General features: G+C 46.0%; 2 protein-coding genes across 6 annotated transcripts; both read left to right on the top strand.

The window, feature by feature from the left end:
• Positions 1-322,194: 322,194 nt before the first annotated feature.
• Positions 322,195-907,408, top strand: SIK3 (SIK family kinase 3). Of its 5 annotated transcripts, none has more exons than XM_069224967.1 (25): positions 322,195-322,449; positions 512,395-512,511; positions 557,542-557,605; positions 644,026-644,187; positions 751,320-751,444; positions 753,969-754,092; positions 817,819-817,937; positions 818,162-818,272; positions 836,429-836,572; positions 841,684-841,761; positions 842,820-842,929; positions 843,199-843,352; positions 843,810-843,965; positions 844,635-844,705; positions 857,663-857,806; positions 866,376-866,526; positions 868,038-868,160; positions 869,037-869,137; positions 869,752-869,861; positions 873,297-873,645; positions 875,530-876,410; positions 886,570-886,736; positions 889,819-889,951; positions 899,582-899,740; positions 901,895-907,408. In XM_069224967.1, exons 1-24 carry the CDS (start codon positions 322,312-322,314, stop codon positions 899,725-899,727), a joined length of 3,978 nt encoding a protein of 1,325 aa, XP_069081068.1. In that variant the 5' UTR covers positions 322,195-322,311; the 3' UTR covers positions 899,728-899,740; positions 901,895-907,408. The 5 variants fall into 5 exon arrangements, with proteins under 5 accessions (XP_069081068.1, XP_069081066.1, XP_069081067.1 ...); XM_069224965.1 differs by having other exon boundaries at positions 866,370-866,526; XM_069224966.1 differs by having other exon boundaries at positions 841,681-841,761.
• A 202,168-nt stretch (positions 907,409-1,109,576) lies between these two features.
• APOA1 (apolipoprotein A1) lies at positions 1,109,577-1,120,547 on the top strand. The gene is made up of 4 exons (XM_069224963.1): positions 1,109,577-1,109,693; positions 1,115,942-1,116,009; positions 1,118,008-1,118,161; positions 1,119,839-1,120,547. The coding sequence occupies exons 2-4, from the start codon at positions 1,115,964-1,115,966 to the stop codon at positions 1,120,422-1,120,424; spliced, it is 786 nt and encodes a 261-aa protein (XP_069081064.1). The 5' UTR covers positions 1,109,577-1,109,693; positions 1,115,942-1,115,963; the 3' UTR covers positions 1,120,425-1,120,547.
• The last annotated feature ends 32,886 nt before the right edge of the window (positions 1,120,548-1,153,433 follow it).

The following is a 1,153,433-nucleotide window of genomic DNA, read 5'->3' as shown; positions in this document are numbered from 1 at the left end:
TCTTTTCTGGCTATTTAGGGTCTCTGTCTCTGGGGAAACTTTAGATAACGAATGCAAGAGCTCAGCCGAGTTCCTCTGCATCTCTCTCTTCACCTTCTGATAAGGAATTGACTGCTGACCGCGCTGGAAGCCTGCAAACCTGCAACATAGTAGCAAAGACGACTACTGCAACTCTGTAACGCTGATCCTGCCGCCTTCTCGACTGTTTTCCTGCTTGTGCATGCTGTGGGGGTAGTCTGCCTCCTCTCTGCACCAGAAGCTCCGAAGAAATCTCCCGTGGGTCGACGGAATCTTCCCCCTGCAACCGCAGGCACCAAAAAGCTGCATTACCGGTCCCTTGGGTCTCCTCTCAGCACGACGAGCGAGGTCCCTCGAATCCAGCAACTCTGTCCAAGTGACCCCCACAGTCCAGTGACTCTTCAGTCCAAGTTTGGTGGAGGTAAGTCCTTGCCTCACCTCGCTGGGCTGCATTGCTGGGAACCGCGACTTTTGCAGCTACTCCGGCCCCTGTGCACTTCCGGCGGAAATCCTTTGTGCACAGCCAAGCCTGGGTCCACGGTACTCTAACCTGCATTGCACGACGTTCTAAGTTGGTCTCCGGCGACGTGGGACTCCTTTGTGCGACTTCGGGTGAGCACCGTTTCACGCATCCTCGTAGTGCCTGTTTCTGGCACTTCTCCGGGTGCTACCTGCTTCAGAGAGGGCTCCTTGTCTTGCTCGACGTCCCCTCTCTCTTCTGGTCCAATTTGCGACCTCCTGGTCCCTCCTGGGCCTCAGCAGCGTCCAAAAACGCTAACCGCACGATTTGCAGCTAGCAAGGCTTGTTGGCGTTCGTTCGGCGGGAAAACACTTCTGCACAACTCTCCACGGCGAGAGGGATCCGTCCACCAAAGGGGAAGTCTCTAGCCCTTTTCGTTCCTGCAGAAACCTCAGCTTCTTCTGTCCAGTAGAAGCTTCTTTGCATCCGCAGCTGGCATTTCCTGGGCATTTGCCCATCTCCGGCTTGCTTGTGACTTTTGGACTTGGTCCCCTTGTTCCACAGGTAACCTAGATTGGAAATCCACAGTTGTTGCATTGTTGGTTTGTGTCTTTCCTGCATTATTCCTCTAACAAGACTTCTTTGTCCTTAGGGGAACTTTAGTGCACTTTGCACTCACTTTTCAGGGTCTTGGGGAGGGTTATTTTTCTAACTCTCACTATTTTCTAATAGTCCCAGCGACCCTCTACAAGGTCACATAGGTTTGGAGTCCATTCGTGGTTCGCATTCCACTTTTGGAGTATATGGTTTGTGTTGCCCCTATCCCTATGTTTCCCCATTGCATCCTATTGTAACTATACATTGTTTGCACTGTTTTCTAAGACTATACTGCATATTTTTGCTATTGTGTATATATATCTTGTGTATATTTCCTATCCTCTCACTGAGGGTACACTCTAAGATACTTTGGCATATTGTCATAAAAATAAAGTACCTTTATTTTTAGTATAACTGTGTATTGTGTTTTCTTATGATATTGTGCATATGACACTAAGTGGTACTGTAGTAGCTTCACACGTCTCCTAGTTCAGCCTAAGCTGCTCTGCTAAGCTACCATTATCTATCAGCCTAAGCTGCTAGACACCCTATACACTAATAAGGGATAACTGGGCCTGGTGCAAGGTGCAAGTACCCCTTGGTACTCACTACAAGCCAGTCCAGCCTCCTACATTGGTTGTGCAGCGGTGGGATAAGTGCTTTGAGACTACTTACCACTCTTGTCATTGTACTTTTCATAAGAGAAAAATATACAAAACAAGGTCAGTGTATATACACATAGCCAAAAAGTTTTGCATTTCCTCTTTTCACTCTTTTCTAAGTGCTGAAAAGTACTGCTAAACTTTCAAAAAGTTCTTAAAAGTTTAAAAAGATTTTTTCTGTCTTTCTAAAAAGTTCTGAAAACTTTTTTCTCTTTTTCTATCACTTTAACTCTCTCTAAAAATGTCTGGCACAGGCCAAAATGTTGATCTGTCCAAACTTGCATATGATCACCTTAGCTGGAAAGGAGCAAGGAGTCTCTGCATAGAGAGAGGTTTGAGTGTAGGGAAGAATCCTTCTTTGGAATTATTGCTTAACATGCTTAGAGAACAAGATAAGGCCATAGGGGCCACATCTGTTGAAAAGGGAGCAAATGGTTCCCAATCTGATCCAGGGACTCCCCCAGGAAAAGATTCTGGAAAGAAACTTCCTAGCCTGCCCATTACTAGACAGTCTAGCATAGTTGGTAATGATGGAGAGCCTCACCATAGAAATAGTGTTGTCTCACATCATAGCAAAAGCATTTATTCTCACCATACTGGTAGTGATGTTTCTGTTAGCCAAGCTGTTAGGGTGGCTTCTGTAAGGGACAGGTCTCCTTCTGTTCATTCTTCTGTGTCTAAGAATGTCCCTCCCACCAACCCTGATGACAGAATGTTAGAGAGGGAACTCAATAAGTTGAGAGTGGAACAAACCAGACTGAAGCTTAAAAAGCAACAGCTGGATTTGGATAGACAGTCTTTTGAACTAGAGAAAGAAAGACAGAAGTTGGGTTTAGATACCCATGGTGGCAGCAGCAGTATTCCCCATAGTCATCCTGCAAAAGAGCATGATTCCAGGAATCTGCACAAGATAGTTCCCCCTTATAAGGAGGGGGATGACATTAACAAGTGGTTTGCTGCACTTGAGAGGGCCTGTGTTGTACAGGATGTCCCTCAAAGGCAGTGGGCTGCTATCCTATGGCTATCATTTAGTGGAAAAGGTAGGGATAGGCTCCTTACTGTGAAAGAAAATGATGCTAATAATTTCCAAGTTCTTAAGAATGCACTCCTGGATGGTTATGGCTTAACCACTGAACAGTACAGGATAAAGTTCAGAGAGACCAAAAAGGAGTCTTCACAAGACTGGGTTGATTTCATTGACCATTCAGTGAAGGCCTTGGAGGGGTGGTTACATGGCAGTAAAGTTACTGATTATGACAGCCTGTATAACTTGATCCTGAGAGAGCATATTCTTAATAATTGTGTGTCTGATTTGTTGCACCAGTACTTGGTGGACTCTGATCTGACCTCTCCCCAAGAATTGGGAAAGAAGGCAGACAAATGGGTCAGAACAAGGGTGAACAGAAAAGTTCATACAGGGGGTGACAAAGATGGCAACAAAAAGAAGGATGGTAAGTCTTCTGACAAGGGTGGGGACAAATCTAAAAAGGAGTCTTCATCAGGCCCACAAAAACACTATGGTGGGGGTGGTGGGCCCAAATCCTCTTTTAATCAGAACAAGGAAAAGAAACCATGGTGCTATTTCTGTAAAATAAAAGGCCATTGGACAACAGATCCCAGTTGTCCAAAGAAAAGCACCAATGCTCCTACCACTACAACCCCTACTGCTACCCCTAGTGTCCCTACTAATAGCAGTGGTGGTGGGAGCAAACCTACTAATAGCCAATCCAAGGGAGTATCTGGGCTCACTATTGGTAACTTAGTTGGGGTTGGCCTTGTTAGGGAGGCCACAGAGGCTGTGTTAGTCTCTGAGGGGGCTATTGATTTAGCCACCTTAGTTGCTTGTCCCCTTAATATGGATAAGTACAAGCAGCTACCCCTAATAAATGGTGTTGAGGTTCAGGCCTACAGGGACACTGGTGCCAGTGTGACTATGGTCATAGAGAAACTGGTCCACCCTGAACAACACCTACTTGGTCACCAGTACCAAGTAACCGATGCTCACAACAACACACTTAGCCACCCCATGGCTGTTGTTAATCTCAACTGGGGGAGGGTTACTGGTCCAAAGAAAGTTGTGGTAGCTTCAGATTTACCTGTAGACTGTCTATTAGGGAATGATTTGGAGACATCAGCTTGGTCAGATGTGGAGTTGGAGGCCCATGCAGCAATGCTGGGCATCCCAGGGCATATTTTTGCTTTGACAAGGGCTCAGGCCAAAAAGCAAAAAGGACAGGTAAGCTTGGATCCTGGAACAATGGACCAAGTGCTCCCTAAAGCTAGGACTAGTAGAAGCAAACCACTTCCTACTATCCCTCCCTCTACAGTGGATTCTACTTCTGAGGAAGAAGAATTCCCTCCCTGTGCAGAACCTACACCAGAGGAGCTGGAAGCAGACACTGCTGAGCTTTTGGGTGAAGGGGGGCCTGCCAGAGAGGAGCTGAGTGTGGCACAGCAAACCTGTCCCACATTAGAGGGTCTCAGACAGCAAGCTGTCAAACAGGCTAATGGGGATGTCAGTGACTCTCACAGAGTTTACTGGGAGGACAACCTCTTGTACACTGAGCATAGGGATCCTAAACCTGGAGCTGCCAGGAGATTAGTGATTCCTCAGGAGTACAGAAAGTTCCTCCTAACACTGGCACATGACATTCCCTTAGCTGGGCATCTAGGACAAATGAAAACTTGGGACAGGCTTGTTCCCCTGTTTCATTGGCCTAGAATGTCTGAGGACACAAAGGAAATTTGTAAGTCCTGTGAAACCTGTCAAGCCAGTGGCAAGACAGGTGGCACCCCAAAGGCACCCCTTATCCCACTGCCTGTGGTTGGGGTTCCCTTTGAAAGGGTAGGGGTTGACATAGTTGGCCCCCTTGACCCTCCTACTGCTTCAGGCAATAGATTTATCTTGGTGGTAGTGGACCATGCCACAAGATATCCTGAAGCTATTCCTTTAAGGACCACTACAGCACCTGCAGTGGCAAAGGCCCTCCTGGGAATATTTTCCAGGGTGGGCTTCCCAAAGGAAGTAGTATCAGACAGGGGAAGCAATTTCATGTCTGTATACTTAAAGGCCATGTGGAAGGAGTGTGGTGTAACGTACAAGTTCACAACACCCTATCATCCACAAACAAATGGACTGGTGGAGAGACTTAATAAAACTCTCAAAGGCATGATTATGGGTCTCCCTGAAAAACTCCGCAGGAGATGGGATATCCTTCTACCATGCCTCCTTTTTGCCTACAGGGAGGTACCCCAGAAAGGAGTGGGCTTCAGCCCCTTTGAACTTCTTTTTGGACACCCTGTTAGGGGTCCACTCACACTTGTAAAGGAGGGTTGGGAACAACCTTTAAAAGCTCCTAAACAGGATATTGTGGATTATGTACTTGGCCTCAGATCAAGGATGGCTGAGTACATGAAAAAGGCCAGTAAAAACCTTCAGGCCAGCCAAGAGCTCCAGAAGCAATGGCATGATCAGAAGGCTATTTTGGTTCAGTACCAACCAGGGCAGAAAGTGTGGGCCTTGGAGCCTGTGGCCCCAAGAGCACTCCAAGATAAATGGAGTGGACCCCACAGAATTGTTGAAAAGAAGGGAGAAGTCACCTATTTAGTTGACTTAGGCACTGCCAGGAGTCCCCTTAGGGTGCTCCATGTCAACCGCCTGAAACCCTACTATGACAGGGCTGATCTCACCCTGCTCATGGCAACTGATGAGGGACAGGAAGAAGACAGTGATCCTCTACCTGATCTCTTCTCTTCCACAGAACAAGATGCTCTTGTGGAAGGTGTAGTTTTGGCTGATTGTCTTACTGCTGAGCAGAAAGATAATTGCATAAATCTCCTAGATCAATTCTCTGAACTCTTCTCTACTGTGCCAGGTACCACTTCTTGGTGTGAGCACACTATAGATACTGGAGACAGTTTACCTGTCAAAAATAAGATCTATAGGCAGCCTGACCATGTCAGGGACTGCATAAAGCAAGAGGTCCAGAAAATGTTAGAACTAGGAGTGGTTGAGCACTCTGACAGTCCATGGGCTTCTCCTGTGGTACTGGTACCAAAACCCCATTCCAAAGATGGAAAGAAGGAAATGCGGTTTTGTGTAGACTATAGAGGTCTCAACTTGGTAACCAAAACTGATGCTCACCCTATACCCAGGGCAGATGAGCTCATAGATACACTGGCATCTGCCAAGTATCTAAGCACTTTTGACTTGACTGCAGGGTATTGGCAGATCAAATTGTCAGAAGATGCTAGACCTAAGACTGCATTTTCTACCATTGGAGGCCATTACCAGTTTACTGTAATGCCTTTTGGTTTGAAAAATGCACCTGCCACTTTTCAAAGGTTGGTGAACACAGTCCTGCAAGGGCTGGAAGCTTTCAGTGCAGCATATTTGGACGATATAGCTGTCTTTAGCTCCAGCTGGGATGATCACCTGGTCCACCTATGGAAAGTTTTGGAGGCCCTGCAAAAGACAGGCCTCACTATCAAGGCTTCAAAGTGCCAGATAGGGCAGGGTAAGGTGGTTTATCTGGGACACCTTGTTGGTGAGGAACAGATTGCACCACTTCAGGGGAAAATCCAAACAATTATTGATTGGGTTCCCCCTACCACTCAGACTCAGGTGAGAGCCTTCCCAGGCCTCACTGGATATTACAGGAGGTTCATTAAGAACTATGGCTCCATTGTAGCCCCTCTTAATGACCTCACATCCAAGAAAATGCCTAAAAAGGTATTATGGACAGCAAACTGTCAGAAAGCTTTTGAGGAGCTGAAGCAGGCCATGTGCTCTGCACCTGTCCTGAAAAGCCCTTGTTACTCTAAAAGATTATATGTCCAAACTGATGCATCTGAATTAGGAGTAGGGGCAGTCCTATCACAACTTAATTCTGAGGGCCAGGATCAACCTGTTGCTTTTATTAGTAGGAGGTTGACCCCTAGAGAAAAGCGTTGGTCTGCCATTGAGAGGGAGGCCTTTGCTGTGGTCTGGGCTCTGAAGAAGTTGAGGCCATACCTGTTTGGCACTCACTTCATTGTTCAGACAGACCACAAACCTCTACTTTGGCTAAAACAAATGAAAGGTGAAAATCCAAAATTGTTGAGGTGGTCCATATCCCTACAGGGAATGGACTATACAGTGGAACATAGACCTGGGAGTAGCCACTCCAATGCAGATGGACTCTCCAGATATTTCCACTTAGACAATGAAGACTCATCAGGTCATGGCTAGTCTTATTGTCCTTCGTTTGGGGGGGGTTGTGTAGGAAAGTACCATCTTGCCTGGCATGTTACCCCCATTTTTCACTCTATATATGTTGTTTTAGTTGTATGTGTCACTGGGACCCTGGTAACCCAGGGCCCCAGTGCTCAAAAGTGTGCCTGAATGTGTTACCTGTGTAGTGACTAACTGTCTCACTGAGGCTCTGCTAACCAGAACCTCAGTGGTTATGCTCTCTCATTTCTTTCCAAATTGTCACTAACAGGCTAGTGACCATTTTTACCAATTTACATTGGCTTACTGGAACACCCTTATAATTCCCTAGTATATGGTACTAAGGTACCCAGGGTATTGGGGTTCCAGGAGATCCCTATGGGCTGCAACATTTCTTTTGCCACCCATAGGGAGCTCTGACAATTCTTACACAGGCCTGCCACTGCAGCCTGAGTGAAATAACGTCCACGTTATTTCACAGCCATTTTACACTGCACTTAAGTAACTTATAAGTCACCTATATGTCTAACCTTTACCTGGTAAAGGTTAGGTGCAAAGTTACTTAGTGTGAGGGCACCCTGGCACTAGCCAAGGTGCCCCCACATTGTTCAGAGCCAATTCCCTGAACTTTGTGAGTGCGGGGACACCATTACACGTGTGCACTACATATAGGTCACTACCTATATGTAGCTTCACAATGGTAACTCCGAATATGGCCATGTAACATGTCTATGATCATGGAATTGCCCCCTCTATGCCATCCTGGCATAGTTGGCACAATCCCATGATCCCAGTGGTCTGTAGCACAGACCCTGGTACTGCCAAACTGCCCTTCCTGGGGTTTCACTGCAGCTGCTGCTGCTGCCAACCCCTCAGACAGGCATCTGCCCTCCTGGGGTCCAGCCAGGCCTGGCCCAGGATGGCAGAACAAAGAACTTCCTCTGAGAGAGGGTGTGACACCCTCTCCCTTTGGAAAATGGTGTGAAGGCAGGGGAGGAGTAGCCTCCCCCAGCCTCTGGAAATGCTTTGTTGGGCACAGAGGTGCCCAATTCTGCATAAGCCAGTCTACACCGGTTCAGGGGACCCCTTAGCCCTGCTCTGGCGCGAAACTGGACAAAGGAAAGGGGAGTGACCACTCCCCTGACCTGCACCTCCCCTGGGAGGTGTCCAGAGCTCCTCCAGTGTGCTCCAGACCTCTGCCATCTTGGAAACAGAGGTGCTGCTGGCACACTGGACTGCTCTGAGTGGCCAGTGCCACCAGGTGACGTCAGAGACTCCTTGTGATAGGCTCCTTCAGGTGTTGCTAGCCTATCCTCTCTCCTAGGTAGCCAAACCCTCTTTTCTGGCTATTTAGGGTCTCTGTCTCTGGGGAAACTTTAGATAACGAATGCAAGAGCTCAGCCGAGTTCCTCTGCATCTCTCTCTTCACCTTCTGATAAGGAATCGACTGCTGACCGCGCTGGAAGCCTGCAAACCTGCAACATAGTAGCAAAGACGACTACTGCAACTCTGTAACGCTGATCCTGCCGCCTTCTCGACTGTTTTCCTGCTTGTGCATGCTGTGGGGGTAGTCTGCCTCCTCTCTGCACCAGAAGCTCCGAAGAAATCTCCCGTGGGTCGACGGAATCTTCCCCCTGCAACCGCAGGCACCAAAAAGCTGCATTACCGGTCCCTTGGGTCTCCTCTCAGCACGACGAGCGAGGTCCCTCGAATCCAGCGACTCTGTCCAAGTGACCCACACAGTCCAGTGACTCTTCAGTCCAAGTTTGGTGGAGGTAAGTCCTTGCCTCACCTCGCTGGGCTGCATTGCTGGGAACCGCGACTTTTGCAGCTACTCCGGCCCCTGTGCACTTCCGGCGGAAATCCTTTGTGCACAGCCAAGCCTGGGTCCACGGCACTCTAACCTGCATTGCACGACATTCTAAGTTGGTCTCCGGCGACGTGGGACTCCTTTGTGCGACTTCGGGTGAGCACTGTTTCACACATCCTCATAGTGCCTGTTTCTGGCACTTCTCCGGTTGCTACCTGCTTCAGAGAGGGCTCCTTGTCTTGCTCGACGTCCCCTCTCTCTGCTGGTCCAATTTGCGACCTCCTGGTCCCTCCTGGGCCTCAGCGGCGTCCAAAAACGCTAACCACACGATTTGCAGCTAGCAAGGCTTGTTGGCGTTCTTTCGGCGGGACAATACTTCTGCACGACTCTCCACGGCAAGAGGGATCCATCCACCAAAGGGGAAGTCTCTAGCCCTTTTCATTCCTGCAGAAACCTCAGCTTCTTCTGTCCAGTAGAAGCTTCTTTGCATCCGCAGCTGGCATTTCCTGGGCATTTGCCCATCTCCGACTTGCTTGTGACTTTTGGACTTGGTCCCCTTGTTCCACAGGTACCCTAGATTGGAAATCCACAGTTGTTGCATTGTTGGTTTGTGTCTTTCCTGCATTATTCCTCTAACACGACTTCTTTGTCCTTAGGGGAACTTTAGTGCACTTTGCACTCACTTTTCAGGGTCTTGGGGAGGGTTATTTTTCTAACTCTCACTATTTTCTAATAGTCCCAGCGACCCTCTACAAGGTCACATAGGTTTGGGGTCCATTCGTGGTTCGCATTCCACTTTTGGAGTATATGGTTTGTGTTGCCCCTATCCCTAAGTTTCCCCATTGCATCCTATTGTAACTATACATTATTTGCACTGTTTTCTAAGACTATACTGCATATTTTTGCAATTGTGTATATATATCTTGTGTATATTTCCTATCCTCTCACTGAGGGTACACTCTAAGATACTTTGGCATATTGTCATAAAAATAAAGTACCTTTATTTTTAGTATAACTGTGTATTGTGTTTTCTTATGATATTGTGCATATGACACTAAGTGGTACTGTAGTAGCTTCACACGTCTCCTAGTTCAGCCTAAGCTGCTCTGCTAAGCTACCATTATCTATCAGCCTAAGCTGCTAGACACCCTATACACTAATAAGGGATAACTGGGCCTGGTGCAAGGTGCAAGTACCCCTTGGTACTCACTACAAGCCAGTCCAGCCTCCTACAGTGAGACACCGCAGAACAAGATAACTGATCAATATGTCGAGTAATATATCAATGACGTCACCAATATTTATCACCACAATATACCTTACTTTGGATAAAGACAATGATTAAATTGTCGGCGCAAACATGACCTTTCAGTCATAAATAACCACACTGTATTCGAATTTTGTGAATTTTATTCCCTATTGATTACAATCTAATAATAGAAGTGTCAATCTCAAAACCAAGAAGCAAAGGAGCACAGTCACGATATGGCAGCTGTTATAAGACTTCAATAATGCAAAGATCACAAACATAAGGGCCTAACATAAGGTGAACATAGATCAGAATACATAGAATATCACGTAAGTCTCAGTTCAGCAGAGCACAATGTCAGTCGTGTCTACTTGTATCAGTCAAGTGATCGCCTAGCCTAACTACTAATTAGCATCGGCATGTTGGGCTTCATGCAAAACAATTTAGAACACCAATTTAGAAAACATCTAAACTAAGGTCTCTATCCAAAAATACAGCAGTTGGTACCTAGAAAGGAAAAGCGAAACAGATAAATTACAATAGCATTGTCATAATTACCCTCCTCGGATTAAGTCAGCATACAGGATCAGTCTTCGTCTTCAGGACATCAGTTAGATCGTCGTCAATCTATTTAATCTAAGGGACAGGTGACACTTCCCTCATAAGGAGGAAAATGTAAAAGGCAGTCTATGGGTGAGGATGGTTTGTTTAAGTCTCAAATCACCAAACAGAGTGACAGAGTTTCTGGATGCAATCGATATCATTCCCTACCTAGTTCTCTCGTCCCTTCTGTGACATGAGTTTTTATCCCTTTTTCGCAATACCTTCCCCCAAAATTCTATTGGATATTTGTTATACCCCACTATCTTCAACCTATCAAATTATACAATAGGTAATCCAAATTGTCACCCCAAAATAATTTATAACACTTTGATTGGTCTTCATAATTGACGTCTTCGGAGGTGGCACATCCCTTAGGGAGACGGTAATAAGCATTTAGCCCACAGATGTAATAGATCCCAGCATAAAGGTCCATTTACTCTGAAACAAAAACACATGCCTGCACTCACTCGTTCCTACAAACAAATTGTCCGGCTCAGATTTTGGCCTATATATACAAAGTCTACCTACGTGTAATGCATCTATAGCCAGTTTGCCTTGTGTCTTGATTGCAGTGTAAGCATAATCATTTGCGTATGTACGTTTCTCTAATCCTTTTTCTAATAGTTCCTTTCAATGCTTTGCGTCTATCATCTGTGTGATCTAAAAAGCTTTTCTCTACAGGCAACAGTAAGCAAGTCAAATTATTGCGGTGTGCATAAGCAGTTCCAAATGTAAGCTTTGGCTCAAAGAATCCTCTAACTATTTTTATATCATGTTCCTTAGCTAACTTATTTAACAATTCAATGACAGGCACAAAAGAAAACACAACATCCAAATTTGAATAAAAATATTGCACATGCTTTTGATTATAGAATCTTGTTAGTAGCAAGCTGCAACTAATTCCATAAGTAAGAGGGAGGCTATGATATGTAACTCCCTCCTGCACAGATGAAGGAATTTTAGTACATACATAACAATTTTTCGCATCCATAGTTTCCACATACTCATTTAGTAAGCGATAGAAAACATTAGTAGAAAGTTCCCCTTTTGCATTAGTTCCCTCATGCATATGTCTTGCGTCTTGCTCAAATCTCTCCCACGGTGTTAGTGTGGTAGTTTCAGGCCTTGAAGTAGCGTTAATAGTTTCTTTCTCTATCCATGGCATTCCTATAATCACTCCCACAATTATTACTGCACACACAACACCTATTATAAGACCTAACCAACCACACACTTTACTTCCCTTGCTACTATTTCTATTGTAAGCCATGTTTATATAGAATCGGACAGCAGATCAACAACCAACTTGAGGATAAAAACCTCTTTTTTTTTTTCTCTTTCTCTTCTGCGTATATTACAGCGTCTTCACTCACTCCAGGACCTCTTTTGTCAAATCAGGTTAGCAGCTTGTCACAATCAGGTTTAAAGTCAATCCAGTTTTTCGTGTCACTTCCAGTAATTTATAATGTCTCTTTTCAGTTTCCCAAAAAAATTTCAGAATTTAACCAAGCTTTTCCAAATTCGTTCAGGTACCGTAGTATTGGCCTGGCACTTCTCGATAAAAGCAAAATGCTAGGAATTCTTGTTGCCATTCAGAAGTTGTAGCATACGCCCATTCGGGACCTGTATATTTTCTGTTTGCGATTCTTTTTCTTTTTAACCTTCGTTCACCCTGTTGTTCTCCTTCACTCAGATCATCCACTCGAGATGTATCGTTCTCTTCTATTATTGAGTCATTTGTTACGTCTCTTATCTTGAAGAGTGGCTTATCTGGCCAATTGTCGCCTCTATGTGTTTTTTCTCTATGTATTCCTTCAGGACGCTGGACAGCACCCTCCTCTTGTGATATGGTGTTTTCTCTTGACGGACCTGCAGCTGGTTCAGGAGACTCTGATATGTTCTGATTCCTCTCTACAATTTCTCCTTCTTCTTCTTCTTCCGGTTCCGTGGCGGGTTCAAGCTCCAACCCATATCTGTCTACTTCTGGGAGAACCTCTCCTTGACTTAGTTCTCCTGCTGCCTCTACTGAGATAGGCACTCTGTCACCTCTCTTGAATTCATTGACTGTTTGAGGGACAAGGCTGTTCTCAGTGGGCTCTCTGGTAGTCTCAGTTTCTTCTTGACTGTTCTCCCGAGACTTCTCTTTCTAAAGTTGTTGTGCCGGAAACTTCAAGTTCCTCTTCAACAGGACACGTTACCCTTTTCGTATGACTGGCATGTGTCCAGTTGGGAACGCCGGCACACTTTACAGCAGTAGTGGTCGTCAATATTACTTGATATGGACCTTTCCAACGTGGTTCAAGACATGATTTTCTCACATGCTTCTTGTCAACCACCCAGTCACCAGCTTATAGAGAGTGGCCTGGATCGCCAATCGGTGGCAATGTGTTAGCTTCCACCTGGTGAGAGAAAGAGCGAATCACATCAGCCAAACCTTTGCAGTAATCCAACACCATATCAACTGTAATATTCACTAGTGCATTTGCAGGTACTGCTGGTAATCTCATAGCTCTACCCATGAGGATTTCAAGGGGGGATAGTCCAGTTTTCTTGTCTGGGGTGTTTCTTATTGACATCAGCACTAGAGGCAAGGCATCTGGCCACTTCATGTTAGTTGCTGCGCACACTTTTGCCATTCTCTATTTCAAAGTACCGTTCATTTGCTCTACCAGTCCTGATGCTTCGGGGCGGTAGCTACAATGCAGCTTTTGTTCAATGTTAAGTGCGGCACACAGGAGTTTAATCACCTCATTGTCGAAGTGTCTACCCCTATCCGATTCTATATAAACCGGAAATCCGAATCTTGGTATCAGTTCCCTAAGTAGTAGTTTTGCGACTGTAAGGCTATCATTTCTACGTGTGGGATATGCCTCAATCCAGTGACTGAAAACACACACAATCCCTAACACGTACTTCAGTCCTCCACAAGCAGGCATTTCAATGAAGTCCATTTGCATTTTGTTAAATGGACCTCCAGCTCTCCCAGTGTGGCTCAAAGTTACCACGTTTCTTTTTCTGGCATTCATCTGTTGACAGATGATGCACCTGTGGCAGGTAATTTCTGCAGCATGTCTGAAATTTGGATTAAACCAATCAATTTTGAATGACCTGATCATGGCATCTCTTCCCAGGTGAGCCTGCCCATGATAGAGTCTGGCAAATTGTGACAGAAGACTGTTTGGTAAGACTAATTTCCCTTCCTCTGAGACCCATAAATCATCAGTCCTCTATACACATTGCATCCTTTGCCAAGAGCGTTTTTCTTCCTTGCTTGCACAGCTTTGTAATGTTTTTAGCTCATCTAATGTGTCAATTACCCGCAATGCTAAGTTTAAACATGTGTCATTTTCAGTTTGTGGTAACAATTCCCATTGCTCCTTGAACGATATACAGTTCAATGCGCAAAATCTTGCGACTTGATCTGCATAGCCTTTTCCCATGGACACAAAGTCTTGTGATCTAATGTGAGCACTGCATTTCACCACAGCAATTTCAAGAGGTAACTGAATCGCATGTAACAAATCCTTTATTTGTTCACCATTTTTCACAGGAGAACCAGATGAGGTCATAAAACCTCTCTGTGACCAAAGTTGGCCAAAATCATGTACAATTCCGAATCCGTATCTGCTGTCAGTATAGATAGTGACTTTCAAATTCACAGCTGCGTGGCATGCCTTTGTAAGGGCAATCAATTCTGCCACTTGTGCAGAAAACACTTTTTCAAGCCAGGAGGCTTCAACAATACCAGTTATGGTACATACTGCATACCCAGCTCTCAGTGTTCCTGCAGAATCTCTTAGACAGGACCAATCGACAAACATAATGCAATCATTTTCTTTTAACTGAGTGTCCTGTATGTCTGGACGACGTTTGGTACACAGCTCAGTCACCTCAAGACAGTCATGTTCAAATTCTTTCCCATCTTTGATTTCAGTATTTTCATTAGGAAGTAAAGTTGCCAGGTTCAGTACAGTGCATCTCTTAAGTGTGACATTTGGTGACCCCAGTATGATCGTCTCATACCTAGTGAGACGTGCATTTGTCATGTGCTGAGTTTTAGTTCGAGTCAACAGAAATTCAACTGAATGTGGAACCATTACTGTTAGAGGGTATCCCACGACTATGCCTTCACATTGTAAAAGGCTCTGACCAACTGCTGCAACTGCACGCAAACAACCCGGTAAGGCTGCTGCGACAGGGTCCAAGGTAGCTGAAAAATATGCTACAGGGCGATTTGCATCTCCTTGGATCTGTGTTAAGACAAAGAACAAGCATCACGTTCATGACAAAACATCAGGAAAGGTTTCTCGTAGTCTGGCATTCCTAGTGCTGGTGCCCTGCACATGCATTCTCTTCAAGCTCTTCTTTTGACAAAGTTATAGTATACGGCTCATCCTTGATTTCTTTACCTGTCAGTTTTATCAATGGCTTCGAAATGATTGAGAAGTTGGGTATCCACTGGCAACAGTAGCCCACCATTCCCAAAAACATTCTGACATCTTTTTTTGTCGTTGGGGGATTCATTTGCAAAACAGCTGTTATCCTTTCCTTTGATATTCTCCTGAACCCTTTTTCAATCAAATGTCCTAAGTATTTCACCTCCTTCTGACAGTATTGTAACTTTCTGGTTGACACCTTGTGTCTATTTTCCCCCAGATGATTCAGTAGTGCAATGGTATCATATTTGCAACTGTCCCTTGTTTTGGACAAAATTAGTAAGTCATCAATGTACTGCACAAGAGTTGAATTGAAAGGCAGCACTAGTGGCTCTAAATCCTTTTTCAATATCTGATTGAAGATGGACGGTGACTCAGAAAACCCCTGAGGAATTCTGCACCAACTGTACACCTTATCCAGGAATTTGAAACTGAACAAAAATTTGCTGTCCTCATGAAGAGGTATTGAAAAGAAGGCTTGTGATAGGTCTACTACGGTAAACCATTCAGCATCGCAAGGGACCTGGAACATTATTACTGCTGGGTTGGGTACCAAAGGGCAACATTTTATCACAATTTTGTTTATTTTTCTTAAGTCTTGCACAATTCGAACTTTTCCACAGGGCTTCTTTAAACCCATTATGGGAGAGTTACATGGACTGCTCAGGACTTCTTTCAGAACTCCCTGCCTGAGAAAGTCTGCAATTATTTATGACACTTCGATAAGAACATCTTGGGTCATGTGGTATTGTGGCACTTGTGGGAACACTGCATTCGGTTTTATCTGGACTTTAACTGGTTCTATCCCTTTTATTAATCCTACTTCTTTCCCCGTCAAGTCCCACACTTTCTCTGTTACTGTCCCTTGTAGTTCGACAAGTAGGTCAATCAAGGTATGCATCTGGAATCGAGTAATCAGAGGGTAGTCGTCATTTGTTCCTGTTTCTTCCTGTAGAAATTTACTTTCATCTCCCTCATCATCGCTATTTGTCTGCACGTCAATTCCGTCATTGGAACAGGTAAATGAACATTTTGTCTTACACGGTAAGTCTCTTCCCAGTAGGGATACTGGACTCGAGTCACATACTACAAATCTATGTAGTCCCTGGAAGTTGCCGATTTCAACTTGCACTGGATCTGTAATCGGGTTAGTCAGATACTGATTTGCTACTCCAACCACTCGTATGGTACGCCCTGAGAGAGGCAATCTTGGAATTTCTGCACTTCTAACTGTGGAACGTGTGGCTCCTGTGTCCACTAGGAATAAAACATTGTAGCCCATCACCTTTCCTTCTACATATGGGCCTCTCAGATCCACCTCTAAGGATGCTGCAAGCCTGCACTCCTCACTGTCTGAGCTATCATCTGACATCTCCTCATTCATGCCATTTTCGCCTCGTAGTGGGAACTGTTGCACAGTATTGTTTTGATTCGTTACCTGGCCTGTGACCTGCTGAGGAAGCATCACCTGTTGCTGTCCCATCTGAGCCATTGGTAATTGCATTTGCTGTCTAGGCACCATAGGGATCTGCTGCTGCACTGGTTGCATTTGTATTGACTGAAAACGCGGCATTTGCATCTGCGGAATGGGCTGTACCCCTTGCATTTGTACCAAATTGTTCTGAAAATTTGGGTTTTGATGTCTCATTTTCGGACCTTGTGAATTTTGTAATGTACCAACATTAGCGCTCTGCTGAACTGCACCATCCTGCACCATATTCGGACACTCCCGTTTCCAGTGCCCCACGCCCCCGCACACGTGACATGGTGACATCTTTTTTGCCCCTTGAATGTCATTTTGAATTACAGCCGTATTCAAATCTGAACTGCGGTTTACAAACCCTCTGCCTCGTCCTCTCGGTTGTATCTGAAACACACCATTAATTTGCGGCTGTTGCTGTATCATCTGTTGAACTCCATTTCCCTGTATTCCAGCCTGTGCAGCCCTTATCTGCATCACTATCACCTTTTCCTTCAACTTTTTCTGTTTCAACTCAATTTCATCACTACAGTATTTTGCATACTGCAACACTTCATCAATCGGTTTAGCTTGCCAACAAATCAAATGATTCTTAATCATCTGGCTAACCTCTGGTCGCAACCCTTCGACAAATCTAAACACAGGATGGTTTATATCCTTTGGTTCAATAGTCTCAGTACCACTGTAGTGCTTAAACGCCTTTAGCAGTCTCTCGTAATAAGCATGTATTGACTCTTTACCTCTTGAGAGGTCTGGTCGGTTTTCTGCCAATCAGTCACTTTCGGCGACACCTTTTGTTTCAAAAACTCAATTACCTTATGATAATACTTCATCACCTCTTCAGAGGGTGCCCCGGTCACCTTATCTCTTGCCGGCTCCTTTGTCGGCCAATCTACCCCTCTCTTGCACTCGAGCCACAAATCAGGCGGAACAATGATCTCGAACAAGGTATTCAATCTTCCCAGAGACACTTTGCAAGTTTCACAAATCTATCTGTTTGCTGATACCACTCGATCGGTTTCTCTCTCAATCTGGGATAATCGTTAGTAAAGGATAGAATGTCTCCTCTAGTCCAAGGCACATGAACTAAGACACCACCAGCTGTCTCTCTCATAGGTAATTTTTTTACTGATTCCAAGTCAGGTGAGGTCTTGGCTTGATTAGACCCTGGGCTGTCACCCTTTTCCATATCTCTTTTCTTTGCCCATCGGCCTTCCCATTTCTACAGTGCACCCCAAATTTGTGCGCTTTGCAACAGTTCTCTCAAATGTGCCTTCATTCCTGCAGACCTCATGTGCTCAAAATCCTTTGAGTCAAAATCTAATCTGTAACTTCTTTTCAAATGCTTAGTGTTTCCGATATCAATATTGTATTTGTCTGCCAGGTTTGATAATCTCTGATGCACTTTACCTACTTCTTTAGTAATCTTAGGGCATAGGTATCTCAGTTCTGCCTCTGTATATGACTCCAATCTATTTACTCCCATTGTCCCTTCTACTAACTCAGCAGCTTCTGCCCCCTAGTCTTACAAAGTTCAGGTATTCGTCTTGTTTCTCTTTCTCTGGTTCGACTGTAGCTACTGCAGTCTTCTGTGAAGTATAAGTCTTTTCTAACCACTCATTTAACTGTTGGACTGTAAAACCCTGCAACGAAATGTTCCCTGCATGCATCATTGGGGAATGTGAGGTATTTGTTCTTATGGTTTGTGGAGTTAAAACTCCCAAACCTGCTTGACGCATTGCTTCAAGGGGTGCTCCTACCGGGCTAAGATCCATTAAGGGCCTAGGCTGTTCAATTATTTGTTCTCCGGGGGCCATTATCTGTGGAGTCCCCATAGACCCTCCTCTTATCACCTCCTGAGTCATCACACTGTGAGAAGGTAGCCTCTTTCTAGCCTTGTTACCCCCACTTTTGGCCTGTTTGTGAGTGTATGTCAGGGTGTTTGTCACTGTTTTCACTGTCTCACTGGGATCCTGATAGCCAGGCCTCAGTGCTCATAGTGAAAACACCATGTTTTCAGTATGGTTGTTATGTGTCACTGGGATCCTGCTAGTCAGGACCCCAGTGCTCATAGGTTTGTGGCCTATATGTATGTGTCACTGGGACCCTGTCACACAGGGCCCCAGTGCTCATAGGTGTGCATGTATATGTTCCCTGTGTGGTGCCTAACTGTCTCACTGAGGCTCTGCTAACCAGAACCTCAGTGGTTATGCTCTCTCATTACTTTCAAATTGTCACTAACAGGCTAGTGACCATTTTTACCAATTTACATTGGCTTACTGGAACACCCTTATAATTCCCTAGTATATGGTACTGAGGTACCCAGGGTATTGGGGTTCCAGGAGATCCCTATGGGCTGCAGCATTTCTTGTGCCACCCATAGGGAGCTCTGACAATTCTTACACAGGCCTGCCACTGCAGCCTGAGTGAAATAACGTCCACGTTATTTCACAGCCATTTTACACTGCACTTAAGTAACTTATAAGTCACCTATATGTCTAACCTTTACCTGGTAAAGGTTGGGTGCAAAGTTACTTAGTGTGAGGGCACCCTGGCACTAGCCAAGGTGCCCCCACATTGTTCAGAGCCAATTCCCTGAACTCTGTGAGTGCGGGGACACCATTACACGCGTGCACTACATATAGGTCACTACCTATATGTAGCTTCACCATGGTAACTCCGAATATGGCCATGTAACATGTCTATGATCATGGAATTGCCCCCTCTATGCCATCCTGGCATAGTTGGCACAATCCCATGATCCCAGTGGTCTGTAGCACAGACCCTGGTACTGCCAAACTGCCCTTCCTGGGGTTTCACTGCAGCTGCTGCTGCTGCCAACCCCTCAGACAGGCATCTGCCCTCCTGGGGTCCAGCCAGGCCTGGCCCAGGATGGCAGAACAAAGAACTTCCTCTGAGAGAGGGTGTGACACCCTCTCCCTTTGGAAAATGGTGTGAAGACAGGGGAGGAGTAGCCTCCCCCAGCCTCTGGAAATGCTTTGTTGGGCACAGAGGTGCCCAATTCTGCATAAGCCAGTCTACACCGGTTCAGGGACCCCTTAGCCCCTGCTCTGGCGCGAAACTGGACAAAGGAAAGGGGAGTGACCACTCCCCTGACCTGCACCTCCCCTGGGAGGTGTCCAGAGCTCCTCCAGTGTGCTCCAGACCTCTGCCATCTTGGAAACAGAGGTGCTGCTGGCACACTGGACTGCTCTGAGTGGCCAGTGCCACCAGGTGACGTCAGAGACTCCTGCTGATAGGCTCCTTCAGGTGTTAGTAGCCTTTCCTCTCTCCTAGGTAGCCAAACCCTCTTTTCTGGCTATTTAGGGTCTCTGTCTCTGGGGAAACTTTAGATAACGAATGCATGAGCTCAGCCGAGTTCCTCTGCATCTCCCTCTTCACCTTCTGATAAGGAATCGACCGCTGACCGCGCTGGAAGCCTGCAAACCTGCAACATAGTAGCAAAGATGACAACTGCAACTCTGTAACGCTGATCCTGCCGCCTTCTCGACTGTTTTCCTGCTTGTGCATGCTGTGGGGGTAGTCTGCCTCCTCTCTGCACCAGAAGCTCCGAAGAAATCTCCCGTGGGTCGACGGAATCTTCCCCCTGCAACCGCAGGCACCAAAAAGCTGCATTTCCGGTCCCTTGGGTCTCCTCTCAGCATGACGAGCGAGGTCCCTCGAATCCAGCGACACCGTCCAAGTGACCCCCACAGTCCAGTGACTCTTCAGCCCAAGTTTGGTGGAGGTAAGTCCTTGCCTCACCTCGCTGGGCTGCATTGCTGGGAACCGCGACTTTGCAAGCTACTCCGGCCCCTGTGCACTTCCGGCGGAAATCCTTCGTGCACAGCCAAGCCTGGGTCCACGGCACTCTAACCTGCATTGCACGACTTTCTAAGTTGGTCTCCGGCGACGTGGGACTCCTTTGTGCAACTTTGGCGAGCACCGTTTCACGCATCCTCGTAGTGCCTGTTTCTGGCACTTCTCCGGGTGCTACCTGCTTCAGTGAGGGCTCTTTGTCTTGCTCGACGTCCCCTCTCTCTGCAGGTCCAATTTGCGACCTCCTGGTCCCTCCTGGGCCCCAGCAGCGTCCAAAAACGCCAAACGCACGATTTGCATGTAGCAAGGCTTGTTGGCGTCTATCCGGCGGGAAAACACTTCTGCACGACTCTCCAAGGCGTGGGGGATCCATCCTCCAAAGGGGAAGTCTCTAGCCCTTGTCGTTCCTGCAGTATTCACAGTTCTTCAGCCTAGAAAGAGCTTCTTTGCACCAACCGCTGGCATTTCTTGGGCATCTGCCCATCTCCGAGCTGCTTGTGACTTTTGGACTTGGTCCCCTTGTTCCACAGGTACCCTCAGTCAGGAATCCATCGTTGTTGCATTGCTGATTTGTGTTTTCCTTGCATTTTCCCTCTAACACGACTATTTTGTCCTTAGGGGAACTTTGGTGCACTTTGCACTCACTTTTCAGGGTCTTGGGGAGGGTTATTTTTCTAACTCTCACTATTTTCTAATAGTCCCAGCGACCCTCTACAAGGTCACATAGGTTTGGGGTCCATTCGTGGTTCACATTCCACTTTTGGAGTATATGGTTTGTGTTGCCCCTATCCCTATGTTTCCCCATTGCATCCTATTGTAACTATACATTGTTTGCACTGTTTTCTAAGACTATACTGCATATTTTTGCTATTGTGTATATATATCTTGTGTATATTTCCTATCCTCTCACTGAGGGTACACTCTAAGATACTTTGGCATATTGTCATAAAAATAAAGTACCTTTATTTTTAGTATAACTGTGTATTGTGTTTTCTTATGATATTGTGCATATGACACTAAGTGGTACTGTAGTAGCTTCACACGTCTCCTAGTTCAGCCTAAGCTGCTCTGCTAAGCTACCATTATCTATCAGCCTAAGCTGCTAGACACCCTATACACTAATAAGGGATAACTGGGCCTGGTGCAAGGTGCAAGTACCCCTTGGTACTCACTACAAGCCAGTCCAGCCTCCTACATTGGTTGTGCAGCGGTGGGATAAGTGCTTTGAGACTACTTACCACTCTTGTCATTGTACTTTTCATAAGAGAAAAATATACAAAACAAGGTCAGTGTATATACACATAGCCAAAAAGTTTTGCATTTCCTCTTTTCACTCTTTTCTAAGTGCTGAAAAGTACTTCTAAACTTTCAAAAAGTTCTTAAAAGTTTAAAAAGTTTTTTTTCTGTCTTTCTAAAAAGTTCTAAAAACTTTTTTCTCTTTTGCTATCACTTTAACTCTCTCTAAAAAAATGTCTGGCACAGGAAAAAATGTTGAACTGTCCAAACTTGCATATGATCACCTTAGCTGGAAAGGAGCAAGGAGTCTCTGCATAGAGAGAGGTTTGAGTGTAGGGAAGAATCCTTCCTTAGAACTGTTAATTAATATGCTTAGAGTACAGGATAAGGCCATAAGTGCCCAATCTGTAGAAAAAGTAGCTAATGGTTCTCAATCTGATCCAGGGACTCCCCCAGGAAAAGGTTCAGGAAAGAAACTTCTCAGCCTGCCCATTACTAGACAATCTAGCATAGTTGGTACAGAGGTTGAATCACATCATACTGATGATGTGCTCTCACATTATGCTGGTAGCCAAGCTGTTAGGGTGCCCTCTGTAAGGGACAGGTCTCCTTCTGTTCATTCCCATCATACCTCTGTATCTAGAAATGTCCCTCCCACCCACCCTGATGACAGATTGTTAGAAAGGGAGCTCAATAGATTGAGAGTGGAACAAACCAGACTGAAGCTCAAGAAGCAACAGCTGGATTTGGATAGACAGTCTTTAGAATTAGAGAAGGAAAGACAGAAGTTGGGTTTAGATACCCATGGTGGCAGCAGCAGTATTCCCCATAGTCATCCTGCAAAAGAGCATGATTCCAGGAATCTGCACAAGATAGTTCCCCCTTATAAGGAGGGGGATGACATTAACAAGTGGTTTGCTGCACTTGAGAGGGCCTGTGCTGTACAGGATGTCCCTCAAAAGCAGTGGGCTGCTATCCTATGGCTATCATTTAGTGGAAAAGGTAGGGATAGGCTCCTTACTGTGAAAGAAAATGATGCCAATAATTTTACAGTTCTTAAGAATGCACTCCTGGATGGTTATGGCTTAACCACTGAACAGTACAGGATAAAGTTCAGAGAGACCAAAAAGGAGTCTTCACAAGACTGGGTTGATTTAATTGACCAGGCAGTGAAGGCCTTGGAGGGGTGGTTACATGGCAGTAAAGTTACTGATTATGAAAGCCTGTATAACACAATCCTGAGAGAGCATATACTTAATAATTGTGTGTCTGATTTGTTGCACCAGTACCTGGTAGACTCTGATCTGACCTCTCCCCAAGAATTGGGAAAGAAGGCAGACAAATGGGTCAGAACAAGGGTGAACAGAAAAGTTCATACAGGGGGTGACAAAGATGGCAATAAGAAGAAAGATGGTGAAAAATCTCAAGATAAGCATGGGGATAAGGGTAAAACCAAAGATCCCACTTCAAATCTTAAACACTCTTCAGAGGGTGGGGATAAAACAAATTCTTCCTCTTCTTCCCAACCTGCACACATTAAAAAGCCTTGGTGCTTTGTGTGTAAAAATAGAGGCCATAGGCCAGGGGATAAGTCCTGTCCAGGTAAACCCCCTGAGCCTACCACCACTAATACATCAAGCTCTAGTGCCCCTAGCAGTAGTGGTACTAGTGGTGGGACTGCTGGCAACAGTCAAGCAAAGGGTGTAGTTGGGTTCACTTATGGGTCCATAGTGGAAACTGATGTAATCAGTCCCAAGACAGTTTCTGTCACACCTAGTGGCATTGGCCTTGCCACACTGGCTGCTTGTCCCCTTACAATGGATAAGTACAGGCAGACAGTTTCAATAAATGGTGTTGAGGCCTTGGCCTACAGGGACACAGGTGCCAGTTTCACTTTGGTGACTGAAAACCTAGTGCCTCCTGAACAACACATCATTGGACAACAGTATAAGATTATTGATGTCCACAACTCCACTAAGTTTCTTCCCTTAGCTATAATTCAGTTTAGTTGGGGTGGAGTTACTGGCCCTAAGCAGGTGGTGGTATCACCTAGCTTACCTGTAGACTGTCTCTTAGGTAATGACCTAGAGGCCTCAGGTTGGGCTGATGTAGAGTTTTATGCCCATGCAGCCATGCTGGGCATCCCTGAGGAATTGTTCCCTCTCATTTCAAGTGAAATGAAAAAGCAAAGGAGAGAAGGCCTGAAAACTCAGGATCCCTCTCCATCAACAGGTAAAAAGGGTATCACAGTATCCCCTAACCACCCTACCATTCAGGATACTATTCCTGTGGTGGGAGAAACCTCTCCTGGGGTGGCACCTGTTCCAAGGGAATCATCAGCTGGCAAAGCTGGACTCCCTGAGGTGGAAGTACCTCTCTGTGGGATAACTAACATTGGTGAGAAAAACAGCACCATTTTAGTTAACATGGAGCATCCCTCCAACCCTCCCAGAGAAACTTTAGTGCAGAAACCCTGCACTACCTCACAACACTTAGGACAGCATCCCTGCCCTAGTGTGGAGCTGATAGGACAGCATCCCTGCCCTGCTCCAACCCAAGAGAAACAGCATCCCTGTTCTCTCTTCCAGCCATATGGACAAAGTTTTTGCCCAGCTATGGCTTTTCTGAGACAGCATCCCTGTCTGGCATTTCCATCACTACAAATAGGTTCAGTGGACAATTCCCACTGCTCTAAACTAAAACTTACTGATAGAAACTCTGAAAATACATCTTCACATTGTTGCTTAGCTAAAAAACTTCAAACAGGGTGGTTTACATCCCCACAGGGAAGTAACCATTTAGTGGATGATAAAGGGAGTAACCAGTCTATTGCAGAGCTACTCTCTACTTATCACCACTTAGACAATAAAGTCTCAACTGGCCAAGGTTAGCCTTATTGTCCTTCGTTTGGGGGGGGGTTGTGTGAGAAGGTAGCCTCTTTCTAGCCTTGTTACCCCCACTTTTGGCCTGTTTGTGAGTGTATGTCAGGGTGTTTGTCACTGTTTTCACTGTCTCACTGGGATCCTGATAGCCAGGCCTCAGTGCTCATAGTGAAAACACCATGTTTTCAGTATGGTTGTTATGTGTCACTGGGATCCTGCTAGTCAGGACCCCAGTGCTCATAGGTTTGTGGCCTATATGTATGTGTCACTGGGACCCTGTCACACAGGGCCCCAGTGCTCATAGGTGTGCATGTATATGTTCCCTGTGTGGTGCCTAACTGTCTCACTGAGGCTCTGCTAACCAGAACCTCAGTGGTTATGCTCTCTCATTACTTTCAAATTGTCACTAACAGGCTAGTGACCATTTTTACCAATTTACCTTGGCTTACTGGAACACCCTTATAATTCCCTAGTATATGGTACTGAGGTACCCAGGGTATTGGGGTTCCAGGAGATCCCTATGGGCTGCAGCATTTCTTGTGCCACCCATAGGGAGCTCTGACAATTCTTACACAGGCCTGCCACTGCAGCCTGAGTGAAATAACGTCCACGTTATTTCACAGCCATTTTACACTGCACTTAAGTAACTTATAAGTCACCTATATGTCTAACCTTTACCTGGTAAAGGTTGGGTGCAAAGTTACTTAGTGTGAGGGCACCCTGGCACTAGCCAAGGTGCCCCCACATTGTTCAGAGCCAATTCCCTGAACTCTGTGAGTGCGGGGACACCATTACACGCGTGCACTACATATAGGTCACTACCTATATGTAGCTTCACCATGGTAACTCCGAATATGGCCATGTAACATGTCTATGATCATGGAATTGCCCCCTCTATGCCATCCTGGCATAGTTGGCACAATCCCATGATCCCAGTGGTCTGTAGCACAGACCCTGGTACTGCCAAACTGCCCTTCCTGGGGTTTCACTGCAGCTGCTGCTGCTGCCAACCCCTCAGACAGGCATCTGCCCTCCTGGGGTCCAGCCAGGCCTGGCCCAGGATGGCAGAACAAAGAACTTCCTCTGAGAGAGGGTGTGACACCCTCTTCCTTTGGAAAATGGTGTGAAGGCAGGGGAGGAGTAGCCTCCCCCAGCCTCTGGAAATGCTTTGTTGGGCACAGAGGTGCCCAATTCTGCATAAGCCAGTCTACACCGGTTCAGGGACCCCTTAGCCCCTGCTCTGGCGCGAAACTGGACAAAGGAAAGGGGAGTGACCACTCCCCTGACCTGCACCTCCCCTGGGAGGTGTCCAGAGCTCCTCCAGTGTGCTCCAGACCTCTGCCATCTTGGAAACAGAGGTGCTGCTGGCACACTGGACTGCTCTGAGTGGCCAGTGCCACCAGGTGACGTCAGAGACTCCTGCTGATAGGCTCCTTCAGGTGTTAGTAGCCTTTCCTCTCTCCTAGGTAGCAAACCCTCTTTTCTGGCTATTTAGGGTCTCTGTCTCTGGGGAAACTTTAGATAATGAATGCATGAGCTCAGCCGAGTTCCTCTGCATCTCCCTCTTCACCTTCTGATAAGGAATCGACCGCTGACCGCGCTGGAAGCCTGCAAACCTGCAACATAGTAGCAAAGATGACTACTGCAACTCTGTAACGCTGATCCTGCCGCCTTCTCGACTGTTTTCCTCCTTGTGCATGCTGTGGGGGTAGTCTGCCTCCTCTCTGCACCAGAAGCTCCGAAGAAATCTCCTGTGGGTCGACGGAATCTTCCCCCTGCAACCGCAGGCACCAAAAAGCTGCATTTCCGGTCCCTTGGGTCTCCTCTCAGCACGACGAGCGAGGTCCCTCGAATCCAGCGATACCGTCCAAGTGACCCCCACAGTCCAGTGACTCTTCAGCCCAAGTTTGGTGGAGGTAAGTCCTTGCCTCACCTCGCTGGGCTGCATTGCTGGGAACCGCGACTTTGCAAGCTACTCCGGCCCCTGTGCACTTCCGGCGGAAATCCTTTGTGCACAGCCAAGCCTGGGTCCACGGCACTCTAACCTGCATTGCACGACTTTCTAAGTTGGTCTCCGGCGACGTGGGACTCCTTTGTGCAACTTTGGCGAGCACCGTTTCACGCATCCTCGTAGTGCCTGTTTCTGGCACTTCTCCGGGTGCTACCTGCTTCAGTGAGGGCTCTTTGTCTTGCTCGACGTCCCTTCTCTCTGCAGGTCCAATTTGCGACCTCCTGGTCCCTCCTGAGCCCCAGCAGCGTCCAAAAACGCCAAACGCACGATTTGCGTGTAGCAAGGCTTGTTGGCGTCCATCCGGCGGGAAAACACTTCTGCACGACTCTCCAAGGCGTGGGGGATCCATCCTCCAAAGGGGAAGTCTCTAGCCCTTGTCGTTCCTGCAGTATTCACAGTTCTTCAGCCTAGAAAGAGCTTCTTTGCACCAACCGCTGGCATTTCTTGGGCATCTGCCCATCTCCGAGCTGCTTGTGACTTTTGGACTTGGTCCCCTTGTTCCACAGGTACCCTCAGTCAGGAATCCATTGTTGTTGCATTGCTGATTTGTGTTTTCCTTGCATTTTCCCTCTAACACGACTATTTTGTCCTTAGGGGAACTTTGGTGCACTTTGCACTCACTTTTCAGGGTCTTGGGGAGGGTTATTTTTCTAACTCTCACTATTTTCTAATAGTCCCAGCGACCCTCTACAAGGTCACATAGGTTTGGGGTCCATTCGTGGTTCACATTCCACTTTTGGAGTATATGGTTTGTGTTGCCCCTATCCCTATGTTTCCCCATTGCATCCTATTGTAACTATACATTGTTTGCACTGTTTTCTAAGACTATACTGCATATTTTTGCTATTGTGTATATATATCTTGTGTATATTTCCTATCCTCTCACTGAGGGTACACTCTAAGATACTTTGGCATATTGTCATAAAAATAAAGTACCTTTATTTTTAGTATAACTGTGTATTGTGTTTTCTTATGATATTGTGCATATGACACTAAGTGGTACTGTAGTAGCTTCACACGTCTCCTAGTTCAGCCTAAGCTGCTCTGCTAAGCTACCATTATATATCAGCCTAAGCTGCTAGACACCCTATACACTAATAAGGGATAACTGGGCCTGGTGCAAGGTGCAAGTACCCCTTGGTACTCACTACAAGCCAGTCCAGCCTCCTACACACACGCACCCGTTTTACCCTGTGCGTACAATGGCACTGGTGGACCGACAGTAATGGGTAATGATATGGCAGCAGGTGTCTGACCTGGACCCAGACTTCTTGGAGCGGCAACTCCATAGGTCTGTTCCAATGTACCCGGAACAGGTACTAATGGTGGACCAGCTACAGGGTTGTACCCTGGTATCAACTGTGGTTGTGGTTGGGATAGTAATTTCGGAGTTGATTCAATCTGTATTAGCCTTGGCTTTGTGTATATCGGGTCTGGCGGCACTATCAAATTTGTAGTTGTCTCAAGCACTGGGACATCTGGATAGATTCTCTGTGTCTGTGGTGGAGGCTGCAACTGTATCGGTATGTCTGGTGCAGTGGGTACACTGACACCGTTCTGTATTGAAGCCGTATCACTAGTCTGTACCGTATCAGTAACTCCCTTTTCTTGCGTCTGGTTCCCAGGATCCAAGCTAGTACTTGGAGCACTGTCGCTCACCGCATATGGTGGCAGACGATCATGTAATAATCTATCCATAAATTCCTCATCATCTGAATCATCTTCCTCTTCCCAAGATCTTTTATTCTCTTTAGATTTGCCCGAGTCTTTGTCTGTTTTACAGGAGGCTTTCTTTCCCTGTGTCTCTTCTCCCTGCGATATTGCTAGGAATCATTTTATCCCATCAACAATCCCCGTTCTCCACATTTTGCTCTTGTTATCCCATCTAGCTTCTGCATAAGATTTTTCTGCCCTTCTCAATCTTCTCTGAAACTTTTCTTGCCTCTGTTTAAGAGCCATTAGATCCCAAACCGCTAATGCTTCATACTGAGCTGGTCTCGGAGGTGGTTTCTGTGTACTTAACATCCACCTCAAGTTTTCAAGAATCCTCGTATTGAACGTTCCATGTTCCGGAAACGCTAAACACCCTTCTTTCTCTGTTAATTTACGCCATTGTTTCATCCATAAACAAGGTGCAACACCCTTCTCTTCCATGACTATATAAGCTAGAGTACCCTCAGGTGGTGTAGGCTCTCCATCAGTTGCAACAATATATACGTCTCCTTTCAGAGCGCTCTTGAATGCTTTAACAAAATTCATTTTTACGATTGTCTCTTAGCTTTGTATTTAATTGAAGTGACTTAGTTCCCAGGACACTCTTCACCTGCCTTTCTCAACCTACTGCCTCTCCCAGACGGCAGCCAATCCGTGCAAGACCCCTCTCGACAACTGACCTATCTCAGCGTGGCACCACTGACGTCACACTCACACACACTGCAGCTGTCAAAGTCTTGCGGCTAGTCCGCTCCTCACTGAACTTATACAACCTCACACAAACTAATGCAATTATTGCAAGCACCTTAAATGACAACACAAATCTGCCGGTTTACTACAGGAAGGGTAACACATTCACTTCAGAACTTTACAGAGATTTCACTTGAAGCCTCGGCCGCTATTCTCTCCTTATCGGTTCCCGCATACGCAAGTAGAATCCGATCCACAGATTCTACTCTCGACTTGTCAATGGCTTATTCTAGTGCACTTTACAACTCACCAAATCTCTATCGAAGAATTTCATAAATACATTATGACTCAGACTTAAGTTGTCAACCACGCCCGATTGACCTATTAAACCGCACAGATTACAACATAAACCATATTTTCTGCATACTCCGTAGTCTTAGACCTCAACAGGTCCGTACACAACAACCAACCACGTGGATAATTTTTTTGAGCATTAAGCGCTACACTCACATGAAGTACGCCGACTTCCCTACTCTCATACTGTGGAGTACGTCCACTCCTACTAAACAACACTTAATTTGGCCTAAATACACACAAATCTTCACAATCTTCTGCAAAAGGGCATACGCTAAGCAAGCGCAAATACCCTAACCACATACATTATGGCGCCGAGAACATTCCCAACTCATTTAAGCAGGCTCCGAGATCCCGGGAAAGTCATGGTGAACTTAGAAACCCATCATACCTCCAATTTGCATTATCACAGAAAAACAATTTAAACAATAATTCTCTGTCCTAGGGCCCCCAAGGGCCACACCGTCGCTCTGCTACCAGAACTGCTATCGCTTCTTTTTATGTCAATTTTATACACATTAGGACTCGTTTTAGGCCGATGAATCTTTTGACCAAGTGGTGAGACACCGCAGAACAAGATAACTGAGCAATATGTCGAGTAATATATCAATGACGTCACCAATATTTATCACCACAATATACCTTACTTTGGATAAAGACATTGATTAAATTGTCGGCGCAAACATGACCTTTCAGTCATGAATAACCACACTTTATTAGAATTTTGTGAATTTTATTCCCTATTGATTACAATCTAATAATAGAAGTGTCAATCTCAAAACCAAGAAGCAAAGGAGCATAGTCACGATATGGCAGCTGTTTAAGACTTCAATAATGCAAAGATCACAAACATAAGGGCATAACATAAGGTGAACATAGATCAGAATACATAGAATATCAAGTAAGTCTCAGTTCAGCATAGCACAATGTCAGTCTTGTCTACTTGTATCAGTCAAGTGATCGCCTAGCCTAACCACTAATTAGCATCGGCATGTTGGGCTTCATGCAAAAAATATAGAACACCAATTTAGAAAACATCTAAACTAAGGTCTCTATCCAAAAATACAGCAGTTGGTACCTAGAAAGGAAAAGCAAAACAGACAAATTACAATAGCATTGTCATAGTTACCCTCCTCGGATTAAGTCAGCATACAGGATCAGACTTCGTCTTCAGGACATCAGTTAGATCGTCGTCAATCTATTTCATCTAGGGGACACTTTCCTCATAAGGAGGAAAATGTAAAAGGCAGTCTATGGGTGAGGATGGTTTGTTTAAGTCTCAAATCACCAAACAGAGTGACAGAGTTTCTGGATGCAATCGATATCATTCCCTACCTAGTTATCTCGTCCCTTCTGTGACATGAGTTTTTATCCCTTTTTCGCAATACCTTCCCCCAAAATTCGATTGGATATTTGTTATACCCCACTATTTTCAACCTATCAAATTTTACATTAGGTAATCCAAATTGTCACCCCACAATAATTTATAACACTTTGATTGGTCTTCATAATTGACGTCTTCGGAGGTGGCACATCCGGAGGGTGTCATCGCCTTGGCACGTTTCTCAGGTCAAAAGTTCTCTTTTCCATGGTCAAGTGTCCTTGAATACTTTTTACTTTTGTTGCAAACTGTATAAAGTCCACTGCAAACACATCTAATGTGCGGATGGGAAGAAAACCATTATTGATACATGAAACAAAGAAAAGAACAAATGCTGGGTCATGGCCCTTTGCAAGTCAGCACACTGGAAAAACGGAAAATATGCTTTAATATGAAAGTTACACAGCTAAATCTTTAACTCACGCTAACTTAAGGCCTATAAGATTTTCAATGTAGTATCGTAAGTACTAATATAAGCTTTGATTAATCATATCACAAACAAGTTTACTCATTATTGTCATTAGTTCTGTTTATCATAGTCGTAATTCAAATGCACGTTAGGCAAATAACTAAATTATTGTCGTTTTCTATGTGCAATATTGTTAAGCATTTCACTTTAATATATGTATTGTTTAAACTACGGTCTCTCAAGCTAAACTGAGGTCATGGATCCTCCTTGAGTTGTATAAACATGACTGGCTAAGAAAACTTTACTGCCATCCATTGATATATTTTTCTTCACAATGTTTGGAATTTTAGCCTACGTGTATGTGCATGACAGCATGAGCTGTCTATGCATCTGGTAGGAGTCATTAGAGAATCATGTGGGTAATATGTATGTTGCCACAGATTTTCCAAAACACATCTGGCCTTGCTAAAATGTTGTGTGAAAAGCATGTAATGACTCACTCTGCTCTTCAACGACACACATACCACATGCCAAATTGCTAATGGGGACATGATGTACAGTCATGCATGGAAGTGATAGAAATGGAATGGCATGTAGGTTCTATCAGGTCAGCCTGCAGAGACCAGGGCCTGTCAGTTGTATCTCCCAGGATGGGACCTAGTCCAGGTTGTGTGAGAGTCACCATGGCTATGCAACTGTGGCAGTGTGCCCACTCCCTGTAGACATGCAGATCCTGGCATGTGGTCAATTTAGAGCTCAAGTGGCAAACCTTGCCCTGAATACCTCAGTCCATTGCCTAGATTAGGTATGGGCACTGGGTTACATCCAGGAAGTGGTCTATAAATGCAATTTGCCTCATTGTCAATTTGTGTCTACGACTCATGCGGTCCCTTGCTCCCACAGCTCCGTTTTCACCTTTACACAGGTCTCATTTGTCCTGTACAGACTTACTGCACAAACAACAGTCCCACAGTGCAGAGAGTGTGTAGATTCCTGGGAGGCCCTGATAAGTGAGTCAATAGGTTGGTCACATTCCATAAATTGTATAGTGCATGGGCGCTGTGTGTCATCTCTGTAGGATAGACACACAAGTCAAAAAACTGTGTTGTGGTACATGCACATACCACAAAACCTACCCCCTCTAGTGGCATGAGCATGCATTTGCTAGGCCACATTCACACATATGCACAAGGAAGGCACCTTTTGTGCCCACCATGCCAGCTTCTTCATTGTCATCCAAGTGTAAGGGTGAAGTTTATACTATGGCAGTTGCCTGTAGGGACTGTGTGCAGAGAGTCACTCTCACAGCGTATGAATGTGTTTGTCTATTTAGGCCTAAGGGGTTTAGCCTCAGAAGCCAAATAAGTGTGTAGTGTTTCAGTGTGGCTCACATCACAGTACATGTTGCTGGAGCATGAGCTACCTGATGTCAGTAAGCTTGCTTAGTAATTGTAGGTCCTGTGAGGGTTACTGGGTTAGTTAGCAGATACAAAGACATATGTATGTACCCATGTCACTCTACATATGAGCTTGTGTGTTTCACACATGTGGATTGTTCACAAATAGAAAGCTTTTAGCTTGATGTTTCTGACATGTATGTGACTCGGTCTTTGTGACAAAATCTTGTGGTTGTAATTCCTTGATTTGTCATTTTCATCCATGCAGGTAAATACCCATCAGAAAAATGAGCCAAGGAGAACCATAACCCGGAAAGTGCAGACCCTGGGTGTCCACAGCTGTTGGAGCACCCATTGTCGGAAGAGGTGGGAAAACCTGAGATGCTGTGTCCAGAGGATCAAAGAGGTCCAGCTGGGTATGTCCTCCCAACGGGGATGGGATGCCGTCAGACAATGGTCCCCCTAGTGGCCTGCATTCTGGCCGTGGTCTACCCAGACCTTTATGGGTGTTTGAGCACAGCACATCAGTCACAAGGGGGTGACTACAGGGCCTATTCCTGCCTGTCACATTACAAAGTGAGTGTGTGAGGTTCTGACATCTCCCCCTGACAACTAGGAATGAGCCATGTGTAACACAGTGGATGAGTGATTGTGTGGACATGTTATGTGTTATGTATTGATATGCCTTGCCTATTGACCCAGGGACCTAGGCAACAACTGTGTACAATCCACAAACAAATTGCTGTCCAGGGGCAACATATGGTTGTGTACAGTGATCAATCAAGTACTGTTTGTCGGTGTAGTGGGTGTAAATACTATGCAACAGATCATTACTCCTCAGTGTTACAGGCCAAAGGTAAGGAAGTATTGGATCACTGTCCTCAGCCATGTGTCTGGTTAGATGAGTACTTTGGCATCTGCCACCCAGAGGCTAGCTGTCTTCAGCGTATGATGGGTGCTGATGGTTCACTACTGTCTGTAATGTGAAGATGGCCATCATACCTGTGACCATGCGTACATTTTTCTTTGTGTGCAGCTACAGCTGAAACCTTTCCTTTGGTAAGTGGTGAGTGTCCATTGACATGATTGATCTGCCATGACTGTTGCCAACATTAATTGTGCCTACATGTCAGGATTTGTTGCGTTCTCTTTAGCAAAACACTTGTAGGCTGCTGTTTCATGCATGGTCTACCTGGGTTGATGGGATGATGTCTGTATTCCCTCACATTTATGTGCATTACAATGGGTGTACATTTAATGTGGTGCCACATGCAGGAGTGTGTCACCATTGTTTATTGGCTGACCCATACCCTCAGGTGTCTTAGCATGTAATTTGGCATGGACAACTGCAGTAGCAATGAGGGACATACCAGGTAGGCCTCGAGTCTTTAGCCGCAATGTGCATTTCTATGGAATTGATGTAGATTCATGTAGCAAAATGCTTTGCTGATGTGAATTGGGTAAGATTTGTAACCTGACTGTTGGCATGCATTATGGATTGACTTGCAATGATGGTGGAATCACATGTGTTTTGGTACAAGCATTCATCAATAATTTGGTCTGCAATGCAGTAGGAGCAGGGGCGCAAATTCCGCCCACTTGGAAGGGGGCAGAAACAGTCCCTCTTTTCAAAAAGGGCAACCCAAGTGATCCAGTAAATTATTGGCCGATTAGTCTGATCGATAATTTGCAAAAGGTTTTTTCTAAACAAACTTTAGACAGGCTATTAGATTAAAATTAGGAAAGTGGGCCTATATCAAGTTTACAGGCAGGATTTAGACCAGCAGTAAGAGCTGTTGACCAGTTTTTGAGATTATTGATTAAATGGAAGCTTGAGGTTATCGGTGGGGGGCTTATACGTAGCTTTTATTGATCTTCGAGCAGCTTTTGACCTAGTTCATAGGGGAAAGCTGTGGTGCATGCTCCAAAAAATGGATGTCTCCCCTGACCTTTCAAATATAATTATTTTTTTCACAAAGTCATTTTTGCACAAATTAGAAGTGGCAATAATGGTGGATTAACAGATCCAGTTAAGGTTGAGAGGGGGTGTGGCAGGGCTGTGTCCTGGCACCCACTTTCTTTCTTTTATACATGATTGCAACAAGTACCTGAATGACTGTGTGAATGATTCCCCCAGCCTGGCAGGTCAGAAAATCCTGGGGTTGTTTTATGGGGATGATACCCTCATATTGGCAAATACAAAGAGAGGTCCTCTAGGGGAACCTATTCAATATTTTTGTTTGTTCTGTAAAGATTTCGGGTTAGAGATTAATGCAGCAAAAACAAACTTGATGGTATGCAGCTCTGGGAGGAAACAGGTGAAAGCCTCGGGGTCCCTAAACTCTGTCAGTTTGGAAAGAGTCACTATGTTTGAATATCTAGGAGTCAGATTCTCCAATTCAGGCAACTGGGATGCCCACATTATGAAATGCTCCCACCTAGTAAGTCACGGGGGAGCCTTGGGACGGAGGGTTAGAGCTACCTCTAATTGGTGTCAGAGAACACCAATTATTCCTCTAATGGAAATATACAGAACTCAGGTAAGGGATGCAGCTTTGTATGTGGCCGAGTTATGGGGCCTAAGCATTTTGAATCCTCTTGTAGTAAGAAAAAATCATTTTCTTAGCTATACCACGGGGATGGGGAAAGGCACCCGTTGATACCTTTTAAATTAGATCTATGGTTATATTTATTCACAGACTTGGTGACTTTGAAGCCTCTATTGTATTGGGTCCGCCTTTGGAATTAGAGCCTTCTATGGAGGGGTTAAGTGATATAATCGGTCCAGCCAAGGTTCTGGGTAAAGTAAGTTGGTTTAGGAGATTAAAATTAGCATGTGCAGAGCTTGGCTTAACCCAATATTGAGATAAACCTGAAATGATTCCATCTAATGCTGCCCCCTGAATTAAACAGATATTCTGGGAGAGAGTATCTGCTCTACTCATTCATGTGGGCGGGATTGGCTGCCTGACTAGTGATATTTTACAAGTCAAGCAACATCCAGAAGTACAGCTTTTGATAGACTTAATTAGACCAGCCCGTGCTCGGTCTTTGTTTCTACAGTTTAGATACAGCATTTTACCTATTGCCGCTCTGATTGCCCAGTGATGATCTATGGAACATGGTGATAGCAAGTGTAAATTGTGCTTGGGGGCCAATGAAACTGATGATCATTTTCTCTTTTTTTGTCCAAGATTTGTAGCTTTGAGGAGAAATAACACTTTCTAACTGTGTCAATGCCTATAGAGTATGCAAAAGTGATAATTCACCACTGGTTGTAACAGCTGTGTCAAAATATATATTCGTGGCTTGGTCCGCAAGACAAAATTAGATTATGACCCTTGGATAAGCTGCCTGGTACTTCCAAGTTTTGTTACAAATATAATCTTGAGGCTATCAGCTATAATATGCAATCGAATGTTGTAGATTATTTAATATTGTATGTTTTAAATTTTGCACACTGATTGATGATTTTACTTGAACAAGTCTAATGCGAATGGTTTTTATTTACATATTAATTGATGTAGAAAGTATTATGTGCTTTATTTTAACTAGTTTTATGAATTCCCATTCCTGACAATGAGATAAATGATTTCGATATGTAATAAAATTCGTAATTCGCATTCATCGACAGACATCTGGGTTTTCATGACCAAAATGGAGAGAATGATGTAGGTTCCAATTGGGCAACATACTGTTGGGCTTCAACGAGTACTTGCAAATCTCTGGGCCTCTCCAACATCCAAGGGACTAATGGGCTATACCAATGCATTCAGGGTATGTGATTGTAAAGGGTCACAGACATTAGCAGTGATTTCCCTGGGGCTTGCTGATTCATTGTGTTGTGGATTTTAGAAACATCCCTCCCTGACATATTGTACATGGTGTCTACAGTGTCCATTTCCATGCCAAATGTGTGTCCTACCGGAGCAACACTAGTACTACCTCCATGACTCCAGTGGGACAAATATCACTTGGTGAAGTGTACATGGTGGAACTGCTAACAGTGTGACATGACTATTTTCATGTCACCTTCTCAGGCTATTTTACTTTTGCTGGCAACATGGCATGTTTCTTGAGCATCATTTCATATTGTTGGGTCATTATGTATTTGACAAATAGATGTGTGAATGCCTTTGTGTGGGATCTGTAATTATGAGAGGCATTGGCCTACTGTTGTATGACAACAGTTCACTGAGGTATTCTCCAAGGGGCAAAGCATTGAGGTTGATGAGGTCTCCTGCTAGTTCAATGGTTATTGTCATTGCAGAACTTCAGCAATGCAATTGTAGTTGTCTGAGATCCTGATTTTCTTGTGGACAGTTCAGATGGCATGCATGCACACTTAGGTGGAGTTTTCTTCTGGGGCCAATTTGATATCATGGTAATGTTTGCTAATCAGAACTGTTTTTCAAGTGTGATCCTGGACATGTGATGACCCTATTTCTCTTTGTGTTTGCAGCATCAGCCCAGGGAAGCAAAGGAGACTGGGCACAGCTGAATGGGGGTGCATCTGGCCACGGGACCCCAGGAGTGCCACAGGGGACATCGGAACAGCATTAGCTTCATCATCAGATTCTTCCTCCAGTGGACACTTTCTAGTGGTGGCGGACCCATTGGGGTATACCCCAGGAACATCTTTTTCTGTCAACCCAAGTTCTATCGCCATCCTCCCTGTATCTCCCCACCCAGTTGGCTGTGCCCTCTCACCTAAGAGGGTGGGCATCTCCTTTGCCGCAGGCACCTCCGCTCCAAACCCTGTTTACCCTGATGCCCTCAGTGAGGAGGCTATTGACCTCCTGAGAGGTATCTCTGTGGGTAAGACAGTCTTTGTGAATGCCTTCCAGGGATTGGCAACCCAACTCCAGCAGAGAAATGCGTTCCTGGAAGGCATTCATGGTGCAATGTCTGGGCCACAGAGAGCTATTCAGGCTCTGGTCTCCTCACTGACAGCAGCCAGTCACCCTCCACCTTACATCCCCCCTCCACCTCACTCTTCCCACTCCAAATCCCCTATTCCTCTACCTACCCCAAGCACACAGACCAATCCGCACACACCCACGTCAACACACAAGAGCAGCACACATAGACAGAAGCACCACAAAACACACTGGCATGCAAGCAAACAACAGACACCCACACACACAACATCAATCACCACTTCCCCAGGCACCCCACAACCCCCACCAACCCACACACCACATCAAGCATACCCACAGGCCCCACCACAATAGTCAGTGACACACCCAGCACACCAATCAACATCACCCAAACAGCCACACAGACATCACCACACCCACCATACCCGCAGACACCACCCCAACAGACACACCGACATCCTCCACTGTTTGACCTTGCCCTTTCCCCTGTTCCCTCCAGCCCTATCCCAGACCCAAGAGGCCCCAACCCACCGCCTAACCCATCCGTTCCACCTCCAAGTCCTAACCTGTCACTCCTGCCCCCTGAAAGCACACATACCCCCCCAAAAAAGAAGCCCATCTCTCCTAAGAAGCAGACCTCCCCTTCCAACCCAAACCCACCCCCCCAAGCCCCCAAGGATGATCCCTGAGGTGCCTGCTACCCACTTGATGTCCCTTCCTGTGGAGGTGCCTGGCAGTTAGGAGTCAAGTGTTGACACAATAATGTGCTACAAGGCACTATAAAATGGGCAGGCCAATGGCCTTGGGCAACTAACATTTGTTAAATAATAAACCCAAGTTGTTGTTGTTTTAGGTACACATTTGTCCTGCAATTCCTTTTTAACCTTTATGTTGTTCCTGAGTAACTTCTGTTATCTGCCTACAGTTGTGTGTGTTTCAGCCTGCTTGCTAAACAATTTGCTGTTGTTTGTCATGTATGACTTTGTGGGCAGTGTTGTTGTCCCCCAAGACAACGATATAAGTTGACTATGGATATGTGGGTGTAAAATTCAATGTTGGTGTCATGGCATTGTGTACTGTGTGGTATGGTAATTATTTCAACTTGTTTTGTCCAATTTGTGCATGTATGGTGTTAGACTTGTTCCCCTGATAAGGGTATGGCTTCATTTAATGTGTGTAAGCTTGGCCTTTGTTTCTGCAGACATGGTGTGTGTTGACTTTTGATACCTTTGTTTGCATTTGACTATGCATGTGTCCATTTAGCTGTGTGTACCTTCATGTAGATATGTGTCCCATGCAGTTGAAGTTGTATTTGTTTTGCTGACTTGCACTTCCACGTTTAGCAGATTGGCATGCCATTTGGGTTTAGTATTGTTTGTCCCTGAGATACATGTAGGGCCAATTCCTGTGCAAATGTGTTTAAGGGCATGTGCAAACTGATATGTGTCCCAGTGAAGTCTCCTTCCCTGAGTGCTCCTGATGCCCCATCCCAATTGTATAGGTATTGTTTACATAGTGACCTGTGTATATTTCTCCCTCTCTGTATTGTGCATCCCATTGTCCTTCCATTGTGTTGCAATGTGGGTGATGTGTGTGTCCATTGCAGGGCTGTTTAATGGTAGTGGTGTTTGTGTTCTATTCCACATCCATACATTCTGTGTGTTGAATGTGGCAGCAGGCCATGGCATGTGTGCAATCTGAGTGTGTGTGCTGTATTTTAGATGTGATGTTGCTGTGTTGTTTGTGTTGTGTGAGACAATGTTGTGTACACTTCACTGTACCTGTGCCTGAGATGTTCAGACGTGTGCTTTTGAGAAGTGTTTCGATGCAGTGTGAGTGACCTGCCCAAAGGGGGCCTATTGTGACTGTGGATGTGTTCTTTTTTGTATGTGACTCCTACATGGAACACAATGAGAGGTGTACTTGATGCTGTACTGTGACCCCCCCATATGATGTGGCTGATGCCGCAAAAACCTGTTGTTGAGCTGCATGACACAAGTAGGGGTGTGTACTTACGGTCGGCGTTGATTTTGGTCTCCTTCAACAATCAGCATCAGTGGCAGGGCATGTGGGATGGTCTCCAAGGCAGCTCAGGAAGTGTAAGGCTTCTTGCTGGGGAGTTGTTCCCTTCATACTGTTAATTTCAGCCTGCTAAGAGAGGGTGGTTGGACCGTCACGGTCACATTGGCAGTGTGCAACCTCGTAATGTGTCTGCCGGAAACACAGAATTGGCCAGCCTGTTTGTGCTGCCTCACGACCACTGGCAGGAATGCAGTGGGTTTCACTCCATAGGCCTGCATGACTTGTAATACAGCGGTCCAACTGTTAAGTCGTCCAGGGACCACCAAAGCCTTAACGAGGCCCTTAGTTTTCACATAAAAGAATTACTTAAAACAAACCCAAAATGTCTTTTGCAGATATTAAATAAAATAAAAATAGATTACGCCAACCACATTTTAAACATTCACCCCCAAAAAGTTCTACACCTACAATACATACAATAAAACATTAGCATTAACTATAAATAATTAAACACAAACCTTAATATATGTACTAATACATTTCTATCTAAATTAAACAAGCTAGAAATTATACATCAAAAATAAAATCTAAATTAGTGTTTACCACATAAGGATTCAACGGATAAAAAAAATTCAACCTATAGTAATCCAACCAATAAAATAAAACTATAAACAATTTTAACCAATAAAAATCAAGGAAACAATGAAACCAACAATTTAAAAGGCACAGTAACTTAAAGAACTAAGGGGGTCATTACAACATTGGCAGTGAATGCCGCTTACCGCCGTGCAGCTATTACGACCCACAGCTCGGAATCCGCCAAAATCCAGACACCCACACATGTCCGCCACACCAAAGGTCAGTGATAAACTGCCTATAACAAAACCTCCACCGTCACACCAACAGGAATACGCCCACACAATCACGACCCACGAATCCACGCGGCGGTCTTTTAACCGCGGTATTCCATTGTCGGTACACACCGCCGCGCTCAAAATACTCACACATTTACAAAACAGTACCACATTGGGCAATTCCAATTATACACACCTGATACACATACACACACCACTCCCACACACTCAATACAATATAAAACACACACCCACATCTCCCACAAACCCTTACTACCAGAAATTTAGAAGAAGGCCAGAGAGACAGCATAGCAAAGACAACCCCACCATACAGAGACACACAACACCATCACACATACACGCACAAAACACCACACACCCCTAAACATCACCCCACACATCACAACACACACCACCTCAAACATCACCCACACCACCCCATGGCACCGCAAAGACACCGCAGGTTTTCTGAGGAGGAGCTCAGGGTCATGGTGGACGAAATCATCCGGGTAGAGCCACACCTATTCGGATCACAGGTGCAGCACACCACCATAGCTAGAAGATGGAGCTATGGCGGAGAATCATGGACAGGGTCAACGCAGTGGGACAGCACCCAAGAACTAGGGATGACATCAGGAAGAGGTGGAACGACCTATGGGGAAGTTACGTTCCGTGGTCTCAAGACACCACATCGCGGTTCAGAGGACTGGTGGCGGACCCCCACCTCCTCCCCACAACTAACACCATGGGAGGAGCAGGTCTTGGCTATACTGCATCCTGAGGGCCTCGCAGGAGTAGCTGGAGGAATGGACTCTGGTAAGTCAAATCTTTCACTACTTCATCCCCCACCCTACCTGCATGCTATCACATACCCCCACCCTCACCCTCACCCCCATCACTCCAACTCCTCACATATGTCCCACTATCACAACCCACCCATCCCAACACCAAGCCCTGCATGCAACACCAAAGCATGGACACCCATCACCAATGCATGGCCACTGCACATACCCACATACCCCTAAACAATGATCACGCAAGGTCCTACCCAAGAATGCAAGCACTGGGGTACAGGGTCACCCACCAATTGCACACCATGGCACACACAGATGCAATAATTATACCTTTACACCCCTGCAGGACCCCTACCCAACGTCACCGGACAGGAGGTTCCAGACATGTCCACACCCCCCACAGAAGATGCCCACAGTGATGACAGCAGCTCTGTCCAACTGGATCTAGATGACCAGCCCGGCCCATCAGGGACCTTGGGACAGTCGGTTCCCCTCACACTGGCACAAGCCACAACAGAACCTCCCCCTGTGGAAACACCAGCACAGCACCCACCCAGCGGGCCCATACCTCTGTCCCCAGGACACGTCAAGCAGCAGTGTGTCCACCACTACAGGGAACCCAGGCTAACCCAACAACAGCAGGGACCTGGGGGCAGTGGCAGTGGGCACATGGTTCAGGGGACAGAGGCCCAGGAACACAGGGGAACTGGGAGGGCTGCTGTGCGACAGGGGGAGGACAGGCCCAGGGAGCCCACTCTCCACGAGGCCCTCTCCAATGTCATGGGAGCCTACCACCATTCCCAGGAGGCGATGGCAACGGTACTGGCCAAGTTTCAGGAGACCCAGCGTCTGCAGGAGGAACAGTATTTGGGGTTCAGGGAGGAACTCAAAGCCATCAATACCACCCTGGGCGCCATTGTAGGGGTGCTGAAGGAACTCGTCAACATCAGGAGGGACACTGTGGCATAACAAGGGGCCCCTGACACTAACATGGATGATGAACTGCCCACCACCTCCGCCGGCACTAGTGGATGGAGGCACTGCCACAGGACCACCACACCAGCACCCCACCCCCTGCAGATGGAGAACCACCCCGCAAGCGGTCCCTGAGATCCAGAACAAAGACAGAGAAGAATGCCAAGACCCCCACCAAGAAATGAGACCACCCTGATTGTCATCCTTTTGTCCCACTTTGTCACCCTGTCCATCCATGAACTGCCCCAGCTCCACTTCCTATGCCCCTTTGGACAAAGCACCTTTGAGACTAATAGACTGGATTCTGCCATGGACATTCCTCCACCATCACCCCTGACCATTTTACAACCCCCTCCACTATTTAGCACTTAAATAAACACCCTTAAATCACAAAACTATCTGGAGTCAGTCTGTGCTTTCGAAAATGTGTGTTTGCAATAACTGAGGAAAAATGATATATCTATTGTATTGTCAACATACCTATGTCGCACAGCTCTAGTCAATGAGGAAACAAAGCAGATGTCACACAGTGGGACCCACATCTGTGAAATCGAAAGGGAAAGTGACAACTCAGGGTCCATACACTGGGTGAAAGTGACAGACAGATGAGAGGTAGAACAAGTGTATCAGATGTAGCAGGCAGTGATGTTTTCTTACCTGTTCTCACTGGAAGTATTGATGAATCAATGTGTTTCTGTTGTTGATATCCTCTTCTTCTGCTTCCTCGTCTTCATTTTCCACAGGCTCCACAGCTGCCACAAGACCTCCATCTAGACCATCCTTCTGCAGAAAAGGCACCTGTCGTCGCAAAGACAAGTTATGAAGCATACAGCAGGCCACGATGATCTGGCACACCTTCTTTGGTGAGTAGAATAGGGAACCACCTGTCATATGGAGGCACTTGAACCTGGCCTTCAGGAGGCCGATGGTCCTCTCTATAACCCTCCTAGTTCGCCCATGGGCCTCATTGTAGTGTTCCTTTGCCCTTGTCCTGGGATTTCTCACTGGGGTCAGTAGCCATGACAGGTTGGGGTACCCAGAGTCACCTGCAAATGTTGAGGGACAACTGTTAGACACACTAACCCTTAGGGAAAACCCCAGACCCAGACACCTAGTAACACTGTACAGGGTCCATGTCCTCACCTAATAGCCACACACGGTGCCTCTTAAGTTGCCCCATCACATAAGGGATGCTGCTATTCCTCAGAATGTAAGCGTCATGCACTGAGCCAGGAAATTTGGCGTTCACATGGGAGATGTACTGGTCGGCCAAACACACCATCTGCACATTCATAGAATGGTAACTCTTCTAGTTTCTGTACACCTGTTCACTCCTGCGGGGGGACCAAGGCCACATGTGTCCCATCAATGGCACCTATGATGTTGGGGATATGTCCCAGGGCATAGGAGTCACCTTTCAATGTAGGCAAATCCTCTACCTTAGGGAAAACGATGTAGCTGCGCATGTGCTTCAGCAGGGCAGACAACACTCAGGACAACACGTTGGAAAACATAGGCTGGGACATCCCTGATGCTATGGCCACTGTCGTCTGAAAAGACCCACTTGCCAGGAAATGGAGTAATGACAGAACCTGCACCAGAGGGGGGATTCCTGTGGGATGGTGGATAGCTGACATCAGGCCCGGCTCCAACTGGGCACACAGTTCCTGGATTGTGGCACGGTCCAGTCTGTAGGTGACAATTACATGTCGCTCTTCCATTGTCAACAGGTCCACCAGCGGTCTGTACACCGGAGGATGCAGGCATCTCCCCACCTGCCCCAGTGGACGTGCTCTATGGAGGAGAACAGCGAGCAGAGGGTTAGGCAACACTGAGGTACAAAAACTCTACTTTATTGCACACATTTTTTAATCCGCTATGTCCCTGTCTTAATGTGTGTGCAAGGCCTAGATATGTGTGACGCATTTACAATTAATGCTATGTGGCCCACTGAAATGGCGGCTGCCTGACCTGTAATGTGGGACAAGGGGATATGAGGTAACCGCGCTGGGGTTGTACACCATCGTGGTAGGCGGTCGAAGACCGCAGCGCAATCCTGCATTGGTTAACATTGGACCCTATAGGTCCCAGGAGCCAATGACAATGTACGCCGGTGTGACGGTACGCACCGCCGTGGACGTGACCGCCATTTTCTATCTGTTCACTCACTTGATACCTGAGCTTCGACAGGAGAGGACCTACACTGCAAGTGCTGCTGTGACCTCAGTCTGGAAGAGACAAATGCTCATGTGTCTGGGGAAAGGGCCCCTGCCTTCACCATGGAGGAGTTGGAGAAACTAGTGGATGGGGTCCTCCCCCAGTCCACGCTATTCTACGGTCCTCCAGACAAACAGGTAAGTACACTGTGAGCATGCTGTATGGGCAATGCCTGTGTGGAGTGGTGTGGATGGAAGATGGGTGGGGGAGAATGAGGCGTGCAGGAAACAACGGTGAGTGCATGTGCGTCATGGCAAGGGTAGGAATGCAGGCCAATGACTGTGACGGTCCGGACGGTTATATCTTCTCCTTTTCCCCTCTACTATTCCTGTAGGTCAGTGCCCACCAGAAGAAGGATATTTGGCATCCCATCGCCAAGGAAGTCCGGACCCTGGGGGTCCACCACAGACAGAGCACGCACTGCCTGAAAAGTTGGGAGGACATTCGCTGCTGGAGCAAGAAGACGGCGGAGGCCCAGCTGGGGATGGCCTCCCAACGTGGGAGGGGTGCCCGTTGCACCATGAGCCCCCTGAAGTTCCGGATCCTAGTGGTGGCGTATCCGGAGTTGGATGGGCACTTGAGAGCATCACAGCAGCCACAAGGGGGTGAGTACACCCTCATTCAGCTAATTCAGCGTGCATTACAAGGTGTCTAGGTGGGGGTGGTAGGCTGTGGGTTTCCCTAGGCCAGGGCGAGTTTAGTAGGCAAGGTCCCTTCATAAGGCAGGCCATGTGGCACCCCACTCCACCAGTGTTCAGAGGCAACTACACCTAGTCAGACTCATGTGGCTTCCATGTGTGCATCAATCGGGCATAGGCCTTGTACCCCACATCACTGTGATTAATTAGGGAACTCTAAGTGCACGGCGTAGTGCAGACGTCTTCTGTGTCTGTAGTGTCTGCCAACGGTAGCGGTATTGCATGCACTCAGCATGTCTTTCTTCTGTCTTTCCACCCCCTTTTTTTGGTCTCCCTGTTCTTGTGTGCAATAGCATCAACAGGCGGAGTAGCAGTGGCACCGGAGCAGGAGGGAGCTGCATCCCACATGGCCCTGGAGGGCGAGACTACAGAGTCTGAAGGCACCAGTGGGACGGAGGGCGAGGGGAGCTCCACGGCGGGGACAGGAGCTGAGACCAGCAACACGGACTCCTCCTCTGATGGGATTTCCCTTGCGGTGGCGGGCCCCTCTGTGCAACCCCCATCTACAGTTACAGCCGCCACCCCCCCTACCAGCACCGCCCTCTCAGCGTGTGCCCCGTGGCCACTCACCCAGGAGGGTGGGCATCTCCTTCGCCCCAGGCACCTCAGCCCCTGCTCCTGTCAGCCCTGCTGCCCTCAGTGAGGAGGCCATTGACCTCCTCAGATCCCTCACTGTTGGGCAGTCTACCATTCTGAATGCCATCCAGGGTGTAGAGAGGCAGTTGCAACAGACCAATGAATACCTTGAGGGCATTCATTCTGGTCAGGCAGCCCAACAGCAAGCTTTTCAGACTCTGGCCTCAGAACTGATGGCAGCCATTGTCCCTGTGTCCAGCCTCCCCCTCCAACTTCCTCCACCCAGACCCAAACCCCTGTACCTCAGCCTTTCCCAAGCACACCATCAGACCAGCATGCACACACCTCAACACACAAGGGAAGGTCTGGCAAACATAAGCACCACACATCCCACAGGCACTCACACAAGCATCATACCCATGCAGACATACCAACAGCCACTGCCTCCACTGGGTCCCCCTACTCTTCGTCTCCCTCCTTCCTCCCTGTCACATCTCCACTCACACCTGCATGCACTACATCTTCATCCACTACGTCCATCAACAGCACACCCATCACCGCACACCACTCACGAGCACTCACCACCCCCACTCCCATTCACACATCCCCTGTGTCCTCTCCCAGTGTGTCTGTGAGCCCACCTCCCAAGGTACACAAACGCAGTCACACACCCGCCCAACAGCCATCCACCTCACAACAGCCTCCAGCCCATGCACCATCACCCAAAGTCAGCAAACGTACACCTCCTACAACCTCTACCTCTTCCTCCACTCCCAAACCCCCTCCATCTACCTGTCCCAGTGTGTCTAAAAAACTTTTCCTGTCCAACCTTGACCTCTTCCCCTCACCTCCTCCATCCCTTCAGTCCCCTAGGGCACACGTTTCCAGGTCCCAACCCAGCACCTCAGCTACCACATCAGCGGGAACAGTGGTGCGAGCAGTAACCGGCTTCTGGAGTGCGCCAAGCAGCAGGGCAGCCAGTGTGCCAAGGAGCCAGACCACGGACAGTCCCCCACCTCAGAAGCATAAGAAGTTGGCCACTGCCCGGAGGGAGAAGGGTAAAACACCTGCCACCAAGGGCCCCCCCAGGACTACAGTTGGGAGTGGGAAGAAAGCTGCGCCACCATCCCAGGTGGGGACGGGGCACGGAAAGAAAGGGAAGTCGCCACCAACCTGCACGGCGGACAAGACCGCCACCAGCACCGCTGCCCAGGACACCGGCGCCACCAGCACCGCTGCCCAGGGCACTGCTGCCAGCAGCACTGCTGCCCAGGACACCGCCGCCACCAGCACCGCTGCCCAGGAAACCGCCACCAGCAGCACACTCACTGAGCCACCCACCAACACTGCAGGCCAATGAGTGCCGCAAGCACCGCTGCTACTGAGGCCGCCACGAGCAGGATGAAGCACTCTGGGCACGAAGCCCCCTCCAGAACCAGTGGAGATTCACATCCACTACCTCTGTCCTTGGCAGGATGAATCACTCTAGGCACAAAGCCCCCTCCAGAACAAGTGGAGATTCACATCCACTACCTCTGTCTTTGGCAGGATGAAGCACTCTGGGCACAAAGGCCCCTCCAGAACCAGTGGAGAAAGGCATCCACTACCTCTGTCCTTGGCAGGATGAAGCACTCTTGGCACAAAGCCTTCTCCAAAACCAGTGGAGACTGTTATCCACTTGAGAGACTGTGGCTTTTCAGTCCCCAGAATAAAGCAGTGGGCAAACCACCCATTTGAGAGACTTGATAGACTGTGGCTTTGCACTCCCCAGGATAAAGCAGTGGGCAAACCACTGACTGGAGAGACTTGATAGACTGTGGCTTTGCACTCCCCAGGATAAAGCAGTGGGCAAACCACCCACTGGAGAAACTTGAGAGTCTGTGGCTTTGTACTCCCCAAGATAAAGCAGTGGGCAAAACACCCACTGGAGAGACTTGAGAGACTGTGGCTTTTCACACCCCAGAATAAAGCAGTGGGCAAACCACCCACTTGAGAAACTTGAGAGACTGTGGCTTTGCACTCCCCAGGATAAAGCAGTGGGCAAACCACCCACTGGAGAAACTTGAGAGACTGTGGCTTTGCACTCCCCAGGATAAAGCAGTGGGCAAACCACCCACTTGAGAGACTTGAGAGACTGTGGCTTTGCACTCCCCAGGATACAGCAGTGGGCATTGAGCCCCCTCGTGGATCTGGTATTGTGCACTCATCCGGCTGAGGTGCCCCACCTTCCCTTCCCCCTGAGGTGCCTGTTGTATTTCTATCTGATGCCCCTGCAGTGTTCTCTCCGTTTTGATCAGGTATTGAGTGTGGGCCTCGCCCATGCATTTTGGGCCCAGTGATCCACGGACTATAAATGGTGCAATACCTGGACTTGTATTATTGGTGTATATATTTGTTTATAGTATATATATATGTTTGAGTACTGGATTTTAATTGATTACAATCGTTACAATCATTTCCTTTTGTCTTTGCATACTTCTGGGGGGAGTTGGGGGGTGTAACTGTAATGTATCAACATGTATTAGTGTGTGTGTTGTAGAGGGTGGGGGTGTTTTGTGTTGCATGTGTGTGTCACTCTCTTTTCCCTCCCCCCTCCCCTGTGTTGTAGGTGCAGTACTCACCGTGGTCTTCACCACCGGCGTTCGTGCTTCTGGTAGAGGAGCAGGAAGACAAAGGAAGGTAGAATATGGAGTTCTGGCTCCACGGCGTCCTGGTTCCTCGTGGGGTCTGTAGAGGTGAGCGTATCCCTTCCAAGTCCTCTTTCCGCTGTGTTTTTGTTCGTGGTAAAACTGCCCTGGAAAAGGTGGCGGATTGGCCTGTTGTAATACTGTGGGCTGTACATTGTCTTCCGCCTGTCTGTTGGCAGTTACCGCTGTGGTGTTTGTTTGTACCGCCGTGGCGGTCGGAGTGTTAAAGTGGCTGTCTATGTTGGTGGTTTCCGCCATGGTCGTGATTCCATTTTTTTTTTCCGCCTGCCTGTTGGCGGTTTTACTGCCGCCTTAACACCGACCACCAGGGTTGTAATGAGGGCCTAAATACCTCAAAAACAACAAATGCTATAGGCGAGGAAACTGCCGGATTCACTAGGCAAACAATTATAAAAAAAATATTTACATCTCATCAACTACATAATAAAATAAGTAATACTTAATTCTAAACTAGAACGTAATTATAATAAAACTTAAATTTGTATAATAGCAAATAAATATTAACACATTCTGTAGTTTTTTACATTGACTACCTAAAAGACAAAAACAACTTCCAAAACAACAAACAGCCAGAAAATATCAATTATCACAAAACAGCAAAAGATATATTAAAGTAAGTATATATATATAATAAATTAAACTCACCCAAAGAGCAAGCAAAAACAAACCCAACACCCTAAACCTCAATAAAGTACCAAAAAAATACCATTTATAATTAAGCTAACTTTTTTTCTCTTTCTTCTTCAACAGAAAACAAAGTACCTGCTCCACCTTAAAATGAGGTCTATGGAAAAGCTGAAAAATCATGCAAAGCATTTCAATAAAACAAAATAAGTGAACAAAATAAAAGTAATTGCACATTTTAACACATTAATAACAAACATGCTGAATTTAACAAATAGCAAATATTTACACTATTAAACTACTTACAGATACAATGATAGAAGCCACCAAATTTGTCACTTCACAGAAAGGAAAGCAGTTATTAAATCACATGGGTTACACCATCTAATGCATGCTATACGAGATCAACTACAAAAGATAATATTGTAATTAATGCAAAAGAGCACCACTGTACCCTAGATGTGACAGAAATAAAAGTTCTGGAAATCTTACAAAATATAAGAGAAGCAAGCACTAGCTCTCAGGAACTCACAAGCATAATCCTGAAACACATACCACTTTAAGCCCCCAAACACAGAACAGGCCAACTACCAACTATTCCCAATTTAGAACTCCTAATTGCCTGAACTAAAAAAGCCACAAGTGGTACTCCACCTGCCTCTAGAAGATACCAAAACATAGACATGTCTGACCATTTCACAATTACTCATAATGAAGAGCCATTTTACATGACAATCTAATAATGAGAAACTAATTCTAATATTCTCTACAGCAGTGGTTCCCAAACTTTTGACTTCTGTGGATCCCCATTTTATCATTACTAGAACCCGGGACCACCACTGAATCATTATTGGAATCTGGGGACCTCCTAATGATTCATTACTAGGAGCCAGGGACCCCGGCCTAAACACTGTTGATGATTTGAACTGCAAAACGATACACAAAAAATATAGAAACAAGCGTTCATCAAACACCTGCAGAAGTGATAACACATTTTATTTAATATAAATACAAAAAATGAAAAAAATATTTTTGAAAGGAAGGTTGGAGCTTTTCTAAATTCAGTTAAAGCCACTCATCGCCCATACTATAATTTATTGCACCTGCACTGCTCCCACATATCAAACAGAGCAACTAATTTGATTTTCGTTCTTTCATTTGAAATTTCTTCACATTTACAATAAGTTTTAAAATGTTCAATTGTACATTTTGCCACATTATTTATTAATATTGTTTAATTTTCTAGGGCGTCCCGCCACAGGTTGGGAACCTACCCTAAACCCCAACGATGGCAGGGTGGTGTATTCCAATCCGACAGGGCTGCACTGCAAGCAGGGCTACCCCTGGATAATGATACCCATTCCGCCAACCTTTTCCCAGCTGTTCACACCCCCAGGGAAAGGCTGGCTGAATGGCTATCTTGGGGTGATTTGTGGGCCCCTGTGCAGTGCCCCATCGCGCAGGTCACTATCCAATTTACGGGCAGTGATCTGCGCGACGGGTGCAGCTGCACCCGCTACACACCAACATTGGTGCGGTTCCATTTGGAGCCGCTTTCAATGTTACGGCCCTTTTCCCCACTGGGCCGGCGTGGAAAACATTATTCGTCCGGCAGGGGGGGGGGGGAGGGTTAGTCGCGCTGGCGGTCATCTATTGACCGCCAGCGCGGATCTCAGCAGTTTTATCCACGGAGATCATAATGTGCACAATTAATGTAATTTTCTGGGACCCCAGTGGTCAGTGATAATGTGGCGGTAGTACCGCCACATTTTGACATTGGCGGGTTGGCTGCAGCCAACCCGCCAATGTACCACTCCGACCACCATGGCGGATAACCATCTCCAGCCCAGTGACCGCCACTGTGCCACCTGCAGGATTATGACCCCGCCTACTGCCATGATTTTAGTGGCGTTTGTAATGCCACGAAAACCATGGTGGTAGGCCTTATCAGTGACAGGGAATTATTTTCCTGTCACTGATAGGGGTACCCCCTACCTCTCCAGATACCCCCACCCCACCCCACCCCCTACCTCTCCAAACTCCCCCTCTCCCCTATATCCACGTCACCCCTTCACACACACACACACTTTCATACACACACTCATTCACACATACATGCACGCATGCATACATCCAATCACACACATCTGCACACACTTCCAAACATACACACAGACATGCATTCACATTTCACAACATACACGCACTCACACTTCCGTACATGCACACACGTGTTCAACACTCAATACACACCAGCATTCATGCACACACATACATTCACACACACCCCCACACACACACATACAACACCCTCCAACTTCCTCCCCTGTCGGAGACCTGACTTACCTGGATCCAGGGGGTCCTCCGGCAGGAGACAGATGGGGTGCTGCTACCACCTTACCGCAATCAACAGTAAGGCCACAGCTGGATTTTCACCATTCTTGTGGCGGAAATCCGGCTGTGGTCATATTATGGTGGACGGCTGGTAGCTACAGCAACGGTCTTTTGACGGCCGTCGCCGTGGTGGTAGGTGGTTTTTACCGCCAATGTTGTAATGAGGGCCTGAGTTATGCTGTTTTCTTGGCTGAAAAGTATTGGCCAATTTGCTAGAACCCTCTTGCCAGGGGAGGATGTAACATTACCACCTTTCGCGGTGCTTGTTCCTGAAGAAGTAAACAAATATAGGCTGCAGAATGGGCTCTTGCACAAGCCCCTGAACTATATCACACTTATGTGGGCTAGGATATGGGCTTGTCTCATCATGTAATATCCATAAGGTCCAGCTTGCAAGTGCACCACAATACCCAATCAAATATGAAGCAAAAGCTCCTATGTGAGAGATTCTCTCACAACTCTAGTACCATGGATGAACTGAATCCTGTGTAGCTCCCATGATTAAGCCTTTATTTCCAGTAGCTAAGCCAAATCATTCCTATAGAATAGTGTTAGATTACAGACACCTAAACAGCCACATGTGCTCATTTGCAATACAAAATTCCCATGATGCAGCACTAATGAACAATATTGTCTGCAAAAAATACAAAACAACCCTGGATATATCCAATGGGCTTTTCTGCCAAAACTGATCACCTGAAAGCAGAGATGTAACCACTTTTTCTGCACTCAGTTCTCAATGCCATTTCTGCTGGCTCCCGAATTGTCCTAATTCAATGACATGTAGTTCAAGGATGACTACTAAAACACTGACCTAGCCAGGGTAGATCAAATTGTTTTGGGATTTGCTGATCATGGTTACAAATTCAACTTCAAAAAAACTAAAATTGCTTTTTTCAGTGTCCTGATCTTAGGATACAAGATGTCAAATGAGGGAGTCTGGCCCCATGCTTCTTTGAGAACTGTGTCTAATTACAACCACCAAACAATATTAAAAACCCACAATCCTCATTAGGATTCTTAAATTTTTGCAAAACATACATCCCAGATTATGCACATGCATAAAACCATGTTAATTCACCCAGATTTCACCATTAAACACTGGATACCAGAGCACACATGAATACTTAGATCATTACAGACTGACATGCTTGAAGCACAACATTTACATACATGCATGAACAAAACAACCCTGGTCATCCAGAAGATATTGGGTATCACTGGTTTCACCTATGTCACATTCAATGAAGGTGACACAGTGCCAATCGCATATAAATCACATTTAAATTCTAATGCAGAATGTGTTTTGTATCCACTGAAAAAATACTGACTGCAGTCCAGATGGCCGCCATAAGGGAAAGACCATTGATCAAGGGAAATGCATTTTTGTTGTTACTCCTGTCCCAGCATTAGAGGCTATCACAAATGCCAGCATTCAGAATGCAAAAGCCTTACATCCTAGATGGATACAATGGGCCACTTCCGTGAGTGACACTGATGTAGATTATGTTTTGACCAAACATTACAAAGTCAATAATTTCTCCAGTATGAAAAAGAATACCCCATGCCCACTAACATATTGCCTCTTGAACAGTATAAATACATTAGATATACTGATGGTTCAGCTTAGCCTGGTACAGGCACCAACTTTATTGCTCTACAGATTGCACAGCTGTTTATGGAATGATGAGCGATGGAGAGTTCCAACCTCAACAAACTTTTAAGCAGTCCCTAGGGGATTGCACGGCACAACTGGCTGAAATAAAATCTCTGATACTGGCACTGAAGCATACAGATCCTAAATTCTTCACTCTAATAGTGTGATGTGTATTACTGTGTCCAGTCCATGATAACTTGCATTATTGGCACCTAAATGGATTCAGAGACTCAAAAGGTAATAGTATCAAACATAAAGGTGGTCATTACAACCCTGGCGGACGGTGGAAAAGGTGCGGTAATACTGCAAACAGGCCGGCGGACTAAAAAAAGGGAATTTTGACCCTGGCGGAAACCGCCAACAAAGACAGCCATTTTAACACACCGTCCGCCACGGCGGTACAGACAAGCAGCGCGGCTGTCACCGCCAACAGGCAGGCGGAAGACAATGTACCGCCCACACCATTACAAGCCGCCAATCCGCCACCTTTTCCGGGGCGGATTCACAGTGGATAAAAAAACTGCGGAAACAGCTTTTGCTATGGGAAAACGCTCACCTGAATACATCCCACGAGGAACGACGACTCCATGGACCCGGAACTCCAAATACTACCTGCCCTTGTCTTTCGGCTCGTTTACGACCAACAGCGGCGTAGGCACACAAGATACCGGTGGGTACTGCATCTACGACACGGGGAGGAAAAAGTCAGGGGGACACCCACCAAACACCCCCACCCACACCCTTGCATATTACAACATACACACCAATGCAGTCAAAAATATCACATTAACAACCCACAATCCCCCCGGAAGAATGCAAAGACAAAGTGAATTTCGGTCAAACATTGTAATGTGCCAATATACATGTCATACAAAAATATACAGATATATATCTCTAAATCACTCATAATTATATATACAATACAAGAAGTAGTGCAGATATGTACACAACAATGTCCGTGCACCAACAGTCCAAAAATGCATGGGCGAGGCCCACAATAGATACCCGGCCAAAATCGGAGAGAACACTGCCAGGGCATCAGATAGAAACACTACAGGCACCTCAGGGGGAAGGGAAGGTGGGGCACCTCAGCCAGATGACTGCAAAGCCAGATCCACGACGGGGCTCCATGCCCATTGATGTATCCTGGGGAGTGCAAAGCCACAGTCTCTCAAGTCTCTACAGTGGGTGGGTTGCCCACTGTGCCATCCTGGGGAGTGCAAAGCCACAGTCTCTCAAGTCTCTACAGTGGGTGGGTTGCCCACTGTGCCATCCGGGGGAGTGCAAAGCCACAGTCTCTCAAGTCTCTACAGTGGGTGGGTTGCCCACTGTGCCATCCGGGGGAGTGCAAAGCCACAGTCTCTCAAGTCTCTACAGTGGGTGGCTTGCCCACTGTGCCATCCGGGGGAGTGCAAAGCCACAGTCTCTCAAGTCTCACAAGTGGGTGGGTTGCCCACTGTGCCATCCTGGGGAGTGCAAAGCCACAGTCTCTCAAGTCGATGCAGGTCTCCACTGGTTCTGGAGGGGGACTGGTGCCCAGACTTGATGAGTCTCCCCGTGAAAGTTCCTGTCCTGTCACTGTCCCAGCTGCACATGGGATAAGGATGCCTGATGTGGCGGTACATTCATTCCTACACAGTGCATGCCCTGTTCAGCGGTGCTTTGCCATGGCGGTCTTTGCCCTGTTCAGCGGTGCTTTGCCATGGCGGTTCAGGACTGTTCAGCGGTGCTTTGCCATGGCGGTTCAGGACTGTTCAGCAGTGCTTTGCCATGCCGGTGTCTGCCCTGTTCAGCGGTGCTTTGCCATGCCGGTCTTTGCCCTGTTCAGCGGTGCTTTGCCATGGCAGTCTTTGCCCTGTTCAGCGGTGCTTTACCATGGCGGTTCAGGACTGTTCAGCGGTGCTTTGCCATGGCGGTTCAGGACTGTTCAGCGGTGCTTTGCCATGGCGGTCTTTGCTCTGTTCAGCGGTGCTTTGCCATGGCGGTCTTTGCCCTGTTCAGCGGTGCTTTGCCATGGCGGTCTTTGCCCTGTTCAGCGGTGCTTTGCCATGGCGGTCTTTGCCCTCTTCAGCGATGCTTTGACATGGCGGTTCTGATACTGACATTGGTGTGTGGCATGACGATCTCCATACTTGACATTGCTGTGTGGCATGACGATCTCCACACTGGACATTGGTGTGTGGCATGACGATCTCCACACTGGACATTGGTGTGTGGCATGACGATCTCCATACTGGACATTGGTGTGTGGCATGACGTTACATCATTGGCCAGCGGGGCTGTGGCATCCTGTCCCCTCCTGGCCTGTGACTCCGGCGGTGGTCTCCTGACCAGTAACGATACTTGGGCCCTCCTGGGCTGTGACTCCGGCGGTGGTCTCCTGACCAGTGACGATACTTGGGCCCTCCTGGGCTGTGACTCCGGCGGTGGTCTCCTGACCAGTGACGATACTTGGGCCCTCCTGGGCTGTGACTCCGGCGGTGGTCTTCTGACCAGTGACGATACTTAGGCCCTCCTGGGCTGTGACTCCGGTGGTTGTCTCCTGACCAGTGACGATACTTGGGCGCTCCTGGGCTGTGACTCTGGCGGTAGTTTCTGGACCAGTGACGATACTTGTGCCCTCCTGGGCTGTGACTCTGGCGGTGGGCTCTGGACCAGTGACGACGGTGCTGGCGGTTGTGTCTGGACCGCCAGAAATGATGGCGCACTTCTCCGCCGTGACACTCACAACAGGCTGGGGAGACTTCCTCTGGACCTTCCCCACCTTCTTTGGAGTTACAGCTGACTCACCAATCGCCTTAGATCCCATTTCACTTGTTGTCCCACCAGGAGCCTTGACACGGTCCCGTCGTCCACTCCCCAATTTCAGAGCCTTTACAGGGGGTGGGCTGCCAGTGCCTTGGCTCCGGGTCCTACTGCCTGCCCTGGTGGACGGTGCACTCCAAAAACCTGGAACACGCACCACTGGTACTGGACGCTTTTTGGCTGAGGCGCTACGACGGGACTGATGAATTGGAGGGGGGGGTGGGTGCAAAAAGGTCAATTTGACATAGGGACAGTTTCTGACGGACACTGGGATGGATAGCTGGAGGGGGTCTGGGAGTGGAGGAAGAGGAGGTGGTTGTAGGAGGTGTCACTTTAGGTGTTTTGGGTGCAGGTGCAGGTACTGGAGGCTGTCGTGAGGTGGATGGATGTTGGGTGAGTGATTGTCGGCGTTTGTGTACTTTGGGAGGGGGCGTCACAGACACACTGGGAGAGGACACAGGAGACGTGTAAATGGCAGTGGAGGTGGTGAGTGCAGGTGAGCGGCTTGTGGTGCTGGGTGTCCTGGTGCGAGTCCTAGTGCCTGTAGATGTGGTGCATGCAGGTGTGTGTGTAGACGAGACTGGGAGGGAGGAGGGAGAAGAGGAGGAGGGGGACACAGTGGAGACAGTGGATGTTGCTGTGTCTGTATGTGGGTGAGGCTTGCGTGAGTGCCTGTGGTGTGTGTGGTGCCTATGTTTGCTTGAGCTACTTGTGTGTGTTGACTTGTGTGCATGCTGGTCTGTAGGTGTGCTTGGGATGGGCTGGGGTACAGGGGATTGGGTATGGGTGGAGGAAGTTGGAGGGGGGAGGCTGGACACAGGGACAATGGCTGTCATCAGTGCTGAGGTCAGAGATTGCAGGGTTTGCTGAAGGGCAGCCTGACCAGAATGAATGCCCTCCAGGAATGCATTACCGTGTTGCAACTCTCGTTCTACACCCTGGATGGCATTCACAATGGTAGACTGCCCAACAGTGAGTGACCTGAGGAGGTCAATGGCCTCCTCACTGAGGGCAGCAGGGGTGACAGGGACAGGGTGCCTGGGGCGAAGGTGATGCCCACCCTCCTGGGTGAGCGGGCACGGGGCGAACGCTGAGGGGCTGCTGGGAGGGCGGTGCTGGTAGGGGAGGTGGCAGCTGTACCTGTAGTAGTGGGGCGCACAGATGGTGCCGCCACCACAGGGGAGCTCCCATCGGCGGACGAGTCCGGGTCGCTGGTTAGTGATCCGGTGGCCGACGTGAAGCTCCCCTCGCCATCCGTCCCACTGGTGCATTCAGAGTCTGTGGTGTGGCCCTCCATGGCCATGTGGGATGCAGCTCCCTCGTGCTCCGGTGCCACTGTACCGCCGCCTGATGATGCTGATGTACAAAAGGACAGGGAAAGCAGGAAAAGGGGGGGGAGACAGAAGAAAGAGAGTTTTAGTGCATGGCATACCGCTACCATTGGCGGACAAGACAGACGCAGCAGCCCCATGGATAACGCCGTGCTCCTGGCCTCTGCACATGCAATTTCTGGAATATGGCCTACATGGCAATGGTGGAAATCTGCGCACATGGATGCCACAGGGGCAACTATACCTCAACTTGCCACTCTTCTGAGGTGGGGTAGAGTGCCACATGGCCTGCATTACGGAGGGGCCTTGCCTACCTAACTCGCCCTGGCCTAGGGACACCCACAGCCCACCTCCCCCACCCAGACCCCCCCACTGCACGCAAAGTCCACAGAATGAGGTTGTACTCACCCCCTTGTGTCTGCTGTGATGTCCTTAGATGCCCATCCAACTCCGGGTAGGCCACCGCCAGGATCCGGAACATCAGGGGGGTCATGGTGCGACGGGCACCCCTCCCACGTTGGGAGGCCATCCCCAGCTGAGCCTCCGCCGTCTTCTTGCTGCAGTGGCGAATGTCCTCCCATCTCTTACGGCAGTGGGTGCCCCGTCTCTGGTGGGCCCCCAGGGTCCGGACCTCCTTGGCGATGGCACGCCAAATGTCCCTCTTCTGGTGGGCGCTGACCTACATGACATGCACAAGGGAAGAGGAACAGTCATTACCAACTGCACCGTCAATGTGAGTGGCCCCCTCCCTACTCTGGCCATGTGGCCCATTCATTCCGATGCATTACTTTCAATGTACTCTGCCCCTTCCCTCTTCCACCCAGCCCTCTCCACCCAGGCCTAGCACATACAACGTGCTCCCTGTGTACTAACCTGTTGGTCTGGAGGACCGCAGAGTAGCGTGTACTGGGGGAGGGCCCCATCCACAAGTTTCTCCAGCTCCTTTGCAGTGAAGGCAGGGGCCCTTCCCCAGACGCAGCAGCCATCGACGCTTCCAGACCGAGGTCACAGCAGCACTAGCAGTGTAGGTCCTCTCCTGTCGAAGGTCAGGTATCTAGTGAGTGAACAGATAGAAAATGGCGGTGACGTCCGCGGCGGTGACGTCCGCGGCGGTGCACATCATCATCGCCGGCGCACCTGTTCATTGGCTCCTGGGACCCATAGGGTCCACTGTTAACCAATGCAGCATTGCGCCACAGTCTACGACCGTCTACCGCGACGGTGTGCAACGCCAGCGCTGTTACCCCACAATCCCATTGTCCCAGTTTAGAGGTCAGGCAGCCGCCATTTCAGGGGCCCACATGGATTCATTTTCAACTGCGTCACACATACTGAGGCCTATACTCAACACACATACAGGAAGGGTTTATTGTCTGGTGTAGTCTTGTGTGTAACTGTGGGTACATACCTGGAGGAATAGTGACTGTTTCTTCGCTGTTATCCTTCTTAGGCACCGTCAGCTGGGACATATGAGAAGATGGCGGAATCCTCCGGTGTACCGACCGCTGGTGGACCTGTTGACAATGGAAAAAAGACATTTAATCGTCACCTACAGGTTTGACCGTGCCACAATCCAGCAACTATGTACCCAGTTGGAGCCAGACCTGATGTCACCAATCCGCCATCCGACTGGAATCCCCCCTGACGTGCAGGTGCTGTCAGTGCTCCATTTCCTTGCAAGTGGGTCTTTTCAGACAACAGTGGCCATGGCATCAGGGATGTCCCAGCCTATGTTTTCCAACGTGTTGTCCAGAGTGTTGTCTGCCCTGCTGAAACACGTAAGGAGATACATCATTTTCCCTGAGGTGGAGGATTTGCCTACAGTGAAAGGTGAATTCTATTCCCTTGGACATATCCCCAACGTCATAGGTGCCATTGATGGGACCCATGTAGCTCTGGTCCCCCCCCCCGCAGGAGTGAACAGGTGTACAGGAACATGAAGAGTTATCATTCGATGAATGTCCAGATGGTCTGTTTGTCAGACCAGTACATCTCGCAGGTAAATGCAATGTTCCCTGGCTCTGTGCATGACGCCTACATCCTGCGCAATAGCAGCATCCCTGATATGATGGGTGAACTCCAGAGGCACCGTCTACGGCTATTGGGGGACTCTGGTTGCCCCAACCTTTCCTGGCTACTGACCCCAGTGAGGAATCCCAGGACCAGGGCAGAGGAACACTACAATGAGGCCCATGGGCGGACTAGGAGGGTTATCGAACGCATCTTCGGCCTCCTGAAGGCCAGGTTCAGGTGCCCACATATGACAGGTGGGTCCCTATTCTACTCACCGAAGAAGGTGTGCGACATCATCATTGCCTGCTCCATGCTCCATAATTTGGCATTGCGACGCCAGGTGCCTTTTCTACAGGAGGATGATCCAGATGACGGTGTTGTAGCAGCTCTGGAGCCTGTGGAGCCTGTGGACAGTGATGAGGATGAAGCTGAGGAAGAAGAAAATGACAACAGGGAGTCAGTCATACAGCAAAATTTCCAGTGAAACACAGGTGAGTACATTTTCAGGTTTAACATTATATTCACTTTCACACGTCTACCTCTATCCTATACCGAAATTTCACTCACTATTTGTTAACTGAGTTGTCCCCTTCCATTTCAGTTTCACAAATGTGGTAACCTACTTGTCAACTGCTTGCATCCTTGAAGGGCTTGTGATGTGTGACATTGGTATGTTTGCCTTCCAATGGGTAACCCATTATGACACTGTAATTGATAATACAAAATTACAAACATAGACTGACTCCATTTTATTTATTGTTTCAAGGGTGTTTATTTAAGTGCAAAAAATTGAGGGGGGTTGTAAAATGGGGATGGGTGATGGTGGAGGAATGTCTATGGCAGAGTCCAGTCGATTAGTCTCACAGGTGCACTGCCCATCTGGGCATTGGAAGTGGAGCTGGGGTAGTTCCGATTTGGACAGGGTAACTAAGTGGGACAGTGGGGGGACAATCAGGGTGGTCTTATTTCCTGGCGGGGGTCTTGCCATCTTGCTCTGTCCTGTTCCTGGATCTCAGGGCCCGCTTTCGTGGTGGTTGTCCATCTGCAGGGGATGGGGTGCTGGTGTGGTGGTCCTGTGGCAGGGCGTCCTGTCCACTAGCGCCGGCGGAGGTGGTGGGCAGTTCGTCATCCTGCCTAGTGTCAGGGGCCCCTTGGAGTGCCACGGTGTCCCTCAAGGTCTTTTAAATGTCCGTCAGCACCCCTACGATGGTGCCCAGGGCAGAGCCGATGGTCCTGAGTTCCTCCCTGAACCCCAAATACGGCTCCTCCTGCAGACGCAGGGTCTCCTGCAACTTGTCCAGGACCGTCGCCATTGTCTCCTGGGAGTGGTGTTATGCTCCCATGATGGAGGAGAGGGCCTCGTGGAGAGTTGGTTCCCTTGGCCTGTCCTCCCTCTGTCGCACAGCAGCCCTCCCAGTTCCCCTATGTTTGTGTGCCTCCATCCCCTGGACCGTGTGCCCACTACCACTGCCCCCAGGTCCCTGTTGTTGTTGGGGTGTTGGGATAGCCTGGGTGCCCTGTAGTGGTGGACACACCGCTGCTTGACCTGTCCTGGGTAGGGAGGTTTGGGCCCGCTGGGTGGGTGCTGTGCTGGTGTTACCAGAGGGTGGAAGTTCGGTGTTGGGCTGTGGCTGGGCAAGGGGAACCGACTGTCCTGAGTCCCACGATGGTCTGGGCTGGTTATCAAGATCCAGTAGGACAGAGCTGCTCTCGTCACTTTGGGCCTCTTCTGGGGATGGAGTGGTGTTGTCTGGACCCTCTGGTGTGGTGACGTTCCTTCGGGTTCCTGCGGTACATGATTATTGCATGTGTGTGTTTCATGGTGTGCAATGGGTGGGTGTGCGTGAACCCCAGTGCAGGCATTCCTGTGTGGGGGCTTGTGTGCTGATGGTTTGGGGGTGTTCTGGGTATGTGCAGTGGGCATGCTTTAGTGATGGGTGTCCATGCTTAGTTGTGTCATGCAGGTCTTGGGGTTGGGATGTGTAGTTGGTGTTATGGGTATATTAGTGAGGAGTTTGGGTGATAGGGGAGGGTGTGAGGGTGGGGGGGTGTGATAGCATGCAGGTAGGGTGGGGGATATGATAGTGAAGATTTGACTTACCAGTGTCCGTTCCTCCAACGACTCCTCCGAGGCCCTCAGGATGCAAGATGGACAAGACTTGCTCCTCCCATGTTGTTAGTTGAGGGGGAAGAGGTGGGGGTCCGCCGCCAGTCCGCTGTACCGCGATGTGGTGCCTGGATACCGTGGAACACACCTTCCTCCGTAGGTCGTTCCACCTCTTCCTGATGTCCTCCCTATTTCTTGGGTGCTGTCCCACTGCGTTGACCCTGTCCACTATTCTTTGCCATAGCTCCATCTTCCTGGCTACGGATGTGTGCTGTACCTGTGAGCCAAATAGCTGTGGCTCTACCCGTAGGATTTCCTCCACCATGACCCTGAGCTCCTCCTCGGAGAAGCGGGGGTGTCTTTGGCGTGACATGGGGTGGTGTGTGTGATGTGTGGGGTGGTGTATGTGTTGATGAGTGTGGTGAGTGTAGTGGTATGTGGTGTTTTGTGCGTGGATGTTGTGTGGGTGATGGTGTTGTGTGCCTCTGTGTGATGGGGTTCTCGATTCTGTGCTCTATCTCTTGCCTTCTCTCTGAATTTTTGGTTGTAGGGGTTTGTGGGTGATGTGGGTGTGTGTTTTATATTGTATTGGGTGTGTGGGAGTGGTGTGTGTATGTGTATCAGGTGTGTGTATTTGTAATTGTCCTATGTGGCGGTGTTTTGTAGATGTGTGTGTATTTAGAGCGCAGCGGTGTGTACCGCCAATGGAATACCGCGGTTGAAAGACCGTCGTAATGGCATGGGCTTGTTTCTGTTGGCGAGGAAGTGGAGGAATTGTTTCCGCATGTTTATCACTGACCTTTGGGGTGGCGGTATTGTGTGGGTGTCTGAATTTCGGCGGATTCCGTGATGTGTGTCATAATAGCTATGGCGGTCTACCGCCACCGCCGCGGTGTATTGGTGGTCTTCTGCACGGCGGTAAGCGCCTTATACTGCCAATGTTGTAATGACCCCCAAAGTGTTTTGGGGAAAGGTGGCAGAACTTAAAGACCATCTGCCACAAACTCATGTAATACATACACTGAGTAATCAACGTGTTGGAGTACCTAATGCAGGGAATTCAGTGGCTGATGAAGCAGTCACATTTGCTTTTAAGTCTACTACAGTAGCTGTGATCCTAGAAAATTTATAAAAATTGGCTTTCATTGGTCAAAACACCATCAGTAGTATGGCTAATACATAAAGTTATTGTGACGGGTCGGACTTAGCCGACCCGCACACCAGGAGGACTTGTGCTGTCGCTGCCATGAACAGCACGGAAGCGTCCCAGGGAGCTGTTCTCTCGATTGGCTCCCTGCCAGAACCGCGCGAATCAGAGGCAGTTAAAGGAGTGGCACCGCCCACTCATGGACAGGAAGGAAGGATTCAGTGGTGGAGACCGAAGGAGATGGAGAGGGAATCGAGAGAAGAACAGCGGAGGACGAAGACGCCCGGACCAGTCTCCGACAGCCTGGAGAGGAGCCGGAGTCCGGAGTCATGTGGACTCAACATCGTGAAGAGAATCACTGGCCCCGGGGAGCATAGGAATGAGCCTGCCATGCTTCAGGAGAAGCGTGGCCAAGCCAGGAACGGGAACTCAGGACGGAGAGGAAGGAAATCACAGGTACTGCACAAAAGGGGGTGACGGAAGGAAATCACGGGTACTGCACAAAAGGGGGTGAGGGAAGGAAACCACGGGTACTGCACAAAAAGGGGAAGGGCGTGAGGAATTAAATAAACAGTAGCACGGGAACAAGGCGCACAGAGAACCAAGGAGCTGAGCTTAAGAAATAATAAGAGAGGGAAGAGAAAAGACAAGGAACCGACCTAAGAGGAAGGAAGGAAAGAACAGTAGCAAGACGTATGTACCACATATAGAGCAGACCAAGAAAAGGAGAGGAAATAAGACGTATACGAGGGAGAAATTAGAAAAGAAAAGAAAGAAGCCCACCAGCCCAGGACAGAGAGAGAATAGAGGGAAAACTAAGGGACCACAGGCATAAGCTAAAGGCTGAAAGGACAGAGAGTGGAAGAAGCACACAAATAGAGAAATCCTCGTGTTAAAGACAGAAGAGGGGAGAGGAGTAGTAGAGAGGAAAGAAATAAAAGAAGGGTAAAACAAACGCTTACCACACCTATTTCTTCTTCTATCCCCACACGCTTCCCGCAAGGCCCATGGAAGAGGAAGAAAGAAGACGAGATCATTGGGAAGAAGAGCAAAGAGAGACACCAATACTTACCTACAAGCCAACCACCCACAACCCCATTGAACTTGTATAAAGAGTAATAAACGTACTTTACGTATCATTCAAACCGGGCAGTCTGGTGTATTTGTTCGGCCAACCTGGTACAAAGTGGTGTCAGAAGTGGGATATAGGACAACCCCTCCCAACCACAAATGGAGGAAAAACCCACTATGGCGGATGTTAAAGCCCAGCTGGCGGAGGGACAATGTCATCTCCAGTTGATGTGGGAGCAGCAGATGAAGGACGCTAAAGAGGAGCGTGAGGCCTTACAAACCACCCTTAAAAGTCAGGCCTCAATCATGGCGAACAACCAACTCGTTCATGAGACTGCACTAAGTAAACTAACAGAGACCATCGCTCATACAAAGGTACACCCCAATGTACCGAGTAGTGTGCTACAAAAGTTTCAGGATCAGGATGATCCCAACTCCTTCTTCCTGAATTTCGAGAGGGTAGCCAGTTCTGCCAGTTGGCCCGAAGACAAGTGGGGTCAATACATTGCGCCACTATTAACAGGACAGTTACAAGCAGCATACCAAGCCATAAACCCTACCGGTACTCTTCCTTATAAAGATAGCAAAAAGACCATATTAGAAAGGGTAGGACTGGACAGCGAGAGTTATCGGTCACGGTTCCGACACATGAAGTGGCTCCTACCGGAAAGCCCCCGTACGCTTTATTATAGGGTCCAACATGCTGCTGGGCGATGGTTGCATCCCACAGAACGGTCTCGGGAGGAGATGTTTGACCTTATAGTATTAGAGCAGTTTTTGGATGCCTTACCCACTTCCACCTGGAATTGGGTTTGCTACACCCCGGCTTAAGCAATGAAACGGCTATCGAACTGGCTTGCCCCTTCCATAGGAGCCCTGACTTTAAGGCCAACCCCAGTCGACACCCAGGTCCCCCCGTGCGTCCTAATATAGGAAGAGGACTAAACCCACGATCTCCGGGTTCCCATGATCCTGAACGAGTGCGTGTACCACATCCGCTCCAAACCCTACTTCCTACAACCGGACTTCAATGTTATCATTGTTCAGAATGGGGGCACATTGCACGATATTGCCCACATAAGCAAAAGGATACAGAAGAACCAATGGAAATCGGGGTCACCAAAGGGAGGGTGTTCTGGGTAGGACAAACAAAACCTACATATACCCTCCCCATCCTACTCAATGGAAAAGAGAGGATAGCATTGGTAGACTCTGGTTGCAGTCAGAGCGTCATACGTAAAGACCTGGTGGAGCCCAGACAAGACATACCCCAGACCCATGTCTTAATCGCCTGTGTCCATGGGGACCAAGCCTATTATCCAATGGCTACAATTATGTTTCAGTGGAGGGGTGAAGAGGAAAGTCTCAGGGTGGGGGTGTTACCACACCTTGAAGAGGACATTATGATTGGGACGGATTATACTGCCTTTACTAAATTGTTGAGTAAAGCAGGGGAGGAACATATGTTAAGAAAATGGTGGGAAGAAGTACCATACGACCCGGAGGTAACCGAAACCCAGTCACCCAAGGATCACTTAAGTAAAAGACAGAAACGAATCCAGAGACAACAATACTGGGAAAAACCCTGTGAGAGCAACAAGACGTCCACAGGAGCCATAGGCAAGGTATATACGGTAGCCGGAGACTTTAGACAGAGCCAGAGGGATGATCCCTCCTTAAAGAATGCATGGGAGAGGGCATTGAGTAACGAGGATTCCAGGGTGGGACCGACATTCCACATCCATAACCACCTGTTATATAGACTACACCAGTCTAGTGATGACAGACAAAAACAATTAATAGTCCCTGGTAGCTACCGACAACAGGTTTTGCATTTAGCACATGGGGATCAAGGGGAGGGACGTCTCGGACGAGAAAAAACAGAGGAGGCAATCCTCCGAAGATTCTATTGGCCCGGAATCTACGGGGATATAGGTAGATATTGCCTGAATTGTCAAAAATGCCAACTGTATAACCCTGTCACACAACCTCCGGCCCCATTACAACCCTTCCCAGTTATAGAAACCCCATTCACACGGGTGGGCATGGACCTTATCGGTCCCCTCACTCCCTCCAGTAGAGGAAGGCAGTACGTTCTAGTATTGGTGGATTATGCCACTCGGTATCCCGAGGCTATACCCCTCCCCAGCATGCACACAAAAGTAGTAGCCCAAGCAATGATTGAGTTTTTCTCACGGGTCGGTTTCCCTAAAGAAATTTTAACTGATCAGGGCACCCCATTCATGTCCCGACTGATGACAGAAGTCAGTAACACCTTGGGAATAAAACAAATCTGAACCTCAGTCTATCACCCCCAAACTGACGGTCTCGTAGAATGCTACAACAAGACTATTAAATCGTTACTCCGGAAGAACATAGCTGAAGACGGAAGGGATTGGGAAAAGAAACTACCCCTTGTACTATATGCAATACGTACCCATACTCAAACATCCCTTGGTCACAGTCCCTTCGAACTGTTATTTGGCCGACCACCACGCACTCTACTCGAAATGTTAGTCGAACAGTGGGAAGAGACAGATGAGGAAGCAAAAGATCTACTGACCTATACTAAAGAATTGAGGGAGAATTTACACTCGGTCTGGGAAAAGGCCCATACCAGTCTCCGTAAGGCCCAAGACAAACAGAAGAAGGGATACGACACCAGAAGTGTGCTTCGCACTTTTAATGTAGGGGACAAAGTATTAGTCCTTCTCCCCACTAGTGAGAATAAAGTGTTAGCCCGGTGGCAAGGACCCTACAAAGTATTGGAGCAGATCAACCCCACAACATATAAACTGGCACTTCCACATAGACACAATAGATGACAGATCTATCACATCAATCTTGTAAAAAAATGGCATGAATCTGAAAACATAAACAGGGTCCACCATATCACCACTGACCATAGGGAAGACATACCATATCCTTCTTTTCCCTCTTCCATAAACCAAGAGGAAAGCAGTCACCAAATCAATGCATCCCTTTCAGAGGTACATAAAACGTCGCTCACGCAGACAATACAATCCTATGTGGATGTGTTCTCCCGACGGCCCGGCCATACCCAATTAGCAGAACACAGTATCCGTACCAAGAATGAGGCAATAGCAAGACAAAGACCATATTGAGTCCCCGAGGCCAAGAAAATCCTAATCGAGCAAGAAATTCAACATATGTTACAGTCAGGAATTATCGAGCCATCCAGCAGTCCCTGGTGCTCCCCTGTGGTATTAGTACCCAAACCACATGGGACCACTCGGTTTTGTGTGGATTACCAGAGGGTTAATGACCTCACGTTTTTTTACGCATATCCCATGCCTCGTATAGATGAGTTGTTGGAGAAATTAGGCCAGGCCAAGTACATTTCCACTTTGGACCTGACAAAGGGATATTGGCAGATCCCTTTGAAAACTGGAGACAAAGAAAAAAACGCATTTGTGGCTCCCTCTGGGTTATATCAGTTTACTGTCTTACCTTTTGGGTTACATGGGGCTCCTGCCACATTTCAGAGATTAATGGACACGGTCTTACGTCCCCACCAAGCGTATGCAGCAGCATATCTAGATGACATTGTGATATTCAGTACAACATGGTCAGAACACCTCAAACATCTAACAGCGGTCCTACAGGCATTAAGAGAAGCTCGGTTGACTGCTAATCCAGAGAAATGTAGACTGGGATTTACCACCATTAGATATTTAGGCTACGTCTTAGGTCAAGGACGGGTCCGTTCACAAGTAGAAAAGGTGGAAGCCATTCAACAGATCCCGGTACCAACATCAAAAAAAGAAATACGTGCCTATCTGGGACTAGTAGGGTACTATAGGAGGTTTACACCCCGATTCTCAACCATAGCCAAACCACTAACTAACTTGTTGAAAAATGATATTCCTAAAACCTTTTCCTCATTGTCAGAGGACAGTCTGCTCAGTTTCATCAATCTCAGAAATGCCTTGTCTACAGACCTGGTGTTGTGCTGTCCTGACTTCAATAGACCCTTCTATTTACAAACTGATGCCTCGGACGTAGGGCTGGGGGCTGTGTTGTCCCAACCACAACCGGACGGTTCAATCCACCCCATTTTGTACATCAGTAGAAAGTTACTTCCAAGGGAGCAACACTATCCCACCATTGAAAAGGAATGTTTGGCCATTAAATGGGCCATTGAGTCCTTACTTTATTATCTCAGTTGATGTACCTTCACCCTCCTGATGGATCATGCACCTCTCACCTGGCTCGCCCGCATCAAGGATACCAACTCTCGGGTGCTAAGATGGTTTCTCTCTTTACAACCTTTTTCCTTCCAGGTGAACCACTCTCCGGGCCGTTTCATGGTGAACGCGGATTTTCTCTCCCGCCATCTTGTTCCCGAGCGTCACCACCTGACGCTCTCTAGGGGGAGTGTCTGTGACGGGTCGGACCGGGCCAACCCACACACCAGGAGGACTTGTGCTGTCGCTGCCATGAAGCGTCCCAGGGAGCTGTTCTCTCGATTGGCTCCCTGCCAGAACCGAGTGACTTCGGAGGCAGTTAAAGGAGTGGGACTGCCCACTCATGGACGGGAAGGAAGGATTCTGTGGTGGAGACCGAAGGAGACGAAGAGGTAATCGAGAGAAGAACAGCGGAGGACGAAGACCGAGGACGTTCCGGAAGATGCCCGGACCAGTCTCTGACAGCCTGGAGAGGAGCCGGAGTCCGGAGTCGTGTGGACTCAACATCGTGAAGAGGATCACTGGCCCCGGGGAGTATACGAATGAGCCTGCCACGCTTCAGGAGAAGCGTGGCCAAGCCAGGTACAGGAACTCGGGAAGGGGAGGAAGGAAATCACGGGTACTGCACAAAAGGGGGTGGGGGAAGGAAATCACGGGTACTGCACAAAAGGGGGTGAGGGAAGGAAACCACGGGTACTGCACAAAAAGAGGAAGGGCGTGAGGAATCAAATAAACAGTACCACAGGAACAAGGCGCACAGAGAACCAAGGAGCTTAAGAAATAATAAGAGAGAGAAGAGAAAAGACAAGGAACCGACCTAAGAGGAAGGAAGGAAAGAACAGTAGCGAGACGTATATACCACATATAGAGCAGACCAAGAAAAGGAGAGGAAATAAGATGTATACGAGGGAGAAATTAGAAAAGAAAAGAAAGAATCCCTCCAGCCCAGGACAGAGAGAGAATAAAGGGAAAACTAAGGGACCACAGGCATAAGCTAAAGGCTGAAAGGACAGAGAGTGGAAGAAGCACACAAATAGAGAAATCCACGTGTTAAAGACAGAAGAGGGGAGAGGAGTAGTAGAGAGGAAAGAAATAAAAGAAGGGTAAAACAAACACTTACCACACCTATTTCTTCTTCTATCCCCACACGCTTCCCGCGAGGCCCCTGGAAGAGGAAGAAAGAAGAAGACGAGATCATTGGGAAGAAGAGCAAAGAGAGACACCAATACTTACCTACAAGCCAACCACCCACAACCCCATTGAACTTGTATAAAGAGTAATAAATGCACTTTACGTATCACTCAAACCGGGCAGTCTAGTGTATTCGTTCGGCCAACCTGGTACAGTTATCTCACTGGCAATCTCTATATTTCAGTTTACATAATGTTTGAAACATCTGCCAGTAGACAGATATGAGGCTTTAGTGGAATGTTTTATTCACGAGGTGTGGGAATTACCCTTTGATTAAAAATGTGTGAACAGGGAAAAATAAGTTGTTTTTCTGTGAAACTCCTCTAAGCCACTCAATGATTTGTGAACAGGTGACACTGCACAGAGTCTGTAATGTGCCTGTGTCGAATTGGGGGTTATGTGAAGGGAGAATCAGTTTCTTTGATACACCGAGTGTTTCAGTTACTTTCAAATGGAAGTTACTTAATGCTGAATGATCAAGGCTGTTGTCAGATGAGAGCAGGTGTCCCCTATATGGTTTCTGTTTCTCAAATAGTGACTAGATGTAATAAAGCACCTTTGCTTCCTGTATTAGACTAGGGTAGCTAATTTGTTGCCTTCCATTCCTACTTTTATTGTTAACTTCGCTAAGCTGAGCTGACTGGAAGCACTATTGTTTCAGAAAACATGGCACTTGCATCTACCTGGGAAACTTTCAAATTGCAAGGTCAGCCTTTGAAATACAGTCGCTCTTAAACACCAAGGGGGTTATTTTGACCCTGGCGGTACGAGACCGCCAGGGCTAAAATGACGGGAGCACTGCCAACAGGCTGGCGGTGCTTCCTGGGGTATAACGACCTTGGTGGAAGCGCTGCGGTAGCACCGCCGGGGCCGGCGGTATTGCGCCACATTTGCCCCGGAGGTGATAATCCGCCTGGGCAGCGCTGCTTGCAGCGCTGCCCAGGGGATTGCGAGTCCCCGACCGCCAGCCTTTTTCTGGCAGTTTGAACCGCCAGGAAAAGGCTGGTGGTACGGGGAGTCGTGGGGCCCCTGGGAGCCCCTGCACTGCCCATGCCACTGGCATGGGCAGTGCAGGGGCCCCCTGACAGGGCCCCATTCAGTTTTTCACTGTCTGCTATGCAGACAGTGAAAAGCGCAACGGGTGCAACTGCACCCGTCGCACGGCCGCAACTGCACCCGTCGCACGGCCGCAACACCGCCGGCTCCCATGTTGCGGCCCGCATCCCCGCTGGGCCAGCGGGCGGAAACATTATTCGTCCGGCGTGGGGGGGGGGGGGTAGTCGTGCTGGCGGTCATCTATTGACCGCCAGCGCAGATCTCAGCGGTTTTAACCACGGAGATCATAATGTGCACAATTAAAGTAATTTTCTGGGAAACCTTAAAACTTAGGAGATCATTATGACCCCAGTGGTCAGTGATAATGTGGCAGTAGTACCGCCACATTTTTACATTGGCGGGTTGGCTGCAGCCAACCCGAACAATGTACCACTCCGACCACCATGGCGGATAACCATCTCCAGCCCAGTGACCGCCACTGTGCCACCTGCAGGATTATGGCCCCGCCTACCGCCATGGGTTTAGTGGCGTTCGTAATGCCACGAAAACCATGGTGGTAGGCCATATCAGTGACAGGGAATTATTTTCCTGTCACTGATAATGGTACCCCCTACCTCTCCAGATACCCCCCACCCCACCCCCTACCTCTCCAAACTCCCCCTCTCCCCCTATAGCCACGTCACCCCTTCACACACACACACACGCATACACACACTCATTCACACATACATACACGCATGCATACATCCAATCACTCACACTTCCAAACATACACACAGACACGCATTCACATTTCACAACATACACGCACTCACACTTCCGTACATGCACACACGCATTCAACACTCAACACACACCCGCATTCACGCACACACATACATTCACACCCCCCCCACACACACACACACAACACCCTCCAACTTCCTCCCCTGTCGGAGACCTGACTTACCTGGATCCAGGGGGTCCTCCGGCAGGAAACGGATGGGGCGCTGCTACCGCCAGCAGCGCCGCCAGCAGAACACAGCTAGGCCATATTATTTGTCATAATATGGCTGACGGCGGTCTACTGGTGTGGCACTGCTGGTGGTAGCAGTGCCACCTTACCGCCATACGCAGTATGGCCACAGCTGGATTTTCACCATTCTTGTGGCAGAAATCCGGCTGTGGTCATATTATGGCGGACGGCTGGTAGCTACAGCGACGGTCTTTTGGCGGCCGTCACCATGGTGGTAGGTGGTTTTTGCCGCCAATGTTGTAATGAGGGCCTGAGTTATGCTGTTTTCTTGGCTGAAAAGTATTGGCCTCCGGAATTTGTTAGAACCCTCTTGCCGGAGGAGGATGTAACATTACCATCTTTTTCGGTGCTGGTTCCTGAAGAAGTAAACAAATATAGGCTGCTGCAGAATGGGCTCTTGCACAAGCCCCTGAACTATATCACACTTATGTGGGCTAGGATATGGGCTTGTCTCATCATGTAATATCCATAAGGTCCAGCTTGCAAGTGCACCACAATACCCAATCAAATATGAAGCAAAAGCTCCTATGTGAGAGATTCTCTCACAACTCTAGTACCATGGATGAACTGAATCCTGTGTAGCTCCCATGATTAAGCCTTTATTTCCAGTAGCTAAGCCAGATCATTCCTATAGAATAGTGTTAGATTACAGACACCTAAACAGCCACATGTGCTCATTTGCAATACAAAATTCCCATGATGCAGCACTAATGAACAATATTGTCTGCAAAAAATACAAAACAACCCTGGATATATCCAATGGGCTTTTCTGCCAAAACCGATCACCTGAAAGCAGAGATGTAACCACTTTTTCTGTACTCAGCTCTCAATGCCATTTCTGCTGGCTCCCTCAAATGTAAAAGAACAGTTCAGGACTGTTTGCAGCCCGTATAACATTAATATTGCATGATATTGATCCAGAAGCATTGTCCTAATTCAATGACATATAGTTCAAGGATTACTACTAAAATCACTGACCTAGCCATGGTAGATCACATTGTTTTGGGATTTGCTGATCATGGTTACAAATTCAACTTCAAAAAAACTAAAATTGCTTTTTTCAGTGTCCTGATCTTAGGATACAAGATGTCAAATGAGGGAGTCTGGCCCCACTCTTCTTTGAGAACTGTGTCTAATTACAACCACCAAACAATATTAAAAACCCACAATCCTCGTTAGGATTCTTTAATTTTTGCAAAACATACATCCCAGATTATGCACATGCATAAAACCATGTTAATTCACCCAGATTTCACCACTAAACACTGGGCACCTGAGCACGCGTGAATACTTAGATCATTACAGACTGACATGCTTGAAGCACAACATTTACATACATGCATGAACAAAACAACCCTGGTCATCCAGAAGATATTGGGTATCACTGGTTTCACCTATGTCACATTCAATGAAGGTGACACAGTGCCAATTGCATAAAAATCACATTTAAATTCTAATGCAGAATGTGTTTTGTAACCACTGAAAAAATATTGACTGCAGTCCAGATGGCCGCCATAAAGGAAAGACCATTGATCAGGGGAAATGCATTTTTGTTGTTACTCCTGTCCCAGCTTTAGAGGCTGTCACAAGTGCCAGCATTCAGAATGCAAAAGCCTTACATCCTAGATGGATACAATGGGCCACTTCCGCGAGTGACACTGATGTAGATTATGTTTTGACCAAACATTACAAAGTCAATAATTTCTCCAGTATGAAAAAGAATACCCCATGCCCACTAACATATTGCCTCTTGAACAGTATAAATACATTAGATATACTGATGGTTCAGCTCAGCCTGGTACAGGCACCAACTTTATTGCTCTACAGATTGCACAGCTGATGAGTGTTCCACCCTCAACAAACTTTTAAGCAGTCCGTAGGGGATTGCACGGCACAACTGGCTGAACTAAAATCTCTGATACTGGCACTGAAGCATACAGATCTTAAATTCTTCACTCTAATAGTGTGATGTGTATTACTGTGTCCAGTCCATGATAACCTGCATTATTGGCACCTAAATGGATTCAGAGACTCAAAAGGTAATAGTATCAAACATAAAGTGTTTTGGGGAAAGGTGGCAGAACTTAAAGACCATCTGCCACAAACTCATGTAATACATACACTGAGTAATCAACGTGTTGGAGTACCTAATGCAGGGAATTCAGTGGCTGATGAAGCGGTCATATTTGCTTTTAAGTCTACTACAGTAGCTGTGATCCTAGAAAATTTTGAAAAATTGGCTTTCAGTGGTCAAAACACCATCAGTAGTATGGCTAATACACAAAGTTATCTCACTGGCAATCTCTATATTTCAGTTTACATCATGTTTGAAACATCTGCCAGTAGGCAGATATGAGGCTTTAGTGGAATGTTTTATTCACGAGGTGTGGGAATTACCCTTTGATTAAAAAATGTGTGAACAGGGAAAAATAAGTTGTTCTTCTGTGAAACTCCTCTAAGCCACTCAATGATTTGAGAACAGGTAACACTGCACGGAGTCTGTAATGTGCCCGTGTCGAATTGGCAGTTATGTGAAGGGAGTATCAGTTTCTTTGATACACTGAGTGTTTCAGTTACTTTCAAATGGAAGTTACTTAATGCTGAATGATCAAGGCTGTTGTCAGATGAGAGCAGGTGTCCCCTATATGGTTTCTGTTTCTCAAATAGTGACTAGCTGTAATAAAGTACATTTGCTTCCTGCATTAGACTAGGGTAGCTAATTTGTTGCCTTCCATTCCTACTTTTATTGTTAACTTCGCTAAGCTGAGCTGACTGAAAGCACTATTGTTTCAGAAAACGTGGCACTTGCATCTACCTGGGAAACTTTCAAATTGCAAGGTCAGCCTTTGAAATACAGTCACTCTTAAACACCAAGGGGGTCATTTTGACCACCAGGGCTAAAATGACGGAAGCACCGCCAACAGGCTGGCCGTGCTTCCTGTGGTATTACAACCTTGGCGGAAGCCTCGCGGTCGCACGGCCAGGGCCGGTGGTAATCCGCCACATTTGCCCTGGAGGTGATAATCCGCCTGGGCAGCGCTGCCCAGGGGATTATGAGTCCCCGACCGCCAGCCTTTTACTGGCGGTACGGGGAGTCGTGGGGCCCCTGGGAGCCCCTGCACTGCCCATGCCACTGGCACAGGCTATGCAGACAGTGAAAAGCGCCGGCTCCCATGTTGCGGCACAGCGGGGATGTTAAAATGGGCACCGCGGGAGTGCGGCCGCATTGTCGGCCACCCGGCGGTTACAACTTGGCGGGAGGCGCTTGACGCCCGGCAATGTTGTATTGAGGCCCCAAGTTTCCTAGACATTTTGGTGAGCCTTTGAGTCGCGTTTTTAATTAATCTAGCACCGCAGGTATTAATCACTTTTTTAAAGTGAATGGGTTTAAGTTTGTCAGTACTTTCCAGTTTTCAGAGTGATTCCGTCTTTTATACACCCCTTGTTTTTTAGTGTATTTGGTGGCATAACACTTGTGTTAATCCTCAGTGGTGGTATTTTAATACTACTTTTGCTGCTCCGTAATGGATGTCCCACCTCAAACCCAAATGGTGATGGTATTACCACATGCCCAGTAGTGTCAAGAACACATGATACAGTACTTTGGCGTACCTTTACTGGAGGAACTAAATTACAATTATTCCTTGTCTGTTCAGCCAGTATGGTTCTACTGTGTGCAGTCTGTGTTCTGCTGTCTTTGGTGCCCTTTTGAATGTGCACTGAAAGGTTGTGTTGCAGCACAATTGGTACAATCTATGGACATAAATCTGCTGCTGTCCCTGTTAAGGGTTCATTTTCGGAGTTGTCCTGTGAGACTACGATTGCTTCAGGATGCCTTTCAGGAACCATTTTACATGGATATGGATGCTGCTGCTCCAGGATTCCTTCCTTCTTGCTCACCCACTGCGGGTACTGTATATGATGCTATTTCCTTGGTGGAGTCAGAGGCTCTCTACTATGTTTGCTCCTTCAACCAACTCACCAAGGCTCTTGTGGTTCTGTCGTCTGCAGAAGTAGGATTAATTCCAGATCTTATTGCCACTGACAATACGGATGACATCTTGGATGCCTTCACTAACTTGAAATTTGACCCTTGCTTTTAAGCAAAATGTTCTGCTTGAATTGGATAATTTTTAATTAGTCTTCTTGGTGGCTTTGCTTGTTGGAGTGAACATTTTATTCCCTTTATTCATTTTATAGCAGGTTTTTCTTTAGATTCTGTCTTTACACAAGGAAGGGGAGTGTAGTGAGGCCCTCTTGGACCCACGTTGGTTCTCACTTTTAGCTAAATTTTAAATTGTACATTTAGCTAGTTTTAGTTAAATTCCCCTTAGCATTGCCATTTTACACACCTCGCTTGCATGATATTATTCTAGCAATCTATATCATCGGAGTTGCTTGTTTTGGTTAGCCTTTTCTCAACATGTAATCAGTACATTCTGTTCAAGGGTAGTACACAATATTCTAGTGCTTGTGTTGCCTGTTCAGGAGACAGCTTCCAGCATCTAAACGTAGCATTACATCAGAGCTGTGCTTCTAACACAGTGTGGGTTTTATTATATAAATGGTGCACTGACCGAGAAGGGGCAGAGGTTAATTCCGGTTGCGACCATCCTGGGATGAATGCTGACTTTAACATGCATATTTGCTGGTGCTTATCTTCCAGCTTCCCAAGTGGATTGTCGTCCACACTAAAGGCTGACTCCTGAAGCAGTTTCCGGATATGAGGCTAAGGCTAATCCCTTAGACTGGGCAAAAGCAGAAGGGCGCACCTGCTATGATTTTTTTTTATAGTCTTAAGGTTACGTAGGAACATCTAGGAACATCTAGCAACTCTAGAAATCATTTAACCATAATTGGATTGTTCATTATATTTACCATGTTCATAATGCTGGTAACTTTGCTCTGTTTCATCTCCCTAATAATTGCAGCTCATTCTCTCTACGCAAGATTCTGACTGCTTCAATAAATGTATTGAAAACCTATTTTAAATCTCTCTTGTGTTTTGGGCTGGGCATGCATGAGAAATACAACAAATGAGTAAGATCTATTTCCAAGTCTTCCTTAGGAGCCAGAGTGTCATGTTTAGGGCTTTGGATGAGTTACTGTGAGCTAGTCCGAATTTGGGTCAAAAGTTTATGATGGTGTCAAAGGACTCAGTCCACTACATTCTGAGGTTCTTTCATCCCAATACGTAATCCTATCATCTTAGTAGGAACCATATAAAATACCTTACTAATAGAAATCCCTTTCTACCAACAAAATGAAAAGAAACTTAGGGCTTCATTACGAGTGTGGCAATCCTCGTGGACCGCCACACTCAGGGTGGTTTGACCACCCAATTATGACCCTGTGGGCGGATCTGTCATGGGCCCGCCGTCTCCACCAGAAACATTGTTCCTGATGGGCTGACGGTGGTCCTGGTTGTAACCAGCTAGGGCAGCACTGAACTGAGTGCCACCTGGATGATTACAGTCTTCTTTTCCGCCAGCCTTTTTATGGCAGTTTCACCACCATGAAAGGGCTGGCACAGAACAAGTGCAGGAGTCCACGGGGAGCCCCTGCATTGCCCATGCCCATAGTATGGGCAGTGCAGGGGAACCCCTGCCCAGCACTGTTAGAATGCACACTGTCTGCTTTACAGACAGTGCACATTCCAAGTGTGCTGGTCAGTCCACTCTGTGCTACGAGATAGCACTCAGTCCTTTAAGGGAGCCAAATGCTAACTTGTAGCACTTTTCCCAAAGATCTGACCAGCAGTAAAGCTCTATTTCAATGTTTCCGCCAGTCAGATCGGCGGAAACATTATAACAGGGTGGGGGGTGACATCCTTTCTGCAAGTTTGGCTGTCCCGCGCTGGGACCGCCAAACTCGTAACCGGCCTCTTAGTCACCTAATGGCCAATTTCAAAGACACTTGGGTTGGCAGACTACTTTGCTCAGGACACAGACACCAGGCCAAATTCCAGACACCACGGTGGAATGACTATAACAACACCAAAACCCAAAATAAACATTGCAGTGGAAAGAAGTCAGAATACGTTCCAATCCATGCTAGCAGAACTCAACCTACAATATACATATTTATTGAAGCATTACACACAGAGCAAAGTTACCAAGAACTAAGAATAGGGCAAATTGTCCATAATCTGCACAAACAAATTAAAAGAATGTTTGGCGTGCTACAATATAAAGTCAAACTCTTCATAAATAGCAAAGCAGTTGACTACGTAGAAATGATAACCAAAACCATACTATAAAATAAATGCTAACCTGCCAAAGTCATCCAAAACAACAATACACATTAATCCAACATACCAAGTTCTTTTTAAAAATGATAAATATATAAATTTTTATCACATCAGTGAAACAATCATTTAAAATTACAACGTTACAATGTTAATAAACACTGACATAATAAAACTGTAACTGTTAATTATTCAATAAAATGAACACTCCCCAATTAATAAACTAAAAAGCAAACTGAACTCATCACATAAAATAAATACAACACATAATCCAAACAATTCTATATAACAATCACATAAACATAACATAATCAATATATTATCCCATTTCTCGCCCAAAATAAAAGATCGAAAAAAAAGTTATTGTTTTTAGCTGCAGACCTTTCACTATCTCCACGTAACAAAAAACAGTAATCCACAAAAAAGGCAGTAAATTAATCCAAAAAGTCCAAAAGAAATGGCAAAAATATATGAAATCTATCAAAACAAATTGCAAAAATATAAGCAATCCAATCGAAAACCCTCTAAACAAACCAAAGACTCCAGGCTCTATAAAAAACACGGAAAACTTTTTTTTTTTAAAGAACCACTAGAGGAAACCCCCAAAATAGGAAATCTAAGTAAAAAAAGATTGATTTAAAATAAACTAATGGCCAGATTTGTGCTGGCCTTGCGCTATTGCAACACCACATAAGTGTAATTTTTTTACGCTAATGTGGCATTGGAAGGGGAAAAATGCCAAGGCGTATTTACAAAGTGGAGCAAAGCTTGCATTGCACCACTTTGTAACCCCTTGTGTCACATTATGCCTGCGCCAGGCATACTGTATGTAAGGGTTGTGTTCCAGCACTAGGGGGGGGCTGTAAAAGTGGTGCAAAGGTATTTATGAGATTACCTTCTGCCATTTTTACTGGCATTTTTTAATGCCTGCTAAGTGCAGGCATTAAAAACAGGCTCCCATTGATTACAATGAGCCTCTGGGTGCTTGCAGGATTAGAGTCATAATTGTTGACGCTAATCCTGCAAAGCGCAGGACTAGCGTAAAAAATATGACGCTAGTAACTCTAACTACCGCCATGGTGAGCCGTATTTTAAATACGGTGCTACCATGGTGGTGCTGGGGGGGGCGCTAAGGGGTGCTAAAAAAGTGGCGCTGCACTAGGTGCAGTGCCACTTTTCATAAATCTGCTCCTAAAGATCCTCACCAGGCAGGAGAAATCTGCCACACCAGTTTTGTGCCCAGAGGCACTTTAACTTGGTCCACGCCACTCCTGGTGCACAGGACGCTCACAAGACTCAGCTGGGGGAAGGACTACAAGCCCCAGGATCCTCACCAGGCAGGGGAGGTCCACCACACTAGTTTCACACCCAGAGGTGCTTTAAGTTGGTCCGCACCACTCCCGCTGCGCAGGACATTCACAGGACTCACCTGGGTGCAGGACTACAAGCCCCAAGATCGTCACCAGGTGGGGTAGGTCTACCAAGCAAGTTTTGCACCTGGAGGCACTTTAACTTGAGCTGCACCACTCCCACTGCGTGGGAAGCACCCGTCACGCACCTGGGCCAAGAGCGGGCCCATCTGCGCCCATCAGAACCCTGTCGATGAGCCTCCCAGGGTGAGCATTTTACTCTAATCTCATTCAGATTGGGGAGGATGAAGATACAGGGTATCCCCTCGAAGGCGCTCCTGTCACCTAAACCAACTAGCATAGACAAAATGTTGCAGAAGGCTTTGGGGATCATATCCAGCGAAATAGAGCTTACTGAGAGGAGGTTGTTGTTAGGCAGTCACAGTGACCAGGGTACTGGGTGATCCTCATTTTATGCCATCCAGTCTGTCTCTAGACAAAACCCTGACCTGATAACTGATAATAGTCATGATATAGAATTGGGAAATGAAGCAGATCCCCCAAGCACTCTGCGCTCTGATGTCACAGTTACGGGTCGGCTAGACCAACATCATACCGGAGGCGAGTACCCTATGAAACGTCTAATACTGGATTTCACAAAGATCGTGCTAAAGGAACTGCACTCCATATTCAGCCAGCTTGAGGCCATTGAAAAAGGTCTAGACTTTGTTCTATCACTACAAAAACAGATACTTACCCCCCACATGATGTGCCATCCATAAAGTGGGGAAGGCAGAATTCTTTAGGCGACTCCTCTGCTAAACTTCCTAAATTTTATGCCCTCCCATGGAATAAGACATTGGAGACAGCACCTACCAGATCCAAGGGATGCTCCTTAGTGAGTGTAACCAATAGTGGTCAAGATCCATCTTTTAGGGGGACAGAACGTGATAATGGGTCAGTCTCAGCTAAGGTAGCTGGGACTGGGAGGAACTTGGAATGAAAAGATCACCACACATCTGGGAAGAACCAAATTGTGATCAATTTACCACCAGTCTCTTGACCCAATGTGACTATTCTAGTAGGGGTAACAAATGTATTAACTGGCTTACAGAAATTTTCCTCCTTGTATGGCAAATGAAATTCTTCTCACACATCGGATGGGTTGGGTGGGCCCTGGCTGAAAGGACATAAGTGGTGACTGTGCTATAAATAACTTTCGATCTCTTCACATTGTACAGAGGCTGCTCTTTCCCCCCCGTAGGATGACCTACGAAGAAAACCACTGTGACTTTATTGTTACTGGGGTACTTCTACAAACCCAGAAGAGGAATAATTAGTGGGCCGCTATCGATAAGTCCAATTAGCAGGACTAATTACACACAAGACCTAATGTTAAGGCCTTTTACCATCAGAGCCCCTAGAGGGTTGAGTTTGACCCTCCACTCACAAATCGCTACGATATTTTGGATGGTGTGGATTGACTTGCTCATGGGGAGGGGGCCTCTCAGCTGAGGTTGGAGGGGTGGAAAGGGGATGTTGTATGGCCTTCTAACTCCAGCATGGATACCAGCTTGACCTCGTTGAAAAGGGGGGTTGGTGCAGTAAGTGGTCCCCAACAAGTGTCTCAAGTTGCAGAGGTGGGGTACAGGCCCCTAAGTTCATCTATTAGTAAAGATCAAGTTACCCTTGGTGTTGGGCCCCCTGGTGTTGTGGCTTCAAGTCCGGGGTAGTGCTGGACAAAGTCCAAAAAGGGAGCACCCTGTCTTACATTTCAGCTCGAATAGCCCCAAAGCATCATGATAAATGCAGTCATTAGAATGAATTCGAATAATATTTCAAAAAGTCTTTCACCATAAATGGGTGCAGCAAGTGCTGTAACGTTGTAGAAAGTTTTTCACCATAAGTTGGTGCGGCGAATGCCGTATCTCCGGACACATGTTTCTGGCTTTCGCCCGTCATCAGCGGAGAGCAAAGTGTGGCAGACGGGGTTGCTTGAAATGCCGCCTAAACGTATTCTCAGGTTTTTGTACCACTCAGTAGGCACACAGGTGCTTCACCAGAGCTCGTCAGCTCAAAGGCTCACAGGAGTAGTTAAATACACAATCCAAAAAAGGGAGCACCCTGTCTTACATTTCAGCTCGATTAGCCCCAAAGCATCATGATAAATGCAGTCATTAGAATGAATTCGAATAATATTTCAAAAAGTCTTTCACCATAAATGGGTGCAGCAAGTGGTGTAACGTTGTAGAAAGTTTTTCACCATAAGTTGGTGCGGCGAATGCCGTATCTCCGGACATGTGTTTCTGGCTTTCGGCCGTCATCGGCGGAGAGCAAAGTGCGGCAGACGGGGTTGCTTGAAATGCCGCCTAAACGTATTCTCAGGTTTTTGTACCACTCAGTAGGCGCACAGGGTCTTCACCGGAGCTCGTCAGCTCAAAGGCTCACGGGAGCCGTTAAATACACAATCCAAAAAGGGAGCACCCTGTCTTACATTTCAGCTTGAATGTCCCCAAAGCATCATGATAAATGCAGTCATTAGAATGAATTTGAATAATATTTCAAAAAGTCTTTCACCATAAATGGGTGCAGCAAGTGCTGTAACGTTGTAGAAAGTTTTTCACCATAAGTTGGTGCGGCGAATGCCGTATCTCCAGACACATGTTTCTGCCTTTCGGCCGTCACCAGCGGAGAGCAAAGTGTGGCAGATGGGGTTGCTTGAAATGCCGCCTAAACGTATTCTCAGGTTTTTGTACCACTCAGTAGGCGCACAGGTGCTTCACCAGAGCTCGTCAGCTCAAAGGCTCACGGGAGCCGTTAAATACACAATCCAAAAAGGGAGCACCCTGTCTTACATTTCAGCTCGAATAGCCCCAAAGCATCATGATAAATGCAGTCATTAGAATTAATTCGAATAATATTTCAAAAGGTGTTTCACCATAAATGGGTGCAGCAAGTGCTGTAACGTTGTAGAAAGTTTTTCACCATAAGTTGGTGCGGCGAGTGCTGGACAAAGGCTCCTGGACACAGGCCCCCCAAATGAGATTGGTGATCTTGTAGAATCTGTGTATAGCTCTGGAGAGATTGGATCCAGCCTAAATCCCTCTGATGTAGGTCCCACAAGTATGCTCAATGGTGTGCTAAGTCCTAATTATAGTAATGGGTCCAGAGTGGGTCACCAAAAACAGGATTGGCAACAACTGACTGGCACACAGGATGCTGGTACACTGCTGTCATGGAATATTGCGGGTCTTGTTGCCAACCTTAACAACCCTGAATGGACCAGGCTTATAGATTTGTATGCAATATGTCTATTCCAGGAAACTTGGGCGGTTCAACCACAGCACCATCTTGGGTTTCTTAATTTGAATAAGGAGGCAGTCTCAATTGGCAGGGGTCGCCCCTCTGGGGGGTTATCAAATGGGTCCACACAATTGTTCGATGTACAGTCAATGAGATTTTGGTCCCCTCTCCAGGTATTTTGTCCCATATTTATACTTTTTAGTGCCGCATTTGTGCAGCTTTTTGATGCAAAAGTGATGCAAATTTACAAAATACAATTTTATTTTGCAAGTTTGCACCGCTTTTGCGTCAATAAATTATGCAAATGCGGCGCTAAAAAAGTATAAATATGGTCCTTTGTGTGTTTGTTTGAGTACTGAACCCAATATGATCTATTTGTATAATGTGTATTAAAGGCCAGGGAGGGCTGGAAAAGAATCCACTACAATAGAAGTATTGAACTCTCATATGTCAAATGCACCTGGTGTGGTGCTGAAGTTCGGGTGGGGATTTTAATTGTCAGGATGATAATGTGGAGCCATAACTCATTAAATTGATACTGTTTAGAGCATATCCCAATTGACCCTGGTGCCAATTAAGGAATGGTCCACACTAGCCCTGCAAATTAATGCCTTTACAATGAAGTAAGGGCTGTGGGCATGCAATGGGAGAACAATGACTGACAAAGATGTGAACCAGTCTTTTAACCAGGCTCCCGGTACAAGCTTTATCGATTACATTCTACAGGACGTCAGTGGTAGACATGGCTGTGATCCCTCATTTGGATAGTGACCACAATGCTTTGACCCTTGAGGTAGATCTTCGTATTATGGGGTGGGAAGGTAGTGTGAGCGATCCTTTAGCAACTGCTCTATGTTTATCTAGTAATAATAAGCACTGGGTAAAATTACCCACTCTGCTGGGTTCTCTTAAGATAGTGGCAGCCATTCATGGTGAGGTCACTTCAAGCCTTGATGCCCCCCTGAGAGGACAGGGGCACTGTGCTCGGAACATTAGGGGGGAATGGATTAGCCCAATTCACAACCATCTATTTAGGGGACTGAAGAATATTTTCTTTATGGCTTTCCGGGGATCTATGGGCAAGAGGGCTCTAGATTCATGGTATAAGAGAGCATGCAGGGATGCTAGGACTGCCCTAAATACTGCAATAAAAGCACAGCATCAAGCTGAAATTCAAGATCGAAGGGCCAGCTATAAGAAATCCATTCTAGTTGCAAAAAAATAATGAGATACTGTGAGATGGGAGAAGTTGCTTAAAGCCACAATGGCTGGGGATGTTTGTGGGTTTTGGAATCTTGTTTCGACAGGAAGTAGGGATGGTGTCTCCCAGTTGGGAACTAACATTCTGGCAACTGATTGGGTAGTGCATTTCTCCACACTATATGCTGATAGGGACGGTACTGTTCCATTAGAGAAGCTCACTCGGAGGGAAGTAAGTTTGAAGAGTTCTGAACTTGGTAATTCTGAGATTATCATCGGCTCCCCTATCACTGAGGATGAAGTCAGAGCTGCTATTGCTAAAATTAGACCCAATAAAGATCCAGGGCTGGATAAAGTCCCAGGAGACTTATATCTAAGTGTGCCAGACGTTTGGGCCCCATATTTTCTGATAGTTTTTAATAACATCTTTGCAGGTGGGCCCATTTCCCATTGCTGGGCAGGGGCCGAAATGATTCCCATTTATAAGAAGGGCTACAGGAATGATACCCAGAACTATAGGCCTATTAGCTTGATTGACTGTTCACAAGAGTTATTTAGCTGAATTCTTCTTCATCCCTTGCAAGCGTGGATGGAGTCCAACGATATTCTGACTGATTTACAAGCGGGGTTCCAAGAGATAGTTAGTACGGTGGACCAGGTTTTTAAACTTATATTAATTTATTGGAAAACAGTGGTCTTTCAGGAGTGGTCAACTATATGTGGCCTTTGTTGATTTACGCTCCGCATTTGACTTGGTTCCCCCCCCAAGTTATGGCAGATCCTTGGGGAAATGGTAGTTCTGCCGGACTTGTTAGCTATTATTGCCAGGCTGCATAGTAACAATTATGACCTAAAGCGAATTGGCTAATCAGGAGAGCTGACTAACCCTTTACCATGGACCATGGAGTTAGGCGGGGCTGTGTTTTGACTCCCACTCTTTTTTCCCTATATGTCAATGGGCTTGTTGATTACCTTAGTCTTTGCAATGAGGACCTTTGTGGGTTGGCTAACCTTACAATTCTTGCGTTGTTATTTGCGGATGACAACTTTTTAATATATAAATCGCCTATGGGACTGCAAAACATCTTAGTTCACTTTGAGAGTTTTTGTGCGCAGAGGGGCTTATAAATTAATGCAGAGAAAACCAAATATATGATAATAAACCCAGACCTTACATTTAGATTAGAAAGGGTCCGTATGTTTGATTACTTGGGTTTAACCTTGACAGAGAACTTAGCATGGAAGGCTCATATAGAAAAGAGAAGGTTGAAAATGGTGCAGTGTGTGGGGGCAATCCTTGGAGCTCATTGAACCTCTTCTGTCTGCCCTCTAGATCTCACTATACAAATTTATAGATTGCAGGGTCTGGGGACTGCCCTTTTTGGGGCTGAATTATGGGGGCACCAGGATGTTTGCAAACTTGTCATTGTTGAGAACTGCTTTCTGCACCAGCTATTGGGTCTTCCTGTTAGTACCCCTCTATTACCACTTAGCTTGATTTGAGTATCAAGTCTATTAAAGAGGAAGTGGGGATTAGGTCTTTATTATTCTGGCAAAGACTTTGGACAACACCTGATCTATCCCCATACCGGGAAGCGGTTTTTAAGTCTTCCCGGCTCTAAAACTCATCCCCGTTTCAAATATGTTAGGGTCTTCCTATACAATATAGGCTGTAGTGAACTATATTCAATTTGTGAGTCTCCTCCATGTATTGGGAAGGCGTTACTAAAAAAAATAAAAAAGTACTAGAAATTTACATTGGGTCAACTCTTTGCCCACTCTTCGATTGGTGTGCTTTCACAGTCCTTCCTTCAGATTCAAGGAACAATTTTTGGATGAAATGGAACACCCCTTAGCAAGGAAACTGTACATGCAGTTCAGGTACAGTACGCTTCCAAATGCTGTCTTTACTGGCAATTGGTGACGTACGAGATGATCCTATTTCATTCTCCTGTGCCTTGTTTGGAGCAGCCATGGAAACTGAAGAACATCTCCTATTTTTGTTCCCTGCCTATGCCAGGTGTAGGATTCTCCCCTTGTGCCGGTCATTGGATGTCAGAGAATGTCAAATAGCTCCTCAATTTGTTTAATCTGATGTTAGTCGTCCTTTAACTTTTGCCGTCTCCCGGTTTCTCCTGGCGCTGTGTAGAACAAGACAACGTGCATATCTACAATAATTGATATGATACCAGGGTCCCTTTAATTATTGAAATATTTTGGCACTGGGCATTGGACCAACATTCGGAAGATGCTCCCCATTGTGATCCAATTAGGATAGTTGAATTGATGCACAACATTATGTTATATATTTGAATTTGTATTTTAATCAATAAAGTTTTTTAAGAGTTTGTTTTGCCTTGTTGTGATGCATTTATGTATAATTTATTTTTAGCTGTAGCTTTTAATGTGCTTTTATGGTCGGAATGACCGAAACAAAGTATTTATGATGATGATGATAATAATAAACTAAAATGTATTCCCTTACAAAAAAAAGTGAATTCCAAATGTCCATAGAAAACGTCCAGGTCCAAAACCTGTAAAAAACAGTGTAAAAATGCCCACCAGCACAATAAATTACATTCCCCAATGTACATATACATTACATATAATCATCAAAATATAACATCACAAAATGTAACATAACATATTCATACGTTACTAAAATAATGTTAAAAAAATGTGAAATGACAAACTAGTACAAAACACTAACATCAATACATCTAAATATAGCAAAAGCCCACAAACAACACTATAACTAAGTTTGAAAAATTCCCCCGAACCCCTTCTACCTTTAAAACCCTTTAAAAATCCTTAAAAAAGAACTTACCTGCTCTGACAAACAGCAGCACCATACCACAACCTGATTCTGGGAAAAAAGTCTCAAATAACACAAATACACTAAAAAATAAAAGGTAGTGGTAAAAAAATGGCACTAAATAAAATGACTATCGCCCCAAGAAAATGATTGGAAAATATTGTAAAAATGTGTAATAAATGTGAAAAAAATGTAAAAAACAAACAAAAATGTATGACACTTGTTATACAAAATGATGGAAAATGTGTTAATTATACATTATATGTATACAATAGTATAATTATATAACAGTATAAAATATATATATTTATTTATTATATTATATAGTAACAAAACATATGTTTAAATAATGTAAAAAGAGTATTTTTTTAAAGTCAAGAAAATAACAACATTGTTACCAATGAAAAACAACAGTCGAAATGAACAACAAACAAATGTATTTAAAATTTGATACAGTTTTTAATTATAAAAAATATATGATTGACTTGACTACAATATTTTTACATTTACTTAAAGTATATATTTTGCTAAAGGAAAACAAGGAAAAAAATGTGTGACTTCTTTTATTAAACTAAATTTGGGATTGGTGTCAGAGACCTAAGAGGTGACATTTTCTATTACCATTCCAACCCCACCAATTTCAATTATGGGATTGGGCACTAAAGGGTTGACATTTAATGCTCCCACTTCAATGCAAACGAAATTGGGAAGGTGTTATATACTAAATGGGTGAAATTTACTAATCCCACTCTAATCCAAATCAATTTGGGGAATGTGTTTGACACCAAAGGGGTGACATTCACTATTCACACTCCAATCTAAGCCAACTTGGGGAAGTGTTGGATACTAAAGGGGTAACATTTACTATTCCCACTCCAACCTAAACCAATTTCAGGGAAGGCACTACACACTAAAGGGGTGACATTTACTATTCCCTGTGCAACCTAAACCAACTTGGGGAAGGTAGTGAGCACAACATAGGGAAGGCGCTGTATACACTAAAGTGATGACATTAACTATTCCATAGGTTTGAGTTCAAACATTAATGTTGTCAGTGACATATTCGTTTCACTATAACGGCGCTTTAACTTTTAATTTATTCAGTGAGTTTCTATGTTTTTTTAAACAAAAACAGATCTTTTTATCATCCGCAATAATAGCAAAAGAACTGTTGTGGTATCATTTACAGCACACAGTATCATTCCCATACAACCATACAAACATTGCTCGACTCCCTAGGCTAACAGTGCCCAAAACACAGTGAGGCTTCAAAATATAACGTAAGGGAGAAGCACTTTATAAATGGCAGTCTACAAATGTATTCTATTCCATAAGAGCATGTAAGAGCAATTTAAACAACTCCAAATCAAAAACATTTTTTTTAATTATTATTATGATTATCAAAAGGTTATTTAAAGTCAATTGGTAGCAGAAAGTCTAAACAGCTGAAGAGTTTTGTATCATCTAGCAAATTGATGTTCATAATGCAAAAGAGTTCCAGTTAGTCACAGTACCACGGACAAGTATGTTAAAATCCATGTCCATGTTGTACTGTTTGAAAAATAAATAATACATTTTGATAATCATAATAATAATTTCAAAAAAATCTTTTTTGATTTGGAGTTTGATTAAATTGCTCCTACATATTTTTATGACAATAGAGTATAATCACATACTGCAATTTATAGTGTGCTTCTCACTTTTGTTGTTAGATCTTTCTATCACACCAAACTATAACGTTACTTTAACCTTTGTTTTTTTCTGTGAATTTCTTCTATACGTAAAGCCAGCCACCCTCCCAAGTTCTAAAAGGCCCCAGCAACCCCATTCGCTGGGGCTGTGCATATCTAAAAGGGGAAAGGGGACCCACTCCCAGAGTCTTCACAAGCTCTGTGACCTGGCCCATTTCACTTTTAAAAGAAGGGGGCTGAATGGCCCCTCTCTTCAAGGCTTATTAGACACCTGGGACTCCATCCGCTAAGGCCATATCATATTTAAAAGGGGAAGGAGGTTACGTGGCCTCCCTCCTGAGTCTTTTATGGCCTGAGGACCCCATCCCCAGGGTTCTTCCTGCAAATTAGGTGTGTGCTCTGGTGGCTCAACCTCCTTGCACATCAACAGAGTGTTTTTCATCACGTAAGTGGTGCACTGCGAGCAATGCGCCAGACTCCTATGTTGTCTAACATTACTCCATCACTGTCTGGTGGCGGGACTGCGCTGAGAATGTTTATTTTTCACAATTGTGCAGCTATTGTTCTAGCAGCAGATTTCTGTCTGTAGAAGTCCCTCATGGGGCGCGTTCAACATTGTACTATGCCTGTGGCTTGTGGATGGATGCATACCTAATGTGTGTTGGCTAATTGTTTTCACCTGCAAAATAGACACATTACAAATGAATAATTATGAGGGCACATTTTCTAAGAACAATCAAACATAAACAAACTAAATGAGTACAGTAGTCCATGTATCAAAACTTTGATCAACAATTTAATGTAACATAATGTAAAAGATATAGGTACACTCATGTGAAGAAGTTGTCAATAATATCTTGACGTAATTAATACCTTCCTCTTCACCCCTATCATCTTCATTTTGGATTTCAACATCCTCACCCAGTGGCTTATCATGGACTCCATCCTCAGCAATGTATGGGATGTTCCTTCACAGGGCTATGTTGTACAATATGCCATGTGACTTTGCACACATTGTCGGTTGAGCAGAGGAGGGCTCAACCAGTTTTATCCCGGCATCAAAATCAGGCCTTTAGGAGCCCAAAAGCTGCTCCACTGGCCTCTATATAATCCCATGTAGATCCTTAAAACAGAAAGTAACTAATAAATATATTGACAGATTGTACTTACCAACAAGCCAGGCCCTCTTAGATCCATTTTGTGACATTTGCAATGGTATTCTTCTGTTCTGTAGTACAAAGGAATAATGTGTTAATCCTGAACAACACGCACCTACACTTGTGATCTACAAATCAGGTAAGCAGACAGCTTGCTCATTTATTGAATGGATGTTCTTTCGATTTTGTGTTGACCTGTTCTCTGTCGTGTGGTGGCAATAAGGCAATGTGTGTGCCATCAATTGCTCCAACCACCTGTGGTAGGTAACCCAAACCATAAAAATCTCCCTTCACATGTGCAAAATCCTCAAATTCATGGAGACTGTATGAAGCTGTTGATGTGTCTCATCATTGAAGAAAGAATGTCTTGTAGCATACCACTGAACGTTGGCTGTGACCTCCCACCAGATACTGCCAGAGTGTATTAGAATGAACCTGTGGCCACAATGGTTTTGCCATGATTTTGACTGTTGGTACTATTGATGTGGGATTCCTATTGCGAGGAAGAAGATCTGGTTCCAGAATTTCGGTGGGGATTTGATGTGGCCCAGTTGGTGCACTGATTTCACTGTGACTCCAGTGGTCTTTCTGTAATTTGTCTATCCTTGCATGGTTTATCTGTTTCTAGGTACACATTATGGACACTTTTAAAAGCTTTGGGTTTGCCAAGGGCCAATTTTTGGCCCTGGTAGGCAAGGATTTATAACTATGTAACAGGAATAATATGCTGAAAGATTATGATGAGGATGGAGTGACTTTGACTAATTTAAAAAAGAAAGTAAAACAAATTGAGGCACATGCTAATTTAATTTTGGAATATCTTAAGGTGGGAGGTAATCCTATGGGCTTTATGGTTAGAAACATCCTGGCCTTCTTGTAGAAATTTGTAAATTCTTAGAAAAATGGTCTCTTATAGCTAATCGGTGCTCCAGGGATTGGATGATCCTGATTATAGAGACAGCTAAAGAAATGATCAGTATTCTTGAAAATGAAATCACTGACCTTGAAACAAAAATTAAACAAAAGGGAACACAAGAGGAAGCCAAAAAAGATAGATGGAAAAATATATTCAATCCATGAATATTTGATAAATTTAAGAAAGATTTACGACTTTTCTCTCAAGATAGAGTTTATCCCTATCTTAAAGAAAACTTCTATTCAGAAGAATCAACCAAAGGGCCTAATACTACCTATTATTCATATAACAAAAAGGTCACATTCTCCAATACCTCTGAATCAGATGGTGAAGGAAGTTCTAATAGACATTATCTTACTAATGACAATACTATGAGAATCAATGCTTTTTTTAGACAACCGAGGTGCTTGGAACAGCCTCAATGGCAACCACAGAACAGGAGGAGAGGAAGACCTTACCATCAAATGGGTCAATTCCATCAGTTTCTACAAACAAGGAGACAACAATACTGAAAACCTAGACACGGTTAAAGATCTCCCTATTTTCAATCTGACTAATTTTCATTTAGAACAGGCCACTCTAGACCTTCTAGGAAAAGGTATAACGTTCGTCCCTGGCCAAAGAATAAATAAGTTTGAACTTACGAAAGATATGCAGGCCTTTTTTTGCAAAATCAGATTGAAAAGTTTCTTTCAGGATAGAGAGACTACTATAGAACAAAATACAGGCCATGTTTACTTTGAACTTGGACCAGGCAGATCCTGAAGTAGGTATTTTTGAGAAAATAGTTTCTAATAAAACCAAGCAAGTATTGAGATATGTTCCAGCTCCTACTCCTAATCTCACTCAAGAACAAGAAATAGCTATGAGAGACCTCCAACAAAATAAGGATATCACGGTGAAACCATGTGACAAAGGTGGGGGTATAGTTCTGTTGGATGCTGACATGTATAAACAAAGAATGAAAGCTATGCTTTTAGTTCCAGAACACTACCAAAAAGTCAGAGGTAACCCCATTAAATCCATCTGTTCCAAAATTCAGACCATCTGCGAATGGGCCCTACAGAGTCCTTCTACATCCAAACCTCAGGCTGATTTCCTTAGAGTGAGCAACCCAAAACTACTTGTGATATATGGAGTACCTAAGATACACAAACAGATCAAAAATCCTCCCCTCAGGCCTATTGTTTCCACCATTGGTTCAGGTATGGAACCATTTTCTAAATACATTGACTCATTCCTTAAACCACTGATCACTAGGTTTCCCTCTTACATCAAATACACAGGACAAATGACAACAAGGGTAGGGGGTCTGGAGTTTAACCCTAATCAGGAACTGCTAGTAACGCTGGATATAGAAGCGTCATATACCAATAGTCCCCAAAAGGAGGCATATGATGCAGTACAAAATCTTTTGATGTAAGAGTCTGATGTAGTTCCGGCCACATTTATTCTGAGATGCCTCAAAATAGTCTTAGAGGACAACTTCTTTGAATTTGATGATGATACATGTAAACAAATCAAAGGAGTAAGCATTGGAGCAGCATGTGCACCTAGTGTAGCCAACATTTATATGGGCCTCTTTGAAAGGGAACATATATACAACAAAGAGGCTCCATTTTTTGAAAATGTCAAACACTGGGGTCGTGACACTGATGATATCTTTTTCATTTGGGAAGGAGATAGAGATCTCCTCTATGAATTCATTGAGGGGCTTAACCTTTGTGATAACAATATCAGATTTACTCTCAATTTTAGCAACCAGAAGGTGGAATTTCTGGATATTCTCATTTTTGAGGCTCAAGGACTATTACAAGTGTCTCTATACACGAAACCTACAGCTAGGAACACGCTCCTACACTTTGAAAGATTCCACCCTAGATGTCAACGACAAAGCATTCCCTACAGTCAGTTTCTAAGAATTCGGAGGAACTGCAGTAATATAACTGAATATGATAGGAATGCTAATATATTAAAGGACAAGTTTTTACAGAGGGGTTATCCCTATATGGTAATTTGGGAAGCCTACAAAAGGGCTAAATACTACAACTGTGACAACTTATTTGAACCACACCCAAAAAAATAACAATCTAGGATAGTATGTGTTGTCAGACACTCTAACATCAATAACAAAGTACAGGGGATTATCAACAAACATTGGAACATACTTAATACTAACAAAAGGCATGCTCCCCTCCTCACGCCTATATTCGCCTTCAAGAGAAAACCAAATCTAAGAGATAAACTGGTTCAAGCCAAATGCATGAGAGGTAATGAATTCATTCAGAAAAGCATAACGGGAGCTTATCCCGTCCTAGGCAACCATCGGTGTGGAGAATGCCATGCTTGTGCCCAAGCTATAACATTAGATACTTTTCAATAGAAGAAGAAAACAGTTTGCCTAAAAACCATAGACTAACTGTTGCAGCTCCAATGTGATATACTGTATTGTGTGCCCCTGCAACTTACGATATGTAGGGGAAACAGGGAGAGAATATAGAGTACTGTTTAGCACACATAAATCAGTGATCAGAAATCAGAGGTTTTAATCCCCCCTGGTTGACAATTGTGTAGATAAGGGACATCGGGAAAGTGAATTGAAATGGATTATGCTGGAGAAAGTTCTAGCATCCCATGTTGATGTTAATAGTTACAGAAAAAGAAGAGAAGTTTTCTGGATCTATTTTTGGGACACGTTACACCAAGGACTCTATGTTAAAATTCCTTCTGAAAATGCATTCCTTTAAGACATCAACTTGATTGTTGACACTTTTTTTTTCTCTGACCTTTAGAACAACACTGCTATAAATATCTTGGATTTTGTTTAGACATTTTTTTTTATTTTTTTTTCTGTGGTCATTTTTAGGTCCAGCATTCGAGACCTCTTGTGTATACTTTTTTGACCAGAGTGCTGGATGTTTTCAGTGGGTCCAGACTGTTTCTGTTAACAGGGCTCTAAATTATGTTGTTCTCTGGTTACATGTGCTGTAAATTCAAAGACCAGTACAAATGTTAGAGGCTGTTTTATGAGCCAATCATGACCATAACTATGTTTACATCAACTTCTTACACGCTGCCGAGGCATAGAGAAAGTCACTACCATTACAATATTTCATGTACATTCCCCCAATTTAAAATGGCCGCCACACGTCATGCACAATGACCTGGTCAACAAGGCCATCTCTTTTCCTTCACCATTGCTTGTTTTTAATTGCTTCCTGCCGGGCTCATCATGGTAAGGCTCTCATTTGCACAGCTGCTCCCCCGGTCTTGGGAACTCCAGCATAGAACACTTCATGTATTGTTCAACTTTTAGTATATGTGCTGCAGAGAGGAGCACAACTTAGAATGATATAGCATGTGGGTATATAAAGGAATGCTGATATATAAAGGACGACTATCAGATGATTTTAAAGTCAGAGTGATTTTGGAATATCAAAAATTGCAGTTTATACACTTCTCATTTGCTACCTTTCACAGACTAGTTTCTTTGTATCAGAAAGAAAAAGAATGCTGTAAAATAAAATTGCCGTCTCAGTTTATGGAAATAGCAGAGGCCATGGATATGCAAATCACATCAGTGATCTTATGGTTCAGGCTGGATGTTATTTGCTGCATGCAAAGCACATACATTTTATAGACAGAGAGAAAGGACTCGTTCCAGACAAAATGTTAGTGAAATAATTGCCATCTTGTAAATAGACGTGTTCTGGCTGAGCCCAAACTTAACGAAAACAACTACAATCCCCTGCAGCCACACCCATCCTGTCATAGATGTCTGTAGTGGCTAAGGACATTTCAAAGTTGCCAGTCAGGCAGTTCTCAACTTAAAGACAGACTCCATTCAAGGCCCTCCACCTTCTTGCACGGTGACTTATGTTTTTTGGTCTGGTTTTTAAAAGGGTTTAGTATAATGTATTTAGAGTCTTAAGTTTGGAAGTCTGATTGCTCCATGTTTCCCGGTCAACATATGTTGTTAACAGTAGAATGATGCCTTTCTTAGTTTCCAAATCTAGTGACGTTCGGCTGCGCATGGCCACGAATAAAACATTTCACAGGGGCAATAAACAAATATGTATCTAAAGTGATTGTCTACTGGCAGCATTTGCTGCATTTTCGTTGAGAGACTAAAATATCCCACAATGTCGTGTTCAGGTATACTGCTGCCAATTATTTTAACTTAGAGTCCTATATTTTACTTTCTGTGACAACAAAGTGAGTGGGAAGGGAGACGTTATGCATCGAGACAGACGGACTTCTGACATTTCTTACAGAAAAAAGCTTCACAAGAATTTTCAATGGCATATTCATAAATGAGATGGGGAAAAAATATTTGAGTAGGTTCAAAACTAATGAAGGTGCATTAACTTTAAATTTGTTTATAGGATGCTGGAATGGTAACATTGCTTCTATTTATTCTTTACAATTTTATTATGTTCAGTTTTCATTTAAACTTATCATAACTTACAAAACTAAAATTTACTTTAGAAGTCCAATGTGATATTGCTTACAATGTCATATATCTTCTATTATTATATTAATTAGTACATATGTAGAGTGCCGCGCAGCGTGTTCCTAGACAGTATCTCCACATATCACTGATTTCACACATAATGCTTTTAAAGGTAAAAGCATGAGCATGATGTGTGTTTACCACACTAAAGGTTAAAATGTAGCATACTTAATGAGCTGCAAATGCCAGTGGTAAATGTGAAGGGAAAACTTTGTAAAAGCTTGCAATGATGGGTTTCCTCTGTGTCATGCCTCAGTGTCATATGCTTGTGGCATGGGCCTGTAAGTCATACACCACAGGGTAGTAAAGTGTTGGTAAGGGCTGCAGGGGTCTTCATATCCTATTTCCACTTGTGCTTGGTCAAGTGTGATTTTTAGGTCGAGCCACTTTATGTGCCAAGAAAAGTCCAGTTATGCATTTACAACGCCAATAGCTCTAACTCAAGCAAATGCGAGACCTATTGCATTGCAAATGCTTGTTATTATTGATGGTTTGGGGGGTACATATATCTTGTGGTTTGGTTATTACGATCATTCTTTATAATACAGTTCCCTGAACTACATATTGCAAGATGTCTGACCCAATAACACTCCTTTTTTAGGATATGGGGTTTTGATTATTTTGTTATATTTGTGTACATTTTTTTTTCTTCTTATTTTTAGCTTGGGTGTATTTTTATCCATGAGCTGCTCTCGGTTAATTTTTCTGTTTAATTAACCTATACCCTACCTCGATATTTTGATATTCACAGGAGTTGGGAAATTATATCATTTTCTTTGGGTACATCTAACTTAGTGATTTTATATCATTCTTAGGTGCATGATAATCGTCTCTTTTGTATGTCTTTCAATTCATTAAAGGATTTCCTTTTTTAAGATGACTGCAGAGGAGGAACCTCTTGGTTTCTCAGGATTTGGAGTTCTGTGATTTATTAGTAAGGAGCTTGTGTTTTAAACATATCTATCCACGTTTGATGGGAACACAACTATGCAAATTAGCTAGTAGCACTTTGGTTGTTTGCAAACTATATTGCATGAGGCTAACGACTATCTTTAATATTGAAAGATGGCAGGGAAGCGTCTTGATGCAGTGATAAGCAGTAATACGTATTGGCAGGAGTGGAAGCACTATATAACTGATAATGCATGATTATGTGCAAGGAGTCACATCTTTGAACACCTATCCATGTAGTGGGAAACAAAAAACATTTTTTCTGCACGATATCTTGGATCACCTTTGGGGATGAAGCCACCACGTTTGGTCCATATATTTCTGTTTTTCTTTTTCTTCTTATCTTTCCCTTTTTTTATTTTCATTTCTTTTTCCATTTTTCTTCCTATTTATTCTTTCCTTGTCAAGCCATTAGCTCTAATCCAAATACTTTACATTACAGGCATCAGGCCGATATATGCTGTAGTTTCTCCTGGGATGGCTCTACATAATTTTATGATTGTTATGTGCCCTGAAGAAGGTGAGTGACCTCTTTTGGTCACGTTTCGCTGAAATGCATGTCAGCACCACCATTAAGAACAAGGACGGTCTATTGGATCTAAACTCCCTCTTCATAAACATCTCCAGCGACCTACAGGCCTATGGATACCAGCCTCTATTCATTAATAATCAGGATCAATGGTGTACATACACTAAAAACAGGAGTACAGAATTTTGTATGATTATTCATCCCCTGAACATTGAGGTCCCGTAAATTAAGTGACTTTCTTTAACATACCAAGGGACTATTGCAGGCCATTTATTCTGAAGATGTATCTGCTCTTCTCTTTACTATGGAGAGCTGTGTAGGGTCTTTCGTTTATCTTGCATATGCTAGCCTTTCTGAGGGTTTTTTCAGTATGAATGTGATTTTTTTTTCCCTCTTTATTTTCCATTGTTTTGTGTGTTCCTCCCAGGAGTTATAGGATACTTTGCTGTATGTATATGATTACAATATTGAAACAAATAAGATTATCATTGTTCAATAAATGGATACAGAATACATTATTATACAAAATATTTAGATATGAACGTTAATGTGTAACTTTGGCTTGATGTGTTTTTCCTTTATTTGTGGGGATTCTGGTTCTTTGGAACCAGTAGTGAAGGTGAGTTATTGACATTTTGCTGGCTCCAGCTTATGACATAAATCAAAAATAGTTTGCCTGCTCAATTTGAATTTTTTGATAATATCCCAATCTTCCATGGTGGAAAGGTATGGAAACGAAAAACCTTGGGCTATCGTCATCTACCTCTCCCTGGGTTCATATGTCTGCATTTAAAAAAATAGAAAAATATTTTGTTTATGTGCAAACATTTCTTTGATATTTAACACAAATCTCATGTGTGTGTAAAAATCTATATGGATTCTTAACATAGCTACACAACATTTATTATTGATGTTGTTCTTTAAAATAACATTTTGACATCTCTATTAATTTTTTAAACCAATGTGTAAATAATAAATTTTAGGGCACTTGGGTGCTCTAACACCTCTTTATTTAAAGCCAAATAACAGGACACAAAGAACAACATTCTGCCCAAATATAAGCTATTTTCTGCTGAACACATTTCTCAAGCACATGACCACCATTTGCTATTCCCTGCTACATAAAGAGGGATTTCAACTATGGATTACATCTTGCTATCAGCCACTCTAGCCAGCCACCCAGTCAATATGGAAATTCCCGTCCGTCCATCCAGAAAGCAACCATAATCCTGTGACCGTAAAGTTTGATCGAAATGCAATCACAGTTGTCAACCCTTTAAGAAATTGATCAATCAACGCAGGCAGAAGCAGTTATGCTAGTCAGGAGAATCAAATGACGACCATCAGACACTTCCAAGGTGGGCAAGTGGCTAGAAGAGGCAATCTCAGGGCTCAACTCCAACCTTCCAGGAGACCCTTACCACAGATGGGATGGCCTAATTAACAAGCTAATGGTCCACCTGCTGGGATCCTGCACTTTCCAACATTGCCACAAGACTTCTGTGAAGGGGCTGCCCCAACAACTACATACAAGATCCATAATTTCTGGCCAAAGAGCACTAAGAAGGGAACTCCGTGCTCATAAACTGAATCCTACTGCAAACTCTGTGAAGTCCATCGCCAACATGCACAAAATATACAAAAAAACAACTTGGGAGGAAAAGAACAACTCTGAGCAAAATGAAAGGCTAAAGATTAATCAAATGTTACCAGAAAAAGGCCTTGTTCTCTACTGGAACTACGTTAATCTCAGATTCCTCATACGTAACAGGCATATTGCGGTCTCAGAAGTATCCTGGTTATGACATGGTAAAGCATTATATAACAGCTCGTCAAAAGGCCCAAGTGATACCCCGATTTGGGGAACAGAAGATCAAATGCGTGAAGACAGTCAAACCCTGGCCACGGAGGCTTAAGTCTGCAAACTGATAAAAGATATGAAAAACGATGGAGTGTGGTCCCCAATGCACTCTCAGCCAGCATATTCAAATGCACTCCAGAGGACTGGGCAAAGGCACTCACTCCCCTTTTCAATCAAGCCTACAGTGCCGCTCAGACCCCGGATTCCAAGAGGGGTTCCATTTTTTGCCCAATTTTCAAAAAAGGAGACCTGACAATACCATCCAACTATCGAATAATAGCCCTCTTGGACCTAGAGGCCAAGGCCTATGCTCGTATTCTTCTTAAATTGCTAAAGGATTGGGCTGCTGCAAATCACACCTTGCCTTTTTTTCAAACCAGGTTTCGCACAGCTGGCACAACAGCTGATAACATTGCACCACTTTCTATTCTGAGCCACAAGCAGCCCAAAAAAATCAGCCTCCTCTTTTCAGCTGTTTTATTGATTAAAGTGCTGCGTTTGACAAGGTGGATCGCAATTTGTTATGGAGAAAACTAAATACATGCGGGGTACCCCAGCAACTGCTTAATGCCATCATTTTCTATACTCTAATACCAGGGTTTGCGTGAGAACAGGCTTCAACACAGTAACTTCTAAATTAACAATTGAGGATGGTTTGAAGCAGGGGTATATCCTCGCCCCTTTTCTCGTTAACCTATATACTGCTGAACAGGGCAAAATTATGGAGAGCAGCCGCCTGATACCACCACTACTCGGCCATTCAAAACTTCACATCCTACAATAGGCTGACAACATTGCCATCATTTACCACTCAAAAGCAGGTCTTCAGCGGGCCCTAAACAAACTCCAGGAATATAACAAAGCAAATTTCCATACCATCAATAAGGACAAAACCAAAGTCCTTATCTTTGGCTGCTACAAAAAGAAGAATCTTCAACTCTCGTGTATGGGGCTGCGACCATCAAAACCATCACCAGCTATGTGGGTGTTCCATGAGGCCTCCAGCCCAAAGGCCCACTTAGTCGCCCTGAAAAATAAAGCCGGAGCTATCAAATACAGCCTGACTCACCTCAACAAGACCTTACACAGTGCCTCGGTTGCACCTCTACTGAAGTTCATGAAGGCCACGTTCCTCCCAGTAGTACATTACAGGCAACTGGCCTTCCCAGAGACATGTGCCCTCACTGTAGAAAACATCTAATGCACGGCCTATAAGAGGGTTTTCAAACTGCCCAGATATATAAGGAGGACCAGACTACATTGGAATTTGCCTTCCTAGGCAATGGCTTACATGTGAGGCAGATTCACTGAAATTTTACAGCATGGTCTTTGAAGCTCCCTTAAACATGCTAAAAGCCTGTCTAAAAAGACATTTGAGGCACCAGGGAAACCCTGGTATTGACAAGTTCTAAGGGTGTCAGCATTTCTTCAAATAGAATGCCTTGCACTAAACTCTGATGCTATTCCCTACATAGCCTGGAAAAGGCCATCAACAGTCAGTTGAATTCAATCTCATTCCTGCTGGACTCCCACATTTTAAAGTCTTGTTATCGTCCCTGAACAATTCTTATCTTAAGGGGAAGCCACAACCACATCTTCTAGAAGCCACAAATAGACAAGCCCGCAGAAACATTCTGTTCATGCGACTCTTGGGCCTTCAAGTGGTGGATTTTAAACCATGGGTCCGACCGGACGAGGAGAGGGCCTGCAGACTTTGCAACTACAAGAATGAATCCTGGTTCCATCTCCTATGCTGTTGTCCTGGGCTTGAGAATTCATTCTTACCTGGAGGCCTCTTTGCTGTACTTTTTCCACAGAGAAATAAGATTCTTATCGAGGAGTAGCAAATACAACAGATTCCCTGAAAATCGATTTGGACCCCATACAGCAGAGCCTCCATCCAAAACCTTCTCTCAAAAACTGCTAAAGGACTATATCAGGGTCAATGTCAGAACTAGGTTCAGGCGTGTCAAGGATCCCCCTCCCCTCCAGTCAAGATTAATACTCTAGCAGGGAAAGTGTTTTTTTCTTGTCATCTCCTGTGACTTAAAGCACCTAAATCCACTTTGTAAAGGTGAAGCGTGAATGCGTTCACATTCCTCTCACACCCATTGGGGGCATTAGCAATTGTCTAATCATTTTAATTTGTTTACTCATAAGTTGGAGCTGACCAGTCTGGCTGCTCATTATTTATATTCTTCCTACTTTTTTAGTGTAAAATTGTTGTGGTTTTAACTAACTGATCAATAAATTATTCATTCATTATATTTTTTTTCTCAAATATTCCATCAATGGAAGCATAAACAAAATTAGACAACTATCTCATTTAACCACAGTAACACACTACATAATACTGTTTTTATTTTTTTTAAATGAGTAACACAAACCTATATGTAAACAAACTAGCCACCATGTTGAGTGGTGGGGATGCACTTAACAATCACAAATGCATAATTTCACAATCTAAAATGGCAGGCACCTTACCCTGCTGTCAAGACATTTGCAATCGGACAGCCATCAGCAGAAGTTGAGCAGGTTGTGAGTGTAAACCTCCATGACCAACAGAGCCATTGACTAACATGTGTGACATCAACGTACAAAAGCTAATGGATGTGTTTGTCTCCCCTTTTAACATGTGGCCAGGCCACAGGGCATGGAGTCCTCGGGGCAAAAATTGGCACAGGGAGGGGGGCAATATTCCCCCTGCCCCTTTTGCCCATGCCGCCAGGCCCTGAGATATGGAGTCTCTGGGACTGAAATTGGCCTGGGGAGGGGAAATGCATGCCCTCCTACCCCTTTCTAAATGTTGCTGGAACCAGGCGATTGGGTCCCCAGGGCAGAAATCAGCCCGGGAAAGGGGCTGCATGCCTCCCTCTCTCTTTACAAATATGACTGGGCCCCTGGGGATGGGGTCCCGAGGCCAAAATCAGCCTGCTGAGGGGGGCCACATCCCCCCTCTGCTTTTACACTGCAGCCGGGGCCCAGAGGATAAGGTCCTTGAGGCTGAAACTGGCCTGGGAGGGGGGGGGTCAGACAGGCACCCTCCTCCAAAAATATAAATATTTGTTCCCTCCTAGGGCCTGGCTCACCAGGGGGGGCTTAAAGAAAAACTAGCATGGTAGATCATGTCTGTTTTTTTTTAAATTGCTGCAAATATTCAACATTTTTGAAAAAAATGTTTTGGCCACATGCAAGATCCTTGTGGGAGCCCATCACCAGGCCTAGAGGGTCATAGTGTTCCTACCCTGCCCCTTTGGGTCTTTCTTTTATTTTTTCTCAGGACTGGGTACCCTGTCTAGAGTCTTAAGATGGCTGCCACCGCTACTTGGTTGAGGTAGTGGCAGCCAATCAGATCCCATTTTGAGATCTGAAGAGAACCGCAAAACCTTTGCGTCCCTAGATATTCAAAGTTTCTGAGCATTATTTGTTCAAAATCTACTGAACAGACTTACACCAAAACACAAAAAGCATTCTTCCTGGACCGTTCGGAAGTTTAGGCTGTGGGTGTGTCTAAAGTTTCTATGGGAAAATGAACAAGGAAAACATTTTTTTTCCAATCCCTGCGTCCCTCCCCCACCCCTTTTTTTCTCTGCCCCTTCTTGATGAATCACCCCAAAACCTTTAATGCGCAAACTAGGCAAAAAAGAGCACTTTTTTTGGAAAGTTTGGTGGAGATATGGCAAATGGTGCCAAAGCTATTAGCAACATGAAAAATACATTCCTAAGGAAACATAATCCTAACTATAACTACCCAGTAGCGACCACCTTGGGTTATATATATCTAAATCTATGGTGGTCATTATGAACATGGCGGTAAACACCGCACTGCCGGCCGTGACGACAACTACCCCCAAAAGACTGGCGGTCCAGACCGCCAAATAATGAAGCACATGAGAAATAGGCAGTGGGCCATCCACCCAAAGCCATTTTAGTAGTCCTGCTGACGACCGGGAAGGCCACCCTCAGCCTGGCGGAAAGGCTCTACCCGCCCACCAAATTATAAAACACCACACCGCCATCAGTTCCGGGGCAGGAACCGCCACCACGTAAAGCGTGGAGAAACGACCCGTATAACAGGAAACACTAACCGGAGGCACACAGAACACGCCGACGCAGACAAGGAGAGAGAGTTGGAAATAATCCCAGTGCTTATCCTTGCCATATTTCTCCAGGACCATGACCGACGACGAAGACGACGACAGTAAGTACCGCAGCCTAGTACACATGGGAGGAAAGGGCAAAGTTACATGCCCCCTACCCCACTTACACCTCAACACACTCCCAACCCCTCCCACCACCCCAAGCCTTGCACACCCCAAACAAAATGTACTTACCAGACCCAAGCCAACAAATACCAACACCAATGTACACACCTGTGCCCAACACACCCCCACAGTGAGACGCTGCACAACTGGTCAATATTGTGCCAACAGGACTGCTTGGCACTAACATTTACTGCAATTTATAGAAAAACAAATGTGCAAACAAGGCCATAGGCCAGCCCATATGTACAAGTCCTGGAAGGGCAAATATAAGCTACACTTGACTCCTACGATGGCAAAGGAAACTCCACTGAGAAGGGGCATCTATGGGGCAGCCAGGTACCTCAGGGATCAGGGGCAGGGGGTGGTGGGGCTGTGAGTCAGGTTTTGAAGTGGAGGTCTTGGGCTTAGGTTTAGGAGGTGGAGGTGGAGAGGGTTTGGGCTTGCCCTTGGAAGGAGGGAGAGTGGGCCTGGAGCGTGGGTGACAGAGGGACCTAGGCAGCACAGGGCTTCTTCTTCCCTGGGGAAGGGGCACAGGAATGGGAAGAGTGGACTGGGCTAGGGCATGGGAACATTTAAGGACAATACAGAGTGGGCCAGGGGGTTCAAACAGATCAACACAGGAGAAGAAAAGCTTCTTAGGTGCAATTGAAGGGGATTTGGAGCCAGGTCTGGGATTGGAGGTTGGGGGAGTGGTGGTGCGAGGTGTAGGTGTGCTGGACGTGGATGCAGGTGCATCTTTAGCCTGCTTATGTATGGTGGATGTGTGTTGTGTGGATGAGTGTGAACATTTGAGTGTTTTGGACACAGTGGGAGAAGACAGGCTGCCAGTGTATATGGATGTTGTGTGGGTGTCTGCAGGTCTGGAGAGTGTGCCGCAACTGTCTGTGAATGTAGTCGTGGTGAGTGCAGGTGTTTTGTCTGGGGTGCTTGACTGGATGCCAGCTTTTGTGGTAACTGCAAGAATGGGGCAGCAGCAGTGAATGATGGTGCAGTGCGTGTGGGTGTTTATGGTGAGGTGACAGACAGGGAGGCGGGGGAGGTTGGCTCATTGGGGGAGGTGGATGTTGTGTGTGCTTTGGTATGTTGTGTGTGTGGCTGCCTGTGGTGGGAAGTGTGGTGCTTGTGTTTCTCTGTGTGCTTCTTGTGTGTTGATCTGTATGCATGTCTGTCTGTATGTGTGCTTGCGATGGGTGAAGGGAGTGGGGTGCTGGAAGGGGTAGAGGTGGTGGGAGGGGGGACAGAAAGACCAGGCACACTGGCTGTTGTCAAAGATGAGGCCAAAGGCTGAAAAAATCTCTGTAGGCCGGACATGGCACTGTGAATACGTTCCAGGTATGCATTGCATTGCTTCATCGGGGATGCTAGCCCCTGGATGGTGACAGTGTTGGGGATCCAGTACATTTCAGTGGAGATCGATCACTGTGAAAAGATCCTGCAGGCTCTGGGGAGGAAGCCAGTCAGGCTGAACCAACAGCAGGGCACAGGCCTCACGATGCAGGGGCACAGGTAAGCACTATTGGTCCTCTTCTCTACGGCCCAGAGGCAATGGATGTAGAGGTGTGTTCAGGTGCCGGATTTCCTTCCCGGAGTGGTCGCAATAGAGGGGAGCCTGCATTCAGTGCCTGCAGGTGTCGTCAGGGAGTCCTGGAGGGGTGAAACCATGATGGACTCGGACTCTGGAGGGCTTGGGGACCTTGTTCACACGTGTGGTCCACTTCAACTTGGGCTAGATGCGACAGGTGCAGTGGTGGCTTCAGGTGTCGGGTTTTGGTGGGTCCGGATGCTTCAGTGTCCTTTCTTTGGAGTTTGAAGGAGAAGAGGTCCACTGTTCACAGGAGGTTTTGAGTGTGTATCAAAGCTGGACAGTCCTCCCAGGTTTCTGGAGTCACAGCTGCAGGACAAGTCAACTTTGTTCCAGTTCCAACAAGGGATGCAGACAGGCCGGCGTGGTTGGTACCAGGTCAGCCGCTTATTTTCTTCTCTTCTGTTTTCGCAGCTCTTCAGTGTCCTTTGGCTTCTTAGGTTGTTAGGATCTCCATCTCTGGTGCAGGGCCTTACCTAAATACTGAATTTAGGGCGTTAGTGGTGTGTAGGGTAGTAGTCAGTGGGCTACTGGCCCTTGGGATCACTACGCACCCTAAATGACCATTTCCTTCGGGAAATGGCCATAACCCTGTCCCATAATTCCTAAGTGTGCTACTTCAAAGATGGCTACATCTGAAAAATCATGTCCACCTCGAAGTAGCCCACCTTAGGTGTGGTACTAGCCTGGAGATGGAACGCCTACCTAACTAGCTAATTTTCCTGCCCATCCAGGTGACAAGTTGGCTCTCGATGGGGGGAGGGTGGGGTTGCTTCCTCTCCTGTGACGGGAGCCAGATTCACATTTCAATGGTGGCAGCCCTTTGAGGCTTGCCACCTAAGGAAGGCTAATCAGGTGGTCATCATGTGGGCATGGGTGTTACACCCTCTTCCCAGACAAGCTTTTGCTCTGGGCCTTCTGAGAGCAGAAAGCTCTCAGCCTAGGGGCCAGAACCATATCTCAGGTGCCAGGCTGGTAGAAACCAGTCAGCAGTCACACCAGAGGCCAGTAGGTTTTCAATTGGGTGTATGTATTCATAAATCCATCACTGGAATCAGTGTGGGCTTATCAATACAAGATAATTGATACCAAACATCCCTATCTTCAGTGAAGCCATCAAGTAGCTTGGGAACTCTTCTTGGCCATTGTCCAGCATATTCATTTAAAATGGCTCCTCTGGTCACTTGCCCTGGCAGTAATGGAACTGACCAGCACATGGACATATCTGCTCATGCAGGTATACCCTCACATTTAATATTAAGCACCCTGCCTTAGGGCTGTCAGGCCTGCTTTTGGAGTGACCTACACATATTGCATGCAGTGTTAGAGGACATGGCACACAGGCAATGGCAGCCTGTCATGTGCTTGGTGGGGGGGGCTTGGTTCCAGGGGTACCATTTACTAGGGTCTTACAGAGAGTGATGAAGGATTTGCCAATTGGGGAAAGACTTCCACAGTTTAGGGGTAAAGAACATTGGCATTGAGGATCTAGTCGGGAGGAACCCAGTGCACGTCAGTCAAAGCTGCATAAAAAAAAAGGCAAAAAAGTGTTTGGTGGGGGGATTTGGGGGAGTACTGCAACAAAAACCCAGGAGATTACAAATTCTCATCTTCAACCTCCCATGCAGAGCACACATCAAACCACACCTATTTCCCACTCCTCCTCCCTAAGTTCGAATAGGCAGATACACCTGCTGAGTGCCAGGATGCTGCCTGGGTGATAGTGCACTCTAATAATACACATAACATAGCATAACCACTAAAAGTGGCCTTTAATGTGGTCTGGAATACTGCTAGTGGACTAGATGGAGTGGCAATAGTGATAATTCTTCTTTAAAGGAATTACCTAAAACTGCTATATAGCTATTGGGACTTGGAGGCTTTGCCAATTGGAAGTCCTTGATGGCCTCATATCCTTTGTATTGCTTTATGCGTTTATATGGTTTATCACACATGGCAGTATTTATCTATGTGGAGTACACAATCAATACGTGTATGTATTGCTTTTTCATTTTTCTTGTGTTTTCCTTGTGTTTGAGGAGCAGGCAGGTTTTAGAATGTCTGTCTCTGGTGGCCATGGAACAGGACACATCCACATTCCTTATTAGTTCTGTTCTTGTTCTTCTAAACAATTGTATTCCAAATCATCCTCAGAAAGATAGATCGTTGAACTGGCATCTTTGGCTTTGATGTATTCAAGACAGGAAGATCTGTGGTGGCCGGATCCGGTAGTAACAGGTCACCTCATGTATAGCCCTCCCTGAGATTTTATCTTTACTGTGGACAGGAGGCTTAAATCAACTCACCAAATAGTAAACAAAGAGGTGTGTTAAAAATAATATGTTTATTGCTACATTAAGCAAGAATCATAATCATATCAAACATTGCTTAAATTGTTAGTTCCTGTGTACCGGGGATCAGTTCTGATGCAATATCAATGAATACATACAAAAAAGTTCCTTAACAAGGCACACTCCGCAGAGGAGATTAATCAGCTCCTGCGGGTACCATGGTGGTGATACAGGCAAAAGGGCCTCCTCACTCAGCAGCCCCCCTTTTCTCCATCACATTTCAGAAGCAATAAACTGAATTCCTTATTTTCTCTGACCAATTATACTTCCATTTGTGCTCCCAAGCTCTCATCAGACACTCCTGCTGCAGGGGAAGTTCTCTGGTCCATCATCACTGAGGCAAGGCGTGTTGATAAGGATTTCAATTAGACTAACTGGGTTACCTTCCACCCTTCCCAGTAGCTACCTGGGAAAGCTTGACCACACCAGGGAATAGTGTCCCCCTCTAAACAGTGGTAAAAATTGGATAAAAATGTATTGGCATACTTAATATGGATGTTTGCAGACCCCAAATTGGTGGTTAGGACTAGGAAATCGACATCGGGGAAATCGAAAGGTAGAAACAGATGTTTGAGAGTGAAGCGTGATGTTGGGAGGCAGCCAGCCACCTGTCATCAGCCATCTACTAATGGCAGTGTTTACGCATGTCTTTGAATAGTCTTCCGCCAGTGCACACAAAATCTGCCACGCGGCATGGTCAGATCCTCAACAAGCACGAGTTTCTAACCTTCCTATGATCTGAGCAACGCTTTCAAGCATCGGGTTCATTTTTTCAAAACATAAACAGCAGAGCGGCACCAATCAGCAGAGCCACTCACCTGCTGTTGATGAGCCATTCCCTCAAAGTCTCATGGACGAATACCAGGGAAGAACATTTGGGAATTCACATGGTAAATCCGGGACCCACGTGTTATTTCCAAAATCATGTGACCCCAGTTATGCTCTCCAACCCCAGAATTATCGGTACACCAGTTCGTTTGGTGGTGCGCATTTCAGAGTGCGAAAGGACCACTCAACAGTTTTTCAGGCTACTTGTAATGAGTGCCCAAGTCTGAGTAACATAAGCAGTTATTGTGCATAGAACAAACAGCCAAGATTTAGCTTGACTAACAAGTCGTAGGAAGCTCCAGAAAGATGGACTTGGTATAGGATGTACTAAATGCTCTTGAACTTGGCGTAAAAAGCACAGTGCAGGTAAAAATGGCCTGTTAAAAAGAGAACACCCCCTTAAAATAAATAACTGAAGTGTGTGTACAGCCTCCATAAGAAAAATACAGCATTAAAATATAGTGAGTGTGCTGTCCCCCAGAATTATTGCTGCCTATCACTATGGCTGTAAAGTCTTTCTGATTTCAAAAACAAAACAGTTGCCATGTACATGGAATGTGAAGCTAGCAACATTTTTGAAAGGAATGAATGTGAGAAAATGCAGTCCTGTGGCACAGAGCGAATTTTCCTGCTGCCACGCAGGGAGAGGGCTTGCACTTGGCTGTCTAGTGTTTAGGCGAGTCACTAATGACATTGGTACTTCCCTAGAATTAAGATAAAGGAATATCAACAGGGTCAAAGAAAGTCCTACAGCCTGATATTTTGTCCATTATAGATGAGACAGCAGAATGCAAGAACTTGGTAAATTTTAATTATGCCTCACAGGGTAAACTTTGGGAACTTGGAACTTTTATGAGTAGTACAGAGTTTCCTGAATTCACCAAACTACGCAGCCTAAATAATAGTTCGCCCAATTGTACATGTGACCAAAGTCTCAGATATCCGCCCTCTTGAAGTTGGCAATTTATCCCTGCCAAGGATGGGTGCACACACCTTGAGATTATTACAGACATGTGGACATGCTTACAGTGAGCCATTTTGTGGCACACTTCTGATATGCATTGGTTTTGTCAAGATGCTAGCTGATTGGTCATTGGAAAAAATTTAGCTTTTTTTTGTAGTCTTTTTTAATATATTTTATTAAACATTTTAAGTGTTCAACACAGTTTCAATACATCACAACTCATTTCATCAACATAGCACATAGCAATAGGCAAGAGAGTCTGACTGTGAGTTATAGTAACATGCCTACTGGTATAGTTGTTGATAAGCACACATTGTTAGTGCTCTGGATTGCTGTGCTGTCTAATGCACTGTATAAGAGTAGTCAGGTTTTATAACAGAAACAAAATAACGAGGAAGAGATATACAATTCTAACAAAGAAAGGGGGAAAACATCATCCTGAAATATGTCTCCCATGGTTTCTAACAGCGCCTTAGAACACCACCATACAAGAAAAAGACAATAGGTGGTACATCCTTCTCCGTTCAAGCACCCAAACTATGGAATGCATTACCCCCAAATATAAGATCCACGGATAACTATCTTGTCTTCAGAAGACTACTCAAGAGTTGGCTCTTTCCTTCATGACCACCATATTCAAACAGCAATGGACTGCATATGCCTGTGTTGATAAATATTTTTAATCTGAATATTTGTATATTCTAGATATGTATATTTCTTTAGGACATATATATCGCTACTATGTCATAACAAGAAATTACACACATACTCTTTAGACCTGTTTTACTAATGTATATTTACTCACGATTAAATATGTATGTGACTATATATATATATATATATGTGTGTGTGTAAAAATAAAAATAAATAAAATGCAATCTGTAAATAAAATTCAATTTATAAATAAGTACATTAAAGATAAAAAAATAATAATAATAAATACATTAAAGAAAAATAAAATAATGATAAAAAAGTATATATATATATATTTACACGGGAACCTCACCCGGGCCGGACACGGAAAGGATTGACAGATTGATAGCTCTTTCTCGATTCTGTGAGTGGTGGTGCATGGCCGTTCTTAGGTGGTGGAGTGATTTGTCTGGTTAATTCCGATAACGAACGAGACTCCTCCATGCTAACTAGTTACGCGACCCCCAGCGACATTTCCTTGCAGGACTCTGTGTCACCATTACAAGTAATAAATTCAATACCATTTAATTTAATTCGGCATTGCTGAATATGATTTCGTCCAAATGGTCGAGATTGAATTAATGGGAATGGTGCAGCCGTCAGATGGTTATCGTTCCATCTGTTAAGGATTATTATAAATATTTATTTATATATATATATATATATATATAATATATAGAAATACAATTATAAATAAATGAAAATAATATAAATTTACTCTCTTATAAGTTTTACTTTGTCTGCCCATCACCATATGACATGTCTCTATCAATCTATCCTCATCCCCACTCTGACTCAGCCCAAACCCATTCTACTACTTTCATCTCCAAAATAACCCTGCCTAAGCTCTTCCCCCCTCTTCCACATCTAGCTCACCCAAACCTCACTTTATTACCATGATCTCCCAAACAACCCTACTGAATTATCCCTAATTTATCTCACCTTTGACTCCTCCAAAACTCCTCCTGCTACTATGATCCCCCTAACCCTTTCAACAGACTCTTCCCTCCTCCATCTCACCTTTACTCATCCCAAGCCTCATCCTATTACTATAAACTCCCAATTAACACTTCTGGATTCTTCCCTCCTCTATCCTTCCATTACTCTAGTCAATCCAACAAACTCACATATCCTCTGCTCAAATTAACTCATAATAATACTAAAACTGTACTCATATTTTCCTATACTAATCCACCACTAATTCTGCTTGGGTTCTGGAGTAGCGTGCTAATTGCCGAAAAGGGCTTCAACGCCTCGTCATGGGTAGTAAGAGCTGTGTAAAAATACTATTACAATACAATACAATACAATTCACAAAGGTTGTCTGCCCTACAGAGATGGTTCTCAAGAGGTCAATAGCCTCCTCCGTGAAGACAGCAAGGCTGACTCCGGCAGGGGATGAGGTGCCTGGGGCAAAGGAGACGCCCACCCTCCTGGGTGAGTGGGCACAGGCAACTGGGTGGGGTGCTACTGGGAGGACGGTGATGGTATGGGGGCGGTGGAAGATGTCAAAGAATAGGTGGGCCCAGTAGGGTCTGTCACCACCAGGGAGCTGCCATTGGAGGAGGTATCGGAGTCACTAGCTCCAGTGGTAGTTGCCTACCCATGGTACTCCCCTCACCCTCCAACCCACTGGTACCCTTGGCGTCGGTGGACTCTGCCTCCCGGGAACCGTGGGCTGCAGCATCCCAACTCGCCGGTGCCTCAGCTCCCTCGCCAGATGATGCTATTGTACACAGGGACACAAGAACATGGGGGAACCAAACAAGAAAGAAGTATGACAATTCCAGGAAATATGTACATGTTGTGACATATACACTCCCACCCAGCTCAGGCACAAACCCTCAGCAGACACAATACATGTTATGAATGTGCCCCTGACTGGTAGGCATGACCCTGCAGAACACTACATTCCCATCCTGCCCCACTACTCTGATACACTTTGTTAAGTCAACCAATGAGATATGATGCCAAGCCAACATATCTGCAAGTCCATGAGGCGACATTGAATACAATGGACCAAACAGGGGACCCCTCACAAGCCTACAGACCCAGACAAAACTACCTAGGACACTATCCCATGGACGTGGAGGGGGATGGGACTGCAGGGACACACCTGTCTATGTGCCTGGCACGACTATGCGTGCACCCCTTAGCATCTAACTACACTCATCATAGTGTCATCACAACAGTGTTGGTATTCACTCCCTTGTGGCTGCTGTGTTGCCTTCAAGTGCCCATCCAAATCCGGACAGGCCACTGCCAGAATGCGGGCCATTACAGGGGTCAGGGTCCGATGAGCACCCCTCCCTCATTGGGAGGCCTTCCCCAGCTGGACCTCTCCAGTCTTCCTGTCCCAGTGCCTCAGGTCCTGCCACTGCTTCCTGCAGTGGCTGCTCCGCCAGTTGTAGACCCCCAGGGTCTGCACTTCCTTGGCGATGGCTTGACACAGTCCCCTCTTCTGATGGGCACTGACCTGCACGGGAGACACAGAGTAAAGAAACAGACGTCAGTGTGGGTACCCCATACAAAAATGCCATGCTCGTTCAACTGACATGGCCCATGGAGACCTACATATGGACAATTTCCAAAAACTGCCAGACACACCATGGGTGAGCATTCACACAGAGAACAAATACGCATACAGGCATCCGCCACATTCACACACATCTAAGGAGCAAAATAGCAACTCACATGCTCCTCTGGTCGCCCATACAGCTTGGCATACAGGGGTAGGACCCCGTCCACCAACTTCTCCAGCTCCTCCGCGGTGAAGTCCGAGGTCCGTTCCCCTGTGAGATGTGCTATCCCAGGGACCAGAGTCAGGACACAGCAGCATACGCAGTGGAGTTCTTCCCTTCTTATAGTGCAGGATTCCAGTGTCAAGGGCATGTCAAAATGGTGGTAGATACCGCGGTGGTGTGCACCGTCACCACCAGCAGGGATTATTATTGGCCCAGGTTCCCCATTGACAATTATGTTATAAATGATCAGGTGCACAGCGGTGAACACTGCCTGCCACCATGACGATTTACCCTAGTGGAATGAAGTCACTTCTACATTGCACTAACTGTATGGCAGGAGGCTGCCATTTTGAATTTAACACGCCTCCATAGCCTGGCCAGGGGGCTCATCCATGGCTCCATTCCCTCTCCTTTTAATCGAGTACAGACATGAGTACTGGCCACCCACATGTAATCATGGTGGGAAGTGTGTCTGCACTGTGATGCCATGATGACTGAGACACCTCACCACACATTATCCTGACAGGATTACCTCCTCTTTGTGTCTGTGTGTGTCACATATTTGTCGCATGCAAAAATGAATTCTCTCACCATGTGATCCAAGTGTATGTCCCAACTCAGTGTGTCTTTGTACCTCCCACATAGGTACAGACCCATGTGGCGAGGGAGAGCCCCATCAGTTTACAGACCCCTTGTAGATCTGGCCACCATGGAGGAATGTCACATCATCATAACTTATAGACTGAATGGAGCTACAATCCTTGACCTCTGTGCAGAAATGGGGCCTGTTCTTAAGCCGGCTAATAGGAATTACCATGCCATACCTACAACTGTGCAGGTGCCATTTGTGCACCATTATTTGGCCACAGGCTCATTCAAGCAACAGTGGGCATGGCTGCAGGGGTATCTCGGGCAGTGTTCAGCCACATCCTGTCCAATTTGCTGAATGCATTAGTTCAACACCTGCAAAGTTATGTCCAGTTTCCCCAAAAGGCTGATCTCACCGCCAATAAATCAGGGTTCTATGCCTTTGCAAATATCACCCATGTGATAGGTGCCATTGATGGTACCCACATAGCCCTCATACCCCCAAGAGTAAACAAACAGGTGTTTTGGAATCGTAAAAACTATCACTCCATGGATGTCCAATTGGTGTGTACTGCTGATCAGTACATTTCACATGTCAATGCAAGGTTCCCAGGATCAGTCCATGATTCATTTGTCCTGAGAAACAGCAGTGTGCCACACACAATGGGACAACTACAGGGGGACAGAGCTTGGCTCATAGGTGAGTGTGTATGACACTGTATCAGTTAGATAGCTGATAGGCAGGCTGTATGCAAGTAGATTGTGTGTCTTTCAACCTTTTTTGCCCACCTTTGCAGGGGATTCTGGCTACCCCAACATGCAATGGCTCCTGACACCTGCGAGGAATCCCAGGGCAGATGCAGAAAGGAATTATAATGAGCCACAAGGTTGAACTAGGAGGGTGATTGAGCGGACCATTGGACTCCTGACGGCAAGATTTTGTTGCCTCCATCTCTCTGGAGGATCCCTGTGCTATGTCCCTGACAAGGTGTGTAAGATAGTGGTGACCTGCTGCATGCTGCACAACTGGGCTGTGAGGAAAGCTATCACTCTTCTGGAAGAGGAGGATGCTGTCCAACCAGCCCTGCCACCTCAGAGGAGTGATGAGAGTTATGGTGAAGGTAGAGGAGGAAGACATCAACTCTAGGACCCAGCTAATCCGGCCATACTTCCAGTGACTCTCAGGTACATTTCCTATGATGATGATGGCTTCACTGCGTTGTTTCAGGGTGACTCATGTAGTAGATTTGGTGCTGTCCTTTACCAGTGATATAGCAAATCATGACTGAAGGGGCAGAAGTGAGTTAACACTATGGAATGTACAGTGTGACATACTTCAGACACTACAGACTACATCCTGCAATAAAAGCGGCATTATGATGGTAACTGGCTAATGCATTCACATTCACAATTGATTGCTCATTTTGAATATGACAGATATTTTGAGTGCATAAGTGTATTTATTCCAAGTCAAAACATCCATGAGTGTTGGGACGGTGGAAGGGAGTGGGCACATGGTGAACAACATACTCAGGTACATATGCTCAGTTGTTGGCAGCACAGGGGTATAGTCCATCGGGCCATTGGAAGATGGTGAGATGGCAGTGGCATGTAAACAAGGTAGCTCAGTGGCACACAAGGGAGACAGTTCAGGGCAGAGTCACATCCTGGCACTGGGCTTGGTCTTAGCTGGTGTTTCAGTGGGATGTCTGGGTCTGAGAGCACGTTTGCGAGGGTGAAGATGGGCTGCAGGGGTAGGGGTGCTGGTGTCGTGTGAGTCCTCTGGCAGTGCCATCAGTCCAGTGGCTGCCGCAGATGTCGATGGCAGGGCAGTGTCCTGGCTGGTGTAAGGGGCCTGCAGGTGGGTGGAGGACTCAGGCTGGATGTTTGTCTGGCACTGCATCACCACTGCAATGGAGGCCATGGCAGCATTGAGCTGTTTCCATTGCTCCATGGCCTCCTGATGGTGTGCTACCTGCAGCCTCTGATTCTGCTCCAACCTGGCCAGGATCTGGTTCATCCTTTCCTGGGAATGGTGGTATGCTCCCAGGACCTCAACAATGACCTTCTGGGCAGCAGTATCCCTCCTTGGGCCACCCACCTGGGCCACTGTTGCCCTCCCACTGGCCCTAACCCCCTGTGCCTGTGTCCCCTGCACTGGTCTGGCAGTCCCACTTGCAGTGGGCCCTTCATCATCCTGCTTTGTGGTGGGTGGAGACTTGTGCCTCTGTACATGTGGGCAGGCAGTCTGTGGAATGGAGACACTGGTATGGGGTTGTTTGGCCAGAGCTGATGGTGGTGGCTGAGTGGGAGGGGTGTCAGTGGTGTCCTGGGTGGGGCTTCTGGAGGGTGACTGTCCAGGGGTGTGTTATGGGCCAGGGATTTCCTCTGTGTCCAGACATCCCTCTGCACTCTCCTGGTTGGAGCCTTTGTCTGCAGGTGGAGGACTGGCACTCCTTTACATCTCCGTCTGGGTGGCATGGGTGGTGGTGCCTGTGTGTGAGAGAATAGAGATGTCGGTGACCTGCAATTTCGTGTCAATTGCAGCACTGGTCAGCAGTAATTGGTGGATGTATTCCCATGTAGTGGCATGCATGGTCCCTTCGTGTTCAATTGGATGCATTTTTTGAGGGGGCTGGTGGTGCATTGTGGGTGTTGTAGTGTTCCTGAGATTACATGCACGGGTTGGTGACTGTGCACAGGGGGCTGGATGGTGATTTGTATGGGGAATTGTGGGCATGCAGATGACTTGGATATGAGTGTGTGGGTGTTGTGAGCTGGGAAGGCGATGGGGTCCTGGTGGTAGTGAGAGGGATGGGGTGATACATGCATTACAGGTGTGGTGACTGTTAAGGTATTGTAGTTGACTTACCTGAGTCCAGTCCTCCAGGGAGTCCAGTAAGGCCCTCCGGGTGCAGGATAGCCAGGACCTTCACCTTCGAGTCAGTGTATTCGGGGGGACGTGGGGAAGACCACCAGTCTTCTGTATGGTGATGTTGTGCCTGGATGCCATGGAACGTACCTTCCCCCCCAGGTCATTCCATCTCTTCCTGATGTCATCCTTTGTACGTGGATGGTTTCCCACTGCGTTGACCTTGTTGACTATCCTCTGCCATAGCTCCATCTTCCTGGCAAAGGGTGTCTGCTGCACCTGTGCCCCGAATAGGTGTGGCTTGACCCTGTGTATTTCATCCACCATGGTCCTTCACTCCCTGTCGGTGAAGCGGAGGTGCTTAGGGGTGCCATGGTGTGTGTTGTGGGTGGTGTGTTGTAGGTGTATCGGTGTGGATGCTGATGTGTGGTTGGGTGTGTGGCTTGAGATGGTGGGTGTGCAATGTATGTGTTTTGGTTGTGTTTTTGTGTGTTACTTATGTAATGGTTAGTTCAGTTTATGCATGTTGTGGTGTTAATATCTGTTGTGCTATTGGCATTGCAAAGGATTGCGGGGGTTGTGTTTTAAAGTGTTGTAAATGTGTGCTTTTCGAACTTGCCAATGTGTGCGTTTGTTGTTGGCAGGACCCATTGCTGGCCGTGGCGGTCTGTACCTCCAATGGTCGTTCGACATTCACTGTCCGCCGAGCTGATTTGTGCATCATTATTTGATGGGCAGGGCAGTTGTCTGCATGGCGGTGGCGGGGTCAGGTGTACTTCCTTTCTGCTATCATTGGCCCTGGCGGTGGGTGGAGGTTGCAAGATTTTTGGAAGTTTGTCTTTTTGCCATCATTATGCAGCGGGATTCAGTTCACCGCCACTGGCAGTCTTATGTTCACCGTCAGCACGGAGGTCGGCAGTGATTGCCACCAAGTTCATAATGAGGGCCTATATCTTGATAGATAGATAGGTGACGAGTAGATAGATAGATAAATAGATATCCATTGGGAGAAAAAAAGTTAAAGAAACATGATGTTTGGCTAAAAATGTCAGTTTAAGTGTAATGTTTTAAACTCAATAAAGCACTGAAATTCACCAGCTATAGTTAACTACAGTAGCTATAATTCGCACCCTCCAAATTCAGTGTTGTCATCAGTGATGTCATTTCAAATGTTCTATTGATGTTATCACTGATTTCATTGAACCTGTGGTGGGTCTCCTTGGGGCACCAAAAGCAGTAGAATAGTAATAAGAAAGCGCACTCATGGCATTATGGGACGCTTCTGGCCTGCACTGAATAAATAATGAGCAACATGGCTGCTTTTTAAAGCAACCAGGCCACTAATATTTTTTCTGTTTATTTTTTTAATAATATAGTTGCCTCGGTCCTCCTGAGGCACCCACAGATTATTTTTTCCATGTTTCTTTTACTGTGAGCTCGGGAGCCCTGTCTTGCACTGCCTGTTCTACTGTCTCTGCTTTAAAAAAAAAAAATATGGCAGTGTCGGTAGCCCACTCCCACGCTGCCAGCTGTCTTTTTTTAATTTGGGTGCCCCGATCACATATGCAGTAAAAAATATATACACCGGGGTGTGGTAGGTCCTTGTGACGTACTCAGCGTATAGGGAATACTCATGAGTCCGTTGTCGGTGAGGTATGTGGTTTTATTTGAGATCGATTTTAGGTTACAGTCTCTCTCTGTATTCTTTTCCTTGGGCTCTGGTTATTTTCCTGTCTTCTTTCCTTTAGCTTTTAAGATGTTGTTTTCTTGGACTGCTCTTCTCAGTCTTCTCTTTGGCTTCCTTCACTGCCCCCTCAGGTACTGACGCTGCTTCTTTTGACCTCCCGGCTTCCCGCGGCTGGAATGGAACCAGCAAATCATGGGGAAGGAAACCAGGAAGGTCGGGGTTAGACGTGGCAGCGACAGCACAAGCCCGGTTCCTGTGTGGGCGGGCCACACTCAGCCCGTCACATGCACTCCCCCTAGGGAGCAGCCTGTCGGGACGCTCCGATGAAGGGTAACGAGACAGGAAGTCCACATTGCCCATGTCGCTCCCCGGGACGTGCAGAACCTGAAAGGAAAAAGGCTGTAAGGAAAGGAACCATTCCAAAATACGGGAATTTGTGTCCTTGTGCCGGGCAAGCCAGGTGAGAGGAGCATGATCGGTAACCAAGGTAAAGGTCTGGCCAGACAGGTAGTACCTAAGTGATTTAATAGCACATTTTATTGCCAGGCACTCTTTCTCAATAGTGGGGTAGTGCCGTTCTCTTGAAAGGAGTTTCTACTGATGTATAGAATGGGATGTTGTGTCCCGTCTTCCTGCTCCTGAGAAAGAACTGCCCCCAGGCCCACATCGGAGGCGTCAGTCTGTAGGAGGAAAGGTTTAAGGAAGTTCTGACAACATAATACAGACCTGAGGTGAGTATGGCTTTCAGGCTGCCAAAGCTTTGAAGTTCAACTGCAGTGGGTTTGGACAGAGAATTGGGACTGGTCTTTTCTAACAGGTTAGTGAGTGGCTCGGTTATAGTAGAAAACTGTGGAATAAATCGTCGATAATAGCCTATCAATCCTAAGAAGGCTCTGACATCTTTCTTGTTTTTAGGAAAAGGTATGTTTCGTATGGCTTCTATTTTCTCAATTTGTGGGCTAACTTGACCTCCCCCCACTACATAACCCAAATAATTGATACTGGTTTGTCCTAAGTGACTTTTCTCCAGATTTACTGTCAACTGAGCTGCTCGTAAGGCCCGCAGAACGTTGTCTAAATGTGTCATGTGGTCACTCCATGTTCCACTGTATATGACAATATCATCAAGATATGCTGCAGCATATTGAGGATTAGGCCGTAGGATTGTGTCCATGAGTATCTGGAAAGTGGCCGGTGCCCCATGGAGGCCAAAGGGTAGGACTGTGAATTGGTAAAGTCCTGAAGGGGTAGAAAAAGCTGTTTTCTCTTTGTCCTCTGGTCTCATGGGTATCTGCCAGTAACCCTTTGTGAGATCAAGAGTGGATAGATATCTGGCTTGGCCCAACCGTTCAATGAGCTCGTCAATACGCGGCATGGGGTAGGCGTCAAAATGGGATAGTTCGTTAACCTGTCTATAATCCACACAAAACCGGGTACTCCCATCCGGCTTGGGAACTAAAGCCACCGGTGAGCACCAGGGACTGGTTGATGGCTCAATTATACCAGCTGCCAGCATGGACTGGACCACTTGTTCTATGATAGTTTTTTTGGCTTCCGGAATGCGATAGGGCCTTTGTCTGGATACCTTATCCATTTTGAGCCGGATGGGATGTTGCACCAACCCTGTTCTCCCACGGACCTTAGAAAAGATTGCTTGGTGACTAGTTATTAGTCGTGTAAGTTGAAGACGATAGGTCTGGGTTAATGTGGGATTTAACCATGGTTGGGGCATATCCTGACGGTTGTGAGTGGAGAGAGAGGGATATGGGATTTCCTCTACAGGATTGTGTGCAATGTACCGGATAGGCTGCCCGTCCAAGGGCTCTTGCCATTTTTTTAGGAGATTAATATGGTAAAACTGTTCTCGTCCTCTTCTTGGGGAATGGCTAACTTATAAGTGGTGGGGTTAATTTGTGCAATTACGTCATAGGGTCCCTGCCAGGGGGCGAACAATTTATTGTGACTACTGGGAAGGAGGACCAGGGCCTTGTCACCTACGGTCAAGCAGCGAACCGGGCTTCTAGTGTCATATACCTGCTTCTGTCTCGTCTGCGCTTCTCGTAATGCTGTGTGGGCTTCTTCCCACACCTTATGTAGATTATCGCGCAAGTCTCGAGTGTAGGATAAGAGATCTTTTGTTTCTTCCTCTGTGGTTTCCCATTGTTCGGCTAACATGTCAAGCAGGGTACGGGGTTGTCTGCCGAATAGCATTTCGAAAGGGCTATGTCCCAGGGAGGATTTGGACGTGGGTACGAACTGCGTATTATATACGAGGTATATTATTTTCCCAATCCCTACCAGCTTCCGAAATGCTTTTTCTAAGGAGCGACTTAATGGTCCTATTGTACCTTTCTACTAGTCCATACGTTTGGGGGTGATAAACAGAGGTTCTGATTAGTTTCACCCCGAGTAAGCGACTCACCTCGGATATGAGTCTTGACATGAAAGGGGTCCCCTGGTCTGTGAGGATTTCTTTAGGGAATCCTACCCTGGAAAAAAACTCGATCATTGCCTGGGCAATGGCTTTGGTGTGCATACTCATCATGGGTATTGCTTCCGGATACCGGGTAGCATAGTCCACCAATACTAACACATATTGCCGGCCCCTTGGTGAGGGTGTGAGAATTCCTATGATATCCATTCCATCCCTGGTAAATGGGGTATCAATAATCGGAAGGGGTTGGAGGGGAACGGGTTTATGCAGAGAGGGATTATACAGTTGACATTTGGGACATTCCGTACAGTGCTTACGGATCTCCCCAAACACCCCAGGCCAATAGAAACATCTGAGCACTGCTTCCTCTGTCTTTTCTCTACCTAGATGCCCTTCCCCATTGTCTCCGTGGGCTAGGTGCAACACTTGTTGTCTGTGACTCTTAGGGACAACTAATTGTTCTGGTTTTCCTCCCATTGTTGAGGGTTTATTATACAATAAATTATTATGGATTAGAAACGTAGGACCTACCCCCTGCTGTGCGGGAGACAGTGCTTTTTCCCAAGCGTGTTTCAAAGAGGGATCCTCGTGTTGCTTCTGCCGAAATTCACCGGCCACAGTGTAAACTCGACTGTCTTTTCCTGGTCTGTTCTCTTTTAAGGTCCTCTGGGCATACCACTGTCGTTGTTCACGTTTCTGCTTTTTACTTAGGATAGCCTGAGTTGGTTTTTGTTCTTCCGTATCAGACCCTATAGGTACCTCCTCCCACCAGGATTTCAAGGCATGTTCACGTCCTGCTTTCTCTAGGAAAGCGGGGAAGTTTACATAATCAGTTCCAAGGATTATGTCCTCACCTAGTTGGGAGAGTACCCCCACTCTTAGTGTCTCGTTTTTATTTCTCCAATTCAATCGTATGTTAGCCATGGGACAATACCTTTGATCACCATGCACCCAGGCGATTAAGACCTGGGTGTGGGGATCTTCCTGCCCGGGTAGTACTAAAGGTTGCCGAATTACACTCTGGCTACATCCTGAATCAATTAACGCTGTTCGTTCCACCCCATTAACAACCGGAGAGAGGGTGTACATGGGTTTCTTCCCTCCCGACCAAAAAACTCTCCAATTTCCATGGGCTCCACGGTCTCCTTCCTGTGGGGGCAATTTCTGGCAATGTGGCCCCATTCTGCACAGTGATAGCACTGGGGTCCTATACTTGGATAGCTGGGAGTTGCTGCAGCGGTCGACTGAGACCGTCTGGACCATGTATCGGGGTTGTTCTATGGGCGATACTCTTGGTGATGGTGGGTCGTACCGGGGAAGAGGTGGTGGCCTGCCGGCCGTGGCCCGGAAGTCTGGGCCTCTATGATATGCGCAAGCAAGATTCACAGCTGTTTCGTCAGTTAGCACTGGATGTTGCCGGACCCAGTTCCGTGTTGTGAAGAAAGCATTGGGGTCCTCTGGTTCTTGGTAACGCTGTAGTAGACTACTTGGTACATTGGGGTGTACTTTCGTATGGGCGATTGTATCGGTAAGTTTGCCAAGGGCCGTCTCGTGTACTAGCTGGTTGTTTGCCATAATTGTTGCCTGGGTCTTCAGGGCTGTCTGTAACGCCTCATGTTCTTCTTTAGCTTCTTTCATCTGCTGCTCCCATACCAGTTGGAGGTGCCGCTGCCCTTCGGCCAACTGGGCTATCATATCGGCCATAGTTGCCTTTTCATCCATGGTGGTCCTTCAAATCCCACTTCTGACACCACTTGTACCTACTCGGAGTATAGGGAATACTCGTGAGTCGGTTGTTGGTGAGTTATGTGGTTTTATTTTAGATAGATTTTAGGTTACAGTCTCTCTCTGTATTCTTTTCCTTGGGCTCTGATTCTTTTCCTGTCTTCTTTCCTTTAGCTTTTAAGATGTTGTTTTCTTGGACTGCTCTTCTCAGTCTTCTCTTTGGCTTCCTTCGTCTCACAGGTTCCCCGGGAAACACATGTGGAGAGACAGAAACACATACCGGTAAGTATTTTGTTATGTTCCTTGTAATCTTTCCTTTCATCTATCTCTTCCCCTGCCTTTTCCTGTCCTTCTTCCCTCTTGCGTTTCAGACCACTGTTTTCTCTCCTTCGTTTCTCCTGAACTGTTTCCTCATATCTTCCTCTCTTTTGTCTGTCGTATTCGGCTTTGCTCTATTCTATCTTTCTCTAGTTCCCACTCTTCTTGTTCTCTCTTTCTGAGAAGTGTCTCTTCTTCCTGTAGTATTTCACTTGTCCTTTTTCTGCTTTAACCAACAATCCTACTATCTTGTACTATTCAGTTTGTGACTCTCCGTGCTCTATTTTGTACGCTATTCTGTGCCTAAGTGCTTTATAGTGGTTTGTGCGTTAGTGCCCAGCCCAACCCCACCCCCTTTCCCTACCTCTTTCACCCCTTATGATTTCCCCTCATTGCCCTCCCGCTCCTTTATTCCTCAAGTCTCACGCACCTGGGGTAGCCACGCTTCTCCTGAAGCGTGGCAGGCAATAGCTCTTCGTATCCCCGGGGTTTCTTGATGCTGAGGGTTCCGTCCTTGGTGTTTGGTTCCCGTTGCAGTGTTCGATTTCTCGCGTCAGGCCACAGACTTCCCTCTTCCTCCCGATCTTCTGCGGCACGGTCTCCTGTCTTGCACTCTACGTCCGCCCAGTCGTCTTCTTCTCCACTTCGCGTGCTTTCGGCTTCCTTCTGGTCTTCTTCTCCACCTCCTAACACGGCTCCCTCAGGTACTGACGCTGCTTCTTTTGAGCTCCCGGCTTCCCGCAGCTGGAATGGAACCAGCAAATCAAAAGGAGGGAAACCAGGAAGGTCGGGGTTAGACGTGGCAGCGACAGTACAAGTCTGGTTCCTGTGCGGGCGGGCCACACTCAGCCCGTCACAGTCCTATTACCATGTGTGGCACAGAGATGAGGCTCTGCACACATGTAAAGCAAACACGTTTTTGTAAAATCTGTAAGGGTGGTCAGTTTAGTGGAAAAAAAGAAAGAAATCGGTTGAGTGTTGTCCCGTCAATACTTTTTCTGCAAATTATTTTAATGGGTTCTCTTAATCAAACGTTTGACCATATGTAACAGCAATTCCTCCTGTTTATTTTCCCTGAACAAAAAAAGGAAAACGTAACAAGATAGGAGAACCCTGAAATCCTCCCCCAGACACAACACCATGTTACAGTGCCTTCTTGTTTTGTAAGTGAAAAAACCTGTATATTTAAGTCTTGCTAGTTACACTTCCCCAATCCCTTTCCATTTAGGATTGTGATCCTGGCAATCATTTTCTAAACAAACAAACAGAGGGTCTGTAACTTAGTAGGGCATGTTAATGTGGCATGGGTTCCTTCCAGTACAGGTGTTTACGTCTGTAAGAATGTGTTGTGTCCTTGTCTTATATGTAATATTGGAAATAAATCTTTGTATAGCTATTACTTCTTATACTCACCGACTACACGTGTTTGCTGGTTTCCACTGCCTGGCGTTTGCCAATCATTGCATTAGCAATGAGTTAATGTATTATGTCCCGGTTTCCTAGTATGGCCCCTTCTTAATCTGGAGGTTGCATTCTCAAGATGATGAGGTCTTGGATTGCTGGTAGTAGCACCTCTGTTATCTCCTTGATGGCCGATAAGATCCCTTGCCAGAGCAGATGTATCTTGGAACATTCCCACCATGTGTGCAAGGGTGCTCCCTCCCCCGGTATCCCCTTTAACATTTGTTTGTGATATGCAGGAGCATCCAGTTGAGCCTATCAGGCATTAGGTAGCATCCCACTGTTACCTTAACAGTAAACTCCCTGCGGCACACTATCAGATTATGGTGGTCATTATGCCATTGGCGGTGACTGTTAGGGTGGCGGTAATACCGACAACAGGCTGGTGGTAATTACTGCCAAATTATGACCATGGAGGTGATAACTCACATAGACAGCCAATGTACCACACCAACCGCCAGAGCGGTAACACCACTGACCATGGCGGTAGCCATCAACAGCCAGGTGGAAGACAAAGTACCGCCCACCATATTAAGACATAGCAAACCGCCACAATTTCCGGGGTGGTACCAACGCTATCAAAACCCGGGTGGAAACAGAACACAGAAGACCAAAGACTCACCAACAGAGACACAAAGAAGATCAATGCCGCCATGGAACCGGAACTTCAAGTCTTCCTGATGCTCTTCTATGCCATGCTCCACCTGGAAAACCAACTCTGACGACGACAGTGAGTACAGCTGCCTAGCACACAATGGAGGGAGGCAGGAACAGGATAGTGACACATGCACAACACACACCATTCACACTCACACCATACACACAACCAACTGCAGAGGAAACACAATGTCACAGGACCCACGTCATAATAATGCAAGGACTACATTTTTCCAGAACTGCTAGTGTAATTTGATGCTAACAGCCACCATATTGTCCATATGACAAGAAATACATGAGTCACTGTTCCGAAAGGGCCAATGGCCAGCCCAAAGTACAAAAGGCCCACATGGTCCAAGGCCCACCTCGTTCCTTGACGTAATCTGCACTACACTGTGCTTGGGCATCATGTTGGGAATGGCCAGGCACCTCAGGGGGAGGGGGAGAATGGGCACCTCAGCTGAAGTGGAAAACTTGCCCACTGGTCCTGGAGGGGGCTCCTTGTACAACAGTCCCTGGAGGGTGGCCTACATGCCCTCTGCTGGAGGTGAGGGCTGCTGTGTCCCAGCTGGAGGTGAGGGCTGCTATGTCCCAACTGGAGGTGAGGGCAGCTGTGTCCCAGCTGGAGGTGTGGGCTGCTGTGTCCCAGCTGGAGGTGAGGGCTGCTGTGTCCCAACTGAAGGTGAGGGCTGCTGTGTCCAGCTGGAGGCGTGGGCTGCTGTGTCCCAGCTGGAGGTGAGCGCTGCTGTGTCCCAACTGAAGGTGAGGGCTGCTGTGTCCAGCTGGAGGTGAGGGCTCCTTGCCCACTGCTGTTGGAGGGGGGCTCTTGCTTCTCTTAGTTGGTGTAGTGGGATCCTTCCCTCTCTTTGGTGGTGGAATGGGATCCTTCCCATTCCTGGGAGGTGTAATGGGATCCTTCCCTCTCTTGGGTGGTGGAGTGGGATCCTTCCTTCACTTGGGTGGTGGAGTGGGATCCTTCCCCCTCTTGGGTGGTGGAGTGGGATCCTTTCCTTTCTTGCCTCCACGACTAGGAGGCGCCTCCACTGTCCTGGTGGACTGTTTGGCTGAGGTTCTGGGCTGGGTCATTGTGACCCTGCTCTTACGGGCAGGACGGGAGGCTAGGGAAGAGATAAAGTTGGGCATGGAAAAGCGTCTTAGGGATGGTGTGGCGGGATGAGGGAGGAGGGATGGGAGTGGAGGTTAAGGGAGTGGTCGTTGGAGGTGTATAACTGCTGGACTTGGGTGCAGGTGCATGGGCAGTATGCTGATGTGAGGTGGATGTCTGGTGGGTGTCTGAGTGCATGCATTTGTGTCTCCTGGGGGGGCAGACAGGGTGGGAGAGGACACACGGGACGTGTGGATGGATGTTGTGGAGGTGTCTGCAAGTGAGGTGTGTGTGCTGCTTGGTGTGGTGATGGTGGTGGTAGCTGTTGATGCAGTGCATGCAGGTTTGAGTGCGGAAGTGACAGTGAGGGAGGGGGAGGAGGGGGAGACAGTGGAGGCAGTGGATGTTGCGTGTGCAACTGTCTGTTGTTTGTGTGAGTGCTTGTGGCCTGAGGTGTGCTGCCTGTGTTTGTCTGTGCCACTTTTGTGTGATGTTTTGTGTGCATGCATGTCTGTATGTGTGCATGGTATGGGTTGGGGTTGAAGATATTGGGACTGGGAAGTGGTAGTTGGGGGGTGGACGTTAGGAAAAGGGACAATGGCTGCCATCAGAGAGGAGGCCAGAGCCTGGAACAATCTCTGTTCGGCCGCCAATGCACCGTGAATGCCCTCCAGGAATGCATTGCATTGCTGCATCTGGGATGCCAGACCCGGGATGGATCTCAGGAGTTCAATAGCCCCCCCACTGAGGGCAGCAGGGCTCACTGGGGCAGGGCCTGAGGTGCCTGGGATTGAAGGAGATGCCCACCCTCCTGGGTGAGCGGGCACAGGCAACTCAGTGAGAGGCTACTGGGAGGGCAGTGTTGGTACGGTGTGGTGGCGGCTGTACCTGTAGCTGGGTTGGTCCCAGAGGTGTCCATCATCACCAGGGAGCTTCCATTGGAGGAGGTATCTGAGTCAGTGTTGTCACCTCCTGTCTCCGCCTTGGTGCTCCCCTCGCCCTCCGTCCCACTGGTCCTCCTGGGTCCTGTGGGATGCAGCTCCCTCTGTCACCGGTGTCCCTGCTCTTCTGACAGATTATGCTAATGCACACATGGACAGGATTACAGAAGAAAAAAGGGGAGAGAGAGAAAGGAAGCAATGGGTCAATTGCAGCACCAACACCACAGATGGCATACACATTACCGTCACACACAGGGATCAAGATTGAGCACCATACATCGCAGTGGCATTACATGGCTAGGTACCACAGCAAAATGTGAGCCAGTCCCCGCCAACTGCACCCCTCCTGGGAGTCACTAAGCCCTGTCTGACATGGAATGCAACCTAGCTAGATTACCAGATTTAGCAATACAACCATTACCCTTAAGCTGGATCATGCTGCGTTCTCTGAGCTGGCATTAAGGGTCACCCACTAACTGACACCCACCACCAGGTTCCCATGCCACCTACCAATCATAGTTGTAACGCATATTGTACTCACCCCCTTGTGGCTGTTGTGATGCCCTCAAGCGCCCATCCGGCTTTGGGTAAGCCACTGCCAGTATGAGGGCCATCAGGAGGGTCAGTTTCTGATGGGCACCACACCCTCGTTGGGAGGCCAACCCCAGCTGGGCCTCCGCGGTCTTCTAGGCCCAGCGTCTCAGGTCCTCCCACCACTTCCTAAGGTGGGTGCTCTGCATGCTGTAGACCCCCAGGGTTTGCACATCGTTGGCAAAGGGAAGCCACAATCCCTTCTTCTGGTTGGTGCTGACCTGCAGAGGTAATATAGACAGGAGGACACCATTACACATACAATGCAGCCTGTCACACATATGGCCCACAAATCCCCTTCCAACCCCATTGGCACACACACACCCAGTGCCCACCATGTACACTACAACCAGACATACGACCCCCCCAAATGACACAATGCTTGCACACACACCTCCATGCAACCTTGTCACATGACTCGTGCCCAAGGTGTACTCACCTGTTGGTCTGGAGGCCCATACAGCTGCTCATAATGGGGTAGGACCCCATCCACCAACCGCTCCAACTCCTCCAAAGTGAAGGCAGGGGCCCTTTCGCCGGTCACACTGGCCATGGAAGCATCCAGACACAGGTCACAGCAGCACACACAGTGTAGGTGTTGTCCTATGGAAAGTCAGGAATCAAGTGAGGGTATAGACAGAAAATGGCAGTCATGTATGCGGTGGTGTACACCGTCACTGCCGTCAGTGATCCCCATTGGCCACTGTACTCTATAGAGCCCCATGTTATCCAATGAGGAATAGCACGGCGTTGCAAGACCGCCTTCCGCAATGACGCACAACGCCAGCAGAGTTACCTCACTTCCACCTGTCCCTACATGCAGGACAGGCGGTCACCATTTTATGGTGGTGGACAATATTCAGATAATCGAGAACTGCATCATGTCCATAATTTGTACGTACAATGCCATTACAAATGTCCCATCACTTTACTGCTCTATGTACACTGAGGTGGTGGTTCCATTGTTCAAATTGTGACAGCCTACTCGCTCTTGTGTCCCTTAGATAACTACCATTGCGGAGGAATCGGAGGAGGAGACAAGCCCCCGTGTACAGAGCCCTTGTGGACTTGGCTACACTGGAGGACAGGCACAGGACAGGCACATAATACTCACCTGTAGACTGGACAGGGCCACAATCACAGAGCAGCGTGCTCAATTGGAATCTGATCTCAGCTATCTGTCATCCCACTGGGATCCCCCCTCTAGTGCAGATTCTGTCAGTGCTCCATCTCCTGGCAACTGGGTCTTTCCAAGTGGGCTTGGCAGCTGGAATGTCACAGCCAATGTTATCAGTTGTACTGGAAAGGGTTTTGTCTGCCCTGGTGAAACACGTGCAGCTACATTGCTTTCCCCCAGGTGGAAGATTTGGCCACTGTGAGGGCAGGATCCTATGCAATGGGACATATACCCAACATTATTGGGGCGATTGACGGTACACATGTTGCGCTTGTCCCCCCAGCAGAATGAACAAGTGTTCAGGAATCTGAAGAAATTCCATTAACTCAATATGCAAATGGTGTGCCTGGCTGACCAGTACATCTCCCACGTCACTGCCAAGTATCCTGGGCCAGTGCATGACACCTTCGTCCTGAGGAATAGCAGCATCCCAAATGTGATGGAACAACTACAGAGGCACAGGGTGTGGCTAATTGGTGAGCATGACTCCCCACCCAATATATGTCAGTGTATGCCTTCTGGTGTTGACCGCCTACCATTGTGTAAGGCTAATGTTTGTCCCTCAATACCTGCAGGAGACTCTGGCTAACCAAACCTATTGTGGCTCCTGACCCCTGTGAAGAATGCCAGAACAGGGTCTGAGAACCATTATAATGATGCACATGAGCGAACCAGGAGAGTTATTGAAAGGACCTTCGGCCTCCTGAAGTGAAGGTTCAGATACCTCCATCTGACAGGTGGATCCCTGTGCTACTCACCGAGAAGGTCTGCCAGATAGTAGTGGCATGCTGCTTGTTGCACAACCTGGCCCTCAGACTACATGTGCCTTACCTGCAGGAGGAGGAGACTGGAAATGCCCCTGTGGCAGCAGTGGACATTGAGTACAGTGAGGATGAGGATGAGGAGGAAGAGGGTGAGGATATGGACAACAGAACATCAGTTATACGTCAATACTTCTAATGGCACACAAGGGAGACAGTAGAACTGACCATTCCTTTGATTATTGATGTTTTCTGTGTGGGTGTTGCAGGATGGCATTCACTTCCTTTGCATCTCTACTTACTGTCACCTATGGCTTCTCATTTTGCAGATGTTGTTGATATGACAACAGTGTACTGATGTGATGACTACAAACAGATACAGGTCATAAAATGTATGCTACCACAGTGTTCAGATCATTTGCACATGATGTAACTGTTTCCATATATGTGCATTTTCATCACATAAAACACTCTCACTTAGGTTGTGTTCAATGGTGTTTATTGTAGTGCAAATAATTGACGGAAAAGTGCGATGGAATGGGGTGATATTTGAGGAGAGTCCAGGGTATTGTTCCAGTCTGCTTGTAGCACAGGTCCAGTCTGAAAGGGGCCATAGGAAGGGGAGCAAAGGCAGTTCAAAGTATACAAGGTGACAAGGTGGGACACAAAGGGGACATTCAGGAGGGCCTCATTTCCTGGCGGTGGTCTTGGTCTTGGCAAGTGTCTCTGGTTTAAGTCTGGGTCGCAGGGAACATTTGCGGGGTGTTTCCCCTTCTGCAGGAGGAGGGGTGCTGTGGCCTGTGGGTCCTGTGGCAGGGCCTTCTGCCCACTAGCTGCAGCAGACGCAGTGGGCTGGTCAGTAGACTGGCTAGTGGTAGCGGCTCGCTGGTGTGCTGTCCATTCCCTCATGATGTTGGCCATATCTGCCAGCACCCCTGCTGTGAAGACAATGGTGGTGTTGAGGGCCTTCAAATCCTCCCTGCCTTGCTGCCACGGAACGTACCTTCCCCTGTAGGTTGTTCCTGATGTTGTCCCTTGTTCTTGGATGTTGTCCCACGGCATTCACCCTGTCCACGATTCTCCACCATAGCGCCATCTTCCTGGCAATGGATATTTGCTGGACCTGTTCTCCAAACAGTTGTGACTCTATCCTGACCATTTCCTTGACCATGACCCGCAATTCCTCATCAAAGAAATGGGGGTGCCTCAGTATGGACATGGGTCTTGTACGGTGTGTGTTGTGCAGAGGGTGTTAAGTGATGTGGTAGGGTGTGGGATGTGGGGTGCATGATGGATGGATGGGTGTTTGTGGTGTGTAGTTGTCTCAGTGACCTTTGTGTTAGTCTTGTGGCACTTATTGGCATTCGTAAAGGGTTGTGTGTAATGTGGGTGTGTTTTATAGTGCTATGGGTGGGTGGTTGTGGTGTGTGTATGAGTGTCAGGTGTGTGACTTTCACTTAGGCCAATGTTGTGTTGTTTTGCATTTGGGTGGCCATTCTGAGCGCACCGCTGTATATCGCCAATGGTTTACCGTCATTGAATGTCTGCTGTAGTGATTTGTGGGTCATAATGTGGTGGGCGTTGTTTTGTTGGCGTAAAGGTATGGGTGTTCGTGCCAACACTTTACCAGTGACCTTTGGGCTGCCAGATTTCTGTATGTGGCAGTAGTCTTTCGGTTTGGTGTGTGTCATAATATGGCGAACAGATATTCGCCACCACAGCGGTATATTGGCGGCTGTCACCACAGCAGTAAGCGGCATTTACTGCCAATGTCATAATGAGGGCTTATGTTTCTATATGTCTCTTACAATGTCCTCATAACTTCTCCTGCGTGTATCTATCTCACGTTGACGATGAAACCAGTGGCAGGCTGCCCTGACTAAAAAGATCCACAGAGGTTCAACTGCAGCAGGGTGATAAAGGATATGAAAATCATGATGGACATAGTTCTGCTTCGTTCAATTGCCCAAGGAGACAAGCGCTACTCCATGCCACTGGGACACATGCAAAAGATTCGAATTTTTAGGTGGAAAACCTCTCTGTCAACTCAACAGATGGATTGTTCACCTTGTCCGGACGATTGCCCTTCACTGATACCATGCTGGGAAGTGGTAAAAGTATCCATAAAAGTCATTGTATTTTCGCCTTTTCTTCTTCCCTGTTCCTTATCCAGGGAGACAACAATAATTGTAATGATAAGCTGCTTTTTTTAATATTTAGGAAATGATTGGGATGGGGCGGGTGAGGGGGAGGAAATTGTTAGGACACCTATTCAGCAAATGCTCTACATGAATAGTACCCGCAGGGGCACACTCACCAATTTATACACCACTCCAAATCTCATCATTTAATGTGAAGGCAGCTTAACTTGTCATCCATACAAAAGACAATCCACACCTTCCTAATCTCAGACAAGGCACAAATTGTGACATTACAAGAGACTCTTTCAGAAAAGGGGATTTATGTATCTTTCCCCTAAAACAGTTCACATGCCAGTATCACTCAAATGCGGCGATCAAAACAGGGTGGAGAGGGAGGGAGGCTTTATACCTCTAGCTAGGAATTTTGACATGGTAGTGCAGAAGACCATGTTGGATAGGGATGGGAGATATGCAGTGACAGAAGGTACATTCTAACAAGAACTGAATGCAATAGTGACTCTATACACGTAAACCAAGGGAATGATTGATTTCTGGCTTTTTGGCTTAGGTACTTTGAAAAAACTCAGCTTTAGTTAGCGACTGATGACTTTCATGAGAGACTTCAAAACTGTGTCACTGAATGCATTAGATGCATGCAAGCTTAGCTGCCCAACGGATGATGAAATGTCCTTTGAGATTCAAAAGCAGATCTGAGAAGTGGGGATGGTGAATGCTTGGAAAGCGATGAACCCACATGACAAAGACTACACATTTTACTCCCCAGTCCACCAGTCTTAATCAAGGTATTTGTCTCTGGCAATCACAGTGATGCATTCAGTCTAATATATGGGCATCTCTGTTATAGCTGTTTCAGATCATAACCATATATTGTTGACAGTAGGCCCCTTGGTGCAAAAAAGAAAGGGCAGGGTGTGGAGGATGGGGAGACACCTACTTAAGGACAGGGTAAATTGAGGATACATTTTGTATGCTATATAATACTATATCACCACCACCAGTAACTTAATAGATATCATTTTAGGAACATATTGTGATGCCCTGAATGCAGTGGTAAGGGGTAAAATGACAGCTTTAGCACCATAATCAAAAAGGAAGGGTATTGGTACACACCAAAATTGAAAGTGAATCACAAAATGGGAGAGCAACACAAACTGTCCAGGACTAGAGCAGATCTAAAAGTTTTAACTAGTATAATGGACAATTTATGAGCCCTAGAGAACAGTGGAGCAGATAGAACCCTGTTATCCCTGAAAAATAAAGGTGGTCATTCTGACCTCGGCGGTAAAAGTCGCTTACCGCCGGTCAGAAGACCGCCATAACACTGCCACGGTAAACCGCCACGCTCATTCTGACCCGCAACGGGCAAACTGCCAAAAACCCGACAACAACAAAAGCCCGCCACACCAAAGGTCAGCGGGAAACTGGCGATGACCAAACCTCCACCGTCACGCCAACAGAAATACGCCCATACCATTCCAACCCACAAATCCCCGCAGCGGTCTTTCAACCGCGGTCTTCCATTGGCGGTACACACCGCCGCGGTCAAAATACGCACACCTTTACAAAACACAGCCACATTGGACAAATCAAAATATACACACCTGAGACACATACACACAACACTCCCACACACCCAATTAAGTATAAAACACACACCCACATCACCCACAAACCCTTACGACCACCATTGCGACTGAAGGACAGAGAGAGACAGCACAGCACAGAGTAGACCATCACACAGAGGCAAATCACAACATCACCAACACAATTTCCACGCACAAAACACCATACACCACCATACTCACCACCCTCTACAACACATACACCACCCCTCACCTCATCCACACCACCCCATGGCACCCCAAAGACACCCCAGGTTCACTGACGCAGAACTCAGGGTCATGGTGGAGGAAATAGTTCGGGTAGAGTCCCAGCTCTTCGGGTCACAGGTGCAGCACACCAGCATTGCCAGGAAGATGGAGCTATGGCAAAGAATAGTGGACAGGGTCAACGCAGTGGGACATCATCCACGCAATCGGGACGACATCAGGAAGCGGTGGAACGACCTACGGGGGAAGGTGCGTTCCATGGTATCAAGGCACAACATTGCGGTGCAGAAGACTGGCGGCGGACCCCCACCTACTCCCCCCGAATTCACAGCATGGGAGGAGGAAGTCTTGCACATCCTGCATCCTGAGGGCCTCGCAGGAGTAGGCGGAGGAATGGACTCTGGTAAGGCAAATCTCCACTACTTCATTCCCCCCACCCCACCTGCATGCCAAATCATACCCCCACCCTCACCCCCACCCCCATCACACCAACTCCTTGCAAATGGCTCACCATCACAACCCACCCATCCCAAAACCTACCCCTGCATGCCTCCCCAAAGCATGGACACCCATCACCAAAGCATGCCCAATGCACATACCCATCTCCCCCACAAGCCACCGTCACAAAAGCCCCCACAAGGGAATGCCAGCACTGAGGTCCACGGCCACCCACCCATTACACGAAATGCCACACACAGAAGCAATAACCATGCTCTTATACCCCTGAAGAACCCAACGCCACCCCACCGCCACGGAGGGTCCAGAGATGTCCATCCCACCCCCAGAAAAGGCCCCCAGTGATGACAGCAGCTCTGTCTCCCTGGACCCAGATGACCAGCCCGGCCCATCGGGGACCTCGGGACAGTCGGTTCCCCAAAAACAGCCACAGGCTACAGCAGACCTAACCCCCTCTGGGAACACCAGCACAGCTCCCACCCAGCGGGCCCATGCCTCTGTCTCCAGGACACGTCAATCAGCAGTGTGTCCACCACTACAGGGCACCCAGGTTGACCCACCACCCCAACAACAACAGGGACCTGGGGGCAGTGGTAGTGGGCACACGGTCCAGGGGACAGAGGCCCACGGAAACAGGGGAACTGGGAGGGCTGCTGTGTGACAGGGGGGGGACAGGCCCAGGGAACCGACTCTCCAAGAGGCCCTCTCCTCCATCATGGGAGCATACACCACTCCCAGGAGACGATGGCTACGGTACTGGCCAGGTTCCAGGAGATCCAAGTCATGCAGGAGCAACAGTACATGGGGTTCAGAGAGGAACTGAGGAGCATTAGTTCCGCAATGGGGACCATCGTCCTGGCCCTAAACCAGATAGTCACCACATTGCGGGACCATGTGGCACCACAAAGGGCCCCTGTCACTAGCCTGGACCAGGAACAGCCTACCACCTCCGCCGGCGCTAGTGGACAGGAGGCCCCCACACAACGACAGGCCACCAGAACCCCACCTCCTGCAGAAGAAGAACCACCCCGCAAGCGGAACCTGAGATCTCACAAGAAGACAGAGTAGGATGCCAAGACCCCTGCCAGCAAACGATACCCCCTGATGTCATCCCACTGTCCCACATTGTCACCCTGTCCAACTTTGAACTGCCCCTGCTCCATCCTTCCACAGGCATATGGACAATGCACCTGTGAGACTGAGAACTGGACTCTGCCATGGACATTACTCCACCATCACCCATCACCGTTTTCCAATCATTTAACTAATTTTAGCATATTAATAAATTCACTTATTGCACTTAATAAATCTGGAGTCTGCTTGTATTTTCAAAAAATGTATTAGACATAACGTTGCCAAAATGTTCAGTTACATTGTGATGACAACATACCACTGTCATACAGCTGTAGTCCATGGGCAAACAAAGCAGAGGTCACGCAGTGGGGCCCACAGCTCTGAAAACGGAAGGGAAAGTCACAACTCAGTGAACAGGAACTGGGGGGGAACTCAGACAGTAGAGAGGCAGGAGACTTTAAGTAAATGTAAAATGGCGTGGTTGATTCGTACCTGTGTGCTACTGAAAATACTGTTGTATCACTGTGTCCCTCTTGTCTGTGTCGTCCCCGTCGTCTTCCTCCTCTTCACTCTCCACAGGCTCCACAGCTGCTACAACACCACCATCTGGACCATCCTCCTGCAGGAAAGGCACCTGGCGTCGCAAAGCCAGGTTGTGAAGCATACTGCAGGCCACGATGATATGGCACACCTTCTTTGGTGAGTACATTAGGGATCCACCTGTCATATGCAGACACCTAAACCTGGCCTTCAGGAGGCCGAAAGTTCTTTCTATAACCCTCCTAGTCCTCCCATGGGCCTCATTGTAGCGTTCCTCTGCCCTTGTCCTGGGATTCCTCACTGGGGTAAGTAGCCACGACAGGTTGGGGTAACCAGAGTCACCTATTAGCCACACACAGTGTCTCTGTAGCTGTTCCATCACATAAGGGATGCTGCTATTTCGCATGATGTACGCGTCATGCACAGACCCAGGGAACTTGGCATTTACATGGGAGATGTACTGGTCAGCCAAACAGACCACCTGGACATTCATCGAATGATAACTTTTTCTGTTCCTGTACACCTGCTCACTTCCACTGGGGGGAACCAAAGCCACATGGTTCCCATCAATGGCACCAATGATGTTGGGGATATGTCCAAGGGCATAGAAATCACCCTTCACTGTAGCCAAATCGCCCACCTCAGGGAAAACAATGTAGCTCCGCATGTATTTCATCAGGGCACACAACACTCTGGACAAAACCTTAGAAAACATAGGCTGAGACATCCCTGATGATATGGTCTCTGTTGTTTGGAATGATCCACTTGCCAAAAATTGGAGTACTGACAGAACCTGCACCAGAGGGGGAATCCCTGTGGTTTGGTGAATGGGGGACATCAGGTCTGGCTCCAGCTGGGCACACAGTTCATGTATAGTGGCTCGGTCAAGTCTGTATGTCAGTATGACATGTCGTTCTTCCATTGTCGACAGGTCCACCAGCGGTCTGTACACGGGAGGATTCCTCCATCTCCTCGCAAGTCCCAGCGGACGGTGCCTAGGAAGGACAACATGGAGCACAGAGTCAAGCAAACCACAGGTACGTAACCACAGCTTGCACAAAACACGATTCGCTATGCATTGAATGGCTTGTATGAGTGGCAATGCAAGGCCTAGGCCTGTGTAACGCAGTAGAAATTAAGCCATGTGGGCCCTTGAAATGGCGGCTGCCTGACCTGTGAAGTGTGACAATGGGATGTGAGGTCAATGCGCTGGCGTGGCACACCGTGGCGGTAGGCGGTCAAAGACCGCGGCGCGAAGCAGCATTGGTTAACATTGAACCCTATGGGTCTCAGGAGCCAATGACGATGTGCGCCGGCGGTCGCGGTACGCACCGCTGCGGTACACACCGCCGCGGGGGTGACCGACATTTTTCTAACTGCTTAATCACTCGAGACCTGATCATCCACAGGAGAGGACCTATACTGCAAGTGCTGCTGTGACCTCGGTCTGGGAGATACAATGGCTGCTGCGACTGGGGAAAGGGCCCCTGCCTTCACATCTGAGGTATTGGAGAAACTTGTGGATGGGGTCCTCCCCCAGTATGCGCTACTCTACGGTCCTCCAGACCAACAGGTAAGTACACAGGGAGCACGTAGTATGGGCTATGCCTGTGTTGAGTGGGGTGGATGTAAGATGGTGGGGAGGGGAGCGAATGAGGAGTGCAACGCACGATAGATGAGAGCATGTGCCACATGGCAAGGTTGGGGAGGGGGGGCCACTCACATCGACCATGCAGGAAAGTGATGATATTTCTTGTTCCACCCTGTCCATGTCACATAGGTCAGCGCCCATCAGAAGATCGACATTTGGCGTGCCATCGCCAAGGACGTCCGGGCCCTGGGGGTCCACAACAGACGGGGCACCCACTGCCGCAAGAGGTGGGAGGACATCCGCCGCGGGAGCAGAAAGACCGCCGAGGCTCTGCTGGGGATGGCCTCCCTACGTAGGAGGGGTGCCAGTCGTCAATTGACCCCCCTGATGTCCCGGATCCTGGCGGTGGCCTACCCCGATTTGGATGGGCGCGTCAGGACATCACAGCAGACACAAGGGGGTGAGTATCAGCACATTCGGCTATATTAGCGCACAGTGGAGGTGTCTGGGTGGGGGAGGAGGGCTGTGGCTATCTCTAGGCCAGGGCGGTTTCTGTAGGCTAGGCCCCTCCGTTAGGCATGGCCCTGTGCCCCGCCCCCCATTTCTGTAGGGTGCTAAGTACAGATATCCATGGTCCGGCCTCACCTATGTGTGCATTTGTCGTCCATAGACTTGTAGGCCAAGTCACAAAAATTTAGTAGTGTACCCCGAGTGCGCGGCGTAGTGCAGGGGGCTTCTGTGTCTGTCCTCTCCGCCAATAGTGCCGCCAATGCATGCACTCAACATGTCTTTCTTTCTTCGCTCCCCCTTTTTTTTGGTTTTCCTGTTCATGTGTGCATTAGCATCATCAGGCGGAGGAGTAGTGGCATCGGTGCATGAGGGAGCTGCATCTCACATGGCCCCGGAGGGCCATGCAACCGACTCAGAGTACACCAGTGAGACGGAGGGCGAGGGGAGCTCCGCAACGGGGACCCGTGGAGACGTCAGCGACACCGACACGTCCTCGGAAGGGAGCTCCCTTGTGGTGGCGGCAACATCCGTGCCCACCGCAACAACAGGTACAGCCGCCACCCAGCGCACCAGCCCCGCCCTCCCAGCAGCCCCTCAGCGTTCGCCCTGTGCCCGCTCGGCCAGGAAGCCGGGCATCTCCTTCGCCCCTGGCACCTCAGGTCCTGCCCCAGTTACCCCTGCTGCCCTCAGTGCGGAGATCATTGACCTCCTGAGGACGCTCATTGTTGGGCAGTCTACCCTTTTCAATGCCATCCAGGGGGTAGAAAGGGAGGTGCATCGGAGCAATGCATACCTGGAGGGCATTCATTCGGGTCAGGCTGCCTATCAGCGATCGTTCAACGCTCTGGCCTCAGCACTGACGGCAGCAATTGTCCCTTTGTCTAGCCTCCCCCCTCCAACTTTCTCAACCCAGTCCCACTCCCCTGTTCCTCTGCCTATCCCAGACACACCTACAGACCAGCCTGCACACACCTCAACACCCAAGGGCAGCTCATCCAGACATAAGCAACAAAGATCACACAAGCATTCACCCAATCAACATCCAGATGCAGACATGCCAACAGCCACTGCCTCCTCTGTGTCCCCCTCCTCCTCGTCTCCCTCCTCCCTCCCTGTGACGTCTCCACTCACACCTGCATGCACACCACCATCAGCCAGTACGTCCATCACCACCACACCCACAAGAACAGTCCGCACACGTGCAGTCACCACCCCCACTGCCATTTACATGTCCCCTGTGTCCTCTCCCAGTGTGTCTGTCACCCCCTCTTCCAAACCACACAAACGCAGGCAGTCACCCACCCAACAGCCATCCACCTCACGACAGCCTCCAGCACAAGCACCTGCACCCAAAGACACCACACTTGACTCTCCTACAACCACATCCTCTTCCTCCACTCCCATACCCCACTACAACTACCCGGCCCTGTCTGTCTAAATTGATTTTCCTTTCCAACCTTGACCTCTTTCCAACAACTGACCCACCCCCTCCATCTAATAAGACTCCAATCAGCACCTCAGCCACCACAATCCCTGCTCCTACTAGGACCATCGTTCAGGGCTATTGGAGTCCACCAGATCCTAGGGCAGGAACATCGGCCAGCATCAAGGGGACAGCCAGCCCACCCCCTGGGAAAAAAACTAAAAAAGGGAAGGGCCGGCGCGACAGGCCTGAGATGGCTGCCCCCAAGGACACCACCCTTGCAACGTCACCTGGCCCATCCAGAAAGGGAGGCAAGGGCCCCAGAGTTTCTGCCAAGGAGGGCAAGGGCAGGAGGGCGGACAAGTCCGGCAGCGGTCGAGCTGCCCAGGAGGGCCCCACCAGCCCCATTTGGGGTGTGACGGAGGACACCCACGGGCCCAGGACTCCAGCACAGGAGGGCCCGCAAGCGTAAGGTCGGATGGCGACTGAGCGGCATTTGTTGGCCAGACCTGGTTCCCTGGGAACACAAGACAAGCACCGCTGAACAGGGCCCCGCCGTGAGAAGCACCGCTGAACAGGGCCCTTCAAGACAAGCACCGCTGAACAGGGCCCCGCCGTGACAAGCACCGCTGAACAGGCCCCGCCGTGAGAAGCACCGCTGAACAGGGCCCTTCAAGACAAGCACCGCTGAACAGGGCCTGCCGTGACAAGCACCGCTGAACAGGGCCCCGCCGTGAGAAGCACCGCTGAACAGGGCCCTTCAAGACAAGCACCGCTGAACAGGGCCCCGCCGTGACAAGCACCGCTGAACAGGCCCCGCCGTGAGAAGCACCGCTGAACAGGGCCCTTCAAGACAAGCACCGCTGAACAGGGCCCCGCCGTGACAAGCACCGCTGAACAGGGCCCCGCCGTGAGAAGCACCGCTGAACAGGGCCCTTCAAGACAAGCACCGCTGAACAGGGCCCCGCCGTGACAAGCACCGCTCCTCTGAGCCCTTCCTGTCAAGCACCGCTCCGCTGGGCCCTTCATCTCAAGCACCGCTCTGCTGGGCCCTTCCTGTCAAGCACCGCTCCGCTGGGCCCTTCATCTCAAGCACCGCTCCGCTCCGCTGGGCCCTTCATCTCAAGCACCGCTCCGCTGGGCACTCCCATCTCTGCACCGCTCCGCTGGGCCCTTCCTGTCAAGCACCGCTCCGCTGGGCCCTTCATCTCAAGCACCGCTCCGCTGGGCCCTTCATCTCAAGCACCGCTCCGCTGGGCACCGCCGTCTCTGCACCGCTCCGCTGGGCCCTTCCTGTCAAGCACCGCTCCGCTGGGCCCTTCATCTCAAGCACCGCTCCGCTGGGCCCTTCATCTCAAGCACCGCTCCGCTGGGCACCGCCATCGCTGCACCGCTCCGCTGGGCCCTTTCTGTCAAGCACCGCTCCGCTGGGCCCTTCATCTCAAGCACCGCTCCGCTGGGCCCTTCATCTCAAGCACCGCTCCGCTGGGCACCGCCATCTCTTCACCGCTCCGCTGGGCCCTTCCTGTTAAGCACCGCTCCGCTGGGCCCTTCATCTCAAGCACCGCTCCGCTGGGCACCGCCGTCTCTGCACCGCTCCGCTGGGCCCTTCCTGTCAAGCACCGCTCCGCTGGGCCCTTCATCTCAAGCACCGCTCCGCTGGGTCCTTCCTGTCAAGCACCGCTCCGCTGGGCCCTTCATCTCAAGCACCGCTCCGCTGGGCCCTTCATCTCAAGCACTGCTCCGCTGTGCCCTTCATCTCAAGCACCGCTCCGCTGGGCACCGCCGTCTCTGCACCGCTCCGCTGGGCCCTTCCTGTCAAGCACCGCTCCGCTGGACCCTTCATCTCAAGCACCGCTCCGCTGGGCCCTTCATCTCAAGCACCGCTCTGCTGGGCCCTTCATCTCAAGCACCGCTCCGCTGTGCCCTTCTTCTCAAGCACCGCTCCGCTGGGCCCTTCATCTCAAGCACCGCTCCGTTGGGCCCTTCATCTCAAGCACCGCTCCGCTGGGCACCGCCGTCTCTGCACCGCTCCGCTGGGCCCTTCCTGTTAAGCACCGCTCCGCTGGGCCCTTCATCTCAAGCACTGCTCCGCTGGGCCCTTCCTGTCAAGCACCGCTCCGCTGGGCCCTTCATCTCAAGGACCGCTCCGCTGGGCCCTTCATCTCAAGCACCGCTCCGCTGGGCCCTTCATCTCAAGCACCGCTCCGCTGGGCACCGCCGTCTCTGCACCGCTCCGCTGGGCCCTTCCTGTCAAGCACTGCTCCGCTGGGCCCTTCCTGTCAAGCACCGCTCCGCTGGGCACCGCCGTCTCTGCACCGCTGGACCATTGGCAGGGCTGGGTCTGTGTCGGGCAGGGCTTCACGAAGCACTCTGGCCAACATGCCTCCTCCATGACCAGTGGAGTCTGTAATCCACCTGATGGACTCTGGCTTTGCACTCCCCCGGATGGTACAGTGGGCAATCCACCCACTGTAGAGACTTGAGAGACTGTGGCTTTGCACTCCCCAGGATGGAACAGTGGGCAACCCACCCACTGTAGAGACTTGAGAGACTGTGGCTTTGCACTCCCCAGGATGGTACAGTGGGCATGGAGGCCCCTCGTGGATCTGGCGTCGTGGACTCCTGTGGCTGAGGTGCCCCCCCTTCCCTTCCCCCTGAGGTGCCTGTGGTTTTATCATCTGATGCCCCAGCAGTGTTCTCTCCAATGGAAACGGGTCTTGTGTGTGGGCTTTGCCCATGTGTTTATGCACATTGGCCCACGAACAATGGAATGTAGGCAATATGTGCCGGACTTTTGGACTATGGATATATTGTTAGTGTGGTAATATATTTATTTGATAAATCTCATTTTTCACTTCAGTTCAAATATGCTTTAATATACTTCAATTTTAATGAACATTTTATTTTGTCTTTGCATTATTCCGCGGGGTTTGGGGGGTGTCACTTTGACTTGTTGCTCTGCATTGGTGTGTAGGGTTTGGGGGAGGGGGTGGGGGGGGGGGGGGTTTGTCGCGTATGTGTGTGCCCGTAACCTTTTCTCCTCCCCCCTCCCCTGTGTCATAGGTGCAGTACTCACCGGTGTCTTCTGCGCTGGCGTTCGTGCTCCTGGTAGAGGAGCAGGAAGACAATGGCTGGTAGGAGGTTTAATTCGGGTTCCATGCTGTCCAGATTCCTCGTGGAGTGTGTATAGGTGAGCGTTTTCCCGTTCGTAGTCTGTTTCCGCCGTGTTTTTATCGGCGGGGCTCCCGCCCCGGAAAAGGTGGCAGATTGGTGGGTCGTGATAGGGTGGGCGGTACAAAATCTAAGTTATTCTAAAAATATAATATTAAATTTCAAACAGTAGAACAATTTCAGAAGGTGGTGACAGACTCACTCAGGTCCACTCAGCTTTTCATCCTCTTGAGGTCAACAAAATGAGTAGTATTGATTTGGGTAGAAATAAACTTCTGCTATTCTGTGCCAAGACACACTTCTGGGTGGACATGCGCTTTGCAAATACACATGTTTTGTTATGGTATGCCAGTGCAGTGATAGGAACTGGAAGCACTCATAGAAGAAGCTGAAAGTAAAGACCCAGGCCCAGGTGGCTTACCTGTGAAATTCTATAAACTTTACATGGTGAAGCTCAAACTGAAAATTAAAGTATACATTCCAGTCTTTACAGCATACTGGCAGGGTCACACCATCAATGGTGATTCCTAAAACAGGGACGACTCTACAGATCAATAGGTCTATATGGTGTTAAACCAAGATTCGAAGATTTATATGAAGATAGCACCTGCCCATATTCTCCCCTTTCTGATCAATGAACATTTGTCCGATTCTGTGACTGGTAGAAAAACCTTGAATAATATATGAAGAATAGACCACTTTGTTGAAAAGGAAAAATGTGAAAGTAACTCTTTTTAAACTCAGTGTTCAAAAGGCCTTCAACAGGTTGACCTGGGTTTGCATGAGAGCAACAAGTGGCTTTGGCCTACGGGACATATTTATTCAGATGGTGATGGCAGGATGTAGAAACCCTAAAGCCAGGGTCACTAATGGACGGACAGTCTCAGATGTGCTCATTTTACAGTGGGTTACACAACAGTTCTGCCCGATGTCACCAATGATATATGTTCAAGTTATAAGCCCCGTAGCTATGATAATTCATCTGGTCAATTACAACAAAGGCATTCCTTTCAGAAGAGTGGACCACAAAGTATCACTCTTTGCTGAAGATGCTCTCCTCTGGATGCTAGAGTGAGAATGACCAATGCAGCCACTCCATCAAGCCCTGCTGTAATATGGAGAGGTGTCAAATTACAAAGTTAATGAAACAAGGTTAGAGCTTTCACATAGAACAACAATCACTGACATTCAAACTCTCAGATATAGGGTCTCTTTCAAGATAACCACATTGTCAATAAGATACCTTGGGGTGAATTTGATGCAATCTCTTTTTGGTTGGTATCAAGCCAAAGTACCCCTACGTATGAAGGGAATTAAAATCTGATCTAGCCAAATGGGGAAGCTATTTATCTGCTGGTGGGGCCACCCTGCAGCTATCAAAATGACTCTCATCCCCAGATCGATGTATGTCTTCAAAGCACTGCTAATTTAGATCCATATATCTGGATTGGATGATTTTGAAACCAAACTGCATTAATTACATTTCCATAGCAAATAAGACCTTCAGTGTTTCCAAAAGCGTCTTTTAACACTCACAGGTAAAGGTGTCCTTGAATTCCCCCAGATCACTAGCAGTTATTGGGAGGCACATCTAAGAATCATTAGGGAATGGTCAAAGAGGGAGTCTGACAAACATGGGACACATATGGACATAGCAGTGGCCGGTAGATTCCTGTGGGACTTAATATGGATGCCACGCAGGCACGGACTTCAACATGTACTACAGCCACTTCACTAGCATGTTGATTCACATTTTGGCTGCAACAGCCCTGCAGTATATGATTACCACCTTTCTCTCACTCTTGAACCGGATTTTGGATAACCCTGCATTTACACTAGAACTTACTTCTCACTCACATAGGAGGACAGGAGGTTGTAGGATGATCTCAGAAACATTTTAACGGGGCAACATAACATCATTTGTTGAATGCAGGAGAACATACAGGCTCCTGGAACAAGAACACATTGGATACCAGTAGGTGCAACATTGGGTACTTCAGCCTGTTGTAAAAGAAGCTGCCATTCAGCCCCTTACAGCAGACAAAAACCCTGTAACAACAAATCTGGGCACTAAGGAGTATATTTCATCCCTGGCAGATTTTTACTTACACCTTAGACAGGCTCATTATGCGGCTACATAAAGAGCTTGTATACAATAGTTTCATCTCCAATGTCGGTTTCCAGTTTACTGGTGAGGTTCCCATTGGCAGTGAACCCTGGCCCCAGGCCTTTCTCTGTGATGTAAATGTGATGCGTCTTTCCCTCTGCCTAAAAAATTACTCAACACAGAAATGTCCATCAGTGAAAGGTTTCAGTTTCAAACAATTCTAAACAGTCGATTCAGTGAGATCCTTGAGGAAAACTAAAATAAAATGACTGACGGAGTGCTGAAAATTGTCAAACACCACCCCCAGTCACAGATCTGGGTTTAATCCATTGTTATTTTGCTCGCCACGTTACCCCAATTTGGACCCAGCCATATGCAAATCAGTCTTGACCCTGCTCCCTGTCAGGAATAAGGCTGTGCGCTGTCCAGGACCCGCCCTGGCCTCCACTTTGCGCTTTTGCAGCGCTTCGTGCACGCCGCTATTTATCCCCTCTTGCTCCAGGAATGATCATGGGCGTCGTCTGCCCTGTGGTAAAGCTCATGTAGCTGCAGGGTCAGGGCATTGGTGGACACGATGTACCTATTAGTGGCGTTCTATGAATGGACTACAACTCCCAAGATTTTAGATGCAGCGGCCATCTTTGGGTGTGGCAGGCCTATAAAGCCCAGCCGCACCCAAGCACATTACTCACTATTTTGCAGACTTCGGTTCTGTCTGACCTTGTTGGAGTTCCTCTCAGGAAAGAGCTGAATGGCAACATGGCAGAGTGGCAGCATGGCAGAGTATTCGTGTTTCCTCTTGTATATTAAAAAACGAGTAGGTGGTACTCGTGGCGATAAGGTCTTGTTTGGTTAAACTTAAAAACGCTTGAGGCACAACGAGCAAAGCACTTCAGGCACAACGAGCAAAGCGCTTCAGGCACAACGAACAAAGCGATTTAGGCACAACGAGCAAATCACTTCAGACACAATGAACAAAGCGCTTCAGACACAACGAGTAAAGCGCTTCAGACACAACGAGCAAAGCAATCCAAGAACAAAGAGAAAAAAAACACTGTTGTTTTTAGTGTTTTTTGGAGTGTGATATGTGAGATATATATTTAAGGTTTTGAGGATTTCTATGCCAAGAAAAGACATTCATTTAACGAGAGTATAATTGTTATCCAGTTATTATTCTAAGTGTGATCATTGTCTAAACCTCATGCCATCCTCCGGTATTGTGAGTATAGTTTGTTCTTGTCCCATGGTGCGAAGAAGGGTCACGCCCAGTCCATAAGGGTCTCAACTTGCTATTGGAGATGCCTTTGTCCAGGAGCATATTTGTGAGTTAATACTGTTATGACTACTTGAGATCACAGTTTATTTTGTCTCATGATTCAAAGAAGGGCCATGCCCAGTCCATAAGAGTCTCAACTTGCTATTGGAGGCGCCTTTGTCCAGGAACATATTTTGTGAGCTAATACTGCTATGAATGAGTGTATGCATATATGCTTTAACCTTTCTTTTTCAGATCTCCTTCCCTGCAGTTCCCTATTCTAATTCCCTTCCCCCCACCTAGCTTCACCAATACTCAGTGCTCTAATAGCTTTCTGAGTTGGTGACGGCTGGAGGTGGGCCTTTTGCTCAGCAGATCCAGAGGAAAGGGCCCTGTGACACTCCCCATGGGAACAGTCCAGCAAGCTGCAACCCAGGTCTTCCCTGGACTGAAAACAAGCCCTAATCTCCCCATACTATACTCTGCAAAGAAGCCCCACACCCATAACTGAATAATATGAAGGGGGTTTACCTGTTGGTCTGCTGGCAGTCCTCCCAAGTGGATGTAGCGACAAAGCCAAGTTCATCAGAGCTGCGACAACATGGTACAGTGTGAGATGGCTGGCTGGAATGTCCCCTTTGACCTGGTTTGTGACAGTGTGTTGTTTGATAACAAAATGTGTTGTTGTTCAGAGAACTGCCCTGATGTGATGATGTGTTTTTTCTATGTAAGGTAGACATTGTACTCGTGGACAGCCAATACTCTGTAAATTATCATGTGCAGCCTTGGGCAGAGCACAAATTGAAATATTGTTCAAAAGAACTAATAACAAATTCTGTGTGTAAGGGCAGCTGATAGAAATAATAAAACATCTCCACTAAAATGAAGCCATGATAAAATAAGAAAAAGGAATACATTAAATGAACGAGATAAAAGTGCACACCAAGTACACAGCAACACCCATTGCACGCCCCTTCAACGCAAAGTGCTGCGTGTTAAGGGCTCTATTTAAAAGGTGGTGTTAAGCCACAAAGTTGCTTAACGCCACCTTGTAAATACGGTGCAGTGCATAGCGCTACCGGAGTGTCACTAAAGTGATGCTCAGGTGGCGCTAGGGGCTCTTAAATATGCCCCTGTGTTTGTGGCCTCCTGGACAGGTTATGCATCTTGGTAGGATCTATTCTAGAATGGAACCTTTCGGATATAGCTCTGATGTTCCTTCTGTGTCAATTGACTGAAGGCAGTGGCTGGGGTGACATAGTAAACCTTAACTACTTTTCCACTTGATCTTCACTCATCCCGTCATACTTTTTCACAATGAGGATGAGCTGGATGGGACCAACTTGTCACTTCAACACGCTGCGGCAAGTTTGAGTTCAACAACTTGTATTAGCTGTTCAAGAGTTAGATGATTCTAAGTTTCTGCCCACTATGAAGCTAAAGAGATGTCCTGGGGGTGTTTTAGACCTGAAGCTTTCTCCATTTCTGTCTTTTTTACCTGCAGGTAAGTGAAACCAGTTGTTGTGGATAGTTTATTAGGATCTTTATTCTATTACTTATTTTATCTCACTTGAATTAATAGCAGGTGGTGTTTAAACTGAGGCCCACCTGTGATCTAAAGGACTACATTAAGCATGACCTGGGATTCCAGCTTGAGTCCACAGTGTGTGACCTCACAGCATCTGTTGACAGGCACAAAGGAGGACTGATGGAGACATGCGCTTTCTCCTTACTAGAAATCAGGTTGATACCTAAAGGCATCTCTTCACTGCTTTCGCTGTTTTAATTTTTTGCCTAAATATTGTGTGTGCCTCACATTCCATCTGCTTCTATAAATTAACGTTTCTATGTTCAAGCGCTCAGTATGTTTCCAGCATACATAACAACAAATCAGTTCAGACGGGAAACTCCAGTTTTTCTAAGCCAAAAATGGCTTCATTTTAGTAGTTTCTCACCTGAAATTGCCTTTCATTCAATGTATGCCGATGGGAAAATTAAGGCCCACAATTTTTTTAGGTTTTGCCAGCAGAGCGCTTGCACTGTGCTTGCAAAATCCCTTGTAATAAAAAAACAAATCCTAAAAGGCTCGCTCTTACCAATTACTTACCATTGGTTGGCTTGCTTGCCACTCTAATTTCCTTGTTTTTTACTGGTTATTGTGTACCATTTCCTGTAGGTTTCTAGTTTCTCTTTGTGTGTGGGGCGTCAACCAAATAATTATTTATCCACCTCTTTTGTTGCTGGAGCTACTTTTTTCTTTGTAAACAAGGTCTTTTTATGACTGCATGTGTTTTTGTAGTTGTGATTTTTCAGCCTATTGTTTATGTTTACATGGACTTTGGTTATAAGGATGTGGGTATTACAGATAGACATTATGACTTTCAAAATGGGCAATCATGTTCGAGTTTCAGAGTGCCTTTAATATTTTATAGTGTGCACATATCACTTCAGGTGTGCTGTTTCTAAATACTGCTTGTGCCATAACCTTTATGCATATGAATTGAGTAAATATAGTGGCATATTTATATCTGTTTTGCGCCGTTTTAGTGTCATTTATTTTGATGCTAAAACAGTGCAAAGTTAACTCCATATTTATATTTTGGCGCTAGACCCATCTAGCATTAAAATATAGGGCTTAGCGCCATATTGTGGATGCAGCAAACTACCTTGCGCTATTTAGATGCACAATATCACACTAACCCCCTAACATCTACTTTATACTCCGGTGCACAATTGACACACACAGAATAGGTGGACCCAAATAATGCACTAAGCCTGCTTAGCACCATTATTTAACGCCTGAGTCTGACCAGGCGTTAGGGTACCTGTGGGCCCATTTCCATGGCTAAACACCATGGAATGTGCCCACCCCAGTCCCCAGGAACACCCTCACCCATACTAGAGGGACGCCAAAGGATAGGGGACCCCATTCTGGGTAATTTTAGGTAAGTATAGGTAAGTATTGAATTTATTTTTATTTCTGTGCCATTGGGGTCCCCTACTGGTCCCCTGGGCATGACCATTGGTATGGTGGGCATGACTCCTATCTTTACTAAGACAGGAGTAATTTTTGGGTGCTAGGTTGGTTAAGACCATATCTATTGGCGTTAACCAGCCTAGCAACATTCCTGGTGCCCTAACACCATATTCTCCTACCGCCACCTCCTCCCGGATAACGTCTTTTCTTTTGACGCTAGCCGATCCTTAGCGCCGGCTTGCGCCATTCTATAAATATGGCCCCCGCCTGGCACTCAGGAATGACGCAAGCCGGCGGTAAACTTTTGGATGCAAAACATGATTTGCGCAGTTTTGCTTTAAAAAGTATAGAGATGGGCCATAGTTTGTGCCACATCCTATGTGCATACGATTCAAGTTTTGGTATGCCTTTGGAGTTTGTGCTACTGCATTTGGGTGTATGATTTTTTTTTTTATTAACTGTGTATTGTTTTGTACACCTTGTTATTAAGTCTTGCAGATTTTGTCATTCTTCATATGCACTGCATGCGACTGCACTGGGGGGCCCTGTTCCCATTGTATGGCTCCAAAGGTTCAAAGAAATAATAATTGCTGTAACAGGATATGGGATTATGAACAAAGTTGAATAATTTGAAACTACAAAAGCACATTTATTAATGTGTGCATAATAACTATACTTTCCGTTTTTAAAGTAAAAGCACAAGCTGGACAAACATTTAGTTGAGTATTATTATTACATGCCTACATATGTACATTCTAACCCACAGCACCTCCTCTAAGTACACCTTTCAATACTCTGCTTCACTGCCCTAAAAAAGTAAAGTACTACAATACAGTGCTTGGTTCCCAGTAAGTAAAAAGTGCGGACGTATTATTTGTGCAGGCCTGACATCCCCACAACTAATAACACACTTTCTTACATTTGCTATATACATTACCATTAGCTTTGTAAATATTTACAAAACGTTGCACAACCGCATGGGCTGTGGTGCAACACTGCTAAAAAAAAATCATTGATAAAGCCAATAGATGTCATACAGAAGAAGCCTATTGGCTTTGCCAATGGTCGTTTTCAAATTCACTCTCTTGCTTGTTACAAAATCTTGCCGTTTCTTGATACCAGCATCAACTGGATCCTGTCATTCAGAATCTGCATCGTATATGGTTTCTTTTCTGGATATTAAAAATTAAAAGAGGTTAAAGCTGCACATTTTGCCCGCTTGCCAAGTGGAGGATTCTACATTTCTCTCCTCAGGTCGCACAGATTCTTTCATCTGTCAAGTGATTTCACAAGAAGATAACCTTGTGCAGGCTGCCATCTACTGTTCAATTTTTAAGAACTGCAAGCTCAAAATTGGTAAATGCTACAGGTGAACAGCAAGTGTGTATTTACTGATAAAAAGTGTGTAGTACGTCTTCATGTCTGAATTTAAAAAGCATGCATGAGACCCTGGTTCTTTGGTTTCCACTAAAGGTTGGGTCAACAGACAATTTGTGACAGCTGTTTTCTGCTTTTCGGTGACAGACACACCTCCAAAGATCCGGTAAAAGTTTGCTTGTCAGTGACAGGCACACCTTATTCACATGCGAACATGCAAAGAATTCCAAAGAGAAAAAAAAATTGGTGACTGTCAAGGTTTTTACTTGCTTTTCCTACCTCTCTTTTATTGATTTGTGCTCATGGTTGTGGCTTCCCCAGTGCGTCTGTCGGCCACTGACCGACGCTGGCTAGAACATAAAGGAAACTTCTGGTGACTCCCTCCCGCTTTCCAGTGGCATAACTTCAGGGGATACATTTAGAGAGTTGCTACCCCCTAAATAAATGTATTTTTTGATAATGAGTTGCCTACAGGTTATTTCAGTCGGGTATGATGATATGCCTATCAAGTTTCACCAGAAATGTTTACATATACACAGACAGAACGCACCCACACTCTCTCTGTTTTGAAGGTCCTCACAAATGTAGGTCATTTTACAAAATACTGTCTTTTCTCTCTTACTGCTTCTACCAATCTGCATTCCTCTCCCTTTGCCTCTTTTGTGTGGGGAGCTAGGCCACAACTGGTTATGGGCGCGCACCGTAATAACACTCGGACACCTTTCGTAAGTTACTGGACTAGCGGGAACCTTCCCGAGTCCCTTTTATTAACTTCGGTTACGTCACCGACTCAACCATTATGGTATACTCTAGCAGGAGAGACTCACGCTATCTCCCTGCAAGTGTGAGCGTCATGGGCGGGCCCATGACCAAACATAACATTCCTCATTTACCCACAACAGAAAACATAAACACAAAAGACTTCAAAACACATTTCAAAACTGCTCATGAACATGACTCAAACGTTAATTCTGAGCATTACATACAGACTGCATTCTGTGCATGATCAGTCTAACACAAAACCTTGTAACCTTGTCAAACGTGGTGGGCGTGGCCGTAAGCTATAACGACCCATCCCTCGCCTTGAGGAGAATGAGCCTACTGGCACCGATCCAGGTGCCACAGACTCCAAGAATGGATGACCCTCAGAGTTCTGTACATCTGGGCTCCTTACACCTAAGGATGAAGAGCTGTCAGCCGACAAACCTTGATTCTGAGATGTGAAACCACCTTCCTCATGACCTGCAATGCTCCCATTGTCTGAACCCACTGATGACATCTCTCCAGCCCTTGTCACATCGCAGTCAGGCTCTCGCACCACTTTCAAAAATGAAATGTTTCTCGTGACCGTCTCTTGGTCCCTCCTGGCAGTGATCATGGTGCCTTTGATTTCACTCACCACCCAGGGATCTTTCTCAAATGGTAACACAAATTTGCTTCCTCCTCTCCTGCTCTTTACAAGAACCAGATCCCCTACATGAATAACTCGCTTCTTTGCTTTCCTTTTCCATGACATCTTGTCGTTCCAGTCCTTTCTTTGTGACAGCACTTTCCCCACACGACTATGGAGTTCGGATGGTTCCTGATCATGAGGAATGGTATCTCGTACCCTTTGATTTATGCATAAAGAACTAGGTGTCTCTCCAGTGGTGGCATGAGGACTAAGTCGGTACTCCCGCAAGAAGGCATATACAGCACAGTCAACATTATGACCTACAGCAACAGCTATTCATAGCACCTTGTTAAGAGTCCTCATGAAACGTTCCACCTCTCCGTTAGCCTGAGGCCAACGAGGTGTGATCTTTTTATGGACAATCCCTTGAGACTGTAGGTACTCAGCAAACTCTTGGCTTGAGAACGGGGGCCTGTTGTCAGTGCGAATCTCATGTAATAACCCATGGGTGGCCATAATCTTTTCAAGGCGGGGAATGATCTGAGACGCTGTGGTAGATTCCACAATCTCAACCTCAGGATATTTAGAAAAGTCATCTATCACAACAAACGTGTGACGTCCATCTAGCAGACTCCAAAATCAGCGCTGGCTCAAAACCACGGGACAGGATGAATGATTCCAGCAAGAATTGGTGAGGGATGTTCAGCTGGACCAACCGCTTGACACATCATACATTGACGTACTACCACAACGTGGTCATCAAGTCCTGGAAACCACACCTTACTTCTCAATCTGGACATTGTCTTGACCATTCCTTGATGAGAGGCGTGGGCAAGCTCCACTACAAAATGTTGTAATGACATGGGAATCACCAGCCGGTGTCCTCTCAGCAGACACCCTTCAGGAGATACATCCAGCTCTTGTCTGACCTTGTACAGCATGGTTAGAGCCTCCGCCGTCCTGAGAGTCACATTTTGAAGTATAGGATGATATTTTCCGAATACAACAGCCGACATTACCAACTGCAGACACTCATCACCATCAGTGGCTACCTTGATTTCATCCAGTGAAAGAGGCAGCGGCTGGGATCTCTCTGCAATTAGTCTTACATATTCCTCTACCTCTTCCACAACCGCGACCTCTCGAGAGGTAGCAGGCCTGGAATGCTGTGAGAGGTAATCAGCAGGATTAAAAAATCCAGGTCGATAAACCACCAGAAATCGATAATCTTGCAATTGCAAAATCCACTTTTCTATCCGTGGCGGCGGTTTGGTTAGGATCCATTAAACAAAGGTATCAGGGGTTTGTGATCAGTGTGCACTATAAATGGCTGACCATACGGGTAGAGATGAAAGTGCCTGCAACCCCAGTGCACCGCGATTGCCTCCTTCTAAATTTGGGAATAACGTTGCTCAGTCTCTGTCAGAGCACGATTGGCATATGCCACAGGAGCCCATTCCACGTCCAGTTGTTTTTGTGCCAACACTGCCCTAACCTGGTGGGACTAGCATCCACCGATAGCTCAGACTCCTTTCAAGGGTCAAAATAGACCAGGGTGGTGTGTTCAGACAATGCTGACTTAGTAGCGTGGAAGGCAGCATCTTGTTCAGGTCCCCACTCCCATACTGCATTGGCCTTGATGAGGTCCCTGAGAGGAGCCGTCAGAGCTGTCAGGTTTTTGAGAAAACGCCCACAGTAATTCAGCATGCCCAAATAGCTGCGAACACCAGATACATTGATGGGAGCCGTAGCAGATTGAATGTCTTTTATTTTGGCCGGATCCGGCATGACTCCTCCCCCAGGGAAACGGTACCCAAAGAATGCCTCTTCCGTCTGTAAAAAGGAACACTTGTCTCTGTGAAGAGTCTGGCCATGCTCTTGAAGTCTATGGAATGTTGCTCAGAGACGAGAAAGATGCGATTCCATAGTGGGAGCATGCACAAGTCTGCATTCGCTGACATTGATGACTCCGGAAAACCAGCTAGTACTCCACGAATGGAGTCTTGAAACACTTTTGCAGCACTGGAAATCCCAAAACTCAAATGCTTATACTTCCTGAGACCCATATGAGTTGAGAAAGTGGTTATGCCTCTGGAATCAGGATGTAACATGAGCTGGTCGTATCCAGCCCGCAAGTCCATCTTCGAGAACCACCTTGACCCTGCAACCTCTACAACAATGTCATCCACGGTAGGTGTTAGATGATGTTCCATCTTAATGGTGACATTTGGCAGGCGCATATACACACAAATCCTCACCTCTCCCGGTTGCTTAGGTTTCCTAGCAATCACAATGGGTGACACCCACGGAGTGGGACCATCGACCTTCTCTATTACATCAGCCTGCTCAAGCTTTCTGAGCTCTTCCTCCACTTTTGGCCACAGATGAAAAGCAACTCAACAATGCTTTAATGCCACAGGCTGTATGGGCTTGTCAATATGCAGCTGTAACATACGGTCCTTCAGGCAACCTATACCTTCAAATAACGGCCCAAATTCAGTTAACAAACTATCCACAATCTCTAGGTGAACACTAAATGCAAAATAAATGAGATTGATCTGCTCTGCCATCCGGCAGCTTAGTAGCATATCAGATCCAGTTTTGTGACAAATACTTTGGTTTGTACTGCATTCCCCTAATGAGACAGTGTCGTAGTGAACACACCCGCCAAAGGCAGTGGCTGCGACGACCCAAATGCATACACCTGAGTCATTGTAGATCGCAACTTAGGTTAATGGGAAGACTTTTCAGTACTGATTGGGCCAGTATATCAATGGAAGCACCAGTGTCAATCAGCGCATCAACCTTATGGCCTGCCAGAAGGACAGGACACCGTGGTACCCGCTTCCGAGGGTACCCATTAGGCTGCAAAGCATGTATCACGTGGACGGTCCCTTCACCTTCCTCATCATCGTCCAGATCATCATCTTCTCCTGTCATCCTGGGTGGTTGCACTAAGGTGACGGCTTTGGACTTCTGTGACTTTGGACGGGCAGTCGACCGGCATACTTTGGCAAAATGATTCAACTTGGTGCAACTCAAACATTTCTTGCCTTGTGTAGGACACACACCTTGATGAGGGAATGGACCGCCACAAGAATAACAGGATCGCGATGACATGGTAACCTTTGGCCGGGTTTCTTTCGGTCCGCAGCAGCTGCGGTGATGGCATTCACTGGCTCCACTTTGACCTGGGTTTGCAACGCTGCTTCCATATGAGCAGTGCGTACTTTAGACATTTCCTTGGATCTTCCATATTTGAGGATGTTTGCCATAGACATGCCAGGTATCTGCAATATCTGTTCTCTCAACTTTACCGATGCACATCCCTGTATGAATTGCACACGGACCTCATCTTCCACGTCCAACAAAGTGCAGGTGCGGGCTAGGTCTTTTAACCGTGCATAGAAAGTATCAACTGATTCGTTTGGGAGCTGTCTGGCCTGTCTGAGGAGGAAACGCTCATAGTCGGTATTCACCAAAGGTTCAAAATGAGCTGTGAGCGCCTGTTTAATGACTGGTAGGTGAAAGGTGGGCCCTCTTCTGCCACCGACTGTCTAAGTTTATGAATGGCTGCACCTCCCAAATGTAAGAGCATGGGGCAGCGCCTGTCAGTGCTGTTGCCACAAAGGAAGTTTCCAACCTGCCCACCCACTCCTTCCACCGAGCTGCTTGAGCAGAAGGAGGACCTTCCACGACAAAAGGTTCCAACGACAGGACTGAGGACATAATTGCACCTTGATCCTGTGACGTGTTACCACACTTCCACCTGTGACGTGCACATGAACAGATTACTCAGGCATCGTCTCCTGCCTCTGGGAGGTTGGCTGTCACACCAACACGACTGCAAAGCCAGCTCCACGGAGAAAAAAAAACTGCATGTGTGTCAGTGTTCTGCACCACTTTAGCAGTAGCGAAGAGTGCTGATGTGGCTTTGTGACAGTGTCCTACCAAAATTGGTGTGGCTTTCTGCAATGTATTTGTGTCCGTGCATGCACATGTTATTAGTTGTTGGGTGATGTGCCTTGGTTTCTCTGCATGTCATGCTTGAAGCTTGGTACTTGCTGTGGACTTGTCATGGACCGCAGGTCCTCCAGATGGAGAAAAAAAAACAGCTCCAACAAGCTGCATTGTACAGGGAAAGATAAATAAAAACTGTACACTGGTGCAGAGCCCCAACCACAAAGATATTCAGCACCGTCCTGCCATTGTGCACTCCAAAACGCGTGCACAAATGAACCACAGGGGGCCTTGCATGCCCCTCTCCGGTGGCGCTCACCTCACAGAGGAAATCCACTTCGCTGGCTGGTTGCTCCAGCAACGGGCAGAACACTCGCCTCGGGCGCATGCAGTCGAGCTTTGGAGCTGCCATGCCCCTGGCACTTGGACAAACCTGCACACTGTGGCACACACAAAGCGGCAGCTCTGGCAAGGGCCGCCGAGCAGCACAGAAAACAGCTCTCAGCGGTGCACGCCGACAGGTGAGTGCACGAGGGGGTCCGACATCCTCATTTCCAATTTGTTGTGTGGTGAGCTAGGCCACAACTGGTTATGGGCACGCACCGTAATAACACTCGGTCACCTTTAGTAAGTTACTGTACTGGCGGGAACCTTCCAGAGTCCCTTTTATTAACTTCAGTTACGTCACTGACTCAACCATTATGCTATACTCTAGCAGGGGGGATTCACACCATCTCCCTGAAAGTGTGAGTGTCATGGGCAGGCCCATGACCAAACATGACAGCCTCTTAGGCACTTCTCAATTATCCTGCTTGTCACATATTATACCCCGTCTGATTGTTGGAAAATCCGAAGCTCACACCCCCTAATATTACTGGGCAAGCCATGCCCCTGACCATTCAGCACCCAACCCTTCTCCTGCCCATCTTTGATGTCACTGCACATCTGCACTGCTGTCACAGATCCTCACTGGATGCAGAGGAGCGAGGACGTAAGTGCTCTCTCTCCTGTACAGTGGGTGTTTTTTACTCTCAGTATGCCTCCCCATATTTTTGGGCGGTATCGAAAGAAAGGAGAGAGTCTCTTCTTTCCAGCAACACATTCTTCAAGTAGCTTCCTGCTTGTTATCGAGGGATATCTGTGGTTTTCAGGGGGGTCAGACATCTGGCACATGGGCTGACCCTCGGGGTGGGTGGCAACAAATATATAAAAGCAGTGTGTTTTCCCTAGGGGAGAACAAAATGGGGGTCAACCTTGTCATGGGAGGGCAACCCTCTTGGGGACTTTTTCTTTTAAATGATAAATGTATGTTTTTTCATTTGGGACATACTCCCCAAGGGAAACATGTTTTAGCACATAAAAGGGCTGCAGTAATCACAAATCAAATGCATTCAGTGTTGTTTAATGATATATATCATATATTAACGTTATATATATACAGATATATATATATATATATGCAAAAAAAGAGAATAGAGAACTCTGGGTAGTTCCCAAGTTTAGGTGGAGAGCAGCTCTAGTAAGGAGCACCCTGCAACACCAGCAACACTCTAGATTTGCTCACCTCAAATGTCTGTTTATCTAGCAAAGTTTTGTCATTTTACAGCTCGGCGAGGTTGACACTGTGTCAAACCTATGCTTAAAGACTTTGCTGTACGAATGGCAAAAGACTTTGTCACTATCTAGCTCGGCGTGGATAGCACTGTGCTGATCCAATGCTTAAAAACTTTGCTAGATAAACAGACATTTGAGGTGAGCAAATCTAGAGTGTTGCTGGTGTTGCAGGGTGCTCCTTACTAGAGCTGCTCTCCACCTAAACTTGGGAACTACCCAGAGTTCTCTATTCTCTTTTTTTGCATAATTTATGCGGCACTCTAACCCTGAAAGGGATTTGTTTTGATATATATATATATATATATATATATATATATATATATATATATATATATATATATATATATATATATGTATATACCAAACAAAACCGGCTTTCCTTCAAAGCCATAAAGGGGCACTCTCCAGGTTACAGCTAAGTTCACTTCCCCAGCATGACGCGTTTCAGCTAAATGCCTTTCTCAAATGCCAGCAAAATAAAAAGACACTCGTATTTGGCTGTTTAAATAGTTTCCCTTCATTGTTAGTTTCGATATTAGTCATCAGTGAGAAAGGACTTCAATTCATATATGTGTATATATATATATATATATTTATATATATATATATATACATATATATACACACACACAGGAGTGCCAAAGCATCAGGAAGGGACACCTTCCCACACATAAACAATCATGTATGGCATTTTGCTCTTTCTGTGTGTGCTGCAGAATGCAGCACACATAGAAAAAGCAAAAAACGAGGAGGAATAAAAGTATTCCTCCTGGTTGCACCTTGCTAACGTCACCCGTAGGGTGGCATTCGATTTTAGCTCTGCTTCAGGTTTACAAAATATCGTAAATCTGAGGCAGCGTCAAAATAAAATGGGTGTTGCTGTGGCACGCCCACAGAAACACCCGTTACATGCCCCTCTAACGCAGAAAACTGCATCAGAGGGGCCCATACTTACAATTGTGTCTAGAAAGCTGCATCAATAAGATAGTGGTTTTTTGCTTATTTACTGCTGCACACATCTCACAGACAATACAGCCACCAATCAATAAATGCTTTTACACTTTGTCACACACATCTCACAGTTGCAGACACCCACCAAATGATTTAGAACTTCTACCTCCTATGTAAGACAGTGCTTTAGAAGGAGGGTTTTAGACAGTCAGCAGAGATGATGTTTCGGTGGATGACTGTTGCCCATCCCTAACTCGAGTTAAGGATGACATTTCTGAGGCAGGATCAAATACTGAGACGGCATCTGAAGCATTTGAAGCAGAAGAAAATGGGTCAGAATCTGGAAGCAATTTTTCAGTTGGCGGAGTTCCATCTAATGACTTGTCTTTCACAGAAGTCATGATGTCCCTTCGCAAGCATTAGCTGTGCAGTGTAGAGACAGTCATAGGGAAGACCAGTCCAGAAATCACGAATGTGCAGCAGTAAGTGCAGACTAAGGGGGACATTACAACATTGGCGGTAAAAGCCGCATACCGACATGCAGAAAGCCGCCAACACACCGCCGCGGCCGCGGAATTCCGTCACAGTTATTATCACCCACGTCTCGGAATCCTTCAAAAGTCAGACACCCACACAAGTCCGCCACACCAAAGGTCAGTGATAAACTGGTGATAACAAATCCTCCACCGTCACGCCAACAGAAATATGCCCACACTATCACAACACACGAATCCACCCAGCGGTCTTTCAACCGCGGTATTCCATTGGCAGTACACACCGCCGCGCTCAAAATACACACACCCTTACACAACACAGCCACATTGACAATTCAAAATACACACACCTGATACACATACACACACCACTCCCGCATATCCAATACAATATAAAACACACACCCACATCACCCACAAACCCCTACGACCAAAAATTCTGAAAGAAGCCCAGAGAGAGACACCACCAGCAAGAACAACAGCATCCACAGGCTCACAACACCATCACCCACACAACTTCCACGCACCTCACACAACACACCACTACATATCACCACACTTATCACCACACACTCCACCCCACACATCACCTACACCACCCCATGGCACTGCAAAGACACCCCAGGTTCTTGGAGGAGGAGCTCAGGGTCATGGTGGAGGAAATCGTCCGGGTAGAACAACAGCTATTCGGATCACAGGTGCAGCACACCTCCATAGCTAGGAAGATGGAGCTTTGGCGCAGAATAGTGGACAGGGTCAACGCAGTGGGACAACACCCAAGAAATCGGGAGGACATCAGGAAGATGTGGAACGACCTACGGGGGAAGGTGCGTTCGTGGTCTCAAGACACCACCTGGCGGTTCAGCATACTGGCGGCGGACCCCCACCTCCTCACCCACAACTAACAACATGGGAGGAGCAGGTCTTGGCGATTCTGCATCCTGAGGGCCTTGCAGGAGTAGGTGGAGGAATGGACTCTGGTAAGTCAAATCTTTCACTACTTCATCCCCCACCCTACCTGCATGCTATCACATACCCCCACCCTCACCCTCACCCCAACTCCTCACATATGTCCCAGCATCGCTAACCACACATCCCAGCACCAAGCCCTGCATGCAACAACAAAGCATGCCCACTGCACATACCCATACACCCCCCTAAACCATCATCACACAAGCTCCCATAGAGGAATGAGAGCACTGGGGTTCACGGTCACCCACCCATTGCACACCATTACACACACAGATTTAATAAACATCCTTTTATACCCCTGCAGGACCCCTACCCAATGTCACCGGACAGGAAGGTCCACACATGTCCACACCACCAACTGAAGAGGCCCACAGTGATGACAGCAACTCTGTCCAACTGGATCTAAATGACCAGCCCGGACCATCGGGGACCTCTGGACAGTCGGTTCCCCTCACACAGGCACAGGCCACCACAGACCTTCCCCCCTCTGGAAACACCAGCACAGACCCACCCAGCGGGCCCATACCTCCGTTCCCATGACACGTCAATCAGCTGTGTGTCCACCACTACAGGGAACCCTACCACCCCAACAACAACAGGGACCTGGAGTCAGTGGTAGAGGGCACACGGTCCAGGGGACGGAGGCCCAGGAACACAGGGGAACTGGGAGGGCTACTGTGCGACAGGGGGCGGACAGGCCAAGGGAACCCACTCTCCACGAGGCCCTCTCCTCCATCATGGGAGCCTACTACCACTCCCAGGAGACAATGGCAACGGTACTGGCCAAGTTTCAGGAGACCCAGCGCATGCAGGAGGAACAGTATATGGGCTTCAGGGAGAAACTCAGAACCATCAGCTCCACCCTGGGCACCATTGTAGGGGTGCTGAAGGAAGTACTCCACACCAGGAGGGACACTGTGGCACAACAAGGGCCCCCTGACACTAGCATGGACGATGAACTGCCCACGACCTCCGCCGGCGCTGGTGGACAGGAGGCACCGCCACAGGACCACCACACCAGCACCCCACCCCCTGCAGAGGGAGAACCACCCCGCAAACGGTCCCTGAGATCCAGAACAAAGACAGAGCACGATGCCAAGACCCCCGCCAAGAAATGAGACCACCCTGATTGTCATCCTACTGTCCCACTTTGTCACCCTGTCCATGATTAAACTGCCCCAGCTCCACTTCCTATACCCATATGGGCAATGCACCTGTGAGACTAATAGACTGGACTCTGCCGTGGACACTCCTCCGCCATCACCCCTCACCATTTCACTACCCCCTCCAATATTGAGCATTTAAATAAACACACCTAAAGCACAAAATGATCTGGAGTCTGTCTGTGATTTCGAAATAGTGTATTAGCAATTACAGTGACAAAATGTTTTTGAAATAGTAACGTCAACATACCTATGTCAGCTCTAGTCCATGAGGAATCTAAGCAGATGTCACACAGTGGGACCCACTTCTGTGAAATCGTAAGGGAAAGTGACAACTCAGTGACCATACACTGGGTGAAAACGACAGACAGGAGAGAGGTAGTAGTGTCAAAGTACATGTAGTAGGCAGGTTTGTATTCCCTGCCTGTGTCTCACTGGAAATATTGCAGGATCACTGAGTCCCTGTTGTGCAGGTCTTCTTCCTCTGCTTCCTCCTCATCACTGTTCACAGGCTCCACAGCTGCAACAACACCGCCATCTGGACCATCCTCCTGCAGAAAAGGCACCTGTCGTCGCAAAGCCAAGTTGTGAAGCATACAGCAGGCCACGATGATCTGGCACACCTTCTTTGGTGAGTAGAATAGGGATCCACCTGTCATATGGAGGCACCAGAACCTGGCCTTCACCCTCCTAGTTCGCCCATGTGCCTCATTGTAGCGTACCTCTGCCCTTGTCCTGGGATTCCTCACTGGGGTCAGTAGCCATGACATGTTGGGGTAACCAGAGTCACCTGCAAATGGCGAGGGACAACTGTTAGACACACACTAACCTGCAGGGGTATCCCCAGACCCAGACAACCATCCCCACTGTCTTGTTTCCAGGTGCTCACCTAATAGCCACACATGGTGCCTCTGGAGTTGACCCATCACGTAAGGGATGCTGCTATTCCGCAGGATGTAGCTGTCATGCACTGAGCCAGGGAACTTGGCATTCACATGGGAGATGTACTGGTCTGCCAAACATACCATCTGTACATTCATAGAATGATAACTCTTCCGGTTTCTGTACACCTGTTCACTCCTGTGGGGGGGTACCAAAGCCACATAGGTCCCCTCAATGGCACCTATGATGTTGGGGATATGACCCCAGGCATAGAAATCACCTTTCACTGTAGGCAAATCCTCGACCTGAGGGAAAACGATGTAGCTCCGCATGTGTTTCAGGAGGGCAGACAACACTCTGGACAATACGTTGGAAAGCATAGGCTGGGACATCCCTGATTCCATGGCCACAGTTGTTTGAAATGACCCACTTGCAAGGAAATGGAGCACTGACAGCACCTGCACTTTAGGGGGGATTCCTGTGGGATGGTAGATTGCTGACATCAGGTCTGGCTCCAACTGGGTACACAGTTCCTGGATTGTGGCACAGTCAAGCCTGTAGGTGATTATCAAATGTCGCTCCTCCATTGTCGACAGGTCCACCAACGGTCGGTACACCGGAGGATGCCGCCATCTCCTCACATGTCCCAGCGGACGGTACCTATGAAGGACAACAACGAGCACAGAGTCAAACAACTCAGAGGTACGTACCCACAGTTTACACAGAACACCAATCATGCACAAAAAGTGGCCTGTATGTGTGTTGAATCTAGGCCTAGGTATGTGTGACGCAGTTGAAAATGAAGCCATGTGGGCCCCTGAAATGGCGGCTGCCTGACCTCTAAAGTGGGACAATTGGATGTGAGGTGACTGCGCTGGCATTGTACCCCGTCGCGGTAGGCGATCGAAGACCGCGGCGCAATGCTGCATTGGTTAACAATGGGTCCCAGGAGCCAATGACGATTTACGCCAGAGGTGACGGTATGCACCGCCGCGGACATGACCGCCATTTTCTATCTGTTCAATCACTCGATACCTGATCTTCGACAGGAGAGGACCTACACTGCAAGTGCTGCTGTGACCTCGGTCTGGAAGAGACAATGGCTTGTGCGTCTGGGGAAAGGGCCCCTGCCTTCACATCGGAGGAGTTGGAGAAGCTTGTGGATGGGGTCGTCCCCCAGTACATGCTACTCTACGGTCCTCCAGACAAACAGGTAAGTACACAGGGAGCATGTTGTATGGGCTATGCCTGTGTGGAGAGGGCTGGATGTAAGAAGGAAGGGGGCAGAGTGCTGCATGCATGAAAGACGGTGAATGCATGTGCCACATGGCAAGGGTAGGGATGGGGCCAATCACTTTGACGGTGCAGTTGGTAATGACTTCTCTTCTTCCCCTGTACATTTTATGTAGGTCAGCACCCACCAGAAGAAAGATATTCGGCGTGCCATCGCCAAGGACGTCCGGACCCTGGAGGTCTATCACAGACGGAGCACCCACTGCCGGAAAAGATAGGAGAACATTCGCCGCTGGAGCAAGAAGACGGCGGAGGCTCAGCTGGGGATGGCCTCCCAACATGGGAGGGGTGCCCGTCGCACCATGACCCCCCTGATGTTCCGGATCCTGGCGGTGGCCTACCCGGAGTTGGATGGGCGCGTGAGGCCATCACAGCAGACACAAGGGGGTGAGTACACTCTCATTCTGCTGACTTTGCATGCAGTGGCGGTGTCTGGGTGGGGGTGGAGGGCTGTGGGTTTCCCTAGGCTAGGGCGAGTTCCGTAGGCAAGGCCCCTCCATAAGGCAGGCCATGTGGCACCCCACCTCTGTAGAGTGCCAAGTACAGCTAGTCATGCCCCTGTGTCATCTATGTGTGCAGATGTCGTCCATAGCCTTGTAGGCCATTTCCCAGGAATTGAACAGTGGAGCCCAAGAGTGCAGCGTAGTGCAGGGGGCTTCTGTGTCTGTCGTGTCCGCCAACGGTAGCGGTAATCCATGCACTCAACACGTCTTTCTTCTGTCGTCCCCCCTTTTTGTGGTCTCCCTGTTCTTGTGTGCATTAGCATCATTAGGCGGAGGAACAGTGGCACTGGAGCAAGAGGGAGCTGCATCCCACATGGCCCTGGAGGGCGAGACTACGGACTCGGAATTCACCAGTGGGACGGAGGGCGAGGGGAGCGCCACGCCGGGGACAGGAGCTGACACCAGCGACACGGACTCGTCCTCTGATGGGAGCTCCCTTGTGGTGGCAGCAACATCTGTGCCCCCCGCATCTACAGGTACATCCGCCACCCCCCCTACCAGCACCGCCCTCCCAGCAGCCCCTCAGCCTTCGCCCCGTGCCCGCTCACCCAGGAGGGTGGGCATCACCTTCTCTCCAGGCACCTCAGGCCCTGCCCCAGTCACCACTGCTGCCCTCAGTAAGGAGGCCATTGACCTCCTCAGGTCCCTCACTGTTGGGCAGTCTACCATTTTGAATGCCATCTAGGGTGTAGAAAGGCAGTTGCAAAAAACTAATGCATTCCTGGAGGTCATTCATTCTGGTCAGGCGGCCCTTCACTGAGCTTTTCAAACTCTGGCTTCAGCACTGATGGCAGCCATTGTACCTGTCTCTAGCCTCCCCCCTCCAACTTCCTCCACCCAGACCCAATCCCCTGTACCTCTGCCTATCCCAAGCACACCATCAGACCAGCCTGCACACACCTAAACACACAAGGGAAGCTCAGGCAAACATAAGCACCACACATCCCACAGGCACTCACGCAAGCAACACACACATGCAGACACACCAACATCCACTGCCTCCACTGTGTCCCCCTCCTCGTCGTCTCCCTCCTCCCTCCCAGTCTTGTCTACACTCACACCTGCATGCACTACCTCTACAGCCACTACGTCCCTCTCCAGCACACACACCACCACACCCCGCTCACGTGCAGTCACCACCCCCACTACCATTCACACGTCCCCTGTGTCCTTTCCCAGTGTGTCTGTGACGCCCCCTCCCACGATACACAAACACAGGCACACACCCACCCAACAGCCATCCACCTCACAACACCCTCCAGCGCATGCACTTTCACCCAAAGTCAGCAAACGAACACCTCCTACAACCACCAGCTCTTCCTCCACTCCCAAACCCCCTCCAGCTACCCGTCCCAGTGTGTCCAAAAAACATTTCCTGTCCACCCTTGACCTTTTTCCCACACCTCTCCCACCCCGTCCATCTCATAGGTCCTGAAGTAGAACCTCAGCCAAAACATCTCCGGGACCAGTGGTGCCTGTAGTCACCGGTATGTGGAGTGCACCGGCCACCAGGACAGCCAATGTGGCACGGAGTCACAGCACAGACAGTCCCCCACTTGTGAATCATCAGAAGTTGGCCAGTGCCCGGCGGGAGAGGGGGAAGACTCCAGCCACCAAAGCCGCTCCCAGGGGTCCCGTTGGGAGTGTGGAGTCAGCTGTGACACCTTCCAAGGTGGGGAAAGGCCACAAGAAACCCGGCAAGTCTGGGAAGAGCTGCACGGCGGAGAAGACCGCCATCATCCCCGCTGCCCAGGAGGCCACCGCCAGGCCCAGCCCAGCTGCCCAGGAGGCCACCGCCAGCCCCAGCACAGCTGCCCAGGAGGCCACCGCCAGCCCCAGCACAGCTGCCCAGGAGGCCACTGCCCGCCCCAGCTACCCAGGAGGCCACCGCCAGCCCCAGCCCAGCTGCCCAGGAGGCCAGCCCCAGCACAGCTGCCCAGGAGGCCACTGCCAGCACCAGCCCCGCTGGGCCATGAAGGACCGCCAGCACCAGCCCTGCTGGGCCTTGAAGGACCGCCAGCACCAGCCCTGCTGGGCCATGAAGGACTGCCAGCATTAACCCCGCTAGGCCATGAAGGACCGCCAGCACCAGCCCTGCGGGGCCATGAAGGACCGCCAGAAAAAGCCCTGCTGGGCCATGAAGGACCGCCAGCAAAAGCACCGCTGGCCCATGAAGGACCGCCAGCAAAAGCCCCGCTGGGCCATGAAGGACCGCCAGCAAAAGCCCCGCTGGGCCATGAAGAACCGCTGAACAGGGCACCGCCAACTCAAGCACCGCTGAACAGGGCACCGCCAACTCAAGCACCGCTGAACAGGGAACTGCCAACTCAAGCACCGCTAGCCCATGAGCGGCAGGGGCACTGACGCAACTGGGTCCGTCACGGGGTGAGTGATGCACTCTGGGCACCAGTCCCCCTCCAGAACCAGTGGAGAGATCCATCCACTACCTCTGTCCTTCACAGGATGAAGCACTCTGGGCACCAGTACCCCTCCAGAACCAGTGGAGACATCCATCCACTACCTCTGTCCTTCACAGGATGAAGCACTCTGGGCGCCAGTCCCCCTCCAGAACCAGTGGAGACTGTTATCCACTTGAGAGACTGTGGTTTTGCACTCCCCAGGATGGAACAGTGGGCAACCCACCCACTGTATAGACTTGTGAGACTGTGGCTTTGCACTCCCCAGGATTGAACAGTGGGCAACCCACCCACTGTAGAGACTTGAGAGACTGTGGCTTTGCACTCCCCAGGATGGAACAGTGGGCAACCCACCCACTGTAGAGACTTGTGAGACTGTGGCTTTGCACTCCCCAGGATTGAACAGTGGGCAACCCACCCACTGTATAGACTTGAGAGACTGTGGCTTTGCACTCCCCAGGATTGAACAGTGGGCAACCCACCCACTGTATAGACTTGAGAGACTGTGGCTTTGCACTCCCCAGGATTGAACAGTGGGCAACCCACCCACTGTATAGACTTGAGAGACTGTGGCTTTGCACTCCCCAGGATTGAACAGTGGGCAACCCACACACTGTATAGACTTGAGAGACTGTGGCTTTGCACTCCCCAGGATTGAACAGTGGGCAACCCACACACTGTGGAGACTTGAGAGACTGTGGCTTTGCACTCCCCAGGATTGAACAGTGGGCATGTGGCCCCCTCGTGAATTTGGCATCGTGCACTCACGCGGCTGAGTGCCCCCACTTTCCCTCCCCCTGTGGTGCCTGTTTAGTTGCTGTCTGATGCCCCTGCAGTGTTCTCTCCATCATGGTCGGGGATCTTGTGTGGGCCTCGCCCATACCGTGTGGTCCCAGTGTTCCACGGACTTTCTTTGTGCAGTACCTGGACTACTATGCCTGATATATATTTTGTACATGGTGTATATATATATATATTTCTGCCTACTTATTTGTAATATATTCCGATGGTTACACTCATTTTCTTTGGTCTTTGCATTCTTCCGCGGGTTTTCGGGGGTGCAACTGTGATGTATTGATTTGCATTAATGTGTGTGTTGTAGTGGGTGAGGGTGGGGGTGAGGGTGGGGGTGTTGCGTGTGTGTGTGTCTGTTTTTTCCCTCCCCCCTCCCCTGTGTCATAGGTGCAGTACTCACCGTGGTCTTCGCCGCCGGCATTCGTGCTCCTGGTAGAGGAGCAGGAAGACTATCGCAGGTACGATTTGGAGTTCCGGTTCCATGGTGTCCTCGTTCCTCGTGGAGTGTGTAGAAGTGAGCGTTTTCCCTTCGGAATCCTGTTTCAACCGTGTTTTGATCCGCAGTGAATCCGCCCCGGAAAAGCTGGCGGATTGGCCTGTCATAATAGTGTGGGCGGTACATTGTCTCCCGCCTGTCTGTTGGCGGTGTCCGCCACGCTGTTTGTTTGTACCGCCGTGGCGGTCGGAGTGTTAAAGTGGCTGTCTTTGTTGGCGGTTTCCGCCACGGTCGTAATTGCAATTTATTTTACCGCCGGCCTGTTGACGATCCTACCGCCGCTTTAACACCGTCCGCCAGGGTTGTAATGACCACCAAATTGCTCTTTTGGCATCTCCCTAACTTAATGCAAAAATGCCCCCGTTCACTGCAGACACTGGATATAAAGTCAATAAAGCAAATCATTTTGCTTTTTGACTGTGTCCATCTCTTTTTGGATATTGACTTTCTTGAGGAAATTGTGCATTTAACACATTTGCATGCTGAACAGTTTCTGATGGAGCATAGGGGCACTCTTAGGCCTCATTTGTGGGCACACCGGTGGACTCCTATTTCACTTGGGAAGTTTATTTAATCTCTGGGCCTTGTGCTCAAAATGCTTATAGTGCACAAAGCAAGAGTTCAGTCTGACTGATCTACTCACATGGTTTGAATAACACCCATATATGCACCGGTCATGTGCAGAGATCAGCTTTTGCTGTTGCTGTGTATACTGCATTTCAATGATAATTCTTAATCATTGCCCCAGGACCATCCAGGCCATGAAAATTTGCTCAAAATTTGGTCTGCCTTGGAACATTTGTCTGCAAGGTTTCCAGAGATTCATACTCCTGGGTAGAATATAGCCATTGATGAGTCCTAGATGTTTTACAAAGGGTGGCTGCTGTTCAGGCAGTACAGTTGCTCAACAAGCTTTAAAAAGCTGGCACTGTGGCATGCAGTACAGTTGATGTCGCTGCAAAGGATCCCTCCAGGAGCATGTTTGTTAGAAGCTCCAGAAATTCCAAAGTACTGTGTTGCATTCCAACAAACTGCTCTCTGTCAAATTCTCCGATAGGCGGCATGTGTATGTGCTCACTAAAATCCATGATGAGAGCACTTTCCATATCACAGTTTGCGGTCAGTTGGCCTAAGTTCACAAGCCCACCTATATACTCGATTACAAGAAGTACTTGGATGAGTGGATAATAATGACCAGATACTTTAGCCATACACCATGAGTCATAAAACTCGTACATGGTGTTAGAAGCTGTATATCCACCTGATCCAGCTGGAATTGTACAATGCATATGTTGTTCACCATCTAACAACCACAGGAGGACCAATGTGGTTCCTTGACCTTCAGTTGACCGTCATTGGAAGTCTTACTGCTGAAGAAGTAGTAGCCTCCACTTCAGCTGCTATATAGGACATGGCAAGGCTGCAGGATCGGCACTTTGCCTACCTCATTCCCTCAACAACAAGAAAAACTCAACAATGTCATTATTGCAGTATGCTCTAAGCAAGGAAAGAGGCAGGAGGCTCGCTGTTACTGTCAGCAGTGCCCATTTTAGCCAGGCCTATGTTTTCCAACTTTACTTTACGTTGTGCATACAAAGTGAAGTACTGTAAAATTGACTGAGGTGGAGCTGTCTTCGTATATGTTTTTCAATAGCTGTACCTGGATACATACCTTCCATGGGCCACTACTGCATTAGGTAACCAGCCTTTCAAATGTTTCCCTCTAGTTGTGAAAATCTTTGACTTGCTTATAGGCTGCTTGACAAGGTTATCCACCGTCAGAATGAAGTAGATGTTCTGTTTGCTGTATGACAAGTGCATTATAGTCACCATACAGCACATAATGGTGGATGGAATATAGCCCAGGTGTACTAGAGTTCCCCAAGAAGCAACACCTGCTCTTTATGGAACTTAGGATATTCTTCCCCTGCATGTTTCCTTTGTTTCAAAGGTAGGTATGCTCACTCCTTTAAGGAATATGTGTATCAAGGCATTCTTGGACCTCAACTCACATTCACAAAATAGAAGAAGTTGAATTCAGCGTGTATGCTAATTCCTAAAGAACATACCCTTAACTACTAAGGATGTTACTTTCTGGCACACAAGGTACTCAGTGACAATGTATCATATGTCCAGTCAACCATTATGTGCAGTGCTGTGACTTCTCAAAAGGTGAATTGAAAACCTCCAGGCTGGAGACTTCGGTCTCCCGCCAGGCAGCTGTCACAATCCCACCATCGGGATTATGACCCCGCCTACCGCCCCGAAAACCATGGCGGTAGGCACTATCAGTGCCAGGGAATTGCTTCCCTGGCACTGATAGGGGTCTCCCCCGACCTTCTCCCAAGAGTCCTCCCCCTCCCTTTCACGCCCCCTGACATCCACACACCCACACGCGCACACATACACACCCATACACACGTGCATACCCACATCGCCCCTCGCATGCACACATACATATCCACACCACGCAACACACACTAACATACATTGTAGCACACACATATTCACAACATACAACATACACATACACTCACATTCATTTATTCACGCACCCATTCCACGTGACTCACACCCGCATGCACGCATACAATAACAGACACACACACCCACACATGCACACAACAACCCCCGCCCCTCTCTTCTGTTGGAGAACCCAACTTACCTGCTTGCAGGGGGTCCTCCGGCAGGAGACATGACGCTGCGCTGCTGCCAGCAGCAGTGTCCGCCAGCAAAACATCTCCAGGCTGTATTATGGCTCATGATACGATAGGTGGTGTTTTTTTGGTGTGGCAGCAGCGCCACCTTACCGCCGTCATGACCCTCGACGGAATACCGCCCGTCTTCTGGCGGTATTCCGTCTACGGTCATAATGCAGTTGGCGGCTGGTAGCCACGGCGACAGTATGTTGGCGGCCGTCGCCGTGGCAGTAGGCGGCATTTACCGCCAATGTCATAATGAGGCCCTTGGTGCCTTATCACAGCATTCTGGCTCACCTTCAGTAGCGTTGGTTTCAATATTCAGATACTGTGAATTGTAAATTGTTCCTTGAAGCTAGCCCATCTGAAGGTACCAAAACCAACCAGTGGAAGTGGTGATTTAACTTCAAAGGTTTAGTAATAGCCCCTCATTTGTTTGAGAACGAAACATCGGAAGGTGTCCAGGGTGGTGTATCTTGCAATGATCCTGCTCACTCACCCATAAAGCCCTGCAAAACTGTGTAAATTACAAAGATTAATCCTTTATCTATATTTGGTGTTGGGAATTTCAGAAATCGGTTGTGACCCACAAATTGACAACCATCCAGCGTTTTCATGTCTCCCCATAAAAATGCAACCCAATGTATTTGTATTGGCCTAGGGGCCACAGTTACAGTCAGCACAAAAAACAAAAATGGAAACATCACATTTTTCCACTGAAAACCGCAATGTGGGACGCTGTGGATTTTAGGCCTCGTCAGTGCTGCCACCCAGGGAAACCTACCTAACCCTGCATTTCTGAAAACTAGCAACGAGGGGAGTCCAGAGAGGTGTGGCTTGCAAGGATTTCCCTATTTTTTTTTGCCCAGAATCCCTTGCATGCCTCAAACTTTGGCTAAAAACACACATTCTACTCATATAATTGTGTGGGAAAGTTCCGGAAGCGTTGGGGATCCACAAATTTCCTACCACTCTGAGTTGTACCATGTCTTCCAAAAACAACAGTACCTCACTTCGGTGGATGGGCCAAGAGACCACATGAAAGACCCTAAGGAGCTACTTCAAGAGATCAGTGATAGGGGTATCTGTGGATTTTGGGCCATGCTCAGCCGTCACCCATGAAAATTGACCAACCACAGACATTTTTTAAAACTAGACTCTCAGATGATACCGAGGTGTTGTGCTTTGTGTGAGTCCTATTAGGTTTTCTTACCCATAGTGCCTGCATGCCTCAAACTTTGCCTAAAACATCACCTTCCTGCATCCTGATTAAGATGGGTCATGGTGGAGCTCAAGAGGTCACGTCCACAAGGATGGCTTTGTAGCTACACCATCAGTACCTTTAATTCCTAAAGTGTGCGCAGGTTAAAAGGTAATAAAAATGGGCCAACAGTTTAATGAACATGTGTATAGAGAAAACATTATGGTTGGAAGTATTAGTCTACTCGATGCAGTTCTGTCGGTTAAGAAAGATGTTGAATTATGCACAAGTGTGCGCGACAATTGGAGAGGTCAGCCTGCTGGAAAAGAGCATACAAACAATACACATGAGAGCGGAAATTAAATGAAATGTCATATAGGTGTCTGCTTTAAATTTAATAATGGTGAGTATTAAAATCGAGTAGCCTGTGGTGTGACTAGACACTTATATAATCTGGACTACTGAGCAAGGTTTCATAAAGATGTTGCACAGTAAGTTACATGTACATGTTAGATGTGCTTTCAGACATCACCTTACTTAAATGCCAGTAGATTATGCATAAGAAGCATAGGTACAATGACACAGCACAAAGAGGTTGGGGTATCGAAGTAGGATATGACAATGATAATACTGATATTGCTGTTCCAATAAGCAATGTGAGCATCTTCAGAATTCAGTCCATCGTAGTGGGTGCAGGCTTATGAAATAGGACCAAACTCCATGGTTTGAACCGTAATATGCCAAGATTAGTAATACAATATTGAATGGTACAAAGGAAAGTCACAGGTGTGCACCCACGGTATATATCATGAATAGGAAGTGGCAAAGGAAGAGTACATATGTTATAATAATAAACAGATCGTCTGAGACATACAGACATATTAAAGAAGGGGTCATTTACAACAGTCTTATTAGGAAGGTAGGTCGGTGGTGAGGAGGTGGACCACCAGAGAGATCCTACAGTTCTAGAGTGTCCTCTATGAACAAAAATACTTACTTAAACCCTGTCCAGTCTCAGAATCTATTCACTTTCCTTTCTCCTCAGTTTCAGTTCATGGTCACCTCCATTGTGTTTTTACGGTATTTGTTCTATATCAAAGAATGCAAAGTTTGTATTATGTTTGCAGAATTTGGCAATACGTTCTGTCAATGGTGCTTTTAAATCAGTTTAATGGACATTTCTGTAGTGCTCGTGGATTCTTAATTTTAGTGATCTGATTGTGTTCCTTGTATACATTTGTTATCACAGACACTGGACAGCGTAAATCACAAATGTATTGCAGTTCATCTTTTGTTGAGGTTCAGAGTTACCAGAGGATTAAGCACAGGTTGATTTAGTGACTTGTGATTCACCCTGACAAGGATTGTAGGTGTTGTCTGAGTGGATCTTCCATCCCCCTCAACCTATAACCCAATTTCTTACAGTACTTCGTCATGCTTTACAATTGTTCCTTTGATAAAGACAGACTACTCAGAGCCACAGCTACCCAGGTTGACTGAAGGTTTTTCAAAAGAATCTGACAGTAGAGAGTTTATTACACTGTCTCACAACCACATCATATTATAAACCACTTTCCTAACATTATTACCTAGTGGAGGGATCCAGAATTTTTGTTTTTCTGTACCATTCAGTTAATAAGTTAAAAATGTAAAAAATCTGCCAAGTCGACAGATAGAAGGATGTGTTTCCAATCAAGTTATCGAGTTCTGGTACCTCCTATCCACTGTTTCTGAGAGCTTGCAACTTTTAAAAAGTTTTGAAATGGTTTGGAAAAGTTTTAGAAAGTTTGCAAAGTGTTTGCAAAGTTTCTGGAAGTCGCAAAAAGAGTCAGGAAACATGAAGATTGACTTGGCACCATGTCAACTCTCAAGGTCAATGATTTGGGAGACTGTGCAAGGACAGAGAGGTCAGCTTGGGTGCCTGAGCAAAAAAGAAAAATGGATTTTGAGAGAGAGAGAGAGAGAGAGAGCCCTCAGGGCCTAGTTAGAGTCCCGCAGAGCTCAAGCTCACTTTCGGAGAACAAAATTATTCATGGCAGTGGGGAAGAGCATGATGATAGGAGGATCATAAGTAATGAGGATGAGGAGGACAATAACACCCTGACCAGCTGCTCAAGGCGCCCCTCAACATCTGGCAGTGAGAGAAGCACAACATCAGAGAGGTGGCCAAGAGGCCTCAATGCCCAAGTAAGTCTACTGGAGCTGGAGGAGAGAAAATTGGCCTTGGAGAAAAGGAGACTAGTCCTTGAGGAGTGGAAGGTGAAACTGAGCTTAAAGTCTCAACATACTGGGGTCAACAACAAAGAGTTGAATGGTAATTACAAGAGTTGCCTATGCTCCTAGATTGCCCAAAGGTATAGAGTTCTCTAGATGAGAAGGGTGGGTGCCCAGCACAGGGGGATCTTTATTGTGGAAATTGGTTCCAGTGGTGGGGAAAGATAGGCTTCTGATAAGGTGGCAGGGTCTTAAACTCACATGAAGGCAACACTTATAAAGTGGTTTGGTCTCCTATCAGAGAAATATCCACAGATGTTTATGAACACACATAAGGGGGAAATACAGATACGGTGGAGTTTCAGGGTGTTTCAGTGAAGACAGTGTATGGCTAGATTATGGGTAACGCGGTGGCTACTTATGAAGTGGTGTATTCTTTGATGATTGAAGAACATATCCTTACAAACTGTTCATCAGCATTCAAGGCTGTCAAGTGCCAGAGTGCTGGGCAAGATGACAGATAAATGGGTGCACACTAGTATGCCCAAGATGCCCCATTTAGGTGATGTTAAGAAAGGGGGTCAGGCTTCTCTTCAGGGGGGAGAAGTGGACAAATTAAAAAGAGAGGGGGCAGGGGAGAAGAGTGCTGAGGCCCATCCCCAGCCTAAAGGGAGGGGATATCTGGGAAGAATTATGACCTTCCAAAGGCTGTGGTGTGCTATGACTTTAGACAGCCAGGGCACAAGAGGGGAGATTCTGAGTGGACCAAGAAACCACCCACTGCTGGCCCTCCCAAGGGCACTGCGAGTGTATGGATGTGAGTGGAATTTGTCTCTGGTGATTCCTGAAGGTATACTGAGGTCACCATTGCATCAGTGGGTGGTGTGCAAGTTGAACCATTGGCCACATGGCTTCCAAGCATGGAAAGGTACAGGTATTGGCCACAAATCAATGGGGTTAAAGTCAAGGCTTTGCAGGATACAGGTGCCAACACAAGCATGGTCATGATCAAGCTGGTATCCCCAGAACAAATCATTATCAATGAGGTACACAGATGTTAAACCCTAACAATGATACGGAGTCCCATTGAATGGCTGTGGTAGATTTGAGTGGGGAGGGGATAGTGGGCTGAAGAAAGTGACTGCATTTCCTGCCATCCTAGTGGAACATCTGCTTGGGAACGGCCTGGAAACTTCTGCCTGAGCAGGTGTGGAAAGGAGGCCTCATACAGCAATGCTAAGCCTCCCTGAGTGGGTGTTTGTGACAACAAGAGCACAAGCAGCCTTACAGGGAAATGACAGGAGCCCACAGTCTGGAATGATGACCCAGGCCCCTAAGACCAAGACAAAGGCAGGAAGTCTGTTCAGACAGCTTCCCATAGTCATCAGGCCCAGAGGGAGTCTAACACTGAAGGGAAGGGCCTGGTGTCTGAAGAGGAGGATGTCACCTTGAGAGACCGTCAAGAGTTGGCAGAACTTTAGGAGGTAGGAGGTTCTTCCAAAGGACTTGTCCCACTCTTAAAAGGCTGAGGCAATTGGATGAAAGGTAAGAAAAGGAGGATGAAAGTGGTGCCCTTAAGGTATACTGGGATAAGAGAGTTCTGTATAGTGAGGCAAATTACTACAAACGAGGGATAACCAGGAGAGTGATGGTCTCCTAACAATACAGAGACTTCCTCCTCAACCTAGCCTATGGCTTCTCCCTAGCTAGCCATCTGGGGCAGACCAAAACCTGTGAGAGGTTTCTCAGTCACTTAAATGGCTACACATGACAGAGAAAGTAAAGGAACTTTGTCACTCCTGTGTCCCCCTGTCAAGCCTGTGGCAAGACAGGGCTCATGATAAAGGCTCCTTATACCACTACATGTGGTAGGGAATCACGTTCAGAGGGTGGGAATAGGCATTGTTGGTCCCTTTGACCCTCAGACTGTATCTGGGAACAGGTTTAACCTCGTGGTAGTGGATCATGCCACCATGTACCCAAAAGAAATTCCACTTAGGACAGTCACTGCTCCTGCAGTGGCCAGGTCCTATTTGGCATCTTCACCAAGGTAGGTTTCCCTAAGGAAGACATTTCAGACAGAGGCACAAACTTTATGTCTCCCTATCTGAAATCAACACAGGATATATGTGGGGGTGACCTATCTGCTCACCACTTACAACCATACACAAAGTAATGGCCTAGTTGAGCAGCCCTTCAACAAGACCATGAAAGGAATTATAATGGGTTTACTAGAGAAACAGAGAAGGAAATGTTCTCTTTTCATGCCTACTGATTGCCTACCAGGCGGTACCCCAGAAAGCAGTGATTTTTAGTCCTTTAAGCTCCTGTTTGAACAGTAAGAGAGAGATAGGAGAGTGTTCTGCTGTCCCTCTTATCTCATAACCGAGCTTACAGAACCTCTCTGGAATGCACTTCTGAGTTTAAAGAAGACATTTATTGTTATTAATTCCCCACCACGAGGTTCCTGAGAGCCGAAATTAGTAGCTTGGAAGCACACGTTCAAAAGTAGTCGCAGCAATGAAAGCAAAATATATCAAAGTACTTCTCAGTTGCAATGTACACAGCAAACAGGTGATTATATTATAGAATAACTTCAAAGCAAAGCATAAAAGTCCAAATTCGTCACCGTAGGGCCTATAGCTCAGCTTCATCTTTCTGGGGTCTGCAAATTGATGACTCCGGTCAACTGCGAGAAAGAGATTTTCTACCCAAACGGGAGACAGGCAACTGACCTCTAGCTCCTGTCTGAAGTCAAAGCAGATTCAATCTACCCTCCTGTAGCTCAGAGTCATCCTTAAAAGGAAACTCAGTGTGAGAACCGAAGGACCCTGGAGAGTGGCCAATTCTCCCGAGCTCTCAGACTGGATTGCGAGGTAAACACAAAATCTACGTGCTCTTATCAGCTAAGGTCTGGTGTGAAGAAAACAGCTTGGTCCATCTTGTGAAAAAACACAGCTTGGAAAAACACAGCTCATCTGCAATGTCTCAACTGCAATGTCTAAATCCACGTTAAAGCCAATAGGCAGCTAATCTAAATATCAAATGTAATGTCTAATGCCATGTCAAAGCCAATAGGCAGCTAAACTGAATACAAAATGTAATGGCTAATGCCATGTCAAAGCCAATAGGCAGCTAAACTGAACACAACATATAGGGGGTCATTCTGACCCTGGCGGTCTATGACCGCCAGCGTCGCAGATGACTGAAGCACCGCCAACAGGCTGGCAGTGCTTCAAAGCCCTTTCCGACCGCGGCGGTAAAGCCGCGGTCGGAAAACCGAGTCCACCGGTTTCCCGCCGGATTTCCCCCGGCTGGGCAAATCCGCCAGGGCAGCGCTGCAAGCAGCGCTGCCCAGGGGATTCTGACCCCCTTCCCGCCAGCCTGTTTCTGGCGGTTTTTACCGCCAGGAACAGGCCGGCGGGAACGGGTGTCCTGGGGCCCCTGGGGGCCCCTGCACTGCCCATGCCACTGGCATGGGCAGTGCAGGGGCCCCCTAACAGGGCCCCAGCCTGCTTTTCACTGTCTGCGTAGCAGACAGTGAAAAGCGCGACGGGTGCAACTGCACCCGTCGCACACCTGCAACACCGCCGGCTCCATTCGGAGCCAGCTTCAGTGTTGCAGGCCGCCTTCCCACTGGGCCGGCGGGCGTTAACAATGTTAGCGCCCGCCGGCCCAGCGGGAAGATCGGAATGGCCCCAGCGGTCTTTCGACCGCGGAGCGGCCATATGGCGGTTCCCGCCAGGCGGGCGGCACCCGCCGCCCTCCAGGGTCAGAATAACCCCCATAATGTGCTACTGGTGAACATTGAGCAACTAATATGCGCAGTGGTGAAACACAAAGTCATTGGTCAAACACAATTAATAGCATCACATTCCACCCCATGACCAATGAATTTTTGTTTCATACCTCTTATTTCAAACAAAAACAAAAACATCAACACAAAAAAACATTATAAGCAAATCAGATTTGAATGATCAAAGCAATCACTGTAAAGCAATGGAAGTGGATTAACATATTGATCTCATAACCTTTCACATCAGATACATCTACACAGAAAAGACTGAAACTTATATACTCTGAATGAGATAATAGTGTCTCTAAAATAGCAATTGGATGTAGCATGAGTTCTACTCATGTAAAGGTTCACGGTCCACCTGAAAGGTTTGCTGGACTGTAAGTCCCATACAAAAAAACACAGACAGTTAACTGATAAGATTGCTTAGTTCCAGTGGGAGAATGTAATCAAACAAGTTGAACTTGAACTGAAGGCGCCATTTGCGCAAAATGGATCCATGGGGTCTGTACTTTAATCAATCAGGTTCAGGTTTGGGGTTCGGTCCCTTCCCCGACCCCACACGCACACAACCAAAGGGAGACCACACAGCACACTCATGGTCAGTGGCGAAGTGTGGTAGGATCTGCAAAAGAAAAAAGTAGGACTTTTCTTGCAAATAACATTTGTCATCTGAAATGTGCCCTTCCTCTTCCTTTCCCTGTTTTATAATCAGCAGGCCATTTTTGGGGCCCTTTGTTATGATTTCTGCAGGTTCTGGAGGGTCATTTGGGGCTTCAACCCACACCTCAGCACTGAGGTTTTCATCTGCTGCACCACAGCCTCCCTTTCCTTGCACTGTCAGAAGGGCTGGGGCAGACTCCTTCTTTGCCAAATCTCCATTCACTGCACTTTTGACAAGTTGGGCCATTCTGTCTCCAATTTGTATGAATTAATCAAATTATTTTCTAGTTATCAGCATAATTTTGATTTCTCCTTGGTAATCTGTAGCAATCACTCCCCCTAAAACCTGATCAATTTGCCATATCTGTCCTGGTAGCTTTCCTCTCCCCAACTGATATTTGACTGTTTGTGGGACAGATTGCTGTTGTGTGTGCTGCACAGTTTTTATCAAATCTAGGGGAATGTGCATCTCTCTCATCTCTGTCCACCTGTAAGTGGCTTTTTCTCCCAGATGTTCACATTTCTGGTGCACCCACTTAGCCATCCCCACTAAGTCAGAATTCTGGGTGGACACTTCAGACTCTGATTTTTTCTCTTTAACATCTGCAAGGGAATTGAACCAGTTATGTACAAGCCATGTGGAAAACCAAACGGCTAAACCATTGGCAGTGAACCAAGAATCAGTGTAAAAACGACACATCTCAAACAGCTCTTGCTTTAAAGTCTAACACACATTGTACAACACTGTTCCTTCTCCTGTGCTAGACAACAACTTTTCAGTCAATTAATCATTAGTCAAACAAACATGCTTTCTATCCTTAGGGGACACAAATTCAAATGGTGCACTCAATTTCACTGGTGACTCTTTTACCCGTGGTACTCCCTGCACCCTCTCCACATCCTGAAAAGGGGCTTGTGACACCTGCTCATGTAGGGCTGCAGTGACTCTAGCCCTGTCTTGCATGTACCAGATCCAATGTATGATACTAGCTTCCTGTACCTGTCCTAAACTGTGAGAGTTAGGTGAATTCATCACCCACTGCATACTTGATATTTCAGTTTCCATACTCCAAAGTTCCAGGGGCACTTTTGTCTTCCCCTGTTCCTGATTTACATGTAAATCAGTGTTTCTCTCTTGCACTGCGCAGAAACCTAAAGTCTGAATTATTTCATTTGCCAAATTACAAGCGCACAGCTGCTTATATTTTTTCCTAGATACTTTATACCAAAGTGTTAGGATTTCACTCAGATGAGGGCTAGACTGTTTCCAAAAATCAAACAAGCAAACAGTAAGAAACTCTAAAATCTTTTGTTTTACTTGTGCCAGCAACTGCACATTTTGCGACGGTACTTCTGCCATGTCCGAATTAATTTTTCCTTGCAGAAGCGGTCTGTAAATAACATTCTGAGCTCTGTTGTCAGTGTTATCAGTTAAGGAATGCAGGGTGTTTTGCTCTATGCTCTGCTCACACGGAGACTCAGATTGGCTCACAGCTGTCTTAACCCCTCATTACTGGAATGGGAAAAGCCAGATTCTTCTAAAACAGCAGTTTTATAGATTTCAGCATTATCTTGCATTAATGTGTTCTGGCTAATTTGCTCACGTACATTCTTATTTTCATGTTCTAACTGTCTACATCTCTCCTGCATTTTTCTGTAAGCAGATAAAAGTATCCAAACCCTTCTGTCAAGAGCAAAAGGAACATCATTTCTTTCAAAAGGCACATTTTCTAAATATGCTTTATCACAGCAAGAAAACATGTTTCTCATAGCACCATAAGGCAGTTTAACTTCACATGCATTTTCAAACATGGTCTGCCGTGCTTCTGTAATTCTCTAAACAACAAAAAACAATGACACTTTTAAATAGTGCACTTCGAAACTCCAATTTGACTCCCAGGCTGACAACTAATGACAAAATGTTCTGCTTTCCCTCTCATCTCATAACCACGCTTACAGAACCTCTCTGGAATGCACTTCTGAGTTTAAAGAAGACATTTATTGTTTTTAATTCCCCACCATGAGGTTCCTGAGAGACGAAATGAGTAGCTTGGAAGCACACGTTCAAAAGTAGTCGCAGCAATGAAAGCAAAATATATCAAAGTACTTCTCAGTTGCAATGTACACAGCAAATATAGGTGATTATATTATAGCATAACTTCAAAGCAAAGCATAAAAGTCCAAATTCATCACCGTAGGGCCTATAGCTCAGCTTCATCTTTCTGGTGTCTGCAAGTTGATGACTCCGGTTAACTGCGAGAAAGAGATTTTCTACCCAAATGAGAGACAGGCAACTGACGTCTAGCTCCTGTCTGAAGTCAAAGCAGATTCAATCTACTCTCCTGTAGCCCAGAGTCATCCTTAAAAGCAAACTCAGTGTGAGAACCGGAGGACCCTGGAGAGTGGCCAATTCTCCTGAGCCCCCGTGCTCTCAGATTTGATTGCGAGGTAAACACAAAATCTACATGCTCTTATCAGCTAAGGTCTGGTGTGAAGAAAACAGCTTGATCCATCTTGTGGAAAAACACAGCTTGGAAAAACACAGCTCATCTACAATGTCTCAACTGCAATGTCTAACCCCACGTTAAAGCCAATAGGCAGCTAACCTAAATATCAAATGTAATGTCTAATGCCATGTCAAAGCCAATAGGCAGCTAAACTGAATACAAAATGTAATGGCTAATGCCATGTCAAAGCCAATAGGCAGCTAAACTGAACAAATCATATAATGTGCTACTGATGAACATTAAGCAACTAATATGCGCAGTGGTGAAACACAAAGTCATTGGTCAAACACAATTATTAGCATCACATTCCACCCTATGACCAATGAATTTTTGTTTCATACCTCTTATTTCAAACAAAAACAAAAACAAAAACATCAACACAAAAAAACATTATAAGCAAATCAGATTTGAATGATCAAAGCAATCACTGTAAAGCAATGGAAGTGGATTAACATATTGATCTCATAACCTTTCACATCAGATACATCTACACAGAAAAGACTGAAACTTATATACTCTGAATGAGATAATAGTGTCTCTAAAATAGCAATTGGATGTAGCATGAGTTCTACTCATGTAAAGGTACACAGTCCACCTGAAAGGTTTGCTGGACTGTAAGTCCCATACGAAAAAACACAGACAGTTAACTGATAAGGTTGCTTAGTTCCAGTGGAAGAATGTAATCAAACAAGTTGAACTTGAACTGAAGGCACCATTTGCGCAAAATGGATCCATGGGCTCTGTACTTTATTCAATCAGGTTCAGGTTGGGGGTCCGGTCCCTTCCCCGACCCCACACGCACACACCCAAAGGGAGACCACACAGCACACTCAGGGTCAGTGGCGAAACGTGCTAAGATCTGCAAAAAAAAGAAAAAAGTATGACTTTTCTTGCAAATAACATTTGTCATCTGAAATGTGCCCTTCCTCTTCCTTTCCCTGTTTTATAATCAGCAGGCCGTTTTTGGGGCCCTTTGTTATGATTTCTGCAGGTTCTGGAGGGTCATTTGGGGCTTCAACCCACACTTCAGCACTGAGGTTTTCATCTGCTGCACCACAGCCTCCCTTTCCTTGCACTGTCAGAAGGGCTGGGGCAGACTCCTTCTTTACCAAACCTCCATTCACTGCACTTTTGACAAGTTGGGCCATTCTGTCTCCAATTTGTATGAATTATTCAGATTATTTTCTAGTTATCAGCATAATTTTGATTGATTTCTCCAGGGTAATCTGCAGCAATCACTCCCCCTAAAACCTGATCAATTTGCCATATCTGTCCTGGTAGCTTTCCTCTCCCCAACTGATCTTTGACTGTTTGTGGGACAGATTGCTGTTGTGCGTGCTGCACAGTTTTTATCAAATCTAGGGGAATGTGCATCCCTCTCATCTCTGCCCACCTGTAAGTGGCTTTTTCTCCCAGATGTCCACATTTCTGGTGCACCCACTTAGCCATCCCCACTAAGTCAGAATTCTGGGTGGACACTTCAGACTCTGAATTTTTCTCTTTAACATCTGCAAGGGAATTGAACCAGTTATGTACAAGCCATGTGGAAAACCAAACGGCTAAACCATTGGCAGTGAACCAAGAATCAATGTAAAAACGACACATCTCAAACAGCTCTTGCTTTAAAGTCTGACACACATTGTACAACACTGTTCCTTCTCCTGTGTTAGACAACAACTTTTCAGTCAATGAATCATTAGTCAAACAAACATGCTTTCTATCCTCAGGGGACACGAATTCAAATGGTGCACTCAATTTCACTGGTGACTCTTTTACCCGTGGTACTCCCTGCACCCTCTCCACATCATGAAAAAGGGCTTGTGACACCTGTTCATGTAGGGCTGCAGTGACTCTAGCCCTGTCTTGCATGTACCAGATCCAGTGTATGATACTAGCTTCCTGTACCTGTCCTAAACTGTGAGAGTTAGGTGAATTCATCACCCACTGCATACTTGATATTTCAGTTTCCATACTCCAAAGTTCCAGGAGCACTCTTGTCTTCCCCTGTTCCTGATTTACATGTAAATCAGTGTTTCCCTCTTGCACTGCGCAGAAACCTAAAGTCTGAATTATTTCATTTGCCATATTACAAGCGCACAGCTGCTTATATTTTTTCCTAGATACTTTATACCAAAGTGTTTGGATTTCACTCAGATGATGGCTATACTGTTCCAAACAAGCAAACAGTAAGAAACTCTAAAATCTTTTGTTTTACTTGTGCCAGTAACTGCACATTTTGTGACGGTACTTCTGCCATGTCCGAATTAATTCTTCCTTGCAGAAGCGGTCTGTAAATAACATTCTGAGCTCTGTTCTCAGTGTTATCAGTTAAGGAATGCAGGGTGTTTTGCTCTATGCTCTGCTCACACGGAGACTCAGACTGGCTCACAGCTGTCTTAACCCCTCATTACTGGAATGGGAAAAGCCAGATTCTTCTAAAACAGCAGTTTTATAGATTTCAGCATTATCTTGCATTAATGTGTTCTGGCTAATTTGCTCACGTACATTCTTATTTTCATGTTCTAACTGTCTACATCTCTCCTGCATTTTTCTGTAAGCAGATAAAAGTATCCAAACCCTTCTGTCAAGAGCAAAAGGAACATCATTTCTTTCAAAAGGCACATTTTCTAAATATGCTTTATCACAGCAAGAAAACATGTTTCTCATAGCACCATAAGGCAGTTTAACTTCACATGCATTTTCAAACATGGTCTGCCGTGCTTCTGTAATTCTCTAAACAACAAAAAACAATTACACTTTTAAATAGTGCACTTCGAAACTCCAATTTGACTCCCAGGCTGACGACTAACGACAAAATGTTCTGCTTTCCCTCTTATCTCATAACCAAGCTTACAGAACCTCTCTGGAATGCACTTCTGAGTTTAAAGAAGACATTTATTGTTATTAATTCCCCACCACGTGGTTCCTGAGAGACTAAATTAGTAGCTTGGAAGCACATGTTCAAAAGTAGTTGCAGCAATGAAAGCAAAATATATCAAAGTACTTCTCAGTTGCAATGTACACAGCAAATATAGGTGATTATATTATAGAATAACTTCAAAGCAAAGCATAAAAGTCCAAATTCGTCACCGTAGGGCCTATAGCTCAGCTTCATCTTTCTGGTGTCTGCAAGTTGATGACTCCAGTCAACTGCGAGAAAGAGATTTTCTACCCAAACGGGAGACAGGCAACTGATGTCTAGCTCCTGTCTGAAGTCAAAGCAGATTCAATCTACTCTCCTGTAGCCCAGAGTCATCCTTAAAAGCAAACTCAGTGTGAGAACCGAAGGACCGTGGAGAGTGGCCAATTCTCCCGAGCCCTCGAGCTCTCAGACTGGATTGCGAGATAAACACAAAATCCACGTGCTCTTATCAGCTAAGGTCTGGTGTGAAGAAAACAGCTTGGTCCATCTTGTGGAAAAACACAGCTTGGAAAATCACAGCTCATCTACAATGTCTCAACTGCAATGTCTAACCCCATGTTAAAGCCAATCGGAGGCTAACCTAAATATCAAATGTAATGTCTAATGCCATGTCAAAGCCAATAGGCAGCTAAACTGAACAAAACATATAGGGGGTCATTCCGACCCTGGCGGTCGGTGTTAAAGCGGCGGCCAACCCGCCAACAGGCAGGCGGTAAAAAAAATGGAATTCTGACCCTGGCGGGAACCGCCAACACAGCCCGCCACTTTAACACTCCGACCGCCACGGCGGGGCAAACAAACAGCGCGGCGGTCACCGCCAACAGACAGGCGGCAGACAATGTACCGCCCACCCTATCACGACCCACGAATCCGCCACCTTTTCCGGGGCGGGAGCCCCGCCGATAAAAACACGGCGGAAACAGACCACGAACGGGAAAACGCTCACCTCTATACACTCCACGAGGAATCTGGACAGCATGGAACCCGAATTAAACATCCTACCAGCGATTGTCTACCTGCTCCTCTACCAGGAGCACGAACGCCGCCGCAGGAGACAACGGTGAGTACTGCACCTACGACACAGGGGAGGGGGGAGGAGAAAAGAGTACGGGCACACACATACGCGACACCCCCCCCCCCAAATCCCCACACACCAATGCAGAGCAACAAGTCAGATTTACACCCCCAAACCCCCCGGAATAATTCAAAGACAAAATAAAATGATCATTAAAATTGAAGTATATTAAAGCATATTTGAACTTAAGTGAAATATGAGATTTTTAAAACAAATAAATCACAACATGAACAATGTATACATAGTCCAAAAGTCCGGCACATAATGGCTACATGCCATTGTTCGTGGGCCAATGTGCATAGACACATGGGCAAAGCCCACACACGAGACCCGATTCCATTGGAGAGAACACTGCTGGGGCATCAGATAATAAAACCACAGGCACCTCAGGGGGAAGGGAAGGGGGGGCACCTCAGCCACATGAGTCCACGACGCCAGATCCACTAGGGGCCTCCATGCCCACTGTACCATCCTGGGGAGTGCAAAGCCACAGTCTCTCAAGTCTCTACAGTGGGTGGATTGCCCACTGTACCATCCTGGGGAGTGCAAAGCCACAGTCTCTCAAGTCTCTACAGTGGGTGGATTGCCCACTGTACCATCCTGGGGAGTGCAAAGCCACAGTCTCTCAAGTCTCTACAGTGGGTGGATTGCCCAGTGTACCATCCTGGGGAGTGCAAAGCCACAGTCTCTCAAGTCTCTACAGTGGGTGGATTGGCCACTGTACCATCCTGGGGAGTGCAAAGCCACAGTCTCACAAGTCTCTACAGTGGGTGGATTGCCCACTGTACCATCCTGGGGAGTGCAAAGCCACAGTCCATCTGGTGGATTACAGACTCCACTGGTTATGGAGGAGGCATGGTGCCCAGAGTGCTCAGTGAAACCCTGCCCGACACAGATCCGGCCCTGCCAATGGGCCAGCGGTGCTTGAGATGAAGGGCCCAGCGGAGCGGTGCTTGAGATGAAGGGCCCAGCGGAGCAGTGCTTGAGATGAAGGGCCCAGCGGAGCGGTGCCTGACAGGAGGGGCCCAGCGGAGCGGTGCTTGAGATGAAGGGCCCAGCGGAGCGGTGCTTGAGATGAAGGGCCCAGCGGAGCGGTGCTTGAGATGAAGGGCCCAGCGGAGCGGTGCTTGAGATGAAGGGCCCAGTGGAGCGGTGCTTGAGATGAAGGGCCCAGCGGAGCGGTGCTTGAGATGAAGGGCCCAGCGGAGCGGTGCTTGACAGGAAGGGCCCAGCGGAGCAGTGCAGAGACGGCGGTGCCCAGCGGAGCGGTGCTTGAGATGAAGGGCCCAGCGGAGCGGTGCTTGAGATGAAGGGCCCAGCGGAGCGGTGCTTGAGATGAAGGGCCCAGCGGAGCGGTGCTTGACAGGAAGGGCCCAGCGGAGCGGTGCTTGAGATGAAGGGCCCAGCGGAGCGGTGCTTGAGATGAAGGGCCCAGCGGAGCGGTACTGAGACGGCGGGGCCCAGCGGAGCGGTGCTTGAGATGAAGGGCCCAGCGGAGCGGTGCTTGAGATGAAGGGCCCAGCGGAGCGGTACTGAGACGGCGGGGCCCAGCGGAGCGGTGCTTGAGATGAAGGGCCCAGCGGAGCGGTGCTTGAGATGGAGGGCCCAGCGGAGCGGTGCTTGAGATGAAGGGCCCAGCGGAGCGGTGCAGAGACGGCGGGGCCCAGCGGAGCGGTGCTTGAGATGAAGGGCCCAGCGGAGCGGTGCTTGAGATGAAGGGCCCAGCGGAGCGGTGCAGAGACGGCGGGGCCCAGCGGAGCGGTGCCTGACAGGAGGGGCCCAGCAGAGCGGTGCTTGAGATGAAGGGCCCAGCGGAGCGGTGCTTGAGATGAAGGGCCCAGCGGAGCAGTGCTTGAGATGAAGGGGCCAGCGGAGCGGTGCTTGAGATGAAGGGCTCAGCGGAGCGGTGCTGAGACGGCGGGGCCCAGCGGAGCGGTGCTTGAGATGAAGGGCCCAGCGGAGCGGTGCTTGAGATGAAGGGCCCAGCGGAGCGGTGCTTGAGATGAAGGGCCCAGCGGAGCGGTGCTGAGATGGCGGGGACCAGCGGAGCCTAACAGGAGGGGCCCAGCGGAGCGGTGCTTGAGATGAAGGGCCCAGCGGAGCGGTGCTGAGACGGCGGGGCCCAGCGGAGCGGTGCCTGACAGGAGGGGCCCAGCGGAGCGGTGCTTGAGATGAAGGGCCCAGCGAAGCGGTGCAGAGACGGCGGGGCCCAGCGGAGCGGTGCCTGACAGGAGGGGCCCAGCGGAGCGGTGCTTGAGATGAAGTGCCCAGAGGAGCGGTGCTTGAGATGAAGGGCTCAGCGGAGCGGTGCTTGAGATGAAGGGCCCAGCGGAGCGGTGCTTGAGATGAAGGGCCCAGCGGAGCGGTGCAGAGACGGCGGGGCCCAGCGGAGCGGTGCCTGACAGGAGGGGCCCAGCGGAGCGGTGCTTGAGATGAAGGGCCCAGCGGAGCGGTGCTGAGAGACGGCGGGGCCCTGTTCAGCGGTGCTTCTCACGGCGGGCCCTGTTCAGTGGTGCTTCTCACGGCGGGCCCTGTTCAGCGGTGCTTCTCACGGCGGGGCCCTGTTCAGCGATGCTTCTCACGGCGGGGCCCTGTTCAGCGGTGCTTCTCACGGCGGGCCCTGTGCCTCTCTTGTGTTCCTAGGGAACCAGATCTGGGCAATCATTCCCGCTCAGTCGCCATCCGACCTATCGCTTGCGGGGCCCTCCTGTGCTGGACTCCTGGGCCCGTGGGTGTCCTCCGTCACACCCCAAATGGGGCTGGTGGGGCCCTCCTCGGCAGCTCGCCTGCTGCCGGACTTCTTCGCCTTGCTGCCCTTGCCCTCCTTGAAGAATCTCTGGGGCCCTTGCCTCCCTTGGAAGAATCTCTGGGGCCCTTGCCCTCCTTGGTAGAATCTCTGGGGCCCTTGCCTCCCTTGGTGGATGGGCCAGGTGACGATGCAAGGCTGGTGTCCTTGGGGGCAGCCGTCTCAGGCCTGTGGTGCCGGCCCTTCCCTTTTTTTGCTTCTTTTCCCAGGGGGTGGGCTGGCTGTCCCCTTGCTGCTGGCCGATGTTCCTGCACTAGGAGCTGGTGGACTCCAATAGCCCTGAACGATGGTCCGAGTAGGTGCAGGGCTTGTGGTGGCTGAGGTGCTGGTTGGAGTCTTACGAGATGGAGGGGGTGGGTCAGTTGTTGGAAAGAGGTCAAGGTTGGAAAGGAAAATCAATTTAGAAAGACAGGGACGGGTAGTTGTAGTGGGTATGGGAGTGGAGGAAGAGGATGTGGTTGTAGGAGAGTCAAGTGTGCTGTCTTTGGGTGCAGGTGCTTGTGACGGAGGCTGTCGTGAGGTGTATGGCTGTTGGGTGGGTGGCTGCCTGCGTTTGTGTGGTTTGGAAGAGGGGGTGACAGACACACTGGGAGAGGACACAGGGGACGTGTAAATGGTAGTGGGGGTGGTGACTGCACGTGTGCGGACTGTTCTGGTGGGTGTGGTGGTGATGGACGTACTGGCTGATGGTGGTGTGCATGCAGGTGTGAGTGGAGACGTCACAGGGAGGGAGGAGGGAGACGAGGAGGAGGGGGACACAGTGGAGGCAGTGGGTGTTGCTGTGTCTGCATGTGGATGTTGCTTGGGTGAATGCTTGTGTGATCTGTGGTGCTTATGTCTGGATGAGCTGCCCTTGGGTGTTGATGTGTGTGCAGGCTGGTCTGTAGGTGTGTCTGGGATAGGCAGAGGAACAGGGGAGTGGGACTGGGTTGAGGAGGTTGGAGGGGGGAGGCTAGAGACAGGGACAATTGCTGCCGTCAGTGCTGAGGCCAGAGCGTTGAACGATCGCTGATGGGCAGCCTGACCCGAATGAATGCCCTCCAGGTATGCATTGCTCCGATGCACCTCCCTTTCTACCCCCTGGATGGCATTCAAAAGGGTAGACTGCCCAACAATGAGCGTCTGGAGGAGGTCAATGATCTCCGCACTGAGGGCAGCAGGGGTAACTGGGGCAGGACCTGAGGTGCCAGGGGCGAAGGAGATGGCCGGCTTCCTGGCCGAGCGGGCACGGGGCGAAAGCTGAGGGGCTGCTGGGAGGGCAGAGCTTGTGCGCTGGGTGGCGGCCACACCAGCGCATTGACCTCACATCCCATTGTCACACTTCACAGGTCAGTCAGCCGCCATTTCAAGGGCCCACATGGCTTAATTTCTACTGCGCCACACAGGCCTAGGCCTTGCATTGCCACTCATACAAGCCATTCAATGCATAGCGAATCGTGTTTTGTGCAAGCTGAGGTTACGTACCTGTGGGTTGCTTGACTCTGTGCTCCATGTTGTCCTTCCTAGGCACCGTCCGCTGGGACTTGCGAGGAGATGGAGGAATGTTCCTGTGTACAGACCGCTGGTGGACCTGTCGACAATGGAAGAACGACATGTCATACTGACATACAGACTTGACCGAGCCACTATACATGAACTGTGTGCCCAGCTGGAGCCAGACCTGATGTTCCCCATTCGCCAACCCACAGGGATTCCCCCTCTGGTGCAGGTGCTGTCAGTACTCCATTTTTTGGCAAGTGGATCATTCCAAACAACAGTGGCCATATCATCAAGGATGTCTCAGCCTATGTTTCTAAGGTTTTGTCCAGAGTGTTGTCTGCCCTGATGAAATACATGCGGAGCTACATTGATTTCCCTGAGGTGGGAGATTTGGCTACAGTGAAGGGTGATTTCTATGCCCTTGGACATATCCCCAACATCATTGGTGCCATTGATGGGACCCATGTGGCCTTGGTTCCCCCCAGTGGAAGTGAGACGGTGTACAGGAACAGAAAAAGTTATCATTCTATGAATGTCCAGGTGGTCTGTTTGGCTGACCAGTACATCTCCCATGTAAATGCCAAGTTCCCTGGGTCAGTGCATGACGCATACATCATGCGAAATAGCAGCATCCCTTATGTGATGGAACAGCTACAGAGACACCGTGTGTGGCTAATAGGTGACTCTGGTTACCCCAACCTGTTGTGGCTACTTACCCCAGTGAGGAATCCCAGGACAAGGGCAGAGGAATGTTACAATGAGGCCCATGGGCGAACTAGGAGGATTATAGAAAGAACCTTCGGCCTCCTGAAGGCCAGGTTTAGGTGCCTGCATATGACAGGGGGATCCCTAATGTACTCACCAAAGAAGGTGTGCCATATCATCGTGGCCTGCTGTATGCTTCACAACCTGGCTTTGCGACGCCAGGTGCCTTTCCTGCAGGAGGATGGTCCAGATGGTGGTGTTGTATCAGCTGTGGAGAGTGAAGAGGAGGAGGACGACGGGGACGACACAGACAACAGGGACACAGTGATACAACAGTATTTTCAGTAGCACACAGGTACGAATCAACCACGCCATTTTACATTTACTTAAAGTCTCCTGCCTCTCTACTGTCTGAGTTCCCCCCCAGTTCCTGTTAACTGAGTTGTGACTTTCCCTTCCGTTTTCAGAGCTGTGGGCCCCACTGCGTGACCTCTGATTTGTTTGCCCATGGACTACAGCTGTGTGACAGTGGTATGTTGTCATCACAATGTAACTGAACATTTTGGCACCGTTATGTCTAATACATTTGTTCAAAATACAAGCAGACTCCAGATTTTTTTAGTGCAAGAAGTGATTTAATTCAAGTGCTAAATTTAAGGAACATGATTGTAAAACGGGGATGGGTGATGGTGGAGTAATGTCCATGGCAGAGTCCAGTTCTCAGTCGCACAGGTGCATTGTCCATATGCCTGTGGAAGGATGGAGCAGGGGCATTTCAAGGTTGGACAGGGTGACAATGTGGGACAGTGGGATGACATCAGGGGGTATTGTTTGCTGGCAGGGGTCTTGCAATCCTACTCTGTCTTCTTGTGAGATCTCAGGTTCCGCTTGCGGGGGGGTTCTTCTTCTGCAGGAGGTGGGGTTCTGGTGGCCTGTCTTTGTGTGGGGGCCTCCTGTCCACTAGCGCCGGCAGAGGTGGTAGGCTGTTCCTGGTCCAGGCTAGTGACAGGGGCCCTTTGTGGTGCCACATGGTCCCGCAATGTGGTGACTATCTGGGTTAGGGCCACGACGATGGTCCCCATTGCGGAACTAATGTTCCTCAGTTCCTCTCTGAACCCCATGTACTGTTGCTCCTGCATGACCTGGATCTCCTGGAACCTGGCCAGTACTGTCGCCATCGTCTCCTGGGAGTGGTGGTATGCTCCCATGATGGAGGAGAGGGCCTCTTGGAGACTGGGTTCCCTGGGCCTGTCCCCCCCGTCGCACAGCAGCCCTCCCAGTTCCCCTGTTTCCCTGGGCCTCTGTCCCTTGGACGGTGTGCCCACTACCACTGCCCCCAGGTCCCTGTTGTTGTTGGGGTGGTGGGTCAACCTGGGTGCCCTGTAGTGGTGGACACACCGCTGATTGACGTGTCCTGGAGACGGAGGCATGGGCCCGCTGGTGTTCCCAGAGGGGGTTAGGTCTGGTGTAGCCTGTGGCTGTCTGGGGGGAACCGACTGCCCCGAGGTCCCCGATGTGCCGGGCTGGTCATCAGGGTCCAGGGAGACAGAGCTGCTGTCATCACTGGGGGCCTCTTCTGGGGGTGGGATGGACATCTCTGGACCCTCCGTGGCGGTGTGGTGGCGTTCGGGTCCTGCAGGGGTATAAGAGTATGGTTATTGCTTCTGTGTATGGCATTTCGTGTAATGGGTGGGTGGCCGTGTGTCCCAGTGCTGGCATTCCCTTGTGGGGGCTTTTGTGATGGTGGCTTGTGGGGATGATGAGTGTGTGCAGTGGGCATGCTTTGGGGATGGGTGTCCATGCTTTGGGGACGCACGCAGGGCTAGGTTTTGGGATGGGTGGGATGTGATGGTGAGCCATTTGCAAGGAGTTGGTGTGATGGGGGTGGGGGTGAGGGTGGGGGTATGATTTGGCATGCAGGTTGGGTGGGGGGAATGGAGTAGTGAAGATTTGACTTACCAGAGTCCATTCCTCCGCCTACTCCTGCGAGGCCCTCGGGATGCAGGATGTGCAAGACTTCCTCCTCCTATGCTGTGAATTCTGGGGGAGTAGGTGGGGGTCCGCCGCCAGTCTTCTGCACAGCAATGTTATGCCTTGATACCATGGAACGCACCTTCCCCCGTAGGTCGTTCCACCGCTTCCTGATGTCGTCCCGATTGCGTGGATGCTGTCCCACAGCGTTGACCCTGTCCACTATTCTTTGCCATAGCTCCATCTTCCTGGCAATGGTGGTGTGCTGCACCTGTGCCCCGAAGAGCTGGGGCTCTACACAAACTATTTCCTCCACCATGACCCTGAGTTCTGCGTCAGAGAACCTGGGGTGTCTTTGGGGTGCCATGGGGTGGTGTGGATGAGGTGAGGGGTGGCGTATGTGTTGTAGAGTGTGGTGAGTGTGGTGGTGTATGGTGTTTTGTGCGTGGATGTGGTGTGGGTGATGTTGTGATTTGCCTCTGTGTGATGGTGTACTCTATGTTGTGCTCTCTCTCTCTGTCCTTCAGTCGCAATTGTGGTCGTAGGGGTTTGTGGGTGATGTGGGTGTGTGTTTTATATTTAATTGGGTGTGTGGGAGTGGTGTGTGTATGTGTCTCAGGTGTGTGTATTTTGAATTATCCAATGTGGTAGTGTTTTGTAAAGGTGTGTGTATTTTGACCGCGGCGGTGTGTACCGCCAATGGAATACCGCGGTTGAAAGACCGCTGCGGGGATATGTGGGTCGGAATGGCATGGGCGTATTTCTGTTGGCGTGACGGTGGAGGTTTGGTCATCGCCAGTTTCCCGCTGACCTTTGGTGTGGCGGACTTTTGTGGATGTCGGGTTTTTGGCGGTTTGCGAGTTGCGGGTCAGAATGACCGTGGCGGTTTACCGCGGCCGCGGCGGTGTTATGGCAGCCTTCTGGCCGGCGGTAAGGGACTTTTACCGCCGAGGTCAGAATGACCACCATAATGTGCTACTGATGAACATTGAGCAACTAATATGTGCAGTGGTGAAACACAAAGTCATTGGTCAAACACAATTAATAGCATCACATTGAGGCCCATCAAAAAGCTACAACAGGGCATAGTGGGCTATGTATTAGGCCTTTGCTCTAGGATGATAGAGTACATAGAGAGGCCAACAAGAGTTTGGAGGCCAGCTAGGAGATTGTTAAGCACTGGCATGACCAGAAGTCCCCCTTGGTAGAATACCAACCAGGACATTTGCTCCTGGGGCCCTCCAAGGCAAGTGGACTGAATCCCTTCCCATTTTGGAAAAGAAATGGGAAGTCACCCACCTGGTGGACTTAGGTAACCGAAGAAACACACACAGGGTAATCCATGTCATCAGGTTGAAATCACCATGGCAGAGCACACGTGACTATGCTCATGGTGACATATGAAATGAAAGAAGAGGAAAGTGAACCTCTCTTTCACTTTCTGTCATGCAATGACAATGATGGCTCAGTGGCTAGAGAAGTCCTCTCCTCTTCTCTTCTGACAAACTAACAGCAAAAGGACTGGTACAGTGTGTGAAACGTTTGCTGGTCTGTTCTCCTTGACCCAGGTTTGACATTTTTGTGTGTGCATGATGTAGACTAGTGACAACTTGCCAGTCAAGTGCTAAATCTGTAGGTTGTCAGACAGGTCAAAGCTAGCACCAAAGTTGAGGTGGCCACAATGCTAAATCTTCTGCTGAGAAAGCCTTCTAACAGTTCTTGGGCCAGCCCAGTGTTGCTGATGCCCAAACCCAACCCAAAAGGTGGGAAACCTGAGATGAAGTTCTGTGTGGTCTACAGAGGCCTAAGTGCAGTCGCTAAGACTGATGCTAACCCCATACCTAAAGCTGATGAGCTCACAGGTAAGCTGGGTGCTTCAAAATATCTAGGTAAATTTGATTGACTTCATAATACTTTCAGATAGCCCTCACACAAGGAGTCAAGAGGAGGTCTACATTCTCAAATCCTGAAGGTCACTTTCAATGTAAAGTGATGCCCTTTGGTTTACACAGTGCCCCTGCTGCCTTCCAGGAGTTGGTGCCAAGAGTTCTCTCAGGCATGGAAGATGTCAGTGCAGCTTATCTTAATGATATTGCTGTATTCAGTTTCAACTGCAAGGAGCGCTTGGTCCACCTTAAGGAAGTGTTTCAGGCACTTCAGCAGGCAGGCCTGTCTATCAAAGTATGGAAGTGCCAGATAGGGAATGTCTCAGTGCTGCGGATGGAGACCATGTACAGATGAAGGCCATGTACAACCTATTCACCCCAAGATCCAGATCATCCAACTAAGATTCAGACCCAGGACAGCTTTTCTTCACAGACAGATGCTTCTGAACATGGGATTGCGTCACTGTTTGCACAGGTAAATGAAAAGGACCAGGACCAACCAGTTGTCTTTATTGGTAGGTGACTCCTCCCAAGAGGGAAGTCTTTATTGTGGTTTGGCCTCTGAAGAAGCTGAGACCATACTTGTTTATGACTCACTTCAAAGTTTAAATTGACCAAAAACCTCTCAGGTGGCATACGTAGATACAAAGTAAGAACCCCGAACTGTTGCAGTGGCCCATATCCCTGCAGGGCATGGACTTTACAGTAGAACACAGACCTAATACTTATCATGCCAATGCAGATGGCGTTTTCCGGTTCCTACACTTATATAATGAGAACTAGAACTACTAAGGTATAGGTCAGTTGCTTTTACCGTTTGTCTGGAGAGGCGCCATACAAGGAAATGCCTCTTTTTGCGTGATCATTCACCAAATTTTTGATAGATGATGCTGGTTCCTCCACTCTGAAGGTGCACTGGGTCCTGCCAAATGAGCCCCAGCGCCAGTGCTCTGGCCCTTAAAAGGTATGTCAGATTGGTTCAAGCACCATTGGCATAGGTTAACTTACTTATATATTCCTAGTACATGGCACCAGAGGTACCCAGGTTCTATAATTAAGGTGTCTTTTGTGGACTGCAGTACTTGTTGTGCTACCATGAGTGAGACAAGACAAAGTATGACTCCCAGTCCACCATTGTTGGCTGGCTTGCAGAACAATTCTCAACTGCTAACTTCACTTTGCAACTTAAAGTAATGACAAAGCCCAAACCTTCCTATTTAATATGTAAAGTCACCCCTAAGGCAGGCCACCTGAGCCCTAAAGGCAGGGTGTATTATACTGAAAAGTTTGACATGTGTTTCTTAACTTTACGTCATGACTGTAAAAACCTTCTGGTGTCAGTTTTATTGCTGAAAGGCTAGTATTGTCATTGTTGAGTACAAAGTTACACACTGACCACTCAGCTGTGCTAACCTCCAAATGGGACTACTAAGTGTAATGAGATCAGTTGCATTACACCTGACCTGATGTTGAAGGTGACCTAAATGTAACTTTTGCCCAAATAGCAACTTTAGTAAGTAGCCACTTTGTGCCCAAAGTTTTCCAGTGATCATTTATGGCTGCTGGGCACACGACGGCCCTCTACCATCCTGGGGGGAGGTGTTAATGACTCTCAGGAATGAACAAAGAAGGCTTGCCATTAGAAGAAGTGTGACCTCCCCCTGGCAGGAAGGCAAAACATGGTGTGAGCCCAAAAGATGAGCTTAAAAGGGGAAGCTGCCTTTGAAGGGGAAATGGTGGAAACACATGAGTGGGGCTGTTCATTTATTTTTGCAGACAGGTTGGATTAAACCCAGAGAAGGAAAAGCAGTCGCCACACTGTTTTTTCCATGGGCGTGCAGGCCCAAGGTAACTACACCTCTGGGATGGACTAGGAAGCTCCACACACCAAGAAAAGGGTTCTGTCATCTTGGTAGTAGGTGCAATAGTGCATTCTGTGACAGCTAGATGCCACGCTACACAGGAAGTCATCACTAAGTGGGAGGGGACCTGATAGACCATTGGCCAGTAGTTGCCACATAGGAAACAAACTGGGCATAAATGTGGCACCTCTGCCACACATACATAGGGTCACTCCAGCACTGAAGAGTGGACTGAAAATGTCTGCCCTGCTATTCAATGGAAACAACAAAGAGAGGCTGCAATAAGTCTGGACTGCACATGCTGCACCTTGGACTAGCAAAGAGGAGACTGTCCTCTGGTACTCTGATCCAGAAAAAGTCAATCCTGAGTCTCAGACAGAAGACATGACCCCGAGACTCAGTTGGTTGACTTCCTATTACAGCTCCAGGGCCACATAAACTGAAGAGGTCTGCCTTGGCAAGTTGGTAACCAAGAATGTTTGTCTGCTGCTGACTGCTAAAGCGCAGCTTGGAAGGCCAAGTTCTGACACTCAAAAGTTGTACCTGTGTCGGCTGGCCCACGGAGAGTCATTGGAGTGCAGTTTGGTCAACCAAGGCAGAAGTCATAATGAGTCGAAGGGAACTGCTGGTTTGGCTGTAACTGGAGACCTGGAGACCTGTAGACCAGTGGCAACTGTTATTTGACTGGCATTGAACCAGACTTCAAGCAACATTGCACCACCATGGAAACTGCACTCCAGGAAGACACCAATCATGGCATCACTTTAATCAGCTTCCATCAGCATCTTCAGTACCTTGTTTATCCCTTGCATCAGACCACTTCAGTATAGACTTTGTTGGTGCTCCTATAGAGCCTAGAACTGGGCTGTAAACTGCTTATATTGCAAGGTAACTGCCCAACTAAACCTCTTTTTGCCCCGTGACCCATTATCTGCTGGAGTGGGCAATCCAAAGTGGGCTGGAATCATAGTTTACAACTTTATCTAGAAAAGGTTTACAAAGTTTTCAAACTTGACCCCAAGTATAGGTCTTTACAATTGTTTATTACATGTGAGTGAAAACGCAGTAATTTATTGTTCCTTTGAGAATCTATGGCCCTATTTCAACCTTGGCGGTCGGACGAGGCCGACCGCCAAGGCTGAACCACCAGTCGGCCGCCCATGCGGCTGGAATCCCGCCAGCCGCATTTGGACCTCCCAGCTGGGCCGGCAGGCAGAAACAGAGTTTCTGCCTTCCGGCCCAGTGGGGATGTCAGCCGTAACATTGCCGCCGGCTCCAGTGCGGTGTGGCGGGTGCAACAGCACCCGTTGCGCTTTTCACTGTCTGCCAGGCAGACAGTGAAAATTGCGACGGGCTGTGCCTGGGGACCCCTGCACTGCCCATGCCAAGTGCATGGGCAGTGCAAAGGCCCCCAGGGGCCCGTTGACTCCCCTTACTGCCAGCCTTTCCATGGAGGTGTCTACCGCCATGGACAGGCTGATGGTAAGGGGAATCAAAATCCCCAGGTCAGTGCTGCAAGCAGCGCTGCCCTGGCAGATTCTGACCGCCAGGACATCCATGGCGGTAAACTGCCGGTCCCGGCGGTGTGACCGCGGCGGTACCTCCGTGGTCATAATCTGGCAATTCTTATCGCCAGCCTGTTGGCGGTACAAACGCCACTTTAACCCTGGTGGTAGGTGACCGCCAGGGTTGTAATGAGGCCCTAAGTTTGTGGTGCAAATAGATCACAAGCCTTGAAGTGGTTGGTGGCTATGAAGGAGAAGAATACCAGGTTGTTGAGACAGTCTATTTTTCTGCAAAGGTTATATTTTGTGGATGAGCACAGAGCCAGTTTGAGCCACGGGAATGTTAATGGATATCTGTTTTTACTAATGTGACCATGCTACCTCGCTAGGTTAGGAATTGGTAACAAGAGCATGGTGATTGCAGCGTACCGTGTAGTGATAACTAGAAGTGAACAGGCCTTTTTACCTGTATGATTGGAGTAACACCTACAGACTCACTCATGCAATGTTCAGCTGCTATGTGCTTAAATCACCTTTGGCCTACATTAAGGGGGTCATTATAACATTGGCGGTAAAAGTCGCTTACCGCCGTGCAGAAGACCGCCAATACACCGCCGCAGTAGACCGCCACAGCTATAATGACACACATCTCGGAATCCGCCGAAATTCAGACACACACACAACACCGCCACACCAAAGCTCAGCGATAAACATGCGGAAACAAATCCTACACCTCCACGCCAACAGAAACACGCCCATGCTATTACGACCCACGAATCCAGGCGGCCTTTCAACCGCGGTATTCCATTGGCGGTACACACCGCAGCGCTCAAAATACACACACCTCTACAAAACACCGCCACATTGGACAATTTGAAATATACACACCTGATACACATACAAACAACACTCCCACACACCCAATACTATATAAAACACACACCCACATCACCCACAAACCCCTACGACCACAAATTCTGAAAGAAGGCCAGAGAGACAGCACAGCAATTGACAACCCCATCACACAGAGGCACACAACACCATCACCCACACAACTTCCACGCACAAAACACCACACACCACTACACTCACCACACTCATCAACACATACACCACCCCACACATCACACACACCACCCCATGGCACGCCAAAGACACCCCCGCTTCCCGAGGAGGAGCTCAGGGTCATGGTGGAGGAAATCGTACGGGTAGAGCCACAGCTATTTGGCTCACAGGTACAGCACACATCAATAGCCAGGAAGATGGAGTTATGGCGCAGAATAGTCGACAGGGTCAAAGCTGTGGGACAGCACCCAAGAAATCGGGAGGACTTCAGGAAGAGGTGGAACGACCTACGGGGGAAGGAGCGTTCCACAGTCTCCAGGCACAATATCGCAGTACAGCGGACTGGCGGCGTACCCCCACCTCCTCCCTCACAACCAACAACATGGGAGGAGCAAGTCTTGACCATCCTGCATCCTGAGGGCCTCGGAGGAGTCGGTGGAGGATGGGACACTGGTAAGTCAAATCTCAACTATCAGATCCCCCACCCTACCTGCATGCTATCACACCCCCCCACCCTCACCCCCTCCCCTATCACTCCAACTCATCACTAATGTACCCATAACACAAACCACCCATCCCAACACCAAGCCCTGCATGACACAACTAAGCATGGTCACCCTTCACCAAAGCATGCTCACTGCACATACCCAGAACACCCCCCAACCATCATCACACAAGCCCCCACACAGGAATGCTTGCACTGGGGTTCACACACAGCCACCCATTGCACACCATTACACACACACATGCAATAATCATGCTCTTATGCCCCTGCAGGAACCCGAAGGACCGTCACCACACCAGAGGGTCCAGACAACACCACTCCACCCCCAGAAGAGGCCCACAGTGACGAGAGCAGCTCTGCCCTTCTGGATCTTGATGACCAGCCCAGACCATCGTGGGCCTCAGGACAGTCGGTTCCCCTTGCACAGGCACAGCCCAACACCGACCTTTCACCCTCTGGTAACACCAGCACAGCACCCACCCAGCGGGCCCAAACCTCCCTACCCAGGACAGGTCAATCAGCGGTGTGTCCACCACTACAGGGCACCCAGGGTAACCCACCCTCCCAACAACAACAGGGACCTGGGGGCAGTGGTAGTGGGCACACGGTCCAGGGGACGGAGGCACAGGAACATAGGGGAACTGGGAGGGCTGCTGTGCGACAGAGGGAGGACAGGCCAAGGGAACCAACTCTCCACGAGGCCCTCTCCTCCATCATGGGAGCGTACCACCACTCCCAGGAGACGATGGCGACGGTCCTGGACACGTTGCAGGAGACCCTGGGGCTGCAGGTGGAGCAGTATTTGGGGTTCAGGGAGGAGCTCAGAACCATCAGCTCCGCCCTGGGCACCATCATACGGGTGCTGAAGGACATACAGCAGACCTTGAGGGACACCGTGGCACTCCAAGGGGCCCCTGACACTAGCCAGTATGATGAAATGCCCACCACCTCCGCCGGCGCTAGTGGACAGGACGCCCGCCACAGGACCACCACACCAGCACCCCATCCCCTGCAGACAGACAACCACCACGTAAGCGGTCCCTGAGATCCAGGAACAGGACAGAGCAAGATGGCAAGACCCCCGCCAGGAAATAAGACCACCCCGATTGTCCTCCCACTGTCCCACTTTGTTACCCTGTCCATATTTGAACTGCCCCAGATCCACTTCCTATTCCCAGATGGGCAGTGCACCTGTGAGACTAATAGACTGGACTCTGCCATGGACATTCCTCCACCATCACCCATCACCAATTTACAACCCCCCTTCATTTTTTGAGCACTTAAATAAACACCCTTGAAACACAAAACAATCTGGAGTCAGTCTATGATTTTGTACTTTGTATTATCAATGACAGTGTCATAATGGCTGTACCATTGTAAGGCTAACATACCTATGTCACACATCACAAGCCCTTGAAGGATGCAAGCAGTTGACACGTAGGTTACCACACCTGTGAAACCATAATGGAAGGGTACAACTCAGTTAACAAATTGTGATTGAAATAGACAAACAGGATAGAGGTAGACGTGTGACAGTGAATGTAATGTAAAATCTGAAAATGTTCTCACCTGTGTGTCACTGGAAATATTGCTGTATGACTGACTCCCTGTTGTCGTTTTCTTCTTCCTCAGCTTCATCCTCATCACTGTCCACAGGCTCCACAGACTCCACAGCTGCTACAACACCGTCATATGGATCATCCTCCTGCAGAAAAGGCACCTGGCGTCGCAAAGCCAAATTATGGAGCATGGAGCAGGCGATGATGATGTCGCACACCTTCTTCGGTGAGTAGAATAGGGATCCACCTGTCATATGGAGGCACCTGAACCTGGCCTTCAGGAGGCCGAAGGTGCATTCGATCACCCTCCTAGTCCACCCATGGGCATCATTGTACCGTTCCTCTGCCCTGGTCCTGGGATTCCTCACTGGGGTCAATAGCCACGAAAGGTTGGGGTAACCAGAGTCCCCCAATAGCCATACCCGGTGCCTCTGGAGTTGACCCATTATATCAGGGATGCTACTATTCCGCAGGATGTAGGCGTCATGCACTGAGCCAGGGAACATAGCATTTACCTGCGAGATGTACTGGTCTGCCAAACAGATCATCTGGACATTCATCGAATGATAACTCTACCTGTTCCTGTACACCTGTTCACTCCTGTGGGGGCGGACCAGAGCTACATGGGTCCCATCAGTGGTACCTATGACGTTGGGGATATGTCCAAGGGCATAGAAGTCACCCTTCACTGTAGGCAAATCCTCCACCTGAGGGAAAATAATGTATCTCCTTACGTGTTTCAGCAGGGCAGACAACACTCTGGACAGCACGTTGGAAAACATAGGCTGGGACATCCCTGATGACATGGCCACTGTTGTCTGAAAAGACCCACTAGCAAGGAAATGGAGCACTGACAGCACCTGCACGTCAGGGGGGATTCCAGTCGAATGGCGGATCAGTGACATCAGGTCTGGCTCCAACTGGGTACATAGTTCCTGGATAGTGGCACGGTCAAACCGGTAGGTGACGATGATATGTCTTTCTTCCATTGTCAACAGGTCCACCAGTGGTCGGTACACCGGAGGATTCCGCCATCTTCTCATATGTCCCAGCTGACGGTGCCTATGAAGGACAACAGCGAAGAACCAGTCACTATTCCTCCAGGTATGTACCCACAGTTACACACAAGAATACACCACTCACAAAACCCTTCCTGTATGTGTGTTGAGTGTAGGCGTAGCTATGTGTGACGCAGTAGTAAATGAAGCCATGTGGGCCCCTGAAATGGCGGCTGCCTGACCTCTAAACTGGGACAATGGGATTGTGGGGTAACTATGCTGGCGTTGCACACCGTCACGGTAGGCGGTCGTAGACCGCGGCGCAATGCTGCATTGGTTAACAGTGGACCCTATGGGTCCCAGGAGCCAATGAAGAGGTGCGCCGGCGGTGATGATGCGCACCGCCGCGGACGTCACCGCCGTGGATGTCACCGACATTTTCTATCTGTTCAATCACTAGATACCTGACCTTCGACAGGAGAGGACCTACACTGCTAGTGCTGCTGTGACCTCGGTCTGGAAGCGACGATGGCTGCTGCGTCTGGGGAAAGGGCCCCTGCCTTCACTGCACAGGAGTTGGAGAAACTTGTGGATGGGGTCCTCCCCCAGCGCACGCTACTCTACGGTCCTCCAGACCAACAGGTTAGAACACAGGGAGCACGTTGTATGGGCTAGGCCTGGGTGGAGAGGGCTGGGTGGAAGAGGGAAGTGGGCAGAGTTGATTGAACATGAATGCATGGGAATGAATGGGCCACATGGCCAGAGTAGGGAGGGGGCCACTCACAACGACGGTGCAGTTGGTAATGACTGTTCCTCTTCCCTTGTGCATGTCATGTAGGTCAGCGCCCACCAGAAGAGGGACATCTGGCGTGCCATCGCCAAGGAGGTCCAGACCCTGGGGGCCCACCACAGACGGGGCACCCACTGCCGGAAGAGATGGGAGGACATTCGCCGCTGCAGCAAGAAGACGGCGGGGTCTCAGCTGGGGATGGCCTCCCAACGTGGGTGGGGTGCCCGTCGCACCATGACCCCCCTGATGTTCCGGATCCTGGTGGTGGCCTACCCAGAGTTGGATGGGTGCTTGAAGACATCACAGCAGACACAAGGGGGTGAGTACAACCTCATTCTGCGGACTTTGCGTGCAGTGGAGGTGTCTGGGTGGGGGAGGTGGGCTGTGGGTGTCCCTAGGCCAGGGCGAGTTAGGTAGGCAAGGCCCCTCCGTAATGTAGGGCATGTGGCACTCAACCCCACCTCAGCAGAGTGCCAAGTCGAGGTATATTTGCCCCTGTGGCATCCATGTGCGCAGATGTCCACCATTGCCATGTAGGCCATCACCCAGAAATTGCGTGTGCAGAGTGCAGGAGCACGGCGTAATGCAGGGGGCTGCTGCGTCTGTCTTGTCCGCCAACAGTAGCGGAATACCATGCACTAAAACTCTTGTTCTTCTGTCTCCCCTCCTTTTCCTGCCCTCCCTGTCCTTTTGTACATCAGCATCAACAGGCGGAGGTACAGTGGCACCGGAGCACGAGGGAGCTGCATCCCATATGGCCATGGAGGGCTCTGAATGCATCAGTGGGACGGAGGGCGAGGGGAGCTTCACGTCGGCCACCGGATCACCAACCAGCGACACGGACTCGTCCGCCGATGGGAGCTCCCCCGTGGTGGCGGCACCATCTGTGCGCACCACTTCTACAGGTACAGCCGCCACCTCCCCTACCAGCACCGCCCTCCCAGCAGCCCCTCAGCGTTCGCCCCGTGCCCGCTCACCCAGGAGGTTGGGCATCACCTTCGCCCCAGGCACCTCAGGCCCTGCCCCAGTCACCCCTGCTGCCCTCAGTGAGGAGGCCATTGACCTCCTCAGGTCACTCACTGTTGGGCAGTCTACCATTGTGAATGTCATCCAGGGTGTAGAACGAGAGTTACAGCACGGTAATGCATTCCTGGAGGGCATTCATTCTGGTCAGGCTGTCCTTCAGCGAACCCTGCAATCTCTGGCCTCAGCACTGATGGCAGCCATTGTCCCTGTGTCGAGCCTCCCCCCTCCAACTTCCTCCACCCAGACCCAATCCCCTGTACCCCAGCCCATCCCAAGCACACCTACAGACCAGCATGCACACAAGTCAACACCCAAAAGTAGCTCAAGCAAACATAGGCACCACACATCCCACAGGCACTCACACAAGCATCACACCCATACAGACACAGCAACATCCACTGTCTCCACTATGTCCCCCTCCTCCTCTTCTCCCTCCTTCCTCCCAGTCTTGTCTACACACACACCTGCATGCACCACATCTACAGGCACCAGGAATCGCACCAGGACACCCAGCATCACAAGCCACTCACCTGCACTCACCACCTCCACTGCCATTTACACGTCCCCTGTGTCCTCTCCCAGCCAGTGTGTCTGTGACGCCCCCTCCCAAAGTACACAAACGCTGGCAATCACTCACCCAACATCCATCCACCTCACAACAGCCTCCTGTACCTGCACCTGCACCCAAAACAGCTAAAGTAACACCTCCTACAACCACCTCCTCTTCCTCCACTCCCAGGCCCCCTCCAGCTACCCATCCCAGTGTTCGTCAGAAACTGTCCCTGTGTAAAATTGACCTTTTTGCCCCACCCCCCCTCCAATTCATCAGTCCTGTCGTAGTGCCTCAGCCAAAAAGCCTCCAATACCAGTGGTGCGTGTTCAGGGATTGTGGAGTGCACCGGCCACTAGGGCAGGCAGTAGGACCCGGAGCCAAGGCACTGGCAGCCCACCCCCTGTAAAGGCTCTTAAATTGGAGAGTGGACGACGGGACCGTGTTAAGACTCCTAGTGGGACAACAACTGACCTGGGTTCGAAGGGGATTGGAGAGTCAGCTGTGACTCCACCAAAGGTGGGGAAGGTCCAGAGGAAGTCTTGCCAGCCTGTTGTGAGTGTCACGGCGGAGAAGTGCGCCATCATTTCCGGCGGTCCAGACACAACCGCCAGCACCGTCGTCACTGGTCCAGAGTCCACCGCCAGAGTCACAGCCCAGGAGGGCCCAAGTATCGTCACTGGTCCAGAGACCACCGCCAGAGTCACAGCCCAGGAGGGCCCAAGTATCGTCACTGGTCCAGAGACCACCGCCAGAGTCAAAGCCCAGGAGGGCCCAAGTACCGTCACTGGTCCAGAGACCACCGCGGAGTCACAGCCCAGGAGGGCCCAAGTATCGTCACTGGTCCAGAGACCACCGCCAGAGTCACAGTCCAGGAGGGCCCAAGTATCGTCACTGGTCCAGAGACCACCGCCAGAGTCACAGCCCAGGAGGGTCCAAGTATCGTCACTGGTCCAGAGACCACCGCCAGAGTCACAGCCCAGGAGGGCCCAAGTATCGTCACTGGTCCTGAGTCCACCGCCGGAGTCACAGCCCAGGAGGGCCCCGGCTGCCACAGCCCCGCTGGGCAATGATGGAACGTCATGCCACACACCAATGCCCAGTGTAGAGATCGTCATGCCACACACCAATGTCCGTACCAGAACCGCCATGGCAAAGCACTGCTTAACAGGGCAAAGACCACCATGGCAAAGCACCGCTGAACAGGGCAAAGACCGCCATGGCAAAGCACCGCTGAACAGGGCAAAGACCGCCATGGCAAAGCACCGCTGCACAGTCCAGAACCACCATGGCAAAGCACCGCTGAACAGGGCAAAGACCGCCATGGTGAATACCGCTGAACAGCGCAAAGACCGCCATGGCAAAGCACCGCTGCACAGTCCAGAACCGCCATGGCAAAGCACCGCTGAACAGGGCAAAGACAGCCATGGTGAAGACCGCTGAACAGGGCAAAGACCGCCATGGCAAAGCACCGCTGAACAGGGCAAAGACCGCCATGGTGAAGACCGCTGAACAGGGCAAAGACCGCCATGGCAAAGCACCGCTGAACAGGGCAAAGACCGCCATGGCAAAGCACCGCTGAACAGGGCAAAGACCGCCATGGCAAAGCACCGCTGAACAGGGCAGGCACCGTGTAGGAATGAATGGACCGCCACATCAGGCATCCTTATCCCATGTGCAGCTGGGACAGTGACAGGACAGGAACTTTCACATGGAGACTCATCCAGTATGGGTCCAGTACCAGTAGAGAACTGCATCTACTTGAGAGACTGTAGCTTTGCACTCCCCAGGATGGCACTGTGGGCAAGCCACCCGCTGTATGGACTTGAGAGACTGTGGCTTTGCACTCCCCAGGATGGCACAGTGGGCAAGCCACCCGCTGTATGGACTTGAGAGACTGTGGCTTTGCACTCCCCAGGATGGCACAGTGGGCAAGCCACCCGCTGTATGGACTTGAGAGACTGTGGCTTTGCACTCCCCAGGATGGCACAGTGGGCAAGCCACCCGCTGTATGGACTTGAGAGACTGTGGCTTTGCACTCCCCAGGATGGCACAGTGGGCAAGCCACCCACTGTATGGACTTGAGAGACTGTGGCTTTGCACTCCCCAGGATGGCACAGTGGGCAAGCCACCCACTGTATGGACTTGAGAGACTGTGGCTTTGCACTCCCCAGGATGGCACAGTGGGCAAGCAACCCACTGTATGGACTTGAGAGACTGTGGCTTTGCACTCCCCAGGATGGCACAGTGGGCAAGCCACCCACTGTATGGACTTGAGAGACTGTGGCTTTGCACTCCCCAGGATGGCACAGTGGGCAAACCACCCACTGTATAGACTTGAGAGACTGTGGCTTTGCACTCCCCAGGATACATCAATGGGCATGGTGCCCCGTCGTGGATCTGGCTTCGCATTCATCTGGCTGAGGTGCCCCCCCTTCCGTTCCCCCTGAGGTGCCTGTAGTATTTCTATCTGATGCCCCGGCAGTGTTCTCTCCGATTGTGGTCAGGTGTCGTTTGTGGGCCTCGCCCATGCATTTTTGGACTGTTGGTGCATGGACATTGTTGTGTACATATCTGCACTACTTCTCGTATTGTATATAATTATGAATGATTTTCTAATATATATCTGTATATTTTTGTATGACATGTATAGTGGCACATTATAATGTTTGACCGAATTTCGCATTGTCTTTTCATTCTTCCGGGGGGATTGTGGGTTGTTCTTGTGATTTTTGTGAATGCATTGGTGTGTATGTTGTGATATGCGAGGGTGGGGGTGTTTGGTGGGTGTCCCCCTAACTTTTGCCTCCCCCCACCCCGTGTCGTAGGTGCAGTACTCACCGGGGTCTTCTACGCCTACGTAGCTGTTGTTCGTAGAGGAGCAGAAAGACAAGGGCAGGGAGTATTTGTAATTCCGGGTCCATGGAGTCGTCGTTCCTCGTGGGATGTGTTCAGGTGAGCGTTTTCCTATTGCAAAAGCTGTTTCCGCCGTGTTTTTATCCATGGTGAATCCGCCCCGGAAAAGGTGGCGGATTGGCGGGTTGTAATAGTGTGGGCGGTACATTGTCTCCCACCTGTCTGTTGGGGGTAACCGCCGCGCTGCTTGTCTGTACCGCCGTGGCGGTCGGAGTGTTAAAGTGGCTGTCTTTGTTGGCGGTTTCCGCCTGGGTCATAATTCCCTTTTTTTGTCCGCCGGCCTGTTTGCGGTATTTCCGCAGCTTTAGCACTGTCCGCCAGGGTTGTAATGACCACCTAAGTAAGTATAGAGGGCCTGATTACAACTTTGGCGGAGGGCGTTAATCCGTCCCAAATGTGACAGCTATCCCACTCACCGTATTACGAGTTCCATAGGATATAATAGGCTCGTAATACGGCAGGCAGTATATCTGTCACATTTGGGACAGATTAACCCCCTCCGCCAAAGTTGTAATCAGGCCCTTAGTGCCAAACAAAGAAAGGTGGAACTTACCTAAGGCTCATACTATGCCAAACCATTCTTTCTCAATAGCCACCCAGTTCTGTTCTCTAGGTAGTAACCTCCTACTAATAAAGGCTACTGGATGCTCTCTACCCTTGTCATTCAGTTGAGCTAACACAGCTCTAACTCCTTTCTCAGAGGCACCCATCTTTACAAAGAGAGGCTGACTGTGGTCAGGTGCTTTCAGTACACGTGTAGTAGTTTCTTCAATTCCTCAAATGCTTTGTGACACTCTTAGTCCATATCACTTTCCTGGGCTGCTTCTTGGAGATCAAGGCAGTAAATGGGGAAACTATACTTCCATAGTTTACTACAAAGTTCCTGTAATACGTGGTAAGTCCTAAAAAGGCCCTCACTTCAATCAGGGTAGTAGGTACCACCCATTCTATCATAGACCGAATAATGGCATCCACCAGGCAAATCTTCTCACTTCCCACCACACGGCTAACATAGACACAGAGGACAGCACCCGACACTTGGTCACCTTGATGGTCAGTTTCACTCCTGTATCCTAGCCAATATCTGTTCTAAGTCTCAGATGGTCCTGTCATGAATTGCTGAACACCATAATGTCATCCAGGTAGGCCACACAGAGCTCCTCCAGGCACTGAAAAGTGGCAGAAGTATTCTTCAACCCAAAAGGCACTTAAATTTATATAACCCCTCTGGCATAGAAAATGCAGTACTTTCCTGGGCATCTGGTGCTAAAGTAATCTTCCAGCACCTACTGGTCAGATCCAAGGTGCTGTCAACATCAGGGCAGTGCGCGTTCTACGGGCGACTAGAATGCAAAAACCTAGCAATTTCAAGCTAACATAATTTATGCATTGTGCTGATATGATGTTGTTTAACCTTTTGCATTGCAGAGTTTAATCTTGAAGACTTATGTTCAGCCTGCATATAAATACTGTTCACATGTGATGTACTGCTGCAGGCTTTCAGACTGTGTCAGGGTGTGGTCCCCTTCCAGGGCCTTCTAGAAGTTTTCCCTGCAGCATGCTTGGGTGTGGTTTGTGGGCTGGGCCAAGACTCTATATGAGGGAGCCAGCCCAGCTCCACATGCTCACTATTCAGAGGTCCCGGTGCAGAGCAGCAGCAACTTCCTGAGCTACTGTTCTGGTGGCCTACTTTGATCGTCCAGGCCTCTGCCCTTCATTCTACATTGGCGTTCCTTAATCAGTGCGGTAAGACGGAGGTTGGGCTGGGCCCCCGACCCCGTTATCGAGAACGCTCAAATTCTTGAGCCTAATTCTTGCATGATAAACAAATTACTCTTGCGCGTGTGAATGTGCGCTTGGGCGTTTCGTGGCATTTGCATGCTGTTACTAGAATCAGCAAGAGGCGCGATTCTTTCTCCGTGATTAATTCATGTTATTCATTGTGCGCTACCATTCCTTGACAGTTACATGGTGGCCTTCGAATCGGCAAGACACGCGATTCGTTTTCTTGTGATTTAACCCTTGATATTCATTGTACGCTACCATTCCTTGGCAGTTACATGGTGGCATTCGAATCGGCAAGACGCGCGATTCGTTTTCTTGTGCTTTAACCTTGATATTCATTGGGCGCTACCATTCCTTGGAATTTACATGGTGGCATTCAAATCAGCAAAACGCGTGATTCTTTCCTTGTGCTTAATTCATGTTATTCATTGTGCGCTACCATTCCTTGGCCGTTACATGGTGGCATTCAAATCGTCAAGACGCGCGATTCTTTCCTCGTGCTTAATTCATGTTACTCATTGTGCGCTACAATTCTAAGGCATTTACTTGGTAGTACTCAAGTTGACAAGTGGCGTGATTTATTCTTTGAATCTACGTTGTGTTATTCATGGTGCACAATCCTTCTATGGTGTTTACTACCTATGTAAAAATCTGCAATGTGCGCAATTCATGTTCCAACATTTTGAGAGAACAAAAAGGCCAGAGTTCTACATGTTGTGTGATCCTAATATGTATTCTCAAAAAAGATTCATATTATGGTTCAGAACTTATTCAGATTGTTTTCCTGATTCTCATGCTAAGTAAAGTACTTGAATTTGAAAGTTTCATTTAACCTCTCTTGATTCCCTCGCAGGTATCCAGTCATCTTGAAGCCTAGTCATTTTAAGTCTATTCTTAGGTTGTTCATGTTTTCAGAATGACAATGCTTAGAGTCATAGCCTAATACTTTTTTTCATGAGATGTAATTTTGATGTTGTGTGTTTTAACCTTTTGCTTCCTACAGGTCTCCTTCCCAGCTGTTCCCTTCCTAATCCCCTTTTCCCCACTTGGACTCTCTTAAACTCTGTGACAAATCTAATCAGAGTATTGGAGCTGTGTTGTGGTGGAAGTGTTGGGAATGTGCACAGACCCCGAGGATCTGGTGACTCTGACAGGTGCTCAAATGCTTTGCAGCACCTTACTGATCCACAAGCTCATAAACTCTTGGGATTGACTCAGAATCTGTTTTAGTTACATCACAGAGGGCCTGGTACCTCATACCTAACCACAAGTCAGTAGACACTGAGGTCCTTTAATGACCCCCTGGTCCAATATTTTGGCACCTTCCACCTTAATGCATCCCTGAACCCAGATAGACATTCTGTTCATCTTGCCCTTCACTGGCAGACTGTTTTCTGTGTCTGATTTTTTTAAAACACAGACAGCTGTCAATGCTGAAGCCAAAAAAAAGAGTGTTAGCAAACGTCCAAACACCTCTCAACACTCTCTCAGCTGCTAATACTTTCACTCAGGGTCTAACTGAACACCTTCCACAGTGCGACCCCTCATGTCACTATGCAGCAGGTCAGGAAGGGGCTCACTGTCTTCCTCAACTTCCTGTGCCATAACCATGACATTAACTGCGTATCCTCTTCAGCTTCCCTGTGGCACCTGTGAGCACCATATAGTTATCCTCAGAAACCTTCAAAACTACTGTTTATGACAACACCACTTATTCTCCAAAGCCCTGAGACAAATATGATTTAGCACTAGCACTTCCTGAGCTTCCTGATGCCCAGTCAGCATAGCTTTCTGGTCATACCACACCGTCATAAGTGCTTGGCTAGCCTGAAAGATTTCCTTTGTCTGACTCATGCATTGTTTCATATTTTTCTGGAGCCTATCAGATGGTCCACCACATTCTTCTGTCTAGACTCTGAGGTTAATTTCTACTATCCTCTGTCTAAGGTGCATAGACCCCACACCGGGTGTCTATACAGAAGCTCAAAGGTATGGAACCGTAACCCCTTCTGCAGAATATCCTACTTCCCCCTGGGGTCCTCTGGCAGAGTTCCCATCCTGCCCTTCAGTGTTTTGTTAAACCACTCCACCAAACCATTGGTTTCTGGGTGGCAAGCTGTGGAGAAGTGGTATGCCACACCAGCTTGCTCCAACATCTCTCTCATGTAGGAGGAGATGAAATGTGTTCCCCTATCAGACATTAGTGTTCTTGGAAACTGAACGCTAGAAAAAGAGCCCCAGGTGAGCTCTTGCTACCACCCTTGTAGTCATGCTTCTCAAAGGTACTGTCTCAGTGTACCTGGTGGCAGGCTCTACCACAACCAAGCTATACTTGTTGCCAGAATGTGAGGGGTGTCAACTAGACCAACCATGTCTATTCCCACATGCTCAAATGGAACACATACAGCTGGTAGAGGCACTAATGATGCCTTTGTCTTCCCTCCTGTCTTACTACTCACCTGGCGGGACTGGTTCTACAGAACCTCTCTGTGACTCTGTTCATCTCTGGCAAGTAGAACAAAGGGTCCAACCTATTATGGGTCTTTGGAAAGCCCGTCCAAGAGCACTTCTTTGGCCAGTGACAACAGGAAATTATTGTTCACTAATGGAACCACTAGTTTTCTGCTAGTTCCTGACACAGGGTTCACTGGTTCACTACAAAGTAGCCCATCTTCCCAGCGAGTGTTTTGCTGTCCTGTTCCGGGGCTTCCTTCTAAAGCCCCACATGATTTAGGGATTCTTCATATGCCTTGCAGAAATCTTCGAGGGGAGATCTTCCAGCAGCGAGGAAGCCCTGCAGCTCTAGAAGTAACCTAGACTCCTGCACCAGGTCGGCTCACTCTCATCCTCCTCTCCCTTTGCAGCAGAAGTGATGACCTCCACAGCCTCTGCCTTCCCGGTTTCTCAGGCTTAAGATACTTCCTCTAAATCATGGTGTGGAAAACTCCTTTATCTCTCAGGGTATGCACTTTCCTCCCATTTACATGAACATGCTGCACAAACCGTATTCTGTTGGGATAAATGTGCTTCAGAGCATCTGGGTCCCTCTCCCAGATTTCAATAGCTACTAGGTTGAGCACAACAGGTCTCTCTCGGTTCTCTTAACCCAGGAATAACATGTCTGCTATCATGGTGCTGCTGGGTCAGGATTTTTCACCTAAAAATCCCTCTTGAATTGTCCCACCTAATGGCATTTGTAGGAAGTCACCACCTTGGACTTAGAAGAACTTTCCTGTCCTCTGTTTCATGATGGTCCTTCCTAGACACATCATTACCATTTCCATTTTGCTTGGTCCCTCCTCAAGCCCAATGGGAAGTACCCTAGCCCTTACCTTCCCTCTTTGGCTTATAACAGTGTTGTTCTAGCCCTTGTGAACCATGTTAACTAACCACTTATCAGCCAACTATGGGTCTTGATCCCTCACTCAGATCAGACAGGAATTGCTTAAGTGAAGTGGACAACTCATCCTTGAGTCATTCTGTCACCATCAACTGGTAAGGGATTGAAAATGCTTGGCCTCCATGCTTCTCACCTACTCATTCCAATCATGCGAATACTCCATGAATCCTGGTTTCAAATGGAACACTATCCTTTCTCTTGCAGTACCAAAACCTCTGACGGTACTGAGTTGTCTAAGCCTAAACCATCTAATCAGAGTCTCCTTCGTTTGCTCATAGACCATCTGGTCTGCCACAGGCATCCTTCTAATGACAGGTCTTCTTTCCAATGCCATTTGTCCCATTAAGGCAGCTGCCTTAGATACCTCATTCAAGGACTTCAACATACAAGCAACCTCAAAGCTCACAAACCATTCCAAGATGTCCTGACCATCCACATACACCTGCATAAGATCTCTTGGAACCTGGTCTGAACTGGATGTAGAGTTACTTATCCCTGATAAATTAGTCATTGCTGCCACTCTAAGCTTCTCTCTCACAGGCAATATTTTCCCTTTCCTGCTCTCTTTCCTTTCTCTTCTGTTTCTCCTCCCTTTCTCTTTATTTCTCTTCCCTCTCTTGCAACTTCTCTTCCCGGGTCCATTCCTCCTGTCTTTCCCCACATTCTTTCCTCTTGTTCCTGGTGAGCTAGCCCTAGCATCTCCCTCTCAAACTCTCTAGCTTTCTCCTTTTGTTCAGCCTTAGCCTTCTGGCAAGCTCAGGGCCACCTGTAAGCTCATGGCCCTTGCTATAATCAATCCACCTAAGAGATTTACTCCTAATAGCCCCCTTACAATTCAGGGTGATGTACTCACTTGAGCAGACACTAAAGCTCTGGGTATCTTGAGGAAACTCTGGAATATGCATAAGGGGAGACACTCTGCGTCTACCTGGGATAGATCTGTCCTAAAGGGATCCGCGAGCCTGAGTCCACAGCAGCTCCTCCTGGGTTCCTAATATGATTCTCTCCCAAGAGTCAACTACAGCCTCATTCTTTTCACCCAGTGTCTCAAACTAGTCCCAATGAAATCAGCAAGGAACTCTCTATCTCAACTCCTGGGGACCCTGCACCCCCTGTCTCTACATAAATCCTGCATCTGATTTATAGACATGGTGCTGAGTTCTATGGCCAACCCAGTGTTCCATGATCTATGTGTGATGACTTTGTGCACACATTGATATTGAAGACTTATTGTACCACAGGCGGGAAAATGGACAAAGCCTCACCTGCATTGACGGCTCCTACGAATTATGCACTGCACCATTTGCTGGTAATTGTCAGAACTCCTTTCATATGTCAATAGGGCAAACAGGAGTAATTGGTCCCATCTGTGGAGTTTGAGGGCTTTTGCTCATGATGTCTCAGGGCCCTATTTACTATGAGTCCCAAGCAATTAGGCCAAGTACCCCTTATCAGCAGTAGCATGAATTGAGAAGTCTACAGCTTTCCCGGGGAGGTAGATGCATGGGGGTAAACTCAGGCTCACATCTCAAAATGCATTAAATAGCAACAATAAATTATGGTCCAGTCAAATAACTGTATTGTAAAAAAGAGAATTTATATATGACCACAAAGTAAAATACGGCATACGCAAACAATATGCCCTGAGGTCGGAGCTTTAGTGCTCGATAGGCATCTCCCTGAGTCCCACTTTCCTCTCACCAATGGTGGTGGTTATTCCCTATTCACTACAGGTGACATTCAGGTTAACCCCCAGTAGTAGTCTGAGTCCCAGGTGTCCCACTCCGACACTTCCAAAAGTCAAAACTGCTTCAGCGCCTGAAGCACTATGTGGCAGAACAAGTTCCCACTGGGTCCTCTGGCCCTGCAATCAGTCCTACCCCTCTTTCAGGGGTTGCAGTACTGTAATCCCTGTAAGAGTTTCTCTCCCAGACGTTGTGGAGAGCTGTAGGGGCTGTTAATGGTGACTGGCACTCACAGCTCTGTGGGGGCAGCCCACAGCATTTTCTCCTGTTGGACGATAAACTCCTTTGATACTCCTCAGAAGGAGGGATGATTTATTTGGTTCTGATCCTCATGAAGAGTTTGGGCATGCACAGGTCACCACAACATCGTCTCCTCCTGACGATAGTTGAACCAGGCAATGTTCCTTGTTCTTCACTGCGGCTCCCTCTGGCATAAAATACTGCTGACTTCTCTCAACTTATGGTCTACAGCCTGATTGGCAGGGAAGTCATCTTCATGGGACCCCTTCTGGCATATGAGGTTGCAGACTTCATTACGCACATGGGCTATGGCCCAAATCAACACTGCAGTGGTCTTCACAGCAGCCCTAATCGGTATACAGGGTCGCTGACCTAACTTTTCACACAGGCAATGGCCTGCTCGGTGCAACCACGGTTAACTTCACAACGGCCCCATGTGCATACGTAGTCGCCAACTGGGAACTGCACACAGTAGACAGCCCGATCAATGCACCAGCCATCTGCTCACACCTTGCTAAGGGGATCCACTCACCACCCGACTGGACCTTACTCATTCTAAGCGCACTCCTCTTCCACACAGGGCTCGCTGGTCTTGGCAAGCAGGCATCCGCTGCTGCACCAGGCTCCAGGGCAGGTGGTTTTCGATTTCCCTGGGTGATATCCCTTCACCCAGCTGGGAGACTGGCAGGCATTAGGCCCTTCACACTTGGATGTCAGCCACAGTGATATGTGCATGAAAATGTTACCCCAGAACCTACTCTTTTTGATTCTCTCATCAGCTCCATCCCCTCCTGAGATATATTAAGGCCTCTTTCCAGTGACCTCTCATTGAAATCAAGAGCATCTTTTCAAGTGCACCGAAGAGCCTGGCTCTTCTTCCTCCAGTAGGTGTCCACCCAGCTCACAAGAATGAATCAATCCAGAAAATCTGTCTTGGAGATTCTCCTACATCCACACGCTCCTCTTGTTAACACTGGGCTTCCCAAAATAGAACCCAGCATTCTCTGTGTATTGCAGCATTCACAGGCACTCATACACACAGCACATGCATGCAGCCACACATGCACTACACAGCCCCACATACTTATTTGATGTAGTCCGAGTGTAAGTTAAGCACAAAGCAGTGGAGCACCACTACATACCTACTTGATGTAGGCCAGGGGTGACTACGTATGCAGCAATGGAACTTTACATTGGTGAGTCTGTCAGATTCTCTCCAGTCACACAGGTAAGAAGGCCTGTTCACTTCTCCTGGTCACTACACAATATCCTGGCACCACCGGGCCCATACCTCTTAACTTCTGGAAAAGGCAGTAGCCTTTCCCCACTTTGGAGCTTGGTCACCCCTTGCAGTTTAACAAAACTGCAATCCTTGAGACAGGCCTAAGTCATGATGCACACACATGACTTTTTGCTTTCTGACCTCATGTTTTGACTGTGTGCTAAATATCATTTTTGCTGGCTTTAGGACTGTGGACAAATGCTAAGGTGCATTGGCTCTGTGTCTTAAACATGGTAACATGGACTTCTTCTCCATGACTGGCATATTTGTGTTACTGCTAAGTCCCTAGTAAAGTGCACTGTGCGTGCCCAGGGTCTGTAAGCCAAGTTCTACTAGTGTACCTGCAGCACTGGCTGTGCCACCCATTACAGTAGCCTTTCAAACATGTCTCAGGCCTGCCTCTGCAGAGTCTGTGTGAGCAGTTTTAAACTGCCATTTTGACCTGGCAAGTGTATCTACTTGCTAGGCCCAAATATTCCTTTTTACATTAAGCAGAGGAAGCGTGCATGCACTGTCTGCAAGTCATGCTGTATTCAGACTATGGGCTTCAACCACGCCCACTATTGCCATTCGTTCTTTATTGTGCTTGTCTTAAATGCTTCCTTTTTATTGGTGCATTTTTTTAAATGTCTCTCATTTGTGTGCTTAGTTCCCTCCCCAGTCGATTTCACTAAGAGAACATTTTTGCTGGCCATCCCACTACGTTCATGCTTACTCTTGCTGCAGCGTCTGGCGGCCCCTCCTCCCTCCTCCTGTCTGGGCATGGCAGCCTTAGTGTTCTTTAGGTTGTCCATACCAATGTTTTCACACCACACTAGTGAAAACACTGTGTTTCAGGTTTTGTTTGTCCTTGTGCCTCTGCTCCGGTATACTTAATTGAAGTTTTCCAAGCCATTTTTCCCTCCACTGCTGATTTAGAAACAATTGGCTCTGTGTGTGTATCCTCCGACAGACACACACTCATCCACTTTCAGTGTTCATCATTCTAAAGTCCTCTAAACAGTGCTGCAGCTGCCTCTCTGGTCCAAGTGGTAAATCTGCATTCTTAATCCTAAAGGCAGTGCTGCTTGATTCTTCTCTGGTCCGGTCGGTAATTCCTCATTCTAAGTCCTCTGGAAAATGCTGCAAGCTACTTCTCTGGTCCTGTAATTAATTCCTCATTTTAAGTCCTCTAGGCAGTGCTGCTAGCTGCTTCTCTGGTCCTGTTGGTAATTGCTCATTCTAAGTCCTCTAGACAATGCTGTTAGCAGCTTCTCTGGTCTCAGTGGTAATTTCTCATCTAAGTCATCTAGACACTGCTGCTAGCTGCTTCTCTGGTCTCAATGGTAATTCCTCATTCTTAGTCCTCTATGAAGTGCTTTTAGTTGCTTCTCTGGCCCCATCTGTAAATCCTCATTCTAAGTCCTCTTGGAAGTGCTGCTAACTGCTTCTCTGACCCCAGTGGTAATTCCTCATTCTAAGTCCTCTAGACAGCGCTGCTAGCTGCTTCCCTGGTCCCGTCAGTAATTCCTCATCCAAAGTCCTCTAGGCAATTGCTTCTCTAGTCCCAGTGGTAAGTCCTCATTCTAAGTCCTCTAGACAGTGCTGCTAGCTGTTTCTCGGGTCCCGGAGGTAATTCCTAATTTTAAGTCCTCTAGACAGTGCTTCCAGCTGCTTCTCAAGTCTCAGTTGTAATTCCTCATTCTTAGACCTGAATACAATGCTGCAGCTGCTTCTCTGGTCCCAGTGGTAATTCCCCATCTTAAGTCCTCTAGACAGTGCTGCAGACGCTTCTCTAATCCCAATGGTAATTCCTCATTCTTAGTCCTCTATGAAGTGCTTTTAGTTGCTTCTTTGGTCCCATCGATAATTCCTCATTCTAAATCCTCTAAGCAATGTTGCAACCTCCTTCTCTGGCCACATCTGTAATTCCTCATTCTAAGTCCTCTAGGAAGTGCTCCTAACTCCTTCTCTGACCCCAGTGGTAATTCCTCATTCTCAGTCCTCTAGACAGCGCTGCTAACTGCTTCCCTGGTCCCGTCAGTAATTCCTCATCCAAAGTCCTCTATGCAATTGCTTCTCTAGTCCCAGTGATAAATCCTCAATCTAAGTCCTCTAGACAGTGCTGCTAGCTGCTTCTCGGGTCCCGGCGGTAATTCCTCATTTTAAGTCCTCTAGGCAGTGCTTCCAGTTGCTTCTCAAGTCTCAGTTGTAATTCCTCATTCTTAGACCTGAATACAATGCTGCAGCTGCTTCTCTGGTCCCAGTGGTAGTTCCTCATTCTAAGTCCTCTGGACAGGTCTGCTACCTGCATCTCTGGTCCAGTTGGTAATTGCTCGTTCTAAGTCCTCTAGACAATGTTGCTAGCTGCTTCTCTGGTCCTATTGATAATTCCTCATTTTAAGTGATCTAGGCAGTGCTGTTAGCTGTTTCTCTGGTCCTAGTGGTAATTCCTCATTCTAAATCCTCTAGACAGGGCTGCTAGCTGCTTCTCTGGTCTCAGTGATAATTCCTCATTCTTAGTCATGTAAACAATGTTGCAGCTCTTCCTCTGGTCCCAGTGGTAATTCCTCATCCTAAATCCTCTAGACAGTGCTGTAGCGGCTTCTCTGATCGCAGTGGTAATTCCTCATTCTTAGTCCTCCAGGAAGTGCTTTTAGTTGCTTCTTTGCTCCCGTCGGTGAATTCCTCATTCTAAGTCCTCTAGACAGTACTGCTAGCTCCTTCTCTGGTCCCAGTGGTAATTCCTCATTTTTAGTCCCCTAGGAAGTGCTGTTAGTTGCTTCTCTGGTCCCGTCGATAACTCCTCATTCTAAGTCCTCTAGCCAATGCTGCAACCTGCTTCTCTGGTCTGGTCTGTAATTCCTCATTCTGATTCCTCTAGACAGTGCTGCTATCTACTTCTCTGGTCCCATAGGTAATTCCTCATTCAAAGTCCTCTAGGCAATGCTGCTAGCTGCTTCTCTAGTCCCAGTGGTAATTCCACATTCTAAGTCCTCTAGACAGTGCTGCTTGCTCCTTCTCTGGTCCCAGTGGTAATTCCTAATTTTTATTCCCCTAGGAAGTGCTTTAGTTGCTTCTATTGCCCCAGCTGTAACTCCTCATTCTAAGTCCTCTAGCCAATGCTGCAACTGCTTCTCTATTCCGGTCTGTAATTCCTCATTCTAAGTCCTCTAGGCAGTGCTGCTATCTGCTTCTCCGATCCCAGTGATAAATCCTCATTTCAAGTCCTCTAGACTGCACTGCTAGCTGCTTCTCTGGTCCTGTTGGTAATCCTTGTTCAAAGTCCTCTAGGCAATGTTGCTAGCTGCTTCTCTAGTCCCAGTGGTAATTCCTCATTCTAAATCCTCTAGACAAGGTGCTGCTAGCTCCTTCTCTGGTCCCAGTGGTAATACCTAATTCTTTGTCTTGTAGACAAAGCTGCACCTGATTCTCTGGTCCTAGAGGTAATTCCTCATTCTAAGTTCTCTAGACAGTGCTTCAGTTGCTTCTCTGGTCCCACTGGTAATTCCTCATTCTTAGTTCTAGGAAGTACATCTAGCTGCTTCTCCAGCCACTTTGGTAATTCCGTATTCTTAGTCCTCTAGGCAGTGCTGCCACCTGCTTATCTGTTCTCGTTGGTAATTGCTTATTCTAAGTCCTCTAGGCAGTGCTGCTAGCTGCTTCCCTGGTCCCAGTGTAAATTCCTCATTCTAAATCCTCTCGACAATGCTGCCAGCTGCTTCTCTGGTCCCGTCAGTAATTACTCATTCTAGACCCACTAGGTGGTGTTGCTACCTGCTTCTCTTGTCCCATTGGTAATTCTTTATTCTAAGTCCTCTCCGCAGTGCTGCTAGCTGCTTCTCTGGCCCAAGTAGTAATTCCTCATTCTAAGTCCTCTAGATAGTGCTGCTAGCTACTTCTCTGGTCCCAGTGGTAATTCATCATTCTTAGTCCTGTACACAATGCTGCAGCTGCTTCTCTGGCCCGAGTGGGAATTCCTCATTCTGAGTCCTCTAGACAGTGCTGCAGCTGCTTCTCTGGTCCCAGTGGTAATTCCTCATTATCAATCTTTTAGGAAGTGTGCTAGTTGCTTCTCTAGTCCCATTGGTAATTCCCCATTCTAAGTCCTGTAGCCAATGCTGCAACCTGCTTCTCTGGTCCGGTCTGTAATTCCTCATTCTAAGTCCTCTAGGCAGTTCTGCTATCTGCTTCTCTGGTCCCATCGGTAATTCCTCATTCAAAGTCCTCTAGGCAATGCTGCTAGCTGCTTCTCTAGTCCCAGTGGTAATTTCTCATTCTAAGTCCGCTAGACAGTGCTGCTTGCTCCTTCTCTGGTCCCAGTGGTAATTCCTAATTTTTAGTCCCCTAGGAAGTGCTTTAGTTGATTCTCTGGCCCCGGCGGTAACTCCTCATTCTAAGTCCTCTAGCCAATGCTGCAACTGCTTCTCTATTCCGGTCTGTAATTCCTCATTCTAAGTCCTCTAGGCAGTGCTGCTATCTGCTTCTCTGATCCCAGTGGTAAATCCTCATTTCAAGTCCTCTAGACAGCACTGCTAGCTGCTTCTCTGGTGCTGTTGGTAATCCCTCGTTCAAAGTCCTCTAGGCAATGTTGCTAGCTGCTTCTCTAGTCGCAGTGGTAATTCCTCACTCTAAATCCTCTAGACAAGGTGCTGCTAGCTCCTTCTCTGGTCCCAGTGGTAATACCTCATTCTTCGTCTTGTAGACAAAGCTGCACCTGCTTCTCTGGTCCTAGAGGTAATTCCTCATTCTAAGTTCTCTAGACAGTGCTGCAGTTGCTTCTCTGGTCCCACTGGTAATTCCTCATTCTTAGTTCTAGGAAGTACATCTAGCTGCTTCTCTAGCCACTTTGGTAATTCCTTATTCTTAGTCCTCTAGACAATGCTGCAAGCTGCTTCTCTGTTCTCATTGGTAATTCTGCATTCTAAGTCCTCTAGGCAGTGCTGCTAGCTGCTTCCCTGGTCCCAGTGTAAATTCCTCATTCTAAATCCTCTCGACAATGCTGCCAGCTGCTTCTCTGGTCCCGTCGGTAATTACTCATTCTAAGCCCACTAGGTAGTGTTGCTACCTGATTCTCTTGTCCCATTGGTAATTCTTTATTCTAAGTCCTCTCCGCAGTGCTGCTAGCTGCTTCTCTGGCCCAAGTAGTAATTCCTCATTCTAAGTCCTCTAGATAGTGCTGCTACCTACTTCTCTTGTCCCAGTGGTAATTCCTCATTCTTAGTCCTGTACACAATGCTGCAGCTGCTTCTCTGGCCCGAGTGGGAATCCCTCATTCTAAGTCCTCTCGACAGTGCGGCAGCTGCTTCTCTGGTCCCAGTGGTAATTCCTCATTATCAATCTTTTAGGAATTGCTGCTAGTTGCTTCTCTAGTCCCATTGGTAATTCCCCATTCTAAGTCCTGTAGACAATGCTGCAAGCTGCTTCTTTGGTCCCGTCTGTAATTCCTCATCCTAAATCCTCTAGGCAGTGCGCCTAGCTGCTTCTTTGGTCCTAGTGGTAATTCCTCATTCTAAGTCCTCTAGATAGTGCTGGTAGCTGCTTTGCTGGTCCACCAGTAATTCCTCATTCTAAGTCTTCTAGGAAATGCTGCTAGCTGGTTCTCTAATCCTAGTGGTAACTTCTCATTCTAAATCCTCTAGATAGTGCTGCAAGCTGCTTCTCTGGTCCCACTGGTAATTTCTAATAGTTAGACCACTATGCAGTGCTGCTAGCTGTGTGAGCTTTGTGCTAATAACTAGGTCTTTCACTGATTGATTGTAGGACATGTTCCCCTGGACTTTGAAAGGTACAGACCTCTTGCTTTCCCTTTCTTTTTCCCCCCATGCTTTGCAGAGTGTGATTTAGGCTTACACTTAACTTTTTAAAAAGACTCCTAACTGAGCTTCTGAAATGCTGACACCTTCCTCTTCATTTTTCCAAATGCTTTTTGTCTTATTTAATTTCTCACTTTTTTGTCCCTGTGTTTTTTAGTTGCAGAAGGATTGGATTTCTAGGAGAATTTCCCTAACAGACCATTCTTCACCTTAGCTAGATGATATAACTTTGCACTACTGTCTAAAAGAATTAACCAGCGATTCTTTTCACAGCATCAAATTTTGCTTTTGATATTTTGTATTGCAGTGATTGAATTTTTGGTTTGTCTTATGCTATTGCCTCTGAATTTCGTTAGATGATTTGTATATTCAATTTTATTCTGTATCTTTACAGCATGTTTTTTAGGTTTGTTTATAGTAACCTGAGTGTTAATTTGGAATAAAATCCCTTAAATTTATTTCCAATTCAGGTCTTCATTGTGTGGCCAAATTTGTCACACTGTAAAATAAGGAGCATATTTAAGAGCACCTAACGCCACCGGAGCGTCACTTTTCATGACGCTCTGGTGGCGCAATTCCCTGCGCCATAGTTACATGGTGACATTAAGCCCCCTTCACACCAGCACTTTGCGCAGAAGGAGCATGTGATGAGTGTTGCTGTGGGCATGCCACAGCAACACCCATTGCATTTTGATGCTGCCCAGATTTGCGAGTTTTCGTAAACCTGAGGCAGCTTCAGGGTCTGACCAGCCTCCCCCAACCCAGTCATTGATGACAAGCAGGTGTGTTGCAAGGTGATAGTAGTAAATATTAGACATTCCCAACCCTTCGTCGTAGACGTCTCACTGACAGGTAGTAAGTGCCAGCCTGGGGCAGGTACCTTTCCACAGGAAGTGGCTTATCATTGAGTCAATTTCTTTGAACCATCTCCTGGGGACTGGGTATGGGAAGTTCTGTAATAAGTAGAGGAGCCTAGGAAGGACCATCATTTTGAAGAGTGCTATTCTCCCAAGCAGATTAAGGGGCAGGGTTTGCCAACGTTGAAGATTGTCTTTGATTCTGATAGTGAGTGGTGTGGCGTTAAGTTTCCATTCTAGCTCTGGGATGAGGGTAACGTGGACCCCTAAATATTTGAAACTATTTCGGCGGATGGGAATACAATCCCTCGTGGGGTGCAGAGGAACCAGCAGAGATTTACGGGAGTTTAGTATGAGGCCAGAAGCCTCTGAGAAGAGGTCTAGAATCTGTAGGATACGTGGGCCACTTGTAGCTGGGTTGGCTATGTATAGGAGAACATCATCAGCATAGAGCGCCACCCGGTCCTCCGGTCCTGTGGGCCAAGACCATCCCTCAATCCGAGGGTACTCTCAGAGCAGTTTTGCCAAGGGCTCTATTACGAGTGCAAAGAGCAGCGGGGACAAAGGGCATCCATGACGAGTGCCACGGCTGATAGGAAACGGGTCAGTTATAGCTCAGTTTACCTGCACCCTGACCGTTGGATGGGAGTATAGTAGCCCCACTAGCCTTCGGAATTTGGGACCAATCCTGTTGCTTCGCAGGACTTGATCAAGGTAGGACCGACCATAGTGTTGAAGGCTTTTTCAAAATTGAGTAGGAGTAGGGCCTTAGGGGATTGAGTCAAGACTCCACGGTGTGCCAGGGCCTAGTGCAGCTGTCTGATACAATGTCTAGTACTTCGGGAGGGCATAAAGCCACATTGGTCGGGGTGGACCAGCGACGGGAGCGCTGTCTTCAACCTGGAGGCGAGGATCGAGGACAGTATTTTAACTTCGATGTTTAGGAGGGATATGGGCCGGTAGTCCGAACAAAGGCGTGATGGGGGTTAAGTTTTGGGGATTACCGCGAGTGTGGCTTGGTCCATTCCAATAGGAAATCTACCGTTGCTCTCAAATTTTTGTCGTTTACCTCAGGGGTATAAGAATAGCCCAGGACTGTTTTCGGCTCGTGTGACTGAACTTCTACACGAGTTGGACCCTGAGGCGTTATCATATGTTGATGACATCTATTTGACGGACGATGAGATTCTACAACATCTCAGACGTGTATCGCGCATTGTTGTGGGATTTGCTGATATTGGCTATAAGTTTAATTTTAAGAAATCAAAGATTGCCTTCCTCAGCGTTATTTTCCTGGGATATGAGTTGTCGAGTGAGGGCAAGAGCCTGGCACCACATAATTTTTTGGAGAAATGTGCTTTATTGCAGCCTCCTAATACGGTTCGGAAGCTTCAGTCATTGTTGGGGTTTCTGAATTTTGGCAGAACTTACATTCCTGATTATGCTACGCGTATAAAACCTTTATATGAACTGATTCGCCCGAATTTTTCGAGTAGATTTTGGACGATTGAGCATACACACATACTGCGAGAGTTGCAGAATGATCTCTTAGTGGTTAAACACTTACACACACGGGGCAATAAAACACATTTGGTCATCAGGGTGATACCTGGGGCTGTTGGGTTTACGTATGTCACCTTTATTGAGGGTGAGACAGTCCTGATAGCATACAAGTCCCACTTGTATTCTGCTGCAGAACAACGTTTTGCACAGACTGAGAAAATACTCACTGCAGTACAGATGGCTGTGATCAAAGAAAGACCGCTTGCCCAGGGCCAACGCATCATTGTCGTTTCCCCGATTCTGGCCTTAGAGGCTGTTACAAAAGCGAGTGTTCCTAATTCGAAAGCTTTACACCTGCGGTGGATACAATGGGCTACATCTTTGACAGCCACTGATGTGGATTACATATTTGACCCTAAGCTGCAGACTCAAGAATTTCTTCAATATGAAATAGAGTACCCAGTTCCTGCTGGCACATTGCCTATTGACCAATATCAAGTGGTCATGTATACCGATGGCTCTGCGCAACCAGCGGTTGGGACTAAACAACAGTATTCTGCTGCATGTGCGGTGGTGAGCTGTACTATGGAGGGGGAAGTGTTCTGCCCCCGACATACTTATACTAAAACCTTGGGAGATTGCACGGCGCAGCTGGCCGAGCTCAAAGCTCTTTTGTTAGCGTTGGAGCATGCAGATCTGGCGATTTTGACCTTGCTGGTCTGTGACTCCTACTACTGTGTGCAATCTTTCAATGAATATCTGCACTATTGGAAGGTGAATGGGTTCAGAGATTCTAAAAGCAACACCATTAAACATAAATTGTTGTGGGGTAAGGTTGCGGATCTGAAAGAAACGTTTCCTAAAGTCCATGTTATACATACACTTGGACACCAGCGCGTTGGAATACACTTTGCTGGGAATACTTTGGCTGATGAAGCTGCAAAGTCGGCAGTGGCTATCGCCGCTGTTGCCGCAGTGACTCGTTCGAGTTCCAAACCAGACATAGAGATCTCGGCTGCCATAAAGGCTACGGCTGATGGCACACCTTTTCCTAAAGGATTCCCTTCTAAATATAGTTACTGCTTGAGTGGTGCGCTCAATGCTGTTGTTAATATTCCAGGCATTGGTGTACGTGAATTACCAAATAAGATTGAGAGACCTCGATTAATTTCTGCAGCACATGAAGGGGTGGCATCTGCACATGCTGGTGTGGCTGCCACGATTTCACTTTTACAGGCCCGTTACTGGTGGCCTGGTCTCTATAAAGAGACGAAGCAGTATGTCCTTTGTTGTGACGTCTGTTAACAAATTAAAGCGTCGTCGGCTAGACGCCCGCAGCAGACGCCCCTTCTGATTTCAAACAGACCATTACAGTGTGTGTACTTGGACCATTGTGGTCCACTGACACCAGATAGTGCATACAAATACATATTGGTTGCTGTAGATTCGTGCTCCAGATTTGTGTGGGTCTGGCCACAGCGCTCGGCTGACGCTCGGACTGTTATTAAAGATTTGCGTATCTTTGTCGATACATTTGCAGTTGCGGCTTTTCATTCGGACCAGGGCCCTGCTTTTGCCTCTAAGGCATTCAGGGACACCATGGCTTCGTTGGGGGTCCAGCTCCAATTCTAGTCTCCATTTCATCCCGAGGGGAATTCTGTCGTAGAGCGTTTAAATCGTGATTTAAAGCAATCCTTAACGGCCAGGGTTATAGGTACGGGTCGTAGTTGGCTAGCCCACCTGTATGGAGTACAGAGAGCACTTAATAACTTGCCTAGAAGGTCACTGGGGGGTCGTACTTCATATGAGTGCCTGTTTGGAACACAAATGTATGTTCCTGATCTAGATGGTCCTGGTGTGGAGGCGGCAGATACGCCCTTTGACATAAATGATCGTGTCACTGTTTTGCAGGATTTACAACAATTCCGTGAAGATAACTCTTCTGCAAGTGCTGCCTCCTCAGGAATTAAGGATGAGCCAGTAACACCTACTGGTTGGATACCCAGGATTGGGGATCTAGTGCGTGAAAAGGTCGCAGTAAAGAAAGAATTTGGTCCTTCTTATCGAGCACCTGTCCCGGTGTTAGGGGTGAGCGGCACGAGAACTGTGATTTTACCACCGCTGCAGGGGGCCAAAGGAAATCGTTTTGTTTCCATTGATAATGTCAAGTTACAACATGTGGCCGATTCTGCACAGCAGACCAAGAGGGACACCCAGTAGTTCCGGCATCCCTCTCACTACTGGGGAAGAAGTCCCGCTGCAGGTGCTTTGCACCGACGCTGTTTCCTCTCCGAGCTTGGGGAGGGTGGAAGATGATCTTGCGATTGTTCCACAGTCTACGATTAGTATGGAATCTTTTGATCAAGTTGCTGTACGTTCTACTGATGTTTCTGAACATGTGATTTATAGCGTACCTAGGAGAGAGCCTCCATCTGCTTCTTTGTTCACTGTTGCACCTTTTGCAAGAACTGCCTCTGGCTGCTTCAACAACGCGGATGCGGCTGTATCCAGCTCTTCGTCATCGCTGTCTTCAGTCCGAGGTCCACGTAAGCTACTCAGTTGGCTTAAACGTACATATTTTGTTATTCCTTGGAACTATTTGTGGCTTTTTATGGCTGTAATGACTCTTTTTTTATGGTTGGGATTTGTGGTTACTTTCTTTCTAGTAATACATGGTCATTTTCTTCCTGATCGATCAGACATTGAGCACGTGGAGACTGTGTTGAGACCACATTTTTCGTCTCATATGGTTCGAAGAGACTTATCCAATGTGAACATTTCTGCAATACCAATTCCGGATGGGATTGTGTGGGATAAAGTAATGTTTGATATATATGGTCCCACTGAATTGATTCAAATACCGTATGTCCTCAAGTTATCAATGGATGATATTGTTATACCAGACATTGTTTCTGATGATTGGGATGTGAAGACGGTAGATTCTATGCTAAAGGATTTGCAATATTATACTGTCGATGACGATGAAGATGCTTACCAATTTAGAGATAATCATGGTGACATGTTTTGCTACAACTATTATGGACACCACTTTATTCACAAAGCTAGTAGCCCAAAGTCTATATTTAATTATGTGCAATGGGAACATTGCTCGACTCCTCCACAAGGGAGTTCGAAAACGTATAATGATAAATTTGCATATTTTTCTGGGCATGATCAGCGGAATGCTAAGTCTTACTATTTTAAAGTGGCACCGTATTCTAATAAGCAAATTTTGGTGACCGATACTAAATTAGTATATTCAAATTCGTTTGTATCTAAACTTTCGGTCGAGGGATATGAATACTGGTTGAAGACTGTTGACTTGAAAAGTGTTTGGGGTACGAAAAATTGGCAGATGCAAGGCAGGGATACATTATTTAGAGCATGCATTATCCCTGTGCAAATGATTTTCCTCAATGACACAGTACAACAGACTAGTTGTTTGGGCTTGCCGTCGATTAAAGAGTTGACTGTGCCTAGTATACCGGTCCCTTCTAAATTAAATAACTGGCAGCACTATGTGAATGCTACGTTTAGTGAATTTACGCATTGGGTCCAGAATGGTACGCTTAACGCTTCATCGTTACATCCGGGCGGGTGGTTATTGTGGCCTGTAGACACTAATCAGTGTCATCAACGTTTTGTTGCCTCTTCAGGGGGGTTCAGGACTAGTAGGGCAGACCCTCGTTACATTTCACCAGAACATGTTGATATAATAACTACATACACCGTGGGGAAGCTTGGTCAACAATGGTTGAAGTACTCCACGCTGGATGCAGTTAAGTCACATCTCAAGTTACTGTCTAATGGTACTGATTTACAAGATTTCTTATCAGGTCCCAAGGTGCCGCGGAGGAAAAGGTTCTTATACGAAGTATATAATGAGTTTTGGAAACTTTCCCAACAGGAGGCTGCAGCCCGGTTAAGGCAGATTGATCAAGAAAATCTGCTGCAGACTTTGGGGGTTATTCTAACTTTGGAGGAGGTGTTAATCCGTCCCAAAAGTGACGGAAAAGTGACGGATTTACCACCAGCCGTATTACGAGTCCATTATATCCTATGGAACTCGTAATACGGCTGGTGGTATATCCGTCACTTTACCGTCACTTTTGGGACGGATTAACACTCCTCCAAAGTTAGAATAACCCCCTTTGTCTGTTGTTGATAATGGCATGCATACCCTTTCTGACCGTGTTTACACGATTGACAGCATTGTCTCTTCTGCTATTGACATTATAAAATCAGACATGTCTTCTTTATATCATGGGCAGAGTCAGACACGATCTATCATGCAGCTGGGTTGGACTCTTCAGACCTTGAAGGCGGGTCGCGTTCCATGGCAGCACATTCGTGCCAGAGAGATCTTTATCTCCTTTAATCTAACTCGTCAACAACAATTGATGGCTAAGAAGGAAGCGACGTATGTTATGTTAAATATTGAGAAATTGGAGAAACTGCCTTTCACGGTGGCTGAGATTCCGTCAGCTGAGTGGTTGATTCATGGGGTTATTAATTTGCCTATCTCCACTCTGCAATTTACTTCTTGTTTGAAGCACATTCCGGTGGGTAGACATGAACTATTGGGTGACAGTTACATACACGAGGTGTGGGAGCTTCCTTTTCAGTACAGATGTGTTAATGGTTTGAGGGAGGTTTTTCTTAGCGGTAGCGAATGCGAAGCTTCTGTCAGCCATTCCATGGTTTGTAAACAGCTGTCCTTGCACGGAGCATGTAACGCTTCGATTGCTAACTTAGCTTGTTATCTGAAGGGAGTTCCAGTCCCGGTAATTGAAAACACTTTCCAGGTGCTTTCTAACGGCAGTTACATTGTTCTTAACAGCGAACTCTGCTGTGGCATGCGTGCCGGAATAGTTTACGTTGTTGTCGTCAACAAGGCCCTTACGTGCTGCGGGAATGTGTTGTTTCCCCCAACTCAAATTAGGGAGGTAGCGGACATCTGGCCTCATATTGCTACTTCCAAGGTTGATTTCGACAAGCTGAGTCAGCTGAAAGCTTTATTGTTTCAAAAGCATGTGGCCCTTACATCTGCTAGCGAGACCTACGCACTTCAAGTGGCAAGGTCATCGGCGGAGATACAGTCCCTTTTGAATACTAACTTTCCAAGTCACTTCGGTGAACTTGTGGGACATATATTTAATGCATCCAGCACTGCTGGCATTGCTCATTTTTTCAAAGCCGTTGGTGTTGGTTTCGCTCACACCTTCTCTTCCATATTCGGTTTGATACCTTCGGCTATACACTCTATTTTCGGAAGCATTTTCGGGGGTTTCCCAATTACTTTGGCTTTATTGGCTGGAGTCTTGCTATTGTTGCTATTTTTCCGCAATGGCTGTCCCGCCACGACGAGATCCTATATTGATGCTCCTGTTAGCGCAGCTGTGTCGTGAACGCATGATGCAGTGTTTTGGAGCTACACTCCTGGGTCATTTGGAGTGTGACTGGTCTCTGTCATTCAGACCGGTTTTGGATTGTGTGCAACCCGTGTTTCGGTGCCTTTGGTGCTCGTTTGAACATGCAATGGCTTTCTGTCTCTCGCTGCAGCGCTCTCCAGTGGTTGATCCTGATCTGTTGATGTTCCCGATTAGGGCTCATTCCCAGACTTGTGCACTACGGTTGCGTTTGCTTCGTGAGGCGGATTATGAGATTCCCTTCCTGGAGGAAGATGGTATTGTCTCTTTCCTTGGCACTACACGGGGTGCCGCCCTGAATGATTTTGGGGCTTTGGAACACACCTGCTCCATGGTACTTCGTGGTGTGGATCTTCCGATATTGACATATCTCGAAGTGGAGGAACTCCTACGTTCTATTGCTTCTGTATGACAATTGGATTTTTTTTTTTCTCGACTAAATTGACACTATATTGAATTTCGCTCAATCGTCACATGTTTCCTAAATTTATGACTTTGTTGTCTTCCCATCTTGTCGAAATGTAGGGTTTAAATTTAGGGCATGTTTTTATATTTTTTTAAACCACTTGCTACCGACAAGGGGAGGGTGTAGTGTGGTTAGTTTTACGTCTATTTTACGCATTAGCTTCAGGCTTTAGGCCTTTGTGCACTTTGCCCTAAATGTATTTTATTCATTTGCTAACAGCTTAGAGCCTTTGTGCACTTTACTCTAAATGCTTTTTATTAGGCTTCGTACTGTTATTTTACAAAATAGCCAGTTCTACAGTGTTGTTTTTTATTCATATCACACTGTTTTGCCTACTTCAGCACTGGAGTTCATAACATATTCACTCTGTGCTTCAGTCAAGGATACAGTCTGGTACATTGCCGATAGACGTGGTAGGAGTTTAGATTTGGCATTCCTGCGTAGGGACATTTTGTGATCACGATGACATGTTAGTTATAAAATCACTTCCTTGTCCCAATACATGCAAGAGGGAGATTCCGACCAGGGAACCACAACTAGACGCTGACTGCCTCGTTGCAGATGCTGAACCAGATCACAGGCCTTTGCTCAGGTATGAGGGCGTCTGTCTCTCTAGTGATTCAGAAAGGCAAGCTAGAAGCTTAACATGCTGTGCTCTAAATAGAACAAGCAGAGGGAGAGTAGAAACGGTTAGGAATTATGATAGCTTTATTCTTATGTTTTACTCTCCTGGTGACTATATCAATCCTACTATGTTGTATTGTTCTGGTTATTGCGGCTCACGCCTTAATATCTAAAATACAGTTGTTTTATTAAAACATGCTATAAAACTTATACTGTCTTTGTCATTTGTATATGAGACCATATTGTGAATGAGAGAGTTGGTTTGGATCTGAGTGACCACGACTTCCCTGAGAAGTTCCAAAGATGTCATGCGCTCGGTTGCCCAATCATCTCTTCCCCATGGGAGAAATGAGGCACTGCTAGTTAGCCGGAGCAACAACCGGATTTATGGTGACAGAGTTCCTTACACGTGGGTCAGACTCAGTCCCCCATACCGTTATCGATCCTGCTGCTAAGGAATCCAGTAGTCTCATTTAGGATAATGAGAGCCCACGCGACAATGTCGTTGGGGTGAGGGGACTCCCTCTCTACCTGTGGTCGGGGGCTTTCTTCGTATAACTGTGCATAATAAGAAGCAAAACTTTGTGCAATATCCCTGGGTGTCATGGAGAGGGTCCCGCTTCGTCTATGATCTCTGAAATAACCCTGTTAGCCATAGGTCGCGTGGCCAGCCAGTGTAGGAGTTTCCCATTCTTGTCCCCCCAGCCATATACCTGAGCTGCTGACGCTCTCCAAATGTGTTTGGCGGACTCCAAGACTAGGATTTTAATTTCCTTGCGTACCTTTATGAGCTGCCGCATGCAAGGGGCGAGGGAGAGGCGGAGTGCCAGCGCTCGAGGTGTATTGCGCGGGCCTCTAGTTCTGCTACCTGGGAGTTTCACGCACGTTCACGCACGTGGAGGAGATGCTTGGGGTGTCCTCTAACTGTCGCTTTACATGCGCCCCAGAGCGTACCTGAGGATTGCACTGATCCCAGGTTTTCTTCAAAGTATTGTGTAAGATGATTTCTTACTGCTATTTTGTATTCTTCGTCTTGTAAATACCATGAGTTCAAGCGCCACACTGGGCGGCAGGTGGGATCTGTGCCACCTAATCGGATTTGTATTGGTGCGTGGTCGGAGACTCTGCGGGGAAGGATCTCGGCCACGGTGACATTGTTAATGTCTATCGCGGGCGCGAACACAAGATCAATTCTAGCGTGTGTCTTATGGGCTGCTGAGGTGTGCGTGTATTGTCTTGCTCTGGGGTGCCAGGTTCTCCAGACCTCGCATAGGCTGAGGCCCTCGGCCCAGCCATTCAGGGTCATTGCCCGGCCACATCGGCCAGCCGTGGTGTCCCCTGACACATCTAATACAGGATCTAGAACCGCGTTGAATTCTCCTCCTATAAGTGTGGTACCCTGGGGGAGTCAAGCCATGACTTGATGAAGGGAAGCTAGGAAAGCATTGAATCCGGTTATGGGGGCGTATGTACATATGAGGTTGAGTGGTAGCCTGTGTAGCAAGCCGGATACTGCAAATTACCTACCCTGTGGGTCAGTTTGCGTGGCTGTGATCACCATGGGCAATGCACGATGAAGTAGGAAAGCCACACCCCTGGAGCCTCTAGAGAAACCTGAGTGATAAACCTTGTCATATCCTCCCCTCACTAGCATAGGGCACCTAGTCCCAAGGAGGTGTGTCTCCTGCAGCAAAACCACTGAGGGGGTGTATCTGCAAAGGGTACTGTATACAGCCGACCTCTTAATCTTGTCCAAGAGGCCATTCACGTTCCATGAGATTATCTTAGTCAGCGAGGGCCACGCGTGGGAGGTATAGGTGTGTCAAGGTGCCAGGTGTCAGTTTGTGAGTATCGGGTCAACTGTCTCGAGCAACAAAATATAAGTGCAAAACAGTAAATTAAACTTTCGAAAACATTGTTATTGAATTTCAATGTAAACTTTTCACCCCCCAACCTTCCCCACCCCATCTTCAACCCAGGAAGCATCTGTCGCCCAATTACCCAACCTAAACAATGCAGCCAGAAGGACTGACGTTGGAGTGGAGTGGTGGACCCCTCCTTTGAGACGGATCATCTGCAATTTGTGAGCGGAAGACCAAGCCGAATGTAGCATGCGGCGGCCAGGTCATCGTCTTCAATTATCACTCCTATTTTAGTTTCCACAGCCAATTGCGATGATTGAATAGCCAGGAGGATTGCATTCACCCCGTCCGGTGCGGGCCCCCGGAGGGGGCATCGGCATCGCTTCGGGGAGTCGTCGAGGTGGTAAACTGGTCGATTTTCTGCTGAGAGACCGTGGCTGTTTATTTGCTCTGTCTTTCCCCATCTCGCCTCTGAGATGCTTCTTTCACCTCCTTATGCCTTGTGGAGTTATTGAAAGTCAAGTCTCTGTCACCCCAAAACCTCAGGTGTCTTTAAGTCCAAGGGGGATAATTCCACGGGCACATCCGCCGGCACCGGCTCGGGCCGGCGGGGCGGCCGGTCTGTAGGTCTACGTGCTGGGCAGTCGTCTCTATGTGGATCACCTTCAGGTTATCTCTTTCGGAAGCGGGCGATGCCCGGCCAACCAGCCTCCGATGGCTTCTAGACATCTCAGATCAACACCGCCGGGTACTGCTCACCCTCAGAAGCCTCCAGAGATAGGTATCTTTCCCCTCTGGGCGTTCGGGGTCGGGAAGGGCACGACTGCCTACTTGTCGTGCCCCAGTCTCACAGCATCCGACTCAATATTCTCCTCCTCACCTTCCGTTCCTGCGCAGCCGTTTCGCGGTCCACTCCTCCAGATCTACTCTCCCCTCAAGTCCAAAAGGAGCTCCGGGCTCCAGCCCCTCTCCTGTTCCCTGGCACAAAGTATCCAAGTGTCAGCCCCGATTCCGTTTGCTTGTTGTCACACCAGGGGGGAACGGTCCGTTTCAGGGCACCCCGGTGTCTGGCCACCTCGGTAGCAGCGCAAGTGGATTACAATATGGACTGCTGGCAAGTGTCCATTTACGGATTATTATTGAAGGCCTGATGCGAGCTGGGATTCTGTACCTTTCTAAACAGGTCGGTCCTCTGAGTGGTGAGGCTGGAGAAGGGATAGCAGCAACGTGTTAGGTGCCCGAGAAACATTGTGGAAAAATCGCTCCGGGACCTCTATCCTCACCTCTCCTCCCGCGCAGGGCACCATGGCTTTGTGCGCCAGTAGAGGAGAAACTCAGGCCGGGAGAAGGGCCCGAGAGCCCCAAAGGGGCCGCTCCATACCTCCGGGGCATCTCCACCGCAGCCGGGGCCCCCAACGGCTACGATCCGCGCCGCCATTTTAGTCACTGGTTCTTTTTAGTTCTTGCAAGACATTTTCTTATATTATAAGGGGTTTGGAGTCCACCCATCATTTACTATTGGTTGGTGTTAGACCTGCCATCCTGTGCATGGTCTGCCCTGACATTTGTGCTTTCTGACCTCCTGTTTGCTGACTTAGGACCTGATTTAGCTTTTGAGGAGGGGTTACTCCATCACAAACGTGACAGATATATCCTGTCTGCTATATTACAACTTCCATAGGCTATAATAAAATTGTATTATGGCGGACAGGATATTTGTCACAGGGCCTGTAAGTTAAAGTGTCTTATTTATGGCAGAGTAACTCCCTCCGTCAAACTCTAAGTCAGGCCAATAGTCTGGCTCTAGGACTCTGGGCACTTTAACACAGCTGACCAGTGCTAAAGTGCATGTGCTCTTTCCCTAAAACATAATACTATTGGCTTATCCACAATTGGCATATTTAATGTAGTTATACGTCTCTAGTACAGTGCCCTGCATGTGCCCAGGGTCTGTAAATTAAAAGCTACTAGTGGGCCTGCAGTACTGATTGTGCAACCCACTTCAAAAGCTCTTTAAACCCGACACAAGCCTGGCATTGCAGAGCCTGTGTGTGTGTGGTTTTGAACTGCCATGTGGACCTAGCAAGTTAATCCTCTTGCCAGACCCAAACCTTCCTTTTTAATACATATGAGTCAACCCCAAGGTAGGCCCTGGACAGCCCCAAGGGCAGGGTGCAGTGTATTAAAAAAGCTGGACATGTACTTTTTAGTTTTATATTTTCAGTTAGGAAAAAGCTCTAAAATTCATTTTTCACTACTGCAAGGCCTATCTCTCCCATAGCTTAACATTGGGATTGCCTTATTACATTTTGTCTAATTACCAATTGGGAAGAGTTGGGACTCCCAAGTGTGGTGTCTCCGGAATCACAATTTAAAACAGCTGATGGTGAAGTTGGATTTTAAATTGGAATTCTGAAAATGCTACTTTTAGAAAGTCTGCATTTTCTTATCTTAAATCATCTAGTGCCTCTACCTGACTCTGAATCCACATCTGGGTGGGTGACAGCTGGGTTCATCCACAGATAGCCACACACAAAGAGAGTTGAGGTGTGACTGAGTGGTCATCTGCATCGTGATGGGTCATCCTGGGCAGGAAGGGAGAGAGGAGCTGATACTTGCACCTAAATGGTCCCTCTACTTTCACCCCCACTGCATTCAAAAGAAGATATCAACATTATGCCTCAGTTTTGCCAAGCCCTTCCACTCTCTCACACTACCCTCAGTCCATAACCTGTTTTGATAGTGTTACTCTGCCTTCACCCTCTTCACAGCTGCTTTCTTTATTCCAGTTCTCTGCTTTGGAAGCGCTTTGGGGAGGGTGGTGCAAATACCTAGCTCTCTCTGGTTTTTGAAAGCCCCATGATGGGGCAGATTTATTAAGACTTTATGATTGTGCAAAGTCATGCAAAGAGACACAAAGGGGGTCTCTGACCGCCGGGGCCAGGGTCGGCGGGAGCACCGCCGACAGACCGGCGGTGCCCCGCAGGGCATTCTGACCGCAGCGGTTCGGCCACGGTCAGACAAGGAAAACCGGCGGTCTCCCGCCGGTTTTCCGCTGCCCCTGTGAATCCTCCATGGCGGCGGAGCGCGCTCCGCCGCCATGGGGATTCTGACACCCCCTACCGCCATCCTGTTCCTGGCGGGTCTCCCGCCAGGAACAGGATGGTGGTAGGGGGTGCCACGGGGCCCCTGGGGGCCCCTGCAGTGCCCATGCCAATGGCATGGGCACTGCAGGGGCCCCCGTAAGAGGGCCCCACTTTGTATTTCAGTGTCTGCTTTGCAGACACTGAAATATGCGACGGGTGCTACTGCACCCGTCGCACCTTCCCACTACGCCGGCTCAATTCTGAGCCGGCGTCATCGTGGGAAGGTTGATTTGCCCTGGGCTGGCGGGCGGCCTTTTGGCACCCGCCAGACTTAGAATCACCCCCAAACTGTCTAACATTCTTGAGAAAATATTTACTTTCCAGCCAAAACCTTGTTGCACTGAAACATTGCCCTAAAAGTAACACAAATAGCACTTTATGGTGCTTTACATTACTTTGTGTCAAGAAGGCACACCATTGGTGGGACACGGACGTTCCAACACAATCACCCATGGTTTCTGAAACTACGCCATGCCTACTAATATTGGTAGGCAGTTTCTGAAACTACGCCATGCCTACTAATATTGGTAGGCAGGGCTTTGCACCAAAACCTAACATCTCCTTAAAGCAGGCTGTTAGAACTGGCATCCTTTGCGTGGTTCCCCTAACTTTTTGCCCTTTGACCTCCTGTTTTGCTGACCTCATTTGTGCTGGCTTGAAGACTCTGGGCACTTTACCACTGATTACCACTGTTAAAGTGCATGTGATCTTGCCATAAAACATGATAGCATAGGCATATCCTCAATTGTCATATTTAATTTAACTTATGAGCCCCTAGTAAAAGTGCACTACCTCTGCACAGGGCCCGTAAATGAAATTCTAGTGGCGGGCTTGCAGCACTGAATATGCCACCCACTGCAGTAGCCCTGCAACAAAGGCTCAGGCCTGACATTGCAGAGCCTGTGTGTGCAGTTTTAAACTGCCATGTCGACCTGGCATGTTACCAATCCCAAACCTTCATTTTTAGTACATATAGGGCACCCTTAGGGTAGACCCTGAACAGCCCCAAGTTCAGAGTGCAGAGTGTTTAAAAAGTTGGACATGTACTTTTAAGTTTTACATGTCCAGGTAGTGAAAAAGTCTTATGTTTGTTTTTCACTATTGCAAGGCCTATCTCTCCCATATGATAATATTGGAGTTACCCTATTACATTTTATAAGTGCAATTTCCAATTGGGAAGAGATGGAGCCCCCAAATTTGGCAAATTCTGAAAATGCCACTTTTAGAAAGTTGGCATTTTCTTACTTTAAATCATCTAGTGCCTTCTGCCTGTCTCTGAATACATGTCTGGGTGGGTGACACCTGGGCTCTGGTGCATTCCGTCCAGACATCCACACACAAAGGGAGCTTAGGTGTGACTGAGCTGCCATCTTCATGTTGATGGGCCATCCTGGGCACACCTGAATGGGCTGTGTCCTGAGCACTCACAAAGGGCTGCAGAACCCCATGTCATGTGTCTGTAGCCACGTCAAGAAGGGCAGGGACATTGTGCACTTCAAATATCCCAGTACATAGGCACTATTGGATATAAGAACTGGACATGTGACCCTACCAAATCAGCACACTTATGGACCTGAGGACATTCTGACAGAAAGAAGGACTACTGTGCTGAAAGGACTGTCACTCTTCTGGTCTTTGCTGTACTCCTGCTTTGCTGTGCCTGTCCTGCTACCTACTGCCCTCCTTGCTTGAGAGTGAGAAGGACTGGACCTGCACATCTACATCCCCAGAACCAAAATGACTCCAAGTGCTTGCTGGCTTGTCTCCTGTTCCGAAGTCTCATGGACATCAAAGAATTCACTCACCTCTGCTACAGCCTCTGGACTGTGCAATCTTTAAGTCGTGCATTGCCAGTCCAGTTCTAGCCCCTTGCAAGTTTTTTTTGCAGCTGTTTCTACAAAAACTCAGGCCTGCTTTCTCTGTGCGAAGCAACCAGAGGGTGAGCATGAGTTGGTTTATGGTGTGCAATTGAATTGCCTCCTGCTTGGACAGGGTGCATACCCCTGTCAAATCAACAAAAACCCAGGCATCACTGTCACTGCGCTAATCGAAACAGTTACATCTCTCCTCAACGCCGACACATCACTGCTGAGGACGGGAACATCACAGCACCAACTGCACAGCTCAGAAATCAACGCATTGCCCACAGCACTGATGCATCGCTGGCTGCATGGCTCACAACAATGCATCACCTGTACCTAAGCTGCTTCGACCTCAACGCATCTCCAATTGCTCAGCTCCGAACTTACACATTGCTTACACCACCAGGATCGAAGATGACGCAGCAACACTGCTGCTCCTTGCATCTTTCCATGACATCAGCCCCACCCCGAACCAAGCTACTGATTTCAGCGGGACAAGGTTGGTCCCTGTATCGTGCCCATGTTCCATCACCATCTGCCTGACTTTTCAGATTTCACCCTGTCTAGTGCGACCAGATGGCCCGGTTGGTGCTTTGTGCTTCTGAGCACTATAGTTGCAGATATTCTTTGAAAATTCATATCTCAACTTCTACTTATTGGATTTGTATTGTTTTAGCCGTGTTTGGTTAATTAAATTAAGCTCTATTACTCATCTGTTGTGGACATCAAAGACTTCACTCACCTCTGCTACAGCCTCTGGACTGTGCAATCTTTAAGTCCTGCACTGCCAGTCCAGTCCTAGCCCCTTGGAAGTTTGTTTTGCAGCTGTTTCTACAAAAACCCAGGCCTGCTTCCTCTGTGCGAAGCAACCAGAGGGTGAGCATGAGTTGGTTCATGGTGTGAAATTGAATTGCCTCCTGCTTGGACAGGGTGCATACCTCTGTCAACCAAAAACTCATTTTCTAGCAGTTGGCTTCATCATCACTCCTTTTTCCTTGCTTGGTCAATGTGTGCAGGATTCACTTCCTCTTCAAGTGTTTGACCTTTCCCTGGAGCACGGACCAAGTAGTGATCCTTTTGGCACTCAGGGGGTCATTCCGACCCCGGCGGGCGCCGGGCGCCGCCCGCCAGGCAGAAACCGGCAAAAGACCGCACCGCGGTCAAATTACCTCGGCGGACATTCTAACTTTCCCGCTGGGCCGGCGGGCGATCTCCAAAAGATCGCCCGCCGGCCCAGCGGGAAAGCCCCTGCAAAGAGGAAGCCGGCTCCGAATGGAGCCGGCGGATTTGCAGGGGTGCGACGTGTGCAGTGGCACCCGTCGCGATTTTCAGTGTCTGCAAAGCAGACACTGAAAATCTTTGTGGGGCCCTGTTAGGGGACCCCTGCACTGCCCATGCCAGTGGCATGGGCAGTGCAGGGGCCCCCAGGGGCCCCACGACACCCGTTCCCGCCAGCCTGGTTCTGGCGGTGTAAACCGCCAGAAACAGGCTGGCAGGAAGGGGGTCGGAATCCCCATGGCGGCGCTGAGGATTCCCTGGGCCAGGGGTAAACCGGCGGGAAACCGCTGGTTCCCCTTTTCTGACCGCGGCTTTACCGCCGCGGTCAGAATGGCCCAGGAAGCACCGCCAGCCTGTTGGCGGTGCTTCCTCTGCCCTCCACCCTGGCGGTTTCAAACCTCCAGGGTCGGAATGAGGGCCTCAGTGTCCTGTCACTGCTCGTGCACTTCCAGAGGTACTCTTTTTAATTTTAGCTGCAGCACTCCAAAAGAGAGCATGTGTTCACAGGCTGTCTCTCCCTCATCCCTGTCCCACATTATTTCGCGCACCAGCACCCATCCTTTTCATCCCCTCCTGCATTGCATTATTGCTTGCCCCTGTTCCTCCCACCCTTTCAGGCATTCCGTTGTTGCATGTCCCACCCCTTCCATTCACTCCCACATTCCATTGTTTGCTTGCCTCATCCCTTCCAACCCTTCCTGCATGCCGTTATTATGCATGCCCCCTCCCCGCCACCCTTCCCACTGTTGTTGCTTACCCCATCATGTCAATACCCCGACGTCCCTTGCCCTCATCACAGTCATTACAAAGTAAGGTGATGTTACCTCATGACAGGAGTAAAAAATAGGAGGATCGACACCTGCGAGCCCCACCCACCTACCTGGGTGTCATTAAGAGGGCTGGCAATCCTGGTTTCTTCTGCTTTTTGTTCCTGTGTGACTGGAGCAAGGACATGGACGGTCATAGATGAGCTTTCGCCATGTTGGGGCAATGTTTATCTTCCCTTGCTTGGCCTGGGCTTGTGAGTACCTCTTTCATGGCAGCAGCATACCCGAGGAGGATTAGAAGGCATCCATCTCTTAAAAGATGGCTTGTGGTTTGTCTCCGTTGCTTGGTTGGGAGACGGCGCCATCAATACCTCTCTTTGTGTTGGCTGATGGAGTTTTCTGCTTACTTGGTGAATGTCCATTACCTGGGATACCATTGCCCATGCACATCCTTTTCCCTTCCAAATGCTGGGACCGAAGCGCCTTTCCGATCATTCATATGGGCACATGGGTAAGTGTCTTTCCTTGGTTGATCATACAAGGAGCAGTGTTGGTGTCGTATTGAGATATTCTCTCCTCATTATGGGAAAACATTTGTCTAAAGGCAACATACTTTCCCATCACAATCTTCCTTTCCTTATTCCTCCGGTCGCTCCACCTCTTCCAAAAGCAGCAGACCTGGGAAGGAGGAGGATAGGGTTAGGGTGATTGTCCTCAAAACTGCGGCAACTTTTAAGGAGGATTCTTCAGCTTCCCTTACAAAGAAGACAGTTGAGGCAGTTCCTGAGTTAACAGCCTTAAATTCAACAGAGGAAGCTTCTATTTCTACAGATTTAAAAGACAAATACATACCCAAGAGTATGCTGGCATACTTATAGGGACATATTCGGGAAATTATGAATTGTTCGCCTCTTGAAAAACCAGGAACCTTGGATGATTCTCTCCTGAGGCAATTTCAGACACCTGCTAATTTGGAGTAGCCAATCCACAAATTTGTTTCCCAATTGTCAGCTGACTCCCTCCAGAGATCTGGTATTTATCGGAGTTCAGTTCAGAATGAATTCAAGGAAAGGTTTTCTTCCAAAGAAAATGAGCCTCCATCTTCAATAATCGATTCTAAATGTTCTATCCAAAGATCATGCCCTAGTGAGGCTGTGGTTGGCTGTATAGAGGCACTGGTGGCCTCTGTCCATACAGTTCAGTGGGCAAGACTTCACCTGTGTCCTCTTTTTTGGCATCTCAAAAAACATTGGTCCTCGGGAATAAACTTATTGGACAAGACTGTCCCTTTCTCTCCAGAGGTCAGGAGCAGCCTTCTTTGGTAGTTGGATGCCTCCAAATCTTTCTAAAGGAATGAGGATAAACATGGATTCTCCAGTAGTTCTGAGCACGGATGAAGGCAGTCTGGGCTGGGGGTGCAACTCTGCTGGGCAAGACCTAGCAGTGCAAGTGGTCATTCCTGGAGAGTTTCCGGTCATCAACTGGGGGGAGCTAATGGCGATCTTCTGGGACCTTGATTTTCTTCAAGTTTACCTTTGTCAAAGGACTTTAGTTATGGTATACCTCGCTTTGTAATGACTAAGAAGAGGGCTGATGCCCCAGCTCCTGAGATTTCCTCTTAGCTGCAAAACAACCTTTGAAAAGGAGAGGGGCTATATAATGAAAGCACTGTTTTCATTTAAATTGTAACAAGATTGGCAAACCTTTGATGCTATATTAAGTTTTAAAAATAAGGCCATGTATGTTTTCTTTTTTGGTTCCAGAGTGTAGAAAAGACAGCCTGTTTTATAGATCCTTGTGCCTCTCTTCACTACCTTCCCTTCTGTCAAGGAGGCACCTATTACGCATATTAGTTCCTGGTTTTATATTTTTATTTGGGATCTTACAGCTCTGTTTTTACTTTTCTAGAGGCAAAACTACAAGTACCAGAATGCACCCAAACTGAATGTTGAGCTTGGCATGCCACTAAAAACTTGAGCCAGATGCCTGGCTGTGAATCTGCTTGAGGTCTTCTTGGAACCTCGAGCCCAAAACCAGCTGAGCTCTTACAAGAGATGATATGACCTCACGGCCACAGCTGCCAACCATGTAACATGGGGAACTCTGTTTGAATATTGGCCTCAGCGCCATCATCCTGTGAACTTTGGCAAACATTGCTGTGCTGAAAAAAATAAAACATGTTTCACAGTCAGTCTCTTGGGAAGAACCTTGTTCAAGATTTGCACTAGTTAAAAATGTCCAAGATAAAATATGGAGTCTGTCTGCCACCTGTGCTTTAATTTCATCCTCTAAGAATTACAGATGAAGCATTAACTTTTGATGTCAGAAAGAGATACTCATTTAGTTCCTGAATTCCTCAGTGTAAACCTAGAAAATCTGGGATCAAACCCAGCTTCCATAAATTGTGTAATCCTAGGCAACTACTTTAGTTCACAAAATCTCCTTTTTGTTCACTGTGCCCATTAATCAATGCAAAAATGTAGTTCTACTTCTATGTTTGGAAAATGTCCTGGTTTTTTATTTTTAAACCCATTATGACCTGCTTTTGACTGGCTGACAAGGCCCTAGTAATGTAACCAACTGTCATGAAGTTAACTCTAGTTTTAATTCCTCTGCCTTTTTATTAAGACTCCAAGGCTTTGCCGACTTTTTGTGTGCCTGGCCGCCACAGGTTCAGTGTCCTGTGCCACTGAGGACAAAAGAGGAGGCTGTCTACTCTTTATTGCCTGCAGCCTGCCAGGTATGAGAACTAGGACCTCCACATACCACCCACTGGCTGGCAGAATCAGGCTCTGTGTCATCTAGTACCCCAGGCTTTCCTCAGAAACAGCCCTACCAAGTTTCCAACATGCATGTGTTATAAGCTGCTTCAGTCTAGATTTTTTTCCTTTGAATTTTGGGACTCATAGGCTTGTTTCTTGAATTATGAAACCAACACTACAAGTTCCAGAATTCAAAGAAAAAACCCTGAATGGAGCACCTGGGAAGGTTGGCAGCTATGCATCCCTAATCTGCTTGATGTTTTGGAGCCAAGTTTCATGCTGAAAAAGAGGACAATCAGTCTGCCACCCAGACCAATGTCTGCATACTACCGCTGCCAGGTAAGAGATTGTTACAGTGTAATCATGCACACTCCAACAACATGTAAAGTTTAAACAGAGACAACAATGGAGTCCTGTTTAAACGTTTAATTTTTCAGAGCATAAAAGCATGGAAACTATGATCCTGACCACAACGGAGATGGGGATAGAGATGTGGTAAAAGTAACATCATTTTATTTAATTATTTTGCTGGTGTTTGAATTATAGTAAACGTGTGAATACAGCTTTATTTATAAACCCAGCTGACCTTTTACCCCAATGTCAAGATTCTGTTGTTTTCTATTGTATGAAATATTTATTAAATATATTCTGATTTAAAAATTGAGGATCCCAAGCTAAAAAAAACAATTTAAAAGTTTGAATTAATCATGTTTAGTCTCGACTTCAATTCACCATTTCTCTTTTCAATGAGCCATCACCTAAGCCAGATCCTTGATATCTGTACTACTAAATTATATGCCAGGACTTCATTCACTCCCTGAAACACGTTTCAGTGGCTGGTGATAGAATCTTCAAGGCTTGAAGGCCTCTGTGTTGAAGTTTTACTAATTTGTTACCTTTCACCAACTGTTTTTCCTGTTCTCCATTTTCTTACATTCTCTGTCCAAAAATGCCATTAACTGCTTTTGGAATTCATAATCGGTCACTTGATGGTGACTCCATTTCACACCAATCTGAGCACAGCCAGTCTTGACAAGTAGCATCATACCGTGCTGAGCTAACCTTTTGTAACGTGTGTGTGGACCAGCTTGTGACTTTTACTAATACCCTGTAGGGCAGTGCACCATGAGCAGGGTCACTGGAATAATGCAATTCTCTGGCTGCTGCCTTTTCCTTGTGATATTGGTTTGCTGCATTTGTAACATAATCTGTCTTCTGCTGCATAACCTTCAGAGCTTAACAAGAAATTGTTTCTAGCGTAAACGGATTAAAAGCTACTAAAACTGCAGCAACATAAATCACAGCACAGTGGAGAGCCATTCGCAAAGTGACCTGTCAGCCTTTCAGTTGCTTACTCCTGTATTTTCCTGTTAAACGGGTACCTATTATGTGACATCTTTGTTAAGAATAAATGTCAAAATAAAGAAATAATACCACCACAAAATGTGCTGCATTAAGCCATCTAATGTGTCTTTGATTGCTGCAAAATTGAGTCAACATGCCACAAAATGTGGTCCTCTCAACTACATAATACCAGTGTCTCTGACATTGGGTGATAACTGTATCTGAAATATAATGCAGACACCTGGAGTGAAAAATAAATACAAGACAAATTGATTGTTCTGGTAGCAAAGCTTAGTTGTTTAAAATAATGACTTCAGATATCTGTGTGTATAACTGGTAGGCGCACTGGGGACTAATGACGTGTGTATATAGACCTATGAAGTACCAGACTTAGGAGGAAATATACTCACCCTTTTCACTAGGTGTACATCATAAAAACATGTGAACCCAGGCAACGTGTTGTGTTGTGATTTACTTTCCAACACAAATTCTGATTTGCATTTGAGAATTGCCTATCACAGCGCAAAGTAGAGCTATGTGCTACTTTGCAACAGGGGGGCACTCAATGGATTGTAAATGGGCATTTCCATGCTATCACCCATGGTTTTTGATCCAAAGTTATATCTATTTAAAAAAAAGTGGACAGGACTTAGAGCCATATGTATGAACACATTTTCCTATAGACGTAAAATGGGTAAAACCCTTTGATACATCTGCTCCTTAGTGCCAAAATGTTTGCTTTCTTGAGGCATTCATAAAGTTTGAGAAACGTTTTCTTGTCTCTCAACCTTTAGAACTTTGCTTACATACTGCACTTTATAGCATTCACACAAAGTGGTAAAAGTACTAAAGAGTACCCTTCCACTCCAATACCTATGCCAGACATCACATGACCACCCTTGAGTCATTGCAGAGTGTATATTACAATAAACCATACTTCCAAACAATGCCAACATGTCTGCCTTTCTATTTCACTTCACAACTTTATTATTGTACATGTTTATCAGCACCTGCAGCATCGCAGACCACAGGCACTTTGTATAGGAGTGTCACCGGGCCTGCCCCTGTCCCCCCCAGAACTTTAGGCCCTCATTACAACCTTGGTGGTAAATGCCACCTACTGCCGTGCTGACGGCCGCCAACATACCTTGACCGCGGCGGTAATCCACTATGGGTATTTTGACCCACACTAAGAAATCCGCCACTATACAGACAGTTGCACAAGTCCGCCAGACCAAAGGTCAGTTATAAACTGGTGGTATCCAAACCCACACCGTTACGCTAACAGGAATACGCCCATAGTATCACAACTCACGAATCATGCAGCGGTCTTTCAACTGCGGTAAACCATTGGCGGTACACACCGCCTCGCTCAAAATACACACACACTAACAAAACTACACCACATTGGACAATTCAAAATACACACCCTGACACCCATACACACACCCCACCCACACACCCACACCACTATAAAACACACACACCCACATTACCCACAACCCCTTACAGCAAAAAAAAAGATAGCAAGCAGAGAGAGACAAGCCAGGAGCACCCACTCAATCAGAGGCACAATACATCATCACCCATACACCATCCATGCACCTCACAACACAACACCCCACATATCCTCACACATACCACTCACACCACATCCATGGCACCCCAAAGACACCCCAGGTTTTCAGAGTAGCTAAGGGTCATGGTGGAGGAAATCATCCGGGTAGAGCCACAGCTATTCTGATCACAGGTGCAGCAGACGTCCATTGCAAGGAAGAAGGAGCTATGGCGGAGGATCATGGACAGGGTCAACGCCGTGGGACAGCACCCCAGAACTAGGGATGACATCAGGAAGAGGTGAAATCACCTACGGGGAAGGGGCGTTCCATGGTTGCAAGACACCAGGTAGCCGTGCAGAGGACTGGCGGTAGACCCCCACCTCCTCCCCCACAACTAACAACATGGGAGGAGCAAGTCTTGACAATAATGCATCCTGAGGGCCTTGCAGGAGTAGCAGGAGGACTGGACTCTGGTAAGCCACATTTTTACTACTTTAACCCCCACCCTACCTGCATGCCATCACAAACTCCTACCCCTACCCTCACCCCCATCACTCCACCACCTCACAAATACCCCACTATCACAACCCACCCATCCCAATACCAAGCCCTGCATGTAACACCAATGCATGGACCACTATCACAGACCTACATGGACACCTATAACCACAGCATGCCCAGTAGAGAGATTCACCCAGCCCACAAAATCACCACGCACACAAGGCAAAGCTGACAGGGAAATCACAATCATACAGGGAAACACACACATGCACAAGATGGGACACGCAGATACAATAACACTGCTTTTGCCTCCCCACAGGACCCCTACTCAACGTCACCAGAGAGGAGGTGACAGCCACATCCAGTCCCCCCCATAAGAGGCCCACAGTGACGACAGCAGCTCTGCACGCCTGGATCAGGATGACCAACCTGGCCCTTCAGGGAACCCTGCACAATTGGTTACCCTGCCACAGTCCCAATCCACCACAGAGCCTCCCCCCTCAGGAAACACCACCACAGCACCCACCCAGCGGGCCCATGCCACTGTCCCCAGGATACGTCAGTAAGCAGTGTGTCCACTACTACAGGGACCCCAGGCAACCCCACAAACCAAGAACGATCAGGGACCTGGGGTCAGTGGCAGTGGGCACACGGTTCAAGGGACAGAGGCACAGGATAACAGGGAAGCTGGGAGGACTGCTGTGTGACAGGGGGAGGACAGGCCCGGGTAACCCACTCTCCAGGATGCACTCTCCAACATCCTGGGAGCATACCACCATTCCTAGGAGACCATGGGCCAGATACTGTACAAGTTGCAGGAGACCCAGCGGCTGCAGGATGGACAGCACCAGGGGATCAGGGAGGACCTAAACAACATCTACACCATCCTGGTCACCATTGCAGGGTTGCTGGCAGACATGGGCAAGACCATGGGGGAGGCAGTGGCACACCAACGGGCCCCTGACACTAGCCACACCGAAGAATAGCCCTCCACCTCCGCCAGCGCTAGTGGACAGGAGGCCCCGCCACAGGACCAACAGGCCACTAGCTCCCCACCGCCTGCAGAAGGAGAACCACCCCGCAAATGGTCCCTGCGATCCAGGCAGAAGCCAGAGAACATTGTCAAGACCCCGCCAGGAAATAAGACTCTCCTGATTGTCACCCTTCTGTCCCACTCTGTAACCCTGTCCACCTTGAACTGCCATCACACCCCTTCCTATGCCCCATTGGACAATGCACCTGTGATACCAAGAGACTGGACTCTACCCTGGACTTTCTTCCACCATCACACCAGCACATTGCACACCCCCTCTATTTATGAGCACTTAAATAAACATCTTTGGAACAAATACAAATCTTGAGTCTGTCAAATGATTGAAATATGTATTAGTTCAACATTATCAAAGCATTGCAAGTCATATGTACAGTTAAATATACTTTGGAATGACCTTTGGTGGGCAGCAGTAAACATAGCAGGAGCCAGAGTGGGACACAGAGATCTGAAAATTGGGATACCAAAGGGTACAGTAAGTGGACATAGATATAGGGAAATCAGTCTGCCATGTACACTGTCCAACAGAAAACTGAAAAGTTAAGTGAAGTTACAGTGTCTTACATGTGTGTCACTGGAAGTACTGCTGTACTATATTACTTCTGTTGTCAACATCTGCCTCCTCTTCCTCACTGTCAACATGCTCCACCACTGCCACAAGACCATCTCAAGGCTCATCTTCCTGCAGAAAAGGCACCTGGCTTCTCAAGGCCAGGTTGTGCAACATAAACATGCAACGATGATCTGGCACACCTTCTTGGGTGAGTAGTACAGGGATCCACCTGTCAGATGGAGGCACCGGAACCTGGCCTTCAGGAGGCAGAATGTCCTTTCAATAATCCTCCTTGTACACCCATGTGCCTCATTGTAACGTTCCTCTGCCATTGTCCTGGCATTCCTCACTGGGGTCAGTAGCCATGAGAGGTTGGGGTAACCAGTGTCACCTGCAACTATCAAGGGATACCTCTTAGACACACACTAACTCTTAGGGACAACCCCATACCCAGACACCTACTTATACTGTGTGGGGACTTTGGGCTCACCTATTAGCCACACCCGGTACCTCTGGAGTTGGCCCATCACATATGGGATGCTGCTATTGCTCAAGATAAAGGCGTCATGCACAGAGCCAGGATATTTGGCATTCACATGGGAGATGTACTGGATCCACCAAACACACCATCTGCACATTCATAGAGTGATAGCTTTTTCTATTCCTGTAAACTTTTTCATTTCTCCAGGGGGGGACAAATGCCACATGTGTACCATCAATGGCACCAATGATGTTGGGGATATGTCCCAGGGCATAAAAGTCAGCTTTCACTGTGGCCAAATCATCCACCTGGGGGAATACGATGTAGCTGCGCATGTGTTTCAGCAGGGCTGACAACACTCTGGTCAGCACATTGGAGAACAGTGGCTGAGAGATCCCTGATGCCATGGCCAATGTTGTTTGGAAGGAACCACTTGCCAGGAAATGGAGCACTGACAGGACCTGCACTAGAGGGGGGATACCTGTGGGCTGTCGGATAGCTGATATCAGGTCTGGCTCCAATTGGGCACACAGTTCTTGGATTGTGGCCCGATCAAGTCTGCATGTTAGGATAATGTATCTGTCCTCGATTGTAGCAAGGTCCACCGGAGGATGTTGCCATCTCATATTCAGCCTCAGCGGTTGAAGCCTATGGAAGAAAACGGTGAGCAGAGGGTCATATTTACACATCTATTGCACTAATGATGATTTTTTTCCTTTACAGAACCAGTATGTGAATCTGACAGTCAGTTGCTGTGCCAGTGTCTGCTGTGATGTATTTCGGTGCCATGCCTTCTGTCCCCCTGGAATGGCCGCTGCCTGACCTGTGAGGAGGGACAAGTGGAAATGAGTTAATTCTGCTGGCGTTGTGCACAGTCGCGGTAGGCGGTCAAAGACCGCCACACAACTTCGCATTGGTTATCATTGGGCCCTATGGGTTCCAGGAGCCAATGCCGATGTATGCCAGCGGTGACGGTAGGCACTGCCGCGAAAGTGACCGCCATCTTCTATCTGTTCACTCACTTGCTGCCTGACCTTCAACAGGAGAGGACCTACACTGCAAGTGCTGCTGTGACCTGTGTCTGAAAGCGACAATGGCTCATGTGTCTTGGGAAAGGGTCCCTGCCTTCACAGCGGAGGAGTTGGAGAAACTGGTGGATGGGGTCCTACCCCAGTACACGTTACTCTATGGTCCTCCAGACAAACAGATGAGTACACTGTGAGCATGATGCATAGGCCATGAATGGATGGAGTGCTGTGTGTGTAAGCCACATGTAGGGGGAGGGGCTGAGGGGTCCTGGGCAGGGTACTGCATGTATGGTGGTCAATGTATGAGCGAAAGGGGATGGGAGGGATACGGTGGGTCATGAGGATGACAGTACGGACGGTATGACTAATTCTTTTTCTTCTGTTTTTTCCCTGCAGGTCAGCGTCCATCAGAATAGGGTATTTAGCGTGTCATCGCCAAGGAGGTGGGGACCCTGGAAGTCTTTGACTTGACAGGCGGAGCACCCACTGCCGCAAAAGGTTGGAGGACCCACACCGCTGGGCAAAGAAGATGGTGGTGGCCCAGCTGGGGCTGGCCTCCCAACAAGGAAGGGGTGCCCGTCGCACCATGACCTCCCTGATGTACCGCATCCTGGCGGTGGCCTATCCGGAGTTGGATGGGCACTAGAAGGCATCACAGCAGCCACAAGGGGGTGAGTACAGATTCAGAATCATGACTTTGCACGTGTTAAGAGTTACCTGGGTGGGGGATGTGGGTTGTGGGTTCCCCTAGGCCAGTGCGAAGATGACAGGGTAGTTCCTTTGTTGGGCAGGCTATGAAGCACTCCTACCCCAATAGTGTTAGTGAGTATCTACTACTGGGCACGGTCCTGTAAGTTTCAGGTGTGCAGCTAATGGCGGAAGGCTTTGTACACCATGGACTGGTGACTATCTTAGTAACTGGTAGTGCATGGCCTAGTGCATAGGGCTGCGCCCTGTGTGTTCTGTACGCCAACGGTAGTGGTGTTGCTCGCACTGACCAAGTGTATCCTCTGTGTCTCCCCCTCCTTTTTGTTTTGTCACCCTGTCCTTATGTGCATTAGCATCATCTGGTAGAGGAGCAGAGGCACCGGCGATGGAGGGAGCTGCATCCCACATGGGCTTGCAGGCCGAATCCACCGAGGGTGAGAGCACCAGTAAGATGGAGGGCGAGGGGTGCACCACGACGGGGACAAATGGGGAGACATAGACAGCGACTCCTCCTCCGATGGAAACTCCCTGGCGGTGGCGGACACTTCTGTGCCCACGCCAACAACAGGTACAGCCGCCACCCCCCTACCAGAACCACCGTCCCAGCAGCCCATCAGCGTGTTTCCTGTGCCCGCTCACCCAGGAGGGTGGGCATCTCCTTCGCCCCAGGCACCTCAGGCCCTGCCCCAGTCAGCCCTGCTGCCCTCAGTGAGGAGGCTATTGACCTCCTAAAATCCCTCACTGTTGGGCAGTCAACCATACTGAATGCCATCAAGGGTGTTGAGAGGCATTTGCAACAAACAAATGCATACCTAGAGGGCATTCACTCTGGCGTGGTGGCCCAACAGAGAGCATTTCAGGCTCTGGCCTCAGCACTGACAGCAGCCCTTGTACCTGTCTCTAGCCCCTCCCTCCAACTTCCTCTACCCAGACCCAATCCCCTCTACCCCAGCCTATCCCAAGCACACCTTCAGACCAGCATTCACCCAAATCAACACCCAGAAGTGGCTCAGGCAAACCCAAGCACCACACTTCATCTCACAGGCACTCACAGAAGCACCATCCCCATGCAGGCACACCAACATCCACTGCCTCCACTGTGTCCCCCTCCTCCTCACCATCCACCTCCCTCCCAGTAGCGCCTCCACTCACACCTGCATGCACTACATCCTCATCCACTACCTCCATCACCAGCACGCCCATCACAACACACCCCTCACGGGCAGTCACCACCCCAAATCCATGCACACGTCCCCTGTGTCCTCTCCCACTGTGTCTGTGACCCCCTCCTCCCAAAGTACACAAACGCAAGCACCCACCAACCCAACAGCCATCCACCTCACAACAGCATCCAGCCCATGCACCTGCACCCAAACCCAGCAGACAGACACCTCCGACAACCACTCCCTCTTCCTCCACTCCCAAACCCTCTCCCTCTTCCCGTCCCAGTGTCTCCAAGAAGCTTTTCCTGGCAAACATTGCTTTCTTCCCTACCCCTCCCCCCCACCCCTTGTCCTTCCCCATGGGCCAGGGTGTTCAGAACCCAGGCCAGCACCTCAGCCACCAAGTCGACGTCCGCTGTGGTACCTGCAACTCACAGAGGCTCAAAGGGGGCAACCGTCAGCCCAGCCAGTGTGCCACCAACCCCTGCAAAGGACAAAAACATTACGCCACCTGCCAAGGTGAAGAGGGGGACAGCATGCAGCAAAGGCAAGGAGCACGAACCACCCAGCAAAAACTCCGGCTGACGGACCCAAGGTACCCCACCATCTGGCAAGGTGAGGAAGGGGCAAAAAACACCAGGCAAGGTACTTCAGCCGTCGGAGGCTGCAGGTGGCTACCAGCACAACCGTCAGCCCCGCCACTTGCACCGCGGGCAGCACCGCCAGCAGCCCTGCTGCAAGCACCGCCACCTGCACAGCCGCTAGCACCACTACTGGAAGCAGCAGCAGCCCCAGTGGGCAGCCGTCTGAGGCTGCAGGAGAAGGGCTGGAGCCTCCCTCCACTACTGACAGCACCGGCACCTGCACCACGGCCAGCACCGCCGCTAGCACCATCACAGGCCCCGCCGCAAGCACTGCCACCTGCACCGCTTACAGTAGGACCACTACCAGCAGCCCCAGTGGACAGCCCTCCGAGGCTGCAGCAGATGGGCTGGAGCTTCCCACCACCACTGGCATCACCCCCACCAGCACCAGCACTACCACCAGTTTGCAGTCTTAGCCGCTGCAGGATGGAGTCTAGCCCTGGCTCCATGGACTATCATGCAACCTGTTCCCTACAAATCTCGTGCCTCAGATACCCAGGTAAGAGAATGTGACCTTGCACCATCCAGGATGAAGTAGACTGGGCACAAAGCCCCCTCCAGAACCAGTGGAAGAAAGCATGCACTCACTCCCTCCTTGGCAGGATGAAGCAGACTGGGCGCAAAGCCCCCTCCAGAATCAGTGGAAGAAGGCATCCACTCACCCCTCCTTGGCAGGATGAAGCAGACTGGGAATAAGGCCCTCTCCAGAACCAGTGGAGATATGCATCAACTCACCCTGTCCTTGGCAGGATGAAGCACACTAGGCACAAGGCCCACTCCAGAACCAGTGGAGATATGCATCCACTCATCCTTTCCTTGGCAGGATGAAGCACACTGGGCACAAGGCCCACTCCGGAACCAGTGGAGATATGCATCCACTCACCCCATCCTTGGCAGGATGAAGCAGACTGGGCACAAAGCCCCTTCCAGAACCAGTGGAAGAATTCATCCACTCACCCCCTCCTTGGCAGTATGAAGCACACTGGGCACAACGCCCTCTCCAGAACCAGTGGAGATATGTATCCACTCACCCTATCCATGGCAGGATGAAGCACACTGGGCACAAGGCCCACTCCAGGACCAGTGGAGATATGCATCCACTCACCCCATCCTTGGCAGGATGAAGCAGACTGGGCACAAAGCCCCTTCCAGAACCAGTGGAAGAATGCATCCACTCACCCCCTCCGTGGCAGGATGAAGCACACTGGTCACAACACCCTCTCCAGAACCAGTGGAGATATGTATCCACTCACCCTATCCATGGCAGGATGAAGCACACTGGGCACAAGGCCCACTCCAGGACCAGTGGAAGAAGCCATCCACTTGGAAAACTGTGGCTTTCCACTCCCCAGGACCAAGCAGTAGGCAAACCACCCACTTGAGAGACTGTGGCCTTGCACTCCCCAGGACCAAGCAGTGGGCATGGAGCTCCCTCGAGGAGCAGTGGCGTTATTCTATCCTCCGGCTGAGGTGCCCCCACCTTCCCCATCTCCCTGAGGTGCCTGTGTGTTTTTGACCTGGTGCCCCTGCAGTGTTCTCTCCGTATTGAGGCAGGAGTCAAGTGTGGGCTTGGGCCATGATTTTTGGGCCAGTGGCCCACGGACATTTTGAATGGACAATGTACTGTCTTATGTACATATTGTATATTTTTGTAAATAGTGTTTTTCTATTTATTACCTATAGCTGCCTATTTCTAAAATATCACTGTTTAAATCAATTCCTTTTGTTCTTGCATTCTTCCAGGGGATTACGGGGTGTAAATGTAATGTTGATGCATGTGTTTGTGTGTATGGTGTTGTGCATGAGGGTCGGGGTGGGGGTGTTGAGTGTTGCGTGTGTTTGTCACTCTCTTTTTCCTCCCCCCATCCCCTGTGTACTAGGTGCAGTACTCACCGTGGTCATTGCCACAGCCTTTTGTATTCCTGGTAGCTGAGGAGGTAGACCAGCATGGGCAGGACCTGCAGCTCGGGCTCCATGGCGTCCTGGTTCTTTGTTGAGTGTTGCAAGGTGAGTGCTTTACCTTCCAAGTCCTGTTTCCGCCGTGCTTTTGATGGCGTTGGTAGCACCCCGGAAAAGCTGGCGGATTGGCTGGTTGTGATGGGCTGGGTGGTGCATTGTCTTCCGCCTAGTTGTTGGCGGTTACCGCCGCGGTGTTTGCTGCTACCACCGTGTCGGTCGGACTGTTAAAGTGGCTGGCTGTGTTGGCGGTTTCCACAGTGGTCGTGATCCCATTTTTTTTACCGACGGCCTGTTAGCGGTATAACCGCCACTTTAACACCGACCGCCAGATTTGTAATGAGTGCCTTAATGTCTCCTACATCCTTGGGCTACATATGCGGCATTGGTAAATATATTGAAAACAACGCTCGCATAAAGTGCTGTTGATACCAAGCCACCTCAAAGTGCTATTTAAACTGAACTTAAAAAAGACTCCCAATAATCTAGCATTTAACTATCCAATAATGCGCTCCTTTCTGTGACACGCACGCTTCTATTGTTTTTTGCCGTTTTTTTGCAGATGATGAAGTCGCTGCCTTGGTGAAAGTTTCACTCAGCCACTCTCACTTTGCTCCTATATTGTGCACTTCCGGTGCGTGACTGTCTTTACCTTGCTGTCAGGAGCGGCTGCGGGCTGATCTGAGCTGACAGGTGTACACTATCAAAGTAAGGCACCAGCACAGGATGAGCTCTTGTATGTTTTTCCTGTGGCTCAAGAGTCTTTGGACCACTGGGTCTTCTTCATACCAACTGCGTTGCATTTTAATGTGTGTATTTTATTTACAGACTTTTTAAAGCGCAAACGCTGTTGGGTGAGTAACCTCGGAGCGCTGCATCTTAGTTAATAGAACAGTAAAGGGGGGTTAAAATACAGTTGATACAACGAACCGGGGATTTTCATCCCGACCCTTGTTTGTTTTCAGCCCATACAGAATGCTCAGTGCTCAGTAGTTTTTCTCAAGCACAGATAATAGGAACAAACTCCACCCCACACTCAGGACTGAACCATGAGGTCCTGAAGTCCCAGGCACCTTCCACGTTTGAACCCGCTTTGAGAACCGTTTTAGCAGAGAATGCGAGTAGGTAATCATTGTAGTGTCATGTACTTTTGCACTTAATTGTAGATTCCGCCAGGAGGCAGCAGAGACCTTTCAGTGCAATGTTCACGAACCCTGTCACCTGGTGTAGATAGGGAGGTGAGTGACGTTGCTCCGGGGTGGGTGTTGGGGGAGGGTGTTTGTGGTGTTACACTCTCCTAAAAATATATTCTGTAGTAAAGAGTCAGGTACAAGTGCTTTTAGTCAGATAATTTGGTGTCTGTCGGATTTCACCTGGGATTTTTACATGCCCACAGTGACTAAAAAACACACACACTCGACTGTTTGAAGACCTTAAAAATGTTGATCAGTTTGAAGAATATTGCTTTTTAAGTGCCCCTGAAAACTCGCACTGCTCTCCCTTTCCACTGTGCCTTAAGCCCCCTCATGCCCTGCTTCTCATATAATGTGTTTGAACAAGATGTCCCAGCGTCGTTCTTGGGAAATCTGAAGGGCACACCCTCCCAAACATACTGACCAAGCTAAAACCCAAGTTGAGTCTGGCAGGCTGATCTGCACTCTTGGTCCAGAATTCACATGGCCCTGTCACGTGGTGTGGCGACTGAGTCTAACCATCTGATTCTGCGCTTTTGGGGGCATATTTACAAGAAAGTGTTGCATCGTAGGTGATGCGCTGCTTTTCTTGTGTCCCATTGTGCCCCCCCAACGACATAATATGGCACACCATGACACTAAAAATGACATTCAATACTCAATTTTTCTGGGCTTCTAACGGTGGAATGCCCCACTTGCATATACTATGCCTGGCACAGGCATAATGTGGCACAAGGGATTAAAAAGTGGCACAATGCATGCATTATTTGGCGTAACTAAAATGCCTCCTTAATGCCACATTAGCGTAACAAAAATGACGGTAATGTGGCCCAAGGAGGCCCAAGGGGCTTGTAAATATGCCCCTTGGTGTATACAGTGTTGCAGTAGTCTCGGTGTGCCATTACCAGGGCTCCGGGTAGCCAAAGAGAGAGGGTCTTACTTAACAGGGAATAGCTGGAAGCAGACTCTCTCAAATGTTGTGCTTATTTGAAGACAAAAGGAGCGATCGCTTCAAAGTTGATCCCAAATTAGGTCTTACTAAAACTATATATTATATATACTTAAAGCTTTCAGCAAGCCCTTTTCACTCTTTGGTCTGTTGCTCTATCCTTCATGCAGCATGGGTCAAATGTCCAGCCCACCTCAGCAATTTGCTAACCTTACTTTTAGTGATGGCATTTTACCCGTTCAACCTAAGCATATCCTCACTACTGTACACAAACTACTTCCCTTAATGCTAGAAGTCACGAGGCACGCAACGCTAAAACAGCTAATCGGCTTCAGCCCCTAGAAAGTACCCTTCCCCCATCGTGTGTCACAGCCCCGGCTGCAGCTTCATGGGTGCTTGTCTCTGCTTGGGCCTTGCACCGCTTGGGAAACCAGCGTGGGAGAAAACATTTTCTGTCTTTTAAGAGACAGTTTAGCTTTTAGTGCTGCTGGAAAGTGCCTTCAAAGGAGGGTTGGAGGTCACCAGTAATTAATAAAATACCAGTCAAACAGACCCAATGTGGTGGCTTTCACTGTGCATTGTCATGTGCTTTAGCATTCCTTATTGAGACAATGTTTGTCCATTAACACTGTCTTGAGGGAGGCGGTTTATGCGATTGTGTGGCTGCAGCGTTTTACGCAGAACCATAGATTTACTGCATTTCTCACAATCCATTGTTTGCATAATCAGCAGATTTTAGCAAACATAAAATTGTTTCTAGCTCAAACGGTTCATAGGTTACTAAATACACAGCAACACGTTACTGGGCAGTGGAAGACCCTGCAAAGCTTGACTGATCACATATCTGTTGATTATTGCTTTAGTTGGGTATCATATTAGTAATAATAAGGTGCAACTAATGCCCAGACAGTGGTAATAAGTGTAAAAATGTCAAAATAATGAAGTATAGTGTGCCCCATTACGCAGCATAATTTGCATTTTCTTGCCACATAATTTAATCAATCAATCAATCAATCACAATATTTATAAAGCGCGCTATGTACCCGTCAGGGTTTCGAGGCGCTGGGGGGAAGGGGGGGGGGGTGGAGGTGTGCTGCAGTTAGCGGTCGAAGAGCCAGGTTTTGAGGAGTCTCCTGAAGGCGAGGAGGTCCTGGGTCTGGCGTAGAGATGTGGGGAGAGAGTTCCAGGACTTGGCGGCGAGGAAGGAGAAGGATCTGCCGCCGCAGGTCTTGCGCTGGATTCGGGGGACGACGGCGAGGGCGAGGTTGGCGGATCGAAGTTGACGTGTGGGAGCGTAGAAATTGAGTCTGGAGTTGAGGCCAATTTACTGAACCATGACGCATAATTTGGCCTTCCCCGTTGCATAATTCCAGTGGCCCTAACTGTATGTAATTGAATTTATATAGCACTTAGTACCCTTAATAATGGGTAGCAAGTGCCATACATATGCAATAAAAGGGGGAAGGTATTTTCTTTTTTTTAATGGTATTGCAGTTAACGAGTATCCATCAGGCTGTCCATAATTTTGTTTCCAACAGCATCTTGCATTCCTGGGCGCTTGTGTTTTTGCTTCTAAAAATTCCAAGTATTGGTTAAAAAGTCAGAACATGAAAAGTGATATTGGCAAGCATGGGTCTGGACAGCATTTACCTCGTTTCCATGGTTGATGGTAGGTGGCAGTGGCACCTATTAGTTTGGTCAGGGACTTTTAAAAGATGGTCCTGTTGGCAGTCTCTGAGTAAAATGCTCTTTGCTGCCTGTTCTACCTGAGAAGGAATGCCAGCCAGGGCCCACACGTTGATGTTGCTGATGAGTCTGTCATGTAGTCTTGGCAGCAGAGTGATGGTTTTATAATAATGTCATGTCACACAATTATTTTAACAGCCATGCAGTTACTCTAACACTCCGTACAAAGACAGCAAAGTGATTGCTATCTAGCTCAGTTTGGGTAGGGCGGGACGTGCACCACAGTAGCAACACATGTGGTTTGCAGTATTCTAGTGCAACTTATCAAGGAGTGCTGGGTGCCGACTTCTCACAGTCCACCTCACAGAACACTGTGTGTGCCTCTTGCCCTGGGTGTTTGTTAGCTGAACATGTAATAGACTGACAGGTGGATCCGCATGGTACTGTGCATGGACAGGCCTTTGCACTGCACCCACCAAAGCTTTCTGCCACAGCAGGTGGTGCCCACCCTGCCTTTTACTACACTATGCCAACTTCAATCTGGCAACTGTTGTCCTGTGCGTTAATGCACCTTCTACTGAGACAATGTTAAGATATCTCCTTTTGTTTGAATGTATGCCTGAAGGGGGGATTTTAAAACACAAGTTTGGGTCCAGAAACAACAGTTCACATTAAAACAAGCAATGGACTCTCCGTTGAGTGGGAATGAGATCTGAGTGAAAGCACTACACCAGGCCATTTCCCATTAAAGCAATGAAGTAGCCTGAGGCCACAATACTTGCGCTTGAGGATTAAACACGCTCAGGCCATATTTATTTTCCTAAAGATATATAAATAGAATTTCTTAATATTGACAGATTTCAACATATTTATATCATGTATATTAAACATCCATTTCAATACAAGGCTAGATATAACATTTTCTGTCTAAAATTCTCAAAATCATGGTTATCCTTCAGGCTGGCCCTTCAAGCATCATCCACAAAACATTTGATTTGGTACCCCCAGATTTTCACTATGACCCCTAATTTGTCCTTGGCAAGGTGAATTCAGTCACATCCTCATACCAGGGAAGCCCCTTGGGTCAACCAGTAGGTTGGACCCTAAACCATTCCTGAGCACCCCAAAATTGGATACTCTTAGCACTCTTGAAAGATGTACCTTGGTAACTAGGCATATCTTGGTCTCCTGGTGCTAGACCATCTCCTAAATCACCCTGGACATTGGTAAAGAAGCACCTATTGGCAGCCGAAATATAATTACTGTAGCACCCAAACTGCAGCCAACTGCAGTCCGCTGCTCCACTACTCCACGGGGTAATAATTAGAGCCAAATCCAGAATTCACCTGGCCCTATAGGGGTCCTGTTTCTCAATCTTTGGCTCCTGCTCAAAGTTTGAATTTTCACATAAGATGGCAAGACCTGCTATTGATCACACTTCCCTCCTCCCACCGGCCACAGCCTAAATGCTGGTGGCTCCAACATGGAGCCTCCTTTGTTCATATTAGTTCTCTGTCTTGTGCTTTTCTTCCAAATTGTACTTTTTCCTTCCCATGTACTGCAGTATATTTGTACTTTCACCACATCATCCATAGGCAGTGACCAGGGTTTCAGCATTGTTTATATGTTCATACTACTCTCTGTCCCTGGAGAATGCTCTCAATATACCACTTCCTTTTTCCTGCTCCCAGGAACACAAAACTGAAGTTGGTTGCACTTCTAGAAATGCACCAGAGTAGCTAGAAGACATGAGTGAGTTCCTGCACAAGTTAAATTTGTTCCTGCACAAGCAGAGAGAGTGGGTCTCTGTCAAACACCCTTCCTATTGAAAAGTGGAGAACATTCACAGTTGGAGTTGACCTTTTTCACAGTTTTATATAGCACAAACTCAACCTGAAAGAAATGGAGTGATTTACAGAAGCTTCAGTAACAGTACACAAGGTCACATTCATTTTTTAGGCACAGGCAGATTAAGGAATTTTCCCAAGAGTCAGGGGATGTTGAGAGGGCGCAGACACTACAGTTGAGTCGCTGAATACATAGTGCTGAACCCCTGCGCAGTTATAGTGGAATTTATGCAAGGATGGAGCTGAGGTCCTTCAGAAATAGGTGGTCATTTTGAACCTGCCGGTAAAGATCGCATCGCCGGCGGTCACAGTAACTACCACCAATAGGCTGGCGGTCCAGACGCCACATAATGAAGTATATGAGAAACAGCCAGCGGCCCATCCACTCACCTCCATTTTGGGAGCACCGCCAATGATGGTGGAGGCCATCTTCAGGCCGGCGGAAAGGCCCTACATGGCCACCATATTAGAACCACCACACCGCCATCAGTTCTGGGGCGGAAACACCGCCACGCAAAGCCTGGCGGAAACAACCCCTATAAAGGGAAACACTCACCGGAGGTCCATAGAACACACCAACGCTGACATGGAGGAAGAGTTGGAAATAATGCCAGTGCTTCTCCTTGCCATATTCCTCCAGGATCGTGACTGCCGACGATGACGGTAAGTACCGCAGCCTAGCACACAGGGGAGGAAAGGGCACAATTACACAACCCACCCACCCCACCCAAACCGCAACGCACACCCAACCCCTCCCAACACCCAAGCCTTACATACCCTAACAAAATGTACTTACTAGACACAAGCCAACAAAAACCTGCGTCAAAGCACACACCTGTGCACACCACACCCCCACAGTGAACCACTGCTGGGCACTAAAGTTTAATTGAACAGGAATAAAAATAAATGTTCAAACAAGGCCTTAGGCCAGTCCATATACAAGTCCCAGAATGGCAAATATAGGCCACACTTGACTCCAACGATGGAAAAATCCTCCATGGAGAAAGGGGCATCAATGGGGCAGCCAGGCACCTCAGGAATCAGGAGCAGGGGGGGGTGGGGGTGGGGACTCAGGTTTGGAAGGGGGGTCTTGGGCATAGGTTCTGGAGGAGGAGAGAGTTTGGGCTTACCCTTGGAAGGAGGAGGAGAGGGCCTAGACTGGGGGGTGGCAGAGGAACCAGGGGCAACACGGGCCTTCTTCCTCCCTGGGGAAGGTGCACAGGAATGGGAAGGGTGAACTGGGGAGGACTTGGAAGAGGAAGGAGTAGACTTGGTGAGGCCAAGGGAATGTTTAGGAATAAGAAGGGGTTGGCCAGTGGGTTCAAACAGGTCAACACAAGAGAGGAAAAGCTTTCTAGGTGCAGTAGGAGGAATTTTGAAGACAGGTATGGGAGTGGCGGTAGAGGGAGTGGTGGTACGAAGTATAGGTGTGCCGGACTTGGATGCAGGTGCCTGTTTAGTATGCTTATGTGTATTGGATGTATGTGGAGTGGATGAGTGTGAGCCATTGTGTGTTTTGGAAGGAGGGTGGGTGGACACAGTGAGGGAGGTGGATGTTGGTGTGTCTGCTTTGGTATGTTGGGTGTATGCCTGCATGTGGTGAGACGTGTGGTGCTTGTGTTTCTCTGTGTGCTTCATGTGTGTTGATTTGGGTGAATGGCTGTCTGTATGTGTGCTTGGGATGGGTGAAGGGAGTGGGGTGCTGGAAGGGGTGGACGGGAACTGATGGGAGGGGTGACGGAAAGATCGGGGACACTGGCTGCATCAAAGAGGAGGCCAGAGCCTGAAAAGATCTCTGTAGGCCAGACATGACACAGTGAATCCCTTCCAGGAATGCATTGCATTGCTGCATCTGGGATGCCAGCCCCTGGATGGCATTCACAATGGTTGTCTGCCCTACAGAGATGGTTCTCAGGAGGTCAATAGCCTCCTCAGTGAGGGTAGCAGGGCTGACTGGGGCAGTATAAGAGGTACCTGAGGCAAAGTAGACGCCCACGGACATGGGTTAGTGGGCATGGGCAACTCGGTGGGGAGCCACTGGGAGGGCGATGATGGTATGGGGGTGGCGGAAGATAGCAAAGAATGGGTGGGCCCAGTATGGTCCACTACCATCAGAGGAGGTGTCAGAGTCAATACATTCAGTGGTAGTCACCTCCCCCGTGGTACTCCCCTCACCCTCCAACCCACTGGTCCCCTTGGCGTCAGTGGAATCTGCCTCCTTGGTCCCATGGGCTGCAGCATTCCCACTCTCCGGTGCCTCAGCTCCCTCTCCAGATGATGCTAAAGCACACAAGGAAACAAGAGCACGGGGGATCAAAGGAAGAAAGAAATATGTCAATTCCAGGAAAAATATTCATGTTGGAACACATACACTCCCACCCATCTCAGGCACCAACCATTAGCAGACCCATTATATGATATGAATGTGCCCCTGACTGGTAGGCATGGTAGGCATGATCCCACAGTACACAACATTACCATCCTTGTCCTCTAATCTGCAACACTGTGCAATGGGAAACAATGAGAGACGATGCCAAGACAACAAATCTGCAAATCCATGAGGCCCCATTAAACCAATAGCCCAAACAGGGGACCCCACACAAGTCTACATTTCCAGCCATATCTACCTAAGGACACTATCCCACGGACATAGAGGGGGGCAGGACTGCAGAGACACACCTGTCTATGGGCCTGGCACCACAGTGCATACACCCCATAGCAACTCACTTCACTCATCAAAGTAGCATCACAACAGTGTTGGTACTCACCCCCTTGTGGCTGCTGTGCTGCCTTCAAGCGCCCATCAAAATCCAGATAGGCCACCGCCAGAATGCGGGCCATTAGGGGGGTTAGGGTCCGACGTGCACCCCACCCTCGTTGGGAGGCCGTCCCCAGCTGGGCCTCCCCAGTCTTTCTAGCCCAGCCCCTCAGGTCCTCCCACTGCTTCCTGCAGTGGGTGCTCTGTTGGTTGTAGACCCCCAGGTTCCGCACTTCCTTGGCGATGGCTTGCCATAATCCTTTCTTCTGATGGGCGCTGACCTGCATGGGACATACAGAGTAAAGAGGGTGCCCCATACACAAATGCCATGCCAGTACAACCTGACATAGCCAATGGATACATACATATAGACATTAGCCAAGCCCAAAACTGCCAAACACACAACGAGTAAGAATTCACACAGCCAACAAAAACGCCTACAAGCATCTGCCACATTCACACACATTCAAGGAGGACAAATAGCAACTCACCTGGGCCTCTGGTCGCCCATACAGCTTTGCATACAGGGGTAGGACCCCGTCCACTAGCTCCTCCAGCTCCTCTGTGATGAAGGCCGGGGCCCGTTCCCCTGTAGCTCGGCCATCTCAATGACCAGAGTCAGGACACAGCAGCACATGAAGTGGAGCTCTTCCCTACTTGAAGTGTAGGAGTCAATTGTCAAGGGCATGGCAAAATGGCGGTATATACCGCAGCGCTGTGCACCGTCACCACTGACAGTGATCATGATTGGCCCTGCTTCCCCTTTGACAACAATGTTATCCAATGATCAGGTGCACGGTGGTGAACACAGCCTACCACCATGACGACAAATGCCAGCGGAATGAGGTCACTTCCTACACTACACTACCTGTAGGGCAGGGGGCTGTCACTGTGCATCCACCACGCCTTCATTGTCTGGCTAGGGTCCATTTCCATGGCTCCATCCCATCTCCCCTTCGTCGAGTACTGTTATGATTACTGGTCCTTCTCATGGAATCATGTTGGGAATTGTGCCTACACTGTGATGCAATAAAACATGCACACATCACCACACATTGCCCTGACAGGATTAACACATACTTTGTGGATGTGTGAGGGACAATTGTGTTGCATGTACAACATGAATAGTGGGACCTTGTTATGGAAGTGTATGTCCCAACTCAATGTGTCTCTCTTCTGCCCCCATAGGTACAGACCCGTATGGCGAGGGAGGGCCCCATCCGTCTACAGACCTCTGGTAGATCTGGCCACCATGGAGGAGTGTCACATCATCACTTACCGCCTGAATCGAGCCACAATCCTGGAACTCTGTGCACAAATTGAGCCTGTTCTGATGCCAGCAAATAGGAATCCCCATGCCATACCTACAACTGTGCAGGTACTATCTGTTTTTTTTTGCCACAGGCTTATTCCAAGTGACAGTGGGCATGGCAGCCGGTGTTTCTCAGCCAATGCTCAGCCACACCCTGTCCAAATCTTTTAATTCATTTGTTCAACACCTGCAAAGTTATGTCCAGTTCCCCCAAAGGCCTGATCTCACCACCATCAAATCAGGATTCTATGCTTTTGCAAATATACCCCATGTGATAGGTGCCATGGATGGTACCCACATAGCCCTCATACCCCCAAGAGTAAAAGAACAGATGTTCAGAACTCGTAAAACCTTTCACTACATGAATGTCCAATTGGTGTGTTCTGCTGATCAGTACATCTGTCATGTCAATGTAAGATTCCCAGGATCAGTCCATTTTTCCTATGTCCTGAGAAACAGCAGTGTGCCACACATGATGGGACAACTACACTGGGACAGAGCTTGGCTCATAGGTGAGGGTGTATGACACTGTACTAGTGCATACCTGACAGGCAGGCTGCATGCAAGTAATAAGTGTGTGCATTAACCCTTTTTCACCAACTTTTCCAGGAGATTCTGGCTACCCAAACATGCAATGGCTCCTGACACCTGTGAGAAATCCCAGGACAGATGCTGAAATCCATTATAATGAAGCACATAGTCACAGTAGGAGGGTGATTGAGCGGACCATAGGAGTCCTGAAGGCAAGGTTTTGTGGCCTGCATCTCTCTGGAGGATCCCTGTGCTAGGGGCATGACAAGCTGTGTCAGATAGTGGTGGTCTGCTGCATGCTACACAACGTGGCTGTGAGGAAAGCTACCCTACTTCTGGAAGAGGAGGATGCTGTCCAACCACCCCTGCCACCTCAGAGGATGGATGAGAGTGATGAAGAAGAAGAGGGGGAAGACATCACCTCCAGAACCCAGCTAATCTGGCTATACTTCCAGTGACTCTGAGGTACATTTCCTATTCTGCAAATGGGTTTCCTGCATTGTTTCAGGGTGACTTATGTACTAAGTGCTGTGGTGTCCCTTACCAGTGATGTTGCAACACTATGGCCCTCATTACGAGCCTGGCGGTCTGTGACCGCCAGGCTCGCGGTTGGCGGGAGCACCGCCGACAGCCTGGCGGTGCCCCTTAGGGCATTCTGACCGCGGCGCTTTGGCCGCGGTCAGTGCAGGAAAACCGGCGGTCTCCCGCCGGTTTTCCGCTGCCCGTCAGAATCCTCCAAGGCGGCGCAGCATGCTGCGCCGCCTTGGGGATTCTGACACCCCCTACCGCCATCCTGTTCCTGGCGGTTCGCCCGCCAGGAACAGGATGGCGGTAGGGGGTGTCGCGGGGCCCCTGGGGGCCCCTGCAGTGCCCATGCCAATGGCATGGGCACTGCAGGGGCCCCCGTAAGAGGGCCCCGCTTGTATTTCACTGTCTGCATAGCAGACAGTGAAATACGCGACGGGTGCAGTAGCACCCGTCGCACCTTCCCACTCCGCCGGCTCGATTCCGAGCCGGCGTCCTCGTGGGAAGGTTGTTTCCCGCTGGGCTGGCGGGCGGCCTTAAGGCGGCCGCCCGCCTGCCCAGCGGGAAACTCAGAATGCCGGCCGCGGTCTTCAGACCGCGGTGCGGTATTCCTGCGGCGCAACTTTGGCGGGCGGCCTCCGCCGCCCGTCAAAGTTGTAATGAGGGCCTATGGCTGAAGAAACAGATGTGTGTTACAGCAATGGAATGTACAGTGTGACATACTTCAAACATGACAGCTGTTAGACCCCCTCCTCCAATTAAAGTGGCATTATGATGAAAATTGGCTAATACATACACATTAACTTTTGATTGCTGACATTAAATGAGGACAGATGTTTTGTGTGTACAAGTGTATATATTTGAAGATAAAACATGCATGAGTGATGGTACAGTGGAAGGGATTGGGCACATGGTGAACTATATACTCAAGTACATTTCCACAGCTGTTGGTAGCACAGGGGAAACGTCCATGGGGCCATTTGAAGATGGTGAAATGGCAGTGGCATGTCAACAAGGTAGCTCAGTGGCACAAAGGGAGACAGTTCAGGTCAGAGTCACATCCTAGTGCTGGTCTTGGCTGGTGTTTCAGTGGGATGTCTGGGTCTGAGGGCACGTTTGCGAGGGTGAAGCTGGGCTGCAGGGGAAGGGGCGCTGGTGTCCTGTGAGTCCTCTGGCAGTGCTACCACTCCAATAGCTGCTGCAGATGTTGATGGCAGGGCAGTGTCCTGGCTAGTTGAAGGGGCCTGCGGGTTGGTGGAGGACTCAGGCTGCATGTTGGTCTGGTGCTGCAGCACCCCTGCATTGGAGGCCATGGTGGCACTGAGCTGTTTCCATTCCTTCATGGCCTCCTGGTGGTGTGCTACCTGCAGCCTTTGATTCTGCTCCAACGTGGCCAGGATCTGGCCCATCCTGTCCTGTGATGGTGGTATACTTTCAGGACCTCAGCAATGATCTTCTGGGCAGCAGCATCCCTCCTTGGGCCACCCCCTGGTCCACTGATGCCCTCCCACTGGCCCTGCCCCCTGTGTCCCCTGCACTTGCACTGGGCCCTTCATCATCCTGCCTGGTTGTGGGTGGAGACTTGGGCCTCTGTACATGTGGGCAGCCAGTCTGTTGCGTGGAGACACTGGTTTGGGGGCATTGGGCCAGAGCTGATAGTGGTGGCTGAGTGGTAGGGGTGTCAGTGGTATCCTGGGTGGGGCTTCTGGAAGGTGATAGTCCAGGACTGTGGGATGGGACAGGGAGTTCCTCAGTGTCCAGACATCCCTCTGCACTCTCCTGAGTGTGGCCTTCGTCTTCAGGTGGAGGACTGGCACTCCTTGACGTCTTGGTCTGGGGGGCATGGGTGGTGGTACTTGTGTGTGAGAGAATAGAGATGTGGGTGTCCTGCACTTTCTTGTCCCTTGCGGCAATGCTTAGCAGTAATTGGTAGTTACATTCCCATGTAGTAGCATGCAGGGTCCCTTTGTGTTCTTTTAGATGCATTTAGTGAGGGGGTGGTGGTGCTTTCTGGGTGTTGTAGTGCTCCTGACATTACATGCATGGGTTGGTGACTGTGCACAGGAGAAAGGATAGTAATTTGTATGGGGGTTGTGCGCATGCTGGAAATATGGATAGGAGTGTCTGGGTGTTATGGGCTGGATAGGGGATGGGGGCATGGTGGTAGTGAGAGGGATAGGGTGATACATGCATTTCAGGTGAGGTGACTGTCAGGGTATTGTCGTTGACTTACCCGAATCCAGTCCTCCAGGGAGTCCAGTGAGGCCTTCCGGGTGCAGGATAGCCAAGACCTTCTCCTCTCAGTCGGTGTATTCGGGGGGAGGATGTGGGGGACCCCGCCAGTCATCTGTACTGCAATGTTGTGTTGTGATGCCATGGAGCGCACCTTCCCCCGCAGGTCGTTCCATCTGTTCCTGATGTCATCCCTTGTGCGTGGATGGGTTCCCACTGCATTGACCTTGTTGACGATCCTCTGCCATAGCTCCATCTTCCTGAACAAGGGCATCTGCTGCACCTGTGCCCCGAATAGCTGTGGCTCGACCCTGAGTATCTCGTTCACCATGGTCCTTAGCTCCTTGTCGGTGAAGCGGGGTGCTTAGGGGGTGCCATGGTGTGTGTTGTGGGTGGTGTGTTATAGATGAGTTGGTGACGGTGCTGTTGTGTGGTTGGGAGTGTGGTTTGTGATGGTGGGTGTGCAGTGTTTGTGTTTTAGTGGTGATTTTGTGTGTGTGACTTCTGTGATGGTTTGTTCAGTGTATGCGTGTTGGGGTGTCAATATGTGTCGTCCTATTGGCATAGAAGAGGATTGTGAGGTGTGTATGTGTGTGTTTTATAGTGGTGTGGATGTGTATCAGGTGTGTGCTTTTCAAATCAGCTAATGTGTGCATTTGTTGTTGGCGGTTCCCATTGCTGACCGCGGCAGTTGGTACTGCCAATGGTCGTTCCACTTCCAATGACCGCTGCGCTGATTTGTGCATCATTATTTGGTGGGTGGGGGGTTTGAATACGTGGCGGTGGCAGGGTTATGTGTCTTGCGTTTCCGCCGTCATTGGCCCTGGTGGTGGGTGGAGGTTGACAATTTTTTGGCAATTTCCATTTTTGGCATCGTTATACGTGGTATGCCATCCACCACCACTGGCAGCCTTTTGTTGGCTATCAGCACAGCGGTCAGTGGTGTTTGCCACCAAGATCATTATGAGGGCCATAATGTTGAGTTTTTTTATGCAGACAGGTTATTTCTTGCATTGAAACAAAGCAGAGTCCCTGTATACATTGAGCTGAGCTCCTACACACAAAGGGGGTCATTCTGACCCTGGCGGCCGGTGACCGCCAGGGTCACCGACCACGGGAGCACCGCCAACAGGCTGGCGGTGCTCCCGAGGGCATTCTGACCGCGGCGGTTTAGCCGCGGTCAGAAAGGGTAAACCGGCGGTCTCCCGCCGGTTTACCGCTGCCCCATTGAATCCTCCATGGCGGCGGAGCGCGCTCCGCCGCCATGGGGATTCAGACACCCCCTACCGCCATCCTGTTCATGGCAGGAAACCCGCCATGAACAGGATGGCGGTAGTGGGTGCCGCGGGGCCCCTGGGGGCCCCTGCAGTGCCCATGCCAATGGCATGGGCACTGCAGGGTCCCCCGTAAGAGGGCCCCGCAAAGTATTTCAGTGTCTGCTTTGCAGACACTGAAATACGCGACGGGTGCAACTGCACCCGTCGCACCCCTGCAACTACGCCGGCTCAATTCTGAGCCGGCGTCCTCGTTGCAGGGGCATTTCTGCTGGGCCGGCGGGCGCTCTTTCGGAGAGCGCCCGCCGGCCCAGCGGAAATGTTTAAATGGCCGCCGCGGTCTTTTGCCCGCGGTGCGGTTATTTCACGGCGGTACCTTGGCGGACGGCCTCCGCCGTCCGCCAAGGTTAAAATCACCCCCAAAGAGTCTTGTTGATTCATAGATTCGGTTGAGCCAGTTCACAGGCAGAGTTCTGCTCGTTCAATATCTATTTCTGCAATGTAAAACTGAACACCTGTGTGGGCTGTGATACCATTTACCAGCTCCTAACCTGTCTGACATACCTTGTCTCTGAAATGGAGTCAGAAGGAGAAGGTAGGAGGGAGGATGAGAGTGAAAGGAAAGGGACTGAGGAAGAAAATTGTGAAAAAAAGAGTGACAAAGACAAGATAGAGAACAGTGACAGAGAAGAGAGGGAACATATAAGACAATGAGGAAGGACGAAAGAGAAAGGAAAAGACGTGAGAGTAGAATGTCACTTTGATGGTAACAGGAGGGAAAACGTGTGAATCAGGAGATGGTAGAGTGAGTGAAGAGTGAACAAGCAGGAAGAAATTATGCTAAAGCAAACTTTACTGCACATTTCACCTATTACTTTTGCTCTATACTTCACCAAAAAGAAACATTTTGGATCACAGCAGTTAGTTTGTTTTTAACAAATTAACCAAGGTGGGGCGTTAAACTCTTGCACATATAATATACTGTCAGTTCCTGATGCTTTCACTCTGCGGACTTCTGTCAATGAATATAACCCATGCCAGTGCCCTGCTTCTTCTTAACATCATGCAAAATGCTGTCATTCACTGGTGATCTAGCTGTCAGTTCTTCTGCTACCAACTCTACAGGCTTGGTTGCAGTAGTAGGCAAACCTCAAATTGAATGGATGGATGTGTGAAACATAAAGCTTGTGAGAGTAGGTCAGCTTCAAGGATACAGGAGGAGGGATATCCTTCCGCAGCCTCAGGCTCCAATCATGGTCCACTCAGCAGACAGAAGGTCTAAGCACTCCCCTAGACTGCTAGCTAATCCTTATATCTTCCTGCAAGAGGTCATCGGCATCTGTTCAGGTGGAGGAGCATGAGCTCCTTACTGGCTAGTGGTGCAGCTGGTGCCAACTAGCTGGAGCTACAGTATGAGGGGGTAGTGGGTTCACAAACATGCTCACACCTTCCCACATCCATGGGTCTATGCCCAGGTCTCTGTCTGGTTATCCTCATTTCACTCAATCTAATCCTGCAGCAGTGTGTCTTGCGCTGTTAATGCTCACCATAACAAAATGTAAGCTAATTTTTACACAGCTTTTGCTCTAGCATAGACATGGCTAACAGCAATATTTACCATAATTAATTTCTGGTGCAGCATACAGAGACATTGAAATTTTGACATCATTAAGCCAACACTCTTTAATTCGGAGAAAAATAAAATGTGACTGAGTGCAAATTTGCCCATGGCAGGTACCTGTATTTTTGGGAAAGATATTTAACCTGCAACTCTCAAAGGAAACTGACTTTATAGTAGTAATTTGCATTATTAGTGCTTTCCCGTCAGAGTAGCACTGAGCTATTTCAAGAAAGGACTGTAGTGCCAAAGACTGAAAAAAGATTTGTCAACCCTATGTATACTATTTTATATCATAGAAAATACCTCAGTAAAGAGGGTACTGAACATCTGGACCATGATCTCTGTTCCACCCTGATGGGTACAAAGGAGGTGCATCACTATTAAAAAAATAATTTCATTGTTTAGAACTACATAAATATTTATGTTATATATCACATTTAATCTAACCCATAGTGCATATGCTCATAGACAAAACTGAACCATAAATGAGAGGCAAAATAATCAGGATGGGACCCCTTTACAATGCCTACATACCACAATAAAGTGCATTTGATCTACTCAATTGACATCATGGGGAATACAGAATAATGCTTATGGGAAACTATCAAAAGAGTGTAAGTATTCACAAGGATTGGTGAAGGTGAATTTTGGGAGTATTTTCAACTCTTAACTTTAAAAAAAATATATATTACATCAACTAAGGAAGAAGATGTAGAGTAGTGACGAAGGGTCTGATATGTATCTTGACGGTATTACCGCCAATCTGATGCAGTGGTGGTCCCAAGTACTCTGTCAAGCTGACAGTGTTCCTACTGCAATACTTAGATCTATGGCTGTACAACCGCTGTCCGCATCGATGGAGTATACTCCGTTGCGCTAGCCGTATCCCGTAGCCGATGCAGTGGACTCCAGTGCTGGCAAGTAGCACTCTACCACTGTTGTGATGGCAGCATTGCACCAACCATATTTAGATAACACAGTCCAGCTGGTGGTGTACCAGCAGTGATCACATGATGGCGGATGCCCATCACGGGACCCATGCAGCATTGTACTATGGCTGCGGCTATTGAATTGATGTTAGCAGCCAATATCTGATGTATATTGGACAATTGCGAACAACTGCAAATCACACTATAAAACGCACTCCATTTCATACAAAGATCCTTTGCCATCCCAATGCTGACTACTATTCTGAGGACGACCTTGCTACTGAAAAGGCAGGTTATTTAATTTTTTCTATTCTCCCACTTAAATTATATTTTTTTTTCATTATTTTTCAAATCACTTTAGGGACACTAGTACACTTTTTCTGATCACTATGGCAGCGAGGAGAAACCCACGTTTTCCAGAGGCAAAAGTGACAGTCATGGTGGATGTAATTATCAGAGTAGAGCCACAACTGTTTGGAGCACAAGTACAAAATACTACCATATCTCAGAAAAGGCAAATGTGGGACAGAATAGTAAACAGAGTGAATGCTGTATCTAAGAATCTGCGCACACAGAAGGAAATTAGGAAGATGGACAGTCTGTGACCTGGAGGCCCAGAGGACTGGTGGTGGTTCTCTCAGCCCCCTATTATAACTCTTTTCCTTGGAGGAGAAGGTCTTCCAGATCCAACATCCCGAAGGCTTGACAGGAATCCCTGGGGGCATGGAGACTGGTAAGTTATACCAATGTATGTCTCACTAATCACAAATGGAATCCTTGCCCTTAACTTAGCTGTTCAGAATGTTTCTAGACAACTATCAGAACATATATACTGAAACTTCATGTTCCAAATATTATCCAAATCAGTAGCATCGTGGTTTTTTCTATCTATTTAGCAATGAACAATATGTATTGTAAGACTGTGGGTTGTTCTCCCTCGATTGCCTCTTGCATTTGCCTAGTCCTTTGCTGTATCTCAATGTAGGTTGTTGTCCTTCAAAAATAGATTCCAAACTCCATCCATATGCCCATGAAGGTATAGTGCTTGCCTTAACCTATTCACACTGTACACATGTGTGTACATATAGAAAATGTGTGTTCATTTCCACTATACGCATATATAGACATGTCTTACTCACTTTTTCACAAGTATTGACAATAGTGTTTACAAATGACTACAACTACCATGATGCCCTGCTTTTGTCTCTGCAAAAGAATAGTGCAATGTGATGTTGCCCAACCTCCTGTTCCTTCGACATATGCACATAACTCTAAGCTTCATGTAGTTGTCTGTCACTATTTCATGGTATATATTGAATTTTCTTATGCTGTGTTGATCCAGTATGTTGTCACATACTTGTTGTTCCACTGAATTGATCTACTTGCTTGCATTATTCATAGTTTATATATTAAAAGGTTTCCAATTATGTCTTGCGCAATGCTGATTATAAGTATGCTACACAATTTACTTTGCAGTGTTCTTATGTTGATCAATGCCATTTAATCTAACAAGTTGTACCATAGTTTGTTTTTGAGGCTGCTAGGCCTTGAAATGGCTCAGCGCTCAAATCTCCTCTCTACTGTGTTAACCTGCATGAATAAAAAGTAAAAATAAAATCACAGAAAGCCTTAACCTCTCATTAATTTTATATTATTTTAGATTGCTTCATTTGTAGCTGAAGACACATTTGACATACAATACAGAACATTAATGTATTTTTTTGTGATTCATATTAGGACCAACACACAGGGCCAGTGGACCACCATCTGCAACCAAAGACACCTCCACTCTAGACCAGGATCAGGCATTCCTTGATACCATGGAAGAAACATTGAACATTTTAGAATATTTTATAAAAAACACTAAATAGGTAAACTATTATTGATTCATGACCTCTGCTGGAGCCAGACATCCTGCCCTCACAATAGGAATTATACATCAATAACACCAACAGTCTACATCATGGCAGTACAAATATTGAGGCCCTGTGATCGTTTCACGACACTGTGGCAGTATCTGGTCCAATGCCATAACCACCATTCAGTGGTGTGCTAAAAAACAGTTATTTCAACTATGAGGATGCACATCAACAGCTTCCTACACTGAACACAAATTGAGCCAATGTGAAGGTAGACCAGTATACCTTGGCTTGACATATACATGTGGTTAGAGCACGTTAAGCAGCACAAACAGGTTAGAGGCAATCTCAAGAACTTCTATTCAATCACAGTGCAAGTTGTCCCTTTACAACATCTGTCCATCCAAAGTGGATGTGTGTCCCAGGATCAACCTACATTCCCTCTGTACTTTCCAACAGCAACATATCACTTCAAATGTCACAACTTTGAAACATCCAAATGAAGGTAACATGGCGAAGGATCCTTAAAAAGAATAACAAGGGAAAATTAATGATCTCACATATTAAATTTTACTTAAATGAGAGGTTGAAAAGGACACATATACTTAGCACAAGCAAAGATAATCTATGTCAACAAACACAGTGGTCAATGCAGAGTGATTCCTACCAAATTACCATCACAGACTGATATGTTCAGTATATCACAAGTTGTTCTGACATTGAATGTTACAATATATAAGGGTACTCTTACACTCAGTGGAAGAAGTGGTCAATTACATCTTGACACAGGTCAACTCCTTCCTCTTCACCACTGTTATCTTCATTGGGCATTTGACATCCTCACCCAGTGGCTTTTCAGGGTCGCCATGCTCTGCGATTATTTGGAACGTCCATCGCAGGGCCGTGTTGTGCAGCATGCAGCAGGCAACTGATTTTGCACACCTTATCGGGTGAGTAGAGGAGGGCTCCACCAGTCTTATCTAGACACCGAAATCTGGCCTTCAGGAGCTTAAAAACCCACTCCACTGGCCTCCATGGTCTTCCATTGGCCTCATTGAAGTGGACTTTCCCTGGCATTGTTGGACTCCTCAGCAGTGCAAACAAACATGGTCAGTTAGGATACACTGAGTCTCCTACATGGAAGCAATAAACTGATAGATTAAAATCATATCAATCCATTGTACATTCCTAAACTAGGATTAAAGCAAATGATCCTCAAATTATATTGTACTTACCAAAAAGCCAGGCCCTCCCAGGTCCAGGTTGTGACATTTGCAGGAGCATGGTGCTGTTCTGTAGTAAAAATTAATCATGTGTTGACCCAGGAAAGCGGGCACAGACACTTGAGATGTATAAATTCGGTGAGCAAACAACTTGCACATTAATGGAATGGAAGCTCTTCCGATTGCAGTAAACCTGTTCCCTGGCATGTGGTGGCACCAAGGCAATATGTGTGCCATTAATTGCTCCAACAGCATATAGTAGGCCACCCAAATCACAAAATGACCACTTCACATTGCCCAAATCCTGAGCTCTTGGAAACTGGATAAAGCTGTTGATGTGTCTGATTATTGAAGCAAGAACTTGTACACAGGTGTCTGGAGAAAAGCTCACTTTCCTCCTAACACTGCTGCCAACACACCTCCTCGACTTTAGCTGCTAAAAAGCAGGTGGCAGGGTCCCTGCCTTCTCCCCTGAGGAGTTGGAGATCCTCATCAGGGAGGTCCTGTCCCTGTACAGCGAGCAGTATGGGAACCCAGATGAGCAGAGACATATTTGATGAGGAAATGTTTGTCAAAGTAATTTGTTCCTCCTTCTGTCAAATAAAATTACATCCTATAATTTGAATTGAGGATCTGTATGTTTCAAACATGACATGGTGCCACCTATGGGGAAAAAGTATTTCCTATGCTGCAAGACTAAATGACACAGAATCACAATCATCCATACAGGTATGTCCCATTACTACACGCACTTGTTAATACATCGCCCAACACCGTGCTCTCACTGGCACATGGCAACTCTTCCATACTGCCCTTAGTCACTGCATGTGGTACAAACCATAGTAGCTGGCTCTTAGAAGCCTAGGCATGAAGCCAATGTTGTTGTGCATGTGATTATATGCAAATAATGTACAGGCTGTTTGACCTGTAGTGTCTCACAATGATTTGGATTAATCAGGAGTGGCTCTCACTGCAGGGAAGGTTTCCTCCTAGCCCTTGCCTAGATGTTGTTTGTGGCCTGGATTGGTTACATGAGGAGATAGAAAGTGTTGAGGGTAATCAACAGATCACTGAAAATTAGTATTTCCTAGGAACCTTTAAATGTTTGAAAATAATCTTTACTAACTGTTTTTTTAGAATGCATGTGCGAGATGCAACACAATTGTGTCACATCATTACAGACAAATGTAATTTCTTAAAACCTCTTTCTGTTGTATTTTTCCCTTACCATACAGGTCACCGACCTTCAAATGTGGGACATTTGAAAGGCCATTGCAGAGAAAGTGCGGACCTGGGAAGCCCATAAGTGGTTGGAGGACCTCTGACGCTGGACCAGAAAGTCAGCCAAGTCCAGCTCTGCCAGGCCTCCAAACGAGGCAAGTGTGTGCATTGTACCCTGAGCCCCCCCCCCCCCCCCCAATGGCCTGCATCCTTATGGTGGCCTACCCAGAGCTTGATAGACAGTTGAGGAGCCAACAGCAGAATCAAGGGGGTGAGTTATAGTATATAGCTATCCTTTTTGTTTAACCTTTTCAATTTACAGCAGTATCATTTGCCATCAACATGAAGGTTGACACACATCCAACGCAGAAGAGGATTTCTGGAGGTGTACGTTTGTCAGACGGTGTCTGATGCTGTGTTTGATGTATTGTTTTGTGCTAAATGTTGTCACTAGATTGTTCATCACAAGCCAAGTACTGTTGTGAGCAGACACATGTCTGCATGTGAAAAAAGAGATACCTTCATTTTCTCTATGTTATGAGGAAAATTTGTACTAAGCATGTCCCATTTGAGGACTATGTCAGGTGTAATGCTCCATCAGAAATTAGAGTAGGTAATGTAGGCCCTATTACTGCTGAAATGGCATAGTAAGCACTTATAATACAGTTGGTGTTTAAAACTTTAAATTAGTAAGTTGGTACAATGACAATATGATCGTGAGCATCTACTCCAAAAGGACTGGAGACGTGTATAATGACATCAATCCTTATCTGAAATATGTTAGAAATATGTTTCAACAGCAAGATTCAAGTCAGTTCACGTAGACAGTAGCATGTTGTCATGAAGCCCACACGGTATGAGGGAACTGGCACGGAAGTCACCAGTGACTCTATATCATCTTCGAAGGCCTCCAGAGAAGACCGCTCCCTAGTGGTCGCAGATCCTAATGCGACAGTTCCACCTGCATCATTGTCCAACACCCATGTTTCCATCTCCACCTACCTTCTTGCTCCCCCCTAGTTGGCCGTAGCCACCCCCCAAAAGGGGTAGCTCCACCTTTGTTGCAGGCACTTCCCCTACCCCTGTCTCTTAGGCTGCGTTCAGTGAGGAGTCTACTGACCTTTTGCAGGCTAGCTTTGTAGACCAGACTATACTACTGAATGCCATATAGGGGCTTGTGAGCAACAAAAATGAGTTTGGTCAGCTAGTAGGAAAAAATTATCAAATTAATTCATCTACAATGGGGTTATAAATCCACCCTTGGTAATGAAAGTTAATTTCAACATTTATTAATTATTGTTAGAAAAAGGACGAGAAAACATTGAAAACAAACATCCTCATTCCCAAACAGCTAAAACTTACAAACATATATTGACAAAATCCTGAATGACAATATCATTGCTCTCCAAAATTTACAAACAATGTGATTATATCCTCCTATTAAACAAAAATCCACATATCGGTGATGATTGTACTCTGTGAAACACATATCTCACACTCTGTAGACATTTCCTTCTATGTAAGAGAATGTGTGGTACGGTCCTTGGTGATTCAATAAATTTTTCTTACAAGCTCGCAATAATAACCCAATTGTCTATGCGTTTCGGCCCCATCCCTTTTGGGCCTCATCAGGACAAATGGAGACAACAATGCCTTTAATTCTCCAGCTATAGAAGCCTCATATTCTTAAATGGACACCTTGGTCAGTGAATACGTCTGGAGAAAGGTGTATGCACTCGCGTTCTACACGCGTGCCAGGATGCTGCACGCGAGCAAGCTCCTTGAACCGGGTATTCAAAAAAACGCCACGATAGAGGTTTGTGGGCAGATGACATAGATGCTAGCTTACCTGGATGGCATTCAAAATGCTATGTCTGGCCTACAGAGGTCATTCCAGGGTCTGGCCTCCTGAGTGACTACAATCTGGTCCTGATCCCTCTCATTTCCCAAACCTTCTCAAACATCTTGTCACCCCTTCTACAACCCAACTCACCCCTTCCACATCCCAAACCACCCCTCCTAAACGTAAATCTATCCCTCCCAAACGTCTTGCTACCTCTTCCACACGTCAACCCATCACTTCCACACCCAAACCCCCCCTCCACATCCCAACTCAACCCATGCCGTCCAAACCCATACCCAAACCCAAACCCACCCCTCCCAAACCAAAAGACACCCACACCCAAGTAAGATCATTGAGGTGCCTGCTCTCTGCCCAATATATACTCCTTCCAGAGGAGGTTGATTTTAGCAGTGTGAATAGGAGGAATGTTCTAGACATGCAACCCAGCCTTGGGTTATTTGGGCTTTGACCCTTCATTGTAACACTACTATAGCACTTTTAATTTTGAAAGACTTACCTCATTTTCATTTAAAAAAAAGTATTTGACAATAGCCTTGGATTTGCTTTTTTTTGGATTGTTACTAATTGTTTACTCTGATGATGTTATCTCTGCTAATGTGTGTGCCATGTACCTACTCTCATTTGTGACAATGACAAGCACAGGTTTTATTTTGTAGTTATTTTTGGAATGCATACATTAGTGTTGCACATTTGTGATGGACATGTTAATTTTGGTGCAAGCATTCATTTTTTTTTTTAAATCTTTGTTTATTAACATTTTCAACTTGGATTGCACATACATTTCCATTAATTACTTACATCAGCATCATTACATTCATAGGTGACCATGCATTCCCCGTTCTATTCACGAGTTCCGACGGTTTATTTATATTCTCACATGTGTTCCCTGCATGTTTGGTTTGCAAGAACTCTCCTATGTGTTTTCCAAACTCGGTGTCTCCATATGTTCATGTATTATGCTTAATAACAACCTGTCTTTGTGTCCCGTCAACCTGGTTCTTCTTAACTATGCCAACTATCAACTAGTGGTGTGTTGTGGAGGGGTGCAACTAGTGACCACTACTTTGTTAAGGGGTGCGGTGTAGATCCGGCACTGGAGGGGGCCACCACCCCCGATGTGTCTCCCTCATTGCTACTCGTCTGTGGGGGGGTTCCCTGGGACTGGGACGGGGCAACTCCGTACTTCTGTTTACCCAGGGGAATCCATGTCCCCTACTATTCTCTGAGTCTGCCCCCCTCCTTCCTTTACCTTATCTGTGATTGCTTCAAGAGGAAGGTGCGGACAGCTGTGTCCCTCCATGCTATGGCTCGGTGTGCTTCGCCTATTCCGGTTCCTCTCCTTTCTCTCGGTCTGTGTCTGGCCCGGTCCTCCTACCTTTGGCCTCTCTTCCCATTCCCTACCTTCCCATCTGATCAGCATTTCCTCCCATGCGGGGGCCAGGGGTTCTACCTGTATCCCTCGAGCCTCCTCGCTGCTCAGCACCTGTAACTCAGCCTTCGCCCATTTAATTACATCCCGCCTCCAATCCTCTACAAGTGGGGGTCTCGACAGCTTCCATCCCGACGTGATTTGCCTTCTGAACAAGATAAGCTTTAGAATCGTCTGCCCACCTTTCTGAGTGGTATTCCCATTGTGCAGGCCCAAAAGGCACATAGAGTGAGTTGGCTCCAAAGCAACACCCAGCAGACCCTCCAGATCAATCAGTGCTGCCCTCCAGCCCAGTTGGAGCCCAGTGCAGCGCCAAATCATATGGTCCAGGAACGCGTCTACCTCGTGGCATCTAGGGCAACCTCGGGGTTCACCTTCATAGATTAGGTTCAGCCTATGCCGGGTGAGGTATGTTCTATGTATATAATTGTATTGTATGTATCGCAGTCTGGTGTTTCGTGAGACCACCCGTTGATGTGCCAGGGCCTTCCTCCACTCGGCCTCCATTAAGTCTTTCTATGGTGTCTTTTCCCATCTCTCCCTCAATGTCTGTAGTGGGTCTAGCGTGGCTTCACACTGTGTCTTATACAACCCGGATACCAGGTGTCGGTCGGTCCCCGATGTCAGCAGGAGGTGTAGGACTCGCTGTGCAGGGGGTTCGGCGTTAATTGTGTCCCAATGTGTCTTTATGTGGTGCAACAGGTGATGGTGTAGCAGAAATTGACCGGATGGAATCCCCTTTTGTTCTACCATTTCCGTGAAAGTTCTTAATGTCCCATTATTGAAGAGGTCCCCAATGTTTACCACTTCGGCTTTGGCCCATACCCCCAGTCCAGAACCAAGGAGGGCTCCTTCCTTGGTGCCCTGGGTCATAACTCCCAGAGGCAGTGCAGCCGAATAGGGGTACCCGCCCCCCACACGTCACAGGCATCGTATCCAGCACGCCAGGGCTACCTTGATCATAATGGTCTCTTCCTGCGCCTCCACTCGTCTGTCAATCATTTGCACTATAATCCGATGTATCCCTATCTCGCCTCCGCCATTGCACCTGTCCATCCGGCCCTCCCCCGAGCACCATCTGGAGATCCACTGTAACTGGCAAGCCAGGTAGTAAAACTCAAAGTCCGGAACTCCCAGACCCCCTCACTGGTCGGTCTACACATAATTGCGAGTGCTGTACGCCTTCATCCTCCATCCCATATGAGGTCTCTGAGAAGGCTGTTCAGTTCCCTGAACCATGACCGCTGGAGTGATACTGGCAGGTTAGTGAAGTAGTAGAGGAGGAGCGGCAACATAACCATCTTGGACAATACCACTCTGGCCATTATGGATAGTTTAAGAGATCTCCAGAACCCCACGGAGGCGATCTAAGTGCCCTTCCCACATAACCTTTCCTTAGGTCCTTGAGTTCGTGGAACACTTGTAGGCCCAGGTATTTGAAGGTGTGCCGTGCCCACACCATGTCTTCTGGGCAGTTCTGGGGGCGTGAACCACCCGCCATCAGCGGAAATACGGAGGTCTTACTTCTGTTAAGGCGCAGACCGGACAGTCTGCTAAAACATTCCAGGTTTTCAAGTGCCCACGGCAGTCCAGAGTTACCATCTCTTAGACAGATTAGGATATCGTCAGCGTAGAGGGATACAATGTGTTTGTCCTGTCCCCATTCAATCCCCCTTCCCTTGCCTTCCATTCTTAGCCACGCCGCCAGTGGCTCTATTGCCAGTGCAAATAACAATGGGGAGAGTGGGCATCCCTGACTGGTGCCCCTATGTATAGGGTACGTTCCCAATATCATCCTGCCTGTCCTAACTCTAGCCAGTGGGGCTTCATATAATAGGTCTACCGATCTCACCCAGTCCTCCCCCAGCTCCATCCGACGCATTACAGCCCTCAAATAATCCCATCCAACCGAGTCGAAAGCTTTCTCAAAGTCAATAGCCAGAAGCGTCCCCTCAGTTGGTCTTTCTCCACGCGGCATATGCAGGATGGCGAATAGGCGTCTAAGGTTTAGTGAGGTATTGCGGGCAGGCACAAATCCATTCTGGTCTTCATGGATCAGACTGGATATGTGTGGTAACAGTCGTTGGCCATAAGTTTGCGGAGAATTTTGAAGTCATTATTCAGCATTGATAGTGGGCGAAAATCAGTCACTGACACATCGTCTGAGTCTGTCTTGGGAAGGGGGATCACCAATGCCTCCCTCATCGTGTCCGGCAACCAGCCCCTCTGGAATGCCTCTCTGTACAGTTCCACCAACCGGGGCACCAGCAAGGTCGAGTATTTCTTATAAAAGGCCATTGGGAGTCCGTCCGTACCCGGGGTCTTCCCTGATGCCAATTGCGCAATAGCTTCTTGTACATCCCCAGGGTCACCGGTCCTCCCAGGTCCTCCCTCCCCCTCTGGTTCAGCCTATTTAGGGGCACTGGGCGCAGGTAGGTGTCAAGTGCTTCTTGTTCAAGCGCCTCTGGGCTCCTGTAGAGAAAGGTGTAATATTCTCTGAAGGCATTGTCTATTGTCCCCGGTTGATATCTATGTACCCCCTTCATATCTCTAACCCCCACAGTGGGTTTCTTCCCTCGTCTTGGTCTCCCCAGCCAGGCCAACTTCCTACCCGATCTGCCCTCCTCAGCCTGCACTGAGGCCCAATGTCTCTGTGTACTATGCATCTCAGCTGCTTCTCAACCTGTGAGTAGTTCCTCTTAGCCTCAATGAATCTTTCCCGTTCAGTTGCCTCTTCACTCCTCCCTGTTTCTCCTTTATGTATAACCTTCTCTAGCTCGTTCAGTTCCCGCTCAAATGAGCGTCTGATTCCAATTGTTTGTGACAGACAGAAACCCCTGGTCGCTACCTTTAGAGCCTCCCACTCCACGTGCCGTGCGGACGCCGTACCTTTGTTAATGGTGATCTGAATCGCCAGATGGGATCGTAGCATTTCTCTATACGCCTGGTCATCTAGTGCTGTAGGGGACAGCCTCCATATTGGAATTGGTGGTCTATCCCTGGTCACTCTCCAATTAAGCATGAGGGGGCTATGGTCAGAGAGGGTGCACCCCAAGTATTCTGAGCGTGTCACCTCTTGCGCAATTGTGGTGGTGCAGACTATCCTATCTATCCTGGTGTGTACACGGTGGAGGTAGGAGTAAAAGGAGTAATCCCTATCCTGGGGGTGTTGACTGCGCCAGACATCCACCAGTTCCCAAGCCTCCACCCACTCTCTCAGATTCTTAGCTATTTTGTGTGTCTGGGCACCCACCAGCGGCGGGGTAGAACGATCTAGGTCAGTGTCCAGTGTGCTGTTAAAATCCCTTCCAATCATTAATTCCTCCCCTTGTCTACGTGTGATATGACCCGATAGACGTTGCATAAAGGGGATCTGATCCTGGTTAGGGGCATATACACTGGTCAGTGCTATCGGTACCCCATGTAGCTTCCCCCCAACCGTCACGAACCTGCCCTCCTGGTCAATGTCCGTCGAAGTGGCCTCAAATGGGACCCCAGCTCTGACCCACACCAGGGCCCCCTGGCGAATGCAGAGTATTTGGTGGCAAAAATCTGCCCCCTCCACCTCCTCCTTAGTTTATCAATCTCAGTGGTCACTAGGTGAGTTTCTTGTAATAGGGCCACGTGTATGCCCCGTCTTTTTAAGTAGGACAGGACCCTATGTCTTTTGTTAGGTAACCCCATTCCTCTAATATTCCATGTAAATATAGTATATTCTGTCAGTGTAGCATATCCATGATAGGTCCTGAGCTCCCCTCCTGGCCAGACCCACCGCCCACCACCCAATTTGCGTGTCAAAAATTTCTGCAACCTCCCCATGCGACACCTCCTTTAAAAACATAAACGAGTAACTCCCAACTCCCATTCCCCAGGGCGCCTCTCTTGGTGCAAGCATTCATCATGTTACTGGACACTTTCAACAAATGTATATGTGTTTCTGTTTTTGACTGGAGAATGCACATGTGTTTACTTTAACATGATGTGTCTATGATATACAGATATGCGTTACACAGGGAACCTGACACTTTAAAGTTAAATAAAATCTAATGTTTGTCATGAATTGCACAAACCAAAGAGACATGTGTACACCCACTTGTAGCATCTTGTAGTACAATTGCTACATTAGCATGGATCTATGTATTTCCTATTGGGTATACTGTTTATATGTGTGATATGATAGTTTAAGGAAAATTATTGAACATCCCTCTATGGACACACTTCAAGGTGGGATTATTGTGACTTTTTGTGTAGGTGTCCATTGCCATGATGGCAAATAGTACCAGACTGGTGAGTGTTTCTGATGTATCGAGGTGTGTTTTTAAACGTTTTCCTAAGTACGACATTACAGACATATGCATTGGACATCGTTGAACTATTGCTTGCAAGTATTTGATAAACATGCACTTGTCCAGTGCTGATGTACACCGACAATTCCGAGGATGACAGGTTATACAGAGGCTTACCTTCGACTCTGGCGACAATGGGGTTGATATCCGTCTTGGTGCAGGAGCAGTAGCAAGAACAGGACTTGTATGACTTCTATGACCAGGTTCATGGTGGCAGGAAATGCAAAAACTCAGAAAAAAAGATTAGTTTTGGCCTTTTATCCCTCCCAATCCACCAACTCAGGTGTTGAGCTCTTTGTGAACCTCCTCATTTTGTGACATTCATATAAAACGTCTCATATAATTTTCTTTATTCTAGTACACGTGTCACACTTTTATTAGGGTTCATTTAAGTTTACTTCATGATGTCTGTGTGAGCACGTTTGTGTTTATTGGGAGATCCCCATAAATGTTTTCTTGTTCCATGGATGTTTTTGTTTATTATGTGTCTTTAATTGCTTTTGGTAATAGAAGATACCTTTCCAATGAGGCTTCAGTGCTTACTTTTCTGTGTGTCAGACATGCACACATGCAGAAAACTCCCTCAGTATCAACCATCTTGCAGATAGCTGATCCTTGCATGTGTGGTGAATACTCTTGAAGCTCCAGCAGTGCTTAGTGACTGAATGGACATTTTTGCAAAGCCAATAGATCTGGCTGTAATGTGCTAAAGCACGCAAATACAGACGCATAAAAATGCTTTTGCATGTTTACTTTAAACACATTAAATCCAGCCATATTGGCAATGTGTGCTCTCATACTGACTCGCCCTTCTAACCCCCCACCCTCCAAATTTGGGTCTAGTTGCACCCCTGGAAGTCAGTATAGCAATGTGTGGTTTTAGAGACAAAATATACTAGTAGAGAGAGCCCTGATGCTCTCCCAACAATAACACAATAACATTCACAAAAGCATTGACAAAGCAAAATGCTAGCAAAAAGATATCCAGCACCAAACATTTGGCTTTGTCAGTACTTGTTTTTTTTTTTTTTTTTTTTTTTTACTTTCAGCAGTGGTAGTGAGAGGGACACACCCTGTGGTCTTCCACAGGTCACCTTGAATGTAAAATGAATGGTACATCCTATCCATTATTTTTATTGGTTCAGATGTAGAGTAGTGACCAAGAAGAATGCTATGCTGCTCTAGGTTTTTGTTACCACTTGCTTAAACATTAATTCTGATGAAAGAATAAAGATTGGAAATAGAGGGATGCTTTGATGGAATGTGGTGATGACTGTGTCTTTCAATTTAGCTAGAACTATAATATAGAAATTATGCAGTAACAGGATGTGTGGTATCCCACAGCAGGAAATGTTTTAACCAGGCTGCAGTACAATCATCTGCTGGTTAGTTGGAGGCTTTAATTCTTTCAGCCAAATTTAGGAGCAACCCCAGATTCCTAGTCTTAAATGATATGAGCTTGTTTAGCTCCTGTTGAGTTCTTGTAGCACAATGAATGTCATCATCTCTGGTCTCGGCTAAAAAGCTGCTTGAATTTTAGCTATGTTTGAAGGAGATATTCTCAAGGTTGTTGAGTAGCAGCAGGAGTTTTTTGTAATCCTGGCGGGGTTGCTTAGTTCTCTGATGATCCTGAATTTAGTTTTTTGTTTTGAAGCTTTACTGTCTGTCTAACTTGGAGGTTTATTTGGGTTCTATTTAGGTCTCTCTTGAGACAGTGCATGCCCTGTAACTTGTGAGACATTTTGTTAGCTTACACTGGGCTTTGAGTGTACCCATTTCTTACCATTTGTTGGTTTCATCTTCACTCTTATTTCCTTGATTATCTCTGGTCAGAGTCTGCCTGCTTCACTTCCTGTGTTTGTTCCTCTCCATTGGTCTAACCCAAGAACTTGTGTCCTTCCACTGCTCACACTTTCAGAGCTACTTTTTTCTTTTAGTTGAATCACTCTGTAAGAGAGCATGTATTTGCAGACTGTGTTCCTCAAGTGCTTTCCTCCCCCTCCATGTTACCCTCTTTTACCCGTGTGCTTTTGTACCCGACTGTGTTGTTGCTTGCCCCCACTCACTGTGTGTTGTTGCTTGCCTCCTCTGTGTTATTGTTTACCCCCGCCAAACCTTTATTATTCTCTGTGTTTGGGCTTGCCCCCACACACCCTCCACTGTTTTCCATGTTGGTGAATGCTCACATCCGCTGTGCTTTGTTTTGCGTGTCCCACCCCAGTCTGTGTTGTTGCTTCAACCCACCCACCCTCTTGTCCCGCTCTGTGTTGATGCGTGAACATCCCACTCTGTGTTGGTGCTTGCCCTAATACACCTTCCCTTCCCACTCTGTGTTGTTGCTTGCCCCTCCCCGCCCTCCTGCTCCACTTTGTGTTTTTTCTTGCCCTTCCATCCTGCACTGTTTCTAGTTTGCCCCATCACACGTTGTTTGTGCCTTGTCCATACCAAGTTGTTTGTTGCTTGTCGCTATCTTGCACTGTTTGTTGCTTGCCCTTTCCCACGTTGTTGGTTGCTTGCACCCCATCCCCCAATGTTTGCTACTTACTCTCCCACGCTGTTTGTTTATTCCACCCTTGCTGCGTTGTTTGTTGCTTGCCCGCTTTTTATGTTTTTGTTGTCTGGCTTGTTCTGCCTTGCTGCTTGCCCCATCCCACATTGTTTGTTGCTTCCTCCCCATCCTGCATTGTTTGTTGTTTGCCTTGCCCCCATCTTCCTGTGTTGTTTGTTGCTTGCCCCATCCTTTGTTGTTTGTTGCTTCGTGTGGGTGGATGATCCCTCCTGTTCAATGTTGTTGTTGCTTAATCCCCTCACACCTTCTTGTCCCGCTCCATATTGTTGTTCCCTGACCCGTTCTGGCCCACTTCATGTTAATGTTGTTTGACTACCTTCTACCATCCCATCCTGCATGATAATGTTGCTGCTTGACCTCTTCTCACCCTCCCATCCTGTCTGTGTTGTTGTTGCTTGATTCCCTCCAACCCGCATGTCCCATACTGTTTTGTTGTTGCTGGATCCCGACCCTTCCGTCCCTCATTGTTGCTTGACACATTCCCAACCTTCTGGCCTCATTGGTGCTTAAACCCCTCTCACATTTTTATGGAATATATACTTTCAGATGAATTTATGTTTTATTTACTTTGATAGATATTCTCTCAGAAATTGAGCTTTGCTCAAATCACATGCTTGAAAATATGAGTGGGGAGGGCTCATCGTAGAGAAAACAACCCTGTGGGTCAGTGTGCCTACTACAGAGATTTGTATGTGACATACAGTCATAGAAAACAGGTGCATAAACCGCTGCCTGATTTCAGAGAATGCACTGCACATTTTGCACTCAGGACCTGGGAATATGTCTTGTGTGAATGGTGCTTTTTAGTATACAAAACCAGGGGTTTACCTACTTTAGCTGCTTGGGTGGCATCAGCCAAACCCACCTGGCTCATTGTTGGAGAAATCCCTGTAGTGCACGCTTCCTACACAAGAGTTACGAGTACAAATAATGTTTATCCAAATGCTTCTTTACATTCAAAGCAGTGCCACTTGAGTATACAAATTTTCATTTAAAAATGTATTATTATTATTATGTTGTCATTTATGTACTTAATAGGTTTTCTATTGTATGTGCTTATTTTTTCACTAGTTGTATTTTTATATTGGAGACAAGATAGTAAAGAATTTGTTGCATAACAACTGTCATTTACAACACCTACAAATGACAAATATGGCACATGAAGCGCTACATACAAACCTATTGTGATCTATTCATGCCCATGCTGAGTCAATGACAATATAATGCCAGACAATATGTTGTAAATTAGAAACATACCCACATCCATAATCTCCACTCAGCCTATTGTGTTTCTTTTCCAATGGGGTTGGGTCGCCCAGGGTGTGCCAGTTGCTGCATTCCCATTGGGCACTGCAGCCCTCCCAAAGTCTTGGAGCACAGAAACTCATGAACTACTGTGTAACAAAAATAAAATGAACATTACCCCACTGACTGCCAGTAGGATTCAGCTTCCCTGTGTTTGTATTTACTTATTTTTGTATTTCATTGAGTAGACTAGAATCTCTGTTACAATAACATATCAATGTTCATAAACTTCCTGGTGCTTACAGCCAAAATGTATGTTCTGTCTATACATGCGGCCCCCTGCCCTATGTTTTTGTTGCTTGCCCACCCAGTCCAGCTCTGTGTTATTGTTGCTTGACCCTCTTCCACCGTCCTGTCCCTTATTGCGTAATCCCTTCCCATCCTACCATACAAGCTGCTATTGTTTGGCCCCAGCCTCCCAACCTTTCATCCCGATCTGTTCTTACTTGACCCCCTCATTATTTCTGCTTGCCACACTCTCACTCTTCTCTTCCTTGTTGATTTTGCGTGACCGCCCCCATCCCTTATTGTAACGTGAACCCCTCCCATCCTGCTTTGCCTTTTGTCCCACCAGAAAAAAATTGCTGCCCATGTCATGGTGCTTTTTTTCTAATGTTCAGCCATGCTGCTGTATGATGTAGGTAAATTACATTGACATAGGTAGTAACATACATGCTAACAAGCATGATTCCAGTCTTATCTAGGTGTCTCCCACCTAAATGTGCCTCGGTCCCAATGCAAACCAATGGGGACAACACATTCTGCTGAGTGCTTTTCAAAATCACCCTCTCCATAGTTTAGAAATGTTAGCATGTATAGATGAGCCAACTCACACAGTACCCCTGCGTGTCACACAATATCGACTCCCTTTACACAGTCACCCGGTGAGGAGTCCATAGCTCATGGTGGCAGGGAAAAAAACTCAAAAACATGGTAAACAGCAGGTTTCAGCTTTTTTTTGGAAGCTTTAAACAGCTGGCATCCACTTAAGTCTGTGAAGACCCCCCCCCCCCCGGACGTCGGCAACAGCCTCAGCAAGCTTATGTTTTCTTTTGCAGAGGGGAGAACTTGCGGCAGTGTGGGGGACATAAGTTCCTCTTAAGTGCTTCTCAGCACAAGACCCCACCCCTTCTCACACAGTGTGATGTTTTAGGTTGAAGTCTCCCAGGCAGTGCAGCTAAAAACATCTTAGGGACATTCGGAAAATTGACCTAGGAATGGACTGTGTCTGCTGCTTGCCATTGGCTTTCTGGTTTGTAACTCACTTTTCTTGCTTTCCATTTGCTGGCTTTATTTGTTTTAGGCTGTCAAGCTTGTGTTTGGTCCCTCCCTTTCCAAAACCTTATTTACAGTATTCTTCCGAGTTCTCCCTTTCTGTAAACAGGCCTGCAAATCTTGTTCTTATCTTGTCACATTTGCTGGGGTTTCAAAGACTGAGGTCAAATGTCATTTGCTATCTTCAGATGGGGGTTGTTTCTCTGACTTCAAAGTGAGAGGATTTATGTGACAATCTTAATGGATACTTGGGGTAGGAAAGAGTTTCTTTATAGTACACAACAACATTTAAATGAACTGTTTAAGTATTTCAGAATATATCAGAACTAGCAAATGAAGCACATTTTTGTTATTTCTAAAGTGTGTTGGAAGCAAATACTTTAATACAATCAAAACAAATCATTACCCTACGTGATGCAATTTGTACACATTTTCATCTGTGTACTGTATAGATTTGTAAGTAAAAATGTAGGTCTGTGCAAATGTAATGGTAATTCCAATTGAAAATGTGTTGTCTGTAATGGCAGTGTGCTACCACACCATGAATACTTCACTCTATGCCACGACACTCTACTCTTCATCACTTCACACCACTGCACTCTTCTCTGCACCACTCCGTTTTATAGAACTTCATGCAACTGCACTCTGCACCACTCCACTCTACGCCACTTCATGCTATGCCCTTCTCTTCTACCCTGTACCACTCTATGCCAATGCACTCTCCCCACTCTACTCTACACGACTGCACTTTTGCCACTGCACTCTTCACCACTGCAGTCTAGGCCACAACAATCTACCTTGCACAACTCCACTCTACACTGCTGTATTCTACAACACTCTGCAACACTGCACTCTATGCAATTGCACTCTATGCCAATGCGCTTTACCCTGTAACACTCAACTCTATGCCCCTGCACTGTACGCCAATCCACTGTACATCATTGTAATCTAGTCTGCACCACTGCACTCTATGCCACTGCACTCTGCACCGTTACACTCTATGCCGCTCTAAGCAACTGTACTGTGCCTTCCACTTTATGCCACTTCAGTCTACTCTGAAACAATGTACTCTACGCCACTCTGCACTGTTTTACTCTATGCCACTGTGCTCTACACAACTCTACTGTTAACCACTGCACTCTACGCCAATGCACTCCCAACAACCGCGCTCTATGTCACTGCGCTCCACACCACTGCAGTCTACTCTGTATCACTGTACTCTGCACCACTGCTCTCTATGCCACTCTGGTCCACTCTTCACTCAATCAATCAATCAATCATTAAATTTATAAAGCGCACTATGTACCCGTTAGGGTTTCAAGGCGCTGGGGGGGGGGGGGGGGGGCGGTCAGCTGCTATCGGTCGAAGAGCCATGTCTTGAGGAGTCTCCTGAAGGTGAGGTGGTCCTGGGTCTGGCGCAGGGAGGTCGGGAGTGAGTTCCAGGTCTTGGCGGGGAGGTAGGAGAAGGATCTGCCGCCGGCGGTCTTGCGTTGAATTCGGGGAACGATGGCGAGGGAGAGGTTGGCAGAGTGGAGTTGGCGGGAGGGGGCGTAGAAGTTGAGTCTGTTGTTCAGGTAGGCGGGTCCGGCGTTGTGTAGTGCTTTGTGCGCGTGGGTGAGAAGTTTAAAGGTGATCCTCTTGTCCACGGGGAGCCAGTGGAGGTCCTTCAGGTGGTGGGAGAAGTGGCATCGGCGGGGTATGTCGAGGATCAGACGGGCGGATGCATTCTGGATGCGTTGGAGTCGTTGGATGTCTTTTGCTGGGATGCCTGTGTAGAGTGCGTTGCCGTAGTCTAGTCTGCTACTGACGAGGGCCTGGGTCACCGTTTTTTTGGTTTCCGTCGGGATCCACTTGTAGATTCTACGGAGTGCACTCTGACACTCTACTCTGCAACACTGCACTCTCTGCCACTGAACTCTACACCACTCTTCACTGCACTACTCCACTCTATGCTACTCTACTCTATGCCACTGCACCCTGTGCCACTGAGCTATACTCCACTCTGCTTCTTTACTCTGCACTAGTTGACACCACTGCACTCTATGCCACTCAACTCTATTTTGCACAGTATGCCACTGTACTATATGCCACTCGACTTTACTCTGCGCAACTGCCCACTGCATCATTGAACTCTGTACCACTCCCTTCTGCACCACTCTACACCACTACATTCTACGCCACTCAACTTTAATCTGTGCCACCCTGCTCTGTGCCACTCCAATCTGCGCCACTCCACTCTGCACCACTGCATTCTACTATGCACCACTCTAATCTACACCAATGCATTCAACACTGCACTGTATGAAGCTGAATTCAATGTCACTGCACCCCACACCACTAAACTCTGCAACACCCTATGTCAATGCACTCTAATGCACACTATTTTCACTTCATCTTCTTCTAAGTCCATTTGCTGCCTCTCCAAGTCTCCCTTCAGTGTCCACACAGAGATGTCTCCTCTCATTTTGCTATCTCAGGACCAGAGGTTCAGATTATGCTTCTCTTTCTTTACTCTTTATTTTTTCATCAGCCAATCAAGTAATACTTTATAAAGACATTATATTTCCCATGACCACACCCTAGTCACATGTCCTCCCACAGAGCCCAAGCCCTATATAACCTTTCTTACAGCCATACAGCTTCCTCTTTCTTTGCTGCTTTGCAGCCAGTTAAGTGCATTCCTTTAATTTAAGGCTGTTGGAAGTCGCCCTTTCTACAGAGTTTTCCCTGTTTTTTTGCTTCTGACCTCCTGTTTTTATCCTGTGCTGAATTTCATTTCTGCTGGCTTTAGGACTCTGGGATGCTTTACCACTGCTGAGCAGTGCTAAAGTGCAAGTACTCCTGTGTAAATTGTATTGGTGATTGGTATATCTGTGATTGGCGTATTTGATTTACTGATAAGTACCAAGTCTAAAGCACCATGTGCGCCTAGGGCCAGTGAATTAAATGCTACTAGTAGGCCTGCAGCACTTATTGTGCCACCCAAATGAATAGCCTTGTAAACATGTCTAAGACCCGCCACTGCAGTGTCTGTGTAGACAGTTTTAAACTGCCATTTCGACCTGGTAAGTGCACCCACTTGTCAGGCCCCAATCATCCCTTTTATTGCATGCCAGTTACCCCTAAGGTAGGCACAAGGCAGCCCCATAGGGCAGGGTACAGTGTATTTGAAAGATAGGATATGTACTGGTATGTTTTACATGTTCTGATAGTGAAATACTGCTAGGTTTGGTGTTCACTATTGCAAGGCCTATCTCTCCAATAGGTTAACATGGGGCTAGCCTTGAAATATCTTTCAAGTGTAATTTCCCATTAGGAACAGATAGAGATTTGGAGTTTGGGGTCTCTGAAATCACAATTTAACAATATGATGGTCATTATTACACTGGCGGTGAGTGATAAAGTGGCGTAAATACCACCAACAGGCTGGCAGTAATTACCACCAAATTATGACATTGGTGGTGATAACTCCCATAGACAGCTAATGTACCACACCATCCTCCAGGGCGTTAACACTACTCACCACGGTGGCAGCCATCAACAGCCAGGCGGAAGACAAGGTACCGCACACCATGCATGACCTTGCAATCCACCACGATTTCCGGGGAGGTACTAACACCATCAAAAGACTGGCAGAAACACCAAAGACTCACCATCCGAGACACAGAGAAGAACAATGCCACCATGGAACCAGAACTGAAGGTCTTCCCGGTGCTCTTCTACGCCATGCTCCACCTAGAACATCAACACTGACAAAGACGAAGACAGTGAGTACTGCCGCCTAGCACACAAGGGAGGGAGGGAGGAACAGGAGAGTGACACACACACAACTCACACCAGACACACACACATACCATGCACACAACCAGTTGCAGAGGAAAAAGAATGGTACACGACACAAGGCATAATTAAACAAGGATTAGAGTTCAGAAGTATTGAAAATGTATTAGAAAGGCAAAAGCCACCACATGAATCAGATATGTACAATTGTCCACAAAGGACAAATGGCCTGTCCAAAGTACCTAGGGCTCACATGGCCACAAGGCACAGTCTAAGGCCCAACTTGTTTCCTGACGACATCCTCACAGAACTGTGCAGGGTCATCATTATTGAAGTGGGCAGGCACTCAGGGGGTATTGGGGTGGGAGGGCACCTCAGCCGAAGTCAGGAACTTGCCCACTGTTTCTGGAGGGGGCTCCATGCCCATTTCCCACTGCTAGTGAGTACAAGGTCACAGACTCTGAGGTGGGGAACTTGCCCACTGGTTCTGGAGGGGGCTCCATACCCATTTCCCAATGCTGGGGAGTGCAAGGTCTCAGTCTCTGAGGCAGGGAACTTGCCTACTGGTTCTGGAGGGGGGTTCCATGCCCATATCCCAATGCTGGGGAGTGCAAGGTCACAGTCTCTGTGGTGGGGAACTCGTCCACTGCTTCTGGAGGGGGCTCTTTGCACAGCAGCCCCTGTAGGGTGGCCTACATGTCCGCTCCTAGAGGTGAGGGCTGCACGTCTCAGCTGGAGGTGAGGGTTCCATGACCACTGGTGGTGGTGGTGATACCCTGCCAGCCTCCGTTGGAGGTGAGGGCTGCTGTGTCTCAGCTGTGGAAGGTGCCTCCTGGGCAGCCTCCGTTGGAGGTGAGGGCTGCTGTGTCACAGCTGTGGCAGGTGCCTCCTGGGCAGCCTCCGTTGGTGGTGAGGGCTGCTGTGTGGCAGCTGGAGGTGAGGGTTTCTTCACTTTCATGGCAGGAGATGAGGGCTCCTTCCCTGTCCTAGTTGTAGGAGTGGGATCCTTCCCTTCCTGGCGGTTGGAGTGGGATCCTTCCCCTTCCTGGCTGGTGGAGTAGGATCCTTCCACTTCCTGGCCATCGGTATGGGATCCTTCCCCTTTCTGGCTGGTGGAGTGGGATCCTTCCCCTTCCCTGCTGGTGAAGTTGGATCCTTCATTGTCTTGTCTCCACAACTAGGAGGTGCCGCCACTGTCCCTGTGGACTGTTTGGCTGAGGTGCTGGGCTGGGTCATTGGGACCCTGCCCTTACAGGCAGGACGGGTGGGTGGAGGGGGTGGGAAGAGGTCAAAATGGGCAAGGAAACGTTTTTTAGGGACGGTGGGGCAGGATGAGGGAGGAGGGATGGGAGTAGAGGTTGAGGGAGTGGTTGTTGGAGGTGTATGTCTGCTGGACGTGGGTGCAGGTGCATGGGGAAGGTGCTGATGTGAGGTGGATGGCTGTTGGGTGTCTGAGTGCCTCCATGTGTGTCCTTTAGGAGGGGGAAACAGACAGGGTGGGAGAGGACACAGGGGTGGCATGGATAGAGGTTGTTGAGGTGTCTGCAAGTGAGGTGTGTGTGCTGCCTGGTGTGGTGATGCTGGTGGTGGATGTTGAAGCCGTGCATGCAGGTGTGAGTGTGGACGTGACTGTGAGGGAGGTGGAAAAGGAGGAGGAGGGGGAGACAGTGGAGGTAGTGGATGTGGTTGTGTCTGCAACTCTCTTGTGTTTGCGTGAGTGCTTGTGGGCTGAAGTGTGGTGCCTGTGTTTGATTGTGCCACTCCTGTGTGTTGTCTTGTGTGCATGCTCATCAGTATGTGTGCATGGGTTGGGGTTCAGGAGACTGGGCCTGGAAAGTGGTAGTTGGAGGGGGTACGATAGGAACAGGGACAATGGCTGCCATCAGGGAGGAGGCCAGAGGCTGAATCGATTTCTGTTGGGCTGCCAATGCACTGGATTGTTGCATTTGGGATGCCATGCCAGCCCCTGGATGGCATTCACAAAGGTTGACTGCCCTACACAGATGGATCTCAGGAGGTCAATAGCCTCCTCACTCAGGGAAGCAGGGCTCACTGTGGCAGGTCCTCAGGTGCCTGGGGCAAAGGAGATGCCCACCCTCCTGGGTGAATGGGCACGGGCAACTCGCTGAGGGGCTACTGGGAGGGCAGTGCTGGTACGGGGGTGGCGGCAGTACCTGCAGCTGGGGTGGTCACAGCGGTGTCCACCACCACCAGGGAGCTTTCATCAGAGGAGGTATCTGAGTCAGCGTTGTCACCTCCTGTCTCCGCCGTGGTGTTCCCCTCGCCCTCCGTCCCACTGGTTCCCTCTGCGTCAGTGGACTCTGCCTCCTAGGTACTGTGGGATGCAGCTCCCTCTATCTCGGGTGCCCCTGCTCCTCTGCCATATGATGCTAATGCACACATAGACAGGCTTACAGAAGTAAAAAAGGGGGGAGAGAGAGAAAGGGAACACTGGGTCAATTACAGCATCAACACCACAGTTGGCATACACAGCACCGTCACACAGAGGGATCAGGATTGAGCACTATGCCCTGCACAGCCATTGATTTGGGTAGATGCCACAGCAAGATGAGGGCCAAACACCACCCCTCCTGGGACCCACAAAGCCCTGACTGACATGGAATGCAAACAATCTAGGTTACCTGCATTTACCAAACACCCATAACCCTTGAGCTGGATCACGCTGCAATGTCTGACCTGGGATTAAGGGGCACCCACTAACTCACATGCAGCACACGGATCCCATGCCACCTACCAATTATTGTAGTAATGCCCACTGTACTCACCCGCTTGTGGCTGCTGTGATGTCCTCAAGTGCACATCCAGTTCTTGGTAGGCCACCGTCAGTATGCGGGCCATCATGGGGGTCAGGTTCCAACGGGCATCCCTTCCTCGTTGGGAGGCCATCCCCAGGTGGGCCTCCGCGGTCTTCCGTGCCCAGCATCTCAGGTTCTCCCACCATTTCCAGCAGTGGGTGCTCCACCTGCTGTAGACCCCCAGGTTCCGCACGTCCTTGGCAATGGCGCGCCACAATCCCTTCTTCTTATGGGCGCTGACCTGCAGAGGAAACACGACAGGAGGGCACCATTAGCCATACAATCCAGCCTGTCACACATATGGCCAACCAATCCTGTTTCCATCACCATTGGCACAGGACACAGCAGCACACACAGTGTAGGTGTGGTACTGTGGAAAGTCAGGAAACAAGTGAGGATTTGGATATAAATTGGCAGGCACATCCGCGGCGGTGTGTACCGTCATCACCGGCAAAGATCCTCATTGGCCACTGTACTCCATAGAGCCCCATATTAGCCAATGAGGAATTGCACAGCGGTGGAAGACTGCCGTCCGCCACAACTCCTAACGTTGGCGGAGTTACCTCACTTCCGCCTGTCCCAAGATACAGGACAGGCGGCCGCCATTTCATGGTGGTAGACAACGATCATATAAACCATAACTGCGTCATTGCCTAAACTAGCACATACATTGCCACTCCCACTGCCCCATCACATTGATGCTGTATGTACACTGAGGTGGTGGTTCAATTGTTCAAATTGTGACAGCCTACTCACTCTTGTGTCCCTTAGATACCTACCGCTGTGGATGAATAGGAGGGGGAGACAAACCCCCATATCCAGTTCCCTTATGGATTTGGCTACGCTGGAGGACAGGCACATAATACACACCCATAGACTGGACAGGGCCACAATCACCGAGCTGTGTGCCCAATTGGAATCTGACCTGATATCAGCCATCGGTCATCCCACTCGGATCCCGCCACTTGTGCAGGTTCTATCAGTGCTCCATTTCCTGGCTACTGGTTCTTTCCAAGTGACAGTGGGCTTGGCAGCACGAATGTCACAGCCAATGTTCTTAATCGTGCTGGCAAGGGTTTTGCCTGCCCTGGTGAAGCACATGTGTAGCTACAATGTTTTCCCCCAGATGGAAGATTTGGCCACTGTTAAGTCAGGATTTTATGCAATGGGCCATATCCCCAATATTATTGGGGAAATTGACTGTACACATATTGCGTTAGCCCCCCTGCCAGAATGAACAGGTGTTAAGGAATCTGAAGAGTTTCCACTCACTGAATGTGCAAATGGTGTGCCTGGCTAACCAGTACATCTCCCACATCACTGCCAAGTATCCTGGGTCGGTGCATGATGTTTTGTCCTGAGGAATAGCAGCATCCCAAATGTGATTGGCCAACTACAGAGGCAGGTGACTCCGGCTACCCAAACCTTTCGTGGCTCCTAACCCCTGTGAGGAATGCCATGACAGGGGCTGAGAACCGTTATAATGAGGCACATGGGCGAACCAGAACAATAATTGAAAGGAGCTTCGGCCTCCTGAAGGCCAGGTTCAGGTGCCTCCATATGACAGGTGAATCCCTGTGCTACTCACCCGGAAGGCCTGCCAGATAGTAGTGGCATGCTGCATGTTGCACAACCTGGCCCTCAGAAGGCATGTGCCTTTTCTGCAGGAGGAGGAGACTAGAGATGCCCCTGTGGCAATAGTGGACCCTGAGGACAGTGAGGATGAGGAGGCAGAGGATGAGGGTGATGATGTAGACAACAGAACATCAGTTATACGTCAATACATCCAATGACACATAGGTGAGACAGTGGAACTGATCATTGCTCTGAATATTGATTACATCTGTGTGCCTGTGGCATGATGGCATTTGCTTCCTTTGCATCTCAACTTACTGTCACCTATGGCGTGTCATTTTACAGATGTTAGTGATATGACAACAGTGTCCTGATGTGATTACTACACATTGTATGCTATCACAGTGTCCATATCATTTGCACCAGATATGACTGTTCCCCTAAATGCACATTTTCAACACATAAAATACTATTAGTCAAGTTGTGTTCAAGGGTTTATTGTAGGGCAAATAATTGAATGAAACGTGCAATGGAATGAGGTGACGGTAGAGGAAAGTCCAGGGTATTGGTCCGGTCTGTTTGTGGCACAGGTCCAATGTCCGGGAGCCATAGGAAGGGGAGCAAAGGTAGTTCAAAGTGGACAAGGTGACAGGGTGGGAGACAAGGGGCACAATCAGAAGAGTCTCATTTCCTGGTGGTGGTCTTGGTCTTGGCAAGTGTCTCTGGCTTCTGTCGGGGATGCAGGAAAAGTTTGCGGGGTGGTTCACCTTCCATAGGGGAAGGGTGCTGGTGGCCTGTAGGTCCTGTGGCGGGGCCTCCTGCCCACTAGTTGCAGCACAGGTGGTGGGCTGGTTAATAGACTGGCTAATTGTAGGCACCCGCTGGTGTACTGTTGATTCCCTCATGATGTTGGCTATGTCTGCCAGCACCCCTGCTATGGAGATCATGGTGGTGTTGAGAGCCTACAGGTCCTCCCTGATCTCCTAATGGTGTTCCTCCTGCAGCTGCTTGTTCTCCTTCATGTTGTCAAGGATCTGGCCCATCGTGTCCTGGGATTGTTGGTAGGCACCCAGGATCTTGGTGAGTGCCTCCTGGAGAGTTAGTTCCCTGGGACTGTCCTCCCCCTGGTGCACAGCGGTCCTCCCAGTGTCCCTGTTGTCCTGTGCCTCTGTCCCCTGAACGGTGTACCCACTGCCACTGACCCCAGGTCCCTGATTGTCTTGGGTGTGAGGTGTGGACTGGGGTCCCTGTACAGGTGGACACACTGATGATTGACATGTCCTGGGGACAGAGGTGTGGGTACCCTGGGTGGGTGCTGTGATGTTGGATACTGATGGGAGAGGTTCTGTGGTGGACTGTGAGTAGGCTGGGGTGACCGACTGTCCAGTGGTCCCTGATGGGCCAGGTTGTTGATCCAGATCCTGAAGTCCAGAGTTACTGTCATCACTGGTGGCATCGTCTGTTGGGGGACTGGTTTGTAGTGGTACCTCCTCTCCGCTGACATTGGCTGGGCACCTGTGGGGATGTAAGTGATGTATTATGCTTCATGCCTGTGACATATTGTACATCCTTAGCTTCCCCTCTATCGTTGCTGTTTCCCTGTCACCTTGGATTGTGTATATTGATGTATTGTGGGATTGTTAGTTCTCCTTTGCTGTGCATGCTTTAGTGATGGGTGTATATGCAGGGCTGGAAGGGCTGTCTATGCATTGGTATTACATACAGGGCTGGGCATTGTGGTTAGTCATATCTGCAGGTGCAGTGTGTGGAGTGGAGTGAGGGCGAGGGGGTGTGATGGGATGCAGGAATGAGGGGTGATAAGTAGTAAATGTTGACTCACAAGTGTCCAGTCCTCCGGTAACTCCAGTGAGTCCCTCAGGATGCAGTAATGCCAAGACTTGCTCCTACCATGCTGTGAGCTGTGGGGAAGGAGGTGGGGGTCCACTGCCAGTCCTCTTTATGGCGAGCTGGTGCCTTGCTGCTATGGAACGTACTTCCTCTTCCTGTTGTCGTCTTTTTTTCTTGGATGCTGTCCCACGCCGTTCACCCTGTACACGATTCTCCGACATAGCTCCATCTTCTTTGAAATTGCTATCTGCTGTACTTGTGCTCCAAACAGGTGTGGTTCTAGTCGGACTAGTTCCTCCACCATGACCTTCAACTCCTCATCTGTAAAACAGGGTTGCCTTCGTGGGTTGTGTAAGTGTGTGGGTGTTGGGTAATGTGGTTGAGTGTGCATAGTGGTGTATGTGAGAGAAGTATAGGTGTATGTGGTGTGTGGGGCTAGTTGTCGCAGTGGTCTTGATGTCAGTCTGGTGGCAAAGGTTTGCATTCATAAAGGGTTGTGTGTAATGTGGGGGGGTGTTTAATAGTGCTGTGGGTCGGTGGGTATGATGTGTGTATAAGTATCAGGTGTGTGTTTTTGGTATTTGCCAATGTTGGGTTGTTTTGTATTTGGGTGTCCCTTTTAAGCGGGCCCGTGTGTACCGCCAATGGTTTACCGTCGTTGAGTGTCCGCTGTGGTGATTTGTGGGTCATAATGTAGTGGGTGTTGTTTTGTTGGCGTAACGGTATGGGTGTCGGGACTGCCACTTTAGCATTGACCTTTGGACTGGCAGATTTGTGTATGTGGCAGTATTCTGTCGGATTGGTGTGTGTTATAAATTGGAGAATGGCTATTCGCCACAGCTGCAGTATGTTGGCGGCCGTCACTGTGGCGGTAAGCGGGATTTACAGCCAATGTCATAACGAGGGCCTATATCTTTTAGTGGAGTTGTTTTTTAAATTATATGTTTGAAAATGCCACTTTTTATAAAGTGGGCATTTTCTTGCTTAACCATTTTGTGCCTCTGCCTGTCTGTGGAATACACGTCTGGTTCGGGATGACAGTTGGGCTCTATGTGAATTCACTCTAGACAGTCACACAAAGGGAGCTGAGGTGTGTCTTGCATATCTTCATGTGTCTTCCTGGGCTAGAGTGATGCGAGAGCTGACACTTGCACCTTAATAGGGATGGGCCTGTCCTTACACAAAGCAGTCTCCAACCTCCAGGAGTGTGTCGGGGTCAGGGCAGGAAAGCCAAGGTCTTGTGGATGCAAATACTTTCCTTTGAAGTTTGCCTACTTCAAAAGCAGAAAGGAGTATAAAATTGGACCTCTGAGACCATAACTTTAGAATCCTTCTCGACTGAGGACATTCTGCCAGGAAGAAGTGCTGGATGCTTTGGGAGGGACTGCCATTCTGCCTGTTGCTTTGCTGACCTCCTGCTTGCCGCTTCTGTACTGGGAGTGAAAGGACAGGACTTTGCTTTCTGCATCCTGCTTCCAAAGGTTCTCCAAAGGCGTGGACTGAGCATGCCTCCTGTTTAAAAGTCTCAGGGACATCAAAGACTTCATCTGCTAGCCCCTGGGTTCTGTTGCTGAGAGTCCTGACTTTCCAAGCAGTGCCAAATCCAGTTCCTGGGTTCATGGGTGTGAGTCCTGGTGTAACCAAGCAGAAACAAGCACATCGACTCCAGATCAACTTCAAAACTGGCGCCGCTGTCTGACTCCATGCCTCTGCCTGCAACGGAGGTCCCCGCTGAGTGCAAAGACCGACGCTGCAGGCCTGATGCCGCCGCAGCATCTCCGAAGTCCCTCCACAACATGAGTCCTGAGTGTCGTGTCACCGACATCTGTGACACCTGACTCAGACTCCGCTGCAGCACCTGTGGCCCGTAGTGTGATTGCGACACTGAGAAGTCGATGCCTAAAGTCCTGACCTGCTGGATTAATGGATCCCACCCTGTTGTAAGGAATCAATGCCTCACCGCCAATGCCTAGCAGTAACGAACCGATGCTTCACCTCGCCTGTAGCAGCAAGGAACCAACACTGCACCTACACAAGCGACGCCTCACTTCCGCTACTCCGAGCAACTTCTTTGTTTCCTCGTTTTCCAAGATACTGTAGCTGGGGTCCATGCAACTCCGTGACCGTCCCGCACTCCCTCATGAGTGGCATTGGACTATTGGGAATGACTCATTCAAGACGTTGTGATAGCCTCAGTTGGAGCTATTGTGTTTCTAAGTGTTTCAGTGCTTTTACAATCTCTCCCTTACCTGGAAAGTAGACTCTGCTAGCTTGGAAGTGTAGATTTAGCCTGTCTGTATCCAAGGAGATTCTGAATAGAGCAGCAGCTCCCTCCTCCCTCCCCACAAGGGCCTGGGCTTGCTGATTGGCCCTCTAACTCCCAGGCAACCTGAGCTTTCTCCATTTTGTGTGTCCAGCTTTTTCCCTGCACCCTAATGCAGCCCAGTTATCAAGGAATCCTAGGAGACCTAAGTAAGGAGCCCCAGACTTTCTGGGAAATCTTGTTATTTGTTAAAAAGTGTTTTGTACTGCTACAGGTGCCTGTTTACTGTAGGCTCCCTGTGTTTCAAGCAGTTTGGCCTTTTTAAACTGCTGTTTTTTAGTCATGACTGTTTGAAATTTCCATCCTAGTTTGTGGCAAAAGATTGCATATAGCCTCTCCCCCCCCTCTTTCTTTAGGTAAAAAGGCTACATGCAACTCAGTGGCTAACCAGAGTATGTTTAGGAGACTGCTTAATCTGTTTCTGTGATTTAAATTGTGTTTAGAAACTGTCTGCATCACCTGTTTTTGCCTTGAAAAGCCACATATCTGAGTGTGCGACAAGCAGTGTTTCAGTGTTTCTACAATCTCTCCCTTACCTGGAATGTAGACTCTGCTAGCTTGGAAGTGTGGATTCAGCCTGTCAGCATCCAAGAAGATCCTGAATACAGCAGCAGCTCCCTCCTCCCTCCCCACAGGGGCTAGGGCTTCAGTTGAATTGGCCCTTATATAAGTGTCTATAGGATGTTGTATATGTTGTTGTGATTGGTTGTTGTGCTTAGTATTTCTATTGGCTTATGGATTTGTTTGGTGATTTGTACTAGGGTTGAGATTCCTATTGGTTCGTGGTTGTAGGGTTAGTGTTGTGATTAGCACTAGGGTTGAGGTTCCTATTGATTTGTGGTTTTAGGGTTGGTGGTGTTATTGGCACTAGGGTAGAGATTCCTTTTGGTTCGTGGTGTTAGGGCTGGGGTTGTGATTGGTACTAGGGTTGAGATTCCTAATGGTTCGTAGTTTTAGGGTTGGGGTTGTGATTGGTACTAGGGTTGAGATTCCTATTGGTTTGTGGTTTTAGGGTTGGGGATGTGATTGGTACTAGGGTTGAGATTCGTATTGGTTTGTGGTTTAGGGTTGGGGTTGTTATTGATACTAGGGTTGAGGTTCCTATCGGTTCATGGTTTTAGGGTTGGGGTTGTGATTGATATTAGGGTTGAGGTTCCTGTATGTTCGTGGTTTTAGGGTTAAGGTCGCGATTGGTACTAGGATTGAGATTCGTGTTGGTTCATAGTTTTAAGGTTGGGGTTGTGATTGGTACTAGGATTGAGATTCCTATTGGTTCATGGTTTAAGGGTTGGGGTTCTGATACTAGGGTTGAGATTCTTATTGGTTTGTGGTTTTAGAGTTGGGATTGTGATTGGTTGTCAGGACTAGGGTTATGATTAGTGAATAGGTGTGGGTCTCCCATTGGTTGTGGGGTTTAGGGTTACGGATCTGTTTGGTTAGGGTTACGGTTAGGACTAGAGCTCCATTGGCCAATAGGGCTATTTAAGCCTAGAGCTCAGGGTGCTCAGCCAAGGCGTCGGTTCTAAGGGCAGGGAGGACAATGGCATTGCCTACTTAGTCCTGTTCAAGCTGGGTCGGGCTAAGGGCCAGAAATGATGCCCAGTTTCCCATTTACCAGAAAGGACCTTACTCCCTACACATCCATCAACATGCAAACATATTGACCTCATACAGATTACAATGTCTCATCAACTAATACACAGCCCCACATACCACCCCTATACAAATATCCACCACACCTACAACAGTCCAACACCTTAATTCTCAGAGCAAACAATACTCTGTCCATTCCCACTAACACAACCTGCCATAGCCCACATAACACAAAACTACATTATACATTACTTTCAACCATCCAGATGCATGCTCCCTGTTCACACAACTCAACAGCAATATCCTCTGTTTGATTCTGCCAGATCCCCTTTTATCATGACAATACCGAAACCCAGCCTTCCAAAACACATTCTTCAAGTACCCTGCCCCTCCCTTCACCAATTACACACTACCATACAATCCTCACACTCCACTCCACCACATGTTACCTCTTTCAGTGATCAAAACTAACACAAACACCCCTGACCCACATCTATCCCCTCTTACACACCCCATACACTCTTCTCCAAAACACATCAACACCCCCTATAATATTTTAATACCACTCACCAGCACTAACTCATATATAAGACCTTCACAGTAAACCAGACCACACACATCAGCACATCAAAATAACACAAACTTTAATAATACCTTCTGTCACACCCACTCCCACCCTCATGACTACACAAAGAGAACAAATCTGGACCAACCTTTACCCCCACATTCTCACTCTTCACAAACATCTACCACAAGCACCCCAACACAGCAGCATTCATTCACTCGTCTCTCATCCATTGCACAATATAGAGCCTTACATTAAGATCCACATGCTCATCCACCACCCCTAACCCATACTCCTTCTACACTAAACAGATGCAAACAAAATAAACAGCATCCCACTCTTATGAACTTCGTATCCCCTTGTCTATTACATGATAAGGCTACTCTACAGAAAAAAGTACACTCTTCATATCTCTCTCAGCCACCAAGTCCACCACCAACACACACAGACACAAAAAAATGCCTTGTAAGCCTGGTGGAAGAAGAACACTATATTGAAAAATAGGACTATTGTGACCCTCACACAGTTATCACAACTAATAACACACCTGCTACAAGCTCAAAATATACTGCTCACCCTTCTCCAAAACAAAACAACACTGTCACAAACACACATTTTCTAGACTACCTGCTCATAAATGCTCAATCACTCCCAAAAAGCAAGCATCACATTTAGGACCTGCTCACGGACACACAACCTGACTTACTATTCGTAACAGAATCATGGTTGGGAGATGACATGGCCCCAGTATTGCATGAAGCCGTTCCTCCAGGCTATCAAATCATCACACAAAACCATATAGGCAAGAGAGGAGGTGGTCTAGCAATTATATTCAAACACGCGATAAATCTCAGTAAAATAGATAACATTTCCATACAATGTTGTGAGTCCCTCCTCACCAGATGCAACCCTACTACAACTTCCTCCTGTAACTTTCTCCTCCTTTATAGACCTCCCCCTAACAACTCAACATTCCTAGACACTTTTCTAGATACAATCTCAAACCTTATAACATTATACTCAAACCTATGTATTCTTGGGGACCTAAACATTTGGTTTGATAAACCCAATATGCCCCATCCACAAGCTATCACTACTAGCCTAGTTGCATTAAACCTACATCAGATTGTACACAATCCCACAGACATTGCTGGACACATCCTAGATGTCATTTTTTCAAAGCCTGAACTAGTTACCATTCATACCACCACACCAATCACATGATCAGACCACCATTTGATAACTTTCCAACATAAAGCACCACAAATCAACATACCCCATAGCAACATACATACATGCATCTTTTGACCATGGAGCAAACTCAATTTTTAAGACCTAGAAACACAACTAACAGCCAAAACAGATCTAGACACAATTAATTCTGTTCCAAAATGTTATGAGTGGCTACAGGAAGCTTTCGATATCGTAACAGCACTCAGTAAGCTTGAAAAATATATTTTTTTATACTGTTTGGGGGTTGGATGTTTTATTTATGATGGCCTATTATATATTTTTGAAATATTTTGAATATCAATTATATCATGTCTTGCAAAATTATGCAAATTGTGAATTATTTTATCTATATGGATGAATGGCCACTTGGCCGTGAGATAATTAAGACTTATAGCATTGTATAAAATATTGAATTAATTTTTGCAGATTATGATAATAACTTGATTGTGTGTAGATCAAATGAGAAACCAAGATGGTAGAATTTATGGTCATATTTATCTATATTATGAGATAAGAATTATTAAGATATCTATAATGGATTATCATGATTTGTAACAGTAATAGTCACAGTACTGTGGTTTTATTCGTTGTATTATTATTTAAGTCTTTACACCTCCGATAAAATTTGTTTTAGGAAATGAAATTGAATTGATGAGTTTGGGAAAATGGGAAACAATGTATATCTTTTCATTTTCTTTTTAAGTAGTTCTTTAATGTCTATGAAACGGGTGTATTTATGTTGATGGGGGATTGAGTACAATTTTTCAATTGGGCCATGACAAAGACCCTTCGGGGTTGAAACATGTAACCAAATAAAGAATTAAGATTGAGATACAGACACGTTGGTTGTGACTTCTTTTTGCAGTCTAAAAATGGATTGAAAGATTTATTTGGCATTAAAAAAGGGGGGCCACAACCGTTTTGTCAGCACCAGCCTCGTTTGGTGGATATAGCCGGTTTCAAGCGGAATTGTTGTCATTGATACATATATAAATATGTGTATATTATTCTATGCTTAACATGTTCATAGGTCATTGCATAGCTCCTAGATAAGTTGTTATATTAGATACTTATGAATCCCTGCTTTCATTTTTATATCACATTGAGCAAATGTTTTATTATCATAAGCATTTCGCTATTCAAAAATTGAGGAAAGATAAATAAATGTTAGAAAAGTACACTTATTAATTAACTTCAAATATTAGAAATCTTGAAAGTCTGTGTTTATACAATACAACTTTTTTCTCATATTATTATACCCATTATTATATTCCTTGCACATATATTCCCTTACTATGCATTTACATATCTATTTATTACTCTAGTTCGACTGTACTTGAGGAAAATGAAATACAAATACATTAAATAAAATCTATAAATAAATAATTACATTAAAGTTAATATATATATATATATATACATATATATATATATACATATATATATATATATATATATATATATATACATACACACATTAATATACATAACTAAAAGAAATATGAAAATTAGAGATGAATGTACTCTCTTGTAAACTCTACTCTGTCTCCCCATCACCCTATGTCCATATCAATCTATCCTCCATCCCCACTCTGACTCATCCCAAACCCATTCTACTAGTTTCACCTCCAAAATAACCCTGCCTAAGCTCTTTCCCTCCTCTATCACATCTAGCTCACCCCAAACCTCAGTTTTTTAAGTTTTCTACCATGATCTCCCAAACAACCCTACTAAATTCTCCCTCATTTATCTCACCTTTGACTCATCCAAAAGCCCTCCTGCTACTATGATCTCCCTAACCCTTCCAGAGAGTCATCCCTCCTCCATCTCTCCTTTAGTCATCCCAAGCCTCATCCTATTATTATAAACTCACAATTAACACTTCTGGGTTCTTCCCTCCTCTATACCTACATTACTCTAGCCAATCCAACTAACAAACTCACATTTCCTCTGCTCAAATTAACTCATAATAATACTAATAATGTACTCATATTTCCCTATACTAATCCATCACTAATTCCTTTTGGGTTCCGGAGTAGCGTGCTACTCACAGAATAGCACTTCAACGCCTCGTCAAGATTTAGGCCCTCATTATGACATTGGCGGTAAGTGCCGCTTACCGCCATGCTGACTGCCGCCAACATACCTCGACCGCGGCGGTATACCGCTACGGGTATTATGACCCACACATAGAAATCCGCCACTATACAGACACACACAAGTCCGCCAGCCCAAAGGTCAGTGATAAAATGGCGGTACCAAAACCCACACCGTTACGCCAACAGAAATACGCCCACAGCATCATGACCCACGAATCACTGCAGCGGTCATTCAACCGCGGTAAACCATTAGCGGTACATACTGCTGAGCTCAAAATACACACACACTAACAAAACTACACCACATTGGACAATTCAAAATACACACACCTGACACACATACACATACCAAACCCACACACCACTATAAAACACACACACACACACACACTACCCACAACCCTTTACGACCCAAAGATTTTGGCAAGTGAGAGAGAGACAAGCCAGAAGCACCCACTGAATCTGAGCCAAAAAACACCATTACCCATACACCATCCACGCACCTTACAGCACACACCCCAACATATCACCCCACACACCCTTACATACACCACACACACTACAGCCATGGCACCACAAAGACACCCCAGGTTCTCTGAGGAGGTGCTAAGGGTCATGGTGGAGGAAATCATCCAGGTAGAGCCACAGCTCTTCGGATCACAGGTGCAGCAGACGTCCATTGCAAGGAAGATGGAGCAATGGCGGAGAGTCGTGGACAGGGTTAATGCCGTGGGACAGCACCCCAGAACAAGGGATGACATCAGGAAGAGGTGGAACGACCTACGGGGAAAGGTGCGTTCTGTGGTTGCAAGACACCAGATAGCTGTACAGAGGACTGGCGGTGGACCCCCACCTCCTCCCCCAGAACTAACAACATGGGAGGAGAAAGTCTTGGCGATCATGCATCCTGAGGGCCTGGCAGGAGTAGCAGGAGGACTGGACTCTGGTAAGTCAAATATTTACTACTTTATCCCCAACTCTACCTGCATGCCACACAAACACCTACCCCCACCCTCACCACCATCACCCCACCACCTCACATATACCCCACTATCACAACCCACCCATCCGAATACAAAGCCCTGCATGCAACACCAATGCATGGACTCCCATCACAGACCTGCATGGACACGCATCACCACAGCATGCACACTAGTGACAATCACTTAGCCAACCGAATCACAACTCACTCAAGCCAAAGGTGCCTTGGTAATAACAACCATAGAGGGAGACATACCCACGCACAAGATGGCACACGCAGAAACAATAACACTGCATTTAAATCCCCACAGGACCCCCACTCAATGTCACCGGAGAGGAGGTGCCAGCCACATCCAGCGCCCCCCCCCCCCAGAAGAGGCTCACAGTGATGACAGCAGCTCTGCACAACTGGATCATGATGACCAACCTGGCCCATCAGGGACCTCTGGACAGTCAGTTACCCAGGCACATACCCAGCCCACCACAGAGCCTCCATCCTCAGGAAACACTAGCACAGAACCTACCCAGTGGGCCATTACCTATGTCCCCAGGACATGTCAATCAGCAGTGTGTCCACTACTACAGGGACCCCAGGCAAACCCACAAACACAGGACAGTCAGGGACCTGGAGTCAGTGGGCACACGGTTCAGGGGACAGGGGGAGGACAGGCCCAGGGAACGACTCTCCACGAGGCACTCACCAACATCCTGGGAGCATTCCACAATTCCCAGGAGACCATGGGCCAGATACTGGCCAGGTTGCAGGAGACCCAGCAGCTGCAGGAGGGACAATACCTGGGGATCAGGGAGGACCTGAGGGACATCCACACCACCCTGGTCACCATTGCAGGGGTGCTGACAGACATGGCCAACACCATGAGGGAGGCAGAGGCACACCAATGGGCCCCTGACACCAGCCGCACTGAAGAATAGCCCTCCACCTCCGCCTGTTGTTCCTGTGGACAGGAGCACCGCCACAAGAACAACAGGCCACCAGCACCCCACCCCCTGCAGATGGAGAACCAGCCCGCAAACGGTCCCTGCGATCCAGGGAGAGCCAGAGAACATTGCCAAGAACCCTTCCAGGAAATAAGACTCTCCGGATTGTGTCCCACTCTGTCACCCTGTCCACCTTGAACTGCCATTGCTCCACTTCCTATGGCCCCTTGAACAATGCACATGTGATACAAATAGATTGGACTCTATCCTGGACTTTTCTGTATCATCAACCCAGCCCATTGCACATCCCCATTTACTTTTCAGCACTTAAATAAACACCCTTGGAACTATTACAAGTATGGAGTCTGTCAATTATTTGAAATATGTATTATTTCAACAAACTGTAAACAGTGCAATTCAAATGTACCATAATCTTTACATAGGTATTACCTGTAGTGGGCATCAGTACACACACCAGGAGCCAGAGTGGGGCACAGAGATCTGAAAATAGAGATGACAAAGGGTACAGTAAGTGGCCATAGAAATAGGAAAATCAGGCTGCCATGTTCAATGTCCAACACAAAACTGCAATGGAAGGTGAAGTTAGTGTTTTACCAGTGTGTCACTGGAGGTACTGTTGAAATAGTGTAGTTCTGTTGTCCACACCCTTTTCTTCTGCCTCCTCTTCGTCACTGTCCACAGGCTCCACCGCTGCCACACGACCATTCCCAGGCTCATCCTCCTGCAGAAAAGGCACGTGGCGTCTCAAGGCCAGGTTGTGCAACATGCATCATGCAACGATGATCTGCACACCTTCTTGGGTGAGTAGTACAGAGATCCCCTATCAGATAGAGGCACCGGAATCTGGCCTTCAGGAGGCCAAAGGTTTTCTCAATGATCCTCCTTGTTCACCCAAGTGCCTCATTGTAACGTTCCTCTGCCCTTGTCTTGGTATTCCTCACTGGGGTCAGTAGCCATGAGAGGTTGGGGTAACCAGAGTCACCTGCAAATATCGAGGGATACCTGTTAGCCACACATTCACCTTTAGGGCCAACCCCACACCCATATACCAACATACACTGGGTGGGAACCATGGGCTCACCTATTAGCCACACCCGGTGCCTCTGGAGTTGAGCCATCACATATGGGATGCTGCTATTCCTCAGGATATAGGCATCATGCCCAGACCCAGGATACTTAGCATTGACATGGCAGATGTACTGGTCCGCCAAACACACCATCTGCATATTTAGAGAGTGAAAGCTTTATCTTTTTCTGAACACCTGTTCATTTCTCCGGGGGGGGCAAATGCAATATGTGTACCATCAATGGAACCAATGATGTTGGGGATATGTCCCTGTGCATAGAAGTCAGCCTTCACTGTGGCCAAATCCTCCACCTGGGGGAAAACGATGTAGCTGCTTATATGTTTCATTAGGGCAGAGAACACTCTGGTCAGAACGTTTGAGAACATAGGCTGTGACATCCCTGATGCCATGGCCACTGTCGCTTGGAAGGAACCACTTGCCAGGAAATGGAGCATTGACAGGACCTGCACTAGAGGGGGGATACGTGTGGGGTGGCGGATAGCTGAAATTAGGTCTGGCTCCAATTGGGCACACAGTTCTTGGATTGTGGCCCAACAAGTCTGTAGGTTAGGATAATGTGCCTGTCCTCCATTGTCGCCAGGTCCACCAGGGGTCTGTACACGGGAGTATGTCTCCATCTCCTAGTCATCCTCAGTGGTTGAACTCTAGGGTGAAAAACGGTGAGCAGAAGGTCATATTCAAACATTTTCTCAGATAAATTTGAAATTGTTCCTTTACAGAAACAGAATGTGAACTCGTAAGTCAGTTGATGTGCCAGTGTCTGCTGTGTCGCAGTTAGGTGCCATGGACTTTGCCCCCTTGAAATGGCAGCTGCCTGACCTATGAGGAGGGACAGGTGGAAATGAGGTAATTCTGCTGGTGTTGTGCGCCGTCGCGGTTGGCGCTTGACGACCGCCTTGCAACACCGCATTGGTTATTATTTGGGCTTATGGGTTCCAGGAGCCAATGGCGATGTACGCCAGCGGTGACGGTACACACCGCCGTGGACGTGAGCGCCATTTTCTATCTGTTCACTCACTTACTACCTGACCTTCAAAAGGAGAGGACCTACACTGAAAGTGCTGCTGTGACCTGTGTCTGGAAGCGACAATGGCTCGAGTGTCTGGGGAAAGGGGTCATGCCTTCACTTCGGAAGAGTTGGAGGGACTGGTGGATGGGGTTCTACCCCAGTACCCTTTACTCTATGGTTCCCCTGACAAACAGGTGAGTACACTGTGAGCATGATGCGTGGTGCATAAATGTATGGATTGCTCAGTGTGTAAGCCTCGTGTGGGGGGGCTCTGAGGGGTACTGGTCAGAGTGCTGCATGTATGGTGGTCAATGTATGTTCGTAAGGGGATGGAGGATATGGTGGGCCATGAGTATAACACTCAAGACGGTACGACTAATGCCTTTTCTGCTGTATTTTTTCTGCAGGTCAGCGCCAATCAGAAAAAGGGTATTTGGCGTGCCATCGCCAAGGAGGTGCAGACCCTGGGGGTCTTAGACAGGCGAGCACCCACTGCCACAAATGGTGGGAGGACCAGCTCCACTGGGCAAGGAAGGTGGCAGAGGCCCAGCTGGGGCTTGCCTCCCAACGAGGAAGGGGTGCCCGTCGTACCCTGACCCCCCTGATGTTCTGTATCCTGGTGGTGGCCTATCCGGAGTTGGGCACTTGAAAGCATCACAGCAGCCACAAGGGGGTGAGTACAGATTCAGAATCATGACTTTGTGTGTGTTAAGGTGTTCCCTAGGTGGGGGATGTGGGCTGTGGGTGCACCTAGGCCAGGGCGAACATGGCAGGGTAGGTTCAATGATGGAAAAGCTCAGATGCACTCCAACCCCAATAATGTTAGCCATGTACTACTGGGCAGGGTCCTGTGGGTTTCAGGTGTGCAGCTAATGGTGTTAGGCATTGCACCCCATAGCCTGGTGACTAGCATTGTAACTGGTAGTGCATGGCCTAGTGCATAGGGCTGTTCCCTGTGAGTTGTGTACGCCAACGGTAGTGTTGTTGCTGGCATTGACCAAGTGTATCCTCTGGCTCCCCCAACCTTTTGTTTTGTCACCCTGTCCTTCTGCGCATTAGCATCATCTAGCGGAGGAGCAGAGCCACTGGCATGGGCCTGGAGGTGGAATCCACCGACTGTGTGGGCATCAGTGGGACAGAGGGCGAGGGGAGCACCATGACGGAAACAGGAGGGGAGAGTACAGACAGCGACACCTCCTCCGATGGCAGCTCCCTGGCGGTGGTGGACACCTCTGGGGCCACCCCAGCAACAGATACAGACGCCAACCCCTGTACCAGCACCACCCTCCCAGTAGCCCCTCAGCATGTTTCCCGTGCCCCCTCACCAAGGAGGGTGAGCATCTCCTTCGCCCCAGGCACCTCAGGCTCTGCCCCAACAAGCCCTTCAGGCCAGTGGTTCCCAATCTGTGCGCCAGGGCTCCTTGGTGCGCCGTCAAAGCTAGCCAGGGGCGCCGCACAGAGTTTGGGAGCCAATGGATTACCTGAGTGTTTAATATGATTTTGTTTGTGCATAATGTTTAATATGATTATTACCAGTTTTTATCTTACTGCTCGCTAATTTGGGCTTTAAAATATACGCGCACTTCATATAGTAATAAATAGAAATGAAATGCATGGTCGGTATCATGGCTGCACCATATTATTCCTCTGGAATTTAACCTGCTACCCAAACCTCCCTCGTGAAATTGTGAATAGTGGTCTCATCTATTTGGCGTAATCTAGAGCAGTAAAAAGTTCTGCTGTTTTCCTTACCACTGCACCTGCCTTCTTGAGAAATCTTGTATGGTTGTGTCCTTGTGTGTTTTGTGCTCTACATACGCATGTGTGTCTTTTAAAGCGCATGTTTTAGTATTTAATGCTGTTGGTAGTCTGTTTCTAACTGACAGTTGAAATAAAGACACAAAGGCCATGTTAAAAATGAAAACAGCCCATTTTATTTAACCTTCTATTTAGGTATTGTGCCCGAACCTTTGTAGAAACTCAAAACGTGAAGAAATGGCCAGTATTTCTCTCAAGGAAAATTTTTAGACAACTTAACCGTTTAGTGAGCCCCAGCACTGACTCAGGAGCTGTTTGAACACATCAGAGCCCACATCACAATTTTTGTCAGTCAGTTGTCTTTGATATTGTTCTGTTAATTTCAAACTCATTTTTATCATTTCATTACTATGTTGTCACGTACGTCAACGTTTGAAGGACACCACATATGAAAAGCTTGCTGGTTTTCACTCCTAAGAATTTTCAAAAGTTGAGAGCTCAGTCAACACCGGACTACTGACTGCGGTGTAATGCCTTAATAACCATCAATATATATGTGACAAATAACATTAACAACAATCTGTTTGGTATCAGCATGTCTGTGGTCTGTTAGTAAAGTGCAGTGTGTGTGTGTCTTGTACAATTAAGAAAGCAGCTGGAATGCCACACATTAAGTTGTCTCGAGTAATTCTGCACAGTATGGAGAAATGTTGATTCCAAAACGTATCTTTGCTCTTCTTCTGTCTAAGGGGCAAACCACCTCTTCTGAGTGTGCAAGAGGCATGCTCACTAAAATGCGTAAAGTATGAAAGGTACAGAACATCAAAACAGCAGTCCTGCCTTCGAAGGTGGATTCTCCTAATGGAACTTAGTTGTGCAAATAATGTTTTCGATGGCTTTGTCCCTTAGTTTACCGTTAAAATGCTAAAGCCTCTGCAGTGCACTATAAACCTAAATAAATGAATACATTCTCCATGGGTTGAGTGGCCACTTAGTCTACCTATTTAAAGGCTTTATAGTTAGGGAAGAGTTCCTGCTTGCCCAGGTCCTCTTCAGTACAGGTGCTAACACCCCTCTGCCTTAGCATACAAAAATATATGCCTACTGTGAATTCATCATAGTGCAAGACACCTTCCATTTTGTGTTCTAGCAGCTTCGTATGCAGGTGAGCCAATGTGGCCAAGAAGACATCAGGCAAAATGTAAAAGGGAGTCTCTGTTATGCGGCCCAGGTTTTGGGATACTGAATAAAAAATGCCCTTTCTCCAAAAAGTAGCTCTGATTAAAACCACATTATTTGTTTGTGACAAGAGAGACTCTGGGTAGCTATCCCATGTACTTTAAAGATGGAGAAACTCACTCTAAACTCTACAAGTGACAAGAAGTAAACATTGCCAGGTCAATTGACCAGCTATTGTTGTGAACGCCCTTGATTCTGGTTCAGTGCAAATAGAACAACTCAGTATTAGTACTGCTGACCTACCACAGAAAACCGGAGATGCCTCTGGTGAATTGGAATGTGGAGAAAGATTTCTTAAAAATCTAATTCAGAGCGGAAGACTCCTGGATTAATTAGCTCAGTAGAGAAAGAACTCCCAACCCCAGAATTATCTGCGCGCATCCTGCTTCTGGCTTGGATATATATTATCTGTCAGATTGTAAACAAGCAGCGGGGGTATACTTTTAGAGAGAGAAGGACTTCACCCGGCTGGAGGCTGGGCTGGCAAGCTTCTAATCTAGAAGATTCAGAGAGGGTCTGTGCAGGTGCATGCAGCGCCTGTGAGTGGGTGTGTTACCTTGAAAAAACTGAAAACCCGTGTATGCATGTTTGTAAAGTTTGTTTCTCGCTGTTGTCTATGTGGAGGGTCTGAAATTATTTACAGTTGTCAGAGGAAACTTTAGAATGAAAAGGAGGTGCGACTTGCCCGAAAGTTTATATAAACTTCACTGACAATGTTATCATGAGGGTGTGTGTGGCATTGACTACTCATATTAGTTAAACCTATTAGAATTATGTAGCTATTCAGGACCAGGTCACGTGGTTAGATCGACTTCTTTATCTTAATCATAGATAGATGTGGGCTGCCTATCTGTATTTTGATTCCCCAGAGCTCTTCATGCTTGCTTTCACAAGTAAGGGCACACTCCCTTCTGTCTCCCAAATGAAGCCCACTGTGCCTCCTACATCCACTGCGAGTGCAGCATGGCCTATTCCGTGAGTGGGAGGAGGGTGGTGATATTATTCCTAGTGGCCAGGCTTTCAGTGTGCACGCGCTGAGGCGTCGCCCCCTTAGTGCCACAAATGCAGGGCTGCCTGTCTCTGGTTCCTGTCTGGTGCCATCCGCTGAGCAGGCTTCAAGGCAGGAAGTAGCACTGGCCTCCTCTGGGGCCACAGGGCGACCTACAAAGCACTCTGCAATGCAAAGCCCAGAGGATCCTGTCCCTCTCCACTCACACTTACTAAAAGCACTCACAAAACACCAGTTTGTAGCTTGCAGGCAGGCTTGAGCTCGTGGTGGGATGACTGGGCCACTTGATGAATAACAGCAGGCTATGTTTTTTGCATAGCTAAACTACGATGGCAAAGGTTGTTTAAAATGACCATTTATTATCTCACCTCACCCACCAAACACCCCCAATTTTTTTTTTTATTTTGCCTCTGTTCATGTTTGTCACATATTGTCTAGGCTTTTCAAGCCTCATGCTCACTAACCAGTCTCCAGACACCCTTGTTCAACCTGCCTGGCCTGGGCACGATTATTTTCAAGGGAAAAATGGAAGTACTCCCTAGGCCAGGTTTACATCCCCTCACCAGCCAAAAGAAAGGTAACATAATGGGAAGCCGCAGCCAATGGCCAATAGGTCAAGGGAGGCAAAGGTCAAAAATGTTTGGGAACCACTGCCTTCAGGCTATTGACCTCGTGAGATCTGATTGACCTCTGTTGGTCCGTCAACTATACTGAATGCCATCCAGGCTGTAGCAGGGCATTTGCAACAAACAAAGGCATACTTGGAGGGCATTCACTCTGGCGTGGCGGCCCAACAGAGAGCATGCCAGGCTCTAGACAACTCACTCATAGCAGCCATTTTCCCTGTCTCCAGCCTCCCCCTCCAACTTCCTCTACCCAGTCCCAATCCCCTCAACCCCAGCCTATCCCAAGCACACCTTCAGACCAGCAATCACCCAAATCAACACACAGAAGTGGCTCAGGCAAACACAAGCACCACACTTCATCTCACAGGCACTCACACAAGCACCATCCACATGCAGACACGCCAACATCCACTGCCTCCTCGTCGTCCTCCTCCCTCCCAGTAGCGTCTCCACTCACACCTCCATGCACCACATCCTCACCCACTGCCTCCATTACCACACGCCTATCACTACATGCCCTTCACTGGCAGTCACCACCGCCACATCCATGCACACGTCCCCTGTGTCCTCTCCCACTGTGTCTGTGACCCCTCCTCCCAAAGTACACAAACGCAAGCAATCAGACACCCAACATCCATCCAATTCACAACAGCATCCAGCCCATGCACCTGCACCCAAACACAGCAGACTGACACCTCCTACAACCACTCCCTCTCCCTCCACACCCAAACCTTCACCCTCTTCCCGCCCTAGTGTACCTAAGAAGCTTTTCCTCACTAACATTGACCTATTCCCTACTCCTCCCCCCACCCCCCCCCCCCGTCCTTCACCTCGGGCCAGGGTGACCAGAACCCAGCCCAGGACCTTAGCCACCCAGTCCACAGCCACTGTGGTTTCTGCAGCAACTGCAGGTGTGAGAGGCTCCAAGGAGGCACCCGTCAGCCCAGCCAGTGGGCCAGCACCACCTGCCAAGGCCAAGAATAGTTCGCCACCTAGCAAGGGCAAGAAGGGGACACCAGCCAGCAAGGGGAAGGAGGCACCACCAGCCAGCAAGGAGCAAGAAAAAGACACCATCTGGAAGAAGCAAGGAGGCACCACCATCTGCCAAGGGCAGGAATGGGCACACTACACCAGCCATGGCACCTGAGCCATCCGAGGCTGCAGGTGAAGGCCTGGAGGCTACCACTGCTGTGGTCAGCACTGCTACCTGCACAGTGGCCAGCACCGCCACCTGCCCCACCGCCAGTAGCACCACTGGCACCAGCAGCAGTCCCAGTGGGCAGCCGTCAAAGGCTGCAGGTGAAGGCCTAGAGGCTACCACCACCGCAGCCAGCACCAGTACCTGCACCACGGCCCGCACCGCCACCTGCCCCGCCGCCAGCAGCAGCAGCCCCAGTGGGCAGCCGTCCGAGGCTGCAGGTGAAGGCCTGGAGGCTACCACCACCACTGACAGCACCGCCACCTGCAGCGCAACTGATATCCACTGAGCAGCTGTCAGTGTGTAGTAGTGACTACATGGGCTGCAGTTTGTCCTGGCCCCTGCAACACCTGTCGGTGTGACACCCAGGTGAGAGACTGTGACCTTGCCCCATCCAGGATAAAGCACAGTGGACACACAGCCCCCTCCAGAACCAGTGGAAGAAGGCATCCACTCACCCCTCCTTGCCAGGATGAAGCACACTGGGCACAAGGCCCCCTCCAGAACCAGTGGAAGAAGGCATCCACTCACCCCCATCCTTGGCAGGATGAAGCACACTGGGCACAAGGCCCCCTCCAGAACCAGTGGAAGAAGGCATCCACTCACCCCCCTCCTTGGCAGGATGAAGCACACTGGGCACAAGGCCCCCTCCAGAACCAGTGGAAGAAGTGCCTGTTTTTTTTCGACCTGATGCCCCTGCAGTGTTCTCTCCGTATTGAGGCAGTAGTCAAGTGTGGCCTTGGCCTCTGTGTTATGGCCCCGTGGGCCAGGAACATTTTGGAGTGGGCATTGTCTCTACCTTTGTATATATTGTATATATTGTATATATTGTACATACCGTTTATTGTTTAAGGACGTATACATCTAAAATTGTACTATTACACTCATTTTATTCCATTCCTTTCGTCCTTGCATTATTCCTGAGGTTACGGGGTGTATTTGTAATGTTGTTGTATCTGCTTGTGTGTATGGTGTTGGGGGTGGGAGTGTTGCATGTGAGTGTCACTCTCTTTTTCCTCCCCCCTCCTTGTGTGCTAGGTGCAGTACTCACCGTTGTCGTCTTCGCCGGCGTTAGTGTTCCTGGTGAATGAGAAGGTACACCAACATTGGAAAAAAATGCAGCTCGGGCTCCATGGCATCATGGTTCTTCCTTGAGTGTCAAGAGGTGGGTTGTTTCCCTTCAGAGTACTGTTTCTGCCGTGCTTTTGATGACGTTGGTACCCCCCCAGAAAAGTTGGCGGATAGGACTTTTGTAATGCAGTGGGGGGTACATTGTCTTCCGCCTGGCTGTTGGCGGTTACCGTCGCGGTGTTTGTTGCTACCGCCGTGGCAGTCAGTATGTTAAAGTGGCTGTCTGTGTTGGCAGTTTCCGCTGTGGTCATAATTCCATTTTTTTTACCGCCGGCCTGTTGGCAGTATTACCGCTGCTTTATCACTGACCTCCAGGGTTGTGATGAGGGCCTTAATCTTTGAAAATTCATACCTTTGCTTGTGTATGTTAGATTTTTTTGTTTTGTTTTTGATTTACTGAGATAAATATTGGCTATTTTTCTAAGCTGGTATGGAGTAGTTTGTGGTGTTTTACTGTGTTAGTCTGTGTCTACAAATAATTAACACATTGCCTTTGAGATAAGCCTGACTGCTTGCGCCAAGGTACCAAGGGGGTCAGCAGGGGTTAATCTATCTGTGTGGCTCCCTTACCCTGACTAGAGTGAGGGTCTATACTTGGACAAGGTGCAAACCACTGCCAATTAGAGACCCCATTTCCAGCAAAGGCATTTGCAGGATTATTGTTGTTTGCCTTCATATAGTGCTGTTTGACATGTATATGTGTTTGCCATTGATATAGACATCGTTCTTGTGCACATGTGACAGCTTTTGTTCCTTTTGTATTCGGCTTACGCCGTGTTCGCTCCGTGCCCATCGCTTGCCAAGGGTGTTTGTAGTTCCAAGAGTGTGCCACACGAGTCATGGGAGTGTTTACCCTTCCAGCAGGGCAGCTCACCATCCCTGCTTCTGTGATTCCATGGAGAGGGAGACAGAGAGCGTGAACGTGTGACCGATCCTTGGGCTGCCCTCTTTCTATTTTGACGATTGGGCAGCCTACGTGCAGGTGAGAAAGCTAGTCTGCTGATTGTGGTGAGTGCAGGCATGATTTAAGACAAGGTGAAACACGTGTGTTGGTCTCTTGCCTCAGCCCTTTGTCTTGGTCCCCAGTGTACACCCTGGTGGGTTGGTTTGCCCCCCCAGGTTAGAAAATTAAGCATAGACTCTGCCTAGAGTTTTAGCAGGTCCTCCCTCCAAGCTTTAATTGGATTGGACCACGTCATATAGCTATACTTAACTTCTTTGGGGGGGCTATCTGTCTACTTTCCCTCATTTTGCTCCTGTTTGGTGGATTGGCGTCTGTCTCCTCCTGCACATTGGCTCTTTTTTCCCTCCTGAGGCACTTGAATCTCTGCTGGGCAGCTAGTAAGGATGTCAGAATATCATGATGATAACATGGAGGGCTATTACTATGATGACCAGTGGGGACCTGGAGCAGGACCTGGTGGACTGGCTTGACCCTGGGGTGCAACATTTTGTGAATGAAGCCCTTGTGAAGGCCACTGAACCCCTTAAAAGACACCTGTATGGGAATGCAGAAAAACAAGGTTGGATCCCAACCCCCCTTTGCAGATTTGGGGTGGCCAGTCAGCTTCCCAAGCCAAGTCCAGTGCAAAAAACCCTAAGAGCCCCCATGCTGCAGAGTTTGGGAAATTAGCAGAGTGGCTGACAAAGGATCACAACTATAGCGCTCCACCTGTCCCTATGACTACTGATCCGAGGCAGGAAGACATAATTTCTACTCAGATCAAGAAGATGATCCGAGCCCTAGCAAGTACAAACAAAAGACTTGCCACACTAATGTGGTGCAGCAAACAGAGGTCCTTATCTTTGAACCTAGTGATATAATCCACTGTGTGGCTCCCACCTCAGGAAGTGGTGGTTTATGTACAATCTCATATCCTGCAGGGTTTCGTCAAGGATGTCAGGGTTCAGCTGCAATCTGAATGCCCCAAACCCGACCTTCCAGCCAAGGTCACGATACCCTAGAAATAGACCCCACCTTAATAACCTATCTGAAAAAATATTCTAAAGACCTCAAGAAGGGTATTGATTGGGGTTGGTGCAATTGCCAAGAGAAGTTACTGGACGTATCAGGCCCATTAATTAAAATACTTGAATAAGGTTACCACGCTAAAATGTCAGTGATCACCATTGACCTGGATGTCTTAGTCGCCAGGGCCCAAAGAGCCTTTTGTCAGCTGGGACATGCAAACTGTGCTATATCCTGCAAGCGGTGTTGGTCCATCCTCCTCAAACTCGACCCGAAGCTCACCGAGCTCGCGTCTTCTAAGTCAGACCACATAGCGCAAGGACTGTTGTTTGGGAATTGCTTTTTGAAGGAGTAGTCGAAAATTGTGGTGACTTACAGTAACTTGGATAAGACACAGGGGGTTCTCAAGAAGGTCTTTCATCCACTTTTGGCAGGGCCGAGCACTGCAGGGGGTGAGCGTTTGGCCATGACTATCATTAAGGCCCACAACGAGGTTTCTATGAGAAAGGTAGAAGGGGAAATCAAGATTCCTCTTACAATCCCACCTTCTAGCCCTCCCACCCAGAGGCAACAGAAACCATTTTCAAAAGGGAAAATACAGAGTGGCACAAGGCTCTTTTCAACAGTTCGGTTCCACAGGTGAGAATAATCCAGTTTTCAGGGATGTTACGGGTGAGCAGGAGTAGGTTGTTTCTAGACAACTGGCAGAACTTAATACAAGATCCTTGGGTTATCGAGGCTATGCGGGGTTACAATTTAGAGTTTTACAACTCCCCGGTGCAGACCCTGGCTTTTTTGGGTTGGCGTCTGGATCCTGAATCCCAGGCCATCTATGCATTTCTTCAGCACTAATCTCTTTTCCCGGGTTATGCCTTTTCCCCATTCATGATGACTCCTAGGGTTTCGGTGCAGTTGAGATGACAGGGAGCAGAGCTGATCTTTGTGACTCCACTTTGGGGAGCACCAGTGTGGTTTCCTGTTGTTCTTCCAGGAATGGTATGTGCTTGTCCGATTTTGATTCCCTCCTATTGGAACCTCCTTCTGGATCCAGTGGGCCTTCCACATCCACTGATACGGTCAGATCTCCTCTCTAGTGGCTTAGAAAGTTTCCAGGAAAGATGGCATATCCTGACCCTTTCACAATAGGCTAATGCTTTCACCTATCAAGTCTGGTCCTCGGGCACACACAAGCAATATGCGTCCACATAGAGATGCTGGCGTAATTGGTGCAGTGAATAGGGGTGCAGATCCCATTGAAGCGGATTGTAACTTGGCCGGAAATGTTTTGTCCTGCCTGGCCTCCAGGGGATTGGCTTACCAATCAGTGAACAATTTTTGATCTGCTATTTCAGCAGGTCATTTACCAATTGATGGTAAACCCACTACTGAACATCCCATAGTGTGTAAATTGCTGAGAGGTATTTGCATGACAAAGCCACCTCAGCCTATATGTTCTGTTTTATGGGATGTTAACATAGGCCTATGGTTGTTTGATACTTGGCCGGAGGAAAAAAATATCTCTCAGAAACAACTGTTAGCCAAATTAACCATGCTCTTGTGCCGGTTTTCATGTAAGCATGTGTCTGATGTACGACCTTTAGATCTGGCGGGAAGAGTTTTCTCTCGTGAGGGTGTTACTTTTTATATTTCACAATTGACTAAATGTAATTCCAAGTCAGTATCTTATCCAGCTTTTCTGGATAATTCTAAACTTTGTGTGGTGCAATGTTTGAAAGCATTTAAGTACTGATGAATTTTGTATAGATATGAGAGATCAGTTGTTGATCGCTATTCAAAAACCTTTTCGTCCAGTGGCATCTGCCACTCTGACCAGAGCCAGAATTGATATCTCTATGTCGGCGCTCACTCTGCTAGAGGGGCAATGGCTTCCAAATGTGTTTGCTTTGGGTTCTCGTTCAGATAATATTTTAAAGGTGGCAGATTGGTTGTCAGAATCTACGTTTAAATCATTTTATTAAAAGCCTATTGTGGAAGTTGATTCTGTGGTGGTGGCTCAGCTTTAAACAAGCATAATCGCAGCCTCCGGTCCGGGCATAGAATAAAAAGAATCTAGCATTTGCAACAAGAATTTTCAATTCTATTAAGGACATAGAGGCGAGGATTATCCTACCCATTTATTAGCATACAAGTCTGTGCGTATATATTTGATTGATTGTTTCATATATATTGGTCTTTACTCCCAGATGACGTTGTGTATTTATTCTGATATGTCCTTTTTTGGACCAGTGTTTACAACTTAGGTGTTTTACTTCCTCGCTAGGAAATGAGGACCAGTGATTCATCTTTGGACGGCGTTCCGAAGGTTTGGGAATGTGCCTCCTTGCTTCCTGAGTTTGTCATTGGATAATCTTCTTCCTGTTGTTGCAGTCTGAGGACTTTGGGATCCTGGGAACCAAGATCGTTGAGCTGGGCTCCTGTTGGAGCTGACGATGATTTGTTCCAGTGGGTTTAAGATCCTGTGGTTGCAGGATTTCAGACTGTTTAACTGTTTCATTGGACTTGTGCAAACAAAGAAGAAGCTCTATGGTTGTGAGACGGTTATATAGGGCTGGGATTTTTGGTTAGATATGTGACTATTGTGTGATCATAGGAAATGTAGTGCCTTAATAAAGTTTTACTTGACTGGCTGCTGAAAAAATACAGAGGGAAGAAATAGAAGGATAATACTTGTCTCTGTGTCTGCTGTGGGTTACTCAAGAAGGACCTTAATCACCCCTCAGAAGGCTTTATAGAATCAGATAACTCACGGTAGTCTGTCCCAAAACAGTAATTTCTTTATTCTCATTTGTGTACTTATTTGTTTACATTCCTTAATAGCACTCTTTTAATCGTTCCTTTTCTTTTCTTTTATTTCTTGTATTCTTTCTTTAGTCTCTTTCCTTCTGTCTCTTTCTTCTATCCCTCCCTTCTCTTCTTTGGTGGTCTGTGTACATTATTCTCCCTCTTGTCTCTTTCAGATGTGCCTCAGGGTCCCGTCGCAGCCATACAGGAACATGAGAGGAAACAGAAGACAGAGCGGCTACATTCCCTCCCCCGTGAAATGGGCTGATTGAGTCCTGAATCTACAGGATGTCTTGAGAGGTAATCTGCAGTTATCATTTGTAAGCCAGGGGAGTGTTGTATCTAAAATACAAAAGGTTGGAGTGCCATGAACCACAGTAATATTCTCGGATTGGTGTGTTTATGGCAGGCTAACCATGTTAGTGGGGCATGGACTGTGATAAGGGTAAAAGGATGTCCTAATAGATAGTATTGCAAGATTTCTATGGCCCATTTTATAGCCAAGCACACCTTTTCTATAGTGGGCTAGTGTTTTTCCCTCGCTAACATCTTCCTGCTAATATACACCATCGGACTCCTCATCACTCTGGGAAAGTACAGCCCCCAGGCCCAAAACTGATGCATCTGTTTGTAAACAGAACAGCTTCTTAAAGTCAGGACAGTGTAGGAAGGGCTTGGTTGTCAGAAATTCTTTGAGGGTTTGATACCTTGCAATTTGTGGAGCTGTTAATGCACTTACTTTATTTGATTGTTCTTTCCTAGGAGATTAGTCAAAGGGGCTGCAGGAGTGGAATAATTTGGGATGAAACGACAATAATATCCCACCATTCCCAAAAAGGACCGTATTTCTTTCTTAGTTTTAGGGGGTGGTATTTTAGTGATGGTGTCGACTTTGTCGATTCGAGGTCGTATATGCACTTTCTCTATGTTACATCCAAGGTAGGCAATAGAGTTCCTTGCCAAGTTGCATTTCTCTGGATTAGATGTTAATCCTGCTTCTAGTACGGAACAAAATATCCTAGATTGGTGATTTATGTGCTGTTCCCAAGTTTCACTATAGATGACTATGTCATCTAGATAGGCTGCAGAGTAGCCAATATGGGGCCTTAATATTCTGGCCATTAAGCGTTAAAATGTGGCAGGGGCTCCATGCAGGCCAAAAAGCAACACTGTAAACTGGTATAATCCTGACGGGGTGGAAAAAGCTGTTTTCTCTTTATCCTCCAGGTTTAGAGGTATTTGCCAGTACCCCTTTGTGAGATCTAACGTGGATAGGTATCATGCTTGTCCTAATTGTTCAATTAACTCGTCTACTCTGGGTATTGGGTAGGTATCAAAGTCTGAAATGGCACTGAGTTGTCGAAAGTCAATACAAAAACGGATTGTTCCGTTTAGTTTCAGAACTAAAACCACTGGAGAACACCATGGGCTCGTGGAAGGTTTCAATTATACCGGCATTTAACATTTTCTGTACCTCTTGTTCAACAAGTTTCTACGAGCCGTGGGTATGCAATACGTTTTTAAACCCAAGGGGGGCAGAAATGGCCTAAGTATAATTTGCCCCCTAGGGGAGTGACTGTTGCCTAAGGGGTCGCTCCCCACCTCTAAAAAAAACAAAAACAAAACAAACAAAAAAATGATCCCTGTTGCCTAGAGGTTTCTGCCTTCCCTGGGGGCAGATAAGGCCTTCAAAAAAAATGCCCCCCTGCCCTGGGGAGCGACCCTTGCCCAAGGGGTCACTCCCCTTATGCCAATTTCCTGTAATGAATAAATCCCTGTCTAGTGGGCATTTCAAAAGCCGGATTGCTTTACAATCCGTCTTCTGAAATGCTCTGAGAGACTTCAAAGGGAAGGAAATTCCTTTCCTTCCCTTTGAAGCCTCTCAGGCCTCCTCCATGTGATCGGAAGAGAAATGCTGAGCATTTCTCTTCCGATCACGCTGGAAGCTCGGAGGGGGCCTCTGTGATAGTCAGCGTGTGATCACGCACTGACGTCGCGGGGCTGGGGGTGGTGGGAACCCCACAGAGGGAGCGCTAGCGCTCCCTCTGGGCTTTGTGCCCAGGACGTAATGGCTACGTCGTGGGCACACGAGCACTGTGCCGCAGGACGTAACCATTATGTAATGGGCACAGAAGGGGTTACTGTGGGGGACAAAGGAAAAGGATTGTTTTTAACATCTGTTTGATATTTCCTTTTCTTTTCTCTTTTCTCTTGCCTGCTTAATTTTGGTTTCTCCTTACCCTTGTTAACTGTAATATGGGAAAAAGGGGCTTCCTCGAGCCAAGGGTCTCCTCCATGGTCTCCGTTTAGGTTTTCCAGTAGTTTATGGAAATCGTAATAGTTGGTTCCTATGGAATTCTTTACCACTGGAGCTTCGATCAGAAAACTCAGAACTTCAGTTTCATAAAAAGCTCAAGACCTTTCTTTTTCCTTTATAGCATGTCAGCTTTATCTGTTCAATGGTCCTGCATTAGTGCTCGGACGCCTCCGGGTAGCCATGCGCTCTACAAATATCTAATAATAATAATAATAATAATGATCATGTCCTCCACTAGATGGGGTATTATACCTACTGTCAAGTTTTCTTCCCATCCTCTCCATTTTATATTGACCTCCGCTATTGGGTATTGTTTGCTGTCACCATGTATACAACAAATGGATACTGATTCTCCCTTCCGCCATTGGTCCTTTGCCAGTAATTTAGCCTTAATCACCGATTGACTACATCCGGAGTCAATCAATACCTTAATGGGTTTATTATTCACTAACAACTCTTTGGTGTACTGTGGTGTGTTTCGGCCTGTACATAACACCCTTTCTCTAGTTACTCCTATCTCAATTGGTTCGGGTTTTGGTGACTTATGGGGACAGTTGCACGCAATGTGACCCCTCTCGGGCACAGTGCTAACACTGTGGGGTTTGAGTAGGTTCCTTTTCTGTAAAGCGTAAGCTAGGGATACCCTCTGGACTCTTCGACAATCGAGGTTTTGAGAAAGGACTAACATGTTTACCTACTATAGCTTGTCCTTTAGGGGGAGTTACTCTAAAATCAGGAGCTCAATAAAAAGCATATGCCAGCTCTATGGCAGATGTTGTTGTGATATTCGGGTGTTGTTTAATCCAATTCTGCGTTTGGACCTTTAAGGCGTCTAAAAACTGTTCCAATAATATTATTTGTATCACTTCTTCCCTGTTAGTACCGCTGGGACTCAACCATTTCAGGCCTAAATCTTGTATCCTATAGTAAAGAGCTCTGGGATTTTCCATGGGTGTCCATTAGGTTTTTCGAAATTTTGTATGGTAGTATTCGGTGTCAAACCCTACTCGCTCCAAAATAGCCTTCTTGACATCCCCATACAGAGTTGTTCCCCCTGGATTTACCGCTGGTATGCAGCTTGTAATGTCCCAGTCAATAGGGGTGTCACATACTATCCCCAACTATCTTGTGGCCAATTTGCCGATGCAGCCACCCTCTCGAAGTTAGTGAAGAAGGCATCCGGGTCTTCTCCTTCCTGAAACTTCTGTGAAACTGAACTGGGTACATTCTGATGGACCTGTGTGGTGGCTGTGGGATCAGTCAATTTTTGTATCGCTGTCTTGTGGGCCAATTGATTGTTCGCTAAAATAGTAGCCTGACTTTTGAGGGCAGACAGCAACGTCTCCCTATCACTTCGGGCTTCTCACAATTGTTCTTCCCATACTAACTGTAAATGTCTTTGAGCCTCAGCGAGTAGTTTAATCATATCCTCTGGGGGGGGAGGGGTTCTCTTCCATGATTCCTTTTACAGGTAGGGAATAATCCTACTTCTGACACCAATATTTGTTGTGGGTTACTCAAGGACAGTAATCACCCCTTAGAAGGCTTTATAGAATCAGATAACTCACAGTAGTCTGTCCCAAAACAGTAATTTATTTATTCTCGTTTGTGTACTTATTTTTTTACATTCCATAATGGCGCTCTTTTAATCGTTCCATTTATTTTCTTTTATTTCTTGTGTTCTTCCTTTAGTCTCTTTCCTTCTGTCTTTTCTCTTCTATCTCTCCTTTCTCTTCTTTGGTGGTCTGTGTACATTATTCTCCGTCTTGTCTCTTTCAGGTGTGCCTCAAGGTCCCATTGCCGCCATACAGGAGCATGAGAGACAGAAGACAGAGCGGCAGAAGATAAGTGTTTTATTCTGGGGACAGGTATATCTTATAGTACTTTTAGGGAGGTAAGTGAAGGGCTAGTGTCAAATGTGATCACTCTGTGACGATTCACTTAGATTTTGTGCTCCTTAAAGTGAGATTGTGAAGAGTGTTTTGAAAATAAAAAAAACACCAAGCATTTTCCCTTAGGAGTCTAGTTCTTTGCGTAATTGCCCCTTTTCACTTGTTCTTATTGTGGGATCCCCTTCATCCCCTCCCTTATCGTTGTTTTCTTGTTTTCTTTTTAGCAGGGTGCTAGCAGAGCCTTGGATACGGGTACTTACCTGAGCTATCCACCTTCCTCCTTGGAAGTAGCTGGCTTCTGAGTCCCGAAACTGTGGCTTGCCGGTTTCGTCGGCGCTCGGTTTTCCCTGGGCACCCTCCTTCAAGCTCTCCTCCGTGTTTCCGTCGGCGTGGTTTTTCCTCCTGTCGCGGTTGTGTGCGTCTTCTCCTCTTCCTATGCGTTCGCACTCCTCCTTCGGTTCCGCAGCATCTTGTTCCTTTTTCTCCTCCTCCTCGCTCGTCGCCTCTTCCTGGTTCCGTCCCCAGGCACGCTCCTATCGGCCCCGAATCCTCGTGTGTCCCGGCAGGGTCGATAACCCTGATACAGTGTCCTTAATAGAATTGAAAATTCTAGTTGTGAATGCTAGAAAATGTTTTATTCCCGCTGTGGGTCACACTGCAAAGCACCCTCTAACTTTTATGATGTCTTTATTGCCAGGGTTATCGCTGGTCCCTGAGAAGCGCTCGCTCGGACTCAGCGGTCCTCATGTGTCATCTTAGTACAAGTGTCATCACGTGGACTAAGGAGGCCAAATTGTGGTTGCTGCTGCGATGGTTTATGGGGTTGCTGCAGGACACAGCGTGCTTTTAAGGCACAGAAAGAGTCTTGAAGGCATGCATCCTGTCTGTCCATCTTAAAATATGTCAACCATCCTTTAGTGAAAGCAATACTTAAATATGAAAATCCAGAGACAATGTGTACCTCCTGATCAAACTCAGTGTCACAACATGATTTATCGAGGTAACTGTAGCAGTTTCCATTGTAAAAAACATACATCATAAAGGACTGCAATGCTGTCCTCAAGAATAGAATAATATATTAAGCAACTCAACGCAATGCATTTTTGAGCATATCAATTAACTAGCTTTTTAATTTCGTATATAGCTAATACAGTTTTCGAGAAGTTTTTTTCCGTACCACTGGTAACAGATTTCCTCCTTTACCTATATTCTATGATGGCTACTGCTCTTGATGAGAAGCTCTCATTGGCTTTTCACATATGGACAAAACGTCGTGTCCTTTTTTTATGTTCATTTCCATCGCGCTTTTTCCCCTGCTCTGTCCATATTTCCAGTGAAGTCAAGATGACGTTAAGCCTGACTGAAAGGTGTTCCTAGGGCTCCCGACGTGCAAATGAGCATGCGCAGATTTGTAGCTGTGCCCCTCTACTGCTCGGGCTTTCCGAGCGTCAGTATTGACGTCAGTTGCCGTAGGCCACGCCCCCGGTGCCTGCACACCCGGCTCCGCCCCCGGTGCCTGCGCATGCGTGCTGGCTGTCCCCCGGTGCTCGAGCCGCCGCCGCAGCTCTAGTGACTGTCGCGGACCCCCTCCACCTGACCCCCGCACTGACAGACATGGCGGCGGCTCCCCCCGCACACCCACCCCGTGGTCCAGGTCTGGCCCGGATCGGATACTATGAGCTGGAGAGGACCATTGGCAAGGGCAACTTCGCCGTAGTGAAGCTGGCGACACACATCGTGACTCGCGCAAAGGTGAGCCCCCTTGAACCCCCATACTAAAAGGTGGATTGATTCCTACGCTGACCCTCGTCTCTCACTCTCCACCCCTGGGACCACTTGCACAGAGAGATAAATGAACTGGTTAGTGCCAAGTTCAACCCGTCAGTGTACCCCCTGGGATGGTGGTGGGTTCTGCAATGTGATCATTATTACACTTTTTGCACAGGCATCCCTCTGTAGAACCTGCCGGTAACTGAGAACCCTTGCAAAAAGATCCATACATTTATATCCAGTTGGTCTCCCACTGTTCGCTCCCCGCCTGTGACCTATGCACATAGACCTCCTCCATCTAGCCTCCTGGGGCAGTTAATGCGAAAAGAGAATGTGTGATCCATAGAGAGACCATGCTTTTGATCAGTCTCCTCTCCGTTTGGTGGACATCTTCCCATGGAGTGTACCACCTTAAACCTCTGCAAAGAGATATCCTTAACAGACTTGTACCAGATAATCTCCTGTACCATAATTGAGGTCGGGAGGAGTAGCGGGCGGTCTCCGTGGGGGGTGGGATGGGAGTGGGTGGGATAACACCTAGCCATATTGACCGCTCTTGTATTTTTCCCGCGCGCATCAGCCGCAAATACAGATCTGTAGACTGATTAATGTCAAGATGAGTCCCAGTCAAGCCTACTGGATGTGGGCATCTGAAGACACCTTCTTCACCCCACTCTGACCCGTGAATACCCTTGAGACACATATGTAGATTACATGGATCTTCACGGGAAAGGCCTATTTCCACATCCTCCTAGGTAGACCATCAACTTCCTTAAAGAGTATCCCCATCAGCGCGATCACCCCCCCCCACACACACACACACAATCCCAATTGTGTCATAGTGAGTCCTTCATCAAGGTCGGTATGAGGCAGAAAAAAGACTCAGGCATCAAAATAAAACAGGCCCCACCAGTGCGTTAGACAGCAAAAAAAGTTGCCCATGTCTTCAAATCATGGTAGATTTGAACTTGTAAAGACATGCTGTATATGTGTTTCGCAAGGTACGTGAAACTGCGTGCATTGGTGCTTGCTGTAGGCAGTGTTTGTGACAATATCAGGGATATCAACATTAAAAACCAGACCATAAAACAGATCCCCCAGACTGTCTTGAAATCGGCCCACACACTGACCTGTCAAACTAGCCCTTCGAGCGCTGACTGGTTGCCCTATAGGCCAATCCAACCCTGTTCTTCCTGCAGCTGTGAGAGACCCTCCACAATACAAAGCCCTGTCTGGGAGAGTCACAGCCTTTGCCAAAAGAACTTCAGACAAAGGGCTTGCACCAGTGTAAGTAGTGAACGCCAGACAGCTTGTGTCAAAGTGAATCACCTGATGCAGCTTCACCAGTGGCTTCTTCTCATAGAGATCTCCTCTGAAGAATGCCTCCACAACCCTTGCAGAGACCCCCAATCAGAGAGGGAGCTCATGCTAAGGTGATCCTCCTCCTTCGCAGACCACAGCTGGGAGAACCTCCCTGCTAAAGAGACCTCAGAGAGGGGTCTCTTGCCAAGACGAACACTCATTATTCAGTTTTAAGGGGAATCCCTTCCATGCAGACAGAAGCCTAGGGACCCCCTCTGCAGAGCACTCCAGAGCGAGGTACATCAAGGTGAACATCCTTATGCACCACTGGTGGACCCCATTTTCTGCATACTTTCTGAAAAGAGAACCTTAAAGAAAGGAAGCCTGAGGCGAAGCAAACATGCTGTTGACAGCACCCTAGGATGGACCACTTCCAGACCGACCTGCTGCTGTATCCCAGGGGAAATATTGTGACATTCCTAGAGAGACATTAGATAACAAGCACCTTAGCGGGCCCCAGTGCAACACTCGACCTTAGGCAAACCACCCGGAACCCCAGCGAGAGAGGACAATTGCATGAATGTGAGCCCCCAGTGCTCCATTGGGAGAGATGTCAGATCCTCATACCACACAAACTGCAGCAGCGTAAAAGCTTCCCAGACATTACTGAGAGTAAAATAACCTTTTTACATGAAGGAGATCCACACATTGGCCTAACACTCCCATAGGAACAACTGACCAGCAATTCCCTGGCAGACCAATCCCCTTATAAGGGGAGCAAAGGACTTGTACCCGATTGACACTCTATCCCACAAGGACTTCGGTTCTTGGGCCATACCTAATTGAGTTGTGTTATAGAAATCAAAATAGAGAGGCCCCCTTCTGATACATTGTGCTCTATTCAAGGTGAAGTACCTACCCTGTTTTTTTGCTGAGGGGTCCTCTTAGACACCCCAGGGATGGAAAGCTTTTGATAGATTGGCCCACAAATTCAGTTGACCGTATGTGCAGATACCAGCTGAACCTCTCTACGAGGGTGCTAGAGGGGTATATACGGTGACTTTTCCCTACAGCTTTGGCTATTGTTGGTGAATTACATTCTAAACGGAAAATATGAAAGAGAATTGAGCAGCATGAGTATACTTGTGTGGCACAGTTTTGTGAACCGACTGGCCTTAAGAAACGTCATGGTAGGAGGGAGTACATGTTTTCAGTAGATCAGCTGGGTGAAATGTGAGAGCGAAAGGATAACAGTATTTAGGATGAGTTAGTGTTGGGACGTCCTGATAACAATGCTGTTTTAGGCATCTAGGCAGGTGGCGTCAAGGTTGATTAGTAGTGTTTTTCTCTTTGGAACTGTGTGTGAGATTGACCTCCATAAACCGAGTGACATGATTTAATGGACGGTTGGGCCTTCTGGTTTTTCTGAACATTAATTGCTATTCAGGAGTGAGTGCTACTTCAGATGATGTTCTGGTTTCAAGTCACGATGCCCAGTTTTGCCTGTTTAAAAAAGATAGAGAAGGTTATGAGAGCCCATGATTTTCTCAACGGGATGTATGCTGAACATTACTGATAGAGGTTTGATGCAGGATGCCACGGAAAATTTAATTAACATATATTCATTCTACGTTCTTAAAATGACAAAAAAGGAAGGGTGCAAAATATGAGATTTGAAGCTAAAAGTTGCACGCCGTAATGTTTAATGACCTTTGTAAAAAGATAGCGTTTTTTTTTAGCTCTAATACATAATTGCTGTGGGTTTTGTTTATAGCAAGTCTACTTAAGTCCTTAAACCCCAAAGAATACCTTGGTGTTCTCAATTGAGAGAATACTTTTTATTGCACAGGCGGTGAGATGCATTATTGAACACCTTTTTTTATATAGATTTCTGTACTCGGCATGTCTTTTTTTGTACAACAATAAAACTTGATTTAGTAAATAGGTAGCCCTACATTGGTGTGGAGCTCTCATGATTGTCGAAGTGATCACTGTTGGTTGCCCTGCATCGTTCTTGGATCCCCTTAATGGTCAGTGCGTGGTGCCTGCACCTCCCTGCAGTGGCGGTGTAATTAAAGAGGTCCTTGTTTTTGTCACATGTGTAGCTCTTGTTCCAATGCTATGCGGTTCCTATGCAGTGATGTGATCATGCCTTGTGGTTTGTTTATCCAAAGTTCACGCTCTGTGGCCCTTCTGCCTCTGCATCATTGTCTTTGAGCATAATGTGTCTTTGGTTATCACCTATAGTGGTTCATAGGTTCTTGTATTTATCTGTACATTCAGAGATCTTCTTGTTTGGACATTGACCTTAAATCCACTGTGTTAGCCCTTTACTGTTCTGTCGATCCCCACATTAGCACTGGTGCATCCCATGTTGTTTGGTTTGTGGCTCCTAAATCCCCACTCTGGTATCTGCCTGTCTTTAGATCCCTGCATGACTTGTGCATTCTTTTAATTCCCCAAATCTGTCCCTTTTTCGATCCTTGATCTCTAGCAATTTTATCTGTTTCCTAGATTCTCTCACTCCTATTCCTTTGTGGTCTGTCTGCCCCTGAGCTTCCCTAGACTTTTTAAGTCCGTCCCTGATGGGACCATAGATCTGCAGTGTCATGCCTTGTGTTTCTCATGAATCCCCTGCCTCTTTGCTTGTGGCCCATGTGTGTCCTGCATTGGTCCTTGGTAAGGCTGGGGGTCTCTTGATTCTTCCCCTTGTAGCCCGTTAATCCCTCGTAATTTTCCTCTTTGGGCCCCAAAATGTCCAGCATCTGCCCCATTCGACTGCAGGATTCCCTTATGTCATTCCCTGTATAGTCCTCGGATTCCACCTTCTCATCCATGTGCAGCATCCGGTCTATTTGAAAGTCTTTGTCCAAGATCTAGGTATCCATGTTGCTCCTTAACTGTCAGTTGAATCCTTCAGTCAGTTCATGTACTGCTTCTAGATCACTGTCAACAACTGTGTGGCCCTGTGATCCCCACTTTCGTCCCTTTGAGGCTTCTGGGTTCTCTGTGGGCGGTCCAGTGCAGCTGTTAGATCCCCACAATGACCTCCCCTTTGGTAATAGTCTGCCTTGCTTTAGTCTGTGTGCCCCAAAAGACCCCTTTTGTCATTCCCAGCGTGGTTCTAGACATCTTGCGAGTAGTGTGTGAAACTCTTAAATCCCTTTGTCAGTCCCTGTAGAGCACCTGGGTATTCTGCTTGGATCACTGTGCAACCCTTGGATTCTATGACTGTATCTGGATTTCCTACATTTGGTCTTGTGCGGCTCCTGTGATTCCCTTTCTGGCCTTCTTTGCATCACATCAGTTCTCCTGCAGTTCCTGGATTCAATTATATGCCTTGTGCGCTGTTGGATTCTCCATCTGTCCTTGTGCAATCCAAAAATCCTGCACATCCACCTCTTCTTTAAATGCCCTTGCAGTCCTGGTAACCATTTTTTGGCCCTGTATCATCCCACACAGACCCCTGCAGTCATTGAGCATTTCTTGGATCACTAGCCAATCCATTTACATCCACTAAACCCCTCTGTTGGACTGTCAAAATTCTTTGGTTTAGCCAGTGTACTGCCAGTTGATTCCCATCCCCATTAGTCACTATAAATTACTTGCAACATTAATTCTTTCAGAGTAAATTGATTACCACTTTTGGCCTTTTCGGCCCGCAGAACCCTTTTGTTGATCCACTTGCAGCATGTAGACCCTTAATTTGGTCCCACTGTGTTTCAAGTAGCCTACTTGTTGATTCCTATGTCCCTCCGTGTGTATCATTGGGTGCCTTTGCAGTGCCAGAGCACTTCTTAGGCCACTGTTGCACTCCTAAATATCTTTGCCAGCCAGTGCACATTCTGCAGATTCAGAGCCAATTCTTGTATGGCTGCTAGATCCTCATATACAGACTCTGGGCAGACCCCTTCTTGGTGGATCTCTGTGTCATTTTATCCATTACTTCCCTTAGATTCTGACTTTGGCCTCTGAATTGCACCACTATCCCTTTGTTAACTAGTGTCCATTCAAAAGATCTTGAGTTGATTTATTTTGCTACTAGTTGCGTGACTCATCACCTGTGCAGAAAACCTCATCTCTCCCTTTCCAGCTGCCAGAGCTAAGTGTTTTGCTACCTTTGCTACCCCTCAATCCTCACTTAGCTGCTGAACCACATGTAGATCTTTGCATCTGAGACTGTACATTTAATTGACCTGTGTTGATGCATTAGTGGCTGTTAGAAGCTCCAATTCGGCTGCTGCTTTTCGGAACTCTCACCAATGTTTCACACATCCAGGTCTGTCCCTAGAATGCTCTTATTCTTCCTCATCTTCATTTGTTCAACGGTTAGTTCCCTCTTGTGCGTCTCCGTGGAACCCATAGTTCCTTACATTGGTCCTGTATGGTTTGTGAATTGTTCTTGATGGTGACTATCCATCTTTTTGGATCCCTCTTGCTCATCCCCATCGGACCCCTAGATTCCCTCTCTGGCCCTTGTTGGCAAATACGACCCTTTCTTCGGGTTTGTGCGTGAGCCTTCTGTCCCATCTGAAGTTCTTGTGCGGTACATGGAGCCCTAGCATTTGTTCCTTTTTAGCTCTTGAATTCCTGCTTCAGTCCCATTGCAACCACTGAAGTCCTCGCGCCAATCCCTGTTCAGCCATTAGATCATCCTTGTGTGGTGTGTAACTATTGAAGCCCTCTCGCTGGCCCCACTTCAGTCACTGGATCGCACTTGTTCATTCTTTTGTGACCCATAGGACCGCAGGCCCTTTTACTCTCCGGGGAGCCCTCTTGTTGCCCCCCGTCCAGCCCTTAGTTCCCTCGCATTCCTCCATGTGCAGCCCTTCGATCTCCACTCCGGTCTTTTTCTAGCACTTGGAGCCCTTTCGCCAGTTTCTTTTTGACGCATAACTCCCTGGGCAACCACTGGAATCCAGTCATCAGTGAATTTTCAGCCCTCTACGGTTCTTGTGCGGCCCTTGTATTCCCCTCCTCTGACTCGGGTTGGCACCTAGATCACCGACCCCGTGCCTGTACGCCTCCTGCAAGCGTCCATGTGATAATACGGCCCAGTCTGCCGCCGCTGTAAATTAATGGCGCTTCGCCTCTAACACTGAAATGCCTGTTTACCTGGTCTGGGCTGATTCTGGCTTTTCCTTGAATCCTTGTTTGTTTTCGGCATACTTTCTTCTCTTTCGAAAAGAGCATGTTTGTCTTTCAGTCGAAGGAGGAGGTAGCTGACCCTTCCTCCCGGACTCTCCCAGCACACGATTATAACTTAGATTTTCTTCAATTTGGGACTGCTTTGGTAAGGTTTTGTGTCTTCAAGTGGGGGATTTTATATTTATAAACACTGTCCTGTTTCTGCTAAAGTGGGCTACAAGTTCCTGGATTAGCTCGCACCCTTCGTTGGGTGCATGAAGAGAGTTAACTGATTTTATTGCACCTTTCAACTCGGTCTATCAAAATGCGGGCTTCTTCTTGGACTAAAGCGATTTGGTGGAAAGGAGCAAACAACATTACTGAATTGTCTTCAATTGATTGTGCGCTTTTATTGTAAATTACTGTGGCACACGAATGGTTGCAGAAATTGCTTGGTAACCGGTTTGACCAAATTAATATTTCTGCGATTAGTGAAGATGCGAAGTATATTGGTGTGCAGGTTACGCAGGATGAATTGCAGGCTGGTTACAGCCTTGCTATAGGTTGAATCAAACGCCGATTATTGACTGGGTAAGAGTTGAATCAGGTTTCTTATTCACTGGCTAGGAGGTGAGGCTGGCTATACAGTGGATAGTAGGTGGTGTGCATAGTTAAATGTGGCGAATGATAGAGTGGTTATTCACTGGATAAGGAGAATTAGTGTGGCTAGAGATGGAATGGGGCCATACTACAGACTGACATCGCACTTCATATGTGTTGATTACATGTTGGTTGCACATCAAATTGCAGACAGAATTACACACGGATTAGGTGCTAGATGGCTAGTGATTTCCAGACTTTATGCACTTCAAGACAGGTGGACTACAGGCTGGTTATGCACAGGATAGGAAAAATAAATTATGGGCAGATTATTTATTGGATAACTGGTAAAATCCTGATTAATTTAGCAGTGAGTATGGAGGTGCATTTCTGATTGGACATCCCCTGGACAAGGGGTGGATTGTAGAGTGGTCTTTACTGGTTAAGGAAGTAAACTGTCGACATAGGGTTGTGGGTAAATTGCAAACTGCACACACGGTTGTGGAGTGCAAGTAAATTATAAACTGCACTATGTATTTAAGATCATTGCAGAGTACTTATACAGTGATAGCAAGTGAATTAGACTAGTTATTCTGTGGATGGCAGGTGAGTTATATACTGGTAATGCACAGAAAGTGAGTGAATTACAGATTAGTTATACTCTGGGTGAGCTGTCTGTTGCTGAAGACGTTGTCGCTAATACCTTAACACAACTATTGGGCTCAGGGTCAGCCTATTGCTTATGACTGGATGGCTTTCTTCCCTCTGATTTCCTGCCTTTTATTGAATGATTTTTTTCTCCCCAAAAATCTTTCTTTCTCTAGAGCAGGGGTCTCCAAACTTTTTAATGCTGCGCCCCCCCAATTGAAAAATATAAATCATTGGGCCCCCCCTCAGAATTTTTCACAATTATTTTATAAACATGCCAATGTTTAAATATGCCTAAACCTATTTAAACATTGCAGTTAAGTACTGTTACCTTTTTAAAACTGCAATAACATGCTTCTGCTTAAAACAAAGGCCTGTTATCTGTATAATGTTTATTTTGTCCAGAGTCTGCTCCCCCCCCCCCCCCGGGGATCACTTGAGGCCCCCCCCCCCCAGTTTGAAGACCTCTGCTCTAGAGCATTTCTTCCTCACTGTGGTCTCATTGGATGGTTTGTGTCCTGCTAGTTGCATCGAAGGGACTACTTTTTTGAATTTTAACTCTTCATGGGAGTGTTTTTCCTGCTTTCCGTTGTTGGTTGCTCCCCTGCCTAAAATACCCCCTCCCCTTCATGTTGCTTGTCTCCACACCTTTTCGATTACTTCATGTTCTCCCTCCAGCTTTTTTTAATTTCTAAAACCCACTCACTGCACCCCGTTGCTCCCTGTCTATTGCTGTTGGTTTCTTTTAGCATATTCTCTCTCTCTCTCTCTCTCTCTCTTTCTCTCTCTGTGTGTATGTATATATATATATATTATCCTTATTTATTTACTTGTGTGTGTATGTATTTATTTATTGCTGCCAGTGCGCTTCAAAATCTTCAATAACGTGGGCAGCATCTGCAAAAAGGGAAACAATCCGGCAAAAGCCAAATGGCCTATATTATCATAGCCAAAAGACAGACCGATTGGTTGTGCCAGTGCTTGTTTTAAAAGCGGCCATCTCCGGCTGCCACATCGATGTGTGGCTTAATTAATGGCTCAAAAGTGACAGTTTTCATATCGTCGGACCACCAGTTTTCTCCTCTGGCTGTCAGATTCATTCTGACATCTGTGTGTGTTTTGGATACTAAGGCAGTAGCCTCATTACTCCATATACATTTTTAACTTGTTAAATCACTGTTTTGTTTGCTTATTGATCTGTGACTCTTTGTCAAAGTTGAAGTTGGTTCACATGGTCAGCGGCTGTGAGGGTCTGCCAGGTTGCTTCTCTGGCATGGTAGGACTGCTTGGTCTTGTTTGTATTTATATTCCAGTCAGCTAAAGCGTCACACAAGTTTCTTTGTAACTTTAGAGGATATGTAGATTGTGTCTGACTCAATTGCCCAATATATTAATGTAAAATAATTCGAATACGCTGCTGAACAGAGCATTACCCGTAATCGGCTGGTCTGAAATGTAAAATGCCATTATATTTAATGAATCTTCTTTATATCTCGTACCAGTTATTCCACATTTTGAATTTTGAGAACAGGAGGACGAATGGACATTGATGCTCAGTGACAGTTGCTTTAGATTTACAAGCTGTACCAGACGCGTGACGTTTTCTGATGTGTGGTTTTGCCTTTGCCTTTAGAGTTGGCTGAAGTTTTGAATTTTGGACAAATAGCGTGTGCTTTGTTTTTAGTTTTCAGATTTAGTGAAATCAATGCGCAAGGCTCTCAAAAATGACTTATTTTGCACTATGCTGTATTTTTTTGTAGAATGCTAGCTGTCATTGGACACTGATGATTAATAAAAAATATTTTTCCGATATGTGAAGTGGGAAGTACCTGCGCTTTTTCGGACCGGTATCCATTATTTCATAACTTTATTGTCCATGTCGGGAGCAGTGAAAGCACTATTCAGTACACGCAGGGTACCGAGGCCATACATTTGCTGTTGTCGCACTCTTCATTTCCTCTTTGGAGGCACAGACAGGCCTGTGGTGTAATTAATCTCCCAGTCTTATCTTATCACCGTTTTCCTTTGCTCACGCGGTTGGCACAAACACACGTTTTGATTGATTCGCAGCCAGCGAGGTACGGTTCCTGGCACTGCTTGGATAGCCCGTAGCCTCATATCATTATTAGCCCTTTCTAACTTGAATGATCCGACAAACCTTGACCATTGGCAAGGAAGGAAATCTAAATTCTGATGCCTCAATTGCTGTTCCCTATTATGAAGCGTACTCTAAAACAATTTCACAACACCCTCCTCGCTTGCAGTATAACCAACTGCAAACTAATTTCTGTACCCCTTTGCTCCTCTTACTCTAGTGAGATTTAGTTTATTCCCCTTTTCTATCACTTTGCACTAGGTCGTAATCTTATTTCAGTATGTCCTTAGAGTACAATGAAATATCATTACTTTGTCATTCACTTATTGGTTCAGCCTAATGGAGTTCCTTTTTCCGTTAATACTATTGGCTGTTTGTCTGTCCTTCTGACTCTGCTAGAGTGTTTGCATAGATTGAATGAATGAGGGACAGCTTTACAATAGCTCTCTTTTTTTTCCGCCTCTGCTGGTTCCATCCTGTTTATCTTGCTCTATTGTGCTAACACTGCTCGCATTAGCATGTGATTCCTGGATCCTTTTGGCTTTGTCTAATGCTTGTTGTGTTTGTCCTTCACTTGGAGCATGGCTTCTTCGCCATTCTTTTGATTGGATGTCTAGCAGCCTTCCACTGCTTACATCCAGGAGCTACTTTTTATGTCTTGTGTAAAGGCACTTGTTATCTGTGTGTTGGTGGGGATATTTTGAGGACTAAGCCTCTGGTGGCTTTTTGGGCCAGCCCATCCATACCATTGGCTTTTTTTGTTAATCCTATTTGCCTGCTTCTTATTCAATGTCTTTTCTTCTTCCTCACCATCAGGCCACTGTGGGGCTTGTATGTTGCTCCCTATGCGCCTCCCTGATCACCAGCAGTGGCGTTGACTTTCTCCGTCCCACTAACCCGCCTTTTTGTCTATCTGTTAACTGAAAAAAACACAGAGGTTAAATTGATGCTATACTTAGGTGGAAATTTCAATGCCAATGTTAATGTTGTAAACTAAAACAACATACTCAAATTCACCATTTATAGTTCTCTATAGGAACTATTACTTGTGCCTTAAGGTAACTATAACTCACGCCCCTGCCATGCAGTGTTGTCATCAAATCTGTCATTTCAGATGTTGCAGTGATGTTATCAATGATAACATAGAATGAGTCATGAATGATGTACCATGGGAGGTAATTAGCAGCATGAAGTGCATGGCGATGTGCCTGATTTCTTTGTTATTAAAACATTACATTGGTACTGAAAATTTCCCTTGAATATAACGTCACTTTTATTTCTAGGTTAAAAAAAAACCTCAAAGTAATATTTTATTACTGTACATAAAGCCACACCAGCCGCACAGGGCATGTGTCCAACCCCCAGGTGGGGGAAGTGTTTCATACAGCTCCTTCTCCCTTCTCACCAAGCCACTATTGGTCCTGGAACCACAATCTGGAGCCAAAAAATATATTAAGGAAGAAGTGTTTTGTCCCCCTCTCGGAGCAATAAGAAGGCTGTTGGGTTGTGTGGTTATGTGGGTGTAGAATGTCCAATACACATTCTGTTGGAATGTAAAACAGTAGTTCTGGTGATAACAGTCTGGGCTAGGCAGTTACGCCTTTTCAGAGCGGGCCACTGGAGCGATTGTGTGCTATTAGCAATTAAAGACTGATGTATACACCAGCATCAAGTCGTCTTCTCGTAGTATCGTGACATACCACGTTTTGGCGACTAGCGGCAGTTCCACGCTCCCTAACAGCACCTGTATGGCACATTGTCAGACTTTATATCTTGAATCAGTGAAATTCCGTATTGGCAGATACAAAGTAAGAAGTTGTTTCTTTTCTGCATTTGATGTTTGACATAATACATGTGTAATTTTACCCAAGTCTATAAAAGTGGTGTTTCAAAAGTACAATGTATGCGGATGCTGGTATACACATTTAAATATATTGGTTTATGGTTAGTGCAAGACCCCTGCAATCTGTGAAGAGAGACACTTTGTATTGTTGTAGGCCTGAGGACTACAAGGAGACAGAGCACAAGGATTGAGCATTAGAGCATGAGAGCTGCAAGGAGCAACAGAGTGTGACGACTCACCGGCAAGCAGAATCTTTCCGTCAGCTTTTAGAATGTGTTGCTGGAGGGCCACAGCTGCAGCGTGTCAAGTGCATGATGTTGGACACTCTACCCAGTCACAATACAAAGTCAATTTGCCATGGAGAGCAAGTGGTAGACTCATAGAAGCCATATTTTGGGACGCTTTAGTATTTGTACAGCCTTTCTTAGACAATAGGCACTCAGGGTTTGAAGATCAGTATTCAGATGCCTATCCTCGCCGATAGGCACGTCTTATTCTAAATGTATCACTTTTTTTTTTTCCATTTATTTATTTATACAAATTTGCATACACCAACATTAACAACCCAGGGCGCAATAAACATAACACAAGTAGCCCATAGGTGTGCTCACAAGAGTTTCAGGGACAACCAATAACAAAGTCCACTGAGCAAATGTCCCAGCGAGGCCGAAGCCATAAGTCCAAGTATCATCCCATACACATACCAATAGCAACAACCTAGAGCACACTCCCAGCGGGGAGTCCAATATCAGGAGCTCTTGGGGTACAAACTAACAACAACCACTACAGCAGAAAGACGGAGGCGGCTCAGCAGACTCACGCAGTGGGATCATCCCCCAAACAACATTTCCAACACATGCGGAAGCACTGTACAGTCCAGCCCATCATATACCTGGCCGCGCGCCGCAGAGACTCTCTAAAATTAATCCGATGATTCCAAAAAGGAACGGAAAGGCGCCCATATGTCTCTTGGGCGAGAGCACATCAGAGCCATCTCCCAACAGCTCCTGACAGAACGCAGCATCCCGCAGCCAATCCGATCTCCGCGGAGCCCTGCCCCGCCCCCAGCAGATCGCCACTCTTCTCTTCGCCAGCAAAAGCAACATCCCCACGAGGCGTCTCCACTCCACCGGCACCTCATCCAGCAGGCCCAGCAATACCATCACCAGGGAAAAGGGCAGAGTCAAGCCAGTCACGCCAGCTATCGCATGCAGCACTTCGCCCCAAAAGGCACGCACCTCTCCACAAGTCCACGCTAAGTGCAGAAATCAGCATCCGGAGCATGGCAACGTTCACATCGTGCATTATCACGCAGCCCCATCGCCCGTAGACCACAGGGGTGTAATATAAGCGATGTAGAAATTTAAAGTGTATGAGTCGCAGTCTATAATTGGGCGACCGTGCTCTCATATGTACGCAGCAGCTTCTCCACATCGCTTCAGTAATCTCTTCCCCAAAATCTCCTTCCCATTTAGCCCACGCAGCCTCCACTACCGCCCTCCGCTGCTCCTGCATGCACCTGTATATTTTCATAACAAGCTGACGCGGGGACTGCTCACGCCACAGTAACTCAAGTACCTGAAACGTCTGCGGCATAGTCGGAAGACCCGTAAAACGCGCCCAGAGCATCGCGTATATCCGCAGCAAATATAGCCTATGCAGCACATTATCAGCTCCATCATTTAGCATCTCCTCCGGGGACCGCAAACGCTCACCCACAAACCAGTCCCCCAACGTAGACAGCCCGGAATCAGAGAGAAAATCGCGCAGTCGTGTGTCGCTGGACATCCTCTCATCTGCAACCTCCAGCACAGGCACCGCGGGTGCAAAGGGCTCGCAGCCGTCCAACCTACGCAGCAGAGCGGCCCAAGCCCAGAAGTGCACGCAGCGGTGGCCACCCACCTGGGATGAGTCCGGGACATACACCCAAGCACCCTTGGCAGCCGGTCCGGCCACACCGCATCGTTCTCGGCCGCAAGATGAGGCAGATACCGCACCGGATGGATCCAATAGTACGCAAAGTCAGCCTGAGCGTAGTAATAGTACAGCCTCAAATCAGGAGCAGCCAGCCCCCACAGCTCAAACGACAAGGTCAACTTCTCCCACGCGATCCAGGCCTGCCCACCGGCCCACACCAACCGCACCATAGCCGATCGAATCCTCCGTAAGAAGCCCAGGGGCAACACCAACGGAAGGTTAACAAAAAATTACAAAAATTTGGGTAAGACAACCATCTTAGCAATGCCAATGTGCCCAATCAGCGAAAGCGGCAGGGAGCGCCACACCTCCAGCCTGTCCTCCAACCAAGCCACCAATCTACCATAATTAGCCAGCCAGAGGGTCTCGATATCACAACTTAGCCAAACCCTCAGGTAGCGGACTGGGCCCTCCCCCCATTCAACAGGATAACACGACGGAAAATGCGCGGTACTGCTAGTAAGAGGAAGCATCACGACTTAGACCAATTCATCGCAATACCAGAGAAAGTCCTGAAGCGGACAACCTCAGTGAGCAGAATGTCTAGATTCCTCCTCGGCTCCCGCAGATACAGCGCAATATCATCCGCATACATAGAGACCAAGATCGGACGCTGCCCAAACTGCAGCCCCCTGTGATTGTGGTGCTGCTGCAAATAGGCCGCAAGCAGCTCCATCGCAAAAGCAAAAAGGAGCAGGGATAAAGGGCATCCCTGACGAGTTCCCCGCGCCACCGGAAAGGGGTCCGATATGCAACCGTTCAGCCTGATCCTCGCAACCGGATCCGTATACAACAGCCGAATCAGCCTGATAAAGCGTGCACTCATACCAACCCTGACCAGCAGCGCAAACAGTTAGGGCCGGCAGATTCCTCAGACCCGCGATTCTCAGCAAAGAAATGTACGATGGCCTCCCGGATCTCGTCCTGAAACACCACATCCTGCAAAGCCCCCTGCGGCAACCTCCAAGCAAACTCAGCCCCCGGAGCCCTAGGTAACAACAGCCGCAGTTGAACCGGAGAGTGATCCGAGAGGGTCCGGGCCAGATGCTCCACTGATGGCGTCCACATCTCCACATCCCTGGTTCCCAGCCATTGATCTAAGCGAGACCAACTATTATGAACGTAGTTGACGCACGTATCCTCCTTCTGATCCCCATGCTTAGCTCTCCATAGATCAACCAACGCACCATCACTCATTACAGTCTTCAAAGCAGCAGCAGAATGTTGAGGCCTCGTCGAGCTCTCCCGATCCCGCTCCGGATCCAGAATCACATTAAAATCTCCCACCCAAATCACAGCCCCACTCCCCAAGGATTCGACCAAGCGCCATACCTCACAAAAGAATCCAGGGTCATCTATATTAGGGCCGTAAACTGACACCAACCAGCAGGGTTTATCCAGCAATGTCCCCCCTAACAGCACATAGCATCCATTCGGGTGCACTATCATACGATGCGTGCGCCAGTGCAGCCCCTTTCGCAACAAAATCGCCACTTCTCTAGCATACCACGAGAACACCGCTCCATGACACTCTCCAATCCATCCCGCCCTCAGCTGTTTCATCGTGTGCTTCTCCAAATGAGTCTCCTGAAGCAGACATACATCAACATGATGGCGTTGAATGTAAGCAGACATAAGCCGCACCTTACGCTGATCATTTAGGCCACGCACATTCCAGGTAAGGCAGCTAATCATCGTCATTGCCCTCAGCCTCATCCCAACAGCACTTCCATTTGCCCCGCCACAGAGCTGCCCGCCGCCTCCTACCAGCCACATCCAGCACCATAAGATGATAGTAAAAAGACCAAACATCACAAGAACAACAAACCAACCCCCCCGCTCCCCAACCCACGCAGACCCCCAAACGGGTCAGAGCAAGGAACCCCCACCCCATCCCCCAACAGGAGAGATTGAAACACCACAGCATAGTAATAGGACTCATCCAGGGGTCGTGAGCCTAGCCATCCAGCCCACCCGCAAGCAGACAGGCTAGAAAGGACAAAGGGCTAGAAGAAGCAAATAGAGCAATACAGCAGCGCTAAAGTAGGAAATCAGAGGCACTACCAAAGTAGCACCCAAGCAGGACTCCGGGCCAACCATCAGCCCAACTGCAAGGCAGTCAATCAGTGTCACTTAAGGCCGCTTGCTCCGAGGCTCCAGACTGATGAGCTGAGGAGTGCCGAGGGATCCTCTTGACAAACTTAGCCGCCTGCTTCGGATCTGTAAAGAAATGCAATGTTCCGCCATGCTGTATCCGAAGCTTGGCGGGGTCGATAAGCGAAAAACGAGCTGCAGTCAGACTCAAAGAGCGCTTAACCGGCAAGAACGCCTTCCGCGCCGTCTGCACACTCAGAGTGTAGTCCGGGAAAAACTGCAACTCATTGTTCCTGTACATCACCGGACGCTGATCCCGGGCCAGACGCAGCACTTCATCGCGGTCAAGGTAATTCAAGAGGCGAAAGATAACAGGACGCTGTGGGGTCCCAGGAGGAGGCCGAGGGCCTAAAGACCTATGGGCCCTCTCGACCACCAGCAGACGAGAAATCTCACCTGGAAACAATTCAGCGAGCATTTTCTCCACAAAATCTTCCATCCTCCCCATGTCCGTGGACTCGGGAAGGCCAATCAGCCGAACATTATTGTGCCGAGTCCGCGCCTCCAAGACTCATTCTTGTTCCTTATGACCTCCAGCACTCGTTCCATCTGCAGCAAGCGCTCTCGCTCCCCATGCTGCTGATCCTCCATCTCCGAGGTGCGCAACTCTAACTGCTCAAACCGAGCATCGTGCTCATCCACCCAAGCCCTAATGCGGTCCATCTGCTCCGTCAAATGATCCAACTTAGCATATATTCCGGCCAAGCTACACTTAAGATCCATAAACATGGATTTAATAGAGTCTCCGGAGGGCCCATCTTCCATCTGCATGTCCCCAGACTGCGCGCAGAGACCCTCCCCTTCCGCTTACCACCCTCGAAGTTAAGCTTGGCCTGACGCTGCCCCGCCTTGCCCATCACGTTCTCTGCGTGAAGCCCAGACTCAAACGTTCCACCAGACGCCCTGGGCAGACGGACCCACAGCAAGGAAAATGTCAACCGGCGGGTCCCAGGAGGATCTCCAGCCACCAGTTGAAGCACGCCAGCCACACTCCACCAGAAGTAAGTACTCGACAGCAGTAACGCCAGCAGTCGCCACCCCAAAAACACAGGCAGCCAGCAGAGTACTCCCCCAATCCTCCACGACCGTCAAAAAGGAAGAAAAAAACAATCTCCACTGCCTCCAAAAGGATAACAATTGGCAGCAGCAGGTCAAACACCGCTGTCTCCTACAGGCCCAACAATGCCCCCCCCCCCTGGGTTCCGCTGCCTTCCGTTGGTCCAGCAAGGCTCCCCTCGGCCCGATCCAGCCGGCGATAATAGGCTTCAGGCTCCCCAGCAGAGGTCCCCACCAGGAGGCCCAAGGAGAAAGCTCCCCTCCACGAGGCCAAAGAACAAGGCCTCCCGCCACCCATAAGAGCCTCCCGGTCCTTGACCCACGGGGACCCCCTCACCGCAAGGGCCACACCGCCCAAAGGCCCCCACCAGCCAGCTCCAGGCCGACCCAGCAGCACTGCCAAGCCCGCCCCCGCCAGGGGGGGAGGCCTCACACCCGCGGTGCGCACCTCCAGGCTGCAGCCCGCCACGAGGCAGCCATGCAGCAATGGGCTCAGGCCCGAAGCGGTTCCTCAGCGTCCCGGTGGGGGGGCACAGCCCGAAAAGACTGCCGAGAGCCCCCCAAGCGACACCTCCTCTCACCTCGCTTTGGCGTGGGCAGGGGGGAACCGCCGCCCAGCCCCTTCCGCAGTCCACGGCGGCCCGTCCGGCCAAGCACGCCACCCTCCTGCAGGCCAGGCACCAGCGAGGCCTCCCGTTGCCCCGCCGGCCTACAGCGCAGCAAGCCCCCAGTTTCACGGACCGGGGGACGCCCAGTCCTCTCAGAAAATCCTCCGGCCGGGGGGAGCGCTTCCTATGCCACTGTAACAGGAGAAATAATGGATAGCAGCCCTAAGTCCGGCAGAGCCTCCACTGTGACGGCCATCTTGCCAGCAGGCTAGCCCCACCCCCTAAATTTATCACTTTGGCGTTTTACAGTTTCTTCATCTAATTCTACCAATTTTCTTCAATAGGCATGCCTTATTAAAAAATATGGTGCCAATTTTCTTTTTCAGTGTAATTTACATGGTTATAAATGTACTATTACCATTAATGCATTTTTGATTCTTAACAGCGATAGCCACACTTTGTTTATTCTCACACTTAACTGTCAACTAATGATTTTAACCCTTCATTGTAGGAAAATGCAAAATGCTAATATGCCACCACAGTTCCTACCAGAGGCAGGGATTCCAAAGTACAAATGGATGCATTGGTTTAATATTTTTGAAAGTTATTTGATTGCTGTTTAATGGTGATAAATTCAATTCCAGGAGGAAGTTAGCTTTGCTCTACAATTGTTTAGGTGCTGAGGGTCAGCCATATTTTACCTTTTACCTGAGGTCATTCCACTACCCACTGAAGAATGAGACAATTACACTGAAGCAGTTAACAGACTTAAAAATCATTTTAAAGATGAGACCAGCATATTTGCAGAAAGACATAGATTTTTCTCAAGAGCGCACTCTCACTTTTAATTTACTGATACTTTTCTGGCCGAACTAAGAATTTTGGCTTCAACATGTGAGTTTGATGTAAACCTTGATAACTATTTTAGAGATCAGACCTTTGTCAACTGCTATGACATGTGCGTTCAGTGAAAACGTTTATGTTGTCGCAATCCCAATTTCTGTGAACCTTTAGAAATAGAGCGATCAATACAAAGGTCTAAGGAATTGAACAAGAACAAAGACCTATTATCAACTGAACATGTGAATGCTGTCGCAACTAAACCAAAATACCAACATTCTGTAACCAAAATTTCCAAGAGAATGGGAGGAAGAAAAATACCATTAATTGTTTTAGATGTGGATCCAATAACCATCTTGCCAATGCAAAATAATTGTCAGGCTATTCACAAATTTGATAAAATTTGTGAAAAAAATAGGCCACTTTGCGAAAGTACGCAGAAATGTTCAGAACTTAGGATTGGTTTTAGAAGACGAGTGCCTCAAAAATCTTGATTTAGCGGAAGATGTAGATGAAAGGGTTGTGCCATTTATTAATATGGTGGATACTATTAATAAAGAATCCAGATGAAAAGACCCTATTTGTGATGTATACATTAGTGACATCAAATTGTCACTGTGGATTCTGGACCTCCGATCACCATTATTGACAAGTTATATGAAGAAAAATAGAAACCAGCTTGTTTGTCATCTCCTGATATAAGCACTGTTGCTTTTGGGTACATAGCATTGACCTAATGGGTTATTTCGCTGAAACATCCTTTCAAGACCGATCTATCGGCACAAAGATTTACATGGCTAAAAAAGGATAACACATTCCAGGATGGAAGGACCATGTGGGAAGGTGTTAAAACCAGGGACTGATTGTCCCTTTGATTGCCCCTTTTCTCTTGACAAACCTGTCATGTTAGTAGGGTCAGTAACAGAACTAATTGGAGATTGTGAATCACTTTTTGAAGAGGGATTAGGATTGGTAAAATAATTTAAACATGAAATTATACTTAAAAACAATGCTGTACCTGTTGTGCTTAAAGTCAGGAATGTTCCACTAAGTATACAAGATACATTTAAAGCACATCTTGACAAGTTGTATTCTGATAGTCATTGAACCTGTTGATTTACCTGATTATGTTTCTCCTGTTGTCACTAAAACGGAAAATGGAGAGATGAGACTTTGTGTAAATCTCGGATCCCTCAATAAAACATTTTAGTAGATTGTTTACCCTCCCCAAAATTCAGGCACTGTTGGCACAACTGGGTGACGCTAAAGTTTTTTTCCACCACAGCTTATCACCAAAAGAATTGTATGCTCAGTCTAGCACATTGGAAACACATGGTCTTACACTAAAGAAAGAGAAATGTTGTTTCATGGTACATGAAGTCAAGTATCTTGGTTCTGTACTGTCAGAATCTGAGATTAAACCTAAATCAGAGTTATTAGCAAACAAGCAGAATCCTGAATCGACAGACAAAGATAAATTAAGGTCATTCCTGGGCTTACGTGAATACTATGCTAGATTCATAGAAAATTTGCAATACAAACTGAGCCCCTTAGGAAAATTGTGTGAAAAGGGATAGAGTATGTTTGGGGTATTGAAGAACTTGAAACCTTTGACGAGTTAAAGTGTTAAATTATAGAGGCCCCTGCCTAGCTCTACTTTTAGAGATGTTGTGAAATCTATCATCCCAGTAGATGCAAGTGGAACTGGTCCTGGAGCAGTTCTGTCACAAATAAGTGGTAAAGAGTGTACTGTGGTTTTTGCTTCCAGAAGTTTGTCTTCAACAGAGTGTAATTATAGCGCTCTTGAACAGGAGACATTAGCATGCGTATGGGTTACAAGACATTTTTCTGCATATCTTTAGGGATGAAAGTTTTCTTAAGTTACATACCATAAACCGCTTGTATTTCTTCTTTCAGCAAAGAATTTGAACAAAGCTAGCCCAAGATTAGCGAGGCGAAGAATGTATGAGTTAATTTTTTATGTCAAACACATTCCTGCCATGAAAAATTCTAGGGCGGATTTTTTTACCAAATGCGTGGTCAACAACAGTAGTGTTGATGCATTGAATGTGTTGTTGGCATGCTGGATGGTATTTTACCAACTACAAAAACAATCTAATTAGATGAGTGGTGTGAGTGCTCTGTGAGTGATAATAGTTTAACTAAATTGAGAAGATTTATTGTTGGAGCGTGGCCAAAGGGTGTGCGCGTGAAAGATGTGCTGATGAGGATATTAAACCATTTGTGGAAGTAAAAGATGAACTATCTGTAGAGAGTGAGATGGTAATGCGGGGAAGCATGTTAAGTCCCCCCCCCCCCCCCCCCCACCCCCCCCCCCCCAGTGTTTTGAAAAACAAGTTAAATTTAACTCATCCAAGGGCATGTAGGTATGACAGGTACTTGAAAAAAGGATATGTAATTTTTACTGGTGGCCAGGAATGGATAATAAAATAGGATTGTGGGTAGGCAAATGCAAACGTTTTTGTCAAGCTGACAAATCTCTATAAGTTTACAATATTCCCTTATGTCCTGTGGAGTTCCCAGATGGGCCTTGGGAAAAATTGGGTTTGGATTTTGTGAGACCTATGGTTGATTGGCCACTTAATAGGAGATATGCTGTACTGTTTGTAAATTACTATTCCAAATGGGTGAAGTGCAAATTCATGAAGGAACCTAATACTGAATCAGTCAATGATTTTCTATCGTAACTCTTTAGAAGGGAGGGTTATCCCCAGATATTGGTCACTGATAATGGAATGCAGTTTAAATCCAAATTGATGAAGGCGTATACGAGTGAGCATAGTATTAAGCATTTGACAGTTGCCATGTATAGTCCACACGAGAATGGAAAAATAGAGTGTGTCAATCATATACTGAAAGAGAGTAAACAAGTGGCATTAGTTTCAAGAACAGAGGTTTTGAAGTTGATCCAGTTGAGTATGGAGCAAAAGAATTACTCTACATTCCTCAACAGGAGTATCTCCCTTTGTACTGCTTCGAGACAGCCATTCGTCCTGTGAATTGCCACGTTCGTGGGTTATAGAAAGAATTAAAGCTAACAGGATACCCAGCAGGATTAGTTTGTGTAACAGTTGTGTAACAAGAGAAAAGTAAGGGAAGATATGACACATTATATTTGGTAAAAATCAAAAGACCACATGGACAAAAGAGATTTAGTTCTAACTTTCTCCCTCTTCCGTGACTGGTGAGGGTGTCCGATCATGCCATATTGGTTGAAAATGGAAAGTGTGGAGTAAAAGAAGTGCAGCATTGTTTAAGGAATCAGAGGGAAGAGTCAATGAAAACATGTCTTCTAAGAATGGTGCAATAACAGAGAGTTGGGTAGTTCTGAGGAGGCGAGATTACCGGGAAACAATACTGGTGCGAATAATGGTGGTGGTGATTTTGGTTTGACCCTAACTGAAGGTTCATTATATAATTCTGGGGTCAACCCTACGGGGCACGTGACACTACATCTTGTGAAAGTACATCAAACTCCTGCCATGCTTCCACTTCAGATATGAGGCAAAGTAGTAGAAGAAGAACTGTTCCTCTGAAATATTTGCAAGATTACGTTTTGAAATGATCTATTTCTACTTCTACTTCTGTTATGTTTAAATTTGGACACTTATGTTCAAGTTTTAGGATGTTATTTGTGACATAAGAGGTTTTTGTAATGTTAAGTGTATTGCATTTGTTGTTTATCATTCACATTGTGGAAAGGGAAGATGATGTTATGTGGTTATGTGGATGTAGAATGTCCGACACAAAATGTAAAACAGTGGTTATGGTGATGACATTCTGGTTAGACAGTTACACCTGGTCAGAGCAGGCCACTGGGGCGATTGTGTGCTGTTAGGGATTAAAGACTTGATTCATACAGCAGCATCAAATCTTCTTCTCATGTTATCAACATAACAAGGGCCTGGGGACCCCAACCTCCCATGTTGAAATACATTAACATTAGGGGTGGGGCGCGTTGTCCGCACCTTCCCCAGCTGAAATGGGCCACAGGGATCCCATTACACGGGGCCATACTTCACATAAAGGGGATGAGGTTTGTAGACCCCATTCCACGAGCCATTAAAGGCCCCAGGAACTCCATCCCCTGGGGCAAATACATTAATATTAGGAGAGATGGGGTGTGCACCCCATTTAGCTTTAATAGGCCCAGGAAACCCATAACCCGGGGTCATATTTTAATTAATTATTTTAATTAATATTAGGAGAGATGGGGTGTGCACCCCAATTAGCTTTAATAGGCCCAGGAAACCCATCCACCGGGGTCATATTTTAATTATAGTGGAAGAAGCACATGACACCATCCCAGAGCCTTAATTGGCCCTTAGGTCACCTTTCCCCAGGGACTTATTCTGTGTATAAGGGAAGGGCATGGTCCCCACCCCCCCTCAAGCATTAATAGGCTCAGGGACCCTTTCGCCCAGGGCTGAATGCTATATGAAGGGGGAGGCCCCCACCCACCCCCAAACCTATTGTGTCCCCGGCCCATCTTAATTATTGAGCACTCACCGAGCAGCAAGCTGGCGCCTTCCACGGCCCCAGCCAGCTCAGCGCATGCTAAAGGAGGTGTCATTGTTCCTGTCTGACAGGAGCAGCTATTTCTGGATGTTCCCACTGAAAAGGAGCAGTTTGTGTTTCCATAGGGCCGGGAAACAGATGTTTGCACCCACCCAGGTTGGCATTTTTAAATCTCTTGCCAGGTGAAGGCAGACATGTCTTCCCTGCCTGCAGTCCTGCAGGCATGGCACATGTTTGCTTCCACTGCCAGATTGGAGTAAACACGTTGCCCTGTCCTCAGGAGATTCAAGGATGGTGATAAATAGCTCCACAGAGTATCCCCACCCTGACACATCATATATATATTTTTTAAGGCAAATTGCATGACAGGGGACTATGTCTCAGAGTCCTGTAATGGCTGCTGGCAATATTTTTTTTCATGTTGCTGCCAGCCAATCAGAGTTTGCTGAAAAAAAACTCCCTGGTCCAGTCAGAAGAAATTCTTAAAATTGGGTTTGTGAGACTATCAAGAGTGTCCCTCAAACCTAACCATCTAGATATATACATTTTTTGTATCCATATTTTTCAAAAACTATTGGACAGATTTACACCAAATCACAAAAAAACATGCTTTATGGACCAACATCTAGCTTTCTGTAATTCAGGTTAGCAGTGTTTGTGGGAGCGCTACCTAAAAAAGTTTGAGTGGGTAGTTAGTGTTTCTGGACTACCCTTTTTTCTCGAACCCTGCTTGATGGGTCACCCTGACATTTCCAGGAAGGAGAAGAGGTAGATGAACTTTTTTTCTGGAAAGTTTTTTGTGAAAATTCGGCAAACAGCTCCAAAGTTATTAGCAAACCCAAAAATGCTCTGTTAATGGAAAAGCAGGCTTACCTATACCTGCCCAGTTGCGAATGCCTCTTGGTTGTGTGCATGTGTGTGTATGTATGTATGTGTGTAGATGTATACGTATAAATATTCACAGAAAAAAACAAAGGTTATAGGGACGTTATAGTTAGGTTGATGTTTTACACATACAAAGCCATAGAAATTCACCAGTTATACCTATAATTATACTTATGTTAAGAAACTATAACTTGTTGCCCAAAGTTACTTTCCAGCACGAGTTATAGTTTCTTCAGATTAGTATAACTATAACTACTGAATTGCTATGGGTTTGTATGGGTATGATGTCAACCTAACTATAACGTCCCTATAACCATGGTCTTTGAAAAAGATGGGGAACCATGGATAGTGTTGATGACGTATATATGTGCGACCTCCCTCAGTATGCTGCTGACATTGAGAAAGGTATGTGCCAAAACACTTTTGTGTTTTGTTTGCTGATATCATTGAAATAAATACACAAACTGTCCGACCGCGAAGAGTGCCAACTTATTTCTTTGGAAGCATGTGTGTGATATATAATGTATGTATGTTTGTGTGTGTGTGTGTGTGTGTGTGTGTGTGTGTATATATATATATATATATATATATATATATATATATACATACATACACACACACCACCACCACCAACCAGATATATATGAACACCAATGAATCGCAGTCCTCCACAGATTTCCAAAAACGCTTTATTGGCAACTCGTTTCGATCTGCCCGATCTTCTTCCATGCCATATTTGACATTCATGCCCAACTTTCCTTAAACACCACTTCCCTGGTGGCCCGAGCATGATGACTCGCACATGCTCATGACAGTAAGTGGAACCAGGCTTGCTATATATATATTTCTCTCAGGAGGGCCCAACAGTTGCAGTTTGCTAGAGGATCACTACTACCCCACATGTTGGCTTTCTGCACATTTTGTTAAACTGTACTGTTCCAAGGCAGGTGCCAACTATATTGGAACTGTAGATTAAAAAACAAAGTGGCAAAATAATTATTACGCGTGTGTGTGCACATGAACGTTGTATGCATGCACATACATCATCACGTTGGAGCTGCTGTTGTGTGGTAACACAGGCACACAGGATGATGATCCTTGTGCACATATGCATAGTTGTGCTGTGATTACTACTAGAGTGACAATAATTATCACTTCCATTACCACCACAGCATTTGTGCATCTGCATGTCTAGATGCTTGTCCACATGAATTCCAGACCTATTGGTTTGGCGAAGCCTTGTTTTTTGTTACCCCTCTTTCCTGTCTTGTGTACCTGATTCTGTTCAGGACAGGAGGCAAGGATTGCGCCATCTTTCTTCACTTTATTTCAAAATAGCAGCAGTATGAAGATTTCATTAACATATTAACAAGAAACTGCCTTTTCCATGAACCCCAGGGGTAGAGAAAAACAACAGCAACAGTATTCAACCCATGACATTGCCACATGCTGAAATACAGTTCTTTCTCACTGTTCCCTCTCCTTCTATCACTACTCGCAACCCTTAGGTCCGGTTCGGGTCTCAGCTTGGACCTGACTAACTTTCATACTATTTTCTGTAATGTTGGCAGGGCCACTGGAATAATGCAGCAGGGGATTGCCAAATTATAAGCAGAAATGGGCAAATTATGTAGCAAGAAAATGCAAACTATGCGGTGTGATGTGGAACTTTTTTTATTGTAATTCTTCATTGTCATTTTTACACTTGTTAACACCTTCTGGGCATTGGTTGCACCTCATTAGTGCCAGTTTAACACCCAAATATAGTTTAATCTGCAGATTATGCAACAAATTATGTATTTTGGGCCAAATGCTGCAAATCTCTAATTGTTGAAAATAAAAAAAGCTGCAACAGCACAAATGCATAATTCCAGTGGCCCTGACTGTTGAATATTGTTCTGTCCCCTACCACTCCTTTTTTTTTTTCTTTTTCCAGTGCGCTGTTCGCGGGAGCACTTTCAAGCTGATAATTTGGCTAGGTAGTGCCGCGGCAAGTGATTCATCCCACCGACTGCCACATGATGCTCACATTTGTGTCACATCGACATGCACCTTTCTAGCTGCACGGTTGGCACACATGGTTTAATGCTCTAACTGCTAGAGGAGTCGTTGGCCAATTGCAGAGCCTGCCATTAATCACACCAGTCCTGGTCACGAGGGGTCTGTTAGTGGCATTGGGCCCATACTAACACGGGCAGCAAATTCTGTGTTGGGACACCGGCGCAGGCCTAGCCCAAGCATAACAAGGGTTACGCCGGTATTCCAGGGTTAAACTCTTCTTTTGGAAGACTGCCCACATTATTCTTTATATATGCCCGGTAACTCCAGTGCCTATAACACCTGCCACATGCAGGCCAATGAGGCTTCCCTCCTTGAGGAGGAAGAAATCCAGTACTTACCTCTGGATGATGGGCTTATGTGACGTTGTAGACATGTTCACCCATAGAACGGATTTATATGCTCTGGCGCCCTATGAGAAGACTTTGCAACAGCTGGCGCAGTGCAGTAATTGACCCCTCTTTTCGAGGGAATGCCGTGGTAGCTTATTGGTTCTACAACCTCAAGGACAGCCAAGAGCTTAGCAGACAAAAGCCAAGTGGAAGCATGAACAGATCATCAAACTAGATGCCCTTGTTAGGCTTAAATGAGGCCTTCTCCCGGGACGCCTCCTACTCGGAAGCACCTCTTTACTAACTCCCCCTGGGAGCCATTACTTGAGTGCCTCAAGACTAATCATCTCCAACCCCCCACTTCAGACCCTGATCTCGACAATTCCTACGCTGAGTCAGACATTGATGGGGACCATTCACAGCAATGACGTCCCTCTAAAGAGGGCTTCCCCCAGCCCTGACCAATTCTGAGGCTAGCAGCCCATCAGGAAACATGCTAGACCTGGAGGACTTGATACACCAACAATCCTCTGAATGGCTACCGACAACAAAAGTGACAACCTATGTAGCCGACAGGCTAAAGACAGCCCTGGACAAAGAAGTCAGAAACCACCCGAGGGCAGAGTGCCACAACCCTTCCCTGGAGGGCATGGTTGCCCTAACCCTGGAAATCGATGCAAAAATGGCAACTTCCCTGCCCAAGTACATGTTGGACTTCAAGAAGGGAAATCTACGGGTACTGGCATTCATGCCATGGCAAACTCTGTGTCCTTAATAGAAGTGAAACTTTATTTCATGCGAGTTAGGAAGTTTTTTTATTGTGACTTAGTTTTTCGTTAAGCTTATTTGTTGCTCCCTTTCACACCATACGTGAGACTCTTGCTCATAATACACAGAACTGTAAAAAAATAAATTGCCCTTTCATCTGGTGCTGTATATTCAGTTACTCTATTTTTACTGCCCCTTACTCATCTCATCTTGTAACTTTCTTTGATATTTCATGCTAGAATGTAATCTCATTTCATTACATTTTCCACTGTTGCTGTGTATAAACCATAACATTATTTTGTTAGTCCCTTACTCTATGTAGAGGTCACTAATATAGTTTTATGACCACTTTTTCTTTGTACCCAAATGTATTCTTTTGTATGCACCATCATACATCACTGTACTTTGTTTTCTTTACCTCCTTCTAGTTGTACATCGGTTGTATTTCGGTATCCGGTTACTAATTAAACACTTGGCTCCTTTTGTTATCCCCTTATTTCCTGACAAATTCCTTTATGTAACTCACTCCTCTTAGTATGTGTGAAAGAGATCTTATGTACATACCCGCTTACTCATTCTACGCAACACTGAAATATCACTACTCCCTTACTCATCATGCACATGTGAGTATTCTCATTTTTTCACACTGACTCTTTCTTCTCCGATGAATTTCTTTAATCTCTCCTCTCTTGCTGAATATATTTTTGTGACCTTATTTCGCACCCCCACTCATAGTACACCTTACATTCGCCCCCTGCCATCCACTGTACACCTGACTGCAGTGTTATTTGCTGGCCTTGTGTTATGAACACAAAACTATAGGCCAGATGTACCAAGTGGATTTATCCATTCTGTGTCTATGGGAAAATGTGTTGGTACATATGGCCCTATATTCTTTCGATACCCAGTCCACTCTTGCTGTGTGTGTGCCTGTAATTTTACTTCAATACCTTCTACTCGTCCTGCACCTTGCTGTAACCTAATTTCATTACTCTCTCCTTTCGGCATGTGCGTCACTGTTACCTTTTGTACCCCTCTTCTCTGACTGCATTCAAGGTTGTGATCTTATTTCGGTGCGTTTTTGCATTGTACACTGGGCTTTAATTACATTTTGTTACACTCTCCGGTCACATATACAGACTTTAGTCTCATTTCTTTATCCTCTTCTCCTGATTTATGGTACTCTGATCTTACTTTGGTACTGGCTTACACATCATTGTGGTACCACCACTTTCGCCAGCCACTTGTATATAATGTATTGTCAGTGATTCCTCTTTTTGTGAGGAGTGTACCAAACAGCACAAGATGTGTGGTCACACAAGTTCCATTGTCTGCTTATCAGGTCTTACAGTGGGCTGATAGCCTACCTACTGTTTATCTTGGTTAACCTTGTTATGATCATTTGCTTCTTATTTGGTGGCTTGCCTTAACCAGCTGGCCTGTTCCTTCCCATTGAGCATAGCCCCTTTGTAAGAAAGTAAATTATTATTTGGAATGGGACCACAGTCCTCTCCAAATAATAATGTCACAATTCTGTACCAGGAGTGGCTAGGTCTCAATAATTTAAACTTTAGTTCAGCCCTTGTGAGTTGTAGTGCAGAGCAGTTAGGCTTATGGGAGAAATGTGTAAAGCATTTATCAGTACTAAAGTTAGAAAGTTAAAAAAAACAAAAAAACTCAGAACAAAGATCCCACTCCAGTTTATAAAACTAGAGAAAAATTAACACAAAGAACCCGAAATGACAAAAATCTGATGTAGGGATCCAGAGATATTATTTTTTAAATTTTTAGATGCTTTAGCACCACAAAGCAATAACCGCAAGCATATGGTCGTGCTAGATCATGTCAGTCAAAAGTTGAGGCAGACCACAATGGAGTGCAGGTCGGCTACAGGGACCGGGTGTGCCCACATGGAAAGTTTACCTTCTGACTTAGTTGTTTTCCTGTAGAAAAGTCCTCATCTCCTTCTGCCTCGAGCTCCATCTTACTATGGCTCCTTGCCTCTAGCGAACTCTCCCATTTGTTCTCCCCATGTTCTCTGTGTGCTTTAGACCGTGCTCGTCCTACCCACTTCTCCATTACCCTCACCTTTGCCTCCAACATCTGCTGTGCTTTTCTTTTTAGCTGGTGTTTTTGCGCTTACAAAATTATTTTTTTATTTACCGATCCAAGTTGTAAATTATAAGTCAAGTGGCAACAGCATTATTCTGATGGCACACACACATCCTTGCTGGCACATGCAGGTGTCAGTGGAATGACATGACCTTCAGTCTGCGTTTTATATTATAATTATTTTTTTTCACGTTGCTGTGCATCGGCTCAACACTGTGCAGCAACCCCAGAAGCAATTGGCAAAGCCAATACATCCCTAAGGAGAAACCTATTGGCTTTGCCAGTGAATGCTGCTTCCAGATTGGTTTTGTTGCAGTGCAGCAAATTTCCAGTCGCCGTTCAGTGGCTGCGTGGCTTCTCTGCAGTGGACTGGATAGTGTTAGGAAATCCTCACTACACGTCGTAGTACAGCTATAAAAACAGAATCCCTGTACCACACTATGCAGTGACCCTTTACTTTAGTGGTACTGTCATCCCACACTGAGCGTCTGGCCGAGGTCAATATGATTTTAAACTGAGTTTTTAGACAACTGTGTGCACATCACATGAATGATTTTTGTTGAGGTTAGGAAGAGTTCTATCCTCTAAATTGAGGTTTCCTTGGATTATTTACACGCGTGCACGCTCTTTGGTTTTCACATCAATAGCCAGAACGCATGTTTATAAAACATTATGCTTTGTCCTTATACTTGCATAATGTTAATGTCACCTAGTTTCAATAATCATGGTATCGACATTGAATAGATGATGGTTGAGATTGTCTTGTGATGGTGGGGTGGAAGAGCTTTCATTGTGTTAACGAACGTAATTGACAGCCGTGATATACCTGGGCACTACCTGGCTCTTACTGACTTTTTTTCCTTCTTCCTTTGAAATGTGTGTTATGTATTTTTATCCTCCTTCTTTTTTTCCTTACCCTTGAAGAATATAGCAGTCTTTCGAACATTGTGTAATTTTAATTTTTTTCTATGATATGAAATATTACATTGTAATGTAACATTGTTATTTTATATTGTTGCTTTATGTTGTTTAGGAATTCTAATAAATGATTGTTAGAGAAAAATATTCTTTTACGTTGTGTACAAAATATTTTATTTTATGTTCCTAAGTAAATTTGTGTTTAGCCTCACTGACAATTAAATGTAATCTCCTACATATGGTTTTTCACCTGCGAGGGAGAAGGTTACTTTTTAGAGTCGAGCGTAAAAGTTGCAATCTCTCTTAAGGCTCTTAACTATGCCTATGTCACGCCTGTCACTTTCATTTATTCGTGCTCTTATTTTAAAAAATCTGCTTGATTTCATTAGCGAAAGGCACGCATACGTCATGTCTTCTCCAGTGTATAGCCCTCCTCAAGCGCACCGGCCAACTACTGAAAACAAACGAGGCTCCATGTTTTCAGCCTGCTTTCTGCACTACTTTATCTTTTTATTTTTCACGCAGCACGATCACGCTGGGTTTTACATAGTGCAATCGTGCTCTTTTTTTGGTTTTGAATTTCAGAGCGATCTGGCTGGGTTTTACATAGCGGTTTCGCGCTCTATTTTTATTTTATTTTTCTTTCAATTTACATGACAAGAAAAGCCTTTTTAGGAGTTTACAACGCTAACAGCTCTAACTCGAGCAAATGCGAGACCCGTTGCATTGCAAATGCCTGTTTAAAGTTGCTGTTGAGGATCTCTGATAGTTGCCATATCTTTGCTGAGGAGGGTATTCTTGTTTAAAACTTGAGATAAGAAAGGGCAAGAAAGAGCTTGTTGCAGGTCACCAGGAACTCACTTCCTACTTTGTGAAGCATGCAGTGTAAATCCGAGGTGGGTGGATCTTTATATACTAAGATGGGTTAACTTGCAGGTAGGGCGAGCTACACATGTAGGTTGGCTGCCGGCATTGTTAGCCGTCGGTTATCAGCAGTTTCGACTGCCACCTTACAACATTGTCTGTTTAACAATGTTGTTGCTGGCTGGCAGCAGTGTTGTGCTGGCTCGAGGCACTTATAGTCTGGCTGCTGGCAGTGTCGATGATCCTTGGCTGGCAACCCTGATGGTCTTTTGCTGGCAGCAGTCTCGCTCCTTGGCTGTCCACCGTAGCTTAATGGCTGGTAGCAGAGAGCTTGCTGGTGAAAAGTTACATATGAACTTTTTGTGATATGGAATTTTTATTGTACCTACCGTAGTCTGGGCAAATGGACTCACTAATTCATTGCCAGGAGCTAAAATCCCACATATAAACTATTGAGCCATCCTTTATCTGTTTGATTAAATGTGCGAAAGGTAGAAATGAAGAGATGAACATGATGTCAACAGTGGTATTGCCTAGTTCACACTGAACTTGAGTAAAAAATAAGAACCAACAGGGTGTATGTTCAAAACCTCAGAATGTCACGTGAGAGAGCTTGTATCAGAGTACAGGTATCATCAGTGGATCAGACTTCAGCAGACGTGGCCGTGTTCCTTAGGCAGACTTAATGTGGTATGGATCCAACAGGTGTATTACTTGGAGTAATTTGTAACGAGGTATCTTAATAGTTTGTGACTAAATTACTCTTTCTGAATCCTCCTGACACAATGCCATAAACTAACCAGAATGAAGTCAAGTATGTACGTTCTTGAGTGATTTGTTTTTTTATTGTAGAGGACTAAAGCAGGATGGGCATGCTATAACTTAGGCCTTCATTACGACCCTGGCGGTCCAATGACCATTGTCTTCTTGCTCCCTCCTTTCTCCTCACCAGCTCCATGTTACTGTCTTTCGTACTTTTGACCTCCTCACTCTTCATTCTGCTTCTTCCACCCCATGTGCCCATCCCTCTTGCTTCCACCCCATGTGCCCATCCCTCTTGCTTCTGTGTTGCTTCCTCTCCTCCACATCGAAGCATTTTTTTGAGTGTTTTTTCTTTTTAATTGCTGCCTCCTTTTTGTAGGTGTGCGTGTTATGTACCCATAGAAAACGACATGGCAGACTGCTTGAAAAGTGCTCCAAAAGCAATAAGTATTGCACTTCATCCCTCTTCAGCTTGTTTGATGTTCATTGAGCCCTGCTACCATACAACCCCTCTTGGCACATTCTTCTGACTCTTCTGTTTTTATAAGGCACTTTCGGGCTCATTTAAAGTGTCTTTTTAGGTCGTGCGCGTAAGCGCTGTGACATGTTGTGATCTATCTGGGCTTTTAACCACACCCATCGCATGCCCATCACTATCACTTGTTCATGGGCTTGCCTTACAAAAATACTTTGTTATCATTGGTAAATGCTTATGTTTGCCCCTGCTTGGGACAGTTTTGTTACCACCTTGAACACCACCCCTGTTACATGGATAATTGCACGTTTGCCGATATGGTTGACTGCCAGCAAACTTATTTTTCCTTTTTTGTCTCTCCTTTGCCCTCACGTCTGCTGTGGCACTTTGAATCGGCTCGCTTATGTCAGCTGTTTTACTTTTCATTTACAATTTATGTGGCAAGAACCATCCAGTTTGGAATTTGCCATTGTAGGTAGAAAAGGGCTTGGAGCCTGTCCGTGGCTTACCATTTGTTGGCTTGCGTGGCACTCTTCTTTACAGCCTCGTAATTCGTCACTGAAGGTCATATCATAATTTCCTTTCCTGTCTGAGGAGCAGGGACCATGCACTGATTGATTCAACTTAATCAGTGCCCATCCGCTCCTCCCAATGTGATTGAAGTACTAGTTTATTCTTTTAACTCCTACTGCCCTGCATACGGAAGGCGCGTGACTAGCAAAAGTGTGCCCAGCAGGGCAAAAACATTTGCAAAATGTATTTTCTATTAACTTTTTTAAATTTGTCTAGTCTTCTTTTCTCACTTTGCACTCATGTTTTGTTTTTGCTTGTGTGCGCTGTTCTCAAAAGATGACTATTATCTTGTTCTAAATAGTGCAAAGCAACATTTGTTTCTTACTTGCGTGTAATTTTCGAAATTATGTTTTAACATTTAATCGCGTAGCCCAATCCACCCCAATCCAGTCCAAACCACTCACCCCAATCCACTCCAGTCCCTCATACTCCGATCCTCCAAACCCACCCACTCCAGTTTGCCTCACTCAATCTGCCCTACTGAAATCTACAAAAATCTGCCCCACTTCAATCCAAAGCAAGCTGCCCCACTCCAATCCAAAAGAACTGCCCCGGGGGAACATGATTAAAAAAACGCAGTACGTCGAGCCTGGGAGTGGGAATTGGGGAACCCGATATCAGACACCGAATGGGCTAAGATGTTATCATTTGTACATACTGTTTCCTGCAATAACAGATTCAACCTCTTACATTTTAATTTTGTGCATCGTACTTATGGGATGCCACACAACCTGACTAAAATAGATCCCTCTAGGGGGGGCTGGGTGCAAACGCTGCAGCGAGGGAGATGTCTTCATTCTCCATCTGGTGTGGTCATATGAGGGAGTGCAGTAGTTTTGGAGGGATGTGGTCCCCAGGATTGTGGAGGCCACTGGATAGAGATTGCGCTGACTCCACTAGCCTGTCTATTGGGATTAGTGACTAGGCCCAGAGGAGGGGTACAATCCCACACAAATTTGCGCAGCTGGCCTCCATGCTGGCTAAACATCGGGTGGCCATAGGATGGATGAGCTCCAGGAGACCCCTGGTGGATCACTAGCTTCGGGATCTTCTGGAGTGGGGAGTAGTGGACGAATAGCATATTTGTTTGGTCCGTACAAATGAGGGGGCAGTGGCAGATTTAATGGCATGGAGTTAGTCGCCGGAGCGCTTTACAAATGATGATGCCTCAGACTCTGATGCCAGCACTGATGCAGAGGACTGATTGATGGGGTCGTCCGATGAGCTAGAATTGTTGAGACAACTATCTGTGCTTAATTCCGAGCTCCTGTAAGTTAATTGTGTACATGGCTTGGTTACTTTACTGTGTTATTACACTGTATCGCATGATATGTTGCCAATTCTGATGCATGTTTTGTATTACGAACCTGTACCTGCTTAAGTATTTCTCCAAGGAAGGAAATGTATGGGGGTTCTCACATATCTCGCACTGTACCGTTATAGTTTGAATTGTGTACAAAAAATTTAAAAACAAATCTGCCCCACTTCAATCCAAAACAATCTGACCCTCTTCAATCTATCCCAGTAAAAACTAAAACAGGCTGCCCTTTCCAATCCACAGCAATCTGCCTTACTCCAATCTACCTCACTCCAATCTAAAACAATGTGCCCCACTCCAATCCAAAACAATCTGCCCAAATCCAGAACAATTTGCCCTACTCCAATCTAAAACAATCAGCCACACTCCAATCCAAAATAATCTGCCCTACTCCAATTCAAAACAATCTGCCCCACTCTAATCTGAAGCAATCTGCCCCACTCTAATCTGAAGCAATCTGCCCCACTCTAATCTGAAGCAATCTGCCCCACTCTAATCTAAAGCAATCTGCCCCACTCTAATCTAAAGCAATCTGCCCCACCCCAATCCAAAGGAATCTGCCCCACTCCGTTTCCCACTCCAATCCAATCCACCCCAATCCACCCCACTTCAATCTGCCCCACTCCAGTCCAGAACAATCTGCCCCACTACAATCCAAAACAATATGCCCCACTCCAATCTTCCCCGCTACAGTTAAAAAAAACTCTGCTCCACTACAATCCAAAACACTGCCTCTCTTCAACCTGTCCCCGTACAAACCAAAAAAATCTGCCCCACTCCAATCCAAAACTATCTGCCACTGTAGCCACCCCACTCCAATTCACCACACTCCACACCAGTCTAATCCATCCTACTCCTGTCCAATCCACCCCACCCCTGTCAAATCGACCCCACTCCAAACAACCCTAATCCAACCCACACATTCCAATCCAATCCACACCAATCCAGTCCAGTCCACTTTACACCAATCCAGTGCACTCCAACCCACTCCAGTCCACCCAACTCGATTCCAATCCACCCTAACACCCCACTCCCACCCACCCCAACCTAACCTAATCTAGTCCACCTCAATCCACTTTACCCCACTCAATCCAGTCCACCTTAATCCATCCAATCCACTCTACCCCAATCCGTCCCACTCCACTCCATTCCAACCCACCCCAGTCCACTCCGGTCCAATCCACCCCATACTGGGCCACCCCAGTACAGTCCACCCCGTTTAATTCAATCCACCCCCCTCCATTGCAACGCACTCAGTTCCATCCCACTCCAGTCCAATCCACCCAATCCCCGTCCAATTCACCCCACTCCAGTCCAATCCATCCCACTCCAGTCCAATCCATCCCACTCAAGTCCAATCCATCCCACTCCATTCTACCCCACTCCAATTCAGTCCAGTCAACATCACTCCACTCCAGTCTAGTCTACCCCAATCCACCCACTGAACTCCAGTCAAATCCACTCCACAATCCACATCAGTCCAGTCCACCCCACTCCAGTCAAAATAATCCAATCCACCCCACTCTAGTCCACTCCAGACCAGTCTAATCCACCCCAATCAACCCCACCCTAGTCCTTTCACTTCAGTCCAGTCCACCCACCGCAGTCCAATCCACCCAACCCAGTCCAATCTAATCACCCCACTCCAATCCACCTCACCTCATTTCAGTCCACTCCACTCCAATCCACCAGTTCCATTCAATCCACCGCACTCTACTCCAATACAACCCACCATATTCCAATCCACCTCATTACCGCAGTCCACTGCAACCCACTCCACCCCTTGTCACTCCACCCCTTGTCACTCCACGCCTGACACTATGCTACTGAACCATTGAACTGTATTCTCCTCCACTCAACCCTAGGACACTACTCCTCCTACTCCACTCTACAACACTCCACGCCACTAACTTTTAGCCATGTTGAACAGGAGCCACACTCATGTACAACATGGCAAGACATATTGCCAAAGCCAATAGCTCTTGCGTAGGTGAGACCTATTGGCTTTGCCAATGCTTGTTTCTTTATGTTGCCTACATGTGCATGAAAAAAAGTAAACAATGCACCAGCTTTCTAATACCAGAACTATTTGCTTGCCAAAGCTTGTTTCTTTTTGCTGCTTATCTTGTAGTTAAACTAATGGTAGTATTGGGACTAGCGGTCTTTGGTGGAATTTCAGTTTTCTATGTTAAGTATTTTAGGAATGTTGCTAATACTACTCAGAATAGTGTTATAATAACTTTGTCAACCTTTTATTCTTTACATTTCCTTAATGTATGGTTATGAGTGGCTGGCAACAGCTTCGTTCAGCATGCCAACTTCTTGTGCCTTTAGTGAGCAATACAGTCATTAAGGGGCTTGCCACAATTCTAACTGGGGAAGGAGGGGAAGGAGACAGTAGTAATATTAAGTTGCAGAGCACAGCAGCAATTTTGAGCTGTATAGTAGATAATAATACTGAGCTACAGGGGTCAAAACAAACACTGAATTAGAAGGGACAATATCTAGTATTCAGCAGGCTGACACTGTGGTAGGATACACTACTGACACTGAGTCAAAAGACATAAAATAAACTTTGAGCTAGATGCAGCAGTACCAGCTGCACATTTGGGCATAATACTGATAATCTGATCTGATACCCACTCTTCAGGAGGTCACAATACTTACGTTGAGCTATAGGGTCAAATTCTTACAGGGCGCAAAAGAGCAACACTAGTGGTGCATGATGAAAATCTATTGACGTATTTTAAGGTTAAGTGAACCGCAGGGCACTTATAATATTATTGATCGAAGTTGTAGACCTGTTATGCTCCATAAACACAGAGGTTACCCACAGACAGTCACTTTAGCGATGTTGGTTTGAGATCATAATCCATTGTGTCTGGGGCATATGCAGGGCAACACATTACCATGTGAAGTTTTCCGCCAACCTCTCCTTAAATGAGAGGCTCTATTAAGAACTACACAGACACACACACACACACTTTCTCTCACTCTCATGCGTCTAAATTCTGGTGTATACCAATTTGGGATGAACAAGATTGGATGAGATGTGCCTTATGATCTTATTTAAGTGGCTTGGCACCCACCTCAACATATTGTAGACATTAAAGCAGTGTACAAGTAACATGGATTTTGTTTTTAATTTAAAGTGTTGCCTCTGCTTATATTTGGCACAAGGTTTCTTCTTTATCCGTGTGTCTTGTCACTATCTTAGTTTGTTGGTTGGGTCAGCAAAAGCTCCTCCTATTGCGTTTGGTGATGATCCATGAGGAATAGGAGACCTGTTATAGTGCACATTGTGACGTGTTAGTGATTCCTCAGCAAAGTAATGGGGCTGAAAGTTGGATCTATATTCCCTAATTGATGCTGGGGGACAGAAGAACCACCCCACTTGAGAGCCTGGAAGATGGGCCTAGATTGGTGCATGCTTCCTGAAAAGGTTGTTTGAGGAATGAGGCTGGAATGAGTAGTGAGGCAATCTTTGTACACCCCCCATGGGAACAGCTACCACCATAGATCTGTCTGCTAACTAAGTGGTACAGAAGGGTAGGAGGGGAAGATGAGATAACAAACATTGTTTACTAAAGGGGTTAGATCATTAGCACTATTAGTACAAGAAAGTTAATGACGCTGCAATGTCTGTTCAACTAATGTACTTCTGAGTTGCTTAACCATGGTGAAAACAATAAAAAGAATTACAAATAAAATTCCCTATTTGAAAATGATCATCTCCATTGTCGGCTGGAGTTGACTGGTGAGGCTTTGGTTGTTTAATGGTTTGAACATCTGTGTTGTCAGTGTTAGCTGACAAGCTGCACCTGTAGCATGTATTGCTGTTGCTACCTCGCCTCTTCCCACCACTATTGTAGGCAAAAAGTCGAGGGAATAAGGACCTCTCTTCTCCCTCTTCCTTGTGCATATGTCTCTTTTACATGGGTTGACTTTACCTTTACTCTTTTTCGATTACCCCATCTCTTTCTTCAACCACTTTCACTATTTGGATGTGCAGCCTCTTCAATGGAATGCTTCGAAGGTTGGCAATACCAGTTTTAACCTACCTTGATGACTGGCTGTTACGGCAGGCTTGGGACAGCCAGTCATAGACCACCTCCAGACAACGATGAAACTCTTGACATTGTTGGGGGTTGTCAGTCAATGAGCTAAAGTCACATCTGACTCCTTCACAGAGGCTTCCTTTTGTTTTAGGTGCTCTAGTCATGATGTCTCAACAAGTTCAGGACACTTGGGCTTTAAACCTGATGTTTCTGTCCAGGTCCTGGACCTTGGTGAGATCAAATTTAAGTCTTCCTAGACTACTGGCAGCATACATCCTGCTTGTCTACGTCACCAGCTGCCAAATGCAGGCTTTGCAGTGGTATCGGAAGACTGTGTGTCAAGGCAACCCAGTAGGTGTCATCCAGGTTTCATAAGAGAGTGCACGAGATCTTCAGTGGTGGCTGTTCAACTTAAACCTGAGCAGTGGAAGACCCCTCACTATTTCCCATCCAGAGCTGATGGTGGTGACAGATGCGTGGCTGATGGATTGATGAGGTCATCTGGGAAAAATGTACCTCAGAGGATGCTAGTCTCTGGTGGAAACTTGGCTCCATATAAATCAGTTGATATTAAAAGACTTCCTGCCGCCCATGAAAGAAAGGCTAGTGCAGCTTCTCGCAGACACCACCAGCACCATGTGGTGGTGCAATAAACAGGGCAGCAAGGGATCCTGTCCCAGGAGGCGCGGCACCTCTGGAATTGGCTGGCGCATCAGAGCATCTCCCTGATCATGATTCATTTGGAGGGATCTTTATAGCCAAGCTAGATGAACTCATCTGGTAATGCTTGCCAGAGCATGAAAGGCTGCCGCAGGGCATCTTCTGACAGTGGGAGAGACCCTTGCTGGATCTTTTTGTCAGTGTCGAGAATGCAGTGTCAAATCTTCGGCGTGTTGGAGTTCTAGAGACACATTCAGGCGAGAGTGGAGTGAAGGACTCCTGTGTGCCTTTCTGCATCTCATTTTCTGAGTTCTGAGGAGGATCAGGAATGACTGGGCCCAATTTATCCTAGTTGCTCTGGCGTGGACCAGAGGGTGTGGTACCTGTAACTTTTGAACATGAGCATCTGTCTGCTTCTGGAGGATCTTCCCTCATGTCCGCAGGGCAGTGTTCTGTGCTCCAAACCTGCACAATCATCACCTCCATGCATGGAGATTTAGTGACGGCAGGTGACCGGGTTTGATTTGCCACCTGAGGTTGTGGGTGACATTCTTGCTGCCAGGTGTCTGTCTGTGAAATCCATTTACACCGGGTACTAGGGACAATTTCTGGCTTGGGATGGTGTCCACAAAACTGACCCTTTGAAAACAAAGTTAAGGTGTTTTATTGTATTTGTCTTGGGCCCAGAAAGGCCTTCCAGTGGGCAATATAACTATATTTTTTGGCCCTTTGGACTTTTTTGCATTTGCCAAACCGACTGTCCTTTTTTAAGTCACCTGTTGAGATGTGGTTTATGACAGGTTTGACAAATATGTTCCCTCCCAAACTGTGTTGCCATAGTGGCATCTTAACTTGGTCCTAACATTTCTCATGTGCACCCCCTTTTGACCCGATAAACAGCTGCTTTTTGATTCTTCTAACTCTGAAAACTGTATTTGTCACCGCAATCACTTCAGCTCATCATGTGGGTGGGCTCCATGCTTTTTCAGTGCAGCTGCCCGACAGCAACATTTTCTCAGGCAAACTAGTGTTGAGGACTAGGGTAGCCTTTTAGCCAACCTTCGTGACTTCTATTCACATTGAGGAATCCACCACCTTCTCAACATTATTTGCTCTGTCTCACCATTTGAAAGAGGAGGAGAACTCCATCAGTTGGACCCCGAAAAAAGTTATATTTTAACATCGAATGCCTCAAAGACCACCTGGTGGATAATCTGCTTTTTTGTGGGGTTCTTGAGGGCAAAGAAAAGTAACATAGTGCACAAAAGGACTTTGTCAAGGTGAAAGAGCCAACTGCCTTAAATTCTGATACGCATTGGCAAGGAAAAAGCCCCTGGAACGTGTGGGGGACCATTCCACTATTGATAAGGCTGTTACCACTGCATTGACAAGCGTAGTGCTTGTTTTTAACATCGGTCAGGCTGCAACATGGCATCATTGCACACATTTGTGAAGCATTACTGCCTTGAAAGCCAGCTCCAACAGGAAGGCAATTTCACCAATTTTGTCTTCCAGGACTTTTTGGTCTGTGTCCAATCCACAGATCCTTGGGCTTGGACAGTTACTACTTTAGAACAGATGCCAAAGGAGGGTAATCTGCCGTTAGAAGTATACATCAGAATGACAAATGACATACCTCCAGTAATGCTCTTCCTGATGAAGAAGTCCAGCAAGCAAATGACATTGGCGTGCAGCAGTGGTACTTATATGTGGCTCCATGTAACCACTTCCGTGGCGGAACGAGATCAACATGAAGCCATGCGGCGTGAGAGCACTTCTGTGAAAACATCCGGATCGAGTCTGATGCCTTGGGGCGTATTCTAAAGGTGAGGAATCTGTATGTAGATATAGTTTACACTAGAAAGTCTTACAAAAGGAAATTACTTTGGTCTCTTCTGTCTTCCTGACTCCATGGGGTTGATGAAACAAAACAAAAAAAAAGAAGAAAACAAAAGTGTTGAAACATCCTACGTAAAACACGTATGTTAAGCTTATGCTGTGGGCAGTGCAGTCACTGATTTGGAGGGACATGTATGTACGTGAAAAAAATAAACATTTGATTTGGGTTATGAATCAAGTACTACTCGGAATAATTGCAGGCAGAAGTCTCTTCTAAAAGAACGTGCATTGGAAGCCTCTTGATTGGAGATCTGTGAAACTTTCAATCTTTAAGGAAGACGAAATACTTAATGGTCTCATCTGTTACGAGGTCCTAGACGTACTTAATGAATGTTTTAGACAGAATCTCAGCTGTAAATTTATACTGCTGGGCTTCCTCCTAATTGAAATTATAGAATTTAGATTACTTTGGGACAATACTGAACTCACTGATTAAGATTTGTAGGTTGTGTGGTTAAGAAGATTAAATCCTACTGCTTGTAGATTGCTGTTGCCCAAACACTAGCTGCTGATCATAAGTACTGCCTTTGCTTTGGGTTTTTGGAGCAGCAACGCAAGCCCTGAGCCGCTGTTTCTGTAGGAGAACAAGTCAATCTGATTGTGGCAATTATAAATGGAATGTGTAAAAACGAATCTCTAACAATCTATTAAAACATTTTGAGTTAGCAATATTTTTGTCAGAAATCTTGAGTTGATTTGTGTCATTTAGGTGCTGGAGGTCTATTCTCTCTTGAGTATTCAAAAAATAGAGTGGAGGTGGCGTACCTTACTTTGGCTATGCTGGAGGCACCCCTCGTTGAGTTTTTTTAGATATGTACTGTATGAAGCCTGATCCTGAAGCTGTTCCTCTGACTGCTGGAGCCGTGCTCTGGCCATTAGTTGTACAAAGCGCCACACTGTAGCTGGCCCTCTGAGGGAGTTGAAGCTGCCCCTCTAAAGGCACTGGAGACTGACCTATGACGACTCTGGAGGTGTTTACTGAGAGCCTGAAATTACCCACGTACATGCAGACCAGAGCTGTTCATCTGAAGTCTTGCCTGAGAAACCACACAACTGATCTTTGCACTAGCACACACTGGAATGGCCGTGCACCGCACACCTTCGGCAATCTTGGTCTGATATCTGTGCTTATCTGGGAACTGAAGGAGCTATGTCTTAAGCACATTATGCTGTGTAGTATGGAGTCACATGGATACCTGGGATCTTCCGGTGTGCACAAGGGGCTCCTGCGTGTAACAGGAGCACACTGTTCGCCCACGGTAGCTTATTCTCTTCAGATAATTCATAACAACCTATAGTTCTTTCCCCTAGGAAGGATGACCGGCAAAAGTCGAGAAATGCAGCACAAGGAACTTAAGAAGAAAAAGTTCGATGTTAGTATCATTAACACAGAAGAATTCCTGTGATTTTAAATTATTTTTCAGCCAGCAATTGGATGTCTTTTACAGCAGGTTATGAAATTTAAAACCGTGTTTATGCTGTTGGCCTGCAGCATTGAGCCAGAACAGTTTTGTAATCGCAGCCAGTTAATAAGGGTGTACTGTGCGCTTGTGTTCTTCCTTGACATGCTGTCCTTAGCCTCACAGTGTGTCATCTTTAATGTCCCTCTGCGCGTGCATTATGTTTCTATTTTGCTTATCTATTGCCCACCAGCGATGCTGGGACTACCGATTATAGCAATTGGCCCTGCTACTTTCAAAGACCAGAAGTCCTTTACTAAAGGTTAGGTTAGGTAAGGTGAGGTGAGGTGAGATGCGATGCGAGGCCCAAGCTCCCTGAGAAGGGTGAGTCTTAGGAAGAGCAATAGATTGTCAACCCTTGCATAGCAGAAACCCATTTTTGATAATAGACCGCACTTTTAAGAAAAGTGAAGTTGTTGGCAGCCTTATCTTATCCCACACATATGGTTGGTGTATTTGAAGGGAGAGCTGCACAGATATCAGAAGTGTTATGGCGTTAGTGCCAGTTTTTTGTATCTTGGGTTAGAAAGGGACTTTTTCCAATCAGTGATTTGAAAAACAAATAGAAAACAAGTAGAATAGAAAGTAGAGTAGAATACTGTAAACATCCTAAAAAAGCAAAATAGAAGAAAAAGATGATTACAGGAGAAGGTTACTGGGAAGGTCTTTGCGTACTGGGTGGCACCTGTGGTTAGAAAAGAAGAGTATTTCAGACAAGTTAATTTGAAAAAGTTGTTTTCAAGCCCCACAATTAAAAAAATGCATCGATTCTACGACGATTATAAGCAGAAATCATCCCTAGTCAGTGTGGGATCAGCTGCTCCGTTTCCTTCAGCACGGACTGTGTTGCTTTGGCGGGCGTTCTGCAGTATGCAGAAGAGCGTCATCTATGCAGGATCATGGTTTGCTCCTGTTGGCGAGAGGATGCCGTATGTTTGTGTCCAACTAGATGTTTGGAAAGCTGGACTAGTGTACCGCTGTAACCTTGTTTGAACATCTATGTTAGCTTGCTATGCCTTTCATGTATGGCGTTCACACCAGAGCATATTCTGGGACCTGTTTGTTTATAACCTGAACGCAGGTACCCGGAGTCTCCTAACTTGGCAGTATTCAGTCCTAAATCAAGGGAATAAGGTCCCTCTTATGAAATGTATATTTTTGTTTTTGTTACATTCGCCTAAATTTAGTTTTTTGGCCATTGTTAATGCCTCATATCAAGCAAGCAAATACTTGTGTTACTCTTCTTGAAATACTTGTGGAAAATGGGGCTTAGTGATGCCCCTCCCCCATGCTCAGCTTCACAATCAGTTGGTGCTGGAGCAAAGTGGACTTACTATGTGATTACTTCACCACGTTTTCGAGTTTGGTTTGTGTATACAGAAAGTTAATGTTCTCCCATAGGCTTTTGTCACTCTGTTGAAGTAAGTCCTGGAGAATGGTGAGGCCAGTGAACAGAAGCGTTGTCAGCTCTACCCTTAGAGGTTGCTCTGTTAAAAAGAGTTGTTTTGCCATGTTTTCTTCTTTGCTTATGTATTCTTTAGAAAATAGTCACTTCTATTTTCAATGGAAACGTATACTTTCTGCGGTTTTTACTAATGATTTCGTTTGGAATGTAGCTTCTCCATGCTCTCTTCCATCACTCTTCACCTGTTGCATTTTGGAGTGTTTCCCTTCCTTTAAGATACTTCTAGGTTATTTTTATCTCCCAGTTTCTCCGACGTGTTACTTTCCTTGGTGTTTCATTCTCCTTAAGTGACCTGTACAGATATTTTCAGGCTGGTCTTGGTGCTGGATTTTCTCGTGAGGGATGGGCATCTACAATTGATGACCCTCCTGTTAAAACTTTCACCAAAGTGCACTGACACTTTTTCTGGTCTTCTGGAATCAGAAAAAAAGCTCTGCCCATATCCATCGATTCACAGAAACTGGAATGCTTCCTTCACTGCTTAATGTCAGCAGACCCAGTTATGGATGGGAGTGCCATGTCAGCAAAGTGGGCACATGCTGCCAGCACCTACAGGTCACAGAACCAGCTCTGCATCTTGGAATCAACATGGACGGGCCTAAGCTTATGTTAGATGAGTTTTCTGGCTCAGGCCAAGAAGAACCGGAATACCAGCTTCATATGCAGTGTGGTTTCTAAGGACAAGGGTACACATCCTTTTACCATGCAAACAACATTGATGTTTCATCAAGATACAACTGTTCTACCAGTGGCACCTCCCCCTCTTAAATTCTCCATACAGTGAAAACGAAGTACCCATCCTCCAAGTGGAATACAATTTCAACGGAGGAAAAGCATGTTGCACATCGCACTGCAGGGTAAAAATCACCTATCAAAGCCTTCTTCCGAGTTCATGGACACTGCATCTACGACAGATACTTCTCCATGTGCAGCGTCTGCAGAAGGAGCCTCATCAGTGGTTATGTTGTGATCTCGTTTCACTTTACTCTCAAATCCATCCTTAGTAGTCAGTTATAAAATGTGGTTGTTGTATAATTCTGTTGCCATGGTGCCACTCTCAGAACCAATCAAAACGGGCAGTTGCCACTGGCTGATGAGAGGAGCACCATGTATTGAGGAGCTTGTACTTTAATAAAGCATCATTCAAAATTAGAAGTTGTGAGGGACCTGTGTACAGCAGGTAGCAGATGCAGCACAGATAGCAGTGTTGGAGCAACTGTGGGGGGTTAATTTCCATAATTTACGGGTATATCACTCAGTAAATAGTTAATTGATAGGTCTCTTACATCCATATTCATTAGCTTGTGAAGTATTACTTTGGGAATAGGATGACCACCCGTCAAGTCTTTATAGAACATTTCTAGTTCTGGACGTTTGTGTGATAGCCTTAAAGCATTCTTAGTCTTGTTTAGCTTCCAGGCAACTGATTAGACTAAAAAATTTGAAATCAATGAAGCTCAGGCCTCGAGTGATTGTAATTTCCTAGTTGGAAATTAGATACTGACCTGGTAGCACCAGATTCTTGAACTACACTGCACCCTTTTTGACGAAGAGTATGTTGTGTGTGTGTGGGGTGGGGTGGGGGGCTAGACTAGTATCAGTCTTTACAGGATTTTTCCTTGCATTAACTGTGAGCTTAAGATTGCAGATTCAAAGAGTTTGGGTTTTTCTGATCGTAGACTGGGTAGCAAATATAATGCCTCTTAAAGTCACACAGTCTGGTATTTCTAGTCTATTTGATAAGTCAGGTGATTCTAATGCAGCCCTTGTTCTTAATGCCAACATTTTAGAACAAGTAAGTGAGAGATTTTGAGAAAAAACATTGGAAGAATGTGTTTTCCCCTTTTAAGTTCAATAAAAGCAGAGGCAATTTCAGGCGGGAGACAGCTAAAATAAAGCCTTTTTTGCTTCACAAATTGGGAGGCACCCACCTGATTCGGGTCTATTGTCATGCATGCTTGTTTGAATTCCAAGCCTAAGTGAAACGGAGCAGACTCTAAGAGAAAGTAAGTTGGCAGACATCATTCTGTGCTGTCATGACTTGCTCTATCAAGTGTAAAACTTGGGCAGCAAGGGGCAGACCATTTATCCTCAGTGGTATACCATTTTATCTGAAATGATTTGTAGAATTTTGATTGCTCATTGAACTCTGGTCATTGTTGAGACTATGGATCTTGGTCATGGCTGCGCATAGAACCTGTCTTTGAAATGCTGAACCCTGCTTGTTTATGACTAATATTGGGCCAAGCGAAACCAGAAAAAGCAAAGAATAACCCAGAATATTAGATAATGAATCTGTAGACAGCCTCAAAAAATGTTCCCTTAGCTGAAGGCGTAAGAGCACAGGGGTTGTGGATAGTAAAACACGAAGACACAAGTTGGATAGAGTGGAACTGTGGACACACTTCATTATTCCAGTAGTGGACAAATACTGGGACCAGAAGCTGCTGAGAACTGTGGAGAAGAGTTGTGTTGTGATCATTGGGGAAAGGAATATTGCAGTTTCAGCATCCCAAGGAATTACCTCAAGAAGACACAGCATGGTTGGAAAATTGTAAAAATGGCTAGAGAGCATTCATTGGGGCTTGGCGACTGTTCGGTTGTTCACCTGGAAGGAGCAGGCTATCGTGAAATAGCTGGAAATGTGGGCAAGTGCTGGATGTGATGTGATGTGATGTGATGTGAAATAATTCATCTATTGACAGATGCATCAGCTGCAGCTGTAGTTATATTCAAATATCATCAGTGGGCTAGGAAGACATGTTGCTTGTGGAAGTGGCCTGTGATAGTGGGAGAGTGGTATCCCCAATGCGCCCTGACTATAGGACGAGCTTCAGGCCTGTAATGGCTTTTTGTGCGAAAGCATTGCCCAGCCTGGAGAATGACGCTCGGTTCTTGGCATGCTCCCAAGAACGGGAATACCAGCTGTCTTGATGCAGGCGGGCGGTGCAGTACGTGAATGTCCACGTACTTTTGATGCCTCACCTCTTTGTGAAGGAAGATTTGATCACAGGAAGCGAGTTAACACAGCCTTATACTGGCAGAAGGACTAGGCCCGTTGGTAGGTTGAGTTAGTGCTCTCAATGATTGAAAATAGTGTTGTTGTTTTGCTATGCTACAGTGCTTTGCTTTTTAACGATTTTTTTTTTTTTTTCAATTTTCAGATAGCTGTGTGGGGTGGTGGTGGGGGTGGTGGTGGTGGTGGGAGGGGGGTTAATGTATTGTCTCTGCACTTTGTGTCCATATAGTTGAAAAACGCTTTTGTGTGCTCTGTGTGCCACAACATAAATTTCTGGAAAGTTAGTACAGATCTTTATTGGTGACTCTAGCATACCAAGTTCCCGAGTCACTAATGTTGGCTAACAGGATTCTGTTTGTTTACAGGCTGCTGGAAAGGTCCACAGCAGTCTCCTTCTAATTGTTGTCCAACAGTAGATACACGCCATCAAAATATACTGACAAGTTACCCCATTTAAACATGTTCAGTGTTCGAGTACAAAGATTTAAGGGTATAGCCTGTCCATGTATCGTAATCAGCGTTCTATGGCTCGTAGAGACGACTGACTGCTGTGGAATGACGGGGATCTTTCCGAGGCCCTAAACAGGGAGAACTATAGTCTCAGATTGTGGTGCTGGAAGTATGTTTTGGGCCTGACAGGAAAAGGATGTAGTATATCTTATGGTGCACCCACATATCATTTCTGTACACACAGATACCAAGACAATGTGGAGTGAAACTACAGTGTGTGCAACATTCACTGTGTCGTCCAATGTAGTTCAAGCTTCACATGATCTACCAGACAACGTAAACATATAATAAACCACACAATCCCAGTTCCCAGGTCACACATTGGGTAAAAGGTGAAGATCTAAGTCAAGAGGGACTGCAGAGAGTTTACTGCTGATGGCTGGTTAGCCTTTTCTTCATCAGGTGTGCAGGTAAACACCTGTGACCTTTTGTTCTTGACTTAAATGGACCAGCCCACCACTCTGATAAGTGGGTGCAAAAACTGTTCTCTACTATAACCAGGGGTACAGTATGGTTGACCCGCAAGCCACCCAAGCCTGGGTGTCCTTTTGTTACCTTCAGGAAAAACATAGAGTTTGTCATAAAACACAAATTATAACGTTCACTGGGGGAAAATTCATAGAGGATGGACAGAAAGTCGGAGATTTGCTTGTCAGTAATGGACTTTTGTTCCTACAGCAGGTACATCGTTGGACGAAGGCAGAGAGACCCAGTATAATGACTTCTTTCAGGAAGTGGCCATAGAGACAGGGTCATGTTTGAGATGAGGTGCAGCAAGTGGCCATAGAGATAGGGACATGTTTGGGATGAGGTGCAGATGCAGATAAGGACCTGTAGAAGAGGTCGTTCAAATGGATAATTCTAATGCTCTGAGGGTCCTGGCAGGAGAGCAGATGTGGCACATCCCTTGGAGTAGTGTCTCTGGACAGAATTTCCACTTTGGATCATTGAAATGGACCTCATTCCGGAATCTCAGGATGCAATCCTATGCTTTATGCGGTCTATCATGGGTTACTTAATTTACCTTTGTGCTATGTGCAGCCTGTGTCTTTGTCTGTAGTTGTTGTGTAGTCATCAGCACGCGGGGCTTAGCATATGAGAGTCAAGATAATGGAACAGTGCAGTAATCATCCAGAGGGTCTCAAGAACTTTACAGACTGACGTGTACTAGCATGAACATTCCCATGTCGCATCTAAGCTGGAGGTTTGGAACATTTTTAAGAAATAATTGCCAAGGCGTGACGGTAATGCTCGGTCCGAGAACAGTCTGCCTTAATAAGCTTCACTCCCTGGCGATCATGGCTTATGAAAGCTGCTATTCCCGCATGCTCCCAAAAAGGGGCGTTTGGCTTTAGAAAAAGCTTAAATTAGCCCAACCTATAACTTTATGATACTTAAAATGTCATTTTTGTCTAGACGGTCTTTGCCCAGTTTCATGCAGGGGCCACAGAAAGGTGAATTTGGTGAATATGCAGTAGCAGAGCACATGCACTGAAACAAAATATTACATATGCCGGTTTAGCCCATCACCACCAGTGGGATGGCAATAGTGTGCACAGGGCCAAGCCCATCGGAAAGGCCAGCAAGGCCTTGTGCTCTTCCTAGTGCTTCGCCTGGCCAACCTCTTTGTGACCCTGGTCTTCTCCGTCTGTTCAGCGTGCCCTGGAAGCCCAGAGTCAGAGTGCTTGCAGACAACACTCATTCATTAATTAATTAGAAAGGGCCCAAAGAAATGGCTCCCGCGAGACCTTCTAATGAATTGGCAGTCTCGGGAACTGCAGCAGCAGCAGCGAGGAGATTCGTTCAGCGAGGATTCCGGTAAGTGATGTGGAGGAACAGTCTGCCAATGAGGACAACTGCCTGAGTGTATAGGTTCCGAGAAAACAAACTATTGAACTGTCGGGTTGCTTAAGCAGAGTTTCAGTCAAAAAGGGCTTCTGCTACTGCTTACATAGCATAGCATCTGAGAGCAAAAAGGAATGTCCTGCCGTTTAGGGCCAACGAGTTGATAAGGTCACAGTAATTCGAGGATAGAGCTCTCTGCCTAGGATCAGTTATCGAACGATTTGTGGTTTTCCCGTCCCTTATTTGCAGGTACCTAGCCTTTTTTAGATTAAAAATGCTTGTTATAATCACGTGTCTATGTTACGCATGTAATTAATGAGAAATATTTTGTTTCATATTGACAATTAAATGTTATTGTTTTTATACACACGTATGATTAACATTACATCAAACCAAATGTAATCACGCAAGTTAAATACCTTGCAGCTTATTTCTAAGCTCCATTCATGTTTTTTATATGTGGTGCTATTCACAGGATAATATGTCAAGCAGTGCAGTTTTACTTTCTGCTTCTACTCTTTAATTTTATTCTTGGTTGATCCAAATCTGCCTTAAAAGAGTGACTCATATATTTCGACGTTTTAAAAGTGTATAAAATACACCACAGTCTCTTTGAGGTGGTCCGTTTAATACACGAATAATGCTCGTCAGAGATCCGTTTAAGATCGTCTTAGCGATAACCATTGATGGTGTATCGTCGTTTAAATTCACACGTGCTTTCTACATTATGATCACAGACATGAAACAAAAGTTTAATCTGCTAATTATAACTGTCAAGTTGCTTGGGTAAAATAGGCAAATGGGAGGTTTTCCATTGGTGAAAAATTATCATTTAGCCTGGTTTTCTTATGTAAAGTTACCTGTTTCAAATGCTACTAAATTCTGAAAGATCTGCCACTTATTCATGTAGGAACATGTTGTTAGTCTAGGTGATTTTGTTTTTCGTGTCACCCCATTCAGTTGCATCACAAGTTTTAAAAAAAACATAACTGCACACAAGTCGAGGATTTATGCTCCTAAGGAACCTCAGTCTTTGCTTCGGCATCCCTAGTGTGTGCTATCGCCAGTGTGGCCTCCATGTTAATTCACTCCGTTGACAGCACCGTGGTGGCCATATTGGTTATAAAGGAAGCATGGACGAAATGCAGAACAGCAGCTCATGACCCACTAACATGATAGCTGAACTGAAAACATTAAGGTATCCCTTTATGAATTGGTTAAGTCCTTGCATTTAAGTGGTAGGTCCTAGTAATTTGGCATCACTAATGGTATTCTTAACTTGGTCTAGGCTTTTAAATGTTGTTATCTCTGACAAGAGTTTGACCGCTTTCATGTAGAGCTCCCGATGTAAGACTTTTCCTCTTAAATCAACGTGCTTGGCTTCTATGAGCAAGCGGTATTCCACATTCTTTTCCAACTGTTTCATACTGTGTAGGATCCAGCTGCAAAAGAGGTTCTGCTTTGTGCCTGTGCAAGGTATAGTGGTTAAGATGGACTCCTATCTACCTTTTTCATCCTCTGAACTGAGGAGGAGTACTACCTGCCCGTTTATGGCTGATGACTGCTCTCTGCTTGTGTAAAGTCTGATCACTTAAGAAAAACTGTAGTTTGCCTGCATACCCTTCAGCAGCTAAAAGATTCTGTGTATAGTGCTATTATTGCGAAGGAGTGCTGTCTTCCTGCGTACAGGCTTAGTCGAAGAGGACTGTTACTCCCTGCTGTCTGAGTACTTGAAAATACTGCTGCATAGAATTGCTCTGTGCCACCTTTGATCCGAGAACTAGTGTCTGTTCTGTGCCCGCTTATTTTCTGAGAGCTATTGACTGCTCATTGCAAGCTTAGCTTCTGAGAATCTTGGGCGAGTCTGGGCCCGCTTATGGCTTGTGAAGCAATGACTGCAGTGTGACCACCTTAAGTTTGGAGAATCAACAACTATTTTGTGTTTAATAAGATTCTGAAAACCAAGGCCTATATATGAACAGATAGCCGAAGACCACTGTTTAATACTTTTGTTCTGTAGTGTCTGCAGCCCTTCTGTCAGCTTGATCATTTTGTTGCAGTGTTTGTCGCCACCCTCCACTCATTCTGTCTGTTTCAAACTCTCCTCGATGCCCTTTTCCCATTATCTGTTTCTGTCCTCTCAACCCATCTCTATCAGACTGATTATTTTGTGTGTAGACTCGGTCTCTTGAGTGATGTGTTAGCAATATGTTTAGTAATTGGAGATGTTGCTATTTTATGGTGATTAAAGCAGTTTTGAACAAAGAATGAGTTGCAGACATAAATCGTTCAGGGTACGCTACTAATTCGGGTCCTTCATTGGTGTTCATGAGTTTCAGCCTTACATCGTGCAGCACGGCCTTTGCTGGCTTGATTGGCAGAACACTTGGCCCTGGTCGTTCATGCATATGTTTTTGTGAAGAAGTCCTTTTCATTTTTAAATGGACAGGTTGATGGGCTTTGAACTCTCTGCTCGTGGGCTCTCTATGGGAGACAAATGGACAGATTGATTGGCAGTTGTTTTCTGGAATTAATGGGAAAACAGGGCTGGCCCAGGGATCCTTCCCTATAGTAAATAGGCAGTTCTGCTGGGCCTGGGGTCCTTACCTCCTGTAAATAGATGGGCAAGCTGAGCCCTAGCTTTTTACTTGAAATAGGCAACACAGCTCCTGGTTCATACCTGCAATTAAACAAGCATTGCAAAGCCAGTAAATCTCCCCTATGCGAGATCTGTTGACTTTGTCACTGTTTTTTAGCCGTGTCGTACAACAGCCCACCTGCTGTGCAGCATTGCTGAAAGTGTAGGACGCATTTGTACTAATATGAATGTTCATGTGACAATTTAGCGTGAACCACTTGTGATTTATACAGTGTTCCACTCTCCGGAGTGGAACAGTGCCTTCAAGCCCGTTCGCAACGTTGATCAGTTGCTTGGCGCCGCTCGTAGGCCCCAGGCGCTCCTGGTTGTTCTTGGGTGCTTACTTTCCCACCAATAAACTTTTTATTTAAATGCCCTGCCCCCCCGCGCATCATCCTAACAACTTGGTGATGAGGGAAAGGCTGATCTAGCCAGACCCGGAGGACCTACATCCACCAATCTGGTTTGCTGTTGATGGTGCAGTATTTCTCGTTTGCAACTGCAGGGGTTCACTGTCCGGCTGCTTTCTGAAGACTTCTTGCCAGTGTTGCAGCTCAGATCTTTGCAGGTCTTAGTGAAAGAACCTCACACGGTACGCTAGTGTCGTGGGCATGCAACAATCAAACCCAACTCAGGCAGCAACTGATGTGTGCACAAACGCAGAGTACGTCAAGTCCAGTTCCCAAGGCAACTGGGCCTGCGTACTATAGGAGTTTGGCAGGTCCTATTACCACATGATTTTTAGGGCAACTGATGTGCAAGGTCTGGTGCGCCGAGCGCACACATTCTTTTGCTGATGGCAGTGTGCTTGGTTCACACAGTCTCTCTGACAATGTGTATTGCTGTTCTGTCCACAGCATCATGTGCTAGTATTCAGTGAGGCTAAGCATGGCAAGCACATGAAGTGTTTCACCATCATCATTTGTCGCATGATTTGAGTTATAGTCAGACTACGAGGAGTGAAACTGTAAGTGAAGAATTCACTTTAATCTATTATTTTACTCATTTTTATAGTTCCTCTACAAGCATACTATTTCCGATCCCCAATGGCAACAGCACTACACATTGCTCAGCCACCACCTTTTCTACAGCACCCAGGCAAACCTAGCATTAAATGGCATCAGTAGCTTCGAATCTTTTGAAAACTACCTTGTAGCCATTGACACTGCTAAGTTTGCACTAGAACGCAAAGTGGCAATTCTGTACACTTACATTGGTTATGTGGCGCAGCAATCGTTTACAACCTTTCACCCATTCCCTCTTCCGCAAGGGGCTTCAGGTGATAATGATTGGGACCACTACAAAGGGGCTTTGACACGTATGAGCACGCAATATGCTGAGGAACCAAGTATAATGCTATAGAGACACAATTCCTTTAAAAGGAGGTAAAGTGCAGATGGGAGTAGAAGAGTATGTGTCTGCTTTGAGGGTCCTAGCAGCTACCTGTGAATTTTGAGCTAACTGTGACTCATACATTAGGGATTAGTTTGTGTTTTCTTTTCTAAAGAAAAAAAGTAATCCAAGAACGCTTGAACAGCTATTGGAATCCTACGTTGTTAAACAATTGACCTGGCAGAGAGTTTTGAAAGATCTGATTTTGACGAAAGCTATTCAAGGTGATCAGTCCATCAATAGTCGGTTAAGAGTTAACTGACACTGTTAATGTTGTAAATGTTGGCAGTAGGTCATGGAAATAATCTTTTAAAAAAAAAAAAGCATATTGTTTGTTTTTAGGTGTGGATCAAAAACTCACATCATAAAAACCCCAGCTGTCCTGCTATTTGAAAAAGATCCTTTTCATGTAAAAAAAAAAAAAAGGGTAATTTCCAGGTAATGTGCAAAAGAGTGAGAAGTCCACCAGTGTCAACAGTATTGAGGTTCCAGAAAGTGTAGACGCATGTGTAAAAAAGCTAAGCAATGTCATTTTAACCACCGAATGTAACTCCATTTTGGATGTTAACAAAGCCCAAGGGTCCATGGTGATTTGATAGAGAATCAAAGTTGTACATCCCTTACCCTTAAATTTCACCCAGGCATCCGACTGAATCTGGAGAATTTTGCAATATCCATGCGCGCTGTCAGGTGGCATTGATCAGCTCTTCATCAGTGGTTGACATCGTCCACGCCGGATGGGACGTTGCAGCTCCTATACAGACGCCACCCTGGCACGTTGACATCAGTTCTTCTCTTTCCACACCACAAAGCACATATCCGAAGAGAGCCTCCCCTCAGTCATTTTTTTTACTTTTGGTTGAGGGTTTTTCTGAGTGCTATACTCCTGGTGCATCAAGAATGTCATCTGGAAATACCGGTATCAAGCCCTGTGGATCTTGTCATTGGGCAGTGTCTGTGATGGATCTGCACCTCTGAGCACGACCATGACCTGAAGTCGTGCTCCTAGTGACTGGCCATGCATCCAAAGTCTTTGAGGGAGCACTCCCTAAGGCGGCCCAGTGTGCGACTCTGTGCAAGTCGAGGTCTCTATCAAGAGGAAGGTCCTGGGATCAGTCGCGGAGTCATCCCTCTCCAAGTCCTTGGGGCAATCGGGTAAGGTGATGCACAAAAAGAAATCGAAGAAGTCCAAGCATTCCTAGACTTCTCCTCATCCGTAAGCCGGCAGGATGAGAGAGTGTTGATGTTTTAGGCCTTGCTCTGTGGAGGCTGGGCCAACTCCACGCCTCCCAGAGTTTCTGAGGGCCGGTGTGACCCCCGCCCAACTCAGAGTTTTATGAGACCATGTGCCTCCTTTTTGGGCAGATCGACCCCGCTGGAGCGCCGTCAGGCCCTGCGGAATCTGAAGGGGACTCCTGGATCCAAATGGTGTCTGTTGTACCACTCTGACCTTCCCAGATGCCTACGCCCTGGCTGTGTCCGTGCCCACGGTCAGTGCCATCCCCATTATAATCCCTGACTCTGACACAGAGCCGGATGGGCATCATACAGCACAGATTCCGACGCCGGCAGGAGCCTTGCCTCCTATGTCGGATCCTGAGTTCCTTTCTTATGGGTTAGGTTCGGAGATGAATGGGAGGGGTCTCTAGACCCTTTGGGATACCTGTTCTACGAAGAGCAATCTATGGACGAACATACTAGATGTTTTCTTTTGCCAGCCTTGCATTGTAGTCCGTCAACACTGCATGCCTTTTGGGCGGTTATTCCCACACGTTGTGGGATACATTTGTGAAAGTGCTGCCACAGGTCCTGTAGGAGGCCTGGGTTGTTCTCTCTCAGGCTATTGCCAATGGAGAGATGCAGCAAAGTTCACAATCCTTTGTGGACAGCACTTGACCGACTCGCTAGGCAGAGCGCTTTCAGCGACAGTGGCTGTGAGGTGCCAAGCCTGGCTGAGGATGTCTGCCTTTTCAAGGGGTTGTCCAAGCTACCCTAATAGACAAACCCTTTGATGACACCCGTTTCTTTGGAGACAAGGCAGACTGGATGCTCGAGCGCTTCAAGGATTCTCAGCCTTGCTCAGCTGTACTTGCTGTGGTCCCATGTGCCCCCACCCTCATTCTACCTTTCGCCCCTTTTGTGGCTATGGAAGGGGCCTTGAACTATGTCCATTCCCGGCCAGCCACCATGCCACGCAGGCTGCCCAGCCTCTGGGTGGCCGAGGACGCGATATCCATCAACCTTGTGGATCAGGTGGGCATGGGTCTGGACTGTCCACCAAAGCCACACCCACCACTGCAGCAGCTTCTAAGCCTTCCTATTCTCCCACCTAGGGCCAGTTGGAGGCAGGATTCGCCATCACCTGCTCCACTGGCAATCCATCACGTCAGACAGAAAGGATTTGTAGATAGTCCGAAGGGGCCATTCCTTCCTCTTTAAGATTACCCCTCCGTCAATGCTGGCATCCTCCGGTCGGATGACAGTGGATAATTTGTCCCATCTCTGCAAGGAAGTTAGGGCTCTCTTGGCAAAGGGAGCCATAGAAAGGGTTCCTGTGCCAGAAGTAGGTCATAGTTGCTATTCCTGCTACTTTCTGGTACCCAGAAAGGACAAGGGCCCCCAACCTACCCTAGACCTTTGGTCCTTCAATATCTTCCTAAAAAATGAGAAGTTCAAGATGCTCACTCTTGTTCAGCCCTGAATTCAGGAGACTGAATGGTAGCATTGGAATTCAAGGACACTTATTTTCATATTGCTGTCCTGCCTGCCAACAGACTTTACTTCTGATTTATGGTAGGCCACAAGCACTTTTGGTTCCCCGTGCTCCCCTTTTGCCTTACCAGCACCCCTCAGGTGTTCACCAAGGTGATGGTGGTGGTTGCGGCTCATCTGTGCAGATCAAGGGTTTCAGTCTTGCCCTATCTCGACCACGGGCTGCTGAAGGTAAGCTTGCCCCAGACTGTCGTCTCCCACCACCAGACTATGGCAGACCTGCTGCATTCACAGGGGCTCACTATAAACATGCCAAAGTCACACCTGACTCCCTCAGACACTACCTTTCTTTAGAGCTGTTCTGGACACAGTGCAATTTCAGACGTATTCTCCTGAGCAGCGAGTCCAGGATATTCAGGCTATGATACTGATGTTCAAGCCTCTATCCTGGATTTCGGTGAGAATGACTCTGCATCCTCCTGGTGACACATGCCAGATGGCATATGCAGGCTCTGCAGTGGGACCTGAAGTTCCAATGGGCACAGTATTGGGGTAATCTCTCCAACAAGGTCCAGAACTGGGCAGGAACTGTGAAAGATCTGCAGTGGTGGTTGATGAATCGCGATTGGGTCAGAGGCAGATCACTCTCCTTTCCCCAACCAGATCTGACAATAGTGATAGATCCGTGACTTCTGGGATCAGGTGGCCTGCTGAGAGAGGTGGAAGGAGATCAGAGGCATCTGGTCTCAGGCAGAATTGGGGCTCCACATCAACCCATTGGAGCTCTGTACGATCTGGCTAGCATTAAAAGCATTTACTCCCTCTATCAAGGGATCAGTGGTGCAGGTGTTCACAGACAACACCACCGTTATGTAGTACTGTAACAAGCAGGGTGGGGTAGGGTCGTGGATCCAAGGTCTGCTTTAGCAGTGGAGAGAGCTATGGTTAGATCTGCTCGCCTCCAAAGAAAATGCAGCAGTCACTCAGAGATGGTTTTTGTCATAAGTGGAACTCAGGCATCATGTACAACTTTCTGCCCATACCACTTTTGCCCAGATTTCTCAAGATCATCAATAATGCCCGGGCTTGGGTATTCCTTGTGGCTCCGGTCTGGGCACGGAGAGTGCTATTCCGAGCTGCTGAGCACATCTATTAATCCTCTGGTCATACTGCCCCTTTGGGGGGGATCTTCTGTCACAGCAGCGGGGGGGCTCTGCACCCAAACCTGTCAACTCTGCGCCTTCTTCCTTGGAGATTGAGCGGTGACAGTTGACAGCTTTTGACCTTCCTCCCGAAGTCTGTAACATAATCTTGGCAGCCAAGAGTCCTTCCACCAAAGCGGTATGTGCTTGTCATTCGAAGAAATTTGTGGCACGGTGCACAGACAAGTCTGATGACCCCGTTTCTGCCTCTTTCTCCGAGGTCCTGTTGTTTATCCTTTCCCTGTCCCAGAAGGGCTCTGCTATAGGCACTCTTAAAGATTATCTGTCTGCTATTTCTGTTTTCTTGAAGTTGCCTGATCAACCTTCTTTTTTTAACCCCCTGTTGTACCTGGGTTCCTCAAAGGCCTTGCATATCTTTTCCTCCCTCCCTATTCATTATACCCCAGTAGGATCTGAATTTGGTTATGACATTTATGATGTGTGCTCCTTTCGAGCCTCTCAACAATTGTCCTCACAGGCTTCTCATTTAAAAACAGCCTTCCTTGTTGCCATTACATCTGCCCGCAGGGTGAGTGAGCTGCAGATATTATCGTCTAAGCCACCCTACCTTTCCAACTATCCTGATAAAATGGTGCTTCGCACTAGGGCCTCCTTTCTGCCAAAATTAGTTTCTCCCTTTCATGTAGGCCAGTCCATCATCTTGCCTACTTTTTATGCACCCCCACATCGTTCTAAAGAAGAGGAGAGACTCCACCGCATGGACCCAAAAAGAGAGTTGTCTTTCTACCTTGATCATACAAAAGAGTTCCAGGTAGATGATCAACTTTTTGTCGGTTATGTGGTTGCGTTGAAAGGTTGGGCAGTGCAGAAGCGAACCACCTGCAGATGGATTCTACTCTGTATTAGGATCTGCTCCCCACTGGTCAAGAAGCAACCCCCTGAGGGTTTGTGTGCTCATTCTTCCAGAGCTAAAGCTGCGACCACTGTGTTAGCATGTGGAGTTCCAGTCTCTTTATCTCTGCCCACATTTACCAAACAATACTGCCTGGACAGCGAGGTCCGTAGGGATGGGTACTTTGCCCATTTGGTTCTGTAGGAATTTGTAGTATGAAGTTGGTTCTGAGCCCCACTCCGGGGATGGTATTGCCTGGGTATTTATTCAGAGGTAATTAATCTGCAGCTAGATTCCTTACCAACCAGCAAAGAAAGTTCACATGCCTTACACATTGAAAATATTTGTAATCGGTATTCCAATGTATTCAGTGACAAGCTGGGTACCATCACGGGTTTTTCTCGCCAAACTTGCCTTAAGTCAGGGGCAGAGCCGGTGGTTTACAAAGTATGTCCCTTACTTCGAGAGTAACCAAAATCCGTGCTAAAGGATTTGTATTCTGATGGTGTCAAAACATCATGTGATTATTCTGAATGGGTATCGCCCAGCATAGTGGTGAAGAAAAACCTGGGGAGATAAGGTTATGCGCTGACTTGCGCTCATTGAACAAAAACATCCTGGTTGACTGTCATCCGCTTCCTAAAAGAGAGAAGTTGCTGGCCAACTTGGGGGGCGCCATATTCTTTTCCATCATAGACTTGCACTCAGCTTATCATCAAATACCACTTAAAGCCGAATCACAAGAACTTACCACTTTTGTCACCCCATTTGGAGCTTTTAAATATCTCAAACTACCTTTCTGTGTAGCCTCGGCGGTTAGCGGTTTTCAAAAACCTATGCATAATCTTTTGGGAGACATATCTGGGGTTCAAACTTACCAAGACGACATTCTGGGTTTTGCTAGTAGTTGGAAGACACGCAATGAAACCTTACATAAGGTTCTCTCCGTATTGTCTGACACAGGCATGACAATGAGGTGTGAAAAGGGGGAATTGGACACATGGGGATTGGAGTACCTAGGGGTCACAATATCATGTGAGGGCATCAAACCCAAGTTTTCCTTGATCATGGCAGTAGGCGATGCTGCTCCACCAGTAGATAAAGATGCTCTCCACTCGTTTTTGGGTTTGGCAGAATACAATGCCCGTTTTGTTGATGGTTTTAGACATAAATTGGAGCCCTTGGAAGCCTTGTTAAGGGAAGGTACAAAATTTGCATGAGCAGACGAGCTGTGTAGTACTTTTGTCAAAATAAAGAAGTTGATTATGAAAGCCCCATGCATTACTCCCTTTTCAGGACAATTGCAGATGTTTCTTTAGCGAACATACAATTGCCTTTGTGTCCAGGGATGTTGAAACCCTCCGAGAAACACTACAGCTGGATAGAACACCACGCTTTAGCTTACGTCTGGGCTATACACAAATTCAGAACGTACATTTGGGAATGAGAGGTTGAGGTATTCAGTGACCACAAACCTTTGATGCATATCCTCAAGAGTAGCGAGGCAAGCAAAACCTGAGCAAGACTTGTCTGTTTGTTATCTAAGTGGCACGGGTATCACTTCACCATCAAGTACCTTCTAGCGGTAAAGAATTTTAGAGCTGATTGCCTCTCTTTCACGGCATTAGAGGGTTGACATGATCAAGATGGGCGCGAGGAGACTGAGGCCCTCATTCTGACCCTGGCGGTTTGTAACCGCCAGGGCAGAGGGCAGAGGAAGCACCGCCAACAGGCTGGAGGTGCTTCCGGGGTAATTCTGACCACGGCGGTAAAGCCGCGGTCAGAAAAGGGGAACCCGCGGTTTCCCGCCGGTTTTCCCCTGCCCCAGGGAATCCTCCATGGCGGCGCTGCATGCAGCGCCGCCATGGGGATTCCGACCCCCTTCCCGGCAGTCTGTTCCTGGCGGTTTACACCGCCAGGAAGAGGCTGGCGGGAACGGGTGTCGTGGGGCCCCTGGGGGCCCCATTAAGATTTTCAGTGTCTGCAAAGCAGACACTGAAAATCGCGACGGGTGCCACTGCACCCGTCGCACCCCAGCAAATCCGCCGGCTCCATTTGGAGCCGTCTTCATCTTTGCTGGGGCTTTCCCGCTGGGCCGGCGGGCGATCTGCTTGAGATCGCCCGCCGGCCCAGCGGGAAAGTTGTGATCACCGCCGCGGTCATTTGACCGCGGTGCGGTGTTTGGGCGGTTTCCGCCCAGCGGGCAGGGCCCGCCGCCCGCCAGGGTCAGAATGACCCCCAGAATGTGTGGTGACAGCACTTGATGCTGTTGTTGAATGTGCTCATATTTCTGAGCAGGTTTGGCAAGAAGCATATAGCAAGGACTCTGAATTTAATCAAGTTAAAAGTTTCATAATGAATGGGTGGCCTGGAAGCAAGAATTTAACTGGTGTCTTGAGAAGTGTTCCTCATGAGGCCACTGAGATATCTGTGGTGAACAATATGGTGATGCGTTATAATATGTGCATCCCTCCAAAAAGCTTGAGGAGAGACATAACTCACAATGCACACCAAAGCCACTTGGAAGTTAGAAAGACTTGTAAACCCGTCAAGCAGTACTATTGGTGGTCATCCCTAGAAACGCAGGTCAGAACCATGATTGATAATTGTACTGAATTCCTGTTGTCTGACAAAAAGGGGAAAAACATTGTTACGTCTCTTCACCCAGTTCCCTTTCCAGATGTACCATGGGACAAGATTGGTATTGATTTTTCAAGATCACATGTGGTTTTAGCCAACAACATCAACTACTTAATCTTGTTAGATTACCTTTCCAAGTGCAGGGGTGTGGAAAAATATCTACTTGTCCATGGGACAGGGTATATCATAAAGCTATTTGTCCCTTTGGTGCCATGTAGTGCGGCGACAATTTATGGCATCATTCTCATTATATAAGAGCTCTGATAATAGCCTCCCTGATGCCAGGGATAATTCTATATTAGGGGTTGCATATTTCCTGAACATTATTGAAAGCAAGTAATCATCAATCTTACAAGCTTTTGCAAACATTTGCATCTAATCAAAGAACTTTCTGGAATCATTACACGTAGCCTCATATTGTTAAACTTTTGAAACGTGTGTACAAATATTTTTTTAGTGGCACCACTGCCAGTAGTGCAGTGTGAGCTTATAGCATTTAGTTAGAGAGTTCACCATAACAATAAAGGTTTTGCATTGAAGAAGTACAAATACAAGCTGGAACAGCAATAGCATATGGACAAATTACCTCACATCCAGGCAGTTCCCTTCCCTGTAAACTGGCAACCAAAGGGGTTGTGCTGCGGGGAGTTGGGCTTAATTGTCCCAAGGACAAAATAAACATGAAAACTTGTTGTCCTTGACCCCAAACAATATGTTCTGGGCGTCGAGCTATAGAAACTTCTCACCCCTGTAAGTGGGTGTATTATATGCTTTGTGACTCGCATTGTACTGAAAATGCCATAAAAGTTCATGATAGAATGTCCTCCAAAGGTGATTGCAACAGATAATGGCACACATTTTGTATCTAACAAAATGCGCACTCCTAGAGATCAATGACATCCAACACATTAAGATAGCCCTCTATTCTCCCACATAGAATAGTTTAGTCGAGAGGGCAAACAGTATTGCAGGGCTGTGGAAGTTAATAAAATATCTACTTGTTGATGGGACAGGTTGCTTTATAAATCTACTTGTCCTGTAAAAAAAAAAAAAAAATGTCCTTTGGTGCCATGTAGTGTGGTGGCAAATTATGGCAGCAATCTCAATATATAAGAGCTCTGATGATAGCCTCTTGTTACACCAGGGTTAAAATTGTATAGCAGGACATGAATAGAAGCAATTTCCTTATTTTGCCACCTTTCCACATATCGACATACAAGGTTTGAAGGTAGAGGTAGGCAATAGCTCCAGGGTTGTAATGCTCTTTTCAGTCTGTGCAAACCTACTAACATGCATGTTTTTAAGGGTTTCCACCAGCTCTTCTGTAATTATTTCCCATACTGAGAGAGATTGGAAATGTACTCTTGACAAGGGCAGAAGTAAAACATCTTCCAGGGTTGGTTAAAGGAAAAGTGAACTTGTAAACGTTCAACAGATTTTCACATGATCTAATTTACACATGCATATTTGCTCATGCTAAAATAATGTTCACAGATATTTTCTAGGAGTATGAATTCCTGGTCTACTTCTGCAAGTTCTTGTGAATTCATGAAATACGTAAATCGGCACCAATGCAAAGACACATCATGGGTGTACTTTTGTGACTTTGTTTAAGAATTGGGCCCCTAATTAGGTCTGACGTAAACCAAGACCTCTTATTTTTATTAAAATTCTGTCTGTCCCTCTTTCTACCCATCTATTGACCTGCTTCACGAGGAATGATCGAATTCTGCTGTCTTAATAATTGTTACTGTGATGAGAGCCCAGCTGTTCCCACAACAACAAAAAAGCTTTACAAAAGCCATGTAATAACAAACGCCTCATTGAGAAAGCTAAAAGGCTGATCCACCAATGTCAGAAGTATTGGCTTTGCCAATGCTTGTTTGTTTTCACGTTTCTCATTATATTTTTGAAACTGGTTACACTGGCTTTCCATTAAGAATTTGTTAAATAAATACTAGCCTGTCTCAACATTTACAATTGGTGCTTCAAAGAAATGTACCTAAAATTTCACAGAAGTTTAGCAAAACATTTTTTTCTACTTGCATTTTTGTGAACATCTTATTTTGAAAGCAAAGAATGATCATTCTTGCTTTGAAGCATCTGCAAATATTTGCATTAATCAGAGAGCATTCTGGGAGCATTATACGTAGCCTGTTTGTTTAACTTTGCAAACATGTTTACACGTTCAGAGGTGTCAAATTTTATAAAATATCTACCTGTCCATGTGACAAGTTGCTTCATAAATCTACTTGTCCTGTAAAAAAATGTACTTTTCTATTTGGTGCTATGTAGTGGTGTGACAAATTATGGCAGCAATCTCATTATATAGGAGCACGGATAATAGCCTCTCTTATGTCAGGGTTACTACTATAGTAGTGCTTGAATACCTGAAAATTCCTTATTTTGTCACTTTTCCACAGATCTACATGCGGCGGCTGGAGGTAGCAGCAAGCAATAGTTACAGGGTTTTGAGTCTGTGAAAATTCACTAACTTGCATGTTCTAAGTGTTTTCGCCAGGGTGTTGGGCCTACTTGTCCCAAGAACAAAATAAACATGAAAACTTGTTGTCCTTCACCTCAAACAATATGTCCTGGGCGTCGGACTATAGGAATTCCATCCCTGAGGTTTTTTGTTTTCATCACTGGAACCACTGTAAGTAGAGCAGTCCGAGCTTACAACATTTATTTAGACTGTTCGCCTTAATGATAAAGGCTTTGCATTAATGAACTATAAATATAGGTTCAAACAGAATTAGCGTATGGACCGTTCTCTTTCCTACTCCATAATGTGGTACTTTATGCTGACATCAAAAGGGTTTGTGTTGCAGGAGGTTGGGCCTACTTGACAAGGACAAACTAAACCTGCAGACCTGTTGTCCTTGACCCAATCAATATGTCCTGGGTGTCAGGCTGTATGAATTCTACACCTCTGGAATTGTGAAAGAAGGAATTCAAACAGCGATTGCATTGGGGAATGGCTGTACAAGAATTTGTTAATAATTAGATTTGTAGTTAGAACATAGAACCTCGTCGCACCACAGGTGTTCTGCCTTTACCTTTTCTCAAAGGTAGGAAGGTGCATACTGATCCTTCTCCCGAATGGTAAAGGTACTGTTGAGGATGATGAAGCCCTAGGTGTTTCCGTTGACTTATGTGTGTTGAAGAAACAGTGTGAAATGAAAGAATAATTTGGTACAGGTAAAAGTTTTGAAAACATGGACTTACAGGGGTACTGATAAAAAAAAACCAAGAAGAGTGTGCAAAGGCTTATCTAAGTTCTCCTCACCAGTACAAGTAAAAAGTAGTAAAGGGTCTCTTCTTCTTGATGACTAAGGATGGTAGAACAAGACGAGTTTTATGCGGCTCTCGCAGAAACAAGTGGCTTCCATTAAAATAACATTATAATGTTAATGCAGAGCAGTGGTATTGGTCAAGTTGGTTACATTCACCTCAAGAGGTCTCTTCTTCCTCTTGATATGTCACCTTCTACAGCGGTGTTGAATCACAATTATATTGGAAAACACAGCCAGGAGAGAGGTGGGCTGCTGTTGCATCTGGCCCTTTTTGCAGGGTTATCTGCAAAATGTTTGATTTCTTCCTCCTATTTTTTCTCAGATGTTTTTGTTGGCATTAGGACTCTGGGCACTTTACCACTGCTGACCAGTGCTAAAGTGCAAGTGCTCCCTGTCTTAATTGCATTGGTGATTGGTTTATCCATGATTGGCATATGTGATTTGCTATTAAGTCCCTAGTATAATGCACCAGGTGTGCCCAGGGCCTGGAAATCAAATGCCACTTTTGGGCCTGTAGCACTGATGGTGCCACCCACATACGTAGCCCTGTAAACATGTCTCAGACCTGCTACTGCAGTGTCTGTGTGGGCAGTTTTAAACCGCCATTTCAACCTGGCAATTGCACCCACTTGCCAGGCCCAACTTTCCCTTTTACTACATGTAAGTCACCCCTCAGGTAGGCCCAAATCAGCCCCATGGGCAGGGTGCAGTGTATTTAAAAGGTAGGGCAAGTACTGGTGTGTTTTACATGCTCTGATAGTGAAATACTGCTAAATTCGGTATTCACTATTGCATGGACGGTCCCTTCATAGAGTAAGATAGGGATTGCCTTGAAATGTCTTTTAGGTGTCATTTCCCATTGGGAGCAGGTAGAGGTGTACAGTTTGGGGTCTCTGAACTCACAATTTAAAAATACAGCATTTGGTGAATTTGGTTTTTGACTTGTAAGTTTGAAAATGTAATTTTAGAAAGTGGGCATTTTCTTGCTTAACCATTCTCTGCCTCGGCCTGTCAGTGGGATAGATGTCTGGGACAGGATAACGTTTGGGCTGTTTGTGAATTCACTCAAGACAGTCACACAAAGGGAGCTGAGGTGTGCCTTGCATATCCTGATGGGCCTTCCTGGGCTAGAGTGGGGAGGAGCCATCACTTGCACCTGAAATGATGCGTTGCATGTTCTGCCGAATTAGAATGCGGCAAAGAAGCATGATAAAGATGCCAAAGAATGGTGAGTAATGGGTGGGCTAAAAAGCCCATTTGAGAGTTTTTTTTTTTTTTTAAACAAATGTTTTTATTTTAGACACAATAGATTGTCACCATAGCAAGAGCATGTACGCACTGCATGCAGGTGAGACCTCGAGAGGTGAGCTTGGGTCTGGGATTCTCTCCTGTTTTATAAGGCCAGATGCTTACCTGCAGCCAGATGCTTACCTTACAGGTAAGCCAGATCCTTACCTGCAGTTGGGCTTGCAGATTTCTACATGTAATATGCAAAAGGTCCTGTGTTTCTTGCACTTAACAAATAGAGGATCATAGCCTGTAGGACTTTACCTGCAATAAATAGGCAGATGAACTGGCCCTGGGGTTCCTTCCTGTTGTATAATGATAAATTGGTTCTGCCTCTGGTCTTTCTCTGCAGGAAATCAACAGATGTGTTAGTCCTGGAGTCTTTACTTGGAGTAAATAGACCCATAGGCTAAGTCGGAGGTTACTCTTTTTCTTATCAACTTCTTTAATATCTAATTTCTGCTGACCATCCTAACTTCAGTTAGTCTCCTAGAGAACACCTGAAAGTCACAGAGAATTGGTAGTAGAGAAAGTAAGCATGGGCTTTTCATGTTCACTATAAAAGGATGTTGTGGTAGGATTCTCATTACTGACAGTTTACACACAGATATAATTGTTTGCTTGTGTAATTATTAAGTTGTAGACTAGAGTTACTTTTCAGCAAGGTTGTTACGATGTATTTGTCTGCTGTTAAGTGCTTGTTCAATAGTGGTCAGGCCTTGGTCTTAATTTAAACCATATTTGTTTTATTCAAGTTGTCTGTGAACTGAGAAGCCCATACAACTTCATTTGAAAGGAGCAGTTTTGCAATATTACTAAGTTTGCTAGTCCTCAAGATGGTGAATTAGTTTTATTAATCTAGTGTAAGTATCTTCTAATGAGATTCTTTAAAAAAAAAAAATCTTTTTTATTAGCATTTCAATAAAAAATTAAACGGACAATTGGTGACATGAAATACAGGCGTATCAAATTATGGTGCAGTGGCAGTATACATCAGATAATCAGTAAACTTTCATCTACATAACCCCTGTCACCCTCTTCCCCCCCCCCCCATGGGCAACCTTAGTGCTGATACACAGGTCCATCAGCGCTTGGACCCAGGCATTGTAGGGTGGCTGCCATTACAGGGGTACATAAAAATCCCTGATGTTCATTCCATTTCCCCCAAACTTTGTTCCATTTGTGTGGACATCCTCTACTTTCAAAAACTTTTTCTCTGACTAAATACATCAGTCTATATCTCTCTTCCATTCACCCGCCATCACCGCCCCAGAGGTTGGCCATTTTTTGTTTGTCCACCGTCAGACCCAGGGTCACCCACAGGCAGTCCGTGCATGTAGGATCTGTGTTAACCCAGATAATCAAAAGGTACCACTTGACTCCTGGCCCTAACCTACCTCCACAAAAACTCTCCATGCAATGCACCATTTTGGTCCAGTGATTCTGCAGAAAAGGGCATTCCCTGATCGTTTGGGGCTAGACGCTGTATCCATTTTGCCCATTTTCAACAGTGTAACAGCTGCATAGTACCTTCTGTGAAGTATCTTTAGCTGTACCAGGCAGAAGCATATCTGTATGGCCACCTCCTGTGGAGAATCCAGGGTTTCAGGCCATTCGTCATACTCTATACCACCCAGCTCCCCCCCCCATGCCTCTCTCAATCGGGTTAGGGTACCAGGGGAGTTATTTAACAGTTTTTAGTAAGAGAGGGATTGCCTTCTTGGGCAGCTAGACGTCAAGTAGCCTATCCATGAGGGGAAATGATTCTGGGGGATCCTCTCCCTCAGGGATCTCTGTATAGGGGGTGTGACGTATTTACGAATAACTGTATTTCTCTGATGGAGCTAATTGATAGATTGTAGTTCTGCAAATGGGAGTCCCCCGCTCCACTGCCCCATTCCCCCCACCAGTCCATCCTTCCACAGATCCCCCAGGCTGCACAAGTTAGCTGCACCCCACAGGGGTGTGCGCTGTGATCTTCCCTCCCAGCCCATGGCTTTCAACGCTGTGTGCCACATGAAAGTCGTGACGACTGTGGGGTCAAATCTTGATGGGCGTTTCCCTCCTCCATACGGCACCCATGGATAGCCCCCCCGGTTGCATATTTCTTGTATCCATCCCATAGGCTAGCTGATTCCTTGTAAGTGCACCCAGTGATTGATTATGATTAGCTGGGAGGCCCAGTAGTATTTCTGTATGTCAGAGAAAGCTATTCCTCCATCGTACCAGACCCTTGTCAACTTCTGGAGCGCTATGCAAGAGAGTTTCCCCTCCCAGAGAAGTGTGCGTGTTTTACTATTGATGGTTCGGAAGTAGGACTGTGGCATAGGGTAGGATGTTCTAAAGTGCATACAGGAACCACAGTAGGCCATCATTTTAAAGAGGGCTGCTTTACCCAACAAGGGGAGAGGTAAGGTTTTCCAGTGCATCACATCTCTCTGCAGATGCTGTAGTGGGGGTTCAAGGTTGTGTGTATAGAATACGTTTGCGTCTCTTGTGACAAATATGCTCAGGAAGCGGAACCCCTCCACCACCACACGTGCTTTTCAGATAGCCGAAAGGGTCGGGACTTTCTGTAAAGGACGTAGATCAGGGATTTATTCCAGTTAATTGTAACACCAGAGTGCTCAAGACATATAGCCCTTATATGTATTATTCTGTTAAGTGTGAGTGATAGGGTCTGCTATGTAGAGCTAAATGTCATCCGCATATAGGGAGATGAGATCCTCCCAATCTGTGGACCATCCCAGACCCTTATCAAGGCATCTCCAAGGATCCACGCGGCCAGTGGCTCGTGTATCAAGGCAAAAATCAAGGGAGAGAGTGGGCATCCCTGCCAGATACCCCTCTGTAGGAGTATAACAACTACACCCAAGAGACAAAGCTGGGGCCAAAGCCCATCTTTTATAGGACTGCATACATATAAGGCCATTCCTCTATATCAGTTGTCATTTGCGCGTCCTGTGACAGAACAATTGCATCTTCACGGATCTCTGAGGCGCGTTCCAGCGCACCATGAAGCCGTCTCAGATTGAGGGGCGTGTTCCTACATGGCTTAAAGCTAGATTGGTTTGGGTGCTTCAGAGCTTTGATCACCCCCTCCAGTCTTATGGCCAGGGGTTTTGCCAGTATTTTAACTTCTTCATTTAGCAGTGAAATGGGCCCGTAGGTGGCACAGTTAGCAGACAGTTTGTTTTCTTTTGGAATTACCACTATGCTTGCTAATCACTGATCGTGGGGAAGTTAGCCAGTATCACAGCTCTCTATAAACATAGGCAGAAGGGGCAAGGCCACACTTTTGGCTGTCAATTTGTAAAGTTCTATTGGAAGGCCATTGGGTCCCATTGCCCTGCCTGATGCCTGGTTATGGATTGTCTGCCCTGTCTCAGCTTCTGTCACGTCTTCTTCGAGGGCTTGTCTAAGTTCCTGAGAGAGTTACAGCATACGAATATCCACGAGGTGTTTTCAGCATCTGTCAATCGTGGCTGTTTGTATGGGGAAGCACATAATAATCTGCAAACACACCTTCTATGCCTGGCCTGTGGCTTATCAGTTCGCCCTGGGGGTCGCGGATGTGCAGGACGCATTAGGACGCCGTCTCCCTGTTATCCAACCAAGCTAACATTTTTCCAGCCTTTTCTTCTACTTCATATAAGTGGAAGATAGTGGAATCCCCTGTGAATCCCACATGAGCTACCATCTTCTAGCCCCACCTGTCCAGTGCACGACAGGAGTTACCTTGAAGATGTGTTTCTTGCACTTTGTGTGCCAAGCGCTTGAGGTATTGTAAGACCATCACCCTTTTGATTTTGCTTCTCAAACCGTTTACATTCCATCACACGCCCCACCTAGGCTGTACAGCCGCGAGTGGCCACCCTCTTTCATTTCTGAATTTCGGGGGAGAAGTACAGCCCTTTTGTCCCGCTGCAGTGCCGGATTGGAGGCAGATGACTGGGGATTAGGGGAAAGGAGGCGGGAGCCACGTTATAATGTGGCCACCTTCCCCGGCTGCTAGCCATGCCCCCCTGCTGATGAGATTCTTAGTTCACAAGCAAAATGTGCTAACGGCCCACACGTATACAGTTGAAATCCCAGTAAGCTTTTGTGTGTACAGTGATGTGTCTGTTATAGAGGTGATAGGACGGTGATTATTTTGCAAAGTCCCTGTCCAGTGGTTCAGAGGTCCCATGTGCACAACTAACTATTCGTCTGATTTGGAAAATGCTTCACTCCTTTCCATTGGACTCATGCTCACAGAGCAGTTTTACTCAGTGCATCAAGATACGCTCTAGTCACTATCTCAGGATAATTCAGGATGAGACCTGATCAGTTTTATACTTTTTTTCATTGATTTCACACATTACAGATTTTTTGATTTTGATTTGTGTATCATGGCAGCCCTTCTTTCCGTGCCAGGGTTCAACTATGTGAGTTCCCACTGCGTATTTCCTAGGCAGAAGGGAGAATAGAGTTCTTCGCAACGGACTCCTTAAATTGGCTCATACACTTTGCTACTTTATGGTTTGTGGTAAATATCGGAAAACTAATATCCCAACATAGCCCCATAGTTTCTTTGTAGCAAGGAGACTTCTGTGTACAGAATGTATTTTCAAACATAATATTTAACTGATACACCACAAACTAGAACGAAAATATAAACACTGAATAAGAACATTGGGTAAAAAAAACACTTCATAAAGGGTGTCATGGTAACCGAAAAGCAAAGTCCTACACATTGGCACATAAGTTGAATACTTTTATCTCTTAAGTAAAACACAGGTCAGTATTTATTAGAATAGTTAACAATCATTATTCTATATATAAACAGTTAAAACTGTAAATTAAAAAAATAGCAAGATTACTTACTCATGGGTCAGCAGGTCGTGGTGACAGGAAAGGAGAACATATGAGATATCATTAAAAAAAAATGCACTAAGCTCAGCAACTAGAAGGCACCTTAAAAACAAGTAAAAAATGCACAATTCTTCATAGTAACGATACAGTTAAGCTTATCAGTGTAAAAGGTCAATTAGATTACACTACATTTAGCCATTGCATGGGAACTGACTTCGCAGAAAAGGTTGAACCTAGCCAAACTTGTCTAGTAAAGTTTTCCCATTTTACCAAACATGAGCCTATGTCTATCAGAAGTCTTTGGCTTGAGAGGAATTGATTGGGCACCCAATGAAAACTACAACGATGCCTTTCAATCGAAGGGAGGAGGCAGAAAATCCTAATTTGAACATTAATTAATAACTGCTGAACTCAGCTATTAGTTAAATAATATTCGTCCCTCTTCATATGGGAAAAGGGTCGAATAAGAAGCCGCCACAGTTAACCTGCGCCATGGGGCAGTCATATAGCAGATGTACTTGAGCTTTGAAATGATCACCCATACCAAATTTCCACAGCGTCGCAAACAAATAGCTCCATTAGATACGGTCAAATGCCTTTTCATTGTCCAAGGACAAGGCTCAGGCTTCATCCAGCATATCCCTGGCTTCCCACAGGGCATGAGAGAGGGAATGGAGGTGGTTTCATGAGGTGCATCCCGGGACAAATCCCTGTTATGTAAGATGTATTGAGGACGGAAGGACTTTGTGTAAACGGGCCGCCAGGACACTGGCGAGGATTTTGACATCTCCATTCAAAAGGGAGATGGAGCGATAGCTGCCACAAAGGAGGGGATCCCGTCCAGGCTTGGGGAGAACCACAATCATTGCCCTGCTTGAGGTAGAGCACAACGATCCCTCTCGGCTGGCCTCTCGGAGGCTTCACATAGGGAGTCGACGGCCTCCTCGCCGGCCCATTTGTAAAATTTCACAGGGAAGCCATCCTCCCCTGATGATTTGTTGCATGGGAGATTCGATATGACCTGTGCTATTGCTTCCTTACTGATTTCACCGTCTAGCAGGGCTCGACTGATAGGTGGGGGAGGTGAGCATCCTCCAGAAAGACCTCCACTTGAGATGGGCTAACTGCAGTTTACGTAGTGTATAGCGTTCATAGAGTGCCGCAAACTCCTGGACAATACCCTGCTGGTGGGTGAGGAGCTCACCAGTGGAAGAAGAGATTGCGGGAATGGCCTGTGCATCTTCTTGCTGGCAGAGGTGAACTGCTAAGTCTGCCGGCTTTTTCCCCCTGTTTGTAGTGGCGGTCCTGCAAGCGTTGCAGCGCAACTGGGAAGTGTACAGCTCGTTGAGAGCCACCCAAGCTCGCTCCAGGCGCTGGCGTATAAATTGTGAGAGTTGGGCTGTATAGAATTGGGTGAGGGATGCAATGTTACCTTCCAGTTCTGTTTGACAAGCTGTCTTTTGTCTTTTGGCCTGCATGGCATCTGGCATCATTTGTCCTCGGAGGGTTTCCTTTGCAGCCGGCCACAGTACCGTCTGCGATGAAACCGTGCCTTTATTGCCCTGCATGTAAGTGGAAGCATGTGCCCGTAGTTGTGCTTTGACCTGGGAGGGTTACAATAGCGATGTACAGCGAAACGCCAGGGCTTGCGGCCCGGGGAAGCAAGACCTCTGTCTACAGACAATAAAATCAGAAAGTGGTCAGAGAGGGCACACTCCAGTATCCGGGAGTCTCGGACCTTCGCCACCGTGTTTTGCGGCACAAGAAAGTCGTCTTTTCGCGATTGAGTACCATGCACTGAGGAGAGAAAAGTATATTCTCTTTCTGCCGAGTGTGTGAGTCTCCAGCAGTCCACCAGTCCGTGGTCAGAGGTCACGTCCGTCAGTATTGCCCCACCTGAGTTATTGTCAATATCTATGGGACCATTCCTGTCCAACACTGCGTCCCGGAGCAGGTTCCAATCGCCCCCCATGAGGTAGTGGAAGGCCCTGATGCCAGTAAGGAGGCGGTTATTGTGTACTACCCCTTCTTATCTTAGTCTGTCCCTCTGAGCTCTGGGACTCTGTTCTCACAATCTCTACTGCCACATACTGAAAAATATCACACTTTGCAATGTGGGTGTCTGTGTTCACCACCTGTGCTGGCCCTTCTGTTTTGAATGTCTCACTCTGTGCTCTGGATGGTGTATGTCTCATCCTGTGTTACCCCTTCTTATCTAAGTATGACATTCTAAGCCAGTGGTTCCCAATCTGTGCGCCAGGGCTCCTTGGTGCGCCGTCAAAGCTAGCCAGGGGCGCCGCACAGAGTTTGGGAGCCAATGGATTACCTGAGTGTTTAATATGATTTTGTTTGTGCATAATGTTTAATATGATTATTACCAGTTTTTATCTTACTGCTCGCTAATTTGGGCTCTAAAATATACGTGCACTTCATATAGTAATAAATAGAAACGAAATACATGGTCGGTATCACGGCTGCACCATATTATTCCTCTGGAATTTAACCTGCTACCCAAACCTCCCTCGTGAAATTGTGAATAGTGGTCTCATCTACTTGGCATAATCTAGAGCAGTAAAAAGTTCTGCTGTTTCTCCCTACCGCTGCACCTGCCTTCTTGAGAAATCTTGTATGGTGGTGTCCTTGTGTGTTTTGTGCTCTACATACGCATGTGTGTCTTTTAAAGCCCATGTTTTAGTATTTAATGCTGTTGGTAGTCTGTTTCTAACTGACAGTTGAAATAAAGACACAAAGGCCATGTTAAAAATGAAAACAGCCCATTTTATTTAACCTTCTGTTTAGGTATTGTGCCCAAACCTTTGTAGAAACTCAAAACGTGAAGAAATGGCCAGTATTTCTCTCAGGGAAATTTTTAGACAACTTAACCGTTTAGTGAGCCCCAGCACTGACTCAGGAGCTGTTTGAACACATCAGAGCCCACATCACAATTTTTGTCAGTCAGTTGTCTTTGATATTGTTCTGTTAATTTCAAACTCATTTTTATCATTTCATTACTATGTTGTCACGTACGTCAACGTTTGAAGGACACCACATATGAAAAGCTTGCTGGTTTTCACTCCTAAGAATTTTCAAAAGTTGAGAGCTCAGTCAACACCGGACTACTGACTTCGGTGTAATGCCTTAATAACCATCAATATATATGTGACAAATAACATTAACAACAATCTGTTTGGTATCAGCATGTCTGTGGTCTGTTAGTAAAGTGCAGTGTGTGTGTGTCTTGTACAATTAAGAAAGCAGCTGGAATGCCACACATTAAGTTGTCTCGAGTAATTCTGCACAGTATGGAGAAATGTTGATTCCAAAACGTATCTTTGCTCTTCTTCTGTCTAAGGGGCAAACCACCTCTTCTGAGTGTGCAAGAGGCATGCTCACTAAAATGCTTAAAGTATGAAAGGTACAGAACATCAAAACAGCAGTCCTGCCTTCGAAGGTGGATTCTCCTAATGGAACTTAGTTGTGCAAATAATGTTTTCGATGGCTTTGTCCCTTAGTTTACCGTTAAAATGCTAAAGCCTCTGCAGTGCACTATAAACCTAAATAAATGAATACATTCTCCATGGGTTGAGTGGCCACTTAGTCTACCTATTGTAAAGGCTTTATAGTTAGGGAAGAGTTCCTGCTTGCCCAGGTCCTCTTCAGTACAGGTGCTAACACCCTTCTGCCTTAGCATACAAAAATATATGCCTACTGTGAATTCATCATAGTGCAAGACACCTTCCATTTTGTGTTCTAGCAGCTTCGTATGCAGATGAGCCAATGTGGCCAAGAAGACATCAGGCAAAATGTAAAAGGGAGTCTCTGTTATGCGGCCCAGGGTTTGGGATACTGAATAAAAAATGCCCTTTCTCCAAAAAGTAGCTCTGATTAAAACCACATTATTTGTTTGTGACAAGAGAGACTCTGGGTAACTATCCCATGTACTTTAAAGATGGAGAAACTCACTCTAAACTCTACAAGTGACAAGAAGTAAACATTGCCAGGTCAATTGACCAGCTATTGTTGTGAACGCCCTTGATTCTGGTTCAATGCAAATAGAACAACTCAGTATTAGTACTGCTGACCTACCACAGAGACCCAGAGATGCCTCTGGTGAATTGGAATGTGCAGAAAGATTTCTTAAAAATCTAATTCAGAGCGGAAGACTCCTGGATTAATTAGCTCAGTAGAGAAAGAACTCCCAACCCCAGAATTATCTGCGCGCATCCTGCTTCTTGCTTTGATATATATTATCTGTCAGATTGTAAACAAGCATCGGGGGTATACTTTTAGAGAGAGAAGGACTTCACCCGGCTGGAGGCTGGGCTGGCAAGCTTCTAATCTAGAAGATTCAGAGCGGGTCTGTGCAGGTGCATGTAGCGCCTGTGAGTGGGTGTGTTACCTTGAAAAAACTGAAAACCTGTGTATGCATGTTTGTAAGGTTTGTTTCTCGCTGTTGTCTATGTGGAGGGTCTGAAATTATTTACCGTTGTCAGAGGAAACTTGAGAATGAAAAGGAGGTGCGACTTGCCCGAAAGTTTAATGAACTTCACTGACAATGTTATCATGAGGGTGTTTGTGGCATTGACTATTCATATTAGTTAAATCTATTAGAATGATGTAGCTATTCAGGACCAGGTCACGTGGTTAGATCGACTACTTTATCTTAATCACAGATAGATGTGGGCTGCCTATCTGTATTTCGATTCCCCAGAGCTCTTCATGCTTGCTTTCACAAGTAAGGGCACACTCCCTTCTGTCTCCCAAATGAAGCCCACTGTGCCTCCTACATCCACTGCGAGTGCAGCATGGCCTATTCCGTGAGTAAGAGAAGGGTGGTGATATTATTCCTAGTGACCAGGTTTTCAGTGTGCACGCGCTGAGGCGTCACCCCCTTAGTGCCACAAATGCAGGGCTGCCTGTCTCTGGTTCCTGTCTGGTGCCCTCGGCTGAGCAGGCTTCGAGGCAGGAAGTAGCACTGGCCTCCTCTGGGGCCACAGGGCGACCTACAAAGCACTCCATAATGCAAAGCCCAGAGGAGCCTGTCCCTCTCCACTCACACTTACTAAAAGCACTCGCAAAACACCAGTTTGTAGTTTGCAATCAGGCTTGAGCTCGTGGTGGGATGACTGGGCCAGTTGATGAATAACAGCAGGCTATGTTTTTTGCATAGCTAAACTACGATGGCAAAGGTTGTTTAAAATGACCATTTATTATCTCACCTCACCCACCAAACACCCCCAAGATTTTTTTTTCTTTTGCCTCTGTTCATGTTTGTCATATATTGTCTAGGCTTTTCCAGCCTCATGCTCACTAACCAGTCTCCAGACACCCTTGTTTAACCTGCCTGGCCTGGGCACGATTATTTTCAAGGGGAAAAATGGAAGTACTCCCTAGGCCGGGTTTACATCCCCTCACCAGCCAAAAGAAAGGTAGCATAATGGGAAGCCGCAGTCAATGGCCAATAGGTCAAGGGAGGCGCAGGTCAAAAATGTTTGGGAACTACTGTTCTAAGCCCTGAGTTTCTGTTGTCACACCCTGCTCTCTGAGCTCTGGATGGTTCCTATCTCACCCTGTACTGCCCCTTCTTTTCTGAAAATATCACTCCAGACTGCATGTCTGCTGTCATACCCTCTGCCCATTTTTACTTGGAAACGCCACCTAGAGGCCTCCGTCTCTGCGCACAACGTGTACTACTCCTTATCTGAATCTGTTATTCAGTCTGTATTCTGCTTTTACAACTTGAGCTACCATATCATTCCCTTATTGATGTCTTTATCCCCTTGTTCGCTCTCTCTTCAGCTACCTATTGATTGATTTCTGATGTGCCTTGAAAAGCTTCTTTTTTCACTCAGCGCATGATTAATTATTATTATCCTATGGATTCTTCCAGTCACCTTAATCGGGTCAGATGTCCAAGACTAGTTTTTCCACTCCAGCTATCCAGGTCCAGTTGAAAGGCTTTACCATCTTAATGAGGACATTTGTGATTCCTGATATTCTGGAGCAGGATTGCTACTGTTCTCCTTTTCTTCATTGATTGGTTTATCTTTTGTCCATCGAGTTCGCTATGCTACAGTTTCCACTTGAGTGACATACTTTGCAAAAGCATACAAATTCTCTACAGCCAGTTGTCATCCTAATATTTCACTGAGATCTAGGTCTTAAATCCTACCCTGTTGTTTATGACTCTCTATAAACTATGAGGTTTTGCTCTGTTCTCACATCCTGCTTTGTCCATTCTCCTATCAGCATCTGTGTGCACTCTGCTATCATAACCTTTCTATGTATCTGTGAGCTCTGCTGTCACACTCTCTTCATGTGTCACTGCAAGCTCAGATGTCACACTCTCCATGTCTCACTATGAGCGATGATCCCACATCCTCTGTCTCACTGTGAGCTCTGATCTCACGCTGTCTTTATGTCTCTCTGAGCTGTGTAACTCTTTCTCTGTCTCACTGTGAACCCTAATCTTGCACCGTTTTATACATTTCAGTAAGGTATGATTTTCCACACCTTTGTTTTCCCACTAGGAGCTCTGCTCTATCGCCTTTCCCTGCCAGTTCCCTTCTCTATATCTCACTGTGAGCTCTAATGTCACTGCCCATGTCTCACTCTGAGATTTTGTATGAAATCTGCCTTTTCATCTTGGTCACCAGTGATGGTTTTTCCTTTTGCTGGACCCCATATTTTTGCTGGTTTTAGAACTGTGTGCAGTGCACCCATGCTAACTAGTGGTAAAATTCCTGTGCACTCCTTTTAACAAGATGAAATTGGTTTATACCTGATTGGTACTTTAGAAGTCCTTAGTATATGGGACAAAATGTACCCAGGACCTGTAAGTTTAATGTCGCTGGTGGACTGCAGCACTATTGTGCCATCCACTACGGTGATAGTGTAAAACATGGCATCGGGGCTACCATTGTAGTCCGACTGACACTTTAAACACAGCATTTCAACTTGTAGAAATAAATCCTTTTGACGGGTCAGAGCCTCCCTTTTAAATATTAAAAAGTCACTATTATGTAGGCCTTGTAGTCCACAAGGCTGGGTGCATGTACTTAAAAGTAGGACATGTAGAAATCTAATGTTATCATCATTTCAGTGACTAGCGCCCAAAAGATATTTTTCACTGTGGCAAGCCTAGAGCTGCCCTATGAAAAATAACCAGAGTGCAGATTAAAATCATGTTACTGTATCTTGGAAATGAGACTAGCTAGAAAAATTAACAACTGTTTTAATGGGTATTAAAGGTCAATTCAATTTTGAATTCAGATTTTTAATAATTATTACTGAAACGTAACTTTTAGAAAGCTGCCTTTCCCTGTCTGACGTTCCTGGAGGCTAATTTGCATTTGGTCTGAAACTTCTCCCAGTCAAGGATGAACATTTGAGTAGGTGTGGCAAAAGTTGTAAAATGTTTCCCAGGAGTAAACAATAGGCTGACCTTAATGGGCAGGGATGTCGTTTCTGAACCTCCTAAAATATGCAGGGTGAGGGCTTTCAGCATCCTTTTTGGACCTTACACTGTCAAATCTTGTTTGAGAGTCAGAACCTGCTTGACTGGTCTGCCGGGTTTACATGTAATACTTTGGGGCACACTTGAAAGGCAGAGAACAGGATGGCAAGGCAGTTTTTGCACATCCACTTTCCAATCGCACGTGAACCGGGCTTTGTCCTACCATACTTCTATCGCTGGATTTTATGCATAACTCGGGAGGCACACTTGAAAGGAAGGGAAACGTGTTGAAACTGTTCTTGTGTATCCACTGTCTGGTTGCTGAAAAATACTACTTTTGCTCTACCAGACTTCTGTCATGTGTATTGAGGGAACAGTGTCTACACCAAACAGGATTCTGTTGTTTAATGCAGAGGATACCAGGATTACCATACTACACTTTCCCACACAACCCCATCCTTCAGATCCTAAGGTAGTGTGGTCAAAGACGTTCGCCATCTTGAAAATGCCCAAATTAAGTAGGGTTGGCCCTTGCACCTTTTACTGGCCTGGTTAGGGTATGCCCAGGAATCATTCACACCCACTTGTTTGTGCCAGGCATAAATGTGGCACCTCCAAGCACCCACTTCAGAACACTCCTGGACCAAAGGAAGATCAAATGGGCACTGAACCTACTGTCTGCGACCTGAGAAGAGTACTGATGGATTTGACTGGTTCTCTCTTGTACCGAGGACCAAGAAGTAGACTCCAAAGGCCATAAGGCTAACCTTCCGTTCAAGCTACAGGGATACGACGAGAGACCTTCCCTGCAACTGCCCAGCTGATCAGTGGCAACTGGACATAGACTGGCCCTGCTGTTGGCCTCTGCCTGACACCCTGGGAGTCTCTACGTGCCTCCCCTGAGATCATCCTGGGCTTTAGAAGTGTGCTTGTGTGGTGGATTGGGACTTATAGAATTGAAGTCAGAAAGTGAAAGCTTTGACCAGGACAAACCTAGTTGGTGTATCAGACTTTTTCACCATTGCGGTCAGGATTAAGTTGGGCTTAGTTCCCTGTCTACCACGACCACTGGCAAACCCCCTCACCCACAAATAATAATAATTCAATTTCTTACAGAGATTATCTCACACTCTCTTTAGCACATACTCCAGGATTTAGGGATTTACAAAAACTGTTTGCTAAATTGGCAGTTCTGTAAAAAGCCAGCACATTTTACAAAGTGGCCACAAACTTCAAAGAATGCAAAGCCCCCTTTTATTAGTCCAGCATTGACCGCTGAGCAAGATAAAAGGTGGGAGCCAGCAAGCAGGCCCAGGTGTTTGTTTACTCAACTGCCTGCTGCGCGTTGCATTCCCCTGCTTGGGGGCACCTGGAGCTTGTCTACTGCTGAAGACAGAAGTGACGAACGAAGATGGAAAGAAAGAAAGAAGACCAGAAGAAGACAGAAAACAGAAGGGAAGAAGGAAGAGAGAAAAAGGAAGAGAAGAAAGAAGGCAGAAGATGAAAAAAAGAACACTGCTGCTGTCAGACCGGGACACCAAATAGCAAGTACATTTTGCCTGTTCTGCCAAGATGCAGTTTCTCTGCTTCTGCTCCCCTGCCCTCAGCACTCCCAACAATCACAGGCTGAAAGGGGATGGTGTGACTGCTGAAGGTTTGTGACTGCTGCGGGTTTCTGAGAGAAGTGGGGAGCACAATGCCTTAGGCACAGGGGGCAACACCTTTTTCCCCCAAAAGATTGGCATGCAGTGGAAACCGCTCGGGCAATATTTAACAAAAAAAAGAGTTTGGGCCTGCCACCCATAGGCATGTGGTGGGACTCCCTGGTGGCAATATTTTAAAACAGGAAAGTAAATTAATTTGCCATTAAAAAGCTGCAAAATTCCAATTTTTGCGCTTCTAAATTTCTGTTTTTGTGCCGCTAAATTTACTAATTTATGTTGCACTATCCTGGGGTGGGGTCTCCTTTGTCTCAGCGAGCTCAAACCTCGTTCCCTCTGCATGTCTCAGTGATGTCTGATCTCCCTCCCTTGCCATGTCTCACTGTTAGTTGTAATGTGTCATTCTCCATGTCTCACTATGAACTCTGATCTAACAGATTATTAATTTTTCACGGTGGTCTGTGATCTTATACCTTCTTTATGACACACTGAGCCTGTGATGTCGCACCCTCTTCATGTCTCACAGTGAGCACAGATTCGTCTCATGGAACTGGTCTCACTTCATCTTCTATTCATTGAGCTCTGATCTCACACCCTCTTCACGTGTCACTGTGCTGTGATGTCATACCTTCTTCATGTCTCGCTGTCAACTGATGTCCCGCCATCTTTGTCTCACTGTGAGCTATATATGCTCTCACACCCTCTTCATGCCTCCGTAAGCTGTGATCTCGCACCCTTTTCAAGGCTCTGAGCTCTGACATGACTGTCAATGAGTTCTTATCTCAACCCCTCCTTATATCTTACAGTGACCTATGATCTCACACCCTCGTCGCCTTTTAGTGTCGGAGTGAGCTCTGGGTTTTTGATCTCTCACCCTCCTCTCCATGTCTCCCTATGAGCCGCAGTGCGCCTGCGAGGCCGTATCAGGTTCTTCAGCAGCACAAGGAATGCCGTTTCCTGGAAACATAACCACAGATGATTTGGGCAGTCGCCTGGCAACCTGGTACAACAGACTTCAGCAGTGCTGCGAAGTATCTGCCCAATGCTGCAGTCACTGCACACGAGACCTGTAAGCACGTGTGAACACCGTTTAGGGATAAGCCTCGGATGTACAAACTTAACTCTTAATTATACGAATTTACCCTGAATGCTCACTCCTTTGGGTTGTAAACATCACATATATTTTTTGGTGCAGGTGTATAGCATTTTTTCCAGTATATTTGTTGCTTGGCCCTCGCACATTGCCACTCACTACTTCTGTTGCCCTTTACGTCTGCAACATTTACTTGGTGCTCAGAACTAGGGTAAAATTGTGGCGGTACGTAGGTGTGAGTACCTCCTCAAGAAACCTATTGGTTTATATGGAAAGCTATTCATGGCACCTTCAGTGGGGTTTAGTGGAGCCAGTGGTCCTACTGAAATTAAATCAGAGCTTCCTCTTCATTATAGTGTTCGACACGACATCATCAGCCTGAATTCAGATAATTTTACCATAGAAAAAAGACAAAAAACTGATGAGATTAATGCCAGGCCATAAAAATAACAACGCTGTTAGAAAGGACAGAGCAAAATGTGATTTGAGTGCACCATATACTGTGGTTCTTGTGCCTAAGAGCCAAAGCGTCAGCAATTGGTTCCACTAACAGTACCCTTTAAATGATCGTGACATTTATTCTCACTCCCACAATTTGTTTCAAGTAGTCAGGCCTCTTCCCAGTGATCCCACCCCAACCCTTGTTTCCTTTCAGCATACCCATCAGTTATTTATAGTATACAGTTATTGTTTACATTGTCAATATAATACTTCTAATGTCGTTAAGAATATTTGCCTGAGGCCTTATTGCTCACAGTAAACTCACTGGTTAAGTTATTCTTGACTGTAGTCCAGTCGTGCTGCATGAGTCACTGTTCACAGTAATAACCTCAGTACTCCTGCATAAAAACGGTGTGAAGTTCCTGGACCTCCCAATTTTGCAATTCGAATGAATATTCTTTTTAGGATGCACGGACCCTCATCCACCAAGGTGGCATGCTTCCTCATTGGGCCATCCCAACGGGCTCCAAACGGTGATCTTTTTTGGATCAAGTATCCCTGATTTTTTCTATTTTTAATTTTTTAGATCGAACACTATTTGATAGCAGTGTAAAATTACCTGTGCTACATGTATTGATTATTATTTTATTATCTTATTCCTTTGTCACAGTGAGATTAAAATAAAAGTGGGAGGTGACATGAACTAGTCATCTCATAAGTAGACATGTTTCTTGCTCTTCTGCTCCTGTGCGTCCACGACTTTGTCAGGACATGTTTTGTAAACTCTGTTCTGTCCATCAACTCTTTGAACTACTCATTCTCAATTTAAGGCACACATTCGCACATATGTACATATGATAAGGGTCACATTGAATCTCTTATTGCTTTGTAGTTGCTTCGGACCCAGCGTAAAAATATAAAGATATTCTGTGTCAAAACTTTCTCCGGAGGGAAACACCAGGCACATAGTGAGTGCTCTCCTCCCTGCCCTCTAATCTAGCCCTATCAGTCATTATTTAAAGTAATCGTGTATCATGATTTGTTTACAGTATTCGTTCAATCACTTACTGGTCGCAGTAGGTGATATCACCCTATCCTTATCGAATCCGATCAGTTGGTGTTTTCAGTAATCATACACCATCAGTGGTTTGCTGTCTTTGTTCTACTATTATCTATTGTAATGTCACCCTGTCCATTGTTACAGTAGCTGGATCCGAGCAGTTGGTTACAAGCATCATATCCCATCCCTTGTTTATAATATTTGTCCACATCACTTATTCCCCACTGTAATATCACCTTGTCGGTTATAGTTTACAGCACTGAGCATGCCCCCACAGTTCCCAGTAATGTCACATCATCTGTTTACATTAATGCCATCCCATTTGTAATTTACAGTATCCATGTGCCCAACTGTTAATGGTGTCCCAGTAGGTTATTACTTACAGTTGTTAAGTATTTTGCTTTTACTCTGATTCCTTATTCTGACTTTAATCATATATCCATCACATAGTTGTTGCGTCAGTAACATGTGTTTCTCTCAGATGTTGGTGAACAACCGAGTGTTTGTTATATTTATTTAATATTTCCTAATAAATGATGCATAATGATCCGAGTTGCTTAATGGCCTGTAGATAAGTGTTTGAAATATATACTGCTTCTTGAGTAGCTCTACACACAGAACCTCAGTGTCATGCATCAAAACCTGAGCATCATTTATTATTTCCACTAATATTGCTGCATCCTGTGAAGTAAGCATACAAAGTAAGGTTTATCTAGTAAGCAGGTTCACTTCAGTGGTCCTTTCCATTAACAAGGCCCATCCATCTTTTATTCACAGCTATCGTGATCCATCAGTTTAAGATTGCAGTAAAACTGCCCAATCATCTGTTATTTGCAGTGAAGTTGCTCACCTGTTTACAGCGATATCTCTGTTATAGTTTCATTTGGTAAGCCCCACTTATCTATTGTTTACAGTGATTCTGCCGTAAATGGTACTGTTTCCATTGATGAGGCCCACCCACCTGTTCTTTACAGCTATCCACCCACCCAAGTTATTTCCATTGACAAGCCCCTCTTTTGTTGACAGTGGTCATTCACAAGAGTTGTTTACATTGGTGAGGGCCGCTGATTTGTTGTTTACATTGATCTTGTGTCCCAAGTTGTTCCATTGATGATGCCCAACCAGTTGTTGTTTACGTCAATCCTGTCACATCAGTTATTGCTTAAGTTAAAAAGGCCCACATCTTTTGCTGACAGCCGTCCTGTCACATCATTGTTTCCATTGATCAGGCGTGTCCATATGCCGCTTACTTATTTATCCTGTTGTACCAACTATGATTCCCAGTAGTGACTCTCATCCTTCTGTTGTTTACAGCTGTCCTGTGAAACCAGATATCATTTCAAATTATAAAGCCCACCTTTTTTTCATACAGTAATCCTGTAACACCTGTTTTCATTTCCAGTAACAAGAGCCACCCTCTTGTTATTTACAGTGATCAGTCACATGGATTATCTTTTCGAGTTTTCCAGAAGACCCTCTATTATATTTACAACAGTTAAATTCTCATCATTTAATACTTTTGTTTAGTGTTTTATACCACACTTCTCTAATTTTTAAGAATTGCTTTAAGTAACAACACCGGCATCGGTTATTACTTTCCTTAATATATACGCCCCCATGCCTGTTATTCCCAGGGTCCGATATCAGATACTCTTTTGGTAATTAGAACTTACTTGTTGTTCTATCTGTGATCATATCCCCTTCATGGTACCAGTAATGCACCAAACGTCTGCAAGTGGAGCCAACCTATTGAGTATGTAGTCTTTGTTATACTCACAAATAGATGCATAATTATCAGTTGACAGTAATATGGGAGGCCGATTTAGCCTCATAGCCAAGTTGTCTTTTTTAAATTGGTGCCTTTCTTTTGTGCCCCCCATTCCTGACTTGCACTGTGTAAGCCCAAACTACCTGTCATTGATTTTATCATTTAGCTGACCTACATATCCAAAGAGCATATATCCTCATATCTAGGGGTGTGAGTTGGGGTGAAATAAAATTGCCACATGGACATATGATTGCCAGAATGTGTGACTTAGAAGAGCACATATCCTGCTTGCTATGTATTAAGGACAGTGTGCCATGTTTGATATGGGTTTTAATTTTTAGGGTCGAGCGCATAAAGCGCTCTGTCCCTGGTGTAATGTGTCTGTGGGCTTTTCACCACACCCATGTCTCGCTGATCAGTTTGGTTGGTTTGTGGGCTTGCCTTTTAAAATTCACGTGATTTAATTAGTGAAAGGCATGCATACGTCATGCTTTTTCCAGAGCTTAGCCCGCCTTGAGCGCACCGGCCAACTACTGAAAATATATGAGGCTCCATGTTTTCAGCATGGTTTCTGGCCTACTTTTTCTCTTTATTTCGTAGGCAGCGACATCTCGCTGGACAGTAGTTGAGCGCTTTGTTTGACATCGATACAATTACATGGATATTTGCACTTTTGCCGGTTACATGGATAATTGCACATTTGCCGATAATAATTCACTGCAAGCGAACATCTGTTTCATTTTGTGTGTCTACTTTGTGCTCATGGCGTATGCTAGCTCGCTTATGTATAACTATTTTACTTTTCATTTTCAGTTTATGTAGCAAGAAAAGTATGATTAGAAGTTTACACTGCTAATAGCTTTAACTCGAGCAAGCACAAGACCTGTTGCATTGCAAGTGCTTGTTGACTGTTGTGTTTTGCTCTTTCTGCTTGGTGATCTTTGGGATAGGAGTCCTCCTTGCCTCTTCCCTTATTTGTCAGACCGTTTGTTCTGATGTGTTTGTGTTAAAACAAATCTTGGAGTAATGTGTCCAGCTCATTCAGTGTGAAATGACCGGGTGTATAATTTTTTACCAATGATATTCTGCCCTGCTTTTCAAAATGTTTTTGTTAAACCACATGCTCTTTTTGTGCTGCCAGTTTGTTGGGATCTGTTCCCTGTATGGCTATAGTATTGGGTGCCCTCTTTATTTTGCATTGGCATTCTATAAATATGTAGCCTGTTTGCTTTGCCTTCTTTTTGAGAGCTACACGGTCTGTTTTTTTTTCTTTTCAGGTCGAGCATAGGCATACAACCTCTTGTATACTTTTAAGTATACTTCTAATTTATTTAATTTATTAGTTTCAGTGTCATTTAAAAATCCTTGCTTGCTAGTAGTCAGTCATGCTTCTTTGTTCCTCCTTCTGTGTGGGAGCAGGGACCAAATACTGTATAATTACGCTTTGTCCTGTTTATCCGGTCTGTAGGGGACTTTTTTTTTTTTTAGTTTCGTGCCCCTGTCCAGGGAAGCTTTCCATTTCCTTTGCAGAGCATTCCTGCTCTGAGCTTAGCTCTAAACAAGGCTCTAAATCAGGCTGTTATCTTGGTCACATTTGTCTTTGTGGGCTCTCTGCACCCTCTCTCAGCTGCCTGGCTCCCGCCTTTCCTTGGCTTGGATTTTCTTTACCAAGTCTGCCTGCTGGTGGTCCCCAGGGCAGAGGATTGCTTGTAATTTCTTATAGCCTAGGCACCTAGCTCTCCCAGAGATCCACAATCCTTGGAGACAGTGCCCACTTCTGATCCATACTGGGTTCCCACTCGCAGCTCTATCAGTGCACCTCAGTCTACACACTCCAAGCCCTCAGCTGTGCCAGTGCCAGAACCCCACACATACTGTCTGCCGGAGCACCTCCGTTATTACAGTCAGTACACATGGCTTTTCCAGCACTGAGATCTCGGGCGCAGCTCCATCAGTGCACCTCAGTTCACACACTCCAATTCCTTTAGCCGTGGCTTTGCCAGAACCCCACACACGCTGTCTGCCAGAGCACCTCAGTTTTTACAGTAAGTAGACACTTATGTTCCAGTATTGGGACCTCAGGCATAGCTCCATCTATGCACCTCAGTTTACACACTCCAAGCCCCTTAGCCGTGCCCGTGTCAGAACCCCACACATCCCTTCAGCCAGAGCACCTCAGTTCTTACAGTCAAAACACACTGCTGTTCCAATAGTGAGACCTCAGACGCAGCTCCATCAGTGCAGCTCATTTCATATATTCCAAGTACCTCAGCCGTGCCAGAACCCCATACACTGTGTCTGCCAGAGAACCTCAATTCTTACAGTCAGTACACTCTGCTGTTCCAGTACTGGGACCTCGGGCACAGCTCGAGTTTTGCCCCGGTGAGGTCACTTCCTTTTATGTGCTGGGACCCTGCTCACATATAGTTTCCTTACAGCAGCTCAATTCTAATATTTATTCCCACTGCCAAGCCAATACTGGACCCAAAAGAGCAAAACACAGCTCAGCCAGTGCACCTCAATTCTAACATTCAAAGCCACTGTTGATGAGAACCACCACACCTCTACCAGAATGCATCAATTCAAACATTCAGTGCATGTTTCTTCTCATTACTAAGGCTCGCACACATGCCCCTTGCTTCTGTGGATCAGCAGCAAAGCCAATCCCATGCTGGGGCCCACTCGCAGCTTTACCAGGGCCTCTCCAGGCTAACTCTAGGCAACACTGGCACACCAATACTAGGTTCCACACATAGCTCCATTAACATATCTCACTTCTGACCTTGTGTGCCTGTTACTATTCCAGTACTGCAGCCCACATACAACTCTGTCAGTGCACCTCACCTCTAACCTGCAGCGCTCCATTATTCCAATACGAGAAATTACATGATGCTCTGTTTCTCATTCCTCACCCGCTACCTTTCTGTTGTCCCAGCACTGGGCCGGGACTCAGCTCTGTGTATAGCCCCAATCCTAATCTGAAGTGCCCCAATATTGCTGTATTGGGGTTCACATACACCAATGCACCTCCTGCTGTTCTGTAGTGCCCCCTGCTGACTTCTGTTTGAGGATGTGGGGAACCAATTAAGGCTATTCTTAGCTGCCGTCTTTATTTGGGAGGGTCTGTTTCACCTATCTCACTCTGTTCTTTCCTTTACTCTGCTCTCAATGTTTTCTTTCTCCCACACTTTCTCTTTCCAGTTCTTAAAATCCACACATTAAGTTTCATTCTTTCTTTCAACCATTTGTTTCTAATCCTCTCCCTCTTCCCTCTTCCACTTCCTACCTCCTCTTTCAGAATTACAAAAACTGTTATTTCTTTCCTTGTTTTGTTCCTCTTTTTTCTTCATCAGGCGTTCATTCTTTCACAATTATTTTCTCTTCCTTTCATTCTTTCTTTGTCGTTTTAATTTGTTCTTTCCTTTGACTTAGAATGCACCCTTTCCCTTTTTATTTTTTTTTAATCTTCCTTCTTTTTCTGGCGTTTTTCTTATCTTTATCTTTCAATTCACGTTTTACAATAAATCCCTCTTTTCCCCATCTGTATGCAGAAGCCGCAAGTTACTTGTTGGGACCCGAAGTGTCAGTGTTTTCCCATCTTGTGGGAAATGTCAGTACCTACATGCCCTGGTTCTTTCGCTGCTTGTTTCTCTCACCATCTCTTTTTTCCTACCAAGTCCATTTTTCTCTTTCTTTTCACACTGCTTTCATTATTTATTTTTTCTTTATCTTTTGTTCGCTAGCTTCCTTCCCTTTTTTCTTTTGTCTCACACTTTTGCTGTTTCTTCTCTTAGCTGTGTTTTCATTTTCTTGTTCTTTCTTTCCCTTCTTCCTTTTATTTCTTTGCGACCGCTTCTCTTTCTTCCCTTTGTCTGTAGTATTCCTACCGCTTGTCTTTTTCTGCCCCATCCGCTTTCTCTCCTGAGGCCTAGTTATTGATGGAGCAACAGGTGCAGTGGCCCTGGGGCCCAGGGACCTACGGACCTCACTCAACTCTTCATTACTGCTCTATTTTTCTACCTAAAGTCCAGTCAACCATTTTCCTTTCTTACTTCAGGGCCCATAACACCGTTACTACACCACTTGTCCTCTCCATCTTTACTCCCGACTCCCTCTTTCCTTGCACCCTCCAATCTGCCCCAAATGATATTTTTGTTATGGTGTTTTGAGTATTACACTCTAATGCCAAAAGTTTATTTCTGATAAAGTTGTATGTGATAATTGTATATGTTTTAAGATAGAGGAAGAAGGTAAATGGAAGTGCCTTAGTGGAATGCTGGGCCACTTGAATTATGGGACAGAAAAATACAAAATTATGGGACAGGGTTGATATGTGGCAAGACAAGTCCAGTTATGAATTTACAATGTCAATAACTCTAACTCAAGAAAATGCAAGACCTATTGCATTGCAAATGCTTGCTTAATAGTTTTTTGTGACTTCTTTGTACGTGTGCCTTAGTGTTTGTTTTCTAGTCAGTGGCCTTGTGTTCTAGAGGTTCTTCCGGCTCTTTGTCTGGCACTATATTCTCCTTCTTCTTTGGCAAATTGGTTTGAATTGAGGGTTTGTTGACTGTCTCCTTCATAGTTTGCCTTTTTCTAGCTGTATATGCCACGTGTTTCATTTTATGTTTCACTTTGTTCACTTGTTTATCTGACTGCATGTAGCACATGTTTGATGTGATGTCCATGTGAGCTGTTTGATGAAGGTGCGTTCTGCTTGACGCATTCTTCCTTAATCATATGATGTGTATCCATGCTGATTGTCCTGGGTGTTCTCCATGTCATTCGCCAGCTTATATTTTCCACTTGTTTTAGGTTTTCGTCAGACTGTTACCTTTGTATTCTTTGCCAACTTGTGTGATATATATGTTCTTTGTCAAACAGGGGGCCCTACTGATCCTGCATGGTCTTTGTCAGGATACGAGCCTTGCCTGCCCTCCTTGTTCGCTAGTTGAAGGTGTTCCACACGGAAACCATTTAGAAATATTTATCCTACTTTGGCACGACTGCGTTTGAAAAGACAGAGCACTCACCGTAAATGCTAGTAGCTAGTGGGTTGTGTTGATGATAGTGTAACTTGATAATTATTAAACGGATTTTATGTAACTTTAGTCTGGGGTAAAAAACACGCTAGAGTACAGGTTGCGCAATTAACAGTGATGCACGGTGGGTATAATATATATAATTAAAAATAGAGAAGATAATGCATTAGCCTGGAAAAAAGCCGTATACACAGCACTTCCATAAGGTTTAGCATAGAATCTGGTTATTTTTACAGTGTTGATGTTTCAACCCCAACAGTCAAATTTGTGGTTTTCTTCAGGACAAAAAATCTTTAAAGTAGCCATCATTGAATATTTCACAGAAAGTGATGAGTTGTAATTGAGGCCATTTGGTTTCTGCCCTGATCACTATGCCCTTCTTCTTAAGTGTTTTCCTCAAGGCCATGTTCGCTGTGCTTGTTTGTTGTTGTAACTTGTGTTGTATTCTGCATTTTCTGAGTTAAGGTCCATCTGTCCTGCTTGTTAATCCTCTTCACCTTGGCTGCGTTTGGTCATGCTAGCTTTGTGTAATTAGTAGAAGTTTGTCGAATTGTGTTGTTTCAGTGGTCCATGTGCCCTGCTTGTTCTGTATATTCTCAAGATCCACATGTTGTACTTGAAAAGTGTGTTGCTTCTCAGGGTCTTTGTTGTGTTCTTTTGGCTCTCGTTTTTGTCGGACTGTCTGTCCTGTCCAGTGTGTTTAATGAACCTCCTGTGCTGTTCGTTTGGCCCCTTCGCAATCAGGAGCCCTTTGACCTGCTTGTACTCATGTTCTTTGTTGCACTGTGGTTCCAGTTCGATGTGTTTTATGTTGCTCAACGTGTCCTGTTCTTCGTGCTGTGCCATTCCATGTGTCATTCTTGTTCTTCCACGGGAAGGCTTCTGTCTTACACAGCAAGAGCCTGGACATTTGTGTCTAGGGCTTGTGAGCTCAGCAGGCACATACGTTAAGTGGTATTTGCAGACAAAGCTGCAACGTCAGCAGTTGCGTTCCGGTGACGCGCACTGAAGCAGCACTCTTTGGGTATAAGATGCACCTTGAACCTCAGTGTCCAGCGTTCGTTGATCTTTCTTAGCCGTTTCACTCAAGAACAAGGTCTTTATTATCAAAACGCACTTTTCATTCTTCCTAAATGTTGTACACAAAACACGACCAATGAGGCCTTTTCACTGGTTCGCCAAGCAGTGTGTTTTGAACACCATGGAGGAGGAAGGGTTTTGATGTTCCCATTGAATATTGCAAGGCCTGTGGGCAATTGCTGTGCAGCCCGATAATTGTCTCCCGTGTACAGTTGAGTTTCTGAGGGCAGCAAAGGTGAGCAGTCGAAGCCTGTTCTGGGAGATGATTGAGAGCTTGGAACTCCGTTTATGGTATAATGTGAATGTCCAGTCAGAGCCATGTATTTAAAAAGGTGCTGGTATTTTAGTTTGACAGTGAAAAAGACTGTTGTCAGACAAAGCAGAAGCTTCTAATATCTTCTGATAGATATTTCCACCTCATTTCATATATGTATTCAAAGTGCCAGACTGGATCAAGAAAAAAATGAAATAGTACTCCTGTGCCTGTAAGTGGCACCACAGCTTCAACTCGACTATGGTACTTTTTTCATGTGATGTCTCCGAGCTGTATAAAGTGCCATTCCAATGCTCTCATGTCCGTTCCGTTTTTTTTCTGTTCACTTCATGGTGAATCCGGAGTTCCTCTCCGTTCGAAAATTGTCCTTCTACATTTCTTATCTTGAAGTGCATTTGTATAAGCCCGGCCATCCCCCCCCCCAAAAAAAAAAAATCGGTCAGTTTGATGTAGGAGTTGTTCCTGCCATTTCGGGGACTCTTCATAGGGTTCGTGCAATGCCTTTCCATGGTATCTAGACAGATCCTATGCCGCAGGCCCATTCCTGGCCGCATTACCACCTACCAGAACATTGGGTACAGTTCATCTTTTCAGGATCCAGTCTGATGGCTGGCGAATTACTCAGTGGTGAGAAATCTGAAGGTATATTATAGAGTATCCATTGGAAAACTCTTTTCCTAAGGTAAGTTGCTAATTGTTCGGGGACTCAAATATTTCTTAAAATACAATTTCGATTATTATATGCAAAGACTAATTGCTGCAGATTATAATACATGTCCCAGCCAGTGTTACCTGTTGCCTGGATCTTGTGGAAATTTGGAAAATCTTTATAACCTTTGAGCCTTTGCTATGGGGTTGGTTTATGGGGTCAAAAAAAAAAGCGGAAGGGCAAGGAACAAAAGCCTGAACGCTGCCTTCACTACTGTCAATCCAGAAAAAAACTGAAAACTGAGCGTGTTTTCTCTTGGACTGTGGATACTGATTTTGCATGATTGGTTCTACATCAGACTGCTCAGTGGTGTAACTCCCTGTATGACATATAGGTCTGACCAATTCAAACAGTTGCTACAATATCACCCTGAAATATAATCATAAAATTATTTGGGGTACCTCATGAGCCGAGAGAGTGGTAATTAACAGCATCTATGCACCCATTATCTGGAACAACATCTTCATATCCATCAGGACCTCCCCTTTCCTGCTCTTATTTAGGAAAGAGTTGAAGGTTCATCTTTTAAGAGAGCTGTACAGCACGAAGAAACAATCTACATCCCCTGTCAGAGCCCACCTACTCCTCAAATCACTTATTGACTATATTTTCCTCAGTAGTGCTCTGATGCCTTTCAGGTTGTCCATGTTGTAGGAATACTGCATAACTGCATACATGGATAAGATGGCCTTCAACTATTGCGAGTTCCCTGATAGTGTTATCAAAGCTACAATTTTAATAGATAAACAGGGTAGCACAGAATTGTTTTTTCTTGGTCTCAACCTTTCTCCTTGACTGATTTAGCACGTGTAAAGCACATATGGTAGAGCCCCCTCTGATTTTTCACAAGTAAACTTGTTCTGTCGACTCATGCATCCTTTTGTTTCATACATTTTTGTCTGGCACTATAGATTGGTCAACTAACACAATAGAATGAAGATTGTCATACAGGCGTAAAAAGACATTTTGAAGTCTTCACTTTCTTTTTGGTCTAGCCTCTCGCATTCTGCTGCTTGCTTGCCAACCATGTTTTAATTTTCACTAATCCTGAGACAGGTTTTGAAAGTATGACTAATTATGCCCGTCACCTGCCTGCATTAGTCAACTGTATAGAATCCGTGGCCTGGGTGTTGCATTGCTGACTGCTTCCTCGTCTTTGAGCCTAAAGCTCACGTGAAACCTACACACAAAAAGCAACCATCTTTTCTTGCTAGAACAAGAAGGGGCAGACACTTTATAGAGGTTGTCCAGATACACTGCTGTGTAGAGATTTAAGAACGAAGCAGAAGGTTTTGAAACGTGATTGCTCTTTAACTGGGAGCCAGTGAATTTGCCTCTGTCGTGTAATATGGTCATGGTGTTTGAGACCAAACAGGAGTCAACCATCCTGCTTCTGGACTCCGAGTTTAGTAGAGACAGTGTAGAGGCACTTGCCACAGTCCAGTTTGGGCACGACCACAGGTAATACGGGGGTGATTTTCTGATATTCATGAAGGAATTTTGAGACTCCTTAGAGGAATTGTAGGTGATGTAAAACTGATTCAGAAACTGTATTGATTTGGGAGTTGGAGTTAAAAATGCTGTCAGTCAACCGACACACATTGCAGACTTAGTTTACTGGGGCAGATGGGAGCCCAGTGAAACAGGCCAGTATTCAGAGAAAAATAAAAACGTGCTAGCTGGATTGCTTGAATTTACCTAAGTCACTGCAGTTCAGTCCGATATGCGAATTGTCCAAATTGAACTAAGTCACTGGTACTACAGTCCGTCGTCTTTTTTTTTTTTTGTTCCGGCCAGGTTCTAGTTGGTGGATTTGGGTGCACAGTGCCATGAGTGAAATTCAGTTTAGTGCTTTCCAGCAGTTCATAGAGAGCCAGTTTTCGCAACACATTGATACAACCGAGATGAGCAATGAGACACCGTAAGTAGGTTCCCAGAATCATCTTCTAGCTTGGCTAAATAACTTAGATATGTTGTTCTCTGGCTTTGGTACTTAAATCCCCAAGAATTGCGGATAGTTTGTATATCATTGCATTTTGTAACAACAATTAGCCAGAGACTAACCCGAGATTACGGGGCCCTCCATTATTTGCTAGATACCGTGTGGTTTTAGTCTTGAGTGTCAGACACTTGCATTACCATTGCTGGCCAAGAGTGTTGCCTTTTCAGATTGACATAATGTTTAGCAGTGGTCGGCACATTGCGAACTGGACAAATTATCACCTGGCTCTAAAACTACTGGCAGTAAACGCCACACTTATCCCTGTGTTGGCTTTTGAGCTCATTGATTTCCCACTAACGACTAGTGGGCATATGTAAAGTGCCCCATTGCAACACAGTTCAGGTGGGTATTTTTGGTGCACTTTTTCTGTTGCAAGTAAACCTGGTTTCTGATGCCACATGGATGTTTTTATCTGATGAGAGCGATGTTTGGCATGATTCCAGCAGAGGAGAGTGGATAAGTAATCAGGAATGTACTTTTAAAGTGAGACACATTCACTCGTTGCCCCAGACAGTGGCTGAAGCTCAGATTAAGGAATATCAAAATGATGAGAATAGAACAATGAGAATATGGTGTGTAAGATTCACTGCGCTAGAGTGCACACATCTCGGAGCCTAGGGATTTTGAAGATCTGTTGAAATTAGTTGTAAATAATATTTTGCCGTTTAAAATCTAAGATTACACACAAAATAATTTGCTCTTGCGTTTGAATGAAATCATTGCACTTACTTACTGTTGGCTTCTATTGTGTATCATTTCATCCTGGTCATTAGTCCTGAGCTCGCTCTATTGTATGCATTCATTGATACCACCACCAACTGGAATTCCGTTCTAAGAGATCCCTTTCGTAGAAAGATGGTCTTGCCAAGTAATTTTACAGTCCTAGAGCTGCTCTTGAGGTTGTGCTATGGAGGTATTGGTGCTATTTAAATCATGTCTTAGCCTATCTTTCACTGCTCCGTGATTGTAAGTCGTCCATTTGAGACTGATCATGTTGCTACAGCAAACTGCGCTCTAGCAAATCACACAAGATAAGACTGAGACATTGTGACTGTACCCCTCGCTCCGAGATAGCATGCGAGGCATATTTTACGATCTGTTCCGGGAAGTTTCCTGTATTTTCACGGAGTAGACCCTAGGACTGGTAATCAGCGAAGGCTAGGACCTTGGTCTCGAGTAAGGCTAGTGGCTGCAAGATCATACATGCCTACATTTTAGAAGTGGAAACTAGGAGATTTAAAAAAAGTAATCGGGAGAATGCATTTCTCCCATTGACGTCTGTTGAAGGGGAGGTGTTTTCAGGCGGGAGACAGCCAAAATAAAGCCATTTTTTACTTTAAAAATCGGGAGTCTCCCATCTGAATCGGGTCTGTTGGTATGTATGCAAGATGTGTACCAGAACCAGTGAGTTGTGCCCCTAGGCTCTACTCCTTCTTTAGGACACAGCTTTGGGTGAAGTTTTCTCAGTTGGGTGTAGGTTTTATAGTATCAATCTTTGGTAATATTTCATTGATTTTCTTCAGATACATTTTATGAGCTTCACAAAAGATAACTGCTAAAGTGCTGTCAGGCAGATGTATTGGGTCTAGGCCTGTCAGTTACAGTACTTTTTGTATGTTGATTTATTTTTCTCGTCTTTGTGTATTGCCATAGGTTTACAATCGTTTGACAGACTATTTTGCTTTCTAATATCAGCATATACTTCATGAAGGAGGAAATGTGCAACAATAGTTAATATCTGTAATAAAGAAGTTAATTGCTGCATTGTGTCTGTGGTTGATACTTGTTCTGTAGACAGATCTTCAGTAGAAGACAGTGCAAAGAGTAGAGGTGGTTTATTTTGAAGTATGCGGTGTGCAGAAATCCTGTGTCAGCAGTTATAGCTGTTGGATAGTGTTAATACATTCGCCGAGCCTGTCTGAAAATGCTCCTCGAGGTTACCAATATTTTAGCAGCCACAGAGTGAACGAGGCCACCTCTTGTCTGAGTCCCCATGTTTCACATTTTATACCATAACATTCTGATAATTTCTTGCTGTTCTTCCAATATCAGTACAGATTTCACTATGGTTTTGCAGATATATGGCTGGCTCTGCCATGTTTTCCGACTGCTAGAACCTTCCTTCCCTGGTGCCTGGCCGGTGTATTTGTGTCTCTTGTCTAGAAAATTCTCCTGTAGATGGGTTGCTCTGAGCTTCCTGGTTAATATCGTTCTGTGATCAGGACCTGCCCCTTGCTAGTGCATGGCTCTGTGCATGGTCTTGAGCCGCTGGCTTCTGGCTCATCGTTCAGAAATGCCTGGGCTCTGTATGTCTGTGGTTAGGAGCCATTCACTTTCTTCTGGCACGTGGCTTGGAAATGATTGGCCCAGGTGTGTTTTGGTCTCAATTTGCCACATTTTGGTGAGTTGCTTTGCAGTGCCTGGATTAGGTCCATCATGGTCAGGGGGGACTGCTTGCTGCCACATTGCTCTGAGGTGCCTCATCTATGTATGTACATTGTTTAGAGCCTCTGCATTATGTATACTGGCTTTGGAGGTGCTTAGACTAGGTTTCTCCATGGTGAGAAACTGCTGCCTGCAGGCATGTGGTTATTAGATGGTTGACCTAGCCATGTTAATGATAAGAATCGTTACAAGGTGACAAGTGGCATTGGGGTGCCTCACCTAGATCTGTATTTTGGACTATTCCTCATTGTGGTAGGACTCTGGCCCTGCTGTTAAGCCAAGCGTGGACACTGGAGAGGTAACTAAGGCCTATGTCCTGCTGCACTTGGCCATCAGAGGTGCGTGATGCTCCATGACATTGAGCATAGATGTGGAAGCAGACTTGATGCTTGATTTTGCTCATCTTGGTTATAGAGGGGAGACAACTGAGGCTTGGATATAGGAGATATAGAAGCTTGTTTTATACTAACTTTGTATAATCAAGATATGTGAGGCTTGCTTAGTGTATTGCTTAAATATGATGCTACTACCTATCATCTTAGATTTGGCATGGGAGCTAATTGAGGCTTGAGTTGGGCCCAACATGATGATTGAGCCTTCATTGTGCCTACTTGGATATTTGGGGTGGGAGTTTGCTGAATAAGGCTTAAATGGTTCCCAGCTTGGATGTGGCAGACATTCCAGTTTACTTGGAAATATATGCTGGAGCAGCTAAAGCCTATAATTTAATCTTGCTGCGCTGTAATATGTGATGGCAACCAAGGCTTGCATCTTTTTCAGATAGAACATGAGTGAAAAAGGCTTAAAGCTTGCCAGGCGTGTACCTGAGGTGATGGAGGCTTACATGGTTTTGAGGTTTGGATGGAGGATATGATGTAACTTTCTCTTTCCCTCTGACTTGTCCCACACATGCCTAAATGGGAGCAAACCAAGTAATTGTGACACCTCCACTGCCTAGTTTTTACAAAGGCTTTCGGTGGCTCATGTTCCTACAGTGATAGTCCTGTAATTTAGGAATAACTGAAAGTCTGGATGGGATTGGTGTTTGGACCCACTGAGGGTTTGTGGTGAGGACTAAGGAAGGTCCTTGTAGTTGAAACAGAGACATGCCAACCATATCCTTGTCTTGAACAGTGTCTTAAGTCTCTCTTTGACATTCCTCAAACCCATAAAGCTTGTAATGAGGCAGGCAGGGTAAGGTAATATGAGCAACAATATTGTGTGCTGCACAAAGGTCAAGGATGAAGAGTATATATCAATTTTTTGTGATTAATTTATAAGATTTGTGATTACGTTGCTGCTGGATGTAGAGCATAGATTTGATCCTGAAAAGTATTCAGTGGATTGTTAGTTGAAAGATATTGGATACGTTGATGGAAGACTATATGTTCTAGAATTTTATAGAAGAAATGGAAGTTGAGGTACTGGGTGATATTTGTCAGGTTTATTTTTTATTTAAGGGATCACTGCATCGGTCTTGAAACAAGAAAGGTGAGAGTTGGATATAAATGTATGGCTGAACAGAGTAGTTCAGCAGAGAGACGAAGAGAGCAAGTGGGTTGATAATCTGCAGACTTCGAAGATCAGAAGGGGGGCATAAGGGATTTGCCAATTTAATTATTGACATAAAATCTGTAGGTAATGTGCTGTTGAATTCCTTAGTTCAGCAGAGTGTTGTGAAGAGATCTTTGGGGTGTAGAATGATAGCAGTGGCTTAGCTGAGAAGTGAGAGTTGTTGTTATAGAGATTTTGAAAGAGGAGGAGGAGGAAGCAAATTAGTTAATAACAGGTATGAATAGACAAAAGGTGGTTAGTTATTAGTTGTGGGTAACTAAGAGTCCGGTGATTATGGTTTTGGAAGTATGATGATTAAGCATCTACGACAAAGGCCAGTTTGCATGATTAAATAAATACTTTCTGTGATTTTATTTTTGTTTCACTAATGCAGGAGTGCTTATATTTTTTGTTTCGTTTATGCAGGAGTGCTTTTAGCTTAGTGTTCATTGATCTAATATCTGGCAAGCTTTTTGGTTATGAGCATCACTGAGGTGGGAGAAAAGGTGCATGTTGGAAGTGGTCAAGTGACATGGATTGTCCTACAAATTGGAGATCAGTGTGGATCTGGGTTGCAGAAAACCACAGGCGGGTGCTCTGCTAACAATAGACATTTTTTTTTTGCCAAGTATGAGTGAAGAGACTTCATATGCTAGAAACATTCAGTGTAAGTAGGAACTTGACCACTTTTCTGACACCTTTTTACTCCACTACTAAACAGAAGCTGTGCATTGAGGATCCTTCCGTAATTAAAACATAATAAGGAAGTGCCTCTTTCTGCCCACAAGGAGTGAAATAACAGCTGCCTTTCTGAATCTAGGAACAATATATATATATATATATTTTTTTTCCCCGCACTCTAAGTTAACTGTAGCTCGCGACTTCACCATGCACAGCTAATTACTCCCTACTCCACTGATATCTTTGATATTATCACTGCAGCATTGCATAAAGTTATTGATGAGAAAGCTGTGCATGGTGAGTGCGCGAGTTATAGTTACCTTAGGGCGCGAGTTATAGTCACTTGAAATAACTATAACTATAACTGCTGAATTTCTGTGGTTTTATAAAAGTAAATTCAGAACCTAACTATAACATCCTGTAACCTTTGTATTTTCAGTGAATTTCGATGTTTTTTTAACATAAAGTAATTTTAATTACTCTACATTAATCCAAATACTGCAGTGGGGGTTAGCCAAGCCCTTATAACTACTCAACCCCCACACCGCACACGGCCTTTAGCCCTATGCAGCAGGGGTTGGCCAGAGAGCCTGTCTCTGTCAGAGGATCTGTGAGTGGGTGCGTGAGTGTCTGAGTGGGTCTGAAAGTGGGTGTGTGAGTCTTAGTGGTGAGTGGGTCTGAGTGGGTGTACGAGTGGGTGAGTGAGTGGGCGTATGAGTGAATAAATTTGTGTATGAATGAGTCTGTGAATGTTTTTTTGCCTATTCACGAATATTTGAGAATAATCTTGAATATTGCGCATGGTGAATAAAAATCATTTTAAACCCATATTTTGACCTTCAAGCACCTGTATATCACAACCCTAGGGCTAGAGTACCTCCACCATGCCCCCTTATACTACTTACTTCTATTTTCAGCCCTGGGGACTCTCTCCTGTAACATAAAATGGTGACCGCAACTTTATAGTCCGGTTGTGGCCAACCAATCACAGTATTCCTTCCCTTTAATTTCTCAAAAACTACTGAACGGATTTACACCAAATAAGCAAAAGTACAATCTGCATACTGAAAGCTAGCTTTCTGCCAAAGTTTGTTTAATCCCCCCATCAACCCCCTGTTGTTGTTGGGCCTCACTTGACGGATCACTCCTAAACTTTCTGTGCGCAACAAAAATTACCAGGCCACTTTTCTTGGAAAATGTCATAAAGCTTCGTCTGACGGTGCCAAAGAAATAGGCATTCCAAAAAAACGCTTTTTCTATGGAAATATGTTCCTAACTATAACTGCCTACTGGCAACTGCCAGTAGGTAACATGTATGTGTTTGTGTGTGTGTGTGTGTATATATGTGTATATATATATATATATATATGTGTGTGTATATATATATATATATATATATATATATATATATATTAGCAATTTGAAAGTAGTGTGTAATTTGTGTAGTACATCATACCTGCCAAATTTCTGGGTTTTTAGGTTTTGGTGTTGGACCATACTATTTACCTAACTGTGTTTTTCTCCATGTGTATGTTACTGTGTGATTTCATTTTCTAAAACATTATATTATTTGAAATGTGTATTGTTCACTGAACTTCTGTGATCTTAAAAATAAAATTAGGGGTTGGTTTGGACCATACCAAGGACATATGAGTGGATGACCAGCTCTTTGTAGGGCACTGTAGAGCCAAAAGGGAAAAGCGGTGCATAAAATGGTGCTTTCAAGCATCAAAACTTGCTAGTCTTCTGCCAAAAAGGATTCTCCAAAAGCCACCAGAGCCTGTTTCCTGAGAGCCAATTCCACTACTTCTGCCCTTGCCAGAGGCAATCCCATAGCAGAGATCTGCAAAGGAGTGACTTGGGCTTCCCTATATACCTTCACTAAGCATTATTGCTTGGATTCTGAAGTCCGCCAGGATGGACACTTTGCCAGGACTCTTCTGTAAGATGTCCTTATTTAGCCATCCATCGACCCTTATCCAGGGCAGGATATTGCTCTGGATTCTTATCTACGGGTTGGGAATCTTCAGGCAGAAGTATCTATTGGAAGAAAAAGCTACTTACCTGCCATAGCTATCTTTCTGATCAATGCTGTATCTACCTGCAGATTCCTCACTGATCCGAAAGCTCATCTGATGAGTTATCAGGAAAGATAATAAAATTCCACTTTATATTTTGGTACTTCACTGCTCTAGAAATATCAGTCGCCCGCTTACCTTGAAGGCTGGGGAAACAAGTGGGTGTAAACTTACGGTGTTAAGCCGGGGTGGATGTTGTATGGCTTCAGTGACATCATCTGATGCCACTTCTGGCGTCAGCATGAAACCAGTGCCCCTACTGGCAACATGAGAGCTCTGAAGTTTCTGGATCCAGTCTGATGCCAAGAATTATACTGCAGGTGAGGAATCTGGAGATAGGTTCCAATAGAAGGATCACTACAACAAGCATCTAAAAAAAATTTCTCACACAGGCAGCTAAAAGCTGTCCGTAGGCGAGCCGTAAAATGCACGCTTTCTGTGGAACGTTGTACTGCAAAGTCGGGTTTGGCGTAAATCTTTTTAGATCTTTTGTTGTAGGGGAGAGCAAGATTTCCGATGGGGGCTGGGCAATGTACAGGGAGTGCAGAATTATTAGGCAAGTTGTATTTTTGAGGATTAATTTTATTATTGAACAACAACCATGTTCTCAATGAACCCAAAAAACTCATTAATATCAAAACTGAATATTTTTGGAAGTAGTTTTTAGTTTGTTTTTAGTTTTAGCTATGTTAGGGGGATTTCTGTGTGTGCAGGTGACTATCACTGTGCATAATTATTAGGCAACTTAACAAAAAAAAATATATACCCATTTCAATTATTTATCATTACCAGTGAAACCAATATAACATCTCAACATTCACAAATATACATTTCTGACATTCAAAAACAAAACAAAAACAAATCAGTGACCAATATAGCCACCTTTCTTTGCAAGGACACTCAAAAGCCTGCCATCCATGGATTCTGTCAGTGTTTTGATCTGTTCACCATCAACATTGCGTGCAGCAGCAACCACAGCCTCCCAGACACTGTTCAGAGAGGTGTACTGTTTTCCCTCCTTGTAAATCTCACATTTGATGATGGACCACAGGTTCTCAATGGAGTTCAGATCAGGTGAACAAGGAGGCCATGTCATTAGATTTCCTTCTTTTATACCCTTTCTTGCGAGCCACGCTGTGGAGTACTTGGACGCGTGTGATGGAGCATTGTCCTGCATGAAAATCATGTTTTTCTTGAAGGATGCAGACTTCTTCCTGTACCACTGCTTGAAGAAGGTGTCTTCCAGGAACTGGCAGTAGGACTGGGAGTTGAGCTTGACTCCATCCTCAACCTGAAAAGGCCCCACAAGCTCATCTTTGATGATACCAGCCCAAACCAGTACTCCACCTCCACCTTGCTGGCGTCTGAGTCGGACTGGAGCTCTCTGCCCTTTACCAATCCAGCCACGGGCCCATCCATCTGGCCCATCAAGACTCACTCTCATTTCATCAGTCCATAAAACCTTAGAAAAATCAGTCTTGAGATATTTCTTGGCCCAGTCTTGACGTTTCAGCTTGTGTGTCTTGTTCAGTGGTGGTCGTCTTTCAGCCTTTCTTACCTTGGCCATGTCTCTGAGTATTGCACACCTTGTTTTTTTGGGCACTCCAGTGATGTTGCAGCTCTGAAATATGGCCAAACTGGTGGCAAGTGGCATCGTGGCAGCTGCACGCTTGACTTTTCTCAGTTCATGGGCAGTTATTTTGCGCCTTGGTTTTTCCACACGCTTCTTGCGACCCTGTTGACTATTTTGAATGAAACGCTTGATTGTTCGATGATCACGCTTCAGAAGCTTTGCAATTTTAAGAGTGCTGCATCCCTCTGCAAGATATCTCACTATTTTTGACTTTTCTGAGCCTGTCAAGTCCTTCTTTTGACCCATTTTGCCAAAGGAAAGGAAGTTGCCTAATAATTATGCACACCTGATATAGGGTGTTGATGTCATTAGACCACACCCCTTCTCATTACAGAGATGCACATCACCTAATATGCTTAATTGGTAGTAGGCTTTCGAGCCTATACAGCTTGGAGTAAGACAACATGCATAAAGAGGATGATGTGGTCAAAATACTCATTTGCCTAATAATTCTGCACTCCCTGTATATTTTTTGTATCCCTCTGCCACCTCCTCTCCCATTCGCACCACCCACCTTCAACTTTTATTTTAAAAAGTTTTCTTCAGATTTGTCTCACTGTGCGAAAGTTATTGGCAGTCGAAAAGATGTATTTTCAGTGCAAAGTGTGGCTAACTCATATTTACAGAGTTACAGCTGTAACGTAAGCAACTTCAAACGTGCATTTATATGCTCTAAGCAGGCAGGATGAAAGAAAGTGAGATCTCATTGCGAAGTTATCCTTCCTTGCCCAAAAGGTTTTGCAGTGTGGTCCTACCTCACCCAGTTTTCATCTTAGAATACACTGCCCTGTCAAAATGTCTTCCTAATGCGAAAAACACGTAACTTTTTTTTTTTTTCTGGGGGATGAGACCTTATGAAATCCTTCGATATCATAAAGACCCATAACAAATCATTTCTCCGTGATTTCTTATAGAGCATCATGAAAACTAAATTATGCAACCAACAAAAAGACGTTTTTGAACCTCCAAGAATGTGTGGCTGCTTGCACTGACCCTTGGTGTGTGTGGCACTTGAACCGAACAGATTCTTTGCTTATGTCATCTTTGTACCAAACGTTGTGTTCCTTTCAGGGGTGATATATGTGACAGATACAATTTTTGAACTGGAGGCAGCTGTGCGAATGAAATGGGATCTACAAGCGAATTGTTCTTGTTTATTTATTTAGAAGTTATACATTTTGCCAAGTAGCCCCAAACACGGAGTAAGAAGTTCATACAGCATTGGCTCTTGTGCTTCGGACTCTTTAGCAGCCTTCGACTCCCGATTTGTTGTCCTGGTGTCGACCGACCACGTTTTGGATTGCAGATCCCAACTCTCTTATGTGGGTGAGATTTTATTTAGGGAGGGTTCTTGAATGTTCTGGCGGGACTGCAGGCGAGACGTCATTCATGTCATGGTTTGAGTCTGAGTTTTAGTGCTCAGTTGTAATATTAAAAGCGCGGCCTTCTGATGTTTTACACAAGCGAGTCTACTGAGGTAGCGGACATTAGCTGCCAGCAGCAGATGTTTAAATATGCATCTCGCTTAAACATTATTCCCAGCTCAGGATAAACTCTCCCACAGGTCTCGCGGAGCTGCTTCGCTCTCCGAGGTTCTGAGACGGGGCGCTGAGAAGCGCTGCTCCTGGCGGGCCCTTTACCGTGTATTAGCAGTGAACCCGGTGAATCACCCCGGCACCCGCCGTACCTCGAAGGCTGAGGCCTCACTGTTCCCTGGCAGGCTACCTGCATCACCGGCCTGGCGGCACTTTTCGTTTCTCCTCCTGTTGCCCAGGCACACTCCAGTGAGTCATAATTGAAAAGAAAACCAGGCCGCAGGAGCCAATGATGTCACGAGAGTAGGAGTAGCTTATATTCAGGCTCCTCACATGTAGGATGGGATTCCTTGTTAAAGTGAGCTTACCAGCAAGTGCGATCTGAAGAGAACCGAGGCGCGATGGTATTGGGAGTGTGGTATTTACTTACTGAAACAACACAGCCCCTTGAGGGAAGCAGCCACAACTCCTACTTTTATTTGCCTTTATGTGTTTAAGGGATATGTGCATTGCTGCTTCTTCTACTGAATCTGTTCTATGTGTATGTGTGAGGGAAGCTTGCACTGCCGATTCCTTTGCTGCATATGTGCGACCGAGGGAAGTTTGACTGCTTCCGCCCTTGGTGCATCTTTTCTAACTGCAAACCAAGCAATCGGTGCTTTTACCCGTGTTGTACCGTATTTGTGTGTTTATGAGGAAAAAGTGCACTACTGCTTCTAATGCACCTATTTTATGTTGAGGGAATTTTGGACTGCGGTTGGTCTTAGTGTGTCTTCCGTATTTAATCAGATAGGAGGCTTGCATTGCTGCTGAGGAACTACAAATTCAAAATGCTCTGGCTCAGATCTGTCAGCTCTGTATGCCAGAAACTAGACGGCATCCCTGATCGTGCAGGACATGTATTAACAGTTACCATCTTGCAGCCCCACAAGCATTGCATGCGGTTCAAGGTAGGCCAGAACTACATTCAATTTACCTTACACCCTTTCGACCTTACCTTGTCTCTTCCACAGTTCACAGAAATTATGGCAGTGGTCGCAGTCCATCTTTAGAAGTCAGGAATTCATGTATTCCTTTACCTCGACTAGCTGCATAAGACAGGTTTGCTACAAACAGTTGTAGACCACTTCCGAACTATGGCTGGGTTTTTAAATCACTGAGCTAAAATCCCACCCAAGTCCCACGGAGAGGATTTAATTTATCAGGGCAGTTCTGGACTTGGTGGTGTTCGCGGCCTTTACCCTGCATCAGTGAGTCCAGGACAGTCAAGCCATGATATGGATGTTTCAGGACTAGTCCTGGGTTTCGGTAGTGATAGCTCCGAGGCTTCTTGATTTCCTGGCCTAGTGTAACCTCTTTGTTCCCAATGCCAGGTGTAAATCTGCAGGCCCAGAAGTGGACCTTCAGATTTCAGTGGATCCAGTATCATGGATTCATTTCCAAATCCATTAGGATTTCAAAGGAGACCTCTCATTGCAACCAGATACCCTTCCACAAAGTTGATGTATGCAGGATGCTGGGAAAATGACTTGCTTGGGGCTCAGAACATTGACCCTGTATAAGCCAGTCTTTTTTATGTTCTTTTGTTAGTATGGCCTTGCTGTGCGCACAGTGAAATGTTACTTATTGGAGCGTTCTGCCTAGCTTTGTTTACCTGACCAACTGTCTTTGTTTAAGTCAATGGCTGTGATGTGTTTTATAAAAGTTTTGATAAATGTGTTTTCCCCTACCACCGTTTGTTATGCCTCAATGGGACCTGGACTTGGTTTTCACATTTCTCATTTGCACACCTTTCGAGTTGAGGCATAGCTGTTCTTTATAACACATTGTGGGAAGCCTTATTCCTCAGTGCTGTTAAATCTACATGCCTTGAGTGTTATCTTCAGGTGCTCTCTGTACAAACACCTTACATGTCCTTCTTTATTAAAAGACTGGTAATCGGGACCAGGGATGCCTTGTTGCCAAAGATTGTGGCTCCCTTCCATGTTGCAAATTGTCCTGCCTTCCCGCCTAAACACCGGTATGTAGAGGATCAGCCCTTTATGAGTTTCTGTAGGACAGAGAAAGAGAAGGCTGTGTAACGTGGATAGTGAGCTGTAGTAAGATCTGTTATGCACTGCCCAAGAGACAGTCCCCAGAGGGCCCGTGGGTCATTCCACCAGAGCCAAAGCCACTGCAGCAGCCTTGGCATGAGTGGCGCCTTTTCTGGACATCAGCGAGGCAGTGATGTGGACATCTGTAATACATTCATGAAACATTACAGTCTTGACAGTCCGGTCCAGTGGGAAGGTCTCTTCGCCCACTGGGTTCTGGAGAATGTTTTGTTCGGAGTCCATTCCGCACAAACTCGGTCTTGAGAAGTTACTGCTTTGGTGCCTTTTCTAAAGGTCGGGAATAGGTGTTTGAAGTTTTCATTAGGAGTACAAGTTGCTTGCCCTTGGATATTGTAACTTTAGATTCCTCCCTGCCTACCCACCTCTTCATTCTGTAGAGTGGCCTCTTCACCATTTAAAAAAGTCCCCCTCATTAGGAGTCAGCAAAATGTCATGGCAGTTTCTTCTGCCTTCTGCCTCTGAGGGCAGAGAAGGAGAAAGTACAAGAAACTGACAGTGCACGGGGGTGACACTTATATGTGGCTCTGCTCTGTCACTTCTGGGGCAGTATGGAGTCACCATGGAGCTATACCGTTGTGCAGGAGCATTGCTGGAAGAGTGCTCGAGATCCAGTCCGGCATCTGGGGACATTCTAAAGATGAGATTCTTCTCCTGGAAAAACTCAAGTCTCTTGTCTGTCTCTGGTTTTGCACCTCGTTGATCTTGAATCACATGTTTCCTTTGAGAGCTTGGCTTTAAGAATTTAAAATATTTCAATGTATTCTGTAAACGTTTCTGTGGAGGTTGTCTGCTGATGACAACAAAGAGTCCATTAAAAATTTGCTAGAGGAGCGGCTGCAAGAAAAGAATGCTTTCATGCATTTGAGTTTTTAGGCTGCTTTGAGTTAATACATTTTGATAGAAAAGCAATCTTGAAGATGGTCAGACTGTAAACACTGATTGCTTGAAAATGTTTTAATCCGGATTTGTTTTCAAGGATCTCAAGTAGCGTATTCTCAGTTTGAGCTGTCTCTTGCTTGGATTCACTGAATGGAAATCCAAAGTTCACTAGAAAATTCTGTTGAGATCCACCTGAACATCGAGGATAGGATAAAAATGCACTCCTACACTTCCCAGAATGGCTTCCAAGGTTCAGTGCATGCACTTGCTTTTGCTCCAAGCCGCTTATAAGCAAAATCCTTCTATTTTGTGGCACACTGTTTTCCAGTTTTTCATATTCCTTTTTGCCCCCATCCCTTTGGGAGGAAGATAACCCCTTTTGGTTCGGGGGTGGGGGGGGCAGGCAACATAACCCTCCAGATTGGTAAGTACTGCAAAACACATAAGAAACGTGTGCATGCGCCCCTTTTCAAATTACATTAAGGGACAGGGTAGAATAGGTATGGGCCCAGACAAAACCCCAAAATAGTGTGTGCATCGGGTATAAGTAATGAGAGATACTTCAAAGAATCACCAACTAGCAGTGTTAGAACATTGACCAGAAGGATATGGTGTACAAGTTGGAAGGCGATGGGAGTGTTGCAAGAATGAGAGGATTTGTCACATCAGGTCTTAAACAAGGTTAACATCAAATATTGTATTTTGTGTGGAGGTGAGACCACTTAAACATATGATGATGGAAAAGGTAGTGGTTATTTATACATTTTGAGTGTCAAGAGGTAATACATTGGTTGTTTGTTATGTTGTTAGTACACATATTGCTTTATTTTATTTTCATGAGCAACTTTGGTGTACCTTTATAACTGCGTAAGATACTAATTTCATGTAATACATTGCTACTGAGAAACACGAATGAAGTTGTGCACTTTTCAGTAATTAAACACCTATGATTACACTCCAAGACTATTGGTACTCAATGTCCCAAATGTTAGGTTTGTTCTTTGTCAGTATAAATTTAATAAAAATTTAAATATATGCTCTCTATGCTTACCCCGTTCTGCAGTTTCGTACTGCTAGATAAGTTGGGCAGCCAATGTAACCGGTCCTTTTCTTCTCACAAATTAGCAATGTTGCCTGTTGGGGTAGCAAAACACATCTGTTTTTTCTCTCCTCACTAATTAGGAGTTTTCTTGTTAGGGGTATCCACCTTGGCTGGTCCTCATCTATTCACAAAACAGAAATGTTCTTGATTGTGGGATTCAAAGCATCTGCCCTTGCCTCCTCATTGATTCGAATTTTTTTTTGACAAGGGTATCCCATGAATCTGGTCGTTATCTTCTCAGTTAAGAATGTTATTATACGAGGGTTTCCAGAGCCTGTAGCTCCCTACAGATTAGGAAGAGGCTACTCAATGAGTAGGGTCCTTCTCTCCTTGTTTGTTAAGAATGGTTTAAATAAGGAAATTTCCCTGTTTTTCATGATCACCCCCAAGTTTTTGGACTGATGCTGCTGGTTTTTCAACTCTGAAGATGCAGAGTCCTGCCAAACGGGCCCCAGGGCCACTGCCCTGACCCCTAAAAGAATATATGTCTGATTGGCTCGCCTACAATTGGCATTGGTTGACCTATAAGCTCCTAGTATATAGTACCAGTGGTACCCAGGGCCTGTAGGTTAAAGTGTCCCTCATGGACCGCAGCACTTGATTGTGCCACCATGAGTGTGACAAAGCAACGCATGTCTCCCAGCTTGCCCCTGCAGACTGGTAGTGCAGGTTTACACTTCTAAATCGACTTTGTAATTTAAATAAAATTCGAAGTCCAAACCTTCCTTTTAAATTTAAAAAGTCATTCCTAAGGTAGGCCTAATGAGCCCTAAGGCAAGGTGTTGTATATTAAAAAGTATGACACATATTTCTCTGCATGTCCTGACAGTAAAAACTCCACATTGTCCTTTTTACTGTAGAAAGTTTAGTAGCCCCATTAATGAGTAAAGGGTTACACACTAACAACTCAGCAGTGCTAATGTTTGAATGGGGCTATTACATATGATACTTCAAGGTATCAAAATATTCCTTGCATTAGACCTGTCTTGATGGTTGTCAAATTTCATGTAACCTTTGTACAAATGTCAACTTCATAAAGTTACCACTTGCCACAAGACAGCCTTCAGCCCTTATTGGCGGAGGTGTGAATGACCCTCAGGAAGGAACATAAAAGGCTTGCCGTTGAAAGGCATATGACCTCTCCCTGGCAGGAAGGCCAAACACGGTGTGAGACCAAAAGGAAAGCCTCAAAGGAGACCCCTCCTTTGAAGATCGAGTGGTAGACGCACACAAGAGGGGCTTCTCTCTTGTTTTTTTTTACAGACAGGCTGGAATCCGGGATAGAGAGCGGAAGGTCACTGCCAAACTGTTTTTTCCATCGGTGTGTAGCCCCCAGGTAGCGAACCTCTGGGTTGGGTTAGGGAGGCCCACATGCCAAGAGAAGAGTTATGCTAGATTGGTGCATCCTGAACTGTCTAGATGCCACACTACACAGGAAGCCATCACTGCATTATGGCACAGACTGAGCATAAAAGTAGCACCCCAGGCACCCAGACCAAAGATCACATCTGTACTGGAGAGAGGACTGAAGTAGTTCCCTGTTGTTCTCAGATCCCAGCAAAGAGAGACTGCACCATTGGCTAGACTGCACCTCCTGCCCTTTCGACTAGCAAAGAGAGGTCTCTGCCTGTGGTGCCTGCTCGAGGAAAGGTCATCACCCCTCGCACCTCAGATAGAAGTGACTCCTAGAGTCAGTTGGTTGACTTCCTATTACAGCTTGGGCCACAAAATTTAAGAAGCCTGCTTTGCAAGTTGATAGCAAAGAACGTCTGATCACCACTCACCACTGAAGTGCAGCCTGGAAGACAAAGTCCAGACCTTCAGAAGTTGCACTCGAGTCTGCTGGGCCCAGCAGTGTCATCTGAGTGCAGTTTGGTTGCCCAGCAATGACGTTACCACCAGCTAAAGGGAACCACTAGTTTCACTGTAACCGGTGTCCAGTGGCATCAGTTTTTTGCTGAATTTCATAAGACTTCGAGTGACTTCGACCTCTGTGGCCAGAGTCTCCCCTCCAGGGTGGCTCCAAGAAGACACCATTCACCGGCTCAGCATCCTTGAGTATCTTCGACATCCTGTAACTCTTTGAATCAGGACCACTTCATTATGATCTGTGCCAGTTCATCCACAGAGCCCAGATCTGAGAATTGCTTTGACTGCAAGATAACTGTTCGGCTGGACCTTATTGGGCCCTGTGATTAGATCCCTACCAGAGTTGGTCATCAGTATTGGTTTGCAACTTTATAAAAGTTTGGAAAGTTTACTGATATTGCGGTCAATCACAAAGAATTATTGTGCTCTGTGAAAAGCTGTGACATTATTGTTCATTTGAAAAAATCATATCTTCGGGTCCGATCAGTAGAAATACAAACTATCTTTATAGAATGGTGTCGGATTTTTATTATGTTGTATTTTCTCATTATTCAACTGCTTTGGAACTTCTTAGTGTTTTACACATGTTCCTTTGATAAAAGCTGACTGATCAGAGCCACAGCTATGAGTTAAGGTATTCTAAACAAACCTGACTGTTCCCAATATTGATTTGTGAGCTTACTACACAGTGAGGTCGCACAACCACACCATAACGTAGAAAAGAGCCCAAAGAGCACTATTGATAACCTCGTATGTGATATCACAGATGACATCGTTGATGGCCTAACTGATGAAAGACAACTTTGTATTTTCTTTTGTAGAAGGTACTACTCTAGTTTGTTGCAGATTGCTGTAAATGAATCAGCATTACAGATTGCGACAGATGTCAGAGGTTGCTTTTTCATGTCTTTAAGCCAGAGACATTCTTCTGCAGCACTTTTTTCCTATTGTTCCTTTTTTTAAAAACCTACATTTAGCTACATTTTGTCTAATTTCTGGGTCTCTTCCAGGGGAATCCACAAACCCCGGGTACCTTTCGGAAACCCAGGATGGGAAAAAAAAAAGAAAGGATGCAAATTTAGCATGAATTTGGGGGGGTGCTATCAGCAAAAGGGCTAAAGACAGAGGGTCTGATTACAACTTTGGAGGAGGTGTTAATCCGTCCCAAAAGTGACGGTAAAGTGATGGATTTACCACCAGCCGTATTGCGAGTCCATTATATCCTATGGACCTCGTAATATGGCTGGTGGTATATCCGTCACATTTGGGACGGATTAACACCTCCTCCAAAGTTGTAATCAGGCCCAGAATGTTTATTTTGCCTGCATTTCTTTATAAGGGTCTGTTATAAAGTGTTTAAGTGGCATTGTAACATTGTCGATGCTCGTGTTTTAAACAAGTCTCCTTCATAAATAATAGTGTAGTGAAATTTTTAAATTACTAATAATACTGGCTCATTGGTGAATGTTTGTTTATTTTAAAGTCTGTATTGGAAGTATGATCAGTCCATGTTTAGCTCACTGTATATTTTCTTATCTTCCCTCTTTATTTTTTGTGGGATATGTTTGAAATTACCCCTTTCCCTAAAATAGCCACTGTCAGATCACCAAGTCCAGACCTACTGGCTTTGCCAAGTGCATGTGGGTGGCTGCAGACCTCTTATAGCTGGACTCCTAGCAATATGTGTCATGCAGCCTTCAAACACTAGCTAAGCTGAGCTCTTTAACTTCGCTGGAATTCCAACTTTTTACCAGAATCTTTGAGCTCTGGCCTTGTTCCATCTTCTATGTAAAATTCCTACGTTTCTGAAATTCATTTTATAGTTTAACACGGTTTGCACCGCAGGTTAAAGCAGTCTAAAAGACGTGCTACTACAAACTTCTTATTTTGCACCGCATTCTTCTTTTTTTCCCCAGGATCAAAACACAAGGTAGTGGTAGGTGCCCAGATTCTTTCAGAAGTAGACTACTGTAAGATCGTATGCAAGAGTTCCATTTTATGAGAGGTCACCTAGTTTAACTGTACTTGTTGCAACAAAAAAAAGCATAGGCTGTCAGTATGGCAGCGCATCAAAGCCCTACCTGTAGTACACAAGGGCGGAAGGAAATATGCCCTACATTCTACAGAGATATATTCTGTCGCTATTTTCCCGTATGACCTCTAAAAACCTCATAGGGCAACTATCTGCAGCTAGTCTGGTTTCAAAAACGCTTCATACGTGGTAGAGCCTTTGGAGTACAAATATCTCAACTATGCAGTAAACTACTCATAGAACTGCGATCCCAAGACAACCATGTTTCATTTAGGGCAAAGTTGTAGATGTGATTTTAGAACACATAACTGCCTAGAAATTACTTGTGGGACCCTGATCGGTGCCTGAGAAATAGAGAACTGCCCCAGAATCGGTATAACCACACATGAATCCCAATGTAATTCCTCATTTTAAACTGGTTTCCCTCCTGGACATTTCATCAGATTGTACTCGGGAAGTGCCCTGCGTTGGGCGCGGGTGGGAGAATACCAGTAGTGTGGTATTCTGATTCAACCACCAGCTTTCTTTACCGGATGAACCTGCGTTCACTTCAGTTTTGAAATGAAGCTCTTGGCTGTTTTTTTTTAATTATGGCTACCCTTATGCAATTGAGAGTGTGATCACTATTTCTAATGTACATCAGCAGAGTGAAGCCTCCAGATCAGCATGTGCGCTTTATAAATCAATTAAATAAAATAAAATGTGGGGTATTACAAATCATTGGCTCATGCCTACGCAAGGGCTAGAATGGTGTATTTTGCAAGAGCAAACAGGGAGATCAGTGGGATGTGATGTGTGCCTTTGTAGTACTACTACCTGCACACAGCATTGCAGTGGAGGCACGCTGAGGCAGTTGTGTGCTTTTGCGGTACTGTTTTGCTTACCGAAACTGATGCTGCTCAGGCAGAAGGCAATGCAGTGATGTATGTCTTTGCCCTACTAGTCACAGCATTTAATAATGCTAAGGCTAATGTGGTTAGTGGTATGTGGTGTGTGGTGTGTTTCAATGAAGTAGCATTTCCCTATAGCATTCAACACTATCACGCTGAGGGCATTGGAATGGAGTTTGCAATTCATGGCACACCATCAGTGGTGCTGATGTTGAGGCTCGATGAATGTGTTGTGTGTTTGTGCAGCACTACTTGTTTTGCTCACATTGTTCTCCGATGTTCACACAGAGCGCTGTGGCTTGCACCTTTGGAGTACTGTGAAATGTGGTGTATTGTATTGTAGTTAAATTTATAATATTTGTGATACCCCTGACAAGGAGCTCAAACTATTTGTGGGCTGGTAACACAGTACTCTTGTGTGCTTGCTTGGTTGTATGTGTGTTGTTTCATAAAATAGCACTAGGAGTAGATTTGGTGTTGTGCATCATCACCAGAGATGTGTGTTTTTTAATGTGGCTGCACCTTGACATTGGTGGTCTGAAAATGAGTGAGCGATAAAGCTCCCATGCTTATAAGATGCAGCATGTTTGGTTGGAAGGGTGGGAGATTACAGCATGGCCTATGCTGAGGAGAATTAGTAATGTGGCTGATTGACAGAGGCTGTCCGTGTCACCTCAAAGATGTGTCTGTGTTTATGCATTGATGGTAGCAAAGCAGAATGAGAGGCACCTATGCCTTGTGCTTATCCCTGCGTTCTTTTAAAAATATTTGATTCAATTTCTTGGTAGTATGATCCTCAGTTTTGTGGTTCTTTTTGGTAGTTAGGGGGTTAAAGGTATCCTTTACCATCAGAATGGAAACAGCCAGGCCTTTACAGCCTTTCTGAGTTTTTAGATAAGGTTGGATTTTTCCTATTTTGGCCATGTTGAATTCTGTAATTTTGCTGCCTGTGCAGAAAAAGACGTTGTACAAACCCACGTCGTCTTCTTGGAGGGGATAGTCAACCCTCGTGTGTTCTTTCGCAGAGGGTTCTGTTTTCTGAGTGTCTCGCTAGTTTTGTCTGGATCTGGAGACACCTGTGTGGTCAGAAGGAAAGAGGACAACTCCTTGTGTGATGCACTCACCTGGTTCCGACCGCAGAGGCGAGGCTGGATCTCTTATTCACCCCCGTATGGCAGCCAACAATCAAGGAACCCTAAACTCTTCAATCATACACTGCCCTTGAGGGAAGTGGTATTGGGGAAAAATAAGAAAAGGCAGGCTTGCGGCACCAGTCCTATGCTGCTTCCTTGCAACACTGCATAAGAAGTTCTGCACTCCCTGGACCTTTGTTGGTGTGGTTGTAGTGCACTGAAAATAACAAGAAGAATAGTTTGCCAACAGTTCTCCGCAGACAAAGATTACATAGTTATTCACAATATTGTACACTTACAGGCTTCACTACAAGTACTGTATGAGAAGAGGTACAATCTTAAGGCTGGAATTTCTGGCTCTCCCAAGAATGATTTGCGTTGTTTCTTTTTTTACGCAATTTCGGTGCAAAACTAAGACTATATTTATACTTTGACGTTAGACCCGCTAATGTCAAAATTTCTTAGTGTGCGTCATTTTCTGGATGTGGGAAACCGCCTTGCGTTAATGACATGCAAGCTAGGCGTTCCCGTCCAAAAAAATGACTTAACCACTGTGCGCCATATTAATCAAACCAGGCAAAAAAGGTGCATGGCTGGGAGGCGGAGGCGGAAAATGACGTAAACCCCGATTTACGTCAAAAAATAACGCCTGGGTCAGGGTAGGCATTAAGAGACCTGTGGGCTCTTTTCCATGGTGGGAGACCATGGAGGAAGTCCACAGGTGCCCTTTCCTGCACCCAGGGACTCCCCCTGCCACCCTAGCCCACCCCTGGAGGACACCCATGGATGGGGGGGAGACCCATCCATGGTGAGTGCAGGTAAGTATAACTTTTCTTTTTTTAGAGTGGCATAGGGGGGCCTAACTTGGGCCCCCCTACATGTCACTGTGCCCAATGGCAATGCCCAGGGGACAAAAGCCCCCTGGGCATGGCCGTTGGGCAGGGGGGCATGACTCCTGTCTTTGCTAAGACAGTGGTCACTTCCATGGGGGTTGTGCTTCAAAAAATGGCGCAGGTCAGGTTGGAGCCAATATTTTTTACTCTAACCTGACTTGCACCATTCTTTGATGCACAACCCCTAGTCTTCCCTTCGCCTCCGCTGCCCAGTTTGAGTCATTTATTTTGACGCAAACCAGGCCGCAGCGCCGGCTAACGTCATTCTATAAATGAGGCACCCGGCTGGCGCGTTGGAATGGCGTTAACCGGCGGTAAACTTTTTGACGCATATCTGCCCTGGCGCTGATTTGTGTCAAAAAGTATAAATATGGGCCATAGTGCGCTCTAATTAGAACAATTTGTCAAGAATTACTGGTGGGTGGATTTCAGTTCTGATATAATTCAAGCCCAGAGCGCCCACTTTGTAAAGGAGTTCAGAGCGCTAAAGCTGTTGAAACAAAAGTAGTGTCTGATTTCCAGAGAGCGAACTCTTTTCAGAACTCAGTCTTATAGATAGTCATAGGCTTAATCTAAGGATTAGTACACACTGACCTGTGATCAAGTACTTAGCCTTGTCTCTCCTACTTAAAACTGGAATCCGGAGGAAGTTTTTGTAGCTGTAGCACAGGGAGCTGAAGAGGAATTGCCAGTCTGAAAGTGAAGATAACAGAAGCTTTGATAGCAGCAGTATCACAGGAGCTGCAGGGAGGCTTGGGCTGAAGAAGACTAGAGTGCTAAAGGAATCTGGTCTACTCAGGAGGTGAGTGCAGGGATGATGCTTTCTCAGGACATGAACGAGGCAAAGCATCTTCACAAGTTTCGGATGTGGTTTAAATACTCTATTAGTGTGCCTGACTCCAGAAGTGCACATGGCTCACCCATGGAAGGAAGGTTCCAATGGGCCCTGGGAAAGAAACACGTTAGCCTAATGGTTTGGACCTTTAACGGAAGCAGATGGAATCAGTTAATATTAGCAAATAAAGTCAATAGGTCATGGCATTTGGAACCAATAAACGGAAGCAGGTGGAAGCAATTAACATTACCAGGTGGAGTCAGTAGGTCATGGCAGTTGGAACCAATAAATATGAGACACATGCCTATTCCTCACAAGAGTGCAAACCGAAAAACTAATTTAACAACTCTACCAGAATGTTCTAATGCTCTGGGAAGGTGGCCGTCCAATGGGTTAAGTGTGATGGGACCATGGGGACTGAGGGGTGTTTATCCTGATGTTGCAGGAAGCCATGAAGTGCCACAAGGGGTAACACAACATGAGCTCTGTGCTCCAGGCCCACTGTACAGAGGGCACAAGAAGAGGTTGTGACATCTGGAAACCTCAAAAATGGAAACAAAGGACCCCTGAGCAGGTGTGCTCTGGTCTCTCCAACTTTGGAATTTACTTCTACCCTGTTAGGAAAACACCCACCTGGACCATGATTATTTGCACTCCTGGGTTGTTGCCCTAGGTGTACTCCATTTGCATAGTCTAGGCAAGACATGACAAGGGTGTTAGTGGCCTCAAGTTTCTGTAGGAAACCTGCATGCAGATCTGTTGAAGAGTTTGCATTCTCATTTCTTATGACTTGGTTCACAAGAGGGGCCCTGGAATGTCTAGTCTTCCAGGTTTCTAAATTAATTTGATGTTACTGTAGATGATCCTAGTTGCTTGGGCCAAAAGGTTGTAGGCTGGCAGTTCTTGCGTTTTGGAAGCGTTCCATTTCAGGTGGCAGCACCCTTTGAATTTTCTGGATTTAGGATCCCTTGAGAGTTATCAGTGTAGCTGTATCAGGTAACGTTGAGGAACTTGATGAGATCTGTTTGTGTTCTGAATTAGGATTGAAAAGATAGAGCTTTTGAGGTATGGCAAAGCTGGTGCTGAAAGGAAGTGTTGTAAAAGGTGGCAGAGTGGTTATGCTAGACCTGATGGCGGTTTGGGGAGTATTCATTTTAGGAATGCTAAGCTCTTATGGGCTCATTAGGAGGGAATGGTGGTGTGCTGTGTTGATAATGATCAATAATAGAATAGAATACAATTTTCCTCCCCTTTAGACTTTGTTATCATTGCTGGAAATCAGGGCAGACTCAGTGCATCTCTGCTGGAAGAACCCTAAGTGAGTGCCTGAAAATATGTTTCCTTCTTCCATTAAATTGTTGACCTGGTTGAAAGCTGTATTTTCTATCACTTTTCCGAAGAAAAGGACATTTGAGATTTCTGTTTTGGCAGTGTCTGCTGGATATTGATTCCTTTTGTAACCATCGTTAACCGTAGGATGCTCCTGAAGGTTGGTGCGCCTCATGCTGTGACATTAGAATGCTGTGTGCTCTTTTTCAGTACTGTGATTTATGCATATCATTGGATGCGCCTTATGCTGGGACAGTGGAATGCGGTGGATGCTTTTTCAGTACTGTGATTTATGCAGATCATTGGATGCGCCTCATGCTGGGACAGTGGAATGCGGTGGATGCTTTTTCAGTACTGTGATTTATGCATATCATTGGATGCGCCTCATGCTGGGACAGTGGAATGCTGTGTGCTCCTTTTCAGTACTGTGATTTATGCATATCATTGGATGCGCCTCATGCTGGGACAGTGGAATGCGGTGGATGCTTTTTCAGTACTGTGATTTATGCAGATCATTGGATGCGCCTCATGCTGTGACATTAGAATGCTGTCTGCTCCTTTTCAGTACTGTGATTTATGCACATCATTGGATGCGCCTCATGCTGGGACAGTGGAATGCGGTGGATGCTTTTTCAGTACTGTGATTTATGCAGATCATTGGATGCACCTCATGCTGTGACTTTAGAATGCTGTGTGCTCTTTTTCAGTACTGTGATTTATGCATATCATTGGATGCGCCTCATGCTGGGACAGTGGAATGCGGTGGATGCTTTTTCAGTACTGTGATTTATGCAGATCATTGGATGCGCCTCATGCTGTGACATTAAAAGGCTGTGTGCTCTTTTTCAGTACTGTGATTTATGCAGATCATTGGATGCGCCTCATGCTGGGACAGTGGAATGCGGTGGATGCTTTTTCTGTACTGTGGTTTATGAATAGCATTTAATGCACCTCCTGCTGCGCCAGTGGAATGCAGTGTGCTGTTTTGCAGTACTCTTGTTTTGTAAATAGCATTAGATGCGGCTCATGCTGGGACAGTGGGTTCCAGTATGTGCTTTTACTGTACAGTGATTTATGCATAGCATTGGATGCGCCTCATGCTTGGACATTGGAATGTGGTGTGCGTTTTACTGTACTGTGATTTATGCATATCATTGGATGTGCTCATATTGGAATATTGTAACGTGGTGTGGTGTTTTGCAGTACTATATTTTATGCATAGCGCTGGATGCTCCTATTGCTGAAACAATGGAATGCAGTATGCTCTTTTTCAGTACCAATGGTATGCTTAGTATTTGATGCACCCCATGCTGGGACAGTGCTATGGGATGTGCTCCGTTGCAGAACTATATTTTTTGCATAGCGTTGGATCCGCCTCATGCGGTGTGCGCTTCTGTTGCACTGTGATTTATGCACAGCATTGGATACTTCTCGCACAGATAGTAGAATGCGATGTGTGCTTTGGTTGTAATGTGGTTTATGCGTAACATTGGATTCTTCTCACACAGGGATAGTGGAATGCAAAGTGTGCTTCTGCAGCAGAATGTTTTAAGAACAGTATTTAAAAAAAATGCTAACACAGAAGTTTGTGGGATGTGGTTTGTGCCGTTTCAGAGTTTTATTTTATGCTTAGTGTTGGATGCTCCTCTCCATGTTTCCTTTTGCAGTACTACGTTTTAAGCGCAGCATTGAGTGATACTAATCTAGACGATCGTGGAATGTGATGTCTCCCTCAGCAGTACTGAGTTGTATGCATAGTACTGCCTCTCCTTTCGCAGAGGTTTCGCAGAATGTGTTTTGTGACACTGCAGTAGAGTGTTTAAGTACATCAATGACCGAATCTAACACAGAAGTTAATAGAATGTAGTGCTGGCCTTTGCACTTATGCGTTTCATGCACCCCGTTGGATGCGCCTCGCGTGAGTGGAATGCTGTTTGTGCTGAGTGACACTAGCACAGAAGGCAGTGTTTTGGTGGAAGGGTGTGTTGCCTTTTCAGTAATGTGTTTTATGCATTGTGTTGGATGCTTCTCACGCAGGGGCCGTGGCATGCGGTTTATGGACAGCAGTGAATGATGCTCACGCAAAAGTCAGTGGGAACTGAGTTTGCCGTGGTGCTTTGAATGCTTGTCATGCAGGGGCAGCGGAATGCGGCGTGTTGATACGCTGTATTGTTTTACTTCCCGCGCTGGGCAGTGCTGACCCAGGCGGCAGTAGAATTCGATGCGCGCCTTTGAAGTGCTCTGCACAGAGCTGAATGACGCTAACGCGGGGGCAGTGGAATGCGTTTCCCACTTTCATGTGACCGAACACTGCGCTCACTCATTCCGAATATTGGTATTCTGATTCCAGTAGCGCGGAGGCATGTGTACTGTGCATTGCACCAGAACACGTGCATTGGATCAGGACTACGCAGCTCTGACAGCTGACTCCCTGAGGGGTCAGACCACTTACCACCCATCAGCCAGTGTTAATATAGAAACTTCATTTTTTCAAGTATTTTTTAGCACGACGTGACCTGGTAGTTTTCTGCGCGCAGTACATTTAGTCAAGAGAATTAAGTACAGCAGACTCAGAAACAACAGTGGGACTCAGGAGTTCCTTGCTCTAGCATTCAGAGAGGTGCGAAAGCACCTTATTAAAACTCCTCAACCCACGAGCAGTGGGATATCCTTGACCGGTATTCCTTTTACTTTTTAGGTGCTGCTGCTTTTCGTTTTGGCTCTGCTAACCTGGAGATTCCAAAGATCGTCACCTGCCCCCTTGCACTTTGAGGTTCTCTGTAGCTAGGCTCTTCTGACTGGAGTTTCCACATCTTATCTTTTAGGCACCCACCCCAGCGCCCCTTAAGGTTCTCATCGGCTAGGCTGTTCTGAACTGGATCTTACAAATATCACCAGCAGAGTGTGGCTAGGGCACAAAATTGACCTGAGCACCACAATAAAAGTGCCCCGCAAAAGGGTGACCACCCGTCCGTAAATTTCACGGACTGCCCGTAATTTCGCCCTGCCGTCCGTTGTCCGTGATGAAAGGCTTAACGGACGGCGTTTGTCCGTAATTTTAGCCTTTCACCAAAAGGGCAACGGAGGCAGAGCAAAATTAGGGGCATATCAGTTTCCCCAGTTGGACTGAACAGCAGGGAGTCTCCTCTGCTCTGAGGGAGGGGCAGACAGATAAGAATCAGACCTTCTTGCTAGGATGTCTCCTTCCCTAAAGACATGCAAATGTGGGCAATTAGTAAATCTGAAAATGCAAAAGGACTTGAAAACCTGCATTGACTTTACTAAAAGGAGAGAGACACTTGAAGTTTTCTGGTGGCAAAGATATTTTTTTAGAGAGGTATTGTAATGGTGTTCCAAGGTGAGCTGTGGAGTGTGTGGTTTTAATGGAGTGTTATACAAATTTTTAGTTCTAGGTATAAACTGTATATTATTCAAATCTGTATTTGAGAAGCACTTTTTTTGTTTAACCGAAATGTATTTGCGCATTTTGTAGCAGCCTTTATTATGATGTAATTGTATTTTTCAAAGTTCTTTCAGGGACCTCGGTACCTCATAGTACTAACAAACATTGGCAAAGTCAATAGGTCTCATCTACGAAAGAGTTATTGGTTTTGCTAATGTGTTTTAGCCATTAGCCATGTTATACACCAGAGTAGCTGCTGTCCAGCATGGCTTAAAGTTAGTGGCACAGTGGTGTGGAGTGGCATAGGTGCAGTGACGTAGAGCCCAGTGGTGCAAAGTACAGTGCAGTGGGGTACAGTGCAGTTGTTTAGAGTGCAGTGGCGCGGGATAGAGTAGATTGGCATAGAGTGCAATGGGGTAGAGTGGCATACAATAGAGTGGCAGAGACAGCAGTAGTGTAGAGTGGTGCAGTTGCATAGATTGCAGAGTAGACTTGCGTTGCAGGGAGTGCAGTGGTGTAGTGTAGAGTGGTGCAGAGTAGAGTATAGTGCTGTAGAGTGGAGTGATGCAGAGTAGTGTGGCAGAGTGCAGTGGCATAGAATGCAGTAGTACATAGTAGATTGGTGTATAGTACAGTGGTGGAGAGTGCAACGCTGCAGAGTAGAGTGTCAGTGCAGTGATGTAGAGTGGCACAGAGAGCAGTGGCATAGAATACAGTAGTACAGAGCAGCGGGCAGTGGCATATAGTGCAGTTGTTTAGAGTGCGTTGGCATAGAGTGGCATATAATAGAGTAGCAGAGAGTGCAGTAATGCAGAGTGGTGCAGTGTCATAGAGTGCAGATTAGACTCATGTGGCATAGAGTGCAGTGGTGTAGATTGGTGCAGAGTGGAGTACTGTAGAGTGGTGGAGTAGAGTATAGTGCCTAGAGTGCAGTGGCATAGAGTAGTGTAAAGTGCAGAGTAGAGTGTCAGTGCAGTGGTGTGGAGTGGTACAGAGAACAGTGGCATAGAGTAAAGTGGTGCAGAGTAAAGGGCATTGGCATACAGTGCAGTTGTTTAGAGTGCACTGGTGTAGAGTGCAGTTGCATAGAGTGGTATTGGGCAGAGTAGAGTGGCATAGAATGCAGTGGAATTAGAGTGTATTGGTGCAGAATGCAGTGGAATAGAGTGTATTGGTGCAGAATGCAGTAGTACAGTACAGAGCAGAGTGGTGTAGAGTATAGTGGCAGCCAGTGCAGTGTTGCAGAGTGTCAGCTTGCAGTGGTGTAGAGTGCATTGAACTAGAGTGCAGTGGTCAGTGTTATAGAGTACAGTGGCGTAGAATAGATTGTTTCAGAGTAGAGTGCAGTTGCATAGAGTGGATCGGTGCAGGGTAGAGTGCAGTGGCATAGAAGGCAGTGACATAAAGTAAATTATTTCACAGTAGAGTGAGGTGGCTTAGAGTGTAGAGGTGCAGGGTAAAGTGGAGTTGCATAGAGTGTGATGGCATAGAGTAAAGTGGTGTAGAGTGCCGTGGCATAGAGTGCAGAGGTGCAGAGTAGATTAGAGTGACGTACAGTGTATTGATGTAGAGTACAGGGGCATAGAGTTGAGTGTTAAAGAGTAAAGTGCACTAGCATAGAGTGTATTAGCTTAGAGTGCAGTGGCGTACAGTGCAGTGTTGCAGAGCGGCAGAGAGTGGAGTTGTGCGGATTAGATTGGTGTTGCCTAGACTGGAGTGGTATGGCGTGCAGAGGAGCAAAGCGCAGTGGTGTAGAGAGGCGTAAGGTGCAGTGGCATAGAGTAGAGAGGCATAGTGTGAAGTAGCATAGAGTGCAGTGGGATAATGTGGAGTTGTTCAGAATGGAGACGAGTGCAGTGGCGTGGAGTAAAGTAGAGTGATACAGAGTAGGGTGCAGTGGCTTGTAGGGTTGCAGAGCAGAGTGGAGTGCAGTATGGATGTTATGCTAACACACTGCCATTACAGACAACACATTTTTGATTGAAATGACCATTACATTTGCACAGATATACAGTTTTTCAAATCAACCTATACAGTGCACAGACGATGATGTGTGGAAATTGCATCACCTAATGCACTGATTTGTTTTAATCATGTAAAGGTATTTGTTTCCAGCACAGTTCAGAATTAACAAAAATGTGCTTCATTTGTACTCCTAATTCTGATATATTTTGAAGTTTATTTAAATGTTGTCATGTGATAGAAAAAACTCTTTCTGAACCCCAGTATCCAGCAAGAGTGTTGCATAAATCTCTCACTTTTAAGTCAGAGAAAGAAAAGTAAACACTAAGTTCCCACCAAAGACAGAGCCTGACATTTGACTTTGTTCTTTGAATGCACAGCAGATGTGATGAGATAACAAGATTTACAGGCCTGTTTACAGAAAGAAAGCACTCGGAAGGATACTGTAAATAAGGTTTTGGCAAGGGAAGGGACGAATTCAAGCTGCATAGCCTAAAACAAATCCAGCAAATTGAAAGCAACAAATTGTGAGTTACAAACCACAAGGCCAATGGCAAGCGACGGGCAGAATGCATTCACAAGGAAGCACTATGAATTTACTTAAAGTGACAGCTGTGGGATACTTTGTGGGGAAAGTCCAGTATTTTAGTCCATATCTTGCAGAGGTTTGGCTACATCAATCACCCAGGTAGTATGACAAGAAGACCTGGAGTGGTTACCATGTTGCAGGATAGGTCTGTGCACCCATTCTATCAGTTTGCCACCCTTTCCTATGGTACAGAGCTTCTGGCACACCTCTTGTAGGGTTAGTGCTAGGTGGCAGACATGAAATAGGCCATTTAATGATTATTTAAGGTGGTTGTAAGTAAGGAGTTGACCGGGGTGAAGATGGTAGTCTGCCAGAAGGGTTCGGAAATTTAGTAGCTCACTGTTCAGAAACAAAGTCCCCAATTTTAAGACACCTGCAACATGCCACTGATGGAGTTGCTCTGAGCACACTCCATCAGGTAGTGCAGGAGCATAGGGTTTCTTTGTGTCAGTGAGTTTACAGGTTCTGGCAAGGCAAGAGAAAGCTGTGCATGGTAACCCCGGTTAGTGATCCGTAGAATGGTCAGTAGGAAACAATGAGCAGTGCATTAAGCCTTCCTTAAAAGTCTTTACTGGTAAACCCCATCTCATGCACGGAGGTGGGCAGAAAGCCAGCGAGCCACCTGTTGGACCTGTGCAGCTGAATAATAGCATTCTAAGTCCAGAAGACCTAATCCACCCGCAGTCACAGGTAGCTTTAGAGTGGAAATAGCTCCTGATGGCGTCCCAGCGACCACATCAGATGTGTGGCCTGTCTGAAGAAGGAATGAAGGACGAGCAGGGGAAGGTTTGCAAAATAATACTATCATTGGGGTAGCACACCATTTTCACTAGTGCCACGTGGCCCACTACAGAAAGCAGAAGAGAAGACCAAAAAGCAAACTGGGCTTGGAGGTACCGTTCGCTCTGCTGAGATTTTCATCCTGGAAATCAGTGTAAGAATGGTAGATATTAATCACTAGGTATCAAAAGGTAACTGGTTCCCAGTTCAACCTGAGATCTAATTGTATATAAAGGGGAAAACAGTGCCATATGTTAAAGAAACACTAATTAGATTTTAAAATGTGTACATTTTGTTTGTGCAATTTACATCCCCAAAATTTTGAAGATTCTATGTGTACTTGACACTTAGGGATAACCCAGATCTCTAGTTTTGGCTTTTGCTCAATTTAAAAACCATTTAAAGACATTGACAAAGCGGGCAATTGCCTTGCACAACCTTGCAAGGGGTCTGGCCCCTGCTCATCCTTCACAAGCACTAACAGCGGGCCATTGCACCAGAAGAGTTTGCCAAGGTGGATGGGTGTTGCTTGTTTAACCACTTGACAGTGCCTCTTCTGTTTCACTCCTGTGTGCAGAGACAACTCCGCAGGTGCCCAATTCCTTCGAGTAGTCTTGGTGGACCCATCTTGTCTGATTTTAGTAATTGTCCCACCTTGTTCTTCTCTTCTTTATTTATCCAGTTTTTAGCAACAACCCTTTGAGTTACTTGCCGCGGATCTCCCATTTTATCTCGGTTTCATCCTCCTCTTTTATTATCTTTGATTGGTAGTCCGGGCTCCCATTTCTGAGATAAATGCAGAGTCCCAGACATACACTCTAGTGCAGTGAGACTACAGACAAGTTATGGGTACCTCACATCCTGACATTAGGTGTGAGACTGTCGCCCACACCATCTGCCCTGCCTCTTTAAAAAAAATAATGAAAGGTTGAAAGTCCATGGGCGGTTGGGGTAAGCCAGATGTTTTTGTTCAATTTGTTTAAACTAGCATAAGGTTAATTACCTTAATGTTTCCCATACTCTTTGCCAGGGGTTTTAAAATGTTCAGAAACACATTCAAAGTGTTGCTGTTACTTTCTCTTCAAGAAAGATTGGGTAGATTTGGGTAGGGGTGATGGCCTTGCCGCAGTACTGAAGGGTATTCATTTACTACTGAACAAGGACGTAATGTGACACCTGAATGTAGCATACCAGGAGGCTATCACAAAAAGACCACAGTGAATAAATAGTGTTATGTTAAAAAAGAGTAAATAAATGCACTGACAATATAGTGAGGCATGGGCCTCTCTTGCGTGTGTCTGTAAAACTGAAGTTTGTTCTTGAATGTTTGTCCTGAATGTCCTGAATTCTTTACAGTCCTGTCCAGAATTTGCCTCAATGCCAGGTGGTCACCCTAAGCAAATCAGATAGCTAAAAATGTAGCAGATTTTTGACAGTTTTTAACTTGTACAAGTGTTTTGCATTACATAAAAGACTGCGTTGACTTGACCTTGCTGAAGGTAATGTTTATTTTATTATCAGGTAAATCAGTGGTAAAAACGGGCCCAGCAGACCATAATACAGACCCGCAAACGTCCGAAACAAGGCTCACAGATTGGCCTGAGAGAGCAGCCCTGAGCACTGCTTGATTGCCCTATGGGCAAGGCCACGGGAATTAGGCTATTCTGCGGCCACAGTGTTCTCACACAGGTTTGCTGCATTTGCCACATAGTCTGTCACCTGCTGCATAATATGCAAATTTTACTAAATCAATTGTTTAAAGATCAAAGGGATGAAAAGTTACTAAACACGTATTAATGTGTTCATGTGCAGTGGGAGGCCATTCACAAAGGTTAACTGGTCATCTTTTAGTTGTTTTTTTCTGCTTTTTGTTTTTTAAACTGATACTAATAAGGTGAAATCTTACCCCGGCAATACATTTTACATGTGTAAAAATTACAAAATAGTGAAGCAATGCTACAAAAAGTATGCTGTATTATGGCTCATAATTTAGCTTTTTTGCCACATAATTAGCCAACACTGATGCCTAATTTGTGGCTCCCCAGCCACATAATTCCAGTAGCCCTGCCTCTACCGGCCGTGATCACCACCTAACCTCTTTAAAGTTCTCTTTGGAGTGGAGTATTCAGAGATCATCATTTAGACACCCATGCTGCTGTTAGAGGTTTTCCTCGGCTACACTCCGCAAACCTGTATCTTCCAGAGCCACGTAGTCCTCCCAAGACCCCTGCCTTCCCCGTGATTTGAGGCTCTCCTCATCTAGGCTTCTCCTACTTGGAGTTTATCAGCAAGTTCAGCCCTCCCCCTTCCATCTGAGGTTCTGCTCGGCGAGGCTCCTCTTACCTGGATCTTCCCGAGATCCTCATCTAGGCCCCTCTGTCCTTTGAGGTGTTCTTTATAGCAAGGCTTCTGTGCCTTTTTGAGGATTCGGCGTTGAGCCACGGCTTGGGATCGTTTTGTTCCCATTACATGAATCACGCATTAATATGCGTCTCTTTCTGGTAAATATACTGACACAGACTTGTTTTTAGTCTCTGCAATGACAGAAGCGCCGTCCCACGATCGGCCTAATTTTAGCACTTAAAGATGTGCGTTTTTGTTCTTTCGGAATATTTCCTCCCCCGAATGAGTTCCGCAGACGTAGTTGCCGCTGTGCCCTCGTCTTGGGGATCCTAGGTCGTTCCATTGTGCCCGACTCTTTCTTCATCCATTAAGCTTTCTTACACGCTGTGCCGGAGGCACCAGAGTCAAGTGCCTGTTGTTGCTATGTTGCAGTGACCTTCCTGTTGAACTCTGATGTTGTGTGCCTCTCCTTCCAGTTTGCGGGTCCGCCATTTGTAATCCAGGCCTTGGCCACATTCTGTGCGGGCAGGGCGCTGTCCTTGTCATCTATCTGCCCCTCTGCTCTGCACTTTTTGATTTGCTCATGTACTGGCTGTCCCCTTCTTTTGATAGTTCAGCTAATGCCATTGTGGGCCGGTACTTCAAATTGACAGGTACTGAGCACCTACACTACTTTAATTTAGAAGTGAGAGTACCTGCACTTCTCAGCACTGCTGCAATACATTTATTGGGAGAGTACCGGCACATTCTAAGAGCAAATAGGTACTCAGAAGAGTGAGTCCCTACACTTGACATTTCCATTTTAAAAGGCTGTTGTGGGCAACTGTTCCTCGCACTCCTTCCACGGGTCCGTAGCTGTACTTTGTGGTGGGAAGCTTTATGGGGTGCAGGTCTACCCTGCATCTACCACCTCCATAGGGTCCTCGGGAGTCCGGCTCTTAAGATGTCAGCCTGCTCCACTCACCGTTGCATTATTGGCCAGGTGCTGCTCTTCGAGCTGGGAGCCAGTTTCAGGTGCCATTCTCTACTGCCTTTCCATGACACGTGAAAAGGTGAGCACTGCGCGTTGGGTTACCTGGGCTCTTTCAATGCTCACCCGACACGCACTCACCCTTAGAGACAGCTGGTGCAGCCTGTGCCAGGCACAAGGTGCTGCGGCCTTGCATTGCACTTTATGTGAAGCATACGGAATACCATGTGATGAGAGAGCCTTTTCTGCGTAGTCTGTCCTTTATTATAAGTGGACAGCCTGTGGAGCCCCGTGTTTCCAAGCTCCAGAGAATATCTTACTTGCACTGTTCCTGCAAATGCATTTCTGTGGTCTTTATTTGAAACTCGAGGCTTCAGCGTGCTCATCAACGGCGATTGTTGTCAGGGAAATGCAAAACAAGACGTCGGTAAACAGCCACTCGTGCCCGGTTGCCCACAGCAGGGCACGCACACCCAGTTGCCCCTAATCAGCCACGTGAACCTCCCAAAACACCAGCCAGCCACGCGCAACCACACCAGCCGCTTACACCCAGACGTCCACGGTCCCCAACGCCGAATCATATGCCCAGAATAGACTCACAGAACAAGCAGAATCTGAATGTATGATCCCCACCACCCAGACCTCCTGTATTTAGAAATGTTTGTGTGTTCACTTCAAGGGAGTGGTTGGCCTTGCTTGCAGGTGGCGGTTGCTCACCCTCGCTACCGAGGCTTACTTTACTCTCTCTCCCCTTCCCGATGACCTCTGCCTCTCAGCTAACCTGGGGGTTATTGGTGTGCCTTACTGCGGCACGTGACTGACCTCACTTAGCAAGTTTGGCCTCTGACCTGCCGGTCACAGGCCATTTCGGTGCCTAATTAATTAAGAGCAGCTCGATTTATTGTTGTCGTCCTCCAGACGTTGGTAGCCAACTGCCCTGAGCAGATTTGACAGCTTCCATAGGCTGCTGTCTGGCTTATTATCACTGGCAGTGTTCAGCCTAAAACACCATCACCAAGCGAGGGCTGTATATAATCGGAGTCTCAGCTTACTCACTGCATACTTTCTTTCTTATTATTAAAGGATGTTTCTCTATAATTTCCCAGCACAAAAATCTGCTTCCGTTTATGGATTCATGGAAAAGATCACGCCCAGGCAGTAAGCAGAATCATTAAAAAGAAAAGAAAAAAACAGATGAAAACGCAAAGTCGGAGCTGCAGATCTGCAGCCACTGTTTGACATGAAAACCCCCAGGCCCTGGCTGTTTACAGAAGCCCACTCCAAACACTCACCCTGTTGAGTTATCTCCCAAAGTAAAGATTGCCCACCCAGTCATCACCTATGTGACGGACTTCTCTTATTTGAGGCTTGGGTTACGTTTTAAGTATAGTCAGCCTTTTAAAGATAAACCTACAGATTGTTCTTTCAATATATATTTTAGGCGTGTTTGATAGAGTGTGTGCTGGATTGACATACACCCCTTATGTACATTCCTTCTCTTGCATCAAAATTACCTCCTGTCGTCACTTTTCCGGTTTAAACTCATACTTTAAACTTCAGTTTCAGACAGTTAGTGGAAAATGTCCCATTTGAGCATAAATAACCAACAATTTGTTTCAAAGCAAGTCGTGTTCACTTCCCGACGACATATCTCCAAACTTGCCGTTTCAAGAGGTTGTAGCATTGCTGTTTCTACCCCTTAAAAGTAACTCCACCACTTAGCTCAAGGACATAGTTAATAATAATAATTGACAGCTAGTAATTTTATGAGGGAGATGGGCGGTGGGGAGCACTGAGGCACACTTGCACCACACTCACACCCATTCACAATACTCACTAACAAATACACATACATTCATACATGAACACACCATAAAACTTACCTCAACAGCAGCAGCTCCGACAGTGAAGCCCCAGAGATCCCAGGAGGATTGGGGCTGCTGCCTTCCCTCAGGCAGATGTCCCAATCTTGTCACAGAGTGGGATGTGATCAGAAAAAAACTGCTGACCCCATCCCACTCTGTGACTAAGTGTCACTGATTGTCACTCAGCCCTGGGTACTTCGGGGCTTAAACTGAACCCCACATGTCTGAGGCAATTGGTGACGCTACCCCTCTCAGGAGGGGGAGGGTCTGAAGGCACCTTTGCAAAGCTGGGGAGGTTACGCCCAGAGGAGCAGTACTTCTTCAACCCAGAAAAGTTGAGCTCAAGCATCCGGGACAGGAGCTTGCACATTTAGCACACATCTAGCTCCTGGCTGCCTGACCTAAACCAGAAGAGTGTCTGTCAGGCTGATCTTTGTTCAGCTTGACAGACACACTTCTTCCCTGGAAAAAGTTTTCTTTGTGGGATGGGGCAAAACCCCTCAGCCCCTATGGACCGTATGGACTGGCTACAGCTGCGTATGCGATGACTCTGTGAAATGTAGCACAAACGTTCTGGTCCAGTTTTCCTTTTTCGCAACACTTAATGCTTTTTCTGTAGGATTCATTCACCAGTTCATCTGTTGGTCCACAAGGGAGATAGTTGGTTTTGCTACCTGCCTTCCAAACCTGCGTGGAGTTGATGTATGGTTTGTTTGTCTTTCCGGGTTGTATCATAATTGTGTCAACAGACCCCACACTTGCATGAGCCGGTTACTACTTTTCCTCTGCTGTGGTGCTCAGATGGTCGTAGAGATTCAGTCTAAGTTGCTAATAGCCCATGTGTGGTTGCTCAGTGCTAGCGCCTTGAGCTGACAAATCAATAGAATGGCCAGATCTTTTCTTTAGACAGGAGTGGCAGAATTGTCTGGCTTGACATGTTCCTCTAGTTCTAGAAAATATTTTGGCCTGGGCATGTGTCTTCACTGTTCCCTGTGTTAGTGTTCCTGTAATTCCCTGTAGTTTCGTTCCCTCATGGTTTCCTAAACCCTCTCCTGTAGCATGTTTGGCCTTATTTGCTCTGTTTGAAGGTTCTTTATCACATCTTACCATATCTTTCTTTATCCCACTGTTACCTGTGCAATAGACCAGACACAAGGTCGTTTTATAGGGTTTATGCTGTGATACTTGTTATGTGATTGAATGGGTTAGGTGGTGCAAAAGGGTTTTCAGTGTCTCAGGCTCATTTTGATGTGGTGAAGGGTGACAAGTCAATCATGTTAGGAGAGAAGCAAGGCTCTTAGGGTGCTGCATAGCAGTTTTAGAACCATCACTACCTTACCACAGGCATCCTCTGTTCTTCAATTGACATTCTACCTACTTAACTTACTGGTCCTCATACCTAAAGAGTTTTAGCCTCATTCTTCTATAATGAAGGTTCTGAGAAATGGAACAAGTTTATTTCTCTGTCAAACCAATTCTGGCAGGTGCTTTACTCGGGCCCTGCTTCTCCCTCTCCTTACTTGAGTGCAGGATAGTATAGCCCAGTTTTATTAATTGAAAATATATTATACATATATATTTTCACTGAAAAAAACAGAGGTTAAAGTAACATTATAATTAGCTGAATTTGTCAGTGACATAATTACCATTTTGAACTTGAATAAAATAAAAAACACACACACACAGAAATTCACCAGGTATAGGTAGCAGCGCTTCAGTGCTGACAGAGAAACTGATCAAAAGTTCGCTCCCAGTAGGCGGAAGCATTTTTAGGGTCACGTTTGCAAGCGCTCTAGCCTGCTGTAATCTCTCTGTGGTCCTTTAACCACGCCCACCTGCATGCCCATCAGTTACATTGGTTTGTGGGCTTGCCTATTAAAAATCGCTTGATTTTATTTGTGAAAGGCAAGCACATTTCTATTTTTTAATGCTCTTTCCTAATGATATCCCTGTAAACCTTGTTTTTTTTTTTCTTCGTGAATTTCACTGTTTTTTAAATATAATTTGTACTACAGTTTTACCCCATAAGTTCACTTTACTAACCTACATTCTCACACATTTATTAACGCATTTTATTCACACATTCATTCTTATATATTTTAAAACAAAACATTGAAAAATTAAGGTAAGATAACTTGTATGGTCTTTCTCTAAATACAGTGAATCAAGTTTTTTGTTTTAAATTCATTTTTATAGATCCATGGATCATTTCCCAACGAAAAGCACACATTCAATACTAAAACAACAACACTTTAAATACAAACTTTTGCTTTTGCAATTTCTATAAGTGTATCACTATCTGCCTATGGGTGTGTGGACCGTGTGGGTGTTTAAGTGGCTATATGGTTGTGAGTGTGAATGGGAGTGGCTATGTGGGTGGATGTGTGAGTGGCAAGTTGAGTGGTTGTGTGGGTCTGTAAGTTGGTGTGTGGCTATATGGGTGTGTCAGTGGCTGTTTTGGGCCTGTAAGTGGGTTTGTGAGTTGTTTTGGGTGTCTGCGTGGCTCTATGGGGTGTGAATGGATCTGTGGGTTGTGAGTGGATGTGTGTGTGTGTTGCTCTGAGTCTGAGTGGCTGTGTGGGTCTGTCAGCTGGTGTGAGTGGCCATATGGGCCTGTCAGCTGGTGTCAGTGGCTGCGTGGGTCTGAGTAGCTGTGAAGGTTTGTCAGCAGGTGTGCATGGCTGTCTGAGTGGGTGTGTGAGTGCTTTTGTGGGTCTGTGAGTGAATGTGAGTAGCTGTATGGGTGTGTGAGTTGGTTTGTGAGTGGGGTGTGAGTGGTTGTGTGGCTGTATAAATGTGTGTGCGAGTGTGTGAGCAAGTTGGCAAGTAGGTGTGTGGGATGTTGAGTGGTTGTATTTTTTTTAACTTGGGGTCTGGATCCACAGTTCTGCTGTTGAGTACACAGGGTGCTGCGCTGAGCGCTGTGGTTGATTCGCGGATCCTTTTGTGCAAAAAAAAAAAAAAGGTTCGGAGAATTTCTTGCCCATGAGGGGTACTCCATCAGTAGCATGGTTTCAGGGTACCTCTACCTACCAGGACTCCTTTTATCACTTTTACATTTTATTTTTCCCCGCCTGGTAACGGAGTCCTGATGCACAAAATGGTGGCTGCAACTTTCCTCTAAGGTTGCAGCCAGCCAAGCTCAGCATTGCTGTTGGCACATGGATCTGCAAAGCCGCTGCAGTGGATCCGCTTCTTTAAATGTTCATAAATCTTTTTTCTTTAATAACAGCAAAACTACACACCAGCCTTATCCCAATTTACAAAAACACACTCTCTCTGGACCAAAATCTAGTTTTCTGCCAAATTTGGTGTAATTGTGGTCAGCGGTTTGGGCAGTAGTCATGTCTAAAATACCAATTGAAAATTGCATGGAAAAAATGCATTTTGAGGCCCTCCTCCCCCTTTTTCTCTGCCTCCACTTAACAGATCTCCCCCAAAACTTTCCAGACAGCAGCTGAAGTGACAGGCAAACTAGTTTTGAAAATTTGGGGAAGGTTCGTCAAAGGGCGCTAAAGTTATTAGCAAAACAAAGAATGCTTTTCCTATGGAAACTAGGTCCTAACTATAGCTACCTATTAATCGCTAACTTAGAACAATGTGGGCACCAAGGAATCGCACAGGTGCTAGTGTTTATATATAAATATCTTTGCACTCAGCTTTTCTGTGACTTCACTGTTCAAGAGTCACTGCCTATGAATAAGACTATGAATAAGACTAACAAAGGAACGGGAACGCTACTGTTCACAAAATTAATTATCCTTGTTCTAGAAGTGTGATATATCTAAAGGATGATACATATCCAAGCTGAAGAAAAAGTTCCTCTTTTAAATCCCCATTAGACAGGAGCCATACTTTAGTATCAAAAATTGACCTTATTGATGATAAAATCTAGCCCAGCCAACGCGGTTCGTCCTTTAAGGTCTTCATCAGGTCTGTATTTAAAAACATACAAAAAATATTTTTTTAAAAATAATACAATAACATCATCAAACATTAACCCAAAGATAATATATACATGACACAGATTGACCCTCTAAATAAAGGGAAAAAAATAGAAACCCCATTGCTCAATCCCAGTGTTTTAGATAAAAGCAAGCCCAATTTTCATACACAGAAATCATCCGAATGTAGTTTGTTCCAAATTATATACACAAGCACAAACTAGTTCAAGTATTATACAATATATTTCATAATCATATCCCTTCAGCATACATTGATCTAATCTAATAAGGATAAAAATATTCCATCAGAAACTAAATATAAATGATGTAAACATCCTATATACCTATTGACAAAAAGTTTTCTAGATATATCATAGCAAAAAATGCATAACACTAACAGTAAGAAACTCACTTCTATCCATGAGCATTTTATATATGAGCATGCTCCCAACATTCCCTCAAGTCATCGGTCCTGAAAAAAATTATCATTGGGATCGGAGCACAAACATATAGATGTCCCATAAAATAATTGTATATATAGCATTCCATCATACATTTAGATAGGAATGGTTGGTTCTTTTGTAGGGATGATACTCTTTGATTTCATGATGGAATGCTGTATATACAGGGAGTGCAGAATTATTAGGCAAATGAGTATTTTGACCACATCATCCTCTTTATGCATGTTGTCTTACTCCAAGCTGTATAGGCTCGAAAGCCTACTACCAATTAAGCATATTAGGTGATGTGCATCTCTGTAATGAGAAGGGGTGTGGTCTAATGACATCAACACCCTATATCAGGTGTGCATAATTATTAGGCAACTTCCTTTCCTTTGGCAAAATGGGTCAAAAGAAGGACTTGACAGGCTCCGAAAAGTCAAAAATAGTGAGATATCTTGCAGAGGGATGCAGCACTCTTAAAATTGCAAAGCTTCTGAAGCGTGATCATCGAACAATCAAGCGTTTCATTCAAAATAGTCAACAGGGTCGCAAGAAGCGTGTGGAAAAACCAAGGCGCAAAATAACTGCCCATGAACTGAGAAAAGTCAAGCGTGCAGCTGCCACGATGCCACGATGCCACTTGCCACCAGTTTGGCCATATTTCAGAGCTGCAACATCACTGGAGTGCCCAAAAGCACAAGGTGTGCAATACTCAGAGACATGGCCAAGGTAAGAAAGGCTGAAAGACGACCACCACTGAACAAGACACACAAGCTGAAACGTCAAGACTGGGCCAAGAAATATCTCAAGACTGATTTTTCTAAGGTTTTATGGACTGATGAAATGAGAGTGAGTCTTGATGGGCCAGATGGATGGGCCCGTGGCTGGATTGGTAAAGGGCAGAGAGCTCCAGTCCGACTCAGACGCCAGCAAGGTGGAGGTGGAGTACTGGTTTGGGCTGGTATCATCAAAGATGAGCTTGTGGGGCCTTTTCGGGTTGAGGATGGAGTCAAGCTCAACTCCCAGTCCTACTGCCAGTTCCTGGAAGACACCTTCTTCAAGCAGTGGTACAGGAAGAAGTCTGCATCCTTCAAGAAAAACATGATTTTCATGCAGGACAATGCTCCATCACACGCGTCCAAGTACTCCACAGCGTGGCTGGCAAGAAAGGGTATAAAAGAAGGAAATCTAATGACATGGCCTCCTTGTTCACCTGATCTGAACCCCATTGAGAACCTGTGGTCCATCATCAAATGTGAGATTTACAAGGAGGGAAAACAGTACACCTCTCTGAACAGTGTCTGGGAGGCTGTGGTTGCTGCTGCACGCAATGTTGATGGTGAACAGATCAAAACACTGACAGAATCCATGGATGGCAGGCTTTTGAGTGTCCTTGCAAAGAAAGGTGGCTATATTGGTCACTGATTTGTTTTTGTTTTGTTTTTCAATGTCAGAAATGTATATTTGTGAATGTTGAGATGTTATATTGGTTTCACTGGTAATAATAAATAATTGAAATGGGTATATATTTTTTTTTTGTTAAGTTGCCTAATAATTATGCACAGTAATAGTCACCTGCACACACAGATATCCCCCTAACATAGCTAAAACTAAAAACAAACTAAAAACTACTTCCAAAAATATTCAGCTTTGATATTAATGAGTTTTTTGGGTTCATTGAGAATATGGTTGTTGTTCAATAATAAAATTAATCCTCAAAAATACAACTTGCCTAATAATTCTGCACTCCCTGTACATGTAATATACAATTAATTTATGTGCGTGTGTTTCTGAACTTCAAACAGTTAAGATACAGGTAATTTTTTTTTAACAAGGGTAAAGTTTTTACTTTATCATTTTCATAAGCAGGTGTAAAATGCAGTCTCACCATTACTTTAATCTTTTTTTTCCCCCTAAATTCATCTTGTCCGCCTTACTTGATTTCACATATGCAATAATGCACATTTACATAGAACACGACACAAACGTAGCTCTCGACGTTTTAAAAAACATGTTATGATAACCTACCTTTTATGCAACGTAGGACGATGAGAGACCGAGTCTCTGCTGCAGGAATTTGAGCCTTTAACTTGCTGATCCCAAGCACCACTCGCACTAGATATTCTGGCTATTGGCTTTTTACTCGGCTAGTTTGCCAATGACTAGATTATGAGAGCAGTATTGCAGCTGTTATAGTGACGTGTTGGTGCGATCTAGAGTAGACTTCCCTGAAGATTAAGATAATCAGTTGCTTAAATAGTCCACATGATCTGCCTAAACTCAAATTTTTCTTACATATTATGTCAGTAGTATTGTAACCGCTTCCCTCCGTGACATTATAGACATTGTTTCCAGGACTGCATTTTTGTGTGCTAGCTCAAGGCATTATGGGTGTTGTAGTGTTGTTGTGCTTTCTTTGATCTAATTTGACTAATGTGCCCAAAGTCAGTGATTTATAAGGGAAAGGTTTAGGACCGGAAACAGTGTCTGTAAATGAGTTATTTCTCTTCTGCTGAAGAGGGAACTGGTAAAATTGTAATTATCTCATGCCCATACCGCATCGCCTGCCATTAGCATGACATCACTTCTCCTTACAGTAGCACCAGGGAGAGAATATGTAAACAATAGATTTTCAAATATCTACTATATAGCTATTTCTAGATTCGTTTACATAAGGAATTTTCGACCAACTGAAAGACTTTCCAAATGCTTCCAGTGTAGATGGAAGTCTGAATTGGTTTTTGTGAAGGTGTTTGGTTAGAACGCCCGTTTTACTAAGCTATTTTTATTTTGTGGTGGGTGAGACTGAAGAGCTATACTAAATTGGTAACATATTTCTTCAGCTGTAAACTCGCTGTTCTAGAAACCTTTGGCTAGTTATAGGTTGTGAGGTGTACCCAGACTTGTGTGTGTGGCCAGCTTTGCATCCATATGTGAAGTTGGTGAGCAGTCCAGGAATATTTGTTCCTTTGGCAGCACCTGTAGATTATTACTCTAAGAAACTATGTATGCTGATACAGAAATACTTATTATGTATTGGTTCTGCTATTGAATCTTGCTGCATATATTTCTGTACATATCCCCTGTGGACAAGACATATTGTTTGATGAAACAGTGTTGGGTTGGTGGGTGTGTTTAGCTTTGGGTTGCTGTTGTCAATTAGCGCTTTCATAGGGCACAATTAATTATACAAGAACATCTGTAAGAGATTGGGGGAGTCAGCACAACTATATTTTAAGTGTTTAGATTACCCTCCATTGGCTGGTACTGCTAGATCAGCTCAGTCCATGTTGCATTTTATCATTGTGGCCATGGATGGCTAGGGAAGGATTCAGGGTCATGCAACTCAATTTGGGAATATGACAGAGCTGAGAGAAGTCCTTCACTGGCGAAGAGCAGGTATGAAGATGGTTGAGAGAGTCCTGGAGCAAGTGTCACCCCATACGACTTCTCAACAAACCCAATCAGCTTTTCACACAAACTCTGGTTCTTGCCTACTGCAGTGGGGCTCTCTTGTTACCACACTGCGAATCATAGAGGTTTCAGTTTGAGAAGGGATACTTTTCTTAACCAGATTTATAGATGATTCACGGTTGCAGGGTCCTAGCCTAAGAATATGGTGTGTGTGTGTGTGTGTGTGTGTGTGTGTGTGTGTGTGTGTGTGTGTGTGTGTGTGTGTGTGTGTGTGTGTGTGTGTGTGTGTGTGTGTGTGTGTGTGTGTGTGTGTGTGTGTGTGTGTGTGTGTGTGTGTGTGTGTGTGTGTGTGTGTGTGTGTGTGTGTGTGTGTGTGTGTGTGTGTGTGTACACGCGTGTACGCGCACATGCATATCCACCTCTCTTTTAGAGCTTTTAGCTCTAGGATTACACGTTTGTCACAGCAAGGTTTATATGTCGCTTGGGCTTGTATCGAGAAATGTGGCATCATACATGCATAGCATCTAAATTGGTTTTGTTTTAAAAATATTTAAATGTTATAATGTGGCCACCTCGATTTTGGTATCGCTGTGCCCGATTTGCATTACAAACAATTGTTGATAATGAAGTTTAAGCTCTTCTTGGCTTCTCAGGACATCTCTGTGATTTCCCACTGCTGTATGGATACACCAAGCTTTTTTTGGGCCCCAAAATTATATTTGTACATCAGGGTACATTTTATTTACAAGTAAAGGACACACAGAAAATATGCATATGAAGGACCTAAGCATTCATATTTTAATCATACTGCCGAAGGGGAAGAGTGTTATGTTTCTTTTGCACAATTGGTGTTGGGAATGAAAGAGCCTATGTTTTATATGAGCCCTGTATGGTCGCTTTCAAACCAGTAGGGTGAAATTCACCCTGATTGTTTATTATCTAGCTGCACCTACCAGGATGGCTCACAAATTCCAGTGATGATCTGCTCTTATCTACCACGTGGCTTTTCAATTTCCTTCTTCACTCGGTGATCTGCCTTTTGTTTTCTTGCTGATACCACTGAATAAAACACTTATTTTATTATGGCCAGAGGTTTGGTGGTATTGATAGAGGTTGACACAAAGGGTACATTAATACCTAGGCATGTGGGATTAGTCCTTAAAATGTTAAGCTGTGTGCACTATGTGTGCCCTGCTAGAGAGAGCAGAGAGCTTGGCTGTTGAGTACATCTAGCTTGCATCTCAGTGGTGTGATGCATCAGAGACCAGAACTGGGACATTTTGCATAGGGGGGAATGTAGGGTTGGATACTTTTGTCTTTACATTTAGACCAAAGATATTCCAGAAACAGCCAGAAATGTGTTTCCTGCCTTTCTTTCACCAAAGGAAATAGTTTTATTACCAGTATCTTTAAATAATGGGAGTCATTAAAATGGAAGGGAGCTGGCTATTCAAAAGGTCTTTGCACAGTCAGATATGCCCTTCTTCCTGTTGTGGTACACTTTTGTGCCCTGAAAAAATCATTTTTGTTCAGCCAACACAAATAAGCACTGGCAAAATCAATAGGAGATTTTTTTGGGATGTGCTTGTGCCTTATAAACGTCAAACCCTTTGTTCTTGCCTATGTGTTCTTAGGTGCTGGGGATTGAGCATAGACAGCATCTGAAAAATGCATGTTGCAGAAAAAATAGCTTTCTTTTCTCTATCATCTGTTTTTTAGAAGTATTTCCTACAATCACTCTCTGGTGCTGCTGGGCTGCAGCTGACCAATTTCTAATGCAAAACAGTCCCTCGAGTCCAGTGGAAGTGGGGGCCCACACTTGCAAACAGCCAATACAAAAACTGTGAAACTAAAATATTTCTGTGGGTTGATCTAAAATTAGTTTGACAATGTGGATGAAGGAACAGAATCTAAATAAGCCAAAGACAGAGGGAGTCTAAACCAACATTCCTCAATGTAAGCATACAGTGCAGTCTGTTTCCATGATACCTGTCAAATAAAGAAGAATACAACTTGCCTTGAGAATCTAGGCGCAGTCGATAGGACTTCACAATGCCTCATGACTGTGTCTTCTCTCAGATGGCTGTATGATATATTCATTTACAAAGATGGTCCTGTATTGTCATAAATGATTGTTCCCTACTGATATACCCCCATGCCTTTTTTTTTTAGGTCTCGATTGACGGCATAGTTGTCTGCAAGCATTGTTGTTGCTGATTCTCTAAAATGAGCATAGAGTATGCTTCGGTTACTCCTAGAGGAGTAGTACTGTTTCAACTAATGCTTTTTGTGATGTATCATTCCACCTTCAAGAATGTGATTATTCTGGATACTTGAAGTACTATTGAATATCTGAAAACTATACTCAATCAGTACAACGTTTGTCAATTTCAATTATTTATCCCGCATAGTATATGCACTTATTAGAAAGCAATCCTTTCTTGCTACTTTTTTCTAGCACTGGCAGTGCCAGCAGGGCAGGCATTAATGTGATGACCAACATTTGTGCAGGTAAACTGAATTTATGAATGCCGGTGTTTACATGCATCAGCACCTTAGAGACAGACCTGTTGAATGTACTAGTGCTAGATTCAGTATAATATTGTCCCTTTAAAAATATATTTGTTGATACCAAAGATGGGTTTTTACTTTTACCTTAACCAGTCTATGTGACATTCAGCCCCTTTTGCAGAAAAACGTACTGAAGAAATACCTTTTTACGCTACATTTTGTAAGGTTTTTTTGTTCCCTTAGAAAGGACTACATGTTTGCGAAATAAGTAGATGACGTAAGGTTCTTTTGACACGTCAACCAAAAGTCAGGCAGCCTGAAAGTAAAAAAAGGATGTTTTGATCATGCATGTACAAAATCCCTGGGGTATCTCCACTAGAGACCCTGTGACTATTGGGACATTATACAGTAAATACACGGAATCCCTGGAGCGAAGGAAGAAGTTGTTGCGGGGGGAGGCATGGTCAAAATTAGCCTTGGCTGTCTAAAGGAACTATAATAAACTGTTCTGGGAAATAATGAATGAACCCTTTTTGTCCTATGAGGTGTCCCCTGGGATAGGTTCCATCGTGTCCTGCTTTGCTTGGGTGGCCCTCTTCTCCGAAGTCTTTAAACAAAAGAGAGGGGTGGCTGACATGCCCTGGATATGAGGAGCTGAGGTATGTGAACCCCATTCATCTAAATATCACCATTGAGGAGGTTCTTCTGGCTATCTCTGCTAGCGCTGGGGGCAGGGCCCCCAGTCCTGATGGAGTACCTGTGGATGTTCCTAAAGCAAATATTAACTTCTGTTGCCTAATCCTTCCCTAAGTGTTTAATACGGCAGTGACCGGAGAGATAACATTATTATGGATCCCCTCCTTCATTGTACCAATATACAAAAAGGGAGATAAATCAGACCCTAGAAATTACCAGCCGATATCGCTACTGAACTCGTCTATGAAAATATTTAGCAGGATTTTATTGGCAAGGCTTGACGAGTGGGTATTGGATAGTAACATTCTAGCTCCTGTCCAGTTTGGCTTTAGAAAAGATTAGGAACCATTGAGCAACGTGTAAACTTAGGCTTGCTAATTGGGAAATATACGGGGGCTAAATCAGGGTCTCAATGCCTCTGTTTTGTGGAACTCATCAGTGCTTTCGATTTAGTAGTGCATGCCATTTTGTGGCCTACATTGCTGGGACTGGGTGCCCCGAGGGAAATCATTGGCTTTCTGCCCTGCGTATATGAAAATCTAACATGCAAACCCCGTATTGGCCTAAAGGGAGAATGTACCCCTCCTTTTAAGGTCGGGAGAGGTATACGCCAAGGTTGTGTCCTCCCCCCATTACTATTTTCTTTATTTATTAAAGGGGTGGATAATTTATTGCAGACCATTCAAGCAGATCCTCCATGTGTGGCAGGGCGCCACCTGTGTTACTATATGCAGATAATGATTTCTAGGACTCTGCTGTGACTCCAAAAACTAATGAATGGCTTTGAGGAATTAATGACTTTAAAGGATATGATGATTAATAAATCTAAAACTTTTATGATTTGTGGCCAAAAGGCCAAGAAATGTAGAAGTTTCATTATTCAGAACACACCAATTACCACCGTTAATTCCTTCAGTTTTCTGGGGGTCCTATTTTCAAGTAAAGGGCCCTAGGAACAGTACATTTACATGGGCAGAAATAAAATGTGTAGGAATTCGTGTGGCATATTCAGATTTGCCAGCAAACAGGTTAGTCGTCCTATAATAGCTATAGTAGATATTTATAGGGCCAGAGTTTTACCTATGGCCGCCTATGGGGTTGGGATATGGGTTTACACTAAGAGCACTTATCTGCAAACTGTTTTCTAAAACGATTGCTGTGTTTACCTACTTAAGCATCTGATTGGATAATGCACCAGGAGGTGGGCCTTTAGTATTTGGAGGATGTGCTGCAGATGAGCCCCCTGCTATTATGGTACAGCATCTGGGCCAAAGACGAAACAGTTTTCACTAAACAACTTATTTTAGATTGTTTAACATTGGACAATGCCTCCCATATCCCCTGGCTTGCTTACATTGATTCTTCCTTCAATACTATGTTCACCATAACCATAAAGTCTGACCTGGAACGTGTTTTGACACTTAAAAAAAAAAATGAATCAAGGATGCTTTCCTGCACTATAGGTTGGACAGCAGGAGAGCCACCGAACTGATGAAACCTACAGTTGGTGTATATATGTCTCTTTCCCCTGAGGAAAGCAGTAAAGTTTATGTTCGATGGCATCTGTCGCTGTAGATACGCATGTTCTGCAATAGCTCGCCATCTGGTGTTGGGCCGGAGTGTTACAAGTTGTTTTTCTTCGAAGAAGTCTTTCGAGTCACGGGACCGAGTGACTCCTCCTTTTGTCTCCATTGCGCATGGGCGTGGACTCCATCCTCGATTGTTTTTTTTCCGCCATCGGGTTCGGACGTGTTCCTGTCGCTCCGAGTTTCGGAACAGAAAAAATAGTTAATTTCGGAAGATTTTCGTCGGTATTGTTGCGTTCGGGATCGGCATACTTAGATTCAACACCGCATCGAAGATCGAAGAGCTCCGGTGCCCTTCGGGGTAGTTTTTCGATCCTCCGTCGGGGCCTGGTCGGCCCGACCGCGTGCTGAAGAACGCCGATGGAACGGACCCCGTTCCGTTTCTGCCCCAAATGCCACAATAAATACCCCTACACAGACCAACACTTGGTCTGCAACCTGTGCCTGTCACCTGAGCACAGCGAAGACACCTGCGAGGCCTGTCGTGCGTTCCGGTCCCGAAAAACACTCCGAGACCGTCGAGCCAGAAGACTTCAAATGGCGTCCGCACCGACAGCCCGACGGGAGTTCGAGGAACAGGAAGAGGAAGGTACCTTCTCGATCCAAGACTCAGACTCCGAAGGATTCGACGATACACAAACCGTGAGTAAGACGTCGAAAACCACACAAAGAAACATTTACAAGGCCCAGGGGACGCCACTGCCACCAGGCCATGGCTCAACCCATAAAATCGGTGACCAACCGTCGGCACCGAAAAAGGCCCAAACAGTGCCGAGATCGTCCGACTCCGGTCGAGACACCGGCACGCAGCCTTCTCGGGACCGAGAAAGTGCTGGAGACAAGCCTCGACACCGAGATGCCGGTGTGGACACGGCTCGACGCCGAGACAGCGGCACCGAAACAGATCGACGCCGAGAGGTTTCGGCCCCGAAAAGGAAAAAAGTCACCTCGGAGCCGAAAAAACACGCAGACAAAGTTTCGACGCCGAAACAAACTGCAAGCGACCCAGCTTCAGGCTCTTATACAGAAGAGCACTCGCTAACCTCCCAAATGCAGAAGCATAGGTTTGAGGAAGAGCTACAAGCAACTGATGCGGACCATACGCAAAAGCGTATCTTCATTCAGCAGGGGACAGGAAAAATAAGCACCCTTCCCCCCATTAGGAGAAAGAGAAGGTTGGAGTTCCAGACGGAACAAGCACCACAACCAAAAGTGGTGAAAAGAGTTACACCACCACCCTCTCCTCCGCCCGTGATTAACGTTTCACCAGCACAAACGCCATCACACTCCCCAGCTCACACCACCATGAGCCAGGGTGACCAAGACCAGGACGCATGGGACCTATACGACGCCCCAGTGTCAGATAACAGCCCAGAGGCATACCCTACAAAACCATCTCCACCAGAAGACAGCACCGCGTACTCTCAGGTGGTGGCTAGAGCAGCACAATTTCACAACGTAAGCCTCCACTCAGAACAGGTCGAGGATGATTTCTTGTTCAACACACTCTCCTCCACCCACAGCTCCTACCAAAGCCTGCCTATGCTCCCTGGTATGCTCCGGCACGCAAAAGACATATTTAAGGACCCGGTCAAAAGTAGGGCAATCACACCAAGGGTGGAAAAAAAGTATAAGCCGCCTCCTACAGACCCGGCTTTCATCACAACACAGCTGCCACCAGACTCTGTTGTTGTAGGAGCAGCTAGGAAAAGGGCCAACTCTCACACATCTGGAGATGCACCACCCCCAGATAAAGAAAGCCGCAAGTTTGATGCAGCTGGTAAGAGAGTCGCAGCACAAGCTGCAAACCAGTGGCGCATCGCGAACTCCCAGGCACTACTTGCGCGCTATGACAGAGCCCACTGGGACGAGATGCAACATCTCATTGAACATCTGCCCAAAGACTTCCAAAATAGGGCCAAACAAGTGGTTGAGGAGGGACAGGCCATCTCCAACAACCAGATCCGCTCCTCCATGGACGCTGCAGATACAGCTGCACGGACAATTAATACATCTGTAACTATCAGAAGGCATGCATGGCTCCGAACGTCTGGATTTAAACCAGAGATTCAACAAGCAGTTCTCAATATGCCTTTTAATGAAAAAGAACTGTTCGGTCCAGAAGTGGACACAGCGATTGAGAAACTCAAAAAAGATACGGACACTGCCAAAGCCATGGGCGCACTCTACTCCCCGCAGAGCAGAGGGACTTACAGCTCATTCCGTAAAACGCCCTTTCGAGGGGGGTTTCGGGGTCAAAGCACACAAGCCAGCACCTCACAAGCCACACCGTCCAGTTACCAAGGACAGTATAGAGGAGGTTTTCGGGGACAATATAGAGGAGGGCAATTCCCTAGAAATAGAGGAAGATTCCAAAGCCCCAAAACCCCTACTACTAAACAGTGACTCACATGTCACTCACCCCCTCCACACAACACCAGTGGGGGGGACGAATAGGTCATTATTACAGAGCATGGGAGAAAATCACTACAGACACTTGGGTTCTAGCAATTATCCAACATGGTTACTGCATAGAATTTCTACAGTTCCCTCCAAACATACCACCAAAAGCACAAAATTTAACAACACACCATTCCAATCTCCTAGAGATAGAAGTGCAGGCACTATTGCAAAAGAATGCAATCGAATTAGTGCCAAACACACAAATAAACACAGGAGTTTACTCACTGTACTTTCTGATACCAAAGAAGGACAAAACACTGAGACCAATCCTAGACCTCAGAGTAGTCAACACTTTCATCAAATCAGACCACTTCCACATGGTCACACTACAAGAAGTATTGCCATTGCTAAAGCTGCACGACTACATGGCAACTTTAGACCTCAAGGATGCTTATTTCCATATACCAATTCACCCATCGCACAGGAAATACCTAAGGTTTGTATTCAAAGGAATACATTACCAATTCAAGGTACTGCCTTTCGGATTAACAACCGCACCAAGAGTCTTTACCAAATGTCTAGCGGTAGTCGCTGCACACATCAGAAGGCAGCAAATACATGTGTTCCCATATCTAGACGACTGGCTAATCAAGGCCCATTCGTTAATAGAGTGCTCAAATCACACAAATCATATCATACAAACCCTCTTCAAACTAGGGTTCACCGTCAATTTCACAAAATCCAACATTCGGCCACGCAAGGTACAACAATACCTGGGAGCCATAATAGACACATCAAAAGGAGTAGCCACTCCAAGTCCACAAAGAATTCAAAATTTCAACACCATCATACAACGCATGTATCCGACACAAAAGATACAAGCAAAGATGGTATTACAACTCCTAGGCATGATGTCATCATGCATAGCCATTGTCCCAAACGCAAGACTGCACATGAGGCCCTTACAACAATGCCTAGCATCACAGTGGTCTCAAGCACAGGGTCACCTTCTAGATCTGGTGTTAATAGACCGCCAAACTTACCTCTCGCTTCTGTGGTGGAACAACATAAATTTAAACAAGGGGCGGCCTTTCCAAGACCCAGTGCCACAATACGTAATAACAACAGATGCTTCCATGACAGGGTGGGGAGCACACCTCGATCAACACAGCATACAAGGACAATGGAACGTACAGCAAACAAAACTGCATATCAATCACCTAGAACTTCTTGCAGTTTTTCAAGCACTAAAAGCTTTCCAACCAATAATAGTTCACAAATACATTCTCGTCAAAACAGACAACATGACAACAATGTATTATCTAAACAAGCAGGGAGGGACGCACTCCACGCAGTTAAGCATGTTAGCACAAAAAATTTGGCATTGGGCAATTCACAACCAAATTCGCCTAATTGCACAGTTTATACCAGGGATACAAAATCAACTCGCAGACAATCTCTCTCGAGATCACCAACAGGTCCACGAATGGGAAATTCACCCCCAAATACTGAACACTTATTTCAAACTCTGGGGAACACCTCAGATAGACTTGTTTGCGACAAGGGAGAACGCAAAATGCCAAAACTTCGCATCCAGATACCCACACAAACAATCCCAAGGCAATGCCCTATGGATGAACTGGTCAGGGATATTTGCTTACGCTTTTCCTCCTCTCCCTCTCCTTCCTTACCTGGTAAACAAACTCAGTCAAAGCAAACTCAAACTCATATTGATAGCACCAACTTGGGCAAGGCAACCCTGGTACACAACGCTGCTAGACCTATCAGTGGTACCCTGCATCAAATTGCCCAACAGGCCAGATCTGTTGACACAGCACAACCAAAAGATCAGACACCCAGATCCAGCATCGCTGAATCTAGCAATCTGGCTCCTGAAATCCTAGAATTCGGGCACTTACAACTTACCCAAGAATGTATGGAAGTCATAAAACAAGCAAGAAGGCCATCCACCAGGCACTGCTATGCAAGTAAATGGAAGAGGTTTGTTTGCTACTGCCATATTAATCAAATACAACCATTACACACAACTCCAGAACATGTAGTGGGTTACTTGCTTCACTTACAAAAATCTAACCTAGCTTTCTCTTCCATTAAGATTCACCTTGCAGCAATATCTGCATACCTGCAGACTACCTATTCAACTTCCCTATATAAAATACCAGTCATTAAAGCATTCATGGAGGGCCTTAGGAGAATTATACCACCAAGAACACTACCTGTTCCTTCATGGAACCTAAATGTTGTCCTAACTAGACTTATGGGTCCACCTTTTGAACCCATGCACTCCTGCGACATACAGTTCCTAACCTGGAAGGTGGCATTTCTCATCGCCATTACTTCCCTGAGAAGAGTAAGCGAGATTCAGGCGTTTACTATACAGGAACCTTTTATACAACTACACAAAAATAAAGTCGTCCTAAGGACCAATCCTAAATTTTTGCCAAAGGTTATTTCACCGTTCCATCTAAATCAAACAGTGGAACTTCCGGTGTTCTTTCCACAGCCAGATACCGTAGCTGAAAGGGCACTACATACATTAGATGTCAAAAGAGCATTAATGTATTACATTAACAGAACAAAGAACATCAGAAAGACTAAACAACTCTTTATTGCATTTCAAAAACCTCATGCAGGAAACCCAATTTCAAAACAAGGTATAGCCAGATGGATAGTTAAATGCATCCAAATCTGCTACCTTAAAGCTAAACGACAGCTGCCCATTACACCAAGGGCACACTCAACCAGAAAGAAAGGTGCTACCATGGCCTTTCTAGGAAACATCCCAATGCAAGAAATATGTAAGGCAGCCACATGGTCTACGCCTCACACATTCACCAAGCACTACTGTGTAGACGTGTTATCCGCACAACAAGCCACAGTAGGTCAAGCTGTATTAAGGACATTATTTCAGACTACTTCCACTCCTACAGGCTGATCCACCGCTTTTGGGGAAATAACTGCTTACTAGTCTATTGCAGAACATGCGTATCTACAGCGACAGATGCCATCGAACTGAAAATGTCACTTACCCAGTGTACATCTGTTCGTGGCATCAGTCGCAGTAGATTCGCATGTGCCCACCCGCCTCCCCGGGAGCCTGTAGCAGTTTGGAAGTTACCTTCAATTATTTATATATGTATCATCTCAACCTTAAATAAGTGCATACTTAGTCACTCCATTGCATGGGCACTATTACTACAATTCAACTCCTACCTCACCCTCTGCGGGGAAAAACAATCGAGGATGGAGTCCACGCCCATGCGCAATGGAGACAAAAGGAGGAGTCACTCGGTCCCGTGACTCGAAAGACTTCTTCGAAGAAAAACAACTTGTAACACTCCGGCCCAACACCAGATGGCGAGCTATTGCAGAACATGCGAATCTACTGCGACTGATGCCACGAACAGATGTACACTGGGTAAGTGACATTTTCATTATCCAGCATCTCTAACATGCAGCACCGTTCCCTCTTGATAAGATTTAGACTGGGAGTGGCACATCACCTAGTAGCGTTCCCTAAAATGAGGTCTTGTCCTACTGAAACGGTTTGTTGCCCTTGTGATGGGTCCGGCAAACAGGGCATTTTGCACTTTGTTGTTCTGTAATTTTTGTGCACAACTTACAATGTTTTTTTAATCTTAAACCTTTTTTAATTGCTCAGAATATAAGAACCCATCTGGCTGCATTAGAATTTTTATCTGATTTAAATAATCCCCACCTGTGTTACAAGGTGGCGCTATATATTTTAAATGCTATTTATGTAAGGAAATGCCTTATTGTTTTTAGATACGTATAGACCGGATATGAGCAATTGCATGTGTTGCATTCTGTTTTACTTGTTTAAATATTTATGAAGGTTGATATTACAGCTGTACTTGTATATAATGATTTATTTTTGTACTTTTATGGCTATTCTGTATTTGCTGAATAAAATTTATAAACCGAAGTAGATAACTATTTGTGAACTCTGACGAGTACTTATACTCACGGATTCCTTACCTCACTATTCTCTGAAGAATGCTAAACTGGATCCGGAAACTCCTGTGCGTACATGTGGCACCATGGCTTCAAGTCGACTCTTGCACCTCCGTAAATGCGTCACAAAGGCCATTTATTGTACAACCTGCGCCTCTGACGTTAGTTCCCTTATTTTAGGCGCACTTGTATGTGATCTGATGTGCTGAAGGTTTGTTCTGTTATAATCTAGGATTCTGCTTTCTTCGAGCTTTTCTCTCTGCACATTTCAGTGGGTGGAAAGTGCTCTCCGATTCGCAGTGAAAGCCAACAAAAGTCGACATTGGTCCTGATCTTAATCTGGACCCAGATTCCAAAGTAATTTTGAGGCCTCAGTGCCCTTATGCCATTCTCCTTTAGACCGATTACATCAATCAGGTTTAGGGGGTGACCTCTCTATTGACTTTCCATTAGCTGACATATATGTTGAACTCAGGGCAAGTTGACAGTTTATGGACACCCTTTGAGCCTGACCTCTACATTGTCCTAAGGCTTGTATCCTGTCGGGTTGGGCAGAGACCCAACACTGGAACTTGGCTTTGTTCAGGTGTCGTGCCCAGATGACTGTTTTCGTCATTATGATTACATTTGTGCACCTCTTCAGTGAGTTACATGTGCTGTCAGTGCAGCTGCCATGTGCCACAAACAAATTTATGCTTTAGGCTCTGGCATCTTCTCTACAAAAAGTAGAATTGTCCTGCATGAAAGACCATCCATGAGGCTTCTGCATTTTTCACTCCGCTACATTCCTGAAAGAAGTAGGTGAGGCTTCATCTGTAGGATCCAGTGAGTGACTTTAGTTTTTACATAGAGCGGGCTAAAGAGTACCTGACAGATTACAGGCTTTTTGTTGGATTTGTCATTGCTAAGAAAGATGGGTGGTTTAGCAACGAAACTTGATGGATTGTTCTGCATATAAAAATGTGTTATGTTCTAACCAAGGAGTCATCTTCTGAGGGCCTTTTGAGCTTATTCTGCCAGAGCCAAGAATGCTATCACAGTGTTGATGTGAGGTCTTCTGGTGATGAACATCTGTCAGGCTGCTACAAAGAGGTCCATCTACACCTTCACCAGTCATTACTGTTTTGACTTTGAAGTTCGCCGACAGTGCCATTTCACCTACTCGGTCCTGCAGTACTTCCTGCTGCTAGTGTACTCTTCAGACCCCCAAACTGTTTGGGAGGTACCACTTTGATATCTGTTCAGGAGGTGAGGAATCTGCAGTTATCAATCAGAAGAACAAGTTTCTTAGCTTTGATAACACTCTTTGTAGTGTCTATTCCAACTGCAAATTCCTCACTGCTGTTCTTCTCCCTTCAGTAGAGTGTAATTTCATTTTTTCAAAAAAAAAAAAAAAGTTCCCAAGGTAAATGTTGCACACTATCATGATTGTAATCTGTCACTGTTGATTCCCATTTGAGAGTTTCAAAAGAAAATGGAAATCAGAACGCATGGGTAGCATCATATACGGCTCAATACGGCCACCGAGAGACCTGCACTGGCTCCCAATAGACAAGAGAATTACATTCAAACTTCTCACGCATGCATACAAAGCACTCCACAACGCTGGACCAGAATACCTCAAACTGAGACTACACTTTTGCACGTCCACCAGGCAGCTCCGCTCTGCCTACTTGTCCCACGGGTCCGGAGGAAGATCCTTCTCCCACCACCAAGACCTGGAACTCCCTTCCCATCCACCTCAGAAGATCTCCCTCTCGCAATTCAGAAAAGTCCTACAAACTTGGCTCTTTACCTGATCCCCTCTGTTCATCGACGACCAATCACTTACTGCCCCCCCCCCCCCCCCCAAGCGGGTGACTAGCCGCGCTTTACAAGTATATTGATTGATTGACTTCCACAGGGGACTAGCCCACGTCTGAGACTGATAACACCACCTACCAACGCAAGAAAGCAATTGCTGAAAAAGTCCAGAATCCAGTCTGATGCCTGGGGAAATCAAAATGTGACGAATCTACAGTTAGATAGTTATTCACCAAAAAGATTGTCACCAATCGTGTGTAACTTGTTCTTCTGAGCTACCTTTTGCCGTTGCCTCTAACTGCATATGTTACCTGGAGACTCCGATGTCTTCATGGCTTTCCTCTTCTGGGAGCCTGGACAACTGTAACTGAAGGCTGCTGCCGTCTATTACAATAATGCTAGACCGTGTGATGTCTTGCAGCCGTATCTGTGGGCCTTTTATCAAAAATACTTTACTTATGGTCACTTGACTTAGCTTTTTGGTTGTTGCATTCTGAGATGGGAGCAGGTGGCCTCAAGCAGCTTTTTGTACCTCATGTTATCCACCTACCTTGTGGGTGTACAGTGGGTTGGTTCTTCATCGTTCGATATTTTCATATTTTAAATTGTCAATGCTCTTGTTGGTACGTGGTAATCATCCAAGTTCACTGTTTCCTGTTCCTTTATAGCTAGTTGTTGTTGCTCTTCTCTCTGTAATGTGAGTTGAGCTCAGGCTATTCTTAGCTGTTTGGGCACTATGTTGAACTAGTAGATAGTGTTGTTCTGGGGCACTACGTTGAGCAAGTAGATAGTGTCTTTTCAGCATGTCCTTAAGCTCTATTTTCACTCCTGCAGATAGTTGACTGACACTGTTTTTGGTGGTTAAGCTGTCTCCGGGTTCTATTTCCTTGTATTTTGCAGCGTTAATCTTTTATGGACTATGTGCATTATTCCACCATCTAGTGGTTGGTTCCCAAATTATCCAGTGATTCTTAGTCCTTCTTCTCTTTTGATTGTTTTTGTTTGTTGGTGGGTGTCGACGGAACAACCATTTGGTGTCCCCTTGTGACGTCGTCCTATTTCCTCCAGGTGTTCCCACCCTTGGTCCCCATCTTCAAATTCAATTTTTACGCCGTTAGGTCTGGATGCTAGCAAAGAGATCTACAACACAAGAAAAAAGTTTGTAAGAAGTTGAAATTTTTTTCGATTTGAAGTTCATAGAACTGGGACAGATCGTTGACAGGAAGTGGATGAAAAAAGAAAGCTAGAGGAAGACACGTTTTGTTCACTTGACAAAGCAGTGAGAATGCTCGTTCGGGGCCCCCTGCCCAGAGTAATGGAGAAAACGCAATTCCAGTTTTGCAAAAAGTGTCACCAGAAGTGCACCCAAAAGGACAAACATCTGGTGTATAACCTCTGCCTGCCACTGGAACACCGGAGCAGAGATTGCATTGCCTGCATGGTGTTTGCACTGAAGACCTTGAAATAAGAGCAAGACAGAGAATGGCCCACCACGCATTACAGGGCCAGAAGTCCACACCGTCTCTAAGAGACTTGAGGCTGTTAAGCAACGATGAAGAGAATGCCACGGAGGGAGCTGAAGGCGAGACATCAGAAGGTGATCATTGAGGTGGAGGAACAAGGGTCTAAGAAGAGTAGAAAGGCATAGGTAAGAGACAACTGGGCATTCCACTAAGATGTCTGAGTTGGAAAAATCGGACTCAAACACACAAGGGAGCTTTGGGGTTGAAATAATGCCGCACGTAAGCATCACCCATGAAAAAGGAATCTCATGGAGCCCTCGAGGGAAACTTCACTGGGGGCAGAACTCCGAAAAAACCTATAACGTTGAAGGACGGAAGGGAAAAAGACGATTCAGCATCATAAGCGCAACAATCGAGAGCCGGACACTGAAGCTCGAAGACGGAGTCAACTTTGAAAGAGGGTTCAACATCAAAAACACTGTGACCCAAGCCCTGATGAATGGGCCATTGACATTGAAAATAAAAGCAAGAGGCTTGAGGCCTGTGACGGGCTGGATCCTGAGCGCCCACACATGGCGCGGGCTTGTGCTGCCTCTGCCTCTGGCGGCCTCGACCTTGCCAAACTCTCGCCCCGTGATTGGTGGGACGATCGATGGCGGCGGGCCGCTGGGAGGTTAAAACTGACACAGACAGAACATGCAGGGGTCGGAGGTTTGGAAGCGGTGGACAAACGACCAAGGAGGAAGACGACGAGCAAACACAGGAGGAGGAAGGCGAACGAACACCAGAGGAGGACAAACGAACACAGGAGGAGGAAGACGAATGGCCACAGGAGGAAGGAAACGGAGACAGCGAATCCAATCTTCCCTGCGAGAAGCCCTCTGAAGACGCCAGGCGAATTCAACAAAGGCAGGCAACCGGGAGGACGGAACGATCGAGCCCGCCGCACTTCCGGAGAAGCGTGGCTATTCCATGTGCGTGGGACTACGGGCCTGTGAAGTACGAGTGAGAGTGAGAGTGAGAGTGAGAGTGAGAGTGAGAGTGAGAGTGAGAGTGAGAGTGAGAGTGAGAGTGAGAGTGAGAGTGAGAGTGAGAGTGAGAGTGAGAGTGAGAGTGAGAGTGAGAGTGAGAGAGAGAGAGAGAGAGAGAGAGAGAGAGAGAAGAGCGAAAAAAGGGAAGAGGGGGTTGAGAGAAGGGCACGGGCACCAAAAGAGGGGGGGGAGGGAGAAAACAGGGAAAAACCACCATTAATCACAAGAATGCACTATATTGAGCATATGTCACATCAAAGGCATCGCGCACACAATCACTAAGGGTAACAGAAGGGAGAGAGGCCCGAAGCTAAAGCCCAAGGCCAAACGAAGTACGAGAGGACTGCGCCTAGACAAAACGAGAAACAGAGAAGGGACAGATACCGAACTTTGAGAGAACAGAAAGGAGAAGAGACAGGAAAAGAGATATAGTGAGACTACATCAATAGAAACCCAGACCACTTACTTCATGTATTTTGTTCTCTCCGCATGTGCTTCCCGGGGACGCCTGTGAGACAAGGAGACAAAAGGGAGAAAAGAGAGAAGAACGGAACCCGAGAGGATACAGCCATCCCACCCACCATATGTGGAAACAAGATTAAAAACTTACCTGCACTTACTCTTACCAGTTACCAAACGACTTAATAAAACATTTGTACATAGAACAAGCGAGTTCTGAGTGCTCTTTCCGGACCAACCCGGTCACAAGGCCGAAATATCTGCGTTACTACAGTAGAATTTTTTTTTTTTTTTACAACAGTCTTAAAGAATTTAGAATTCCTCAAAGAGCTTCAAAACCCAAACACACATCTGAGATGGAAGTGGAATAAGCACAGCCTCTATTCACACCAGAGCCTCAGGAAGAACAACAAGAGTTTTTCAATGAGGAGGATTAAGAACAAACTGAAATGTATCAAGCCTCAGAGAGAAGTGAATACATGGAACAACAATGAGAGGACTTAAAGAGAGACTCGCCTGAAGAGGAGGTATCTTCTGGGAATCGTACCCATCAAAGCCCTCACACCCAGTTGACATGGGAATGTACAATTTTGTCATCAAAAACTCAGCTGACCGATTTAATTTACAGCTCGAAGAGGATAAACCACAATCATGCTTCCTACTAGAAACATTGCTTCCAGCTCAGGTAAGAAGCCAGTTTCTTCCATGCTCCCAAGCATCCTTGACCAGGGTAGAGAAGCCTTTAAGGAGCCAGCCACGTGTAGGGCAGTGATGCCAGGGGCTAAAAAGAAGTATGTTTTCCTCAAAGGACCCGTCCTACATAAAGGGCACCATTCCAGCAGACTCCACAATCACAGCGAGAGCCAGGAAGAGGGCCAACATCCCATCAACCCTAGGGCCTACTTCTAAAAATGAGAATAATAGGATGGAACTAATGGGAGACAGATTTGAACGTAGTGCTCCAAATCAGTGGTGCATTGCAAACTCAAATGCGCTGCTCAGTAGACATGCTCATCAGCATTGGGAGGAGATGGGAGAGCTGTTCAAACATATCCCTTTACAGTATAGGAAAAGGGCAGCACATCTTAACGAAAGTGGGAAAAACATTGCAAATACACGTTTGAAATTGGCTTTAGGTGCAGCAGACACAGCAAGTCAACAGATGATGATTGGAAACACGCTAAGACGTCACTCCTGGCTGAAAATCTTGGGGTTTAAGCCAGAGATACAGTTGAATATTATAAACACCCCCCTTCAATGGGCAGCAACTGTTCTGAAATGCAGTAGATAAAAGTCTCAACCAACTTAAGAAAGATAATGTTACAGCAAAGGCCGTGGGTGCACTGCAGTTTTGAGGAGGATCGCAAAGGGGGAACATTTGCTACAAGTTGACCAGCTTCAAGGGTCGAGACAGGATGATCTCACCAAGGCTTCCAATGCAGCACACAAACCGCCTCAACTGAACAAAGCTGGCAGTATCAGCAACAAGGTGAAGTTCCTTTCAAGCAAGATCCAGAGGGAGAGGACAAACAAACAGAGGAGATGGAGGCCCCACAAATGACTGCTCATAGGAGGCCAAACTTTCAAAAACAACAAGAGGGAAAGAAGAGAACATTCAATTAAAATCTAAACACGGCACACCAGTCTGTGGAGAGTTAAAGAACTTCCTCCAGGAGTTGAGGAAAATAACTTCAGACAAATGGATATTTAACACAATCCAATTCAGATATTGCATCGAACTAAGCAAATTCCCTCCAGGAAGGGGGGCCAAAGAAAAGAATACACTCAAAAGAGGAGATGGCTTGCCTCCTCAATGATGTTGAAAATTTGTTGGATAAACTGGCAATAGAAGTAGTCCAAAACAGGAAATCAACAAGGGCAATCACTCAACATATTTCCTGATTCCAAAGGTGGGCGGAGCCTTATGCCCAATACTAGACCTCAAATTCATAAACAAATTTGTAAATACTCAAAAATTCAAAATGACAACCTTACAGGAAATCATACCACAACTTCAAGAAGGGTATCACATGGCAACCATGGACTTGAAGGATGCCTACCTCTACACCTCTATGAATGCAAGGCACATGATATACCAAAGTTTTGTGGTCAATGGGTCACATTATCAATTCACAGTGTTGGCATTTGGAATAAAATCTGCACCAAGAGTGTTTACAAAATGCCTCACAGCATTAGTAATGCATCTCAGACAAATGGGAGTACATGTATATCCGTACCTTGACGACTGGTAAGTAAAGCAAACTTATACCAGAAATGCAAGCAAGACATTCAATGGGTAATGCAGACACTGTACACACTAGGTGTCGCCTTGAATATACAGAAGTCTTCTCTAGAGACAGAACAGGAAAAGGTTTACCTGGGGGCAAGGGTGAATTAAATTCAAGGAAAGACGTACCCCAACTCGAAGGGGGATCAGTTCCTTCTGGAAGAGATCCCATTACCGCAGGGTGAAAGCTCTGACAGCAAGGACAGTGGGGAGACTACTAGGGAAAATGGCATCCTGCATTCTGTTAATCCCACATGCAAGACTTCACATGAGATCGATTCAGGAGTGGACTCAAAGTCAATGGTAACAGGCACAGGGGAGCTGGAAAGATCTAGTGGTTGTCACGCAGAAATTACAGGAGGAAATGGTATGTTCGAACAGAGAAAACATTACACAGGAAAGACCTTTCATACAAACAACTCCATCTGTGAAAGCTTCTCACATGGGATGGGGTGCACACATGGGGTCCCTCAAAGTAAGGGGGATGTGGAGGGATCAGGATGCATTAGAACACATCAACCTCCTAGAATTAAAAACGGTTTTCCTAGCCCTCAAGGCATTCCAGAACCAGCTTCGGGGGAAGGCAGTATTGGTTCAAATAGATAATACAACAACAATGTTTTAAATCAACAAGCAGGGAGGGACTCAGTCCCGGCCACTATCAAGGTTAGCTCAATAGCTCTGGAAATTGGGCAGTACACAAGAACATAGACATTAGGCAATACACCTACCAGGAAAGGACAATGTTGAGGCAAACAGACTGAGCAGACAAGCCTCATGCTCCCACGAATGAGAGTTCAAACAATCAGTAGTAGAAAGGTGGGGCACACCTGCAGTGGATCTGTCTGCAATGCCACAGAACCCAAAATGCCAGAACTTTGCCTCCAGACAACCTCACCGTTGGTCAGTGGGGAATGCCCTTTCGATAAGCTGGTCAGGGACATTTGCATACACCTTTCTTCCAATCCCATTGATGCACAGAGTAATCAACAAATACAAGACGTGTCACATGACAATAATCCTGATTGCACTGCAGTGGGCATGACAAACATGGTACTCATGAGATAATGCAATTAGCTCAAGGGAGAGTACAAAGGCTACCAAGATAACAGGATCTGTTGTCAGTGGAAGAAGGAAAGGTATTACTACCAGAGCCGGAATCCTTCAACCTAACAGCATGGCTCCTGAAGAGTTAGAATTTGATCATTTAAAGTTCCCAAAAAAGACAATGGCAGTATTGAGGGAGGCAAGCAAACCGATAACAAGAAAGTGTTACTATTCTATTCACTAATTTTATAGAGCTACCTGAGATCCAGGTTTCCATATGCTATCTGACCAGTTGAATAAGAGTGTTGCAAATTCTTACACAGGAGGTTCTAGAAAAAAAAATGCCTTTAATTTTAAGCTAAAACACAAACATTAGCCTCCCTTTTGAGGCTTATAGGCAACTTATTTAAAAACTTAGGGACGTGATAGGTAAAAGATAGACCTCTGCTCCTGGCTGTTTTTACTCTGGGAACAACAAGCAGCTCAAGATAGTTTGATCCCAGGTCCCTTTTGGCACACTAGAGGATCGCCAAACGCTGAAGAATGGATGGACCTGCATTGTGCTTTGCCTTTTGTAAGATGCATAATGCTTTAAACTTTACTTTACAACTTATAGGAAGCCAGGGAAGTGTCTTAAGCACCGCCCCTACTGACTGTATTCTCGAAATGCTTAACAGTACACGGGCTGTTCTGGATTCTGAATAATTTGACGATTTTTTTATCACAGCCTTTGGACTACCTAGATAAAGGGCATTGCCATAATCCAGATGAGAAAGGATCAAACCTTGAATCACCAATCCTACTTGATTCCATCAGGAGCCACCTTAGCACTTTTCTCACAGCTCTCAGGAGGCCAAAACAGCTACCGACCACCTTTGTCGCTTGTGAGGCCATGGTTAGCTGTTTGTTGAAGGCCATCCCTAGGCTCTTTACTTCTGCTTTGGGAATGGCTTTTCTCCTAGTGACGGTGGCCAGGTGATCTGATTGCAGAGTGTCGGATTCTTCCCTAGCACCAGGACCTCTGATTTCTCACCGTTCAGCTTTAGAAAGCAAAATGGAAGAGATACTCACTGTGGTGTGTAACAACGGGGTTACAGAAGAAAAGCACAAGAGAAAAGACACTTCTAAGGTGTCTGACATCTCTTACAAAAAGGTCTTTCATATGCATCTTTGAAGGTTAATCTAGCGGCAGCTGTGGCTTACACCATGGGCTATATGGGAGGACGTTTTTTCACAGCACCAGTAGTAAAGAGAGTAGTAAAGAGGTTCCAAGAAGAAGCAAAAAGAATCGGTTCACCAAAGAGAATGCCAGCAGCCACATGGAACCTAAATGTGGTATTAACTCATGAAAAAAATGTTTGAGCAATTACACAAGGCTACTTTGCACTCTAAAAACTGCCTTTTTAGTAGCCATTACATCAGTATACAGAGAAGTGAGTTACAAACACTCACTAAACGTGAACCATACTTTTAAATTCAAAAGGACAGGATTTTCGGGCAAACAGATCCACAATTCCTACCAAAGGTAGTGTTGGAGTTTTATAACACACAAAGTATACAAATACCAAGTTTCTTTCAAAACCCAAAGACACATGCAGAAAGAACTTTGCATGCATTGGACGCAAGACGGTCAATCATGTACTACATTGAAAAAAAAAAATCTTTGCGGAAGGCTCAACAACTATTTGTATTGTTTGGCAAAGGTTATCTGGACAAATCAGTAACTAAGAACACTATAGGAAGATGGATTGCACAAACTATTCAATTGCGCCATACAAATGTGGTTGAAAGCTTGCCAAAGGTAACAGAAGCATACACTACATGGAAAAATGGGGCAACCATTGCCTTTTTAGCAAATACTCTGCTACAGGAAATCTGCATGACAGCAACATGGTCATCAGTACGTACGTTCACAAGACAATATTGTATTGATATACAAATGAATATGGAAGTACAAGTAGGTCAAAAGTTGCTACAGCATCTGTTTACAAATCAATACCCATCTTCAACCCAGCAACCACAGGAGTAAAACCGCTTTAAAATCAATGCACAGGAAGTGAATCCAGAAAAGATTCATGCTGCAAAACGTAAAGTTTCTTACTGTAGTTTTGCAGCTTGAAGAATTTTCTGGATTTACAAGCACAAAGCACCTACCCACCTGCACCAAGAAGGTGGGAGTAAGAGAAACAAGCATTTGCGATGCAACGGGCCTCACATTTCTCTGAGTTAGAGCTATTAGCAGTTGTAAGCGCCCACCGGACTTTTTGTGCCACATTAAATGGAAAAAAAATATAGCGCGATTGCGCTGCTACTGTTCACTCCCAGTGAAACCTATTGGTAAAAGTGCAACTATCTACGCAACCGGCAAAAGTACAATTAACTATGTAACAGGGTCGATGTCATGGAAAGTGCTCGACTTCTGCCAAGCGAGATCGCGCTGCGAAGAAAGATAAAAAGTAGCCCACAAACAGGACGGAAAACAGAGAGCCTTGTATGTTTTTAGTACTTGGTCGCTGCGCTCGAGGAGGGCTAACCACTGGAATAGACATGACGTATGCATGCCTTCCACTAATGAAAGCAAGCAGATTTTAACAGGCAAGCCCACGAACCAATGAAAGAGACTGACGTGATATGGACGGGGCTCTGAGCCCTTTTCTAACTCCTAAAGCGTCTCGCAAGCGAAAAAAGCATTCGCAAGCGCATGCGACGCAGGCTAGACCCTAAAAAGGTAAACAAAAATGAATCTGAAGATGGCGGCCAGGGGTGGGAACATCCGGAGGAATTTGGATGACATCACAAGGGGAAAACAAATGGTGGTTCAGTAGACACCCACTAGCAAACAACAAATCAAAAGAGAAGAAGAACTAAGAAAAAATTGAGAATTCTGGACCAAACCAGTAGATGGTAGAAAAATCCACAGCATGTGAATCCAGAAAATTATCCAAGCAGCAAAAGTACACCTACAGGTAAGAAACTTTATGTTCACTTGGTGTCTGTTGCCTTTTTCTGCAGTTGTGTCCATTTCTCCTCTCTCTTTGAGTTTGGCTATAGTGTTATTTCCTTTACCCATTATGCACGCCATGAATGTCCCCTTTGTGGGTGTGCTATGGAGTAAATTGTCATTTTGGTCCTCCTGGAGGTTGCTTGGGTTGCGCAGGTGTGCAAGTTATGCTTACAGGTGGTGGCCGCCCTTGTACCACTGGTCTCTTCTGGATGGTTCATTTTCTAGCACCATATTCTCCTAGTCACTTTGTGGGCTTTCCTGTTACTGCCTTTGCTCCTACCTATATACTTTTCTTTTGTTCTTCATTCAGTTGGTGCTCCTGTTTTCCAATTGTCCTTGAATGGCTTGGACTTTACAGTATAACGGGTAATTACTCCCTTCGAATATAATGACAAGTCTTCTTTTGGTCTTCCTTAGTATCTGTAAGTGGTGAGTGTGTGTAGATGACTCTTGTTTCCTTTCATCTTTTTCATTCTGGTTTTGGAGTATGTAACATGACTCATTTCCTTCCTTTTTTGTACCCTTCACTTTTGTGACTGTCGTACCTTTTTGTTTCTTTGCCAGACCCATTGTTCTGCACTATTAGACGTAACTGTCTGTCTATTCTAGGATTGTACTCCTGTATTTTTCTGTAAATTTTTTAAGTCGATGCCCAAGGGTATGAAAGTGTATGTCCTTCAGGTTGGGTTTTTGCATTGTTTTGATGGTTTGCTGTTCCACCCTATCATGAGACACTGTGTCTTAGAGGATGCTGTTGCTCTCTGCAAGTGTCTAGGGAAGGATAATTTGACCTTATGATGTTGGTGGCATTTCCGTTAGCTGAGTTTCTCCTCCGACTTCTCTCTGTGGGGTGCTGCTTGGGTACTCTGTTCATGAGGTGAGGAATGTGAAGGTAAAGGTATCCATGAGTAAAACTGCTAGTTAGTTCGATAACGGTGTTTCTGGTGGATTCACAAACTACTTGAAGATTTCTAATCGACCCACCCACCTCCACAATTTAAAGCATGATTGTTGTGCTGACAATATGGTACTTGTTTGGTTATAGGCATTTTTTCCAGGGCTGTCTCTTCCTCTTATGCCATGTGGGGAAAATAGAACAAGAACTGAAGTCAGTGTTAGATGGTACCATATATGTCCCCGTGACGTCACATCTAGATAGGTGCAACAGTAGACCTGTAGGCAAGGCGTCACCTGTTGACATTATAGAGCTATTGCATTTTTTGCGGAATCATGTCTGGGGCCTGGAGGAGATTCCTAAAGTGAGGAATATGCAGATGAATAGAGTATCCAGCTGAAGGATCGTTACTAAAGGAAAGTAGCATTTTATTTTGGCTGGAATAGGTATTATACTGGTATCCTGCATTATTTGTTCCTTTGGATTGGTGCACAGCATTGCTTGCATGTCACAGTAGGTGCAGTCAGCGACAACGTTTCATTCTCTGGGATCTAAAGAAATGTTCACTGTTTTTATTAATGAGATCTTATTTGTTCGAGACCTACACAACTGTGACATGGGCTGCTGCGCATAGTTTGAGGGTGTTGTTATGTTGGGTATGAGCACAAATTTGCTGCTAACACCTAAGTTACATATTATTTTCATTTTTTTATTCACTTGAATATTCTCCATTATTTTATTAGTGATATTCAAATAGAATGGAAAAAGTTTTGAACGTGACTTTTCAATAGTTTTTATTCAGAGTACAGTTTTTCACAAGACTCGTGCCCTACAGCTACTCTCGTTTAGGTCCGTTGTTGGTGGCCTGATGTCTTTCTGCTTAATAGCAGAACTTGTATTATATGTTTTCGATTATAACAGCGCAAGCTGCTGCGACCATGTTTCTTGCCCATTGGACTGTCCGAGCAACACCAGCCTTCTTCACATAAAACTGGTATCAGTGTGCAGCAGTGCAAGCTTCCCTCGCATCAAACAGTATAGTTCTGGTACGAGCACTGTAAGCTCAGAACGGAGCTGTACTGTGAGTTGAGGCTGTGTTCCTGGTACCCACACATTAATGGTAGTTCTGTATGGGCTTCTCGTAATATCCATTGAGGAGGAGCGTGGTCAGAGCAGGGTAGTATTAACAAATGAACAATCATGATGAGCAAACTGAGATTCTGGGAGTGATGGTGATTGGAGGTGGCAGCCTGTAAGACATCATTTACTGCCAAATGACCTCGGTTGCAGATTCATGAGTTCCAGTAGGTGTGTGAGATGCTGCCCCACTTGCCTCTGGACTTTGCTGACATCACTCTTTGTGGCCACTGGGGCAGCACACTTTCTGCCTGGCAGTGGTGTTTTTCTTACCCAGGCTAGCAGCAGTTTCTCTGGCTCATTGGGTAGCAGTTCTTTCTCTCTCTGGCAGCGCTAAATCTGCCCTCTAGCTTGTAGTGCTTTAAGTGGTGCCCTGTCTGGCTGAACTCTATCTGACTTCTGACTGACATCTGTCTTTCAGCCTCAAGCTTACAGTGCACTCCCCAGATTTTTGTTGTTTCACTGTCGGGGCCTAGAATGGTCGCCCTGTGCATCTCCTTACAGGTGGCACTATGCGTCCCTTGACTGGTAGCCTGGTGCAGCTCCGACCTGTGACTCTGTGTGAGCTTACTAGAGGCCCTGTCACAGTCCATGATTTGGGGTCCTTTGCCGCTCCTGGTAGCCCCTTATGGTGCTTTATGACTGTTGGGCCCTGCGCAACCCCCTCACCCTTTGGATTTGTGTGACCTCACGATTGTTTGGCAAAGTGAGGCACCCAGACTATTCGCCCCTGCACGGCCCCCTGAATGTTAACCTATGCTCTGCCCCCTGACTGGCAACCTTGGGAGCTCCCTGATAAATTGGCTTATTTGGCCTTCGTCTGACAGTGGTCCTTTACAGCCTAATTCTGGTGCCTTTGTAGTCTTCTGCTGTTGCGGCTATGAAGCTTTATGTTGGCACTACTGTCCATCTTTCCTGCTGGAGGATTTCCCCTCATACCTGCAGTGTTCACCCCACTAGCCATTGTGTCGCAGGTAATGTCCTGTTTATGGGTCCCGACAGAGCCTCCAGTGCTTCTTCAAATTTGTTGTGGTGCCATACATGGTGTTCTGTTGGTGGGAATTGAACAGAAATACGGTCACTGGTGTTTGCCACAGAACCTATTAAGTTTCATATTGCTTTCTGTTGGTGGAAGTAGGACACGGATCTGGTACCTGCAATCGCCCTCACATTTGCTGGGATGTTCTGTTGGTGAATTTGACATATATCAGCGAAGTTTGTCTCATCTACTGTCATCCCGACTTTATTCTATTGGTAGGCTAGCTTGCAGAGCGCTCTGTGGTGTGGTGTGTTGTGGATAGAAGCTTCACACACCCATGGTTCCTTTATATCTTACTGCTACTGATGGAGACATTACATATTGTTTGCAGTGGGTAGAAGCGGGGCATACCACTTATCTGTGTATCAGCCCCACTCTCAACGGTGCCATGCGGGCAAGTAGATTAAAGTAACAATGAGACAGAAACCTTATGTACGCAGTTTTTCCTTCAAATGTGTTTTTTGTGTACTGTATTGTGTGTAAGAGCTTGACAGGTCCATGGCACCTCAAAGCTCACTACATCTGCCATGTGTAGGTGGGGGGCTATGAAAACATTTTAGGCCATTGCCTAAGCTCACTTTATTTACCGTGGTCATGCAGCGGGTTTTGAGGCGGTTTAGACCAGTGCTGTGTATCTGCAGCGCTTACCTAACCTTATGTGGTCAGCTGTGGATAGGGTTAAGGTCAATACTTGTATTTGCAGAGTTTGCTACATTTTCCGTGGTTTACTGGTGGGATTTGGGAATGTTTCTGGCAAGTGGTTTGAAGCTGCATAGCTCCTTTCATCTGCCGAGGTAGAGTTGTTGGCTGTGGGTAGGTTTTCGACCTGTGCCTCATAGCTGCAGATGTCAGTTCATCTATGGTAGTTGAGGGTTGAGCTGTCTGTAGGTTTTATGCCTGTGCTTGGTATTTGCAGTGCTCACATCATCTGTTGTGGTTGAGTGGTGGGCTACCGTTTGTTAAACCCAGGTGTGCCGACCTATTCACACCTTCATATGCATCATAAAATCATCATATATTGAGAAAATGATCATAAAATTATTTGGGTCTCCATACAAAACGTGAGATAACTTGGTGATTAGTTCATTTTCAGAGGGTGGTTTGGTTTCTTCAGAGCAGGCCAAGGCTTCCCTTGAGGTCCATTACAGATTTTTAATGTTCATTTGCACATGCATAAAATAATGTGTCCATTGAGGCATCACTCTACTGTCTTGTTGAATCATGCACCCTGAAGCAAAGCAGTATTTGCTACTGATTGACGTATTCATCCTACCAGTCAAATCCAAGCTACAATTTCTGAGGTTCAATCTGTTGTTTTCATTTGACTTTAAAACAATCCCCTCACTCTCAGTAAACTGGCCCTTGTTGTTGCTTGACTTGTAGACTCATGAGGTTTTAGACCCGCACACTGCAACAGAAAGCTGCTACATGCAGAGGTATGGTTTGCCTCTGATGACCTATGGTAGCCCAAAACATGTACTACTAATCACTGTTGCTGCAGTGATCAGCTCACCTTGGAGCTCTCTTTGATCCTTCTGGGTTTCCTTCGTTTATATTGCCTTGTAACCAAAATGTTCTGTTAATGGTCAGACAGACTGCCTATACTCTGTGTTTTAAGGGGTGCCTAATCTTTGAAAGCATTTGGTTGCTGACTGTTGGCTGGGGACGATAGCTTGCCCCAAGAGATTCAGTGCTGCTGGATGTTACAAGTAAATCTGGTTGAGGGCTGTTTTATCTTGCTGCTCTGTGAGCTTGGCAATAAGTATAACTCTCACCAGAAAGCGCAGCCCCTGTTCTGGAACTGAAATATCTGTCTGTCAAGATATCTGTGCTCCCCTCTGGCTTGATCAGCATTTTTATCTTTTTCTGCAAGGCTGTAACTTCTGACAATAGGTGGCCCAGCTTGCTGGCATCTGTTTGTTTAGTGGCATAACTGCCAGCTTCACTTTGTCGCAGATTAAAGGTTCTGGTTTCGTGCAGTACCTGAAGTGATATGGGTCACTATGTGCAAGAGCAAATTGATGTGGCCTTTATAAACTGGATGCACATCCAAGTGCCTTCTTTGCTGCCTTCTTGGTTGGAGTGTGTCCTGTTTATGGCTTGGGCGGCTATGGGTGCTGCTGGGAGCAGATTGCTTGATACACTTTTTCCAATTTGTACCTACCTCATGCATTGCATTACAATGAGCCCCTCTGTTGTCACCATGGCAACCATGCAGTTTATGGCGTCACTGGGTTTTCTGCAGATCCAGAGGGAATATTGAGAAATGCTTCTATGTCTGGGAAAGAGTCCCTCGACAACAAGAGCTAAGGTATCTGTGACGAGTTCTTGCGGCACTGAGGACAGAGGCCAGCTTCCACCATCCATCTAAAGGAAAAACATGCTTGTAAAATGTCAGTTTATTCACCTGGCAATACTAGAGTTCAGTCATTTTACGTGCTGCGTGGTTGTGAACTGACTTGTTCAATAGCATCCTTTGATCACAGTTCAGAAAGAGGATTGTGCTCCATCAATACATGAACTCTATTCAGAAGATATTCTCAGTCCACCATCCTTTGATACCTGTCTAGAAACTTGCCCTCACTGTGCCATTCTTTCATCATAGTCTGGGAGATGGTCCACAGTTTGCACTCTGTGCTCCTTGTTATAGTTCATTTGACTGCAGTGTTTGTCATCTCATTTGTGAAAGTGTATGGTCTGCACTTCACTAGCCTGTGATATTGATCTTGATTTGTCATTTGACCTCAGCTTGACGTTGCGATTGGTTCTTTAAGCATTCTACACTCCACCTCCCTGCTATTTTAATCTGTGTTTAAGAGCTGCACCCCACCATCATGTAATTTTGCTTCTGAGTCATCACACCAATCCAGCTTGTGACATTTGTCAGGAAAAGTGTTTGTGGTCCACATTCTGCTTAGTCCAGGAAGCAATTTGAAGTCTGACCATGCAACTCAACTTTCTCATGTCCCACAGTCCGCATTGCATTTCACAAACAGATCTGTGATCCCTTGTTGAACACAGGGGTATCTCTAGAGGCCTACTGGCTTTTCTTGGGGGGGGGAAGGAGGGGGGGGGGAAGGAGGGGGGGGGGGTCCAGAAACAGTACATTCAAAGACTGTTGCCTTATGTTCCAGCTAGTTTCCAGTCAGGCCCTGTGGTGTGTCACAAGGTGAGTCTGAAGGTTCCTGCTACATGAGTTGCGTTCAGTAAAAACATGGTTCTTTCAGCTGTACATCTGGCTGCATTAGGCTCTCAGTAGCAGCAGCAATACAGAGAAGCTTTGAACCTACTTGGAGAAAAGTAGAAGCCTATATTTCCATTCTTGAGAAATGTATTCTACAAAGGATTTTTTCTCCAGCAGTTGGCACGTTCCTCTAGCACAATGAAGTTCATATCTGTTGGACCTGTCCCTTTGTTCGGTTTATGAGGAATTATAATTAAAGTCCTCTTTAATGGTTAAAGTAGATTTTTAAGTTACCGTTTTGAAAATGCCACTTAGAAAGTTGCCATTTTCCTACCCTAAATATTTGGTGCATGCAGCCTCTTCTGGGTCACATAAATAGATTTAGTTAGCCTTTATTTATTCCTTCCAGACAGCTACTAAATAGAGGGATTAGCTATGCCTAGATGGACCATCAACTGGTGGAAGGGGGGGGGGATGTAGCTGGGAATAGGCCAATTGCAACCTGAATAGACTATGCTGTTCCTTCACACAAAGGACTTGTCATCCCCTACCTTGTTCATGCAGCCAGCTTGGAGCCAGGGTAGGGTAGTCAGGAAACCTCAAGCACTTGTAAAGATACATCTCTAGAACCTTCTACTTCAAAGAAAGCACACTGCTGGGCTTGTGGAAGACTTAGGAGGGCTGCTCTGCAAGAACGACTGCTACTCCGTTGCCCTGCTACCTGAGGGAAGGGCAGAACCTGCATCTTGAACCCAGGACCACCAGAGTGACTAAAAAAGCCAGTTGGGCTGGCCTCCTGATTCAGAGCCTCAGGGATAGAACAGGCTCCAACAACCTTGAACCCAGCACCTGGACTCTTCCAGTTGTGAGTCAAATTGCACTAGGTGGTGCAACCCTAATCCTGGACCCGTGAAGGTGCTCTGCCAGTCCATTTTTGGGCTCAGCAGAACCAATGCAGCGTGATGCATTTCCTTACAAGATTCTGCAGTGGAACTAGTGTGTGACTCATCCTGACACATCTCCAGACATGCACCTTGCATCGTTCCCGCAGCTCCCCCGGAACGGCCATTGCACGAGGCGAGGTCTCCACGCAAAGACTTTACCTTGCCTCAGCTGCATGCTGCATCATCGACGCTGGACTTTGCATCGCTTTGCAACCAGGTTTTAAGGTAATTTAATTAATCAAGCCTAACTTGGCCCATGCTCCCCCGCATCCAGCCTGAACTTGTGACTTTGTCCCGGCCCGGCAGAATCAGATAACCATTGTTGGCTCTTTGAGCCTTTAAGCACTGTTTTTTTCCTAAAACTTTGGAATTTCATATCTCCGAGCCTACTAATTCGATTTTTGTTGTTTTGGTATCAAAAAATGTATTAAAATTTCAGTTATGTTTCTCAACTAGTGTTGGATTTTTCTTGTGTTATATTTTCACTTTATTGCTGTTTGAGTGCTGCATACATACATTATACATAGCCTCCAAGTTAACCCGGACTGCTTTTGTGTCAAGCTAGCAGAGGGTTAAGCACAAGTTAATTTAGTGACATTTGTGGTTCACCCTGATGGGGATTGTGGCAGTTGCTTCAATAAGCCCCCTCCTCCCCCCAAACTAACAACCCAATTCCCCCAGCTCCTTTTTAAGATGTCCACAGCAGTGTGGGTTGCATATTTTTAACTCATGCAACACTAGTGAAAGAGGTGAAGCCTTGCTCCACCACTGACTTTCAGAGAAAACCACACAAACTCTAGAATCTCATAGATGGTGTTCAACTTTTAAAGTAACAAGTGCCAGGACCCAATATATTACTCAGGAGACATTGTACCTTGCACCATCTATGATCACTGCTAGCGCTTCCAAATACCACAACCAATGCCACCTGCTTACCATTACGGTCCTACAGGTGTGACAATTTGGACTGTACAAAGTGACCCAAAGTTAAAAGAATGGCCTGAGCACCCCGGTATTATTATTATTATTATTATAAAATGTAGAGTTGTTAAACATGTTGGTCTTGTGTGTGTGTGTGTGTGTAATTTTCTTTAAATAGGCTGACTGTGCCGCCATTTGGTGGACTGTCATAAATATGTGCTGGTGTTATGAAATAAGTGCCGGAGCTGAACACCTGTAAACGCCAGCACAAATTAAACACTGCTTGAGTACTAGCAGGCTTGGGGACAGCACACCCTGACACCCTCAAAAACTAAGAGACCTAGTTAGCAATGCAGTCTCTGGGTGACCCACTGCTTTAGGAGTGTCGACATTGAGCACCACGCCCCCCCCCCCCCCCACCCCCCCCCCTCACCGTAACATGTCTTCTCTATAGACAGGGTTCTTGCAGTATGCAGAAAAGGAGGACTAAAGTGTGATGCAGGATTGACTACATTATTTGTAAAGAAAAGGTAAATTGTGAAGTACAGTGTAGCATATTTTGTGACAAAATAAAAAAAAAATGTGATTTTTAGCACACGTTATTATGGTCTGAGCGAATGTTTAAGATAATTAGTTTCAGTTCAACACTTGAATGCAGCAATCCACAAATGAAAAGTTACTTAACCTTTCCACAGGTCTGTCACTGCGGGGTGCCAAGTATAGTGCTTTTCCTAAATAACTTGGTCAGTTTAGGCTAGAAACATTTCTTACATTGAAGTCTGCAGCAGATGGTGGATGGTCTGACATTCGCGGTATAACCATCATACTGTAGAGAATGTGGCGCAGAAATCCCTATCTTGTAGTGGGCCTTACCATTCAAATTTACAGGGTCATCAGCCTTGTGCATGACTCTTGTTCTCCAGTGAGTGTGTTCTTTCTCCAGTGTTATGCACAATCCCTTCGATAGGGTTCAGTATCTCTGTCCTTCTGTTTGACGTTCTGAATGTGAAAGGTCTTGGGTATTGTATGACCGGCTGAATGGGTGTCGTCTTTAGCATTGCATATGACACTCAGATAGCAGTAGTACTACTACTGCATCTTCAAATAATAACACGAATAGCAATGTATTTGTCTCCTGATGTGCTAGGTCTCCACTATTGTATAAGACACATAGATAATAATAGTATCCGTGTGACCACTATTAATAGCACACTCTGTGACGACTGATGCTCCAGTAAAGTGTACTGCCCGCTCCTGGAGTCTCAACGCTTTAAGCATTCTGTGCTGCCATCTTGGTATGTGAACAATGGCTTGAGCATTGTGCTCGATTCATGGCGGGTGCAGTGTTCATGAAATTGTGGATGACTTCATAAATGTGCTGCATCTTAAAAATTGTGTTCAGTTCTTCTGCAATCGTGTATATACCTAATGAGTGTTCCTTGTTTAGATCTTTGTGTGCAGTGTTTAGGATTTGTGCACAACTTCTGAGCGTGCTCTCTCTTCAAAGTTGTGTGTGGTGTGAATGGATGTGACTGCACTGCCTGTCCAGAATTGTGTGTGACTCCTTCAGCATGTGCCGTGGTAAACACTGTTTGGGAACCCGAGTTTGTGATGTCTTCATTATTGTACAGGACCTTGAGTCCACCATGGCTTGAGCACTGCAGATCCTTGTTACTGTACGTTGCCTTGTACCTAAGTGCGCTCTTCCCTAATTAGTGTGTCGGAAAGTGCCTCTTTACAGGGATCCTGGTGTTTCTCCATGTTGCCCTGTACATGGTCGGAAGTTGCACCTCCTGTACTTTTCTAGGTTGTGTGGTGATGCTTCCGAATGTACCTTTGTAGTCTTGTGTCAACATCACCTTCTGAAGTCTTACTCCGGCTGTGCACAAGTATATTGACCACTCAGGAAGCACCCCCGCACTTCACTGACGCAGTAGGTGAATACCTTGGTACAATTTACACTTGAATAACAACACCACCACCTGCCCAAATCTTCATCTTGTACACTTTTTCTGTATTACATCACCATACCAAGGAAATGGTAAATACGATGTCTCAAGTAGAACAAAGTAGGCATACACATACATTCCAACCTCCGTATACGAAAAGGAAAAAAACGAGTGTATCTAACAGGAGAATTACATAATGGGTCAAATGTAAAACATAATCAGTAAGTCCAGATCTCCCATGTCTTCACTTGAACAAAAATACAATAGAGCAATAATAGTTCTGTGGGTCTCTTTTTGTCTATATGAAAACCAAACCATAATTCACTCTCTACATTAACCATCAATAATGCTCTGTTTATTCATAAAGAACCATATGAGTGTCATCATAATCAAGTGAAGTGAAGTGTAAAGATGGTGCAGTGCTCAGAAGCTGAAGTGCAATATTTACAATGATCCATATATACATAGGGATGTTGGAGACATTACAGTGGAATGAACCAGTCATAGATAAAGTCATTAGTTGCTGTTCACATTATACTTTGAACAATCAGACAATAACAATAAAACAGTTTCGACCCTCGTATTATTTCATAGGGTTCTCTTCAGGACAAACATGCCGTCTGACATTTCACATAACAAGGCAAATAATATATGTAGAGAGAGGTTGGTATCATCTCCTTTATATGAGGCAATAATGTACTAAGAGAGCTTGCTTAGTGATAGGTAACATACCTCCGAGGACCAGGCTTGTGTTTTCTTCCAGGGTAATGTCAAGGTCGATTTCTGCCTCAGTGCTGTGAAATATACACAAGGGTGTGTTAGGGACATATCACTATTTTCTTATGTCACACACACATGTACAAATCATAATGGAGATTCCATTCTCTGCCTATGTGTGCAAAAATGGGTGCTTCTTCCCTTCCCTTAACCTCACCGCATCTGGTGGTGTGTATCATATCTGGTATATACAACAGAGGGACAATTCCTTTGTTAATGCCCTACTGATGTAACTCACCATGCTGGCAGAGGATAGATTCCCATATACATCTTGTACATAATGCTTGTAACAGTTGGGTGTTTGGGGGATGTTTGCAGCATATACTTCATTCTAAAGCATTGCCATTTAACCATAGCCCTTACAGCAGGGGTCTTCAAACTGGGGGGTAGGTCCCCCTAGGGGGGCCTGAAGTGATCCCAATGCGGACGCCAAGCTCTGGCCAAAGGCAACATTACACAGATAACAGTGTTCTGTTTTAAGCAGAAATCTGTTATTGCACTTTTAAAAAGGTAAATTACTTAACTGCAATGTTTAAATATGTCTAGACATATTTATTTAAACATTGCCATCTTTATAAAATTATTGTGAAAAATTCTGAGGGGGTGGCCCAATGATTTTTATTATTCAACTGGGGGGGCGCAGAATTAAAAAGCTTGGAGACCACTGCCATAAAGGAATCACATTTTTATAATCACAACTCCTGTGTAATTACAGCCTTTCACCACTAGAAGGTGTTTACATAACATGAAAACTTAGGTTGAACACCTTCCGGCCACAGATACTGCCGCCATAGACTTCGCTCCTAGAGGGTGCAGCCCTCCCAGAAGCTGAGCATATGCTCCAGCGTGGGGAGTGCTTAAAAATCCTTGGAAACATTTGAGGGGTTATCTTTTCAGAGTCTCATCCAACTTAGAGCGGGGACCCTGGTAATTCTTTGGGGGGAGGAGACTGCGCTGCTCCTGCAGCTCCCCCCGAACTTTAGGCGCTATTTGGTGGTGACCACGTCCTCCTGGGGCCACCTCAAGCCACAAATGAGTAATTTTAAAGTTGCAGTGTGGATAAGCCTTGCAGGGCATTATGGGACTCTCCTCTGCCACCCATGCATACCTGATGAGCGGCTCTCCTGTTGCAGAGGAGATGCACGTTTTCCTCTTTGTTCTTTTTTTAAGCCTTGTGCTGCACTCCTTTTTCTTAAGGTGCCCGACCCCACTCGGCCACTTCACAAACCACTTTCCTCATTGGGGACAGTTTGGGGAGCCCAGCCCCAGCTGTCCTTGCGGGCTCCTGAATGGCCAGCACTCTGGCCTGCCACTGTGGAAGTAGACTGCAGCAGTCTAGCCTGCCCTCTCCTGTGGGCAGACACATGCTTGGTGGCTAGGCTTCCCCGGCACAGGAGTGGGGGAGGGCCGGCCATGTGGGGGGAGTGTGACACCTCTTTCTTGGACATCAGGGCCCAGGGATGGTGTTCTGGGCCCCTCTGTGCTTCACAGTGGAATGCAACGGAGATTGGGTCCTGAGTCCCCTCTTCTTTGGTAGGGCTAGTGCGACTGTGCCCTCTTGCCTTTCCTAGGGTCCTGAGACCCTTCCCGATATCACCAGGGGTCGAGAGGGGCAGTTCTGCTGCAGTTCCTTCTTCTCGGGGCAGCCTCCAGGCCCTGGCCCACCCCAGGGGCCAAGACTGAAACAGCAGCGGTGCCCTGTGCACTCTGTTGCCAATAAAGGGATCAGAAGTCATTGAATTTCAAAGTGAGATTTTAGTCTCATTTTATACTCCTGGTGGCGAGCCTTAGTCAACTGGAGCACTTTCTTCAGGCCTCCTGTTCCCAGAGGTGACAAACTTTGCAGGGAGTTGCTTCCACTGGATCCCTGCACCAGCATTTTTTTTTCCTTTTCCTCTGTGCTTCTCTTCGTTTTGTGCACAGATGCCCAGTGTTACCCCCAAGTGATCCTCAGAGAGTGCAAGGGGACCAGCTTCCCTGGCCTTAGGGAATGCCCCACTGGTCCTCGGCACTAAACAAATACAAGAGCAACCCAGAATGTCCACGTGAACCTGGGTATAATTATCACAAAACACATATCCACATGAAACTCATTTACAATAATTTTAAATATTATAGCAGAAAAATCTTGCTAGTGGTTAACTCATGGAAAAAAATCTTAAACGAAGATGAAAATCTTCTGTCTAGAATCTTTAAAAAAAAAAACTCCACTGAATCCAGTACCAACACATATGTGAAAAATGTGTTTTTAATTCTTTGGAAGCTGCATCGTCATATAATGGTGAATCATTTTTATAATCATACTTTAGGAAAATAAACAAAGAGTGATAGTTGAAACAAGTGATCCCCAAGTGAGAAAAGAAACACCACACCATAAAGCAATAAAGAAATTGCTTATAGTTCAGTGATCTTTGGTGTATCTCACAAAGACAGCCTCTTATTATGTTATGAAGTATGCTTGATACATTGATTGATAATTCAAAACCTAATCAAAGAGGTCTCGTCCGATTAACGTGTCGATGGCGTTTCGACCCTCATGCTGGATTCTAGGACAAAAAATGACCTGGGGAATGGTGAAAGGTTGGATTATTAAAGAAAGCCTCAGCTAGATTTTGAATATTGGTATCACTGTCTGACCCAGAATGGTGCTTTGTAAGATGTGGGTAGACTGGCAGCATCTTCCCACAGTGGGGAACGCTGTATTTTCTTAATTTTGAAGTCTGAATACAGATACTTTGGCCAGATGCCAGTCAGGGGGTTCCTCCTTCCATATGTCCATGACGGCTGTCTCCAGGTCCAACAGAAAAGCACACCCAAGAGAGAACTCTCTCTCCTGCACATGACCTTTTAAGTGGGGAGTGGGAGTGTCCAGTAGGGATGCACTTCAAGCCTATGCTGATGTGCCACATCACCTCTCTGCCCCAGTCCCAATCTTCATGCACAGTCTTCAGCGATATTTCAAAATGGCATCACCCAGGAGTCACTTGCCACATCTGCGCTGGGGGTCTCAGCTCCACCTCTCGCTGACATCACTGTCAGGGCCTTCCCCAGCAGATCTTTAACGGAGCCACCACCCCCTCTTCTGGTTTGACTCCAAAGAGCTGGGCTCTCTCCTTTGTTGAGTGGGTTTGAGCAGGCCTTTTTCCTGTCACAGTGTTACAGCTGGCTTATTGATGCAGAGCAGTCCACTCCACCCCTTTTCTCTTCAGGAGCCTTCTTAAGCACTGTTAATTGCCCTGTTTTTGGGTGGATGCCTTTATTCCTGCAGCTGGAGAAAAAAGTAATTAAACCACAGAGCTGTGGAATTTAATAAAATATCTACTTGCCCATGGGACCGGACCGGTTGCTTTATCAATGTACTTGTCCTGTAAAAAAAACAAAAACACTTGTCCTTTTAATGCCACACAGTGCTGCAACAAATTATGAAAGGGATTTCATTATCTAAGAGCTCTGATTATAGCCTCTCTGATTATGCCAGGGTGTGTGCAATAGTAGCGTATGAATAATAGCAACTCCCTTATGTTGCCACCTTTCCACAGGTCTACTTCTGATGGATACAACTACCTGTGGATTCCTCACCTAATGAATACTCCCATTGCGCCAGCACTCGACGGAAATCTTCTTCCTAGCTTCTGCACGTCGACGAGGACGTCACAGTTGCCCACGCGACGCCGTCTGACGTCATACAGGCAATAAGAGGTCCTCGCCGACGTGCCGACATCAGTTCCCTTTTTTCCGTGCCATTCGAAACGGTTATCTTCGAGAGAGCTACTGGTGCTGTTCGGCAGTTACAGTGTGTTTTTGGATCTATTTTTTCTCTGAGATTACAATGTCGTAGAGAAAGTCAGGATTCAAGCCCTGTCGTGAGTGTGGGGGCAAAATGTCGGTGACGGACCCACATTCTGACTGTTTGTGGTGTCTTAGCTCCGATCATGATGTTGACAAGTGTGATTCTTGTCAGCATATGAATCCGAAGGCCCTGAAAGAGCGCGAGGCCAAGCTTTTTCTGGCGAAGTTGAAAAAGAGGGAAAAGGTGACACCATCGAAAATCCTCGTCGCCGAAGTTTCATCGGCGTCATTGGGACTCCCGGCGTCGTCGAGAATCACGGCGCCGGTCGAGTAAAGAGAGGTCTCGGTCGAGGTCGCCATCGACTCGGCGTCGGAAGACTTGGGAGGTCAGTCCCACTGTCACTCCCCATCCGTCGACGCCGTTGCCTTCTCCAGCCTCACCGACTTCGCCCGGGTCATCGGGCCAACCACCTTCAGTGTTTGAGGTTCCGCAGCCTCAAATGTTTTCTCCGACGTTGCAGACGTCGAGGCCGGCATCGGTGTCACCTTCGAACCAGGCAACCCAGTACCCGGCTTTCCCGGCCCCTGGAGCTGATAATACCGCATTTTTTAATGCGATGTTCTCCATCTTCCAGCAGATGGCTCCAGGTGGTGGACCGGCTGGGCCTTCGGGCCCTTTGGCTTTCAACATGGGTGCTCCAGCTCCCCTTCGACCGGCACCCTTTATGCCCTTTCTCCCCCTGGGGAACGTGGGCTCGGCGTCGGAATCGGCTCCGGTGGCTCCTGAGGCTTCGACATCTTCGGCTCCGGCTGCTTCGATGTTTCAACCAGTGGCGCCGTCTAGACCTCCTATGACTCCGAACCAGTCTTCTCTCCATCCGACTCCTGGTTCGGCGCCGAAGGTACCTGTGGCGCCTGTAGACCCGGCGTCGGACGGATCCGGAGATCGGCGTCGTTCTTCGACATCTGCTGATGCCATGTCGACGCCGAGGATTGAGGAGAGGCTGCACTCGAGGAGGCTTGCTCTCCGCATCCTTGAAGAACAGGAGTACCAGAGACAGAACCTGGAGGAAGGAGAGATTGAGGACTCTCATGAGGGTCTCCATGGGCTGGACACTGCTAGTGGCCTAGATACTTCCCCCGAGTGGGACTTGTCATCTCCTGGGGAGTATACAGAAGAGGCGGCCACTTTTCATGCTGTTATCAGGAAGGCAGCTAACTTCTTGGATCTTCCTTTGCCGGTGACTGAAGCCAAGCAGAATCTGTTGACAGAGGTGTTGCACCTGGCCTCTACATCGGCAGAACCACTTTTGCCGTTCAATGAGGCGCTGCTGGAACCTGTTTTGGAAGTCTGGAAGAAGCCGGTGTCTTCTTCAGCTGTCAATAGATCTGTGGCTAGGAGGTATCGGGCTGCACCGGTTGACCCTGGTTTTCTTACCAGACATCCAACACCTGAAAGCTTGGTGGTCCAGGCTTCCTGCTCGGCAAGGTCTGCTCCTGGTTCTTTTCCAACTGTGCCCTCGGATAGAGACTCCAAGAAGATGGACATGGCATCCAAAAAGGTGTTCTCGTCATGTAGCATGGCATTAAAGTCCACCAATGCTACATGTATTTTAGGAAGGTACATTTATGCTCTGATGGACGAAATTGCATTTATGCATACGGAGGACCCTCAGGGGCTATTGAATCTGGTATCGGACGCTCAAGCAGCTGCAACTCAGGTTATCCAATCTGGGTTGGATACAACTGACTCTGTGGCTAGAGCAATGGGCACTGCTGTAGTTACGAGGAGGCAGGCTTGGCTTCGTAACTCAGGATTTTCCTCTAATGTACAGTCGACCCTACTGGACCTTCCTTTTGATGGGGACAAGCTCTTTGGGGCCAAGGCGGATTCAGCCTTAGAGAGGATCAAGGAGAGCAGGGCCACGGGCAAGTCGCTGGGCTTGCAAGCCACTTCTTCTGCCTTCTCCAGATTTTTTAGGAGGTTTCGAGGATTTGGTCGTGGCTCCTCCTCCTTTCGAGGGAAATTCCAGCAGCCTACCTATGCTCTCTCCTATAGATCTTTTATGGTAGGGTCCGTACCAGGGGAGCCTCTCAGCAGCACTCTGCCTCTGGAGGGGTGCAGCAGGGGAAGCAGCCTTAGGCTTCCACCAATTCCCACTCACTCCTCTCCTGTAGGGGGGAGGTTACTGTATTTTCTCCACAAGTGGGAGGTCATCACATCAGACTCTTGGATTACCAGCATTGTGAGAAAAGGCTACACCCTTCCCTTTCGGGAGTTTTCACCCCCCCATCCCACCCACCCATCTTATTGTTCAAAAGAACAGCTCCTGTTGTTAGAACAGGAGGTTCAAGTCCTCCTTTCAAAAGGCGCGGTGGAGTTGGTTCCAGAGCAGGAAAGGGGTCAAGGTTGTTACTCGAGGTACTTCCTGATTCCCAAGAAGGATGGTCGGTTGAGACCAATCCTGGACCTGAGGATCTTGAATTGGTTCTTCAAACAGGAAAAGTTCAAGATGCTGACCCTAGCTCAGGTGCTTTTGGCGTTGAACAATGGAGATTGGATGGTGTCTGTCGACTTGCAGGATGCTTACTTTCATATCCCGATACTCAAGTCGCACAGGAAGTATCTCCGGTTTGTGGTGGGGTCGCAGCACTATCAGTTTGCGGTCCTCCCGTTTGGTCTTACTTCAGCACCTCGAGTCTTCACGAAGGTGATGTCGGTGGTTGTGGCAGAACTCAGAAGGAAGGGGATAGCAGTATTCCCTTACCTGGACGACTGGTTGATCAAAGCCAAGTCCCCGGAGCTTGTGTTGCATCATCTGCAGTCGACAACAAAGTTGTTGTTCGACCTGGGCTTTTCGGTGAACGTGCCCAAATCTCACCTAGAGCCCTCTCAGCGCTTCCTGTTCATAGGGGCAGTACTGAATACAACATTGAATCGAGCCTTTCCTCCGCCTCAGCGGATTCAAGACATTCAGGCGTTGGTTCCAATGTTTTAAAGTGGAGCGGTCCTTCCAGTCCTCAAGGTCCTACGTCTGTTCGGTCTGTTTGCCTCCTGCATACTGTTGGTCACGCATGCTCGCTGGCACATGAGGGCTCTTCAGTGGTGTCTCCGGAGACAGTGGTCTCAACACAAAGGGGATCTTGAAGGTTCTGTAAAGATCTCCAGAGATGCTGCCACGGATTTGAAGTGGTGGATTGCGGGCGACAATCTTTCCCGAGGAAGGGCGTTCACCCAACCTCCACCAGTGACCACGGTAATAACGGATGCTTCCACTCTAGGATGGGGAGCTCATCTGGGGGACCTGGAGATCAAAGGGCTTTGGTCTCCAGTGGAACAGATGTTTCATATCAATCTGTTGGAGTTACGGGCTGTACGTCTGGCTCTCAAGGCCTTCCTCCCATCCCTTTGCGGTCAGTCGGTTCAGGTCCTGACGGACAATACTACTGCGATGTGGTATATAAACAAACAGGTAGGGGTAGGGTCGTACCTTCTCTGCCGGGAAGCTCTTCGGCTATGGTCCTGGGCAAAGGACCATCAGATTTGCTTGGTAGCAAATCATCTGGCTGGAGTCTTGAACGTACGTGCGGACAGTCTCAGTCACCATTTCTCCGCAGACCACGAGTGGCTTCTCCATCCAGATCAAGTCCTTCTAATCTTCCAGATGTGGGGGTTTCCTCGGATAGATCTGTTTGCCACCCGGGAGAACTCGCACTGCCCGTTATGCTGCAGCCTCCAGTATCCGGTACAAGGAGCGTAGGGGGGTGCGTTTCAGATGACCTGGTGCGACCAGTTGCTTTACGCGTTTCCCCCCATACCCTTGATTCCTCGAGTATTGAGGAAAATACGCCAAGACCGGGCCCAAGTAATCTTAGTTGCTCCGGATTGGCCAAGGAGGGTGTGGTATTCCGACCTTCTCCAACTCTCACTGTGCCCTCCGCTCCGTCTCCCTCTCAGGGCAGACCTCCTCTCGCAGTCGCAGGGGCAGGTTTTACACCCCAACCTCCAGAGCCTGCACCTTCATGCCTGGAGATTGAACGGGGCAACCTGAGTTCCTTTTCTCTCCCGCCTGAGGTAGTGGATGTTATCTTATCGGCCAGGCGACACTCCACTAAATCTATCTATGCTAATAAGTGGTCTAAATTTGTGGTATGGTGTGGAGAGAGGCAGATTGATCCCTTACGTGCTCATTTGTCGGATGTTTTATCTTTTGCTTTGTCTTTAGCACAGAGGGGTTGTGCAGTGGCTACTGTTAAGGGTTACTTGTCTGCCTTGTCAGCCTTTCTTTGTCTTCCAGACCAGCCTTCTTTATTTAAATCTCCAATAGTACTTAGATTCTTGAAGGGCCTTATGAATAAATTTCCTCCAAATCCTTTCGTTATGCCTCAATGGGATTTGTCCTTGGTTCTAACTTTCCTTATGGGGTCCCCTTTTGAGCCTATGCATTCTTGCCCCATAAGATTGTTAGTTCTCAAAACAGTTTTCCTGGTTGCTATTACATCTGCAAGGAGAGTGAGTGAGTTGCAGGCTCTATCGGTAAAACCCCCTTATACATCTTTTTATGGGGATAAGGTGGTGTTGAGGACCAAGGCTGCTTTCCTTCTGAAGGTTGTTTCACCCTTTCATTTGGCCTAGACAATTACTCTATCCACGTTTTATCCTCTGCCTCATCCGTCAAAGGCAGAAGAGAGACTACACCGCTTGGACCCAAAGAGGGCGTTAAGCTTTTAAATTGACAGGACAAAGGATTTCAGGCTGGAGGATCAGCTTTTCATCGGATACGTGGGAAAGAGGAGAGGAAAGGCAGTCCACAAGAGAACACTCTCCAGGTGGGTTGTTCTTTGCATTACAATGTGTTATTCTTTAGCAAAGAAGGATCCTCCTGATGGTATAAGAGCTCATTCCACCAGAGCTAAGTCGGCCTCCTCGGCCTTGGCTAGGGGTGTTCCTGTGGTGGACATCTGCAAGGCCGCAACTTGGTCGTCCCTTCACACTTTTGCGAAGCATTACTGCTTGGACTCTGAGGTCAGAAGGGACGGCCATTTTGCACGGTCAGTGCTGCAGGATTTCTTGGTTTGACCATTCAGGCACCCACCACCGAGTGCGGTACTGCTTTGGGACTCTATTCATTAGGTGAGGAATCCACAGGTAGTTGTATCCATCAGAAGAACTAGTTACTTACCTTCGGTAACGACTTTTCTGGTGGATACATTAGCTACCTGTGGATTCCTCACGGTCCCACCCGCCTCCCCGTTGCCTGTTTGGTCTAACCAAGTAATTCTTGAGTGTGCTCCTCTTGGTTTTGAGGATTGGTATATATTATGTATATATGTTTATATGTATATATATATATAGTTCATATATTTACTTGTAAAAAAAAATAAAAAAAAGATGGTAGGTTAAATTCTCAGAATGATGTGTTTGTTTGAAATGTCATTAAATATTACTATTGTTCTTTCATCTCAGTGGCCTATTATTCTCGGGCACGTAAAAAATGTTGGTACTGACGTCGGCATGTCGGCGAGTACCTCTTATTGCCTGTATGACGTCAGACGGCATCGAGTGGGCAACTGTGACGTCCTCGTCGACGTGCAGAAGCTAGGAAGAAGATTTCCGTCGAGTGCTGGCGCAATGGGAGTATTCATTAGGTGAGGAATCCACAGGTAGCTAATGTATCCACCAGAAAAGTCGTTACCGAAGGTAAGTAACTCATTCATCAGGGGTGTGGAATTTAATAAAATATCTGCTTGTCCATGGGACAGGTTGCTTCATAGCTCTACGTGTCCTGTAAAAAAAAATCTACTTGTCCCTTTGGTGGGAAGTAGCGTGATGATAAATTACGGCAGGAACCTCATTATGTAAGAGGTCTGGTAATAGCCTCTCTGATTATGCCAGGGCTAATACTATATTAGGGCTTGAATTCTAGCAGTTTCAAGACCTACTCTACAATTTCCTTATTTTGCCACCTTTCCGCAGATCTACATACTGGGGCTGGAGGAAGCAGTAAGCAATAGTTCCACGGCTAGAATGCATTTGAACCTGTGTAAATCTACTAAAATGCACATTAAAAGGATTTTCAGCAACTCTTCTCTAATCTTTTCCCATACTGAGAAAGGTTGGAAATTTACTCCTGACAAGGGCAGAAGTAGAAGTTCTTCCAGGGTTGGGGGAAAAAAGTGGTTGTAGAGGAAATTAACTTGTAAACGCTCAATAGATTTCTGCACAAGAAAATCTACATATGCATATTTGCTCATACTTATATACAGTTCACAAATATTTTCTAGGAGTATGATTTCCTGGTCTATGTCTGTAAATTCTTGTGAATTAATGAAAGCCACTAATGCAAATACATATACAGTGGGCAAACTTTTGTGCCTTTCTTTAAGAATGGGGCCCCCAGTTACGTGTGGCGTTAACCAAGACATTTTGTTTTTATTAAAATTATATTTTTCTCTCTATCCATCATCGAATGGATTTACTTAAGTGATAACTTTCTGCTCTTCCACAGGGAGCATATTGGCACACAAATGTTTGTTCAGTGCCAGGAACTACTGTGGCAGTGTGTGCTTTTTAAGACCAATTTGTTTTTTTTATTTGTTTTTGCTTTTTGACAATGTTTGTTGCAATGGTGAGAGCCTTGTAGTTTCCACAATAATAAAGTGTTAAAAAAGCCATATCAAAACAAAACACACATTGGCAAAACCAAAATACTTGACCACCAATGTCTGATTGGTTGGCTTTGCCAGTGCTTCTTTATTTTTATGTTTCCCACAGTCTTGTTGAAAATGGTTACACTTATTTTCCATTATGAGCATTTTTGGAAATACTAGCATGCATCAATGCAGTTTACTAAATAATGCTTTAAAGAATTAGTACCTACAATTTCACAGTAATTTAGCAAAACATTTTTTTCCTAGTTGCATACTTTCTGAATATTATTGAAAGCAAGGAATCATCAATCTTGCTTACAAGCTTCTGCAAGCATTTGCATCTAATCAGAGAACATTCTGGGAGCATTATAATGAGCCTCATATTGTTACATTTTCAAATGTGTGTGTAAACGTTTTTTACTCGAACCACCATCATCGGTGCAGTTACAACATTTATTTGGAGTGCTCACTCTGATAATAAAGGCTTTGCATTAATGAACCATAAGTACAAGATTGAACAGCATTATCGGGCACAAATATCATCTCAACTCCAGACATTTCCTTTTCTTGTAAACTGGTTGCCAAAGGGTTTGTGCTGCAGGGAGTTGTCTATTTGTCCCAAGGACAAAATAAACATGAAAACTTGTCTTTGACCCCAAACAATATATCCTGGGTGCGTTGGCTGTAGGGATTCCACACCCCTGTACATGGGGTTTTGGGGTAGCAGTAACAATAGTTCCAGAGCTGGAATGCCCTTTTGAGCCTGTAAAAACCTACTAACTTGCATGTTTGTAGAGGTTTTCACCAGCTCTTCTCTAATCGTTTACTATACTGAGTAAGGTTGCAAATTTACTTCTGACAAGGGCAGAAGTAAACTTTCTTCCAGGGTTGGGGAAAAAGTGGTTGGAGGGAAAGTGAACTTGCAAGTGCTCAACAGAATTTCTCATAAGCAAATCTACACATGCATAGGAGTACTATTTCCTGGCCTAACTCTATAAATTCTTGCGAATGAAAGGCGTAAATGTGCATTAAATGCCAGGACGTATACGAGGGGTGCACTTTATATTTGTATATATATATACATATATATATATATATATATATATATCACTGTGAGTCACTGCATTCTACATACAGAGTAGTTTTATTTAGCACCGGGAACGGTGTGGCAATGTGTTCGTGTTCTTTTTGAGAATAAACATGTTTTTATTTTTGTCAGTGTTTGTTATAAAGGTGAGGGCACGGCAGCCCCCACAACTATAAAGTTGTACAAAAACCATGTCACAACAAGTCACGCATTGACACACCCAAAAGGCTTATCACAAATGCTAGACCTTTTGGCTTGCCAATGGTTGTTTATTTTCAGGTTTCCCATGATACCCAATTTTCCATTTTGAGTTTTTTTTGGAAATGCTATCATGCATTAAGATATTTTACTGAATGATGTTTCAAAGAAATGTTACTTAAAGTTTCACAGTAGTTTCGAAAAACATTTTTTTTACTTGCTGCATTTTTTTGTGAAAAATGTATTTTGAAAGTGAAGAATAATCAATCTTGCTTTCAAGATTCTGCAGATATATGAAACTATTCAGCGAGCATTATTTGAACATTACACGTAATCTAATATTGTACACTTTGCAAACATGTTATATATTTGTATTCTGAAACCACTGTCAGAAGGGCAGTCCTAGCTTACATTTCCTTCAGAGTGCTCACCCTAGTCATAAAGGCTTTGCATTAACGAAACATGAATACAAGTTCGAACAGCATTAACCTCTGAACACAAATATTATCTTAACTGCAGGCAATTCTATTCCATGATCCAAAATGCACTATAAACTGGCAACCAAAAGGTTTTTGCTGTATGGTGTTGGAGATAGTTGTCCCAAGGACACGATAAACATGAAAACCTGTTGTCCTTGATCACAAACAATTTGTCCTGGGTGTCGGGCTATAGAAGTTTCTTAATCCCTAAGCCCAGCCCAGCAGTGTGACAAAAGGCCCTGACTCTGATCCTGAGCTGAGTAGAGAAATATGACATTCCTGGTTGAGCCACAAGCTGTTCAGATATGTCTTTGGACTTTACAGAATTGTTCTTTTCACACAGGTTACACTGTACATCGGTATGACACTGGAGGTTGTAGGGCAATGGGCAGCCTTCCGCATAAGTGTATAATGGAATGTCACTGCATACAAGGCAGTGAACAACACGGACTTTCCCCTATATGTGTACACACACATCACAAGGCCTATTTAAGCTCAATACCCAGCTCTGCATAGTCCCTTCTGTGCCACACTACCTGTGCGCAGTTCTTGAGCTCTGCACGACAGGAGTGGTGTGATAATATTTCTTCAGGCCCTGGATGAGACATGCTGTGATCTGTAGGATGCCACTGAAGGATGTCAGTGAGGCGAACCGGAGGCGTTTGGACAGTCCCTTTTAGCAGAGTCATCCCCAAACATTTTGCTTCCTTCCTCCTATTTTTTCTCTCCAGTTTTTGTTGGCTTTAGGACTCTGGGCACTTTACCACTGCTAACCAGTGCTAAAGCCCATATGCTCTCCGTCTAAATTATATTGGTGATTGGTTTATCCATGATTGTCATATTTGATTTACTAGTAAGTCCCTAGTAAATTACATTAGAGGTGCCCAGGGCCTGTAAATCAAATGCTTCTAGTGGGCCTGCAGCACAGATTGTGCAACCCACATGAGTAGACCTGTAACCATGTCTCGGACCTGGCACTGCAGTGTCTGTGCGGTTTTGCCCTGCAAATTCAACCTGGCAAGTGTACTCACTTGCCAGGCCCAAACTTCCCTTTTTGTACATGTAAGGCACCTCTAAGTTAGGCCCTAGGTAGCCCAATGGGCAGGGTGCAATGTATGTTAAAGGTAGGACATGTATTGGTGTGTTTTACATGTCCTGACAGTGAAATACTGCCAAATTTGGTTTTCACTATTGCAAGGCCTGTCTCCCTCATAGGTTAACATGGGAGCTGCCTTTAAATAACTTTTACGTGTAGTTACCCTTTGGACAGAGATAGAGATGTGGCATTTGGCGTCTTCACAATTTAAAAAATACAACCTTTGGTAAAGTTGGTTTTTAGATTGTCAGTTTGAAAATGCAATTTTTTAGAAAGTGGACGTTTTCTTGCTTAGACCATTCTGTGACTCTGCCTGCTTATGTATTCCCTGTCTGGGTCAGACTGACAGTTGGGCTGTTTGTGAATCTCCGCTAGACAGTGACATAAAGGGAGCTGGGGTGTAGCCTCCATATCCTCTGGGCTAGAGCAGAGGGAGGAGCTGACACTTACATCTGAATGGGCTGTGCCTGCTCCTCACACAGTGCAGTCTCCAACACCCTGTTGTGTGTCTGGGGCCAGGCCTGGACAAGGCAGGATCTTTTGAACAACAAAGACTTTCCTTTGAAGTTTGCTGACTTCCAAGGTAGAAAGGGGTTTACATAGTGGACCTAAAGCCCTAGATGTTTAGATTACTTCTGGCATCAAGAGGAACCTCTGCCAAGGAGAAGAGCTGGAGGAGGAGTACTGCTCCTTTGCTTGTGACCGTGCTTTGCTGGGTTAGCCTGCAGTTGCTGCTTCTGCCTGAAAGAGGCCAAAGACTGGACTTTGTGGTATATTCCAACTTGTGAAGTGTCTCCAAGGACTTGGACTGAGCTTGCCTCCTCTTTTGAAGTCGCAAGGCCATCAAAGACTTCCTCTACCAGCACCTGGACTCCCTGCTGAGACTCCTGCCCTTCCAAGTGGTGCCCACTCCAGTCCGTGGGCCCTTGAAAGTTGAAGCTGGTGGAACCAAGACTGAAATCCGCACACAGGAGCTGTGCAGGGAAAAATTTGATGCTCCACCTACAACGCCGCTGTAAAAACGATGCAATACCTGCATTGCGGCTGGGAAATCGGTACACCACCTGCATCGCATCTGGAGTAACGACGGAGCACTCTCTTGCGGCTGCTGAAATCGACAAACTCCACGCAGCGCGGATCCTTAGCACGTGCGGCTGGATTTCGCACACATTGCCACTGGGTGTCAAAATTAGCGCAAACCTGCCCGGATCCGAGGTGCCTGTCCGGAAATCAACGCATCGCTCTCTTGCGGGAGAGGAAAATGATGTATCGCCTACCCGACCGGAGAAGCAACAACGCATGGCCTCACTTACGAGTAAGGAATTTTCTGACTCACGCTCGCCTGTGCGGCTGTATTTTCAATGCAGACCAGGCACTTTGTGTAACATCAACACATCCTTTGTTTTCTATGGCGTAAGACTCTTTTTACTTTAAAAATTCATAACTTTACCTGTGTATGTTGGATTTTTGTCGTTTTGGTCTTGTTTGATTTAGATAAATATTTGCTATTTCTCTAAACTGGCGTGGTGTCCATTTTGTAGTGTTTTCCCTGTACTACTGTGTATTTGGTACAAATACTTTACACATTGCCTCTGAGATAAGCCTGACTGCTTGTGCCCAGTTACCAAGGGGGTGAGCAGGGGTTATCCTAGGTGTGTATGTCCCTTACCCTGACTAGAGTGAGGGTCCCTGCTTGGACAGAGTGCCCACAAGAGACCCCATTTCTAACAGGAGGACAATGGAATAGGATGTTACCATCATCCAGATTCAAGAGTAAGAGTGCTTGAACAGCTGTGCTGAATTTTCATTCTGGAAGAAACATTTTGACTTTTTTTTTAGAAGAGAGAGCAGGTACCAGGCCAACTTTGAATTCTTGGTGATGTGTTTCTTGTGGATGAGGTTGGTGTCCAGGGTGAATACACATGACTTAGATTGTGAAAAAAGTTTGGGGTTAGAAGTTTTTAAAGATTGGCTTTGAGTGAGGTTGTACTGTTTGTTGTTTACAAATAACAGGAATTCTATCTTGTTTCAGTTACGTTTTTAGGTAAGTGCTAAAGGTAGTTTAGATAGCTAGAACATCAAGTCTCCATCATCTAATTCATCAGTGCAGGAATGGGGTGGTGGGTGGCATGCAGAGGATCCTAAGTGCAGAGTGGCTGTTAGTTGGTGGGCAGGGATTTTGTGTGTAGAGTGGTGGGGTGGTCAGTGAGAAGTGCGTTCTTTAGTGATAGGAGTGAAGGTGGGTGACAATTTGGTGGTGGCAGTTGATTAGTATCTATCCTTGACTTTGGAAAGTATAAGAGGTACTCCTGGAGATCTGGGACTTTCAGGCTGTTCCCTAAACTGCTTACTTGTTAATCTTTCTTCTGAACTTCTGTCCCTAGTTTGTACATCCTTTACTAGTTACACCCTCTTCTGATGTTAGTTTTTACTTGGCTTTCAGTTGGACCCAAAATTAAGATTAGAACATGGAGCTAGAATTCTCCCTGTTGCACAAAGTACAGGAAAGTCTTATCTCAACATGCACATCTACACAAATGTAAAACAGAGCTCCAATTCTGTTTTTTTAACTTTGTGCTCCCTGTGTGCTTATGACCAAGGTTTATATAACTCTGAACGTACCACGCAACAAACAGGAGCCTGCAAATTACTCTCTGTCGGTAGGCTCTAACTGCAGATTCTTTCTTCACCTTGTGAATAATCCCTAGGCATAAGACTGGATTCGGAAAACTTTCAAAGAAGCTCACCTGTGTTGCACCTAGGTGGTGTTGTGCAGTTCTGTGCTGGTGTTCTGCTCTGGTAGTGAATAGTGGACCCGCAAATAAGTGCCACCCATGCATGCCAACATAAGTTATCATTTACTTTCTTTGTGTGCCTTTTAGATGGACAGCTGGAGCTGTTCCCTGTTCTTTGACGAGACATTTTGGTCAAAATGTATCTGGTGTGCAAAGAAAAAGTCACCTCTAAAAGTGCAGGGTTCATGTTGTGCAGGGACTGTCACAAATGTTTGTGAATGGGCTGCACAAAGTCTCTTTGTAGTGCACAGGGTTGAACCACGACTCGAAAGCCTCTGGCTATTGCCACTTATGAACTCAAAAGCTTTACAGGAACACAAAGCCAAACTCTTTATCGCTAAGCACAAGAAGATTCCGTGCCGTGAATAGGAGCGTCCTGTCCAGGTATCTGTAGTGGACATGCACTTTGATGGATCTTGACTTTTTACAGATAAAGCAGACTTTGAGCCATTTAAAGATGTAAGCACACTGCATGTTGGCTTGGGCCTGTTTGCTCCTACAAGGCAATTCCACCAGCAATTTCAACCTCTTTGTGGCTACAGTAGAGCGTTCCCCGCATGTCAGCACAAAAATGCCTCCTTCAGCACACTAGGCTTTTCAGTTGTTTTGTGGCCGAGGCTACAGCTTCTAGAGACCATGAGGATAGCAGAAACAATGTGCAGCTCTGTCCTCCACTCCTCCAATGACTACAACCTCAAAACCACTTTAGTGTATTCTTGCCAGCTCACAACCGCCCTGTTGTAGGCAGGATCTAATACTTCCTCTAGTGATGGCAGGCCTTCACAACGGACAAGTGGGTTCTTTAAATTGTCTGCCGTGGCATTGCCCATAACTTCCTTTTTTTGCCAACCCAACTTCCACCGCCTTCAGGGTGGCTGACAGAGAATCATCTGTCCATCTTACAGCAAGTGCGGGTCAAGAGGCCATAGAGAGGATTCTGACCTCATAAGTAGGAACTGGGTGTTACTCCTGTTACTTCCTTGTGCTGAAGGAGGACAGATGCTTTTGTCCTGTTTACTTCCTTGTGATAAAGAAAGACAGATGCCTTCATCCTATTTTAGATCTTCTAGCTCTCAATGCCTTCCGCAGAAGAACAAAGATGCTTGCGCTATCCGAGGTCCTGTCTGCAATGGATCCTGAAGACAGAATGGTGGAGCTGAACCTGCAGGACGCTAATTTCAACAGCCCACAGGTGGTACCTGCGGTTCATGGTGGGCCAGGAACATTTTCAGCTATCATTGCTCCTCTTTGACCTCACCAGTGCCCCTCGGGTCTTCAAGAAATGATGGTGGTGGTCATAAGACATCTGTGGAGGTTGGGGGTGCAAGTCTTCCACTACCTTAGTGATTGACTTTTGAAGGCTAGCGTATCACAGACAGTCATCAACCACCACTAGACAATAGGGAACCTCCTAACATCTGCTCATTGATAATAAATGCCAAGAAAGTCACATTGCACTCCTTCACAGATGATCCCTTTATTGGAGCCTTTCTGGATACGGTAAGGTTTCGTACCTCTCCCCGGCACGGAGAGTCCAAGACATTTGGGTTATGATCCTGATGTTTTGGCCTCTGTCCTGGGTCTCAGTGTGGGTGCCTCTGAGGCTGCTGGGATTGTAGGACTTGTGCATCCTTCTGGTGATGCATGCTAGATGCCATATATGGACTGTGCAGTGGGACCTCAAAATCCAGTGCGCACAACAGCAGGGAATTTTGTAGGATTGTATCCAGGGTGAGGAGGAGACTGCAAAAGATCTACAGTTACTGGACCGCAGTTGGGTCAGTGGCAGGTCCCTTTCCTTATCTCACACAGAGCTGACTTTTGTCAAACATGCATCACTGGTAGGTTGTATTGGCCATCAGGGAACGGTGGAGATCAGAGGCCTCAATTCTGTGGTGGAGAGTTAACTCCACATCAGCTTGTTGGAGTTGAGGGCAATTTGCTTGGTGTTGAATGCCTTCCTGCCCACCATCAAAGGAAAGCTGGTGCAGGTGATCACGGCTAACACCATTCATCATGTGGTACTGGAACAAGCAGGACAAAGTGGGATCCTGGGCCCTGTGGTGAACTCAGCCATTGCCACCTAGCAGATCACAAGTTGCATCCGAGGGTAGGACAGGCCATCTACCAGCAAGGGAGGAGAACCCTGGCTAGACTTTTCCACAGCACCTAAAATGCACACAGTTAGCACTTGCTTATGCTGGCATTTCGAAAGCAGCTCTCACTTTGAAATGCCTGCCATCTAGAGTGGCACTCAGGACTCCTGTGTGCCTCTCTGCCATTACCTCTTCTGCCCCGAGTTCTGAAGAAGTTCTAGAATGACCAGGCCAAGTCATCCGAGGGGTACCGAACTGGGCCAAGAGAGAGTGGTATGCAGGAGCTCCTTGGCATAAACATCTGTCCTCTGTTCACACTGCTGCTTGCCAGCACCCTGAGGTTGTTGATACCTTCTTGGCGGCAAGGTGTCCCTCCAGAAAATCAGTGTAAGCCACTCACTTGGGCAAAGTTGTGTATTGGTGCAGCACCCAACAAATTGATCCCTCACAACAAAGTTATTCGAAGTTTTGTTGTTTATTCTGTCCCTAGTTTGGCAAGGAGTTACCTTCGGCATTGTTAAGGGCTACTTATTGGCCCTTTCATTCTTCTTGCAGTTTGCTGGATTATCCTTCAATATTTAAATCACAAGTTGTGATACTGTTTTTGAAATGTTTGCAACATTTGTTTCCACTGAAGCCCTTTGTGACCCCCAGTGGAACTTCAACTTATTCCTCATGGTATTGATGTGCATCCTGTTTGAGCATTTGCACCTCAAAGACAGTCTTTGTCATCACTATAACATTTACTAGATGTGTGAGCAAACTTCAAGCAATGTAAATCCAGATTGTTCCACCTCCTTCCTTGATAAGGTGCTTTTGTGGACTAGAACTTCCCTTTCTTCCGAAAGTGTTTCCTCCATTTCATGTTTGCCAGGCAGTCAACCTTCTGGCATTGTTCTTTTTTTTTTTTAATTGTTTTTTTTACTCCCACTCATCCTTCTAAGAAGAAACAGAGATTCCATCATTTTATTCCTAAACGGGCCTTGAGTTTCTGTATTGATTGTACAAAAGAATACTGAGTTCACAACTCACCTCTTTGTACGTTTTTTACTGAGCAGAAAAGGGTAAAGATATAGAAAAACAGACCAGCTCTCAATCGATTGTTCTCTGCATAAACATCTGCTATGCACTGGTGATAAAGCAACCCCATTGGGCTTGTTGACTCATTCCATTAGGGCCAAAGCTGCTACCACTGTATTAGCAAGTAGAGTACCTGGAAATCTGTCAGGCAACCACATTAGCTTTGGTACTCGCATCCACAAAGCACTACTGCCTTAACAGTAAGGTCAATCGTAATCAGCATTTGGCCCACAGGGCTTGTAGGTTTAAGCCAGTTCACAGACCTGCCACATTGGGAGCTACTTTTAAGCCTCTGGTATCTACAGATAAGGCGAGGAATCTGTGGTTAGGAGTATCCATCAGAATACCACGTTACTTCAGTAACAATCATTCTGGAGGATACTTTGTTTAACCACAGATTCATCATGACCCTCCCACCTCCCTATTCTGTGAACTCAACTCTGCTCCATCTAAAAGCATGGAACCACCTAGCAGAGCACAGGTGAACTGCTCTGTACATTTTCCGGAACCAGTCTGGTGGCTGGGGTTTATTCATAAGGGAGGAATCTGTGGTTAGAGTATCTACCAGAAAGATGGTTACAGTAACTTGTTTGTTTATGTTTCTCCCATGAGAGAGACAAACTCTTTCGCCCCATAGCAGGAAGTGTCTTGGACATTGAGGTCTGTAATGTACGTAGGCACATTTTGAATAGATTTCCAAGAGGTAACTGCAGGAAACAACCCCACACTTTCAAGTCGGAATTTAGTTATCCTGAGCTCTGACTGTATTTCTTAAGATCAGGTTGCTTGATAATATAGTATCTGCAATAGTGCTTTCTTCTGCTGTCTGCAATACGCTAGCCTTTTCTCAAGGAAAATAACTATGAAAGGAAGCATTTCACTTTTCTAGTCCAAGTACTGCACAAACAAGTAAAGATGCACCCATTCACTGAGCACAATGTGTGGCTCTCAGGGCAAGGTATGTAGTACAGGCATTAAGAGCTCCATGTGTGCTTTGAAGCCAAAGCTAAACTTTTGAGAGCAGTGTATGTTTTTTTTAAGGATGTTGAATTAATTTTCAGGGCATTGTTTTGGTTTCAGTGCTTGTCTGTGAACAGTGAGTAGATTTTGAGGACAGCTTGTTATTCGGAGGGCAGGTTTGGGTGGGGTATGGCAACATAGACTCTGAGGACAGTTCTTTGGCTGTCACGACAGCAGACAAGCTCTGAAGACAATGTGGGAGTTTGAGGACAGGGTGCAAGAATAATCTGGGCCTTTCTTGAGCTGCAAAAACAGTGAATGTGGATTTAAAGCAAGGTGTTGGCACAGGGATAAGCCTTTGCCTGTGAGAGGTGTTTGTAATCCCTTAACACCGGTGATGACCTCTGAGGGGAAAAGATAATCAGAGAGGGCAGTTCCTTGAGGATGTAACGTGGAATTATAGTATAGCTTTTGATGTCTGAAGGCTTGAAATGGGTACTTTGCACAGTGGGGAAACTTGGATCTGATTGAGTGTGTACTCTTAGGGTAGTGCAGAGGCTGAAGTATCTGTCACCCCATCCATCCTGTACAACAGCTGCCCCATATGCTGCATAGTGCATTGCAAAACCGTTGGTGTTCATGTCAAAGAATACACAGGATCTATTAATAAGTTATATGCCATGCCTCATAATGCAAGTTCAAAGCCCCTAGCAAGTTGAGACATGTCAGGAGCATGAGTCGGAAATGTTTGTTTCAACAATTGGCAAAGGACCCTTTACCAATAGGTCCATGTTCTTCTTAACTACTTCGACTCTGCACATGCCTGCCTATGAGTTGTGACCTGCCAAAGACACTTTGGGCTGGTAAGCAAGAGGAGGGCAAGCGTTGTCCAAAGACCAAGACCATTGCACACAGAAATGGGGAATCTGGGTTGTTCGGCATTTTAAATCCTTTCAGACCCATGCAACTGTAGACATTGAAAGACTTCAGGGCCCCTCAGAGCTTGGGGCTGTTTCCCAGGCCCTGGCTTCATCAGACTTGCTCAGCTCTGGGGTCTCCATTTGTGTTGCCTGGAAACATAAGCCTTTTCTGGTTTGCTTTTTCTTTATTGCACAACACTAGCTGTAAGTGACGCTTTGGGAGCCATGGTCCCTTTGTGAGATATTTTGAGATGGAAGGCCTGAGCTGAGCGTGAGAGGTGGTATGAAATCCCCTGGACTAAAGTGAGAGGTGCTGAATGGTGGTCATGGCTCAAAGGAATAGGTTTGAAAATAGGGTACCAGCTTCAGTAAGAAGTTTTGTTACCTCCAGGTATTTGGCCTATTGCCAGAGGGTGTTTAAAGCTTTTTTAGAGTACTTTGTACCCGTATCAAAACCAGATGCAGTCCCCTCGGACATTATCAGCTAAGCATTGCCCTGAGTGCTTCCTCTTTGCCCACACATACTGGCCTGGAATCTCATGCCTGGAAGATGGCACGCTGTGCAAAATCATGGTTTAAAAGCATGTATTATTCAATGATTTCCATCTCTTAAGCATGGTTTAATGTTAGAAATGCAGTCTGAAATGTTGAAGAATTCCTTTAAGCATTTGTAATGATGCCCATGTCTCTCCTCTTTAGGTTGCAATAAAGATCATTGACAAGACACAGCTTGATGAAGAGAATCTGAAAAAGATCTTCCGGGAAGTTCAAATCATGAAAACTCTTTGTCACCCCCATATTATCCGTTTACACCAGGTGAGCTCTCCAGTCTTTTTCTAGGTACACCTCATGTTCTTCATCACCCTGATACACTACTTTTTTAAACAAAATGTGACTGTTGCTACCACACTATTTAAATAAACAATTGTATAAAATAATAAACACAATAGACTCAAGTCAGTTGCCTCAGTCCATGTCTTCCCCTCTTTTAAGCGGTTAGTCATGAGAAAGTGAACAGGTTTGCAGTTTAGAATTTTAAAACCAAGTCTTCTGCTGTTATCTTCCCATATCAAAGGCCCTCTGGTAGCACTGGGTATGAAGTTCTGTTCTGAGGTGCAAAAAGTGAACAAGACATACACAGCACTCCCAATACAGAAAGTAGTCCCATCAGGTTGAATTAATGGAAAAGGTGGACTTACTTTTGGTATATATGCATGGCTTTGGAGCGCGTGCACCCCTGCCTCCAGTTCATCATGCCAAGCTATACGTTTTTGACCTTTGCTCCCTCAGCACAAATGCCTGTGTTTTTGTGGTACCATGGGCGACCACACCTCACTGCTCCTTTCTCACCAGTGGAAGTTCATTGCCCATGATGTAGTCAAGGGACATCTTGAGGCTTGTAATGGCCCTCCTCTGGCCAAGTAACCACAACCATTCCAAAGATTCTATGGCCACAGGGTGAAACAAGGTCCTGTCCATGGGTCTGAGTCACCCTACAGACCTTTTCCTGGTAGCTTCTGGTCAGGGGGGAAGCAGCCTTATTACCACCATGGGCCAACTGGCACAGGTATCCCACAGAGCAGTGACCGGGACACCATTCACTGTGACATCTTGGAAATGACGGCTACCACCCACCAGCATACCTTATGGGCCCACTTCCCAAACAAGAGATACTAGAGCATGCTGTTCTGTCTGTTCCTGGGCATAATTCTCCCCAAAGGCTACACTACCCTCTGCTGTGAAGTGCCCACCACAGAGGCCCCTTTCTTGTGTTCTAACTGGAGACAGTAATAACACTGAGGTGGGTGAAAGTGTTCCCGGGCTTCCCCCCATCAAATGCTTTCCGCCTCTTCACTAAAGGCAAATCGGATTTTTTTTCGGACCAAACTCTTTTGACGGGGAGACAGCGGTTGCAGACTAGATGCGTATCCTTCTGAGCAAACTTGTGATGGCAGTACTTACAAAACTGGAACAGTGTTTTCTCCATCTAGGCCCTTCAGGGAGCCCCCTGAGCTGGCATTCTCTGAAGTTCGTATCGATTTGTTGAAAACTTTACTCTTTTGATCTTCCTCTTTGGTTCCTGCGTCGGTGCTGTTGGTGAATCCGGTAACCTTTTTGGCAAATTTTCACCTTTTCGGCACATTCTTCTTCCCTGTTTTGGAAATCCTTTGGTAGGCTTCCAGATGAAACAGAAGGGAAAAAGAATGCAAAGATGGAAATCAAAGTTGGGAGTTTCCAGAGGAAGCACAAAGACGTCACAGGGGACACCAAATGGAGATACCGTCGACTCCCACCAACAAACAAAAAGAAAGAATACAAGTATTAGGACAATTCTGGACCCAACCACTAGATGCCGGAATAATGCACAGCATGCGAGTCCAGAAAATTCTTCAAGCAAACTACATCTACAGGTAAGAAACTTTACGTTATACAGTACCAAAAAAGCCAAGATGGAAATCCATAAAAATTCAGCACTCAATTAGGAAAAAAGTAAAATTGAATGAAAAAAGGACAAATTTGATCAAGGGAACCAAAGATGTGAATTTTTAACGTTTAAGATAGGGTTAGCGCCAATAAACACAGATTGTCAATGATAGTGAGTGGTCATGGTAGACCCGGGACCAAGGCTCAATTTGAGGCTGGATGCGATGGAGCAGATGTCAGATACATCAAACAGGTTCGTCCTGGTCAAAGAGTTTATCTTCTGACCTAGTCATTCAATTCACAATCCACAACAAGCATACAGTTCTAAAGCCCCTCAGGGCCTCAGGTGAGGCACCTAGAGACTCACATGGTGTCAGGCAGAGGCCAGCAGCAGGATCCAGTCCAGGTCCAGTAGCCACTAATCAGTTGCATGAAAGGCCCTTTTAGCTTTTTTTCATTCCTGTAGTTTGAACAGGAGGTCTGCCTTATGATCCTGGAAGCCCACTTATTTGTCCTGGGTGCAATAGAAAGCAGGGTCAGTCCTTCAAGGCTCTTTTTAGGTCACAAACAGCAAGTCCATTCCTCCTGTGAACTTCCTAAGGTTCAGGAGTGTTCTGAAGTCGGTGCCTGGGGATGCCACATTTATGCTTGGTCCAAGCTTGTGGGTGGAAGTGACTCCTGGGCACGCCCTAACCAATTGAGTGAAAATGTCTGGAGCTGACCCTACCCACTAGGAGCATTTTCAACATGGTGAAAGTCTTCAGCCACTTTAGGCGTGGGTTCTGAGGACTGAAGGTGTGTGTGGTGAGTATACTATGGTAATCAGCTGTGGCCCGTCCTAATGGGTGAAGGGGCCACACCCCCTCACATTTTGCCTGAAAAAAAGAGTGTCTCAGCCTGACAGACACTCTATTTTCAGATTGGGCAGCCAGGAGCTAGACATGCACTAAATGCACAGACTCCTTGCTGCCTGAGCTGAACTTGACTAGGCTGAAAAAGTCACAGCTCATGTAGACGTGACATCTTCAGCCAAGCAAAGCACCTTGAGGCCCTCCCCCATGAAACAAAGGGGAGCGTCACTGACTGCCTAAGACCTGGGTGCTTCAGTTCTAATCCCTGAAGTGCCCAGAGCCAATGTGTTAATAAATGACACTCCGTCACAGAGTGGGGTGGGGTCAGCAAATCTCACTGATCCCGTCCCACTCTCTGATGAGTAGGGAGTGCTGCCTTCCCTCATTTGCTAATCTTAGGACAGCTAATGAGGGAAGCCAGCAGTCCCAACCCTCCTGGGACTCCGTAGCAAAGCTACGGGTAAGTGTGATTTTTTTTTTTTAGTTTTTATGTTTGGTGCATGCAGGCAAATATGAATATATGGAAGTGAGTGTTATGAATGGACGTGTGTGTGTCATAATCTGTGAGAACCAGTTCGGTCCTCATAGCATGGGTAAACACGGGCAGTTTGAGACAAACACTATCCTTGGAGGACCGGTGTGTTATGAGGGCCAGTCCCTGTAGTATGTTTAGGTAGTTTTGAGCGAGTGTATCAAAAAGCTAAAAGTGCAGTTATATTTGCCTCGGTCCGCTTTATAACCTTCCCTACTATCAAAGTGTGCATGGAGTTAGAATAGTAAATACACACTTCATTATGGTCGATGGCCAGTCCTCTTAACTATAGGTATGACATGTGCATATGTGTGAGAATGAATGGGTGTGAGTCAATGTTTGTGTGCTTTTGTGTCCAGTTCGCCCCTATCCCTGCTATAAATACCGGCCGCCACAATGGTAATCCTACTGTCCTCCCACATCTAACACTAAAATCTAGTTTTAGTAAGCCACTATACCCTCAATAAACCCAGAGAAGGAAATCTGGTGGGACGACGGAAGTCCTTCAGCAACCAGACAGTGAGTACTTGAGAATTGTCTTGTCATCCTGTTCCAGTGCACCCCAGTGTTTTATTTGAAACTCAGAGACAGAAGTCTAGTGGGATAAAGCAGGGTCCTTCAGCAATAAGACAGAGGATACATGAGAATTATCTTGGGTTCCTGTCCTCTGCCTTCTAAGTGCTCCCAAAGTGTTATATGTAAACTTAGCAGTCCTGTCAAGCAGGCTTTGACACTTGAGCAGGATTCGACACTGTGATGTCAAAACAGAGATGCTCACAGCCCCTACCATACACATTGTAGGAGGTTGAGGAGTCATTTTTGCCCTTTAAGGTCAGCCTGTTGTTTGCTCCTGGGTAGGATGTAATACCCTTTTCACACCTATCCAGATGTTAATTCCTGTCTGGCAGAAGTTTGAGAGCAAATGCAAATAAGCCTCCAAGAACTTCTGGCAAGGAAAAGGTAACTTTCTTAAAGTTGCTTTTCCTTAATATTTATTTAAAATTCGTCACCATTGAATTGGATTTTTATAACTATTAAAAGCAGTTGTTTATTTTTTTCTAGATAGTTAAAGCAGTTGTTTATTTTTTTCTAGATAGTTCCATTCCCAAGATATAGTATTGGGATATTAATTTGTATTCTGGTTTTCTACAGAGGGAACAGCTAGGCCTGCCACAATGAAAATTAGCCTTTGGATGCTAATCAGTGTAGCAACATGTTAATAGTAAATTTCTACCTGTCCATGTTTTTTTTACAGCAGTACTACAAAAAATTGTCAGTCATTAAAATTTGTCAGTCTAAGAGTACGTTGTCAAAATTCCTCAGATGAGATGCAAATGGCGCTTTTACAGCCCACATAGGGATAGAATAATTCAACCTGAAGTTTTATACGTGACCGGCCTATGAACTGCACCCCTGTACTCCTCCCACGCATCCCACACTTTCTTCCATTTTTGTGGGCAGGCCCTACTCTCATATACCACTCGTTCAACCCTCTGGCACCAGTCCATGTCTGATTCCCAGTCTTGCATTGTAGGAGCAGTTGGTTTGCCCCAGGCTCTGGCTATGTTACACTTGCCAATCCCCGCGGCCAATTACAACCATATCCCCTGATATCTCAGCAGCGCCGCCTCCCCCCAGATACCCATCAGCAGCCATGTGGGATACAAAGGGACCTCCACGTTTTGAGACCCAGGACATCACTTGTGTAAGTTTAGATCAATAAGTTTGCATGAGTGGACACTCCCATAGTATGTGACGAGGCTGCCCTGACGATTTTATATAGTATCTTCAAAGTATAGTACAATCTATGCAATATTTTTAGTTGCACCAAGCGAAAACTCACGCGTATTGCTATCTCTCGGGGGCCCCGGAGGGCCTCCTCTCATTCTTGGTCACTCAGGACTCCCACATCCTCCTTCAATGACACCCTTAGGCATCCCAGCACCTCTGGTGCGTTATTGACCACTTTTTTTATATATATATTATCAAAATCCATTTTTCGGGTACAGGTTCAGTCAGTACCCTGTCTTTTAACTGGGAGGACTCCGGCATCTCCACTCCTGACTTTAGTGTGGCCCAACTGCAGGTATCAATAGTATTCAGTTGCTGCTAGATCATATTCCTACCTGATATCTGTGATGCAAATCATTGCCCGGTCTCTCCATATTTCCCTCAAGTGTTCGATGCCTATCAATTCCCATTTCATAAATCCATTCAAACCCCCACCATCTTCGGTAAGAGATCACTGTGCCAATGGAGTGTTGGGCTCGTCAGCATCCCCCTCCAGCCTAGATATTTGGTGACATCCGTACAGGCCTGGACCACCATCCCGGTATGTTTTGGAAGCATCCTCTCCCCGACGGTGCCATTGAGCAAGCCCTTGTATCCTCCCCCAACTTGTCGCATCTCTGTCCACCCGATAGGCTGGATCCTGCCAATCCGCAAATACCCAATCATTAATTATAAGGAGATGTGATGCCCAGTACTATCTCCGGACATCCGGATCTGCTACGCCCCCATCGTATACACCTTTCTTCAATTTGACCAGTGCTATCCTCGATGTCCTGCCGTTCCACCAGGAGTAAGCAAACCTCCCTTTCTATTTGCCGGAACACTTCAGAGGGCACCTGATAGGTTGTGTTCTGGAGTATATAAAGAAATTGTGGCAGGCTCATCATTTTGTATGAAGTCCCGCTGCCCACTAGGGTCAATGATAGGCCGCGCCAGTGCGATACATCACCCCGTAGTCTTGCCAGGTGGGGCAACACATTCTTGTCCAGGGACACTTTGAGATCCCACGTGATGCAAATGCCCAAATACCGAAAGTCCAATGTGACCAACGGTGCCTCCCATGCCCCAGGCAAGCGAGGAATCACTCCTAAGAGTGGTTAGACTATCGATTTCGTCCTATTAATCGTGTGGCCAGAATGGTCCCCGAAGATACCAAATATTTGCATGAGTCTGCGATAGTCGGGGAGGGCCGTGTGATATGGAGGAGGACATTGTCAGCATACAGGGAGATCCGTTCTTCCCACCTAACCTTGGGGGTCCGCGAAGCCATCACAGACGGTCCATGACTGCTTAGAAAATTTAATAATTTTAACAGATTAGGTCCCCAGCTTTCAGTAGTGAATCGTGGGTGTCCCTGGGTTCCAGTATTGATAAGGTGGAACCACTGCTCCAGACCAAAAAGTCCTGCCGAATCCACACAGCCAGCAGCTCCAGTGCCAGTGCAAGGAGCATGGGGGATAGGGCCACCCCTGATGTGTGCCTCTTTTCAATTCCAAAGCATTGGAAACTGCCCCATTGATCTTTACTCCCGCTCTAGGGAAGCTAAAGAGCAGGCCCACCCAAGCGCAGAACCGAGGACCGAAACATCTCCAAAGTTGCGAATAGGTAATTCCATTCAATGGAATCAAACGCCTTCCTGGTGTCCAGGGCCATTAGGACCACCTGTTCATCCGAGGGACCTGCCCCATATAGTTGTCTGAGGTTGAGCCTTGTGCTCCTATTGGACATAAAACCAGATTGATCTGGATGGTTGAGTGAAGTAATGACCCTCCAGAACCTGGTTGCCAATATTTTTGCTTGGAGCTTTGTATCCACCTTTAATAAGGGGATTGGCCTGTACGAGCTGCAGGCCATTGGGGGCTTGCCCTCGTTGTGCAGCACCACTTTGTTGCTGTTCATTGGTCAGCCCGCAGACAATCCTGTCGGCAGGCTTCCTGAAACATATCCAGCATTGGTTTACCCACTATGCTGGTCATTACTTATACATCTCGACCGTTAAACCACTAGGGCTGGGGGCCTTACCAGTTTGTAGGCTTCAAAGGGTTCAAATTAATTCCTCCCCTATTAACTCCACTTTTAGTGCCTCTCGATCCTCTATGGCTAACCCCAGCAATGAGACATCCATCAGGAAGTCTGTACAATCAATCTTATCCATTGCCTTCGAGGAAGAGTAAATACCCTCATGGTATTTGGCAAAGGTCTCTGCTATAGCATTGGCTGTCACCTGAGACGTGCCAGTTTAATCTTCCACCTGAAGCACCCAGGAGTGCTCCCTATCCCCTCCTTTCTAGCCAAGCCAATAGCTTGCCAGCCTTTTCTACTATCTCACATAGCCGTCGATGGGAGGCCAAGGTGTAATTCCTGGCCTGGTTTTCCGCCCAAGCTCTCAAGTCCTGCTGGTGCAGTTGTAATTTGTGACAGTCCTCCTCTGTATTGATTGCTTAGGCCACCGACGCAGCTGTGCTATGTCTTTTCCTATTGTGTTGCATTCCAGTAGTGTTTCTTTCTTCTTTGCCCCTATCAGGGCCTGGGCCTGGCCCCTCACAATCGTCTTTAATGCTTCCCATATGATGCCCACTGATGACACAGACCCCACATTCTCTTTGAAATAGGGATCAGCGCCTGCTCTCAATTTGCCCTGCAGTTCCCTATCTCGTAGACTCCAGGCGTCCGGCCTAGGTGTCAACGTGAAGTCTCTAGCTGGGCCCTTCAGGAGAAACTCCATTGGAGAATGGTCAGATATCCCCCTCGATTGGTGCATGGCCGCCCCAAACCTGGCCACCTGAGCATGCAGTGTGAATACCTAGTCTGTATGGGAAAAGCTTTTATGTGCTGCAGAGTAGTAGGTGTACTGCTGTTTTTGGGGATTGTGTTCCCTCGATATGTAAGCCAAACTCAGGGTGACCACAAACTGGGGCAGCAGTCCACTACCTTTGTGTACCCGCAAGTCCCTTGTCCTGTCTAACTCTGCACTGATAATTGCATTCATATCCCCGCCCAAGATTAAAGTCCCTGAGGGCAGTTGCAATAATAAATCATTCACATCTGGGAGAGTTGTCTCCTGAAGAAGCAGTAGGATGTACATGTACAGAGATTGAGTGTTAAACCTACCCATGTACCCGTCAGTATTACATAGTCCCCATTCGTGTTGTGCCACAACTGATGGGATGGGAGTGCGACTAATTTTTTAATTAGGATCCCCACCCTCCTGGAGTCAGTAGTATAGCCGGCGTGAACCCTCAGTACATAGCCAAATCTGTCTAATGCCTTCTAGTAATTTCCCAGGAGGTGCGTCTGCTGTAACAATACAATATCTGGTGCATGGTGTCTAAGAAACTGCAGAACCAATGTGCGTTTTATTTTACTGCCCAAACCGTAAACATTCCATTACCAAATATTCAGCCTCTGGGTCTTATCATGTGCATAGTTGTAATAACAAGTTAATTACGTGATCACCATTCCTCGGATTGTCTCCCGCCATCTCTTTTGACCTCTAACTTTACCCCAGAAAACCTCAGTAAATAGATTCCTTGCCAAAATATCAACCATGTGCACAAACAAAAGTGTATCCAGTATAACATTTACCTCTAGTTTCCCCTTCCAGCAACCCTGCAGTGTGAGCTTTGACCTACCCACCACCCCAATTTGCAGAGCGCCTGCCACCCCAAAAAGAACATCAGAAGGTTAGAGTAGGCCACAACCGCCAATACAGTACATCTCAACCCAACCATGTCTCTCTCCCCAGGTTAGGGCATAATAAAAGCATACGTCACTGTATTCTGTGAGTCAGGGCCTGGGGAAGGAGGGGGGTGTAATGCTCTCCAGCCTGCCCCAACCTGTCTGGGGATCACTGCTTCCAGTTGACTCCACTCACCCAGCACTCCAAGCGAGTCCCACTCTTGTTGCTGTTTTAAAATTCTGTGATGGTGGGAGATGGCGCAGGACACATTTGCGAGCCAGCCTCGCCCGTTCTGGAACACTGACTTGGAGGGGAACCACGGTCTCTTCGCCCTTCCGGCCAACAGCTCTCTTCATGGGCCCCCCGCCCATTTCTTTGCAGCACCTACTCACATCCGCCTCTCCAGTCGGTAGGCTCCGCGTCATCCGGGCCCTCAGGCTGCCACAGTGCTCTCCCCTCTCCAGATGCCTCCTCTGGCGACATGCCCCGGAGTAAACTTGGCGACGGGGGCAGGCTGCAGCGACAGTCTCTATGGCCCAGATTTCATTCATGGGCTCACTGCACCGCTCCCTCGCAGCCTCAGTGCCATCCGCCATTATCTTTTCTCTGCGCGAGCAAGGCTCTGCTTCTCCTTACCATGCGTCTATCTCTCCACAGCCCACATCTACGTGATCCGCGGTTCCACTACATGTAGCTCTGGGTCCTGTTGGCAAGCACTGGCAGGATTTTGTATGGATTCGAGGGAGAATATTTGAAAGGCTTTAGTGGAGCTTCTTCAGCCTGAAGCCATTTTCGCCGGCGGCAGGCCACGCCCCCTTACCTGTCCTATTTGTGAACTAAAGGGCCCACATAGGGGTGATTTATTCATATTTGAACTGGAGGTTTTTTTAACCTGTCAAAAGTGTTTATTTTGAAGGTCAAATTCCATTGTTTAACCTGCCACAGTCAGATTACCAAGGTATGCCTGAAGCTATGTTTTACATTGTCACTTTAGTGTGTGGCACAATAAGTGCTGCAGTCCACTAGTGACATTTAAACTACAGATCCTGGGTACATGTTGTAACGTATATTAGGGACCTATAGGTACGTTAAATATATCAGTTAGGAATATGCCAATTTAACTATGTTTAAAGTGGGAGCACAGGCATGTTACCGCTGGTTAGCACGGTTAAAGTGCACAGTGGTCTAATGCCAGCAATAATATAGGGTTCAGCAAAATGTGAAATATGAGTGACTGCTCAGAAAAGATGTATTTCCTACACATCAATTTTCGACCACAGTTTTCAGTTGTGCTGAGCTGATCTGTACCAAGACTGAAGGTGGCCTGTTCAGTCAAAGATGTCGCCTGACCCACGATTGCTAATGCGGTGAGTTCCTTTGTTTGAGTGAAGGGCTATTTTCCAGGCCTGAGATAAAACCTGAGGAGCAGAGTGTGTCCAACCGCAAGCAGCACGACTTCAGCACAGCCATTCTTCTAACAATACTGGCTCTGCCATTGTTCCTCTAAACATATGCTGGTGTGTCTGCTACAGAAAGAAACCTATGTCATTTGTGCCAAGGAGGATAACAGGTGAGTTCAGCTTGGTGGGGTGTTGACAGTGTGCCCCATTTGAAACAATGAGGCTGATGATGAAGAGCGAGCTAAAGAAGTGGCCTGCGGAAGTCACCATCAGGGGGCAGAAAGGTTCCGAAAGGTGCTGTGTCGTGCCATCATCGGATGGGGTGAACTATCATGTTTTTGGCAGTGGGAATGAGAACATTTAGACTAAAGGGCACTTCCCCTGAGTCCTTGTCTCTGAGAGGGCTACTAGCCCATTTGTAGTACCTGAAACTACTTCTCAATAGGAAGCTGTTAGAATGTGATGCAATTGGTATATCGCTAATTATACCCGCACATGAGTGTATAGATGAATTAGATTGTCTTAGTATAGAATTATTATCATTTTTTCAAACTGAACTTCTGGCTGGTCAGTGTTAAGCCTCTAACACCCATCGCCTCCCTGAGTAAGCCTTGAATTGATGGACTATGCTGCTGTTTTGCTTTACGAGCCAAAATACATATACTCAGAGGAATCAAAAAGAATCTCTGGAATACACTTTCTTAGTCTAAAGAAGACATTTATTATATTCTGTACAAAGAATCTTCAGTCTATAAACAGCAAATATATACATGCAAAGATACAAACACCTATATTCGTATATATTCATACACAATGCAAAGCAAATAATTAATAAAAATGCATCACCATGGGGCCTATCTGGTGCTTCTCCTTCTCCTGCCAGCAAGCTGTTGACCGCGGTGCGACTGCAACGAGAAAGAGAGAAATCTACCCTCACGGGAAATGTATCAGACATTCGACACCTCAATTCTGATTGAGGTCACTGAATCTCCCACTGTCGACGTGGGTCTCTTATATACCTTAAATAAGCAAGGAAGGAGATTTCTGGAAAAACCCATCCCGCTCCACAGGAAGTATTAAAAATTGCTGGCTATTTTAGGTCAGGGTTGAAAGAAACAGGTTGGAACTGGCCAGCTTCCCAAGGTGTCTCTCCCAAGCCTAAGCCGTTCCCTGCTGTACTATAAACATCATTCTAGTACATCCTTATCTTGCTGACGCCTCCACGTTATGTCCTAGCCCTTTGGTGAAAAAAAGAACAAGCAGACACGTAGAATAGAAAACACATTGCATAACATGTTTTGTACGGAAAGATACTCACACTTTTAACGTGGTAGTGAAGCTAAGGCTAAGCGGAATACAAAATGGAGTCTGTAACTTGTGGTTGCTAATGTGACGTAATGTTAAGCCAAGTGCAACATGGTGCGACACTGAGTCAGTGGCCAGAAACACAAATATCACTACAGCTGCCCTGAGTACTCTGTTTTAGGCTCAACAGTACAGTAAGGCTAAGCCCTGCAACATGTGATTAAGGTTTGAACTGGTTAGCTCTTCTTCCAGGAGGGTCCGGTATTAAAAGACCAATAGTAAGGTTAAACCCACTGAACATCTGTGTTAAATCTGTGTCATAATCTGAGCCCAATAATCATTAATTTCCTTAGGACTCCTTAAAAAGTTCCTATATTTCAGAATAGTCATTAGCTGCCAATCATAAAACACATGAGGTGACGTGTAGTCTTGTGAGCAAATATTTACAAAGTTGTGCAAGGAGAGAAAAACAGAAAATTGTGCTTGCCTCAAGCCTCTAGAAATAGAGGAAAACATAGCCAGAGAACTTATATCAGAAGAAGCTTTTCTTCTGAGCGATTCTTCTTCCTACTGATTCCTCCATTTATGGCTATCTCCCAGGTTGAAAACTGGATCTATAATCTTCTCCCTGAGTAGCACCGTTCAGGTGCTGCTGTGTAGCACCACATGGCATCGCCTAGCCATGATTTGACTACACCAGGATATTTAAGGTGCAGATGAGTATCTTTTCCTGTTTTAATGCTCCACATCAACGCAAGTACAGAATTGTTTGATCTTTCTCCTTCAGAGGTTTTGGGATTTGGATCCTGTTGTAGATGCTGTAAAGGATATCTGTCAGACCTATAAGACATCTCTCCACAATGTCACAGATTCAAAATAGATCTGTTGGTCTGTGATGCATCTGGAGTGCATAAGAGAAAGGTAAGCCAAGTATTCAAAGAGAGCTGAAAGAAGGAAAGGTATTCTTCCTTGAGACCACAGTCCCTTCCCTGGACTGCTTGGTGACTCGGCACCTTCTCTGACACTGGCCTCTTCATCCTCATCAGAGCTAGTTCTGATGTAGAAAAATATCAAGCCTTTAAACCACTTCGTCTCCCCATAAGTGGGCTGTTCCTGCTGGCCTTGTAATTCCAGTTGCCCTGGCTCAACACCAAATGACTCTGCAGGTCCAAAGCCTCCGTCTTCATAATCGCTTCCAAAGAATCAAATTCCTTCCAATGCACCGAACACTGAGCTTTTGGAGAAGTTTCCATCTTTGTAGTCAGCAGATGTTATCTAGGCTTGAGAGACCAGATTCATGCTTATTTTCACAATGAACCTCTACCAGAGCACCTCTCTAGGAATCTGGATATTTGCTTGAAGTGAAGAATTTTCCAGATCAGACTCCTGTGCTTTAGGTATGGCGGTGAAGGACTTTGCACAGAGAATGATGACTCATAGACTGATAACCTCCTTCCCCCTTCCAGTTTTGATGCTAGCATTTTCATGGACTTATAAAACGCAAGTGGTCTAAATATATACCCTTGGCAGCCCCCTTCAGGAAGTCCGTTTATTCAGTCAATATGTCAATGGGACGTAGAGCTGCAAGTGCCTTAGAATTGACCTTGCGGACCACAAAGGCTAAATTCAGCATTATGATTGAAAACGTTGAACCATATGTGTGAAAACTACTGCTGCGTTTCAGGAAACAGCTTTTGGGGCTTGTTTAGTTGTGTGGAAGAACCCATTTTTAGGCCTACCAGTTCACAGAAATATTGAACTACAACTCTGACCATCACTTTTAGACCCAGTGTTTCTGTCATTGCAACCTTCTCTGGAGAGACTGGTGGTTGAAGCTTCTTAGGTTAATCTAAACAGTAATTCTTTTTCTATAGTCCATTCATCCTGAGAGTCGAACAGGCTTGACTCTGCAAGCTGCAAGTACTTAGCTTCTGACAAGCTAGCCCTTTGTATGGTCATGACTTTGACAGCTGGTGAAAGTATCCATCATTACCACACTAAAAACATTAAATAGCATTTTTAGATCTGGTCAACTATAGCTTATATGGCTCGTTATAGTTTACTTAGTTTACATACTGCACAAGTTATAGTTACTTGAAATAACTAACTATAAAAGCTGAATTTATATGGTTCTGTGCTTGTAAAATCTGAACCTAACTATAACATCCCTGTAACCTTTGGATTTTTAGTGAATTTCTAAGCTTTTTTAATTCTGTTTCCTAACTATAAAGTCCCTGTAACCTTTGTTTTTTTCAGTGAATTTCTAGTTTTTTTTCTAATGTTAAGTAAGATGCCCAACGCACTAAAACAATGGTGTCCGGGGTGTTGGATGCAGGGCCTGGCCTAGCATTGTGCTGCCCCCACAAAAGCTTGCTGCTCCTGAACCCCCCTACTCCTTGCCATCCATTGTCCATGCCCCTGCTCCCTCATTACAGCTCTGTGTGGTGTTGTTCTGTCACTGCCCTTCCTGCCTGCCCTGAACAGTTAGCTTGCAGTCCCATCCACCTCCTCCATACCCTCCGTAGTCAGATTCCATGCACTAGCCCCTTCCCTCCTGCCCTGCATGCTCCAGTGTGCTGCAACTGCCCCCTCTCTCCTGCCCTTCATGGTCCTTTATGCTGCAACTGACCTTCCTGTCCTGTCTGTCGGTATGGTCAGCTTGCTGCCCTTGCCTCTTTTCCACTCTGCTCCCTGTTGTCGATGTGTATGGCCCTGTCCCCTCCCTAATGGTTTCCTTGGTCCATTGTGCTGCACTGCCGTCCTGCTTGCCCTGTGTGGTGTATTGTGCTGCTGCAGTCCCTGCCGCTTGCCCTGTAAGGTCAGTTTAGTGCCCCTGACCAGCTCCCTCCTGCCCTCTGTTATCCGAGTCCATGTCCCCACCCTATTCTTCATACCCTCCTTAATTCAATTGCCAGCATTGTGAACTTGGAAAGAGGAATTAAAAAAAAAAAAAAAAAGACACAACTGGTAATTGATTTTCCCCATTGATTTACATTGAAAAAGAGGAGATTTTAGGCAGGCTTGGGCTTGAAAACATTGAGAGTCTCCTGCTTAATCGGGTATGTTGACATGTATGGTTGTACTGCCACTGCCTCTTCCTTCTGCCCTCAATGGTCTTTTATAATGCCACAGCCCTTCTTGCCTGTCCTGCACGGTTGGTGTGTTGCTCCTTTCCCCTTTCCTCTGGCCTCCATGGTCCATAGCACTGTCACTGCCCCTCCTGCCCGCCCAGCATGATCTACTTGTTGTCTCTACATCGTGCTCCTTGCCCTCAATTACCTGAGTCCATGCCCCTGACATCTACGCCCCCCAGTATTCTAATAAACCACTAGATTTCAGAAATTCTATATTTATTTAAAAAGTGTGTCACGCCTGACATCATCTTGATGTAATCAAAACTGTAATATCTAAAGCATTTCCTTTAGAAATTATAAAGATGAGAGGGTCTTCTTCCCATAGAAATTATGGTTAGTTCTCTAAAAAAACTAAAAGGAGGACATATTTCCTGAGTTCTCAAATACCAACAAAGCACTTTTAAAATATTTGCTATCTTAGTTTTTTACCCAGTTGGTCACTTAATTATTTGTTACACTTAGGGGAGAGGTTGTGGCATTACGGCCAGAGCTGCAGACTTTGCAACTGGGGAACTAGGTTTGTGTTTCAGTGTACGCTTGTCATACTGTTTTTCCTAGCACATCACTTAATCTCCCTATGCTGAATCCAAAATGAATGCTTCCTTGTGCTTGTGTAATGTAACTGATGCTCATGTAAAGCACTCCAATACCTTCGGGTTAAGTCTACACTATATAAAACTGCAAAAAACAATAAAAAAGTGAAGCTCCTGATTTAGATCCTGGGGGAGGGGTTTATTCCGTCACAAGCTGTAAGTGTTTTGCACACTTTTGTCCCTGGGCTTCACTTGGGCTACATTTGGGTTCTATTTTCTCTGGTGGACATTTTGGAAGACTTATTTGTTATGAAGATCCCTTATTTGCTGCAGTATCCACAGTAGAAAATGCTTTCAGTTTTCCTCTTCAATTCCATCAAGATGGTGTTCAGATGTACCACATTTTTGGCATAAATTCAGAATGTTACTACTCTAGTTGCTCATTGAAACACTGTAACCTGCTGATCACTATGGAGTTAACTGGCAGTCTGCTGCTGGTGTTGAAAGTGCATGTTTCAGTCCACATGTCAGAATGTTGTCATGAAATAGAAGAGAAAGATATTTGGTAACTCAAGTAAAACATGTCCTAATTTTTATTTCTACAGCACTAGCCATAATGTTTATGACAAACTAAACCACTCATTCTGTTACTTTCTAAATTAAATATTTTAAGGTTTACCAGCTTGATTCAGTGGAGGTTCTACTATCTTTATTGGTCCCAAGATGGCTGCCAGCACTTTTGGTTGAAGTGCTGGCAGCCAACCAGATCTCACCATGAGATCTGTGCTTAGGGTCGACACAGGTATACAAATTTGGTTTACTTTAATAAAAAAATTACTGAACAGATTTACACCAAATAACAAAAAGGGCAACTCCTGGACCAAAAGCTACCTTTCTGCCAAATTTACTGTCATTCTGTCCAGTGTTTCGGGCTGTAGTTGTGTCCAAAATCTCTACGGGTATTAACATGAGAAACACACTTGTTAAATGGCATGTGTGACAGTAGATACACATGCTTTGCATAATCCTGCGATCTAGTCTTGGGTTTGGAGTGCTGCAACTTGTTTTTCTTCTAGAAGCATTTTCCAGTCACAGGATCGAGTGGCGCCTCCTTCTCGGTGATACTGCACATGGGCATTGAGTCCTTTGTTAGATTGTTTTCTCTCCACACTTGGGTTCGGACTTGTTTTAGTCGCTCCTTTATTACACTCACTCTGGTTCGAGATTCTCTTTCCGCTTTCCTCTACGTCGGCGGTATTGTATTTTCTACTGCGATTTCCCATTCTACACTCTGTCTTCACCGTCCATCTGAATCAAACTTCCACCGTGCGGCCTTCGGGACGGGCCTCTCCCGGCCTCGGGCCTACCTCCATGTGACATAGAAGAACATGATTCCTGATGGAACGAACGCCTTGATGCCATGCCAAGTTTCCACACACCGATCACGACCAGGTGTGTAATCTCTGCCTCTGTCCGAATCACCAGGAGGCCACCTGCGATGTGTGACGATCGTTTTGATCCAAAAATACCCTTCAGGACCGACAAGCTCACAGCTGGAAAAAGCACACTCATCCCAAGAGCAGACCCCAGATATTTTTCGATGAAGAACATGCAGAGGGGGAGCCGGAGGAGGCTTTATCCATTCAGGAATTGGACTCTGATCTTCAGTCTGATTTTGAGAGCCAGGACATTACCCCTGCGCAGCCTGTGAGTACCATTGCCCCTACTCCCTCTACAAAGACTCTCAAAAAAGCCTCAACAGAGGTTGCCGGACCACCACTGCTCTTGGGCCATGTTCGATCTTGGAAGATTGCTTCAGCTGCCCTGCCATGCGGCTCGGCTCCGAAAGCTGACAATACTTTGGGTATGTCTTCCATCACGACCTCCTTTGCTTCCGGACGAATTACTACTGGCAAACCTTTGCTGCCGACAACTTCAGCACCGAGTGGAAGCAGCATATCCACTTTTGCGGCACCAAAAAAGGTCTATTGACCCAAAAGTTTGGTACCGAAAAGCCTCACCACCACCTCTTCAGAACAGATAGAGTTTACCCAGTCCTCCAGCACTAAACTCTTATTGAACCCATCCTTGAAACCATGGACACTAAGCAGCGCTGGCTTCATATAGAAAGCGGCACACAATGCATTGTAGCTTCCCTATCCACAACTTTGAAAAGGAGACTCGCTCTTCAGGAGGCCATAGATACTTCACCTTCTTCTAGGAGACTCACAAAGACAAAGCTGCCACCCTTGCAGCCACAACTCTCCCTCCTCCTCCACCATCACCACCATCTTCTCCACCCTCACTTCCTATCTCCCCTCTGCTTGCCTCTTATCCTCTGTCTCCTGCCTCTCCTACTGCAGGAGAGTTTACTCCATAGGTTTCAACTCATTATACTGGGGGGACTTAGAGAATATGCCACAGGACCCAGACCCCTGGGACTCTTATCATCTGGATCAGCTTATCTCTACTGATCCTGATCTTTATCCTGCGCACCCCTTTCCTCCAGAGGATACCACTAGCTATCAGCAGGTCATTGCCAGGTCCACTGCCTACCCCAACGTCTAGCTCCACAGGGATCCCATAGAGCAGGATTTCCTGTTAGACATTCTCACATCAACACACAGGGACATCCAGTACCTCTCTATCCTGCCAGGGATGCTTCACCATGCTGAAGACAAGTTCAGGGAGCCTGTCCGCTCAAGAATAATTAAACCCAGAGTGGACAAGAAAAAAAAAAACTGCCCCTTCTGATCCACTTTTCATCCGGTCTCCGGTTCGACCGGGTTCCATTGTGTCTACCACCGCAGAAAGAGGGCTAGCAGTCAGGCTACTGGAGACTCTCCCCCACCTGACAAAGATAGGAAGAAAATTGATGCAAGGGGGCAATCTTTGGTGTATCGTCAATTCACAGGCCTTACTTTCATGCTACGGCCGGGCTCACTGGTATGAGATGGAGGAGCTCCTCTTATGTCGCGCATATGAGCAACGTAAATGACAGTAAATTGTTTCTGAACGTCAAACAATTGCTAACAATTCAATCAGGTGCCCATCAGAAGCAGCAGACACAGCTGCACAGGGGGTGAACACTAGTGTACTGCTCAGAAGGCCTGCATGGCCCAGATGCTCCGGATTCAAGCTAGAGGTACAGCAAGCTGCGTTTAATACGCCTTTTGATAAGGAGCACCTCTTTGGTTCCCAAGTTGACTCCACCCTTGAGAAACTAAAATAGGATACAGACACTGCAAAGGTCATGGGAGCCTTACCGTCCCAAGCACACAGAGTTGTCGACTCCTTTGTCAGATTGTTTTCCTTCCGCCTTCAGGTTTCGATATGTTCCTTCTCGCTCCGGGATTTTCGGTTCGGTAATTCTCTGAACTTTATATCTTTTCTGTTACCTTCGGTATAGTTTCAAACGTGATTTCCCACTGCACTCGACCGGATCGTGCCATCGGGATCGGCACCCTTTTGGGCCTACTGCATCACAGGCTCATGGATCAGACTCCATTCCGATTCTGTCCTCAGTGCCACGCCAAGTTTCCCTACACCAACAGCATTCGGTGTATAATCTTTGACTTTCTCCAGACCATCGGGAAGAAAGCTGTGAGGCGTGTAGGTCTTTTTGATCGAAGAAGACCTTGCGTGATCAGAGAGCAAGACGATTGGAGATGGTGTCGCAATTCACAGAGCCCACCACCAACATCCTTGGCGAAGAAAAGGCACAAACGGCAGTCTGTATTCCAGATTCGTACTCCGACCCAGATTCAGACGAGGGCAGCCAGGCAATATCTGTGGCACAGTACGTGAGTACATCAGCATGATCACAGCAAGTAAAAAAATACGCAAGGCCTTGAGTGCACCACTGCTTCTTAGCCATGGTTCCACCCAAAAACATACAATCCTCAACTGATTCTCGGGTTGGGCGCCGAAAAAGGACAAAACACTCCCCCCAACAGGCTACTTAACCTGTTTCGGTGTTGATCCGAAAGATACAGGCTTCCACCTCCGAACCGAGTAGGCACCCTGCTACCTCAGAGCAGAAACATCGGAATGCACCTTCGGAACCGAAAAAATCTTACTATACCCAGGAAACTGGGCTTTCGACTCAAACTAATCAGGATGCCAGTACATTTACAGAACATTCTTTTAAAGGCCAAAACATGCTTTAGAACAACAAGGGGATGAATCAGACATTCAACCCATTCTGCAGGTTATGGACAATAAACAAAGAAGAATTAAAGTCCATAAAGAACCTGGAAAAATTATTGCTTATCCACCTCCGATTACCAAAAGGAAGTTAGCATCCCAGGAAAGTCTGGATTCTGCCCCTTCACTGGCAAAAATTTACAAACATTAGGAAAAGCCAAAAACTGTCCTACTCCACAACCACCTTCACCTACACACTCTCATACTTCCTCACACAACAAAGATATAGGTGATACTAGTTAAGCCATGGATCTGTTGGATATGTATGACTCTAATCCAATCCCACCTAACGATCCTGAATTGTATCCCACAAGACCATCTCCACCAAAGGATACCACAGCATACAATCAAGTTATTTCCAGGGTAGCTGTATATCAAATGCATGCTGAACCATTAGAGGAAGATTTCCTTTTCAACACCTTATCCTAAACTCACAAGCAGTACCAGTGTTTACCAATGCTCCCTGGTATGCTCAAACATGCAGATTACATTTTTAAAGAGCCTGTTAAAGCCAGAGTCTTAGCACCCAGGATAGATAACAAATATAAGCCTGCACCAACAGACCCAATTTTTATTTCTCAGCAGTTACCACCATACTCCATTGTAGTTAGTGCAGCCAGGAAGCGTGCCAACAGCCAGTCCTCTGGGGATGCTCCTCCCCCTGACAAAGAGAACCGCAAATTTGATGCAGGAGGTAAAAGGGTAGCAACACAAGCAGCCAATCAATGGCGTATTGCTAATTCCCAAGCGCTTTTAGCTAGGTAAGACAGGGCACACTGGGATGAGATGCAAGAATTCTTGCAATATTTCCCCAAAGAACATCGGAAAAGAGCACACCAAATAGTGTAGGAAGGGCAAGCTATCGCCAGTAATCAATTCAGGTCTGCATTAGATGCCGCTGATACTGCAGCTAGAGGAATAAACACTAGCATTACTATAAGGAGACATGCTTGGTTAAGGTTCTCAGGTTTTAAACCTGAAATTCAGCAGGTGGTCCTTAATATACCATTTAATAAACAGCAAATTTATGGACCAGAGGTGGACACAACCATTGATAAACTCAAAAAGGACTCTGAAACAGCATAGACCATGGGAGTCCTTTATCCTACACCATCTCAGGGCTCATTTCGTAAACCTCAATTTAGAAGAGGATTTAAATCACAAACTCCAGAGGCTTCCACATCCCACTCAAAACAGGGACAACAATATTACACTAGGGGATCTTTCAGGGGTTCTTAGAGAGGATAAAATTTCAGGTCCAGAGGAAAATCCAATACCTCAAGGGGTGCTTCTACCGCCTCAAAACAATGACTTCCCAACCATTCCACAGCACCATTCAGCTCCTGTGGAAGGAAGACTGCAACATTTCCATTCTCATTGGCAATAAACAAATTACAACAGATCAATGGGTACTGTCAATTATCCGCAATGGTTATTGCCTAGAACACATCTCTACTCCACCAAACATTCCACCCTGTTTTCACAAGTTCTCTCTCGAACCCACTGCTCTGCTGAAACAATACGTACAATCTCTACTACTAAAAGAGCCAATAGAAATAGTTCCTATCAGTCAACAAGGGACAGGATTATATTCTGTATTCTTCCTCATACCAAGAAAAGATGGCACTCTCTGACTCATTCTCGATCTCAGGCCTCTGAATCAATATATCCTGTCAGAGTATTTTCACATGGTCACTCTACAGGATGTCATTCCCTTGTTACAAAAACAAGATTACATGATAGCATTAGATCTGAAGGACGCTTACTTCCACATTCCCATACACCCTGCTCACCACAAGTATCTAAGGTTTGTAATAGCAGGCAAGCACTATCAATTCAAAGTGCTACCCTTTGGGGTAACAACAGCACAAAGATTATTCACAAAATGTCTAGCTGTAGTAGCAGCATAACTCAGAAGGCAGCACATACATGTCTTTCCTTATCTAGACTGGTTAATAAAAGCCAGCACCATTCTAAGCCGTTAACAGCACACACAATTCACAATAGATACCCTACACAAATTAGGGTTTACAATCAGTTACCAGAAATCTCACCTTCAGCCAGCTCAAATTCAACCATATCTAGGAGCAATTCTGAACACTCAGTCAGCATTGGCCTACCCAAATCCACAACTAATCCAAGCCCATCACAATCTCATATCCCAATTACAAGTCAATCAAACCTACACAGTAAGGTTTGTCATGAGGCTATTGGGAATGGTGGCATCATGCATAGCAGTAGTGCCCAATACACGTCTAAACATGAGACCACTGCAACAGTGTCTCTCACAACAATGGTCTCAGGCAACAGGGTCAACAACAGGATCTAGTGTTGTTGGACCGCCAAACTTACAAATCTCTACAATGGTGGAATCAAACCAACCTATCAAAAGGGCTGCCATTTCAAAACCTGTGCCATAGACAATAATCACCACAGATGCATTGATGACATGTTGGGGAGCTCATCTCAACAATCTTACAATACAGGGGGAATGGTACTCAAACCAGCAAGCTTACCAAATAAACCACTTGGAATTGCTGGCAGTGTTCTTAGTGATAAAAACTTTCCAACCACAAATAATACACAAAACAGTCTTAATAAGGACAGACAACATGACAACAATGTATTATCTGCAGAAACGGGGGACAATCTCATCCCAATTGGTCCGTCTAGCACAAACAATTTGGAAGTGAACGCTTCACAATCACATTCACCTGCTAGCGGAATACATCCTAGGGATACACAACCAGTTAGCGGACATCTTAAGCAGGACGCAGCAAGAAATACACAAATGTTAGATTCACCCGCAAGTAATTCAACACTACTTTCACATGCGAGAAACACCAAACATAGACCTTTTAGCAACAAGCGAAAACTCAAAATGCCAAAACTTCGTGTCCAGATCCACACCCTCAATCCAAGGACAATGCTCTATGGATCAATTGGTCAGGGTATTTGCTTACGCTTTTCCCCCTCTCTCCCATTAATTCCACAAAATCTGTCAGACTTCCCTCACTGTGATACTCATAGCTCCCACATGGGCACGTCAACACTGGCACACAACACTATTGGATCTATCAGTAGTACCACATCACAAGCTCTGAAACAGCCCATACCTGTTGACCCAAAACAAGGATCAGATCAGGCATCCCAATCCCACTGTGCTCAACCTGGCGAATTGTGTCCTGAGGTCATAGAATTTGGATATCTACAGCTTCCATTGGAATGTATGGACATTCTAAAACAAGCATGTAAACCTACAACCAGGCAGTGTTATGCAAATAAATGGAAACGTTTTGTATATTACTGCCAATCTAAAAACATTGATCCATTTAAAGCATCAGTACAGGATATTGTGTGCTATTTCCTTCATTTACAGAAAGCAAATCTTGCATATTCATCTATTAAAATTAATTTAACTGCAATATCAGCATATCCTCCAAAACAGAGAACATGCCTCTCTGTTTAGAATTCCTGTCATAAAAGCTTTTATGGAATGCCTTAAAAGAGTTATTCCACCTACAGCTCCACCAGCTCCAGCTAGGAATCTTAACACTGTCCGCACACGTCTTAGGGTTCCACCATTTGAACCCATGCATCCTTGCCATCTTCAATTTCTCTCATGGAAAGTTGTTTTCCTAGTAGCAGTTACTTCTTTACGAAGAGTGAGTGAAATTCAAGCATTCACTTCAGAAGAACCTTTCTTCCAGGTACACAAACATAAAATAGTACTTAGGACAAATCCAAGATTTTTACCCACAGCCGTCTCACCATTTCACATTAATCAGTCAGTGGAATTGCCAGTCTTCTTTCCACAGCCAGATTCAGTTGCTGAAAGAGCTCTCCACACTTTTGATCTAAAAAGGGCTCTAATGCATTATAAACAGAACAAAAGATTTTAGAAAATCTAAATAACTTTTTGTCACTTTCCTACAACCTCATAAAAGTAATCCTATTTCCAAGCAAGGATTAGCCAGATGGATAGTAAAGTGTATTCAAACTTGCTATCTTAAAGCTAAAAGGCAACTATTAGTAACTGATAAAGCACATTTCACTAGAAAGAAAGGTGCTTCAATGGTATTCTTAGGAAATATACCAATGGCATACATATGTAGAGCAGCCACATGGTCCACACCACACATTTACTAAACGCTACTGTGTAGATGTGTTATCCCTACAACAGGCAAATGTTGGTCAAGCAGTGCTTAATACACTGTTTCAAACTACTTCAACTCCTACAGGCTAGCCACTGCTTACGTGGGAGAGGAACTGCTTTTCAGTTTATGCACAGCATGTGTATCTGCAGCTACACATGCCATAGAACGGAAAATGTCACTTATCCAGTGTACAGCTGTTCGTGGTATGTAGTACTGCAGATTAAGATGAGCCCTCCATCCTCCCCGGGAGCCTGTAGCCGTTGTAGTACTTTATCATGTAAATATGTATATACATTGCATGGACATCTTCACTTTCTATATATATTTGTACATATACAATTCTTCACTCCTTATTTGACCCTCCTGCGGGAAAACAATCTAACAAAGGAGTTGATGCTCATGCGCACTATCACCGAGAGGAGGAGTCACGCAATCCTGTGAATCGAAAAAGGCTTCTTCGAAGAAAAACAACTTGTAACACTCCGAACCCAACACTAGATGAGAATATATGTACAGGATGTGAATCTGCAGCACTGCATGACGCAAACAGATGCACACTGGGTAAGTGACATTTTCCATATATATCACAGCTAATTACCCCACATATTGCATTACCCATGGCCTATTCTATAACATTGATAACTTCGCTGAAACATTTAAAATAACATAATTGCTGAGAAGACTGTGCATGGCTGTGACTCGAGTTATCGTTACCTTAGGGCACCTGTTATATTTACAAGAGAGATCAAAATCTGGTTTGTCTTTCAAATTCTTTTACCCAACTATGTCACTTTAACGTTTGTTTTTGTCAGTGAATGTATATCCACACACACACATATACATGCAGACATAAACGGATAGACTTCTAGTTGAGGTTTCCTTACCTTTGAGTTTTCCTCAGGTGTTGGACTACATCCTGAAGATTTTTGTGAGCAGTAACCCTGCGCGGTGTTTGGTGGCGTTGATCATCTCTGCATCCGTTGTTTGCATCATCTGCGCCAAATATTATATTACGTGTCTTACATAGGTGCAACCCCATGCATGCTGACGTCTGTTGTTTTCTTTCGCGCCAGCAAGCGGTGATCCAAAGAGAGCTATAACCTTCAGTCAGTTTTTGACTGGCTTTTTTCATCTTTTGTCAAGGCTTTTTCAAGTTTCTATACTCCTGGTGTGCCAAGGATGTCATCAAGGAAGATGGGATTGAAGCCCTGTGGGTCCGTCATCCGGCAATGTTGGTGACGGACCTGCATCTCATGTGCCTTTGGGGTTTGGAGCGGGACTATGACCTAAAGTCGTGCTCAGAGTGTCTGCCCATGAATTGGAAAGCTTTGAGGGAGCGTTCTCTAAATCTGATGATAGCCCGATGCTAGGCTCTCCACAGGTGATGATCTCAGTCGCGTGGAAGGTCCTGAGAGCAGTCGCAGACCCCAAAGCAATCGGCATCCCACTCTAAGTTCTCGGGATGTTTGGCTAAGCAAAAAAAAAAAAAAAGATGTCAAAGTGTGCTTCACCTTCTTCTCTTCCGTCTGCCGATGGGACGAGGGAGCATCAGCACTCTAGGCCTCGTTCCGAGGAACCTGCGCCTGGGCCGAGTCCACCTCGCTGAGTTTCCGGAAGCTGGAGCGACCCCTACCCAATTTAGCCTATTTCATGAGCCCATGCACCTCATTTTTGAGCAGCCGCTTTGCTGGAGATCCTTCCAGCCCTCTGTGGTCGGAAGGTGCCACTTCGCTCTGCCAGCTGATTTCTAGGGATGGGACTTCCCTTTCAGGGCTTTAGTTTTGAGGCACCAGTAGTCAGTTTATTTATGGCTCTGTGCTTCTGGCGTGTAAAGTCATTAAAAGTAACTGATGTCAGCACACCGGGGTGACACCTATATAGGATATGCAATGTCATATTCGGTATGGATGTCAATGGATCCGGAGTCGATCAATTCACGAAAATCTACAAAAATCCAGTCTGACGCCTCAGTCCAAAGTCATGAATTTCAAGAAAATGTCACACAATAGATCCATGGCGGAGTGCAGGGGGTTGAGGATGGGGGGGCAGAGGGTGTTAGCATCCATAGGCAACCATCACTTACTGTATCACTTACAGGCATTTATTGCACCACTCAATGAGTTACACTCATATCAAGACCTGTTTTGTGGGTGCCAACTGTTGATGGCGTGTCACAATCTCACTGTTTTTATTATAATAATTCTTAGCATAGGTCTTAGTTATAACTGCAGTTTGGATAACTTAGTGATTAATTTGGATCGCATTTTTCTCTTACATTTTGTAAGGCAAATTCCAGTTGTTAATTTGTCCTCTTTTACTTTACATCCTATTTCTTACTATTGTTTGAGTCACAGGGAATATGGTGGCGGAATTCTGTATATTACTTTTAAGTAATATTGTGATGTAATGCATTATGCTAATTGCTATTCTAGCCCTGATGAAGTCAACTGAGAATCAAATGTTTAGACGAAACATGTATTGGGTAGTGTATGGTGGACATTACTGATTATTGTATAAGTGCTTGAGACAATGTATTTGTTTATGACATTGTCCTTCTGAAGAAACTGTTTTGGCTTTTCTTCATCTTTTTAGTCCCCAGTAGGTTTACTTGATATTATCTATATTATTTATGATTGGAATATTTGACACTGAGTGTGTGTGCCCTGAAGTTACCCAGCTGCCATTTCCTTAGTGTGTACACAGCCACAGGTTGTGTATGTAGGCTGAATGGTTTCACTAAGTTCGGCATGGCGTCTGTTTAGAGACCAGGCCTTCCTTCCACCCGCCCTCCCCTATTACATATGATCATATGCTATGCGTTGTGGGGCTTCCCACGAGAAGGAGCTTTGCACGCTACATGTTTAACATGTAAAAAAAATATATATATATTTCTCCGAAAAAACAAATGTTAAAGTAAATAGTTGGTTGACAAGGTCACACAAGAACTAACATTTAAATCCAAGAAAACATTGAAATTCACCAGTACTGGTTCAGGGAGCAAAGTATAACTTGCACCCCATCATGCATGAGCTCACATATTACATCACTCATACCAATGTTAAATGATATCATAGTTGACATTCCTAGTGGAACATCAAATGATATCATTGATGACATCCACAATGAAATCACTGATGTCATCACCTGGTGAAAACAACAGTGTGCAGTGAGGTTTTTGGACTGGAAGTGATTTAACAAAGTGCACCCAGAGTCAATTTTCTATCAACACTCAAGTGTTTTTACCATACTCAACTAGACTTGTCTCCAGGAGTACAATATTTCCAGTGTGTTCATGCAGTCATGTACATCGAGTATGTCTGATAGAGACTTCTAGCTGCAGATTCCTTACCATAGAAAATATACCAGGGCCTCCGACTGGATCCAGAATTTGTTTGTGAGCAGTAGTCCTGCGTGCAGGTAGGTGGTATTGTTCGGCTCCATGTGGTGGCAGAAGTGATGTGCGCAGTGCCTATATAGGTGCTTCTTCAGTAGGCTGACGTCAGTTATTTTCTTTCCATGCTAGTCAGCACAGATCCGGATAAGAGCTACCACCAGTCACTTTTTTAGTGACCTTTTTTTCAACCCTTTTATTAAGGATTTTTGGGATGTTGTCTCCTGGTGTGGCAGGGAAGTCCGCAAGGAAGAATGGTTTTAAGCCCTGTAAAGCCTGTCACCCGCTAATATCAGTGATAGACCACAACCTCGTCTGCCTCTGATGCCTCGAGCGCAACCACGATGCCAAGACTTGTATCAAGGCCTTGAGAAAGTGCTACCTCAAACTCCTTGTCGCTCAACAACAGTCTTGATCCCGGGTGAAAGGAAGGCTCTGGGATCGGTTGTTTAGCCACTCCAAGCACTCATCATCACAGTCAAAGTCGTTCAGGTGTTCGGGTAGGTCCCACAAGGGCCCACAAGCGCAAAAAGAAAAAGAAGTCAAAGAGGTCCATCACTTCTCCTCATTTGTTGAAGTAATCTGACGAGACATGGGAGCATTGGCATTCGAGGCTTGGCTCTGTGGTTGAGCCTGTGCGACCCCCCCCTCCCAACTCTATGAATCTTATGAGGCAATGCACCTCATATTTGGATGGCCCGCCCCTGCTGGAGCACCTCTCAGGCTGAGAGGGATCGGGAGAGGCCCCTATTGGCTCTGACTGGAGGCATTCCATTCAGGCTGAAGCATGTGCCCTTTTCCTATGTGCTAGGACTTGAGGATGACTGGGAGGGGCCACTGGACCCTGACAAATACCAACCCCTAGATGTCACAGAGGACACCTAGTGCAAGGATGTGGCGGATGCCAGTGGACTGGACACCTTCCCAGATACTAGTTTGGTCTCTTCTCCTATTGTGACTACAGAGAAGGAAGCTTCATTTGCTATTGTGGTGAGGATTGCGGGTGAGTCCCCGGAACTTCCGCTACCCTCCATGGTAGCCTGGATACTTCAGCCAGGAGTCACTCCTTCCGAACCACTTCTCCTGTTTAATAAAGCCCTCACGAATGTCCTACTCGAGGCCTAGTCCAACCCCTGAACAGGGGCTCCTGTGAATAGAATAATTGCCTACCACTGTCCCCCCACCGCCGGGGGTCCCCACCTTCCTCAACCATCACTCCAGACCAAAGAGTAAATCCTGGCACATTCCTTACTACTCCACTTGACAGGTAATCCAAGAGGCTTAATAACATGGCATAGAAGTTGTTTTCTTTCGCCAGCTTGCACTACTGCGATCTGTGAATACAGCGTGCCTCTTGGGTTGATAGTCCCAATTGCACTGGGGCTCGGTTCTGCAGGTGGTGCCTATGGTCTAGGAGGAGACCTGTGTCATACTCCCCAGAGCTATTGCTGACGTGAGCTATGTTTGCCATACAGTGTGGGCTGGATATGACAGATTCACTAGACAGAGCGGTTTCAACGTTGGTGGCCCTTAAGCGACATGCAGTTTTTGGGTGATTTCCAGGCTTGGCTCATAGACATGCGCCTTAAAAGCTCCTGACTCTTCAGAGACAAGGTAGACCCAGCGCTAGAGCACTTCAAAGACAGCGGAGCTACAGCCAGGTCCTTGGGCCTTTCCATGACTACTTGCCAAACCCAGTCCTTTTGTGACCACGGCAGGGGCTTTCAGCTGCGTCTCTACCCTCCCAGCCACCACAGCATGTAAGCTTCCCTGACCCTTTGTTGCAGAAGACATGGTACCTACAGACCTCATTGGTCAGCTAGCCAGATGATGGGCCAGTCCACCACCACGCCGGCAGCTGCAGCCACTATACCTTGTCAGTTTGTCCTCTGACCATCATGGGCATCCAGTGGGAGGCAGGCTAGACTGTCTCCTGCACCACTGGATGGTAATAACATCTGAACCTTGGGTTCTACAGATTGCCCGAAGGGATTCCCTCCCCCTTTGTGATTATACCTCCATCTATGCCACACTCTTGTGACAGGCTGAAGGACCACCACATCGCCTTACTCCGCCAGGAAGTGGTGTCTTTCTTGGGCAAGGGAGCCATTGAGAGGGTGCTGGCATCAGAGGTAGATTGTGTTTTTTTTATTTCTGCTACCTTCTGGTGCCCAGGAAGGACGGAGGTCTTTGTCCTATACTAGGTCTGAGCCATCTCAATTTCTTCCTGAAAAAGGAGGAAATCGGAATGCTCATGCTCGCTCAAGTCCTGTATGCCTTGCACCTGGGAGACTGGATGCTAGTGTTAGACTTGCAGGATGCGTACTTCCACATTCCCATTCTGCCTTCCCCTGGATGTTACCTTTTGTTCACATTAGTGCCTATCACACAGGTACCCCAGCCTTGTCGGGCAGGGGCTCTTGCAGGTAAAGCTGAGGCCAATGGGGCGAAAAACTGTCAAGGCCCACTGGCAGCAGCCTCCAAGCCTCTTTAGTTTCCCGTTAGTGGGCAGGGGTTTCCCTGTGAGAGGCAGGATCACTAATTTTCATTCACTGGATATTAAAAGCCTTCCTGCTATTCTTCACTGGGAGGCTGGTTCAGGTCCTCAGTTACACCACCACCTCCATATAGTATTACAACTAGCAGGGGGTGCCCTGGACTCTGCAAAGAAGCGCTGGCTGAATTGTGAGGGCATCTCCCTGATCATACACCAACTGACCCGATCTTTAAACGCCAGGAAGACTAACTCAGGGAATGACTCCTTGAGCATTACAAGTAACAATTGCACACAGATGGCGGTTCTGGATGTCATCGTCCAGTGCAGAGAGCCCTGGTTCAATTTCTTCGCAACCACTGAGAATGTGCAGTGCCAAAACTTTTGCGCATTGCAGTTTCTAAGACAGTTTTCCCCCTAAGACACATTCTGCTTAGAGACCCGTTTATGTTTAGGGTTCACGGTTTTATGGTATTTATTTTTTTGACATTTCCTTCTGTATTTATCCATGTATATTTTTTGCTAATTTTATTTGTACTTAGCTAGAACTAGTATTGTTCCACGTTTATTTAATCGATAAATGTATGCTCTTATTTGAATACCTGACAGGTTGCAATGACATCAACATCCACAGATGGTAAATCAATACACTTATATATACACATGAACATTTTAGTGCCAACCTGGTGCATATCTGCTGCTGTTAGAACCTCATTACTTCTATTTTCTTTTTATTCCCCTTACCTGTCAATTCGCAGAGCTACTGGCCTGGCAGTGATTTAGATTCATTCAAAAAACTAACCTAATTTCCATTTCTATTCACATTTAAAAATAAATACAGATGGGAAAAGAAAATACATGGTTTTCTGTCTGTATTTATCTGTAAAAATCTGTGAAAATGAAAAACAGGGAGCCTCATTTATGATTTCCTGCCTCTACTTCTCCTGTCCAAAGTACTTTTGAACTCAAGAACGGCCGGGCCCAAGCCATCTTATTGGCCTCTGTTTGGGTCACGAAAGTGTAGTACCCAGAATGTTGGGGCACGATCATCTGTCCTCTGATCAGGCTGATGCTTTAGGAGGAACTTCTGTTGCATCAGCAGGTTGAATCTTGGGCCTATGCAATCTGTGCCTCCCTGCTTGGAGATTGAGCGGCTGCAGTTCACTGCATTTGATCTACCTCCTGAAGTAGTGGATATCATCCTGGCAGCCAGGTGTCCTTCTACAAAATCCATTTATGCTGGACAAGGTTGTAGCTTGGTGTTGCAACCTTAATAAGTGTCCATTGTAAGCCAGTTTCTGGTATGTGTTGTTGTTTGTTCTGTCTTGGGCCCAGCAAAGGCTTACATTACTTGTTGTCCTTTTTTGTGTTTAATTTGCCAAACTACCTTGTTCAGTTCACTTTTTGTGATGCACTTTTGCAAAGGTTTGGCTAGCAGGCTCTCCTCAAAAACCTTTTGTGATGCCATAGTGGGTCCTGAACATGGTCCTTACCTTTCCTATATGTACTCCCTTTGTCTTTATACAGCTGTCACTGTATACTGACCCTGAAGACTGTATCTCATCATGATAACAGCAGCACATGTCATGCGTGAATTTGAAGCTCTGTGAGTGGAGCCGCCCTACACAACCTTTTTTCGAGACAAACTGGTGCTTAATACTAGAGTGAATTTTCTTCCAGAGGGTGTCACCTCTTTCCATGTGGGGCAATCTGTCACTCTTCTGATGTTGTTTGCCCCCCTCCTTGCTCTTTGGAAGCAGAGAACACACTTTTTATAGTGATCGTGCAAAAGACCATCTGGTGGACAGTCAACTCTTTGTGGGGTTCTCTGGGGCAAAGAAGGGCAAGGCAGTTCAGAAGATGACCTCATTCAGATGGATAGTCCTCTCCATTAAGTTCTGCTCAGCAGTGGGGAATAAGCCACAAGAAGGGTTGAGGGCCCACACCACCAGGGCCATGGCTGCTACTACTGGTTCGGCACATGAGGTACCTGTCCTGGATATCTGCCAGGCAGAAGCACTACGCCTTGACATCCATGTCCAACATGAAAGGCATTTTGGCTGTTTGTTCCTGCAGTACTTTTTGATCTGAGTTATTCTACAGACCCACTACCTGGCGAGATACTGCTTAGGTATTTATTTTAAAGGTGAGGAATCTGCAGTTAGAAGTATCCATGAGACCAACCAGTTACTTACCTACAGCAACACTCTTTCTAGTGGATGTTTTATTTATCTGCAGATTCCTCACCACCTTCCTTCCCCACCTTTCTGTGGAACATCTCCTTTTCCATCTAAAGAGGTCCCAAGTTAGAGATCTGCACACTGGCAAAATGTATTACTTTTGGGCTCCTCGTCAGAGGGTGCAGACTAGGTTCAGAAAGAAACTGACATAAGTGGCTTGGGTGGTGCCTATATTTGTCACTTCTTGGGTGGAGCACAGTTGATTCACAGCCTTAACACCACCTACTGGCGCACAGGGGCTATGCCTCATCGGTTGGCTCAGGCACTCATCTAGGCATCTTCATGATGAAGGGCCTGTGGTCCTTGTTGGAGTGGCATCTGAATATGAATGTCCTGAAGCTGGTGGTTGTCAAGCATGCCCTGAAGTCTCCCTTTCTTCAATCTCACTGTGTACCTTTCAGGTTCTGCTGACAACTACTATATCGATATGAAGGGCAGTGTAGAGTCTTGGACCCTGTGTGGAGAGGTGATACAGCTGTAGCGATGGGCTCTACAGCGTGGCATGTTTCCAGTTATGGCCCACCCTGCTGACTCCCATGATGTACGTGCTGATGTTCTGAGTCATCTTTTCTGAGCGAACCATGAGTTCAGTGTGTCATGCCGAACTGATGGACCTGATCTTCACCAGAATGTAGCATCCATGTGCGCCATGGTCCTGCATAGGAAGTGTCCTTGATTCTGTTTCTTAAGGGATGTTTTCACGTTAGATCGTCTCAGGATCTGTTTTACTTGTTTCTATGAATCTCACTTCTGTCATACAGGAAGTGTGGGAGGATTGAGCCATCTGATCCTAATCGCCCTGGATCGTCTTAAGGAGGATTTGGTACGTCGATCCATTGGAGTTCAGCATTTTTCCCTCTTTTCCTCCCACACAGGTTGGTCCTGCTTTCCAAGCAGGGTGGTCATGTCCTGCACCCACATGCTCTAACACTGTGACTGTATGCTTGAAGGCTGAGTAATGCCAAGGAGATACCTTCTGTTTACCTGCAGAAGTAATCATCTTGGCTTACAGGTGTGGCCGCCTTTAACAGTGTTCTATCCAGACGAAGTGGTCCTTCTAATCTGTTCTGTCTTTCTGCCAAAGGGGCTATCAGCTTTTTGCTTACAACAATCCCTCAGACTTTTGTCCTTCCCTCATCTTCCTCCCCACAAATGAGAAGAAGTGACTGCATAGACTAAACCTCTGGTGGCATTGCAGTGTCATGATATTGACTTCACACAACCGGACAGAGGGGATGATCTGTTTTTGGACTTTGCGGGAGCCAAGAAGGACAAGGTGATAACCAAGTGCACAATGTCATGTTTAGTTACCCTTTGCATTAAGATGTGCTTTGTCCTGGTGTATTGACATTTTTGCCAACTTCAACACCCAGAAGGGCAGCGAAAGCTTATATTGCTGTTACCATGAGCATCCCAGTAGCTGATATTTGCTGGCTGGTCACCTAGTCATTTATACATACTTGATAGACACTATGGTCCCACAGCTTACCTCGGGTCCGAGTGATGATTCTTTGCCATTACTGAGTTATTAGGTTTCCTTGATGAATCCGCAATACTCAGTCCCATCTCCTGTAAGGTATTAATCTGGGACTTATTCATAGGGCAAGTGACTTGTTGGAATAAGTTTCCATCGGACCAAAATTAAAATTACAGTCAGTAACATAATTTCAGTTGTATACTTTGTCTTTATGCAAATTCCTCACTGCCATCTCTTCTCGCTTGTAAGTGCAGTTAATAATAAGATTTTAAGTTGGCAATGGGTATCTCCTGTTATTCTGCCTGTCATTTATAAACTCTCAGTTCTTATCCACAAGCCTGGATAGGGCACAGGAAAGAGTTCCAGTAACAAGTGTCAGTTGGTCCCTTTATGTATTATGGTGTCATCACAACTCATGCAGCTGAAGCCACACAACACCACCTTGTGGCACTAAAAAGCTGTTGCTGAGCAAAAAAGTTTCCAGATTCAGTCTGTTGCCTAGAGGACTTTCAAGTGGTGAGGAATTTGTGGAAAGGATGTAGCATCTACCAGAAATATTGTTACCACAATGAAGAAACATTTTCTTGTTTTAAAGTTCTCTAGGGTCTCAAATATCATAAGTACAAAGCGTAGGTGACGTGTTTTTTTTTAGGTACGCTTGGGTGTTTGTCAAAATGAACTTTTATAATTAAAGTTTTGTAATGCATCTCGGGCTAACAAGTAGTTATCCTAAAATCCCACATTTGTGTCTTAACTGCAGTCTTGTTGCAGATAAGAGGGAGATGCTTTTGGGAAAAAAACTATTTTCGTGATCTCTGGTGGAGCTTAAGCACAGCAGCCTGCTAAGCCAGGGAAGGCACAATCTTCGAAATATCTCTATTCTTTCAAATCAAACTAACCTCTTTCATGTACATTCTAAGAGCCTACTTCTAAATCTGCCTCATAAGCTGGGACAATGTACAAGGCTCAGGAGGGTAAAAGTGCCGGGAAAGGAATGTGAAGCCTGTCGGCGAAAATGGATGGAGACTCTCGTTTCCCAACTCCCCTTTGGACAATGAAAGAAACGAGGAAACAGTTGTGGGTAGCCTGCTTCTCTAGGGATGCTTAGAAATAAGCAGCATATTCAATGACTCTTGGCAGCATTCAGCAGGCACTGCAAAGCCCCTCTATGAACGTAAATGAGCAGAGTTATAAGTCTACAAAGCATATTGAGCACACTACATGAGCACATGTCAGGTTAGGCTTCTACCTCAGTCATAGCCCTTCAGAACCAGGGCTCCGGATCAACTTCCTGTGGGTGTGGAGAGGACTGAAGATGCTTACCTGCATGGACACTAGAGGAATAAATCACAATCACATTAAGGACGATGACAGTAGAATCGCACTTCATTTTAGTGGTAGCTCTAGAATTGTTCATAAAGGATATATACAAGGTATTGCTTAAATTTTGGACTCTGAGTCCTGCAGACTTGTTCCTCAAGAGTATTGGGGATGCCTCATTTATTAGAGGAATACAATATTATTAAATGTAAGCATTTGGATTCCCAGGTGAATACATGATGCTGCTTGCACCCGGGTCCCAAGCCCCCCCATTAGCCTGCTGACTTCAATAGCTGACAATTCCTTTTCTTTCTGGCACCACCAAAATTACATACCTAAATGAATTAATATAGCGTGGGTTGGCAGTTGAATATGTATGTATGTGTACAAAAGAAATGAAAGTGCAAAACTTGTACTTTCTTCTGTTTCTCAGTCCTTTTCTCCCAAACTAGAGAGAACATTCCTAAGCACAGTGAAGGAGACTGAAAAGTTCAATACTGCAGACATAGTCAAAAATATTCCATAACATCTCTTGCCTACTGACTGTCATAGAATTGATGGGTAGCATGTGGTGCTTACAAAAGTATAAAGCATCGCCATTGTGCGGGTTATAAAGATTCTTTCAAGCAGAAGCATCACTAATGCTACATATGCCTTTATAGCAGAGTACAGAAAAAGATGATTATTCAGATCCAAGAGCTCTTTGATATCTAGGTTCTGAAGTCTTATTTGACCATCAAACAAAGGATTTAAGAATAAAGTAGGATGGATATTTCCTGCTTGTTATTGAAATCTACAAGACTTTTCAGCAAAAAAGAATGGAGGAGTTCTGAGTATTGCCTTAGAAGATCTGCATAGAGATTTTTTAGAGATAGGTGATCATAGCTGACAAATCTTGCCAGAAGTAAAATCTTACAGAAAAGAGGACTTCCATGTCACCAATTTGTCATCATCTTCAGTAGGTTTAAAGGTTTATCAATAAAAATCCATCTTTAAAACCATAACCTAGGTGGAGTCTCAAGAACGGGAGTTCATCAAAATGGTTCTCAACTACAACGTAATGAAGAGATATACATTCCCTTTCTAAATTCCTAAAAATGCCAATGACTGTGAAATAGGATCTCCTAGATTCCACCATCAGATTCCTGATTAGTCAAGTTAAAGCCAAAGGCTAGGCCGCTTGATATGTTGTATGTGAAATAGGGTATGCATTCTGTTCAACAGCCCATGACAGAAATGACCCTGTATGTCAGATACTGACCTCTGGTTTCCTACCTGATGTAAAATCTCCTTGTTTTTACAGAGGAGAGGTGGGCATACCTGGCTAACTCCTTGGTGACTCAGTGTGCAAACCTAGTCATTGAATGTCAACAATTAGCAAGAATGAGCCCCAGGATATTTGAGTACACAGTTGAACTCTTCCTAAGAACCACGAGAACTATTGAGCAATGGACTCTCCTTGAACAGTTTTGAATACAATTGAGAATATGGGAACTTGAGCATAGGCATTTAGAAACTTTCTGATCTGATCAACCAGAATTGCATCTATGTGAAACCAAGACTCTTGCTAGCCCAGGAGGTCAGAAAATGACAAACTACATTCCCCTTGGGGATGGACTGAACTACTGTTGATTTCCCCCCACAGTTGGAGCAGAAATGTCACTTGTGCTTATCTGTCACTTGATTTGTCATAGCTCTTGTATGATGAGAATAACTCAGTTCATAGAGACTGCCTACTCTGATGTTTTCTATATCCACTAGTTTAAGGAGAGCTCATTTGTAGAATGACTATCCTCCATTCATCACTGGAGAAAGGAAATAATGCTGTGCTATGGCATTGCTGGTGTGGACTCACACTGTCCCGTATCACCAACAAAAGAATTGCCTTTATGCCTAGAAAGCAGTCTTAAAATCCAGAACAGTGATTCTTAACCTTTTGGCTTCTGTGAACCTTCATTACTGGAATATAGCCCCCCCTCCCGGATCATTATTGGAGACTGGGGATCCTGGAATAAGTAATTTTGATGACTTGAACCACAAAACAATACATACGTGATTAATTATTTAATTTAATTCACAAACAAATAAACAACATTAAATAATAATTGTAATGGGAATGTTGGAACTTTTCTAAATTCAGTTAAGGCATTCCATTGTTCATACTAAATTATAATTGATGCACTTATACTGTCCCACAAACCAATCTGAGGATACCAACTTAATTTTTTGACTCAGGTTTCAAAATCCTTCACACTTACAGAACGTTTCGAAAATTTCAGTTGTCCGTTTTGTTTGTTTATTTATATACACTTTATTAATCTGTTAATGTCCCTTTAGTAGAGTTTGCAGACTTCCAAGGGTCGCTGGACCAGAAGTTAAGAACATCTACTCTAGTATATTAAGATGGTTAGATCTAGTTCACAACATACTAGTATTGCATTCTCACTGAAGGCCAACTGACCTCCCCACTCATATTTAAGAGATATGAGGCTCTGTAGTACTCCAGATCAGCATTGATAAGGTAATGCTCATCTGAGGGCCACTATTGTTGGAGCTCCCACATCTCTGAGAGTGAGATCAGCAGAAATTAAAGCTTTTTATCCTAAAGTCAGCGTTAAGACCACTGCAGCTCTGATGAGGTGGGCATTTCTACACAGGAGGCTTTCAGACCGAAATCTTTCTATTGCCAACAAGCTGTGGTGAGAGCTGGGTCAAAGATTGAAAGAAGCTTCTGTAAGACATCCATGATCTGCAGACTGTGAAAGCCCATCCCCACAGGTGTGCATAGCAAGGCCCCAGTGAAGACTAGTTATTTGTCTGTAACAAGAGAGGGCTTTATTATTGTCACAAAAAGACCACCGCCAAGCATGGGCTAGCTGAGGCAAGAAGACATACAACAGCAAATCGCTTTGGGAGAGGTAGATATGGCTACTTCAAAACCTGTGAAAGACGCTCATAGATTTGTGGGGAAATGTGGGATGTCAATCCCATGCTGAAAGGCAACCCTTCTTGATGTGTGGTTGCCGGAGAAGGATATGGAAGTAAACATCCTTTCCAGGCTATAAATAGTTAGGGCAGCCATCTTGGTGGCCATTTTGGGAAGTAAGCTAAGGAGCAGCTAAATGGTGGGGTGGACAATATGATGGTGACAGGTGGGAAAATAAAGTATGAAACCCCGTCCTGTATAATAGTCCTACATTGGTCTAGAAGCAGCAACAGTGCTAACTGGGGTGTGATGGTCTATGAGCGTTGGAGTGGGCAGTTAGTCTGCTTCTTTGTCTGATGCTTCTGGGTCACAAACATGCTCTTTTGCAGGCATGCAGTTTAGAGTCCAGGAGAAACTTTTCCATATTGATCCCATCTTGTGAAGGGGAGGTGCAATGGGTAAAACCCTGTATCAACATACATGTTGTACCAGTAAAGTCCACATAGTTATGTTGAAGTCTACTTCTTTCTGCCAGTAGCCCGTAGGATGCATCATTCAGTTTCTCAGAGAGCAAGACAAGAGTCCAACGTAAAGCACCAGGGGTGGTTGGTTTAAAGTTTTGATGGGCAGTCAAACCAGAGAGGGTCTGATTATCTGCCTTCTTAAATTTAAAGCTGAAACTGGCCTTATTTACAGTAGGAGTTGTATTTCAGCTCCTAAGCTAGACTTCTTGTCAACAGGGCTTAATAAGGAAATTCTGTGGTTGCCCAGTGGCAGGGATGTGAAAAGAGAGTATACAAATAGTTGTTCTACAGTCGGGAAACATACTATCTGGAAACTTAATGTTTGAAGCATCTACCCGTGCACCCCTCTTGAATATGGGTCAAAGGTAAATTTGACAAACAAACGAAATAAAGAAAGGGGACTACACTACTATTTCTTTGATGCATGCTTCGATAGAAGATCTCTGCTATTTAGGTTGCTCTGTGCTTGTTAAGTCTATTGTTAATATCTTTAAATGGCTTACATCCCATCCCCTTGCTTTTCGTTGGTTACTGTGCTTGCCACTTGCTTTTCCTCTGTTTCTATTGCTGTAGCATGCTATTCCTGTTCTTCCTCGTATGTTTGCTCTTTTCAGTCTCTGTGGCCCAAGTACTGTTTCAGTCCCGTTTGCTGGAACTTCTTTTAAGCGTATCAACACCCCTGCTGTTACTACAGGATCCAGACCCTTGTTTTGAAACTACAGTGCCTTGGGCTCAGCGTGCTGTATTAGTCTTAGTGGAGATCTCATGATCCGAGTTCTGGCACTGCACTCACTAGTCCCCCGGGGCAACGTGCACTCACCAGTCCACCCCCCGGGGCTGAAGCAGGCCCCCACTCTAATGCTCCCTTTTGTTGCAAAGGTTGGTGCTTTAAGAGCCCCTGCTGCGGCCATGTCAAAAATATTTTGTCGACCGAGCACGCAGGAAGAGTGAGCAGCGCCTCTTGCAGCTGTGTGCCTGGCTTTGCTTGTTTTTAGTCCCCACCTCCTTCAAAAGACTACTGCACTTTATTGAAGCTCTGCTGGGAATCTTGGTACTTGAGGAGTGTGTCGCGCAGCTACTCGGCACCTTGTGCCGTTGGTTCCGACCGTCCAACAACTGCATCCAGGTAAAATCTAGTTACAAAAAACCTGAGCCTTTGCAGATGTTATCAATCCCACCGTACGCTGCTTCGAGTATGGGTTTTGACAGTCTGGTCTCACCCAGTCCCTCTCACCGACAGCCCTGTTCAATTGGAAACTTAGCTGGGCATGTGAGCGGTATCGTTTACCACACGTGCACTCTCCTTGGCTTCTCTCATTCATCCCAATGGTAACGCCTGCTCTTTCTAAGGCGCCGCTCTTCCCCGTACTCACCAAATGTAAACCGATCTCAGCTGCTCTCACGCAAAGGAAAACACCATCAGGGTGAGTTTAAGCGACGTTATCAATTGATGTAATCTGGTTATGGTGATAGTAGGGAAGGACTTTACTTCTGGTTGTCTTTTGGCAGCACTGACCATGTTAGGAGCAGTTTGATCTGATGAAATGTATTTTATCATCGAAAAATAAAGCGTTTCTTACATTTGGGCGACATGTGAAGGTGGTGAGGAGTTGACACATGTAGAAGGTCTTTGCATAAAGGTATTTAAAGAGGATGTCCAGGGTATTTCTAGAAGTGTACAGTTGCTCTGGAAAGTAAATCATTTTAGGTTCAAGCATAGCCTTTTTGTAGCACTCTTGACAACTTATCACGGTTTCTCACGTCACACTCCACTTCCATAAACACTTGTAGCTATAATAGTGCTAAGAATTTCAGTTGCTGCTATAAAGAGGGGTGTTTTCTTTTTCGGCCCTACAAAATGACATTGATTAGGAAGTTTCAAGGGTCAGTTCCGCACTACTGGATTTCGTCGCACGCCACTTGTCAACCACGTCCTCCAGAGTATTAATTGCACTGACCAGCTCGCTTTGTCTCTTATCACTCAGTAAGGTGTGTAGTCCATTTCACTACGCTGGGTCCCGTTTCAAGGCTACTTAGAATGCCAATAAATCTGCTGTTCGTGACAATATCCGGGGCCCTTTATTTCATTTATTTTAGAGTCATACAGCCTTACAAATTAATTACATTTCAGTGCAGTTACACCCAATCCCGAGACCCATATCTCTCAGATCGGATCTCTAGGCTGTAAATCTTGGATCCTGTGATTCCACTCTCTGTTACGCAAGACTACCCTGATAGGCCAAAGTTTAAGTTAACCATAAGCAAAAGACCTCGGTCCTCACTACCTCACAGCTAGACGAATTGGCTGCACTACCTTCACGCACCGCGGACTTGAAAGAGGCTGAATTTTTTATTGTATGCCTTAAACTCCCCAGATCGTGGACGGCATAGTTTCACCACCACAGTGCCTCATTCACTTCAGTGGACCACCATGGTCTTTTGCTCTCATCCTCCATTGCACACGCCTAATGGCCCAGTGTGAATTTTTCCCGACAAATGCTGATTAAATATTGTACATGTATGTTTAAGCATTTCTACTCATTAACCTGTGGATATTTTAATGCTAACTGCGTTAGGAACTGAACCCACATGTGCAGTATGTAATGCCTACTGCGCCTTCTAATCTCTGACACCTACTGCCCACAAAACGTGTAATTGCTAATTACTTCTGTCTACAAACATATAAACTCTGTCATAAAAGAACTTGCCAACACTTCACCTACTCTCAGACTCTGCGCACCCTGCATACTCACCCTCCATGCACTCTGCACAGTCACCCTGACATTGTTCTGGCAGTCAGTACTGCTCACCCACCACTCATACAGTGCTGACTCTGCACTCACACCCTATTGACATACCTCCCACCCATCACTTATATTCCTCTCACTTTCCACACACACCTCTCACCCTAAACTGAAACCGCTCACCCTGTACTATATTGACATATTGACACCCTATACTTTCACACCTCTTACCTTGTACAGGGTAACATGTCTCACCCTGTACACTCACACACTTCTCATTCTGCACTGAACACACATCAGTTACCATGGATTGAGGCACTTTCACCCTGCACTCAGGCACTTACCAACTTTCATTCATGCACCACTCACCCTGCACATAGAGCACTCATACCATTCTCCCTGCACTCATACACTGCTCCCACACCTCTTAACTTATTATTAATTCGATAGGCGAAACCTAATGCATTTACCAATGCTTGTTTCTGATTTGCATCTCTTTGCTGTTCCCTCCACAGCCTTTGCCTTTAGGTTTTGCTTACTCGTGTGCATGTACCATTAAATATTTCTGTTGGGTGCAGTATTCACAAGCCCTCGTTGTAAATAATAGATTAGTGACAAGCTCCTCGCTTCGCCAGCCCACAGGGCACCAGGGTTGATAACAGCTCGGTATGTGTCAGGAACGGCTCTGTCCTCACACATGCTGGGACGGAGCTTTCCTTGAAGTCTGGCACCAGACCTTCCATCTAGAGAGCTCTGCCAATCCTCCCGACATGCGGCGGCTGAGGTCTTTCCAGGTCACGTTAAAACCGGCCCAGCTGCTAGGAGAGTGCTGTGGAGGAGTTCACCTAGAGTCTTCATATGAGGGTAATGACTCTGATGTTGGAGCCGGAGGGTTGGTTGAGGATCTTGGCATCACATCAGCTGTTTACAGCATGTCGTTGATCTATGTCTTTGGGTGGCGGAGCTGTGGTGTCGGCCAAGTACAGTAGGTAAATCCTGCATGGATGAAGGCCGGCGGCTGAAAAAAAGCCGAAGATCATTTCAGCATAAATGCCAACATGTTACAACTGACAAGTGGGAGATTTGAAAATCCTAAATTGGGTTACGTTATTTTTTCCCGTTGATTTATATTGTTGCAGACAGTTGTAGGTGGGAAACAGCTAATATTCAGCCACTTTTGGCTTAAAAAATCGGAGGTCTCCAGCCTGAGTCGTGTCTGTTGGCATGTGTGCTTCAGTGTTTGCGAGTAATGCATAGGATGGTAGCACCCTATTTGATGTGTCCCCTCTCCACCCCATCGTCCAAAAGCAGTAACCCCCACGCCTTCATACAGATAACACTTGGACAACCATTGACTTTGTGGTGCTTTGTTTCACTAGACCCCGATTCAGTGTCTGGTGCCTTGTACGGGCCTCACGCCCTAAACTTGTTAAAGTTCAAGTAGCTTTTTTTTGGGCAGACTTTTTTCAACATTCGGACATGACACAAACTATAGTATGTGCTGCTTGGCTAAGTATGAAAAAAAGAAACACAGATATAAATGACAAACCTACCAAATGTTTTTAAGGGGCGAGCCAGCGATAGCACGCGCTAGTGCGCATGTGTGTCGCTTGTGATACATTCTTGTAAACAGAAAAGGGCTTGGAGCCCGCATTTTGCTTACCATTTATTGGCTTGCATGGCACTCTTCTTTACAGTTTTGTCATTGGTGTGTGCAGGCATATCATCATTTCCGTTCCTGTTCTGTAGAGCAGGGACCAAGCACTGATTGGTTCAACTTAATCAGTGGCTGTCCAGTGCCCCCAACGTGATTGAGATACTATTTTGTTCTTTTTATCTTCTAGTGCCCTGCAAAGAGAAGGAGTGTGACTGGCAAAAATGTGCCCAGCAGGACAAACAAATTACTTTTATTTTCTATAGTTAACTCATTTCTTTTAGTTTTCCAAGGCTTGCTTTCTCACTTTGCACTTATGTTTTCTTTTGTATTTGCTTGTGGGTGCTTTGCTCAAAATTGTTCTAAATACTGCAAAGCAAAATTGTTTCTTTCATATGTGTAATTTCCAAAATTATGCTTTCACACATAATTGCGCAGTACACCCCAATCCACCGCACTCCAGTCCACACCAATCCACCCCACTCGATCCAATCTACACCACACAATCCAGTCCACCCCAGACTAATCAGTTTGTCCCTTTTCAATTCAAAACATTCTGCCCCACTCCAATCTGCCCCTCTCAGTTGAAAACAATCTGCCCCACTCCAGTTCAAAACAATTTGCCCGACTCCAATCTGCCGCATTCCGATCTACCCCACCCCAATCTAAAACAATCTTCCCCACACCAATACGTCTGCCGCATTCCAGTATGCCCCTCTCCAGTCCAAATGAATTTGCCCCACTCCAATGCAAAACAATCTGCCCCTCTCCAGTTCAGAACAAAATGTGCCTCACTTCAGTCTGCCCCACTCCAATCCAAAACAATCCTCCCCACTTCAATCCAAAATAATCCACGCCACACCAAAAGTCTGCCCCACTCCATTCTGTCCCAGTCCAATCAAAAACAATCTGCCCCACTCCAATTAAAAATAATTTGCCCCACTCCAATCTGCCCCACACCAATCCACCTCATTCCAACCCAATATAGTCTGCCTCACTCCGGTTTGCCTGAATACAATCCAATTCACCTCACCTCAACCCAACCCACTCCATCCCTTTTTAACCTACACCAATCCAATCCATTCAAATTCACCCCAGTCAACCCCACTCCAATCCACCCCAATCCAGTTTACACCACTACAATCTACCCCACCCCAATCCACCCGAAACCACCTCACTCCATCCCACGCCACCCCATTTCTGTCCAGTCCAGCCCACCCCACATCAAAAAAATCCACTCCAATCCAATCGACCACACTCCAATGCAACCCACCCTACTCCAGTCCAATCCACACCATTCCAGTTCAACCCGACCCGTGCCAATTCAATCCACCCCACTCCTATCCAACCCAGCCCATGCAATCCAATCCAACCCATTCTAATTCAGCCCAGCCCACTCCAATCCATTCCAACCCATTTCAATCCAACTCACCCCACTCCAAGCAAATCCACTCCACCCCCATTGCAACCCAATCCAATCCACCCACCCTACTCACATTTTTCTCACTGCAATCCACCTTAACTCATCCTGTTCCAGTCCACTTGAATCCTCCCCTCTCCAGTCCAATCCACCCCACTTCAAACCACCTTAATACACCCCACACCAGTCTAGTTCACCTCACACAATTCAAGTCACCCACTCCAACCTGCCCCACTGCATTTCAGTCCAATCCACCCCCACCCCACTCCAGTCCACACCTCACCACTCCAGTTCACCCACTCCAACCGAGACCAGTCCAGTCGACCACACACTAGTCCAATTCACCCATCCAAGCCACCACACTTCCCTCCGTTCACATCCACCCCATCTAATCAAACCCATTCAATCCAATCCACCCCACTCAATATAGTCCCCCCGCAATCCAGTCCACCTTACTCAAACCAATCCAGTCCACCCCACCTCAGTCCAATCCACCGGCCACAATCCAAACCACCCACCGCAGTCCAATCCACTCCACTCCAATCCATCTCACCTCAATGCAATCTACACCACTTCAGTCTACACCACTCCAGTCCACCTTACCCCAATTCACCCCGCTCCATTTCAATCCACCCCACTCCATTCCACATCACTCCAGTCCACCCCTCTCTAATCCACTCCACCTCACCCCACACCAATCCACCTCACCTCACTCCAGTCCACCCCACCCCATATGACTCCAATCCAATCTGCTCCAATCCATCTGACACTACCCCAATGGAACGCACCCCAGTGCAGTCCACCCCAATCCAACCCAGGCCACTTCAGTCCACCCCACTCCAGTCTATCGAGTCCACCCCACTCCAATTCAGCCCAATCCAGTCCAGTCTGCCCCACTCCAGTCCAATCCACCCCACTACAATGATACAATCCAGTCCACCCCACTCCAGTCCAATCCAAGCCACCCCATTCCAGTCCACACACTCCAGAACAATCTAATCCACCCACGCCAAGCAAATCTAATACACCCCACTCCACCTCACTCAAATTCACCCCACTCCAATCCAATACACACCACCCCATACCTATTACTCCAATTCAGTCCACCACCCCAATCTAATCTACCCCATACCAATGCACCCTACTCCAATCCAACCCATCCATTCCAGTCCATCAAATACAGTCCACCCCACTCCTCTCACTCCACACCACTCTACCGTAATCCAATCCTCTCCACTCTACTCCAATCCACTACCTCAGTCTACTCTAATCCACTCCACCATATTGCACTCCACAATGCTGCTCTTTACCACACTCTCTACCACTGAACTCTACTTCCCTCTACTCAACTCCTTAACACTCTATTCCCCCTACTCCACTTTACAACACTGAACTCTAACAAATCCACTCTCTGACACTCTACTCCCTCACTCCAGTCTGCCACTCCACACCACTAACTTTAAACCATGCTGAAAAGCAGCCACACTGTCGTATAACATGGAAAAAACACATTTCCAAAGCCAATAGCTCGTGTATAGGTGAGACCTGTTGGCGTTGACAATGCTTATTTTTGTGCTGTGGTTATGAACTGTAGCAAGTTGCCTCTCAGTCGAACGCACTTTTCACACATACTTTTGCTTCTAGGTTATGGAGACGGAGCGTGTGATCTACTTGGTTACGGAGTATGCAAGTGGAGGGGAAATCTTTGGTGAGTGTTTTTTTTTGTTGTGCTCTCAATCTTACATTTCCTTTGAGGGTGGGGGGCACTGTTCTGTTGGTGCATGCGTATGCTTTGGTGCTGTCCCGTCATTGGGATTCTAATCTTAACATTACCCTTAAAGTCTCACCTTTGCCTAGTTTTTGTAATTGAAAACATGGCTGCTTTGTTTTGATGTGCCTTTGGAAGGTTACTTCTTAATCTGCTTGATGGTAATGCCACACTGACTTTGCTTGGTGCCCTGTGCTGAATTAAAGAAGATGTTTTTTGAAGCGACACCCTGTGTTGTTCACTGTTGGTTTAGAGGCATGCAATACGTTTCACAGCTACAGTGGCGCTTTTCTCTCAATACGGAATCTGTTTTGTTTGTTTCTTTTTCTTATGTTTAGCGTTTATTTGTATTGATCTTATAACATCTTTGTTTACAACACAGTTCAGAGTGATAAAAAAAGTACTTCGTTTTTGCTTTCTTAACTGATTAATGTATATAGGTCAATTAGAGTTGTTTACGTTATGTTGGGGCTTTAAAAACGGCACCCTAGTCTTTTCTATCACACTCCCTATACCCCAGCAAGATTGTCACGTATTTAATTTAAAAAAACTCTTCTCACTTTGCAGTCAGAGAAAAAGAAGTAAACACCAGTCCCTATGTTTAAAGAATAAGTAGCGATTTGGTAGAAGACTTACTCTGATATTTGAACTCTGACTTTGAAGCACCAACAAACGTGACAAGATAACTACTGAATTTAAAGGCATCTTTATTTACTGCTGGAACTTTCCCGACCACCAAAAATCGGCTTTCGATCGTCCACAGTTTGGGAAATGCTGGTGTAATAACAGTACTCCCACAAACCGGTATTGGCTTTAACATATGCTTTAAACGATAAATATACGCTTTACAGCCTTGACTATGGGCTTGTCACTTTAACTAACTCAGACCTGCCGTATTGAACATAACCTTTTCCACAAGTCACGAGGTGCAACTAAAGCACTCCTTTTCGATGGAAGAGGACATCTTCTGGCTAAGTGAATGCTGTAATAAACATGAGGGTGGAGCTAAGGCCCCTCTTGCAAGTATATTTCTAAATACTCTTTTCCTATTGACCACATAATTCTCGAAGCACTGTCAAGTCAGACTTAAAACTAAGAGCAATGAAAACTGCAATTACTATCAAAGGCCATTATAAAATGTAATTCGATGCACATTAACACGTTGGTGAAAAGCACCCCAATTAACACTTCATTTCTGAAACCTTTATTCCCCATGTATTCTTTATTTGTGATTTGTGCAGCGATAAACATTGTGCAGTACATTTAGCTAGTCTCGACGACAGCAAAGATAGTCTAGCAAATATACATGTACATGAACCTGGCAGAGCGGAATCGCAGCGTTTGCAAGGTGTCCAGAGAGGCGAGCCGGGACCGCAGGACACCGCGTTGCACACCATGGTCTGGCGGTGCCAGGGACGGCAGGACACCGCGTTGCACACCATGGTCTGGCGGTGCCGGGACGGCAGGACACCGCGTTGCACACCATGGTCTGGCGGTGCCGGGACGGCAGGACACCGCGTTGCACACCATGGTCTGGCGGTGCCGGGACGGCAGGACACCGCGTTGCACACCATGGTCTGGCGGTGCCAGGGACGGCAGGACACCGCATTGCTCACCATGGCCTGGCGGTGTCAGAGATGGCAGGACACCGCCTTGCACACCATGGCCCGGCGGTGCCAGGGACCGCAGGACACCGCGTTGCACACCATGGCCTGGCGGTGCCAGGGACGGCAGGACACCACGTTGCTCACCATGGCCCAGCGGTACCAGGGACGGCAGGACACCACGTTTCTCACCATGGCCCGGCGGTGCCAGAGATGGCAGGACACCGCGTTGCACACCATGGCCTGGCGGTGCCAGGGATGGCAGGACACCGCGTTGCACACCATGGCCTGGCGGTGCCAGGGATGGCAGGACACCGCGTTGCACACCATGGCCTGGTGGTGCCAGGGACGGCAGGACACCACGTTGCTCACCATGGCCTGGTGGTGCCAGGGCGGCAGGTCACCATGTTGCACACCATGGCCTGGCGGTGCCAGAGATGGCAGGACACCGCGACCATGGCCTGGCGGTGCCAGGGACGGCAGTACACCGCGTTGCTAATGGCCTGGCGTGCCAGGGATGGCAGGACACCGCGTTGCTCATGGCCTGGCGTGCCAGGGATGGCAGGACACCGCATTGCTCACCATGGCCTGGCGGTGCCAGGGACGGCAGGACACCGCGTTGCATACCATGGCCTGGCGGTGCCAGGGACGGCAGGACACCACGTTGCTCACCATGGCCCGGCGGTGCCAGAGATGGCAGGACACCGTGTTGCACACCATGGCCTGGCGGTGCCAGGGATGGCAGGACACCGCGTTGCACACCATGGCCTGGCGGTGCCAGGGACGGCAGGACACCACGTTGCCCACCATGGCCTGGTGGTGCCAGGGCGTCAGGTCACCACGTTGCACACCATGGCCTGGCGGTGCCAGGGATGGCAGGACACCGCGACCATGGCCTGGCGGTGCCAGGGACGGCAGGACACTGCGACCATGGCCTGGCGGTGCCAGGGACGGCAGGACACTGCGTTGCTCACCATGGCCCGGCGGTGCCAGGGACCGCAGGACACCGCGTTGCTCACCATGGCCCGGCGGTGCCAGAGATGGCAGGACACCGCGTTGCACACCATGGCCTGACTGTGCCAGGGACGGCAGGACACCACCTTGCTCACCATGGCCCGGCGGTGCCAGAGATGGCAGGACACCGCGTTGCACACCATGGCCTGGCGGTGCCAGGGATGGCAGGACACCGCGTTGCACACCATGGCCTGGTGGTGCCAGGGACGGCAGGACACCACGTTGCTCACCATGGCCTGGTGGTGCCAGGGCGGCAGGTCACCATGTTGCACACCATGGCCTGGCGGTGCCAGGGATGGCAGGACACCGCGACCATGGCCTCGTGGTGCCAGGGACGGCAGTACACCGCGTTGCTAATGGCCTGGCGTGCCAGGGATGGCAGGACACCGCGTTGCTCATGGCCTGGCGTGCCAGGGATGGCAGGACACCGCATTGCTCACCATGGCCTGGCGGTGCCAGGGATGGCAGGACACCGCTTTGCTCATGGCCTGGCGCTGCCAGGGATGGCAGGACACCGCGTTGCTCACCATTGCCTGGCGGTTGTCTAAGCAGAGTTGGTCGTGAGAGGTGAGAAATTATGTTGCGGGTGTGCCATTCTTCCCTGGACAAAAGGCAGGTTCGTGCAGGGCCATGAGGGTGAGCTCCTAACCTTTGGTGGCCCTCATCCAGCAAAGATTCTGTGATTATTAGTTGTAAGGGAATTTTAGGAGCCCTCGCCAGAATATGCAGCGGTTACGCATAATTTCGAGTTACACCACCCCGTCTTCCAGCACCACTGAGTGTCATGTAAGACATTGGTATAAAATGACATGCAATAGTATCCCTGCTTCCATCTTCAAACACCTTAAACGGTTAAAAGGAAGTCAGAAGTACTTAGCATTGGAAAAAAGAACACACCTGAAGCTGTAAAAGACCTTTGATAACCCAGGTGAAAATAACATTCCTCCTTGACATGCACACTGTTTCCCGATTACTGACGTTTCGGACAGCTATAAAAACAAGGCTTTTCAAGGACTAGTTGCTGCAATTCTGAAGGAGGTTCCATCACCAGAGACTGCTGGACTGAAAACCGCGCAGCCATCAAATGCTAACATATTAATAAGACTGCTCGCCGGTGGTAAAAGCAGAATGACGTTCTCTCCGAGCTCACGCGATGCGCGGCAACCGCAAAGCAGGGTTACGTAAGGCAGCAGGAAAGCATGCAAGGTAGCATTGAAGGAAACCGATGGCTACGGTGACTGGACGTGGTGGGCCTTATATTCTGTTGTTTTGTCATTGTTCTCTGTCCAGTATGATTTATTTAAAAAGGTCATAAAGGTATATTGCAACTATTATTAGCGCTCAGTATATTTAGTCTACAAAAACATTGAAACTCGTTCAGTGAACTGTCACCCCCCCAAAAATAAAAAAATAAAATAAGGTGGGTATTGCCCATTCCCCATTTTACACCTTGCACGGTTTAACAGCTCAATTTACATTTCATACTATTGTTCAAATATTTCTCTGCAGCTATAATCACCTAGATTCGTAATTACATTTACTTGTGAAGTTTTTTGTGATGGTATACTGCAAAAGAGAAGTGTATTAAATAATATACTCGAATCTTTTTACTTTGAATGATTGAATTAATTTACTCTTATTTTTTTGACTTGTTGGTTAACTTTTATTTATACCTAGATGTTACTGACATTCCAAAAAATACCCAAGTATTGTTTTTCACTTTCGACTGGACAATTTAGATAATAAAATCTTGTGTGTGTGTTAATCCTATGACATATAAAGAGCTGCATAATTAGTTAGAATCTAAACTCTATATTAACCTTGAGGATAAGTAGAAATAAAACTCATATGGCAGTGTTTTTCGAAACACCACGAGAAAGCTGCAAAGGAGGACTTTTGACATACCTTGTAAATACTGCTGCAGACAACTGTAGTGACGGCAGAGGCAGGCTTTCATCAGAAACAAGTTTATGTAAGAGACAACCACAGAAGCAGTTCCTTCTCTAAAGCCGAAACCTAACTGTCCCCTCCTCATCCTCAACATAACGGAACATGCAGGCTGCCTTAATGTGATTTGAGACTTGCCATCATTGGCACACTCAGCATATTCACACACTCATCCACGTCGAGAGTCAGTCCTAGGCCACCTATAATATTCCTTTATTCTTCTCTGTATTCTTACTGTTTCCAAATTCGGCTCAGTATATATTTCAAGAATTGATTTCCCTTAGTGAAGTAGGTGTGTTGATTTTGTACCTTCTAAGCATTAATCGTGCATAATCAACAATAACATTTCTACTTTACTAATTTTACTCTTCCTTTCTCGCTCAGTCATAACATATGTTTTAATATCCGACGGTAATTCAGCCTTTCCAAAAGTCTCCATCCATTCTTCCATGGATAGGGCTGAATGCTGTGGAAAAAATTTAGCGACACAGTTCAGTCCTTTGATCATTCACACCGTCCACGTGAGGTAATGCTGCTCTTCTCAGAAGAGCAGCCACACTGTTTTGACACCAGGAAAGTAATTCACGTCCTAATTGTAGTCTAACAGTAGAAGAGGTAGCCTGGCTATGTGGGGAGTTACCTTGAATAAGCCGCCTGCTGTAAGGACTTTGGTTAGCCGCCTATGATCCATTCTTAGTACAAGTTCACTTCCCCGGATAAACTGGCAGTAGTATTTCATACCCCAAACACAAGCTAGAATTTCCTTCTCGATTACAATATATAATTCTTCAGACGTTGTGACAGGCCTGGAATCAAAGGCCACAGTGACTTCCTTAACAATCAAAGGCCACAATGACTTCCTTAACGTTCGCCTCTATTTCAGGTAATACAGTGCCCAGACGTCTGTAACTGGCATCAGTGCTAACAAGTTTTATTGAAGGATCAAATCCCATCGGGATAAACCAGTACATATTATCATTTTGAGGTCTCGCCTGCGTGCAGCGCGCATGCGCTTTGGTAACAGTCTTTTGTGATCAATAAGAGACGAAAAGGGGCTTTTAGCCCACCCATTACTTAACATCTATTTTCACTGTAATCCGTCTTTGCTGCCTTCTAATTTGCTGGGCTCACTGCCTGCATAGTTTCTTTTTGTTTCAGAGGCACATGGACCAAGTACGGATTGATTTCTCCGATTTAGTCTCCCTCCACTGTTCTCGCTGTGATTAAGTTACTTATTCTTTCCTTTTTTTTAATCCTTTTTTTATATAGAGGAACTCTAGCCGAAGGTATAGGAGTGATTTACATAAGAGCCAGATACATTATATAAGTTCACATTAATTTCTTAGGCACAAAGAGATTACATGATTTGCCCTGGTCTCCCTTGTACACCACCAGGGTGCAGAGAAGCACATGGTGCTTCAGAGTGACAGAGAGAGTGGTGGAGGGAAGCATACAAGGGAGACCAGGGCTAAACATGCAACAACCTATGTGCAAAACACACAATCTTCTTTAAAAGAAAAAAAGATAATGTGAACTTGCATAATTTAATTGGCACTCATGTAAAGCACTCAGATACCTTCGGTTCTAGTTCGCGCTAGTTGAAAAATGATGAAAAAAAGGAAATTTCATTTTTGGCCCTAGTATTCCTGGCACGTGTGCCTGCTTCTCCCTGCTGGCCACATTGCTCAATCCCTCTCCTGACCCCACCTTTTTCCACTTAAAACGTTGTGATGAAAGGAACAAGTCAGGAAGACACCTCCGGATGCTCCTATTTCTAATACAGTCAGTGTTTGAGGTGTGCCTGCTCTGATGATTACTGAAGGGGTGGTGTGTGTTTGGGGGTGGGGGGGAGGAGAATGTATTGCATGGTGTGTTCGGGACACTAAGCAGTGGGGCAGCTTGACATGGAAGGTATTTTTTTTAGAGTGAAACACTTGCTAACAAGTGTCAGCAAAGCCAATAAGTCTCACCTTTACAAACAGTACTGGCTTTGTCAGTGTTTTGTTTAGCCATGTTGTACGGCAGTCGCACTATAGTATGACATGAGTGAAAGTAAAGGAAAAACAAGCCTTTGTAAAGCAATAGGTCTCACGTTTGCACAAATGAAAGCTATTAGCGTTGTAAATTCCTAACTGGACTTTTCTTGCCACATAAATTGAAAAGTAAAAGTAAAACAGTTGACCTAAGCAAGCCAATTAAAAGCACCAAGGCTGCCATGAGCATGAGTGCGAAGGAAGGATGCAAAAGGAAAAAGAAGTTCGCTCGCAGTCAAATGTATCAGCAAATGTGCATTTATCCATGTAAAGGAGTCGCTGTCCAAGGCGGCACAAAACTGGCCTAAGGAGGGACAAACGTAATGCATTTACCAATGTTTACAAAGGATTTTTCAAAGGCAAGCCCATGAATGAGTTGATAGTAATGGGTGTGCAGTGGGTGTGGTTAAAAGCCCACAGAGATTACAACACATCCAAGCGCATGCACTTTCGACCTAAAAAGCACTGTGAAGCAGCCATTGCTGCCAGCGTCAGAGCCCTTTATTTCTTTACTTTCAGGCATGCGGTACACCAGCGCTACAGCTATACAACGTGGCAAAAGCATTGCCAAGACAATAATTCTTGCATAGGAGAGACCTGTTGGCTCTGCCAGTGCTGATTTAATTTGTCAAGATCACTTTGTAACCCTGGAATCCCATTAGAAATTGTATCTTTCAACGGTTGTTGCACTCTGTATGTGGAATCAGCAACATTGTTTGCAAATTTTGAACTTGATGCCAATTTGTATTGAAGGAAGGACTTCAGTAAAAACAAGCTTATTGTAGGGGCAGACCTTTGAGCAGCTGTCTCTCAAGCCTCCAAGTGCCTCCTCAGAATCCCCAAGTGGCTTAAAGTCTATGAAACAGATCGCTCCCCGTCATACAATTAGAACATTACAAGAACCAAGTGATGCTTCACCACAGGCTAATTTTAAAGTTCATATACCAAATGACAGAGCTAGAGGGATGCATAGTTGTTGCTGCCTCCACTTTATTATTAGAATGCTATGAATGAATGTGTTTGTCTAGTGCAGACGGAACTAATTCACTTGACTGAACTCATCTTTCATAGGTTGAGGTAAACCTTATAATACTCTTGTATGGGTGCAGTAAAACTTTCTTTAAGTCTTTATTACTTGCACCTCTCTGTAGCAGTGCACACGTGACCTGCATACCTTTTGCCCTATAAGATTCATGAGAGTCAGAAAAGAGTGAGAACGGCAAGGGATTTCCTCTGAATCAACACTGTGTACATTATGGAAACTCGGACTTTGGATTTACATCTAGGTTTATCACAAATTGAGTTGTTCATTTTAAGTCCAAAGTTTCATGAGATTTATACATTCTTTTAGTGAATGCCCCAATTTCTGATGAATACTTCTGACGTCAGATTCCTCACCTTTAGAACATTTATCAGGTGCCAGACTGGCTCCACATGTCTCCAATTTGGCCTTGTTCCACCCTGTAAGTGACGGAGCGGAGCCACAAATAAATGCCGCCCCTGAACATCAATGTCAGCTCCTTTCTTTCTTCATCTGCGAATGTGGATCCAGAGGTCCACTTTGTTTTTCGTTGTTTTGATGCGTTATTCAAGGGAACAATGTCCCCACCTAAAAAGACAGGGTTCAAATCATGCTGTCATAATCAGATGTTAGTGATGGACCCACACAGGGTGTGTCTCTGTTGTTCAGGCTTGGTGCACAGCTCCAACTTTGGTGAGGAATGTGGCCTCATGCACCCAAAGGCGATCCGGGAGCATGAAGCAAAGCTGCATGTGGTGAAACTTTGAAAGAAACTATACAATTCCAGCTCTGATTCAAGGGTGTGAACCCGTTACCACTCTCAGCGTTAATTCCACAACAGGTCCCTTTTGTAGTCAAAGTCCAAATTGAAGGGGAAGCACAAAATGGTAAAGTTGGACTTGACCCCATCCTGCCACTCCATCTGCCTGTTGGCCTTCTGCATCCTGCTTATCCACTTCCCCAGCGGGCATATGCGGGCTCTGCAGTTGTATATGAAGTCTTAGTAGTCTTAGCACCAAGGAAACCTGTCAGAAGTCTTCTAAGTTTTGGACAAGACTGTACAAGATCTGCAGTGGTAGCTGCTCGACCAGCACTTGACCAGCGGCAAACCCCTCTCCATTCCCAACCCAGAGCTACTGGATTTGGGGGGTCATCTGGGAGACTTGGAGATCAGAGGACTCTGGTCTCTGAGGGAAACAATGCTCTACATCAATCTGTTGGAGCTGGGGACTATTTGCCACCCTTTTGATATTGCATTTGTATCTGTATAGAGCTTACTACCCCTGACAAGGTGTCAAATCGCTTTTCGGTGAGTAACACGCTACTCCAGAACTCAAAAGGATTAGTTGTGAATTAGTATAGTGAAATATGAGTACTGTATTATTATTAGCATAGGGCGGTATGAGTTAATTTTAGCGGAGGACATGTGAGTCTGTTACTTGGATTGAATAGAATAATGATGGGATAGAGGAGTGAATAATCCATAAGTGTTAATTCGGAGATCATATTAGTAAGATGAGTTTTGGGACGAATAAATGAGAGGTGGAGAATGGAAGAGTGTAGAAAGAGATTTGGGAGATCATAGTAGTAAAATGGGGTTTGGAATGAGTCAAAGGAGAGATAAATGGGGGAGAATTTAGTAGGGTTGTTTGGGAGATTGTAGTAGTAAACTAAGGTTTGGGGTGAGCCAGGAGTAAAGAGTCTAGGAGGGTTATTTTGGAGATCATAGTAGTAGAATGAGTTTGGGATGAGTCCGAGGGTGGAGATAGACTTATAGAAGTATCGGGTGATTGTGAGACCGAGTGAAACTTTCAAGAGAGTACCTCTTGTACAGTAGGATTAAAGTTGTAAATCTATAGATACATGATTACATAGGGAATATATGTGTAAAGAATATCATATATTGAGATTTAAAGTTGTATCTTATAAACAGATGTTCAAGAGTTGCAGTATTTGAAGTTAATTTATTTGTGTACTTTTATAACATTATTTTATCCTTCCTCTAAAATTTCAGTAGTGAAATGCTTGTAGATAAATAGGTAAGGTATTTACCTATTATTATAGATAAATTAAAAACAGAGGCTCATAAGTATTTAACCAAACAACTTACATAGAAACTATGCAATGACCTATGAACATATCAAGGATAGGCATACATACACATATACCTAATATATATATACTCATACATACACATGCACATACATATATGTACATATATTTATATACATAGATATCTAAAAATTAACAATTACAGTAATGTTTTATCAAATATTAATTGCTAATGTATTGTCTAAGAATTATTTTTGCATATGTTTTTTAGTTTCTAATTTTATAGAAAATAAAAATCATTTTTAAGTTATAAGTATTTAAAAAAAAATGTATTTAATACATTAATGTTTGTGTTATTTTTAAGGTTACTCCAGTATTGAAACGTTCATAAATTCATATGCTTGAGTCATTCCCAGTTGTCGAGATGGAAGTCCATGGTACCTTTTATAAAGTAGTTTTGACATAGGCCTAAACCTAAAGGCCCTAGGCCTTTCATTTCAGTATTCTATCAGAGTCATTTTGAGAAAAGGCCTAAATTTGAGAGTCCACCAGTCAGGCAACACCATCCTTTAGCACTCTCCTGAGAGAAGCTCCAGTCCCTCACATTTTCTTCTGCATGTAGTGCTAGGCAGTCTCCATAGAGCACTGCTCAGCTTTTCTCTGTTTTTTGGATACTCTAAAGATTTTGCCTCTTCTCATCTGAGCTTTAAGGGTTTCAAATGAAGTAGGGGCTGCTGTTCTTAGAAGGCAAGGTTATCTGAAGGCCACAGCTTTTCACCCGGAGGTGCAAAATAAAATACAATACCTTCATTTTGAGGGGCAAACCCATTTTGGATATTCAAAAGATTTTGCCTCTTTTCATCTGAGCTTTAAGGGTTGAACTCAGATGAAGTAGGGGCTGCTGTGCTTAGAAGGCAAGGATGGCTGAAGGCCACGGCTTTTCACCCGGCGGTGCAAAATAAAATACAATACCTTCATTTTGATGGGCAAACCCTGTTTGGGAAACATATTGATAAAGCTCTTCAGGCAATAAAAACGGATACAGAGACTGCCAAAGCTCTGTAACTATAGTTCTCCGGTATAGAAGCTCACCATTACCTCTCTTATTTACTGTTATTATGACAGTGCACTATTGCTTGGAAAATCTAAGGGACTGGTGCTTCTCTCAAGAGGGTTCTAAAGGGTGGTGTCACCTAATTTGTGGACTCTCAAATGTAGTCCTTTTCTCAAAACGACTCTGATAGAATACTAAACCAAGTGGCCTATCAATACTACTTTATAAAGGTACTGGGGATTCCCATCTCGAAGACGGGGAATGATTCAAGCATGTCTATCTATGAAAGATTTCAATACTGAAGAACTTGGGCCACTTAAACTCTTAAAAAAAAAAAAATCTACTGACTTTGCTATTTGACTGATCTAGCTTTTGTGATGTGTTTCTGGTTAAGAGGGCTCATTGCTGGCTAGGCCCCAGATCACTGCCAGGGGCTCCCCCATCCGATTATAGAAAATATTCTAAATTTCCTGGAGCAAGACATGATCATCCGGCTGGTGAGGATGAGTTTATTGCACTTTCAAGTTGTGACTGTAACGATGTACCCAGATTACTCCTTTGAGGGACAAGAAGCTAAATGCAAATTTTCACAGTAAAATGAACCCTCTGTTCCAAGACTATAAAAATATCACATTAACCCTAGCTAAATTTAAAGTAGACATCCATGGGATAATACACACATTTTCTGAAGCTGCAGCAGTGCTGAGGTTCTGCAAGAGCCGGAAAGACCGCATAAACAACACAACAGTCCCTGACTCCTATAAACTAAAGGGATTGCCTGGTTACATCGAACACTGACAGTAGATTTGCCCTCTTGTAGTGTCTTGTATGATTTAGGGCAGAACATTTCTGGCTTCCAGTGGACTCTGTTTCAGTGAGATGTAATTGCTAGAATAGAATGTATTGAAAGCTTGGATTGGAATGTTGGAGTTCGCAGGTATACACAGAGGAATAAAGATGTGTGATTTACTTCTCCTTGTGTGGCCTAGTCATTGTCTAGTATCCAGGCTACAGAAGATGCTACAACTGGTGACGAGATAGGAGATAATTAGCCCGGAGAAGAAAGTGCTCTCCTGGAGAGCTTGCTGCCATCCAAGCAAGCTGCTTGTGCATTCCACTTGTACCCTCATCGAAGTCCAAGTTGACGATTGGTGTATGTGAAGGCAAAGTGCAACTCCAGCTGGTGTGAGGCAAGTGAATGGAAAGATGGCTGTACTAAAAAGTCTACACATCATTGTACAAAAAGGTACTGCGTTGCCTCGCAAAATAAAGCTATACAATGTACGGAGCTTTACTGCTGAAGGCAGATTAAACCATGTTATCCTAATTTGTTATATATTATTGCAAACAATAGCGCTGGCTGACAGAATAAGTAAAAAGGAAGCCTCCTGCTATCACTCAAACCTGACTCTTGATAAGTGGAGCATTATGACCTCAGCACGGGGGGAGAGATCCAAGAAGCAGCACTGGGTTTGTGCTTACCAAGCTGTGCAATACCTAAAGTGGCATACCTTCTAGGCTGCCAGCTGGTGGCTCAGAACAACTCCAGAGGTCTCCATTACCGATGGAGACCAAAAAGAAGGCTAAAATTTCAAAGACTGTCTTGGGTGACACAGAGGCTGATTCTTCGTCGGGCCTCCGTGATGATTGATTCCCAAGGACAGTTGACAGCATCTTACAGAGCTCTGCCGTCAATGTCAACCACTCCGATGAACAGCTACAATGCTCCCACCTTCCTGAAACCACCACCACTTTTCGTTACAGCCAAAAAGCAAAGTATTGGTGATATATGGACTTCCTAGATAGAGACTTTTGAAGATTTCATTGATATCACTTGAAGAGACTGATAACAGAAAGATGATCAAATATCTCGAAATTCTTGCTGGTGACGGTGTGAAAGAAGTTACGAAGAAAATGCTGAGAACTGAAAAATAAGTCACATACTGTCAGATTAAGAGTGCATTGAATCTCAAATTCAATCAAGTGCCAAATGTTGTTTTTGAACTATGGGGGTTATTACAACTTTGGAGGAGGTGTTAATCCGTCCTAAATGTGAAGGATATACCACCAGCCGTATTACGAGTTCCATAATATATAATGGACTTGTAATACGGCTGGTGGTATATCTGTCACTTTACCGTCACTTTTGGGACAGATTAACACCTCCTCCAAAGTTGTAATAACCCCCTATATGTTTTCAGTCAACAGTGTCAAAGAGTTGGTGAAACAATCTATGAATTTGTGGAAAGACTCAACACACACAGTAACTTCAATGAATTTATTGATGAAGAAGCCATGTGGCTTAGAGTCTTTGATGGATACTTGTCCGATCTATCCTGAAGATAAATGAGCTGAGGAATGTGCTGAGAAACAAGCTGCTGGCATGGAGGCCTGAGGTGAGTGCCCAAAGCGAGTCCATCATGACTGTGAAAAGTAATTTGAAACAAATAATTAAAGGACACAAATGTCTACACATAAAAAGAAGTGGTGTTTCAGATGTGGATTTTCTTTTCCACACAAAGGAAAGTGTCCCACCATGAACAGATATGCAAAGGCTATGGTAAAGAGGACCATTTTGTGATGATGTGTAAAGGGAAGGCAAAAGTAAGTGTGTCACGGTGCGAAGACAAAATAGCCACCAAAAAATTCCAGATACAGCGTTCGATACACGTCCACAGTGCCAAGCAGCGACATCAGTTGAGGCAAATAGATACTAACGGAAGTCGATCAGCATTTAAATTATGGTCAAATAGTTCCTCCTCAATAATAAGCAAAAGTGGAGAAAGTGATTGTGCCATATTGATCTTACCTCACAGAAACGTGCACTTGTCGGACTGGTCACCTTTGAAGAAAAATGTGAGTCAAAGAAAAGTCGACATGCGAAAGCAACAAAATCATACAAACAATGTCTAAAGATTACATTGAAAATAAATGGATGGTTAATACCTTTCATTATAGACTTTGGTGCATTGATAAAAATAATGCCTGCATAGAAGTCTAATAAACTGCCTTCATTACCCCAGCTTATGCTGTCAAAGACCAAAGTGAAAAGTAAAGATTAATATGTAGAGACTGAAACATAAGAAAACTAAGGTACAAGCACCAATCCATGTGCTTCATGGTTCAGCTGCAGGTACCTGTTTGCTCAGTTTCAACATAGTTGCTGACATGGGAATGATTTCTGTGAGTTTCAACATGAATCCTCATCATGGAATAGTAAGTCAATTCCCTTTATTTTTTCATAGTTAAGGAAAGTTAAAGACTTTGAAAATAAAGCTGCATATTAATGAGGATGTATTCCTGTTGCTCAGAGACATAAACAAGTTGCTTTTCATTTATAAGAAGCTGTTGCAAAAGAACTTGAATCATTACTTAAGCATGATATCATTGAGCACTCCACTGGTCCAAAACCATTGGTTTCTCCCATAGTAGTAGTGCCCAAAAATTATAGTGAAGGACCTGTGCCCATATGCGTTGACATGCGTCAATCAAACAAAGCCGTTGAATGAGAAGAACATGAGGGCCTCTCATTGCTGACATGAAAGCACAATTGAATGGTACCAACGACTTCTCTCAACTTGATTTGAATAAAGGCTATCATGAATTGGAACTTGAAAAAAGCTGCAGGTACATCACACACTTTTGTACACATGTTGGGGCGTTTAGAAATAGGAGGCTTAATTTTGGTGTTATCGGCTGCAGAACTTTCCCAAGACGTCATTTGACGCATCATACAGCCTATTGTGAATGCATTCAATTATAGAAATGACAAATTAGTTTTCGGAGGTGCACAGAAGGAGCACGATAGGGCTTTATTGCAAGTATGTAAATTACTCAGTGATGCAGGGTTGTCCTTGAATGCAGACAAATGTGAGTTTAACAAGACAAAACTGAAATTCTTTGGTCATATCTTTTCTGATGGGGGGGTATGATGCCTGATCCTGTTAAAGTACAAGCTTTGTCAAATGCTGACCCCACACAAAATGTTTCAATAGTATGTTCTTTTCGCGGTATGGGCAGTTAATGTTTAAGATACATACGATACTTTGCCACCGTTTTAGTGCTCCTCCACGAGAGTTGGCGAAGATAAATGTTTTTTTACAGTGGTCAAAAGAATGTGAGAAAAATTTAAAGACAATCAAACACGCCATTGAAAATGCTTCAGAAATGGCATACTTTAACTTAAAGCTTCATACAGAGGTTGTAATTGATGCTGGCCCGGTCAGGTTAGGCGATATCTTTGCACAGCATAGTGGACTCACAAATGCTAGATGGCATATTGTGGCCTCTGCTAGTAGATGTTTGTCGCAAACAGAACGTCCTTAGTCACAGCCTGTGAAAGAAAGCTTGGTTGTGGTATGGGCTTATAAACATTTTCATGTATTCTTGTATGGAAAGCCTTTCACCCTGGTGACTGATCATCAAGCCTTGCTGACCGTATTTGGCAATTCAAAAGCCAAGATGCCTCTTCCCATTGAATAATGTGGATTAAAGATTGCACAATTGTGCATCATCCAGGAAAAGATCAGGATCCTGCTGACTACTTTTCGAGAGAGACTACACAAGGCCACGGTACTCCATCCAAGACGGCTGAGGCCTACTTTCATTTCATTGTTAAGTACACCAGTTGCTGTATCGTTAGCTCAGATTGTCACTGCCACGAGTCATGATAGTGACCTGCTGAAGTTAAGACATAATTGCCCTTCAGACATGGAGCAATCAAATTTGACCTCTCAGTGATGATGGTGAATATCAAAAGTACAAAAATGTCAAAGATGAATTGTCCATATCTCAGGAAGGGGGTTTTATTGCAAGAATCAGGGATCCTGATTCTGGAAAGAGTGCGACATAAGGTGATTGAAGTGGCACACTTCAATCATCCTGGTATTGTTGCCACAAAGAGAGCTCTCCAGGACCAAGTTTTGTTTCCATACTTAAATGAAAGAGTTGAAAAGGAGCTCAAGGTCTGTCACATACGCAATTGCCTAAGTTATTTAACATACTCTGAACATGTCAGAACTCCTGAAACATGCCTGCCATCCGTCAGACGAAACGAGGTGCAGGTTCTAATGAAGAACACCACCACCATGTGTTAATACCACAAGTAGGGCGAAGTTGGGTCCTGTGCCACGAAGTGCTACTCCTCTGAAGTCAGCTGGAGCATCAGAACATCTCCCTAATTGTGTATCACCTGGCAGAATCTTTAAATACCAGTTTGGACTTGCTCAGCCATTTGCACTTAGTAAATCACAAATGGCGGATGCATTCTGAAGTGGTGCTGGACATCTTCTGACTGTAGGGAGATCCCTGGCTGGATGTTTTCCCCGCTGTCTAGAACATGCATAGTCAAGACCTCAGTACCCTGGATTTCCTTAGAACTCTATGTGCAGAAGATACATTCTGGCTAGAGTGGAGCATGAGGGACTCCTGTACCTCTTTCCACCTCTGCCTGTCATTCCCCGAGTTCTGAAGAAGATCAGGAATGACCATTCCCAAGACATCCTAGTGTTTCTGGATTGGGCCAGGACAGTGTAGTGTTCGTATCTTTTGGACATGAGCATTTTTCCTCTGATCGAGCTTCCTATTTAGGAGGATCTTCTATTTCAGTGACAGGCCAGGGTTTTGCAACCCAGTCTGCTCAGTCTACACCTTAGTGCATGGAGATTGGTCTGCAGCAACTGACTGTGTCAGTCTGCTACCTGAGGTTCTGGATGCCATCCTCATGACCTGAGGTAGTGGTTGTCATTCTCAGAACTTAATTGTTCCTTTACAAAGTACATATTTGTGGGGTGCTTGGACAAATTTGTGGCCTAGTTTGAAATCCGCAAGACAGACCCCTGACAAGCCAAACTGTCAGAAGGTATATTGTTTGTTTTATCTTTGGCCATGCGAGCCTTGTAGTGGGCTCTATTAAAGGTTACTTGTCCACCTCTGGCATTTTTGTGTTTGCTAAAATAAACCGTATTTGTTTAAATCAGCTGTTATGATGCAATTTATTAAATGTTTGACACATGTTCCCACCCAAACAGTTTGTCCACATTGGGATCTTAATTTGCTCAGCTGCTGGTCGAGTTTATTGACTCTTAAAACTATCTTCCTCCTAGCAATCACCATGGCTCATGAGTGGGCTCCCAGCTCTCTCTGGTCTGCCGCCCCCCCACTACCTTTATCCCAGACTCTCTGCTGTTCAGGATGGGACACGCTTTATAAACATTACGTTTTTGTTTTCCTCTTTCAACACAAACAACTTACTCCCTGACGAGTCAACCATTCATTATCACAACTGAATGTTCTTTATCTTGCTTTGGGGGGATGATAGATTGGATTTACTCGACCTAGGTCAAGTGCTGAAGTCGAAGGTGTAGCCATTAGACAACTTTGTATTGTTCACCACTCCTTAAGCAATTTTTTTTTTTTTAGCAAAGGTTTGTTAGACTGGCGTGGCTAATTAACCATATTGATCCAATCAGCCATTGGTTGCCACATCCTTTTTCTCTTATTTGATCCATGTTTAATATCCATCTTCATTATATGTTTTTTACTGTGCTCATCCAATCATTCTTAACTAGTGGCAGTGATGACAACCACTTCTTGCAGATCTCCCTTCTGGCCAAAAGGTCCAAGTAAAAGAGTAACTTTCTTTTGGCTGTACTCATTATGTCTGAGCCGTTCAAATATCCAAAAATAACCAGAATTAGGATTACCATGATCTCCTTTTTCATAATGTCTGTGATACACTTATCCACATCTTCCTTATGGGTAAGAACTTCAAGAACATATTGATGTCATCGGCTTTCTCTGTGCCACAATGCACAGATGGAGAAATCCCTCTTGCCCATCTTTTCCAATCTATATGAGGTCTAGTACACTTCGTGCAGAGTAAACAGATGGTTTCTTTTTTAAAATGCAGGTCTGACTGTAGCATATAAAATAGTAATTGGTACTTGCCATTTCTCTCGTACTGAAGTCTCTGGGAAGTTTCTTCCCCATAGTTTTGTTTGTAGATTGAAATCCCCATCGGTCAGATTTAGTATCCACCAGTACCTTGTTGATATATTTTTTTTTCTTCACAATCTTGTTAAGGGTCAATTCCTCTAGTTCTTTCTTTGGGAGAATGCCTTGTCTTTCTTTGCTCGGGCCCAGCTTTTCAGTTGACGGTAATTATACCAGGAAAGTTTCCCCCCAGTGCTATGGCACTCGGACCCATGGTAATGGATGCCCCTCGCTCAACACTTGCCCCCATTTATCTATTCCTCCCACCCTCATAGCATTGGTGAGCTTATCCCCCAAGCACCCTGGTACCCCTGGTGAATCCCATGTAGGGTCATTAGCACTGTAACATGATAAGCCAGTTGTTTCCTGATCTGTGCCGATAATCTGGCCTCTGCTTGCAATATTTTCAGTCTCACCTTCTTAAAAAAATCTCTTGTCTCAAACTCGTAAACAGAATGTGAATTTCCCCATCTTGTATCCTTCACCATTGCTAAAAACATCCAACCTATTTCAGAGTCATGTAGATCTTTCTACTCCATTCCCCCCAAATTCTTCTTTTCTTTTTTTAACTGCGAGGACCATGCGTAATATTAAAAATATTAAAAGTCATGTAACGCAAGGCCTCCCTTGTTCTTCTTCCTTCTTAATTTCTTCCAGGATTTCCTCACCCCTTTTTCACCCCCAATAAAGATAGAGATCTTCCCTTGTAATTTATCTAATCCCTAATTTGTTGAAAAATAAAGGTTTAGCATTGAATAAAAAAAGTGAGCTTTGGTAGGATAGTCATTTGTATCAAATTTATCTTGCCCACAAGTGTTACAGTAACTTACTGGGTTCTAGAAGTGATTTTTTGAAGTTTTTTTTCAGGGATCACGTTGATCTTTTGTGTGATTTCAACTCATAATTATCTAATCTTGTTTTGCTTGTTGTTACTAGAGCTGTTCCACGTAATTATCTCTGTTTCCATGGTGTTGATCCGATGTCCCAAACTCTTGCATCATTCTGTCTAGTTCAGGTAGGGCTCGCTCAAGATCATTTGTATATATTAATAGATTGTCTGCGTAGGTATCTATTAATAGATTGTCTGTGTAGAGTGCCACCTTTTCTCCCATCTATTATATCTACAGGGAGTGCAGAATTATTAGGCAAATGAGTATTTTGACCACATCATCCTCTTTATGCATGTTGTCTTACTCCAAGCTGTATAGGCTCGAAAGCCTACTACCAATTAAGCATATTAGGTGATGTGCATCTCTGTAATGAGAAGGGGTGTGGTCTAATGACATCAACACCCTATATCAGGTGTGCATAATTATTAGGCAACTTCCTTTCCTTTGGCAAAATGGGTCAAAAGAAGGACTTGACAGGCTCAGAAAAGTCAAAAATAGTGAGATATCTTGCAGAGGGATGCAGCACTCTTAAAATTGCAAAGCTTCTGAAGCGTGATCATCGAACAATCAAGCGTTTCATTCAAAATAGTCAACAGGGTCGCAAGAAGCGTGTGGAAAAACCAAGGCGCAAAATAACTGCCCATGAACTGAGAAAAGTCAAGCGTGCATCTGCCACGATGCCACTTGCCACCAGTTTGGCCATATTTCAGAGCTGCAACATCACTGGAGTGCCCAAAAGCACAAGGTGTGCAATACTCAGAGACATGGCCAAGGTAAGAAAGGCTGAAAGACGACCACCACTGAACAAGACACACAAGCTGAAACGTCAAGACTGGGCCAAGAAATATCTCAAGACTGATTTTTCTAAGGTTTTATGGACTGATGAAATGAGAGTGAGTCTTGATGGGCCAGATGGATGGGCCCGTGGCTGGATTGGTAAAGGGCAGAGAGCTCCAGTCCGACTCAGACGCCAGCAAGGTGGAGGTGGAGTACTGGTTTGGGCTGGTATCATCAAAGATGAGCTTGTGGGGCCTTTTCGGGTTGAGGATGGAGTCAAGCTCAACTCCCAGTCCTACTGCCAGTTCCTGGAAGACACCTTCTTCAAGCAGTGGTACAGGAAGAAGTCTGCATCCTTCAAGAAAAACATGATTTTCATGCAGGACAATGCTCCATCACACGCGTCCAAGTACTCCACAGCGTGGCTGGCAAGAAAGGGTATAAAAGAAGGAAATCTAATGACATGGCCTCCTTGTTCACCTGATCTGAACCCCATTGAGAACCTGTGGTCCATCATCAAATGTGAGATTTACAAGGAGGGAAAACAGTACACCTCTCTGAACAGTGTCTGGGAGGCCGTGGTTGCTGCTGCACACAATGTTGATGGTGAACAGATCAAAACACTGACAGAATCCATGGATGGCAGGCTTTTGAGTGTCCTTGCAAAGAAAGGTGGCTATATTGGTCACTGATTTTTTCTTGTTTTGTTTTTGAATGTCAGAAATATATATTTGTGAATGTTGAGATGTTATATTGGTTTCACTGGTAATAATAAATAATTGAAATGGGTATATATATTTTTTTGTTGAGTTGCCTAATAATTATGCACAGTAATAGTCACCTGCACACACAGATATCCCCCTAACATAGCTAAAACTAAAAACAAACTAAAAACTACTTCCAAAAATATTCAGCTTTGATATTAATGAGTTTTTTGGGTTCATTGAGAACATGGTTGTTGTTCAATAATAAAATTAATCCTCAAAAATACAACTTGCCTAATAATTCTGCACTCCCTGTAAATGGGTTAATCGCAGGTCCTTCCCTTAATTTATTCACCAAGAGTTCTATATATACGTTGAAGAGCAAAGGCGAAAGTGGACATCCCTGCCTGGTACCTCTAGTGCTCTTAAACTGTGTTGTTAAATCACCATTTACTGGAATCTTCACAGATTAAACTTTATATATCTGCTGTATTGTCCTACCAGAGTCCCCACCTAAGTTGTTTTGACCCATTGCCACTTTCAGATAATCCCAATTTACCCAGTCAAATGCTTTCAAGGCATCTACTGCTACTACTGCTAAATTCACTGTGTATGTTGACGCTGTGTTGATTGCACCAATCAATCCATGGGTTAGCTTGTGGAGATGTCTCCCTGTCATGAAGCCCTTTTGAACGGTGCGTACCAAGTATCCCATAACCCTGCTTAATCTCTATGCTAGGATATTTGTGAACAATTTATAGTCATTATTGAGTTAGGATATGGGTATTTATGATTCACAAATCTCTGGCTTTGTATTTTACTAGGATGATTGTTGTTCCTTCCAGGAGGGAGGGTATTCAAGTCCTTTAGTAAATATTTCTCCAAATAACCTAGTCAGAGTCTGTATTTGTATGTCACCTGTTGCTTTGTAGAACACATTTGGTAACCTTTCAGGTCCCACGGGTTCCCTTTTCTTCCCGTCCTTAACAGCCTTGACCACTTCTTGTTGTTCCCATCCTTTATTCAGGGATGTGACTTGCTCACTTGTGAGTTTTGTAAGATAATCATAAGTCTCCTTCATAACTCTGTTGTCAGTTATTACTTCCTCATCCCCTCTGCCTTTTAGCTGATTTATGAGATTTATTTTAAGATCTATTTTGGTCTTCCATGCTAGAAGTTTACCACTATTCTCTCCATATTGAAGATGGCCCTTTTACCAGCCTCCCACTTCACTTCTTTCCGCCTTCACTCTTCCAGTTTTGTCCCTGTTCTTCTGTAGTTCAGCACACAGCTTTTTAATTGGTTCATTTATATTGTCTTTTGTTTTCAGATCCTCTTCCAGGTTTCTCATATTGTCCTAGAACTGCTTACATTCATCCCTCTTCATCCTGTTTTTGTGCCCTGCCATATTACTTATCCTGCCCCGAATATAAGCTTTATAAACTTCCCAGACAATATTTAGCAGAGCTGAGCCTTCATTATGTTAAAAAGAATAAAAACTCTACTGTATCTACTTTGAGATTCTCCACTACTTTATAGTTCATTAGCAAATTCCGTTCCAGTGTCCATCTTCTCTGCTGCCGAGGATGAGCTTTTTGCTAAAAGTCATGACTCCTCACATTGAGCAATCCATCAACCTCCAGCCATTCTTTGCCCCGCGTCACTCTTCAAAAGAGGAGAGACTCCTTTGTTTGGATCCCAAAAGAGCCCTAAGCTTTTACAGTGATCGCACCAAAGACCATCAAGTGGATGATCATCTCTTTGTGGGGTTCTCTGGGTCAAAGAAAGGTAAGGTAGTGCAGAAAAGGTCATTTTATCAGGGTGAACAGCACTCTACATTGATATCTTATACGCATTGGCCAAGAAGCAGCCCCTGGAAGGACTGAAGGCTCCTTTCACCAGGGCCAAGACTGTTATCTCTTATTGGATGTGGAGTTCCTGTTCTTGACATCTGTCAGGATGCAATGTTTGCGTCAGTTCACATTTTCACAAAGCACTGCTTCCTTAACAACCAAGTCCGATGGGAAGGGCACTTTGGCTGTCCGGTCCTGCAAGACTTTTTGGCCTGAGTCCACTCCATGGACTCCCCACCTTTGTGAGGTGTGCCTTTTCTCTATGGCCAATCCAGATTTTTTGCCTTTTGATGGACCCTGTACTTTTGCTGGCTTGAGAACTGTGTACTTTTACCTCTGTTATCGAGCAGCAAAGTGCCTTTGCTCCACCTTTTAACATGATTGAATTGGCACTAAGTTGTATACTTAACTAGCCTATAAGTCCCTCATAATGGTACAAAATATACCCATGGCCTAGAAGTTAAATGCCACTAGTGGATTGCTGCACCTAATATGCCATCCACTTAAGTGGCAGTGCAGGCATGACTTCAGGCCTACCATTGTAGCCTTAATATAGCAGTGTAAAAATGCATTCTGATAGAGACTTCTAACTTGGAGATTCCTCACATTTTGGATACTCCTCTTGGTGCCAGACTGGGTGTGGAAAATCTTAAGCAGTACCTGTGCGGCCTAGCAGGTAGTGCCAGTGGCTTCATTCAGTGTCACTCCATGCAAAAGTGGCACGTGCAGGCTTGTATAGGCACCACTGATGCGAATTGACATAAGTGTCTTTCTTTTTCTTTGCAACACATGCAGTTCCGGAGCTACCCCTCTCTCAATTAGACTGTGCTTTAAAAAAAAAAATCCAAGTTTTTCCAGTGTGCTAAGGTAATGTCCCCTCCTAAATATGCACGGTTTAAACCTTATGGAAAATGTCGCAAACCAATGTCTGTGACTCGGTTTGCATGTGCTCTCTGGGGTCAGAGCACGACTCCAAGACCTGCACCGACTAAGCCTTGATTGACTCAAAGGCAATTCTGGAGCAGGAGTGAAGCTCTCTGTCACCAAAACCCAAAAGACTCTGCATAAGTCAAAATAATGGGAAATATCCTGGTCTCACTCCAGAAGCTGTTCCTGCAACAGATCGTTTATGAGATGTAAGTCTTTGGGTAACAAAGCTAAGAAGTCGAAGCGGGACACTTCCTCGTCCCGCAACTCTGTCTCCTGAGATTGGTCGATGGAGTAGTGCCTTCAATACCTGCTCCCGAAGTAATTCTGTGGAGTTGCCTTATGCTTCGATCCCTTGTAACCTGAATTACTACAGCCTGAGGGTACTCCTCAACAGCTGAAGGGGTTTTATGAGGCAATGTTGCACATCTTTGCATCATCAGCCCCCTCTGGTGAACCTATTGGCCTTCCATCTGGACTTTTTACAGCAGGACCTCCATCTGCAAAAATTGGGCCCTCTGGATCCCGATACAGATCAGTACCGACTTACGTACCAGAGCCTACTCCCTAGTGCCTCCCACACCTGAAATTGATCCACCGACTCTAGACCTGGCAATGGCAGACAATGACGGCCATCCAATAGTGTTGCCTCACTCCTAGATGATGCAACGCCAACCTCGGCTGAGGCGACACCCTACACCACTCATTCTTGCAAATACTGGCAGTCCTTCTGACACTGACATGGTGCCCTTACCTCAGGGACCCCTCTTGCATGACCTTTCTGATACAGACTCAGAAAATGGGATGTAAGATACAGGAATTTAATTTGTACAGGCCTACCATGAGGAAAATAGGTATACAGACCTCCATGATACCAGTGGACTGGTTAAGTCTCCAGACCCTGGCCTGGTTTCACCTCCAGACTCGACCAATGAGGACACTCAGTCATTTGCTGTGGTTATGCGGCAGGCTGCTGAGGTTTCAGACCTGCTTCCCACTCAAGAGGTGAAAACAAATGTGCTGACTCCGGTGCTTTAACCTGGTAAGACCAGTTCTGAGCCTTTACTTCCCTTTAACAAAGCTCTCTTTGGGGTGTGAGGCATTGTGCTCCCAACCCCTCTTCTATTTAAAAGGCTCCCTTGAGCCGTCAAGCTGATGAGCTTTGGAGATGCACCTGAGAGCTTAGTAGTGCAAGCTTCAGCTAGTAAGATAAACCCAGATGTGTTCCCTTCAACCCTCTGGATCATGAATTGCAAAGGATTGGCACCTTGGGGAAGTGAGTCTTCTCCTTATAAATCTCGCCATACTTTCAGTAAACACTATCTTTTTGATCAGTTTAACCACACCTTTTTGGGAATCATTCATTCAGGATCTGTTGATTGTCCCGGAGTAGGCTTGTTCAAACCACGAGTGCTATGATTCAGCAAAATTTAAAAACCATTGCATACTAGATACAACTCTCTTCATGGAGTCATTGGTACACGTGTGGCAGCCCTCAGCTGGCCTGCATGGATGCGGTCCACTGGCTTTTTGGGAGTCCTCCTGGCTAGTTTGATGAGGATCACATTTGATGGCTGTTGTTTGTTCGGAAAAAAAGCTTGGGAAGTGCTCTCAAGATTGACAGCCATTGCAACCGCCTGAGTAAACTCCTCAGCCCTTTTGTGGCAGTGGTACGGTACTCACAGGCCTTGGGGGACACCAGGGTCACTATGCAGCCCAGTCAACCGCCCCTTGACTGCTACAGCCCCCTGACTGCTACAGCCCCCAAACCTCTTTAGCATGTTTTTTGTAACACAGTCACCCTGATGGAGACAGGTTCAGCACTTCCTGCCTGAGTGTCTGGACAACACTTTAGATAAGTGGTTAGTATAGATCTTCCTCTGGAATTGCACACCATCATATTTCGAATTCCTGTGGCCTCTCCCATCACCCCAGAACACCTGGTGGAGGACCAGCTGTTTCTGTTACAGCAGGAAGTTTAGACTTTTGGCTAAGGAGCCAAGCCATAGAGATGCTGCTGGCACCCGCAGTAGATTATGGGTATTTTTCCTGCTACTTTATGGTCCGGAAAAAGGACGGACGCCTCTGCCTTTTTTTAAATATTCGCTTTCCCAGTGCCTTCCTTTGGAAGGACAAATTTAAGATGCTCACCTTGGCCCAGGGGGGTTCTGCTGCCAGTTTGGATACTGGGGTGGTATGTTGGACTGCAGGACGCTTATTTTCATATTCATGCCCTGCAGGCCTACAAGTGCTGTCTGCAGTTTACGGTGGGCCATGGGCATTTCCAGTTTGCTGTGCTCTCTTTTGGGATCACCAGTGCCATTGGGTGTGCACGAAAGTGACGATTGTGGTTGCAGCTCCTCTTTGGTGGTCAGACATTTCAGTCTTCCACAAACTTGACTACTGGCTGCTAAAGGCAGGCTTGCCCCGTTCAGTCGTCAGCCTCCTCCAGACTCCTGCAAACCACCTGACATTGTTAGGGTTCACTTTAAACATGTTGAAGTCACGCCTGACTCCTTTACAGACACTCCCCTTCTTCTGGACCATTCTGAACACTCAGCATTTTAATGCCTTTGTCCCTGGAACTGAGAGTCCATCTAGGACATTTGGACTCTGATGCCAAGGCTTCAGCATTAGTCCTAGGTTGCAGTCCTGGTGGTGCTGGGACGGGTGAGCTATTGCATCCTGTTGGTCAAGCATACCAGGTGGCATATGTAAGCTCTGCAGTGGGATCTGAAGTCCCAGTGGGCACAGCATCACAGTGCCTTCTCCATTAAAGTCCAGATTTCAAAAGAGACTGCAAAAGATCTGGAGTGGCCGGTACTGGACTGTAATTTGGTCAGCGAGACATCCGCTTGGTGTTATAAACCTTCCTACCATCTATTAAAAGGAGGTTGGTTTTGGTGTTTAGACAACACTACCACCATGTGATACTGCAGCAAGTACGACTGGGTGGAGTTGTGGATCTTGTGCCTACAGGCCTTGCTCTTCTTAATGTGGCTAGAAAGCCAGGATATTTTCCGGGTGGTACAGCACCTGTTAGGAACTTTGAATACCAGGACAGACAAGCTCAGCCTTCAACGCCTTGTAGGTCACGAATGGTGGTTACACCCAGAGGTGGTGCAAGTAAGTCTTCCGCGAATGACGAGAACCTTGGCTCAAGCTGCCAGCCACTACTAGCAATGGCATGTCACCTCTTCTGTGCGCTGGAGTTTCCAAAGCGGCTCTTCCTCAGAGACTTGTTCCACTGAGTGATATTCAGGACTCTTATATGCCTTAGTGTTGATACCTCTGCAGCTCAAGTCATTCTAGTGGCCTCAGATTGGCCACACAAATTATATCATCTTGAACACCTTGACTTGAAAATGTGTCCTCTTTTCATGATGCCCTTTTTTGGAGGATCACTTGTTGCAGCAACAGGGTAAGGTCGTGGTCCCGACCCTGTGTGCCCTTCACCTTCATTCTTGGAGATTCAACTGCAGCACTTGAGCAATTTTGACCTTCCTCCTGAAGTTATGGATGTTATTTTGGTAGCCAGACATCCTTCCACCAAGTTGGTATATGCCTGTTGCTGGGACAAGTTTGTATCCTGCACCACTAAAATGCAGGTTGACCTACTTCATGCCAAATTGTCTGAGGTCTTATTGTTTTTGTTGTCCGTAGCCTAGCAGTCCTTTACTTTGAGCACTGTTAAAGTGTATCTATTTGCTATGTTGGCCTTTTCACAGGCCAGACCAGCCCTCATTGTGTAAATCACCTGTTATGATGTGTTTTCTTAAAGTGCTACAGCATATGTTTCTCCATTCTTCTTTTATTATGTCCCAGTGGGACTTGAATTTAGTTTTGACTTTTCCTCTTCCTCTTTCTAACCTGTCTACAGCTGTCCTATTGGGTTGCTTTCACTCAAGACATCCTTTCTGATTGCCATAACATCAGCATGGAGGGTGAGTGAGCTACAGGTTCTCTGTCACCCTCTTTACACAACTTTCTACCCAGACAAGCTGGTTCTTCGGTCACATGCCACTTTTTTACCAAAAACTGTGACTCCTTTTCACATCGGACAAACAATCTCTCACTCCCCACACCCCTTCATTCTTTACTCCACCTTACCCAACTAAGGAGGGGGAGAGGTTTCAATACCTGGATCCCAAAAGGGCTCTCAGCTTCTACAGTGATAGTACCAGAGAATACTGGATGGATCAGCTCTTTATTAGATTTACTATAGCAAAGAAAGACAAAACAGTGCAGACAAACATCTCTCGCTAGATCATGCTCTGCATTAAGATTTGCATTAAGATCTGCTATACATTGGCTAAAAAGCAGCCTACTGAGGGCTTGCGGACTCATTCCACCCAAGTTAAGCCTATTACCACTACGTTGCTAAGGGGGGAGCGCCTGTCCTGGACATTTGTTAGGTGGCTAGTTGGCTGTCTCAACATATGTTCATGAAACACTATTGTTTGGTGAGTCGGGTCCGTTGAGATGGGCACTTTTCATGGTCTGCCTGCAGGTCTTTTTGGTTTAAACCAATTCACAGACCAACCTCTTGGGATTTATTGCTTTATTATCTATTTAAAAGGTAATGAATCTGCGTTTGGAAGACTTTCAAGTAAAAAAGTTACTTTGGTAACGCTCTTGCTATTAGAGACTCAAATTACAGATTCCTCACCAACCCCCCTCTCTTTCATATAAAAAGATCTCATTTTAGTGTCTGCACACTAATCATAACCAATCTAATTTGTCTCCGCATTTGCGGGCGATCCCGTGCGCAACTGATGTTAGCATGCATGCTTGATCCCGGGAGGAATCCTCAAAAGATGAGGATTCTTCAGTTGGATAGCCTCTATTAGAAACACTGTTACAGAAGGTAAGTAACTTGTTCTTTTGACCTGTAAAAAATAAACCCTTTTGGCAGGTAAAAACCTCCCTTTTTTAATAATAATAATAATAATAATAACGTCAACCCTATATAGTCCTTTTAGGCCACAAGGCGGGGTTTATGGTATTTAAAAGTAGACCATTTACCAAATGAATGTTAACATGTCCTTACTGTGACTAGCATCCAAACGCTATTTTGAATGTGGCAGGCCTAGCTGTCCTATGTAGAAAACCAGAGTACAGATTAAAATACTAATACTGTATCTTGGTAATGGGACCAACTAGAAAAAATAATTAGACAACTCTATTTTTAATAGTTATCAAAATCCAGTTCAATAGTGAAGTCAGATTCTAATAAATATTATGAAAAATGTAATTTAGAAAGCTATCTTGTTCCTGCCTCATGTTCCTTAATATTAATTTGCATAGCTGTCAGTTATTAGCCTTGAATAGGTGTCACTAGGTATGACATGCCTCCACCGGAGCTAACATTAGGCTGACCTGAATGAGAGATGACTCCTGTGAACTCTGCTGAAGATGCCAGGTGTGGACTGTGGGCATCGTTTTTTACACTACAGAATCACACCCTGTTAGAGTGTCAACGCCTGCTTGACAGGCCTGCAGGGCTTACTCATAACACTTTGGGGAATGCTTGAAAGGAATAGAACATGATGACAGGACAATTCCTGTATATTTGCTGTCTAGTTGCTAAAGGACTCTGCTTTTGCCTTACAAGACGTTTGTCTCTGGGGGGAGTGTGCGTACAGTGACTGCTTCAAAGCGGATTATAGTGTTAGAAGTGGGATAACACTAAGATTACCATAGTACACTCTCCCATCACACCCCCAGCCCTCAGAGCCCAAGTTTAGACTTTAGCCATCCTGAAAAAGTCCAAAGTGGGTAAGGCCTTTGGAGCTTTTAACAAAGCTTAGTCATGTATTATTTGGGTTTGGCTTGAGAGTGCTGCTTGCTGTCTGTCTGGCCCATTGTTGCAGATTCTTTGGAGTGAGATTGGGCTCTGCACATAGGACAAATGCTCTCACATCATGCTCTTGGCGATTTGGTTTATCACTCCACCCTACCTCCTCAAATATTTACCATTATCTCTTGACTCGGCCCCTTGAACCCAATGTGATGATATATTGTACTTGACGGACTCTCCCTTGAAACTTTTTTCCTGTCTTTATTTTCTTGTGCTTAGTTGTAGTGTAATTTGCTTTTTCCGATCTAAATAAATCTGCACTCTGAAGTCTTGTGAATATTGTTTGTTGTGCTGAAAAACATTTATTTCAGACAGAACTTTAGAAGGATGGTGTCTGTCAGCTAAGAGAGCTCTGCTTGTATACCGTTATTTACTCTAGTTTGTAACACAATATGGTAAACTTCTAAGTGTGTGCATTTGTAGCAGTTGTGTTGCTTTTTGTCTGATAAACACATTGGCATGCTTTATGCAGACCCTGCATCCTGATTGCTAGGATTATTTGGATATTGTGTTAGTGTAGGACTGTTTATTGCTTGCAGTTTAAAGCTGTTAGAGGCGCACTTGGAAGCCTTTCTCGGGTCTCTTCAAACGACAAATATGATTTGGGCCCTATGATTTTCCGTCCAGTTCCATCCTTAGTATTATCAACGCTCATTCTGTTACAGCAGAGCCATGGATGCGAAATTTGTGGTGTATGAATGTTGCGCAGAAATGCAGTCGATGGTTTTCTCTTCACTTTCAGTAAACATTCTACCTTAAAGTAGGGAGAGGCTGCATTGAGCCATCTCTTCGACAGTGGATAGTTGGGACTTAATTTTCTCCGGCATCGGATAACATACATGGCAGCCTTCTTTTCTCTCGGTACGAATCCATGCGTTGTTTTATGGGGCTAATAAAACAGTTTGCCCTCCTTTTGCTAAGCGAGACCTAGCCCTTTGTACTTGCCACCTGTAACATTCTCTCAGACGCTTAAATCAGGAAGGTAACACAGGCAGACCCCTGCGGCGCGGGGAAGGGGGACCCTTCCAATCCAAGGCCAATTAATATCTGTGAAATATGGGTGACTCTTGTAGGGTGTCGGGAAATATTTTGCGTTACGCCACTGCTTAAATCCTGAGGCCTGATACGATCTTAGAACCGGGTCAAAACGACCACGCAGCAAACCAGGACACCTTACACACTGGATAGTGATGCGAATATTTTATTCAGCCGTTCTATTAGTTTATTACAGACATAATGATCAATGTTTACCTGACAGTTCGTCACACGGAGGTTATGTGTGTCAGACAGGGTAAAAATCGAGGGCAAACGCGAGTAGACTATGTCTACCCACTGTATTTACAGGGTAGACGCCGTCTACCCTGCCATGAGGTTTGGCCCCATAGAAATATGCTAAGCTTGTTTCAGTGTAATTTTCAGTTTTCATACACTGGGAGACCAGCACGCAGGAGTCTCACACCTAAATGCAGTGAAGGGGTAACAAAGGCACGTAGGTTATCACTTCACAAGTTATTAGGGAGACCTGCTTTTGACTTTATGCAATCCATGTATACAAGATATATGCACGTACTACTGTAAGAATGTCAGATGTGTTGTTCTGTCCCAGTATTTACACAAATAACAATTTAAATACCACTATTTTGTTTTATTTCTTTTATAGCTCTACTCATCCCTGTGCAGTGTGTCAGAGCGCTTTACATAATACAATAACAATACATAATGTTTGTAAATCAATGTGCACGATGTGTTACATTAGACAGTGAAGGTTACAAGATGTAGGAGTCACATCTTCATAGCTCATTGTGCTACATTAGAAGAATTACAATTTATGAACTGCAAGTAACAAAAACATCTCTGTGTCAGAAGCAGTAGAAACCCACTTCTACATAAAATAAGTGTGCCTTTTGCACTTACATGATGTACTTTGCAGGAGACACATTATTAACCCTCTTTGCTACTTCGATTCAAGTCTAGAACTAGTAAATCATACATCTCGCCAGCAAGTACTTTAACCTCGAGATATATCTCACCATTATTATTATTCTCTGAATTTTTAGTTGACACACATATCTCTGCAGCAGCTGCCTTAACCCTTTAAGATATTTTAAAATGCAGACTTTGCAAACAATTAAGCAGAAGGATTTACTGCCACATTTCTCCTTGTTGCCAATTTCTTTGTGCCAGGTTTTTACAAAATAAATAAATAAGTTGAGGCTCAGACTTTGCATTGGGTGGCTTCACTTTTTTAGCACAACCCTGAATCATTTGTTAAACATTTTAAAGTACTCAAATGTACTCATGATAGACCTGCTAAACATATGCGTGTGGACCTAAAATCTGTGATGTCATGTCCGGTGAACTCATGGGTTGTGATACCACTTCCTGTGATGTCGGGGTTATGTGCCTCTCTCCGAGCGCAACGGCAGTCGGCCTGCTGAACATCGGCGTTTTGCAGCCCCTCCCCCTTATAATCAACATTCTAGGGCACGGCAAGCCAACAATCTAATTAGGGTCCCGTCTCCCTAAAAAAATTTCAGAACACGTCGGCGCGGCTTTCCTATCCGTCGCCTTTTTAGTGTGCATAGATGAAAGGGAGGATGGGGTCCTTCTCGCCTACAAGTTCCTGTTTTTACAGTTAGCTCAGTCCAAATGTATTAAATATGCTACAGTTCTAACTTTGCAATCCTGAACAAGTGAAAAAAAAACCTCGTACATCTATGTCAAACACTTGCCTCTGAAGTGCGGGTGAACTCGGGCCTTTAAAGGGGTGAACCCATCAAAGTCATTCTGGAATAAATGCTTTTTGGACGGGGTTCAATAGGTTTGAAAATTGGGCCACTCCATTAAAGTCTGTTGATGCATTTTGTTTGCCAGGCGGGTGGTTAGAAATACAAAATAATTGGCGATACCCTCCAAATACGAGTGAATTCTGAGGTATCCTCGTATAGTTTCTGTTATTCATGTGTTTTTAACAGTTGTGCTTGGAGCCCAATTCTAAAGCAAATAAAGGGCCTTTATAGAAAGCCCTTTGCACTTCATTTTGGCAAAAAGGCCTACATATGCCACACAGCTGCTGTGATAGATTTGAGTGAATTACGCGCAATCCAAGAAGAGGGAAGTATTTGCCTGTTGTTCGAGAACAACCAATTCTTTCCACAGAAATGACCTTGCTCAAGTTAAGTCTTTAAAAGTATTGCCTTCATAACGTCACTTCCTTTAGCCATGCTGTTGAACCGTTGTCTTGCCGGCCTACATCTAAAACGTACTATATTGCATTTTCTTGACTATTAAAAGGGATGCTGTACGGCCCACCTCATAATTCCACGCTAGACCTAAAGACTTCGAATGACTTGCGTCACTTAGCTGCTCTGCTTTACAGGATGTAAAAACATCATCAGTCATTTAAAACGTTTGCCAAAATAACATCCGATGCTTGACTCAGTTTTAATTATTCAGGTTGCACGTTCAAAATGTACCATCTATAGGCCTCACAAAGTAATACATAGTAAGTACTACACCTTTATAGGACTCTACTATTTGTCCGGGCTTTCGGACCGATAAACACTCGTATTAAACAAACCGAAAATACATTTTGCAGACACATGTTGCTTTGAGCGATTCAGACTGAATGAAATCCCACCTATGCTTGCTTTCTTGTCCGCACATGCGTGTTTAAGCTGAGGCATTAGTCTCGCCAGCCAAAGATGCCCTGTGCCATTAGTCTTGTTACTCAGTGCAGTACATGTAACACCTTTCCTAGCACTTTTTTGGTTCATATCTTCTTATTCATTTTATCAGATAACAAATACTCTTGCTTACATCTAATGGCTGGTGAGGCATAACAGTAGTAGAACAAGGGAAGGAGGTGGAAGGGGGGTTGGGAGGTAGAATATCCCCAAAGTTAACTTCATTGCAACATATTCGGTGTCATGGGACTGGGTCCTATAGTGCGTCGTGCCCACTGCCAGCAGTCTTTGTCATGCTGGTCTGGTGTTTCTTCGTCCCATAAGGTAACGAGGGCAAGTGAGGTCATGAAAGTCTTGTGCCAAGAATTGGATGCACGGGCCCCACATTTCGTTAACTGTGGCAACTTGTTCTCCAGGGAAGCAGTTAGGTTTTCCATCCCATGTGAGGTCCCACAGTTTATGTATCCAGTCCGTATTGGACGGCAGTGTGTCTGTGCCCCATTTGGCTGTGATGACCTGTTTAGCAACACGCAATGCCATTGCTATTGCCTTTATTAGAGTGTAGAGGGTCGGTCAGTCCCAGGAGGACGTAACTAGGAAGTCAAGGGTTGTCTTTTTAATAAATGTAAGTGTTGTCTTTCAGTACTTCCCTCCACTACTATTTGAGTTTAGAAGAGCTCCAGGTGAATATGAGTCAGTGTGCCAAGGTGGCAGCAACTGTGCTAGCAGCCACCTGAACTGTTGGGTTTCCATTTTGCCATTCTATCCGGGGTATAATACCAATAGTGTGTTATCTTAAGCATTGCTTCTTTTCCTGAGGTGCATAAGGAGGATGTGCACGTTCTATGGAGGATATCGGCCCGTTCCTTGGAGGTGAATTGGCAGTCCAGCATGGCTTACCATCACCTCTGAGCTGGGGGATTTGCTGGAGTCTCAAGCCGTGCGTAAAGGTCTGCATAGAAATGTTCAAATGCCTGTGGTATATCTGTATAGTTGTTGGCTCTGTGGCCATCTCTTGTCATGAGCTCTGAGATCCTTCCTTTAAGGATACAGGCCCTCAATCATTAGGACGAGGAGGCTCTCTGCCTTATTGCCCCGTGCATAATATTTATTATTGGTACAGTGGAGGGCAAAGTCTGCCTTCCTTTGAGCTGCTTCCTGGTGAGAGTCAATTGCCTTCGCACTCTGAGTGCACCAGTTTGTTTGGGTGCCTCGTTCAAGGCTTGCGCTTGTTCTTCTAGATTGGAACATTTGTTTCTCCTAGTCTTCATTAAGTCTTGCAGAGATAGGTAGTAAGGCCTCCCTAACTACTGCATTCAAGGTCTCCCATAAGAGGGAGATCGGGGCAGTGGGGTGTCGCTTGTTTCAAGGAAGTGTTGGATTCCACCTCCCTGACCTCCTAGGTAGATTTGTTTGTTAGAAGTTGACTTTTGAGTCACCACATCCTGTTGCGAGCGTCTGGCACTTGTGCTCGGAAAGAGATCGTAATAAGGGTGTGATCTGATAGTGCCGAAATTCCTGCATATGCCTGGCTGGTGGATACTGGGGGATGCGGAGAGGATAGAAAGTGGTGCTGTGTTTGATGTTTTCCCTCCTGTATGGTGCTGTGTTTGATGTTTCCCCTCCTGTATGGTTCTGTGTTTGATGTTTCCCCTCCTGTATGGTGCTGTGTTTGATGTTTGCCCTCCTGTATGGTGCTGTGTTTGATGTTTGCCCTCCCGTTTTCTGCTGTGTTTGATGTTTGCCCTCCCGTGTTCTGCTGTTTGATGTTTGCCCTCCCGTGTTATGCTGTGTTTGATGTTTGCCCTCCCGTGTTATGCTGTGTTTGATGTTTGCCCTCCCGTGTTATGCTGTGTTTGATGTTTGCCCTCCCGTGTTATGCTGTGTTGGATGTTTGCCCTCCCGTGTTATGCTGTGTTGGATGTTTGCCCTCCCGTGTTATGCTGTGTTGGATGTTTGCCCTCCCGTGTTATGCTGTGTTGGATGTTTGTCCTCCCGTGTTATGCTGTGTTGAATGTTTGCCCTCCCGTGTGGTTCTTTGTCGGATGTTTGCCCTCCTGTGCGATGCTGTGTTGGATGTTTGCCCTCCCGTTTTATGCTGTGTTGGATGGTTGGATGTTTGCCCTCCCGCGTGGCGCCGTGTTGAACATGTTCACAATATTCTGTTTTATGTTTATTGTTGGATGCTGAACAGCCCTGTGATTAGAGGCGCACGTTTTTTTTATCTGCACAGTGATACCAACCTGTATGATAAATCTCATATTTAGTTGGTGGTTCAGTCCTGCCCTGAAAAGCATTTCATGTTGTTAGAGCGAAGCTTGTCAAGAGGATAGAACACTGTTACCGAGGAAGGCAGAAGTTCTTTCCTTTGGCACTAGCAGAGCTGCCATAGCAACCTGGCTTCCCCAACCGAGGCTGCTCCCTGCCAGCCTTGTCAGGGAGGAGGGACTTCTGCCACCAGTCACGTCATTATACCCCTGAAACGGGTTCCTTGATGGTAGGCACTCAGAATGGGGCTTCGAGTTGGGGGGCGTAGGGTATGATTGGGGCTCAGAAAATGATTTGGGATATAGTGATGCTCCCACAGTTTAGCTGAAAGTGTAACGTTTCCAGGCAGAGTGCCGCGTGCAGAGGAAATCCCCGTTATTTGCATACGTTGCACCTCATTACTCTTAATTCACCCTTGGTTAGACTGATCTCAGGGAAGGCGCAGCAGGGTCGCGCTAGGAGCACCTGCTATTCCCCTTCAAGCTTTTCTTTTCTCAGTCACTCACCTTACTGGCCCATCACATTATCCATTCCACCATCCTTCCTCATTTGTCGTCTTCTTTTTTTCCTCTGTTCTCACTTAGTTCCAGTGCTCTGTTCCCTCCCTTTCTCTCTCCCACTTTATTTTCCTCCGTCTCTATCCACTTCCTGCTTTCCCCTCTCTTCTCGCCCCATTTCCTGCCTCCTCCTTGCTTCTTCACTCTTCAACTTTTGCATCATCTTCAGCCTTTGGCACTCTTCTCTGAATCCTGCATTCTTCCTTCCCCTTTCCTCCCTTCATCCTTGTAGTTTTCCGCCCTTCTCCTCATTATCGCCCTGAAGTTTTCAATTTACCCATCACACATCTTTATTTAAACTTTCTTATTTATTTCTTAAATCTTCTTTATCTCTTTGTTCCCTCATAACATCTTCTTTCTTCCTTCTTGTTGAGTGCCGTCTGTTCCTCCTTACATCACCTTTCTTCTAACACTTTTGGCTTATTCTGTCACCATCTCCCTTCCTTTCATCCCTTCCTTTCTCCCCTTCCTTTCTCCCCTTCTTGCCACTGCTTCCTTCTTATCTCCCCACGTCATTCCGTGCACCAATCCTTGTCTCCCGTCTTTCCCTTTCCAGTTTTCTTTCCTTACTTGCTCCCTCTCCTCGCCCTCTTCTGTCCACCTTCCTCCTCTCTTTCGTCTTAACTTCAGTACTACTTCTTTCTCTATTTTCCATCTTCTTGGGAATATAATTCTCTTTCAGGGCTTCCTTTGTCTCTTCCTAACGCTTCTCTCCTTCGTTACCTCTGTCCTCCCTGTGTACTTCCTAGTCCCTCTTCTCCTTCTTTCCTTACTTCTTCCCATCCTCCTCCTATCTGCGCCCCCTTCACACCCTTTCCTGTTTCCTCCGTCCTCTTTCATTGTTTCCTTCCTCTTTGTCCTTGGCTACTCCCTTCTTTCTCCTTACCGTTTTCACCTTCCTCTCAAATACATGCTTCATCCTTGGTTCTTTTTCCTCTCTTGTGCTGCCCCTTCCTCCTTTCTTTCCTCCTTTCTCCTGGTTCAGCTTCTATACATCGCCTCCTTCCTCCTTAATCATTTTCTCCATCTTGCGCTCTCATACCTTATCCCTCATTCTGTTTTCCCCTTCCTCCTTCCTTCTCATTTTTCTCTGACTCCTCCTCTCGCCTTCCTTCCCCATCTCCATTCTCGTGCCTTGCATATTCTCTGTTTCCTTCTTCTCCCTTCAATTCCTTGGCTTTTCTCCCACAATATCCCCTTCTGCCTTCGTACTTCCCCTTTCCTCCTCCCAACCTGAACCTTCCCTTCTCCCCTTTTTGCTTTCTCTTCCACAAATTTTCTCCTCTCTTTACGTACCTTCTTCACCATCCTCTTCCGTATCCTCCTAGTGCCGCCTGTCTCACTGCCCCTTCCACATTTATTGATACATTTGTGATTGTGTATAGTGTGGTCTGCTGTCAATAAGTTGTCAGAGCACTTTCTCTTTCACCTTGCGTTCCCCCTCCTCTTTCCTTACTACCTCCTTACCCTTCTTATTTCATTCTTCATCTTCCCTCCTACCTCATTCTTCCCACCTCTTCTTCCTGCCTTCTACCTTCTTTCTTTCCCTCCATTATCATCCTTACTGTCTTCCCCTTCTTTTCCTCTGCACCCTTCTCTCTACACTCACTTCTACTACTCTTTCCTTACTTCGCTCTCCTTTTCCCCCTCACTCCACCACTTACATCTCCTCTTCCTCTTCCTCCTCCTCTTCCCCCTGCTTCCTCCCCCCTCACTACCTACTTTCTGCCTCCTTCTTCCTGCATCCATTTCTCCATCCCCCTCTCATCTCTCTCCTTCTTACCATATCAGATCTTCTTTCCTTGCTGCCTTTCTCTTGCTTTGCCAGCTTCCTTTCTTCCTTCTATCTTCTTACTTTCCCCCTTCTACTGCACCATTTTCTTCCTTCTCCCCTTACTGTCTCCTCCTTAAATTATTCCTGCTTCATTCCTTGACATCTCTACTTTTGATCACACTAGCTTCCTTTCTCCTATATTCCTAAAACACACACTGTCTCCTCTCCTCCTTGCCTCCTACTCTTCTAGCCCTCATTTCACACCTTTTCCTGACCTCCTTTGCCTCCCTTGCCTCCCTGCTCTTACTTTCTTCTTCCTCTTTTAAGTCTGAAGATTCTCTAAGGAGATCAGCTGTTTTTTCACTATTATGTATGTCCCTACATTGCCAGCTATTTCTAAATTATTTTTATGAATTTTCTGAAACAGATTTAAACCCCTGTTGAACAGTGAGAACACAAGCCTCATACAAAAGAGGATGCGTGGGATGCCATCACTGGTTTTTGCTGAAACAATTTTTGCTGTAGAATCCGGTGCAATAGGTTTATACACATGTCCAGAAGAAAAAAAAAGGAATTGCAAGAAACATGCAATGCATTCTCCAACTTCAGCTCCTTAATACATCCTGGACTTTCAGCTCACATCCTGAGCATGGAAAGAGATGCTCCTGTGCTTCCAGCCAAGGATATTAAGTCTGTATTGCCCAGGAAGGAAGGTTCTTCCACTTCCACTCAAGGGTCATTGCCTTTGACTAAGAATGGAACAGGAGGCTAAGCTGTTCTCTCCCAAGAATGTGACGTCTGTTTGAGTCTCCCATCTGCACATGGAAAAGGAAGGGCCTTCACTCAAAAGCCAATGCCATAGAGGTTGCCGGAGTCCACTGGCCACTCAAATCCTGAACGTCTGAATCGAAGTTCCCCTGCTCCCACTCAAGGCTGTCTAGTGTGTTAAGCCCACCTCATGCTCACACCCTGCGCCTGGGATTGTATCTTCATCTGCTTTCACCCAAGAATCATCAAGTTTAGTGGAGTGCATGGGTGCCTCATGCCCTGTCAAGTGAGGTTCCGCCGCTCACCAGCAAGGTTCGTCAATTCTGCCTGCACTCACAATCAGCAGACATACTGAACTTGGGAAAGTAGTTTCCGCTGTTAAGTCTCTGTGTCCACTGCCTGCTCACACCATGTGCATCGAATTGAAGCTTTTTCCACTCCGACCCAAGGATCAAGGAGGGTGTCTGAGTAGGGAAAGGGATGTTCCTCCACTTCCATGCAGTGGTTATTGAGGCTGGCTGACCCCACCGTTAGCTCTCATTTTGAGGAAGTAAATGGCGGTTCATCTTCTCCGATTCATGACTGTCTAGTCTGTCCCAGTCAACTGCCCACTCAGTTCCTACTCGTGGCCAGATCTAAGCCATATCTTTTAGCCTTTTTGAGCACACCTATCGGATGGAACAGAGGAGTTCTCCACTCTTACCCAAGAGTCAATGAGTGTTTGTGATCATTGAAAGAGAGGTTCCTTCATACAGCCACCCCCACCAAGAGCTCACAAAACGTTCTAGATCACTATTATCTAATGCCTTGAGCACACGAAAGGAAGATCCCTGCTCCCATTCAAGGGTAAGGGAAGGGATAGGGCATTCTGTTTTTAGCAGGGTGTGTGCCTCTGTCATTGTGGGTATGGCTTTGTGTTTGTGGATGTATGGTGGAATATGTGTCTTTGTAGAAGATTGCAATGTCTGTGGTGGAACATTTTTGCCTGTATATGTGGAACTTTTGCTCCTAAGGCTTAGCCAAGTGGAGATGAGTTGTTCTGGAGTGAGGAAAATTAGAGATTAGCATCACTGGAGGGCTTATGAAGTGAGTTAAGGATGGAGGTACTGTTGGAGGTACTGTTGTCCAACAGTACCTCGTTCCTCTCACATTTAGAATGAAATCTGACTGGGTGATTTTAGATGTTTGCATGTTCTCACCTATGGGCATACAAACATAGGGACTGGATGAGTATGCCACTATTTGCAGGGGCCCTAGCCGTCTCCTGAAAATCCCTTTGGTAGATAAATAAAAACAATTCTAGCTTACGCAATAAGAATTCTCAGTTCTATTAGGGAAAGGGAGGCGAGGATTATGCTCCTCTTTTTTCTTTACTGCAAAACATCAGCGGCCAGTGATGAGTGAGTATGTGAGTAAAGTAAGTGGTGAAGAAGTAGGATGCATTCTTTCTATGCTAGAAGGTGTTTGATCTACAGCCTGGTGAGCACCATGGCTTGGACAGGAGTTCTGAAATCTGCATACACTCTGAGACTGCTCTTCTTGTGCCAGATACCTTGCTCTGAAGAGGGGTACTTGGACAGGTGAAGAGAGGGTGACAAAACATAATACTCATTCTGGATACTCACTGGTTTCATGGCTCAGAATGCTGTTCACCATTAATACACATCGGACAGATGATGCAGGCAAACATAAGCTTCTCACATTCATAAATGAAGAGGGGAGAGTCAAATTCAATTTTTAAAGGTGTGGTTGTCAGATGTTAATGATTGAGGGGGTAAAAGTAATTTGTGTTACAGTGGGGCAATATTTTAGGATGTATAATTCTGCCGCCTTTTCTCCTTGCGTATTTTTTTTCTCTTGTTCTGAGTTTGGAAAAAAAAAGTATTGTCCCCCAAGAATGAGTGCATGTGGTCCCCATTTGCATCCACTGGCTCAAATTATTCACTGCTGTTCACCAGGCTTCCATATATCCCCCAAGAGTTCTACCCAGTGTTGATTCCTCTCACATTTAGAATGAAATCTGACTGGGTGATATCAGATGTTTGCATGCGGTCACCTATGGGCATATAAACATAGGAACTGGATGAGTATGCCACTAATTGCAGGGGTCCTAGCCATCTCCTGGAAATCCCTTTGGTAGATAAATTAAAAAGAATTCTAGCTTACGCAATAAGAAGCTTCAGTTCTATTAAGGATAGCGAGGATTATGCTTCTCTTTTCTTTACTGTAAAACTTCAGCAGGCAATCACAATACAGTAAAATATAACTAATTATCCAAGTCTTAATATACACATTACATGCCCCAATCACAGTAGAGTAACCCCTATAAGAGCATCATGTCCCCACATTGTGCCCTCTTTCTTTGTGAATTAACTTTCATAAGTGCCGAAAATATCAATCAACTCAGGAATAGACACCAGCAGCTCAAAAGATCCAAACATGGATCTGAACCCTCCAAATTAATCTTCCATGAACATCTTCAGACTCAACCGGATTGTCAGCAGGACGACAAAAAGCCCATGGGAGGCTATGAAGAAAGTAGTCAACTGGACTTCTTCTTGGGAAGGTCAGACACAATTGCAGAATACAACTTCAATCAAATTTCTGGTCATTACCTATAATAAAAGATCACTGATCATAAAAATCTGAAGGGTAAATTGTCTTACTATATTACAGTGTATAATAAAATACGGATTGGATGAGAAAATTATCCAACCTTACAGTTATAAGACAAAATAATTAGAATACTACTTTCAGATTTTAGATTTAGGAAAAAAAATTGAGTCAGGGTGGGATAATCCTATCCTCCGTGTGCTTAATAAAATTGAAAAATGTTGTCCTGTAAGTTAGAAAATCTTTTATTCTAGGTCAGGAACAGAAGCTATGATTATGCTGTCTCACCACCACAGATGCCACATCAAAAATAGGTTAATAGTAAAGTTTTTTTAATTGTAGATTCAGAAGACTAGTCTGTAGCTTTTATTATGTCTTATAACATAGCTCCTAAGGAATAAGATTTCAAAGCCATAGCTCCTCTGGAGGGATGAGTTCCAAAGACCAAATGGTCAGTACCAGTTTCTGCCAACGACCATCTCATCCATCTAGCTAAGATAGCTGCAGATAACAGTCTCAAAGGTTTTTGCAAAGCAAAAAGTAACTGACCACTTGCAGTTTGGTGCAACTAACACGTCATTGCCTTATAATCCTTAAAACATTGAACAACACATAAATGAGGATTGACTGGGAAAATTGGATACGTTACTGAACTGGAATTAGATTTGGTACAACCAGTAATTGAAAAAGTTACACCTTCTGGGAAAAAAAATCTGCCAGCTAGGTCTAAAGCATGAACTTCTGATACCCTTTTGCATGAGATTAAACATAACCACCAATTTGCTGAAAGCCGTTTACGTGACAGATACCTTTTTGCTGGCCACTGTTCCAGGAATCTGAGTACACCAGTAACACCCCAGAGAGTAGAATACTTAGATTTGGGGGGATGAAACAAACCAATCCAGTTCAGCAGTATAGAAACCAATGGATGTTCACCTACCCGTTTGCCATCAGAAATTGCTGATCTGAAATTGTTCCCAGTCCTATAATCTAAGCCTGAAGAGGTGAGCTCTGAAAGAAAATTAATCACCACGCAATGGTCCGATCCCATGTGATAGACATCCTGTGCATTCCCCAAGTACTCCATCTTTTCCAAACAGAGGCATAACATTTGTGAGTACCACTGGTTGATGCTTGTCTGAAGAAATCTGCAGCTTGTTTCGAATTGTCTGTGGAATTTCATCTTACCCTGAAACCATCCAAGCCATTAAGTGAAGCTGGCTCAATAAAGTCAGGGAATGAGGGAGACCATCCGGATCCAAAAGAAGATCCTGATGGACAGGAAGAAGAATTGGGGGAGCAAAGACCCAATTGCTTCTGTGAACCAAGATTGCTTCTGTGAACCAAGATTAAGCCCTCCAAAACGTTGTTATAAGAATGATATCCGAGGACCCTCGGAATCATCATGAATTGGGGAAATGCCTAATCCTGGAACTGAGACCAGTCCAGAAGAAATGCATCCGTCGACTGGGCTTCTTGGTCTGGACGCCAACTGAAAAACCTGACTAACTGACAGGGCGAGATGCAAAGAGGTCCACCTCACACAGATCCCATATTTTGAGGAGTTTCTGTAATACCGTGTGATGCAGTTTCCCTCCACTGGAGTCACGAGGATAACAGGATTTCTGGTCTGCTATCAGGTACTTCTTGCCTGGGAGATACTCTGCTGTTATAGAGATGCGATGACTGAGGCAAAACTGTCCAACGTCCTTGGCAATTTCATCCCTCCCAGCTTGTTGACAAACTGAACTGCTGAGATGTTGTCCATCTGCAGTAATATGCAACAGTCGGTTTTCTGGGGAGAAAGGCTCCTGATGGCAAATAACCCTTCCAGCAGTTCCAGGCAGTTGATGTGGAGATCTAGCTCTGCTTCTGACCAGCGTCCCCTTGTCACAAGAGATCTGCACCTTGTTCCCCAGCCCCAACGACTGGCATTGGACTCTATCACTATCTCTGGAAATGTGCCTAATACGGCTTAGCCATTCCAAGAGTACACGTGGTCCAACCACCACTGAAGTTCTGTCCTGACTTCTGCCTTGAGGGGAACCTGTTCCGAGTAAGAAAGACCTGTTCTGAGATGTTGAACTTTTAACCTCTAAAGAGCTCAGCAATGGAAGGGACCTGGAACAATGGCCTGAATTAAAGATGTCAGTAGTCCCACAATCCCGGCAATTGATTGCCATAATACAGTCTGTTTGGATAATGCTGAATTCAAGTCTCTCTTGATGTTGCAAATTTTCTGAGAGGGAAGAAGGTTCTGACCCGGCTTCACCCCTGTGCACCCGAGCTTCTCTGGGTATCCACAGGTAGAGGCACTCTTGAACCTCCCTTGTTTCAGTTGGTTTCCTTGAGGTCCTCTGGGAAGGGTCCATTTCCAACCTTTTCCTAACCACAACTTACCCAATGTTATCCTATGGGACACCTGACACTGGGTAGCATCTCTGCACACAGGCTTCTGGGGAATTCCTGCTACTTAGCTCTGATGCTTTTGTACTACCTCAGTCCTTAAAGTACTTGTGTATCAGTCTCGGTTAGCTGTTCTCTTATTTACCTATTTACCTATTTTTTTAATATATGGTTTGTGCCCTTCCTCACCTCCCCCCGACAATAGGGATCCTTGTTTATATGATGTACCTACCTGTTTTTGAAGTAAATATATTTGTGTGTTTAATATCTCCAGTTAGGAGATATACCAAAGTTAACTTAGTGCCAGTGTATGTGTAAACTTTTTTTTCTTAACACTTGGTGTGTGATCCTTTCTTGTGTGTAAATCACTGACTGACTTTGTGGTTATCGCAGTTGCTTTACACCCTCTTTGATAAGCCTTAGCTGCTCTCCACAGCCACTACTTTCGAGAGCTTTGGTTATTGGAAGGCCTCTAACACCATCATTAAGGGTTGCTTGGACTCAGTTCAGGGTGCCTCACCTATAGGTGTACACCATATGGACTCAGTGCAGGGTACCTCACCTATAGGTGTACACCATATACTGGGCCAGCCTCCTACAGTGACCGTAGTCAGATCTACCTCATGAATGTCAGCTACTTTGCCTTTTAAGTTCGGACATTCTGAGTGAAGGCGAGAGCAAACTTACTTATCAAAACATAGGCAGAGGTGAGATTGTAGATATTTTGCTACTGATGGGAACGGGGTCCAGTTAGAGGGCTTGGGATAAATAATTCCCATGGGTTCAAATGTGAGAAGATTGAGAGACTTGGGAGGAGCCACTTGCTTCTTTTTACTTGGATCCGGTTTGTCTAAATCGTCGGTATCATCTCTGTGAGAGTTGGAGTCTTGGGGAGTAGAGAAGGAAGTCATTGGGGGACCCAGCTTGGGTGTTTGTGCTATAGTCATGGCCAGTGTCTCTTTTATTCCAGAATTTGGCAAAAGACTCTGCATGGGCCTCAGACTGAACCTTATCACTGGATTGGCCCTGGCTGGAAGGGACCGAATCAAGCCCGGAGGCTGAAAGATCTGTGAGCCATCCTTGGTGGCATGCATAATTTAGTAGCTGTGCAGTAGTTGTCCAGTAGAGGGTCATAGAGCCTGGACCAACGACTCAACAAGGTCCATTTCCAACTGGTTACTGTTCCCATTAGGGAAATATTCCCCCTCAGCTTCCGATAGGTCCCTGTGAGCCGTTATGTTGATAGATAGAAGGATGCCAATAATATTCAAAAGAGATAAGGGGAAGTGAAAGCCTCTGCCAGGCACTAGAACTGCCCAATTTTCAAACGTAGAGGGAGCTGCATGGTATACAAGCCCAATCACGCTAGGCAGAGCCTATGCACCACATAGGTGCTTTCTGCAGGCAGGGCATCAAGGGAGTAATTCAAAGGGCCATGTAGAAAATCAGGGTGATCCTGCCACACGAAGCTCAGGATGCCGACGAGCATTCATTAAACCTAACCAGTGTCTTGTGAGCCTAGTGACGCCTGGGAATACTCCACAGTTATGGGCCACTGTTTAGCGTTCTGTTGCTCGCAGCTATGTTCACACTGTCAGTTCCACCATATGCATATTCAAATGCTTAAAGTAATGTTAAAAGAAAGTACACCCTTTTAGGACTGTGTTGTCTAAATATATATATGTGTGTGTGTGTGTGTGTGTGTATATATATATATATATATATATATATATATAGTTAGGTATTCAAAAACCTTTAGAAATGTATTAAAAAAACAACAAAGTTTAAAAGATTGCTAGAATTCGGTGAAAATGTCAGTTAAAACATACCATTTGAAACTAACTAAACAACTGGAATTTACCAGTTATATTTATCTCAAGTAACTACATCTCATGCCCTAAAGTAAGTATAACTTGCAACCCTGCCAAGCGGTGTTGTCATCAGTGATGTCATCAAACTTGCCAAGAGCAATGTAATATGTGAGGTAATTAGCAGTGCATGACTATATACAGGGAGTGCAGAATTATTAGGCAAATTAGTATTTTGACCACATCATCCTCTTTATGCATGTTGTCTTACTCCAAGCTGTATAGGCTCGAAAGCCTACTACCAATTAAGCATATTAGGTGATGTGCATCTCTGTAATGAGAAGGGGTGTGGTCTAATGACATCAACACCCTATATCAGGTGTGCATAATTATTAGGCAACTTCCTTTCCTTTGGCAAAATGGGTCAAAAGAAGGACTTGACAGGCTCAGAAAAGTAAAAAATAGTGAGATATCTTGCAGAGGGATGCAGCACTCTTAAAATTGCAAAGCTTCTGAAGCGTGATCATCGAACAATCAAGCGTTTCATTCAAAATAGTCAACAGGGTCGCAAGAAGCGTGTGGAAAAACCAAGGCGCAAAATAACTGCCCATGAACTGAGAAAAGTCAAGCGTGCAGCTGCCACGATGCCACTTGCCACCAGTTTGGCCATATTTCAGAGCTGCAACATCACTGGATTGCCCAAAAGCACAAGGTGTGCAATACTCAGAGACATGGCCAAGGTAAGAAAGGCTGAAAGACGACCACCACTGAACAAGACACACAAGCTGAAACGTCAAGACTGGGCCAAGAAATATCTCAAGACTGATTTTTCTAAGGTTTTATGGACTGATGAAATGAGAGTGAGTCTTGATGGGCCAGATGGATGGGCCCGTGGCTGGATTGGTAAAGGGCAGAGAGCTCCAGTCCGACTCAGACGCCAGCAAGGTGGAGGTGGAGTACTGGTTTGGGCTGGTATCATCAAAGATGAGCTTGTGGGGCCTTTTCGGGTTGAGGATGGAGTCAAGCTCAACTCCCAGTCCTACTGCCAGTTCCTGGAAGACACCTTCTTCAAGCAGTGGTACAGGAAGAAGTCTGCATCCTTCAAGAAAAACATGATTTTCATGCAGGACAATGCTCCATCACACGCGTCCAAGTACTCCACAGCGTGGCTGGCAAGAAAGGGTATAAAAGAAGGAAATCTAATGACATGGCCTCCTTGTTCACCTGATCTGAACCCCATTGAGAACCTGTGGTCCATCATCAAATGTGAGATTTACAAGAAGGGAAAACAGTACACCTCTCTGAACAGTGTCTGGGAGGCTGTGGTTGCTGCTGCACGCAATGTTGATGGTGAACAGATCAAAACACTGACAGAATCCATGGATGGCAGGCTTTTGGGTGTCCTTGCAAAGAAAGGTGGCTATATTGGTCACTGATTTGTTTTTGTTTTGTTTTTGAATGTCAGAAATGTATATTTGTGAATGTTGAGATGTTATATTGGTTTCACTGGTAATAATAAATAATTGAAATGGGTATATATATATTTTTTTTTGTTAAGTTGCCTAATAATTATGCACAGTAATAGTCACCTGTACACACAGATATCCCCCTAACATAGCTAAAACTAAAAACAAACTAAAAACTACTTCCAAAAATATTCAGCTTTGATATTAATGAGTTTTTTGGGTTCATTGAGAACATGGTTGTTGTTCAATAATAAAATGAATCCTCAAAAATACAACTTGCCTAATAATTCTGCACTCCCTGTATATATATATATATATATATTTTCACTGAAAAAGATGAAGGTTACAGGGACTTAATAAATAGAATTTAAAAAACATAAAAATGCACTTAAACATTTGTTATAGATTATATTTAGGCTCACTTTTAAACGTACAAAACCATAGAAATTCAAGTTATTTCAGGGAACTGTAACTCGTGCTCTAAGCTAACTATAACTTGCGCCTCCGCCATCCACAATTTTAGCATCAGTATTTTTTACTGAAAATATTGCAGTGATATTATCAATGATGTCATAGAAGATGTTACGAGTGATGTAATGCATGGGGTAATTAGGAGTGCATGGCGAGGGCACTAGTTATAGTTACCTTAGGGCACTAATTATAGTTAGTTGAAAAACTCTAATAGCTGAATTTCTACTGGTTTGTGTGCTTGAAATGTAAGCGTAACAATAACGTCCCTGCAACCTTTGTTTTTTTCATTGAACTTCCTGAAGTCTAAAGCCCTGCCTGTCCTATTACCCTGACCCTACCCCCCCACCCTCAGCCCCAAAACCGACACCCACCCCTAAAAATTGCCCCTTCCCTTGGCACCTTGAGCCCTAAAACCTGACCCCAGCCCTTAAAACTTACCCGAACCCCTCCCCGTCCTGAGCCCTAAAACCCTGTCCTGTGTAAAAAAAATAAATGAAGAAATAACCGTCCCACCTCTAAAAATTAACCCCGACCCCAACCCCCATTTACCTTGCCCGATCTTTCCTGCTCCTCTCTCTGCTCTCCGGCCCCTTTCTAAAAACTGTCCTGACCCCAGGCCCCCTCCACTCCACCCTAAAACTGACCCCCCACCCTGAAAACTGCACTTCGCCCTCAAAACTACCCCCGCCCCCTGTTGAAATAATTAACCCAACACCTCCACTCTCCCTTACCCCTAAAACTGCCCCACCCCTAAAAATTATCTCCCCCAAACCTGGCCCCAGCCCCACTTACCTCTCCTGATTCTTCCTGTTCTGTCGTTCTCTGCCCATCCTCACAGCTAGACCGCATATGTATGGTTTAGGCATATGCGTGGTTAAGGCAGAGATCTGGAGAGTCATGGTTCAGGCAGACGTTGTTCCACTTGCGAGGAACTGGTACACTCGGCTTAGCTCATGCAATTAAAGCATATATATGTATGTGTATATATATATATATATATATATGTATATGTTCAAGATCGTGTGACTCCTCCTCTCAGTGATAGTGCACATAGGCATCGAGTCCTTTGTTAGATTGTTTTCTTTTTGCCGTTGGGTTCGGACGTGTTTTCTCTTGATCCGGAAATTCAAGACTTAATCTAATCTTTCTGTAATATTGTCGGTATTGTTTTCGATTGTGTTTCCAACTATACTCGATCCATTTTAGACCGGCAGGGTCGCTTTTTTCTCGCCCTTTAGGGGCGTGCTTCCATGTGAGTCTGATGGAACGAACTCCGTATTAATTCTGACCTCTTTGTCACACAAAATTTCCGTACACCGATCAGCACTCAGTGTGCAATCTTTGTCTAACTCCAGACCATCAAGAAGACAATTGTCATGCCTGTAGATCTTTTCGATCTAAGAAGACTCTTTAGGTCCGTAGAGCTCGTCGGCTCGAGATGGTGCCAAAACCAACAGAAGACACACCGTTCATCTTTGGTGAAGAACATGTCGAAGAGGAGGTTCGGCATGGGACAGTCTTTTCCGTTCAAGACTCCGACTCCGAAGAACATTCAGATGATGACAGCTTCTACGTGCCGGCGGCGCAGTACGTGAGTACAACTGCCCCATCACACCACAGAAAAATCACTAAAAAGACTCCAGCACTGATTGTTGATTCTCCACTGCCGTCAGGCCAGGGTTGGATTTGAAAATAGAGTCCGAATGACCAACCTTCGGGTTCAGCACTGAGATTTAGGACCAAGGTGCACTTGGCTTCGACTAAACCAATTTCGGAGTGAAGCCGAAAATCAGAAAAGCCAACTTCTGAGCCGAAAATGATTACACCATCTTTGGAACCGATACTTTTGGTTCGACCAAAACAAAAGATTTCAGTCGAAAGCTAGGGTAGTGAAGAAACTACTTCCACCCAGGAGTCCATAGACATTCAACCTATTCTAAAGGTGATGGATGCCAAACAAAGGAAAATACTTATTCAGCAGGACACAGGAATAATAATTGCCTCCCCTCCAATGTCCTTTAAAAGGAAACTGACTTTTAGAGACACTTCAAAAGATGCTCCTCCATCAAAGAAGCTCTCCAAGCAGAAACAACAGGGAGAGGCTTCAACGCAGAAACAGCCCTCTCCACCACACTCTCCTGTTCTTCCTTCCACACCACCTCCATTGCATCACCCAAATATGAGGCACAGTTATCACCACATACATCCTCAATTTCACCACATGGGGATAGTTTTAGTGATGATCAACTGGACACAGATCCATTGGACACTTATGACTCTGATCCCATATTACCGAATGGCCCTCAGTTATATCCTGCCAGACCCTCACCACCAAAGGACACTACAGCATATAATCAAGGTAGTGGCTAGAGCTGCAGCATACCATAATGTGCAAATGCACACTGACCACATAGAGCAGGATTTTCTGTTTGACACTCTAGCATCAACACACAAGCAATATGAATGTCTTCCTATGCTCCCAGTCATGCTTAGACATGCTTCTGATATCTTTCAAGAGCCTATTAAAGCTAGGATTATCACTCCTAGAGTTGACAAGAGATAGAAACCAGCACCTCAGACCCTGTGTTTATAAGAGCTCAACTTTCTCCTGATTCAATTGTAGTTGGTGCAGCGAGAAAAAGGGCCAACTGCCAGTCCACGGGAGATGCCCCTCGCCCTGAAAATAAAAGCAGAAAAATAGATGCAGCTGGAAAAAGGGTGGCCTCACAAGCTGCTAATCACTGGAGGATAGCCAAGTTACAAGCTCTATTGTCTAGATATGACAAAGCACACTGGGACGAAATGGAATACCTCCCTCCAGAACACCGAAAGAGAGGATATCAAATAGTTAATGAAGTGCAAGCAACATCTAACAGTAGATCTGCTATGGATGCAGCTTATACGGCAACTATATCAGTTAACACTATTGTGCTTATTAGGAGACATGCCTGGTTGAGATGTTCAGGTTTTAAACCTTATATACAATAGGCAGTTTTAAACATGCCATTTGATAAGCAGCATTTGTTTGGCCCTGAAGTCGACACAGTGATAGAGAAACTCAATAAAGATTCAGAAACAGCTAAGGCCATGGGGGCTTTGTATACCACACCCACCATGGGGAATTTTCGAAGGCCACAATTTAGAGGTGGTTTCAATCATTCGGCCACGGAAACACCATCCACCCATCAAAAACAATCCTCACTGTTGTACACTACAGGATCATTTAGAGGCTCCTAGAGGATCTAACAGTAGAGTTAGGGGGAAATCTTCCACATCCAGAGGATTCTCACAATCTAACAAAGAGTGACTTTCTCACTATTCCCACAGAGCACACATCTCCTGTGGGAGGAAGACTGTTAAATTACTATCCACAATGGCACAACATCACTACAGCTCAGTGAGTGCTGTCAATTATCCAACATGGTTACTGTCTAGAACTCACTTCCACTCCACCAAACAATCCACCTCGTTCACACAAATTAAAACAAGAGCATCTCATTCTATTAAAACAAGAAGTACAATCACTTCTACACAAAGGGGCAATAGAAGTGGTACCTATACCTCAACAAGGGAAAATAATATATTCTCTATACCACGTTATACTAAAAAAGGATGGTACTCTGAGAACAATTCTAGATCTCAGACCTCTCAATCATTACATCCTTTCAGAGCATTTCCACATGGTTACTCTTCAGGATGTCTTTCCCCTATTACAAAAACAGGATTACATGACAGCATTAGATCTAAAAGATGCTTACTTCTACATCCCCATACATCCAGCCCATCACAAATATCCAAGATTTGTGATAGCAGGCAAACATTACCAGTTCAAAGTGCTACCTTTTGGAGTAACAGCACCAAGGGTATTCACCAAATGCCTCGCAGTGGTTGCAGCATACCTCAGAAGGCAACATATACATGTCTTCCCCTATCTGGACGACTGGCTCATAAAAGCCAGCACCATTCATACCTCTCAACAGCACACACAATGCACAATCAATACCCTACACAATCTAGGGTTCCCAGTCCATTGCCTAAAAATCTCATCTCCAACCAGCGCAAGTACAACTGTATCTGGGAGCCATTCTGAACACTCAGTCAGGATTAGCGTACCCAAACCCACAAAGAATTCAAGCTTTCCACAATCTCATATCACAGCTGCAGTACACAGTAAGATTTATCATGAAACTGTTGGGAATGATGCATCGTGCATAGCAATAGTGCCCAATGCACATCTAAACATGAGACCCCAGCAACAGTGTCTTTCACAACAATGGTCTCAGTGACAGGGTCAACTTCACGATCTATTGTTGGACCGCCAGACTTAACAACTCTGTGCAATGATGGAATCACACCAACTTATCAAAAGGGCTGCCATTTCAGGACCCTGTGCCACAGACCATAATCGACACAGACGCATCAATGACAGGTTGGGGGGCCCATCCCAGCAATCTTACGATACAGGGAGAATGGGACTCAGTCCAGCAGACTTACCACGTAAACCACTTAGAATTGCTAGCAGTGTTGTTAGCACTCAAAACATTCCAGCCACCGATCACAAGTGTGTTAATAAGGACAGATAACATGACAACAATGTATTATCTGCAGAAACAGGGGGGATACACTCATCTCAATTGTCCCTTCTAGCACAAACAATTTGGAAGTGGGCAATTCACAATCGCATTCACCTATTGGCAGAGTATATCTCAGGGATGCACAACCAACTAGTGGACCTCTTAAGCAGGACGCAGCAACAAATACATGAATGGGAGATTCTCCCCCAAGTAATTCAACATTTCTTTTATATGTGGAGAACACCAAACATAGACATTTCGGCAACCAGCAAAAACGCAAAATGCCCAAACTTCCTATCCAGGTACCCACACCCTCAATCCAAGGGCAATGCTCTATGGCTCAATTGGTCGGAGTTTTTTGCTTATGGTTTTCCCGTACTTCCAGTAATTCCATATCTAGTCAACAAAATCCATCATACTTCCCTCACTATGATACTCGTAGCTCCCATGTGGGCACGTCAACACTGGTACACAACTCTGTTGGATCTATCTGTAGTACCACTTCACAAGCTTCTAAGCAAACAAGACCTGTTGACTCAAAACAAAGGTCAAATCAGACATCCTATCCCAGTATGCTCAACCTGGTGATTTGGCCCCTGAAGTCATAGAGTTTGGATATCTACAGCTTCCATCAGAATGTATGGACATTCTAAAAGAAGCACGTAAACCTACAACCAGGCAGTGCTATGCAGCTAAATGTAAACATTTTGTATATTACTGTCAACAAAAAAATGTTGTTCCACTTAAAGCATTGGTACAAGATATTGTATGTTATTTGCTTTACTTTCAAAAAGCAAATCTTGATTATTCATCAATTAAAATCCGTTTAACAGCATTATCAGCCTACCTCCAAAATAGACCGCATACCTCTCTGTTGACTAATCTGGTCATAAAAGCTTTTATGGAAGGCCTTAAAAGAGTAATTCAACCTAGAGCTCCACCAGCTCCTGTCTGGAATCTGAACATTGTGTTAACAAGGCTTATCATCATTTGAACCCATGCATTCTTGCGCTCTTCAATTTCTCCCATGGGAAGTTGCTTTCCTGGTAGCAATTACTTTCTTAAGGAGAGTAAGTGAAATTCAAACATTCACTTCAGAAGAACCCTTCTTCCAAATTCACAAACACAAAATAGACCTTAGGATAAATCCACAATTTCTACCCTCAGTGGCTTCACCATTTCACATCAATCAGTCAGTGGAATTGCCAGTCTTCTTTCCACAGCCAGATTCAGTTGCTGATAGAGCTCTCCACACTCCTGATCTCAAAAGAGCTCCCATGTATTATATAGACAGAACAAAAGATTTTAGAAAATCTAAACAACTTTTTGTGGCTTTTCAACAGCTTCATAAAGGGAATCCTATATCCAAATAAGGATTGGCCTGATGAATAGTAAAGTGTATTCAAACTTGCTATCTTAAAGCTGAAAGGCAACTATTAGTAACTCCTAAAGCACATTCTACTAGAAAGAAAGGAGCTTCAATGGCATTTTTGGGAGATATACCATTGGAATATGTAAAGCAGCCACATGGTCCACACCACACACATTTACTAAACACTACTGTGTGGATGTTCTATCTCGCCAACAAGGAAATGTTGGTCAAGCAGTGCTTAAGACACTATTTCAAACTATTCCAACTCCTACAGGCTAGCCACTGCTTACTTAGGAGGGGATTGCTTTTCAGTGTATGCACAGCATGTGTATCTGCAGCTACACATGCCATTGAATGGAAAAATTTCACTTACCCAGTGTACATTTGTTTGTGGGTGTAGTGCTGCAAATTCACATGCGGCATTACATGCCACGAACAGATACTGGGTAAGTGACATTTTTTTAAATATATATATATATTTATATATATCTGTATATAGATATATATTTAGCATATATATTCATACATACATATATGTGTATATATGTATGTTTTTTTCATATTTATTTTTGGTCTTATTGCAGCTTATCAGTTGACTGGAAGTCTAGACTATGACTTGACCATTCCGAAATCTTGATTCTGTTCATTTCCAGCCATTTAGTTATAGGTTTACTTGTGTGGTTTGTTTTATTATCCTGTCGTATGAACATTTTTTGGGTAGGCACTAGCTGTTGATCAGATCATATAATATTTTCCTCTACCATACTCTAGTTATAGGGATGTAGTCATAATTTACCTAGGCGTTCAAGTCCATTGATCCGAAGCCCATATTACCTCTGCAGCAATTTGTTTTACTATTAGTATCAGGTTATTATAGTGCAATAAAGTGTCAGTCTCTCTACAAACATGTTGGAATATATTACAACCTGAAATTGGCCCTTTGCCCCCTATGTACACAGGACATTGTTCAAAAAGCTTGTTGTTTTGAAAACCTTAGCAATGCTATATTACTCTTTTCAGAGACAATGTTCTTTCCTGCTGTCTACCTTCCTTCCAAAACCATGCTTTTGGAGTCATTTCATAACAGTAGGACCATGAACTCTAACTTTTAGCAAAATAATAAAGGACTTTAGATCACTGGGTGTAGCTCTGGGATTCCTTGCAATCTCTACGAACCTCATACAGTCTCATCTTGAGGGAATGTTGCTGGGATGCTCACTCTTGGGTAGCTTGACAACTGTCTTCAACTCCATTTGCAATTAGTCTTTCTTACTGCAGAACGGTGTGTTTGATTTTGCTTGCAAATGGCATTATTATCCTTCTCAAAGGAGGAGCCTTTACGTTTATTACTATTTCATCTATTAATGTAGTGTTGAATGTACACTTTCCGAAAAACAGTGAAGGAAATTTTAACTTCTATTAAGAGATTCGCTGTGCCACAGGACTTAGCAATGTCTCACTGACAGGGTCTCAGTAGGCAGAAAGCAGTCTTGGGTACTTATGCTCTCATCTGGAGGAGATGTGGCATAGCACTTTGAGATGCACTGGTCCTATTGGAGTAGGACCACAACTGATTATCATATGGCAGGTCTCTAACTAAAGTGGCAGAATGGGTGAAAACAATGGACTGGAATGTGGCAAATAGCAATCACCAGTGGCTGAGATTAATTCAAACATTCCTTCCATCAGTTTGTGTTTTTTTTGCTGTAGATGCCCCGAGTGCGAAAGGATGCCCAAACCTTGGTTCCTTGTTCTCTGTGCTACAGAACACCAGCTGGCCCTCACTGACAAGGCCTAAATAGACAGAAACTAATGAGGTGAGGGGTTGCTTGTGTTCCCTTTAAGAGGGTACTTAGCATGACAGTTCGGGCTTTGTGGTTCCTACTGGAACAAGACCAAGACTTGTTTTGCCTGTGTTGGGTGTCTGTTTGGAGTGGCATAATGGACTGGAATGGGACCCAAATGACAGAATAATCTAAGTGTTCCTTCTATTACCTTGTTGTTTGTTTCCTTTCTAATAAGGATGGGTAAGTGAGGATTTAACATATTCTTTCCATGCTTAGTTGTACATGACCCAATAATGTTCAAAGGACACAGGAAAAAGTAAAACTAACTCTAGGGTTGTCAATTTCAAAAGCCCCCAGAGGAAGAACAACAATGATCCAATTATCAAAGTCCAGGCTCCCCAAGAAGGAAACGTCCTTTCTTCGCAAGCAGACGTCTTCTGCCAGTATCATCAGCACTCCAGCAATTTCTGTTTCTGTTCATGCCTGATGATCAAGGTACTAAATACAAAAAAATGGCACATATGTTATAACTGTCCAAGACCCAGAAATGATAACATTCTTGATGAAGAACATAGCCTCTATGGAAGCAAACTAAGAACAAATCAGTTGGCAGCGCAATGCTAACTTGAACCCCAAACATACCGATCAGCGATCTACATAAAGACATTACACTGAACGAGGATAAACCTTATGTAAGAGGAGTCACAGTGGTGAACTTCACTTCAGCAGGCAAAATCATTCTGTCAGAGATATCTAGGACCCACATACCAGAGAACTGGGCATCAATAAATCTCACACAAACATTTAGTCAGTTTTGCTTGAAGTTTTTCTTGAAAGGAATTCATTATCAGGCCAGGAAGGAAGGAAGAAGTTCAGCACCAAATTCACGTATTAAAAAATGGAGTACTTGGCCTCAGAAGAAAGGATGACTGTTAGACCAGTCAGCATGAATGGTCTTGCCCCAAACTTGTTGCTTTGTTCAACCTCCAGCTTTGCTGGATTCGTTTTTGTTTTCCTTATGATTCTGTGCACTTTAGCACTGCTGACCAGTGCTAAAATTGTTGTGCCTATTCTCTGAAACATGGTAAAATTGGCTTACAACTAATTGGCATATTTAATTTACTTATAAGTTCCTAGTAAAGTGGTATACCATATACCCAGGGACGGTCAGTTGAATGTTTCTAGTGGGCCTGCAGCACTTATCATGCAACCCAATTAAGAAGCCCCTTAAATCAAATCTCAGGCCTGCCATTGCAGCCTGTGCACTGTTTTAAACTGACAATTCAAAAAGATAAAATAAGCCTGTTACCAAGTGTAAAAATCCCTTTTTAATACATCTATGTCATCCCTAGGGTAGGCCCTAGACAATCCATAAGCCAAAGTGTATTGCATTTAAAGAGTTGGACATGTACTCTTTAAGTTATACATGTGGTTGTAGTGAAAATTAAAACTAATTGTTCATGACTACTGCAAGGTCTACCTTTCCCATTGGATATCATTGGGTTACCTTTCTACATTTAATAAGTGATAACTTTTGTTTGAGAACAGGTAGAAATGTCATGTTTGTTGTGTACGGAGTTGTAATTTAAAATCCTTTTTTAATGGTAGCCAGATTTTAAATCATAATTCTGAAAATGACCCACGTAGAAAGTTTGGAATTTCTTACCCTAAACATTTAGTGCCTCTAGCCTGTTCCCTGGGTCACATGACTAAATATAGTTGGCAGTTGGTCTTTGTCTATTGCTCCCAGACAGTCACACAGGGGTTGGGTGTTGGCATGATGGGCCACCCTGACAAGATGAAAAAGGGGAGCAATGCGCTGTCCCACTTGAACTTCAAAGATACTGCCTCAGCTCACACACAAAGAACTCCGTACTATCCTTTTGCGATTCCAGACGTCCTGGAACCAGGGCAGGGAGGCAGGAGACTCAAGACACTTGTCTAGGGGGTTCAAATGGCAGCAATGTCTTCCCACTTCAAAGCTGCCATCAGGTATAAAATACAGGGTCAGATTCAATCTTCAGTTCACTTCTGGACCTGTGGAGGACTCTCAGATGTATGCCCTGCTGCCTGTGGCATGCTGTGTGCTTCAGAGGACTGCCTTGTGCCCATTCGTAGAGGACTGCCCTGTTGCTCAAGACCTGCATTTCTGCTTGAATCCAGGGGTTCCACAGTGGCTCCAAGGGCTATTTGGCTGGCCTCAGGATCATAGCCTCAGCCTGAGTGAGTCCTGGTCTGCCAAGTGGTGCCCCTCCTGTCTTGGACCCTTGGAAGTGAAACTAAAGGTGCTCAGATCCAAAACCTGACTTTGGAAACTTTTAGCAAACAAATGCCCAGAGAACCAAGAGGAGACTAAAAAATACCTGATCACTGATCTGCTCAAGGTACATCATTGGTTGGCCTAACTTCATGGTATTAACGACTACGTTCTTCTCTGCACCAGCAACTCCTGTTCAGCAGCTCAACGCAAAAGGGATAACATGTCTTGTGGAGCCTTCACTGGCTCCCACCTGCAGCTTCGCTCCGCTGCAGATTTTCAACTTTGAAAAAAGAGACTACGTCTGAACTAAGTAATTTTAACTGCAGCTTCATGCAGTGGCTCCCCAACAACGCCAGCTGCCTTCCCCACTAAACTCTACTTTGTCAGACATTATTTGCAAAATTTCTTCTGCGTCCGAAGTTAAATAGCGACAGGCCACAATCGTGTATCTGAACCACTCTCCATCGCATTTGGCCATAACTTTTAACTGTGCCCGTTCTAACGCAACAAGTTGTCCATAGTTAGCGATTTGATCTTTTAGGCACTATTTTTCACTTTAAAGTTCAAAGATTCATAACTTCAGTTTTACTGATTGGCTTTTTGTAATTTTGGTATCAAATAATTCATTCAAATTGACTCTATTGTCTAAATTAATGTGCCATTTTTCTTGTCTGGGTTTACTTTTTTATTGTTTGAAGTGCACCAGAAATACTTTTCTTATTTCCTTTAAGTGAAGCCTGACTGCTTTTGCGCCAAGCTACCAGAGGCTTAAGCAGAGGTTAATTTAGCAATTTTTTATGTTCACTTGACAAGCATTACAGCTCTTGTAATGATTACACCCCCTCAAACAACAACCCAATCTCACACAATAACCTAATACCTCAGTAACTTACACAGCATCAGATTTGTGAAGAACCAATGGCTCCCCAGTCAGATGCTTCGAGTTTTGGGTGAGTAGGGCTAGGCACAGTCCCAGTTTTAGTAAAGAAAAATGCGTAATCCTTACCTGTAATGTTACCAGCGGTGTCTGTGACTCCTTCAAAGCCAGTCTGACCACCGCAACTCTCCCCAGATCCTTTTTGATGGGAAGAATTTGGCAAATCATTTTGTAGGTTTCCAAGGGTTGCCTCTCCTAGAGTCTCTACCTTCTGGTAGCCTTGTTTGGTCATTGCCTAGTGATGTAAAATAGAGACATATTTTCTCAAATCCCTAATAAAAGGATCTCCAAAGAAGTTGCACTGGCCTGCCTCAAAAGTCTCTGGGTCTCTCCAACTTGGGGTCTATGTTGATTAGCCTCCACTCCATAGACTGAGTACAAATTGCATTTCCAAACATACAGTTGATGTATGTGGCCCACTGCTATATAATGGTTGTTGTGATGAGAATACCAGAGGCGCTGGCGTCCCCAGCGAAGTCCAGAATCATTATTATCAGGCCAAGGGTATCAAGAAGTTGGTCCTGGTATACAAGCCATAGCAAACAGATTCCTTCAATGGGATCTCTAACAAACTATTTCAGAAAAGTGTCCACACTTGTATCTCTTTCTGTGTGATCTTCTGTGCAAGAGTAAGACCATTCCATTCTGCCTTGTGACAGGCCTGCACTTCTTTGTCCAAAAGCTTCCTGTTCTGTTTGCCCTTAAAGGATGTAGTCTTAGTTTCAGGGGCCTGAGGATCAAAGGCCAAACACATTTTCTAGCTTGAACATATCAGAAAGGGGTGTCCCTATCTAGGTAATCATTGCAGAAATGTTTCATGGCAGAACTGACTCCAAGGATGTAGAGGGTCCAATACCACTATCTTCCTGTGTAGAATGCCTGGTTCATGAAGTAGGTGTGGGAACTTTGCCGGAGGACAAGGACCCACGTCCTCCAGAAGAAAATTACAATGCGAAACAAGGTAAAGACCCACTAGAATAGTCTTGTTTTAAGTCATAATTTCAGGTCCCGAAGAACCATAGATTCAGTAGATTGCAATTTATCAGGAGGTACAAGGGACTTAGTCGTTGAGCAAACTAAGCTTATTTTTTTTTTTGTTGAGAAAGTGTTATATTTCCAAGACGAGAAGCATCAATAATGTTCCCAAGCAAGAGGCATCTATAATGAATCCAAAATAGTAACTGGAAGGGTCAGCCAACACGTGTTTCGCCCCTCTGGCACTTAAGCCGGGGCTTTCTCAAGGCTGAAAAAGAAGAAAAATCCAATTTCAAAACATTATAGTGGTGTAGAGAAAAAGATTATGTTTAATGAAGAAATGCCAAAAAGTGAATTACGTGCAATATCTTATTTCTCGGATGCACTTTAACCCAAGAATGAGAGCTCCGTGAGCCCAAGCATAATAAGAGATGAAAAGAGGTTAATGTTAGATTTGGAGATCAAAGCAAGACTTAGCGTGCTGAATAGCTAACTAAAACTTGTGGGAAGAAGATAAAAAGAGACTGTAAAATCCGTTGGGGAGCCAGATGGGGTCTTGAGAAAATATGATAAGCATGGCCTTCTGAATTGAAAAAAGTATTAAAGGGTGACAAATAGAAACCATAACACCGATAAATAGTGCACATAAGTGCAACCTTATAATTAGATGGAGGAAACGGGAAGATAGCCCGAAATGTGCCAAGAAGAGTGGTAAATGATTAAGCTAACGTAATATAAAGTAAAAAGTATAATTGTAAAACAAACATACCCTACAGGAAAGGTTCAATTTTATGATGCAGTCATTGAAATATTTACATTGATATAGGCTTGATCTGCAAAGAATACAATAGCCAGCTGTGAAGAAAATTGACCTATAGAAAAAACACTAACTAGCAATAATACAAATAATATAATCATCAAATTGAAGTATTAATGGGCATTAGTAGAAATGTTTCATGCCTGCATTGGGTGTAGAAGAACAAAGAGACTTTTCCCGGGATCTGAACAGCGAAAAAAAATGATGATGTTTGAGTGTCGGATTATACGTATGGATTCTAAACTTTGATGGATGGCTCTTCATTTGGATCTCATGGAATGTTTTCTAATGGGTCTTTGAATATTGTTGTTGTTTTTCAATAAAGTGTTGAAACAATTGGCACAAACTTTACCTTTAGTCCTCCAATATATTTTGAAATTTTCCTGTTACTAAACAAACATCTTCTCATGTAACCCAGCTTAAATGGCATGGTGAAGTTCACGCTAAGTGTAGCTTGGCTGTAGGGTCTCTTTCTTCTGTTTAGAAAGGTACTGCTGTAGGATGGTCAACAAAGAACTTGATTCACATAAATGAATGATGAATGGTGTGAGACAAAAGGCTCAGGACTATTCATATTAAATGATGTTGACCCACTCATGGCATGAACCCACTTCTGTAATATAATCTATGATCTCTTCAGCACTTCAACCCCAAATCAAAGGAAGCTGTCATTTACAAATAATTTAACTAATGAATGCAGTAGAGTTGGTCTCCTTGGCGTGGGTGGGAAGGCACAGTAGGGTTTGCCTGGATGTCCCCAAGTTGAACCTGGCCGTTTGATGGCCCGGGTCTCCAAGACCTGAAGTTATACTATTTGGCCAGCTATTTTTGATAAACAGCTTTATTGATTTTATTCACTCTTGGCCACCAGGCATGCTATCCCCAGGAAGGTACGGTCTTCCCTGCTGCTCTCCACTCCCTCGAGGACACCCAGAAGGATTGGCAACGGGCCCATCTCTACCTCCACCGCCAGTACTTCGAAAAGTTCAGTGGTCACCGCTCACCAGTAGGCTGCTGTGCGCGGACAAGCCCACACCATGTGGTAAAATTCACCCTTGGGTCCTGAGCAATGAGGGCAATCAGCATGAGGTCAGAGACTCGCTGTTTGCATTCTGTCCGGGGTTACGTATGAGGTGTGTAGGTATCAGTCGGAGGCAGGTAGTTAGGTAGTTATGGTCAGGCTCCTTGGGGCCATTAAGGCATCTCGCCAGTCCTCTTCTTCCAGCTGACCCAACCAACCCTCCCATCGCTGTCTGAGTCTCGTGAGCGGTTTTGCTGTGTTGGTGATCAAGTACAGTATATCTGGGACACCCCACACTTGCCCAAGTCAACCATCAGGACTTTCACCTCTACCGGACTAAACTCTGGGAGGACCATACCAGCCCAGATGTGGGCACCTATCGCATGCCAAAGCTGCAAGTATTTATGAAACTGGGTCTTGGAGTGTGAGTACTGCTATTCGAGTCCCTGGAAGGACAGCATATGGGATCCCACTCAGATGTCCCCTAGAAGTGAAATGCCTATGTTGTTCAAGTTATGGAACCCCTCCAAGGTGGAGACTTCACGCAGCCACGTTCCCTGCCAAAGTGGGGTTTGTTGGGTGAGACTTGCCCACCACCCTGTTTCTCGTTGTGCTGCCCTCCACCCTATAAGTACCATTCTCATCACTTCAGGAATCTCTCGTGGGGTGGAGTGGGGGGGGGCACAATAAAATAACTCAAGTAGTTTGGGGAAGCCCATTGTCAAAAGTTCAAGCTGGTACCGAGGGGTCTGACTACCCTCCTCCCAGCCAATCATTAAGTACCAGCAGTTGTGTAACCAGATAATAGAGATATAGGTTGGACATTCCAAGCCCCCCCTCGTGTACATCTCGCTCGCAGGTGTGGAGTGAAAGTCATAGACGAGAGTTATGCCACCGAAATTGCTGCACCACTGCGTCCATTTCTTTAAAACATCGCTTGGGGAGTTGATAGAGAAATTTCTGGAGAAGATAAAGGAAACGGGGTGGGATCATCATCTTGTACATCGCTCTTTTTCCCAGGACATTAAGAGGTAGGGTCTGCCATCTCTTGAGGTCGTCTCTAATCTTCTGTGTGATGTTAAGTGACCATGCTAACTCAGGCAAATGGGCCACAGTAATATCCAGGTATCGGAAGCTGTTGCGCCAAATAGGGATGTTGTCCTGCTAGTCATAGCAGTCCCTTGCAGGTTGCAGAGGGACTAGTATGGACTTGTTGGGGCTAAGCGTCAGGCCAGAGGCCTCATAGAATAGCTTCAGCATTTGCAGACACCGGCCCACTACTGGCTGAGGTGGACAGATAAAGGTGTACAGCGTTGGCATACAAGGTGATGCGGTCCTCACATCCAGTGGGCAAGCCCATCTTCCCTTATGATTTTCGCCAGCAGCTCGATCGCTAGGGTGAAAAGAAGCGGGGATAGTGGCCATTCCTGGTGGGTCCCCTAGCAGATGGGGAAGGGGGCTGAGACTACCCCGTTCACCTGCACACGGGCAGTCGTGTTGGAATAAAGGAGCTGCACCAGACCCTGATATCTAGGGCCAATTCCTGATTTTATGAGCACCTTGGAGAGATACTACCAGTCAACCGTATCAAATGCTTTTTCAAAGTCTATAAGAAGCAGCGCCAGGTGTGGGGGTAAAGAACGGCGGTGGGCCAACGCTGCATAAAGCTGCCGAAGGCAGTGCTGGATGCTTCTGGCTGGCATGAATTCACATTGATCTGGGTGGTTTAGGGAGGCTAGCACCCTCTTCAACCTAGCAGGTATTATTCTGGAGAGAATTTTTATTTTGGTGTTGAGCGAAATGTGGCAGTAGGCTGCACAGGATGTTGAGGATGGATGGGGCGTCGGTATCACCACAATGGTGACCTGATCAAGGTCCGAGGGGAAGTTTCCTGTCTGCTCCGCTTCTGCATACACGTTCAGCAAGTGTGGGGCTAAAAGTTCACCACACTTACTATAAAGCCCTGCCAGAAAACCCATCTGGGCCTGTGGTCTTACCCAGGGCTAGTTCTGAGATAGCCTCTTTAATTTCCTCTAGCGCTATGGATTCATCAAGGTCCTCTTTCCCTGTGATGAGATGCTGAGGAGGGACACATCGGGCATCCCACTCCGATTAGGGTTGCGGATGTTCTGCATTAAGCCCTGTGTAGTAAGTGACAAAGCCCTGAGTGATAGACTGGGGCGTTATGAAAGAGCTGCCTGAGTCGTCGGTGTCAGGGACAATTCTACCAGCTAGGGGTCGGGATACCAGCCAATGCAGTAGCTTTCCATTTTTGTTACCCCATCCATATACTCAAGCTGTTGAGGCATGCCCCATAAGTTTCAAGGGTAAGTGACGGATTTCCTCTCTAATCAGTCCCAGTTGCCTGGTAGTAGCTGCATGAGTGGTGGAGGAAAGTTGCATTCCCAGACATAGTGCCTGGGCCTCGAGGCTTGATTCTTGCTGGTTCTTCGCATGCTCTCGCACCCGGAGAAGATGTCTGGCATGCCCTCGGAGGGTGGCCATGGAGGCGGCCCTGATGATTTTACAGAGCCAATATTGTTGAAGTAGTGGGTGAGTTCCTCTCTCAGGCTTGGACATAGGTGTCGTCCTGTAGGTACCAAGCGTTCAGCCGCAACAGGGGGCGTTGAGCCTTGCAGGGGTCGTCTGTCTGCACAAGAAGTGATGCGTGATCTGACATCCCGTACGGGAGTATCTCTGTGCTTGTGACCCAAAGAACATCTGGAGCTAGCATGAAAAGGTCTATTCTTGCATGCATGTGATGCGCCGCCGATGTGTGTGTGTGTATAGCCGCATTCTAGGGTGCCAAACAAGCCACGCGTCGCAAAGACCCATCCCATCTGCCCAGAGGTGTTGTTGCTTGCCACTTCACTGATGGTGCACCAGTGGTGTCAGCCTAGGGTTTCATGACGGCATTAAAGTCACCCCCCAGGACTGTCAAGCCCGGGGGGAGTTGGGCTATAACCCCCTGGGGGATCTCCAGGAAGCGTTCGAGTACACCTGGGGGGCATATGCACTCAGGAAATTTATCGACTGGCTGCTTAGGGTGCCAGACATGGCGACATAGTGGCCATGCAGGTCTAGCTTAGTTGCGGTGATTCCTATTGGTAATGAGCGGTGTAATAGGATTGCCACTCCCCTAGAGCCTCTAGAGAAGCCCGCGTGGTATGCCCTGTCATAGCCACCTTGCAAGAGCATATGGCAACGAGTGCCTAGTCGGTGTGTTTCTTGGAGCAACACTATAGAGGGGGCAAAGCGGCGAACGGCGCCAAAATCTGCGAAGCGCCTAATTTTGTTTAGGAGTGCATTGACATTCCAAGAAAATACCTTTTTAAGGAGCCCCAAAGTGTGCGGGCGAACAGTGTTTGAATGCCTTCAGGACTTTGTGTGTGTCAGTTTTCCCAAGGGGAGGGGTCTGTGATTAGGAAGCCCCTCTGGAGGGTCATTTATATGATGTATATCTAGGGGTATGATGCGACCCCCTGAAAGAAAAGTGCTAATACATAAGAAACACAACCGTAACATGACTTTAAAATACTCACTCAACCCCCCCAACTGCCCCCACCCCATACTTCCATCCCAGAAGCATCTGTTGCCCAAAAACATAACTGAAACCCACAAACCAAAGTGTTTGTAGTAGATGTGCATGTCAGTAGCTGGGCCACCTTGGATTTAAGGTCAACTATTTCATCTTCAATTGTTGCGACGTGGTCTTCTGCCTCTTAAATACAGCCTTCTGCTGTTCGGAGGTCTTGACAAAGTAGGCCCACATCTTTGCGTACTTCACCGATTTTGCAGAGGTTGAGGCACTATTGCCCTGGGGGTTTAATTGGGTGGCATACTGTTCAATGTGCTGCTGTGATGCCGGTGGCTGTTTAGTGAGTTTTGTCCTTCCCCATGGTGGGACCAGAGGGGGGGCCCGGAGACTCAGACACCTCCTTATCTTTGTGTCTTCGACACTGGACACACCAATTATTGTCTGGGGGGGTGCAGGCTGAGCACTGGTGCTGTCTATCTCCCTGGTGCCCAGGTCGCACCCCAGTCCAAGAGGTCTCCCAGGGAAAATCGACAAAAATGGGAACGGGGAGGGGGAAACCTGGTGGCTTTCCAGGTGGAGTCCCTCACCAACTCCCCCCCGCCTCGTTGATTACTTTGCTGGCAGTCGCCTGTGCCCCAGCACCCTTCGTGGGATCGTGTTTACTGCTGGTCTTGCGTCAGGACCTGTCTGCTGGTCAGCTAGACCCACACGGGTGTCCCTGGCCTGTAGCACTGGGGCAGGGCATGACCTGCAGTCTCACTCCAGGCCGCACCTTCACCTCACTCTTCGCACACACCCGTCCTCATCAGGGTGGAGTGGCCAGTTTATTCTGCTTGGGCGGCCTCCTCTCGTGTCAACACCGCGGCTCGTGTCCCTGGGCCCCAGCTGCGCTCTGCATCTTTGTACCAGCCAGCGCCATGCACCCAGCCTTCAGTCCGGCCACGTGGCACGTCTGGCACCCACCTTCGGTCAGAGCACACGCTGAGGGCACTTGGGCCCATTCGGCCTTCTTGCGTGGTCGCGCTCTGTCTCCAGTTGGTGCCTCTCTCATCTGGCCCGGCATGGCTCCTGTTCGGGTCTCCCTCCTCGGCTCCAGGGGGTTCAGCTATCTGTAGGCCTCGGGCCCCCCGTAGCTGCCCCCCCTCAAGTCAGGCTCCAGCCACTGGGGTCTGCCGTGTCCTGGGCCTATCTCGCTGCTCCGCCCGTGCCCCAGTCGCTTCCCCGCTCACCTCGTGTCAGACAGAGTTTGGGCCTCTCTGGGCTCCAGGGGGTTCAGTTATCTCCAGGCCTCAGGACTCCCCACAGTTGTCCTCTCAAGTCAGGTGTCAGTCACTGGGGTCTGCCGTGGCCCGGGCATATCTTGCTGCTCCTCCCTTACCGCAGTCGGTCCCCGCTCACTGTGTGTTGGACGGAGCACTCATCCTGGGTCTCTGCTTCGACGATTGCTCCTCTGCAGGAGTCCTCCTCAGCCGGACCGCCACTCTGGTCCCCTGCCTGGCCTGGTCAGCACCTAGTCATTGCTGCTCGCAGCCAGAGCCACAAGTGTGAAGTGCTCCGCTTCACTCATGGGCCCTGCCTGGATGCCCCCAGCCGGTCCGATCCCTCGGCCGGGCGCTTCTGCGGCTCCCTGAGCTCTGTAGATGCCTCGGGCGTCACAACCCCTTCACCTTGCCATGGGGGGGGGTCACATTCGCATCGGATCCAATTTTAGTTGCGGTATATCGAGTCTCTGCTGGTGGATGACAGAGGGGTCCGGAGCACTTTGAGTGTGACTGCCATCTTGTTGCCCGAAGCCACGCCCCTATGCACTGATAAATTATGGGGTGGAGGAATGAGATTCTAGCCAGGACTTACCTGAGTCCGCAACAGGGTCCGCTGACATGGAGATTGTGGACTAAGCAATTAACCCCATTTAGGCTGCAGCATATTCCCTCACGCCTTTGGGGCATAGTCTGATTATCCTGGCTGCAGTTGTGAAAGTGTAATCCATGCAGGCAAGATAATAGCTAGAATATCCCAACTATGGTGTGGCTGCATGCAGTGAGGTTCGCCTGCCCCCTCCCTTTTCCAATAGACCTCAGTTCCTGCTAGTTTCCCACCTGTTCACCTTCAGTATCTCCGTCCCTTTGCCACTGGCACTTATGAACCCTACCTGATTATTGTCTTTCTCACGATGTGTTAGGATATCACATTTGTGTTGTAATTGTTCTCAGATTGTAAATGTATGGTTTAGGAATGCACTGGAGGGTTTGTTATGTAGAACTGTGTGTTCTTTTGCTGTGTTAACATAGTGAATACATATATTTTTTTAATTGAATGTGATAGAGTGAAGTGGGACCCTAGACAAGCTTGGTTTCAGGAAATCTGCAAATGCCAACAAAAACTAGGTTTTAGCAATGTGAGCAAAGGTAACATTGAACCATTTAACACTTGGATTCCACATGAGTTTAAACAATATTGCCACAAATGTAGAAAATATTTAATTTGAGTAGGAAATGTCTGAAAACTGAATTGTGCAGATTATACATTGCCTGTAAAAGCAAAAACAATAAACAATTTTGGACAGGTGCCAGTATTAGACATGCAACTGACTCAAACATCGCTGAGGCTCAGTGGGCAAATTACTTTTTGAGTTTTTTTGTCGGGTGATCGCCAGACCAGCAGGCATTTTGTGGATCTAAAGAAAGGGACAGTGAGCTGAAGGTCAGCTTTACTGTGGATTTCACAGGAAGGTTAATTTTGAACTTAAAGTCCTATCGGGTCCTGGACATAATGGCTCATCTGCAGCAGTGCTAAAGAACCCCTCTGTTTTTGGTCTAAGATAATTACTCCACTGTTTAATGGAATTGGAAATTTATGTTCTATCATTATAGCATGGGCACCTCTATAAGATGATTGCATTAGTTGATTTTGAAGGCAAGGTGTCTTTTAAGTCTTTATTCAATCACTTGGAAGATGGACAGCTAGAGAAACATAATTTTCAGTGGTCCGCAACAGAATATTGAGCTGGTGTGGGTATGAATGATACTAATGGTCTCTTAGCGTTATTAGCAGCCGATTCCCTTACTTAAAAGGAGGCATGTCTGTGTTGCTGCTTTGTTCATAAAATGAAAAGAAAACAACGGTTCCTAGTGAAAAGGTTACTAGACCATTCCTTGTCAAATAGTGGTAGCATTCATTTATTTTAAAATTTAAAATTAGTCTTCTCTTAATTGAAATTACCAGTTCATATGATTTCATAAGAGTAGTGTGAACCTACATCAGTTATTGGTGACATTGGCCATAGAGTGTAGTTAAGAAAACTGTATTTTAATTTATCATAAACATGCTTATTGCTTAAGTGATCACACAGTGCATGAAGAATGCAGTCGCAGCTCGTGGGGTTTACTGGGGGTGGGGTGGCTTGCGGGGGAGGGAGGGGTGAATTTGGGAATGTTAAAACAGTTTTTTTTTTGTTTTGTTTTTTTAAACTTACCTGTCCCCGCACTGCCGATCCTCCATCAGCAGCAAGCAGGCACAGGCTCCAATCCTGCCCTGTGGCCAATCCTCACTCTCCTCAGAGCAGCGTGAGGATTAGCTGGGAGCGCCCAGCCAAGGCGACGCTCCCAGGCAAACTGGGAGCCTGTGTCTGCTCTCTCCAGCCTGGCAACACAGTACTGGGCTGGACAGAGCGCAGTGCGCATGTGTGTTTGGCCGGCCCGAGATAGCCGGCCAAACACACATGTGCACTGAGGGGAGTGCACAGTGCACCCCACCTCACTGCTCGTCACACCCAATGCCCTACCCTTTTAACAATGAAAAGATAATAAACTTAGTAAAGTCCTATCGGGTCTTATTGTCCTTTCATTGTTAAAGGATTTGCAGCGGTTGCTGCTGGCTGCTATCGTTCTTCCACTGGAAGAATGATAGTGTTTGGCAAATTTAATAGGTCATTTAATTGGTTTGCTGTCACAGTTACATTGACTGAGTATTTGGGTATGATTTATTGGAAATGATTGTAGATAATAGTTAAAACTGGAAAATCCTAATTATGGTTAAAGTGGTTAAAAGATTAAGGGTATTTTATTAGTTCAGTGGTCTGTAGATGAGAGTGATTGAATTGAGGAGCTGAATTGAAATGAAAATTATGGCAGTCTTTTAGTTTACATTACTATCCCCTGAAGCAGTCGTACAGCTTGAAATGAGACATTCTCCAATGCATACATATGGAAACCCAGTGAAATGTCTTTATACACCTCTGTGAATTAACTTTTTACACTAAAGAGGGTGGCATTGGAGGACCAATCAAATATTAAGTTATTTTTGTGCTTAGAGATTGATAACAATGCATCATAACCCCTATCGCAGCATTATAAACACTAAAATGTAGACATGACGATGGTAGTGCCATTGAGCATCCATGTACCATTAAGCATTTTTTTATATCTTGCTATCTGATTGAGACTTCTAGTTGCAGATTCCTTACCTTAATATTTCCCCCCAGGTGTCAGTCTGGATCCAGAGATTTTTCTGGAGCAGTACCCCTGCTCGCTGTTAGGCGGTGTCGGTCAACTCTGTCTGTCATTGACATCTTGCTCCCTGAATATGACATTGTGGGTTGTGTATAGGTGCCACCTCAGTGCACTGATGTCAGTTGTTTCCTTTCTGCACCAGCCTACGTGCAGATCCGAAGAAGAGCTGCCCCAAAGTCACTTTGTGACAGACTTTTCGACTTTTGTTGAAGATTTTTTTACATTGTGGTGCGTTGAGATGTCCTCACTGAAGACTGGCTTCAAGCCTTATGACTCCTGTTATCAGATGATGCCCATGATGGATCCGCATCTTGTGTGCCTTTGGTGTTTGGAGCGCGACCACAACCTGAAGTCGTGCTCCGAGTGCAGGGCTATGAACCCGAAGACTTTGAGGTGGTGGTCCTTACAGCTCCTTACTACCCGGAACTCGGCTCCCCGTCACTCGCGGTCTATGTGTAGAGGAAGGTCCCAAACCCGCATGTGGCCCCCTCAGTCTTTGTCATCTCATTTGAAATCTTCGCGACGCTCGGGTAAGCATAAGAAGTTGTTGCAGAAGAGCGAATGTTTTTTGACTTCACCCCGTCAGTTGGATGCCACGCCGCAGGAAAAGGCACGTCATCGCTCTAGGCCTCTGTCCTCGGAGCCTACTTTTGGGTAGGCTTAGCACCCCCCTGAGTTTTCCAGTCACCCCTGCCAAACTCCGTGAGTTCTATGAGGCCATGCTCCTCATTTTTCGGCAGAATGACTCTGCTGGGGCGCCTTCTGGCCCTGTGGGATGGTTGTGGCCCCCCTCGGGTTCTGCATCAGCAGCTTCGGCCGCAGCTCTGGAGTGCACCCAGGGATCCATTTTTGTATCTTCACCGGCATTGGTTGTGCCACCGCGACCTTTCCAGACGACGACAGCGTTGATCCCATACTTATTGCTGACTCCCAACACAGAGCTGGACCGGCTTCGCTCAATGCAGATTCCGATGATGACAGCGACCTTGCTCCCTAGGTTGGATCCTGACCATTCTTCTTATAGGTACGGCTGTGGTGAAAGTATGGAGCAGTTGCTGGACCCTTTAGAATACCAGCTTGATGACTCTACTCATGGACTGAGCTCAGGACCTGGGTGAAGGCAATGGTCTAGACACTGGCATACTTTCTCTCCCTACCGTGGCTACTGAGAAGGGAGTGTCATATTCAGTGGTGGTGAGGAGAGCGGCTGAGGTCCTGGGCCTTGAGCTGCCTTCTGTGGAGGTCCCTACCAACCTCCTGACTGAGGTGCTTCAGCCAGGGGTTTCCTCTTCAGACCCCCTCTTACCCTTCAATGAGTCCCTAACTGGTGTCCTGCTTGGGACTTGGTCCAAACTGAGTACAGGAGCTCCTGTTAATAGGAGAATCCCCCGCCGCCATAGGCCTGTGCCTAATGATCCAGTATTCCTAACTCAGTACCCCAACCCTGAGACCTTGGTTATACAGGCCTCTACATCCCCAGGCACATTCCCTTCGGCACCCCCGGATAGGGAATCCAAAATACTGGATCCGATTGGGTAGAAAATGTTTTCATCCTCCAGTCTGGCATTGCGGGCCGTAAACACTGCATGCCTTTTGGGCTGTTACTCCCATATTTTATGGAACACAGTTGCGCAGGTGCTGCCACAGCTCCCAGAGGAGAAGCCATTCTCTCTCAAGCTGTTGCTGATGGGAGAGACGCAGCTAAATTCACAGTACGATGTGGACTGGCTATGACCAACTCACTAGGTAGATCAGTTGCATCAACTGTGGCCTTGAGGCGCCATGCTTGGTTGAGCATAACTGGCATTTTGGGTTATGTCCAAGCTGTGCTTATGGACATACCCTTCATTGGCACCTGTCTGTTAGGAGACAAAGCAAACTCGGTGCTTGAGCACTTTAAGGAGTCCTGGGCTACGGCTCAGTCCTTGGGCCTTGAAGTTGCCCCTCGCACCTCTGTCTGCTTTTTGCCCCGTTCGTGGCTACCAAAGGGGCGTCCACTTGCATCCCTTTACCTCTTGCTCTTTGTGCCGTGCAAGCTGCCCAACCTCTTTGTGGCTGGGGACATAGGATCGAACGCCCTCGTGTATCAGGGGGGCCAGCAGTCGGCCCAGTACACCCCTCCTTCTGCTGCAGCCCCCAAACCGTCCAAGTCTGACGCTTCCCCATCACGGACCAGTCGAAGGCAAGATTTGCCATCCCCTGGCGGCTGGGAATCCATCACATCAGCCAGGTGCATTTTGCAAATTGTCCGAAGACGCTACTCCCTCCCTTTGAGACTGCTGCTGCATCATTCCCACCAGTCTACAATGGCATGACGGAGGATCACCTGGCACTTCTCTGTGAGAACGTTAAGGCTCTCTTGGCCAAGGAAGCCATAGAGAGGGTCCCCGTGCCAGAAGTAGATTGTGGTTGTTATTCCTGCTATTCACTGGTGCCCAAAAAGGACAAGGGCCTTCGCCCTATCCGAGCACTTCAGTCCCTCAATCTCTTCTTCTGAAAGGAGAAGTTGAAAATGCTCACTCTGGCTCAGGTCCTATCTACCCTGGTAGCATTGCACTTGCAGGATGCATGTTTACATATTCCTGTCCTGGCTGCCCACAGACATTACTTGCAGTTCACAGTAGTCCATGAGCATTTTTAGTTTACCATGCTCCCTTTTGGCCTTACCAGCGCCCCTCCAGTGTTTACCAAAGTGATGGCGGTGGTCGCACCTCATCTGCACAGGTTAGGGGTTTCATTCATTCCCTACCTCAAAGACTGGCTGTTGTAGGCAGGCTTGCCCCAGGCTGTCGTCTCCCACCTTCAGACTAAGGCAGACTGCCTACATTTACTGGGGTTCACTATAAATGTGTCAGTCACACCTGACACCTCTTAGATGCTCCCTTATATCGGAGCTGTTCTGGACGCAGTGCAGTTTGGGCTTATCCTCCCAAGCAGTGAGTCCAGGATATTCAGGCTATGATACAGATGTATCAGCCTCTGTCCTGGATTTTGGTGAAAATAACTGAGGCTTGGTGGGCCTCATGGGCTACTGCATTCTGCTGGTGCCAGATGCCAAATCGCATATGCAGGCGCTGCAGTGGGGCCTGATGTTTCAGTGGACGCAAAATCATTAGAATCTCTCAGACATGGTCCAGATCTTGGAGGGAACTGCACAAGATCTGCAGTGGTGTCTTTTGAACAGCAATTGAGTCCGAGGCAGATCTCTCTCCCTTCCCCAACCAGATCTGACAGTATTGACAGATGCGCCATTTCTGGGATAGGGCGGTCTCATAGAAGAGCTGGAGATCAGAGGCGTCTAACCTCCGGCGGAGTCCAGGCTCCATATCAATCTTTTGGAGCTCAGGGCAATCAGGGTAGCATTGAACATTTTCCTTCCCTTTCTCAAAGGGAAAGTGATGCAGATGTTCATGGAAAACACCACAGCCATGTGGTACTGCAACAAAGAGGGAGGGGGCTGTTGTGGACCCTTTGTCAGGAGGCTCTATGCCTCTGGACAGGGCTGGAACATCAGGGCATACCCCTGGTGGTTCAGCATCTGGCGGGCTGTCTGAACGCCAGAGCGTATGAACTCAGATGTCAGTGCCTGGTCGATCATGATCTCCATCCGGAGGCGTACGGTCTCTTTCAGCTGTGGGGAGAGCCCTGGTTAGATTTATTCCCCTGCGCAGAGAATGTGCAATGTCTGCTTTGTTGCATGTTGGAGTTTCCAAGGTGACACTCACTTGGCAATGCTTTTCATCTCAAGTGGAACTCGGGCCTCCTTTATGCCTCTTCGCGAATACCACGTCTGCCCAGAGTTCTCAAAAAGCTTAAGAACGACCAAGCTCAAGTAATTCTTGTGGCTCCAGACTGGGCACGAAGAGTTTGGTATCCTAAGCTCTTGAGCATGGCCATCGATCCTCAAATCAGACTGCTCCTTCGGGAGGATCTTCTGTCAGAGCAGTTGGGGACAGTTCTCCACCCGAACCTGTCCACTCGCCGACTTCTTGCTTGGAGATTGAGCAGTGGCAGTTGACAGTTTTTGATGTGCCACCTGAAGTCTGTAACGTTATCTGGGCAGCCAGGCTTCCCTCCACCAAAATGGTATATGCCTGTTGCTGGAACACATTTTTGGCATGGTGTACAGACAAGTTTGTTGACTCCCTTTTTGCCCTCCTATCAGAGATCTTTTTGTTTGTTCTTTCTCTGCCCCAGCAGGGCTCTGCTTTGGGAACCCTCAAGTGTTACTTGTCTGCCATCTTGGCTTTCCTGAGATTACCTGACCAACCCTCTTTGTGTAAATCTCCTATTGTTGCTAAATTCCTGAAGGGTCTTACCCATATGTTTCCTCCTTCTCTGTTCATAATGCCCCAATGGGATTTGAACTGTTTTTTACTTTCCTGATGTGTGCTCCTTTCGAGTCAAGCCAGCCTTTCGTGTAGCCTTCACTTCTGCCCGCAGAATGAGGGAGCTGCAGGCCCTTTTCTCAAAGCCACCTTTCATTTCCATCCATCCTGACAAGGTGGTGCTTCGTACCAGGGCTTCCTTTTAACTTCAAGTGGTCACTCCCTTTCATGTAGGCCAGTCCATCATCTTGTTTCCTTTTTATGTTCAACCACATCCTTCTGAGGAAGAGGAGAGACTCCATCGCCTGGACCCAAAAAGAGTGTTAGCTTACTATCTTGATCGTAACAAAGAGTTCTGGGTAGATAATCAACTCTGCGTTGAAAGGTCGTGCAGAGCAGAAGAGAACCATCTCCAGATGGGTTGTTCTCTGCATCAAAATGTGCTACACATTGACTAAGGAGCACGCCCCAAAGGGTCTGTGTGCTCGCTTCAGCAAGACAGCAGCTGCAACCACTGCTTTAGACCACCTAGTTCAAGTCCTGGACATCTGTCAGGCAGCAGCGTGGCCGTCACTGCATTCGTTTACCAAACATTACTGTCTGGAAAGTCAGGTCTGAAGGGACGGGCCCTTTGCCTGCTCTGTCCTGCAAGGCTTCCTAGTATGATCTTGGTTATTAGACTCCCATCCAGAAATGGTATTACTTGGGTATCTAGTCTAAGGTAAGGAATCTGCAACTAAAATATATCTCTATTAGATAATTTGTTACTGAAGGTAAGTTACTTGTTCATCTAAAAGATTTTAGATGAACAAGTAACTTACCTTCAGTAACAAATTATCTAATAGAGATATATTACTGAAGGTAAGTTACTTGTTCATCTAAAAGATTTTAGATGAACAAGTAACTTACCTTCAGTAACAAATTATCTAATAGAGATATATTCTAGTTGCAGATTCCTCACCGACCCACCCATTCTCCCCCCTCTGCGAACTGATTTATAGAGACAGGGACTTCCTTGTAAGGGCCCTAGTGCTCACGCACCAGGGTCAGTGTTCTTCATGGCTCTGCGCTTTTGGTGTGGAAAGTCCTGAAAAGAAACTGATGTCAGCTTGCCGGGATGATGCCTACATACGACTGGTGAAGTCATATCTGGCAAGCATGACCCCAATGACAGATGCAGAGTTGACCAATGCCATCTAATGGTGCCCAGGGGTACTGCACGAGAAAAATCTCCGGATCCAGACTGACTCCTAGGGGAAAATTCTAAGGTAAGGAATCTGCAACTAGAATATGTCTCTACCAGATAATTTGTTACCGAAGATAAGTAACTTGTGCTTTGATGTGGTACCTGTGAACAGTGTTTCTTATAATGATAACTTGTAAAGTGGATAGAGCAGTAAGTTTGTGTCCTTCTCCAGAGAGACAACAATGCTGATTTTCTTTTCATAAAGCAAAAATTATTTGCGTTTCAGATTACATTATGTAGCAATAAATTCCTCATTGATACTCCAGACCACAGATGCCTCACCATTAGAATATTCTGCAGGCATCGCACCGGATCTAGAAACTTCAGCAATGCTACTGTGCCCAACTAGGTGGTGCAGCACGGTTTCGCGGTGGCTTCATATCACCCTGGAAATGACAGAACGGAGTTGCATGTGAGAACCACCCATGTACACTGACATCACTTCCTTTCTTTCTTTACCTTCTGATTCAAAGCAGGAGCTCTGTTCCCAATTTTGTTGGTTTTCTGACATTTTCTAAAACAAACTCCAGTGTGATAAGGAGCGATGTTCCCTCCTAAAACAACACACTTCAGGCCATGCCAAGACTGACAGTAACTAATATTGGTGAAGGACCGCCACGATGTGTCACTGTGGTGCCTGTTCATGGGGCACAACTCGGAAGTTGTGGAACAAGTGCATCCTCGTGCACTCAAAGGCGATCTAGGATTGTGAAGAAAAGGTGTGTATGTGGCTGAACACAAGAAGCCTTCGCTGGCCTAATGCAAGTCTCATTCATGTTCTCTGTCTACAGTGAGAAGCCACTCCAGTTATTGAAGTCCTTACTGCAAGAAGTCAACTTTGCAGTCAAAGTTCAAATATAAATGCTATAAGGCGCAGCAGAACTCAACCCAATCATGCTACTCTTGATACATAGAAAAGGTGCCAGTTGATCTCCCTCTGGATCCCCAGTAGCAGAGCCAGTCTTCCAAATGTTCCCATTGTGCCTCGAATTGTCCAGGCCATTGGTTATACCGTAACAGATCAAAACCTTCAAGGGGCCATGCTGCAGATATCTGGCACTCTTCCCGCTTCCCCTGGTGTGCCAGGGTCTGCAGGGATGTGTCAATTGGGTTGCCACCAGAAGAGCCATCAGGATGCAGTCTGACCCCGTTAGGCCTGTCACGGGTACTTTACTGGCTCCAGATCAAACTTCCATCCCAGCATCCCAACCTGCGTGGTCCGTCCCTTGTGGATGTCAGCACTGATGCTGCTGGTTTTGGTGGATGATACAGTGCTGGTTTCTATGCCCTTTAACCCCAACCCCACTTTGGCACTCTAAACCGATATCACGCTACATAATTATGAACGCCTAACTGGTTACCCTCAGTCTGTTTCCCGTCCTATTACTCTTTTAGAACAGACGTTCCCTCAGAGGTTTCTTTGACTTTTTGGCTCAGGTTATGATCAAAGCTACACACTGCCCAGCGATGATAATGATGTACATGGGGATGGTTAAGACTCCCTCCCCATTATGACTATGATCATTTTTTCATAGACTTACAAGAGACTAGTGGGCTTGGTATATCCCTTATACAGTACCTGCCATTTGATTCTCCAATGGAAGAGTGCCTATTTTGCAGCAGTAATTCGACCTGCAGCTGAGTTCTTAGACCTACAGCTACCCTCAAGTGCAGTTGAAAAATGTCCTTACAGAAATCTTGCAGCCTGAACAAGCCACATCTCAGCCTATGTTCACAGAGTGGTCCCTGGCAACCCAAAGTTTCTTACAGAACATTGTAGTGGGGAGGGGGGGGTTTCAAGCTCCAAATGTTAAGATAAACCCCAACTCTTTCCCCACGACTCAACCATATAGAGTCTAAGGATATTGAGGCATCTGGAAACACATGTTCTCTTCGGCCATCCTACCACTGTGGTCAGGCAACGTAGTTTGTTGGTAGATATACGCATACCCTCTGGCACATGGTAAGCAAGATCTTGCCGGTGATCCTTAAGGACCTTGGGGCATCACAAAGTCAACTATTCAGGATGGTCAGGTTGTGGCCAAATTTGTGATTTATTCTGGCCTTCATGCTACTGATTGTCTTGGAAGGGCTGTTTGGCATTAGTGTGGTGATTATCCACCATGCATGGATGCTCCCCACGGGATTCTCTGGAGATGCACAGGACTCTCTTATAGCTATGGCTTTCGATGGCTCATGCATGTTCAGCAAAAAAGCCAATGCTTCTTTTAAGCACTTCAAGGAAAGTAGGGCCACAGCATGTTCTCAAGATCTCTTGACACCTGCCATACAGTTACGTCTAGTGGTCTGGCATATAGGCAGCAGCAGTCTCCTCAGCATCAGCTGCTATCACCCCAGTCCTTTCGATGCAGGTGATGACAATCAGACAGACAATGTGCAGACCATCAGGGGCACCATTCTTCCTAATCCTCTTCCCCTGTGGCAGCAGATACCAAGCTGAATAAGGATGCCATTAGTAGTGCACAGGGAGGCAGAATCCAGCATTTTCTCCCAGGGTGGCGATCCAGCACATCCGACAGATCGGTTCTCCAACTGGGTTCAGCATAGCTATGCCATATCAGAGTGAATGTTCGGGGCACACCTGTCAACTTTGTTGCAGGCAATGCTAGTTTTACTCTCCAAAGCCTCTCGCTGTTTCCTCTTATCGATCTGCTTCAGTTTGCAACCCTGAATGTTGGGCCCCCTCAGGGCCTGATATACGCATCTGACGACTCATATTTGTTTGCTTATCTCCCTTCGTATGCAGATCCAGAGCTAGCTCCTACTTCTTTCTTTCCGGTTGATGATTTTTTTCTTCCAAATGCTTTTCCGGTATGCCAGGGAATATGCGGGCAAACCACTTGATGTTAAAAGCCTTCCTGCCATCCATGAAGGGGAGACCAGTTCAGGTCCTCACGGACAGCGCCACCACCAAGTGGTATTGCAACAAGAAAGGTAGGATGGGGTCTAGATCTCTATGCCAGGCTGTCTGAATCGTCAGGGCATCTCCATTGTCATACACTACATATCAGGATCTTTAAATGCCAGGGCGGATGATCTGTAGCTAGCAACCTGGGCCCATCATTATGATTATTACATTCTGAGATGTTTCAGGACATCTTACAACAAAGGGCAGAGCCCTGGCTAAATTTATTTTCCTCTACTGAGAACAGTCAGTCACAACACTATTGTGTATTAGTGTTCACAAGAAGGCTCATTCTTAGGGACACATTCCACCTAGAGTGCCGCAGTGGACTCCGATATGCCTTTTTGCCACTGCATCTTCTGGCCAGAGTTCTGGAGAAAAAAAAATGACCAGACCCAAGTCACTTTTGCGGCTCTGAATTGGATTAGTAAAATGTGATATCTGGAACATCTTGGCATAACCCTCTGTCCCCTGACCAGGCTGTCACTTTGTAAGGATCTTTTGTCACAGCACCAAGACAGGTTCTTTTACCCAGGCCTGTGCTGTATATACCTGTGTGTGCGTGGAGATGGAGGCGACTACAGTTGGTTGCATTCTGTCTCATCCTTGTGGCTGGCATCCTCCTACAAAATCTGTTTATGCTGGACTCAGGGACAAGTTTTGTTTGATTGCATGGCAACCGTAATGCAGATTCATTGCAAGCTAAATGTGGCATTATTATTTTATATTTTTTCCTGCACAGACTTGAAGTGGAAACCAGTAAAGGTCACCTATCAGCCCTTCCTACTTTTTTACATTTACCGGTACAGTAGTCTTTGTTCAAATAATCTACTGTGAAGCATTTTATCCAAGGTTTGGTATACATGTTCATCTAAGCCTATTGTGATACTTTGCTTACATATATTCCCTTTGAGCTGTTACACAACTGCTCCTTATGCTCCTGAAGCAGAAGACACTTTTTCTCAATGCGGTAACTTCAGCACATCGTGTGAGTTCCAAGCTCTATCAGTCCGGACTTCCTATACCACCTTATTTGCAGACAAACTGGTACTTAGGCATAGAGTGGCCTCTCGTGCAAGAGTTATGACTTCATTTCGCATCTGAGAGTCCACCATTCTTCTGACGTTCTTTGTCTGACCTCACCCTTTAAAAGAGGAGGAGCGACTTCCTTGTAGACCCCAACAGATCACTCAGTTTTTACATGAATTGTACCAGAGACCATCGGGTGGGCACTGTGCACTTTGTGGGATTCTCTGGGGCAAAGCCATATAGAAATGGGCTCTATCCAGATGAATAGTACCAATTAACAAAATCTGATTCACAGTGGTAAAAATAAAAAATAAAAAGCATTCGGAAGAGTTGAGGTCTCTCTCCACCAGAGTCAAGGCTACTTCCACTGATCTGGCATGAGGAGTGCTTGTACGGACTATCTGTTAGGTTACAGCGCAGGCATCAGTGTGGTTCCAGTTGTCACTTGCAGAGTCGGGTTGGCATGGAGCCGAACAACACCACCAACTGCCACTCAGGGGCTGGGTTGAAAAATCTTCCAGATCCACTCTGGCACCTGGCACCCACAGATATTCTGCAGGTGAGAAACCCACAGTTGAGGAATGTGGAACTAAACTGTCTACCAGAAAGAGTGTTACCAAATATTAGAAAAGCATTAGAACAGCAGCACAGTCAGATCTCAGCTGAGATGCGTGGGTAAAAATCTGTTTAGAGTCACTTCACTGGAGCGGTCTTTTTAGATCCGGAGTCAGGTCCATTGCTAGAGCCATGTGTGCACTAAAGCACTCAAACAGAAAAGTCTTTGCAAAACAGCATTGTGCTATGTTAGCAAATCTGTGCGTGTGAGAGACCAAGGCCCTGGAATATCTTAGAACAGTAGTTCCCAACTATTTGACTTCTGTGAACCGCCACTTTATCATTACTGGAACCCTGGGACATCCATTGAATTATTATTGGAATCCGGGAACACCAGCTTAAACATTGTTGATGATTTGAAACACAAAACAATACACAAACAAGCATTCATCAGACACGTACACAAATGATAACATTTTATTTAATTTGCAATATATATATATATTTATGTTTTTAATAGGAGGGTAGGAGCTTTTCTAAATGCAGTTGAAGCCACACATTGTCCATATTATATGCCATTTGATGCACCTGCATTGCTTCCATGAATCAATCAGAGGATACTAATTTAATTTTTAGCATCCAATTTCAAATTCCGTGACATTTACAGTATGATTTTAAAATATCAATTGCACATTTAGCCATTTCATTTACATACACTGTATTAATCTTCTTAATATTTAATTTTCTAAGTAGTTACGGACCCCCTGAGGAGGCATCATGGATCCCCATGGGTCCCTGGACCACAGTTTTGGGAACCTCTGTAATAGGACCTTCTGTTTGAGTTTGAGATGCATAGGGAGAGTGTGATCCACAGCATTTTAACCTCCGTTTTGTCAATTCAGGGTTGATGTGCATTGGGAGAGTGATGTGTGAACTGTAGCACTGGAACAGCAAGGTCATTGGTAAAGGTGTGTGGATCCTAGTATTAGAAATACAGGATTATGCTTGAGGGCAGAGTTTAGGTGTACTGGGAGAGCTGCTTGTGGTTGTGTTCAGTGTTGCAGTAAAATTGATGATGCAGAATTTACTCTGAAACTCTTATGAACAGAATGAATGAATTAATCTAAACCGCTGGCAGTTAGTCTAGAAACCCTCTCACTGCTTACCATTGATTGGCTTTATAGTGCGTCTCATTTGCTTGTGTTTTCCAGCTGTCTACGGTATGTGTTTCCTTACATCTCCTGTGCTGTTTTTCTCTTTCGTCTGTGTGCTTCTCTACCCGCGCTAATCTCTCCCTTCTTTTGCTTCTATTCCCCCACCTCCCACTCCATAATGCTCTCTCACCTGTGTAATTTTGTTGTGATCTTTCCCTCTTGTTCTCCCCCATCCTTTGTGTGCTGCTTTCCCCATTTCTCTCCAACACAGTCACACTATTCTATTTCCTCCTATACCTCCAATACTCGTCCTTTTTTCATTGATACCTTTGTGCTAAAAAGTATTTATATTTTAATTTACTGATGCAATAGCGTCTGCCATCTAAGGTCGGTAAATAAAAAATTAAAGCAAATGGTGCTGTTACACTGCCATGGGCATGCGTTCTGAAGCTTGCACACATCAGCGGAATGTCACAACTGCCATTACACTTCTGTTTTTTATTTTAAGTTTTCACAGTCTTGCACAGTGTCCCAATGCTGTACAACACCACCAAAAGCAATCGGTCCCAAATGCAAGACCAGTTGGGTTTGCCAATTCTTGTTTCATGTAGCACATTGGGTGGCTTTTTAGGATCATGCCAGTAGTTATTTTGTAACTCTACTCTTTCTTGCTAGCATTAAACCCTCATGAGAGGGGTTCAGCTATCACACAGAAATTGAAATGCTACTCCTTTTGTCCGTATGGTACTTGCAGCGTTGCCATTTCACAACTGCTAAGGCAAACCTCTCTGGTTCGGCCTTCAACCAGTTCATTGGAAAACCTTCCATTGTTTGCATTGTTAAGGTCCAGTCTTTTTAACAGCCTCATGGCTACTTCTACCTGGGGATTCCTCAGCTTGTGAATGACTCCACCTTTTGAATCCTCCCAGGCTGGATGCAAAACGTTCCTAGCCATTGCTCCAGTGCGTAAGTGGCACATTTGACTCCGCAGCGGTTTCAACTTGCCTCCAGAATTGATAGCCACTCCTGGGCGCTGATGACTGCTGCTTTTTTCTGCACTCTTCAACGTGGATCCAAACATACGCTTCAAAATGCATTGATTCTTCATCCTCCTCCAAAACCTGTTTTCTGGTGACAGTGTGGGAGGGATGTCTCCCCCCCAAAAGACTACAGCTTCAAGCCGTGCCACACTAACAGAAAGTAGATGTTCTTCACAGACTTGCCTGACAACTCTCTTCAGTGTCTCAGATCCAAGTATGATTTGCAGTCATGTTGCAAATGTTCCTTGAGGAGTACGAATTATCCAGATATATGAAATGGAAGGTTAATCTTTACATCGTCAAGCACAAGAGACTGGGCTCATAGCATTCCAAGCCCAGTCCTGGTCTCTGCCCTCAAGTAAATTTAAAAATCAAAGAACATACCTAAACTCAATCACAAAAAAGCCCAGAATGGGCTTCTTTTCCTGTCACTCCCGCTTCAGGAAGAATTGCTCAGTCGACATTTGGAAGACCTGACTCTGCGCAAGTCATCCTATTTTGACCTCATTCCACAGATGGGGCTGATGCATCCCTAATTTCTCAGGCCATATTTAACTTAGCAGCAGGTAGAGGCTTTCAGTTAGGCCATGCTGCTTCTTTTCTAGACAATTGTAGGTCCCTCTGAAGTGCTATCGAAATCTATAGATTTGGAGGACCCTCTCTCTAGTCCAGTCAAACGTCTGGCAATGAGGCCTTCATTGGCTCTGACGTACCCTTTTAGGCCTCCTCCTGGCACCCTGTTGGTACCAGGCCTAGTCATCACTCTATAGTGAAAGGGCATGCCGATTCTTGCTGGTTCAGTACTGACCCTGCCTCCTGAAATCCTAATCTCAGATATGGGAACAAGTTCAGCTAGATCTCAGTCAGTGCCTTGTTACAAGATTACCATGGCACATCCAGTGCTGTTGGAGGACTCTCTGGTAGTGCCTGTATGGCAATATATTTGACTCCTTGGGGCCTTATTTACTCAGATTTAGTTGCCATTCAGGACTTTATGAATGCCATAACATGATGATGATGATGAGGAGGACGACGACGATTTGTTGCCCTCTCTCTGTACCAACGATGAACTGTATTTAGCCCTCCAAAATGCTAATGGCCTTAACTCCTCACAGGAAACTGAATTGGGCTCTCTATTAGATCTTTCCACTGAAGAAAATGCTGTTTCATGTGGGAGTGTGTAAGAAGCAGAGGTGTGGAAACTACAGTTGCTAACTTGGAAACTAAGGGTAATCTGCCTAAATAAATTTTACAACGCAGCCGTTCAAAGTCAGAACTTTTACCTCCTTTCAGTGAACCCCTGACAGACACTATGACTGCGGTCTGGTTGAAGTGTTACATGGCTCCTCGCTAGGTGCTGTACATCTGCTCACGATAACCCAGCCCACTAGACTCCACCCTCAGCCCTGGAAATCTTGTATTGCAGGCTTTGGCCATTTAAATTAAAACAGAGTGTGTTTCCTACTGCCCTACATGATAGAGGATAGAAGCAGATTGATGTACTTGGCAAGAGGGTGTTCTCCTCTGGATGTTTGAGATTGTGGAATCTGAATATTGTCTGCAATTTGGGCATATGCACTCATGCCCACTGGGACATGGTGAGCAAGATCTTTCTTGCCCTCCCTACACATTTTGAACTACACATCCAAAGATATTTTGCGGGTCAGGCTGGACACCAAAGATTGTGTAGTTCATGGTATTGGCACTGATTGGTATTGGTATTGATGATATGTTGTCATGCTGGATTGCGTGCTCCAGACTTTTGCAGTGGCGAGCAGGCATCCATCGTGGATATGCCTTTTAGTAGCGTCAGGCTCCTTGGAGACATGATGGATTCTGCTTTGAATAATTTTAAAGATAGCTGTGCAATGTCTCGCTCCCTGCGCTTGCTCTTCCTCTTCCGTGCTCCCAGTTCCATTATTAATATCAGAAGGTTAAGAGCAATTTCTAAGATCTGGCCTACAGGCAGAGTTAGCCAACTTGCCCAGTGTCACAACACGTCCAGAATTTTCAAGGCTTTGGGCCTAGTGCTGGAGGCAAAGGACAGGTTCACCTACATCATGGCCAGTCCCCATCTTCATCTTGCAATACTGCTGTCAGGCCACATAGATTCTTCCTCTGGGAGTTGCTCATGGCCACTGCAGAGTTGTGGGTGACAGAATCGGTTTTTATAGGCCTAAATGCCGTGCAGTTACTTCAGCCCAGTACGTTCTGCAGACTGTCTTGTCATGCTTACGCTCATCGCTTTCCATCTAACCCACATATTGCTTCCTCCTGTTTTTACTCTTACCACAAGAAAAATACCTCCATCCTTGCCGAAGAGTTTCAGTCTTTGCTGGTCAAAGGGACAATAGAGAGAGTCCCAGAGGAAGAGAGGGGCAACGGGTACTAATCAGTTACTTCTTGATACCCAACAAGGATGGTAGTTTCAGACCAATTTTGGATCTTTTTGTTCTTGAAAACAAATCTTCAAAAAGACAAATTGAAGATGCTGACTCTGGCCCAGGTTCTTTACGCCATAGATCCTAGGAATTGGCTGGTGTCCTTAGTCTTGTAGAACAAGTGCATTCATGAATGTGAACTGCAGTCCCACAAGCATTTCCTCTATTTTGTTGTGTGGCTGAAACAGTGTATGTTCTCTGTCCTGCCCTTCAACCTCATCTCTGCTCCCCTGAGTATTTACTAAGGTGAAGGCAGTGATTGTAGTCCCTCTTCACATGGATAGAGTGCACATTTTCCTGTACCTCATCAACTGGCTGTTACAGTTTGGCTCATCACAGTCAGTCATGGACCACTTGTGGATCACCAGATCACTGCTATCATCTTTGGACAGTGCAAGGAATTCCCAATATAGTTGCTATTCTGGTCAGTGTTACTCAAATATTTGTGTCCACACATCAAGTCCAGGGCATTCAGGATATACACTGATGTTTTGGGCTTGGTTCTGTGTTACATCCTGAACTATTCTGAGACTTCTTGGCCTCTTGATCTCATGTAGCCTGCTGGTGCCTCATGCCCTCATGTGCATTGGTACATGTGGGCTCTGCAGTAGAACCTTTGCCTTCAGTGAGATCAGCACTTGGAGTGCCTTTTCAAGAACATTTGTTCTCAGACCTTCAATGTTGGGTAAAGGATTCCAGATGACTTGCAGCAGGCCTTTCGTCTTACGTCATCCAGAGTTCACATTGATGATGAATGCATTGACTCCGGGCTTGAGAGCCCACTTGAACGAGGTGAGAACAAATGCTTTTGGTCTCTGCTTCTGAATCTGCCAGTCATCAGCCTAGCTTTCAATGTATTTTTGATCTTCCATCAATGGCAGCACCAGCCACGTTCTGATGGACAATACAACATTTTTGTGGTACTGCAATAAGAATGGATGTATAAGATAAGATCACATGTGCTGATGCTGTGGTGATGGCTGTTTTTTTAGAGAAATTTCTTGACTCCCAACCATCTGGAATAGTCCCTAAATGCCACAGTGGACAGAGTCAGCAGTTGTCCTCTAGCCAACTACAAGTGCCATCTACACTTGTAGGTAGCTCAAGGCATATTCAGTTACAGGTTATGGCTTGGGTAAATTGGGACTTCACTCTCCCCCACCTCCTGCTTCTGCAGCTCCTTCACTGGTTTCTAACGAATTTCATGAGGGACTAGGGAGACACCATCCTGATAACCCTAGACTAGGCTTAGAGGGTCATGTGTGCCAGCCTGCTTGAGTCATGTTGTTGTGTCCCAGCTCAGTCTACTTCTCCATCTGCCACCAGCAGGGCAGGTTTCTACATTCAAACCTCCACTGCCTGTACCCCATGTATCAGCATTGAGCAGAACCAACTAAGTTGGTTTGATCTACCTGTGGAGGTGGTGGACATTATTTTGAATAATCCTCATTGGTCTACTAAATTAGTCTATTGTGGCTAATAGGGCCACGCTTGCAGCCTGGTGCGAGCACGGCTCGGTTGATCCACTTCAGGCTATGCTCTCATGATCTTCTGTTCAGCCTGCCTTTGGCCCATTAGTCTCTTGCCATGGGCACTGTTAAAGGTTATTTGTCTTCACTCTTAACCTTTATGCATTTGCTCCCTCTCTTTAAGTCACCAATTGTGATGCATTTTTTTAAAGTTCTTACAGATATTTTACCACTGACGCCTTGTGTTAAATTGCAGCGGGACAATAATGTGTTTCTTAACTTCTTAAAGCCTATTCCTTTTGAACTGATGCATATCCATTCTTTGAGGCTACTGATCATTTAAAATACCTTTCCCATTGTGATTACTTGCACATGCCTTGTCCGTAAACCGGGTGTGCTGTCATTACAATCATCTTATGCCACCTTATTTGCAGACAATCTAGACCTTCAGACTCTGCCACCATTTTTTCTAAATATGGTGTTGCCTTTCTATGCTAAGCAGTCCTTCATGCTCCCTGCTTTCTTCTGTCCACCTCATCTTTCTAGGCAGGAGGGAGGGCTGTACTGGTTGGATCCAGATTATATCGGTATTATTAAGGAGCACCAAACGGCTGATTAACTTTTTGTGGGGCTCTCCAGTGTGAAGAAGGGAAGAGCAATCCAGAAACTGACTGTGCATATGGACCATTCTTTGCATAAACATATGCTAAGCAGTGCCAAAAACATAGCCTCCAGAGAGCTGCAGATATTGTTATACCTGAGCTAAGACTGCCAAAACGTCTTTGGCCAGGGGTGTTGCAATGCTGGACATCTGCCACCTGGTGAGATGGGTGTTAACTCACACCTTCACAATGCTTTACTGCCTTGCTGCTCTGTATAGGTTCCACCTCCCTTCTATTAAGGAGCACTGCTTTGGTATATATTCAAAATGGGAAGAATCTGCAGTTAGAAGTAGCTATCGGAAGAAAAGTTACTTAGCTTCAGTAATGCTCTTTCTGGTGGAAAATCCTAGTTCTTCAATGCCCACACTCCTCCTATAACATTTAGTGAGTTTTGAGGTGTTAACTAGGTTCTAGATTAGATACTGCACGCTGTCACCATTTCCAGTTCCATATTGTGGATATTTCACATCTAAGGGTGCAAAAAACTTTGTTGTAAACTAAGATCAGTGTGCAGGGGTGGCTTTTACATACAATAGCCATGCTGTCACTTCCAGAGGTGGGACGATGACACGAGGGATTCCGATGACATCACCTATTAGCATGTGGGAGCAATTGCTAGAAATATTTCTGGATCCTATCTGCTGCTTGGGGAGGGGGGGATTCAAAAAGTGAGAGGTTAGATAGAATAGCCACCAGAAGGAGCTTTGGTTCTTCTAAACAAAATATTTACAAGATGGTGGCTTCTACAGACTCCTATGTTGACCGAGACTCGCTTATAATTGTAAACATATTTGCTATTCCAAGAAAACAAAATTACAACGTTATGCCAAGGCATGCACAGCTGTGAGACAGACCTCCAGATTGGCTCCTGATGTGGGTGTGTCTGTGTACCTTGGACAGTTCCCAGAGGAATCTTGGTATTGGGTCTTCTGATGTGTTGCATCTCAAATTTGTATTGCACACCATGTGAAATGACTGATCTGCCACTCAGTAGGCTATATATTCTGTTGTGTTTAGATATATTTATCCATCCTTTGCGATTGTTAAAATGTGTTTCAAGTAATTCACCACCTACATATATCACTGTTAGTATACCCATAGGTAAGTCAACGTGGTAGAATGCTGTGGGGATTGTGTTAACATGTGCAGTGACGCTATTTGCTGCTTTACAGATCATCTTGTTGCACATGGACGCATGGCTGAGAAGGAAGCACGCCGGAAGTTCAAGCAGATTGTTGCTGCTGTCCACTTCTGTCACTGTCGAAACATCGTGCACCGTGACCTGAAGGCTGAGAATCTGCTTCTTGATGCCAACCTCAACATTAAAATAGCAGGTTAGTTGAGGTCTGGGGTAATGTATATAATGTATATTTGTAAGTTTCACTATTGAGTTATGGGGTAATGTGGAAGAAGAACTCTGGCAAGGCTTCAAGTGACCGCTTTATGCTCAACGTGTTTGGGTGTAGAGCACTGATAAAAGGCATTCTGTGGACTGAGACAGTGTGGCTCCGAGTGTTCTTCCAGTTCCGCTGTGAATAACTAGGACAGGGTACTATGGTCAAGGCTGATTTAAATGACAGGGTGAGGCAATTCTCCCAGTGGTGCGATCTAGGGCATTGTGAATGAACGTTTCTGAAGGCCCCTCCAAGTCCTGTGGTCTGGGGTGGTTTTAAGCTTAAATATAAAGTGGTTAAAAGACATGATCTGCTTAATTAGGACAAAAATGTGTGATAAGTTGAAACCTTCCCTTTTCTTTAAGAAATAAACTACCTAGTCAGTGGTAAAGTTTTAAACAACCAGTATGCTAATTTGAATCAAATACCATCAATGACTCTAGCCAATGTAATTATCTTCTAGCTCTGATTTGTGATTTTTTTAAGCCCTAATATTGCCTGAACACCCACATTTTGCATTTTATGTATCTGTCCTAGTGCTCTGCGGTGAGGCCTGCATAAAGGCCATTGCAGTAATGCAGAGTGGACTTAATTATGACACCTACTCTCAGGTCATTATGCTCCTGTGATGGAAGAGGAAGGATATGTTTTAGATTCCTTAGTGGATGAAAGCATCTACCTGCTACCTTTCCAATGTGGGATACTAGTGACAGGCTACTCTCAAAAATAGGACCCACATTTTTCACAGTATAAGTTCGACATGTTCTAACTAAGCAGGTTTCTATCTGCTTTCCCCAGAGAAAAGGTGAACTCAGTCTTTGCACTTGGGAACTGGACTTAACCCTTGTGCACTGGTTATTGAATACTAATTAGAAGTTCTTAACAAGCATTAAATTGTATCTGGATTATCAGAGACCCAGATATAAACTTGTGTGCATTTACATAGGGCTGCACTTTTTTCGAGTCAACAAACAGCTGACACAGAGGAGCCATATGAACAATGAATGAAATTGGAGATATAGGGTATCCAGGAGGGAAACCACAATCAGCAGTTACTGATAAGCAACCAACGAGTTCTGTAGTATAGAGATAACTTTAACTACTTAATAGCTGTCTGTGTAATATATTGCCCGCTTCAGTTACTATCTACCCTGTTGAAGTCACTAACAGATTTAGCATGACCAAGAGACACCTGTCCGTTTATCTGTTCATCTCAGAATACCATCCCATAAACCCAGTTATTCACTTTCTGTGCAATAGTGAGACCTGAAGCCTTGTTGGGAAGTTGATAAACTTATTGGAATTGTCAACTTGTGTTGGAGAACAATCTTCATAATGTTGGACATTACAGGTATATCGGAATATACCTAACATTTGCAAATTTTATAGGGCCCAGACTAGTTTTTTTTCTGTACCATAATTGAATGTTGCAGGTACAAAATCTTCTAGGAAAGATGTAATAGCCAGTAGTCTGGTAAGATGATAGACTCTTTGGCAAACCCCCTCAGTAGCCATGCTGGTTGATAATTCATAGGTGCATTAGTGGGTTAAAGCAACCTAAGATTTTTGTAATGTCTACAATAATGGTAGAGTAGAGAAAACGACTTGTGAAGAAAAAGAAAGATTGGAGACATCAACGGAGGATAAACAGTCACCTTACATATCAGAAATATTTTTTGTAATTGTTTTCAATAAAAAAGGGAGTTGAGAGTCTCACTGGGTTTGGAAGTGGGGTTGACTGCTGTGTAGCAGTGGAATTGGTGAACTGCAACTTCAACCATATTGAACAGTGATGGGACCTGGTTCAGCCTCTTGAACATTCAGTCCAGAGGTTATTTTTGAACCCTTTTGCTGCTAAGCCTTTCCCCTTCCTGTGCTAAACCTTTTTTAATGTATTTGTGGTACTTTGCACTTACGACCCCCATAACATTTTGTCCACATAAGCTGTCCATGCCAAATGTGAGTCCTTTTTTCCCAACATCCTAGTGATTCTAAAGATACCCAGGATTTGTGGATTCGTCTGGAGGGGACTGAGAAATTTGCTAAAATACAGCTACATTTGGTGGAAAAATGAGTTTCAGAAGAAAGCATCTGTTTTTCCCCTCCAAATCTCATCAACAAAGGGTTTGCGGTGCTAAAATCACCATCCACCCAGCTTTCAGGAACAGGCAGACTTGGATCAGAAAACCAAATTTTTCAGCACAGTTTTGGCATTTTGCTGGGACATAGCCCATTTTGACTATTTTTGTGCTTTCAACCTCCTTCCAGTTAGTGGGAGAAATGGGTGTGAATCCAGTGGTGGATCCTGGAGAACTATACATTTCTGAAAAGTAGACAAAATTCTGAATTCAGGAAGGGGTCATTTGTGTTTTTTTTAATCTGTTTATTAAGCGAAACATTCACACAACAGTACTTTGGCTGTTAATGATTCTACGATCCATTTGCTAGCTTATGTAAACTTGCACAGCATTATCACACAATAATGTTATAAAGAAACGGGGAGAAGAGAGAAAAGAAAAAAAAAAAGGGGGCAGGCAAAAAGAGCAAATATTAGACAGCATGAACATGCTAAGGAGAGGAAAATAAAACAGCATACAGCTTGAAAACTATGAGCTTGACTAATTGCTAATTAAAGATGCAGCTAAGCGCTATTAATGTAGCGTGTAGATAGTGTAGATAATCCCCAACAGGTAGAGGGGGAAGAGTAAAGAAGGAGTACGGCTAATATATATGAATAAAGCGGGGGTCATAACTGAGGTGTGACTTATGTTTTGCGGAGTTTGAAAGGGTACCAGGCAGAAGTAATATTAGATAACCTTGGTGTGGGTTGCATGTAAATTTGACCGCAGAGAAAGTATCCTAGTGTGTCGTGAGATTACATTGTGGACAGGAGTGAGGGCGTAGATGGCGGTTGTAAGTGAGAATGAGAAAGGTTAGGGGAGCGTAATTGACGTACTGACGGTGTCAGCCAGAGATGTGGTGGGTGTGTAAAATGCACTGCTCACGGGGGATACATGTCATCCCTGGCTTCTATTGCCACCACAAATGTGTCCCACACCTCGGGCCCTCTTGTATGAGACCTTTGTGTTGCAATGAGCGAAGTGTCTGGGCTTCAGCCTGCGCAAGACAATGTAAGTCACGAAGCCAGGTCATTTGGGAAGGGACTAGGGGTCATTTGTGTTGACCCTTCAAGGTTTACTATAGAAAGTAACAGTTGAAAAAAAAAAATCAAATTGAGTTGAGAAAAACAGCTATTTGTGTCTATGTTTTCATCTGTAACTTCTTCTAATTATGGTGGATTTTCAAAAGCAATATAATTTGGCGTTCTCTGGACCCTTCTGGTTGCGGGGTTATATAAGGCTTGTAGGTTCATCAAGAACCCTATGTGCCCTGAGCCTTTAACTGAGCTGCACCTTGCAATGTTTTTTCATTGCGTAATGGGCATACAGCAATTCATTTGTTAAAACAGCAAGAGTGAAAAATAGGTATCAAGGAAACCTGTATGGAGTTTAGAAGTAGTGGCTATTTGCACATATCTAAATTTGGGTGGAACCCATACTAGCATGTGAATTACAGGTCATTTCTTCAAATAACTGTTTTCTCACAAATTGTATTACATTTGGAATGCGCAAATGCAGAGAAAGACAGTTGGTATAACACTTGTTCTATGTTTCCCCAAGTCTCCAGATAAAAATGGTATCTCACTTGCATGGGTAGGCCTAGTGCCTGGGGCAGGAAACACCCCAAAATGCAACGTGGACACATCACATTTTATCAGTGAAAACTGACTCATTTCTTTTTTTGCAAAGAGCCTAACTATGGACTTTGGGCTCTAGCTCAGCCAGCACTTAGGAAAACCTAGCAAACCTGTACATTTTTAAAAACTAGACACGTAAAGAAATGTAGGATGGGGCGAATTGTAGGGCTCTCACTAGGTTCTGTCACACAGAATCCTTTTCAAACCTCAAAATATGTCTAAAAGCACATTTTCCTCACATTTCTGTGATGCAAAGGTCTGAAATCTGATGGGACCCACACATTTTCTTACATCCCAGCATTCCCCCAAGTCTCCTGATAAAAATGGTACCTCACTTGTGTGGGTAGTCCTAGTGTCCATGACAAGAATCGCACCAAAATGCAACATGGACATACAACATTTTTCCACTGAAAATGGACTTGTTTTTTTCAAAGTACCAAGCTGTGGATTTTGTGCTCTAGCTCAGCCAGCACCTAGGGAAACATAGCCAACCTGTACATTTTGTAAAACTAGACACGCAGGGGTATCCAGGTTGAGATGACTTGCGTGGGTCTCCCCATTCTTTTTTACCCAAAATTCCTTGCAAACCTCAAACTGTGAAGTGAAAAAAACACATTTTCCTCAAATTTCTGTGATGGAAAGTTCTGGAAACTGTGGGGTGCCACAAAATTGCTTTCACCCGGCACTCCCCCAAAGTCTTCAGATAAAAATGGTACCTCACTCATGTGGATAGGCCTAGTGCTCATGACAGGAAACAGCCCAAAACACAACATGTATGCAGCACATTTTTCCACCAAAAACTGATCGTCTTTTTTTCCAAAGTGGGTAGCTCTAGGCTTTGGACCCCACCTCAGCCGGCACCTAGGGAAACCTAGCCAACCTGTATATTTTTGAAAACCTGACATCTAGGGGAATCCAGGATGGTGTGACTTGCATGGACCCAGTTAGTTTTTTTTTTTTTTACCACAATGACCTGCAAACCTCACACTTTTCCTGAAATCACCCATTTTCTTTACATTTCTGTGAAGGAAACTTTCAGAATCTGCAACAATCCACAAAATTACTACCACCCAGCATTGCCCTACCTGTGGCAATAAAAACGCTAGTCCACCTGTGTGGCTGGACCTATTGCTGCAACAGGAACTATTCAAACCTAGGAAAATGGGACCACTTGCATGAGGACACCTTTTGACCTTGGTTGGATCCGTTCCTGGCGCTGGCTCTAGGGCCAGCCACACAAGTGCGGTCTAGGTTTTATCGGCATAGGTGGGGCAATGCTGAGTGGTGGGAATTTTGTGGATTCCTGCATGTTCCGGAAGTTTCCATCACAGAAATTAGGGAAAATACGTGAGTCAGGCAAAGTGTGAGGTTTGCAGGTCATTGTGGTAATAAAACCTAATTGGATCCATGCTATTCACACCATCCTGGATTCCCCTAGGTGTCTAGTTTTCTGGTTAAGAAAATTGTGTGGGGTACATTTGAAGCACACCTCATGGACTTCTCCAGATGTCTACTTTTCAGACGTGACTGGGTCTGGTAGGTTTTTCCAGGTAGCAGCCTACTCAAGCCCAAAAGGTTCAGCTGCTCACCATAGCAAGTGGGATGATAATATGAGGTAGCCAAGCTGTGATGGCCCATATGTGAAATCAATACCCAAAGATATTGGGATGAAATGCTTTAAACAGCAGGGTGGACAGAAAGACTGTGCCCATTTTGAGGGTAGGGGCGTTGCCATGCCCATTCTGGGCAGCCCCCACCCCTAGTAGTCCCTGGTACCTAGTAGGCTTTCTGCCCCCCCCCCCGAGGGGCATATTAAGGGCTATTGCCCCATCTGCCCCTCCCCCAGAGGGGCAGAAAGACTGTGCCCAATTTTTTGGGTGGTGGTGTCACTGACAAAGCCAACATGGCCCGCCCTCACCCCTACACTAATTAAATTGAAAAAACGCTGGTGTCCTAGTGGGCTTCCTTGCTCCCTAGGAGGGGGGGAGGGTGGGGGCAAATTACTGTGCCCACTTTTTTGGGGTGTTCCCCACCCCAGAGGCTGCTTCTGAAGCAGGGAATCTCTCTGGTGCAAGCACCATAGAGAATTTCTGGCTCATGTGCGAGGTCAGCCCAGGCCATCCTCAGCACACGAGCACCGTGGCCTCTGGCTGTCCTCAGCATGAAAGAAGTTAAGTATAATTGTTTTTTCATAGATCTTGATAACATTTGTATTTCTGATGGATACAACTACCTGTGGATTCCTCACCTTAGGAATTCTCCCAATGCGCCAGCATTCGACGGAAACTTTCTTCCCAGCTCTTCAGGTCGACGGGGATTTCACAATTGCACAGCTCCTTCTGACGTCATCATGGCAATAAGAGGTCCTCGCCGGCGTGCTGACGTCAGTTCCCTTTTTTCCATGCCTTCGACGCTGACGGTTTTCTCCTGGCTCTCGAACAGCTACTGTTTCGCAGGTGTCTTATTGTACCTGTTACAATGTCTCTGCCTAAGAAGTCATGTTTTAAGCCTTGTTGTGAGTGGTGCGGTTGTGTGTCAGTCACGGACCCTCATGAAGACTGTTTATGGTGTCTTAGTTCGGACCACGACGTGGAAGGGTGCGTTTCTTGCCAGAGGATGAATCCAAAGGTGTTAAAAGAAAGAGAAGCCAAGCTCTTTTTAGCAAAAGCGAAAAAAGGACACAGAAGTCACCAGAGGTCCAAGACAAGGGACTCTTCATCCTATAAGTCATCAAGGTCACACAAGAAGCGGCGCCTGCACGATTCTCGTCGCTGTTCTTCTAGAGATCGATCTCGGTCTCCCTCGAGATGACGTTGTACGGCATGGGAGGTCATTCCTACTGTTACTCCCCAGCCTCAGAGTCCTCAAGCTTCTCCGGCGCCATCACTCATCGAGGTGGTTGAGTCCCCAGCGAGTCTTCCGACTTATTTTTCACCTGTGTTGGTTCAGGAGTCGGGTGCACAGGTTTTGGATCCGACCCAAGCGCTGCATGAAGAACAGAGGTTTCCTGCCTTTCCGACTCCGGGAGCGGATCCGGCGGCTTTTCTGAATGCTATATTGAGCATTTTTAATAAAGCTATGCCCCCTGCTGGTTCACTGGCTTTCTCACGGGTCCATTAGCGTTCTCCTTGGGCTCGCCGGCTCCATACAAGACTACTCAGTTTGTGCCTTTCTATCAGGCTGAGGGTGCTTGTTTGGTGCCGATGACGTTGCCTCATATGATGCTGATGGAGTCCTCTTTGGTGCCGGACCGGTCCCAGTTGGGACAGAGTGCATCTCCTTCTTCTCCTTTGACGCGTCCATCTGTCTTGAAACCGGTGTTGTCGGCTAACTGTCGACGCCGAGGTTGGAGGCCAGGCTGAGGTCGAGGAGGAGAGCATTGAGCCTCTTGGAAGAACAGGAATACCAGTGACAGTTATTGGAGGAAGGACAGATTTCTGAGCCCTTGGGAGAGTTTCAGGGTCTGACTCAGCTAGTGGACTGGATACCTCCCTTGAGCGGGGATCTTTCATTCACGGGTGAATTTACAGAGGAGAAAGCTTCCTATCACTCTGTCATAAGGAAGGCTGCAGATTTTTTGGAGCTTCCATTGCCATCTTCGGAAGTAAAAAAAAAACATTTTAACGGAGGTATTACATTCTTTCTCCACTTCGCCGGAGCCCCTGCTCCCTTTCAATGATGCTCATACTGAGCCTATTTTGGAGGTTTGGAGAAAGCGTGTTATGTCGCCAGCTGTGTCCAGAACTGTAGCAAGGAGGTACAGGGTTGCTCCAGGGGATCCAGCATTTTTATCCCAACATTCGACTCCTGAGAGCTTGGTGGTCCAGGCTTCTTGTTTTGCTCGTTCTGCATCTGGTTTGTTCCCTGCTACTCCATCGGACAGGGGATTCAAGGGGATGGAGCAAGCAGCTAAAAATACTTTTTCTTCTTGTAGTATGGCCCTAAAATCAGTCAATGCTACCTGTGTGCTGGGTAGATATGTTCATGCCCTGATGGACATGGCTAGAGCTGTGGTACCTAACTTGCCTCAGGGTATGCAGGGCCAGTTTGACAAGCTCCTTTTTGACACCCAGGCAGCGGCCAAACAGATCATCCAGTCTGGTCTGGATACAGCATACTCAGTGGCCAGGGCAATGGGTACTTTGATGGCCACCAGGAGACATGCGTGGCTAAGGTCTTCTGGGTTTTCGACTGATGTCCAGGCAACTTTATTGGACCTCCCGTTTGACGGTAAAATGTTGTTTGGGGCCAAGGCGGACTCTGCTTTAAGACAGCAGGCCACAGCGAGATCTCTGGGGCTACAGACTTCTGTATCTATTCCCTTCAGATCCTTTCGCAGATTTAGGGGCTTTGGCCATGGATCCGCTTATCGTGGGAGACCTCAGTCCAGCACTGAACAGCCTGCCAACCCTCCCTGTAGATCTTTTAGAGGGTAGGGGAGGGTTAGGACAAGAGGAGCCACCCAACAGCACCCTGCCTCATCCTCTTCCTCTGGGGGAACACAACAGGGAAAACAGCCCTAGTTTTCCATCCATCTTAAGTCATGCTTCTCCCTTAGGGGGCAGGATATTTCATCCTCTCAACGAGTGGGGGTTAGTTGCATCGGACTTTTGGGTACTAAATATTGTGGGGAAAGGTTATGCCCTTCCTTTTTGGGAGTTTCCCCTCCCATCTCTCCCCGTCCTTCGTTTTATTCAGAAGATCATCTCCTGTTGCTGCAGCAGGAGGTTCAAGTCCTTTTATTTGAAACTGGATACAACATTGAATCGGGCCTATCCTCCACCTCAGCAAATTCAGGACATTCAGGGGTTGATTCCAATGTTTAAAAATGGAGCGGTTGTTCCAGTCCTCAAGGTCCTACGTCTGCTTGGTCTGTTCGCTTCTTGCATTCTGATTGGTCACTCATGCACGTTGGCACGTGAGGGCTCTCCAATGGTGCCTCCACAAGCAGTGGTTTCAACACAAAGGGGATCCCGAGGAGTCGGTAACTATCTCCAGAGACACTGCAACGGATCTACGATGGTGGGATGTGGACGGCAACCTTTCCCAAGGAAGGCTTTTTTTTTTTTACCACCTCCAGTGACCACGGTCATAAAGGATGCTTTCACTCTAGGGTGGGGAGCTCATCTGGAGGACCTGGAGAGCAAATGTCATTAGTCTCCAGTGGAACAGATGTTTCACATCAATCTGTTAGAATTGCGGGCGATACGTCTGGCTCTCAAGGCCTTCCTCCCGGCCCTTTGCAGGCCGTCAGTTCAGGTCTTGACAGACAACACTACCGCAATGTGGTACATCAGCAAGCAGGGAGGAGTAGAATCGAACCTTCTCTGCAGAGAGGCTCTGAGGATCTGGTCCTGGGCTCAGGACCATCGGATTTGCTTAGTAGCTAACCATCTGGCTGGGGTTCTCCAGGTATGTGCGGACAGTCTCAGTCGGCATTTCTTGGCCGATCCGAGTGGCGTCTCCATCCAGACCTGGTCCTTCACATCTTCCTGATGTGGGGTTTTCCACAGATAGACCTGTTTGCCAGTCGGGAGAACGCGCAATGCCCGTCATTCTGCAGTCTCCAGTATCCGGTGCAAGGAGCATTGGGGGACACCTTTCAGATGTCTTGGTGCGGCCAGTTACTTTACGTGTTTCCCCCCATGCCCTTGATTCCTCAGGTTCTAAGGAAGATTCGTCAAGATCGGGCTCAAGTCATTTTAATAGCTCCGGATTGGCTAAAAAGAGTGTGGTACACAGACCTTCTACAACTCTCACTCCTTCTCCCTCACAGTGCAGACCTCCTCTCACAGTTGCAGGGGCAGGTTCTACACCCCCACCTCCAGAGCCTGCACCTACATGCCTGGAGATTGAACAGGGCAATCCTAGTTCTTTTTCTCTCCCTCCAGAAGTGGTGGATTTTATTTATCGGCCAGGCGACACTCCACCAAGACTGTCTATGCCTACAGATGGGCACAAATTGTTACTTGGTGTGGAGAGAAGCAAAATGATCCCTTAAAGGCCCATTTATCTGATGTTCTGCTGTTTGCCCTTTCTTTAGCACAGAAGGGTTGTGCAGTTGCGACTTTCAGAGGCTATTTATCGGTGCTGACGGCCTTTCTGTGTCTTCCTAGTCAACCTTCCTTGTTTAAATCTCCTATAGTTGTTAGGTTCTTGAGAGGTCTGACTAATACGTTTCCTCCCACTCCGTTTCTCATGCCTCAGTGGGATTAGAATTTGGTTTTAACTTTTTTAATGGGTTCACCGTTTGAGCCTATGCATTCTTGTTCATTAAGACTGTTAGTCTTAGAAACAGTCTTCTTGCAGCTATCACGTCTGCTAGGTATGTGAGTGAGCTCCAGGCTCTTAGTGTCAAACCTCCCTTTACATCCTTTTATGCTGACAAGTTGGTGTTGAGAACCAGGGTGGCTTTCCTTCCTAAGGTTTTCACTCCCTTTCATATGGGGCAGTCTATTGCACTTTCATCCTTCTACCCTCCTCCTCATCCCTGAAAGGAGGAAGAAAGACTTAATCTCGTAGACCCGAGAAGAGCCCTGACTTTTTATATTGAAAGAAAAAAGACTTTCGTGTGGATGACCAACTCTTTGTTGGATATGTGGGCAAGATGAAAGGCAAAGCTGTCCATAAGAGAACCATATTCAGATGGGTCATTCTTTGCACAACTATCTGTTATTCATTGGCAGAGAAGGTTCCTCCTGAGAGTATTCGAGTCCATTCCACCAGGGCTAAGTCTGCCACTTCGGCCTTGGCTAGAGGTGCTCCTGTGGGGGATATTTGCAAGGCAGCAACTTGGGCTTCTCTCCACACTTTCGTGAAGCATTATTGCTTGGATTAGGAAGTTAGACAGGATGGCCATTTTGCACGTTCTGTCTTGTAGGATTTCTTGGTGTGACCCGCCAGGCACCCACTTCTGAATGCTGTACTGCTTTGGGACTCTATTCATAAGGTGAGGAATCCACAGGTAGTTGTATCCATCGGTAGAACAAGTTACTTACCTTCGGTAACGCTTTTTCTGGTGGCTACAGTAGCTACCTGTGGATTCCTCACAGTCCCACCCGCCTCCCCATTGCCTGTCTGGTAATACCAAGACTTCTTTTACTAGTTGTATATACGGTTTGGGGTATTATTAAATAAATATTGTGTTTATATTGTATTTGGATTGATGTGTATATATATGTTGTTTTTGTGAGGTCGGTTTTCACATGTTCTCCTCAAAGGCATGTAAAAAATGGTGAAACTGACGTCAGCACGCTGGTGAGGACCTCTTATTTGCCACAATGACGTCAGACGGAGTCGCATGCGGAGCTGTACAATTGTGACGTCCTCGTCGACGTGAAGAGCTGGGAAGAAAGTTTCAGTCGAGTGCTGGCGCATTGGGAGAGTTCATAAGGTGAGGAATCCACAGGTAGCTACTGTATCCACTAGAAAAAGCGTTACCAAAGGTAAATAACTTGTTCGTTCTGCCACTGACTGTGGTCTTTTATGCTTCTCAGCTGAATATTGGTGTATTTGGGTGAAGTAATAGGTCAATAATCTGCTGTAAGGAGTCTTTTTGCAGATTGAGGTGTGTATCAGCAACAGTGCAAGAAAGAGAGAGTTGGTTGTCATCAAACTGCATATTACTTTTGACCGCAAATCTGCAGTTATGCAATTAGCAGCTGAGAGTGGTGGTGGTGTTAGTTTATTTGCTTTGGTGTGGAAGGAAGAAGGATTCCAGTGAAATTCCCGTGTTCATTCTGTATGTTCTGCTGAGGTGAAAGAAGAAGGTTTTTTTGGTTTGAGACAATAGCAATGGAGAAGGAAGTAGAGAGAAGTGTAGATTATGGTCTGCTTGGAGTGATCAAGGGGATCGCTGAAAGAGAATACAAGGCTTGGCAAGAGGAAGGGTGGAAAAAGAGATGGAAGGAGAAACACATGATTAAACATGATAGTCATTGAGGGGATCCCTGCTGCTCTCCGGGGGACAGAGAGTTGGGGATTCTGTGATATCGGGGATCCATGTTGTTTCTGGGAATTGAAGGGAGAGGTAAAAATTTAGAGACAGAAGAGGAAGGTGTTTTACGTTTGTGAGGTTGGCAGTATGAGAATGTTTCCAGTGCAGATCACTTGATGGAATGGTCTTGTGAATAAACATTCAAGAGTTAAGAGTGTCCAATTTGCTGGCTAGGTCACAAAAGTTTGAGGGAAGCGAGGGTGAATAGACTGAAAGCATTAGAAAAGTAGTAGTGCTTAAAGGAGGGCATGAATTGATTGGCACAATAGTGGTTGAAAAGCACAGCTTAAGCGATAAGGGGGAATGAGTAGGTCTTTGAGGATACAGAGACTGGGCGAGGAGGATATTTATAGGGATGTACGAGTAGAGATGATGGACAATGGTGATAGTAGTGAAGAGTGGAAAAAGCATTGTGGAATGTAAAAACATTTCCCTGAGTGGGAGATGAGGTGTTCATAGACAAGATTGTTACAGTAGAAACAGTGAGAGCACAAATAGAAGCAAGAAGGAGGTGCAAGCTAGAGGAGCAGAGGAGGAATGAAAGAAGAGAAGATTTTGAAGTGAGAGGGTCATACACCTTTTGCTGGGCCTGAGTGGCATTGGACTAGAGTAAGACTAGTTGTTGGATGGGTGGGTTAGGGAGGATGACCGGTGTAGAAATCAGTGTGGATTTGGACTTGGAAACTTGCAGTTCTGCAAGCTAAAAATGTGTGAAGATGAAGAGCTGCTTGGTGTTGAGATTATGGTCAATGACGAGGTAGACAGGATAAGCAATGCTGATGTAAGAAGGATGTTAAGTGAAGTCAGACTGTGATGTGAGGGAGTGCTTGAGTGAATCAGAGAATAAGCAGGGGTTAGAGAGGTTGATTGTAAAAGTGAGGATTGAGGTGAGAGGTGGAGGCGAGGTAGAGTCAAATGTTTCTTTACATCTGATACAGACATCTAGCTACATATTCCTTACTGAAGAATCTTCTCAGGTGGATCCTGAAACTTTTTCCCCATAGTATGTCTGTGCATCGGTAGAGAGTGTCGCGCCACTTTATATTTACGTCATCCACTGGATGTGACATCACCAGAGTCCATACAACCCCCTCAATGATGCGCCAACGTCAGTTCATTCTTTTCTGTGTTTGCAACGCTGATCTGGTAATGGTTGGTTAGGCTGTTTTTGGCCTACTTCAACGTTTTTGTCAACGGAACAGTGTGCTTTTACTGTCCATGTCTTCAGGCTTTAAGCCTTTTGGGTCCTGTGGACAACAAATGTCGTCTGTGGATCCCCACTCTGTTTGTATGTGGTGCCATGGAGAGCGCCACGACGCTGAAGAGTGCGACTCCAGTTGGCGTCTCCGTCCGAAGGCTGTGTGGGAGCACCATATGGTGCAACTGTCGGAGCCCTCCTAATCTTCACGTCGGTCATGGTCTTCTTCTCGTACCGAAATCCGATGGCGGGCCTGGTCAAGAAGTCGTTCTCATCGACATCCTTCTCTATCGATGTCAAGAAGTAAGTCCCAAAGTAGGGGGTTGAAGTCAAGAAAATTACCGACTTCCCCATAATCGGCCTCTCATTATTCCTATGGCTGAGTCGAGGCCTGAGTCAGCCCTGTGTTTTCCTCCCTTCCCTGGACCCAGGGCAACTATGAACCAAATGCGTGAATTCTACAATTCCTCTTCACGCTATTTTTGGGAAATTATCTTCCCCTGGAGCGCCTGCTGTCCCCAAAGAGGTGCAAGAGGTCTTGACTGTGTTTATGCCAGAGGGCTCGCCCTCGGCTACAGTTAGGCCTCTGACTTTAGTTGACGAAGCAGTTACTGCGCCCGTGCACAGCCCTTTGGGATTCACACCGGTAACTGATCAGCTGACACTGGCAAATCCGCTGGCGGTGCCGATCGACCTCGCATCCATTTTGCCATCTGAATTCAACATCGATGTTGAGGATTCGCCTTCTTGGTGCCGCTCGACATCGGGGCGGCACAGTAATGTCAATTATCCCTGACCACCATCAACTTTCCGAGGAGTCCCCTCAAGTTTGTACTTCGGAGGGACATGGTGAAGAGGCTATGGATTTACCACACATTTCACAGGTGGAGAAGCCTCTTTTAGAGGACATCTGGATAGCTGACGTAGCTACGGCTAGTGGATTAGATTCTTCCCCAGCCCCAGGACTACTTTCACCTCCTGACCTTGCTACGGAGGCAAGTTTCTCTTTAGCTGAAATGCTGAGAAAGGTTGCTGTGATTTGGGATTTGACACTTATTTTAGTGGAATTGTCCTCAGATCCTCTCATTGATGTTCTCCATCAAGGACAAACAGAAGGTGAGCCCGTACTTCCTTACAGTGCATCCCTACCTATATTGTTGGGGGCTTGGGCTCAGCCTGATACTGGGCCCTCTGTTAACCCCTTCGCTGCCAGGCCTTTTCTCCCTCCTGTACCAAGCCTTTTTTTGCCTATTTGGAATAGTTCTCGCTTAGGCCCTCTTAACTTTTTGTCCACATAAGCTACCCACGCCAAATTTGCGTCCTTTTTTTCTAACATCCTAGGGATTCTAGAGGTACCCAGACTTTGTGGGTTCCCCTGAAGGAGACCAAGAAATTTGCATTTTACTGGGACATACCCCATTTTTACGATTTTGTGTGCTTTCAGCCTCCTTCCAGTCAGTGACAGAAATGCGTGTGAAACCAATGCTGGATCCCAGAAACCTAAACATTTCTGCAAAGTAGACAATGGGTAATTTGTGTAGATCCTACAAGGATTTCCTACAGAAAATAGCAACTGAAAAAAACCCAATTTATTTTGATGTGAAAAAAACAGCCATTTTTCTCTACGTTTTACTCTGTAACTTTTTCCTGTGACGTCAGATTATTTAAAGCAATATACTGTTACGTTTGCTGGACTCTTCTGGTTGCAGAGATATATAGGGCTTGTAGGTTCATCAAGAATCCTAGGTACCCAGAGCCAATAAATGAGTGGCACCTTGCAGTGGGTTTTCATTCTATACCGGGTATACAGCAATTCATTTGCTGAAATATAAAGAGTCAAAAATAGGTATCAAGAAAACCTTTGTATTTCTAAAATGGGCACAAGATAAGGTGTTGAGGAGCACTGGTTATTTGCACATCTCTGAATTCTGGGGGGCCCATACTAGCATGTGAATTACAGGGCATTTCTTAAATAGACGTCTTTTTTACACACTGTCTTATATTTGGAAGGAAAAAATGTAGAAAAAGACAAGGGGCAATAACACTTGTTTTGCTATTCTATGTTCCCCCAAGTCTCCCGATAAAAATGGTACCTCACTTGTGTGGGTAGGCCTTGTGCTTGCAACAGGAAGTGCCCTAAAATGCGTTTTTGGTCCTGGGCTCAGCAGCCATCTAGGGAAACCTACCAAACCCAGACATTTCTGAAAACTAGACACCTGAGGAAGTAAAGGGAGGTGTGACTTGCGTGTATTCCCCCAATATTTTCTTTCCCAGAATCCTCAGCAAACCGCAAATTTAGCTAAAAAATCAAATTTTTCCCACATTTCTGTGTGGGATCACTGCACCAGGACAAATTTCCTACCACCCAACGTTCCCCTTAGTCTCCCGGTAAAAATGATACCTCACTTGTGTAGGTGGGCCAAGTGTTAATGACACGGAAGAGCCAAAAACACGTCGAAATTGAGGGGGAACCAAAGTGGGTCCAAAAGGGCAATTTGAAAAAAAACATTTTTAGGCTGACAAGTGCAGCAGAAATTTTATCGGTATAGATGAGACAATGCTAGGTGGTAGGAATTTTGTGGATTACTGCAGATTCCGGAAGGTTCCATCACAAAAATGTGGGAAAAATGTGTGCTTTCCTGCAAAGTTGCAGGTTTGCAGGTAATTGTGGGTAAGGAAATGCTGCGGGGTGCATGTGAAGCACACCACCCTGGAATCAACTAGATGTTTAGTTTTCAGATGTGTCTAGGTCTTGTGGATTTTTCTACAAGGCCGCGTCCCAAAGTAAAAAAAGAAAGTGCAGCCCTCACCATTCCAAGTGGGACGATTTTGAGAGTTACCAAGCTCTCATGGCCCAAATGTAAAACAAAAACCCAAAATAATCAAATGTCCTCTTGCTTGCCATGGGATAAGATGTTTTAGTGTGCAGGGGAGAGCTGAAAGACTGTTAGCCCCTTCAGTTCGGGTGGGGGCATAACCAGGCCCATACTGGTTGGTAGCCACCACTCCACTATTTTCTTTTATTTTTTTTTATTCCCTGGCATCTAGTAGACTTTCTGTCCCCCCGGGGTGTGGATCGGGGGTAATTGCCCAATCTGCCCACTGGTGGGCAGAATAACTTTGGCCCCATTTACTTAGGGTGGGGGTATGGCCATATACTAATATTAGGCATAGAAATAATTCCCAACCCCCGAACCTCCCCCCACCCCCCTACTTCAAATAGCCCACAAAAATAAATATTCCCTGGTGTCTAGCAGATCGCAAGGCCGATCTGCCCCAAGGGGGGGGGGGCAGAAATGGCCTAATAATAATTTGACCCCAACCACACCCCCCACCCCCTCCCTCCGAAGCGACCGTTGCCGAAGGGGTCACTTCCCAAACATAAAAAAAAAAAACCAATAAAAAACATTTTTCCTGGTTTCTAGTGGATTTCCGCCCCCGGGGGCAGATCGGCCTAATAATTTCAGGCCGATCTGCCCCCAGGGGGGGGGGTAGAAATGGCAAGAAATAAATTGTCCCCCCGAGGAGACGCCCTTACCCAAGGGGCCGCTCCCCTTATTTGAAATAACAAAAAATAAAATAAAAAAAATCCCTGGTGTCTTGTGGCATTTCTGAAATGCTCAGAGAAGCCTGAAAGGAGAGGAAAGGCCTTTCCTCTCCTTTCAGGCTTCTCTGCCTCCTCCACGTGATCGGAGGAGGAATGCTTTGCATTTCTCCTCCGATCAGGCGCTGGAAGCTTCCAGCGCCGGAGGGAAGGCCTCTGATGAGGTCAGCACGCTTTCAGACGCCAAGGGGGGTTACGGGGCGGGGGTGGAAGGGGAAGCGATTCCCCTTCCATCCCTGCCTAGGGGAGGGGTGTGCCTGGCCATCGGTGGGGAGCGCTAGCGCTCCCCCCGGGGGCCCATAGCAGGACGAAGTGATCTCGTCCAAGGCACCGGGGAACCGGCGCCTTGGACGAGATCACCTCGTCCTAGGCACAGTATGGGTTAATCGGGCTATCTGATAGGCACCGTACAGCCCTGGCTGATCCGGCTTTCTTAAACGGACATCCTACTCACCGTTGTTTGGTGGTACAGGGAGCATTATCCTCCCATGATATTGAGGCTCTACCACATGCCCCATCTAATAGAGATTCCAGGAGTCTGGATGTTTGTGGAAGGCATATTTTTTCCTCTGCACGTTTTGCCTTACATTCTGTGAATACATCTTGCTTTCTAGGACAGTTTTCACATTCATTATGGGACTCATTCGCAAACATCTTACCTACGCTTCCAGGTGATATCAGGGACACTCTTACTCCTATGTTTCAAGATGGCTAGCTGGCAGCTAAACTAATCATTCGCTGCAGCATGGATACTACTGACTATGTGGGTAGGGCCATAGCCTCTTTAGTGGCACTACATCATCATGTGTGATTACGCACCTCTGGATTAATTGACATGCCTTTTGATTGTTCCCCTTTATTTGGTGCATAGGCCGACTCCCTTTTAAGGTGTTTTCATGGCATAAGTCCACCATCTAGTGTTGTGCTCTGAGTGTTGCAAGTTGTTTTTGTTTGAAGAATCTTTTTGAGTCACGAGATCGAGTGAATTCTCCCCTCGGTAATAGTGCGCATGGGCGTCAAGTCCTTTATTGGATAGTTTTCTCTCCGTTGTCGGGCTCGGACGTATTTCCTTCCGCGCCGGTAGATCTCGGTTCGGTCTCTTACGAACTTTCCTTTCCGTCTTTCTTTCTACAACGGTATAGTATTTGATTGCGTATTTCCAGACTTAAACTAATCTATCTGATTCTCAGAGTCTGGGTTGGTTCAACACCCTTAGGGGCGTTTGCACCCTTCTTTGGCCTACTCCGTCAAGTGCTGTTGAAAAATGCAGGGCTAATGGAACAAACTCCGTTTACATTCTGTCCTCGATGCCACTCCAACTTCCCGCACATGGATCAACACTTGGTGTGTAACTTGTGCTTGTCCCCTGAACATAGGGAGGAAAATTGTGACGCTTGTAGATCGTCTCGCTCTAAAAAGACTCTCCAGGGCAGAATATTGCGACAGTTAGAGATGGCGTCGAAGACACCGGAAGACACTCCTGACAACTTCGGAGAGGAACTTGCACAAGAGGAAATTGGACATCAAGCAGTCCTCTCGATCCAAGACTCTGATATGGACTTTGATTCTGACATCGAGAGCTACTTGATTCCAGCAGCACAAAACGCAAGTACACCAGCCTCATCTTAGCACGCAAAGACTTTGAAAAAGACTTCCAAGCTTCACCAGTGGGTCCCATTTTTGAAGTAATGGACGCTCATCAGTGCAAGATCCATATACAGAAGGAGACCGGGAAAATAATTGCATCTCCTCCTGTTCCAATTGAAAGGAGACTTACCTTTCAAGAAACATTGGACACTGGTCCTCCTCCTGAAAACGTCTCCAAGGATAAAGACAAGGCTCCAGATCAACTTTAGCCATCTCCATCTCACTTCCCTCACTCTCCTGTACTTCCTCCTACTCCACCACCACCACAATTTCCTACATCTTTCACACAGCCACAATTCTCTCCACAAGGGTCATCACCACCTCATGGAGATGATTTAGGTGATGTTCCACAGGATGTAGATCCATGGGATTTATATGATCGAAATCCTATACTCCCTAATCACCTTGATTTGTATCCAGCAAGACCTTCACCCCTGAGAATGCAACAGCATACAATCAGATTATTCCAAGGACAGTGGCATACCATAATGTACATATGCACACCAACCCTATCAAAGAGGACTTCCTGTTTGATACATTGACCAAAACTCATAAAGAGAGTCAGTTCAGCCCATGGTGCCCGATATGCTTAGACATGCCACAGAGATCTTCAAGGAATCTGTTAGGGTAAGAGTTATTACACCAAGTGTTGATAAAAAGTACAAAGTAGCACCCTCATATCCAATATTTATAATATCACAAATTCTTCCTGGTTCTATACTAGGAAGTGTGGCACAAAAGTGTGCTAATAGTCGGTCCACAGGTAATGCTCCTCCTCCTTCTGATATGGAGAGCAAAAAACTGGATGCAACCGGCAAAAGGGTAGCTGCGCAAGCTGCGAATCATTGGAGAATTGCAAATTCTCAGGCACTCCTGGCAAGGTATGATAGGGCCCACTGGGATGAAATGGAGGAACTGCTCCAATATCTTACACAGGAATATCAAAAACAGGGTCAGGAGATAGTCTCTGAAGGACAGGCCATCTCAAACAATGCAATTAGATGTGCCATTAATGCAGGGTATACTGCAGCACGTGGTGTAAACACCAGTATTATAATAAGAAGGTCTGCTTGGCTGAGGTGCTCAGGCTTCAAGCCAGAAACCCAGCAGGCAGTTCTCAACATGCCTTTAGTAGTTTTAGCAGGCCACAATTCAGGAGAGGTTTCAAGACATCACCTACCGAGCCTTCCACCTCCCAAACCAAACAAGTAACACATTTATACAATAGAGGTTCCTTCAGAGGTTCTTACAGGAACGCAAATAATAAAGGCCGAGGTAAGGTGTCCACCTCTAGAGGTTCTGCCTCAAATACAAGACAGTGACTTCTTAAAAATCCCCACAGCACGCACCTCTCCAGTGGTGGGAAGACTGGCAAATTTCTATCGCCCATGGTCCAATAGCACCACAGATCAATGGGTTCTATCAATTACCCCACATTGTTATTGTCTAGAATAACCAAATATTCCCTCTCGTGTTCGCAAACTCTCACATGATCATCTCATTCTCTTGAAAGAAAAGGTACAATCCCTTCTTCTCATAGGGGCTGTTGAGTCAGTTTCCCTGTCTCAACAAGGGTTAGGAGTATGTTTCCTATACTTCCTCGTACCAAAGAAAGACCGGTCATTAAGACTAATTCTAGATATCAGATCTCCAAACCTATACATACTTCCAGAGCATTTTCATATGGTTACTCTGCAATATGTTATTCCTCTATTACAGCAAGGAGATTACATGACAGCATTAGATCTCAAAGATACTTATTTCCACATTCCCATACAACCAGCACATCGCAAATACCTCAGATTTGTCATTGCAGTAAAACATTATCAATTCAAGGTTCTACCATTCGGGGTAACAACCACTCCCAGGGTATTCACAAAGTGCTTAGTGGAAGTTGCTGCATTCCATAGAAGATAACATATTCATGTTTTTCTATACTAGGACGATTGGCTCATCAAAGCCAATACCATCCAACAGTGTCAGAAGCATACTCAGTACACAGTAAACCTTCTGCACACTCTGGGATTTACAATCAACTTTCTCAAATCCCATCTCCAACCCTCCAACCTGGGAGCAGTTCTCAACACTCACTCAGTCTTAGGGCTGGAATATTCAAACACACCACTGATTCAAGCTTTCCAAAATCTTCTGTCTCAATTACAGGAGAACCACACTTACACAATGAGACTAGTAATGCAGCGATTAGGGATTATGGATTCCTGCATTGCCATTGTTCCTCATGCCAGACTGCACTTGAGTCCATTACAGCAGTGTCTGTCTCGTCAGTGGTCTCAGTCACAGGGTCATCTTCAGGATCTAGTGTTGTTGGACCGCCAGACTCACCACTCTGTGCAATGGTGGAATCCTACCAACCTTTCAAAGGGGCGGGCCTTTCAAGACCCTGTGCCTCAAATCACTCTCACTACAGATGCAACACAGATAGGTTGGGGAGCTCATCTCAACAACCTTACAACACAAGGCAAATGGGATCCAGTTCAACAAACTTATCACATCAACTACTTGGAGGTACTAGCAGTCTTTCTAGCACTCGAAGCATTTTGGCCACAACTCTCCCACAAAGTGGTTCTAGTCCATACAGACAACATGACACCCATGTGGTATCTGCCAAAGCAAGGGGGCACACTCCTCTCAGTTGTCACTTCTAGTTCAGACAATTTGGAAATGGGTAATTCACAATCACATTCAGTTACTGGCAGAATATCTCCCAGGAATGGACAATCAGTTTGCAGACCTCCTAAACAGGATGCAGCAACAAGTCCATGAATGGCAACCTCACCCACAAGTACTTCACCAATACTTTCACCTGTGGGGAAAACCAGAAATAGACCTCTTTGCTACTGTAGAAAATTAAAAATGCCAAAACTTTGTGTCCAGATCCCCACACCTTCAGTCCAAGGGCAAAGCTCTATGGATTAATTAGTCAGGGATATTTGCTTCTGCTTTTCTGCCTCTCCCCCTCATTCCATTTGTGGTTTGGAAACTGAGACAAACATCACTCACCATGATCCTTGTAGCCCCCATATAGGCACGTCAGCCTTGGTACGTAACACTGTTGGATCTGTCTGTGGTTCCTCACCAGAAACTGCTCAACAGACCAGACCTTTTGACTCGAAAGCGAAGTCAAATCAGACACCCAATCCACAAAACACTCAATCTTGCGATATGGCTCCTGAAGTCATAGAGTTTGGAAATTTACACCTTCTCTCTGAAGGGATGGACATTCTTACCGAGCCACGTAAACCTACAAATAGACAGTGTTATGCTGCAACATTGAAGCGTTTTGTATGCTATTGTTGACCTAAACGCATTGATCCATTCAAAGCATCAGTGCAAGACATTATCTGCTACATTTACAAAAGGCAAATTTAACATACTCATCTATTAGACTTTACTTAGCAGCAATAGCTGCTTACCTCCAAAACAGACAACATATTTTTTTGTTTAGAATTCTTGTAAATAACACATTTAATGAAGGACCTAAGTGGGTTATTCCACCCAGGATTCCTCCAGCTCCAGTATGGGACCTTGATATTGCCCTTACTAGACTTATGGGCCCACCGTTTGAACCCATGAACTTCTGTTCTCCTTAGTATCTTTAATGGAAAGCTGCCTTTTTAGTGGCTATCACTTCCCTACGACATGAAAGTGAATTGCAAGCTTTCACTTTAGAAGATCCCTTTTTCCAAGTGCATAAACATAGAGTAGCCTTTAGGGCAAATCCTAAACTTATCCCAAAAGTAGTTTCCCCATGTCAAATTAAACAATCAGTTGAGTTACCTCTATTTTTCCCCACAGCCAGACTGTCACTGAAAGAGCTCTTCACACACTAGATGTCAAAAGAGATCTTATGTATTAAAATGATAGGACCTAAAGTTTTAAAAAATTTAAACCGCTTTTTGTAGCATTTTCAATACCTCACAAAGGCAATCCAATTTCCAAAGCTGGGATAGGTAGATGGATAGTCAAGTGTATTCAAACTTGTTATATAAAAGCTAAAAGACAGTTACCCTCAGCTTGTAGAGCACATTCTACTAGGAGAGAAGGTGATTCTATGGCATTTTTAGGAAACATTCCAATAGTAGATATTTTTAAAGCTGTTACTTGGTCTACACCACACACATTCACTAAGCACTATTGTGTAGATCTTTTAGCTCGCCAACCAGCAAATGTTGGCCAGCAGTGCTCAGGACACTTTTTCAGACTACTCCAACTCCTACAGGCTACCCACCGCTTACTTGGAGGAGACTGCTTTACAGTCTATGCAAAGCATGTGTATCTACAGCCACTCATGCCATCGAACGGAATACGTAACCTACCCAGTAGACCTCTGTTTGTGACATGTTGTGCAGTAGATTCACTTGCGCCCTCCCTCCTCCCCAGAAGCCTGTGGTCGTTGTAGAATTCTTCTACAGATATTGCACATATGTATATGCATTGCATGGACATCCTTTTTCATAATAATAAATATATATATATATCGATCAGATTAAACTGTCGGGGTGGAATTTTCCGCACTTACAACTGGCCTTGCCCTTTTAGGGCCTACTTCAATGTCGGGCTGAGAGAATGAGCTCCGTTTCGATTCTGTCCTCGGTGCCACACCAAGTTCCCGTGCACTGACCAGCATTTGGTGTGTAATCTCTGTTTATCTCCAGACCATTTAGAGGAGATTTGCGATGCCTGCAGATCATTTATATCTAAGAAGACTCTCTGGGACCGAAGAGCTTGTCGACTGGAAATGGTGTCTAAGTCCACAGAAGATACACCCGATATTCTTGGTGAGGAACACACGCAGGAGGAGGAAAACAGAGTATGGCGCTTTCCATCTGAGTGTTGTATTCTGAACACGACTCTGATGCGGACAACCACTTCATACCTCCGGCATAGTACGTTAGCACACCTGCTGCATCACACCACCCAAAGACATAAAAAAAGTCTCCAGCACTGGTCCTCCGCTGCCTCCGTGCATCGTCAGATCGGAACAACAAGTCCGGTTGACCAACCTTCGGATTCAGCACCAAGAATAAACAACAAAGTGCATTCGACATGACAAAACAGACTGTTGTCTCGGTACCGAAAAGTAGAGCCATCAATTTCAGAGCCACAAAAAACATTTATCCATTTCGGAGCAGACCCTCCGTAAAACTCCCGGTAACTAAATCTTCGGAGCCGAAAGCTACAAGTAGTAAACCTACTACTTCCACACAAGAAACCTCAGACATACATCCAATTTTAGAGGCCATGGATGCTGGACAGCGCAAATTACAAATTCAAAAGGGTACAGGAAGAAAAATTGCTTCTCCTCCAGTGACTATTATTAGTAAATTAACCTTTCAGGAGAACTTCGATGCTGGACCTCCACCAAAAAAGGTCTCAAAGGACAAAGAGAGAGAAGAGGCTTTACAGCAAAAACAGCCTTCTCCACCACATTCTCCTCTTCTTCCCTCCACACCACCACTACCATCATTGCCCTCAAATGAGATGCAATTCTTACCACAGACATCCTCAACATCACCACAAAGGGATGAGCTTAGTGATATTCACCAAAATACGAATACATGGGCTCTATATGACACTGATCCTCTTACCTCAAATGATCCAGACTTGTACCCTGCTAGAACGTCCTCACCAGAAGACACTACAGCATCAGTCATTAGCAAGAGCAGCTGCATACCATAATGTGCAAATGCACACACACCTGATAGAGGAGGATTTCCTTTTTAATACATTACCATCCACACATAAGAAATATCAGTGCCTCCTAACGCTACCAGGGATGCTTAGGCATTCATCCTATATTTTTATGGAACCACTGAAGGCTAGAATTATCACTCCTAGAGTAGATAACAAATATAAACTGGCTCCCTCAGACCCAGTTTTCTTAAGAACTCAGTTACCACTGGATTCAATAGTGGTTAGTGCAGCAAGGAAGAGGGCTAAGTCAGTCAAAAGGGGATGCTCCTTCTCCAGATAAGGAGAGCAAAAAGCTAGATGCTGCAGGAAAAAAGGTAGCCTCACAAGCGACAAACCTTTGGAGAATAGCTGACTCCCAAGCTTTTTTAGCTATATACCACAGGGCTCAATAGGACCAGATGGAAGAATTGCTGCAATACCTTCCACCAGAGCATCAAAAGTGGGGACAGCAAATAGTTACAGAGGGGCAGGCATTTTCCAATAACGCTATTAGATGCGCTACAGATGCATCTGACACCGCAGCTAACGGGCATAAACACCTGCGTAGTCATCAGAAGACATGCTTGTTTAAAATGTTCAGGCTTCAGGTCTGAGATACAAGGTGTCTTAAACATGCCCTTTGACAAGGAACATCCGTTCAGCCCAGAAGTGGACACAACTGTAGAAAAGCTGAAGAAAGGTTCGGAGACGGCTAAATAGATGGATGTATTATGCACTACATCTGCTAGAGGGAGCTTTCATGGGACACAATTTAGAGGTGGCTACAAGCCAGCAGCCACAGAAGCAACATCCACTTCACAGCAAAAACAGATCTCACAGTTTTACACAAGAGGTTCATTCCGTTGTTCCTACAGAGCATCCAAAAATAGAGGAAGAGGCAAACTATCCACTTGGAGGTTCCTCTACTACAACTAAACAGTGACTCACTCACCATCCCCTCATCCCACACATCTCCTGTGGGAGGAAGACTGGTAAATGTTTATCCACAATGTCAAGGCTTCACTTCAGACCAATGGGTTCTGTCAATTATCCCACATGGTTATTGTCTGGAACTCATTACTGTTCCACCAAACATTCCCCCTCCTTCACACAGACTTGCTCAGGACCATCTCAATCTACTGAAAGAGGAGGTACAATCACTACTACTCAAAGGAGCCATAGAGTTAGTACCTATATCCCAACAGGGATCAGGAATATAGTCACTATACTTTCTGACACCAAAAAAAGACAGCATGTTAAGACAAATTCTAGATCTCAGGCCTCTCAGTCTATACATCCTTTCAGAACACTTTCATATGATCACTTTATGAGATGTCATTCCCTTACTACATAAAGTGGATTACATGACAGCATTGGATCGCAAGTATGCATATTTCCACATTCCCATACATCCAGCATATCACAAATATTTAAGGTTTGTCATTGCAGGAAAGCACTACCAATTAAAAGTACTACCATTTGGAGTATCAACAGCACTAAGGGTGTTCACCAAATGTTTAGCTGTAATTGCAGCATTCCTGAAAAGATAACACATACATGTATTTTCATATCTATACGACTGGCTCATAAAAGCCAGTACAATCGAAGTTTGTCAACAACACACTCAGTATACCATATATCTCCTATACAGTTTGGAATTCACAATCCGTTACCTCGAATCCCACCTAAAACTATCATGAACAGGGCTTGAAAAGTCCACTTGACCACTCCCATTGGCAAGTCTTATTTGCTCAGGTCGAGCTATTTTTAATACTTACTGGTCCTTTTCGGAGAGTTGGCACTGAACAGTTGTTCTGTCCAGTTGAAAAGTGGTGGGGCAATAAAAGTTGCCTTAAAATCTTGTTCTTATGTCACATTTGCCCTTTGTTCACAGTCACAGGTCAAAAGTCAGTTTTTCTTACAATTAATTTTCCTTCTGACTGCAGAGTTCCAGGACTTTGGATTGTGAACTGTGTGACCTGCTGCATAGAATGTAAAATGAAAGGATATCGGGTGTCAGTTTTTTCCTAACACACAACATTTAAATGACCAAGTCAACTGTGCAAACATTTCGAAACATATTTTAGTAGTTGTGAAAGCCCTTTTTTTATATTTCTGTGTGATGACAAAATATTTTAATAGGATGAAGACAAATCAGAATACTTTACATGTTGATGTGCAAAGGATATGTTTTCTGAAACCAAATTTTCACACATTGTTAATACACTGTATAGTTTTATCAGTAAAGCTGCAAGTTAGTGGAGATGTTTTCGGACATTTCTTGGAAAGTTAGTGTGTGTAGATGACAATATGCTACCACATCATGGTTTAGTAATATATTTATTAAAATTAAGTGTTTAAACAAACTGAGAAACACTCCTGCCCTGATGGCAATGTTAGTAAACTAAAAGACGTCTAGGTTAGGTGACCTAGACCTCATGGGTGTGTGGGCTAGATTCTTGTGATGCATACAGCAAACTTTAGTCTACTTAATCAAACAAAATAGGTTTTCAGTAATGCAGAAATGCAGAGCTCACATATTTGAAGATGCAATAAAATGTGGGAATTAAGAAAAAGGCGACTCTGTAAACTATTTGCCTAGGATCACACAATTTGAGACCTGTTTACGGGTCGAGTATATTATTTATGCTACTCGACCTGCAGGTCTAGTAAAAATTTTATGTTTTTTCGAGCCCTGATTAATACAGCCGTATCTGGGAGCAATTCTGAACACTCAGTCAGTGTTAGCATATCCAAACCCAGTAAGCATTTCACCACTTAACATCTCAACTACAACGCAACCACATTTACACAGTAAAGTTAGTGATTAAACTATTAGGAATTATGGCTTCATGTATAGCCATAGTTCCAAATGCAAGGCTGCACACACAGCCACTACAGCAGTGCTTTTCCCAACAGTGGTGTCAGTCACATGGTCAGCTTCAGGATCCGGTGATGTTGGACCGCCAGACTCACCGTTCTCTGCAATTGTGTAATCATACCAACTTCTCAAAAGGGCGTCCCTTTCAGAACCCTATGCCTCAGATGAGTATCACAACCTGATTCTTCACAGATAGGTTGGGTAGCTCATCTCAACAACCTCACCATACAAGGGAAATGGAACTCCAACCAACAGACTTATCATATATGGAATTACTAGCAGCATCCCTAACACTGAAAGCTTTTGTGACACAAATTGCACACAAGGTAGTGTTTATACGTACAAACAATATGCCAACAATGTATTATCTGCAAAAACGTGTGGGGGGGTCTCACTCATCTCAATTGTCCCTTTTAGCCCAGACAATTTTGAAGTGGGCGATTCACAGTCACATTCTGTTAGTGGCAAAGTATCTTTCAGCGATGGACAATCAACTAGCGGACCTGTTAAGCAGGATGCAACAACAAGTCCACGAATGGGAAATTCACCCACAAGTAATTCAAAAATACTTTCTAATTGGGAGAACCCCAGACATAGACCTTTTCGCCACAAAAGAAAACTCAAAATGCCAAAGCTTCGTTTCCAGGTACCCACACCCACAATTCAAGGGAAATGCTCTATGGATGAATTGGTCAGGGATATTTGCTTACATTTTTCCGCCTATCACACTCATTCCATTTCTGATAATAAAGATGAAACAAACCTCATTCACTATGATTCTCATACCTCCCACATGGGCACGTCAACATTGGTACACAACTCTATTCGATCTGTCTGTGGTGCCACATCACAGGCAGCCAAACAGACCAGATCTGTTGACTCAAAGGAGTGCCCAAATCAGACACCCAGATCCCAGCACACTCAATCTTGTGATATGGCTCCTGAAGTCATAAAGTTTAGTTATATACAACTTCCACCTGAATGTACGGATATTCTAAAGGAAGCGCGCAAATCCATAACTAGACAGTGTTATGCTGCTAAATGGAAATGTTTTGTGTATTATTGTCAACCCAAAAATATTGATCCACTTAAGGCTTCAGTACAAGATATTGTCTGCTATTTGTTACCCTTAAAAAGCATACTCCTCTATTAGGCTTCATTTAGTAGCTATAGCTGCTTTCCTTCAAAATAGACAACATATTTCCCTATTTAGAATTCCTGTTATAAGAGCTTTTATGGAGGGTCTTAAGAGAGTCATTCCACCTAGAGTTACTCCAACTTCTGCATGGAATCTTAACATTGTGCTCACAAGACTTATGGGCCCACCATTTGAACCCATGCATTCTTGTATTCTACAGTTTCTCTCATGGAGATTGCTTTCTTAGTAGCAATAACTTCTTTAAGAAGCGTTAGCGAGATTTAAGTGTTCACTTTAGAAGATCCTTTCTTTGAAATCCATAAGGTCAAATTAGTTATTTAGAACAAATCCAAAATTTCTGCCAAAGGTAGTTTCACCTTTTCCTATCAGTCAGTCAGTGGAATTGTCAGTCTTCTTTTCACAGCCAGATTCAGTTGAGGAAAGAGCTCTACACACCCTTTATGTTAAAAAATCTCTCATATACTACATAGACGGAACAAAAGATTTTAGAAATTCAAAACAACTCTTTGTAGCATTTTCAGATCCTCACAAAGGTAATCATATTTCAAAAAATGGATTAGCCATATGGATAGTGAAGTGTGATCAGACTTGCTATCTTAAGGCTAAAAGACAGCTACCAGTAGTCCCTAAAGCACATTCCACTAGGAAAAAATGAGCTTCAGGGCCTTCTTAGGGAACATACCAATAGCAGATATATGTAAAGCTGCTACATGGTCTACACCACACACATTTATTAAACACTACTGTTATAACTCGCCAACAAGCAAATGTTGGACAGGCAGTACTAAGGACATTATTTCAAGCTACTCCAAATCCTACAGGCTGTCCACAGCTTACTTTGGATGGGACTGCTTAACAGTCTAAGCAAACGTGTATCTACAGCTACACAAGCCATTGAACGGAAAATATCACTTACCCAGTAGACATCGGTTCATGGCATGTAGTGCTGTAGATTCACATGCATCCTCCCTCCTCCCCGGGAGCCTGTAGCCGTTACAGTAAAATATATTGTAAATAAGTATATACATTGCATGGGCATCTAAGTTCTTTACTATCTGTCTATGTATATGTTGGAAAATGGGTTATTGGTAAGGGCAGGTAGGTACCTACACCTAGCAACAAGCCACTAACCTCCACCTAGGTACAGTTAGGTCTCAGTAAATTAATCCCAGCTCAACCCTTGGTAGCTTGGCAACGAGCGTCAAGGCTTAACTTAGGAGACAGAGTGTAAAGCATTCAAATATCACAAAACAGTAATTAAATAAAACACAGGAAACAGTTTAAAAATCCAAAACCAATTTATAAAAATAGTTTATATTTTTATCTTTAAAATGACACAAAAATTAATAATATCGGATAAAGGGAACCGGAGATATGAATTTTTAAAGAATTATTACTTTTCTAGCGCTTAGAAACAAAAAGCGCCAATCGGGTCATCTGGTTGCACCTCGACCGGGGCAAAGTCAAAGTTTCAGGCCGACCGCGATGGAGCCCTGCTCGGCTACAGGTCGCGGGAGGCCTCGGTTAAAAAGTTACCTTCTGACTTAGTCTTTATTTTGATGATTTTCTTCAGCGGGACGAACCTGCCAGTCAAATCCGACCTCCTGGAGCCCTTGTCCGGATACGCGATGCTGGATTCCTCGGTGGAGATTTTTACCTTCGGACTTAGTTGTTTTTTCGAGGTGAAAATCCTTCGACCGGGGTAAACCTGGATCTTGATCCGACGTCCGTGGAGCCATTCTCGGATACGATGGCTGGGAGGTCCCGGTCAACTTTTTACCTTCGGACTTAGTCTCTTTTTCGGAGATTTTTCTTTACCGGGACGAACCACCAAATCAGGCCGGGTCGCGGTTGAGGCAAGCCGGCTAGAATTTCCGCGGCGGGTCGGTCCCTCTCTGGAGCTTTTTTTCAAAAATTCTCAAATCTTCTCCAAACTTCTGGGGCTTCACCCAGATGTTCTTTTAAGGTTCTTTTGGGGTCCACAGCTCACCCCAAGGGTCCAGAAGTTCTGTGATGGTCCTTGGGGGGTGCGGACTTCAACTCCCAGAATGCACCTGGCGCAAACTCCTTTTTGGCCACTGGACAGTGGTCAGCTGGTCACTTTTCAGGAGTTGGTGTAGGGGGACTCTGGATAGCAATTTTTCACCTGTAGCAAACAGGGAGTCCCTCCTTGAACCAGTTGAAGCCAGGCAAAGTCCTTCTTGTGGTGAAGCCCAAGTGTGCAGCTGGTGCAGTCCTTCTGAGTGCAGGTTCCAGGTGCAGGCCAGGGGTCCAGCAGGGCAGTCCTTCTTCTCCTTTAGTTCTTTTCTTCTTGAAATCTGGCAGGGATCTGAGGTGTGGGGGCAGGTCTGCCAGTTTTATCCTTGCTCCTGGGTGAAAAGCAGGGGGGTCCTGGTTCTCCAATCAGGTACAGGGCCGTCCCCCTGTGATGACTACTTCCTGGGAAGTGTGGCAAAAATCCATCCCAAAAGGCAACATTCTCTAAAAATCCAACATGGCTGAATCTGATTTTTGGAGGTTCCATCTGACTGAGCCCACCCACTGGTGTGGCTAAAAATCATAAACATGCCCCTCTCCTGCCCTCTCCTAATCTAATCAAGGGGGCACCTAGTTGTCTGGGGTTGCAGGATGTGGGGGTGTTGCTGGTTGCTCCAAATGTCCTTCTCTGCCTTTGAAGACCAGTTTGGCAGCCCTCCCCCTTCCTGCCTCACCATCTGCTGAGGGGAGATTCTCTCCCCCAAGCACATTCCTTTGTGTGAAGCCAGGCCACTTCACACCTCATCAAGGTAGCTTGACTAAGCTGCTGCAGGCTGGCCAATCAGAGCACAGCAGCAAAAACAATGCAGGGCTGAAATTGGCAACTTTATAGGTAAAGTCTAAAACTCTTCACCTGAACAAGTTATATTAAATCCAACAACTGGAAGTTGTGGGATTTATTACAACAATTAATTTGATGCCAAATTCTTGGTATGCAACATTTAAGGAGACTTTAAAATTTAAAATAAAGTCTCCCCATTCTAGCCTATGAAGGCCATTTACTTCAATGAGGGAAAAACGAATTTGGCTGTTTTTACCTCACCAGGGTTTATAAATCTATTTTTATAAAGTCCCTGCTTATAGTTACATGGCACCCAGCCCTAGGGGCACATAGGGCACACCTTAGGGGTGACTTATATGTAAAAATAAGGTAGTTTAAGACTTTGGAAGTACTTTTAATTCCAAAGTCGAATTTGCATATAACTTTAATTTAAAAGCAGCCAGCAAGGCAGGCCTGCCTTTAAAATGACACTGGGCACCTCAGCAGTGCACCTAGGTGTGCACCACCTATGCTGTGGTCCCTAAACCTACATGCCCTACCATATACTAGGGACTTATAGGTAGGTTAACTTAGCCAATTATAATGAGCCTAATTTGCATATCCATTTTACACAGAGCACTGGCCCTGGGACTGGTAAGCAGTACCCAGGGCACAGCCAAGAGTCAGTAACCACCAGTACCTGTCGAAAAAGTGTGGGGGTGATCAGGGCAAAAAAGGAGGACTTTCCTACACTGCCCCCCCCCCCCCCCCCCCCCCCCCCAGATGAAAGGTGATGGGTACTAACCTACACCCTGGTAGTCCTCATCAGCTAAGTGGAAAAACCTGGAAAGGCCATCTGCATTGGCATGGGCAGTCCCAGGTCTGTGCTCCACTGTGAAGTCCATCCCCTGTAGGGAAATGGACCACCTTAACAGTTTTGGGTTCTCCCCCCTCATCTGCATCAACCATCTGAGAGGTCTGTGGTCAGTTTGTACACGGAAGTGAGTGCCAAACAAGTAAGGCCTCAACTTCTTCAGGGACCAGACCACAGCAAAGGCCTCCCTCTCAATGGCACTCCATTTCTTCTCTCTGGGGAGTAGTCGCCTGCTGATGAAGGCAACTGGGTGATCTTGGCCCTCTTCATTAACTTGAGCTAACACTGCCCCAATCCCTTCCTCTGAAGCATCTGTTTGCACTATAAACTCCTTGCTATAGTCAGGGGCCAGTAACACTGGTGCTGAACACATAGCCTGTTTTAGGGTGTCAAAAGCTTTCTGACACTCTGGGGTCCAAATGACCTTCTTGGGCTGTTTCTTGGAGGTAAGCTCAGTCAGAGGGGCCACTATGGTCCCAAAATTCTGAACAAACCTCCGGTAGTACCCAGTCAGGCCAAGAAAGGCCCTGACCTGAGTCTGGGTTTTAGGAGCCTCCCAATCCAGGATAGTCTGGATCTTGGGCTGGAGAGGTTGTACATGGCCTCCACCAACAAGGTGGCCCAGGTACACAACTGAGCTTTGCCCTATCTGGCACTTGCTTGCCTTGATAGTCAGGCCTGCTTGAAGCAGGGCCTGAAGCACTTCCTTCAGGTGGACCAGGTGGTCCTTCCAGGTGGAACTAAATACAGCTATATCATCCAGATAAGCTGCACTGAAAGATTCCAACCCAGACAGGACTCTATTCACCAACCGTTGGAAGGTGGCAGGAGCATTTTTCATGCCAAAGGGCATCACCTTGAACTGAAAGTGGCCCTCTGGTGTGGAAAATGCTGACCTCTCCTTAGCTCCTGGACTTAAGGCAATCTGCCAATATCCTGAGGTCAGATCAAATGTGCTCAGGAATTTGGCAGCCCCCAACCTGTCAATGAGCTCATCAGCTCTTGGTATGGGGTGAGCATCAGTCCTAGTGACTGCGTTTAGACCTCTGTAGTCCACACAAAATCTCAATTCTTTCTTCCCACCTTGGGGATTAGGTTTGGGCACCAGTACCACTGGACTGGACCAAGGACTATTAGAGGGCTCAATTACCTTGAGCTCCAACATCTTAGCCACTTCAGCTTTGATGTTGGCCTTGACCTGGTCAGACAGCCTGTACAGCTTGTTCTTGACAGGCAAGCTGTCACCAGTGTCAACATCATGGACACACCAATTGGTGAGTCCAGGGGTCAGGGAGAACAGACTAGCAAACTGTTTCAAAACTTGTTTGCAGTCTTTTTGTTGCTGATCTGTCAATTTGGGAGATAGTACCACTCCCTCCACTGACCCATCTTGTGCCTTTGAGGACAGGAGGTCTGGCAGAGGTTCACCCTCCTCCTCCTTCCCTTCATCAGTGACCATCAGCATGGTCATGTCTGCCCTGTCCTGGTGGGGTTTCATCCTGTTAACATGCAGGATCCTGTGAGGATTTCTGGGGGTGCCAAGGTCCAGTCCATTTGGCCTGAAGTGCCCTAGGAGCCATGGGCTCCAAAACCCACACCAGCTGTCCTGGGTGATACTCAGGCATGGTAGCCTTTTGATCATGCCAGAGCTTCATGAGCTCCTGGCTGGCCTCCAGGTTTCTGCTTGCCTTCTTCATGTACTCAGCCATGCGTGACCGCAGGCCCAGCACATAATCTAGCACATTCTCCTTGGACTCTTTGAGAGGCTTTTCCCAAGACTCTCTCACCAAGCACAATGGGCCTCTTACAGGGTGCCCAAACAGTAACTCAAAGGGGCTGAATCCAACCCCCTTCTGTGGCACCTCTCTGTAGGCAAACAGCAGGCATGGGAGGAGAACATCCCATCTCCTCCTGAGTTTGTCAGACAAACCCATGATCATGCCCTTCAGGGTCTTATTAAATCTTTCCACCAGACCATTGGTCTGTGGATGGTAGGGGGTGGTGAACTTATAAGTAACACCACACTCATTCCACATGGCTTTCAGATAGGCTGACATAAAGTTTGTGCCCCTATCTGAGACCACCTCCTTTGGGAACCCCACTCTGGTGAACACACCAAGTAGGGCCCTAGCCACTGTGGGAGCAGTGACTGTCCGGAGGGGTATTGCCTCAGGGTACCTGGTGGCATGGTCCACAACCACCACAATGTACCTGTTACCTGAGGCAGTTGGTGGGTCTAGGGGACCAACAATGTCAATCCCCACCCGCTCAAAGGGAGTCCCAACCACTGGCAGTGGTATCAAGGGAGCCTTTGGCTTGCCCCCTGTCTTGCCACTGGCTTGGCAGGTGACACAGGAGCTGCAAAACTCCTTTACTTTTTATGACATTTGGGGCCAATAAAAATGGTTGACCAGCCTGTTCCAGGTCTTGGTCTGTCCCAAATGCCCAGCTAAGGGGATATCATGGCTTAAGGTAAGGAGGAATTCTCTATACTTCTGGGGGACCACAACTCTCCTAGTAGCCCCTGGGTTGAGGGCCCTTGCCTCAGTGTAGAGAATTCCATCCTCCCAATAAACCTTGTGGCTCCCACTGGTATCCCCTTGTTCTTGCCTGGCAGCAGTCTGCCTCAGGCCCTCAAGAGTGGGACACTCTCTTTGTCCCTGGCACAAATCTTCTCTGGTGGGCCCACCTGCCCCTTGCAGTTCTGCCAAGTCAGGCAGAGCTTGCAGGGGAAGTGTCCCTCCCTCAGAGTTCAGATCCTCCCCCTCAGGGTTGGATTCTTCCTGACCCTCTGTACTTGTAGGGGCTGGCAAGCCAGACCCAGTGCCTTTTCTCTTCTTCTTGGAGGCTTGGCCCATTGTTCCAGGGTCCAAGTGTCCAGCACTTCCCTGTTGTGCTGCCTGTGACCTGGTCACAGCACACACCCATTCAGGGAGGTCCAGCATCTGTGCATGGACCCTTCTCTCCACTTCTGACCATTCAGATGCTTCAAGATCATTTCCCAGCAGACACTCTACTGGGAGGGCAGGAGCTACAGCTACCTTTTTAGGGCCAGTCACACCTCCCCATTCCAGACTCACCATGGCCATGGGATGGAGTTTGGTTCTGCTATCTGCATAAGTCACCTGGTGGAAGACACCAGGTAAGACCTGCTCTGGAGAAACCAGCTTCTCTGTGACCATTGTCACACTGGCTCCTGTATCTCTCAGAGCTTCCACCTCAGTCCCATTGACTTTAGGCCTCTGCCTATACCTCTCCATGATGGGAGGCAAGGTGGCCATAGTTGCAATGTCCACCCCACCCACGGATACTAAGGTGACCTCGGTGTACCCTGATTCCAGCCCTGGGCCAACTTCCACCCCCAACCCTACACTAGCAATCCCCTGGGATTGCCCACCAGTGGGGGGCTTCTTGGAGCAGATAGCTTCTCCTCTTTTATGTCCAGGTTGATAACAGTCAAAACACTTGCCGGCCTTAGCAAGCTCCTGAAACCTTCCTGCTTTAGCAGGATCATAATTCTTTCCCTGATACCCTTTCCCCTTAAAGGTGGAATGGCTCGGGGCTCCCCCACACTGAGAAGTTTTTGGGGACTCCTGTGAGGACTCTTTGGGCTTTTTATCATCTTTCCCTTGGTTCTTCCCCTGAGAAGAACCATGTTCTCCCTTTTTCTGATCACCCCCTGGGGGTTTCTGGTTAACCCTAGTTCTTAACTAGTCATCTGCTGCCTCCCCCAGCTCTCTGGGGTTGGTCAACCTAGAGTCAACTAGATACTGGCGGAGCTTCTCTTGGACACAATTGGTTAGAAGGTGCTCCCTCATAATCAAATTGTACAACCCCTCAAAGGTACTTACCTTGTTGCCCTGTATCCAGCCCTCCAGTGCCTTTACTGAAATGTCCACAAAGTCCACCCAGGACTGGGTGCTTGTCTTTTGGGTGTCCCTAAACTTGAGCCTATACTGCTCTGGGGTCAGACCAAACTTTTTAGTCAAGCAACTCTTCATACTGGGGTATGAGTCTGCCTCCTCCCCACTCATGGTTAGGAGCCTATCCCTCCCAGAGTTGGGAATTAACTCCCAAAGAAGTGAACCCCAGTACTGAGGCTTGACTCTCTTCATCTGGAGGGCCCTCTCAAAGGCCCCCAGCCACTTATCTATGTCATCCCCCTCTACATAGGCAGGAACCACCCCTTTGGGTAATCTGGGGGAAAAACCCCCACCCAGGGACACCTCAGCTTCTTTATCGCTGCCACCATCTCTTTTCTCCTTGTTTGCCCACTTTTTCTTTTCTAGGGCCAGCTTGTCTGCTTCCAAAGCTATGTATGCTAGCTGGGCCTCCAGCTCTCTTTCTCTGATGGATGGGTTCTCTCCTCCTGAAAGGACCCCCTTCCCACCACTAGCTTTGGGTCTGCCCCTAGTGACTGTATTTACTGAGGACCGTTCTTCCTCATCCTCACTTAGGCTCAGATGCCTTCCCTCCCCTGAGTGGTTAGAGCTAGCATCCTCCCTTCTTTCTCCCTCCTCTGGAGCTTCTTCTGACTCTACCTCTTGGGCCTCAGCCCATGCTGTCAGGGATTTGATCAGGATTTGCTTCCTGTGATCAGTGGTTGCAGGCAACCCCCTAAGCTGGACTACTGTCAGTGTGGGTAGGCTAGCCAGATCAAGCTCCATGGTTCCCTAGTTTTGTGTCAACAAAAACTTTTTGCAAAAATTGGAAACAATAATTTAGAAAAATTAAAAAAAAATTCAATAGAAATTAATCCAAATTAAAAAAAATTAAAAAGTTTTGTAAAATTATTATTTTTTTATTTTATTTTTTTAAAACAATTTTTGCACTAAGACAATTTAAAGGATTTTTAATTTGTTTTACTTAAAACTGTAACGTGATACTGAACACAAGTACAGGATCCCACCGCTGCCACCAAAAATGTTGGAAAATGGGTTATTGGTAAGGGCAGGTAGGTACCTACACCTAGCAACAAGCCACTAACCTCTACCTAGGTACAGTTAGGTCTCAGTAAATTAATCCCAGCTCAACCCTTGGTAGCTTGGCAACGAGCGTCAAGGCTTAACTTAGGAGACAGAGTGTAAAGCATTCAAATATCACAAAACAGTAATTAAATAAAAACACAGGAAACAGTTTAAAAATCCAAAACCAATTTATAAAAATAGTTTATATTTTTATCTTTAAAATGACACAAAAATGAATAAAATCGGATAAAGGGAACCGGAGATATGAATTTTTAAAGAATTATTACTTTTCTAGCGTTTAGAAACAAAAAGCGCCAATCGGGTCATCTGGTTGCACCTCGACCGGGGCAAAGTCAAAGTTTCAGGCCCACCGCGATGGAGCCCTGCTCGGCTACAGGTCGCGGGAGGCCTCGGTTAAAAAGTTACCTTCTGACTTAGTCTTTATTTTGAAGATTTTCTTCAGCGGGACGAACCTGCCAGTCGAATCCGACCTCCTGGAGCCCTTGTCCGGATACGCGATGCTGGATTCCTCGGTGGAGATTTTTACCTTCGGACTTAGTCGTTTTTTCGAGGTGAAAATCCTTCGACCGGGGTAAACCTGGATCTTGATCCGACGTCCGTGGAGCCCTTCTCGGATACGATGGCTGGGAGGTCCCGGTCAACTTTTTACCTTCGGACTTAGTCTCTTTTTCGGAGATTTTTCTTTACCGGGACGAACCACCAAATCAGGCCGGGTCGCGGTTGAGGCAAGCTGGCTAGAATTTCCGCGGCGGGTCGGTCCCTCTCTGGAGCTTTTTTTCAAAAATTCTCAAATCTTCTCCAAACTTCTGGGGCTTCACCCAGATGTTCTTTTAAGGTTCTTTTGGGGTCCACAGCTCACCCCAAGGGTCCAGAAGTTCTGTGATGGTCCTTGGGGGGTGCAGACTTCAACTCCCAGAATGCACCTGGCGCAAACTCCTTTTTGGCCACTGGACAGTGGTCAGCTGGTCACTTTTCAGGAGTTGGTGCAGGGGGACTCTGGATAGCAATTTTTCACCTGTAGCAAACAGGGAGTCCCTCCTTGAACCAGTTGAAGCCAGGCAAAGTCCTTCTTGTGGTGAAGCCCAAGTGTGCAGCTGGTGCAGTCCTTCTGAGTGCAGGTTCCAGGTGCAGGCCAGGGGTCCAGCAGGGCAGTCCTTCTTCTCCTTTAGTTCTTTTCTTCTTGAAATCTGGCAGGGATCTGAGGTGTGGGGGCAGGTCTGCCAGTTTTATCCTTGCTCCTGGGTGAAAAGCAGGGGGGTCCTGGTTCTCCAATCAGGTACAGGGTCATCCCCCTGTGATGACTACTTCCTGGGAAGTGTGGCAAAAATCCATCCCAAAAGGCAACATTCTCTAAAAATCCAACATGGCTGAATCTGATTTTTGGAGGTTACATCTGGCTGAGCCCACCCACTGGTGTGGCTAAAAATCATAAACACGCCCCTCTCCTGCCCTCTCCTAATCTAATCAAGGGGGCACCTAGTTGTCTGGGGTTGCAGGATGTGGAGGTGTTGCTGGTTGCTCCAAATGTCCTTCTCTGCCTTTGAAGACCAGTTTGGCAGCCCTCCCCCTTCCTGCCTCACCATCTGCTGAGGGGAGATTCTCTCCCCCAAGCACATTCCTTTGTGTGAAGCCAGGCCACTTCACACCTCGTCAAGGTAGCTTGACTAAGCTGCTGCAGGCTGGCCAATCAGAGCACAGCAGCAAAAACAATGCAGGGCTGAAATTGGCAACTTTTTAGGTAAAGTCTAAAACTCTTCACCTGAACAAGTTATATTAAATCCAACAACTGGAAGTTGTGGGATTTATTACGACAATTAATTTGATACCAAATTCTTGGTATGCAACATTTAAGGAGACTTTAAAATTTAAAATAAAGTCTCCCCATTCTAGCCTATGAAGGCCATTTACTTCAATGAGGGAAAAACGAATTTGGCTGTTTTTACCTCACCAGGGTTTATAAATCTATTTTTATAAAGTCCCTGCTTATAGTTACATGGCACCCAGCCCTAGGGGCACATAGGGCACACCTTAGGGGTGACTTATATGTAAAAATAAGGTAGTTTAAGACTTTGGAAGTACTTTTAATTCCAAAGTCGAATTTTCATATAACTTTAATTTAAAAGCAGCAAGCAAGGCAGGCCTGCCTTTAAAATGACACTGGGCACCTCAGCAGTGCACCTAGGTGTGCACCACCTATGCTGTGGTCCCTAAACCTACATGCCCTACCATATACTAGGGACTTATAGGTAGGTTAACTTAGCCAATTATAATGAGCCTAATTTGCATATCCATTTTACACAGAGCACTGGCCCTGGGACTGGTAAGCAGTACCCAGGGCACAGCCAAGAGTCAGTAACCACCAGTACCTGTCCAAAAAGTGTGGGGGTGATCAGGGCAAAAAAGGAGGACTTTCCTACAGTATACTTGTACACACTCTTTACTTCACCCGCCTACGGGGAAAAAACCTAACAAAGGACTCGATGCCCATGCGCATTATCATCGCAAGGAGGAGTCATTCGATCTTGAGACTCGAAAACCTTCTTCGAAGGAAAACAACTTGTAACACCCCAAGCCCAACACTAGATGGTGGACTTATGCAAAGCATGTGAATCTACAGCATTACATGCCACGAACATATGTCTCCTGGGTAAGTAACATTTTCCTTATCGTGCAAGTTCTACCTTGTAGATAACTCATATTTTTTCCTGATGTTGCTGCCCTTGCATGGCTTGCATCTCCCACACTTGTAAAAGCCATATACAAGCCCTCTCTCTTCCCCTCTGATCCCGTGTAGCTGTGTACCAGGAGGTCCCTTATGGATTTTGGTTGCAATAGGTGACCAAGGGATAAGTGGATACCTTATTCCATATCACTGGGTCTGATTTATCCAAATGCCAATGCCTGTTGAGCATGTTTTTGATGTTATTGGATTCACTGCTAAAGGTGGTAGTTAATCTGCCTTTGTTAACTTCTTCATTCCTACTGCTCTTCTTCATGAGTACGCTGTTCCTAGACAGGCTGTTGGTTTTCTATTTGGCTGCCTTGAGGATCTTCTGGGGATAACCCCTAGCTCTAAATCTATTTGTCATCCTACCCCTGTCATGGATTTGATGTGTAAAGGACAAGTTCAAGTTGTTACACCCAATATGTTTTAAAAAATCATATAAGTGATCCATAGGTCAGGTTAAAGTATAACTCGCACCTTTTCCATGCACAGGTAATTACTCCACTTATATCATTGATGACACCTTCTATGGCAGATTTTATATTATCACTGCAACATTTGGAATAAAAATTATTGATGAGAAAACTATGCATAGCGAGGGCGCAGTTACAGTTACCTTAAGGTGCGCGTTATTTGAAATAACTCTAACTGCTGAATTTCAGTGATTTTGAACGAGTAAATTTATAACCTCACTATAATGTCCCTGTAGCCTTTGTTTTTTTTAAGTGTGTGTGTATATATATATATATATATATATAACTCTCAAACAAGTCCCGGAAAGCAGGTGCTTCATACAGCGGTCCTGGAAGGGCTCCGAGAGGCCCTAATATATCCTCCAACACTCCCTTAGATATCAGGAGAACCAGGACACCTCCAATGTGAAAATTTAAATTTATTTCAGCACAAACATCCAACGCGTTTCGGCAACAGCCTTACTCATGGATAAGTCATTGCTGGAGTGCTCCACATAAAAAACCAAGTTAATCATGAACATAAAAAACAGACAAATTCTGAATTCATTCACCATGAAACACATATTGCAGCGGCCATCTTAAAGTGCATCTATATACCAATTGCACAGTAGTTCGTAACATAATCTTGCAAGTTGTTAATCCAATTTGACTCCAATAATTGTTCAAAATCTGTCATAAAAATTCCTTATGATATCATTAATCAGCAAATAAAATCTAATAGCAAAAGTACAAAATTGTAAAATCATTCACTATAATCTCAAGGTACATTAGATATAAATATTTTCAGAATTTAAAATTTAATATATTATTTCTTATAGATCATAAATATTCATACCCATGTCTCAATTGCTAACATTGAATCCTATAACTCCCAAGTGGGTATATAAGCATACAAAGGACTCCCTAAGATGATATCATACTACTTCAGATGTTATTCACAAATTTATCTCATATTTTGGAACTTATCTACCCAAGTGGGTAGACGTACAAGATCTTCTACTGTTAAAACCTACTAAACCCCAATAGCTCATAACTTGAATAAATAAATATCAAAAATATAACATATAAATCACCCCGGCCACCCTATTCCCCCAGCTCATTTGAAGAAATACATCAATTACTGTAGATGGATACTCAACTCTTCACTTGAGTTCAGCCCTACAGGTTCCAGTGTCTCAAAGTCTATTATATATTTAGACTCTAAAATGCGCAACAATCTCTCTCTGTCACCACCCCTTTTGCTGATTTTTACTTGATCAATGACTACAAATTTCAACAGATTTTCATTACCAAAGTGTTGTTTGAAGAAGTGTCTAGCTACAGGGTAATTTTTGTCATAGTTCTTGATAGCTCGTCTGTGTTCTGTGTATTTATTCACTTAAAAAAACAAAGCCTCACATTCCTGTAGGCTTTGGTTTTTTTAAGTGAATAGATATATGCATATATATTCACTTGTAAAACCAAAGCCTTCAGGGATGTTATAGTGATGCTCACACTTTAAATTTACAAAACCATAGAAATTCACCTGTTGTATTTAAAGTTATCTCAAGTAACTATAACTCGTGCCCTAATGTAACTTTGAATGAAATATTTCAAGACAAATTGAAAAGAAAAATGAGTGAGATCACTTTACAGTATGTAACTTAAATATTTATAGTTGTAAAGAAACTAAAGCAGGAAATGACCACAGACTCAGCTAAACTAAAACACTTAACCTTTATTGTGCATGTCTGAGACCTCAAACACTAGGCCAGAGGTGACTCCTTACTGTGCAATGTACAGATTTAGCTATGACATTTAACCCACAAATTTTGAGGGTTAAAAGACGTCAGTGTTCCATCACTAAGAATGTTTAGCAGTGAAAACACTAGAAAATAAACAGAAACACTGCCAAACAATAATAGGATTGGAACCTTCAGCCTACTGAGATTCAGCACAAGACCATGACTGTCAGACCAGAAGTGGCTGTTCTGCTCTGCATGCAAAATAACTCACATTCGTACCAAACATCTTGTTAACCTGACTGTTTGAAGTCATTGCATGTGGAGACCACTGCAATGACAATCTCTCTCTCCCATTCCATAGAGGAAGAGAGAGAGAGGAAAAAAAAAAAACAAGAAAAACAAACAGGACCACTGGGGGAGCCTTAAGGCCTATGCATTCCTAGCCGGCTCCCCGTGTCCTGCGGGAGCTAGCATTGCTCCCACAAGCAGGGAGTTGTTGAACTAGCAGGTCCCTGCTTGCGGGAGCAGTGTTTTTATATGTTCCCTTGCATGCTTATTTGCTTATAACAGATGAAAACTTCACTTTCTGCAAGTGAGAGCTGTTTAACAGCTCTCACTTGCAGAAAGTGAAGTGTTTTCTCTGACTTGACGGGAGCTGTCAAAGCTCCTGCCAAGTAAAACCAAACAGCTATGTCCTAGGGGTAGGCACCCCGGTGCATAGCAGGAGTTGGCAGTGGCTGTCCCCTGTGCCATTACTGACTCCATAAGGGGGGCAGCGCGGTCCCCCTCCAATGTAATCCTGTCCTGGGAAGGTGGTGGTCCTTGGGGCTGCTGGTGTCCCCTGCACCCATTTTCTTTAAAGCCCCGGTGAGGTGATGGTCACCGGGACTGTGGGGGAGAGGCAGGCATACTGTGGAAAGGACCACCACAATGATATCACAAAAATAAAGAAATATGAGTGAAGAGTTCTACCCATGACTGTAGAACGGTATTCCCAGATGATGACATGAATATAAATGCTTTTGTTCTTATATGAAGATCGAAACTGCATGTACAACCCTGCTGGAACACACAGCAGCAAGCATGCTGTGGAACAATACTGCTTCATAGGTATTCTTTTGCATGCATGGTCTATTCCTCTTGTACTAGACCAGTTTTCTTCTGGTTAGACATTTTCAATGTTGTTGGTTCACTTCTGACACACAATTAACATACTAACATGGATGAGCTTATTTTGGTGCTTTTTTTTTTATGTCTTATGGCTTTATTTACTAGTGGTTCCTTCCACAGGTTTTGATGTCCTAGAGTATATTGTTATTCACCTTATTTATTATGGTTGTCCGGACTTTTTCTCTTGTTCTAGACCGGTTTTGTGATACGTTAAGACTTTTCTGAAGGTCTCAGTTCGCAGTCCCTCCTCCGAGTTACTATGCTTTGGTATTTGATTCTAAAATAAGGAATCTGCAACTAGATGTTTCTATCAGATGAACAAGTTACTTATCTTCAGTGATGCATTATCTGGTAGAGACAGGATCTAGTTGCAGATTCCTTAACGACCCTCCGATCCTCCCCGTCTTTGCGAACTGAGTCCTTTTTGGTCTCGGAATATTTTGGTATGGAAATCAACACCTAGAGTTAAGAATTTGGTGAATAACTGACACAAGGGTGTCTTTTGTTCAAAGCACACTGTTTCGATAAGCAGAGTCGATGTGCGATTTCATGTTTTGAGCCCGGAAAATATTGACATCACATCCGATGGACGACGTTGATACGAAGTCACACTACTGGCACACAGACGTACTATGGGGGGAAACGTTTCCAGATCCAGGCTTGCGCCAGGAAAGATTCTAAAGTAATGATTCTGCGGCTAGATGCTTTTTCTACCAGATACTGCTTTACCAAAGGTAAGTAACTTGTTATTCTTGCAAATTCCTCACTATGAGTATCCTCCAGGTGCCAAACTGCTTCTGAAAACTTTGTCCCCAGCAATATAACTCACCAGTGCTACCTGATAGCATCATTAGGCCTCTGCTGCATCACTGTCCAACCGGGGAAATGTCACCAGAGTATGTAAGGTGACATCCAATGTGCTGGTGTCAGTTACTGTTTTCACATACGTTTTCAAGAACTCTTCTTGGTGGTTAATAAAGAGAATTCCACATCTTTTAACACTGATTAGGTCAAATGTCTCTTAAGATTTTGTATTTCAAGTCCTACTGCAGATGACTTAAGAGGTAATCCTTATTGGATCTACGTGATATTTGTATGAGGTGTCTAGTATCGGAACATGAGAACTTCTTTGCATATGAATCTTGTTTAGTGATGCCACCGGAGCGCAAAAGGCAAAGCTATTATTGGCCAAGGCATAAAGGGATATGCCAAAGCAATCCTTGTCCTCTTTACGAAGTCTCCAGATAGCGAGCAAATTCCCCAAATACTCCCAAAACAAGCTGAAACACCACTGGAAGGTAAAATCGTTTTAAGTCTAGGAGTAGGCAGTCCCACTCTCAGAATATTTAGAGTCCTGATGCTATACTCTTCCTCATCCTCAGAGCTGATTCTAAAATCTAGATGGAATTCTCTACTCAGTTCAGCTGACTAGATGCAGGTCTTGGCCTTCCAACAGGCTGTGTAGCCTTGCATCGGTCTGGACCGCTCCTGAGGATTTGGTGATTCTAACAATTCCAGTCCTGCTGCTATCTGACTGGTGCCTCCACAGGCTATTCAAAGCCAGTGCTCTTCAAGGTGCCAACATCTGTGCACTTGGTTCTGCTTATGATACCAACACCAGCGCTGCCATCAGAATTAATTTCAGGGCCACTTTCAAAATCCATGAAGTAGGCAGACATTACCCCTCAAGTGGGAAAAACATTTTGGTCCTGTATTGATGACAAACCTTTGACACTCCTCAACAAACGCTTCCTCGTCAAGCATGCAGTAGAAGTCTGGGACCTGCTTGACTCAACAGCCCCGGACGTTGCCTCCTTCACGGAGACTTGGATCACCCCCACCGCAGCCCCAGACATCCTCACGTCCATCCCGGCCAACTTTGAAATCATCCACAATGGAAGAGCCAACCGGCCTGGAGGAGGCATTGCCATAATCTACAAGAACAAACTCCGTCTGACTACCACCATCGAGTCCCAGTCTCAGTCAACTCAGGAGCACCTACATTTCCAGATCCAGACCAACCCAAACACCTCCCTACGTGGCACCCTCATCTACAGGCCAGCTGGGCCCGATCACAGTTCTGCAAAGTTATCGCCGACCTAGTCGCCCCGCAGGCTCTCACCTTCTCCAATTACATCCTACTCCGTGACCTCAACTTCCTTCTTGATACTCACGATGACCCCAACACCTCAAACCTCCTGGACAACCTCACAACTCACGGCCTGAAACAACTAGTCAGTGTCCCCGCCCACAGATCCAGACACATTCTCTACCTTGTTTTCTCAGCAGGGGACAACATTACCATCTCCCACACCTCTGAACACCATTGGACCGACCAAAAGTGCATCCACTTTACCTACACAAAAAACACCGCATGCCATTACACCCTCCGTTCCCCCAGGAGATGCTGTGGTGAAGTCACAGAAGCACAACTCACCAATGCTCTCAACTACTCCCTTCCACTGGATGCAGCGGATGCAAATGAAGCCCCAAGCAACCTACACCGCTGGCTATCAAACTGCACAGAAAACGTAGCCTCCCCCAAGCCCCAAGAAAAACAGCAGGGAATCAACAAAGCAAAACACCCAAGTGGTTTACAACAGACCTACAGGAATCCAAGCGTTCTTGCAGATGACTGGAATGTGAATAGGGGTTCAGCAAATAAACCGAAGACCGCACAGCCTATGCAGTCACCACGCACCACCAAAACATCAGAGCTGCCAAAAAAGCTGCCTTTCAAGCACACCTCAACACCAGCACTCACAACAGCAAAGAGCTCTTCGCCATTGTCAAAAAGTTCACAACCCCGGGTCAGGCACCTCATCTATCCCTCCCTCTCAAGACCTCTGTAATGACCTTGCCACCTTCTTTCACCTTAAGACCAGGACATCGATGAGGGCTTCAGGAACCATATCCCGCCAGCACTTCTCCCCACCACAGACCTAGCACCTCACCAGATACTGAACTCCTGGACCCCCATTACCATAGAGGACACCCAAAGACTGATGAATTCCATCCCCTCGGGAGCACCCTCTGATCCTTGCCCTCATCGCATCCTCAACCTGGCCAGTGTTAAGAAACTTTTTAGTTCCTCATTGGCACATTATTTCATCTCTCCCTACCACAGGAGTTAGTTGTACCAGTAACTGCGATGAGGTCGTCGTAATACTGCAACTGATTTCCTCAGTAATTCCTCAGTTTATCTTGTGGCCTCACCTTGAGATTTAGTCTGCTTCCTGAAGCTAAAATCACTGGTTGAATTAAAGGTCATATAGATCTCATAATTCTGATTTTGCCTATAACCTTGGTTACTGGCCCTATCAAAATTACAAAGGGTCTCGTAATGAGGCCCTTAGTGGCATTTTCGGTAGATTATTTAGAATAATGTGGGCCAAATGTGTGGCTTCGATGTGACAGGAGGAGTAAGAATGGAGTGCATAGTGGCGGCCGAGTAGAAAACAAATTGTAGAGACAGAGTCAGACCCAAAAGAAATTGAGTTCAGGAGAAAGGCCGCAGCAGACGGTGATGAGATAGAGAAAGACAAGGTGGAATGTGTCAGACGAGGTCTGGAGTGTAAAAAAAAAAAGAAAAGGCAGCATATGAAAAGTGAGGTGAGCAGTTGAGGATAGATTCAAGCAGAGTAGGACATAAATGAAGAAAGACATCTTATTGCAGGTGTCAAAAATGTATTGGATAGAGAAACTGAAGGACATAAAAGCAAACTTTGAAGGTGAAATATAGTGCGGTGGGACTTGGGTAGTAAGAGAGATACATATTTGCTGTAGTGCAATACAGTACAGGTACACAAAAACACGTGGGAACCTGAGATGTTAAAAAAATTGACAAAGTCTAGGAATATGAGTTCACATGTAACAAAAATAGCATTTAAATTCGGTGACAAAGCAGATAGCTACAGAACCATGTGTCCTTTTTATTGGAGTGAAGTGCGCTACAAATTTAGAGTGCAATAGAATACGCCTTAAAAATAAGAGACTACAGTACTGTGTGGCATCACTTAGAGCAGTGGTTCCCAACCTGTGGTCCGGGGACCCCTGGGGGTCCGTGAAGCCTTCTCGGGATCCGCGAGAGCCTAGAAAATTTAAAAATATTAACAAATATTGACAAATTAGGTCCCCAGCTTCCAGTAATGACTCCAGCGGGGTCCCCGGATACCAATGATGATTCAGTGGGGGGTCCCTAGGTTCCATTAATGTTAAAGTAGGGGTCCACAGAAATCAAATGGTTCAGTACCACTGACTTAGAGTATGAAATGCTGTACAAAGCTGCCATGCAATAGGACTCTGGGTGTGGAACTCACAGTATAATGACAGGCTCTCCTGATATTAGATAGGTTGTTATTGTATTGAGTATGCTTGTAATATTGTAGCCATCTCTCCTAGTGTTGGGCCGAGAGTCTGGGCTGGTGTAGGTATCAGAGAGGGGATCAGGTAGACTTGCAGCCTATCACAACCAGCAAGCAGACTTCACATAGCTGATTGGACTTTTTTTTTAGTATGTGTCTTGTTGTGAAAGGCTTGCACACTACTATGTCCTATACCTATCTTTGCTTGATAAGAGGTACCTTTTGCTGTCTAGAATTGGATCTTTCATAGATTTACCATTTTGAATCATTCATCGTCTTTGAAATGAGAGTCCCTTACCAAACAAATATAGCGCTAAGGGAAAACTCATTAGAAAAGCTAAAACTAGCTTCACTTCAGTAACACAATCACCTTCGAGAAAAAGACACAAATTTCATCCGAGGCGGAAGCTCTCTGAACTCCTTTTCTCCCAGAGGCTACCGTAGCTCAGATTTCAATTGCATGTCATGTGGGGAGTTCAGAGCACTGCTCAGTTATTCTTTCAACCTAAGACGTTTTATTTGTTCCACATTACGCCGTCTGTTCTGTTATTTCCTTCCTCGGGAAGTTACCTTCAGATTTTGGCCCAGTGAAATGTTGATTTTTTTTCTCATGTCTGTATTCAGATCGCTCCAACAAGTGCATATGTTGCTTTTCCAGATATTAGAAGCCAAACTAATCCATATTTTACGCCAGGTTCTCTGCAAACACTGTCTCGGAATTTGAGGGTTACCAAATCTGAAGGCTTCAGAAGAAATCCAAGGCAATGGAGCCGTGGGCTTCACAAGAAAAATCCTTACAAAGGGCCCATTTGAATGTTAGGAAAACCTATGAAATGAAATAACACCCCAAAAAAATCTGCTACCTCTGAGAAGTTGGCTCTAACTTCAGCAGAGTCCCTTCGTAAGGCCAGCAAAAAATAAGCAAAAAGACAAAAAGCCAGAGAGCCTATCCATATCATTGTTCGAGATGTCTTTTAAGCTGAAAATCCTGCCAAAATCTTTTTTTGAAAACACTAGTGATACCTTTACCTATTCATGACTACAACAGGCCCCTTTGTCTCTGAGGCCTTCTGTCCATTCAGTTCTTTGCCAGCTCCTCCATTGTCCGCAGTGGTCAGTATTGGTGCTTTTTTTCCATCTGTTCCACCATAGGCAGCACCATCTTTCACTACTACTTCATAGTCCGAGTTCTTCATCAACTATTTTTCACCCATCCATAACCACTCTTTGAACAGTTCATGACACAATGGATAATGACTCATGCAAAGAGTACAGCAAAGGTCACACTAATTTCTTCCAAAAGATATCCACTGTTCTGATCCCGTCAGACTCACCCACAAGCAAGAACTTGCTGCATGCTCCTACAAAGTTGTTCTACAACTTTGACAAATCCCATATTGATTGTCCTTTCGTACCTGTGATTAAATCCGCACAACTGTGATAAGTGCCTGGAGCAAAATTAAAATGAATAGAACCGACCATATGACTAGGACAAAGGATAAAAGTGGAATTTTTCGCACTTTGCTATTGGAAAGATCAGAAATTGAAATTATGCTATCATGACAAATACTCCAAGGAGACGTGTTACTAATAGATTTAATTTGTGTTGTCATACTCTACACAATGGTGGATCACTACTCCAAATTACCATCTCAACAACAACCTGCTTAGGAGTCACAAACAGAAGCAGTAAACTTTGCAACATCAGCCTGTATGTGTGTCACTCATACAACTACCACATGCTCCTTTGCAGCTATCACCACTTCCAGAAGACATTCAACCAGTGGGAGCGGCTACCACCGATAGAGAGGAGGAGGAAGATGGCAAGCCTTAGGAGCACCCAGCAGGTCAAGCCCTTGAAAGGCAATTATATTGCCACTGCATCCAACGCACCAACACTGCCAAATGCTGAGCGCCCAAACACTTTAAATTGCTTATGTAACTAAAACATTGTGCTTTTTAAGCTACTTTAATGATTCTATGAGAAAATATGTGAAGTATATCCACATTGTTGACTATATCTATCAGCCAGTCATACAGATGCCTCCTTGGTTCCTTCACTCATTTTCAGGCTCAACAAAACATATTTGTGACCAGATGATACACTAACATGCCTGATTGTGCATTTGAAAGTGGACTGTTGTCATGCAGACTGATCCACGACGTTCCTATTCATGCACTAACCTCCGTTGAGACATCTTTGAGAAGAGAGTCTCCACTTTGGCCGCCACCTCTTCTACAGCAGCTTATTTCTTGGCCAGCAGTGATCATTATGAAAGACTGATGAGGGAAAATATGGCTCCATTCTTGACCTGCTGTTAGTTTATAAGAAGGGAGAAGGAAAAGCCATATTTCCGGAAGGGAAGGATCTCAGCAGCCACTATTGATGGCTCAATGGATTGCACTGCCACAGGTTTCCAACAGATGGGAACCCAAATTGCCTTCCAGTATTATTTCAACATGTTGAATGTCCACAGTATACAAATCAAATCTCAGTCCCCTTGTGTACATCTCTAGCAGTCACATTGTCCAGTAGTTTAATTCTGTTCAATCTCTGTAAGGCCCAGTACACATCATTCAGAACCTTAAAATGCAAGAATTTGAGTTCAGATTAGCAGCTTCTATGGTACAGTGTTAATCTGTGTTTTTTCCTGTTGAGGAGCACAGTAGTAACAAGTGTGATGTCCATAGACTGCAAAACTGCTTTGTGGACATATAGTGGGAGCGTTGTTTCGGGCATCAAAATAGAGCCTCCCACGCTGGCACCTCCCTCTGTTTTGGCAAGAAGTAGGATAATTGTGTTAAGTGATATACTAAATAAGATTCATGAGGCAATCTGAGTCCCAAGAGAGGCACTATGTACCCACTGCTTACAGGCTTCCCCCACATCAGCCTTATCGGCTACATATCAAAAATGTAATTAAACCAATGTGCTATGCTCACCTTGATCTCCTGCACACCCAACCATAACAATAGTTTCAGGTGAGACTATGTCACACAGTCTTTCTTAGAATTTACCAACAGGCAGGTCAGGTTGTCTTCTGTCATGTAGTACAGACCTCTGATTCCCATGCTTCTCTGTGGCACTGTCCAGCTCTGCATTGATTTTGTTTCACCCTCAGGAGTGATAGAGGAGCATGTAAGCATCACCCCTGCGCACCAATGTCAGTCTCTTTCTTTTTGCACCTTTGATTGCAAATCCAGAGCTATGCTCCCTTTTTTGTCATTGACCAGACCTTTTAAAATTTTCTTTACCAGTGTGCAGGGGAATAATGTCCCTACCGAAGACTACATGGTTGAAACTGCCTCATAACTCTTGCAAACAGATGTCTGTGACAGACCACACTAGGTCCGCCTCTGATGCTTTGGTTTGTATCAGGACTCCCAAGATGCACAGAGAGTGACCCCTCAGGTACCCAAAGGCAATCTGGGACCATGAAGGGGAGCTGTATATTACCAAACACCAGAATCAGTCACAGACCTCGTTCACGTCCTGCTCACACTCCAAGTTGAGGGAACTGACCCCTACCTGTTCTGAAGTCCAGTGCTGCGACAAGTAGTCTTCCCAGTTCAAATCGTCTGGTAAGTCGAAACACAAATCGAAGAAGAAGCATAAGAAGTGGAAGTTGGACTTGAACCCATCCCAATACTCTGTCTAAAGAGAAGTTGGAAGGATGTCCTAGGGTTAATTGATCTTGTTCCTGATCCCTGCTTGGGGACCCTGTATTTCTCAGGCCATTAGCAACACTGCTTGGTCCAGACCCAACACAGGGGCTTCTGTGAACTGGACTATCGCACGCCACCATCGGCCCGCCCCGAATGACCCTCAATTCCTGTTCCAGCACCCCACGCGTGAGAGTCTTGTCATCCTGTCTTCCTCTTCCTCGGATGCATTCGCTTCTGCACCCCCGGACTGGGAATCAAAAATGCTAGAACAATTTGGGAACAGGATATTTTCTTCCTCCAGTCTTGCGCTGCGGTCCGTGAACACTGCATGCTGTTTGGGCCGCAATACCCACACTCTGTGGGATACGGTTGCACAATTTCTGCCGCACATACCGGAGAAGGCTCGCACTAGCGTCTCCCAAGCTGTCACCGATCGGAGAGATTTAGCAAAGTTTACGATCAGATGAGGGCTGGACATGAACGACTCTCTAGGCAGATCGGTTGCGACGACGGTGGCATTGAGGTGCCATGCCTGGTTGCGTACTTCTGTTTTTTTGGGGGATGTCCAACAGACTCTTATGGACATGCTCTTTGGAGACCAGGCGGACTGTGCTTTGGAGAGGTTCAAAGACTCCCGGGCTACAGCTCGGTCCATTAACCTTTCCACTTCCCCTCACCCCCAACAGTCTGCCTTTCACCCCTTTCATGGTCAAGGAAGGGGCTCCCTGGCGCATCACCATCCCAGCCACTGTGCCACCAATGCTGTTCAGCTGCTCCGTGGCCTGGGATGCAAAATCACCTGTGGGACAGGGAACCAGAGGTCTGGCCAATCCACCCCTGCTCCCGCTGCAGCCTCAAAACCCTCCTACTCCGTGCCCTTACTCCGATCCAGTTGGCGGCAGGATGCGCCATCACCTGGGACAGGTGGGTTTTGCAGATAGTTCGAAGGGGATCCTCCCTCCCATTTGAATCTGCCCCACCAGCTATGCCTCCGTCAGTCAGCCATCTACTGGAGGATCATTTGGCACTTCTCTGCCAGGACGTCGCAGCTCTTTTGGCCAAGGAAGCTGTAGAGAAGGCCTCTGCACCAGAAGTAGGTTGTGGTTGTTATTCCTGCTACTTTCTGGTGCTTAAAAAAGACAAGGGCTTACGTCCTATCCTAGACCTTCGAGACTTCAATTACTTCCTCAAGAAAGAGAACTTCAAAATGCTCACCCTGGCTCAAGTCCTGTCTGCCTTGGACCCAGGCGACTGGATGGTAGTGTTGGACTTGCAGGACACTTATTTCCACATTCCCATCTTGCCTGCCCACTGACGTTACCTACGATTCGTGGTAGGACACAAGCACTTTCAGTTTACTGTGCTCCCCTTCGGCTTTACCAGTGCCCCTCTGGTGTTCACAAAAGTGATGGCGGTGGTTACAGCTCATCTGCGCAGGTTAGAGGTTTCAGTCTATCCCTACCTTGACGACTGGCTGTTGAAGGCGGACTCGCACCAGAAAGTCGTCTCCCACCAACAAACTACGGCGAGCCTCCTACACACGCTGGGGTTCACTATAAACATGTGGAAGTCACACCTGACTTACTCTCAGGCGCTCCCTTTCATCAGACCTGTTCTGGTCACGGTGCAGTTTCGGGCTTATCCTCCCGAAAAGTGAGTCCAAGATATTCAGGCAATGATTCCGATCTTTCAGCCTCTGTCTTGTGTTTCGGTGAGACTGACTTTGGGGCTGCTGGGCCTCATGGCCTCCTGCATCCTGCTAGTGACACATGCCAGATGGCCTATGCAGACTCTGCAGTGGGACTAGAAGTTTCAGTGGGCGCAGCATCACGGAAATCTCTCTGACATGGTCAAGATCTCGGAGGAGACTGCGAAAGACCTGCAGTGGTGGCTTTTGAATCCACATTGGGTCCACGGCAGATCCCTCTCCCTTCCCAAGCCAGATCTACACATATTGACAGATGCTTCACTTCTGGGTTGTGGTGGCCACATGGGAGAGGCGACGATCAGAGGCCTCTGGTCTCCGTCGGAGTCTGGGCTCCATATCAGTCTATTTGAGCTCTGGGCGATCAGGCTTGCGTTGAAAGCATTTCTTCCCTCTCTCAAAGGGAAAGTAGTGCATGTGTTCACGGACAACACTACCGCCATGTGGTACTGCAACAAACAGGGCGGAGTAGGGTCCTGGACCCTTTGTCAGGAGGCACTACGCCTCTGGACATAGCTGGAACATCAGGACATTACCCTGGTGGATCAACATCTGGCGGGCTCTCTGAACGCCAGAGAAGACAAACTCAGCCTTCGATGCATAGTCGATCATGAATGGTGTCTCCATTCGGAGGTGGTGCTGGGTCTTTTTCAGCAGTGGGGAGCGCCTTGTCACCTGTTTTGTGCGTTGGAGTTTCCAAGGCGGCACTCGATCAGAGATTCCTTTCATCTCCAGTGGAGCTCCAGCCTCCTTTCCGCCTGTACCACTTCTGCCTAGAGTTCTCAAAAAGATCAGGAACGGTCGGGCCCAAGTTATCTTGGTGGCTCCAGACGGGGCACGGAGAGTATGGTATCCAGAGCTATTGAGCATGGCCACCGATCCTCCTCTCAGACTGCCTCTTCTGGAGGATCTTATGTCGTGGCAGCAGGGGAAGGTTCTCCACCCAAACCTGTTCAATGAGCGGCGGCAGTTGACGGCTTTTGACCTTCCACCCGAAGTCTGTGATGTTATCTTGGCAGCCAGGCGTCCCTCCACCAAAACGTTATACGCCTGTCATTGGAATAAATCTGTGGCATGGTGTACCAACAAATCTGTTGATGCCCTCCCTGCTTCTCTTTCTGAGGCTCTTTTGTTCATTCTTTCTTTAGCCAAGCAGGTCTCAGCTTTGGGCACTCTTAAAGGGTACTTATTAGCTATTTCCGCCCATCTTAGGTTACCTGATCAGCCCTCACTCTTTAAGTCTCCTATTGTCAATCGATTCCTTAAAGGTCTCACCCATTTATTTCCTCCCTCTCCGTTTATCATGCCTCAGTTGGACCTCAGTCTTGTCCTTACTTAATGTGTACTCCCTTTGAGCTGATGCACAATTGCCCTTTAGGACTCCTCACTTTCAGAACTGTCTTTCTACTTGCCATCACTTCTGCATGCAGAGTAAGTGAGCTTCAAGTTCTTTCTTCCAAGCCCCCATACTGGTCTGTGCACCCTAATAAAGTGGTGTTGCGCACTAAGGCTTCCTTCCTTCCCAAGGTTGTTTTGCCTTTTCATGTAGGTCAGTTCATCACCTTGCCTACTTTTTATGCACCCCCACATCCTTCTCAGGAGGAGAGACTCCACCGTCTGGACCCAAAAAGAGCATTGGCGTTCTATCTAAATCGTACTAAAGATTCCCGAGTGGACAATCAACTCTTTGTTGGATATGTGGGTGTGAAGAAAGGGAAGGCGGTGCAACAACGTACCATCTGTCGATGTGTACTTCTTTGCATCAAGATGTGCTACGCTTTGGCCAAGAAGCAACCCCCTGAGGGCTTGCGTGCTTATTACACCAGAGTAACTGCTGCTTCCACTGCGTTAGTATGCAGAGTTCCTATCCAGGATATCTGCCAGGCAGCTACATGGACATCCCTGCACACGTTTGCTGAACATTACTGTCTAGACAGTCAGGTCTGTCGGGATGGCCACTTTGGTGGTCATTCGGTCCTGCAGGACTGTCTAGTATGCACTTGGTTTGCAGCCCACCTCCAAGGGTGGCGTTGCTTGGGTATCTATTCTAAGGTAAGGAATCTGCAACTAGAAGTCTCTATCAGATGTAAGTTACTTACCTTCGGTAATGAATTATCTGGTAGAGACATATTCTAGTTGCAGATTCCTTACCGGCCCACCCATCCTCCCTGCTTGTGAACTAAATTCTAGGGACAGGGATTCCCCATTAAGGTCTTTAGCTCTGGCGCACCAATCTCAGTGTTCTTAGCAGCTCTGCGCTTTGGCGTGGGAAGTTGTTAAATGAAACTGACATCACTGCACTGAGGCGGCATGTATGTACTACTCCCGATGTCATCGCGGTGACTATGACGCCAGCGACGCCCAGGGAGTCGACCAACACCACCTACCGACATGCAAGGGTATTGCTCGAAGAAAAAATCTCCAGATCCAGTCTGACGCCTGAGGGAAAATTCTAAGGTAAGGAATCTGCAGTTACAATATGTCTCTACCAGATATTCCGATACCAAAGGTAAGTAACTTGTAATTCATGCATATTTCTGAGAAACCTTCTTAGCTAAAGCCCAGGGGATTATTTTAACCAAAAAAATGCTGATTTAATAATCTGCCCACACCTACCATTCACGCATTCCCTCTTCTGGACACTAAACTTTTGAAGGGGGATCTGAATTGAAATCATTTTGCTCAGGAGTGCTTGGCACAAAAAAAGTTAGAAGACCTCTGCCCTGGTGGCTCCATATTGGACTAAGAGTGTGGTACCTGGAAGCTCTGGCCATGTGCATCTGTCCCCAGTCAGGCTTCTGCTTCGGGAATATCTTCTGTTGTAGCAACAGGGCAGTGTTCTGCACTTAGGCCTACATGATATGTACCTCCATGTGTGGAGATTGAGCGCTGGCAGCGGATTATGTTTGATATCCTCAGTTTGTGGATTTTATTTTTGCGGCACAGCAGTCCTCTGTAAAGCCCATTTGTGCTGGACACTGGGACAAATGTTTAGCCTGGTGTGGTTTCTGCAACAAAGGCCAATTATAAGCCAAACTGTTGGGTGTCTTATTGTTTGTTTAGTTTGTTTTGTCTTAGGCCAACCAAGGGCTTGGAGTGGAGCATTAAAGATTATTTGTCAGCTGTTTCTCCTTTGTGATTACCTAGTTACCTGGTCTTGTTAAATCACCTGTTGGTATGATGTTTCTATTAGGGTTAACGCAGTTCTCCATAAACCTGATATGATACAATGACTTGAAAGCCGTTTCTTCGGCTATTAAGATCTATTTGGCAAAAGCACAATGTGCTGCTATCTATGGGGCTGAGTTGTGGGGCTTTTGCAAAGCCCAAAAACTGTCTGTGAGTGAGAACTGTTTAGTAAGAGCACTACTTGCCTGTCCAGGTAGCCTCCCCCGGTTCCTATCTTTCTGGATCTTGGTTTTAATCGTATCTCAGATATGTTAGCCCTACGACTGTTACTTTTTTGGGTAAGGATCTGGACTACTCTGGAGCTTATTACTTATAGGGACTCACTTCTTGACCTGTTGAATAGACCAAATGCAGTCTCTATTCCATGGTTTAGGCATGTGTCTAATTGGTTTCGTGCTTTGGGTCTCTGGAGATATTGGGATAAATCCACAGGACCTAGGGAAGGCCCAGAAGCAATCTTTGAAGTTAGCCTGTTGGTCCCATGTCAGGAACAACTATCTCCTTGGTAGATCTTATGGGCGGTTGACCAATCAATTTCTTGATTTCAAATGGTGCCCCCAGTACAAACCCTTTTTGGATTTCATCCCTGACTCCTTGTCAAAGAGCCTGTATGTCCGTTTTCGGTATGGGTGTTTGCCGCTAATGACTTTCACCAGTAGCTGGAAGGCACTGCCAGTAACTAACCGATGTCCAGGCTGTAACGGTTCCCCCGAATTAGATGTAATTTTCAGTTTTTTTTACACAGCTTACGTCTTTGCACGGCGTAAGTGGATTCACCCAATTTGTCAGAACATGGGCATCAGACAACATGTTACCGCCCTTAGGATTTTAAAGAGTGACACCTCTATTTTGGTTCATGCAGTTAGCAAGTTCCTTGTGGCTGCATAGCACACATGTACTCGTCTTTTAAAAAAACTGTAATTTATATATTCTCTTCCTTTTTATAAAAATAAATCTGATTGATTATTGGTGCTAATTATCTATGTTTTAGGGTAAGGACTTGGAGAAGCAATTCATTTTTATTGATAGTACTGTATGATGTCCTTTTTTTTTAAATTGTGTTTAGCTTATTTGTGTAATCATATGGAGTATTATGGTTGTATACTTTGATGGTTTTATGACCGAATAAACTTGTGCATGATTATGATACCACAGTAACATTTCATTTTGGTCCTCACTTTCCTCATGTGTACTCCCTTAGAGCGGATGCACAGCTGCTGATTGCCTTCTGACTCTGAAGATTGTGTTCCTTGTCATGATAACTTCAGCTTTTCGCATGTGTGAGAGTCTCTCTCAGCTTTTCGCTTGTGTGAGAGTCTCTCTCTCTCTCTCTCCCTCTCCCTCCCTTTCTTCCCCCCCTTACACCACCTTTTTTCAGGACAATCTGGTGTTAATGAATAAGGAAGCTTTGTTGCCAAAAGTTGTGATTCTTTCTCTAGCTGGGCAATCCATACCCCCCCCCCCAACACTCTTTGATCCACCTCACCCCTCTAAAGAGGAAGATAGACTCCATTGGCTGGACCCCCACCCAAAGAGCCTTAGGGTTTTACATTGATATCACCAAAGACCATCAAGTAGACAATCAGCATTTTATGGGATTTTCTTGGGGCAGAAAAGGATTTGGTCAAGGTGGATAGTCATCTACATCAAGATCTACGATTCATTGGCCGAGAAGCAGCCAGTGAAATGACTAGGGGGTCATTCCATCGAGCCAAGACTGATACCACTGCTTTGGCATGCAGAGTGACTATTCTGGACATTTGTCAGCAGTTACGAGGGTGTCCGTACATATGCTCATTAAGCACTACTATCTGAGCAGCCAGGTCTGACAGGAATGGCATTTCTGCCATTTGGTCCAGCAGGACTTCTTGATATGAGTCCATTCCACAGGCCTTCCACATTGAGAGGTACTACTTCGGTATCAGTTCTAGAAGTGAGGAATCTGCATTTAGCCATATCCATCCGAGGAACACGTTACAGGCCTTCCATAATGCTCTTTCTGAAGTATGATAGTAGACTCTAGGGAATTGAAGTTCAGAGTCCTCGTACCTCATTGGCTGACCTTGGGTCTTTTGCAATAAGTTGATTGTACCACAAAAGTGCAGCTAGTTTTAATTTTTCTGACGGAGTTTTTTTTTCGTCTGAAAGATGTAATGATAACTATGATATTTCTATCACAACGCCGTAGAATGATTTGAGAAGGTGAATTGGTGAAGGACACAAATATCAGAGAACTGAATGTACAGATAATAAATCCTTTCTTGTTCAGCACCAGTCTACTGCTCGCCAGGAGATCGATTTCTTTCTGTCCCTTGCTAAAGACATTGGCGTCACATGTCTCTGTCAGGCACCTTTTTGCAGTATCACAGATACCATCACTGTTGAGCACGCTGCCCCGTCCAATCGCAGCAGTGCTAAGCACATTGTCCCCAAATCTTCTAAGCGAACTACACCCACCAGTCGCCGAGTCTCTAGGAGAACTGCGTCTGCCCTGCGCATTACATTACTCCCCACTGCTCTGCAGCGTGTCCGTAGATCTGTTTGTACTCCAGAGCAGCACGCGCCTAGCCTCCCCCCCCCCCCCCCCCACCCCCACACACACACGCCAACTTGTAAGGTGTGGAGTATCACACCGCTCCCCAGCAGTGTCTGCCAGGCTGATGGAGAGCTGCCTAAAGCCCTTGGGCAGCACATGTCTCCACACTAATCTGGCACGTGCCTTGACAGCAGACAACCGCCCCCAAAACCCCCTCGCGTCAGCGACAATCGTGAGCTGCCTAAGGCCTGGGAAGCCCACTGCCCCCGTTAGTCCGTGCCAGGGGGATGAAGAGCCTCCGGTGGCCTGGGGGAGCATCGCAGATCCCAGCAGTAACAATAACACCGGCCCCACCAGTCCGGCTAACGTCGTGTGTGCGAGGCGCCGGTGGATCATTGTTCCCCTCGGAAGCACCACAGGCCTGAAGCGCAGCCTTTCACCTCCAGCTCCCAAGGGAGGAAGCTGGACACAAAGGCGGGGGCCAGCACTGAATGTGTCAGCAGAACTCGGTTTGTAGAGGGAGGAAGAAATGAATGCACTTTGAAAATAGATCCGGAGAGTAGTGTGCGGCGATGCCCCGGGGCCTACAGTGAGAATGAGCACAAACCGGGTCACAGTGATGAACAGACAGCGGGACGCGCAATTAACACACAAGTAGCGGGACTATTTTTGCTCACTCTTTTTTAACGCTATTTTTAACTTTCTAATAATACACTCGGGTGTGGCGTCGGTCGTGGAGGGAAGAGTCAAGGCTCTTTTAGGTGCCCACTCGCCCCCAGGGCCAGAGTAGCACACGGTCCATGGTGTAAAAGCCACCGCTGCCTGACATCCGGGTGCAGGCCAGGAACTCGCGCGTCTTTTGGAAATGTTTGCATCTGCTGAGTGGGACCTGTCTTTTGTAGCACAGGCCCACACGCCTTGCTTCTGTCAGAATTCGTCTTAGAGGGAAATGCCTCCTTGGGATGTCGAAAAGCGCAGCTGTAAAATACAGTCATTGTCGGTCCCATTTTACGTGTTCAGCAACTTATGCTAAATGGTACAGTTAAAGTTTGAGGCCCTTAATGACGGAGCTGGCTCAGTATTCCCTCAGTGTTAGTCTCGTAGCTAAGGTAGGTGTCCCGACCTTCCTGGTAAAACGTTAGACGTCAATTTTGAACCCTGTAAACCGATGGATTCTGGTCCCAAAAGTGGTTGCATGTGCCACAGCAACCATCCAGTTCCCGAAGGTAGCTGGTCTAATCCCATTATATATTTACAAAGGCCTGCACCGTTTGTCTAGGAGAGAGACATGATGGCCTGTGCAGTGGATTTGTGGAACCTCAATTTATTTCAAAGCGGGAAGGAGACAGCAGATTTAGATGCACACAAGTTCAACCTCAAAGCAAACCCTTGTAACCAAAACGGAGGAAGGGAAGTTCCTCCTTTGTGTGGTTTAAGTTTTTCATGGTGATTTTGTGACTTTTCTGCTCGCCTCTAAACTTCAGCAGAGGACGATCACCTTGGTTAGGCGCTGTTCCTTTGTTGCAGACTCTGGTGTGCGGAAAACCAGTCCAAGTCCTCACAAACCATAGATCAGAGTTCTTCACACTTTTTTGCTCTCAGGCCCCCCTTAACAATGTGTTTTGAAGTTGGGCTCTGGAATGGGAGGCGCAGAGCTGATCTCAGGGAACAGGGATTAACAGATCGGCTCAGGGCTGCTTTTCTGTAGCTCGTAGTTCACACTAAATGTGCAATTGTATCAAACAAAAGCAGAATTGCCCAAAAAACACTATTCCCCTTAATTGGGGTTCTGTGGACCCTAAAGGAGCACTGCCTACAGTACTAATGATGGCTGCAGCCCTGAGAAGCAGGCTATCTCCTCTTCCTTCACTCCTTCCCTACCATGCCTGACCGTCACCTCAGTCTTGAAATAAGCTCTGTCCCTTTCTGAAAACAATTTAGCTTCAGTATGTTTCACCCCTCTTTGCAGCAAGGGTCCATTTGCCTTAAAGCTAGAAAGGACGATGAGCCCCCATGCCCACTTTTTGAAGTGAAACATTCTTAATTGTGGTGCATTGGGCACCTCAGGCCTCTTGGCACCAGTGCCACTGAACTAGCTTTGGTAATCATAGCTACTGCCTTGTGAAGCAGGATGTCTCTCTCCTCTGCTCATTCGTAACAACATGGGCTCCCCTCTCACACCATTGTCTCCCTCCCAGTTCTCTGATTTCCAAATCAAGGTATCTCCTCTGCTTCATTTTCCCCTCCCTCAGTCCATTGCTTTGAGGCCCAAAGCAACATTGCCATAGCAAGTATGTCCTGGGCATTTGATGCAAGGAAGGAGAATAAAGCAGCCATAATCCTGCAGCTCCAGTGATATCAACAGCTCTGCAAAGCAGACTGTCTACTCTGCCCATTCTAAAGGGCCATTACTTCTAGGCCAGATACCCAAAGCAAATTGTTCTGCTGCTTTGTGCCAAACAAAAAAAACACACACACCAGTCTAGCCCCCTCCCCCCCCCCCCAACCCCCCATCACCCTCTGTTGTTTGGGCACTGTTCTGTGCCCTAATGCTAACAAAATAAACTTGCCCCACATCCCTCTTCATAGTAAGACAGCCATAACTTGGGTCCAGTGGCTACTTACTGAGGGTGGGGGGAGGCACTCTTTGCTACGAAGCAGAGGGAGGAACAGAGAGCTAAAAAAGAAACATGCCTTCTCACCAGGATACCAGCTGCCTTAAAGAAATGTATATGTATGACGTTAGTTAATCACCAGATGTAAAGGCTGCTTTGGAGCCAGTATAGGTTTCTATTAATGGAGTCACCAGAACTTTCATAGGGACTGATGTTTATTCTTTTTGAGAGGTAATATGTGTCCATTAAAAGGAGTGCACCCTTTTATTGGACACATTAAAACATGCACTAGATATAGTCTGGTTACTTATTACTAAAATTAATATTTATAAAGTACTTGTGTTCTCTTAACCACGGTTTTGCAGTAGCCTGTTTTATACTGTGCAATACAGTTTAAAGAAATTGATATTCACAGTGATTTTTGTCATGGGCTGGGGCCTTGTAGCACTTTTACTAAAAAAGCCACTATGCCTCACTGCTCCAATCAGGAGTTAATTCTGTGACTCTCTGGTCACACACGTAGTAGACATGTGCAGTGAAGACAGAGAACTGAGGTTTCATATTATAAAAAGTATAAATATTTCCCATTCCCACAGTTTGAAGACCTCTGCCCTAGATGGTAGAGAGTGAGGCCATGGATTCCAGTGCAAAGGGAACTACACATGTCTTTCTCTCTCACATATTATGTGGATGGTGAAGTCCAGGACTTAAAGTAGGGCGGACCCTGTCGAGTTTCTGACCCGGAAGTAGTTAATAAACAGTTTTGAAATAGTTTGCTATCAGGCTGATAGATTTCTCGTCAATGCCTTAAAAGCCCTCAAGGTATTCTGTGAGCGATGTTTACATTTCACATGTTTTACTCGTTTTTGCATTTTATAGATCATTTGCTTTTCCCAAAATGTGTTTCTGTAGTTTTTTCATGCAGCATAAGACTCCTGTGTATACTTTGAACTGAGTCGCCTCCAGGTGTCTGATTGAGTTCAGGTTGTGGGTGAATAGTTTTCCATAGCTCAATCAATCATTCAGAGCTTGTAAACCGCAACTACTCACCCGTTAGGGTCTCAAGACGATTGGGGGGTGGACGGTTAGAGGAATTGTGTAGCGTTCACCAGTGGTTCTTAAAAAAAAAAAAAAAAACATGTCTTCAGTTCCTTTGTGAAGCTGAGGAAGGAGGTGGTTTGTCTGATGTGGAGAGGAATGGCGTTCCAGGTGGTGGCTGCGAGGTAGGAAAAGGAGCGTCTTCCTGTTCTGGTCTTCCTGATGCAGAGTACTTCTGCGAGAGAGAGAGAGCTGGGCTGGGCTGAGCGTAGTGTCCTGTGGGGCATGTGGAGGTTGAGTCGATGGTTGAGGTAGTCTGGTCCGGTTTTGTGGAGGGCTTTGTGTGCGTGGGTGAGGATCTTGAAGGTGACCGCTCATAAGTAAGCGCTCCGCGGTTGAGGCAGAAGGCACTAAGAGTTATCTTAGTGCCTGTCAGTGAGTCACAAGAGAGTGCAATCAACATACACATCCAATCCTTGGCTTCACTGCAGAGCGCCCAGAGTGATGGTCGCATAAGGGCCAGTTGTAATTGCAGAACGGTGTGAGGTCTGCAGATGGAGTGTTTCAGAAAGATATGGAGAGAAAAAGAGGGTGTAAGCAGCTAGTAGTGTGAGACTGCAGAAGAAAGTGTTGCATACTGGAACTTTTGAGGTACACTGAAGGTCACTCTCCGTTCCACAGTCCTTAAAAATGTTTGATTAACAGCCTCATATTCACAGATTGTGAAGAATTTCAGTTATAAATATTCAGATTTTTTTTCCCACTTATCTGCTGCTACTAACAAGGACTAGCAAAGCCAATATGTTTGGCTGAATTTAGATATATGTGTTGGTTGTTCTGTGACATGGATGCAATAACAGTAAACATACAGCAAAAAACCAAATACCGGCACTGTATAAAGAACAGGATTTCAGTTTACATGTTTTATGACACGCCTCTGGGAAAGGATTCCTTGTTATGCTTCTTTCAGCACACCCCTTTAGACCTCCTCCTCACCACACACTTTTTCGTCTGACTTAAAGCACTGGTGGAGATCACCCTGTGTTGGTTGTTTCCAGAGCATTGGATTCTGGTGCAGAAGGAGGCAGGTTCAACCCTTAAATGCCTTGACAGGTAGAGATCCCCCTGGGAAAAGGTTGTTTTTACTGGAATGGCATTCAACTAGCCAAGCCCTTGAATCTCCTTTATTTTTTAGCTACTATTTGAGTTCTGGCATCTTCTGTGATGGACTTTAGACACAATTTCATTCTGGTTCATGCTGTGGCACTTTAAGCATAGGGTGGAGGGGAGTCAGAAGGTTTTGGGATTTAACCTTCCACAGTTGTCCACAGTCTGTCAGTGCACATCTCACCTCTGCCAGGTCATCACTTCCGGCAGGGTGTCTGGCTAGTAGTTTATGTTGATAACTTGTGAAAAGTCTTTCTTTTCCTTTACAATATCCTTTTTAGTCATGGGACTGTGCAGTCTTGGTTTGTCAAGTGTCCTTATCCCAGTGGAAAACAGCTAAACAGAATTACACCAAATTTTACGGAAAGCTAGATGTTTCCCAGAAAGCATGCTTTTTGTGATTTGGTGTAAAGCCATTTAGTAGTTTTTGAAAAATTAAGTTCCAAATTTTATAGATATCGAGACAGTTGGGTTCGAGGGACTCACATGGGAGTCGGGTGTCATTGCAACTTCAAATAATCGAGCAATCTGATTGGCCAAGGGGTCTTTTTTCCCTTTGAGACGCTTCTCTCCTACGGGAGCGAGAAGCTCCTGCAAATCCTGCCAGAGCTCACGCTCTGATTAGCTGGCTGCAACATGAGGAAGATTTTTGTGGCTGCCATTACAGGACAGTGGGCTTGGACCCCATGTACTGAAAATTGACATCTTGTGAGGCAGGGTAGCAGTACCGTGGCTCCTCCTGGAACTTGTGTGAGGCAATTTTTTAATTAAAAAAACTTGGGTTGCCACAGTCTTGCTGGACTCGCTTAGAGTCATTGGGGCTCTTTTACTCCGACAAGAGCCCTGCTGGTTCATTGCATTTTTTTAATTTACAAAATCTTTACTGTAAAATGATAAACATAACAAAGGTATGTGATACACCTAAAAGGAAGGACAGTTGAGCTTAGCAAGCAGGTATCATCATATCTGGAGCAGTTGATTGGATGACTCTGTTACTATTGGGGGCCAGACTTCTTTGTGTAGTGATCAGGACATCAGTAATAAAGATCTAATATTCTCAAAATAAGTTTCCACGGGTGTAGCAGTTAAGTATTCTTTGATGTGAAAATTTGGAGATTTCATCAACGTACCCAGATAAAATTGTTATAGATTTTAACTAGTGAAGATGTTGAGAAGAGGGAAAGAAAAGAACAGACAAAAGTAAAGGAGAGAGAGAGTGAATGACATGGATTGACCGATTCATGTTTGTGATCTTAATCCGGTAGGACCTCATTAGAGGAAATTGAGGGCCTAGAGGTAAAACTGAGTAAAGACATATGTAAAATGTCATTCTTCATTGGTTACGGCTGTTAATTTTTTCTGAAGGTAGATGTCAATGTATTCCCATTATTTCTTGGATGTGAAAAGGAATGTTACCTTTGATTAAATGTGTTTGCACTTCTAGTGAAACAAAGCCATGCCCACCAAATATTAAAGTATACATTTGATGAGGTTGTCCATTCTGATGAGATTGGTTGGTTTAGGTTGGCCAACTTGAGATTGATCAAAAGATCTGTTAATGTTAGGAATAGATTATTTGCAGCAGTAAAAATGTGGCATCAATGGTATAGTGAGTGTCAAATATATTTTGTATAATGTTTTGTATGTGACACCATAGGGAAAGAACACATTTGCATTTGAACATTGTGTGAGGTAAGTCCCCATTTTCCAATTTACTGTTCCAAAAAAACTTTCTTTTGGTTTGTGAGGTTTATATGGGATCTAAATGTGATGTGTAGTGTCAACATTCTTGTCTGTGTAAGTGCTGGTGTGATTTTCCTTTTAAAAAGAGAGCTCCATGTTTTTGCCAGAGAGTTGGAGAGATGGTATGTCCTGAATGATCTGGGTGGTAATTATTCCATGTGGAAGGAATTCTGCAAGTGATTTTCTTTGGAACCTAGCGTTATACGAATCCTGCAGGTCACATTGGACCGTGTATTTGGTCAACATAAACATCAGTGTATACGGAATCAGTCTGCCTATGCCGTCGAGAAATGTTGACACTGTTCCTAGCCAGCTTACAGTGCCCCATCTTAACCCCTACACATACCAGGGTACCAGATGGTATCTGCAACCTCAAAGCATTACAAAAGAGGTGAAAAAGATAAACAGTGCACCCATGCTAATGTTATTATGTTCGTCCTCTCCTATCTGTCACTACCTACTTTATTGTGAACATAATGGGAGTACCCTCTGCCAAATCAATTGGAATAGCCTAATCCCTCCATACCTGGGTAAAATGTACCAGGAAGCCAGGAAACCAGTCTGGTGTAGTGTAGGCTATCATCCCTTGCAGGGTAGCGGTCAGAGTCAGCATGGCTGCCTCTCAGCCCACATTGCACAGCGTTCAAGGATAATCCTAGCAGAAGTGATCCTCTGCTAAATGTTGCACAGATGCATTTTTTTATAGTACAAGCACCATTTGTATGATGCTGTCAGATGCAGACCTCATGCCATGATATGTCTACAAATGATGAGCTGTCTCCATAGACATTCATAATACCTAGGCATCGCCTTTCTGTGTGCCTAGCCTTGGACGGAGTGTGTTGACTGAATGGCAGCAATGCTTACAAGACACTTACAAGAAACATGCTGTATGTACAGTGATTTCTCAGTAAACTATTATATGATCGAAAAGCTGAGTAAAAAATCACCATGAGAAAGAAAGGCTAAGTTAAAATGTGCAGTCTTAAATTGAGGCTCTTGTGTGGGCACTGACATGCTATTACCACACTGTCACCAATTAGGCTGATGACCCAGCTTTCCTAAAAGATTGCACAACAATCAGTCTTGATGTACTTGTTGTGCCAAAGACAAGTAGAGTATGATTTAGATAATTGTCTTGTGAGTTTCTAGTCAAGCCTATGCAGCACGTCTACAGTGCTATTACTAATGGTGTGACAGTGGTGATTCTTTAAGAGGTCAGTATGAATAATTGTTAGTGTTGCTCTGGGGAAAGTTGATAAAGTAAATTGGCTTCAATTGGATGTCATCAGTTAAGAACCACCATGTCCCTTGTTGTGCTGGGAACACCGAATAATATCTTGAGAAGTCGGGAAATAAGTTACCCTTTTTTTGTCCCGGTGACCTGTTTGTTCAGAGATATTCTTGATTTTTGTTTTTCAGTAGCAATTCTGCAAAAGTTGTATTTATTACATTAAAGAAATTCCGATTACATTTGATGGGGAACATGTGCATAGTAAAGTTCACCAGGGTTTGTACATCATGTTGCCTATTTTCTCTGTGCCCCATCGGGATATAAACTTAGGAGACCATTGTGAAAGTATACCTTTAACATTGGTCATAGTTTTGTTCTCATTCAGTTGTATGGTTTTTCTGAGGTCACCACCATAACTGATTACAAGATATTTTATGGCCTTTTTGTGCAATTTGAAAATTGTATGAGGGAGGAGTTGCGATGGACATTTAGAGGGAATACTCGGTCTTGTCCTTGCTGAGGGACTAACTTGACACAGCAGTGTATCTCAATAACTCTTCAAATAATAAGGGGTAATGCTCTATTTGCCTCCTTTGTGAGTAGCCGTACATCATGTACACAGGTTCCTGCTTTTTGTGCCCTGGATAGAAAGGGGATCCCTTTTACCTGATTCTTTTTTATTGATTTGAGGACTGGTTCAATGGTTAGAAGAAATGAAACAGGCAATATAGCTGTTACCCTTTTCTAATGGCTTGTTTAAGTTTAAACAATTTGGGTACATTCCCGTTGATTCCTGCTTATGCTTTTGGGTTTGAATAGAGTGCTAAAGACATTCTAAAGAAATCTTCTACAAGGTCAAATTTAAACACATCTGCCTTCAAAAATATCCAAAAACCTTTTCAAAGGCCTTGTCTGTGCATAAGGCTATTGTAGTGGCTGGGGAATCTAACAATTTAGCTTTTTCCAAAACCTAACAAAAAAAAATTATATTGTCGAAGGCCATTCTGTCTCTAAGGAAACCTGATCGTGCAGGGTGAATCTTCTCTAGTCGGGTGTTAAAAACTTGGCATATAGTTTGCAATCTGTTTATTATTGAGATTGGCGTGTAATTTTTAATATCTAAGTGATCTTTAGTGTTTTGTAGTATTAAAAGAACAGTAGCATTTGTAGATGAGTCTTGCATAAACCGTGTTTTGGCAAAGTGTCAGGATGCAGTATGAAGAGGTTAGGGAAGACTTTGAGCACAGCCTTTCTAGAATTTACTAGATAGGCCATCATGACCTGAGGCTTTCAATATTTTTAGGGTTGAGCGTGCGAGGGCATGCGCTAGCACATGCATCTCGGTTGGGAGACTCTTCTATGTTCAGTACATGTAGGAGGCTGGCCTGGTTTGTAGTGGGTACCTATGGTACTTACACCTTATACAAGAACCAGCTATCCCTTATTAGTGAAATGCAGGCAATGTCTAGAAGCCAGGCTGTCTAGAGGTACCTGTAGGCAGATCAGCCAAGGCTGAGCTAGGAGACATGCAAAGCTCTTGCAGTAACACTGTAGTCACACAGTACTCACACAAGAAAGACAATACTCAGTGTTACTAAAAATAAAAGTACTTTATTTTAGTGACACAAGGCCAGAAATATCTTAGAGGCTATACTCCCTTAGGAGGTAAGTACAACACATAAAATATACACTAGTAACCAAAATCAGGTAAGTACACAGTTACACAATGGTGCAAATAGTGAAAATCACCATAGGCTAGAATGCCTAGGGGCCACACAAACCATATACTAAAATAGTGGAATGCGAATGTCGGTTCACCACCTAAGCAAGAGTAGTGTGTAGAGGGGCGCTGGGAGTGTAAGAAAACACTAAAGGTAAGTAAAGTACCCCACCTCAGAGCCCAGGAAAACAGGAGTAAGGTACAGAAAGTTTCCTCAGAACACACCAGGAGTCGTGATAGAGGATTATGCAAAATCCAAGCAAGACTGCAAGACACCAGTGATGGATTCCTGGACCTGAAGACCTGTGGAGAGAGGAGACCATGTTCAAGAACAGATGAAGAGTCCAGGAAGAACCGGAGCCCCTGCTAATCTGGATGAAGGTGCAAAAGTGGATTTTCCGGTTGGAAGAAAAAGTCAGAAATGCACCAAAGAAGACAGCTGCGGGTTCCTGCTTGGTGCAAGAGCTGTACAACGTCAAGTCGTTGTATGCAGGCTGGTTTTCGTTGTTGGATTCCGCCAACAAGCCTTGGCTCACGCAAATGTCACATTTGGGAAAAGGCGCTATGGGGGGGAGGTCTCAACTTGGACTGAGCAGACAGAGGGGTCTTTCAGCACTTTAGAGAGCCCTCAGAAGACCAGGCAGCACCTACAGGAGTCCCAGGACACAGGGGCCAAAGGAGTTGCAGAACACGGTCATCGCAGCACTACACAAAGGGATTCCACGCCACCGGAGAACAACTCAGGGAGCCGAGCGTCGCAGGATAGAGTGCTGGGGACCTGGGGTACGCTGTGCACATAGGATTTCTGGAAGAAGCGCACAGAAGCCTTAGGAACTGCAAAATATGCAGTGCACAGGGGTACTGTCTAGCTCGGGAAGGCAAGCCCTTACCTCCACCAAATTTGGACAGCTGGACCTTTGGACAGTCAGGATCACTTCAGTCCACCACCTGTGTTCTAGGGATTACGCTTGTCGACAGGAGAGGAGTCCCAGAGTACCGGTTGTCGCTGCAGAGAGGTGCCTGATGAAGCAGGGAAGTGACTCTGTCACTCCACGGCAGATTCCTTCGGTCCTTCTAGTGCAGAATGAAGACAGGCAGTCCTCAGAGCGTGCACAACTTGGAAACTGTTGCAGTTGCTGGCAGGAGCTGGAGTTACAGTTGCAGTAACCTTCTTGGATACTTTGTTGCAGTTGTAGAGTTCCTGCAGCAGTTCTGCGTTTGATCTGACCGTAGAAGTTGAAGCAGAGGAGTCCTGCTGGACTCTTGCAAAACCGAATCCGAGAAAACACCCACACGAGAGACCCTAAATAGCCCTCAGCGGGAGATTTGTCACCTAACCAGGTATGGACCTATCAGGAGGGCTCTCTTATGTCACCTGCTAGAACTTGCCACTCAGTTGCTTCCCGAGTTCCCTGACCATCCTGAAAACAAGATGGCAGAACCCAAGGAGGCTCTGGAGGAACTCCTGGCACCACCCTGGGGTGGTGATGGACAGGGAAATGGTCACTTCCCTTTCCTGTGTCCAGTTTAGTGCCAGAGCAGGGACTGGGGGTCCCTGATCCAGTGTAGACTGGATTATGCAAGGAGGGCACCACGTGTGTCCTTCAAAGCACTTCCAGAGGCTCCGGGAAGAAACCCCTCTCACGCCTGTAACATCTATTTCCAAAGGGAGAGGGTGTAACACCCCTTTCCTAAAGGAAATGCATTGTTCTGCCTTCCTGGGATTGAGCTGCTCAAGTCCCAGGAGGGCTGAAGCGTGTCTGTGAGGTGCCAGCAGCTGGGGCTGCAGTGAAAACCTCAGAAGGCTGGTATGACAGTACTGGGGGTCCATGGTGGAGCCCCCACAGTGCATGCAATCGGCCCCCCAGTACCAGAATCAGATTGGGGGTACAATTTCTCAATCCTAGACACCTCACATGGCCATATTCGGAGTTACCATTGTGATGCTACATTTATGTATTGACCTATATGTAGTGCACACTTATAATGGCGTCCCCGCACTCACAAAGTCTGGGAAATTGGTCCTGGCCAATGTGGGGGCACCTCTGCTAGTGCAGGGGTGCCCTCACACACACAGTAACTTTGCACCTAGCCTTCAGGAACTGAATGTTAGACATATAGGTGACTTATAAGTTACCTGGTGCAGTGAAAATGGCTTTGAAATAGTGCTTGCACTATTTCACTCAGGCTGCAATGGCAGTCCTGAAGAAGTGTTTGTCTGAGCTCCTTATGGTAGGCAAAAGAAATGCTGCAGCTAATAAGAATCTGGAACCCCAATGCCCTGGGTACCTATGTACCATATACTAGGGACCTATAAGGGGGTCCAGTATACCAATTTCGAGTGGATTACTGGGTTTACAGTATGTAAGTACAAATGTGGAATCAGAGAGAGCATAAGCGCTGGAGTTCTGGTTAGCAGGACTCCAGTGACAGTCAAGCATACCGACAAAACAGTAAAACACACTGACATGTAGGCCACAAACTATGAGCACCGGGGTCCTGGCTAGCAGGATCCCAGTGAGACAGTAAAAACACACTGACTAACAGGCTAAAAATGGGAATAACCATGCTAGAAAGAGGCTACTTTCTCACATTACAGGGCTTTGAGCCCGCCTGTTGCTTACCATGTGGTCGCTTGCGTGGCACTCTTCTTCACAGCCTTGTATTTCATCACTGCAGGGCAAGCATCATTTCCGTTCCTCTCTTTGGAGCAGGGACAAAGCACTAATTGATTCAACTTAATCAGTGCCCGTCCGCTGCTCCAGACATGATTGAGATACTATTTTGTTGTTTTTAAACTTCTAGTGCCCTACAAATAGAAGACTTGTGACTGGTAAAAACTTTGCCCAGCAGGACATACATAATTGCCTACATTGTTTTTATAGGCAACTTTCTTTTATTTTGTCAAGTAGTCTTTTCTTACTTTTCACTCTTGTTTTCTTTTGTTTTTGCTCGTGGGCGCTCTTCTCAAAAGATGACGATAACCTTGTTTGAAACATTGCAATGCAACATTGTTTGTTTATTATGTGTAATTTTTTTAACACATAATCGTGCATTACACGCCAAACTGCACTACTACAATCCACCCCACTTTACCCCTAACCAGTCCACCCTACTCCACTCCAAACCACTCACCTCGCCTGAATCCAGACCAGTCTACTCCAACCCACCCGCTCCATTCCTCCCAACCCACCCCAATCTAATCTGCCCACTCCAGTTCACCCCACTACTATCCAAAACAATCTGCACCACTCTAAAACAATCTACCCTAATCCAAAACATTCTGCTCCACTCAAATCCAAAACAATATGCCCCACTCCAATCCAGAGCAATCTGCTCCACTCCAGTCTGCCTCAATCCAAAACAGTCGGTCCCACTGCAGTCCACTGCACTCCAATCCAAAACAGTCCACCCCACTGCAATCTAAAACAATCTGCCCCTTTCGAATCCAAAACAATCTGTCCCACTACAGTCCGCCTCACTCCAATCTGCACCACTCCAGTCCAAAACAATCTATACCACTCCAATCTAAAACAATACACTCCAATCCAATTCATTCCACCCTACTCCAATCCAATCCACCACACCCCACCCCAATCCAGTCCACCCCTTCCCAATCCAGACTAATACAATCTGCCCCACTCCAATCTACCCCACTTCAATCAAAAACAATCTGCCCACTCCAATCTGCCCAACTCCAATCTATCCCACTCCAATCCAAAACAATCTGCCCCTCTCCAACCTGCCCCACCTTAATCCAAAACAACCTGCCCCACTCCTTTCACAAACTACCCACTTCAATCCAAAACAGTTTGCCCCACTCCACTCCACTCCAATCCATCTCACCCCAATCCAATCCACCCCACTCCATCCCAATTTACCCACTACAGTCCACCCCACTACAGTCCACAACAGTACACCCCACTACAATCCAGTCCACCACTACAATCCAGTCCACCACACCAATCCATTCCACCCACACCAATCCATTCCACCCACACCAATCCAGCCCACCCACACCATTCCAGCCCAATCCACCCCTCTCCAATCCAATACACCTCATCCCAATCCACCCCACCTCAATTTGCTCCAGTCCAATCCACCCCACTCCAGTCCAAATCCACCCCACTTCAGTCCAATCCATCCCACTTCAGCCCAATCCATCCCACTCCACTCCAATCCACACAAACCACTCCAATTCATGCCACCCCACTCAAATACATTCCAACCCACCCCACTCCAATCCATCCTACCCCATCCCGCTCCAATCCATCCCACCCCATCCCGCTCCAATCCATCCCACCCAACTCCAACCCAACCCACTCCAATCCACCCCACTCTAGCCCAATCCACCCACACCACCCCAGTCCCTCCTACTCTGTCAGGAGATTACCTATTAAATCAAACTTCCACAGGAGCAGATGCCTTTTAGCCAACTCCCTCCAACAGATGCATGCTCAGACTTTATCTGATTATCTGAACCCTGCATCCCCTAGGGGGGAAGGAGAAAAGAGAATGGCAATAGAAAAAGATAGACCGCCTCCAGATCCAGTTCCAGCCTGTGTTTCCCACTTGAAGATCGGATATTCAGTGTGTCTCTGAAAACCTGCACCTTTCTTCTTACTGGGATTTCTTTAAAGGACGGACCTGCAGTCGGGTGATATGAGCATAGATAAGTACATTCCTACTGTACATTCAACTGTTCAGCCATTCAGTCACCCAATTCTATTGTTCTCCTAACCGGGATCTTTTGCGAGACTAGCCTCTCTCTAAGAGATCAATTTTAACTTAATATCTTCTTTTCTCCAGGAGTCAGAGGTTTCCAAGGTACTCTGGAGAACAGTTCAAAAGTTCACAAATATACAAACTACTAATGTCTTTTACAGGAAACGAAAACTCCTTCTCAAGGTTCAGTTTTCTCAAACACAGTCTCTAGGAATTAGTCTGAGCACTGAGGTTTGTCTCTAAGACTGACAACTCTGCAAAGCAAAGAGTTCTTGAATATATATGTACATATATATATATATATTGGGAAGTCTGGAAATCATAAAAAAGGATTCATTACTGTAGTTGCTTAAAGTTCTGTTAAGCAAAAACAAATTCTCCTCAGAAAGCCAATAGCTAGTTGTTGGAAGAAGGATAAAATTCAGCTTCTCCAAAAGGGAAAAAGTAGCTGGCGTGCACACCGTAACAAGAAAAATAATTGCTCAAAACTGGAAGAATTCTCTATGAAACTAAGCACCTCAGGAACACTTTTTCTCAGGATGACAGTTGAAGTGCAGTGCTCCCAGAGATAAACAGCTGGAGACTAAGATAGAAACACTAGAACGCTGACCTTGCAAGGATTTGCGGCCACCATCTTGAGTGGCAGTTAAACATGAAGAAGCTAGTTCTAAGAACAGCCTCCGCAAGAGCCACTGGGAGTGAGGACGCCGCTGCAACCAACGTGGTACAAGGAAAAGGGGAATCGTTCTTGCTGAGGGAAGAACTTAACAGCGCTGGCAATAGTTTTCCTGACATACTCCAGTACAATCCATTTTAATCCACCCCACTCCAGTCCACATTAATCCACACTACTTCAGTCCAATCCACCTCACTCCAAACAACTTTAATCTACCCCACACCAATCCAGTCCACCCCATTCCAGTCCAGTGCATCCCACCGCACTCCAATCCAATTCACTCCACTGCAGTCCAGTCCACCACAATCTATTCCACTCAATCCACCCCACCCAGTCCACCCCTATCCAATCGACCACACTCAATCCAGTCCACCTGACTTCAATCCGATCCACCCCAAACCAATCCACACCAATCAAGTCCACTGCACTGTAATTCAATTCACCCATGCCTGTCCAATCCACCTCACCTCAGTGCAATCCCCCGGTCCAATTCCCCCCACTCCACCCCAACCCCTCAACTCCGCCCCACCCATATTAAATCCACCCCTATCGAATCCACCACACTCAACCCATTCACCCCACCCCGATCTGATTCACCCCACCCCACCCCAATCTGATTCACCCCAATCTGATTCACCCCGGTCTAATCCACCCCAACCCGATCCACCCCACTCAAGTCCACCCCACTCCAATCCAATTCATCCCACGCCTATCCAATCCACCTCACCTCGATGCAATGCCCCAAGTCTGGCTTCTATGGACCTGTTAAAGAATATAGACTCCTAAGGCACATTGATACTGTAGCAACTGTTGTTGATACTATGTATGCACAGTTGAGCATTGTGTGAACTTCTATTGCATGCAGTGTGATCATAGGCCAAAATGTACAACAATAGGACATATAATGTGTGAACAAGAAGCTTGAGTCCTAAGCATCTGGTATCTTAGTAGCATAAGTTATCTTAGTATCTGAGCTGGAAGGCTTATATTATACTTATACAGACGAAACACAGACAGGCTGGTGATTATATGTTAATTTCTGAGTGGTAGAAGTTTGAAATAAATGCTTGAAGATCCTGAGGTTCGTTAAAGAATCAGGGTTTTCTTGTTAAATATAATTTTGAAGTGTGACAGGTCAAAAACAGAGGGGAATGCAAAGTCTGAACTTTTTTCCTCAGCACTGGAAAGCCTTCTCTGCTTAGAACTGTTTCTTTTGTGTAATCCAGTGCGATGTTAATTTTAGCACCATTCCATGTTATTCATTGTCTTTTTTTCGTTTGGTAGAAGATTTCTTCTGCATGCCTTTATCTTAAGGTTCTGAAGATGATTGCTCCTGGATGTTTCAAGTCTTTAAGTGATTCTGTAGATAACTTTCCTGTTGCAACTCTATGTAGCCCTATTTCCAAGTCCTTTGCAAAAGATAGCCTCAGTGTATTGGGTATCCATGACTCTAGAAATTCAGGGCAGGAGTTTGCCCCTTTTTCTGACCCCTCTAGGAGGCCAAATATTCTAAAGTTGCCTCTTCAGTTATGATCTTCTCCCTCCATGATTTCTTTTGTAAGCGCTCAACCTTTGTACACCAGACACCTTTCAGTTTCTGAGCTTGTGCTATTTCATCCTCATGATGGCTGATCCTCGAATCAGCTTTGCAGATTCTACCCGCTAGCTCTTTGAAGTTCTTCCTTATGCCTCTAATTTTTACTTGCATAACATCAGTTTATGATCCTATTTCTCAGGCTAGGTCATGTAAGGCTGACCATTTCTGAAAAATTAGGCCAATGTTGGCATCTGGTCCATTTCATATTTTATTAGAGTCAAGTGTAAGTAGGTCAGGTTTAGCTCTTTTCTGACTTGTTTCAGTTTCTTTTATATTCTTAAGCTCAGCGATGATTGTAGGAGTGACCGAAGAAGACCTTGGTAGCTTTTAGTACTGTCATTTAATAATGAAGGATGTGTAGTAGATTCCCTTCATTGAAAAAAATCATCAAGAAACAATGTAGCTGGGGGCGTGGCCTGGCCGTCCTGCAAATGGCTGTCACTCTGTAAGGCTCTGCAGAGCAGGAGTTTTGTTCCGGCATTAAACCTGCCAGGACCGGCTGCTTGGGGCTAGCGGAGGCATCTCCTTGTTCAAGGGGCGACGTCCGGCCACGGAGACTGGGGGTGCTGTCGGATCCCTTGCGGGACCGACGGCTGAAGCGCAGATAGAAGAGACAGCACTGGGCCTGGCACCCTCCTCATTGGAGGAATGCGGAAGCGACCTGGGCCTAGGCGCTCCGGCGGCTGCAGGTGCTGCTCGGGGCCCTCCTTACTTTTTCGCTGGGCCAGGGCGCCGGGTGTCGCTGCCGGAGCTGCGCAGGCCCCACAGTGAGATTTTCCGTGAGGCCCGATCAGCGGGTAAGTCGGCCCGCAGATGCAGCAGCTGACAGGCGGCCTGGGAGGGCGGACGGGGCTGCGATGGTGCTCCGCTCCACGTACCCAGGTGTTCTTTGGGGAAGGGGGAGGGGGAAGGTCCATGAGGTTGCCCTAATGTTGTTTTCGAGTTGTGGTGCTGGTGGGCTGGCCTGTTAGGGCCCTCCCTCCCCCCCCCTTGCTTGCTGCGACGTGCCGTGGCTTCTTCATGCAATTTACCGGGCGGAGATGACTGCCCTACAATGCCTGGCCCCTGGCAGTGGTGTGGGCTGTGGGGAGTGCGCAAAAGTGCTTGACATTAACGTGCACTGGGTGTAGAACTGATGGCCCACTGATATTTTTTTTTTTTTTTTTTTTTTTGCTACGACAAGCTGGTCATATCTGGTGCTGCTGGTGTTGGCGACTGACCTTTGGCCGAGCTGGGAAATAGCTGATGCGGGGGTTCTTCTGGTGACCCGGGTGGCCACTTGGGTTGGCGAATTTCACACTGACTGCCTGCAAGGAGTGTTGAGTGTGGTCTACCATGGGGAAGGCGGATAAGAAACAACCTAAGCTGACGTTCGAGGGCAAAAAGAAAGGTAGTCAGGTGGGCATGCCGATTGATAATCTGCCTCAGGAGGATGACATGCAATTGACCACTGTGAAGGCTATGTTTGCGTACCTCAAACACAGTTTAGCCAGCATAGATGGAAAACTGGACCATTTGACTGAACAAATGGATCGATTAAAGGAGAGGGTGGACTGACATGCCACCCGTATTGAACATGTGGGGTCTCGGACGTCAGACTTGAAGGATGGTCGCCGCGAGGACAGGGAGAAGTTGCTGCGGATGGAACGTGTGCTGGAGCTCATTCGTAATAGAATGAAGACCTTGAGGCCAGGTCCTGCCGCAATAACGGTCGCATTTTGGGACTGCCGGAGTCGACTCCCATGGGATGCATGGAGGGTTATGTGGAGACTAGGTTTACATCATTGTTCCCTGGCAAGCTTTCTCAAGTGCTGGTGGTGGAGCGGGCACGCCGGTCTCTCAGCCCCCAGACCCCCTTCCCAGGAGTGCCGGCGCGGCCAATCAATGTGCATTTATTGAACTACCGGGACAGGTTCACGATACTTTGACTGGGTCGGGAGCGGCGGCCAGTGATCTTTAACAATAATGAGCTCAACATTTTTCTGGATTATACGCCTGGGGTGCAGGCTGCCTTACGGGCGTTTCTCCCGGTCAAGCGTACCTTGAGTCAGACGGATGCTTAGTTCTCTCTCATTTATGCGGCCAAGTTGTGTGTACTACACAAGGGCAAGTTGCATTTATTTACTGACCCGAAACAGGCATCCAAATATGTTAAGAACATTCCCAAAAGGGTGCCCCCAGCTTGCGCGCCGGCAGAGGAGGGGGGCGATGCGCTCCCTGATGGAAGCGATAATGATTAGACTTTGGCTTGTCGCTGATGGTCGTGCTGGCTTGAACTGGCTCAGGTTTGACTTGTGCTGGCTCTGTTGTGGCCGGTCCGTGGCTACGAACGGTATCCTGTTGCTCCTGCTCATCCACTCCACCTGGGACGGTTATCGGATGGCCTCGCTGATGCCCCACTGGATGAGCCCATGTGTTTGAGATGGTGAAAACAAGCGCAACAGCTGTTAGATGTCTTACTTGGAATGTGACGGCGATGAATGATGGTCGCAAGATGCGATTGCTGTCAACTTATGTGCAGCGCCAGGCTGTTGATATCTGTATATAGCAGGAGACGCACTTGTCTGAGGGAACGAAGGCGAGGGTAAAGGCTGGCTGGGTTGACGAGAGTTACATGCACGAGGTGTGGCGATTTTGATTAGGAAGGGGCTGCCATGGCGCACTGGTAGGGTGCTGCTGGATCCGTGTTGACGATGTGTTATGTTGAAGGGCACATTGTATGATAGACCGTTCTGCCTGGTCTCCATCTATGGCCCCAATGTTGATGACCCTGAGTTTTTGGGGGAAGTTTGGCGCCGGATTGGTTTGCTAGGCCCTGGTTCTATATTATGGAGTGGGAATTTCAATGTAGTCCTTGACCCGGTGCCAGACCGCGAGAGCCGGGCCAGCCCTCAGCATGTGGCGGCGGCGAGGATGTTGGCACATATCATGACTGAAGGCGCTTTGGTGGGTCTATGGAGAGCCAAGCATGGTGAGGACAGGCAGGGTACGTGTGTCAACCATGCGCATGGCAGCTGGTCTAGAATAGAAGAGAGGTGGCTGAGTACTAGAGATGTGGAGCTCTGGATGAAGTCTGTTGAGCATATGCCCCGCACATTGTCAGACCACTCGCTGGTTCTGTTGGAAATGCTGGTGCCCAGGAGTTCTGGCCGTGCGTTTTCATGGTGGTTGCCTTGTGGGGAGCTGAGAGATCCTGTCTTCCGGGAGGAAATTCACACTGCTATTGCAGATTACTTTGAGCTCAATCAAGGTTCGGTGTCCTCGGCGGGCACTCTTTGGGAAGCCTTTAAGGTTGTAATCTGTGGAGTTTGCCTTCCTAAGCAGCATGGAGTGCTGAGAGCACTTAAAATAGAGCTGGCGGAGCTGGAGGCATGACTAGCCGATTTGGAGAGGAGATTGGCTTCAGACTAGTCTGCGGACCTCCTGGCTGAGTCTAGGGAGCTGTTGTCATGTTATGAGGAGGCGGCGCTTCGTGGAGTATATTATCTGGGCAAAGAGGTGAAGGCGCAGCGCTACGGGGAAGGGGAGCGGGCTGGTAAGACACTGGCGGTTATGCTTCGTAAGCCGTGGGCTGGGAATTATATTGTGGAACTCAATGACTCGGAGGGACAGCTTCATACGGGCACGCCTAAGGTTCACCGAGTCTTGTCTGACTTCTATTTTGACCTGTATGCTGAGCGACCGGGGGTGAATGTTTTGGATGCGGTTGATTACTTTGAGGAGATAAGCTTACTTTGGCTTGAAGACTCCCATAGACAGTATCTGGATGCTCCTTTCTCGGTGGCGGATGTGATACAGGCTATACGTAGCCTACCTAGTGATAAGGCCCCGGGGCTGGATGGTTTGACGCCTGCTTTATACAAGGAGTATGTAGATATCTTAGTGCTGCACCTCCTTGAGGTTTACGCCAAAGCGCCTGAGGGCGTTGTTCTTCCGGCTTCGCTGCGAGAAGCTCTCATAGTGACGATCTTAAAACCAGGGAAGCATCCCAGCAGCTGTGACTCTTATCTCCTGCTTTCGCTCATAAATATAGACAATAAAATTTTGACGAAACTTATAGTGACGTGCCTGCAGCCTCTGCTTACCTCCTTGATATTGCCGGACCAATCGAGTTTTGTGCCTCGTTGGTTGACATCATACGACCTTCGTACGTTTTTGGCGCTTCTTTATATGATTGGACCAGAGGATCCTGCGTGGCGTTTTCTTTGGGACGCAGCAAAGGCGTTTGACTCGTTGGCTTGGTCGTACATGTTTACTCTGCTGGCCAGGTTGAGCCTTAGTTCACAATTTATTCAGCTAATTCATCGGCTTTACTCTAAACCCACTGCTCGCTTGAGAATCAAAGGATCGCTTAAGTATTCTTATCTGATTGCACCTGTCAGGGCTGCCCTCTTTCACCGCTCCTTTTTGCGGTGGCTATGGAACCCCTTGAGACGCGCCTGCACCAGCATCATAATCACAGGGGGTTGGCGTTTCTGACAGCGCCTTATCCTAATTTCTCTATACGTGGGCGATGTTGCATTGTATGTCTGCGATCCGCAGTTACATCTAGATGTTATGCTGGATGAAGTAGTCCACTTTGGCTGGATCTCGGGAATTACGGTCAACTGGGCTAAGTCGGTGGTGGTGTCTTTATCTGATGCCACTGTGTGGTGCCACTCTGGTTATCCCCTGTGCTTTTGGACCGGTGAGGTATCTGGGCATTTGGCTGAGTCGTAAGGTGGATGAGCTGTGGTCGGCTAATTATGGTATGGGGATGTGTGGCTGGAGGAAAAAGTAGAAAAGAAAAGAATGTATACATGTTCCAAAATAATAAATAACTAGTGACAAAAGCAGTCTGCTAAATTGTAGTATACTGTGAATAAGGAAAGAAGAAAATGAGAACAAAGGCACAGGGATGAACAAGAGTTTTTTTCACGATTATACACATAATGATATAAAGATATGGTGTATAGTCACTGGGCTAAGACACAGTGTCATGGTTGATGGTCAGGTGCCACAGGAGTAGGGCACATCGCCCATCATAGAAACAGAAGAACAAGCATCTGGATACAATTTTAATTAAATTACTTTTGTTATGATAATTAACTCAGTATATCTTGTTGGTGCTGTGGATCAGTTAGCTAACCAAGTTGCTATCTCTGTTTCAGGGCTCCAGAAATAATACTGGCCATTACTTTGCTTCCTACTCCCTTATGTGGCCTTCACAGTTTGTTTACTTGTGCAACTGCTTGGAAAGATTCATTGTGGGGAGGTAAGGGATAAGGTGGCCGGTATGAGAAATGAACACTTAGAGGAGATATTGATTGTGTACTGCTAGAGGACAGCCTTTAGATTATTATGCTTGGGTTACAGAAATGCCAACAAGAGCATAATTGACATATGTTGCAGCCAGCAAATGAGTTTCAGGCAGGTAGGACATTATGTGCCATATTCTCTATTCTATGCCCAAAAATAGTAAGCAGTGCTATTTGTGACATCTGTGCACCTGGAAAAACTGGTGGCTTTATGGAGAAATTTGTGATTGCTGTAACCTGTTGAATATTACAAACATTCTCTGCTCAATCCCCAAAAAATCCATGCAGCATAAAAACTCAATCTGCTGACTTGCATTACTAAAGAAGGTATGTGAAACATGCTAGGGGTTGAAAAAAGTGCTGAAGACTTTTGTTTTTTTTAGGTCAAAGTATACCAGAAAGCACAGCTGTCTGGTAGGCTAAAGACTTCTTGGGGACATTCGGGAATCTTACCTGGGAATGTATTCTGCCTTTTGCTTACCATTGGCTTTGTGGTTTGTAATTCACATGTGCTTGCTTTCTGTTTGCTAGCTTTATTTGTTTTAGGGTGTCCCATTTGAGTTATTAACTCTGTGTAGCATATCCAATTTACTGTTATCTTGCACCAAGTGCTTGCCTTCTGTAAACTAGCCTTTAAATCTTGTTCAAATCTTGTCACATTGGCTGTGCATTCAGGGACAGAGGTCAAATGTCAGTCGCTGTCTTCCGAGGGAGCTTGGTGTTTACTTGTCTTTCTCTGACTTCAAAGTGAGAGGATTTATGTGACAATCTTGCTGTGAAAGAAAACCTTTTTTTCTAGTGCACTACAAAATGTAGATGTCTGTAAATGAACTGTGCAATGAATGCAGAATTTGTGAGAATTAGGAAAGCATATTTTTTGCAGCTCTGAAGTGTGATGGAAACTTATTTTAATACGATCAAAAAAGTCAATACACTTGGTAATGACATTTCCACACATTATCGTGTGTGCGCTCTATACTTTTATCAGTAAAACCTTATGTCTGTGCAAATATAATGGTCATTTCACTTGAAAATGTGTTGACTGTAATGGCAGTGCCCTACCACTCCATGCAAATGCCACTTTACGCCACCCCACTTTACTCTACTTTGCAGCACTCTACTTTATGCCAATGTACTACACGACTCTACTCAGCACTCTTCTCCACGGCACTCAACACCTCTCCATTCTAAGCCAGTCCACTCTACTGTGCAACACTGCACTCTCTGCCACTGCACTTTACGCCACTCTATGCCACTGCACTCTACGCCAGTGCACTCTACTGTGTACCACTTGACTCTACACCATTTCACTCTGCCACTGCACCAATCCACTATATGCTAGTCTAATAGACTCTGCACCACTGCACTCAACTCCACTCTTTTGAATGCCACTGCACTCTACCCTATTTCACTCCAGTCTGCTCTACCTCACTGTACTTTGAAACAATCTACTATATGTCACTCAAGTCTGTGCTGCGCCGCTGCACCACTGCACTCTATACTGCACCATTGCACTCTATGCCACTCTACTCTAAACTGTTGCACTCTAAACTATTGCACTCTAAGCCACGCCACTCTTCGCCAGTGTACTCTACGCCACTCCACTCTACTCTACACCATTGTACTCTTCACCATTATATTCAGCACCACTAAACTCTGTGCCACTGCTCTCTGCACCACTGTACTCCACTCTACTTTATGCCCCTGCACCCTATGCCAATGCATCCTAGTCAATGCACTCTGTCACTCTACACCATTTCAATCTACTCTACAATGCTACTCTGTCACTTAACTCTATGCCACTCTACTCTGCACCGCTCCACTCTATGCCTCTGCCCTCTAGGCCCCTACATTCTACTCTGTGCCAAGCTACTTCACTCCACACGAATGCACTCTGTGCCACTACACTATAAGACACTCTGCATCACTTCACTCTGCGCCGCTGCTCTCTACTCTGCATCACTCTGCCACTACACTCTATGCCACTCTACTCTGTAACACACACTTTTTGCTTCTCCATTCCATTCTATGCCTGTACTCCACTCTGCGCCGTTCAGCTCGACTCTATGCCACTGCACTCTTCGCAACTCTAGTCTACTCTCTACCACCTTAATCCGCACCACTACATTCTACAATGTTGCAACACTCCATTCTACGGCACTCTAGGACATGTCACTCCACGCCACTCTCCCTCATGACACAAACATTTAGCTGTGCTGAACTGCAGCCACGCTGGTGTACAACACGACTAAAATACATTGGCAAAGCCAAAAGCTCTTGCATAGGCGAGACCTATTGGCTTTGCCAGTGCTGGTTTTGCTTTGATAACAGCTTCGAAATCGAGTTCCAGCCGCTGCTCGTTTTCCATCATGTGAATGTTTACTGAGGAAGTCGGTGCAAAGTAGAGCATGCCCTCAGGTCAAGATCCAGAGGGAAGGCATCTACTCAACACTGACATTGTGTGAACCTTTCCAGCCTAGTGGAAACTTTTTCTTGTTGAACACAGGAAGTTGGGATCCTCCTTGCAACCCTGGGTCTCTCTTTCTCAGCCACGTGTATATTGTTGGACTTGGCAGCCCCGACTCCAAAGTGGCCCGAGGAACTGAAGGGGGGGGGGGGGGGGGCAGATTTATCGCTGTTATTATTTCCGAGAAAGAATTTTTTCCATTGCTAAACCTTTGAATTAAAGAATGACAATAGTGCTCGCCGGTGGTTCCGGTGCTCGGAAGGCCCGCCTTGGTGCAAGCTCTTTTCTCCTGCCGGGCCCCTTCCGCATTGTTCGCCGGGGACAGCACTGGAAGCACCTGTGACAGCTGGCTAACGGCAGGGGGAGGACTGCCATGACGGCATTCGCTCAGGGCTCCACACAAGGGCCTGGAACAAACCCAGAATCCATCGAGGCAGTCATGAAAAGTGCAACGAACCTCGAACCTGGACCCGCGTACCGTAACGCCAAGCACCGTGAGGAGATGTGGGTAACAAGTCTCCCTTCGGCAGAGACAGCAGTCATACAGAGCCCAGAATCACCCCATGGTTGCTAGTCTCATACTGTACTTGGGGGCACGAGCTGACTCATTATGCGAATCTCAAAACATGTAGCACATCTTTTTTTTTTTTTTTTACTGCACAGTCTCATGCATTGAGAGTGATGCTTTCGTTTTGGATGCACAGTCCAACTCCTTTGATGGACCCTCTAATTCAGTGGTTCCCAGCCTTTTAACTTCTGTGGACCCCGTTGAGCCTCATCTGTTACTGACGGTATTCCATGTCTCATTTGCTGACTACACAAAGACTGCGAGCCTTACTTGTTGACTGCTATTTTTTACTGCATTGGATGTCCATTCTAACTCGCTGGACATGAGTCTGACCTAGCGTCATTCCTCGGGCATGAGCTTTGATCATTGGAAGTTCATTCTCTCTCCTTTGCTGGAGCCATACTCCATGATGCAAAATCTCTTATCCGTAATCAGAACCGCAGACTTTGTTTTGCACTTGGGGATCCATTATTTAGACAAAATATGAACTGTTTACAAAAACTCCTTAAATCTCAGCTTTGTCAACTGTTTAACCTTACAGATTGGATTAACTACTCTTTTTCAATGTCTTCACTTGCTAAGCCTTTTCTGCTCCCTGGATTTAATTGTCGTACCCGCATGTTTTGAGACCCTGTCTTAATCCTGGGTTCTGTGTTCTGCCATTTCCTCCATGTTCTTAAGCCATGCCTGTGCCCTTTAGGTTTTAAGGTGTTCCTCACAACAATTGTTTTGTTAGACGCTGCCCATATCCCAAGGGTTCTGAAAAAGTGCTCATATACCTCACTTTATGAAGTGCTCCCTACGCCTCTTGTGTTGAGGACTGGCCCAAAGCCCCTTGCGTTCTGAAGCCTTGCTGACGCCTCTCCTATTCTGAAGTACTTCTTGCATAGTTTGTGCTCTATGTTGCTGTCGCCGCCAGCTTTGTTCTGTTGTTTTGCTCACAACCCCTATATTTTTAGGAGTTCCATGCATTTTTTTTTTAATTCTGAGGTTCTCCTCACACCCCTCATATGCTGAGATGGTGCCCATCCATTCATGTTGCAAGGGGTTACTCATTCCTTTGTGTTCTGATTCGCTGGCTATCTCTCACCTTGTGTTCTCACCTCTCACCAAATTGCAGCCATTAAGGAAGCCACTCAGCAGCTCCTTCCAATGCTTTGGATTTTTCTATCACACCTCCAGGACCCACTAAACCACAAGGGGGTCCATATAGACTTCCACCAGCACGCCATTCCTTGGCTCCATCTAACCCAGTGGCACCCCTTTCAAAGTCCATTCAAATACCAATTCATAATATCATTCCGGCCCCAGGCTCACCATGGAATCTTCCATTCAGGCATCGACTACACTGGTGAGAGCCCCAGACTTGATTCTGACACTGATCTCTGATCCCAAACTGTTGTTGGCTAGTTCCAGTCCTATGTTGCACTATCAAATTAGAAAGATGCAGCCTGACTCTAATCCTCTACGGCTGCATTGACAACAGTACTGTCAGAGGCTAGAGGCCTCACTTGGGTCCGAATCTAGCACGATTCAGGTTATGCAAAATGGTGCACATGACACTGACAATAATGAGAAGCCACACCACTTGCTCCCTTCAGTGAGGATGGGCTATACCTAGATTTGCAAAATGCCAGTGAGATGGATACATTCCCAGAAACTAAGATAGGTAGCTTGGCTTCCGTGATCACCAAAGAAGATGGTTCTTCTTTCTCAGTAGTTGTATGAACGGCGCAGAATTGCTTGGTTAACAGTTGCCTACTGCTGAAACCAACATGAATTTGTGAACTGAGGTCCTTCAGCCACGTCCAACTTCTTCTTAGTCACTTTTGCCATTTAATGAGGCTTTTACGGACTCTTATGGCCACTTGTATGGGCCATGCTGGGGCCCACTGGTCAGTCGACTCATTGCTAGACTGATTTTTTGAAGAGCCATCCATTGCCTGAAAGTCTGGTGGTGCTGACATTGACAAGCAAAGTCATCCTAGTGCCTTGCTGACCATCCTTCTGGATAAAGGATTAAATCATGGTGATCCCTTCAGAAAAATACTTTTGTCATCAGCTAGTTTAGCCGTAAGGTCCTTGTACAGTGTGTCTTCTAGGCAGTTGCACCTGTGCTTTATGGCACATGGCTAGGAACACCTTACACACCACACAGTCCTGGAAGCCTCACTGCCTCAGACAATACTTGTTGGCCAGAATGTGACAAAGTATGTCTTGCATTCTGGTTTAGACACCACAGGCTGTGTGGGCAGAGCCAATTAAACCATTGTACTGCGTATAAGGTACAACTGGATGCAATCAGCTGGTTTTGCAGGATGTGTCCAGGCACTCCTTTTGGGCCTGCTGTTTAATGCCTCCAGAGTTTTTTTTTAAGACAAGCATGATTCGGCCTGCAAGCAATTAAAGGACAGCTGAGATACAGCATGATTCTTGGGAATCTTGTCTTCTGCCAGTAATTTCCATCAACAGTGCTTGAAGTTAAAGTGTTTTCCCAGGAACTAGCCTACCAACAACAAAAACCCACCCTATACTCTGCAGCGGGCTCAGGCTCAGTCCTTTTGGGACATAGTCATGCTGAGGCTGTTCAAACCAGCAGGAACAACTCAACTCTTAACTCTTCCTTGCTTATTGCACAGCAGCCAACCCATTTTAGTTTGAACTCTATGGCCCATATTTCGCAGGTCAGAGGTAGAGTATGACAATTTCCCCTGGCTGGGGAATACATCATGTCATACAGAGGGATCTTGCAAATAATGCCTCTGCTCTAGTAGGCACAGTTAAGAATTTGAGGATTATAAAAGACATTTATCTCTCATTCATCCCACCCGGTGCAGCTGTTGTCGAAAAGGATTCTTTATGCAGTTAATGAAGATTCTCTTTCCTTATCTAGAAACTTTTTTTACTATGTATTTATTGGATTTGTAATGGGAACATAAAACATGAGCCACAAAATACTTCTAGTCATTTTCGACTTTGCTGTTAGCATCAATGAAGTGCATAGCTACTTATTCACAAAACACAAATTGTTATTGGACCATTGAAGCGATCACTGGGCAACATTGTTTAAAGTGAAAACAGTATCAGCACCAAGAAATTAGTAGTTCGGAGACAAGTAACATAGGGGAAATACTCAAAGAGGGAAGGGGAGGCACTCATGCATTCAAGCGGATAAGGACAGAACTACCTTGATCCACCGCCACGCACAGAGCAGCAATCAAGTCTCAATATTAATTAGAGGATTCTTCAGCATGCTCCTGCTTGCAAGCTCACCCTCCGTCTGCTTCTGAAGCCATGTCGACAAGGGCACCCAGTAATCGAAGGGGCGTGACCCAGCCGGCATTAATTCCCAGTATAGGTTAAGTTGCTCCTGACAATATGACGCATCTCTCAACCAATCAGCCTTCTATGGAGAGCCCCCTAAACCCCATCACAAGGCCACCCTGCGCTTTGCCAGCAGGCAACATGCCAACTAGTTTCCGCCTCTCGCACAGGACATTCTTCACATAACCTAAGAGTGCAATCATTGGAGTAAGTGGGATTGTGTCACCCACCATTGCGTCAATAGCCCCAAACACCTCCTGCCAATAACTCCACACCCCATGGCATCCTGCAGGAAATCTGTCTCCCCCCAGCTCAGCAGCGCCGACATCTGGAGTATAATACACCCTGTGCAAGAATTTAAAATGTATTGGACCCAGGCAATAGTTAGGGGAAGGGCACGGATATGCGAGCAGCAGTATCGCCAGTTGTCATCCAATATTGAGATACCCAAGTCAGGGTCCCATAAGCGCAAGCGCCAGCGGAGGCTCCAGGGGCAGCCCCCTGCATGGCAGTGTATAGCCTAGTAATAAGCTGGCGTGGTGTCTGCGAGGTGAGGAGGATCTCGAGCGCCAGGAGGATCTCGAGCGCCAGAAGGGCTCTCCGCGCGGATGGGACCTCTTTGCTCAGTGCGCAGAGCACAGCGCATAATTGTAGATAGGTACATTTATATAATGAAGTATGATCGGGGCATGCATCGCCTCTTTGGGGGTGATGAATAACCCCTCAGGGTACCCCTAAGTCATTGTAGTCAGATCCATCCTCTGAAGGCGCATGTGCACTCCTGTATCAGATGTCAAGGGCACCAGTGGCTGATCCAGCAGCGTCATTGTCAGTGCAAACAACATGTCCGCCCTCACACTACGCTGGAGCCTCTGCCATGCCCCCACTGTGCATGCCACCGTGTTTACTGCATTGCGAGGGCGGCTGACGTCCATATATATATAGCTCTCAAAAGTCTGCCTGGCCACACCAAGTCGTGTACTGGCGCTGTGTGGGGTAAATACTGTATGGGATGCACCTAGAAATGCGCAAATAGCGCCTGAGCGCAGTAGTAGCATAATTCCATATCAGGTGCAGCAGGACCGCCCTACTCAAAGGGCAGTGTAAGTAGTTCCCACTCTCCACACTGCCACGGCTCCTCCCCCCACTCTTGCTGTGCCCCCCCCCCCCCCACTCCCACCGCCAATGCCAAGGAGATGAAAAGGGAACACAGGCATTTCCTAAACCTGCTAGTGAGCAGCACTGGGAGTTAAATAAACAAGTAGAGGAACTTGGGGAGGACCACCATTTTGCCGATGGCAATCTGTTCCATGAGCGACAACAGCAGTGACTGCCAACAAGCTACCTTCTCTTCCAACCATGCTATCGCTTCCCCATAGTTATCCCTCCATAGTTCCTCCATATCTCTGCTCAGCCAGATTCCTAAGTAGCGGATCGGCTCCTCTGCCCAACACAGTGGGAACTTAGAAGCGTGTGGCGTGGTTGCATCAGAAAGTGGTAACGCAACTGATTTGGACCAATTTATAGTGATTCCAGAGATAACATGAAAAGAAATGAATTTGCCTACTAAGGGATCAAGATTGGCCTGCGGGTCAGTGATGTCATCTGCGTACACTGACATTAATATCGGCCACGGTCTAAAGGCGAGCCCCCGATGGTGAAGATGTTGTCTGAGGCGTGTGCCGCCAGTGGCCCCATCGCAACCGCAAATAGAAGTGATGAAAGAGGGCAGCCCTGCCAAGTACCCTTAGACACTGGGAACACATCAGTGATGGACCTGTTAATGCACAGCCTGGTCAAGGGCTCGGTGTACAGCAGTCTAATCAGTCGGATGAATTTGGGGCTGAGGCCCAAGGGGGCCAAAAGCGCAAAGACGACGGCCCATTCTAAGGAATCAAATGCCTTTGTGGCGTCAAAGAACAATGCTGCTGCGTAGCTGTCACGATCAATCGATTGTGCCACAGCAAAATAAGTGCGAAGATTATAGGAGGTTGATCGACCCAGAACGAACCCGGACTGATCAGGTCGGACAATAGTCGGCAGCAGTGGCAACAATCTAGAGGCAATCAATTTGGTTAGAATTTTATTATCAATATTTATTAACGACAAAGGTCGTAGGAGTCGCACTGTTTTGGGTTCTTATCAGTCTTGAGCACCGTTACTATCACCACTTCCTGTAGTGATACAGAGAGAACGCCACTCTCAATTGATTCTGCATATACCTTAAGGAACTGCAGTGGCTGTAGATCCGCATAATCATCATAAAAATATGCCGTTAGACCATCCAGGCGAGGCATTTTAACACCTGAAAGGGCCTGGATATTATCGTCCTCAGAAATGTCTGTAGCCATCTTCTAGCCAGAGAAGACTGAGGGTATCAAAATCATCTATATATACTTCCTCTCTAAGCGAGTGGGTAAAAGAGTTCAACGTAGAGTAATAGTTCTTCATTGTTTGTTTCACCGTCACTGTACCCACCTGGAGGCCTGCTAGTTCATCTTCCATTCCACCATGTACTCACTGGCCTATGGCCTACACAGAAGAATGGCAATCTTTTTACCAGCCCTATATCCCTCACCATAGCGTCTCGCCTGTGCTTCCCGCCTCAAGTAGCACACCTCACGTCTGGCCCCGTCATCAAACCGATCCAGTTAAGCTCGGGCTTCCGCAAACCATGCGAGGTCCCTGATATTGTAGTAATTCTTTTTGATATTGCTAAGTTGTTGCTCCAGGGTGGACAATTCCTGGCACAGCGCGCACAATATTCTATGCTGCTTGGCCAGGCACACCTTATTATAGCCACCTTAAAGGCCTCCCATAGAATGTCCGGTGACTCCATCGACCCTTCATTACGAGTGAAGTAATTGACTATGGCCTCTCGCACCTTATTACGAAAAACCTGATCTCGCAGGTCTCCCGATGGGAGCTGCCAAGTTAATGCCCGCTGGACCCCATTAGGAATACACATCTGCAACAGAACAGGGAGAGTGATCAGAGAGAGTGCAGGGGCAATGCGTCACTGCCCACGTCCATGTATCTGCATCTCTGGTAGCGAACCACATATCGATGCAAGACCAGATGTTATGTGCGGTATTAATGGGAGTGCCCTCCTTGACTCCTCTGTGTCTCGCACAACATAAGTCCACCAGATCGTTGCCCATTACTAATTAATTTGTGCTCATGTAGCAGCCGGATGTGGGGGATGCACATTGCTGGCCGCGGTCATAGCCGGGGTCCAGCACATTAAAGTCACTACCTCCCCAACATAAGTGTGCCCACCAGTCTCCAGACCTCTGTATAGAAGTCAGGACTGTCCACATTTGGTCCATAAATAGACCGTAACTGGAATGGGCAGTCACAGAGCACCCCTGCAAGCTTAACATAGCGACCTGCTGGTTTGTGCAAGGCTACTCTTGTACGCCAGGGGAGCTGCTTGCGAATTAGTAAAGCAAAGCCCCATGCATAACAGGAGTAGTGAACTGCATGTAATTCCTCCAGTCCACTCAGTGCGCAGGCGCTTTCAGTATGCACTGTGATGTGTTTTTCTTGTAATATGCATATATCAAAAGCCTGTCATTTTAAGTAGGCAGAGACCTGTCATACCTTACGTGCATCATTCAAGCCACATACATTTCATGACAAACACTTTGATGCTTTGGTTGCCTTGTGAGGCAACACAGTATCATTCATGAGGAAAGTTTAAATAACGCTTTAGAGTCATGTGTGAGTGTGGTGGTATAGTGACTGGGGAACATCAATAATGAAAAGGTGGCAAAAGCCACAGGGACAGCAAACCTCAAACCACCATACAACAATCATCCCACCTCCTACGTCAACCCCTCACCCGGGTCCGACTGACCAAGCCCTACCAAAGAACAACCCAACAAGCCTCTCATGAACCGGGAGGGAACATACTCCAGCTGACTCATCCCTGGGGCAGGGGTGAGGCCCTTGTTCCTGGACCTCAAGACAAAGTTAGGCGCCCAGCAGACCGACTAGGATGGCCAGTGAAAAGTTTTCCATGCACTCAAGCCGGGCTCATAGCCAGGGCAATATTCCACCAGCAGATCAGTCATTGTCACTCAGGCGGTCAGAATAACCGCCCTCCTGCTCACGCTGAGATTCAACTGTGTTTTTTAGGAAGTGATCTTACAATGTTTGTAGCTGCTTTGGGGTCCCTGAAGAAGTGGAGCTTTTTACCGGGTATATCAGAGAATACTAGGCATCCTTACAGAGCAACAGTCTTTCCACTTTAATGAAGTCTATGCGTGCAGCCTGTACTGCAGGAGTATAATCTGGGAATATGGCGAGTGTGTTGTTCTGATAGGTGATAGAGGTCCGCTCTGTAGCCAGGCAGAGGACGGTATCTTGATCCCTGTAATTGAGCAGTTTAGCGATTATGGGCCGCACTGTAGCCCCAAAAGGTGGCCGCGGCCCCTGTGAGCAGTGTGCCCTCTTCACCACCAGAACTGAGGTCAAAGCTCCAGAGTAGAGTGAGCGCATCATGTCCTTCACATAGTCCTCAATACAGCTCAGGGCAGTGGACTTGGGCACCCCAGGATCCTAAGATTATTTCTCTGAGAGCAGGCCTCTAAGTCCTCATTCTTATTCCGAAAATACTTCAAGGACTTTCTCCATTTGCAGGAGAAGCTCTGTCGATGCGGGCCGTCCATCGTTCAGATCTTAAGCGCAGCCTTCCAGTTGCTCCAGCCTGTTGTCTTGGTAGTCCACCCTGTTCTTAAGATGATCCATCCTGTTGAAAAGGTGATCCAGCTTGGAGTCAATGCCTGCAAGACTTTGTTTTAAATCCAAAAACCTTTCTTTGATTGACCCGAAGGCCAATTCATTCTACGCAGGCTGCTCCCCACGGGGTTCAGATGCCTCAGTCTTCCTCTGGTTGTCAAACGTTCATTTTGACTGTTTTTGTTCTGATTTCCCCATGCTGTCTGCATGGATAACAGCAGAGCTTAGTTGTCAGACACTCAAAAACCAGTACAGGATCAGAGGCCGGGGCGGCCTTGTGCAAGGTCCCCTGGGACCACAGGACTCACTCCATCTGTGGCCAAGCAACGCAAAGTCTTACAGTTCACCACTCGCCCACCAAGCCACGCCTGGTAGAATACCCTGCTCCCTCGTTGACACCAGATATTCTGTCCTCCAAAGTCCAACCAGGCCTTGCCCCTTCTAAGTTAGCACTCACCGAAGTGACCCAGGCCACATCCCACCTCACCAGGGAAGGCCTCTCAGAACTTCAAGGGTGGCAGACCCAAGTCCTCACACACCATACAGGGTGGGCACCACACATGCCAGACCTCCAATGCCAGCAACAGTGTGACACAATCTGCCAGACATGCACACTCTTAAGTCATCTCAGCTTCCTTCGTACCTCCGAAATGACTAACGCCCCCAAGGCCTGGCCCACAGCCTCCACCAGTGTCTCCTTGTTCACACCGGGCAAGCCAGGAAGGGCGGAGAAGGTCCCGCCACAGGATATCTCATGCCTCGAACACAGGAGCGGGCCCCATCCACGCTGTAGTTCCCCAGGCTACGATTGTGTCTTGTGTGGTACCCGCAGCTCAAGCAGTCAACTCCGCTGCCCAGCTCCTCCGTCTCACCTCCAGTGCTCGCACTCAACTGTGCTATCAAGTCAATCGGGATCGAAGTCTTAACTGTCCCATGGGATTTCTCTGGCCCTGGGAGGAAGAACGGGCCCTGTCTGCGCCACTCTCCCCTGGACTGCGTTAACTTCTCCTGCACGGCCTCTGCAGCCGATCTAGAGTCCCGCACTGCACCTTACAGCCAGGTCCGGCAGTCTTCCCCCTTCAACCCTGGCACAACAGCAGGTTCTGGGCTGCCCCAGTGGTTGCCAACGGGCAAAGATGATCTGCTTGCAGATAATTTAATTTCACTGCAGTGTAGGCATTTTGCAAAAGGACTGACCCACACCCCCTTATCTAGAACCTTCTTGGCATCTGCCAGCAGCTACTGGCTGATGGCATTCCAGACCCAGCTATGCCAAGGACCCGGTTGTTCTGTCCTATCTTGTGAGAGAACTCCTGTGGCTACAGAATGCAGTGTGTATAACACAACTGTTGGTTCAACCCGTAGAACTAATATTACCCATTCATTGACTTCTTGATTTAGTCATGGATACAGATCTAAATCCGCTGTAGAGACCCTCGATCTCTTTGAAATTAAGTCTCCATGACCAAGAGCCATGTCTACTTCTTAGCCGAAGGTTGGAGCCAGCTGATAATAACTTAGTATGACAGTTGGGTTTCAGATAGAGCATCATGACAGCACACTCATTTTTATTTAGTTGTTGCTTCCCAAATTTAGACTAAATTCCTGCAAAATCTAAGGATTACTATATTCCCATACTGCGTAAACATCTCAAAACTTGGCTTTTCTACCTGTAACAGTGCCCTTTGTACAAGTCAACATTCCTGGTCCAAAACATCAAGTGAAAGAGAGCTTTTCTAAAGCACTAATATAGTTTTGGTCCATATTAACATGTACTAAACCAGCTTAAGTGGTTGACTTTCCAGGCCCACTGTAGAATCTGGTCAACTTGTATCATTTTTAAGGCATTGAAACTAAATACTGTGGGCTGAGTTGTACCACTCCATTTAAACACTATGAGCTGAGTTGTACCTCTACAATAAATGACTCAAGAGGAAGTAAGCAATTCAAAAAGATTTTCTATGCAGATCAAATGGTTCCATTCACAAAAACAGCGGCTGTTTGGGACATAACAGTTTTCCCTTTAGAGTATGTAATTACTGATAGAAGACCTTAATCAAATCGTTAGATAAATGACATGTAACTCAAGTGTACAGATGATTGTTGGCACCAGTATAATTAATGTAGCTTATATATTATTACATGATTCAAAAACAGACTTAAACAAACTATCAATTAATCCTCAATGTAACGTATGTAGGGGAAATCAAATTAATGTATGCATAAAGTGAACAACACGCAACTAAAAAAATGTTGAGTTTATCAAGCTGGTCCCCAAACTTGGAGTCCATTTGGTGTACAAAATTGCTTTCGCCATGCATCGCACCTCAAAATATCAGATTTTGCAGCATAAATCTCTTGTACATTCACATGCAGCCTATTCGCTGCCATCTTGTGCTAGTGTCTGAAAGTGTTTATTTACCATTTGTTTCCTGCTGGGCATGGACCACGGCTGAGTCAGGATGAGTTCCTATGACGTCGACCATTAGCCCCGAATGACCCTAAAGGGACCTATGTTTTCTTTTTTTCCCCCCCTCTGGTGGGTTCAGGGATACTTTGAGAGAGCACCCAAGACATCCAGAGAAAGGTAAGAGAAAACATTGAGAGGCAATGGGAACATCGGATGAACACTAGAGAACAGTGCTGGATTGAGGATGCAGTTTTTTCCCAGGGCGTCTTTGACATAGTCAGAGAATGGTTTATAGTAGAAGGTGTTCCTGGGACAACTGAGTGTGATTTTGAAGCAAAGCTGCATGCTTCAAGTTCTATCTCAAATGCAATCGAAAGATTGAATCAGTGATGAACACTCGGGATGGAATGCATGCGTAGCCTGCTAAGCAACCATAATTCTGAGGACCGATGTGCATGCTCACTTTATAAACCAATGAATCTGATTAACATAGATTATAATTTGTTGGCACAATGGGCCACAGAAGACAAATCAGGGTAGTCGGAGTTTCGAAAGCAAAAGAAAAAACATGCATCTTTTTGAGAAAATTGAGTTAATGGAGTAGGAAGAAGTAGCAACCTATGGGGTGTCTGAGTAGGACCTCAATAAGGTTTCCTCTTACAGCATTGAGACACAGGGATCCACTGAAAAAAATAGGTCTGACATACAGTTTAAAGTGCTCCACAGCAGACTTTCAGAACCATTAACAAAAAAAAGCACCAAATCTATAATGAAATAGCCAAAGTCGATATCTTTGAGCGAACATGAAGGGTTGCTAAACATGCGCTCAACTCTGAAAATATTGTAAATCAAGGAGTTTGACAACACATCACATACTACGTGGTTGGATAAAAAAGCCAACCCGGAATGATTTCCGTAAAAGCATTGGCTCAACTTCTGATGGAGATCAAGCTCGGAAAGGGACACTGAGGGCTTTTATCTCAAAAGAAAATCTGAAAGTTAGTAAGATGCCTTTTGGCATCAACAGTACCAAGAAGAGAAAGAGGACACTCAGCATTGAGATTGCAGACGTCATTAAAAAGAAAAATGATTAGCGGATACTGTTGCTGTACATCAGACACCCAAACAACTAAGGGTATAAAGAGGTTGAGCGAAGAGTCAAATTATTCAAAACAAAGGGTTAAAGACTCCGGGAGGCCCTACAACTGTTACATGATCCAGAAGATACAGATAGAGAAATAACACCTTTATTACAACCTGAACTTAAGGTGGAAGATACTAAATATGACTTACAGCAGGAAGAAAAGGGGATATAGGAGGACTCTGACTCACCGGTAGAGGAGGTAAACATGAAGCCATCCAGAACAGCACCTCTGGGTGATATTTACATATATTCCATAGGAGTGAAGAGAACACCTGTTGGATTTGGTGTACAAATTAAGGTGGAAAAGGAAGATTCTGGTTTCCTGCTGAAAATATAAAGGAAAGTAAGAGAAATTGGAGGGAAATATAGTGTGCTGCTGTTACTTGGTGGCCCATGGCGTAGTCTCGTCGATGTAGCACTAATCTGAAGCCAATAGCACCGCAATCCCAATATATTGCAACACTGATTGGCGTTTTAGAAAACGCCCCGAGGGATTTATGAAGTTAAACGGCAGTCTTAAGCAAAAAAAAAGGGCAAAAACTGAAGCGAAACATGCCATAACACCTGAAAAAAAAAAACACTTCTCTTGCCCGGCAGTCCGAGGAATCCTGTGAGCAGTAGGTAAACTCTGCCTCGAAGCTTAATGCTGGATCAGGACTTTTACTGTAGTTCGCTCGTGGCCCGCGTTTGACCCTCACATATGGAACCATACACCCCTTGAGGTAAAACAAAGCACCTTCCACTTCATAACTTTTAAATCCTGACTGAAAAATCGCGTTCTGCAGAACCAGATTCTCACCCTAACCCCACACCGTTATCTCTCATTGACTCTATAATGTGCTGGAACACCATTTAGTGTATACAGCAACTTGCATACATATCTCCGATTGTCTTTGCGAACCACTTTTTTCACAAGTGTGAATTCATATTTTACTACTCACAAAACCTGTGTTAATGTACGTTTACATCCCCTGGGATATCAATACTACAGAAAAAAGAAATAATTTGCTCTTAGCATATTAAGGTAATACAGAAGTGTTCAGCCGACAATGATATGTTATTAACCCCTCCGATACCCAGTGTCGTGGTTTCCCAGCGCAACGACATAGTACAAGAAGTCTTGTCACGGTATCGTCGCTCTGCTCCATTTGTATACAATTATGAGCCGGTCTCATTTTCAGGGGCATACATTGAGTCTCCAGACGCGGTGCACGGACCTCTTCCTCGATGGGTGGTGCTCTCGCCAGCCCATGCACGCCTTGGCTGCCACCATAAGCTGTACCACTTTTATCTGCATCCCCTGCAAGAAGACATTTTTCTAAGTCCTTACATTCTTTCCCACGGCGACCAGGAATTGTTGGAATCCGGCCTCGCTCGCCTAGAGCGCTCTCACACACACGGGCTTTATTCTGCCCCTCGACATTTCGCGTGGCCGTTCATGCGCCACAAGTCCTCATTGAATTCAGCCGAATGTTTTACTGCTGCGATCATTTGCAACAAGTTAGAATTAAAACGTGCGCTATTCTTCTACAAATTCAGACCTAGCTTAAGTGTGCTTGTGGCGAGGAGGAAAGGCGGTATCGTGGCTGTGACGGGAAGATCTTTTATTTAAGGTGCATGGAAATGAGGGTGCTGGTGGGAGCAGTGGGAGCAAACAGGCCCGTTCGTTGTGTCGACGGAATGCTACCATATTGACCCTGACCATTGATGTGTGTGGTGTCTGAGGGGGTAGTGTCTCAGCTAGCCTTTGCCAAATCTTTTTTTTTTTTTTACATCTTTACCTGGAGTAGATGAATGCTCACTTGCGTTTCTGCGTCTGGTATATGTTTTTTTGTTGTTATTCCAATTGTCTCTTATATATTTGTCACATGGTGCCGTTTGCCCACGTTAGTGCACTCAGTAATTACTACCACCATGTGGGCTCTGTTAATGTAATACTAATCGCTTGTGAAGTGCCTGTTTTCATCTAAGGCCGCTTGATGCTGTGAAGGTAGCGCAGGTAAATAGGATCACTTACTAAGCCCCTGCTGCTTAAACCAAACAGGATCGATTCTAGATAACACAAGAATTGAAAAACTAATACTAGGGACAGTGCAGAGTCCTTAGTTCCATCTCAAGATGGCCTGATTTACCCGCATCTTTGAGGCACGGAGCTCCTCGCCACCTTCACCAATGTCAAAAGATAGCTCAATGAAACTCTGATATGATTTGTCTATTCTGCAGCTAACAAATGATGGTCCAACAGCAGGGTCAATTGATAAGTCTTTCGGTCGTGGATTGAGAGGCATGGAATGAGTAACCTAGTAATTTGATGGTAGTCTTTCCGCTGTTACATAGTTAATGTATTTCACGTGTTAGCCTAGGTGCTGTCATGGGGGTCCTTGTCAGTCATTCAGTCCATTGATCCACAGCATTAACCTTCCTCTCTGCTCCAAAATATACTTCATGGATGGATAGCCGTAAGTTGCGGGTCATAGTACTAGGGAGGTTAAATGCCTTCATTCATTTCTGCTTCCCCGTAATTCAAACAATATTTAATAGATCAGCAGCCATTTAGTGGCTGCTATAGGTATGAGAGTGGTCGTTCATTGTCTTCTGTTTATTGGTTGATAGACCTCATTTCCAACAGGGTTTTCATAGATTGAAGGCTTTAAAATTTTGGTCTGGGTTCCTGAAGTTTCGTTGCCATACATCGGTTTCTTGCATCCCATCATATGCAGCAACATTTCATAGATCAGTGTCCATCAGGTGTTGGTCAGGGTACTAGGTTTAGTGATATTCATTTGTTGTTGCATTCCATCATGTCCAGCAATGTTTGGCAGATTGGTGGTTATTTGTAGCTGAATTGAATACAAATGGTGTTGGTGGTTCATTGTCCCCTGCTTATTGCTTGCTTCACATCTCTAATAATACTTCATGGATTGATGGTTGTCTGATGTTGTACAGCAGTTACTGGGGTGGTTCATTGTTCTTCATTGGTTATTCAGTACCATCATCTCCAAAATGTAGAAATGGTCAGAAGCCATGAGGAGCTGGTTGTGGCAATTTAAGGTTTAGTAGCGGTCATTGGTTGCTGCATCTCACCTTGTCAAGCAACGTATCATAGATAAAAAGCCATCTGGTTCGATCAGGGGATGTAGTGGATGAATGGATGTATTAATTGTCTTTCATTGCTTAGTGCTTCCCATAATGTCCAGCAATTATTTTATTCACTGGTTGTTGGTTTCCTATCTGTGGTATGGAGGGGGTGGGGTTATTGTCCAGCATTCACTCGCACTTGCATCCCTTCTTGCTTTGTCTCACTTCACAGCTCACAAGGACAGTTTGTTTTTTCTTTTTGTAGTGCAGCTGGTTCGGTCTGCTCATACTACTGTGCTGAGAGCACTACTGGACCTTGGGGCTCGTTCTACTTTTTTAGGCTCGGCAGCTGGTGAAATGATTGAATCTAATCTGAGGCAGTCCATGAAATTCTCAACCACTTGGTTTTCAAACCTGTGTGACGTGATTTACTGTTAGTGCTATTGGTAGCTGGGTATTCGGGCTTCCTTGTGTGTTTGTGCATGGTGATCAAGAGGCCATGGTCAGTCAGTGTGAATCAGTGCAGCCTGGTGGCCTTCAAGTGGGGGCAATGAGTAGGCCCTCCCTTGATGATTGCTGGCAGCATTGTAAGCATAAAAAACAACCAAAAGTTGTGACAGCTTGTGGCCTTAATTTAGGACAATGAGTAGGGCATTGTCGGGATTAGGGTGCTTTATATGGTGTGGCTGTGGACCTTACCGTGGAATACACTCCCGCAATCTGTCTTGTGCCCAGTTAGGCTCATTTGTACAACCCTTAGCTCAATCCTGGGTAGCTTTGACTTCGAGCAGCAAGGCTTAACAAAGGAGCTCAGTGTAAAGCTTTTAACAATACCAAAACAATTAAATAAAGTCGTACAACGTGAAAGAAATAGGACACCAATTTATAAAAATAAATTATTTTTTATGAATTTTTAGAGATCTTGATGAGCAAAATCTACAGGAGGGTTCAGGAGATACAGATTTTTAAAGATATTGTCATTTTATTTAATCAAACTGCAAAGAAGCATTGGTTGACAAAAAGTTTGGAAACATTTCAAAAGTTTGTAAAAGTTAGTTTGGCAACTCTGGCCCGGTTTGGGTGCCCAAATCCGACAGGCTGAAGGTCTTGTGGTCCAGTGGGATAGATTTGGCCACCACAGTGTTTTCCAGTCCACTTACAAACTTTGCAACACGATTGCTGTAGACTATAATAAAGTAGTCCTGATGCTGGGGATGCAAGATAAAAAGCTGCTCAAGGATGCTCTGATTGCTCTGCGGTCGACTAGGGTGCCTTTGTGGTGATTCCTAGGACCAATGCTGATGTGGGGCGACTGGCCACATAGGTCGGCATCTCCCGAAGTCCTCTTTGAGACAGTAGAAGGACAGCTGCTGCTGGTCTGTGGACACAGTGCTTGGAGCAAAATCCTTTGATGAAGGATAGTGTCCCCCTTGGGCGACTAGTCTGGACTCTACCGACACTCCCAGGTTCAGCAGACTCGGTGCAACCTTTGGTCTTTGAGCATCGGTCTCTTGCAGTGCCTAATGGCAGGTAGCAGTGATTCGTCTGCGGTGGCTACCAGCTTGCCTGTTTGGGCTTCTTCATCTCTTTTGTCCCTGGAGCTGTTTCGAGGAGATCAGCTAACTGATCCTAGGAGTCACTGCATTGTCTGGGGCACAACTTCTCCTCAAACCAGGGACCACAGGCACAGTCTCAACTTTGCCAGCCCAAAGTGCAGCAGTTTGCGTCCAGCAGATAAGGCAGCCTCTCTGCCTGCAGTTTCGCATGCAGTCCTTCTTCGGTCCTTGTTCCCATTCTGGTGTGATTTGGAGTTCAGGGTTCCAGGAGTGCCATATTTATCACAGAAAACTACCCTTAGGGGACCATGCGGTCACAAGCCAATGAGCTATCAGCCCCCCATGGTTATGAATTTCTGGCAAAGTGTGGCATTTAGCTAACTCAGAGTGCACAATTCTAGCCACTGTCAAGATGCCTGAACCATTCCTTGACTGTGAGTAGCTTGATAGCCCACCTCTAGAGGTGTGGCTACCTAGGGCTTCACTCCCATAGAAAAATACGTTTTGGGCACTGGTTTTCCCGCTCTGGCTCTGTCTCCAGCCTGTTTACCTGAACAAAGATCATCCTCTTGGGAATGTTGTCGCCATTTGCCCTCCAAAGGTGGCTGGCCCTTTGAAGCTCGCCTTTTGGGCTGCACCTAGAGTGGCTTCCTACCAAGGGGCATAAACATCTCGCCCTTTTCTGGGCTGCTATTGTTCCTAAGCCTGGGAGTTGTTCATTCTACCCCCAGGTAAGCAGAAAACTGTCTAGCAAGTGTGCGCGTGAGGCTGCTGGAGTGGATGGGTCACAGAGTGGCAACTTTTGAAAGGTTGCGTTACTTTAATAGTGACATTAAAATTGACGTGGGCATCATGTCGGGTTTAATATCATGATTAATTGGGTACCTTAGAGTACTGAGTTAGGTAGTCCCATTAAGTAGTTAGCCAGGCGGGGGTGCCAACCACTAACTTTTTCACAGCAAAACAACAATTTCAAAGCATTGCACTTAGGATACATGAAAAATAAATGTCCTGCTTAATAATATACAGCTCCCAGCCATAGGGCTCTATAGGCCTTCCTTAGGGAAGACTTAGATTTATTCTTCAGGAAAGTGGTGGTTCTGCCCTTAGTTTAAATGACAAAGTCAAGCTAGCAGTATTACCACTGCTTTTCCAGTCTGCATTGGCAGGCTAGGAACCATTTGTACTTTGTCACATACAGGGTGGCACATTTAGTGCTGCAGCCCTAGGTGGACACTCTGCCTTACATGCCCATGGTACCATGGGTACCATATACTGGGGAATTTTAAGTAGAGCAGTACTTGCCAATTGGGTATAGCCAATTCAGCATACACTTTGTAAGGGGTCAGAACACGGCAATGTGGTCTGGTTAGCAGGCTTCAATGTACTCTTGAGTCGAAAAACCAGCAGCATCAGTCTAAAAATGTGCGGGTGAACATGCAAAAGAAGGTATTTTTCTTATAGACATCTTTGCAAGTTAACCAAGCAGCGTCATAGGCGGCAGGATAGTTAAGTATCTGTGCTTTCTTGTGGTCATTGTGCGGGTTGTTGAGGAGGCCAGCTATAATTGGTGCTGTCCAGTGGACTTTATGCAGGGCATTGAGAAGGCAAGGGAGAATCATTTGTGCCTGGTGGTCTTTGTGCAGGTTGGGAAAGAGGCATGCGAGATTCGTCATTCCTCATGGTCTTCTTACATGATCATTAGGAGGTCAGGGAGAATCACTTTGCTCTTATAGTCTTTACGACATGCTATGAGGGAACATCATGGAGAGTCATTGCATCCAGTTGGTCTTTGTGTAGGGTGATAAAGACCTCTTCCCTGAGATTTGACAGGCACTGGGTTGGATAAGTGCAGAGCTGGTGGTTGTAAAGTGGGTTGTGGAATTTCACACACTCCTTCATTTGTTGGTCGATTTGATATTTGGCAATGTTTGGGAATTGTGAGGTGGATCACTGGTTGACCGGCTGGTTTCCAAAAATTTTTACGGGTCTGTACCCTGCACCTGTAGGCACCATTGGTCTGTGGTTCTTTCACCGCTTCCCTTAAGGGAAAGTGCAGTGGTGTTAAAGATCGGGCCTTAATGTAGCTGGGCACAATGTGGTCCTGAAGGGCTGGTCTATGTTTACTGGAGTATGGTAGGAGGCTTTTAAGGTAATTCCCAGAGCTGCCCAGGCCCTTGGTGGAAGCCTGCAGTGGATTATTGCACACACAGCACGCTAGTCCATTATCCTGTAACCGCAGTTTGAAAATTAAAAGCCAGGCATCCTTTTATGAAATGAGAAGCTGTAATAATCCCAGAGGAGGTAAATGAAGGAGGGGGCAAGGCCTCTGATGTCTGCCTCTTGCTTACAGCGCGCTTTACAAACCGTCTCTTTGGCATCCTCAGTGGTCATTAGCATCGAGGAAACTGGTAGCACGTTATCCTTACATCGGAGTATGTAAACTTCTCCCTTTCTCTGATGACTTATTCTGCCCCCCTGTGTTGTATATTTTGGGAGACATAAACATCTTGTCTGCGCTGTCGTACCCACCTTAGGAATCAACTTCCCTAATGTGCGTTTGTATTGTGGAGGATATGAACTACCTTTCAGCGATGTTGTATACTCCTCAGATGTAAACGTGCATTCCACATTTTCATACCCATCTTTGGATGTAAACTTCCTCCGAGTACCGTTTAACCTCTTGAAACTGACAACTTCCTGCTTTAACGATATCAACCTGAATGCGGAAACTTTGTGTCATACTCACCTGAGGATTTAAACTTCCAGCCTGTATGTAATACACACAAGCGTTGTTGTACCCAAGGAGAATGTAAACGTAAAGCATGCACAGCATTATCCACGTTAGAACATGCGCACTACATATCCATGCTGTTGTACCAACATGAGTACATATTTTCCTACCTGTGCATTGTACACAACTGAGGACGCTAACATTCTGCACATGCATGGCTGTGCCCTAACAGATTTATATTTTAATTCTGGGATCTAAACCCCCAAAACATGGGACTGTCTTGGTAATCTTAAATCTTAGACCAAAAACGAGGACAATGCAAACCAGATTTGCTTAAACTCAAAGAAAGTCAACCTGGGCAAAACGGACTAGACCAGAGTCCAGTGGGCACCTTGGCACACTGAAACAGACATTAAGTGCTTTAGGTTTCAGCATTCCTGCAGCGCCTGTCAATGGACGTGGAAAGTGGATGCAGTGATGACTTCTCTTGATACAGGCATTTGCCTTACATGTATCCCACTCACCCTCCACATTTACCCTACTCAACCTCCACCTCGGGTGACCTGTACTTTCTGCTGATATTTCAGATCAGTTCTTGCAGCAAAGGTGCTACCTTTATACTCCTTTTTATGCCTGGCCCAGGGATAGCTTTAGCAATCTAAAAAAAAATGCTCAACTAGAAAATGCATGCATATATACTTAGAGGGGGTTTCATTCAGTTCTCTTTATCCAGTGGTCTTTTCAGCTATTATTCACGTACCACAGCATACAGCTTGGGGCAGTGGGTCAGCGGGTCAGCCAGCTTCAGCCACTGCCTCTCTTGCACTAAGTGATGGTATTTTTCCTGATCACCTGTGCACATCCTCCAAGAAGATGTGTTCTTAAGTGCTGGTGGGCCAATACTTTTCTTTCCCAGTGATTATTTTTCTTTCCATTCTTTATCCTTGTTTTAAGTAGTCATTATTGCATGTTTAAACTGTTAGCACGTTACAGTAATTCAAAACTAGAGGTACCGCTCATTTGCACATTAAGAATATTTTTTCCTTTTAAGTGCATTAAAACTTAAGAAAATATATATATGCCTCTTTTAAGATCACCAACCTTTTAAGAAGTACCCTTACTGTTACATTAAATTTCAAAATTATGTGCGGTGGTTAATCTATTTTTGAATTTAACACATTTATTTTCATCATCTGTCCCTCAAATTTAGTCCGCACCATATGTACTTTTTTCTTTTTGTGGCATATGATTGCAATAAAAATAGAAAATACGTAACAATTGCACTTTCATTCTCGTCTTGTTGAACTGTGTCCCTGTTAAATCACAGGATCCCAGCGCTTCTTCATTGTAGATCTTTTCTTGCTTACTGGACAGGTCACCCTGCGCTGAAACAGGAGCTCGGTTTCCTTTTCCCAACATGTCATGGCCTCTCTACTGAGAGTTCAAGAGAGGAGAGTTGTATTTGCAGTCTTCATGCTGCAGGAACCTCTTCTCGAATACTCCAACTGCCTGCATCAAACTTACTTTTCAGGTTTGGTACTTCCTATTTCTCTGTCTGCAGTGACATCTCCTTTGCAAAAGGAATGGACCCTTGTTTTATTCTATTTGAACATGACATCACAAGTATTGATCTACAAAGGTCCTACTTTTGAAAACAACCCCTTGTTTGGGGGGTCCTTGTTGTGGTTTCCTTGTATTTTTGTGAAATACATTTGTCCACATCGCACGTCCTTCGGGCGGGGGTGCAACACCCCCTCGGGCCCTTCCTTCTACTTGGGAGAAACCAGTGGCAAAATAGACAATGATTTAAGGCAAAATGATGGCTCTCCCCCTGCAGAATGTGACGAGGGGCCCCTTAGTCTCCCATATCTCAGAGATATCCAATTACCTTGAGCTGAATGTGCCCCTGGATGGTTTCCCCCCCTCCCCCCGCACCACAGGGGCCTGAGTTATGCACCTTGAAACAGTGGCTGCGTGTCGAACGAATGGAACTCTGGCTTCCTAAGGCTTAGCAAAACCTTTTCGGGGTTGTACGCTAGTACTATTCATCCATGACTTTGGCTTGGGACATTGTTCTTGTGTGCTCCCACATAGCGCCTAATGATTTCACTATTCGCACGGTGACCTGACTAGAATGTAGTCGTTTGTACCTAAGCTGCCTGTGAGCAGGCCCTGAGAAGGCTGTCTTGTGTGGCGGGCTCGTGCTTCTGTTGGCTCCATGAATAGGATCTTTCATTCCCAGCAGACATGTCGCAGTGTAAACACTACGCTCGGCCCGGCCAGCTGTGGGCAACCCTTGTGAGGAGGCTCGGCACTGTCGGTCATAATGGATACTCTTGATTCACTTTAACCGAATCTTTCAAAGTGATAAACCAAATTACAGCGGTTTGTAAAAGCAAAGCCCCAGCTGAACGTACCCCATATGTTCGGACTCACCCTGCCAGCCGTAGGGAGCCTCTTGTGAAGAGCCCTGCCCTTTCAGCTGTTGGTTTCCTGGGAAGAGCTCTACTATGCAAGCCGTGGGGCGGTCTTTTAAAGGCCCTATCGTCTTTCTTACCCTCGCAAAGACCCTCCTAAAGCCCGACCCCCGTGGACTGTAAAGGTTGTTGTTCTCACCTCTTACGCCTCACAAAAAGGCTGGGCACTTGTGCAAGTGTTTCCCTGCCTCTCCAAGCAAGTGCATTTGTGTTCCTGGGAAAGAGCTTGTCCCCACCCCAGCAGGGTCCCTGTGTTGAACTCATTTAATCCTTCGCTACTAGGCCTTTTCCTCATAGAATGCGAAGCCCACTTAGGCCTCCATTATTTATTTTCCACATAAGGTATCCACGCCAAATTTGCGTACTTTTTCCCCAGCATCCTGGTCGTTCCTAAGGTCCCGAGAGTTTGTGGATTCCACTGGAGGGGCAGTGAAAAGAGACACAATATAGCAAAATTCTGAGTTTTTAGAGAAAACAGGAGAAAAGGGACTTCACAAAAAAGCTTCTTTTTTTTTTTTACCTTCCTAAAAATGGCATCAACGAAAGGTTTCCGGTGCTAAAATCACCATCTTTCTGGATATCAGAAAAATACAGAGCTGAATAAAATAAACAAAATACCACAATTTAAGCATTTTCAAAGAGGTAGACCATTTTTCCTAATTTTTGTGCATTCAACTTACTTCAGTTTGTGATAGTGACCAGGGTGAAACCCCTGGGTAAACCAGGAAATTTCAGGAATCTGCAAGGAGCCACTAATTTTCTACCATCTATCATTCCTCCACATCACCCAGTAAAAATGGTACCAAACGTATGCAGGTAGGTATAGTGCCCGCAACAGGAAAGACCCCAAAACGCAACATGGGCATATCACATATTTCCACTAGAAACTGGCACTTATGGCTAGCTGTAGATTTTGGGCTGCAGCTCAGCCGGCATCTAGGAAAACCAAGTAAACATGTACATTTTGAAAAAACAAGACACCCAGGGGAGTCCAGGGTGGTATGCCTTGCGTGGATCCCACAAAGTTTTCTTACCCACAATGCCTTGCAAACCTCAAACTTTGCCTAAAATTGCACATATATCGGGCATTTCTGTGATGCAAACTTCCGGAATCAAAAGGAAACCACAAAATACCTACCACCCAGAGTTGTTACACTTGTCTTGCTAGAAATGCTACCTCACTTTTGTGGCTTGGGCCTAGTACACATGACAGGCATTCGTCAAATCAGGGTCGCAGAGCGACTGTCATTGACCCTGGTTTGATTTGTGACTGCCACACAAGTCCCTGGTGTCTTGTGGGCTTTCTACCCCCTCGTGACAGAAAATCATTTGGGCCTGGGTGAGATGGGAGCATTAGCCCGATGTCAGGAGTGGGGTTCTCTCCTCCTATCAGATACACTGCCTGGAGGTCGAGTGGGCTTTCTTCCCTTGCTGGGGTCATATTGGAGTAAAACACCTCCTATCTGCCCCAGACGGAGGAGCAGGAAAACTGCTGGGGGGTATTTGGGTGGATAAGGGTTAGGCCCAGTGCCTGGGTGGGCCACCTCCACCAATTTTGCCATAAAATAAATCCCTGGTGCCTAGTGGACTTTCCTCCATTATTACCCTCCTGTATTGTTCACAAAAGTCAGGGATATAAACTTTATAGAGTCTAGAAAAGGATTGCACATGCAGCTGTTTAGTAAATATGCCCTACACGGGTTCTATTTTGGAGGACACCTTCCTGCTTGCTCGTTTGTTTGTAGGATCAGGCTGGTGCCCTATAACTCACGAGACCTTGGCTTTCTAACATTTTTCATAGCCACGATGCAAAGTAAGAGGTAGCAAGGGACATAGAATTGCAGGGTGATCGGAAGGCTGCACTAGTGATGGCCAGTCAGGAGTACAAACACAGTACATTAAGTAGTCCTGCATCATCCTGACCAGCTAGTTTACTTCCGGAATAGAGAAGAAGAGAGCATGGCACTGTGTGCATCATGCCAGGTAACTCTTTGATAATCGCCCAGCAGTAGAATCAGTTTCCCCTCAAGTGCTCCACAAACTTCATGTGTGAAGCAGGGATGCAGGCTAACAACTGAAGAGTGACTTTATCACAAGGCAGACATCCTGCTTTTAGCCTAGAACCTACAGTAAAATAGACTGATTTTGTATAAAGAAATTGTGAATGTTTCATCATGATGATCGTGATAAGGTAAGGAGCAATCACCCTGTACCCAGATGCCAAGCAATCAAGCAGTCATTATTTTGGATATGTTTTACAATGTAAGCACACTTAACAAATAACGATTGTGGCAATAAAATCATGATCAAAATTATACTCCGTTCATAAACTAGGATGGTTGATGGCAGTGTCATCACTCACTGCTTCGTACCTATTTTTGAAAATGTCTCTATAATTGTAATGTTGTGGAGATAATCTAATATGGGATTTTTATCGACTGCCAGTGCTTCAACATACCACTTTTTTAGCATGAATCCCTGCGCTTCAGAAGTACCATTTTCAGCAGAAGGTGCCCTATCATGAGGGGTAATGCTGAAACCAAGAGCGTTAAGCCAGAATCTTGACACATAGTGTGTGTCCGCATGTTGACAAAGTGTTTTTCTCATTTCAGACTTTGGCTTCAGTAATCTCTTCAGTCCAGGGCAGTTGCTGAAGACATGGTGTGGGAGCCCCCCTTATGCTGCCCCTGAACTATTCGAAGGGAAGGAGTATGATGGGCCAAAGGTGGACATTTGGGTAGGTAGCGCACATTTTGTTTTACCGACTCCCTTGCATTTCTCCTGAGGGTCCCAGGTGAATGTATCAGTGACAGTGTTTTTGTTAGGGGGCAACTCCAAATATCAACATTTATTAGGCAAGATGTTGAGAAGCAAATAAGAGGTAAAGTTAGGTATTGAGTGATGTCAGAGGAAACTGTTTCAAATTATTGTTCAGGGGTTGGCAGAAACCTTTTCAGCTCAGGTTGGCGGCCCACAGTTGGGTATTGATATTGCATAAATGTATTGAAAGCATTAATGTCTGAACTATCGGACGTTGCAGAGCCCAGTCAATGAAGGAAGTGCATGTGCGGTGCCGGCTCACACGTATACTTCTAGCGGTTCACTGTAACTTTAAAGTCTGAATAACTCAGTTTGATCTTGTGCTACCTGCCAACTGTTTCATCACCACCCACATCCGAAACTGTTCATTGAGTAGTCATTGTCTCTTCCGTGCAACCAACATAGCAAATCCAGTTCTTTGGGGACAGACTTAAACAGCAGATTGGGCGGCAGCTGGCCTTGCCTGGACACAACAAGGGAAGGCAGTACATGTGTGTAGTGTGTTCTTAAAGAGAATGCCTCACTTTTGTTTACTCAGGACGACTTAAGTTTGGTGGTTCCAGAAAATCATAAGACAGGTACAAAAGTTCTCAAAACGCAATGTATGATGAGAAATGAAGATAAAACGTCCACCTTGCCAAATTCTGAAACTCTAGCTTCATTCTGAGAGCTACTCCTTGACTGTTTGGAAAATACTTTAATCAAGAGATTTTGTGGCTAGCACTTTAATTTGGATTGTGACTGTTGAGGGCGTTATTTTGCAAACATGTAGGTACCTTCTTTGGTGGGTTCAGACCACTTAACTAGAGCAAAGCTCGCCTGATACTTGATATTCCAAGACGGACCTCAGTTCGGGCTGGCCTGATCTTGTTACATTGGCTGCCAATAGAAAGGTAGATCGAATTCAAGGCCCTATGCCTGGTGCACAGGTCCCTCCATGACAGGGGTTCTCCGCTCCTTAAAAATGTGGTTACTTTCTATAGGCCGAATAGAGACCTTAGATCGTCCTCCTCTGCTCTAGCCAGAATTCCGAGAGTCAAGAAAAGCAAATGGGGTGGGTCCACTCTATCTTTTTTGGGAGCCAAGCTATGGAACTCCCTTCCTGTTAGGTTGCGTCTGATGAATCAGTAACTGATGTTCCGCAAGGCACTCAAAACCTGGCTTTTCTAGTCCCCTTCCATAATCTCTGTTTACTGGCCTGTCGTGTCCGCGAGTTCCTTTAGCGCTGGGAAACCTGTTGGTAGCCATGTGCTTTACAAACTGCATAACATAACAAAGGCACATTCAATTTGTTTTTAGAAGCCTCTTCCTATAACGGAGCGCTGTAAAGCAGCATTGTGGCATGCACAACAAGAATTGTAAGAACACTACTGTTTGGATGAAACATCCAAGTGTAGTGTGGCCGTCACTTTCACACAGTGCCTAAAGTAGCCTAAGCTACTGCTTTCTGTCATGAGCCTCGTTCTGATTGCTTGTTCTCACAGCTCTGTTCTAAAGAGGAATCAAGCAGAGTCCGAGGGTGTTTCGTGTAACAACTTTCATTTTCTTTGTCTTGTACGAGCACTGTCTTGTTGACATTCTCCCACCATACTAGGGTCAATTACAGCCATTGTCATTTCTCAGTGCCAATTTAACATCCATTATATTGTCGTGAGGTCCAAAGGGGATGTTAGTGTCAAGTTTAGGAATGTGCTTCGAAGTTTTTGAACTCCAAAGGGCCCAGGTCTCAGCCCTAACATAAGTTTGTGTTTGTGGTTCCTGTTATATGAGTGAGAACTTATTGGCTAAGAGCACTCACTGTGCTTTGGGACAGTATGTCCTTCTTAGATTCATTGTAGTACCACTGACCCTGATATAATAGTACTAGGACTTACATCACTGACAAAATTCAGCAGCGGGCAAGTTGCCAAAGCAGTGCAGACTGATGGTTACACGAACTGAGACAATATCTCGTACATAAACATCTGGCGTAGAATTACAGCACTGCAAAGGCTTGTGTAGGATTGCCTTTGAATCGATGTCTTGGGCTGGTGGCCAGTTGCAGCAGCACTGTGGATTTATTTGAGAGCCTGTCTCAGGCAAAAGTAGACCAGGTCCAGTTACAACAGAACCATGGTTTTTAGACGAGTCTGAAAGCTAATGTGGTGGATAGAAGCCGCTGTGTGCCAGTTAGTAGCACCAAGAACGTGGTGAAAAGAGCCAGTGTGTCAGGCAGAAGCAGCGCTGGTACATTTAAAGCAGCATTGTGGGCTCGATGGAATAGTCAGGGTAGATGACGTCATAGTCATCATTTGTGTTTTTTACCGCAGCATTGCAAGTCTGGTGGAGTGAATGGAGATCCATTGATTGTAGGGTGGACGCTTACTGCAGACAAGTTATGCTGTCTGATCTGTACCTGCTTACCCTTTAATTGTCCCATTCTTATTCTGTTTGTTTGACAGAGCTTGGGCGTGGTCCTGTATGTCTTGGTTTGCGGTGCCCTTCCATTCGATGGCAGCACGCTCCAAAACCTGCGGGCCAGAGTCCTCAGTGGAAAATTCCGAATTCCATTCTTTATGTCCACAGGTAAGGAGCGCTCCGATGCTTTTCAAGTGTCCCAGCTTTGCTGTTCTTTCCTCTGTAAGATATATGCCTACTTTGGTAAAATTGTCATGGATATGCAGCATGGATGGTGTAATTTTAGTACCCAGCTTGTCATGAGTACTTGCTGGCTCCTTGGCCTCGGGCGGAATGCCTCTTGGCGTTATAGCCTTTAACCGAATTGGCTAATTGGCTCCTACACTCCAGCCTTGCACTGATGAAACATAATAGTAATGTTTGTATTTTTTAATTATTTGGGGATGTTTATAACTCATCAACCTAGCCACAGTGGAGGACTGTACATAGCAAAGAAATTTGGCTAATCTGTGAAATACAGAGGAATGTAGGTGTGTTTACAGAGTTCACACAGAGAGCTCAGGAAATACATACAAATAAAGCATTACTGCATCGCCATAGCGTGAGGCCAGAAATGTAATGACTGTGGTGCCCTCTACAGGACAATTATGAAGATGTTAGTTTTAAGACGACTCCTGAATCGCAACAAAGGAGCAAATATTAAGGTAGTAAAGGAGTACATTCCAAAGCCTCTTTCCATAAGTCGAGGCTTCTTGCTGTGTGTGCGTTTTTGTGAGGTTTTTTTTTTATTTTCATCCTGGCCGTGGACATCCTTCTTGGTAGTAAGTTCACCAATAGACATGGAGTTTTATAGGAATGAATAATATATAGCAATGTGATGTATTATTTGCAACCAGTCTACAGGGTATATGTCGTCTCCATCAAAACACTTTGTACAGTGGAGGTATCTGCATACAGTGGAATATTTGAGTGAGGCTCCGAGGGGTGCTTTCAACTTCACTGGCTTCAAAGTCGGGAGTTTGGACAAGGGGTGGGCGTTGGGGGTTTGGGGGGGGAGGGGAGGGGCGGGGAATCCATCAGTGGATATAGAGATGACATAGTTACCATGTTCCTATCCGAAGTTGCCCCCGATGAGACGCTACTTATGGAGCTTGAATGCCGATCAGTTCCGCTGTCCCTCCCCAATTGGATTTATAGAAGTGAGAGATCTGTGAATTGCTGATGATATCTGTGAATTGCTGATGATATATCCCTGTCTTTGGTGGTTTATTGAAGGGGAGAGTGGTCTTGAACGTGTGGCATTCCGAAATGCACATAGAATATACTCAAAGCCACAGTAGTATTGCAAAAGAAAATATGGAATTTAAGAAACAGTGTATTGGGAGAAAATGTTTATTTAAGTATAATATTCTGATGTGTATAAAAATAAATTGAGTAATAGTGGATTGAAAAAACGGTATCATAATATAATAGGTTGGTGTGTAGGAAACGAAATAATGATGCAAATATTTAAAACCAAGGTTGAAATTGATATAAGAAATGAGGAATGGTTTTAGGTTGATGATAGGATGTGTGCAAAGTCTGGAATTAATGAGGGATGATGAGGGTGAAGATAGGTAAATTGAGTGAGTGAGTGTTTTTCTTTTTGTTTTGTACCCATGTTTTGTTGAAGACCTGTATCAATAATATGCAGGACAAATATCCTGGTTATGTGATATTTATGTAAATGTTGGAATCATTGTACTTCAACTTTTGTATGTATGTATATATATATATATATATATATATATATATATATATATGTATATTTGATGGCATGTGTAGCTGCAGATACACATGCTATGCATAGGATTCCAACATCTAGTGTTGGGCTCGGAGTGTTACAAGTTGTTTTTATTTGAAGAAGTCTTCTAGAGTCACGGGATCAAGTGACTCCTCTACTTTGGTTTCATTGCGCATGGGCATCGACTCCATTGTTAGATTGTTTTCTTTCCGCCGTCGGGTTTGGACGTGTTTCCTCTTGCTCCCAGATTTCGATTCAGAAAACTTTTACAAAACTTTATTTTCGTCGGTTTCGTCTCAATCACGTTATTCATCTTCCATCGAAACAGCAGTACCGTTGGGAAACAACTTTGTTCGCCCTTCGGTGCGGGTGCGCCCAACTATGGCCTGTTCAGGCCGACCGCGTGGAGAGCCTCATGGATCAGACTCCATTCCGATTCTGCCCTCGGTGCCACGCAAAATACCCATTCACAGACCAACATCTGGTTTGCAACCTCTGCCTTTCCCCAGACCATCGGGAGGAAAACTGCGAGACCTGTCGATCGTTCCGATCGAAAAAGACTCTGAGGGACTGAAGAGCAAGAAGGCTAGAAATGGCGCAGAAGACTGGAGAACACTTGGACGTAACAGAGGAAGAACAAAGGCAGACAGCAGTCTCGACCCTAGATACAGAGTCGGAGCAGGAATCTGAAGAAGACACTCATCACAGCCGCCCAGCATGTGAGTACGTCTGCCCCTGCACCCCCACATAAGAAAAAACAGAAGGCCTTGGGTACGCCACTGCTGGAAGGCCATGGCTCGGACCCAAAAAACACTTTCGGTGACCGACCCTCAAGTTGGAGTCAGAGATTAAAACAATCCTTCAAATTCTGGATGAAACAGTCCAGGATGCACATCCATAAAGAAACAGGGAGGATCATCACAGCACCTCCTTTAAAAACAAAGAGAAAGCTGGCATTTCAGGAGGAATTGGACACTGCGCAGCCCCCAGCTAAAGTGCCAAAACAGAAAGAGAAGCCAGCACCTCCTCAGTCCTCTCCTCCTCATTCTCCTCCCCTACCTACCTCTCCTCAGATAAGTCGTGCACCAATGCATTCTCCAACACATTCTTTTGACTCACAACAAGACACTGTTGATCCCTGGGATCTTTGTGACCCTGATCCCATCCCAAGCAACGACCCGGACAGTTACCCCTCTAAACCATCTCCACCTGAAGATACAACAGTATATAATCACGTGATAGCTAGGGCTGCAGCCTATCATGGGGTTATAATGCACGCAGAACCACTAGAGGAAGACCTTTTATTCAGTACATTATCCTCTACTCATTCTAAGTACCAATGCTTCCCAATGCTACCAGGCATGGTAAAGCATGCAGACCAAATTTTTAATGAGCCTGTAAAAGCAAGAATTATAACACCTAGAATAGAGAAAAAGTACAAACCCACACCTTCTGACCCTGATTACATCACCCATCAAGTGCCACCTGATTCAGTAGTGGTTAGTGCTGCCAGGAAAAGAGCAAATAGTCAGTCCTCCGGAGATGCACCCTCTCCTGATAAAGAAAGAAGAAAATTTGATGCTGCGGGAAAGAGGGTTGCGTCCCAAGCAGCAAACCAATGGAGAATAGCGAATTCACAGGCACTATTAGCTTGTTAGGATAGAGCCTATTGGGACGAGATGCAGGATATAATACAGCATCTCACCAAAGAGCACCAAAAAAGGGCTCTACAGGTGGTAGAAGGGCAAGCTATCACTAATAACCAAATAAGATCTGCCCTTTATGCAGCAGATACCGCTGCAAGGAGTGTAAACACAACAGTCACTATTCGTAGACATGCATGGCTGAGATCCTCTGGTTTCAAATCAGAAATACAACATGCCATTTGATAAAAAACATATTTTTGGGCCACAAGAAGACACAGCAAGAGAAAAACTACGAAAAGACTCAGACACAGCCAAAGCAATGGGTGCATTCTATTCTACACCATATAGAGGGTCACTTCGAAAAACTCAGTTTCGAGGAGGTTTCAGACCACAACTGTCAGAGGCATTAACTTCCCAAATAAAACCACCTTACCAAACCCAGTACCAACGAGGTGGTTTTAAAGGCACATATAGAGGACAATACTCTAGACATAGAGGCAAATTCCAAACGTCTAAACAATCAGCAACACAGCCAAAACAGTGACTTCCCTCACTCCCTTCCATTACACAACTCACCTGTGGGGGGAAGACTAAAACAGTTCCACACACATTGGCAAAATATCACCACACACAACTGGGTGTTATCAACTATCCACAATGGTTATTCCCTAGAATTGATAAACACTCCTCCAAATATTCCACCAAGGTTTCACAAGTTAACCCCAGAACATACAGTTCTGTTACAAAAAGAGGTCCAATCTCTATTACTCAAACAAGCAATAGAGGTAGTTCCACAGTCTCAGCTAGGAACAGGAGTTTATTCACTATACTTTCTAATTCCCCAAAAAGATGGCACCCCCAGGCCAATATTAGACCTCAGGCCCCTCAATTTTTACATCCTATCAGAACATTTTCACATGGTAACTCTACGGGATGTTATCCCACTGCTACAAAAACAAGATTTTATGACAGCCTAGACCTCAAAGATGTGTATTTCCACATACCCATCCACCCTGCTCACAAAAAAGACCTCAGGTTTGTCGTTCAAAGAAAACACTACCAGTTTAAGGTGTTACCCTTTTGGAATAACTACAGCTCCAAGGGTATTCACAAAGTGCTTAGCAGTAGTAGCAGTCTACCTAAGAAGACAACATATACATGTCTTTCCATATCTAGACGATTGGCTAATGAAATCAAGCAGTTGTACACAATGCCAAAATCATACACATTATGTAATAGAAACCCTACACACACAGTTTCTCTATAAACTACCAAAAGTCACACCTTCAACCAGCACAAGTACAACTTTACTTGAGTGCAATCCTAAATACTCAATTAGCTCAGGCGTATCCAAATTCACAAAGGATACAAGCTTTCCAAAATCCAATTCCACAAATACCACCAAATCAACAATATACTGTAAGATTTGTCATGATAATCCTAGGAATTATGTTGTCTTGCATTGCAATTGTTCCACACACAAGATTAAACATGCAGCCCTTACAACAGTGCCTTGCACAACAATGGTCACAGGTACACGGTCAACTCCAAGATCTAGTGTTGATAGACCGCCAAACATATGTGTCTCTTTAGTGATGGAATTGCACCAGTTTCATCAAAGGGCGGTCATTTCAAGACCCTGTGCCTCAGACCATAATTACAAAAGATGCATCAGTGATTGGTTGGGGCGCTCACCTAAACAATCACAACATTCAAGGACAATGGGATGTCAAACAGAAACAGCTACACATAAGTTCTTAGCTGTGTTTCTAGCCCTCAAAGCCTTTCAACCTCTTCTCACACAGAAGAATGTTCTAATTAAAACAGACAACATGACAACCATGTATTATCTCAACAAACAGGAAGGGACACATTCATCCCAATTGTCCCTTCTAGCCCCAAAAATTTGGAAATGGGCAATCCACAACCAAATTCATCTATTAGAGCAATACATCACAGGGATAGACAATCAGTTGGCAGATATCCTCAGCAGAAATCACCAACAAACTCATGAATGGGAGATTCATCCTCAGGTACTTCAAAAATACTTTCAAAAGTGGGGAACAGCAAACATAGACCTAGTCGCAACAAGCAAAAACACAAAATGCCAAATCTTTGCATCCAGACACCCACATCTCCTATCCAAGGGCAATGCTCTATGGATCAATTGGTCAGGGATATTTGCTTACGCTTTTCCCCCTCTCCCACTCCTTCCATTTCAAGTCAACAAGTTGTGTCAAACTTCACTCAACATGATACTCATATCACCAACGTGGGCACGTCAGCCATGGTACACAACATTACTAGATCTGTCTGTAGTACCACACTCCAAAAATCCCATGCAGATCAGACAACCAAACCCCAATGCTCTCAATCTAGCAATTTGGCTCCTGAAGTCCTAGAATTTGGATATTTACAACTCCCATCAGAATGTATGGAAGTTATTAAACAAGCAAGAAAACCCACCACTAGACAGTACTATGCAAACAAATGGAAAAGATTTGTTTATTACTGTCAATCTAAAAATATAGATCCTCTTACAGCATCAATACAAGATATTGTATGTTATTTACTTCATTTACAAAAATCAAATTTAGCATTTTCTTCAAAACAAATATACATTACTGCAATTTCTGCATATTTACAAAATAGTCAACATAACTCTTTATTTAGAGTTCATCATTAAAGCTTTCATGGAAGGCTTAAAACTCATCATTCCACCAAGACTGCCAGTTCCATCTTGGAGTCTAAATATAGTGCTTACAAGACTTATGGGTCCACCCTTTGAACCCAGGCACTCATGCCAAATTCATTTTTTAACATGGAAAGTTGCCTTCCTATTGGCAATTACTTCTTTAAGGAGAGTGAGTGAAATCCAAGCTTTTACTCTTGAGGAACCTTTCTTCCAAGTACACAAACATAAAGTTGTACTAAGAACAAATCTAAAATGTCTGACAAAAGTAGTCTCACCATTTCATATTAATCAAACAGTGGAACTGCCAGTCTTCTTTTCACAGCCAGACTCTGTGGCAGAAAGAGCTCTACATACATTAGACTTCAAAAGAGCTCTAATGTACTGTATAGACAGAACAAAACAATTTAGAAAGACAAAACAACTTTTTGTGGCTTTCCAACAACCACATACAGGCAATCCTGTATCAAAACAAGGTTTAGCAAGATGGATTGTAAGGTGCATACAAACATGCTGTATCAAAGCAAAAAGACAACTTCTAATCACTCCCAAAGCACATTCTACACGAAAGAAAGGTGCAACAATGGCTTTTTTAGGAAATATACCAATGGCTGAAATATGTAAAGCAGCTACATGGTCAACACCTCATACATTTACTAAACACTACTGTGTGTATGTATTATCACAGCAACAAGCCACAGTAGGACAAGCTGTTCTAAGAACATTATTTCAAACAACTTCAACTCCTACAGGCTAGCCACTGCTATTTTTTGGGAGGACAAACTGCTTTGTAGTCTATGCATAGCATGTGTATCTGCAGCCACACATGCCATCGAATGGAAAATGTCACTTACCCAGTGTACATCTGTTCATGGCATGTTGTACTGCAGATTCACATGCACTCTCCCTCCTCCCCGGAAGCCTGTAGTTGTTTCAGTTAGCATATTTGTACATATGTATATACATTTACATTTGCATGGGCATCTCTTTTTTCACTTACATACTCTATCACTCCTTCCTTTACCCTCTGCGGGAAAACAGTCTAACAATGGAGTCGATGCCCATGCGCTATGGAACCAAAGAGGAGGAGTCACTCAATCCTGTGACTCTAAAAGACTTCTTCAAACAAAAACAACTTGTAACACTCCAAGCCCAACACTAGATGTTGGAATCCTATGCATAGCATGTGAATCTGCAGTACAACATGCCACAAACAAATGTACACTGGGTAAGTGTCATTTTCCATATATATATATGGTACTGTAATAATAAGATTACTATATCCACATTATCACCTTATGATCCATACATATATGTGAGACTTAAGAGCTGAGTTGAAAATATAGGTTGCCGCAGAAAGTTTATACTATTTGCAGGAGAATATGTGCACCGGACAGAGCTGGTCTGGCCCAATTCTCGTACCAGAAAACCACAGAGGGTTGGTGGCATGGAGCCTAGTTTGTGACTTCCCATTTCAGACTACCAGCCCCCTACATCATCACTTCAACAGTCCTCTTTCAAGAGACACGTAGCTTCCTCTGACCTATTTCCCCTTAGCTTTACACTCTGAAGGGGAGTGGTCATTCCTGTCCAAACTATCACTGTCCCCATGCCTCAGGATTTATTCTTAAGTCTCTGCGTGTAGTCCCGCTTGGTACTTCACAGCATATAAGAACCAGAGGCTGTAAACAGTATGTACTGTCAAAGCTGCTTGACGCATCCACAGCACCTCTTTAAGACGATATGTTTGCATCAGTCTTCTGATGTGAATTTGTCATTCTCAACTGGTTCTGTAGCAGTGGACATTAGCTCTCTGGCATTGGGGGCTCAGTCTCGGCATTAGTGCTGCTTCACGAGCATTAACGGCACATACTTGGCATGCATTTGCCAGTGGCTGTGTTTGTCTTTTTAGCATGCTATAACATTGTGCCCGCTCTCAGGCATGGCACCTGCTTTTAGGCATTTTTTATGAGTACTCAGTACTGCAGATTCCCCACTTTCTAATACTTCACAGGTATCAGACTGGATCTGGAAACTTTTTATAGTCATGTTGCACGCTGCTAGGTGGCACTATATGGCTCCATGCTAGTTCCATACTGTTCTGTTCTGGAAGTGATGAAGCAAAGCTGTATATAAGCATTACCCTTGTGCTCTGACATCAGTTTTATTTCTTTCTATACCTTCTTACACTGATCCAGAGCTTCGGTCCCATCTTTGACATCATGTGACCTGACTCTAACCAGGTAGCTCTGTTATCCTTTTGTTTCTGACTCTTATCCTATGCCAGAGTAGAGTGCACTCCAAGATGTTGATGATGATTGGGGTGGCTTGCTGTCCCCTCACTATACTGATGATGCCTTATACATTTATATCTCGCCTGAGACAGAGCTTGACTCAAAATGTGAGCCACCAGTTGTAGAGAGTCTTTCCTATTTTGCAGTGGTGGTCCAAAGGAAATGTCCTAACATATCTTATAGCCTTTGCCAGGTACTCCTGAGCTAATGCTTTCCTTTAATGATGCACTCACGGATACTTTGGTGCATACTAGTTGAAGCCTTTTTGGCCGGTGCCTAGTGACCCAGATTCCCTCAGTAATCGCCCCACTCGAGAGAGCCTTATTGTGCAGGCCTTATCCAGTAAAGTCCTAATATATTTCCAACTACTCTAGAGAGGCAAGAAATCCAAGAGGATTAAGTCATTAGGCAAGTACCTTTTCCTCTGCCAGTCTAGTATTGTTATCTGGTAATGCTTTTTGTTTACATGCTTCTGGGAACATGGCCAGCCAGATCTTGTTAGCAGTCCTGGAAGACCATGGGGCCTCTTTGGCTCCCATAAGCCATGGTGGACAGGATACAGCCAAATATGTCAGCCATGCAGATCTGGATACTAATGATTTACTGTGGAGGGCAGTCTGTACTAGTATTGTACTTTATTGCCTCACTTGGGTGTGTTCCATAGAATTTTCCATAGATGTTTAGGTCTCCATGTATATTCTCCTTTGATGGGTCCTGCCTTTTCAATGAGAAGGCAGACTCTTCATTAGTGTGCTTTAGGGACAGTGAAGTTAAGATACTCTCATTGAGATTGTTGATCCTAGCTAGAAAGTTTCCCACCAATTACAAAAGTTCAGGGACTACTCCAGAGGACTGGCACAGAGATAACCTCCCAGCTAGTACATCAGGCTCCTCAGTCCTGTCAAAGCCATGGACATGGTCTGGCAGGCAACTTGCAAGCCACCAAGAGCATCAGTCCTCTGAACTCCACCTTCTACAGTGGCCATTAACCCATTTTGTTTGCCCTTATCTGTGTATGCGCAACTTGTGTATATGTGTGTGTGTGTGTGTGGGGGGGGGAGGAGGTGGCACAGTTCAACACTTTCTTCCAGCTTGGTGAGCCATCATGTCAAAAACAGATTGGTCTTGCAACTCGTGTGCACCTGTATAAGGGCTGCATGTGGGAGACTCCTGTTGTGTGCAGCCCAGTAACTGCGCACTGGTAGCCTGGCACAGAGGGGACTCTGCAGGATTGGATATTGACCTGGGGTACACCTCGTAATGTTAGTGTACACTCATAGGGAAAGTCAGTGTGGTTTACTGTCTTGTCTGCAATGTCTTGTCACACTTCCAGGGATGTCCAACCCAAGCCCACTGAACGAAGAAGGGAACCTAGACCTCTGGAGCCAACACAGGAGGGGGCTCCCTTTGAAGATTTTGTGTGAAAGGCACTGGTAGTGATGTCAGCGAGGGGCGGAGCTGAGGCCACCATGTCAGATGTTACAAGTGACTCCTGGTTGACGCTATTTCGAAATGTCCCAGCAGTCTGTGCTGGAAGGTTGAGAAAGGGGCAGAGAGGTGATATGCGCTGCAGGATAGGCCAGAGATGCCTCGCTTCTGGAAACTTCTGCCCCCACTTAAAATGTCTTGCACAAGGAGGCGCGCTCTCTCTTTGTTGTGATTTTCTGCTTGACATTGGGACTAGAGGCAGCAGCCTTGGACAGTTGGAAGGAGGAACCCTCAATGCCATCTGGACAAAGGACTCTAACTTCAGTTGATACCAGGACCTGTGGAGCTCTCCCCAGGACCAGGGAAGCTGGCCCCAGGCACCCCCAAAAAACTAGTTGGGGAAAAGACTGGGCTTTCAGTCATTCCTGCATTTCATTTCTATAGTCATGCTGCTAGGTGGCAATATATGACTCCATGTTAGTTCCATACTATTCTTTCCTTGAAGTGAAAAAGTGAAACTGCATAAAAGCACCACCCTTGTGCGCTGACTAGGAGGATAGAGCCCCAGGGGAAACCATGGAGAAAGGCTGGTGCAGGGAGCCAGAGAGACCAGCTCCCTACAAAGCTTGTAGCCTTTCAGAGCAGGAGGCCTAAGAACAGTGCTCTAGGTGGCTAGGACTCGCCACCTGGAGCAAAATGAGCCCAAAAGCTTGCAGTACAGCCCAACGGGGCCTGAGATATCAGTAGGAGAAGTATCTTGATCTCTGACCACCAGTGAGGCCTGCAGCACATGCCTTAGCAAACCCCTAGGGTGGGTTAGGGCCCAGGGGTGGCCACAAGGAGAAGTCTTAATTTTTATACTGGAAGGGGGTGTGCACAAGGTACTCTCCCCAGCTTTTCGATTTCCTGGAAACTCTATCCTCTAAGCTGATCTATTGATTAGAGGTCCTGGGACCCCCAACCCTTGTCCATCTATGGTGGCGGACAACCCCTGCCGCACTTCCCCTGAGCCAGTTCAAGAGGAGGTGCCCAGGGCCTCATACCTTGGCCTGGAATCAAAGAGGTATCGGGGAAGCTCCGCCATGAACCCCCAAGTAGTGGCCGGCCAACCCCACTACCCCCTGTCTGTGTCGGGGGTGAGCAGGAGGCCGCCACAACAATCAGCACCTTGCCCGCATGAGCAGGCAGAGCAGAATTGTCCTGCCAACTCGGCAACAGCATGGAAGAGTAGGCTTTCTGGACTTGCCCCCATCATTGGCAGAGCATGGGCTGCCCAGGTAGGACTGGGCCTCCCAAAAGAAAAAAGAAAAGGCCAAACAGCGGGGGGAAATGGGAAAAGAAGGAGCAGCGGCTCTCCCCAAAGCAGTGGGAGAGCTTCTTATCAAATATACACTTCTCCAAGGACCCTAACAGGATTTTGCACCTTTTGGCCCCTCGTCGTAGTCCCAGGAGCATCTGCTCTACAGCACAGCTGGGAGTGCAATGACCTCTAGGGGCTACGTTTATGGCTGCAGTTACTGTTGCCTGAAGCGGTCTAATGAAAGGTACATGTTGTGCAACACCCTCTAGTGCTGGGCTATGGTTACATGTTGTGTGATCAAAATGGGATGCCCTCTAGGTGCTGTTTTTATAATTTTATTTTTATTGGTTAAAATTAGATTAAAAGTGCACACACATGATGATAATTTTAAAACACTTTATTGAAAAAATAATGTTGATAGTGATTACTGATCAAAAGTTATATGCTTTATAAGTCCATCTGCATTTTTTTATTACTGCATTTTCTCCTAAAATGACGATAATATGACGTGTTTTGTTTATCTTGAACCTTTGACCAAGCCATTGTACGTACCTGGTGTTTTTGTTGGTCTTGACTCTTTTAGGGGTCACAGGTGATTATGCAATGTCATCAAATGGTATTTTCATCAGCATTATGTACATTTGTAAATTAATGCATAGTATTGAGTTTGTGTGTGTGTGAGAGATAAATGTACTTTTTATTTTCCAAAATTAAAACAAGAGTGGTGGGTTCGTTTTTGAGTTTTGTGTGTCAGTGAATGGAGATTACTATCCCACACCACCTCCCTTAAGTGTGCATACCCTGAGAGAGTCGAAGCTTTCCAATGGGGTGTTTTGTTCCCAGTGGAGGGCAAATGTGTACCTATTACTTGTAAAGGCCACACAACTAATGCCCATTTCCTTACACCTTCTGACAGAAGGATGCAATAAGATGATTACTTTGCCCCAGATCCTGTCTATTCTGAATCCAGATGTCTCTTTGGACCTGTGGGGCTCGTGTTTTCATATACCCATCCTGCAATCCCTCTGTCTTTAAGTGCTGTTCAAGATGGACTATGATCACTTTGCCATGCTCCCTTTTAGCCTTACCAGTGCCCCTTGGGTGTTCATAAAAGTGATAGTGGTGCTCACGGTCTATCTTTGGAGGTTAAGGGTACCTGCAAAACCATACCTTGATGATTGGCTATTGAAAGCTGGCTCGCTACAGTCATTTGTAGGTCACCTCTGAACGACGGCAAACCTTTTACCATCATTAGAGTTCACTATCAATGAGCTGAAGGACCACCTGAGTTCTTCACAGTGACTCCATTAAGTGTACCAACCCTGAACACAGTGAAGTTCAATACTTTTCTTCCACCCCAATGAGTCAAGGTAGTTTAGGCTATGATTCTGGTGTTTCAGACTCTATCATGGAAAACAGTGAGAACGTGTCTAGGGCTTTGTGAATTCTTAGCCTTCTCCATCCTCGTCAGCTATGCCCAGTGCCACATGTGGGTTCTGCAGTAGGACTTGAAGTTCCAGTGGGCCCAGTATCAAGGTAGTATGATCCGTGTCATCTAGGTCGCAAGACCTGCAGTGGTGGGTGCTTGAAGGGAATTGGTGCAGCGGCAGACTCTTCTCCCTTCCCTAACCAGAGCTGATGGTACTGACTGCCATGTCTTTGCTGGGCTGGGTAGGTCATCTGATGGAGGTGACAATGAAGACACTCAGGTCTCTGGACGACTCCACTTCAGTCTGATGGGGTTGTGGCCATCTATTGGTTCTGAAGGCTTTCCTGCTGACCACCAGAGGCTGATGCAGCTCCCCACAGTGGACACCACTGCCATGAGGTAGGACCCAGGACTTTATCCGCTCTGCTTGTTGCACTATGTCAGGAACATCTGCGCTTTTAGAGGTTATGGGATGTCTGGGTATTTTTCAGATTGTGAACAACCTTGCAGGGTCCCTGCATGCCAGAGCAGACGAACTGATCAGGTGGTGTCTGGCAGATCACAAGTGGTGTCTACATCCTGAGGTGGTGCAAGGCATCTTCCAACAGTAGTGAGAACCCTGGCTGAATATTTTTGCCACCGTTGAGAATGGGCAGTGTCAAACACTTGCTAAAGGATGCATTCTGGCTGGAACATAACACAGTACTCCTGTACCCCTTTCTGCCTTTCCTGCCCAGCGTTCTGAAGATCAGGAACCACTGGGGTCAAGTTATCCTAGTGGTTGTGGATTGGGCTGGGAGAGTGTTGTATCCAGTCCTTGTGGACATGGGTATCTGTACTCCATCAGACTGCCATTTTGCGAAGATCTCCTTTCCCAGCAGCAAGGCTAGGTCCTCCTCCTGAATCTGCACAATCTGCTCTTACATACGTGGAGGTTAAATGACAGCAGTTGACTGCATTTGATCTGCAGCTTATTGTGGACGTAATCATTGCTGCCGGACCCACTCATGAAGTCCTTTTATGTCTGGAGCTGGAACAAATTTGTTGCCTAGTTTCCATTCTGGAAGACTGCCCTCCCTCCCCCTGGTAGATTTGGGGTTTACTGCAGTTCTGCCCTTAGCAAGGCAAAATGAAAAACCCCACAAGGAATCAGGGATTTTTTTTTTCTTTTAGAAAAGAAAATATAGGGTGTGTGGTGGCTGCCATGGCGATAGACCTATCTCCCTCTCACAACCCCTTATAATTTTTTTCTGGATTCCTGGGGCACAGACCATCCCCATCTCCAAAGCATGTGAGAGGAAATTTGGATTCTTTGGGGCATAATTTTGTCATGTGGACTAGTAGAGTGGGAGTAAATTCAAATTTCCACTTAATTGCAATGCTGAATAGCTACACTATTTTGTATTGACCTTACCTCACCACTCAGGGAAACCTTCCAAACTCCAATATTTTTGAAAGCTTTACCCACGGGGTTCAAAGTGGGGTACCTTGTGTGAATCCCACTGTTTTCTTACAATGCCCTGCAGTCATTGGTGCATGGATCCCACTACGTTTTCTTACCCACAATGCAGTGATGGGCATTGCAGGTAAGAACACATTGCGGGATCCACCCACTGTGCATACCACCCTAGAGTTTTCAAGAAGTCTGGGTTTGGTAAGTTTACCTGGATGCCAGCCGATCCTGGGCCCAAGTACTGATGTTACCATATCACCAGAGTAGGTCTTTTCTTTACAGAAAATGTTGAAGTCTCCATGTTGATTTTTGGGGGGTTTCAGGTCCCGAGCACTATGCCCTGCCCCAGAAGTAGGTTAGTGTTTTTATCGGGCTAAGTGTTCTAACAAAGGATAGTATAGCATTTGTTTTTATAAATTGAATTTCTCTCAGTGATTACCTTCTAAAAGCAAGCCAGTGTGTAAAAAAGCTCACCTAAAATGGGTAAACCCAAATTCAGAGATGTATCTCGAGCACATTTCAGAAATGCATAGGTTTCTGATATATCCATTGTTCATTAATTAGATTTTACCATATGATTTGTTCCATGGTCTGTACATAATGAAAATCATTGGAAACTGCAGCTCAGCTTTTGTCTCTTGGCATCACATCGTCTTGGACAGCCAAAAAAAACCTATATATCCTTGCAACTAGAAGGCTCTGATGTATGTAACAGTATGTTACTTTTATAAATCACTCATCAGAGCAAAAAATAATAGATGAAATCGTTACCAAATTCCAAATTCTTTGACTACATGTCAATTTTTCATGTCAACAGTTATTTCTTTTGGAAAGCCATGAGCAATCTACACAAATGAGTGCTTGCTGATTATTAGTTTTTAAAGAAAGTTGTAGCTTTCTGGATTCACCCACAGTTTTTATACCTATTTCCACCATAAACTAACAAGTAGGGTTGAGAACGGAACAAAAATAATAAAAATTGACTATTGTTAGAAAAGTGAAAAAACTGTGGTAAAAAAATGTTTTTGTTTTACAACTCTGGTTGTTCCTGAAAGCTGGGAAGATGGTGATCTCAGCTCCACAAAATGTTTGTTGGTGCCCTTTTTAGTGGAAAAACAGGCTTTATTGCACAGCACTTTTTTCAGACTTTTCCAACAAAATATACCATTTTGCTATATTTTGGTTATTTTGTTGGTTCCCCACAAAAGCCCCGGGTACCTTTAGAATACCGAAGATGTTGGAAAAATCAAAGTTGAAACCACTTTGGTGAGATTTCCATCAAATAAATCATGTTAAGAGTGATATTCTGATCCTCCGGTAGCAGCAAGAGACTTTCAATTGAGTGATTACCCCGTCCACGTCTAGCTGTACCTCAGGCGTGTCAGGGAAAAGAGGAAATAGTCAAAACATGTGCCAGTTAACTTGTAGTTCAAAGCTCTGCCGAAAGCCTGGAGGAAAATAGCTATGTCACAGTAATTAGCATTAATTTATAACAGCATATCAACTGCATATAATGATGTGTCATGGGTTCTGCTAGAGGAGTGCCCCAGTGGACTGTTTCATGATGCATCTTAACGGACATAGGTTCCATGGCAGGATGAAACAGCTGGAGGGATAGTTGCCATCCTTGCCAAGTCCCCCTCAAACTTTTAAAGGGGACAAAGGTGCGTTTGCTGGCCTGGACCCTGGCTGGGAGGTCAGTGTAGAGTAACTTAATCAACTGTGTAGCATGTTTTGCAAATCTGATTAACACCCAGAAGAGGCAATTGCGGTCCAAGGTATCACATTATTTTTTCTGATCAAGGACTATGCAGGTTGTATGGCTCAGACTTGGGTGAAAATTCCATTATCTTATAAACTCTGCAGAGATTAATGGAGGGGATGCAAAGCCATTTTAGTCTGGATAAATGAGGTCAGGGAGTGCTTGCAATATGCTCTCTTCAGTAACTTTACTAAGAATTTTATAGTTGACGTTAAAGGTCTGCAGTGGCCTTAGGAGGAAAGATTGGATGCATCTGTACCCACCTTGGGAAAATATACAATTAAGGTTTTCCAAAGGAAAAGGGTGGTACCCGTCTTCTGTTACTGCAGTCTCATATAGTGCAGCCACCTTTGCGATAAGTAATTTGGAGTATACTTGTCAAAATTCCAATTGAAATCCATTGAGGCAAGATGTTTTGTCAATCACCAGTGTGTATAATGCCTCACTTAATTTTTTACTGGATATGGGGGCCCACAACTCTTATTAAAGTTCATGGTGGACTTGGGGTAGCGGCATTACATGTAAGAATCCTTCCACTGCACAGAACTATGGTTTGTGGTGCTGTAAAGCATTAACATTTGCAAAACTATGAAATTCGAATTGTGTGTTCACGGAGATGTGTGGTGCGGTTTGGATGAACTATATCAGGGTGTTTACATGTTTCCTGTTTAGTAAGCCATGTCACCATCCTGCTTGCCTTGTCCTCCTCTGTGTGGGCTTTGACTGCATGTATGACATCATTGATACTGCAGAGTTGTTCTCATATAGAGGACTGCTTTGTCTGCGCACCTTTGCGAGTGCCTCTGTGGGCAGTATCAGATATTAGACTCCCTTCGAATAAAAGCAGTGTGTTTTGGACTGCTTCCAATTATTTGCCAGTGGCTTCGTGAGATTCCTCCACTACAGTGGCCTCTAGTCACTACCGTGAATGCTTCCCATTCAGTTTTTAAAGCGGCAACGGTGTTTCAGTTGTCTTCAAAGTAGTCACCAATTTTTCTGCAGAGCTATCGTGCAAAGCTTTGTCCTCGAGTTTGGGACTCTGCAACTGTCAGGTTGGGATAAGAAAATGCACCTTTTCCCAATTAAACCCAGCCTAGCCTGCATTGTGTGTTGATCCTAAAAATTTCTACCACGATAATCTACGAGACCAATGACAAGGCAAATGGGTTTGGAACATAAAGTTCATTCCAGTATAATGTAAAAGTTGTGCAGGTAAGTAAAGTGAGTACATTTTAACCCCTGGGTTATGTTGTCTATAGGTCAACCAAAGACCCAGTGCACTAACCTGTAGGATATATATATTTAGTGTTGTGGGTCTAGCCTGGATAGCTTTTGTAACAGAAAAGTTATGAAGGCCTAAGCTTGAAGTGCCTCAAACATCAAAAAAGGGCTTAGCACTGGGGGCAGAAAAGCCTTAACAGCTAACGGGTTGAAGATTATTTGAAAGATTTTTCCGCCTTTCTACTTTTGCTGGACCAACTGTCCTTGTTTAAATCACCAGTTGTGATGAGATATTTTTAAAAATTTACCTACATTTTCCCTCCCAAACACTGTGATGCGCAGGGGGGCCTTAATTTGGTATTGATGTTTCTCAAGTGTACGCCCTTTGAGCTGAAGTATAACTTCTCATTGCATCCCCTGACTTTAAGGACTCTTATACTCATTGTGATAGCAGCTCGTTTATAAGTGAACTTTAGCCACTATCAATAAAACTGCTGTTTATCACCTTTTTCCTGGACACATTGATGCCGAGTCATGGCTTCTTTCCACATTTAGCAATCCATCACTCTTCTTGCATTCTTTGCTCCCCGGCACCCTTTGAAAGAGGAGGAGAGGCTTCGATTGGACTCTAAAAGTGCTTTAGCTTTTCAAATTGATCGCACGAACGAGTATTGAGTGGACGTTCAACTTTTTGTATGGTTCTCTAGAACAAAGACGGATAAGACGGTGCAGAAGAGGACAGTGCTGAGACGGATAGTTCTTTGCATTAATATCTGCAACACACTGGCCAAGCAGCAGCCCCCGAATGTTTGAGAGTCCATTCCACCAGGGCTAAGGATATCATTACATTAGCTTGAGGAATTCCTGTCTGACATCTGCCATGCTCCAAAATGGGCATCAGGGTACATGTTTATGAAGACCTACTGCCTAGACATCCAGGGGCGATGGGAAGGACTTTTAATCTACACAGTCCTGCAAGACCTTTTTGTCTGAGTTCACTCCACAACTCCTCCACCTGGAAAGGTACTGCTTTATTACCTATTGCAAGGTGAGGAATCTGTGGTTAGAAGTATCCATGAGAAGAACAAGATACTCTCCATCGGTTACACCAATTCTGGTGGATACTCTAACTGTAGATTCCTCACTGCTCTCCCACCTCCTTGATATGTGGAGAAGCCTCCTTGCATCAACTATATTAGACCCCAAGTTATTATTCAACACACTGGCATTAATAATTATTCACTCTCCATGTCTGGTGTGCACAATACGAAAAAGATGAGAACTTGATACCAGCATTCAGGTGTGTTGCTTATATACAATTATGTTCTGTAACTTCCGGACTAGTATAAAACTATTGTGGAGCCACGCAGCACCATCTAGTGGTGCACGGAAGCATTTTTTATATAATTTTTTTGTCCTCATTCAACCCCGCATTCTGAGCCACCTCTTGATCCGTACACCCTTCTCACCCTCTAGATAAGAGAGGGACCCTAACCAGGGGGGGGCATCATTATATCTCCCGGTTCGCCTAAACAAACCAGCAGGAGTGGCAAGCAGTGAATAATCATTGGACGGAAAACAACAAACCCATTTCAAATATTTTCAAAGCAATAAATTCTCAAATAATTCATAACACTCCCCCACAATTTGACAAAGGCAACCAAAGTTCCACATTTCTCCTAGTACCCCCGCGTATACAAGTCCATGTTTGAGGTGCGGAGAACTGCATTGAGCCAATCCATATAACTCGGAGGGTGATCCTTCATCCAATTTTTGCAAATTTCATTCCTACCCAACAAAATTACATAAAACAGAAATCTACGGTTAACATTATTCACCCTGCTCCCTATACCCGCTTCCTGTAACTGCCCAAATATCTCTGTACATGTAAACGTTTGAACCCACCTCAGCTTTTCTATTACACTAATACACAGCGCCTTTGTTAAATGTGTTTCCTGCAAAACTAAGATTTGAGCAGTTGAATCATGCAAATACTGTAATATTCGATCCCTTCTCCCTCTTGTCCTCAGACCATTAACATTCCAAGAAAGAATTTGCAGTGATGTGCTCATCGTCCCCTGGTATCTCTCCCTGCTAGCTATCTCTCAAATCTTACAGAACAAATAACCGGGTTGAATGAGGCACTTTCTTTTTTTTAAACTCTCTCCCCCCAACCCCCGCCCTGCCCCCCCACTCACATTCCCCCAATACCCCACTCGTGGAGAACCCCCCCCCAACTAAGGACCATGTTGGTCCAAAATTTTAGAACGCCCCGCGTTCCTGGGTAATTTAACTTAGAAAACCACTAAAACAACATTATTTTGCGGTTTTCCCACCTTTAACTACTTCCAATAATTCATCCGCATCACTTGTATCTCTAATATTGTACATTTTGTTTTTGTACATGACCCGGAGAAAGGCTGGAAATTTCAACTGAGCCGAGACCCCCAGAGAATTAAAGATCTCCTAGCGCTTCCCGAGCTCCCACTGCCTGTCCATAGTAGACCTAGATAAATCAGACCTAATCTCAAAGACAACATCATTCACTTTTAAAGATTTTTGTTTCAACGCTCTAGATAAGATCTTTTCTTTCATCTGATATGTCAAAATATTTATCAAAGTTCTTCGAGGTTTACTACTATTCATCCAAATCTTAAAAGGGTCCTGATGTACTCTCTGGATATCCTTTCCAATTTCCTCCTCATTCTCCTCCAGTCCTACTGCCGATTTAATTAGCGAAACCACAAAGGCCTTGAGATCTTTGCCTTCTGTACCTTCTGGCACTTTCAAAAGTTTTAAGTTATTTCTTCTTGAGTAATTTTCCAATTGCTCAATCCTATTTTGTAATACCTGCTCACTTCCCTTCAATGCATCAATCTCAACCTTATGTTGAGCCAATTCCTCCTTCATGCCACCCATAGCTTCTTCAAGGGCCTGAGTTCTCTCCATTAAGCCATCAATCTTTCTTTCTAACACTGCACAAACCTCTCTTATCTCCCCTTGGTTTACTTCTGAATTCGCGAAGCCTTTCTTTACATCCTCAGAAATGGACAAAATCAGTGCCTCCAGCGAGGAGCTCTGGAAAAGGGAGGGGGCAGGAACGGCTTGAGAGGATTCTTCAACAACCACCCTAGGTAAAGGGTCTTGGAACTCTGAGGCCACTGTGGTTGAGCTCTGAACTTGAGGGGGGGCCAACTGCTCCTTATTCGACAATAACGGGGAAAGAGTCTTCTCCATCTCTACTCCTTCTTTGATTCCACCAATTGCTTGGGACAGCGCAACCGTACTATTGTCCACAAGCCCCCTACCCTCACCAAAGACATCCGCCAACTGAGAGGTGGTAACCTCCATTACCGCTCTAACCTGACCGGGGGTAAGCTTAACTACTTCCGGTATCACCTTAAAAAAAGACCTCAAGGAGGGAGTCAACTTATCTCTCCCCTTAAGCTTACTTTCCCCCTCCTTCCTCGCGACAGTCCTTCCTCCTTCACCAGATTTGGTTGTAGACCTTTTCTTGCTTAAGCCCCCCTTATCACCCGGTATCAAATTGAAATTGTCCACCTGAGGCTGGCCAGTCCCCTCCACACTCATTGAAAAAAAAAGGGGGAGAGGAGGTATCACCATACCCCCCCCCCCCACACTTTGCCTCACTGTTTTTTGCCTGGTCCCCTTTTCAAATGTACCGTTAGGTTCTGCTCCTCGCCTTCCTTACGGCCTCGCTGGTGTAGCTGCTGCCGCTATTCCCCCGAAGAGGAATACGCGCCGCTCCTCTCCATGCTCGGCGCAACTCCGGCACGCACCACAACACAGCCCCCGCTGCTCTCCAGCCTTCCTCCGGTCTGAAAAACCACGGTGCGCACCTCCGTGTGCCCGTCACCGCCGCAGTTCTATCAGCAGCACCGTCACGCCACGCCCCGCAGGAACCGGAAGCGTCCTAGCGCACTGCTAGTACGACGCAGCCCGCCATGTTCCCCGACTCAGTAAATCCTCATGAACCGGTGCACTGAAGCATTGCTGTAAAAAAAGTTTCTAAGAGGAGGCATCTGTGCATATATAGAGTATCCATCAGAAAGAGTGTTGCTGAAGGCAAGTATCTTGTTCTACTGTCTTCCCCTGAAAGGCTAGGCTGGGCTGCAGCAGGATAGTGTGCCCCATCACCCATTTCAGTTTTCAGTCAACATCCACATTTGCAAAGACATTTTTTCTTTTAGATTTATTTTAAGGTTAACATATTTTTTTGTCAGTCAAAAAATCTGACATTTCTCCCTCTTCATGGAGCACAGTCAGTGTGCAAGTCCACATTACTCAGTGGGTGTTTGTTACTGCATTCATCCTTGAGCATATGATGCATTGTAAAGCACCTGCCAAAGATCCTCTCACCGCAAAAGCCAACCTTCACGAGGGACTGAAATCCGTCGCCGAATGGATGAGCAACAGCCGCCTAAAACTTAACTCCGACAAGACGGAAGTCCTCATCCTCGGGCGCACCCCATCGGCCTGGAACGACTCGTGGTGGCCCACCGCCCTAGGCCTTCCACCCACCCCAGCCAATCATGCACGAAATCTCGGCTTCATCCTCGACTCCGCCCTCACCATGTCCAAACAGGTCAACGCAGTCTCATCCTCCTGTTTTAACACCCTCCGTATGCTCCGCAGGATCTTCAAGTGGATTCCAACAGGAACCAGAAAGACGGTAACCCAAGCCCTCGTCAGTAGCAGACTCGACTACGGCAACGCACTCTACACAGGCATCCCAACAAAAGACATCAAACGACTCCAACGCATCCGCCCGCCTGATCCTCGACATACCCCGCCGATGTCACATCTCCCCTCACCTGAGGGACCTCCACTGGCTCCCCGTGGACAAGAGGATCACCTTTAAACTCCTCACCCACGCACACAAGGCTCTACACGACACCGGACCCACCTACCTGAACACCAGACTCAACTTCTACGTTCCCTTACGTCAACTACGCTCTGCCAACCTTGCCCTCGCCATCGTCCCCCGAATCCAGCGCAAGACCTCTGGCGGCAGATCCTTCTCCTACCTCGCCGCCAAGACCTGGAATGCACTCCCGACCTCACTATGCCAGACCCAGGACCTCCTCACCTTCAGGAGACTCCTCAAGACATGGCTCTTCGAACGATAGCAGCACCAATCCCCCCCCCCCAGCGCCTCGCGCTTTATAAATTATTGATTGATTTATTCATTGCAGTGCTAGTGATGTATTGTTCTCAAATATGCTTTAAAATGCTTCATACCATTACAAAATATAGCAGAGTTCTGAAAGTAAGAGAGTAAAAGTGCCATTCTCTCTGTATCTCAATGGTACTATCCAGAATCATTAGTTACACTGTCAAAAATGGGCATTCGTTTGTCTAGTTAAATGCATTACGCTGTCTAAGTAAACATAAAGGATTTAACAAAATCTTTTTAAGCAGAAGCACATTGGGTAGGCATTGCCCATCACAATACTGTGATCAAAAGTGTATGTATGAGACTTGTTCACTTAACCTATTAAAGCAAACACAAGACGATATTTTCATCTTTTCGACTGCTCCCGATAAACCAATGTGACCAATGTTGTTAGTATAGGGATGATGAGGAAGTAAGGCTTTAGAATTCACTGCTTGTAAAGTTAAGAAAACTCAGCTGGCCCTCGTGACTAGATTGTGTGATTCTGTGTTAAATACTTTGTCCCTGTGTACCTCAGCTCCCATGCTGGGAGGCCCTTCAAGCCCCTTCAGTTTACTGTGTGCTCTTTACAAGGTATTTAATCAAGAGCCAGCCATTTTTTTTAACAAACAGCAGACAAACAAGCATTTACAATGCAATGGGTCTCATGTTTGCTCGAGCTAAAGCTATTAAAGTTGTAAATTCCTAACTGGACTTTTCTTGCCACATAAATTGAAAATGAAGAGTAAAACAGTTGACATAAGCAAGTCAATTCAAAACGCCGTGAGCGTGAGAGTTACTTGCTCCCTATCTGAATGTGTAGAAAGAATCGCGGCTGGGATGAAATTCAACCCAAAACCTAAGGAGGGACCGGCACACGCTGTAACAGGAGGAAGCATGGCATAGTGTGATGGCCAACAGAAATGTTCACTTAGTGAAATCGCCTGGGAGGGAACTCGGCACACAAAAGAGGGGCATTTCATAAAATGCATCAATAAAAATGAAGTATTTAAGACGAGCACAACAAAGAATGAATAGACGTAGTGGGTGTGGTTAAAAGCCCACAGAGAGATTATAACAGGCCAGAGCGATTGCACGCTCCATCCCGTGCACCAGAGGGAAGCACATACACAGTAGGGAATGCCTTGGTATGGTTTTGCTGCCTATAGAGGGTTGTCTTGCCAGTGAATTCTTTTCAGGTTAATGTGGGAGTGAGTAGGCGTCATAGAACCCTAAGACTGCCATATTTGTGAAGTTTAATTTTTAGTTTACGTCGTTACGTGCCACCATTGTACTCAGAGTGGTTCCTATCTTAGATGTGAGTGGGGGGTGTATTTTTTCTGACTTAGAATATTTCTCATACATTTATTATCGTTCCTTAAACGTTGTAGGTAAAAGAATGCCATTTTTATTCTTGTCGAGTTGACAAAAATGTCTTTATTTTATATGATTGTTTTGAGGGTACCGTTGTATATTCATTTGGTTCTTAGGCCCTCATTTAGAGTTTGCTGGAGCAGGTGAACTGCCATGAAGTGGCGATAGCCTGGCCAGAAACATGCTGAAAGTTTAAGTACACAGAACCTTTGCCACCACCGCCGCTTATTTCTCTCCACACGTGCTTCAGAGAAGTGTACTGCTCTGACTATCCAAGTATGAACAGTGTCCTCTTTAGAAGGTCAGACCCTTTTGGTGACAGAGGTGAGTCGGGAATATGACACTGATATGCGGGACATATGATACCTTTAATTGAACAGGCTGCGTAATTCTGTTTTAGAGTCTTATTTAGAAGCCTTCATCCTCGGATCTGTGAAAAAGATACTTAAATGGGACAAGGCAATGGCCACTTTGCCTCTAGAAGCAACTTTGCAACAGAAAGGTAATCGTTTTCTGTATGAATATGACAGTAATTTGAAAGTAGTTAACTGTTTATACAGTGCTTCATTTAATACTGTTAGCAAAGTCATTGTTCATAAGTTGACAACATTTGCCAGGCCTCTTGTTGTCTCCTCCAGTCCGGCTCTGAAAGTGGATCCCATCCCATTCCATGACCTCTGGGCTCTATAAGGGCTCCAGTGGATCTAAGAGTTGACATGCACACTTAACCTCACGCCTACAGCTAATTGAAGATTGTCCCATAACACCTGGGTACTCAGTGCTTGTGGTGTGGCAATGAAGAGTACGTCTTAATGAAAGTGTTGCCATTCCTTCCAGTTTTGCATCCACTGTGCATATTTTACAGGAGGTACGCTTTGTTAGACCCCATAGAGGGGGCCTTGCAGGATTTGGCATCGGATGGTTTGGCACAAAGACTGTGGCTATAAGATTTATTCCCTGCACATATTCACCTCATGGTAACTTGAGCATTGAGAACTCACTCTATTGTCTCAAATTCTACCAAACTCTTACCTGGGTTCTATTTTTCACCAGCTACTTAAACCTGGCACTTCATGAAGCTGCTTAAAGATAAATCAGGTACAGAGCTTTGACTTCATAAGCTAAGAAGAGATGTTACAGTTGCTAGGTGCTGTATTTGTTTCGAGTTTTGCAGTTCTGCACGTCAGCTAATTACAGTCAAAAGTGAACCACTGGCCAATCAGAAAGGAGCCTTATTTATGTCTCCATTGAACATTATTGGTCATTCTAACTCATAGATCACACTTTTCAAAATCAAGAAGTTGTCATTATTTCTCGTTTGTCCTGGAGTCTGAAGTCATCTGTCACAGAGTCACAAATTGAAGAAGTCTTGAAAACGATTGCTTTTAAGCCAATTCTGTGCCTGGCATTATTAGTGCTGCAAATGACGGATGTGTTTGATTATTTTCTTGCTGATTGTAAACCACAAATTGCTCAAATTTGCACCCCGGGTCCCTTCCGGAGTAGATCTAACAGGGAGTCTATTACAGAACACTTAGCTTGACAGTACTTGGGTCATGTATCGGATTGTGTAATTTTAGGGACAAGAGGCTCATGCAGTTGCTGGCCCGCCCTGAAGCAGAACATACCTCATCGGCATGGACAAGCGCTGCCTAAGGCTGCTTGAGGGAGACTAGCCTCAACTTTGCAGGGCACTCCCCATGTTGTGATACAGATACAGTGTACTGAGAATCCCTTGCGCTTGGTGCGGGAGCTGCTCTTCTAGTAGGCCTCGGCGTCCCTAATCATTTGAAATAATCTTGATACGTAAGGATTCCTTCGAAAGTACCAGTCAGCGGCTGGCGACTAAACAACCAGTGGGCTGGATACTGAGAGCTGATCAGATGGGCGCCCTGGTGAGGCTTAAAAGAATAGTAACACAACAGCATTACAAAAGCTTGAAGCATGAAAAAAGACAAACTTGAATGGTAAGCAAGCAATGGGTATAGAAGGGAACGGAAGTAGTGCACTAGACACACCACAATACAGTAGAGAACTGTAGTGTGTTTCTTCCACGTGTTTACTTTGGCAAAGTGCAGCACAGGATGGAGGTAGTCAAAATGAAGGTTGAAAAGTCCCTATCAGTATTGTGGAGACACAGGAAGTAAGTCAGGGAGGTGTCCAGGAGACAAGGGTAGTGAAATCTTAGAACAAGCCATGGCAAAGCAAAAAGGCCTGAGTTTAATGTTTTCACGGAAGCAACGTGAGCAGCCTAGAGGGATACAGGAAGATATTCAGCTGGAGAGAACAGATAGCTATGAATGTGAAGTAGTCTCCCTTGCTTTTAAAGTCATCAATTACATGGAGGCGGGTGGATACATCCAAACAGCCAGTAGCATTAGATGAGAGAGAAATGCTTCACGGACTGAGCCATGCTGATAAACTCTCAGGCCAATGGCTGAAAGAAGCTGCACAAAGAAGGCCAGTGGTTGGCAGGTGTGGACCCAAAGCCTACTTAAGCCTATTGTAAGCAGTAGGTCTTTTTGCCAGCTCCGGTGTCAAAGTCCAGACCTGAAAAAGGAGGCAGGAATCAGACAGATGCATTCTCCATTTACTGCGAGAAAAGAAACAAAAAGGAGGAAGCATGAGAGGACGGAAAGGGATATGAAGCGTTAACTTTGACACATTGGTAGTCAAAGGGGAAGGAGAGAGTTATGTCTCTCTCCAGACCATAAAGAAAAACATGGCAGCCTGGGCAGCCAAAGGGAGGAGAATGTACTGCATGTAGAAAACAGGTTCCGTACATAGTATACCAAAATGAGGTATAGTGTTTATAGAGTCCTGGGGTTCCCCAGAGGCTTAACAGAAGCTAAGGTAGATAATACTAATGCTCTCTTTTGTGGTAGTGCGGTCGAGCAGTTAGGCTTATCAGAGGGTAGTGTAAAGCAGTGGTTCCCAACCTGTGGTCCTGGGACCCCTGGGGTCCGCAAAGCCTCCTCAGGGGGGTCCGCGACTGCTTAGAAAATGGAATAATATTAACATTTTAGGTCCCCAGCTTTCAGTAATGACTCAGTGGGGGGGGTCCCCAGATTCCAAAAATGATGCAGTGGGGGTCCCCGGGTTCCACTAATGATAAAGTGGGGGTCCACAGAAGTGAAAAGGTTGGGAACCACTGGTGTAAAGCATTTGTTGTACACACAGTCAAGAAATGAGGCACACAATGACTAATTCCAGGCCAGTTGTCTTTATATAGCAAAAATATATTTTGTTACTAGAACCAGAAGAACTTTATTGTAGGTAAGTACAGTTGTAACTAGGTATCAAGCATATGTATCACGTGTACTTTGTTTGGTTTTAGCAGATAAAGCAGTTTACAAGTGAGTAGCAATTTTCTATTTCAAAAGTTGAGAGTGCAATGTTCATATAAACCAATGCAGTCCTAGGGGAGGAAAAGTATTAGTATGCCTTGAAGGTAAGTATTCGACTTATTCCAGCCTCCGGTGGGTTAGGCTGTCCAGAGGTCAAAGTTCAAGTTGAATCCAAACATACACCACCAGCAACACGGGATCCGCCGGGTGCAGAGGTCAAAATTGATGTTGGGTTTAGAATAGAATCCTATGGAGACCGGGGGCACTCGAAGACGATCTTCTTGCAGGTAACTACACAGGGGAAGGGCAGGTCTACACCAAACACACACACTTAGCGGCATAAGGGCGGCTGGATGCAAACACAGAGCTGGGTGCCCAATGCTTTTCAATAGGGGAGACCTGGGGCGCTGTAGGCTCGGTCCAGGGGGTCGGTTCCAGGAAACCAAAGGCTGGACAGGTAGGGGAGGCGCCAGCTGGACGTCGCTTGACCGTCGGTCGGCTTCCCCAAGGCCAGGGTGCTGCAGGTGCAGGGTTCTCCTTGGGCATCAGGAATCATCGTGCGATCCGGTTGCGGTCAGGGGGGTCCTTCAGATTCAGGCTGCAGGCGTTGTTGTGTTGGCCATGAAGTGTCAACCCAGGTTGTACTTGATGTCAGAATCGCCTGGGCACCTTCTCTGGACCGGTGGGCCACCTGGACTCTGGCCGTAGGTGACAGGTGCAGAGTGCGCAGGGCTCGTGGATCCTGGGCGGTTCTGGAGTCCTTTCAGTGATTTCTTCTGGACAGGGCCGTTGTCCTCCGAGGTTCTTGGTTCTCTGCTGGGCAGGCAGTCCTCTGGGCGTTTGTAGAGGTCGCTGGTCCTACAGGATGGATCGCCTTCTTGGTGCAGGGGTCTTTGAAGCTGCAGACAGGCCAGTAGGGCTGGGGCCAAGTCAGTTGTCGTCTGGAGTCTTCACCTCTGGGGTCGGCTTAGCAGTTCTTTCTTCTGAGGTCACCAGAAATTGGTGAGTAAGATTCAGGGGTTCACCTAAATACTAGATTTAGGGGCGTTACAGGGGTCGGAGGGCAGTAGCCATCCAAAGCAAGATGGAGGATTCTGCAAGGAGGGGGTAGCTTCAGCTCTGGACACCTCGGGTGGTCCCAGCTGAAGTGGTTACTCCTCCTTTTTCCTAATTTTCCCGCCGCACTTGCCTTCAAAAGTGGGGCTTGGTCGGGGGTGGACATCTCCACTAGCTGGAGTGCCCTGGGGCACTGTAACAGGAGACCTGAGCCTTTGAGGCTCACCGACAAGTGTTACAGTTTCTACAGGGGGGAGGTGTGAAGCACCTCCACCTAGATCAGGCTTTGTTCCTGACCCCAGAGAGCACAAAGGCTCTCACCCCATGGGCGCAGAAACTTTTCTAATAGTGGCAAGCTGGCACAGACTGGTAACCTTAAATTAAAGGGTTACGTAAAATACAAGGGGCATCTCTAAGATGCCCATTGTGTGCATGTTTTGCTTCACTAATGGCCGAACTGAAACACTCATGCACTGACAAAAATCTCTGGAATGCGCTTCTTAGTCCAAAGAAGACATTTATTATTTCACTTAGCAAGGTTCGTAAAAGGAGATTAGCATGCTGAAAGAACACGTTTAAAAACGGTCACAGCAATGAAATAAAAACATGTACAAATGATTCTCCAGTGCAATATACACAGCAAATGTATGTGTCTATATTATAATGCAAAGCAAATAATGAATTAAAAAATATGTATCACAATAAGGCAAGGGCATAACTGCTTCATCTCCCTCCTATTCAGCATCAGATCACCAGATCCCAGAATCGATTGAGGACAGAGAGAGATCAAGTATCCTCACAGGAAGGATGACACTCCAGTGTCCTGGATATATGCCTGAGATCTGCATAACACTCTCTGTCCCCGGTCCATCTGGTCTCGGTCTCTTATACTTTGAACAAACGAGAGGAAAATTTTAGAACCTCCCTCGCCCTGCAGAAGTTTATTTATTCACAAAATGCTGATTGTTTTAGTCCAGCTTTGAAAATAACACGTCAGGACTTGGCCACAATCCTAAGGTGCCAATTCAAAACAAGACCGTTCCCTGCCATCTGAGGACATTCCTATCAGCCTAAGCCCATGGTGGGAAAGAACACGAAGAATAAAAAATATGTGCACATTGTACAATGTGGAAAACTACTTGCAGCTTTTAGAGTGGCTAATAGGCAAAATGAATCTGGTGGTCACTAATGTCTACTGTGTTCTGCTAGGCTAAGGACAACATGGAGTCAGTGGTCAAAATTCACATATCATTACAGTGCATTGTACAATAAATCCAACACTGGCATCAGTGTGGGTTTATTGTGCTGAGAAGTTTGATACCAAACTTCCCAGCCTTCAGTGAAGCCATCTTCGAGCTGTGGAGTTCATAGTGACAAACTCCCAGCCATGTACTTAATATGGCCACACTGCACTTACAATGTCTAAGAATAGACTTAGACACTGTAGAGGCATGAAGCATATTGCTCATGCAGCTATGCCCTCACTTGTGGTATAGTGCACCCTGCCTTATGGCTGTAAGGCCTGATAGAGGGGTGACTTACCTATGCCACAGGCAGTGGTTTGTGGGATGCCAATTCGACTTTGCCTTTTTCTCCCGACCAGCATACACAATCTGCAATAGCAGTGTGCAGGTGCTTGGTGAGGGGTCCCTTAGGGTGGCCCGAAACATGCTGCAGCCCTTAGGGACTCTCCCTGGTCACAGAACCCTTGGTACCACTGGTGCCCTTTACAAGGGACTTAGCTGTGTGCCAGGGATGTGCCAATTGTGAAAGCAATGGTACAGTTTAGGGAAAGAACACTGGTGCTCAGGCCTGGCTAACAGGATCCCAGCGCACACTCAGTCAAGTTAGCATCAATACCAGGCAAAAAGTGGGGGGTAACATTCCAAAAGGGGCACTTTCCTACACTTCACACAAGTGAAGTGGGTAAATCGTCAGGTGAAACATTACTAGAGGCACTCTCTTTAGAAACCAACAGTAAGAAAAAAAAGCAATCAGATGATTTCATCCTGAGAAGAAAGAATTGTGAGAAAGTACCTTGACTGAATGTCGTGCAGCTAATCTCATGACCCGGCACTGTATAAATTATCATAGACTGGTTCATGAGAGACTCAGGTCTGATCAGGCCATCGACTCTCTGTAAGTGGTCACAGACATGTTCATGAGTGTGCTGGAGTCTGACTTGATAATATGCGCTCTTCTGGTAATCTTATGGTTAATTATTGCCCTCTACACAAATCAGATGATCCACACTGTCAGAACCATTTTCAGAGGGTCACAGGGCACACAGGGGTTACTGGACCCAAATGTGATGGGGAAGGACTTTTACTCCTGATGTTCTGGGAACCGGCCTACTAGTCATCTTGAGCAGCTGGGCAAGTACCCCTTCTGCACTTGACTGTCAGTGGTAGCTGTGGACAAACAGTAAAATGTTCCTTTGGAAGTGAAGTGTGAATATAGATTAGTGAACACGACTCATAAATCAAAGAGCTTACAACAGTGTCAATAAATCAATGCCCAGTCAAATACTCATTTTATATTAAAAAGTATTTTATTTCTAAATATACGCATGCAAAGGAAGGTTAAGACATTTATAAACAATAACACATTTCCCCTTGAAGTCGGGGCTCTAGTGTTTCACTGGCAAATCCCTGTCCCACCACTCTTCATAATGTGGTTGAAAATATTCCCCGTTCACGGGGGGTCGCATCCAGAGAATCCTCACTAGTAGGCCTTAACTCAGTAGTCCACTCTAACTCTTAGAAAATAGTCAAAGATGTCTAGGCACCCCAATGCTCTTAGCAGTAATCCCCTCAGGGCCCGATAGGCCTGTAACGAGTCTAACCCGCTCTACCAGCAAGGAAGCATGCAGTGTTGCAGGGGGTGCTCCATTTACGGAAACTCACAAGCTTCAGTCATGTTTGGTGAGTCGGCTGCACATGGAAGCAACTGCAGCAGCGGGCAAGTGAAGGCTCTCCTTTGAGCATACGTGGTCAGTTCCAGCAGCGATCGGCAGTGCTTGGGTGCTCCTCCTGCAGTAAGTTCTGCGCTCCCCAACTTGGGAGGGGTTGGGGTTCCAATGCTCTCGATCTGGGTCCTTGCGAAGTGGCGATGCACCCACGGAGCCCTCCTCAATTCACAAGGGCAGGTTGGGTGCAATCCTCAATGCTTCTTTGTGTCCTACTGGTCCCATTGCTTCACAGTTGTCAGGCAGCAGCGTGATCCTTACATCACTCTTAATACCGACAGCCCGTTCTATCATACGGAGTTGCCGCAACACTGCCAACCAGGGGGCTGGCCCTTACCACACAGCAGTCTGTGTCATAGTGGCCACTCCTGACATACAGGATTGCTGCTAAGGTTCTGCACAGGCTTCGGCCCTCATTATCTGGCAGCATCTTCCACAATAGCCCTTCCCGAAGTACGGGGTCACTGCAAGGATGCAGTACATGCTATACTCTCCCTGCACGACACTCTGCTCTTGACTAGCTTCACGACGGCACTGTCCTGCATATGGGGGTTGCCAACTTAAATGTGCACATGGGCAACAACCCAATCAGTGCAGCTGCCATCTTCTCACACCAGGATTCACTCAACAGTGCTCCCTGTTGGACCGCGTTCCCTCCATCACTCTCCTTTCCACTGGTCTTGGAAAGCAGGCAGGTGCTTGTGCTCCAGGCTCCAAAGCAGATGCTCTTGGTTTCCCTGCATGATGTCTGTCCCCTTACCCAGCAGGGAGATTAGCAGGCCTTGCCCCCCCAGTCTTGGACTCGGGCAGAAGTTTTGCAGAGCTTCCCTTCCTCACACAGCCCATCTTGCTGCTTGGTAGATGACAGGTTTTAGGGACCCAGCCTCCCCTTTTTACAGTCCATTTCCAAACACCATATGATTTTTGGTCTGGGCCTTTGACGTTTTATGTTGGAGGTTCTGCTTCTTTTGAAGTACAAACTTCTCCTCAACCACTTCCTCTTAAAAAGCCATCTGACACAGCAGGAGTGACTCTGAAGCTGATGGTCACACAGCACAAGCCATGGAAGTGACAAGAGTTTACACCTGGATTTCAGCCTCAGGGATACATGTTTCAAAAGCTTAATCTTGGGCTTCCAGCCTCAGTCTTTATGATTCCCTTACCAGCCCCATCTCCTTCTTGAGATGTCTAGGCCCCTTCGTTGCAGGCTCTCACCGATTCCAAGAGCACCATTTGAAGAGTACAGAGGAAGTCTTGCTCTTCCTTCTCCATTGTGTCCCACCCAGGTCACAGGAAGGAGGCAATACACAAATCTGTCTGAGAGGCTTTCTCTACTCCTCATGCCTTCACCAGGCTTGCTTTTCTTCCCAAACTGGAACCCAAAGTCCCCCGTGTAAAGCACCATTATATGCAGTATGTGCAGACAGCCCACACACTGTCCAGCAATGTTACTTCCATGTACTCCGCTACCGCGGGCACACATACATTCAGCTGACACATACACTCTGCACACTCTGCTCAGTGCTGTAGACTTTCTGTATTGTAGCACTTGTATGCACACATGCAATGAGCACACAGTCAGCATGTGCGAGCTGCACATTCTCTCAGGTACACATACACCCTGTACATGCTTTCACCATGCATGCACTGCACAGCACTACATCTCTCATATAATGTACTGCTTGCAAGGTTTGATCCACTCTGTCTAGGTGTCACAGGCTTGTTCATGAGCATACTGGTGGTTTTTTGGATGATCTGTCTTTCTGGATGATATTACTCTTTGTAGTTCATCACGGGGCTAATTAGAGAGTCCCTGTTTTGCTGACTGTTGCAGGATGATTCATGAGCACGCGTAGGTCTGGCCATGTAATTTATGCTCTCTTAATAGGTTTTCAGAAGCTTATTCTTGAGCGAGCTCATGTCTGATAATGTGATTCATAGGCTTGGTTGTGATTTCAGAGATAATTACGTGATCCACATTGTTTCGGTGTTTGTGACCTTGGTCGTTAGTGGCTTTCTCTGGGGACTTCATTACATGACATAGGAGATCATGGACATGCTCATCGCCTTTTCTTTTGTTAGTACATAGATGGAGAAGACTGAAGCATTCATGGCGACTAACTTTCCTGTGCAGTGCTGCTTTCACCTGCATTCTCTGTTGGGAACTCTCCGACTGTTACTTAGCACTGCCATCAGAAGCAGTCATTATGGAGCCATACTTATCACTCGCCATCTTTCTGCTGCCATGCCCAGGCTGGCTCAGAGCCAGAGGTGGCTACAGATGTCTGGAATCTGGCAGCCATGATTGGTTTGGATCTTCCCTACTGTATGCCTCATATAAAAACGTTTTATTAAGTGGTTCCTTCAGTGGTCCTGGTTCATAACTCGACAGCTGAAAACTTGCAACAGTTGACGCATACCCAAGTGCTGGAGAATTATCTGGACCCGTAAACTGAGGTTGTGGGCATCTCTTTGTTGCCTGGTCTTGGAGTACAGCTTTTTAACCATGCCCATAGTAACGCTGATTGTCACCGGGGGTGTTGTTTGCAAGTTGCTTTAAGGTTTTCGATTTATCTTTATTCATGAGGCAGGCTGTGCTAAAACCGGTCATGCCTGTGAAAGGCAGAAGATTGCCTCACTTTGACCTGTGTGGACAGGTTTCAGCCTTTATTTCTGACCCACCATCTGGGTTTAAGGCGCACTAACACCACAGCTTAAATGTGATCAATATGTCTTAGTCCAACACTGCTACCTACAATGGAATCCACTACCAGGGCCAGACGTGGTGAGACTAAGAAACCAGAAGTGAGTTGGGCAGCCGACTCAAAGAGATGGAATAGGAAATGCATGTTTTCAGCCTAAGTCATGATTGGAGGCTAGTGCGGCTCTTTCTCTGAAAAAGGAAGGTGGCTGCAGGACCACTGATTGGGAGTCTCTGCCTGCAGTTCTGATAATTCCCTTTAACCAGCCATGAGTATAAAACAGTAGAGTCCGGGACAGGTCCTAATTAATGCCACTTATTCCCCATTTGCTTTCAGTTCAGGACTCCTTACTTACTAGTCCTTTAACTTCCAGGGTCACTTTACTTTCGTGCCATCTTCTCCCCATCATACTTCCCTTATAGACCACCTCCCTTCAACCACTCTTGTACACCCTGCACCCACCCCGCCTGGTCCTCCTCCCTTTTTTATCAGTGTACTTTAACATTTGCTGTTTCCTTCTCCCTCCTAGCTCCCTTACCCCTCAGGTCAGCTTCCTTTTTTCCTGTGGTAGCCCCATCTCCTGAATCCTCAATGAGCTGTCCCAACATTTACTTCCTACTCTGCCCCATTTTCGCACTCTGCACCACCCCTCCTGAAATCCCTGCTTGAGTTATAATACCAATCCCCCCCCCCCCCCCCCCCCCCCCGCCCCACATCACTCACTATGGTCCATTTTTCCTTCCTAAAGGCAAGCCCTGCCTTGCTATTATCATCCGTTCCTGTCTCTCAGCGTCTCATCCGGCTTCGCCACTCTTCCCAGCATGTATCTAAGGGTTACAGTGGTCTTGCAGCCCGCCCTCTTTGAACTGAAAAGCCCCGCCTTTAACACATTCCTCTCTCGGCCACGACCTTGAATTTTCTTATGGTAGTTGCCTAGGAATTGCAATTCCTTCCGGAGCCTCTGTGTCTTACCCTTTGACACTCAATTCTGGGCTTTGCGCCATATAGCGTAAACTGCTGCAGCACAGTGTGTACAGTGGTGCTGCAGTGCCACACAGAGGCTGCTGTTTGCAGAACATGCTTCAGGCTGCGAGATGTAGGTAGAACATTAGTTTGTTTAATTTTTGTACGAGGTTTTCACATAAAAAAGCTAACGTACTCAAAAGATTAAATATTTGTAATGCAAAGAGACGTTGGAAGTGTGAACAAACAGTAACATCCTCTGGCTGAAATAATCATTTGTGTCATCCTATATAGGAAGGCTGTCTGTCATTTGTGTTTTTATACCGTCAAAAGTTCAAAATAATAGTTAAAATTACAAAAAGTACACGAAAATTACCCCCGTAAATCGGTGCATTTCACGGTACGTGAAACTCGTTATCAATATTAATAATCGTTTACAGCGTGATCGTGTGAAAATTGTCCACAACCCCTTTCACACTTGTACTAATAATCCTTGGTCCCGAATCTTGTTGCGCACCCCGTCCACATATTTTAAACGTCTTTGATCAAGTGTAATAATTTCTTCCCACACTCTCTTAAGAAGTTACCCTGTGCTTGAGCACAGACACATTCACGCTGATAAACCTTCCTCGGTTTGTTCAGACACGCAAAAAATGGCAGGTGATCTCGTTTCCAAACTCGCAGGATGAGTGAGCAAGCCATGAGCAATTAAGTATTTATAAACTATATTTTAACAACTGTGCTTCATTAAGGGTTCTCGCCATTAGAGCCACAAGAGCGTCAAGCGTTCCTTCCAACATATATACTTATTTATGTAAGCAAACGATTACATCAGAAATGTCCAAGTGGCGTCCAGGACCATAGCATACGGACATTGTCACTAACGTTATCACCATGGCACCCTGGGAAAACCTCCATGATACAGATGTTGATTTTAATGAACCATCAAGGTGTGTGGCACACATCTTCAACTGTGAGGTTGAACCAAATTCCCATATTACCTTCCATAATGGCTGTGGTATCTGTAGCCCTTCTCTCTCAGTGGCTTACACCCATAAAATACGGATGCTTGAAAATAATTTTATTGAGCATGTCCCTGAACACTTTTTTGACTCAGGATTCTAGATGTCACCACATCAAGGTGATTCACTGCAGGAGGTTGTACCATTTCACTGTCCACGGTGGTGCAAGGTTACAATTTTGCCACGACCCAGGGGTTACTGTTTCTGCTTTTGAGGAATTTAGTTTGAGGTTATTCTCTAACATCCAAAATTTCCAAGCCATTAGACATTTGTAGACTCCAAATGCCATGACTTCAGAAGGTTATTTCATTTTTAAGATAATTTGACTATCAGTACAGTTGTAGCATGTTAAGTTGGGAAGTGGGAGTAGGTCGAAATTAGGAAATAGGGGTGCGATTGCAGAGCTTCCTGGGAAGCTTCACAAAATCAGTTTAAAAAAAGTATTTTTTATTGCCTTAAACGCCATATATTTGTCAATTTAAAGTGCAGCAAATAACAGGTGCAGCGATTTCCCAATGTAATGACCCACAGTTTACCAAGTTTGAAAGGATGGAAGGCAGTTAGCCATGCCAGGTTCAATCTCTTTGTTTGCTCACTACAATAGATATTTGTGACAAGCAATTAAAATCACTGAACCAATATGACTTGAAAGAATTGAAATTGGCATTGTGAAATTAAGTTGCCATACAGTTTCAACATCCGAAGATACATACAAGGTCTATCAGGACATTAGGCAGTTAATAGTAATTACAGCATAGCATAATAGTTAAAAAAACTAAATTTGTACTTATTTAAGAATAAAGTAAGTTAATGATAAATCAATAGTTTGAATGACAGTTGTACAGTAAACCTCATAGTTGGTGGAGGGCGAGAGGAGTAGGACATCATGGGTTGTATGTGCCTAAATAATCATTAGACAATTACAGGGATTGGGTGGGACATGATATTGTTTAAAGGTTTGTTTGACTTAAGGTTGCTCTTTGCATTCCTCCTCACTTTATTCTCTCACTTTCTAACCTTTTTCCAGGACATTGGGACAGAATAAACCTCATTTACACATAAGACAGACACTAGTTTGCAGTTACCCAGTATACCACACTAATCACTAAAGATAACTTATTAAGGTCTGATTTAGATATTGGCAGACGTGTTAATCCATCACAACGGTGACAGATATCCATCTGCCGAAGGCTACATCAAATTATACCCTGTAGGATTTAGATTTTGGCAGATGGGATATCCGTCACCCTTGTGACAGAGTAACCCGTCAGCCAATATCTAAGCCAGGCCGTAAGTTATCTAAAAGATATCTCCAAAATGATTATTCACCCGGTCTGCTTATCCAATCACACTTGTGTCCAATTAACCATATATCTACACATTTCAAGTAAGGAAAATTGCATCTAGCACCTAAATGATCCTGGATATAGGTAACGTAATAACTATAGAAAAATAAGTAATGCAGTGCTTCATGCTGAAAGTTTAAGAATTTCATAACATAAGACTACTGTGAGACACTATAAAAACAACTGTTGAAAACAAACTTATATCCATAGCACAGATCAAAATGAGCAACTTGAGGGAATAGATCAAAAACCTATAAAATACGAATAAACAGAAAGAGGGTGAAAATGTAAAAAAACAAGCCTCTGGTCACTATCAATTCAATTAGAAATCTAATATATGCGTATAACAACCTTCTTAGCAAGAATGCACTAAATACCATTATTGGTCAAAAGGTAACTAGAAGTATTAATGTGCGTAAACTGTGGGCTAATTGCCCAAAGCACAAGCAAACTAGATTGAAGATAACTGTATTATAATCAGAATCTGGGGATTTAAGATCCAATGATACTATCATAGCAGAAATTATGAAGGCTGTTTAACAAGACCTATAAACAGAACAATCATGCACTACAAAAAAGTGTATCATGACATACTTAAAAAATCTCTCTACATCCTGTAGAGGACAAATCCTGCACAGACCTAGACCACAGCTTGACACTACAAGAAGTACTGAAAGCTATTACAGGCATGCCAAATAATACATTCCCAGGAACAAATAGCCTCTCAGCCAGAATATATAAAACATATGCAACAATTTTACCACCAAAACTTCTGTCTTTTTTTTAAATTCCCCAATAGAAGTGTATTAGAATGCTCAAAGAGACAGCCATTGTAGTCCGGAGTTTAGAAGGCAAAGTTCACACACCACCTGCAAAAACAGCTCAATATCCCTAGTAAGTTTGGATGACAAAGTTGGGGTGAAGATTTTACCAAACCGTCTCACAGAGGTGAAGATTTTACCAAACTGGCTCAGAACCTTATCCTCATCTCATACATACAGTTAGGATAATTGAAAGGCAAAAAATTCAGGAGACAACTCTACATTACTAGTACATATGTTTGAAGACGACAATGATTTACTCCTCAGCGTTAGCCATCACCTTAGACTCAGAAAAGGCATTTGACAGAGTCCCTTGGAGCTTTCTCTATAACAAGCTGTCCAAATTCAAGTTCGACCCAAAATATAATTAGGCAACAATAGTCCTGTACCAAAATCCGGGAGCAGCAGTTAGAATCAATCAAATCCTCTTATTACTTTAGTTTAAACAATGGCATTAGAAAAGGCTGTCTTCATTCCAGCTTTTATTTACACTGCCACCTGAACCTCTCCTTAGCTCCTTTAGAACAAATAGTAAAATCAAAGGTATAAAAGTTAGAAACATGGACCGCCAAACTTTTGTATGAGTAGGCAACTTCTTTTCAGAACTAGACCATTTCTTCCCACCAGTGCTACACACGATCCAAAAGTGTGCTATGTTTTTAAACTGTTAATCCAACAAAAATAAGATATAACACTAGATGTACATTGCTTTCAATAAAGGCACTAAACTCTGGTCTGTAATGGTGAAACAGGCATTTTAAATATTTAGAGTTATCCTTCACCAGTGACGTAAAGGAAACAAGAATTGTAAATGAGAATGACAACCAAGTAAACTATGTGGCTTCACCAGCAAATCATACAAATCAACTATCAATGAAGCTAAAAAAAGAACTATTCAGGCAGGATTCAAAATGCGAAATCTGAAATAAAGATTTTTTATAAAATTGTTACCAATCATCCCATTACTCAAGAATTTGCAGATAAACTGGCAAATTATTGCACAACCAAAGCAGATACATTGGACTCTTATTTAAAACAAAGGGAAACCCCCAGCAACAACCCATTTCCAAATATCCCCTCCAAGAGTAAGCCAACCCACCCTCTGCATTCCTTCAAACAAATATCAAAAAGTGAATTTATGGATATGGTCAAAGCAAGCAGGCCTTCCAGCTGCCTTTCTGACCCTTGTCCACCACACATTTTCAAGAAAATCTTTATTATCTGCCTCTGCTGCCACACCAGTAAGAAGAATCCTCAATAATTCTTTAACTACGGGGATCATTCCAGAAGACCTAAAAAAGGCATACATACGCCCATTATTAAAGGAAACAAACCTAGACCCACATGATCCCAAAAACTACAGCCCAATCACAAATAGACTTTTCCCTAAAAACATAGTAAACCGTAATGGAATTGCTGCACTACTGCTCTTGGACCTCTCAGCTGCCTATGACACAGTTGACCATGACAGCTTAATACAAAGACTACGAATTCGGCATGGAGGGGACGGCACTTGACTGGATCACATTCTTCCTTCAAAACAGAACAAATGTCATCCATACTCCACCTTTCGCATCCAAAATGTACTTCACAAAAGTAGGGGTCCAACTGAGGCTCAATCATTTCACCCATGCTATTCAACATCTACATCAAGTCATCGCCAGCAGTGATAAATTAATTTCAACTCACAAGCTACAGCTATGCAGATGACACCCTAATACTCCTTAAACTGGACTGCCTCATAGACATTGGAAACTCTCAAATCTTCAGTTGCCTCAGAGCCGTTGATTAGTGGATGACAAGGAGCCATCTGAAACTGAATGCTTCCAAAATAGAAATACTCAAGTGGTGTTTGAAAAATTTATGACCCACTCTGTGCCTGGCTTGACGATCTGGGACCACCTCCTAGAGTATCTAAGGAAGTAAGAATCCTTGTTATTACCATGGACTCCATGTTAACAATGAATGTCCAAGTGGACAAATTAGCAAGATCAACGTTCATCGCCATGAAAACTCTGTGACACATCTCCCCAGATCTGGGATTTCCATACAAGGTCCAGGCTACTTTCTCTTTTGTAGTGTCTAAACTGGATTACGCAAATGGCCTCTACCATGGATCATCTCTACTATGAAAAGACTACAACGGTTTCAGAACTCTTTTGCCAACCTACTCCTAAATGTAAAACCACAAGCCCACATCTCTCCTACCTTGAGGGCCCTACATTGGTTACTGGTTGCCAGAAGATCCACCTTTAAGCTGCTTTGTATCACCCGCAAAGCAATACATGGAACAGGTCTGCTTTTCATCAGGAATAAAATCACCAAATACATTCAACAAGGGAACCTCTGCTGAAAATTGGCACTGCGCCTCAAAACACCACAATACAAGAAAAAGACAATAGGTGGTACATCTTTCTCTGTTCAGGCGGCCAAACTATGGAAATCATTACCCCCAAGTGTAAGATCCATGGATAATTAGCTTCAGAAGACTACTCAAGAGTTGGCTCTTTCCTACATAACCACCATATTCAAGCAGCAATGTTCTGCAGACACCTTTGTATGTAAACAGTTACAATTTGATTATATATATATTTCCTTGTACAAATATGTATAAGTCTTTTCTTAACATTTTTACATACTCTTTATACCTGCTTAAACAAATGTATATATTACTTACAGTTAAATATATACATATTTGTATGGTTAAGTATTAGTAAATATATATATATATATATATATATATATATATATATATGTGTGTGTGTCCCCTCACACAGTCCTTCTCCAAACTTGTGACACAGCGGCACAAAGATGAAGTAATCTGTGGTGTGCAATATCAGAAAACAATCCCCAAAGTTTATATATATATATATATATATATATATATTGTCCTGCAACAGCTGACTTCAAACCGCCAAAGGGGGCCGGTGCACGGCTCCGGATGCAGGCTCCGTAATTATTCAAGGATTTCCTTCCAGTCCATAATCATGAAAGAGAACGCCGGCACTCTGTACTACTGCACAATAATTAATTTATTTCATACCGATAATACGAAACTGAAACAACACCCTAAGGCTCTGGGCAACGCGTTTCAACCTGTACGGTCTTCTTCAAAGCCCACCTTATTCCAAATGAACAAATATACAAGCTGCACCGCCCCTCCCCCCCCCCCCCACATTTTATATTCTGTTTCCCATTAGACATAGAAAAAATCCTACAATTTAACAATCCTAAACATAAAAAATTAAAAATAAACCAACTATAATTGTTGAAGTATTTTCTCCATTGTTAATTCATTATCTCAATTTTATAACCATAATTAATTTCTCAATAAAGCCACTTTTACATCATTTTTACTAAATAAAAAACACAAGTGTCATTCTTCGTACCATCATACTAATATCTCTAATATTAAATTCGTTTCCTGATTTTCTACACCCTCATAACATTTACAATACTTCCTATTTCACTACAATGCCTCCATCCACTAATGCCAAGAAACATAATAATAATAACAAAAATCATTACAATTTATTTCACAATCGGAGGTGAGGGTGCCAGCTAAATCAAACAGCGCCTAGTCATCATATATTTCCCATTAACCCACATGCACATACAGTTCTTCATCCTGGTTCAACCCCCACGGGCTCTGCTATTAACTCTGATAATATATTCCGACTCCATTCTCCTCAAAGTCCACTCCCTGTCTCCTCCTCGTGGGGATAGCAGAGCCCTGTCAATTCCAAAAAATAACATATCATCTACTCTCCCCTCATGAAATTGTCTGCAGTGTCGCGCTATGGGATAATTGCCATCATTGTTCTTAATCGCCCACCAATGTTCCAATATCCTTTTTTTGACAGGAAAAATTGTGCTGCCCACATAACAGAGATTACACGGACATTTAATAACATATACAGTATAATCCGAATTGCAATTTATGAACCTGTTAATCTTCTTCTCCTCCCCTGTGGGCAACATGTACGTTTTACAGTTTTTACTATACTTACATGCCTTACATCTCATGCATTTATAAAAACCTGTCTGTTTCATGAATCCCACACTCTCATTCTTACTTTTATTTACATAACTGTGTACTAAAATATCCCGCAGAGATCTATTATTCCTGTATGTTATCCTTGGATAGGGGCCCACTAATGAGCCTATCACCTTATCCGTTCTAATCAAATGCCAATATTGCTTTAAAATATTCACCATTGCTTTGGAGCCGGCATTATAGGTAGTAATACATCTTATCACCTTCTCATCACTGTCTCGTTTTTTTGGAAACAGGATGCTCTCCTGATTAATATTTGCTACCTTCCTACAAGCATCCCTGATAATGCTCCCAGGATAGTCTCTGGCTCTGAACCTGGCAGTCATGTCACTTTGTTCTTTCTCAAATCCAATCTTCGTACTGCAATTTCTCCTTGCTCTTAACAGTTCCCCATAGGGTATACTCCATTTGAGTCTAGCGGGATGGGCACTCCTAGCATGCAAAATGCTATTACCTGCTGTGCTCTTTCTATATAAACTTGTCTGTACTTTATCCCCCTCTATTTCAACTAGAACATCCAAAAACTCCATCATTTATCTATCCATTTTGTACGTAAATTTCAGATTAAACTCATTCCTCTGTAAGCCCTCCACAAATTCCAGTAGGACATCCTCCGGTCCATTCCATATTATAAAAATGTCATCAATAAATCTTGTCCAAAAGATCAAATATTTCATCCACCTATCATTCTCTTCTGTCATCACATATTGGATTTCCCACCAACCCATAAATAGGCATGCAAAACTCGGAGCAAAACAGCTCCCCATCGCAGTCCCTGTAATCTGCCTGAACCAATTATCATCGTACAAAAAAAAGTTATTTTCCAAACAAAATTTCAACATTTCTGATAACATTTATGTATGTTCGTACATCTTCAAAGGCTTGTCCCTAAAAAAGTATTCACATGCCTTAATCCCTAAATCATGATTAATACTGGTATAAAGGGATACCACATCTATAGTTGCCATGATGTAGCTCTGCTTCCAAGGAATGTCCTGAATTTTAGTGATAAAAGCCATGCTATCCCTACAATATGAGGTCAAGCTCAAAACATATGGACATAAAAAATGATCCAGGTAAATAGATGTGTTTTCTAAAAGACTGCCTCTTGCTGACACTATTCGTTTTTGCCCCATTGTCAAGTTATTCGCCCAACATTTCACACTATTCTTCCATAATTGTAATAAATCAAATCCTACTGCCTCATGAAAGAATAGTGTGAAATGTTGGGCGAATAACTTGACAATGGGGTAAAAACGAGTGCTTGAGACTTTGAGGAATGCAACATCTTTTGTCATCAAGCCTGCTGACAAAGGGGGAAATATGGTATTGTGGGATGTGAGTAAGTATAAGCAGGAGGCAAGGAAACAGCTGGAATTTTCCAGATGTTATGAAGCATCAACGGTAATGGCATATAAGACCTCTATTAAGACCTATTACTCTATGCTTTTGGATTGGTATGATCGAGGCTTATTGAGTAGAGATGAATTTGAATTTTTATGGTGAAAAAAACAACAGCACCGTGTTTTTATATGCTGCCTAAGATTCATAAAGATAAAGACAATCCGCCAGGAAGACCGATAGTGTCAGCAAGAGGCAGTCTTTTAGAAAACACATCTATTTACCTGGATCATTTTTTATGTCCATATGTTTTGAGCTTGACCTCATATTGTAGGGATAGCATGGATTTTATCACTAAAATTCAGGACATTCCTTGGAAGCAGAGCTACATCATGGCAACTATAGATGTGGTATCCCTTTATACCAGTATTAATCATGATTTAGGGATTAAGGCATGTGAATACTTTTTTAGGGACAAGCCTTTGAAGATGTACGAACATACAAAAATTTTATCAGAAATGTTGAAATTTTGTTTGGAAAATAACTTTTTTTTGTACGATGATAATTGGTTCAGGCAGATTACAGGGACTGCGATGGGGAGCTGTTTTGCTCCGAGCTTTGCATGCCTATTTATGGGTTGGCAGACAATTTCATGAGGGGAGAGTAGATGATATGTTATTTTTTGGAATTGACAGGGCTCTGCTATCCGCACGAGGAGGAGACAGGGAGCGGACTTTGAGGAGAATGGAGCCGGAATATATTATCAGACTTAATAGCAGAGCCCCGTGGGGGTTGAACCAGGATGAAGAACTGTATGTACATGTGGGTTAATGGGAAATATATGATGACTAGGCGCTGTTTGATTTAGCTGGCACCATCACCTCCGATTGTGAAATAAATTGTAATGATTTTTGTTATTATTATTATGTTTCTTGGCATTAGTGGATGGAGGCATTGTAGTGAAATAAGAAGTTTTGTAAATGTTATGAGGGGTGTAGAAAATCAGGAAATTAACTTAATATTAGAGATATTAGTATGATGGTACGAAGAATGACACTTGTGTTTTTTATTTAGTAAAAATGATGTAAAAGTGGCTTTATTGAGAAATTAATTATGGTTATAAAATTGAGATAATGAATTAACAATGGAGAAAATACTTCAACAATTATAGTTGGTTTATTTTTGATGTTTAGGATTGTTAAATTGTATGATTTTTTCTATGTCTAATGGGAAACAGAATATAAAATGGGGGGGGGGGGGAGAGGCGGTGCAGCTTGTATATTTGTTCATTTGGAATAAGGTGGGCTTTGAAGAAGACCGTACAGGTTGAAACGCGTTGCCCAGAGCCTTAGGGTGTTGTTTCAGTTTCGTATTATCGGTATGAAATAAATTCATTATTGTGCAGTAGTACAGAGTGCCGGCGTTCTTTTTCATGATTATGGACTGGAAGGAAATCCTTGAATATATATATATATATATATATATATATATATATATATATATATATATATATATATATATATATATATATACACACACACACACGCTTTTTCTGACGTTTTGTCAGTTTTTTTTTTTTTTTCCTCCTGGTGTGTCACAGGTTTTAAACCGTGCGGCGCCTGTCATTGCACCATGTTGATTACGGACCCACACCTCGTGAGTCTGTGGTGTCTGAAGCTTGACCACTACTCCAAGTCCTGCTCTGCCTGCTGGGCCATTGCGCCAATGGCTTTGAGGGAGCTGTCCTTACAGGTGCCAGCAACCCTGCAGGCTACTATGCGGAGATCTTGGTCCCTGTCAAGGGGAAGTTCACGGGACTGCTCCAGGACCCCCAAGTCTAAGGCTTCCCACTCAAAGCCATCGGTCCACTCTGATAAGAGGCACAAAAAGCACAAGAAGTTGAAATGTGCTTTGACTTTTCCTTGTCTTGTCAGCCGGCGTGACAAAGGAACATCGGCATAAGAGGCACAGCTTTCTGGAGCCTGTGCCAGAGCTGACTCCGCGTCTCCCCACTTTTCCAGGAGCCAGAACGACCCTGCTCAACACAAGGAGTTTTCCGACATCATGGCCCTTGTTTTTAAGGGAGCTGAACCCTTTGGCGCGCCTTTTTGCCCCCTGGCGTCAGGGGAGACCCAATCTGGTTCCACTCCGGCGACTTCAGCCTCAGCTCCGATTAACCCCTCTGAATCCAGCCATGGATGTTGATTGGCGCCGGTCGTGCCACTGTAATCTTCCATGAACGGCGGTCCTGATGCAATGTTTTCAGTACCACATGCGGTGCTGGTCCCATTTGTATCCCTGAATCTGACATGGAGACGAAACTGAGTCCACTGACGCTGATTCTGGCGCTGACAGAACCCATGTGTCCTAGGTCGGCACCTCGGGCTTATTCTGAATGCCTAGGCCGCAAGGAAGAATTGGAGGGGTCACTGATCCTGTAGGGTACCTATCAGAAGGTCAGGAAAACATGGACTGGTGTGAGGAACTGGGTGATGCTAGCGGATTGGACATGTCTCCAGATACCAGCATGCTTTCTCCCCCTATTGTGGCTAAGGAGAAGGGAGCCACCTAATCTATGGTGGGGAAGAGGGCAGCTGAGGTCCTGGATCTTGAGTTGTCCTCATTGGCAGTCAAAACAAACATCTTGACAGAGATGCTGCAACCAGGAACCCCTGCTCCCTTTTAACGAAGGCCTCACTGATGTTCTTCTGGGTACTTGGTCCAAACCAAGCACAGGGGCTCCTGTGAACAGAATGATTGCCCGCTGCCATCACCCGGCACTTGGTGATCCAAACTTCCTGACACAGTACCCTGCCCTGGAGAGCTTGGTGGGCCAAGCTTCATCCTCTCATGGCACGTTCCCTGCTGCTCCTCTGGACAGGGAATTCAAGAGGCTTGATAGCTTTGGCAAAAATATGTTTTCTTCTGCCATACTTGCATTGTAGTCAGTGAACACCAAATGCTTATTGGGCCGCTATTCCCACACAGTGGGTTGTACTCTCCCAAGCAGTCAGACAGGAGAGTCGCAACAAATTTCACTATATGCTGTGGCTTGGACATGACAGACTTTCTGGGTAGAGCAGTTTTGATGACGGTGGCACTTAGACGCCACGCCAGGCTGAGAACGTCTTGCTTTTCAGTGGATTTCGAGGCTTCCCTCATGAACATACCCTTTGGAAACCGTTTCTTCAGCGACAATATAGATTCGTGCTGGAACGCTTTAAGGACTCACAGGATACAGCCAGGTCTCAGCTGCCCGTGTCCACAGTCTTCCTTTCGCTCCTTTTGTGGCTACGGAAGGGGCGTTCAACCATGCCAACCATATCTCAGCCACCTTCCTGCACAGGCTTCCCCGCCTCAATGTGGGAGTGGTTCCTACCTACCCCGTGGCTCGGGTGGCAAGCAGTCTGCTCCTACCACCACCCCACCCCACCGTCAGCTGCAGCCTCCAGACACTCCTAATCTTGCTTTTCTAGACCATGGGTTGAGCTGGTGACAGAATCCACCATCATCTCCGCCACTGACCGTCCATAACATCAGACAGGTGGATTCTACAGATCATTTGAAAGGGCTACTGCCTTCCCTTCGAAAGTCTGCACCCACCCCGTCCCTCAATGTCTATAACTTATGACCGGCTGTACGAAGATCATTTGTCTTTGCTCTGTGAGGAAGTCATGGCTCTCTTGGCCAAAAGTAGGCTGTGGTTGCCGTTCCTGCTACTTTCTGGTTCCTAAAAAGGACAAGGGTCTTCATCCTATTCTAGATCTATGATGCCTTAGCATGTTCCTCAAAAAGGAAAATTTCAAGATGTTCACATTGGCTCATGTCTTGTGTGCCCTAGATCCAGGAACGTTGGAGTTGCAGGAAGCTTACTTTCACACCTTCGTCCTGTCTGCCCAACGGTGTTACCTCCAGTTTATGGTAGGCCACAGGCATTTACAATTCACTGTGCTCCCCTTTGGCCTTGCCAGCACCCCTCAGGTGTTCATCAAGGTGATGCCGTTGGTCACAGCACATTGGCGGAGATCAGGGGCACCAGTCTTCCTCTATGTCGATGATTGGCTGGTGAAGGGGGGCTCGCCCCAGGCTATTGACTCCCACCTCCAGACTATGGCAAACCTCCTGCATTCACTGGGGTTTACTATCAACGTGGTGAAGTCACACCTGACTCACTCCCAGATGCTTCCTTTCATTGGAGCTGTTCTGGACAGGTGCCATTTCTGACTTATCCTCCCGAGCGGCGAGTCCAGGATATTCAGGCTATGATACAGATGCTTCACCCTCTATGCTGGATTTCAGTGAGATTGACTCTGAGGCTGCTGGGTCTCATGGTCTCCTGCATTCTGCTGGTGACACATGCCAGATGGCATATGCAGGCTGTGTAGTGGGACCTGAAGTTCCAGTAGGCGCAGCATCTGGGGAATCTCTCTGACATGGTGCTGATTTCAGAGGGAACTGCAAAGGACCTGCAGTGGTGGTTAACGAGCCGAAGTTGGGTCAGATGCAGACTTCTCTCCCTTCCCCAACGACATCTCACAGTAGTGACAGATGGGTCACTCCTGGGATGGGGTGGCCATTTGGGAGAGGTGGAGGTCAGAGGTCTCTGGTGAAATCCGGACTCCACAAAAACATGCTGGAGCTCCGTGGGATGCGACTGCCATTGGAAGCCTTTCTACCCTCCATCAAGGAAAAGCTGATGCAGTTGTTCACTGGCAACACCACCACCATGTGGTATTGCAACATGCAGGACGGGGTGGTGTCATGGACCCTTTATCAAGAGGCTTTGCATCTCTGGACATGGCTAGAACAGCAGGGCATATCCCTGGTGATTCATCATCTGGCAGGTTCCCTGAACACCAGAGAGGATGAACTCAGCCGTCGATGCCTAGCGGATCACAAATGGCATCGCCATCTGGAGGTGGCACATGGTCTTTTTCATCAGTCGAGAGAGCCTTGGTTCGATCGGTTCGCCTCCAGGAGAACACGCAAAATTAGTAGTTTTGCGTGCTAAAGTTTCCAAGGCAGCTCTCGCTCAGAGACTGTTCGTCTCAAGAGGAACTCGGGTCTCCTGTATGCCTTTCTGCCCATACCACTCCTTGCAGAGTTCTCAAGATGATCAGGAGAAATGGGACCAAAGTCAACCTTGTTGCTCCGGACTGGGCATGGAGAGTCTGATATCCCGAGCTTCTGAACATGAGTATCGATCCTCCAATCAGGCTGCCCCTTCAAAAGAATCTTCTATCACAGCAGCAGGGGAGGGTCCTCTACCCGAACCTGTCCACTCTCCAATTTCTTGCGTGAGAATTGAACAGCAACAGTTGACAGCTTTCGACCTTCCTCCTGAAGTCTGCAATTTTATTCTGGCAGCCAAGCATTCCTCTACCAAGGCGGTATATGCTTGCTAATGGAAGAATCTTATATATTGTACAGAAAAGTCCATTGACTCTTTCTGCTTCCCTTTCTGATGTTCTTTTTATTCTTGCTCTTGCCCAACAGTTCTCTGCTTTGGGGTCTCTAAAGGGTTACCTGTCTGCCTTCTTGCAGCTTCCCGACAAACCCTCTTTATTTAAATCCCCTATTGTAAATAGATTTCTAAAGGGTCTTGTATAAATGCTTCGCCTTCTTCTTTTATTATGCATCAGTTGGACCTTAATTTGGTCCTCACATTCTTGATGTGTGCTCCCTTCGAGCCCTTTCATAATTATCTGCTCCAGCTGCTCACCATAAAAACATAATTTCTTGTGGCAGTAAAAGCTGCCCATAGGGTGAGTGAGCTGCACACTTTATCATCCAAGCCTCCATTCTTGTACATTTTTCCAAACAAACTGGTGCTTCGCATATGGGCCTCTTGCCTACCGAAACTGGTAACATCATCTCATGTGGGCCATTCTGTCACTTTGCCTACTTTCTGCGCTCCTCCACATCCCTGAAGAGAAGAGATTCCACTGTCAGGTCCTAAAAAGAGTGTTGCTGTTCTACCTTGGCTGCACGCAAGAGTTTTAGGTAGACAACCAACTCTTCGTGGGGTATGCTGGTGTGAAGAAAGGTCAGGCGATGCAGAAACAGACCATCCCTTGATGTCGCTCTTTACATCAAAATCTGCTGCGCAGTGGCCCCGGGTTCAGAGGCTCATTCCACCAGAGAAAAAGCTGTGTTAGCACATAAAGTCACAGTCCTCAACATCTGCCAGGCAGCAACATGGGCTCCCTTACACACGTTTACCAAATATTACTGTCTGGTCCACAGGAACAGGCATTTCACCCGTTTCGTCCTGCAGGACTTTGTTGTCTACATTTGTCCTCAGTCCCATCACCTAAAACTATTTATAGGTAAGGAATCTGCAGCTAGAAGTCTCTATCAGATGAACAAGTTACTTACCTTCTGTAACACCTATCTGGTAGAGACAATATCTAGCCAAAGATTCCTTACAGACCCACCTATCCTCCCTGCTCTGCGGACAGATTTCTAGGGTTAGAGATGATCCCTTTAAGGACCCTAGTTTGGATACACCAGTGTCAGTGCCCTCTATGTCTCTGCACTCCTGACGTAGAAAGTTGTGAAAAGTAACTGACATCACTGTGCTAAGGTACCATCTCTTTAGGTGATACAGGCATCAATTCTGGTGTGGAAGACGCTGCCATGCAGAGATGACTAACGCCACCTATTGGCATGCAGGGGTACTGCTCACGAAAAATCTTCGTGATCCAGTCTGACACCTGGGGAAATTCAAAGGTAAAGAATCCACTGCTAGATATTGTCCCTACCACATAAGGCTTTACCAAGGGTAAGTAACTTGTTCTTTAGCATGAAATGCATCACTGCACCAATTTTTGATGTGAGGAATCAGTTTGCATTAAAAAGTTCAAAAATACAAAAGCACACAAACAGCCACTCACATTCTGTGTTTGCTGTGTGTTCACTGTAAATATTTACTGCATATGATGCATTTGTGGTACTTCGTAGTGCGAATGGCGTAATTTTGGGTGTGAGAAATTCACAGGAGTCAGTACACATCTCAACTAAAAATCGCAATCCTTGTGAACCACTAAAATCACTAAACACGCCTTAGCTTAACCCCAGGTGTAAGCATGGCCCAGAGCAGACATGCTCAACTTAGAGGCAATGTGTAAAGTATTTATGCAGTACTAAAACAGTTATGAAGTTGAAATGCAAAACAATAAACATCCCCAAATTTCTTAGAAAAAATCGATTACAATTTAATAAATATAATGACACCAAAATGACAAAAATCTGATTAGAGAAAGTGGTGACATGGGTTTCAAAATGTTTATGTAGAAATAATGCCAAGATGCCCAAAATTCCAATGACTGTCAATAAACAGTAACAGGGCACATTTCAGTGCTGATCACAGTTGAGCATAGGTCCGATACACCACCAGGTTCGTCCCGGGCAAAATAATTTACCTTCTGACTTAGTCATTTAAGTCCCAGCCACCACAGGAGTACACTTATAAAGCCCCCAGGACCTCAGTGGGAGCACCTAGGGACTCATTAGATGTCAGACAGAAGCCAACAACAGAGCCCAGTTCACGCCCTGTTGGCATTGTTCAGCTGGGCAGTTACAGGATAGACCTCTTTGAGCTACCTGTGTCCCTGTAGCTTGAACAGCAAGTCAGCCTTATGATCCTTGGAGTCAACTTTTTTGTCCTCGCTGCAAAAGAGCGAGAAGTGGTCAGGTCTCTTTTCAGGTAGCAGACAACAGGTTCAGTCCTCTTCTGATCCTCCACAGGTCCACAAGTGTCCTAAAGAGAGTGCCTGGAGATGCCACACTTACACCTGACCCAAGCTAGTTGATGAAAATGACTCCTGGGCATGCCCTAACCAATGGGGTAATGTTCTCATGGCTAACTCTACCCACTTTGGGCATTTTCAAGATGTTTAAAGTCTTCAGCCACCCTGAACTTGATCTCTAAAGGGCTGTGTGTGTGGGTGTGTGTGTGTGTGGGGGGGGGGGGCTTACTGTGGTAATCCTGCTGTCCTCCTATATCTAACACTAAAATCCAAAATTGAAACCGGTCCTGTTTGCACAACCAAGTCAGAGAGAAAAGTCTGGTACAAAAAAAGGGAAGCAGCCTTTTCTATGTGGGCGGAGCCACGCGTGCCATAAGTTACCACGCTTGCTGAACCATACATGTGCCTTAACCGAGCAAATGCGTGCCTAAGGCACCATGCATATGCGTGGTTCAGGCACACAGCGGGAAGAAGATGGAAGCTCCGGATGCAGCGGCTGGGTAAGTGGGGGGGGGGGGCTGGTGTGGGTAGGTGGTGATTTTTAAGGACCGGGTTGGGGAAGGGGCAGTTTGGGGGAGGGGATCGGGGTTGTTGTATTTTCATTTCCAGCATGTGGTCGTGTGAGGGCTCAGGGTGGGGGGGGACTGGGGTAGTTTTCAGGACAGGGTGGGGTTGGAGTGTGGGGGAAGGGGCATTTCTGGGTGGCAGTTTTAGGGCTAAGACTGCAGGGGGTAAAGGGGCAGTTTTGCAGGGCAGTTTTAGGTTTCAGGGCAGGGTGGGGGGTGTAGGGGTAATTTCGTTTTTAGGGGTGGGGAAGGTTTTAGGGCTCAGGGCAGGAAGGGTCTGGGCATGTTTGTGGGAGAGCTTGGGGCAGTTTTTTGGGGGGTTCGGTGGGTGGGGCATCATTTAATTTTAGTGTTGGGGAAGGTTTTAGGGCTCAGGGAGGGTGTGGTGGTATGGGGTATTTTTTTTATAACGGGCCTGGGTTTTAGGAGGGGTTGGGTAGTTTTTTTGTTTTGGTTTTTTAGCAGGGGCAGGGTTTTAGGGCTTAGGGTGGGGAGAAGCTTGTGGTCAGGTTTTGGGAGTGAATGTTTTTAGGTGTAGCTGTAGTTTTAGACCTCAGGGCGGGGGGAGCAAGGTAGTTTTTAATGATGATCGGGTTGTATGACAGAACCACGCCTGCCATATTTACCTTTACTAAGAATGCTTTTAAAATGAAATTTGTTGTAAAGACATGCGTGGTAAAGACACGGTCATGGTTCAGACCTCCGTTGTTAAGCCATGCGTGGTTCTGCCATGTGTGATTGTCATACAACTAGAAAAAAGTGGGGATTTCAGCAACGAAACAGTGAAAGCACAAGAATAGTTTGGCATTCTGTTTCCATCATTCGAAGAGCACCCCAAGGATTATATGTGAACTCAGCAGACCTATCAAACAGGCTTTTATACTGTAGTGCCCTAGAGGGGGCCCACTGTGATTGGAACCTGGCAGACTGAAGGGGCAAATGAAGGCCCATGTCTAAATATCAGCTAAGTTTTGTCTGTGACATGGGAGGCCTCTTTGAAGTGCACCCCAAGTGTTATATGAAAAACCCCAGCAGACCTTTCAAGCGGGAATATCAAAAAGGATGCTTGCGGTCCCACACTGCATATTCTATCAGGTTTGGAGTGGCTATCACTGTCCATTCAGGCGAGCCTTTTGTTTGCTCCCGAAAGACTTTTCACACCTATTCAAATGCTTATTACTGGCTGGCAGACGTAGAAGAGCAAAATGAAGATGAGTCTCCAAGAAATTCAGACAGGAAAAAGGTGAATTTCTAAAAGTTACTTTTCTTTAACATTTAGTGAAAGTCCGACTTCAACATTTAAGTGAATTTTTTGTTATAACTATAAAAAATAGTTGTTTAATTATTGTTGTCAGTGGGGCCATTGCCAAGATACAGTAATATTGCAACTTATTGTTTTCTTATGGAGCAGGTAGTCTTGCTATGCTGAAAATAGCTTTTGGGGCTTTTTCGCTGTAGGGACATGTATAACAGTAAGCATTTACGTGTCTTTCTTTCAAATACCATGCACCCAGAATTATGGGCAATAACACCTACTTAGGGGGAACATAAATATTCAAAACAAGGGTTTAGGCCTTGCAGAATAAATTCTTTGATAGATCAAATTTGCACTTTAAATTTTATAGTCATGCTGCAGAGGGTAAGCCTGTTTACAATGTCACTGTAGTGAATGGCACAGTGGGTACTACAGCCTACTTGTGACATTTAACTTACATGCCTTGGATGCACATTCATACCATATACTAGTGACTTGTAGGTACGTTTAAATATGATAAGTAGGAGCATCCAAGTTTTTCCATATTGAAAGGTGGAGTACATGCACCCTATCCCACGCTTGCAGGGGTAAAGTGTGCAGAGTTCTACAGCCAGCAAAAATATAGGGTCCAGGAAAAAGCGAAAATCCTAGGCTGATCACGCAGAAAAGGCAGATATCCTACATCAGTAATTTCACTTAAGCATAATGAAAAAAAAAAACACAATTATGCAATTTATGCCTCGTAATTTAAATGTTGTCCTGGCCTAATTGTGACACAAGCCATATTATTTTGCACATTCAATATCATACAAAAACAATACCCTAAACTGACATCTACTGAAGAGTAACTATCACTCCCTTACTCTTGCTTGTCCTTAATAACCTAATCCACCATCGCAGCAAAATTTACCACATTATGAGATAGTTAACATCAAATCAAGGTTTGCAATTTTACTGAAACTCACATCTGTTTGAGAATGGCTGTCTCAAGCAATTCTCCCAACTTCATTCATTATACAAAATCCATGATCCAAGTTTGATAATTCACTTAAGTCCGCTGTTACAAAAAGACACCGCTTGAATGACCAGCTGGATAACAGAAAATCATTAACTGACTTTCAGGCACTAGGTATATTACCACATTCTATCTGACATTAAACCTAAAGCAAAACCAAAATATTTACCCAGCTACGTGGCAACTCCCATAGGAATTGTAGCCTGCACTCTGTCTTAAATGAAAAATAACTCGATATGGTCATCAGAAATCCAATCAAAATTGTTGATCCACAGCAAGACACATGATCCTTTTTAGAGTAGCGGGACCCCTGAAATTATGTGAGGTACTGGTTAACTTACAACCTCCTATGTGCTTGCAACGTCCTTCTGGACAGGAGTTTTCAGAGACATTAAACCTATTTTTTTACTAACAACTGCTATCGACACTGCTTTACAGTGCATGAGCACCGAAACAACTAAAAAAGACGTTCTACTCAGTGATACTGACAAACAACATTTTGGCCTTCTATTCACCATAGAAAGCAAGAATATATTCTGTAATTGGAAACAAGCTTATAAACCATTTGTTCCTACTTAGTGTTCTTCTCTCAGTCATGTTTATAAATGTGGTACTATTGCCATGGACAACAAAGACCTCATATCATCCACAAGATCAGTGTGAGACCAGCTGTACCTTCAGCCTGTTCAACTTCCATGAAAATTGTGTAACACAGTCCAAATGCTTCAACTACACTTTTCTTCAAAGTATCCCAAATGTACCTTACCCATTCAAACAAGGTCCTGAACTAATTAGTTATTTGTGGTTTCCAACTTGTAACTCATCCCTTAAGGTCAATATTTCTCTTTCTTATTCTCGTTTTACTGCTGTTTGAAACTACATCCGCACAAGCAAGAGAGGTACATTCTTTAAGGATTAGTAAATTTAGCTGGTAATTCCTCTGCTGAACATACCAAGTTCTTCAAACCTCTCATTAAAATTCTTCACCTTCAATTAATGGTCACACTCCATTATACAATCCTGGTCTTTTAATCTTGATTTAGTGGCGGGATCCTAGAAACAGAGCTACATTATCTACTGTTAGCCATGTGTTGCTGAAAGACGTTTGTAATGCTGCATCTTATTCACAGAACATGTGATTTTGCAGCATGAATCTTTTTTGGATTCACATGCTGTGCATTATTCCACTATGTAGTAGTTGGGTCCAGAATAGTTTCCCAAAACCTTTAGTCCTTCTTCTGTTTCAGTGTTTTGTTGTCGGATGTCGACTTACCTCCATTTGGTGTCCCTTGTGACGTCGTCGCACTTCCTCTGGAAGATACCACCTTTGGTCACCATCTTCAAATTCTTTCTTTTTTCCGCCGTTGGGTCTGGACCCATGCCCAAGAATCTTGAACAGTGGGTAATCATCCAGTCTGCAATCTGTGCTTGTGGTGGACCTTTGAAGCACCTGCTCCACATTCACACCAAAGAGTAATAGAGAGAGCCATAGGGAGGACAGCATGCTCCCTCTTCTCTGCATGATTCGGGCCAGTAGAGTGATGAGAAGGAGAATGTTGCAGAGGGAGAAGCTGCAGGCTTTGACTTTGAAATCGCCGACGTAGAAGTCCAGGGGTCAAAGACTCACTTAGACATGAGGTAAGAGAACCATCCACCTAAAAAAATATGCCAAATTCATGTAATACCGTCTCGAGAGCTTTAAAGGGAGCCTCGATGTTGAAGAAAACTACGTCCACAGCAGCGACCCGAGACAAGGATCCCCTCTGAACTTGTGATCGGTAGACTGCAGGAGTTAAAAACTCCAAAAAATCAACAACGTTGAAAAACGTACAGAGGATAGAGGCTTCGATGCCCAAACACAAGAGGTCATATTCGGAGCACAGAATCTCGATGACCAACAAAAGACTCTTCAACGGCAAAGAGGAAGACAGCCAACAATCTCGACACCTAACAACAGGTGGCTGAGATAGAGAAGAAAAAAACAGCTGAAGGCCGAAATGGCAGTTCTTCAAAAACACAAACAATTCAATGAAAATCTAAAGGAATTTAGAATTCCAAAACTACCCTTGCCGCAGAAAGAACAGGAAGAGTTAAGTGTCGAAGAAATTGAGCCACCTCTAATGCCAGAACCACAACAAGAAAAGGAGGAAGAAGAGCTCTTTTATGAAGAGGAAGATTATCTGTCTATACCAAGGTTCATAGGAATCTGAATACTCAGAGGTTCAGTTGTAGGACTTGGATTCGGATGCACCCAAAGAGGCGGTGGAGTGCTACCCAAACAAACCATCACCACCTGATGACGTAGGCATCTACAGTCCGGTTACAAAGAAAGTAGCAGATACATTTTGGGGTCAGTTAGAGGGGGAGAAGCCACAGTCATGTTTCTTATGAGATTCTTTTACCCATACAATTTGGGAGTCCATATCGGCCCATGCTACCTAGTGTTTTAGATCAGGGAAGGGAGGCCTTCAGGGAACCAGCCACATGCAAAGTTATTACTCCAAGGATAGAAAATAAATATATGTTTTCATCTAAAGATCCTGCATATATAGGGGTTCTGTGCCAGCTGATTCAATTATTACAGCCACAGCCAGGAGAAAAACCCACATCCTGGCGACTTCTGGTCTACCTCCAGACAAGGAGAGCAAACGGTTGGATCTCATGGGCCGAAAAATTTGAGAGAAGCGCAGCAAGTCACTGACGCGTTGCAAATTCAAATTCTCTACCTACAAAAACTGAGATGGGAAGTACAGTTGATGAGAAACTAAACCTACTGAGACTGCCAGGTCCATGGGAGCCCTAAAACAACATCAGTAAGATGGATTTATTAGCAGTACATCTACCTGGAAAGAACAATCTAGAGGCGGACAGATTGAGCAGACCTGCTTCATGTTCCCACGAATGGGAACTCAACCAGGCAGTTCTTCAAATGATGTTTCAGGAATGGGGTACTCCAGAAATAGACCTATTTGCAACACCATTGAACGCAAAATGCCAATGCTTTACCTCCAAACGACATATCACCAATCCATGGGGAATGCACTGTTGATGAACTGGTTAGGGAAATTTGCATACGCTGTTTCCCCAATATCTCTGAGATACAGTGTGATCAGAAAATGCAAAATTAGCAAAATGATATTAATTTTAATTGCGCCACAATGGGCAAGATAAACATGGTTCTCAGAGCTCATCGAATTGGCACAAGGGAAAATAATAAAACTACCATAGAGACATGACCTGTTGTCAATATTAAAAGGAAGGGTTCTACAACCAGAGCCAAAATCTTTGAACTTGGCAAACATGGCTCCTGAGGACTTAGAATTCAAACATCTGAAGCTGTTAGAAAAAACAATGGCCTTCCTAAGAGAAGAAAGGAAAACAATGACTTGAAAGTGTGATACTGCTATATGGAAGAGATACTCACTATGGTGTTATAAACAAGGAATTCTAAAAAGAATCCAAAGAAAAAACGATGTTGACATTTTTAACAGATCTTCTAGAATGCAATCTAAGCTATCATCACATTAAGCACTCATCATATTCCTTGATTCAACAGTAGGTCAACAGTTTGGTTCAAGACCTGAGGAAGGCGAGGGGTAACCCCCAGACGAAACACTTGTTGGCTTGGCTAGAACGGAAATCAAAAAGAAGAATAAAGAAGACCATGTGCCAAATGTTGGAATCTATCTGATTTATTTGTGGACTTTTAAATATTTATTGAGAGTTGACCGACTGTTGAATCAAGGAATATGATGAGTGCTTAATGTGATGAGAGTTGAGGATAACATTCATTAGGTATTATCATTGCTAAGCTTTAATTGGGGAGGTTTTCTTAGCTCAAGCACTGTCGGACTGAAATAAGTTGGAACTTGCTGGGATAAACTATACTACCAATAGAAAGGTGAGCGCCAGACCCCGCAAAAACCACCCCTTAGTATTATTAGTTGTTGCAATCTAAGCTATACTTCGTTAAACGTACACTTAGCTGCTATAGTGGCTTACACAAAAGGACACTTATGGGGGAAGTTTTTTTTCACAATACCAGTAGTAAAAAAGTTTTTGGAAGGAGCAAAAAGATTGCACCACCAAAAAAGTTACCAGCTGCTAATTGGAATCTAAATGTGGTTCTCACAGAGTTAATAAAGAGCCCTTTTGAACCTTTACCCAGAGTAACTTTACAAATGCTCACTCTAAAGACTGCCTTTATAGTTGCTATAGAGTCCCTGCACAGAGTAAGCGAATTGCAAGCGCTCACATTACAAGAATTTTATTTTCAAATACACAAGGACAGGATTGTTTTCAGAACTGATCCTCATCAGTTCTTAGCAACAGTGATTTCAAAATTACACATAAACCAAAGTATGCAAATACCAAGTTTCTTTGAAAACCCAAACAATCATGCTGAAAGAGCATTGGAAACAGTAGATGCAAGACAGGCAGTAAAGTTTTACATTGAAAAGACAAAGCCATATAGGAAAACAAAACAACTCTTTGTTTACTTTGCAAACAGTTTTCTAGGAAGACCAATAACCAAAATTTCAATTGCAAGATAGATCGCACAAACAATTCAATTGTGTCACAAGAATGCAGGGAAACAATTGCAATCAGCGGTAGGAGCTCACTCAACAAGAACGAAAGGAGCAACTATTGCTTTTGTAGCAAATACACTCTTACAAGATGTTTGTATGGCAGCAGTATGGTCTTTGGTACACACGTTCACAAGACACTACTGCATAGATCGACAAATGAATAAAGAAGCACAAGTGGGACAAAAGTTTTACAACATTTATTTAGTAATCAGTTTTAATCTTCAACCCAACCTCCTCAATAATAACAAACTGCTACTAAGTCAGTGCACAGCATGTGAATCCAGAGAAGATTCATGCTGCAAAACTTAGTTTCTTACCTGTCAGCGTAGTTTGGCAGTTTGAAGAATTTTCTGAATTCACAAGCGGCCCACCCACCTCCACCAAGAAGATGAAAAAAAAAAAAGAAGAATCATCTGAACATGGCAACCAAAGGTGAGAGCTTCCGGAGGAAGTGTGACAACGTCACAAGGAACACCAAATTTGGGGGTACATCGATGCCCAACAACAACAAAACACCAGAATAGAGGAAGGACAAAACGCTTTTGGAGACAATTCCAGACCCAATCACTAGATGCCAGAATAATGCACAGCATGTGAATCCAGAAAATTCCTCAAGCTCCAAAACTACACCAACAGGTAAGAACGTTTATGTTACCATGCATTATTCTGTAGACAGTTGAGCAAAATGTGACACTATAGTTGATCAAATCATTGTAAAATAGGGGTTTGCTACTACCTCCTTATCAAACTCTCCTCCGCGTGGGAATATTACAACTACATAATCAGTGTACAGTATGTGACTCTAGAAGAGATGTCATGCTGAAAAAGACACCAGTTACTTATTTGTAAGTATGATTTTGCAGCTTGGTATTCTTCTACATTCACATGTGGCCATCCCACCTCGCCAATGGCAGCGAAAGTACTTGAAAAAAGAATAAAAATAGAAAGTGACATGTATGAGTTTTTCAGGCTTACGGTCATAGTGAGTCATAAGCCTCCACCCCAAGTTGACACCCCAAAACAAAAACTACTACAATCTCTTCTAAATCCAACCGCTAGATGGTGGAATTATGCACAATCAGTAAATCTAATGGATGTTTAATAAGATATTTATATTGGATTTTCGATGCAGAAAGTAAACATAAGGAACAAAATAGGAACTAAATAGGCAAAGTAAAACAATTGTCTACGGCCTATCCGGCTACATATCAACACAAGGATAATCATTGCAATCCCTGGAGCCTAAAATAGTCCCACCAAATGCCCAATATTTGATGATGTTTCTGTGGGCTGCCACGCGCTGCAAACACCAGTTCCTTAATTTTTTAACACAGTGGCATAACAAAACTTGAGGGGGCCCCCCTGCCCAGTACATGGAGGGGGCCCATCTCTGGACTCACTCAGGAGATCTCAGGTCAGGGTGCTGTGCTGAGGGACTACCCTGGAGCTCAGCCCCCACACACCATGGTGGCTGCGGGGGCCCTTGTTACGCTACTGTTTGAACACCAGTTCATAGGCTGCTACCTAGCCTGCAAGTCCGGGGCAGCAGCTGAGGTCCAGTTCCGGTCTATATCCCACTTTTCAAGCAAAATGCCCATTCCCACAAGGTATGTTTTGGATCGCTTCCCACTCAGATTGTTCAATAGTCCTGTGAGGCCAGTCCGAGGTGAGCAGTAAACTGGCTACCGAACACCCCGGACAGAACACACATGAGTTGGGACCAGTATGTATGATGGGGCACGACCAGACTATGATAAAAATCTGCGCTCCTATTGCATGTGGATGTTGGGACGTTACCCACGTTCCATAATATAACGGCATCAGGTATTTAATGAGAAAAACATTCAATTAAATCATCTGGAGCCACACTGGGTGCAGAGGGTAGCAATCTATTCTGGGGAGTTGATGATCAAGGAGCAGTAAATCTGGGAGTTCCCACCATGACCCCAGCGGCCGGTTTGACAACAGGGCATGGCGGAACTATAGGAATCTGAAAATTTGGGTGTGGTGCAGTTGGAAGTCAGCCTGCAAGCCAGAGAAGGACTGCCAATGTAAGCCGTGCCACATGTAGCCCAAACATGAGATTCCCAGGCCAGCCACATGACGAAGCAGTGCACCTCTCCCTAAAGTGACCAGGGACCATGCTCCATCCCCCATCCTTACCCCTGCCCCCCAAGCCAGTCCATCTCGTGGCCGTTTGCCATAGCCTGAAAATCATCTTGGCTAAGTCTGGTTGGGAGCGGATAGCCGATCTACGATTGCATCCCATGACAGGAACAACAGTTTCCTGCAGTATGCCGGATCCTTCCGTCCACTTAGAAGCCACACATTCAGGACAACCAACTGTGAAGCCCTGTATTAGAGCTGCAGGTCAGCTGCCATCGCCATCAAAGGCACACTGCACGTGTAAGCCGGATGCTATGTGCAGAACCCAAAGGGCCTAATGGCTCTATAGAAAGGGGCGCACCAATGCCTGATCGGAGAGGAAAACATAGACCTGCGGGTGTTATGAGGGATGTTTAGCAAAATGAACAGAAAGCATGGCAACACCATCATTTTGAACAAGGCAGTCCTCCCAAGGATGTTAAAGGGCAATGAAGACCACCACTAAAAATCCTTATGCATATGAGCTACCAGGGACGCCAAGTTCAAGGACCAGAAAAAAGTGGGGAGGAGTTAGATGTAGATGCCAAGGTAGAGGAAGCTTAACCAATGGAGCGAGATGAGTGCCCGCCAATCATGATGCTGCAAATTGCCCATCAGCGGGATCAATAGGGACTTGGTTTTGTTAACTAGTAAAGCTGACGCTTGGCCATAAAGGTCAAGCATGTGTAGCACTTTAGGGTCCGATACCACAGAGTCGCTCAGAAAGAGCAGCACATCATCGGCGTACAGTAAGATGCGGTCCTTCTCGAGACCCTCCCCCCATCGAAACCCCTGCAGCTGTCCGTTGCAGCGAACCCATGTCACCAGGGGTTCAGTTGCGAGGGCGAAGAGAAGGGTGGAAGGGGAGAACCCCACTCTGATTAGAAAACACCCTTGAAAGGGACCCGTTCACCTGAATCGTGGCCCTGGGTCTGACATATAGGTTACGTACATATGAGATAAATGGGGCCCAAAGCTAGTGCGAGCCAGAGAAAGTCCCAGTCGATGGAATTGAAAGCTTTCTCAAACTCTATGAGGAGAAAGGCATTGGACCCCATAAGCAAATTTATGGTATGCCACCACAGCCTGCACCCTACGGATACAGTGCCGATTACCACAATGCGGCATGAACCCACATTGGTCAGGATGGACTTGCGTGGGAATGACCCATATTAGACGGTTAGCCAGTACTTTCTGATAAATTTTAAGTTCAGAGTTAATGAGGGCAATAACACGCGCTACTCTCCAGTGACCGTCTGCCTTGTGCAGGACCATTATGGTTGCCTTATTTAACTTGGCCAAAAAATGGTGGTGTTGTAGAGTGCCAGTAAGTGGGCCAACACTGGCTTCCAAAGTTTCTTGTAATAATACTTCGGAAAGCCATCCGCAATAGAGCTCAGTGGCAAGTCCGCAGTCATAGGGTGATCTCGTACGGTGGGCATGTATAACGTGCAGTAGTGATCGGCGAACACTGACGCTATATCACAGGTCTTTGCAGCCATTCCCTGATCATGGACCCGGACACTAGGAAGCACTCTGTCTGCTAGTCCGCAAGATGCCAGCTAGTACAGGAGCTTTACTCGACTTATTGCCCCAGTCGCAAACCGTACTCTGGGAGGCTACCTAGCACTGTCTCACCTCGTCAAGACGTAGCTTTTGCAGTGAAAGTCTATCTAGCTTAAGCTGACCTGGTTCAGTAGTATCTGCAGTAGACTGTATCTCTGCCTTCGCTATTCAGGCTTTCAGTTCTTCAATCTGCAACAGGTTCTACTGATCAAGACTGTGAAAGTATGTTTGAGCAACCTCAAAGTGTCCCCGAGGAATCCAACAATCCCATGTTTAGCTCCAGGAAGGTGTCTAGTTCCTGCAACAGGAAGTCTGTCAGAGCAGTATCCAGAAGTGGCCGCACATGATGCCAGACTGAACTTTCGCCCTGGGTCTCAAGTCCCAGGTAGGTGATGACTGGGGCGGGGACCAAAATACTCCTGGGCAGGATCTCTGATCCTGTTGTGAGGAACAAGTCAGTGACAGGTAGTAGATGCTTAAACTGGTTTTATGTGCCGCGGAGGTATGAGTGTAAGCTTGTGTTTGAAGTTTCCAGGTGCGGCTGACATTGCAAAGGCCAAGGCAAGACACCCAGTCCGCAAGATGGGAAAGGCACGAGCAGGTCGAGGCCCTAAAACTGTTGGCATTGAGAGCATCGCCATATTGAAATCCCCACTCACCAATGCCCCCAGGGTAGGCCGGTCAGTACTTGCTTCACCGCATTTAACTTAGGGCCAGAAAGCTGAGGGGCAAACGTTAATGCTTAACAGATTGTAGGCCCACCCACGACTACCCTTCAAGAATGACATATCTGCCCTGTGGGTGACCACCACGGGGAGGCATTTGTGAATGAGGATAGCTACGCCTTATTATAGCCATTGTGATGTACCTTATTGTATCCGTATCGTGCCCGGAAGTGGTATCGGGTACCAAGAAGGTGCGTTTCTTGCAATTGGAGTACATCAGGGACATGGCGTTATGAACATCCTAAAACTGCACTTCATTTAATACGATAGTTGAAACTGTTGCTATTCCATGTCATTAGTTTGAATCTAGAGGAATTTCAAGCCACAAAACCATATCTACAGATAAGTAAGTGATGTATTTTCCTCTGTCAAGGCATGATGCAGCAAAAAAAGTCTTTAATATTTCTCTTTTAAAACAGTGAAGTGGAGCTTGTCTGGTTATGTGTACTGCTCCATTTGGTTTAAGCATACCTTTAATTTTCCACAGTTTTTGATATTTATTTTATGAATTGTTATTAACAGATAAAAACAGTAAGAACATGTTTTCCTTAAATTGGAATTCTATTTGAGTTGAAGAAATGTTTCCTCTCCATTCACCAGCTATTCTCGGATCCTCTTTATGGGCAGAGACGTTCATTATTGATGATTTCAGTAAAAATAGCATTTATCAAGGTCAGATACTACAGGTAAATAACCTTTACACCCTGCCAGTCTCACTGACCTCTAATTACAGACATACAGTCCTCTAGTGGCTACAGTAATGTTTTCAGCTTTTTAAATTGATGTTCCAGTTCCAAGCACTAGATAACAAGAGAGTGAAAGCAGGACTTTGACATACTAATCTATAGTCTGTGTAACCAGAAAGTAAAACTTAGGGTCCATAAAGCCAGAAACAATCGTAATGACGAAATATCGTGGCATGTAATGAATCTGTCCTCTCTTCTGTTTCTTAGCACCTATGATCGATTGTAGTTTTTTTTTATCTCCAAGGGAGTTTAAGATCAAATGGAAGCCCTGGAAAATGTACATGACCTCCTTCCTGTCAGAGTCTGTTGTCATTTGCAGTGAGCAGTGTCTGAGAACTCTTCTATTATTTTACAGAATGTGAGCACTTGATTCGGCACATGCTGGTCCTAGATCCAACTAAGCGACTATCCATGGAGCAGATTTGCAAACACAAGTGGATGAAGCTTGGGGATCCTGATCCGGAATTCGAAAGGGTAAGGAGGCTATTACTTTAGTCCTCGGACACAGTTTTCCTATGCGATGCAGGATGAGGCTGCTATTCATAGTGTAGTCATTTATGGTGCAGTCTTAATCTGGTTTCCGGGTGTGTGTCCCTGGATATGTGTGAGGTGTCTTACTTTAGAAACCGCAGTTGTTTAATGACCAGTAATATGTTGCACCTGATTTTAACCTTTGTCTTCCTTCTCTGCATGAGCAGCTCATTGCCGAGGGTCAACATCTCAAGATGGAGCGTCGCATGGAGCCCTTAAATGAGCAAGTGCTGCAGGCCATGGTGGAAATGGGGCTGGACAGGGAGCGCACACTGCAGGTAACACTGTCCAGACAGTGTCTGAAGGAACAGGGTGGTCTGTTAATGCCTTATAAGAGAGTTTGTTATTCCTAAGGGCAGAGGCATCCCCTCACGCTTTCAGTCGTTTAGTCCTGCAAGGCAACATTTTTCTAATTTAACCCCAAGCTTTTTTCAAAAAACACTTATTATTTTGCTGAGCTTTATCTGTATACATAACAACCCTTCATATGACCACATGTGGTCAATGCCTCCTTGTCTGATATCTGATTGATGTCTCTGATTGAAACTGCCCTTCTCTAGCTATGTCAGTGCAGCCTGATATCACCAGCAGTGGTTACAATTCGATTCCTTTTTTTTAAACAAATCTGTTGATTTGAAAATTAGTTATGTCTGGTATTCAATCATACACAATTGAACCTATGGAGAATGTAAGCCTCTTTCCTTATCCTACTGGTGATAGGCTGGTCTCAGATAATTACTTTAGGAAAAGGGGTGGGCGAGTCCAGAGGATAGTGTCAAGCCAGCCAACGATTACAAATAAGAAAATAACATTTTGTATTCTTTGTGCAGATGCAGTTACATCCGACTTGGAGCTAACTAAAAGGTTTTAAAAAAGAATGTGAACTCAAGCACTGGAATAGATTAACCAACTGTAATACAAAAGGCATTCTTTATCTAGGACAATTTGCTAGCAAAGAAAACATCAAATGCAATTTTGTTGCTGAAACTGATTACTAATTGAAATGGGCCTCATGATTTACTTAATAAAGTATGGAAAAAGCAAAAAGGGAATTAAAGAAATACTTAAAAGAACTCAAGTAAGTTGCAGTGAGCAACTAAAGAAGGTATTATGGTGCTGTTTCATGGTATACTGTTGTGTTCTTTGCCCTGTGTGCCTGGACTGTGAGTATCTGTAAACCTGCTTTTTGGATTATAGCCCCAGTTTCACACCAGTCCAGTGCTTGTGCAGAGGCCTGGGACTACCCTTGATTTATGATGGGTTCTGGACTTATCCTGGATCTGATAGGACATACCCTCATAATTAACAGGAGGACTAAAGCTTCACTTGTGTAGCATGGAGGTGGCAGCTTACTGTGTTTTTTTTATTTATTTTTTATAATTGTAGTCTGACCGAGTCTTTTTACCTGCATCATACAAGTGAGAGCCTACTTTCCCATTCGTCTACAGTTCCTCCGTAATATTGGTCGTGGACTCCTGGCACTGAGATCCTGTGCACCTGAACATATTCATCAATGCTAGTGGAGTTGGTATGTAGTGCATGAGTGCCTGAGTGAAACAGAATGGCACAGGCTTCTGAGTTCCATTTTGGTAGTCCCTGGCCTGTTCCTGTGCCCAAGATGGAGGTGAGGTTTCTTTTCCAGACAGCAGGTCTTTTGCTGACATACACAGGACTGGAGTGAGGTAACCCGGCTACTGAAGGGGTGAAAGAGGAGCCTGCCTTTCTCTCAAAAATTCAATTAGTCTTCCAGGGACTGTAATTTGATGACGATAATGGAGAAGGGTGGGACTGCAGTTGCAGTCTCTGTGTCAGAGTGTAAAGGGCCCTTCTGAAGGAAAGCAGTCCTGTCCTCATCACTCTCAGATGTGGCTGTTGATAGTCGACGTGCTGACTGCTCACACTGCTTTGTGCCTCTTTGTGGGTGATTTATACTGGAGACAGCCCTGCTGTGAAACACATCACTCAGGTCAAAGGGTGTGTCTGTAGGACCGCCTGAAAAGCACACATGAAAGGGGAACCGACCCAAACTAGTTTTGCAGTAATAGACAAAGAATCCACATGTTCTGTCTGCTAACTCAGTGGAAAGTGGCTCTTTGTGGGTGCTCCAGACTGGAGACAGCCCTACTGTGTAAAGCATCACTCAAGTCAGAGGGCTGAGCCTGTAGGATGGCCTGAAAAGGACACATGAAAGGGTAACTGACCCAACCAGTTTCACAAAAATAGACAAAGAATCCACATGTTCTGCCTGCTAACTCAGTGAAAAAGTGTAGGTTGCTGAACTGCTGCTTGTTCTAGTTCCAAGTTCTCTACAGCTGAGGAGTTGTGCCAACCATCACTCTAGGTCTCCGTTGTCACTCTAGGCCTCCTTCTGCAGAGCCTGGGTCTTAGTCGGCTCTGTGCCTCCCAAAGGTTCCGGGAGACAGAGCGACCCCTGACCAGCTCAGAGTTTTATGAAGCCATGCACCTTATGTTTGGGCAGTCTGACCTCACTTAGGGCCCTTTGGGGTCAGCAGAGGCCCCATCAGGTTCTGCACCTGGGGCTTCGGCTCCAGGGGGCAACCATGGATCTGTTCCTTGATTCGAATCAGCGTCGGTCATCGCACCTCAACCTTCACCGACGCTGGTTTAGACGACAATGCTCCCGGAGGCGCCCATGCCCCTGGGCTGCATCAGTGTCATCCTCATTGCCGACATTGAACGGGATCGGCGTCGCGCAGCACTGATTTCAACATCGACAGGGACATCGCCCCCTATGTCGGATCCTTATGGATTGGGGGTACGCTGAAGAATGGTAGGGTCGCTGTACCCTTTAGAATACCAGTTCCAAGACCCTTTGGACTGGCGTACGGACCTGGGTGAAGCCATTGGTCTGGATACTTCCCCAGACACTGGCATGCTTTCTCCCCCCTACCGTGGCTACAGAGGAGAGAGTGTCCTACTCAATGGTGGTGCAGATAGTGTCTGAGGTCCTGGGCCTCGTACTGCCTTCAGTGGCAGTCAGGACTAACCTCCAGACAGAGGTGCTTTAACCTAGGGCTTCATCCTCTGAACCCCTATTGCCCTTTAATGACGCTCTTACTGATGTCCTGCTGGGTACCTGGTCCAACCCTAGCACAGGGGGTCCTGTGAACAGGACTATTGCCCACCGCCATCACCCTACTCCAACTGACCCAACACCCCACTCCTGAAAGCTTGGTTATCAAATTCTCTACATCCCAAGCCCCTTCCCTTCCGCACCCCCGGATAGGGAACCTAAAAGGCTGGGACCACCTTGGGAAGAAGATGTTTTCTTCCGCCAGCCTGGCATTGTAGTCCGTGCACATTGCATGCCTTTTGGGTGTCACTTCCACACACTGTGGAATACTGTTGCACAAGTGCTGCCACAGATCCCAGAGGAGGACCAGGCTGTATTCTCGCAAGCTGTTGGTGATGGGACAGTAGCAGCAAAGTTCATGATCTTATGTGGACTGGACTTGACCGACTCGCTGGGCAGATCGGCTTCATCGACAGTGGCCGTGAGGTGCCACACCTGGTTGAGGATGCCGGCCTTTTCAGGGCATGTCCAATCCAACCTTATGGAGATGCCCTTTGATGGCACCTGTCTCTTCTGAGAGAAAGCAGACACTGAGCTTGAGTGCTTCAAGGTTTCTTATGATACGGCCTGGTCCTTGGGCCTATAGTGGCCCCTTGTCCCCTCCAGTCTGCTTTTCACTTCTTTTGTGGCTAATGTAGGGGCACCAGCCCCATCCGTTCCCCTTCAGCCACCATGCTGCCCAGCCTCTGCATGGTCAGGGATGTGGGATCCACCTCCCTTGTGGATAAGGGAGTAGCCAGCCCGCAGCACACACACCCCTCCCCCCCCACCTGCCTCAAACCTTGCTCTTATGATGATTCCCCACCAGGGGCAAGTCAGAGGCAGGATTCGCCATCAACTGCTCTGCTGGTAATCCATCACGACAAACAGGTGGGCTTTGCAGCTAGTCCAAAGGGGCTACTCCCTCCCTTTCGAGGCAATCCCTCCACCCATGCCTCCATCATATGCTCAAATGATGGAGGATCACTTGGCACTTCACCCCGAGGAGTTTAGGTCTCTCTTTGCCAAAGGAGCCATAAAGAGATTCCCTGTACAAGAAGTAGGTCATATTTGCAGTTCCCTCTACTTTCTGGTACTGAAAAAGGACAGGGGCCTCAGCCCTATCCTAGACCTTCGGCCCCTCAATCTCTTCCTAAAAAAGGAGAAGTTCAAAATTCTCTGTCTGGCTCAGGTTTTGTCTACCCCGGACCCAGAAGACTGGATGGTATCGTTGGATGAGCAGGACGCTTATGTCCATATTCCCTTCCTGCATGTCCCCAGACATTACTTGCTGTTCACAGTAGGCCACAATCACTTTCAGTTCACCATGCTCCCCTTTGACCTTACCTGCTCCCCTCGGGTGTTCACTGAGGTGATGGTGGTTGTTGCAGCTCAGAGGGTTTCGGTCTTCCCCTATCTCGTCCCAGGCTGTCGTCTCCCACCTCCAGACTAAGACGGACCTCTTACATTCGCTGGGGTTCACTATCAACGAGCCAAAGTCACACTTGACTCCCTCTCAGACGCCCACTTTCATTGGAGCTGTTCTGGACACAGTGCAGTTTCTGGCTTATCCTCTCAAGCAGCGAGACCTGGATATTCAGGCTATGATACTGATATTTCTGCTTCTATCCTGTATTTTGGTGAGAATGACTCTGAGGCTACTGTGCTTCATGGCCTCCTGCGGTAGCACGTCAGATGACATATGTGGGCTCTGCAGTATGAACTGAAGTTCCAGTGGGCACATCATCAGGGGAATCTCTCTGACAAGGTCCAGATCTCAGAGGGAACTGCAAAAGATCTGCAGTGGGTTAAGTGGCGAGTGCCCCAGAGGCAGATCCCTCTCCCTTCCCCAACCATATCTGACAGTAGTGACAGATGCGTCACTCCTGGGATGTGGCAGCCATCTGGGAGAGGCGAAGAACAGAGACATCTGGTCTCCAGCAGAGTCCAGACTCCACATCAACCTATTGGAGCGCCAGGCGATCAGACTAGCATTAAAAGCATGTCTTTCCTCCCTCAAAGGGAAGGTAGTGCAGGTTTGTTCATGGACAACACCACTGCCCTGTGGTACTGCAGCAAGCATGGCGGGAAGGGGTCATGGACCCTTTGTCACGAGGGTCTGGACGTTACTGGAAGAACAGGGCATTTCCCTGGTGGTTCAACATCTGGCGGGCTCTCTGAACATCAGAGTGGATGAACTCAGCTGACAATGCATAGTCAATCACGAATGGCGTCTCCATTCAAAGGTGGGGCAAGGTCTCTTTCAGCAGTGTGGAGAGTCTTAGGTAGATCTGTCTCCTCCGCAGAGAACATGCCATGTCAGCAATATTGTGCTTTGGAGTTTCCAAGCCAGCAATCGCTCTGAGGTGCTTTTCATCTCGAGTGGAACCCAGGCCCTCTTTTATGCCTTTCCGCCCATACCACTTCTGCACAGAGTTATCAAGAACAACCGGGCCCAAGTAATCCTTCTGGCTCCGGACTGGACATGAAGGCTCTGATAACCCACGCTGTTGAGCATGGCCATCAATCCTCTGATTAGACTGTCCCTTCACGTGGACATTCTGTCACAGCAGCAGGGGAGGGTTCTCCACCAAAACCTGTCCAGTCTCCACTTTCTTGCGTGGTGATTGAGCGGTGACAGTTCTTGGAAGCCAGGCGTTCCTCCACCAAAACGGTATATGTTTGTGACGCTCAAAGGTTATTTGTCTGCAGTTTCTGCTATTTGACGGTTTCCTAATCAACCTTTTTTTTTTTAAACCTCCTATTGCAATAGGTTCCTTAGAGGCCTTAATCCTATGTTTCCTCTGTCCCCATTCAGTATGCCCCAAAGGTACTTGAATTTGGTTCTGACATTTCGAGACTCTCCACAATTGTCCTCTCAGGCTTCTCACTATGAAAGCAGCCTTTCTTGTGGCTATTACATCTGCCCGCAGGGTGAGTGAAATGCTGGCATTGTCATCTAAACCGCCCTACCTTTCCATCTATCCTGACAGTGTTGCTCACACACTGGCCTCATTTCTTCCAAAAGTGGTTACCCCTTCAGTGCTGACCAATCCATCACTTTGCCTAATTTTTACGCACCCTCACATGCTTCCAAGGAAGAGGAGAGAATCCAATGCCTGGACCCAAAAAGAACGTTATTGTTCTACCTCAATCGTACAAAAGTGTAGGGTGAATGGTCAACTCTTTGTGGTTTTTGTGGGTACGAAAAAAGGTTAGGCAGTGCAGAAGAGAACCATCTCCAGATGGGTCATACTTTGCATTAAAATGTGCTGTGCACTGGCAATGAAGCACACCCCTAAGGGTTTGCATGCTCATTCTACCAGGGCTAAAGCTGCAATCACTGCATTAGCACACGGAGTTCCAGTCCTGCACATCTGTCGGGCGGTAACGTGGGCATCTCTGCACACATTTACCAAACACTACTGCCTAGACAGTCAGGTCTGTAGGGACGGTCACTTTGCCTGTTTGGTTCTGCAGGACTTTATATGCTAATCTTAGTTTGTAGACCCACCTCTGGTATAGCATTGGTTGGGTATCTATTCTAAGGTAAGGAACCTACAACTAGATGTCTCTATCAGATGGACGAGTTACTTACCTTTGGTAACGCCTAGTCTGGTACAGACCATATCTAGTTGCAGAATCCTTACCGACCCACCCATCCTCCCTGCTCTGCAAACTGATTTCTAGGGACAGGGACTCCCCTTTCCTGGCCCTAGCTCTGACTTACAAGTGGTCAGTGTTCTTCATGGCTCTGTGATACTGGCATTGAAAGTTGTGAAAAGAAACTAATGTCGGTGCACCGGGGTGGTGCCTATATAGGGCCAGCAATGTTATATATTCGGCGTAGACGCCACTGATGACTAGTCCGAATGTAACAAGATCTTCCACAGAAGCACACATCCTCAATGATCCAGAAAGGATGTTTCGAAAAGGAGACCTGGGCTTCCCAAAGCAGTGACATCAAGCAGCGAAGGCACTCAGTTGGCCTGGAATGAGGAGAGTAGGGGAACACAATCAGGATAATGAAATTTGAAGGTGAAGATAATGAGTGACACATGCATTCATACCTGGCAGAGGTGAAATTGGGAACCAGGATTTGATGTAAATTAACACTAAAAAGCATTGATCATGCAGCCAATGTGAGACCTGCTTTTATCTCCTCTCACATCTGAAGGTGACCCTACCCCTCACTGGAATGACTACGTTGGTAATGACTACTTACATTTTTCTCTGTGAGAATATAATTATTTGTAATTCTAAGCATTTGAGCAAGCAGGATCCTAGATTCCATGTCTCTTCCTGTGGCCTTTTGTTGTTCTAAATATCATTGGTTCTATGTCTCCTGCAAGGATTGACCAGCTGAATTTCTTAAATGTCATTGATGTGATTGATTAGCCCGCAACAGATCAACAGTGAGCCATTATTCTTAATCTTCCAAGTAAAAAAAAAAACATTTAGAAAGTTGTATAGGTGATACTTTGGTGCTTGCTTAGCTCTCCGGCAATAGGAATAAACAAAATTGATGTGCTCCGAAACACTCAGCGTTGGGAAGTTTTGGCACGTTTTACAGTGGCACTCTGTTCTAGATTCACATGCTGTTCATTATTTTACATTTTAGTGGTTGCGGCTCGAGTGGCTTTGGCCAAAAGAAAAGCCTCTAGTACGCTCTATGATATTGAGCATAAGCCCACACTGCCCCAGACTGTGAATGCTATTTTTAAATTATTTGTTTATGCTAGCATATTCAGAGGCAAGGATGGGAGCTCTGAGAAACATTTTGACTGCAGTGAGCAACTTTGAGTTTTTCGAAGAAAAAAAAGAGGATCAGCATTGACACCAGTACTGATTCTGATGCTCTGAAGAAAACAATTTTCTTCCACTGTGCAGGTGTTGAAAGATAGTTTTCTGAAGTTCTTCATCCACAGGTGGCCCAGGTAAAAGAAGGAGTGATTATATTGCAGTTGTTTTCTTTATATTCACTCATTTCCTTAACCTTGTTTTCGGTTATTGAGGAAGCTTCATTTAGATTTTGCCCCAACTGCCATAACTGTTTTAGCTAATAGGCAACATCATATTTGCAATTTATGCCTACCTATGATCGCAAGGCAGAAGGTTGTGTTCCTCCTTCAAGATCGAAACTGAAGACATGAAAAACAATGTAGAAACAGCATTGGGTGCACTTTGCCATGCAAAGATCAGATTCTGGCACGAAATTGACTATCACAGAATTGGGCATCAAATCCAAGTGTTCCATACATCCTGAGGGCAAAGAGCAGACACAAGGCCACAATTCTAGAATAAGATGCTGAATATGCATTTGTATTAACCTATATTTCACCCTCAAAAATTATCCCAAAGGACATTTTCAGATTGTTGAAAAGATTAAAGCAAACAGTGCCCTGGACTGTCCAACCTTCCAAGGTCAAAAAATCACACTCAAAGAGTAAAATGTAATCTTAGATTTTTCTGTTTCATTTCAAAATTGAAACTTACTAAAAAAAGGAAAGGGTGTTTACCTTTGCAAACCATGCTAAGCTTTCAGTGTCAGAAAAAGAAAATACTGATTAGAGAAGAGATCCACAACAAAAGATCCACAGCTCCATATTGAAGGGTAATTAAGTTTTAAAGGACAAAATGGAGCATCCGACTAAAATGCAGTCATTAGTATTTCAGAGCTTTCAAAGATTTTGGCATTGAAAGGCAAAAGGAATGCCTTATAGGTGTAATGCAGTCTCTGATGAACAAGAATAATTTTTTTGATGATGCTTTGTAAACTCCCAAATAATACTGCTTAGGTTTGGTAAAATAGACATTGAGGAGACTGAACATGGCACTGCTAAGGAACTTGATAAAAATGGACTATGTCCACATAGTAAACACAAAGAACAACTACAACACACACACAGATAAAGCAACAGTCTATACACAAGAAACTTAAGGAGTAAGATAGCATATGGGAAAACACAAAAAAAGATTCTTCCTGACTTGACTATCCACCTTCTAACCAGGCGATGTCTCTAAGACATGGTGTTCATCAGGAAGATTAACAGAAAGGTCTTTTTTCCTCCTGCAGACAACCCCATAAACATGAGAAATGTTATCCTTCCCGTGTCCCGTAGCGTTGTTAATCAGGGAGGCGAGAGAGAGAGAAGTTCAGGAACCCACCAAAGCCATATTGGTGACTTATAGAACTGAGAAAAAATAATGATCATCTCACCAGGAATCGGTCTACTACATTAAGGGTACACTTTGTGATTCACCAAATGCTCCTGAGGTCCAACATCTACCTTCTCAGTTGGTGTAGTGACCGGCCAGCCTTTTGGAGGAAGAGGACATGGTGGCGGTCAAACCCATTCACACCAGCAGGTGCAGCATTCATCTTCCTTCTCCCCTGCTGCAGTGACCCTCAAGCCACTTTGATTTGCCATTGTGCACCCTGACCCATTGGCAGTGGGCTGGTCCGACATAACATTACTTGCTGGAAATCTATCTTTTTATTTCTTCCCTGCCTCCATATTCCAACCACACCAGGGCAAATTTTAACAAACCATGCCTCATTCTTAAAACAAAGTCAAGCTTACTACTGCCCAGTGGTGCCTTGGAATGAGTGTTGGTCTTGGAAGGGGCAAGGGATGCTACTTTTGCTACTTCTTTAAGCCATAGGGTATGGAGGCCCCAGGCTTATTCTGGACTTCCATTCCACTAAACACCTTTCTCTGAAAATACAAGTTCAAAATGCTGACTCTGCCACAAATCTTCTCTGCTCTTAATCTTGGAGAGTGGGTGGTGTCATTGGACTTGCGGGACGGTGTATTTTCATATACCTGTCCCGACAGATGCACCTGTGTTTACAGTGGGTTGGTTCAGAACAATTGCAGTTTCCCCTCAGCCTTTCCTCGACCACTCTGGCTTTCACAAAAGTAATGGAGTGTGTTGCTGCTCACTTTCGAGATACCTGTATTTCCATACTGCGACTGCTGGCTACTCAAGACTGGCTTATTGCATGCAGTCGCAGACCACCTCCAGAAGTCTTTCATCCACTAGACCTCATTGGTGTTTTCTGTCTGCAAGCCAAATCCCACCTGATCCCAACTCAGGGTAATCCCTTCATGGGGTCTATCCTAGATACCGTGGCTTCAAGGTCTTTCCACCTCTGTAGGCAGCCCAGTGCATTGACATTGACTGATGATGAAAGCTCTGTCCAGTGTCTTGGTGAGGATGGTGCTTAGGCTTTTGGGTGCCTACAGTCATGCGTCCTCATTGTTCCATATGCCAGGTGGCACATGCAGGTATCACAGTGGAACTTTGGATTTCCGTGGCCTATGCATGAGGGCCTTTGTCTCTTACTCCATCCAGATCTCTTAAGAGATGCTTTGAATTCTTCTTTCATGGCAGGCAAAGACTAACCTGGGCTATGACTTTTCCACACTCCCGTCCATATCAAGACATCATGATTGTAACAAACAAGTCACTGCTGAGTTGGGGAGCAGATGGGTTAAGTCATCTGGGATAGTTAGAGATCAGAGGCCTGTGGAACACTAGCTCCATATCAAGTTTTATAAGGTTTGTGCAATACAGCTTGCTTTAAAAGCCTTCCTGCCAGCCATCAGGGGGAGGCTGATGCAAGTCCTCACAGGCAACACTACCGCCGTGTGGTACTGCAACACGCAGAACAGAATGGTATCCTGAATCCTGCGGCAGGAGGGCTTGCACCTTTGGAGATGACTGGACCATTAGCTGATTTTTATGATGGCCAACTGCCTGACAAGGGTCCCTGATTGCCAGAGTTGATGAGCTGAGTAGGAATAGGCTGAAGAATAGCGTCTTCATGCTCTGGTGGAACTAGAAACTTCTAACTAAGTAGCCTAGCCTGCCATATGTTTAAGTGCCGTCCAGCCCCTGAAGCACCAGGTGACACATTTCTTATGTACTCATTGCCGCCATTACCTCTCCTACCTCGAAGAAAGATATGACAGATTGGGTCCAAATCATCTTGATAGCCCTGGTTTAGTCAGGAGGGTGCTGTACTTAGTTCTCTTGAGCTTGCACATTTTCCATCTGATCCGACCACCACCTCAGGAGGAGATCCTGTTTCAGCAACATGGTAAGATCCTACACCTGAATCTCCGCAACTTACACCTTCATAGTGCAGATTGAGCAGTGACAGTTCCTTTGATATTCAGCCTCTAGTAGTGGATGTCATACTTGCAGCTGGACGTCGTTCAATAAAATCCATTTCTGCTGGAAGAATTGTATGGTCTGGTGTGAGATTCTGGAACTTGAACCACCCTTGCTCTCCCCAGCTGCCAATCTGCTTGCTCCTGCTGCCAAGCTGCAGTAGGCCTCTGCCAGACCTATTGCCCAGCTGTAGGCAGACAGCGTCAAGGTCTCCTGAGCCTTGACTGCTGCCCTGCCCTCTGGTTTCTGCCCGCACCATGCTCCCTTTGCACGCCCTTTTCTCCCACTCCTCCCAGGACCTATTTATTGCAGGCCGCAGCACGGCTGCAATGAGTAGGTCCGTCCCTGCTGGCCCCTGCTGCCAGGCTGCAATAGGCTTCTGCCAGGCCTCTTGCCCAGCTCTAGCCAGATAGTGCCAAGGTCTCCGGCACAGGAGCCTTGACTGCTGCCCTCTGGTGCCCTCTTGTAGGGTGTTCCCTGCCTGCAACCCTTTCCCGCCCTTTTCTCATTCCCCACCCTTGCCAGCGTCACTCCTACAACCTATTTAATGTAGGCTGCAGTGCAGCTCCAGTGAGTAGGTCCACCGCTGCTCCCCCTTGCTGCCAGGCTGCAATAGGCCTCTGCAGACCTATTGCCCAGCTCTAGCCAGACAGCACCAAGGTCTCCTGCACAGGAGCCTTGACTGCTGCCATGCCCTTTGGTTCTCCGCCTGCATCCCGCACCATGCTCCTATTTCCCACCCTTTTCTCCCTCTCCCCCCTCGCCAGCGCCCCGCCCACTACCTATTTAATGGAGGATGCAGCGCAGCTCCAGTGAGTAGGTCCACCCCTGCTCTCCCTTGCTACCAGGCAGCTCGTCCCTGCTGCCATGCGTCTCCCCCACTGCCAGGCTGCAGTAGGCCACTGCCAGGCCTATTGCCCAACTCTAGCCAGACAGCGTCAAGGTCTCCTGCACAGGAGCCTGGACTCTTGCACTGCCCTCTGGTTCCCCGCACTCAGTGCTCTCCCCTTTCACTCCCTCCACACCAGTGCCCCTCCCAGGACGTATTTTTTTAAGGCTGCAGCGCAGGTGTGCCACTGGCAAGCCCATCTGCGCCCAGCGCCAGGTACCCTGGATCTCCAGAACCCTTTAGGTACTCCACCGCCGATCTCTACATCCTGACCACGGACGCAATAGCAACTGTTGGCTCACATCACCCCGCGACACAGCAGGACCTTTCAGCTGTCGTCACTGACGCCTCACTGCCACGCCAGCTCTAAACACCCCTGCAGTTCCCTTCTCCTCAACATCAGCACCAAAAGCAGGCAAACTCAGCTGTATCCTTCTCAATGCCAGCTCCCTCTGCAAGCGCCACCGAAATCTGGGACACCATCTCCTCCCTCGCCCCCAACGTAACATTCATCACAGAAACATGGATCACCCCAGCTTCCACTCCGGACATTGCTACTGCAGCACCCTAATGATATAAGATTAAATACTGGGACTACCACAACAAACACGGAGGTAGCATCGCCATCATACACGAAGAATTGATCTCCTGCACCATAACAGACGATCAGACCACCCCAGTTATGGAACACATGAATTTCCAGCTCCGCTCTGACATTAACACCACCATCAAAGACACTTTTGACCTATAGACTGATCCCCAGGCCGGAATCAACAACCCATCGCAGATTTCATCACTCCTCTCGCCTTGGAATTCAAGCACTACATCTTCCTGGGAGACCTCAACTTCCACCTGGAAGACATCACTGATACCAACTCCACCAGTCTTCTGGAAAGACTGGATTACATCAGCCTCAAGCAGCTAGTCACAGACCCCACGCACATAGCAGGACACACACTGGAAGCCATTTTTTAATCTAGCAACAGAATCAGGTACACTCGCTCCTCACCTGGATGGGTCAATCCATTGTTCACTTTACCATCACTGGACAGCTATTCTCCATCCCCAACTGCCACAATACACATTCCTGCAGCTGGAGTAAAGTCACCCAGCAGTAATGGACCAATGCCCTCTGTGCCACTCACCTGAACTATCCCTCCAAACTGGACCAAGCTGTATAGAACTTCAGCGTTTGGATCACCAACGCTGCAGACTTTGTCACCACCATACCGGCCAAAACACACAGATCAGCCAAACAAGCCAGCTGGTACACCCCAGAACTTAGAAGGTCAAAAAGCAAACTAAAACACCTAGAGAGAAGATGGCGCTTCAGCATGAATGAAATTGACAAAGCTAAATTGAAGTCAGCCCTCCACAACAGATCAAAACACCTAAGAGGGAGGCCCTGACTCAGTACCAGCACCAACCGAACAAAAGAACTCTTCACCATTGTCAGACAATTCACCTGCACTGCAGCCACAGAAAACACAATCCCTGCATCACAGAAGCTCTGCGGCACACTCGTCAATCATTTCCACAACAGAATAGCAATCATATACAAGAACTTCAACACCCAACCCTCCAGCATATCCGGCCTCCAATCAACCACCACCGACCACCCGCTCAGCACCTGGAAACAACTCAGCCAAAACAACACAACTGCCCTTCTGACGACCATCCCCTTCGTAGCTCCCACTGACCCATGCACACACCACCTCTTCAACCTCGGAATAGACACGATCAGCCATCAACTTTCCACCAGCTTCAACACTTCACTAACCACGGCCACCTTTCCCGACGCCTGGAAACATACCGAGGTCAGACCACTTCTCAAGAAACCCTCAGCAGACCCCAAAACTACCGACCCATCTCTTTACTCCCATTCCCTGCTGAAGTCCTGGAGAAAGCCGTCATCCTCCAACTCATCAAACACCTGGAGAGACACATACTAGACTCCTCCAGTCGGACTTCAGAACCAACCACAACACTGAGACAGCGCTGATAGCTGCTTCATGCATCATCTGTGCCCTGCTCGACAGAGGAGAGTCCGCCCTCATCCTTCTTGCCCTGTCTGCCGCCTTTGACATGGTTTCCCACCACACACTCATCCACCACCTGCACAGATAGGACTAACAAGCCACGCTGTAGATGGATGGCATCCTTCATCACAGGACGTACATAGAAGGTTTGCCTTCCCCACTCACGTCACACACCAAACAGAACATCTGCGGCATTCCCCAGGTCTCGTCCCTCAGCTCCACACCCTTCAACATCAACATGACGCCTCTCGCTGACATCGTCAGGTCGCACAAAATCCTGCACAAATGACATCCAGCTTGTCCTATCGCTCTCCACTGACCTAACTATAGCCAAGAAGAACTTCCAAAGAGTGTTGCAGCATGGATAAAGGACAACTGCTTAAAGTTGAACACAGACAAGACAGAATTTCTCAACTTCGGCAAACACTCCGCCCTCTGGAACGACTCCTGGTGGCCGGCAGACCGTGGCCCCTCCCTTATGCAAAAAAGCATGCATACAATCTTGGTATTGTCCTAGATAGCAAGCTCTCCATGAGACATCAGGTCAGCTCCGTCATCTCAGCCTGCTTCCACACGCTTCGCATGCTCAGAAATTTTTTCACGTGGCTCCCCATCAACTCAAGAAAGACAGTTACTCAGGCTCTCATCACCATCTGGCTAGACTACGACAAGGCACTCTATGATGCAACCTCCACCAAACTTATGCATAGGCTTCAAACAATACAGAACGCTGCAGCCAGACTGATTCTGAACTTGCCCAAGAGAGCCCACATTTCCCAGCACCTGAAAGACATCCACTGGCTCCGGGTCCACAAGCGATGCAACTTCAAACTCCTCACTTATGCTTACAAAGCCCTACATGACCAAGGACCCGCCTACCTTACCCAGCGCCTGCACTTACACCCCAGCGGGAACCTCCTCTCCGTACACCAGGCCCTCACGCAGATCCCTTCGCCCATCCCATCGCTCACACGCAGGAGGACGCTCCTTCTTCCTCACTGCCAAGGCATGGAAAGAGCTCAAAACCTGGCTTTTCAAATGAGACCATCACCAGCACCTGAATTCCCTCACGGGTGGCAAGTCACGCTTTACAAATACATGATTGACTAATAAATCCATCACTGGATTCAGTGAGGGTTTATTAATATAAGATGTTTAATACCAAACATCCCTATCTTCAGTGAAACCATCATGTAGCTGCGGAGGTCGTAATGCCCAGTGTTCAGCACATGTACTTAAAATGGCTTCCCTGTTCACTTACTATGTCTGAGAATACAAAGACATAGCAGGGGCATATCTGCTCATGCTGATATGCCCTCACATGTAATATAATGCACTCTGTTTTTAGGGCTGGTATGCCTGCTAGATGGGTGACTTACATATATTGCATGCAGGGGACAGCGCACACAGGTTGTGTGCCATGTCGTGTTTTCATTTTAGTTCTGCACCAAGACACACAGCTGCGAAAGCAGCACTGTGTGCACTAAGTGAGAGGGTCCCTAAGGGTGGCACAATTTGTGCTGCAGCCGTCATAGGCCTTACTTTAGTACCCCATGCCCTAGGTACCAAGGGTACCATTTGCTAGGGACTTACAATGGTAGCTAATGGTTTGCCATTTGGGAAAAATGACTGTGCTGTTTTGGAGGAAAGAGTTCTGTCAATGGGGAACTGTGTTACAGGGACCCTTGCACTTTCAGTCGAAATTGCACCTGAAACCAGGGACAAAGTGGGGGGTGGGGGTGAGAGGGTCCATCTCAAAAGAGGCATTTTATTACACTAAACAATTCATTCAGAGTAATCACAAGACTGTGATTACTGTTAGTGGTTGATTCTCAGAGTGGTACTAGGGTTTATGCCGTCTGTTAAGGCTTGCTCCCACAATCTCTCCAGGGTTCACTCTGCATCTTGTTTTCCAATACTGTCCCTTTTGTGGTTCGGCCCTGATTACAACTTTAGCGCGCCTCAGGTGGCAAGACTATGCCCATGCTTTTATAATTCTTGATTATTCGATTTCTGATACTTAACAATCTTTCAGATGCTTTGCCCACCTTATTGTCCTTTGTTCATCTCTGTATGCTCATACAGTAACTGCCTCTGTTTTGTTTGTTCTTGGGTGCATGTGCGTTGAGATTGCAGCCTGTTGAACCTGGTAGCTCTTGGTGTGGTTTCCCCTGTCTTTTTGCTTCTGACCTCCAGTTTTTATTTTAGCCCTGTGTTGAATTTAGTTTTTGAAGGCTTTTGGACTTTGGGCACTCTACCACTGCTGAACGGTGCTTGAGTGCAAGTGCACCCTGTGCAAATGGTTTTGGTGATTGGTTTCTCCATGATTGGCATATTTGATTTGCTAGTAAGTCGCTAGTAAGGTGCACTGTGTGTGCCCAGGGCCTGTGAATCAAATGCTACTGGTGGGCCTGCAGCACTGAGTGTGCCACCAACATGAGTAGACCTGCAAACTAGTCTCAGGCCTGCCATTGCAGTGCCTGTGTGTAAAGTTTTAAACCGCCATGTCGACCTGGCAAGTGCACGCACTGGCCAGGCCCAAACCTTCCCTTTTACTGCATGTAAGTCGCCCCTAAAGTAGGCCAAGGGCAGCCCCATGAGCAGGGTGCAGTGTATTTTAATAGGTAGGACGTGTTCTGGTGTGATTTACATGCCTTGATAGTGAAATACTGGTACATTTGTTTTTTTCTATTGCAAGACCTTTTTCTCCCATAGGTTAACATGGGGATTGCCTTGAAATACCTTTTAAGTGTAATTTCTCATTGGGAGCAAATAGAGATTTGCAATTTGGGGTCTCTGAGTTCACAATTTAAAAATACATATTTTGGTGAAGTTGCCTTTTGAATTGTAGGTTTTAAAATGCCACTTTCAGAAAGTGTGCATTTTCTTGCTTAACCATTCTGTGCCTGTACCTGTCTGTGGTATACACCTCTGGGCAGGATGACAGTTGAGCTGTTTGTGCATTCACTGTAGAGAGTCACACAAAGGTAGCAGAGGTATGCCCTGCATATCCTGATGGCCCATCACCAGGCTGATGGGTCTTCCTGAGCTAGTGTGGTTGGGGGAGCTGGCACTTGTACCTGAATAGGGCTGGGTCTGTCCTTTCACAAAGCAGTCTCCAACTCCCTGGAGGCCATGAAAGGCAGGGTGTTGTGCACTACAGAGACTTCTCTTTGAAGTTTGTCTACTTCAAAAACAGAAATGGGCATAAGTACTGGACCTCTGACACCAAGAATTAGAACACCTCTGAACTGAGGACATTCTGCCAGGAACAATAGCTGGATGCTGTAGGAGGGACTGCCACTTTGCGTGTTGCTTTGCTGTGCTGGCCTGCTGCTTGCTGCTTCTGTCCTGGGAGTGAAAGGATTGGACTTGGCTTTCTACCTGCTTTCCAAGGTTCAATAAGAAATGGTAGTCATGGTAACAACAGTGCACTTCCCACAAGTGTCTAAAAGTAAACATAGATCAGTATATAGTGGTGCAATGTAGCCCAAATTTCTTACTACCAAAAGACAAAAAATGTACGTATCGCATGGATACACAACATATCCATAATTGGATAAGAACCACAGCACTCAATAAAAAAATGTATAGCACGGTAAGTAAATCGCTGAACATATGATCATTTTTGAAAACACACTTTTAGGTACACAGTAGTAACTGCAGCGCAATATTAGTTATTTTTCCTTGTAATCTTCTTGGTTTATTTGTATCCAAAAATGTACACACAGTACATGCAGTAACGTCTCGTATGAAGTCCAATAAACAACAGCCAACACGTGTTTCGTCACACAGTGACTTTTTCAAGGCCGATAAAGCGAATTGTATGGTTCCTATGTACTAGGGTAACGTCAAAGATGAGTACACGCTGTATTGGGGTATTTTATATCAGCAACGTGGTTCAAAAGTAATGTATTCTGTAACATTGTCTGTAGGGATCCAATGATCTAGATACACCTAGAGCGTACTACGCGCGGACTTATCAGAATATGGGACTTATCATAGTCTGTAGCAATACTACTTGTATCTAAAGATTTTAAACACTGGATGCAAGCTCTACCCACTCTTATAGCTGTTTATCATTTTTAGCACTCCTATTTATCACAAACAATGGCATATTAGTTAGTTGTTTTGAGAAATTATCTGTTCAGACGGTCTCTAGGTGTGTTATTCGTTGGCCCTTTAGGTGTTTAGTAATGTGTACAAATATCGCACCTTCATGATTAAAGTGTGAGTTACTTTTTCTTTGCAGTCTTTAAGAACGGATGCCTACGATCACTATAGCGCCATATACAGTCTTCTGTGTGACCGGTTGAAGAGGCACAAGAACCTGCGTATCGCTACTCCCCCCAGTGTTCCACGGGCCATGGCTTTCCAAGCACCAGTCAATGTGCAGGTAATCAGAGCCTTCTAATAGGGTAGTCAGCACATCCACCTGCTAGACACAATTCAGAATTAACTGATAGCAGGTTGAGGTGTGGATGGAGCAGGTTGAGGTGTGGATGACTCTTTGACAGGCACACAGTCCCATACACCAAAGAACTATTCATAAAAAAATGTTTTTCTGGAGTTGATCATTTCTGTAATGTTTGTGATAAAAGTAATTTTTATCATAGTGTTGACTCTCTGGCTGCTAGCCTTGGCTGGTTTCCTTTTATACCTCATCCGCTTCATCTATCATTTGCACCCTCCAGGAAAAAAAGACACTGATGGAAAAACATTGCATTGCAAGTGTTTTTGTTGGACCATCCTCATAATTTCAGACCTAACGTGGAATGTGTCTAGTGAATGAGAGGCAGTCATACTAGAACATATTTAGTGATTTGAGGGTTCTGCATCGTAGAATCTTCATTGATGGCCATAAATATAAAACAGTTGTTACATGCAGGTCACCAAAGCACTTATATATGAGAAAGGTAAAAGAGTCCAATATGTTTCGGAGTAGCCCCCAACAGCCAAGATTTTCTGAATTTTAGCCTCCATGTAGTTTCCTAAAAAAAAATTAAAAAAAAAAAACCTTCCCAAAACATTGCTTAATCTTTCATGGAAATTGCCCCGTTTGTGACATGCTTGTCTTATGGAAGGAAAAAGGCGGCCACTGATCCACAACATGTATGCTCTGCAGTAGTGCTCTGCTTCCACTGTGATGGTGCCTGTTACCCCAAGGAATCTCACAGTGGAAGGTCCAGGGCAGAGAGGTCAGGAAAAGAGGTAAAACTACTGCATTCTCAATGACATTCATCTCACTTGCATTTGAAGACCTAGATATCTGCAAAAGGCACAACCCCTGACTTGTTCTCTTTTGAGAACATGCTAACAGACTTGACTTTGAAACTCTGCAACTCTCATGGAATCAGTAAGTCTTCAATTTCAAAGCATTCCGGGCACTCAGTGGTGTCTTTTTTTTTTTTTTTTTACATTGAGCTATCTCGGTTTCTTCACATTAGATACATTATTCACTGGCAGCGCTTACACAGTCTGGGTACCATTCAACATGGCCAAATTAGACATCAGAAATCTCAACATCAACCTTCACAAAAGAGGTGAACTATACACCAAAGAAAAGGCTAAAGCCATCACCATCTGCTAAGACAACTACACAACCTTTGGGACTTCCAAGGTTTGTCTTTCGTATAGAAGAAGAACCTTTGCAAGCACCTTTCCAAGCTCTCGATCTTCCATCTTCTCTGAGAATTGTATCAAGACAAAGCTCAGATTCTCCCATTAGAAAGTTGTCTTGAGCACCTAGTGCATCTCCTAGAGGCATTTCTTAACCTGAAACACCTTATATATAAAATATATTCTCTCTCGCTTATATGATCTCTCACACAATGTGGATGTGTTGACATAGTGGATATGTCTATGTCTTTAGCAGGTTCATCACCCAGGATCTCCCCAGAGGATTACATCACCAACTTTCAGGATATTTTTTGAGGAGTATCTAAATTAAACAATTCACTGGAGACACCATCAACATTACTGTCAGTTAAAAAGGAGACACTCCAACCTCCAGAAGGCAAATTCCTAACACTGGTCTTCGTAAAAACAGCAAGCAACTCCATGTGTGCTAAAGAAATACCAGCCTCCCCAGCAGGATCCAGATTTCTTGGGAGTCTGATCCCAGTCTGTAATCTACTAATAGTTTTGGCTGTGAGGAGGGGTGCATGCATTGACACCCGACAAAACAGCACTCCCTTATACAGAAAACAAGAGCATGGATATGGGCGTAAAAAATAGGTGCTACTTCTAGCACTGCACTAAAGTCAACAAGAGCAACTGTCCTTTTGTGCCTTTTTGAGGGAAATTGTAGAAAGCCTTAAATCCTACAGTGATCCCCTACTGAAACATAGTAGGCTAGTATTTGAGGAGATGGTGCATGAAGCTTCTCTTGTCTCTAATCAGGAAATGGTCATGAAGACTGAACCTGCTAACTAGATTGCAGTCGGATGTGCCACCCAAACTTGACATCCTTGAATTTGGCAGCATGGCCCCTGAGATCAGAGATCCCTCATTCATGCATGGGTATTCTCAAGGAAGCCAAATGAGCTTTTGACTAGGACTTGCTATTTCTTCAAATGGAAGAGATTTTCTTGTGGTGTCGACTGAGAGGCTACAACCTTTTCAACTGACAAGAGGAAATTATTCTTTCATAATTACTGCATCTGGCCCAATCAATATTGCAATTTTCATCAATATCGGTCCATCTTGCAGCAACTGCAGCTTATAGGAAAAATCCAAATCATATGCCCTTTTTCAAAATTCTTGAAAACAGGTATTTTAGAAGGCCTGAAGAATAGGTTTCCTCCCTTAAGGACAAATCCTCCTCTTTCGGAACTCAGTTTTGTGTTCATCGAATTAACTGGTCCACCATTTGAACCAATTTACAGGCCTTCATTGCAGCATTATTCTTGGATGACTGCCTTTCAAGTGGCCATCACCTTAACTCTAAGGGTTAGTAGAATTCTTTCTTACAAACAGCGTGGTGATGAAAACTCATTTTCTATATACTGAACATCGTTTCAGGCTTCCTTGTTAAGCAGGCCATTGCCCTTCCAGTTTAAGTTAGCAACCCATCCTCTCCAGCAGAGCATGTTTTTGTGCTTTCTGGAAGTAAGGAACATTTCCTTTTTTACCTGAATAGAATTAAAAGCTTACGTAAATCTAACCAACTTGTTATTAACTACTGTCATATTCATCAGTATGGACACTTCGAAACAGTCTATCTCACTGGATTGTAGCCTGCATTTGAATTATCATTTGGGTAGTAAACCCTTCCTGGAAGTCATAGAACACATTTCACTAGGAAATCGGCCACCAAACCCTGGCTCAGGCATTCAACTTTCACAGATATGTAAAGTGGCTACCTAGAAATCAGTATATACCAAAATAAATTTAGGGATATAAACCTAGGGAGAATTATGTCGTCCAGTGCATCAATCTCCCTATATGACCCTATAACTGAATTAAGATGCACTGTTCCAAAAGAAAACTGACTCCATTCCTCACTCACCACTGGGTGGCATGCTTCATCACTGATGATGAAGCATGCCACCCAGTGGTGAGTGAGGGCTACTGTTCCTGTAAGCCTAATGCATGAGGTGACTGAAAAGACCCCCTACCCTAATTGGTGGAATGAAGTCTGTTCTTTTGGAACAGTGCATCTCAATTCAGTTATACTTTGAAATCAGCCCATACTTTCACAGACACTGTTCTTTATTCTCATGCAAATGCTGAATCTACTGATGGTCAAGCCACAAAGGCGAAGCATTTTGGCTAACCCTGTATTTAAAGTTCTTCAGGTACTCATACTGGATACAGTTTTTAAATTCCTGATGCCCCAAGAGCCACAGAGAATATATATTCTTTGAGCTTGCTACGCTGTTATTTCGTTTATGACTTTCAATGCAAATCTTACAATGCAAGAGAAACTGTACCTGGCTTGTATTCCTGTCTCTGCATCGTAAGAGTTGTTATTCAAGTCATAAATGCCCTTCCTTTTCCCTGACTTTCGTCTTCGGCATCTGGAATAAAAATATCTGAAATGTACTCCTATTCTCCACTATTAGCTTGAAAAAGAACTTAATCTGTGAGGCTACTGCCTTACAAGGCGTAATTGGCAGTTAAACTTCCTACGTCCTTAAAAGGGACAGGATATTGTTTTAAAGTCTTCTCATATAAGTCTAATCTATCTGATCTTTTCTTCATTACTTCCAAGTGTAGTAAGCTGATTCTGTGAGGGACTCAACAATCTAATTTTAAGAATGCTTTTTGTTGGACAACTTACTGTCTAAAACTCGTAAAGGCTTTCCTGTTATAGGCTTTTGGAGGGTCCTCTGTATATTTTGATATGAAGTTTACCATGGACCACCGCATGCAGTGACAAATTATTCTTTAATTTATGACTTCTTTGAAGATTCCTGCAATTCATTACCAAAACTACAAGTAACCATTTCTGTCTCAGCACTAAACTCTCTATTCTTGGCTCTTGTCCCTCCTTGTAGCTTCTTCATATGCTTGTGCAGTTAGTGCCCTTAATTTTGGAATGAGTTTGATAAGCATCTCGTTAATGGATGCAGTGTTTCTCTCTGACTGCTTCACAATGTCTGGAAACTATGGTAATAGAAAATGATAACCATATAAACTTAGCGCCATATTTGATTGGATGTAGCATGGATGATATATACATTCTACTCGTCAAAAGTGGGTTAAATCGGCCAAAGGGATGGTGCCTGAATGACTACTGTACTAAGGAGTTCGTCTTTAGGAATAGGGTCTTCATGGTGACTTCAGTGCTGTGAGAGATGGAACATGCCTAGAAGGCGGAGCTTTTGCACTCCTGTGTTGTAGGGGCCAAGAAGACGGAGTTAACACAGGTATACTTGGTTTAAAGAAGATGAAGGTCTGCCCAGCACGCTGCCTGCCTTAGGGAAAATCTGTCGAGGGCCTCAGCCAATAGAAGTGGTGATATGCTATGGTAATAGGCTTAAATACGGCTCAGTCTCATGGGTATCTGAATACAGAGATAGGAAGTAGGATGGCAGGGGGGAGAAAAGAGGGGGCAGGTGGCGATGTTGGCGACTTTATGGCTTACATAAGAGTTACTGCCTACTTTGCACAGATTAACAGGCTGAGGCTTGACTCGGGCTTCCTTTTGTGCTTTACATCTCGACTGGAGAAGGCTTTAGAACCTTTAAAGGGAACGTTTCGATGGAGGCAGCTGATGTGCTGTACAAATTACAAAAGGGACATTAGTTTATATGATTGACAAGAAGATCTGTTGTCAGGTCGTGCAGTTTGGTGGTAAAATGGGAGTTTGTGGTTTTCATTTTGACCCTGCCAGTGAGAGGTCACCCTACTCAAGCGCCATTTGAATTGCCACAGATACTGCCTGGTGTATTCTTGCGCAGGTCGCCTTGGTAAACTCCTCGATTCTTCAGTGATGGGGTGGCGTACGCCTGGTGGTATCTCTGTGTGGTCAGCACTCATCTCTCCTCCTCTTCTCAGCAGGCCGAGCCATCAGGGAATGCTCTAAGCATGAACGTGCCGCAGGTGCAGCTCATCAACCCAGAGAACCAGATTGTAGAGGCAAGTATATGTTTCCCATCAAGGTACTGCAAAGTCATCCGCAGCAAATCCAGATTTTCTCCCCAGAACCATATCCCAGGCTGCGTCTGACATTTGTTGGTGGGCTGCTTATCAGGGGTGCACCTTCTCCTTGCTTACTAGCCGGCAATATTCTGTGAAGCATTGGATATTGGAAAGTCTGACTTTGTCTTTTTTTCTGTTTTCTGTCACAACTTCTTTTATCACTGTCGTAGACTAATAAATATATTTTCAGGCATGCTTTGATTTTTGGGATTTTTCACAACTTATTTTTTCAAAGTTCTCTTTGTCTCTCAATCAGTTTGTTTACTTTTTTTTTATTATCTTGCCCGGGCTTCCCTTAGGTCTTTTCTTTCGTGATGTGCAGCTTCTTTTTTCATTCCGGTTTGTTGTTTTCTTTGACAATACATAATGTTTTTAAATTTGGGGTTTGAGTTTTCAAGGCAAGTTTTGTTTATAGAGTGCTTGCCTGTTATGACATACCCTCCGACCAAGTAACACTAAGGTGTTGCGGAATTATGAAAGGTTCAGGTAGAACACTGCCAAATGTCCTTGTGCTTATGTGGAGCAAGACTGGGACATTTCTTCAGTTCTCAGTTTCTCGTGTGACACCCTAACATGCTTTAGCATCGATAGTACTTTGTACTCTTATCTACTTATGTAATCCTGAGCAAAATGTATTTTGCTTTTGTATGAGTTTGTAATGCCAATGAAACTTAGAGGTAGGCTTCTAGTGGCAAAAAAGTAATAATATAAGACCGATTTCTGTTATTCCTCTTTGGGACATATTATGTACATCTAATTATCCAGAAGGCCACCATCTTGGTAAATACGTGTTTTAATTGTGATTCTCACAAATCAGTTAGGGCCAGAGTGGGAGGTGGCAGGGGTGTCATGGCAGTCGGTAGAGCGTTTGTCTTTTGTGCTCCACAAGGAACTGAAACATTTACCTTTGAACTTGATTTGTCTGTTTTCTGTAATGTCCTTTTTTTTTAACTTCTGTAGTCTCCATCTAATATTTTCTTCTTCGGGTTTTACAGGCTGATGGGACGATGAATCTGGACAGCGATGAGGGTGAGGAGCCATCGCCTGAGGCACTGGCACGGTACCTCTCCATGAGGAGGCACACGGTGGGGGTGCCAGACCCACAGTGAGTATCAGCCTTTGGCGTTGTTTTTAAGCTGTGTGTGTCATGTAATATGTTGTGGAACATGGAACCCACTCCTCGTGGCACTTTCTCAATTTCTCATATCTCCAAGGGAAAGTGAGTCTGTGGTGTAGGTTGATGATTTTCCCTGAGACTCTATCTGCAGACAGTAAGGGTGGGCTCTGCTTATTCAGGAGTGTAAGTGTGAAGGTAGATTGAAGGGGGTGTGCAGCCTTTGTGATATTTTAATGGTGGGTACTTTGCATTCACAGCACGGAGGTGACAGAAGATATGCAGAAGCTTCTACCTGGTTTCCCACGAGTAACCCCTCAAGCTGCCTTCCAGCCCGCTGCCCCCAACATGAACTTCATGCACAACATGCTACCTGTGCCACACCTGCAGCCGAGCGGGCAACTGGAGTACAAGGTACGCTTGCATCTCTTCAGTATGGCCGCAGTGCATCTGGGCTTGGCTTCAAGCACAGTAGCTATTCTTACTGCCCAGGGGGCATCTGATGGCTAATATGTGCCCTCGGTATCCCATTCTCATAGTGCGGTATCACGCTGGGAAGCCTTCTGGTAAAAAGTGCTTCATCAGTGCCATGCTTTGCCGAGTTGTTCCACTGAAGGTAGCATTGCTCTGCTGTCCTGCATTCAAGTACCAGATTTTCATGCCCATGTATGCCACTACAGATCGCTTGCTGCTGACCATTCCCTGACGAACACCTATTCTCTACTCACCTCCCATCCCATTTTCTATTGGCACATTCCCTTTTCTGTTGGAGGAAAGGGGAATGAGGGATTGAAATGGATGAAGTTGGAAAAGTCATTATTGGTATCATCCTCTGAATCTTGGTGACCTGAGACATCTTCACCCTTTTTAGGAGCAGTCCCTCCTGCAGCCACCCACCTTACAGCTGCTGAATGGTATGGGTCCTCTTGGCCGACGAGCGTCTGATGGTGGAGCCAACATTCAGTTGCATGCACAGTTGCTGCTCAAGCGCCCAAGGGGCCCATCCCCTTTGGTCACCATGACACCGGTGAGGAGAACAATTTTGGGGTTGCTTTATGGGCAGGACAGATGAACGGGATAACAAAGTGTCTGCATTCCTTGGGGAGAACCAGATGGGAGCTGTATAGCTTTTAATGCAACATTATAAGGGTGGAGGAGATGGGACCTGGGCCGTTGGGCTCAGATGACAAACTAATATGATGGCGCTAGCAACACGGCTGGAAGAAATTATACTGGGGATTCAAGTGCCACGCGGGTGGATATGAGATGAGGACTGTAACTCTCCTTAAGTGGAAGCTGAATGACCAGAGGTGCTACTAGGGGGGCCTGCAGGGGCTCTTCAAATGGTACTATAGTTGCCAAACAGGACTTACTGTGGGGACTATGATGGAAGTTGGGACGCTCTAGTGAGTTTTGCTTATGGAAGTCAAAGGATCATAGAGTGATGGCAGCATCATAGTCGCCTCTGCAGATGAACGATAAAGCACTATAGATGGGGAGCACCATTGGTGGCTTGCTGGGGGTCAAACAAGGGACCTCTGCAAGGTGATTCTTGAAGGGTCTCTGCTGTTGGGAGGTGACAGGCTATAGATAAAGTGCACACATAGAGTGGAGTGGCTTTTGGTTGTTGAGAGACTTTTTTATTTTTCGTTATGTAGTAACTTTCTGAAAACCATGTCTTACTTTTTTCCTGTAGGCTGTGCCGGCTGTAACCCCAGTGGACGAAGAGAGCTCAGATGGGGAGCCCGACCAGGAAGCCGTGCAGAGGTGTGTTGTAGTGCCTTCTTGTAAGACATGAGCAAAGTTGTGAAACAACCTGGTGCCTGAACAATATCCATCTTAAAAACAAGCAGCTTCACCTGTTTCTTCCTGCCTTGCCTGTTTCTTCCTGCCTTGCCTGTTTCTTCCTGCCTTGCCTGTTTCTTCCTGCCTTGCCTGTTTCTTCCTTCCTTGCCTGTTTCTTCCTTTCTTGCCTGTTTCTTACTGGCCTTTACAATAGCAGCATCATCTTTATCAGTTTTCCCACTTTCATGCTTTAACGTATTTTGTAAAGCAGACATAAAATGTAATATCACCACAAGTGAAGGTCCAAATTGTTGGGTAATGTGTCCAGCAAAGTAGTGTGCAAAACATTTAACACATCTGTCAGAGAGCATATTCACTTACTTAACTAACGGGGTGCTCTTACAGTGGGATTCTGCCTCCACCTTGCAACAGCTATAATCCCCACACTCCGTCCTCCATTTACATCAGATGTTAGAAGTTATTTGTTCAAACAAAAGCCCCCTGGCGTGAAATGCCCCCTCCCCCCACAGAAACTATGGGTTCAGCAGTTTGGGATTGATGGCTGGGAGTCCTCCTGCAGAGCACATGTAGCAACTGTTTGTACATTCCCAGCTCCTGTGTTCGGATCCACAGGGAGCACCTTGAGAGCACTGGACCCACCTCATCAACTAAGACATCCATGCTCTCCTCATTTCTGGTGTGTGGTTCAGAGGCGACCTACAAGTCTTCTTCACATGCTCTGTTCTCTCTCAAGGGTGTGAAGAGTGCAGGATTTCATGAGACTCATCTACTCTCCCCTCTGAGAGTGTGATTAGGTGCCCCACGTGAGACTAGAACAGCCCTTGGAAGAAGGCTGAGCTTTACCACTACCATGGCCACAAATGCACAAAGGACAGAGTACGGAGGTGCTATGTTAATTCTCTATTGCAGGAGTAGGCTTTTTTCTTCCCATTTCGGTTCACAGATATGGCAACTGTCTAATGCCATTTTTGGAGGGACCCTTTCATGGAATAGTGAGCACTGGGAAGCTGTGTTGAAGCTTTGCAAGTTATAATGCAAGTCCAACCATCTGCTATTGTATAAAGGGCCCATAAGTGATTTTCAAAAAAGAAAAAACAAATCCTGGTAGTGCTCGGCCATCAATCAATCAGTGTCCTTCTGAAGCATGGCTAATCACCTATGAGGGTCTCAAGGCACTGGGGGATAGTAGAAGTTTAGTCAAAGATCCAGGTCTTGTGGTCCTTCTTGAATTGAGGGTGATTGCCTGAGGTGTAGCGGAAGCACGTTTCCTGTGCTTTGCGGCGAGGTAAGAGAAAGATCTTCCTCCAGCTGAGTTCTTGGGGTAGTGACGAGGGCCAGTTGGATGGAGCAGAGGTGTATGGTGGGCATGTGAAAGGTCAGGAGGTGGCTGAGGTATGTCGGTCTGTTGTGGAGGGCCTTGTATGTGTGCATGAGGAGTTTGATGGTGATTCTTTTGTTGATCGGGAGCCAGTGAAGGTCTCTCAGGTCACCGGAGATGTGGTCGCAGCAGGGGATATCCTAGATGAGCCTGCAGAGGTGTTCTGGATGCGTTGCAGTTTCTTTTTGAGTGTTAGGTTGGTGCCGGCATAGAATGCATTGCTGTAGTCTAATCTGCTGGTGACGAGGGCCTTGGTGACGGTTCTCCTGGATTCGACCGCGATCCACTTGAAAATCTTTCGGAGCAGACAGAGTGTGTGGAAACACGAGGATGAGACTACATTGACGTGGCTGTTCATTGAGAGTGAGAAGCTGAGGATGATGCTGAGGTTGCGTGTCTGGTCGGTGGGTGTGGAGGGGTGGAGGGGTTGTGAGCATTGAGGGCCACCAGGGGTCATCCCAGGCAGAGGGTGTGGAACCCAGGATGAGGACCTTGGTCTTGTCGGAGTTGAGTTTGTCAGCTGTCCTTCATCCAGGCTGTGACTGCCTTAATTCCGTTGTGGAAGTTGCTTTTTGCAATTTAGGCTTGTCGGTGAGGGACAGAATCAGTTGGGTATCGTTGTCGTACGAGACGATATGGAGTACGTGGTTCTTGACGATGCTAGCGAGCGAGGCCATGTAGACTTGAACAAGTGGAGCCTTAAACTGTCAGCTGCTCACCTGAAAGTGATACCACTTTGCCCAAACATGTTCCCTGCACTAGTGCTTTTTGGATGCATTTGTGCCGGTGCCCAGTGCCCTTACACATATTGCCTAAGATCAGACCAGCAACAGTCTTATTCAGTTTGGATTTTGTGCCCGGCATGAAAGTGGGACAGAAGCCCATCAGGACCTTTCCTGCTGTGGGTTGCTAGTCAGATGTTGAATAGGTTTTCTAATGTCATCTTTTTATATGTTCGAACTACAACCTTAGTGGATTTGAAGATTCAGATTTTGAAATTGAGCCATGACAAATTAAAGCAAAAGACTTGAGTGCAGCAGTGGCTTCCAGGCCAGCACCCTGCACACAAAGATGGTGGAGGAAGTTAGTACTTCAGTTGGAGCACCCAAACGGCACATCCCTATGACGGACATTAGCCCCGATTGTTGTTTATGGTGATAGGTATGCTGCGCATGTAAAGCACTGGTAATGTTTCATATTAATGTATTGCAGTACAAGCAATGGCGGCTTTTGGTAATAATGAGATGCAGGACCATACTTTAAAATGTTTCTACAAGGTGCACAGTTTTCTGAAAAAAAAGTAAAGTCTGCTCCCCGGATTCACAGGCCGATAATCAAGTTGATTTTTGCAGTGAAAGCCCACTGTGATCCAGCTACTCCCACCCTTTGCCTATCACAGAACAAAAAGAGCAAATTTGATGACTGTAACCACTGTCCTCACATGTGGCACTATATTTGTATTGGAAATCCCAAGCAGCAACATTTGTGGTAATGCCGGCTGCTAAATTGGTTGTATAAATAGACATCGAACGACTGTGACAGGTGACATTTTACAGATTCTGCTTGAAATTTGAAGTGTGGTGCATCTGCCACCATTCTTGGCTCATTTATGTTGCATCACCACAGTGGTCTGTCACTTTCGTCGAGTGACACTGAGTGATTCCGAGTAGCACACCAGTGGTACCCTTTTTCAATAAAAATGCTAAGCATGTCTTGGTAAAACCTTGGGGTCACTGCTATTAGAGTCTAGGAGAGACCCTTACAACTAGGATGCCGGTGGAGTCCTGTGGATTCTTGCCCTTTGCCCAATGCCAGGTTCTGTTGGCTAGAGGAGTTCCTGCGGATTCCCGAACTGTTCGAATTTCTTTCCTAGCCCTTACACTTACTGTTCCAGAAATATTGGAGGTTAAGGTTCTTGTCCCCCCATGTGATAACGTTAGCTACAGGGCTCAGTGTAAAGTAGTACTGTAGCGCCAAGTTTGTGGTATTCAGTCATCAGAAGAGAATTAAAGGGAATCTGATCCTGGAGGGCGCTAGATTAGAAAGGTTGGCCAAACTTGAATATCTGGAAGTGAGACTTGAGGACTCCCACAAATGGCTGGCCCAGATCGAAGAAAGCTGCTTGATCAATAAACATAGCGCTGGGTTCATACTTACACTTGTCAGTAGGACAGCTTCACTTCCGTTTCGCCAGTGGTAGAGATCACCAAGGCTCGAGCCTGTGGGGCTGCGTTATATGGGTCTGATTTGTGGGGCTAAACCAATCTTGATCCGCTGGATCTTAGTGAAATCTCCATCAAATCTTTGCTGAGGTTTCCGAAAAGAGCTCCTATATTACCCCTGAGGCTAGACTTAAGCCTTAGATAAACCTCTGATATAGCCTGACTGAAACCTCTTTTGTATTGGATTAGACTGTGGACCACCGAGAAATCTCATTGAGATAGTTGACAGTCGCTTAGCTTCCACGATCCCCTGGGTTTCCTATGTAAAAACTTGGTTGCTCAGGCTTGGCCTGTCAGATTATTGGCTGAATCCCTCCTCCATAGCAAAAAATGCTTGGGAAATTGTTCAATCAAATTATTGGAATACCGTTTTCCATAGCAGAATCTCCGTTGTACCTACGGGCAGCCTGACCGATTTTTACCTGTTTTCCAAATGGGACTTCAGTTTTGAAGAATTTATGGATTATGTGAACAACACCCTGTCAGATCCCTGTTAATTAATTTTAAGTTAGGGATTGTTCCGATGGCTGCTTTTACAGCCACATGGAACAAAGGCATTGGTATGTCCAACAGCCTATGCCCCATGGAATGTCCGAACGTTGAAAATAAGGAACATGTTTTTTTTGGTTGTGCTTATGCATAGCATATCAGCGTGCACGCTGGATTGCCAGGAAGACTGGGAGCCTGTACAGGCTCTCTCCAGACCAGCAACTGTTGCCGGGCTGGAGACAGCCTTCTGCACACGTATGTTTGGCCGGCCCGCGACGGCCGGCCAAACATACATGTGCAGTGAGGGGAATGCACAGTGCACTCCCTCACTGCTCGTCACCTCGTGGCCCCGCCCCTTTCACAAGGAAAGGGCAATAAACTAAGTTTATTGTCCCTTCCTTGTGAAAGGTTTGCAGCTTCTGCTGGGGGGGAGGTGGGGGGCACAACGCTCATCCAACCTCACTGAGGAGCCGCCACTGCTTGGTATTCTATATTCAGTTTTTCATTTCCTGTGCTCTATATGGCATTTTAGACTGAAGGATGTTGGGGCTAGCAGATGTTAGGAAGGCAAACCATTGAGGCTGTATAGCCTTATTGGGACATATTTTGTTCTTATATTTTAAGCTCGTCAGCAACAATAATTGCTCTGTTGAGATCTCCAATTCAGGATGTGCCTCTAGATGCCTGGATGGCACAGCAGACCCTTCTATAGCTTCCTAGAATGTGGCCAAAGGGTTTGGTCTATCCGGGTTCCTAGTAGTGCCCTGCAAGCCCACTGACTTGTGATATTCCCAATTGTCGAAACGTGGGAGTGTGATAGGGCAATCTATGGCCTTCAAAATCTGTGGGCAGTACATTAGATCCTAACAACGCTTTATTATAGGATGATCCATTGTGATTTTAGGTATTTTATATTGATTTTGCCGAGAAATTCTATTTTTTTTACTATATTTTTAACTTATTTAAATGTACTATTTTGTACTTTTATGGCTTTGTCGAGTCAAAATAAAGTTGCTGACTGACTAGTGCTGTAGGGCCTACCATCAAGAATCAGCAAAAAAATTTGTCGACCCGTAGGCTTCAAATCAATAGGGTTTTAACTGAAAATCTGCTTTTTAGAATATGGAGTCCTTGACGTACCTTTAATAAAATGTTTTGATTTTTGATAGATGAGAACTGATGGGACATTGCCATTATTACCAATAGTACGAGATGTAAACTGTTAAAGATTATCTATATTCAGACCACCTCCTTAAGTAAACCTCAGCCCTCGAAAGTCAGCTGCTAAAGTCGCGCTCATGGTCATAGAGATAGAGCGTTCTGTGGTCCGAGTATCTGCAGTGGTATTCCACCTCAGGTACTACAGTTGATGTTATGGCGACTGACAAGTCAGGAGACACATGTATGTGGCTAACTGGCGAAAAATATAATTTCACTACTAAACTCGCTGGGTTGAGAGGGAGAAATTGACTTATTTAGGTCAGTTGTCTCGCTCTCTCACTCAAGTCAATTGGGACTATCAATCTCAGAGGATCGAGGTTTCTCACTTTTCAGTGAAGGTTCTTGTTGTCTGGTTCCCTCTCTTTCATGTCTTATTGTTGCAGTCCCTTTCCATTCCGATGACTTTGAGGCCACGTGTGCCTCTATTTCTCACTGGTAACCCAGTTCGTGAACTCGTCTCTATACTGAAAAAGCCCTGGTTTCTGTCTCTGTCCGACTACAGCCTCATGCTCTGGCCCTGAGTCTTCAATCTTCACCAACTCTCTGTGTCCCTTTACACGGAGTTCTCACTCCAGTATGAAGATACAATGTGTACTTATCGTAGAACGTCATTAGGCAGGGGAATGCAAAGTCCAAGTCACAATAGAATTGCCCCCGAACACTGCAGCTCTCCATGTGTCCACCTAGTGTCGCTGTTTGACTATAGTTTGTAGCCTCCATTCTGCCAGTTGTACTTAGAACATCTACTGTCAAGGGTTCTAAGAAATCTTTCACTTTGTAATCCAACCTTAGCTTCGGTTGCTTGTTCAAAAATGTGGATTCGTAACATATGTACAAAAGCGAAATAAGAGTAGTAGTATCGTTTAAATCACTGTAGAAATGCCATATTCGAGAGTCATCTCTAATTGACATCCTTACGAGGAGACCCTCAGTCATGCGCCGTACTTTTGGTTTCTGTGGTTTTACTGCTAGTATGTTTGCCCGTAAGAAACTGTTTCTTAGCCAACATTCTGCTCGTTTAGATGCTGGACAACAAATTAAGGAAATTACATTGTTTTGCCAGAGTGCGAAAGAAACGCCCAATTCTAATTCAAATTAGCAGAGGCATGGCATTAGAAGCAAAAACTAGTGTCTCCCCCACCCTGAAGGACCGAATTCCATAGGTGGATTTGACACCGGCCAGTTAGGTCTGTAAACAGCAGCAAGGGTTGACTTTGTCTTCCCAGGAGGGTCCATTCTCTTGCAGCCGATCCCGTGCTGCATGCTGGTTTCATGTGACCCTGTTGTTGGTGCCTGAAAGGCTCTCGCTTTCCCGTCCCACCTCTGTTTCTGCTGCCGCCAGAGAACAGCATGTTCAGGAATAGGAAGTCCTGGCCAGTGCTGTGGCTTACAGTGCCAGGTTGCCGTGATCGGCCTTTAGTACTCCTCCTCTCTTTGTTCCGATGTGATTCATTCACATTGCACATCTCGCCCCCATAGACAAATAGAAGTGCCGATGACAGTTGTTGACGGTTCTTCCTGTGCTTGGGGGAATTGACTGCTAAGAAGGGTGAAAGGACAGTGACTGGATGTTGAGACATGTTGCTCTAGTGGGCATCGACATTACATGGAAATATTACATGCTCACTGCATTTTTGAGTGTTTATTAGATTTCTCCAGTGAACTAAACCCTGAGACTCTACAAGTTGCTTTCTTGACCCTTATCATTAAGCACGTAGGCGCTTTGAGTGAAATCCACTAGTACACCAAACATCTATGGGACCGTTCAATGCCTGCCATCTGTCACTGGAGAATACAATAATGGTACTGGGTATGTGAGAGGTTTCTGGAAGAGTCCTTTTGTGAACTGTTTATATTGTGGTGGACTGTTATCCTAGCTGTGATCTTTAATATTTGTCCCACTTCTACTCGCAAAGTTGTGTTTTCATGCTTCTTCAGGACTTGCCAGATCCGACAGTGAACTTGTGTTAGTTTCCCAGTCTCACCTTTATCACCAACTTGAAGTAATCACTGTCTGTCGGTGTGAAGTCCTCTCGGTCATGCTTGTTTTAAAATTTTTCCATCTGTCTCCTCAGTTTCTTGCTCTGGAGTTTCACACTGGTTCATATTCAATCTCTGCATCAATATGGTTTATGCCGGGCCAACTCTAAGGCGGTGTGACAGGTGCCACCACACCGGGCACCGACTTTTGGACGGAGCGTCTTTGCAAGTATATTATAGTTTTAAAAAAAACACCTGCTGCTTCATTAATTGCCTCCAGCAATTTTCAGGCAACAATTAAAATGTCAAGATAACACAGGTGATTGATAGACCTGCTTGAAAGAGATTGACTTTTGTCTAGTGAAAGTTTTGACTCATCATAAGATAGCGCAGAGGGTTAATATGCCTGCTGCAAAGAATGTGTACCATGCAGATCACAAAGTGCATATAATGTAATTAGGTCGGTGGGTTACTGCTTTTGTTGGAGAGATACTCTATTTGCTTGCAGTTTATAAGGTAAAATACTAACAATGAGCTAGAAACTGTCATCAAAGAGCAGCATGGAAACTGAAAGGTACAGGTTAGAGCGTTATGATTTTTTCCCCAATCTTTCATTATCCTCATGTTGCAAAAAGGGGTTCATTTGGGTGGAAATCAATTCTTATTAATAAAAACAACCACAACCATGGTGGTACGTTTTAAGTTCTGAGTCTGTGCTTCTCCAAATCAAGCACCCAAACTGTACATCCTACCAGTATGGATGACGTGACTCCTACACCTTGTAGTCCTCTGTCTTAAGTAAAAATGTCCTATATATTTATACAGATATGATTGATTTGACTCTGTATAATGCAGTTAGTGATTTGAAGTGCTCTGACACTAGAATGAGTGGTCCCTTGAAACGAATTAAATACACCTTAGAGAGAGTGACAATGGAGACTTGAAGGCACTGTTAAAGGGTGATAGTGAGGGAAAACGTGGGGAAGGTGGTCATTGGGGGTGCCAACAAACATTGTCACATCAGGCAGCACCAGTGCTAAAGCCGGCCCTGGGTTTATGTGCAGGGTCTGTTTCACCACTCAGGGTATATTGCTCTTTGTTTTCTTCATGCTGATGGAGCTGTCCCAATGCTTCATGAGTCGTCTTCCTTAATGCATAAGTGGTGCTGATTTTAAACACACACTCTCTCTCTTTCCTCTCTCCCCTATCTCTCTCTCTTCTGCTGCCAGTAGGTTTGCAATCATATTACTCCTGGTTTAATTTGTGCCATACTATTTGCATAGTATAGAGGCCACAAGCCAAAGTTTGGGTGTATACAGTCTATCCATATACGCTGTGCGCCTATGCAACATGGTACTATGTGCAGAGCTGCAAACTCAAATCTTTGTGGTTATTTTTCACACATTTTTAGTAAGCATTCTCCCAAGCAATTTATTGATTTGAATGTACATATGAGTCAAAGATTTTGAAGTGTTATGCTGGTTGAGTAATTCTCTCAACAGTTATATGTATAGGATCAGTCGAAGAAACTGACTGAGAGAGCCCTCTGATGAAGATTAATCTTTGTATTGATTCAAAAAACTGTATCAATCAACTAAGTTGATTTTGGTAGTTAATGGGACAGAAAAGCCCTCTGCATAGTTAATGATGTGTAGCCCTGCCGAGAGTGTCTGGATCCCTAATGCTGATTTTTGTTTTCATAGGCGAACACAGATCCTGCATGAGCACCATGGCATAGGTCTGTCTCATAGATTGCAGTTCTGTTGTTCTGGGAGTGGCACCCAAAACTCTACTCACAGTGGTGGAAGACTACCGAATTCACCAAGAGTTAACCACCACAGTGGTTGCAGCATACTGTGCAGCAATCAGTAGTAGTGAACAGGACCTTTTTACCCTTTGTCACTGAAGTGAAGTCTAAAGGCTCGCTCACCTGTTTAAAGTTCAGCTGCTGTGTGTTTAACTCACCCTTCACCTACATCAGGTAGACGTGGCATGCTGCACAGCGCATGAATTGTGTTGTGGGACAATCCGCTTTGAAATCTTGCCTGCTGTGACATGCAGTCTTTCATAAAGAAAGAAGAGAATGAGAAGTGTCCACCTAAAAAGAAGCAGAACCTCAGCATAAAACGTCAAAGACCTAGAACATAAATTACAGGGAGTGCAGAATTATTAGGCAAATGAGTATTTTGACCACATCATCCTCTTTATGCATGTTGTCTTACTCCAAGCTGTATAGGCTCGAAAGCCTACTACCAATTAAGCATATTAGGTGATGTGCATCTCTGTAATGAGAAGGGGTGTGGTCTAATGACATCAACACCCTATATCAGGTGTGCATAATTATTAGGCAACTTCCTTTCCTTTGGCAAAATGGGTCAAAAGAAGGACTTGACAGGCTCCGAAAAGTCAAAAATAGTGAGATATCTTGCAGAGGGATGCAGCACTCTTAAAATTGCAAAGCTTCTGAAGCGTGATCATCGAACAATCAAGCGTTTCATTCAAAATAGTCAACAGGGTCGCAAGAAGCGTGTGGAAAAACCAAGGCGCAAAATAACTGCCCATGAACTGAGAAAAGTCAAGCGTGCAGCTGCCACAATGCCACTTGCCACCAGTTTGGCCATATTTCAGAGCTGTAACATCACTGGAGTGCCCAAAAGCACAAGGTGTGCAATACTCAGAGACATGGCCAAGGTAAGAAAGGCTGAAAGACGACCACCACTGAACAAGACACACAAGCTGAAACGTCAAGACTGGGCCAATAAATATCTCAAGACTGATTTTTCTAAGGTTTTATGGACTGATGAAATGAGAGTGAGTCTTGATGGGCCAGATGGATGGGCCCATGGCTGGATTGGTAAAGGGCAGAGAGCTCCAGTCCGACTCAGACGCCAGCAAGGTGGAGGTGGAGTACTGGTTTGGGCTGGTATCATCAAAGATGAGCTTGTGGGGCCTTTTCGGGTTGAGGATGGAGTCAAGCTCAACTCCCAGTCCTACTGCTAGTTCCTGGAAGACACCTTCTTCAAGCAGTGGTACAGGAAGAAGTCTGCATCCTTCAAGAAAAACATGATTTTCATGCAGGACAATGCTCCATCACACACGTCCAAGTACTCCACAGCGTGGCTGGCAAGAAAGGGTATAAAAGAAGGAAATCTAATGACATGGCCTCCTTGTTCACCTGATCTGAACCCCATTGAGAACCTGTGGTCCATCATCAAATGTGAGATTTACAAGGAGGGAAAACAGTACACCTCTCTGAACAGTGTCTGGAAGGCTGTGGTTGCTGCTGCACGCAATGTTGATGGTGAACAGATCAAAACACTGACAGAATCCATGGATGGCAGGCTTTTGAGTGTCCTTGCAAAGAAAGGTGGCTATATTGGTCACTGATTTGTTTTTGTTTTGTTTTTGAATGTCAGAAATGTATATTTGTGAATGTTGAGATGTTATATTGGTTTCACTGGTAATAATAAATAATTGAAATGGGTATATATATTTTTTTTGTTAAGTTGCCTAATAATTATGCACAGTAATAGTCACCTGCACACACAGATATCCCCCTAACATAGCTAAAACTAAAAACAAACTAAAAACTACTTCCAAAAATATTCAGCTTTGATATTAATGAGTTTTTTGGGTTCATTGAGAACATGGTTGTTGTTCAATAATAAAATTAATCCTCAAAAATACAACTTGCCTAATAATTCTGCACTCCCTGTACACTTCAGTGTCTGGAAATACACTATAAGAAAGGGAGGGTGAGACTTTGTCATCTGTCAAGCAGCCAGACAGGCTGTGTGAGCAGGGGAAGCTATGCAAGACGTCTGCCTTTGACCAAGACTGGGGTGGGGTCAGAGGCCTGCTAGTCTCCCTGCTGGATTAGAGGATATCACGAGGACACCAAGATCACCCGCCTTGGAGCCTGAAGTACCAGCACCTACCTGCTTGCCAAGACCAATGTGCCCTATGAGGAACATGTGAGCTTTGGAGGGAGCAAGATCCAGTGGGGAGCCCTGATGGTGGATTACATGAGTGAGGTGTAAGGATGTGCACTGATATGGTCGTTGCCCATGTGCCCTGTAGGCTCTGTGAGCAGTGTACGCCAGCAGAGGGCCAATGGAGACTGAGCTGAGCATGAAGCACCAGAGGGAGCCCCCAGTACAGTTATCATTACTAAACCACTGGACCAGTGACCGTCTCAGTGTGGGCTTTTGCACCAAAACAGTCAGCACTCATGTTTTCCCCGGCAACCCCGTAGGCCAGGAGGGGCTGCCAGTACCAACATGCCTAAGGTTTCTGGTCGTTCCCTGAATGAGAGACTGTGGCTACATTCTGTGGGTTAAACATGCACAGCAAGGGAACTGCACCTAACTGACTGGAGAGCTACCAAAGAAGTCCTGGACATCGTTGAACCCTCACTGGGTTCCAGTAGGGAGCAAAGAAAGAATTCCCCCAATCTGCTGGGGAAAGTGAGCCAGGAGTTGCTCCAATAACAGAAGGACTCAGGAAGCACCACTCTGGAGTGAGAGCCTGGTGCTGCCACGTGTATTGCGAGGGGCCCAACTTCTCCATACCTAGGGCACCCCCTGCTCCGCTGAACGCGTCCATGCTGCAAGAGCGAGTAAGATGTGAACCTGGCTAGTTGAGCCCCAGGAGACTAGCTGCTAACAGTGCTACGTCATCATAGACATAACTAAAATCCTAAAGAGTCAAAGAGAAACTCTTGAGTCTTGCCTAATAGTGCTCATTCCTGATTGTGGCCACCAGTAAATGGAGAATAACCCCAAAAATGTTAAACAAAGAAGGTTGGGACAGGGATTTGCCTGACAACGACTAGAGCCCCGATCTCAAGGGGGCTGTGTTTTTTATGCCAAATGTCATATACTTTTGCATGGGTAGAGTTAGAAAAAAAAATCTTTTCTTTATATAAAAGCAGGTATTTGACGGGGCATTGATTTATTATTCGTACTCATGTACCCATCTCTACACTCCCCTGAGGATGCCTTGACTGCTTGACCACAGTTACCACTAAGAGTCAAGTGCAGTAGGGGTACTTGGCCCAATTGCCCTGGATCCAAGATAGCTCAGGCCTTGGGACTTTAGGAGTAAAAGGCCTCAACCACCATGGTTGAGCCCTGTAGCCCTTGCTTGCCACATGGCCCTCTGAAAGGAGTTCTGACAGTAGTTATATGTGTAACTGTTATAATTAATTTAAAATAAATCTTTAATTTCGGATTTTCACATATGGTGAGATGTGGCACATTGCAAATGAAAACAAATTCACATTAAAATGGAAATCAAAGAAGGCTGTACAAAAGTATATTTATTCAAAACTGTGTTGAAAAAATTAGAAAGCCTTTGAGCTCAAAGTAGTGCATAGGGTAGCATAGCATTCAGGAGACCACTGTATATGAATAGACTCTCCTCCTTCCTTAAGCCAGCAGAGGTGTGTCTAAGGTGCTGCTACTTGATCATTGGGGGTTAATGAACAAAGTGATTCAAGACATGAACTTTCTCCTGGGCTTTGGTATTCTTTTTTAGGAGGCGAATGCTTTTTCCTTGCTTCTGACATTTTATTACCACAGTTTGGAGCCTTCCATTTGGTCTAATTGGGGATTCTTCTAATTGCAGATACTTAACAAACCGTTCCAAGCGGCATACTCTGGCTATGACCAACCCCACGGCAGAAATCCCAACAGACTTGCAGCGACAACTAGGAATGCAGTCTTTCCGCTCACGAACATGGGCCCCACACCTGGTGCCTGACCCTCACCGGTGAGTAACCGTAGTGTGCATTTTCAATCACAGTTTGGGCCTTTGAGGTGCTTTGCTTGGAATAGTGCGCAATTGCAAAGTGGAATACATAAACATAAAATGTTAAGCTGATACCACAGAAAGGGCTGCCTAGCCCAACTAGTTTGATTGTTTTCTGTCTGCTCTCAAACACACCTGTGTTTTTATTGATTTATCTAGTATTATTAACTACTTGTTTGCCAAGGGGCTCCTTAAATTATTTTGCTGCATTTCTCCCTTCCACCGTGATGCTGTCCCTTGTGTTAACTTTTTTTCCATGTGAATTAGGTGTTCAGATTACACTTAAACTGACCTGTCACCCCCAATCCTTGTCCCAGCCTCAGCCTGTCAGGGCATCTAATTCAAATTTCACTCTTCATTCATATCCTGGACTAGGGCATTTTAGGACAGTTGTCATCATAGGTACATATCCAGACTTGTCAGTTATGTGGAGGATCTGTCACTTTGAATCTTTCTCGCTAGGGTGCCCGTTTCCTAACACTAATGTTTTACCGTCATATGTGGTCAGTGTGTCAGTTGACGGAAGATATTTTTACAGGTGTTTGAACTGAAAAGCCATTTGCATGGTGATGGATGCCCGAATGCCCCAACTGTAATGACATCTGGATTCCTGATGCTTATTTTTGTTGTCATGGGTGAACATGAATGAATCATATGCGCCATGATTTAGTTCTGTCTCACGGATTTCGGAGGTTTTAGACTGGGTAGGGGCACCCAAAGCATTGCCCTCACAGTGGTGAAAGGCTACTGCTTTTGCCAAGCATTAGGCCGTACAGGTGCAGTGGTGACAGCGTACCATGTAGTGATCAGTAGCAGTGAACATGCTGTTTTACCTGTGCCGCTAGAGTGAGGCCAAAGCCACACTCATTTAAAGTTCAGTTGCTGTGTGTTTAACTAACCCTTGGCCTACATCGGATTGGTGTGTAGTATTGTGCAGTACATGTATGTTATATACATGTGCTGAGTGTATGTGTCCCAGTGAATGGTGCAGTACAGGGATGGTGCAGGGCTGAGCAGTGTGTATGTGTCATATACATGTGCTGGATTTATGTATGCCTGTGAATGACACAATACATAAAAGATGTATTGCTCTACAATGTGTGTCAGTTATTTGGATGTGCTAGTTATATGTGTGCGTGCGAATGGTATAATACATGGAGGATTCTAGATTCCACTTTGGGAGACCTAGGGCTATCTTGAGGAAAATGAGGAGGTGTTAGACCCCCCAGACAAATTTGTTGATTGCTGTATTTCTGTGAGCTGAGTGGGACACACGAACTTGAGGAGAAGAGACAAGCTCTTCACTGTATTTCAAAGGGTGCTCTTTGATTCACAGAGGACATCAGGAAGGGGCCTGGGCACATCTCAGGAAGGATTTAGAGCAGGAAAGATAATCATAAAGTGTAGGGCAGAGGCCAGGGGCAACCTTTTGATATACATATCACTGCTGTTGACATCCTGGTGTGAATCTCTAGTCACTTTTATGGCCTGTTTTGTGAGGCAGACTTGGAGTCGCTCCTGCAGTGACAGACTGCTTTCTGGAAAAAGGGCAAAGGAGAGGGAAGGCCACTTCCAAAGGAAGCAGACCCCAAACATAAACTTCAAAGACTCTAAATCACATTTAGTGTCTGGAAATAACAAGAAAGGTAGCTCGAGGCCCCCAAACTTGGCAACTGCCAAGCAGCCAGTTGGGGTGTGCAAGAAGGAGACTTCTGCCTGTAACCAGGACTGGGGGCCAGGCCTGCCAGTCTCTCTGGTGGGTGAGGCGCCATCACTCAGGGAATCCATGATCACCTGGAGCACCAGTGCCTGCCTGCTTGCCAAGACCAGTGTGCCCAGTGAGGAAGAGGAGAGCTTTGGAGAGAAAGAGGTCCAGTGTGTATTTTGGTGAGTATATCCCTGTAGCATGGGGCAAAGAGACGGCTGCTGCTCAAATTTGGGGTCATGGCCCATGTTCTGGTCAAAGTTGACGACCCCTGTATGGCAGAGGAGGTCCACCATGAAGTGAACTGTGAACTTTACTGCCATCCCAATTGGGCTATATCATTATGTTTGGGGTGAAGTCAGTCACCTCATATGCCAGGAATGTCTGCTGTAAAAATTATTGGCATGCCGATCAGGAATGCCCGTGTGCAGAATGAAGTTGGTGACCCCGTATGCGAGGAGAGGCCATGGTGAAGATTACTGCTGTGCCGATAGAGCCGTAGCACTTGTGAAGTAAGCGACTCTGTATGACAAGATGAGCCACAGTGAAGATCAGTGCTGTGCCTATCAGGCCATAGTCTGCGTACAGATTGAGGATGGTGACACCGTATGCCAGGTTGAGCTGCTAGGTGAAGGCAAGGAGCATGGCCTGGTCAAGAGAAAGAGGCTGCATTCAGGTTCAAGCCCCGAATGAGGACCAAAAGTGCCGTGTTCCTCCCACCCTCACCACACCCCCCTCTATGGGGAGGATCCAAAAAAACTCACCAGCATCAGAGAAGTGTCAAGGACACCCCCGGTCACTGCCTCTGCAAGACTGCATATGGGGTACTCAAGAACACCAACTGCTGCCTCTGAACCTCTGTGTGTGAGGAAATAACTGTAGACAGTTGCTTCAACTTCAGCATCCATGAAAAGCCCGCACTTAGACACTCTGGTTGTGAAGGTCCTGCTAGTGCGGTAAGACCTATTTATGGGCCAGACAACCCTGGAAAAATGTGCTTGCCATATAATGCTTCAACGCTGGAACACTTTTGACTTAAGAGTCAGAGTGGGATTCTTTAGACTGAGACAAATAGTGGGGCTTAACCTGACTGGGAATGGGAAGTATCCACCACCGATAGAAGAGGGGAGTGGGATCCGGGAACCCTCCTTCTGAAACACTAGAGTCCCGACCTCAGGGGGCTATATGTATTGTTTGTGAATGCCACATTTTACTTTGCCTTGGTATATAAATGCCCCCCTTGCACAAAAGCAAGTATTTGACTGGACTTTTATGTGTTGCTGCTGCTGAATCCTATTTTGTCCTGTGAGCCTGTGCTCACTCCCCTGTTAACTTTCCCTCTCCTCCGAGAAGCCTTGGACTGCACAACCAGTGCTACCACTAAGATTCAAGTGCTGAAGGGATACACGGCTCAGTTGCTCAGGATTCATAGTAGGACGTGCCATGGGACATCAGCAGTAAAAGGCCTAAACTTCTCCCTCATCTCACCCACCCAACAGTTAGGCCCAGTAGATCCTGCATGCCAGGTGCCCTCAGAACATGGTTCTGATAAAAAAGGATAGTTTTTTTTTTAGTAGTTCTAAAGAAGCTACTTCACTCTGGGAAATGCCTTGATAAGTTACCTGTTGAGTGGAGTTGTCATTCTGGTGACTTGGGCATTATCTTGTATTGTTGAGCTGAGAGTTAGGTTTGGGAAAACTGTCCATCATGACTGTGAAAGGTTGTGTTAGTCATTTAAACGATAACATTAAGAAATGTTATTCTTGTGTATTTTTTCATCTAATTGTCAACCTGGCCCATTTCGCCATATCATTTGTGAGAGGAACTATACAAACATCCACCTAGACATTAAGTAAATGGTCTCTCCCTTCTAGCCGTCGTGAGACTGAATTTGAGCTTTCATGTTCACAATTGCTGAATCAAATAGAATGTGACTTTTCACAACAGTTTGTAATGTCCTCTTGGAATATTAAAAATAAAAAAGTGACATGTTTTGATCTGAAATAACGATTGCAACAAAACTTATGATACTGTGTCAGGGTGTTGGGAGAAGCACCCAGATCTTGCCCCTGCCAGGTTACTCTTGGGAAATGTAAGACACTTTTCAAATTCTATACCAGTGGTGTGAGTGAGCTGCATAAAGCAGCCGCATAATCTGACACATACACAGCTTAACAAGGCCTAGAAATGCCCAAGAGAAACCCAACTGGCACTAGGCCAGAAAATGGGACCTGAACTGGCCTGTTAAAGGGGCAGTATAGCAGTTGTTCAAACTTTTATTCCCGGAATTTATGAATCCAGGCCACAACTCGGGCGCCAGAAATGCCTGTCTTTAAAGGCAGAGAATGGTAGGATGTACAGCTCCAGTACTGTAAGTGAGTAGAGGTGAGCTGGAGAAGGGTGTAGGTCATATTGAGGAGCCGGGTTGATCGCTTTCTGCCCAAAACATTACAGTTACGTGTTTTAAAATCATGGTTGTTGTCCTGAATCTGGCTGGCTGTGTCCTCTGCTTTCATATTGGATAGATATGTCCTTCTCTCCACTTAGTATTTATATATATATATATATATATATATATATATATATATATATATATATATATATATATATATATATATATATATATATATATATAATATATTATTCAGCACATTCCTTTTAAAAAAAAACAAGTATGCCTTTTTAAAATAGTTGGGTTTGTTCAGGCCATGTTTGACCTGACAGTTTCAGAGCCATCCCTTTCTAATATTTTTCCCTAGAAAGTGGAGTTATCGAGGTATTGTGTTTTGAAACAGCAGAGTGTTGTTTATGGGCACTGCAGAGCTGTGATGGAATCAGCCAGGCTGTGAACTCTGAGCAGGGCGGCACTGCTGCCACGCTGGAACAGAGCAGGACTAAAGGGCTCGGGCAGGGAGAGGGGGGCGGGGGCAGGGGATGATTTCAACACTGCACCAGAAGATCTAGAAGTTGTGAGCCGCCCTGACGGTAGAGAATATGCAAGGTGGGTTTGAGGAAGGATTCTCACTGTAGAGCAAAGCAGAGTGTGCATGAGGAAGAGCCATCTCTGAAGAGAACAAGGAGCTTTGAAGAGAAGCCACTCTCCCTGCCAAGAACCTGTACAGATCCAGCTGAGTTTGTATGAAGAACACTTGCTGCAGCGCATAAGCAATCTGTTCGAGGGGGGCTTCGCCAGAAATAATCACAGTCTCTATATGAGAAAAAAAATGATGCACGGAACCACCAGTTTTGTGAATAAAGTTGCCACCTTTACATGAGAAAAATACTGGCCTTTAGTTGTGTTGTTTAGTATTCTGCAAAGGTCTTTGACGCGATACTTTGAATAAAATTGTAAGTATTAGTTTGTAAATTTGTCTTTTCTGCTCGTATTGCCCTAATTAGTAGTCCGGGATCGTGAATGCAGCTCCCGAACAAATGTAAAAGTGTTTCCTACTTACATTTTCTGTTTGAACTATGCACAGATAAAAATGCTGCTTCAGGTGATTTTGCTTATTTTTCTACCGGCCAGGATATAAAAATACTGGTGCTGTTGGTAGAAAACTGTTCAGGTGGAAACCCTAGGTGTGAGGAACGGAGTTGCTGGAGAACTAGGAAAGGGGAGAGAAGGGCGAGGAAGAGGGATTACAAAATAAAATCCTCACTAAAGAGAACAACATTGAATGTTTTGAAGAGGGACTCCCTTTGCACTGCAGAGAACAGTGTATATGAGGAGGAACCCTCCCTGGAGAACCAACAGTTTGTTCAGGAGGAGGGTCCTCACTGTAGAGAACGAGGAATTGGGGGTGTGCATGAGACTGAGGAAGGGCCCTCACTTTAGAGAGCAGTGTGTATGTCTGGGGGTGCACCTCTATCTTTGCGTCTGTCTGTAACCCTTACTGGAGAGAACCAGCAGTGTGAATTGAATCATCCTAATTTTGATCAGTAACTTAATTTTACCTGACTTAGGGCCCACTTTATATGGGGGAGGGATGGAAACTCCGTTGCAACTGAGAATGAGTTCCCTTGCTGCCAACATAGTGGTCCACCCACCAGATTTATGTGCTGGTGGGCCTCAAATTTAGCTGCAGCAAAGACTATTTTGTCTCCTCCATGGCCAAACTTCTCAGACTGCCCTATGGAGTAAGGGCCGTCGGAGCCTGACCTTTCATTCCGTTCACCTATTTAGATGGCCAGGATGACAATTCAGTTTTCACTGCCATAAAAACACTGGTGTGAACTCCTTCTGTGCTGGGGACGTAATGGTGCATCCACCGGCACAGTGCTCCTGTGCCGAGGACATAACAATTGCGTCCTCGCACATGAGCTCGGAGGGAGCCTCCCAACCCCCCAAGGCAGGGATGGAAGGGGAAGCCCTTCCCTTTCCACAACCGACACAGCCACTAGGCACCGGGGATTTTTTGTTTGCGCCAATTTCACGCAAGGGGAGCGACCCTTTAGGCAAGGCTTGCTCCACTGAGGGAGAGGGGGGGCAAATTTATTTTAGGCCATTTCTGCCCCCCTTGGAGGCAGATCGGCCTAAACCACTAGACACCAGGGATTTTAATTTTTTGGTTTTATATACTTGCGCATAAGGGGAGCAGCCCCTTGGACAAGGGCTGCTCATCAGGGGAGCAAAATATTTTTAGGCCTTTTCTGCCCCTAGGCCTATTATAATTAGGACGATCTGCCCCCGGAAGCACAAAAAATAGTAAAAATGGGGTATGTCCCAGTAAAATGCCAAAATTGTGTTGAAAAATGTGGTTTTCTGATTCAAGTCTGCCGTTCCTGAAAGCTGGGAAGATGGTGATTTTAGCACCGCAAACCCTTTGTTGATGCAATTTTCAGGGGAAAAAACAACGAGCCTTCTTCTGCAGCCCTTTTTTCCCATTTAAAAAAAAAAAAACTAAATTGTCGCTGTATTTTGGGTAATTTCTTGGTCTCCTCCAGGGGAACCCACAAACTCTGGGTACCTCTAGAATCCCTAGGATGTTGGGGAAAAAAAGGACACAAATTTGGAGTGGATAGCTTATGTGGACAAAAAGTTATGAGGGCCTAAGCGCGAACTGCCCCAAATAGCTACAAAAAAATAAAAAATAAAATAAAAAAAGCTTGAAGGGGATAAGGCCTGGCAGCGAAGGGGTTAATGGGCAGTTGAAACTGCTAAATGCTCCCCTTGCCATGGAAGAAGATTCCTATGGTGAGAGGAGCAGTGCATGTTTTATTTTCAAAAAGACAATACTGTTTCAGGATTTTCTGTTTAAGAATAAGGACAGAAACAATTTGGTACAGGGATTCATCCCGCTGATGGTACTCCATATCTAACAGAATAATGCACTGACAGGAAACTCTGTGAAGGCTGTTCCTGCCAGTGCTTTATAAATGACCACCACCTTGCAGTCATGTATAAACTGGCAAGCAGTCCCTCCACCAGGTCGATTTAATAGTTTACAGTACGATGGGCTGTCCGACCAATTAAAAATCAAGCCCTTAGTTATAACTTTCAGTCAAAGACTAAAAAAGAAGCTACGATCTTAATTATAGTACAAAAATCATTTTTATCAACACAATCCATTCAACTTAATAACCCTATATTTTTTTTTACTAAAAGCCTAATATCTTCAGAAAGAAGCACCCCATCAAAGTTCAGGTTATAGTTAACCAATTTAATCCAGAACATTTAAAATCAAGGTCCCTGTTGCTCGCGGAAAGTCCCGATGATAAGGAAGAAATCAATCACATTTTCGATTCCTCCTTTCAGGTAAAACAACAGTGGACGGTTAAGCGTCAACACACATTTCGTGGATGTTTTCTAGTATGTGTTCCACCTTTATCAGTCGTTCCATAAGTGCTGAAAAATCTTGACTCATGCTCAATTAATTGAGGGGGTCGTCACTACATGACGTATAGGGTGCAATGAAACTATAGCATAATTTCACAAACTTACATATTTAATCTCAGAAGACAATCAAAATCAAATAGATGGAATTCAATAAAGACCAAGGTTTGGCACAATAACAGTGAAAAGCAGAACCAGCGAAATGTGTTGATACACCATATAGACACTTTCTAGAAAACATCTGGCATGAACCTGCCGTGTGTGTGTGTGTGTGTATGATGAGGGCTCTCTTTGCAGAGAACCAGCAATGTGTGTCGCTCATGGCAGAGAATAAGCCATGCATGTAAGTGGAAGAACTTCTCTACAAAGAATCAGTAATATCTTTAGTGGGAAGATCTATAATTGCAGAGAGAGAGATTGTATGAGTAAGGCTTTTCACTACAGAAGACCAGTACTGTGAGCATTAGTAGGATTGTCACTGCAGACAACCAGCAGTATGAATATGAGGAAGATCTCATTGCAGAGAACAGCGTAGTGTGAAGGAAGAACCCTCGCTGAGGGAACCAGCAGTGTGCCAGTGCAGAAGACCCTCAATGTAGAGAGCTAGCAATGTGTGTGCAAGGGAGGTAGGACTCCCACTCTGGGAAACAGCAGGATGTGTATGAGTAAGTACATAACTAGGAGTAAGAGACACAGGGGATATGACGAATGGTTCTCACTGAAGAAAATCAGCAGTTGATATGAGTAAGAGCATTCTCCACATCGAACGCGCAGTCTGCTATATAATCTCACGGCAGGGCTGTACACCATGCTCCCCTCGTTCTGTGTGTATGGCTGTGCTCTCCCTTCTGTACGTGATTGTGCTCTCTCTCTCATTCTCTAGTTATGGCCTGGCTCCATCTCCTTCTGTTGGTAGGACTGTCCCCCTGCTCTTTTTTCTTGTTTAGTGTCACTTACTGAATACCATTGTGCTGTGTTCTCTGGAGTTTCAGCTCCGTGTACAAGGACTCAAACACCCTGCACCTCCCCACTGAGCGCTTCTCGCCTGTCCGCCGATTCTCTGATGGAGCCGCCACGATCCAGGCCTTTAAGGCTCACCTGGAGAAGATCTGCAACAGCAGCAGCATTAAGCAGCTGCAACAGGTGAGAAACCTTTGACGTAGGTGTGTATTGACAAGGCACAGAACAAACAGCTGCAATAGGTCATGGAAAGGGGGATCTGATTAGATGCATCAGCCAGTTGCAGCAGATAATGGACAGCAGATGTACATGCTTATTGAAGAGATGAAACGTTGGCTTGGTGTGCACTGTTGAAATGCAGCCACATCAACCAGCTACGCCCAGTAATGAACAGTTTGGGTGTGTGTATCTTCCAGAGCTGCAGTACAGGTTTCCGATGCCCACTGTTTTAAATAGTTGCTTCATAAACCCTCCCTCCACAGATAAGAAGCACTGGAGAGTTTCAGGAGTGTCACTTGGGGGTTCCTATCCCAGCCCTATAAGTGATACTGCTGCCTGAAGAGGAGGATCATAGAGGTTTTAATCCATATGGGTCATTTCAAACTGTGAAATGATTTGGATTGGCCAGATTGTAGCACATTAGGAGGGAGGTGTGTTATCTCTGTTTAATGACTGCTGATAGGTGTGTGTCCTGTCTGATGTAGTGTCTGGATGGATGTTCTCTCTGGTTGTAAAGTGTCAGTGGGGAAGGAAGGGTAATGTTCTGTGGCCCTGCAAGGCCAGTTTGAAGGGGTGTAATCCTGAACTGTGGGTGTCTGTGGAGAGATGTATGTCAGTGGAGAGTTGAGTCTCAGGAGTGTCCCTGATTATGCCGTGCTACATTTTGACTATGCACAGTTAGGAAGAGTGGGAGTGTTAGATTGTCCAACTTCAGCGTTCAGGGGAGGTGTTAAGAGAGATATTCCTGGCTTAGGAAAATCAGGAGTTGGTGGGCAGTTTATCCCGGACTATGAAGCAATGGAGTGTTTTTTTGTATTTATTTTTTAATTAGCTGGGTCTAAATCCATGACCGAAAAGTGGGATAGGGAAAGTGCGAATGGGCAGACGTTCAGAGAGCACATGTTAAGGGGTGTGGCACATTTCTTTGAATGTGGAGAATCTGTGCTTTTTCCTGACTCCAGAAAGTCAGGAGGCACTACTAGGGCTCTTCTGGAATGTGGAGAGTTAGGGTATGCGTCCCTATGAAGCATTTGTGAAGTGCCTCATATTTCTCCATGTTGAGGAGTAGCTTGAGAAAGCATTCCTGGTTTCCCTGTTTGTGAACTCATTATGATTTCTACAAGTGTGTGCGAAGAGAGGATGATGGGTGGGGTGGTATTGATGATCCCAGCATTGAGTTTTCTCGCTTCTTATGCTTTGAAGAAGGTGTGTTATTGGTGGCTGTGTTGAGCTTGGCAGAAGGATGAAGGGAGGGTGTTCTTTGGCTCTTGTGCCTGTCTTTGTTGAGGGTATTGAGGATGGACTTTAGGGAGGGTGGAGATCCTCGAATGCATATTCCTTGGTCTTAATAATGTAGACTATAGGGTCTGTGCTGTTGGTGGTTGTGGAAACTTTGGGTTTCCTTAGGTGAGAAGCACTTATGTGGTTCTACTGCTCTGAGGACATTCATCAGTCTCCACTGGTCTCCTTTGCAGGAGTATGAGCAACTTCAAAAGATGTACGGTGTGCAGGTTGACGAGAGGACTTTGGAGCAGACTCAGCAGCAGCACATACTCTACCAGCAGGAGCAGCACCAAATCCTCCATCAGCAGATACAGGTATTCTCCCCTGAAGCTTTAGTGAAGGGGTTGTATCCCAGAATCCTAAAAGGCTGAAGATAAATGTATGACCCTAACTGAGAGTATTCTTCAGCCCCTTCTTCACTGAGGGAAGCTGTGACATCATGTTAGAGCCGTCCGACACTATAGTTTTATGCGTAGGCATCACAAGACATCTGGTCCTTCCCCGTGCCTTTAAATGAAGATGTAATACCTACAGGATGCTGACAGGCTCCAGTTGTGGCCATTACGCAGAGACTCCTCCTCCCCTGCATTTTTAAATAAAAATGAAGTACCCCAACCCCTCACAGGCTGCTGCCACTATTTACTGTTTAGTTGCCTCGTCCCTGGTCATTCCATATTCAGCTGGACATTGAGTGCCACGAAGAAGACGCCCTACATTGAGGTCTGTTCAAACTGGTTGGTATTCGGATCTGTGCCCTGGCCTAAGCTCAGCCACTTTTGTCCCATGGTTACTCAATTATTTCTCTCTGGCAGGCGACTCCGAATTGCCATTTCTAATGTCAATCATTATTTTCATTATCTGTGGTATACATCACAACTCCTCCTTTGGCTTTCTCCCCACTCTCCCTCTAGCTTATTTACCTACCTTCACTGATTTGTGTCACTTCGATCTCTGAATCTTCTCACACCTATTTCGTATCTCCTCCCCGTCTTTCTCTCTTGACTCTGTGACTATTTGTGTACCACCTCATGGCTGGCTCACTTCAAAACAGTAGTAGCACTTCATGCCGTTGTGCAGTGTTAACTGGAATCCCTCAGCCTCGAGGGAGGGGCTGTTTGCTTTTTATGGCTATACTTAAGGTTTCTCTGAGAATGCCTGGTTCAGTAACTCTTTGCTCTTTCTCAAATCAGGACTGTATCCGACCAGCACAGCCTTCACCTCCCCTTCAGCCGCAGGCGATGGGACAAGCTTGTGAAAACCAGCCAGCTCTCCTTACTCACCAGCTACAGAGGTAACCCAGTGGCAAGTGCAGTAAGTCTTTAGTAAGATGTTGTATGGGTAAGGGCCGCTCTGCCGGTGCAACTCCCAGGGCTCTGCCCGAGCTGGCCCTACCACTTCATATACACTGACAGTATGTTGCCATCGTCTAGTCATGACGCATAATATCTCAAACTGGCTCATTGAGTCAAATCCCAAAATTCAGGGATCTCGCCAGCAGTTACTTTTACACATGTTCAGACCAGCACTGCGGACCGGCTCCCGGCAATGAAAGGCTCTGTCCTAAGTTGCTCGTCCCATCCAGCATGTCACTGACATACTTGCCTTCAGTCCTTTTCATTTTGCTCAACTCCCTTCCTCCTTACCCTCATTCATCAAAGCTGTCACTGATCTGCAAGTAACGATGTGCATTCTGCGTGGACGTTCATAAACCACGTTTTAGTGAAAGTGCTGCCCTTTTCCAGTTTTTTTTATTTGTGGCTCAATTTTGTATTGCCCGGCAATGAATTAACAAACACTGTTTTGGCACGGGGGGCCTGTACCAAGCATCTGCCAGTCCTTTACAAGTACATGTTAGCCCTTGCCATGCTGAAACCTACAGCTGTTTCTTTGTTTTTCCCCATATAGGTTACGAATCCAGCCATCCAGTCCACCTCCAACCCATCCCAGCAATCACCTCTTTCGCCAACCCAATAACAGTCCTCCCCCTGTCACCAGCACCATGCTTCAGAATCACGGTGAGTACGTAAGACTCCACAGGTCACCTTCTAGTATGTCCCTTGCCACACGCTACACCGTTGACTTCGTCAGGTTTTACGTTAGCACAGCTAAATGCGAATATGCAGCAGGCCTCCGTCTTCCTCTTGGTGAACTGCTAGTTGTAATTATTTATATTTACGTCATAGAGCATAAAATGTTCTTCCACACAGGATATTTTGGCACTAAAAATGCATACCATAGCCATCCAGTGTTGCCTAATTTAAGAAAGCTCGGTTCCTGCCAGAGGAGCAGAGTTTTTTTAGGGTTTAGATTTGGAATTGGAGATGATCTCTCTTGTTACTCTCTTACTTTAATTTCCTCAAAGTATACAATTAGGCTTTCATTGTTGCTCTCTGCTGTTGTGTGGTCTTTAAGAGTTATAGTACAGCGGCCCCCCTTACTAGTGGCCTCTTGATTCTGATGGGTCCAGCAACAGCAGTTACCAGCCTCATCAGCATTATGAAATAGGCAGGTACGCAGCAGAGCTCTTTACCTATACCCGGAGATTTTGACTGCTAAATACAGCGAAAATCTCTGTGAAAATACTGTGGAATATTAGGGAATCCGCGGTGCCAGTTCCTAGGTAATTTCACATTTCATAGTGGACCCTTCAGTTCCACTATTTATTGGGCCAGATTTGAACCACCTCTAATTACTTGTAGCTGGCGGTATTGGTAATGGGGGGGTGGGGGAGACGTGAGTGAAATCCGGCCATTTTACTGGACCGCTCATAATGAAGGCCAATAGTACCTTCCTCTCCTCAGTTGGATGTATGGCTTCATGGGCTTTCTTTTCCTGCTGTTCAGCTTCCTGTCTGTGGAATCTTTTAGTCATGGTGTATGATTTGACATACTAGTTAAATATACCACTTGATTGCAAGAGTTGAAACTTATGTATCAAATCCAGTGGTTCATTGCAGCCATTTTTGGAGTAAGGAAGTCCCTTCCTATGATCGAGGTTTTGCTCTCAGTTCCTCTACTCTGGCTTTTGGGCTGAAGATCCTTGTTGTCCAGCTTTGTCTCTGTGTTCCTATGGTTGATTCCATGTAAGTTGACAAATGACAGTAGGCAGCTCCCTTGGACCTGGGGGCAACGTCTGTGGCAAGCTCGGGTGGCTCCTTGCTCCGGGGTTTTGCTCCTTGTAATTCAAAAGCAGGCTTTGGTCATTTAGGACATCTAAGACTGTCAGTTTTTGCAGTCTCGTGATCCAGACAGACATGGTACCAGACCCACAGAAGTCCATGAGCGTTTTTCTCCCTTATGAAGGTCTTCCATGTTTGTTGTCCAGGCACAGAGTTAGAAATCTCTAGAACAGCCTGGCTTATGAGATTCTAGAGTTCAGTTAACTATGCTTACATCAGAAACTCGTAATTGATTGCATTCGTTTTCAAAGAACACGTACACCAGTAGACTTCATGGCACTAATATACTTATCAACTCAGTTATATGCTTCAGAAGATGAAAAAGATTCTGTTTTGGGGACACATTATGAATCTAGAACCGGTCACGTCCATTCCTTCTGTACCAGACCTTCTCAGATCTTCATTATGTTTACTTTGAGTGCACCTGCCATTGGTGTCACATTACAGAATAAGGAGGTCCCAGTAAAACTGATCCCTCATTTTATATAAAAGATCTTGTGCAAGAATTATTGGGAAAATCTTCTCTTTTAAGGACATTGTCCTCCTGTGGGAAATAAGTAAAAATGTTTGGAAATCACTCATGGCTCCTTTCATGCTGACCGAAACACTTTAAGTGATAAGCGAATTTCCTTGCGGTAGTCATCTCAAGTAGGAGAGTGACCTGCATCTATTCTCGGCTGATGAAGCCTCTATCAACCTCTACAGTGACAAAGCAGCCCACCATTTATTTGTGTTTTTTTTAATTTGATGTTTTCATAAGCCTTCTCTTCCTCAAATTAGCATTAAGGTGGTTCAAAGAGAACAGTGATAGATGTGAAAGTATAGTTGTGCAACAGGTTATATGTCTCTTTACCAGCACTATGAAGAACAAAACACATAACAGCATAGTGAATCAACTGGAGGTGTGGGGATAAAGGGGGAAAAGGAGATAAATTGTGGGGGTGGAGGGAGACCGAGGAACTAGAGTATAGAAAAAAGTGAAACATACTGTTAAATACTATAAAAATAAGAGGATCTTGTATAAGGTCCTAGATCTGCTAATTTATCACCATCTGAACATTTCCTGGGTCAAAATCAGGATTAGCGATTATGAACAGTTCCTATAATGAGGGGAAGTAAGCCATGCCAGAAGTATTTGGGTGGGGATCACGGGGCTTGGCGCCTACAAGGTAGAATCTAAATGGGATCATTTTTGGTCCTTTTATGAAAAGCTAAGGGTTGTGGGGTTTCCTTTGAAGAGCGCTCGCCTGACAGCAGGGACCCTTCAGAAAAACATGTAAAACTATAAATGACAGTGAAGCTGTAGACCAGTATGAATCTTTATTTAATTCCGCTCTTGGTGTCGGCTCTCTTACTGGTGGAATCATTTTTCCAGACAAGCCATTGTCTTATTCTGCTCTGAGTCTCCTCTCTCGATACTTTTCACAGCACGGTGGCTTTGAGATTTCAAAGCCAGAGGGCAAAACGCGTGACAGGTCTAATAATGGAAAAGATGTTCTAGCTCCCGGGCTTCTTTGTTATCTAGGATGTGTGTTGGGCAAAATAATCCTTGTACTGTAGTCTGGCGTCCAGGATAACCCACGAGTCTGACGGAAGGGCTCCGGGATCTAACAGTTCAAGAAGGTCACTACATCATGTAACTAAGCAACTTATGCCACGAGAAATCGACTCACTACACTCCGAGTGGTCAGTCTCTGACTTCTTGCTGGAAACTCAATCAGTCTGTTAGCCCTGCCACAGCTACTGCCCTCTGTCACTTTTGTTGAGGCTTTCACCAGCCAATTGGCGAGTTGCTGCTCACTTGGGAATGGAAGGCTGAAGGAGAGGAGTGATAAAAAAAACTTAAATAGTGAGAGGAAGAGGGGTAAATGACAGGATAAGACTAACAACAAATCGGAAAGAGATTCACAGAGACGTAGTTGCTCTTACACTCTGTCTCTAAACAGTGAGAGATTGAGACACAGCGGTTTGCTGTAGAGACAGTGAGGTGGATCAAGACAGCCACAGTGAGAGACACACAAAGTAGAAGCAATGAGGGGTGTATTCCCTCTGCATCTTCACGCACAACTGCTCCTGTAGGTTATATGTACCGGTATGAATATCCGTCCATGCAGCAGCTGGAATGAATCAAAATGAATCTGCAAAGTAGAATAGAGCTTCCGCCTGGACCCACCCTGCCTAGTTTGTAGCTGGTGTTCTTATAGTTAGCACTAGAAACACCATCCAGAAGGCGTCTAAACTGCTTGTCTAAAAGAAGAGCATTCCTTTGCAGGTGCAGCCTCTCCGTCGCAGTATCAGGCCATACCCTCACACACGGCCATCTTCCAGCAGTCGGGCACCAGCTCCCCTCCTCCATTGCCACGCATGAGCCTCCAGAAGCAGACACCTCAAGTCACGCAGGTCACCATCCAGGTGCAAGAACCAACAGACTTGATGGGGAACAATGTGCTGCAAGGGGCCCCAGTCCAGGGCATGGCTGCCCACCCCAGGGGCATGCCCATCAACCCATGTGCCAACCAGATCCAGATGCAGCATCGCGCCAACCTGATGGCATCCATGACCAGCTATACACACAAACCACTGTCCAAGCAGCTGAGTGCGGACAGTGCGGAGGCCCACAGGTGAGTGTCACGATTAATGTAAGTAGAAGGACACGCTTGAGTGCTGAGCTAGTGACTGACTGTAATGTGGATGTCCAGGTAAGTGCCATCATTATCGAATGGAGAAGTCACAGGTGCGTGCATGCTCATTACTGGCCTCACTGTGGAGGTTCACAGGTGACAGATGACTTTACCTAGCGTAGCTGGTCCCTGGTGAGGGCGGGCTCGTTACTAATTACAATGCGGATGTCTGTTGTTGAGTGTCACGATTACGAAGCATAAGAGCCCACTGGTGAGTGTGAACTTGTTAATGAGTGCAGTGTGTTACCGATACATGGGGGGGCTGAGTACTAGTGTTACCAGTGCCAAATGCAGACTGTACCAAGACCCACAGGCTAATTTGAACTCATTGTTGAGTGAAGGTGTATGACAATCAAGGTTATTAACCGCAACCTACAATTATATTCATCCACTACATGGGCATGGTAAATATATTATTATGTTACCTTTGCATTGTTTACCTTACCATATTACCTGTTTCCGTTCACTTTAGTGTACTTCCCGTGCTTTGTAGGGTTACAACGAAGTAGTGGATGTGATAGAGCGGTCAGGCAGTGTAGCGCTAGAAGCCCAGCAGCCTCCTCCCTTGCATGGTTTGAGTGTGCGCATTGAGTGTGAAGACGCTAACTGCCACTCGAATATTTGTTTCTTCTACACTGTATCCGTGGTATGGTTCCCTTGAGTAACATAGCTCCCAGAGCCCCCTTTCTCTTGCACAGCGCGTGCTTAATGTGAGAGGACTGGAAGGTTGTATGTGAATTCAATGGATTTCTGACACATCTTTTTGTCGAGCCCGTTTGGAAAAACATTTCTACCCAGTTTGGCCTTCACTGGGCTGACGAAGTCCATCAGTTGAATGCCCTTCTTAGTGTTTTTTTTGTTCTTCTTTACATTGTATTGTATTTCGCACCTCCTCTAGACCCCTTACCTTCACCTCGCTTTCTCCTTTTTTGTTCCCTGTGTCATTGTCCTTTTTTTCACTACCGGGTTGCGTTGGATGTAAAAAAAAAAAAAAAAAACAAGACCTTTCTGACCCGTTTTCTTTTTTTAAATTGACTATTTATTCCAACATTTTCTATCATAATAGGAATTGTAAAGGTATTTCCAATTCTGCTTCGACCCGGGATTCAATCCCAGTCCTGAAATACCCTTTTCACTAAATAACTCCGTTTCATGGAAAAGCTATATTGTCTCTGTGGCCTTTTTTCAAAATGAAGTTTTGTCGGCCTCGTGTCCTCAGGCAGGCTTTCTTCTTTTTCGGATTTTCACCTTAATGGCTGGACACTCACTGGCACCATCCCTGCGAGAGTGCGGAGTGTGGGATCATTGGCAGCATAACTCCATTAATCCATTCTGTGTATGTTGTAGAAGTCTGTGTGTGTTGTTACACCATAGCAACCTTGCCCCTTGCTTAGTGTGACTGTGCTGACTGGAGGTTATCCAGCATTTCATCTTTCGGAGCTGAATATTCTTGAATAATTCCTTGTTCTAATACTCGGAATAATACTGCCATGTAGAATTGCAAAAGATTCCCGGTATTGGCTAACCATAAATGCAGGTACATAACATTTTTAATCAGCAGTGACATAAATCCTCCTGTGTTCGTGGGTAGTAGCGTGTTGAGTTGGGATCAAAGTAGCTGTTCTTTAAATGGCATGTCTGTGTTTCTTGTATGCTTTCATGATAGTGTGTGTGTGTGTGTGATGATCAACTTCTCTAATGTATGCTAACTGAGGGGAGCTAGCCACACCACACGAACCCCAGCCTCAGTATGCTGTGTGAGGGTGCAAACAGGGGGACAGTTGACATCATAACTGCAGTAACATCGTCTTTGCTTCTTTGCAGCTTGAATATGAGCAGGTTTCCCCCTGCGAACTACGAGCAGGCCCACCTTCACCCCCACCTCTTCTCCGAGCAGCCAAGAGCCTCCCCCACAAACTACAGCCCTGCCCCAGGGGTGCCGTATGTCCAGACACAGGCCCTGAAAGTCCCACAACTGGACCAATTCCCCAGTTTTTCTCAGGGCGCCCAGCAGAATTACCCCACCTCAGCACTGCAGCAGGCACTCCTCTCCCCAACCCCCGGGGACTACATGCGTCACCAGCAGCAGCAGCAGCAGCAAGTGCCACACATGCTGCAGGGACTCCTGTCGCCCCGGCACTCTCTGACGGGGCACGCGGATGTGCGGCTGCCGCAAGTGGAGTTTGCACAGTTGATCAAGCAGCGCCAGCAGCAGCAGCAGCAGCAGCAGCAGCAGCAGGAGTTTAACGAACTAGTCAGGCAAATGAACCAAGGGGATTCTGGGACAGTGGGCCAGAACCTGTCTGAACTTCAGAGCTTGTCGTTGCCTTATCAGAACGCTGACTCCTACCCTCACCACCACACCAGCCCTCAGCACCTGCTGCAGATCCGAGCCCAAGAGTGTCTGCAGCAGCAGTCACCCACACCAGCACATCGGTATGTTCACCAGCCGCCCCTCGCCCATTCAGAAAGCATGGAGGAGGAGAGTTCGAGCGACGGGGGCAGGGACAGCTTTGACAATGAGCCGGAGACTTTGTGCACAATGACCAAAGGCTGCCATGAAAGCCCGCGGCTGCATAGTGCCAGTGGGCACGGGGACCCTGAATCCTTGCGTAGGACAACGCCTCATGGTCAGGACTCTTCAGCGCATCATTACAGACATTCACCTGTCCCTGGTTTTGGTAGAAATAAAACGCCCAGCAGAGGTAAGTTGAAGATAGTGTCATGTAAAGGGGTTAATTTTGCTACAGTTGGTACCCAGACGAATGTTGCATGATGTTAGCGGGAGGAAATGCAGGGGTCTGCAAAGGTCTTTGAGGTTGAAAACATCCATTATAGATGGTAACGTCCGAGGCCGCTGAGAAGATGATCAAAGAAAGCCCTTAGACCTTCATAGCTGCAAATGGATGGTAGGAAAAGACGTGACCCCAGAGAAGCGATGGAAACCGATTGAGCGCCCTTGCTATACATATAGTAAAGGCTGCTCTGGTAAGATGAATAAATAGATGGCTGCTTTATGGCCACTGTGAGGCAGGTAATAGGAAGTTTAGAGTTTGAGCACTGTTAAAAGCATCAGAACCCCCTTTGAAAATCGACCTTCGGTACCAGTGACCAGCAGGTAAAGATCTGGAGACACTGACTAGGCCTCTGCAATGAAGGAATAATCCGCAGTCTCTCCTAGGTCTCTACTGGGTGTTTTTAGGTATATTTTGTAACAACTGGGATGTTTGAAATTACATGGCAACTTTGAGAAATAAAACGGTAATGACAAAAATATTTTATTTTCTAATGAGAGGGCTTGGCCAACAGATTTAGGATTGGTTAAAGAAAATATTTGTTCCCATTATTGTGATTTTTTGTTTAGCGGCCTCAGAGGAACTGACATAAAGTGGTAACCAGACCTGTGGTGCTGAATCCTCGCCAGGCCCAAGTCATCTCTGGCCTTGACCGGATACTGCAGTGCTCAGATGATAATTCCATTAGGGATGGGAATGCGTCCAAGGTAGTTGGCCATAGGAGTGCTTGTCAGCAAATGACTTTTCATGCAGATGCTACTAATTGTGATTTATTGTACGTGGCTGAAAGCCGGACAGCACCTTGGCACTGCGTGAAGTGGCTGTGTTCATTAGGATATACATAGAGAAGGGGCACTGCCCTTGGGTGGCTGAACCCAGGAAATAAAGGTAAACAAGCTGTTGGTGGAATTGTTACAAAACCAGTACCCGCATCCCAGTCTGTCATGAGACATTTAGAACTTTAATAGATAATTTCAGTTAAAAAAAGGAACTCTACCGCCCTTGTGTAGTACATGTAGGTGATCATTCCTAGAAAGTACCGCACAATTCCCTGCTATAGAGGCAACTCGTTTTGTCTCCCTCAGGGCTACAATGTTTTTTTTGTAGAGTCAAGCACCCTCATAGAAGCCTACTCTCATTGTATGTGTCTTCCTACCTTATACTCTTCAAAATGTGTAGTCAGTCATTTGCTGTAACCATAACTGAATTGGCTTTCTTTTTTATCAAATAGATTCATTTTGTTTTGTATAAAATGCTTACGTTTTAAACAATTCAATACTATTCATCACATATGTTTCACGGGACGTAATTGAAGTGGCCATTTATATTTTTCAGGAATTTTACCCAGTGGTGGTTTTATGAATTGTTTGGAGCACGTTATTTTGTGATGTGTTTATCTGTCTGTTGTATAAGAGAGAAAGTACTCCCTGCCATACATGATAAGGATAGTGCAAGTAACTGAGGTGTTCCATAACCATATCGAGCAACAAGGCCAAAGGCAGAGTTCTTTTATAAGGTTATGGAACCCCGAGGTAACTTGGAATATCGTTATCATGTACGCCAGGGGTACTTTATCTCAAGTAATACATGGTCACGCCATTAGCTTTCCCACAAACCACTTAAAACCTTAGTGCTAGGCTCTTTTTTGTGAAAGAGCGAATATGAAGAATAAATATAAAACCTCCAGTGCAAAATTAAACACATCAGAAACATGTTAGATATTTGTGGTATACAAATATTAGAAATCATTCAATACAGGTCAGTTTTGGAATTTGTAGAAACAAACAGAAATATTCTAGCTTTTCTCTAAGGTGTGCAAGAAATAAACATGTTCTCTTGCTTGTCATTGTAGGCTGAAAAATAGAGCAGAAGAAAGAAAAGCACCATTTCTTTTTCATTGCTTTAAACAGCTGCTTCATTTATACTTCGTGACCTGCCCTGCCTTTCATCTTGGCTGCTGGCTCTGGTAGCATACCTTGTGATGTAATAACACGACTGTAATAATTTATAATAATCGAGTTCCAGAGTCTTTTCTTTATAATTGACCACTTGGTGTGTCACAAGTCTCTGATTAATAAGAAATAGAGACTGTTGTTTATCCAAGGATTACAGAATCCCTATCTTCCGTCTTTTAGATTCCTGCTGTTGTGCGGACTCATACCATGGTGGGTTATGTGCTGGGCTTCTATAAACATATGGCACATCTCATGCACAGAGCAAAGGATATCCTTCAAGCCAGTCAAGAGTTGACGACGTGGTATGACAAGAAGGCTTCCTGTATTAGCGATCAAAAGGGTCAGGAAAATTGCTTTCCTAAGACTCTGGAATGCCTTTGAGGACAAATGGTATAGCCCCCAGCGGCAGCTCCTCCATTAGGGTGAAGGAGCGTCCCTCCCATCCCCCACCCCCACCCCGGCAGCTGCAAACCTTTTACCCTTTTACCAAAAAACGATAATAAACTCTGTTTATTGACGTTTTTAGGTAAAAGGGGCGGGGCCACAGGGGTGATGAGCAGTGAGGGGGAGTCCACAGCACTCTCCCTCAGAGTGCACATGTGTTTGGCCGGCTGTCTCGGGCTGGCAAAACACACATGCGCAGTAGGCTCTCTCCAGCCCAGCAACTGTGCTGGAGAGAGCCTGCACAAACTCCCAGTCTGCCCAGGAGTGCCCTGGCTGGGTGCTCACAGCCAATCCTGATGCTGCTTTGAGCATCGCCACGATTGGCCGCAGGGCAGGCTGGGAGCTTGTGCCTACAGCCTTGAGCTACGAGGGACAGAGGAGCGGCTCTGTCGCAACGGAGAAGGTAATTGTTTTTTTATTATTATTATATTTTTTATTTGTCATTTATTCCACCCTGCCCCCTAAACCCCCGCACGCGCCGCTTCGCCCCTTCTGGTTGCTACGACTGGTAGTCCCATATGCTGTTTTGAGTCCCCACGTTCTTCTGAATAGATCAGATTGTTCAAATACACCTTTGATCTCCTTGGTTAGATTTTAGTTTTCCTTTGCTAAGAGGTTTGAAAGAGGTACAAAATTGTGATTAATTATATCTGGCATCAAAATATGTTGTGTAATGTGTTCGTGACAAAAGGTTTAGAATGGTGAAAGAGGAACAGAAGGGAAAACTGTGTGATTAAATTGAAGCTCAAACATTTCCTCCTTGTAGACTTCAGGTTTGTATGAAGGGTTTCTTTGCCCATGGGGAATTTTGTGTAATATTCTTCAGAGAAGACATACAGCTCACCGGCCTGCATTGCAGTTGTAAAATACTGCTAAAGGAGGCTTTGTTGAAGATCATGAATTTTATATTTGCAGAGTATATATTCACAAAGGAAAAGTTATTTATTCTCATTAAAAGTTAATTCAACTGCATAATTTAAGGTAGTGGTTTCACTTGTGCATACATTTTTTGCAGCCAGATTCACATATCAAATGAGTCATACTTTAGTTCAGACAGATGAAAAAGGGACCTGGTCTGGAGATCTGCCCATCAGTATTCCCTTCCTGGTTGCTGAAGCCCTGAAACCCCAAAGTTTTGTTATAATGTTAATTTCCTATGTTCAGGGCTAGTCTTGAATGGAAGCAGCAGGTCTCTGTGTTTCTTTTTGTGTCAACATAGACAAGTGTGTTGCCTGATTGGGCTTGTTAGGGCTTTCAGCGACAACCCTTGTAACTGTGCCACCACAGCAAACACCTACAGATTTAAATCTCACATCATTTGCCTAAACCAGCACCCCACAGTATACATCCATACAATCAAACCAAGACCTGGAGATGCAACGTTTTTGTCCCAAAAGGCTACAACATTCAGCATGCATATCGCACACATAAGGAAGGGAGGAGGCATTGTTTTTGGTCTTCGCCTCTGGGCAAGTAAATGACACTCAACTCCATGGAGCTCCTCACAATCCATGTTCTGCTTTCCGCAACTCAGTTTGCCACCTTCAGCTTAGTCTGCAAGCCCTCTAGGCAAAACAAGGGCTTCAGTGATGATTTCTCTGACCACCCCACCACTTCATTCTGATGACACTCCCTCACAACACACTCCTGGGTGACTTTAACCTCACAAACAATGCAAGCACAAAAAAAACAGAAGGGTCACCCTTCTTAATTTCTTCAACACCCTGAGTGTGGTATACCTTATCAATCAACACACTCCAAAGGCCACATCCTTGACATTGTACTCTTGACATAACCATCATCCAAAGCAGATGTCCCAATCCCTTCCACTGGACCAACCACCTCGCTATCTCTGTCTCCTTGCTTATTGCTCAAACAACATATCAAGGTCAACCCAAAAGGGAACAGCCGTACTCTGATCCTTCAAAGACTGTTCTGCTAACAATCCAAGGGCCAGATGTAGCAACTTCCCAAATTGCGACTTGCAATTTGCAAGTCCCTGCGACTCGCAAATTGCAAGTCGCAATTTGGGATGCAGAAAGGTGTCTCAGAAACCTTCTGCGAGTCGCTGTGGGGTCGCAAAGACCCACCTCATTAATATTAATGAGGTGGGTCGCAATTTGCGACCCCATAGCGAGTCAGGGCACTCACAGGGATGGAGGCCTGCTGTAGTCAGCAGACCTCCATGTCCGTGACTGCTTTGAAATAAAGCGAGCTGCACTTTGAAAAATAAACCGAAACCTTTTGTTTCAGTATTTTTCAGGGCAGGTAGTGGCCCATTGGACCACTGCCTGGTCTGAAAAATTATTTTTTGGTCCAGTCACAAAGGGGAAGGGGTCCCATGGGGACCCCTTCCCGTTTGCGACTGGGTTACCATCCACTTCAAGTGGATGGTAACTGCGAGTCCATTTGCGACCGCTTTTGCGGTCGCAAATGGAATTGCATACCAGTGCGACTCGCAAATAGGAACGGAACACCCCTTCCTATTTGCGACTCTGAAATGCATTTTGCGAGTCGGTTCCGACTCGCAAAATGCAGTTCTACATACCAGATGGGCTTTAGCGACTCGCAAACGGCGTTTTTCGCCGTTTGCGAGTCGCTAAAGCTTTCCTACATCTGGCCCTAAGTGTTGAACTCATCACCTGCTATGCCTACTCCAATGCACAAATTGTATAATTGGGGGCTTATAGTAGTCTGGCATCTAGTTCTCGCCATTTCCTGCACTACCACACCATGTCATATGGTGACAAAAAAGGAAAGCCAGATAATAGCGGTTCTTGGGGCCTGAGAGAGCAATGGCATGATGCCTGTTCAGTCTGAGCCAGCAGTGTTCTTAGCCCCATGATGTGCTTGTATCTTCACTGTTCTAGGGGAGACGTCTGCCCCTGGGAGTAGAGTGGTGTGGCAGATAATGTTGGACTTTATGAAGCTGCAAGTCCACTCACTCTTCTTGGTTATAGCTTGGTTCCAAAGGCTGAAGTGATTGTTTTTAGACATTCCTTACTCATGGGCTCATTACATCTTTATCTTCAGACTGTGATATCTTTGTGAATTTGAACTTGTACCCAGCCGAGACTTATCTTTGAGTCCCTGGGTGTAGTTGCACTCTTTATGTGAATTGTGTAAGTACCACCAGCTGTACACTCGTCTCTCAGAAACAGATTGCTTCTTGGTACCACCTCATGCCTAAAAATGAACGCCACATTCTCTATGCTCATTGAGCCTTAAGTGCAGTGTGATGGTAGTACTGTCCTTCAGGGCAAGTCCCTATGTGGGTCTTTGCCAGTCTGAGAGCTTTTCATCCAAAGAAGCTACTCCTTTTCCTTTTGCGGCTTGAGCTTGGTTGCACCATAGAAGAAAGTGAGCATCTTTTTTTGCCAAGCTCTCTGCGTCTCGCTATGAACCATTTGACTGCTGTGAACTGGAACAAGCATGAAAACTTCGCACAACCACCTGAGTCACACTAATGGTCATCCCCAGATAGTCGTTGACCATGCTGGGAAACAGCACCTACACGGATATTACCACAGACACATACTTACACACATCCCTAACCCCTAAACCCCCTCTCTTTGCATGCTAACGCTGTTTATGCTATAATTCTTTATTGCTATACTCACGAGACGTCTTTGTCTATTCCTTGGATTTGTCTAATCTGAATTGCTAAACGCCTGACTCATCGCTGATATAGTACCAATGCTGTGGCTGATAAGGCACATTGGAGGATTCCTACATTCTCCCCGTTCATGACCTATCTATCGCTCCTAGTGGGTTAATTGTTAGCCAGTATGAGAAGGTGTTTCATCGATACCTGGAAGAAGCAGATAGGCATGAAGGTTCCTGAACTCGGCGGTCCTCTGGTAACGACAGACAAGTCTAGATAGAGCTCCTCGTGAGTGTCTGAATGCTGACCAAAGTGATTTGGATTGTTATGCTGTTGAAAGAGTGGGGGTGTTCTTACTGAGAGAAGGGTATAAATGATTCGCAACATGCCACGGCATTATAATGGGTAGCTTGGTTGTAGCTTGGTTGAAGCACAATCGGTCTGGGGCCAGTGAGAGTGTCTCCTGTGTTTGCTTGTTGTTATAGAACTTATATGTGAGTCCTTGTGTTACCCACTTACAATATATTGACTTTTTAGTTCCGAGAGGCCCTTTGGGGGTGAACAAGCACTTAACAACAAAGGTTACAGAGGATGCTTTCTGTTACCTTTCAAAAAGGACATAAATCAAACGGCAACTGATTAGAAACCAGCCTGACTTTGGAATTAGGGACTAGATCTATTGACATATCTGAGTAGTTCACTGTGAGCACAGACCCAGATTTTTCCAAATCCAGAGGAACTCCCAGAGAGCCAACCATTATGATATACACCATGAATTTATGAACTAATAATTCGTTTTAACAAAGTAGTTCAAAAGATGTATGTTGTATCTTTATCTAACACCATTAACTGCAGGAGATGCAGCCACATGTTTCATAATTCTGAATATGGAGATACGCATTGCCTATACAACATCATAAATGACATAATCTGCTAATCTCATCTGAAGCATTTGCAGGCAGAACATGGACCATTAATATGTAAAATCTAAAAGGATGTAATCCAGAATGGAAATTACTTGTCAGCCGTGTTATTAATACTTATAACCATATTGAATGTTCAAGATTGAGGGGGAAGTAAAGAATGTGAAATTCAAATTGAGTGATGTAAATGCCTTTTAGTGGATGATAAGTGTGTGTTAGATATGAGTGAAAAGTAAGAATGTTTTAATTTAAAATTGGGTGGTGTTGCTTTAGATTTGATTTAAAATTTGAGTTTTCCACTATAAGAATATCACTGTATCTCAATAGCAAAAAAAGGTATTGCCGTTTTTTGACAAAACACAGGGTCATTGTTTTTTACTTCAGGATTAAATTCAGTTTATGTGGTGGTATTGAGGATATTTTTCATCTTTAAATAAAGGGCACATTTTGTTTGTATAATACCTTAATACTGATGGAGTTAAGCTAGTTTGAATCTTTGCAGAAGAGACAAACCTTTTGTTGATGTTTAGTTCAAAAGCTCACTTTCTGTGTTAATTTGGTTTACTTTTGAGTAAGGTAAGTAACTTGTACATCATGCTGGCGGCCGACCGGTTCTGATGTAGCCTTTCAAGGGCCCTGAAGTACCGGCAAGTCTTCTGTTTGATATGTGCTGAAAACTGAGCAACTTCTGGACATCTTGTGAGGGTGCAAGGAAACAGAATTTGGAGAAATTAGAATTAAAACTATTAAATATGTTTGAGGTTCATTGTGAGCAAAGGGTAGATTGAAAGGTTTGGACTCATTAACAGAACCTACCGTCCATGCTCCTTAGCTCTTTTCATGCCCTTCCCTTTACTTACCCCCACCTTTCACTGATCTTCCACATGTGGCCTTCCCGCATCTTTTCTTCCGAGCTTTACTCGCGTCTGAGCTCAGAATGTTCTCCCTTGCCTTTCAAACCTTTTCTCTTCATATGCCCATTTGCCTCACCTCTTTTCTTACCTGGCCTTTCTGGTGGTTTTTGGCCGTCAATGTCCTCAGCCCTTTCCTTTCCTGGCTTTTCCTATTGAATGCCTTTCTACGTCCAGAAGAGACTTGGGTGGCTCAGAATACTGATAGAACACCTGTAACATCGTGTCCATGCTTAAACTTGCAGGCCTGTGAAAAGTTTGATAAATGTAAATGGACCTTTTATCAGTGATTTTCTTTTAGTCCTGGTTCGTGCATGCTGAGGCTGTATTGGACAACAGTGTTGAGTTATTTTAGGCTTCCTATCTTTAGAGAACATTTGTAGATTGGTGTAAATAATAGTCCTTGATGCTGGGTTTGTGCTTAGCCACTGAAAGCCGGGTCTAAATTCAACCCTGAAAGCTTAGTGTTAATTTGCCCCCTTGGAGCCAGGTGTGATTTCAGTGCCTCGGAGCTAGATGTAATTTCATTGGAAAGTGGGTGTAACGGACCAACTTGATGCTAGGCGCAAATTCATCCTTGAAGCTGGGTGTAAATCCTGACTTTTGAAGAAAGATGTAAATTCAGTAGTGTGTACTTTAATTGAATTTGCTTATATATTTAGGCCCTTTAAAGGGGGAGGCATGTGGGTGTAACGTTAGCACCTTAAAGCTGCGGATGTAACTTTAGCCCTCTGACGAAAATGGTGTAAATGCAGACCCTTGAAGCAGTGGGTGTAAATGTACTCCTGTGAAGCTCGATATAAATATTGCAAATTCAACCTCTAGGAGCTATATGTGTAAATTGAGCTCTTCACATTTGTGTACAAATTAAACCACTAGCATCTAGATGTAAATTCAGCCCATTGAAGCGTACCTAAATTTACCTAATTGAAGCTGTGTATGCACGATTTATCCCAGAGAGAGAGAGAGAGAGAGAGAGAGAAAGAGAGAGAAAGAGAGAAAGAGAAAGGGAGAGAGGGAGAGTTTTTTAGTCTGTTGGTGGTGGGTCTAAATTGGGCCGCTTTGTGCTTGCTTAATTGTAAGTACAGAACACAGGTTAATGCACTCCCTTCGTAGTAGGTGTCACATTTAGACAATTGAAAATGGGTAACTTGAGTCCCTGAACCTCGGTGCAAATTTAGCCCCCAGAACCGGAGTGCAAATTCAGTCCTTAGAAGCTGGTTGTATCTTCGAAGTTGGATGCATGTTCTGTGTCTCCAGCTTCGGGTGTAATTTTAGCCCCTGGAGCTGGTTTTAATGGGTTGTAAATGCAGCCCCTAGAATCTTCCTGTAAATTCAGCCTTTTGAACCCGGATGTAAATTCAGTCCCTTGAAACTGCGTGTAATTTCATCCACTTAGTGCTGGTTGTATGATTCAGACCTCCGAAGTTGGCTGTAAATTTGGCTGCCTGAGCATTGATGTCCTCGAGGCTGGGTGAACATTCAGACTCTTTGAACATGGGTGTAAACTTAGATCTTTTAAGCTGCGTATACATTTCAGCCCCTTGAAGCTGCGTGCGAATTCTGCCCTTTTTGGCCGGATGTAAATTCATTTAGGGCTTAACATCGTGGGCTTTATTTTGGCATAGATGAAGGAAGGCCATGTGTTTGACAAATATTCAGACATTATTTTGGTCAGTTTGGCTGCCTCTCTGAGCCCTTCAGCCTTGATCCCCTTTATGACCGCAGCTGACAGAATGACAATATTGACCGGCGGCTCTTTGTTACTGGGTACTCTGACCTCAAATCTCACAAAAGCAGCAGAGATTGAAACCAGCGCCTACTCGGGTGTCTCAGATGGTTTAAACTAGAAGTGAGCATGATTTTTTTTTCGTTTTTTTTGCACACATCACAAAATTCTGCTAGAAATTTTGCAAAATGACAATAGGTTTACCACGTTTGTGTGAAAAACGTCACATTTGCACCAATGTGTGTAGCACATAATCTTATTTGACCTGAACAAGACGGTTCCACATAAAATCTAGTTCAAAGCAAAGAAAACAGCGAAAAGGGTTGCCTAGAGTTAACCTGCACTCAAATGGCTTGCGTATATTTCCCCTCTTTCTACGTTCTATAAGATTGAAAATTATCACGTAATTGGAAGAAAAATGTGACACAGACGAAAGTAGCTACAGTGCTGAAGGTGAAAACTGTGAATTCTGACCATTCTGTTTTTTTCTCTTGTTTCCCAAGAGTCCGACCACATAGCGAACTGTCTTGACAGAGGTGGCCCAGGGCAGGTGATGGAGATGCCAGATCACAATGGCATTGGCTACCCCCCCAGGTCGTCGAGCAGCGATCACCCCCGGACCCGCACGCTTCAGCGACATCACACCATCCAGAGCAGCGATGATGCCTATGTATGTCAGGTGTCTGGCTGCATACAAGCCATTGCTCATCAGCCTGTCAGTTGACTTGCTAACAATGCATGAAGAGGTTTGATTGGGTAGCGCTGCTGAGGTTGACAAGAACATTTCTTGTTCTGCATGGGATGTGTTATCACAGGGGTAGGAAAGACAGTAGTCTTGAGGAAGTTTCTTCTTCACAGTCTAGTGGCATCTTTAAACTTAAGATGTTATCGATCCAGCATGTGCAACGTTGCTATTGTTGGAAACACATAGCAGAAAGATTTAACATCATGAGGAACTTTGAAACCTGGAAGGTCTAATAGCAAACAGACAAAGGCTAGCTTGTGTCATATAAAGGTTAAGAAACCTAAAAGCCCTTATATCTTGCAAGTTGAAGGACCCCAGATTCTTGTATAGAGGCCAAGGCATTTCTAGATATGATATAGAAACCGGAGCACCTTAGGTACATGGATGTCAATTAAGGCTAGCAACTCTTGCCATTGGCTCTCCCTTTAATACCTTTGGTGTTCATCCCTTTTTGTTCCTTGTTCCAGGGGTCCTAAATACAGCCCATTATTTGCTTTTTGTAGCTTTCACTCCATGTTCTTCCCATAACCCTTCAGCAGCAAAGTTATAATTCCACCACATCACCACCAATATTTCAGGATGACCACTATATTGCCAGGCATTAGAACATCAATTGTAATTATGATTAAAAAATAGCATAACTTGATTTGATTGCATTCATTAAAACAGTAAAGAATGTTATCTAATTTAATATGAAAATTAGTAAATATTTAAATAGAATTCAGAGGAGTGTTTGGGAGATAGCCCTCTATTACGATACAACAAAGTCATTAAATAATACATTACTCAATGTAATAATTAATATTAATAGAAAAAGTTAAATGATTAAATTAAAATATGTATAAATTAGGAAACAATTTACAATTAGGATTTACCATTAGGCGATTTACCAATAGAGTTATATTGGGTGAATAAGGGGAACACTTTAAAAATAGTTAATGGGTTAGCAAAAGAGGTGGTTCAAGTAATAATAATTAGAACAGTTAAATGTATGTAAAGTAAAAAAAAATGTACAAGTTCTATTTAGGTTTAAAAAGTAATTTAACAGAATAGAATTTATGTGATTTGACACGCGTGAGCTAATGGTAAATTATTTTACTTACCTTGATGATGCAGTGGCCCACAGTGTAATGCAGGTGACTTGCTATCCCATGATGTAGTAATACATGATATAATAACATAAAACCACAGCAGTAATAAGGCTGTGAAGGGACTGTTGGGTGGCAAGGTTTCTACCGCATGTGATATTATCAGGGGCTTGAGGTACATGGAGGGACTCCAGCAACCATTTGTTCTTTGGTGAGTAGACATCCTTGCACTTGATATGCAGGTCGAATTACAATACAATCTAGGGCCTGATCTTGTGTAGGCAGTGAGAAAATGCGTGTCTGATATTGTGCAGAGGGGACCTCAGTGAGTCCTAAACATCTTGCGGAAGATTGTGGGCTGACAAAAGACAGGAAAGGTCCTCATGATGTAATCAGATATTCTACAAGCCAGAACTTAATTGCGGCTCTTTTTGAATGTATCGCTCTATATCACTTAGCAGTCACAGAACCTATGTTGAAATATATTTAAGAACAAATTAATTTGGAAATCAGGAAGAAGTACCAGCTCTCCCCACAGCTCACCTTTTCAAAGATAATCATTACCCCCCCCAATCCTGCCTTTCTCAAAATAAACATTTTCGTTTATTTTTGTGTACGTTAATTCCGCCTAAGCTTACTTAAACTTAATTGTTTATGATCAACATGAGTTCATCTATTTGTCACTGTATCCAACTCCTGCAGAGCTACAGTTTTGTTGTTATTTCATCGCAATTGCAGTAGTTCATTTTTTGAAAAAAGATCTCTTTGCTTTGAAGACCAGGGATATCATGCAAATGCCTGGTATTCCCAGACAACTTCTCCTGTCAAATAAAGATGCAGGAGGTGTGGGAATGGCTAGGCCTGGTCTATGGCTTTTGAGCCCTTCTGTGCCTGATCGAAAAAACACTCAATGTGATCAAGGCCACTCGAGCAGCAGCATCACCCTTGCAATTTAAGTGTGTTAATTTTTATTGAGGAAAACGAAATTCACTGAAAAATAGGTGCAAGTAATCACTGGAAAGTTAGTCTGAGTTGAGAGCTTCTGAAAGCACAATTTTGGCTTGAGTTCTCAACGATCAAGTAAATGATTTACCTTGTTGCTACCTCCCATATCTGCAATGTGCAGTTGTCCTAGATGTGTTGTTGGTGGGTGCAATCGATGTGCTTGTGTTGTGGAGATGACTTGTGCAGAAGACTTGCTCTCTTTGTGATGCTGTTCTGTGATTTTGGCCGGATTCATGAGTTTGCTTTTCTCCTTGCATTTTACATGTTATTCGGTGCTGCTCTTATGAGTGTTTGGCCCAGTTTTGTTGCTCCACCGAACTTTGCAGTGGCTGCAATTGTATTTTGCTTCTCTGATATTATTTAGCCTAGCTATGTTGTGCTCCTAACCTCTGGAGTCAGCTCAAGTGTTGTGCTGATGACACTGTGTAATACGCCTGGTTTTGTTGAGCTCCTGTCAAGTGAATTCCCGGTCCAGTTGCTGGAATGTGCAGACATCTTGTTGTGTATCTCTGCTCTTGCTTGCAGTCAGCCTGGTTTTGTTGTTCTGATATTTTGGTTGTCTGCTTATTTTTGCTGTGCAATTGTTATGTGTACTTTCCGTGGTTGTGCTGTCCTGCTGCAGTAAACTATCATTGTGGTATGTAAACTTCAAATAAAATGTGCCTCATTCTGTTGAGCAGGTGACTTTTGCAATCTGTCAAATGTGAAGCCTGCCTAACTCTGCCTTGTTGTTGTGACGTACATTCATCGTGGTTGTGTTGCTTTTGTGCAGTTTGTGTGATTATGCTGCAGCCAGACCCATTTTACCTGGTTGTTATGCTTTTATGTGGAGTGAGCCTGGTTGTGCTGTGCTGCTAGCTGAAATGTGACTCTCCCTTCTCTTTTGATTTCTCCCTTGCTTTCCGCCCCTCCAGGTGCAGCTGGACAACCTAGCAGGGATGAGTCTGATGGCTGGGAAGGCTCTGAGTTCAGCGCGGATGTCTGATGTAGTCCTCAGCCAATCATCGCTAATGGCTAGCCAGCAGCTACGAGACGGTGAGCATGAAGGTGAAGATAGCCTCTCAGCTCTGATACATTATTGTGACAGGCTGTAACAGAGAAATGGTAAAAGTGCCTGATTGCTATCATTGGTTCCAAGCAGTGTCCAATGTCTAATACATTTGTGCATTGTCTGACAACTGTGACTGTCTCAATGCGGTGTCAGCAGGCTCTCATGTGCCAGGCGGGGCTCTAGAGCTGTTACAGACTGTATACTCTTTAAGCGAGAACACTGTCAGCAGAGTCAGAAGCCTAAAATATTTGTGTACTGTAAATGTCTACAGGCTAGCACAGGTTTGTTGCTGTTTATGAAGGTGAACATTGATTATGTGCACTGTTTGAAGACTAAGACCCTCATTATAACCCTAGCGGTCGGTGTCAGGCTGGCGGTACTAGTCACCTTATTGTGACCGCTGCGGTTCTGCCGCGGTGTCTACCGCCATGGCGGTCCGGCAGTCGTAATCCATCAGGGCATCGCTGCAAGCTGCGCTGCCCTGGGGATTTCGACTCCCCTTACCGCCAGCCTGTCCATGGTGGTAGACACCGCCATGGAAAGGCTGGCGATAAGGGGACTCGGGGTGCCCCTGGGGGCCCCTGCACTGCCCATTTACTTGGCATGGGCCTTGCATGGGCCCCCAGGCATAGCCCCATTGTGCATTTCACTGCCCAAATTTCGGGCAGGGAAATGTGCGACCCGCTGCACATCAGCATTCCCGCGGGCTCTATTACGAGCCGGCAGCAATGTTGATGTGACTTTTCTGCTGGGCCAGCGGACGGTAACACTGTTACTGTCCGCTGGCCCAGCAGAAAAGTTGAAATAGGCAGCCAGACATACCGCCAGCAATGGCGGTATTCTGCCGCCCGCAGCCTCTGCGGTCTTTAAGAAAGACCGCCGAGGTTGTGATGAGGGCCTAAGTCTGCCCTGTGCTTTATCCAAGGGCTAGCACTGGCCAAATGCCGTGTCTGAGAGCAAACACTGGCCCTGTGCAATGTCTGGGCACCTTTACATAGCCTGTGCAAACTCTGAGAAGCTGATGCAGAGTATCTTACAGCCAGTACAAGGCCTGTGTAGCGTCTGAAGGTCAGCACTGGGCTTGTGCAGTTTCTGATATCCAATACATGCTCTGTTCACTGCCCAAAGGTCAACACTTGACTTTTGTGGTGTCTGACAGTCAGTCCTCAGCTTGGCTTTGTGAAGCAGTGTTGCCTTGCCCTTCTATGTTTTTCTCGATAGGCTGTGCCTTTCCACTCCTATGAGCTAGACGTTCATATGAACCTAGTGAAGGTTACTCATTTGTAATGTTGTTGGGCTTTGGTGTCTTGAAGGCATCCTTGTTGTAAAGTGTACTGTTTATCATAACTGGGGTCCTTTACCTCGTTGATGATTGCCTCCACATATGTATGAGTATTTCTTGTGTAACTGTTGGTGTCTAGGAGCCCACACATGATCATCTCCTACCGCCATCCCCAAAACCAGTCGTCTTTCTCAGTGAGAGAGATAGCCCACTATAGAAATTTGATGTTCCGCCATATCCACTGGCAGAGTGAAAACTACTTCAGTTACCTTCATGTTCATATGTGCATTTTATTAGACAATGGATTCCTGCCTGCAGCCATTCCTCATTTCATGTGAGACAACCTAAGCCAGGATAAGAGGCAGCATCTCTGCTTGGCCTGGATTTATCATGCAAATTCAAGAAGTGGTGAACAACTGATGGCTAGGCCTAGGGATGGTAAGTACTGGGGTTTTACTCTGCAACCAAGAGGGCAGAACATTGTGTGGATGATGAACACCCTGTTCACATTCTACTGCCTGGGTTACTGTACTCTTTTTGTTCTATTGAATCTGGTGCTGACTTCAAGGCATCTGCAATGCGGAGGAGCGCTCTCTAGCATGGTCCTGCGGCATCAGGTGTCCCTGCCTCTCCAGGCAGTCCCACACCTCCTTGGCTTATGAAGAAATGAACTACAGTGCCCACCACCACCTGCAGATGGGCCAGAAACAAAAGAGCATACTGGAATTTGAGGTTCCGCAAATGTTTCTTAACAACCAAAAGTCTCACTTTTACATTATAACAAAGTCATGTAGTCCGGGTAGATGCTCACCAGGCTGTCCTAAATCCACCAGCCCCCCATGAGTGGATGCTAGTTGTAGAAAATTGTCCTGGTAACTGAAATTGAGCAAACGGGCCACAATTTGTCTGTATGGTGCTCCATGCACGGAGGAGTGGGGGGGCGAGTCAAAGCCTGATGTGCCCTCTCCACGGAAAACGGTGCCATCACCTTTCCCCCAGCACCTCAGAGGAAAGTCATTGCTCCACAAAGAGTTACGTTTAGGGTCCCTTTGCCTTCTCTGGGACCCCCACCAAAAATATATTGTTGTGGCGGGAACATCCCTCAGCATTTTTCACCCTGTCTGATAAGACTTCCACCTCCCTCTGCTATCTGGTCAGCCTATCCTCATGGTCTGTCACGGACAGTTGAAGGCGGGCCGCAGTCCACTCAGTTTCCGTGATCCTGTCAGCCAATTTGGTATAGTCCGCCCTCAGAAAACCCACATCATTTACCACTGCCTCAATTTTATGCGCCAAGGCATCCTTGGTGTCCCGGATGGCTGCTAAGTTCTTGGCCATGTGGGCTATTCATCCCCCAATGGAGCGTGACCCTCCACGGTCGTGACCGCCTTAACCAAACAGATTTAGGCCTATATCCACCAGGTCTTCCACCAGTGGCCAAATGTCCGCATGTCCCTCAGCAGTCCCACTCGTGGGGCCGGGCATCTTGGCCAGATTGGGTGGGGCTTACAGTCAGCTCGCTTCCAGACCCTTGAGGGCTTGATGTCCCCCTCCGGGAATGCCTATGACTCCAACAGGAATCTCAGTCACTAGTTTCTCTCTGGCGCCTACTCCTTGGCCCTGCCTTGCCAGAAAGGAATGCTTAAGGCCCCAACAACATTGTGTCCCTTATCTGATAGAGACTTATAGTAGCAGATTCCTTACCTTAGAATTTCCCCCAGGCGTCCAACTGGATCCGGAGATTTTTCTTGGATCAATACCCTTGCGCGTTGGTAGGTGGCGTCGGTCGACTCCGCGGGCATTGTTGGCGCCGTGATGACGTCGGGTGTAGTACATATACGCTGCCCTCGCACAGTGACGTCAGTTCTTTTCTTTCCGCGCCACGCGCTGATCCGGAGAAGAGCTACCCTGGCTATTTTTTGGCCTAATTAACCATTTTGGTGAGTTTTTCTGTGAAAATTTGGTGCGTCGAGGATGTCGCCGAAGACCGGTTTCAAGCCGTGCGAGGACTGTCATCGTATGACTGTGGTGTCTCGAGCGTGACCACGACCATGACCCGAAGCCGTGCTCTGAGTACCGGGCCATGCACCCAAAGGCTTTGAGAGAGCGGTCCCTAAAGCTCATGGCAGCCCGGCACTCGACTCCGCGTAGGTCCCGGTCTAGCTTGAGAGTAAGGTCTTGAGATCGGTCGCAGAGTCATCACCACTCGTCTACTTCCAAATCCTCGGGTCAGGGTAAGAAGAAGAAGTCCCATCGCTCTCCGACTTCGCCCCGTCCCTCGGCCCGACGCAACGCAGGAGGAACGTCCACTCACAAGGCCTCCATCCTCGGAGCCTGCGTTTGGGTCGACGTCGCTCTTCCTCGAGTTTCCCAGAGCCGGAGCGACCCCCGCCCAGCTTAAAGAGTTTTATGAGGCCGTGCGCCTCATCTTTGGGCTGTCCATGCGCCTTCGGGCTCAAGGGGTTCGGCTGAGGGGCCTTCGGTTTCCACGTCGGCGGCTTCGGCTCAGGCCACCAAGGTCATCTCCGGATCCGCACGCGGATCCACACCGGCGCCAGTCGCACCCTTGAGACCTTCTCCTGCGCCGGGATGTTTGTCGACGTTCCCGATGTCGGTAGTGCCCCCTATCGACGTCGATCCAATTCTTATGCCCGACAACTCTGAGTCAGAGCGGTGTCGGCTGACGTCAACTTCGATGGGGCCTTTTCACCCCAGGTTGGATTCAGACCCTTTTTCTTATGGGGAGGTATTGGAGGAGCCCCTGGACCCTTATGAATACCAGGATGACCCTTCTATGGACTGGACTCAGGAATTGGGCGACGCCAGAGGTCTGGATAGTTCTCCTGCCGCTGGCATGCTGTCTCCTCCTACTGAGGCTATGGCAGAGGGAGCAACTTATGGTATGGTGTTCAGTAGGGCAGCTGAGGTCCTTGGTCTCGAGCTTCCCACTGTTGAGGTCAGGTCTAATCTCTTGACGGAGGTACTTCAGCCTGGGGCTTCTACTTCAGAACCCCTTTTGCCATTTAATGAAGCCCTCACCAATGTCCTTTTGGGTACCTGGTCCAAACCTAACACAGGGACCCGCTCCGAACGACCCTAAATTCCTGTCCCGACACCCCATGTCTGAGAGTCTTGTTATCCAGGCTTCCTCTTCTTAAGGCGCATTTCCTTCCGCACCCCCGAATAGGGAATCCAAAAGGGTGTAACAGTTTGGCGAGAAGTTGTTTTCTTCCTCCAGTCTTGCGCTGCGGTCTGTGAACACCACATGCCTTTTGGGCTGCTATACCCACTCTTTGTGGAATACGGTTGCGCAGGACCTGCCGTGGATACCAGAGGAGGCCCGTGCTATGTCTCCCAAGCTGTGAACGATGGGAGAGATGCGGCAAAGTTCACAATCCGTTTTGGGCTGGACAGGACCGACTCTCTGGGCAGATCGGTTGCTACGACAGTGGCCTTACGACAGCACGCCTGGTTGCGTACTTCTGGTTTTTCTGGGGCTGTCCAACAGTCACTCATGAACATGCCCTTTGTTGGCTCACGTCCCTTCGGAGACAAAGCGGACTCTGCCTTGGAGAGATTCAAGGATTCCCGGGCTATGGCTCGGTCCCTCGGTCTTTTCTCTGCCCCTCACCCCACACAGACTGCTTTTCGCCCCTTTCGTCGCCACGGAAGGGGCTCTCTGTCGCAACCTCCACTCAGCCACTGTGCCGCCTACGCTGTTCAGCCTCTGCGTGACCGGGGATGGGGTATCCAGACAGGGAACCAGAGGTCTGCCCAGTCCACCTCTGCCCCCGCTGCAGCCTCCAAACCCTCCTAGTCCGTCCCCTCACTCCCGTCCAGTTGGTAACAGAATTCGCCATCACCTGCCCCACTGGGAAAACATCACCACGGACATGTGGGTTTTGCAGATATTTCGAAAGGGCTACTCCCTCCCTTTCAAATCTTCTCCACCAACCATGCCAATATCCTTCAGTCACCTTCCAGAGGATCATTTAGCGCTTCTCTGCCATGAAGTTGCAGCTCTCTTGGTCAAGGGAGCTATAGAAAAGTTCCCTGTGCCAGAAGTAGATTGTGGTTGTTATTCCCGTTACTTTCTGATACCAAAAAAAGGACAAGGGCTTACGTCCTATCCTAGACCTTCGGGACCTAAACTACTTCCTCAAGAAGGAGACATTCAAAATGCTCACCCTGGCTCAGGTTCTGTCTGCCTTGGACCCAGGAGACTGGATGGTATTTGGACTTGTAGGACGCATATTTCCACATCCCCATCCGGCCTGCCCACAGATGTTACCTATGATTCATGGTAGGTCACGAGCACTTTCAGTTTACCGTGCTCCCCTTCGGCCTTACCAGCACCCCTCGGATGTTCACGAAAGTGATGGCGGTGGTTGCAGCTCATCTGTGCAGGTTAAGGGTCTCAGTCTTCCCCTACCTTGACGACTGGCTGTTGAAGGCAGACTTACCTCAGAAAGTCGTCTCCCACCTTTACACTACAGCGAACCTCCTGCACACCCTGGGGTTCACTATAAACGTGCCGAAGTCACACCTGACTCCCTCTCAGACGCTCCCTTTCATTGGAGCGGTTTTGGACACAGTGCTGTTTCGGGCTTATCCTCCCGAAAAGTGAGTCCAAAACATTCAGGCTATGATTCCGATCTTTCAGCCTCAGTCTTGGGTTTCGGTGAGACTGACTCTAAAGCTGCTGGGCCTCATGGCCTCCTGCATCCTGCTAGTAACACATGGCATATGCAGGCTCTGCATTGGGACCTGAAGTTCCAGTGGGAGCAGCAGCAGGGGAATCTCTCTGACATGGTCCAGATCTCGGAGGGGGCTGCGAAATACCTGCATTGGTGACTTTCGAACCTCCATTGGGTCCACGGCAGATCCCTCTCCCTTCCCCACCCAGATCTCTCTATAGTGACAGATGCATCACTTCTGGGTTGGGGTGGCCACATAGGGGATGCGGAGATCAGAGGACTCTAGTTTTTGGCGGAGTCTGGGCTCCATATCAACCTTCTGGAGCTCTGGGTGATCAGGCTTGCGTTGAAAGCATTCCTTCACTCTCTCAAAGGGAAAGTGGTGCAGATGTTCACGGACAATACTACTGCCATGCGATACTGCAACAAACAGGGCGGAGTAGAGTCATTGACCCTTTGTCAGGAGGCACTACGCCTCTGGACATGGCTGAAACATCAGGGCATTACCCTGATGGTTCAACATCTGGCGGGCTCCCTCAACACCAGAGCGGACAAACTCAGCTGTTAGTGCACAGCCGATCACGAATGGCGCCTCTATCCGGAGGTGGCGCACCGTCTCTTTCAGCAGTGGGGAGAGCCTTGGTTAGATCTGTTCGCCTCCGGAGAGCATGTGCAATGTCACCTGTTTTGCGCGTTGGAGTTTCCAAGGTGGCACTCGCTCAGAAACACTTTTCGTCTCGAGTGGAACTCCGGCCTCCTTTCCGCCTATACCTCTTCTGCCCAGAGTTCTCAAAATCAGGAACGACCGGGCCCAAGTCTTCTTGGTGGCTCTGGACTGGGCACGGAGGTATGGTACCCAGAGCTATTGAGCATGTCCATCGATCCTCCACTCAGACGGCCTCTTTGGGTGGATCTTCTGTCGCAGCAACAGGGGACGGTTCTTCACCCAAACCTGTCCAACCTCCGCCTTCATGCGTGGAGATTGAGCGGCGACAGTTGACTGCTTTTGCCCTTCCTCCCGAAGTCTGCGATGTTATCTTGCCAGCCAGGCGTCCATCAACCAAAACTGTATACGTCTGTCGTTGGAATACATTTGTGGCATTGTGTACCAACAAAATCAGTTGATCCACTTTCTGCCCCTCTGGCCGAGGTTCTTATGTTCATTCTTTCTCAGGGCTCTGCTTTGGGCACCCTTAAAGGGTATTTATCTGCCATTTCGGCCTTTCTTAGGCTACCTGATCAGCCCTCACTCTTTAAATCTCCTATTGTGAGTAGATTCCTAAAGGGACTCACCCATTTATTTCCTCCCACTCCATTTATCATGCCTCAGTGGGACCTCAGTCTTGTCCTTACTTATTTGATGTGTACTCCCTTTGAGCCAAGGTATAATTGTCCCTTGCAGCTCCTCACCTTCAAAACTGTCTTTCTTGTTGCAATCACCTCTGCTCGCAGGGTGAGTGAGCTGCAGGCCCTTTCCTCAAAGCCTCCATACTTGTCTGTGCACCCAGACAAAGTAGTGTTGCGCACTAAGGCTTCTTTCCTTCCTAAGGTGGTTACACCCTTTCATGTAGGCCAGTCTATCACTCTGCCTACTTTCTATGCAGCCCAACATCCTTCCCATGAGGAGGAGAGACTCCAGCACCTGGACCCAAAAAGAGCGTTGGCGTTCTACCTCAATCGTACTAAAGATTTCTGGGTGGATGATCAACTCTTCGTTGGGTATGTGGGTGCTAAAAAAGGAAAGGCAGTGCAAAAGCGTAACATTTCTTGATGGGTGCTTCTTTGCATCAAAACGTGCTACGCTCTGGCCAAGAAACAACCTCCTGAGGGCTTGCATGCTCATTCCACCAGAGCAACTACTGCTTCCACTGCGTTAGCATGCGGAGTTCCTATCCTGGATATCTGCCAGTCAGCTATGTGGGTGTCCCTGCACACATTTGCTAAATCACTACTGTCTGGACAGTCAGGTCCGTCGGATGGCTACTTCGGTTGTTCGGTCCTGCAGGACTTCCTAGTATGATCTTGGTTCGCAGCCCACCACAGAGGATGGCATTGCTTGGGTATCTATTCTGAGGTAAGGAATCTGCAACTAGAAGTCTCTATCGGATGTACAAGTTACTTACCTTCAGTAACAACATATCTGGTAGAGACATATTCTAGTTGCAGATTCCTTACCGCCCACCCATCCTCCCCGCTGGCAAACTGATTTCTAGGGACAGGGATTCCCCCTTTCAGGTCCTTGGTTCTGGCGCACCAATCTCAGTGTTCTTAGCGGCTCTGCGCTTTGGCGTGGAAAGTCGTTGAAAAAAACAGACGTCACTGTGCGAGGGTGGCGTCTATGTACTACTCCTGACGTCATCACGGCGACTACAATGCCAACGACGCCCGCGGAGTTGACCGACGCCACCAACCGACGTGCAAGGGTATTGCTCGAAGAAAAATCTCCAGATCCAGTCTGACGCCTAGGGGAAATTCTAAGGTAAGGAATCTGCAACTAGAATATGTCTCTACCAGATATGTTGTTATCGAAGGTAAGTATTTTGTACATTACTGCAATCCCTTCTCTCTTCCACCTTCCATCCCCCCCCATTTTGAGTCAGCACTCCAGGGGTCCCTTCCTGCTGCCTCATCACTCATCTCAGGAAAACTGAGACGCTCATGGGAACAGCGCTGCGTCATTACCAACGGCTGGGTCCACAGCAGCACCCTTGTTAGACTTCATGCCCTCCGGCGCCTATTGCTACCTCTGAGGCTGCCCAACCGCATCGCCGCTAGCCCTGACACACAGCGCCAGCCTCAGTTGTATGTTACTCTAAATTGAGCCCCCTCCAGGCCCCACTTGATCGTCTGTGCCTTCTGCCGCTCCTCCAGACTGTCGACAATCAGCGGTTGTGGGAAAAATTAGGCCTGCAGGCTGCTCTTTTAATATTGCCTCTGAGCTCACCTCAGGCATCACTGCTCCTAACTGTTTCCCCAATCAGCGGTAAAGGTGCACGGGGATGAGGCAGATGGCTCAGAATGATCACACCAGCGGGGGTGTGATGTCAGAGCTCCAGGCTATGTGTCCGATTCCATTGGCACCGGGAACACACGCCAGCTCTCTCACACCTAACCCCCATCCTTATCCTCCTCCTTCCTTGCAGTCCTCACGTGTGCCTCACCACTTTGAATGTGCCTTGGTTTTGGCAGATATTCCTTTCTCATCTGACTTCATATCCACCTTTAGTTAAAAGTGATGCCTGGCAGATGCTCTCTGCTTGCTTACACTCACTCTCTCCATCTTGAGTACACAGTGGGATTAGCAGTTTCTCCTTATTCATTTGCATTCCCTCACTTTTAGTCACTTTTTTCTTCATCTACACTTCAATTTCCAGTGCACATTGAGTTTGGTAGACGCTCCATGATCGCCGCCAGCCCCTTTTCATCTTGCAAATGCAGTGGAATCGGTAATTGCTCATTTCTCTCCCAAATACCTGTCTCTCATTGGTTAAGAGTGGTGTCTGGAAGGCATTCCTTGCTCCCTGGTGTACCTGGCCACCTTGAATGTAAAATAGTGTTGCTAGTCACTCATTCTTTGCCTGCAGTCCCTCTGTATCTTAACTTCATAGTTTGATTGGTAGACTCATGTTTGTGTCTTGCTTTTACAGATGGCAATGAGACGGAGGACGAACCCGATGTGGATGAGAGCCAACACTTGCCCAGCTCTTGCCATGTGTCCACGTGTATTAATGACGTGCTGCTGACCTACAAACACCCTGACCTACCTTTCGGCATGGAGCAGGCGGGAGTGTAATGGGAATGAGTCTGTAAGTAGTTCAGAGTGATAAATACCTTGTCTTGGAATGAACTGGAGAGGTGAGACTGGTTTGTTCAGAAGGCTGAATGTGATTTGTTCTAGGGGAAGAGGGAGCTTAGAAGGGTACAGTGGTGAGACTGCAGATCTTTGAAGATAGGTAAGCTTTCAAATGACATGGGGCAAGGCTGTTTATCTCTGCAAAAGGAATGAGATTTGAAAGGTAGATGATCAAGATGGTTTATTCCAGAAAAGAGCAAACTTGGACAACGTAGAGATGTGAAGCTAGTTTGTTCTTGAAAAGGGCAAGCTTGACAGGTTACGCAGTGAGGCTTGTTATCTGTGGCAAAGGAGCAAGCTCTGAAAGGTATAAGGTTGATCCTGGTTTATTTTGGAAAAGGGTATGCTTGAAAGATGAAAAGGGGTGAGGCTAGTTTCTTTTGAAAAAGTTCAAAATTAAAGGCTGTTTAGCGATAGGAAAGGGAATAGCGGTGTTGCTGGTTAACTCAGTAAAAGGAGCGAACTTTGGAAAGGTAGTGGGGTGGATCTGCTTTATTGTTGAAAATTGCTAGCCTGGAAGAGGTAGTGAGTGGAGCCGGTTCCCCGTCGAGAAGGATGAGCTTTACACATTGCAGAGACTTCTTGTAGATCTGTCTAGGCTTCTACCTAGAAGATCCAAGGTTTTATCCGTGTGTCACCAGAAGCAACTAAATTCTTGTTGGATGACTAGGAGGTGAGAATCGTGCAGCAAAGACAGCTATTGGCTGAGATTCTCAAGGTGTTCCTACACTCTGATTCTCAGATACTAGGTTCTTGACGGAATGTGTGTGGGGCAAGGGACTTTGTCTAGAGTGACCATCCCTCCAACTGCTGCAAGCCGAAACTAAGCATATAGGCAGCAGATGATAAGATTGTTCCCTCTTCAATAGACAGCTTCACTTGATGTCCCTTGATAGATCCTTTTCCAGCATTTTTAGACTGTCACGATGACTGTTCTGTTTTTTCATACATTTTGTCTGCGTTTATTGGGGGCAGTTCATTGATGAAGTCAGCTTAAATGGATTATTAACTGCCTTACAGTAGGAATGCATTGAATAACTTGTAGTAATTGGTAAGCCTGCTTCCCCCCCTCCCTTCAAAGAGTATTGTCTTTTAGTATTTTATCTAGTTTGAAGCCGAAACAGTAAGTAAAGTCCATAGTCCACCTTTCCAACCATCCTCCTGATGATCCAACCACCTTCCCTTCTCTATGGCCTTATGTATAGACAGGGAACAGCAGAGGTATGGCTGTTCGGTTTGCATGTGCCTAGTATCCAAAAGTGTAGCTCCAGCCATGATTTGGTGCCTCTTCTATGATGGGGGATAGTTCATGAGTCTGAAGGATGGAGGTTTGGCTGTGGACTACCAGCAGAAGAGTAAGTAATTTGTGCTCATCCTAACATTGAAGTAGACCAGTGATGTATTCATTTAAGATTTAATCCTTGCCTATTAATTTATGAGATCATCTCACACATGCATTTGTCTGGCAGGTGCTTGGATGGCATGTGCAGTGATTTCTTATAGGAATGGATGATAAGTAATCAAGAGTAACTAATGTAGCTTTTTCTCCTCCCCTCCCACTTATTTTATTTTCTACATGACACTGTCTTCTTTCCACCTGTTCATCTCCCTCTGTCTGATCGTTCCTCCGTTTTCCTGATCTTCCCCTTTTTATTCTGCCTGACTTCCCTCCTCTCACTCTCCCTAACTTTAATCACCACACTTCGCCTGGCTCCCCTCTCCACCCTCTTTTCTGGCTCCCCTCCCCTTACTTTGATTCGCCCATTTTCTCTCCACTTAACTCTCCCCCTTGTTCCATCTGACCCTTCTCTCCCTCTGCTTGACCCCTACTCTCCCTCTACCTGACTCCTACTCTCCACGCCTACCCTCCCTCTGCCTGACTCTTCCCCTCCCTCTGCCTGACTCTTTACCTCCCCGTCTCTTCACCTCCCCGTGCCTGACTCTTCACCTCCCCGTGCCTGACTCTTCACCTTCCCGTGCCTGACTCTTCACCTTCCCGTGCCTGACTCTTCACCTCCCCGTGCCTGACTTCTACCCTCCGTCTGCCCGATCATTCCGTTTGTCTTCTGCCTAACTCTGCACGTCACTCTGCCTTTTCTTATCACAGGTGTTATGTGGAGTTTTGACATGACAAGGTCCCATTTTTGAGCTGACCGTATCGAGCAGCATCGCACCAAATCCTCGTCTTGTTTCCTGCCCGGCTGAAACCCGCGGGCTGTGCTGCGCAGTCCGTTCACCCTCATGTTTTTTAATGTTTGCCTGCCTGCCAGGAAGTCGTGAAGAAAAGCAAATGAGAGAAAATCACTGTTTAGCAAAAACTGAACGAAATTTTCTTCCTTTTCAATTATTATAATCCCTCCCACCCCGAGTATCAGCTGGTGTTGGAGCATCATGGGGGCAGGGACTGGGGATGATGGCGCCATCCTGGTTTGGGGACAACAGGCTTAAAAGTCAAATGCAATCACCGAGGAAGGCGTTTGAGCACATGGCGTCAACGTATGAGCAATAACAGAGAGCTGTTCAACCCATCTCGAGAACATTGGGAGATAGGTGCAGGGCAGAACTGTTTATTTCCACAGCTCGGCGAGGGAGCAAGCAGGAACCACCTTTCTGAACGAGTAGACTCAAAAAGAAACGCAAACGATAGAACTACATTAATAAATTGGATTTGAACCGCTGGATACTTGTGATGTTGCAACTTGCAACACATGCATACGCTCTTGTAGAGAAATTTAAAGACCGGACTCATGTAAAACAGAACAGTGCAACTGACTCATCCTGACATCGCAACAGTAGCATCAGAATGGCCATCAAAGGTGCAATAGAGCCTTGTTCGTTTATCCTGCTGCGCTGTTTATGCTGAACAGCTTTTAAAGAATGCACAAAAGTCGGTGTTTGTGCAGGCAAGTACATAAACCTATCCTTAGGCAGGGCAGTATTGAATCAATTGTCGTGGCTGTGGTATTTGTCAGCATTGGCGCGCCACAGGGTTTGTATTTTGAAGAATCCGTGTTCACCCGTGCGAGTGACTAATGCTGCACTACCCACCAGTGCGTGCCAGATTGCCCCAGAAGGTAGTGTTCACATTTGTTGTCACACTTAGATATGGTACCACTCTTTGTCAGATGCAGTCACATTCCATAAGATGTATTAAATCCATCCTTTCAGCTGCACTGCCAAAGCCAGTTCAACTTACTGTCTACACACCATGACAAGAGGGCAGTTTCTGTGGGAGGCAACAGTCCGTTGTTGGCAGCAGATGCAGGATAATTGTGGTTGATTTTATCGATTGCAGCTGTTTACGGGTTTTTAGGTGGCTGTGGCAAACTTTGAATGAATGCGACTCACTGTGGCCTCTCATAAATGATTGTGGATAATGGTGGGAGAAAGCACGTCATCATGGACAGCAGTGGCTGATAGCGTACGATCGTCAACGCATGTGGTTGTGACTAATATTGTTCCAACTCATATGATTGTGACTTATATGGAAAGACTGCAGCTGATCGTAGCAATCCCCGAAAATGGATGTGTCTGACTCTTGGGGCTGATAATGGGTGATCCTGGCTGATAGTGAATAGTCATGGGTGATGATTGTTGATTGCAATTGACAGCAGATGATTGGACCTGTTCTCTTGCAGTGGTCACTGGTGGATCGTGATGAATGCTAAAACTCTGGTGACTTATACCCAGCGGTGCTGACCATAGTTTGTAGTGGCCAGTGGTGACCTTTTGTAGCTGTTAATAGCCAAAGTCGACCATAGCTCCTCCTCGGATTTAGTCTGGGTGGGTTCTTCCCTGCTGACCCTTTCCATACATCATGTGTATCACCCTTCTACAACACACACTGGCCGCTTCTCTCCCATCTATTGTCCATCCTCTTGACATTCATCTGAATTCCTTGCACGCACCAGAACCGTTGCATGCAACACTTCTCTGCCAATATGTTGTGTCCTTTCCTTTCTCTACAGCTCACTTCTAATCTGCATGTCTTGTGTGGAAGTTCTCTCGCTCTATTGATACATAGCGCTCTTGAACCCTCCATTCTTTGCGTTTACTGATCATTCTTATTTCCCCGTATTGTCTGCTCTTTCCTTGTTCTCATCGCTCAGTTTTTCGCATGTGGTTTCTGCTGTTTTCACTGTTTTCGCTCTCCTTCTGCACACTCCACCCCCTGCAAGTCCCTTGAACACGTTTCCCTTTAACATTACTCTGTTCATGGTTCCAGTCTGTTTCTTATATACTACTCCAGCCATCCATACCAAGTTTTTGTTCCTGCTGCATGTTTTTGTTTACTTTTTACATACTATACATCACCCTGTCCCAAAGAGCACCATGCCTAATGAATGGTACAACGTTGTTTACCCTGCTACATTCTTTAAGTACATGACAAATGTTCACTGCATTGAAATCTGCCCATCGCTCTCATCCGCTTTAGAAAGTTTTATTCTGACCCACCAGCGAACATGAAGCACGAATAACTTGCGCTGGTTGGAAGAGTGAGTTTCTGGCACTGATGGACAGTGCAAGTAGTTCGAACATGCGGGCAGAGTGAGAATCAGGGGATTGTTGACAGTATAAGTAGCTGGCACTGGTGGGCAGTGTAAGGAGCTGGCACGTGTGGGCAGAGTGAGACGTTCACAGTCTCTAGCGGACTTCTGACCCATGTGCTCCCTTGTCAGCACCATATTCACACCTTACCTTCACCCAAGCGCCTAGGTGTTCCATTTAGCGCCTTAGAGAACAGCCTCTCTTTTTGACACACACATCTCTTTGGCATAAGTCCTCTCTCGAGCATGGCATGATCATTTGTGCATATAGGTGCCAACACACACCTGCAGGTTTATTTGCAGCCTTCTCTCCTTGTTTTTAATAACCTGCAAATTTAGGTTGCACGACTCTGGTTGTACATCTTACTTTCCGATCAGGTGAGAGCTGCTTTTAATAAATGTTTGTTGTTGTTATAATTATTATTGATATTAATATAAAAAGCGAAAGAAATTTATGTTGTAAAGAAAGTGTCAGCGTGAGGACCTGCCCTCCTTCCTCCTGTAACGCCCTGCGTCTTGCTGGAAGTATTTGATTCCTTCTTTGAGTTTGGAGCTGTGAGACCATGCGCTATTGTGGACGTTTTGTTGTCATCTTCCGTTAGTTCTTTTATGCAGCACTCGCAGTAGTCATTTCTTTGGTAACAACCTTACTTGTTCTTCTCATTGGTGACCTACTTGCTCGTAGTGGGTGAGTGTCAAGGTTGAGTCCCCAAAACACTGCATGTCATTATCCTGTTTTTATTAGGAAAATCAATTGACTGTCAGCTTCAGCTCTGTTAAACAGGATGTGTAAGTGCCCGGTCTGCCAAGTTTCCGTCTTCACCTACTGCCAGTTTTGTACAGTATGAGATAGCCTAGGATGAAGTAAACTCGCTGGAGGTTATTTCCTCCCTCAGCCATTGTGATTATTCAGCCCAGGTCCCTAACTTGAGACACACTGTGTGATAAATTATTCAGCAGCAGGCGCTCTCATCACCCCTGAAAATTATTTGTTGCAATGTGTAAATCTGTTTGAAAGGGTGGAAAAAAAGCAGATTTACCTAGCAATAATTGTATCTGCATCCTAGAGATTACGTGTCCCACCAATCTGGGTATAAAACAAACTGGGTAGGGCACTTGCTGATTTCTTCTGCCAAGTCGCCAGGCTACCGACTATACTGAATACTACTTCACTGGTGGATTTTGTTGGGCTTCAGACACCTTTTCAGCCGTCCCCTGAAATTCTACTGAGTGACCCAGGTCTGTCCTTCCTTCAGGGTTTGCTATTTGTCTGTCCAAACCATAATGGCACATACTGAAGCTACTATGACACAGGCCACTGCATAAGACAAGTAAAAGTTGAGTGGAAGGAGGACAAGGCAGTGAGGTCTCCACACCGCATTAGTGTTGCACTTAGGTGAAAACCTAAATGAACTGAACATTCCACTGTTCTGTTTCGTTCACGTTTCTTTCAAACATATACTCACAACAGATGTGTGTTCCATTGACAATAGATTGACGTTGTATAATGAAGATACCCAACATAAGCTTTTATCACATCCCCAAAAGGCACCCTTAATAACTATCTTAGAGATTCGGTAAGATGGTTCGAGACATGGGACATCCAACAAGCATGATGGGCAGTTAGTATGTTTCTTTGTCCATCTCTGTGCCGACAAACAATACTGGCAAAGTGATCATTAGAAGAGAAAAGGAGAGGTCATTGGCCGGGCCAAGCCCTGAAATATCCACAAGCTAAGATGTCAACAAGACTTCAGCTAAAATATATCTTTGTCACCCTGATATGACTCCAAGCCCCACCCTGGTTAACTTCTAGTCTTGACACAAGACACTTACTGCACAACACTAAATATGCATACACAGATAATTGTACACTCAAGCTTTGTTGCTAGAAGACCTTGGTGGTACAGGTCTTAGGTTATATTTCTTCAGGCGCATAGTGGTTCCTTGTGCACCAAAAAAAGTACCAACACTGAGTATCCATTTTCGACCAACAGTGTTGTCTTGTGGAGAACGAACTTGTTTGTGGGTGGACTTGAGCCCATTTGAACAATGACAGTTGTACTCATTATGAACGAGTGAAAACGGACACCAGGTGCAACCTTCGTTGTAATGCCTCAGCGAGCCATTTTTTAGGAGACAAAAAGTCCCAGTTAATCTTGTGGGGTGACCTCCTGCCCACACTATGTACCTGCGTCCTCCTGTAAAATATTCACGGCTGCAAGTCCAAGGTTCGCTGTTTTCTTGGCGAAAAAAGCAAGTGCTGCAGTTATGCCCAGGTGAAGGAGAGGCGTCCCATCCCTTATGCGGCCTTTGAACTGTCCTGCTATCTCAAGAGTTGACAGTTGAAAGGTTATAACTTGCACGATGATACGTGGTAAATAAATGCGCCCCTGTTCCTAATGGTTTGTGTTACAATCCATGACGCCATGCCATACACTGTTCACAACCCCGCCATTTTAGGTATAAAAACACATTTCTCACAACATTTCGTCATTGTTGACACTCACCATTTACGCCACTGGGGGAAACCATAACGTCTATTTTATTATTTTATTCTTCAGATCTTGAATCTGTTCTTTATAAAAAGAAAGGACATGGGACCGCGGACTCACTGATCTTGCGGAGCCCTCTACCCCACTCCCACAATGATGTAAGAACTGCCAAAATGATTGTTCTTGAGTTCTGCTCCTAGAATACATTAAACTGACAGTTTGTTTAGCCCTGTATGCACACCCCAGTGGTGTAAATAGCTCTGTAAATCTTTTACCTCCTTCGTTTATTTGATTCCACTATGTTTACTTAGTGGTATTGTGTATGATAATTTGGCTGCCTTTTTAAAAGTAATTGTTTTAAAGAAAAAAAAAGAAAGAAAAAAAAGCAACGAAATCCCTGACTTTATCGGGCCTGCCAGCTCTCATATCACACTTTTAAAAGTTTTCTATCATTGCTTTGTATTGTAGTAACCAATACACGCAGTATATGTTGAATGTATATTAATATACTTTGCTATTATTTCTGTTTTTTGGAAATGTCCGAAGTATTTTTTTCTTTCCTTCCTAATTTATGTTGGAAAAATGTTTCAGTGCTATTCAGTCCATATTTTTGTGGGTCACTTGCAACTAGTAATTTAGTTGTAAAGTGAGATTTATGACAAAAATAAACTTGTGATGATGACCTTGTCTTTTGTGCGCCTTTATTTCTGTTTCTTCTTGAGTATGAAGGGACGGAGGAGGGCGGGGTTGGGATTGCAAAGGTCCATGAACTAATAACAGAACAACCTATACTGATTATGTTATTAATCTCCCGGTGAAGTATGCAGAACCCGATGGACCACCATAAAAATGTGTTTAGTTATTTTACCAGTCTGAATATGCTCGCTTTATTATGACTTCACCAGTTGTGTTTGGCCAGAATCAACCCTATGGCTCTTGCTTGTTAGAAAATGCAAGGCCTAATTGGTCCAAGTGAGTGTAGAACTGCTAGAATCAACGCTAATTACCAACAGTCAATGTACTATGATTTTATGAAGCCTTCTTGAACATGAGCCCCCCTGGATTTTGAGGTCCAGTTGTCAATTGGCTGCTAAAGACATAAGGTGTACCTCCTAAGCTCTCCCTCAAAGAAAGTCTTTTATGGCTAGTGGTGTACCACCCCTCAAAAATTCCAGCGAGGTCAACAGTGCAGCTCTCAAGAGAGACAGAGAAAGGACAAGGGCTCAGAAGAAGACCAGATACGTTGCAATGGTAATCTGTCAAGACTAATTTTAAGCAATCGGACTGACACAGAAATAATGCATTTTGCCTGTGTTTTTGCCCACACCCTCCTGGGTGTTTTGTCTTCACCCCTTATTCAGACACTCTGTAACACTGTTTATAACTCCCTTTGCACTAAAATGATCAGGACAAGCATGAAGATGATTCCTGAATCGGATGCCTTACACACCGATGTGTTTCTGACATTTCAACCCCTATTTCTCCGAATTTTACTTTCAGGCTGTTGTTGGGACATGCTTTTTTGCCATGAATTCAGAAGAGATATTTTCCTTGCTAAAGTATCCCACTCTAACAAGCTGTAGTATGACTAGCCCTGACTACTCTGGTAGTTTGATCTGTTTGCACGTGCTAGAATCTTAAACCGGTTTGGTACATTATTCTTCACATTCGGCTTCACTCCTCATTTGCAAGAAAGTGACACTGTAAAAAAAAAAAAAGGCAGGGCAACAAACCTAGAAGGGGATGAAACACAGTACCTCAAGGGAATAACAGTAGACTGTTTTATTAAGGGTCCCTCAAACCTAAAGGTTTCCAGCTCTTAAATCATAAAACCGCAATTTAACTAAGAATGTCTCCCAGAGACTAAGCGAGCCACCAGCTTCTTCAAATGTGAATCTTTAATGATTTCGCCCAGTATCATTTTCTGACTTTAAGCTAACTCCTTTTGCTGGTGATTGAGTCCAACTATTTATACATGACAGACACAATCAACATCTGCAGTGTGAGGGGAGCACACTGCTAACATCTCTGCAAAAACCCTTTTCGCATTTTGGTAAATGCAGCTCATGATAATTTCAGTAACTCTTATGGACGTGCTTACCATCAGTTGGTGAAGCTAGTTCTGGTGTTTCTTAAACTTTCTTGACACGTTCCTGTTTGACGGACTATCTTCAGAAGAATGTAACTCTTTTGCATCCCTAAGCAGAGCTGTCTAATTACAATTTTTATTCAACAATAGTTCATATTGACATTGTCAGGCATTTCTTAAAGAGAGAAGGGCAAATAACTCAGTCAAAGCTCCACAAAAGGCAATCTTTAAACTGGGTAGGCAGCAGCTTTTTTGTTTTTTAAAGTTTATTTAAAAAAACCTAGGCAAGAGGGTTCGAGGAGAATGGGTAGCATTGAGGATACAATTTAACTCCCCTTAACAACCTTGTTGGAATGAAATTCGGAAGTAAAATGAATCTTGGCCTTCCAAGCCCAAATGTAGGCTTGAAGGTGCAAGGCCTGGTAGCACAAATATCAGGCCACAGGGCTGATGCTAACAATGGTTCTCGAGGTAATTTAAAACAACTAGCATTTCTAGGACATTTAGAAGTGCCTGATGATTCAATATGTGCTTCTTTCTGTGCACTACCCATGAGATCCCTCCTCTAAGCAGTGCTGGGAAATGAAAAAGGTTCACTGTGAAATCCCATTAATTGGGTGCTGCACGATGAATGCATCATTATCTGCCTAGACAATCAACAGTTTGCCTTATTATTAGGTCGTAGTCTACCAGCCAAAGACATATTGGTGACTTTTAGAAATTTGACCTAGTAATGTATTCTGCCTGATGCTTGACATTGGCTTTGTGGTTTAACTCACATTATCTTGCTTTTCATTTGCTGGCTTTATTTTTTTAGGCTGCCCAGCTTCTTAGGTCACAGCCTACCAGGCATCCCAGCTGACTGGTTTGCTAAAGACATCTTGGGCACTTTCAGAAAGTTGACCTAGGAATGCATTCTATCTGTTGCTTGTCATTGGCTTTGCGATTTATAACTTACATGTTCAATGGCATGTGTGGATGTAGATATACATGTTCTGCATACTCCTGCCGTCTAGTGTTGGGACCATAGTTGTGCAAGTCGTTTTTCCTTCAACAAAGTCTTTTGAGTCACGAAGTCGAGTGACTCCTCCTCTCGGTGATATTGCTCATGGGCATCAACTCTATTGTTAGATTGTTTTCTCCCTGCTGTCTGGTTCCAACATGTGTGCCTTTGGTCCGTGCTTCGAATCCGTTAGGTATGCTTCTTCGGTTCTTTACTGTCTTTGAAGATATTATTTTCAATGGTGCTTTTCCACAACTTCACCTTTTAGAGTTGGTTCTTACTCCTTCAAACTTGCCCCCCCCCACCCCACCTTCGGTACACCATCCGTTCCGGCCTACATTTCTGCCTATGACCAGCTTCATCAAAAATGTGTTTCTGGTGATAGAATGCACACCTTTCAGATTCCGCTTGCGTTATCACATGAAATATACTTGCACTGACTTAAAGCTTGTATGAAATTTGTGCTTTTCACCTGACCACAAAGAGGCCAACTGCAACGCTTGTAAATCGTTTCGATCAAGGAAGACTTTTTGGGACCGCAGGGCTCGTCTGCTCAAAATGTCGTAGAAGGCAAGGACAACACTCCCGACCTCTTCAGCAAGGAATATGCCCCAGAAGAGCCAGCCGCTGAGGAAGTAGAGCCCCTTTCGATCGAAGCTAGCTCCAACGTCAAAGTGGACATGAAGATGCAGGAAATCCCATCTGCCCAGCGCGTGAGTATTGTGGCCTATGCCCCTGTTCCACCACCGAAGCCGAGTGACTAAGAAATCTGTGGCTTCCCGGCTTCCACTATCGGAGGTCGCCAGATCACCACTGCCTTCTGGCTGCAGTCTTCGAAACCGAAACACCTGGTACCAGAAGAATTGAGAACACCTTCAGCTTCCACATCACCTGTCGAGCCCATTTTGGAGATGATGTGCATTGCCATAGGAAAATACAGATTCAAATGGGGATTGGTTGAATTATTGCTACCTCTTTCTTTCCTCCACTGCAAAAGAGGAAATTGACGCGTGAGGAGGCACTTCCCCTTCCTCCTGGGAAGAAATTCAAGGGCAAGGCACATTATTTGGCACATTAGTCTCTATGCACACTGACAGAATCAGTATCTGCCCTTGTTGTACAGCATGATGAAACATGTTGATGACATCTTCAAGGACCCTGTCAGAGCCAAGGTCATCACCTCAAGGGTGGATAAGTAATATAAAGCAGCGTCATCAGACCCCTTATTGATTAGGAGTTAAGTACTACCAGACTCCATTGTAACAACACCACACACAAGAGGCCTAATAGTCAGGCTACTGGGGATACCACATCCCCCTTTTCACCCTCCCCCGAAAAGGAAGGTAAACACATAGATGCTGCTGGGAAGAGGATTGGTACGCAGGCTACCAACCACTGGCACATTGCCAATTCTCAGGCCTTGTTGACCAGTTAGGATAGAGCCCATTGGGACGAGGTGGAGGAACTTTTACAGTACCTCCCGAAATAACATATAAGGAGGGGCCAACAAATTGTTACAGAGGGCAGGCCATTACTAACAATTCCATTCACTGCTCTCTCGATGCTGCGGATACTGCAGCTAGAGAAATTAATGCTAATGTCCTTCTTAAGCGACTGACTTGGTTGAGGTTTTCCGGTTTTAAACAGGAGGTCCAACAGGCAGTTCTAAACATGCTCTTCGATAAAGAAACCCTCTTTGGCGTGCAGGTATATTGTTTCTTAGAAAAAATGAACGACATGGACATGGCCAAAGCAATGGGAGCATTACAAACTTCCACTCCCAAGGGCTCCATTCCTCAATCAAGCTACAGGGGTACATAAAAGTTCACCTTCACAGAGGCATCCACCTCCCAACAGGAATAGCCCCAGACCTCTTGCCCCAAGAATTACTATAGAGGCTCCTTCAGAGGAAATAATAACAAGGGTAGGGGCAATGGTGCCTCTGCTCACGTAGCAACACCCACTGCAAAACAGTGACTACCCTATTCTCCTCCCCCGACCACACTACACATGTCGGGGGCAGATTACAGTATTTTCACCCAGTCTGGGATTACCATCACCCCAAACAAATGGGTACTAGACATTACCCAACATGACTATTGTCTGGCGCTCATTACCACACCGCCCTGCATTCCACCTCATACTTACAGGTTATCACAAGAACATCAGACACTTATCAAGCAGGAAGTCCAAATTGTTCTTCTCACAGGGGCCATAGAACCCATTCCACTTCACCACCAGGGCTCAGGGGTGTACTCCCCATACTTCCTAAGCCCCAAAAAGGACAGGTCTCTTAGACCCATCTTAGATCTCAGGCCTTTAAACAAGTACATCTTATCAGAAGACCCTGCTCACTGCAAACACTTAAGATTCATGATAGAAGGCAAGCACTATCAGTTCACAGTTCTTCCCCTCAGGGTGACTACCACACCTCAATTGTTACCAAAATGCTTGGTAGTAGTGGCAGCACATATACAAAGACTAAATGTTCATGTATTCCCCTAGTTGGACAATTGGCTTATACAAGCAATACTCAGATGACAATGTATCTCCTTCACAACCTGGGGTTTACTATCAACATCCCCAAGTCTCACCTCAATCCTCTACATGTTCAACCTTACTTGGGAGCAGTCCTAAACTCACAGTTAAGGTTAGCCTACCCCAATCCCACTCGGATTTAGGTATTGTCAGTGATCTCTGTCACAGGGTCAGTTGGAGGATCTAGTGTTGATAGACGGCCACACTCACTATTCTCTGTAATGGTGTAACACCAACAACCTGTTAAAAAGGCAGCCTTTTCTGAAACCGGTTTCCCCACATAACTCTCACCATGGATGCATCAGAGATTGGTTGGGGTGCTCAGCTACAGTACCTAACAGTGCAAGGTCTTTGAGATGCCAGGCATCATTCTCTTTATGTCAGCTATCTAGAGCTTCAGGCGGCAAGGAAAGCTTTCCTTCCTCACCTTCTGTCTCACAAGGTTGTCCTAGTCCAGACAGACAATATGACAGCTGTGTATTACCTACTAAAACAGGGGATACGGTCTACATAAGTATCACACCTGTCTTAGACCATATGGATGTGGGCCCTTCACCACAACATTCACCTGTTGGTGGAATACCTTCCAGGAACAGACACCGACTTTGCTGACCTGCTCAGCAGGATGCACCAACAAGTCTATGAATGGGAACTCCACCCACAAGTCCTTTTACCATACTTCCAAAAGTGGGTTCCCTCAGATTGACCTTTTTGCTACAACAGAAAACTCCAAATGCCCAAACTTTGCCTCCAGTTAACCACACGCACTATCCAGGGGCCACGCCCTAGAGATGAGATTGCCAGGGATATTTTCCTATGCTTTTCTACCTCTCCTAATTTTCCCCTTCCTGGTTCGGAACCTCAGGCAAACTTCTCTTACATCGATCCTAGTAGCTCCCACATGGGCACATCAACTGTGATTTACAACACTCTTAGACCTCTCTGTAGTTCCATACTAGAAACACCCAGAAAGGCAGGACCTGCTCCCTCAAAATCAGGGACAAATCAGGCGCACAGACTCGATAACTCTCAACCTAGCAATTTGACTCTTAAGGTCATAGACTTTGGTTACCATGACTTGCCACCAGAATGTAGGATTTCCTCAAGAAAGCATGCAGGTCCACGACTAGAGCCTGTTACACAGCAAAATGGAAGCTCTTTGTTTGCTATGGTCAATCCAAACAAATTGATCCTCTGAAAGCCAAGGTGGAGGACATTGTCCGAAACCTGTGTCATTTACAGAAAGCAAATTTAGTGTACCCTTACATACAATTACACCTCGCTTTTATAGGTATAAAATAGACAGCATCTCTTGCCTTTCAAAATTCCAGTCATCAAAGCATTCCTGGAAGGACTCAAATGAGTTACCCGCTGCAGGTTCTTCCAGCACGCTCCTGGAGCCTTAACATTTTCTCATCAGACTCGTGGGTCCCCCATTTGAGCCCCTCCACCCATGCCCCCTTCAATGTCTTTCATGGAAAGTGACATTCTTATTTGCCATTCCCCCTATGAGGCATGGTAATAAACTCCAGGCTTTAACCTTAGAAGTACAGTTCTTCCAAATATGTAGAGTTAAAGTGGTTCTTTACACTAACCCTAAATTCCTACCTAAGGTAGTCTCACAATTTCACCTCAATCAAATCATTGAGCTGCCAGTTATTTTTCCTCAACCAGATTTAGTTGCGGAAAAGGCTCTTCATACCCTAGATGTCAAAAGGAAACTCATATTCTGCATAGATAGAACTAAAACCTTCAGGAAAACTAAATAACTCTATATAGTCTTTTCTCCGCCACATAAAGACAATCCGATATCCAAATCGGGCATAGCCAGATGTATAGTCAAATGTATTCAAACTTGCTACCTTAACGCCAAAAGACCTTAAGACCTGTTTCTCCCAGAGTGCACTTCACTCTCAAAAAGGGAGCAACTATGGCCTTTCTTGGCAACATCCCCGTAGCTGACATTTGCAAGGTTGGCTACATGGTCCACACCATCACCAAGCACTACTGTGTTGATGTTCTAGTTCACCAACAAGCCAGTGTAGGATAAGCAGTGCTACTTTCTCTTTTTCAAACTACTGCAACTCCCACAGTCTAGCCACCGCTTCTAAGGAGGGACTGTTTTACAGTCTGTGCAGAGCATGTGTATCTACAGCCACACATGCCATCAAATGGAATATGTTACTTACTTTATAAGCTTCTTTTCGTGGCATGTAGTGCTGTAGATTCACTTGTAACCTACCTCCTCCCCAGAGCCTGTGGCAGTTGTAGTTCGATTGTACGTTTACATTTAGCATGGTCATCGCAATTCTTACACATACTTTATACTCCTTTCTCACCCACCTGTGGGAAAACAATGGAGTCAGTGCCCATGCTCAATATCACTGAAAGGAGAAGTCACTCCATCCAGGACTTGAAAGACTTCTTTGAAAAAAACAAAAAAACGTTCCCGAATCCGGGCCCGGCACTAGATGGCAGGAGTATGCAGAGCATGTATATCTACGGCAGTACATGCCACAAACAGATATTTAGCATAAGTAACATATTCCTTTCTTGCTTTCCATTTGGGGGCTATATGTGTTATAGGCTGTCCAGCTTGTGCTTGCACCTTCCGTTGCCCAAACCTTATTTATAGTATCCTTTCAAGTACTCCCTTTCTGTAAACAGGCCTGTAAATCTTGTTCTTATCTCAACACATTTGCTGTGCATTTAAAGACTGAGGTCAAATGTCAGGTGCTGTCTACTTGTTTCCTTTCCTTTCTCTGACTTTAAAGTGACAGGATTTATGTAATAATCTTGCTGGATACTGGGGTAGGCAAGAGTTTTTTCCTAGCACAGGACAACGTTTCGATGAATTGTATAAGCATTTCAGAATATATCAGAATTAGGAACACAAATGGAGCAAATTTGTGCTATTTCTGAAGTGTATTGAAAACAATTACTTCAATTTGATCTAAACAAATCATGAAAATAGTTGATGCAATTTCCACTCTACACCACTGTACTCTGCACCACTCCAGTCTTGGCCACACCAATCTACTCTGCACAACTTTACTCTACACCACTGTACTCTATCACTCTGCAACACTGCACTCTGAGCCACTGCACTCTGTCATTAAACTCTATCCCAATCACTTTACTCTGTAACACGCAACTCTATGCCCCTGCACTCTATGCCAACCCACTGTATGCATCTCTAATCTACTCTGCACCACTGCACTCTACCCCTCTTTACGCTATTACTCTCTATGGTAACCTACGCAACTGCACTTTACCCTGCACCATTCCATACTACGCCACTTCACTCATCTATGAAACAATCTACTCTGCACCACTGAACTGTAGGCCACTGCACTCTAAGCCTCTGCATTTCAAGCCACTGCTCTCTATGCCAGCCTGCTCCATTTTGTGCCACTGCACTGACACTATTCTGCAACACTGCACTGTCTGCAACTGAACTATCTTCCACTCTGTTCTGCACTACTAACATACTACGCCACTTCACTCATCTATGAAACAATCTACTATACATTCTGCACTACGCTCTGCACCACTGCACTCTAAGCCACTGCATTTCAAGCCACTGCTCTCTATGCTAGCCTACTCCTTTTTGTGCCACTGCACTGACACTATTCTGCAACACTGCACTGTCCGCAACTGAACTATCTTCCACTCTGCTCTGCACTACTTCATTCTGAACTATTTCCCTCTACAGCTCTATGCTGTACACCACTCTATGCTACTCTACTCCACTGCACTTTGCTACTCGACTCTTCACTGAACTCTGCATTACTGGACTCTAGGCCACTGCCTTCTGCATTATTCAGTTCTACGCCACTCTACTCTATGCACTGCATTGTATGCCACTACACTCTACTCTTCTCTGCTCTACCCCACTCTGTGCCTCTCCATTCTGCTCCACCACTGTACTCTGTATCACTGCACTTGGCTGTGCACCTCTCTAATCTGTGCCACTGCATTCTCGATCCTGCATTGTACGCCACTGAATTCAGTGTCATTGCACTCGGTGCCATGTGCTCTACGCCACTACACTCTGAAATACTCTACACCAGTGCACTCTACACCAGCTCACTCTACTCTGCTACGCCAGTGTATGCAACTCTACACAACTCCACACTGATACTCCAGTACACAACACCCCCTGCCACTCCACAGCACTCTACTCCACTCTTCATCATTCCACACTGACACTCCACACCACTCTCCTCTACGCCACTAAATTGTAGCTATGCTGAACAGCCGCCACGATGGTGTACAACATGGCTAAAACACATTGGCAAAGCCAATAGCCCTTGCATAGGTGAGACCTATTGGCCTTGAGAATGCTTTTTATTTTTTGATGCTCTTGGACCCCCGAAAGCTTTTTTTCCTGCCCCTGGTCGTCCACCTCTTCCTCCTCTTCACTTTCATCTTGGTGCCCCTCACAATCTAGGTCCTCTTCCAGAGACTGGCTCACTGCTGGTCCTCCTTGTGCCAGCCATCTTGCCTATCCACATGCTCCTGGTTTTCCCCATTTGCCTGTTATTTTCCTTCAGGTCTGGATCCCTGTCCTCCTGGTTTTATTCCTTCAGGTCATGGTCTCCCTGGCAGTGCCTGCTTCTTCTTCTTGGTCCCCCTCACCTGGTCTTATCGCTATCTGCTGCTTGGCCCCTCTTCTCCAGAATTGGTCCATCTAGTCCTGATCTTTGATCCCCTCCCCCAGTTTTGAACCTCCTTGTCTTCTTAGCGTTGAATCTTAGAGTGTTTTCATTCTTCACATTTGGTACACCACAAGGTCCTATGCCTGTTGTTGCTACCGTTTGTCCTGTTCCACCTGCTATTGGCCCCCCATAGTCCTGATCCTGTTGGCCATCACCTTCCTTTTCCTCTTTGTCCTGACCTTTAAGGTTCTGATGTTCTTGGTCCTTTTTATCCTAGTTTTTGGAGTCTTAATCCTCCTGGTCATAGTCTTCCTAGTCCGATTGATGGTCCTCCTGGCCATGTTCTTAGCCTTCCCAGGTCTGATCCTGTTCCTGCACCTCTTGCTCCTTCTAGTGTTATTTGCACTAATCCTAGCCCTGATTCCTCTGATCCTTCTGGTCTTGGTTTTCTGGGTCTTAATCATCCTGGTCTGCAAATTAGCTCTCCTGTCCATGAACCGGGGCTTCCTAGGTCAGGTTTGTAGGAAAGTACCACCTTTCCTGGCATGTTACCCCCAATTTCTGCCTGATTGTCAGTGTGTTTTGACTGTGTCACTGGAATCCTGCTAGTCAGGACCCCAGTGCTTATGGTTTGTGACCTACATGTCAGTATGTTTTACTGTTTTGTCAGTATGCTTGACTGTGTCACTGGAGTCCTGTTAATCAGAACTCCAGTGCTTATGCTCTCTCCATTTCCAGATTTGTCACTATAGTCTAGGGACCACTTATTTCAATCCAGATTGGCATTCTGGACCTCCCCCCCCCCCTATAAATCCCTAGTATATGGTACATAGGTACCCAGGGCATTGGGGTTCCAGGCGATCCTCATGGGCTGCAGCATGACTTTTGCCACCCATAAGGAGCTCATGCAAACACTTATTCAGGACTGCCATTGCAACCTGAGTGAAATAGTGTAAGCACTATTTCACAGCCATGTTCACTGCACTAGATCACTTATAAGTCACCTATATATCTAACCTTCACGCCCTGAAGGCTAGGTGCATAGTACCTGTGTGTGAGGGCACCCCTGCACTAGCAGAGGTGCCCCTACATCGTCCAGGCCCATTTTCTCAGACTCCGTGAGTGTGGGGACGCCATTACATGTGTTCACTACTTATAGGCCAATACCTATATGTTGCTTCACAATGGTAACCCCGAATATGGCCATGTGAGGTGTCTAGGAACTAGAAATTGTACCCTCAATCCAATTCTGTTATTGGGGGGGCAATTCCATGCACCCTGGGGGCTCCACTATGGACCCCCAGTACTGCTAAACCAGGTCTCTGAGGTTTCCGCTGCAGCCCCATCTGCTGCCACCTCTCAGGCAGGCTTCTGCCCTCCTGGGGCTTGGGCAGCTCAATCCCAGGAAGGCAGAACAATGCATTTCCTTTAGGAGAGGGGTGTTACACCCTCTCCCTTTGGAAATAGATGATACAGGCGTGGGAGGGGTATCCTCCCAGAGCCTCTGGAAATGCTTTGAAGGGCACAAACTGTGCCCTCCTTGCATAATCCAGTCTACACTGGTTCAGGGCCCCCAGTCTCTGGCCTGGCACGAAACTGGACAAAGAAAAGGCTATTTAGGGTCTCTCCTCTGGGTGTTTCTTCAGATTCGGTTTTGCAAGACTCCTCTGCAATCTCTGCTTCACCTTCTACCGTCTGATCAACCGCAGAACTGCTCTGGGAACTCTACAACTGCAACAAAGTATCCAAGAAGGCAGCTGCAACTCTGTAACTTCAGCTCCTGCCAGCAACTGCAACATTTTCCAGGTCGGGCACCCTCCGAGGACTGCCTGTCTTCATCCTGCATCAGAAGGACCAAAGAAATCTCTTGTGGAGTGACAGTCACTTCCCTGCTTCAGCAGGCACCTCTGCTGCAACAACTGGAACTTTGGGTCCCACCTCCTGATGACGATCGTGGATCCTGGAACACAGATGGTGGACCGAAGTGACCTGGACTGTCCAAAGGTCCAACTGTCCAAATTTGGTGGCGGTAAGAGCTTGCCTCCCCAAGCCAGACAGTATCCCTGTGCACTGCATGTTTTGCAGCTCCTAGGGATTCTGTGCACTTCTTCAAGGAATCCTTTGTGCACAGCGTAGCTCAGGACCCCAGCACTCTATCCTGCGAAACTCAGCTCCCTGAGTTGTTCTCTGGCGGGGTGGGATCCCTTTATGTAGTGCAGCAACGACCGTGATTTGCAACTCCTTCGTCCTTGTGTCCTGGAACTCCTGTGGGTGCTACCTGGCCTTCTGAGGGCTCTCTGAAGTGCTGAAAGCCCCCTCTGTCTCCTCAGTCCGAGTTGAGACCCCGAAGTCCCTCCTGGGTCTAGGTAATGCCTTTTCCCCCCAAATGCGTCTTTTGCGTGAGACAAGGCTTGTTGGCAAAATCCAGTGACAAAAACCAGCCTGCATTCATCTACTCGACGTGGGACATCTCTTGCACAAAGCAGGAATCCTCATCTGCCTTCTTTGGTGCATTTCTGATTTTTTTTCTTCCAACCGGAGGTTCTACTTTTGCACTTTGACCCAGGTTAGCAAGGGCTCCTGTTCTTCCTGGACTCTTCATCTGTTCTTGGACTTGGTCTCCTCTCTCCACAGGTCTTCAGGTCCAGGAATCCATCACGGGTGTCTTGCAGTCTTGCTTGGTTTTTGCATAATTCTTTGTCATGACTTCTAGTGTGTTCTGAGGAAACTTGTTGTACTTTACTCCTGCTTTCCTGGGCTCTGGGGTGGGGTACTTTACTTACCTTTAGTGTTTTCTTACACTCCTAGCGCCCCTCTACACACTACTTTGCTTATATGGGAAACAGACATTCGCATTCCACTATTTTAGTATATGGTTTGTGTTTCCCCCTTTATGACTGTTAACTTACCTGATTTTGGTTACTAGTGTATATTTTATGTATAATTCTTACCTCCTAAGGGAGTATAGCCTCTTAGATGTTTTTGGACTGGTATCACAAAAATAAAGTACCTTTATTTTTGGTAACACTGAGTATTGTCTTTCTTGAGTGTAAGTACTGTGTGACTACAGTGGTATTGCAAGAGCGTTGCATGTCTCCTAGTTTAGCCTTGGCTGCTCTGCCTACAGCTACCGTTAGACAGCCTGACTTCTAGACACTGACTACATTTCACTAAAAAGGGATAACTGGACCTGGTATATGGTGTAAGTACCTTAGGGACCCACTACAAACCAGGCCAGCCTCCTACAAGGTTCTCTTCCTGCACCTCTTGCTTATAGCAGTACTCTTTGCCATAATCTTCCCGTTGATATTCGCTTTGGGCCAGATCTCTTGGTCCTGTGTTCCATTTCCAGTCCTGGTCTTGTTCCTCCTAGCACTAATCCACCTGGCCTTGATCTACCTGATCTTCAAAATAAGTCCCTGGTGCTTCTGCAAACCTTTGTTCACCTAGTTCTGGTCCTTTTGGGCTTTCTTGTTTGAGTTTCCCCTGGTCCTCCAGCTGTTGCCATCCTAAGGCCTAATATAGATCCTGGCAGAGGGGATTAGTCTGTCACAGACATCCACCATAATACGATTTCATTATAGCCTACGGAAATCGTAATACTGTGGACATGATATCTGTCTTGTTTGTGACTGAGTATTCCCTCTGCCAGGACTTAAATCAGCCCCTAGTCTTGAGCCTTCAGGTCTTCCTGGTCCCAATGCTTCAGCTCCTTACCTTTGTTGTCTTCTTCATCCACATTTCTCAATTTTCTTGGTCCTTGCCCTTCTGGTTTTGATTCTTTACCATATAAGATGTGTGTTGGTCATTATAGTAGTGCTAGAAAAATTAGAGGGACAGGGAGTGGCTGGGTAGGTCTCGGTGTTTGGACTCATCGGGCAGACAGCCACAGTAGTCTCTCGGCTCACATTTTCCCACGGGGACCTTTCCCTAATATAGAAGTGTCATAGCCTATTAAGTTTTTCTATGTAGCTTTACATGGCCACGGTAGTCCCTAAGCTCGCATTTTCCCAAGGGGCCCTTTCCCTAACATAGGAGGGTCATAGCTTATTAGGTTTTTCTATGTAGCTTTACATGCAAGTTATATTCTTTTCACATACCCCTCACTTATTTAACTTCTTTAGTGAAGCTTAAGAGTTCCTTTTTGTTTTTGGTCCTGAAGAAATGCCGCCTGATCCGTATTGACAACATAGGTGTGAAACGTGTCGACCATTGTTTAGGTCTGTAGGATAAATTTTCCTTTTCCTTATATATATATATATTTTTTTGGTAGAGTGAAGGAACATTATCTCCCTTATCACTCCCTGTGTTTCGAACCTTGACCTAGACCCGTCGCGAGAAATAAATTGATGTTAGGGTTTGGAGCCAATTTTAATCCCCCTTCTCCGGCTCTTCTCCTCTCCTCGTAGGTCTGAATCTACCCCTATGCATAACCACGTCACATATTAAAAAAAGATCTCTTGATCTTGAGGGTCCCTTCGGACATTACAGCGCCAGCCCAATGAGGAGCAGGCCATATGATGAAGCATGACATCCATTGGGTGTGTAAGGGCCCTGACTTCTACTTTTAATAGTGCCCTTTCGACCTGTTGTTTCCCTGTGGAACAGTGTACCTTACTTATCCCTACATTATAGTAGTGCTTCTGGTTCTCAAGTCTTGATCTCACTGGACCTGGTCCTCTGTGCTTCCATTTTCCTGGTGCTGCTTATTCTGCTCCCCCTTGCCCTGGGCGTCCTTGTTCCCAGGGTCCTTGTCCTTGTCCTTCTGGTCTTGATCCCCCTATTCATGGTGTTCTCTGCATCCTCTTCTCTCTCCTCATTACCCTGGTCCTGTACTTGGGCCAGTCTTGTTGTTCATGCCTCTGAGTCCTAATCCTCCTAAAGCAAGTCCTTCTGATTATACTCCCCATGATTCTGTGGTTGGTCCTCCTGTATCTCTTCCTTCTACCATTGGTCTGCCTAGCCCTAGCCATTCTGATCTTTCTCACCCTAGTCCTCCTGGTGTCCACCTTCTGGTCCTTTTCATCTTCCTAATTTAAATCATCTTGGTCCTAGTCCTCTTGGTTCTCTGGCACTCCTGATGGCCCTGGTCCTAATAGAGATACTGGTCCTCTTCCTCCTCTCCTTCCACTAAATCAACCAAGTACCACTTCAAAGATGGTCCCACAAGTTTAAATTTTCTTTTTTTTACCTGCTTCGGGATTTTTATGCAGAAGATGGCAATAGTGAGCCTATGTGATAGACTTCTAACTGCAGATTCCTTACCTTTGAATATTCCCAGGCGTCGGACTGGATCTGCAAGATTTTAGAGGACTACCTTTGCATGCTGGTCGGTAGTGTCATTGGGCAGAAGTACATGGTACCTATATAGTCCCACCTCTGCGCGCTGATGGCGGCTCTTTCCTTTCTGTGCCAATTAGCACTGATGTGGATTGAGCTACGCCTCAGTCATTTTTGACTGGCCTTTTTCGACTTTTTGTCGACCCTATTGTGAGATTTAATCGCCTGGTATGAGATGTCACCCAAGAAGCCGGCTGGTTTCCAACCTACCTTCTGGTGCCAAAGAAGGTTGAAGACCTTTTTACTATCTTAGATCTGACCTTCTCAACCTCTACTTAAAGAAGGAAAAAAAAGCAAAATGCTTATTCTCATTCAAGTTTTGTCTGCCTTAGATCCTGGATGATAGTATTAGACTTGGAGGACTCCTATTTTCACATTTCTGCCCTGCCAGCCAACGGATACTCTCTGCAGTTCATGGTCATCCATGAGCACTTTCAGTTTTCCGTACTACTTTTTGGTCTTACAAGCACCCCTCGGGTGTTCACCAAGGTAGCGGCAGTGGTCACAGCTCATCTGCGGAGCTTGATGATCACAGTTTTTCCCTACCTCGATGATTGGCTATTAAACGCAGGCTCACCCAAAACAGTCCTGTGACCCACCATCAAACTATGGCAAATCTCCTGCACTCGCTGAGTTAATTATCCATATACATAAGTCACACCTGACTCCCTCAAAGACATGGATACTCAAAGTACGGCCCGGGGGCCGCATGTGGCCCTCCTGGCCTCTAATTGTGGCCCACTGGTGAACGGCAGCACTTGGCTGTTGTTCACTTGACAAAGCAGAAAAATTCAGAAACAGGCATACTTTATTTACACATTAAGTGCCCTAGACAACTTATTTGTAAGAACAACTTTAGTTTTAAAAGTATCTTGCACTAAAAGTTAAAATGTGATAAACTGTCTGCAAACTTCAAAAAAGTGAATTTTTTAAAAATACATGAGCGTTTTACTGTACTAGAATCAGATTATATCACTGCATTGAGAGGCATTTATTAGAAGTAATACTTTCAAACATGATCTTGGAAACATCCAGGCCGCCCCCATTCTGAAAACAATGCCATCAGTGAACCAGAGACAAGTAATTTGTCAGGTGCACCTTGTATGTATCTTTGGTTGTTATAGAATTGTAACAACATCATAGTTTAATAAATAAAACACAAGATAATTTTTTGTATAGCACACATCCTAAACCTGTGTATTTCAAGGGGCTCTCATGTGGTATTGAAGTAAAAGGAGGCAAATGAAATCAACCAATTGCCTAGGATCACACAGTTTGGTCAAATGAGGAAGCAGGGACTTATGCCTAGTTTTCTGGTATCACATTTTGCAATTCAGCTACCATATGAGTATCTTTTTCTCTCACAGTTTGTTATTCATACCATGTATCTGCTTCGCCCCCCACCCACTTCCTATGCCCAGTTTTCATCACCCCGACTCTCTGCCCGCTGGCATCAGTGTGGCCCTCGGGCATGCCACAGACAGTATTTTGTGGGCCCCGGAGAAATGTTTGCGAGTACCCATGCTCTAAGACATTCCATTTCATCAGAGCTGTTCTGGACACAGTGCAGTTTCAAGCTTATCCTTCTGAGTGGTAAGTCCAGACTTTGATACTGATGTTTCAGCCTCTATCCTGGATTTTGGTGTGCCTTACTCTGAAGCTGTTAGGCCTTATGGCATTCTGTATCCTGCTAGTGACACATGCCCACTGGCATATGCAAGCTCTACAGTGGGACCTGAAGGCCCAGTGAGTGCAGCATCAGGGAAACGTCTACGACATGGTTCAGATCTTGGGGGGAACTAAAAAAGACCTACAGTTGTGGCTAATGAATCTCACTTAGGTCAGTGGCAGATCCCTCTCCCTTCCCTAACCAGAGTTGACTGTAGTGAGTGATGCATCGCTCTTGGGCTGGGGTGGCTATCTGGGAGAGGTGAACATCAGAGGACTCTGGTCTCCGGCAGAGTCCAAGCTTTACATAAACCTGTTGGACCTTCAGGTGATTCCCTTGGCATTAAAAGTCTTTCTTCCTTCGATCAAGTTAAGGTTGGTGCAGTTGTTCACAGACAACACCACTGCCATGTGATACTGTGGCAAACAGGACGGGTCGTAGACACTTTGTCAAAAGGCTCTGCACCTCAGGACAAGTCTGGAACATCAGGCCGTTTCCCTTCTGGTAAACCATCTGGTGGGCTCTCTGAATGCCAGAGCAGATGAACGTAGCCAAAAATGCCTAGTGGATCACAAATGGCATCGCCACCCAAAGGTGGTGCAGGTTGTCTTTCAGCAGTCGGGAGAGCCTGTGTTTGATCTGTTTGCCACCGCTGAGAAAATACATTGCCAACAGTTCTGTGTGCTTGCAGGTGCTTTTCATCATGACTGGAGCTCAGGCCTTCTATATGCCTTTTCATTTCATTTCATTTGACTTTATTTCGGTAGGTAAAAACATACCATAAAAGTACAATGCACATCGAATTTTTAAACAAAAAACACTGAAGATATAAACACAGTAAAAAAGTTAAAAAGCTTGAAGAAAGTTTAAGATCCAAACAAAATAGACAACAAAGTGTGTGTCTCCTAATAATGAAAAATTCTGCTAGAGAGACCAGTTCCATAAATCCATAAATAATCAATAATATAGTGAAACAGTATCTATATAGTACAAATTGAAAGATAAAATCATACATCCGAGTTCAATAAATATACATAAATAAATCTAAGAATTAGCTACCTAGTCTTGTTCCTTAAAATTGCTAATCTAAAACACCAGATTGATTCGAGAAATAATGCCACTGGTAAAACTATCTGAATGGATGAATCCGATTTTAAAATTCTCTCAACATGAAAACAGGACCTTGGACCTATGTGTTTGCAAAGCGGGATGATCCAAAGAGCTCTTTGTTTGTGGTATGCATGACAATGAAAAAAAACATGTGAAACAGACTCTTCACTTTTGCAACCCATCGGGCAAAACTTAGATCTATTGGTGGAACTGGACCATTTATACGTTAGGGAGCACAAAGGGAGAGACCCTATTCTAAACCTAATAAAAAGGGCACGTGCAAATGGAGATAACGCTACATCCATAAAGGGCTCAAATTCATAATGACATTTGACTGATAAATAATTATCAGACATAGACAACGGGACAGTCTTGGCAAATTGAACAATCTGGACATTGTGCCAAAAAGCCTCCTTCAGCAGCTGTACAGTGTTTTTAGCAATGGAGGAAGGGTCCTGCCAATAGGACCCTACGCCGAGATAAGTAAAGGATCGTTCAACGTAGGCACACCATTTGATTTTGATAATAGGAATACGGGCCACCAATTTAAGAAGCCCGCAACAAAATGGAATAAGGGCGTCTGTTGACCATAACCGAATCCAGAACAAAAGGGGTCTTAAAGCAGCAATCTGCGAAATTGAGAAAAGATTTAAGTCCATTCGGATGGGCAGAGATGGTGTGCTGGAGGGAACTTTTAGCAGCATTTTCAAGAACTGATTTTCTGCCCTTGCCAGATTCGCCAAGTTGCAGTGGCCCCAAAGTTCGGCACCATATAGAGTCTCACCCACCCCCCTCCCCCTCCCCCCCCCAGCTTGAGATTTGTATATTTCAAGGATTTGGGAGATCTAGAGGCAAATCTTACAATGCCAACCGCCCTTTGCTTCAGGCACAGTAGAGATTTCTGTCGATGGGCATGCCAAAGATATGAGTCTTCCAATTTAATGCCTTAGTAATCAAAAGTACCCAGTCTTTCCAAGGGAACACCTTCTAAATATACAGGCCTCTTCATTTTACGCCTAGTATCCCCAAAGACCATATGTTTTGTTTTTGTTGAGTTGATTTCCAGCCCATGGTCATTGCAAAACTCCGTAAATTTAGGGAGCAGTCTGGAAAGGCCCGTAGCAGTACGCGAGAGTAGCAAGGTATCGTCCGCAAACAAAAGGCGGGAGCTTCTGCCCACCCAAGCTGGGGGCATCACCATGGCAATCTAAGAGGTATGGAATACATGCATTAATAAACAGGAGGAACATGGTAGGCACGAGAACGCACCCCTGCCTCACACCATGCCTTTTCACCAATACTACTCCTGACCATAGTTCTCAAGATGAGGAATACCAGGCCCAAGTAATTCTTGTGGCTTCTGATTGGACACGGAGAGTCTGGTATCTTGAGGTGTTGAGCATGACCATAGGTCCTCCGTTCAGGCTGCCTCTTCGGGAGGATCTTCTGTCGCATCAACAGGGGAGGGGTCTGCACTGAACCTGCGTAGCCTCCACTTGCATGTGTGGAAATAGAGGATCGACAATTGACAGCTTTCGACCTTCCTCCTGAAGTATGTGATGTTATTCTGGTAGCCACGCGTAACTCCACCAAGTCAATATACACCTGCCTTGAGGGATATTTGTGCCATGTCATGGTGAGTTTCCCACAACGTTAAGCCTCTATGTGCACCTCTCTCACAAGTTCTCTTGTTTGCGTTGTCTTTGGCCCAGCAGGGCTCTACTTAGGACACAGTGAAAGGTTACTTTTCTGCCATCTCAGCATTCTTGCAGTTCCCGGACAAGCTGTCTCTCTAAGTCACTTGTTGTGGCTGGGTTCCTTGAAGAAACAGATTAACAATATCATGGTATTGTGAACTCAAACCGCCTGAAGGCCCATGAATTATACAACATTGTAACGGTTCCTCATTTCTTCAAATGTGGTATGTTATAGTACTTATTTTATTCTACTACAAACGTTGAATCGTCCCAAATAAGCAATCCAAATGTTGCTGCACACTTGAACATGGAACAAGAATAAACAAAATCTAAAACTGGAACCCAATGCATTTCAAGTGTGAACCTTTTGTCAGGGGTAACTGACCAAAAATTATAATACATAGAAGTCAGGCTAAGAGACCTCCAATGAAATACGAAAAACTGGTGAACTGCCTGGAGCAGCCCAACATGTACAAGAAAAAACCTCTGCATACCATTATGTGCTCCAAAGTGAATAACTGTGGCGAAACCATTCATATGTTTACCAAAGTAGTACTCCGAATATACTTACAAACCAGTGGAAAAATTAGATGATAAAAACCCAAGAAATCAATGATGCAAAATGTGGGAATAATCCAAACGTGATTGTACACCTTATCAACCCAAACAGCATGCACGAGAGACCCAATAATAACAAGAAACCTGTAAAAATAAAAAATAAAACAATTAAAAAATTGAACACCCTCCCCACCCTCTAACCAAATGGACATGACTCAGCACATTAGACTGACAAGATACCACATGAAATATTTTCACATTAACAGTGCATCATTTGACATGAATGCATAATTTGAACTGCTAGCCTATGGGAAAATGGTAATGTATCCTCAATTAAATAGTGTTGAAAAGAACATGCACGTATTTTCATTTGTACAGACCAGAATCACTTGTACAAAAACAGGAAACCATGTTCTTACTGTGGATAAGAAACCAACACCACACCCACACCAGGGAAAAGTGTGAATCCTATATGCTGGATATTAACCCCTTTGCTGCCAGGCCTTTTCCCCCTCCTGTGCCGAGCCTTTTTTTGGCTATTTGGGGCAGTTCGCGCTTAGGACCTCATAACTTTCTGTTCACATAAGCTACCCACGTCAAATTTGAGTCCTTTTTTTCCAACATCCTAGGGATTCTAGAGGTACCCAGACCTTGTGGGTTCCCCTGAAGGAGACCAAGAAATTAGCCAAACTACAGTGAAAATTTAGTTTTTTTTTTAAAAAATGGGAAAACAGGACTGCAGAAGGCAGCTCGTGGTTGTTTCCCTGAAAATGGCATCAACAAAGGGTTTGCAGTGGCAAGATCACCATCTTCCCAGCTTTCAGGAACAGGCAGATTTGAATTGGAAAAACCAATTTTTCAATACAATTTTGACATTTTACTGGGACATACCCCATTTTTACTATTTTTCGTACTTTCGGCCTCCTTCCAGTTAGTGACCAAAATGGGTGAGAAACCATTTTTTTTTTACAAAGTGCCTTCCTGTGGATTTTGGCCTCTAGCTCAGCCGGCACCTGGGGAAACCTAGCAAACCAGCGCATTTCTGAAAACTAGACACCTAGGGGAATCCAAGATGGGGGTGACATGTGGGGCTCTGACCAGGTTTGGTTACCCAGAATCCTTTGCAAACCTCAACATTTGACCAAATAAACACTTTGTCCTCATTTCGGTGACAGAAAGTTCTGGAATCTGAGAGGAGACACAAATTTACTTCCGCCCAGCGTTCCCCCAAGTCTCCTGATAAAAATGGTACCTCACTTGTGTGGGTAGGCCTAGCGCCTACGAAAGGAAATGCCCCAAAACACTATCTGGATACATCAAAATTATAAAATACAAAACTACCTATTTTTGCAGGGGGGCACCTGCATTTCAGGTCCTGGGCTCAGCAGCCTTCTAGGGAAACCTACCAAACCCAGACATTTCTGAAAACTAGACACCCGAGGGAGTCCAGTGAGGTGTGACTTGCGTGGATCCCCCAATATTTTCTTACCCCGAATCCTCAGCAAACCTCAAATTTAGCTAGAAAATCAAATTTTTCCCACATTTCTGTGTGGGATCACCGCACTGGGATACATTTCATACCACCCAACGTTCCCCTCAGTCTCCTGGTAAAAATGATACCTCATTTGTGTAGGTGGGCCAAGTGCTCGTGAAAGGGAAGAGCCAAAAACATGTCGATATTGAGGGGGAACAAATGGGGTCCAAAAGGGCAGTTTGCAAAAAAAAACATTTTTAGGCTGACAAGTGCAGCAGAATATTTATCGGTATAGATGAGACAATGCTGGGTGGTAGGAATTTTGTGGATTCCTGCAGATTCCGGAAGGTTCCATCACAAAAACGTGAGGAAAATGTGTGATTTCCAGCAAAGTTGGAGGTTTGCAGGGGATTGTGGGTAAAAAAATGGTGCGGGGTGCATGTGAAACACACCACCATGGAATCACCCAGATGTTTAGTTTTCAGATGTGTCTAGGTCTTGTGGATTTTTCTACATGGCAACGTCCCAAAGTCCATAAAGTGCAGCCCTCACCATTCCAAGTGGGACGATTTTGAGAGTAAGCCAAGTTCTCATGGCCCAAATGTAAAACTAAAACCCAAAATAATCAAATGTCTTCTTGCTTGCTGTGGGATAAGATGTTTTAGAGTGCGGGGGAAAGCTGAAAGACTGTTACCCCCTTCAGTTGAGGTGGGGGCGTAACCAGGCCCATACTGGTTGATAGCCAACACCCCAATATTTTTTGTTTTTTTTAAATTCCCTCGCATCTAGTAGACTTTCTGCCCCCCCCGGGGTGTGGATCAGGGGTAATTGCCCCATCTGCCCACTGGTGGGCAGAACAACTTTGGCCCCATTTATTTGGGGTGGGGGTATGACCATACTGTAGGAGGCTGGACTGGCTTGTAGTGAGTACCAAGGGGTACTTGCACCTTGCACCAGGCCCAGTTATCCCTTATTAGTGTATAGGGTGTCTAGCAGCTTAGGCTGATAGATAATGGTAGCTTAGCAGAGCAGCTTAGGCTGAACTAGGAGACGTGTGAAGCTACTACAGTACCACTTAGTGTCATATGCACAATATCATAAGAAAACACAATACACAGTTATACTAAAATAAAGGTACTTTATTTTTATGACAATATGCCAAAGTATCTTAGAGTGTACCCTCAGTGAGAGGATAGGAAATATACACAAGATATATATACACAATAGCAAAAATATGCAGTATAGTCTTAGAAAACAGTGCAAACAATGTATAGTTACAATAGGATGCAATGGGGAAACATAGGGATAGGGGCAACACAAACCATATACTCCAAAAGTGGAATGCGAACCACGAATGGACCCCAAACCTATGTGACCTTGTAGAGGGTCGCTGGGACTATTAGAAAATAGTGAGAGTTAGAAAAATAACCCTCCCCAAGACCATGAAAAGTGAGTGCAAAGTGCACTAAAGTTCCCCTAAGGACAAAGAAGTCGTGTTAGAGGAATAATGCAGGAAAGACACAAACCAACAATGCAACAACTGTGGATTTCCAATCTAGGGTACCTGTGGAACAAGGGGACCAAGTCCAAAAGTCACAAGCAAGTCGGAGATGGGCAAATGCCCAGGAAATGCCAGCTGCGGGTGCAAAGAAGCTTCTACTGGACAGAAGATGCTGAGGTTTCTGCAGGAACGAAAAGGGCTAGAGACTTCCCCTTTGGTGGACGGATCCCTCTCGCCGTGGAGAGTCGTGCAGAAGTGTTTTCCCGCCGAAAGAACGCCAACAAGCCTTGCTAGCTGCAAATCGTGCAGTTAGCGTTTTTGGACGCTGCTGTGGCCCTGGAGGGACCAGGAGGTCGCAAATTGGACCAGGAGAGAGAGGGGGCGTCGAGCAAGACAAGGAGCCCTCTCAGCAGCAGGTAGCACCTGGAGAAGTGCCAGAAACAGGCACTACGAGGATGCGTGAAACGGTGCTCACCCGAAGTCGCACAAAGGAGTCCCACGTCGCCGGAGACCAACTTAGAAAGTCGTGCAATGCAGGTTAGAGTGCCGTGGACCCAGGTTTGGCTGTGCACAAAGGATTTCCGCCGGAAGTGCACAGGGGCCGGAGTAGCTGCAAAAGTCGCGGTTCCCAGCAATGCAGCCCAGCGAGGTGAGGCAAGGACTTACCTCCACCAAACTTGGACTGAAGAGTCACTGGACTGTGGGGGCCACTTGGACAGAGTCGCTGGATTCGAGGGACCTCGCTCGTCGTGCTGAGAGGAGACCCAAGGGACCGGTAATGCAGCTTTTTGGTGCCTGCGGTTGCAGGGGGAAGATTCCGTCGACCCACGGGAGATTTCTTCGGAGCTTCTGGTGCAGAGAGGAGGCAGACTACCCCCACAGCATGCACAAGCAGGAAAACAGTCGAGAAGGCGGCAGGATCAGCGTTACAGAGTTGCAGTAGTCGTCTTTGCTACTATGTTGCAGGTTTGCAGGCTTCCAGCGCGGTCAGCAGTCGATTCCTTGGCAGAAGGTGAAGAGAGAGATGCAGAGGAACTCAGATGAGCTCTTGCATTCGTTATCTAAAGTTTCCCCAGAGACAGAGACCCTAAATAGCCAGAAAAGAGGGTTTGGCTACCTAGGAGAGAGGATAGGCTACTAACACCTGAAGGAGCCTATCAGAAGGAGTCTCTGACGTCACCTGGTGGCACTGGCCACTCAGAGCAGTCCAGTGTGCCAGCAGCACCTCTGTTTCCAAGATGGCAGAGGTCTGGAGCACACTGGAGGAGCTCTGGACACCTCCCAGGGGAGGTGCAGGTCAGGGGAGTAGTCACTCCCCTTTCCTTTGTCCAGTTTCGCGCCAGAGCAGGGCTAAGGGGTCCCCTGAACCAGTGTAGACTGGCTTATGCAGAATTGGGCACATCTGTGCCCAACAAAGCATTTCCAGAGGCTGGGGGAGGCTACTCCTCCCCTGCCTTCACACCATTTTCCAAAGGGAGAGGGTGTAACACCCTCTCTCAGAGGAAGTTCTTTGTTCTGCCATCCTGGGCCAGGCCTGGCTGGACCCCAGGGGGGCAGATGCCTGTCTGAGGGGTTGGCAGCAGCTGCAGTGAAACCCCAGGAAGGGCAGTTTGGCAGTACCAGGCTCTGTGCTACAGACCACTGGGATCATGGGATTGTGCCAACTATGCCAGGATGGCATAGAGGGGTCAATTCCATGATCATAGACATGTTACATGGCCATATTCGGAGTTACCATTGTGAAGCTACATATAGGTAGTGACCTATATGTAGTGCACGTGTGTAATGGTGTCCCCGCACTCACAAAGTTCAGGGAATTGGCTCTGAACAATGTGGGGGCACCTTGGCTAGTGCCAGGGTGCCCTCACACTAAGTAACTTTGCACCTAACCTTTACCAGGTAAAGGTTAGACATATAGGTGACTTATAAGTTACTTAAGTGCAGTGTAAAATGGCTGTGAAATAACGTGGACGTTATTTCACTCAGGCTGCAGTGGCAGGCCTGTGTAAGAATTGTCAGAGCTCCCTATGGGTGGCAAAAGAAATGCTGCAGCCCATAGGGATCTCCTGGAACCCCAATACCCTGGGTACCTCAGTACCATATACTAGGGAATTATAAGGGTGTTCCAGTAAGCCAATGTAAATTGGTAAAAATGGTTACTAGCCTGTTAGTGACAATTTGGAAAGAAATGAGAGAGCATAACCACTGAGGTTCTGATTAGCAGAGCCTCAGTGAGACAGTTAGTCACTACACAGGTAACACATTCAGGCCCACTTATGAGCACTGGGGCCCTGGGTTACCAGGGTCCCAGTGACACATACAACTAAAACAACATATATACAGTGAAAAATGGGGGGTAACATGCCAGGCAAGATGGTACTTTCCTACACAACCCCCCCCCCCCCAAACGAAGGACAATAAGACTAGCCATGACCTGATGAGTCTTCATTGTCTAAGTGGAAATATCTGGAGAGTCCATCTGCATTGGAGTGGCTACTCCCAGGTCTATGTTCCACTGTATAGTCCATTCCCTGTAGGGATATGGACCACCTCAACAATTTTGGATTTTCACCTTTCATTTGTTTTAGCCAAAGTAGAGGTTTGTGGTCTGTCTGAACAATGAAGTGAGTGCCAAACAGGTATGGCCTCAACTTCTTCAGAGCCCAGACCACAGCAAAGGCCTCCCTCTCAATGGCAGACCAACGCTTTTCTCTAGGGGTCAACCTCCTACTAATAAAAGCAACAGGTTGATCCTGGCCCTCAGAATTAAGTTGTGATAGGACTGCCCCTACTCCTAATTCAGATGCATCAGTTTGGGCATAGAATTTTTTAGAGTAACAAGGGCTTTTCAGGACAGGTGCAGAGCACATGGCCTGCTTCAGCTCCTCAAAAGCTTTCTGACAGTTTGCTGTCCATAATACCTTTTTAGGCATTTTCTTGGATGTGAGGTCATTAAGAGGGGCTGCAATGGAGCCATAGTTCTTAATGAACCTCCTGTAATACCCAGTGAGGCCTAGGAAGGCTCTCACCTGAGTCTGAGTGGTAGGGGGAACCCAATCAATAATTGTTTGGATTTTCCCCTGAAGTGGTGCAATCTGTTCCCCACCAACAAGGTGTCCCAGATAAACCATCTTACCCTGCCCTATCTGGCACTTGGAAGCCTTGATAGTGAGGCCTGCCTTTTGCAGGGCCTCCAAAACTTTCCATAGGTGGACCAGGTGATCATCCCAGCTGGAGCTAAAGACAGCTATATCGTACAAATATGCTGCACTGAAAGCTTCCAGCCCTTGCAGGACTGTGTTCACCAACCTCTGAAAAGTGGCAGGTGCATTTTTCAAACCAAAAGGCATTACAGTAAACTGGTAATGTCCTCCAATGGTTGAAAATGCAGTCTTAGGTTTAGCATCTTCTGACAATTTGATCTGCCAATACCCTGCAGTCAAATCAAAAGTGCTTAGATACTTGGCAGATGCCAGTGTATCTATGAGCTCATCTGCCCTGGGTATAGGGTGAGCATCAGTTTTGGTTACCAAGTTGAGACCTCTATAGTCTACACAAAACCGCATTTCCTTCTTTCCATCTTTGGAATGGGGTTTTGGTACCAGTACCAAAGGAGAAGCCCATGGACTGTCAGAGTGCTCAACCACTCCTAGTTCCAACATTTTCTGGACCTCTTGCTTTATGCAGTCCCTGACATGGTCAGGCTGCCTATAGATCTTACTTTTGACAGGTAAGCTGTCTCCAGTATCTATAGTGTGCTCACACCAAGAAGTGGTACCTGGCACAGTAGAGAAGAGTTCAGAGAATTGATCTAGGAGATTTATGCAATTGTCTTTCTGCTCAGCAGTAAGACAATCAGCCAAAACTACACCTTCCACAAGAGCATCTTGTTCTGTGGAAGAGAAGAGATCAGGTAGAGGATCACTGTCTTCTTCCTGTCCCTCATCTGTTGCCATGAGCAAGGTGAGATCAGCCCTGTCATAGTAGGGTTTCAGGCGGTTGACATGGAGCACCCTAAGGGGACTCCTGGCAGTGCCTAAGTCAACTAAATAGGTGACTTCTCCCTTCTTTTCAACAATTGTGTGGGGTCCACTCCATTTATCTTGGAGTGCTCTTGGGGCCACAGGCTCCAAGACCCACACTTTCTGCCCTGGTTGGTACTGAACCAAAACAGCCTTCTGATCATGCCATTGCTTCTGGAGCTCTTGGCTGGCCTGAAGGTTTTTACTGGCCTTTTTCATGTACTCAGCCATCCTTGATCTGAGGCCAAGTACATAATCCACAATATCCTGCTTAGGAGCTTTTAAAGGTTGTTCCCAACCCTACTTTACAAGTGTGAGTGGACCCCTAACAGGGTGTCCAAAAAGAAGTTCAAAGGGGCTGAAGCCCACTCCTTTCTGGGGTACCTCCCTGTAGGCAAAAAGGAGGCATGGTAGAAGGATATCCCATCTCCTGCGGAGTTTTTCAGGGAGACCCATAATCATGCCTTTGAGAGTTTTATTAAATCTCTCCACCAGTCCATTTGTTTGTGGATGATAGAGTGTTGTGAACTTGTAAGTTACACCACACTCCTTCCACATGGCCTTTAAGTATGCAGACATGAAATTGCTTCCCCTGTCTGATGCTACTTCCTTTGGGAAGCCCACCCTGGAAAATATTCCCAGGAGGGCCTTTGCCACTGCAGGTGCTGTAGTGGTCCTTAAAGGAATAGCTTCAGGATATCTTGTGGCATGGTCCACTACCACCAAGATAAATATATTGCCTGAAGCAGTAGGAGGGTCAAGGGGGCCAACTATGTCAACCCCTACCCTTTCAAAGGGAACCCCAACCACAGGCAGTGGAATAAGGGGTGCCACCTGTCTTGCCACTGGCTTGACAGGTTTCACAGGACTTACAAAATTCCTTTGTGTCCTCAGACATCCTAGGCCAATGAAACAATGGAACCAGTCTGTCCCAAGTTTTCATTTGACCCAGGTGTCCAGCTAGGGGAATGTCTTGTGCCAGGGTTAGGAGGAACTTTCTGTACTCCTGAGGAATCACTAATGTCCTGGCAGCTCCAGGTTTAGGATCCCTATGCTCAGTGTACAAGAGGTTGTCCTCCCAGTAAACTCTGTGAGAGTCACTGACATCCCCATTAGCCTGTTTGACAGCTTGCTGTCTAAGACCCTCTAATGTGGGACAGGTTTGCTGTGCCACACTCAGCTCCTCTCTGGCAGGCCCCCCTTCACCCAAAAGCTCAGCAGTGTCTGCTTCCAGCTCCTCTGGTGTAGGTTCTGCACAGGGAGGGAATTCTTCTTCCTCAGAAGTTGAATCCACTGTAGAGGGAGGGATAGTAGGAAGTGGTTTGCTTCTACTAGCCCTAGCTTTAGGGAGCACTTGGTCCATTGTTCCAGGATCCAAGCTTCCCTGTCCTTTTTGCTTTTTGGCCTGAGCCCTTGTCAAAGCAAAAATATGCCCTGGGATGCCCAGCATTGCTGCATGGGCCTCCAACTCCACATCTGACCAAGCTGATGTCTCCAAATCATTCCCTAATAGACAGTCTACAGGTAAATCTGAAGCTACCACAACTTTCTTTGGACCAGTAACCCCCCCCCCCCCAGTTGAGATTTACAACAGCCATGGGGTGGCTAAGTGTGTTGTTGTGAGCATCGGTTACTTGGTACTGGTGACCAAGTAGGTGTTGTTCAGGGTGGACCAGTTTCTCTATGACCATAGTCACACTGGCACCAGTGTCCCTGTAGGCCTGAACCTCAACACCATTTATTAGGGGTAGCTGCTTGTACTTATCCATATTAAGGGGACAAGCAACTAAGGTGGCTAAGTCAATAGCCCCCTCAGAGACTAACACAGCCTCTGTGGCCTCCCTAACAAGGCCAACCCCAACTAAGTTACCAATAGTGAGCCCAGCTACTCCCTTGGATTGGCTATTAGTAGGTTTGCTCCCACCACCACTGCTATTAGTAGGGACACTAGGTGTAGCAGTAGGGGTTGTAGTGGTAGGAGGCTTGGTGCCTTTCTTTGGACAACTGGGATCTGTTGTCCAATGGCCTTTTATTTTACATAAATAGCACCATGGTTTCTTTTCCTTGTTCTCATTAAAAGAGGATTTGGGCCCACCACCCCCACCAGAGTGTTTTTGTGGGCCTGATGAAGACTCATTTTTAGATTTGTCCCCACCCTTGTCAGAAGACTTACCATCCTTCTTTTTGTTGCCATCTTTGTCACCCCCTGTATGAACTTTTCTGTTCACCCTTGTTCTGACCCATTTGTCTGCCTTCTTTCCCAATTCTTGGGGAGAGGTCAGATCAGAGTCCACCAAGTACTGGTGCAACAAATCAGACACACAATTATTAAGAATATGCTCTCTCAGGATCAAGTTATACAGGCTGTCATAATCAGTAACTTTACTGCCATGTAACCACCCCTCCAAGGCCTTCACTGAATGGTCAATGAAATCAACCCAGTCTTGTGAAGACTCCTTTTTGGTCTCTCTGAACTTTATCCTGTATTGTTCAGTGGTTAAGCCATAACCATCCAGGAGTGCATTCTTAAGAACTTGGAAATTATTAGCATCATTTTCTTTCACAGTAAGGAGCCTATCCCTACCTTTTCCACTAAATGATAGACATAGGATAGCAGCCCACTGCCTTTGAGGGACATCCTGTACAACACAGGCCCTCTCAAGTGCAGCAAACCACTTGTTAATGTCATCCCCCTCCTTATAAGGGGAAACTATCTTGTGCAGATTCCTGGAATCATGCTCTTTTGCAGGATGACTATGGGGAATACTGCTGCTGCCACCATGGGTTTCTAAACCCAGTTTCTGTCTCTCCTTCTCTACTTCTAAAGTCTGTCTATCCAAATCCAGCTGTTGCTTCTTGAGCTTCAGTCTGGTTTGTTCCACTCTCAATCTATTGAGCTCCCTTTCTAACAATCTGTCATCAGGGTGGGTGGGAGGGACATGCCTTGAAACAGAAGTATGGTGAGAATGGACAGAAGGAGACCTGTCCCTTACTGAAGCCACCCTAACAGCTTGGCTAACAGAAACATCACTACTAGTATGGTGAGAATAAATGCTTTTGCTATGATGTGAGACAACACTATTTATATGGTGTGGCTCATCATCATTACCAACTATGCTAGACTGTCTAGTAATGGGCAGGCTTGGAAGTTTCTTTCCAGAATCTTTTCCTGGGGGAGTCCCTGGATCAGATTGAGAACCATTAGCTACTTTTTCAACAGATGGGGCACTTCTAGCCTTATCCTGTTCTCTAAGCATGTTAAGTAACAATTCCAAGGAAGGATTCTTCCCTACACTCAAACCTCTCTCTATGCAGAGACTCCTTGCTCCTTTCCAGCTAAGGTGATCATATGCAAGTTTGGACAGATCAACATTTTGGCCTGTGCCAGACATTTTTAGAGAGAGTTGAAGTGATAGAAAAAGAGAAAAAAGTTTGTCAGAGCTTTTAGAAAGACAGAGAAAAAAACTTTTTAAACTTTTTCAGAAAGTTAGAAGTACTTTTCAGCACTTAGAAAAGAGTGAAAAGAGGAAATGCAAAACTTTTTGGCTATGTGTATATACACTGACCTTGTTTTGTATATTTTTCTCTTATGAAAAGTACAATGACAAGAGTGGTAAGTAGTCTCAAAGCACTTATCCCACCGCTGCACAACCAATGTAGGAGGCTTGACTGGCTTGTAGTGAGTACCAAGGGGTACTTGCACCTTGCACCAGGCCCAGTTATCCCTTATTAGTGTATAGGGTGTCTAGCAGCTTAGGCTGATAGATAATGGTAGCTTAGCAGAGCAGCTTAGGCTGAACTAGGAGACGTGTGAAGCTACTACAGTACCACTTAGTGTCATATGCACAATATCATAAGAAAACACAATACACAGTTATACTAAAATAAAGGTACTTTATTTTTATGACAATATGCCAAAGTATCTTAGAGTGTACCCTCAGTGAGAGGATAGGAAATATACACAAGATATATATACACAATAGCAAAAATATGCAGTATAGTCTTAGAAAACAGTGCAAACAATGTATAGTTACAATAGGATGCAATGGGGAAACATAGGGATAGGGGCAACACAAACCATATACTCCAAAAGTGGAATGCGAACCACGAATGGACCCCAAACCTATGTGACCTTGTAGAGGGTCGCTGGGACTATTAGAAAATAGTGAGAGTTAGAAAAATAACCCTCCCCAAGACCCTGAAAAGTGAGTGCAAAGTGCACTAAAGTTCCCCTAAGGACAAAGAAGTCGTGTTAGAGGAATAATGCAGGAAAGACACAAACCAACAATGCAACAACTGTGGATTTCCAATCTAGGGTACCTGTGGAACAAGGGGACCAAGTCCAAAAGTCACAAGCAAGTCGGAGATGGGCAAATGCCCAGGAAATGCCAGCTGCGGGTGCAAAGAAGCTTCTACTGGACAGAAGAAGCTGAGGTTTCTGCAGGAACGAAAAGGGCTAGAGACTTCCCCTTTGGTGGACGGATCCCTCTCGCCGTGGAGAGTCGTGCAGAAGTGTTTTCCCGCCGAAAGAACGCCAACAAGCCTTGCTAGCTGCAAATCGTGCGGTTAGTGTTTTTGGACGCTGCTGTGGCCCTGGAGGGACCAGGAGGTCGCAAATTGGACCAGGAGAGAGAGGGGGCGTCGAGCAAGACAAGGAGCCCTCTCAGCAGCAGGTAGCACCCGGAGAAGTGCCAGAAACAGGCACTACGAGGATGCGTGAAACGGTGCTCACCCGAAGTCGCACAAAGGAGTCCCACGTCGCCGGAGACCAACTTAGAAAGTCGTGCAATGCAGGTTAGAGTGCCGGGGACCCAGGCTTGGCTTTGCACAAAGGATTTCCGCCGGAAGTGCACAGGGGCCGGAGTAGCTGCAAAAGTCGCGGTTCCCAGCAATGCAGCCCAGCGAGGTGAGGCAAGGACTTACCTCCACCAAACTTGGACTGAAGAGTCACTGGACTGTGGGGGCCACTTGGACAGAGTCGCTGGATTCGAGGGACCTTGCTCGTCGTGCTGAGAGGAGACCCAAGGGACCGGTAATGCAGCTTTTTGGTGCCTGCGGTTGCAGGGGGAAGATTCCGTCGACCCACGGGAGATTTCTTCGGAGCTTCTGGTGCAGAGAGGAGGCAGACTACCCCCACAGCATGCACAAGCAGGAAAACAGTCGAGAAGGCGGCAGGATCAGCGTTACAGAGTTGCATTAGTCGTCTTTCCTACTATGTTGCAGGTTTGCAGGCTTCCAGCGCGGTCAGCAGTCGATTCCTTGGCAGAAGGTGAAGAGAGAGATGCAGAGGAACTCGGATGAGCTCTTGCATTCGTTATCTAAAGTTTCCCCAGAGACAGAGACCTTAAATAGCCAGAAAAGAGGGTTTGGCTACCTAGGAGAGAGGATAGGCTACTAACACCTGAAGGAGCCTATCAGAAGGAGTCTCTGACGTCACGTGGTGGCACTGGCCACTCAGAGCAGTCCAGTGTGCCAGCAGCACCTCTGTTTCCAAGATGGCAGAGGTCTGGAGCACACTGGAGGAGCTCTGGACACCTCCCAGGGGAGGTGCAGGTCAGGGGAGTGGTCACTCCCCTTTCCTTTGTCCAGTTTCGCGCCAGAGCAGGGCTAAGGGGTCCCCTGAACCGGTGTAGACTGGCTTATGCAGAATTGGGCACATCTGTGCCCAACAAAGCATTTCCAGAGGCTGGGGGAGGCTACTCCTCCCCTGCCTTCACACCATTTTCCAAAGGGAGAGGGTGTAACACCCTCTCTCAGAGGAAGTTCTTTGTTCTGCCATCCTGGGCCAGGCCTGGCTGGACCCCAGGGGGGCAGATGCCTGTCTGAGGGGTTGGCAGCAGCTGCAGTGAAACCCCAGGAAGGGCAGTTTGGCAGTACCAGGCTCTGTGCTACAGACCACTGGGATCATGGGATTGTGCCAACTATGCCAGGATGGCATAGAGGGGGCAATTCCATGATCATAGACATGTTACATGGCCATATTCGGAGTTACCATTGTGAAGCTACATATAGGTAGTGACCTATATGTAGTGCACGCGTGTAATGGTGTCCCCGCACTCACAAAGTTCAGGGAATTGGCTCTGAACAATGTGGGGGCACCTTGGCTAGTGCCAGGGTGCCCTCACACTAAGTAACTTTGCACCTAACCTTTACCAGGTAAAGGTTAGACATATAGGTGACTTATAAGTTACTTAAGTGCAGTGTAAAATGGCTGTGAAATAACGTGGACGTTATTTCACTCAGGCTGCAGTGGCAGGCCTGTGTAAGAATTGTCAGAGCTCCCTATGGGTGGCAAAAGAAATGCTGCAGCCCATAGGGATCTCCTGGAACCCCAATACCCTGGGTACCTCAGTACCATATACTAGGGAATTATAAGGGTGTTCCAGTAAGCCAATGTAAATTGGTAAAAATGGTCACTAGCCTGTTAGTGACAATTTGGAAAGAAATGAGAGAGCATAACCACTGAGGTTCTGATTAGCAGAGCCTCAGTGAGACAGTTAGTCACTACACAGGTAACACATTCAGGCCCACTTATGAGCACTGGGGCCCTGGGTTACCAGGGTCCCAGTGACACATACAACTAAAACAACATATATACAGTGAAAAATGGGGGTAACATGCCAGGCAAGATGGTACTTTCCTACACATACCCCCACCCTCTTATTTTTGAAAAATAAAACTTCCCTGGCCTCTGGTGGGCTTTCTGCCCCCCCGCTTGGGGGGGGCAGAAAGTGCCTAGTTGTTTCTGCCCCCGTTGGGGGCAGATTGACCTAAAATTGGCAGATCTCCCCCCCCAAGGGGGGCAGAAATGGTCGAAATACAATTTGCCCCTCAGGGGAGCGACCTTTGTCTAATGGGTCACTCCCCATCTCCCCCAAAAAAAAAACATAAAAAAAAAAAACATTAAAAACAAATTTGCCCTGGCGCCAAGAGGTTTCTGCCCCCCTGGGGGCAGATCGGCCTAATAACAGTAGGCCGATATGCCCCCGGGGGGGGGGCAGAAATAGCCTAAAATAAATTTGCCCTCCCAACCCCCCGGGTAGCGAACCCTGCCTACGGGGTTGGTCCCGTTGCGTGACATTGGCACAAAAAAAAGATCCCGGACGCAATTTTCACCTCAAGCCAACACATAGCCTACACCCACACCACCGAACTCCTCTGAACTGACCACCGCTGCGTCCACTTCTCGTTCACCAAACTCCCACACACTACCATCAGCACACCACACCCTACCGCATGTGGGACAAGATCCCCACAGAACGACTAAACTCTCAACTGGCCCACAACCCCCCCACCCCCCACACCAACGACCCCAACTCAGGAGCACACAACCTCTCCAAATGGATCACTACCTGCGCAGACACACTAGCACCCCTCAGAAAACACATCACCACCCGCAACATCAAGAACACCCCATGGTTCACCCCTGAACTTCAAGACTCCATGCGCAAATGCCGCCAAGCTGAGAAAATATGGAGACTAGAACCCTCCTCAACCAACTTCTCCACCCTCAAAACCACCATTCGCACCCATCACCAACTCATACGCACCGCCAAAAGAGATCACTACAAGACACGCCTTGACAACAACTCCCAAAACAGCAAAGAACTCTTCACCATCATCAATTAACTTGCCAAACCCAAAGCCAGCAACATAGACCCCACACACACACAGCCCCTATGTGACGCCCTTTCCAACCACTTCCTCCACAGAATCATGGACATCCACAACAGCTTCTTATCACACACACCCACCACACATACCCCTCACTCACCCAACTCAACCCCCACCCAAGACCCCCCGCACCACACTATCCACATGGACCCCTACCACACACGAAGAAACCAAAAAAAACATGAACTCCATCCACTCCGGCTCCCCTTCTGACCCCTGTCCACACCGCATCTACAACAAAGCTAGCCCTACCATCGCCCCCTCACTCTACAACATAATCAACTCCTCTTTCGACTCCGCCACCTACCCAGACCCCTGGAAGCACGTGGAAATCACCGCTCTACTAAAAAAAAAAACAAGCCGACCTGGAGATCCTCTCCAACTACCGCTCCATCTCCCTCCTCCCTTTCCCCGCCAAGGTTGCAGAGAAATTAGTCAACACCCGCCTATCTCACTTCCTCGAAGCAACCCACACCCTTGACCCCCTCACAATCTGGGTTCCGCAAGAACCACAGCACAGAAACCGCCCTCATCGCATGCGCTGATGACATCAGGACCAAAGTTGACAAAGGCGAGACCGTCGCACTCATCCTCTTAGACCTCTCTGCAGCTTTTGACACCGTCTGCCACCACACACTGCGCACATGCCTCCACAACATAGGAATCCGCCACAAAGCCTTAGACTGGCTCACCTCATTCCTCACTGACCAAACCCAGAGAGTCCGCCTTCCACCCTTCCTCTCCAACACTACCAAGATCACCTGCGGAGTCCCCCAAGGGTCCTCCCTCAGCCTCACACACTTCAACATCTACATGATCCCCCTAGCTAACGTTCTCCAAGCACACAGAATCACTATCCTCTCCTATGCAGATGACACCAAACTCATCCTCTCCCTTACCCGCAACCCCACCACCGCCAAAACCAACCTACATGCCGCTCTCCTAGACACCGCCAACTGGATGACCACTAACCACCTCAAGCCCAACACAAACAAAACCGAAATCATCATCTTTGGCCCCAACAAAACCACATGGGATGACTCCTGGTGGCCCACGGCCCTAGGTCCTGCACCCACCCCCGCAACCCACCCACGCAACCTCGGCATCATCCTCGACCCCTCCCTCTCCATGACACAGCAAATCAATGCTCTAACCTCCTCCTGCTTCCACACACTCCGCACTCTAAAAAAAAATCCTTCAAATGGATCCCCCCAGAAACCAGAAAGACAGTCACCATCGCACTCATCAGCAGCAGACTGGACTACGGCAACGCCCTCTACGCCGGCACCACACTCAAACTCAAACTCCAAAGAATCCAGAACACAGCTGCGTGCCTCGTCCTTGGCCTCCCCCGCCACAAACGAATCTCACCACACCTCAAATCACTTCACTGTCTCCCCATAGACGAGAGAATCACATTCAAGATCCTCATCCACGCACACAAATCCCTCCACAACACCGGTCCAACCTACCTCAATGAAAGGGTAAACTTCCACACGCAACCTCCGATCAGCCGACCTCGCCCTAGCCTCAGTCCCCCTTCACAGAAGGCGGTCTTTCTCCTACCTCGCCCCCAAAACCTGGAACTCCCTCCCCCCCGAACTTCGCAAAACCAAAGACCTACTGGTCTTCAGAAAGAACCTCAAGACTTGGCTGTTCGACCAGTGACCCTCCCTGGCTCCCCTCTCCCCCCCTCCCCAGTCCCCCCCCCCCCCCAGCACCTTGAGACCCTCACGGGTGAGTAGGGCACTCTACAAATTTATTTGATTGATTGATTGATCCCCAGTGCCTAGTGGTTTCTGTCCCCCCTTGGTGGCAGATTGACCTAAAATCAGCCGATCTGCCCCCAAAGGGGGCAGAAATGGCCTAAATACAATTTGCCCCTCCAGGGGAATGACCCTTGCCTAAGGGATCGCTCCCCATTTGTAAAACAACAAAAAAAAAGAAAATCCCCGGTGCCTAGTGGTTTCTGCCCCCATTGGGGGCAGATCGGCCTAATTAAAATAGGCTGATCTGCCCCCAAGGGGGGCAGAAATGGCCTAAAATAAATTTGCCCACCAGGGGAGCGACCCTTGCCTAAGGGGTCACTCCCCTTGCGTGAAATTCACGGAAAAAAACCTCCCTGGTGTCTACTGGTTTCTGTCCTCCTTGGGGGCAGATTGGCCTCATAAAAATAGGCCAATCTGCCCCCAAGGGGGGCAGAAATGGCCTAAATATAATTTCCCCCTTAGGGGAGCGACCCTTGCCTAAGGGGTCGCTCCCCACCTCTAAAATAATAATAAAAAAGAAAATGATCCCTGGCGCCTAGAGGTTTCTGCACCCCTGGGGGCAGAGAAGGCCTTAAAAAAAAAAAAGCCCCCCCCCCCCCCCCTGGGAGCGACCCTTGCCCAAGGGGTCGCTCCCCTCATGCCAGTTTCCTTTTTAAAAATAAATCCCTGGTGTCTAGTGGGCATTTCAAAAGCCGGATTGCTTTACAATCTGGCTTTTGAAATGCTCAGAGAGACTTCAAAGGGAAGGAAATTAATTTCCTTCCCTTTGAAGCCTCTCTGGCGTCCTCCACGTGATCAAAGCATTTCTCTTCCGACCAGCGCAATGGGAGGAGGCCTCTGTGGTAGTCAGCGCGCGATTGTGCTCTGACGTCACGGGGGGGTTCAGGGGGTTGGGGGGTCAGGGGTGGAAGGGGAAGGGCTTCCCCTTCCATCCCTGCCTTGGAGGGGTGAGGGGGAACCCCACAGAGGGAGCGCTAGCGCTCCCTCTCGGCTCTGTGCCCAGGACGTAATGGTTACGTCCTGGGCACACGAGCACTGTGCCTCAGGACGAAACCAATATGTCCTGGGCACAGAAGGGGTTAAGCACTCCTACAGTAAACAAGAAATATCTACCTCCCTAAGAATACATTCAATAAATTCTATCTATGCACATGAATATGATCACCCCTGCAATAGACATAAAACATTATAATGAACCTACAGGATATGTATGCTTATCCACAGATTGTAAACCCCATGCCCCAAAATAAGAGACTCACATAAGCTACACAAAATAAAACATCTCAAGTTTATCATGGTGGATCAGTGGATACAGAATGGAGTTAATCCTTGTTAAATTTGATTACAGGTTTGAGTGCACAATACCATAATATTGTTAATTTGTTTCTCAATTGTATTGTTGCACCACACAAATGTCTTTTGAAGAAATAGCCCACGTTACTGAGAACAATGTTATGTTATGTTAATTTATTGAGACTTATATAGCGCCAGCTACCCGGAGGCCCCGTAGCGCTGATCAGTTTGAAAAGTTTAGAACATACTGGAGGAATCTCAAACTTCCCTGGAGAGGGGGAATTTAGAAGAATTTAGAATAGCCAGGTTTTAATGGCCTTCCTAAATTCTGTCTCCTGATTCATCATGCGAATATTCGTGGTTAGGGAGTTCCAAAGTCTGGCTCCCTGGTACTTCAGGGATCTTCCTCCCCATGATGTTCTCTTTACTTTGGGTATCACTACCAGGGCTTTAGAGGCCGATCTCAAAACTCTTTGGGTGTATATAGTGAAATTAATGATTTTAGATAATGAGGATCCTTTTTATATAGAGCTCTGTGGAAGAAGCAGTGCAGTTCAATCAGAGCTTTTTTAGCTGATGTGGTCCTAGGCAGATTAAAGAGCAGACGTGCTGCAGCATTTTGTACCGCCTGTAGTTTGTTAACCACATAACCTGGAGATCCCAAAAAGAGGATGTTTCCAAAATCTAATCTGGATAAAATCAGGGCTTGTACGGCTAATCTTTTGGCCAATGGCGGAAGCAGACCAATAATCTTCCTTAGTAGCTTAAGAATCCCAAAACAGGTGGCTGACGTTCTCTTGGCTTGATGTTCCATGGTGAGTTTGGGATCCAACCAAACTCCCAAGGCTTTAATCGGAGCTTTTAATCTAAATGTATTACTGGTCCTATATTTTTAGCAGGGTTGGCCAGTTTTCCTAAAAAAAAAAATTTCTGTCTTTTCTTCGTTGAGTTGCAGCCTGCTTTCTGTCATCCAGGCAGCAATCGCTTGGAGACAGGCAGGCAAGGCCGAGTTGTCCGCCTCCTTATTGGGGGAGAAGGAAACCACCAGCTGTGTGTCGTCCGCATATGACACCAGGGATACCCCAAAGGGTTCGCTGACTTCTGCTAGGGGGGACATGTAAATGTTGAACAGAGTGGGACTCAAAGATGAGCCCTGTGGAACTCCGCATAAAAGTTTCAACTGGGCTGAGAAAAAAGAACGATCCAAGACTTGAAAGATTCTATTTTGTAAGAATGAGCTTAACCATTTAAGCACCCTTCCTTTAATCCCACTATTTCCCAGAACAAAGCTGACACCAAAATATATTACGCAGAGAAAGCTTCCAGCATCTATTCTCTCATACAGGAAGACAGAGCTCATGGACCACCGATGACCGGTTCAGTCACCCAACAATTGCGTCACTTAGAATATATTATAAGAAAGGAATTAAATCAATGATTACGTGCCACCACTCTTACACAATACCACAAAGTTCAACATATCCAGAGGTCGGTGTATTTCAATTAAACTCATGTTGTTTAAGTTTATTAAACAGTTTATGTCAAAGTGGCACGCAATCTTGAATACATGTTCATTGTATTTCATACTATTGATAAGAGAGGAATTATCACAAGTTATAAAGGAATTAGAAGCAATGATCCACAACTTAAAGGAGTCCTTAGATTCCAGACAAGAACCGGAGGCTTGGCGCACTACATTGGAAGACATCAACGGGCATTTGGATCAATACACTAAAGAAACTTGGGAGCGGATAATACAAAGGTTTAAGCAAGATACTATTAACTATAAACTGGATGAAGCGTACACTTGGGCAGGGGTATATGCCCAAAGAGAGCTTCTAAAAAACCTCATTCATCTTCTGAAGAAAGCGTGCTACAGAGAGAGACACTTTGATTACTCGACCTCCAGTGACATCAGCTGCATTTTCAGATATCACTCCAAGTGTTCAATTTTCAGATGCCTCTACTTCTAAAAGTGCTTTTTTGTACTTAAGTCCCGCAACCAACAATGGTCTGGAAACAGTCAACATGTCCTGCATGACTCATAAGAAAAAATCTGCAGAGGACAAGGAAAAGCAAAGGATGAAAGAATAATGGATGAATCTAAGGAGTCAATCAAAGACCTAGTGATTAACATTTCTTCCACACAATTGACGCCCTCTGACAAGGCAGGTCCTAACAATGGGATGTCATTTGTGTCTACCCACCAATCTAATGTCTTGGAGTGTGAAGTCACTTTTTATACGTTCTTGCGGAAACTTTGACTTCCGTATATTTTTGAAAACTTACCAGATACTCGTCTCCAGTCAGATGAACCTATCTCAAATTTAAACCTGAGTTTTTTTTCTAGCACCTACTTCACACAAAACATTAGATACATTTGAAGCACTTGTTAAAAAAGATTTTCAAAAGATCAATTTTCACAAGCCTCTGTGACATGACACTTTTTTACAACTTATTGTTCAAAAGTGGCGCTCATGATACCACAGAGTCATGATACCACAGAGTTTTTGAGGTTGTTGTCTTCCATGGAGTTCTATGATTTGGAATCATGTTGTTTGTTCACCATAGATGTGACATCGTTGTACATGTCCATACCACACGATGAGGGAATCGGAGCGGTCGAGTGGGCCCTATTGGCACAGGAACATTTAAAGGCGAATACGATTTTTACTTTGCAACTGCTTTATTTCTGTTTGTTTCACAGTTATTTTTTGTGGGCGAATACCTTTTATCTCTAGCGAAATGGTGCATCCATGTGTTTTTCAAGCGCACTCAATTATGCTAATATTTTCATGGCCCCGTTTGTGGACCATTTCATATTTTCCTCTGAAACATGGCAGGAACATCTGTTGATGTATTGTAGATACATTCATATCTTTTTGATTTGGAGGGGCCCAAAGTCATTTCTGGAACAACATATTTGTTTGAACCAACACAATCAACAAATGTAATTTACCCATACAATAGACAAGCATAGCATTGCCTATCTAGATGTTTGCATTGAATCATATCTGACAGGTTTGTCCACTAGAGTACATCAGAACCCATGGATTGCAACAATGCACTATTGTTCAGCAGTTTCCGTCTCCCTTCGCTTAAACAACATCTTCCATTTTCCCAATTCGTTCGGATCAGAAAGATTACCTTGGACAATCTGGTGTGCAAATCAACTTTGTTAATGTATGCATCTAAGCATAAGCAACTGGGTTTTCCTGATCACGTATTTGTGTGAGCCGTGGAAACAGCATAATCTATGGATCGCCGTATGTTGCTCCAACACAAAGCAACCAAATAAACAGTAAAAGGCATATATTTTCACGTTTTCAACAGGATCTACCTTTATGAAACCAATCATTTGCAAACAATGGTAAACTCTTCAGTCTGAACCGGATTTTAATGGTCTCTTTGCCAATAACCCCATTTTACCTACACCCAGGCAAAGAATCTGAAGGAGATTCTATTGTCTTAAACTAAGAGGTTGGTCATCAAACACAGAGGCATGCAGAAATGTCACCATTGCATACATTATAACAATGTGTGAGTAGGCAATATCATAGCACATCCCAATACAGTTCACATGACTCCATACATCAGGTTGCAACACATCAAAACTTCATTTATGCTATCAAATGCCTGTGTTGTCATCCTTACGAACACAAGAGCAGGATTAGAAACAAAAACAGATACTCATCTTTAGTGATGCATTGGCTTGAGCACAACCACACTTTAGCTCAATTGAGGTTCACTATTTTGGAAGCAGTGAGACTGACTTCCGAAATTGATAACCACAGATTTCTTGCTCAGAGGGAGACTTTCAGGGTCAAGTATCTTGATAGTCTCCTGCCTCATGGACTAAATGATAAACTTGAGATGTTTTGTGTAGTTCATGCAAGTCTCTCATTTTTAGGCATTGGGGTTTACAATCTGTGAATGGGCATACATATCCTGTAGGTCCATTATTATGTTTTATGTCTATTGCGTGGGGAATCATATTCATGTACCTGGGTACAATTTATACTTAGGGAGGAAGATCATTCATGTTTGCTATGGAAGTTTGTACTATTTTACTATCTAGCATATAGGTTTCACATATTTCCCTGGATATGGTGTTGGTTTGTTATCCACAGTAAGAACATGGTTTCCTGTTTATGTACAAGTGATTCTGGTCTGTACAAACGAATGTATGCGCATGTTCTTTTTTAACACTATTTAATTGGGGATATATTGCAATTTTCCCATAGGCTAGCAGTTGAAATTATGCATTCGTGTCAAGTGATGCACTGTTGATGTGAAAATATTTCATGTGGTATCCTGTCTGTCTAGCGTTTTTGTCTCATCCCCAATTGATTAGAGGGCAGGGGAGGTTGTTCAATTGTGTCTTTGTTTATTTTTATGGAGTTTCTTGTTTTTTAAATTTCTTTTGGGCTCCTAATCATTATGTCCTCTCACTTTTATGGATGGTGAATGGTATGTTATGCGTTTTTTTCTCTCACATTCGCCTTTTTTCACACATTCATAACTTTGTTAGCACGGTATTAGGGCACAATATGTTCTTTTTTTATTTGCATTACACGGCATGAATTGGCAGGTTTTTGTGTCTTTTGTGGTTTAAGTAATCTTTTCACAACAGTGTAGAAGGTTGTCCACATGCATTATACTCTTTTTTAGGTCGAACATAGCAGCGCGCAAACACTGCTTTTCCGACGTGTTGGTATGTATCTTGGCTTTTAACTACGCCCACCTCACACCACTCAATACCACTCGTTCATGGGTTTGCCCTTCAAAAATCCTATGATGACATTGGCAAATGGTTTACCTTTGTTTCTCCTTGGGGAGTTTTTGTTACCGCCTTGGCCATCGCCCCTGTTACCTGGCTAATTGCACTTTTGCCAATATGTTTGACGAAGAGCGAACTTCTTTTTTCCTTTTGTGTGTCTCTTCACGCTGATGCTCGTGGCTACCGTGGCATGGTGAATCGGCTCACTTATGTGAAACTGTTTTACTTGTAATTTTCAATTTATGTGGCAAGAAATGTTGGATTAGGAGTTTACAACACTAATGGCTCTAACTCGAGCAAATGCGAGACCCATTGTATTACAAATGCTCGTTTTCCTTGTAATCTTACTTTGCGTCGGACACCATAAATAGTTTGTGCCTACCGGTGATAATTCTTAGTCTGGGCTCACTGTGATGAATTGTTTCCCGAAACGTATGTGGTTAAATTTCCCTTTGCTTTTTCATGAGTTTGTGGTTGTTAGACCTGACAGCTTTAGGGTGGTCACCCCTAACTTTTTGCCTGCCTCCCTCCACTTTTTGGACACTGTTTTTGCTGGCTTTTAGACTCTGCGCACTTTATCACTGCTAACCAGTGCTAAAGTGCATATGCTCTCTCCCTTTAAACATGGTAACCTTGGATCATACCTGATTGGACTACAGGGAGTGCAGAATTATTAGGCAAGTTGTATTTTTGAGGATTAATTTTATTATTGAACAACAACCATGTTCTCAATGAACCCAAAAAACTCATTAATATCAAAGCTGAATATTTTTGGAAGTAGTTTTTAGTTTGTTTTTAGTTTTAGCTATGTTAGGGGGATATCTGTGTGTGCAGGTGACTATTACTGTGCATAATTATTAGGCAACTTAACAAAAAAAAATATATACCCATTTCAATTATTTATTATTACCAGTGAAACCAATATAACATCTCAACATTCACAAATATACATTTCTGACATTCAAAAACAAAACAAAAACAAATCAGTGACCAATATAGCCACCTTTCTTTGCAAGGACACTCAAAAGCCTGCCATCCATGGATTCTGTCAGTGTTTTGATCTGTTCACCATCAACATTGCGTGCAGCAGCAACCACAGCCTCCCAGACACTGTTCAGAGAGGTGTACTGTTTTCCCTCCTTGTAAATCTCACATTTGATGATGGACCACAGGTTCTCAATGGGGTTCAGATCAGGTGAACAAGGAGGCCATGTCATTAGATTTCCTTCTTTTATACCCTTTCTTGCCAGCCACGCTGTGGAGTACTTGGACGCGTGTGATGGAGCATTGTCCTGCATGAGAATCATGTTTTTCTTGAAGGATGCAGACTTCTTCCTGTACCACTGCTTGAAGAAGGTGTCTTCCAGGAACTGGCAGTAGGACTGGGAGTTGAGCTTGACTCCATCCTCAACCCGAAAAGGCCCCACAAGCTCATCTTTGATGATACCAGCCCAAACCAGTACTCCACCTCCACCTTGCTGGCGTCTGAGTCGGACTGGAGCTCTCTGCCCTTTACCAATCCAGCCACGGGCCCATCCATCTGGCCCATCAAGACTCACTCTCATTTCATCAGTCCATAAAACCTTAGAAAAATCAGTCTTGAGATATTTCTTGGCCCAGTCTTGACGTTTCAGCTTGTGTGTCTTGTTCAGTGGTGGTCGTCTTTCAGCCTTTCTTACCTTGGCCATGTCTCTGAGTATTGCACACCTTGTGCTTTTGGGCACTCCAGTGATATTGCAGCTCTGAAATATGGCCAAACTGGTGGCAAGTGGCATCGTGGCAGCTGCACGCTTGACTTTTCTCAGTTCATGGGCAGTTATTTTGCGCCTTGGTTTTTCCAAACGCTTCTTGCGACCCTGTTGACTATTTTGAATGAAACGCTTGATTGTTCGATGATCACGCTTCAGAAGCTTTGCAATTTTAAGAGTGCTGCATCCCTCTGCAAGATATCTCACTATTTTTGACTTTTCTGAGCCTGTCAAGTCCTTCTTTTGACCCATTTTGCCAAAGGAAAGGAAGTTGCCTAATAATTATGCACACCTGATATAGGGTGTTGATGTCATTAGACCACACCCCTTCTCATTCCAGAGATGCACATCACCTAATATGCTTAATTGGTAGTAGGCTTTCGAGCCTATACAGCTTGGAGTAAGACAACATGCATAAAGAGGATGATGTGGTCCAAATACTCATTTGCCTAATAATTCTGCACTCCCTGTATTTACTTTACTTATAAGTCCCTAGTAATGTGCACTATATGTGCCTAGGGCCTGTAGATTAAATGCTACTAGTGGGCCTGCAGCACTGGTTGTGCCACCCACGTAAGTAGCCCCTTTACCTTGTCTCAGGCCTGCCATTGCAAGGCCTGTGTGTGCAGTTTCACTGTCACCTCGACTTGGCATTTAAAAGTACTTGCCAAGCCTAAACCTCCCCTTTCTTCACATATGTCACCTCTAATGTGCGCCCTAGGTAACCCCTACAGCCGGGTGCTGTGTGGGTGAAAGGCAGGACATGTACCTGTGTAGTTTACATGTCCTGGTAGTGTAAAACTCCTAAATTTGTTTTTGCACTACTGTGAGGCCTGCTCCCTTCATAGGCTAACATTGGGGGTGCCCTCATACAGTATTGAAGTGGTAGCTGCTAATCTGAAAGGAGTAGGAAGGTCATATTTAGTATGGCCAGAATGGTAATACCAAATCCTGCTGACTGGTGAAGTTGGATTTAATATTACCATTCTAGAAATGCCACTTTTAGAAAGTGAGCATTTCGTTGCACTTAAATCCTTCTGTGCCTTACAATCCACGTCTGGCTGGGCTTGGTTGACAGCTCCTTGTGCATTCACTCAGACACACCCCAAACACAGGGTACTCAGCCTCACTTGCATACATCTGCATTTTGAATGGGTATTCCTGGGCTGGGAGGGTGGAGGGCCTGCTCTCGCACAAAGGACTGCCACACCCCCTACTGGGACCCTGGCAGACAGGATTGAACTGAAAGGGGACCTGGTGCACTTCTTAGCCACTCTTTGAAGTCTCCCCCACTTCAAAGGCACATTTGGGTATAAAACAGGGCCTCTGCCCTACCTCATCAGGCACTTGCTGGAGAAGAATCCTGAACCAGAACCTGCATCCTGCCAAGAAGAACTGCCTGGCTGCCTAAAGGACTCACCTGACTGCTTTCTACAAAGGACTGCTGCCTTGCTGTTGGCCTGCTGCCTTGCTGAACTCTTGTCTGGCTGTAAAAGTGATCTCCAAGGGCTTGGATAGAGCTTGCCTCCTGTTCCCTGAAGACTCAGGACCAAAAAGACTTCTCTTTTTCATTTGGACTCTTTGTGCGCCGAAAAGTTCGACGCACAGCTTGCTCCGAAGCGAGAAAATAGCTGCACACCGACGCTGATCAACGCGACACCTTCGGGGCGACCAGAACTTCGACGCACGGCCTTGAAAGGACAACGCCGCCCGACTTCCAGAGGGGAAATCGACGCGACGCCTGCCGTGAGACCGAGAATTCCACACACAGCCTCCCGGAACGACAGGCAGCCGGAAAACAAGCCGAAGAATCCACGCACAGACCCCGGGACATCTGGCAATCCCGCGAACCACAGAAAGAGACTGTCCGCGCGCCGGAAAACGACACCCGACTTCCTCGCGTGAAAAATAACGATGCAAGTCCGTGTGTGCTGGGGAGAAATCGACGCACACACCATTTTTCCACATATCTCTTCTTCTGCGGCCTTTTGCAGGGATTTTCCACTTTAAACCAGGTACTTTGTGCTTGAAAGAGACTTTGTTTGCTTTTTAAAGACTTAAGACACTTTATATCACTTTTCACTGATATCACTACAATTTCACATTGCATCTTTATTCCTTTTGACCTACAATTATCCTGATAAATATTATGTATTTTTCTAAACACCGTGTGGTGTATTTTTGTGGTGCTATATGGTGTTATTGTATGATTTATTGCACAAATACTTTACACATTGCCTTCTAAGTTAAGCCTGACTGCTCGTCCCAAGCTACCAGAGGGTAATTTTGGATTGTGTGTGACTTACCCTGACTAGAGTGAGGTTTCTTGCTTGGACAGAGGGTAACCTGACTGCCAACCAAAAATCCCATTTCTAGCAGTGGTTATCAAAGTGATTATTGTTTTAATCAGTACATACACACAGTCATTTTGCATGTGTGTTCATAGGGCTGTGGTTTGTACTAATCATCTGCGGCGTTTCCTGTCCATGCTTTGGACAGCAATGTGTTCTTCCAGTTCATCGAGAACTCCACAGTATTCAGTATTGGGTTGTTGCTGGTTTTTAAATTGTCTGTTCCTCTGTTTGAGTAGGATTTGGTACGTTTTGTCAAATATCGTTTCACTGGGCATTGGGTCACTCGTGCATGTGGTTTTGGGCTAATAAGGTATATAATCACGTTTGGGACATTCACACATTTTTATCTGATGTTTCTTACATCATTGATTTCTTTTTTTTATTACTCAGGTCTTTATCATCACATTTTTCCACTCGATTGTATGTGTGTTTGGAGTTCTTCTATTTTGGTTAAGACATTTTTTTGCCACAGTAATTCACTTTGAAGCACATAATGATAGATTTTCCTGTTCCTTAATATCTGCTTCGCATTAGCAAAGAAAGAGCCCACTGAGAGTTTGGGGGCAGACTGTACCAGACCCAAGGCAGTAACCATTGCGTTAGCATGCAGCATTCCTCTTCTGGACATCTATCAGACAGCGACGTAGGCATCACTGAACATGTTAAAAAAAACATTACTGTCTGGACAGTGAGGTCCGTTGTGATGGCCATTTGGCCTGTTCGGCCCTGCAGGACTCTTTGGGGTAATCAAGTTAGCAGACCCAACTCCAGGGAGGTATTGATAGGGTATCTATTCAAAGGTAAGGATTCTATGGTAGAAGGCTTTATCAGATGAACAAGTTGTTTTTCTTTGGCAACACCTTATCTGGTAGAGACTGTCTAGCTGCAGATTCCTTACCAACATTTCTATCCTCCCTGCTCTAAAACCCAGTTCCGGTGTCTCTCTGGTGTCCGGACTCAGTCCACAACATGAGTTATGCAATAAATTTACCCTTATGCACCCAAAGGCGATCTGCGACCTGATGGCGAAGCTGTATGTCACTTAACACAAGAAGAAGTCAAGACATTCACGTAAGCCATGCTCCTATTCCAAGTTGCACTGGCTGGGGCTGGCAGGGAACATTTTTTCCCAGGATGGTGATATGTCAGGTCTGACAGATGAGTCATACAAATTGCTTAGCATGGCTGTGCCCTGCCTCTCCTTTTTGTCCCAACAAATACTCTTTCCACATCCGATGAACACCTGTCTATTCTACTGCAAGAGGTATGATCATTACTCTCCAAGGGTGCTATTGAGAGGGATATCCGGTACAGTATAGGGTTGTCCTTGTACATAACGAGTACTGGGGCCTCCAGTCTGTTTTGGAACTTTAGCGTCGGAATGCCTTCCTGCGGAAGGACAGACTCAGAATGCTCATGCTAGCCTAGATATTGTCTGCCCTTTAACCGGGCAACTGGATGGTGACCTTTGACATATTTTTATATTCCCATCCTACAATCTTACAGATGTTATCAAAGTAGGCTAGAAGCATTTTCAGTTTGCCGAACTCCGTTTTGGCTTCACCAGCGCCCCTCAGGTGTTCACAAAAGTGATGGCAGTGATCGCTCCCCTCTTCTGGTAATCAGATATACCAGTCTTCCTCTAACTAAATGGCTGGCTTATGAAAGAATGGGGCTCACCACAGTCAGTTGTAGACCCCTTCTAGATGATGGCAAACCTCCTGACCTCAGTGGGTTTCACTATCTATGAACCAAAGTCGCACCCAACACATAAAGGCTTCCATTCATAAGAGCGGTCTTGAAGAAAATTGAGTTCAAGGCCTTCCTTCTAAAGCAATATGTCTAGGAGATTCAGACTATGATACCGATGTTTCAGCATGAGTCTTGAGTCATGTTGAAAGCAGCTCTGAGCCTTCTTGGCCTGTTAACCTCCTACAGCCTCAATGGGAGCTACACCAAGTGGAACATGCAGGTTCTACAGTTGAATCTGAAGTTCCAATGGCCTAGCATCAAGAAATGCTGCAATAAGCCATCCAGATCTTGGAAGAGACTGCATATGATCTACAATCATGGTAGCTGTATGACCGGAATTGGTCTTGCAGCAGGCTCCTTTCTTTCCCCACCCAGAGCTGATGGTAATGACAGGTACATCTCAGATGGGCAGGGAGGGTCATCTGCGGGAGGTGGGGGTCAGGGGACTTTGATCTTCATTGGAAACCCAGCTCCACATCACTCAGTTAGAATTGTGGGCCATTCATCAGACTCTGAAGGTCTTCCTATTGTCCTTCAAGGGGAAGCTGGTGCAGATTCACAAGGACACCACCTCCTCCATGTGGCAATATAAGTAGGGTGGAGTTCTGGGTTGAAGTGCTGAGGCGCCTTTCTGTTTGCAAGCCACATGGCAGGGTTTGTGGATGCTAGGGTAGACAAGCTGAGCAGACAGCGTCTGGCAGATCACGAGTGATAGCTGCATGCTGACGAGGTACGGGGCATCTTCCAACAACGCACACAATCCTGGCAAGATTGTTTTGCCACAGCGCAAATGTGCAGTGTCTAAAGTTTTGCACTTTGGAGTTTCCGCAAGAAATCTTGTTGGAAGATGCGTTCTGACTGGAATGAAAACACGGGACTCACATATGCCTCTCCCCTCCTACCTGACCAGAGTTATGAAAATAATCAAGAACAATACTGCTCATGTTATCTTAGTTGCTCCATCCTGGCCCAAGAGGGTGTGGTATCTAGCACTTCATGACATGGCCATCCATCCTGCGATCCTCCATTCGAATCTGCGCCATCTAAACCACGTGTGGAGATTGAGCTGTGGAAACACTGCATTTGACATACCACCTGAAGTACTGGCTGTCATACTTGATGCCAGGCACACTTCAATGAAATCCCACTTTGCTTGATGCTGGGATAAATTTATGGCCTTCGGTGGCCCTCATAAGGCATTTCCCTTACAAGCTAAGTTGTAGATATCCTTTTGTGTGCTTTATCTTTGACTCAGCACGGGCTTGCCATGGGCATCTTTAAAAGTTCAGACCTTTTGGCATTTCAATGTTTACTAGACCCACCGTCCCTGTTAAAATCGCCTGTTGTGATGACATTTATTAAAAGTTTGACACATTTTCCGTCTCAAGCCTGTATGATGCCAGAGTGAGATATTAACTTGTTACTGACATTTCTTAATCATGCCCTTCGATCCGACGAATAGCTGTTCGCTTCATTGCAGCTCCATCAGCTGGACCCCAAAAGAGCTTTGAGCTTTTACATTGATCCCACCAAGGAACACTGTATGGAGGATTAGCTTTTTCATGGAGTTCTCTGGGTCGCAGGAAAGGATAGCTGTGCAAAAGAGGACCCTCTCGAGGTGGCTAGTTCTCTGTATCAAAATGTCCTAGTCACTATCTAAGAAGCAGCCCCCAGAAGGCCTAAGAGCCCATTCTACCATGGCTAGACTGCTATAACTACATTGGTTTGTGGAGTACCTTTTCTGTATATGTGCTAAGCACGAATGTAGCTTCAATGTGTATGTTGATGAAGCACTATTACCTTGAAAGCCAGGTAAAGTGTGTAGGGCACTTAACCTTCTCTATTCTGCAGGACTTCGTAGTTTGAGTCCACTTCACAGACTCCATCTTGGAGAGGTACTGCTCTGGTATCTATTATAGGGATCTGCGGCTAAAAGTATCCATCAGAAGGACAGGTTCATTTTGGTAGTGGTCTTTCTGGTGCTACATAGTAGCATACATGAGGACTGCTGAAGAAAAGTTTCCTGATTCAGTCTGGGGCCTGCGGAATTGTCTTAAGGTGAGGAATCTGTGGTTGAATAGAGTATCCACCAGAAAGAGTGTTACCAAAGATATGTAACTTTTTTCTCTACAGCCAATGCTTTTCAGGTGCAAGCAATACAAAAATAATGCACTGACCAGATAAAGCGTTGCGGTTTGACAGCACAAACTATCCACAGCAGTCCTGATTTCCAGTTTGCATGTAACTGAGCACAGAAGCATTTTTAGTTTGTCAGATCATGTGAAGAATAGTCCAGGTCAGGGAGACAGAGCAGTATAGGTAGAGAGACTAAGAAAAACACCAGAGAACCAATGAAAGATAGAGACAGGAAAAAGTATAGAACACCAGAGAGAAAGAGAGCGAGACAGGGTATGGTTAAAAGAGAGAGACAGAGAGAGAGGCCTGAGTGACAGAAAAAGATCGGGTGACACGTGCAATGAGAGAAAGACATGGAAAAAAACTAGAAAGACAGTAAGAGTTTAGAAGATGGAGAAATAGGGAGTGGGTAGAGAGACAGACATAACTGGATATCAACTACAGGGTGAGTCATACAAAGAAAAACAAAAAGAGACAGAGAAATGGGAGAGAGAGGAACGGAGAGAAAAAAAGTCAATGGCCTGGAGAGTCATGGAAAGACTGAAACGAGGAGACTGACAGGGAGAAACAAAGAGAGACAAAACTATATGGAGAAATGTAAAACCAAAGAGGATAAAACAGGTAGACAGGGAGAGTGAGAGAAGGGGGAGAGAGAAACAGAGAATAATAAAGAAAGATAGGGAAAGATGTAGAGATAGACAAGAAGAGGCAAAAGGAGATGGAGTATCATGAAGCGATAAAAAAGTCAAAGGCAGAGAAAGGGGTAGATTAGGAATTTCAGAGCAGAAACCTAGACATCAAAGACAAGGAGAATAATTCAAAGAGAGTGAGAGGCGCAGATAGACAGCAGCATAAAGACAAAGAAGCAGTAGTTAGAAAAAACAGACAAAGTACAAAGATAAAGGGAGGCGTTAAAAGATAGACAAAGCTAGAGAGAGAGAGAGACACAGAGCCAACCCTTCTTCCCCCGCACTCTTGCTCTCTCAATCTAATTCCCTTCGAATCAAAATCTGTCCCAGCATCTGCAGGGATATGAGTACAACCTTGACAAAATATGTCCCTTCTTCTGTTAGGACAGAAATGTGTGCTTGGCACAGTCTGACCCTGCATATTCTATATGTGATGAGAGTGGCTTGTACTTCTTTCAGCTCAGCTCAGGTGTGGGAAAATCTAATTTCAGACCACTACAGGTAGGACACGCCTGGCAGAACTAGTTTACGGGTCTGCAATTGCTCAAATTAGCATTTATTCTGAAAAACGTATTTGTACCAAAAATGTATGTGCGTTAATCAATTGAATTTTCAGCCTTCAGCGAAATGCAGAGCTAATGGATTTATTTGTAGGTCGCTAGGGTTAAGGGGGATTTAGAGATTTTATAGTGAGGAGGCCTCTGCAAATGTTAAAACTTGTTTTATCACATGTAGTAAGTTGCATTTTAAAATTCTGTTATGGCAGAAGCATGGTTACTTAGCACGTTTTACTTCTACGCATTACTCACACAAGCCTGGTGGGTTCCAAATCACTTGTTAAAGGAGAAGTAAGTAATTGTAAGGAAATGCCTCCTTGGCATGGTTACCCCCTGACGTTTTGCCTTTGCTGATGCCAAGTTATGATTTGAAAGTGGGCTTAGGCCTGCTAACCAGGCCCCAGCACCAGTGTTCTTTCCCTAACCTGTACCTTTGTTTCCACAATTGGCACACCCTGGCATCCAGGTAAGTCCCTCGTAACTGGTACCCCTGGTACCAAGGGCCCTGATGCCAAGGAAGGTCTCTAAGGGCTGCAGCATGTTTTATGCTACCCTGGAGACCCCTCACTCAGCACTGACACACTGCTTGCCAGCTTGTGTGTGCTGGTGGGGAGAAAATGACTAAGTCGACATGGCACTCCCCTCAGGGTGCCATGCCAACCTTACAATGCCGATAGGTATAGATTAGTCACCCCTATAGCAGGCCTAAGGCAGGGTGCACTATACCATAGTAGGGCATAGGTGAGGGCATAAGTGCATGAGCACTATGCCCCTACAGTGTCTAAGCAAAACCTTAGACATTGTAAGTGCAGGGTAGCCATAAGAGTATATGGTCTGGGAGTCTGTCATGCACGAACTCCACAGCACCATAATGGCTACACTGAAAACTGGGAAGTTTGGTATCAAACTTCTCAGCACAGTAAATGCACACTGATGCCAGTGTACATTTTATTGTAAAATACACCCCAGAGGGCATCTTAGAGCTGCCCCCTGAAACCATACCCGACTACCAGTGTGGCCTGACTAGTTTTAGCAGCCTGCCACACACCAGACATGTTGCTGGCCACATGGGGAGGAGAGTGCCTTTGTCACTCTGTGGCTCGTAACAAAGCCTGTACTGGGTGGAGGTGCCTCTCACCTCCCCCTGCAGGAACTGTAACACCTGGCGGTGACCCTCAAAGGCGGCAAGGCCGGAGGAGATAATGAGAAAAACAAGGAGTTGTCACTGGCCAGTTAGGACAGCCCCTAAGGTGTCCTTAGCTGAGGTGACTCTGACTTTTAGAAATCCTCCATCTTGCAGATGGAGGATTCCCCCAATAGGATTAGGGATGTGCCCCCTCCCCTCAGGGAGGAGGCACAAAGAGGGTGTAGCCACCCTCAGGGCTAGTAGCCATTGGCTACTAACCTCCCAGACCTAAACACACCCCTAAATCGAGTGTTTAGGGGCTCCCAGAACCTAGGAAAATAGATTCCTGCAACCTAAGACGAAGAAGGACTGCTGAGCTGAAAAACCTGCAGAGAAGACGGAGACACCAACTGCTTTGGCCCCAGCTCTACCGGCCTGTCTCCCCACTTCAAAAGAACTGCTACAGCGATGCGTTCCACGGCGTCCAGCGACCTCTGAAGCCTCAGAGGACTACCCTGCATCTAAAAGGACCAAGAACTCCCGAGGACAGTGGCTCTGCTCCAAGGAAAAAGCATCTTTGCAACAAAGAAGCAACTTTGAAAGAACACACGTTTCCCGCCGGAAGAATGAGACTTTGCACTCTGCACCCGAAGCCCCCGGCTCGACTTGTGGAGAAACAACGCTACAGGGAGGGCTCCCCGGCAACTGCAAGCCCGTGAGTAGCCAGAGTTGACCCCCCTGAGCCCCCACATCGACGCCTGCAGAGGGAGTCCAGAGGCTCCCCCTGACTGCGACTGCCTGCTTCAAAGAACCCGACGCCTGGTAAGGACACTGTACCCGCAGCCCCCAGGACCTGGAGGATCCGACTTCCAGTGCAGGAGCGACCTCCAGGTGGCCCTCTCCCTTGCCCAGGTGGTGGCTACCCCGAGGAGCCCCCCCTTGCCTGCCTGCATTGCTGAAGAGACCCCTAGGTCTACCATTGAACTACATTGCGAACCCGACGCCTGTTTGAACACTGCACCCGGCCGCCCCCGTGGCGCTGAGGGTGCACTTTTTGTGCTGACTTGTGTCCCCCCCCGGGTGCCCTACAAAACCCCCCTGGTCTGCCCTCCGAAGACGCGGGTACTTACCGGGGCACCCCCTTCTCCATTGTAGCCTATGTGTTTTGGGCACCACTTTGACCTCTGCACGTGACCGGCCCTGAGCTGCTGGTGTGGTAACTTTGGAGTTGCTCTGAACCCCCAACAGTGGTCTACCTTGGACCCAACTTTGAACCCTGCAGTTGGTTTACTTACCTGCAAAACTAACAAACACTTACCTCCCCCAGGAACTGTTGAAAATTGCACTGTGTCCAGTTTTAAAATAGATTATTGACATTTGTGTGAAACCTGTATATGCTATTTTGCTAATTCAAAGTTCCTAAGTGAAATACCTTTCATTTAAAGTATTGTTTGTAAATCTTGAACCTCTGGTTCTTAAAATAAACTAAGAAAAGATATTTTTCTATATAAAAACCTATTGGCCTGGAATTGTCTTTGAGTGTGTGTTCCCCATTTATTGCCTGTGTGTGTACAACAAATGCTTAACACTACCCTTTGATAAGCCTACTGCTCGACCACACTACCACAAAATAGAGCATTAGAATTTTCTCTTTTTGCCACTTTCTTACCTCTAAGGGGAACCCTTGGACTCTGTGCATGCTATTTCTTACTTTGAAATAGTACATACAGAGACAACTTCCTACAGTAATGTTACACATGCATGCAGCATATTTTGCCTATAGCAGTTCATGATTGATGTGTCAATCCTCATTCAATTTATTTAAAGTTTCCCATGTGATTTTTGCAAATCCACATGACAGTATATGTGCAAATTACTTTTATGCCAATTGTGCTAGTAATGGGCAGCTTTACCATTACCATATCCAAAAGTCAGATATGCCTGATATGGTTTTTAGTTTCCAGCACCCAGAGGTAAATTATGCCAGAAAATCGAGTCCCAGAAATGTTAAAAACCACACAAAAAGCAACTGCTTGGCCTTTGTGTAGTGTGAATTTACAGAGGCACACATTACGTTGGTAAGCATGCACACATACAGCAGATCCACTCAACTCCAAGTACGAAGAGGGAGAGGCCATTTAATTCCAAGATCTATCTGCACACCAGCACAGCTCGGAGATAAACAACTAAGGCACCTCCGAGCCAGAAGAACCAGATGAAGAAGCCCCTGCCCCCCAAAACATGTCAACGCTAAGGACAGCGAGTATGGGCTGTGCCCAGACACAATACGTCTTACAAAGGGCCACATACTGAGATGAAACACTACCCCTCAGGGGGACGAGCTTCCAGTCCAGGGCACACAATTGCCACCTACAGGGCCTTGCAAACCTTCATGAACCAGGGCAAGAGAGCTGAAACAGGACTTTACCAAGAGTCTCGAGTGCCATTGGCCTCTCTGGCACCAAAAAGACAATGCCCCTATCGAAGTCGAAGGACACATTAGTGTTGACACACGCTTGGTGCCAAAACCAAAGCAGGGCAAGAAGTTATCCCAAAAGACACTGAGATACTGAAAACACCATCGGGGCCAACACAGCCCTCCATCGCTGGTTCTAAAGACTCCCAGAGACTAATCTTAAAGCGATTTCAGGAAGAAAATGGATACAAGGTAATAGCACGTTTTTATCCACCACCAGATGGGCAGTATCACTTCTAATGATCCAAAACTCTCAGAGCTTGTACCAATAAAACGAGGAGGCTGGTTTTGGAAGAAGAGCCTACAGCAGAAACTCCTTCAGTGTGTACGCCACATCTCAAAAGGTTTAGGGATGCTGCCACCACCAGATGTGGCTCCATCGGTACTGACATTTAGTACTTCCCAGACCCCACCATGGTCTCCACAATTCTTCTCAGGTACTGTTAGACCCAGTCCCCATACACTCACCTGATGATAATGAGGTATCTTACTTTATTCACCCTACCTAAAGACCACTGGGATGATTTGGATGAAGACCCTTGGGGACAGAGAGTTAGGGCCAGATCCACTTACGGCCTCTTCCACAGATGACACATTTGCATATGGGGTCATAAAATGAGCTGCATCATACTCCATGAAAGACATGCATACCATCCCTGAGGACGTTAAATTCCTAGTTGAAACACTTGTGAAGTCAGAATACTCTATGCAGTTACTCCCATTGCTGAAGGGGATGCTTAACTCTGCCACAGGCACCCTCAAAGAGTCTGTCAGGACATTGTTGGTACCGCCCAGAGTGGAGAAAAAGTATAAACCTTCTCCCTCAGATCCTTCTTACATTAAGGGGGATATTCCTTCCAACACTCGCAGGAAGTTGTATCAGAGGGCAAACTAATCTCAAGTGCCACCATACAGTATGCATTTGATGACGCAAATACAGCGGCTAGGGAGATAAACATCTATCATGATACAATGACGTTAATTGCTCAATTTCTCTGATTCTTAACCTCACATTCAACAGCACCTTATTGGTTTATCTTTTTATGACAAACACCTCATTGGCCTCCAGGTAGACCAAATGTAGGAAACAAAATTGAAAGGATTCAGTGATATCTAAAACTATGAGGGCCCTTCAAGCATTGTCCATTAAGGACTCCATTCATAGGCAGCAATATAGGTGTTATTGAAGACCACTTCCTTGGAGCAGCCCCAGTCATGACAATGACTGCAGCGGTCTTACCTCCAGAAAGGTGGGAGGGACTACGCACATGGAACATACTGGGGCAAAGGTAGAGGTACTCCCACTAAGGGAGCCTCCACCTCAACACACTTACTTGCCACACATGGCCTAGTCACACACTACCTGCTGTAGGGAGATTACAATGGTTTCTTCCCCAGTGGGAAGAAATACTTAGATAATTGGTTTCTAAACACAGTGGAACATGGCTATTACCTAGAGCTCCTCATCTCCACCAAACATTCCACCTCAAGCACACACCTTAAGTACAGAATCCCTCCACCATTCTCACGAGGTATGCATGCACCTGCTCAAGACGCTATTGAACCAGTGCCCTTCCTACACCAAGGCATTGGGATGTATTCCCTGTACTTTCTTATTCCCAAACAGGGTGGCTTCCCCAGACCATTTGTCAACCTCAGGCCTCTCAACAAATACATCCTATCAAAACACTTCAGAATGACAACCCTAAAGGATGTTATCCCACTCCTGCACCAAGGCGACTTTATGACCACGCTGTATCTGAAAAATGACTAGTTTCACATACCTACCCATCACACTCAAATATGATACCATTGCTTTATGGTAAGTGGACAAGGCTACCAATTCCAGGTTACCAGAGCCCCAACAGTGTTCCCAAAATGGCAAGCAATCATAGCCACCCATCTCAGAAGGTGGGCACACAAGTCTTCCCATACATGGATGACTGGCTGATCAAGAGCACAGGCAGGCACCAGTGTCTTGCACACACTGAGGCTGCCATATTCCCTACTCCACAGCTTGAGATTAGCCTTTTCTAGGATCAATTCTCAACACTATCATTGGCAAGGCTTATCCCAACCCTCAGAGTGCTAGCTTTCCAGCAGATTTTGCAGTCTTTTCAGCAAATGTGTCGTCTTCCAGTCAGAACACTGACGCTCTTATTAGGGATGATGTCTTCCTGCCATAGTTCCCCATGCCAGACTACAAATGCCCCATTGCAGGGGTGCCTCTCAGCTTGATGGTCACAAGCAGAGGGCCATCTTTAGGATCCTGTGTTGATAAGGGCCAGTACTCATTTCTCTCTGCAGTGGTGGAACAGCAGCAAACTGTTGCAGGCCAGATCCTTTGTCAGCACCATTCCACAAGTGACCATTACCAAGGGCATATCTCTTGTTAGCTGGGCGTGCTTATCTTTACAACTTGACAGTTCAAGGTCTCTGGTCAACTCAGCAGCAGGTGTTCCACCTAAAGTAGAACTTCTTGCCATCCACCTAGGCCTCAAGACCTTCTTCCAGAAATGTTAGTGCTGACAAAAATAGAGAGCATGACTGCCATGTATTACCTGATGAAACGGGGAGGAACTCACTCACTCACCTCAACTTTCAGTACTGCAGCAAATGATTTGGCATGGGGCTATTTACCACCACTTTCACCTGCTTGTGGAGTACCTACAGAAAGTGGACACCGACTTTGCTGACCTGCGGCATCAACAGTCTATGAGTAGGAACTCAACCCACAATTCCTGCTCCCTTATATTCAATGCTTGGAGGTTCCTGCAGATAGACCTATTCGCCGTTCATGAACATGCAAAATGCTAAACTTAACCTCCAGGTTTTCACAACAACAAATCATGGGCAATTCTCTATGAATTAATTTGTCAAGGATACTTGCCTATATTTTCCTCCTCTCCCACTCTTTCCATATTTGGTAAGGAATCTACAGCAAACAACTCTCCCCCCTCATTCAGGCAGCTCCCACATGGACCAGACAACCATAGATCTCAGTTCTCTTCGAGATGTCTACTTCTCCTTACGCAAGAAGCTCCCCAGCAGGCCAGACCCTCTCATGCAGCCAGATCCAAGGCAACTAAGTTGAACAATGTGGCACGTGAGGTTTTAGAGTATGGCTATCTAAGTCAGTGCATGAGTGCAAGAGTGCATGAATATCCTAAAGGAGGTTGTAAAACATAATAATGAGTGCCTTTACCACTGATGGTAAGTATAGTTAAGGATATATATATATATATATATATATATATATACACACACACACACACACACACACACACACACACACATACATCTATCCAACCCCAAAACGTGCTTTTTCCATGCAATTATCCTTAGGAAACAAGGTGATAGTGGAAACTGGTTCAATTTCTAATTACCTCACATTTTAAATCACTCAACCACATGGTCAATAACATCATTGATAATATTACTGCAACCTGAAATTACATTGATGACAGCACAGTACACGGTGGAGTCGTGAGTTATAGTTAATTTAGGACAGAAGTTATAGGCACTCTGGGTCCACTTGTGGACGTGGCTGATGGAAAATCTGAGATTGATCAATCTGACAAAACCATGATAGGACTATTTAAGGTGACTTTTTTCACTTGGGCCACACAATAGTATTATTTATTATCTATTCTGTTAGGATTTATTGGTGGGAAGTACTGTATAGAGGAACCCCTTCTGGGAGACAGCGATGAACTGACTAAAAGGAGTTCATAAGACATTATGTTCGATTCTATTGTTGACTCAACTCATGAACTGACAGCCCAGTAGGGCGGGATGAAAAGTGCATATTCATATTGAGACGTCCTACTAAGGAGGGATATTTTATGTAACAGGTCAGCATCGTTGGGAGACTTTGGGCTTAATGCAGTACGACGCATTATAATATGTTCAGTACTGCCAAAATGGTCTGTTAAATGCTCCATGACAGCTCTGCGTATGCAAGGAAAGGATCACATTTGTTTTTAATGAATCACAATTTGCAAATCATATTTCAGCACTGTTTTTTGGTTTTGGTATTACTTTGCACTACGAGTGACACAGGCAACACATGATTGGTTATGAGAAGCAAGATGGCGGTGTTTAAGTTGAAAAAGGCAAGGTTTTTCCAAAACGCATTCTGTTTTCCATTTGATGTCTGTGGATTCAAATATCACCTTGCAGGCATGTGGAGTGCCTGTCTTCCTTTGGAGTGTCTAAGGAAAATGTGTGTGTGTGTGTGTGTGTGTGTGTGTATATATATATATATATATATATATGTTCGATGGCATGTGTAGCTGCAGATACACATGCTGTGCATTATCCTGCCATCTAGTGTTGGGCTCGGAGTGTTACAAGTTGTTTTTCTTCGGAGAAGTCTTTTCGAGTCACGAGACCGAGGGACTCCTCCCTTTCGGCTCCATTGTGCATGGGCGTCGACTCCATCTTAGATTGTTTTCTTTCCGCCATCGGGTTCGGACGTGTTCCTCTTCACTCCGTATTTCGGTTCGGAAAAGATAGTTATCCATCGGAAAATTTGACAGTATTGTTTGCGCTCGGTACCGGGTTAGTGCTAGCACATCGACACCGAAGAAAGAAGACCTCTGGCGGCCCTTCGGGGCTTCCACTCCTCGGCGGGGCCTGGTCGGCCCGACCACGTCCATCTTCAAAACTTATGGACCGGACCCTCTTCCGCTTCTGCCCCAACTGCCACGCAAAGTATCCTTATACAGACCAACACTTGGTCTGTAATCTGTGTTAGTCCCCCGAACACAAAGAGGATACTTGTGAGGCCTGTCGGGCATTTCGATCCAAGAAAACACTGCGGGATCGAAGAGCTCGAAGACTTCAGATGGTGTCGACACCTGCCGGTCACACCGACGTCGAAGAAGAGGAGAGATTCTCTATTCCAGATTCGGACTCGGACGAGTCCGGGAGTGAGCAGCCGAAGACGCAGCAAACCGTGAGTAAACCAGCCCCGGCAAAAACTCACTCGAAAATAATGAAGGCCAAGGGGACGCCACCGCCAACAGGCCAGGGCTTAACCCGAAAACACGGTGACCAAACATCGGCACCGAAAAAGGCCTCCCAGCAGCCAAAGACATCTGACTCCGGTCGAGATACCGGCTCCGAACAGACTCGGCACCGAGATACCGGCTCCGACCAGACTCTGCACTGAGAGATCGGCACCCCGAAAGCCAAAAAGGTTTCATCGGAGCCCAAAAAGACTGCCAAAAAGATTTTGGTGCTTTAACATGCAGCCTCGGAGCCGAAACACAGCTCCTATACAGACGAACAAGGCCTTTCCACACAATTACAAGGCCACAGATTTGAACAAGAACTGGGCATGGGAGAGCCAGACCATACCCAGAGGAGGCTCCATATACAAACGACACAGGGAAAATCAGAACTCTTCCTCCAATAAAGATGAAGCGGAAGCTCGCATTCCAAGAGGCGTAAATGCAGAAGTGGCTAAAGAAAAAACACCACCACAGTTTTCGCCACAGCAATCGCCAGCGCACTCGCCACATCTGTCCCCAGTAGCAACACCCCCAATGATGCAGTCACCAACGCACACAGGGATGAGCCAAGATGACCAGGATGAATGGGATTTGTATGATGCACCGGTCTCAGATAATAGTCCTGATTGCTACCCGGCAAGGCCATCACCACCTGAGGACAGTACTGCTTACATGCAGGTGGTTTCCAGGGCAGCTACTTTTCATAATGTAGCATTGCATGCAGAGCCCATAGAAGATGACTTCCTGTTCAACACCCTGTCATCTACGCACAGCCAATACCAAAGTTTGCCAATGTTACCAGACATGTTAAAACACGCCAAACAGTTGTTTCAGGACCCAGTCAAAAGCAGAGCCATCAAACCTAGGGTGGAGAAGAAATATAAACCTCCCCCTACTGACCCTATGTACATCACGCAACAGTTAACTCCTGATTCGGTGGTAGTAGGAGCAGCCCGGAAAAGGGCAAACTCACAAACTTCTGGAGACGTACCACCGCCCGACAAAGGAAGTCGGAAATTCGATGCAGCAGGCAAGAGGGTGGCCGCACAGGCAGCCAATCAATGGCGAATTGCCAATTCTCAAGCTCTACTGGCAAGATACGACAGGGCACATTGGGATGAAATGCAACATCTCGTTCAACACCTTCCCAAGGAGTTCCAGAAACGTGCCCAACAGGTTGTCGAGGAGGGCCAAACTATCTCCAACAACCAAATAAGGTTGGCTATGGACTCAGCAGATACGGCGGCCAGGACAGTAAACATAGCGGTAACCATTCGAAGACATGCGTGGCTATGGACCTCCGGATTTAAGCCAGAAATCCAGCAGGCTGTGCTGAATATGCCTTTTAACGAACAACAATTGTTTGGGCCGAAGGTGGATACAGCGATAGAAAAACTGAAGAAAGACACGGCCAAGGCCATGGGCGCGCTCTACTCCCCACAGAGCAGAGGCACTTTTAGGAAGCCACACTTTAGAGGGGGTTTCGGGCCCAAACCACAGAGCCCTCCACCTCACAAGTCAGACCCACATATCAGGGGCAATATCAGAAAGGAGGTTTTCGAGGACAATATAGGGGTGGACAGTTCCCTAAAACAAGAGGGAAATTCCAGAGCCCAAAAACCCCACAAACCAAACAGTGACTTCAACGTCAAAAACCCCCACCACACAACACCAGTGGGGGGTAGACTCACACATTATTACCACAACTGGGAACACATAACTACGGACGCGTGGGTCCTAGCCATTATCCAACATGGTTATTGCATAGAATTCCTACATTTACCACCAGATGTGCCTCCAAGAGCACACAACATGTCCAAACAACACTTAGATCTGTTGCAACTAGAAGTCCAAGCATTGTTACAAAAAGAAGCAATAGAACTAGTACCCAACCATCAAAAAGGAACAGGTGTTTACTCCCTGTATTTCCTAATTCCAAAAAAGGACAAAACACTGAGACCCATATTAGACCTCAGAACACTAAGGGGCTGATTCTAATTCTGGCGGGCGGCGGAGGCCGCCCGCCAGAATTCCGCCCCCATAATACCGCTCCGCGGTCAGAAGACCGCGGAGGGTATTATGAGTTTTTCCCTGGGCTGGCGGGCGGTCTCCAAAAGACCGCCCGCCAGCCCAGGGAAAAACTCCCTTCCCACGAGGATGCCGGCTCGTAATCGAGCCGGCGGAGTGGGAAGGTGCGACGGGTGCAGTAGCACCCGTCGCGTATTTCAGTGTCTGCAAGGCAGACACTGAAATACCTTGCGGGGCCCTCTTACGGGGGCCCCTGCCGTGCCCATGCCATTGGCATGGGCACGGCAGGGGCCCCCAGGGGCCCCGCGACCCCCCCTACCGCCATCCTGTTCATGGCGGCTTTCCCGCCATGAACAGGATGGCGGTAGGGGGGGTCAGAATCCTCATGGCTGCGGAGCGCGCTCCGCAGCCATGGAGGATTCAAACGAGCAGCGGAAAGTCGGCGGGAGACCGCTGACTTTCCGCTTCTGACCGCGGCTGAACCGCCGCGGTCAGAATGCTCGTTGGAGCACCGCCAGCCTGTTGGCGGTGCTCCCGTGGTCGGTGGCCCTGGCGGCCACCGGCCGCCAGGGTCAGAATGACCCCCTAAATCTTTACATCAGATCAGATCACTTTCACATGGTGACACTTCAAGACGTGATTCCCTTGCTCAAACAACAGGACTACATGTCAACATTAGATCTCAAAGATGCTTATTTCCACATACCCATACATCCTTCCCACAGAAAATACTTGAGGTTCGTAATCCAAGGCGTGCATTACCAATTCAAAGTGTTACCGTTCGGCATAACAACAGCCCCAAGGGTATTCACAAAATGTCTTGCAGTAGTAGCTGCTCACATCAGGAGACAGCACATGCATGTATTCCCTTACTTAGACGATTGGTTAATAAAAACCAGCACTCAGCAACAGTGTCTTCTACACACAAACTACATTATAGAAACCCTTCACAAACTAGGGTTTTCTATAAACTACCAAAAATCACATCTACATCCGTGTCAAATACAACAGTACTTAGGAGCAACAATCAACACACGAAAAGGGATTGCCACTCCAAGTCCACAAAGGGTACAAGCCTTCCAAAATGTAATACTAAACATAAACCCAAACCAACACTATCAAGTGAGGTTTGTAATGAAACTCCTAGGCATGATGTCTTCATGCATAGCCATTGTCCCAAATGCAAGACTACACATGCGTCCCTTACAACAATGCCTAGCAACACAATGGACACAAGCACAGGGTCAACTCCAAGATCTAGTGTTGGTAGACCGCCAAACACACTCCTCGCTTCAATGGTGGAATCCTATAAATTTAAACCAAGGGCGGCCATTCCAAGACCCAGTGCCTCAATACGTGATCACAACAGATGCTTCCATGATAGGGTGGGGAGCACACCTCAGCCAGCACAGCATACAGGGACAATGGGACGTTCAACAAAGGCAACTGCATATAAATCATTTAGAGCTGTTAGCAGTGTTTCTAGCATTGAAAGCATTTCAACCGCTAATAGCCCACAAACACATTCTTGTCAAAACAGACAACATGACAACAATGTATTACCTAAACAAACAGGGAGGGACACACTCATCACAACTGTGTCTCTTAGCACAAAAGATTTGGCATTGGGCGATTCACGATCACATTCGCCTAATAGCACAGTACATCCCAGGGATTCAAAACCAGTTAGCCTACAATCTCAGTCGAGATCACCAACAAACACACGAATGGGAAATTCATCCCTAGATACTACAAACTTACTTTCAAAGCTGGGGAACACCACAAATAGACCTATTCGCAACAAAAGAAAACGCAAAATGCCAAAACTTTGCGTCCAGGTATCCACACCCTCAGTCCAAGGGCAATGCATTATGGATGAGTTGGTCGGGGATATTTGCTTACGCTTTTCCCCCTCTCCCACTCCTTCCTTATCTAATAAACAAATTGAGTCACAACAAACTCAAACTAATATTAATAGCACCAACCTGGGCCGTCAGCCATGGTATACAACACTACTGGACCTGTCGGTAGTACCTCCTATCAAACTACCAAACAGACCAGATCTGTTAACTCAACACAAACAACAGATCAGACACCCGAATCCAGCATCGCTCAATCTAGCAACCTGGCTCCTGAAGTCTTAGAATTTGGACATTTAGACCTTACACAAGAATGTATGGAGGTCATTAAACAAGCTCGAAAACCTACTACAAGACATTGTTACAAAAACAAATGGAAAATATTTGTTTATTACTGCCATAATAATCAAATTCAACCATTACATGCTTCTGCAAAAGACATTGTAGGCTATTTATTACACTTACAAAAGTCAAAACTAGCATTTTCTTCTATTAAAATACATCTCACAGCAATATCTGCCTACTTGCAGATTACAAATTCAACATCACTCTTTAGAATCCCAGTCATCGAAGCATTTATGGAGGGTTTAAAAAGAATCATACCCCCAAGAACACCACCAGTTCCCTCGTGGAATACTGTATTAACAAGACTCATGGGTCCACCATTTGAACCCATGCACTCTTGTGACATGCAATATTTAACCTGGAAAGTAGCCTTCCTAGTAGCTATCACATCTCTTAGAAGAGGTAAGCGAAATACAAGCATTCACTATACAAGAACCCTTTATACAAATACATAAACATAAAGTGGTGCTCCGTACAAATCCAAAATTCTTACCAAAAGTTATATCACTGTTCCACCTAAACCAAACAGTGGAACTCCCAGTCTTTTTTCCACAACCAGACTCAGTAGCCTAAAGAGCCTTACATACATTAGACATCAAAAGAGCACTAATTTATTACATTGATAGAACAAAACAATTTCGCAAGACAAAACAATTGTGTGTAGCGTTCCAAAAACCTCATGCAGGAAATCCAATATCCAAACAAGGCATTGCCAGATGGATAGTGAAATGTATTCAGACCTGCTATATTAAAGAAAAAAGAGATCTGCCTATTACACCAAAGGCGCATTCCACTAGGTAAAAAGGCACCACAGTGGCCTTTCTAGGAAATATACCTATGACAGAAATCTGTAAGGCAGCCACATGGTCTACGCCTCATACATTCACAAAACATTACTGTGTAGATGTGTTAACAACAAAACAAGCCACAGTAGGACAGGCTGTATTACGGACATTATTTTCAGACAACTTCAACTCCTACAGGCTAAGCCACCGCTTTTGGGGAGATAAATGCTTACTAATCTATGCACAGCATGTGTATCTGCAGCTACACATACACATGTTGTGGATCTAAGCCTTTCTTCATGTGTGGAATTAATGCTTCCTCTCGATTTGTTGACAAAACCTTATCACATGCACTCTTAATGGATTTGTTGGAGTAGCCCCTTTCTAAAAATCTACTCCTCATGACCTTCATTTCCTTAAAAAAATCTTCCTTTTCACTGCAGTCCCTCCTTGCTCTTATTAAATTCTTACTGTTTCTCAAGAAGACAGCAGGAAACAGTTTACTGCATGCCAAAAGTTGTCACCCTAAGAAGTTAAAACTTGTGAACAAGGAGCAGGAGCTCCGAAACACGTTGAGTTTTGAGTTTTTCCTGCCGTTTTTTCACAAATCAAATAATATACTTGCCAAGTAAAGGAGCTTCTGGACGTTGTCTACTTACCCAATATTCAGGAGCAGTAGGCGTCGTGTTTTTGTTGGTGATATTTGGGGCTCTCCACCCCTCCAGGAGCCAACCGCAACGTTGGGCTTCGGTACTGCGAGCAGTAACTGTGTGGATATATATATATATATATATATATATATATATATATATATATATTCTCCACCAAATGACACAGTCATACACGGCACTCACAGGAATCCTTTTGTTTGATTTTAATTATTTCATCAGAAAACGAGTAACCCAGACACCACCAACGCGTTTCAACCAACAAGGTTTTGATCATGGTGAACAAGTGATCCGTTTGCACATAATTTATAGTTTCTCCTATTACATGCCATTATGGGATATGTAGTCACATCGAATTTAAAACTATACCACTAAACAGTGAAAACAACTTAAGCATGCTGTAAACCCCACTAACCACCTAAGTAAAACAAAACTAAATATATATAAACAATTATTTATAAAACAATTCTTTGACCTTCTGTCATTTGCAAATACCAAATTCGAATTTTTGAAGTCTTACACAACATTAGTTAGAAAGAAAGGGGGATGTGGGGAAAAGAGGGGAGGGGGAAAAGGAAGAGGAAGGGTGAAGGAGGGGTAGGGAACAGTACCTTTATACCACTTGAAAGCTATTTCAATTGTATAGTTCAAATAGTGTTCTAGCAATCTAGTCATTTCACAAGGATTTCTCTTTGTAGGACTATCCCTTCTTTGCTACCTCAATTATGTTCACATTCACTATGGTATTTATAATTTCTCTTCAGGTAATAATCCCACGTGATTCAATATGAATCAGAAGCCCAATCAAAGTAACTAGAAACCAAATAGAGATATTAAGAAACCAAGGTTTGAAATTACCAGGAGAGGGTAAATATGGATTAGAGATGGCAATACAGTTCTTCATCCCCATTTATCCCATATGGGGTCTTGGTTTTTAATCTAATAATAAGCCTAGATTCTAGGCGTCTCAACTGTTGCACTCTGTCACCACCTCTTTCTTGTTTTTTAACCACTGCTATGCCAAAAAATCTCATATGGAGCCAATCAGCTCACACATGGTTTTTCAAATGTTTAGTCATTGCATAATTACTGTTACCATTTTGTACTGCCCTAATGTGTTCTAAGATTCACTTTTTTAAGGGACATATAGTCCACAAATCTCATGCCACAGAGACATTCTATCACATATACTACAAATGTAGTGTCACATGTAATCCTTTCATCAATTATAAAGTCTCTGCCCTGAGAATCCTCTTTTTTCTTTCTGTTGCTACCAATTTTACATGCTTTGCATTTATTACAACAGAAAAAAACCTTTTTGTGAAGTTGTTAACCAATTGGACACAGATGGTAGTTCAGAATGACTTTTCACTAACTTGTCCTTCTAAGATGGTACTTTCCTAAAAGTTGCATAGTGTCGTTCTCCTACTCTTGGGCCAACCTCCATATCTTTTTTGATCAGGTGCCAGTGTCTAGTTGGGACGTTCAACATTTTCCTTACTGTGGTCCAAGCCGATAGGTTTACAACTTTTAAATATGATATATGATTAAAGCGTGGAGAAAGTGTAGGACCATAGAGTCAAGAATTTGCTGTTTGAAGTTATACATCAAGCAACTAGTACTGAATTAAACTCTTGAGAGACTAATATTTGCTTGACTTGTTTACGGAAGAGATTTTTGGCACACCGCGTACAAAGTTAATATCAGCACGCCTTCTGAAACTGGGAGTTGCTCTCCTAAATAAACTAACAAGCCTTGTGCAAGCAACATTATATAAAACAGCGTGCGGCGCGAGGTGTCTGAGCTGCTAAATGAGTCTTACTGTGAATTCTAACCTTGGCAACGGGTTCGGCTTTGAAATTGACTTGAAGACAACAATGGCGTTTTATTACAAGCCGTGTGGTCTATTTCAGTTTCGTTTTGCTTCCTAACTCTGGCAGCTTGCCAAAATAAATCAGATGACTCATTAAACAGCACATGATTGTAATCAAGGGATCCTCAAACTTGAAAGTGTTTGAAAAAGAGGACACGAAGTATGCAGTTTCTCTTGAAAAAACATATTATGTATCTACGGTAGTCCCTGCAATTCTAAGCACACTGCAAGCTGTGAAATATACCAGCACGTAAACGGCCAGAACAGGTGGAATAAAGAAAAAGAAAACGAAGGCAAAGTAAATATTCGGTGAAAATCTCCCAAGAATATATATATATATAAATATATATATATATATATATACAGAGAGAGAGAGAGAGAGAGATATGTTTATTTATTTTACCTACATTTTTATGAGGCTGTCCCAGTGAGAAATTCATAATTAGGGTCAATCTGCTGATTTGAAGTATTGGTTTTGTGGGGTCTGTTGGACGCCATAATGGATGCTTGGATTGCTCTTCAGGCAAATGTTTTGACGCTATTTAGAAATTAAAGCACACTTTTCACAGTGGTTCGAAGGTGCATCAAAACAGTGTTGCTCAAATTTGATCTGGACCTCTTTTCCCTAAAAGAAACAACAGAGGCTCTCCAATCAATGCGTAAAGGGAAGGCCCCTGGTCTTGATGGTATTCCAGGGGACTTATATCTCTCCCGACCGACAACATGGTCATTGTATCTAAACGCGCTTAGTAATGAGATACTGAGGGGGGGAGGACTTCCTATTACATGGCAAGGAGCAATTATAGTCCCTATTTACAAGAAAGGGCCAAGGGAACAACCTGTCAACTATAGACCTATCAGTCTTATTGATGTTAGTCAAAAGATGTTCACTAAGCAAGTACTGAATAGATTACAGACATGGATAGAGGATTCCCAAATTCTCTCCGATTCTCAGGCAGGCTTCAGAAGAGGGCTGAGCACAATAGACCAGGCATTTAGGTTTAACCTTCTTTGCTGGAAATACCTGTCACTTAATAAAAGCCATTTGTATGTAGCTTTTATCGATTTAAAAGCTGCTTTTGACATGGTACCTCGGGATACATTATGGAAAGTCATGGAGAGTTATCAACCCAGTAGTGAACTACTAAGACTGATTAGATATCTACACGAAGGGACTTATGCTCACGTGCGCTGGTCAGATAGTGGCGATCTAACGGAAGTTATACCTGTTGATAGAGGGGTTAGGCAGGGGTGCATCTTGGCACCAACACTGTTTAACCTTTACATTAATGGTGCTGCGGATCAGTTGCTACATTGCAATCATGATGCCCCAAGGTTAGCTGGAAACCCGGTCCCTATTCTAATGTTCGCCGATGACACTCTACTAATTTCAAGAACACCCATGGGCTTACAAAATGAATTGGACACCTTTTATAATTTTTGCTCTAACAGAGGACTTGAAATTAACCCAACAAAATCTAAGTTCATGGTTTTCAACCCGCATAAACTATTTAGGGGAAAAATGACGATAGCAGGCCAACCAGTGGAGAGAGTAAGCCAATTTGATTATTTGGGGATTAGGTTAAGTGACGACCAACGTTGGTCGGCACAGATCAGGAAGAGTCTGACAGCACTCAGGCAAAGGTCAACAATGATAGTGAGGAAAATAGCCAATACTTGTGAAGGGGAGATAACACCTGCCATCACCGTTTACAAAGCAGTGGCAGTAGCAGCCTCAATTTATGGTGCTGAGCTTTGGGGACATACTAATTCTAGGTGCCTGACCACAGTAGAAAATCGTTTTATACGAAATTTCCTGAAGTTGCCGACGAGCACCCCTCTCACCCCTCTCAGATTTGACTTAGCCCTAAACGAAATACATAATGAAATTGCACTAAGACCACTAATGTATTGGATTTGTCTTTGGACCTCAGAGTACCGGTCTACTCTCCATATAGCATTAGATGAATTTCTCGTAAGTGACAGCGCACTAAAGATCCCTTGGTTCAGACACATCAGAGATATGTGTAAATTCCTTAAAATGGAGGAGGTGGGGAGTGCTCCCCATAATTTGACCAAGGAAATAAAGGAGCGTGTAAAAAGGTGCTATTGGGAGAACATCTTGGCCCAAATTTGGTTAAAAAATCATGGCAGCCTGACTTTACAGTTTTTAGACCATAAATGCAGCCCCAAATTTGAGGCCTATATGGATAATGTAAATCCTCCCTATACTAAAACACTATTCATCAAGTTTAGACTAGGGAGCCTCCCGCTCAAAACATTTACAGCACAATGGAGACCGGAGGACTGCAATTCAATATACTGCCATCATTGTCAAAAGACAAAAGAGTCACTCGCGCACTTTATGTTTTTCTGTCCTAGATATCTGGCACCTAGGAAAAAGAAGATTGCTCCATTATGTAGGGCAGTTGGGATAAGGGAATGGAATACAGCATTACGACTTTTAACAACTGACACAAATGATAAAATAGTTTTTTCTGTTGCGGGATACTTGCGAAGTGCATGGGCCATAAGAACAAGAGAATTATTATAAACATGTATTTTTAATACTTTGGTTTTAGCTTATATTCATTTTATATACTAGGTCTTAACTGGATGAAGCCAAAGTCTTAATGGTTGGGATCTTCAGATTCTATGATGACTTGCTTGTTTTTTATAAATTTGTGACCCCATTATTCTCCTAGGGCTCTTAAAGTAAATTATGGAATTTTCTCCCTTTACATCAGACAACTGAGATAAATGATAGAACTGGTCCCTCAGTGATGAGGTACCTGTAAGAACATAGGGGAGATATGAACTAGAGAATTTTTATAATCACGAGTTTTTAATAATTTGGTTTTAGATTATATTTATTTAGTTTGATAAGTTTTAATTGATTGGAGCCAAATTATAATGACCTAATATTTTTATATCTTTTGGTATATTGTAAAATTCTTAAAAACAATGCTATCCTTATATCCTTATAATTGTTAATTAATATGTCCCCTAATCATGTTATATTTTGTATTGTCTACTTTTATGGCTTTTAGCCGAAATAAAGTTATACAAACACAGTGTTGCTCAAGAGGAACCCGGGTTTTCCTGTGTTTGAGAAATATATGCATCTACAATAAAATCAGATCGAGAATACGCAATAAGAGTGATTTTGTGACCTTCTACTCATATTGTACTAAAGAAACACCTAATTTTTGAGGATCAATTTTTGAAAACATGGAAGAGAGGGCCGCGAAAAGAATACAACGAGTGGAACTTACTTTTAGTAAGACAAATGGATCACAGACGGCTAATATGCCTCGAGGAAATGAAACATTAGTACCAAAGGATAACATTAAACAACTATACATACAATTGGAACGATTGATGGAGAAAGAGATTTTAAAAAATTGGGAAATCATTACTTTGGAGAAATATATACAAATGAAAAGGGTCCCAAGGGGGTTACGGATTTTTACGCTCCCAAATCATCCAGATACAAGCCCTGAGATGTTAGAGAGATGGGGAACTAAAAGCATGCAAAGTTCGAACCATATGATGGAAATCATTATTAAGTATGCTAAAAAGGATATGTCGAGTTTTAGAGACAGTATAAAGGAATTAGAGTTGAGATTACAGGCATTGGATCAGGGTGAAGAACAAGAAAAGCTTTAAAAAGCGCTAAATACGACTTTGGATAAGTATGAAAACCAAATAGAAGAACGAAAGAGAAACTAATTCCTAGGACATGAGAAAGATTATGAAACAGGCCGTATTCTGACCTTTGCCAAAATGTTTGATATTCTCAAACAACAAGTACACACAGGTGCAATTAATTTGGAGGAGATTGAAGTTACGGAGAATAGTGGGTCAGAGACAGATCAAAGTGAAGGTGAAGGACCAAGCACCAGTGGAAAAAAGATCACTTTGTTAGATGAAATGAAGCTAGTGTACCTAGACCAAAAGACACCAAGGAAGAGGCAGAGGCCGAGGATGGGGAAGAACAAAGGAAACAAAGGATACCGAAAAACGAGAATGAGTACAAGAAAGAGGAAAAGATTATATGCTATGCAGCAAGAGAAAATGAAGGATGTACCAATTAATTCTGTAAGGGAGGAGAATCTGATTATGAATTTGTTAAATTTTCAATTAACGAATACTGAAAAAAGTGTCCTACAGAAAGGTTTTAAGCTTCTGCCCAGAAAAACATCAAGATTTTGTACAAACGAGGATTGACCTATACAAATTTGTGCGGAAGCTGAAATTGGCAAAATATTTTTCAAAAGTAAAGAATACGAGTACAACAAGACAAATGGAGGAGAGTTGGAAATCGGGTATGACAATAAAACAAAATCTTGAGTTAAAAATGGCTTATGACAATGTATAATTTGGAAGATGAAACTCTGATGGAAACACAAGTACTATCTACATAGGGGATTGACTTGAACGACGGGAGAATACGAAGTTCAAACCCAAATCTAAATTCTGTCCCGTCCTAACACCAGGAAATAAGATCGACTGGTTTCAAGATCTAGTTGTGGAGTTGGAGAAAATCCAATATGATGGAAATATTAGAAAAGAAAAAGAAAATTTAATGAAACAACAGCAAGCTTTGAAGGAACTGATGGCAAATCACAATATAGTGATAAAACCGGTGGATAAAGGAGGAAATATTGTGATTTGGGATAAGAATGGCTATCTAGAAGAGGCCTATAAACAACTCCAGGTGAGAACAAATTATTGCTAATTGAGTTAAAATCCAATAAATTACTTGGTACTGGATCTAAATCATAAATTGGAGAAATGGTGTGTAGATGGACTGATCAGTAGGGATGAACTCAACTTCATGAGGAATGATAAACCAATTTTGCCTACTCTGTACTTTTTACCAAAAGGTCATAAAATGTAAAAAAAAAAACCAGGGAGACCTATTATCTCGAGCTGTGGTTCGCTATATATATAAAAGTATCTGAATATGTAGACTATTTTCTGGCACCGATAGTAAGGGACCTCAACTCACAAATAAAAGACTCAGGAGATTTCATAAGAATTATGGAAGGAATAACATGGCAGGCGGACTATATATTAATCACTATAGATGTTGTGTCCTGGTATACATCAATATCTCATGATCTGGGAATGGATGGAATTTTTTACAACAAAGAAATATTCACTTTCTAAAACATTCAGAAATGGTAGCAGAAATGATAGAAATATGTTTATGTAACAATGTATTTATCTTTAACCATGACATCAACCAACACATTTGTGGGACTGCGATGTGAGTTTTGTTTTCTCCAAGCTATGCAAATCTGACCATGGGTTGGTGGGAGAAGCGCATAGCTTGGGGTGAAGAAAATGAACTTTACATGGCACTGAAGACATGTTTGGGGAGTTCTTTAACAAACTAAATAGTAATAATATAAGACTCCAATTTACATAAAAAATGATTAAGTCTCTATTGAGTTTTTAGAAGTTTAGGTGTATATAAAAGAGAATACACTGCAAACAACACTATATCGCAAACCAACAACTACGAATAGTATCCTACATGGATCAAGCTTCCACCCCAAATCACTCCTATAAAGTATCCCATATGGGGAATTTATTAGGATAAGGAGAAATTGTTCCAATGTAGATAATATGGAAAAGAAGTTTGAAAAAATGGAATTAAGGTTTCTGGCAAGAGGATATAAGATCAGAGATGTAAAACAAGGAAAACAGAAGAAAGACAACAAACTAGAAAACAGACTTTGGTCCAAGTGGCAGATAAAAGGCCAGTGGGGGAAGATGATAAGATACGATTGATTTTAGTCTACAGTAAGGAAAATGCAAACATTTTGAACATCTTAAATAGACACTGGTACCTGATGAAAAAAGATATGGAGGTTGGCCCAAGAGTGGGAGAACAACCCTTTGTAACTTATAGGAAAGTACCATCTTTGAAAGTTAGTGAAAAGTCATTTTGAACTACCATCTGTGTCTAATTGGTTAACAACTTCACATAAAGGTTTTTTCTGTTGTAATAAATGCAAAGCATGTAAAACTGGTAGCAACAGAAAGAAAATAGAGGATTCTCAGGGCAGAGACTTTATAATTGATGAAAGGTTACATGCAACACTACATTTGTAGTATATGTGATAGAATGTCTCTGTGGCATGGGATATGTGGGCAGTATTATATGCCCCTTAAAAAAGTCAATGTTAGAACACACTAGGGCAGTACAAAATGGTGACAGTAATTATGCAATGACTAAAGATTTGAAAAACCATGTGGGAGCTGATTGGCTGCATATGAGATTTTTTGGCATAGCGGTTGTTAAAAAACAAGAAAGAGGTAGCGACAGAGTACAACAGTTGTGACGCCTAGAATCTAGGCTTATTATTAGATTAAAAACCAAGACCTCATATGGATTAATGGGGTTGAAGAACTGTATTGCCATCTCTAATCCATATTTACCCTCTCCCGGTAATTTCAAACCTTGGTCGCTTAATATTTCTATTTGGTTTCTAGTTATTTTGATTGGGCTTCTGATACATATTGAATCATGTGGGATTATTACCTTGAGAGAAATGGTGAATACAATAGTGAATGTGAAGAGAGTTGAGGTAGCAAAGAAAGGATAGTCCTACAAAGAGAAATCCTTGTGAAAGTACTAGATTGCTAGAACACTATTTGAACTGTACAATTGACACAGCTTTAAGTGGTATAAAGGTACTGTTCCCTTCCCTTCCTTCCCCCTCCCCCTTCCTCTCCCTCTTCCCCCCTCCCCTCTTTTCCCTGCATACCCCCTTTCTTTCTAACTAATGTTGTGTGAGACTTAAAAAAATTGAATTTGATATTTGCAAATGACAGAAGGTCAAAGAATTGTTTTATAAATAATTTTTTATATATATTTAGTTTTGTTTTACTTAGGTGGTTAGTGGGGGTTACAGCAAGCTTAAGTTGTTTTTACTGTTTAGTGGTATAGTTTTAAATTCGATGTGACTACATATCCCATAATGGCATGTAATTGGAGAAACTATAAATGATGTGCAAACGGATCACTTGTCCACCGTGAAACCTTGTTGGTTGAAACGCGTTGATGGTGTTTGGGTTACTCGTTTTCTGATGAAATAATTAAAATCAAACAAAAGGATTCCTGTGAGTGGCGTGTATGACTTTGTGTCATTTGGTGGAGAATTGATTACATGGTTGGCCCTTCCCTGACACGAGCACCGACTTAATGGAGAGCGCACAGACAGGGGCCATTTGGAGAAAGATATATATATATATGCTAGTGACCCATGCCAGATGGCATTTGCTGGCTTTGCAGTGGGACCTGAAGTTCCAGTGGGTGCAGCATCAGGGGAATATCTCCAACATGGTCCAGATCTCGTAAGGAACTGTTCGAGATCTGCAGTGGTGGCTAACGCACTGCGATTGGGTCAGAGGCAGATCCCTCTCCCTGCCCCAGCCAGATTTGTCAGTAGTGACAGATACGTCACTCTTGCCCTTTGGTGGCCGTCTGGGAGAAGTGGAGATCAGAGGCATATGGTCTCCGACAGAGTCCAGACTCCACTCCGGCGATCACAGTAGCATTAAAAACATTTCTTCCCTCAAGGGAAAGGTAGTGCAGGTGTTCTCAGGCAACACAACTGCCATGTAATACTGCAACAAACAGGGCAGGGTGGAGTAATGGAAACTTTGTCAAGAGGGTCTGGGCCTCTGGACATGTCTGGAACATCAGGACATTTTCCTGGTGGTTCAACGTCTGGTGGGCTTTCGGAACGCCACTGCAGATGAACTCAGCCAACAATGCTTTATTGATCACAAATTGCGCCTCCATCCAGAGATGGCACAAGGTTTCTTTCAGCAGTGGAGAAAGCATTGGTTAGATCTTTCACCTCTGCATAGAACACACGTTGTCAGCAATATTATGCATTGGAGTTTCCAAAGCGGTAAACAAGCTGCAATGCTTTTAGTCTAGAGTGCAACTCGGGCCTCCTGTATGCCTTTCGGCTCATACCGCAACTGCCCAGAGTTCTCAAGAAGATAAGGAATGACCGGGCCCAATTAATCCTTGTGGCACTGGATTGGGCATGAAAAGTCTAGAATCCAGAGCTACTGAGCATGGCCATCGATCCTCCGATCAGACTGCACCTTCGGGAGGTTCTTCTGTCACAGCAGCAGTGGAGGGTTCTCCTCCCAAACCTATCCAGTCTCCGCCTTCTTGCGTGGAGATGGAGCGATGACAGTTGACAGCTTTTGACCTTCCGTGGAAGAAATGTATGGCATGGTGGACAGACAAATCTTTTGACCCTCTTTCTGCTCCTCTCACTGAGGTCCTACTGTTTATCCTTTCTTTGGCCTATTTGTGCTTTTTGCGGTTGCCTGATTAATCTTCTTTCTTTAAGTCTCCTATTGTAAGTAGGTTCTTTAAAGGCCTTACCCATATGTTTCATCCATCGCCCTTCATTATGCCTCAGTGGAATTTGAATTTAGTTTTGACATTTCTGGTGTGCGTTCCTTTCCAGCCTCTCCGCAATTCTCCTCTCAAGCTTCTCACTTTGAAAACAGCCTTCCTTGTGGCCATTACATCTGCTCACAGGGTGAGTGAGATGCAAGCATTCTCATCTATGTCGCCCTACCTTTTTATCTATCCTGACACAGTGACACTTCGCACTAGGGCCTCCTTTTTGCCAAAAGTGGTTACTCCCTTTCATGTAGGCCAATCCATCTCTTTGCCTTCTTTTTATGCACCCACACATCCTTCTAACAAATAGGAGAGACTCCACTGCCTGGACCCAAAAAGAGCATTGGTGTTCTACCTTGATCGTACCACGGAGTTTTGGGTGCACAATGAACTCTTTGTTGGTTAAATGTCAGGCAGTGTAGAAGAGAAATATCTCTACATGTTGTACATTGCTTTAAAATGTTCTATGCTCTGGCTAAGAAGCAACCCACGGATTATCCATGATCAAGGTCTTGATGACAAAATGCTTTGGATGTTATGCAGTCGTGGATGTGTGGTTAAATAAGCGACTTTTCAGAGCACGTGTGTTTCTTAGTTTTAATCCATATAGATTTTGAGGAGACAATACACACACTTATCTATATTAGGCATGCCTGGAAAAGACTGTATAGTAAAGGATGGTTCCCCTTAAGGAGGCCTGCAGATCAGTTACTAGAGCCTGTTCTGCAGCAAAGTGAGGAAGGTTTGCCCACTACTGTAACTCTAGATCTCTAGACCCCCTTAAACTAGTGGCCCAAGACACTGGGCCTGATTTAGATATTGGCAAACAAGATACTCCATCACAACAGTGACAGATATCCTGTCTGCCGAAATCTAAATCCCATGGTATCCTATGAGATTTATTTTTCAGCAGATGGGATATCAGTCACCATTGCGATGGAGTAACTCGTCTGCCAATATCTAAATCAGGCTCATTGGTTTTTCCTTCCTCTCCAGAAATCAGGGTTAGCATATACTGTCACATGCCTACACCTTGCGGCTCTTTTTGCATACATGTGAAATTGTGAACATTCTTCTCTTAAGAATCCCAGTCATCAAAGCCTTAAAAGGATTATGCCACCCAAGCTCCACCTGCCCCTCTCTGAAATCGCAATATAGTGTTGACAAGAACCTTTCATCCAGGTTCAGGCAGATAGTATTGTCCTTAGATATGACCCTAAATTTCTTCTTAGGTGGTGTCTTCTTTCCAACTCAACCAAACAGTTGAGCTATCAGTCTTCTTTCCTCACCAAGACTCAGTTTCAGAAAGAGCCATAATGTACTACATTGACTGAACACAACCTTTTTTATGATTCAATAGATTTATGTCAATTTTTCTAAATATCCTAAAAGTCACCCGGTATCAGACGCTGAATGGATAGTTAAATGTAACCAAACATGCTACTTTATAGCCAAAAGAGTTTCCCCCACTCCTTCTAGGCCACCCTCTACTAGGAAGAGGGCAACAATGGCTATTTTAGGTTATATTCTCATAGGTCATATTTGGAAAACAGCTACATGGGCAGCCCCACAAACCTTGAGTTTAAGGTTGGCCAGACAGTATTCACAACTATACTTAAGTCATTTGCATCATCCACTGACTCCCACCTCCCAATTGTCGGTGTTGCTTCTTCCCTCCCAACCCCATTGTCCATGTTTTTTCTTCCCTCCCACCCCCATTGTCTGTGTTGCTTTTTCCCTCCCACCTCCGTATTATCTCTGTTCCTTCTTCCCTCTCACCCCCCATGGTCTGTTGCTTCTTTCCTCCCAACCCCCAGTGTCAGTGTTTCTTGTTCCCTCCCACCCCCATTGTCCTTGTTACTTATTTCCACCCACGTCCCTTTGTCTGTGTTACTTCTTCCCTCCTACCCCGTCAATGTCTGTGTTGCTTCTTCCTTCCCACCGCCCTTTGTCCATGTTGCTTCTTCCCACCCCCCCTTGTCCATGATGCTTCTTCCCTCCCAACCCAATTGTCCATGTTGCTTCTTCACCCCATTGTCTGTGTTCCTTCTTCCCTCCCACCACCCATTCTCCATGTTGCTTCTTCCCTCCACTCATTGTCCGTGTTGCTTCTTCCCTCCAAACTACCCCATTGTCAGTGTTGCTTCATCGCTACCACCCCCCACTGTCCATGTTGTTTGTTCCCTCCCACCCCATTCTTCATATTGATTTTTCCCTCCCACCCACATTCTCTGTGTTGCTTGTATTGTCAGTGATGCTTGTTCCCTCCCACCCCCCATTGTCCATGTTCTTTGTTAATTATCCATGTTGCTTGTTCCCTCTCAACCCCGTTGTCTATGTTGCTTCGTCCCTCCCACCCCCGTTGTCTGTGTATCTTCTTACTGCCAAACCCCCATTGTCCGTCTTGCTTATTCCCTCCCACCCCCTTTGTCTGTGATGCTTCTTCCTTCGCATCCCTCATTGTCCGTGTTGCTTCTTCCCTCCCAACCCACCTTGTTCATGTAGCTTCTTCCTTCCCAACCCCCATTGTCTGTGTAGCATCTTCCTTCCCAACCCCCATTGTCCGTCTTGCTTATTCTCTCCCACCCCCCTTTGTCTGTGATGCTTCTTCCTTCGCATCCCTCATTGTCCGTGTTGCTTCTTCCCTCCCAACCCCCATTGTCTGTGTTACTTCCTGATCCGTCTTGCTTCTTTCCTTCCACCCCCCCAGTGTCCGTGTTGCTTCTACCATCCCACTCCCAATTGTCTGTGCTGCTTCTTCCCTCCCTCCCCACTTAGTCCGTGCTACTTCTTCTCTACCATCCCCTATTGTCCCTGTTGTTTCTTTCCCCACCACTTATTGTCCATGTTGCCTTTTCCCTCCCACCACCATTGCCCACATTGCTTCTTCCTCCCTCTCCCCATTGTCCATGTTGCTTCGTCCCCCCCATCGTCTGTGTTGCTTCGTCCCTCCCTCCACAAATTATCCCTGTTGCTTCTTCCCTCCTACCCCCATTTTTCGTGTTGCTTCTTACCGCGCATCCCCATTGTCTGTGTTGCTTCTTCCATCCCACCCCCATTGTCCGTGTTGCTTCTTACTTCCCACCCCCAATTGTCTACGTTGCTTCGTCCTTCTAACCTCCCCATTGCCCGTCTTCCTTCTGTCCGTTCAACCCCCCATTGTCCATGTTGTTTCTTCCCCCAACCCGCCACTGTGGATGTTGCTTCCTCCTTCCCACCCCACATTGCCCATGTTGCTTCTTCCCTCCCAGCCCCTTTGTCTGTGTTGCTTTTTCCTTGCCACTCCATTGTCCCTGCTGCTTCTACTCACCACCTACTGTACATATTGCTTTTTCCCTTCCACCCACATTGTCCGAGTTGCTTCTTCCCTCCCTCCCCTCACTGTAGGTGTTGCGTCTTCCCTCCCTCAACCCCATTGTCCGTGTTGCTTTGTCCCTCCACCATTGTTTGTGTTGCTTTGTCCCTCCACCATTGTTTGTGTTGCTTCGTCCCTCCACCATTGTTTGTGTTGCTTCGTCCCTCCCTCCCCATTGTCTGTGTTGCCTCTTCCCTCCCACCCCCATTGTTTGTGTTGTTTCTTCCCTCCCACCCCCATTGTGTGTTGCTTCTTCCTTCGCACCCCCATTGTCCGTGTTGCTTTGTCCCTCCCACCTCCCATTGTCCATGTTGCTTCTGTACCTCCAACCCCTATTGTCTGTGTTGCTTCATCCCTTCCTCCCCCATTGTCCGTGTTGCTTCATCCCTCCCACCTCCCATTGTCCATGTTGCTTCTGTACCTCCAACCCCTATTGCCTGTGTTGCTTCATCCCTTCCTCCCCCATTGTCCGTGTTGCTTTATCCCTCCCTCCCCCATTGTCCGTGTTGCTTCATCCCTCCCTCCCCCATTGTTTTTGTTGCTTTATCCCTCCCTCCCCCGATATCTGTGTTGCTTCATCCCTCCCTCCCCCATTGTCTGTGTTCCTTCATCCCATCCTCCTTCATTGTCTGTGTTGCTGCATACCTCCCATGCCCATTGTCTGTCGCTTCTTCCCTCCCACCTTCCCATTGTCTCTGTCGCTTCTCCCCTCCCACCCTCCCATTGTCTGTCGCTTCTCCCCTCCCACCCTTCCATTGTCTCTGTTGCTTCTCCCCTCCCACCCTCCCATTGTCTCTGTCGCTTCTCCCCTCCCACCCTCCCATTGTCTCTGTCGCTTCTCCCCTCCCACCGTCCCATTGTCTCTGTCGCTTCTCCCCTCCCACCCTCCCATTGTCTCTGTTGCTTCTTCCCTGCTATTGTCCGTGTTGCTTCTTCCCTCCTACCCTCCCATTGTCTCTGTTGCTTCTTCCCTCCCACCGTCCCATTGTCTCTGTTGCTTCTTCCCTGCCATTGTCTCTGTTGCTTCTTCCCTCTCACCCTCCCATTGTCTGGGTGGCTTCTTCCTTGCCATTGTCTGTGTTGCTTCTTCCCTCCCACCCTCCCATTGTCTGTGTTGCTTCTTCCCTCCCACCCTCCCATTGTCTGTGTTGCTTCTTCCCTCCCACCCTCCCATTGTCTGTGTTGCTTCTTCCCTCCCACCCTCCCATTGTCTGTGTTGCTTCCTCACTCCCACCCCATGATCCGTGTTGCTTCTTTCCTTCCACCCCCCAGTGTCCGTGTTGCTTCTTTCCTTCCACCCCCCAGTGTCCGTGTTGCTTCTTCCATCCCACTCCCAATTGTCTGTGCTGCTTCTTCCCTCCCTCCCCGCTTAGTCCGTGCTACTTCTTCTCTACCACCCCCTATTGTCTCTGTTGTTTCTTTCCCCACCACTTATTGTCCATGTTGCCTTTTCCCTCCCACCACCATTGCCCACATTGCTTCTTCCCTCCCTCCCCCTTTGTAGGTTTGCTTCTTCCCTCCCTCTCCCCATTGTCCATGTTGCTTCGTCCCCCCCATCGTCTGTGTTGCTTCGTCCCTCCCTCCACAAATTGTCCCTGTTGCTTCTTCCCTCCTACCCCCATTTTTCTTGTTGCTTCTTACCTCGCATCCCCATTGTCTATGTTGCTTCTTCCATCCCACCCCCATTGTCCGTGTTGCTTCTTACTTCCCACCCCCAATTGTCTACGTTGCTTCGTCCTTCTAACCTCCCCATTGCCCGTCTTGCTTCTGTCCGTTCAACCCCCCATTGTCCATGTTGTTTCTTCCCCCAACCCGCCACTGTGGATGTTGCTTCCTCCTTCCCACCCCACATTGCCCATGTTGCTTCTTCCCTCCCAGCCCCTTTGTCTGTGTTGCTTTTTCCTTGCAACCCCATTGTCCCTGCTGCTTCTACTCACCACCTACTGTACATATTGCTTTTTCCCTTCCACCCACATTTTCCGAGTTGCTTCTTCCCTCCCTCCCCTCACTGTAGGTGTTGCGTCTTCCCTCCCTCAACCCCATTGTCTGTGTTGCTTTGTCCCTCCACCATTGTTTGTGTTGCTTTGTCCCTCCACCATTGTTTGTGTTGCTTCGTCCCTCCACCATTGTTTGTGTTGCTTCGTCCCTCCCTCCCCATTGTCTGTGTTGCCTCTTCCCTCCCACCCCCATTGTTTGTGTTGTTTCTTCCCTCCCACCCCCATTGTGTGTTGCTTCTTCCTTCGCACCCCCATTATCCGTGTTGCTCTGTCCCTCCCATCCCCATTGTCCGTGTTGCTTTGTCCCTCGCACCTCCCATTGTCCATGTTGCTTCTGTACCTCCAACCCCTATTGTCTGTGTTGCTTCATCCCTTCCTCCCCCATTGTCCATGTTGCTTCATCCCTCCCTCCCCCATTGTCTGTGTTGCTTCATCCCTCCCTCTTTCATTGTCTGTGTTGCTGCATACCTCCCATGCCCATTGTCTGTCGCTTCTTCCCTCCCACCCTCCCCCATTGTCTCTGTCGCTTCTCCCCTCCCACCCTCCCATTGTCTGTCGCTTCTCCCCTCCCACCCTCCCATTGTCTGTCGCTTCTCCCCTCCTATTGTCTCTGTCGCTTCTCCCCTCCCATTGTCTCTGTCGCTTCTCCCCTCCCACCCTCCCATTGTCTCTGTCGCTTCTCCCCTCCCACCCTCCCATTGTCTCTGTCGCTTCTCCCCTCCCACCCTCCCATTGTCTCTGTCGCTTCTCCCCTCCCACCCTCCCATTGTCTCTGTCGCTTCTCCCCTCCCACCCTCCCATTGTCTCTGTCGCTTCTCCCCTCCCACCCTCCCATTGTCTCTGTTGCTTCTTCCCTCCCATTGTCTCTGTTGCTTCTTCCCTCCCATTGTCCGTGTTGCTTCTTCCCTCCTACCCTCCCATTGTCTCTGTTGCTTCTTCCCTCCCACCGTCCCATTGTCTCTGTTGCTTCTTCCCTCCCACCGTCCCTTTGTCTCTGTTGCTTCTTCCCTGCAATTGTCTCTGTTGCTTCTTCCCTCTCACCCTCCCATTGTCTGTGTTGCTTCTTCCTTGCCATTGTCTGTGTTGCTTCTTCCCTCCCACCCTCCCATTGTCTGTGTTGCTTCTTCCCTCCCACCCTCCCATTGTCTGTGTTGCTTCTTCCCTCCCACCCTCCCATTGTCTGTGTAGCTTCTTCCCTCCCACCCTCCCATTGTCCGTGTTGCTTCTTCCCTCCCACCCTCCCATTGTCCGTGTTGCTTCTTCCCTCCCACCCTCCCATTGTCCGTGTTGCTTCTTCCCTCCCACCCTCCCATTGTCCGTGTTGCTTCTTCCCTCCCACCCTCCCATTGTCCGTGTTGCTTCTTCCCTCCCACCCTCCCATTGTCCGTGTTGCTTCTTCCCTCCCACCCTCCCATTGTCCGTGTTGCTTCTTCCCTCCCACCCTCCCATTGTCCGTGTTGCTTCTTCCCTCCCACCCTCCCATTGTCCGTGTTGCTTCTTCCCTCCAACCTACCCCATTGTCAGTGTTGCTTCATCGCTACCACCCCCCCATCCATGTTGCTTGTTCCCTCCCACCCCATTCTTCATATTGATTTTTCCCTCCCACCCACATTCTCTGTGTTGCTTGTATTGTCAGTGATGCTTGTTCCCTCCCACCCCCCATTGTCCATGTTCTTTGTTAATTATCCATGTTGCTTGTTCCCTCTGAACCCCGTTGTCTATGTTGCTTCGTCCCTCCCACCCCTGTTGTCTGTGTAGCTTCTTTGTGCCAAACCCCCATTGTCCGTCTTGCTTATTCCCTCCCACCCCCTTTGTCTGTGATGCTTCTTCCTTCGCATCCCTCATTGTTCGTGTTGCTTCTTCCCTCCCAACCCACCTTGTTCATGTTGCTTCGTCCCTCCCACCACCATTGTCTGTGTAGCTTCTTCCTTCCCAACCCCGATTGTCCGTCTTGCTTATTCCCTCCCACCCCCGTTGTCTTTGATGCTTCTTCCTTCGCATCCCTCATTGTCCGTGTTGCTTCGTCCCTCCCACCCCCATTGTCTGTGTAGCTTCTTCCTTCCCAACCCCCATTGTCCGTCTTGCTTATTCCCCCCCACCCCCCTTTGTCTGTGATGCTTCTTCCTTCGCATCCCTCATTGTCCGTGTTGGTTCTTCCCTCCCAACCCCCATTGTCTGTGTTGCTTCCTCACTCCCACCCCATGATCTGTCTTGCTTCTTTCCTTCCACCCCCCCAGTGTCCGTGTTGCTTCTACCATCCCACTCCCAATTGTCTGTGCTGCTTCTTCCCTCCCTTCCCACTTAGTCCGTGCTACTTCTTCTCTACCACCCCCCTATTGTCCCTGTTGTTTCTTTCCCCACCACTTATTGTCCATGTTGCCTTTTCCCTCCCACCACCATTGCCCACATTGCTTCTTCCCTCCCTCCCCCATTGTAGGTTTGCTTCTTCCCTCCCTCTCCCCATTGTCCATGTTGCTTCGTCCCACTCATCGTCTGTGTTGCTTCGTCCCTCCCTCCACAAATTATCCCTGTTGCTTCTTCCCTCCTACCCCCATTTTTCGTGTTGCTTCTTCCCTCGCATCCCCATTGTCTGTGTTGCTTCTTCCATCCCACCCCCATTGTCCGTGTTGCTTCTTACTTCCCACCCCCAATTGTCTACGTAGCTTCGTCCTTCTAACCTCCCCATTGCCCTTCTTGCTTCTGTCCGTTCAACCCCCCATTGTCCATGTTGTTTCTTCCCCCAACCCGCCACTGTGGATGTTGCTTCCTCCTTCCCACCCCACATTGCCCATGTTGCTTCTTCCCTCCCAGCCCATTTGTCCGTGTTGCTTCTTCCTTGCCACCCCATTCTGCTGCTTCTACTCACCACCTATTGTACATATTGCTTTTTCCCTTCCACCCACATTGTCCGAGTTGGTTCTTCCCTCCCTCCCCTCACTGTGGGTGTTGCGTCTTCCCTCCCTCAACCCCATTGTCCGTGTTGCTTTGTCCCTCCACCATTGTTTGTGTTGCTTTGTCCCTCCACCATTGTTTGTGTTGCTTCGTCCCTCCACCATTGTTTGTGTTGCTTCGTCTCCCCCTCCCCATTGTCTGTGTTGCCTCTTCCCTCCCACCCCCATTGTTTGTGTTGTTTCTTCCCTCCCACTCCCATTGTGTGTTGCTTCTTCCTTCGCACCCCCATTATCCGTGTTGCTCCGTCCCTCCCATCCCCATTGTCTGTGGTTCTTTATCCCTCTCACCCCCATTGTCCGTGGTGCTTTGTCCCTCCCACCTCCCATTGTCCATGTTGCTTCTGTACCTCCAACCCCTATTGTCTGTGTTGCTTCATCCCTTCTTCCCCCATTGTCCGTGTTGCTTCATCCCTCCCTCCCCCATTGTTTTTGTTGCTTTATCCCTCCCTCCCCCAATGTCTGTGTTGCTTCGTCCCTCCCTCCCCCATTGTCTGTGTTCCTTCATACCATCCTCCTTCATTGTCTGTGTTGCTGCATACCTCCCACGCCCATTGTCTGTCGCTTCTTCCCTCCCACCTTCCCATGGTCTCTGTCGCTTCTCTCCTCCCACCCTCCCATTGTCTCTGTCGCTTCTCCCCTCCCACCCTTCCATTGTCTCTGTCGCTTCTCCCCTCCCACCCTCCCATTGTCTCTGTCCCTTCTCCCCTCCCACCCTCCCATTGTCTCTGTCGCTTCTCCCCTCCCACCCTCCCATTGTCTCTGTCGCTTCTCCCCTCCCACCGTCTCTGTCGCTTCTCCCCTCCCACCCTCCCATTGTCTCTGTTGCTTCTTCCCTGCTATTGTCAGTGCTGCTTCTTCCCTCCTACCCTCTCATTGTCTCTGTTGCTTCTTCCCTCCCACCATCCCATTGTCTCTGTTGCTTCTTCCCTGCCATTGTCTCTGTTGCTTCTTCCCTCTTACCCTCCCATTGTCTGGGTGGCTTCTTCCTTGCCATTGTCTGTGTTGCTTCTTCCCTCGCACCCTCCCATTGTCTGTGTTGCTTCTTCCCTCCCACCCTCCCATTGTCTCTTTTGCTTCTTCCCTCCCACCCTCCCATTGCCTCTGTTGCTTCTTCCCTCCCACCCTCCCATTGTCTCTGTTGCTTCTTCCCTCCCACCCTCCCATTGTCTCTGTTGCTTCTTCCCTGCTACCCTCCCATTGTCTCTGTTGCTTCTTCCCTCCCACCCTCCCATTGTCTGTCGCTTCTTCCCTCCCACCCTCCCATTGTCTGTCGCTTCTTCCCTCCCACCCTCCCATTGTCTGTCGCTTCTTCCCTCCCATTGTCTATGTCGCTTCTCCCCTCCCACCCTCCCCCTGTCTGTCGCTTCTCCGCTCCCACCCTCCCATTGTCTCTGTCACTTCTCCCCTCCCACCCTCCCATTGTCTCTGTCGCTTCTCCCCTCCCACCCTCCCATTGTCTCTGTCGCTTCTCCCCTCCCACCCTCCCATTGTCTGTCGCTTCTTCCCTCCCATTGTCTCTGTCGCTTCTTCCCACCCTCCCATTGTCTGTCGCTTCTCCCCTCCCACCCTCCCATTGTCTCTGTCACTTCTCCCCTCCCACCCTCCCATTGTCTCTGTCGCTTCTCCCCTCCCACCCTCCCATTGTCTCTGTTGCTTCTTCCCTGCTATTGTCTGTGTTGCTTCTTCCCTCCTACCCTCCCATTGTCTGTGTTGCTTCTTCCCTCCCACCATCCCTCTCTGTTGCTTCTTCCCTGCCACCCTCCCATTGTCTGTGTTGCTTCTTCCCTCTCACCCTCCCATTGTCTGTGTTGCTTCTTCCCTCCCATTGTCTGTGTTGCTTCTTCCCTCCCACCCTCCCATTGTCTGTGTTGCTTCCTCCCTCCCACCCTCCCATTGTCTGTGTTGCTTCCTCCCTCCCACCCTCCCATTGTCTGTGTTGCTTCCTCCCTCCCACCCTCCCATTGTCTGTGTTGCTTCCCCCCTCCCACCCTCCCATTGTCTTTGTTGCTTCCTCCCTCCCACCCTCCCATTGTCTGTGTTGCTTCTTCCCTCCCACCCTCCCATTGTCTGTGTTGCTTCTTCCCTCCCACCCTCCCATTGTCTGTGTTGCTTCTTCCCTCCCACCCTCCCATTGTCTCTGTCGCTTCTCCCCTCCCACCCTCCCATTGTCTCTGTTGCTTCTTCCCTCCCATTGTCTCTGTTGCTTCTTCCCTCCCATTGTCCGTGTTGCTTCTTCCCTCCTACCCTCTCATTGTCTCTGTTGCTTCTTCCCTCCCACCGTCCCATTGTCTCTGTTGCTTCTTCCCTCCCACCGTCCCTTTGTCTCTGTTGCTTCTTCCCTGCAATTGTCTCTGTTGCTTCTTCCCTCTCACCCTCCCATTGTCTGTGTTGCTTCTTCCTTGCCATTGTCTGTGTTGATTCTTCCCTCCCACCCTCCCATTGTCTGTGTTGCTTCTTCCCTCCCACCCTCCCATTGTCTGTGTTGCTTCTTCCCTCCCACCCTCCCATTGTCTGTGTTGCTTCTTCCCTCCCACCCTCCCATTGTCTGTGTAGCTTCTTCCCTCCCACCCTCCCATTGTCTGTGTAGCTTCTTCCCTCCCACCCTCCCATTGTCCGTGTTGCTTCTTCCCTCCCACCCTCCCATTGTCCGTGTTGCTTCTTCCCTCCCACCCTCCCATTGTCCGTGTTGCTTCTTCCCTCCCACCCTCCCATTGTCCGTGTTGCTTCTTCCCTCCCACCCTCCCATTGTCCGTGTTGCTTCTTCCCTCCCACCCTCCCATTGTCCGTGTTGCTTCTTCCCTCCCACCCTCCCATTGTCCGTGTTGCTTCTTCCCTCCCACCCTCCCATTGTCCGTGTTGCTTCTTCCCTCCCACCCTCCCATTGTCCGTGTTGCTTCTTCCCTCCCACCCTCCCATTGTCCGTGTTGCTTCTTCCCTCCAACCTACCCCATTGTCCGTGTTGCTTCTTCCCTCCAACCTACCCCATTGTCAGTGTTGCTTCATCGCTACCACCCCCCCATCCATGTTGCTTGTTCCCTCCCACCCCATTCTTCATATTGATTTTTCCCTCCCACCCACATTCTCTGTGTTGCTTGTATTGTCAGTGATGCTTGTTCCCTCCCACCCCCCATTGTCCATGTTCTTTGTTAATTATCCATGTTGCTTGTTCCCTCTGAACCCCGTTGTCTATGTTGCTTCGTCCCTCCCACCCCTGTTGTCTGTGTAGCTTCTTTGTGCCAAACCCCCATTGTCCGTCTTGCTTATTCCCTCCCACCCCCTTTGTCTGTGATGCTTCTTCCTTCGCATCCCTCATTGTTCGTGTTGCTTCTTCCCTCCCAACCCACCTTGTTCATGTTGCTTCGTCCCTCCCACCACCATTGTCTGTGTAGCTTCTTCCTTCCCAACCCCGATTGTCCGTCTTGCTTATTCCCTCCCACCCCCGTTGTCTTTGATGCTTCTTCCTTCGCATCCCTCATTGTCCGTGTTGCTTCGTCCCTCCCACCCCCATTGTCTGTGTAGCTTCTTCCTTCCCAACCCCCATTGTCCGTCTTGCTTATTTCCCCCCACCCCCCTTTGTCTGTGATGCTTCTTCCTTCGCATCCCTCATTGTCCGTGTTGGTTCTTCCCTCCCAACCCCCATTGTCTGTGTTGCTTCCTCACTCCCACCCCATGATCTGTCTTGCTTCTTTCCTTCCACCCCCCCAGTGTCCGTGTTGCTTCTACCATCCCACTCCCAATTGTCTGTGCTGCTTCTTCCCTCCCTTCCCACTTAGTCCGTGCTACTTCTTCTCTACCACCCCCCTATTGTCCCTGTTGTTTCTTTCCCCACCACTTATTGTCCATGTTGCCTTTTCCCTCCCACCACCATTGCCCACATTGCTTCTTCCCTCCCTCCCCCATTGTAGGTTTGCTTCTTCCCTCCCTCTCCCCATTGTCCATGTTGCTTCGTCCCACTCATCGTCTGTGTTGCTTCGTCCCTCCCTCCACAAATTATCCCTGTTGCTTCTTCCCTCCTACCCCCATTTTTCGTGTTGCTTCTTCCCTCGCATCCCCATTGTCTGTGTTGCTTCTTCCATCCCACCCCCATTGTCCGTGTTGCTTCTTACTTCCCACCCCCAATTGTCTACGTAGCTTCGTCCTTCTAACCTCCCCATTGCCCTTCTTGCTTCTGTCCGTTCAACCCCCCATTGTCCATGTTGTTTCTTCCCCCAACCCGCCACTGTGGATGTTGCTTCCTCCTTCCCACCCCACATTGCCCATGTTGCTTCTTCCCTCCCAGCCCATTTGTCCGTGTTGCTTCTTCCTTGCCACCCCATTCTGCTGCTTCTACTCACCACCTATTGTACATATTGCTTTTTCCCTTCCACCCACATTGTCCGAGTTGGTTCTTCCCTCCCTCCCCTCACTGTGGGTGTTGCGTCTTCCCTCCCTCAACCCCATTGTCCGTGTTGCTTTGTCCCTCCACCATTGTTTGTGTTGCTTTGTCCCTCCACCATTGTTTGTGTTGCTTCGTCCCTCCACCATTGTTTGTGTTGCTTCGTCTCCCCCTCCCCATTGTCTGTGTTGCCTCTTCCCTCCCACCCCCATTGTTTGTGTTGTTTCTTCCCTCCCACTCCCATTGTGTGTTGCTTCTTCCTTCGCACCCCCATTATCCGTGTTGCTCCGTCCCTCCCATCCCCATTGTCTGTGGTTCTTTATCCCTCTCACCCCCATTGTCCGTGGTGCTTTGTCCCTCCCACCTCCCATTGTCCATGTTGCTTCTGTACCTCCAACCCCTATTGTCTGTGTTGCTTCATCCCTTCTTCCCCCATTGTCCGTGTTGCTTCATCCCTCCCTCCCCCATTGTTTTTGTTGCTTTATCCCTCCCTCCCCCAATGTCTGTGTTGCTTCGTCCCTCCCTCCCCCATTGTCTGTGTTCCTTCATACCATCCTCCTTCATTGTCTGTGTTGCTGCATACCTCCCACGCCCATTGTCTGTCGCTTCTTCCCTCCCACCTTCCCATGGTCTCTGTCGCTTCTCTCCTCCCACCCTCCCATTGTCTCTGTCGCTTCTCCCCTCCCACCCTTCCATTGTCTCTGTCGCTTCTCCCCTCCCACCCTCCCATTGTCTCTGTCCCTTCTCCCCTCCCACCCTCCCATTGTCTCTGTCGCTTCTCCCCTCCCACCCTCCCATTGTCTCTGTCGCTTCTCCCCTCCCACCGTCTCTGTCGCTTCTCCCCTCCCACCCTCCCATTGTCTCTGTTGCTTCTTCCCTGCTATTGTCAGTGCTGCTTCTTCCCTCCTACCCTCTCATTGTCTCTGTTGCTTCTTCCCTCCCACCATCCCATTGTCTCTGTTGCTTCTTCCCTGCCATTGTCTCTGTTGCTTCTTCCCTCTTACCCTCCCATTGTCTGGGTGGCTTCTTCCTTGCCATTGTCTGTGTTGCTTCTTCCCTCGCACCCTCCCATTGTCTGTGTTGCTTCTTCCCTCCCACCCTCCCATTGTCTCTTTTGCTTCTTCCCTCCCACCCTCCCATTGCCTCTGTTGCTTCTTCCCTCCCACCCTCCCATTGTCTCTGTTGCTTCTTCCCTCCCACCCTCCCATTGTCTCTGTTGCTTCTTCCCTGCTACCCTCCCATTGTCTCTGTTGCTTCTTCCCTCCCACCCTCCCATTGTCTGTCGCTTCTTCCCTCCCACCCTCCCATTGTCTGTCGCTTCTTCCCTCCCACCCTCCCATTGTCTGTCGCTTCTTCCCTCCCATTGTCTATGTCGCTTCTCCCCTCCCCCTGTCTGTCGCTTCTCCGCTCCCACCCTCCCATTGTCTCTGTCACTTCTCCCCTCCCACCCTCCCATTGTCTCTGTCGCTTCTCCCCTCCCACCCTCCCATTGTCTCTGTCGCTTCTCCCCTCCCACCCTCCCATTGTCTGTCGCTTCTTCCCTCCCATTGTCTCTGTCGCTTCTTCCCACCCTCCCATTGTCTGTCGCTTCTCCCCTCCCACCCTCCCATTGTCTCTGTCGCTTCTCCCCTCCCACCCTCCCATTGTCTCTGTTGCTTCTTCCCTGCTATTGTCTGTGTTGCTTCTTCCCTCCCATTGTCTGTGTTGCTTCTTCCCTCCCACCGTCCCTCTCTGTTGCTTCTTCCCTGCCACCCTCCCATTGTCTGTGTTGCTTCTTCCCTCTCACCCTCCCATTGTCTGTGTTGCTTCTTCCCTCCCATTGTCTGTGTTGCTTCCTTCCTCCCACCCTCCCATTGTCTGTGTTGCTTCCTCCCTCCCACCCTCCCATTGTCTGTGTTGCTTCCTCCCTCCCACCCTCCCATTGTCTGTGTTGCTTCCTCCCTCCCACCCTCCCATTGTCTGTGTTGCTTCCACCCTCCCACCCTCCCATTGTCTTTGTTGCTTCCTCCCTCCCACCCTCCCATTGTCTGTGTTGCTTCTTCCCTCCCACCCTCCCATTGTCTGTGTTGCTTCTTCCCTCCCACCCTCCCATTGTCTGTGTTGCTTCTTCCCTCCCACCCTCCCATTGTCTGTGTTGCTTCTTCCCTCCCACCCTCCAATTGTCTGTCTTGCTTCTTCCCTCCCACACTCCTCCCATTGTCTTTGTTGCTTCCTCCCTCCCACCCTCCCATTGTCTGTGTTGCTTCTTCCCTCCCACCCTCCCATTGTCTGTGTTGCTTCTTCCCTCCCACCCTCCCATTGTCTGTGTTGCTTCTTCCCTCCCACCCTCCCATTGTCTGTGTTGCTTCTTCCCTCCCACCCTCCCATTGTCTGTGTTGCTTCTTCCCTCCCACCCTCCCATTGTCTGTGTTGCTTCTTCCCTCCCACCCTCCCATTGTCTGTGTTGCTTCTTCCCTCCCACCCTCCAATTGTCTGTCTTGCTTCTTCCCTCCCACACTCCTCCCATTGTCTGTGTTGCTTCTTCCCTCCCACCCTCCCATTGTCTGTGTTGCTTCTTCCCTCCCACCCTCCCATTGTCTGTGTTGCTTCTTCCCTCCCACCCTCCCATTGTCTGTGTTGCTTCTTCCCTCCCACCCTCCCATTGTCTGTGTTGCTTCTTCCCTCCCACCCTCCAATTGTCTGTCTTGCTTCTTCCCTCCCACACTCCTCCCATTGTCTGTGTTGCTTCTTCCCTCCCATACTCTTCCCATTGTCTGTGTTGCTTCTTCCCTCCCACCCTCCCATTGTCTGTATTGCTTCTTCCCTCCCACCCTCCCATTGTCTGTGTCGCTTCTTCCCTCCCACCCTCCCTTTGTCTGTGTCGCTTCTTCCCTCCCACCCTCCCTTTGTCTGTGTCGCTTCTTCCCTCCCACCCTCCCTTTGTCCGTGTCGCTTATTCCCTCCCACCCTCCCTTTGTCCGTGTCGCTTCTTCCCTCCCACCCTCCCTTTGTCTGTGTCGCTTCTTCCCTCCCACCCTCCCTTTGTCTGTGTCGCTTCTTCCCTCCCACCCTCCCTTTGTCCGTGTTGCTTCTTCCCTCCCACCCTCCCTTTGTCCGTGTTGCTTCTTTCCTCCCACCCTCCCTTTGTCCGTGTTGCTTCTTCCCTCCCACCCTCCCTTTGTCCGTGTTGCTTCTTCCCCTCCCTTTGTCCGTGTTGCTTCTTCCCTCCCACCCTCCCTTTGTCTGTGTTGCTTCTTCCCTCCCTTTGTCTGTGTTGCTTCTTCCCTCCCTTTGTCCGTGTTGCTTCTTCCCTCCCACCCTCCCTTTGTCCGTGTTGCTTCTTTCCTCCCACCCTCCCTTTGTTTGTGTTGCCTCTTCCCTCCCACCCTCCCTTTGTCCGTGTTGCTTCATACCTCCCACTCCCCTCATTGCCCGTGTTGCTTCATACCTCCCACCCCCCTCATTGCCCGTGTTGCTTCATACCTCCCACCCCCTTCATTGCCCGTGTTACTTCTTCCCTCCCACCGCCTATTATCTTAGTTGCTTCTTCCCCCATTGTCTGTGTTGCTTCTTCCGTCCCACGTCTATTCTCCATGTCGCTTCTTCCCTCCCACCACCCATTGTCCATGTCGCTTCGTCCCTCCAACCCTCATTGTCCACGTTGCTTCTTCCCTCCAACACCCCATTGTCAGTGTTGCGTCAACCCTCCCACCCCCCTTTGTCAGTGTCGCTTCTTAATTATCCATGTTGCTTATTGAATACTCATGTTGCTTGTTGAACATTCATGTTGCTTTTTAATTATCCATGTTGCTTGATCCCTCTCACCCCCTCATTGTCTGTGTGCTTTTTTTTTTCTTCCCACCCCGATTGTCCTTGTTGCTTCTTTCCTCTCAACCCCCATTGTTCGTGTTGCTTCTTCCCTCCCACCCATTGTCATGTTGCTTCTTCCCTTCCTCCCCCCATTGTCCATGTTGCTTCTTCCATCCCACTCCCTTTGTTCGTGTTGCTTCTTTCCTCTCAACCCCATGGTCCGTGTTACTTCTTCTCTACCACCCCTCATTGTCCCTGGAGCTTCTTCCCCTACCACCTATTGTACATGTTGCTTTTTCCCTCCCACCACCATTGTCCGCGTTCCTTCTTCCCTTCCTCCCTCCATTGTAGATGTTGCTTCTTCCCTCCCTTCCCCCATTGTCCATGTTGGTTCCTTCCTACCCCTCGTTGGCTGTGTTGCTTTGTCCCTCCCTCCCCCATTGTCCTTTTTGCTTCGTCCCTCCGACCCCCATTATCCCTGTTCCTTCTTCCCTCCCGCCCACCCATTCTCCATGTCGCTTCTTCCCTCCCCTCATTGTCCGTATTGCTTCTTCCCTCCAAGCCCCCCTTTGTCAGTGTTGCTTCATCCCCACCACCCCCATTGTCCATGTTGCTTGTTCCCTCCCACCCCCGTTCTTAGTATGCTTTTTCCCTCCCACCACATTTTCTGTGTTGCGTGTATTGTCCGTGAAGCTTGTTCCCTCCTATCCCCATTGTTCGTGTTCCATTGTTAATTATTCATGTTGCTCGTTAATTATTCGTTTTGCTTATTAATTATTTGTGATGCTTGTTAATTATCCATGTTGCTTGTTCCCTCTCACCCACCATTGTTCGTGTTTCTTCTGGCCCTCCCACCCACCATTGTCGGTGTTGCTTCTTCCCTACCACCCCCATTCTCCATGTTGCTTCTTCCCTCCCACCCCCAATCTCAATGTTGCTTCTTCCCTCCCACCCCCATTATCTGTCTTGCTTCCTTTCTCCCATCCCCCAGTGTCTAGGTTGTTTCTACCCTCCCACTCCCCATTGTCCATGTTTCTTCTTTCCTCCCACCCTCATTGTCCATGTTTCTCCTTCCCTCCCACCCCATTGTCTATGTTGGTTCTTCCCTCTTACCCCCATTGTCTGTGTTGGTTCTTCCCTCCCAACCCCCATTGTCTGTGTTGCTTCCTCACTCCCACCCCATGATCTGTCTTGCTTCTTTCCTCCCCCCCCCAGTGTCCGTGTTGCTTCTACCATCCCACTCCCAATTGTCTGTGCTGCTTCTTCCCTCCCTCCCCACTTAGTCCGTGCTACTTCTTCTCTACCACCCCCCTATTGTCCCTGTTGTTTCTTTCCCCACCACTTATTGTCCATGTTGCCTTTTCCCTCCCACCACCATTGCCCACATTGCTTCTTCCCTCCCTCCCCCATTGTAGGATTGCTTCTTCCCCCCCTCTCCCCATTGTCCATGTTGCTTTGTCCCACTCATCGTCTGTGTTGCTTCGTCCCTCCCTCCACAAATTATCCCTGTTGCTTCTTCCCTCCTACCCCCATTTTTCGTGTTGCTTCTTCCCTCCCACCCCCATTGTCTGTGTTGCTTCTTCCATCCCACCCCCATTGTCCGTGTTGCTTCTTACTTCCCACCCCCAATTGTCTACGTAGCTTTGTCCTTCTAACCTCCCCTTTGCCCGTCTTGCTTCTGTCCGTTCAACCCCCCATTGTCCATGTTGTTTCTTCCCCCAACCCGCCACTGTGGATGTTGCTTCCTCCTTCCCACCCCACATTGCCCATGTTGCTTCTTCCCTCCCACCCTCCCTTTGTCCGTGTTGCTTCTTCCCCTCCCTTTGTCCGTGTTGCTTCTTCCCTCCCACCCTCCCTTTGTCCGTGTTGCTTCTTCCCTCCCTTTGTCTGTGTTGCTTCTTCCCTCCCTTTGTCCGTGTTGCTTCTTCCCTCCCACCCTCCCTTTGTCCGTGTTGCTTCTTTCCTCCCACCCTCCCTTTGTTTGTGTTGCCTCTTCCCTCCCACCCTCCCTTTGTCCGTGTTGCTTCATACCTCCCACTCCCCTCATTGCCCGTGTTGCTTCATACCTCCCACCCCCCTCATTGCCCGTGTTGCTTCATACCTCCCACCCCCTTCATTGCCCGTGTTACTTCTTCCCTCCCACCGCCTATTATCTTAGTTGCTTCTTCCCCCATTGTCTGTGTTGCTTCTTCCGTCCCACGTCTATTCTCCATGTCGCTTCTTCCCTCCCACCACCCATTGTCCATGTCGCTTCGTCCCTCCAACCCTCATTGTCCACGTTGCTTCTTCCCTCCAACACCCCATTGTCAGTGTTGCGTCAACCCTCCCACCCCCCTTTGTCAGTGTCGCTTCTTAATTATCCATGTTGCTTATTGAATACTCATGTTGCTTGTTGAACATTCATGTTGCTTTTTAATTATCCATGTTGCTTGATCCCTCTCACCCCCTCATTGTCTGTGTGCTTTTTTTTTTCTTCCCACCCCGATTGTCCTTGTTGCTTCTTTCCTCTCAACCCCCATTGTTCGTGTTGCTTCTTCCCTCCCACCCATTGTCCATGTTGCTTCTTCCCTTCCTCCCCCCATTGTCCATGTTGCTTCTTCCATCCCACTCCCTTTGTTCGTGTTGCTTCTTTCCTCTCAACCCCATGGTCCGTGTTACTTCTTCTCTACCACCCCTCATTGTCCCTGGAGCTTCTTCCCCTACCACCTATTGTACATGTTGCTTTTTCCCTCCCACCACCATTGTCCGCGTTCCTTCTTCCCTTCCTCCCTCCATTGTAGATGTTGCTTCTTCCCTCCCTTCCCCCATTGTCCATGTTGGTTCCTTCCTACCCCTCGTTGGCTGTGTTGCTTTGTCCCTCCCTCCCCCATTGTCCTTTTTGCTTCGTCCCTCCGACCCCCATTATCCCTGTTCCTTCTTCCCTCCCGCCCACCCATTCTCCATGTCGCTTCTTCCCTCCCCTCATTGTCCGTATTGCTTCTTCCCTCCAAGCCCCCCTTTGTCAGTGTTGCTTCATCCCCACCACCCCCATTGTCCATGTTGCTTGTTCCCTCCCACCCCCGTTCTTAGTATGCTTTTTCCCTCCCACCACATTTTCTGTGTTGCGTGTATTGTCCGTGAAGCTTGTTCCCTCCTATCCCCATTGTTCGTGTTCCATTGTTAATTATTCATGTTGCTCGTTAATTATTCGTTTTGCTTATTAATTATTTGTGATGCTTGTTAATTATCCATGTTGCTTGTTCCCTCTCACCCACCATTGTTCGTGTTTCTTCTGGCCCTCCCACCCACCATTGTCGGTGTTGCTTCTTCCCTACCACCCCCATTCTCCATGTTGCTTCTTCCCTCCCACCCCCAATCTCAATGTTGCTTCTTCCCTCCCACCCCCATTATCTGTCTTGCTTCCTTTCTCCCATCCCCCAGTGTCTAGGTTGTTTCTACCCTCCCACTCCCCATTGTCCATGTTTCTTCTTTCCTCCCACCCTCATTGTCCATGTTTCTCCTTCCCTCCCACCCCATTGTCTATGTTGGTTCTTCCCTCTTACCCCCATTGTCTGTGTTGGTTCTTCCCTCCCAACCCCCATTGTCTGTGTTGCTTCCTCACTCCCACCCCATGATCTGTCTTGCTTCTTTCCTCCCCCCCCCAGTGTCCGTGTTGCTTCTACCATCCCACTCCCAATTGTCTGTGCTGCTTCTTCCCTCCCTCCCCACTTAGTCCGTGCTACTTCTTCTCTACCACCCCCCTATTGTCCCTGTTGTTTCTTTCCCCACCACTTATTGTCCATGTTGCCTTTTCCCTCCCACCACCATTGCCCACATTGCTTCTTCCCTCCCTCCCCCATTGTAGGATTGCTTCTTCCCCCCCTCTCCCCATTGTCCATGTTGCTTTGTCCCACTCATCGTCTGTGTTGCTTCGTCCCTCCCTCCACAAATTATCCCTGTTGCTTCTTCCCTCCTACCCCCATTTTTCGTGTTGCTTCTTCCCTCCCACCCCCATTGTCTGTGTTGCTTCTTCCATCCCACCCCCATTGTCCGTGTTGCTTCTTACTTCCCACCCCCAATTGTCTACGTAGCTTTGTCCTTCTAACCTCCCCTTTGCCCGTCTTGCTTCTGTCCGTTCAACCCCCCATTGTCCATGTTGTTTCTTCCCCCAACCCGCCACTGTGGATGTTGCTTCCTCCTTCCCACCCCACATTGCCCATGTTGCTTCTTCCCTCCCACCCTCCCTTTGTCCGTGTTGCTTCTTCCCCTCCCTTTGTCCGTGTTGCTTCTTCCCTCCCACCCTCCCTTTGTCCGTGTTGCTTCTTCCCTCCCTTTGTCTGTGTTGCTTCTTCCCTCCCTTTGTCCGTGTTGCTTCTTCCCTCCCACCCTCCCTTTGTCCGTGTTGCTTCTTTCCTCCCACCCTCCCTTTGTTTGTGTTGCCTCTTCCCTCCCACCCTCCCTTTGTCCGTGTTGCTTCATACCTCCCACTCCCCTCATTGCCCGTGTTGCTTCATACCTCCCACCCCCCTCATTGCCCGTGTTGCTTCATACCTCCCACCCCCTTCATTGCCCGTGTTACTTCTTCCCTCCCACCGCCTATTATCTTAGTTGCTTCTTCCCCCATTGTCTGTGTTGCTTCTTCCGTCCCACGTCTATTCTCCATGTCGCTTCTTCCCTCCCACCACCCATTGTCCATGTCGCTTCGTCCCTCCAACCCTCATTGTCCACGTTGCTTCTTCCCTCCAACACCCCATTGTCAGTGTTGCGTCAACCCTCCCACCCCCCTTTGTCAGTGTCGCTTCTTAATTATCCATGTTGCTTATTGAATACTCATGTTGCTTGTTGAACATTCATGTTGCTTTTTAATTATCCATGTTGCTTGATCCCTCTCACCCCCTCATTGTCTGTGTGCTTTTTTTTTTCTTCCCACCCCGATTGTCCTTGTTGCTTCTTTCCTCTCAACCCCCATTGTTCGTGTTGCTTCTTCCCTCCCACCCATTGTCCATGTTGCTTCTTCCCTTCCTCCCCCCATTGTCCATGTTGCTTCTTCCATCCCACTCCCTTTGTTCGTGTTGCTTCTTTCCTCTCAACCCCATGGTCCGTGTTACTTCTTCTCTACCACCCCTCATTGTCCCTGGAGCTTCTTCCCCTACCACCTATTGTACATGTTGCTTTTTCCCTCCCACCACCATTGTCCGCGTTCCTTCTTCCCTTCCTCCCTCCATTGTAGATGTTGCTTCTTCCCTCCCTTCCCCCATTGTCCATGTTGGTTCCTTCCTAACCCTCGTTGGCTGTGTTGCTTTGTCCCTCCCTCCCCCATTGTCCTTTTTGCTTCGTCCCTCCGACCCCCATTATCCCTGTTCCTTCTTCCCTCCCGCCCACCCATTCTCCATGTCGCTTCTTCCCTCCCCTCATTGTCCGTATTGCTTCTTCCCTCCAAGCCCCCCTTTGTCAGTGTTGCTTCATCCCCACCACCCCCATTGTCCATGTTGCTTGTTCCCTCCCACCCCCGTTCTTAGTATGCTTTTTCCCTCCCACCACATTTTCTGTGTTGCGTGTATTGTCCGTGAAGCTTGTTCCCTCCTATCCCCATTGTTCGTGTTCCATTGTTAATTATTCATGTTGCTCGTTAATTATTCGTTTTGCTTATTAATTATTTGTGATGCTTGTTAATTATCCATGTTGCTTGTTCCCTCTCACCCACCATTGTTCGTGTTTCTTCTGGCCCTCCCACCCACCATTGTCGGTGTTGCTTCTTCCCTACCACCCCCATTCTCCATGTTGCTTCTTCCCTCCCACCCCCAATCTCAATGTTGCTTCTTCCCTCCCACCCCCATTATCTGTCTTGCTTCCTTTCTCCCATCCCCCAGTGTCTAGGTTGTTTCTACCCTCCCACTCCCCATTGTCCATGTTTCTTCTTTCCTCCCACCCTCATTGTCCATGTTTCTCCTTCCCTCCCACCCCATTGTCTATGTTGGTTCTTCCCTCTTACCCCCATTGTCTGTGTTGGTTCTTCCCTCCCAACCCCCATTGTCTGTGTTGCTTCCTCACTCCCACCCCATGATCTGTCTTGCTTCTTTCCTCCCCCCCCCAGTGTCCGTGTTGCTTCTACCATCCCACTCCCAATTGTCTGTGCTGCTTCTTCCCTCCCTCCCCACTTAGTCCGTGCTACTTCTTCTCTACCACCCCCCTATTGTCCCTGTTGTTTCTTTCCCCACCACTTATTGTCCATGTTGCCTTTTCCCTCCCACCACCATTGCCCACATTGCTTCTTCCCTCCCTCCCCCATTGTAGGATTGCTTCTTCCCCCCCTCTCCCCATTGTCCATGTTGCTTTGTCCCACTCATCGTCTGTGTTGCTTCGTCCCTCCCTCCACAAATTATCCCTGTTGCTTCTTCCCTCCTACCCCCATTTTTCGTGTTGCTTCTTCCCTCCCACCCCCATTGTCTGTGTTGCTTCTTCCATCCCACCCCCATTGTCCGTGTTGCTTCTTACTTCCCACCCCCAATTGTCTACGTAGCTTTGTCCTTCTAACCTCCCCTTTGCCCGTCTTGCTTCTGTCCGTTCAACCCCCCATTGTCCATGTTGTTTCTTCCCCCAACCCGCCACTGTGGATGTTGCTTCCTCCTTCCCACCCCACATTGCCCATGTTGCTTCTTCCCTCCCAGCCCCTTTGTCCGTGTTGCTTCTTCCTTGCCACCCCATTGTCCCTGCTGCTTCTACTCACCACCTATTGTACATATTGCTTTTTCCCTTCCACCCACATTGTCCGAGTTGCTTCTTCCCTCCCTCCCCTCACTGTAGGTGTTGCGTCTTCCCTCCCTCAACCCCATTGTCCGTGTTGCTTTGTCCCTCCACCATTGTTTGTGTTGCTTTGTCCCTCCACCATTGTTTGTGTTGCTTCCTCCCTCCACCATTGTTTGTGTTGCTTCGTCCCTCCCTCCTCATTGTCTGTGTTGCCTCTTCCCTCCCACCCCCATTGTTTGTGTTGTTTCTTCCCTCCCACTCCCATTGTGTGTTGCTTCTTCCTTCGCACCCCCATTATCCATGTTGCTCCGTCCCTCCCATCCCCATTGTCTGTGGTTCTTTATCCCTCTCACCCCCATTGTCCGTGGTGCTTTGTCCCTCCCGCCTCCCATTGTCCATGTTGCTTCTGTACCTCCAACCCCTATTGTCTGTGTTGCTTCATCCCTTCCTCCCCCATTGTCCGTGTTGCTTCATCCCTCCCTCCCCCATTGTTTTTGTTGCTTTATCCCTCCCTCACCCAATGTCTGTGTTGCTTCATCCCTCCCTCCCCATTGTCTGTGTTCCTTCATCCCATCCTCCTTCATTGTCTGTGTTGCTGCATACCTCCCACGCCCATTGTCTGTCGCTTCTTCCCTCCCACCTTTCCATTGTCTCTGTCGCTTCTCCCCTCCCACCCTTCCGTTGTCTGTCGCTTCTCCCCTCCCACCCTCCCATTGTCTCTGTCGCTTCTCCCCTCCCACCCTCCCATTTTCTGTCGCTTCTCCCCTCCCACCCTCCCATTGTCTCTGTTGCTTCTTCCCTGCTATTGTCCGTGTTGCTTCTTCCCTCCTACCCTCCCATTGTCTCTGTTGCTTCTTCCCTCCCACCGTCCCATTGTCTCTGTTGCTTCTTCCCTGCCATTGTCTGTGTTGCTTCTTCCCTCCCACCCTCCCATTGTCTGTGTTGCTTCTTCCCTCCCACCCTCCCATTGTCTGTGTTGCTTCTTCCCTCCCACCCTCCCATTGCCTCTGTTGCTTCTTCCCTCCCACCCTCCCATTGTCTGTGTTGCTTCTTCCCTCCCACCCTCCCATTGTCTGTGTTGCTTCTTCCCTCCCACCCTCCCATTGTCTGTGTTGCTTCTTCCCTCCCACCCTCCCATTGTCTGTGTTGCTTCTTCCCTCTCACCCTCCCATTGTCTGTGTTGCTTCTTCCCTCCCACCCTCCCATTGTCTGTGTTGCTTCTTCCCTCCCACCCTCCAATTGTCTGTGTTGCTTCTTCCCTCCCACACTCCTCCCATTGTCTGTGTTGCTTCTTCCCTCCCACACTCCTCCCATTGTCCGAGTTGCTTCTTCCCTCCCTCCCCTCACTGTAGGTGTTGCGTCTTCCCTCCCTCAACCCCATTGTCCGTGTTGCTTTGTCCCTCCACCATTGTTTGTGTTGCTTTGTCCCTCCACCATTGTTTGTGTTGCTTCCTCCCTCCACCATTGTTTGTGTTGCTTCCTCCCTCCCTCCCCATTGTCTGTGTTGCCTCTTCCCTCCCACCCCCATTGTTTGTGTTGTTTCTTCCCTCCCACTCCCATTGTGTGTTGCTTCTTCCTTCGCACCCCCATTATCCATGTTGCTCCGTCCCTCCCATCCCCATTGTCTGTGGTTCTTTATCCCTCTCACCCCCATTGTCCGTGGTGCTTTGTCCCTCCCACCTCCCATTGTCCATGTTGCTTCTGTACCTCCAACCCCTATTGTCTGTGTTGCTTCATCCCTTCCTCCCCCATTGTCCGTGTTGCTTCATCCCTCCCTCCCCCATTGTTTTTGTTGCTTTATCCCTCCCTCCCCCAATGTCTGTGTTGCTTCATCCCTCCCTCCCCCATTGTCTGTGTTCCTTCATCCCATCCTCCTTCATTGTCTGTGTTGCTGCATACCTCCCACGCCCATTGTCTGTCGCTTCTTCCCTCCCACCTTCCCATTGTCTCTGTCGCTTCTCCCCTCCCATTGTCTCTGTCGCTTCTCCCCTCCCACCCTCCCATTCTCTGTCGCTTCTCCCCTCCCATTGTCTCTGTCGCTTCTCCCCTCCCACCCTCCCATTGTCTCTGTCGCTTCTCCCCTCCCACCCTTCCATTGTCTGTCGCTTCTCCCCTCCCACCCTCCCATTGTCTGTCGCTTCTCCCCTCCCACCCTCCCATTGTCTCTGTTGCTTCTTCCCTGCTATTGTCCGTGTTGCTTCTTCCCTCCTACCCTCCCATTGTCTCTGTTGCTTCTTCCCTCCCACCGTCCCATTGTCTCTGTTGCTTCTTCCCTGCCATTGTCTGTGTTGCTTCTTCCCTCCCACCCTCCCATTGTCTGTGTTGCTTCTTCCCTCCCACCCTCCCATTGTCTGTGTTGCTTCTTCCCTCCCACCCTCCCATTGCCTCTGTTGCTTCTTCCCTCCCACCCTCCCATTGTCTGTGTTGCTTCTTCCCTCCCACCCTCCCATTGTCTGTGTTGCTTCTTCCCTCCCACCCTCCCATTGTCTGTGTTGCTTCTTCCCTCCCACCCTCCCATTGTCTGTGTTGCTTCTTACCTCCCACCCTCCCATTGTCTGTGTTGCTTCTTCCCTCCCACCCTCCCATTGTCTGTGTTGCTTCTTCCCTCCCACCCTCCCATTGTCTGTGTTGCTTCTTCCCTCCCACCCTCCCTTTGTCCGTGTCGCTTCTTCCCTCCCAGCCTCCCTTTGTCTGTGTCGCTTCTTCCCTCCCAGCCTCCCTTTGTCCGTGTTGCTTCTTCCCTCCCACCCTCCCTTTGTCCGTGTTGCTTCTTCCCTCCCACCCTCCCTTTGTCCGTGTTGCTTCTTCCCTCCCTTTGTCCGTGTTGCTTCTTCCCTCCCTTTGTCCGTGTTGCTTCTTCCCTCCCACCCTCCCTTTGTCCGTGTTGCTTCTTCCCTCCCACCCTCCCTTTGTCCGTGTTGCTTCTTCCCTCCCACCCTCCCTTTGTCCGTGTTGCTTCTTCCCTCCCACCCTCCCTTTGTCCGTGTTGCTTCTTCCCTCCCACCCTCCCTTTGTCCGTGTTGCTTCTTCCCTCCCACCCTCCCTTTGTCCGTGTTGCTTCTTCCCTCCCACCCTCCCTTTGTCCGTGTTGCTTCTTCCCTCCCACCCTCCCTTTGTCCGTGTTGCTTCTTCCCTCCCACCCTCCCTTTGTCCGTGTTGCTTCTTCCCTCCCACCCTCCCTTTGTCTGTGTCGCTTCTTCCCTCCCACCCTCCCTTTGTCTGTGTCGCTTCTTCCCTCCCACCCTCCCTTTGTCTGTGTCGCTTCTTCCCTCCCACCCCCCCTTTGTCTGTGTCACTACATCCCTCCCACCATCCCTTTGTCCGTGTTGCTTCTTCCCTCCCACCCTCCCTTTGTCTGTGTTGCTTCTTCCCTCCCACCCTCCCTTTGTCTGTGTCGCTTCTTCCCTCCCACCCTCCCTTTGTCCGGGTTGCTTCTTCCCTCCCACCCTCCCTTTGTCCGGGTTGCTTCTTCCATCCCACCCTCCCTTTGTCCGTGTTGCTTCTTCCCTCCCACCCTCCCTTTGTCCGTGTTGCTTCTTCCCTCCCACCCTCCCTTTGTCCGTGTTGCTTCTTCCCTCCCTTTGTCCGTGTTGCTTCTTCCCTCCCTTTGTCCGTGTTGCTTCGACCCTCCCACCCTCCCTTTGTCCGTGTTGCTTCTGACCCTCCCACCCTCCCTTTGTCCGTGTTGCTTCTGACCCTCCCACCCTCCCTTTGTCCGTGTTGCTTCTAGCCCCCACCCTCCCTTTGTCCGTGTTGCTTCTTCCCTCCCACCTTCCCTTTGTCCGTGTTGCTTCTTCCCTCCCACCCTCCCTTTGTCCGTGTTGCTTCTTCCCTCCCACCCTCCCTTTGTCCGTGTTGCTTCTTCCCTCCCACCCTCCCTTTGTCCGTGTTGCTTCTTCCCTCCCACCCTCCCTTTGTCCGTGTTGCTTCTTCCCTCCCACCCTCCCTTTGTCCGTGTTGCTTCTTCCCTCCCACCCTCCCTTTGTCCGTGTTGCTTCTTTCCTCCCACCCTCCCTTTGTTTGTGTTGCCTCTTCCCTCCCACCCTTCCTTTGTCCGTGTTGCTTCATACCTCCCACTCCCCTCATTGCCCGTGTTGCTTCATACCTCCCACCCCCCTCATTGCCCGTGTTGCTTCATACCTCCCACCCCCTTCATTGCCCGTGTTACTTCTTCCCTCCCAACGCCTATTATCTTAGTTGCTTCTTCCCCCATTGTCTGTGTTGCTTCTTCCGTCCCACGCCTATTCTCCATGTCGCTTCTTCCCTCCCACCACCCATTGTCCATGTCGCTTCGTCCCTCCAACCCCCATTGTCCATGTTGCTTCTTCCCTCCAACACCCCATTGTCAGTGTTGCGTCAACCCTCCCACCCCCCCTTTGTCAGTGTCGCTTCTTAATTATCCATGTTGCTTATTGAATATTCATGTTGCTTGTTGAACATTCATGTTGCTTTTTAATTATCCATGTTGCTTGATCCCTTTCACCCCCTCATTGTCTGTGTGCTTTTTTTTTTCTTCCCACCCCGATTGTCCTTGTTGCTTCTTTCCTCTCAACCCCCATTGTTTGTGTTGCTTCTTCCCTCCCACCCATTGTCCATCTTGCTTCTTCCCTTCCTCCCCCCATTGTCCATGTTGCTTCTTCCATCCCACTCCCTTTGTTCGTGTTGCTTCTTTCCTCTCAACCCCATGGTCCGTGTTACTTCTTCTCTACCACCCCTCATTGTCCCTGGAGCTTCTTCCCCTACCACCTATTGTACATGTTGCTTTTTCCCTCCCACCACCATTGTCCGCGTTCCTTCTTCCCTTCCTCCCTCCATTGTAGATGTTGCTTCTTCCCTCCCTTCCCCCATTGTCCATGTTGGTTCCTTCCTACCCCTCGTTGGCTGTGTTGCTTTGTCCCTCCCTCCCTCCCCCATTGTCCTTTTTGCTTCGTCCCTCCGACCCCCATTATCCCTGTTCCTTCTTCCCTCCCGCCCACCCATTCTCCATGTCGCTTCTTCCCTCCCCTCATTGTCCGTATTGCTTCTTCCCTCCAAGCCCCCCTTTGTCAGTGTTGCTTCATCCCTACCACCCCCATTGTCCATGTTGCTTGTTCCCTCCCACCCCCGTTCTTCGTATGCTTTTTCCCTCCCACCACATTTTCTGTGTTGCGTGTATTGTCCGTGAAGCTTGTTCCCTCCTATCCCCATTGTTCGTGTTCCATTGTTAATTATCCATGTTGGTCGTTAATTATTCGTTTTGCTTATTAATTATTTGTGATGCTTGTTAATTATCCATGTTGCTTGTTCCCTCTCCCCCACCATTGTTCGTGTTTCTTCTGGCCCCCCCACCCACCATTGTCGGTGTTGCTTCTTCCCTACCACCCCCATTCTCCATGTTGCTTCTTCCCTCCCACCCCCAATCTCAATGTTGCTTCTTCCCTCCCACCCCCATTATCTGTCTTGCTTCCTTTCTCCCATCCCCCAGTGTCCAGGTTGTTTCTACCCTCCCACTCCCCATTGTCCATGTTTCTTCTTTCCTCCCACCCTCATTGTCCATGTTCCTCCTTCCCTCCCACCCCCATTGTCTATGTTGGTTCTTCCCTCTTACCCCCATTGTCTGTGTTGGTTCTTCCCTCCCAACCCCCATTGTCTGTGTTGCTTCCTCACTCCCACCCCATGATCTGTCTTGCTTCTTTCCTTCCCCCCCCCAGTGTCCGTGTTGCTTCTACCATCCCACTCCCAATTGTCTGTGCTGCTTCTTCCCTCCCTCCCCACTTAGTCCGTGCTACTTCTTCTCTACCACCCCCCTATTGTCCCTGTTGTTTCTTTCCCCACCACTTATTGTCCATGTTGCCTTTTCCCTCCCACCACCATTGCCCACATTGCTTCTTCCCTCCCTCCCCCATTGTAGGATTGCTTCTTCCCTCCCTCTCCCCATTGTCCATGTTGCTTTGTCCCACTCATCGTCTGTGTTGCTTCGTCCCTCCCTCCACAAATTATCCCTGTTGCTTCTTCACTCCTACCCCCATTTTTCGTGTTGCTTCTTCCCTCGCATCCCCATTGTCTGTGTTGCTTCTTCCATCCCACCCCCATTGTCCGTGTTGCTTCTTACTTCCCACCCCCAATTGTCTACGTAGCTTTGTCCTTCTAACCTCCCCATTGCCCGTCTTGCTTCTGTCCGTTCAACCCCCCATTGTCCATGTTGTTTCTTCCCCCAACCCGCCACTGTGGATGTTGCTTCCTCCTTCCCACCCCACATTGCCCATGTTGCTTCTTCCCTCCCAGACCCTTTGTCCGTGTTGCTTCTTCCTTGCCACCCCATTGTCCCTGCTGCTTCTACTCACCACCTATTGTACATATTGCTTTTTCCCTTCCACCCACATTGTCCGAGTTGCTTCTTCCCTCCCTCCCCTCACTGTAGGTGTTGCGTCTTCCCTCCCTCAACCCCATTGTCCGTGTTGCTTTGTCCCTCCACCATTGTTTGTGTTGCTTTGTCCCTCCACCATTGTTTGTGTTGCTTCCTCCCTCCACCATTGTTTGTGTTGCTTCGTCCCTCCCTCCCCATTGTCTGTGTTGCCTCTTCCCTCCCACCCCCATTGTTTGTGTTGTTTCTTCCCTCCCACTCCCATTGTGTGTTGCTTCTTCCTTCGCACCCCCATTATCCATGTTGCTCCGTCCCTCCCATCCCCATTGTCTGTGGTTCTTTATCCCTCTCACCCACATTGTCCGTGGTGCTTTGTCCCTCCCACCTCCCATTGTCCATGTTGCTTCTGTACCTCCAACCCCTATTGTCTGTGTTGCTTCATCCCTTCCTCCCCCATTGTCCGTGTTGCTTCATCCCTCCCTCCCCCATTGTTTTTGTTGCTTTATCCCTCCCTCCCCCATTGTCTGTGTTCCTTCAACCCATCCTCCTTCATTGTCTGTGTTGCTGCATACCTCCCACGCCCATTGTCTGTCGCTTCTTCCCTCCCACCTTCCCATTGTCTCTGTCGCTTCTCCCCTCCCACCCTCCCATTGTCTCTGTCGCTTCTCCCCTCCCACCCTCCCATTCTCTGTCGCTTCTCCCCTCCCACCCTCCCATTCTCTGTCGCTTCTCCCCTCCCATTGTCTCTGTCGCTTCTCCCCTCCCACCCTCCCATTGTCTCTGTCGCTTCTCCCCTCCCACCCTTCCATTGTCTGTCGCTTCTCCCCTCCCACCCTCCCATTGTCTCTGTCGCTTCTCCCCTCCCACCCTCCCATTGTCTGTCGCTTCTCCCCTCCCACCTTCCCATTGTCTCTGTTGCTTCTTCCCTGCTATTGTCCGTGTTGCTTCTTCCCTCCCACCCTCCCATTGTCTCTGTCGCTTCTCCCCTCCCACCCTCCCATTGCCTCTGTCACTTCTCCCCTCCCACCCTCCCATTGTCTCTGTCGCTTCTCCCCTCCCACCCTCCCATTGTCTCTGTCGCTTCTCCCCTCCCACCCTCCCATTGTCTCTGTCGCTTCTCCCCTCCCATTGTCTCTGTCGCTTCTCCCCTCCCATTGTCTCTGTCACTTCTTCCTTCCCATTGTCTCTGTCGCTTCTTCCCACCCTCCCATTGTCTGTCGCTTCTCCCCTCCCACCCTCCCATTGTCTGTCGCTTCTCCCCTCCCACCCTCCCATTGTCTGTCGCTTCTCCCCTCCCACCCTCCCATTGTCTCTGTCACTTCTCCCCTCCCACCCTCCCATTATCTATGTTGCTTCTCCCCTCCCACCCTCCCAACCTCCCATTGTCTCTGTTGCTTCTTCCCTGCTATTGTCTGTGTTGCTTCTTCCCTCCTACGATCCCATTGTCTGTGTTGCTTCTTCCCTCCCACCATCCCATTGTCTGTTGCTTCTTCCCTGCCACCCTCCCATTGTCTGTGTTGCTTCTTCCCTCCCACCCTCCCTTTGTCCGTGTTGCTTCTTCCCTCCCACCCTCCCTTTGTCTGTGTTGCTTCTTCCCTCCCACCCTCCCTTTGTCCGTGTTGCTTCTTCCCTCCCAATGTCTGTGTTGCTTCTTCCCTCCCATTGTCTGTGTTGCTTCTTCCCTCCCACCCTCCCATTGTCTGTGTTGCTTCCTCCCTCCCTCCCATTGTCTGTGTTGCTTCCTCCCTCCCACCCTCCCATTGTCTGTGTTGCTTCCTCCCTCCCACCCTCCCATTGTCTGTGTTGCTTCTTCCCTCCCACCGTCCCATTGTCTCTGTTGCTTTTTCCCTGCCACCCTCCCATTGTCTGTGTTGCTTCTTCCCTCTCACCCTCCCATTGTGTGTGTTGCTTCTTCCCTCCCATTGTCTGTGTTGCTTCTTCCCTCCCACCCTCCCATTGTCTGTGTTGCTTCCTCCCTCCCACTTCCCATTGTCTGTGTTGCTTCCTCCCTCCCACCCTCCCATTGTCTGTGTTGCTTCCTCCCTTCCACCCTCCCACTGTCTGTGTTGCATCTTCCCTCCCACCCTCCCATTGTCTGTGTTGCTTCTTCCCTCCCACCCTCCCATTGTCTGTGTTGCTTCTTCCCTCCCACCCTCCAATTGTTTGTGTTGCTTCTTCCCTCCCACACTCCTCCCATTGTCTGTGTTGCTTCTTCCCTCCCACACTCCTCCCATTGTCTGTGTTGCTTCTTCCCTCCCATTGTCTGTGTTGCTTCTTCACTCCCACCCTCCCATTGTCTGTGTTGCTTCTTCCCTCCCACCCTCCCATTGTCTGTGTTGCTTCTTCCCTCCCACCCTCCCATTGTCTGTGTTGCTTCTTCCCTCCCACCCTCCCATTGTCTGTGTTGCTTCTTCCCTCCCACCCTCCCATTGTCTGTGTCGCTTCTTCCCTCCCACCCTCCCTTTGTCTGTGTCGCTTCTTCCCTCCCACCCTCCCTTTGTCCGTGTCGCTTCTTCCCTCCCACCCTCCCTTTGTCCGTGTTGCTTCTTCCCTCCCACCCTCCCTTTGTCCGTGTTGCTTCTTCCCTCCCACCCTCCCTTTGTCCGTGTTGCTTCTTCCCTCCCACCCTCCCTTTGTCCATGTTGCTTCTTCCCTCCCACCCTCCCTTTGTCCGTGTTGCTTCTTCCCTCCCACCCTCCCTTTGTCTGTGTTGCTCCCACCCTCCCTTTGTCCGTGTTGCTTCTTCCCTCCCTTTGTCCGTGTTGCTTCTTCCCTCCCTTTGTCCGTGTTGCTTCTTCCCTCCCACCCTCCCTTTGTCCGTGTTGCTTCTTCCCTCCCACTCTCCCTTTGTCCGTGTTGCTTCTTCCCTCCCACCCTCCCTTTGTCCGTGTTGCTTCTTCCCTCCCACCCGCCCCTTCTCCGTGTTGCTTCTTCCCTCCCACCCGCCCCTTGTCCGTGTTGCTTCTTCCCTCCCACCCGCCCCTTGTCCGTGTTGCTTCTTCCCTCCCACCCGCCCCTTGTCCGTGTTGCTTCTTTCCTCCCACCCGCCGCTTGTCCGTGTTGCTTCTTCCTTCCCACCGCCGCTTGTCCGTGTTGCTTCTTCCCTCCCACCCGCCCCTTGTCCGTGTTGCTTCTTCCCTCCCACCCGCCCCTTGTCCGTGTTGCTTCTTCCCTCCCACCCGCCCCTTGTCCGTGTTGCTTCTTCCTTCCCACCCGCCCCTTGTCCGCGTTGCTTCTTCCCTCCCACCCGCCCCTTGTCCGTGTTGCTTCTTCCCTCCCACCCGCCCCTTGTCCGTGTTGCTTCTTCCCTCCCACCCTCCCATTGCCTCTGTTGCTTCTTCCCTCCCACCCTCCCATTGTCTGTCGCTTCTTCCCTCCCACCCTCCCATTGTCTCTGTTGCTTCTTCCCTCCCACCCTCCCATTGTCTCTGTTGCTTCTTCCCTGCTATTGTCCGTGTTGCTTCTTCCCTCCTACCCTCCCATTGTCTCTGTTGCTTCTTCCCTCCCACCCTCCCATTGTCTGTCGCTTCTTCCCTCCCATTGTCTCTGTCGCTTCTCCCCTCCCACCCTCCCCCTGTCTGTCGCTTCTCCCCTCCCACCCTCCCATTGTCTCTGTCACTTCTCCCCTCCCACCCTCCCATTGTCTCTGTCGCTTCTCCCCTCCTACCCTCCCATTGTCTCTGTCGCTTCTCCCCTCCCACCCTCCTATTGTCTCTGTCGCTTCTCCCCTCCCATTGTCTCTGTCGCTTCTTCCCTCCCATTGTCTCTGTCGCTTCTTCCCACCCTCCCATTGTCTGTCGCTTCTCCCCTCCCACCCTGCCATTGTCTGTCGCTTCTCCCCTCCCACCCTCCCATTGTCTCTGTCACTTCTCCCCTCCCACCCTCCCATTGTCTCTGTCACTTCTCCCCTCCCATTGTCTATGTCGCTTCTCCCCTCCCACCCTCCCATTGTCTCTGTCGCTTCTCCCCTCCCACCCTCCCATTCTCTGTCGCTTCTCCCCTCCCACCCTCCCATTCTCTGTCGCTTCTCCCCTCCCATTGTCTCTGTCGCTTCTTCCCTCCCACCCTCCCATTGTCTCTGTCGCTTCTCCCCTCCCACCCTTCCATTGTCTGTCGCTTCTCCCCTCCCACCCTCCCATTGTCTCTGTCGCTTCTCCCCTCCCACCCTCCCATTGTCTCTGTCGCTTCTCCCCTCCCACCCTCCCATTGTCTCTGTTGCTTCTTCCCTGCTATTGTCCGTGTTGCTTCTTCCCTCCTACCCTCCCATTGTCTCTGTTGCTTCTTCCCTCCCACCGTCCCATTGTCTCTGTTGCTTCTTCCCTGCCATTGTCTGTGTTGCTTCTTCCCTCCCACCCTCCCATTGTCTGTGTTGCTTCTTCCCTCCCACCCTCCCATTGCCTCTGTTGCTTCTTCCCTCCCACCCTCCCATTGCCTCTGTTGCTTCTTCCCTCCCACCCTCCCATTGCCTCTGTTGCTTCTTCCCTCCCACCCTCCCATTGTCTCTGTCGCTTCTTCCCTCCCATTGTCTCTGTCGCTTCTCCCCTCCCACCCTCCCATTGTCTCTGTCGCTTCTCCCCTCCCACCCTCCCATTGTCTCTGTCACTTCTCCCCTCCCACCCTCCCATTGTCTCTGTCGCTTCTCCCCTCCCACCCTCCCATTGTCTCTGTCGCTTCTCCCCTCCCATTGTCTCTGTCGCTTCTCCCCTCCCATTGTCTCTGTCGCTTCTTCCCTCCCATTGCCTCTGTCGCTTCTTCCCACCCTCCCATTGTCTGTCGCTTCTCCCCTCCCACCCTCCCATTGTCTGTCGCTTCTCCCCTCCCACCCTCCCATTGTCTGTCGCTTCTCCCCTCCCACCCTCCCATTGTCTCTGTCACTTCTCCCCTCCCACCCTCCCATTGTCTGTCGCTTCTCCCCTCCCACCCTCCCATTGTCTCTGTTGCTTCTTCCCTGCTATTGTCTGTGTTGCTTCTTCCCTCCTACTCTCCCATTGTCTGTGTTGCTTCTTCCCTCCCACCATCCCATTGTCTGTTGCTTCTTCCCTGCCACCCTCCCATTGTCTGTGTTGCTTCTTCCCTCTCACCCTCCCATTGTCTGTGTTGCTTCTTCCCTCCCATTGTCTGTGTTGCTTCTTCCCTCCCACCCTCCCATTGTCTGTGTTGCTTCCTCCCTCCCTCCCATTGTCTGTGTTGCTTCCTGCCTCCCACCCTCCCATTGTCTGTGTTGCTTCCTCCCTCCCTCCCTCCCATTGTCTGTGTTGCTTCCTCCCTCCCTCCCTCCCATTGTCTGTGTTGCTTCCTCCCTCCCTCCCTCCCATTGTCTGTGTTGCTTCCTCCCTCCCTCCCTCCCATTGTCTGTGTTGCTTCCTCCCTCCCTCCCTCCCATTGTCTGTGTTGCTTCCTCCCTCCCACCCTCCCATTGTCTGTGTTGCTTCTTCCCTCCCACCGTCCCATTGTCTCTGTTGCTTCTTCCCTGCCACCCTCCCATTGTCTGTGTTGCTTCTTCCCTCTCACCCTCCCATTGTGTGTGTTGCTTCTTCCCTCCCATTGTCTGTGTTGATTCTTCCCTCCCACCCTCCCATTGTCTGTGTTGCTTCCTCCCTCCCACTTCCCATTGTCTGTGTTGCTTCCTCCCTCCCACCCTCCCATTGTCTGTGTTGCTTCCTTCCTCCCTCCCACCCTCCCATTGTCTGTGTTGCTTCTTCCCTCCCACCCTCCCATTGTCTGTGTTGCTTCTTCACTCCCACCCTCCCATTGTCTGTGTTGCTTCTTCCCTCCCACCCTCCCATTGTCTGTGTTGCTTCTTCCCTCCCACCCTCCAATTGTCTGTGTTGCTTCTTCCCTCCCACACTCCTCCCATTGTCTGTGTTGCTTCTTCCCTCCCACCCTCCCATTGTCTGTGTTGCTTCTTCCCTCCCACCCTCCCATTGTCTGTGTCGCTTCTTCCCTCCCACCCTCCCTTAGTCTGTGTCGCTTCTTCCCTCCCACCCTCCCTTTGTCCGTGTTGCTTCTTCCCTCCCACCCTCCCTTTGTCCGTGTCGCTTCTTCCCTCCCACCCTCCCATTGTCCGTGTCGCTTCTTCCCTCCCACCCTCCCTTTGTCCGTGTTGCTTCTTCCCTCCCACCCTCCCTTTGTCCGTGTTGCTTCTTCCCTCCCACCCTCCCTTTGTCTGTGTTGCTTCTTCCCTCCCACCCTCCCTTTGTCCGTGTTGCTTCTTCCCTCCCACCCTCCCTTTGTCCGTGTTGCTTCTTCCCTCCCTTTTTCCGTGTTGCTTCTTCCCTCCCTTTGTCCGTTTTGCTTCTTCCCTCCCTTTGTCCGTGTTGCTTCTTCCCTCCCACCCTCCCTTTGTCCATGTTGCTTCTTCCCTCCCACCCTCCCTTTGTCCGTGTTGCTTCTTCCCTCCCACCCTCCCTTTGTCCGTGTTGCTTCTTCCCTCCCACCCTCCCTTTGTCCGTGTTGCTTCTTCCCTCCCACCCTCCCTTTGTCCGTGTTGCTTCTTGCCTCCCACCCTCCCTTTGTCCGTGTTGCTTCTTCCCTCCCACCCTCCCTTTGTTCGTGTTGCTTCTTCCCTCCCACCCTCCCTTTGTCCGTGTTGCTTCTTCCCTCCCACCCTCCCTTTGTCCGTGTTGCTTCTTCCCTCCCACCCTCCCTTTGTCCGTGTTGCTTCTTCCCTCCCACCCTCCCTTTGTCCGTGTTGCTTCTTCCCTCCCACCCTCCCTTTGTCCGTGTTGCTTCTTCCCTCCCACCCTCCCTTTGTCCGTGTTGCTTCTTCCCTCCCACCCGCCTCTTTTCCGTGTTGCTTCTTCCCTCCCACCCGCCCCTTGTCCGTGTTGCTTCTTCCCTCCCACCCGCCCCTTGTCCGTGTTGCTTCTTCCTTCCCGCCGCCCCTTGTCCGTGTTGCTTCTTCCCTCCCTACCGCCCCTTGTCCGTGTTGCTTCTTCCCTCCCTCCCGCTCCTTGTCCGTGTTGCTTCTTTCCTCCCACCCGCCCCTTGTCCGTGTTGCTTCTTCCCTCCCACCCGCCCCTTGTCCGTGTTGCTTCTTCCCTCCCACCCGCCCCTTGTCCGTGTTGCTTCTTCCCTCCCACCCGCCCCTTGTCCGTGTTGCTTCTTCCCTCCCACCCGCCCCTTGTCCGTGTTGCTTCTTCCCTCCCACCCGCCCCTTGTCCGTGTTGCTTCTTCCCTCCCACCCACCCATTGTCTGTGTTGCTTCTAAATTTTCTTCACTCCCATCCATTGTCCATGTTGCTTCTTCACTCGCACCCCTCATTGTCTGCCTTGCTTCTTCACTCGCCCCCTCATTGTCTGCCTTGCTTCTTCACTCGCCCCCTCATTGTCTGCCTTGCTTCTTTCCTCCCATCCGCCATTGTCCAGTTTCCTTTGTCTCTACCCTGATTGTCCGTGTTTCTTCATCCCTCTCTTCCCCATTGTCTCTGTTGCTTCTTCCCTCCCTCCCCCATCGTCCCTGTTGCTTCTTACCCCCAACCACCCATTGTCTGTGTTGCCTCTAACCTCCTACCCACCCATTGTCCGTCTTGCTTCTTCCCAATGCATCCACCCATGCGTTGTCCGTGTTGCTTCTTCCCTCCCACCCATGCGTTGTCCGTGTTGCTTCTTTCCTCCCAACCATCTGTTGTCTGTGTTGCTTCTGCCCTCCCACCCACCCACCCGTTGTCTGTGTTGATTCTTCCCTCCAAACCACCCGTTGTCTGTGTTCATTCTGCCCTCCCACCCACCCGTTGTCTGCGTTGGTTCTGCCCTCCCACCCACCCGTTGTCTGTGTTGGTTCTAAGTTGTTGTCTGTGTTGGGTCTTAGCCTCCCACCCACCCGTTGTTCGTGTTAATTCTTCCCTCCCACCCACCGGTTGTCCGTGTTGCTTCCTCCTTCCCACCCACCTGTTTTCCGTGTGGCTTCTTCCCTCCCACCCACCCGTTGTCTGTGTGAAAGCAAGTCAAACTGCCCCAGTTTGAAAACCTGGGCCACTTTATTTTTTATCTATCTAACGTACTTTTATATTGTGTTTTCTCGGGCCTATTTTCTGTCTCACCCCGAACCTGATTTTCTGATGTAATAGTCTCACAAACTGAGTATGACAATTAGGCAATGACAAGTACCCCAGATGGCTTACAAATTCCACCCCTGCTGCTCATCGGGCACCACTTTGATACAATCTGGTAAGGTCTCTCGAGCATTACCATTCAAGGATGGCTGCCGCTCTGGCATAAACACCTGAATGCTAATTCATCTTTGCGCATCTAGAAATCAAGATGAATTGATGCTGTTCCGGTAGTACTATAATTGCGAAGGATTAGTGTTGAAGCTCAGGGTCGCTCAGTGCTGCAGTGCCAGTGGTCAATGAGAAGGTACAATTTTTCTGCTCCGTTGGATTTCCTCCAAGGAACTGGAGTCAGGAATTATGGCGAGCCACGGGAACAGCTCTACTGCGAGCCATTCAATTTGGTTCCCCTCCATTGTATATTTCCTTTCAGTTGATTTTCCTTTTGTAGCTTATTTACTTAGTGGCTTCTATAGCAGTCACTCTTGCATATACAGACTTATCTCTGGCTTTGTCACTTTCTTCACTGTGTGATCAGTTATGAGCAGAGCACATTTATTGCCAAACAATGTAATAATCGCGGTGCTGGAATGCTACCTTGGTACCGGTTTTTGTTCTCCTGCATTCATATTCATCAAGTGCGAGGTTAATCAGATGCCGACTTCTTGTCTGAATAGTGTTTGAATAAGACCTGTAAACCATAATGTTTTGTGTATATTATTTACCCGAGGTACATTTGGCCTAAAGCGTTACCCTTGTTATATTAAAAATATATACTGTTGTACACAGGTTTTCAAAAATGTGGTCTAGTCCTTTACCCATCTTTATGGTTATGTTTAATGTCTAATAATGATAATTCACTATACTCAGAGTAGGTTGCTCAAATTGTTATTGTTTCTTCATGGTTTAACTGTAATACCACTACAAGAACAAATGCTGAACAATTATCTTTGGATAAAGTAGAGAAATGTAAAAATGTGCCCATGCGTACCGAACTACGGGCCAGATGTACCAAAGGATTTTACCTATTCTGTGTCTATGGGAAAAAGCTTTCGTACATATGGCCCACATGCCCGTATGCTTACCAAATACCTTAAGATGAATATGACATATTTTGGGTTTCAAGTCCGCAACATGCAAATCATTTTTCTTAAAAAAATAAAAAAATAACATTGTTTATGATTCTTCCACATTGTGATGACATGTTTGAGTCATTGGATGATCCTAGGTGTTGAGCCTGCACTAGAAGAACGTAAGAAAGAAGAAATACGTGAAATGGAAAAAGGAATACTCCATGCCAGCACAATCTCTGATGCAAAGGCTCTTTCGGAAAAACTGGAAAAATCCATTGCCGACTTCTATCAGCTTGAGTTAAACAGAAAAGCTAACAAGGTTAATAAAGACATAAGCAACTACAGAAAAGAGAGAACATCTCCATACCTCCTAGACAATTACTTTCAAGAAAATGACACTGAATACCTTAATGAAAGATATAACAACATTTGGGATTGGTTTAAAAACCAGAAAACTGAGTCTTCTCAGACTCTAATGATTCATAGCCCCCTCAAAGGGAATTCTTCTTGTTCCCTAACTGGGGGGCCCTTATAAGGTACAATCTTTTTAGGTCTTGTCTGTGATAGCGCATGCACTTTTGCTTGCAAGACATACTGTTTACTAAAAGGGGCTTGTAGCCCACCCATTGCTACCATTAATTGGCTTCATTGTCAAACTTATTTTCTGCATTCTTATTGGCCAGCGCGTGCTGGTTTCAATTAGTCTTTTTTTTGTCCGAACCAAGTACTGATGGCTACATCTTGATAAGTGTCCTTTGACTGTGCACACTATGATTGAGGTACTATTTTTATTTTTTTCTTCCAATGTTGTCTTTCTTGCTTCTTCCGTCCTCTCCCACTTTCCAGTTGTCCTTGTTGCTTCTTCCTCCTCCCAGCCACCCCTGTGGATTTGTTTCTTCTTCTCACTCCCATCCCCCTCCTTGGATGTGTTCCTTCTTCCTGCTCCCTCGCCCCACCACCCCTTGCCCACGTTGCTTCTTCTCTCCAACAGCACCCCATCAGTGTCTTTTTTTTTTCCTTCCCACCCCTACCATCCCATTGGTTGTGTTATCCCATACCCGGCATAAGAAACAAAAGTGCAGTGCTGCTGTACAACATGGCTAAAAGACATGCAAAGCTAACCGCTCTCACATAAGTGAGACCTTTTGTTTTATTCTGGGCTTGGGCGGAACTCACAAATTACAAACTTGTCACGATTCAGCGGAATTCCGCAAACAGGAGGAAGTATGCTCGTCCAGCCATTCATACTGCTTTTCCAGGTCAGAGGCTTGTTCCTCACTGCAAAATCTGCATGAAAGCACTACACGGTGCGCAAGAGTGTCGCCATTATGTTTTGCCTGTTCTGTTCCTTTCTCCTTGCTGGCTGCCTTTTCCCGCCATCCATCCTAATCCAACACCATCTGCTTTGCCCTATTGTGATTTTTTTTCTACTTTTTGAGCTATTGTCTCACTTTCCCTATGTTTATTTTTGTGTTTATTTAAAGTTTCTGTGACTTAATTGAACTTTTTGTTTTCCTTTCCTGACCTGTCGTCTCTGTCTAACCTCCAACTCCCAAAGTCCTGATGGCAGAAGCAGGAAACGCGAGCGCCACTTGCACCCCATGTGGGCAACGTAGACAAGCAGGGGTGGCTGCACTCATTTTCTGGGTGTATCGCCATGTCCCTCACATGTTGGCAGCAGGCCTGAAAAGGGTATGCCCTGCTAGTGTGTTAGGTGCCCTGGGGGTGAGTGCGGCGGTGTGTGTGCTGCTGCACTGGCATTACACTCATCCAGCGCAAACTGATGCACTGCTGGGCAGATGCCACTGACCAGGAGCAGGACATGCTACATCTGCTGGATGTCGAGGTTGCAGAGTTCAGTGAGTGAATAATACTTTTGTTTTCATTCATTCAATCAATCATAATACTTGTAAAGCGCAATTGGTCACCCACTAGGGTCTCAAGGCGCTGGGGAAGGAGGGGGGTAGTAAATGAGAGGCCACGGAGAACAGAGGGGATCTGATGAAAAGCCAAGTTTTGAGTTCCTTTCTGAATTGCGATAGGGTGGGAGAACCTCTTGATGGGAGTGGAGTTCCAAATCTTGGCGGCATGGTGGGAGAAGGGTCTTCCTCAGTCTGTGGTCTTCCAGATGCGTGGACGGCAGCGAGGTCGGCAGAGCGGAGCTGTCTGGTGGGCATGTAGAAGTGGAGTCTTTGGTTGAGGTATTCTGGTCCGGTGTTGTGGAGGGCTTTGTAGGTGTGTGTGAGAAGCTTGAATGTGATTCTTTTGTCTATTGGGAGCCAGTGCAGGTCTCTCAGTAGAGCAGAGGTGTGGCTGTGTTTGGGGGTGTTCATGATGAGAGGGGCGGAGGCGTTCTGGATGCGTTGCATTCTTTTCTGTACCTTGGTGGTGGTTCCGGCATAGAGTGCGTTGCGTTAGTCTAGGTGGCTGCTGACGTGGGCCTGGGTGACTGTTCTTTTGGATTTGGTTGGGATCCATTTGAAGATCTTCCGGAGCATGTGCATGGTGTTGAAGCAGGCAGAGGAGCCTTTGTTGACTTGATGGTTCATTGAGAGTGCTGAGTCCAGGATGAAGCTGAGGTTGCGGGCGTGGTCGGTGGGGGTCAGAGCGCTTCCGAGGGTAGTGGGCCACCAGGAGATGTCCCAGGCTGAGGGGTTGTTGCCGATGACGAGGACTTCTGTTTTTTGGGTGTTATGCTTGAGGCAGCACTCCTTCATCCAGGTGGTGACTGACCTCATTCCGTTGTGGAAGTTGGTTTTGGGTGTGTGCAGGTCGTTGGTGAGGGAGATGATTAGCTGAGTGTCGTGGGCATATGAGACGATGTTGACTGGTGTCTGGTGATGGTGGCTAGGGGGGCCATGTAGAGTTTGAAGAGAGTGGGACTCAGAGGGGAGCCTTGCAGGATGCCGCAGATGATCTTGGTGGCCTCTGAGTAGAAGGGGGATCGGACTCTTTGGGTCCTGTCGGAGAGGAAGGAGGTGATCCATTCTAGTGCTTTGTCTCTGATGCCGGCGTCATGGAGACGAGTCTGTAGCGTGTGGTGGGAGATGGTGTCGAAGGTGGCGGACAGGCTGAGGAGGATGAGAGCCTTGGTCTCACCCCTATCTAGGAGGATGCGGATATCGTCTGTGGCGGCGTGGAGGGTTGTCTCAGTCCTATGGTTGCTCCGGAAGCCTGACCTTGACGGGTCCAGGATGTTGTTGTTTGATATGTCTGGTGAGTTGTCTGTTGACAACCTTTTCGATTACCTTTGCTGGGAAGGGGAGCAGAGAAATGGGCCAAAAGTTCTTGAGGGCTTCTGGGTCTGCGGTGGGTTTCTTCAGCAAGGGCTTGATTTCGGCGTGTTTCCTGATTTCTGGGAAGGTGGCGGTTTCAAAGGAACGGTTGATGATGTGCCGGAGTTTGGGTGCGATGGTGCTGCTTGCTTTGTTGAAGAGGTGGTGGGGGCTGCGATCAGAGGGAGAGTCGGAGTGGATGGAGTTCATGATGTTGAGTGTTTCTTCGTCAGAGATGTTGGCCCAGCAGAGTAGGTGGTGGGGGTTTGGTGGAGCTTCGGTGGTGGATATGCCGGTGGTGGGAAGGTCCTGTGTCGGGAAGCTGTAGTACATGTCTGCTATCTTGCAGTGGAAGTAGGTGAAGAGGTTATTGCAGAGGTCTTGTAAGGGGATGATATCCGTGAAGTTTGCTCTGAGGTTGGTCAGTTCGATGATTATCACGAAGAGTTCTTTGCTGTTGTGTGCGTTGTTGTTGATGCGTTCCTGGAAGGTGTTTCTCTTGGTGGTCCTGATGAGTTGGTGGTGTGTGTTTATGGCTTTTTTGAAGGCTTTGTGGTTGGTGGGGGTCTTGGTGCACCATTTTCTTTCTAGGCGTCTACATTTTTGTTTGGACTCCGTGAGGGTGAGGGAGAACCAATTGGCTTTCATTGATGTAAGTCTGTTGGAGGGTTTGTTGATGGGGGCTAAGGTGTTGGCGCAGTTTGAGATCCAGTTGATGAGGTCTTGGGCAGCTGTGTTAGTGTCGAGGATGTCTGGAGGGGTGAGTTGTTGAGGCTGGTGAGTAGCAGGTCCTTGGTGATCTTGTTCCAATTCCTGCGGGGAGGTAGGTGTGCGAGGTGTCGGTTGGGGGTTTTGCTGAAGGTAAAGTGGATACAGTGGTGGTTGGTCCATTGGAGTTCGATGATGTGGCTAATGGAGATGTGGTTGTTGGCGGTGAAGATGGGGTTAAGTGTGTGTCAGGCGGAGTGGGTGGGTGAGGTGATGAGTTGCTTGAGTCCAAGGTCGGCGAGGTTTTCGAGCAGTGTCATGGAATTGTTGTCATTGGGGTCCTCCAGGTGGAAGTTGATGTCCCTGAGGAGGATGTAGTCCTTGGAAGCAAGTGCGTGGGTGGTGTCGAGGTCAGCGACGATGTCACAGAATGTGGGGTGAGGACCCGGCAGTCTGGAGATGAGCGTGCCCCACAGAGTAGTGTTAGGGTTGGTTCCAATCTGGAAGTGGAGGAGTTCCATGTTGGTTGTGGAGTCTTCGGTGCTGGTGGAGAGGCATAGGGACTCTGTGTGGACGATGGCAATGCCTCCCCCGGGGCGGTTTGTGTGGTATTTGCGAATGATCTTGTAGCTGTCTGAGATGGCGATGTCTGGAGCTGAGGAGGGGTTAAGCCAGGTTTCTGTGAGGAAGGCGACGTCTGGGGATGTTGTGTCGATGAGGTTCCAGAGTTCGATGGCGTGCCTGTGGATAGAGTGGCTGTTGATCAGGATACATCTGAGGTTGTGTTCTGCTTTGTGGGTTCTTGGGGGTGGGCTTGAGTGATGGAGGCTTGTGAATTTGCAGTGGTGACAGGTGAAGGGTCCCTTGGTGTTGCTTGGTGATGCCTGCTTACAGTTGTTGTCAGGTTACAGGTTGAGAGTGAAGAGTGCTGCTGGTGTGTAGCGGTGGCGTACGAGAGGTCCAGGGGTCCTGGCGCTGGATGCGGTTGGGTCATGGATGGGCACAGATGGGCTTTCCCTAGGCGCGCCAGTGTGCACCCGCGGCCGCGCAGCGGCTACCATTAAGCAGGGAGGGGGGAGGAGAGGACAGCTGGGAGGCAGGAGTGGGAACAGTGCGAAAAAGGGGGCGGGCCGCGGGGGCAGCAGTGGCAGGGAGAATGAGAGAGAGGATGGAGACCGGGCCGCTTGGACAGCAGCGGAGGAGAGAGAGAGAGAGAAATGCGAGAATGAGAGGAGTGAGAAGAAAAAATTAGGCAAAGAAGGAGGAAAGTGCAGAAGGCGAAAGGCACAAAAAAAGCACACTAAAAGAAAAAGGAAGATAAGAGGCAGAGGGCAGCCCAGCAGAAGGGCAGAGCTCTCCCACTAGGCACCAGGGATGAGGTGCAGGCAGAAGCCTGTGGGTGGAGGACGGGCTTCCACTTACTGGAGGAGCTATGTGGAGGCAGAGCAGTTCACTGACCAGGTCAGTGAGGTTGCTCCCCCTATTGCGCAGCAACTGCATTAAGTAGGGGAGGAGGAGAGAGGAGAGCTGGGAGGCGGGAACGGCACGAAAAAGGGGGGGCAGGGCCGCGGGCGCAGCAGCGGCGGGGAGAGTGGGAGAGAGAGGAGAGGAAGATGCGAGAATGAGAGGAATGAGGAGAAAAACAAGGAAAAGAAAGAGGAAAGCACAGAAAGCGAAAGGCACAGAAACAACACACTAAAAGCAAAGGGAGGAGAATAGAAAAAGAGGCATAGAAACAGGAAAGCACAGAGGGCGAAAGGCACAAAATTAGCACACTAAAAGAAAGAGGAGGAGAAAAGAGAAAAGAGGCAGAGGGCAGCCCAGCAGAAGAGCAGAGCTCTCCCATTAGGTACCAGGGATGAGGGCCTCGAACTTCTGACCGAGGTCAGAGTTCAAGTCAGGACGGGCTTCCACTTACTGGTGGAGCTATGCGGAGGCAGAGCAGTTCACCGACCAGGTCAATGAGGTTGCTCTTTCTCCAGCACAGCGGCTGCCATTAAGTAGGGAGGGGGGGAGGAGAGGATGAGACATTATAGTTAGGCTCACATTTTAAATGTAATAACCTCCCTTTCTGCCAAATTTGGTGTAATTCCATCCTGCAGTTTGGGCTGTAGTCATGTTAAAAACTCCTATGAGAATTAACATGGGAAACATACTTTATACCTCCCCCCCCCCCTTTTTGTCGGCCCGCTCGACGTATCACTCTGAAGCTTTTCATGTGCAACAAGAATCACTGGCATGCTTTTTTGGAAAATTTTGGTCCTAAAGATATAAGCAAGTCAAAAAACTCCTTTTCTTTGGAAACATTGTCCTAACTATAACTACGTAGTGGCAATTGCCACTAGGTATATATATGTTCGATGGCATGTGTAGCTGCAGATACACATGCTTTGCACATCCCGCCATCTAGTGTTGGGCTCGGAGTGTTACAAGTTGTTTTTCTTTGAAGAAGTCTTTTTCGAGTCACAAGATCGAGGGACTCCTCCCCTTTCGGCTCCATTGCGCATGGGCGTCGACTCCATCTTAGATTGTTTTTTTTCCGCCATCGGGTTTGGAAGTGTTCCTTTTCGCTCCTTTTTTCGGTTCGGAAAGATAGTTAGAATCTCGGAAAATTCGACAGTATTGTTTGCGTTCCGTATCGGGTTAGTAACAACAGATCAACACTGACTTTTGAAGAGCTCCGGTGGCCCTTCGGGGTTTTTTCGATCCCCCGTCGGGGCCTGGTCGGCCCGACCACGTGTCTCTTCAAGGCTGATGGAACGGATCCCATTCCGCTTCTGCCCCAAATGCCACAACAAGTATCCGTATACAGATCAGCACCTGGTCTGTAACTTGTGTTTGTCTCCAGAACACAAAGAAGATACTTGTGAAGCCTGTCGAGCGTTTCGGGTGAGGAAGACACTAAGAGACCGAAGAGCAAGAAGACTGCAAATGGCGTCGGCGCCGACAGGACAAAGACACTTGGAGGAGGAAGAAGAAACCTTCTCCATCCAGGACTCGGACTCGGAAGAGCTCGAGCCCGAAGAGACGCCTAAAACCTTGAGTAAGATGTCGACACACAAAACTCACGAGAAGACCACAAAAGCCCAAGGGACGCCACCGCCAGCAGGCCATGGCTTAACCCGAAAAATAGGTGACCGACCATCGGCACCGAAAAAGGGCAACCATGTGTCAAAGTCATCCGACTCCGGTCGAGATACCGGCACACAGCAAACGCGAGCCCGAGATAGCGGGTCCGAGCAGGTTCGACACCGAGAGGGCGGCACCGAGAGACCGGGACGCCGAAAATGAAGAAGGTGTCGTTGGAGCCGAAAAAGGCTACCGAAAAGGCTTCCATTCCGAAACATCCAGCCTCGGAACCAAAATCAGGTCCTACATAGAGGAACAGGGACTGTTCTCCCAAATGCAAGGACATAAGTTCGGACAAGAACTACACTCAATGGAGCCAGACTACACTCAGAGAAGGCTCCACATCCAAAAGGACACAGGGAAGATAAGTACTCTTCCCCCAATTAGGATGAAAAGAAGGCTTGCCTTTCAAGAAAAGGACAAGCAGCCACAGGCAAAGGTGGCAAAACAAACAACACCGCCACCATCCCCACCACCATCAACGCACACATCACCGGTAGCCACTCCACCACTGATGCAATCCCCAACTCATACTGGAATGAGTCAGGATGATCCCGACGCATGGGATCTTTATGATGCGCCTGTGTCAGATAACAGCCCAGACTGTTACCCAGCGTGGCCGTCGCCACCTGAGGACAGTACAGCTGATACACAGGTGGTGTCAAGAGCAGCTGCATTTCATAACGTCACCTTGCACGCAGAACCTATTGAGGATGACTTTTTGTTTAATACACTATCCTCCACTCATAGCCAATACCAAAGCTTACCTATGCTACCCGGAATGCTAAAACACTCCAAGCAGGTGTTTCAGGAGCCTGTGAAAGGCAGGGCCATAACTCCAAGAGTAGAAAAAAAGTACAAGCCACCGCCAACAGACCCTGTATATATCACGCAGCAATTAACACCAGACTCTGTGGTAGTAGGGGCAGCTCGCAAGAGAGCAAACTCTCACACCTCAGGAGACGCACCACCTCCAGACAAGGATAGTCGCAAGTTCGACGCTGCAGGTAAAAGGGTTGCAGTACAAGCTGCCAACCAATGGCGTATTGCCAACTCACAGGCACTGCTGGCAAGATATGATAGGGCTCATTGGGACGAAATGCAACATTTCATTGAACACTTACCCAAGGAGTTCCAGAAGAGGGCACAACAAGTGGTGGAGGAAGGACAAAGTATCTCAAATAATCAGATACGGTCAGCAATGGATGCAGCAGATACAGCTGCTAGGACAGTAAATAAAGCAGTAACCATAAGGAGACACGCATGGTTGCGTACGTCAGGATTCAAGCCGGAAATACAACAAGCCATGCTTAATATGCCTTTTAACGGACAGCAGTTGTTTGGGCCGGAGGTGGACACTGCTATCGAAAAACTTAAAAAAGACACTGATACGGCGAAAGCCATGGGCGCACTCTACTCCCCACAGAGCAGAGGCACATTTCGCAAAACGCAGTTTAAAGGGGGGTTTCGAGGACAAACTACAGAACCCACAACCTCACAAACAAGGCCCACTTATCAGAGCCAATATCAGCGGGGAAGTTTTCGGGGACAATATAGAGGGGGACAATTCCAAATGAGTAGAGGAAAGTTCCAAAGTCCCAAAACACCTCAAAACAAGCAGTGACTTCCACGTCACAAATCCCCAACACCTAACACCTGTGGGGTGAAGACTAACCAAGTTTTAAAAACATTGGGAGGAAATAACAACAAACACTTGGGTCCTAGCAATTATCCAGCATGGTTATTGCATAGAATTTATCAAATTCCCTCCAAAGGTCCCACCGAAAACACACAAAATGTCAAAACAACACATAGATCTTCTAGGACTAGAGGTCCAAGCGTTGCTACAAAAAGGAGCAATAGAATTAGTACCAATTCAACAGAAAGGAACAGGAGTTTACTCTCTATACTTTCTCGAACCCAAAAAGGACAAGACTCTAAGACCCATATTAGATCTCAGAACATTAAATACCTACATAAAATCAGATCACTTTCACATGGTGACATTACAGGATGTAATCCCACTGCTGAAACAACAAGACTACATGACAACACTAGACCTAAAGGATGCATACGTCCATATACCGATACATCCTTCACACAGAAAGTACTTAAGGTTTGTATTCCAAGGGGTACATTACCAATTCAAAGTGTTGCCATTCGGGATAACAACTGCGCCAAGAGTTTTTACAAAATGCCTGGCAGTAGTAGCTGCTCATATCAGAAGGCAGCAAATACATGTGTTCCCGTACCTATACGATTGGTTAATCAAAACCAACACGCAAAAACAGTGTTCACAACACACCAAGTATGTCATAGAAACACTCCACAAACTAGGTTTCTCACTCAACTACACAAAGTCACACCTTCAGCTGTGTCAAACACAGCAATACTTAGGGGCGACAATCAACACAATAAAAGGGATTGCCACTCCAAGTCCGCAAAGGGTACAGGCATTTCACAATGTGATACAGGTCATGTATCCAAAACAAAAGATACAAGTCAAGATGGTGATGAAACTACTAGGCATGATGTCCTCATGCATAGCCGTAGCCCCAAACGCAAGATTGCACATGCGGCCCTTACAACAGTGCCTAGCATCACAATGGTCACAGGCACAGGGTCAACTGCTAGATCTAGTGTTGATAGACCACCAAACATACACCTCGCTTCAATGGTGGAACAATATAAATTTAAACCAAGGGCGGCCTTTCCAAGACCAAGTGCCTCAATACGTAATAACAACAGATGCCTCCATGATAGGGTGGGGAGCACACCTCAACCAACACAGCATCCAAGGACAATGGGACACTCTGCAGAAACAGTTTCACATAAATCACTTAGAACTACTAGCAGTGTTTCTAGCGTTAAAAGCATTTCAACCTATAATAACACAAACATATTCTTGTCAAAACAGACAACATGACAACGATGTATTATCTGAACAAACAAGGAGGAACACACTCAACACAGTTGTGTCTCCTGGCACAAAGAATATGGCATTGGGCGATTCACAACCGCATTCGCCTAATAGCACAGTATATTCCAGGGATTCAGAATCAGTTAGCAGACAATCTCTCGCGGGATCACCAGCAGATCCACAAATGGGAGATTCACCCCCAAATACTAAACACTTACTTCCAAAGATGGGGAACACCACAAATAGACCTATTTGCAACAAAAGAAAACGCAAAATGCCAAAACATCGCATCCAGATACCCACAGGATCAGTCTCAGGGCAATGCATTATGGATGAGTTGGTCAGAGATATTTGCATACGCTTTTCCCCCCTCTCCCACTCCTTCCATATCTGGTAAACAAATTGAGTCAAAACAAACTCAAACTCATACTAATAGCACCAACTTGGGCAAGACAACCTTGGTATACAACACTACTAGACCTCTCAGTAGTGCCTCATGTCAAACTACCAAACAGACCAGATCTGTTAACCCAACACAAACAACAGATCAGACACCCAAATCCAGCATCGCTGAATCTAGCAATTTGGCTCCTGAAGTCTTAGAATTCGGACATCTGGACCTCACTCCTGAATGTATGGAGGTCATAAAACAAGCTAGGAAACCAACCACAAGACATTGCTATGCAAATAAGTGGAAAAGATTTGTTTATTACTGCCATAATAAACAAATACAACCCTTACATGCATCTGCTAAAGACATCGTCAGCTACCTACTGCACTTACAAAAGTCAAAGCTAGCTTTTTCGTCTATTAAAATTCATCTCACCGCTATTTCAGCTTATCTGCAAATTACGCGTTCAACATCACTATTTAGGATCCCTGTCATAAAGGCTTTTATGGAGGGTCTGAAAAGAATTATCCCACCAAGGACGCCACCAGTTCCTTCGTGGAACCTTAACATTGTCTTAACACGGCTCATGGGTCCACCGTTTGAACCCATGCACTCATGTGAGATACAATACTTAACATGGAAAGTAGCATTTCTAATTGCCATCACATCTCTAAGAAGAGTAAGTGAGATACAAGCATTTACCATACAAGAACCCTTTATTCAAATACAGAAACATAAAGTAGTTTTACAAACAAATCCTAAGTTCTTACCAAAAGTCATATCACAGTTCCACTTGAATCAAACAGTAGAACTACCAGTGTTCTTTCCAGAGCCAGATTCTGTAGCTGAAAGAGCACTACATACATTAGACATCAAAAGAGCGTTAATGTACTACATTGACAGAACAAAACCAATTAGAAAAACAAAACAATTGTTCGTTGCTTTCCAAAAACCTCATACAGGAAACCCAATATCCAAACAAGGCATTGCTAGATGGATAGTTAAATGCATTCAAACCTGTTATCTCAAAGCAAAAAGAGAACTGCCTATAACACCAAGGGCACACTCAACTAGAAAGAAAGGTGCTACCATGGCCTTTCTAGGAAACATTCCAATGACTGAAATATGTAAGGCAGCCACATGGTCTACGCCTCATACGTTTACCAAACACTACTGCGTGGATGTATTAACAGCACAACAAGCCACAGTAGGACAAGCAGTACTACGAACTTTGTTCCAAACAACTTCAACTCCTACAGACTGAACCACCGCTTTTGGGGAGATAACTGCTTACTAGTCTATGCAAAGCATGTGTATCTGCAGCTATGCATGCCATCGAACGGAAAATGTCACTTACCCAGTGTACATCTATTCGTGGCATGATACACTGCAGATTCACATGCGCCCACCCGCCTCCCCGGGAGCCTGTAGCCGTTTGAAGTTGATCTTGAACATTTGTAAATTTGTAAATATATCACTTTAAACCACGTTATGTACATACATACTTACTCCATTGCATCGGCACTATTACTATAATACACAACTCCTACCTCACCCTCTGCGGGGAAAACAATCTAAGATGGAGTCGACGTCCATGCGCAATGGAGCCGAAAGGGGAGGAGTCCCTCGATCTCGTGACTCGAAAAAGACTTCTTCGAAGAAAAACAACTTGTAACACTCCGAGCCCAACACTAGATGGCGGGATGTGCAAAGCATGTGAATCTGCAGCGTATCATGCCACAAACAGATGTACACTGGGTAAATGACATTTTCCATATATATGTGTGTGTGTATATATATATATATATATATATATATAATACATAAGTAGTCAATGCATATATCAAATATATATATATTATACACATTGACTACTTATGTATGTTTTTTTATTTATAAAAATAAATATATTAGTTAATAGTGTGCACTGCATAGTCATTATTCAAAAATAATGCAAGTATATTTAAATATAATTAATATATTTATATATGTCAGTGTGTTCAATTATTATGAAATGTAAATTACACGTGTGTATGAAATTATTTGTGTACTGTGTGTGTGTATATATAGATGTGTATATATAGATGTGTGTGTGTGTGTATATATATATATATATATATATATATATATATATATATATATATATATATATATATATATATAAAATAAAGTGTATTGTTTTTGCATTGATCATCCTAAGTGCTGCGGGTATGCCCAAACATGGGTCCTGGGCTCACTGTGGCACTGGATTCAATCTAGCCTGGATGATGAGGGGTCCCGAAACTAGTTCCAGGATGCTTGTTTCTGGTCCAGGGTGGACCTGTCCTGGTGCTTCGGGTCGGACTTTTCCTATGGGGAGCAGGGTCAAGACTGATTTGCATATGGCTGGGTCCAAATTGAGGTGAGATGGTGGGCAAAAAAGCAATGAATTTAGGCCCAGCTCTCTCTGACTGGTAGTGAATGTTTTGCATTGTTCAGCCTTACATCCATCAGTTGTTATATATATATATATATATATATATATATATATATATACACATACACCCACCCCCACCCCTAGGTAGTTATAGTTAGGACCTAGTTTTCTGTTTAGAAAAAGTGTTGTTTTGGGCTAATAACTCTGGCTTCATTTCATAAAAATTCACAATATTTTTTAAAAAATGTCGCTCACTTCAGAGTCTGTCTGCAAAGTTTCAGGGTGATCTATTGAGTGGAGGCCAAGAAGAAGGGCACCCAGCCTGGTTTACGATGGGCGATACACCAAAACCGGTTCCAGGATGCTTGTTTCCAGTCCAGGGAGTACTTGGCCTGACAGTTCGTGCTGGACTGTTCCTATGTGCAGCAAGGTCAAGACTGATTTGCATATGACGTGGTCCAAGCTGGAGTGGCCTGGTGCGCAAAAGAACGATTGATTAAACCCACATCTGTGACTGGGGGCTAGGTGTTTGAAAACGTTCAGCACTCTGTCCATCATCCTTTTGAGTTGCTAAAGTCGTGCTAAGTGGCCAGGGTATGCCCAGTCGTGGGTCCCTTGCTCACTGTAATTCAAGCTAGCCTGGCTGATGAGGGGTGATACCCCGAAACCGGTCCCAGGATATTTGTTTCCGGTCTAGGAAGGACCTGGCCTAGCAATTCGGGCTGGACTTTTCCCATGGGGGAATGGATCATGACTGCTTTGCATATGGCTGGGCCCAAACTGGGGTGGCATGGTGAGCAAAAGAACGATGGATTAAACCCAGATCTGTGACTGGGGGTGAATGCTTGAAAAGTTTCAGCACTCCGTCCATCCTTTTTTTTTTGTTGCTAAAGTCACCTCTGAAACATAGCTGTTTGCTTTAGAAAGCTGTGTTTTCAGCTGTTTTCGTGCACACAAATATGCATGCAGGGAAATAGATGAAAACATTGCTCCCACAAGCAGGGAGCTACTATTTCAAACAGCTCCCTGATTGCGTGAGCAATGCCCGCTCCTGCAGGAGTCAGGAGCCAGCTAGAACCGCAGGGTCCTTGGGGCTCCTTCCGTACTCCTATAGTTGTTTTTTTTTTTTTTTGAATGTCGAAGTCAAGGCTGTGGGTTCTAGTCTAGGTGTGAATAGTCACACCTAGACTAGAACCCACAGCTTTTACTGTCACTTCTTTTAATGTTTATATATGCTTTCATTTATTTTCCACTTCAGATATTTAAGGCATATATCAAAAAGTGATCTCCCTCTACTTACTTGACAAATGCATTTTTATTTTCAGTTTGTCTGAAAATATCTCATTCTAAGTGTATCATTCAAAAAGCCTGTAAACGCTCTCTCTCCCTCTCTGAATTTCTGTCTGGGTGGTTGAAGGGGTCCTGCAGCCAACACACACTGCGCATAGCCAAAGGCCATGGGCGGGGTGGGTTTGGGTGGTGCAGGATTGGGTGGTTATAGAGGCTTGGCACCAAGGCCTGGCCTGCAGCCAACCCCTGCTGCACACAGCCAAAAGGTGTACGGAGTGTCGGGATGGGTGCTTATAGGGGTAGGCTTGCAGGGTCTTGCCGCAGGCCAGGCCTTGCAGCCAACCTCTGCTGCGCACAGCCAAAGGGTGTGCAAATCACAGTGTTGGGCGGTTACAGGTGGCCTACCCCCACTGTGCCTAGCTGAAGGCCTTGTGCAGCATGGAGTTGGTTTGTTGTAGGGGTTGGCCATAGGGCCTGGCCTCAGACCAGGTCCAATTGCTGCTGCTCATGACCGAAGGCTGTTTAAATGTGTTTCTACCTGTAACATCCGTATACTTTTGTTTTTTTTAAATGAATATATATACAGTATATATCTATATATATCTATATATGATTGATGGTATCCAATGGGAAGATGACTGCCTTCTTCTAACTATGGATGTCACTAGCCTATACACTTGTATTCAACATGATTTCAGGTTACTATCAATCAGACATTTTTTTAAGGGCGAGATCACTCTCTTATTTAATGCACACAGAGATGATTTGTGATATGATAAGTTATTGTCTTAACCACAATTTCTTTCTATTTGATGATAAGCTGTACAGACAGATCCAGGGTACAGCGATGGGGACATGTTTCGAACCCAGCTAAGCAAATTTGTTTATGGGTTGGTGGGAAGAACAGGTATCCACCAATATACCAGATTTCGATAACAATGTTGTCTTATGGTGTTGGTATATAGACAACATCTTTGTGATCTGGAAAGGAGATGAAGAGTCTGCAGTGAGCTTTGTGGCAGCTTTGAATATGAATGACTATAATTTGCACTTGAGTGAACAATGTAGCAGGAAACAAATTCAATTTTTGGATGTTGAAGTGTTGGTCCATGAGGCAGCATTGAGGACTAAATTACATAGAAAAGCAACTGCTGGGAACAGCTTATTAAATTGTCATGGTGCGCATCTACCCAAGCTTATTGCTAGTATACCTTTTGGCGAAGTTTTGAGAGCTCGCAGGATTTGCAGTACATGGAAATATTATCAGAAAGAAAGCAAGAGCATGTGTAGGAGATTTCAAGAGAGAGAGGGTATAATAGCAAGATTATCCTACAAGCTAAAAAAAAAGGTAGACAACATAAAGAGGGAGGACTTGTTATACCCGATGTTTGAAACAGACAGAACTGAGCAAAATGTGAGGTTTATTACTTCATATTCCAATCAATCTCAGATTATTAGACAGATTTTGAATAAGAGTTGGCGCATTTCACACACAGATTCTATTTTAAGCAATGTTGTGTCCAATATGCCCCTGGTCACTTTTTGCAAGAGTAGATCACTAAGTGAAGATTTAAGTCACAATACGGTCACAAGTGGTCATGAGAGTGTATTAGCATCAGATAACCCGGTTGGGTTTTTCTGTTGTAAACACTGTAAGGCTTGTAGGTATAGTGAAAATTGCTTTGAAGTAATTGGGGACAATGGGCATTGGACCCATCAAATACGAGGTCATTATAATTGCAACACAGATTTTTGTATATATTGTTTGAGATGCTCGTGTAAGAAATTATATGGGGGCAGTACAATACACAAAGCTAAGAAAAGGGTTTTGGAGCATATTAGAGCCATTCGCAATTGTGATCGAAACTATCTGGTAGCAAGGCATTTCCATGAGAAACATAATGGGGATGAACGGCTGCTTAGTTTTGTGGTCATTGATCAGATCAAGTCTACCGCTCGGGGTGGAAACAGAGAGAGAAAAATTAGGATCCTAGAATCCAAGATGATAATTAGGCTTAACACCCTGAGCCCTGTGGGTCTCAACTCAGATGAGGAAATGAATGTACATCTGGGTTGAAATGAGTTGCTGGCTACAATTTGTATGTAACATTTTTAAGTAATTTTTGCACTTAATGGGTTATGCAATTTTATATGTAGATGTGTTGGATTTGGGTTTGCTCACATGTTAGTAAGAAATAAGGGGTATGTCACAAGTATGTCTATTGGTATTTTACAATTATAGAGATAGGTGATGCAATTGAGTGATCCAGGTAGCAAGTATAGTATTGAGGTCATGATTTAATTTACATCATTTGATCAGTATTATGAATTGTATTAATTGTATTTTAAAATACAAATATAAATATTATCATGACGTATATATCTATACAAGATACATACAATACAATATGCATACCTGGACATTTAAAAATGGTGCCCATGTTTCCTGTGGATTGCAAGCATTTGGCTTGTGTAGTCCTTTGTTTGTGTTTTATGTTTAGTATTGGTATTTAATATGTGTAGCGAATTACCAGCCTATACGTGAACAAGGCTACGGCTGAAACGCATTGTGTGTGAGGAGGCATTTGGTATTAAAATATTTTTGGACTTCAATCTGTTGTCCAAGCATTCTTCTATATAATATTCGGAGGAACTGCTGCAATATATATATATATATATATATATATATATATATATATATATATATATATATATATATGTATATATATAATTTCTTTGCAGCAGTGATTGTGGCCAGTGTCTGGTGTGAAGCCATAAAAGACATTTTATTTCTGAGTGTGGTACAATGTTCATGCAAGAGCTTTTTAAATGTTAATGTGTGACACTCACTTAAGTAAGTGCACTTTTAGCATCAGAGAGTGCTTGCAGTTGCGTGTGCTCTCTTTGTTGCATAAAGAGTGTGGGCTTGATGTAATAATAATACGCCAGGGTTTATCAATACAGTGCTGAGTGCATCAGTGACCAGGACAGAGAGTTATACATTTTTTGTGCAGGGCAGCAAGGCAAATTGTCACACTGTCAAAGGGAGAGTGCAGGAATGTGACATTCATTTATTAAGATGTCTCATTCCTGCTCTCTTCCTGCATTGCCACAGCGAGTGCTGCCTAGCATGCCAATGCAGGCACCCCTGTGTCATGTGGGTGCAGGGGTGCACATTACATGGCACAGCACCCTGGATTGTCTTGTGCAGGAAGGGACACCTTCCTACACAAAAGAAATCCTTAGTCGCAAGGGCAACACAACATTTCTTGATGGAATAGTGGTGCATGGAGTCAGCCTGACTGGGAGGATGCAGGCAGTTAGGAGCGTCGGACGGGAGTGGAAGAGAAGTAAATGATACTGCTAGGATTCAGTTCCAGTTTGAGCTAGGCAGGTTCTTGCTTAGGATGATTTAAGGCATGATTGCCAACTCATCATGTCACTCATTCTTAAAATGATAGTATATCAGGGGTGTTGCCTAGCCTGCATTCTTCTCTCACAGTGGCTTTATGTAGCTCATAATTCCAATCTCCTTGACTTGCAGTGCACAACGAGGGACCAGCTTGACTCATCAAAAAGGGGCGTAGATGCAAAGATCATTCTTTGAAATGCATAAATATTTCAAAATGTTACTGTTTGAGATTTAGGATTACGAAACAAGGAATAGGCTCTCTGATTTAAAAAGTACATTGCTGTGCCTGTTAAAATGTATTTTTGTACAGAGTATCACCAGTCATTGTTTTTTGTCTTCTTTCTTAAGCACCCAAAGTCAAGAGGGCATCTGGGCCAGCTGCCACCAGCGCCATGACAGGTCTAACCAGTACTACCAGCAAGTGCCATTGAAATGGTTTTGCTGCCCTGCCCTCTAAGTCATTTTATTCCCTACTATTACAATTATGCCCCTCTGTATACGTACTAGTTTTTTCATGTTGGATTTTGTTTGGTATCCCTGCTTTACCCTTTGTTTTTTGCTTTTTTTCCCTATGTTTCCTGTTCCTTCAGCTGATGTTCCCCTGTGTGTACATTCCTTCTGCTCCCTTTTTGCATAATCTTCCCCTTGCCCCTCATTTACATGTGTTATTGTGTAGTACTAATGTGGGAAACGATTTTTGGTAAAGTAAAGAGCATCACACAACCAGACCCAAGTAGTACTCTATTTACCATCATGTTGATGGATTTCTTGATCAAACAGTCAAAACATATAGGGGCAGAGATACAGTGGTCATCATGGTTATGGACCCCCAGTGTTGTCTTATACTATCAGTTTCCATGACAGTGCAGCATTACAGGAATGAAATACAACCACAACCATATGTATTTTGCATTCCCTTCTACCCCTTATCCATTTGTAGCTTTATATTTTGCCCTTCCTTCATTGCTGAAACCTAATCCTATCCCCCCATTAGGAGAAAAAAGGTTTTGGTTGGCTCAGTAACTTCCTGGTTTTTAAAATGTCGTCAAGCTAAAAAGAAATTAACACAAACTTCCCCCAGTGACTACTTTCAATGGAAGATGATACTGGTATATAGCTAACCTAACTGTAGTGCAGTATTGCTATTGTACCTTATGCAAAATAAATAATGAAGTGGCTGTCTGGTATTTAAAATGGGTATGTTGTTTTTCAACCGGCGTACAGACCACCAGCAGGGCCATTGGTGGAAGTCCATCTTTTGGAAAGGGGAGGGAGAAGTCCCAGTGGTGGCAGGGGCAAGTGGTAAGTCAGCTTGTTTTCTTATTGACAATAATGTATTGACTAAGCAAGACAGTTACCCTGCCTATCACCTCCAGAGTCCAGTCCCTGCTTTTGGTGCCTTGCCACCTAAAACTGAAGCGATGTGTAAGGTGCTTCAGTGAGTGCAGGCAGTGAAATCATGTGTGTCTGCTGCTGCACAGTGGCACAACTGAACTAAGTCTGCAATGCACAAACTAAAGAAAAGGCGTGTTTACAAGTGTCAACTTTGTTGGCTACTAGTGCTTCACTTCATTTTGTCTTTCTGTCCCAGCCTACTTAAAAAAGTAAATTCGGCATGTGATGTTTGTGCCACATTTTCTGCCTAAGTGAACTCATATTTCATGTCTTCCTTTACAATTGATGGTTCTAATATTTTACCTCCCATCAATCAATGTGTCTAAGAAGCAAACAAGTCGTACATGATCAGTGAATCCAAATATTCCATAGCTAAACCTCTACCTAGCTCTCCCTGTGGACTAATTTTCCCCACTGCCAAGTGAAGGTATTTCTTGAGAATAATCTGTGAATCTGTGTTGGAGGCCTGGGTGTAATGAGGCACTAAGGGCCTGATTTAGAGTTTGCCAGATGCAGTACTCTGCAACAACATATACAGTTTGCTGCACTAAAGTTCATCAGTTATATTCTTCTATGAACTGTCTACTGTAATATGGGGGATATCCTTTATCCTTCTAGTGTGTTCCATCTGCCACACTCCGTCACCCTAAGCTCATAACCTAAGTTTAGACTTAGGGTATTACAATTGAAGTTGGAGTTGGAGAAGACCAGGGTCATTGGTATTATAAGTTGATAAAATAACATGCTACAGCTGCGCTGCCACAAAAACATGCTGACGAGTAAGCAGACCCGCCAGCATGGCTAAGTTAAAGTTGCATAGTCAAGTATTAATTGTGTAGCATATGAGATATATACATATATATATATATATATATATATATATATATATATATATATATATATATACGCCTTGCTCATTAATGGCAAGTAATTAATGTTTAACACAAAGTTTCTGTTCAGTTTCACTATGAAACACTTCAAACAAAAATCATGTTTTGAATATGCTGGTGTTATGGCTTATTTTACCATCACATCCAAATTTAATTCCATTGACCCTAGGGAACTAGCAATGTTCTGCTACTTTATTGTGCCACTACAGACAGTATAAATAAATGTTTGATCTGAGCATCACAATTCCTATTTTTGTATGTTGTTCTTTATATTTTCTTGATATAGCTACTCCTGCTCCTGGAGCTGACAACAGGCATCAACCACTGACCCCATCACAGCAGGAGATTGCTGTCCTTCTGCGGAAGCCGATGTTGGAGGCAGTGTATGTAGAGCTGGTGGCCCTGGAGGAAGAAGAGGAGGGGACACAGGCATCAAGTTATATGGGCTGTTGTAATTTAATAGCGATTAGATTAAGCATTAGCAGAAGACATCTTGTATTTAGCAACTATTGTGAACATTTCGTGGAATCCATTTTGTATTCATGGCAGCCATTTTCTCTGCCATATGCTCTATCCTACCTTTCTGTTAACTACTCTTGAAAATCTGTCTAGTGACAAGTTATATTTAGCATCTCCCACTTTCGCACATGCCCAGTAAGATCTGCAGCTGTTAGCAATCAGTAAGTCAGTAATGTGTCAACTAGTCCTTGAAACTGTTAGCCCCTCCTACCTGTCGACTGTGCATTTCCATATGACCTTACATGTATGTAAGTCTTGCTTCTATAATTGTACCGCCTTCTTTTAGCCCCTGCGTGGGTATAAAAGGACCATGCTCTCTTAGTTCAGTGTGCTACTTCAAACATTACCGAAGGGTGCTGTTTGAACTGTAGTACCACCTCATGAGGTTTAATAAACTTTGTCTTTTATTTCAGTTTCTGTGCCAACTTCTTCCTATATGGTCTGAGGACTTTGTGCAGAGAAGGGCAAACCCCTTGCACTAGTAGGCCTTGCTGAGGCTTACTTCGACAAATTGGCGCCCGAACAGGGACTCATCGGCGACTCGGATGCCCGACGGATTGGTCGCGACGAAGGATTGGGATCTCGTGGGGACGATCAATGCCTGAGGAGATCCGAGTCTTGGCAACCACAGCGTTTTTCCCTTCTTTCTGATTTGACCATCCAGGTGGCGCCGGTCCTTGGCTGAGATCCTTTTTGTTCATTCGTCATGCAGTGATCATTTGGTCGGTTTTAGAACTTGGCAGTTGGAACCTAGACACCCTGTGATTGGTAAGAGACGTTTTACGGCACTTGCTGTGGGTTTTAATGCCTTTGTTTGGTAATGACGTTTAGCACCACTCACTGTGGCTCGTGTTTTGGGTGACTAGTCAATTTGTGTCCTTTGAATTGATATTACCTGCCTATATAAATTGCAATTTATATAGGCAGGTAATGATGAGAATTTTCTCCAATTTAATTTTGATTTGAACGGCACCTTAAGTGCTACTTTGATTATAATATTGCATATTCTGCACTATTTTTGGCATGCCAATTTTTAGCGCACTTCATAGGATGTGTTGCTTTTGTAATGGTACCAATTTGAGACTGGAAGAATCGCAACCGGCACCCCCAGAGGGGACGCCCAATAGAGATATGTATGTTAACCATGGTCTTTCTTCTATAATGTACAACACATTATGGAATAAATACACTCATGCAGATCCTGAGTTACGTTGGCCTATGCATGGGTCATTTCATTTGCGAAAGATTGAGTATGTGGAACAATGTATGTGTAAGCGAAGGTCTAGGCTGTTCGACTGTGTACGAATGTGGGAGAAAGAAGTGCGTGGACGAGTGAAGCGTGAGCAAGCCTTGCATGAGAAAGAGCAGCGGAAGAATGTATATGTGAAAGCATTGGAAATGAGAAAGAAAGAAATAAATGACTTAAAGGAGCTAGAAGAGAAAGAACTTAAATTACAGGTAACTGGCCAATACACTGTTAGGCACCCTCTCTATACTATCCTTAATAAACCACACAATGATTTTTTGTTACTAGATCACCCTCCACCTCCGTATGTCGTTCCTTCTGCCCCTCTTGAGTTAGCTGAGGTCTCCGGTTCGGAGCAACAGAAGATACGAGGCAGTCGCTCTATGTTGCCTGCTGACTGTGCGTCTGAGCTTAGATCTATTGGTCGTAAAACAATTTGTATCGTTGTCTCTGCTTCTGAACTTTTAGACAACATGCAAGGGTGGACGGAAAAGGAGCAGCTATATTTTACTGAGGCATTTGGCACAGAAGTTATTGAACTATTTCGGAAATATTCTGATGAGTTAGAGCCCGATGATGTAGCAGCTGATCATAAGCAAATGCGTGATGGTCTTTTTGTTTTCTCCCAGGTGGCTGATTCAATCAGGCGTTTGGTGAAATTATGTGTTGTGGCAGTCCGTTTGCAAGAGGAGAAAAGGGCCGTGGACGTAGTTGCACATACATCTCAGACCGGCGGGGTGCAAGATTCCATCTTCGGAACAGATAAGACTATGATAGTTTATGTGAAACCAATGCGGGAGGCCGCGCCTTTGTATGTTCCTCCTAAAGGATTGGGTACAAGTGATGATAAAACTTCTGTTGATGCTAAGGGTTATTTTATTTATAATTGGGTGTATACTCTTTGGAATAGGGCAGATGTAATGGCACTTAAAACAGCATTACCTGACCCGCGGAAAAATCCAGCCGCCTTTTATGAGGAAGTTGAGGGAGCAATTATTTCTTGTACTATGACTTTGGCTGACATTGATTTATTTTTTTGGATTGATATTACCGCCAGAAATGTGGAGAACTGTTCGTAAAGTTGATGATCGTGTAGTTTTTGGGGCGTCATGGAAATAATTAGAACAGATGGACGGGGATAGGGACCCTGCGAAAAAGCCATATCAGTTGATTCTAGATCTTCCCGCAGCCATATTAGTTAAGTTAAAAACAATTATTCCCCCTAAAAAGATAGATTGGAGTGTTTTAGCGTCTTGTAAGCAAAAGGCAGATGAATCGGTCTCTGATTTCTTTACACACTTTGAAGAAGCATTTTATGATTTTAGCGGCCAGTTATTGTCAGATGATACGGGCAGACATTTGTTTGTCGATAAATATGTTGCAAATCAGTTACCAGGAATAGCTAGTCGGCTAAAAAGCTAGTGAAATTTCATGGACTACCTCTACTCCGGTTTCTCTTTTGACTATGGCTCAGTATTATGAACGTCAGGAATTAGAAGCAAAAGGTAGTGAGGATAACAAGATTAAAGAATTGAAGACGAAGGTTATGTTGGCTCAAGCTTATGGTCTGCCTTTTAGAGGTAGTGATAGAGGTGGACGTGGATCTTATGGTTCTTCTTACACTTGCTCGAATTTGTCTGTTGATCAGTGTGCGTATTGTAAGAAATTTGGGCATTAGGCTGCCGATTGTCCAGCACTACGTGTTCAGCAGTGTTCACGTGGTCGGGGACAAATGAGAAATCGCTCAGGATATTCAGGTCCTAGAAAAAGCACGAATGATCATGCTAGGGTTGATGCTAATGTACGAGGGCAGGATGGATTTAACACTTTTGATAGACAGAACCAATACCAGATGTCTAACTATGGGCAGCCTGATTTCCAATATACTGCTTATGCATAGGATTGCATAGGATCGGGTAAGGAATCAGTTGAAGTTCCAGTAGATCAGAGGCGTCCCTATGTTACAGCACATGTTTTGGGTTCTACTGATCAGTTTCTGGTTGATACAGGAGCTACTCGTAGCGCCTTATCTAAACAATTGATTGCAAGGGCTCCCCTGTCTGGCTTAACCATTACATCAATAGATTTCGATGGAACACCTTCCCCTAGCTCATTGTCACATCCACTTGCATTCCATGTTGATAAATTTACTGCTCCATGTCCATTTTTGCTTTCTCCAAATACACCAGACAATATTGTGGGTCCTGATATGCTCAAGTATTTCAGGGCTACAATACGATGCTCTCCTGAAGGGGTGCTTGTTATTTTGAATGATAATCATCCTGTGATGGAAAGAGTTTGTCTTGTTAAAGAGGATATTGCATTAGCTTCACTCCCTAGTACTTTCTGGGCTACCTCAGATACTGATGTGGGACAAATGATTATTCCACCGGTACATATTAGTGTCAAGAAGGGAGCTGTATTGCCATGCTTGCCTCAGTACAATATTTCACAGGAGGGCGAAGAAGCACTCACACGATCTTATTGCAGTTGGAGTTGTTGAGGAAGTTCCGTATAATGTTTGTAACAGTCCGATTCTTCCTATTCTGAAAAAGGATACTGATACTAGGATTTATCGATTCATTATTGATTTACGAGAAGTCAATAAGAATGTGGTACTACAATATCCTGTGGTATCTGACATCACAACACTTCTTACTTTACTTCCCCCGACAGCAACTACGTTCTCTGTGATAGACTTGAAGAATGCTTTCTTTTCGATCCCTATTCATCCTGTCAGCCGATATTTGTTTGGTTTTACTTTGAATAAACGATCATGTAGATTTTGCAGAGTTCATCAAGACCATACTGAGAGTCCTAGTATTTATAGTCAAGCGTTAAAACAACAACTTGATTCTTTTGGCTGAAGGTGTGGCTCTCATACAATATGTTGATGATATTTTGTTGGCAGCTCATACCCCTGAGCCATGTCAAAAGTGCACTTTGTCCTTACTTTCTTTTCTTGCTTCACACCATCATAAAGTGTCACGAAAATAATTGCAATATTGTAGACCAAAGGTACCCTATCTAGATCACCTTTTGTCTAAGGAGGGCCGTGCACTTACATCAGATCGTATTCAAGCAATTTCAGACACATCAGTACCCTCTACTCAGAAAGATGTTCGTGCATTCCTTGGTCTTATTTCTTTTTGTAGGCAATGGCTATTAGGGTTTTCACACATTGTCAAACCTTTGCTAGCACTTTTGACTAAAGATACTCCAATGCCCCTCCCATGGACAGATGAATGTGAGACTGCTTTTCGGCAGCTACGACAAGCCCTTTTTTCAGCACCAGTGTTAGGTACTCCAGATTACACGAAGCCTTTCGTACTTTACGTACATGAGAAAGATGGATGTGCATTGTCAGTTTTAGTACAGACACATGGCGATAAGCAGCATCCCTGTGCATATTTTTCAGCAGTACTTGATAATGTCGCTCGAGCATTGCCTGGGTGTTTTCGTTCAGTTGCCGCAACAGCTATGTCAATATGTCAGAATGAAGGGATACTTTTGTCACATAAGCTGTTGGTGTTAGTACCCCATGTGGTTGATGCTCTTTTAAATCAAACAAAGACACAACATTTAACTAGCGCTCGCCTGGCAGGATATGAATTGACATTGCTGGCTCCTCACATTACACTGAGGAGATGTGCAACACTAAATCCAGCCACTTTGTTGCCATATTTGGTGACTCAGCCTCAGTCACAAGAAACACATGATTGTATATTCCTTACCGAAGAACAGACAAAGGGTCGTATTGATTTACAAGATACGCCCCTTCCAGATGTAGACGGGGAATTGTGGGTTGATGGGTCTTGTTTGAAGGTGCCAGATGGTACGACCTCAGCTGCATATGCAATCACCACAATACACACAGTAGTGGAGACAGCTCATATACCACAGAAGTCAGCTCAAGCAGCTGAACTAATAGCTTTGACACGAGCATGTGAGCTTAGTACTGACTTATGTGTGAACATTTATACAGACAGCCGCTATGCTTTTGGAGTGACTCATGATTTTGGTTTGCTTTGGAAGGAGAGAGGCTTTCTCACATCCCACGGGATGCAGATAATGCACGGAGAAATAGTGCATAACCTCTTGACTGCATTGACATATCCAAATAAACTAGCTATTGTGAAATGTAGTGCACACAAGAAAGTGACTGATAAGATAGGGCAAGGTAATGCCCTTGCGGACCACGTAGCACATGAGACTGCGATGCAGTGAAGTACTACTTCTATGTATGTAGTGAAGTCACAAGCTGAACGTTGGCATAATGCTAGACAAGATGTATTAGATATACAGAAATCTGCTTCTGTGAAAGAACGTGAGAAATGGTCTGAAGAAGGAGAATTGTATGATGAGGGCTTTTGGCGGAATAAGCAGATGGATAAATGGAAATTGCCTATAGCTTTTGTACAACCTATGGTTCAGATGGCACATGGGCTGGCACATGTTGGTGCTTCAACAATAACGAAGTTGCTTACACAAGTTTGGGAGCATCCAGAAATTTCCAGTACAGGTAAGAGAGTAGTATAGTCTTGTTTGATCTGTTTATAATACAATCCTGGAAAAGGGACCCGAACTCCTGCGGGAGGGTTTGCTACACCAACTGCACCTTTCGAAGTTCTACAAATGGATTATATTCAGCTTGAACGCTGCAACAATTTAAAGTATGCCTTGGTGGTGGTATGTGCCTTCAGTAAAGGGATAGAGGCGTACCCCGCAAAGGATAATACTGCCATTACCACAGCGAAGGTGCTTTTGAAAGAATGTTTCCCTAGATTTGGTGTTTGCAGACTTTTATGGAATGATAACGGACCTCATTTTGTTGGGGAAGTTATTAAGTATGTCCTGAAAGGATTAGGGATCAAACAGAAGTTCCATGCGGTTTTCCACCTACAATCAGCAAGGTTGGTGGAAAGGTATAATGCTACTTTGAAGCTGAAGTTAGCGAAGATACAGGCTTCCACATCCTTAGCTTGGCTGGATGAATTACCGTTGGCATTATTGTCTATTATGTCAGTGCCACACTCTCGAATCGGCCTTACTCCTTACGAAATAGTGTTTGGAAGGCCAATGAACATTTGGGGAGTTCCTAAGCCAAATTCTGTATATGATGTAACTTGTGTCCTGAGGAATGATTATTTGGCACAGTTAACTGACAATTTGGTTTCTATTCATCAACAGGTTCGAGAAGCACTTCCTCACAGATCTACAGATGAAGGCCATGAACTCCGACCTGGTGACCAGGTGATGATTAAGTCCTTTGAAAGATCAAGCAGCTTGGAACCAAGGTGGCGAGGCCCAGAGCAGGTGCTCCTTGCGACAAGGACAGCAGTTTGAGTGACAAACCGAAAAAATTGGGTCCATAGTACTCACTGCAAGAGAGTGCTACCTACCTTGGTGGAACCTGCTGTGCTGACCGATCATCAAGAGATTTTGACTACGGAGAAAGGCCGTGCTATATCACCTGACGAATCTGTGGAGTCTTTCCCGGACCATACGATTTCTGGAGTGTCGCGATATAATTTGAGACCGAGGAAAGACCCCGTAGTGCTGGAGAAAGCCAGTTGAGCTACCGCCCTGGGTTAGTGAAACGGAGAGCCAATATGGCAAGGGGGGGGACCAGCCATGCATTAGAGTAGTGACATCCATCTTGGCCCATGGTGAAGAAATCAGCGGCTGCCCAGGGATAAGAGCTCCAACTACTGTTTTTAATTAATTTCTTAAAGGGTCGATTATCACTGTTGCTAAAATGAATAACAAACTGATCATTAGTACTATGGGGTTTGTTGTTGTTTTGGTGGTTATCCCCTTCTGTGCCGCAGATGTAACGGTTACGTCCCACGGCGGGGATGGAAGGGGAAGACCGTCCCCTACCACCTCCACCCCCCCTGACGGGTAATGACATCAGCTCGTGATCGCGCGCTGACCTCATCACCGCGTGCCGGATCGCGCGCTGACCTCATTACCCTGTGCCGGTTGCACTGGAAGCCATTTGCTTCCAGTGCGATTCCTGGAGAAAGAGGTGAGTTTCTACTCCGGCGGGTGGAGGGTTTGGGCCAAAGAGCCACTGGGGGAAAGGAAAGGCTTTTCCTTTCCCCCGGTGTCTCTTTGAGCATTCCTGCTGCCCGATCGCATTGCGATCGGGTAGCACGAATGCCCAGTAGACGCCAGGGATTTTTTATTTTTTAGTATATTTCTAAACTTTGGAATCAGGGAGCGGCCCCTTGGGCAAGGGTCGCTCCCTTTTGGGGGCATCTTGTATTGTGGCCATTTCTGCCCCCCTTGGGGGCAGATCGGCCTATTATTTTTAGAATCCACAGACACCAGGTATTTTTTTTTTTTACTATTTTGTAAATGGTTGTATTTTGGAGTGGCCCCTTGGGCAAGGTTCGCTCCCTTTTGGGAGCATCTTTATTGTGGCCATTTCTGCCCCCCTATTAATTTTAGGCCGATCTGCCCCCAAGGGGGGCAGAATCCACTAGACACCAGGGATTTTTTTTTTTTTTACTATTTTGAAAATGTTTGTGTTTGGGAGCGGCCCCTTGGGCAAGGGTCGCTCCTTTTTGGGGGCATGTTTATTGTGGCCATTTCTGCCCCGTTTGGTGGCAGATCAGCCTATTATTTTTAGGCTGATCTGCCCTCAAGGGGGGCAGAAGCCACTTAGACACCAGGGATAGTGTGTGTGTGTGTTAGTGGAAGGGGGGCAACCCCTTGGCCAAGGGTCGCACCCCTTTGGGGGCACGTGTACCAAGGCCATTTCTGCCCCCATTGGTGCCAGATCGGCCTATTATTTTAAGGCTCATCTGCCCCCAAAGGGGGCAGAAACCACTAGAACGCCAAGGATTTTTTAAAATATGTTTATTTATGTGGGGGGGGGGCGTTCCCTTGGGCAAGGGGCACCCCCCCAAGTGTGGCTTTGAACTGTTGGCTATTTCTACACTGGCAGGGATTCCAGTATTGACCCCCCTGGTTGTCCTCCCACTTTTGGAGTTACTGAGAAAATTGTGCGTGAACTTGGTAGACGACTGTTCAACAAAGGTCACCATTTGTATGTAGATAACTTTTACACTGGAGTGCAGTATTTCAAGGAATTGTTTAGAGTGGACACTGTTGCTTGTGGCACAATTTGTTGAGGAAAGGCTATCCAAGGGAGCTTGTCTGTAAAAAACTTGAGAGGGGACAGTGCAGTGCCTTGCGGAATGATGAGCTGTTAGCTTTGAAGTTTTCAGACAGGAGGGATGTCTACATGCTAAGTACCATCCATGATGAGAGTACTTCCCCCGTGACTGTTTGGGGCTAGGTTGCTGAAGTGCGCAAACTTGTGTGCATTTTAGATTATAATAAGTACATGGGAGGTGTAGATAGAGTTGATCAGAGGTTGGAACCTTATACTGCTATTCGTAAGTCTTACGTTTGGGTATAAGAAGTTAGCAATTCACCTCTACCACTTAGCAACTTTTAATGCTTTTATTGTGTTTAAGGATAGGTCTCTTAAGTCAAAGATGACATTTGTGAAATTTCAGGAGTCACTTATAGAGAGCCTTATTATGGTGGAACAGGCCAGAGTTTCTAGAGAAGCAGTGGTGGAGGATGTGGCTAGATTGAAAGATCGTCACTTTGCTGAGCACATTCCTCCCACACCCAAAAAAGACTTTCTAGCTAAGAAATGTAGAGTGTGTTTTCGAAGAGGTATCCAGAGGGAGACTCGTATGTACTGCCCAGATTGTCCTTCAAAGCCTGGGCTGTGTGTGGGTGGTTATTTTAAGAACTACCACACCCAGAAGAATTACTGGGAACAACCATGAGTGTAAACTCATGTCCGTTTTGTATTTTCATGTGTTCAGTTTCATGGTTAGCATTTCTGTCATGTACTTAGTTAGAGCTTTTGTGTTTGTAGTTTTGTAATGATTTCTAATTAGTTAGGGGTTTCTTTGTTTAAAAAAAAAAAGGGATGCCATTGTGTGTGGAGTGGGGCTTGGCTGAGGGTGTACATATTGACTTGCTGTTGGCTACTGCAACAAACTACCAGCCAAACACCAGTCCACACACTGCCATCAGCTGGTGTGATTGTTGTATCAGGCATGTGGGCGTATGTAAGTGATGGGCCCTTGAGTGGCGCTGTCTGTCGATGTGAGTGTTGTAATGTGCTGGGCCCGTGGCTGGCGGTGTGAATGGTCTTGTGCGTGTCATGTATGAAAGGTGTGTGAATGGACTGTAAAGCGGTTGGTGCCTTGTCGCGGCTTTACAGCTCACGAGCTGTGAGTCATTGGTTCCATTTTTTGCCTTTCAGTTATTAACAGTGCATTTCATTTTTGTGAAATCTCTTGTTAATAAAATTTGATCCACTGAACCATCACGCACCCTTGTGCCAAATCCAACCAGTATGTGTGGTAAAAATGACAAAACCTGCTCCGCTGTAATCAGGAGTCGCAGCACACCTGTGACACGCTAGGTGCCTCGGGTGGGACCCCGATGATGAAGCATGCCACCAACTTATTTGGTGGGTGAGGGGTCTTTTTCACATAACCTAAGTGTGTTTCTTTTCACAATTTTCGTGTTTGGCACATCACAGACGTATGTGGACACATCAAAATGATATATTACAAAAAACCCTCCGTTTGGGGGGAGGGGTCACCTATGTTTTTGGTCCTGGGTGCGGCCTTCATCTAGGGAAACCTACCAAACCCAGACATTTTTTTAAACTAGACACCCAAAGGAGTCCAGGGAGGTGTGGCTTGCATGGATTCCCCAACATTTTCTTACCCAGACTCCTCTGCAAACCTCAATATTTGCTTAAAAAAGCATATTTTTCTGACTTTCGTTTGTACGATCACCGCTCCAGCACAAACTTCCTACTCCCCAGCGTTCCCCTCAGTCACCCAAGTAAAATGACACCTCACTTGTGTGGGTCCCCAAAGCAGAGTCAGCCTAAAGATGTATAAAAGAGGAATATGTCCGTTGTGCTATCCCCTCTATCTCTACAAGTTTTGGGCCTTATTCTGTTGCAGGCACCTGGCCCACCCACACAAGTGAGGTATAATTTTTACCGGGAGACTTGAGGGAATGCTGGGTGGAAGGAAATTTGTGGCTCCTCTCAGACTCCAGAACTTTCTGTCACCAAAATGTGAGGAAAATGTGTTTTTTAAGCCAAATTTTTAGGTTTGCAAAGGATTCTGGGTAACAGAACCTGATCAGAGCCCCACAAGTCACCCCATCTTGGATTCCCCTAGGTCTCTAGTTTTCAGAAATGCACAGGTTTGGTAGGTTTCCCTAGGTGCCGGCTGAGCTAGAGGCCAAAATCTACAGGTAGGCACTTTGCAAAAAACACCTCTGTTTTCTGTCAAAAAATGGAATGTGTCCACGTTGTGCTTTGGGGCATTTCCTGTTGTGGGCGCTAGGCCTACCCACACAAGTGAGGTATCCTTTTTATTGGGAGATTTGGGGAAACGCTGGGTGGAAGGAAATTTGTGGCTCCTCTCAGATTCCAGAACTTTCTGTCACCGAAATGTGAGGAAAATGTGTTTTTTTAGCCAAATTTTGAGGTTTGCAAAGGATTCTGGGTAACAGAACCTGATCAGAGCCCCACAAGTCACCCCATCTTGGATTTCCCTAGGTCTCTAGTTTTCAAAAATGCACAGGTTTGGTAGGTTTCCCTAGGTGCCGGCTGAGCTAGAGGCCAAAATCTACAGGTAGGCACTTTGCAAAAAACACCTCTGTTTTCTGTGAAAAAATGGGATGTGTCCACATTGTGTTTTGGGGCATTTCCTGTCGCGGGCGCCAGGCCTACCCACACAAGTGAGGTACCATTTTTATCAGGAGACTTGGGGGAACATAGAATAGCAAAACAAGTGTTATTGCCCCTTGTCTTTCTCTACATTTTTTCCCTCCAAATATAAGAGTGTGTGTAAAAAAGAGGTCTATTTGAGAAATGCCCTGTAATTCACATGCCAGTATGGGCACCCCGGAATTCAGAGATGTGCAAATAACCACTGCTCCTCAACACCTTATCTTGTGCCCATTTTGGAAATACAAAGGTTTTCTTCATAGCTATTTTTTACTCTTTATATTTCAGCAAATGAAGTGCTGTATACCCGGTATAGAATGAAAACCCACTGCAGGGTGCAGCTCATTTATTGGCTCTGGGTACCTACAGTTCTTGATGAACCTACAAGTCCTATATATCCCCGCAACCAGAAGAGTCCTCCAGACGTAACGATATATTGCTTTCAAAAATCTGACATTGCAGGAAAAAGTTACAGAGTAAAACGTAGAGGGAAATTGCAGTTTTTTTCACCTCAATTTCAATATTGTTTTTTTTCAGTTGGTATTTTCTGTAGGAAACCCTTGTAGGATCTACACAAATTACCCCTTGCTGAATTCAGAATATTGTCTACTTGTCAGAAAGTTTTAGGTTTCTGGGATCCAGCATTTGTTTCATGCCCCTTTCTGTCACTGACTGGAAGGAGGCTGAAAGCACAAAAAATCATAAAAATGGGGTATGTCCCAGTAAAATGCCAAAATTGGGTTGAGAAATTGGGTTTTCTGATTCAAGTCTGCCTGTTCCTGAAAGCTGGGAAGCTGGTGATTTTAGCACCGCAAACCCTTTGTTGATTCCATTTTCAGGGGAAAAAACACAAGCCTTCTTCTGCAGCCCCTTTTTCCCATTTTTAAAAATAAAATGCAATTTTCACTGTATTTTGGCTAATTTCCTGGCCTCCTTCTGGGGAACCCACAAAGTCTGGGTACCTCTAGAATCCCTAGGATGTTGGGAAAAAAGGACGCAAATTTGGCGTGGGTAGCTTATGTGAACAAAATGTTATGAGGGTCTAAGCGCGAACTGCCCCAAATAGCCAAAAAAAGGCTTGGCACAGGAGGGGGAAAAGGCCCGGCCGCGAAGGGGTTAAAGCAATAATCACCTGGTTTGTTGAAAAGAAGGCTCCTGCTCGTGAGTTTTTTGTTGCCACTACTCCAGTACCAGAGGATCACTATTACTTTATGCTTCCCTATCAGGAGCAGAAGCACCGTCAATCGTACTTCAATAATACTTTCATTCAGATGTTGCATCATACTCATAATGCTACAAATACTACTAACTGTTGGGTATGTGGAATGATACCTGTGCATCAAAAGAAAGGAGGAACACCTTTCATTCCTCTTCCTTTTTCAAGCTTGGTATACACTTTTGTTTGCATCTGGAAAACGTACAGAGGGCAGACTTCTTTTTCGCCTTAATAAAGTATGCTACCAAGACAAAGATGGGTATCCCCAAGCCAAAGGAACTAAATGGGAATGTGAAGAGTATCAACCAGACAATGTTTCAATACCATATATCTTCACAAATATAAGAGACTCTGACAAGAAAAAACAATTTGTGATTTCTGTTACAAAAAATAAAGCAGATTTATGTATACGTAGCATTGGGCGAATTCCAGTGGGGATAAGCGACTGTACCTTGATTTTAACTATTGAGGGTGTAAATAATAGTAGTTTTACAGCTTCACATAATACATGTTTTGTTTGTGGTAACTATGGATATTACCAACTACCTGTTGGGTGGTCAGGTGTGTGTTATGTATCTTTTCTATTACCCCCTGTATTTTTGGCCCCTGCATCATATCACCAAGATTTTAAACTGTTCAGTGACATCATTAAAAATAGATATAAAAGGACAATAAGTACAAATGAGGTAGACCAAACGGACACTAGCCTGCAACAATATGTTGATTTTAATTTAGGGTTGTTTTCCTTTGTGGGTGCTGCGTTGAACAGTAGGAAAGTGAGACGATTGATTAGGGTTGTGGAAGCTGTTACCAATCAGGCAGCTCTGGCACTTGGGAATATTACAGAGGAGCTCCAAATTGCGAGGATTGTAGCGCTCCAAAATCATATGGTACTAGATGTGATATTAGCTGATCGAGGTGGTGCATGTCGCATCATTGGTAGTAGTTGCTGCGTTTTTATTCCAGATCACTCACCTCAGTATATGATGCAATATCTAAATTGCATAAAATTTCTGCAGAAATCCACACAGAGACTGGTACTTGTACTTTTTCAGGATGGTTTTGGGCTCTTGTTTCCGCTTGGGGCTGGAAACTACTGACTATCCTGTGTGTAATGATTGCAATATTTTTCAAATGCTGTATCTGTATTCAGTGTGTGCAATGTTCTGCTCCATGTGTAGTACTGCTTGTATGCCTACCAAAAGAAATATTACAGAAATGAAAGCACAACACATGTTAGATAAGGAAATAGCTGAAATGATGAGCATAAATATACAAGATGAATATTTAGATTATCCCAGAAAGACGAATGTCTTCAGCTAATGCAGAAAGGGTCGTCTGTTGTAATTTAATAGTGATTAGATTAAGCATTAGAAGAAGACATCTTGTATTTAGCAACTATTGTGAACATTTCGCGGAATCCATTTTGTATTCATGGCAACCATTTTCTCTGCCATGTGCTCGCCATGCGCTCTGTCCTACCTTTCTGTTAACTACTCTTGAAAATCTGTCTAGTGACAAGTTATATTTAGCATCTCCCACTTTCACACATGCCCAGTAAGATCTGCAGCTGTTAGTAATCAGTAACAGACAGTAATGTGTCAACTAGTCCTTGAAACTGTTAGCCCCTCCTACCTGTCGACTGTGCATTTCCATATGACCTTACATGTATGTAAGTCTTGCTTCTATAATTGTACCACTTCTTTTAGCCCCTGCGTGGGTATAAAAAGACGATGCTCTCTTAGTTAAGTGTGCTACTTAAAACATTACCGAAGGGTGCTGTTTGAACTGTAGTACCACCTCATGAGGTTAAATAAACTTTGTCTTTTATTTCAGTTTCTGTGCCAACTTCTTCCTATACGGTCTGAGGACTTTGTGCAGAGAAGGGCAAACCCCTTGCACTAGTAGGTGTTGTGAGGCTTACTTCGACAGGGCCACCAGCCAGGCTGTCCTCTAACTCAGCCATACTACTTCCTCTGCCATCTGCAGCCAGGGTCCACTGCCACCCATACCACAACCAGGCACCCCTTCTTGTATTCAACATCACAGTTCCTCCACCTCATCCTATGTAAGCTGTCCTACCTGAAGCTCAAGATGGTACTGCTCCAGTGTGTGCAGCTGAACTTGGCCAAGGAGATAGATGCCCTCAAATCCCTTTTTTGTTTTGGTGGGAAGTCAAGTTGTGGGTGGCAAGGGTGGGACAAGGGATGAAAAGGAAAGTTGGGGAAAGGGTTTTGGACTTTTGGAAGTGTTTTTGCGTTGGGAGGTGGGTAGACCTGTTGTGGGTAGAGGGGGTGGGTTTTGAAAAGATGTAAATAAATGTGTTTCACTTGCTTTCCCTTTCTCATCATTATCTGTCTTTCCATTGCTATTTGGCATAATATAGCATTGTTGAGTGTTGACTTAAGAGTGTGACAATGAGCTACCCTCTGAAATTGTTAGACATTGTACATCGACTTTTACCCCAGACCTTCCCTACCTGAAGTTCCTTGCCATGTGTTTATTCTTCAATAGGTTTCTTAACTCTTCCTGCAGTCCAGTAATTAATTATACCCTCCACCAGAGTGGCACTGTCCAGGAACAGATGAGTTGTTAATTTAATTCTGTTTTACTTGGTGTGGTTTTGTAGCACGCAGCCACAAATCAATTATACTGTATAGTATATTGTGTAGCTACTGCCCTTGTCCTACCCTTGGTGACTATTTGACCAGTCAGAGGTCTACCAACATACACAATATTGTAATATTATCTCTTTTTCCACAAGACAAATTCACTATAAGTCATTAACTAATCCTTAAAGTTCTTACCTGAATTGATTAAGCAGTGGTACCTCTTGCAATCTTCCCAAACCTTATTGCAGGGTTTCGCAAAAGGGCCTTCTTATTAATGGTAGTGCTAGTAGTGTTATTGTGTTAACAGGGAAGACAACACAAAGCGAGATCCCACTCCCACCATTCTAAATGAAGTGGACTCCAACTGTCGGATTATTCAGAACGAATATTCATCACAGTCAACTAGGCTGAAAGAAAATACAGAGGGGGTTATCAAAGACTGAGATCAGACCATAAACAACTCTTAACCAAAAACTATCAGTAGTAACCCCTATCAATCCAGGGTCTAATTTTTTTTTTTTTTAAGAATACAACTGAACAACATATCCTTGAATCAGGACTCAGGAGCATAAGGCTTATTTAATCCATGTTGCATAGATTTTGTAAGTAATACAGGTAGGGCCTGATTCACAAAGGTAACATTATACTTTTGGTGTTAGTTTACTGACTCATGCAGTGTAAGTTTGACTAGTAACTTTTCTATCAGTAACTTTACGGTTAGTAACTTTGTGAGTAGTAAGTAATCTCTGTCACTTTAAAAGAAATTACACCTACTACTACTAGTTCGATACAACTTGTGAGGTCACTACTCATGATGGTAAAGTACTGGTAGTTCAGTTAAACTGCAAGAGTGAACGTACAGCAAAAGTGAAACTTTACCTTTGTGAATCAGGCCAGATAGTGCATACTAGTGCTACCTGTGGAACAGACACCTAGTGGAACAGACATTGTGCTGACTCTGCTCTATGCTGATGCTATCCCTTTGATGCCTTGGTGATTAAGTCGGGGTAGCATGGGCTATTGTTCAGGCAAGGAAATCCCACCTTGAGCTGGTATTGCTTTCACCACATCTTCCCCACCAAGTGTGTGATTCATTTATGGTGTAAACCTGTAAGTCACATCTCAATATATCACACAGCTTGGGAGGAAAGGGTTAAGGGTTTGATAAATAGTTGGGAAGAGGGAGTTGGGAAAATGTGTGACAAAGACAAAAAAACACAACAACAATACTCATCGGGGCGATGAGGAGCACATCCTCATCATCAAATCTGTGGTGGAGGAAAATGAAGGAATGATACAATTCAGTTAAATGTATTACACATAGCCCTTCAGTCCCAGAAACCCAAGTTATTGTCTAATTGTTCTGTCATCTAGGTTCCAAAAATATGAATTAGAGGGATTGAACCCACACAGTTCTAGAAATAATGATTGTTTAAAGAAAAGTATACTGTGTATGAATGCCAAATTGGCCTGTGCATCTGCATTCTTCTCAGAATGTCCATTTTGGGTGCATGGTTGAACCAGTAAAGTAAGCAAGAGTGTTATGGAGCTTTCGTATAGAAGAAGAGAAGGCCTGTGGATTGTAAAATGGTAAGTGTTGATATTGTAGTGTCAAGGAGAAAGGAAGCTTCGTGAGGAGTGGACCAAGAGGCATACAAAGAGCACAGGCTGCTGTAGTGCTATCATCATGACTTGTGCTATTAACTGAGAAGAGAGAACAATTTTACAGCCAATCAAAGACAAGTAACTGCATATACCTAGCTGATCTATCCCACAACTGTCATAACATTTTTCCAAGTGTGTCTATCATGTCACATCTCTGTCTCCAGTGTTAGTCCCCCCTGACCATAACCGCTTAGAGGAATTTGACATTTGAGCCAGCACACTACTCAGCAGTTCCCAAATCAACACACCTCTCTCCAGTCAATAGGGCTGCGTAGGCCTCTTTGAGTCATGTTGGTTTCCATTTGAGGTACATAGGAATTGTTCATAGCTTCTTTCTTCTGACTGTTGCAGTGGTCCTGTCCTCACTCCCAGTCCTGACTCCATCCAACTGCTGACCCAAATGAGATTGAGCGAGACAGACCTGTAGTGCCCTACTGTTGATGAACAAGAAGATCAAAAGAATTTGAGAATTTTGTGTAGATTTGTAGGCTACTCTGAAGGACCCCAAAAAAAGTAGAGCAGGGAGTCGGCTATTCAAGAAAATTTAACCAAGTGTGAGAGGGGCAATCACAGTCAGGCAGAATCACCCACCAGCCCCAAACATTGCAAATCAAGTGTAGAAATTAGTTGAACCATACCCTCACTGTCTGCCACCACATGAATCATCATCACTCACAGTCAATATACATCGCTCACCTGTTCCAATCCAAGCATGGTGGTACACATTTTCCTGTTATATCTACTCATTTACAAAAGAACCATCATAATGGCAGTCCTGTAAATTAATGATCTTGCCTGGGGCAGCCCAGGCAGCTAGGGAATAAAAAAAGAACAATAGGGATGGGATGGAGGCAGGCGTTGTCTTCATGTTCTTTAAGCAAATGGGAGGCTTCTTTTTTGCACTCTGGTCCAGCTCCAATCCAGCCATACATGTGGATAAATAGTGGGGCTGCATAAGCCAGACACCAAATATATAGATGTTCCAGAACTGCAGCCATTTCTTTGTTTTGTTTTTTGCAAAGCAGTTCAACGATAATGTGAAAGTTGGCTCTATTGTGGCCTACTCAGTCAGAAAAGTAGAGTTTGTCCTCAAACTCAGGGGGTTCGTTCAGGGGTTGGTCAGCTAACACTCTTGAGTATGACCACTCGCTGCATCCTCCTCCTGTGATGTTTCAGGAACAGTATAATCTTGTGGTATAAAATGTTAGTTCTTTTTATTCATGTTCAATCTCTTCACATTATGAGGCAATAGACTGGTCCTTCTGACTGTGACAACAGTGCCAGCTGCACTGAATACATGATCAGCAAACACAATGGCTACTGGACAAGCCAGATACTTTGTTGCCAGCCTACTGAGCCCTGGCCAGTGGCACATCTTTCCATACCAACAGACCAATGGGCTTTGATCCAGGTAGACCTCTTTTAGGGCAGCCAGATAGTCTTGGATCATCTTCTGAATGGTCATTGGTGCTGCCACTTGCTCGACTCTGTTGTCTTCGCCTCTGTACTTGACTTAATCCCTGCCACTTGAAACCAAGCCATTTCAGAGGTTGGGTCTTCTGTTGCTTGTCTGCTGTGTGACAATAGTACTACCCTCTCTGGAGTTTGAAGGCTGCACATGAGAACTTCTGCCTGGGACTCTAACTTCCAGCCATTCTTCCAGGTCTCTCTCGTTTGCTTTACTAGCCACATCTTGTATGGTGAAAAATCCCCTACTGAAAAAGGAATGAAAGTGGCTGGTATTGTTTTGTATAGTGGATCAAGTATTGTGGCTCAGATGTACTCTTTGGAGGACATAACAGCCAGGTCTTAACCAATTCATATGCTTCTTCGTTCACACCGGCAAAGCTTTGCAACAACTCATTTAACAGGTCCTATAACAGATTCAACAATGGGATTACTTGGCTCACCACACTGTCTTCCTTGCTGACTTCCCATGTGAAAACCTCACAAAGAAGAGGCATTTGTGTCTGCCATTTAACTAGGACCTATTTGTCCATCTTGATGGTCATGCTTTTCCAAATGCATCCCCTCCTCTTTTAAGGACATAGTTAGTGGTTGGTCTTTACTGCTCAAACATACTTTGCAACATGTAGTAGGTAGAGTTCCAATGTGTTGGTATCTCCTTTATAACGGCTTAACCAGTAATCTATTAGCACACTGAACGATCCTCAAGTGCTACCAGGCTTTAAAAGAATGACTTAAATGATTGCCGATTCTTCTGCAGGTGGCCAGTATGTTGCTGACTGTTTTCTTTTTTGCAAAACTCCTGCACAATCAGGTTGATTCAATAAGCCAAATAAAGGACTCTGAAATATCCACCATCTCTCATGGCCTTGACTATATTACTGTCATTATATGTGCCAGAAAATCCAATTTGGAGACCTCTGCATCTCAGCCATTAAAACATCTTGCTACTAAGGTCTTTCAAGATGTTTGTACCTGTATGGGATTTCTCCATGGCGAATATTACTACTGTTGCATGCTGCCAATCGCACTTAGAAGTTCCTTCAGCACTGAGGCCTGCAAATAGTTGAACCCCCACAAAAGAGACACAGTGAGCAGTGATACACATGTAATAAGATGCTTGACAACTGGTCCACATGCCTGTTGCCAAGTGGATAGTGTGAACAGTACTCTGCTGCAAAGCTTTTCCAACAATTACAGCACATCATGATGGAGCACTGGAACAGCAACTCTGGCAAAGTAGGCCTGTCTGGAACCTTCCATTTCAGGTAGATGGTTGCCACAAACTCTAAAAATCCTACTCCTTCCACAATAGGAAAAGGGAGGAGGTCCAGCGCTAACATTTTTTCCAGCTTCCTGTTGTTGGACAAACATGCCATTGGGTGGTTGCATTTGTAGGGCCCTTCCTGCCTAAACATGCTTGTAATAGTAGCTTGATTGTTTTCTTTTGTGGTGCCACAGATGCAGACGACTTCCGGAGAGAACCAGGAGGTTGTAGACTCAATGTGCGTCTTGGGGGTAATCATCACTGTATGCGGTGGTGTCTGCATCTGAGTTGTGTGCCATTTGGAGGTTGCTGATGTGTGTGATCCTGGCACACGCCAGGGGACAGGGCTGCTTTGTGTAAAGCTGTCATCCTCTTCTTCCTCATCACCTTGATCTGAACTGATTCCCTTCTCTCATTACCACCACCAACTACTTTTTTAAGGCACACCTCCCTTCAGATTGCATGATGTTTTTTCATTTGGGTTGTTTGGCCTCCAGTACCATAGCGTGAACCAGGCTTATCTCGGTGACCACTTGTGTGGCAAATAGAATATATTGCAAGGCTTTCCTCCTGCCTACGAACCGTAAAGTCCCACAATAGGGAGGAGAGTTTTTTTTAGTGTGCACCCCCAGTGCCTGAAGAACTGGAGTTAGGTGGGTGTGTTGATAACCTCTGTGCATTGCGAACTTCAACTGAGGTAGTGGGGCTGCAGGTCTCAGCAGGGGACTTACAAATGTTGAATCTGGCGGTGGTGGTAGAACCAGCTTCATATCCCTCTGAGCAGGTTAAATAGGAGGGGTAATCTCTGTGTTCTTTGAGCTGCCTTCCATACTGATAATCACTGGCTCATTCTCATCACTGTCCCTTTTCATAATTCTAACGATTTTAGTAAGTTATCTTTCCCTTGTCTCTTCTGGCTGGAGATCAGGAAGCTATTGGTTAAAGGGCTACATTTTGTTCAACAGGAAGCTTAAGCTCCTGTTCTGCTTCCACTTCAGGAAAAATGAACAAAAACCAAAAAGGCATAGCCTTCTTCCATCAACATCCCTAGAAAAGGGCTTTGAAAACTGGAAAAAAAGGATTTAATATACTGGCTGGCTATGCAAATTGTCCACTGGCCACATGTTCAAACACCAACAAGCAAGGAGGCATGGACAGCAAAGATCACATGAAGTCTTATGGCAAAAGAATACTGGCTGACTAAACAAAATGGCAACCGGTCACATGGTCAGAAGACAACAAGCAAGGTTGAATGAACAAGGACTTATGCAGGCCTATGGCAAAAGCATACTGGCTGGCTACACAAAATGGCCGCTGACCACATGTTCAAACAACAACAAGCAAGGAGACATAGACAACAAATAACATATGCATGCCTTTGGCAAATGCACAAGTGCTGACTACACAAATGGTCCTGGCCACATGGTCAAATAATAATAAGCAAGGAGGCATGGACAACAAAGAACATATGCAGGCCTATAGCGAAAGCACAACTGGCTGTCTATACAAATGGCTGCCAGCCACAGGGTCAAACAACAAGCAAGGAGGCATGGACAACAAAGAACATATGCAGGCCTATGCAAAAGCAAACTGGCTGGTTACACAAAATGGCTGTCAACCACATGTTCAAACAATGACAAGCAAAGACAACAAAGAACACATGCAAGCCTATGGCTACTGGCTACATAAAATAGCCTCCGGCTACATGCCATGCAGAGCAAAGACAAAAATGTGGCTTGTGGCGCGCGTACATGCCCCAAACAATGAAGAAAACACTATCATTAATTCAGCAATGCCCAAAATGACAATTAGGTCTGCTATAAACATTTTACAAGAAACATACATTTTCTAGAGGCATCAAAATATATTACCCCACTAAAATACACTTTTTGCAGAAAAAAAAGTGAAATACAAAAAAATGCATTTTGCATTCAATCCAGTGTCGACCCTGGCCTAAATCCTATATGTTTTAAAACAACATCTACCACAAAAAGAGTTGGTTCATGTACTCATGCCAGTGAGCAGACTAGCCTAAGCCATATGGTAAAATGAATGAATAGTGTAACTTTTACAGATATGGAGAAAATGTACTTAACTGTGCAAACTTTTTCCTTTATAAAAGCTCAAAATAAAATAAACGCAAAAATATAGTAGATCCCGTACTGCAACTCCATGCCACCAATCACAATCAATTCTAAAAATTGATTAAAAATACAAATATAAAGTTTTGCATGCCCTCTATCAAAAAACACACTTATCCAAAAGTTTGTTTAACTTACTTGTGATCACTGATGTCACAAAAACAAAGTCCTTAAAATCCAATAATATATATGCAGAAGGAATCTGAAGACAGAGAGTGATCCTTTTACTTCAAAATCCAAATGAAAAGTGACCCACAGCACTGGAAGGAGCCTTCTGGACATGAAGAGGAATTTGGAGTCTCTGGCACTTCGTCCTGTAAAGTTAAATAATAAAAATGTTTTTTGCAGTAAAATACAACCTTACCCGTCCTTTCAGGAGGAATATTCATTCAAAAAGGAATTTTCTAGTTGATTTAGCCACTTCTCAAGTAGAATATCTACTCGAGAAGCAGCCACAGTCACTCACGGAGCTTCGAGTTGTTCCCGTGAAAATTGCGAGGCTTGAATGCCAGAATAATTCTGTCATGCACAGATTGGTGGTATTTGGCAGGAACTCAGCGTTACACACACAATGCAGAGTTACCAAGTTCAATCAACTCCGCAAGCAGAGTTATAATTCTGCCCTGGCCTATTTTTTTTTTTCCAATGCTTGTGACATATTGTAACACTGTAGGAAGAGATTTCACCTTATTAATATTAGATTAGCACTCTAAAACAGCCATATCGACCAAAAGAAGACTAGTCAACCTTTGAAAAGGGATGTCCGCTGTGCATTAACATGTCGAAACATTTTTAGTAATTTTTGATTAATTTGAGCTAGAACCATTTTTGTTAAACTCTACAGATTATGCATAAAGTGACAAATACTGCAGATCTGCACTTAAGTGCAAAATGCAGCTGCCACAGAATCGCATAATTCCCGTGACTCTGAACATAATGCTGAAATTTATTGACAGCTGTCCAATATTACTCTCCATGCTAGGTTCAACTATAATATATAAACTGGTGTTTATATAGGACATAAGCAGATGTTGGGAAATGATCTACAAGATTGTGCCGATCAAATGAGGATTATGCAAATACATTTCTCGCATTTAGGCACAGGAATATTAAGTGGTATGCCAAGAGTCACACCATGTTGAGCCAATCGTTAAGGCCAGGATTTGAACCTGGGTCCCCACTTCCCAAAATCAGTAGCTTCAGCCACTAATTTACATCTCCTCCCTATAATCCTTTATCTGACTTTTAGGGAAGGATACCAGCACTTTTGAGGCCAAGGAAGAGTGCGTTCTGAGGGTACAAGGGTATTGTTAGCTTTAAAACAGGACCTCCAATACTTTATACTTTACCAAAAAAAAACAGACCGCTCCATGGCATAGGGATGTGTATTAATTGGCTAACACTTATCATTTTAGGTTAAAGGATTGTTAATTTAAGTTTTGCTATAATGTTAAGTGTTTGCCAACATTACTTGGCGGTGGTTCCAAACACATTCCCTAGGTAATTGTAGTGGGGATGAACCAATGAAGAGATCGTGTTTGCCCTTACTCCACAGTATGTAAATTAATGTTGAAAGACACTTATCCGCTGATGGTTTGCAGTAAAATCCCAATCTATCATAAACTGGTGACCATTGATTTGGGGGTCAGAATTCCAGTTGTAGTAAATTGCACAACTGGTGGTGATTCCTCATTGACAGTACAGTCGCTGCCTAATGTCTTGCCGATTGAGTCACGTAAAAATACCATAATTTTCCTAGTGGCAGAGAAACAATTTCATTACATCTTCTCACACCATCTGACCCAAGTGGTTGTGCACACACACATAAGTCCAGTAGCACGTAAACTTTCAACATAGCTTTAGTGAAGAGAAGCCCTCCACACAGATAATATGGCATGATTCTTTTAGTCTGAGCACTTCTGCCCAATCATGCAATTGGTTGATAAAAGAAATCAGAGGCATAGGTGTTTACATGTGCTACTCTCCATTGGCTGGTCATTAAAAGTATAACAATATATCCACACAGGAATCTGGGTTGCAATAAATGCATACCATCTTTAAATAAACAACAAAATCTACGTACCTCTATTATTAAACCTACTGATGAAGACCGTCCACTATGGAGCTCCCTTGGACCCCTGCCGCCACCACATTTTCAACAGAGCTGGTGACACCATCGCCCCCGAACTCCATCAAGACTGCCAACTTCCCTGAAGACTGGAAACACACAGAGATCAACCCTTGCTGAAGAAACGCTCCGCAGACCCGATAGACCTCATAAACTACAGACCCATCTTTCTGCTCTCCTTCCCGGCCAAAGTCATTGAGAAAGCCATCCAAGCCCCAACTCACCAAGTTCATCAAAACCAACTGCATCTTGGACCACACCCAATCAGGCTTCAGAAGTAACCACAGCACCGAGAATGCTCTCCTCAATGCAGCAGACTACATCTGCAGTCTCCTCGACTGAGGCAAAACCGCAGCCCTCATCCTCCTAGACCTCTCTGCCTCCTTTGACACTGTCTCCCACCACACCTTCTGCACAAGACTACACAAATGCCAGCATCAGTGGCAAAGCCCTTGAGTGGATCCTCCTCTTCCTCACCAGATGAACCCAGAGAGTCAAGCTCCTTCTGTTCTCATCCAAACCTACAGAGATCAGCTGCTGCGTCCCTCAGGGATCCTCCCTGAACAACACCCTCTTCAACATCTATATGGCCCTGCTTGCAGACATCGTCAGAAACCACAGACTCAACATTGTACCTACACCGATGACGCCCAACTGATTCTTTCCCTCACCAAAGAACCTTTAGCTGCAAAGGGCAACTTCCACAACAGGATAAAGTCAGTCACTGCCTGGATGAAGAACAGCTGCCTCAAGCTCAACTCAGACAAAAGAAAAGTCCTCATTTTGCAAACCATCTGCCTGGGAAGATTCCTGGTGTCCCGTGGAGCTCAGAGCCTCCCCCCCCCACACCAGCCAACCAGGCATGCATCCTCCTTATCCTTCTTATCTTCCTCAATGCCTCACTCACAATCAGCCACCAAATTAACTCCCTTTCATCCTCCTGCTTTCACACACTCTGCCTGCTCCAAAAGATCTTCAAGTGGATCTCCATCACATCCAGAAGAATGGTCACATAGACTCTTGTCAGCAGCAAGCTCCACTACAGCAGTGCACTCTACTTCAGCACCACTCAAAAGTGCTGAAAAAAGCTGTAAAGAATCCAAAACGTCACTGCCAGACTTACTCTGGACATCCCCTGCCACTGCCACCTCTCCGGGCACTTGAGAGACCTCCACTGACTACCAATCAACAAGAGAATCACATTCAAGCTCCTGACACATGCTTACAAGGCCCTCCACAACATCAGACAGCATACCCCAACCACTGCTTCGCCTACTACACCCCCACCAGACAACTCTGCTCCATCAACATGGCTCTGGCCACCATCCCACAGATCCACTAGACCACAGCCAGAAGAAGATCCTTCTCATACCTCACTGCTAAGACCTGGTTCTCTTTTCCTCTTCATCTCAGGCAATCTCCCTCATTGCCTCAATTCAGGGAGACCCTCAAGACCTGGCTCTTCAACTGAACTGGCCATCCAGCTCATCGACTGAACTGCAGATCCCTCCCCCCAGCACCTTGAGATCCTAATGGGTGATTAGCTGCACTCTACAAGAACACTGATTGATTGAACAATTAAAGGAGACTCCAATACAGTTGCAAGAAACTAATAAAAATTACCAGCCTCATTCACAACATGCAGCATGCCAATTCACCAACACCATTTTGCCAGAACCGAAAGTTCCAAGAATTAGGGTGGTCATTACAACCCTGGCGGTCGGTGTTAAAGCGGCGGTAAGACTGCCAACAGGCCGGCGGTAAAAAAATTGCAATTACGACAGTGGCGGAAACTGCCAACAAAGACAGCCACTTTAACACTCCGACCGCCACAGCGGTACAAACAAACAGCGCAGCGGTCACCGCCAACAGACAGGCAGGAGACAATGTACCGCCCACACTATTATGACAGGCCAATCCGCCACCTTTTCCGGGGTGGATTCAATGCAGATATAAACACAGCGGAAACAGGAATCCTGAAGGAAAAACGCTCACCTCTACACACCCCACGAGGAACGAGGACGCCATGGATCCGGGACTCCAAATTCTCCCTGCAATAGTCTTCTTGCTCCTCTACCAGGAGCACGAACGCCGGCGCTGAAGACCATGGTGAGTACTGCACCTACGACACAGGGGAGGGGGGGAGGGACATACACATGCAACACCCCCACCCTCACCCACTACAACACACACACTAATGCAAATCAATACATCACAGTTACACCCCACAAACCCCCCGGAAGAATGCAAAGACAATAGAAAATGAGTGTAACCATTGTAATATATTAAAAGCAAGTAGGCTGAAATATATATATATATGAATATACACCATGTACAAAATATATACCAAGCATAGTAGTCCAGGTAGTGCTATAAGAAAGTCCAAGGAACACTCGGACCACACAGTATGGTGAGGCCCACACAAGATCCCCCACCATGATGGAGAGAACACTGCAGAGGCATCAGACAGCAACTAAACAGGCACCTCAGGGGGAGGGAACGGGGGGCACCTCAGCCACTTGAGTGCACAACACCAAATCCACGAGGGGGCCACATGCACACTGTTCCATCCTGGGGAGTGCAAAGCCACAGTCTCTCAAGTCTCTACAGTGGGTGGGTTGCCCAATGCCATATTCTGGGGAGTGCAAAGCCACAGTCTCTCAAGTCTCTACAGTGGATGGTTTTCCTACTGTTCCATCCTGGGGAATGCAATGCCACAGTCTCTCAAGTCTCTACAGTGGGTGGTTTGCCCACTGTTCCATCCTGCTGTGTGCAAAGCCACAGTCTCTCAAGTCTCTACAGTGGGTGGGTTGCCCACTGCCATATCCTGGGGAGTGCAAGGCCACAGTCTCACAAGTCTCTACAGTGGGTGGTTTGCCCAATGTTCCATCCTGGGGAGTGCAAAGCCACAGTCTCTCAAGTCTCATCAGTGGGTGGTTTGCCCACTGTTCCATCCTGGGGAGTGCAAAGCCACAGTCTCACAAGTCTCTACAGTGGGTGGTTTGCCCACTGTTCCATCCTGGGGAGTGCAAAGCCACAGTATCTCAAGTCTCTACAGTGGGTGGTTTGCCCACTGTTCCATCCTGGGGAGTACAAACCCAACGTCTCAAGTCTCTACAGTGGGTGGGTTGCCCACTACCATATCATGGGGAGTGCAAAGCCACAATCTCACAAGTCTCTACAGTGGGTGGTTTGCCCACTGTTCCATCCTGGGAGTGCAAAGCCACAGTCTCACAAGTCTCTACAGTGGGTGGTTTGCCCACTGTTCCATCCTGGGGAGTGCAAAGCCACAGTCTCTCAAGTCTCAACAGTGGGTGGTTTGCCCACTGTTCCATCCTGGGGAGTGCAAACCCACAGTCTCTCAAGTCTCTACAGTGAGTGGGTTGCCCACTGCCATATCCTGGGGAGTGCAAAGCCACAGTCTCACAAGTCTCTACAGTGGGTGGGTTGCCCACTGCCATATCCTGGGGAGTGCAAAGCCACAATCTCACAAGTCTCTACAGTGGGTGGTTTGCCCACTGTTCCATCCTGGGGAGTGCAAAGCCACAGTCTCTCAAGCCTCAACAGTGGGTGGGGTGACCGCTATTCCATCCTGGGGAGTGCAAAGCCACAGTCTCTCAAGTCTATACAGTGGGTGGTTTGCCCACTGTTCCATTCTGGGGAGTGCAAAGCCACAGTCTCTCAAGTCTATACAGAGGGTGGCTTGCCCACTGTTCCATCCTGGGGAGTGCAAAGCCACAGTCTCTCAAGTCTCTACAGTGGGTGGGTTGCCCACTGCCATATAGTGGGGAGTGCAAAGCCACAGTCTCTCAAGTGGATAAGTCTCCACTGGTTCTGGAGGGGTCATGGTGCCCAGAGTGCTTCATCTTGCTAAGGACAGAGGTAGTGGATGACAGTCTCCACTGGTTCTGGAGGGGGCATGGTTCCCAGAGTGCTTCATCCTGCTAAGGACAGAGGTAGTGGATGTGAATCTCCACTGGTTCTGGAGGGGGCATGGTGCCCAGAGTGCCACATCCTGCTAAAGACAGAGGTAGTGGATGACAGTCTCCACTGGTTCTGGAGGGGGCATGGTGCCCAGAGTGCTTCATCCTGCTAAGGACAGAGGTAGTGGATGACAGTCTCCACTGGTTCTGAAGGGGGCAAAGTGCCCAGAGTGCTTCATTCTGCCCGTGACGGACTCAATAGCGTCAGTGCCCTTGGTGCTCATGGGCCAGCATTGCTTGAGACAGCGGTGCCCTGTTCAGCGGGGCTTGAGATGGCGGTGCCCTGTTCAGCGGTGCTTGAGATGGCGGTACCCTGTTCAGCGGTGCTTGAGATGGCGGTGCCCTGTGCAGCGGTGCTTGAGATGGCGGTGCCCTGTTCAGCGGTGCTTAAGATGACGGTGCCCTATGCAGTGGTGCTTGAGATGGCGGTGACCTGTGCAGCGGTGCTTGAGATGGCGGTGCCCTGTGCAGCAGTGCTTGAGATGGCAGTGCCCTGTGCAGCGGTGCGTGAGATGGCGGTGCCCTGTTCAGCAGTGCGTGAGATGGCGGTGCCCTGTGCAGCGGTGCTTGAGATTGCTGGCGGTCCTTCATGGCCCAGCGGGGCTTGCGCTGCCGGTCCTTCATGGCCCAGCGGGGCATTTGCTGGCGGTCCTTCATGGCCCAGCGGGGCATTTTCTGGCGTTCCTTCATGGCCCAGCGGGGCATTTGCTGGCGCTCCTTCATGGCCCAGCGGGGCTTTTGCAGGCGGTCCTTCATGGCCCAGCGGGGCTTTTACTGGCGGTCCTTCATGGCCCAGCAGGGCTTTTGCTGGCGGTCCTTCATGGCCCAGCGGGGCTTTTGCTGGCGGTCCTTCATGGCCCAGCGGGGCTTTGCTGGCGGTCCTTCATGGCCCAGCGGGGCTTTTGCTGGCGGTCCTTCATGGCCCAGCGGGACGTGTGCTGGCGCTGGCGGGCCCCTCCTGGGCAGCTGGGCTTGTGCTGGCGGTCCTGTCCTGGACAGCTGGGCTTGTGCTGGCGGTCCTGTCCTCGGCAGCTGGGCTTGTGCTGGCAGGCCTGTCCTGGACAGTTGGGCTTGTGCTGGCGGTCCTGTCCTCGGCAGCTGGGCTTGTGCTGGCGGGCCTGTCCTGGGCAGCTGGGCTTGTGGTGGCGGTCCTGTCCTGGGCAGCTGGGCTTGTGCTGGCGTGCCTGTCCTGGGCAGCTGGGCTTGTGCTGGCGGTCCTGTCCTGGGCAGCTGGGCTTGTGCTGGCCTTCCTGTCCTAGGCAGCTGGGCTTGTGCTGGCGGGCCTGTCCTGGGCAGCTGGGCTTGTGCTGGAGGTGGCCTCCTGGGCAGCGGGGATAATGGCGGTCTTCTCCGCCGTGCTGCTTTTCCCAGACTTGCCGGGTTTCTTGTGGCCCTTCCCCACCTTGGAAGGTGTCACAGCTGACTCCACACTCCCACCGGGACCCCTGGGAGCGGCTTTGGTGGCTGGAGTCTTCCCCCTCTCCCGTTGGGCACTGGCCAACTTCTGATGCTTCACAGGTGGGGGACTGTCTGTGCTGTGGCTCCATGCCACACTGGCTGCCCTGGTGGCCGGTGCACTCCAGATTCCGGTGACCACAGGCACCACTGGTCCCAGAGATGTTGTGTCTGAGGTGCTAGTTCGGGATCTATGAGATGGACGTGGTGTGGGAGGTGTGGTAAAGAGGTCAAGGTTGGACAGGAAAAGTTTTTGGGACACACTGGGATGGGTAGCTGGAGGGGGTTTGGGAGTGAAGGAAGAGGTGGTGGTTGTAGGAGGTGTACGTTTGGTGACTTTGGGTGAAGGTGCATGCGCTGGAGGTTGTTGTGAGGTGGATGGCTGTTGGGTGGGTGTGTGCCTGCATTTGTGTATCTTGGGAGGGGGCGTCACAGACACACTGGGAGAGGACAAAGGGGACATGTGAATGGTAGTGGGGGTGGTGACTGCACGTGAGCGGGGTGTGCTGGTGGGTGTGCTGGAGAGAGACGTAGTGGTTGTAGAGGTAGTGCATGCAGGTGTGAGTGTAGACGAGACTGGGAGGGAAGAGGGAGACGAGGAAGAGGGGGACACAGTGGAAGCAATGGATGTTGGTGTGTCTGCATGTGTGTGATGCTTGCGTGAGTGCCTGTGGGATGTGTGGTGCTTATGTTTGCCTGAGCTTCCCTTGTGTGTTGACGTGTGTGCATGCTGGTCTGTAGGTGTGCTTGGGATAGGCTGAGGTACAGGGGATTGGGTCGGGGTGGAGGAAGTTGGAGGGGGGAGGCTAGACACAGGGACAATGACTGCCATCAGTCCTGAGGCCAGAGTCTGAAAAGCTCTTTAAGGGCCGCCTGACCAGAATGAATGCCCTCCACAAATGCATTTGTTTGTTGCAACTGCCTTTCTACACCCTGGATGGCATTCAAAATGGTAGACTGCCCAACAGTGAGGGACCTGAGGAGGTCAATGGCTTCCTCACTGATGGCAGCAGGGGTGACTGGGGCAGGGCCTGAGGTGCCTGGGACGAAGGTGATGCCCACCCTCCTGGGTGAGCGGGAACTGGGCGAAGGCTGAGGGGCTGCTGGGAGGGCGGTGCTGGAAGGGGGGGTGGCGGCTGTACCTGTAGATGGGGGTGGCACAGATGTTGCCGCCATCACAAGGGAGCTCCCATCAGAGGATGAGTCCGTGTCACTGGTGTCAGCTCCTATCCCCGCCGTGGAGCTCCCCTCGCCCTCCGTCCCACTGGGGAAGTCCGATTCCATAGTGTGGCCCTCCATGGCCATGTGGGATGCAGCCCCCTGGTGCTCCGGTGCCACTGCTCCTCCGCCTGATGATGCCAATGCACACAAGAACAGGGAGACCACAAAAAGGGGGGGACGACAGAAGAAAGACATGTTGGGTGCATGCATTACTGCTACCGTTGGCGGACACAACAGATACAGAAGCTCCCTGCACAACGGTGCGCTCTTGGGCTCCACTGTTCAATTCCTGGGAAATGGCCTACAAGGCTATGGACGACATCTGCACACATAGATGACACAGGGGCATGACTAGGTGTAGTTGTCACTCTACAGAGGTGGGGTGGGGTGCCACATGGCCTGCCTTACCGAAGGGCCTTGCCTACAGAACTCGCCCTGGCTTAGGGAAACCCACAGCCCACCTCCCCCACCCAGACACCTCCACTGCACGCAAAGTCAGCAGAATGAGAGTGTACTCACCCCCTTGTGGCTGCTGTGATGCCCTCAAGTGCCCATCCAATTCCTGGTAGGCCACCGCCAGGATCCTGAACATCAGGGGGGTCATGGTGCGACGGGCACCCCTCCCACGTTGGGAGGCCATCCCCAGCTGAGCCTCTGCCGTCTTCTTGCTCCAGCAGCAAATGTCCTCCCATGTTTTCCGGCAGTGGGTGCTCTGTCTGTGGTAGACCCCCAGGGTCCGGACATCCTTGGCGATGGCATGCCAAATATCTTTTTTTCTGGTGGGCGCTGACCTACATGAAATGTACAAGGGGAAAAGAGAAGTTATTACCAACTGCACCGTCAAACTGATTGGCCCCCATCCCTACCCTTGCCATGTGGCACATGCATTCACCGCCTTTCAGGCACGCAGCACTCTCCCCCCTTCCTTCTTACATCCAGCCCTCTCCACACAGGCATAGCTCATACAACATGCTCCCTGTGTACTTATCTGTTTGTCTGGAGGACTGTAGAGTAGCGTGTACTGGGGGAGGACCCCATCCACAATTTTCTCCAACTCCTCCGATGTGAAGGCAGGGGCCCTTTCTCCAGACACTTGAGCCATTGTCTCTTCCAGTCCGAGGTCACAGCAGCCCTTGCAGTGTAGGTCCTCTCCTGTCGAAGATCAGGTATCGAGTGATTGAAGAGATAGAAAATGGCGGTCACGTCCGTGGCGGTGCGTACCGTCACCACTGTCGTACATTGTCATTGGCTCCTGGGAACCATAGGGTCCAATGTTAACCAATGCAGCATTGCGCCGCGCTCTTCGACCGCCTACAGCGACGGTGTACAATGCCAGGGCGGTTACCTCACATCCCATTGTCCCACTTTAGAGGTCGGGCAGCCGCCATTTCAGGGGCCCACATGGCTTCATTTTCAACTGCGTCACACATACCTAGGCCTAGACTCAACACACATACAGGCCACCTTTTGTGTATGAATGGTGTTCTGTGTAAACTGTGGGTACGTACCTCTGAGTTGTTTGACTCTGTGCTCGCTGTTGTCCTTCATAGGCACCGTCCGCTGGGACATGTGAGGAGATGGCGGCATCCTCCGGTGTACCGACCGTTGGTGGACCTGTCGCCAATGGAGGAGCGGCATGTGATTATCACATACAGGCTTGACCGTGCCACAGTCCAGAAACTGTGTACTCAGTTGGAGCCAGACCTGATGTCAGCAATCCGCCATCTCACAGGAATCCCCCCTCAAGTGCAGGTGCTGTCAGTGCTCCATTTCCTTGCAAGTGGGTCTTTTCAAACAACAGTGGCCATAGCATCAGGGATGTCCCAGCCTATGTTTTCCAACGTATTGTCCAGAGTGTTGTCTGCCCTTCTGAAACACATGCAGAGCTACATCGTTTTTCCTCAGGTGGAAGATTTGTCTACAGTGAAGGGTGATTTCTATGCCCTGGGACACATCCCCAACATCATAGGTGCCATTGATGGGACCCATGTGGCTTTGGTCCCCCCCCCCACAGGAGAGACCAGGTGTACAGAAACCGGAAGAGTTATCATTCAATGAATGTATAGATGGAATGTTTGGCAGAACAGTACATCTCCCATGTGAATGCCATGTTCCCTGGCTCAGTGCATGACGCCTACATCCTGCGGAACAGCAGCATCCCTTATGTGATGGGTCAATTCCAGAGGCACCCTGTGTGGCTATTAGGTGAGCACCTGGAAGCAAGACAGTGGGAATGGTTGTCTGGGTCTGGGGATATCCCTTCAGGTTAGTGCGTGTCTAACAGTTGTCCCTCGCCATTTGCCGGTGACTCTGGTTACTCCAACTTGTCATAACTACTGACCCCAGTGAGGAATCCCAGGACAAGGGCAGAGGAACGCTACAATGAGGCCCATGGGCGACCTAGGAGGGTGATCGAGCGGACCTTCAGCCTCCTGAAGGCCAAGTTCCGGTGCCTCCATATGACAGGTGGATCCCTATTCTACTCACCAAAGAAGGTGTGCCAGATCATCGTGGCCTGCTGTATGGTTCACAACTTGGCTTTGCGACAACATGTGCTTTTTCTGCAGGAGGATGGTCCAGATGGCGGTGTTGTGGCAGCTGTGGAGCCTGTGGACAGTGAAGACGAGGATGCAGAGGAAGAAGACATGAACAACAGGGACTCAGTGATCCAGCAATATTTCCAGTGAGACACAGGTAAGAGTACAGACCTGCCTACTATGTGTACTTTCACACTACTACCTCTCTACTGTCTGTCGTTTTCACCCAGTGTATGGTCACTGATTTGTCACTTTCCCTTACGATTTCACAGATGTGGGTCCCACTGTGTGACATCTGCTTAGATTCCTCATGGACTAGAGCTGTGTGACATAGGTATGTTGACATTACAATTGAAAGAGCATTTTGTCACTGTAATTGCTAATACACTATTTCAAAAGCACAGACAGACTCCAGATTGTTTTGTGCTTTAAGTGTGTTTATTTAAGTGCTCAATATTGGAGGGGGCAGTAAAATGGTGAGGGGTGATGGCGGAGGAATGTCCATGACAGAGTCCAGTCTATTAGTCTCACAGGTGCATTGCCCATATGGGCATAGGAAGTGGAGCTGGGGCAGTTTAAGTATGGTCAGGGTGACAAAGTGGGACAGTAGGATGACAATCAGGGTGGTCTCATTTCTTGGCGGGGTCTTGGCATCAAGCTCTGTCTTGTTCCTGGATCTCAGGGACCGTTTGCGGGGTGGATCTCCCTCTGCAGGGGGTGGGGTGCTGGTGTGGTGGTCCTGTGGCGGGGCGTCCTGTCCACTAGCGCCGGCGGAGGTGGTGGGCAGTTCATCGTCCATGCTAGTGTCAGGGGCCCCTTGTAGTGCCACAGTGTCCCTCCTGGTGTTGACGAGTTCCTTCAGCACCCCTATGATGACGCCCAGGGTGGAGCTGATGGTTCTGAGTTCCTCCCTGAAGCCCATATACTGTTCCAACTGCAGGCGCTGAGTCTCCTGAAACTTGGCCAGTACCGCTGTCATAGTCTCCTGGGAATGGTGGTAGGCTTCCATGATGGAGGAGAGGGCCTCGTGGAGAGTGGGTTCCCTTGGCCTGTTCGCCCCCTGCTGCACAGCAGCCCTCCCAGTTCCCGTATTCCTGGGCCTCCGTCACCTGGACCGTGTGCCCACTACCACTACCCCCAGGTCCCTGTTGTTGTTGGGGTGGTGGGTTAGCCTGGGTTCCCTGTAGTGGTGGACACACAGCTGATTGACGTGTCCTGGGGACGGAGGTATGGGTCCGGTGGGTGGATGCTGTACTGGTGTTTCCAGAGGGGGGAAGGTCTGTGGTGGCCTGTGACTGGGTGAGGGGAACCGACTGTCCAGAGGTCCCCGATGGTCCGGGCTGGTCATCTAGATCCAGTTGGACAGAGCTGCTGTCATCACTGTGGGCCTCTTCTGTTGGTGGTGTGGACATGTGTGGACCCTCCTGTACGGTGACGTTGGATAGGGGTCCTGCAGGGGTATAAAAGGATGGTTATTACATCTGTGTGTGTCATGGTGTGCAATGGGTGGGTGACCGTGTACCCCAGTGCCTGCATTCCTGTGTGGGACCTTGTGTGATGATGGTTTAGGGGGTTGTATGGGTATGTGCAGTGGGCATGCTTTAGTGATGGGTGTTCAAGCTTTGTTGTTGCATGCAGGGCTTGGTGTTGGGATGGGTGGTTTGTGATGTTGGGACATATGTGAGGAGTTGGAGTGCTGGGGGTGAGGGTAAGGGTGGGGGTATGTGCTGGCATGCAGGTAGGGTGGGGGATGTAATAGTTAAGATTTGTCTTACCAGAGTCCATTCCTCCACCTACTCCTGTGAGGCCCTCAGGATGCAGAATCGCCAAGACCTGCTCCTCTCATGTTGTTAGTTGTGGGGGAGGAGGTGGAGGTCCGCCGCCAGTCCACTGAACCGCCAGGTGGTGTCTTGAGACCATGGAACGCACCTTCCCCCGTAGGTCGTTCCACCTCTTCCTGATGTCCTCCCGATTTCTTGGCTGCTGTCCCACTGCGTTGACCCTGTCCACTATTCTTCGCCAAAGCTCCATCTTCCTTGCAATTGAGGTGTGCTGCATCTGTGATCCGAATAGCTGTGGCTCTACCCGGACGATTTCCTCCACCATGACCCTGAGCTCCTCCTCCGAGAACCTGGGGTGTCTTTGCCGTGCCATGGAGTAGTGTAGGTGATGTGTGGGGTGGAGTGTGTGTGATAAGTGTGCTGATATGTAGTGGTGTGTTGTGTGAGGTGCGTGGAAGTTCTGTGGGTGATGGTGTTGTGTGCCTGTGGATGCTGTTGTTCTTGCTGGTGTTGTCTCTCTCTGGCCTTCTCTCAGAATTTTTGGTAGTAGAGGTTTGTGGGTGATGTGGGTGTGTGTTTTATATTGTAATGTGTGTGTGGGAGTGGTGTGTCTATGTGTATCAGGTGTGTGTATTTCGAATTGTCCAATGTGGTAGTGTTTTATAAGAGTGTGTGTATTTTGAGCGTGGCAGTGTGTACCGCCAATGGAATACGCGGTTGAAAGACCGTCGCGTGGATTCATGTGTCGTGATAGTGTGGGCGTATTTCTGTTGGCGTGGCGGTGGAGGTTTTGTTTTTGCCAGTTTATCACTGACCTTTGGTGTGGCGGACTTGTGTGGGTGTCTGTATTTTGGCAGATTCCGAAATGTGGATCATAATAGCTATGGCGGAATTCCGCGGCCGCAGCAGTGTGTTGGCGGTCTTCTGCACAGCGGTAAGTGGCCTTTACCGCCAATGTTGTAATGAGGGCCTAGGTTTTTAAAATGGTACTGGACATTTGATAGCTGCTTAAAAATTGGATGGCAGCAGATTTAGAAAAAAGGTGATCTTGTACCACTGTTTAGGAACAGACGGTCAAAGGATTTTTGTCCCTCTCCCAGAAATGAGACTAACTTCTCCAGTCAAGTGGGATTTATTTATAGAGGCAGTAAAGAGACTGAAAAATAATTTCAGAAATGAAACCAGTATGACTGTTGAAATACATACATTTTTGCAGATACAAACAGCACAAATCTAAGACCATTAACCATTTTTCAGTCGAATTAGGATTTTTTTTCTTTTACTTGTGAATTTGATGTGACACAACGAATACTTGAGAGGTTCATTAGTTGTTGATTATTTTAATGGTAAAACACAAAAGATGCTATTGTGATACAGAGACCCATTGCTTAAAAACCCTCTAGAAATTGCCAGAGGTATAGAAAGATCTGTAATGGCATTAAAAGGAACTGGCAAACTTTAAACACAATGGAGAATGTTAGCACAATGGCCACCAAGTCTACGAATGGATACATTCTATAGATTATAGCATAGTAATCTGGGAAGGCTGGAATTCACAAAAATGGACAATATTATAGGTGTGGATTAAAGTCTTTTCATCAGTTTTGATTTTTGACCAGGATTAGCAAAGTCATGCATGAAATGTAAAAAGATTGGACAACTCACATGAGTGTGTCAGAATGCACAAACAGTAGTTCTAGTAAGTGAACAACAGACTCTACATCTGGGCAGCAAGAACTAACAGAATAGAAGAGAAAGTAGAGTTGTATTACCCATTAAGATGGTTGGGATGCAGAATGCAAATAATAGGAAACGTGACCTAGTTTATAACATAAAAGTTGTAGAAGTGGAGTTAGAATTCACAGTGGACACAGGATCACTCATGTTTGTAGTAGACAAGCTATATATGAAGTATAGGGGCACCTAGTGGTTATTACCACCAGCTATTCCGACAGTGGCATTTGGTAACCCTGAAAGTGATAGGGTAGGATATTTGCAAGAAAAGGTGACCTATAAAGACAGGGAACTTTTTACTAATTTTTATGTAGTCGAAAGGGTTTGCAACATTTTAGTATGGGGAGATCAGGGTGCATTTGGCATAGTATTGATTTCAGACACAGAGAATCCCTTTTTCTTGTGGACACATCTTCTCCTCAGATTAAATCAGGGCAGAACCTAATGGAGAGGCAAACCTGATGCTACACCAATTGTATACAAAGTATAGAATGATATGTTAACGGTTAGGGGCCAATTTAAGAAAAGTAATTAGAGAAACTATGTGTAGAGAAACTGACAGAACTGATTGATTCCTCATAGTGGGCATAACCAATTATTGTAGTGAAGAAGAAAGGGAAGGTAAGGGTATGTGTGGACCTCAGGTCACTCAACAAACACATCTTAGTGGATTGCTTTACTGTCCCAAAAACGCAAGAAATTAGAAATGTTAGTGGAAGCAGACTGAAGAGTAGCTCATCACCAAGTGGAACTTGGTGAGAATTCAAGGTCTGTAGCAGCCTTCAACACTCTATTTGGGGTGCATAGATTTCTTTGGAAGCTGTTCGGTTTATCCTCGCCGGCAACAGTATTCCAGAAATTAATGTATCTTCTTCTGGGTAATGAAAAAGATGATAATTTGAAATTTAGAAAAACTGTACAGGAACATTGAGGCATTGCACAGTGTTAGAACTGGCATCCTTGGCGTGGTCTCCCTTCACTTTTTGCCTCTACTTCCCAGGTTTTTGATGTGTGCTGTACTCTGTCTTTGTTACTCTGGGCACTTTACCACTGCTGACAAGTACTCCCATGTGAAATTGTATGTGTAATTGGCGTTTCCATAATTGGCATATTTGATTCACTAGTAAGTCCCTAGTAAATGGCTCTAGAGGTACCTAGGGTCTGTAAATCAAATGCTACTAGTGGGCCTGCAGCACTGATTGTGCCACACATGTGCATAGCCCTGTAAATATGGCTCAGGCCTGTCACTGCACTGTCTGTTGTACAGTTTTTAAACTGCCAATTCGACTTGGAAAGTTCACTCACTTGTCAAGCCTAAAACCTTCCCTTTTTATACATGTAAGGCATCCCTAAGGCAGGCCCTAGGTAGCCCTATGGGCAGGGTGCAGTGTATGTTAAAGGTAGGACATGTACTTGTGTGTTTTTACATGTTCTAATGGTGCAATACTGCCAAATTTGTTTTTCACTGTTGCAAGGCCTATCTCTCTCATAGGTTAACAAGGGGGCTGTATCTTTAAATATCCTTAAAGTGCATTTTCCCTTTGAGAGCAGATAAAAATGTAGAGTTTGGGGTCTCTGAACTCACGATTCAAAAATTCATCTTTTGGTAAAGGTGGCTTTTAGATCGTCAGTTTGAAAATGCAACTATTGGAAAGTGGGCATTTTCTTGCTTAAACCAATCTGTGACTGTGCCTGCTTGTGTATTCCCTGTCTGGGCCAGGTGGACAGTTGGGCTGTTTGTGAATCTCCACTAGACAGTGACACAAAGGGAGCTGGGGTGTAGCCTGCATAGCCTCATGGGTCAGCTGGGCTAGAGCGGAGGGGAGGAGCTGACACTGACACCTGAATAGGCTGTGCCTGCCCTCTCACAATACAGTCTCCAACCCCTTGGTGTGAGTCTGGAGCCAGGCCTGGTCAAGGCAGGATCTTGTCAACAACAGAGACTTTCCTTTGAAGTTTTTCAACTTCAAAGGCAGAAAGGGGTGTAAGTAGTAGATTTTCAGATTACTTCAAGGATTCAAGAGGCACTTCTGCCAGGAGAAGAGCTGAAGGAGAAGTGCTGCCCCTGCATGTGTCTGTGCTTTGTTGGGCTGTCCTGCAGTTGCTGCTTCTGCCTGAGAAAGGGGTCAAAGACTGGACTTTGTGGTAGATTCCTGCTTGTGAAGTGTCTCAAAGACCTTGGACTGAACTTGCCCCCTGTTCTGAAGTCTCAGGGCCACCAAAGACTTCCTCTACCAGCACCTGGACTTTCTGCTGAGACTCTTACTCTGCCAAGTGGTGCCTAATCCAGTCCCTGGGCCCTTGAAAGGAGAAGCTGGTGGAAAAACCAAGAAGAACCAAGTGCACTAACATTGGACGTCTCTGGACTGATGCCACTGCCGGATCCTGTGACGCCACCTGCAACTGAAGCCGTTGTCCTCGCTGGAGGGCGATGACCCCGCAGGCCCGATTTCGCCGCAGCCTTGCTGAAGTCCGCAACTCCATGAGTTCCGAAGTGCTGTGTCACCGATGTCCGTGACACCTGACTTCGCCGTGACCGCTGAATATTGACCCCACTGAAAGTGAGCAGATCCAATGCTTTGTCCTGATGCCACCTCACCTCCACAGCTTTGCAACAAGGACCCAACGCCTCGCACTGATGCCTCTGCTCCACAGCACCAGAACCAATACTACACCGGATCCAGCGACATCTTGATCCCCGACTCGGTGCATTGGGTTGTTTCCTCATTTTCACAAGGTACTGTACCTGGGGGTCTGTGTGACTCTGTGACCGGCGCCCCTAGCGTCGGATTGTTAGGAACAACTCTGTAACAATGCTGTAATATCACCAAATTGAAGCACTTGTCTTTCTAAGCGCTACGTTGAAGTTTAACCTTTAAAAATTCATAACTTGACTTGTGTATGTTGGATTTTTGTTGTTGGGGTCTTGTTTCATTTAGATAAATATTGGCTATTTTCTAAACTGGTTTGGTGTCCATTTTGTAGTGTTTTCACTGTATTACTGTGTGTTCTGGTACAATTACTTTACACATTGCCTCTGAGAGATACCTGACTGCGTGCGCTAAGCTACCAAGGGGGTGAGAAGGGGTTATCCTAGGTGTGTATCTCCCTTACCCTGACTAGAGCGAAGGACCCAGCTTGTACAGAGTGCAAACTTGCTGCCAACCAGAGACCCCATTTCTGGCACACACGATGTAGGAAATTCTAAAAGAAAAGTTGATTAGTTTGATGAGAGGGAATTGTAATTTTTAAGTAGTGAAGAACAATATTTGAAACACCATATGTCAGGCAAGGCATTAGACAAAAGAAGGGTCTGATAGGAGCAATAAGGAACAAACCCGTGCCTTTGTACAAAGATCAGTTGAGGTAATTTTTAGAGTTATTGCGATTATTATTCTTGTTTTCTTGAAATTTGTCACTGCATACAGAACCTTTAGGAAGTTGTTGAGAAAGGGATGAAGTATAAATGGGAAAAGAACAGGACTTTTGAAGAGATCAAATAGTCGATTGTAAATGTGCTTGCTTAGCAGGATTTCAGGAATGATGCTAAAAGTATCATTACAGTACTTGCCAGAGTGGTAGGTCTTGCAGCATTGTTGAGTCAAAATATTGATTGCAAGGAAATTATAGTAGTGTTTGCATCAACATGTTTATCATCTGCAGAACGAAATTACAGTACAATTGTGAGGGAGGTGCTACCATGTGTATTGGTGGTCATTCATTTTGTGCCATATTTGTGGGGCAGAGACTATATATTGATTACAAACCATAAGTATTTGCTTTATCTTTTGAGTGAGATTGGGCTGGGCAAGGCATGTCCAGGGCTGGTCAGGTTGTTGTTAAAAATGCAATAGTTAAACTTCAATGTAAAAAATAAACCTGGTGGAAAAAAACTAAAAGGAACATTTTATGTGTAGCTGTCCCGTGATGTTTCCCTGATGGTGGAATTTATGTTTGGAATATTGGTTGGTGTATTGGACTCTGAGAATGTGGTGACTCGTCAAGAATGGGAACAGGATTGTTAAATAAATTAGTTTTTAACATTGCTTAAACAATTTATTACACATTAATGGGCTAGAGAAAATTGTGTTGTGAGAGATGTTGTGGGTTATTCAAAGGTGAGAGAGGAGTTCAGTTTTGAAAAGGCAATGGTTCTCAGAGGAATTGTTGGCTCTACCAGAGGAACCTACAATTCAGCTAATCAAGTTTGCTCATTAAGGTCATTTAAGATAACAGGTATGACAATAAAGCTTAGACTGTATTACTAATGGCCAGGGATAGATCACAAAGTGGCCACCTTTGTAACTTCTTGTGCAGTGTGTAAGGAAGAAGATGAGTCACAGTGCATACATCACTATGCCTCATGGAATTTCCAAAGTGGCCATAATAGAAACTATGCATGTATTTTGTGGGGCCAATGTTTCAGTTGATTACTGATTTGAAGTTATTTGTTAGTTGTGGTTGATTGCCACCCACCACAGGTATCTTGTAAGTTTATGAAGGAACCCAGCACAACAAATGAAAGATAATTGTTGTGTGTGAGTTTTCATACTGTAGTGAAGGAGCTCTGAAAGTTTGAGAATTAATAACAGAGTGCAGTTGGAATCTCATTAAATTGAGTCATTTTTTAATTCATTGGTTATCAAGCATTTGTTCACAGCATTGTATAGTCCTTAAGGAAATGGCATGGTGGAGAAGGTAGATCGTATATTGTCCAGATATAACTCCCTGGTAGAAGCTCTCTTACCAAGTTGTCCCCGGGGTGGGTCCTGTGCAAGATGCATGTTGAGGAGAATTGTCCTCTGCTGACTGAGGTAAATCATAGAGTAAGAAATTCTCAGGAAGAGTAAGATGCAGAATGATAGACTTAAAAATTTGAAGCAAGTGGATTTTCATGTAGGAAATGTAGTTAAGGTGATGAGGCTTGCAGTGGCAAGAAAAAGGTTTTTCTAGTTTATTCTAGTACAACTGTTGTACAGTTTTCTAGACATTCATTAATGGTTACCATTGGTAGGGGGTGTAGTAAAAGTTATCTGGCTAGGGTCCATGGTGCATAGTGATTTACTCTCTGGTATGCAAGATGAAAGACATTAACTGGTATGAGTGTCTACTTGTTTTGGCGGTGGTTTAATGTGTGATCTCAGTGTAGGTGTTTCTTAAGCAGCCAAGGATGTTATGGGAGTTGAAACATTGATGTCAATGAAATGTTCAACAGGCATCACTGTTCTTGAAAATATCCCTGCACCACTACCATTATCTGAGGATGGAAGATCAAAGAGATTGGTCTGCACCCCAAAGTACTTAGTAGATTTGGTTGCATTTTGATGAACTGTTAGCTCGGAGGTGTGCTATGGGCTATCACTATTAATGTTAAGTAACAGCATTATTTTGCTACCATGTTAAGGGTTTGTCACGGGATTTCTTGGTGGTAGTTCTAACGTAATTCAGTTAGTAATTGGAGTTAGAACTGACAGCCGAAGGGACACCGTGTACTGTTTCTTCTCAATATGTAATTAAATGTTGAAGGATACTTACTGTCTGATGTCCTGCTGTCACATCACAACTTATCAATGTGGGTCTGTTCATGATCCTATCCGTAGGTATGTTGATTTCTTTATTCTCGACTTTGCACCTTTGATAAGAACAAATGTTAGGATTAGCTCTCATTTTTCTTAATTTAACTGCATTTTTAGGAACATTTCCCTATGGTGGCTTGATGTTTTTTTTTTTTTTTTTTAGGTAAGAATCACATTTTTTTCTATGGGGGAGTGTTTTGGGCTTCTGTTGAGATTGTGGAAGGTTATTTATGTGCTCCTCTGGTGAACATTAGCCATTCCTTCTAAGCCTGGAAATAAATGTTTATCATGCTTTGAAGACTCCATTTCATCCCACTGAACAGTTACTTGTTATGATGGACATTGAATCACTTTACACCAACATGCCGCATGTGGAAGGCTTTACTGTGGATGAATGAATCTTAAACAAAAGAATACTCCCTTTGACAGTACCAACCTCTTTCAAAATCTCCCTACTTTTTGTTGTCCTCACTGTTTGAGGATCGGTGCAATCTACAATGCAAAGAGTCTACCTAGAGAAAGATATTCACTTCAAACTTTGCAAATATGTTTGTTGATCCTATGGCAAACCAGTTTCTATTTAATGGTTCTAACTCTGATGGGGTTACTCTTGAAAAGCTATATAGACAATGTCTTTCTGATTTGGTCAGGTACTTCAAAAAAACCTTTGTGCCTTTATAAGTTGGCTTAATAACTTACATCCAGGCTTTAAGTTCACATGTACTTACAACATTGATAAAATCAACTACTTAAACTTGACAATCAGAGTAGAGAATAACAGTTTGTTTATCATACCCTCTTTAGAGCAGTTCCTGAGAATCCATGAGAATTGTAAATTCTGGGCAGATTTATTTTGTGAAGCACAACTTTTATGTAAAAAAGGCATTGGAGTGGCTTTCCAAGCAAACTGGTATGCTCACCAGTGTAAAGAGCCTGGTACCACCCTAGGGATAGCTTCTGACGGTTAAACCTACACAAAGCAAGAAGACAATAACATGTGCTACTATTCAAGAATTACTTTATTCAGTCGACATGGTACAACAAAAGTACAAAAAAAAATTAAAACATACATTACATAAATTACTTTGAGGTTAATCTATCTACAATAAAGATTAAAAAAGCCATAAAAAGACATACTGATTTGAAAGGCAATACAACCACAAACAAGCCTTCTATTATCAACTCCACCCACTAATTGTGCAAACAATGCCTTTTGACAAATAAAGAAAACAATGCAAATAGACCATATAACAAATATTTAATTGGTAAATTATTGTTTCTTTTGTAAAAAAAAAAAAAAACAACAATAAAAACGTATAATTGATCTAAACAGTCACATAATAAAATGCATTGTGCAAATAACGGATAAAAAGTGTGCTCAAACGAAGCTCCCGCTGAGTCCAATGATTTTCTCAACCTCAATGAAGAAGCTAGGAAGTAGGCAACAGCATAAGTTGTGTAAACATCCAGGAGTAACTATAAACACACAAGGGCTGGCCTTAACCTGTACAAAGTGCAAGGATTTCAACAGGGGGAATAAAAACAGTCTATGAGGGATCTCATAAAAACTACAGAAAAAAACAAAATGCAAGAGGCCCTGTGGGGAAAAATGATCACAAGTACAGGGACCTAGCTTGTAACTCCATAAGACAGGTTTTGGATATGTCAACAGCATATGATACTGGTTAAACCTGAATCTAGTAAGGAGAATACAACGGTAAAAATTTAAAGTACTAAGCAGGTAGGGTTCAATGGTAGGACCAGTCACAAACAAGGCATGTCCATGGACCAGAGGTTTCTTAAGCTCAATTGCCTCCCTCTTGGTTGTACTCCACAACATAAAATTGTCCTGAGTCCATGCAATATTTTCCTTCGTTATAGAAAAGGGCAACTCAAACAAAGCTGGCCTGCCTAATTTCTCAAAAGTGCCCCTAATATACTTCAGTAAACTAATCACTCTGCACCCATAAAGTTCCAAACACTCCTTAATTATCTCTAAATGATTTTCAGTATGCACTCAGGTAGTTAACCACCTAATCAGAGGGGAAAGTGCAATAAGGTTCGACAAGAATGAAAACCCTAACTCCTCATGAAACATGTGGGCCAATGTTGAGGCAGGAATCGCTAATAGATGCCTACAGAAACCGTTTTCAGCCACTTGGAGTTCCTTAACATTAGCATAGCCCCATCTTTAAATCTGTAAACCAGCTCCTGTTCCAAGTGGCCCTGTGCCAAGACGTTTTCCAACGCTGTTCACGCCGGATCTGGGAGCCGTCCAAGGCTCTCCAGCTGGCAGATTGTGCCCACCCACTACTTTGACCACCCTGCAAAAGAAGAGATTGGTAACTCAACTGTATGATTTTTAATGCATTTTTAAAGGCGACTGTCTATTGATTCCTATGGTGCGTAATTACACACAGAAAGACTAACTTTATTGAAACTCTAAAAAGCCATATCTCAAAAAGTACTTAACGTGTCTTAAAGATCTTGGTCTTAAAAATATACATAAAAGTCTGAAGTATTTTATTTTTATTTTTATTTTTTTATAAATTCTGGTCTTGTTATTCATTGAGTGTGTGTGGTGCCTGATTGGATTTGTGAGTATAGCAAATACTTAACACATCTCATGGATTAGCTTAACTGCTCAACCAGCTACCTTAAAAATTGGAGCATTAGGTGGTCTAATTTTTACCTCTGGAAACCAACGTGTGGTTGCCTGGACCCTCTGCACAGCGTGCCTAGTTTTACACACTATGTATGTCCAGCCTCCTACATGTGGTGTATCAGCGGTACGAATCCGGAATAGATGGGACTGCTCTCGAGTGAATTACATCCTACCTTAAAAAAAAAAAATCTAATATCATCGAATCTACCCCCTTCTCGTCCAAACCCTACCTCACAAAAGCAGGGTTGCCCCAAGGATCAATCATCTCACCTTTGCTTTTCAACATCTACATGATGATCAACGATTTTCATCTCACATGCTATATCTATGCAGATGACACACAAATACTACTTAAATTAGAATGCCCCAAAAACTTTGAAAACTCTGAAATCTTCAGTTGCCTCAGAGCCGTTGATCAGTGGATGACCTGGAGCCATCTCAAACTAAATGCCTCCAAAACAGAAATGCTCATATGTAGTGACTGGCAACGTCATGACCCACTGTGTGCCTGGCCTGACGATCTCTGACCACCTCCTCAATTATCCAAGGAAGTTAAAAACCTTGGAATCACCATGGACTCCAAGTTAACTATGAATGCCCAAGAGGACAAATTACCATGAACAAGCTTCATCAACTTGAAGACTCTACAACGCATCTTCCCCCACCTCGGATTTCCACACAAGGTGCAAGCTACTATCTCACTTGTACTATCCAAACTGGAATATGCCAGTGGCCTCTACCCTGGATCATCTCTATCAATTATGAAAAAACTATAACGTATTCAGAACTCCGCTGCCAGGCTACTATTACATGTAAAGCCACAAGCCCACATCTCCCCTGACTTGAGAGCACTACTCTGGTTACCCGTTGCCAGAATATGCACTTTCAAGCTGCTTTGTATCACCCACAAAGCTATGCATGGAACAGAAACAAAATAACCAAATACATTCAACAAAGAAACCTCCGCTCAAGATTGGCACCCCGCCTTAGAACACCACCATACAAGAAAAAGGTGGTACATCCTTCTCCATTCAAGCAGCCAAACTATGGAATTTATTACCCCCAACTATAAGAGCCACAGATAACTATCTTGTCTTCAGAAAACTACTCAAGATTTGGCTCTTTCCTTCATAACCACCATTTTCAAACCGCTATGGACTGCATATGCCTATGTTGATAAATCTTTTTTATCTGATTATGTGTATATTCTAGTTGTATATAGCTCTTTAGAAAATATGTATCACTACTATGTCATAACAATAAACTACACACACTCTTTAGACCTGTTTAACTAATGTATACATACTCATGGTTTAAATATGTATATGTATGTACATATGTGTGTGTATTCGTGTGTGTGTATATATATATACTGTATATATGTGTGTGTGTGTGTATGTTATTCTATGCTTAACATGTTCATAGGTCATTGCATAACTCCTAGTTAAGTTGTTATACTAGATACTTATGAATCCCTGCTCTCATCTTATATCACACTTATCTACCCATCACCATATGTCATGTCTCTATCAATCTATCTTCCATTCCCACTCTGACTCATCCCAAATCCATTCTACTACTTTCATCTCCTAAATAACTCTGCCTAAGCTCTTGCCCTGCTTCCACATCTAACTCACCCAAACCTCACTTCACTACCATGATCTCCCAAACAACCCTACCATATTCTCCCTCATTTATCCCACCCTGCTACTATGATCTCCCTAACCCTTTCAACAGACTCTTCCCTCTTCCATCCCCCTTTACTCATCCCAAGCCTAAATCGTATTACCATAAACTCCCAATTAACACTTCGTGATTCTTCTCTCCTCCACCCCTACATTACTCCAGTCAATCTAACTAACAAACTCACATATCTGCAGCTCAAATAAACTCAGAATAATACTAAAACTGTACTCATATTTTCCCATACTAATCCACCACTAATTCTTTATTGGGTTCCGGAGTGGCGTGCTACTTGCCGAAAAACGCTTTCATGCCTCGTCACGGGTAGTAAGCGCTATATAAATACTATTACAATACAATACAATACATCACTGCCATAGGTAGCCACTAATACAGATTTTGCCTGATAGATCTTCAACAGAGCCCTAAGTGTCTTGCTGCCTATTCTTGCAGAAAAGGAAAACATGGCACCAATAGTTTTTGACAACCCTTTGCTTTAACCAAGGGACCCCATGTGGTTCGTTCACAGAAAACAACACCCGATTCATTTTATGACTGGACCCTAGACAGCCTTTTACAATGAACATGAAAAGATCTTGACCTAGTCTTTTAGGGGCCTAGAACCATCACATGTGATTTACTAATATTAGTAGAAAGATCTAAATGATTCATATATTGTACAAAACAATCCAGTAATGTCTTAAGCCCCAAGGATGTCCTTGCCATCAGGACAGTGTTGGCCGCATACAAGAATGCTGAGATCTGATGAGAAAACCTATATGCGGGCAATCCACTGGCTTGTCAAGCAGCCTGGCCCCAAAGTCATTCACGTACAACGTGAACAAGAACGAGGCCATTATACAACCTTGCCTTACTCCACTCTTTCAGTCAAAAAGAGCCAAAACACGACCCATCCATATTATATTGCACTACCCCCTCATATCTCTGTGCAGATCAGCAAGAAAACCAACAATGGCCACATCCATACCCATATCCTAGAGAGTCTGCCATAATTTAGATCTATTCACTTTGTCAAAGGCAGAGTATAGGTCCATACATGCAATAAATAGTGAACCTGGTTCGTCCACAGTATATTTATTGATCAGCATATAGAAATTAAGTCATGGATCACAAATACCTAAAGCAGGGCTAAAACCATACTGAAGATCTGATAAAGTGGACCCAACCTCAGTCCAAGTCATAGCCCTCTCTAGGATCACCCTGCCCATTACCTTCACAACTAAACACATCGATGAAATGGGCCTATACCAAGTGGTGAGATCCCTAGAGCCCTTCTTGTAAAAAGAAATAATGATGAGCTCAGACCAAGAATGCAGTAACCTCGTTGGAATAGCTAGATTAAATAATCAGGTTAAAATCGAGACCCATAGACTAGGTAACATCTTAAACAAATCAGCAAGAATGCCGTCGGGGCCAGGGGCGTTATGGCTTATCATGCCTTCAATAGCTAACTCAACCTCTTTTACTTTAAAAGTTAAACTACTCTGTTCAAGCGCTACAGCGAACTGGACGTATTTGGTCAAAATTGGACCCGGAAGAATGGCGTAAGGCCCTCCTGGCCCCTGATAAAACCTTTCACCCCTCTGTCCCAGAAACTGCAGATTCTTTTGATAAATGGATCTCATCCTCTCTGGACGTTGTTCTACCCATCAGAACCAGAGTAGTTCCTTCATCCCACAAATCTAAACCCTGGTTCTCCCCTTACCTGCTTGAACTTAAAAAGAACTGTAAAAAACTTGAGAGACTGTGGCGTAAAAACTACAGTCTCTCCAACAGAGAGATTTACAAGCAATCGATCAGAACGTATCACCATAATATTAAAATTGCCCAGTCCACTTTTTATGCTGAGAAAATAAAATGTTCTTCATGTCCTCAGAAAGAAATCTTTCAAATTTTTAAAGATCTGACTTCCCCTCTCATATCTACCCCCATGACGGAGGCCTCCGTCTCCCACAGTGATCGACTGGCTTCTTTTTTTCAGGACAAAGTTATCAGTATATACTCTGGGTTCCCCGCCTATATGAATCTTCTCCCTATCTGTAAAGATACAGACTCCCTTCCTGTAGGAGTCTCTCTAACCACTTTCCCCCCTCTCACCGATGAGGTGACCATTAACTTCTTGTCCAAAATTAAATCCGGCTCTCCTCTAGACCCCGCCCCTCCCTCTGCTCTCTTGCAGGTAGCAGGCACCATTGTTCCTCCTCTCACTAAAATTCTTAACAACTCCTTATCCTTGGGCTCCCTTCCCCAGTCATTTAAACACGCTGTTGTTAAGCCCCTTCTGAAGAGACCCCACTCTATTGGAAAATTTCAGACCTATTGCCCTCCTCCCTATTTCCACTAAAATCCTTTAGAAACATGTCAACACTGAACTAATCTTGAAAGCGATGAACTCCTTCATCCCACCTAAATGGGCTTTAGAGCCTTGCACAGCACTGAGTCAGCTCTTCTTACCGTAACCGAGTCGGCCCGCCAGCTCTTAGACCTAGGGTCTCACGTAGCCATCATCCTGCTTGACCTAAGTGCAGCTTTCGACACTGTCGACCACGATCTTCTCTGTTGGAGACTATCAGATATAGGAGTAGGAGGTTCCGCCCTCTCTTGGCTTTCCTCCTTCCTTAAAGATAGATCTTTCCAAGTTTTGGACCGCACCTTCTTCTCTGGCCTTTTCCCTTTGGCATGTGGAGTCCCCCAGGGCTCGTCCCTTAGCCCCACTCTCTTTAACGTTTACTTGTCACCTTTAGCTAGAGTAATCGCCCCTCATAATCTGTCATTGGTCACCTGTGCCGATGACACTCAGCTAGTGGTGTCCCTCTCCAGCTCTGGAGACTCGCCGGTGGCTAATCTCTCCCGCTGTATGAGTGACATCGTCAAATGGATGACCGAGTCCAAACTCAAATTTAATGATGGAAAATCGGAAGTCCTGGTCTTGGGCAATGGTCCCCCCGCTCTTCCTCTCCCCTCGCTTTCAGATGCCTTCAGTACTCTTCCTCTCCCCAAACCTCAAGTTAAAACTCTACAGTAGGTGTGATGCTTGACCCCCGGCTTACTATGGATTCCCAAGCCAGTAAAGTCTCCTCTACCTGTTTTGGTCTCATGCGCATGTTCAGAAAGATTCTCACTCTTCTCCCTCCTACAGCCAGAAGAATTCTCATTCAAGCCTTAATCCTTTCCCGGCTGGACTACGGAAATTCCCTGTTCCTCAGCTCCAAAGAGTGCAAAATGCAGCTGCCAGGCTTCTTACTCACTCCTCAAAATATTCATCCGCCAAATTGGCTATCTCCACCCTTCACTGGCTCCCCGTCAAAGAACGGATCCATTTTAAATCTCTCTGCATTGTCCATAGGGCCCTACATGGTAAAGGTCCCATCTCTCTGAGGAAACATATTTTCCTGCATACTCCTTCTAGGAACTTACGCTCCTCCTCTCTTAGGTATGCACACATTTCTCGGTCTAAGAGAGCCTGGGGCAACAACTCCTTCTCCAGTAAGGCTTCCCACCTTTGGAATACCCTTCCTATGGAGCTCTGTTATGAACCCTCTGAGCGCCTCTTCAGGAAAAATCTTAAACTTTTTTATTCTGTAATTAGTATTGATTCTTCCTTCTACTCGTGCCGTGTTGCTTTTAGAGCTGGGATGCCTTCGGGTCGCCCTGCGCTCTATAAATTCTAAAAACTAAACTAAACTAAACAGCTGAGACAGCGGACTCAATCGCACCAACATTATATTCGGTGCCATAAATGCCCTCAAAATGCTCAACCCATTTTTCAGGAGTAATGTGAGAAGCGGAGGAATGGGCTCCATTATGGTTAAAAAGGGGGCGATAAACTATCTCCCAGTATTGCCCACTGTCTGCCTTATAGGATGCTTCCAACATGTCAGCCCAGGCATCCTCCGTGAGTTTCCTTTTTCTCTCCTCAATCGCCTGCTTGTTAGCTCTACGTCTGAGAGAAATGGGGCAACAGTCTCTAGGCTTGGCTTTGAGTGTAGACAGTAGTAATTTATGACTAAGAGAACAGTCTATATTAAACCATCTAAGTTTATTGTTGATAACCCTTTTTGGAGGAAAGGACAATCTGAAACTTACATCCATTTGGATTGCCTGAAATGCACTCCAAAAGGCAGCACCATCGGGCTGATCTCCCAGACATATTCTCTACCTTTGGCAACAACTAGGCTCTTCAACAAATCTTCAGGAACAATTTTCGCCCACTTTAGCCTTCTTCCCTGGTCTACAACTTTATCATCCAACTGGAATATGATACTTTGGGTAGGGGAACGGGCAATAAAAGCTACAAATATCAACAAAAATATAATAGTGGTCACCAAACCAGTAATGCCAACATCAAAAGAAACTAACCAGTTCTGCAGTGAAGCGGTACAGAAGACCAAGTCTAGTATACAGTTTGCGCAATGTCCAGCAAAAGTCGGGAGGAAATTACCATCTAGATTTTGGGATGAATTGGTCATAACACAGTGCAGATTAAACTCGATTTAGATGTTATTCAAACAGTCACCCGCCTGGCTGTGCTCAAGATGTAAAATATCTTCACTAAACAAGTGGTTGCATGAAGTAAAAGAACAAGGGCAAGGATGTATGTTAAAATCTCCCACTAAAATAAAACCAGCTCAAGCATCCTCCTTGTATTCAGTATCCAATGATTGGGCCCTGAGAGCCAAAAGTGTATCACAAAAAGTGGGGCCATTGGTTGCATTATAGAAATTCAGCAGCGTAAAGCCACCTTCCACTGTTGAAGAAAATTAGATAGCTTGCACATTAGGAGAAGATATAACCAGTTGTTAGACTTTACAGCCTAAAGACAGAGAGAGCAGGGTTAGAAGGCTACCTTTAGGCCGACAGGGTTAAACAAGCATTTGCAATGCAACGGGTCTCGCGTTTGCTCATTTTAGAGCTGATAGCTTTGAAACTCCTAACCCGACTTTTCACCTATCGGGCAAAAGTGCATTTATATACGTAACCGAAAAAGTGCAATTAACTATGTAAAGCGCTCGACTTCTGCCAAGCGAGATCACACTCATAAATTAGAGAAAAAGAAGTCCACGAGCCTGATGAAAAACAGCGAGTCTCACATGTTTTCTGTACTTGGTCGCTGCGCTCGAGGAGGGCTTGCCACCGGAAAAGGCATGCCGTATGCGTGCCTTCGACTAATGAAAGCAAGCAGATTTTATTAGGCAAGCCCACGAACCAATAAAAAAACACTGACGTGATGTTGACAGGGCTCCAAGCCCTTTTCTAAACACCAAAGAGTCTCACTGCGATATGCATACGCGAGCGCATGCAACGCAGGCTCGACCCTAAAAAGGATTTATAACCATCCACAAAAAGGAAACAAATTATAGCAAATGTTTTAAGATATTCAAGCCAGTCTGGAATTTTTTGCTTCTCGCCTCAGCCACATTCCAAGGCACCCTCACTCGTTAATAACATTAGGAGATAGTTTTAACCCCAGTTCAGAGCTGTCATGGACTTCAGACAACAGAACCCCAGAGCGAGACAACTTGGGTAATGATCTTTTGGACTCTGACAATAGTTGTGCCACACTCGAGATAGTCAAGTCCAGGGGGCGAGAGAGTCAATCTAGTGCTTCCACACCATGACCTCAAACCTGTTTGTCGTTGTTAAAGCAAACTGATTGTCCTCACATTGCCTGTATTCTGATGACATTTAGAACTCAGATTAAGCCGAGACAAGATTGGGGCAATGACTAGCCCGTAAAAATAGCCCAGGGCTAGGGCCTGGATAGGAGAGACACTAGACATCAAGGTGGCAAGATTCAAAACTGCTGAGATGGTGCCCGACAGTCACAATTAATTACAACACATTCGCCAGCAGAATGTTTGGGGGAAGATCCCACCCAGTCGACCCTCCTAGCCATTATATTCCTATGTGTCAATTAATGGCCTTCTGGGACCAGGAGGGACAGCCATTAGGTCCCTCTCTTGTTTAAGATGTAGTAATCTTCCCTAGCACCAACTTTAAGTGCGGGGACTCCAGCACGTACTACAACATAGGGGGCCAAGGCATGGGAGAGATTTAGGGAAACAAATGCAGAGGTGGGACCAATATTTCCATTTTTACTATGTGCTGCCCCTCCCTGCCTAAGGGAGGCCTTTCAACTGCCCCACATGTTGACTCCTTAGGGGGAGCTAGTGTCTCGGGGTGCCTGAGAGTACCAGAACTCATGGTTTTGTTTCCAGGGTGAGCCTGATTGCCACCCAAATCCTTGGGCCATCTGCATGGTCACCTTTAGTTACATGATGAGTACCTGCTGAGAATGGTGTCAACTCCCTGGCTTCCTTTGTAACATCCTCCCCGGGCTTTGCATTAACATGACCCCCAGTTTCTATATCATGCCTCCCCCGGATAAATTAACTTTACAAAAATGCAATAGTTTGTTTATGCTCATCTCAACAGATAGAAGTTTACCCATACATTTGTGTAAACATTTTTCAACCACCACCTTTATCCTTAAGGTGTGCCGCAGAGGAGCAAGCTTGTTAATAATAATGCTAGAAAGGCTATCATTAGATGGCTTCTGGCTACTACCCTTTGTGGAAACCTGCAGTACTGATCTCTTCTTTAATTTGCTCCCTGAACAATTGGACCACATGTCTGCCTTTCTTTTCTTACGTTTGGATGCTGGAGGACCACATGCTGTGGGTGAGCTGCTAGCTTCCACCATATCCGGCGGCTGATGAGTATCTGCAGTAACAATCAAAACGTCAACTGAGTCCATTGCACTAGGACCTCCTTCATCTATCTGCCTATCAGGGCCCATTCCAAGAGTGTCAACAGATGAAGCTGCAGGGGTTACCAAAGGTTTGGTTGGGGGGAGGGGGGGGTAGATACAGGTTGGAAGCCAAGTCTCTCCACGCAGATATTAATTTCATCATTAATCACCCTGACCACTGAGGTTAGATAGGGAAGAATACTTGATCTAGAGAGGCCATTACCAACAGTATCCTTTGTAGAATCCCTTTGTTCCATAATACCAGCATCCGAAGAGATTATTTTCTGTTTGTCCATCTTGCCCTGGGTGTTAAGGAAAATGGAACCCCAAGGAAATGAGCTAAGGCATAGCACCTCTCACGGTTATGCACAATAAGCTCCAAACAAGGGAAATAGATATCCAACTTGGGCATATATTCTTATCAATCAATAAAATTGTGCCATCAAACCACAAGACCGGGGTAGTAGTGTCATCTCCACCGGGAGAGTAAACCAGCCTAGCCTTGGTTGTTCGCCTACTCCAATTGGTGGATTGCTGCTCTCTATATAAGTAGTGATGGTCCCCTTGTGTAATATCTAACTCAAAAATGGGAGACTCCGGATCTCAATTTAATATACTCCCTGAGGCCTGGAATTGTCTATCCCAGTGCTCAGCACACAGCATGCAACTCCAGTAAGATAGAAATGAGCAAGGAAAATTAAAAGGTCAGTACCTCCTACCAGTGTACAGGACCTTGCTTGTTAGTTAATCAACAACCTTGAACACTGCCATAAAGTCCACAGTATCCCCTGGAGGCATTTATGGCAACTCCCCAGGACTCAGAAGAGTAGAGCTGACCTACGGGCATCCAAGGAATCGGAGCACTTCAATCATGCCCCTAATCAGAGGGCCAAGAGGGGAACTGAGCCTCCTCTAGTCTCTGGTGGGTGCGGCCATGGTCACCCTTGTCCCGGGCTTAGTCCAAGTGCGTCCCATGCAGCGGGGTTGCCGCACGCTTTAATAGCGCAGATTGTGGTCCAGTGTGAGGCAGGTAGAGAGGATTATGGGATACTGAGTCCGCGTCCACTGCAACAGCTCACCCCCTGGTGGGCCCGTATTTCAGAGGTATGCATGGCTCCCAGAAACAGCATTCGAGGATGACAGGAGTCGCACCTGGCAGCACGAAGAACAGCAGTGATAGCAGTGACAGTGCTACTACTTTGGGTCCAACACGAAAAGAGTTATACAAATAATTTCAAAAGTATTACATATATTAAGAGCTGGCCACCTTGTACTTCACTATTAATAGACTGAGTACTGAGCATTTCTGCTACTCCTGTTTGGAAAAGGCCTATAGTGTTTGGAGCTTCACAATGCTAGTTGTCTCTTTTATCCCCAACCGGTACAATATATGTTGCTTACTCGCCAACTAGCATCTAAAATGCAGTCTAAAATGCATTTATTTGTATTCATACTAGTTCTCACAGAAACATTATAAATACTAGCAAGCTTCCGCATCGGATTAAAGGTATGAGATGTTTATGTCAAGATAATTCTACTCCACTCCACACAATTCCACTCCACACAATTTCACTCCACACCACTCCATTCAACACATTTCAACTTCACACTACAAAATTCCACTCAACACCACACAATTCTACTCAATTCCACTCCACTTTGTCTCACAATTCCAATCCACCCCTCACCACCAATCCATGCCACTCTACACACTTCCACTTCTCACCACACGATTCCCCTACATGCCACACAATTACAAGTTAAACAATTTCACTCCACACACCACACAATTTCACTCCACATAAATCATTGCCACACAATTCCATGCCACTCCACACATTTCCAGGCCACACAATTCCCCCCCACTCCACACACTTTCACTCAACTCCATGCCACACAATTCCACTCCACACAATTCAATGCACACAGTTCCACTCCAATTCTCACCACACAATCCCACACCACATAATTTTACTCCACATCACAAAATTCCATTGAATTCCATGCCACACAATTCCACTCAACATCACACAATTCCATGCCATACAATCCTGCTCCATACCAATTCCACCACTCCACACAATTTGACTACATGCAACACAATTCCACTTAATGACACACAATTCCACTCAATGGCACACAATCCCACTCAACACCACTCCACTCCACAAAATTCCATTCACTGCCACACAATTCCATGCCATGCCACAAAAATCCACTCGTGCTACACAATTCCACCCCCACACACTTCGACTGCATACCACACAACTCCATGCCACTCCACACATTTCCAGGCCACACAATTCCCCCCCACTCCACACACTTTCACTCAACTCCATGCCACACAATTCCACTCCACACAATTCAATGCACACAGTTCCACTCCAATTCTCACCACACAATCCCACACCACATAATTTTACTTCACATCACAAAATTCCATTGAATTCCATGCCACACAATTCCACTCAACATCACACAATTCCATGCCATACAATCCTGCTCCATACCAATTCCACCACTCCACACAATTTGACTACATGCAACACAATTCCACTTAATGACACACAATTCCACTCAATGGCACACAATCCCACTCAACACCACTCCACTCCACAAAATTCCATTCACTGCCACACAATTCCATGCCATGCCACAAAAATCCACTCGTGCTACACAATTCCACCCCCACACACTTCGACTGCATACCACACAACTCCACTCCATGCCACACAATACCACTACATGCCATAACATTTCACTCCAGATAACTCCACTCAATTTCACTACACTCTATGCTGCACAATTCCAATAAATGTTATTGTAAAGAATTCCACACTGTCCTCGCCACACAGTTCCACTCCTCTCAATTCCACTCCAGAGACTTTCACATCACACAATTCCACTCCACACCACACAATTCCACTCCACACAGCTCCACTCCACACAAAATCATGCCACACAGTTCTGTGCCATTCCCCTCAATTCCACTTTATGCCACTCAATTCCACTTCATGCCACCCAATTTCTCTCCATTGCCGACAATTCCATGCCACAGAATTCCACTGTATGCCACACAATTCTGCTCCACTCTACACAATTCTTCTCCACTCCACACAATTTCTCTCCACTGCATGCCACACAAATCCACACCACTCCACTCCACACAATTTCACACCACTCCAGTCCACACAATTCCATTCACTGCCACACAATTCCATGCCAGATGTTTCCACTCAGTGCCACACAAATCCACTCATGCTACATAATTCCACTGCATACCACACATGTCCACTCTATGCCATTCAACACCACTCCACCCCACACAATTTCATGTCACATAATTCCACTCTGCTATGCACAATTCCACATCCCACAGTTCCACTCCACAACACACAATTCCACATCACATAGCTCCAATCCATGTCACAGCATTCCATGCAATTCTATTCCAGGTCACACAATTCCATGCCACACACCTCCACTCCATGAAACACAAATCCAATCCACTCCACTCCACTCCAGGCCACACAATTCCATTCCACCCAGTTCCACTCCATGTCATACAATTCCTCTCCCTATACACAACTCTACTCCTCTCCCCACAATTCCACTCCATGCCACACAATTCCATACAACACACTTCCATTTCACACAACCTTTACCAAACAATTCAACTTCACACCACACAATTCTGTGCAACGCAATTCCACTCAGCTCCACTGAACGCCACACAATTCCACTCAACATCACACATTTCCACTCTGACACACAAAAACAATTCCACTCTATGCCACACAATGCCACTTAAGGCCACACAATTGCATTCCACTCCATGCCAAACAATTTCACTCTAGTCCAAACAATTCCATTTCACACAATTGCAATCCACTCCACGCAATTCCACAGTACTCCATTCCACATCACTTCATGCTACATGTCAACCTCAGGCCAAACAATTCCACTACACACTGCACAATTTCACTCCATGCCACAGATTTCCACTTCACCCAACTCAGTGCCAGTCCACTTCACAATACACAATGCCACTCCAGTCCATACCTCACAATGCCACTCTACTCAATGTCACACCGCGCCACAAAGTGCCACTGTACTCCATGTTACAAAATGCCACATAATGCCATTCAATACAACATGATGCAACTCCAAACTTTGCAAAACAATGCAACTACACTCCAAGCCACACAGTTCCACTCCACTCCACACAATGCCACTCCACACCACATAATGGCAATCCATGCCACAAAATTCCATTCCCTCACACAATTCCACACCACATAATTTCAGTCCCCTCCTTGCCATGAAATTCCACTCCACAGAATTGAACTCCACTCCATATGATTCCATGCCATACAATTTCACTCCTTGCCACATAAATCCTCTCAACTCATTTACACTCCATGCAAAACAGTTCCACTCCATGCCACATAATTCTGCTGCACATCACACATTTACAGTTCATGCATCACAACCCCATTCCATGTCATGCAATTACACTCCACTTCACACAATTACACTCCATGCATTACAGTTCCATTCCACTCTGGAAAACTTCCACTCTTTTCCACACCACTGGACATTGCACAATTCCATTCCATACCACACAATTCCACTCCACTCCATGCTACACAATGCCATACCACACAGTTCCACTCCACCTCACACAATTCCACTCCATACCATACAATTCCACATCACACAATTCCATTCCATGTCACACAGTTCCACTCCTTGCCCCACAATTCCATTCCACTCAGTGCCACACAGTCCCACTCCATATAATTCCATGCCACTAAATTCCCCCACTCCACATTCTTCCAATCCACACCACATTACTCAATTACACACTCCACAATTCCAGTCCATGCAACACAATTCCACTCCACTTTACACGCTTCCACTCCACTTCATACAGTTCCACTTCACTCCACACAGTTTCGCTCCATGCATTACAATTCCGCTCGACACTAGACAGTTCCACTCAACACAATTATACCTCATACAGTTCCACTTCATATCACACAATTCTTCTCCTCCAGCTCCACTTCATGCTGCACAATTCCACAGCACACAATTCCATGCCACACAATGCAACGCCACAAAATTCCACTCCATTCCAGGTAATTCGGCTCCACTCAGTGCCACACAGTTCCACACCACACAATTCCATGCCATTCAATTCAACTCTACTCAGTTCCAGTTCACTTCACACTCCACTCCAGACAATGCCCCTCCACACCTCACAGTGCCTCTGTACTCCACTCCACACAATGACACTCCACATGATTCCACTCCATGCCACACAATTCCACTCCACTCAATTCCACTCCACACCAACGCTCCACAATTCCACACTACACATTTTCACTCCATTCCGCAAAATTCCACTCCGTGCCTCAGGATTACATGTAAAACAATTCCACTCCAGTCCCCACAGTTCCACTCCACAGAATTCCACTGCATACCACCCAATTCCATACAGCACCATATTGCACAATTCCACTCCATACCACACAATGCCACCCCACCCCATTCAATTTCAATCCACTCCATCCCTCACAATTCCACTCCTGCCAAACAAATCCATGCTACAGACTTCCAATTCACACCACCCAATTCAATACCAAACAGTTCCACTCTAGGCCACACAGTTCCGTTCTACATGACACAATTCCACTCCACTCTACACAATTCCACACCGCACAGTTCCACTCCATGCTACATAATTCCACACCACATAATGTCACTCCAGTCCACTCAAACACTTCCACTCTATTCTGTAAAATTCCACTCCACTCAATGTCATGCATGTGTGAGTGACAGTTAAGGTTAAATGCAGTCACAGCTCGCAGGTATTACAGAGGACTGCGCAATGCGCAGGGGGGGCTGGAAAGTAGAGGGTTTGGAAATATTAATAAAACTTTAAAAATAAATAAAAATAAACTTACCTGCAACCCGTGCTCCACCACCGCTCCTCTGTCTCCGCTGCAGGCGCAGGCTCCCAGCCTGCCGGCCGGCGGCCAATTCTGCTGCTGCTCAAAGTGGCAGGATTGGCTGGGAGCGCCCAGCCAGGGCGCTCCCAGGAAGACTGGGAGCCTGTGCAGGCTAAACATACATGCTGTGCACTCCCCCTCACTGCTCGTCACCCCCATGGGCCGCCCCTTTGAAAGAAAACAATAATAAACTAAGTTTATTATTGTTTTCTTTTAAAGGTTTTGCAGCTGCTTCTGCTTGCTGGGGTGGGGGGGTTGACGCTCCTCCGCCCTAACAGAGGAGCCGTACCTTGTTAAACGTCATTTGATGTCACCTCAGCTACCCCTGCCATTTTCGTGAATTGTCATTCATGGGAGGGGCCTGCATTTCGCCAAAATTGCCGCAGACGTTTTTTGGCAGTAGGTTTTGGTCTAGGAAAAGCATATTAATCAACTTGCCTATTTATGTTAGTTCGCACAATTCATTAAAATGTCACATTGAAAAAGTGTTCACAATAGTGTCGGATTGGGATCACAACTAGGCCCGAGCACTCGCTCAAAAAGTGGCCTATATTTCCGAATCATCCTTATTATTTTTATTTTTTTTAAAGTTGTATGTAATGTGTACTCGGCCTGAAGGCATTAGAGCAATTTACATGAACACCAGTAACATTACACAAGATCAAACACATTTTTTATTTTATGTAGGGAGATTACGTGATTTGGCCATAGACACAGGATGTCCAGTAGAATCAGGAACTCAAACCTAGTTCCCGAGTTCCAGCGTGGGTAGCTCTGATCATAATGCTTCACCTCGCCATAAAGGCCAGAAGAAAAGTCGTACCGAGGTGACAACACCTGTCTTCTGGCGATGCCACTTCTCTTACTCACCCCCTCCCCAGACTGCCAACCCCACAGGGCAGTGACCTGGCAGGGGAGGGGGTCAAGGAAAGCACAGGATAGATGCTCCGGGGGCTTAGGTAAGAATGCACAACATGGACAAAAAGTGATAGCCCGGCAGGGAATCTCACCGATTCTGGGTCGGACCAGCCACACAAGGCAGGGGGCCGGAGATAAAAATGCCCCAAGGGCCAGAGCAACATTAAACCCCTAGCCCCAGTTTGACTGTATGGCAGGGGAGTGCCCATGACGCTAAGCCACATTACAGTGGCATGGCAGTGACTGGGGAAGACAGTATGACTCTGTGGGCCATTTTACAGAGGCCCTGTAACACCAGCTCACAGGTGACCCTGAGGCACTGACCCATCGGCCAATGCCCAACTGCCCGCTTTCGCAATCCGACCCTTCACTCTCCTTCAATCCCCTCATTCCAGCTTGGCCGAAACACACCGATTAAAGAAACATGGGAGAAATATATTTAATGCACTAAAACATTATTACCCCAAGCAGTTGTAAGCACACAATTACGAGTTGCTATGGAGGGAGAGGGAAATAACATGTTGCACAATTGTTTGCGTCCTAAAAAAACTCACTCTGTTACACTTGGTTGGCCACACAAATTCATCCAATAGGGAGAAATGTGCGCAGAAAAGCCACAGTTGCAAGCCCAGTTTGCACTGCACCTCCCCCAGAATCTGAAATAGGTGCAAATGCGAATTGTGCTCAAATTTAGATTTACCTCAGCACTCGGATTGAGGCTGTTTTTACTTAAGTTGATGACACTCACTGTTGAACAATGCTGTGATGTCTTAAATAGCCTTCACCATTCAGGTACTTGATGAAGTGCATTCTTCTCATCTTGGGCAAGGTTTAGCTGCCGGGGTGCACTACTTTGCAGGAGCATAGCTGCCAATGATGGAGCTGGTGCAATGCAGCGGGGACCAAAGATGGGAGGGGCCGAACTACAACAGACCCTTGAGCCCTGAGAAGACACTGAATTAACCAAGCTGGAGTTCTGAGGGTGAATGAGGATTACAGATGGCATTCAATTTGTTTTTATCTTGTCACATTTGCTGTGTGTTGAAAGACAGAGGTCAATGTCAGGCTACTCTTCTTACAAATTGCTGCTCATCATTTTAACATGGAGATTGATATTTACTTTTCTTTGTGTACTGCAAAATGTGATGATTTTGTAAAGTGAACTGTGTGGAAAATCTCGCTGGCATAAACAGAAAAGCTGCATGATGTTGTTTTCTTCTATCACAGAACAACATTTAAATACCTATAAAATACTACAAATGTTTTAAAATAAAGAAACAGAAAAGCACAACTTAAGCAAGTTTTTCTAATTCTAAAGAGTGATGGAAACAACTATTTTTAATAGGATCAAATCAAACAAAAAGCTTTACTTGATGATCCACAAATGACAAATATTTGCTGAAGTTTAATTTCCACACATTATTGTTTATGTGATACATAGATTTACCAGTAAAATTGTGTGCATATGCAAATTTAGTGGTCATTTCAATGGGAAATGTGCTATCTGTAAATGACAGTGGCTACCACACCATGCTCTAGTAATATATTTGTGACTGTGTGCTCCTAAATGCAACACCCGCTCATTTGTAACACTTGTGCTTTGTGTAATGATTACATTTTTCAGAATCCCTATGAATTCACTGATGTAACATCCATGGCAGCACTGCCAGTCTTAACATTTTTCCAGCATTTCCAGCCAGGGTTCCATCATTTTTCCAACATTTTTCCAGCTAGGATCTCAGGAGGTCTTACAGCACTGGGAGCTTGCTGTTCACTTTGTCTGATTCCCTCAGCTGCAAGATTCAGGCACTGAGCAGCAGAATCCATTGAAGTACTAGTGAAGACACTGTGAAGGCCTCATTGCGAGTACACTGAACGTCCGAGCAGTGCGCGTACTCAGTTTTGTAAATGCAGAGTTTGCCATTCAGCACTGGCTGCCTGACAGGAGCAGCAAAAGTCAAAGAAGTTATGCCCATACTTCTGGGTGATTTCTGAAGTCAAAACAGTCAAAGTAATCAAAGCATTCAACCTGAGGGGTGGATGGCAGCAAGTGGCAGTTAGGAACAGAACACATACTTATCTGGGACAGAGTGCTGGAACTGGAAAAAAAGAATGATTTAAGAGTTTTTTTTTTTCATTTTATGTAAAAAACAAAATACACAGGTAACTTTAAACAACTTGTTGGGGTTGATAATGCAAACTTCTTCCTTATTAAAACCAGAAGTAGGAATAGTTATCCTTCTGAGACCTGTGGAAACCAGCCAGAATCTCGTAAAACAAGATGTTTCTCCCCAGAGCGAGATACTGAGAGAGGGGTGGAACACTAGGAACTGTTACAAACAGTACTGTAGTAGAGGTGGGCAAGACAATAAATTAACAGGGAGAGCCGAGATAAGATCTGTCTTGGCTCTAAGAGGCCAGGCAGGAGCTGAGCCATGGTAACATTTGGCATGGAACTTGTACAACAATTATTATGTAAAAATATGATAGCGTCTTCAAAATTCAAAAAAGTCTCTTTTTTGATCAGCAGTTCATCATAGCGCATCAGATTATGTCACTGTATTGAAAGGTTTTTGTTAAAAGTGATAGTTTTTAAACATGAAATTAGAAACCTGAATGTTCCTACTCCAGTGACAATACCATTAGTGAACGAAGAGGAAAGTTAGTTGTCATGTGCACTCCATTTGCAGGCTATATACTTATTATAGTCTATTGAGCCAAGCACAAAAGAAATTGTGTACAGCACACATCATCACATATTTCAAGGTTTTCTCATTAGCAATAATGAAAAAATAGTAGACATGATAAAGTAATTGCCTTGTATCAAATAATTTGGTCAAGTGGCCAAGCCAGGATTAATCCCTGGTTTTCTTGTCTCGTATTGTGCTATTCAGCCACTAGCTTGGTGTCTTTTTCTTGCTCCTGTTTGACATCAAAGTTTAATGCTTTGTTTTCATTCTCTGTGCATGTGGTTAGCGCATGGGTAACAGGTGGAAGCCACAAAAAAGCTCAGCTCATTTTGGGTCAGAGTACTCAAATAGACTTCAAGCTGAACCAGAGCCTAGCATCTGACTCGAACCTTCAGTGGCTCACCTTCTACTTGACTGGGAATTATGTGCCTTTAATAAACCTATATGTTGCTGACAGTGTGACACCTGTTTTGTTCGTGAGGGTATTTTAGCTTGCACTACAGATGACCATCTTCTACATGTGCTGTGTGAAAGAAACTTGATGTTTCCAAATGCTGCACATTGTGTGTGTTTACATAGGCTTGTGCTGCTGCAGATGCTGTCTCTGTTCTGTGCATGTGAGGGAAGCTTGCATTGTTTCTGACCAGGTTGATATGTGTTCTGTGGGTGTGAGGGAAACGTATACTCCTGCCTGATGCTGTACCTATTTTGTGTGTGAAAATCTTGCTATACATGTGTCTGAAGCTCGCACTCATACACCCCAGTGTTGTTCCTCACACTTGTACCTAATTTGAAATGCTGCTTGTTCATTACATCTAAGGGAGGTGTTAACTGGTCCTACCCAATGCCACACTTATTCCATGTCTTTGAAGGAAGCTTGCAGAGGCCCTGTAGTACCACATGTTTTCCATATCTTTGAATGAATCTTCCATTGGCCTTGCAGTAACATATTTGTTGATGCTTTTGAAGGAAGCTTGAACTGACTGGCCGTGCTGTAACATACTTGTTCCATGTCTTGGAAGGAAGCTTGCAGTGGCTGGCACTGAAGTACTCCACTTGTCCCATGTCTTTAAAGAAATATACACTGGTCACACATTACACACTTGTTCCATGTCTTTCAGAGAGGATTGTGATGCGCTTGACCAGTGCGTTATGTTTTATGAGTGGAAGGCCAAGGACCCCTTGCACTCCTGCTCCTTGTGCTCTATTTTTGTGTGTTTTGTGTCTGACCAAAAGACTGTTTTTGCTGTCTTACCATCCTAATGTTGCTATAATATTATACATAATCCTGTTTATAGAAAATGGACATTGAATAAGCCCACTTCAAATATTCATCGGACAGTGTCATTCACATATTAGTTCAGCCCCTCAGAACAGAATATGTTCAATGGGACAGTGGATCAGCCATTGGCTTTGTTGCCAATGGTTTACTTTACCTAGTAAACATCTGCTGGTCTTTAAGAGGTCAGGTAGTCTGTCACAGTATCTTTCCTGCTTACTCTGTGCTATTCTGAATCCAGAAAATTCCAACCTCCGGTGATATTTCCTTTAGTTCATCCCTCAGCAGCTCTCCTGCAAATGCAGATTAGTGCTAATTGAGTAATCAGAGTTGCAACAGCTCTGCGACATTGCTACTGAATCTCAGTTTTCATATGAGGATCCTCAGGCATCATTGCTGAAAGCTTCAAAGCAGTGCTACCATCTTGAAATAGTATTTGATATAATCTATAATTTCTTACTCTTCCAAGATGGCAGGCTAGGGTGACGCTCTCCTTTTTTATTTATTTAATAAAGCACGTGCCCTTCACATTTAGTTGACATGTTATTTTCTTTTGTGTGCTTTCTTTATTGTAGCATAAGCTTGCACTACAAAGAAAAAGACAAAATCGATTTTTTACAAGGCAAGTGGAATTGTTTTTTGATGCCATGATGCTTCCCCGCAAAAGTCCACAAAGATCAGACTCAGATAGGCTGCAGCGGTGGTCCAAGTGTGACATTTGAGAGACGGTGTACCTGTGTCTGAGTAGTGGAATTGTGTGAGTGCAGGATAACCACCATTTTTTGTGAGTGCATTGTGAGGGATGTGTGGTTGTGAATGCAGGATTAATATTGCCTTTTGTGAGTGCAGGGGGAAGTGATCTACAGGTTGAAAGCTCTAACTGTGTGAGTGCAGCATATGAGGCATGTGCCTCTAAGAGGGCAGCAGTGTGCACATGGGGGGGGCCTGCATGTTATGTCTTTGTGTGCATGCACTTTACAAGGGCCCCACATTTTGGCTTTGGTATGCTTTTAACTTTATGGCTTTAATTTACAGAAACGCACTGCAGGGAGTTGAAGTACAATAGTGTGCGCAATGAGAATGGTAGCGAGTTTTGATGTGGCTCGGTTGAGGGGTATCTGGGGCAGCTGACAGACTGATATGTTACCCTAACGATGGGGCCCAGTTACTTTTCTTGTAGTCGGGCCCATGGCAACCTAGTTACACCACTGCTGTTATCTGCCTTCTACTCGCAGCCCTTTCAATTGTGGGGTGTGATTAATGCTAGAAATCAAAGGAGCTTGGCATAAATATAATGAAATCTTGTTTTTTTAACAGTTGATTGCTTCTCCACCATGCGTTTTCCCCTCCAGTCGCCTCTTGGACAAATTTTCAAGTGTGTCCTATCAGCCTCATAAACATGAATGGTGTCACGCATGACTGTGACACAAGTTTGTTGTGTTTGCAGCTTCATTAATAAATGGCATGTTCACCACATGGCACATTCATATTCAGCACTCTTGGTGCTTTTCAGTCGATGTCTGTGAAACTACCACATATGCCACTGCACACGTGTTAAGTTATTCATTGTAATATATGTGGCATCGAAGACCGCCCATCTTGCAGACATTGTTACTGCTCCCTGGGGCGGGTTCTAAAAAGGATATAAGTGAAGCGTTCTGCTGGAAATACCACTTTGAAGATACAAGGGTCGTCCCCCTGAGTCGTACCAACTTACGATAAAATAAATATAGTACCTTTATCCCTGCGAGCAGCGGAAGGACATCAGTCATGATGAAGCAATCTATACTTGGTCGAAGCTCCACAGGAAAGAAGAGGAAGTAAAGCTGGCACGAACTGGCCAATTAGAAGGCAGCATAATGACAAGCCAATGAGTGGTAAGCAAAAGGGCGCGCAGCAAGCCCTTTCTTATATACACAAATAGCTCTCATATCAGAGAACCCATGCACAGCTGAGGCGAGACCAGAAAAAAACAGGGCCTACTGCGGCTGCATGCTGGGCTGACGTCCGGATGACAACTTTACAAACATATCTGCATTGAGTGAACTAGCACAACGTTTTATATTAAGAAGCTTGCTGCACGTGTTCGAAAATAACTTACCTAAAGAAAACCGGTAAAATACCATAGGTCTTGATGCAAGGCAGATAAAGTAAATTTAAATGTCTTTTCAGCAGTACAGTAGATGCGGAGAATGTGCTGCAGACAATAATGCCCATTACCACATAAAATGCCACCTAACTAGCCTTTTCATTGCCACAGAGGCCAGTCACTGCTCCACATAATTGAGGCTGTCCAACACAACTCCAGTGGCTTTGCATTCAAGGGAAGAGCTGTGTTTCTTCTCTCTCAGCCCTCTCGATGAATAACTTCAAGTACAGCGCATTGTGTTGCCCACAAATGTGATACCTGCCCCTGGATTCTTAACATGAGTTCACTCATTGTGTTGGCCACAGGCGTGAAGTCTGCCTGAAGATTCTCAGGCAGTGACTCCTCTCAGAGCACTCTACTGGCCAAGGGTGTAAAGTATGTTCAAGGGCACAGCAAATGTCCTTCGTTACAGCCTTCTCTCCTGCCCCTGAGTGTACAGGCTCTCCTGCAACTTCTCAGTGAGTGTCCCCCAGCATAGCACACTACTGGCCATGGACGAAAACCCCCTCCCAGATGCCTCAGTAAGTTATCCTTAGCACAAGTGATTCTACTGTCGCCTCAGGGGCCTCTCAGTGAGTGACTCCGAGCACAGATGCCTCTGCACACCGTGGGTGTAAAGTCTGCTCCTGCATGGATGTTTTCGCCTCGCTCACGCCTGCGGGCAGTCGACGTGACCCTTGAACTCCGAATTCCACATAGTCAGAGATTACTCAGGGATTTCCAAGTAGAGCGATAATGATCAGACGCCAGCTAGTATAAACAGCAGCTCGCAGCCGGGAGGAAGCCAGAGCCGAGGGGAGCCGCACAGAACCGCACCGGCAGCCTGGTAAGACCGACATTGCAAGCGTCATACGTGCCAGGGAGGGCTGGGGACGCCTGGGAGAGTGCCCCAACGAGAGGGAGGTCTGTACTTTTTTCAGCAGAAGAGGGGTTGCTTCCTGACAGCGAAAGACCCACTACCTGTGCATACCCTCTCTTAACAGTGCGCTTTTTACCCTTTCTTTTAACTATGTCACTCACCTTTACCCCACAGCCTCTGTCGCTCAACTTTACTCCTTCAGCATTTCGGCATCAATGTACCAGAACAACTGTACTCTCAAATTTCTCCTCGAATTTTCTTCCTCGACATAGCCCTGTAATTTAGCTGCCTGCTATATGATCCCTGTCCTGTTCATAGATCATGCCCCCTCTCACGTTTCCGCTTTCAGGTTTACCACTTAGCTTTTCTGTCTCTCATTTTCTCTCTCATTCTGCTTTTCTCCGTCCATATTTTCCCTCAGCTGTCCTGTCTGTGCTTTCGCTCAGTTCGTCTCCTTTCATCTAATGCTCTTACTTTCACACCTGCCTGCTGTTCTCACAACACTGTCACCACCACGTTTAACTCCACTGTTCCCCTCTTCCCAAGCAGTGCCCTGTCTCCGCACCACTCAGTTCCATCGTCCTCGCTTTCTTCCTTCTCTCCGACCCTCTCCCTTCCTCCCTTTCTATGCCCGTTTCCCTCCCTCTCTCCCTTTATATGCCCGTGTCTCTCCCTCTCTCCCTTTATATGCCCGTGCCTCTCCCTGACTCTCTCTCTCCCTCCCTTTCTATGCCCGTTTCTCTCCCTCTCTCCCTTTCTATGCCCGTGCCTCTCCCTCTCTCTCCCTTTCTATGCCCGTTTCTCTCCCCCTCTCCCTTTCTATGCCCGTTTCTCTCCCTGTCTCTCTTTCTCCCTTTCTGTGTCCGTGCCTCTCCCTGCCTCTCCCTCTCTCCCTTTCTATACCCTTGCCTATACCTGCCTCTCTCTCTCTCTCCTTTTCTATGCCCATGCCTCTCCCTGCCTCTCTCTCCCATTCCATGCCCTTGCCTTTCCCTGCCTCTTTCTCTCCCATTCTATGCCCGTGCCTCTCCCTGCCTCTCTCTCCCATTCCATGCCCTTGCCTTTCCCTGCCTCTTTCTCTCCCATTCTATGCCCATGCCTCTCCCTGCCTCTCTCTCGCTCCCATTCCATGCCCTTGCCTTTCCCTGCCTCTTTCTCTCCCATTCTATGCCCATGCCTCTCCCTGTCTCTCTCTCGCTCCCATTCCATGCCCTTGCCTCTCCCTGCCTCTCTCTCTCCCATTCCATGCCCTTGCTTCTCCCTGCCTCTCTCTCTCCCATTCTATGCCCATGCCTCTCCCTGCCTCTCTCTCGCTCCCATTCCATGCCCTTGCTTCTCCCTGCCTCTCTCTCTCCCATTCTGTGCCCGTGCCTCTCCATGCCTCTCTCTCTCCCATTCCATGCCCTTGCTTCTCCCTGCCTCTCTCTCCCATTCCATGCCCTTGCCTTTCCCTGCCTCTTTCTCTCCCATTCTATGCCCATGCCTCTCCCTGTCTCTCTCTCGCTCCCATTCCATGCCCTTGCCTTTCCCTGCCTCTTTCTCTCCCATTCCATGCCCTTGCTTCTCCCTGCCTCTCTCTCTCCCATTCTGTGCCCGTGCCTCTCCCTGCCTCTCTCTCTCCCATTCCATGCCCTTGCTTCTCCCTGCCTCTCTCTCTCCCATTCTGTGCCCGTGCCTCTCCCTGCCTCTCTCTCTCCCATTCCATGCCCTTGCCTTTCCCTGCCTCTTTCTCTCCCATTCTATGCCCATGCCTCTCCCTGTCTCTCTCTCGCTCCCATTCCATGCCCTTGCCTTTCCCTGCCTCTTTCTCTCCCATTCTATGCCCATGCCTCTCCCTGCCTCTCTCTCGCTCCCATTCCATGCCCTTGCCTTTCCCTGCCTCTTTCTCTCCCATTCTATGCCCGTGCCTCTCCCTGTCTCTCTCTCTCTCCCATTCCATGCCCTTGCTTCTCCCTGCCTCTCTCTCTCCCATTCTGTGCCCGTGCCTCTCCCTGCCTCTCTCTCTCCCATTCCATGCCCTTGCTTCTCCCTGCCTCTCTCTCTCCCATTCTGTGCCCGTGCCTCTCCCTGCCTCTCTCTCTCCCATTCCATGCCCTTGCCTTTCCCTGCCTCTTTCTCTCCCATTCTATGCCCATGCCTCTCCCTGTCTCTCTCTCGCTCCCATTCCATGCCCTTGCCTTTCCCTGCCTCTTTCTCTCCCATTCTATGCCCATGCCTCTCCCTGCCTCTCTCTCGCTCCCATTCCATGCCCTTGCCTTTCCCTGCCTCTTTCTCTCCCATTCTATGCCCGTGCCTCTCCCTGTCTCTCTCTCTCTCCCATTCCATGCCCTTGCTTCTCCCTGCCTCTCTCTCTCCCATTCTGTGCCCGTGCCTCTCCCTGCCTCTCTCTCTCCCATTCTGTGCCCGTGCCTCTCCATGCCTCTCTCTCTCCCATTCCATGCCCTTGCTTCTCCCTGCCTCTCTCTCTCCCATTCTATGCCCGTGCCCTTCCCTGCCTCTTTCTCTCCCATTCCATGCCCTTGCCCTTCCCTGCCTCTTTCTCTCCCATTCTATGCCCGTGCCTCTCCCTGTCTCTCTCTCGCTCCCATTCTGTGCCCGTGCCTCTCCCTGCCTCTCTCTCTCCCATTCCATGCCCTTGCTTCTCCCTGCCTCTCTCTCGCTCCCATTCCATGCCCTTGCCTCTCCATGCCTCTCTCTCTCCCATTCCATGCCCTTGCTTCTCCCTGCCTCTCTCTCTCCCATTCTATGCCCATGCCTCTCCCTGCCTCTCTCTCGCTCCCATTCCATGCCCTTGCTTCTCCCTGCCTCTCTCTCTCCCATTCTGTGCCCGTGCCTCTCCATGCCTCTCTCTCTCCCATTCCATGCCCTTGCTTCTCCCTGCCTCTCTCTCCCATTCCATGCCCTTGCCTTTCCCTGCCTCTTTCTCTCCCATTCTATGCCCATGCCTCTCCCTGTCTCTCTCTCGCTCCCATTCCATGCCCTTGCCTTTCCCTGCCTCTTTCTCTCCCATTCCATGCCCTTGCTTCTCCCTGCCTCTCTCTCTCCCATTCTGTGCCCGTGCCTCTCCCTGCCTCTCTCTCTCCCATTCCATGCCCTTGCTTCTCCCTGCCTCTCTCTCTCCCATTCTGTGCCCGTGCCTCTCCCTGCCTCTCTCTCTCCCATTCCATGCCCTTGCCTTTCCCTGCCTCTTTCTCTCCCATTCTATGCCCATGCCTCTCCCTGTCTCTCTCTCGCTCCCATTCCATGCCCTTGCCTTTCCCTGCCTCTTTCTCTCCCATTCTATGCCCATGCCTCTCCCTGCCTCTCTCTCGCTCCCATTCCATGCCCTTGCCTTTCCCTGCCTCTTTCTCTCCCATTCTATGCCCGTGCCTCTCCCTGTCTCTCTCTCTCTCCCATTCCATACCCTTGCTTCTCCCTGTCTCTCTCTCTCCCATTCTGTGCCCGTGCCTCTCCCTGCCTCTCTCTCTCCCATTCTGTGCCCGTGCCTCTCCATGCCTCTCTCTCTCCCATTCCATGCCCTTGCTTCTCCCTGCCTCTCTCTCTCCCATTCTATGCCCGTGCCCTTCCCTGCCTCTTTCTCTCCCATTCCATGCCCTTCCCTGCCTCTTTCTCTCCCATTCTATGCCCGTGCCTCTCCCTGTCTCTCTCTCGCTCCCATTCTGTGCCCGTGCCTCTCCCTGCCTCTCTCTCTCCCATTCCATGCCCTTGCTTCTCCCTGCCTCTCTCTCGCTCCCATTCCATGCCCTTGTCTCTCCATGCCTCTCTCTCTCCCATTCCATGCCCTTGCTTCTCCCTGCCTCTCTCTCGCTCCCATTCCATGCCCTTGCCTCTCCATGCCTCTCTCTCTCCCATTCTGTGCCCGTACCTCTCCCTGCCTCTCCCTCTCTCAATTTCCTTGAATCTTGCACCCGTGTCCCTGGTAAACTGCAGAACAGATGGCATAGTTACTTTTTAAAACGGATGCCGGTAGGTTAACCGAGAGCACAAGTAATCAGTTACTCTTTACGAATACTCGCTCAGGCCCGGGTTTATCTGCACATTACAGTGTGTGAATGCTGGCAAGCCTTGCGGATTGTTTAGGCAATCTCTTGTGAGCCTTTTTTAAATTGAAAAAAAGCATGTATTTATGGAATTTGTGGTCGAATAATCTGCATAAATAAGCCATGTTACTTCTGCCTTTCAGTTAATGAGTGTAACCTAATGTTGACTGCTTGTGCAGCGTTTATGCTTCAAGGGGCTGAAGGTGTCTCTTGGAAGAAGACAACAAGATGTAATTCGGACATTAAATTCTTAAAGTTCTGCAAATTAAATATGCAGCCGACACATGCAATCGCAACGACAAGTTCATAATGATTTTAGAAAGTATTCTGTGTGGATTCATATTTGTGACCACTGGTTGCGCATACACAGAAGAAACACAGTTTAGTGAACTACCCTGCTGGCCAAGTGACTGTGCACTATTTATTTTTCAGCTTTAAATTAGTTTATATTTTACTTTATGTGGTTGTTGTTTTCTATTTAGCTCTTATGAGATTACAATAAGACCACACTTTATTTTACTACCTTACCCTCAAAGTATTACATGTCTTTTCATCATAGAGTATTTCCCAATAACCAATAATTCCTCAATGAATAACATTTGTAGCCTTCAGACAACACATACAGAAAATTCGAGTGAAATATTTGTCCCTCAAAGTAGTACGCGTTATAAAACAGAAGGTTTTAATAAATTTAATCAGATGCACCAAGCGGAACGCTAAAAAGAAGACTGGGTCGTGGAGAACACTGACTTTCCTCGCAATGGATCTTAAAGGGACATGCAGTGTAAATTCTGTTTACCCTTCCGTGCATCGTTAACAATGTTGCTTTGTTTGATGACGTCTGCTTGGGGTTTGAATTCATTTGTGGCATTATTCACCACATAGCCCCTTTCCTTACAATAATCAATAAATTGATGGCAATTTAGAGAGAATATGGCGGCTCATTAATCAATGTTGCTCCATCTCCCCGTTAGGCTGCGTTGTGCACTTTAATCACATAAGTACTTCCGAACTAAACTTCTTAAATGGCCAAACATAATCTCTTCTAGAATTAAAGTTGCCTTTGTTCCAGCGATGTATTCTTCAGTAGAAATTGCAACAATTAAAATAAAAACAGGGAAATTGAAGAATACATTATAAATTCCAAAATGTATATTACCTCTCTAGCACTAAACACGGAGTAAAGCGTCCTTAGAAATTCGGAGCTTAGTTTCCAAACGATTTTTTAGACCGACGAGACTCAGGGTATTAGAAGTAACTCTACAAATAATGAAATAGGTAAGTGAAGTGGTAGGGAAGACCTCTCAAAGCACGGGGAAAAGGAACAGGTAATACTACAGTAATACCAGTAATACTACATAAATGCATCTAACTTTCAGTCCAACCAGATCTCTCGAGGCCACTCAATCATCTCCCATCACTATCTTCCTAAACACTATCCTTTTTGCAACTTTGCAACCAGCATGGCTTTAACTCACATCTGGCCAACCGCCATCTATGTCTGACCAACCCCTGAATCTCCTGTGCAAGAAGTCCGAAATGTACTGATGTACTGTACTGGAAAATATGGTATTCCGTGTACCCTGAAAGATGACTTAGGTAGTTGTGCTTTCTCTTCAACAGTTAATTCTGGCTGAATTCACTCTGGGGTTGGTTTGTTTTTATACACTCCAGAGATCACTAGGCATATATACACTGAGTTTTATGTATTTTTTTAGAGGCGGATTTATGAAGTGAAAGGCTGTGTGACTACGCAGTGCAGCAGATGTTCCTTTTCTTTACTCCTTTAGTCTGTAATATCCCTCCATGGTTAATGGCTAGTTGACTCTAGGGTCAGCACTTCACTCCTGGTCCAGACACCATTGGTCCCATCCTCTGCTTTTCTGCTACAAATCATTGCTCTTGGCAGTGTCATTCCAATTGGCTCCGTAGAAGTAACCATGGCTACAACTCCCAGACTGAATTATGTCGACAACTGAAAACCTAGGGCTGAAAACATGGTATTTTGAGCTTGGTGTTAGCCCAAGGCCCGGAACTAGCAGAGATCTACAAGCCAAAGGCCTTGTCCAGCTGACATCTTCTCCGATGTGACCAAGGCAGCTGGGAATGTTCGGATTAGGGGTGACTCCAGCTGTTTTGTTTTCATGTGGCTGTCACTCTCTGTATTTTTCACAGTTCGTCAGAGAAACTCGGAAAGATGCGGTGCGTCGTGGTGGCCCTGACAGCTTTACTGCTCCTCACAGGTAAGGTCTTAGATAGGCCACAGGTGAGAGGGGTGTTGGGGTGCCGGGGGCTTGTCTGTCTGTGGGGCCCATGACCAGCAAAATAAGATGTAAATGTATATAGGTGCATAGATGCGATGCACACAGCGGACTGTTTACAGGGGCTATTAGTGCAACACCCCAATAAAGACAGGCTCACTGATGAGAATGTTAAGCTTTTGTGTAGGGCGCGGAAAACATGCCAAATTATTTGTTTGCACTTAGATAATAAATGCTTGTCAATCCTAACTCTTTGGTGAATACTAGACCCAAGCAAAATGTAAATCACTCTCGCGTAATTGGCATATTTTCAGGAATATCACATGTTGCTTGTTATGTGAAATTCCTGAAATTAAACCACATCTCATTATAACGGCATAAAATTTACTGAAAAATGATAGTATGGGAACAAAGAAAATGACCACGACAGGAGTGAAAGTTATTCGCAAAAAAAAATGTGTTTTTGGAGCTATTTTTTAGATGCGAGGGTGCATTTTATGGTATCAAATAGCGCTGACAGCCGTATTAGCATTTCGCAAAATTAGTCCTAATTTGATGTAATTCTCCCGAAATTCTGTGATTTATACGGAAGAAAACTACCCTAATTTTACACACCCATACTATTTCTTTCATTAATCTATAAAGAAGAGACAACACACATACACTTTCCTGGCCTCCGTAATGGCTGCTCATACATCTGAGGTAAAGTCGGCGCTGGCACACAAACGCCGGTACGTCACCTGCCCACGCTGAGGGTCACGTAGATCACATTCCTCACAGAGTAGTGCGCTCTGACACCTACTTCTTTAACGGCGGAGCTTGTCTTGGGCAACGTAAGGGCAGATGGGAGAGCCGTATAATTAAGTCCCGCTTCTGGGATGCCCAGATTGGGAACATTGCAGTCCGGACCACTAGAATTTTGCGGCACAGGAAGACCACATTGTACAGCATGTTTAACAAAACGTTGTAGCAAGGAAATCAAACGATGCAGCACATTTAATGGCTTTATTATTTAACTAATAGTCATTTTAGGGAACAATAATGCTGGTCACTGGTTTCACCTCTTTGTACCAGTTTGTCACTAGAATTCAGCACTCTGTAACTGAAAGATGACCAGTGAAATGATTGAATTTTTTTTTCCATCTTCATGCACAATGTGTGGTACTTTTTGGTTTAGTATTTGTTGATCCATTTGAGCTAGAACTATTTGTATAATTTACTGTAAGCCATGCAGCAATTGACTGATCACTTGGAGGGTGAGGTAAATCTACAATTATGCAGAAAATGCCACAACCTCAAAATCGCCCAATTTCCATGGGACATTTTACAACATAACATAATCTAAATTCAACCACGAACCAGAGGGAAAGCCATGAATGTCAAATAGATAGGTGTAGTTCTTTCTCAGTGAATAGTCAGCATGTCTACCTAATTGCAGTCTTGGTCAGTACGACTGGGGGGGTTCAGGTGTTAGGGGGGCTTCAGAGTTCCCACCAATCGCGCTGGGCTGTATTGTAAAAACACATTACATGAGAAGCATGAGAAGCATGGATACCAGGAGGGTTTAAGGGGCTTTGGAAAGAGAGAGAATGGTGGATTGTGAGGTACTTAAAAACTACATTTTTTAAACTAATGAAGACCGTCAAAACAGAGGGGAATATATATATATATATATATACATACATATATATATACATATATATATGTCTATATATATATATATATATATCTCCATCTATATATATATATCTATATATATATATATATATATATATATATATATATATATATATATATATATACTGTTAAAATGCCAGGCGGAAACCGACATACTTCGCCATATCCAACTGAAAGCACTTGTACCCAACTATTTACTACAGAATATATTTTGTATTCTGAATACAGAATACAAACATCCTCCACCACCCCCAAGCCACGCACCTGACTAATCGACGTAAACTCCATTTTCCTCTCCCACAGGGACGCAGGCCCGCTTCGTATGGCAGAATGAGGAGCCACAGGGCCCGACGGAGAGAGCCAAAGAAATCGTTCAGAACTATGTGAAGCAGGCGCTGCAGCTGGGCAAGGAGGCCATAAGCCAGGTTGAGTCCTCCGAGTACGGCAAGAAGCTCGAGTAAGTGGTCTCTTGAGTGAAGGTAGAGGTGAGGGGACTGGTACACCGGCAGCCAAAGGGTTCTGTGGACAAAGGTCCATACCTCACTGAAGGAAGGTGCTGGATGTCTGCGTGGAGCGCTTTATATAGAAGAGAGGTCTGGCATGATTTAATCAGCACATTGCCATTGAGGAGGAGGTTTTGTTTAGAAATAATCTCCTCTGAAGGACTTTATTTAGAACGCCTCAATAATGGATGGGTTTAGCCAGAAATCATCCCTGCTCGAAGGGTTTATTTAGAAGTTAACCATCAGGGGGAGGTTTATTCTGATCTCGTCTCTGAGGTGGCTTCAGAACTCTAAGTACTGGAGGTATTAATGCAGAATATTGGCTTTCTGGATTAGAAGGACTCGTTACTGAATGTGCTCATTCATGCATGCTCCTTATTGAAGGGTTTTTTGATACCACTTTCGTCCTGGAAAAGGTGTTTGGGGGTAGGAGGAGAATTCAAAAGGATTCCGTCCTGCAGGATTCGTGCAAAAAACTGCCCTTCTAGCGGTGGTTCTTTAGATCACCACATGTGCTCTTTTCTGAACAGGTTTATTCTGAACTTCTTACTGAAGAGGTTTATTAAGAAACCCCACCTCTTTACGTGTTGGGGGACTTAGTGGGGATCTGAAAGAAGTTTTCAAAACACTATGTTCTTGTTGGGGTTTATAGATGTCAGTGCCACCAAAGGCTTTTATTTACATTGCTACCTATCTGTAGGGATTTATCCAGGTCTCCATAACCCTAGAGAGGTTTATTCAAAACGTATATCTTTTAGAGTGTTTTATACATAACATAGGTCCTGCAGAACATCATGAGTAGCACCGGCTTCCCACAAATAGACTTTTAGTAGAATATAGAATTCCCTGACAATAAATGTTTGTTTAAATTTCTGGAACATAGCAGTGGGTTTTCCTAGAGTTTACTTGTATGTCCTTCCCTGGCAGGTTGCTGAAGTCCCAGTTGATGAGAATGAAATTTAAGTGGCTCTCTTGGCTAGAGCTTTAGTGCTATCTACCCTGTGCATCTGCATGACTTCATATGTTGTGAAATCCGTAAACCATGCTCCCCTGTGATTTTCTGTTACACTTTGACCTTGCAGGTTCCATTTGCCCACTGATCTTTAGATTTCACCCACATTCTGGCATTCACATTTCTTTAACCCCTGAGCTGTAGACGCCAGCTGTCCTTTAACCTACACAGGCCTACTGGCCTCTAACCTGCAGTTTTTATTGACTTTAGCCTGCACCTTTCTTTTACCGTCTTTCTCCCTCAACATAGATTGTTCGCCACCTTGTGTCCTGCGCATCCAGCGTTTACTCGGCATTGGCGCCCCCTCTGTTCATTGCCACTTCACCTCATGTTGCCATGTTCCCCTTAGCTCGCCAATGTTTTGATATGCAAGTCTCTTTCACAATCGGACCCACAATTCCATTCTGCTCTCTTGTTGCCATCTTGCTTACCGATCCATGCTGCCTTATTTACCCGTCCATCTATCGACTTACCTGCCACCCCATTTTATGATCTTACATGCCCGATCATAGCCATCCCCCCCCCCGACACGTGCATCCATTCTGCCCTTTGTCCCACTGTTCCTTGCTACAGTCTGGCCCATGGTTTCACCTTATGTTCTTCTTTGCTCCCTTCTTAGCCTCAAGATTCTGGATAAGCTTGAGATATTCAGCACCAATGCTCAGCACTTACAGAAGCAGTTGACTCCCTACATCGAACAGGCCCGTGAGCAGGTGGCCAAGGAGTACGAACGTGACCTGAGCGTCGCTAAGGAGAAGATCCAGCCAATCTTGGAGGGGTTTCAGAAGCGCTGGGAGGAGGACGTAAAGGCCTACCAGAGGAAACTTACCCCTGTGGCCGCCGGGCTGCAAAAGCAAGCCAAGACCAGCCTGGAGGCCTTGTCCAAGGAGCTGCTGCCCATAGCAGAGGAGTTCAGGGACAAGCTACGCGCTGACGTTGACCACCTCCGTGTTACCATTACCCCCCACCTGGATGGGGTTCGTCAACAAGTGACCAAGAAACTGGAGGAGCTGCGAGCGAAAGCCGGACCCCAGGCAGAGGAATACAGGGCTCAGATGTCATCCCAAATAGATGCTTGGAGGGAAAAGTTTGGGCCCATTGCTCAACAACTGAAAGAACGGCTTATCCCCCATGCCGAGGAAGTGCAGAGTAAGCTGAACAGCATTTACGAAGCGCTGAAAGCACAGTTATCCCCCGCTGCCTGAAAAGGGCACTATTGACCACACAGTCCACTCTGTGACTCTTTTTATAACTATCCAAAAATTTCTACTTTTGCTACCTCCTCGCTCGTATCCTCTTTCTCTGTAATAAAGCTTTTCGTCAATTTACTTTGCTGTTCTGTGTATATATAAGATTTTTGTCTACTTTCATTGCCTGACAGTTGAGGCCACTGAGACCAATCCTTCTTCGTTTGACCTCCTCTCACTGCCTGGTCTCATCCCTGGGTGAGGCCACGGCTCTGTCACTCTGCATCCAGCCCTTGGGATAGTAAAACCACTTGGAGCCAACTATCCCCCTGGTTTCGCTGTAGGCCTCTCTCACATCTTATTTTTAAAGTGTGCCCTCCATTGTTCCCCACCTAGGTCTCTGCTAACCTATATATAGGCCTACACATGTCTTTTGGCAAGCTTGGTGCTAAAGTGAGAAGGCCCCCACTGCTTCTGTAAGGACTTGTAATTATGTGATTCCTCGAGTCGTTATAGCGTCTGAGTTATCAGTGGCACGTGGTGTTTATTTTTATTGAAAAGTTATTTTATTGCACAAAATAGGCTGTGCAACCAATACAAAAAAAATCACAAAAGAAAATAATGCAAGTTCACACCCATCCTAACCTTTAGGAAAGTGATTATTTAGGAATCTCGACCGAATCCCACCAAAAAGAATACTGGAAAAGTGTGCATCTCTAGGGAAGATGGAATCAGCATTAAAATAGATGGATAGCTCCCAATAAGGCGCAGGGCTATACCACATTGTTACACGTGCTAACCGGACGTCCAGTTGAAGACAGCACATAGAGGTCTACTTGAAAACACTCTCCTACAATAAAATAGTCTAATACTGTTAATTAATTAAATAGAAGACATAGGCCCTCATTCCAACCCTGGCGGTCTCTGACCGCCAGGGCGGAGGGCAGCGGAAGCACCGCCAACAGGCTGGCGGTGCTTCCTGGGCTATTCTGACCGCGGTGGTAAAGCCGCGGTCAGAAAAGGGGAACCGGCGGTTTCCCGCCGGTTTTCCCCTGGCCCAGGGAATCCTCCATGGCGGCGCTGCCATGGGGATTCCGACCCCCTTCCCACCATCCTGTTCCTGGCTGTTTTTACCGCCAGGAACAGGATGGCGGGAACGGTTGTCGTGGGGCCCCCTAACAGGGCCCCACAAAGATTTTCAGTGTCTGCTTAGCAGACAGTGAAAATTGCGACGGGTGCCACTGCACCTGTCGCACCCCTGCAACTCCGCCGGCTCCATTCGGAGCCGGCTTCATTGTTGCAGGGGCTTTCCCGCTGGGCCGGCGGGTGCTCTTTTGGAGGGCACCCGCCGGCCCAGCGGGAAAGTTGTAATGGCCGCCGCGGTCTTTTGACCGCGGTGCGGTCATTCGGCGGTAACCGCATGGCGGGCGGCGACCACCGTCCGCCACAGTCAAAATGACCGCCATAGTATTTATGGTTACACCTCTGGCAAACACGAACACCTAATACCAACCTCAACCACCTTCTTCAGATGAGTCTTAATCCATTCTCCCCCCAACAGCTACTCTCCCCCTTTTCACCTAATCACTCCTGCATGACTACCCACACGCTCCCCCCGGCTGTCTCTCTCAAAATGTCAACCAATCCCAAAGCCCCCATTCTCAGCTCCTCACACTTTAACCACTCCCAGCTCCCACCATCTCCTACCATTCAACCAGTTTTCATCCAACCATCCCGGCACTTTCTAGCCATTACCACTTACCCTCTGTTCCAACACCCTGAAACTGCTCACCCAACTACCCTCTACTTATGCAATGTGTCTTGCGTTTGCTCAAGTTAGAGCTACTAGCGTTATAAATTCCTAACTGGACTTTTCTTGCCACATATATTGAAAATGAAAAGTTAAACAGTTGACATAAGCAAGCCAATTCAAAGCGTCATGGCCGCCATGAGTGTGAATGCGTAGGAGAGACACAAAAGGAAAAAGAAGTTTGCTCGCAGTCAAACGTGTCAACAATTGTGCAATTATCCATGTAACAGGGTCAATGGCCAAGGCAGTAACAAAACGCCCCAAGGAGGGACAAACGTAAAGCATTTACCAATGAAGATAAAGGATTTTTGAAAAGCAAGCCCATGAATGAATGATAGTGATGGGCGTGGGGTGGGCGTGGCTAAAAGCCCACAGACAGATTACAACACAACAGTGCGCTTGCGTGCTCGACCTAAAAACAGCCCACTTCACCCAACTCTCCCTCCATCTTATTCCTTCATTCGGCAACCCCTACCTCAATGTCATCTTTTCTCCCCAGACCTCCTCACCACTCTGAGCTCTCCCAGTTAACTCACATTGGCTCATCTGAAACACAATCACCTAAGCTCTCTACTTCTGTCCCCATCTGTTTCCCCTACATCAACTCCACTGAAACACAATCATGTCTTGATGTTGACCCTTCATGGAACTCCTGTTCTCTTATCATATCTCTCAAAGAAAAAAGATATCCTTATACGGGCATTCCCTCAGTTCAGTGACTCACGTACAACTTACAAATGCTACCTACAACATCCTTCTCAGAACACCAGACCACAGACAATCAGTATCTTCTGGGATAAGTGCTTCTTTAGACCCAGACACACAATTTCCTTAATAATATTGAGCTATTCAACCTTGTTGAATTCCCACCATCATCTTGAATCGCATTCACATAAAAACCCACATCACTCTATTCTTCAAATTCACAACACCTCTCCTAATCTGATCCTAATCTTCACTCCACCCACTGGAAAACCAGTACATAAACTCATCAGTATTTCCCCCATTTGCATGCTGCATAACTGCTGCTCGCAGTCAAATACTGCTTGGGGATTTCAGAAACGATCAAGGACCTTGACCTAGGCATCACGGTTCTCACTAAAGCCCAGTTCAACAATAGCCCAAACAATATTCTGCCTCTCCTATTAGCCATCTGCACTTAATTTTTCACTGTGACCAAGAAGGCAGACAAGGTGGTCATTCACAGATACACGCTAAGCTTCTCCTGCTTAACTGCTTTCAGTCCTTGAAGTGCAGGCAGCCGGAAATCTCACATGTTGTCCAAACTTCAGAATGAACATGTTGTATTACTCCCCCCAGGACAATGCAACTCTGATTTAAGAATTCATGGAATTCCTTATATCCCAATTATTTAGCTCAGACAACATTATCTTCCTTGGTGACTTCAATCTTCACTGGGACTCCAAGGGCAACAATCTTATGGACACCTTCATTTCTTTTCTTAGTGACAATGACCTCTGCAACCCTGCCAGAAACCCACACACTAGAAGGACTACACACTGGATCTCATCATTTCCAGAACTCCCCTCCTAATGACCAGTGACCCCATGCTGGTAGATCTGTCTGAGCACCTGGAGATCCCCTTCACAGTGTCCTTCACCTACACTAAAACCTATGGCCAACCTAAGAAGGAAAAAATCTGCATTAGGGACATAAATTGTCTCAAAATCAAAGCCCTTGCTAACGCAGCCCTCCTAAATCTCACCTCGTAATCAAAGAAGCCACAGATAAATTCATCTTCTGTATGGAATACTTCATTGAGGAATTCACTCCCCTCAATAACAAATGCAGTAGACTCAAACTTCTCTACCTTGGTACTGAAAATACATCTGTGAGGAAAGGAGCTTCTCTTAAAGCTTGAGCAATAATGGAGGCAAGGGCCCTCCCTTCTCAGTCTTATTAAGTCATGATCTATGATGAAAAACTAAGAAGACTGTATTTTTAGTCAAGTCTTTGCATTTCCACTCTCCTGGGCACTGCCAAAAATAGACCTAAACTGCTATTTGAGGTAATCAAACAGACTAACAACCCCAACCCCTCACCCAAGTACTCTGAGACCTTATTATGAGTGTTTGGGTGTACTTTATGAAATGACCGTGGACTCTTATCGTACAGTACACTCACAAATATCATCTTGGGTTCAGTCAGGCTTGTTTATGTAACCTTAAGCTCAACCCTGTGTAGCTGTGGCTGCCAGCGGGAAGGCTTAGCAAAAGAACTATGTGTAAAACATTTTACAGCAACAGACAACTAAATAAGAAAGCAATGACACACGAAAGAAAGAAGACACCAATTTATAATAAGCATTTGCAATGCAGTGGTCTTGTGTTTGCTTGAGTTAGAGCGATTAGCGTAGTAAATTCCTAACTGGACGTTTCTTGCCACATAAATTGAAAATGAAAAGTAAAACAGTTGACATAAGCAAGTAAATTCAAAGCTCCACGGCCACCATGAGCTTGAGAGCGAGAGTTATTAGCTCCCTGCATGTATGTTTAGAAAGGATTGCGGCTGGGATGAAAGGCAAACCGAAACTGGAGGAAGGGCCATCACATGCTGTAAGAGGAGGAAGCGTGGCGTAGTGTGATGGCCAACAAAAATGTTCACTTAGTGAAATCGCCTGGGAGGGAACTCAGCACACAAAAGAGGAACATTTCACAAAATGCCCAATAAAAATGAAGCATTTAAAACAAGCACAACAAAGAATAAACAGCAAGAGTAGGTGTGGTGAAAAGCCCAGAGGGGGATTAAAACAGGCCAGAGCACTTGCGCGCACGACCCTAAAAGCAGATTATATTTTTATGAATTTTTATAGACCATGACGAACAAAATCCAAGGGAGGGTTCCAGAGATACAGATTTTTTAATATATTATTACCTTTAAATGCAACTGCAAACAGGCGTTGGTCAACAAAAACGTTGGAAACTTTTGAAAAGTTTGAAACAGTTCAGCTACTCTGGCCTGGGTTAGTCAACCCCTTCTGGCAGGACAGAGGTCTATCGGTCCAGAGTGGACACTTTGGACAGTTACCTGGCCACCAGAGCATTTTTGAAGCAAAATCAAAACTTTACAGGACAACCGCTATTTACATCAATGGTAGTGGTCCTGATGCTGAAGGATGCAGGCAAAAGATGCTCAAACTATTTCAGTTATGGTGCACCTGATGGAGGTGTCTTTGTGGGTGCTCCTAGGCCCACGTGTGAAGTGGGGTAAACTTGGCCACAGCGAGCGGGGCCCCTCAAAGTCCTCTGGGTTGCAGTAGGCGACCAGACGATGCCGGGCGTCTGGTCAGTCTGCACCACGGTTGGGGTAAAATCCTTAGGTGGGAGCTAGTGTCCCTTGGGTGCAATAAATCCAGACTTGGATAGAACTTTCCGGTCACGCAGACTCGGTTGCAACTTTTGGCTATCTCAGATTTGTCCTCTTGGGTGCCTGGCAACTGGTAGCGGGAAAACGTCTGTAGTGGCTAGCAACTTGTCGGTTTGGGATACTTCAGCTCTTGGTTTCCTGGAGCTGATTCCAGAAGATCAGCTGCCTGATCCTTGGAGTCGCTGCTGTAGGATGGGCCAGGGAATCAACCTTTCCCTGAGCTAGGAACAGCAGACAGAGTCCAAACTTTGCTAGCTCAATGTGCAGCAGGTGCAGTCCTTACAATGGTGCAGCCTCTCATTGTGCAGATCCAAGGGCAGTTCTTCAGTCTTCTCTCCGGTTTCAACATGATTTGAGGGTCAGAGTGCCAGGGATGCCATATTTATCCAAGGACAGTGTCCTGAGGAGACCACGCGGCCACTAGCCAATGAGCTACTGGGTTCCCTCCTACCTAGTGACAAAGTTCCTGTGATGTGTGGCATCTGGCTCTCACAGAGTACTACATTCTTGCCCCTTTCAAGATGGTGGCCTTCCTCAGTCGTTAGAAGCTTTGTAGCCCATCCTAGAGGCGTGACTACCAGAGGGATACACACCCACGGTAGAACCAGTTTGACAGTGAGTTCTCCCTCCTTGACGCTGTCACCAACTTGTCTGCAGGAACAAAAGGCAATCTGCTCAGGGGTGTTGACGCTACTTCCCTCACAAAGGTGGCTTCACCTTTGAAGCTTGACTTTTGCTAGTACCCTGAATGGTCAACCGTGGAGAGGAGGTGACACCTTACTCCGCTGCAACTGCCTTTGATCCTCTGCTGGGGAGTCGTTCATATGTCTCCCCAGGTAGTCGGAAAGCTGTCTGTGTGCTAGAGCCTTTGTGAGGCCGCTGGGCTAGCTGGAGTACAGAGTGGTAACTTTCTAAAAGTTGCTTACATTTAATAGTGGTATTAAATTCGACCTGGGCATCAGGTCAGGTTTAATGTCACAATTAAGTTGATACCTTATATGACCCAGTTAGGGAGTCTCATTCAGACGTTAACCGGGTTGGTGTTGCAACCGGTAACCCTGTGTTAGCCAGTAAGTCTAAATGTTATCCACAGCAAAACAAACATTTGGAAGTGTTGCTGTTGGAACACATAAAAAATATATGTCTTACTTAAAAAATACAGCTCCCTGCTGTAGGAGGCTGGCCTGGTTTGTAGTGAGTACCTTGGGTGCTTACACCTTATACCAGGTCCAGTTATTCATTGTTAGTGAATGTAGTAGTATTCTAGCAGCTTAGCCTGATAGAGGTAGCTATAGCAGAACAACTTAGGCTGAACTAGGAGACATGCAAAGCTCATGCAATACCACTTATAGGTACATAGTACTTATACTCAAGTACAGACAATATTCAGTGTTACCAAAAATAAAGGTATTTATTTGGGTGACACAGTACCAAAAATATCGTAGAGACAATACTCCTTCTGGAGGTAAGTATTATACACAATATATACACTAGACACCAAAATTAGACAAGTAAATAGTCATAGAACAATGCAAACAGTAGGAAATCCTATAGAATGCAATGGAAGAAAATAGGTCTAGGGGAAACACAAACCATATACTAAAAAAGTGGAATCTGAATCACAAATTCCCCCCTAGAAAAGTGTAGTGTGTGCAGAATCACTGGGAGAGTAAGAATACAGTAAAGGTAAGCAAATTACCCCACCCCAGAGCCTAGAACAGCAAGAGTAAAGTACTGCAATTTTCCTTAGGACACACTACACCTCGTTTTGGGGATTTTGCAGCAGTCAACCAAGTCTGCAAAGAACAACTGCTGGATTATTGGACCTGCCTGCAAAGGAAGGGGACCAAGTCCAGAAGCCGAAAGAAGTTCCAGGAAGGACAGGAGCCCCTGCCAACCCAGAAGAGGGTGCAAAAGAAGAGTCCCCGATTAGTTGAAGAACGCAGAAATGCACCCTAGGAAGACGCCAGTGGGTTTCTGCATGATGCAAAAGATGTCCTACGGTGTGAAGATTGTTGCAGATAAGATTTCGTGTCGGAAGTTCCCAACAAGCCTTGGCTACGACAAAAGTACATTTTTCATCAAAATGGCACTGGATGGACCCAGTAGGGACCTGGGGGCCTCAACTCTATGTGAGGATGCTCTCCGCACTTTAGAGAGCCCTCAGGATGCCAGCCAGCACCCCCAGAAGCCATAGGATCCGGGTTCAAAGAAGGTGCAAAACGTGGTTGATGCAGCAAAAGAAGGCCCCACGCCAACAGAGAACAACTCAGTGAGTTGAGCTTCACAGGATGGAGTGCTGGGGACCTGGGCTAGGCTGTGCATGAAGGAATTTTAAAAAGAGTGCACAGAGGCCTCAGGAGGTGAAGAAGACACAATACACAGGGGTACTGTCATTCTCGGAAAAGGCAAGGTCTTACCTCCTCCAAATTGCGTCAGCAGGACCTCAGGATAGTCTATGTCGATGATGTCCACCCTCTGTGTCCTTAGGAGCACGCTCGTCACCGTGAGAGGAGTACCAGGGTACTGGTCGTCGCCTTGGAAGGTGCCTGCTTGGAGCAGGGGAGTGATTCAGTCACTCCACAGGAGATTTCTTCGGTCATTCTGGTGCAGGATGAAGACAGGGAGTCCCCAGAGCATGCACAACATGGGAACTGTTGCAGTTGCTAACTTGGAGCTGAGGTTGCTGAAGAAAAGTGTCTCTTGTAGACACTTTGTTGCAGTTTCAGCGTTTCTTGGAGCAGGCTCCAGTTGATCCAAGGTCAGACGATGCTGAAGTTGTTGCAGAGGATTCCTGAAGGAAACCAGCAAGCAGAATCTGAAGAGAACCCACAGAAAAGACCCTAAATAGCCCTGAGAGGGGGATTTGCTACCTTATCAGGTATGGACCTATCAGTAGGGGTCTCTGACGTCACCTGCTGGCACTGGCCACTCAGAGCCCTCCAGAGTGCCCTCACACCTTGCAAAGCAAGATGGCTGATGTCTGGGACACACTGGAGGAGCTCTGGGCACCACCCCTGGGGTGGTGATGGACAGGGGAGTGGTCACTCCCCTTTCCTTTGTCCAGTTTCCCACCAGAGCAGGGGACAAGGGGTCCCTGAACCGGTGTAGACTGGTTTATGCAAGGAGAGCACCATCTGTTCCATTCAAAGCATTTCCAGAGGCTGGGGGAGGCTACCCCTCCCCAGCCTGTAACACCTATGTCCACAGGGAGAGGGTGTAACACCCTGCTCTCAGAGGAAATGCTTTGTTCTGCCTTCCTGGGAGTGGACTGCCCAGATGCCAGGAGGGCAGAACCCTGTCTGTGAGGTGGCAGCAGCTGTAGCTGCAGTGCAAGCCTCAGAGAGCTGGTTTGGCAGTACTAGGGTTCCATGGTGGAGCCCCCAGGATGCATGGAATTGGCTCCCCAATACCAGATTTGGAATGGGGGGACAATTCCATGATCTTAGACATGTTACATGGCCATATTCGGAGTTACCATTGTGAAGCTACATATAGGTACTGACCTATATGTAGTGCACGCGTGTAATGGCATCCCCGCACTCACAAAGTCCGGGGAAATAGCCCTGAACTATGTGGGGGCACCTTTGCTAGTGCAAGGGTGCCCTCACACTTATTAACTTTGCACCTAACCTTCAGCAAGTGAAGGTTAGACATATAGGTGACTTATAAGTTAGTTAAGTGCAGTTAAAATGGCTGTGAAATAGTGTGTGCACTATTTTGCGCAGACTGCAATGGCAGTCCTGTGTAAGGGTTTGTCTGAGCTCCCTATGGGTGGCAAAAGAATTGCTGCAGCCCATATGGATCTCCTGGAACCTCAATGCCCTGCGTACCTAGGTACCATATACTAGGGACTTATAAGGGGGGGTCCAGTATGCCAATTGAAGTTGGTAAATGTAGTCATTGGCCCACAGTGACAAATTTTAAAGCAGAGAGAGCATAAGCACTGAGGTTCTGATTAGCAGAGCCTCAGTGACACAGTTAGGCACTACACAGGCATACCCATTAGGCCACAAACTATGAGCACTGGGGTCCTGGCTAGCAGGATCCCAGTGAGACACGGTAAACACACTGACATATAGGTTTTTATCTATGAGCACTGGGAACCTGGCTAGCAGGATCCCAGTGACACAGTAAAAACACACTGACACACACTCACAAACAGGACAAAAGTGGGGGTAACCATGCTAGAAAGAGGCTACTTTCCTACACCTGCCATTGGATTCTATCTGCCTTCCTTAGGGGAGACTTACAGATAGTGTTAAGGGATAGGGTGGCTTTGGCAAAGCCAAGCTGGTAGTGAAAACACTGACCTTCTGATCTGCAGGGGCAGGCTAGGAGCCAGTTTGTAGTTTGCTCACACACAGGTTGGCACCAACAGTGCTGCAGCCCTGAGTCTTACATGCCCCGGTACCTTGGGTACTATATGCCAGGGACTCAAAAGTAAGTCAGTCCTTGCCAAATGGGTGTATCCAATTCAACATGCAACTTGTAATGGATCAGAACACCCGCACTGAGTTCTGGTTAGCAGGCCTCAGTACACTCTCAGTGTTGAAAAACCAGCAACATCAGCCCAAAAATTCGGGGTGAACATTGAAAAAGAGGTATTTACTTACATTACCCCCTCCAGGCAAAAGGTGATGAGGAATTAACTCTTATCCTGGTAATTCTCATCAGCTGAGTGGAAGAAGCTGGAGGGGCCATCTTCATTGGCATGGTCAGTCCCAAGCCTGTGTTCCACTGTAAAGTCCTTACCTGTAGAGAAATGGACTACCTAAAAAATATGGAGTTCTCTCCTCTCATCTGCATGAACCTTCTGAGAGGCCCATGGTCAGTTTGAACTATGAAATGAGTCCCAAACAAGTAGAGTCTTTGCTGCTTCAGGGACCAAACCACAGCAAAGGCTTCCCTCTCAATACCACTCCTATGCTGCTCTCTGGGGAGGAGTGGCCTGCTGATAAAGGCAACTGGTTGATCTTGACCCTGGTCATTTAACTGTGACAGAACTGCCCCAATCCCATGGTCTGAGGCATCAGCCTGAAAACAAACCCTTTACTAAAGACAGGTGCCTTTAGGAGAGGTGCTGAGCACAGTGCTTCCTTAAGGGTGTCAAAAGCCTTTTGAATGTAGTCAGACAATATGACTTTTCTTGGCTGGTTTTTGAAGGCTGACTCTGTTAAAGGTGCCCCCATTGTACGATATCCTTTTAGAAACTCCCTATAGTACCCAGTCAGGCCTAAGAAGGCTTTGACCTGAGTCTTTGAAGCTTCCCAGGCCAAAATTGTCTGGATGTTGGGCTGGTGTGGTTGTACATGGCCTCCACCAATGGCCTCCACCAACTTGGTGGCCCATGTACATTACAAACTCTTACCCGAAGTGCCACTTACTTGCCTTGATAGCCCTGCCTGTTAAAAGGCTTGAAGCACTTCCTTGTGGCAGACCGGATATTCCTCCAAGGTGGAACTAAAGACAGTAGTATCATATAGTTATGCTGTACAGGAACCTTCCAGACCTGAAAGTACTCTATTCACCAACCTCTGTAAGTTGGCAGGTACATTGTTCAACCCAAAGGGCATCACCTTAGACTGAAAGTGGCATTCTGGGGTTAAAACAGACATCTCCTTGACTCTTGGTGTGAAGGCTATCTGCCAGTAACCTGAAGTCAGGTCAAATGGTCCTCAACTTGTCTGTGAGCTTATCAGTTCTGGTTATGGGGTGAGCATCACTCTTGATGACTGCATTTAGACCTCTGTAGTCCACATAAAATCAAATTTCTAGTTTTCATCTTTTGGGTTGGGTTTGGGCACTAGAACCACTGGGCAGGCCAATGAACTACTAGAGGGCTCAATATTCCCAGCTCTAGCATCATAGCAACCTCAGCTTTAATGCTAGCCTTGACATGGTCTGACAGTTTGTAAATTTTACTTTGACATGCCCAAACTCCTGGCTGTCCTTCATATGCTGGTGTCAGGAGCATTCCAGACGACGAGCGCACAAGTGGGTGGTATCTCTCAGCAGTCCTTCTTGGCCTTCCTACCAAAGATTCTGGACGCAATCATCCACCTCACACCCTACCACATCTGCTTCCCCAACATCCAGCAACTGCAGCAGGAGACCAAGCAAGGTTTCTACCATATTGCTGGATTCCCGCATGTGGTGGGCATAATAGACTGCACCCATGTCCAACTTTTGCCACCTGCTGCAACAGAACAACTCTACAGGAACCGCAAACACACCCATTCGATAAATGTGCAGACCATTGTGGACCACCGTGGGCTCTTCACAAACATCCTAGCCAAATATCCCAGCAGCGTGCATGATGCCTATATATTCTGGCATTCCACAATAAATGAGTGGTTCCAGGGTGGGCAATATGTCAATGGGCTACTCGTAGGTAAGCCACCATATCAATCAGTATATATACAACACACCAACCTAGTAGGACCAAAAATACATACACCACACTAAACACACATGGACAGGGGAACATAGATGTATAGACAACAACACATATGCCACATGGCATACTACTCCGCATACATTTCACATCACACACGCATTCACCCATATGTACATAATACAGCCACAACCTGACTGGCAGACCATGTGAAGGACGTGGAGCACACAGGAGCTGGGCCCAAACCACTACAAGTGTCCACTGGTTGCCAACTAAATACAGACCTTTCACACATAACACCTAACAATGAATAGCTCAGCTATAAAAATGGCATTGGGCATGTGAATCTAAGGAAAGTCTCATATAAGCACATCCCCACATTTGTCATTGTGTCAAAGCCTCTGGTGGCACCAATATCAAAAGCCATCCAAGTGTTAATATTACCAACTACATATCACCTAGACATACCAGATGTACCCATTGTGTGCACCTTCACCTGTCTGGTGCATTGTGCTGCACACATAGGAACACAACATCACCAACCATGAAAGACCATGGGGCAGAATAATGAAAACTGGTGCAGCACCTAGTTCAGCGCCACTTTACTTGTACCCCTTAGGGCCCCCCTAACATCACCATGTGTGCACCGGGTACAAGAAACGGCGCACCATGGTGCAGAGTAGGTGCAATACTGACAAGATAATGTATGCCATAGTAGGACTATGTAGAAGTATTGAGAACATACCTGGTCTTTCATGCACTATACATAGGACCCATGCAAAACTATGGAGTGCCCCCTCTTAACGCCTGCTCTGTGTCTAAGAACCTTGGAGATTCCTCTGCACCAATTTTGCAACTCCTCCAATTATGTGTCTCTCGCCCTTGTACACATGATGGCTGGCCACAAAGGGGCACTAGGTATCACACTGCATGCATAGTGCCTCATAGTAACATGGAGGCCTGTGTTTGGCCTTTTAGGGCTACCACGGTGTCAATACAAATAACACCATTGTGGTGCAAGGAGGTGGTCGTTTCCACAACCTCAAATATAGACAGCACAACACATATTTGGCATGGTTGTACTGTCAGTCCAGATTTAATTTGACAATCACCATGTCCCTGAGCCTCAACCCATGATAGTAATGTCCATCTCCTCACATCAGTGCAACCATCCACAAAACAGAAACACACACAGTACCTGAAGCAAGTCTGAGTCACCACACTACCTAAAATTAGAATCTGCCATGGCACATATAAAACCACAAATATGCATGACCAACACATGTTCTGTCATTCCTTTGCAGCCGGCCAAGGTTACAGCATCCAGCCATTGGTGATGACTCCTTCTGGCAACCTGACAAAGGTGGAAAAGCAGGCATACAACGAAGGGCACATAAGAACACAAAATGTGGTGGAGAGGATATTTGGGCTCCTGAAGTCAAGTTTCAGGTGCCTGTCCCTGACAGGAGGAAACTGTAGGAGGCTGGACTGGCTTGTAGTGAGTACCAAGGGGTACTTGCACCTTGCACCAGGCCCAGTTATCCCTTATTAGTGTATAGGGTGTCTAGCAGCTTAGGCTGATAGATAATGGTAGCTTAGCAGAGCAGCTTAGGCTGTACTAGGAGACGTGTGAAGCTACTACAGTACCACTTAGTGTCATATGCACAATATCATAAGAAAACACAATACACAGTTATACTAAAAATAAAGGTACTTTATTTTTATGACAATATGCCAAAGTATCTTAGAGTGTACCCTCAGTGAGAGGATAGGAAATATACACAAGATATATATACACAATAGCAAAAATATGCAGTATAGTCTTAGAAAACAGTGCAAACAATGTATAGCTACAATAGGATGCAATGGGGAAACATAGGGATAGGGGCAACACAAACCATATACTCCAAAAGTGGAATGCGAACCACGAATGGACCCCAAACCTATGTGACCTTGTAGAGGGTCGCTGGGACTATTAGAAAATAGTGAGAGTTAGAAAAATAACCCTCCCCAAGACCCTGAAAAGTGAGTGCAAAGTGCACTAAAGTTCCCCTAAGGACAAAGAAGTCGTGTTAGAGGAATAATGCAGGAAAGACACAAACCAGCAATGCAACAACTGTGAATTTCCAATCTAGGGTACCTGTGGAACATGGGGACCAAGTCCAAAAGTCACAAGCAAGTCGGAGACGGGCAGATGCCCAGGAAATGCCAGCTGCGGGTGCAAAGAAGCTTCTACTGGATAGAATAAGCTGAGGTTTCTGCAGGAACGAAAAGGGCTAGAGATTTCCCCTTTGGTGGACAAATCCCTCTCGCCGTGGAGAGTCGTGCAGAAGTGTTTTCCCGCCGAAAGGACGCCAACAAGCCTTGCTAGATGCAAATCGTGCGTTTGGCGTTTTTGGACGCTGCTGGGGACCAGGAGGTCGCAAATTGGACCTGAAGAGAGAGGGGACGTCGAGCAAGACAAAGAGCCCTCACTGAAGCAGGTAGCACCCGGAGAAGTGCCAGAAACAGGCACTACGAGGATGCGTGAAACAGTGCTCGCCGAAGTTGCACAAAGGAGTCCCACGTCGCCGGAGACCAACTTAGAAAGTCGTGCAATGCAGGTTAGAGTGCCGTGGACCCAGGCTTGGCTGTGCACAAAGGATTTCCGCCGGAAGTGCACAGGGGCCGGAGTAGCTGCAAAGTCGCGGTTCCCAGCAATGCAGCCCAGCGAGGTGAGGCAAGGACTTACCTCCACCAAACTTGGACTGAAGAGTCACTGGACTGTGGGGGTCACTTGGACAGAGTCGCTGGATTTGAGGGACCTCGCTCGTCGTGCTGAGAGGAGACCCAAGGGACCGGTAATGCAGCTTTTTGGTGTCTGCGGTTGCAGGGGGAAGATTCCGTCGACCCACGGGAGATTTCTTCGGAGCTTCTGGTGCAGAGAGGAGGCAGGCTACCCCCACAGCATGCACAAGCAGGAAAACAGTCGAGAAGGCGGCAGGATCAGCGTTACAGAGTTGCAGTAGTCGTCTTTGCTACTATGTTGCAGGTTTGCAGGCTTCCAGCGCGGTCAGCAGTCGATTCCTTATCAGAAGGTGAAGAGAGAGATGCAGAGGAACTCGGCTGAGCTCATGCATTCGTTATCTAAAGTTTCCCCAGAGACAGAGACCCTAAATAGCCAGAAAAGAGGGTTTGGCTACCTAGGAGAGAGGATAGGCTACTAACACCTGAAGAGCCTATCAGCAGGAGTCTCTAACGTCACCTGGTGGCACTGGCCACTCAGAGCAGTCCAGTGTGCCAGCAGCACCTCTGTTTCCAAGATGGCAGAGGTCTGGAGCACACTGGAGGAGCTCTGGACACCTCCCAGGGGAGATGCAGGTCAGGGGAGTGGTCACTCCCCTTTCCTTTGTCCAGTTTCGCGCCAGAGCAGGGGCTAAGGGGTCCCTGAACCGGTGTAGACTGGCTTATGCAGAATTGGGCACATCTGTGCCCAAGAAAGCATTTCCAGAGGCTTGGGGAGGCTACTCCTCCCCTGCCTTCACACCATTTTCCAAAGGGAGAGGGTGTCACACCCTCTCTCAGAGGAAGTTCTTTGTTCTGCCATCCTGGGCCAGGCCTGGCTGGACCCCAGGAGGGCAGATGCCTGTCTGAGGGGTTGGCAGCAGCAGCAGCTGCAGTGAAACCCCAGGAAGGGCAGTTTGGCAGTACCAGGGTCTGTGCTACAGACCACTGGGATCATGGAATTGTACCAACAATGCCAGGATGGCATAGAGGGGGCAATTCCATGATCATAGACATGTTACATGGCCATATTCGGAGTTACCATTGTGAAGCTACATATAGGTAGTGACCTATATGTAGTGCACGCGTGTAATGGTGTCCCCACACTCACAAAGTTCAGGGAATTGGCTCTGAACAATGTGGGGGCACCTTGGCTAGTGCCAGGGTGCCCTCACACTAAGTAACTTTGCACCTAACCTTTACCAGGTAAAGGTTAGACATATAGGTGACTTATAAGTTACTTAAGTGCAGTGTAAAATGGCTGTGAAATAACGTGGACGTTATTTCACTCAGGCTGCAGTGGCAGGCCTGTGTAAGAATTGTCAGAGCTCCCTATGGGTGGCAAAAGAAATGCTGCAGCCCATAGGGATCTCCTGGAACCCCAATACCCTGGGTACCTCAGTACCATATACTAGGGAATTATAAGGGTGTTCCAGTAAGCCAATGTAAATTGGTAAAATTGGTCACTAGCCTGTTAGTGACAATTTAAAAGTAATGAGAGAGCATAACCACTGAGGTTCTGGTTAGCAGAGCCTCAGTGAGACAGTTAGGCACCACACAGGGAACACATACATGCACACCTATGAGCACTGGGGCCCTGTGTGACAGGGTCCCAGTGACACATACATATAGGCCACAACCTTATGAGCACTGGGGTCCTGACCAGCAGGATCCCAGTGACACATAACAAACATACTGAAAACATAGTGTTTTCACTATGAGCACTGAGGCCTGGCTATCAGGATCCCAGTGAGACAGTGAAAACAGTGACAAACACCCTGACATACACTCACAAACAGGCCAAAAGTGGGGGTAACAAGGCTAGAAAGAGGCTACTTTCTCACAGAAACTTGTTGTATGCACCATCCCTGGCATGTAAGATGAACCTTGTATGTGCAATCTTGCATAACATATGTATTCAGACTAATGCGCCCATGGTCACTTGGGATGAACTGGTAGATGTCCCCTATGAGGAGGAGGATGACAATGGTGCAGCACAGGTGGAGGGGGAACAACAAAAGACTGCAGCTGGAGTACGCAGGAGACAATAAATTGTACAGAACATCTACACCTAGACACTGTACAACCAATATCACCTAGTAAATATAACCAATAAATCACCTTGCACCATAATGTCCATGTTGTACTCATTCTCCACTACATATACCATTGGAATGTTCCTCATATCTCAGAGAGCAGGAAAGAAACATAACAGTTACAAAGATGGTTGGAACATAGGTTGTGATGTAAGAGGGTCTAGCGCATCCATGCCACACATCAGCGTCACATAACTCATGCTCATGTGGCTCTCGAAGGCCTAGATCCATGTACCAGACTAAGGCCCATATTTATACTTTTTTTGCACCGCATTTGCGTCATTTTTTGATGCAAAAGCAGCGCAAACTTACAAAATGTAATTGTATTTTGTAAGTTTGCGCCGCTTTTGCGTCAAAAGATGGCGCAAAGCTGGCTCTTAAAAAGTATAAATATGGGCCTAAGTTGCATTAAGTAGGATTAGTGCAAATTCCTACCCCTCTCCCCACATCATCACCCATGCCAGTCGAGATGTATGCAAGGGGTATGTACATACCATAGGGCCTGTTTCCAAATGGTGTAAATGAAGATACGGGACTAAACTGTGTCACTTTTCAGGTGGGTAGCTGTAACTCCAGCACTGTGCATGTGTAACAAGAGGAAACACTATTGGTATCAATGAACCTTCATGGACTTTTCAGGGTTAGGAACAAATGTTTGAGCCTAACCCTGCACCTTATATCAATAGTATTACATACTGTCACTTATATTGTCCCAACCCTGCCACATGGTGTGCCGTACCTCAAATATAGCACACACATGTTGGGTGTGGAGTGAGCTAAGGGTTCCTAGACAAGTGAAACAGCAATGGGTACTGATTTACTCTCCACACAGATGCCCCATAGCTAGGAATTAACAATTAAATGGAAGAAAGTACCACCACATGAATGTGTGGGTAGAATGTAGGCAGAGTCTGTAGCACTACCTATGTACATTCTGACACACATGTCCCACAATTCTGCTGTCTTGACAGATGTCTGCAACTAATCCAGATATACATGTGAAGACTGGTGTACCTGGGTATGGCCTAGGTAGGAAATGGTTAGCAATTACCTACAATGGTTGATATGTGTCAGCAAGGTAACCCAGTATGGTCTGTATGATACCATGGTACACCACATATGAAAACACACCTCCCATTGACACTCACATGCCTAAGAGAAAGTCACCTACTGGGAACAAATCCCTAAAATATCTAGGTCTCCACCATGCCAATCCGGTTTGGGATGTACATGTAAGTCAAGCAATGTCCAAACATATCACCGACCCATCCTAAATTGCATGGGTGAAGAAAGAGACAGATATGTTGCATGTGGCAAATAAAAAATTCAGAGCTGAGATTATTTCACACACTAACAAGATACACTCATGACGACAATGTTGTGGAATGCAGATGTAAGTGCATCCTCGTACACCAACAGAAGTTGATGAACAGCTGAGGCACAACATGGGAGGTTACTTGGAGACTACACAATTGCTGTGGCTGGTGTACTGTCATGTGTGTGTGGAAGTCATGTAATCTTGCAAAGGCTGGAAATAGAATGGAAACTATTATGTAGCCAGTAGTAGAAAATGTGTACATCTTTAAATTACATGTCACACGTAGCATCCTGCCCATGTATGACCGGACAATGTTGCAGTAGAAGATGTGTACAAAGTGTAAGCAGCCTAAAGAATGCCAGAAATGTTGGACCAAATTTATTCCAAACAAGATATGCTGTTAATGTTGGAGAAGGTACACACAGAGACCAACACTGACTGTGCAACTTAACAATGTTACCATGTGATCACCCGACACATGTTCACAGAAGATGTCTACATCAGTACATAACCCATTCATGTTTGTTACAACAACAAAGCTGTAGTTGCCCATCACATACTATATTGACAGGCGGCAGTGACATATGACATCATCTGTTCCCTGGGTCGTAAAACATAAACAAGTTACACCAGACATACATGCCCTAACCAAGCTGCATATGGAAAATACTAACAATGTATAACCATTTCTATCAGACCATACCAAATGATGAGACATGTCCTACAGTTACAAGCAGCCATCCCCCTGTACATGATAGGGCTAGTCTGACATCAAGTACCCCAAAGGAAATATAAAATACCAGGCCATGTGATCACATTTGTGCAGGTGTCTGTCTGCAGGGAACTGTGCATTTCTCTGCTGAAGAACTATCATGATGAGGGCAGATCCCTGCCCAACACCCCCCTAACTCACATGCAGAGGCTACATTTACTCTTGACACAGTCAGGGGCCTGATGCATGTGCACAGTGGACTGAGCTGAGTGGAGCACTGTCAACCTGCGTCACAACATGCAACCATGGGTCTCTATGGGCATGAAAAGTCCCACTGTAGCAATGATGACTTGGGTGCCATCATTGCCTGACTGCAACCCTGCTACACAGTCATATGCCATTGTATGCGACAGTCACAGCAAACATATTGTGGTCGATTGTATGTACCTAATTTGTCCCTTGAACACATATGTCTGATTTCTCAGCACACATGTACCACTTCAATGGTACAGGCCTGGTATTGTGTATTGGAGTCTGCACAAAAAGTCAGAAAGAACAGATGATGGACGGAATGGTGAACAATGCAAACATTCTCCACTAGTCACAAAGATTTGGGTTTAATCCATAGTTTTTTTGCTCACCATGCTACCCCATGACCCTGTTCCACATGGGAACAGTCCAGCCCGAACTGCCAAACCCGGTCCTCCCTGGACCAGAAACAAGCATCCTAGGACCGGTTTCAAGGTATCACCTTTCATCAGCTAGGCTAGCTTGAATCCAGTGGTGCAGTGAGCACGGGTCCCACATCTAGGCATGTCCTTCCCACTTGGGGCAACAAATGCAAAAAGAACAGATGATGGACGGAATGCTGAACAATGCAAACATTCACCCCCAGTCACCAAGATCTGGGTTTAATCCATTTTTTTTGTTACTCACCACGCCACCCCAGTTTGGACCCAGCCATATGCAAATCAGTCTTGATCCTGTTCCTCATGGGAACAGTTCAGCCTGAACTGCCAAGCCAGGTCCTCACTGGACCGAAAACAAGCATCCTAGGACCGGTTTCAGGGTATCACCCTTCATCAGCTAGGCTAGCTTGAATCCAGTGGCTCAGAGAGCACGGGACCCACGTCTGGGCTTGCCCTTCCCACTTGGGGCAACAAATGCAAAAAGAACAGATGATGGACGGAATGCTGAACAATGCAAACATTCACCCCCAGTCACAAAGATCTGGGTTTAATCCATTGTTTTTTTAGCTCATAACGCCATCCCAGTTTGGACCCAGCCACATGTAAATCAGTCTTGACCCTGTTCCTCATGGGGACACTCCAGCCTGAAATGCCAAGCCAGGTCCTCCCTGCACCAGAAACAAGAATCCTAAGACCGGTTTCAGGGTATCACCCTTCATCAGCTAGGCTACCTTGAATCCAGTGGATCAGTGAGCACGGGACCCACGTCTGGGCATGGCCTTCTCACTTGGTGCAACAAATGCAAAGGGAACAGATGATGGACGGAATGCTGAACAATGCAAACATTCACCCCCAGTCACAAATATCTGGGTTTAATCCATTTTGTTTTGCACGCCACCCAGTTTGGACCCAGCCACATGCAAATAAGTCTTGACCCTGTTCCTCATGGGGACACTCCAGCCTGAAATGCCAAGCCTGGTCCTCCCTGCACCAGAAACAAGAATCCTAAGACCGGTTTCAGGGTATCACCCTTCATCAGCTAGGCTACCTTGAATCCAGTGGTGCAGTGAGCACGGGTCCCACATCTAGGCATGTCCTTCCCACTTGGGGCAACAAATGCAAAAAGAACAGATGATGGACGGAATGCTGAACAATGCAAACATTCACCCCCAGTCACCAAGATCTGGGTTTAATCCATTTTTTTTGTTACTCACCACGCCACCCCAGTTTGGACCCAGCCATATGCAAATCAGTCTTGATCCTGTTCCTCATGGGAACAGTTCAGCCTGAACTGCCAAGCCAGGTCCTCACTGGACCGAAAACAAGCATCCTAGGACCGGTTTCAGGGTATCACCCTTCATCAGCTAGGCTAGCTTGAATCCAGTGGCTCAGAGAGCACGGGACCCACGTCTGGGCTTGCCCTTCCCACTTGGGGCAACAAATGCAAAAAGAACAGATGATGGACGGAATGCTGAACAATGCAAACATTCACCCCCAGTCACAAAGATCTGGGTTTAATCCATTGTTTTTTTAGCTCATAACGCCATCCCAGTTTGGACCCAGCCACATGTAAATCAGTCTTGACCCTGTTCCTCATGGGGACACTCCAGCCTGAAATGCCAAGCCAGGTCCTCCCTGCACCAGAAACAAGAATCCTAAGACCGGTTTCAGGGTATCACCCTTCATCAGCTAGGCTACCTTGAATCCAGTGGATCAGTGAGCACGGGACCCACGTCTGGGCATGGCCTTCTCACTTGGTGCAACAAATGCAAAGGGAACAGATGATGGACGGAATGCTGAACAATGCAAACATTCACCCCCAGTCACAAATATCTGGGTTTAATCCATTTTGTTTTGCACGCCACCCAGTTTGGACCCAGCCACATGCAAATAAGTCTTGACCCTGTTCCTCATGGGGACACTCCAGCCTGAAATGCCAAGCCTGGTCCTCCCTGCACCAGAAACAAGAATCCTAAGACCGGTTTCAGGGTATCACCCTTCATCAGCTAGGCTACCTTGAATCCAGTGGATCAGTGAGCACGGGACCCACGTCTGGGCATGGCCTTCCCACTTGGTGCAACAAATGCAAAGGGAACAGATGATGGACGGAATGCTGAACAATGCAAACATTCACCCCCAGTCACAAATATCTGGGTTTAATCCATTTTGTTTTGCACATCACCCAGTTTGGACCCAGCCATATGCAAATCAGTTTTGACCCTGTTCATCATGGGAACAGTGCAGCCTGAACTGCCAAGCCAGGTCCACACTGAACTGGAAACAAGCATCCTAGGACCGGTTTCAGGGTATTACCTTTCATCAGCTAGGCTAGGTTGAATCCAGTGGCGCAGTGAGGACGGGACCCACGTCTGGGCATGCCCTTCCCACTTGGGGCAACAAATGCAAAAGGAACAGATGATGGATGGAATGCTGAACAATACAAACGCTCACCCCAGTCACTAAGATCTGGGTTTAAACCTTCATTTTTTTGCACACCACACCACCCCAGTTTGGACCCAGCCATATGCAAATCCTCATAAGAACAGTCCAGCCCGAACTGCCAACTCAGGTCCCCCTTCGACCAGAAAAAAAACATCCTAGGAGCGGTTTCAGGGTATCACCCTTCATCAGCTAGGCTAGCTTGAATCCAGTGGCGCAGTGAGCATGGGACCTACAACTGGGCATGCCCTTCCAACTTGGGGCAACAAATTCAAAAAGAATAGATGATGGATGGAATGCTGAACATTGAAAACATTCACGCCCAGTCACCAAGATCTGGGTTTAATCAATAATTTTTTTGCTCATCACGCCACCCCAGTTTAGACCCAGCCATATGTAAGTTAGTCTTGACCCTGTTCCTCATGGGAACAGTCCAGCCCGAACTGCCAAGCCAGGTCCTCCTTGGACCAGAAACAAGCATCCTAGAACTGGTTTCAGGGTATCACCCTTCATCAGCTAGGCTACCTTGAATCCAGTGGCGCAGTGAGCACGGGACCCACGTCTGGGCATGCCCTTCCCACTTAGGGCAACAAATGCAAAAACCCAGATGATGCACAGAATGCTGAACAATGCAAACATTCACTCCCAGTCACCAAGATCTGGGCTAAATCCATTGTTTTGTTGCTAACCATGACATCCCAGTTGGACCCAGCATATGCAAATCAGTCTTGACCCTATTCCTCATGGGAACAGTCCAGCCCAAACTGCAAAGCCAGGTCCTCCTTGGACCAGAAACAAGCATCCTAGAACTGGTTTCAGGGTATCACCCTTCATCAGCTAGGCTACCTTGAATCCAGTGGCGCAGTGAGCACGGGACCCACGTCTGGGCATGCCCTTCCCACTTAGGGCAACAAATGCAAAAACCCAGATGATGCACAGAATGCTGAACAATGCAAACATTCACTCCCAGTCACCAAGATCTGGGCTAAATCCATTGTTTTGTTGCTAACCATGACATCCCAGTTGGACCCAGCATATGCAAATCAGTCTTGACCCTGTTCCTCATGGGGACAGTCCAGCCTGAACTGCCAAGCCAGGTCCTCTCCGCACCAGAAACAAGCACCCTAAGACCGGTTTCAGGGTATCACCCTTCATCAGCTAGGCTAGCTTAAATCCAGTGGCACAGTGAGCACGGGACCCACGTCTGGGTATGCCCTTTCCACTTGGGACAACAAATGCAAAAAGAACTGATGATGGACGGAATGCTGAACAATGCAAACATTCACCTCCAGTCACAAAAGATCTGGGTTTAATTCATTGTTTTATTGCTCACCACGCCACCCAGTTTGGACCCAGCCATATGCAAATCAGTCTTGACCCTGTTCCTCATGGGAACAGTCCAGCCCAAACTGCCAAGCCCAGTCCTCCCGAGACCAGAAACAAGCATCCTAGGACCGGTTTCAGGGTGTCACCCTTCGTCAGCTAGGCTAGCTTGAATCCAGTAGCGCAGTGAGCACAGTACCCATGACTGGGCATGCCCTTCCCCCTTAGGGCAACAAATGCAAAAAGAACAGATGATGGACGGAATGCTGAACAATGCAAACATTCACCCTCAGTCGATCATCTGTTGTTTTTGTGTCTGCACAAAAGTCAACTCACCACTAATGAAAATGCATTTGTATCACATGATCATTGATAGACTTAAATGACCTTCAGATGTGTTCCCACATACGGAAACATAGGTGGCACTGATATAACTACACAGCCATTTAACAATGTCCAACATATGTCCATGCAGGAAGATGGATTTGTGAGGGTTTCATATCCCATGAACACACCGCTTTGGCATTCTTCACACATATGACACTACACGTCTTTACACACACACATCCCATACCATACCAGCCTTCATTGACACGTGAGTATACTATCTCCTGCATCATAGATGCATGGGGAACCATATAGTAACGTGTAGCATAGCATCATGAACCCTGAAACATACAACACACCACAGTGTGGACACACATGCACTCACATTGCCATGGGTTATGTGAAAGCGACCCAGCTGTAGTCCACTGCATCCTGAGTATGATTGGTCATGGTTATCACATGCATGACCATATACTGGACATAGCCCATCTTATCTATTGTGTTATTGTCAAACGCACATTTGGAAATCAGACATGACAATGTAGTAGACCCAAAAATTTGTGTAACATCACATATGTACATTCCTAATACAGATATGGAAACGTATGTGGACAATGTCTACCAACACATGCACATATGCAAACAATATCAGTCATTGCATGCATCACACACACATACAAACAGAGGGTACCACATTCCGATGCTACAGTTACAAAAAGAACAAATAAGTGCACACAGGTAGCCATACCTATACTGACTACATACATGCATAGCCCCTGTGACATGGTATGTGATCCTGGGTGCACTGTCAGCCTTTCCAAACAAAATTCAAGCATTCCTGTTATGCGTCAAAAATTTTGATGCAAATGGCAATATTCCATACAATGCTATTTCAAAAAATGATGCCTGGCCCCTGCGCCTCAATCACACGTCCACAGGCCTTGTCGGCCTTCATGGGAAGGAATGTCGTGCATGACCGTCATGCCTCAAAAAAAACAACTCATTTCAGTAAATGTGATGCACACACCCAGGAAGTGATGAAACAGGATTTCCTTGCTGTAGACATGGTACAGTGATTTCCCTTTCACTTTACAGTCTATTTGTCTGTGACAGTGAGAGGGTGTGTGGAGCTGGTGCTGGTTGAGGAGTGGTTGTTTTGGAGAGTTTTGTGCTGTGTCCTCCTTGCATCCATGATGCCTTGCCAAGGTTTGATGTAGCACTAGGGGTGGCAAAGTGGTGGATTGCATACATTGTGCCACTTATTAACTACGGCACGGAGATTTGGGTCTTGCTGGGCCACTTTATCCTCACTAGTATGATGATAAATATTGCGCAAGGACGCAGTAGTCCACTTACCTCTAGGCCCTGATGGTCTACAATGGATAGCAGTTTACTCAGTGACATGTACATGATACTGTAGATGGCTGGTAGGCGGTTTAGTCTTGATTTGGAAATTGACATTGTTGTGGAATGTGTGGTGGACAGCATGTGTCATCTGAGGATGCTGTGTACATTGCATGTTTGTTCTACCTCTACCCAATGCTGTATTTGATGCCATGTTCTCCTCATGTTTCAGCTGCCACTATGACATCACAGAAATGTGCATTTGAAAAGAGGGCAGACTGTTACTGCCACATCATGGAGGTACGGGCCAGGGACCAAAGGATGGCCAAGATGTATCGGCGACAGAAATCTACTGGGGCATGGCTTGCATTTCCACCAAGGGGACCTTCTGTACTGGCCACAACTGTGCAGGCCAGATCAGGCACTATATCTGGGCCTCCGCTGGTCCTACCCCCTCCACATAATCTGCGCCTCTCCCCACCTGCAGCAGCCACATCCTCTAACTTTGAGGCAGGCATGAGAAGCAACATGGCTGCCATGATGACAAGGTTGGACCGTTTGGAGAAGGACAATGCCAGGAGCTACAAGTTATTAAAGTACTGCAAGAAAAAGCTGAAGAAGATGTAGACATCTTGTTGTTGCAGACCCTTCCAGTTGCTTCCCGTCTCCTGTTTTCTATTAATATCTGTTTTAGTCTGTTTTAGGTGGGTAGTGATAGGCTAGTTAAATAATGTAGGTTAGTTGTGGGTGAGTGTAAGTATAATTGGGGGGTGGATTTCAGTATTTTGTTTATTTTGGGGGGTTGGGTGAGAGTTAAGTATGGGTTTCTATGTTTATATAAAAAAAAAAAAACATCTATAAAAAACTATATATATATATATATATATATATATATATATATATATATATATATATATGTATATATATATATATATATATATATATGTTTAGGATTTACCTTAGGTTAGTATGCGTATAGCCTTAATATATGTTGTCCTACTCGCATCTTGTCTCTTAAGGGGGGGGCAACATTTAGTGTGTGGCATTAAATGTTTAAGATATTAAGATACATTTAGATTAAGATAGATAGCTGTAGGGGTAAATTAAGATTAGTAAATATAGGCTAGTATAGTGAAGGGTAGTGTATAGCTTAGATTTTCATAAGGTGTTATTTTGATGTATGAATAAATCCATTTAGTTTCCGACAATTATGTCTCCATGTTGATTGAGTGTCTGGGTGTTCTCATGTTTGCACTGGGCAAGTTAGAGCAATGCCTTAGGCTATGATTTCTATATTGATTTACATGTATGACAATGCATATCCTCTATGACCAAGGAGCTGTCAGATTGGCTGCAGTATGACACCAGCGACTCAAAATATTTGTCATCCCCAGTTCCAGACATTCACATTGTTTATGTATACATAATCTTTGACAGGTAAGTATGGAACTTCAACTGTCATTGCAGAGATCAGAAATAATTTTGGAAAGTGTGTTACATATTACATCAATTAATTTAGGGTATGTATCCTGGCACACTGACAGCTGCCCGTCACTGATGAAATTTACCTCTTCTGTTCCACAATAATTAGTCGTACTGGTGCTCTCATCTGGGAAAATTTCTGACACTTGTTTCTAACCCATACATGTCTTATGTAAACTTGCATAGATATCTGTACATTACATGTTTTGAAGACTCTGTAAGCTGAGTGGAGCCCACAACAACCTCAGTCAGCTTTTTGATGTTACAGTCCTAGTGTGTGGCTTTCTGTCTGACTATAAGCCACACATGTAAATAGGGTCCGTTCTCATTGACATAGCTTCACACAATGTGTGCATACATTTAGATAAGTTATTGAATCACAGTAAAAGTTGACATAATACATGTAATTATGGGCATTTATTTACATGTGCAAGTGTATATTCCTATGCAATACAATGTCCAGTGCACAGACCCCATGAGAGATCCTGAGCCATTTGTTGTACATTCAGAGTCCAAGGGTCAGAGACATGTCATGAGACATGGGTAGGAGAAGCGTGCATTAGTGAGGAGGTGTCCAAATTGGCAATAGGTAGGAATTGAGACAATGACATTTCATAGCAGAAAAGTCAACAGTGGTTGAGTGAAGAGGGCACATTGCCAGCTGTCACAACACTGGCATGATCTTGAGAACAGAACTAAGGAGATACTGTCCATGTGGCACAGACTGGTGCTACCGGGTGGTTTTCCGTGTGAATGTTGTTCGTTCCACATCTTCATCCTCTGATGTGTGTGGTGCCTCCTGTCCCATGGGTGGTTCTGTTGTTGAGGTTGAGGGGGCCACACACACACACACACACACATCAGGGGTTAGAGATGTGGAGTCAAAGGTCCCAGCAGCTGCTATTTGTGGGAACACATAAGGCATCACTGCAGCAAGGAGGAACTGCTGATTTCTCAACACTGCAGCAATGTCATGGTGGAAGGAAGCCATGTTTTCCCTGAGGGAGGCCACTTCTCACTGTATGGACTCAAGGGTATACTGTATAGCCCCCAGCCTGTTGTCTATCATGCTGCTGCCACTTTGGGAGGGCAATTGTTGAAGCCTCGGCCTCATGACAGCAGGTTTGTCGGTCAGGGACTGCTGGAGACCTCGTAGCGGTGAGTGTGTGCCTCTAATGGCAGCTGAGTTGTCCTTATTTGTACTGAGGCACCTCTGCACTCCCCTAGGCTGCCTGCCATGGTCTCCACCCCCAGCTGCACCTGCTTGGCCAGCTCCCGCTGGACTCCTACTGCTGTCCTCTGAAAGGTGATGTCTGGGTCCTCGGAGTCCAGGGCTGTGCCATGAGTGGTTGGTGCTATGTGTTGGTAGCTGGGTGGTTCACATGGAGACCCGCAATGCTGTGTGTCTTCCCTGGGACTCGAGGTGGTGTCTGGAGGGAACATATGCCATTCTGGAGAGTCTCTTCATTGATAGTCTGCAACTGGTCATCCATGTCCATTATATAGGCCTTCCTTAGAGGACACTTACATATAGTGTTAAGGGATTGTGTGGCTTTGCCATTAGTCTGAATGGCAAAGTCGAATTGGCAGTGAAAACACTGTCCTTTAAGTCTGCAGTGGGAGGCTGGGGGGAAGTATGTACTTTTTCACACATTGGGTTGCGCAAACAATGTTGCAGTCCTGAGTGGACACTCTGGCCCTCATTACGACTTGGGTGGTCTTTTCATAAGACCACTGTGGTGGCGGCCGCCAAAAGGCTGCCAGTGTTGGTGGTCTCATGACCGCTGTATTACGAGTCACAGACTGAAGTCCATCCAAAACCAGTGAAAAATCAGACATTGCCAGGGCGGCGTGGGTGGGAGAGAGGCAGGCCACCACCAGCACCGTCACGCCGACAACATACCGTGCTCCAAATAATGACCCACAAATTAGTACGGCGGTCCTTCCACGGCAGTAAACCATTGGCGGTGCGACCCGCCGTGCTAAAAAATACACCTCTAGAAGAACCCAAAGCCACATTGGACAGTACAAACACCTCTTACCTGAGACACATACAGATATCAGACACACCCACACACACTACTACAAAACACCCCCACACACATCCCACAATCCTTTGCAAAAGGAGCGATTTACACAGACCCGGAGATACTGACATGACCAATAGATAGCAGTTATATCCCATTGGCACACACACGTCACACACATCACAACTGCACACAAACACCACAGCCCACCACCACACCAACCAAAATACCCCACACACCCCATCAAGCACAAAACACATCACCCTTGCACACAAGACCTCCACAATCCATTTTACTATCACCACGTCCCCTCAAAAACACCCATGATTCACAGACGAGAAGTTGAGGGTCATGTTCAATTAAATCGTCAGGGTAGAGCCACAACTGTTCGGGGCACAGGTCCAGCATGTATCCATTGCCAGGAAAATTGAGTTATGGCGGAGGATCGTCAATAGGGTCAATTCAGTGGGCAACCATCTGTGCAAAAGGGGGGATATTAGGAAGTGGTGGAACAACCTACGGGGGAAGGTGCATTCCATAGCATCACAACACCACATTGCCATTATCAAGACTGGCTGTGGGCCCCCACAGAGTTTACATTGTGGGAGGAGAAGGTTTTGGACATACTGCATCCAGAGAGCCTGACTCGAATAATCGGAGGACTTGAGTCCAGTAAGTCACTAACACTCCCCTGCAACCAATGACTCCTGTACAGCATGTGTCCCCTCCACCCTATCACTCCCTAATGCAACCCACCTCACACTTCCACACACCCCCAATCACCCAATACTGCTCCCCTGCATGCCACACCACCCCACTGCCACATCCCCACACTCTCCACCCCGATTGCACGGGTAGCACTCACAATGGCAAGCACTACAACTCCCACAATGCATGACTCCCCACACAGGAAAAGCTGCCAGTCCCACTTCACAGTGGAACTCATGCACCTAAAACCATCATAACAGCAACAATAACTGGATGTTCTGACTGCGTACCACTACATGACAATGACAGCTGTGCTCTCCACAATCCACAACCCTACATGGAGCATGGTACCAATTCCACAATCTATCACCCACTAACAATGTTTGCAGTGCCGCATCTGTCATTGCCATCATAGGGAAGCAAGTCAAGCCACTGTATACATCATACAATGATACAAACAAGTACACCTCCACAATCTAACTCTCCTCCTCCCCATCCCCAGGTACACCCTGCCACTGCCACCTTGTAGAGGATGCCAGAAACAGACAGCCCTCCCCAGGACGAAGGCCCCAGTGAGGACTACAACTCTGGATGTCTGGACATTGACGACTTACTTGGCCCATCTGGGATATCTGGTCAGTCCACCACCACCAGTCTCACCCTGCCTACATCTGAGCCCCTCACCCTTGTGGTATCAACAGCACAGGCAACCCCTCAGCCCCAAACCCGTGTCCCAAAGACGTTCAAACAGCAGAGTGCCCCACAGTACAGGGACCTGAGTCTCCCCTCACACCCAAGACGATGATGGACCTGGTGTAGATGGGAGTGGGCACAGGCAAAGGGGGCCAAGGCTAGTGGAAGGGCACCTGTGGGCCAAGGGATGGAACCCACAAGGGAAAGGACTGGCCAGGAGGCCATATTTCAAGTCCTGGGAGCATACCAGAAATCCGAGAACTAGATGGGCCAGATACTCTCCACCTTGCAAGATAACCAGAGGCTGCAGAGGGAATACCACCAGGAGGCCATGCAGCAGTGGCAAGCTCTCAATGCCACCATGGTCACCATTGCAGGGGTGCTAAAGGAACTCACATCCATCCAGTGTGCATCCTCATCCCACCAGCAGGTCCCTTCCACTAGCCACATACCATCTGTGCCATCCACTTCCGCCTCAGAAAATGGAATGGAGGCCCTGCAGATGACCCACGGGCCACTAGCACCCCTCCCTCTGTAGCTAAGGAACCCCCCGCAAACGAGGTCATCCATCGAGACATCCTGCATGAGCTGATGCCAAGACCACTGCCATGAAGTGAGATTCTCCTGAACATTTTCACCTGTGTGCCACTGACACACCCTGTTGACTGTCCACTGTCATCTCTCCATATTCCCATGGTCCATGGATACTGGACCTGTACTACCAACAGCTGGGACTACTGCTCTGATGAGTTCAACCAACATGACCCCACTCATCACCCATTGCACTTGTAAATAACAATAAAAACCATTGAACACAGCTACTGCTTACCTGTCTTTATTGTAATATGTATGAATTAATGGTTGTACAATATTTCAGCTTACTTAAACCGCTGACCAGCAAAAGTATGTAAGGTGGACAGAAGTGGGAGGCATGTGCAGCAAGTTTGTTAGTAGAACAGACTCATCCGTGAATACTGTGTCAAGGGAGCCACCAATTAAGGCAGGAACCAGAGTAGCACTACCAAAATTACCTGTAAATAAGACTGGGTACACAGTTCCATGATGGTCTGACAATTCAGACGATAGGTCTGAATGATGTGTCTCTCTTCCAGGGTGGCAAGGTTGACTAGGTGCCGGTACACCAGTGCATGTCTCATTCTCACAGTATCTAGAACTAAGAGAGAGGAAAGCCACATGTTGATGTTGACAGTTCACATGCCACTTAACACTGTACATGTGGCTTGGTAACACACACACATTTGGTTAGGCCATCTACGATGCAGCAAGTGACTGCACATAGGTTTCAGTACACAAACTTGACTATCTCTGAATGTCACATGGGCAAATTTTGCTTTGATGTCTGAACATGGATCACGCATGCACATGTCACTATCATTTATACATGACAAACTTTAATTCACCTCCAATACACTAGCTCAGTGGTCTTCAAACTTTTTAATGCCGCGCCCCCCCAGTTGAAAAATAAAAATCATTGCCCCCCCCTCAAAATTTTTCATAATCATTTTAGAAAGATGGTAATGTTTAAATAGGTCTAAACCTATTTAAACATTGCAGTTAAGTACTGCTACTGTTCTAAAACTGCAATAACATGCTTCTGCTTAAAAATAAAAGGCATGTTACCTGTATAATATTTCTTTTGGACAGAGTTTGGCGCCCCCCCTGGGATCTCTTGAGGCCCCCCAAGGGGGGCCCGCCCCCCAGTTTGAAGACCTCTGCACTAGCTAAATGTAAAATGGCAGTTGCCTGTCCTGCAAGCACAGGACAGATGGAAGTGACCTAATTCCGCTGGTGTAAGTCGTCATGGCAGTAGGCGGTCATAACAACCATACAACTCATCAGTGCCTAACATTGTTGCTTATGGGAGACTGGGGCCAATGATGATTGCTGCCAGCAGTGACGGTCATGTACTTGGCAGCTGTGACCGCCATTTTGTATTGCATAACTCACTTGACTCCTGACACTCGTGCAAGCAAGAACTCCACTGCGTGTGCTGCTGTGTTCTGTCTCTGGGAGCCATTATGCCATGTCCTGCAGGAGATAGGGCCCCTACCTTCACCCAGGAGGAACTGGAGAAGCTTGTGCACAGGGTCCTACCCCTATATGGAGAGTTGTATGGGGCACCAGAGCAGCAGGTGAGTCCAATGTTCCTGTCCTGTCTGATGTTGATGTGTGTGGGGTTGAAAGGCGCATAGACGACGCACATGGAGTGGATGCATGCCGATGGCAAAGGAGTAGGTGCAGAAGTGCCATTAAGACACGTTTGTGTGGTCATGAGATGTGTCTGATGTGTGAAGTTCACTGCTATTGGTGTGATGCCACTCTACATGACTTTCTCTTTCTGTCTGTGTCCCCCATGCAGGTCAGCGCCCATCAGAAGAAGGGGATCTGGCGTGCCATCACCAAGCAAGTGCGGACCCTGGGGGTCCATGCCAGGTAAAGCACCCACTGCAGAAAGCGGTGGGAGGACCTGAGATGCTGGGCCAGTAAGAACACGGAGACCCAGCTGTGGACATCCTCCCAACCGGGGGGGGAGGCCCGTTGGTTCCTGACCCCCCTAATGGCCCGCATTTTGGCGGTAGCCTAACCTGAGGTTGATGGGCACTTGAGGGCAGCACCGCTGCCACAAGGGGGTAAGTACACACTCCCACCTCCCTAATGTTAGGCATGTATGGGTTTGGGGAGCCTACTAGTGGGTAGAAGTTGTGTAGACCATTGGTAGTTGTACATCATGCCATCCTGGCAGGAATTGTAATAGGTATGTGTGCCAATATCATGCAGATGGTGACTCATGCAGGTAGGAACTCACATTTGGGATATTGTCTCTGGAAATTTGTCATATTATGGGTGACCAGCACCTTCCAACAACATCACTATACCTGAGGTGTCTAGGCATTGCCATCACTAATGGTCTCCCACTATGACAGAGGTAATTGTTGTGATCCAAATCAGCAGCCTCAGACTGTAGGTGTAGATGGCTGCAGGGGACAAAATGTAACTGGCCACATTGTTGATGGATTTGTTGGCAGGCTACCTTGCCATGCAGGAATCGGTAGAGTAAGGTGTACAGGGTATGTCTATGTAAACGACAAGGAGTGTGTGGCAAGCACAGTGCTACTGTGCATTATTTGACCCTTCATGTAGTCCAAGGTACCAATGTTCCCACATTAGTTGGATTAGAGTGCATAGCTTCAGTTTCCCCTCTGATTTCCCAAAGTTGAGCCTTACAATGTAATGACATGCAATGGCATGGCATACCAGCAGCTAATTAGGTTGTCAGTCTGTGCGGATAATGGGTAGGTATTGACCCACTGCACCCTTTCTTTCTCTGCCAACCTTCCTCCCTCTCCTCCTCTGTCTTTGTGTGCATCAGCATCATCAGGCGAAAGAGAAGCTGCAGCCCACGGGACCCAGGAGGCTGATACCAGTGGAGCTGAAGGGACTAGTGGGAGAGATGGCGAGGGGAGTGCTTCAGGGGAGACAGGATCCACCAC

Source organism: Pleurodeles waltl, chromosome 3_1, assembly GCF_031143425.1.
Source record: "Pleurodeles waltl isolate 20211129_DDA chromosome 3_1, aPleWal1.hap1.20221129, whole genome shotgun sequence".
Taxonomy (NCBI): domain Eukaryota; kingdom Metazoa; phylum Chordata; class Amphibia; order Caudata; family Salamandridae; genus Pleurodeles; species Pleurodeles waltl.
The sequence above is the reverse complement of the archived record's forward strand: the minus strand, read 5'-3'. Positions and strand labels throughout refer to the sequence as shown.

What these genes read in the sequence shown, in the direction of transcription:
- SIK3 (XM_069224964.1), top strand. Translation starts at nt 322,312, where the DNA reads ATGGCGGCGGCTCCCCCCGCACACCCACCCCGTGGTCCAGGTCTGGCC. An exon ending in GTGGGGGTGCCAGACCCACA is followed by an intron (nt 842,930 to 843,198) that starts GTGAGTATCAGC and finishes TTGCATTCACAG; the next exon opens with CACGGAGGTGACAGAAGATA. An exon ending in GCATTAAGCAGCTGCAACAG is followed by an intron (nt 866,527 to 868,037) that starts GTGAGAAACCTT and finishes TCTCCTTTGCAG; the next exon opens with GAGTATGAGCAACTTCAAAA.
- APOA1 (XM_069224963.1), top strand. Translation starts at nt 1,115,964, where the DNA reads ATGCGGTGCGTCGTGGTGGCCCTGACAGCTTTACTGCTCCTCACAG. An exon ending in AGCTTTACTGCTCCTCACAG is followed by an intron (nt 1,116,010 to 1,118,007) that starts GTAAGGTCTTAG and finishes CCTCTCCCACAG; the next exon opens with GGACGCAGGCCCGCTTCGTA. An exon ending in GAGTACGGCAAGAAGCTCGA is followed by an intron (nt 1,118,162 to 1,119,838) that starts GTAAGTGGTCTC and finishes CTCCCTTCTTAG; the next exon opens with CCTCAAGATTCTGGATAAGC.